The sequence below is a fragment of the Bubalus bubalis genome, chromosome 4, assembly GCF_019923935.1.
Source record: "Bubalus bubalis isolate 160015118507 breed Murrah chromosome 4, NDDB_SH_1, whole genome shotgun sequence".
In the NCBI taxonomy this organism is placed as follows: Eukaryota; Metazoa; Chordata; class Mammalia; order Artiodactyla; family Bovidae; genus Bubalus; species Bubalus bubalis.
Window position 1 is genome coordinate 83,355,182 of NC_059160.1, and position 1,025,551 is coordinate 84,380,732.

General features: G+C 38.4%; 4 protein-coding genes and 1 pseudogene across 18 annotated transcripts; 3 read left to right on the top strand and 2 right to left on the bottom strand.

Moving 5' to 3' along the window:
* Positions 1–170,408: 170,408 nt before the first annotated feature.
* Positions 170,409–192,505, bottom strand: PUS7L (pseudouridine synthase 7 like). 3 transcript variants are annotated; one of them, XM_044941656.2, is made up of 9 exons: positions 192,368–192,505; positions 187,687–188,612; positions 184,876–185,035; positions 183,113–183,305; positions 179,912–180,010; positions 178,975–179,056; positions 176,892–177,172; positions 172,505–172,558; positions 170,409–171,326 (listed from the first exon to the last, which is right to left on the bottom strand). In XM_044941656.2, exons 2-9 carry the CDS (start codon positions 188,597–188,599, stop codon positions 171,000–171,002), a joined length of 2,109 nt encoding a protein of 702 aa, XP_044797591.2. In that variant the 5' UTR covers positions 188,600–188,612; positions 192,368–192,505; the 3' UTR covers positions 170,409–170,999. The 3 variants fall into 3 exon arrangements, with proteins under 3 accessions (XP_044797591.2, XP_044797590.2, XP_006042685.4); XM_044941655.2 differs by lacking the exon at positions 192,368–192,505 and adding an exon at positions 192,133–192,267; XM_006042623.4 differs by lacking the exon at positions 192,368–192,505 and adding an exon at positions 190,091–192,098.
* On the top strand, positions 192,305–221,525 carry IRAK4 (interleukin 1 receptor associated kinase 4). 6 transcript variants are annotated; one of them, XM_006042620.4, is made up of 12 exons: positions 192,305–192,435; positions 198,079–198,248; positions 201,669–201,814; positions 202,593–202,775; positions 203,163–203,323; positions 204,409–204,473; positions 208,100–208,214; positions 208,661–208,770; positions 214,361–214,544; positions 215,651–215,713; positions 220,104–220,262; positions 220,378–221,525. In XM_006042620.4, the coding sequence occupies exons 2-12, from the start codon at positions 198,088–198,090 to the stop codon at positions 220,411–220,413; spliced, it is 1,383 nt and encodes a 460-aa protein (XP_006042682.1). In that variant the 5' UTR covers positions 192,305–192,435; positions 198,079–198,087; the 3' UTR covers positions 220,414–221,525. The 6 variants fall into 6 exon arrangements, with proteins under 6 accessions (XP_006042682.1, XP_045021387.1, XP_006042681.1 ...); XM_045165452.1 differs by having other exon boundaries at positions 201,672–201,814; XM_006042619.4 differs by having other exon boundaries at positions 192,414–192,551.
* A 14,655-nt stretch (positions 221,526–236,180) lies between these two features.
* TWF1 (twinfilin actin binding protein 1) lies at positions 236,181–249,165 on the bottom strand. The gene is made up of 9 exons (XM_006042624.4): positions 249,012–249,165; positions 247,133–247,210; positions 244,977–245,155; positions 243,380–243,475; positions 242,078–242,182; positions 240,298–240,423; positions 239,898–240,048; positions 239,606–239,727; positions 236,181–238,297 (listed from the first exon to the last, which is right to left on the bottom strand). Exons 1-9 carry the CDS (start codon positions 249,136–249,138, stop codon positions 238,127–238,129), a joined length of 1,155 nt encoding a protein of 384 aa, XP_006042686.2. The 5' UTR covers positions 249,139–249,165; the 3' UTR covers positions 236,181–238,126.
* Positions 249,166–252,633: 3,468 nt separating this feature from the next.
* On the top strand, positions 252,634–901,779 carry TMEM117 (transmembrane protein 117). Of its 8 annotated transcripts, none has more exons than XM_044941660.2 (9): positions 252,634–252,665; positions 276,064–276,224; positions 296,202–296,506; positions 398,780–398,912; positions 593,847–593,946; positions 677,643–677,740; positions 774,491–774,650; positions 883,729–883,858; positions 900,028–901,779. In XM_044941660.2, exons 3-9 carry the CDS (start codon positions 296,230–296,232, stop codon positions 900,672–900,674), a joined length of 1,545 nt encoding a protein of 514 aa, XP_044797595.1. In that variant the 5' UTR covers positions 252,634–252,665; positions 276,064–276,224; positions 296,202–296,229; the 3' UTR covers positions 900,675–901,779. The 8 variants fall into 8 exon arrangements, with proteins under 8 accessions (XP_044797595.1, XP_025139799.1, XP_044797593.1 ...); XM_025284014.3 differs by lacking the exon at positions 252,634–252,665 and adding an exon at positions 271,827–272,372; XM_044941658.2 differs by lacking the exon at positions 252,634–252,665 and adding an exon at positions 271,827–272,359.
* A 111,228-nt stretch (positions 901,780–1,013,007) lies between these two features.
* Positions 1,013,008–1,013,333, top strand: LOC102402101 (annotated as a pseudogene).
* The last annotated feature ends 12,218 nt before the right edge of the window (positions 1,013,334–1,025,551 follow it).

Genomic DNA, 1,025,551 nt, shown 5'->3' on the forward strand with positions numbered 1-1,025,551 from the left:
AGACCCTGATGCTGGGAAAGATTGAAGGTGGGAGGAGAAGGGAACGACAGAGGATAAGATGGTTGGATGGCATCACCAACTCAATGGACTTGAGTTTTAGTAAACTCCAGGAGTTGGTGACGTACAGGGAGGCCTGGCGTGCTGCAGTCCATGGGGGCACAAAGAGTCAGACACAACTAAGCAAGTGAGCTGAACTGAACTGATCAGCCAATCTTATCATCTTTCTTTTAATTATGATATTTGTGCCATTTATACTTAATATAATTAATGTTTACATTCAACTCTATTATCCTGCTATTTGTTTCCTATTTTCTTCTTTTTTTCTGGGAATAGTAGTCTCAGTTGAGGTTTTTTTTTTCTTTCTCTTTCAGTCCATGGGGTCGCGAAGAGTCGGACACGACTGAGCAACTTCACTTTCACTTTCATAATTTAAAGATTTTGACCTATTGTCTTCTTCATTGAGTGTTTTGCCAATAAAGATATGTCATCCTTATCCTCTGTATATGGGGTATCTTTGTAATGACTGTTTTTATGATCTTCTCTCTTGATCACTATTGTTGTGTGAATTGTTTATGGTGTACTCTGAGGCGATTTTTTTTATGTGTCTTGTTTTTGGAGTTCATTGAATTTGGGGGACTGCAAGTTTATTATCATTTTCATCAAATGTGCTAACTTGGGAGCCATTATTTTTTCAAATTTTTTTTTCCTTCTTCTCCTTTAAGGGCTCTAATTATACATATATGAAGTTTAATGAAATTGTCTTACAGCTCTTTATTTCTTCCTTTCTGTGTTTTATTTTGGTTTATTATTTTTGCTGTCTTCAAATTCACTTGTCTTTTCTTCTGCAATGTCTAATTTGACAGTAATCCTATTCAATGTATCTTTTGTCTCACAAGCTATAGTTTAGAACTTTAGCTTGGGTCTTTTTTGTAGTTTACATGCCTCTACTGAACTTTTTGAACATATGGAATGCAGTTGCAATCATTCTTTTGATGTCTGTTTTTAACATATGAACAAAATTCTTAGTCCAGTTTTGACTAATTGATTTTTTCCCTCAGTATTGGTCATACTTTCCTGCACCTTTGAGTACTTGATAATTCTTGATTGGATGTGAATATTACATCTGGGAATATTGTGAATATTACCTTTTGGGGTGCTACATGTGTTTGTATTCCTATAAATCTTCCTGAGCTTTGTTCTGGGATGCAGTTAGATCCCTTCTGATTCTACTTTTAAAATGCATTAAGCAACAGTGAAGCAGTGCTCAATATAGGGATAATTATTCCCCTTATGTATTATTATTAATAATAATTACTTAGAGGCAAGACCTGTCTATGTACATCAATGCTTATGAATGGAAGGTTTTCCAGTCTGGTTAGTGGGAACAGACACTACTTCTAATCCTATAAGAGCCAAGGGCACTATTACTTCTGATTCTTTTGGATGGTTCTTTCCTTATTTTTGTAGAATGTCTCACATGCATATGCACTGTTTTTAAAGAGTGGCATAGTTCATATTCTTCAATTATGGTGGAAAAGTCAACTTAAAAGATGAACATTGCTGCATAAATTTGGATAGTTCGCCTTCTTCTGGAAATTCTTTTAAAAAACAAAGGATAATGGTAACTCCAAGCTTATAGAACAGTTACCATAAACAAAGAAATAAAGGAAAGAAAGAAATAAAATATTTACAAAGGAGAAAGAAGGCTTGGCAGGCACAGATATCAAGTAATATGAGGGAAAAATACACTTTCTTAAGATGAGTATTTGCCCTGTTTTTTGAAAATTATAGACCTTGTGTGAAGCATCAAAAGTTGAGTATGTGAACAGGTTCATTAGCAGTTCTCCTAGACCATGTTTTGTCAAGAGAAGCAGAGGAAACAGGCTATGCAAACAATAAAAAAGAAGCCAGAGCTATAGGAAGCTTTGTGATGAGACAGAAAGAAAGTAGCTGGAAAGCTACTGCACCTCTCAACCCCAACAAGTAGCTGAGCTGGTCCAGAAAAATTGTGTTAATTCAAAGATGGCTTTTTTCCTTAAGGATTGCCCACAATAAATGCAAATAAACTCTAAGAAGCAAGCTGGGAAAGAGGATCAAAATTTACCTACCACTGGAAAAAAGAAGGTCAGAGAAATCTGGTTATGGAGCAGATAAAAATTATGACCAAATATTTTAGAATTAATTATAAAACAATGAAGAGATTTCTTTTGAAATTAGACCTCAAATCAGAAATACAGGAAATGAGGGACAGTATAGAAAGATAAAAGAAAAAAATAAAATATATTCTAGCAAAATTTAGAAAAGAAGTGGGGGGAGCATCACAACTAAAACAAAATTGAAAACAGTTTAAGAAAAAATTGAAAAATATTAAGAAATATAGAATTTGGAAAAATGAGGAAAGTGACCATGTTGAAATGGAAATTATGGCAGGAAAGAAAAGAAGGAAAGAAGAATGGACAGAGTAGGGAGGAAAAAATAAAAAGATATGTATTAGAAATCAACATGCATGTATTTTGAGTCATCCCTGAAGGAAAAAAAAAAATACAGAAGAACAGAAAAAAAATTGTTAAAGTCATGATTCAGGAGAGCTTTTGTTGAAATAGAACACCTGAATCAGTGTATCTAGAAAGACACACTGGCTACAAAGGAATTGACAAAAAAGGTCAACATCAAGACATTTCCTAATAAAGTTATTGGGCTTTGAAATAGCCCAATAGAAATGTTTTTACCCAATCAGATAAAATCAATATTATTTATGAGAATAAAATAAATAGGTTATATTCACATTCTCCACAGTAGCATTCAACATCTCAAGACAGTGGAATGGATACCCTTAGTATACATATTTGAGGAAAGAAAACATGAGACAAGGATTGTACCCACCCGAACTATCCTTTCAGAGAAGGCAATGGCACACCACTCCAGTATTCTTGCCTGGAAAAATCCCATGGACGGAGGAGCCTGGTAGGCTGCAGTCCATGGGGTCGCTAAGAGTCGGACCTGACTGAGCGACTTCACTATCCTTTAAGTACAGACAATAGACAAACAATTTTGAATATACAAGAACTCAGAGAATATTTTTCTGGTGGCCAAAATGCAAAGAGAGGATAGGTAAATGATGGCAAAATGAATGATAGTTTTGAATAATTTTAAGTTGAAGCTAAGATTGAAACAAATGTTGAGTAACAGAACAAAATGAAAATTGGATCGAGTAAGATGGTTTTGAACAGTGGTGTTGGAGAAGACTCTTGGGAGTCTCTTGGACTGTAAGGAGATCAAACCAGTCAATCCTAAAGGAAATCAACACTGGGTATTTATTGGAAGGACTGATGCTGAAGCTGAAGCTCCAATACTTGGGCCACCTGATGCAAAGAGCCAACTCATTGGAAAAGACCCTGATGCTGGCAAAGATTGAGGGCAGGAGGAGAAGGGGACGACAGAGGATAAGATGGTTGCATGGCATCACTGACTCAATAGACATGAGTTTGAGCAAGCTTCGGGAGATAGTGAAGGACAGGAAAGCCTGACGTGCTGCAGTCCATGGGGTCGCAAACAACTGGACATGACTAAGCAACTGAACAACAAAGATGAAAAATACAAATACATCACAGTTTTAAATATAAAACTGTATTGCATAGAAACAAACACCACATAGTAGAAATTGAATTAAAAGGTGATACAAGAAAGAACAGATTAATTGCAGGAGTTTTTAAAACACATCCATCAATTCATGACATAGCAGAGGGCAAGAACATAAGTGAGAATACAGAAGACCTAAATAACATAAGTAATAAAATAGTTGTATCTTGAAATATGACTTTTGTATAAGCATGTAACATGCATGCTGCTGCTACTAAGTTGCTTCAGTCGTGTCCGACTCTGTGCAACCCCACAGGGGGCAGCCTACCAGGCTCCCCCGTCCCTAGGATTCTCCAGGCAAGAACACTGGAATGGGTTGCCATTTCCTTCTCCAATGCATGAAAGTGAAAAGTGAAAGTGAAGTCGCTCAGTCAGGTCCAACTCTTAAGGACCCCATGGACTGCAGCCCACCAGGCTCCTCCGTCCATGGGATTTTCCAGGCAAGAGTACTGGAGTGGGGTGCCATTGCCTTCTCCATGTAACATGCATAAGTTCCAAAAAATAAAAATAGTTCTGACAGCAACAGCATTCTTTGATCACAGTCTAATAAAATAAAAAAATAACAAAAACAGAAAAATTAAAGATGCTTCTCGAGAGAGTTTTAAAATAATTCTTAGGTCAAATAGAAAACATATACTAAAGATTTCTAAAAGATTGCTTTAGAATATCAGCAATAATAAAAAGCTGAACATAGGGATAAAGTAAAACAAGACTCAGAAGCAATTTATTTTATAATTTTAAAATTTCAGATAACTTTAAAAAATAAAGGAAAAATTAATTTAGCAAGTAATTCAAATATTATTTAAAAACTCAAGGAAAACAGAATGAAGAAATTAATAAATATGCAAGCAGAATAAAATACTAGAAAACAAATTATAGGCTCTTAAATTATACTAAAGATAATGTGTCTAAATGACTGGTGGAAGAAAATTGCCACAAAAGGGAAACTCAAAAGTCTCCTTGAGAAGTTAGCCTTTAAATATATGTAGCTTAAATATGTGTACTTACATTATCCTAGTGGCAAACTTTTTTTGATTTGTTTTGTTTTTTGTCATGGGTGATAAGGGAGAGGTTCCAAGGGGAAAAAAGACAAACAAAAAACTAGACATCTTATTTCTGGTTCATAAATGAGAGGAATAAAAAAAAAAAAAAAAAAACTTTTACAACAGTTTCACTAAGTAATAAAACTAAGAAATGATAGCAAAAGACGTATATGGAAAGATACACACTAGTGTCAGTGATGGTATTCTTGGATGGTAGAGCGTAATTAATATGTATTCTTAATTTTAGCTACAATGGGCATGTATCCCTTGAATAGTAATAATTAAAAGAGGATTCTCTATCTCACAACAGACCCAAAAATCAATTCCAGATTTACTGCATATCTAAATATGAAAGATAAAGCAGTAGACTTTTAAAGAAAACATAATATATATGTGACCTTGGGATCAGCAAAACTTTCTTTAAAAGGATTCCACATATATGTGTTAATATAGAATATTTGTTTTTCTCTTTCTGACTTACTTCACTTTGTATGACGGCCTCTAGTTCCATCCACATCTCTACAAATGACCCAATTTTGTTCCCTTTTATGGCTGAATAGTATTCCATTTTATGCATATACCACATATTCTTCATTCCTCTGTTGATGAACATTTAGGTTGCTTCCATGTCCTGGTTACTATAAATAGTGCTGCAAAGAACCCTGGGGTGTATGTGTCTTTCTGAATCATGTCTTTCCCAGGGTATATGCCCAGTAATGGGATTGCTGGGTCCTATGAGAGTCCCTTGGACTGCAAGGAGATCCAACCAGTCCATTCTGAAGGAGACCAGCCCTGGGTGTTCTTTGGAAGGAATGATGCTAAAGCTGAAACTCCAGTACTTTGGCCACCTCATGCGAAGAGTTGACTCATTGGAAAAGACTCTGCTGGGAGGGATTGGAGGCAGGAGGAAAAGGGGACGACAGAGAATGAGATGACTGGATGGCATCACCCATTCGATGGACTTAAGTTTGAGTGAACTCTGGGAGTTGGTAATGGACAGGGAGGCCTAGCGTGCTGCGATTCATGGGGTCTCAAAGAGTCGGACACGACTGAGCGACTGAACTGAACTGAACTGATGGTAGTTCTATTTTTAGTTTTAAAGGAACCTCCATACTGTGCTCCATAGTGATTGTATCAATTTACATTCCTACTAACTGTGCAGTAGGTGTCCCTTTTCTCCGCATCCTCTCCAGCATTTATGGTTTGTAGATTTTTTTTGATGATGGCCATTCTGACTGGGGTAAGGTGATATCACACTATAATTTTTATTTGCATTTCTCTAATAATTAGTGATATTGAACATCTTTTCATGTGCCTCTTGGCCATCTGTATGTCTTCTCTGGAGAAATGTCTATTTAGATCTTCAACCCATTTTTTGATTGTGTGATTTGTTTTTCAGTATTGAACTGCATGAGCTGTTTGTATATTTTGGAGCTTAATCCCTTGTCAGTTGCTTCATTTGCAAGTGGGCTTCTCTGGTGGCTCAGAGGTTAAAGCATCCGCCTGCAATGCAGGAGACCTGGGTTCAATCCCTGGGTTGGGAAGATCCCCTGGAGAAGGAAATGGCAACCCACTCCAGTATTCTTGCCTGGAAAATCCCATGGACAGAGGAGCCTGGTGGATTATACTCCATGGGGTAACAAAGAGTCTGACACAACTGAAAGACTTCAATTTCTTTCTTTTCTTTCTTTCTCATTTGCGAATACTTTGTCCCTTTCTGAGGGTTGTCTTTTCATCTTGTTTATTGTTTCCTTTGCTGTGCAAGACCTTTTAAGTTTAATTAGGTCCCATTTGTTTATTTTTTGTTTTTATTTCCATTACTCTAGGAGGTGGGTCAAAAAAATTTTTGCTCTGATTTATGTCAAAGAGTATTCTTCCCATGTGGAATCTACAAAAATGGTACTGATGAACCTATTTGCAGGAATAGACACACAGACATGGAGAACAGACCTATGGACACGACAGAGGTGGTGGAGTGAATTGGAAGACTGGAGTTGACACATATACACAGCTATGTGTAAAATAGATAACTAGTGGGAAGCTATTGCATAGCACAGGGAACTCAGCTTAGTGCTCTGTGATGACCTAAAAGGGTGGGGTTGGGGTGGTGGGTGGGAAGTCCAAGAAGGAGGGCATAGTGGTAATGTTAGTTACTCAGTCATGTCTGACTCTTTGTGACCCCATGTACTGTAACCCACCTCTGCGGGCTACAGAATCTTCTGTCCATGGGATTTTCCAGGCAAGAATACCAGAGTGGATTGCCATTACCTTCTCCAGGGGATCTTCCCAACCCAGAGATTGAACCCAGGTCTCCTGCATTGCTAGCAGATTCTTTACTGTCTGAGCTACAGGGAAGATCCATACTTTGCAGAGTGACATCTAAATCATTTGGAAAGCTAATCTGATTTAAATGTCTCATTATCACCAGGCAATTGTTCTGACTTTTGAGAAAAACAACATGATGCTTCCAAGAGTCTCCTCTGTTCTTTTCTTTCTTCATCCTCCTAATATAGTCTGTAGATCTTGTCAAGAAAGATTTACAGTAAGCACAGTCTGTTGCGTAAAACAGTATTGATAATAATACTCGTATTTCAGAAAATATTGTTTATTTCACTTAGCTTGTTTAAAACTGAGACAGGTCTGAAAAGGTGGTTGAGGTATAAGACAAAGTTATCCTAGATGTCCATAAGTTTCCCAACTGTTTTTTGAGAATAGGGAAGGGAGTGAAACAAGAAAGGAAGGTGATCATGAGAGAATCACTAAGAGGAAAATGAAGAGTGGGATATATGTATATATATAGCTGATTCACTTTGATGTACAGCAGAAACTAACACAATATTGTAAAGCAACTATACCCTAACTTTTTTTTTTACAAAAGATACAAAAGTGTCAATCAAAAATGACTGTAGTAAAGTTAAGAACTTTCATTAATCAAAAGATACCATTAAAAAATAAAGAATGTGGAAGACATGCTTTGCAAATCGTGTATGTGACAAAGGACTTGTTCTAAACAGGTAAAAATTTTGCTTGGAATTACAATAAAATTAAGAACTTCTGTTGGAGACACTATTAAGAGAATGAAAAGTATGGGAGAAATTATTTATAGTACATTTTTTTGGCAAAAATTTGTAACCAGAATATATTAGGAAAAACTTGAAATAAAAAATAGACAACCAAATATAAAAATAATCAAAATATTTTAAATATATTTGGTTAAACAGTATATCAAAATAGCCAATAAATGTAGGAAAATGTGCTCAACGTCATTAGTCAACAAGAAAGTACAGATTAAAATTAAAAAAACACACAATTTTAAAATTACACATTTTATCACATACCCACAGAATGAACAGATTTATAAGATTAAAAGTACAAAATGGTGATAATGACTTGATATACTCAGACACTGCTGGGGGTGCAAAGCACTACGACCACTTTAGAAAGTGCTGAACATATGCGTAGTATATAACTCTTGAGTATATTCTCACAAGAAACGCATTGGTGAGTTCAAGAAGAGACATAAGAGACATGTACAAGAATGTTCACAACAGCACTATTTTTGCAATCAATAGCCAAAAATGAGAAAACACCACAAAATCAATCAACAGTAAAATAGATCAACAGATTGTGATATATGTACATAGTGGAATGCTAGACAGAATGAGGATGTGTAATCTACAACTACATGCACCAACACAAATGAATCTCACCGAAAAAATATTTAGAGAAAGACTTAGAGCCCCCTCCTCCCAAAAAATAGTGCATACAAAATGATTCTATCTATTTGCAATATACAAAAGCAGGCAAACTAGTCAATTTATTAGAAGTGGCTAATTTTCAGGATGGGGAGAATAAAGATTGAAGTAAAGATGGGTGAGCTTCTAAGATGCTGGTGCTTTTTTATTTCTTTATCTTGGTTCTAGTTGTACAGGTAGTTTGTGAAATTTCATATATCTGAAATCTTGTATATTTTCATATAATAATGATATGTATCATTTTTCTGTATATATGTGATGCAATACATTGTATAATAGACATTTTTAGAGTAACATGTTACTATAAAGAAACTTCACTATTTTTTTGCCATATGGAAAAAAATTTGAAAGAACTTCAGGTAATTAAATATTAAAATAATCTTTTAAGATAAATATTTAACTCCAGCCACAATTTAATCCAAAACTAGAGTCATGACTAGAAATCTCACAAGCCAAAATTGTCAGGAAAATTCTGATAAAAATAACTTCTGATGGTTGTATAAACATTACAGGATTATTTGATAGAAGTATTTTGGACACAATGGATTCACACTGAATACATCAACTGAGTTGCTATGGAGACAAATAATAATAGTCCATGAAAAATGAAATATAATTGGAAGCACCAACTGCTTTAAAAGGATGTAAGTTTTTCAAAACATTTACACAATTGTTTCTGTTTAAATGGCCTTTATAATTGGAATTCTGCAAAGTATTATGAATTTATGTGTCTTGCTCCTGAAAGTTGGTCTTTTGGTCAAAAATTATTGAAAGCAAGTTCTTGATTGTTTATAGTATAAAGATACATATAAACAAAATGCTTCCTTCTGGACTTAATTAAATAATATATTGTTCATTTCATTTTGCTAATAAGACAAAATTCTAGCAATCTATTAGGATAGAAAATGTCAGGAAAAATTATTTTCATCAAGCTTTATTTAAAATCCTACAGTAGAGAGCAAAGTTATACTACATTTAGAAAAAGTAAAAATAGCTTTCCTCTAAGAAGGTGTTAAATTGGAAATGAGCACTGTGGCACACAACCGGTAGTTTTTCACCAGAGAACAAAATGGCAGAAGATCAGAAAACACAGGAGCCATTCTTGAAGTTTACCCCAGTGACATGATTGAATGCCAAATAAGCTAAATGCGACCAGGATGGAGTGAAAATAAGGCAAGGAGCCTTCAGCAAACCAATGAAGGAACGGATGTTATCTTCCCAAGGGCAGAAGAAGAAAGAGTGCTCTTACCCAGCCCATCTTGAATTACAAAACTCTGGAAGCAAGGGAGGAGCTAATAATACAACTCTGTTCTAGCTGGGGAGGTGCCTGGAAACCCATCAGGCTAACAAGATGATGACCGAGTGTTTAAATATAAGATTCTACCAGTGTGTTTGCAAAAAGCCAAGTACATGCCTGCACTCAGGAGAAAATGACACTGAGCAAAAATCCATCCAGGCATTTCATTTTGACACACATTGTCACATTTTTCAAAAATTATAAGGATTTATTTTATAAAAATGTGGACTAATTAAAGAGATACTCGAGGGCAATGTCACACACAAAAAAAGAGCAAACATGTCAAATCTCTTTACTTAGCCTTTTGAGGTCTCAGTGTGTTTTCTTATCAATAAATTATGAAGACAGGACTGGATAATTTTGGTGACCATTTACAAGCCTAATATTTTATGTCTCTGTAAGTTTATGACTTGAAATAAAGTATAATAAACACACAAACACCAGGGAGTGGAAGAATTTGTGGGCTGAAATAGGTCAATATGGATATTAGATCTTCATTTTAAAAGAAGGGTAGCAAAAATGGGCAATGCATTTTGGGATATAATACAGGAACTTGAAGAAATTCTTTACTCCTTTATGAAACAAAATATGGTGGGAACCACAAGCTAAAACCAATATTTCTCCATCCAGTGCAGGTCTGTGCAGCTCAGATGAATTACATGTAGTCTACCAAGTTTCACAAACACAATGAAGTGAAAAGAATTCACAACTATTATTGAGATGTTTTATAGAAATAAGATTTATGCACACTGATTTTTTTTGTTCCATCCTTTTACACTGCACACAAATATAAAAAGAACTCCTTTAACTATAAGGGTAATAAAAACTGAAATAGACTCAACAGAAATGCAGGGTCTCCGTTATTTCATGTACTCACCTGTGTAAACTGAGACAGAAAATGTATTTCATGTAAAAGCATGATGTTTTTACAGAAAATTTAAGAAAGACATTATGAAGCAAGTATAATTCTGTATTATTTTCTGGTTGTTTGCTTTTTCCTAATTTTGTCTGCAAGTGCATGAAAAATGCTTGGGAAAGTGTAGGTTTCAGAACCCAATTATGAGCCATATAAGAAAATCATTTTACCTGTTTTATTGCTACATACATTTTATTAACCCATTGTCCAAGTTACATATTTTACCAGACTTACTCTCAGTTGAATAGTGAAGGTATTGGAAATTCAAATACATGTTAAGGCCTCCACTGGGGACCTTAAAATTTCTTTTGTAGTGGCTCACTCCAAGAAAAATTCTTTTAAAATTATTTCAATCTGTTTTAAGAAACATGAATAGTCCCTATCACATAGTACAGTAAAAGCAAATATGTTTTGTTTAATATTTTAGGTGAAAATATTTTTAGAACTGTAAGCATAATCTATCTATCTATCTACCTACCAATAATCTGCTTGACCAAAATTATCCAATATATATAATTTAAAGATAAAACTATCTTCTATCAAGCACAGCTAAATTAAATGAACTCTTAGGAATCACTTTGAACATATATCTTTCTAAGCAATTCTTTATATAGCTTTTTTTCACTTATGTGGCTTTGCTGCTGCTAAGTCGCTTCAGTCATGTCCGACTCTGTGCGACCCCATAGACGGCAGCCCACCAGGCTCCCCCGTCCCTGGGATTCTCCAGGCAAGAACACTGGAGTGGGTTGCCATTTCCTTCTCCAATGCATGAAAGTGAAAAGTGAAAGTGAAGTCGCTCAGTCGTGCCTGACTCTTAGCCACCCCATGGACTGCAGCCCACCAGGCTCCTCCGTCCATGGGATTTTCCAGGCAAGAGTACTGGAGTGGGATGCCATTGCCTTCTCTTATGTGGCTTTAGATAAATACAAATAGGTGCTATTGTAACTTTCCATTATCTTTGAGGTAATGCTGAGAACACACAAAGTTTGTAGTATCCAGAACAGAAATGCTGCTGAAACGCAAACCAGATATCATCTCTTACAATCGTTTTCTCCCTTCTTCCAGAAGTAAGCAAGAATTCTAACATGCCTGCTGAGCTTGAGCCATATGAAGTTGGAAATTTGGAAAATACGTAGATCCCTGTTTCCTTGAATGAATACAAAGTAAGGAATGGTAAGCTAAGTTACCTATTTTTGACAGTGGTTTTCCACAATCTGGATCAGAGCTTAAAGCACTGAAATATTTGTTAATTATTCTTGATAGTGCTTTGTCTCATTTAATGTAAGCCAGAATGAAGATAGGAGGAGCAGGGTGGTGAGCTCTGCCTATGTGTGAAATCACCATGGAAACCACATCTATGACTAATCAGTAAGAACAGGCAGGCATGATTTTGCACTTATTATTACAAAGCCCCACATGTGAACTTATTTAAATTCCCTCTCACTTTGTCTCTCTTTTGAGTTAAAACAATACTCAGGGTTTTATTTTTTCCAGAGTAGTGCCTGAGTGCCATGTAACCAGAGATCCCCAGCAACCTCTTCTCTCAAAATCTGGCCCAACAATTCTCAAAGCATATTGAAAACATCTATCACCTCTCTCTCTCTTTCCCTCTCCTAATCTCTTTCTTTCAATCACTCTGCTCTGACAGCATATCTTTGTTTTAATATAGTAACAAGCATAGAGATATGCCCACCTCTGCACATTTGCTTCATCACAGTTGGAATAAAGAGCTGTTGGGATGGTATGAAATGCTGTCTTAAAATGTCAGGACAGAATGTTGAAATATGATTCAAAATTAGATTGCTTAAGAACCCAAGTATTTCCAGGAGGACAGGTGTAGTCAAGTAAGAAGGTCAAATAAAATGAGGAGTGATAAATATCTATTGGATTTCACAGAAAGGAAATCATCGAGGACCTTCATGGAGCCACTGATGGAAAACTGGAGTAGGATTAATGTGGAGGAGGGGTGAGGAGGTGCAGAGAGTGAGTTCAGAATGAAGTTCAAATAACTTCTTTGCAAAGAGAGAATGGCATCTGAGAGACATATACTTGAAAAGGGCTTTGTTTTCTAAACATTTTAAAGGCAGAAGTGTCTTGAGTATGTTCAAACACTAACAGGGTGGAGCTAGTAGAGAGCAAATAGTTGAAGACTGAGAGAAGTCAGAGGCAGGAGGGGATAGTATCCTGGGAAGAAGCGGGTGGACTGGCCATGGACACAAAGAGATACCCAGGTGGTAAAGGGTAGGTTATAACCCAAATTAACATTTCAATGTGGTGGCAGGAAGTTAAGGGAATTCTACATTCAGACTTAGACTTTCACCCTAAGGTAAGTAACCAAGTCACCTTCTGAAAAGGAAGGTCAGGAAGCAGATGAGAAGTGTCAGATAAGTTGAGAAAGTCTGAAAGGTTTTGGTCCTGATGAGAGCACAGAAGGAGATTCTGGGAGAAATATTTAAGGATGGCCAAGAAGCACTGAGAAGCCACCTAAGGCTGGAGAGGAGTCTATGCTAGCACCAAACCCATGTTTAGGCCACTTTCTTCAGCAGGATCTAGTCACCTAGTAGAAAAAAATATTGGGTGGGTGCTAAGTCGCTTCAGTCATGTCCAACTCTGTTGGACCCTATAGACTATAGCCCACCAGACTGCTCTCCATGGTATTCTCCAGGCAAGAACACTGGAGTGGGGTTGCCATGCCCTACTCCAGGGAATCTTCCTAACCCAGGATCGAACCTGTGTCTATTATGTCTCCAGCAGTGGCAGGTGGGTTCTTAACCACTAGAACCAATTGAGGAAAAATAAAATGGCCTTCTAAAATATTCCTAAGATTATATCACCTATTGGAAATTATTTTTGCCAGCCTTAAAGACCTATTTAAATACATGCATACACAACCTTTTGGAAGGCACACCAAATTTCTCATATTTCTAGGAACTAATCACTGTAAGTCTATTTGAGGCCAGAGATAGGCCTTTCTGACACTGTGCCCCAGGATCTAACAGAGCCAAGCACATACCAGACAATAAATGTTGATAAATATTTATTTAAATCACTGCTATGGGTTTTGCTATGGGATGGGTTTCTTCAATATACTGTGAAAACAAAACATTGGTCACTTGTCTTCAAGACCAAAAGAAATCAGTATAGAGTATCAGTGTAAAAAGATCAGTATAAAATATCAGTGTAAAGTGCCTTCCCTGGTAGCTCAGACGGTAAAGAATCCACCTGCAATGTGGGAGACCTGGGTTTGATCCCTGGGTTGGGACAATCCCCTGAAGGAGGGCATGGCAACCCACTCCAGTATCCTTGCATGGAGAATCCCATGGACAGAGGAGCCTGGCAGGCTACAGTCCATGGGGTTGCAAAGAGTCAGATGCAGTTGAACGACTAAGCATGCACACACATCAGTGAAAGGAAAAGAAGGGTAGATTCTCTCTCTCTCTCTAAGTTGTTTCAGTCGTGTCCGACTCTGTGCGACCCCATAGACGGCAGCCCACCAAGCTCCGCCATCCCTGGGATTCTCCAGGCAAGAACACTGGAGTTGGTTGCCATTTCCTTCTCCAATGCATGAAAGTGAAAAGTGAAAGGGAAGTCGCTCAGTCGTGTCCGACTCTTAGTGACCCCATGGACTACAGCCTACCAGGGTCCTCTGTCCATGGGATTTTCCAGGCAAGAGAACTGGAGTGGGGTGCCATTGCCTTCTCTGGAAGGGTAGATTACTTACTGGCAAATTGCATGTGGAAAGACATACATGTACTTTTAGCTTATTACTAAAGAATATGATTTGAAAGAGATCCAGGAACCCTTGCTAAAAGGAGATCATCATATTTAACTATTGTGTCAGGAGAAAGTAGGAGGCAGTAGCCAAATGACAGAGGGCTGCCCTCAGGGAATGCAGTCAGTACAGATACAAATTTCACATCCTCAGGTGGTGATCCAAGGACTTAATCATGAAACCAGAAATAACAGTAGTTAGTCATTATTAAAATGACTTTCTGGGATATGTATTATGTGCCATGTTCTGGGCTCAGCACTTTAGATGAACTCTCTAATCTTTACAACAACCAGGGGAGACAGGCACTATTAGCATCCTCTTTTTGTACAAAAGGAACTATACTTAGAGAGATGAAATAACTTGCTAATGAGTACAGATCTGGTAAGTGTCAGAGTTCATATTGGTTTAGCTCTTTCTGTCACCAGAGTCTACTCTTCCCCATGCTGTCTTCTTATCTAGTGCAACCCTTCATTTGTCTAATGTGGAAACCAAGGCCTGGGGAATAAAGTGAGTTATCTATATTCACACACTTTGTTAATCATAGACCGATGAATAGAACTCAGGTCTCTTCATCCCTAGCCCAGCAATCTCTTATCCATTCTTAAAAGCCATAAACCCTGATACATTAATTCCATATTAATGTAATTTTATTAATTTAAAATACCATAATTTCAAATACTGCCTAATACCAATTCATTGACTCAATGAACAAAATTCACCCTTAGCTAAGTGACTGGATCCATTTTTGATCTCAACAATTTTGACCAAACTGAAATGGATCTATTGTAATTCATAACTTAGGAACATATTTTTAACTCAGATATTTGAGAGAAATTCTGTCATAATAATCTTTGCTATTATTCCATTATTGTAATGTGAGAGCAGTAAGAAACAAAGACCTCTATAAGAATAATTTGGGAGAATATCAAAAATAGAAAAAAGTAACAGTAGGTCCTATCACTTCATAGCAAATAGGAGGAAAAGTGGAAGCAGTGACAGATTTCATTTTCTTGGACTCCAATATCACTGGACTCTGCTATCACAGTGGCTGTAGCCATGATGCTTGCTCTTTGGAAGGAAAGTTATGGTAAACAGTGTATTAAAAAGCAGAGACATCACTTTGCTGACAAAGGTCTGTATAGTCAAAGCTATGGCTTTTCCTGTTGTCATGTACAAATACGAGAGTTGGATGATAAAGAAGGCTCAGTGCCAAAGAATTGATGCTATCAAACTGTAGTGCTGGAGAAGACTCTTGAGAGTCCCTTGGACAGCCAGGAGATCAAACCAGTCAATCCTAAAGGAATTCAACCCTGAATATTCATTGGAAGGACTGATGCTGAAGCTCAAATACTTTAGCCACTTGATGCAAAGAGCTGACTCATTGGTAAAGGCCCTTATGCTGGGAATGATTATAGGCAAAAGGAGAAGGGGGTGGCAGAGGATGAGATGGTTAGATAGCATCACCGACTTCAATGGACACAAATTTGAGCAAACTCTGGGAGATAGTGAAGGACAGGGAAGCCTGGCACACTGTAGTCCATGAGGTCACAAAGAGTGGGACACAACTTAGCAACTGAACAACTGTAGCAAATATGACTATGGTCAAGCAATAACTTAAGCCCTTTAAATTTATTATTCATTTATTTATCACAGTATTTTCTCACAGAAGATGGGAAAAAATAGCACTCCATATTTCAGTTCAAGGAAGTGAAGTACTGGGTGTTTCCATCATGTATCTAAGGAGCGGCAGACTCTGGATTTGGATCTCGCCTCTCTGGCTCCAGAGCCCACACTCCTACTGGAGAACCTTTCACTCATATTCATATTTAGGCATGTGCTGATTGTGCTTGTTCACTCAGTCATGTCCAACTCTTTGTGACCTCATGGACTGTAGCCTGCCAGGCTCCTCTGTCCATGGGATTCTCTAGGCAAGTTTACTGGAGTGCGTTGCCATTTCCTTCTCCAACATAATGTGCTTATTTTCACATAAACATAATTTAGGCATATATTTAGTTATATAAAAGAGTAGTAAATAGGACTTCTACTCCATTCTTGAGTCTTCAGCTGAGGTCCCAAATCTGAGGTCAATGGATAAAAAGTACTATGTCTCTGATCTAAAGGACTCAGCATAACAGGACTTACCATAATTTTTCTGGAAGTCATCACTTCTAAAAATCTATAGAAGATCAGGATAGAGTTTCATTAGAAATTCCCTAGGGGTTTTAGCAAGATGAATTCCTAGTGATGGGAGCAAAGAACAATCTTTGGATAGACTTATGGAGGTGGCATCAGTTCAGTTCAGTCTCTCAGTCATGTCCAACTCTTTGCAACCCCATGGACTGCAGCACACCAGGCTTCCCTGTCCATCACCAACTCCCAGAGCTTACCCAACCTCATATCCATCAAGTTGGAGATTCCCTCCAACCATGTCATCCTCTGTCATCCCCTTCTCTTCCCTCCTTCAATCTTTCCCAGCATCAGGGTCTTTTCCAATGAGTCAGTTCTTCATATCAGGTGGCCAAAGTATTAGAGTTTCAGCTTGAGCATCAGTCCTTCCAATGAATATTCAGGACTGATTTCCTTTAGGATTGACTGGTTGGATCTCCTTGCAGTCCAAGGGATTCTCAAGAGTCTTTTCCAACACCACAGTTCAAAAGCATCAGTTCTTTGATTCTCATATCCATACATGACTACTGGAAAAACCATAGATTTGAGTAGACGGACCTTTGTTGGCAAAGTAATGTCTCTGCTTTTTAATAAGCTGTCTAGGTTGGTCATAGCTTTTCTGCCTAGGAGCAAGTGTCTTTTAATTTTATGGCTGCAGTCACCATCTGCAGTGATTTTGGAGCTCCCCAAAATACAGTCTATCACTGTTTCCATTGCTTTCCCATCTATTTGCCATGAAGTGATTGGACCTGATGCCATGATCTTAGTTTTCTGAATGTTGAGTTTTAAACCAACTTTTTCACTCTCCTCTTTCACTTTCATCAAGAGGCTCTCTAGTTCTTCTTCGTTTTCTGCCATAAGGCTGGTGTCATCTGCATATCTGAGGTTATTGATATTTCTCCCGACAGCCTTGATTCCAGCTTGTGCTTCATCCAGCCCGGCATTTCACGTGATGTACTCTGCATGTAAGTTAAATAAGCAGGGTGACAATATACAGACTTGACCTCCTCCTCCTTTCCCAATTTGGAACCAGTCCATTGTTCCATGTCCAGTTCTAACTGTTGCTTCTTGACCTGCATACAGATTTCTCAGGAGGCAGGTCAGGTGGTCTGGTATTCCCATCTCTTGAAGAATTTTCCACAGCTTGTTGTGAGCCACACAGTCAAAGGCTTTGGCATAGTTAATAAAGCAGAAGTAGATGTTTTGTCTGGAACTCTCTTGCTTTTTTGATAATTCAACGGATGTTGGCAATCTGATCTCTGGTTCCTATGCCTTTTCTAAATCCAGCTTGAACATCTGGACATTCACGGTTCAGATACTGTTGAAGCCTGGCTTAAAGAATTTTGAGCATTACTTTGCTAGAGTGAGATGAGTGCAATTGTGTGGTAGTTTGAACATTCTTTGGAAGTGGCATACTCAAAAGGAAAGGTGAACAGACATCTCATTCTCCCATTGTATGCCTCTAAGTGGATAAACCCCTTGATTCATCCTGGAATAATACAAGAGTGAAGTAGAAGAGTCCTTGAGAGAACCTAGTGAATCCCTGGAGTTCAGAGGGCAGAGAGCCTAGGTATGAGATGCACCCCTGGAGCAGAGTGGCAGTGGTATCTGGCGCAGTGGCCTCTGGCAGCTAGGTGAGTAGAGAGAAGAGGGCGGGGTAGTAGGAAAGACCAACTTGTGTTTCCAGAGCTTGGTAGAACCCGGATGCAGAGCCCAGCTCTAGTGAACCAAACAAATGTCATTGAAGTAAGCCAGATCCTAGCCTAAGAGAGTTGTCTGGTTGTGGGGTGGGAATCCAGCAGAGAAAGACTATGCTTGCTCTACCTCCAGGACAGAGCTTGAAAAGCTGAACGTTGTCCTGAAAGATAAGCTGGAGAAAGTATCACCCATGACAGGGGATGTTACAATATGGAGGTCCTGAGACCACTGGGGTGGGTCTCAGAGGAGCCACAAAAGAGCCTCCAACAGAGGAAAAGAAGCATTCAGGCATCTCCTACAGGAAGCCCAGGTCTTTTTCCCACTTTTTGATTGGGTTGTTTGTTTTTCTGGCATTGGGTTGTATGAGATGCTTGTATATTTTGGAAGTTAATCCTTTGTCAGTTGTTTCATTTGCTATTATTTTCTCCCATTCTGAGAATTGTTTTTTCATCTTGCTTATAGTTTCCTTTGCTGTGCAAAAGCTTTTAAGTTTAATCAGGTCCCACTTGTTTACTTTTGTTTTTATTTCTTTTACTCTAGGAGGTGGGTCATAGACGATCTTGGTTTGATTTATGTCATTGAGTGTTCTGCCTACGTTTTCCTCTAAGAGTTTTATAGTTTCTGGTCTTACATTTAGGTCTTTAATCCATTTTGAGTTTATCTTTGTGTATGGTGTTAGGAAATGTTCTAATTTCATTTTCTTACACATAGCTGCCCAGTTTTCCCAGCACCATTTATTGAAGAGGCTGTCTTTGCCCCATTGTATAATCTTGCCTCCTTTGTCAAAAATAACGTACCCATAGGTGCATGGGTTTATTTCTGTTCTTTCTATCTTGTTTCATTGGTCTATAATTCTGTTTTTGTGCCAGTCCCATACTGTCTTGATGACTGTGGCTTTGTAGTATAATCTGAAGTCAAGAAGGCTGATTCCTCCAACTCCATTCTTCTTTCTCAAGACAGCTTTGGCTATTCAGGGTCTTTTGTGTTTCCATATGAATTGTTTAATTTTTTGTTCTAGTTCTGTAAAAACTGCCATTGGTAATTTGATAGGGGTCGCACTGAATCTGTAGATTGCATTTGGTAGTATAGTCATTTTCCCAATATTAATTCTTCCTGCCCAGGAACATGGAATATCTCTCCATCTGTTTATGTCACCTTTGATTTCTTTCATCAGTATCTTATAATCTTCCATGTACAGTTCTTTTGTCTCCTTAGGTAAGTTTATTCCTAGATATTTAATTCTTTTTGTTGCAATGGTGAATAGGACTGATTCCTTAATTTCTCTTTCTGATTTTTCATTGTTAGTATATAGAAATGCAAGTGATTTCTGTGTATTGATTTTGTATCCTGCAACTTTGCTAAATTCACTGATTGGCTCTAGTAATTTTCTGATACTATCTTTAGGATTTTCTGTGTACAGTATCATGTCATCTGCAAACAGTGAGAGCTTTACTTCTTCTTTTCCGATCGGGATTCCTTTTGTTTGTCTTCTCTGATTGTTGTAACTAGGACTTCCAGAAGTATGTTGAATAATAGTGGTGAAAGTGGACACTCTTGTCTTATTCCTGATCTGAGGGGGAATGCTTTCAGATTTTCACCATTGAGAATAATATTTGCTGTAGGCTTATCATATACGGCCCTTACTATATTGAGGTAGGTTCCTTCTATGCCTATTATTTGAAGAGTTTTAATTCTAAAGGAGATCAGCCCTGGGATTTCTTTGGAAGGAATGATGCTAAAGCTGAAACTCCAGTACTTTGGCCACCTCATGCGAAGAGTTGACTCATTGGAAAAGACTCTGATGCTGGGAGGAATTGAGGGCAGGAGGAGAAGGGGACGACAGAGGGTGAGATGGCTGGATGGCATCACTGACTTGATGAACATGAGTCTGAGTGAACTCCAGGAGTTGGTGATGGACAGGGAGGCCTGGCGTGCTGTGATTCATGGGGTTGCAAAGATTTGGACACGATTGAGCAACTGAACTGAACTGAATCATAAATTGGTGCTGGATTTTGTCAAAGGGTTTCTCTGCATATGTTAATTACCATATGGTTTTTATCTTTCAATTTGTTAATATAGTATATCACATTGATTGATTTGTGAATATTGAAGAATCCTTGCATTCCTGGAATAAACCCAACTTGATCATGGTGTATGAGCTTCTGGCTGTGTTGCTGAATTCTGTTTGCTAAAATTTTGTTGAGGATTTTTGCATCTATGTTCATTGGTGATATTGGCCTGTAGTTTTCTTTTTGTGTGTTGTCTTTGTCTGGTTTTGGTATCAGGGTGATGATAGCCTCCTAGAATGAGTTTGGATGTGTTCCTTCCTCTGCAATTTTTTTGAGAGAGTTTTAGAAGGATAGGCATTAGCTCTTCTCTAAATGTTTGATAGAATTCTGTGAAGCCATCTGGTCCTGGGCTTTTGTTTTTTGGGAGTTTTTTGATCACAGCTTCAATTTCAGTGCTTGTAATTGGGTTGTTCATAATTTCTGTTTCTTTCTGGTTCAGTCTTAGAAGATTGAACTTTTCTAAGAATCTGTCCATTTCTTCCAGGTTATCCATTTTATTGCCATATAGTTGTTCATAATAATCTCTTATAATCCTTTGTATTTCTGCATTGTCTATTGTAACCTCTCCTTTTTCATTTCTAATTTTGTTGATTTGATTCTTCTCTCTTTTTTTCTTGATGAGTCTGGCTAAAGATTTATCAATTTTGTTTATGTCCTCAAAGAACCAGCTTTTAGTTTTATTAATCTTTACTATTATTTCTTTCATTTCTTTTTAATTTATTTCTGTTCAGATCTTTATGATTTCTTTCCTTCTACTAATGTTGGGGTTTTTTTGTTCTTTTTGCAGTTGTTTTAAGTGTAAAGTTATTTTGACTGTTTGATTTTTTTCTTATTTCTTGAGATATGATTGTATTGCTATAAACTTCCCTCTTAGAACTGCTTTCTCTGCTCCCCATAGGTTTTGAGTTGTCGTATTTTCATTGTCATTTGTTTCTAGAAATTTTTTTATTTCCCTTTTGATTTCTTCAGTAACCTGTTACTTTAGAAACATGTTGTTTAATCTTCATGTGTTCATGTTTCTTACAGATTTTTTCTTGTAATTGATATCTAGTCCCACAGCATTGTGTTTGGCGAAGATGCTTGATATGATTTCAGTTTTCTTAAATTTACTGAGATTTGATTTGTGACTCAAGATGTGGTCTATCCTGGAGAATGTTCCATGTGCACTTGAGAAGAAGGTGTATTCTTCTGCATTTGGATGGAATGCCCTGAAAATATCAATAAGATCCACCTCATTCGAATATATCATTTAAGACTTGTGTTTCCACATTAATTTTCTGTTTTGATGATCTGTCCGCTGGTGTGAGTGGGGTGTTAAAGTCTCCTACTATTATTGTGTTACGGTCAATTTCTCCTTTTATGTCTGTTAATGTTTGCCTTATGTATTGAGGTGCTCCTGTGTTGAGCACATAGATATTTACAATTGTCATGTCTTCCTCTTGGATTAATCCCTTGATCATTATGTAGTATCCTTCCTTATCTCTTGTTATCTCCTTTATTTTAAGGTCTATTTTGTCTGATATGAAAACTTCTACTCCAGCTTTCTTTAGCTTCCAATTTGCACAGAATATATTTTTCCATCCTCTCACTTTCAGTCTATATGTGTCTTTAGGTCTGAAGTAGGTTTCTTGTAGACAGCATATATATTCAGGTCTTGTTTTTGTATCTATTCAGCCAGTCTGTGTCTTTTGGTTGGAGCATTTAATCCATTTACATTTAAAGTAAGGATAGGGAGGCCTGGCGTGCTGCGATTCATGGGGTCACAAAGAGTCAGACACGACTGAGCGACTGATCTGATCTGATTGATACATATGTTCCTATTGCCATTTTCTTAATTGTTTGGGGTTGATTTTGTAGATCTTTTTTCTTCTCTTGTATTTCTTGACCAAATAAGTCACTTTCACATTTATTGTAAAGCTGGTTTGGTGGTACTGAATTCTCTTAACTTTTGCTTGTTTGAAAGCTTTTTATTTCTCCATCAATTTTGAATGAGATCTTTGCAGGGTACTATAATCTTGATTGTAGATTTTTCCCTTTTAGTACTTTAAATATATCCTGCCATTCCCTTCTGGCCTGCAGAGTTTTTGTTGAAAGATCAGCTGTTAAGTATATGGGATTTCCCTTGTATGTTACTTGTTGCTTTTCCCTTGCTGCTTTTAGTATTCTTCCTTTGTGTTTAGTCTTTGTTAGCTTGATTAGTATGTTTCTTAGTGTTTCTCCTTGGGTTTATTCTGTATGGGACTCTTTGTGCCTCTTGGACTGATTGACTATTTCTTTTTCCATGTTGGGGAAATTTTCAACTATAATCTCTTCAAAAAATTTCTCATACCCTTTCTTTTTCTCTTCTTCTTCTGGGACCCCTATAATTCGAATGTTGGTGCATTTGGTATTGTCCCAGAGGTCTCTGAGACTATCCTCAGTTCTTTTCATTCTTTTTACTTTATTCTGCTCTTCAGAAGTTATTGGCACCATTTTTTCTTCCAGCTCACTGATTCGTTCTTCTGCTTCAGATATTCCACTATTGATTCCTTCTAGACTATTTTTAATTTCAGTAATTGTGTTGTTTGTATGTTTGTTTCTTAATTCTTCTAGGTCTTTGTTAATTGACCCTTGCATTTTCTCCATTTTGTTTTCAAGGCTTTTGATCATCTTTACTGTTATTATTATGAATTCTTTTTCAAGTAGTTTGCCTATTTCCTCTTCATTTATTTGGACTTCTCTGTTTCTAGTTTTTTCCTTCATTTGTGTAGTATTTGTCTGCCTTTTCATTATTTTTTTTTAACTTATTGTGTTTGAAGTCTCCTTTTCCCAGACTTCAAGGTTGAATTCTTTCTTCTTTTTGGTTTCTGCCTTCCTAAGGTTGGTCCAATGGTTTGTGTAAGCTTCAAATAGGGTGAGATTTGTGCTGAATTTTTGTTTGTTTGTTTTTCCTCTGATTGGCAAGGCTGAGTGAGGTGGTAATCCTGTTTTCTGATGATTGGGTTTGTATTTTTGTTTTGTTTGTTGTTTAGATGAGACGTACTGCACAGAATGCTACTGGTGGTTGGGTGATGCTGGGTTTTGTATTCAAGTGGTTTCCTTTGTGTGAGTTCTCACTATTTGATACTCCCTAGAAGGCAATGGCACCCCACTCCAGTACTCTTGCCTGGAAAATCCCATGGGCGGAGGAGCCTGGTGGGCTGCAGTCCATGGGGTCGCTAGGAGTCGGACACGACTGATTCAACTAAGCGACTTCACTTTCGCTTTTCACTTTCATGCATTGGAGGAGGAGGTGGCAACCCACTCCAGTGTTCTTGCCTGGAGAATCCCAGGGACGGGGGAGCCTGGTGGCCTGCTGTCTCTGGGGTTACACAGAGTTGGACACGACTGAAGCGACTTAGCAGCAGCAGTGGCGGCATTAGTTCTCTGCTTGTCTAGGATCTTGGAGTCAGTGCTCCCACTCCAAAGGCTCAGAGCTTTATTGCTCTCCAAAGACCAGCCTAGGTCCAATCTACCAAAAGGAATTTCACCCAAAATGAAAGGGCCTTTACTTGAGTTCCAGAAGCCGGTGTAGAAGAACACAACAGAGATCTTTGACTCAGTGGAAACTCGGTATTGCCTGCCACATGGACAGGCCTCCTTGGATTGCAACAGATGACTAGAGGGTCTCCCCTGTAGTTTCTTAACTGGTCACCTTATCTTCAGTCTAGCAGTTATTTATCCAACATTTACATCGTTTTCAATAATACTTTTCCAAAATAAATATTTCCTTGCTCTGACCCTTTTTTTAATGCTTGCTCCCTCCTAGTTAAGATTGAACTCTTCAGTATTCATGGAAGGGATTCAAAAATCTATTTTCTGTATTCATTTTCCAATATATAAGTATTTTAACTTGTATTTGGACCCACTATGAAGAGGAAAATTTAAATAAATCTCTAAGAATACATTTTGGCCCTACAAAGTTCTGTGAATGTGGACTTTTATTTCCCCAAACTTACTATGAATGTCACAACTCTGTCTCTCAAGCTGAAATACTTCCATAACCCCAATCAAAATCCAACCACCCTTCAAAGTTCAGCTCAAATATCACTTTTTCTTAAATGTTACCTGATTCCTCCAGTTGGAATCAGTTAGTCCCTGGTCTGTATTCGCTTGACCTTTTCTGTATTCTTTTCGTTTTGATCTTATTTCATTCTGTTTCATATTATAGTTAGCCATGTAGAAAGGGTGTAAGACAAAAGCCCCAAATGTATATTCACTCCCAATTTTCAATTTATCAAGAAATAAAAAGATGGATTTATCAGATTCCAGTTACATGAAGATTCAAAGAGTCTGCTTAAACGAGCAGTGACTGAGACCTTTGAACAAGTCCAGGGTCAAGCAAATCTAGTTACCTATGAGGAGTGTGGTCTTCAGATGAACCTGAGTGAACTGTGCGGAGGTGGTAAGACTCAGTCTTTAGGTACCAACAGATATGCACCAGGGACAAACCTGAAAGATCCATAATAAGTGGTACCAGTTCCCAACACCTCGATTTAGAAACCTCAGGAGAAGAATTTAAGAAATTGAACTTAAGAAAGGATTTTTATCTCTAAGGCATTGCAATGATGCTATTTGGGAGCCAGTTAAGAGTTTTTTCATATGGTTTCTACAGCAGGAACGATGGGGAAAGGGATAGTTAAGGAGTTTGGGATTGACATGTGCACACTTCTGTATTTAAAATGGATAACCAACATGTATCTACTGTAGAGGACATCGAACTCTTCTTAATGTTATGTGGTAGCCTGGATGGGAGGGAAGTTTGGGGGAGAATGAATACATGTATATGTATAGGTGAGGCCCTTTGCTGTCCATCCAAAACTATCACAGTTGTTACTTGGCTATACTCCAACATAAAATAAAAAGTTTTTAAAAATTATTTCATTGGAGGGAATAAAGTTATTTCTTATTTCAGCTGAAGGTGAGAGTGATCAGGGATAAAAAGAAAGTATTGAAAAGCATGAGGATATGGGCATGATATCCAAGGGAAGATGACAAACTCTGAATTGTGATTTGGTCTGTCCATATGGGTGCCATGAGAGGCCGAGCAGCAAGTGTGTGGGCTCAGTGTATGAACAGGCACAGAGGAAAGGAAGTCAACAGACCACGTGTGACTGTGATCCTATGACATACCAGTAGCAGTGGCCTCTGACAAATTACAGAATTACTCTGGAATTAGAGAAACAACCTCTTATGGTTATAGGGGGACACCCTAACATGACAAGAAACTTGAGTAAATCACTCCACAGGGAAAGGGATTTGCATTTGAGTTTCACCTACTGCTCACTCCTATATTCCAAGACAGAAGAAACTGAATGTCAAGGGTTACAGTTGGAGACACTTAATAAATGTCCATTAAATAAATAATAAGGATGTTTTCATGTTCTGTGGAAGATCCCATTATCAGTTCTTACAAAACAGTGTGTCTGGCAATTCCCCTTGTACCCTTAATTTTCTGTAGAGGGCTTCCCTGGTGACTCAGATGGTAAAGAATCCACCCACAATGCAGACCTGTGTTTCATCCATGAGTTAGGGAGATCCCCTGGAGGATGGGATGGCAACCCACTGCAGTATTCTTACCCGGAAAATTTCATGGAGAGAGGAGCCTGGCAGGTTTATAGTCCATGGGGTCACAAAGACTTGGACTTGACTGAATGACTAACACTTTTAAAGACTTCCCTGGTGGTCCAGTGGTTAAGACTCCACGCTTCCACTGCAGGCGAGACAGGTTATATCCCTGGTTGGGGAACAAAGATCCCATATGCCTCATGGTGCAACAACAAAAAAATTAAATTTGATATTTTGGGTTTCCCTGGTGGCTCAGACAGTGAAGAATCTGCCTGCAATGTAGGAGACCTGGGTTCAATCAGGAAGATCCCCTGGAGAAGGGAAGATCCCCTGGAGAAGGGAATGGCTATCCACTCCAGTATTTTTTCCTGGAGAGTCCCATGGACAGAGGAGCCTGGTGGGCTACAGTCCATGGGGTCTCAAAAAATCAGATATGACTGAGAAACTAACACTTTCACTCTCACTTTCAGCCACCTGTATCTTTACCTGCTGAACATGCCCCTTTCCCCTTCCTCATGTAAATGCAGCTCTTCTTTGATGGACCTGATCCTCCTTGGCTCTAACTTTTGATATTAGTGAGGCTGCCAGTCTTGGGCATATGAATCAGGCTTGCCATTCAAATGGTTCAATTGTTTTAGCAACAGGGACTGGTAAGAAGGATTGACACAAACCTCAAACTTTGGTTAATCAGCGTTTTCCCATAGAAATGTCATATGCAGACACAGGGACACTATATTTCCTCACAGTAACAAACCTACCATGTTAACAACATTGGAGCTGCTACTCCCAGCCATGTTCATGATCATGTGGAGAAAAAGCCGGCATGGAGGAGAAGAGAATGAAGGCCAGCAAAGATAAGCTTAGAGATGTGTGTGTGTGTGTGTGTGTGTGTGTGCGTGTGTGTTTGTGTATGTGTGTGTGTGTGTGTGTCTAAGACAGAGAGAGGCAGAGAGAAAATTTTTACTAGGAAAATAGTAATTCTATTTTTCAGTGTACATTGTCTTCATTAAACATTTTCCTGCTGTTTAAACAAAAATTATTTTTTTAAGTCAGAAGAAAACACAAACGTATATAATAAAACACATATCGGGAGGACACATGTGAATGTTTATCATCCTTTAGCTGATGTAGCTTCTCCAGACTTGCCTGTTTTAGACTGTTTATTTCCACTCTGTCACCATGTGTGACAGTAATGAAGATTCTGGCTTCATAGTCCATATGCTAGGAGCTGCATTGTTTTCAGTAACACTCTGGGACCCCACTGTAAATATTTAAAGCATGTCAAGCTTGTTATCTACAAAGGAGATTCTGGGTAAGAACTGAGCTCTAAAGCTCTCCTAGAACATTAGCGTGGGGTGAGAGAGTCATTATAAATCCATAAAGCTTTGTAAAATTCAGGCTGACTTCTTATTTTAGAAGTTGTCTTTGATTTTTCTCATATATCTTTCTTTGTATATCCTGTTTCTGACTCAATAGCCTTGCTTAATATTTCTAAAGAAGATCATCACACTGATTCTTAAAATCAAAGAACTTAAGGAAGAGGAATTTAAAAAAACCAACAACTAGGGGTGAAAACTAAGCAAAGAATAAAATGTTAAGGAAAAGTAAAATCAAAATTGTCATGAGCCACCAACAGACTTGAAAGTTGAATTATTCAAAGCGGCACATTTTCTGGATTCCAGCTCTATGCTGCAAGAATTGGAAACAGAAAACAGGGGCATTGTTATATACTTTTCACTGCCAGCCTTCTGCTGCCACCACAAAGCACCCCAGTTCCTGTCCTGACTGCCAATCGGCAGAACCTTGCATGGAAATTAACAAGCAGAGTCCCTGGTTTTGTTTTTAAGTGATACAGATTCACCTTTAGCTTTCTTCAGAAAGCCTACTCCATCCAAAATTTTACCCACCAAATTTGTCTAATAATCTATCAGGGAAGACTTGCTTTAATCATTTGCTTTAACATTGGGCACAAATGCAAATATAAAGACTGAATATAATAAGGCAGTTAATTTTCAAAAAGTGGATACAGTTCCTATCATTGTTCTCCAACTTGTGATCTTTAAATCGACATTGCCAGCATTTATCCTAAGATCAAATAAGTAATAGACCATCTCCAACTGTATTACAAATTTTTTGCCTCCCAACTCCATATATTTTTTTATAATTAAGACTTCAACAAAACACTGCAGTCCTTCTTTTTCTTCTTCCCTTCTTTTCAAATAAACTTTTAAAAAAAATTTTTTTTACCTTCACTTCCATAGGACTATTCACGGGATTTATTTCTTCATGAAAGCAGAGTAGTCTCTGTGTGGTTTGAAGAGCCTTGCCCACAATACTTTTTTTTAATTCTCTTCTCAGACTACTTTATGTTAAGTCCTGCATCTCTGGAAAGCCATGATAAGGCTGTTGAACAATGCCTGAAAGGAAAAAAGCAAGAGAGAAAGCTGGAGTATATTAGTCACTGTCTTGGAAGGGCACACTCAAAAAGGTAGTGTCATGGCAATGCCCAGCAAAGGAACACCTGAAAAGATGTAGCAAAGGAGAGGTGAATTTTGTTGCAGACTTAGGTGATGTTTTAAGTCAACTTTTTCATTCTCCTCTTTCACTTTCATCAAGAGGCTCTCTAGTTCTTCTTTGCTTTCTGCCATAAGGGTGGTGTCATCTGCATATCTGAGGTTATTGGTATTTCTCCTGGCAATCTTGATTCCAGCTTGTGCTTCATCCACCCTGGCATTTTGCAAGATGTACTCTGCATAGAAGTTAAATAAGCAGGGTGACAATATACAGTCTTGACATACTCCTTTCCCAATTTGGAACCAGTTTGTTGTTCCATGTCCAGTTCTAACTTTTGCTTCTTGACCTGCATACAGATTTCTCAAGAGGCCGGTCAGGTGGTCTGGTATTTCCATCTCTTGAAGAATTTTTCATCACTTGTGGTGATCCACACAAAGACTTTGGCATAGTCAATAAAGCAGAAGTAGATGTTTTTTGGAACTCTCTTGCTTTTTCAGTGATCCAGTGGATGTTGGCAATTTGATCTCAGGTTCCTCTGCCTTTTCTAATCCACCTTGAACATCGGGAAGTTCGTGGTTCATGTACTGTTGAAGCCTAGTTTGAAGAATTTTGAACACTATTTTGCTAGCATGTGAGGTGAGTGCAGTTGTGCAGTAGTTTGAGCATTCTTTGGTATTGCCTTTCTTTGGGATTGAAATGAACACTGACCTTTTCTAGTCCTGTGGCCACTGCTGAGTTTTCCAAATTTGATGCTTTTGAACTGTGGTTTTAGAGAAGACTCTTGAGAGATACTTGGACTGCAAGGAAATCTAACCAGTCCATCCTAAAGGAAATCAGTCCTGAATATTCATTGGAAGGACTGATGCTGAAGCTGAAACTCCAATACTTTGACCACCTGATGTGAAGAACTGGCTCATTGGAAAAGACCCTGATGCTGGGAAAGATTGAAGGCAGTAGGAGAAGGGGACGACAGAGGATGAGATCGTTGGATGGCATCTCTGACTCAATGGACATAAGTTTGAGTAAACTCTGGGAGTTGGTGATGCACAGGGAGGCGTGGTGTGCTGCAGCCCATTGGGTCACAAAGAGTCGGACACAACTGAGCGACTGAACTGAACTGAGCTGAAATAGGTGATATAGGGATTCCCTGGTAGTTCAACTGGTAAAGAAAGTGAAAGTCGCTCAGTGGTGTCTGACTCTGCAACCCCATGGACTATATACAGTCCATTGAATTCTCCAGGCCAGAATACTGGAGTGGGTAGCCTATCCCTTCTCCAGGTGATCTTCCCCACCCAGGAATGGAACAGGGGTATCCTGCATTGCAGGCAGATTCTTTACCAACTGAGCTATAAGGGAAGCCGAAAACTGGTAAAGAATCTGTCTGCAGTGCAGGAGACCCCAGTTTGATTCCTAGGCTGGGAAGATCCCCCGGAGAAGAGCTACCCTCTCCAGTATTCTAGCCTGGAGAATTCCACAGACTGTATAGTCCATGCGGTCGCAAAGAGTCAGACACGACTGAGCAACTTTCCCTTCACTAGGTGATTTAGCCTACAAGAAAGCACTACGACACAGCTTGGCAGAAAGAGCTTTTGTATAATGTCTCCTTTTCTGCCCTTCTTCCTGGTTGTCCATATAGTAGAGAACTAGCCCAATGGGGGACACCGCCAAGACCCACCCCCTCAAAAGACTAAATGTCCATGTTTCCAGTTTCCAACAGATCAGACATAAGCTAACTCAGTACTATGCTTGTCCTAAATAATGCATGTCTAATGAAATAAGTTTGGAAGGACTAAAAGTTCCCACTCTATCTCTCAGCTAAAATTGCATACAGATGCTGCTCCGTGCCTGTATTAACTTGTAACTGTGAACAAATTATAAGGTTTTAAGATCACAGAAAAGTTTTTGAAGTTGAAAATAACCACCATTACAGACAAAATAACCTGTCACTTCTTTTAGAGTTCAGGGAAATAAAATGTTGGTAAGAAAATAAAACATTCTGGCTCCATGCCAGAACATAACATTATACTCTCATGCACTTCTAAAGTGCTTATCTTAAGTGTCAGCAAGTGGTTGTTTGTTGAAAGCCATATTCCTTAAGCGTATTTAAGATCTTTTTGATTGACAATACTGAGTGTCTGTTATACATAAGATTATATGTTAACTTTGCTCTAAAGAAATAGCATTCAAACCTTTATTTCATCTGATTCAAACTTATATTTATTTCAAAACCATCCACAAATCAAGGAAAGACAAATATTTTATATATTTCATGAAAGAAGTGATAACTGTATTTTAACTCTGTAATGTCATTATAATTTCCTAGTTTTGATTATTTGAAACAAATAATACATACAGTTTAGAATCTGGCTAGGAAAACTTTATACTTCTGTCTGCAGATACTAAATCTAATAATAAGGTTTTTAAGACATGTGTAAGTTCATAAAAATGAGGCTTAATTATGATTTTATGCTGTGGTTTTGATGGTTTAATCATAATGGTTAATCATAATGGTCTAATCATAAAGAATAAATAACCAATATGAAATTTAAAGGGAAGTGGTTTTTACCAACACTCTGGTTAATCAGAAAATGTACAATGTTAGGTCTCAAAAAGGAGAAAACCTCGTTCTCTCGAGACTTCTCTTCTGCAGCTGTAATATACAGAGGTCTAAAAATGACTGAGATGAATTGCCCCAAGGTTCAACCCAAGCTTTTTGTTTGAAAGGCACACTGAGGGTAAATTTTTGAGCCTAATTATTATGCCACTTCAAATACACTCCTCCAGTGGAATCAGTGGAACAGAGCCATCCACACACAGGTTGAGCATCTCAAACATCTACCCTTCTGACCCTTTTTAGCTCCTCTTCCTGCAAGCCAAGTTATTCTGGCTTTTATTTTCTTTATTCATCTTTCCTACACTCTAAGAGAAAAAATGAATATGAAAGAAACAGAGCCACAGTACCAAGTTCTTGGGCATATATACATAAGCAGGTAGATAGACTCTCTCATACTTAGACTTTTAAACTCTGTGTGTAGCTTGTTTCAAATCAGGAAAATAATTTTTAATTTTCAGTAGCAATATAAGGCCTAGCATGACATGTCATACATGCCAGGGAATTCAGCATCTGAGAGCACCTTCTGAAGAGTAGAATTGATACATCAGACCATTTATCAAACATGTTATAATTTAATTCTGCCTTTATGTTCATAGGTCTAATGTTTTCGGCTAATTTGGTATTAACTGGTCTAAAGGTCAGGAATTCTAGATTCTACCCCGCCTTTAGAACTCTTTGTTACCTTGAGCAATTCATGTAAATGATGTGTTCTAAATCACTTGTTCCCTCATCTGTGAGGTAAGGAAGTTGGATCAAGTTAGTTTCTAACCTGTGGGTCAAAACTTGTTAAGGGCAATGAAGTTACTAAAAAGGTTCAGATAAATCAAATGTATAACTGAATAAACCCTACTATCACACTAACACAGGTATTACTAATGTTTCAAATGTATGCATATACTGTTGCTTTTAGTAAACTATAAATTCATTTAAAAGGCTAACTGAATTCAGAAAAGCATTTTGTTATTTTGCATTTTTATTAACCATCTAACAATAAAATTACAACTGAAATTATGTGAGAGGTCCTACTAAAGTATCTGGCATGATACTGGATGCTTGGGGCTGGTGCACTGGGACGACCCAGAGGGATGGAATGGGGAGGGAGGAGGGAGGAGGGTTCAGGATGGGGAACACATGTATACCTGTGGCGGATTCATTTTGATATTTGGCAAAACTAATACAATTATGTAAAGTTTAAAAATAAAATAAAATTAAAAATAAATAAATAAAAATAAAATAAAAAAAATAAAAAATAAAATTTTGCCAAATCTGAAATGTTAAAAATCCTTGAAAAAAATTCCGTGCACAATTCTTCGGCTGCTCTTTGAAAGGGCTATAGTAATGTAAAAATAGAGCTATTGGGCACCTCTTTATCCTGTTTTCTGCCTCACTATTAAGGTGACTTTTTCTGTGTGTATGGCTGTGGATTCTAAGCACGGTGCCTTCAGACTCCAGCTTAAACAAGGAATACCAAAGACCGGAAGCATGTCTATTTCTTTTTTTCCAGGAAGATAATCTAGCCTCTAACAACTGCAACATTCTTCTTTGAACACAAAGCTTAGGCTGTGAAATTCCATATTAGAAAATAGTTTTGAGACTTGACATGATAAAAATGAAATAATTCCTTCAGAATAGAAAAACAGTGTTGGAGAGATAATATACTTCCATGAAATTAGTACCACAGAATCAGGAAAAACTGTATACTGTATTCATTGTAATGCTTTGGGCATAATATACATATTATATAACATAAGTTCTTTTCCTTTTCTTTTGTTTTCTTTCATTAGTCTTAGAGTATATGTATCCAAAACTGAAAGTGAGCTAAAGTTCTTACTGGGGATACCAGTTGATCAATTATCAAGATAATCAGAGTAAATCTTTCCTTCTTTAGTTGATTCTTCCATAGTCTTTATCTCTGTTGCCTATATACCCTCACAATCCTTTCAGTGGAATTTTCTGTTGTTCACGTCTTGCAAATATCAGAGCACCCGATTCCTCTCAGCATCGCTCAGAATGCTGGTGCTTACCTACTATCTACACTCTGATTTTCCACAAGCAGAGTTCACTTTGTCCCAGTGAAACCACAAATTCCTACTCCTGATTGATTCCAGGTCACTTCCTACTCAAATCCATTCTACTCTGCCATCAAAATTGTTTTCCTGAAATAGATTTAGTTACATTAACAGCTGCACCCAAGTTTTAAAAACCCATTATCATAAAGAGACATTCTGCCCTTCTTAATCTAGCCTACAAAGTTTCACAACCCAGATGTGAACCTCCTTTTTAGCCACATCTCGAACCAGCTAAGTCTTACTATTACACTATGATCTTTTGTAACTCATTGTATTTGCTACTGCTACTTAGTGGGTCTAAATTATTCTCTTTCTAAAGTCTCCCCAATCCTGTGTCCCTACATGTCAAGCTTGTATTCTTCAATATCCAGACTAAATATCCACTATTTTGCAGCTTTGTCTTACTCCTTTCTCCTTGGGAGAATGAACTGAACCCTTTGTGCAATAGTAACTGAACATCTATGTGTGATATCATACTAGATACTTTGGGTACAAATGTTTATAATGAGACAAATTCTTGCCTTCAGTGAGCTTTCAGACTATCAAGGGATACAGTTCTGAAAGAAAGAAATGCCACTTATGCACCAGTTCTATAACAAAAATCTGTACTCAGAGTGGTTGACCACAAATAAGAAGGTGATCAATTCTAGGAGGGGGCAAAGGGGGCAAGGAGGAATAGGTCCAAAAAAACATCATAGAGAAGATAGTTCCTGAGCTGAATCTTGAAAACATCAATAGGCATACAACAGGGGATAAATAATAATCAAGAGGAAAGGGAGAGTCTATATATGCAGTCATTCAATTGTTCATTCAGCAATTTATTGAGTGACCATGATATGTCAAGCACTGCAGTAAGGGTTGAGAACATAAAAATAAATTAAAATACATTCTTATCTTATAAAAGGCAAACAAGTAAAATAAGCAACTATATGATAATGGATACAGTAGACAGCCTCTAAAATAGCCTCATGGAATAAGGAGTCTGACTTCAGTTGCATTTTGCTCTTTGATTCCTGACACCTCTCATGCCCTATTCTCCCCCTTTCCCTTCCACCCATATCAGAGCAAGACAGTGAGAAAGCCTTGGGGCTCCATCCACTGGTTCCGGTGGAAAAGTTTAAACTATCCAAACCCCTTTCCCCTGGGAACCCTGACCAAGGCCCCACCTCCTCACTATAATAAAAACTAAAGCCACTGTCTTCTCTCTTCTCTCAAGACAGTCCAGACTGGCTTTTATGCCTGCCCTACTTTCTTCAGAAAGACCCCATTATGTGAGTATAAACATTTTTGTACCATCTTGGTGCATATGTGGTGTCATCAGTCTGGACGTGCAAACCAATTATGGGTAGGATTTATTGCTGCCACGGGACAATCACAGAACATCTTCAATGATCCCAGCCTGGGTGTTCCAGGCCTTGTATAATCCCCTCTATTTGAATGTGGGCTGAGCCTAGTGACTTGTTTCTAACAGGTGTATCCCATCACTTTAAAGAAGTCGTATGTCTCTGTGCTAAGCCATGTCCGACTCTGACTCTTTGCGATCCCAAGGACAATATCCCACCAGACTCCTCTGTCCATGGGATTTTCCAGGCAAGAACACTGGAGTAGGTTGCTATTTCCTCCTCCAGGGGAATTGAACCCTCATCTCCTGCATTGGCAAATGGATTCTTTACCACTGAGCCACTTGAGAAGTCCCTTTAAAGAAGTTAAAGTAATCCTCTGTGATTAGAATGCAAAAGACTTGTTTTCCCCTGCTCATTCTCTCCTGCTGTCTTCCTCAGTCTGATGGAAACCAGTTACCATGCTGTGAGTTACCTATGAGGGCCACATAGCAGAGAACTGAAGGAGGCTGGTGTCAAAAGCCAATGAAGAACTGAGGCCCTCAGTCCCTCAGCCTATGTAGAACTGAACTGGCCAAGAGCAAGGTGGGTGAGCTTCAAAGTAGATCTTCCCCTAATTGAAACTTCATATGAGACCACTGCTCTGATCAACACCTTGATCACAACCTTGTAAGAGACCCTGGATAAACAACCCAGCCAAGCCATGACCAGATTCCTGACCCACAGAAATTATGGAACAGTAAGTCCTGGCATGCTGCAATTCATGGGATCACAAAGAGTCGGACATGACTGAGCGACAGAACTGAACTGAAGTCCCCTACATACTAGCCTTCAAGTTGTGAACTTTCAAAGATGCAAGCATGCTTTCCATCAAAGTCAGGTGTGAGTGAAATTGCAGTTTGCCCTCTGTCTTCAATCGCTGACAGTTCTACCATCTCCCACCTCCTCTCCCTTCTCCAGTCAGTAACTTTTCTTGCCTTTTCATTTGATGCCAGCTCCTGTGTGCCAGCTGTTGTACCATACTACTGTCCTTTTCAAGGTACTGTGCTGGGAGATTAAAAATATTTTATTTTTTGTGTATGTTTGTTTTTTATATATTGATGTTATTTGTGTGAAAAGTATTATAAACCTATTACAGTACAGTACTATACAATCGATTGTGTTTGTTGGGTACTTAGCTAACTTACGGAGAAGGCAATGGCACTCCACTCCAGTACTCTTGCCTGGGAAATCCCATGGATGGAGGAGCCTGGTAGGCTGCAGTCCATGGGGTCTCGAAGAGTTAGACACGACTGAGCGACTTCACTTTCACTTTTCACTTTCATGCATTGGAGAAGGAAATGGCAACCCACTCCAGTATTCTTGCCTGGAGAATCCCAGGGACAGGGGAGCCTGGTGGGCTGCCATCTATGGGGTCGCACAGAGTCAGACATAACTGAAGTGGCTTAGCAGTAGCAGTAGCTAACTTAGTTGAACTTACAAATAAACTGGACTTAAGGATGCATTCTTGGATCAGAACTCATTCATATGTAAGGGACTTACTGTATAATAAATATTCATTGTAAACCTCAATAGGTAACCAATACAAAAGACTAATACAGTGGTGAAAATACATAAAGAAAATATGCTACTTCTGGACATAACGGGTAAAGCATGCAGACATGAGAAGCTTGGCAAATGTATGAAATGCATTGCTTAAAGTAATTCAGCATCACTAGACTAGAGAGTCAGGGTAGGGGTTTGTCTCCAGCTGAGCCCAGATAGATCTACTAAACCCTGATAGGAGAGTGCATTGTGAGGTCATGGAAAGTGGAGAGAAAAGAGGCATTGAAGAATTCTAAACAGCAGGACAACACGATCATATTTATGTAACTTGAGCCTGTGCTGTTTTCTCCCTCAGATTCAGACATGTCTGGACAGGTTTTGGGGGACTAAGTGGTGCAGACCCTCAGCAGTCTGTCTGCACTAGTGATCAAGAAACATCCTGGAAAATAAGTCAATCTGTAAGAAGCAAGAGTTCCTAGGACTCTTAAAGTCAGTGACAGAAGACCAGTGCTTTAAGCTTAGCAACGCAATGTCTGCAGCTCTGATTATCCTTAACTCCTGTCCCTGTAGGTTGATGCCTGAGGTCCAAGAAGAAAGAACTGTAATGACAAGTGAGGAATCTACAAGACTATTTCAGAAACTTCCCTGGTGGTCCAGTGGTGAGGACTCCAGGCTTCTACTGCAGAGGGAATGGGTTCCAACCCGGCTTAGGGGGAAGATCCCACATGCTGTGTGGTGTTGGAGGTGGGGGGTGGGAGGAAACTACAATTAAAAATAAAATCAGTTCAGTTCAGTCGCTCAGTCATGTCCAACTCTTTGCCACCACATGAATCGCAGCACGCCAGGCCTCACTGCCCATCACCAACTCCTGGAACTCACCCAACCTCATGTCCATCGAGTCGGTGATGCCATCCAGCCATCTCATCCTTTGTCGTCCCCTTCTCCTCCTGCCCCCAATCCCTCCCAGCATCAGGGTCTTTTCCAATAAGTTGACTCTTGGCGTGAGGTGGCCAAAGTGTTGGAGTTTCAGCTTTAGCATCAGTCCTTCCAATGAACACCCAGGACTGATCTCCTTTAGGATGGACTGCTTGGATCCCCTTGCAGTCCAAGGGACTCTCAAGAGTCTTCTCCAACACCACAGTTCAAAAGCATCAATTCTTCGGTGCTCAGCTTTCTTCACAGTCCATCTCTCACATCCATACATGACCACTGGAAAAACCATAGCCTTGACTAGGCAGACCTTTGTTGGCAAGGTATTATCTCTGCTTTTCAGTATGCTATCTAGGTTAGTCATAACTTTCCTTCCAAGGAGTAAGTGCCTTTTAATTTCATGGCTGCAATCACTATCTGCAGTGATTTTGGAGCCCAAGAGAATAAAGTCGCCACTGTTTCCACTGTTTCCCCATCTATTTGCCATGAAGCGATGGGACCAGATGCCATGATCTTAGTTTTCTGAATGTTGAGCTTTAAGCCAACTTTCACTCTCCTCTTTCACTTTCATCAAGAGGCTTTTAAGTTTTTTCAAAAAAATAAACAAAAGGACTGTTTCACAAGATTCCCATGAGAATCTCAGATCCCAAGACAATATCATCAAATCAACAGCAGTGGAGTCAGTAGATTTGGCAGGATGAAAGGTACTGGCTGCTTTGCAAAGACATTGGAGCCTTAAATTTTGGACACCATCATTGGCATCAGTGCCCTGGCGAGGACTCCAGATCTTTCAGCAGAAAACATTATTCTCTTTTTTCTTTAGGAGGTAGAATAAGGGAGAAGGAACATAATGTATGACCAAAAGACTACATACTTAAGAGTATACACAGAATGCCACCAGCCCCCCAAGCTCCCACTTTTGGAGAAGAATTTGAGAGATCTAGAGATTTCTCAATGGGGAGGGGTCAGTGAAATATAAAGAGGAATACTATTTTTTATTAATAAACTTTATTCTTCATAACAGTTTAGATTTATAGAAAAATTGACCTGATAGTAGAGAGTTTTCACTGCTTTTCCCTATTGTTAACATCTTATATCAATACAGTACCTATATTACAATTAATTAACCAATATTGATATATGATTATTAACAAAAGCCAACAGTTTATTCAGATTTCCTTAGTAGTTACCATATGTCCTTTTTCTGCTCTGAGATCTTATCCAGGACACCATCTAGAATTACATTTATATGTCACATCTCCTTAGGCTCCTCTGAGCTGTGACATTTTGTCAGGCTTTCCTTTTTTCAATGACCTTAACAGTTTTGAGGAGGACTAGCCAGGTAGATGGTAGGACTCTCCTCTATTGGAATTTTCCTGATTTTTTTGCATGATTAGACTGAATTTTGGGGGAGGAGAAAAACTATTTTGATACTGATGTTGTGCATATATTTATCTCTATACTGCTTTGGCCTGGGAAATGTAAAATGTATTATATTTGTATTTCGAAAAATCACTACTATAGAAGAAACATGAAGTAGGGTCAAGAAACTAAACAGTATGACCAATTTGAAGACTATTGCAATGATTCAGATAAAATACAATAAGGATCTGGGCCAAGGAAACTTTGTATGAAAAGGGAAGAAGGGAAAGATATGAGATGGGTACAGAATGTTGAAATGGCAGAATTCTCTAGCCAACTGCATATGAATAGGAGGATTCTGCAAAAGTGACTGAGAAGAAATGGTTCAAAATGGGACAAAGAACCAGAAAGAGCAGAGTGCAAAAGTCAAAGAAAGAAAATTTCAGGAAAGATGTGGTAAGTCAAATTAAAGAGGACCGATTTGATCTTTGGACTTGAAAATTAATTTTTGAAGTCAAGGCAGCAGCTTGGTTGAAAGGGCTCAAAGTGAAATGAAACTGAAAGTGAAAGTCATTCAGTTGTGTCCAGCTCTTTGTGACCCCATGGAATATACAGTCCATGCAATTCTCCAGGCCAGAATACCCGAGTGGTTAGCCTGGCCCTTCTCCAGGGGATCTTCCCGACCCAGAAATCGAACTGGGGTCTCCTGAATTGCAGGAGGATTCTTTACCAACAGAGCTATCAGGGAAGCCCTGAACTGAATATAAGGAAATAAAAAAATAGTGTCAATATTCTAAGTATTCTGATCCTAAAGGAAAGAGGAATGACTAGAATAGAAGCTAGAGAGATACATAGAATGGAGGACATTTATTGATAAATGAGACAGGAGTATTTATTTGTAGACTGTATGGGGTAGAAGGAACAAATAAAAACGATTGAAAGTATAGCAAAATGAAAAAGTGCTTGTATAGCAGATGAAAAGATGGGGTCGTTCATGATAATAACAATTATACGTACTGAGTATTTACCTAACCATTCCAGGCACTAGGGTAGGGCTTCAAAGCATTGTTTGTATTAACCTTAACAATACTCCTAAGAGGTAAATGTGATTACCCTCATTTTCTGGATGAAAAAACTTAAGCAGATAGCAGTGTGAGTCAAGACTTGAACTCAGGCAGATTAACTCTACCTGCTGCTGTCCATGGGGTCGCACAGAGTTGGACAAGACTGAAGCCACTTAGCAGCAGCAGCAGCAGCAGCAGCCTAATCACTGTTATATACTGCATCCCCAAAGCCAAGGTGGTAATCTGAAACAGCATAAGAGGTATCTGTACCATGGAGGAAAGCAGCATATGTGGGTGGCATATGGTGGTTGCATAATAAATATTTGTAGAATGAATGGAAGAATAACAGAGTGCAAATATAAATACATAGCTATTGGGGCAGGAAGTTGATGGATTTTACAATGCTGATTACATCAGCATTGATGAATTTGTAACACTTCATACATAAACAGTATAGCACTGTTTCATTATATTACAAATCTGTATTTCACCTCTGTGTCCTCACTTACCTGAATCACACCTCCTCAGCAAGAGAGGGGGTGAGGCTGATCTATCCCTTGGATTCCCTAGGGCAGAACTGGAAAAGGCTTCAGATGTCAGAGGCAAGGAAAAAGCAGAGCACAATGAGAAACTGAAATCCAAATGAGTTGAAAATCAGCAGTCTCCAAACAGATGGGAGAAGCAGAAGCAAGTTTGGAATCTAAGAGTGTGTCGCTAGGGATTTGAAATCCTGGGAGTCAAGAGCCAGAGCAGAGGCCTGGAAAAATGATTTCAAAAGAAGTGGCTTTCTGAGTCTTACTTTCAGCTGTCAGTCACAGTAATGAATGCCCAAACTGGCTAGTTTAAAGGGCTATCTTTGTTTTGCATAATTATGTCCCCTGCATACAGTGCCTGGCATAATGAATGTGGTTTGAAGCTGATAGGATATGTGGAGGGACTGATCAAGAACTAGGAGAACTTAATTGATAATTATTGTTGATGCATGTCAGTATTTCTCAATCTCTTCCTATTTCTGGACATACAGAATGATTATCTCTTGAAAGTAATCAAAGTTATCTGACCTGCTTTGATCAGTAAAATAGGAGTGGTAGCACTTAAAAAAAAAAAACTGAATGGGATGGAACACTAATTATCTGTAAGTTTAAACTAAAAATTTTAGCGGAGTTCTTAGTGACTATTTAAATGAGCATATTTGAACTTGATAATTATGCTGTAATGTCACTTGGATTTTCAGTATGTCCCTGGCTTATCCTTAGACATGATTGACATATAATATATAGTACTATTTAAGATGATAAATGATTACCCTTCAAAGGGAACGATAATAGAACTGTGATTCATAAGTGTATTAATCATTCTCTCTAATTGCAGGTATTCACAGTATTTCCAAACATTTTTATTGAGAACATATGCAACCCAGATGCCTCTCTCTAGTCTTTGGGTTTCCTCAAGTGTATCAGTTAACATTTTATCAGGGAAGTGAAAATGCTATAACTGACATAGAATAAGGGATTTTTAAAAATATGGAAATACAAAAAACCTCGAATAGCCAAAGCGATCTTGAGAAAGAAGAATGGAACTGGAGGAATCAACCTACCTGACTTCAGGCTCTACTACAAAGCCACAGTTATCAAGACAGTATGGTACTGGCACAAAGACAGAAATACAGATCAATGAAACAAAATAGAAAGCCCAGAGATAAATCCATGCACATATGGACACCTAAAATTTGACAAAAGAGGCAAGAATATACAATGGATTAAAGACAATCTCTTTAACAAGTGGTGCTGGGAAAACTGGTCAACCACTTGTAAAAGAATGAAACTAGAACACTTTCTAACACCATACACAAAAATAAACTCAAAATGGATTAAAGATCTCAACCTAAGACCAGAAACTATAAAACTCCTAGAGGAGAACATAGGCAAAACACTCTCCGACATACATCACAGCAGGATCCTTTATGACCCACCTCCCACAATATTGGAAATAAAAGCAAAAATAAACAAATGGGACCTAATTAACCTTAAAAGCTTCTGCACATCAAAGGAAACTATTAGCAAGGTGAAAAGGCGGCCTTCAGAATGGGAGAAAATAATAGCAAATGAAGCAACTGACAAACAACTAATCTCAAAAATATACAAGCAACTCCTACAGCTCAACTCCAGAAAAATAAATGACCCAATCAAAAAATGGGCCAAAGAACTAAATAGACATTTCTCCAAAGAAGACATCCAGATGGCTAACAAACACATGAAAAGATGCTCAACATCACTCATTATCAGAGAAATGCAAATCAAAACCACTATGAGGTACCATTTCACGCCAGTCAGAATGGCTGTGATCCAAAAGTCTACAAGCAATAAATGCTGGAGAGGGTGTGGAGAAAAGGGAACCCTCTTAAACTGTTGGTGGGAATGCAAACTAGTACAGCCACTATGGAGAACAGTGTGGAGATTCCCACTGCTGGGCATACACACTGAGGAAACCAGAAGGGAAAGAGACACATGTACCCCAATGTTCATCGCAGCACTGTTTATAATAGCCAGACATGGAAGCAACCTAGATGCCTATCAGCAGATGAATGGATAAGAAAGCTGTGGTACATACACACAATAGAGTATTACTCAGCCATTAAAAAGAATACATTTGAATCAGTTCTAATGAGGTGGATGAAACTGGAGCCTATTATACAGAGTGAAGTAAGCCAGAAAGAAAAACACCAATACAGTATACTAATGCATATATATGGAATTTAGAAAGATGGTAACAATAACCCTGTATACAAGACAGCAAAAGAGACACTGATGTATAGATCAGTCTTCTGGACTCTGTGGGAGAGGGAGAGGGTGGGGAGATTTGGGAGAATGGCATTGAAACATGTATAATGTCATGTATGAAACGAGTCGCCAGTCCAGGTCTGATGCACGATACTGGATGCTTGGGGCTGGTGCACTGGGACGACCCAGAGGGATGGTATGGGGAGGGAGGAGGGAGGAGGGTTCAGGATGGGGAACACAGGTATACCTGTGGCGGATTCATTTTGATAATTGGGAAAACTAATACAATATTGTAAAGTTTAAAAATAAAATAAAATTTAAAATAAAATCATAAAAAAAAATAGGTATTGGTCTTTACGAAATTGTGGGAGCTGACGAAGAATTTAATGGAAGATACTTGCACATCTGATGATGGGTCTGAAGTCCCAGCAGGTCAACAGTGCCCAGAGTCTGGTGTGAAATGGGAATGTGTGAGGGCAAAATGGTACTTCAAAGGACAAACTGGAAGCCACAAGTAAAAAGTAGACCCCACATCTGTCTTCCAATGTCTCTAAACTTGAGATGTGGATGACCTGAAGAAAGGGCTCATCCCCTTCTCCGTGGCGCTGCACACCCACCTGGCCCAGGAAGCTAAGAAGCTAAAGGAAGACTTGGGGGGAGCTGCAGGGCTGCAGGCCAGTGGTGGCCCAACACCCACACACGAGGCCAGCAGATCAGCAACAATGCACAGCACTGGCGCTCTCCACTGATCTTCAGAGCATGGTCGCTGCTGCTTCGTGTGTGCCTTCCAATCTCTCCCTGGCCAATCCTAACCTCAAAACATGCTAAAAAGGAATTCTTGGGAAGGTTATTTTATAGAAGCTGAGTTGATACAACAGAATATCACCACATTAAGCAATGCTAGTGTGTTCTGCTGGAGAAGACAATGGCACCCCACTCCAGCACTCTTGCCTGGAAAATCCCATGGACAGAGGAGCCTGGTAGGCTGCAGACCATGGGGTCCCTGAGAGTCAGACACGACTGAGTGACTTCACTTTCACTTTTCACTTTCATGCATTGGAGAAGGAAATGGCAACCCACTCCAGTGGTCTTGCCTGGAGAATCCCAGGGACGGCAGAGCCTGGTGGGCTGCCATCTATGGGGCCGCACAGAGTCCGACACAACTGAAGCGACTTAGCAGCAGCAGCGGTGTGTTCTGCAAATCTGTGTTTCCCCTTATACAGGACTCCCCTGCTCCAGAGTTTTGCAGGTCACCTCCTTTTGCCTCCCAAGTATTCTGCCAGGTTGTTCTCTTAATATCCTGTTCCCACTCTCGGGTAGGCACGGCTGAGTCACTACTGAAATTATCGATACCCCAGAGTAATGGAAGTATGTGGGACCCAACACTAGAAGTGGCCGAGGCCACCATACTTGCTTTTATTTCCACTCAGCAATGGGAAACTAGATATCAACATCACCTCTGGTTCCTAGACCAACCACCCAGAGTATTAGACAAAGGAAGAAGAGTTCAAATTCCAAAATCCATATGGCTCACACGCAGCTTCTGTTTCTGCCTCAGCCTCCTCCTCCCTCAAAGCTCCCATGGGAACATGACAGTGAGAACACACACTTCTTTAGGGAGAAAAGCCCCTTCGGCACTCACCAAGTACACTTGGGCTCCATGGCCCGGAGAAGGAAACAACAGTGGGCACCCCAGAGTGGTTCTCAAAGACAGCTAAATCAGCCTTAAAGAACACTGTGTGGGATACCAAAGTGAAGTCAAGTTAGTGTCATGTTTTCCCTGCACAAGGAGGAAGAAATCAGGTCTGTGCTTTTCTGCTACAGTCTAGTCTTATGGACCTTGTAACAGCAATGTTTAGGCAAAAAGAAAATTCTCTCTCTCTCTGTCTGTCTGTCTCTCTTCCCCCAAGAATTATCAGTATTTTTAGGCATTAGGAAACTTAAAAGCAGATTTGGTGGGAGATTGTCTTCAGTGTGGAATGGTCCTGCTGAAAGTGTCAAGTGTTTAGTACTGAATAGAAGCCCTAACATCTCAGGGGAAGCATTATCTTTCAAGTTCATGGTTCGGTCACCATTTCTTCCAGGAACATTAGGGGATTTTTGTCTTACACTCGTGTAAGTTAAGCTTGGCTTCTGGTGGTTCCCATAACCTCCACCATCAAATCAAAATCTCTTCCATTGGTGAATTGACAGCTCCACCTCCAGATGGAGAAAATTGTGAACAACTTGTAAAGGATTCTTTGCTGGTTAAAAAAATTAAAAGTTCAGACATTCCATTGCCTTTTTAATGCACCTCCCAATGGAGGCTATCTCTGAGCCTTGATTCATGAAATACTTTTCTTGAAAGAGAATTATAAGAAATAAATGAGACATTGCCTCTTGGCAAAAGTTTCCATATAATAAGTACTCAAAGATATTAGTATTACATATTACTCATAATATTTAATTAATATATGTGTGTATATGAATACACATCCTTATATATCATTGCTTACAATATCAGGAAGAAATAATTAGTTTCCATATTGAGCACATATATGAAAAGGAAAGAACTTGATCTCTCCAGGGAGTGGGAAGGAGAATGGAAAAGACAAAGAAGTATTGAGTGAGGAAAATTTCAGTGAAATAAAACAGACATTCTATAAATTAACTGTAGCAAAATCTCATTTATATTCCAATTTTGGATCCACCAATAGACATCCTTGAGTAGTCTATATTATCTCAAATAAACTGAAATAAACATCCCTTGACCTTTATTCTTACTGTAAATATTACTAAAACTTTTGAGGACAATGAGATCTACCAATTTTTCAAGGTTTTTCATAAGAACAGATGGTTGTGTGCTAATTTTTCACCTTATTTTGAGCTGTTAAATCATAGCATGTGTTTATTATGCTTAAATGTGCAAAGTTGAAACAATGTTAATTTTTTCTTGGCATTTTATATGCTTTAAATGTTTTCATTGCTTTCCTAAATAAGACTATTTAAGTCATATGGAGGAATCTCTGTATTTACCAGGTTTTTCACATTTAGCAAATTAATACAGATAATAAATCATTTGTTTCATGTCGCTAATGAATTCCTTCATGTACCCATGACTCACTGATTAATTTTTGAGATCTTACTGAGTGCCAGGTACTGTTTTAGACCCTGAAGAAACAGAAACAATCTTAGTTTCTGATTCAAACAGATTTATTGAGTCTGTTACCAGCATAGACATTTTTTTCAATCACTATACAATGTAATCAGAGGTAAATGTAAAATACTGTGTGGTAAGGAAGGAAGTAACAAATGTTCTGTGGAGAACAGAGAGAAGGGAGAAAACAATGGTACGATAGAGGTATTAACTGGGTATTAAAAGAGGGGTTTACACAGAAATAGTAGAAGATGGTTTTAAGTAGAGAATAAAACATGATAAGTGTCAAGGAGAGTGGAAAAATCACATGACCTGCTGGGTTATGGCAAACAAGGCCCAGGGGTAAGAATGAGTTGCACAGGGAAAGCAACCCGGAGGTACCTTTGGAAAGGCATTCTGAGGAATTTTCACTTGATCCTGTCAGCACAAGGCCCTTTAAGGACTGACATAGTTCAAAGATTAAAAAAGTGAAAATCAAAGAAAATGATATAGAAATGATATTTTCCTTGGTATTTCTTACTGAATTTTAAGCTGGACATCACATTATACTAAGTTTCCAATCAATTTGAAGAAGGTCTGTTAATGAACCATATGATAAAGTTTCAAAGTCAAGAAAGTTTAACTGATGCGAGTCTGGGAGAAAGCTCAGAATAACATGCTACTTCCAGGTGAAAGTTCTCTGTTTCTGTAGTTACAGTGTGGAAAGTCTTAGTTGTTACACTGTGGAAAGATTTTGACCTGAAATATTCCCTTACCTCTTGGAATTTTCAGGAGACTTCCTTCCAGTTTATCTATCATCAGTGATCATAAGCTATCGTAAAAATATATTTGTAATGACTCATCTCTGTAAAAAATGCAAATTAATATTTTTAAAAGTATAAGAGAAATATATTTCTTTGGGGAATGGTATCTGCATAGGAAAGACAGAAGAATAGCAGACAGGATTTCAAGGAGACTAACATCAGAAGACACGAAAAGTTTTGTGTGTGGACATTTATATTGTGACACAAACTCTTTGAATGAATAACAGATAATTCCAAACAATGTTAAAATTAATACCAGAAGCTAACATTATCTAAAAAGAAGCAAGAAGCAGAATTTCTAAGAGCTAAAATAAGAATGATCCTTCATTAATTTTAATTTTATAGAAAAAGTCAAATCTATTTCAACTTATAACCATTTATGTCCATTGGCTCTTATTAATTGGCATAGATATGGTACACATAGTTGTTATTAGACAACAACTAATTGTTATTATTAGACAGTATACTCAAATTTGTATCTTCATTCACCAGTTCTTTGTATATGTATATTCATACACAGTAGTCTAGTTTACTATAATGTACTATAATTAGGATAGCTACTTGAACCAATTGGAGAAGTAATTTCTACCATTTCCATCTGAAAAATCACCACCATTCATGATCAAGTTCAACTGCATTTGAAAGTTCACTAGACCAGGAATTAAGAGACCATATTTTAGTACCTCCTGTACTACTGATAATCCCAAAGAGATTGCTACAATCTATTTCATCCCCTTTAAACTCCATTTTTCCAACTATTAAATAAAACAGTTAGAAGGAAGATGTAGGTATCTTCTAGACCCCAGATGCAGATCCTGATATATAGCATTCATTCATTCATTTATTCATTTATTTATCCATTCAACTGATATTTCCTGGGTATCTTGTCTGTGTCAATGCTGGAGATACAGCACCTGGGATACAGCAATGGGAAATACCATCAGAAGTCCCTACTCTCCTGGAATTTACATATTCATAATAGGAGATAAATAATAAATCAACAACTAAATGCAGTAATTTCTGATAGTTATAAATGCTGGTAATATGTTTAAGAATATCTGATGAGGAGTAAGGATTTGGTTTAGTACTGTGTACAAATTGATGTACAATGCATAATGTACCTTACCTCATACTGCTTCATATTTGATTAACAATGTTTCTTGCAATTACATATTTGTACCCCATGGTATAAATAACAAAAATAGCTTCAGTTAACTTCGGTTCAGTCGCTCAGTCGTGTCCGACCTTTGCAACCCCATGAATCACAGCACGCCAGGCCTCCCTGTCCATCACCAGCTCCGGGAGTTCACTCAAACTCATGTGCATCAAGTTGGTGATGCCATCCAGCCATCTCATCCTCTGTTGTCCCCTTCTCTTCCTGCCCCCAATCCCTCCCAGCATCAGAGTATTTTCCAATGAGTCAACTCTTCGCATGAGATGGCCAAAATATTGGAGTTTCAGCCTCAGCATCAGTCCTTCCAATGAACACCCAGGACTGGTCTCCTTTAGGATGGACTGGTTGGCTCTCCTTGCAGTCCAAGGGACTCGCAAGAGTCTTCTCCAGCACTACAGTTCAAAAGCATCAATTCTTCAGTGCTCAGCTTTCTTCACAGTCCAACACTCATATACATATATGACCACTGGAAAAACCATAGCCTTGACTAGACGGACCTTTGTTGGCAAAGTAATATCTCTGCTTTTTAACATGTTATCTAGGTTGGTCATAACTTTCCTTCCAAGGAGTAAGCATCTTTTAATTTCATGGCTGCAATCACCATCTGCAGTGATTTTGGAGCCCCCAAAGATAAAGTCAGCCATTGTTTCCACTGTTTCCCCATCTATTTTCCATGAAATGGTGGGACCAGATGCCATGAACTTCGTTTTCTGAATGTTGAGCTTTAAGCCAACTTTTTCACTCTCCTCTTTCACTTTCATCAAAAGGCTTTTAGTTCCTCTTCACTTTCTGTCATAAGGGTGGTGTCATCTGCATATCTGAGGTTACTGATATTTCTCCCGACAATCTTGATTTCACCTTGTGCTTCTTCCAGCCCAGCGTTTCTCATGATGTACTCTGCATAGAAGTTAAATAAGCAGGGTGACAATATACAGCCTTGATGCACTCCTTTTCCTATTTGGAACCAGTCTGTTGTTCCATGTCCAGTTCTAACTGTTGCTTCCTGACCTGCATATAGGTTTCTCAAGAGGCAGGTCAGATGGTCTGGTAGTCCCATCTCTTTCAGAATTTTCCACAGTTTATTGTGATCCACTGGAAAAGGCAATGGCACCCCACTCCAGTACTCTTGCCTGGAAAATCCCATGGATGGAGGAACCTGGTAGGCTGCAGTCCATGGGGTCGCTAAGAGTCGGACACGACTGAGCGACTTCACTTTCACTTTTCACTTTCATGCATTGGAGAAGGAAATGGCAACCCACTCCAATGTTCTGCCTGTAGAATCCCAGGGGTGGGAGAGCCTGGTGGGCTGATGTCTATGGGGTCACACAGAGTTGGACATGACTGAAGTGACTTAGCAGCAGCATTGTGATCCACACAGTCAAAGGCTTTGGCATAGCCAATAAAGCAGAAATAGATGTTTTTCTGGCCCATTTTTTGATTGGGTCATTTGTTTTTCTGGAATTGAGCTGTAGGAGTTGCTTGTATATTTTTGAGATTAGTTGTTTGTCAGTTGCTTCATTTGCTATTATTTTCTCCCATTCTGAAGGCTGTCTTTTCACCTTGCTTATAGTTTCCTTTGTTGTGCAGAAGCTTTTAAGTTTAATTAGGTCCCATTTGTTTATTTTTGCTTTTATTTCCAATATTCTAGGAGGTGGGTCATAGAGGATCCTGCTGTGATGTATGTCAGAGAGTGTTTTGCCTATGTTCTCCTCTAGGAGTTTTATAGTTTCTGGTCTTAGGTTGAGATCTTTAATCCATTTTGAGTTTATTTTTGTGTATGGTGTTAGAAAGTGTTCTAGTTTCATTCTTTTACAAGTGGTTGACCAGTTTTCCCAGCACCACTTGTTAAAGAGATTGTCTTTAATCCATTGTATATTCTTGCCTCCTTTGTCAAAGATAAGGTGCCCATACGTGCGTGGATTTATCTCTGGGCTTTCTATTTTGTTCCATTGATCTGTATTTCTGTCTTTGTGCCTGTACCATACTGTCTTGATGACTGTGGCTTTGTAGTAGAGCCTGAAGTCAGGTAGGTTGATTCCTCCAGTTCCATTCTTCTTTCTCAAGATAGCTTTGGCTATTCGAGGTTTTTTGTATTTCCATATAAATTGTGAAATTATTTGTTCTAGCTCTGTGAAGAATACTGTTGGTAGCTTGATAGGGATTGCATTGAATCTATAAATTGATTTGCTCAGCCATTAAAAAGAATACATTTGAATCAGTTCTAATGTGGTGGATGAAACTGGAGCCTATTATACAGAGTTAAGTAAGCCAGGAAGAAAAACACCAATACAGTATACTAACGCATATATATATGGAATTTAGAAAGATGGTAACAATAACCGTGTATACGAGACAGCAAAAGAGACACTGATGTATAGAACAGTCTTTTGGACTCTGTGGGAGAGGGAGAGGGTGGGATGATTTGGGAGAATGGCATTGAAATACGTATAATATCATATATGGAACGAGTCGCCAGTCCAGGTGCGATGCACGATACTGGATGCTTGGGGCTGGTGCACTGGGATGACCCAAAGGGAGGGTATGGGGAGGGAGGAGGCAGGAGGGTTCAGGATGGGGAACACATGTATACCTGTGGCGGATTCATTTCAATATTTGGCAAAACCAATACTATATTGTAAAGTTTAAAAATAAAATAAAATTAAAAAAAAAAGAAATAGATGTTTTTCTGGAACTCTCTTGCTTTTTCCATGATCCAGCGGATGTTGGGAATTTGATCTCTGATTCCTCTGCCTTTTCTAAAACCAGCTTGAACATCTGGAAGTTCACAGTTCATGTATTGCTGAAGCCTGCCTTGGAGAATTTTAAGCATTACTTTACTAGCATGTGAGATGAGTGTAATTGTGCGGTAGTTTGAGCATTCTTTGGTATTGCCTTTCTTTGGGATTTTCCAGTCCTGTGGCCACTGCTGAGTTTTCCAAATTTGCTGGCATATTATATATTGTTCTTTATAGATTAGCTGCTGAATTTAGTTTTATCCTCAGCCGTGTTAAACTCTTTGTGATCCCATGGATAGTAGCCCACCAGGCTCCTCTGTCCATGGAATTCTCTAGGCAAGAATAGTGGAATGGGTTGCTATTCCCTTTGATCACTTTTGACACAGGGAGCAAAACCAAGTTTCCTGCATCGCAGGCAGATTCTTTACCTGCTGAGCCACCAAAAGTCTCTTTTAAAATATGATTATTATCTGGAGCATTTAGACAGATATTAACATGAAAGTAAAAAGATATTAAAGTGAAAATGATATGAGAAGAAGGTCATTTAGTTGTTCATCCTTGGGGCACCACGATAGATCAGAAGGTGGTTAATATTTGCCATGTCCAAAAGGGAAGCACAAAGTTAGAATCAAGACAACTGTGACTATCAGGCTTATTGATATGATTTTGCATGGATTATGCACACTTATTTTCAATTTTTCTTTTATTAAATGACAAAAATATTTCCCTTTCTATTTTATATAGGAAACATAAGGACAAATTTATCATTTTCCTTCATTTGAAATGCTGCTTGCTACCATGTGCATATTGAGTTTACAAAAAATATGTTCATCACTAAAGGAATCAGTACGTGCAGTAACAGTCAAGTAGAGCCTTGTTAGGATGGGTTTTGAAAGCATTCGTAATGTCACTATAAAGTGATTGTTGTGTTTTTTTTTTTTTAATTCAAGTCTATGTTTTAGGTCATAAATAATCCTTAAAGTTGTTTTTTCCTTAGCTGATTCAGTGAACACATGCTGTATTTTCCAAACATGTCATCTATAAACTACTTCAAATACTACTCTGCAAAATGGAACAGAATTGAAAAATAACAGACTGGTAGGTCAAACTATGGATAATGAAAGATACTGATGTATTTGTTCACATAAGAAATTTGGAAAATAATGTTAAATATACCCCAGAATTCCATAGAAGAGTGGATGAGGATCTTCCCTTTACACAGACATCACATCCAATGTAGAAAAAATTAATAGGTCAAATTGTACCTCCTTTAAAACAAAGATGGATAGGACTCAGAATGCTAATTACATCAAGTTCTCAGCAGAACATGTGCTGCCTCAACATGCTCTGGGCGGTGCAGTAAGACAGGTGGAATAAGCTGGAATTGGCCAGAGGACTATAGCAATGTAACTGCAGGAAAAACAAAACAAAACAAAACAAAAAAAACCCACTCAGTTTCCAAACGTGACAGAATACTTTGAGAAAGTACCTCAAAGTCAGAGTTGAAGATACTACCCCTACTTATTTAGACCTACAATTTCTCTTTCACAGTATGAAATAACATAGACACATTTAAACTATTATAGATTAGATTGATTTACTTGTGCAAAGAGTTTCTATCTCAAGATATGTATTTTTCAATCTGTTTAAAACCATAAATAATGACCCACTGTAGTCCATAGGGTCTCAAAGATTCAGACACTACTGAGCAACTGAACTGAGCTGCACAGAGAAGAAGACTATCAGTCTTTGAAACAAATATTTGGTAATTATAAATGCTATGAAAATAAAAGAAAATGTACTGTAAGGTAAAAGCTTCCAGTCATACTAGGTATCCTAAGATATAACAGGAAAACTTATTTCAACTTAAAAATATATATGTGACACTTAGAAGTGTCACACTGGCTAAGTCATTAGAAACACATTGTTTCTAAGAGCATTGTTCTGGGTGCCATTGTCCACATAGCCCTATGACAGGTTTGGTGTAAGTGTGTTGTGACCGCCCAGCTTTAAAGCAAGACATTTGTGAGCAAGTGCTTCTTTTCTTTCAGTCCTTTGCTCTTTCTCGAGGTACACAAGCACAGGTGTCACAGCACAGACAAAGCTATAGACAGGAAAATGCCTGGCTAACGTCAAGTCGGTCATGCTATGACCAAAGATGGGGAAGAGCTGTCCAGGCACAGATGCCTTGTGACTTGACTATGATCCTTTTCAGACTGACGCTGAAGCTGAAACTCCAGTACTTTGGCCACCTCATGCAAAGAGCTGACTCATTAGAAAAGATTCCGATGCTGGGAAAGATTGAAGGCAGGAGGAGGAGGAGACAACAGAGGATGAGATGTTTGGATGGCATCACCAACTTAATGAACATAAGTTTAGCAAGCTCCACGAAGTTGGTGATGGACAGGGGGGTCTGGCATGCTGCAGTTCATGGGGTCACAAAGAGTCGGACATGACTGCGTGACCAACTGAACTGATGATCCTTTTCCCCCTCAGATCAAGAGTCAATTTGTATCTTGTTTTTTAGATTAAGTATGGAGTCTGAATTTATTCAGTGGACACACCACTTCTGCTTCCAATCTGAGAGAATGCGTTTTGCTCTAGTGGTCCTATGAGCCTTCACATTGATGTGAATGGCTATAATTCTGTGCATGGCAGTAATCCTCAGTATATGGCAAAAGAGGCTAAAGTGTATTCTTCCCCAAATGTGGATGTAAAATAAACAAATTGTCTTTCTAATCTTAAAATAATATCCTGTTTCACTGGCATGCAATAGCAGGAGATTAGCAGAGACAATAGCAGAGACCTGACTTCTAACTACATTAAATCTACAGAGCAAACAGAACACTTATAGAAAGCCCAGAGATAAATCCACGCACATATGGACACCTTATCTTTGACAAAGGAGGCACGAATATACAATGGATTAAAGACAATCTCTTTAACAAGTGGTGCTGGGAAATCTGGTCGACCACTTGTAAAAGAATGAAACTTTAACACCATACACAAAAATAAACTCAAAATGGATTAAAGATCTAAACGTAAGACAAGAAACTATAAAACTCCTAGAGGAGAACATAGGCAAAACACTCTCCGACATACATCACAGCAGGATCCTGTATGACCCACCTCCCAGAATATTGGAAATAAAAGCAAAAATAAAAAAAATGGGACCTAATTATTCTTAAAAGCTTCTGCACAACAAAGGAAACTATAAGCAAGGTGAAAAGGCAGCCTTCAGAATGGGAGAAAATAATAGCAAATGAAGCAACTGACAAACAACTAATCTCAAAAATATACAAGCAACTCCTACAGCTCAACTCCAGAAAAATAAATGACCCAATCAAAAAATGGGCCAAAGAACTAAATAGACATTTCTCCAAAGAAGACATACAGATGGCTAACAAACACATGAAAAGATGCTCAATATCACTCATTATCAGAGAAATGCAAATCAAAACCACTATGAGGTACCATTTCACACCAGTCAGAATGGCTGCGATCCAAAAGTCTACAAGCAATAAATGCTGGAGAGGGTGTGAAGAAAAGGGAACCCTCTTACACTGTTGGTGGGAATGCAAACTAGTACAGCCACTATGGAGAACAGTGTGGAGATTCCTTAAAAAACTGGAAATAGAACTGCCTTATGATCCAGCAATCCCACTGCTGGGCATACACACTGAGGAAACCAGAAGGGAAAGAGACACATGTACCCCAATGTTCATCGTAGCACTGTTTATAATTGCCAGAACATGGAAGCAACCTAGATGTCCATCAGCAGATGAATGGATAAGAAAGCAGTGGTACATATACACAATGGAGTATTACTCAGCCATGAAAAAGAATACATTTGAATCAGTTCTAATGAGGTGGATGAAACTGGAGCCTATTATACAGAGTGAAGTAAGCCAGAAAGAAAAGCACCAATACAGTATACTAACGCATATATATGGAATTTAGAAAGATGGTAACAATAACCCTGTGTACGAGACAGCAAAAGAAACACTGATGTATAGAACAGTCTTATGGACTCTGTTGGAGAGGGAGAGGGTGGGAAGATTTGGGAGAATGGCATTGAAACATGTATAATATCATGTATGAAATGAGTTGCCAGTCCAGGTTCGATGCACGACACTGGATGCTTGGGGCTGATGCACTGGGACGACCCAGAGGGATGGTATGGGGAGGGAGGAGGGAAGAGGGTTCAGGATGGGGAACACATGTATACCTGTGGCGGATTCATTTCAATATTTGGCAAAACTAATACAATTTTGTAAAGTTTAAAAATAAAATAAAATTTAAAAAAGATAATAAAAAAATAAAATATGAGAGAAATAAAATATGTCTTAACTCTCAGGGTATAGCCAAATAATACTTGATGGTTGACATAGTGCAACTTTGAAAAAGTGAAAGTGAAGTAGCTCAGTTGTGTCCAACTCTTTGCAACCCCATGGACGTAGCCTATCAGGCTCCTTCGTCCATGGGATTTTCCAGGCAAGAGTGCTGGAGTGGATTGCCATATCCTTCTCCAGGGGATCTTCCCGACCCAGGAATCGAACCCGGGGTCCTGCATTGCAGGCAGATGCTTTACCGTCTGAGCCACCAGGGAAGCCAAGCACCCCAGGCCCCCCTGTCCATCACCAACTTCCTGGAGCTTGCTAAACTTATGTCCATTGAGTGGGTGATGCCATCCAACCATCTCATCCTCTGTCGTCCCCTCCTCCTCCTGCCTTCAATCTTTCCCAGCATCAGAATCTTTCCTAATGAGTCAGTTCTTTGCATCAGGTGTCCAAAGTACTGACCTTAAAAAAAAAAAAAAAAAAAAAAAAAAGTGCAACTTTACTTACTCTTTTTTCTTTTAATTTACTTCCACTGTCTTTCCCCTCTTATCCATTATCTTTTTTAAAGTATTCTAAACAAACTGTTCACAGGGGTCTAACAGTGACTCCATTTATATGCTTCCTTAAAAAACAGCATAATTGCTTTTAACTCATAGCAACCCTTATTACTTTTAACTCTGTTGCTGCAGGTCAATGAATATCTTATAATTGCAACATGTCCTTGAAATATTTTTGTTAAGTGTTCAAAGACAGAGCACTAATAAAGAATGAAAGAAACAAGAATGAAGCCACGTGCTTGGGTGAAGAATGCCAGCTGTGTGGATGTGCAGAATCAGCTTGTCTGATTGCTGCTTTGACACCTGCTGTAGAGACATCAGGAGCCTAATGAGATAAGAGCCCACATACATATGTCACCAATTTAGGGTAGGAGGCATATGGGATCCACTCCATCTAGCCATTAGAGCTTTGACTTTGTTGTTTATGATGATGCTGCTGAATATACTTATAGGATTGGAGTCATTTGATACTTACTGAAATATATATTAGTTTTAAAAGAATCGAAGTATGGGGGACCAAACCGTGTATTGAGCTAATTATACAGTGTAGCTACTATTTTGTTATTCAGCAATTAAAAATTTGTCACCATAGGTCTTGCTGATAGCTGAACCCAGGGTAGGCAGAGCTCGAGTGGGGATGCTGGAAAAAATCTGAGGAGCCATAGGAACTGCAAACATGCTTTGTTCTCTAATGGCTGCTACTGCCACCGCAGCAAGAGATTTTCAGGTGGTGCTTATAAAGATACAAAACAAAGGGGGCATGTGGTCAAGCGAGTGCATCATGGCGTGGATGCGTGTTGCTCTAAGTGATCTCAGCTGTTACCTAACCATGCAAAGTCATTGTTTACAGGCTGTGGGGTGACCGTGAGAGGACATGGGGAGAGAACCTGACCACCACCATCTTAACTAATTGCTATCCCTCTACATCGTAGAAGTCAAATGTGCATTTTTTTTTTCTGAGGATCTCATTAATGTAGGTGTTCTCCCAATGTCAGCCTTCAGTCCTCATTTATTCTCAACTTCATGCTCTCCATAGGGAGTAGCTTCTGTTCTCATTGCTTCAGGTGTATCACTAAACTCACAATCCCCAAATCTTCTATTCAACCCAGTCCTCTCGCTTGGACTTCTGACCCATATATGAAACTACCTGCCAGATCTCCGGCATTTGTCCTACATTTTGTCTCCGAATCCGAATGAGTTCTTCACCCTGTGCTCCTTTATTCAGTGTATTTTGTCCATTGAATATCATCATCATTCATCCAGTTATCAAGGTCTACACTGGAGACTCTGACTTCATCCCTGCTCTTTCCCTGATACAATTACTCCCTAATATAATCAATCCTGGTAGTTTTTTTTGTTTGTTTCTTTAATATTGTATCTATATGAGATGATGGATGTCACTAAACCTATTGTGATAATTCTTTCAAAATGTATGTAACCCAAATCACTATATTGTATACCTTAAACAGTGCTGTATGTCAATTATATCTCAATAAAATATATATGTATATCAAAAATTTAAAAACACAAAACCAGCATAACCTACTTTTCCATTATTATACAGTGACTCCAGAAGCTATCACTCTGTTCATCATGGATGACAACATTTTATCTACACAACACTGAAGTTTCAAGGACACTAAATTAGGAAATGTATACCTATGGTTGATTTGTGTTGATGTTTGGCAGAAACCAACACACTTCTGTAAAGCAATTATCCTTCAATTAAAAATAAATAAATTAAAAAAAATTTTTTTAAGAAAAAAATTACAAATAAATAGGACTTCCCTGGCAGTCCAATGTTTAAAAATCTACCTGCCAGTGCAGGGGACATAGGTTCGATCCCTGGTCTGGGACAATTATGTGCAGCAGGGAAACTAAGCCTGTGCAATACAGTTACTGAGCTCTCATGTTCTAGAGCTTGTGAGGTACAGTTTCTGAAGCCTGAGTCCCCAGAGCCCGTGCTCTGCAACAAGATTAACCACTGCAGTGAGAAGTCCACGCACTGCAGCTGTATAAAGTAGCTCCCACTCCCCTCAACTAGAGAAAGCTCGTGCCCAGCAATGAAGACCCAACATAACCAAAAATAATAAATAAATAAATTTTTTAAAAACTACAAAGATATAGACAAATAAATAAATAAAAGGAATCCACATGTTCCATTCCACCTATGCCAAACAGTAGAGTAACAAGGAAATCCTAAACCCACTTGTGACCAGAAGACAATGATGCACCAAATAGGGAAATTTCTAGCTGTGGTTAAAGCTCATGAGTTCTCTATTCACTTTATTTGGTTATTATTATCTTAGAAAAACCCTAATTTCAATTTCTTTATTCTTATGGACTCAAGCTCATTTAATAATCTAATGAAAATTTGTTTTAATGCTGAGTTCCTTTGTTAGTCTGGACAAATTTTGTATGGCCCTATCAACTCATAGAACTTGTCATTTTGGCCATATCCAAGTTAGGAAAAACTCAAGCCTGTAGCAATTAATGGTATTCAGACTTTCTTTTTTCCCATCGGTTTTGTCTTTCTTATCTTTTTCCCTTTCTTCTTTCATTCCTTCCTATTTTCCTCCCAATTACTTCTAAACCATTAATACAGTATCTGTTTAGAACCATTGTGCAATCTACACACTTAGGAAGTATAATATCAGACGTCCCCTTGAACATTCTTCAAGACTGATGACCAATATCCTAAGAAAAGATGACTCTAATTTTCCTTGTATCTGATGAAATGTGTTGGGACTAATGAATGTCAAAGGGTAAGGGACAAGGGACAGAATATCCATTTGCCAGAATCATTGTAGGAGTTTTCAAAGGGCAAATCTTTGTGTTGGACCCAACATTCATTCATAAGAAACAGTAGACATCTTTTTTTGTTGCTGTTGATGATGATCTAATGGTGGAAATTCCCTGCATACTTGCCAGCAGTGAAGAAACGTTGCTTCAAGCAGGATTACTGATGCCTTTCCATTATAACACATAAGGCTGCCAATGTAAAAACTTAGCTCGAGTTTCCTCACCCCCCAAAAAGGAGAGATCATGTGTCTTGAGAGCAAGTAAGGAAAGACAGAAAGAACATTAACTACAAACTGGGGACTTAGAAAGCTAGTTCTGGGCTCTGCAACTAGCTTCATGTCCCGAACCCTCATTTCTTCATCTGTGAAGTGAGAATATTGGATTAGATGATCCTTAAAGCCCCTTCTGAGGACAGCACGATAAACCACTCCAGTATTCTTGCCTGGGGAATCCCATGAACAGAGAAGCCTAGTGGGCTACAATCCATGGGGTCGCAAATAGCTGGACACGACTGAAGTGACTTAACAAACCCCTTACACCTCTAACAGCCTTTGTTCCATAGGTCATCATGAAAATGATTTCAAAGCAAAATAACAGTGGGGTTTAAATAAACTAAATGAATAAAACAATGAGAAATATGAAGGACAGAGTGAAGAGTATGATGAAACAGTTCCAAACTCCTTGATTGAAAAATGCAATCTTTTAAAAAATGAATAAATGAGATCAATTTAACTGACAAATTCCTGCCATGCTTGTGATCTACGAATGCTCTAAGTAAGGATGTATTTTCCCACTGCAGATCAGAACCTCCTCTGGTAATGAGGCTGAATTTCAGCAGTGAACTTGAGATTCCACAGAACATAAAGGATGTGTTTTAGGGAGATAATGTGGACTCCTAGGAGGACTTGCTAGAGAAGCAAATGTTCTCTGTTCTGCCTCACAGACGCTGCTTGGCACCAAATCCACAGGCACTAAGCTTACTACTTGCTTTTCCTCATACTCTCTCCATGAATGAAGGGAGCCAAAGAAATAAAAAGTTCCAGTGAGAGAGTTCTGTTACTCATCTCAAACTAGATGCTTACCGTTTGATAGAAAAATTTAGTTTTTAATTTTGTAATCTCATTCCTTGAGTCTCAGAAAAAATGAAAATTGAATGGGATGGGTGTTTCTTCTCATTTTTTTCTTTCAGTGTAATCATTTTAGGAAAGTTATTTTGTAATGCCAATTTTAAAACTTTCCCAGTTAACTGTTCTTTCATTTCTGCAGTGCCTAAGCAACTCCCAAAGTTCAAAGATCACAGTTCTTTACAAGGCAGCTCAGTATAACGATTATGTTCACACAGAGCAATGAACTGCAGTATTTCACGCTTTTTCACAGTGCTAACTGTTGGCAGGGCAAAACTATTGGTAATCCTTTCCACAGCTGCAAAATCGCCTCTGTGTATCATATCACTAGATCTAATGGCAATCAAAATGCACACTACCTTAACAAATCAATGTTAAATTGTATTGAGACTCAAAAATTTAAGATGACCGAAATTTCACATCCTGACATCAAAAGATCTTTATTTATTTATAGTGGGTATTAAATTTGTTTGCAGCCTTGCATGAAATATGCATTAAATTTTACTAATTTCATCTGACAGTAGTTTATTTGGCTAGGATGCACAGTACGATGTATGTGCCAGGAAGATTCCTGTTTAATAAGCAGGAAAAAATGGAGCTCATAAATGTTTGTGGAGGACTGGAATGTTCTACACTAAGACTAAATTTCAGTGATGTATTATTTAAAAATTATAACAGCACTTTGGAATTTGAAGTGTCTGATGTACTGTGTAACATAAAACTGTGTACTAATACCCTCTGTTTTGAGACAAATCCATTCGCTTCAGCCTCTCCACTGCCACCCAGAGGAGTTAAAAATCAACAAACAACAGGGAACATTTCTTCTGAGTCAGCGTTAGGAGGAAAAACCGAGTTTCTTTAGAAGTTTGTTTTTGGAGAACATCAGCCAAAGGATAATAACAACAACAACAAAAATTTAGGGGAAGATTTCAAGTGACCGAGAGATCATCAACTGGAATTCAAACTTAACAAATGTGCAGGGGCATAGGGTTTCAAGTCACAGCCCAACACAGGTTTGCCTGGTGTAGGGCAGAAAACAGAGCATCTCTAAGCATGGCCCATTACTTAAACGCATAAAAGCACTGACTGGAACAGCTGAGTTTTTTCAAAGCTTTTACCCTTCAGTTAGTCTGGATAAAGTAACTTGTTTTAAAGTTAATTGTAGGTTACTTTTAAATACAGTGTGAGGGGTCTCCAATTTATGATTCTCCTTTTCATTTATTGCAAAGATAAAAGTGGAGTGTGTGTCTGTGTGTGTGTTTCAGTTGAAAGACTCTTATAAATTTATGTCCTGAGAGTACCCTGATAGTCTTCTTAGCAGAGATATATTTTTGTTTTATTGATATGTTTCTGGGTAATTTTCCATTCTTTTTTCATCTTAATATGGTTTATGCATTTTTGGTCTTTTTGACACTCTTCAATAGATCTTAAATAGGAAAGGTGGGATAACCTGCCCCAACTTTTTTAGTCTAATAAAAGATACTTTCATAAAAAGGCATTAAAATTCCATTACTGTCTCTGTTCCAGGTCAATGGAAAACAGAGATACAAATGTTATGGTTAATTCTTACCTTCCATGAAGCTTATGATTTAATGTACACAATAAATATTAAATATGTATACATTTATATACATACTATATGCATTTAGTATACTTCCCTAAAATTAATATTTTAGCATCAAATTCTAGTTTTTGTTGTTTTTTTTTAAGGGAGAAACAAGGTTTGCTTTTGCTTGGTATAGAGCTACAAAGAATGTCCACTGATATTGTTTCATTTTATAATTAAGGTATATAAGTGACGTAAATCTTCATATATTTAAAGTCTATAGTTTGATCAGTTTTGACATAGTATTGGTTCCATGGTAAAGAATCTGCCTGCTACTGCAGGAGCTGCAGGAGACATGTGTGTGATTCCTGGGTTGGGAAGATGCCCTGGAGAAGGAAATGGCAACCTGCTCCAATATTCTTGCCTGGCAAATCCCATGGAGAAAGGAGCCTGGTGGTTACAGTCCATAGGATCACAAACAGTCAGACACAACTGAGTGACTGAGCACACACGCACATACACCCGTGAACACCAAGATCAAAAAAAAAAAAACACATTTCCATCACCTCCAAAAGTTATCATGTCACCCTTGGTAATCCATCCCTCCCTTCATGCAGTTTCCAAGCAATCACTGATCTTTCTGTCCCTATAAATGGGTTTGCATTTTCTAGGGTATTATGCAAGAGGAATTATAGACCATGTGCTTTATCAGATTTCTTTCACTCAGCATAACCATTTTGTGATTCACTAAAGTATTTATGTGTAATTATGGTATCTTCCCACTTTATAATTTTACTTCTTTACTTTTGGTTGTGCTGGGTCTTTGCTGTGTGCAGGCTTTCTCTAGGTGCCATGAGGGGGGCTACTCTTCCTTGGGGTGCATGCACTTCTTGTTGCAGCGGCTTCTCTTGTTGCAGAGCATAGGCTCTAGATGCAAATAGTTGTGACACGTGGGCTCAGCAGTTGTGGTTCCCAGGCTCTAGAGCACAAGCATAGGCTCAGTAGTTGTGGCAGTGTGACAACTTAAGTTGCTTTGCGGCATGAGGGATCTTCTTGGACCAGGGATTGAACTCATGCCCCCTGCATTGTCAGGCAGATTCTTTACCACTGAGCCACCAGGGAAGCCTGAAAATATCTTCCTTTTTACTGATGAATAGTATTCATTGTCTGACTATACAAAAACTTCTGGATTTATTCTTTTGATGGGTGTTTGGGTTGTTTCCAGTTTGGGTGAGTTTTTCAAATCTTAGACATTATTTTGTGTGAGTTCTCATTGTGGTTTTAATTTGTTTTTATTTCCCTGATGATTAACAACTTTGAGCATATTATCTTCCATTATGTTTGTCTATTGTTTACTTGAAACAGTTCTTTATATATTCTGGATAGAGGGTAATGTTTTCATCTATATTTTCTTATAGAAATTTTATCATTTTAGATTAGATCATTTAGATTGTTTTTAAACTAATGTTTATGTATGGTGTATAGTAAGGGTTGATTATTTTTTCCCAAATTCTTGTTTTGTTCTGCTTATGAATGTGTCTATTTTATCATCAATAGCAAACTAACTTTACAGTAGGTCTTGAAATTTACTAGGGTAAATCCTCCAACTTTCTTCTTTTTTATGGCTTTGTTTATTCTAGCTCCTTTGCATTTCCATGAAAGTTCTATGAAAATGTTTTTCTACAAAAAAAAAACTGGAATTTTGATTGGGATTGCATTGATTTTATAAATCAGTTTGGGTATCTTAAGAATATTTGCCATCTGAAGATATTTTCTTGAAGATTTTTTAAAGTATTCATCAAAGATATTGGCCTGTCATTTGGGGTTTTTTGGTAGTGTCTTTGTCTGGGTTTGGTATCAGGATAATAGTGGCCTAATAGAATGAATTTGGGAGTGTTCCAATCTCTGCAATATTTTGGAATTGTTTGAGAAAGATAGGTATTGGTTCTTCTTTATATGTTTGGTAGAATTCCCCTGTGAAGATCCTCTTAACTTTCTCTGCCTCTCTGAATTTAGGTGAAATAGTTGCCCATTTCAGTTCTTGAAGGGATGTCTTCCTGTGGGAGTGTTCTTCTACAGACTGTGTGTGTTCAATGTCTTTGGTGGGAGGGCTGGGTTTGATGTGGACACCAGTTATGTCTTTTCTCAATTTGTACATGCAGCTACCACCTTGGTAGAGGGTGTGGCTGGGGTAGCAGGGCTAGTCCTGTGCTGGGTGTGAGGCCGGACTTCCTCTCTGCTTAGTGGCCATCACCACCCTGTCAAGGGTGGAGTCTGAGCCCAAGTTGTTGGAGCAGAAGCCCTGAGCATCAGGCTTGAGCTAGCTTTGTTTCCTTTAAGTTTGTGTTTTCCCTCTCCCCATACCAGGACATTTGCCCCAGAGGAGGGGCGTGCTGAAGAGAGTGCCCTCCACCCGCCACAGACAGAGGTCCAGTGTACTTCTTGTGTAGGCATCTGGAGCTCCATTCATATGCAGTCTTGGGTGTAAGCCTCTTTTGTCTCCCATAGTCACTGGTCACTGCCCCTGCCCCTGCCACCCCCACCCTTTTGTGAAAGTGCTTCGCAGGGCTGGCAGGGACCCGCGTGAAATCTCAGCATGTGTCAGGAGGTTAGCTGTGGTAGAATGACTGCCATCAGAGATTTTGGCAGCTTCTGTGGTGTTGCATAAGCACCAAAAATGGCTGCTGCTCTACCCCAACTCCACCCCAGGGCTAGGTCACCTCTGCATCCCACAGTCAAGTCTTTTCCCTGGTTCCAGCCCCAGATCTAGTGCCACGCTGTGGCTTAGAGAGAGTGAGATTTGCTCAGCTCGAGCTAAGGTGTGCAGAGTGGTAGTCACAGGAAACCCAGCAACTGCTGTGGAAGACCTCTCTCCTTAAGAGCAGAGCCCAGCTTTCTCCAGCCTTTCTACTGACCCAGTAGTCATTCAACCAGACAAGGGGACTTGTCCCTCTACACTGGACCCCAGGATTAGGATGCCCAGACTGTGGCTCAACTCAGCCACTTCCCATAATGGATGTCTGCTCACGCAGTCTCCATTTTCCTACCAGGGGCACAGGTCCCTATCTGATTACTTTTCTTCCCTTCAGGCACAATTTTGTGAGTATCTTTCTTTCCTTCTTTCTTTTTAGTTTTCACTTATTTATTTATGGCTGGCTGTGCTGGGTCTTTGTTGCTGATCATGGACTTTGTCTAATTCAGGCGAGTGGGGGATACTCTTCATTGTGGTTCAGTGGCTTCTCTTGTTGAGAGCACAGAGAAGGGCTTCAGTAGTTGTAGCTCATGGGCTCTAGAGTGTTAGCTCAATAGTTGTGTTGCACAGGTTTAGTAGCTCTGCAACATGTAGGATCCTCCTGGACCAGGGCTGGAACCCGTGTCCTCTACATTGCCCAGTGGATTCTTTACCCCTGAGCCACCAGGGAAGCCCAGGTATATCACTCTTACAGCCTTGGCTGTGTAAGAGTTCTTCTGCCAGTTTTGGGTTGGTTTGCAGTGAGGATTGTTCCACATGGAGATACATTTGTGATATGTTTGTGTGGGAAGGTGAACTCTACATCTTCTGCCATCTTGATGTCCACTTTTACATATTTTAATAACAGTATTTTCTTTATCAGATGTTTCTTTTGCAAATAGTTTCTCCCAGTCCCTGGCCTGTCTTCTAATTATCTTTATATCATTTTATGCAGAGCAGAAGATTTTATTTTCAGTGAGTCCAATTGATCAATTATTTCTTTCATGAATTATGTCTTTGATATTGTGTCATAAAAGATCATCTAGATATTCTCCTATGTTATCTTCTGGAAGTTTTATAGTTTCGCATAGGTCTATGATCCATTTTGAGCTAATTTTTATGAAGTGTGTAACGTTTGTATCTAGATTGACTTTTTGTATGTGGATGTTCAGAAGTTCCAGTACCATTTGTTAAAAGACTATTTTTGTTCCTTTTTTTTTTTTTTGCCTTTGCTCCTTTGTCAGATCTCAGTTGATTATATTTAAAGGAGTCTGTTTCTGTGTTCTCTGTTCTCTTCCATAGATCTATTTGCTTATCCCTTTGCCAACACAACACTGTCCTGATTACTGAAACTTTATTGTAAGTTTTGAAGTTTCATAGTGGCGGATCTCTAACTTTCATCTGCTTCAAAATTGAGTTGACTATCCTGGGATTTGCCTCTCCATGCAGACTTTTAGAATCAGTATGTAAATATCCACAAAATAACTCACTGGCATTTTGACTGAGATAACATTGAATTTATAGTTCAACTTAGTAAGAACTGACATCTTGACAATAGTATGTTTTACTATCTATGACCATAGAATATCTCTCCATTTATTTAAGTTTTTCTTTGATATATTTCATCAACTTTATAGTCTTCCTCATAGATCTTGTACATATTTTGTTAGGTTTATACCTAAATTATCATTTTGGGGAAAGCTAATGTAAACAGTTGGAGAAGGCAATGGCGCCCCACTCCAGTACTCTTGCCTGGAAAATCCCATGGATGGAGGAGCCCAGTAGGCTGCAGTCCATGGGGTCGCTGAGGGTTGAACATGACTGAGCGACTTCACTTTCACTTTTCACTTTCATGCATTGGAGAAGGAAATGGCAACCCACTCCAGTGTTCTTGCCTGGAGAATCCCAGGGATGGGGAAGCCTGGTGGGCTGCCGTCTATGGGGTCATACAGAGTCGGACACAACTGAAGTGACTCAGCAATAGCAATAGCAATGTAAACAGTAATATGTTTTTAATCTGAAATTCCACTTGTTCATCACTGATATATAGAAAACTGATTGACTGTTGTACATTAACCTTTTATCCACACCTTTGCTATAATCTCTTATTTGTTCCAGCATTTGTTTTGCTTTGTTGTTTTGAATCATTTCTTTCAGATTTTCTACATAAACAATCATGTCATCTACAAAGACAGTTTTATTTCTTCCTTCCCATTCTGTATAGCCTTTGTGTTTGTTTGTTTGTTTTTTCGTAACTTATTGCATTAGCTAGGACTTCCAGTGTGATATTGAACTGCAGTGATGATAGGGAACACCTTTGCTTTCCTCTTAATCTTAGCAGGAAAGACTCACATTTCTCCCTATTAAATGTGATGTTAGCTACAGGGGAATTTGTATGTATTCTTTTTAAGGTAGAAGTTTTCCTCTATTCCTATTTTGTTGAAAGTTTTTTAATCATAAATGGTTGTCAGATTTTACTAATGGCTTTTCTGCATCTATTCTATATAATCAGGTGATTTTTCTTTTTTAGTCAGTTATATGATAAATTTCTTTTCAAATGTCAAACTAAACTTGCATACCTGGGATAAATATCCCTTGTTTGTGATGTATAATCCTTTTAATATGTTAGATTAATCTGTTAATGTTCTTGAGGGCTTTGAACTACTATTGGGTTACTGTCAATTTCTTCCTTCATGTTTGTTAATATTTACTTTACGTATTTAGGTGTCTTTATGTTGGTTGCATATATGTTGTAGTCTTTGTTTTCAAGTCTGTTTTATCTGAAACATTACCTTTGCTTTGTTCTTATTTTCACCTGCATGGAATACCCTTTTCTATCCCTTCATTTTCAGTCTGTATCCATTCAGCTATCTTTTGATTGGACCACTTAGTCCATTAACATTTAATATAGCTATTGATACATGTTCACATATTTCCACTTTGTTAATTGTTTGTGGGTTGTTTTTATAGTTCTTTTTTTGTTCATTTCTTCTGTTGTTTTCTTCTTGTGATTTGATGACTCTCTTTATGTTTGTATTGCTTTCTATTCCTTGTGTGTATACCTGTTACAGACTTTTGGTTTGTGGTTACCATGAAGGGTATGAGTGTGTGTGTGCATATGTCTTAAGTTTGAAAGTATTCTAACAACCCTGAATTTTCCTCCCCTTCCATTTACTGTTTTTCACATCATATTTTGCATATTTTCATTTTGTACATCCCTTTACTACTTATTGTGGATAGATATGATTTTATTCTTTTTGTCTTTTAACCTTCCTAGTAACTTTACTACTGGTTCATCTATGACTTTTACAATCACCTTTACCAATGAGATTTTTCCTTTGTAATTTTAATATTCCTATGTCTGTGATCTTTTCTGTTTATACAAGTCCTTTCAACATTGTTATAAAGCAGGTTTTGTGTTATTGAAGTCAGTTTTTGCTTGTCTGTAAAATTTTGATCTCTTCTTCAAATCTGAATAGCATTCCCAGGTAGAGTATTCTTGGTTGTGATTTTTTCCCTTTCCTTAATTTAAATGTACCATGCCACTACATTCTGACCTGCCGAGTTTCTGCTGAAATGTCAGCTGATAGCATTATGTATATAATTTGTTGTTTTCCCTTTCTATATTTAATCTTGTCATTTTAGTTACAATATATCTTGATGTGATCTTTGGGTTGTTTCTGTTTGGGACTCTCTGTACTTCTTGAACCAGGATATCTATTTTCTTCTCCCAGTTAAGGAATTTTTCAGCTATTATGTTCTTAAAATATGTTCTCTGCTCCCTTTTATCTATCTTCCCCTTCTGGGACCCATATAATATAAATTTTAGTACTCTTGATGCTGTTCCTAAGGTCTCTTAAAGTATCTTCAATTTTTCAAATTCTTTTTTCTATTCAGATGCAGTGATTTCCACAACTCTGTCTTCCAGTTTGCTGATCTGTTCCTCTGTACCATCTGAATCTACTGCTGATTCCTTCTAGTGTATTTTTATTCCAATTATTATATCTTCAGCTCTATTTGGCTCCTTATATTTTCTCTTTGTTAAACTTCTCACTTTTTGTGAGTGGTGGTTCAAATCTTGGTTCAGTGCTAAAAAATACATTCTATGTTTGTTTGAGCCTGTCTACAGTTAAAAAAAAAAATGAACCCAAGATATCTACAAGTTTATACACAGAGTTAAAGTATCTCTTCTCCGGATCTCTCTGCTTTGAGACTATCTCCTCATTCTCTAGTCCCCAGGGCCTCTTTTGCTATTTTTCTGATTATAAGGATGGAATTTCTATTGAAGATTTAGCCCCTTATGTACCCACTCCATTATATGCTGCTCCGTGACTGGGATCTCCCCTTGCAGCAAAGCATAAGAGAGAGAAAAAAAAAGTGGGAAATATACCTTGTGCCTTTAGTTTTGAATCCATTCCTCAAAAAATAAACTTTCAGAGTCCTTGGATAGTTTTTTTTTTTTTTTTGTCTGATATTTTAGTTGTAATTAGTAGAAAATATGGCTATAGTTGGCTTACATAATCATGCTGGACACAGAAATCCCATCCTTATTGTTTAAGTCAATGTTTCTCAAATTGTGGATCATGACCACTTGTTGGTCATATACTAAGTTTAGTGGTTGTTGATTCACATTTTAAAAATTAAGTGTGTTAGCAACTTGTCTAGATTATATCAGATTGCATCACATGTAGTAAAACTAACTTATCTCATAAAATTTTTACTTGCTTTTTATTCAATAAGAATTTATTGGACACTGGCTAAGTGTCAAAAACTGTTTTTGATCACAGGGAGTATAGTAGTGAACATAATGCACAATATGCATTTTTTAAAAATTTTATTTATTAGGTTGGTCTGGGTCTTCATTGCTGTGCATTGGCTTTCTCCAGTTGTGGTGATAGGGGACTGCTCTCTAATTGTGATACATGGGTTTCTCTTTGTGGTGGCTTCTCTTGGTGTGGAGCATGGGCTCTAGAGCACATGGACTTTCGTAGCTGTGACTCCTGGGCTCAGTAGTTGGGGTGCACAGGCTTAGCTGCTCTGTGGCATGTGGAATCATCCTGAACCAGGGATCAAACCTGTGTCCCCCACATTTGCAGGTGGATTCTTAACCACTGAACCACCAGGGAAGTCCCAACGCATACTTATTTTTAAACTGATTTGAGGAAAAAGTATTTCTTAAAAGTTAGTTCACTCTATCGTAGTTAGAAAAATAAAAGAAAAAGTCCACCTTACCTGTCTAGTCTTGTGTGAAGGAATTCTTTGGGGAAAGTGGAAATTGTACCCTATCACAAGAAACAGAAATCTAGGAGGTGATCTGCAATAATGTGGACCAAATAAGGTCTAAGAGCAATTTTACAATAGCTACAGTATAGGGTTTTGTGGGTGTTTTTTTAACAGAGCTTACATAAACAAGCATCTTTTCCTCCAAAATGTTTATGCTGATTGTTTTACACTGTTTGTTTATGAAGATAAAGAGAGCTTACATGATATCATAGAATGGAAAGCTAGAACCATTGTTGTTAAAAATTCTACTGCCCCAGAATCAGGAATCCTCTATTGACTACATTTAAGTTGCAGGCCCCCAACATGGTGCCTGATCTCTCTCTTTCCACTCTCCCATATTATCTTCTCTGCTACTCACCATAATCACATTTCTGCTTATTTCTTATACAGGATGGTGTCAATTTTCCTTTCTTTAACTTCTTGTCTTCAACTTCTTGCCTCAGATCTGATAGTATGTCAACCTCAGGACCCATTCTACAGCCTCTTATCACTCTACCCTCCTTAAGCTAGAAAGGCTATTTTTCCTTTGCATTTGGAGTCTTGTTATAGTATTAGGAGTTTTATTTTGGATCTGTACTTGGGAATGGAGCAAAACAAGGCCCTATTGTCCTCACATCCAAATAGTCCCCTCAGTGGAAGTAAGAGAATGAGAGTATGCCTTTCCCATTTCAAAAGCCTCTGATAACTTATTGGATAGTCTATATGTAAGTGGATCAGAGAATCATATGCAGTCATACATGAGAGTATATATCAATACACAGAGTCATACATGCTTTATCTTATTCAAATTTTGTTTGTTACAGACATGTTTGTTTTTAGTAGACATGTTCTTCACCTATTTCTGCTATGGCATTAATATTGGGATGGGAGGCATAGCACCCATTCCATACGTACGCAGAGATCACTAAGGAACAGTTCCCTATATCCCACTTGCTTCACTCTATTTTTTTCTCAGAACAGCCCTAAGTCAGCCACTGCCAATCAAACCATATTGAAACAGGAGATAAATTATATAGTCCCTCTCTTCTTTTGTTGTTGTTCAGTTGTATCCAACTCTTTGCAACCTCATGGACCGCAGCATGCCAGGCTTCCCTGTCCTTTCCTATCTCCCAGAGTTTGCCTAAAGTCATAGTCATAACAACAACAAAAAAAATACTTTCCCAGAAAGTTGTGTGCTTGCCAGTTTTCACAAAAAAATTTGCATTCCTGTAAGGTAATTGCAGAAAGCATTGTCCATTCTAACTCATTCAAGTTTCTCTAGGCACCATTTTCAACCAAAAGAAAATTAACTGAGCATACATTGCTAAAGAAAATGTACACTTAGACAAACGCAGTGATTCTTTTTAAAGAACAAATATTTCTTTCTAGTCTACTTCTTAAAATAAAAAAGTGCAGATCTGGAAGCAATTTGGTAAATTTACTGCCTGTAAATTACAATTAGCTTTAGACAGAAATCATTTGTTTTCTTGAAAAGAGGTAGATAAACTCAAGGACAAGGAGATCAGATTCAAATCTTAATCCCAGAGTTAAGTGAGGCAGAAAGAGACCCAATGTGCAATGTCAACTATAAATATATGCTAGGCTCTCTGAATTACTATGTTACTGTCTACAGTGTAGCATTACTTTTTTGCTATAATGAAATCTTACATATTTATGGCTTTGACTACACAGAGACTTTGTGAATATGATTACTTTAGTTCAATATGCTTGCATATAAAATTGAGATGAATTAGAAGTTATATACCACAAGCACCAAGCCTAAAAATGCAATATCAAAGTTGGTTAATATGAGTATTGGTGAATTTCAAAGGAACATTGTTCAAGGAGTAAAATATATGAGTTGAAGCAGATATTTAAATTCTACTTTACAAAAACAATCTGTGGAATGCCTATTCTATCAGACTCTCCCCAGGAGTATCTTCTGTCTCTCACAGTTTTACCGGGTAAACAATGGACCATATGCTTTTACCTCTTCACACCACAGATAGCTAGATAGGTGTCAGCAAGTAACACTAAGGTAACCCAACACTAAGTCCACCAGAAGTCTATAACATGCTTTGGTATGAAAGACTACACAGGAAAAGTAGAGCTAAGTCAATCAGATTTACCATGTAAAGCTGAAAATAACAAATATGGAAGAGAATGCCAGTTGGTGGTGAGCTGTGAAGCTGGAAGGTTAAGTAGACTCAAGGTTAGAATGTGCATTTGGACAATGAAAATTAACCAAAGTTAAATTTTGTGAGGAGGAAAGAGAAGGAAAAGAAAAAGAAAAGCATAGAGAAAAGCAGATAATTGAGCAACACCTAGAACAGAAAAACTAGTTGTGTCCCTCTGCCCATCAAGGAGTCTGAGATATTAACTTTTCCTGGAGACATCCCTCAAGGACGAGGTTTTGAAAATTGTATCTGCATAAAAACATACCTAAGCTGGACAGTAGATAAGATTCAAAGAACTTGTCACCACTGGGGACTACAGTTGGCTGTATCAGCCTGGAAGTTAAGTGCTCTGAGAGGTGATCACAACCATTCATGGAACCATCATCCTGCCCAAGATTTCCATTGTTTCCTTTTCTACCATATTTTCATATATTCATTTCATAAATATAGCACTTTGCTTGGAGAAGGCCAAAAGTACCTCTTTCCTCCTATTCTGGAACCTACCCCCTCAAGTCCCCTTAGACATTGCCTTATCAGATATGTATCTCTTCACTCTTTTCACTCAGCCTAAACATCAATATATCACCAAATCTCTCTCATCTTAGTTTTGCATCAGCACTGCATCTTCATAAAGCTAAGACTTGTCTTTTCCCTTCCTTTCTCACTTTAGCATTTTGAAAGCCTAGAGATGTATCTATGCTTCACACTTTTCATTAACCCCTCAGCCTACTGTAAGCTAGCTTCTCAAATTGCCAAATATAATAATCTCTTTTAAAACCTGAGAGGAATATTCTTTACCCCAGCAACTTTACTCTCTACTCTTTCCCATTTTGCTTGTTGCTCAAGGAAGCTGACCTAGATGAACCTCCTCAGCTGCTCTTCTTTTTCCTTCTGGCAACCCACTGAGTTTTGTCAGTGAGAGTCACTGTAGGAGACCAGAATATGTGCGGGAGGTATACGTCAGGAGGGTCTCTTCTACAGCACAGTCTCTCAATCTCTCTCTCTCAGACACACACAGGCATACTTCTTAATTACCCCATTTGAAGGAGCCAGTTGTTTCCTGGTGAAACTCTGACTGGTTCAAGTCCTTAAAGTCTTTATCAAAATTGTCTTACCATGGAATTTGGTACTCTTAAACATCTCTTCCTTCTAGATAATCTCCAATTTTTGAATTCTTAATTTTTGACTGCTCATTCTCAACCCACTTTATCCATTCCTCTCTCTGTGCTACTCTTTATATTGGTGTTTCCCAGAGCCCAAGTTATATTTATTTCACATTTTCACTAGGATAACCCAATCCAGTCTCCTAGCTTTAATACTTATCAAAACAGTGTTTGGTTTCTAGTAGGCACCCAATACATATTTGCTATGTGAGTGAGTGAACATGTACACTGATGACTACCAGATCTTATCTCTACTCCTGATCTCTCCCTTATTCTTCTTAATATGTTTTATTAGTCTCTACTAAAATCCAATGAATGGAGGAGCCTGGTAGGCTGGGGTCCATGGGGTCTCAAAGAGTCAGACACGACTGAGCGACTTCACTTTCACTTTCCACTTTCATGCATTGGAGAAGGAAATGGCAACCCACTCCAGTGTTCTTGCCTGGAGAATCCCAGGAATGGGGGAGCCTGGTGGGCTGCCGTCTATGGGGTCACATAGAGTCAAACATGACTGAAGTGACTTAGCAGCAGCAGCAGTTTCTACTAAACATCTCCATTTGGATGCCTTCACAAACATCAAAAACTTAACATATTCAAAACAGAATTAATTATCTTTACCTTCAAATCTTAGTTCTTGTGTCCCCTACCTCATTTAATGCAAACCTATCCACCCAATTGCTCAATTTATAGATCTAGGTGTCATCTAAATAACCACCTAATTCCACACTTTGCTCCTTAAATCTAGTCAATTCCACCATATTAAGTCCTCTCTTCTTCATACTTTGTTCTCCATCTGCTACAATCTTCAAGGACTTCATGGTCTCTCATCTGACTAGTGCAATGTTTTCTTATCTGGGTCTCCTTTATTTCTGCTTTATTCCTTTCCAAGTTATCCTGGAAACAGCCTTCCAGGTGATACTTCTATGTTACTTCTCTACTTAAAATGATTCAGTGGTTCTCATTTACATGACCTTCTTGGTCATGGTAGGCTTCCTATCTAATTTTCAAGCTTTTTGTCTTTTATTTCAAACATGTACTTTACATTAAACAAGTTGACAATACTAAAAATAACTCTTATGGTTCTTTTGGTTAGAACTTTCTCCTCAATTTTATCTTCTAAGCATCTTCATATCATCTAAAACCTAAAGTGATCTCCTCACTGATGCCTTTCTTCATTCTTCATTCTTTTTACCTCTCTCTTCTTGTTGTCTTAGCTAATTCTTTGAAAATTATTATTATAGCTCTGAATAAATTGTATTGTCATTACCTATCTATCTGTCTCACCCAAGAGACTGTAAGACCCTTGAAGATATATCTTTACTTAGTTTGATGTATTGAATATAAGGCCTTCTTAAATAAAAAAAAATGCAAAGAGATAAAGGAAAACAATAGAATTGGAAAGACTAGAGATCTTTTCAGGAAAATTGGAGATATCAAAGGAACATTTCATGCAAGGATGACATGATAAAGGACAGAAAAGTCAAGGACCAGACAGAAGCAGGAGAGATTAAGAAGAGGTGACAATCGCTTATTGGCTTTTTGGCTAAGATCATGTGAAGAAGAGGTGGCAAGAATACACAGAAGAACTACACAAGTAAGGTCTTAATGACCAGGATAACCATGATGGTGTGGTCACTCACCTCAAGCCAGACATCCTGGAGTGTGAAGTCAAGGGAGCCTTAAGAAACATTACTATGAACAAAACTAGTAGAAGTGTTAGAATTCCATCTGAGCTATTTAAAATCCTAAACAATGATACACTCAATCAGTCAGCAAATTTGGAAAATTCAGCAGTGGCCACAGGACTGGAAAAGTCTTTTTTTTCTTTCTAATTGCAAAGAAGAGTAATGTCAAAGACTGTTTAAACTAGTACAGTTGCATGCTCATCTCACATGCTAGCAAGGTTATGCTCAAAATCCTTCAAGCTAGCCTTCAGCAGTACATGAACTGAGAACTTCAACATGTACAAGCTGGGTTTCAAAGAGGCAGAGGAACCAGAGATCAAACTGCCAACATCCGTTGGATCATGGAGAAAGTTAAAGGAGCTCCAGAAAAACATCTCTTTCTGCTTCATTGACTCTGCTAAAGCCTTTGACAGTGTGGATCACAGAAAACTGTGGGAAATATTTAAAGAGATAGGGGTACCAGTCCACCTTACCTGCCTCCTGAGAAACCTGTATACAGGTCAAGAAGCAACACTTAGAATCATACATGGAACAATTGACAGGTTCAAAATTGGTAAAGGAGTATGTCAAGGCTGTATATTGTCACCCTGATTATTTAACATATGCAGAGTATATCATGGGAAATGCTAGGCTGGATGAATCACAAGCCAGAATCAAGATTTCTGGGAGAAATATTAACAACCTCAGACATGTAGATGATACCACTCTAATGGCAGAAAGTAAAGGGGAACTAAAGAGCCTCTTGATGAGGGTAAAAAAGGAAAATGGAAAAAGCTAGCTTAAACTCAATATTCAAAACACCAGGATCATGATATCTTGTCCCATCATTCCATGGCAAATAGAAGGGGAAAAAGTGGAAGCAAAGACAGATTTTATTTTCCTGGGCTAAAAAATCACTGCAGATGGTGACTGAAGCTGTGAAATTAAAAGATGCTTTCTCCTTAGAAGGAAAGCAATGACAAAAATAGACAGCATATTAAAAAGCAAAGACATCACTTTGTTGACAAAGTTTCATATTGTCAAAGCTATGTTTTTCCAATACTCATGTACAGATGTGAGAGTTGAACCATAAAGAAGGCTGAGTGCTGAAGAATTAATGCTTTTTTTGTGGTGCTAAAGAAAACTCTTGAGAGTTCCTTGGACAGCAAGGAGATTAAACAAGTCAATCTTAAAGGAAATCAACCCTGAACATTCATTGGAAGGACTGATGCTGAAGCTGAAGCTACAATAATGTGGCCACCTGATTTTAAGAGCCAGCTCATTGGAAAACACCTTGTTGCTGGGAAAGATTGAAGATAAGGAGAAGAGGGTGGCAGATGATGAGATGGTGAGATAGCATCACCAACTCAATGGACATAGGTTAGAGCAAATTCCAGGAGATAGTGAAGGACAGAGGAGCCTGGTGTGCTACAGTCCATGAGGTTGTAGAGAGTGGGACATGGCTTATCAACTGAACAGCAGCAACTGAATTCATTAAGTAAGTGTTAAATTAATTCCTCTTTCAATTCCTGCTATTCTTATCCAAGATTTTCATGGAAATTGTGTTATGGGTTAAATTGTTTCCCCATCAAAATATTGATGTCCTATTCCCCAGAACTTTACAATGTGACCTTACTGGGAGACTGAGCCTTTACAAAGGTAATCAAGTTAAAACAAGATCATTAGTATGGGCCCTAGTCCATAAGACTCAGTTCAGTCACACAGTCGTGTCTGACTCTTGCGACCCCATGGACTGCAGCACACCAGGCCTCCCTGTCCATCACCAACACCCAGAGTCTACTCAAACTCATGCCCATTCAGTTGGTGATGCCACCCAGCCATCTCACCCTCTGTCATCCCCTTCCCCTCCCACCTTCAATATTTCCCAGCATCAGGGTCTTTTCCAGTGAGTCAGCTCTTTGCATCAGTTGGCCAAAGTATTGGAGTCTCAGCTTCAGCATCAGTCCTTCCAGTGAATATTCAGAACTGATTTCCTTTAGGATGGACTGGTTGGATCTCCTTGCAGTCCAAGGAACTCTCAAGAGTCTTCTCCAACACTACATGTCAAAGGCATCAGTTCTTCAGTTCTCAGCTTTCTTTATAGTCCAACTCTCACATCTATACATGACTACTGGAAAAACCATAGCTTTGATTAGATGGGACCTTGGTAGGCAAAGTAATGTCTCTGCCTTTTAATATACTGTCTAGGTTGGTCATAACTTTTCTTCCAAGGAGTGAGTGTCTTTTAATTTCATGGCTGCAGTCACCATCTGCAGTGATTTTGGAGCCCCCCAAAATAAAGTCTGCCACTGGTTCCACTCTTTCTCCATTTATTTGTCAAGAACTGATAGAACCGGATGCCATGATCTTAGTTTTCTGAATGTTGAGCTTTCAGCCAACTTTTCCACTCTCCCTTTCACTTTCATCAAGAGGCTCTTTAGTTCTTCATCAGTTTCTGACAAAAGCTTTAGCATAGTTAATAAAGCAAAAGTAGACGTCTTTCTGGAACTCTCTTGCTTTTTCGATGATCCAATGGATGTTGGCAATTTAATCTCTGGTTCCTCTGTCTTTTCTAAGTCCAACTTGAACTTCACAATTCACATACTATTGAAGACCAGCTTGGAGAATTTTGAGCTTTGCTAGTGTGTGAGATGAGTGCAATTGTGCAATAGTTTGAACGTTCTTTGGCATTGCCTTTCTTTGGGATTGGAATGAAAACTGACCTTTCCCAGTCCTGTGGCCACTGCTGAGTTTTCCAGATTTGCTGGCATATTGAGTGCAGCACTTTCGCAGCATCATCTTTCAGGATTTGAAATAGCTCAACTGAAATTCCATCACCTCCACTAGCTTTGTTTGTAGTGATGCTTCTTAAGGCCCACTTGACTTCACATTCCAGGGTGTCTGGCTCTAGGTGAGTGATCACACCATTGTGATTATCTGGGTCAGGAAGATCTTTTTTGTACAATTCTGTGTATTCTTGCTACCTCTTCTTAATATCTTCTGTTTCTTTCAGGCCCAGGAGAAGGCAATGGCACCCCACTCCAGTACTCTTGCCTGGAAAATCCCATGGATGGAGGAGCCTGGTAGGCTGCAGTCCATGGGGTCGCTAAGAGTCGGACACGACTGAGCGACTTCACTTTCATTTATACTATTTCTGTCTTTTATTGTGCTCATCTTTGTATGAAATGTTCCCTTGGTATTTCTAATTTTCTTGAAGAGATCTCTAGTCTTTCCCATTTTATTTCTTTTTTTTTTTTTTCTTTTAAAAAGGAGAGGCCCATTCCAGGACCTGCTCCCTTACCTTATCCACTAGGATTAAAAGAAGCCCCATTTTATTTCTTTCCTCTATTTCTTTGCAATGATCATTTAGGAAGGTTTTCTTATCTCTCCTTGCTATTCTTTGAAACTCTGCATTCAAATGGGTATAGCTTTTCTCCTTTGCCTTTAGCTTTTCTTCTTTTCTCAGCTATTTGTAAGACCTCATCAGGCAACCATTTTGCCTTTTTGCATTTCTTTTTCTTGGTGATGTTCTTGATCCCTGCCTCCTGTACAATGTCATGAACCTCCGTCCATAGTTTTTCAGGCTCTCTGTCTATCAGATCTAATGCCTTGAATCTATTCATCACTTCCACTGTATAATCATAAGGGATATGATATAGGTCATACCTGAATGGTTTAGTGGTTTTCCGTACTTTCTTCAATTTAGGTCTTAATTTGGCAATAAGGAGTTCATGATCTGAGCCACAGTCAGCTCCCGGTCTTGTTTTTGCTGACTGTATAGAGCTTCTCCATCTTTGGCTGCAAAGAATATAATCAATCTGATTTTGGTATTGACGATCTGATGATGTCCATGTGTAGAGTCTTCTCTTGTGTTGTTGGAAGAGGGTGTTTGCTGTGACCAGTGCGTTCTCTTGTCAAAACTCTGTAGCATTTGACCTGCTTCATTTTGTACCCCAAAGCCAAATTTGCCTGTTACTCCAGGTAGCTATGACTTCCTACTTTTGCATTCCAGTCCCCTATAATGAAGAGGACATCTTTTTTGGGTGTTAGTTGTAGCTAGAAGGTGTTGTAGGTCTTCACAGAACCATTCAACTTCAGCTTCTTTTGCATTAGTGGTTGGGGCATAGACTTGAATTACTGTGATATTGAATGGTTTGCCTTGGTAACAAACAGAGATCATTCCGTCATTTTTGAGATTTCATCCAAGTACTGCATTTTGGACTCTTTTGTTGACTATGATGGCTGCTCCATTTCTTCTAAGGGATTCTTCCCCACAGTAGTAAATACAATGGTCATCTGAGTTACATTTACCCATTCCAGGCCATTTTAGTTCACTAATTCCTAAAATATCAATGTTCACTCTTGCCATCTCCTGTTTGACCACTTCCAACTTGCCTTGATTCATGGACCTACCATTCCAGGTTCCTATGAAATATTGCTCTTTACAACATTGGACTTTACTTCCATCACCAGTCACATCCACAGCTGTGTGTTGTTTTTTATTTGGCTCCATCTCTTTATTCTTTCTGGAATTATTTCTCCACTCTTCTCCAGTAGAATATTGGGCACGAACTGACTTGGGGAGTTCATCTTTCAGTGTCCTATCTTTTTGCCTTTCATATGGTTCATGGGGTTCTCAAGGCAAGAATACCAATAAGACTAACATAAAAAGAGAAATTTTGGATACAGATACACAGATGGCCAAAAGATGAAGTGAAGAGAAGATGGCTAACTACAAGCCAAGAAGAGAGGCCTGGGCACATCCTTCCTTCACAGCCTTCAGAAGGAACCCACCCTGCCAACACCTAGATTTTCGACACAGTTGGGTCCAATCTCTGTTGTCTAAGCCACTAGTCTGTGGTTCTTTGTTATGACAGCCATAGCAAACTAATACACATTGCAATTCAGCAGTTATTTCTATGCAAGTTTGTCTATATGTTTTTAATTTGCCATTTCTATTCAATCTTTAATACCATTCCTGGATGCTGAGCAATTTTCACTGGGCTTGGAGTTGGCAGTGTTTTTTCATTATTAAATGTTAATGGTATTCAGTTAACGGAATATCTTTTTAACTTAGTGAGTTAAAATGCAACTACTAATTTACTCTTGTTATGTGGTGGTGGTTTAGTCACTAAGTCATGTCCAACTCTTATGACCTAATGGACTGTAGTTTGCCAGGCTCTTCTGTCCATGGAGGTATATCTCTTGTTATACTTCTCCTATAAAACTTCCAGTGGATCTTGAAAATATTTCATTTCTTTTAAATTCATAACTATGTTACCTGAAGTTTATTTTGCATTGCTCTGGCTCTACTAGTTTTTTTCACCATATAGTACTTTCCTCTTAGATGTTTCCCTCAAATTAACCAGTCGATGTATACCATATAACCTCCTCTCTCTGAAACCATATTATTGACTCATTTCTCAGACACTGAGTGAGAACTTAAAGGTTTCAACAAATTGTCCAAAGTACTGAAGGTGGTAGAAGAATAGGGCCATCACAAGCGGGGAGACGGGGTGGGAGAGGGATGCACTGGGAGTATGGGGTTAGCAGATACAAACTATTATATGCAGGATGTATAGACAATAAGGTCTTACTGTATAGGACGGAGAACTATGTTCAATATCCTGTGATAAACCATAATTGAAAAGAATGTATATATATATATATATATATATATATATATATATAATCATACTACTATAAGCTAAATTTTAAAAAATAAATAAAATTTAGATAGTAAAACAAAAAAAGAAGAATAGAGCCATCAAATGAAGCCTTGACTACAAAAAGCATGCAAACTAGTATAAAGGACAAAATAAATATAGTAGATTTTGAAATTATTACACATGTGCCCAAAGACATTTGCAATCTCCAAATACCAGCATATAATTTCATTAGTGACTCCTAGCTAAAAGTGATATAATAATACAAGCATTGTAGGGTTGTTTTGACAATTAAATGAAATAAGATATCACAGAGAGCGGTACTGTTGTCCTGAAGTCTGCAGATTCTGCGTGTCTGTCTAGACTTTCTTACCTGCTCTATGACTCATGCTCACACATCAGTCTTGAAGCACTCACAATTCAAAATGATGCCTCAGCAAATATATGCCGCAGACGTCTGTTTTCCTAAAAATGCTCAGAGGCCAAGAGTTTGCCCTATTCAAGTGGCCACCATTTAAGCAACAAGGAAGGATTCGGAGGAAGGAGAAATCACACCTGATTGCATTAGAAGATCCTGGGTTAAACAAAACAGCTATTCATACAGGAATTTCATAAGTTTTAATGCATGAATGTGAATGATTAATACTTCAGAAGGATTAAGTATTATAGAATTTTCCCAATGTATATTATCACTAAAGAGTTGGACATGACTTAGCAACTAAGCAACAAAAAACAAATATGATCACAAAGACATTTCTCATGGAAGAAAACATGGGAAACTATTGCTCATAGAACTCCAGCCTGGCGATTCTGGCTTATAAAATAAATCTGAAATTCTTGAGCATAAACATATTTTCAGCGTTCCTCAATTCTGTCTTTTTATTATTGTCTCAGTATCTTATTTTGATTATCCTCACTCTAGGTTTGTAACCCTCTCTGCATTTCCACAATTTATTTTTTTTCTACACTGTACAGCTCCTGGGATCTTTGTTCTCTGACCAGGGATCAAACCCGGGCCCATGGCAGTGAAAGCATTGAGTCCTAACTACTGGACCACCAAGGGATTCCCTCTCTGCTTTATGTTCTTATTCATGAAGTGCAGCCTGCCTTTCCTCCTCTCTGCACACCCTCAATCTTTGGACCACATGAGAAAATATTTTATCAGTCAAGATAGGTCAAGATATTGAAAAAAAAGTCATACTTCTTTTTTTCTCTGAAAACTTCCTACTTTCTGTACACTCAGGCAGAATTATTCTTGTTATGTTTTTGTTGTTCAGTTGCTAAGTCACTCTGCAACCCCACTGACTGCAGCATGCCAGGCTCCCCTGTCCTTCACTATCTCCTGGAGTTTTCTCAGTTCATGTCCACTGAGTCCAGTGATGCTATTTAACCATCTCATCCTCTGCCCCCCTTCTCCTTTTGCCTTCAATCTTTCCCAGCATCACGATCTTTTCCGAGTCGGCTCTTCACATCAGGTGGCCAAAGGATTGGGGCTTCAGCTTCAGCATGAGTCCTTCCAATGAATATTCAGGGTTGATTTCCTTTAGGATTGACTGGTTTGATCTTGCAGTCAATCTTGAGAGTTTTGGAGCAGTCTTGACTCTCAAGTCTTGCAGTCTTGAGAGTCAAGGAGCTCTCAAGAGTCTTCTCTTGAGAAGACTACTCAACATGTTATGTACTACTACATAACTACTGGAAAAACCATAGATTTGACTATTGAAATTTCCTACATTCCAGCATATTTCATGGGTATAAAATTATTTGTTTGTGACTATTTTCCTTATTAGGTTGCTACCTCCTTAGAGACAAGAACTGAATTGAATTCCTCTTTCCATAGCTAGGACTCAGCACAGTTGCTGGCCCATGTAGTATCTCTTCAATCCTTACAAATGAAACAATTAGATAATTAAGCTAAATAATACAAGTGCAGAGAATTCGTCAGTCAAGTTTTGACTATCAATAATTACCACCTAGAAAGTGGAAACTAAAAAAAAGGGAAAGTTAAGATCTGAATGGGAATTGTAGAGAAGTTTTAAAAGTCTGACTGAAATAGCCGGCCATAGGAAGTAGTCTATAAAAAGAAAGATGGAATTAAAGAGATGATGAAATGAGAGAATTAAGCGAAGTCAAAGGATTCAAGAATCAATGAATACCCAATGCAGGTTCAGTAGGTCCCAAAATTAGAAAGATAAAGCACTTCAAGTCAGAAACATTATTTTTAGATCTTAAGATTTAGAAATGAAGATAGAAATGCAACTGAATGCTTGCCTCTTTACAGAATGTGTAAAAGTTTGAAGAAGCTGCAAAAGTTAGGATTGATCAGTGAAAATTACAGGAGAGGCAATTTCCAACTTCACTGGAAGTTGCCAGTGAAGAATTATTCAAGCTCTGTGTAGCTAGATGGGAAAAATGGGATGGACATATAAAACACTGGAGATGGTGAGATTCCAATGTAATATATATAAAATGGAGATAAGTGCACTGTGATCTAACTACTTATGGAAGAAGAGAGGTTGTCCTAGAAGTTAATAGATGGTGTTACTGACAATTTGAAAGTGAAAGTGGCTCAGTCCAACTCTTTTTTTTTTTTTAGAGGCTAAATAGATATTTATTGAATGAATGAACAAAAGACTAAAACAACCATGAAGCAAAGAATTGAAGGCATGAAATCTCATGGACTGTATAATCCATGGAATTCTCCAAGCCAGAATACTGGAATGGATAACCTTTCCCTTCTCCAGGGGATCTTCCCACCCCAGGGATTGAAACGAGGTCTCCTGCATTGCATGTGAATTCTTTACCAGCTGAGCCACCAGAGAAGCCCAAGAATACTGGAGTGGGTAGTCTATCCCTTCTCCAGTGGGTCTTTCCAACTCAGGAATCAAACTAGGTCTCTTGCATCTCAGGCAGATTCTTTACCAGCTGAGCTACCAGGGAAGCCCATCTATATGCAGACAATAAGAAAAGAAAATGGTATAAACCTCAAAAAATGAAAAAAAAAAAAAAAAATGAGAAAGGTTGTTTATTGATAGTGGCAAAGAGAATGTTGTTTTCTTCTTCAGGCCCGATGAAATACATGGAAGAGGAAAAAAATTCAGCTCAAGGGTCAAGGGCAAAAGAAGCTTACTTATGAGGCTTCTCTGAGGAAGTGAGAATTGTCAGTGGAAAGAACACACGCCAATATACATAGCAAAATATTACCAGGTTTGTATGCATTGAAAATGGCATTTACTTAGGTAAAGCTGGAAATACTTAGTTATTCTATATTAGACTGAAGAACTTGGAGGTGAATTTTTTGCCTGTAAATGTATAGTGCAGAATATCAGAAAAAGTATTCAAATACTTAATAGTAAACTTTAATAATTTTTATCTACAAGTTATCTTTTGGTGTCTTGTTTTAAAGTCAAAGTACTTAGATTTCTAAAAATATCTAAGGTTATCAAAAATCTATTATAAAAGCATTATCATAAATTTAGAAGGGACACTGACAAACTAGGAAGGGTTCCTGGTAAATGTGACGAGGTTGAAAGAATCCAGGGATCAATGTTACATGAAAAATTATTTTGAAGTATGAATGCATAATCTAGAAAAGTCTGAAGCAGAGGCATAATATGTCCCTTCACATACTTAAAGAACCTTTCTTGGAGAGAGATTAGACATCTATAAACTCACAGAATATAGAAAAAATATTGATCTATGGTAATATCATTCCTATAGGCAGATTGGAACTTGAAAAAGAAAACAAATTAATTAAAATTGTTTAATTAAAAAAAAAAAAGAAAAACTAGAAAGTAGCCAACAACAAATTGTCTATCTTGTAGGGTAACTGGCTTACCAAAGGGAGAATGGTCCAACAAAAAAGCCAAAATATGAGGATTACATTATTATATGTTATTATATGGTTCTTGCATTGGAAGACAGTTAGATTAGATGATGGCTGGAGGTTCAGGACATTGTATAGGAGACACGAATCAAGACCATCTCCAAGATAAAGAAATGCAAAAAAGTAACATGGCTGTCTGAGAAGGCCAGACAAATAGCTGTGAAAAGAAGAGAAGTAAAAAGCAAAGGAGAAAAGGAAAGATATACCCATTTGAATGCAGAGTTCCAAAGAACAGCAAGGAGAGATAAGAAAGCCTTCCTCAGTGATCAATGCAAAGAAAGAGAGGAAAACAATAGAATGGGAAAGACTAGAGATCTCTTCAAGAATTTTAGAGATGCCAAGGGAACATTTCATGCAAAGATGGGCTCAATAGACAGAAATGGTATGGACCTAACAGAAGCAGAAGATATTAAGAAGAGGTGGCAAGAATACACAGAAGATCTGTACAAAAAAGATCTTCATGACCAAGATAATCACAATGGTGTGATCTCTCACACTCACCTAGAGCCAGACATCCTGGAATGTGAAGTCAAGTGGGCCTTAGGAAGCATCACTATGAACAAAGCTAGTGGAGGTGACGGAATTCCAGTTGAGCTATTTCAAATCCTGAAAGATGATGCTGTGAAAGTGCTGCACTCAATATGCCAGCAATTGGAAAACTCAGCAGTGGCCACAGGACTGGAAAAGGTCAGTTTTCATTCCAATCCCAAAGAAAGGCAATGCCAAACAATGCTCAAACTACTGCACAATTGCACTCATCTCACACACTAGTAAAGTAATGCTCAAAATTCTCCAAGCCAGGCTTCAGCAATGCATGAACTCTGAACTTCCAGATGTTCAAGCTGGTTTTAGAAAAGACAGAGGAACCAGAGATCAAATCGTCAACATCCACTGGATCATGGAAAAAGCAAGAGAGTTCCAGAAAAACATCTATTTCTGCTTTATTGTCTATGCCAAAGCCTTTGACTATGTGGATCACAATAAACTGTGGAAAATTATGAAGGAGATGGGTGTACCAGACTACCTGACATGCCTCTTGAGAAACCTGTATGCAGGTCAGGAAGCAACAGTTAGAAGTGGACATGGAACAACACACTGGTTCCAAATAGGAAAAGGAGTCTGTCAAGGCTATATATTGTCACCGTGCTTATTTAACTTATATGCAGAGTACATCATGAGAAATGCTGGGCTGGAGGAAGCACAAGCTGGAATCAAGATGGCCAGGAGAAATATCAATAACCTCAGATACGCAGATGACACCACCCTTATGGCAGAAAGTGAAGAAGAGCCTCTTGATGAAAGTGGAAGAGGAGAGTGGAAAAGTTGGCTTAAAGCTCAACATTCAGAAAACTAAGATCATGGCATCTGGTCCCATCACTTCATGGCAAATAGATGGGGAAACAGTGGAAACAGTGTCAGACTTTCTTTTTGGGGCTCCAAAATCACTGCAGATGGTGACTGCAGCCATGAAATTAAAAGATGCTTACTCCTTGGAAGGAAAGTTATGACCAATCTAGACAGCATATTAAAAAGCAGAGACATTACTTTGCCGACAAAGGTCCATCTAGTCAAGGCTAAGGTTTTTCCAGTAGTCATGTATGGATGTGAGAGTTGGACTATAAAGAAAGCTGAGAGCCGAAAAATTGATGCTTTTGAACTGTGGTGTTGGAGAAGACTCTTGAGAGTCCCTTGGACTCCAAGGAGATCCAACCAGTCCATCCTAACGGAGATCAGTGCTGGGTGTTCATTGGAAGGACTGATGTTGAAGCTGAAACTCCAATACTTGGCCACCTGATGGGAAGAGCTGACTCATTTGAAAAGACCCTGATTCTGGGAAAGATTGAGGACAGGAGGAGAAGGGGATGACAGAGGATGAGATGGTTGGATGGCATCACCGACTCAATGGACATGGGTTTGGGTGGTCTCCAGGAATTGGTGACGGACAGGGAGGTCTGGCGTGCTGAGCTTCATGGGGGTTGCAAAGAGTCGGACGCAACTGAGCAACTGAACTGAACCTACTCGAGTATTCTGGCCTGGAGAATTCCATGGACTGTATAGTCCATGGGGTTGCGAAGAGTCATACTGACTGAGCGAGTTTCATTCTCACTTTTTTATATTAGACTCTCTTCACGAGTGATTTATATGTGTACCATGATACACATACACATATATCCATGACATGTATTTTTATATTGGAGAAGGAAATGGCAACCCACTCCAGTGTTCTTGCCTTGAGAATCCCAGGGACAGGGGAGCCTGGTGGGCTGCCGTCTATGGGGTGGCACAGAGTTGGACACGACTGAAGCGACTTAGCAGCAGCAGCAGCAGTAGGCTAAATATGTAAATATACTATAAGAATATTCACTTAGGGATAAAATGCCCCTGGATAAAAATGTCAGACTGGCCTAAAGATTAAGTAGTTTTTAAAAATCATTGTTGTCAAAAATGTATGTCATTTTAATGTATAAAATAAATATCTATGACTGTGAAAGAAAGAGAATACAAGGGAGGAAAGGAGAGAAGAAAGATGAGAGACGGATTAAATGCTGACTACATTTGTATTTGTAGCATCCAACAGCATTACAACCTGAAAGAATGTTCATGACCTTCTATGCCGACCCCTTCATTTTACTTGAGAGGCAAAAAAAGCTCCAGTGAATTGCGATCTGGTTATATCTTTTGTTCCCTCTGAACTTATCAATTTGAGAAAATTTTAGGGACTAGGAGAGTAGAAATGGTAAAAGAAGAATGAGCAAATCAAATTGAGGACGCTTGCTACCTCTGAATGACTCTTGCAATCATGGTAAGTGCTCAGATATCTATATTAACATTGACGGTATTTAATACCCTTGTCTCATGGTCCCGTTTGGATGACAAGCGTATTTACATCAGAAAAGGCTTTTCTAGATCCTGCAGACCTATTCTTTCCAATGCTGCATCCATCCTAGCCGAGCCATTCCTGAGGGAGGGAGAAACAAAAAACTTGTAGGAAACCAAGAACACAGAGTCTACATTCTGGGACTTGTTCTTAAAACATGCTTCTATTTCTAAGCTTCTGTGAATTTTCTTTCAACTTTTTCTTCACTTACCTTTTTGCCCCCTTTTTCCTTTCAGATTTTCTGTCAAAACCCTGTTTTGATTTTAATGTACAATGCAAATGCTAATTCTTTGTGATATTTGTTCAAATGCTCCCAATATATTTTATTGTATTGTCTTCTATTGTATTAGTTATTTGCATGTCTGCCTCATTTATTAAGTCACAGAGCTGCCTCTGGAACTAATGGGTGATTTAAAGGTAAGTGGTATAAATGGACTTCAGACCCCTTTTATGTTGTAATTGGGAAGAACCAGTACAATTTCTTGGATATAACTGTTCAGCCTCTGAGGACCAAAGTTGAAAAACCACTACCAATATTTTTAATGACTGATTAAAAGTCATTATTTTATTATTTTTGTTATTATTTATTTAATATTATTTATTGAAGGATTATTTTATTCATTTCTATAATTTGGCAATCTTGGAATGAATAGTTTCCAATGAATTAATAAATAAGTAGTTATCCAATCAGATAAGACAAAAGAAATCTTCTGCATTTCAGCTTAAAACACAATGAATACACTCAGCATTACTGCTTGAACACCAGTCTTTCTCAAATGTTAAACTGGGAGAAAGATAGGCCCTTAAATGTTGGGAGTGTCAGGGAAGAGAAAGACTCAAGGCCCATGGAATTGATTTATGAAGAAGGGCGGTGAGAATTTATGGAGTGGAAACTAACAGATGGTTCACACTTTTTTTTTCCTTCCCACAATCAGCCCTCCCTGTGCTCCTGCTGGAATATTCATTCTGCATATTTGCACAAAGGCCAAAAGATTTTGGGAAGCTCTGCTGAAGTCACATACAATGATGACTCTTGGCTTCCCATCTATAGATTCATACTTGTGGGTATTGTGGGTGATGAGTTTTTCTTCTTCTTACAAAACTGTCTTACCAGACATAATTTAGCAGAGGCTTGGGGAGTCACAGGTGTGCTTTTTAAGCGTCTAGTCTAGACAGAAAGTATAAAAACATTAGTCAACCTCTTTGAATTCATTTAAGTGAATCATGAGTTAATGTCCTTGAAATCCATTTAATAAACATAACTCACTAATATTTTTCCTTCTTTTAAGAAACAGTCATGGTTGAAAAAATATTCTTTTAAAAACCAAGTGTGTTTTAAAAAAGCTTATTTATACTTCAACCTGCTTAAACATTTCAGTAAAGTAAAATGGAGCTTGTAAAATATGTACTTGGTTCCATAAGGTTCTTGACTTAATTTAATTTTGCTTAAAATGTAAAATAGATTTCTAAACATATAGTACTATTGAACCGGGATGTTGACTTTAAAAGGAACTTTCAGTTCAGTTCAGTTTAGTCACTCAGTCATGTCTGACTCTTTGAGACCCCATGAACCGCAACACACCAGGCCTTCCTGTCCATCACCAACTGCCAGAGTCTACACAAACCCATGTCCACTGAGTCGGTGATGCCATCCAACCATCTCATCCTCTGTCATCCTCTTCTCCTGCCCTCAATCTTTCCCAGCATCAGGGTCTTTTCAAATGAGTCAGCTCTTCCCATCAGGTGGCAAAAGTACTGGAGTTTCAGTTTCAACATCAGTCCTTCCAATGAACACCCAGCACTGATCTCCGTTAGGATGGACTGGTTGGATCTCCTTGGAGTCCAAGGGACTCTCAAGAGTCTTCTCCAACACCACAGTTCAAAAGCGTTAATTCTTCAGTGCTCAGCTTTCTTTATAGTCCAACTCTCACATCCATACATGACCACTGGAAAAACCATAGCCTTGACTAGATGGACCTTTGTTGGCAAAGTAATGTCTCCACTTTTTAATATGCTGTCTAGATTGGTCATAACTTTCCTTCCAAGGAGCAACCATCTTTCAATTTCATGGCTGCAGTCACCATCTGCAGTGATTTTGGAGCCCCAAAAAGAAAGTCTGACACTGTTTCCACTGTTTCCCCATCTATTTGCCATGAAGTGATGGGACCAGATGCCATGATCTTAGTTTTCTGAATGTTGAGCTTTAAGCCAACTTTTCCACTCTCCTCTTCCACTTTCATCAAGAGGCTCTTCTTCACTTTCTGCCATAAGGGTGGTGTCATCTGCGTATCTGAGGTTATTGATATTTCTCCTGGCCATCTTGATTCCAGCTTGTGCTTCCTCCAGCCCAGCATTTCTCATGATGTACTCTGCATATAAGTTAAATTAGCAGGGTGACAATATATAGCCTTGACAGACTCCTTTTCCTATTTGGAACCAGTGTGTTGTTCCATGTCCACTTCTAACTGTTGCTTCCTGACCTGCATACAGGTTTCTCAAGAGGCATGTCAGGTAGTCTGGTACACCCATCTCCTTCATAATTTTCCACAGTTTATTGTGATCCACATAGTCAAAGGCTTTGGCATAGACAATAAAGCAGAAATAGATGTTTTTCTGGAACTCTCTTGCTTTTTCCATGATCCAGTGGATGTTGACGATTTGATCTCTGGTTCCTCTGTCTTTTCTAAAACCAGCTTGAACATCTGGAAGCTCACGGTTCACGTATTGCTGAAGCCTGGCTTGGAGAATTTTGAGCATTACTTTACTAGCGTGTGAGATGAGTGCAATTGTGCAGTAGTTTGAGCATTGTTTGGCATTGCCTTTCTTTGGGATTGGAATGAAAACTGACCTTTTCCAGTCCTGTGGCCACTGCTGAGTTTTCCAATTGCTGGCATATTGAGTGCAGCACTTTCACAGCATCATCTTTCAGGATTTGAAATAGCTCAGCTGGAATTCCATCACCTCTACTAGCTTTGTTTGTAGTGAGCAAAAACAAGACCAGGAGCTGACTGTGGCTCAGATCATGAACTCCTTTTTGCCGAATTCAGAGTGAAATAGAAGAAAGTGGAGAAAACCGCTAGACCATTCAAGTGAAAGTGAAGTCTCTCAGTCGTGTCCCACTCCTTGCAACCCCGTGGAGTGTAGCCCACCAGGCTCCTCCGTTCATGGGATTCTCCAGGCAAGAATACTGGAGTGGGTTGCCATTTCCTTCTCCAGGGAGATCAATCAGGTATGACCTAAATCAAATCCCTTATGACTATTGTTGAGTGGGTAGCCTTTCCTTTCTCCATGGGATCTTCCCAAACCAGGGGTCAAACCCAGGTCTCCCACATTGCATGTTGATTCTTTACCAGTTGAGCCACCAGTGAAGTCCCTAATACAAAATGGCTAATGTCAAATGTGATCAACATCCCTATTCAACCCAGAAAGAATATGAGAGTTTGCTCTGAGAAAGGAGAGTGTAATAGTTAATCATTTCAGTAGCATTCCTAAGCCTCATCAGAACTCCCTTTGCCTCCAGGATTGTGATTCAGAGCAGTGGTTAGATCAAGTGTAGGGATTTTATTCTAATGGACACTGATCATTAGACTGACACTGACCATTAGACTAACACTGACCATTAGACTAACACTGACCATTAGACTAACACTTTAACATTAACATAACATTTCTTCAGTCCTCATGGAAAAATTAAATAAATTTTTAGCACCCTTGAAGAAGTGGCAATCCTGAATCCAAAGTCCAAAGGCCCCATGAAACTTTCAGAACTGGTTTCAGCGGGGTTGAGAACATGTAAGTATAGTAGGCTGCAGTCCATGGGGTCGCTAAGAGTCAGACACGACTGAGCGACTTCACTTTCAATTTTCCCTTTCATGCATTGGAGAAGGAAATGGCAACCCACTCCAGCGTTCTTGCCTGGAGAATCCCAGGGACGGGGGAGCCTGGTGGGCTGCCGTCTATGGGGTCGCACAGAGTGGGACACGACTGAAGCGATTTAGCAGCAGCAAGTATAGTATAAACCCAGGCCCAGGCACTCTACTTCCACTTAGGAGTCCAAATACTCACTTCTGGAAGGTTGGACTCCACACTCTCAAAAAAAATCTGATTTGTGCTGCTTCTTAAATGCTGAATGTTTGGAAGGAAGATAAGAATTGAACTATGCAAAAGTGAATATGCTGATCTAGCCTGTTAAGGAGAAACACTCTAGAAGGTTGGGAAAGCACAGGCAATAATCAGTTAAATGAGTCATACAAAATGAATCTCAAATAATTTTGTAGGTCATACAAGTAAGGACATTTCTCTCAAACATGTTAAATGTAACTAACTCATTAAAACTATTTGGATAATATGGTGAGAATATTTGGATAATACAATGAAGATTAATAGCAGTAGACTAGAGTGTAACAAAATGAACCCTTAACAAAATGTACAGGATAATCTGTTAGGAAATTTCATAAACTGCAAGAAAGATTTATTTAGTAATGTCTGTACCACTGTAGAAAAAAAATCATATGGAAATCCTCATTCAGCAAATCTCACTAGTCCCAATACTTGTAGATATATTAAATTTTCTGACTCTGAGAGTTTTAACAAACTTTGCCATCTTGTATGTAGGTTAATAATATATATTCCTGGAAGAGATATTTAATTTCCACTAGAGCAAAGCAAAAAATGATTTTCTAATCAAGCAAACCACACTATAAACATACCCTTGAAATTAAACTAAGCAAATTTTATAAATTTGTTTGATTAGACTAGCCTTTAATTATAACAGAACTATTACTTCTCTGATGATTAAATTATGAGTTGTCAGCATTTCCTTACATTTAGTAATTAATAACTTGATCAGGAAATTTTACTTTCAGCTAAGGCTTGATAAGGAAAGACCATAATTTAATTATAATAGCAGTAACAATAACCTCATCAAAGATACAACCAAAATTCCTAAAGTTGTCCAGGAATTCAGTTTTTATACCTTTTTCAATGTTATCCATTTCAGGTGCATATTGGTTAATTTTAGGTTGTTAGTACTTGATACGGAGAAAGCAATGGCACCCCACTCCAGTACTCTTGCCTGGAAAATCCCATGGACGGAGGAGCCTGGTAGGCTGCAGTCCATGGGGTTCCGAAGAGTCGGACACGACTGAGCGACTTCCCTTTCACTTTTCACTTTCATGCATTGGAGAAGGAAATGGCAACCCACTCCAGTGTTCTTGCCTGGAGAGTCCCAGGGATGGGAGAGCCTGGTGGGCTGCCATCTCTGGGGTCGCACAGAGTCGGACACGACTGAAGCGACTTAGCAGCAGCAGCAGTACTTGATACAGGCTTCTCCAGTGCCTCTGTGGCACTAAAGAACCCGAATTCAACACATTAAATGCAGGAGACTTCAGTCTGATCCCTAGGTCGAGAAGATCCCCTGGAGGGAAGGCATGGCAACCCATTCCAGTTATTTTTGCCTGGAGAATCCCATGGACAGAGGAGCCTGATGGGCTATAGTCCATAGGGTCTCCAAGAGTCAAACACAACTGAAACAACACAGTGTGAGCACACAGAACATAATGTAAGCTGTGCTCGTATGTCATTCATACTAAAAATCAAGTTTAAAATAACTTCAAAAATAAGATTTTTATGTTTCCATTAACATTTTGTACACAGAAATGGCTAATAGTGACAAAGTAAAACTAGTAAAACTATATTATACATACAGTGACTACAGAAAATAATAGATTATCAATTCGGTGTTTCAAAGTCACAGCCAACGTACTGTTTCCATCTGTTGCATTGTTTATTTGACAAACCTATTGGCTTTGAAGCTTTTGTTTAAAAAAAAGCATAATCATATGAAGAAGTCAACATGATATTTGGAACACATTACTGTAATTTTTAAGGCAAGACTAATTTTAAACTTTAAATTACAAAATTCTTTTGAACTATTTGAATTTATAGGAAATATAGTTTTTTAATTGCTTGTGAGTATGTGATAAATTACATATTCTCCCATGGAGCAATTAAAGTATTAACTATGTGTTTTAAACTAGTTTTCCTAAGGATCAGATTAAACATTGAATAATAGAAGAAGGACTTCCCTGGTAACTCAGATGGTAAAGCATCTACTACAATATGGGAGACCTGGGTTCAATCCCTGGGTTGGAAAGGTCTCCTGGAGAAGGAAATGGCAACCCACTTCACGATTCTTGCCTTGAAAATCCCGTGGACAGGGGAGCCTGGTAGGGTACAGTCCATGGGGTTGCAAAGAGTTGGACACAACTGAGCGACTTCACTTTCACTTTCAATAGAAGAATGATACTATGTCCAAAGGTAAGGAAAATTATTTTTCAACTTCTCTCCTTTAATACTGTAGTGAAAGTGAGTGTCTTAAATATTATTAAGTACTGTCTTACAGAAATATCAACTGTCTTATAGTCATATTTATTCTGTCCCACAGTAACTTTAAGAGGGTTTTCCAGGCTGCTCAGTGGTAAAAGAATCCACCGCCCAGTGCAGGAGCTGTAGGAGAGCCAGTTCGATCCCTGAGTTGGGCAGATCCTCTGGAGGAGGAAGTGGCAACCCACTCCAGCATTCTTGCCTGGAGAATCCTGTGAACAGAGGAGCCTGGAGGGTACAGTCCATAGCGTTACAAAGTGTCAGACACAACTGAGCGACTGAGCACGAACAGATGATAACTCTAAAATAGTGACTTAAATATCTAAATCTTAAAAGTTTGTGTTTAAATTTTAAATATGGTTGCCCTAAATTCTGAAACTATAGTTATTTCAGACAATTGAGTGAATTGCCCAAAATCAGTCATTGAATGGTCCCATGTATATGGAAATGAGATATAGAGTTCATGCTCTCTTCCCAAAGTTTGCAAATGTTTCTTGATTACGTAATTCAATTACTTAGCAATTTGGAGGATTAAGATGGTAAAGAGAAAGCCCCAGGAAGATACTTAAAAATATCCCATGCTAAAAAGATTATGTGCTTTAGGCTTGACAAATGTGAAGTGACATCTGCCGACCCTTTTGTAGAAAAAGATAAAGGAACTGGTTCATCAAGGAAAAAAAAGAATTCTTACCAGGAACCAGTGAGAGGAACGACACATTATCAAAAAGAAGCAGGGCTAAGCAAGTGAATCACACGTACTGCTTTAGGAGATGAAAGGCAATGGTTTTTAATGGTTTTTAATTCATTTTATTAACATGTAGACCACAGATAAAGAATCTTCTAGATCAAAGCCTAGAAACATAATGGAAACTAGTTGAATACAACTAGATCTAAAAACATCTGTCAAGGGCTTAATGTGCAAAAATGAAATACTTTGGTTCTACTAGATGTTCTTTTTTTTGGATTCATTTTGATATTTGGCAAAACTAATACAATTATGTAAAGTTTAAAAATAAAATAAAAAAAACTCTTTTAGCTCTATTGTCATATAATATTATATTATGAAACAAAAACCAAGAAGACATGTATCCTTTCACGCTAGTACTTTTTAATGTTGAAAAAAGAAAGTGTGCCTTGCCTAGCCATGAAAAACTGGGCTCTGGCAAATGGCTGTAGTATAAGAACTTTAAATTACACAAGATTTTTGAGTGCCGTTTCATTTTCAGGCAAGACTGCCTAAGTTTTAACATTTAAATGTGACAATTATCAGAGAAAATGTTCACTACTTTAATATTAATTGAATCATTGAGTCTATTAAAATTTGTCCACTAAATTAAAACTAACAGGCTCATATCTCTGTAATGCTTTTTTCTCTGTGTTAAAATTGTTTTACATATATAGCAAAGAATCCTATTTAGTGGTTGTTACCTGCCACAGAATGAATAGGTAACTTTCTTTAGTGAAGACTCACTTAAGTGTGGGAGCCATGAGCCCATAGATTATTCTATCCAAAGGCTAAGTTACTTGAAAGAGATAGATCTTCCTTATTCTGTGGAGAATCACTTACACCATCTCCCTCAGTTATGTAAACGTTTGCCTAGCAGTGCCATGGCCCTGTCAGAAATATATAATAAAAGCATGTTTGGTTCTCAGGAGTTTACTTAAAAGCATGAATGTGTGCTAAGTTGCTTCAGTTATGTCCAACTCTTTGTGACTCTGTTGACCATAGTCCGCCAGGCTACTCTGTCCACGGGATTCTCCAGGCAAGAATACTGGACTGGGTTGCCATGCCCTCCTCCAGGGAATCTTCCCCACCCAGGGATTGAACCTTTGTCTTTTAAATCTCCTGCATTGACAGGCAGGTTCTTTACCACTATTGCCACCTGGGGAAAAACTGCCCCACTCACGTGGGAACAAGTTAGTTATTTGGGGAGATCTGGCCTTCAAGGAGGCCCCAGGATACTTTTAGAACCAGAAGACTCCAGAGCTATGCTAAGAAGGAACTGGAGCCTTGGAGAGGGAAAGATTGATCCTTTGCACTTTCTTCTTAAAGGATGTGAAATACTGCAGCCTGGGGACAGGCTGGAGAATGTTCTTTATAGCTCAGAAGGAGCAGAGTATGTATGATAAGCTCGGAGCCCTAGGGATGCTAGATGTGTATATGACCTGAGTGATGAGCACTGGGCAGCCTACCTATACAAAGGGGCAGCTGCTTATTTTTGCCAGAGGAAGTGTTTTCACTAAGAATTGTCAGCCTTTCTGATTTTTTTCAGAAAACCCAAGAACATTCATGTGAAAACTCTGTTTTCAAATGAAGCCAATGAATTTATGATTTTATTGAAACATTGTGAAGGGCCATACAAAGGAAATCTACAAGTGGATTCAACTCTGAGTAGGGGCAGGGTAGAGGGGGTTGATCTCTAATGAAATCAAGTCAAAACAAGAAAGAATAGAGCCACTGAGAGTGTGGCCTGAAAACAGCCACCTTTATGTGGAAAGCTTTAACTTAAAAAATTGCCTCCCTTGAGATCATTTCCACTTCCAAGATCAGTCCACATGATCTTAGTCACTGCTGCTGCTGCTAAATTGCTTCATTCGTGTCCGACTCTGTGCAGCCCCATAGACGGCAGCCTGCTAGGCTCCTCTGTCCCTGGGATTTTCCAGGCAAGAGTACTGGAGTGGGCTGCCATTTCTTACTCCAGGGGGTCTTCCCAATCCAGGGATTGAACCTGTGTCTCTTGCATCTCTTCCATTAGCAGGCAGATTCTTTACCATTAGCGCCACCTGGGAAGCCCCAAGGTCAGTTCACATCCAATGACTAATCTACAAAGAATTAAAGATCTAGCCTCCTTGTGCCAACTCCAGATAATCTGAAGGACCACTTCAGTTCCAGAGCCACTCCTGAGACTATCACTGGGGCTATAACGTAGCTCCACTTGTTTCTCTGCACACTTCTGTCACCTCATTTTTTCCTAGAAGAATGCTCCCTAATACTTATCCCATATACTAATCTCTTTTGAGTTCCTGGGGAACCCATTCTGAGATATAGACAGAAATAAAAATGATAAATTTTTGTGGATGTCATAGGTTCTTTTTTTTACATTCCTGAGAAAATACTACTTAGGGAAAATTTTATAATACAAGTTAAGATGACAGTTTTAGAATTTGGTTTTAGAGTCTGAAGACTATTTGGTTTAGATTTAAATGATTCTAAAAGGAAGTTTGGAAGATGAAAACAATTAGATTATTGTTTTCAATCATTCTAGATATAGAATAATGTGTTCGATTCCTTGGACAGGAAGATCTCCTGGAGAAGGGAGAATACTGCAGTATTCTTGCCTGGGTAATCCCAGGGACAGAGGAGCCTGGTGGAATACACTCCATTGGGTCCCAAAGAATTGGACACAATTTGAGCGGCTAAGCATGCACAAAGACATTGGTATAACAGTATAAGGTTGACTTTTCAAAGGACACATTACAAATTTGAGGTTATGTCATAAAGCAATTTTGTCTAATGTACCAAGGAAAGGAAGAAATTTGCCTAGCCTTTTTATTTCCAATAATCTGTAATTTTACAAATAGACTTAATTGTATAAACTTATAATTGGACACAGTTCTTGGATTTATGTTTAATTGGAGTTTTATAGGAAAAACTGATAATTAAGCAACTTAAATATAATTTCCTGAAATACTTTAAGTTTGTTTTTGCATCCTGGCAGTTTGAATGACCTTTGGTCAGATGATATTTTCCTCAGGAACTTCCCAGAAATACTTTCTTTGAAAGAAATTGAATCTATCTACTAAATGTGTCATTTAAATTTATTTCTTGATTTGTGGAAACAGTTTTTGAAATTTTATGAAATGATACTCCCTTCCATAGCTCCTAGAAATGCATACTTTTTTCTAAAATGTTAAGCTCTGTCTGCAATATACATTTAAATGTGCAAAAAGAATCATGCCCCTAAAATCATGTCTGTATTATCAGTTTAATGTTGATTTTAATTGTAATGCCTAATTATGCATCCATTCTTCTAATTAAAATAATGATTAAAATATGTTCTGAAAAATATATTTTTATATATTGGTTTAGAGAGGTAAAGGTATGACTTTATTAAAATATGGTGATTGAACTCTTGTACCATTTATATGTTTGTAATATTTATGAATAATTAATTCAGATCAGATTGAATAATAAAATGAAATCCACAGTGGAGTTAAATTTTTATTACAACTTTGGATATACCATCCCTTAAAAGAGAGTGAGAATGCTAGTGTGTCATGAAGAACACATGGATTTCACTACAAAACAGCTTTCTGAATGTGGACTGCTGCTGCTGCTGCTAAGTCACTTCAGTCATGTCCGACTCTGTGCGACCCCATAGATGGCAGCCCACCAGGCTCCCCCGTCCCTGATTCTCCAGGCAAGAACACTGGAGTGAGTTGCCATTTCCTTCTCCAATGCATGAAAGAGAAAAGTGAAAGTGAAGTCGCTCAGTCATGTCTGACTCTTTGCGACCCCAAGGACTGCAGCCCACCAGGCTCCTCTGTCCATGGGATTTTCCAGGCAAGAGTACTGGAGTGGGTGGCCATTGCCTTCTCCACTGAATGTGGACAGTTTACTTCAATTCTAAACCTCAACTTCTTTATATAGAGATTGTAGCTCACAATGTGATGGTGAGATTAATTGGGATAATATTGATATAAGGAAAATGCTTAGCACATACAAAATACCTGGCCCATAGTCAGGATTTTTAAAAGTATAACAGTCATTAACATTTGCATCAGAACACCTGGATTCCTGTCTCTATCACTAGCTGCTGCTGCTGCTACTGCTGCTGCTAAGTCGCTTCAGTCGTGTCCAACTCTGTGCGACCCCATAGACGGCAGCCCACGAGGCTTCCCCGTCCCTGGGATTCTCCAGGCAATAACACTGGAGTGAGTTGCCATTTCCTTCTCCAATGCAGGAAAGTGAAAAGTCAAAGTGAAGTCGCTCAGTTGTTTCTGACTCTTAGCGACCCCATGGACTGCAGTCTACCAGGCTCCTCTGTCCATGGGATTTTCCAAGCAAGAGTACTGGAGTGGGTTGCCATTGCCTTCTCCATATCATTATCTATGAGTCCTAAATCCTCTAACTTGGATTTTTGTCATGAGGAATATGAGGAATTAATAGTACCTGGCTTTCTGTGCAAGGTTGTCTTGAGGATTAAATGAGATAGTAGATATGAAAGTGAAATGTTAATCACAATGATCCTAATTTTTCAGATGAGGAAACTAAAGGCTAATTATCAGAAGCAAACTGTCAAAGGCTGCATTGCTAGCAAGTAGTACAGCCCAGCGGAGAAGGCAATGGCACCCCACTCCAGTACTCTTGCCTGGAAAATCCCATGGACGGAGGAGCCTGGAAGGCTGCAGTCCATGGGGTCGCTGAAGGTCGGACACAACTGAATGACTTCACTTTCACTTTTCACTTTCATGCATTGGAGAAGGAAATGGCAACTCACTCCAGTGTTCTTGCCTGGAGAAACCCAGGAACGGGGGAGCCTGGTGGGCTGCCGTCTATGGGGTTGCACAGGGTCAGACACGACTGAAGTGACTTAGCAACAGCAGTAGAGCCCAGATTTGAAACCAAACCTTCAGTCCCTGAACACAGGCCTTGGTTCAGTTTATTTTATCACACAGCTGCTTCTCATAAAGTTTTTAAGCACTTTCTTTGCATAGGCCAAGATTATTCCCAGTGCCTGGGGTAGGATTAAGCCAAAAAAAGAAGTGAAAGAGCCTCAGCTGCTGGGGTGAAAGGGCACATGCGTAGAGAGCAGGGACAGCTAATATACTAACCATTCTGTTCCTAATAATAGTTCTTCCAGCATCCTAAATTCAATGCTCTGAAGTCAATCTTTGACTTTCCCTTCATCACCCACAGTTGTGTTTCCAATTCCAGCGATTTCTTCTTTTAAAATGATTCTATTATCCATCTTTTTCTCCCCATTTCCACTGCTACCATTTCTACATACTGCTTTATGCCTAGATACAGCAAACAGTCAGATAACTTCCTCTGCCAAGTTACCTTCAGCAATATTGCTAGACAACTCTTACAAAGACTTCACTTTTAAGAATTGTGAGAACTGGGATTATACAGGAGTGGGCTGGAGCTGGCATGCACCAGCTGGCAAGACCAGACTGTGCATATTTCAATTCTGAATTCAGTGTGAGTAGTTTGAAGCTGGCTGTGGTTGGGGGTATTTATGCCACAGAAGTCAGTGAATATTACCAATCAGGGCCCGTTTCCTCCCAGACAGCCAATTGTTAATCATTTAACAGCCCTGACTACATCTGACATATTCACTCCTTATAGACCCTCTGCATAGTACTAATAAATACACATACTAAAGAAATTAAGAGCTTCAGCAATACGTGAACCATGAATTTCCAGTTGTTCAAGCTGGTTTTAGAAAAGGCAGAGGAACCAGAGATCAAATTGCCAACCAGAGACCAAATTGCTGGATCATGGAAAACGCAAGAGAGTTCCAGAAAAACATCTATTTCTGCTTTATTGACTATGCCAAAGCCTTTGACTGTGTGGATCACAATAAACTGTGGAAAATTCTGAAAGAGATGGGAATACCAGACCGCCTGATCTGCCTCTTGAGAAATCTGTATGCAGGTCAGGAAGCAACAGTTAGAACTAGACATGGAACAACAGACTGGTTCCAAATAGGAAAAGGAGTCTGTCAAGGCTGTATATTGTCACCCTGCTTATTTACCTTATATGCAGAGTACATCATGAGAAACGCTGGACTGGAAGAAACACAAGCTGGAATCAAGATTGCCGGGAGAAATATCAATAACCTCAGATATGCAGATGACAACCCCCTTATGGCAGAAAGTGAAGAGGAACTCAAAAGCCTCTTGATGAAAGTGAAAGAGGAGAGTGAAAAAGTTGGCTTAAAACTCAACATTTAGAAAACGAAGATCATGGCATCTGGTCCCATCACTTCATGGGAAATAGATGGAGAAACAGTGGAAACAGTGTCAGACTTTATTTTTGGGGGCTCCAAAATCACTTCAGATGGTGACTACAGCCATGAAATTAAAAGACGCTTACTCCTTGGAAGGAAAGTTATGACCAACCTAGATAGCATATTGAAAAGCAGAGACATTACTTTGCCAACAAAGGTCTGTCTAGTCAAGGCTATGGTTTTTCCTGTGGTCATGTATGGATGTGAGAGTTGGACTGTGAAGAAAGCTGAATGCTGAAGAATTGATGCTTTTGAACTGTGGTATTGGAGAAGACTCTTGAGCGTCCCTATGACTGCAAGGAGATCCAACCAGTCCATTCTGAAGGACATCAGCCCTGGGATTTCTTTGGAAAGAATGATGCTAAAGCTGAAACTCCAGTACTTTGGCCACCTCATGCAAAGAGTTGACTCATTGGAAAAGACTCTGATGCTGGGAGGGATTGGGGGCAGGAGGAGAAGGGGATGACAGAGGATGAGATGGCTGGATGGCATCACTGACTCGATGGACGTGAGTCTGAGTGAACTCCGGGAGCTGGTGATGGACAGGGAAGCCTGGCGTGCTGCAATTCATGGGGTCGCAAAGAGTCGGACACGACTGAGCGACTGAACTGAACTGAATTTGGTGGCTCAGACAATAAAGAATCTGTCTGCAATGTGGGAGACCCAGGTTTGATCCCTGGTCAGGAAGATCCCTTGAAGAAGGAAAAGGCTACCCACTCCAATATTTTTGCCTGGAGAATCCCACGGACAGAGAAGCCTGGTGGGCTACAGTCCATGGAGTCACAAAGAGTCAGACATGACTGAGCAACTAACACACACAAAGAAATTAAGTAAAATCATTCAGCTCCTCAAAAATATATACATGTTCATTCATCACAGTCCATAGTCTAACTCTGCTGCCTAACTTTCTCAACCTGTTTAATTTGGTTCTTTCTTACATAGCTAACATTTTTTATTCTTCTGTAAGACCCATTCCACTTATACTGGTAAGCCCCTGGGCTGGCATTGGCGTGATCTATGATGAGCCCAACCCTTGGTGCCTGTACTCATGCTCTGACTCCCACAATGAGAGATTTCTCTCTCCCCTACTTATTCAACTTTCTATTAGTCTCAAACCTTTTGATCTCTATAGAGTTTGTCCAATTATTTGGCATATATTTCTTTTGTATTCTTTCATTCCTGTTAGTTTTATTTCTGAAGCTATAGCACAAATGGTTTGCAAGCAGCAGCTATGTGGTTGTTTGTATTTCCAGAATCAGGTAATTTGTAGTCAGACTCAAGAAGCTCAGCGAGCCCAGTGGTTTCCAAACACTTTTCTGTGATCTGATATTATTGTTCTGGTTCAAAACATTCTTCCAAGATTAATGCGGGGCTTCTCATTTTTGAAGCAGTTGGTGGCCCCATCGCACTCACAGTCCTCGCGTGAGGAGAACCAGTGAGCCCGCTTCCTGCAGCCCTCACTGGCCAGCCACCCCAGCTGTAACTAGAGGCATGGCTTGGACTGCCTCAGTGTTTCTAGAATATTCCTAATAAAATTGATTTTTTTTTCTATTTTTGGTCAGCATTCTCATGTGAAATAGTACTTTCTAAGTTTAACTGTGAAAAAAATGACATAATATAGGAAAAAGATTGGAAGAATAAGTTCTACTTCGTAATACATAATAAAAAATAGATTTCCAAACTGACAGCTGTTCAAAAAACAATTACACATAGGAATGCCTTAAATATGTTATTATATTATATATTTATCCATTTTAATAATATTTGCCCTTTGTGTGCCACATATACAATGTGAGTGACACCTCCTGGCTCAATTCAGGGCAATATGAGGTTTATAAGGAAGGACTAGTAATTCATCTGCAAATAAGAGTCTATTTAGACTGTAAATGGTTGAATGTTTACAGTGTGGTTTGCTAAAAACTCAAAGGATACAAAGATATTGGTTTGACCGAAAAGCTTTTTTGGGTTTTTCCATAACATCTTACAGAAAAACCCAAATGAACTTTTTGGCTAACCTAATAGATCAGATAATGTTCCTTTCCTCACATGTTTGACCATCTAATGAGGGAGACAGGCCAGGAGGCTACACACTAACTGTAAAGCGAAGAACTCACTGTAAGTTCAGATTCACCAAGCCATCATTTTTTTCACTTAAAATAATCAATAAATGCATCATCATTTACTGAGCTGCAGCACAATTAAGCGGTTAGGAACACAGATGGAAGAGCTGGAATTTCAGCTCCATTGCTAGAGGGTTTGTGAACTTTGCCAGTTTTCTCAGCCTTTCAAATACCTACATTTCCTCCTGTGGAAGCTGTGGGGAATAATGACAGTATGTGCCTCATAGGGGTGTTTGTTGTTGCTATTTAGTCGTAGGAGTGTTAGGAGGTTCTAAATAAGTTAACAGTTGGAAATGTTTAGCACAAGGCCTGGCACATGGTAAGTGCTAGATAAATGTTAAGTACCTATTGTGGTGCTTAGAGATGTTTTGTGTGTGTGTGTGTCCTGTTTGATTTATCATTCTTAACATATTTCATCTATTTAGAAGAGTTTAGTCAGTTTGTGTTGTTTGGGCTCATTTGGGGATAGGATAAAGGAACAGAGGAGGGAAAACCATCTATATTTGTGTCATTGCTTTTCTTCACCATCAGTAGAATGAAAATGACCTCAGGATACAGAGTTTCTGGTTCTGGAAAAAGTGTAACAGACACTGGAGGCCCTTCACTTCCTGGAAACAACCACTTGCAAACATTTTTTTAATTGAAATGAAAATGAAATCATTTCAGTCATGAAATTAAAAACTCTTAACCAACAGGTGAGGAAATCAAAGCCAAATTTAAAGTTGGGTGGGAAAAGGCTTGAATTACGATCCAAATTCCATTTGCTTCTACTGGATTAGATGATTTACAACAAAAACTGGAAATTTCAGTGGCTCATAAGCAACATAAAATCAAGGTTTCAGTGTATCTCATAATTATCTTCTGCAGTCCAAACACATTGACAGAATAGATAGGTACAGATACCTTTAGGAATTTTCCCAGAGCCTAATGGGAAGAAGTATTGGAACAATAACAAAAAAGACTTTGGTGTTTGCTTCATTGTCCTTATACTAAGAGAGAAAACAAGAACCAAGATATACAATAATTATGTATCCACCTCTGAAGTATTTAAAGGAGCAATTGACCCTTTATATGTTGAGTTAGCTATAATTATTTATTCAGGCAAAACATAATAGTTATTTTTACTTCTTTTTTGTTTACTTTTTTTATCCTATTGATTTGAGGCAGACTTTTCCTGTAAAAGAAAGGCTAATCTTGAGTCATTGGCAACAATCAAGCAGTTATGATCTCCTCTCACTTTCAAGATTAAATCCACATATTTAACTTCTGCCGCAACTCCCTACCTGTTGGAAATGATTCTTTTGAAATGTGATCCAAAAAACAACTTTCATTGATTTTATGTGAAGGTACTAGAAAATGCTGTAATAAACTATATAAAATAACTTCTCAGAAACTCTGAGCAAAATAGACAGCTTTATTTTTACAAAAGCCATTTTAAAATATAGGAAAAAGAAAAAGTGATTCCATGAAAGTACATGAGGTATAAAGTGAGTATATCTCTCATTCTTTTGCTTCTTACCTGCTGAGATTTTTTTTTTAAAATGAAACAATAGCAATTACATGATTAACCCTAAAGAAAGAAGACGGGGGTAATAAAACACATGAAAATAAATAAAAATATATTTAAGCTAATATACCAATAATTTACGATGTAAAAGAACTAAAAACTGCAATTATAACTCAAGGATCACTAGAATGAATTAAGTAACAACTAATGCTTCCAGAATCACTGTGGATGGTGACTGCAGCCATGAATTCAAAGATGCTTGCTCCTTGGAAGGAAAGCTATGACAAACCTGACAGTTTATTAGAAAGCAGAGACATCACTTTGCCGTGAACAACATATGTTTACAAGAGAAACATCAAAAAACACATAAACATCCAAAAAAAATTTTTTAAGTAGATAATGTTATACCATACAGACATAAACTGTAAGAAGCAATATATTTGCATTGCTATACTTATCTAGCTGAATCAGACAGAATAAACTTTTAGGCAGGACCATTACTAGAAATAGAGACATTTCCTTATGGTGGAAGTATAAGTCCACCAAAAAAAAAAAAAATGTAAAATTCAAATTTGTTATGTACATGGTAACATAGCCTCAAAGTATATAAAGCAAAATTTGACAAAAATTAAAAGGACAAACAGACAAATATGTAATCATAAGGGTAGATTTTAATACACTTAGCAACTGATGCAACAAGGACATACACAGTGAAGTCACAGACAATTTGAATAAGACATTTATCAAATTGACCTAATTAGCATAACACCTCACCTCAAACTTCAGAATATACATTATTTTTAAGCATATATAAAACATTTACCAGAACTGACAATATGCTAAGTAACAAAGCAAATCACAACAAATTTAAAATAATTGAGTTCTATAGGACTAAGCTAGAAATCAATACCCAAAATACCATTTTTAAAACCCCAGACACTTTGCACTTGGAAATACACTTCTAAATAACCCATGAGTTGAACATGAAATATACAAATTTAAAAAATATTTTGAGCTGAATCATAATGAACGTATGATATTTCAAATCTTGTGTTATGCAAGTAGTGCGTGAGTGCTCGGTCACTCGACTCTGGCACCCTATGGGCCGTAGCCTGCCAGGCTCCTCTGTCCATGGGATTCTCCAGGCAAGAATCCTGGAGTGGGTCGCCATGCCCTCCTCCAGGGCATCTTCTCAACTCAGGGATCAAACCCAGATCTCTTAGGTCTCACGCATTGACAGGCAGGTTCTTTACCACTACCACCACCTGGGAAGCCCTGTTCTGCAAGTAGAGCTGTGCTTCAAGGAAAGTTTGTCATTAAGTTATATTTGCATTTTGGAATACACTTCTAAATAGCCCATGAGTTGAACATGAAATATACAAATTTAAAAAATACTTTGATCTGAATCATAATGAACATATGATATTTCAAATATTGTGTTATGCAAGTAGTGCGTGAGTGCTCAGGAGCTTGACTCTGGCACCCTATGGGCTGCTTATATTAGAAAAAAGACTAAAATAGATTATTTAAGTATCTATCTTAGAAAGTTAGGAAAAAGAATAACAAATTGAACCCAAAGAAAGTAGAAGAAAAGAAATGATAAAAATAAGAGCAGAAATCAGTGAAATATAATAAACAAAGCCAAAAGTTTATTCTTTGAAAAGACTAATAAAATTTGTAAATTTCTGAGAAGATTGACCAAGGAAAAGGAGACAAGGTACAAATTGCCAATAAAAGGAATGATTTATATTTCCTACCAATATTTGTTCAGTTCAGTTCAGTTCAGTCCCTCAGTCGTGTCTGACTCTTTGCGACCCCATGAATCGCAACACGCCAGGCCTCCCTGTCCATCACCAACTTCCGGACTTCACTCAGACTCACGTCCATCGAGTCAGTGATGCCATCCAGCCATCTCATCCTCTATCGTCCCCTTCTCCTCCTGCCCCCAATCCCTCCCAGCATCAGAGTCTTTTCCAATGCGTCAACTCTTCGCATGAGGTGGCCAAAGTACTGGAGTTTCAGCTTTAGCATCATTCCTTCCCAAGAAATCCCAGGGCTGATCTCCTTCAGAATGGACTGGTTGGATCTCCTTGCAGTCCAAGGGACTCTCAAAAGTCTTCTCCAACACCACAGTTCAAAAGCATCAATTCTTCGGCGCTCATCCTTCTTCACAATCTAACTCTCACATCCATACATGATCACAGGAAAAAGCATAGCCTTGACTAGACAGACCTTTGTTGAGAAAGTAATGTCTCTGCTTTTGAATATGCTATCTAGGTTGGTCATAACTTTCCTTCCAAGGAGTAAGCGTCTTTTAATTTCATGGCTGCAGTCACCATCTGCAGTGATTTTGGAGCCCAAAAAAATAAAGTCTGACACTGTTCGCACTGCTTCCCCATCTATTTCCCATGAAGTGATGGGACTGGATGCCATGATCTAAACTATTTATGCCAATTAACTTAAAATTTTAAATGAAATAGACAAATTTCTAGAAAAACACAACTTATCAACACCGACAAAGAAGTAGAAACTTAGAGTCCTATATTTCTAAATATATGTATTTCTACATCATTACATGATTTGGATAATAATAAAAGTCTTCTCACAAAGAAAAAGGAGGGAGAAGTTAACTGGTAAACTGGTGAATTTTACTAAACATTTAAGAAATATTAAACTTATCCAAGGGCTTCCCTGGTGGTGGTAAAGAATCTGCCTGCAATGCAGGAGACCCAGTTTCAATCTCTGGGTCGGGAAGATCCCCTGGAGAAGGAAATGGCAACCCACTCCAGGATTCCTGCCTGGAGAATTCCATGGACAGAGGAGCCTGGTGGGCTATAGTACATGGCATCACAAGAGTCAGATACAACTTAGCGAATAAACCACCACCAAAAAAGACTTTATCTAAACACTTCTCCAAAATAGGAAATAGGAAACACTTTCCAATTAAGTGAAATTTGATAAGAAAAAAGAATGATGAAAAGATTTTTTAAAATAGCCTGGGAAAGTATGCATCTTCAATAAACTTTAGATATAAATATACTTTTATGATTTTTAGAAATTATTTTTCCTTGTCCTAATTTTGAATTTTAAACAATTCAAAAAGAAACTGCTTCTTGGTGTAACTCCATTTGTATTAATGGAATAAAGGAATTTGGGTCTTCTAAGTATTTATTTTTCATTTCAATACTTCAATAATATTTTTTTATTTATCTCCTTTCTTTTTACCTTCCCTCCTGAAGGTGGGTTTTTCTCTCCTGTGTACAAAACACTTAGTTACCTTCATCCTTAAAATTCCCCCTCAGCCCTATAAATTCCTGGTTCCCTACCCTGCCTTTAACCAACTAGACTTGGAAAATGAACCTAATCTTCCATCTCTAATTGTTCACATTCCATTTTGTCTTTCAGCCTCAGAAACCTGATTTCCAACTGCACCATTCCACTCAAATTGCTTTCAGAAAAGTCACCAATAAACTCCAAACTGGCAAATGAAATGTCATCTTTCTGTCTTTATTTTTTTCTGGATCTTCCTGCTTCATTAACTCTGCTTACTTCCACAGCTTCTCCAGACTTTTCTCCCTTGACAATAACCACTTCTGGCTTTCTAATCACTATGTTTCTTTGGCGCCTTCCTCCTCTGATAATATATTTCTAAATAGATGCTCTGTTCCACTTTTTAACATATGCAATATTCTTATTTATCAAAATAATTTGCATATCCACAATTGCTGTGCTAAAGCTTTAAAGAAACATTGTATTTTTTTAATTGGTTGAATATTGCCTACTATTTTTACTGCAAACATTCTTATTACCAAAAATTTAAATAGTCTATAAAGTTAATGTATGTTAGTATGTTATCACAAATTCTAATTCAGTGAATTTACCTGAAAATAAATTAATTAAAATTTCTGCCAACTCCACCTTCCATTAAGTTGAAACATTCTAAGTGATTTTGATGCATCTTAATGAGTTGTGTTTTGAAAGCAGAAATAGCTACAAATTTGACACCTATCTTGCTCATCTTTTAAAAAGATAGGATCACCTTTTTGCCTTCAAGATAAATCAGAATTTTCAGATTTTAGAAAATGAGTGACAAGGGTAGTAAGCTATCTGTTACTCTCTCGCAAACCCATGAAGAGAAACTTACTAATCACTACAGCTTCAACCTCATATACAACAAAGAGACGGAGATAGATTCTTTCTAGAAAAAATTCACAATTGACCCTTTCTACACCAATAAAAACATGATTGTAATCTTCGCCTAATAGCCCAAAGTCTTTCCTTTGTAGTCCCTTTGGTCTGAATTAAACAACATATGAATATACAAGTCAATAATTGGAGCTTGAGTACCATAAGAGTCCTGAAAGATGGTAGAAAATTAGGGCTTTTCTACAGGAAAGTATTTAAATTAGCCTGCCCCTTTGGGGCAAAAAGTTGAGGAGCAGTTTTTGAATTTGTCAAACAGTTGTCTTGGATTACAGTGAGCTATTCACCTCACTGTAAACTGTCAGTACGTTTTAAAGTTCAAATGTGTCCTCAGATTAAGAAGAAAATATAATATGCTAATTACAATGGCCGGAGGAGCCTGGTGGGCTGCATTCAGTCCATGGGGTCGCAAAGAGTAGGACACGACTGTGAGACTTCACTTTCACTTTTCCCTTTCATGGAGAAGGAAATGGCAACCCACTTCAGTGTTCTTGCCTGGAGAATCCCAGGGACGGGGGAGCCTGGTGGCCTGCCGTCTATGGGGTTGCACAGAGTTGGACACGACTGAGGCAACTTAGCGGCAGCGGCAGCGGTAGAAATTTACAAAATAGTAATACATATGTTGAATTCACCCAAATAAATCATTTCAATTACTATTTGTCTTTGTCTATGAATTATAATCCCACATGGGCATTCATTGACTCGTCCCATAATTTGCAACCTACTGGTTAAGATCTAGTCCACAAAATCAGAGAACACCAACCATTAAAATGTAGAATACTTGTTTTAAATTATCAAATCTTTCTAAAAATAGTTTAAAGATGTTGTCTAATGAAAAATTGTATTCTTTAATCTTTTGCTGAATTTATCTCTAATTCTTATATAATCCTATCATTGAGTGAATATAAATCATTAAGGAATGGAAATTTTCTAAGTAGGAAAGAACTCATGAATGAAAAGGAATTTGTGTGGAACAGTTACTCTACTTGCAAAGGTATAGTTAAGCTTTTAAATAAAACTTCATGTTTGAAAGGACCTGTTATTAAATTGAAATAGAATCTGTAATTCCTTCACTGCATTTCAATTTAGGTAAAATTTCCTCACCAAATATGAGGTCTTTTTATAAAGAATTCTCTCTCCCTATGTAAAATACGCAGCTGCCCCTTAAGCCCTTTAAGTCATTGTAAAAGATTGGATCTGAGTCCAAGTTCGATGCATGAAACAGGGTACTCAAAGCCGGTGCACTGGGACAACCCAGAGGGATGGGATGGGGAGGAAGGTGGGAGGGGGGTTCGGAATGGGGGAGACATGTGCACCTGTGGCTGATTCATGTCAATGTATGGCAAAAAACTACCACAATATTGTAAAGTAATTAGCCTTCAATTCAAATAAATTGATTTAAAGCAAAGAAAGGAAAAAACAAACAAAAAAGAATGGCAAATACATGCAGTGGCACATAACCAGATCCTAGGAAGGAACTCAGTAATTCCAATTCAGATAAGTCTTAGTAGAATAAAGCATGTTTTAAAAATGCTGTTGCCTTTTGAAAGGTCCCCATCTCATAAGATAAAGATAGAATAAAGGATGCCATAACAGTGCTTACAATGCCTGCCTAAGGTAGATCTGAGCCTTTACAAGAGGTTTGTGGACTATCTGCTTCCCATTAGTGATAGAGCAAAGCACAAGAGGCAGCTCCTACCTCCGCCTCCCTGCCCACTTCAGTTCACCCCTGTCAATCTTCACCACAACACATTGCTCTCTTAACTGACATGAACAGGAGGGCTCCACTGTGAAACCTTATCTTTTGACAATGGCTTTCTGGAAATCAAGCAGAACCAGGATAAGATGAATGAGGCAGGAAAGAAAATTGAATCAGAGTATCATTTTGCTAACCCTAGCCTTGCCTTCCTTCCATCCCAGGTTTCTTGTCTGGCCCTGAGCACAGAAGAGAAGGGGCTATATGTGTCTAGGGTTTCTTTTCATACCCTTTCAACTCCCACATTCTTCTGTCTCCCCATCTTACTAGTCAGCACACCACAACCCCCTTCAAGGCAAATCCCTGTTTCCTATTAAAAAAGACTTTCTCAGGTTTTGACCACCAACAAACTAAATTCTTCCAAAATGGCTAAATTGAAGTAATAACTGTAATAAATTAATCCATTCTAATGGAAATGGATAGAAAAGCCTGAAATCGCCTTCTATCCTCCTCAAATAAACACATTTTAGTAATAATTTGGAATAGTAAAAGATACTTTCTGGCCAAATAAAAAAGGAAAAGATCAGGGACTTACTCAGAACATGAATATCTTCTCTTCCTCTTTTCTCCTCTTATAACTTACATCTTTTCTGTTAAGGTAGGCATGCTGTTGTAGAGAAGCTAAATACTAGAATTTGAAACCCTCTCTGTAACTCACAAAATATATTTCCTAGAACAAGTCCTTATTCTTAAAACTTAAGCTCATCAACTATAAATGGAGTTTAAAAATTATCTAATCATAGAATTGTGTGGATCAGGTTGGTTTTATGTAAATCTAACAAATATTATAAAAATAAAAACTTTTCTTTTGTAATTTAAATAGTCTCATCAGAAACCCCACTGATGCCATTATCTGTGTCTGACTTATGTGACATGAGGATATTTTTTCTAGTTTTAACCAGTAAGCAATAAGATTCTTCACTGCCACATTTTAAAATTTATTACAGTTTTCACTCTTTACAACTGATAACATTTTCCTAATGACTACATGTGATACATGGTTTATAATAAATAACCAGGGAAGAATAACTAAAAGCAAAATCTTGGCATGTGGCCAAGCTGTCATCATTGAAACTGGGTTTAGCTTATGTGAAGAGAAATGGTTGAATTTCCAGACAGTCCAAGAGCAGAAATACATTGTCCATATGCCAGGCAGGCAGCAAAGAAATTAAAGCTTAGTAATAATATACCTACAACCTCTGGCGTAACTGTGGGAAGCATGGAAGAAATAGAGCAGATGCACTAATTCCAGGAAAGCTATTAGGAAAGAAGAGGCTAACACTAAATAAAATGTTGGAAAGTCATAATGTGGAAAGGTAAAATCATGAATAGTTAGTGATCAAATCTCTTAGTAGTCATAGTACTGGCCCATGGTTAACTTGACATGTAGCTATTATGAAAGGCATACAGGCATAAGTTGACCAATACAGCAACACTTACTAACAAAGTATAATTACCTATTTTATTTTAAAGTCTCTAGCAATCGTTTCTTCTCACTGATTATTAATCTAAATAATTTCTTAGGCAATAAAAAAAATACAATGACTGGTTAGCTCAGGGGCACACAATCCTAAAAACAAACAAACAAACAAAAAAAAAACTAAGAAACATATTTCTTGTAACCATTTTTTTATTGCTAAAAGAGATAAGGATAATTGTGTCCCCTTCAAACATCTTTCTTGTTTGGACCGTGTTCTTCACATTAATTTAAACATCTGTAATCATGTTAGATGCTGCCCTCTGGCTTAAAAAAAATCTATTATAGAAAAACATGATTCCATTCAAATGTTAAAGTAGATGAAAATTTACTTTTGAAATAGGATCTCCTTCACTACCCCTTATTTCCATGGTAAAATCGCTTATCTTGAAGGGTCATGAACTCTTTTTATAAGAAAAAAAGTTCATGAGGATTCATGTCATCATCTGTGACCCATTATCTTTCAAAAAACATACTGACAACTTTGCTTTGACTATGAGAGATCATTTCAACTATTGTAAAAGGATAAAAACTATAAGGCTAGATTAATGAAAAATGTGTGTGTAAAAAGTTTCTTATAGCCTTTTTATAAAAATCAGATTGTGTTTAGATAATATAAAACTTACTTTTATATCTTATATCCAACAACTCCAATGTTAAAAATTATTGTGGTTTTTATTTATCTTCTTATTTCTTCAGGTGGAACATGCTTTTACCTGAAGCCAAAGGATCTCTTCCATACTTATTTCTGCTCTTCAAGCTATGAATACTGTCATACTTATTGTGGGAAATGGTTGTGTTCTTCTACTGTGAAATTTTAGGTTAATTACTTGAGTGCATTAAAAAACTAATGATTTACCAAAAATAGTGATTTTCTCCCAATAGATAAGAAATATCTCTCTTCAAATCTTGAAAATATACAATAAATTTGCAGATGTCTCAAGGAGAGAGAAAAGCTGACCTGGTGGATTATAAAGCAGAACACCTATGAGATTTGGATATGATGACAGAGTTTAAAAAAATGAAATTAAGAACCAAGAAAATCAATAATGACACCACATCCAGTAAATATGCAATATTAGAACAGTGCAAATGTGGCCAAATAAAAAGCCAGTGGTCATAGTAAACACTCTCTTCCAACAACACAAGAGAAGACTCTACACATGGACATCACCAGATGGTGAATACCAAAATCAGACTGATTATATTCTTTGCAGTCAAAGAAGGAGAGGCTCTATACAGTCAGCAAAAACAAGACCGGGAGCTGACTGTGGCTCAGATCATGAACTCCTTATTGCCAAATTCAGATTTTAATTGAAGACCATTAAACCATTCGGGTATGAACTAAATCAAATCCCTTACGATTATACAGTGGAAGTGACAAACAGATTCAAGGGATTAGATCTGATAGACAGAGTGCCTGAAGAACTATGAGCAGAGGTTCATGACATTGCACAGGAGGCAGTGATCAAGACCATCCCCAAGAAAAACGAAAGCAAAATGGTTGTCTGATGAGGCCTTACAAATAGCTGAGAAAAGAAGAGAATCTAAAGGCAAAGGAGAAAAGGAAAGATATACCCATTTGAATGCAAAGTTCCAAAGAATAGCAAGGAGAAATAAGAAAGCCTTCCTCAGTGCTCAATGCAAAGAAATAGAGGAAAACAATAGAATGGGAAAGACTAGAGATCTCTTCCGGAGACGGCAATGGCAACCCACTTCAGTACTCTTGCCTAGAAAATCCCATGGATGGAGGGGCCTGGTAGGCTGCAGTCCATGGGGTCGCTAGGAGTCGGACACGACTGAGCGACTTCACTTTCACTTTTCCCTTTCATACATTGGAAAAGGAAATAGCAACCCACTCCAGTGTTCTTGCCTGGAGAATCCCAGGGACGGGGAGCCTGGTGGGCTGCCATCTATGGGGTTGCACAGAGTCGGATACGACTGAAGCGACTTAGCAGCAGCAGCAGCAGAGATCTCTTCAAGAAAATTAGAGGTGCCAAGGGAACATTTCATGCAAAGATGGGCTCTATAAAGGACAGAAATGGTATGGACCTAATAGAAGCAGAAGATATTAAGAAGTGGTGGCAAGAATACACAGAAGAACTATACAAAAAAGATCTTCATGACCCAGATAACCACGATGGTGTAATCACTCACCTAGAGCCAGACACCCTGGAATGCGAAGTCAAGTGGGTCTTAGGAAGCATCACCACAAAGCTAGTGGAGGTGATGGAATTCCAGTTGAGCTATTTCAATTCCTAAAAGATGATACTGTGAAAGTGCTGCACTCAATATGCCAGCAAATCTGGAAAACTCAGCAGTGGCCACAGGACTGGAAAAGATCAGTTTTCATTCCATTCCCAAAAAATGGCAATGCAAAAGAATGTTCAAACTACTGCACAACTGCATTCATCTCACATACTAGCAAAGTAATACTCAAAATTCTCCAAAGCAAGCTTCAACAGTATGTGAACAGTGAACTTTCAGATGTTCAAGCTAGATTTAGAAAAGGCAGAGGAACCAGAGATCACATTGCCAACATCTGTTGAATTATCGAAAAAGCAAGAGAGTTCCAGAAAAAACATCTACTTCTGCTTTATTGACTATGCCAAAGTCTTTGACTGGGTGAATCACAATAAACTGTGGAAATTTCTGAAAGATATAGGAATACCAGACCACCTGACCTGCCACCTGAGAAATCTGTATGCAGGTCAAGAAGCAACCGTTAGAACTGGACATGGAACAGACTGGTTCCAAATTATGAAAGGAGTATGTTATGGCTGTATATTGTCACCCTGCTTATTTAACTTATATGCAGAGTACATCATGCAAAATGCTAGGCTGGATGAAGTTCAAGCTGAAATCTAGATTGCTGGGAGAAGTACCAATAACCTCAGATATGCAGATGACACCACGCTTATGACAGAAAGTGAAGAAGAACTAAAGAGCCTCTTGATGAAAGTGAAAGAGGAGACTGAGAAAGTTGGCTTAAAACTCAACATTCAGAAAACTAAGATCATGGCATCTGGTCCCACATCTTCATGGCAAATAGATGGGTAAATAATGGAAACAGTGAGAGACTTAATTTGGGGCGGGGGTGGGCTCCAAAATCACTGCAGATGGTGACTGCAGCCATGAAATTAAAAGATGCTTGCTCCTTGGAAGAAAAACTATGACCAACCTAGGCAGCGTATTAAATAGCAGAGACATTACCAACAAAGTCTGTCTAGTCAAAGCTATGGTTTTTCCAGGAGTCATGTATGGATGTGAGAGTTTGACTATAAAGAAAGCTGAGTTGATGTTTTTGAAGAATTGATGCTTTTGAACTGTGGTGTTGGAGAATACTCTTGAGAGTCCCTTGGAAATGCAAGGAGATCCAACCAGTCCATCCTAAAAGAAATCAGCCTTGAATATTCATTGAAAGGACTGATGCTGAAGCTGAAACTCCAATACTTAGGGCACCTGATGTGAAGAACCAACTCATTGGAAAAGACCCTGATGCTGGGAAAGACTGAAGGCGGGAGGAGAAGGAGATGACAGAGAATGAGATGGTTGGATGGCATTACCGACGCCATGGACATGAGTTTGAGTAGGCTCCGGGGGTTGGTGCTGGATGGGAAGCCCTGGCGTGCTGCAGTCCATAGGGTTGCAAAGAGTCGGACAGGATTGAGCAATTGAACTGAACTGAAGTGAGAATGTAGTAAACTTTTTGTCTTTTTAGGAAGGTCAGATTTAAAATATATCTAAGTTCAAAAAAAAAAAATCACAAATTACAATTACACTCCACATTGTTAAAGAAGATTTAGCCTGGTATGTCCTTACCTTTGTGACACTGATATAAAAAACTGTCAAGACTATGTGGCAGAGGAGATCCAACACAGAAATTTCTAAATGCATTTTAATGGAAGCTGTTAATATCACAATTATGATGTTAGAGGTAACTTGTAATAAGTTAATAAGAGCACTTTTTGGCAGTCAATAGATATATGAGTTTTAAATCTTAAAAATAAAACTCAGATAGATATTACAGTCAAGAAGTATGAAACGCCCAAGATTTTACCCTACTTGAAGCTAATAAATCAGTCTGTCACAGTTTCCTGTATGCTTGTGGAAGACAGGAGTCTCGGGAGTAAAAGACGAAGTTTGCTGGTCACAGCAATAACAGTGGGCTATATATCAGCATTTTTCCTGTGTCCCTGAGCCCCATCCACACAGAGAGCCAGTGATATCTGCACATGTGGTAGGTTACATTACAGGACTGAAATTCTGAGCTTAGGGAATTCAAATCTTTCATAATGGGCAGTAAGCCTGTCTGACCTTCTACCAAAGAATAACATATTTTTATATTGACAACAAAGAAACCTGCCTTTGTTTTGAGGGAGATACTATTTCTATCTCCAAGGCTATTTGTCAGCAAATTTTTTTTGTAAAGAAAACAGGTAGTAAATATGTTAGGCTTTGCAGGCCATCTGGTCTTTGTTGCAATTACTCTACTGTTGTTATTGTAGTATGAAAGCAGAAATAGACAATGTGTAAGTAAATTGATGTGCTGAGTTATAATAAAACTTTATTTACAACAACAGATGGCGAGCCAAATTGATCCATGGGCCACCTCTGGTGTAAAAGCATCCTTCAAAATTAAACAAAGGCCAATTGTATTAAACAAAGGCCAATCAGTGTCTCTGCTCACAAGATATACAAAAATATGAAAGTCTCCCAACGTTATGAAGCAGTTCTCAGCTCTAGTTTAAGGCCAGATATTTTAACTATAGTAAGTCCCCTACATACAAACCTTCAAGTTGTGAACTTTAAAAGATGTGAACATGTATGCCACCCTTGCGTGCCATGCTGCTGTACTGTACTACTATACTTTTCAAGTAACTGTACCACAAGATTAAAAATGTTTTCTTTATTTTTTGTGATTTTATGTACATATTATGTGTGTGTAACGTTTTATAAGCCTATTATGGTACCATTAGCTGATTGTGTTAGTTGAGTACCTAGGCTAACTTGTTGGACTTATGAACAAATTGGATTCACAAATGCATTCTCAGAATAGAACTCATTCATAAGTAGGAGACTTACTACATTTATATATCTAGAGATACACACACATACAAAGATAATAATATATCAGAGAAAATATCACTGAAAATGACTGTATTAGCTGACCAAACAAATGTATTCAATAACAGTATACTGAGCATCTACTATGTGCCAGATTTTATTCTGTGTGCTGAGATGCAAATGTGAACAAATCAATAGAATTTCTATTATAATGGCAGGAAAGAGGTTTTGAACAAGTGAGCAATTTAAGTGTAAACAAATGCTCTGGAGAAGGCACTTAATGTGTAGAATGACTTAATATAAAATTTATCTCACTATATAGAATAAAGACAAAATAAACAGACTTACACATATAAATAAACTGCTACATGATGGAAGAAACAAATGGAGAAAATGTGGCAGAGTTAATATGCAGCATTTGAAAATTGGCAAACAAAATGGAAAATAAAACTAATTTTACCTCAGTAATATATATGTCTAGATTAATAATCTGAAAAAATGTAAGGTATCTGAGAACATGAAGTATATAGGTCAGGTTGGAGGGAAAGCCCTTCTTTTATACATTTTCAGTAGTAAATGTCCATACTGAAGGATGCCTGTATGAGGATATTGTATATAGCAGCAAAAATTAGAAATAAGCTAAACATCCATAAATAATAGGATAGATAAAATGTGGTACATATTAAAGATGAAATGCTGTAATTTAACAAAATAGTGTTTTTTTAAAATTATGTCAATGCAACTTCATCCCCCCAAATTTTGAGTAAAAATAAGCCAAGTTGCAAAAATGACCAGAAGAGCTTTTTAACATTTTGGGGCTTACACACAAAAGAGTCCTACATTTCCTATGGATGTATATGTATGGAAAGGTAAAAGGGTCTTAAAAGGATAACAAGCTAAACATGGTTGACTTCTAAGGGAATGTAGAAAGGGCTGAAATTGGGAGCAAACACCACATGGGATTTTAACTTTATCAGCAACATCCTAAATTTTAACTTAAATGGTCTATATATTCATATGGGTCATAGGCTGAACATGCCCCCCAAAGATATCAGATTTTAATCCCAGAACCTATAAATATTCTCTTATATGAAAAGATTTTGAAAGTGTGAATTAAAAAATTTTGGAATGAAGAGATTATTTTGGATTATCTGGAAGAGTTCTAAATGCAATCATAAGTGTGTTTATAGGAACTTTCCTGACAGTACAGTAGATAGGAATCCACCTGCCAATTCAGGGGACACAGGTTCAATCCCTGGTCTGGGAAGATTCCACAGCCACAGAACAACTAAGCCCGTGTGCCACAACTACCGAGCCCGCATGCTGCAACTACTGAAGCCTTCTGCCTAGAGCACATGCTCCTCAGCGGAAGAAGCCAGCGCAGTTAGACTCCCGCACACCACAACCAGAGCGGAGCCCTCAGTCTCCGCAAGCAGAGAAAGCCGGCAGGCAGCAATGACCCAGCACAACCATAAATAAAATTAATTAAGTTTTAAGTGGCTAGACCATTTTATTTAAAAAAAGAAAAGCATGTTCACGACAGAGAGGTAGAAGAGATTTGACACAGAGACGAAGGCAATAAGAGGATAGAACAGAGATTTGAAGATGCTGACTTTGAAGACTGGAGAGACATAGCCACAAGGCAAGCAATAGCAGCCGCCACCAGAAAATAGAAGAGACAAGGAATGGATTGTCTCCAAGAACATCCAAAGGGAGCACAGACCTGGAACTATCTTGTGTTTTTGGCCTGGTGGAACACATTTCAGACATAGGTTCTTGAGAACTAAGATAGAATAAATTTCTGTCGTTTTAAGTCACGCAGTTTCTGCTGATTTGTTACAGCAGCCATGGGAAACTAAAACTAAAGAATACACAAAGGGAAAAGACCAAAAATACATCCCTAAAAGCAAAATGTTAACAGCTATTAGTTCTGGATCATAGGTTAAGAGTAATTATTCATTTCTTCCTTCTCTGAATTTTTAAAACTAAAAAAGATAATGATAAAACTGTCAGAGGGTTAGAGCATTTAGAAAATTTTACTTTGGAGCCAAATTTCTCAATTAAGGTATTACCTGTAGAAAATCAGTTTAAAGATTACAAAAATGAATTAATGTCACTCAGTCTGTGGCATAGCCTCTAAATTAATTTAGTTCATTCACAATTTCAAAGCCTCTGGTATACCTTGAAGAAAATCTAGGTTCTCTGAAATTCTCTCCAGGTCTCTTGGTTGTTTCCAGATACCTTCAAGTTAGCATTCTGCAGCAACAAGCTCAGTCTAGCAGAAAGCCTGAGGCTTGAGCTCAGAGAGCTTGAGGCTTGAGCTAAGCTTGTAGCTCTGTATGCACTACCTACGCTGGTGGCTGCTGTCACTCCTTGGCTCACAGCAGCATCACTGCAATTTTCATAGATCTTCTTGAAATAATAGGTTATAAAAGGACTCCACAATGTCCCAAGACTTTACTTGAGAAAGTGCCTTTCATAAAAGGCAAGTTTTTTCTTGCCCACAGCCCCTTTCATGACAGCCATTTTCCTCCGTATAAGGGAAAACATAATTCTCATCCATCCTGAATCTATTTAGTATATTGTTTCAGGAAATACACTTAGCATGGATAATCATCTATGGATACACAAACTAATTAGTAGAGCTAGCAAAATTTCCATCTCATTAAGAGATACATTACCAATAAAAGTTTCTTTTGTATTTACCATTCATTATCAAAATGTATGTACTTTATCAGTTTTATATTCATAATAATCATAATGAAAACTTAAACTATTTTTACTTAAAAGTTATATGGTCACAGGACATAAAAATCTAAATTCATATATATATATATACATATTTTTATAGCAATTAAGTATGAGAGGGGAGTCTTAGTTTGGGTCTACAAACCAGGAGCTTGAAGAAAGAGCTATGACTTTTATTGTTTAGTCACTCAGTCATGTCCAACTCTTTATGACACCAAGGACTGTAGTCCACCATGTCCATGGACTTTTCCAGGCAAGATTACTAGAGTGGGTTGCCATTCCCTTCCCCAGGGGATCTCTCTGACTGAGGGATCAAACCTGAGTTTCCATGTCTTCTGCATTTCAGGTGGATTGTTTAATACTGAGCTACTAGGGAAGCTCATAAAACTTGGCATTTATTTATAAAAATTAGTTGCATTCACAAAGATTAATTCAAACTTTATAAGCTTGATGTAAAATATTACTAGTTTTTCTTATTTGAGAAAAACAGATAAAATAAAAAAGGTCTCATTTTCATAATACCCCCATACATAACAAATTATCAGACACATCTGTACATATGGGTACACTATATTCTTAGAATATTTTTACAAATAGCTTAAAATCTGATTTGGCAAATCATTCAACTGAAAAATATAGAAGAGCTATAACTCCACTAAGCGTGGCCAAGAGGAGCTACCCCACGTCCGAGGTCAGGGGCAGGGGCCGAGAGAACAGGCTGCGATGGCGCAGGAACCACCGAGAAGAGCTACCCAAGTCCAGGGTCAGGGGCAACGGCCGGGAGGAGCTACACCACGTCTGAGGTCAGGGGCAGCGGCCGAGAGGAGATACCCTGCGAAGGAGGTCAGGGGCGGAGGCAGGGAGGAGCTACCCCACGCCCCCACACCCGAGGCCAGGGGCGGCGGCCGGGAGGACCAACCCCACATCCAAGGAGCTGTGGCTGCCCGGGCGCAGGAGGGCCTAGAGGAGCTATCCCACGTTGAAGGTCAGGAAGGGCGGCGGTGAGGAGATACCCCTCGTCCAAGGTAAGGAGCAATGGCTGTGCTTTGCTGGAGCAGCCATGAAGAGATACCCCACACCCAAGGTAAGAGAAACCCAAGTAAGATGGTAGGTGTTGCAAGAGGGCATTAGAGGGCAGACACATTGAAACCATACTCACAGAAAACTAGTCAGTCTAATCACACTAGGACCACAGCCTTGTGTAACTCAATGAAACTAAGACATGCCTGTGGGGCAACCCAAGACAGGCGGGTCATGGTGGAGAGGTCTGACAGAAGGTAGTCTACTGGAGAAGGGAATGGCAAACCACTTCAGTATTCTTGCCTTGAGAACCCCATGAACAGTATGAAAAGGCAAAATGATAGGATACTGAAAGAGGAACTCCCCAGGTCAGTAGGGGCCCAATATGCTACTGAAGATCAGTGGAGAAATAACTCCAGAAAGAATGAAGGGATGGAGCCAAAGCAAAAACAATACCCAGCTGTGGATGTGATTGGTGATAGAAGCAAGGTCCGATGCTATAAAGAGCAATATTGCATAGGAACCCGGAATGTCAGGTCCATGAATCAAGGCAAATTGGAAGTGGTCAAACAAGAGATGGCAAGAGTGAATGTCGACATTCTAGGAATCAGCGAACTCAAATGGACTGGAATGGGTGAATTTAACTCAGATGACCATTATATCTACTACTGTGGGCAGGAATCCCTCAGAAGAAATGGAGTAGCCATCATGGTCAACAAAAGAGTCCGAAATGCGGTACTTGGATGCAATCTCAAAAACGACAGAATGATCTCTGTTTGTTTCCAAAGCAAACCATTCAATATCACAGTAATCCAAGTCTATGCCCCAACCAGTAACACTGAAGAAGCCGAAGTGGAACGGTTCTATGAAGACCTCCAAGACCTTTCAGAACTAACACCCAAAAAAGATGTCCTTTTCATTATAGGGGACTGGAATGCAAAAGTAGGAAGTCAAGAAACACCTGGAGTAGCAGGCAAATTTGGCCTTTGAATACGGAATGAAGAAGCAGGGCAAAGACTAATATAGTTTTGCCAAGAAAAGGCACTGGTCATAGCAAACACCCTCTTCCAACAACACAAGAGAAGACTCTACACATGGACATCACCAGATGGTCAACACCAAAATCAGATTGATTATATTCTTTGCAGCCAAAGATGGAGAAACTCTATACAGTCAACCAAAACAAGACCGGGAGCTGACTGTGGCTCAGATCATGAACTCCTTATTGCCAAATTAAGACCAAAATTGAAGAAAGTAGGGAAAACCACTAGACCATTCAGGTATGACCTAAATCAAATCCCTTATGATTATACAGTGGAATTGAGAAATAGATTTAAGGGACTAGATCTGATAGATAGAGTGCCTGATGAACTATGGAATGAGGTTCGTGACACTGTATAGGAGGCAGGGATCAAGACCATCCCCATGGAAAAGAATGTGAAAAAGCAAAATGGCTGTCTGGGGAGGCCTTACAAATAGCTGTGAAAAGAAGAGATGTGAAAAGCAAAGGAGAAAAGGAAAGATATAAGCATCTGAATGCAGAATTCCAAAGAATAGCAAGAAGAGATAAGAAAGCCTTCTTCAGCAATTAATGCAAAGAAATAGAGGAAAACAACAGAATGGGAAAGACTAGAGATCTCTTCAAGAAAATCAGAGATACCAAGGGGACATTTCATGCAAAGATGGGCTCGATAAAGGACAGAAATGGTATGGACCTAACAGAAGCAGAAGATATTAAGAAGAGGTGGCAAGAATACACAGAAGAACTGTACAAAAAAGATCTTCACGACCCAGATAATCACGATGGTGTGATCACTGACCTAGAACCAGACATCCTGAAATGTGAAATCAAGTGGGCCTTAGAAAGCATCACTACGAACAAAGCTAGTGGAGGTGATAGAATTCCAGCTGAGCTATTTCAAATCCTGAAAGATGATTCTGTGAAAGTGCTACACTCAATATGCCAGCAAATTTGGAAAACTCAGCAGTGGCCACAGGACTGGAAAAGGTCCGTTTTCATTCCAATCCCAAAGAAAGGCAATGCCAAACAATGCTCAAACTACCACACAATTCCACTCATCTCACATGCTAGTGAAGTAATGCTCAAAATTCTCCAAGCCAGGCTTCAGCAATACGTGAACTGTGAACTTCCTGATGTTCAAGCTGGTTTTAGAAAAGGCAGAGGAACCAGAGATCAAATTGCCAACATCCGCTGGATCATGGAAAAAGCAAGAGAGTTCCAGAAAAACATCTATTTCTGCTTTATTGACTATGCCAAAGCCTTTGACTGTGTGGATCACAATAAACTGCGGAAAATTCTGAAAGAGATGGGAATACCAGACCACCTGACCTGCGTCTTGAGAAACCTGTATGCATGTCAGGAAGCAACAGTTAGAACTGGACATGGAACAACAGACTGGTTCCAAATAGGAAAAGGAGTACGTCAAGGCTGTATATTGTCACCCTGCTTATTTAACTCATATGCAGAGTACATCATGAGAAATGCTGGGCTGGAAGAAACACAAGCTGGAATCAAGATTGCCGGGAGAAATATCAATAACCTCAGATATGCAGATGACACCACCCTTAAGGCAGAGAGTGAAGAGCCTCTTGATGAAAGTGAAAGAGGAGAGTGGAAAAGTTGGCTTAAAGCTCAACATTCAGAAAACGAAGATCATGGCATCCGTTCCCACCACTTCATGGGAAATAGATGGGGAAACAGTGGAAACAGTGTCAGACTTTGTTTTTTTTGGGCTCCAAAATTACTGCAGATGGTGATTAAAGCCATGAAATTAAAAGACACTTACTCCTTGGAAGGAAAATTATGACCAACCTAGACAGCATATTCAAAAGCAGAGACATTACTTTGCCGACAAAAGTCCGTCTAGTCAAGGCTATGGTTTTTCCTGTGGTCATCTATGGATGTGAGAGTTGGACTGTGAAGAAGGCTGAGTGCCGAAGAATTGATGCTTTTGAACTGTGGTGTTGGAGAAGACTCTTGAGAGTCCCTTGGACTGCAAGGAGATCCAACCAGTCCATTCTGAAGGATATCAGCCCTGGGATTTCTTGGAGGGAATGATGCTAAAGCTGAAACTCCAGTACTTTGGCTACCTCATGCGAAGAGTTGACTCATTGGAAAAAACTCTGATGCTGGGAGGGATTGGAGGCAGCAGGAGAAGAGGACGACAGAGGATGAGATGGCTGGATGGCATCACTGACTCGATGGACATGAGTCTGGGTGAACTCCGAGAGTTGGTGATGGACAGGGAGGCCTGGCGTGCTGCGATTCATGGGGTCACGAAGAGTCGGACACGACTGAGAGACTGAACTGAACTGATAACTCCATATGATTGTAATTATTCTTCATATATTCTAAATATTTACCCCTTCTCTTACATGCTGGTGATTTAGTCACTAAGTCATGTCTGACTCTTGTGACCCCATGGAATGTAACCTGTCAGGCTCCACTGTCCATGGGATTTCCCAGGCAAGAGCACTGGACTGGGTTGCCATTTCCTTCTCCAGGGGATCTTTCCAACCCAAGAATCGAACCTTGATCTCCTGCATTGTAGCCGGACTCCTGTGCCACAGGCAGACTTTACCAACTGATCTATTAAGGGAAGCCCTTGTCTTACATAGGACTTACAAGTATTTTCTATCATTCCATAGGTTGCCTTTCAATCTGTTGATTGTGTCATTTGATAAACACATTTTAAAATATTGATATATTCCCATTTGTCTATTTTTATTGAATAAAATCAGTCATCAGTGTTGAAAATGATTTTTTTTAATTTGGCACCAAAAGCAAAAACAACAAAAGTGAAAAGAAACAAGAGGGACCATTCAAACTAAAAAGCAAAAGATTTTCACAGCAAGGGAAACCATCAAACAATGTAAAATCAACCTAGAGAAATGTTTACAAATCTGTTTCCTGATATGGGTTTACTATCCAAAATATATCAGCACCTCATGCAACTCAATAGCCAAAACACAAACAATCAGATTAAAAACTGGACAGTGGAACTGAACAGACACTTTCCCAAAGAACACAAATGGCCAACAGGAATATGAAAATGTGCTTTAACAAGGACTGAAAACCCAAATCATTGGTAGGAAAAGTAAAGGAGAAAGAGGGAGAGAAAGAGAATGGCAAAGGTGCCAGAGGGCTTGATTTGTTGTGCCCAATACCAAGAAGACACAGGATCGGTTCAGTTCAGTTCAATCACTCAGTCACGTCTGACTCTCTGTCACCCCATAAACTGCAGCACATCACGCCTCCATTTCCATCACCAACTCCTGGAGCTCGGTCAGACTCATATCCATTGAGTCGGTGATGCCATCTAACCATCTCATCCTGTCGTCCCCTTCTCCTCCTGTTTTCAATCTTTTCAAGCATCAGGGTCTTTTCCAAAGAGTCAGTTTTTTGCATCAGGTGGCCAAAGTATTGGAGCTTCAGCTTCAGCATCACTCCTTCCAATGAATATTCAGGACTGTTTTTTTGAATTTCAGAACTGATTTGATCTCCTTGCAGTCCAAGGGACTCTCAAGAGTCTTCTCCAACACCACAGTTCTAAAGTATCAGTTCTTCGGCACTCAGCTTCTTTATGGTACAACTCTTACATCCATATTTGACTACTGGTAAAACCATAGCTTTGACTAGATGGATGTTTGTCGGCAAAGCAATGTCTCTACATTTTTAATATTGTGTCTAGGTTTGCCATAGCTTTTCTTCCAAGGAATAAGCACCTTTTAATTACTTGGCTGCAGTCACCATCTGCAGTGATTTTGGATCCCCCTAAAGTAGAGTCTCTCACTGTTTCCATTGTTTCCCCCTCTATTTGCCGTGAAGTGATGGGACTGGATGCCATGATCTTAGTTTTCTGAATGTTGAGTTTTAAGCCAACTTTTTCACTCTCTTCTTTCACTTTCCTGAAAAGGCTCTTTAGTTCTTCTTCACTTTCTGCCATAAGGGTGGTGTCATCTGCATAGCTGATATTATTGATATTTCTCCCGGCAATCTTGATTCCAGCTTGTGCTTCTTCCAGCCCAGCATTTCTCATGATGTACTCTGCATGTAAATTAAATAAGCAGGGTGACAATATACAGCCTTGACGTACTCCTTTCCCAATTTAGAACCAGTCCTTTGTTCCATGTCCAGTTCTAACTGTTGCTTCTTGATCTGCGCACAGGTTTCTCAGGAGGCAGATCAGGTGATCTGGTATTCCCATCTCTTGAAGAACTTTTCACAGTTTCTTGTGATCCACACAAAGGCTTTAGCATAGTCAATGAAGCAAAAGTAGATGTTTTTCTGGAGCTCTCTTGCTTTTTCTATGATCCAATGAATGTTGGCTATTTGGTCTCTCTCTGGTTCCTCTTCCTTCTCTAAATCTAGTTTGAACATCTCAAAGTTCTTGGCTCACATACTGCTGAAGCCTGTCTTGAAGAATTTTGAGCAGTACCTTGCTAGTGTGTGAGATGAGTGTAATGTGCGGTAGTTTGAACATTCTTTGGCATTGCCTTTCTTTGGGATTGGAATGAGAACTGGCTTCTCCAATCCTGTGGCTACTGCTGGTTTTCTAAATTTGCTGGCATATTAATCCAACAACCTTCACTATATGAAAGCAAAACTGTACATGTACTGGCGAAAGGGCTGAGTTCTCCCAGCATCAAGAGACCTGACCTTAGATTTTTTAGCTATTCACTTCAATTTTCTGTTGCTTAAGCACACAGATCTCTCTGTTTGTCTTTCTTATTTGATGTATTTGCTATTCTTAAAAAAAAATCTCAGCAAAGAAATGTAGATCTAGTTTTAATTTTGCTCTTGCAAAACAGTTCATCCTCCAGACTTTATACTTTGATGCTATAGTCAAACTTCTCTGTCTTTAGGAGAACAAACAAACCAAATTTATAGCCTTATAGATGTTTAAGGCTTTAGGAATACTGAGTGTTTCATTAATCCTAAACACTGCATTCAAGTATCCAAACATCTTGAATTATAAAAGGCATTTTTAACAGGAAGACAAATAATTACATTACCTTTAGTCTGGGCATTTGATCAAGAAATTTCCTGTCACATTTAGGCAGGAATTTCTATTTAGATGACTAGTCAGATAGATGCCCTATCATCTTTTAATCAAGCTAACAACTCTTCAATCAAGGTTACAATGAAATCAAAACACATATAGGAACGCACATTTTATAAATAGGAAAAATGCAGGTCATGACACAGTACAATTAACTGTTTGCTCTTAGGGGAAAGGCTCTCACTGTTTCTTTAATAAAATTTAAAAAGTAAATTAAAAACCACTATAATTCATTTCAGGTGTATCTTTCAGGCATACAGAAACATGGTACTAGTCTATAAAGTAATTCACAATCTATACATATTTGATAATAAAGCTTCCTAAGTACTCTTGTGTGTTTTTTTAAATGATATCCTCTCACCTTTCTTTAGCTGCATGGATTCTCTTTTTTTCCCAAAGTGCTCCATCTATGAAATTTTATACTCAAGGTCAAATTACATAAATCATGTATTTCTAGCAGTAACTAGTCAGAATATAGCTAATCTTTTAGCTCTCCTGCTGCTAGACCATGGCAATAACTGATTAAAAAAATAATATAAAATAAAGGCCTTTCCTTCTTGAAGACTGTCCTTTGCTTCACAGATGCTGAACTGGGAGTTTGAGGCAGAAGTGCTTGCAGGTAATAAGAAGAGTGAAATAATGCTAATTTTGGTGTTTCTCTAAATGTATCAACACTCTCGCATCAAGAGATAGCCCAGAGTGTGCTTCCCTACTTCTTAACCCTTAACTAATTCTTAGCGCCAAGGATCCTGTGGCCTGGTTTCTATTGAAAAGTTGTTTAAAAATCCAGAGAGATGAAGTGTTTTCTTTTCTGGATAAAATGTTTAAATTTTTATTTAAAAAAATATTATTATTCTCCAACTTAAATAAACATTCAGGTAATTCTTAACTTTGAAAAGAAATTTAATTATCAAAGACAAAAGCTCCTTCTTTTTGTTGAAAAGCTGAACAAGTTTTCTACTGTTTCTTTTTAAGTGGAGGCCTCTCATAATGTTCTACCCTCAATAAAAAAAACTCTGGGGAGGACCCATCAGCTCTGGGGACATCATTATTTTTCAGGATGATTGGTGATTAACAAATGCATTATATCATCAACTTGCATTTATTAAGTGCCCAAATGAACATAATGTTATGCTGCATGCTGTATGAGGCAAGTTAAATGCAGAGTCTCTACCCTCTAGAAAGAAATTATTTATATTTATCAGATAGCAGCATGATGTAATCCATGGAGCATTGAATGAGAGCAGATTTTTTTCATGAGAGTATCACTAACTGAAATATATCCTTTAGCTACTCTTTAGGCAAAAAAATGAAGAACTGGAAGAATTACTCCTGTTTTCTGTCTAGGTGTTCTAATAATGACTCTAAATCTCTGCCTCATGTCACAAAGGGATAACCTAGCTACCTTAAAATAAAGTTCAGGAAAATTTCTATTTTATCCAGTAAATTAAGGTGAAGAGATTATAGAAGAGATTCCCAAAAAGTAGCAAATTCTTCATTGTCTAAAAATAATTTTAGGGGGTACAAAAAAGAACATTTTAATAATAATAAATTTATAGTAATACATATTAGAAGTGATTTATGTATTTTCTCCCTAAATCTTTGATATAAAATTTCCTTTAGATAAATTTATTTAAGTTTAAAAAGTGATTATATTTTAAAAAATATATTAAATGCCATGCAGATATGACAAGAGTCATGAAGGCAGAAAGGAAGATGATGAAGTTTGGGATACATTGGGTTAAAGTATGAACTTAGCATGTAAGTAGCAACAGAACAATGCCAAAATAGTCTGGCTGGCCTTTCACATAAAATTGTCTTGTTCAAAGTTGTGATGTCATTTTTTTTTTCATAGAAGCATAACAGTTAAAATATCATGCAATACAAACCCATCAAAACTGTTCATCAAATAATTCACAACTAACACACTGAGAAAAGATACCATTCCAACTACAATATTACAAAAATTATAAAATACTTAGGATAAAAAATAACAAAGGAAAAGCAAGAGGTGTTCTGAAAACCAGAAAACACCACTGAGACATATTAAAGACCTAAAAAAATAGAAAGGTACCCATTGTTCATAGATTGGAAGACTTGATATTGTCAAGATGCAATATGCCCCAAATTGATCTACAGATTCAATGTAATTTTGGGAAATTCCCCAGTTGGCTCTATGGAATAAGTAGACAAGCTAATTCTACATAGAAATTAGAAATTAGAAAATGTACATGGAAATTCTAGAGACCCAGGATAGTCAAAACAATCTTGTAAAAGAAGAAACAAGTTGAAGAACTCACATTTCCTGACTTTGAACTTACTACAAATTTACAATGATCAAGACAAGGTGGTGCTGGCATAGCTAGATGTATACCATTGGGATAGAATTCAGAGTCCAGAAATAAACCTTTACATGGAAGGATTTCTGGCAAAGGTGCCATGAAAACTCAAAGGCGAAAGAGTAGTCTTTTCAAAAAATTTTGCTGGGACAAATGCATATGCATATTTAAAAGAATGAAGTTAGACCCACCTCATGGTGGTGGTGGTGGTTTAGTCGGTAAGTCGTGTCTGACTCTTGCGACCCCATGGACTATAGCCTGCCAGGCTGCTCTGTCCATGGGATTCTCCAGGCAAGAATACTGGAGTAGGTTGCCATTTCTGACCCACATCACATCATATTCAAAAATTAACTCAAAATTCACCAAAGAACAAAATGTAAGCACTAAAACTATAAAACTCTTAGAAAAAAACATAAGCACAAATCATTGTGACCTTGATTTAGGCATTGGCTTTTTAGATATGATGGGCTTCTCTGGTAGCTCAGCTGGTAAAGAACCCACCTGCAATGCAGGAGACCCCAGTTCAATTCTTGGGTTGGGAAAATCCGCTAGAGAAGTGATAGGCTATCCACTCCAGTATTCTTGGGCGTCCCTAGTGGCTCAGCTGGTAAAGAATCTGCCTGCAATGCGGGAGACCTCGTTTTGATCCCTGGGTTGGGAAAATCTCCTGGAGAAGAGAATGGCTACCCACTCCAGTATCCTGGCCTGGAGCATTCCATGGACTCTATAGTCCATGGGGTCACAAAGAGTCAGACAAAACTGCAACTTTTACTTTCACTTTTAAATATGACACCAAAAGCACAAGCAACAAAAGAAAAACAAAGATATATTAGACTTCACCAAAGTTAAAATCTTTTCTACTAAAAAAAAAAAAAAGAAAGAAAGTTAAAAGACGACCCATATAATGAAAGAAAATATTTGTAAATCTTATATCTGATAAGAGCTTTTTATCTAGAATATAAAGAATACTTACATTTCAAAAATAAAAAGACAAACCACCCAATTAAAAAAAATGGCTCAGTGATTTGAATAGACATTTCACTAAAGAAAATATGTAAATGGCCAACAAGTAGATGGAATACTGGTCAACTTCATTAATCATGAGAGAAATACATTGTGGAACCACAATGAAATGCCACATCATACTATAGAATAGCTATCAAATATAGAGATAATAAATATTGGGCAAAGATGCAGAGAAATCAAACCCTCAAACATTGCTAGTGGAAATATGAAATGATGCAGCTACTTTGGAAAAGTTTGACATTTCTTCAAAAACCTAAATATCGAGTTACCATATGCTCCAGCAACTCCAATCTTAAGTATACAACCAAGAGAAATGAAATATGTCCACATAAAAACTTACAGATGAATGTTATAGAACCTAATAACCAAATAGTATAACTAACCCAAGTGTTCATCAGCTGATGAAGGAATAAACAAAATGTGGTATATCTATACAATGAAATATTATTCAACCACAAAAAGAAGTGAATTATGAAACTGAAATACACTACAACATGTTTACATATGCTGAAACCTTGAAAACATTATGCTAAGTGAAAGAAGCCAAAAACAAAAATACACATATTGCTTGACTCAATATATCAAATGTTTGAAAAGGCAAATTCATAAAGACAAAAGGTAGACTAGTGATTGCCAGGGGTTGGAATAAGGGACTGATTGGGAGTGATGGCTAATGGGAATATGGTTTGTTTGGGCAAAGATGATGATGATAACATTCTGGAATTTGATAGTGGTAATGGTTCTATAACTTTATTAATATACCTAACAAAGTATATTTTGTATTTTATATTTTAAAAGGATGAATTTTATGGTATATGAATTATCAGTTCAGTTCAGTTCAGTTGCTCAGTCATGTCCAACTCTGTGACCCCATGGACTGCAGCATGCCTCTTTAAACAATATATGTTACTAAACTAGTAGCATTAGTTTCCATTTTAAAAAATATGCATTAGCTTTGTTCCTTGTTTCCCTATAATGTTGTTCAAAGAATAAAAATAAGCCAGATTCAAGTATCATGAATATATAACTAGGACTTATTAGTTTCTTACAGCTGCTATAACAAATTACCAGAAACTTTATGGCTTAAGATAGCCAAAATTTATTCTCTCATAGGTCTGAAGCCTAGGATTTCCAAATGAACATTTCAAGGAGACCATATTCCCTCAGGAGGCTCTAGGGGAGAATGCTTTCTCTTTTCCAGTATCTGGTGACTGACTATGCTCCTCGACTTGTGGCCACATAATTCTAATCTTTGCCTCCAGGGTCACACTATTTTCTCCTCTTCTATGTCTAAGTTTCTTCTGCCTCTCTCATAAGGTCACTTGTGATGACATTTAGAGCCTATCAAGATAAAGCAAGATAACCTCCCTATCTCCCTTTTTCCATAGAAGGCAACACTCACAGGTTCTAGGCATTAGCACATGATATGTTTGGGAGAAATTATTCCACTCATCCTACCCCCAGTACATTGCAGCATTGATAAGTTTTAGTGACTCAATGTACATGAATTTGACCAAACTCCAGATGGTCAAGCACAGGGAAGCCTGGTGTGCTTACATATGGTGTGTTACATAGAAAACCCTAAAGATGCCACTAGAAAATTACTAGAGCTAATCAATTAATTTAGTAAATTTGCAGGATATAAAATTAGTACATAGAATTCCTGGCATTCCTATATACTAACAATGAAAAATCAGAAAGAGAAATTAGGGAAACAATCCCATTCACCATTGCAACAAAAAGAATAAAACACCTAGGAATAAACCTACATAAGGAGACAAAAGACGTGTACACAGAAAACTATAAGACACTGATGACAGAGATTAAAAATGACACAAACAGATGGAGAGATATATCATGTTCTTGGATTGGAAGAATCAATATTGTGAAAATGACTATACTACCCAAAGAAACCTACAGATCCAATGCAATCCCTACCAAATCGTCAATGGCATTTTTTCATAGAACTAGAACAAAAAATTTCGCAATTTGTATAGAAATGCAAACGATCCCAAATAGCCAAAGCAATTTTGAGAAAAAAAATGGAGCTGGAGGAATCGACATTCCTGACTTCAGACTATACTACAAAGCTAGAGTTATCAAGACAGTATGGCACTGGTACAAAAACAGAAATACAGATCAATGGAACAAGATAAAAACCCCAGAGATAAACCCACACATCTATGGGCACCTTATCTTTGACAAAGGAGGCAAGAAAACACAATAAAGAAAAGACAGCCTCTTCAATAGGTGATGCTGAGGAAACTGGACAGCTGTCTATAAAAGATTGAAATTAGAACACTTCCTATCACCATACACAAAAATAACTCAAAGTGGATTAAAGACCTACATGTAAGGCCAGATACTATAAGAGAGAGGAAAACATAGGCAAAACACACTTAAAATAAAAAATCACAGCAATATCCTCTTTGACCCACCTCCTAGAGTAATGCAAATAAAAACAAAAATAAACAAGTAGGACATATTTAAACTCAAAAGCTTTTTCATAGCAAAGGGAACTATAAACAAGATGAAAAGATAACCCTCAGAATGGGAGAAAATAATTGCAGATGATACAACTAACAAATGATTAATTTTCATAATATGCAAGCAGTTCCTGCAGCTCAATACCAGAAAAACAAACAACTCAATCAAAAAGAGGGCAGAAGACCTAAACAGACAATTCTCCAAAGAAGACATAGAGATAGATAGAAAACAAACCCATGAAAAAGTGTTCAGCATCACTTGTTATTAGAGAAATGCAATTCAAAACTATCATTATCAAAAAAACTACCAATAATAAATGCTGGAGAGCATGTGGAGAAAAGGGCACTCTTTTGCACTGTTGGTGGAAATGTAAACTGATATAGTCACTATGGAGAACAGTATGGAGATTCCTTAAAAAATTAGAAATAAAACTATTATATGACACAGTAATCCCACTACTTGGCATTTACCCTGAGAAAACCATAGTTGAAATAAAGACACATATACCCCAATATTCATTGCAGAACTATTTACAATAGCTAGGACATGGAAGCAACCTAGATGTCCATCAACAGATGAATGGATAAAGCTGTAGTACATATATACAATGGAATATTACTCAGCCATAAAAAGGAATGCCTTTGGGTAAGTTCTAGTGAGATGGATGAACCTAGAGCCTGTTATGCAGGGTGAAATAAGTCAGAAAGAAAAAACGAATTTCATATATTGATGCATATATATGGAATCTAGAAAAATAGTACTGACGAACCTATTTGCAGGGCAGAAATAGAGACAGACACAGAGAACAGAGTTTGGACACAGAAGGGGAAGGAGAGGGTGGGACAAATTGAGAGAGTAGCACTGAAACATATACATTCAGTTCAGTCTAGTCGCTCAGTTGTGTCTGACTCTGCAACCCCATGGACTGCAGCATGCCAGGCTTCCCTGTCCATCACCAACTCCTGAGCTTGCTCAAACTCAAGTCCATCAAGTCGGTGATGCCATCCAACCACCTCATCCTTTGTCATCCCCTTCTCCTCCCGCCTTCAATCTTTCCCAGCATCAGGGTCTTTTCAAACGAGTCAGTTCTTCGCATCAGGTGGCCAGAGTATTGGAGTTTCAGCTTCAACATCAGTCCTTCCAGTGAATATTCAGGACTGATTTCTTTTAGGATGTGTTGGTTGTATCTCTTTGCAGTCCAAGAGTCTCTCAAGAGTCTTCTCCAACACCACAGTTCAAAAGCATCAATTCTTCAGCGCTCAGCTTTCTTTATAGTCCAACTCTCACAACCATACATGACTACTGGAAAAACCATAGCATTGACTAGATGGACATTTGTCAGTAAAGTAATGTCTCTGCTTTTTAATATGCTGTCTAGGTTAGTCATAGTTTTTCTTCCAAGGAGCAAGCGTCTTTTAATTTCATGGCTGCAGTCATCATCTACAGTAATTTTGGATCCCAAGAAAATAAAGTCTCTCACTGTTTCCATTGTTTCCCCATCTATTTGCCATGAAGTGATGGGACCAGATGCTATGATCTTAGTTTTCTGAATGTTGAGTTTTAAGCCAACTTTCTCACTCTCCTCTTTGCCTTTCATGAAAAGGCTCTTTAGTTCTTCTTCACTTTCTGCCATAAGGCTGGTGTCATCTGTGCGTCTGAGGTTATTGATATTTTACCTGGCAATCTTGATTCCAGCTTGCACTTCATCCAGCCTGGCATTTCACATGATGTACTCTGCATATAGGTTAAATAAGCAGGGTGACAATATACATTCAGTTCAGTTCAGTCGCTCAGTTGTGTCCAACTCTTTGTGACCCCATGCATTGCAGCACGCCAGGCCTCCCTGTCCATCACCATCTCCTGGAGTTCACTCAAACTTACGTCCATCGAGTCAGTGATGCCATCCAGCCATCTCATCCTCTGTCGTCCCCTTCTCCTCCTGCCACCAATCCCTCCCAGGAGCAGAGTCTTTTCCAATGAGTCAACTCTTCTCATGAGGTGGCCAAAGTACTGGAGTTTCAGCTTTAGCATCCGTCCTTCCAAAGAATGCCCAGGGCTGATCTCCTTAGCTAATGGGAAGTTGCTTTATAACACTGGGAGCTCAACCTAAATGCCCTTTAAAATCTTTTTTTATTTTTCAAATTCCAAAGTAAAATGCTCCAAAAACAATGCATGGAATGCACTTAATTACAGATGAATGTGGAGAGAGAGTCCCCCTATCTATGTATGTGCTATTTTTCTTTATTTTTACCCCTCCATCTTCCCACACAAATACAACCACGATAGTATGATTTTGTACGTTTTTTTCACATATGTCAAAGAAACAAAACTCTATGTGCATGCATGTGTGTTTTTGTATATGTATATACATATATATATTTATACACAAACATAGTGTATTTATAAAACAAATTCTACAGGAAATTCTAAAACAAGTATTTCAATACTGTAGGAATAAGCATATCACTTCCAAAAATAACTCCATTAAAGGAGAAAAGTATTTATTTTAAAGTCTATTTATCTAAAAATTAACCCCATTTCTTTATAATTAAACTGTATTTCAATAACCTATATATATAAAGTGCTAAGAAATTCTGTTTTTGAGTGAAAACCTTTGCCAGTTAATCTGACAAAATTATCATATACATCCACACACATCAACATACCCAACTTTCTATTTCTTAATCCAGCTGTGAGTGCTCACATGTTGTACATGGTTATAGTCATTACATTTCATGGCATTTGGATTTTTATATACTTGAAATATTCTGTTTAATCAGTACATACAGAATGAGGGGACACAATTTATCATGGTTCTTTACAATGGGAAAATTATCCATTAATCATTCTCCTTCCAAAAAATCAAAGTCAAAAACACCTTACAATCTCTTATATAGAGGAAACAGAAGGGCAGTTTCTAGTTTCCAGTACATAGACCAAAACAGGCTCTTCAGCAAGAGTCCTTAGCCTGGGCCAGACTGCCAAACTTCTATTCTGTGAAATAACAAATTCAACACTTAGCCCAAAAAGTTCATTAAGTCAAATAGAGGACTAGGTAAGGTATAACACAAATCAGTGGCAAAAACAGCACAAAGTATAATACATACTATAAACAGCCCTGGGGACAAGCAGAGGCAAACTTACCACGAAGCTAAAGATACTTCAGGGCCTTGCCCTTGCATTGGCCACCTCCAAGACCTCCAGAAGCTGCTGAATCAATGTGGTTATATGTTCACTTGTTCTCTTTATATTTTTTGCACTTTTTATTTATATTTTTTAAACTTCTAATTATTTCTTTAATTTCATTTTTGGCTGTTCTGGGTCTTTGTTGCTGCACATATGGGCTTTTCTGTAGTTGTGGTGTGCAGGCTTCTCATTGCAGTGGCTTCTCTTGTTGCAGAGCATGGGCTCTAGAGTGTGTGGGCATCAGTAGTTGTGGCACACGGGCCCTAGAGCATGTGGCATGGGCTTAGTTGTCCCATGGTATCGTGGAATCTTCCCAAGGCAGAAATCAAACCTATGTGCCCTGCATTGGCAGGCAGATTCTTAACTACTGGACCACCAAGAAAATCCTATTCACTTGTTTTAAACTTATAAAGGTATTTTGCCTTCTGATTCTTAAAGAACCCCCTTCTTCTCATATTAAATATCCATTTTAGGGAATCCCTTGGTGGTCCAGTGATTAAGACTCTCTATAACATGAAAACTCCAGTATTCTTGTCTGGAGAATTCAATGGCCAGAAGAGACTGGTGGGCTACAGTCCATGGGGTTGCAAATAGTCGGACATGACTGAGCAACTAACAGCCTTAACTTAGGGAATTCCTTGGCAGTCCAGTGATTAGGACTCGGTACTTTTTCACTGAAGAGGGCCTGGGTTTAATTCCTGTTGGGGAACTAAGATCCCACAAGTCTATGTAAATATTCTTATATATATTCTTTTTATTTATTTATTTATTTTGGAGACTTTTCTCCCCTAAGTGTAGAGGGACTGCACTCCCTTGGCTTTTTTTTTTTCTTTTTAATTTTATTTTATTTTTAGACTTTACATAACTGTATTAGTTTTGCCAAATATCAAAATGAATCCGCTTTGTTAGCACCTCATCACTCTAGGATACATCCATCCTGTCCCCTCCAACACTGGTACCCAAACAAAAGGAAAAGGGAAGGATAAATTACTTTTAACTCATTTAAACTTCTGCTTAACAAGACAAGGGTGCCCACTTTCACCATTACTATTCAACATAGTTTTGGAAGTTTTGGCCACAGCAATCAGAGCAGAAAAAGAAATAAAAGGAATCCAAATTGGAAAAGAAGAAGTAAAACTCTCACTATTTGCAGATGACATGATCCTCTACATCGAAAACCCTAAAGACTCCACCAGAAAATTACTAGAACTAATCAATGATTATAGTAAAGTTGCAGGATATAAAATCAACACCCAGAAATCCCTTGCATTCCTATACACTAATAATGAGAAAACAGAAAGAGAAATTAAGGAAACAATTCCATTCGCCATTGCAACGGAAAGAATAAAATACTTAGGAATATATCTACCTAAAGAAACTAAAGACCTATATATAGAAAACTATAAAACTCTGGTGAAAGAAATCAAAGAGGACACTAATAGATGGAGAAATATACCGTGTTCATGGATTGGAAGAATCAATATAGTGAAAATGAGTATACTACCCAAAGCAATTTATAGATTCAATGCAATCCCTATCAAGCTACCAACAAGAGCTAGAACAAATAATTTCACAATTTGTATGGAAAAACAAAAAACCTCGAATAGCCAAAATGATCTTGAGAAAGAAGAATGGAACTGGAGGAATCAACCTACCTGACTTCAGGCTCTACTACAAGCCACAGTTATCAAGACAGTATGGTACTGGCACAAAGACAGAAATACAGATCAATGGAACAAAATAGAAAGCCCAGAGATAAATCCACGCACATATGGACACCTTATCTTTGACAAAGGAGGCAAGAATATACAATGGATTAAAGACAATCTCTTTAACAAGTGGTGCTGGGAACTCTGGTCAACCACTTGTAAAAGAATGAAACTAGAACACTTTCTAACACCATACACAAAAATAAACTCAAAATGGATTAAAGATCTCAAGGTAAGACCAGAAACTATAAAACTCCTAGAGGAGAACATAGGCAAAACACTCTCTGACATACATCACAGCAGGATCCTCTATGACCCACCTCCCAGAATATTGGAAATAAAAGCAAAAATAAACAAATGGGACCTAATTAAACTTAAAAGCTTCTGTACATCAAAGGAAACTATTAGCAAGGTGAAAAGACAGCCTTCAGAATGGGAGAAAATAATAGCAAATGAAGCAACTGACAAACAACTAATCTCAAAAATATACAGGCAACTCCTACAGCTCAACTCCAGAAAAATAAATGACCCAATCAAAAAATGGGCCAAAGAACTAAATAGACATTTCTCCAAAGAAGACATACAGATGGCTAACAAACACGTGAAAAGATGCTCAACATCACTCATTATCAGAGAAATGCAAATCAAAACCACTATGAGGTACCATTTCACACCAGTCAGAATGGCTGCGATCCAAAAGTCTACAAGCAATAAATGCTGGAGAGGGTGTGGAGAAAAAGGAACCCTCTTACACTGTTGGTGGGAATGCAAACTAGTACAGCCACTATGGAGAACAGTGTGGAGATTCCTTAAAAAACTGGAAATAGAACTGCCTTATGATCCAGCAATCCCACTGCTGGGCATACACACTGAGGAAACCAGAAGGGAAAGAGACACGTGTACCCCAATGTTCATTGCAGCAGTGTTTATAATAGCCAGGACATGGAAGCAACCTAGATGCCCATCAGCAGATGAATAGATAAGAAAGCTGTGGTACATATACACAGTGGAGTACTACTCAGCCATGAAAAAGAACACATTTGAATCAGTTCTAATGAGGTGGATGAAAGTGGAGCCTATTATACAGAGTGAAGTAAGCCAGAAAGAAAAACACCAATACAGTATACTAACACATATATATGGAATTTAGAAAGATGGTAACAATAACCCTGTGTACGAGACAGCAAAAGAGACACTGATGTATAGAACAGTCTTATGGACTCTGTTGGAGAGGGAGAGGGTGGGAAGATTTGGGAGAATGGCATTGAAATATGTGTAATATCATGTATGAAACGAGTTGCCAGTCCAGGTTCAATGCACGATACTGGATGCTTGGGGCTGGTGCGCTGGGACGACCTAGAGGGATGGTGTGGGGAGGGAGGAGGGAGGAGGGTTCAGGATGGGGAGCACATGTATACCTGTGGCAGATTCATTTTGATGTTTGGCAAAACTAATACAGTGTTTGAGGTTTAAAAATAAAATAAAATTAAAAAAAAAGAGAGAGAGAGAAAAGGAATAGTTTGGAGAGAAGTGAGTTTTATTACACAAAATGTTACTGACCAACAAATAACACTTGTGTACTACAAAACACATATCAACTTTTTAAATTCCTAGCAATGGTAGAGGAAGAGACCAAGAAAGCCCTCTTTGTATTATCGTTCCCTTCTTGTTCTAAGACACGGATGCTTCCAGAGGCAAAGAAAGGAAAGGAATGTGCAGTAGATGCTTCAAATTGTCTGTAAAGTTTTATTTTGGTTACATTTTCATTGCAGGACAGATGAGAAAAATGTTAAGATTAATAAGGGAACATAACCATTTAATAAATGACGTCTGTTGGAAAATAGCCTTTGAAAATTCAGTCTTTTCAAGTGAAAAAACATTAAAAATCCTCTAAGCTTCCTTCCCCAAAATAAAATATAAATTAAGCAGAGCAATTCTGGGGGGAAAGGTGTAGCACATTTTTCATATTTTGCAAATGCAAGTGCAAAAGAAAAAGAAGATTGCAGAAAACAGAAGATACTAATAATGAAGTAAGAGATCATCAAAGTTGAAACACATGGACATCACCAGATGGTCAACACCGAAATCAGACTGATAATATTCTTTGCAGCCAAAGATGGAGAAGCTCTATACAGTCAGCAAAAACAAGACCGGGAGCTGACTGTGGCTCAAATCATGAACTCCTTATTGCCAAATTCAGACTGAAATTGAAGAAAGTAGGTAAAACCATGAGACCATTCAGCAATGACCTAAATCGAATCCCTTATGATTATACAGTGGAAGTGAGAAATAGATTTAAGAGACTAGATCTGATAGATAGAGTGCCTGATGAACTATGGACGGAGGTTCGTGACATTGTACAGGAGAAAGGGATCAAGAGCATCCCCATGGAAAAGAAATGCGAAAAAGCAAAATGGCTGTCTGGGGAGGCCTTACAAATAGCTGTGAGAAGAAGAGAAGTGAAAAGTAAAGGAGAAAAGGAAAGATATAAGCATCTGAATGCAGAGTTCCAAATAATAGCAAGGAGAGATAAGAAAGCCTTCCTCAGTGATCTATGCAAAGAAATAGAGGAAAACAATAGAATGGGAAAGATTAGAGATCTCTTCAAGAAAATTAAAGATACCAAGGGAATATTTCATGCAAAGATGGGCTCAATAAAGGACAGAAATGGCATAGACCCAACAGAAGCAGAAGATACTAGGAAGAGTTGGCAAGAATACACAGAAGAACTGTACAAAAAAGATCTTCATGACCCAGATACTCACGATGGTGTGATCACTGACCTAGAGCCAGACATCCTGAAATGTGAAGTCAAGTGGGCCTTAGAAAGCATCACTATGAACAAAGCTAGTGGAGGTGATGGCATTCCAGTTGAGCTATTTCAAATCCTGAAAGATGATGCTGTGAAAGTGCTACACTCAATATGCCAGCAAATTTGGAAAACTCAGCAGTGGCCACAGGACTGGAAAAGGTCCGTTTTCATTCCAATCCCAAAGAAAGGCAATGCCAAGGAATGCTCCAACTACCGCACAACTGCACTCATCTCACACGCTAGTAAAGTAATGCTCAAAATTCTCCAAGCCAGGCTTCAGCAATATGTGAACCATGAACTTCCTGATGTTCAAGCTGGTTTTAGAAAAGGCAGAGGAACCAGAGATCAAATTGCCAACATCCGCTGGATCATGGAAAAAGCAAGAGAGTTCCAGAAAAACATCTATTTCTGCTTTATTGACTATGCCAAAGCCTTTGACTGTGTGGATCACAATAAACTGTGGAAAATTCTGAAAGAGATGGGACTACCAGACCACCTGACCTGCCTCTTGAGAAACCTGTATGCATGTCAGGAAGCAACAGTTAGAACTGGACATGGAACAACAGACTGGTTCCAAATAAGAAAAGGAGTATGTCAAGGCTGTATATTGTCATCCCGCTTATTTAACTTATATGCAGAGTACATCATGAGAAACGCTGGGCTGGAAGAAGCACAAGCTGGAATCTAGATTGCTGGGAGAAATATCAATATGCAGGTGACACCACCCTTATGGCACAAAATGAAGAGGAACTAAAAAGCCTCTTGATGAAAGTGAAAGAAGAGTGTGAAAAAGTTGGTTTAAAGCTCAACATTCAGAAAATTGAGATCATGGCATCTGGTCCCATCACATCATGGCAAATAGATGGGGAAAGAGTGGAAACAGTGTCAGACTTTATTTTGGGGGGCTCCAAAATCACTGCAGATGGTGATTGCAGCCATGAAATTAAAAGACGCTTACTCCTTGGAAGAAAAGTTATGAGCAACCTAGATAGCATATTCAAAAGCGGAGACATTACTTTGCCAACAAAGGTCTGTCTAGTCAAGGCTATGGTTTTTCCAGTGGTCATGTATGGATGTGAGAGTTGGACTGTGAAGAAAGCTGAGAGCCGAAGAATTGATGCTTTAGAACTGTGGTACTGCAGAAGACTCTTGCAAGTCCCTTGGACTGCAAGGAGATCCAACCAGTCCATCCTAAAGGAGATCAGTCCTGGGTGTTCATTGGAAGGACTAATGCTAAAGCTGAAACTCCAATACTCTGGCCACCTCATGTGAAGAGTTGACTCATTGGAAAAGACTCTGATGCTGGGAGGGATTAGGGGCAGGAAGAGAAGGGGACGACAGAGGATGAGATGGCTGGATGGCATCACTGACTCGATGGACATGAGTTTGAGTGAACTCTGGGAGTTGGTGATGGACAGGGAGGCCTGGCGTGCTGCAATTCATGGGGTCGCAAAGTGTCAGACAGTACTGAGGAACTGAACTGAACTGAACTGAAAGTTGAAACTTTCTTAAATTAATATTCTCTTTACAAGTAGAACATAAGTTACTGGACATTTCTTCCTCATTTCATAATTTATTCATCACAATATGCAAATATCAAAGAAATGCAAAATCTAATATTGTTACAGTCAGTATTTGTTGTAAGTATTTGTCTGCAACATGTTTACATCATCCTAATTCTTTGAGTTTTTTCAATTGAGGTATACTTGTTTCACAATTTTTGGTTTCAGGTGTACAACACAGTGACTCAAAATTTTTATAGATTAAACTCAATTTAAAGTCTTTATAAAGTATTGGCTATATTCCCTCTGCTGTACAATATATACTTGTAGCTTATTTATTTTGTACATAGTAGTCTTCACTCTTAATTCCTTCCCCCTATCTTGCCCCTCCTTGCCTTCTTCTCACCACTGATAATCATTCATTTTTTCTTTACATCTCTGAGTCAGTTTCTTTTTTGTTATATTCACTAGATGGTTTTAGTTTTTAGATTCCACATATAAGTAATGATGTACAATAATTTTCTTTCTCTGTCTGATTTATTTCACTACGCATAACACCCTCCAGGGTCACCCATATGGATACAAAGGGCAAATTTTCATTTTTAAAGACTGAATAATGACTGAATTCCTCTGTAAATATATATACCATACTTCTGATTCTCTTTGATACTAGCCACTAGCCCCTAGCTTCTGTTAAATGGTGTTCATCCAAATTTCTAGTTCATCTGATCTGCTTCAAGCACCTGTTTTGTTCTCTTCATTTCCCCCCCCCCATACTCAAAGCAATAATGTAGAAATATAAAATTAGTAAAATGTTACTGTACTGTGAAGTTTTATTTTAACTTCAGATAACTTTGAGCAGTTCTTTATACTTGACCTTGTTTGGTATATTAACAATTAGAAGTTCTGGCTAATGTTACTCTTTTCACTTATTTTTTGTATGCTTAATTCCAAGTATATTTCAATAGCAAAATTGACATAATGCATAGTAGGTTGTGATATATAGTCATATTGTGATTTTTATATTAAAATTTTATGACTTCTTTGTAAAATCCCTAAATGACTATTCAAAGTAATTAAATATTTCAATCTTTATTGTTTCCAGAGAACCCTTAATCTAAAGTTAAGGGTTTATGGTGGCAGAGATTCCTCCTTGCCTATTTACTCTCCTCTCCTTGTTGTTCAGTTGATAAGTTGTGTCTGACTCTTTGCAAACCCATGGACTGCAGCATGCCAGGCTTCCCTGTCCTTCACTATCTCTAAGAGTTTATTCAAACTCATGTACATTGAGCCAATGATGCCATACAACTATCTCATCCTCTGTCACCGCCTTCTCCTCCTGTCCTCAATCTTTCACAGAATCAGTCTTTTCCAATGAGTTGGCTCTCTGCCGCAGGTGGCCAAAGTATTGGAGCTTCAGTTTCAACATCAGTCCTTCTAATGAATATTCAGTGTTGATTTCCTTTATTGGCTAGTTTGATCTCCTTTCTGTGCAAGGGACTCTCTCAAAAATCTTCTCCAGCACCACAATTCGAAAGCACAAATGCTTCAGCACTCAGCCTTCTTTATGGTCCAACTCTCACATCTGTTTATGACTATTGGAAAAACCATTACTTTGACTATATGAACCTTTGTCAGCAAAGTGATGTCTCTGCTTTTTAATACACAGTCTAGGCTTGTCATAGCTTTCCTTCCAAGGAGCAAGTGTCTTTTAATGTCATGGCTGCAGTCACTGACTGCAGTGATTTTGGAGCCCAAGAAAAGAAAATCTGTCACTACTTCCACTTTTCCTGCTTCTATTTGCCATGAAGTGATAGGACTAGATTCCATGATCTTAGTTTTTTGAATGTTGAGTTTTATGCCAGCTTTTTCACGGTCCTCTTTCACCTTCATCAAGATCCTCGTTAGCTCCTCTTCGCTACCATTAGAGTGGTATCAACTGCATATCTGAGGTTGTTGATATGGTTCATGTACTGTTGACGCCTACCTTGAAGAATTTTGAGCATTACCTTGCTTCTTGTGAAATGAGAGCAATTGTGTGGTAGTTTGAACATTCTTTGGCATTGCCTTTCTTTGGGATTGGAATGAAAACTGACCTTTTCCTGTGGCCACTGCTTAGTTTTCCAAATTTGCTTGGATATTGAATGCAGCACTTTAACATCATCATCTTTTAGGATTTGAAATAGCTCAGTTGGGATTCCATCATCTCCACTAGCTTTGTTCATAGTAATGCTTTCTAAGGCCTACTTGACTTCACACACCAGAATGTCTGGCTCTATGTGGGTGATCACACCATTGTGGTTATCTGGGTCATTAAGGTCTTTTTTTTTTTTTTTTTAATGATTCTCCTGTGTATTCTTGCCACTTCTTCTTAATCTCTTCTGCTTCTTTTAGGTTCTTGCTGTACCTGTCTTTTAATGTGCCCATCTTTGCATGAAATTTCCCTTTTCGTGAAAAATCTCCAATTTTCTTGAAGAGATCTCTGGTCTTCCCCATTCTATTGTTTTCCTCTATTTACTCACATTGCTCACTTGAATGCTTTCTTATCTCTCCTTGCTATTGTCTGGAAATCTTCATTCAGTTGAGTATATCTTTCCCTTTCTCCTTTGCCTTTTGCTTCTCTTCTTTCCTCACCTTTTTGTAACGCCTCCTCAGACAACCACTTTGCCTTCTTGCATTTCTTTTTCTTTGGGATGGTTTTGGTCATTGCCTCCTGTTCAGTGTTTTGAACCTCGGTCCACTCTACCTACCATATCTAATCCCTTGAATCTATTCATCACCTCCACTATATAATCATAAAGGATTTGATTTAGGTCATACCTGATTGGCTTAATGGTTCTCTCTACTTTCTTCAATTTAAACCTGAGTTTTGCAGTTCAGAGCTCATGATCCAAGCCACAGTCAGCTCCAGGTCTTGTCTTTGTGGAATATATAGAGCTTCTCCATCTTTGTCTGCAATGAATATAATCAATCTGATTTCAATATTGACCATCTGGTGATATCCATGTGGAGAGTCATCTCTTGTGTTTTTGGAAGAGGATGTTTGGTATGACCGATGTGTTCTCTTGGCAAAATTCTGTTACCTTTTTCCCTGCTTCATTTTGTACTCCAAGGCCAAATTTGCCTGTTACTCCAGGTATCCTTTGACTTTCTATTTTTGCATCCCAGTCCCCTATGATGAAAAGACATCTTTTTTTGGTGTTAGTTCTAAAATGTCTTACAGGTCTTCATAGAACTCTTTACAGCATCAGACTTTACTTTCACCACCAGACACAAGCACAACTGAGCATCATTTCTCCTTTGGCTCAGCCTCTTCATTCTTTCTGGAGCTATTTCTCCACTATTCCCCAGTAGCATATTGGACATACTGACCTGGGGGCTCATCTTTGGTGTCATATCTTTCTGCCTTTTCATACTGTTCATGGAGTCTTCTCCTTCTCCATAACTAAAGAGCTTTTGACATTTTGGTAGGACTTATGGATGTCCAGAAGATGAACCATATTTCCTGGTCTCCTTAGTTGCTCAATGGGCAAGTGACTGAATTCTATCTAATGACATGTAAGTTTGTTTAAAAATATTAGGCCCATACCTTTTGATCCTCTCAGTCCTTTTTTTCCCTTTCTGCCTTGAAAACCTTGGTATAGCAGCCAATTTGGATATAAGCAAACCTTGGAATGGAAATCTGTGTATTGCAAAGCAAGATAGAAGACATATGGTTCCCAAACACCTTGCAGGATAAATCTCTTCTACAGCATTGCATTGCCCATTTTAGAATTTTACTTGAGAAGTAAATTAATTACTCTCTTATTTAAACCATTGTTATTTGGGTTTTCTGTTACTGGCAACTGAACATTACCATATCTGACATTGGATATTGCACCAACTAATTTTCTTGGATATTAGTGTCAAGTACTGAGATCTCTCTCTACCATGTATGGGCTATTAAAATTATCAGTGCGAGGTGCTAAGTCATCTTGAAAGGGACAGCATTTTCTCCTCACACATAATGTGCAAGTTGTAGAATGACTAACTGGCGTGCTTAGCCACAGTTTAGATAGAAAAGAAAAAGGTGGAGTTCACAGAGACAGAAGTAGAAATGTGGTCATAAGAGTCATCAAGGCTGCAACTAAAGAAGATCTAAGCAGGCAAAGATCCAGGTCAACAAAATTAGCAAAGGTAGACTGGAGATGGCAAGTACTTGGACCCTGATTAGAAATCAGTAGATTAGGAATCTGGGAGAATTTGAAGACACACTAGAAGAATGAGACCTAAGATTAGAGATTCTGGGCCATAGAAGATCATAAACTCACGTCAAAGAGCTTAGCACAGAGGGCTTTATTGTTGTTGTTTAGTTGCTAAATCATGTCCAACTTTTTTGCAACCGTATGGTCTGTAGCCTACCAGGCTCCTCTGTCCATGGGATTTCCCAGGCAAGAATGCTGGAGGGGGTTGCCATTTCCTTCTCCCTAAAGGGCTTAGGTTCCCATTAGAAGGCTTTAAGCAAACAGTCATGGATAATGAACAGTAAATATGAGGTCTATTATTGAGCTGAGGAGTCTGTAATTTTAGAGCTCCCCATATGCTTAACACAGGGCTAGAATTTATCTCATTATAAGCAAGTGATCTGAAACTTCAGATACCCTTGGCTGGGAAGAAGGAGTAAAACAATTAAACAATAAAGAAATTCTTGATACAGGGATCCAAACTCCAGGTATGTTAGACTTTCTTAAGCTAATTTATGAGCATGATAGGATTTTATGAAATATAAGATCACAATAGTTGTCATGAAAATGTAATCTCTCAGTCATATCTGACTACTTGTGACACCAGGGATTGTAGCCTGCCAGGCTCCTTTGTCCATGGAACTCTCCAGGCAATACTGAAGTGGGTAGCCATTCTCTTCTCTAGGGGATCTTCCCAACTCATGTATCGAAGTCAGCTCTCCTACACTGCAGGCAGATTCTTTATCATCTGAGCCATCAGGGAATAGGATCCCTTAAAGTCAAGAGATAAGCCAATTTAGTGAAGACCATGGTATGACACTCTCACTCTGGTAGAATTAAGTATTACCGACTAGTTTTGCATTTTCTCAAGCATAATGCATAAACTATATATATTCTACATGGGAGCCTGAAATAAGACAATTTGGTTTCATATGTAAGAATATGGAGTTTGTTTGTCTGTTTGTTTTCCTTTTTGCCTCTAGGCCTGATAAACCCTGAAACTGGAATAATCTAAGAAAGAGGTTGAGGCAACTTGGATCATCACATCCACTGTGTTTTCACACTGCTATGAGAAAAAAAAGCAATCAACATACAGAGATAGGCAATATCTCGATTTTCCTATGTAACAGAGATAAAGAGAGAGACAGAGATAGAGAGAGACCAACAAAGAGACAGAGGCTCAAATCTTTAACAGATACTGAGCACCACATTTACACCAAAAGCAGCTTATTTATTTTGATGCAATCTATCCAAGTCTTCACAGAAATTTCTACCTTACCCAAATTTTACCTACTCCTGAAATTCTATCATATTTAAAACAGAATAAAATCCTAGTTTTTAAACTTTAGATTGATAAAAAATAAAGAGGCAGAGATAGGGTTGTTGTTTTTTTTTTCAGTCCATATAGTTACAGAGTGAACTGTAATTAACAATATGTGTGTGATTAACAGATAAATTTCAACTCATTCTGCTATAGTGAGAAGAGAAAAATAGTAAAGCTTGAACAAACAGTATATATAGAGATAATACTATAAGAAAATCAATAGAACAAGATTCCTAAAGAGAAAAAAGAGAGAGAAGAAATCTAAAGTAAAGGGGTAAAATTACAAGTGGGCTTTCAGACAAGCTGTAAGTACTCCAGGCAATGAAGGATGATTGAAGACTGGAATTAAAAACAGATTCAAACAACAAGAAACATATTTTGTACAGAGGGACATATGTAATGGCTCAAGGGGAAGAAAGGAAGTAAGCGATGGCGCAAGGAACATGAAAGAGTGATTCGCTCTGCCGTCACAGCAAGGTGATCAAGAGATGAGGTCAGAAAACACAAAATGACTTTTCAAGTCAAGCAGGAAATTTCAAATTAATTTCAGGGTCCGATTAAACATACTGAAATGGTAGCTGATACAAAATTAATCCTCTCCTGTCTTGAAAGTCTTGAAGTAGGAAGAGGGAAGTTTGTAGGGAAATGAATAGGGAGAAGTTCAAAGACATTCACAGTTGTTTACATGTAAGAAATGCCCAAGTAGGAAAAAATTTTCAGCAAGAGACAACTCATCAATCATCTAATTTAATACTTCAGTATGCCAAGTACTGTGGTCTAGATGAATGCCCTAAGGTTCAAGCCTTAGTTCCACCTCTTACATTATCATCTTATGCAACATCCTTGTTTCTTTGAACAAAGGATCTTTGTCTATAAAATGAGGATAATAATGTATATTTAAAAGAATATTATCAAGATCAAATCCAATAAATTGTGCTCAAATGCTATGTAAATAGTACATATTATTGAAAAATAGAAGTGGACATTTACTTTACAGTGGTTTTAAGCAGCAGAAGAAACAAGTTAGAGAAGCTGTCAGGGAAATAGAGTGCAGGGATTCACTCAAAACGCTGTAACTAAAAAGTCTGTGATCCTAAAATACTTAGCTCTACTGCCTCGGTCCCTGATCTCAGGGACTCTGCAGTTTAGTTGAAGGGGAAATATGTGGAATGTTAAATAATGAGACAACAGAAAAAAAAAAAAAGCTATCACAAAAAAAAAGAAACACAGAATTCATATTAGACGAGTGTTAGAGATACAGAGGTTTATGCTGGAACATTCTTAGAAGAACTTCCTGGAAGAGAAAAGACTTGAGGCATGCTTTTAGAATGATTGGAATTGACTAATCAAATGAGGAATAAGAAAAGAAGAAAATGGCAAAATAATAAGACTAGAAATATAAAGCATAGATATTCAGATTACTTAGTCCATCTATGTTAGAGGAAGAGATAAAAAATTTAAGTATAATAGAAATATTAAATGTTGCTTACATGTCATTGAATCAGAGGAAAATAGCTGCAAATAATTAATATATAGAAAAATGTTAGATATAGATATATATATTTCTATATATATTAGATATAGAGGGGCTTCCCTGGTGGCTCAGAGGTTAAAGCGTCTGCCTCCAATGCGGGAGACCAGGTTCGATCCCTGGGTCTGGAAGATCCCCTGGAGAAGGAAATGGTAACCCACTCCAGTATTCTTGCCTGGAGAATCCCATGGATGGAGAAGCCTGGTAGGCTACAGTCCACGGGGTTGCAAAGAATCGGACACGACTGAGCGACTTCACTTTCACTTAGATATAGAACATATAGAATACTATAAAATAATTTTCTATTTTGCTAATTGAGGGATGGTTAAAATAAATGTCTATGGGAGGAAAAGGGGATGACAGAAGATGAGATGGTTGGATGGCATCACTGACTCAATGGACATGAGTTTGAGTAAGCCCGGGAGATGGTGAAAGACAGGGAAGCCTGGCATGCTGCAGTCCATGGGGTCGCAGAGTGGGACATGACTGAGCGACTGAAAAACAACAATGGGATATACTAACCAGAAACCAAAAAACAATAAAAGAAAATGTAAGCCAAAATGAACACAACCATAATCTTTATAAAGACTGTATTTATTTAGACAAAATTTATTTATTTAGGCAAAATAATACTATAACACTAACAAAATAACCTTATTTTAAAATATTACTTCTGGATTTTAATGCTTATTTCAGATTTAAGGTTAAATAAAATTATATCTGGTTTCATAAATGCTTGTTATCATTGGCCTTAAGAAAAGAGAAGTTACCCTGTATACGAGACAGCAAAAGAGACACTGAAGTATAGAACAGTCTTTTGGACTCTGTGGGAGAGGGAGAGAGTGGGATGATTTGGGAGAATGGCATTGAAATACGTATAATATCATATATGGAATGAGTCGCCAGTCCAGGTTCGATGCACGATACTGGATGCTTGGGTCTGGTGCACTGGGATGACCCAGAGGGATGGTATGGGGAGGGAGGAGGGAGGAGGGTTCAGGATGGGAACACATGTATACCTGTGGCGGATTCATTTCGATATTTGGCAAAACCAATACAATATTGTAAAGTTTAAAAATAAAATAAAATTTAAAAAAATAAAATAAAATAAAAAGAAAGAAAAGAGAGGTTAGAAAGAGAAAAATTGAATCTTAGGACTTTTTTTTATATACTATTGAAAAAATTGATAAATCTTACCACAATATGGTCTTACAAACTATAAAAACTGCATTGTGTCATCTATTCATTTTTTTTATCCCACTTGTATATTTTTTCTTTTTTTTTTAAATTTTATTTTATTTTTAAACTTTACAATATTGTATTCGTTTTGCCAAATATCAAAATGAATCCACCACAGGTATACATGTGTTCCCCATCCTGAACCCTCCTCCCTCCTCCCTCCCCATACCATCCCTCTGGGTCGTCCCAGTGCACCAGCCCCAAGCATCCAGTATCGTGCATCGAACCTGGACTGGTGACTCGTTTCATATATGATATTATACATGTTTCAATGCCATTCTCCCAAATCATCCCACCCTCTCCCTCTCCCACAGAGTCCAAAAGACTGTTCTATACATCAGTGTCGCTTTTGCTGTCTCGTTTTTTGAAAGCACTAAGTCGAAACTCAAAAAGTAGAAACACAAATATAACATACATAAGAGAAAAGGAATATGTGCTTAAGTTACAAGGTGGTTCTAGGGAACATGGAACTTAGAACAGTTCCTGCTGTCTTCATCTGTCTTCATCCCTCTTCTTCGCCCTTTGGCTCCCGCTGAAACTGTCACAGGGAATGCTGTTGCGTTAAAAATGTGAGAAACACCGTTTAAGTGGTCCCTGGGCAACTATGGGGTAAGACCTTACCACATTGTTACCAAAACATTTTTTCCACTAAAGCATTTCTTATGAAAATGCAAACAGTCTCTGGCAGGAGTAATACATTCCACTGTTAAAATTGTGATGAGCATTTCATTATCAGCTTGCTATCTATTTTCCTAATAGGACTTGTAGTCCTAGAGGATTTATTTGCAGGAATGGGAAGTGAGGAAGACCTTGGCATGGCTTGTGTATTATTTAGGATTCTTTCATCACAAGCAACAGAAACCAAACCTGGCTAAATTAAGTCAAAAGAAAATAATGATATGAGTAGCATACATGCCCTTAGGGAAAGCTAAAGAACGAGGTTGGAAAAGTGGAACCAGACAATGCAACAAGGTCTTCCCAATCCCATGTGACCATAAATGCTCAAATATAAACAAGTTTCTTCTATCTTTCATTACGTTACTCAAGTACTCTGTCCCTGGACAACAACTGATTAGTCCTATTAAGGATCTTACCTTACTCTTGACACTACAGGGGAGGGTTAGAGGAAGTATTTGGCAGGAATAGCCAATGAACTTCTTTGTTTTCTTTAGGAACTAATCAAGCACTTGGATTTCCATCATGGCAACACTTCACACAAAAAAAGGTGGCTAATTTGAAAATAGCAAACCAGAGTGCCATTAGGAAACAGTAATGGAGTCTGGCAGCCAAAAAAAAAAAAAAAAAAAAAGAATCAAATATTGAGTGGCTACAACAGAAAATTTCTGTGGAGGTTTTTCAAGTGATCAGATCAGATCAGATCAGTCGCTCAGTCGTGTCCGACTCTTTGCGATCCCATGAATCACAGCATGCCAGGCCTCCCTGTCCATTATCAACTCCCGGAGTTCACTGAGACTCACGTCCATCGAGTCAGTGATGCCATCCAGCCATCTCATCCTCTGTCCTCCCCTTCTCCTCCTGCCCCCAATCCCTCCCAGCATCAGAGTCTTTTCCAATGAGTCAACTCTTCTCATGAGGTGGCCAAAGTACTGGAGTTTCAGCTTTAGCATCATTCCTTCCAAAGACATCCCAGGGTTGATCTCCTTCAGAATGGACTGGTTGGATCTCCTTGCAGTCCAAAGGGACCCTCAAGAGTCTTCTCCAGCACCACAGTTCAAAAGCATCAATTCTTCGGTGCTCAGCCTTCTTCACAGTCCAACTCTCACATCCATACACGAGCACAGGAAAAACCATAGCCTTGACTAGACGGACCTTTGTTGGCAAAGTAATGTCTCTGCTTTTTAATATGCTATCTAGGTTGGTCATATCTTTCCTTCCAAGGAGTAAATGTCTTTTAATTTCATGGCTGCAGTCACCATCTGCAGTGATTTTGAAGCCCAGAAAAATAAAGTCTGACACTGTTTCCACTGTTTCCCCATCTATTTCCCATGAAGTGATGGGACCGGATGCCATGTTCTTTGTTTTCTGAATGTTGAGCTTTAAGCCAACTTTTTCACTCGCCACTTTCACTTTCATCAAGAGGCTTTTGAGTTCCTCTTCACTTTCTGCCATAAGGGTGGTGTCATCTGCATATCGGAGGTTATTGATATTTCTCCCAGCAATCTTGATTCCAGCTTGTGTTTCTTCCAGTCCAGCGTTTCTCATGATGTACTCTGCATAGAAGTTAAATAAACAGGGTGACAATATACAACCTTGATGTACTCCTTTTCCTATTTGGAACCAGTCTGTTGTTTCATGTCCAGTTCTAACTGTTGCTTCCTGACCTGCATACAGATTTCTCAAGAGGCAGGTCAGGTGGTCTGGTATTCCCATCTCTTTCAGAATTTTCCACAGTTTATTGTGATCCACACACTCAAATGCTTTGGCATAGTCAATAAAGCAGAAATAGATATTTTTCTGGAACTCTTTTGCTTTTTCCATGATCCAGAGGATGTTGGCAATTTGATCTCTGATTCCTCTGCCTTTTCTAAAACCAGCTTGAACATCTGGAAGTTCACAGTTCACGTATTGCTGAAGCCTGGCTTGGAGAATTTTGAGCATTACTTTACTAGCATGTGAGATGAGTGCAATTGTGTGGTAGTTTGAGCATTCTTTGGTATTACCTTTCTTTGGGATTGGAATGAAAACTGACCTTGTCAAGTCTTGGGGCCACTGCTGAGTTCTCCAAATTTGCTGACATATTGAGTTCAGCACTTTCACAGCATCATCTTTTAGGATTTGAAATAGCTCAACTGGATTTCCATCACCTCCACTAGCTTTTTTCATAGTGATGCTTTCCCACTTGACTTCGCATTCCAGGGTGTCTGGCTCTAGGTGAGTGATCACACCATCATGATTATCTTGGCGGTGAAGATCTTTTTTGTACAGTTCTTCTGTGTGTTATTGCCACCTCTTCTTAATATCTTCTGCTTCTGTTAGGTCCATATCATTTCTGTCCTTTACTGTGCCCATCTTTGCATGAAATGTTCCCTTGGTATCTCTAATTTTCTTGTTGCTGCTGCTGCTAAGTCGCTTCAGTCATGTCCGACTCTGTGCAACCCCATAGACAGCAGCCCACCAGGCTCCCCATCCTTGAGATTCTCCAGGTAAGAACACTGGAGTGGGTTGCCATTTCCGTCTCCAATGCATGAAAGTGAAAATGAAGTCGCTCAGTCATGTCTGACTCTTCGCGACCCCATGGACTGCAGCCTACCAGGCTCCTCTGCCCATGGGATTTTCCAGGCAAGAGTACTGGAATGGGTTGCCATTGCCTTCTCCAAATTTTCTTGAAGAGATCTCTAGTCTTTCCCATTCTACTGTTTTCCTCCATTTCTTTGCATTGATCTCTGAGGAAGCCTTTCTTATCTCTCCTTGCTATTCTTTGGAATTCTGCAAATAGTTATATCTTTCCTTTTATCCTTTGCTTTTCACTTCTCTTCCTTTCACAGCTATTTGTAAGACCTCCTCAGACAGCCATTTTGCTTTTCTGCATTTCTTTTTCTTGGGGATGGTCTTGATCCCTGTCTCCTGTAAATGTCACAAACCTCCGTCCAGAGTTCATCAGGCACTCTGTCCACCAGATCTAGTCCCTTAAATCTATTTTTCACTTCCACTGTATAATCATAAGGGATTTGATTTAGGTCATAGCTGATTGGTCTAGTGGTTTTCCCCACTTTCTTCAATTTAACTCTGAATTTGGCAATAAGGAATTTATGATCTGAGCCACAGTCTGCTCCCTGTCTTGTTTTTGCTGACTGTATAGAGCTTCTCCATCTTTGGCTGCAAAGGATATAATCAATCTGATTTCAATGTTGACTGATGATGTTCATGTGTAGAGTTTAATAGAGATTCTATACTTTAAAAAAATACTACCTTTAAACACAAACTCTGGAACTAGCCTGATTTTATGACTCTGAAGGAGCTACTGTATCTCAAATTTTGTATGCCACAAATTGTTTTGATCCCACAGACAAGACAAAATTCTAGTGGCATATGTAACATTTACAAATTGCCATGTAGACTTGGGGTATATCCATGTGGTCACCTCTCTTATATTTTTCTAATTAATTCCTTACGCCCATATCTGCCTCTTCAGTAGGAAGTGCAGCATCTCTCTTTGGGAACCTCCTTTCCCCTGAATTCTCCAAAAAACCCTGGCTTTACCCAGTAGAAAAGTCTTCCACACTGAAGCAGACAGCCATTTTTGCTCTTGTTTTTTTATGCTACCTGGTGCTACTGTTGAAATCTAGTGCAATAGACAGACTTTGTTCGTATGATGTACACACTTGTTCAGGTAGCCTTAGGTCAGGAAAAAAGTATGAGCTCATTCACCCAGGGAAAACCCCACAAAGTTTGCCCACACTTGATTCCTGAGTCATACAGGGCTGTTTCCATTCTTTATCACATAAAGGACCAGAATCACTCTCCTTTTTCTTTTCCTTAAGATGTGGGATATTTTGCTTTTAAATTCTACAAACTCAAAAGCTCTTATTACATCCTATTCCTGCTGACAAGAAGTCTTCGTCTTCTCAAAAACTGTCCTAAGGAATGACATGCTCAGGTCTCCTGGGCATTTCCACCCCTTCCCCTAGCGCCGCCCCGCCCCCACCGCCCCCGCCACACATTTCTGAAAGAGACCACCTTTAATGTCTACAAGGCAATTCATCAACCTAAGGTAAACTACCCAGCTGATTATAATCACTTTCAGCTTCTCTATTGAATCTATGTTTTCTTTGAAATCAGGTTTAACCACAATTTCCTTACTTTATATTTGCTAAGAAATCTTCAATTGTGAATACCCATGCTGAGTTAGTTATATAAATTCCCATTAGCTGAGTTATCAATGCATGCAGAATAGATCCATGGTCTGTAGGGACTTATATGATCTGACTCATATCATCCGGAATCTTCACTCATACCATGTAACCCATAGCCCCAATAACATTAGCGTTTTTCCCCCTTGAATATGTTAAGCTCATTCATATCCTGCCCAATGCCTTCCACTCTGCCTTTCGTATGAAGGCTTTCTTTTTCATGACTCTTCAAATGTCCTATCTAACTCCTACCTTCTTAATTGCAGTGTCACTGCCTCAGAGAGTCCTCTCTTGAAGTCCCTCTGTTTACTAATTCCATCACTTGATCATTTCTTCTGTCATACTAAAGCTATTAAAATTTGCTTTTTTACTTCTTTATTGTTGCAACCTCCCACTAGAAGTGTCCTTCTCTGTCTTGTTTACTGCATTTCCATACCCTGGAAAAGTTCCTGAAATACAGTAAGCATTCAATAAATATGTTTTAAAATAACATGAACTAATTTATGTGAAACATAACTTTTTTACAACTGTTCCTTTATTTGTAAAATGGAGATGACATTTGTGGTTTGAGGATTGAATAAGAAAAGAGCTTATGAATGCTGATATAGTACTACTACAAATACATAATTATAGCTGTACATAAAATATTAGAAAGGGAATTGAGAATTTCTTAAGCAGTTACTTACCAGGTTGTGAGCTCCTCAAGGGCAGGAATTTCTATCTATTCCTGCTATCACTGTATATTTCATGCTTAGCATAGTGTTTGCCAACTAAATAAATATTTGTTGAATGAAGAGATGACTCAATTAAGTGAGAACAGCTTCCCTCTGTTTCCAGAAAGACTTGCATCTAGAAGGAATAAATTTATCTGTAATCCTTCAGAAGGAATTATGCCAATATTATTGTGCTCTGTTCTTCATTTACTCATCCATAAGAATCATTGAAGACCTACTATGTGCCATACAATGTGTGTAAGATATGAAGGGTACAGTGATACAAGTAAGACAACCAATCAACCAAAAAATAATGCTCCTGCCCTCATGGATGCCATTATATGATGAGACCAATGAATTTCATCTCATTCATTACCACACTTTATTTTGCATTCTTTGAACTTTATATACATGGAATCACAACACATGTTTTCTTTTGTTCCTGGCTTCCCTCATGCAATACAATACTTTTGATATTCATAAATGCCTTTGCATGTATGTTAAAGTTTTCCTTTTGTTGTCTGAATACACCACCATTTCTTTATCCATTTTCCTTGTATACATGTTTGGGTTGTTTCCAATTGCTGACTATTACAAACAAAGTCACTGTGAACATTTTTGTACAACATTTTGTAAAATTTTGTGGATGTATATTTTCATTAATCTTTAATAAATATTTAGGAATTGGTCTGCTGACTCATATGATAGGATATGTTTCAATGATGGTAACAATAACCCTGTGTATGAGACAGCAAAAGAGACACTGATGTATAGAACAGTCTTATGGACTCTGTGGGAGAGGGAGACGGTGGGAAGATTTGGGAGAATGGCATTGAAACATGTATAATATCATGTATGAAACGAGTCGCCAGTCCAGGTTCGATGCACGATACTGGATGCTTGGGGCTGGTGCACTGGGACAACCCAGAGGGATGGGATGGGAAGGGAGGAGGGAGGAGGGTTCAAGATGGGGAACACATGTATACCTGTGGCGGATTCATTTCGATATTTGGCAAAACTAATACAATATTGTAAAGTTTAAAAATAAAATTAAATTAAAAAAAAAAAAAGAAAAATTGCCATATAGGACTCCAAATTATTTGTACCATTTTTTACACAGTTAGCTGTGTTATGATTATTATTTCATTAAATGTACATACCAATGTGAGATGATCTGACATCTTAACAAAATTGAGTCTTCCACTTAATGAATATCATATCTATCTTCATTTTCTTAGCTTTTTTTTTCTCTCAGAAATATTCTCTTGTTAGTGATAATAGGACATGGAAGCCATTGTTAAACATATTCCTAAATAGTTCATGTGTTCACACTATTGTAAATAGTGTTGTTTCTAAAATACCACTGCTCAATTATTCATCACTATTAAATGGAAAAAATCTTGACTTTTGTACATTGAGTTTGTGGTTTGTGAACTGGCTAAAATCATTTATTAGTTCCAGCTATTTATTTTGTTCTTGTAGATTTCTTTGTATTTTCTTGTATAAAATCATATTTCCTTCCAAAGATAAAAATTTAATTTTTCCTTTCCAAACTTCATGCACTTCTTTTCCTTGCTTTATCCATTGGCTAGGATGTCTAGTATAACAAAAGTGATGAGGGCAGATATACTACCTTTTTTTTCTGATCTTAACAGAAACTACAATATTTGACCACTAAGTTTATTCTTAATTATGGATCATATTTTCTGGCTTCATTGACTGTTTTATTTTTTAAAGTTTCATCCCCAGTGTTAAATATAAAGTTCATCAGTATTTTTTAGATTATTTCTCAAACAGTACAAGTTCCTTCCTAATTTGGCTGTTGGAAAGAAAGGCTGTTTATTTTGAATCTTCCTGGGGCTTGAGTTGTTCTGAGGATAGCCCACAGTTTAATTAGAGTGGGTTTACCTACCCTCAAATATGGAAATAACTAATAATAGTTAGTTAATAACTAACTATTAAGAACTCATCTCACCCCAGTACTCAGTCCATCACACTTCCTGGCATACAGCACTCTTTTATAATTCCCTAGAAAAGCTTGAAAAACCTATATGCAGGTCAGGAAGCAACAGTTAGAACTGGACATGAAACAAAAGACTGGTTCCAAATAGGAAAAGGAGTACGTCAAGGCTGTATATTGTCACCCTGCTTATTTAACATACATGCAGAGTACATCATGAGAAATGCTGGACTGGATGAAGCACAAGCTGGAATCAAGATCATCAGGAGAAATATCAATAACTTCAGATATGGAGATGACAACACCCTTATGGCAGAAAGTGAAGAGGAACTAAAAAGCTTCCTAATGAAAGTGAAAGAGGAGAGTGAAAAAGTTGGCTTAAAGCTCAACATTCAGAAAACTAAGATCATGGCATCTGGTCCCATCACTTCATGGGAAATAGATGGGGAAAGAGTGGAAACAGTGTCAGACTTTATTTTGGGGGGCTCCAAAATCACTGCAGATGGTGACTGCAGCCATGAAATTAAAAGATGCTTACTCCTTGGAAGGAAAGTTATGACCAACCTAGATAGCATATTAAAAAGCAGAGACATTACTTTGCCAACAAAGTTCTGTCTAGTTAAGGCTATGGTTTTTCCAGTGGTCACGTATGGATGTGAGAGTTGGACTGTGAAGAAAGCTGAGAGCTGAAGAATTGATCTTTTAAACTGTGGTGTTGGAGAAGACTCTTGAGAGTCCCTTGGACTGCAAGGGGATCCAACCAGTCCATCCTAAAGGAGATCAGTCCTGGGTGTTCTTTGGAAGGATTGATGCTGAAGCTGAAACTCCAATACTTTGTCCACCTAATACGAAGAGTTGACTCATTGGAAAAGACTCTGATGCTGGGAGGGATTGGGGGCAGGAGGAGAAGGGGACGAGAGAGAATGAGATGGCTGGATGGCATCACGGACTCGATGGACATGAGTTTGGGTAAGCTCCGGGAGTTGGTGATGGACAGGGAGGCCTGGCGTGCTGTGATTCATGTGGTCGCAAAGAGTCGGACACGACTGAGTGACTGAACTGAACTGAGGAAAGCATAATTTTTATTTTGTCCCAGATTTTCTTGTCATCACAAACACAAAGGTTTTGGGCATCTTAACCACTAATATCTTGTCATTTCTGTGTGTATGTTAGTCTTCAAATATTTAGGAGAGTTCAATTTCATTCTCCTTACCTTTTTTGTCCCTTATATTCTTCTACTTGTCTGTTTTTAGTACTTGCTTCAATTTCATCTTCATTTCTTTGATGGTTTTGTTTTTGTCTTCTGCACCTTTTTTGAAATCTACTGTCTCAGGTTTCTTCTCATCCTCCATTTATCATGTCTTATATTTCCTATGTTCTTTTCTTTCCTCTTCCATTTCTTTTAATTTTTTGGCCACACCACATGGCATCCGGAATCTTAAGTTTCCCACCTAGGGATTGAACCAGCACCCCCTGCATTGTAAGCATGAAGTTTTAACCACTGACAGGGAAGTTCCTTACATCTCTTTTTTGTCTTCTTTCATAGAAGTGATTGCTTTACCAAAAAATAAAAGTATGTGTCACAATTTTTATCTTCTTTATGGTCACTCTTTTGCAGGCTGTTAGTGAATTTTGCTTCTCTTTTCCACACGTTTATTTTTTTCCCCCCACATATTCATCTTTGTATTGAGACCGTGACAGTTTTCTTTGTTACTCAGTATTGAATGACTTGAATTTTCCTGGGCCAGTTATTTGCAGGAGGTTCTTGGTTAGGAGGGTAAGGCCAGGATAATCTTCCATGATTTATGACTCAAAGATTCTCTCTTCTGCTTCTTACAAGTATTGATACAACATCGTTATTTGAGATGATTTTTTTAGCCTCAAACCAGGTTTGACAGTATTTTTGCCACCAGCCTACCCACTGAATTTTTCTCTTTAGGGTACACCCCTCATATTTAGAAAAAGCATTTCTTGCTGTTTTTGAGATCTGCTGTTACTGAACTCTCTTGTCACTTTTTCCCCCCACTCCCTACCGTGCAACTTTTTTCAGTAAAAACTGCTCTTGGCAGTATTTACATACACTTTAAATTTGCTTATCATATTGTTTGCTGATTTTAAAAAATGCTATTTTCCTTATTGCATATTGCTATGATTTCCATTCAGGAGAAGGGTGAAAAAGCCCGGTTACACAACCACATTCATATCACAAGTCACCTGAAGGTGTTTTGGCAGAGACCTAATGACTTATAAGACTTAATGTCTCTTGGATGACATTAAACCCAATTATAAAAACAGTACCTGAGGATTTAACTGTTCAGTTCTCTAATTTGTCTTATTAAACACATGTGAAATATTTCCTAATAGCTCCAACTAGGAGAATTCTATTCCACTGAAATTACTAGAGCAATTAGGCTGATTGTCAAATTACTTTACTTGATATGTCACCTAGAAAGTGACTGCATGATAAAAATAAACATTCTAACACTTCAGAAACAGGCAGAGAAAATTCTGAAATAGTTCCCGCTTTCTTTAGAGCACTAAAACATAGAGAATACTTAGTAGAGTTAGATGAGTGACAAAGGGGTTATAAGTACTAGGATATATTTCACTGTGAAATTAGAGCAGGCATTGAAGTTGAAGGCATTCTCCTACTGAGTTTTCTTCTGGGAATACTAAGAAACCATCAGTACAAAGGTCACAGAAGTATCTTATGAAGCCAACGACATGACTTTTTGTGGCTAAGAAACTGATCAAGGCAGTTGTCAAATGTAGACTCAGAGCATGGGGGCATGAACCAAAGAGAAAGAAAAGTAAAGGAGAAACACAAGGAAATAACTATGAGTAGTCATATTTATATACATATATTTTATAATATTTTTTGTTTTTAATACAGCCTTTAAAATGCAGAATGATCATATACTCTCTCTGGCTCTATATAATATAATGTTCCCAGTCTCTTCTTTCATAGGTAGAAAATATTTGTATCACACTAAAGGAGGCTAGAAAGAATTCAAGAGTATGAATTAAGGAAAAAATTATTCTCTTTATATAAATATAAGAAAAATGAAGGTTAAAAATATTTTCAAAATTTTAACAAAGAATTTGAGCTTATTTCTCTAATCATGTCTTAATCATGGGTTTTGTGTGTGAAATAGCAACATCCACACACTTTCTGGTTAAATTTATGATTAAGAGAATAATAAGTGACAGTGTATAGAAAATAATAAATACTATATATATATATATATATACACATACATACATACATTTTGTGGGAAAAATTTAAATATTTTTAAATCTTTTACAATCATTCAAAGTTTCAGTTCAGTTCAGTCGCTCAGTCATGTCCAACTCTTTGTGACCCCATGGACTGCAGCATGCCAGGCTTCCCGGTCTATTACCAACTCCCAGAGCTTGCTCAAACTCATGTCCATTGAGTTGGTGATGCCATCCAACCATCTCATCCTCTGTCATACCCTTCTTCTCCAGCCTTCAATCTTTCCCAGTATCAGGGTCTTTTCCAATGAGTCAGTTCTTCACATCAGGTGGCCAAAGTATTGGAGTTTCAGCTTTAGCATCAGTCCTTCCAATGAATATTCAGGACTCATTTCCTTTAGGATTGACTGGTTTGATATCCTTGCTGTCAAAGGCACTCAAGAATCTTCTCCAACACCGCAGTTCAAAAGAATCAATTCTTCGGTGCTCAGCTTTCTTTATGGTCCAACTCTCACATCTATACATGACCACTGGATAATCCATAGCTTTGACTAGACAGACCTTTACTGGCAAAGTAATGTCTCTGCTTTTTAATATGCCATCTAGGTTGGTCATAGCTTTTCTTCCAAGGAGCAAGTGTCTTTTAATTTCATGGCTGCAGTCACCATCTGCAGTGATTTTGGAGCCCAAGAAAATAAAGTCTCTCACTGTTTCCACTGTTTCCCCATCTATTTCCTATGAAGTGATGGGACCGGATGCCATGATGTTAGTTTTCTAAATGTTGAGTTTTAAGCCAACTTTTTCACTCTCCTCTTTCACTTTCATCAAGAGGCTCTTTAGTTCCTCTTCACTTTCTGCCATAAGGGTGGTGTCATCTGCATATCTGAGGTTATTGATATTTCTCCTGATGATCTTGATTCTGGCTTGTGCTTCCTCCAGCTCAGCATTTTACATGATGTACTCTAAGTTAAATAAGCAAGGTGACAATATACAGCCTTGATGTACTCCTTTCCCAATTTGGAACCAATCCATTTTTCCATCATATATTCAAAGTTTAAAATGCTTGAAATCATGTTTGAAGGAATTAACTCTTCCTATTTTTCTTGAAAAATTCAATGTTAAAATTTTTCATGACAATGGAAATGATTCTTGTATCTAATCAAATGTCTCTTATCAACTAATCAAACAGCTCTAATTTGAGGAGCACACATTGTTAGAGCAATCCTCTAGCACCTAGTTTGGATGTTATGACTGTTTTTATTCTTTTAGTGATCATTATAGACATTATAACACATCTTTCCAATTTAACAAAAATTAATCAGTATATTTATCCATTTTTACAGATAAACATATTGTTAATACATTTTAGTTCCCTGCCAGGTGCTATGTTTTATCATCTTTTTTAACCTCAAAGATATAGATATCAGCATTTTATCAAGTCAACTCTTTTTATATTTAACTACATATTTACCACATTTTTTGTTCATCACTTGCTCCTCTACCTTAGGCTTTTGATTTGGGATCCTCTATCATCTCTTGAGGATTATTTTTGTTTTAATTTCTTCTGGTGGTAAGCTTTTGGAGTTATTTCAATATATTTCATCGCTACTCGGAATTAGCTATCATACCCTGAGAATAATCTTTACCTGGATGTTTTTAAGATTTTTTTTTTATTACTGATATACTACATATTAACTATTATGTGTCTCAAAGTGGCTTTATTTTTATTTATACTATTTGGGATTTATTGGACTTCTTAAATCTGTATTTTACTGTCTCATTAGCTCCAGACAATTCTCAGCCACTATCTGTTGAAGTGTTGTCTTTATCTTATTATTTTTTTTTCAGATTCAATTCCTTCAGATTCCAATTAAATGCATTTTGAATTTTCTCACTGTAACCTTCATGTCTCGTCTCTGCACTTTTTTGTTCTTGTTTTAACCTCATTGTTTCATTCTGGATTTCTTTAGGCCTATATTTTAGTTTATTATTTTGCTATTTCACATCCTAAAGATGATGCTTGAGTGAAAGTTGCACTCAATATGCCAGCAAATTTGGAAAACTCAGCAGTGGCCACAGGACTGGAAAAGGTCAGTTTTCATTCCAATCCCAAAGAAAAGCAATGCCAAAAAATGTTCAAACTACCGCACATTACACTTATCTCACATGCTAGCAAAGTAATGCTCAAAGTTCTCCAAGCCAGCCTTCAACAATACATGATCTGGGAACTTCCAGATGTCCAAGCTGGATTTAGAACATGCAGAGGAACCAGAGATCAAATTGCCAACATCTGTTGGATCATAGAAAAAGAAAGAGAATTTCAGAAAAAAAAAAAAAAAATACTTCTGCTTCATTGACTATGCTAAAGCCTTTGACTGTGTGGATCATAACAAGCTGTGGAAAATTCTTAGAGATGTGAATACCAGACCACCTTACCTGCCTCCTGAGAAATCTGTATGCGGATCAAGAAGCAACAGTTTGAACCAGACACAAAACAACAGACTGGTTCCAAATTGGGAAAGGAACACGTCAAGGCTGTATATTATCATCCTGTTTATTTAACTTATGTGCAGAGTACATCTTGCAAAATGCCGGGCTGGATGAAGCACAAGCTGGAATCAAGATTGCCAGGAAAAATATCAATAACCTCAGATACACAGATGACACCACCCTTATGGCAGAAAGTGAAGAGGAACTAAAGAGCCTCTTGATGAAAGTGAAAGAGGAGAGTGAAAAAGTTGGCTTAAAACTCAACATTCAGAAAACTAAGATCATGGCATCTGGTCCCATCACTTCATGGGAAATAGATGGGGAAACAATGGAAACAGTGAGAGACTTTGTTTTCCTGGGCTCCAAAATCACTGCAGATGGTGACTGCAGCCATAAAATTAAAAGACGCTTGTTCCTTGGAAGAAAAACTATGACCAACCTAGACAGCATATTAAAAAGCAGAGACGTTACTTTGCCAGTAAAGGTCTGTCTAGTCAAAGCTATGGTTTTTCCAGTAGTCATGTATGGATGTAAGAGTTGGACTATAAAGAAAGCTAAGTGCTGAAGAATTAATGCTTTTAAACTGTGGTGTTGGAGAAGACTCTTGAGAGTCCCTTGGACTGCAAGGAGATCAAACCAGTCAATCCTAAAGGAAATCAGCCCTGAGGATTCATAGGAAGGACTGATGCTAAAGCTGAAACTCCAATACTTTGGCCACCTGACGTGAAGAACTGACTTTTGAAAAGACTCTGATGCTGGGAAACATTGAAGGTGGGAGAAGCGGATAACAGGATGAGATGGTTGGATGGCATCACCAACTTGATGGACATGAGTTTGAGTTTGAACAGGCTGCAGGAGTTGGTGTTGGAGAGGGAATCCTGGCATGCTACAGTCCATGGGGTCGCAAAGAGTAGGACATGACTGAGTGACTGAACTAACTGAATTGATTTTGCTTTCAATTTTGTGTACTGTTATTAAACTCATGAGTTATTAAACTCAGTTTGATTATTACATTTTTCACTTCTGGAAAGTATATTAGTTCTTTTTCAAATACACTAGATAGTATTTTAATTTCCTTGTTTCCTGCATATTTTCAATCTTGTTTCTTACTTCTTTAAAAGTAGTCAACATGAAGTCCATGTCCAGAATTTTGAAGGTCTATTTATACCATCTTTTGTTTCTGCTGACACTCATGCATGATATATTGCTTCTTCTTCTTCTTTTTCTTTTCTGTGCTGCTTAGTGTGTGAACATAAATGGGAAACCTAGGATAAGTTTCCTCAAGAGAACATTTGTGCTAGCTTCTATGACATGGAATCACTACCACTTAAGTTCAAACCAAGTTCATGGCTTAAGAGTCTCTGGATTCTATAAGAAAAAGTATCTGGGCTTCAGCTTTGGCTCTATGTTTTACCCTTCTCAAGTTTCTTAATTGCACTCTATCTCTGTGCCCTCATCTATAAAATAAAAATAACAGTACTTAACCCACAGATAAGTACTTACTGGTAAGATGTAAAATGTTAAACACATAGTGCTCAATGATTAAAATCCCATTATCATTATGTTCCCCCAACCTGCCTTAATGTCATAAAGTATTAGAAATATGCATGCAAATTCAGAAATGGGAAGAAATTAATCACTAGTTAATAAGCAAACTGCACTGAGAGACTTTGCATTAGGAACCAGCAGAGCAAAGTATTTATCACCACGGGCTTGAAAACAAGGCGAGCTATGGTAAATATTCTTTGAAAACTAGGGTAAGTTACTTAACCTCTTCAAGCCCTAGAATCTTCACTTGTAAAATGAGATTGGTTACATTCCCTGAGAGCTGGTTCTGAGTTGTAATTGAAATTCTGCAATGCATTTAATATTTAGATCAAAAGTAGTCATTTTATAGGTAGTGATGACAAAGATGAAGAGATTAAAATTATTTTCGCAATTCACATAGAAGTGGAAAGGCATTATAAGGAGTATCAATTGTAATACTCTAAATTTTCTGTGAGGATAAAAGACTATTTTAGAATTTTCCTGAGATACATATACTTACCAAATAAATTCACCTAGGTGTAAATTAATAAGCCTACTACATATGAGGTATGGATGGGTACCTGAGGTATAAAAATGAATGCCCTTGAATACTTAGTATAGGTGACCAGATATTCACTCAAATAAGTATAACGTGACGTAGGACTGTTGTAAGGACACAGATTTTATAGATGAGACATTTATTAAGCCTAAACAGAGAGGACTGGGGAGGTTGAGAGGCAAAACAGAAAACTTGCTATATTTGGAAAGGAACAAACAGAACTGAACAAAAGGTATGTTTCACAGAACAGGAGGCAGATGACACTTGAAAGATAATCTGAAGCCATACTGTGCAGGTCTACATGTGCTGTGTTTAGGAATTTGGATTTTCATTCCATTAATACTGGGAAGCCACAGAAATGTTATATGGTCTCAACACAATGACAGGATCAGATTTCTACTTTTCAGGCGGGGGAGGAGGGTAACTGACATTAGTATACAAAGATAGACCAGTTAGAGTGAAGAATGGGGGCAGTCAGTTAGAAAATTATAACAACAATCAAAACGAGAGACAATATGTACATTAAAAACACAAATCATCAAATGCTTCATATGAAATCAGTTTTCTCTTTCAATGCCTTGGAAGAATGCTCTCAGAATTCAGAATAACTGCTTCTCAGTTTGTCCACTGGTTTCTAAATGTAAAACGTGCATTGTTATTATTTACATATCATAAAATCTATTAATTTCTCTTAAGATATTTCATGGAAAAACTAGTTTCCTTTTGAAAATCATATGCAAGAAAACCCAGCACATTTTATCATAGCCTAAGGAAATTATAAAGGCTATGTTAATAGAAAGAGTCTTAACCTTCCCTTTTCAGAAACAAACACTAGTCCTTTATGACCAGGGGTGGGGGTGGAAACAATAATCAGCTAAGATTAAAACTCTATTGTAGTGAAAAATTCAGAATTCTGACTTAACGAGTCTAAGAAAATGCCAGTAAGGCTTACCAGAAAAGGGTGACTTGGAATCAAAGCAGAAAGAATCAAGTCCCTAACCCTCTCCACTCCCCACTCATCTTGTTGCTCAAACACCCTCAAATGAGGAGTGACCAGCTCTTTGATCTCTTCCCCCTAAAAACAACCAAATAGCTCTTGTTTTGACTCCATGATTAAATTTCCTCTTTGTAACAGAAAATATTAGTAATTGAGTTGAGTATGTAGTATCGAAACTGAAAAAGGAAAGTCAATCTAATGTTTCTTATATTTTTCCCTATTTTCCAATGTCTAAATATAATTTCATGGGTATCGTGACTTCTCTCCATAAGTAAAATTTTCCTTTAGTAAGACAGGGTCTGTGTACACAGGCAGAGTAAATTAGCTCCTGCCTCTCAGTCGCTGAGAAAATGAATTGGTTAAGAAGATTAGAGTCATTTTCTTTACTTAAAGGTATTCCTGATAGCCCACACTGAAATTACACAAGATTAACTCCATTAACACCATTTTCCATTCTTTAAACTTTCTAGAAAGAAGCTTTCTAGAAAACAGCATCTAGACTGAATAGTTCAAAGCATATTTTAAGAGATCTCACAATGCTTAGAAATGCTAATATAAGTATCATTTAAGGATTCAGAATGAGGTGCTGAGAGGTCAAGAAGCCTATTATTGGTCCTAGAGTGAGCCGGAAGTGAAATGCAGACACCACTTGTTTTTCTCTTCGCCATCTAGTAGTCTGCATACTCTTTTTGCAGATGGCATTTCAAATCAAATGATATTGTCAAGGATATCCCTCAAAGGCAGGGATATTACTTATTTGTCTTTACCCATTGCATCTTACAGAGTGCTGTGAATTTAGGGGCATGTTTTGTGGCCTATCAAAAATAGGTAAAGGGAGAAGGGCTTAGGAAAATAAATTAAAACAGTACCATAAGACATCAAGCTATCCTTAAGAATCTTTCTGAATCTGAAAGCAAAATCTATAGCACAGGTACTACATTTTAAACTATTTATATTGGGAATTCCCTGGCAGTCCAGTAGTTAGGATTTCACGATCTCACTGCCGAGGGCCTGGGCTTGATCCCTGACCCAGAACTAAGATCCCACAAGCCATGTGGCATGGTCAAATAAATAATTAAGTAGATAAATTAATTAATAAACTATTTACATTAACCACCATTAGTATAGTGAAGATATACAATGCATAAATTTTTGTCTCTCTAGTGATATGTTGGCATGAGCAACCAGACCATTCTGAAAAAATGCAATCATAATTCCTCAACTTCCTCACCTTACACTTGCTAAAATTTCAGTATTCTTTAAGTATTCTTCAGTTTCAGAAGTAAATAAAGAAAAAATATGACAAGTCCTATTTTCCTTCCTCTCCATATCTCCCTCCAACCTCTTCTCCTATCCCAACATTAACGCAAGAAAGTTTTCCATTGTTATATGCAGCTTCATTTCTTCTTTGACTCTTAAGGGTGGTTCTCAGGTGGAAAATATTGAAGAACACTGACCCAGATAGTTATTAAAGATCTAAATTTGAATGAACTGTTGAATTCCCAGATTTAGAAATATGTAGTTCTACTTATAATAAATAAATAAATCAATCTAAAAGTGTGTTGAATTGTAATCATTTTATGCTAAGACAGAGTCAGATCAGATCTCAAGGGAAATTCATTAGCCATTCAATTATAAAACTTTCCACAGAGAGCCCAGTAATGTAATATTATCTAAAATAACACTAGTTACATTTATTAAGAATTTGCTATGTGCTAGACACTAGCACTTTTGTAAGATTTTCTAAAATCCCTATCAGTACAATTTTAAGATATGACGTGATCATTAGTACTTGTGCTTATAATATATTGAATTTGTGTATTTTTCATTATTCTGTTTGGTGCTATACTGTCCTGGACTGGAAAATGATTACTAACATTACTTCACACCTGACATCATAACGGAGAAATTCAGTGGGTTACTAAAGGTACACATAACACAGCGACAGGCCGGCTCTGAGTTCAGGTACTCTCACTGTTTCCTAGACTTCAATCATGCATGTATTGCTGTTTTAATTACTGCTATATCTATCCTAGTAGGTGCTTATTACCTTTACATTGATTTTCTCTTTTTAAAATTAAACTTATTTTTCAAAGAAACATCAAAAAAGTGGAAAACCAATATTATTGGCCAAAAAAAAAATGTACCTAGAAAAATAAAGTCAATAAAACACAGCAGTATTATGCGATTTTCGTTAGATATTATTGCCTGGTGGACTCCTGAGCCTAGGGCCTCCACCAGCTCTGTTAATAAGGTAAACCCAGCAAGTGATATGTAAATGTGAAATAGTCCTCTTTCTCCTTGTCTTAAACAGAATGGTTGATGAAAAGGTTGGAAGAGTACTGGGAAAACAAAACCATTTTCTCACTGTACTTTTTCAATGAAACTTAATATTGTACCAGGTATCATCTAAAGAAACTTTCAATAGCCTATAACGGCGTTGCCTATCATTGAGATACAAGTCCCAAAATATTCTAGAAAACACCCCAAAATGATTTGGAAATTCCCTAAATGATCTCCTATTACTTTTATTTTGTTCTCAGAATCTCAAAAGTAATTTTCTTTCTCTCAAGACATGCCCCAATATGCCTATTAATCAATATCAAGAAATACTAAGTTGCTAGAAATAGAAATTATTATTAACCAAAAACTTGTTTTCAGAAGGCAAATTTAAGTGGATGAAAGCAGTACTGATCTAGAAGCATAATAAAGTTCAATCAAATACCATCTTGCTTGAACTTGAACAGGTCAATAAACCACTCAGATATTTTCTCATTTGCAAAAACAGGGAAAACACTACCCACCTAGAGGGTGGAAACATGGATTACAACAAGAGGAGTGGAAGTGCCTGTCAAAACACTCAGCAAATGGTACTTGGATCAAAGTTGCATATGACTTGTTTATTATAACTTACAAAAAATCCAAGTGCTTTTATCTTAATAAAAGACCTAAATTTGTTTTACCTTAGTACGCCTGAGTCACTATTGCTCAGTTTCAAATATTACATTGAAAATTAAAGCTAATCCAAAGATGCTTCTGAAAGCCTAAAATGCTCCAGAAAAACTGAAAAACCTTATGTGACTACTCATCGTTTGGTCCAAAGTCTATTCAAGTCCTTACTGGGGAAAAAAATAGAAATTAACATGGCAAATATTATTAGTATATTAAATAATTTTCCACATGAACAGTATCTGAATACATTTTATGGTAACTGGAAATAAGTTTAGGGATCCTTTCTTTACACAGGGCCAAAGTGCTAAATAAAGATAGCTAAAATTATAGTGCCACCTAGAGGCAAAGAAAATACTGTCAATGATGGCACACTTTTAATACTTTCATATTTTCTAATCGGTACCCCAGAGAAGGCAATGGCACCCCACTCCAGTACTCTTGCCTGGAAAATCCCATGGATGGAGGAGCCTGGTGGGCTACAGTCCATGGGGTCGCGAAGAGGCAGACACGACTGAGCGACTTCACTTTTACTTTTCACTTTCATGCACTGGAGAAGGAAATGGCAACCCACTCCAGTGTTCTTGCCTGGAGAACCCCAGGGACAGAAAGAAAACTGGGATTTCATTATTTAGTAATTCACTTTCAGATTATATTTATAAGATATAATTTATCATGTAAAAGTTAAAACATTATTTCTAATTTTTTGTACTACTTAATACAGCATCGTTTCATTTTCAATGACCATTAGGTAATAAAGGTAATTTTGAAAATCCACAGTACAACAATCTGCAATTTTTGTGTCCTGAATTTATTAATTATTAAAATATATAAAGACGAAACAGGAATCTTCTAGTATTAAAAAAATTCCAAACATTCTATGATCTTAACAGAATGGCCTTTTCATTTCTTTCTGTTCCCTTCCAAACTTGGATTTGTGGGTATTTATTTAACAGTAACTAAGTGCTAGGCACTTTTCTAAGCTGCTTAACATATATTAACTCAAAAAATCATCACAATAATCCTAAGAGGTATGTTTATTACCATCCCTGTTTTTATGGAAGTTGAAACTGAAACACAAAAACTTATAAGGCCACACTGCTGTAAACGGCAGAGCCAAGCTTCAAACTAGAGGAGTTTGTCTCCAGTATCCATGCTTTTAATCACTATTCTGAAGTGCCCCTCCTGTGTAAAAGCTGCATTTAGTATATACACTCCATTTGTGTTTTACATATACTTTTGAGGGGCAATATTTTCTCACATACATAAAACCTTCATTTTTAATACCTACATGTTTTGCCATCAAATTGTTCCATCTTATTTTACTTTAGGTTAGCTAATGCTGGACTTTCAAACTGATTCTTTCTAATATATAAAAATGTTACACTAAGCAAATCTCACATTGCATATAGTTTTTTCCTTCTTTTGAATTTTATTTCCTTATGTTAATATATCCAAAATGGTTTGACTCACTTAAATATATAAAAGTACCACATTACTAACATATAATACTCTCTACAGTAATTTAAATCATTATGTAACGCTACCAGCAATAAAAGAATGCTCAGATTTTTCCAATCAGTATATTCCATTTCCTCCCAAATTTAACTGATATAAAATGGTTAAAGAGATTTGTCACATGGAATAGTTAAACTAACAAATATTTAGAACTGAAAAAGACACAAGTACCCCAATGTTCACTGCAGCACTATTTACAATAACTAGGACATGTAATCAACCTAGATGTCCATTGGCAGATGAATGGATAAGGAAGTTGTGGTACATACACACATGGAGTATTACTCAGCTATAAAAAAGAATGCATTTGAGTCAGTTCTAATGAGGTGGATGAAACTGGAGCCTATTATACACAGTGGGGTAAGTCAGAAAGAGAAACACAAATACAGTATATTAACATATATATAGGGAATTTAGAAAGATGGTAACGATGACCCTATATGCAAGGCAGGGAAAGAGATACAGATGTAAAGAACAGACTTTTGGACTCTGTGGAAGGCGAGGGTGGGATGATTTGAGAGAATAGCATTGAAACGTGTGTATTACCGTATGTAAAACAGATGACCAGTGCCAGTTCATTGCATGAAGCAGGGCACCCAAAGCCAGTGCTCTGGGACAGCCCAGAGCGATGAAGTGAGGAGGGAGGGGGAGGGGTTCAGGGCTGGGGGACAAATGTACACCTATGGCTGATTCATGTCAGTGTATGGCAAAAACTATCACAATATTGTAAAGTAATTATCCTCCAATTAAAATAAATAAACAAATAAATTTAAGACATATTTAAATTTCGGAATGGGTAAAATGTTTTCTTCCCTAGCAACATTAAAAAGGTGGACATAATTCTATTATTTGTTGTTTATGAGGTTGGTGCCATCTTGATTCCTTAAATGAGCCTCAAAAAGAATCAATAATACCCAGTCACTAGTAAGTGTCAGAGCTGGAGTCTGAGCGCAGATCTGACTCTAAAAGTTTATGTTCTAGATGATAGAACAAAAATAACAAAAAAGGGGTCAGTACATGTCAAAATAAAGAAACTGTATAAAAATTTATTTCAATGTTCATCAAAGATCATTTATTTCATAAAGGGGTAATTTTTTACCCCTGGGATATCATATTAATAAATAGAGGGATAATATTTTCCTGAAGTACTGTTCTGATCAATAATTTCAAAAATAGCGAAGAATGGCACTAATTAACAAAATGCTTCTTTTATCTTTCTCTTCAACCATATGTTTTCATTACAACCTAGTTTCATCAACATTTTAAGCAAGTAGCCTGAGGATATAAACATTACTCCAAAAGTTTTTCTTTAATGTCACCTTCTTTAATGTTATCTTGCAGTATGCTCCTAATAGTCCAGAAAGATTTTTACTTTTACAGCACAGAATAAAGGTCATCGAGACATTAGATAATAGAAAAAACAAAGGCTTTGGAGTCTTAAGTTCAGATTTTGCCACTTACTGGCTGTAGGTCCTCTTCAATATAAGTATCAAATTCCTACTTCATTGGGATGGTGTATAATTAAAGGAGATAACAATTATAAAGCTCCTAGCACATGGTAGACACTCAAGAAATTTTAGTTCCCTTTTCACTTTCCTTTAAAAAGTGGCACATACATGATTATATCAAGGGTATCATTTTTAAAAGTCATGCTTCATTATTTCCCTCAGACAAACTGTAGCATAACACGAAGCGTCAAGATCAAAAGAGATCAAAAGAGATAAAGTTGCTTCATCAATGTGGGAACCTTCCTTCTTGACATCAATACTATGGTCTTCCATCAGCTGGTATGAGAGATTACAGGGATGTTTCAAAATCTTTCTATAGCATCCTGGAATATTCAGTTTCAGGGTAGGTATTTTAAATTTACATGTCTGTAGTCCATCTCTGCTGAGTACTTCCTGGTACCACTGCCCCACTTTATTTTTAGGGTACTGAATATTGTATCCAAGCACTGGAAGAACCACCTATGCAAGGGAAAGGGGAAAAAAAGGTACATGAAACAGCCTTCAGAAAAATATGTGATCATTTCTCTTTTTTTTTTAGGCCACCCTGCATAGCACATGGGATCTTATTTCCTTAACAAAGGATTGAACCTACACCCCCTGCAGTGGAAGTATGGAATCTTAACCATTGGGCTGCCAGGGAAGTCCATATGCAATCATATTTTAAATTTACTTTTATGACTGGGACTTGAATATGTAAAAACACACTCAGAATACAAACATTGCAATCACTCTAAAACATGCCACTGTATACTACACTATTTTGATTCTTTTTAATGCTGCCAGGCAAAAAGAAGAGATAACTGAAATCAAGAAGGACTCTTAGTTAACAAGGTAACCAACTCAAGTCAGATATTATTTGACAAATTGCTGTTAAGGTAGAAAAAATGGAACAAGAAGTTGGGGTACATCTAATTACCCAACAGACTTAATCTTTATGCAGTCATACAATGCTAAAAGCATATTCTTTCTGGAACAAAAAGAATAATCCCTACTGCTCAATCACAGAAAATTTGACAATTTTCCATTTTCCTTGCTTACTTATTAATAAAAACATGAAGCACTCAAGAAGCTGCAAAATTAATTTCTATTTTCTCAGCTGCTCATGAATAAACTACATTTTGTGGAGGTTTCCTCCTTTGCTGATGACTTCTAGATATTTTTCCTTTAACTGGAACCAAAATGTAGGCAGGACAAGGTACCAGGTAAAAAAGTCAAATACACACAACACAAAAATTTCAAATTCATTATGCTCATTGGAAGAAGCCAGACACAAAAAATCACATATACTATATGAATCCATTTCTATGGCCTTCTTTCAAAGGCAAAACTGTAGCACAGGAAATAGCTGAGTTGGGGCTGGGGCAGGGGTGAGAGGTGCCTGCAAAGGGGCACGGGAAGTTTGAGGGAGACGGGAAACTGTTCTTCATCTTGATTCTTGTGGTAGTCATAGGATTGTCTACATTTACCAAAACTCATAGAAATATAAACTAAGAAGTGAATTTTATTGTATATAAAGTATATCTGAATAAAAAGTGGTAGGAAAAAAAGGAGGGGGGGAGGAGAAATGGTTAGTACAGTCTTTTCAGCACAACGTCTACATTTAAATCTAAATGGTACTAATTTTTAAGCAAGTTTACCTGATGTATTGTATATATGTTAGCTGATTCCTCTTCTTTGGTTACCAGATGAACCTATTTTTTAAAAACATGATGAAAATACAGATGATTCTCAAATTTTCCAAATTCCCTCAACTTTTCCTAAATCTGTTATGTATAATACAACTTCTTAACTGAATATACTCATACTCAAATAAGATCTTTTCACAGCTTGTTTCTATAGGAGCAGAATACCTAAAAATTAGAATGATTCTTCTTACTTTAACCCGATAACTGCAGGGGAAGCAGAGAATGGGGCAGCATATTGCTCTGAAGCAACACCTTCACCTCCGTTACCAATCATCTTTTTCTAAATTGCAAAGTATTTTTTTTTATTACACTCAATCAAAAATCTGTTTCCATGAAATCCCTCTCCAACCTCTGTCCCCAACAGGTATCATAGTACTCTATGAAAAATAGTGCTTCTCAAAATGTGTTCCATAGACTAGTAATAATTGTCACACGTACGTGGGGAAAAATAAAGAAGTGAGTGATAAGTTTGAGAAATGTTGCTCTAGGACACAGAATAAATCATTCTGATTTCCCTGAGACATGAAAGCTCGAAAGTATAAAGGTAGCTACCATCACTCCATGAGGATTAACAGTCTCATTTTCCTAAAGCATTCACCATATAATGCCTAGATCTTCTCTAAACTTGCTTGCTTTCCCAATTCTCCCTACTCAGATAAATAATATCCCTCCTTTTTGGTTTTTCATTTTGGGTTTATTTGTTTGTTTACATATTAATACCCCATTTTAACTGCTGCATTCAGAAATGGACATAATTCTCTAGATGTAATCTGACCAAAATACATGGGGCTATGATCTCTCTTGCATCATCAATTCCAGCTCTTTGCCATTCACAAAATCATAAGTATTCATAAAATACTACAATGTAAGCAATTGGTAAAAATACTGAACAAACATTTTCAAGTACAGAACACTGTAGCTCTCTTTATAGAGCTCCCTCCAAGCTGATATCAACTGATGAACTAACCATTCTTTGTCGTATGGCAGCTCCACAAAGATGAATTCACGTGATTTTCTCATTGTCTAATTCATATTTCTCCATCTTACTCACAAAAAAATTATGAAAATCTGCCAAGTCACCTGAAATTAAGCTACATCTGTAGGCCTAGTACTCTTGCCTGGCAAATCCCATGGATGGAGGAGCCTGCTAGGCTGCAGTCCATGGGGTCACTAAGAGTCAGACACAACTGAGCGTTTTCACTTTCATGCATTGGAGAAGGAAATGGCAACTCACTCCAGTGCTCTTGCCTGGAGAATCCCAGGGATGGAGGAGCCTGGTGGGCTGCCGTCTATGGGGTTGCACAGAGTCGGACACGACTGAAGCGACTTAGCAGCAGCAGCAGCAGTAGGCCTAGTAATTCTATCGAAAAGGGACTCAGATTAGTTTCCTATAGTTTCCTACAATTTTTAATGTAGATGCACAACATGAAATATTCTACAAATATTAATTTTTTTTTCCTTTTCCAGATTTTCCATATTTTATGTCCTGAGCCTCCAATTCTTGCCTTTTCTTTTCTCAGTGCTAACTAATAAAGTATAAATAATCAATTTTAAAAATACAGATATTTTTCGCTGCTAATAAAAGGAAACTCTGCAAAAGGTCAAAGAGAAAATGTTTTCTTTTCTCCTATATCTCCTGAAAGAAAAGCAGACAAAATCCTGATCACAAAAATATCCTTGCAAATGTTACCTGGAACAAAGTCTTATGAAAGTGAAAGTGAAGTCGCTCAGTCATGTTTGACTCTTTGCGACCCCGTGGACTGTAGCCCACCATGCTCCTCCGTCCATGGGATTCTCCAGGCAAGAATACTGAAGTCTTATGAGACACATGCATTTCAGAGATTATTGCTATAACTTGTCAAAGTGAACTTCTGAAAATTTGAATTAGAAATGGCTGACTTACTAAATAATGCGTTGCCAAGAAATATTTAAAAGGATATGTTTTCTGAAAGGTATTAAAAAAACTGAATGTTTTTCATTATTTATCAAAATGGAATTAACTGACATAGCCCTTCTTCCATTTAAATGAGGTAAAATAAAACCTAAGATGCTGCTAGATTTCTTTTTACACAGTTTCAGAATCTGTGTCTCAGTTAAATGACCATTCTTAATGAAGCTCCTAGTGATCACTTTTTTTTTTCCCTTAATGGCTCTTATATTTTATCATTTGACTGTGCCAGGTCTTACTTGTGGCACGCCAAGATCTTCGATCTTGTTGCAGCTAGCAGGATCTTTATTGTGGCATGTGAACATTAGTTGAAGCATGAGAACTCTTGGTTGCGGTATGTGGAATCTCATTCCCTGACCAGGGATGGAACCCAGGCCCCCTGCCTTGGGAGCACAGAGTCTTAGACACTGGATCACCAGGGAAGTCCCTCACTTTCTTATCTAAATATTCACAAGTCATTCATTTAATAGAATAGTAAAGCAGACCTCTTTGTTGTGGCTCACTCATCACTCAGCCTTGACTCCTTTTCTGATACTGTATCTGCAATTTCCTGGGAGCTTCCCTCCCAGTTTTTGAATGTGGTTTGGGTGGGATGGTTCCAGGAAGAAGTCCGTGGAACACAGGCTTTGCCAATCACATACTGCAGTCCACAGTAACTGGTCTGGGGACATGGAACACAAACCAAGCCATTCTGAGACTCAATTCCATGGCTTTGACTGAAACTGTTAGGAAATAAAAGACTTCTTTTCTGGAGAAGAAACTAAGAATGGATCTAACAGAGAGGAAAGCAGAGCTGAAAGATGAAGAAAATGAGATGGATGATTTAGGACACTGTTTAAGCCCCTTCATAACAGCTGTACCTGAATCAATCATGGACTTTCAGTTATGAGGGCCAAGAAATTCTTGTCTGCTTTCCTTAAGTTAGTCTGAGGTGAGCTTCTATCACTTGAAACAAACAAACAAAATCCTAACTTATACATCTAAAACTGCCGTTAATCCTTTATGCTAAGTTCAGAGTCTATTTTTTCTCCATTTTTGAAAAATAGGACCATGCCCTATCTCTGCATGCTGGCACTTTTCTACACCCCATGATTTCTCTAGTACAGACCAAGCTGGGCTAGGAATCAGACAACTAGGTCTTCTGAATTCTGCTACCTACATCACTTAACCTGTCTCCTCTCCAGCCTGGGTCTCAATTTTCATTTCTATGAAATGGGAATTAGAAAAGAAGTCTCTAACATATTTTTCTCCCCTAAAGTTCAATGATTTTATGATGTTATATACAAAAGCACTACTCAAATCCCTTCATTAATTTTTAAAATATATTTTTGAGATTGAATTAAGATCATGATGAATAGTCTCTTTTTGCATTACAATGCTATGAAATGAATTTCTTTATGTGATTTATGGAATTCAATTTCATTATTTAAGTCAAATTCACAGAGATTAAAATACCATAAAAAATACTAGTTAGAAATACCAATATCCAAAATACCATGGAGGAAATGGAAGGATCAATTTTATAAGACAAATTATATTTCATTAATATAAATGTCTCTAAGATATTGAGAGAAAAAAACAAATTGTAAAACCACACATATAAAAGAAACGACATTTCATATCCTATATAGCATTATTATAGAAATTTTGTTCTTTTTCCTTTTCATAGTTTGAGTTTTGAGTCTCAAAGTTCTGTATTTATTTTCCTCATTGTTAACTAACAATAAAAATCCACTTTCTGTGGATATTTATGGGAAAGCATAGAAAATGGTCTAGAAGGAAATATGCCAAAAGAGATTGATTTTCTGATAGTGGCAGAGGAAATCACAATAGAGTTGTGGCAGGAATGACATCTCCATCTGCACTGTTCTGGATTTTTAAGGAGCCTGTTTCATGCATTGGGTGTGTGCTCAGGTGCTCAGTCTTATCTGACTTTTTGCAACCCCACAGACTGTAGCCCACAAGGCTCCTCTGTCCATGGGATTCTCCAGGCAAGAATACTGGAGTGGGTTGCCATTTCTTCTTCCAGGGGATCTTCCCGACCTGGGGGTGGAACCTGCGTCTACTGCATCTCCTGCATTGGCAGGCCGATGCTTTTACCAAGGAGCCACTTGGGAAGCCCAATTCATGAATTGCTTGTGTAATTTTCTAAAGAACGTGTTCTTTTCAGGAAGGCTTACTATCTTTGTAACTCTCACTTCACACCACTGACCATTTTTATACTTCTATTTAATGGCATGTTAAGTGTCAGCTGACAGCAGAGTAGAAGCAGATGAGCAAATAAAAGTTAAAAAAAAAAAAGCATGTTTAGTTTTAAATTTTTTCTAAAATAAGAGTTTCTGAAAATAAGTGCTCCTGATACATAACAACTCTTGATGAAATGATACTTACTTTACTACTTGGTAATTGCTCATTGTCAACATCTTCATCCAAACAGACCAAGTCACCCTCCACAACTCTTGAGCCATAAGTTGCAAGTCTGTAAGATACTGCCTCATTCCAGATTTTGCTGCTGTATGCATGAACGTAGAATATGCGCATAGAATGGGGGAAGGAGAACCACGCCTGGATGCAGCCCTCCTCTGTCACGCCAAAGCGATGCAGTGACTCTAACAGGGCTCTCTCCCGAACTTTGAATTCGGGCATCATGGAAATTGTGCCTTTAGCATCCTCTGAAACAAAGAGATCAGTCAGTTCCTTTTATTCAAAGGCCAGTTATTAAGAGCTTTACCAGGCTCTCTAAATGTACTGAGATATCCTGGGAACCTGCATATGAAGATAAGGCTCAGCACCAACTATAAACCAGAGCTACATTTGAAGAGGTTTTTTGTTTGTTAAAAATCATTAATCATATGGTTCATTCACCTTCCCTGCTTTAAAAAGAGCACATTAGTAACTCCAACGACAGGATGGAGATTAACTAATTTGCAGTTATTTAGAACACTTTTTTAAAAGCATTATATAAGTTCCTGAGCTGAGATTTTAAAGAGCTATTATGGACATTTTACAGAATTTTTTGAATAAGCAAGGCTTGACATCTGGATCCTTCAAGTATACTATTCAGTGATTCTACTATTTAGCACGCTTTTTAAAATTAGATTTCTGGACTCCATGGCAAAGCTGATTATTCAGGTAGGGCCTTGGAGTAAGCATTTTAACAAATGCACCAGGTTTCCTGTACACACTAAAGTTTAACAACCACTGCCATAAGGATGTTATTTTCTCAGGACCCTACAATAGATATAATTTTGAACTTTGTTTAGCATTACTTAGATTACTCATAACAATGTGAAATGCTCATATGGTTTATAGATTTGGGTGTGGTATAAAAATATTTTTCACCTATTAATCATTATATATGTAATATGTACATAATTAAAAATAATGGAGATATTAGACACTGATGTCTTTTATTTCTATGCAAGTGAAATTTAATATGCACATATATGTTGATCATATATTTAATGAATCTAAAATCTTATGGTTGCTGTTACTACTTAAATACACATAATATTTATTCAGTATTCAGAATAAGCCAGGCACTATTTTAAGAGCATTAAATCTATTATTTTATTTAAATATTAACAGTCTTTTAGGTATCATTAGCTTCAATTTCGGAGAAGGCAATGGCTCCCCACTCCAGTACTCTTGCCTAGAAAAGCCCATGGAAGGAGGAGCCTAGTGGGCTGCAGTCCATGGGGTCGCTGAGAGTCAGACACGACTGAGAGACTTCAATTTCACTTTTCACTTTCATGCATTGGAGGAGGAAATGGCAACCCACTCCAGTATTCTTGCTTAGAGAATCCCAGGGACGGCGGAGCCTGGTGGGTTGCTGTCTATGGGGTCGCACAGAGTCGGACACGACTGAAGCGACTTAGCAGCAGTAACAACAGCAGCTTCAATTTGCAGATGAAGAAACTAAAACAATGAGGCTAAATCACTTGCACGAGACTATATGCTGGGAAGTACTAAAGTTGTATTAAACCCATGTAGACTGACTCTAGAACCACACTCAACAAATTTTTTTTAGTGCTTCTCATTAAGTATTCTACATATACTTAGCTAAAGTTTTCAAAATTAGCAATCAGGGCTAAATGGAGACTAGATCAAAAACAATGCACAAAGTACCAGATACAACAAATGTACTTTTATTTAGTTTATTTTTCAGTCTCCTGATTGCAGTGAATTATACTTATATCAATGTCAGTTTAGAACTGGGAACTCTTATCTTTTTTGAGGATTTAGGCCAGGAAAAACTCATAAAGCATCTTTCCCCTCACCCAACCCCAAAGCAAGAGTTATACAAAAGTCCCATAAAAATGGAGTACCTAGGGCACATAATAAAAATGCTTAAATATATAATATATTACAGTCTATTTCTTATCACATTTATGTAGAAATGAATGCTATCCTGATGATATAACACTTGTATATCTACCTAACTATATACGAGGTAAAGAAACTTTTAAAGTACCAGTCTGAAGAAAATATTTCTTTGCTCTATTTACAGGATCATCCAAATCTTCTGGCGTAAAAAACAATTTTACAGCCTTCACCTTTAAAGACCAAATAAGCAAATACGTATTAGATGAAAATGACAAATTACTTACTTTAAAAAAAGGTACATCTTGAAAGAATAGGCCTTTAACATGATATTTGACATGGCAATCCTATCTTTAAGCATTCATAAGCTAAACAATTTAGAATTAACCTCCAGTGCAAAGCAATCTAATACACAGATTTAAAATCTTATGGACTGGAAAAGTGGTCATCCATAGATCTTCTTCTGTCATTTTTTGCCCCTATCATAGAAGTAAGAACACAGTATTAAGTGATGACATAAAACTCAGGCTTACCCAACACACACAACAAAAAAGGGGGAGAGAATAAGCATAGGCAAGTGGCAAGCCACTAATTTCATTTATGTTCTCAAGTTTCAGAACTCTGTCTTTGGTCTTAAAAATAATTTTTTTAAAAATAAATGTAAATAAAAGTTTTAAAAATTCCCAACTTTAATATTTTCTTTTAAAACATAAACAGATTAAAAGATGCTCCTTTAAAAAAAAACATATCTACTAGTTCCTATATTTTATCACTGTCTCCAGTACTACAACTTATTTCTAAGTATGCATCTTAGAGTTGGAAAGGATCTTAAAACAGGGCATTCAATCTAGCCTCCAACTCATTCTTCTTTTATACTATTCATTCATTCAAACAAATATTATTCAGCATCTGTTTTGCTATAAAGTGATATCATGAACATAGTGGCTGTTCAATAAACATGATGTACAGTACATATATATGGGGGGTATACATGCATTTATATGCTGGGTTAAGAAAGCAATGAGCTGGCTCATGTAATAAGTACATCTGACAAAACAGGTAAGTTCATATCTTTTCAGAATCCATACCGTTTCACTCTTCAGCAAAGCCAATCCAATTTGGTCTGTGTGAACTTTCCTTCCCATCCCAAATCTCTGTGGTCCATAGTAATTCACAAACCCTTTATTCTATAAACACACACACAAAATCAGTTAATTAAAAATATATTGCCATAGACTCATGTCTGTGTCCTCCCAAAAGTCACATGTTGAAACTCTAACCTCCAGTGTGATGGTATCTGGAGATAGGGACTTGAAGAGATAATTAGATCATGAGCATAGCGGCTTCATGAATAGGATAAGAACTCTTATAAGAAAAGGTGGTGGAGCTAGCCAACTCTCTTTCCACCACATGTGAATACAATAAGAAGACCAGGCAGGTATCCTGATCTCAGGCTTCTAGCCTCCAGAACTATAAGTAATTTTCTCTTATTTAAAAATAACCTTGCTTATGGTTCTTTGTTACAGTCTCAAACTAAGATAGTGAAGTGAAGTCGCTCAGTCATGTCTGACTCTTTGAGACCCCATGGACTGTAGCCTACTAGGCTCGTCTGTCCATGAGAGGGTCTCCCGCACTGTAGACAGACGATTTACCGTCTGAGCCACCAGGGAAGTCAAATAAATACAATTATTGTGTCAAAATATGTAACCAAGTCTTTCTCTTTGTCTTTATTGTAATAAAAGAATCCTGTAATTGGCAACACACACACTGATACCAAGAGGTCTGAGAAACACTATATGGTTAAAGAATACAAAGGAAAAGAATAAATGATTGAAAATCAGAAAATAAGTGAAAAAGCCTTAAAAATATGTGAGCTTTTCATTCCCATTACTGAGGAGTTTTCTAGCATGTGGGATTCTTGGTGCTAAAATCAGGAAAGCTCTGGAAAAACTGGGATGAACTGGTTACCTGTACTGCATCTGCTCTGATACCTGAAGCTCCTCCTGATTTCGAGGATTCGGCTGTCTGCAGATGCTTGAAATACGAAGCAGGTTTATTTTCAAACCCAGCAAGTCCTGGCTTTTTTGTATATAATGGTTGGTTTTTCGATTATCTCAGTTTCTGAAAGTCTGGGCCAAGACAATGGCACAGCATCACTTCAGTAGGAACAGAAAATTGGTATTTACTACTGCAGCCATTGAGGACACTGGTTGGTGGTTAAACATGCCCTCACGTAACAACAGGCCCATATAGTTTCCTGAAAGACAAAAGAGCTCTCTACACTCACTCTATGGGGGGAATACATTAATATATTCATTCATTCAATGATGATTATCGAGCACCAACTCCAGAACTGTTCAATAAAAGATGCAAATAAAAGATAATCTGTAATCAGCATGCTACAAAAGAAATTGCATCCTGACCTCATGCCACTAAGATCAACTGCAGATAGAATAAGTACCCCCTGTATTAAGTCTCACAGTTAAATACTTTTAACTATTTCAAATTTGGAAAAATAACATTAGACAATATTCTAAAAACACCAGAAGAGTTTTAAGTACCCCTGCCAAGTTATTCTGGAGAAGGCAATGGCACCCCACTCCACTACTCTTGCCTGGAAAATCCCATAGACGGAGGAGCCTGGTAGGTTGCAGTCCATGGGGTCGCAAAGAGTCAGACACGACTGAGCAACTTCACTTTCACTTTTCACTTTCATGCATTGGAAAAGGAACTGGCAACCCACTCCAGTGTTCTTGCCTGGAGAATCCCAGGGACAGCGGAGCCTGGTGGGCTGCCATCTATGGGGTCACACAGAGTCGGACACGACTGAAGCGACTTAGCAGCAGCAGCCAAGTTATTCAGGGTTGATTACAATAAAATGTTTATAGCAATCTGAGTTATAATCCTTTAAAACAAAACTCCAAAGATTTCTAATTTTCAGGACTTCTCAGCTCACTTCCCCTCATCATGAAAACTAAAGGAAAGTTGGCTAAATCTAAGATTATTTCTACGGAGATTTTAAAATGTATATGAACAGGTACCAAATGAAAGATAGGCAATAAATAACATCAGAGTTCAGAAAGCCCCACTCCTTTTTCTAAGAGATATCTTTCTAACAGTTTAACAGGGGGAAAAGAAAAAAAATAAAGAATCTTAGGTAGGTCTAGAGAAAAGGAAAAAATAACCATATGAGGATTTTAAATATCTTTAGTGAAGATATTTTCCTGACTGTTAAGTATAATAGTGATTAAAATCTGATTTCTGTTTGTTTTTCTGTTGGAGAGGCATAAAATTGTATGAAAAGGTCTTTGTGGTCAGAAACTTGCAGCAGTGTTTCTCAATGTTAGTTGTGGAGTAGAATCACTTAGGGAGATTTTTTTTAAATGCTAATGCCTAAGCTATATCCCCAAATGTTCTCATTCAATTGGTCTGGGAGAAAAAACAGATTATTGAAATTTTTTAAAAACACCCTAGGTTGAGAAGTTCTGGTCCAGATCAGGGGTTGGCAAGCTATTTAACTGGCCCACAAGTCAAATCTGGCCCTGTAACCACTGTTTTTGTATACAAAGTTTTATTGGAATACGGCCATGCTCATTCATTTATGTATGGTTCATGGCTGCTTCCACACAATAGCACTAGAGTAGCTGCAACAGAGACCACATGTCTACAAAACACGAACATTTCTTTTCTGGCCCTTCACAGAGAAAAGTTTGCTGACCCACAGTCTATATGATCAGAATGAAGGCTATGGCTATATGTGCACATTTAGATGCCCAGCAAATATCATTTTAAAACTTACAGTAAGTAATTTTTTTACTGTAAGAATAGTAAAATGTATATGATTTACCATTTGCATACATTGAAACAAAATTCAAAATTAGATTGAAAAGAAAAAACATTCTGAAAAGTAATATAAAAAATATTTACCAAAGATTTCTGAAAAGAAATGCTGAACAAAGTCTCCCCTCAAATTAATCTCTTTGCCTGTAATACTACTCTAAATGGCAGACACTAAAAAAAAAAAATCTGTCCTTTTAAACAGATAGGTTTTACCCTTCCAACTGGGAGAGTCTATACAATTTTTTTAATTACACTAACGTTGTGGTTTTTCCAATACAAAGATATATACTAAGAAGAAAAATAAAAACTAAGTAAAATGGACCCAATTATCATTTTTTAAATAATTATATATGCACATAAAAAGAAAATGTACAAAAGAAAATATTTCCCTTCATATCTCAATGTAAATAAAGATTTTCCCAAAATACTCTACAGTGCAGTTTTCTTACCTTAACATTTTCTATTGCCTCCAAAATTCTCTCTCTCAGGTTTGCAGAATCATTTATTTGATTTTTTAAATTTCTGATGACAATATCAAAGTGATTTCCTTTGAGCTGACCAAGTCTAAGGGAATCCTCTACAGACCGAATGTTAAACACATTCATTCTTTTCTTTTCAACTTCTTTTTCAATATTTTTCAACCTATAAATGATAAATCATTTATCATTTGGATTCAGTTAACTCTTACATTTAAAAAATAGTTTGTGTTTAAACTAATGTTAAAAATTATTAATATGTTTAAAATGTAAAAATGTCAAAAAATTAATTTAAAATAAAGTTTAAATGACAGATGGCAGACAACCACTTATACTGGAATACTGAAAAACTGGGGGGATTATTTCAAAAACACATCTTTATTTCAACAAATGTGCACTAAAAACCCTTTATCGTAGGATTATATTAACAGAGTTATTCTAAGAACTGGAACACACATTCCTAATGCTATCACTCTATGTAGCCTTCTGACTTCTCCGTAGTTCAAGTGATAGAACCCCTTAACTGTTCTTCGCTCTTCTGTCCTTAGACTTTGCTCCTTTCCTCCTCAGTTTTCCTCCAATGTTACCAAAAAACCACTTAGCGCCAGGGGACTTCCCTAAAATTCTGCTCTGAACACTTCTTTACTCAAGTTTTCAGTTCTTCACCAATATTAGATCCCAATTGTCTTATCCTAACTTCTAAGATCCTATAAGAACTGATGTAAATTTTTCTTTACATCTATATTTTCTGTAGTCTCTAAAGGAACCATCTGCTTTATCAGGCAGATTCTTTTGCTTACAGGCCCTCCAAAATACCTTCAGATTTTCTGCATCTGCTAAAATCTTACTATTGGTTAAAGGGTAATTAAAATTCCATACCCATAAGCCAAATCAAACTACTCTTTCCTCCTAGAAACTAATAAAATATTTTGTCTTGGGTGGTTAAAAAACAGTTTTTAACATCTAAATACCTTTCAACATCTAAAGTCATTCCTTCTTAGTAAAGTGCACTTTTTGACCACAAAGACAAAATCATAAACATTTTTCTGTCCCTCATATCAGAACTTAAAAATATTTACCAGAAAATATTTAAATATCTGATGACCAAAGATTAATATATTTTTAATTCAACTTTTTTGAACTTTACCTTAAGGAAAGCATCCACAAGGCACAGATTTAAGTGTAATAAAATTAATCATAGTAGTATTTACAGTGAAAAATTGGAACAAATTCCTATATCCCAAAACAGGGGAAAGTTAAACAAATCAGTCCATATAATAAACATGACTTTGAAATATTTTATAACATAAATTTTCATTAAAACTACTATTTTAATTTTATAAGTAAAATACTGATTACATATACAGTACAATTTTTACATATATAAAAAAGGCCTCTGTAGCATCTGCATATATCATAGTCTCTGAAAAATGTCTGAAACAGATCAAAATGTTTTTGTGGTTATTTCTGTGTAAGAGAAATTTTAGTGACATTTAATATGTTTTTATATTTTTCTAAACTTCTACAATAAACATGTATTACTTTTACAATAATAAAAGTCTATTTAGAAGATAATTATACTATTAATGCAGAATATGCTGCTCAATAAGCCTCTAATCAATTACTATTGATAGTGAGGTTAATATGTTCCCAGTATTATTCTCAGTTTTTAATCTAGTATTTCTTCATTTGATGCAATAAGAAAATAAAGTTCTATCCTTTAAACATCTTATTACCTCTCTGGTGTCACTTTTCTAACCACCATCGCTTGATAAGTGATGGCTTTCTTGTCTTTAAGTCCTGCATAACTAAAATCCGAAGGAATCACACCAAGTTTGACAGCTAAAAAACCAACTGCTTCAAACATTTCTAGATTTTCTTTTCGTAGGGTAAAAGCTGAAACAAACAAAAAATCCTCAATTACAAAAAAAGACAGCTAAATACATATTTACATTCTTAGCAAATACAGATCATTATAGTGAATCAAATCATTAATTTAGATGAGTATTTTTTAACCAAAATACAGTCAGTAAAATACAAACCTCACAGATTTCAGCTCTCATTTTAAAATGCTAGTTGGTTCACTAAAGGCTTACAGAAAAAAAAAAAATCCACATTCCCTGATTAGGCATTCACACTGGCCCTAATCCACCCCTCCAGTCTGCACTTGGGCTATCTTATATATCCTATAATTGTAACCCAGAGAACTTGTCACAATCCTTGGATGAACTAAAGCCTTTCACTGTTGTGGACTTGTGTGCATTGAGGTCCTTTGTCTAAAACACATGCTCCCTCCATTTATTATTTGCCACACTTCTTTTCATGCTTCAAGATCCAAGGGCCACAACAGTTTTCCCTCAAATTCCTTCCAGGTTCTCAAGGCTGAATGCTCCCAAAGTAGGGATCATGTTTGTTTCATTGACCATTATACCCTCAGACTAACACATAGTAAGTATTCAAATATTTGTTGAATAGATGAAAAAACGAACATTACAAGGAGTTGATTACTTAAACCTACATGTCTTCACAAGCTGTCATTATCTACATCATGACACTGAACACCATGCCATAATTTATCTCTTTAAGTTTGTATGCCCTGTAGACTGGGAGTTCCAGGCCAGGAAATCAGTAAATAAAACAGAGCTTGTTGCCTCATGGTAGATCCTTCAAATGTCTATTAGATGAGAAGGTGATAATGAGATCGCAAAAGTGGAAGGAGGGACAAGCCCAGTAACAATTATCACCAAGCACTAACCCCCACCCCTGCCAACTTGTTGGCCTATATAACCTACCAACATTGACAGTAAGAAAATATCTCAGTCCTCAGTTCACCATAAACATATGACACTTCCAAGTACTGCCCTCTTCCCTCAGATCATGGAAAGGATATTCAAAGTATTCTGCAGAATAATTTCTGTTTTGTTCAACTCCTGTAACAATCATCAGGAGCTACAAGAGTCTCTTTGACGAGCACTCTAAGAAAAATGAACATTTAACATAAGCCTGACTCAGGAAGCAGAAGGATGTGAAATTCATCTACCTCTGAATAAATGAAATAGCTAAACAAAAGCTTATAATATCTATTCTTTAGAAATCATGTTTAAAAGAAAAGAAAGATCTGTATATTCTTTATATCTCTGTATAAAGAATCTCTAAAAACATGGAAACGGCAAGTTTCAAAAATATGCAGGGTGTATATTATTTACGAAAAGTTTTAAAAATCTGCAATAATGATTTGATATTTGAACATATTGTAAAATGACCATCACAATAAGTCAACATTTATCACCACACATAATTACAATTTTTTTCTTGTGATGACAACTTTTAAGATCTATTTTCTTAGCAACTTTCAAATATACAATACGATATCATTGACTATAGTCACCATGCTATACAGGCTTCCTGATGGCTCAGTGGTAAAGAATCCACAGGTCTGATCCCTGGGTTGGGAAGATCCCCTGGGGAAGGAAATGGCAACCCACTCCGGTATTCCTGCCTGGGAAATCCCATGGACAGAGGAGTCTGGCGGGCTATAGCCCATGGGGTCCCAAAGAGTCGGACACGACTCAGCAGGCCACAGCCAGAGGGATCGCAAAGAGTTGGAAACAACTTAGTGACAAAACAACAACAATCATGCTGTCTGTACACAAAATTCCAGGACTTGTTTATAACTGGGAGTATGTACCTTTTGACCACCTTCATCAATAAACATAAATTCATATTTTTAAAAATTAATTTTAAATTGCCAATAAGTTAAACATAATTACAACATAAGCAAAACCTGTTTGAGATCCATAATAATTTACAAGAACTATCCTAGTCCTGGAGCCAAAACTTTGAGTATAAATTAGTAATAATGTGAAAAAAAAATAATAGTATTTTAAATATACCAAATCTATGGAACTAGAGAGACATCACTAAAATATCTTAAAAGTATAGGAACAGCCTGGCTAGGAACTGCAAACTGTGAAAAACAGACCAAGAAAGTGTATTACACAGAGTAAAAATCAGAAACTGATAACAGGGCTCAGAAATCTCTCTCAACAAGCCCTTTTGATGATTATATGAATGCAAAATTTCGAGAAACTCTTCTTTAAAAGATGGACAGTGTCAAACAAAGGAACTCCTGTAAGTCTGCAGGATTCTTTCCATGGGCTATAAAGTCCGGCTGTTCCAGATTACAAGGTATTCTCTTCACTTCCCCAAGTACATCAAACATATTTTACTTCTCTCCAAATACTTAAGATAACTTTCAAAATGTGAAATCAAGATTCACCCCCGTGAGATTTATTAAACAAAGTAATTCTTTAACTTTATACATTTGTAACTACATTAACTATAAACCTGTTAACCACACTTTCATCAATAAGGTTAATATTTTACAACTAGTATATTTTGAAAGGCTTATCTTCCACTTAAAAAAGGACCCATATATTGTTTTCAATATCCCTCTGGACATGTCTATTTAATTCATTTGAAATTACACAGATTTCACACAAGTTTATCTAAGTTTACCTAAGAAAATGGTAATGATGTATTGTTACCTGTGTATATGTCTTTTCTTCCCTGGCATTCAAGAAGAGACCTCTTCCAGTGCTTGTGTGCCTTGACCCGAAATCTTACAGTTATCACTACATTTGGATTATCAGCACTGTCATTCAGTTCAGGAAAGGATTTGGTTTCCACAAGATTTCCAAACTTCTTGTTGACAAAATGGTGGACAGCTTTTCTGTGTTCTTTGTTCGTATCAGGTTTAAAGGTAAATTTGGAATTTTCTTTCTTTGCATCCAAATATTTAAAAAAGTCAAATGCTTCCTCTTCAGATACCAAGTGACAAAGTTCTTTATACTCAAGATTTGGTCTTACAACAATTTCACTGTTTTTTCCTACAGTTATTAAAAAAGGAAATTTCTGCCTAACAGCACTATGCAAGGCAGCCCTCTGGTTCTTATCAAGGATTCTGCCTAATAAGAATTCAGGAGATGGTCCAAGTAGCTCAGTTTTAGAGTCCCACTTCTCTTTTATATCACAGGCAAACTGATTCAGTAATTCATTAGTTTTTTCATCTAACAAGGAGCCTAATACATCAACATTTTCTTCTTCACCTTTGTAAGTTCTATCTTTGATAGTATCTTCCTTTTCTGAACAAGGCACAAAATTGTGGTCATCACTGGAGCTCCCAGCCCAAGTACTGACTTCTTGATTGCTTGTCTCTTCAAAAGATAAAATCTGAAGATCTAGTTTTGCTTTTTTAGCCAAAGTATTTGGCTCAGGCAGTACTTTACTAACCTTGTTAACAAGTTTGTCACTCTCTTTATTAACTAACTCTCCCTGTTCGTCAATCTCAATAACAATGAAGTCACTTGGTGAGCTTTTTATGGTGCCACAAAAACCAACATGATCAGTTATGAAACACAAAGAACTAAATCTGATTCTGAAATCTGTATCCTCTTCCATTCTTGAACAATGCCTACAAAAGAAACAGAGGTGATCAATTACCAGGAAGAAAAAAAATCTGGATAACAAAAAAAGAAATAGGTTTGCAGAATTTATTTATTTCTGCTTCTCTCTCTCCCTTCCGAGTCCCCTTAAAAGACATTACTAATGTATTTCTATATATCATGAGTATTTTGACTCTCTTATACCAAGATGGCATGTCTGCTAATTTGCATCTTGACTCTTCACCTACTCCAGGCTTTCATCTATTAAAATTCCAGGATTAAAAGGGTTAGTTTCAAGTTCACTTTTAAAATATCATTGGTAGACCAACAAAGAAGAGACTAGAACATACATTTTTTTTTTTACAACAATTTGTCTGAACTCCACCCCTGAAACCTAAAATTTCCAGTTAATTTCAGAGAATCTGTGACTAGATACTAATATATGGAGGGACAGGGGCTGGGGAAAGGCTGAAGAGAAGACAGGAATAAACAGTCCACACTGACATATAATGAAGTACTAAAAACAATTTGCAGGATTTCCATGGTGGTCCAGTGGATAAGACTCCAAGCTTTCAATACAGGGGGTGCAGGCTTGATCCCTGGTCAGGGAACTAACGGAGAAGGCAATGGCACCCCACTCCAGTACTCTTGCCGGGAAAATCCCATGGATGGAAGAGCCTGATAGGCTGCAGTCCATGGGGTCGCTAAGAGTCAGACACGACTGAGTGACTTCACGTTCCCTTTTCACTTTCATGCATTGGAGAAAGAAATGGCACCCCACTCCAGTGTTCTTGCCTGGAGAATCCCAGGGACGGGGGAGCCTGGTGGACTGCCATCTACGGGATGGCACAGAGTCGGACACGACTGAAGCTACTTAGCAGCAGCAGCAGCAGCAGCAGGGAACTAAGATCTGCTGGGCATGATTCCGAGGCGCATGGCCAAAAAAAACAATTAAATAAAACCAACATGCAATGTGATTAGGGTTCAAGGAAAACTTATGTTAACCTTGGACCTTAAACCTTCATGAAAACTTGGATACAAACTTTTTCAGTTGACCCGTAAGAAAAGTACAACCATCTCTCTCTGGCATCAGAGAGAAGACACGTTTACAGAGCTTCTTGAAGCAACCGTCACTCTTCACGTAACCCATGGCTATCACACAGAGTTTCAGGAGAGATAAAATGCCCAAGGAACTGGTACTGCTCTGTTCTTTGCGTTCATCATGCTCTCCAGGTAATACATCATCCCATTTCTACAGTGTATTCTATTCATCTGAACCAATTTAGAAAACCACTTCCACTCCATCCTTTCTGTAGTGTGGAACTCAGAAATTTCCTAATATTCTACTTTCCTAGGAAATAAATAGGATATATTTATTTTTCCTCATTCCTTAATTTCCTGCACAGACTCCTCAGTTTCTTGCCTGAACTGAAACCTGGCTATTTCCCCTCGGGCTGCTTCTTCTGTAGTCCTCCTATGTGACAGCTATTTTTCCTTTCATACCCACCTGGGGACCTGCAGGTTGTAAATATTTTCCATGTTTGCCACTGCTCCTTCCAAACCACTTCTTCCTCCTCTACCTCCTCAAATCCCATTCCCTTTGAAGTACATGCCATCGGGCTGTACTATTTGCTGCCACCCTCTCTGGTCCCAGGACAATTCTTCTTCGCTCACTAATGACTTTAATACCTAGCTTAAAATATACTATCCAGCATGACCTCCATGACCATCCATATGGATGATCCATTTAACATCACAGTCCCTCAGTTCCTTAATCTCAACCTCAAACCTTCCACTTTGTCTCGGTCTTAGCTTTGATTTTCTCATCACCAAAAGTTGCATCACCTTTAAGCATCTGGCTCTCTGATTATCCCTACTGCCCGTTCATCACCTCTATTTTAATACGTCCATTCCAGAAATTCTTATACACTGTGAAGGCCTCTAATCTCTGCTTCTATTACTAGTCCACCATAGTCAATTTTCCACATAGTAGCCAGAATGATGATTTAAAAAGGAAAATTAAATCATATCACAACCCTATTTAAACCCTCTAATCACATTTATAATAAAATCCAAATTACATACCCTGGCTTCCAAAGACTTCTAAGATTCTGAACTCTGTTTTCTAAATTTAACCTGTACCCTTTCCCCATTATCCACTATACTCCAGCTACACTGGCCTTCTTCAGTTCCTTTATGCCAACTGTTCCTGTTGATTAAGTAAATTCCTCTTCAATAATATCCTTAAAGAGATCTTCCTTGACCAATAATCGGAAGAAACCAGCAAGTCACTATTTTTCATAAAATCTTATTTAATTTTCTGCATATCATTTCTATTTAATCATTTTACTTCACTATTTACTATACACCTACCCCAACTAGAATGTTTGCTCTATGAAAGCAAGAACGCTGTCTGCCTTATTCACTGATTATCTCACAATTAGAACAAACTCAAGCACATAGTAGGCGCACAATCAATAATGATTATTGAATAAATAAAATGACTAGTACAAAATAAGAGCAGTAAGAGTGAAGAGGAAGAAAGAGGGGGTCACTTTTGCCTAGAATAATCAGTAAAGCATAATGTAAGAAGTGGCCACATTTTCAAAACAGTTCAGGAGACAGAAATGAGGCAAAAGCATAAGCAAACTATGCAACGTGTTAAGAAAAAACTGAACAGCCCAGATACAGAGCAGTAGAAGTGTTTTCTAGCACAGTTCTGGAAAATATGGCCGTTAGTGCCGAACTAGGTAAAACAGTTAATGCCCTGGCAGGAGCTTAGAATCCACTGAGTGGTAAATTGATGGCCACTGGAGGTGTCTAAGCAGGAAAATAACACAATCCTAAAAGATGTTTTAGTAAGATGACTGACAGTAGTAGGCAGGATGAATCTGTTGAACAGTTGGACTGATAGTACTGAGCAGGATGAATCTGTGGAACAGATGGAGGAGATCGAAAGCAACAAGATGTGATCAAGAGCTCAGCTGTAGGAAGAAGATATGAAAACATTCTAAGCTAGTGTCATAGGAGAACAATTTGAGAATACAACGATGAGGGAATTACAACCAAGCATCTTAGTAAGAGTGGAACCGTGCTGAAGGGGAGCCAAGGAACCCACACAAACTTGAGCTCCCATGCAACAGATGTGTCGATAAGCCTGCCGGGCGGACATGGAGGGGGCAGTTTGGCTGACCCAAGGCTTGGGAATTTGGATTGTGGCTAAGGGCAGAGTCTAGGAGGATGTTTAAAAAGGACAGTAGCTCCTCCTGTTCCTTCCGCTGCCTATGCTCCACCTAATTCACTCCTACTTCTGCCACCAACCAGCAGGACTGAACCTGCAGCACAGACTTCAGGCGCTTTCAAAAGCACCCCCCACACAGCCATTGGCTCCACGGGCGTCTTCTCCACCCCCATCCCCGCCTAACTCAAGGCGCGATACTAGCTCACATCACACTCTTCTTGAGGACAGAGGGTCAGGGTCTCAATGCCAATACTGTCATCGCCCCCTGCACAAGCCCACGTGGCGCCAAGAAGCTCAGCCCGGTCTACCTCAAGTCCTGCTGAAGGGTTTCCTCCGCACCACGCCGTGCGCATGCCCGGAAGCCATAAAATAGCTAGTCTCCAACAGAAGAGTATTTAAAGGGACAGGCTCCTACTTAAAGAAGCGCCTTTCTGGGATTTTTCACGCAGTGGAGCGGCGAGGGGGAAGCACTAAGAGGAAGGGGGCGGAGCGGGGCGGGGGCGGGACCTGACGGATTGGGCACGCCCCGGCCCTTCGTAGTACCTGGGTCCTTAGGTCGCTGGCTCAGCCCCACAGCGCCCTGTGCGCCCCTGCGCCCTGCGCCCGGGCAGGTAAGGGGTTCCGGACTTGCGCGCCACCTCCTCCGCGTTGTGTCCGAGGTCTGCGCCCTGGCCTCCGGGTTGTGGAGAGACTGCTCGGAAGGAAAATCGACTTCTCTTCAGCCCAAGTGAGAAAAGTTAGAGAGGAAGTAGGTTGCGTGGGCAGCGCCTGCTCCAGGATAAAGACTTGGGTGGGTCCCTAGGGATTAGAAAATTGGTGAGACCCGTGGAGTTACCGTGGGGCGAAGAGAGGTGTCACTGGATGGTCGGACCTCGGCTCGAGCTTCTCAGTTCCCGGGCTGTGTGTTCCGAGAACCCTGTTTACGAAATGAAATCTCTTTTCCTCAGAACCAGGAAGTAGGACCAGCGCCCAGCAAAGATGCTGGCCGCGTGGAAAGCATTCTGAACCCCCACAAGATTCTAATTAGCTGGTTTCTCAGGCTTCCAGGAAATCAGAAAGTGGAGAGGCATTGTCAGTACGTTATCAGATGGGCAAAGGGTACCGACAGCCTGGAAACGAGAGGGAACAAAGGGATGAAAAGCAACCTCAGAAAGCCTTTTAGCCATTTAGGATGGGATGCTGGGGACGATTGAAGACAAAAGAAGGGGTGGCAGAGGAAGAGATGATTGGATAGCATCACCGATTCACTGGACATGAATTTGAGCAAATTCCTAGAGATAGTGGAGGATAGAGGAGCCTGGTGGGCTATTTGGGGTCGCAGAGTGGGACAGGACTTAGCATCTGAACAAGTGCCTCAAAAACGTCTCTGCCTAAAGAGCTGAGAGCAGAGAATATTCAGATTTGCCTTTTCCCTTTCTGGGGGTAATCCTTGAAGAGACCTGTCAGAAAGTTAAGATATCTTTTTTCTTTTGTTTGCATGCTAAACGTTCATTTGACGTTTGCTTAACCCTGTCCAAACAGAAATCCTGAACTTCCAGGCTAAACATGCTCCTTTCACAGTCTTCTCCATCTCATTGTAAAGGTCAGGAAGCTTGTTCAAGACAGAAACCTTGGTGCCAACTTCTCACCCTTCATAGTAGCATACAGGATTCTGTGTGATTTCTGAGGTTTCTACCTCAGAAAATATCCATCATCCTAGGAATTCTACCTTCTTTGCTACCACTCTGATGTAAGCCACAAGCACCTCCCACCTGGATTATTGATGTACTCACTTAATTGATCTCTTCTTGCTTCTCTGCCCTCATTTTAATATACTTTATTCAACAATAATTTAAACAGCGATTAAACAACAATAATTTCCCGCAGCAGTCCCCCATGTCCTTTTAAGTATAGAGCGTGTCTGTCCTCTTCTCAAAAATCTCCCCTGTCTTCTCATCTCCCTCAGAAGATGAAAATGAAGTAGGACCTTAGGGGACCTGGCCCCATTACCCCTCTCTTCTACTCTGCTCTCCTGCTCCCTCTTCTCCAGTCTTACGTCTCCTTGTGGTTCCTCAGTGAGCCCATTCCAGACCCTTACATTCTCTATTCCTTTTGCCCAGAAACTTTTACCACAGATATCCCAGTGGCTAGCATTCTCATTCCCTTAAACCTTTAATCCCATGGCACCTTACTGAGGCCTATTCTGAGTACTCTATTGAAAATTAAAACCCCTTCTCAGTTATTTTTTTTTTCCTTTTCATTTGGCATCATATAAAGACTTCCCAGTGGCACTAGTGGTAAAGGACCCACCTGTTAATGCAGGAGACATAAGAGACTCGGGTTCTGTCCCTGAGTTGGGAAGATCCCCTGGAGAAGGAAATGGCAATCCACTGCAGTATCCTTGCCTGGAATATCCCATGGACAGAGGAGCCTGGTGGGCTACAGTCCACGGGGTCACAAAAGAGTCAGACATGACTGTAGCGACTTAACACAGCACAATGTACTGTAGAGTAAATGCTTATTACCCATCTTCATCTGTTAGAATATAAGCACCCTTGCCTGGAAAATCCCATGGACAGAGGAGCATGGTAGGCTCCTACCATGTCCATGGGGTCACAAAGAGTCGGACATGACTAAGCGACTTCACTCACTCCATGAATTCAGTTAATTTTTTTTCTTATTTTCCTAATGCTTTATCTCCATGGACCTGGATCAATATCCAGTACAAAATAGAGACTCAGTAAATATTCATAAATGAATAATATTTTGGTTTTTAAAAAATATATCCAAAATGTTTCAAATTACTTACCATTAAGTTAAATTGATTTTTGAGGATGGTATTAATATATTGTGTTTAATTTATGGCATATTAGCAAACATCCCAGTTTGAGAAGGGCAGCCCTGTATAACCTATTAGGTCTAGAAGGTATCACAGGCTTTTGTTCATAATGATGGTGTTGGGTTGTCCAAAAACGGACAGCCACTTTTGATCTAGGTAAATGGTTATCTACAATACTTTACTGCAGAAAGCATGGGAGTGAATAATGTATTTTGGGAAGATTATAAGCATATTAAGGATACTATGCTTAGTAACATGACTGTCACCATGAAAAGCTTAGCAGTGTTCTCAGACCTCTTATTTCCACTTCCTCTCCTTTGGTTGCCTTTCACTGCTGTTTTGAAATTGAGCTTAAATAAAACTCTGCACATTTCTTTTTTAAAAATGTGACATAAGAATAACTTCTGCCTTGCAATAATCATCACTACATTTTCTTTGATCACTTATTATTGATAGAATTAGGCATCTTTTGATTTTTAATCTATACAGAAACTTTTAGATATGACCATCTCCGGTTTTCAGATGAAGAAACCAAAGTCCAGAGAAATTGAGTTATTGACGCTAGTCACAGTTGGCTTGTGGAAGAACCCAAAGTCTTCTTGGAAAATGTATTTTTACTATGCACTCATTGCTCAACCAAAACTGTTCTTAAGTCACCCAGAGGCCTTTTGGTTTCCAAATTGAGCACACTATCAGTATTTATGTGATCTCTCAGGGAGTTTTATACCAAATCTATACCCCATTCTAGAAATCTCTGCTATGCTACTCTCCTGGTTTTCTTAGCTTCCATGACTTATCAATACTCTTTTTAAAGTTTCTTTTTTTTTCCTCTTCATTCCTCCCATCTTTATATTCCTAAAAGGCAGGCCCATATTTCTTGTTGCTTCAGCCAACTATTCATATATGAATATGTGAGAATGCTCATATGTGAGGATTCTTTACCAAAACTTCTATCCTAATCTCCAGACTGTATATTTAGCTACTTAGTGCCAGCTTCCCCAGATGGTGCTAGAGGTAGATATTTCACATTTAACGTTGACCAGAACTGAACATGCGGCAACCCACTCCAGTATTCTTGCCAGAAAAATCCTGTGGACAGAGGAGCCTGGCGTGCTATAGTCTGTAGGATTGCAAACTTCTGAGCGAACACGCATGCAGAACTAGACACATTATTTCCTCTATCATCTACATAATTACCCAAGCCAAAAAAGTTAGGAATCAGCTTGTTTTCCTCAGTTTCCCATCTTTATAATGTTGTGATTTTCCTCCCAAATCTTTGAAGCTGTTTCTTCTCCATTCCCTAACTGAATGCTTTCTTAAGACTTTCCTTTATAGATTATTATAAAGTTTTCAAAGTGATCTCTTTCCTTAATATGCACCCCTTCAAGTTTTATCCAGAGGAATCCAGTTAACCAAATAAGATCACTTACCACCTTTACTTAAATCATGCAGTGGCTCCCCTGTACCTTTTCATATGAAGTTTAAATCTCCCATTGTAGTATATGAGGGGCATGATGACTTGGCCTGCCTACCTCTCCAACTTCATATTTTACTGCTTAATGACATGTATCCTAGGGTCCAGCCATACCAAACTCCTGGCCTTAGCCTAACTCGCCCTTTCCCATGCTAATCCTGCTGCCTGGAATTCCCTTTGGGGTTTATCCTCGTTCCTTCCAACTACCCACCCACCCAAATCTTTCTTCAGACTTCAGACTCTTTAGACTTTCTTGATGCTTCTCCTCTGAGCCCCATTAACACTGCTAACACTTCTTGTAACATTTATACTGAGTGTAAGTAGTTGTATCCCCCATTAGACTGAGAAGCTTGAAAACAAAGATTTTCTTTTCTCTGTAGCTCCCATCACTTAGTGCAAAGCCTGACATATATCTTTATTAAGTGTATGAATGAATGAAAGGAAATGACTGGTCTTTCTAGAAAAGAGAATGACATGAACAATGAATTGAATTAGAGAAACAAGGATATATGACATGAATTTGGAGTCAGACATGGGTTCAAGAACTAACTTTCACTTACTACTTTCATGAAATAGAAATGCCAGCCCTGCCTTAGTCACTGTGAAAATCAAGTGAAATATATAAGTCACCTAGGATGGGCAAGAAATTCATTCATTTGTAATACTGAATACCAATTTCTGGGGTATGCTAGTAATTAGTTATATATTAGTGGATAAAATGAACGTTACCTCTGAATTCATGGAGCTTATAGTCTAATGGCGGAGACCATTATAAGCAGCTAAACAAATAAATATATGATTACAAACACATTGTGCAGTGATGAAAGATAATTAGGTTGAGAGTAGTGGACCTACCTAGATGTGATCAAAGAAGGCCGCAGAGAAGAGACTGCCAATATAGAGCCTAAGACACAGGAGGATTTCTTTCTTCTTACCCTTTTGTAACATCTGAATTTCATACTACATGAATCTAGTCTTTACTCCCAAGTTAATTATATTGCCCTTTTAAAATAAAAGTATGTAAGGGAGCAGGAGAGTAATTGATAGGAGATATTTAAATCTACTTGTTTTGATTAATTAGAAGGAAAGGCCACTGGCCTGCTGAGAATGAGTGAGGTAGAAATCAGATAAATTATGGGGAGAGCTAAAGGTGTGAAATAGTCACTCAGGGGGATGAGCAAAGGCAAGTGAAAGGATAAACAGCAGTGTTGAAGGCCCAGTGAAAAGGGGTCCCCTAAATTTGTATTCACACCAGTCTGCTTAGTTACTCGGTTCTCCACAGCTATATTCAGCAGTGCTGGTATACAAGAAAAATTGTGAGTTTTGTCCCTAGCTACAGCTCTCCAGGATGGAGTAGCAGAAGAATAGGGGACTGAACAAATAAAGGTTCTGCCTAAAGAGTAGTTAGGTGGCAAACCACAGGGTTCACCTTAGTAGGGAATGAATTATCATCAGGCAAGTCTGATGGACTCAAAAATTGCGGCAGAGTCAAGGAAGAACATGTTACATAAAAAGGTAGTGAATAGACCATCTTTGAATGCAATACAAAATATTTCAGGACTTTTTTTTTTTTACTTCTACCAAAGAATGTTGCATAAATATTTACTAGTAAAGAAATACAGATTGAGAAAAATATTTTAAATTGAAAAATATTTTTCATAATACATTTAATTCCTGAATATGTTTACATGAATTTTTATGAAAAAGTACACTTTTTGCACCTTTTTGTAAATTTCATTTAGAAAATATTAATGTCAGAAAAAAAAAATCCTGTAATTTTAAATTAATATTTAGAGGTGGAGAAAGACTAAAATATCAATGTCTTGACCTTGGAGTTTTCCTTTATTACAGTGTAATAAGTTGCCAGCATTTCCTATGTTAGAGCAAAGTGTGATGTATAAGCTTATAGATGTCATCACTAAAGCTACTGTAAAATTTTAATGAGAATTTTCCATATTTTAGGAATAAAAGATGAACAAACCCATAACAGCATCAACATACGTGCGCTGCCTCAGTCTTGGACTAATTAGAAAGCTGTCCGATTTTATTGATCCTCAAGAAGGATGGAAGAAGTTAGCAGTCGCTATTAAAAAACCATCTGGTGATGATAGATACAATCAGTTTCACATAAGGTAACATAAAAATCTTTCTCTTTTTAAATTCTTACATCACAATTTAGAATGATTAATAGGTACAAATACTGTCTAATGCTGCAGTTCAGAAAATAAACCTCTCTCTAAGGGAGGTATAGTAATAAGTCCCCCCTCTTTTTTTTTTTTTTTTTTTTTTTGCAACTTTTGCTTCATTCTCCAATATATCAGCCAGGTCAATACTGTGATCTTGCAAATAAGTTTTTACAGTTAAATTCATGTATGACTCTCTAATTCACTTAAATGGTATATTTGGGGAATTCTTCAAATTAATGTTTTAAAGTTGCTTGTGCATGTATACATCTGTAAATCGACTTCTTAGTTCTTACCCTGGATTTTTCAACACGATCTTCAGAAAAATTCCATTCTATTTGTCTCTACTTAATTCAGTGTGAGATATAAGTACAAATTTTGTTTTTGTCAGTTATTTCAGCCCAAACTCATGTCAAAATATGTTTCTGGAAGCAAAGGGAAATAAATTTATTTGTGACTTTCAGCATTACCCTGAAAAAAAATCTGAAACCTTAGTTTTCATATTAGTCCTTCCAGGAAATGTTTTCTCATGTGAAGGATGAGCATCTTAAATTATTTGGAGGAAGCTTTTTATAGACAGTTTGTTGATATTAACTTAAAGACCTTGGGAGAAGGGACTTCCGTGGTGGTCCAGTGGTTAAGAATCTGCCTTCCAAAGCAGGGGACGTGGGTTTGATCCCTGGTCGGGGAACTAAGATGACACATACCAGGCATGGGTAGTTAAGCACGTGTGCAGCAACTGCTAAGCTCATGTGCTCTAGAGCCCGTTTACTGCAACTGGGGAAGCCTGAGCACCGCGATACAGCACAGCCAAAAAACAAAAAAAACGCTGAAAGCATAGTTGAGGGAATGAGGAGAAAAGACTCTTGTTTACAGAATAATGGCAGCAAATATTGAAAGAATGAGAGAACTAAAAAATTACCAATTTACAACTACCAGTGAGTAATTGATTATGGAGGGCTCATCAGTGAGTGCTGAAACCCCAAGGCAAAAGGGTGTTGATGAACAAGATACCCACACGATTTCAAAGTATATGCCACAGATGATTTATGAATTGCAAAGGGGAAAGGTGCTTTTGCAGAGAAAAAATCTGCAGTACACCTCCTTAACCAAGTAATCCAGCTGGTGTCATCAGTATTGGTACAGACTGCCATTATGTGCCCCCGATGTGATGCAGTGTAAAGGACACATTGTCATCTAAGTAATGTTCTTACCAACAGTTTTCCATCTGAATTTAATCATGAGAGATTCGTCGGACAAATCTAGACTGTGAGAGTTCTACTACACATCTGGTCTAAGTTCTGTAGAGTGAGCACACAGACACAGGGATGAAGAGGGAGAGGGCGAAAGCATAAACACAGTTAAACATTACCTGGTAATTCGGTGAATCTAGATGGTTGCTCATGGTATTTTCCTTTCAACTTTTCTGTAGGTTTGAAATTTTTTTAAATAAACAAATTTTCAGGAAAAAACAGGGAGAGCTAAGTTTTTTAGGTTTTTAATAAATGCTGGAGAGGGTGTGGAGAAAAGGGAACCCTCTTCCACTGTTGGTGGGAATGCAAACTAGTACAGCCACTATGGAGAACAGTGTGGAGATTCCTTAAAAAACTGGAAATAGACCTGCCTTATGATCCAGCAATCCCACTGCTGGGCATACACACTGAGGAAACCAGAAGGGAAAGAGACACGAGTACCCCAATGTTCATCGCAGCACTGTTTATAATAGCCAGGACATGGAAGCAACCTAGATGTCCATCAGCAGATGAATGGATAAGAAAGCAGTGGTACATATACACAATGGAGTATTACTCAGCCATTAAAAGAATACATTTGAATCAGTTCTAATGAGGTGGATGAAACTGGAGCCTATTATACAGAGTGAAGTAAGCCAGAAAGAAAAACACCAATACAGTATACTAACGCATATATATGGAATTTAGAAAGATGGTAACAATAACCCTGTGTACGAGACAGCAAAACAGACACTGATGTATAGAACAGTCTTATGGACTCTGTGGGAGAGGGAGAGGGTGGGAAGATTTGGGAGAATGGCATTGAAACATGTAAAATATCATGTATGAAATGAGTTGCCAGTCCAGGTTCGATGCACGATACTGGATGCTTGGGGCTGGTGCACTGGGACGACCCAGAGGGATGGTGTGGGGAGGGAGGAGGGAGGAGGGTTCAGGATGGGGAACACATGTATACCTGTGGCGGATTCATTTTGATATTTGGCAAAACTAATACAGTTATGTAAAGTCTAAAAATAAAATTAAATTAAAATAAATAAATAAATAAATAAATATTACTTTCAAAACTATTGATAGTTTTTTTCTTTTTTCTTTATGTTTTTTTAACTTTTACAATGTTGTGTTGGTTTCTGCCATACAACGCAAATCAGTTGTAATTATACATATATCCCCTCCCTTTTGAGCCTCCCTTCCTTTCCCCCATCCCTCCTCTCTAGGTCATCACAGAGTGCCAGACTGGGCTCCCTATGTTATACAGCAACTTCTCACCAACTATATATAAAGAAATTTTTCATGAAAACCTGATCTGTTTTTCCCTCAGTTGAAATGGAATATAGTTAAGATCCAAGGAATAATTCTCCAAGTGTATGTATTTTCTATTTCTTTAAGCAGCCTGCTTTATTAAACATCATATGGCTAACAGTGTTAATAAGTCATGTAGGGAACTAGTATAGCTTAGTATGTTGAGAGTACACCTGTGTGTTCAGTGAGAGATCAGTTTGAATCTCAGTTTGTATACAAGTTTATTGGCTGTGTGACTGTGGACTGCTTACCTCTCATGCTTTCTCTTTAGTCCATTAGCATGATATTCACAGTGTCTTTGAGAATTATATGAGTTCATGTTTTGCATCCTGTAGCCGACTGTAAATACTCAGTGTCTGTCAACTTATCATCACCTTCAGCATCTTTTCTTCCTTCTGCCTGTCTTTCCTGTTCTCTGTAATTCTTGCTGACTCTCTTTCTGCCCCTTTCTTTTTTAATCATAGGAAGTGCTGTGGACAAGAGGGGGATTGAGGGGAATAATACCTGCTGCTGCTGCTAAGTCGCTTCAGTCATGTCCAACTCTGTGAGACCCCATAGACGGCAGCCCACCAGGCTCCCCCGTCCCTGGGATTCTCCAGGCAAGAACACTGGAGTGGGTTGCCATTTCCTTCTCCAATGCATGAAAGTGAAAAGTGAAAGCGAAGTCGCTCAGTCGGGCCCGACTCTTCGCGACCCCATGGACTGCAGCCTACCAGGCTCCTCTATCCATGGGATTTTCCAGGGAAGAGTACTGGAAAATACTTAAGTGTTAACTCTGCTTACATACTAATCTTATTTCTCTGTTACTTGCTTTAAGGAGATTTGAAGCATTACTGCAAATTGGAAAAAGCCCCACGTGTGAGTTACTGTTTGACTGGGGCACCACAAATTGCACAGTTGGTGATCTTGTGGATATTTTGGTCCAAAATGAGTTTTTTGCCCCTGCAAGTCTTTTGCTCCCAGGTAAACTGAGTGTGTCTACGATATCAGTAACTAGGATGGAAAGACAAGTGACAGAAATAGGAATGTTTCTTCTCTTACTTTTTTATCAGAGTAGATGAACCTTACCTTTAAGATTCTTCATTCTTTCAACTCTCCCCAACTCTTTAACAAGCACCCCAGATGCTGCAAACTTGCTGCTGAGAAAATCCTGAAGCTGGTAAGACTTCAGGATTCAGTCTAAACATGCAGTTAAAGTCAGGTAGCTTTATGCCAATAGGAAGTTTAGAATGATGAGAAAAAGCTCTTGCTTTTTTTCATCCTCAACTTCCACCCTGATGGGACTCTGATTTCTTACATTGTGTTCCTGTGGGTTAGTGTCTGGTTGCCTTCCTTCCCCATCAACTACTTTTTCCCTTTGATGCTATTTACACCAGTAATTCTTACCCTTCAGAAGGCATAAGAATCACCTGGAGTTCTTGATAAGCATGTAACTTCCCAGGCTTTACTCCAGATCTCATTATCAGAATTCTTGAATAAAGTTCAAGGTCAGTGTGTTAAAACAGGTACCTCAGTGCTTCTGCTGCAAGTGACTTACAGGCCACTTTTTGGAAACACTGCCTTGCCCATCCTTATCCAAATTTACAAATTCTTACTAGGTAAATTCTCATGAGTGCTATGAAAATAGGGGGCTAATGGGCAGAAACCGGAATGATGTTAAGTAAATTGAGTTCCTAATTTAACTTTTTCACGAACACTTCTTCTTATGTAACAACAACTTGTGTCTTATTTCACTTGTTAGATGCTGTACCCAAAAATGTTAATACACTGCCTTCTAAAGTCACTGTAGCAGTTCAGCAGAAACCAAAGCCCCTCTGTGGCAAAGACAGGACATCTGTGATATCTGATGAGAATCTTGAACAAAACTATGTGCTACCTGACTCCTCAAGTCCAGAAAATACAAGTTTAGAATTTAGTGATACACGTAAGTAATATTTGACATGCTTTCTGCTAGTGAGTTTGTCATAAGACCATCACTGCTTTAAAATAAAGCTCTCCTTTTGTTTATTTACTCTGGCAATAGCTCTTCTGTGGTCTTGTTTTCCTCCTGATTTATTAGGCAGTGTCTTCATTGTTTTAGTGTTACAGGTGAGTAGATGTAATAGGACATAAGAACAACCACAGAAGCTGTGAAAAAAAAAAGAAATAAATATTTACGCAGTTTGAAAGGATCATTTTATAAAGAAAGTAAGTGACTAGAGTTTAAATATTTGCATAGGTATGAAATATCCAAATTGAGAAAATACTGGAATTATGAAAATAATTTCTTTTTTACTGAAGCACTCTTTTTCTTATTCTATTGACATTACAGGTTTTCACAGTTTTTCATTTTTTGAATTGAAGGATGTCACAAATAACTTTGATGAACGGCCCATTTCTGTTGGTGGTAACAAAATGGGAGAAGGAGGGTTTGGAGTTGTGTATAAAGGCTACGTGAACAACAGGACTGTAGCAGTGAAGAAGCTTGCAGCAGTAAGTTATATTTTCTGGAAGAGAAAAAATTACAGGAAGAGTTGTTTCCTAGTGTGCTGTATGTGAGTGAGTGAAAGTTGCTCAGTCGTGTCCAACTCCTTGCGACCCCATGGACTGTATAGTTCATGGAATTCTCCAGACCAGAATACTGGAGTGGGTAGCCTTTCCCTTCTCCAGGAGATCTTCCCAACCCAGGAATCAAACCAGGGTTTCCTGCACTGCAGGCGGATTCTTTACGAACTGAGCTATGAGGGAATAATAAATATTAAATTAATCTTTAGGAAACATTATTTCATTGTGTATTTTCTCTCAGTAAACATCATTCTAAATTGGCAGTTCTTAACATTTAAAACTTTGTTGAAAGCTACAGACACTATCTCTACAAGAATGTAGTTATATTCACATACATACAATTATACACATAATTTGGGGAGATTCATAAAATAGAGAAGCTGAATTCTACACAGTGCTCCATGTAGAATCAATATTAAAACATTAAGATTATAAGAAAACTTTATAAAAATATCTTCCTTATTTACTTTTCTCATTTAAAAATAAAGTTTAGAAAATATTGCAATAAAAATTTTAAAAATTCTCATCTGCACCCTTTGTTCGCATTTCTATTAGAATATCTTATATTTTAAATCTATTGTTTATCCTAAAATATTAATACAATGCATTTTTTATAATAAAGATTCTTTGTCATATATGTTGCAAATACTTTTGCACATCTTGTTTTTCTTTTTGCCTTCAAAATTGCTTATGTTTTCTAACACACTGAATTTTTTTTCAGAATGTTTATACAGTAAAATCTCTTATTATTTCATTTTGTTCCCAAAATGAATCACTGAAGTATATGTAGTTACATGAGTTATATGGTTTTCTTCCTTCTAGTTAACCAGCCATGAGACCTTGAGCAAATCACTAATATTTTTAGTTCTCAGTTGTTTATAAAATGGGGAGAATGATGACTTACATATTTTTAAAAAAGCAGGATCTGACAGATGATATCTTGTATCCCTTGTAGCTTTAGGAGCCTCTGGGTATTGTATGGTATTATATTGTATATTATTTTATATTTTTAGATGGTTGACATTAGTACTGAAGAACTGAAACAACAATTTGATCAAGAAATAAAAGTAATGGCAAAGTAAGTTAATTTGGCAGTATGGTACCATGGAAGAGAGCAGGACAAGAAAGGACCTATTTCTTACCCAGAGTGTGCCATGAACCGGTGATATTTTCAAATATAGGCTTAAATAGTTTAACGAACTTGACAGAACTTTGACTCTACAATTCTGTGGCTACATATACTCACTCATATGTGTGTAGATTAAACAGCAGTTGTTATTCTAAATCATGGCAATATTATATGGAATTTCAACTATCTAGATAGTTGATAATGGAACTATGATTCCATTATCATGTTTTCTGTTCCCAAAATTTATGAGAGGTAAATTATAGTATATATATGCATGTGTGTATAAATGCATATTTATATATTAATATATACATGGCAAATAGTCCATTTGATATGTTAACACCATAAACCAGGGAAGTGTTATATGCAAGAATGTTTAGAAGCCATTGACTCAGTATGTTTGAAAATTGTCAGAAAGAGAAGGAAAAACAAATTGGGAAATTTATTCTAATAATTATAGTGATTGATGCTTGAGTATATGTTGTTGTGCAGTCGCCAAATTGTGTCTGACTCTTTGTGACCTCATGAACTGCAGCACACCAGGCTTCCCTGTCCTTCACTATCTCCCTGAATTTGCTCAAACTCATGTGCTTTGCATTAGTGATGCCATCCAACCATCTCAACCTCTTGCCCTCTTCTCCTCTTGCCCCTAATCTTTCCTAGATCAGGGTCTTTTCCAGTGAGTCAGCTCTTCACATTAGGTGGCCAAATATTGGAGCTTCAGCTTCAGCATCAGTCCTTCCAATGAATATTCAGGGTTCATTTCCTTTAGGATGGACTGGCTTGATCTCCTTGCTTGATCTCCTTCAAGGGACTTTCAAGAGTCTTCTCCAGCACCACAGTTTGAAAGCATCAATTCTTCAGCACTCAGCCTTATTTATAGTTCAACTCTCACATCCATACATGATTACTGGAAAAACCATAACTTTGACTATACAGAGCTTTGTCAGCAAAGTGATGTCTCTGCTTTTTAATATGCTGTCTAGGTTTGTCATAGCTTTCCTTCCAAGAAGTGAGCATCTTTTAATTTCATGGCTTCAGTCACCGTCCACAGTGATTTTGGAGCCCAAGAAAATGAAGTTTGTCACTGTTTCCATTGTTTCCCCATCTATTTGCCATGAAGTGATGGGACCAGATGCCATAATCTTAGTTTTTTTAATGTTGAATTTTAAGCCAGCTTTTTTACTCTCCTCTTTTTCACCTTCTATACAATAGACCAAAAACTGTAATGCATTAACCATTGTTATAACCACAATTGTTGTAACAACCCCCATACACACACTTTTTTTTTTTCCCACTGAGATACAGAAACATTAAATAACTTCATCCAAGGTCACTTAAACATAAATATGTGGGTTTCAAATCCAGATCTGTCTAACTCCAGAACTTGCAATTTTGAAATAAATCCTTAATAGTATTTATCAATTTATTCTCATTAGACCCATTGCTATAAATCGCCAATTCTAGTTGCTTAACTTCAAGAAAGAAAGAGTAGATTGAAATTAATTTTTTCAGTAAAAATAATGTACATTGAAGAAAATAAAAAGATTGTCCAGGATTTGTTCTTTCTACCCCTACCTCCACTCTCCAGTCCTAAAAGTAACTTGTTCAAAATAGATAATCTGGAAAATACAGGAACATTTTCATCCCTTGAATATATCACTCAGAGATGACCATTGCTAGTATTTTGTACTTGCTTCATGATGAGTGTGTGGCATTTTTCCATGTTGAAACATTTAATATTAATTGCATAGCATTCCAGCATATATACAAATGTTTTATTTAACCATTACCCTTCCATATTTGTTTCTAATTTTCAGTATTACAAATTAAAACGTCTTAAAATCTCTTTGTACATAAATATTTAAGTGCAACTCTGCCTTTTTCATCAGGAGACAGTCCTGGAAGAATTACTGGTTCTGAATGCACGAACTTTTTAAAGACTTTCTGAGTATTTGTCTAAATGACTTTGTAGTTGTTATAATAATTTGGTGGCTCAGATGGTAAAGAATCTGCCTGCAATGCAGGAGACCCAGGTTCAGTCCCAGGGTCCAGAAGATCTCCTGGAGAAGGGCATGGCAATCCACTCCAGTATTCTTGCCTGGAGAATCCCCATGGATGGAGCAACCTGGTGGACTACAGTCCATAGGGCCACAAAGAGTCAGACACGACTGAGTGACTTTCACTTCACATACTTCTACCAGCAGTTTATTGCAATTTCACAACTGCTACCACACTACCATTAAATATTATTGCTGTTTTTTTAAAATAAGTGTCAATCTCTGGCCCTTACTAGCAGAATAATCTCAGCTAAATTTCTTGTCTGTTTTCTCATCTGTAAAATGGGATAATTATTTTAATAATGAAATGTTTCACTAAGTTATTTTAAGGGTTAAGTAAAACAAAGCAGGTAAATCAAGTACCCCATGCCTTTTTAGTATAAACTCAGAAAATGTTACCTACTCATTTTTAAAGTGTGCCAATTTGGTGGAAAATGGAATACTTGCTGTTTTAATTTGCACTTCATAGAATATATTCTGGGCTCTCGTATTTGTTGCTGTTTAGTCACTAAGTCCTGTCTGACTCTTTTGTGACCCCCATAAACTGTAGCCTACCAGGCTCCTTTGTCCAGGGGATTCTCCAGGCAAAAATTACTGGAGTGGGCTGACGTTTGCTTCTTCAGGGGATCTTCCCAGCCTAGGGATCGAACCTGCATCTCCTGCCTGGTAGGCTGATTCTTTACCACTGAGCCACCAGGGAAGCCAGAGGGCTCTCATATATATTTGCTCATTTAATTCTCACAGCATTTATGTTACATAATAGGCATTATTACCCACATTTATCAGGGAAAGTTGCTGAGGCTCAGTGAGTCTGTTAACTTGTAAAAGGTCACATTTCCAGGAGGTGGCAGAGCTGTACTTTAAACTTAGGACTTTGAGCTCAGATTTCTTTGTACTTACTGTACCATAGATGCCTGCAGTTTTGTTATACTTCAGCTTTATTTAGTCTTATTAGTCTCAAGTATGTAAAAAAACTCAGTTCAGTTCAGTTCAGTTCAGTCACTCAGTCGTGTTCAACTCTTTGTGACCCCATGAATTGCAGCACGCCAGGCCTCCCTGTCCATCACCAACTCCCAGAGTTCACTCAAACTCATGTCCATCAAGTCGGTGATGCCATCCAGCCATCGCATCCTCTGTCATCCCCTTCTCCTCCTGCCCCCAATCCCTCCCAGCCTCAGAGTCATTTCGAATGAGTCAGCTCTTCGCATGAGGTGGCCAAAGTACTGGAGTTTCAGCTTTAGCATCACTCCTTCCAAAGAAATCCCAGGACTGATCTCCTTCAGAATGGACTGGTTGGATCTCCTTGCAGTCCAAGGGACTCTCAAGAGTCTTCTCCAACACCACAGTTCAAAAGCATCAATTCTTCGGTGCTCATCCTTCTTCACAGTCCAACTCTATTGCATAAAGTTATTTCTTTCTCTTTTTTCTTTTAAAGCTCTAAATTGAATAACATAACCTTCAGGTAAATATGTGTATATATCATAATAATTTTGAATGGAAAATTATTTGCCACAGGTGTCAACATGAAAACTTAGTAGAATTACTTGGTTTCTCAAGTGATGGAGATGACCTCTGCTTAGTATATGTTTACATGCCCAATGGTTCATTGCTGGACAGACTGTCGTGCTTGGTAAGATGTTTTTTTATTAGGTTGTTTGGCTTCCTGTTTCTGTGTTGGATTCTAATATTTTCTCTGTGACAGAATATTTTAAATCTATTTAAATCTTTTAAAATCTATTAATATCTTTCCTAGTTTGTGAAAACTATACAGTTGTTATTTAAACAATTGGAATTCCCTTTCTATCAGATGATAATCTAAAATGTAAAATTATCAGTCAAGGCTAGACTTTGAAGATGCTCTCATATATTTTTATTGTTTGATAAGAAATGCTAACTTCCATTTGATCTTATTTAGCTATTATTGTTTAACAGCTTAAAAATTGGTAGTTCTAAATTCTTAGCAATGTAATAATATGGTCAGTAGCTGCTTAGAAGAAATGTTCTGTTATATATTTTCTATAGATTTTTTTAATTCTCCTCTTTTATTTTTAATTGGTTTGTTTCTTACTTCATAAGGATGGTACTCCCCCACTCTCTTGGTACATGAGATGCAAGATTGCCCAGGGTGCAGCTAATGGCCTCAGTTATTTACATGAAAACCATCATATTCATAGAGATATTAAAAGGTAAATGCCGCCTTTAAAAAGCTTTTGGAGAACTGTTAAAGAATAATTTTCTTTCACTGTTCCTTTTCAGTAGTGACATGAACTTCTTAACTTGAAACATGCCATGAAAGCTTGTCTCACTAAGGACGTCTATAATCTCCCTTATTTCAACCCAGTGACCTATTTCTAGTACTCATCCTAAGTAACCTGTGTTTTTTTTTTTGTTTGTTTTTCACAGTATGTTATTCTGTTCTTCTTGTCAGAATTATTTTCTTATTTTCTGGATCATCACTCTTTTTTGAATCACTTTCATTCTTCATGAGTACATTTCAGTTATCTTCCTTGTTATGTATTTATTTAGTTAACAAATATTAATTGAGCATCCACTGTACGACAGGTACTGTAGATGGTATAGTTAGCAACAGTAGCATTTGTAGCATGTCAGCAATCAGATAATCACAAAATAATAGTAGAACTTTAGTGTATAGTCTATACAATTAATATAAAAAAAGGTTCCCTGAGAAAATTATACTTAAGCAGAGATCCAAAGAATGAACAAGACATGAGTGAGCACAATTTGAGGACATCTATAGAATATGGAGAAGGCAATGGCACCCCACTCCAGTACTCTTGCCTGGAAAATCCCATGGATGGAGGAGCCTGGTAGTCTGCAGTCCATGGGATCACTAAGAGTCGGACACGACTGAGCGACTTCACTCTTACTTTTCCCTTTCATGCATTGGAGAAGGAAATGGCAACCCACTCCAGTGTTCTTGCCTGGAGAATCCCAGGGATGGGGGAGCCTCGTGAGCTCCTGACTATGGGGTCACACAGAGTTGGACAGGACTGAAGTGACTTAGCAGCAGCATAGAATATGGGAAAGAGTATTCTAGGAATAAGGAAGCACATTTGTGAGACCAGTGTTCAGATGAACATGATGGATTACAGGAGGTGAAATAAATGACTGAAGTGCAGAAATTGAAGGAGTGATTGATAGATAAGATAAAATTATAAGGTAGGCAGAGAGCTAAGCCCTGTGTAGGACCTAATAGACCAAGATAAGAGCTTTAATTTTATCATAAGTATAATCAAATGATATTGAATAATTATAAGGAGGAATGTGGCATCATAGTTAAGTTTTGAGAAGATCACTTTGATGAGTATAGAGACTCATTTGTAAGAAAGGGTAGCTTGGAGCCTGTCATAGAAGATTTGGTGGTAACAGTTTATATGAAGAAATGTGAACAGATTCTTGCTTTCTCTTGGCTGCAGGATGGGTGGGTGGCATTCAGGGAGAGGAACATGTCAGGAAGGACAGCAGGATTTATGGCTTCCAGAACCGCATTCTGGAATGATTGTGGCATGATTCATTTACAGAGAAAGCACTGAAAAAGGACAAGATTGGGAATGGAAAATGTGAGTTCTCTTTTGTACATGTTGTGTTATGCTAAGTCACTTCAGTCGTTTCCGACTCTGTGCGACCCCATAGACGGCAGCCCACCAGGCTCCCCCGTCCCTGGGATTCTCCAGGCAAGAACACTGGAGTGGGCTGCCATTTGCTTCTCCAATGCATGAAAGTGAAAAGTGAAAGTGAAGTCGCTCAGTCATGTCCGACTCTTAGCGACCCCATGGATTGCAGCCTAACAGGCTCCTCCGTCCATGGGATTTTCCAAGCAAGAGTACTGGAGTGGGGTGCCATTGCCTTCTCCGACATGTTGTGTTAGAGGTTCCTTTAAAATACAGAAGTGGGTAGAGATGTTAATCAGTGTGACATACATGTTGGAGCTGAAAGAAGTCTGAGCTGAAGATATCAATTTCTGTGTTACTTATGTGTAGGTTGAAGAGCTACCATATAGTTACCTTAACTTTAAGAAAGATAGATAGGAAAAGGTTACAAGATTTAGCCCTGAGGAACTTTAAGACTTAATGGCCAAGTAGAACAAAATGAGTCTAAAAAGGAATCCAAGAACGTATGCAAGGAAGCTGAAAACCAGGAGAGTGTGGTATCCCTGAGAACAAAGAAAGAGAGTTGCCTGAGAAGAATTAGTCCAAATTTCCAGTTGCTTTTTGGAAGTCAGAATGAAGACTGAAAAATGACACATTTTAAAACACATTTAAATGAGGCATTTGATTAGTGCCATGAAGGTCATTAATGACTTTTGGGAAATCTATTTCCATGTAGTAATTGGGTCGGAATTCAGATGGTAGTTTCATGAAAAGATGGGCTCGATAAAGGACAGAAATGGTATGGACCTAATAGAAGCAGAAGATATTAAGAAGAGGTGGCAAGAATACACAGAAGAAATGTACAAAAATGAGCTTCACAACCCAGATAATCATGATGGTATGATCACTCACCTAGAGCCAGACATCCTGGAATGTGAAGTCAAGTGGGCCTTAGAAAGCATCACTACGAACAAAGCCAGTGGAGGTGATGGAATTCCAGTTGAGCTATTTCAAATCCTGAAAGATGATGCTGTGAAAGTACTGCACTCAATATGCCAGAAAATTTGGAAAACTCAGCAGTGGCCACAGGACTGGAAAAGGTCAGTTTTCATTCCAATCCCAAAGAAAGGCAATGCCAAAGAATGCTCAAAGTACCACACAATTGCACTCATCTCACATGCTAGTAAAATAATGCTCAAAATTCTCCAAGCCAGGCTTCAGCAATATGTGAACCGTGAAATTTCAGATGTTCAAGCTGGTTTTAGAAAAGGCAGAGGAACCAGAGATCAAATTGCCAACATCCGCTGGATCATGGAAAAAGCAAGAGAGTTCCAGAAAAACATCTATTTCTGCTTTATTGACTATGCCAAAGCCTTTGACTGTGTGGATCACAATAAACTGTGGGAAATTCTTCAAGAGATGGGAATACCAGACCACCTGACCTGCCTCTTGAGAAACCTATATGCAGGTCAGGAAGCAACAGTTATGGGGCAACAGTTAGTACTGGACATGGAACAACAGACTGGTTCCAAATAGGAAAAGGAGTATGTCAAGGCTGTGTATTGTCATCCTGCTTATTTAACTTGTATGCAGAGTACATCATGAGAAACGCTGGGCTGGATGAAGCACAAGCTGGAATGAAGGTTGCTGGGAGAAATATCAATAACGTCAGCTATACAGATGACACCACCCTTATGGCAGAACCTGAAGAGGAACTAAAAAGCCTCTTGAAAATGAAAGAGGAGAGTGAAAAAGTTGGATTAAAGCTCAACATTCAGAAAAGCGAAGATCATGGCATCCAGTCCCATCACTTCATGGGAAATAGATGGGGAAACAGTGGAAACAGTGGAAACAGTGTCAGACTTTCTTTGGGGGCGCTCCAAAATCACTGCAGATGGTGACTGCAGCCATGAAATTAAAAGATGCTTGCTCCTTGGAAGGAAAGTTATGACCAACCTAGACAGCATATTGAAAAGCAGAGATATTACTTTGCCAACAAAGGTCCGTCTAGTCAAGGCTATGGTTTTTCCAGTGGTCATGTATGGATATGAGAGTTGGACTGTGAAGAAAGCTGAGTGCCGAAGAATTGATGCTTTTGAACTGTGGTGCTAGAGAAGACTCGAGAGTCCCTGGGACTGCAAGGAGGTCCAACCAGTCCATCCTAAAGGAGATCAGTCCTGAGTGTTCATTGGAAGGACTGATGCTACATTGAAACTCCAACACTTTGGCCACCTCATGCAAAGAGTTGACTTATTGGAAAAGACCCTGATGCTGGGAGGGATTGGGGGCAGGAGGAGAAGGGGACAGCAGAGGATGAGATGGCTGGATGGCATCACCGACTTGATGGACATTGAGTTTGAGTGAACTCCGGGAGTTGGTAATGGACAGGGAGGCCTGGCGTGCTGCAATTCATGGGGTCGCAAAGATCGGACATGACTGAGTGACTGAACTGAACTGAACTAAGGAGAGAGTGAAATATGAGTATAGACAAGTCTGATGAGACAGTTTTATTTAGCCCATGAAGGGGGATAGCTGGAAATCAATGTGTTATTCAGCAATTTTTTTTTTTTTTTAAGATGGCAGAGACCAAAGCATGCTTTTATGCCTGTGGGAAGAGGGGTGTGATAGAACAGAAGAGAGAAGTGAGATAGTTTATAGAACAAGGTTCCTGAGAATGTAGAAAGGAGTCCCCGTAGAGGGACTGGCCTTAGAAAAGAGAAGATACACCATCTCCCATCCCTTATTTGGTGTATTCTAACTGATGTGTATTCTAATTGATTGCTACCTCATTGTCTTTTCTGTTAATCCTGCATATTCTTACTGAGGGATATGTTGACTTCAACTGCTACCTCCGTATGGGTAACTCAAATCTATATCAGTAGCCTCCAGTCCTATATTTTCAGTATGTCCAGACCAAATCACCCTACCACAATGTTCCATAGCAGTTCCAAAGTCAACATGTTAGAAGTCAAATTCATTTCTCTTCCAACCCCAAATTCTTCTCTCTGTGTTTCTTTCCTGATCAAGTGAAGTCAGTATTCATCCTATCTTCTAAGCTAAAGACTTCCTCATTCCCCATACCATACACATTACAAGATTCTGTTGAGTGTACCTCAGAATTTGCACCTCCTTTTCTCCCCAGCCTTTATTTACACTTTCACTACCTCTTATTTGCTCTTTTACAAACTCTCCTGGCCATCCTTTAATTGGTGTGTGCCAGTTCTTGTCTACGCTCTAATACACTGCCAGGTCGTGGTTCTGAAAATCAAGTTTGATAACATCATTCCCCACTGTGAAACATTTAGCTGGCATTCTGTTGCTTCCAGGATAAAGTTCAAGTTCTCCTCACATTCCATTGACACCAGTTCTTCAAATTGAGCATGTTTTTTGTTTTCATCACTGTGTCCATTCTGTTCCATTTGCCTCAAATGCCTTTCTTTCCCTCAGTAACCTCAACTTCTAATAATCCTTCAAGACTACACACGCTTTTCACCTTCTCCTTGAAGTGTTCTGCAGTTCTTCTGCACACACAGTTGTTCTCTCAGCATTTTGTACCTAATATCACCATTAGGAATTTTAAAAAATTATTTCTATACCTTTGTCACAGACAAGATTCTAAGATTGTCCCCATGCCCAGCACTGAGCTTAAATACTGTAACACGTTGCAGGTCTTCAATAAAGTTTTGTTGAATGAAAGTCTGATTGTATGAGCAAGTGCATAAAATAAATGAATTAAGATCTTTTAGCCATATTCTTTCCTCTTCAAAAGATTTCAGAGAGAGTACCCCCTAAGAAATGATATAGTTGAGATACTCTGGTTGGAAGTTTGTTTTTAAATGAATTGAGAAATTTTAGGGGAGGAATTGAGAAGGGTGCTTTAGCATACTTTGAGGGAAGTTGCCCTATAATAAATTATTTGTGAAATAATAAAAATATCACTAATGTGAAGAGTTTTACTTCACTTTTTTTTTTCAAATTTTCCTTACAGAAACAAAAAGAAGACAGGTTTATTATTCTTTAGCTATAATCCTTAATCCAGATTTATTTACATAAATTCAGCCTTTTATGATGTGTATTATAAAATAGAATACTCTGTAAATACATACAGTGTTATACCTTCCTAAGGAACTATTTGATTTGTTGAAAAAGAAAAACTGTTTTTCAGTGCAAATATCTTATTAGATGAAGACTTTACAGCCAAAATATCTGACTTTGGGCTTGCACGGGCTTCTGAGAAATTTGCCCAGACAGTCATGACTAGCAGAATTGTGGGAACAACAGCTTATATGGCACCTGAAGCTTTGCGAGGAGAAATTACACCCAAATCTGACATCTACAGCTTTGGTGTGGTAAGTTTCATATATATGTATTTATGTATACATATAATAGGCTTCCCAGGTGGTGCTAGTGGTAAAGAACCTGCCTGTCAATGCAGGAGGTATGAGATATGGGTTTGATCCCTGGGTCAGGAAGATTCCCTGGAGGAGGGCATGGCAACCCACTCCAGTGTTCTTGCCTGGAGAAGCCCATGGACAGAGGAGCCTGGTGGGTCGCAAAGAGTTGGATGCAACTGAAGCAACTTAGCATGCATGCACACGTACTTGTAATATATTATATTTGACTATATATATAATTAGTAACGATAATCATTCTGGCTGTACTTGTGAAATTGAAATAGAATATTTTGAATACACCTATGTTGCTTAGCTCTCGTATATAAAGATATAAATTGCCCACTTTAACGTATAGTTAAATGAGAAAGTAATAAAAACTTCTCTGAATTTGTAAGGCTTTTAAATTGATTTCTGAAATTACTGTAAGAAATAATATTTTTGCCACATGAATTAGCATGAAACTTAGTATATAAATTGTGTCCTACAGTATGCATGTTAGTGTCGTATTTTAAAGAGGAAATGTTTTGAAGGAAATATTTTGTGGCATTTTCTGATCTATCAGTTTGATAATAACCTTTTATGATGGTGTAAGGAGTGGGGTGGGAGTGGTTGGAGAATTGGAAAATCCTTTCTCTTTTACACTCGTATGTGTTTCTTTTATGGATGTCTACTGTCATAACACTATGAAGTTAAGGCACAAGTTTGTAGGATATGAGGTTTAGAAAATAGTATTCTCCTAAAAGCCAGAGAAAATTATTGTTGTGAAATATCTTCTGCAAGACAGGAAAAAGAGTATGTCCAGAACACATATTTTGGGGGGCTGATTGTTTAGTAAGTTGCCAGTTATTAAAGAACTGTGTGTGGAGATGGATGAGTTCTGAGGTGTCAGGGAAGAAAGGGTGGTAAGAAATGACCACAGCTTGTGTTCTTTCCACTTTCATGCCTAAAAGGCATGCAGTGTGTGGAAATGGTTCATTCAATTTCATAATCAAGAGCCATGTTCCTTCCAGTTTCTATATGTTGTCTTGAGTCATATTTATGGGTTTTACTTTTCTTCTTAGGTTTTACTAGAAATAATAACTGGACTTCCAGCTGTGGATGAACACCGTGAACCTCAGTTATTGGTAATTGAAAGATTTCATTTTTCTAGTTCTTTTCTCTTACATTTATAATCTAAATTTATGTGGGTAAATTTGGCATCTGGAAATGTCATTTTCTACTGGCAATCTTTCTGTTGGCCATTACATAGTGGCATATGGAAAAAGCATCAATTATTTTTAATCTGAGCTCTGCCATGAAATATTTGTGAAGCTTGGAGAAGACACTGATATAGTCTATGTTCTAGTTTCTTTGTAGCTAAAATCACAATGGAGCTGTATGATTTCTGAGATCTCCTCTAGTGTATTTTTATTTTGTTACTTTCATGGTGATTACTAATACCATTTTCAGAGGAAAAATAACATTCTTCATTAGAAATTTCTGTCAGACTAGAATTGCTAATAAAATTCTTTCTCCATTTCTATTGTGGAATATTATTCAATAAAGTTATTATAGAAAATTTTACCTGTGTATTATATAGGGATTCATTTACAGTTATATAAATAGACTAACTGAATGCTAAAACTACAGGAAAGTTATGCCATGCCTTGTTTTCCTGTGTTCTAAATTTTAAGAACTTACAGGGTCTTATAAAGTTAAAAATTTACATAAATACTACCACATATGTTTTTCATAAAATTATTCAAATACCTCATCTCAGTTCAGTTGCTCAGTCATTTCCAAATCCTTGCAACCCCATGGACTGCAGCACTCCAGGCTTCCCTGTCAATCACCAACTCCCAGAGCCTACTCAAACTCACATCCATCACGTCGGTGATGCCATCCAACCATCTCATCCTCTGTCATCTGCTTCTCCTCCTGCCTTCAACCTTTCCCAGCATCAGGTTCTTTTCCAATGAGTCAGTTTTTCACATCAGGTGGCCAAAATATTGGAGGTGAAGCTTCAGCATCAGTTCTTCCAATGTGTATTCAGGACTGATCTCCTTTAGGATAGACTGGTTGGATCTCCTTGCAGTCCAAGGGACTCTCAAGAGTCTTCTCCAGCACCACAGTTCAAAAACATCAATTCTTCAGCACTAAGCTTTCTTTCTAGTCCAACTCTCACATCCATACATGACTACTGGACAAACCATAGCCTTGACTAGATGGACCTTTGTTGGCAAAGTAATGTCTCTGCTTTTTAATATGCTGTCTAGGTTGGCCATAACTTCTTCCAAGGAGCAAGCATCTTTTAATTTCATGGCTGCAGTCACCATCTGCAGTGATTTGGTGCCCAAGAAAATAAAGTCTCTCACTGTTTCCATTGTTTCCCCATTTATTTGCTATGAAGTGATGGGACCGGATGCCATGATCTTAGTTTTCTGAATGTTGAGCTTTCAGCCAACTTTTTCACTCTCCTCTTTTCCTTACATCAAGAGGCTGTTTAGTTCTTTGTCACTTTGTGCCAAAAGCTTTAGTGTAGTCAATAAAGCAATAGTAGATATCTTTCTGGAACTCTCTTGCTTTTTCAGTGATCCAGCGGATGTTGGCATTTTGATTTCTAGTTCCTCTGCCTTTTCTAAAACCAGCTTGAACCTCTGGAAGTTCACGGTTCACGTTCTGTTGAAGCCTGGCTTGGAGAATTTTGAGCATTACTTTACTAGCGTGTGAGATGAGTGCAATTGTGCGGTAGTTTGAGCATTCTTTTGCATTGCCTTTCTTTGGGATTGGAATGAAAACTGACCTTTTCCAGTCCTGTGGCCACTGCTGAGTTTTTCAGATTTTCTGGCATATTGAGTGCAGCACTTTCATAGCATCATCTTTTAGGGTTTGAAATAGCTCAACTGGAATTCCATCACCTCCACTAGCTTTGTTCATAATGATACTTCCTAAGGCCCACTTGACTTCACATTCCAGGATGTCTGGCTCTAGGTGAGTGATCACACCATCATGGTTATCTGGGTCATGAAGTTCTTTTTTGTATAGTTCTGTGTATTCTTGCCACCTCTTCTTAATATCTTCTCCTTCTGTTAGGTCCATACCATTCCTGTCCTTAATTGTGCCCATCTTTGTATGAAATGTTCCCTTGGTATCTCTGATTTTCTTGAAAAGATCTCTAGTCTTCCCCATTCAATTGTTTTCCTCTATTTCTTTGCATTGATCGCTGAGGAAGGCTTTCTTATCTCTCCTTGCTATTCTTTGGAACTCTGCATTGAAATGGGTATATCTTTCCTTTTCTCCTTTGCCTTTAGCTTCTCTTCTATTCTCAGCTATTTGTAAGACCTACACTGACTTTATTCTAATTTCTGTGTTCTAATGGGACAAACCACTCTGACAAATTCAGACATGTGTATACTAGATTATTTCCCTAGAACAAAGATAAGAAAGTCAAAAGGTATAATATATTTTCTCAAAGGCTTATGCCATATTTTTAAGAAAACCCTATATTATAATATTGCTACAGATGTCCCTTATATAAGTATATATTATAAAGCTTGCCATGGGTTCTTGGAAATGTATAATGAATATTGAAAAGTGAAAGTGAACATCACTCAGTCATGTCCAACTCTGCAACCCCATGAAGTATATGGTCCATGGAATTCTCCAGGCCAGAATAATGGAGTGGGCAGCCTTTTCTTTCTCCAGGGGATCGTCCCAACCCAGGGATCGAACTCAGGTCTCCCACAGTGCAAGCAGATTCTTTACCAGCTGAGCCAAAGGGAAGCCTAAGAATACAGGAATGGGTAGCCTGTCCCTTCTCCAGTGAATCTTCCCAACCCAGGAATCGAACTGTGGTCTCCTGCATTGCAGGCAGATTCTTTACCAACTGAATACTACGTGGTATCTAATATTTTACAGTAAAGTATATACATAAAGCCTCCAATTATTATGAAAAGTTAATATTTTCATAATATTTCATAATATTTTATACAGTATGAATGCATGCTCAGTCATATCTAACTCTGCAACGCCATGGACTGTAACCCACCAGGCTTCTCTGTAGCACATAGTGAAATTTTGTCTTTATCAATGAAATAAATCTTCTGTTCCATGGGTTATTGGAGGTTAGGAAAGAAGCCTGGGCTGGAGTTACAGTTTTTGAGCCATTCATGTACAGGCATACATAAAGCTTTGGATGTTGAATGTATTTTACAGAGAAAGTGTATAGATTAAAAATATAGGAGGGAAAAAGATTACCACCACAAAAATAGGACTTTCAATGACAGATTTACTCTCTCATAGTTCTGGAAACCAAAAGTTGAAATCAAAGTTTTGTCCAGGCACCATTCCCTCTGGATACTCTAGGGGAGAGTCTTTCCTTGCCTCTTCCAGCTTCCAGTGGCTGTTGACATTCCTTGACTTGTAGCCACATCCCTCTACTGTCTGCCCCTGTGATCACATTGTCTTCCCCTCTGTGTGTGTGTGTGTGTGTGTGTGTATATGTTTCTTTCTTATACAAATGTGTATCATTGGATTTAAGGCCTACCTGGGTAATCCAGGATGCTGCTGCTACTGCTAAGTTGCTTCAGTCGTGTCCGACTCTGTGCAACCCCATAGACGGCAGCCCACCAGGCTCCCCTGTCCCTGGGATTCTCCAGGCAAGAACACTGGAGTGGGTTGCCATGTCCTTCTCCAATGCATGAAAGTGAAAAGTGAAAGTGAAGTTGCTCAGTCATGTCTGACTCTTAGCGACCCCATGGACTGCGGCCTACCAGGCTCCTCCTTCCATGGGATTTTCCAAGCAAGAGTACTGGAGTGGGGTGCCATTGCCTTCTCCGATGATGATCTCATCTCAAATTGCTTAACATAATTACATCTGCAAAGACCTTTTTCTCCAAATACAGTTATAGTCACAGGTTCTGGGGATCAGGACTTGGACATTTCTTTTGGGGGACCACTGCTCAACCACTACAGCATTCTCGTTCTCCACCTCTCTCCGTATTCGTTACCTTTTCATCATGGCCTTGCCCCCTTTTTCCTCCTCCCTCTTTCTCTTGATTCAACAGTGTGAGTACCCATAGAGCAGTGTGCTTGTGCAGAGAGGAAGATCTGCATTCAGAGTTGGAATTGCATCATTGGGAGCACAGCAGAGGAGTAGACCTCACTGTGCTGGAAGCCTAGTAAGGGCTGCTAATGAGCATATGAGAGGAATACACGTAAACACAAAAATCCGAAGGCAAATGGCTAAACGTTTCTAGGAAGGAGATATGTATGTATGTATTAATATAAGTAAGTAAATAAATAGAGTTTGTCCTAGATGTCCTTAATTCTTAATAAGGTTACAACAGCAGATAGTAAATATGAGTAAATGTTATTATAATGTAGATTAAATAATTTAAATGTATTATTTTATAACATAGTAATATTAATTAGTTATACATATAATTTGTATTTATTTATAAATACACTTATGAATTTACCTGATTTGTTTCTCTTTTATTTGAAACTTTTAAAGTTTTAACTTTTGCCTTAAAGCTAGATATTAAAGAAGAAATTGAAGATGAAGAAAAGACAATTGAAGATTATGTTGATAAGAAGATGAATGACATTGATTCCACTTCCATTGAAACTATGTACTCTGTTGCCAGTCAGTGTCTGCATGAAAAGAAAAATAAGAGACCAGACATTAAGAAGGTATTCATTTTTACATGTATTTAAAATGTGAAAGAGGTGGGGTCTGTCATTTTTTCCCATGTGTACATTTCCAATCAATTATTTAATGCATTTGTTTTCTCTTTCTTTATAAAAGGTTCAACAGCTGCTAGAAGAAATGACAGTTTCTTAAAACTACTGGAATAGACTCTTGGATTTTTATATACAGCTATCTAAATCATTTTTTAAACTAAAGGTGTTTTTTTTTTTTGTAAGTATTCTTTATCTTTTATAAGGCAGCATGGTAAAATGCAGTGGTTATTAAAGCTTATGTAGAACTCACAATATAGAGGACAAACAATAGTCGAACCACTGTTGCAGCGCTTAACCCAACTTTCTTCAAGTCACTCTGAGTTCTTACAGTAATCCCTGAGATATCTCCTCGGAACCTCAGCAAACACAGTTTGAAAACTCAGAATTAGCTAAACAGAGGATGGGACTGTAGGGTGGAAAGACCCTGTGCTGAAGCCTGACTCTACTCCTAATTTTCTGTAAAGATTTGGGCAATGTCTTAGCTGCTTTGAGCCTTGTTTTTTCACCTGTAGTGTTGGATTAATACCTACTGTGCCTCTCTGACAGGTAGTCATGATGCAGAGTATGTACAAGCACTTTGTAACTTGTAAAGGGATATAAAATGTAATGTTTATATAAATAATTATAAAATCCTGTTATAGTTTTCATTTGTTTATAGGGTCATGTTCAGAGTGTGCCATTAGCAGCCATTCACCATAAGCCAGTTATGCCCTGATGGTACTCCCATGATGATGTGGCCATTATTAGATTATGTTATGTGGCAAATTTGAAGGTGTTTTGAGATGCAGTTAAGGTCCCTCATCTGCTGACTTTGAGTATCAATAAGAAGATGCTGTTTTAGGGGCCTGACCTAATAAGGTAAGCTCTTACAAGCAGTCTGAGCGATCCTCCTGTGGACCTTGAAGTAAGCTACCGTGTTGTAGGAAAGCCGCATTGGCTATAAAATACTGGTAGCCTCTAGGAGATGAGAGCTACCTTCCAGCTATCAGTCAGCAAGAAAAATCTGGAACCTTGGTTGTGTAAGACCAAGAAACTCAATTTTCCAAAAACCTGAATTAGCTTAGAAGAGTACTTCAAATTTCAGATAATACCATAACCCCTGCTGACGCCTAAATTTCAGCCTTGTGAGACCCTCAGTAGCAAACATGGATTTCTGTGCCTGGACTTGTGACATACAAAATTGTGAGATAATAAATGAGTTGCTATAAGCTACTAAGTCTGTGATATTTTTTTATGCAGCAATAGAAAATGAATATAGATATTCCCATGATTCTCCCATGGGGACATTCCACCATGTTCATAGGTTATATCCACAATACCAGGTTATCTGCAATTACTCATTCATTCAATAATCTTGATATCATTAATTCTTTCATTAACCCTCTCAAGAATGGGCAGAATGAGCTATAGTAGAAGATGATTGTCCTCTATATTACTTAGACTTTCCTAAATGCTTTCTTGGGAAACAAAGATAGTACACTTTTCAAATCACCTTTATAAACTAAGCATTTAAGCAAAAAGAAATGTTTGCTAGTTGAAAAGGGAAATAAGTAAAATCACTTGATAACAGTCTCACTAGGAACCCACATAATTTGAGGTACACTATGGCTTATAACTGAAAATTATGCTGTTTGAAAATATAATGAGAATTTGATTATTTCTTGAAATAAAAAGGTAAACGAGGAGCCAGGTTTCAAATCCACTCTCATATTTAAGCCTATGCTCTTAACCCCTCAGCTTTCTCTCTTTCTCCTCAGTCTTCCTCCACCTCTCAACTAACTTATCTCATGGTTATTGGGATCCCAAAGGAGATCCAACCAGTCCATTGTGAAGGAGATCAGCCCTGGGATTTCTTTGGAAAGAATGATGCTAAAGCTGAAACTCCAGTACTTTGGCCACCTCATGCGAAGAGTTGACTCATTGGAAAGACTCTGATGCTGGGAGGGATTGGGGGCAGGAGGAGAAGGGGATGACAGAGGATGAGAAGGCTGGATGGCATCACTGACTCAGTGGATGTGAGTCTGAGTGAACTCTGGGGGTTGGTGATGGACAGGGAGGCCTGGCGTGCTGCAATTCATGGGTCGCAAAGAGTCAGACACGACTGAGCGACTGAATGGTGCAGTCAGTTTCCTACTGACTATACAGAGGCTTTCTCACATTGATTTTTTCCATGATTACTTTTTTACACAATTGAGTCTATTCTTAACTGAGTTAGTTGGTCATCTTTTGTTGGTAACTTTAATTTTTATTCATGTCATCATACCAAGCTGGCTTGGTATCATTTTAGATAATATCTTCCCTAACATCAAGCTTCTATGCAACAGTCTCATTTGGCCTTTGTCTAACCGCTTCATGCACTCTTCAGTGGATTTTCATCTGTTTTTTTGACAGTTTATGGATAAGCAAAGATGTCAAAGAGACAGGATGTGTCTGAGTTTATTTATCCTGCCTTTGGCAAAGGAGTCTTTGCAAAATGAAAGTGGTTAGAAAGCAAAAACAGGATTAAAAAAAAAAAAGATACCCACAGTATAGATGTAGCAAGCTCTCGTGTTGCATGCAGTTGAGATTTCTTGCACCGTTGGGACGTTAATGACTGTGAGATGGGTTGTTTGAGAGGTGGGGGAGGGGTGAAAAGGAAAGACAGAAAATGATGCTCCACCCTTCACTTTCACCCTAAAGAAATTGTCCATTAAACCTGGGATCTGGGTTGTTCGCTAACCACCTCTCCAAAGCATGCATTTGCTCAGGAAATGGGCTTTCAGAGAGAAGAATGTGCGTTATTAGCTAAGACCCTATCTCTCCGCAGGGGAAGAGCCAAAAGGTAGAAGAAGTGATGTTCTTAGTTCCGTAAGATTGCACAGGGTACCTAATCTGCTCCATCACACTCAATCTCTATTAAGTTGGCTTCCTCCACTGTGTTCTCTGAGAGCTCTCACATGGCAGGTTACCTTCCCTTTACCCTCTTTATCAGTTAGAAATAATTTCATAAGCATCTACTCTGTGCTCAGCATTTCCTTTATATATAGGCCAGTTGCCTGATGTGGCTTGGCTGATGTTTCAGGAAGTTTTCTTTGTTGTTGAAACTGTGCTTAATGCTCTCCCTGGATTATCTGCTTCTGTATCCAGAACAGTCTTATAAGCCCTCAACTTATAAAAAAGAGTCTATTAACTGTGATTTACAAAAGAAAAAGCAGGCAGAGAGAGGAGAAATGACTTGTTAAAAAACACACAGCTAATCAAGGGGCAGAGTGGGGATGCTCACCCCACTTCCTCAAATTCTAAAGCCTATACATGTTATGACTATCAAAAAGCAGAAAAGTGAATAGGAACTCCTCCACCACTGTTCTTCTCATGAGCAAAGTGGATTCTGTTGAGGAAAGGTAAATAAGAAAATTGCTTGGTCAAATAAAAATGAATGTCATTGCTTGGTTAAATAAAAACAAATGTTATTACTAATCAGGTGAGCAGGATCTCCAATGCTGCTGGGGAAAAGTCAGGAAATCATTTATTTTCAGAAAAACACTAATTATACAGATATAAATTCTTCTGAGTAAAAATGCCAAGAACACTAGTGTCGTCTTCAGCTTAAATAGGCCTCCTCTAGTTTGGCTGGCATTGAAATATTAGAATTTGATCTTCATTCCTCCAGAAAAAAAAAAGCATATGTATAAAATAGCATGTATATAGTTGTTATGGACTGTGTCCAAACTATATTAAAAATTTTTAAATGAGTAATCCATTTCACTGATTTTGAAAATTTCACAATATAATTTGGTAGATATTTCCATTCAATTAAATGGAATTGATATCAGACTTACCAAATTAGATATGGCTTCTCTCTCAGGTTAAGACTGTGTCTTAACTATTTTGAAAGCAGCAGTATAGTAGATCCAAGATTCCAAAGCAAGATTCTGCGCTGTTTCATGCCCGATGGTTATGTGCTGCATGGTGGACCCCTGAGTTTGTGTGACTCTTAGCTCTGGGAATGAATGACAGAGAGGTCGCCCTCAACTCGCAGCTGAACAGGACTTGACTAAAGTTCTGAGAAGAACAATGTAATGTACAAGCTCTTTTCACTGTTTCCTCAAGGCAGAATTTAATGGCCTGTAGTGACATCTAGTCGAAGTATTTTCTTAACTGCCTTTGGAATATGCTTCCCTCTAATCTTTTATAGAAACAGAAAAAATCAGATTTTTGAAAAAACTGTTTGGTGGAGACTTTGATGTGAACTTTTCGTGTTGCCTCCAACAACTGATTGTGCAAACCAATAAGTAATGAGAGCAGGGTTGAGAACCAGTGGCCTGCCCCATTACCAGAAGGAACAATTGCTTTTTTCCCTGTATTTTTGACCCATTGAATTTTGCCAACTAGCCAACTAAATTTTTAATTCTAAATTTCTCTAGGTTCTAAGAGGAACAGGCAGATAATAGAAAAAATAGTCAATGTTTTTCTTTACTTTTCCTGACATATAATTAAGACAGATTTAAGACATTCTGAGGCATTTATTGGGCTTCCCTGGTGGCTCAGTTGGTAAAGATCTACCTGCAATGTGGGAGACCTGGGTTCAAACCCTGGGTTGGGAAGATCCCCTGGAGGAGGGCATGGCAACCCACGCCAGGCAGTATTCTTGCCTGGAGAATTCCTATGGACAGAGGAACCTGGCAGACTGTAGTCCATTGGGTCCCAAAGAGTCAGACACAACTGAGTGACTAAGCAAACACAAAGCATGTATTGCTCTGTTCAGCTTTGGTTCTGTAGCTATATAAAATGACTATAGGTCCCAGCTATCTATAATTCCTTTCTTCATTTTCAAAATAATCTGTTGGGGGCCAGAGTGAGGCACTCAGTCCGTGGCAAAGGTCATGAGGAAAGAGGCTCGACATATGCAAAGGCGGGATCGAGCCTCAGGAGTCCCCCTGGAAATCCTCGAGCATCTACCCCCATAACCAGAGCCTGCCTACTTTACTACTTTGTGCTCATCTACACCTCTGACTTTAGGGGGGGCTGTCCCCCACCACCTCTTTCGGAGAAGGAGTTAACTTAGAGCTCCAGTTAATAAAAACTCCTGGGCGTGACAAGAGTGTTTTAACCTACAAACTCCTCTGAAGGTTCTCTAGCCTGCCTGACAGGCTTGTCCGGCCACATGTGATTGCTCACGGCCTCCCAACCGTGAGAGGCACGAGATGCTTTAAACCTTCTAAAAACAGGTTTCTTAGAAAAGTTAGAAAACTATTGGTATAAGTATAATGGGCTGATTAGAAATTGTGTTGGTGAAGGGTTTTTCATTTGTTGAGCCAATGTTTGTTGCTAAGTCTCCATATCCCCTGCCCTTACACACATTAATGAATATATAGAAGAAATAAGTATTAACCTTTGATATAAATCACGTTAGACCTTAGGCTAAGTAAATTCTTTCCTTAACTAAAACCCACTATACCCTCGCCCTATAGGAATGTAACTTTATTTCGGTGGCGTCTGTTTTAAGAATAATCACCCCTGGAGAAATAAGTGTCCTGGTTGACTGACCGCTGTCACAAGGAGAGGGTCATAAATTGTCAGCAGGCCCCCTGGCCAGAAGATGATGTAACACCCCTAAGACCTCTGTATACATTTGTATGAAGCACCTGACTTTGATAAAAGTCAGGACTGCTGACCCCATGTGACTTTTGCATAACATCTCAGTGTATAAAAGTAGACCATGGAAAATAAAGAATTGGGATCAGTTTCTCGAAATACTGGTCTCCCCATGTCTCTCTCTCTCTCAGTCTGGCTGAGACTCCATCTGGATCACGGAACCCACCAAGCTTACTAATTTTGCCTGGGCTTCTAAGATCCGACCGGGGAGGCCTCAGTGTCTCCTCTCCTTCGGGAGAACGGAAGGACGCCTGCGGCCTACGTAAGTGGTGCAAGCTTCTTGTCTTGAAGTTTTATTGGTCTCCCGCGTAAACCAAGCTACTCAGCCTCTTTTCTCCACTGAATTTTCCTACTGAGCTATCCTCATTCTATTACTCTTTACATCTTTAATTAATATCTAATTGAAGCTATTGTATCCTGATCCTCGCCGACGCCGTCCCCGCTTCGAACTCCCTGGATCAGCCGAGGCTGGACCCCGGCAATAATCATCAGTTCAGTTCAGTCTCTCAGTCGTGTCTGACTCTTTGCAACCCCACGGACTGCAGCATGCCAGGCCTCCCTGTCCATCACCAACTCCTGGAGCTTATTCAAACTCATGTCCATTGAGTCTGTGATGCCATCCAACCATCCCATCCTCTGTCATCCCCTTCTCCTCCTGCCCTCAATCTTTCCCAGCATCACGGTCTTCTCCAGTGAGTCAGTTCTTCGCATCAGGTGGCCAAAGTATTGGAGTTTCAGCTTTAGCATCATCTCCTTCCAAAGAAATCCCAGGGCTGATCTCCTTCAGAATGGACTGGTTGGATCTCCTTGCAGTCCAAGGGACTCTCAAGAGTCTTCTCCAACACCACAGTTAAAAGCATCAATCTTCGGCACTCAGCTTTCTTTATAGTCCAACTCTCACATCCATACATGACTACTGGAAAAATCATAGCCTTGACTAGACGGACCTTTGTTGCCAAAATAATGTCTCTGCTTTTTAATATGCTGTCTAGGTTGGTCATAGCTTTTCTTCCAAGGAGCAAGCATCTTTTAATTTCATGGCTGCAGTCACCATCTGTAATGATTTTGAAGCCCAAGAAAATAAAGTCTTTAAATTTGTTTCCCCATCTATTTGCCAAGAAGTGATGGGTCTGATGGCATAATCTTAGTTTTCTGAATGTTGAGTTTTATGCCAACTTAAATAAACAACAAAGTAAGCATATATTATATTTTTTCCAATTTTATGACAGTATAGTTGAAAAAATTGTGTATACTTAAGGTGTCCAACTTTATGACAGTATAGTTGAAAAAATTGTGTATACTTAAGGTGTTCAACATGATGCTTTGATATACAGCCCTCAGTATCCCCAAGGCATTGGTTCCATGGCCCCGTGGATACCAAAAGCCATAGATTCCCAAGTGCTTTCTGTAAAATGATGTAGTATTTGCATATAACCTATGTACATCCTCCTGTATATTTTAAATCATCTTTAGATTACTTATTTAATACAATGTAAACATGATATAAATAGTTGTAAATACAATGTAAATAGGTAGGTAGTTGCCAATGTGGCAAATTCATTTTGCTTTTTTGACCCTTCTGGAATTTTTTTTTCCCAAATATTTTCAATTCATAGATGCAGAACCCATGGGTAGAGGGGCCCAATTGTTCATTGTGAAATGATAACCACAGTCAAGCTAATTAACACATCCAGCACCTTTCACTTTTCCCTTTCATGCATTGGAGAAGGAAATGGCAACCCACTCCAGTGTTTTTGCCTGGAGAATCCCAGGGACGGGGGAGCCTGGTGGGCCACCATCTATGGGGTCGCACAGAGTCGGACACGGCTGAAGCGACTTAGCAGCAGCAGCACCTCACGTGGTAACCTTTTTAGTTATTTTGGTGTGGTGAGAATACTTCAGATCTAATATTTTAGCAAATTTCAAGTATATAATGCAGTATTACTAACTTTAGTCACGATGCTGTACTTTAGAGCCTGCAGACTTATTTATTTTATAACCAAAACTTTAACCCTTTGACCAACCTCTCCCCATACTCCTAAAGTTTGTATTATCCCACTATAAGAATGGACACAGGTAAGATTGACTTTTTAATCACTCACATTCTTGTCTCCAAAATAGACAGTATGGAGGCAACCATAATGAATCTCCAAAATTAATGCTTAGATGAAATTAGGAAAAAATATGAAATATTCTCACCTAAAACAAAAATCATTAAGTTCAACAAGTATTGATTGTTTTCTGTGGCACAAGCACTTAAAAAAGCAATGTATATATCCAAAGTCCTTGTTCTCAAGAGAAACTCTCTGTTTGGATAATGATAACATACAAGTAAATAAATAAAACAGCATCAGGTAATGAGAACTGTTAAGAAAACATTAACACTATGTGTTGTCATGGATTCCCTTCACAAGGAACATTTAACAACACCCAAGCTCAAAAAAAAAAAAAGAAAGAAAGAAAGGAGGCTACCAGTGTAAATCTTAAAGTTACTAGAATGTACTGTAACTTTAAAAAAGAAAATAAAAAACCTAAACTGAATCAGTTTTTTGTGTGTGTTAGGCTGTGTTATCAGAGACCTCTGGGTCTCAGTGAGCCAAGAAGATTTTGTTATAAAGTTTCTACTACTAATATTATCCTGGGAAAAGGAATACTGTGTTTCAGATTATGTCAGATGTTTTCCTCTTCTGGCTATTTATGCATCAAGGTAATTTGGAGAAGATAGTAGTTAAGGTCATCTAATCTGTTTGCCTGGCAGTATGCGTGTGTACTCAGTTGTTATGTCCATGTCTTTGCAATCCCATGGTCTGTAGCCTACCAGGCTCCTCTGTCTATGGGATTTTCTTGGCAAGAAATACTGAAGTGGATTGTCATTTCCTCTCCAGGGGACCTTCTTGACCCAGGGATCAAACCCATGTCTCCTGTATCTCCTGCACTGGCAGGCGGATTCTTTACCATTGAGCCACCTGGGAATCCTTTGCTTTGCACTAATGCCATGTTTATCTGGCAGCCTTTTTTTTTAATTTTGATTTTTTGGTCTGGGTTCACCTTTTGGAAGATAATGTACAGTGACAAAGACTGTGGTAATCTATGTATCAGTTTTTACTGTGGAATTTTTTTAAATTTCATTTATTTATTTATTTTGGTTGCACTGGGTCTTTGTTGCTGTGAGTCGCCTCCTCTAGTTGCAGTGAGCGGGGGCCACTCTTTGTTTCGGTGCACTGGCTTCTCAATGCGGTGGCCGCTCATGTTGCAGAGCACAGGCTCTGAGCACACAGGCTTCAGTAGTTGTAGTATGTGGGTTCAATAGTTGTGGAACATAGGCTTAGTTGCTCTGCAGCATGTGGAATCTTCCTGGAACTGGGATCAAACCTATGTCCCCTGTGTTGACAAATGGATTTCCTATCTACTGTGCTACCAGGAATGTCCGAAATGTATTTTTATGATTAGGAAAATCACATTCTGGTTTATAATGAAATCTTTTGAAAATTTAGGTGGTATGAATTAAATCTTCAGAGACTGATCATCTCAGGCTGTTCCATAATACTGATATCTAAACTCTAGATTGTGACAGGCCCCTTCTTCTGCTACAGCCATTCTAACAGCCAGATAGTGTCTTTACCTCTTTTAAGAATTAGAAAGGAGCTAACAGTATGGTGGTAATCATTTTGCAATATGTAAGTGTATCAAATCACCATGTTATACACCTTAAACTTACACAATGTTATGTGTCAATTTTATCTCAGTAAACCTGGAAAATAAAAGAATTAAAAAGTTAAATTGAGACTACATCCTTAGCCCATCCTCTCCTTTATAAAATGTGTAAATAATGATAGAACTTTTATTGTCAAGAAATCATATCCCATTATATATTTTAGCAAAGACTAGCATCCTTTATAACCATAACAGAGTTTGACTATTATAAGTTAATGAATACTGACCTTAAAAATATTGATATGCTGACCAATATCTGTTCAAAAATAATATCACTTCCATTGTTGGCATTCATTGGTCAAATATTCTTAAATCAATTCATAAGTTAGTGAAGGGAACATACTATTACTTACTCTGTAACATATTAGGAAGCCCTGCCATACCAAGATTATTCTTTTGCCAAGAAAGATTAATAATAGCATCTGCCCTTGAATATTCAGACCTAGAAAATGGCAAAGGAGCTTTAAAAATTCTTCTCTCCATAAAAAAAATAAAGGCCGGCAAAAATTGTCAGAATTGACTTTTTCAGAACTGGAAATTAATCAAAGGCTTGCAGCAACCCCATGAGCATTTATTCAAGGAAAACAGCTGAATCTCAATAAAGACAACAAACTTTGTGGCATTTTAATTTACCCTACTCCCATCCCCTGCTTCCTAGCTCAGTAGTAACTTAAAAAAAAAAAAAATAGCCCACATATTTGGTACCAGAGGGAACAGAACAGAACTGGAGTTCTTCACAGCCTGATTCTGAAAGAACTACAATTGTTTAACCTGTCTGGCGGTTCCCTGGAAGACTCTGTTCAAAGGTTTACCTCTATTTGATGTGACTAAAGCTAATGTATCACTAAAAGCTTTTATGTGGAGTCATTGTCAAAACCATTTACTGGGAAATTTATATATCAATTTAGTATATTTTATTTATTTTGTTGGAATGTAATTGCTTTACAACATTGTATTAGTTTCTGCTCTACAAAATCATGAGTCAGGTATATCATATGCCCTGTCTGTTAAGCCTCTCTTCCGCTTTCCCATTCTGCCCCTCTTCGGTCATCACAGAGCATCAAACTGAGCTCCCTGTACTATACAGCAGATACAGAGGAGGAAGCGGGTGGGGGATGAATGAGGGAGCAGCATTGAGATACACACACACACACACACACACTGGTTTAGTTGCTAAATCGTGCCTAACTATTGCGACCCCGTGGACTGTAGCCTGCCAGGCTTCTCTGTCTAAATCAGGTAGCTGGCAAATGTTTTAATCACAGTTGCCTGAAATGATGAATAACCACTGGTGCAAACAATAGGCTAAAATGCTTGAAAAGAAAAACTGAGGGAGAAGACCTCCATTGTGGCTTTGAAAGGTCTTCAACACATTCTTGGGGATGCAGAAAGCCATGCACGTGTGTAAAGGCCGATGGCCTAAGCTCTAACCTCTGGCTGACCTTCAGGCTCTGGACAAGCAGGAAGTGAAAACTAAAGCAGAGTCTAAACTGCCTGGCTGAGTGTGGATGATGTGTCTCGAGGTGCACACGGAGCCTGTGGCAAAAACTGGGGGATTTATCGGTGTCAGACATCAAGCAATCTTTATCCATTCATCAGCCGATGACTAAGCTGAGTTGAGATTTCTGTGGCCACATACCATGAAGAATGCAAACTCTGCAAAATTAGCTCATATAAAGTCACTAAATAAACAACAACTCAAACAATTAGCAACAACAACAAACCTTGGGGAGGAGACAACTGATGTCCAGAGTTTCCACATTATATTATATTAAATTCCCAGCTTTCAATAAAAATATACTAGACATGCAAATAAACAGCAAAGTATGATTCATATCTGGGGAAAAAAGGTCACTTGAAACTGTACCTAAGGAAGCCTAGATGTTGTGCGTACTAGACAAAGACTTTAAATCAGTATTTTAAATATGTTCAAGAGCTGAAGGAAACTGTGTATAATGAATTAAAGGAGAATGTGAGAACAATGTCTTACCAAATACATGACATCAATGAAGAGATATAAATTATGAAAAGAAGGCAAACAGAAATCCCAAAGTTGAAAAGTATGATAACTGGAATGACAAATCCATGAGAGGGTCTAACTAGATTTGAGCAGTAAAAAAACAAAGAATCATCAATCTTGAAGAGAAATGAGTTGAGGAACAGAAAGAAAAAGAATGAAGAAAAATAAGCAGATCCTCAGAAATCTGTTGGGCAGCTTCAAGGTGACCAAAGTATGTATAGTGAGAGTTCCGGAAGGAGAGGTGTGATAGTGCTAGAAAGAATATTGGAAGAAAGAATGGTTAAAAACTCACTAAACTTGATGAAAAACGTTAGGCCACTCAGCCGAGAAAGTAAGAACTGCAAGTAGGATCAACTCCCACATGCATCATAATAAAGAATCTTGAGAGCAGCAAGAAGCAAGAGATTTAGCAGATATAAGGGATCCTCAAAAAGCTCATTATCTAATTCTTCAGCAGAAAACACAGACATTCAAGGACTGAAAGAAAGAGTGTCAACCAGTAATTCTAACAAAACAATTCTAAAATATTGAAGAAAATAAGACATTGATAGATAAACAAATGTTGAGAGAATTTATCAGAAGAAACTCTGCCGTTTGAGAAAAGAAGAAATCCTTCAAGCTGAAATGAGAGAATACTAGAGACTAACTATAATCCACAGCATGTAAATACAAATAAAAACACCAGTAAAAGTATTATACACGTAAATGTAAGAGGCATCACAAGTATTGTGTGTGTGACTAAACCAAATGATTATAAATGTCATAAAGCAATAATTATAAATCTGTGTTGGCAGACACACAGTGCATAAAGATGTAATTTATATGACAATAATAGTTCAAAGAAGGGGGCTGGTACAGATCCACACAGGAACAAAGTTTCTGTATATTATTGAAATCAGGTTTATATTACTTGAAACTAGATTTTTGTGTAAATTAAGATGTTAATTGTAATCCCCAGGATACCACTAAGAGAATAACTTTAAAAATATGCTAAAAGAAATGACAAGGAAATTAAAATATTATCCAGGATATACATAAATATGTGTATATATGTATTTATATAGTCCTTCAGTTCCTCCACTAATGCTTTTGTGTTAAATATGTATTTATATATAGGATAATATATATTAGATAGTAATGTTAATATTATATTGCTATATAATCTTAACAATAAATATATAATATATTATCCCTAATATTATATTATAATACATAATAAGTATATGCTTTCCAGGTGGCTCAGTGGTAAACAATCTGCCTGTTAGGGCAGGAGACTTGGGTTCAATCTCTGGTTGGGAAGATCCCCTGGAAAAGGAAATGGCAACCCACTCCAGTATCCTTGCCTGGAAAATCTCATAGACAGAGAAGCCTGGTGGGTTACAGTCCATGGGGTCACAAAAAGTCAGACACGACTGAGCGACTTCACTTTCACTTGAACAACTAAACAACAACAACAATCCTCATAACAATCCTATGAATTTGATAATATTATCCACATTTTATAAATGAGGGAATTGAAGAAAGGTAACTTGCCCAATATTATACAGCTAGTAAATTGCAGAGCTGGAATTTTAACTCAGACATCTGACATCGGTCTGTGCACTTTACTATGCTGTCTGTCATCATATTGATCATAATCATCTTCCCTGTCATTTGTTGAGAGCTAACTGTTGTGCCAACATCTGTTGGATCATCAAAAAAGCCAGAGAGTTCAAGAAAAACATCCATTTCTGCTTATTGACTATGCCAAATCGTTAGACCGTGTGGATCACAACAAACTGTGGAAAATTCTTAAATAGATGGGAATACCAGACCACCCGACCTGCCTCTTGAGAAATCTGTATTCAGTTCAGGAAGCAATGGTTAGAACTGGACATGGAACAACAGACTGGTTCCAAATAGGGAAAGGAGTATGTCAAGGCTGTATATTGTCACCCTGCTTATTTAACTTATATGCAGAGTACATCATGCTAAATGCTGGGCTGGATGAAGCACAAGCTGGAATCAAGATTGCCAGGAGAAATATCAATAACCTCAGATATGCAGATGATATTACCCTTATGGCAGAATGCGAAGAACAACTGAAGAGCCTCTTGATGACAGTGAAAGAGGAGAGTGAAAAAGCTGGCTTAAAACTCAACATTCAGAAAGCTAAGATCATGGCATCTGGTCCCATCACTTCATGGGAAACAGATGGGGGGACAGTGACAGACTTTATTTTGGGGGGCTTCAAAATCACTGCAGGATGGTGACTGCAGCCATGAAATTAAGACGCTTACTCCTTGGAAGGAAAGTTATGACCACCCTAGACAGCATCTCTCTATCTCATACAAATACACACACACACACAAAGACATGACCTGTGTGCTCTGATCCATGCAGCTTGATAATAGGAGACTAAGAAATTAATTTAACCCCACCTCCATTCATGAAGCCATGAATGTGGAGGGGGCACAAGGAGACCCCCTGCCCTAGCACCAGCATTGGTCGAGTGGGAGGGAAGAGAAGGGGAGGGGCCTCAGAGAACTTTCCAGCCTCTTCAAACTAAGTGACATCTCTGTCACCCCATCTCTGTTCCTTTCTTAAGAGACCCAACCCCTCAGCCTGTCCCTCTTTCCTTCCCCTCTCCCTCACCCAGACCTGGCGGATCCTTCAGACCTCTTCCTCTTTCACTTCCTTTGCTGGTGTGGGTGCTATTTGTATGTGGAGAGTAGATCTTTGAAGTTCCTATTCTTTTCCATCCCAAGTCTCTAGAAGTGAAAAGGTGGAAGAGATACCAGTTAACAGATTTTTAAAATATAAATAAAAGGTTGATAAGACACTACAGTCTGACTGACTTCTAGCAAACACAGATGTAATGGATCAGCACTAGCTGTTGAGTAGAAATTGGTCTTTGGTCTTCCCAGAACAGTCCACTCAGGAATGGGTCAATACTGGAGTTTCCCGGGGTAGAAACTATGGTCTTCTGAAGGCAAGAGGCTGGGTAAGTGGTAGTGACATTTGCCCTGCCCAGAAATACAGCAGTGGAGGCCAGTGCCGTGCTGAACCTATCACTGCTTCAATGTGCTTCTTTCCCCACTGTCCAAGGAAAGGTAAAAATCTCATTTTATTTATTCAACAAATGAAGTATCCACTATGTCCTAGACACTGTTCCCGGTGCTGAGGATGTATCAGCGTAAAAGCCATCAAACTTGTGTGGAGACAAGCAACATAGATACGTATTTCTTAAGTGCTTTGAGGAAAAATAAAGCAGGATTAAGGTGTGAGGACAGGAAGTACAATCAGACTTGGGAGGCCAGGGAAGACCTTTCTAGGAAGGTGACACTTGAGCAGAGGCTGTATTAAATGAGGATGTAAGGCATGTAGATACTGGGAGAGAGAGGGTGAGGAACAGCAGTTTTCCTGAGGCAGCAGCCACGTGCTTGGTCCTTCAGAGGTCCTGCCAGTAGCTGAGCCCATTGGACTGATCAAGGGATGTGGAGAGAGCCATGGGCCAATTATCACCGTTAATCACAACCACTATAGACCAATAGGTAGGAATAGTTTGTGGACTGAGTGGAGGGAAATATTCAATTTATATCATTTAAGGCAAACTGTATCCCAGTCATGGCTACCCATGAATCATTTGTGGAACTGATTCCTGGGCCCACCTACTCTTTATCAAAATCTCTGAAGATGAAGCCCTAGAATCAGTGTTTTTTAAAAAACAGAAATAAAAACCCCTCCAATCTTTCTAACGTATGATCATATATGCAAAGAAAACACGTGAAAGAATGTATATACCAAACTCCAGTATAAGAACCTCAGGCAGAAATGAGCAGAAATGCCTTAAAGAATCTAACTTTTAAAATAGTTCTCAAAATTAGCCCTTTTAATGAAATTCTGTCTTGGTAAAACTGCTACCAAAGACATCCAGTTTGTAATATAGCCCTAATAAAAAGGATCGATTTGATCCTTTATTGCAAATCAGAATGCACTCAGTATTTGTTGGATGAATGTCTCTTAACAGCTTACTGTCAAGTCTGTCGGTCACCCTACTCTTCTGGGTTGCTGCTATCACGGTAGAAACTAACTGATAGTGGCATTTCCATTATTGCTGCAGAAGTGGGAAATTCTCATCTATTAAGCACTCCATTGATACAACCTGCTTAGGTTTCAAACTAGCTAAAATCCTTTTTGATTTAGATAGGTTAATTAACAGATGAATGGATTTCTAACCCATCAACAGGTATCACATTATTTGAGTGAAAGTTGCTCAGTCATGTCCGAGTCTTTTCAACTCCATGGACTATACAGTCCATGGAATTCTCCAGGCCAGAATACTGAAGTGGGCAGCCATTCCCTTCTCCAGGGGCTCTTCCCAACCCAGGGATCGAACCTAGGTCTCCCACATTGCAGGTGTATTCTTTACCACCTGAGCTACCAGGGAAGCCAGTTGCATTATGTAGACTTATCCAAACATTAAAAAAGCAAGGTTATACTAAAAAATCAACTTAGGATGCAATTTAAAGAGAAAAATTTTATTGCAATATAAAACGCACTTATAAAATGTCCACAGAAGGCATGTAATTCTTCACTACTATATAAATTTACTGGGAATACTTTATTCACTTTCTATTGTTATGACATCACCTAAAACATAAACAATGAGTTATACTCTATAACAAATGCATCACTGACTTTCAACAATCATTGGTTTAATAATTAGTTTAAGATTATATAATCACATCTATATTCTGGAATGTTCACTTTCATGTAGTGTAATAGAGTTTAAGACTATAATTGCACATAGATGGTATAGAAAAACATTCACTACTAAATTATTTTATACCATTATGACAGGTTAACATTCTTCCCGACTGAAAAGAAGAGCGTCAGCAGCTTGGTCTCTAGTCAACAGTTCCAGGATTCTCAACGCAGTAGTGTGTATGTGTTTGTGTCTGTGCACCCACCGAAAAACTTAACTCTTTCATAAAAAAGTGCAACATTACCGTAAGTATTTTGCATGTTTAAATATGCAAATGTGATTATTTGTAAACAAACAAAACCCCACACAAATACTCTTAATTCTAGAAAAAAAAAAATTTGTCAACTCATAATTATTCTAACATGCTTTAGTTGAACACACATTGGATTTCTGAAAGGTGCATATATTACCTTAGATAATAAAGTGTAAAAATGACTTTCTTATTTCATACTATGAAATGTGCATGTCTGGTATTTCCGTTATGCAAGTTTAGATCAAGAAATTCTAAATCCTGGATCCCCACAATTCACTTAGAAAAGTCCTCAAAATTATGGCTCTTGCAGCAGGTTTATCAGATTACACATGATGAAGTGTTCTAGCTCCCTCTATTTCAAGTATTGAAGAAAATGAGGCTCAAAATCTCTGGAGGTTGTAACTAAAAATGTAAAGCTTTAGGAAACAGTTAAATGTGTTTTGAAATATGATATAAACTGAAACATATTCTTAATCTGTGTTAGGCTGATGAGTACCAGGACTTTAAAATAATTTTATTAAATCTGAACATTCATTCAAAAGTGATAAAGAACACAATTTGCCTATTAGTGTATGGTTTTAGACAAATCAATCGTGATGTTTAAAACGTTTTCAATATTGCTGACATCGGTTTTGTTTTCTTTTGAATATTAACTTGATATTCAATTAAACATAAATATTTTGCCTCACACTACATATAATGAAATGAATTACTTTTGAAATGGAAAAAATTTTATAGCACTAGAACGAGAATTTACTAAAGGTATTTAAACATGTCTTTCAACATCATCAGAAGTCCTATAGTATAGAAAATATCTAGTACCCTTAAGGCTTCAGAGTGAGCTGATCTTCTGCAACTTTAAAGCCATTTAAAAAACCAGAAAGTCAAATAGAAAAGACTGCTGCAATAAAGCACTGTCTAAACATTGCAGATATGATCCCACAGTCTGAGTGAGCACTGCTCTTCAGAGCAAGCAACTTTCCACTTTTTCCTAGGCACATGAAGTTTTCAGCTTAGAAAATAATCTAACCTGGTCCTTAACGTATTCATTAAGTGGAATGAATATTTTAAGGTCTTTCTCCCTTAAAAAAAAAAAAAAAAAAGATGTATCACCAAACAGTAATAAGACTTGTATCTTACTTTTAGACATTAGCCTTTTCTGGAATTGGCCCAACTGTATAAAATTTTAAGAGTTATATGAAAAGTGTGGAATAATCACTCTATGAAAACTGTGATGAAATTAAACATCATTATATTGAACTCTTTTCTAGATTTAACTCAGAAATCATAAGTCTTCTTTAACATTAATTTTATAAACATACAGAAGTGAAAAGTGCTAATTTTCAAAAAGTACAATTTTCCCCTCTACTATATATCAACATGGAATGATTTCAGTTCTCCTGTACTAAAAGCTGGACTTTTAAAAAACTAGTATTATAATAACTTTATTCAGTAGTAGCTTCAGTTTCAGCTGGACCCCTAATTATTCTTCGAATTCCTCTTTTTCCTGAAGGGCCTTTTGGTTTTGCAAAACTTTGTTTATGTGCATGCTGCTTGGGATGTACTTCTTCATAAAGGAAGTCTGCAGTCAACTCATCCCCATTGTCTATCTCGATCTGTAAGAGGTGAAATTAACAAAGTGTGATGCAGTATGAAAAAACACAACATTCAAAACCTAATACAAACAACGTTTGCAGGTGTGAATGATCACAGATAAATACATAATACCCATTCCAGCAAGAACGAACCTAGGACCATATGAAAATAGTTCACTTGAATCTTTTTTGGGGGGAGGAGGTGGGAGCTAAATGGAGTTGCTTGAATATATAATCCACTATATTTATTTTCTGTCTGGTTTTTTCTTCTCCAGTTTAAATAATGTTTAAAAATAGTATAGCAGGAATCATCACTATATTCTTAAGTTGTTCTGCTTTAGTACACTATATATTTTCCAGGAACATTACTAATGCAGGCTTCATCACTTTGGTCACTTGAAATCACTGTTACACAGGTTGGCAAACCATGGCCTGCAGGACAAATCTTGTTCAAGTTAAGAGTGTGTTCTACATTTCTAAAGGGTTGTAAAAAACAAAATAATAAAACAAGAAGATGTGAAAAAGACCATATGTGGTCTGGCAAAGCCTAAAATACTTACTATCTGGTCTTCTGGTAGAAAAAGTGAGCCAGGCCCTGCTATAGGTGATTCTTAAGAACTTTAAAAGCTCTTAAAATGCTCAGTATCTAAAACACTGGTAATTTGTAAGGACCTGTGTTTTAAGAGTTGAAGAGGTCAAGAATAAACCATATGTTTCCCCATGACTCACCTGCATTTAAGAAAACTTGGAACTTAGTTCCCCAAATTTATGTTATGCCCATACTCTTCTTTCCCAACAACTGGAAAGATTCTCAACATCCCATGACTCAGTTATAAATGAAGACTGTGGTTTCTTACTAATAAAGTCTTGAGAAAATAAGAAACATGCAGCTTTAGTAGCACTGTCCAACAGAACTTTCTGCAATGTGGACTTGAAATTCTTGAAATTCTGCACCAAATGCAGTGCCATTGGCCACGTTAGCTAAAATGAGCACCTGAAATGTAGCTAGTGTTTTTAAGGAACTGAAATTTAAATTTCATTTAATTTTTATTTATATTTAAATAGCCACATGTACCTTGTGGCTAAACATTAGATCTACAGGGATGCTGGGATCATAATAGATCATCCCCAAGCATTTAAGAGGATTTCCTATTCATGATGAGAACAAGGGAAAAAAAAAAAACCTTTTCGTTTACAAATTACTGTACATCATGAATCACATGAAAAACAATAAAAATGTAATAAAAATTGAAGAATTTTAAATAGGTATTAAATATATCAATAAGATAAATTAGGTAAAATAAATTAGATAAATAATTAGGTAACTACCTTTCTAATGATGTCCATTTGTAGTTGTCTTTCTACAATCTCTAGCAGAGGGCTCTTGCAGCTAGAATACAGCATTCGTTCTCTTATACTGCATGTGTATCCAGGCATTGAATAAATAAAAACTGTAAATTAAAATAATAATAAATCCAATTAGCAGCATATCAATTAAAGCAAATACTAAATCTTGTAAAACTACAATGAAGCCCTCTGGCCAAGAAATAAGAAAGAATATAGTGATGAAATGCCAATCAGCAAACAAAAAGCAACATGTTAAAAAAAAAGTACCATATACCTATAGACTCCAAATAGTCTCCTTCATGAGAATGTTTATACAGAAAGAAATGATAACGTGCTGCATCTTTGGGAATCCTCTTTGGCAAATCTTTTAGTTCTGTATTTATTGTGTTGGCCAAAATTATGATTTCATTTTTTATATCTATTTCCTGTCAATAGAAACAAAATACTTATTAAAATAGATACACAGAAATTTAAAATTTATAATTAAAAAAACAAGGAGATAAGGACAAAGTTACATAATTTCACTTTTTCCAGTGAATATATTTGCTTTTTTAAGTTTAAAAACAATGAATAAAAAATAAAGACTTAAAATCCATTAAAAACAAACCTTATATTAATACAAGCCAAAGGTACTGAAGAGAGAAGCCACTTTATAATAATCATATGTCTCTTACCAATTGTACATAGTTCAGCTGTCTGTTATTCAATTTTTCCAAAGCTTGAAAAGCTTCTTGAGAAATAGGAAATGCTACTCCTTGTAGTGTTTGATGCTTAGCGTCCACACTCACGTCAGTTTGTACCTAGTATGACAGATTCAATTTACTGATGAATTTTAGCATTAAGCAGTGTCAGATGGCAAAGAAAACCTAAACTCTACAGAGTGCCATTCCACCCTTTTAATATAATTAATTCTGCCTATTTTAATATAATTAAAAGTAACACTTAAAACACCATGAACTTTTTTTAAAAGGCAAATTGTTCACATTTGTTTCAGGTTCTGCTAGCACTTTGTCAACATGCAGAGTGTATGCCACATTTTGATGAAAATGCCAAAAGTGAACATCTGAGTGAGTGTGCAATGTTAGCAGGGCTTTGTTTATATGTTTGGTTTGGCACAATTGCCATGAGCTACATACAAGCTCTTTGAAGTATCTTCAGATTATACTTTTAATTATGATATTTTACTTGATAAAACTTATGAACACTGTGATATAAATACAATATGTATAGAACTTTGTTCCTTTAGACATAAAGTGCAACACAAACACCATGCAGAGTTGAAAGGAGTACAAACAATATACAAAGACACAACATAGCTCAACAAATTGTACTACTGCAGAAGTTCCAGACTTGAGAGCTTTCATTCCTAAGAACATGGGTGTGCACGTATTGGAAGAAGAGTACTTCAAGAAAGCTTTCAATGCACATATTTAAGACTTTTACACTCAATAAATGATATTTTAGTATAGGGTCTCATTTGCAGTACTGCAACAAAGTCAAAATTGAAAGTTTACTTAAAAAAAAATGAATGGAGATTCTACAGCATAAATGGCATTGGATAATGAAAACATTATAGAACATATGCAAAATGCATACCCCAATAAGATCCTCTGGGTTCTGATTGCAAGGAATAAAACAAACTATCAAACTTGTTAAAAAAAATCATGTAAAAATTCATACTCTGATAACTTGAGTTAAAATAATAATGATAGATCCTTGCTATCAGGTCAATATAAATAATATTCATTTTCCAGACTGATTCTTATTAGTCTGTTACTCAGAGAAGCAAACAGTAGTTTCTGCTACTTGTTCTTTTCTGTAAAATTCCAGTAGAAATACAGTAGCTATTCTAACTTAAAATTGCTGCAGTAAATACATTAGAAATGATAAACTATAATATGGATGAAATTTATTGACTCATATGCTAAACAAGTACTCATATAACCATCTCCTAGGTATATATATATATATGTGCACACACCCATCCAGGCAGTGCCCATAGACAACTTACAGAGCCTCTAGAAATCCTAAACACACTATAGCATATATGTTTTACTCTCTTTAGTCATTAGTATTCTCTGAAATAACAAAACAAACCTTCCTCAGGCAACCTTATTAGATATCATATACCTCACACTATGTAAGTAATATATACTTTTCCCATTTATTTAGAATTCAAAGTATAAAATTAAGAACAGCTGTACTTCTAACAGGATTACTAATCTAACCCATACATTATGAAGACAGGAGAAAGCTATTTATGAAACTGACATGAAGTTTAATATTTACTTCCAACTTTTTCCTAAAAACACATTACATGGTCTTGTCTCTAAATGGAACAGAATGTTAGCTATTCAACTTATTTATTCTCCAGTTACCTCTTCATCTATTAATTAAAAATTACAATACTTTTAAGCACTTAAACTCTTGCAAGATTTCAAAATGGTAACATACCTCATTAATTTTAATCTGTCTTAATTCTTCTTCAGCTGCAGTCAGTGGGGCAGGAGAAGACTGTGACAGCAAATATTTTTTATACCCATGTAATGACACATCTTCCTGTAAGCACAGAGATTGACTGTTACTAGTTGTGAGGCTATTTTAGGAAAAACAAAATTATTAATTTAACAAAAAAATATTTTAATTGAAAATAAATGGTAACAAGAATCTTACTTCTCTATTCTAAAAAATATTCTATTCTACAGTTTTCAAAAAGTTTTAAGGAGAGTAGCTATGCTTCATTTCCTAAAGCTTTATAATTACTACTCTTTTGAATGAGTGTGGTGGTGGTAATGCCAGACACATGATGAACCTGATCATGCTTCAAGTCTACAGAACAATTACTACTAACCTTCTGGGGAAGCCTTCCACATAATTTAATAATCAACATCCTCAGATTATGAATTCTGTACTATAATTATTTATAGAAAATAATTATAGTTCTTATTTTATATCATTATTTATAGAAAATAATTATAGTTCTTATTTAAAAGAAAAATTACTCCAAATAAATTTACTTCTCATCAACATTTTGTGGTTTGTAAGACTGAAACTAGAATTGAGAAACCAGACCACTTCACAACTAATGTGAATAAGCAACGCATTCGCAGCTAGTCGTGTGCTCTACCCATCAGAATGTAATACTCATTGAATCACAATAAAAGCTCTGAATAACAAAACAAAAAATCTGTTCAAAAAATACACTGTAATTTTCTGAATGTGGGGGTATATGTACAAATACATGTATTTACCATACAAATTTTATAATGAAGTAAATTCTTAATCATAACATACATATTAATCAACAATTACCCCAATCATCAATTTACCTCTAAATATTCTAGTTTAAATAATATATTTATTGTTTCCATATTATGAGTATTAATGTCCAAAATACCTAAAAACTACTGTGTCTTTTAAGTAGTTTTAAGTAGTTTAACTACTGTTTCTTTTAATAGGCTCATTTTTTCTGAGCCTATTAACTCGTCCTTAAAAAGAAAAGATTGAACTAAATGAGGGGTTGAACTAAATTATCTCGAAGAGAGATTCTAGCATTTGAAAACTGAGATGTCAACATATTTTAAAAGGGTGAGTATTGTATGTTTCAGTTAATATGGATATCATATGAAACGTTTTCTCTTATTTTTATGTTTACAGATTTACCAATCAGAATTCACATTAATTACCCCATTACCTAGAAGTTCTTTAAGCATTTTAACTGCAACACATAGACTCCATATAAAATATGTTTTGTACCTTTACTGTTCCAAACACTTCATCTTTAATGTGGCCACCTCCAAACTCCTTTTTGAGAGTTGCTCTTGTTGCTGCATACAACATTTTCTGACGAACCTAGCAATTGTGAAAGTTTACTTGTAAGTTTACAGGTGAAGACTATCATTACAAAAATAGCATTTAATGAATGTTTTAAAACCGTCAAGCACATTAAAAATAAACTGTGACAAAGTCCATCAAGTGTAACATGCTAAAATGTGTGTATACAGACAGGCATCTTAACACTGGCATCTAAAACATCAACAGCTACTAAGGTAGATCTTAACTTAGAAACCATTTCTCAAAAAGTAGAAAAAGCTAAATATTAAAAAATTCTTCATTTTTTCAAAGTATAAAATGAGTTCAAGAATTAAAAGAAGCTACTTAAAACATTACTTTAAAGTCATTGAGATAAAGTAAACTTGATAGTGATATTCTACTCAAAGCAAGTCTAGGTGAGATATTACTAATTAAAAATCAAATATTCATGGCATAACTATGGCATAAAACATTCTATGAGGGACAAAGATGAAAAGAATTACAAAATATACTATTATTAAGGAGTCTGATATTTATAGCATCTACAGGGAACTACTAAAGATAACTGCCAAAATAGAAATCATTTCATAATTCTGCACTGTCAAATTCAATATTTCTTTCAAACAAGATATATAGAGTTAAAGGAGGAAATGACTTTTGAGAATGGTATCTACAAAACTTTAAAATTATTATTTTTCTATAAGAAGAAAGAATTAAGTATTTAAAATATTGGACTGTATCCATATATTAATTTTTTTGTTCTAACACTTAAAGGCTTCCCTCATAGCTCAGTTGGTAAAGAATCTGCCTGCAATGCAGGAGACCCAGGTTCAATCCCTGGGTCGGGAAGATCCCCTGGAGAAGGAAATGGCAAACCACTCCAGTAGTCTTGCCTAGAGAATCCCATAGACAGAGGAGCCTGGCCGGCTACAGTCAATGGGTCCCAAGAGTCCAAGAGTCGGACATGACTTAGTGACTAAACCACCATCACTCAACTTTCCTAAAAGAAATACTTATCTGTATGTATGTTCATCACCTGAATAGCAGCTATTAAGAATATTTCATATAATGCTCAGTTAGTTCTGTAAAAATTATTTGTTACTATGCTCAGAGCAAAATAGTAACCTTTATTCTTCAGAAAGGTCCAGAAAGTCATTTATAATAGCCACAAATTTTTAAATTTAAAATCAATAATAATTCTTCTGATTTCAATCAAGGTCAAGATTTCTGAATCTCAGTAAATTATCCTTGGTTCTACATTACCAATCCAAGGATTTTTTTCCATCATCTTTCCCTTTTATGAGAAAGACTATTGCTTCCTAACTTTTTCTTGGCCTAGGAATATTTCAGAAAAAAATTTTCTAGCTTTTAATGTGAAAGTGAAAGTGAAGTCACTCAGTGGTCTCCGACTCTTTGAGACTCCTAGGACTATAGCCAACCAGGCTCCTCCGTCCATGGGATTTTCCAGGCAAGAATACTGGAGTGGGTTGCCATTTCCCTCTCCATTTAATGTTAAACATGTTACCAAAAAATTACTTACATGAGAATGATCAGGAGACCACGCAATGAATATCCATTCATATCCCTGGGCATTCTGAGAATCTAACCTGAATAATACATAGCATGGTTGTTTGTCCTCCAACAGGGGTAAAACAAAGGAATCATAATCCTGATCCCAGGAATCTGAAGGCTTCCTACACGACCCAATCACAAGTTTCTCTGTGAAGAACAATTTTTAAGACACATAAATGGTTTGAAATACCAAATGGTAGAATAATGAAGAATAGAAGAATAAATTAATATGTAATTATTAATTGCTCTATTCACATCAATATATGAAAAGGACCTTGGCTGTAACAATACAATATATAGGAGTATATAATAAAATATTAGTATATACAAAAATATAATATAAAGTTAGTATTAAAAAGTAAAAATTATGACCAGCACAGGTAAAATAATGTTATGAAAAACACAAGAAAGGTACATACAAAAATGATTATAAATAGCTGAGTTGGATGGTTGAAGAAAGGGTAGTTATAGTCTATTTTCCAAATGTTTGTTATAAAGTATCAACAAAATGTATTTAACTAAGCTTCCTACCACTCAAAGGTGTAATTTCTGAAATTAACATTGAACTGCACAGTTAAGAAATACTAAATAAAAACAGGTTTAGCTCCTACTTGGCCACAGTACTATAAATTTAAAAATCTGTCCACAAGCATAAATTGGTACAGTCACCTTGAGACATTATTGGGAGAATCAAGACTGTATTCTGCATAGAGAATCTCTTGCACATATATACAAAGGTATTCACTGCAGCACTATAAAATAACAGTGGAAACTGAAAATAGCCCACATGTTCATCAATAAGAGAAGGGACATAAAACATGTGGCAGTCATATGATAAAATTCTATTCATATTTAAAAAGAATTAATGAGCCTCTATAAAAACTAATTATAAAAATAATCTTTACAGAAAAAGGAATGATGCAGAAAAAGACATCAGTTCATATGAAATTAAAAACTCAAAAACAGCACTATATGTTATTTAGGGATTGCACATACAAAAAAAGTTCCTAATATAGTTTCCTCAGGAGAAGGTCGAAAAGTACAGTTGTTTAAACATTAAATTACAAAGGGTTTGAAGCAAATTGATAAAATGTTAGCAGTTATTAATTTAAGAAGGATGGAAGTATTTGTCATTTATTCTTCATAATTTCCTTATTTAAAATTTTTTCTCAAAACAAAAAACCAGAGAAGTGACAGACAAAATATTGTCATTTTTCTGTTGTAGAGATGTGAGTTATATCAACTTTTCCATTTTACTTACTTGACTAAGTCAATTAGAAAGTGATAACACTTAAAATTTTAGTTCAATAGTTCTAAAACAGGCTACTTTACAGTATATGTTTATTCTCATTGAGTGTGTTAACATATGCAGAACTGCATATTTTTCAAACTATTTTAACATATAAGAGAAACTGGAAACCAAATTAGATTTACTTCCAGTTTATGAAAGAACAAGGTATTTTTCCAAAGCAAAATATTTCAAGGTAATTAAGAAATTAGGCCAATGGGATGTTTTAACATATTCATTTGAGATTAAGTAATTATAATTTAATTACTCATACTCAAACCATGCAAATTAAAAGACTCTCCCACCCAATTAATTTCCCTGCTTTCAGCTTTATTTTGAAAGGATCAATTTACACTTTGTTATATTCTCAGAACTTTTTCCGATAACAAGAAAAGGGACTCATTTCTGCAGCAAATATTACAATCAAGTTGAGAAAACAGGCAGTTTAAAACCCTTTCTTTCTACTTCAAACTAACTTTATTGAAAAATAATTCACAAATAACTGTTTATTTTTCAGATAATCACCTGTTACTGATTTTCCAGAGATGCAAGCACTGACATTAGATACAGATGGCAATACAGAAACTGAGACACAAAAAAAGTGAGAGGAAGATGTCACACCAAAACCAACATCTTTTTGTTTCCCTGATAGTCAACTACAGAATTCAGAAGGTAAGCAGGGGCCTTTAGGAAATGCCCAAAATATAGAGGATCCAGGTTAACTGAAGGCAAGCTTTGAACCTGCTTCACATTTATTAATAGTCCAAATCACTGACAATGACTTAGCTTTAAAACATAACACCCAATAATTCAAGAACAAAAAATGTTTAACTAACCATTTTCAATAGATATCTTCAGAAGTCTGTATTTTCCATTTCTTGCTCTGGCAAAGATATCTTTAACGTCTTCACTTGCTGTGCAAAAAGATACCGAAAAGTAATATTTATGCATTAATACTTTCTAATGCTACAAAAATAATGCTAATTGAATAAGGAAAACATGAAATACAATACAAAGAAAAAATCTTGAGTATGCAATATTTTCTTATTAACAGTCGTTTAAATTATAAAACTTAAAAGGTATACCATACACTGAACACGGCTTTTGTTGTTGCTGTTGTTCAGTCGCTAAGTCATGCGTGTCCAACTCTTCTGCGATCCCCTATACCGTAGCCCGCCAGGCACCATACCAGAGTGGGTTGCCATTCCCTTCTCCAGGGGATCTTCCCCATCCAGGGATCAAACCTGCATCTCCTGCACTGGCAGGTCGGTTCTTTACCACTGAGCCATCAGGGAAGCCCCATATACAGCTAAGAAACATAAGTATGTTTTAAAAGTGTATTAATTCTAACCTGTTCTAGTTATGTTAGAATTGGGAATGAATATATTAAAGTTTCTCAAACCCAATACTGAACAAATTACAAATCTGAGAAATACCTTTACTGATTGTTTGAAAATGCTGAAAATTGCTTTCATTCTCTTCTGGTCCAATTTTAAGTTTATGATAAATAAAAACACCCTCTTCATCAATTCATTTTCTACATTTTCATGTTTAAAGATGACAATAAACGTCAAATGCCCTATCCTGATTGAAGTCAATAAAATTCTTTCAAGTTTATACTTCTGATCACACTTTTCTGACTCGTATTTCTCAAAAAGCTGGAGTAATCTCACTGAGCAAATGTATACTTAATAACCTATCCCTTGTGCTATTAAAACTTCAATTTCGTTCTGATTTTGTTCTGATTGTGTATACTGACAGCAAGAACCACTTTTAATAGTGCTTGCTATTAGACTGAAGCATCAAAGTCAATAATTAGACATCCATGCATCAAAACTAAAGCAAATAAGAGTGCTTTTAGATTCGAGACTATTTTGCTTTTCTTTGTGTGTGCAGGAGGAGGTATGGTTATGAACAAAACAATTAGATGTTCATCTGGGGAAAAGATTCGTTGTCTATTAACAGGAAGATCTTGTGTTTATACTCGAACTCGTTAAGTGATCGCGAGTAACCCCGGGACATATTATTTGATTCTGATGAGGTGAGAGCTTTCAGACTGCCCATTCGCAAACCAGGAAATAACACAGGTCAATTAAAATTGTACATTCAACTGCCTGCATGGGATAATTATACGATGCCACACAGATCAGACTTTTCAGTTCCCTGAGGAGTACCTAAGAACGACCAAGACGCCTCCTACTTAGGATACATACAACGGTGCTGATGTTCCCATTTTTGGAAGAAAGCGTGGTAGAGTTTGGGAAGCATTCTTAGTAGAAATGAAAAAGATTCCCGCATCTTTCTTTTTATATTTCAAATCATTTAACAACTCTTCTGGATCGTGAAAAAGAAAATTCGCCTCTCTCGACAATAAAGGGACCCCAGTCGCCTTCACGGCTCCAGGTGTTTCCAACCCGTAAAGTTGGGTTAAGGTCGGCTGCGGCTGCAGGCACGCCCCCTTCACCCCGGCAGCCGCCAGACCCACTTCCTTCGCTCCGGCGAATTTCGGGTCGGTCCGCAACGTGGCGGCGGCCGGGCCCGGGCAGGGACGGAGGCAGGCCGAGAGCGCCCGGGACAAGGGAGCGCAGAGAGACTCAGAGGCCCGGCTCGCCCCCGACACAGATTCCCAGTGCTTCGGGCCCGACTCCGGCCCCGCCCGGCCTGCCTGGGGCCTCCGGGGAGCCCCTTCCCCTAGGGCAGCGCCGGCGCCGTTACCTTGGATGCCGGTCTGGTGGGACATGGCGGCGGCCGCGGGCTCCCGGCTCCAGCGCTGAGTGCAGCGAGCGGCCCCGGCCGGCGGCTCCAGGAAGTGGCCGCTCCTCCGCCGGCCCCGGCGCGTCATCGGCCTGCGACCCACCGCCGCCCCGCCCCGCTAGGTCCCCGGCGTCCTCGCGCGCCCCCGGCGCTCCCGCCGCCTCCGGTCACCCGGACCGTCTCCCAGCTGCGGGACTGCAGGTCCACACCTTCGGCCCTCAACTCCAGCTGCTCCAGCTTTCTGCCGAGGGTGACTGTCCCCGGTGTTTGCCGCCGCTTCTCCGGCTCCACCACCGTGAAGCACCACAGGGCTGGCAAGATAGCTTTCCCTTCTGGGGTCTGCCCTGCCAACGCCTTTCACTGGTTCAGCAAAAGGATGCTCAAAAACGGAAACGAACGTTTTACTGAACACAAGTTTTCAGCTTTAAAAAGATGTGCAAGATATCCTTCTTGGTTTACTCTTCTGCTGTGTGTACAATTTAATGTAAAGGGTCCCGCACCTCCCGATTTTTAAAAAAGAATTAATAGGCAGTTTCCCATCAAAATTTGAAAGGCTTTTAAATTAATTTCAGACTTACCTTTTCTTTCTTTACTTGGGCCCATTTAGAGATAAGGTTTTCCTTTCTCTTCATTCCAAAAAGAAACAGCCACTGAAAGTAAAAAGATTAGCTGACTTGAGTACTCCTCTGTGGTCAGTTCCATCATTCAAGATTCATTTGTGAGGATAAAGTTGTAGCATATTATTAAAAACTATTTTCCATTCTGTGCTTTTATGAGCTTGTGTTTCCATTTCTAAGTATAATTTATTTTTTAAATTAGTGGCTGCACTGGGTCTTTGTTGCTGCCCATGGGCTTTCTCTAGCTGTGGGGCGCGGGGGTGGGGGTGGGGGCGGAGCCTGCGCGTAGCTTAGTTGGGGTGCACAGACTTATTCTGGTGGCTTCTTTGCTGCGAAGCACAGGCTTTAAGGCGCATGGGCTTCAGTAGTTGCAGCATGCATGCTCTAGGGTGCTCAGGCTCCAGTAGTTGTGGCTCGTGGGCTCTCGAGTGTGAGCTCAGTAGTTGTGGTGTGCAAGCCATAGTTGCCCACAGCATGTGGAACCTTCTTGGACAGGGATCGAACCCCTTTCACCAGCATTGGCAGGCAGATTCTTTTCCACCGTACCACCAGGGAAATCCCGCTAAGGATAATCTTGGTGGTTATTTTTGTACTACTTTTCTAGGACTCTTGGATTATAATTTTCTAGGTAGAAAGCTAGGTGTTTTGTGTTTAGGGCCTTGAACTGACAAGTATAAAAACGTACAATCTGATTATCAACAAATACTTTGTACAGACCAAAAATATAAGGACAAGTTAACAAAATCACTTTTGAAATGTGACATATTTTTAATTAGCAGGTAGGTAATTGCTTTTCTTAATGGGGTTCACAGCAAAAAAGATTGCTGTGTTCTGTTCCTTGTTTTTAGGCTCTAGTTCTCAAACACATCTTCATATTTTATAACCAAAATTTAATCTGAGCTTTATAACTTGTTTGAATTTAAGAAACGTAAGGAGGAGTTCCATTCTAACCAAATTCTTCCTGACACGACAGTTCACCCTGATTTACCAGTTTTCATAGCATTGTTGAGCACAGAGAATGCCTCTGCAATTTGTTGACTGACTCATGTTCTGGTGAGTAGGGAAAATTGCTTAAGGAGGTTGACATTACTCAAATGTACAGATGAGAAAAATTAATTTTCCCATATTGATCCTTAGAAAAGACCCCTGTATGTTCAACCCTGAAGAGGAGGAAAGTCCAGGTAGGTTGGATAAGACCACCACAGCATCTGCCAGATAATGCTTTTTTTTCTGCCAGTATAGTAGTTTGAGTTAAAACTGCAAGGGACTTTTCTGCATTATTTATGAAACAACAAAATTCCTCTAGCAAAACAGGAAATCTGAGGAGGGAAGATGTTTGTTAAGATGTGAACAGCATGGCCAAAATGTTTTTTTTTTTAAACTGTCCATCAGCATTTCTACATGTAGTCAGATAATTTCCTTAGCAAATGGATTCTTGATGCCTTCATCGGATGTTGTTTTATGAAAATGTTTTTGGTCAATATTGACAGTACACTTAAATTTCATAATTTATTATGTCTGCAGTTCATTTCAGGTTAGGTTATTGTACTAACTTTAGAGAAGCGGTTTATTGAGTATGTAGACTGCTAGTGGTTCTTGTATTTTACCTATTTAAGAGACTAGATTATGATAGAAATCTTGTTTGTTTGGTTTATCTCTCTTGCTTGCATCTTTAATGTGATACCAATTACATGACTTCTCACCTTATCTTTTTAAAAAATTGTGATAAAATACACATACAATTTCCCATCTTAATGATTTTTAAATGTTCAATTCAGTCATGTTAAATACAATCGCCTGTTATGCAACCAATCACCAAAATTCTTTGCCTGTTGCAAAATTAAAACTTTATATAAACATTAAATAACTTTCCATTCCAACTCAACCTCTAGGCCCTGGCTAACATCATTCTATGTCTGTCTCTATGAGTTTGACTATTCTTAGTACCTCATATAATTGGAATCACACAGTAGCTATCTTTTTGTGATTGGCATATTTCACTTACCAAACTGTCCTCAAGTTTCATCCATGTATAGCATGTAGAATTCCTTCCTTTTAAAGTCTAGATAATATTTTAGTGTGCATATTATACCATGTTTTGTTTATCCATTCATCCATCATGTCTTTCTTCTTGTTAGCAAAATCAACTGTATTATTCTCAGATATTTTTATCAGTTTCCTATAGCTACTAAAAGGAGGACGTCAAGACTGTATATTGTCACCCTGCTTATTTAACTTATATGCAGAGTACATCATGAGAAACGCTGGGCTGGAAGAAACACAAGCTGGAATCAAGATTGCCGGGAGCAATATCAATAACCTCAGATATGCAGATGACACCACCCTTATGGCAGAAAGTGAAGAGGAACTCAAAAGCCTCTTGATGAAAGTGAAAGTGGAGAGTGAAAAAGTTGGCTTAAAGCTCAACATTCAGAAAATGAAGATCATGGCATCTGGTCCCATCACTTCATGGAAAATAGATGGTAAAACAGTGGAAACAGTGTCAGACTTTATTTTTGGGGGCTCCAAAATTACTACAGATGGTGACTGCAGCCATGAAATTAAAAGACGCTTACTCCTTGGAAGGAAAGTTATGACCAACCTAGATAGCATATTCATAAGCAGAGACATTACTTTGCCAACAAAGGTTCGTCTAGTCAAGGCTATGGTTTTTCCTGTGGTCATGTATGGATGTGAGAGTTGGACTGTGAAGAAGGCTGAGCACCGAAGAATTGATGCTTTTGAACTGTGGTGTTGGAGAAGACTCTTGAGAGTCCCTTGGACTGCAAGGAGATCCAACCAGTCCATTCTGAAGGAGATGAGCCCTGGGATTTCTTTGGAAGGAATGATGCTAAAGCTGAAACTCCAGTACTTTGGCCACCTCATGCAAAGAGTTGACTCATTGGAAAAGACTCTGATGCTGGGAGGGATTGGGGGCAAGAGGAGAAGGGGACGACAGAGGATGAGATGGCTGGATGGCGTCACTGACTCGATGGACGTGAGTCTGGGTGAACTCTGGGAGTTGGTGATGGACAGGGAGGGCTGGTGTGCTGCAATTCATGGGGTCGCAAAGAGTCGGACACGACTGAGCGACTGAACTGAACTGAACAAATTAGCACAAAGTAGACTGCCTTACACAACAGAAATTTATTCTGTCACAGTTTTAAAGGCCAGAAGTCCAAAATCATAGCTGCCATCCCTCTTGAGACTCTAGGGGAGAATCTTTCCTTACTTTCTCCAGCTTCTGGTGGCTGGTGGCATTTCTTGATTTGTGGCCCCATCAGTCTAATCTCCGGAAGGCGATGGCACCCCACTCCAGTACTCTTGCCTGGAAAATCCTATGGATGAAGGAGCCTGGTGGGCTGCAGTCCATGGGGTCGCAAAGAGTTGGACACGACTGAGCGACTTCACTTTCACTTTTCACTTTCATGCATTGGAGAAGGAAATGGCAACCCACTCCATTGTTCTTGCCTGGATAATCCCAGGGATGGGGGAGCCTGGTGGGCTACCGTCTCTGGGGTCACACAGAGTCGGACACGACTGAAGCGACTTAGCAGCAGCACTCTAATCTCTGCCTCTGTGGTCACATTGCTTTCCTCCTCGTCTGGGGTATCAAATCTTCCTCTGCCTTACTTTCATAAGGACACCTGCCATTGAATTTAAGACCCACTCAGATAATCCACGGAGAAGGCAATGGCACCCCACTCCAGTACTCTTGCCTGGAAAATCCCATGGATGGAGGAGCATGGTGGGCTACAGTCCATGGGGTTGCGAAGAGTCGGACACAACTGAGCGACTTCACTTTCACTTTTCACTTTCATGCATTGGAGAAGGAAACAGCAACCCACTCCAGTGCTCTTGCCTGGAGAATCCCAGGGACAGAGGAGCCTGGTGGGCTGCCATCTCAGGTTGCACAGAGTTGGACACGACTGAAGCTACTTAGCAGCAGCAGCAACAGTAGCAGCAGATAATCCAGGATGATTTCATTTCAATAAACTTAATTGCATCTGCAAAGATCCCTTTTCCAAATAAAGTAACGTTCACAGGTTCCAAAATTAGGATGTAGACATATATTTTGGAGTGTCCACTATAAATGCTTGAGGCTTCTGATACTCTTGATGATTGCTTCTTCTTGATATACTCCTTTTTCTTTTTGACACTGCACGTAACTGATCTTATTAACTTGGCTGGACCACAGTATCCATAGTATTATTGTCATACTTCAGCCTGGATGTTACTGTAAGGATATTGTGGGGATGGGATTAACATTTAAGAAGGTAGACTTTGATAAAGCTGATAGTTTTCCATAATGTGGATGAGCCTCATGCAATAAGTTGAAGACATTATTAGAACAAATTCTAAACTCTAGAACAAGAAGAAATTCTGCAATCTAACTGCCTTTGGATTTATATGGAAACTTCCCCCTGAATCTCCAGTCTGTGGGATTACCTCATCAGAATTTTGATACTTGTCAAGTCTCCACCATTGCCTAAGCCATTGGCTTAAGATAAATATCTCCTTTCATGTATACATACATCCTGTTGATTCTGTTTCTCTGGAGAACCCTAATACCCTTTAACTCCTCTGTCGTCTTTACCTCATTTGTCAATATTTGTGAAAAATGAATTAATTATATCTTCATCAAGATAGCCCTACTCTAGACTTCAGTATTTCTCTGTGTGATATCATCACTTAAAAGCAGGTCCTTCTAACCTGCCACACAGCTGCCTCCAGACCTAGGAGACCTTGCTTATAATAACCACGTCACAGGTATCCCATACAAAATTAACATAGTTGTTATTTAGTTACTAAGTCATGTCCGACTCTTGTGACCTCATGGACTGGAGCCTCCTGGGCTCCTCTGTCCATGGAATTTCTCAGGCAAGCATACTGGAGTGGGTAGCCATTTCCTGCTCCAGGGGATCTTCCTGACCTAGGGACTGAACCCAGGTCTCTTGCATTGTAGGCAGATTCTTTACCAACTGAACCATCAGGGAATCCCTCACTTATATATCTTTCAACTTGTCACATCCAATTATTTTCCAATTCTTACAGACTCAGCTGGTTTTGCTTCTGAAAGCAGAACCCATTTTTAGGTTCCCTTTTTGTTTGTTTGTTTGGATTCCTTTGTTTTGTGTCTTGTTGCTCTACTCTTCTTACCTTGCTTTATTTTCTATATTGGCCCTACATGAACAAATCCATGTTCAGTTGTCAAGTTCATTTCCTGAAGTGCTTTTATAACTGGTCAGTCTCCCACATGCTGATTTTCATTGGCTCTCACTGCCTACAGAATATGGTCCAACCTCCTCATCTTGGCACCCAAGGCTCTCTGCAGTGTCTTTCCTAACAGTGGCGTATGGCCCACATTACATGTTGTCTTCTGCTCTTTTACTAATCTGGAAGACAACCCCTCACTCTCTAGCTATATGCCCAGTTTCCACTGTCTCTACCTTTGAATAGTTAACCCACCCTTTGGAGTCCTATCAACTTCCAAGAAGCCGTTTTTCAATCTCTAATATATAAGAAGTCTTATGTCTTCAAATACCTTTAGCATTTCATGTGTCTGTTCTAGCACCTCTCTTACTCTTTCCTGTAGTCAAAGATGCATGTGAACTGACCTGTCTTCCTATTAGACCATGTAGTCCAAGGACTTTATCTTGTTGCTTTTTGCATCTCACATGTATCTGTTACTCATTCATTCAATTGTCCTTTCATTCATTATATTGTTTCTGAAATTGGGGATATAATCATGATCACTGTGTTCTGTAAACATTTCTGGAATTTAAAAAATCTTGATGATTTTCATTTTACATGTGGAAATGAATGTTGCTAAGTCGCTGATCCTCAGTGGAACTGCAAAATATGCGTGCTGAGCAGTTTCTCAGGGATGTTCTTTTAAGTTATCAAACCTTATGATTCTTTGGTAATTAAAATGATTGTATATCTACTCAGTAAAACAACTGTTTGGAGACAGTTCCATTTAGTGTATGCAATTTAATGAAATTTCTTTTGAAAAATCTGTATTGTAAGATTCTTCTTTTAAAAAACCTTTATTTTTATGGTAATTATGTTTTCAGCAATGACTACTCAGACAGTTATAAAAATTGCATATTCTAATGCTACCTATTTCTTTAGAAACTAACTGATATAAAAGAGTGGCACCTTATTGTTGGCCCTGTCAAATTATGTATTCTTATTCTTATTATTTATATATATGAATCCTCTGCTCTAACCATGAATATTTTCCCACTTTTTCTCATCCATTACATCTCCAGTTGCTTAACATTTATCAGAACTGTCATGATACTAGTCCCTTAGATTTGTATAACGGTTTAAAGTTTTAAGGGGCTTCCCTGGTGGCTCAGACAGTAAAGAATATTCATGCAATGCAGGAGACCCAGGTTCGATCCCGGGGTTGAGATGGGATCCCTTCGCCCCTGGAAAAGGGAATGGCAACCCACTCCAGTGTTCCTGCCTTAAGAATTCCATGAACAGAGGAGCCTGGTGGGCTACAGTCCATGGGGTTGCAAAGAGTCAGACACGACTGAGTGACTAATGGTTTGACACTTAAAGTTTTGAAAGAAAACCATATAACCTTGTTTGAGCACTGAAATAATCCTGTCTGACAGGCTGAATGATGTATTCTCAGGTTTTATTTTTTAACTTTCAGAAATTTGAAAATTGAAGCATAGAGAGGAAGTCATCAGCTTTCAAGACTAGGGCAAATGTTTCTAAGAGACGGAAATGTATGCAAATAATAAGATTTATTATAAGGATACAGGGCCTGGCTTCATTTCTGCTTCTCTCTTTTTCACTCTCTTACCTAACGGGATCTCTCTATGCACTCAATGATAGAGTATGACCTCCTTGCCCTTCCCAATTGACAGTCACAGTTCTAGCCACATGCAGAGATTAAATAGTTGTTTCTAAGTTTCAGATTCCTAGGGGAGCATATGATTGAGCATGCTTGGCTTAGGTATCAAATCATCCTGGGCCAAGTTGGCTAGTTTAGCCAATACACACTGTTCTATGAATGAAATGCAATTGCTATAAGAGGGGAGATGTATCTTGGATTCGACAATCTTAGAATTTCTGCTTTTTAAAATTGGTGGAGCTGGTGCTTAGAACCTCAGTTAGAAGTCACAAACTCATATCATTCCAAGGACAGTTAAATAACATAAATGAATAAAACCGACAGATGGAGGCTGCAGGACCCAGATGGAGCGCAGGCTCCATCGAAAGGGAGCTGCGAATACTCAGTTTCAACTGACTGATGCTCCATGGGAGTCTGGGCCCAGATAACCAATCTTCTGATTTTCAAGGAAACTCAGAAATTGGGATTTTATATAAAGTTCCTGTTTAAATTTTTTTAAATCCCAAATGAGTGAGAAAACAAAAGCAAACCAAAATCCATGACTGCGGGTCATAGCTGACCTATCTGCCAGTAGTTTAGGACTTCTGACCTAGATCTGTCTGGTCAGTTGTCACATAATGACATATAAGCTCTCACATCCTCCATGAAGTTTTTATGCAATGAAAGAGAAAACAATATGTACATCATTAATGTGTGTAGTCCATGCGTTTGTATATGCTGGGTATACAAATAAAGCATAAAGCATCATTCATCTATCTTGTCTCTGAATAAGAAACTTCACGAAAGTAAATCTTCTTCACTTTGTGAGATAATTTATTATAAAGAGCTGCACTATTTGCTTTAGGCTTTCCTAAAAAAAAGATGATGCTGGGAAAGTGCTGCACTCAATATGCCAGCAAATTTGGAAAACACAGAAATGGCCACAGGACTGGAAAAGGTCAGTTTTCATTCCATTCCCAAAGAAAGGCAACGCTAAAGAATGCTCAAACTACTGCACAGTTGCACTCATCTCTATGCTAGCAAAGTAATGCTCAAAATTCTCCAAGCCAAGCTTCAACAGTGTATAAACTGTGAACTTCCAGATGTTTAAGCTAGTTTTAGAAAAGGCAGAGGAACCAGAGATCAAATTGCCATCTGTTGGATTATCAAAAAAGCAAGAGAGTTCCAGAAAAACATCTATTTCTGCTTTATTGACTATGCCAAAGCCTTTGACTGTGTGGATCACAATAAACTGTGGAAAATTCTGAAAGAGATGGGAATACCAGACCACCTGACCTGCCTCTTGAGAAACCTGTATGCAGGTCAGAAAGCAACAGTTAGAACTGGACGTGGAACAACAGACTGCTTCCAAATCAGGAAAGGAGTACGTCAAGGCTGTATATTGTCACCCTGCTTATTTAATTTACATGCAGAGTACATCATGAGAAACGCCATGCTGGATGAAGTGCAAGCTGGAATCAAAATTGCTGGGAGAAATATCAATAACCTCAGATATGCAGATGACACCACCCTTATGGCAGAAAGCAAAGAAGAACTAAAGAGCCTCTTGATGAAAGTGAAAGAGGAGAGTGAAAAAATTGGTTTAAAACTCAACATTCAGAAAATTGAGATCATGGCATCTGGTCCCATCACTTCATGGCAAATAGATGGGGAAACAATGGAAACAGTGGCTGACTTTATTTTGGGGGGCTCCAAAATCACTGCAGATGGTGACTGCAGCCATGAAATTAAAAGATGCTTACTCCTTGGAAGAAAAGTTATGACCAACCTAGACAGCATATTAAAAATCAGAGACATTACTTTGCCAACCAAGATCCATCTAGTCAAGGCTATGGTTTTTCTAGTAGTCATGTATGGATATGAGAGTTGGTCTACAAGGAAAGCTGAGCACTGAAGAATTGATGCTTCTGAACTGTGGTGTTGGAGAAGACTCTTGAGAGTCCCTTGGACTGCAAGGAGGTCCAACCAGTCCATCCTAAAGGAAGTCAGTCCTGAATGTTCATTGGAAGGACTGACATTGAAGCTGAAACTCCAATATTTTGGCCACCTGATGTGAAGAACTGACTCATTGGGAAAGACCCTGATTCTGGGAAAGATTGAAGGTGGGAGGAGAAGGGGACAACAGAGGATGAGATGGTTGAGGGCCTCACCGACTCAACAGACATAAGTTTGAGTAAACTCCAGGTGTTGGTGATGTACAGGGAAGCCTGCCGTTCTGCAGTCCATGGGGTTGCAAAGAGTTGGACACGACTGAGCAACTGAACTGAACTGAACTTCCTAAAGAACAAACCTTGTTTTAGGAGAAAATAGCCATACAGAATCTATATGTTCTTGAACAAAAATTTTAACTTGAACCTCATTTTTCTCTTATGCCAATATCAGTGTCTCATGATTATCATGGACATATGATTTTATAAAGCTTTTGACATATATTAGGTGCTCAACATATGTTAGGCTTCATATCTGCTAGTTGGAATTAAGTTCAACACAGTACTATAGTTTTAGAGCATATAGTATGAAACATCGGAGAAGGCAATGGCACCCCACTCCAGTACTCTTGCTTGGAAAACCCCATGGATGGAGGAGCCTGTTAGGCTGCAGTCCATAGGGTTGCTAAGAGTCGGACACGACTGAGCAACTTTACTTTCACTTTTCACTTTCATGCATTGGAGAAGGAAATGGCAGCCCACTCCAGTGTTCTTGCCTGGAGACTCCCAGGGACGGGGGAGCCTGGTGGGCTGCCATCTATGGGGTCGCACAGAGTTGGACACGACTGAAGTGACTTAGCATAGTATGAAACATGCAGTATGTTTCAAAATAATGTGATTAAAAACAGGGCAAGTAAAGTTATACTGAATTTTCAAACATCAAAAGTACTGACCAATGTTGGTTTCTTATGAGTGCTGCTCAGTCAGTTCAGTCATGTCTGACTCTTTGTAACCCTATGGACTGTAGTCTGTCAGGCTTCTCCCATGGCATTCTCCAGGCAAGAATACTGGAGTGGGTTGCCATGCCCTCATCCTGGGGATCTTCCCAGCACAAGGATTGAACTTGCGTCTCTGGTGTCTCCGCATTGCAGGTGGTTTCTTGACCCACTGATCTACCTTGTTTTCTTACATAGGTCCATAAAACCACAGTATCACCAACTGCTTTGTCTTATTAACATTTCCTTAGAGTTATACAGCATCAAATAAGAAAAAGAAAAACTTTGGTCATAAAAAAATAAGGCTTAAGCATTAAACAATTTTTATGCATGTAATTATAACCCCCAACAATCTGTAAAAAACACCTGGCAAGATTGCTATAACGTTGAACACAATAGAGTATATTACAGAAGGTTCTTCCATTTCAGTGGGGCTCTGTGTTTGAATGAATCACCAAGGAAACAGAATAGTTTGGGTTAAAGATCAGTTCAAGCAAATAATATCTCTTTGTCAGTCTCCCTGAGTGAAATCTAGGCTGAAGTAATCTTAAGCACTTTCTAATGAAAGAAACAGTGAACACTCAGGTTCAAAAGAGCTGTTTATAATGATAAGGATCCATATTGGAATCAAAGTGCAGGAAAGCACAAAGCACCCAGCTTTTTAATGCATTATTTATAGTGGGATTTTCACCCCAGTTTGAAGAAGTGCCTTAGCAACGGGATCTTGAACCTCATTCTCATTATCTCTAATGTCTTTATGTGGGTAGGATGGTTTAAATGGCTAATGGGAGTATTTGCAGACTCCTTTGAAAATAAAGTGCTCTCTCTTTCTTTCCCTGTTTCTCTGTCTTTCCTAGTGATTCTGCTGCTGCTGCTGCTAAGTCACTTCAGTCGTGTCCAACTCTGTGCGACCCCAGAGACGGTAGCCCACCAGGCTCCCCGGTCCCTGGGATTCTCCAGGCAAGAACACTGGAGTGGGTTGCCATTTCCTTCTCCAATGCATGAAAGTGAAAAGTGAAAGTGAAGTCGCTCAGTCATGTCCGACTCTTAGCAACCCCATGGACTGCAGCCTACCAGGCTCCTCCATCCATGGGATTTTCCAGGCAAGAGTGCTGGAGTGGGGTGCCATTGCCTTCTCCGCTAGTGATTCTAATTAACCCCTAAAAGCTTGTCTAACATTTTAATGGCACACATGAGAAAGCCTGTCTAATACTAATTCCAAGATGGGGGACAACCATCTATGTCCTTTTAAGTATTTTTGTAGTTGCAACAGAGGCAACTTCAACATTTCCATATTAGTGGAATTTAGGGCTGGAATCTGCAGTCTGGCTGGAAAGCAGTGCAAGGGATTGTGAAGTTGAACTTACTAGCGGTCAGTTTTGTGCTTGTGTGTGTGCTTCTGTGTGTGAAATAAATTTGAGAAAACTGTTCATATCAAATACTTGGGGGATGGGTGGAGCTGGAGCTGAGCAAGATTATGGGAGAATTAAGGCCTCTTCACCCACATCCTTAACTACCCTTTGGAGGTGTGTGAAAACCATAGTTTCCTGGTTGGAATCCAAAATGGATTAACCTTTTACTAAGTACAGTTCCATAGCAAAGACTTTATACTAAAGCTTCAGTGCATCTATTCTGTTTTTTAGTGGTAGACTAAGTCCATGTAGTGGCTTTATTTAGGGATGTTAGGGTGTCTGTGGGGTCGCACAGAGTTGGACATGACTGAAGCAACTTAGCAGCAGCAGCAGCAGGGTGTTAACTAACATTTTACATGTTAATGATGAGAACAGTCATACAATGAATTCCAGGAAAGGGATTGTTCAAAAGTCATTAAAATAATTATATTGGATCATATGTATTTTTAATGCATTAATAATATATTTTGGTGAGACTGATGGGTATTAGACAATATTCTTCCTTAACAAGAAAGTTCAGATTTTATTGACATGGCTAGGAACCCAGATAAAATTTGCATTTCCATCTCCCTTGCAGCTTGATGTGACTTTGTGATTAAATTCTGGCCAATGAGATAGAAAAGCTATTGGGTGAGTCTTGACAGGCTTCTTAAACCAAAGCTAAATAGCTGGTGAGAACCCTTTTTAATTTCCCACTTCCTCCTGTTTCCTACTAGAATGAGGATATGATAACCGAAGCTTTAGCTGCTGTATTGGACTTGAGGTAACCTTGATGGAAAAAAGCCGCAGATTTGGAGAGTTGAAAAGAAAGAGAGGAGCCTGGGTTCCTGTTGACTGTGGCTTTCTAGTATCAGACCTAGAATGCCTACCTTCAGACTTCCTTTACATATAAGAATAACATCTTCCTTCCTGTTTAAGCCACTGTTATTGCCAGTCTTCATTATTAGCAGCCAAATATATTTCATAAGTGAGACACTTCGTTTCACCAAAACTCTTTCGTTTAGTTCACTGAGACCCGGCATAGCAGGTTTGTAAAGTGAGAGGTGTTGTTATCCAAATTCCTTTGGTTCCTGAATTTTGGATAACAATTAGTGAGAATTTGGAAAGCAAGGGATACAGATAATTTTAAGGTGATATTATCGCTGATTGGTATTCTACATGCTCTGTAACCACAAGATGTGTCTGTGTGTTAATCATTCAGTCTTGTCCAACTCTTTGCGACCCCATGAACTGTAGCTCGCCAGGCTCCTCTGTCCATTGGATTTTGTAGGCAAGAAAACTAGAGTGGGTAGCCATTCCCTTCTCCAGCCAGGGGATCTTCCTGACCCAGGGATTGAATCTGGGTCTCCTGCATTGCAGGCAGAATTGAGTGGAATGGGACCAAGGACTCCTCAGAGACGTGAGGATTCATCCTTTTTCTTTCTCTTTACTCACTGCCATGCAGCACATTTTAATACAAGTCATGTGCACCTTGGATTTAATACAGTAAAAGGAAAGTGAAGGGTAGATTGGTACACCAGAGAAAGAAACGGCAAATTCTTACTTTTGTGCTTACTATTCAGTCATTAGGTTGGCCAAGGTTTCACTGGTTAATAGATCCTTCCATGTGCTTCTCATTCCTACCTGCCAGTCCGTCACTAGCCCTTTCACTTTTTTTTGTTTTTTTTGTTTTTTTTGGCTACAATGTGCAGCTTGTGGGATCTTAGTTCCCTGATCAGGGATTGTGCCCTTGGCAGTGAGAGCGGGGAGTACTAAGCTTTGGACCGCCAGGAGATTCCCTGATCAATCTTATTTAAATTGGTTTACTTTGATCCTAGGGCTAGGCTGGTCTGTCATTAAGAAGAAGCTGACTTTGCCACTTGGTTCCCAGGTCCGGTTTCATTCAGCTTCGCTATAGAACTGTTCTACTTGGAGTCACATGAGTCACTGGCTCAATGTCCATCCCTCTTGCCCTCACAATAATACTTTTACCAGCCTTCCTGATGATGCTGGGTTTCATTCAGGTTTTCTGAACTGTTTTTCCTTCTCACCTTTCATGTTATGAACTCTCCTTTTTTCCCCTGCCTTAGAAATAACATCCCAGCTTATTTCTTTATACTGTAGCCCTTTGCCATGGCAGCTCACATGAGCCCTCATCAGTCCATGTCTCCTGTCAGGGTTCATTAGGCTCCCTCTCACAGAAGCTCATTTCACAGCCCTTACTCACTAGCTGCTGTTTCTTCCTGAACCATTCTTTCACAGGATGATAGCACAGGTCCAGTTAAGTCACAGTTCACTTTCCCTGGCTCTAGATGCAGTAACCTCCAACCCACTGTAACTTTGATCCTGTTCATTTTTTAAAATTGTTTTTCCTCCCTCCTTCTAGCCTTTCATCCCATCTGCCTTCCTTCCCTTACTTCCTCCCACAGCCATTGTCAGTGCCCTGATGTTTTCATGTCACTGTCCTAGCTTGTTAACAGTGAAGAGAAATAGAGATTCCCCAGTGGATCCTCTGGCGCTAGAATAAGCATTGCACACTGTAAGCCCCGTAATTCCTCAGCCTCAAGACTGAAGGGCTAGACTCAGTGAAAGAGCCGAGTTTCATGAGTAGGAGGAGCTTACGTGTCAGAGGTGAGGTCCTGGAGTAACATCTACCACAGATAGCAGGCAGGATATGGTGGCAGTCTTTGCTACCAGGGAGGGATGAAGTTATGGGGGAACTGATGTCAAGTTGACTCTTCAGTTACCAGGAAAACCAGTAGAGGAGCAGGCCCCTCACCCCTGCCTTTGATAAGCTATCATGGTGGAGACGTTCTGATCTAAAGATTAGAAATATCTCTAGCTGGGGCCAAGAGCAAGTATGTCAGCATGTACTAATTAGGCTTTATGGTTAAAGAGGAAAGGTCATCCCTGTGAGTAGGGTGTAGGTGAGGTAAGGTCTGGTCAAGCAGGAGTGTACAAAGAACAAGAAAACAGCCGCCTTGGGTAACCTGATTGTATAGTGTTCAAGAGGATATAGATCTTTCTGTCCTACACTTCAAGTCCAGAAGAGAAATACTTTGAGATAATGGTGATGGGCATGAGAAAAATACAGCTCAAAGTGAGGTAAATTGCATTTTAAGAATTTAAAGTCTGAATGCGCGTATGGGAGGCTGTATTTCCCAAAGGGGAAAGCTCTGGTTTTAAGCTCACATCCAGGACTGCCTCACTGTGTGATGGCAGCGAGACCCTGAGGTTGTTCAAGACGTTGAGAAAGTGAGACGTTGAAGCAGATAAGAAAGGGTGATTGCCCTGTAGTGGTCTTTGAGCTACAACAGAGCCCTGAGTTGTTTTGGTACTTTCTTATTTTTGCTGGTTTTTTTTTTTTTTTTCTTTCTGTTCTCCTCACTGCCATCCTGTAACATTGCAGTAATTTTGTGATTCTTCCCTGGTTTCTCTGGAGGGTGTCTCATGCGAGCCTACTGGTGCTGGGCCCTCTCCTCTGGGGGGCCATTCCTTCCTCCTACCCAGTGAACTTGTCCAGGCTGTCACTTGTTCACAATACGTGCCAGGTAACCGGAAGCCAGCCCGGTAAACTAATTCACAGCAAGGTGCTCATTCACAGATTCATTAAACATTTACAGAGCAGCCCAGCTCCCGTGCTCAGTGTGAATGACTGACCAGGGCTGTTCAGCTGCATTATCAATGTATCCTGTGGCGGCCTTGGGCTTTGGATCAATCAGTCCTGGGTTTAATCACATTCTGTCACTTGCTGGATATCATCCTGAAAAAATTTACTTAGCCCTTCTGGAAGTCTCACTTTCCTCATCTGTATAATGAATACAAGACAATGATAACTCCTTGCAGGAGTTTTGGGGTTTTAAGGACAACTATGTACAGTGGCTAGCTCAGAGTAGATTTTAAAGAAATAGTGACTTTTATGATATTATTGGTTATCCTTTCCAGATATCGTTTATGGGGACCTTTAACACTTTAGCTTTGGATGTAAATCACCAGTGCCTTAGCAATAATGAGTCATATGACAGGTTGTGAGATACATTTAGGTAGTCAGAAGTCTTTCCCTGCCTCCCACCCACACCAGTTGTCTGAGTTCTGACGCTAGAATACACAAGTATCAGCTGTCTGAGGAACTGAAGTGGAGTGGATTGCTGAAGACAGGAGAGGTGTTATAAGGATTCACAGAGGTATGTTTTCTAATGAGGCAGCCTGGCTCTAAAATGTCAGGAAACAGCAACAGCAGATCATGAAGTGAAGAAAAATAGGTCACTTGTTTGGAGTCAAGGTGTCAGGTAGCATTCAAGGTGAAGAGCCCAAAGCCATAAACAGTAACAGGCTGTGAAAATTGCTACCACAGCCGTAAACCAAATGGCTGCCTTCCCACATACACCCGATGGATAGAACTGCTGGTCACGCAGTGTCTTTTTGCCACACTTGCACACATGCAAAACAACACCATCAGCCATCCACAGCATCATTTTGAACAGAGGACAATGCTAAATCAAGAGACCAGACAGCTGGTTATGTAAAGGGCAGGAGGGCAGTGGGAGAAAGTGGTAGTAAAGCTCTCCATTTATTTGGTTTGCCACCTTAAAGTGTATTGTACTTTTTAACTGTTTATGGCCTCAAGCTATAGTGTGTCAAATTTCAGAATGCCTAAATGAAACATCTGCTTGTTTGCATATTCTTCATACATTGAGTAAGCCTTCTACTCTTGTAGGATGCTTCTGTGTTGTGAAAGAAATTTCTAAATACTTATTCTGTATGCAGATTGTAAAGGATTTTAAACTCAAAGCCGGGGGCTACCACTTCAGATGGCTTTTGAGCAGTCATCTGGGATTGTCAGCTTTGGGGGAAGGGAGGAGGTAAACAAAATGCTGTTTGGACGGTGAGGGATAACAGTGGGCTGTGCGTTCTGCCCCATTACATGCACTGTCATCCCACAGTTCTCTCTTCTTCTACAGTATTCACCTCCTGCGCATCACCCGTGACAGCCTAGAACTCTGGGGAGATGACTGAGATAAAAGAGTAGCTGAGGGAACAGCGATTTTGGTGAACCCTGGATTTAGAAGCTAGTTGCAAAGAGAGAAAAGACTTAGCTATCAAATGGCCAGTGTCTTACAAATTCTCCAGATTTCTTAAGCTTCTGAAACTAGCTACATTATGATTATTACTTTTTAAAAGTGACTTACCTATCATGAACTAAAGAGTTAAAGAAACATATTAATATTGTTGAGCTTGTGCCTCAGCCGTGTCCGACTCTTTGAGACCCTTTGGACTGTAGTCCACCAGGCTCCTCTGTCCATGGATTTTTCAGGCAAGAGTATTTGGAATATGTTGCTCTTTCTTCCTCTAGGGTAATGTTGTTGAAATTACCGAAAATAAATTTTCTGAAACCCAAACTGTGATATGATGTTAGGATTATTTTCTCTGATGTCTGATATATATTAATATTAATTTTATTGCAAAAGGGTATAACTGAACTTTCACAAAACCTAAATTCATGAACAGTTTAAAATAAATTGAAGTTATCTAGAAGCTAGGAGCTGTGAAAGGATACAGAAATAGCCTAGTTTCCCTAACCCTTTCAGTTGTCAAGGAGCACACTGGATTTCGGAGCATTTGAGCAGATAAAGGGCCTTTGAACAGTCAATAAGTAAGTGAATATAAATATTGGTTCAAATATGCTCTTTAAAAATAAGACTAATTGTTTCAATTGAATACAAATTTATATAATTTTAAGTTGCTAGATAAAGCAATTTGTGTAGACAGTGTAACTGTTAACCTGCTCTCAGAAAGTAATTTTAATGAGTCTCTATCAAAGGCATTGGCTTTACCTGAAAGGATAACAAGCTGATAAGGGAAATATATTCCTGTTAGAGTTATGCTTAAAAAGTAATTATTGAATAAAAAGTCCTCTTGGAAGAAGAATCGAGGTTGTTTTATGATAGAGAAGAATATGTACATTTGTTTATTTCCTTTTGAAGTTCTGACTTGACAAGAGCAAAATTTGGGTTTATGGCCTTAAAGGACTGGAATGGGCTTAGGATTTTCATGAATTTAGACAGCAACTAAGGAAGGTTTCCACTCCTCCTGAAAGCAGTGGAAACTATTTAAATAATTTAGAGTCAGTAGACAAGGACTACACCATTCTTTTGAGCTTTTTTTTAAAGTTTTATTTTTCAGACTATAAATTATGTTAGTATATGAACACAATTGTCTTGGGGTATTTTGGACGGAACACTCATTAAATTGTTTGATTCTGCTTAGCACCAATGCAGAATTTATAAAAACACAGTTTTTCCTAAACTCAGGCTGAACACTGAATTATTTCTTTATTTCCCATTAGCATAAAATTTACTTATATCAGCTATATTAATGCAAACATAAGAGTTTTATTCTTCAGAGAGATTAGTTTTGTGATCTAAATTTAGATCTGCTTCTCAGTTTATCTCATGAGTGATGATGTTATTTAAAAAAACATAGAAGCAAAGAAACTTTATGGCCACTTTGGCTTGTCTTCTTAAAGATGTGTACTTAGAGAGAGAACAGGTATATGCTTGCATTTAATTAGCAGCTCAAAAATACAGGAGAAGAAGGTCTTGCTTTTCAAAGATGCCTCTCTAATGAATTTGTAGAATCTGAAGTCCACCTTAAGAGTGCACTTAGGACTTAGATTTTTTTCCCTACTTGCATTTTAAAACTTGCAGATAAGGTTATACAAATAGATTCTCACTTCTACCCATTTATGCATGCTTAGTTCTAGATATTTGAGTGAATCAAAATTCCTATGGGGAATAGAAAGTACATAAAAGTATGTGCTGACATTTTTCAACATTATATTTACTTAAATATAAAATGAACTTTAAAAAATGTTTTCTAATTTATAAGGAGTCTGTGCTCCCTCCTCTCCACCTTAGTCTTCTCTTTTTAATTGTTTATCAATTCTCTTAATCTTAACATTTTAATACCATCTTTGTGGGCTCAGTTCAGATTTTGATTTATTTTTTAATGGAGTGAGAAATAGAGATCAGAGGTATGTGTATGTCCATGATATTTTAAAGAACTACATATCTTCATAACATCTCTCCATTCTTGATATTTTTTCATCATTTTCCTTTTCCTGCTTTGTCATTTGTTCTTTCAACTTGAATTACCCGTCAGTATGGGGTTTCCTTAATTCTCCGTAATGAACCACATACATTGAGAACACGAGGTTAACATTAAGCCAAAGACTGAACTGTAGAGGGAGACGCAGCACTAGGTCACGGCTACTGATTAAGTCACTAAACAAGTTGGGGGAGGAGTCTTTGTTGAACTAGTTTGTTGACCTAATCGTTCACTTTCTATGAAGTGGTGTAGACATAGTCTATGCCATGCTTTTACTTGTTTTTTTTTTTTTCTTAACTTTAGTGAAGGACAAAAAGAATACGGGCCTCTACCTGTCTCTGAGTCTCTATCTACTGCATGCAGGTTTTTCTGATTTTCAATTCTAAAGCTTGATTGGTGGCAGACTCCACTGTAAGACGAACTTCCCTATCTTGTTTCTTGGAATAGTGTTGCATTTCCCCTAATGATATTTCAGAAGGCATATTTAATCCAACAGCATTGATTTTCTCTATTATCCTAGTTGTGACTAGGTGGTTAAATTGAAATATGCATCGTTACAGCACATAACTCTTTAGGCTGATGGGGACTTCTAGAAAGAGTGGTATTGTCATTCTAATCATCTTGTTATCCTTTTCTATATGGAAGCGATCTAAGCTTATATTTCCCAGATAAAGGCAGTTGCATAAGTATGGTAAGATAAAATTAGAAAAAGAAGAAAAAGCCTATGTTTATCCATTGCATATTTTTCAGATATTCCAGCTCTCTAGTTCTTACGAGCATGTAATTAAAGGAATCCATGTAGAATCAGTGCATTGCTTTAGAAAAATAAGGAACAAGCATTCTTTATTTTGCAGATATGCAATTTCATGCATCTTGCCCACGTTATTGTCCTCATAATAAAAAATCATTGGGAGGAAGAACACTGCTCTCCCATAAATATAAGACAAATTAACCTCAAAAATACAGAGTGACAAATAAATGATTTAAATCTTTACCAAACCTGTCTATCTATGAGATGTTTTGAAAAACAAAATAAATAAAATTTGCATTTATTACCACTTGGTATAAATTATTTATAACTATAGAATCTTACAGACTAAGTAAGCTCAATTGTCTGTGTGTCCAATACCCCTATTGTTCAAATGAAGAAATCTTGTGTATGTATGTTAGTAAAAATACACGTAAGTACATGAAATTCCAAACCTGGGTGCCCTGAGGCCCTAAGGCACAGAGATTTATAAATTTATCTATGGTGATACAGATTGTCAGTATCTGCATTGGCAGAGCTGACTAAACCCACCTTTATTGGCTCCCTTCCTTTCTTTTTTTTAAATTTTTTAAAATATAAATTTATTTATTTTAATTGGAGGCTAATTACTTTACAATATTGTATTGGTTTTGCCATACATCAACATGAATCCACCACAGGTATACATGTGTTCCCCATCCCGAACCCTCCTCTCTCCTCCTTCCCCATACCATCCCTCTGGGTCGTCCCAGTGCACCAGCCCCAGGCATTCTGTATCATGCATCAAACCTGGAGTGGTGATTCCTTTCATGTATGATATTACACATGTTTCAATGCCATTCTCCTAAAGGGATGTATCTTAAAAAAATTTTTTTTTTGGTTTATTTTATTTATTTGGCTGCACTGGGTCTTAGTTGCTACATGTGGGATATTTTATTGTGGTATGTGGGATCTAGTTCTCTGATCCGGGATTGAACCCGGACCCCCTGCATCACCAGGAAAGTCCCCTGACTCCCCTTTTAATTCTCCTTTGTCATACTTCAAATGTGATTATTTGCAAGACTACTGAATTATTAAATCACGGTGTTTCACTAGTGGGGAAGGACAGGAATTTGGACCTCCTCAAGGAAGATATATTTTTCTAGTAATTTATTTTGTGTATTTCTTAAATGTCAGCCATGAGGGTATAGAAGAAGACCATGGTGGGTGAACTAGCTGTGGGTGCCCCCATGTGGGTGTGGGCTTAGCATGATTCTGTTTGTCTCTTTCATGGGAACAACTACAAAGAAGTAAAAGATGATGAGCCTCATAAAGTTCCATAAACTTTAAGAGACCTGGGCATTTGTGGATATGGAACTGATACTCAATAATTCAAGACTTCTCTCTGAGCACACAAGATTCAGCCCATGTGCTTATGTGTATCTTGGTTGTTGTTTAGTCACTAAGTTATGTTCAACTCTTTTGAGACCCCATAGACTGTAACCTGCTAGCCTCCTCTATCCGTGGGATTTCACAGCCAAAAATACTGGAGTGGGTTGCCATTGCTTCCTCCAGAGGATCTTCTCAAGCCAGGAATTGAACCTGTGTCTCCTGCTTTGGTAGGCGGATTCTTTACCACTGAGCTACCAGGGAAGCCCCATGTGTATCTTTACTAAGGGACAAATGTGAGTTGACTTCTATGAGAGGCCAGCTGTGGAAAGGTAGCCACATAGCTATCTGGGTTGTGTGAACCCAGATAATCACCCACACCCACATTAAAACAAGATTTTTATTTTCTTGCTATTAAGTCCTACAGAGAAATTCATATGAAGTAACAAAAACTTTGGTTTTGTAGATTCGGGTAAATTCATGATTATTGCTTGTTCAGTAGTGATAATATTGTAACATAAGTCAGTTACATGATAAATGGACTTTAATAGTTTTAAAAATAGCTATAATTAATATTTATAAAATTCTTAAAGGTTTAAAGAGCACTGTAACATTTTTATTATATTTAACAAATATTTTATGAAAAAGTTATATGGTATGATATTTTGGAAATAGAATCTTTTTTATAAGTTCCCTGGATTTACCTCTCTCAAATGCAGTAAATCTATTTAGGGACAAGGCATTCATACACAAAGCAACCTGTGGGTTCATAGAAAAGAAAACAAATTAATATAAAATAATGTACAAGTAACATATTATTAAAATATTCTCTATTTGTAATGATAAAATTCTTTGCATAGTAATCTTGTAATATCACCTGTTACTACTTCTGTGAGTCCTATGTCTCTAGGCAAAGCTAGTGGTTCATAGACTACTTATTCCTCAGGTTCTATGTTGTAATAGAATGATAATAATACTGGTCTTTTTCTTTAAAAGATAAGCTTCTTATATAATACATCTTATGTAAGATAATGCTATCTTAGTTGTTTCTACAGTACACAGTAAATGCTTGCTAGAAGAGTTAATTAAAATATTGTTTGAAGTGGTGATCCATTGAAATTTGACAGTCATTTTATGTACAGAGAATTCTATTCAATAGTGGTAATTATAACAATATTAGGCCTATTATACAATTGAACCCATAAAATGTATTAGAGTGAAAGTCATGGACTTAAAGGCACTGATGAACTTTTCCACTAAAATTTTGGTGAGATATTCATATAGGAATTGTATTGTGAACATGTGAGGCCTTTCATGAGACCTGTTATCCCTGGAAATGAAACTTAAAAAGAAGATAATAGATGTACCAGAATATGCCAGATATTTTACTGTTTTGTTTAATTCACTGTGTTCTGTAACTTACATATTATTAGCTAAATATTTTAGACAAGATTATCTGTTTTAGATAAAGTATATGATTTGAACTCAGGCCTGTATATCTATTAATAACTCCAAAAACTCTACTAATCTTTTCTTCATAATACCTATTTACTCAAACTAGGAGATGAGATGGTCAAAAACACTGTTTTGAGTAAGGCAGAAAACCATCTCAAACAAAATTGTATGAATAAGTTTTATTTTTTAAAATAAATATTTAAAACAAAATTTATTTTTTGTGTACTGATGACAAATTCGTTAAAACACTTTCCACATCAGCTTACATGCTAATTTTCAAGTTTTTCCCTGTTATTGCAGATAGAAAACACTTTGTGCCAGCTTAGCAGTTTTAAGTGACAAATTACTTATATTAATATATATATCCTCACAGCACTAAAACACTAAAAATTATATGCAGATGTCCAGTATTGCTACTTTCAAAAATAATGACTAATCCGTTAGATGGTATTTGTGGATATACGGGAAACAAGAGATTTAAGGAAGTTCGTTATCACAGAGCGGGCCACGCTTCTCAAATTTCTCTTACTGAATCTAGGCTTCCAGGCACCTAAGGAAGCTTTCTGGATAACGAAACCAGCATGGCTCCATCCCAAAGAAGAGTGATTTACTGAGGTGAGGGTTCATTCCGGGGAACCCAGGTGTCTCTGATTCGTGGCAGCAAGGAGCCTGGCCTTGCCTGTAGAAGGCAGTGGTATCAGTGTCGGTGTCAGACTTCACCTTGGCCTGAGGTGAGTGCTGCTCCCAGGACAGCTGCCCCAGTTCTCTCCATGTGACCTGAGATGTTGGTGGCTCCAGCTCCAGGAAGTGGCCTGTGAATCTGAAGGTAAAACCAGAAGGTGAGGTAGGGCCTGTTTTATGTGATTTTCCTGTCTCTGTGCCATGCTCAGGGAGACTGGGGTCAGTGACAAGAGGTACTTAGGATTCGAGGGGACTGGTATGCAGAGGGTGGGGAAAACCGAGATGATAAAGCCCCTCGATAGAGTATATTATAGGACTCAAATGCCTTCAGAGGTCAGGGGTCTAGGCAGGTAACTCAAATGACTAGAGAAGGCCATTTTGGAGCCACTGTTTTGCCATTTAAGAACATAGGCACAGCAAGGCCAGTTCTTTAAGTTTTCTGAGAAGCTAGGCATTCATTTTTTTTAATGTGAAATCTATTTGTTTTTAACTATTTGCAACTAAGTTAGAATTTTTTGTTTTGTTTTGTTTACCTCGTTACGTGGCATGCGGGATCTTAGTTTCCTAACCAGGGATGAATCTGTGCCCTATGCTGTTGGAAGCACAGGGTCCTAGTTGCTGGACCCCAAGTTAGAGTTTTAGAGTATTGTGAGGTCAAAGAAAATAATTTAACAGGCCTAATTGTTCACCAGTTTGCAAGCTTTGATATAGGGCAACTATTTGGGACTCTGGAGGGAAAGGACCTGCCACATTCCCTCTGATAGATGGATTTCATTGGTCTGGGATGAGTCCCAAGCATCAGATTACCCTAAAGTGAAGTTGAGGTTGAGCCCTACTCACTTAATAGGTGGCATGGGGATGTGGGAGGGAGGTTCGGGATTGGGAGCACGTGTACACCCGTGGCGGATACATGATGTAAGGCAAAACTGATACAATATTGTAAAGTAATTAGCCTCTAATTAAAATAAGTAAATTTAAATTAAAAAAATAGGTGGCATGAAGTGATAGAATTCCAGGTGCTGCAAGGCTGTATCAACAAGGCTTCCCTGGCTGCCTTTTCTCCTGCATTCTCTTACGCGACTTCACCAACAGAGCCATAACTTCAATAATTCCCTCTACCTATGTTTCTCCAACTTAAATTGTACATAAGAATCACTCAGGAGCTTATTAAAATTACTAAACACACTGCAGGAGATTCTGATTCAGTAGGTGGGTTCTGGAATTTGCTCTTAACACCCACATTAGTTTACTGTAACACAGATGGTCTGGAGACCACACTTTAGAAACACTGACTCATAATGGATACTGTTGGCTGGCACATCTGTTATTTCAGTCTGGGTTTCTTGCCTAAGTTATAGGTCTGCATACACAACTGCCTGCTGGAAACCTCCATCGTCTTTACCTGGATATCTCAAGCTTATTGTCTGAATCCAAATGTATTATTTTTCTAAAGCTTGCATGCAGATTTATTTTTTTATTTCATTAAAATGCATCATCATCAACATAGTTGCCCAAGCTAGAAATCTGCATTTGTACCTTTGGTGGGTAGGGACTAGCATTCAGGATGCAAGGGTTTGTGTATGGTGGGCAACAGCATGCCCACCAATCAGCTGCTTTCCTATCCAGCTCTTTGCCATGTCTGCTCAACTACCCTCCTGTGGCTTTCTAAGTGTAACCTAGTTCTTCTGGGACAAGCCAATAATAATAACTTTATTTATTGAGGTTTACTCTGTGCCAAGCACTATTCTAAGTGTTTCATATGTATTAACTCAGTCTTTTCTTGAAGCCACTGAATTCTCTGTCTAGTTTTTGGCAGCTCCCTAACTCCATGAGACTAAATCTGCTCCCCATCTAACCAGTTGCCAACTGGGAACTCTGCTTCAAAATCGATATTGTCATCTTCTTCCCACAATCATACCACCCACCTAACTACAGATCCCAGGATCTAGGATCCCTGCTAGGGATCCCCCTAGGATCTAGGATTCCAGGGATATTGATGGCTGCCTGAATTGGAATCATTTTTAACTATGGTGTAGTAAATCAGGTTGCCACCTCCTCTAAAACAGTGCAGTGCTAGAGCCGGGAGGGCATTCAGAGATTGTCTAGTGCAATTTCCTTATATTACAGACTTGGAAACTGAGGCTTAGGACTATATAATGGCTTTCTAAGGGTAAGAAGGATGTAGGAGAGCTGGAGATCACACCCCAGGTTTCTGTTTCTGTGTCAAATGCTAGAAGGCAAGTTCCCATCATTCTAGGGGAGTTACATGATACAGGGGAGTTTTGCTGTGTATTTTCTGTTTCTGCCTACATGTAGAAAAGTGCCTGGAACAGTGCAGTGATTGCAAATATGTACACCACAGATGTATCGATCTGTGCTAGGTTGGCAACACAGAAAACCCCTTTGACATGAAGAACTGTTGCTATGTTGCAGGAATATTATGTTTAATGTAGTATGTGGATTACTTAGCACCTCTAGCAAAAATGCAATGAAGGAAATAGACAGAAGGTGGTGGCAGCAAGGACCTACCTTAATTATTCTGCACAAATATCCCTCAAGAGAAATCTGCCCTGGCCACCCTTTCCAAAATTTCCATATCTTTCTCTATGCTCTGATTCTGCCTGTTTTTCTTTTTTTTTCTTTTTTTTTCCATTGAAGTGTAGTGGACTTACAATATTGTATTAGTTTCTGATGTACAGCACTGTGATTCAGTATGTTTACGGATTATACTCCATTAAAAGTTATTACCAAGATAATGGCTCTAATTCCCTGTGCTATGCAGTATCTTCTTGTTGCTTATCTATTTTATATATAGTAGTTTGTATCTCTTAATCCCATGCCCCTAATTTGGCCCTCCCACCTCTACCTACTTTTCTTAATCGCATTTCTCACTGCCTGAAGTTTTACCATTATGCCTTTTGTGTTTATCACCTATACACTCACTGAAACAAGCTATATGAGAGCATAAGCTTTGTTTTTTTTTTCACCACCGCATCAAGAGAAGTATCTGACACAGTAGAATTTCCTGAAAATGATGGTTTTACATTTTGGAATGGAAACTTAAATAACATTCAGCACTTTGGCATTTAGAGGCATAATATACTTCTCCAAATAGAAGCAAAAAAGACCCAGGGGTGTACAATGCTGGAGTCATAATGTGAGAGATTGGATAACATTATTCAGAGGGATATTTACAAAAAACACTTTATCATTAAGTAAATGACTTCTCCCATGTATTTTTACTCTGTATTGGAGGAATAACCCAGTACTGCAAGGAAAACCATTTGGACAGGGGATACTTGCTTATTTGTGAATACAAACATAATAGATTGAATTCCTCCAAAATTCAGATTCACTTGGTAACTCAGAAGTGATTATATTTGAAACTAAGGTATTTATAGTTGTAATTAGTTAAGGATCTTGAAATGAAATCATGCTGGATTTGGGGCAGGTCCTAAATCCAATGACTGTATCTGATTTATTTATTTATATTTTAAAAAGCTTTTCATCTTATATTGGAGTATAGCTGATTAACAATGTTGTAATAGTTTCAGGTGAATAGCAAAGGGTCTCAGCTATATATATATATATATATATATATATATATATATATACATACACACATGTATGCATTCGCCCCCAAACCCTCCTCCCATCTGGGCTGCCACATAACATTGAGTAGAGTTTCATGTGCTATTCAGTAGGACCCTGTTGGTTATCCATTTCATGGAAAACATATATACACGTTGATGCCCTATCTCTCCCTGCAGCAACCATAAGTTCATTCTCCAACCCTGTGAGTCTGTATCTGTTTTGTAAATAAGTTCATTTTGTATCATTTCTTTTTAGATTTCACTTATAAAGATCCAATGACTGTATCTTTATAAGAGAAAAGAGAGGAAGATTTGGACACAAAGACACAGAAGAGAAGATGCCATGAAGATGGAGGCAGAGATCGGAGTAATAGAGCTGACAAGCTGAGGGACACCGGGAACCACTAGAAGTTTAAGGTAAGAAAGCATTCTCTCCTAGAGTCTGGAGAGAGAAGACCCTGAAGTCAAGATGACGCCTTGACTTCAGAGTTCTGGACCCTAGAACTATGAGAAAATAAGTATCTGTTGTTTTAAACCATCTTTTGTGGTAATTTGTCACAGCAGCCTAAGAAACAAATACAATGAAGACAGGAGATGATTTGCTTACTTGTAGATAGAAGGATGTGGATTGTACCATATAAATTAGTCTATAATATTTTGAAGTTAAGTATCATAATACCTGATTCACTAAGTGAAGATAATGCTTTCTGTGAGACTTATCCTTTTTAAAAAAGTTAATTACTTTTATTGAAATATAGTTGATTTACAATATTATATTAGTTTAATGTGCACAGCATAGTGATACAGTATTTTTGCAGATTATACTCCATTTAGGTTATTACAAGATAATGATTATAATTCCCTGTGCTATAAAATATGTCCTTGTTGCTTATGTTTTATGTATAGTAGTTTGTATGTTAACCCCATACTCCTAATTTGTCCTTTCTCCTCCCCTCTTCTCTTTGGTAACCACAAGTTTGTCTTCCATGTCTGTGAGTCTATTTCCATTTTGCATATACATTTATTTGTATTTTTTAATCCACATATGTTATATCATACAGTTTTTGTCTTTCCCTGTCCAACCTATTTCCCTGAGTATAGTATTATCTTAAAGTCTAACCTCATAAGGCTTCAGCATTCTCTTCTACAGTGTACAGGCCCATGTAAGGGATGTGCGTGCTCAGTTGCTCAGTGGTGTTCACCTCTTTGCAACTATATGGACTATAGCCCACCAGACTCCTCTGTCCGTGGGATTTTTCCAGGCAAGAATATTGGAATGGGTTGCCATTTCCTACTCCAGGGGATCTTCCTGATCCAGTGATGGAACCTGCATCTCCATCCACATTGCTGCAGATGGCATAATTTCATTCTTTTTATGGCTAAAATCCCATTGTGTATGCATACCATATATTCTTATCCATGTGAATTTTAGGATTGTTTATTATAGTCTATGAAAGATGTCATGGATATTTTGATAGGGATTGCATTAAATTTGTGGATTGCTTTGGGAAATATGGCCATTTTAGCAATATTAATTCTTCCAATCCAATAGCATAGGTTATCTTCCATTTTGTATATCATTGTCAATATCCTTCATCAGTGTTTTATCATTTTCAGAGTATAGATCTTTCACCTCCTTGGTTTATTCCTAGATATTTTATTCTTTTTGATGTGATTTTTAAAAAAAATTAAAAAAAAATTTCTCATTCTGATATTACATTATTGGTATACAGGAATTCAGGCTTCCCAGGTGGTGCTAGTGGTAAAGAACCCAGATGCCAATGCAGGGGACATAAGAGACTCGAGTTCAATCCCTGGGTTGGGAAGATTCCCCTGGAGAAGGAAATGGCAACCCATTCCACTATTTCTGCCTGGGAAATCCTATGGACAGAGGAACATGGTGGGCTACAGTCCAAATGGTCGCAAAGAGTCAGACATGACTGAAGTGACTGAGCACATACACACATACAGAAATTCAACAGATTACTAAATATTAATCTTGTATCCTGCAACCTTACTGAATTCATTTACTCTAATAGTTTCTGGGTGGAGATTTTAGGGTTCTCTATATGGAATATTATGTCATCCTTAAATAGTGACACTTTTACCTGTCATTATTTGCACAGACTTATCTTTTTAATGATATCCTAAAACTCGGAGGAGTGGGCCAGGCAGGCCTCTGGGCTGAGCAGCTATGATGGAAGAGAGGACCTAGGCACTGAAAAAAAGGCTTGCAAAGCCCCTCCTTATTTTTCCAAAAGTTCAGACAGTCGAGGGTCGGGGGGATGTCTCCCCTTAACCCTTAAAGGAGGCAGGGAGAACAGCCCTTCTAATCTACGGGCAGAGTTAAGCTACTGTTTTTCATTTCATGGCTACATTCTGTATTTACTTCAAATACAGAAGTAAATCATTTTCATTTCTTAATTTTAAAAATTCCTGCTGCTAATTATTTCTCTTATCTTTTGTTTTACTCTTCCCATATCCTATCTTCCTGCCCTGAGGCTCTTAGCGCTAAAATAACTGGAACTGAAAAGTCCTTTTTCAACAAACTGGCTTTGTTGAAAATAAAGGGAATAATTCCTGTGAATGGGCCATACTATTCCTGATTCTTCCAGCTTCTTCTCCATATCCCTTCTTCCCACTTTCTCTCCTCCTGCTTTCTCTCTTTTCTCTCTTTCTCCCCTGCTTCAGTGTGTACTGACTGAAAACCTTATGAGTAATGAGCATTGTTTCTGTGTATTCCCCTTTGCCTGGCATTTCTTCTTTCTCCCTTTTCTGCTTATCTAAATTCTCTTTATCCTTCAGTGTTTGCTTCAAGCATCTTCTTCCATCTGGTGTGATACAGCAATTAGTAAGGATGGCTTTTTTCTCTATTTCAAATTTGTATAGACCTTATGGTCAAGTTGAACGCATTTGGCCTTCATCACATGTCACCTTTCATTAGTATTTATGGTGATTTTAATCCATCTCTTGTCTGCTTATTTACATCATGAGTTTCCTGCGGAGACAGACGTGCTGTGTTTATCTTTGAAACCTCAGCACCTTGCAGTGCTTTAATGGACTAATTGCTTTGGATAGATTTATAGATTGGGTGGTGTATTTGGTACTTTACATGAAATCAAGAGGGTTTTTTTCCTCATTTTTTTTCTCTTTCTTTTGTGTTTTTTTAAATTATGATAACACATTTACAGGAGACTTGGAAAATACAGAACATAGTCACATATATTCCACTATATGGTACCATTATTTTTAAGTAGATAAATTAAGATTTTTAGTTGGAATTTCAATATCAAACTCTCAAAAATTAACAGAATGAATATTTGGAGAAGTAGAAGGATATAGTAGATCTGGAAAGCACTATGAACCAATTTGACATAGTTAAGATTTATACAATTTTCACACAAGAGTAGGATACAAATTCTGTTCAAGTTCCCACAGACTGTAAACCAGGAGACATTGGAACATCTCTAGATGTTCAAAAATTTCATGCTCTAAAGGTATTGAAATCAAACAGAAACTGTTCTCTTATCACTGTGGAATTATGTTAGAAATCAATATCAAAAGATAACTGAAAATAACCCACATATTTTCAAGTGCAATGTGACACTTACCAAGAGATATCTTTAACTTAACTATTGAAAGCCTCAGTAAAGTTAGAAGGCTGAAAAAACACAGAGGGTGATTGCAGGGAAGAAAGCATTTAAATGAGAAATTAGTATCAAAATGAGAAATTAATATCAAGGATACTTAAAAAAAACATGTATTTGGAAATTAAATATCCACTCTAAAATGATAGGTGTATCTAGAAGCTATAACAAGGAAAATTAGAAAATATTTTAACAGAATAAAAAAGAAAAGAGAATTTATCAGAATTTGTTGCATGTAGCTGAAGCTTCTAATCAAGAGTTTTGAAGTCCCTCAAATCTAGCCTCTCCCCTTTGGGCTGTCTATGAAACCTGTCTAAGTGGATCTACTGGAAACAGTCTGAATAAGAAAAAAAAAAAAAAAAAAAAAGCCATTTGTTTTAGGAGAAATGAAGCAGGAAGAAAGTGAAGGTCAGCTCAAAACTTCCCAAAGGCAAATTTGCCATTTAAAACCAGCAGTCACATTCCTGTGGATGAAGTCATCCCCAGCCTCAGTCAAGAGCTGCTTCCTAGAAGTGAAGGGCTGGTCAGTTCTTAGGGCCTCTGTATATGTAAGAGTGGGTGTGAGGCAGAGGGGAGAGATCAAGAAGAGGCAGTAAAAAGAACTAAAGTGGGTGGGCAGTGAAACAATTGACCCTCTCTGTCATCGTAGCAGAAATGGCCCTTTGAAGGCACTGCTGCATTTATGCAGATTCTTCAGGATGGGCATGAGACAGGGCAAATGCTGGCCACTAAGCAGCTGACAGCTCCACTCTTCCTATGACTGCTAGTCTACGCTTTGCTTGCATGACTCTTGTTTTAAAACCTGTACAGAAAAATCCCTCTGCCAAGCCCTTTATAGGCTCAAGTGGGGGCTAGGTGAATCAGTCATTTGGTAAAAGAAACTCCATGGAAATATAAGCAGGGCAGGGAGGAGATAAATAATTATGATAATAAGAAGATCATTTATGGAGAACTTCATATGAACCAGGCCAAATGTTAAAAGTGTAAGACACATTAGTTAATCCCTCTAACAGCCTATAAGGCAAGTACTACTAATGTATAGAGACGTTCAGTAATTGGCTTAATATCACATTGCCACTATCTGGGCAGAACCAGGATCCCACAGCAAAGGCTCTAATGGTCCAAGCAGTAGACATGTGACGATCATCTTTCCCCAAGCAAAATTCAGGACATGCGGACTAACTAAAATACATCAGAGTACGCTGCATACCATGGGGATAGACATTCACAGTTAGGATTGCTGAGAAGAATCCTGGCAATAGAGTCATTGGCCTTTAAATACCAGAAGAAAATTATGGATCAGCTTCAAACTTCTATTCTTGCCTCTTTGGCAACAAGGAAATTGTGCTGTTTATGTTTGGAGTGGGCAATTAATATCATTCTGACTGACCTATTGGAAGTTAAAAATAGTTTTGCTTGGAGTTCATCAAATCATTGATGAAAGGGTTTCCTGGTACACTTGGTATGGATTACAGAGGCTTCTTCCTATAGTTTCCTTTTGGTTTCAAAGGTCCATTTAGAGAGGATCATTTGGTGTGATAAAAAGTTTTCACCAAATTTCGAAATGTATATTGAGCTTGTCTTTTTCTTTTTTTTTTCAAATGGAGTATAGCTCTATTATTAGTCTAATGGGATGAGGTAAACAGTAAAACATAATCTCATGTGGTTACTTCTAATTTCTGCACTTGGTTGGATTTTACAAAGACATTATATGTAAACAAGACACATTTTAAGCCTGTCTATCGGCAGGGTTGACTCTGCTTGAGGAGGTGGAGTAGGCAGATGATTGGAGAGTTTTCATTTGAGAGTTTCCTATTTCCTCTATTTCTATCATTGCCCAGACATTGTCTGAAACTGGGGTCAGTTTGCTGCCTATAAAGAAAAGAAATGGAGTCGTTTGGTTAAAATATGGATGGGCTAATGGGAGATACATAGCCCTGCCATCTTGGCTTCTTTCTGGGGCTTGTGTCTATACCATTTTCAAACACTGCTGGCCAACACTAGAGAAATGATTAATTTCTATGAGTAAGCAATCATCATTTGTGTACTGGACCAATAGACTTTGACCTGAAAGAAGGTTTTCATGGCACAATAAAGTTTGATGGGAAGTAAGAATGGCCTTTATTGAGCACCCCTTATGTAACTGGTACTGTATAGGTGTCTTATACATATTAAGGCATTTAAAACTCCCAATAGGTCTGTGTGGTAGGTAGCAACTGGGATGGAAAGAGACTAGAGAATAAGGATGACAGTAACCTAATGATGAAGAAAAGAAGCCCTAGGGATTCTTATTGTAATTTTATAGTAGCAATTTGCTCAGGGTGTGGCTAGGGTTGTAGTGGAACCAGATTCAACACCAATAGTCCCTATTCCAGATCTCTAACTGTAAAAACCCATATCCCTTTTGAGGTACACAGGAGGAAGTATAAGATGAGAGTTTGAAATGTGGGCTGATGAAATCTGTTGACTGGTTTCTGATCCTTACTCCACCACTTGGACTAGTCATGAGATCCTGTATAAACTGCTCAGTCTCTGTGAGTCTCTTTCCTCAAAGGTAAACTTGGAAGTGAAACTAACAGCAGCTATCTATCTCCAGGCCTGTTGCAGAGATTTTAACATTTTAATACATGAAATGGGTGTGGTGCACAATAAGCCTTCAATAAATCAGGCTTTTATTGTTGCATGTTATTGTGAGAAAGATCAAATGTAAAGGCTATTGCCCTGTCTGGTTGTTAGGGCTGAACTGGAGATCCTGGGTGGGTAAGACCCTTGTAGGCAGATCTTTTACAATCTGAGCCACCAGGTAAGATCCTGGCTTACCAAAGCAAAGGACACAAGCCTCTTGATCAGTGGTAAAAAGGGAACATTGTTATTGAAGAAAATCCTGCTCATTTCAATATTTTGCCTTGAAGTGGTTCTGGAGAACTGTATTCTTTAAAACTTGAGACTTCTCAGTTAAGAACAACTAGTAAGTATTGGTTAAGCTTATTCTTAAAATTATTATTAAAGGAAGCCAGACCATATGTAAGAAGATAGGGATCTAAAGGTAGGGTAACAGCACCATGTAAAGAGGCCAGACATTTCAGTTCTGATTAACTGAAGTTCATTCTAGTAGACACCTGTATAATTTAACCAGTCATAGAGTGGAGCAAGTTCTCTCTTTCAAGTAATCTGAAGAGAAGTTGCTCAATGATTTTCACCCCATTCTCCTTTGAAATACAACGAGTTGTACACACTGTCTTTCAGGGATAGGAAAAGTGCCTTTTGTTTTCATTTGGCTTGTTTTTTTGGGGGTGGGGTAGTTAATAAGCCACAGGCCTCAGTATTATGCTGCACAGTTCTTGAAGTTTTAAGATTTTCCAGTTTTAATTGATTGAAGACTTCTTGCTCTAAATGAAGATGTAAGGAAAATATAACACATGGTGAAGATAAGGAGAAAAGGGAACTCTATTACACCGTGGGTGGGAATGTAAATCAGTGCAGCTACTATAGTAAACAGTTCCTCAAAAAAAAAACAAAAAACAAAAAAACAAACCTAAAAAGAAAATTAGCATATGATCCATTAATCCCACTCCTGGGTATGTATCTGAAGAAAGCAAAAACATGGATTCAAAGGTTACATATACCCCAGTGTTCATGTGCATGCTTAGTCGCTCAGTCATGTCAGACTCTTTACAAGCCCATGGAGTGCAGCCTGCCAGGCTCCTCTGTCCTTGGGGATTCTCCAGGCAAGAATCCTGGAGCGAGTTGCCATGCCCTGCTCCAGGGGATCTTCCCAACCCAGGGATCAAACCGAGGTCTCCCACACTGCAGGCAGATCCTTTACAATCTGAGCCACCAGGGAAACCCAGTGTTCATAGCAGCATTATTTACAATATAAAAGATATATATGGAAGCAACCTAAGTGTCCATCAACAGATAAAGAAGATGTGGTATATATTTACAACAGTAAACTACTCAGCTATTAAAAAAAAAAAAAAAAACATTTCTGCCACTTGCAACAGCATGGGTGGACCTAGAAGGGTATTATGCTTAGTGAAATAAGTCAAACAAAACCAAATATTGTATGTTGTCACCCCTACATGGAGTGGAATCTAAAAAAAATAAAGCAAACGGATGAATGTAACAATGACTCAAAGATATAGAGAAAAAGCTAGTGATTACCAGTAGGGAGAGGGGTGGAGGGAAGGGCAACATTGGGTAGGGAATTAAGAGGTATAAACTAGTATGTATAAAATAAATAAGCTAAAATATATATTGTACAGCACAGGGAAATATAGCCCTTAGTTTATAACAACTTTAAATAGAGTATAATCTATAAAAATATTGAATCACTATGCTGCACATCTGAAATTAATATAATATTGTAAATCAACTGTAGTTAAAATATAGGACTTTCCTGCTGGTACAGTGGCATATATATATGTATATATAGCATATGGTGTGTGTGTGCTCAGTTGTTCAGTCATGTCTGACACTTTGCAGCCCCATGTACTGTAACCAACCAAGCTCCTCTGTCCATGGAATTTCCCAGGTGAGAATATTGGAGTGGGTTGCCATTTCCTACTTCAGGGGATCTTTCTTCCCCAGGGATTGAACCCATATTTCTTGTGTCTCCTGCATTGGCAGGAGGATTCTTTACCTCTTTGCCACCTGGGAAGCACCAGATACAGCATATGGAGCTCATGTTAATTAGTTACATGGTTTAACAAGTTTTTAAAAAAATATATAAAAGGATGGTAGACTCGAATGGTTAAACTGTGGAATTAATCTGCTATTTATTGAGCCATTACCATAACTCAGTATGTTCAGTATTGAGGATGCAATGGTAAGATTTAGTCTCTGCCCTCAAAAGCATTTATAGCTTAATGGGGGAGGAAAAGACATAAAAAAGTACAGCACATGTAAAAATGTCACAGTAAAATGTACAAAGTGCAAGCATAGGAAACAGATATTCCTGGGGAAACTTGCGAAAGCTTCACTATGCTGAGAGTTCAATAAGATGATCACAAACTGACTACAGTGGGGATTTATGTGGTCATTCTTAGAAGCAGAACAAATGTCAAACAGTGAGAAGTATGGTAGTGGATGCCCAGTGAACCCTGTGTACGCTAGCTACACTGCAGGACTTGGGAATGGCTCTCTCTATCCTATTTCAAAATCTGCTGACATCTCAGCTCTCCCTCTTGCTGCCCAGTCAATTCCTGAATCATGCTGATAGTCCAGGAGAGAGGCTATTCTCCTCCCAAGTTTGCCACTGGAAGTAGCTATGCTGCTGCTGCTGCTAAGTTGCTTCAGTCGTGTCTGACCCTGTGCGACCGGATAGACGGCAGCCCACCAGGTTCTGTCGTCCCCGGGATTCTCCAGGCAAGAACACTGGAGTGGGTGGCCATTTCCTTCTCCAATGCATGAAAGTGAAAAGTGAAAGTGAAGTCGCTCAGTCGTGTCGGACCCTTAGCGACCCCATGGACTGCAGCCTACCAGGCTCCTCCTTCCATGGGATTTTCCAGGCAAGAGTACTGGAGTGGGTTGCCATTGCCTTCTCCGGGAAGTAGCTATAAATTGTCCCATTTTCCATTTGACTAGACAAACTAGTGATCACTTCCATTAGCATAGAATATCAGTATCCCTGACAGCAGCTTTTAATACATTATAAGCAACCTGTAAACTGAGGTAGCAATTGTTATTGGGTAGGCAGAGAAACAAAGGCCACACGTACATACAGTAGGAAAGAAGAAAGGAACCGGTCAAATGTGGTAAGAGGGTCTTCCTCCTGCATGCTGCAAGTGAATCATTTAAGCACCACAGAATGTTAGTTTTCTGAGCTTCAGGCTGCAAAAACGTTAAAAATTGTGCTTGTGTGTGCTTCTGTATACATGTGTGTGTAAATGTGCCTATGCATTTATATGTGTATATATGAATATATATGTATGCATGTGTACATTTATCTGTTCATTTCTATGTATGAATGTATGCGTGCTTATAAATATGTGTATGCATGTGTGAATATATTAGCGTTTGTGTGTGTGTGTGTGTATGTGTGTGTGTGTGTGTGTGTGTAAGAGAGAGAGAGAGCAATAGAGAGAAACCAGACAAGCTGGAAAGTAAGTTTAAGACTTTGTCACATCCTCGTGGTCTCTGTCTCTCCCCATCCCCACTCCTCCACACCAATAGACAAAAGCAGAAAGGATGCCCTGTGACCTGACTGCTTTAGAAAGTTTGCAGCTCTTAAGAGGACGTTCCACCTGGGAACCTCATTGGTTCTCCACAGGATGGTGGGTTTTATAAGAAATCTTTGATTCCCCCGGGAAGGGACTGCTGCTGACAGGTTAGGCTGGAGCGCGGCCGCCCCCGGCCGTCACCCGCACTGCTCTGGGTATCAAAGTCGGGCCCCGCTCGCCGCCGCGCTCTCTGCAGAGGAGGGCCGGGCCGGGCAGCTCGGCGCGGGCGCCAGGGGAGGGAACGGGAAGGGTAGGGCGGGGGCAGGGGCGGCGGGAGGCCATGCCTCCAGCTGCGGAGACTACCGCACAGCTGGAGCCGGCGCGGTCATCGGCGCGGCGCCGTCGCCCTCGCGCTCCGGCTCTCGCTGCCCGGCCCGCGGCCGGCGGACTTTGCGGAGGGCGCCTGGCGTAGGCGGCGGCGGGTGTGGGCCGAGCCAGTATTTATAGCTCGGTGACAGCAGCCGCGGCAGCGACGCCGCTGGCCCGTCTCGCCGCGTTTCCCAGAGAGGCCGCGAGCGCGGCAGAGGGCTTCGCTCCACCGGGTCTCCCGAGTGCGGACGCCCAGAGTCCGCGCGGCCCCCTCGGTGAGTACGCGGCCCGGGCGCCCGGCGCGCCTACCCCGCCTGTCAGTCCCGCCGCGGCGAAGCCCCCCCGGCCCGGCCGCCCGCAGCCGCGCCTCCTCCTCGTCCCTGGGCGCGACTGCGGCCCCGGCCGCGGCCCCCGGCCGGCTGCCCCGCGCCTCCTCTCCTTCCTTCCCTGGGCTGGCGCGCCGAGGGGTCGGTGAAGTGGCCGGGAGGGGAGCGCGCACCTGCCCTCCTGAGAAAGGGCGGAGGAGGCTCGGGGGAGGGCCGAGGAGGGGGTACCCTCAAACTCCCGGGCTCCGGGGGGTGAGAGACGTCACCAGGATGGACAGCGAACTTTCCTCGCTTCAGTGATTCCTGGGATGCAAACAGAGTGAAAGCTCCAGTATTGTGCGTTAATTAAATTAACAGGTTGTAGTTCAGGACTGTTCTCCTTAAAAACAAAACCCCCCAGACCGCACAAAACTTGAGCACCTTTGAGTGTTTACCACCTTCATCATGATTAATAAAGCTGTTTATCTATTCCTAGTTCTGAAAATGCTGGAGGCCCACAAGTGTGTTTGACTCATGTGGGTCCACTTTGGCTCCCTTATTCATTCTACTCGCTGTGGAACAATAAGCAAGTGTGTGTGTATGAGAGAGATGCTAGTAAACATCACATGCTTGTTTTAGTATTTATGTGTAGATAGAAGTCTCATGATCAACAAAGTGTTTTTTGAGTTAAAGTACATTGAATAAATGTGTTTTCCCTCTAGTTATAAATGATACATTGTTTGAAATCCAGAGAAGAACTTCTAGGAAGATTTCAGGATTTTGTTTTGTCTTCAGAATAAAGTTCTTCCAGTTTATTGAATATAAAGTGTAGTAGAGTCTCTGTAAGAGCTATTTTTGTTGTAAAACACTGAATTTTTTTTATCATGTTTATACTCTCTAACTCTATTCTTCCTTCCCCAATCTTCGTACTTTAAAGGTTATTATGGATTTTGAAATTTTGACTCAGATACTTATTCTCACCCCACTCCACCTTCATCTGAGCCTTATATTCAGAAACCAGTACTTGTTTATTGTATTTAATTTGCTTCTTCATATTGTCAGTCAGTTAAAAAGCAATTTCAGATATGAGTATATTTTATTTTATTCATTAACTCTTACTTTTTTTTGGCGTTGTGTCTGGAATATGATCATGACAATTCTTTATCAACATGTCACTGAAGAGAAAGTCTAAATATTTTAAAAGAATTAATTGTTGATAATTTTTCGACTTAGGACATGAAGAGGCCATTTTGATGGGAAAGTTGGCTAATGTCATGTTTAGAGGGAACCTCAGACCTGCTCTGCTTTCAGGTTTTCTATTTTAAAAACTTGCATTGGTTCAGTGCTTTGTTATCCCAAAGACTGGAGGGTAATAACAAGGAAAAAAAGTAATTTAAAGATTGGAACAATGTGAAGAGAAAGTCTAGAAAGTGATTTATGGATGTGATCCTCTAAATTAGCTAGGGTACCACAAGTACAGACCCGATATCTGTGCAAAGCCACTTATAGTGGTTTCATTGATTGACTTAAAAGGTTGCTTTTTATTTAAAAGGCTGTGTGGTCTCTTGTATTGGACTAAAAAATGAGAAGTTCCAACTTTACTTCTGTTATTATTGCTCTTTGTATTTTTAAAACCTGTATTAAACACTTGCATTATATAAAATACTATGTCATTTCCTCATGCTTGCCTTTTCATCCAACAATTTAAATAGTAAACTAAGACCTATTTTTACCTCAGGACTGGTCCAGGCAAATATATATATTTGGTTTTCTCACCTTTTGCCATTTCTCTTTTTACAGACTTGGATATCCCATTATCAAGAGTCTGCTCTATCTGGTATAGAATTGTCAGTGCTTTTTTTTTCCTCACACAAGTCTTGTCTGTTACCCAACTGTCATCCACACATTTACTTTTTCACTTATTCATCCATCAGCAAAGATTTTTTGAGTGCCCCGTAGATATAAGTCACCACCTAGTTCTTACCCTTGTTTCCTTCCCATTGGAACCTTTTAGGTTATTCTTTTCAGTGTAGGAAATACATAATAATTAAGAGTATTGACTTTGGAGTCATAAAGAGGTGGTTCTGCCTGCTTCCCCCAGTTGGTAGCTGTATGACCTTGGGCAGATAACCTTTTAAAAACTGTTTCTTCACTGGTAAATCCAAAGGTTAGGTCTAAGGGCTGATTGAGATAATGCATGAAAAGTACTTGCCAAGAGCCCCAAATATAAAAAGCACTCTAAAATGTTAGTTATTATGTTGCCTATATCTGTTCCAGAGGTATTCATCTCAGGAAATGCATTCCCATCTCAGGAAATGGCACATCCATTCTGGGGTTTGTCAGGCCATGTCCACATCCGGTCCATCAGTGCATCTTGTCATCTCTTCTTTTTTAAATGTATCCAGAATCTGGTACATTTCCAAGTATCAGGCAGAGTGGTCAGATTGCATCACTCTTCTGTCCCCCATTTGCACAGAGTGAAGCCCATGTGGTAGGATGGCCTCAAGGCCTGATCATGATACTGCCTCCCAGATCTCTAGTCCCTTCGTACTCCCCTGCACCCACGTGCTGTCCAGTCACACTAGCCTCCTGGCTTTTCCTTAAATGCACTAATCATGTGCAGCTCAGGCCTTTCCCTTTGTCTGGATCATTCTTCCCTCAGATGTCTGCTTGCTTTACTTCCTTCTTTCACGTCTGCAACTGTCACCTTATAGTGAGACCGTCTTAACTTCCCTGACACCCCATGTTAACTTTGCATTTTCTCCATCAACTTATAACTTTCTAAAATACTGTGTTTCATTTTTCTCTGTTTAATGTCTTTTTCTCTCAATCTAGATCCTAAGGTTCAAGGCAACAGGGGTGTTGTTTGTTAGTAACCTTCACGCGTAGGCCAGTGCTTGGCACAAATATGCAACAGTGAACATGTGAATAGTGAATAGTGAACAAGTGAATGATGAAATTATGGAATTAGTATGGAATTAGCAAATCTGGACTTCACCACTTTCTATATATGATTTTGGACAAGTAGCTTGAGCTTTCTGAGCCTCATTTTCAATATTTGTAAAATAGGATGATATTCATCCCTTTATGTTGGTATAGTAAAATCCCGAGACACTGAGAACAGCATATAAAAACCACTTAGTAAATGTAATATAGAGTTGATGTTATTTCCATGCTCATGTTTAATGGGAATGACCAGGAGTCACTTGCATTTTAATAGTGGTCCTCAGATAAGGCAATGTCTGAAACTGACCAGGCACTTACAAATGAAATATCCTTTAGTCTCCACTACTACCCTGTGAAGAAAGTATTTTCATTAGGATTCTCCTGGTGAAGAAGTGGAATCTCAGAGTGATTAAGGATTTGCTAGGGAGTAGCATGGAGAAGGCAATGGCACCCCACTCCAGTACTCTTGCCTGGAAAATCCCATGGACGGAGGAGCCTGGTAGGCTGCAGTCCATGGGGTTGCTAAGAGTCGGACACGACTGAACGACTTCACTTTCACTTTTCACTTTCATGCATTGGAGAAGGAAATGGCAACCCACTCCAGTGTTCTTGCCTGGAGAATCCCAGGGACGGGGGAGCCTGGTGGGCTGCCGTCTATGGGGTCGCACAGAGTCGGACATGACTGAAGCAACTTAGCAGCAGCAGCAGCAGTGAGTAGCAGGTCAGGTTGCCTGGAGAATCCCAGGGACGGGGGAGCCTGGTGGGCTGCCGTCTGTGGGGTTGCACGGAGTCGGACACGACTGAAGCGACTTAGCAGCAGCAGCAGCAGCAGGTCAGGTAGAAATGGACCATATTTCTCCCATCACCATTCGTTTTGCCTTCCTGATGCTTTTGATTATTTGTGTAAAGTCTTTCTAATGATGTGACTTCACCTGATAAAAACATTAAGAGGTAAAATGTGATATAAACATAGGCTGTTGTTGTTTATCTTTTAAGGAAATAGTATTAAATAATTTAAAGCTCTCTCTGCCCTTTTGATAGGCAATTTTTGAAGTGATTATTTCCCAGAGAGTAAATGAAACAATTATATCAATAAATAGTGTTCTGTCAACTGCAAAGAGCTTTACATACATTAATATAATACTATAGCTAGGTACGGAGAAGCCAATGGCACCCCACTCCAGTACTTTTGCCTGGAAAATCCCATGGACAGAGGAGCCTGGAAGGCTGCAGTCCATAGGGTCGCTGAGAGTCGGACACGACTGAGCGACTTCACTTTCACTTTTCACTTTCATGCATCGGAGAGGGAAATGGCAACCCACTCCGGTGTTCTTGCCTGGAGAATCCCAGGGACGGGGAAGCCTGGTGGGCTGCCGTCTATGGGGTCGCACAGAGTTGGACATGACTGAAGTGACTTAGCAGTAGCAGTATAGCTAGGTAACTGAAGTAAATAACCTTTAACTTTGTCTTGTACTAAAACAGCCAAGAATTATCCCACACACAGCTGTCTGAAGCACAAAGTGCATACCACAAAAAACAAAGTACAAGAAATCTTTTTAACAATTATTTTTCAAGAAATTAGATTCAAGGTGCTGAAATAAAGTTCACACTTTTGGCAGGGTACAGGCACAGTCATCTTTAATAAGCCCTTTGACAAGAGGTAAGAAGAGTTTCAGGTGAATTTTGAGACATAAATACCAAGGAGCTTCAAAACATTTGGAGAAATTCTTTTTTTTAATCCTAGCACAGTGCTGCACAGTGCAAATGATGTTCATATTACCTGGTTAGGTATCACTAGATGCTAAGACCTGCATTAGCAGAGCTGGACTTCGGGGGCACTTGGCTAGTAATAATGTCTTTTGTATAGCATAATTTTTTAGTTCATCAAGGACTTTGCCATATGAACTCATACTTTTTTTTTTTTAAATGGAAGTGATACGCTCCATCTTGCCCATACTTGTCATTATGCATAAAGCATCACCCGAGCCAGGGTTCCTGCTGAGGGAAACATGAAATTTGTACTCTTGAAGTCCTTGAGATTTTCACTTATTTGGAAAAACCCCAATAAGTAAGGAAGGCAGGGTGCTTTGGTCCAATCAAGTAAATGATTAAAACAATTATCAAGGCTTTGTTGTTCTCCTGGTCCGGTACTTGATTATCTTTCATGTAAACTGTTGGAGTTACCTCCCAGCTAGTGTTACCGTTTTCATCATGCCTCTTAGCAGTTTGTCTTTTTCCAAGTAGGCAGAGAAATCTTTCAAAACCCTGCTGCAAGCAATTGTACTGCTCTTCTGCTTTGAAAACTTTGATTCTATAGTCTCCAATCAGTAAAGTAAAGAACATCACTTTTGTGTAGTCTTCCTTAAAATAGCCCCAGGTTATCCTTAACCATCCGAGGGTGCCCCCAAGTGCTCTGTGTTCCAGCCACACAGAACTACTGATACGTCTCTATGTCTGTCCCAGACGTCCTTTCCTGTGCCTTTGCTGAGCTCCTCCTCCCAACTTGCATGTAATTACCTACTTTCCATTTTTCCATTCTTAGCTGTTAGTACCAGGTGAAATGGGGCTCCCCTGGTGGCTCAGATGGTAAAGAATCTGCCTGCAATGCAGGTGACCCAGGCTCAATCCCTGGGTTGAGAAGATCCCCTGGAGAGGGAAATGGCTACCCACTCCAGGATTCCTGCCTGGAGAATTCCATAGACAGAGGAGCCGAGAGGGTTACAGTTCATGGGATCCAAAGAGTCGTACACAACTGAGCAACTAACACTTTCGCTTTACTTCACCAGGTAAAATACTGGCTTGTAGTAAAATGCATGACATTTCTGATATCTACACTAAATACCAGTCCCTCTAGAGTATAAACTGTGACTGAAGGCCTGTGGATTATCAGGCAGGGTATAAAGTTTCAGCCTGTCACTGCTGTTAGTGAAAGCAGCGGCTTCCAAGATACTGATGGTGGCATCTATCTCATGATTTTATTATTATGAGAGGAAATTGAATAGTGTGAATTAGTCCAGTTCTCAGAGGTGCAGTGTTCTGTATAAGTAGAGTTGGAAAATCAGAATGAATGTCAGTGATGCATTGCAAAAGGACAATCAGATCAACTCAACTACTTATATGATGCTCAGAGAAGAAGGAAAAAAATTAGAGGAATCCTGGTCAGTCACATGATCCCAGTTCTTTCCAATCATGGTATCAAGTCAGTTTGAATAGTAATAGTAGATTCATTTATCTTAGAAGTACTATGAATCTTTTATGTCAATTGGCTTTATTATTAGGAACTTTCTAAACAACATGAAAAAAGGCAAGATTTTGGAATCTATGTCTTTGTGTGGTGAAGATGTAGTATAGAATGTTGAAGGCACGTGGCTTGAATTTGAATCCTGGCTCTGGTGTAGGTTTGTTCTGTTCTTTGATGCAAGCTACTAAACTCAGTTTAAACATTGCTTCCAATAGAGTATCTCTTCATTAGGTTCCTATGAAATTTGAATGAGATGTTTGTAAAGCCCTTTAGCATAGTGTCTGCGAAGTGGTAGGTCTTTAATAAATGTTAGCCTTAGTAATAATGAGAACAGTGCAGAACCTGGTGCTGAAATGGGATGGTAGCTGTAAGGATGGGGTTGAGGGTGTATCAGTGCTTGTTACTGGCCCATCATTCTTCAAGTCTTTGGATTCAGCTGCTCTTCTCTTTCCTTAGTGGAAGGAATGGCAGGTTGCTCTGCCTTCTTCTCATCTCATTTATACAAGGGGGCTTCTCTTTTGTAGTTCCACTCAGTTTATCCAGTTTATTGGTTGCCCACCATGAGGCCAGCACTGTGCTATGCCCTGAAAGTAAACAGCCCTTTCCGTGGGGACTTTGTGATCTAGGGAAGGAGACAAATACATAAACAGATAATTTCACTATGATCTGCTAAGTGCTAAGATAAAAGTACTTTTACTTAAGATAAAAGCTCAATATGGAAGCAGAATTGAATTTTAAAAAGTTAAAAAAATGTTTTTAGACTGTGTATACCCTGTTGCATAGTCAGTTTGAACAGCCTCAATCCTGGGTTAACAGTGCAGTCACCGAACTTATGTACTTTATGTACTTTATTTTCAGAATGCTTTGTGGGAAGTACAGAGGGGAAAGCAGTTTTGGCGGTCTGGACAACAGGCTGATATCACTAGGCAAACTTTTGTCAGCCTCCTCACGTAGGGAGTCAGGAAGCGGAGATGAGCGCTGTTGTTGTTCAGGTTATGTAAGTTTTGAAATTTGGGGCCCACTAGGAGACATTGATTCCACTTTGGAGTATGAGGCAAGAATATATAAACATGTTTACCATAAAAGAATAACACCAAATGATCCTATTCACTCGGCTAGTGTCTAAGTCATTGAATCTGTTAGAGGAAATGAAGACTAAGCTGAAACATGATTGGAAATATTTTTTGAAACATTTCCAGATTTGTTGGGGTGTATTAGAGAGATCAAGGGCCAGGAATGGCTTTTGATTCAAGTCCTGGCTCTTCCGCTGGTGGATCTGTTAATTAAATAGGCAGCACCTGCTCTGCTCCGTTGTTTTCTGTTATTACTATTATAATATGATTTATTAGTGGCCGCGCTGGATCTTTGTTGCTGTGCACAGCCTTTCTCTAGTTGCGGTAAGCGGGCTGCTCTTCATTGCAGCGTGCAGGCTTCTAGTTGCGGTGTCTTCTCTTGTTGCAGAGCGCAGGCTCTAGGCACACAGGCTTCAGTGGTTGTGGCTCCTGGGCTTAACTGTGGAATCTTCCCAAACGAGGATCTAACCCACGTCCCCTGCATTGGCTGGTGGCCTCCCAACCACTGGAGCACCAGGGAAGTCCCTTCTTTGTTTTCTTATCATTCATAAGGGAGTGGTAGTAGCATGCATAGCATGGCTGTGGGAGTTAGGACCTGTAGTAAGGCAGGATTGTTGTTCAGTACTACAGTTCTCTCTTGAAACAATATAAATATTGGAGAGGAACAGCTACCTCCAAATTTTTTTGAATGTTGTAACTCAGTTTGGACATGTGGAAATTACAGAGCCCACAAAGCAAGATTCTGAAGTTAAAAATAACAACAATAAAATAAATATATGCCTACTTTCCACAAAACACTCATTTAAAAATGAGTCAGAGTTATATGTATTTAGTTGTCTACATGCGGCTGCCTTGCTTGTGTGTGGGTGGTGAAGGGAGTTGATGGGGGAACCACACCAGAATTCCTCACTGGTAGAAGTTTCAGAGAAACTAACTTCTTAACTGACAGCCCTGTACAGTTCTGATGGGCATGTAGCAACTATTTCTGCTTCAGGACTCACTGGCTTTGAGGTGTTTCTGTGTATTCTCTTCTAAAAGTGGTCTTTGGACACTTCCAAAGATTTTGCATGAAATTGAGTTGACAGCTGGCCCCTTCTGGCATTCTTGCGTGTTGAATACTGTGAAAATGCATGATGTTTGTCTTTGCTCTTAACTACTTTTATCTACATTCTTTGGTGTGAGAACAATGTAGGTCTGTAACTGGGTGATGAATCTCATGTAAAAAAAAAAAAAAAATGCCATCCCTTAGTGATCTGAGCTCCAGCCCCTAAGAACAGATATTTCAGAGTATTAATGAAGAAGGAAATTGGTTAGAAGTTTTATGAATAGAAGGTACAATGACTGTCTGTGTTGCTAAATTTTACTGCCAGTCTTTTTGTGTGTTTCCATAACTTTTCTAAATAATTAAGCCAAGTCTTCATTAGCTTAGATTGTGGTCTTAATTGATATTCATCCACTCAGAACGTTGGACTGGAACTTGGGAGGCAGCCTTGGAGCCTATTCTCAGATCTTCCATTGACTTCAAGTTAATGCAGGCTTGTGACTTGATCTTTGTATCTTTAGCTACGTGTAAAATGAGAATTTTATTATTATCCTAAATTTAATCAGCTTTATTGCTGAATAAAAAAAGAGTTACAGCTTAGTCTGAGCACCAAATGGGCTCACCAAGACTGAACCCCAGAATTAGATAAATTAGTCACCCATACCCAGCCCTGGAGGACCTAGAAAGGCTTTTGTTCCTATGGGCAGACTGGGCCCCAAAGAGGAAAAACAGAGGAGCTGAGCAAGATTTAGGGGTGGGGCCTGGGTATCAGCATTTTAAGAAAGCTTCTGTACTTGAAGTACACATCTGTGTTAGGGCCTTGCTCTTTAGGCATGTTACATATTTTGCAGTGCCTCTGGGTCCTTGCATGCACCTAGGTTAAGCATATGTGCATTCTTTGCTGGGAAAAAAATTCTATAGATCCTCCAAACTCCAATTTGAGTATGTCTTCCTCTGCGAAATCTTTGCCTTCCTTCTCAGTTCACACAAGCAGAGTTCCCCAAGTTCTCCTGCTTGCAACTACTCTGCCATAGACTTAGCTATTTCATGAAACTTATTCTGTGCTGAAATTATTTGACAAATAAGACTGAACATTTTTATAAAAGTCTGTACACGTGCACACATTTTTCAATGTTAAAAAAAAAAAAGAAGATCTGCAAGTATAGGCACAAAATTATTAAGGGATCTTAACTCCAAGGAGAAGGATTTGGGTAGAAGAGGATATTTATTTTTTATTAGTTTGTGATCAGTTTACCTCTGTGTTTCTTCAGTTTTTAAATGATCTGTTTTATGATTAAAACATAAAAATGATAATCTAAAATAGGAAGAGTCATCATTCCAATTTCAGACCACAGTCTGCCCTCTCATATCCCTTTCTCTCTCCCTACTCTTTTACTTCCCTAAGTCCTCATATGATCAGAAGTATGATGAGGTAACAGGGAAGGGACAGTACTTACTGTTCTCAGTCTCAGACTTGTCTTGGTACCATAACTAGGAATTGATCTTTTCCAAATCCCTCTTTATTGAGTTGTTGTAAATCTGAACAGGTAACAGAAAGAGAGGGACTACTTGTTTTTTTGCTCTAATGCTGTGTATCTTTTCTCATGCAGGTAAACTGTGGAAGTGACGTTTTGAAGGATGGGTAAAGACTTTCGTTATTATTTCCAGCACCCCTGGTCTCGCATGATCGTGGCTTACTTGGTGATCTTCTTTAACTTCTTAATATTTGCGGAGGACCCAGTTTCTCACAGCCAAACAGAAGCCAATGTTATTGTTGTTGGAAACTGTTTTTCATTTGTAACAAATAAATATCCTCGAGGAGTTGGCTGGAGGCTTCTGAAGGTGCTTCTATGGCTACTTGCCATTCTCATAGGACTAATAGCTGGCAAATTTCTATTCCATCGGCGTTTGTTTGGTAAGTACCCATGAAATGTAATGTAGGTAATTATTAAATTCTATTCTCCAAGATAGAGCTTTGTTATTTCTAAATGCCGGTTTAGAATGCATTTCATTTGCCTTCCAGCGTTAATTTGCTGTGTGCTCTGGTAGCTCTGGTTCTTCAGATATTCCCTGTACTTGTCTATGGTGTACTTGTCTATGGCCTGAGGAATATTAGCATGAGATAAAATTAGTTCTAAACTTAATTTTTTTTAAAAAATTGTTAAATCTAAAATGAATGTGTGAAATCTTACTTCAGGAAGATGTGTAAATAGCTCTTTTCCCAGAAGTAGTACCTAAGTGTAATGTCATAAAGGGTTTGTGAATCATAAACAGAATGATTCCATATCATTAAAGTAGGCTAACCATTGCCCATGTATTTACACCTATTGTTCATTCAGGGAATTAAAATGGGAACTCTAACTTGTTACTTTCATTTCTTTCCTTTTTGTTTTTGTAATTTTGAACATTGGTTCTAGATGTTTATTTTGAGCCTCCTGGTCAACCAGAGACCACTATTATAGTAAGGAATCTCTTGGTAGTAAGCAACAGAATAAGAGACTAAATTAGTTTATGTTTAAAAATAACTTACTGTATGGATTTTGGGATATTTCACAGAGACCAGGGATAGAATTTGTTTTGATAATTGGGGTAAATGGAAACAAGGACTTGAATTCTATCTGGATGATGAGACAAAGGATGTTCTTTGTCTCAACTTCTCTATCATATCTGCTTTATTCTCCTTTCACCCTTAAGGTCAGTTTATATCCACTTAGAATGTCTTGACTCTTGTTCCCGAGTTTAAACTCTTAGGTTTAAACAAAGTTGACTCAGTTTGGGTGTGGTTCCTACCTCTGGTCCAAACTATTTTGGCCAGGAGGTGGGTACTATTTATTCAACAAATTCATTGGTTACTTATTATGCCAGGCACTATTCTAGACTCTGAATCGAAAACGCAAGGTATCCACCCTCATAAACACATTCTACAGGAGGGAGAAATGTTCTAATCAAATAAATGTATAAAATGCAAAGAGGTGGTAAGTGCTGTGGGGGAAAAGAAAGTTTTAAATGCTCCTGGGTCAATTAGAAAGACAATTTAGCAATGAAACTTTGAATTTAGCAATTATAAGATCATAGGTAACTTAGTGTGGTTATTTTCAGTCTAGAAGTTTGGTTAGAAACAGATGGCAATGGTTTAGGAAATAAACAAAAATATATGTACCTACATACACATAATGTTACATATATATTCTTCTCAATCTCTACTCCTCAAACTGTAGCCATCTGTTTCTATTACATAAACAAAGAAAATGTACATCTTTTATATTTATTATAAAATATGTGGTTTCAAGAAATTTGATGAGGAAATGGGAAGTAGCTAAAACTGGAAAAGGGGCCAAGGGGAGATTTTGTTTTTATTTCAGGTGATGGTGGTTTTATTTGAGAGGTGAGATTAATTGACGTTGTGGGGGAAGAAGTTAGATTGAAGCACAGGTAACGATATAGAAGAAAGACAGTATCTCTGAAGGTTTCTTTGGTTTGTGACTTAGGACCCAGGCACAAATAGTGGTCTTAGGACAGTAAGAGAGACTTGGTTCCTCAGAGATAATCATGAGTGAGATCAAGGTTTATACTCTAGTAGGTATAATTGAGGCAGAGGAGTGGAGAGGGGAGTGTCCTCCCACCTCGAGATTTCTGTTTCACTATGAGGAAGGAAGAGCTTAAGATAAAGATAGAGGGATTGATGAACAAGGGCTAAAGAAAGTGGTCAGCATTTTTTTTTTTTTTAAGAAATCTTATCTATTTATTTGGCTGCATCAGGTCTTAGTGCGTGGGCTTCTCTCTAGTTGTTGCTCATGGGCTTAGTTACCCAGAGGCATGTAGGATCTTGGTTGCCTTACCAGGGATCAAACCCATGCCCCATGCATGGGAAGGTAGATTCTTATCCCAGAAAGCGGTCAACGTTTGAAAGAGTTACAGTAGGGAATGTGGATGTGAACGGACTAGGACAAGGTTTACAGATGATTGCCAAGGGCTGTGGTGGTTAGTCACTATAAATTTCAATGACAGCAATCTGAATAGTGGAGCAGCTTTCTCTGTGAGAGTTCTGTCACCTGGCACAGAATTTGAGTGATTCATCTGGTTGGGGAATGCTCAGGCTTGCTGTATTAGAAACAAAGGATGGAAAACAAATGGAAAGTTCTAGGGAAAGAGTTGTTGATATGATTAGCAGAGGGTTCTGGCTGGACGTGGAAAGGAGGTGGGGAAGACAGTGGTTTGGGAGGAGTGGACAGGGGCCTGAAGATGTCGACGAAACCTAACCGATGAACAGGTACTCCTGTTCAGAGAAGGGGAAGGACTGATGGGTGTGGTTAGATGGCATGTTGTAGCAGAAGTACAGCCATTCTTTAGTGGTGATTCCCAACTAGGGTCTGTTCTGAAGATAGTGGGTGCTAAAGTTAAATGGAGAGATGGGTCATTGGCACGAAGGATAACTAGGAATTGGATATGAGGTGGGCCATCTGCTGAACATTGAACAGGTGTGGTGTTATGATACTAATCACAGGGATATAAGAGGTCAAGAGGAAGGGTAAGCAGGAGATGATCAGTTTTCAAAGGTGGGTGAAGGTGCTGGACAAGCAGAACAATAGATGTCAGTTATAAGCAATGGCTGAATATATCTGTAACCCATTCCATAAATTTGCTCAATATAGAAAACTAATGCAAATTCAGACTGGAACATCCAGTTTATCCAGAATATCCAATAACCAGATTATCTGCCTATATTATAAAAGACTGAATGAAAATCATAAGGTGAAAAACAAAAGAAAATTTAGGTGAAGGTAATGGTTATAATAATACAGGCAGATAATTTGGCTTTGTAATTATTACATTTTGTTAAGTTACTCTATTGTGGTCTTATCTCTTATACTAAAATTACATTTAGTCATGGCTTTTTAATTTGCTTACTGATATAATTCACCCCTGAAAAAAAAATCACTAGATTTCATGTAGTTTATTGACTACAAATTATTTTAAAATAATGCAAAAGGGTGTCCTCTTTTTTTTTTTTTTTTTTTTTGCTTACAATAGATAAGATTTTATAGAATAGTCAGCTTTATCACTTCTATTTGGTAAGTTACTTTTTTCTTTTCTCCCCTTATTAAAAGTCTATGAAATTATGTGGGGTATTAGAAAAGGTATTAATCTTCAGCAACTCTTGGTGATTACTAGATAAGATAACTGGACTCCTGATTTAATTTTTTAATGAACTCCAAACTAGTCTCCTCCTTTCTTTCTCCATGGCTGTTGTTTCTTCTTTCACTCACAAATTCTTATTGGTCATTTGCTCCTAATAGTTCTCTCCTCCTCCAACTCATTCTGTATTTTGCTACTAGAATATATATATACATATATATATATATATTTTAACATGGGTAAATGGCTCCTATCAGCTACAGAAAAAAATCAAAACTTCAAAGCACATTATTGTCTGCTCCTGCCTGACTTTTAACCTGGTCTCTTTCCACATGCTACGGAATTGTTTGCTAGTTCTCAAACCGGCTGTCTTCTCAATTCTCTGGCCCTTTGCATGCGTGCTCTCCTGCGCTCATCATACTTGTCCCCTTCTTGTTAATTTGGCCCATTTCTCTTTTTCCTTCATATCCAAGTTCGAGTATTATGTTCTCTGTGATACCTTCTCTGACTCCCTCCTATCAGATGAAGTTGTTTTCTCTCCAGCTCCCTGTGTCCACTTGCACCAAAGCACATACAGGAGGAAACTCTGGAACTGACAGCCATGCAGCCTTGTGGAAGAGAACCCACATTTTAATGCAGGCACACGCATTGGTTTGGAATGTGATGAATGTTTTCATCTTTGTTCCCCTTTGTACATAATTCATTTTTTAAAAAGGCCATATTTAAACCTTTAACAGTTTGTAGATGCAAGCTTGTGGTAGGTGGTGGTAATGGTGATGATGGTTTATGTATCTTAAGAGGTATGGGATTGTTCACTACAAGCACAGACACTTTTCTTATAGAAATTGGAATGGTTTACAAAATAATCAAAATTATTGCTTGACCAAGTAAACAGTTTCTTTTTTTTGTAATTCTTTAATGAAATAAAAATATTAAATAGAATGTCACTACCCCTTTCATTTCACTAATTTGTTGACTTTTCCCTCATTTATTTTATTATTAAAAGTCTTCTCTTAGTATATTTCAGAAGGTCAACACAATATTGGCATTTTAAAGTATGTGTGAGGAAGAGTGAATGATTGTATGAGCACACAATTTAATCCAGTTCATTGGTTATAAATCTTATTTTTATGAGACATGAAAACTATAAGCAATTTAGTTCATAACATGAAACCCTGTCATGATTTATAGTTTGTAGTGGGATTTGTCCTAAATAAAAATACCAACTCTTGCAAATTGGAAACTGCTTATTATCAGAGACAGAAATGATTACATGCATTTAAAACTATCCCCCTCTCACCTGCGCTGTATGACTGGAATAAAATGAGGGAGTTGGTTTTCCTACATATTAGCACTAAACTTGTAAGATTTCAGACTGGTCACAAATCCCAAATTTCCCAAATGTAGAATGTGATTTAAGAGCACATGTGAAATCAGAATTAATACATTTCAATTAAATTTCTTTAGTTTTAACACTGAGTCTTGTTGAGGTATTATATTAGGATTTACAAAAATTGGATTTCATTGGACTATCAGTTTGTACTTTTCCAGTGCCTCTGTTTTCCATTTTTTTGGATGATTCCATTGTTTAAAAAATTAAGCATGAATTTAAATAATGCCTTTTATAGAACTGTACATTTGAGATATCCATGAATAGAGAAACCTGAAATTATTATGCCAGTAAGGCTTATTATGCTGCAAACTCTGGGAGATGTGAAGGACAGGGAAGCCTGGTGTGCTGCAGTCCATGGAGTTGCAAAGAGCTGGACACGACTGAGCAAGTGAACAGCAACAACAAGACATATGAAAAGGGGAACTTGATTTTTTGAGCTTATCCAAGAAATCATTTTTATTCCAAAAAAGGAATTGAAATTATTTACAAAGCATTTATGTTTAGCACATATGTTTCTAGAGTAGAAAATGATTCCATAGAATCAAATATGTTTTGATTTCCTGAGTTTTGCTCGCTTGTAGGTTTTGTGCTTCCTTAGAGGCTGGACAAAAGGGAGTGTGGGATACATCACATAGCTTTGGATATCCGAAATGACAGAAACGATACAGATTGAATTTCATGGGGGAATCTTTCTGCGCAGTAAATTCTGGAATTTCTTGCCCTAAATTCTAGTAAGGAGATTTTTTTTTTTTTTTCATATAGAAAACACTGAATGGTGAGGTGGCAACTGCAGAAGTAGATTTCATATTCTTGTGTTTTAAAATGAACTTTCTTAAAAGTTTAGAGTATAACTTTTAAGCATAAAAGCAATTCTATGATGTTGTATTCCCTGAAAGGAATTCTATGAAAGGCAAAAGTGATCAGTCTAAGTAATGCCTTCTGATTGAATAGCTTTATCTAGGGTTGGATATTAAAACATCAAGATTGTGACAGACTTATTTCTCAAACAGACTGCTCCTGCTATTTGTATTCCTTTGTTTCTTTTTGTTTTCTAACATCTGCAGAGTGCCTATTAGTTGCAATTTTCTTTTTAATTTGGATGAAGGGCAGGCAATGTGGGTGAAGGGCAGGCCAACTAAGAATGAACTGACTAGTATAGTGTATAAAAATGATTCTGGGCCTGTTAATATTGTCTAGTTCCTTTTTTCAAACACACATATACATAATTTGTATAAATTATTTATTAATTTTTTATTTCCTAGCCATACCATAAGCCTCACAAGGTCAAGAATAATGCTTTGTTGCTTATCATTTAATCCTAAGTGCCTAAAACAATGCCTGGAACATAGTATTATTTGATAAATCTGAATGAATAAATACATTAATTTTTTTTGTCTTTTACATGTTATCTTTGCCAGTGTTGCCTTTTTATTGTAAGCTATAGAAGAGTATTCATTTGTTCATTTATAAGATATCAGACATGGCCCCTGCTCTCAGGGAATTTAAAGTCTGGTTAAAGATAAGATACATATGCATGAAAAATTAATTACTTTGATAATACAGGAAATGCATATCAAGTATCAAATGAATAGAACAGATAGTGAGAGCTGTGGGAATTCAAAAAGGGAGGTCACAGTGGACCAACAAGGGGAAAGAAAATTGCTGCCAGTGTGGGATTTAAGGGAGTCTGAAGCATGAGTGAGTTTAAAATTATCAAATAAGAAGCAAAGGATTCATTACAGATTTCAGGTCATGAGGTAGATGGTGTAGGCAAAAGAAATGAGAACAATTTAGCTCTTTTTTAGAGTGGAGGAAAACTGAGGAGGTCATACTCATTTTGACTGGGGTGAATGGTTTGTGTTAGGAAAGAACAGGAGATACAGTGGAAAGATAGGCTGAGTCTAAATTCTTTGTCTTATATGGTGGTCTCAGACTTTGGACTTTATCACTGCAATATTTGAATCAAGGAAAGTATCCAAACAGATGGGAGATGATTACAGGATTAATCTTGAAGCAGAATCTACTGGAAATTGGAGGGAGAGAGATTAGGGGAGTAGAAAGGAGTAGGATAAGAATTGATGCTTCTGAACTGTGGTGTTGGAGAAGACTCTTGAGAGTCCCTTGGACTTCAAGGAGATCCAACTGGTCCATCCTAAGTGAGATCAGTCCCGGGTGTTCATCGGAAGGACTGATGCTGAAGCTGAAACTCCAATACTTTGGCCACCTGATGCAAAAAGCTGACTCACTGGAAAAGACTCTGATGCTGGGAAAGATTGAAGGCCAGGAGGAGAAGGGGGTGACAGAGGATGAGATGGTTGGATGGCATCACCAACTCGATGGACATGAGTTTGAGTAAACTCTGGGAATTGGTGATAGACAGGGAGGCCTGGCATGCTGCAGTCCATGGGGTTGCAAAGAGTCAGACACAACTGAGTGACTGAACTGAACTGAAAGGAGTAGGAAAGTATTTTGGGAGCCTGATGCTTGAGACTTCTCACTCAGGCCAGTCTGGCATAGGGGTGAGATAGTGGGCAACAGAGTGGGAGGTACTGGAACCTTTTGCAGCTTCCACAGCTAATGAGATGTGAGGAGATGAGAGTAAGGGTAAGGTAATGGGGATCTAGGAAAGCTGGTATTGTTGACTAAGGGAATGATAATCTTATTAAAAAAAGAAAGTCATTAGGAGAATCCAGTTAGAGATAATGAGTTCAGTAAATGATAGGTTCAGGTAATGAGAACAAAGGCAAAAGCCAACTTACCTTGACCTGTACTCAGTAAGCACAGATTGCATTCACATATCTTAATCCAGGCCCACCACTGCTTACCCAAACCTGGAGACCAGATGTGTTTAAGATTTCAGTGTTTGTACTTATGGTAATAGACTTCTCTGGTGGCTCAAAGGGTAAAAGCATCTGCCTACAACTCAGGAGACCTGGGTTTGATCCCTGGGTTGGGAAGATCCCCTGGAGAAGGAAATGACAACCCACTCCAGTACTCTTGCCTTGAAATCCCATGGATGGAGGAGCCTGGTAGGCTACAGTCCATGGGGTCACAAAGAATCGGACACAGATGAGTGACTTCACTGCCCTACAGGACTGAAGAAATACTCCATCATCAAATACATCAATATATCTGTAGCTGAATGTATATGTAGTCACTTGAAGTGGTATAAAGGCTATAAACACCCTCAGATCAGCTCAGGTTAGGTTTTGCTGCTAAGTGAATTCAATCAAAAGGTTGAAGGCAAAAGGAAAAGGGGGCAGCAGTGGATGAGGTGGTTAATTAGCATCACCAACTCAATAGACATGAATTTGAGCAAACTCTGGGAGATAGTAGAGGACAGAGGAGCCTGGAGTGCCACAATCCATGAGGTGGCTGAGAGTCGGATGTAACTTAGCAACTGAACAACGACAAGAATTCAGATTTGGTCAGGTCTTGCCAGTGAATCAGTTGCAAAGATAGAGTCTTTTGGCTTTAATTACAGAAATTGGATAATGGATCTGTACTTGATTATAAGCAAAGTTTCATATAAATCTTTGGTTTCCTCAAGGTATCTATCTGCATAGAAATCATGATTCTTTTTTCAAAGGCTGTGATGAAAAAAGTAATGATTTGACTGATAAGAAACAAAAGAAAAATACAGGTTGAAGGTTTCTTTTTCTTGTGTTTATATTATGCAAAATATTAAGAGTTTGCTGTCTTCTGTGTACCTAGGTCTGCTTTAGTTTTAAATAGGAAGTTCTAAATACAGCATTCTCAAAACATCTAGAAATTTGAGGAGACAAATTCTAGGAATTTTTTTCCTTTCATTTTATTTAAACAAAAGCCTGTCACCTATAAAATACTAAGTAACTCAACAATGTTTTGTCACTTAATGGATTTAATAAAGGTAAAAGCTTGTTTATTTTCTGTTGTTTTGGCTTTAAGTCTAGTTTGAAATTTTTTTTCTTTGTATTTGAGTTATATGTATGATTTTATCATTTCAAAATAGAAAATATTCAGACATTTCAGAAAGTGTGGATAAGATAGTCCTCGGGATACAGGAATGTCAAAACATAAACAAATTTAATCAGATATCTTATAAGGAAAAATTATTAATTTAATGCAATGATGTGAGTATGATCTCTTTTGTGCTAATTTGAGATCTCAATAGCTGAATAGTATAAATGACCCCGAAAGTTGATAATAACTATCCAGGTAGTTTATAGTACATTAAAAATATGTGTATTTATTATTACCCAAAGTGATTGTCCGATTGACTTATTTTTAGTATTGCATTCTCAAGATGCTACGTACTTCATTTTGGAGGAGAACAAATGCCATATATGTAGACAAAATGCTACTTACATAGAATATCCATAGTTTTAAGCTTTGTCTTCTCAAGATACAAGATCATGTTTGATACTCATGATAGATACTATTTAAATGTTTATCACCATCTTTGTTCTCAACTGTGTATACACAGTACCAGAGTCTTCATTTTTCTAGACACTTGAATTGTCAGCACATAATTCCTTTTTGTAGAGTAAAATAATTTTAGAGTCAGAGTGACCACAGAGTTCATATTGAAGAAAATGTTATACCATTGCATGGAGTGGCATTTAATATGGGAGGAAAAAAGCAAAGGGTTTTGATATGTGAAGTTAGGAAATGTAAGCTAGGAAAATGATTGACATTTAGCATTAAAATAATCCCCAAGGAACACCCCTCTTCATAGGGGAATTTGATGTCTGAGAGTTATTAAACTTGGCAGCCCTTTCCAAAAAATTTCTCCTGTTACTTTAATGTTCTTTGTCTTTGAGCAGGAAAGGAAGGTGAGGCTGGAAACTGCAAGTCTGTGGCCATTTCTCCCCACACCTGCTTCTTAGGTGCCTTTGGTTAGTTTGCAGCGCAGCCAGCTGTGCATCCATTAGCACTAAAGGGCACCAGCCGCAGCTTCCAATGTGTTAGGATCCTCTGGCTGCTCTGCTTCCCATAGGACAGAGGACACAAACACTATAAAAGATACCTCAAGGACTTACTAAAACTAATTCAGATTAGGGCATGGTAATTAAGCAATTATTAACCAAGTACCTTTCTAGGTACTTTTTACTGCACTCGGTAGAGATGAGTCATTCAGGGGCCAAGGCACCCTTTCCTTTCCAGAGTCAATAGTGGCCTCCACTTTCTCTTCTGATTTCCTACTTATGGGAGGTAATGGTAGAAATTTCTTAAGAAAGCATCTATCAAATGGAATTGATTGCAGCAGAGAGACCCCCTCCGCCCCCCCACACACATGGTGCTAAGAGAAACTGCTTCCACCGATGAGCGAAATGTAACTAACCAGTTAAACAATACTTAGTAAAATTTGAAGTGAAGAGTGCTTGATCACTTTTCATTTAGAATCACACTGCCGAGGTTTTGCTTTTCAAATAGTAGAATAGTCCTGGGTGGGAGGGGAATGTGATTTGAAAGAGTACTGACAAATAAAAGTTTCCCCTCGTTTGTTTCTTTTCTCTTTTATTAATACCCATACCTTAGAATCATTTCTTGAAGGTTTTTTACTGGGTCGAAGTGTTATGCTACTTGGGAGGGTGATGAACTAACAGAGATGTTAACAGTTGACATCCTTGGGAGATCTAGGTTCCTAGGATAAGTGCTGGTAGATGGGAGAATGCTGGAGAGTGTTCTGATGTAGTAGCTGTGTTGCTTTGCAGAGTTCTAGGTAGAAGGGGAGAAGAAAAGAAGAACTGGAGGAACACAGGGAATCAGGCTGGAACATGAGGTGCACAGCCTTGCCAAAGACAAACTCTAGTTGCTTTCAGTGGTAGACTTGAAGCTGCACATTTGATTTTGAATATCAGTGGTGGTTGAAGTAGTCCTGTTGTTTTCGGTTTGTATTTTTATCATGGCTGTGACCCAGACTTATTGCTGATGGATAAACAGAAATGTTCAGGGTTGATTAACTTGGCTCCAAGGTCACAACAGTAGCCAGTTGTAAAATTGGAGCATAAACTGAAGTCTCCTGGTGCCCGGACAGGCGCCTATTCAGGTTCCCAGATGGTGAACTGACAGCCTGCAAGCCTCGCCTGCCTCAGGACTGGTTTTTGCAGAGCCACTCCCCATGGCTTCGCTCCACTTTGCCCGTGTGCAGGGATCTTTCCTGGCATCCGCTCCTGCCTGACCAGCCCTCTGTTTTGGACAAAGAATGTCATTTAGCTGACCCCGCAGAATGTCGTGCAGTTTCCCGAGAAGAGCCTGTGGTTGATGCTGACCCGGAAGATCTGAGTACGATGGTCTCTGCTCATGTAGCCATCAGTAATCTCACAGCCTTGCTGGACTTTACTTCCTCCCCAGATTCCAGAGGAATGTAATTACACGTCAGGATTTCCCTTGTTCGTGCCTGTGTGATTCTTTTGTGTTCTTGAGAATATGCCCATCGAAATGGATAGGCCCGCTAAGAGTAAGTACGTGAGCAGACATGTAAACTTGGGAGAGTGAGTCAGAACTTCCCTTCCACCAGCCCCAGAGTGTTTGTATTGTAAGTTGATTGTTTGTAAATTTTAAACTTCATATTCTCCTGCTGCTGCCACATTCCTACACACACCTGACCCAGGTGACCGGGGGCACCAGGGTGAGGAGGCCGGCCTCTGCCACAAGTCCCTCTTTTTGAACTCCCTAAACTGTGACCTAGTGACATTCAGTGAACACATGATCTAAAATGTTGCTAAATTGTGTCTGACTCTTTGCGACCCCAGGACTGTAGCCCACCAGGCTCCTCTGTCCATGGGATTCTCCAGGCAAGAATACTGGAGTGGGGTGCCATTTCCTCCTCTAGGGGATCTTCCAGACCCAGGGATCTAATCTGTATCTCCCTTATTGGCAGGCAGATTCTTTACCACTGAGCCAGCTTGGGAAGCCCTAGTGACGTTCAAACACACCAATAAAATCCATCACACGTTTTGTGTACCTGACCCTGACCCCCCGTAAAGGTACTTGCCCATGGGTCCTTACTCTGCGCTCCCTGCCTGGCTGGTTGAGCCTGCTCCCTTGGCCTTCCATGCCCCTGTCCCTGTGTGGCCCCCTTGTGGCGTGCAGTGACTGTCCGTCTAGAACATGTATGATGTTTTCCTGTGTCTCTCCTTGAGTTTCCTATTGTGACTGCACCTGGCTGACCATCTCATGAGAGAATATAAAATGGTATTTCTTGCAGCTTCTTGACCTATCCACTCTTTCTTCCTGTATGAACTGTACCATTTTTCAGCATCATCAGTAATAAACACCGAGTACCTATCATTTGCAAAGGACAGTGCTAGATGCCATGCTGCTGCTGCTGCTGCTAAGTCGCTTCAGTCGTGTCTGACTCTGTGCGACCCCATAGACAGCAGCCCATCAGGCTCCCCCATCCCTGGGATTCTCCAGGCAAGAACACTGGAGTGGATTGCCATTTGCTTCTCCAAGATGCCATGAGACATTGTCTTTTAGGAGGTTGCAATGAGCTAAGAGATTAGACACATATATGAAAATACAGCTGTACTATAACGGCAGTGCCGGCATGTGATAATTGCCATGTAAGCAAGATGGGCAGTCTATTTTGAGGGTCTATTCTAAACAGAACAGTCTATTCTAAACATAAATGGTTAAATAAATCTTTGTAATAGAATTCGGAATTCACAGGAACCATAGCATCTCAGAGTGAATGGACTTAGTAAGAGCATCCTTTTTATATTTTCAGCCAGCATTTGAGCATCTCTAATAGTGGCAAACTCACCATTTCTCAGAAAGTGTGTATCTGACCACATTTGTACAACAGTTCTTGAGTTTTCCCTTGCACTTCCGGTAGAATTCTACTGGATGGAGGAGGGCATTCCAAGCCGGAGCAAGCACTACTGGATAGAGGAGGGCATTCCAAGCTGGGCAAGCACAAAGTTGTGGTGAGGAAAAGGACAAATGGTTTTGAGATAGAATGAGAATCTGCAGCAGCAGATGTGAGTTGACTGGAGGCAGGAAAGGGAAGTTGCAAGGCAAATTGTGGAGAGTATTGAATTTAAAGTTTAGGAACTTAAAATTTATTTTGGAACCATAGCAAGTCATGGGGCATGTTCAGTTCAGTTCAGTTCAGTCACTCAGTCGTGTCCAGCTCTTTGTGACCCCATGAATCGCAGCACGCCAGGCCTCCCTGAGCATGTCCAGCCTGTTTTAATTTTAAATTACAAAAGTAGTATAATATTGTAGTGAGGAAAAACCCCAGCCCCCAAAATATGTGAAATCAAAGAAGAAAATCAAACATTTTGATGACAAGATGACAAGATCAAGATACTGTCGTAGGAAGATGAACACAGGATCAGCTGGTCCTGAGGCAGGAGGTGTGCTGCAAGGGCTCGGGTACACCTGAGCTCAGATAAGCAAGGCTTGGTTTAGAAGTGGCAATGAAGATGGAGTATCAGGAAAGGAAGGAAGAGAGGGTGTGAAGGAAGTCCTAGCACGCTCATTCTTCTTTTCCTTTTAAAAATAAAATCTTCATTTTAAGTACTTCTGTTTCCTGAGTCCATGCCCCATCATTTATTGAACATAAAACATATGGATCCATTTCTAAGATTAAAACTTAAATTATCATTAGATCATCCTACCTTCTTTTCTCAGTTTACTGAAAGAAATGAATGCATTTTTCTGGTTATTTGTAACACTAGAAGACCTTTAGGAAAAAGCAGATTTATGCTCATATATATATATAAAACTGTGAAGATACAGCATTGAATTTCTGTTTTGAAGCTTAGTGTTTGCCTGCTGTTGTCTATTTTTTTAAATCATGCTCTTTGATTTGTCTCAATTCACTTGAAAAGTATGGCAGCCTTAATTATTTAGGGCTTGATTTTGTTCATTCAGTAAATGCTTACCGAGCATTGTCTTGGCTCTGGGGATCCAGCATTGAGCAATACAAAGTCCTTGCCCTGATTGAGTTTACATTCTAGGGGGAAAAATGTACAATAAGCAAGTTATTACATATTATGTCAGAGGGCAGTAAATTCTGTGGCAACAAATAAAGCAGGAGAACTTTAGGGAGGGGCCTAGGAAGTTGCTGAAATTCCCTCTCTGTAAAGGTGGCATTTGGGCAAAGGCCTGAAACAGATGAATGAGAAACCCAAGTGGCTTTCTGGGGAGGACACTAAAAAAGAAGAGAGCAGAGCAAGCCCCAAGGCAGTAGGTTATTTTGAGTGTTTGATGAGCAGCAAAGAGGCTGAGCAGTGTGAGCAGAAAATAGGAGTGGGGTTGACATATACTGACAAGATTACAGTCATTTCATTGTAAACAGTCCTTTTCCCTTAAGTAAATGGGAAATGATAATAAGCAAATACATCAGTGTTGCTTGAAGAGTTTAGTTCCTAATATAGATATACTGTATTTAAAATTGGTATTTTAATGAAACTCTTGAGCCCTGCTGCTTGTTAAATACTGCACAATCAGTGACTTTTGTTCTGTCAATTTCTTTACTCTTCTGAACTCCCCATTATGCTTCTTTATGGGGGTGCCCACCCCCCTCCAGTGGGATATAGAAAGGAAGAAAGCTGCTTTTTTAAAAGGATGGATGAGTTTTTAATTTTAAAGGCACTCTACTCTGCCTGGCATGCTGCAGTCCATAGGGTTGCAAAGAGTCGGACACGTCTTAGCCACTCAACAACACCAACTCCGTGCCTGTTTGTATCCCTCTGCCAGCAGTGTTAACTCTGTAGTAGTGTTTTTAGCAGTACGGGGGAGAAGATGTTACTGAAGGCATCAGTTGTGGGGCAGTCCCAACTGTCTGTCCTAACTCTCATATTTCCCCCATAGAGTAAGAAAAAACATCTTTTTTTCTCTAGGGATGAATAGATGTTCTGTCCATATTAGGGGGTCGAGTGTTGTAGAGATGGAGGTTCACAGCCCTTCCCATGTTTTTTCTGCTTTATAACCCCAGCCATAAGTCTGTTGGTTTAGTCACATGAAAAATGACCCTACTCATTTATTCCTAGGTTGTTTTCCTGCTTCTGTTGAGAACCTAAACAGATCACTGAATTTTGTAAACATAAGCGTTTGTTTAAACCAAGACAGAGAATTTATTTAACAGCCAAATTCTAGATGGTAGATCAAATTGAAAATGAAAGAAGACTATTTTTACTCTTTCTCAGAAAACTACCAGCAGTGGGTGGAGGAAGATTTTCAGACGGAATACTTTGAGCAAATCTAGATTTTCTAGCCTTAGATAACCAAGAAAGATTAATAAAAGAGATGTTACACATTCTTTCAAAAGATGTTTCTAGCGTGCCTGTTATATGGGAGACCCAATTCTAGGCACTGGGGATACAATGGTGAATAATAATAGGAACAAGAAAACAAGATTCTTTTTCTCATATGTCATATACTCTGGTGGGGTAGAAACAATTGTGGTCATTCATGCAGTTCATCAGATGCTTCTGTCTCACCCTTCTCCGTTGGGATTGTACTTTGCGGTCTTGTGATTAACACTGACTAGTTAGTTGTAAGCAGGCATGATGTGTAGCACTTCTGATTTAGAGCATTTGATTGCACATGCAGGACCCTCCAGCTTTGTTTCCTCATTTCCTGAGCAAGCAGCAGTCTTCCAGGCAGTTGCTGCTCAGAGTCCCAGAGTCTCGAAGGCAGTGTGGAATAGAGCTCTTAGCTTTCCCATAGTGGACATGTAGTATGGGAAAGGAATAAACCTTTGTTGTTTAAGCCATTGAAATTTTGAAGTTGTTTGTTGTCATTGCATAACCTGACTGATATAGTAATTTAAAAATAAACCCAATTTTACAGAGAGAGAATTTCAAATAATGCTAATTCTATAAAGAAAACAAGACAGAGAGCTGATGGAAAATGCTTGGGCTGTGTGTGGAGCCTGCTTTAAATAGTGTGGTCAGATTAGCTCCCCTTGACTAGGTTAGATTGGAACTAAGACCTGAATGGTGAGAGGGAGCTAGCCAAGGGAAATCTGGAAGCAGTGCACTTTAAATTAAAGGAACAGCAAATAAAAAATCAAAAATTGAAAAAAAAATCTCTTTTGGTATGCTTGAGAAACATCAAGGATGTTCATGGAGGCTGAAGAGGGAGGAGGAAGAAGTAGGTAAGAGCTAATGTTGTAGGACTTGGCAGGTCATGGTAAAGAAATTTTATTTCATTTTAAGACTAAGCCGGCATAGGGATTTGAGCAGAGAAATTACATTACCTGATTTAGGTTTTTGTAGTGACTATTTGGGTTGCTCTGAAAAGGATGGCTTTATGGGGGAAAGAATGAAAGCAATGAGACTAACTTCTAACTGGTAGTTAGGCGATTGCTTGCTGTGTTGGTCCTCATGACAGAATATGTTGGTTTGATTCAGGGCAGTGGTATGGAGATAGAGAGAAGTGGATGGGATTAGGATGCATTTTGGAGGTTGACTCTATAGGATTTGATGATAGATTGAATGTGGGTGATACTCATAAAATTTAAAGAGGGATCGTGTGTGTGTGTGTGTGTGTGTGTACATTTTTGAGCAACTGGGTAGATTGTGTTGCTACTTAATAAGGTAGGGAGATTGGGGGAATAAAAGATTTGGATATGAAAAATCATGTCTCTGTTTTGGACATACTGAGTTTGAAATGCCTATCTATAATCATATTTATTCAATATACGTTGGATGTGTTTGAGATTCCAGTTCTAGTAATATGCAGTAGCTTATATCAGACTAACTTTCCTGCAGATAGAAATTCTAAGTTTTATGCTTCCTCCTCCCCCAATACTACTATTTTAAGGCACTGGAGAATTACCAAAAGAAGGCAGAAACAGGAGAGGATTTAATCTTGATAAAAGGGAGCCATACTGGTGAGATCCATGTATATATAGCTTTAATGCTGAAGGTGTTTCTCAGTCTGTTAAGTGGGGGAAGAGCTATAATTCCAGTAGAAAGACACAATTCTTTGGATTTTAGGATTCAGAATATGCCATTCAGGGCCGATAGAGCAGTTGCAATGTAATGAGGGAAATCCTGGAAAAGTCATATCCACAGAGCAGCATGCCCTGTATTTTATGTGTAAACTATGCTTGAATGTACTCTGAGCTGTACATTCTTGGAGGAATCTACAAAAATCCCAATAAAAGCACTATAGCTGGTGGGTTGAAGAGCTGGATGGAGATTTTACTGGCTGTCCACCACTGGATAAAAAGTTTGGAATTTGAGTTCTGGTAAGTTAGAAGAATCGGTAAACACCTTGGGCTTTCCACTGAAACTTCAGAAGGGCTGCCCCTTAGAAGGCTGTGTCCTAGGGCTACGTGATTTGCCCCAGACCTGAGGAGGAAACCAACATAGACCCATCCTATTCAAGTATAAAATCAAACCTACACAAGTTCAAGATAATTAATCAATAATTTAAGTGAATGGTTGAACAAGAAATCAACACTCTTTAGAGGAAGATAGCAGAATGCAGAGTTTCTACAATGTATCATGTATAATGTCTAGTATAAAATAAAAATTTATTTTATTTACAAAAACAAAAACAAAACTCCAGCACAGTTTTACCCATAGTCCAAAGAAAAAGTAGTTAGTAGAAACAGATACCTAGATTACCTAGAACTCAGTTAGCAGACAAGGAGTTTAAAGCAGTGTTTATGCATTGTTTGTTGGCAGGTAGGATAATACAAAGAAGACCACTAACAAGTTCATAATCAAACTGCTAAAATCAAAGATAAAATGTTAATCTTGAAAGTAGCTGAGGAATAAAGTCATATTTTATATAGAGGAATAATGGTATGAATGATAGCTAACTTCTTGTTGCAAACAAGACCAGAAAATATCTTTACTGAAATAAAAATTTCAATCCAGAATTCTATATCCAGCCAACATACATTTCCAAAATGAAGGTAAATTAAGACATTTATCTCTAGCAGACCTTCACTATAAGAAGTGCTTAAGAAGCTTCTTTAACTTGGAAAGCAGTGAAAGCAGACAGACACTAAAGTCTATAGGAGACTGAAGAGCACTAGAAATCATAAATATGGGGATAGATTAGAAGACTATTTTTTTTACTTTTCTTAATTTCTTTAAAACTGGGTGTATAAAGGAAAAATTATAATATTATGAAACTTTATAAAATATATGACAATAATAACACAAAAAGTGAAATCGCTCAGTTGTGTCTGACTCTTTGTGACCCCATAGACTGTAGCCTACCAGGCCCCTCTGTCCATGGGATTTTCCAGGCAATAGTACTGGAGTGGATGGCCATTTCCTTCTCCAGGGGATCTTCCCAACCCAGGGCTCGAACCCAGGTCTCCCGCATTCTAGACAGACGCTTTACCATCTGAGCCACCAGGGAAGTCCTAATAACACAAAAGATGGAGGTAAATGAAACTATACTGTAGTGAGATTCTCATATTTTACATGAGTTGACACAGTGTTAATCTTAGACTATGGTAAGTAAGTTAAGAAGTCGCGTTGCAATCTTTAGAACAATCACTGAAAAATAATACAAAGAGGATAGGTGAGAAATCTAAATAGGAAGTAAATTAAAATTAAAAATTTTTGATTATGCTAGAAGAAGACAGGAAAGAAGTTGCAAAGTATACAGGTGGGGTAAGGATAAATCAAATAGCAGAGTGGTAGACCTAAACCAATGATATCTATAATTAGATTCTATGCAAAAAGGCTAAACATTCCAGTTAAAAGGCAGAGATTGTCATTACTGAATTTAAAAAGCTTTTTCCAAGCATGTGCTCACTCTTTGTAAGAGAGGTACTTTAAGTATGAAGGCATAGAGCAATTGAGGTTGACAGGATGGAAAATGAATACATCATCCAGACAGTGTATGAAAACTGGTGTGAATGTCTTACTATCAGACAGAAGAAACAAGGCATACATTTCAAAATGATGAACAGGTCAATTCATCCAGAAGATGCAGCACATATATATGCACCCAAGTATAGAGATTCAAAACACCAGAAACAAAAACTAACAGAATTAAAGGGAGGAAAACAAAACTATAAATAGAGTTGTATAGATTTATTGTTCTTTTCATAATTTAAGAATTAAATTAGAATATTTAATAAAAATATAAGCTATTTTAAAACAAATATCAAGCATCAAACAAAGACCATCAGAATATACATTCTCTTCAAGTGGAATGGAATAGTCACCAAGGTTTATTCTTCTCTAAGGAAAAGGGAGAATGAAGGAGTTTTTATTTATTTATTTACTATTTGGAATGTAAAACAGTTCAAATTATTTTCAGAAGATACTAGTACAGAGTATGTTTTCTGACCACAGTGGAATTATAATTAGAAATAAACAAAAACACAAAGCACACAGTGCACACACAGGAAATCAGAAGAGATTTGGACATTTAAAAGCATTCTTCAATGCGTATGATCAAAGAAGAATTTAGAAGGGAAATTAGCAAATGTTTCTAACTGAATGATGATGAAATATAACATCAAAGTTTATGGGATATAACAAAAGTAATGGTTAGAGGTAAATTTATATTTTAAATGCTTATATTAGGGAAAAAAAAAACAAAGATTTTTAATCATTGCATTAAGTTCCCATCTTCAGAGGTTAGGAAAAGAAAAACAAACAAAAAATAACTAGAAAGGAGAAAATAGTGAAGATAAGAGCAAAAAAGAAAGAGACAAAGGACAAGCGATGGACAAATTTAACAAAGCCAAAGGTTGATATCTTGACAAAATAAGACTTGAAGTTATACTAAGATTGATCAAGAAGCAAAGATAGAAAACAGTTTACCAATATCAAGAATTAAAGAGGGAATGTCACTACAATTTCTAAACATGTTAAAATACAGGGAATACCAATTTATTTATGCCAATAAACTTCCACCAAACCCCACAAAAGAAACGGATAAATTTAATAGACTTAGTTTAACAAAACTGAAATAAGAATAAATAATCTGAATAACTTTTATATCAATAGAATAAATTGAATTCATTATCAAAAGTCTGTCCACAAAGAAATTTCCTGGGTTAAATGTTCCCATTTCTTGTGGCTTTGAGGACTTGGTGTTATTCTCTACGCAAAAGAGAGATTCAAGGATTTATTCATTCATTTATTCAATACTTGTATAGTAGTTATGTGCCTGGCGTTGTTCCAAGAGCTTTACAAACCAAAACAAAATGTCAGATGTTTATTGTGGTAAGGACATGGAGAGATGAAGGAGAATTTCAGGAATGATTACCTTCTACAAATATGCTGTATACCTTAACAGAACCTGGCTGTTTTCTTCCCACAAGTGACAGAAACTTGTGGGCAAACTGAATCATGCTTTCAAATGTGTACTCTGATACTGTGATCCATCAGTCAGTGTCTTATTCTCATTTTCTTTCTGCTTGCAGAGTAAAACACAACAGGTTAAAGTCTGAAATATGAAGCCCAGTTGTCTTGCATTCTGTTCCCTGTTCTTGCCTCATCATTTTCTGCTGTTCGAAGTCATGCTGTTTGTTCCCTTACATCTCTACATGTCAAACCTTACCTGTTCATCACAGTTTATTTCAAATGTTGCCTCCTTCCTGATTTGTCTTTGTATAAACCCTTTGCATATTGCACATTGTAGGGATTTAATAAGCATTTCTTGAAGCACATGAATAGAGGAGTGAGTGAAGGCAGGTGTCTATTATATTAGATGATTCAAAGAAGCAGCCTTCTCATTGCAGCTTCATCCTCATTGGTATTGTGCTTTTAAGACTAAAAATTAACTCTGAATAAAATGTCTAGTTTGGCTGCACAACAGTGACTAAGATTTAATACAGCTGTTTAAGCTGTTACAGAGCAATTTTGCAACACTTGAGAGCAGGTTGACTTGATATTGATTTGATTTGGTAATTGATGTATGTCAACAAGAAGTTAATGTTTCATGAAACATTAATTAGAGGTATTTTTCTAAGCATTTATGAGGGATATTTTTTCCCTGGGTTCAGAGTACAGTACTAGGTCTTATTGGATCTTCACCAATTCATTCAGGTGTTGTTCTGATAGAAAAAAAAGCACCTTATCGGCTTTCTAGGTCCTGTCTTAATTCCTTAATTCCTTAGTCAACATATTTGTTTATTATTAAATATGTAATTGGGATTAAATCATAAGTGGTAATTTCTTAAAGACTTGATGTAAATGAGTGTAACAGTCTTTGCTATTTCATGGGGTGAGTTGTGACTAAGGCTTTTCAAAGTTCCCTGTCTTCAGAACTACCTGCTACGTATACAAACCACAGGCTCATCATTTTCCATTTTGGGCTTATATCCTATAGTAATCAAGGATTGGCTTGAAAACAGTATTGGCACAGACCATTTTTATGAGCACAGATACTATTCTAAAAATAAATGAAAAAGTTGTCGTAGAAAACCTGTGACTAAGGCATTGTACCTATTTGGCCAATGGAGAACACAGTGACACAGCAGGTATTAAGAAGTAAGAAAATTCTTTTACACATCTAATTTGCTAATTTTTAGTTGAAAATTCCAAATACTTCTCATTATCTACCGGGTATGTGTGTTTTAATGTTACCAGAGAACTAGCTTACTCAAGAATCAAAGATTATAAATCATTATATGACCTACTTGAAGGGGTTGAGCATGATTTGTTGACAATCCCCCAGTTGCAAAGGTACTTTTGAATCTTTCCATCTTTAAATTATGACATTTAAGATAATAATGAGTTTCCCTACTCTACCATCAAGTATTACAGTGTCTTGCTCCATGATGCAAAGAAATAATGTTGAAGTAAAATTTAGCCATCTTTGAATTCTTAATATCCTTGCAAGCATTCTGCAGTTTGTGTAATATCCATAGATTATAGCCTGCTTTTCTTCTTGTGATTCTTTTTTGGCAAAGAGAAAGAAGGAAAGAAATGATGATACAAATGAGGTATTTTACTGCATTGGAAAATATATTGAAATAGAAGATCATAAAGTCAGAGTCTAAAATGTAGGGGCAGTAGCTGAAGAGGATGGAGGAAGACCAGTAGAGAATTCTTCAAAGATGCCATGGGAAACAAAAATTTAAGAAGTGGGTGCTCAGTAGAGATGAATGTTTGAAGACAGACAGAAAGATGTCGCAAATAAAGAGTCATTAAATGTGCTGATAGTTTAAAATAGAGACAGTGTTTGTTATCAAAACTGCTTCTATTTTATTCTTTTTATGGAATGATAATGCTTTATAGATTTAAATTCTTAGAGTGTTATCATTCAGTTTAAAAATAAAAGAAAATCTTACATTTCTTTTTAAAGAAGCTTCTTAGTACAGTATAAGCTGGCACATTTAGCAAGTGCTGTGCAGCATAGGAATTATTTAGAAAGTTAATTATAAGGATCTACTTTAATCAAAACCTTTTCATATATGAGAGTATATCTACATATATCTGAAATCTGTTAACTCTAATGTGTAATATAAAGGAATCAAGCTCATCCAACACATTCAGATGTTCACAGTTTTGATGAAGCTCTAATTTATCAGTTATTTTTCATATCAAATTTAATAAAAAGTTTGAATCTGCTATTGTTTTTGCTTGTCATGGATATTAACTAAAACCAGACTTAAACTAAAGCAGGAAAACATTTTGGTTAGTTTTATGTCATTAAAAAGAAGCTGCTTATTTTCATTTTAATCTTTTAAAGTTTTTTTTTCTTTCTTTACTTTTCTACTCTTCACTGTATTCTTTTTTGGTTAGCTTTTATTTCTTACCTTTTCTTGTCACTTCCTGTTTCATTCTGAAATTTTGTCTCTTGCCTTTTACCAAGATCAGTCCTTGAATTTTTGCTATATTTTTGTTTCTTGCATTTTTTAAATTCTAATTTAAAGTTATCTGCAAGTAATTTCATATACTTGCATTCTCCTTTATTTCCCTTTATTCTTTCAATAATTTTTCCTTATTTATCATTACAGCCAGGGAATGAGTGACTGAGTGAAGTCACTCAGTCATGTCCGACTCTTTGCGACCCCGTGGACTGTAGCCCACGAGGCTCCTCTGTCCATGGGATTCTCCAGGCAGGAGTACTGGAGTGGGTTGCCATTTCCTTCTCCAGGGGATCTTCCCGACCCAGGGATCGAACCCAGGTCTTCTGCATTGCAGGCAGACGCTTTAACCTCTGAGCCACCAGGGAAGCCCAAAATTGTTTTTGTAGTAGCTTACTTTTACTCTGAACTGAAAATTCCATATGTATCTTTACACACTGTCCTTTCATCTGTTTTGACTTCTTTTCATTTCTTTATTTTACTCTTGTTTTCCTATCCTAGTTTCTCCCACTTTGGTAATTGTTGGTGTTTTTTCCTTTGGACTAATGGACTAAACTTTCTTAGTTCATAGTTCTGTAGGAGGGAGTGAAAATACTAAAGATTAGAGAGACTTAATGAAGACTAAAAAGAACCTTCTGCTTTTCTGTCACAATAAATAGGAAAGAATTATGGACTTTGTCTCTTCAGGGGTGAGAGGCCAGAAAGACTTATCAGCAGTATTAAATCCTGGAAGATAGCCTCATCTTGTCTGTTTTTCCAGTCTCTATTCCCTCTTCTTGTTTTTAATCTAAGCAAGTTTTTGGATTGTCGATCCTGCATTCTTCATGTTCTTTTTAATTTAACTTGTTTCAAATATCATGTATGAAACAAGTTTCCAGTCCAGGTTTGATGCACGATACTAGATGCTTGGGGCTGGTGCACTGGGACGACCCAGAGGGATGGTATGGGGAGGGAGGAGGGAGGAGGGTTCAGGATGGGGAACACATGTATACCTGTGGCGGATTCATTTTGATATTTAGCAAAACTAATACAATTATGTAAAGTTTAAAAATAAAATAAAATTAAAAAAATAAAATAAAATAAAGAGAAAAAAAAATAATTTAACTTGTTCTTCAGTTTAAGTCCTTTGTTAGTACTTGGCACACAAATAACCCACTATACGTATCAGTTGAGTTAATCTGAGCTACTGTCTAATGTACTGGCTTTGTCACCATCTAAATACACACTCAAACCTCCAATTTCTGGAAGGGTAATGGTGATACCAAATTGGATCTTGTGGGATGGAGTGATGCCAGGATGGCCTAAACTCTCTGGGGATCCAGGAGGGAATTATGTTTTCTCACTAGTAAATAACATCTGATATGCGATAAGTTTTCTTTCCTAGTTTCTTAAGTAATAAAAGATCCTCAAGGGAACTGGACTGATTAATACCAACTGTATTAATTCTCCTCTGTGAAAAACAAGTTAACCCTCAATGATTTATTAGATACAAGTTGCATCAAGGTATTATATAAATGATGTCTTTTTTTAAAAAAGAAATACAAATAGTTTATTTGTATCATTTGTTAAACCCCAGGACAAGGGGTTGAAAGGAATGAGGGGGAAGAATATGTGTATGTGTATATGTGGAGTGTTTGTGGTATGGTGTACCTGAATGGTCTAGTGGTTTTCCCTACTTTCTTCAATTTAAGTCTGAATTTGGCAATAAGGAGATCATGGTCTGAGCCACAGTCAGCTCCTGGTCTTGTTTTTGCTGACTGTATAGAGCTTCTCCATCTTTGTCTGCAAAGAATATAATCAATTTGATTTTGGTGTTGACCATCTGGTGATGTCCATGTGTAGAGTCTTCTGTTGTGTTGTTGGAAGAGGGTGTTTGCTATGACCAGTGCATTTTCTTGGCGGAACTCTATTAGTCTTTGCCCTGCTTCATTCTGTATTCCAAGGCCAAATTTGCCTGTTACTCCAGGTGTTTCTTGACTTCCTACTTTTGCATTCCAGTCCCCTATAATGAAAAGGACATCTTTTTTGGGTGTTAGTTCTAAAAGGTCTTGTAGGTCTTCATAGAACCGTTCAACTTCAGCTTCTTCAGCATTACTGGTTGGGGCATAGACTTGGATTACTGTGATATTGAATGGTTTGCCTTGGAAATGAACAGAGATTATTCTGTCGTTTTTGAGATTGCATCCAAGTACTGCATTTCGGACTCTTTTGTTGACCATGATGGCCACTCCTTTTCTTCTGAGGGATTCCTGCCCACAGTAGTAGATATAATGGTCATCTGAGTTAAATTCACCCATTCCAGTCCATTTGAGTTTGCTGATTCCTAGAATGTCGACATTCACTCTTGCCATCTCTTGTTTGACCACTTCCAATTTGCCTTGATTCATGGACCTGACATTCCGGGTTCCTATGCAATATTGCTCTTTACAGCATCGGACCTTGCTTCTATCACCAGTCACATCCGTAGCTGGGTATTGTTTTTGCTTTGGCTCCATCCCTTCATTCTTTCTGAAGTTATTTCTCCACTGATCTCCAGTAGCATATTGGGCCCCTACTGACCTGGGGAGTTTCTCTTTCAGTATCCTATCATTTTGCCTTTTCATACTGTTCATGGGGTTCTCAAGGCAAGAATACTGAAGTGGTTTGCCATTCCCTTCTCCAGTGGACCACATTCTGTCAGATCTCTCCACCATGACTTGCCTGTCTTGGGTTGCCCCACGGGCATGGCTTAGTTTCACTGAGTTAGACAAGGCTGTGGTCCTAGTATGATTAGATTGACTAGTTTTCTATGAGTATGGTTTCAGTGTGTTTGCCCTCTGATGCCCTCTTGCATCACCTACTGTCTTATTTGGGTGTCTCTTACCTTGGGCGTGGGATATCTCTTCATGGCTGCTCCAGCAAAGCGCAGCCATTGCTCCTTACCTTGGACGAGGGGTATTTCCTCACTTCCGCCCTTCCTGACCTAAATCAAATCCCTTACGATTATACAGTGGAAGTGAGAAATAGATTTAAGGGCCTAGATCTGATAGATAGAGTGCCTGATGAACTATGGAATGAGGTTCATGACATTGTACAGGAGACGGGGATCAAGACCATCCCCATGGAAAAGAAATGCAAAAAAGCAAAATGGCTGTCTGGGGAGGCCTTACAAATAGCTGTGAAAAGAAGAGAAGCGAAAAGCAAGGGAGAAAAGGAAAGATATAAACATCTGAATGCAGAGTTCCAAAGAATAGCAAGAAGAGATAAGAAAGCCTTCTTCAGCGATCAATGCAAAGAAATAGAGGAAAACAACAGAATGGGAAAGACTAGAGATCTCTTGAAGAAAATCAGAGATACCAAGCGGACATTTCATGCAAAGATGGGCTCGATAAAGGACAGAAATGGTATGGACCTAACAGAAGCAGAAGATATTAAAAAGAGATGGCAAGAATACACAGAAGAACTGTACAAAAAAGATCTTCACGACCCAGATAATCATGATGGTGTGATCACTGACCTAGAGCCAGACATCCTGGAATGTGAAGTCAAGTGGGCCTTAGAAAGCATCACTACGAACAAAGCTAGTGGAGGTGATGGAATTCCAGTTGAGCTATTCCAAATCCTGAAAGATGATGCTGTGAAAGTGCTGCACTCAATATGCCAGCAAATTTGGAAAACTCAGCAGTGGCCACAGGACTGGAAAAGGTCCGTTTTCATTCCAATCCCAAAGAAAGGCAATGCCAAAGAATGCTCAAACTACCGCACAATTGCACTCATCTCACATGCTAGTAAAGTAATGCTCAAAATTCTCCAAGCCAGGCTTCAGCAATATGTGAACCGTGAACTTCCTGATGTTCAGGCTGGTTTTAGAAAAGGCAGAGGAACCAGAGATCAAATTGCCAACATCTGCTGGATCATGGAAAAAGCAAGAGAGTTCCAGAAAAACATCTATTTCTGCTTTATTGACTATGCCAAAGCCTTTGACTGTGTGGATCACAATAAACTGTGGGAAATTCTGAAAGAGATGGGAATACCAGACCATCTGACCTGCCTCTTGAGAAATCTGTATGCAGGTCAGGAAGCAACAGTTAGAACTGGGCATGGAACAACAGACTGGTTCCAAATAGGAAAAGGAGTAATCAAGGCTGTATATTGTCACCCTGCTTATTTAACTTATATGCAGAGTACATCATGAGAAAGGCTGGGCTGGAATAAACACAAGCTGGAATCAAAATTGCTGGGAGAAATATCAATAACCTCAGATATGCAGATGACACCACCCTTATGGCAGAAAGTGAAGAGGAACTGAAAAGCCTCTTGATGAAAGTGAAAGTGGAGAGTGAAAAAGTTGGCTTAAAGCTCAACATTCAGAAAACAAAGATCATGGTATCCGGTCCCATCACTTCATGAGAAATAGATGGGGAAACAGTGAAAACAGTGTCAGACTTTATTTTTCTGGGCTCCAAAATCACTGAGATGGTGACTGCAGCCATGAAATTAAAAGACGCTTACTCCTTGGAAGGAAAGTTATGACCAACCTAGATAGCATATTCAAAAGCAGAGACATTACTTTGCCAACAAAGGTTCGTCTGGTCAAGGCTATGGTTTTTCCTGTGGTCATGTATGGATGTGAGAGTTGGACTGTGAAGAAGGCTGAGCGCTGAAGAATTGATGCTTTTGAACTGTGGTGTTGGAGAAGACTCTTGAGAGTCCCTTGGACTGCAAGGAGATCCAAACAGTCCATTCTGAAGGACATCAGCCCTGGGATTTCTTTGGAAGGAATGATGCTAAAGCTGAAACTCCAGTACTTTGGCCACCTCATGCGAAGAGTCATTGGAAAAGACTCTGATGCTGGGAGGGATTGGGAGCAAGAGGAGAAGGGGACGACAGAGGATGAGATGGCTGGATGGCATCACTGACTCGATGGACGTGAGTCTGGGTGAACTCTGGGAGTTGGTGATGGACAGGGAGGCCTGGCGTGCTGCGATTCATGGGGTCGCAAAGAGTTGGACACAACTGAGTGACTGATCTGATCTGATCTGATCTGTGGTATGGTGTACAAGATGTATATAAACAGAGTCAGAGTCTAGTAGGGTAAGAGGATAAGCCGAAAGGGCTAAGCTGAGGTGTCTAGGAGATCTAGTAACTGCATGTCCCCTAGTAGACATAGTCCTGGCTGCTCAGACCTGTGGGCCAGATGTAATTGAGTTTTAACTGGAAATCCACATCTTTTCTTCTGAGATATGTTACTGCTTTATGCTTCAGTAGCTCAGGCAATTCAATTTGGATTCTGTGTTTCTCATTTCCATTCTAAAAGTCATGCTGGATTGTGTCTAATAGAGTTTCTTTCATAAATTCATTTCTCAATCTCTTTATTTCATTTGCTCTTTCCCTTGACTGTGATTTTGGCTGGACTGATCATCTAGCTGCTTAAAATTCAAAGAATCTGTTTTGGGACAGGGCCTAGAACAAAAACATGTTGGGCTGCTTTATTTATTGTTGAAAGGAAGAGTGACAAATTATCATACCATTATTGAGTTTGGATAACAATGGGCAAGGGAAAAAATGTGAGGCTGTTTTGCCTTGTCTTTATGTCTCGCTCTTTTTTCTTTCCCTCATTATTAATTTTTCAGAATGATGTGCATCCACAGACCCAGTCCACTGCATAGCTGGAACCTCTGCCTTTAGACTCATTTGGTAAACTTACTCATGTGGAATAATTTGAACAGCTTAAACTTTTAGTCTGTTCAAATTCAAATACCTTGTTGGGGTAGTTTTGATTGACTTGGTCCCTTTGGGTAAACTCATTACTTCAGATTTCCTCTCCGTCTCCAAAATGTCATCTTGAATTATGATAGAAGAGTGTGCCTTTCATGATCCGCATGGTGTCCAGTGGCTCATCCTGTCTCTGTGGGCTTGTCCCTTTCATTCTGGTTCTTGTCAGTCTTGCGCTTATGGTAAAGATTAGCAGCTGATAAAACGCATTATTTGGTTTCTCTTAGATTATTCAGGTGTGGCTGATTGGGCTGTCTCGGTCTTTGACTGGTTCATCTGTCGGCTCCTACCCAAAGTGTTCCACCTCTTCCTCACCATGGCTGGCCTCAGGCAGATTTGGGCTGTCCACTCAGTTTCCTTCAGTGGTATTCTGTCATCTCTAGGGTCATTCAGGAACTTAGGCTGATCTTCAACTATGGGTCTCAAGGGCACTCCTTTCATTTATATCCAGCTGTCAGACAGAGGACAAGAGGATGGGAAAGGCATGCTATATTGTGTATATTCGCTCTGTCGTATCCGACTCTTTGTGACCCTATGGACTGTAGCCCACCATGCTCCTCTGTCTATGGGGATTCTCCATGCAAGAATACTGGAGTGGGTTGCCATGCCCTCCTCCAGGGGATCTTCCCAACCCATGGATCAAACCCTTGTCTCCTGCATTTCAGGCAGATTCTTTACCAGTTGAGCTACCAAGTAAGCCCCTGGAAAAGGCACACTTATTTGCAACTACCTCTGCCTGGAAGTAGCACAGATTATTTCTGGTTATATTCTATTGGTGAGAATATTGGAATCTTAAGATCTGTCCTATTTGTCCTATAAACTTTATTTTCAACTTGAAGTATGTTTATTAGAAAGCAGCTGTACTCTTTGACCTATTAATTGGGAGAATCTATTCCCTGATGTCTCAGATGGTAAAGAATCTGCCTGCAATGTAGGTGACCTGGGGTCAGTCCCTGGGTCAGGAAGATCCCCTGGAGAAAGGAGTGGCTACCGGCTCCAGTATTCTTGCCTGGAAAATCCCATGGACAGAGGAACCTGACAGGCTGTAGTCCATGGGATCACAAAGAGTTGGACATGACTGAATGACTAACACTTTCACTTTCACACTTTATACTTTAGAAATAAAACTGGTTTTATGTAAACATATGTTTGAACATTTATGGGACTTGTAGCAGCAAATAGCTGAAATCAATGAGAATGACAACAAATAAGAAAAAGTTGAATAAAATGTGTGTTGTGGTCCTTTAATGGACTGGAACCTGGTGGTCTGTAGTCGATGATAAGAAAGTGAAAGAGAGAAAGAAGCTAGTATTCCCTGGTTTATGCAGAGAACCAATAAAACCCTATAACAGGGCTTGCACCACTCACGAAGGCTCAGGGCATCCTCAGGGCATCAAGGAAGTCTTGAAAGCCTGGGCAGGAGAGTGAGCTTGGTGGGTTTCCATGCTCCAGAGGATTAGCCAGAGGGAAAGAGAGAGAGAGAGAGAGAGAGAGAGACATGGGCACCCAAGCCTCTGGTGGAGGAAGGGTGCTTTAATGATCTTTCTGTGAGTATATATAGGCTATTATACAAGGAATTTCTTTTGACAGTGATAAAGATCAGAAAACCAAATTTACAGCAACCATTATCAAGGAAACAAGGAATTAGCAATGGTCATAAGGTCAGAAGACAATCCATATCTCAAGAAAGAGGGTCATGACTAAGCAGTTTTGTCCTAAGGAGAATGTTTACTGAAGGAAATCTACGCATGTGTTTTATCTCATGACCTCGGTCCTGGGAGCAGCATGCCGCTCCACTTATTCCGTTAACCAGGAACTGATAAGGAACAGAGGATTTATGAGAGACAGAAAACAGCACACAGGAATCTTCCTGTTAAACGTTCCCTGACTAATGTGGATTAATAGTATTATGTGGTCATTAAAATTATATTTCTTGACCCACAGTGATGTCCAGAATTATGTACGTGTAATTTTGTGTTTATAAAACCAAAAAGCACACACACATATATATACATATAATCACTTTGTGCTGTGCTTAGTCACTTAATTGTGTCTAACTCTTTACGACCCCATGGACTATAGCCTGCCTGGCTCCTCTGTCCATGGGGATTCTCCAGGAAAGAATACTGGAGTGGGTTGCCATGCCCTCCTCCAGGAATCACACTTTATATGTATATATATTTAAAATTTGTTTGAACATAGACTTGTGAAAAGATATACTCAGCTTTTAAAACATTATCTTTTTGTCACATGTTACAATAAGGAAATTTTACTTTTGTAATGAAAAGTTAAAAATCAGGAAAAACATCACAGCTCTGAGAAACCACTGTAACTTTTATCCAAACTGCTTTCTAGACTAGAGAGCTTCCTGCAGTCCCCAGAGGAATTTCAGAGCTTTGAAGAGTGTGCTGTGAAGTCAGGATGACTTTTGTAGTTAATTTAATTGTTATATTATTTTACACAGGAAACAGCTAAACTATTGGGATTTATCCAGTTATTGATGTTCTCAGAGGCAATCATCCTCAGAAAGACTGCTGAAAAAACCTGCTTGCATCCTGGCCTGGTTCATGTCAAGCAACCAGTTTTTCAGAAGTGGAAATAGTGGATGAAAGAGCAAAAGTGTATCAATTTAGGAAGTTTTTAGAGCTAATCTATAATTTTCGGTAGATAAGAGGAAGGAACAAATTTTGTAGCAGCTAAAAATATGAGAATCAAATAGGGTAGAAACAATAAGATGTAGCTAAATTTGTGCTTCTGGTAACTCACTAGGTTTATGAGATTTTGATTGAAATTTTATTTTTACATAGGAAAACAATAAACAGTTAAAGGGAGAATTTTTTGTATGTTTTAGAAATTTTAAAGCATGGTATTGTAGAAAAATCATTTTAAAATGAGACATTTTAGTAATTTAAAGAACAAAGGTAAATACCTACTTTATTTAAAAAATAAAATTGATTATTGCTCATGGATAAGAGTTTGATAATTGAAAGCCTCTGAAGATACAGCACAGTGACTTAAATATAATAGATGATCAGTTTAGAAATGTGTACCAGTGATACTCTGAAAGTATCTATTGAAATGGGTCCCTGGAAAGCTGTGCTTATTCTTGATTAGCCAAAACAAAATATATTTGAGCTGAATTATAAATGATGATCATAAATGCTAGTCATACATACTGACTAATGAATAAGTTTGTTAAACATTATTAGATTAGGGATCCAAACACTACCACTACTTTATTTTAATATGGTTGTGTTTCAGCTGCACATATAAATAGACTTATCCAAGGTATAAGTTGAAATTATTCCTCTTCTGTAAGAGTTTCAGAATTTAAACTCTAATTGAACCCTGGTCTCCCACATTGCAGGAGTATTCTTTACATTCTGAGCCCCCAGGGAAACTCAAGAATACTGGAGTGGGTAGCCTATCCCTTTTCCAGCAGATCTTCCCAACCCAGGAATCGAACCCAGGTCTCCTGAATTGCAGGCAGATTCTTTACCAGTTGAGCTACCAGGGAAGCCCCTATATGAGTTGTAACATAGGTTAAATGAATAAGGCAGATTTTTATCTTATATTTTTAAAAACTTTATAGTCAATAAACTTTAAAGCATTTTTATTCAATAATTTTAAGGCATCTATAAAACTTTATGAAAAAAAAATTAAAGTACTCAATGAAATTGATGAAATGGAAATGAAAATCTTCCATGGTGGTTATCAGTGACACCATATATATCAGTATATAATTCTGTCTATAATCCCATTGCCAGCTCCCCCCATTGGTTAAGTCAGTGAGGGTAACACATCTCTCTGAAGCAAACTTTTACAAGCTGTGCCAGTACAGGACCCCAAGCGGTAAATAAGTTAGTTTTGCTATTCGGTGAGGCAAGTGTATCAGTAGTTAACATGCAGAGAGGGACAGTTCTTACCTATTCCTCATTACAGGTCTGATGTGGGCTGTGACTTTTCCATAGAGAGGCTGGATTCTGAATCATCATCTTTCACCCACTTGCTGTATTTTAAGGAGATCCCCAACTCCTCTCTGCAGATTTCATCAATGTATATTTTATCAGTATGCATAGGTTAAAACATTCACTTTTTCAAGTATATTTAACTCAGCTAACTGTTAATTTGTTCCTACTGCATTTGGGGTAATCTATCCCCGAGCCTTTCTGTGTTATCTTGAATAATTGAGAGCCTGCTGGTCCACAGAGCCACATTGCTATAGAAGCTGCTGCTGAGCCTCCATGGCTTGATTGAGAGTGATTCTGGCTGGCTGGAAAAAAATGTACATGAAGGTTGTAATAGACCTTGAGAAAGGAAATCTGTTTTACCAGGACAGAAGAAGAATTCATATATAAGGGAAATAAATGAAAGCTTCCTTCAGGTCACTGGAGTGCCTCCCTCTAGTGTCTGTAACGTTTTTCAAGTAGCATTTTATTTTTTACATTCCTCATTTCATCAGCTTTCAGTAGGAGACTTTCTGAGTCTTAAGTTTTCTCATTTATAAACTGAAGTAATAACTGTCTTCAGTTCTACAGTTTTTTGAAGATTAAGTAGTTGGATGTAAAAACTCCTATAAATTTGCATACCACTCTAAGGCATTATTTTCTTTCTCAGTTTTTTTTCTTTTTATTACTTTGATAACTTCCTGAACTATATATTGATACTACTACTTGAATATAACATATAACTAAGCATGTTACATGGTTAGAGGATTATTAAAAATTTAATCTCTCACTAACTTGAATTTTTATCTTTTATTTTTTCTGTGCATAAAGAAAATCAGCATGCAGTCACTCATTTCCAATTTCAAAATTTTCTCGTAAAATTAAGTAGCTGAGGCTTTGCAGAAGCTTGGGGAGCATGAGGAACTGCAGATGAGTGCCCACTCGTTGTGAATGTTCAGATCCTAAGGAAAGAGTTGTATTGCCCAATTTCAGCTGGTTGTGTCTTGGAACTGGGCTCAGAGGGTCCCTGAAGACTTGCCTGCAGGTCCAGAGGCAGTGCTTTCCTTCAGGCGCTTTTCCATTGAGCCAGAATGTGTGACCTCTTGCTGCTGCAGGTTCACAAAGAGATTGTATTTCACTGTTCTCATAAACCCATCTTGTAAAAGAAACAAGGTTGTCTTTTAAACTTGTGCTCCTGTTGACAAGAAAAATAAAACCCAGCCTACTTTCAGGCAGGACTTTAGGTCCTGAAAAGGATTCTTAACAAAAATGAACAGTTTCAACTTCTCTTATGTCCTAATGAGAAGTCAATCCTTTTCATTTTTGTTGAGAATACTTTTGTATCAACTTCCCATTCTTCATGTAGAAGTGCAGCCTATTATGAAAAAAAAAAAAAAGAATCAGGATTGATACATAGGCAATTTATGCTTTTTTCTGTCTGGAACTAGAAAGTTCCAACTATCAGGGCTGGTTAAATAGAGAGTTCTACAACCCATAATGAAAAGATGCTTGTTAAATTTACTTTATAATCCTTGATCTTTGTTTTTATTATTATTATAGGCATGATGTGTAATACCCATCTTATGTATGTGTGAATTTTCAACTATTTGCTCTGTCATATCTTCTTATATATTTTATACCTGGATACGTCAGTAACATAGATATTATTAAATAAGGCTAGGATCTATTTTGGGCTTCCCAGGTGGCTTTAGTGGTAAAGAACCTGTCTGCCAATGCAGGAGACATGAGAGATATGGGTTCGATCCGTGGGTCAGAAGGATCCCCTGGAGGAGGGCATGGCAAGCCACTCCAATCAATATTCTTGCCTGGAGAGTCTCACGGACAGAGGAGCCTGGCAGGCCACAGTCCATCGGGCCGCACAGTGTCAGACACGACTTAAGCAACTTAGTGTGCACAAGTTAGTCTTCAGTTCAAAGCTTATGGAGATGAGGGAACTTAGATCAATTATTTTTATATCATTTATAAGAAGAAAGCATTTGTGAATTTCTTTGTGTCAGTAGTGAGGGTAAGAAATAATCTGTTTGCATTTTTGTTTATATATATTATTTGACCCTAAAAAATAGGCTGAATGTTTAACCTTTTAATTGTAAATTGTTTGATTAGATTCTCTCTCTCTCTTTTTTAGAGCAGAGAAAGGTTTATTGCAGGGCCACACGAGGAGAATTGGTGGCTTATGGCTCATGTCAAAAAGCTGAACTCTCTGATGATTTTCAGGGAATAATTCTTTTGGACAAGATTTGGGATGAGGGCTGCAGGGTATGTGACTTTTTTTCTGATTGGTTGGTGGTGAGGTAATAGGGCAGTGTTATGGGAATCTTGTGCTCAGTCTGTAGTTACAATCCTTCACCTGGGTGGGGGCCTTAGCTGCGTGTGACAGTTGAACATGTGAAGTGAGGCTGGTACAAGCTGAGATGTGTTGGATGTTGTAAAGTACACACCAAAATGGGCACAGAAAAGATATAACATATTTTACTAATAATTTTTACATTGATTGCATGTTGGAATGATATTTCAGATAAATTGATTAAGTAAGATATAATATTACAATCAATTTCACTCAATTTTTTGGTTGATTACTAAAACATTTACAATTGCATATAACATTCTTGAAATGGTGACATTACAGAGATGGATAAAAGGTTAGTGGTTGCCAGGGGGTGTGTATTCCCTTGAAAGTAAAAGTTATTTAAAACTTCTCAGGGGACTTAAAGTTGTCCTATACAGCAAATTAAATTTTTAGTTCAGTAAATGTTTGAGAAAATCTTTTGTTTGCATCATCATATTTTGATACAGGGGATATTCAATCCTTGCTTTGAGAAATTCACTAAAATGCCACATAGGAAGCCTCTCATTATATGGAATTATATGTTAAGCCGTTTGGTGGGGAAAATGACCCACTATGTATGAGAGGCTCAAAGAGACAGGATATAAAAAAAATAAAATAAAATGACATGTGAGACTCTCATACTTCTGTTGCACAGTACTGCTCTAAGTAGTTTTGGGATAGTTGTATTATGCTTAGCTCCTCTTCACTGAGTTCCCTCATTTTACCCCTGAATTTTAGAGCAATTTAGGGAGATGTGCAATTTCCAAAGACAATAATTTTCATTGTTTCACATCAAGAATTGCATTATTTCAAGGGCTTGCTAATTTCTTAGAGGTTTCATTTGTAGAAAGTCGACTTTAAATTCGCTTTGGGTCAGAGAGCATGAGCGTTCTGTAGTTCAGCTATGTACAGAAAGGAGGCTCTTTTTAGGGACAGGGCACCGTCTTGTGGAATGTACTGAGTATAGCAGCTTATTTCAGCCATCAATTGTAGATTTTAAGATCCTGGAATAGTCAAGTAATTTATTTCAGACATTTGGAGAAAGAAACTAAGACCAACAATAAAGATGTCCATTTCTCTGTAGCATCTTCGTTCATAACTAGGGCTTATTTCAGTTCTGGGACTGATTTTTCTTAGTTATATGATACTGACGTTGAGACAGGATAATAGCAGTCTGATTTGGTGTGCTTTTAAAAATATAAAGCTCTCATTCAAGTTCTTGAGCTATTTTTTCCTTTCTCAAATTTCCAATTGAGATAATTTGTATTTTATTATAAAAAGATTTCTATATTTTTGCCCTTTTTATTTGCAAAGCAAGAGTGTTTAAATTATTTGATCCAAACAAGTAAGCACTGTTGGATAACGGAGGGAGAAAAGATTCAAACAATTTATATTAAATTCTCTGAAACTGATTTTAGTTATTTGTAGACGTGAATTTTAAAAAGGGAAGCTAATGAAAGAGTCTGATTCGTATATTTATTGCTTTTTATTGTTTCTTCTTGATGTATCATGTGTACATATGAAGATTAATTATTTAGTTTATATCTCTTCATCATCCCATTTCATATTTAAGGCCTGTCAAAAATAACTGCTAGATCACTGGGATATTAATACTGAGAACAGAATAGATTTCTCAACCAAGTCTAGCAGAACAATTAGATGAGGCAACATCCAGCCATTCAGCTAACCAAAATTCTCCGAAGCATTTACTGCCTTTTTAAGCTGATGTAAGAGAAACTACATATAAAGAGTGGCTAGGAGGGAATGGGTCAGTTTGATTTTCCTTTCATTTGGAGACCCTAGTAGCCCATTTCTAAAATTTGTTTGTTTTATACATATTATATTTTTTGGAATCCAACAATTATATGAAAAACCATTCCGATTATAAAAATATAACACAGATACCAGGACAATTCAAAACCGAGGAACTAGCCAACCAAATATGTCATAAGAAGGAAGCATAAGGTTGGCCTTGCCACATTAGAGAATGGAGACAGAAGTTACCCATATTGACAACAAAGAGCTGAAAGAATTGTTCCATTCTTATGAAAATATTATTGCCATTTATTGCTTTATAAATTAAAAAGCCTTCATGAATTTCAATGTGGGAACAGACTTTAAAATCACTATTTAATATTGCATACTATTTATTTACTAGATGGATCAGTTCTCAATGGAATAAGAATTTCGTTTAAACTCACTTTCCCCAAAAAATCAACTTTTAAATTTACAATATTAGTTTTAATGATGACCATTATTCAGTTCTGTCTAGCGTTTCCAGAAATCTATGCTTGTTTTGTAGCCTCTAGTAAAGGTTTCTGTTGATGAGAGACCTTGACCCATGTCGTTCAGGAGAACAAAATATATATATATATATATATATTTTTTTTTTTATATAAAGTATCCATTTCAGTGGAGTCTTCCAAGCAACTTTTTCCACCATCTCGCATGTTCTTGCTCCTTTCCTACTGTTTTTGTTTTTCTATCCCATCCCCTTTGTGAAAGCGAGGCAGTGAGCCAACAGAAACCTCATGGATTAGTAGCAGTCTCAGTCACTTGAGCGCAGGGTGGCTGGCTGGCCTCTTTTGGTGTGAACAATTCAGCTCTGTGTGTATTGGTCCTAGTTAGGGCGGGCTCTATAAGGACACTCTTTGAGATCAAGGTGCCCCATGCCCAGATAGGCTTGTTGTCAACACATGAGTGCTTCAAAGAGAACAGGATGCAGCTCCTCCTTACTGTTTTGCTCTTGATAGAGATGGAAGAGACTCACCTATTTTCAGTGAGGCGTTGAATGATTGCCCCTGCTGTCATTCTCCAGCATGACAGGAAGTCAGGACTGCTGCTTGAAACAAAGCTAGAATCCAGTTCTCAGGAGGAGATTTCCTAGGAGAAAATGTTATTTGGTATCTTGTAAATAGCCGTTCTCTGGGGAGAGTAATGATTAGTTCAGGCTAAGAATAAAGAATGTACTTTTATGCCTGCTATTTTCTGCAATGTACACAAAACTGATTAAAACAGATTGTTGCAGGTTGCTGTTTCATGATGCATGAAAGCATCATGAAAATTTGAACAGTTGGAAGGCAACCTTTGGTGACAAATATAGGGGCATTTACAAGAAACTAAACTAAATCTGCTCTTTAAAAAGGTGTAACTGGAGTCTGTTTAGTGTTCGGTCTACCTTGTGACCAGGATTTTGAGCCAGTGTAGACATGGGAGCTCAGAACAGGGGCCCCCACAGTTCTGATCCCAACAGATCTAATGTGCTGCCTCTCACTGCCAGACCTGGAGGACCAGAAGGAATAGCAGAAATTACAGTTATTTGGGATCAGAGTGAGGGCTGCTGTAGCCTCACTACACCACAATGTCCAGATAAAGTTCAGTCTACTCAAGATAACAGGGGTGAGAAGACAGATTCCATGGACTAAGCATGGAAGCAAAGGGAATGTGGGATTGAAGAGTAGATTGAAGAGCAAATTAGGAATTAAGGATTCCTTCTTTCTGCTCTGCAGGTTGTGGTCTCTAAGATGACTCTGTGTGTCTTTGTATTGCTGGTATGCCATATGTATGTATATATTATTCATATATAATAATGTATATTATTATACATTAATATAAATATCTGTATGCAGGAAAATTAAGTTAAATATTGATTCTACCTCTTAACAGATGGATAATCTTGAACAATTTACTTACATTATCTAAGCATCATCAGTTTCATATTGCTGAAGGACATACCTACCTCATAGTATCTTTTTTTTTGAAGATAAAATATAGTATATAAAAACAATCCAAACTGTACCTGCCATATTGTAAATGCTCAGTAAGTGCTAAGCGGCTATTATTTATCAGATTCTATATAGTATGAATACTACTTTCTTATATCTTAATGATCAGCTGTATTATCCGTGAATTATACACATGATTCATAGTTGCATGCTCTTAATTATTAGGAGTTTGCATCATCGGTGTAAATGCATGGCTGTTATGGGAAAGCAACTTTAAACTCCTGCCCTGTTGGTAATGAGCAGAGAGAAGGGAAGAGGTATTTGTCCAGCTCTTACTATGCACTTTGGTGTATATCCCCTTAGTTTACCTGTGGAACAATTTGATGAGATAGGTGCTATTATCTTTTTGTTTATAGTGAAGAAACTGGGAATCAAAGCATTTAGGTTGTCTAAGCTCACATGGATTAATGGTGGAACTGAAATAGTGGTTTTGAAAGTCAGGTGTATGCTTTTGCACTTTAATCATATTTAATTTTTTTAAATAAAAGAAATTTAGGAGGTGGATATACTTTAATAACCACTTTGATAAAATTGTTTAAAAAAAGTAATACAAAGATTCTATTTACATTTCATTCTTAGAACGACAGGTAAATCATTCACCTTCCAGGCAATCATTGGATGAGAGTGGGGAAGGGAGCATTTCCCTGGGTGAGGTAGCTCTTCATTAAAGGACCATTCTTCGAGAGGGTTGAGAATTGGAGCTGGTAGTTGACAGCACTCCCAGCAGCTTGGAAAACAGATCCTTCAGTTTTGAAGGGGGATCTGGTAGGTTTTCCTAGCATCCATGACACTTCCGGTGACATGTAACTTAGAAAAAGAAGAGTTCAGTTCAGTTGCTCAGTCGTGTCCGACTCTTTGAGACTCCATGAATTGCAGCACGCCAGGCCTCCCTGTCCATCACCAACTCCTGGAGTTCACCCAAACTCATGTGCATTGAGTCAGTGATGCCATACAGATGCTCTGTCGTCCCCTTCTCCTCCTGACTTCAATCCCTCCCAGCATCAGGGTCTTTTCCAATGAGTCAACTCTTCGCATGAGGTGGCCAAAGTATTGAAGTTTCAGGCTCACCATCAGTCCTTCCAATGAACACCCAGGACTGGTCTCCCTTAGAATGGACTGGTTGGATCCCCTTGCAGTCCAAGGGACTTGCAAGAGTCTTCTCCAGTGCCACAGTTCAAAAGCATCAATTCTTCGGTGCTCAGCTTTCTTCACAGTCCAACTCTCACATCCATACATGACCATTGGAAAAACCAAAGTCTTGACTAGATGGACCTTTGTTGGCAAAGTAATACCTCTGCTTTTGAATATGCTATCTAGGTTGGTCATAACTTTCCTTCCAAGAAGTAAGTGTCTTGTAATTTCATGGCTGCAGTCACCATCTGCAGTGATTTTGGAGCCCAAAACAATAAAGTCTGACACTGTTTCCGCTGTTTCCCCATCTATTTCTCATGAAGTGATGGGACCAGATGCCATGATCTTCGTTTTCTGAATGTTGAGCTTTAAGCCAACTTTTTCACTCTCCTCTTTCACTTTCATCAAGAGAGTTTTTAGTTCCTCTTCACTTTCTGCCATAAGGGTGGTGTTATCTGCATATCTGAGGTCATTGATATGTCTCCTGGCAATCTTGATTCCAGCTTGTGCTTCTTCCAGCCCAGCATTTCTCATGATGTACTAGAAAAGCAACATTTAATACAGGTTTCTCTGGTAGCTCAGTGGTAAAGAATGCCCCTGCTAATGCAGAAGACACAAGAAATGTGGTTTTGACCCCTGAGTCAGAAAGATCCCCTAGACTAGGAAATGACAACCCACTCTGGTATTCTTGCTTGGGAAATCCCATGGACAGGGGGGCCTGGTGGCTACAGTCCATGGTGTCAGAAAGAGTCAGACACAACTGAGACGACTGAGCACGCACACGTGGAATTATTTCCTATGTTCTGTTTTCCTACCAGTTATAAACTGTTTGCAGCTTAATTTTCTTTGTTTCTCTTTCAAATGGTAACAGTTCCCTTTGCAACTTGTATACTAGGTTGACTGTTTCCGCACTTTAATTTTGCTTTGAAGACCACTGTTGAAAATTTGTTAATAAATCTCACATCAAGTAGTGTAAAACAGTGTAAAATTATTTTCCTCTCCAGGTTACATGAAGGTCATTTGTATGTCCAGCCATTCTGGATGTGTTAAAGATAAAACTAGTGTCTTTTTTCATCAGGTTTTAGGCCTAGGGATAAGAACTTTAAGGATTATTTTATTATGAATATTATTAAATAAGGCCGTGATTCAGTTCAGCCCAATTAGATATTATGTTACATATATTCTGAGAGTATTTTAGATTCATGTTTCTCTTTTTATCTGAAGAGGAAATCTGGGTAGAAAGAAAGTACTTTTAGTTACTCTCTTATTGATTTCTTAATGACTTTCCCCGGGAGTTGATCATGGACCTTACCTCTTCTTTTCCTGGGCCATCCTCCTCTAAACCTAGCAGCCTCTTACTATACTGAGAGGTGTGAGATAATTATATTTGATGTCTCTGCATCCTCCCATATTTCAAGCTTTGTGTGTTTCTCATATGACCTCTCATCTTTCTTGAGTAGAAGAGTGCATACCACATGTTAGGTTCCCTTCTAGGTACTCAAATATGCCAAAGAACAAACACTCTGAAGTCCCTGCCCTCACTGAGCTCACAGAATAACTTACATTTGTAATAAATAAGTCCTTATTTCCATTCTTAATTCCATCTCTTAAATGTTTTCTTTGGAAAATACCTATTGCATCTTCGAGCTTTCTACATGTATACTGATATTCACTTTAATATACATACGTATATATGTATGTATGCATATACATATATTTATATTACAGTCAGGCTACCCTAAAACCACAATACTTTCTTAATTTTTCCCTCTGTTGTCTGAATAGTTTGCATCTAGTATCCCATCTTCCTTAGTTTTCCGTTCCCAGTATTCTTGTAATCTAATGTCTTATGTTAAAAGTTTGCAATTTTTTTTCTAGGAAACTATACTCCCATATTAATCTCTTTTCGCTTCCACTGCTGCCACCTTGCCTTTTTCTTGGACCATTTAAGCAGATTCTTTCCTGACTGGCCTCTTTGCTCATAGTTACTTCAGTCCTCAAGTCCAGTTTATAAGCTGCTGGCAGAATATTCTTCGTTGGGAAGTTCCCCAACACCAGCTCCAGTTTTGATGATTCACCAGGACTCAGAGGCCACAGTATGTACTACTCAATGGCTATGATTATGTCGAAAGGATACAAAGCAAAATCCAGGAGGGGTAAAGCTATGTGAGGCACAAACCTGGGAAACCAGGCACAAGCTTCCAGAGCTCTTTCCCAGTGAAGGCATGCAGAACACACATAATTCTTCCAGAAAGGAGTTGTAACAACTATGTGAAGTGTTGCCAATCAGGCAAGCACATTAGAGACTCAGTGCCCTGAGTTTTAATTGACGGCTGGTCATATAGGCACCGTCTGCCTCTGGCGCATATCCAAATTCCAGACTCCCAGAAGGAAAGCATGCTTTTAGCATAGTCATATTATTTATGCAAACAGTTTATGATGAGACAGCCTTATTAGTTATAGTTGACGGGAACTCTTCCAACATCCAAATTCCCACGTGTCAGCCAAGGGCCAACTTTGTCAGCTGGCCTTTCTAAAGATTGCTGTTCAGGACTGCTATGTTAACTCTTTTCTGCACACTCCTCCTAAAGAGTAACTCTGACATCAGTCATTCACTAAAAGCTTAGTAAATATCTGAAATGCATTCCGTACGGTGTTAGGTATTGGAGATGCAGTGAAGAGCAAAATAGATAAAATCCCTATTTTGGGTAACACAATGTCAGGTGGTAATCAAGGTTATGAAATAAAATAAAGCAGCTTAATTAGATAAAGACCAATGAGATAGAGTGGGTGGTGTTTTAGATGGAGTCACAAGGGAAGGCCTGTCTGAAGAAGTGAAATTTTAGTAGGGACGCAAAAGAACATCTAAGCATAGAGAATAGCCAGTGAAATGCCTAGAATGAAACCACCACGTTTAATGTACCTGGAGTGGAATGTGAAGGTGAGAGAATAGGAGATAAGTATGAAGAATATAGAAACTGGATTATATGGGCTCTTTTCAGAGACCATGGTTAAGAAGCTTGAATTTTATTCTAACTGTGATGGAAATTTCTTAAAGCTTTTGGAACAGTGAATAACATAATCTAACTTATATTTTTAAATGATCGTGTTAGTTGCTGTCAAAAACTAGGGCGAGAGTGGAAGGACACTCAGTTGTAGAAGTCTTAAGATGTCTTGGAGGCTTGGACTAGAGAGGGAGCTGTGGAGTGATGAGACGATATTAGGACAGTTTATTTCTTAAGAACTGCCATCACCCAGTGGCTACAATATGCAGTTCTGATATCTTACTTTGGCCTTCAACACATTTTTGATCTTGAACCAGTCTCATTCCCACTAAAAATTTCTCAAAATTTCCTCTTATATATTCCATATTTATTTCAGCATAAGTCTCTGGCCATTAATTAAATATGATACATTTTCCCTCACTTTCATGATTGATTTTATACTCAAGTCTTATGAAAAATTACAGTCCCCTTTAACGGTTCTTTTGCATCCAAATGTTACTTATTCTTCAAAACTCCTTTTCTATGAATGCTTCCCTATTTTCCACTTTGGAATTGATTTCTCAATTTTTTTTTCCCACTACTTTATTGCTACCTAAAAATCTAACCTAAACTTGGTGACTTAAAATACCAGTTTTACGTTGCTCATGATTTGTGGGCCAGAAATGCAAAAAGGGCTCTGCTACATCATTCACCTGGTGTGCCATCAGCTAGAGTCCCTGGGACTTGAGGATCCATTTTCAAGATGGTTAGTTGACTCCCTCAGTTCTTCTTGGCTCTTTTTTGCCTCCACATCCTTCATCCTTCAGCAGGGGCATCCATTTTTAGGTCTGATTCTTATAACCGTGTCTGAGGTGTATGGAGAGAATTTGCCATCCTCATATTACAGATGAGGACCAGTCTAGAGAACTTCTGGCAGATATAGGCCTGTAATTTATCCTGTTTATTTCCAGGGCAATGATATACCATATTGAGGTTTAATGCCTAGGCCCTCCATAGTATAGTCATAAATCTGCCCTTCCATTTATACCTCTCATTACACTTTTAAGTGGAAGGCTTCCATGGTGGTTCAGATGGTAAAGAATCTGCCCACCATGCGGGAGACCCCAGTTCAGTCCCTGGGTTGGGAAGATCCCCTGGAGAAGAGAATGGCAACCCACTCCAGTATTCTTGCCTGGAGAATCCCATGGACAGAGGAGCCTGGTGAGCTACAGTCCATGGGGTGGCAAAGAATTGGACACAGCCGAGTGACTATGCTTTCACTTTTCACATGTTAAGTACTGGGTATTCTTGTCTTATCAACAGACCCGAAAACCTCTCATAATTTTGCTGATATGTCCCTCTAGTTTCTTTTTGTTTATACTTATATTAAAATACTAATATAGATTGAGATGCTGCTTTGTGAGATACAAGGCACTAGAGATATAAAGGTGAGCAGGAAATGTTCCTCACCCTCGAGGGATTCTCATACTAGCATTTAGAGGTGGTGTCTCCTAGGTGGGGCCTCATCCCTCTTTCACTTCCTTTTCCCATCTCTTGTTAAAATCCTACTCATTTTTCAGATGTCAGAAAAAAATGTCACCTCCTCTATGAAGTCATTTTTGTTTCTCTGGTCATCTTGTCATTTTTATATTATAGGTTTTGTATTGTTCACAGTTTGTAATTGTATGGTTGTCTACAACTTCTTCAGCAAGAAGCAAAATTTGGGTTCAGTTTATGATATATGCACCCCTACCTGTTGGAACACTGATGACTTTATAACAGCTGCTTCCAGTTTGCCAGAAACAAACATATCTTTTTTGGTCCCTGCCTTCTACACAGGAGAATTCTGCCTCAGTCATGGCCTCTGCTGAAGGCCCTGGTGACTGTGATTGTCTCCAGGGCCTGTGATCATTGTCACCTGTGACTTCCCCTTGCTGCAGTTGTTTGGACTAGAAAAAGTGCACAGGACCCAAGGCTGATGAATTCATTAGCTGAACTGCATGCAGCTTATCAGCCTTTCAGATTTTCTAATGAGTTTGCACTTAGACTGGAAAGTTTCAGTTTGTGGTAGATGTTTGCCCTATAATTTAATATGTTTTTGAGTCAAATGACCATATTGGTCTGTGCCCAAAGAGAGAGACAACGATTAGAGACTCTGAGAGTGTGGCTTTGGTTGTAGTTGTTCCACAGTTCAACTTCCTCTAAGTCTGAACTTCACTTTAGTTTCTTTCTTTATGAGATTGCCTCTCAGATGATCACTGAGATCTTGATCTCATGGTCTTGATCGCATACATTCACTTGAATATGTTTTGCAACCCAAAATGCTTTGACCAAACTGTTGCCAGATTCAATCTTTTTTCAATCCACATTTTTCTGTCTCTCACTACATTTTAAAACTGAGGGACCACATTCTTAAAAATGTATGTTTTCCTTGGCTTTTAAAACAGTGATTATTTTGATTCCCCCCTCTCCTGACATCTCCTTCTGTGCTTGCCTTTCTTTTTGTCCTATGAAATACAGGCATTCCCAGTGGTTTTTCTTTTGGGTTTTGTTTTCTTTGCTCATACTTTTCTCTTGTTCTTGTCTGTTCCCATGGTACCAGCTGTCATCTCTATGAAGGTGACTATTAAATATACTTCATACACACATGCACACAGCCTTCATAGTCTTGACTTCTAAATTCCACTGTTTGCTTATTGGCGTATGAAACGTTACTAGTCAAAACAGAATTCTTAATCCTTAATCCTTCCCTCCAGATGAGTTCATACAGCTACTGGATAATTTTAAAATTAATCCTATGAATTTTCTTTTAATAGTGTTATGTTTCCTTAGTAACATAGCGAGAATTTAATTTATACACTTCTAGGTTTTCAGTGTTAATCTAGACTTTCAGAATACATTATGATTAAGGATGATTGGTAAAAGACCCTACTTGAGTCATAATTAATAAGAGTAGACCCTACTTGAAGTTCACATTTCTAGACCTGGCCTTTATCTGTCTACTGAGTGGGAGGCTATTTTCATCTCACCTGTAACCCATTTGAGATGTCTAGGATGTAGGCAAAGAGTGACTGCAGAGTCACAGCAGTGAGTTGATCTTGCTGACCTAATACGGTGTCCCCTCAGCGGTTCTGTATGGGTGAGATCACCTTGTGATGTTGGTATTGAATAACTTACTTCACAGTGTCCAGCACAGTAGTTATTTGTGCTCTACTGGACTGCTTCTCTTATACAACGCTTCTCTTGAAATTCAACTCCTGAACTGATTTGTTAACCTTTGCAGTAGAACCAGAGAGTCTGAGACCTACAGAAGGTAGAATTGACTTTAAGATGAAAGCGGCTTTACAGGTAGTTGGAAAAGCAACCTATCTGACTAATTCAGGAACTTCCAGATTCTTAGTCCCACCAAAGAAGACAGCAGTCATCTTCCGCTTGGCATGGAGCAGCTGTCAGTGAATGAGTATCTATCAAATATATGTGATAACCAAGCATTATATCTGTTATCAAAAAGACCTTGATAATGAAGCCTCTGCCCCCATACATGAAGCTTTCAGACTAATGAGAATTCAATACAAGGCCTAATTCAGTCACATTTGAGAGTTGATGATTGTGCTGTTTTTTGAAACTCATATTGCTTGAAGTCTGGTACCGAGTATATTTAATTAAGAAACTGAAAATATTATTTTTAGCTCCAGTTGAAACCATCCTAATAGTAATGAACTTTGTAAGGCATGAAGAGAAAGTGGGATTGTGTAGGGCACAGTTTCTTGAATGTCTTTACTGATGGATCCTCTGTCTAGACCACAGGGCAATTTCATGATTTGTGAAAGATTTTAAACTGTCTCCTGGACAATCAAGAGACAAACTTATTTTCAGTGTATGTTAGAGAATTTTAACAGATATAATAGATATAACAGATATAATGGTTTGTAATATAATAGATATAAACAGATAACAGGTATAATGCTTGGTTGTCAATTGTGTAACACATTGGTAGTCTATATTTGCATTTTGAAGTAGCAGTACTAAACAGCCTTATTCCCTGATCATTCTGAATAAACAGAAATTTACCACATAGTGAAATTTGCATATTGGACTCATGTGGAAAACTGTGTTTTGCAATGAATAGAAGCTAATTCAATGAATAGAAGACTTTCGAAATTCATTTTAGGTATATTTTTACCACATTTTAATTCTTTCTGAAGTGAGAATGTACAAAAATCACTAATTTTCAGCAGCTGTAAAAATAACTATCATTACTGAGCACTTGCCCAGTGCATATCACGGTTCAAGGTACTTTATACTTGTTCTATCTCGAATTAGTAGCCTCATTAGCTAAGTAGTGTATGAGGAAGAAAATGAGCTTTGGGGGCCATCAGAGCTGGATTACCACTGTATAGATTTGTAACCTTATACAGCTATTTTTCTTGTCTCTGGAGAGGTTTGTCATACCATTCATGTGTACTTGTTTTATCCTCATACGTATGTTAATATAAAGCTGGTCAAATCAATAGCACTCAGTGTTTATATTAATCCCTTGGGTGAGAATTGAATGTGAGTTTTTATTTTGAAATTTGGAGCCCACCTACACTTTTCTCAATCTGTTCTCAAGTTGTCTGATTCTCCTAATAGCAGTAAAAATCTAAAAAATCTACTGGTGGGATTAGACAGCTGGAGCTTGCTACATTGTATTACATTTGAATAAGGTATTTAGATACAGTGTTTTTGGTGTATTTGTTTGCTTGCCTGCTTTTTTCTTAAGATCCTTAGGATCTTAGCAAGACTTAAGAGTTCTGAGAATAGGAGTAGGCACCACACAGAGGCAGATTAAGAAGTTGCAGCACAGAGTGTGACTCTTTTTGGGAAACCATCCCTGTTAACCAATGAAAAACCAATGAAAAAGAGAAATCAATTAGATTCTTTATTATACTTGAAGATCCTCTCATGCTTTAAAAATATTTTATATTCTTTATATTTTTCTAGGTTTAGAGCAATACTTACTTGGTTTAGAGCTTTTGATATCTATAGAACCAAATGTGCATGCAAGAGAGAGAGAGGAAAGAAAATTAAATTCATCTACCATTCCACCCTGTTGCTGGGAAAGATTGGAGACAAAAGGAGACAAGGGCGGCAGAGGATGAGATGGTTAGATATCACCAACTCAATGGACACGAATTTGAGCAAATTCCAGGACATAGTGACGGACAGGGAAGCCTGGCATGCTGCAGTCCATGGGGTCACAAAGAGTTGGACACACAACTTACCTACTGAACAACCATTCCACCAGTCTTGACTAACCAGAATACGATTTTGATTCTGATTTTTTCCATTTTATTAAGTTTTATAAGATAATTTAAAAAGACTATAAGATTTCTTATCATATAGCTATCTTGTAATTTATTGAGCCAAATTTCATTGGTTACTTAGGTAATTTTTTTCTGTTGATATAAATGAAGCATTTCTGTGTATAAATCTTTGCCTGAATGTCTGACATTTTAAGGGAAGACTCTTTGGGAATTATTTGAGTCAAAATAATAGAATTAAAAAAAAAAAGAAAACAAATCATACAATAGCTTTTTGAAAAGAATGGAACAGGTTGCATTTCCACCAGTAGCATAGAAGAGTTTTTTTTTTTTTTTTTTTTTCCCCAGATGCCTTCCTAACAGTATGTTGGTGAATTTACAGTTGGTTTTGTGTATCTTGAGAAGAGTCAGGCATGGCAGTGCTCACTCCATTGGACCAGAAGTTTAGAGGATCTGAAAGTTGGAACTAGACGTGCCCTTGAGTGGAAGAGGTTGAGGTTGGGATGGGATATAGGACCAGGACATAACTACAGACATTGGGAGGAAGTCCATTCAGGAAGGTGCTCTGTTGTATACACAGCGCAGACATAATGGTTTTATCAGGACAGAGAACCAGGCACAGAGGGATGTGAGCAAGAGTCCCAGTTACCACATCTAAAGGATCAATTGGGACTAGGTTTCAGGAACAAGCCAGAAGTCTAATTGTTAAAACTTTGCCAAAGGATCAGTTATCAGAGTTGGACTAAGAGTAAGCTTGACTTGATATCTGGTGCCCTACATTGAGCCAGAGTTTCTGTCTCATAAGGATGCTATTGGTCCAAAGCCTAAGGTAAGACTGAACATCCAGGAGAGATTAAATGGCTCCCACTCTGCAGAAAGGAGCTATGGATTTGGAGTATATTGGAAGCAGGCAGACCACAGTAATATCACCAAAGGTGACTATCAGTGTTTTAGAAGAAGTTAGAGAGATATATGGTGATGTAGAGGAGCCAGACCTAGATATAGTGCTATTTAACACTTCTGTTAAATTGATAAATTAGAGAGCAAGCCATTCACTATTCAAATGACATTAAATAAAATTAGTAGCTTGTAATTTGGGAAATTAGATTTCAATATTATCTTGAAAAACTGGATAAATGATTAAAACCCGACAGTAGCTTGGTAAGGACAAATGTCCAACAATACCTTTAAATAGAAAAACAAGTGCTACCAATAAATTATTTCTACTCAATTACAGACTAAAGGATTGAAGACCTTTATTTTCTAGTTGACCTTTTCTGGAAAACTCATGAACTATTAATGGAATTTTAAAATTGAGACATTAGTAATTTTAGTCTTACCAGTTTTAATATCTCCTGAAATGTACTGGATTTTTTAGCGTCTGGTTACATTTAGAACAAGAATAAAATATGTATCAGACCTCTCTTTGTGCCAATTGGCAGGTACTTTTTAGAATAAGTATTGTATTTTTTTTTTGGCTCCAAGTCAAAAGAAAATGGATATCATGAAATTATGAAAAGGAAAATATGGTTTCTCTAGTGCTGGTTGGGAAAAGGTCACTAAACACTACTGATTACTGCTTCTGCTGTGGTTTTAATAAAAACTTCTAAGAAATTGAGTGTTGAGGACTTGAGGTCAATTGAGTACAAAAGAGAGTTATTGAATACAGAGCAGAGAAAAATAAAAATTAGCTAAGGAGACAGTGGAATGAGTCATCCCACTTTTTATAAATGGAAATATCAGTGCAGCAGAAAATTTTATTAGAATGATTTTCATGTGTTGCACTAATAGTGTGCTCTCAGTTTCATTAAAAATTTTTATAATACTTGAAAGATATAACCCACTGATGTGGATTTTTAGATAAAGATGAAAAGGTTAGTGGTAAGGGAATGAGGGAACACTTATAGCCTGAGATATGGGCCTTTCAAGAGCCCTAACATTACAGAAAATGTAAAAATGTCTGATATAACTGTGCTTTTAAAACAAGTTTCTACCAGGGGGTGGAGGTGATTTTTTTTGGAGGTGATTCAAGCTAAGCAACCCTCTTTCTGGCAGCTCAGCTCAGTCTGGGCCACTTATATGCCTAGCCATGGCTATCTGGTTGTCTGACCTCTTGAAACAAGAATCCTATCCTTTTTAATCTTCCTGCCACCAAGAGTGGTTGAGTGTTAACTTCTGCCTCAATGTACTCAACTTCTCTTCCACAAAAGCTCAATTCTTTAATCACTATCATATTTAATGATATAAACTATTTAATGCACTATCATATGCATTTACAGAGTATTATGTTTTATCTAAGTGAATGCATGATCATCTTGCCAGGTAGTATAATTTAAGAAAAGAAGCAATTCAGGTTTTCTGAAATCAGTTTACCTGAGCGATTTAGCATCCTCACAGATTAAAAAGGATGATTTGAAATTGTTTTTTAAAAATCATAGAATAAACCGGATTCTTAAAATTGTTCACTAAAAGAAATTTTATTTCCTTAAAAACAACTTTTTAATTTAAAATCCTTTGTGATATTAGTGTTTTAAATGATATCTTCATCTTTTAAATGGGAATTTCCCAGTATACCTTGAATTGCTGGCAACTATTTATAATGTGGGCAACTGGTTTTTAAAAGATTGGGAAAATGTCCCTTTCATTTGTGAGTAAAACAAGCATTGAAATTAGTGGGAAAAGTCATTGTTAAATAGAGAAGGCATTATTCTGTTTCCAAATCTAGATGGCAGAGCAGAATGTGTTCGAATCAGAGAGATTTGTTGATGATGACTTGATTTTAGATTTGCCACTGAATTTCCATGGCCTGAAGAAAAATCTTTACTCACCAGGGAAATATTTTTCAGTTCCACCTGCATATATTAACCTACAGTTAACTTCAGGCCTAAAGATTGCATGAGTACATTAGATTACCTATAGCATGTATTAAAATAGATTTTGATACTACTAGTCCTAGAGTCCTCACCATGCCCTTTCATAGGAGAGGTCCTGGCCAACTCTTTTGTACCACTTTATCATCCCAGGTGAGTGTCTTAGCTCCCATCTCTCTGATCCTTTACCCATCTGAAGATGGAAAAGCAATCATACAGCTAATACTCACTGTATCCAAGAAAACCAACTTCTTGTCATTATACCAAGCAGGTTAGTCCCTTTATTGTTCTAGTTTCTTCATTCCAAAAATAGCATTTGCTTCAGTATTTACACATCAAAATCTGTTTTTTAAGCCTCTCTCTCTGTGTGTGTATGTCCAATCTCAAGATTTCTAGCTCCCTAAAATTTTAGTGAAAGCTTTGAAATGGTGGCTTCAGTTGATGGGCATCAGATGAGTTTCTTAGTACTCATATTAGGATACTTGTCCTTTTTCTCATCCCCAGTATGTACCCAGTTGAGTTTTTGAGGCATGTGATGGGAAGGTGGGAGGCAGTCCTGATGGGGAGTGGGGAGCAGGATCATCTCCCTTCTCTTCCTCACAGACTCCATGGGTCTAGATTTTTCTCCCATTACAGAACTCTCATTACATCAACTGTTAAATCAATTCACCTATACTTTTAAAACCACTTGTAATTTTTTATTCAAGTGTGTGTGTAAGAATAATATCAGAAAAATGCCATGTCTCGACCTTTTCTATATAGTGTAAGTGTGTTAGAAATAACCTGAAGTGTAAGCTGTGGTACATATACACAATGGAGTATTACTCAGCCATTAAAAAGAATACATTTGAATCAGTTCTAATGAGGTGGATGAATCTGGAGCCGATTATACAGAGTGAAGTAAGCCAGAAAGAAAAACACCAATACAGTATACTAACACATATATATGGAATTTAGAAAGATGGTAATGATAACCCTGTATGCGAGACAGCAAAAGAGACACAGATGTACAGAACAGTCTTTGGGACTCTGTGGGAGAGGGAGAGGGTGGGATGATTTGGGAGAATGGCATTGAAACATGTATAATATCATATAGAAACGAATTGCCAGTCCAGGTTCGATGCATGATACAGGATGCTTGGGGCTGGTGCACTGGGATGACCCAGAGGGATGGTACGGGGAGGGAGGAAGATGGGGGGTTCAGGATGGGGAGTACGTGTACACCCGTAGCGGATTCATGTTGATGTATGGCAAAACCAATACAATATTGTAAAGTAATTAACTTCCAATTAAAATAAGTAAATTTATATTAAAAAATAAAAAAAAAAGAAATAACCTGAAGTGTTCAAATTAGAGAAGAATGAAGACTAATTCATCCATTTAATTTAGGAAAGTTACTTAGGCTTGGAGCAAGAACTTTCATTTTCCATGAACATTTCCATGAACTCCTGGGTCTAGCTCTAACATCTTATTCTTTATAGAGAAGGGCGTGAACTCTGCCTCCAGCCTATTCTCATTGACAACATTGTTTTTTGTTCTCTGCATGTTTTCTTATGATCCTCTGCTCCCAAATCCCTAAAATTTTTCTGTTGCTTTTGTTGAGATCAGATGAGTGAATATAGTTAAAATATATTTTCTTAGCATTATCATGCTCATAATATCATTTATTTCTTTATTTCCATGTTGTGGTTACAATGATTCTGTTCATTTTTACCAAATATTTTTACTAGTATGTTAAGCATTACATTGTATTTTGAAACTACCTTTTCTACCTAAACATTATTTTCTTTATAACATATTTTCTTTTTATTTCTATTTTACTTTTTCTATTTTATTTCTATTAATACTTATTCATAGTTGATCAACGCATGCTGTTGTTGTTGTTCTGCTGCTAAATCATGTCCTACTCTTTGTGCCCCTGTGAACTGCAGCACGCCAGGCTTCCCTGTCCTTCAGTATCTCCTGGATTGCTCAAACTCATGTCCATTGAGTCAGTGATGCTATCCAACCATCTCATCCTCTGTCATCCCCGTCTCCTCCTGCCTTCAGTTTTTCCCAGCATTAGGGTCTTTTCCAGTGAGTTGGCTCTTCACGTCAGGTGGTCAAATATTGGAGCTTTATTTTCAGCGTCAGTCCTTCCAATGAATATTCAGGGTTGATTTCCTTTAGGATTGACTGAGTCCAAGGGACTCTCAAGAGTCTTCTCCAGCATCACAGTTCAAAAGCATCAGTTCTTTGGTGCTCAGCCTACTTTATGGTCCAACTCTCACATCCATACATGACTCCTGGAAAAACCATAGCTTTGACTATACAGACCTTTGTTGGCAAAGTGATGTCTCTGTAGATCAGTTCACATTCAGATCAGATCAGTCGCTCAGTCGTGTCCGACTCTGCGATCCCATGAATCGCAGCACGCCAGGCCTCCCTGTCCATCACAAACTCCCAGAGTTCACTCAGACTCATGTCTCTCGAGTCAGTGATGCCATCCAGCCATCTCATCCTCTGTCGTCCCCTTCTCCTCTTGCCCCCAATCCCTCCCAGCATCAGAGTCTTTTCCAATGAGTCAACTCTTCGCATGAGGTGGCCAAAGTACTGGAGTTTCACCTTTAGCATCATTCCTTCCCAAGAAATCCCAGGGCTGATCTCCTTCAGAATGGACTGGTTGGATCTCCTTGCAGTCCAAGGGACTCTCAAAAGTCTTCTCCAACACCACAGTTTAAAAGCATCAATTCTTCAGCACTCAGCCTTCTTCACAGTCCAACTCTCACATCCATACGTGACCACAGGAAAAACCATAGCCTTGACTAGACGAACCTTTGTTGGCAAAGTAATGTCTCTGTTTTTGAATATGCTATCTAGGTTGGTCATAACTTTCCTTCCAAGGAGTAAGCGTCTTTTAATTTCATGGCTGCAGTCACCATCTGCAGTGATTTTGGAGCCCAGAAAAATACAGTCTGACACTGTTTCCACTGTTTCCCCATCTATTTCCCATGAAGTGATGGGACTGGATGCCATGTTCTTCATTTTCTGAATGTTGAGCTTTAAGCCAACTTTTTCACTCTCCACTTTCACTTCATCAAGAGGCTTTTTAGTTCCTCTTCACTTTCTGCCATAAGGGTGGTGTCATCAGGTCATGTTAGATGAATTATTAAATAAACACATGTATACCTGTGGCGGATTCATTTCGATATATGGCAAAACCAATACAATATTGTAAAGTTAAAAAATAAAATAAAATTAAAAAAAAACTAAAAAAAAAATAAAGATAGTAGAATGGAAGCTCCATGAAGGCTAGGATTTCTGTCTGTATTTTTTGTCTGTATTTTCAGCATTGACAAGAATGCTCAGCACATGGTAGACACTCAATAAATATTTGTTCAATGAATGAAAAAATATGATTTCCCCCCCTCAGTTAATATTATCCTTAAGGTGCTAATGTTTTGGGGGCTTCCATGGTGGCTCAACAGTAAATAATCCCAATGCAGGAAATGCAAGAGATGCAGATTTGATTCCTGGGTCTGGAGAAGGAAATGGCAACCCACTTCAATATCCTTGCCTGGAAAATTTCATGGACAGTGGAGCCTGGCAGTTTACAGTCCATGGGGTTGCAAAGAGTTGGTGAAACTGAGCACATGCGCTGATGTTTTAATGGTGCTTTTCCATGTGATTTTCAGTTAACATGTAGCCTTTCATCTCCTGTTCTCCAAGGAAATTAGTCTCATTTCTTTATATTTTCATTTCAACCAGAAATAAACTTCAACAGTTTAAGTGTTTACCGATCATAGTTTTTCACTATGATTTTGAATAACTTATCCTTCCCTACTCCAAGGAAAACTTGGCATCATTGAAATTATTCACTAAAGATGTCCTAGGCTTTGAAACATTCCAAAAGAAAAGTTCAAAAAATGTTTTGAGCAACTGGAAATGTTTTGAGAGATGGAATTCTTTATATAAGCTCTAAGTTTGTCATTCTTAACCTCGCTGGGGCCACCGATCCTTTTGAAAATTTGATATCTATCAAACATCTGACCCTGCCAAATGGACATACCAACATTTAACACACATGCAACGTGTTTGCCTTAATAAGCCTCTGAAAGTTTATTCGGGCTTCCCTTGTGGCTCAGATGGTGAAGAATCCACCTGCAGTGCAGGTGACTTGGGTTCAGAAGCTTATTCATGAACTGTCTATGGGTTCTTGGACTCTGGTTAGATAACCTGACTTCAAAGGCATAACTATAATACCAGACTTCAAATTTTTGAGCTCAGTGTCTGATTCTGATTCATCTTCCATCACAGAAAAGTGCTTTATGCTTAACAAATATTAAGTGAAATAATGTCTAGAGATAAAAAAGTCATAGTTTTATGATAATATTTTAAACTTTTTACTATCAACATGTTTACAAAGGTTAATAAAATTTGTCTTGGATATTTGTCCTGTCATGTTGTAATATAAAGGACATATATGATGTCCAAGGGGAAGGGAGCTAACAGAAGGACTTTTCTTTATGGAAAGCTGGGACTATCTAAATGGCATTTGCATGGGAATTGGACATAGGGGAGCAGAAGCAGTTAGAGGTATATTTGACCACGTGCAACTGTTACTCTAAATCTAAGACCCAGTTGTTCTCTTAAGTTTATGAATCTTTCCCATTTTTGCCACTGTGTGACAAGTTGCCATTATTGCTCGACTATATTATCTCTAAGAAATCAATATAAATTGGATTTGTGCAAGGCACAGAGTCATGCAATATACTTTGATATGAGAATAAAGGAAACTCTTGACTTACGTTTTTCATTAAGCACTTTGTTCACTTCCATCATGGCAAAAAGAAAAATAATTATTTTTATTGGTTTATAGAAATACAATTGAGAACAGCAGTATTGCAAGTAAGAATATTAAATATATCTTGTCAAATAAGATAAAAGGTATCATGAGATCTTCTATTTATACTGATGCATTTCAATAGACTTAATTCTCCCATGTTTTGGGGATGTTAGGTATAAGTACCTAGATGTGAAAGGTAGAAATGCTCTATCATTTCACTGTTTCTCTGGTGCATCCTGGGGTAGACAGAGGAACACAGGAGAAGTTTTGGGCTACGTTTAATTAAGTGCAAACCCAGATCCTGCAACCTGATGTATAATTGATGTGTGGGAGAGTTGGAGCCAGGAGGGAGGGTAAGGAAAGGATAGGTTTGGAGGGCTTGATGCTAACAACACGTACCTACAGAGAAAAAATGGAGTTAGTAAACTTGTTCTGACTCTGATTTGGTTTTGCTCCTCTTCTTCTCCGTAAGTCTTTTATTCCCCTTCTCCTACCTGCAGGTCTCTTAAGAATCTCAATGAAAATGAACACACTCCGCATTCTTCCTTGAGATGGTGATCACTTCTTATTCTTCCTTGCTGCATGTATGATATGGTGATTGCATGAACTAACTCATTCATTTCTCAAATCATCCTGGAGTTCCTACTGTGTGTCAAGCACTGTGCTAGGTATTCAGTGGGGAACAGAAGAGACACAGTTCCTGCCATTGGAGTTCTAGGCCTCTGGTTAAATGCATGGTAGAGAGAAACATGGGGAACAATGTGTTACTCTTACAGTCTCAAACTGATCAATCTCCATGTGGAAGGGTGCCAGGATTGATGAAACTGGGCAGCGGTAGTGGCTCATCTTTATTCTTCTTGCGCTCATTCGTGAAATCAACTCAATTTTAAATTGATTGGCTCTGTCTAGAAAAAAATTTGAGTATATGGGAATGTTGGGATCGAAAGGAGAGGAAGCTGAAAGCTTCAGATAGTGGGGATTTGATCTTATTTGACTTGTTTATAATGTAACAGTTATGGATCACTTGATAATACTCAGTGATGTAAATTCGCTTCCCCCCCTGAAAATATAAATTAAAACCAATTATACATCTGTATATCAGAAAGTATACAGCATCTCCTTGGGGATTTCCTTCTCCTCCTGATTTGCTTAAGAGCCCCAGCAGCTTATACTATAAAAGGATGGTCTGATTGACTTTCATCCCCAAAGCAAAGCACTGATACTTGAACAGGGTTACACCATTTCTTTTTCTGCTTCCATACCCTGTCAGTATTGAATGACAGTCCCTCTCAGGCCCACAGGTAGCCCTGTTCTGCACTGCCCTCAAGGTGCAGGTCCTCCCCATTGTCCTAAGAATGAGGTTTGGCCCAGCCCTCAGTGACATTTACTGAAGGAAGTCCACACTTAGCTTTCCCCTTCAGTTAATACTCCTGTGACCAGCCATCGCCCTCTGGGGTCCAAGCACTGTGACAGGTGGCTGGAAATGGAGGACAGACCAAAATCACTCCTCTTCTATAGACCCTGGACATCTTATTTTGAGTCTGGTTTATCAGCCCACAGCTCTCTTTGCCTCACCGTAATTTTGTTTCTAGAGCTTTATTGCCCTTTTTTGTCCCCTGACCAATTAATCTCCCTAACTTCAAATTCCATTCATTTTTTATACTAAGTGATGCACATCCCAATCAGTGATAACTTTGCATAGCCAAACAAACACTCTTGCTTGATCACAAAAGGGTTTATTGCACCCTTGTCCTAGGATACTGGCTGTCTACTAGCCCTAGAATTGCCTAATTAGAGGATAGCTCAGGGGGGCATAAAGAATTGTTTGCTTTCATTATTAAAAGAAAGAAAAAAAGAAGTAAGAAGGGGAAAGAGGGAAGGAGGGAGGAAGAGAGAGAGGAAGGTAGAAAAGGAGGGGAGGAAGGGACAGGAAGGGAAGAGGGAAGGACAGAAAAATCCAGTAGTTTATTGAGTAGATATCATCTTCATATAGAGGGGGAAATGAGGGTAAGGAAAAATTTTTTTAAATGGGAGGATATGACCACAATTCACTGTTGCTACTACAGACATTGCTACTTCCTGCCTCCAGCACTAACAATTCAGTTTGATCCAGAGAAAGAACTGCCATGCCCATTATGGTGAATAGTATCAGGGAAAGGGGGAGGCTAAATTCATAGCTACTCCTAACTCATTCTTCTCTCTCCGGCTATATTTTGGGGCAGTCTGACTATACTGATCTCTTTGGCCATCAGAAGAGGGAAAGCTTGGAGGGAGAAAGGTTCAAGGGGAAATGGAGACGTGAGGGGGGATTCCCTGTCCCAGCTGTTCGCTCTTCACTGCCAAATGTTTTGGAGAAGGAAATGGCACCCCACTCCAGTGTTCTTGCCTGGAGAATCCCATGGACGTCGAGAAGCCTGGTAGGCTGCAGTCCATGGGGTCTCACAGAGTCAGACACGACTGAAGCGACTTGACAGCAGCAGTAGCAGCCAAATGTTTTCAGTGACTTAACGAAAACTATGTTAAATGTTTTATTTTGTTTAAAAAATTGCTTAAATTATTAAGCTGAAGTAAGACTATTGTATAGAATTTAGAAACTGTAGCAAGATTCAGGGAGAAGACAATGGCAACCCACTCCAGTACTCTTGCCAGGAGAATCCCAGGGTTGGCGGCGGAGCCTGGTGGGCTGCCGTCTATGGGATCACACAGAGCTGGACACGACTGAAGCAACTTAGCAGCAGCAGCAGCAGCAGCAGCAAGATTCAGAGAAGAAAATTTCTCTTGTAATCTTTCATCTAGAGACCACCTCTGTTAATATTTTGACATGTGTTCTGTGAATAAGACGTGCACTTAGACTGTATATTAAATATTTATCATAGTCCTACCCCTTCCAGGCCATTAAACATCATTTTTACACTCATCTTAATGGCTGTATGATTTTGCCACTTTATTGCACCCTGATATTTGGTTCAACATTTAGGATGTTCATGAGATGCCACCTTTTTAAACTAGTTACATCGCCCCAATATGAACATCTTAGTCCCTACATTTTTCTACATTGTTAGAAAGGCGAACCCAGTGAAGTGTTTTGCATCACTGCCTCTGGAATATGTAACTCCTAGGTCCTGGTGGGGCTCTCCCTACAGTTCTTGGGACTGAGAAGTCAAAGATTATCTGTAGCAATTTTCTTACTCCCTCACAGGACTCATATGTTTCCTAGGGCTGAAGGGGCTAAACCATAAACCAGGTAGATATACTGGGCAAAGCCTCTCCTTCCTTCAGACTTCTTGTTGTCCTAAAATAGATACAGGCTTCTTCTGGCTGATACGATTTCAGTGTTACGCCCAATGCTTCTTGGCTGGAGATTCCCATGGACAGTGGAGCCTGGTGGGCTACATTCCATGGGTAGCAAAGAGTCGGACATGACTGAAGCGACATAGTATGCGTGCATCCAATGCTTACACTTCCCTCTGCAGTTCCTCCTAGTGGCTCATCCTTCTTTGCTTCTATAATTAGATCCAAGTTAGGGTTGGAGCTTTCCAGAGCATGTTCATATTATCTGAAACCACTTTTAAGACCTTTCTATGCCTAGTTGTAAATGTGGTGAGTTGCATGCAGAGATCAAATGTGATTCACTGATGTAGAGATAAAATAATAACTCACCTTGAGCACATGCCATGTATCAGGTACTAACAATCCTGCTGCTGCTGCTGCGTCACTTCAGTCGTGTCCGAGTCTGTGTGACCCCATAGACGGCAGCCCACCAGGCTCCCCCGTCCCTGGGATTCTCCAGGCAAGAATACTGGAGTGGGTTGCCATTTCCTTCTCCAATGCATGAAAGTGAAAAGTGAAAGTAAAGTTGCTCAGTCATGTCTGACTCATAGCGACCCCATGGACTGCAGCCTACCAGGCTCCTCCGTCCCTGGGATTCTCCAGGCAAGAGTACTGGAGTGGGGTGCCGTTGCCTTCTCCTAATATACAGTTAATATTATTACCCTCATTTGGCATATGAAGACCCAGAGGTGGGGTGGGGTTACATAGCTGGCTGTAGGTCATCACAGTGGGCAGTAAGTAAACCAGAATTCAAGCCTTTATGGTCTGTTTCTTGAGGCCTCACCCTTACTCATCAGTTTAGTTCAGTTGCTTAGTCGTGTCCGACTCTTAACAGACTGCAGTCTGCCAGTCCTCCTGTCCATCACCAACTCCCAGAGTTTACTCAAACTCATGTCCACTGAGTCAGTGATGCCATCCAACCATCTCATCCTCTGTCGTCCCCTTCTCCTCTCGCCTTCAATCTTTCCCAGCATCAGGGTCTTTTCAAATGAGTCAGTTCTTCCCATCAGGTGGCCAAAGTATTGGAGTTTCAGCTTCAACATCAGTCCTTCCAATACACACCCAGGACTGATTTCCTTTAGGATGGACCAGTTGGATCTCCTTGTAGTCCAGGGGACTCTCAAGAGCCTTCTCCAACACCACAGTTCAAAAGCATCAATTCTTCAGCACTCAACTTTCTTTACAGTCCACCTCTCACATCCATACATGACTACTGGAAAAACCATAGCCTTGACTAGATGGACCTTTGTTGGCAAATTAATACCTCTGCTTTTTAATATGCTGTCTAGGTTGGTCATAGCTTTTCTTCCAAGGAGCAAGTGTCTCTTAATTTCATGGCTGCAGTCACCATCTGCAGTGATTTTGGAGCCCCCCAAAATAAAGTCTGTCACTGTTTCCACTGTTTCCCCATCTATTTGCCATGAAGTGATGGGACCAGATGCCATGATCTTCGTTTTCTGAATGTTGAGCTTTAAGACAACTTTTTCACTCTCCTCTTTCACTTTCATCAAGAGGCTTTTTAGTTCTTCTTCGCTTTCTGCCTTAAGGGTAATGTCATCTGCAGATCTGAGGTTATTGATATTTCTTACTCATCATGATGATATACTCATCATGTATATCATAAATATATGTGTATAATTTTTAGTTTACTTTTTAAAAATTTCATGGGCTGAAATAAAACCAGGACATTTTGTAATTCTTACCTGATTTTTTAAGCCAATTATTTTACTTGCTTCTAATTTTAGGTTTCTTTTAAGACTTTTATCAGGCAAAAAAGCAAAAAGTTTCATGAGGACTTATAAACTCATAGAATGTTTTAGCTTGAGTGAGGAGTCTCAGCAATGCCCTTGTCCTGTTGTCTGGTTGTATAGACAGGTTGTGATTTTAGACCTTGGCTGGTTGAGGTTGATTTAGATTTCTGCTCTGGTCTCTATTCCAGTCTCTTGGTCTGTGGCACTGAGTCATCCTCACTGGTTTGTTAGATATCTTACTCTTCTCTAGTGAGGAGGAGAATCCTTCAGTTGCAATTTCTGCTCCACCAGAATACTCTTATCAAGGACACAGCCTGTGATAGAACATAACTGCCAGACACACTTACATTGTTTGACAAAATTATGGCCTCCATGGTGCTGTAGGAATCCTGGCAGATCATAGACCTTACCAGAGACGTCATTCTGCCCTTGCCCAGGCATTTCTTTTTAATTTTGATAATAAGTGACTGTGCCCTTTTTGTTTATGCAGGCTCCATCTGGTGTAGTCTGATGAAGGTTGATGGTTATTTTTATGTCATCAGCAATCATATTTTTTGTTTTATTTTTAGAATATTTTTAGAATGTCTCTTGCATGCATTTTGGAAAAAAAAAAATCTCTTTTTTAACTTGTTGCCAAATTCCTACTAAGGTTAACAGCAAAGTTTTTCAGTGCCAACCTCACTTAAGAATTAATCATTGCCTAAACAAAAGGTTATTTCACCATGCTAATCCTTCTGTTTGGCTTTGTATAATTGAGTAGTTAATTAGAAGCTGTTTGTGATTCTGTATTTCAAGATAAATGCTTTCTGGACTCTAGACCTGTTCTTTGATTTTTTTTCCTTCCCTCTCCCTTTCTCTGTCTCTCTCCCTCTCCTTCCTTCCCCCCCCCCAACCCCCACCCCTTCTTTCTTCTTTTTTTAAACTAATTTTGATACTTGCTTGGTGCAGTTCTTCATGTGGGTCTGTTTGCTCTTGATTCTGTGTCAGCCTCCTATATGCATTTTTTTTTTTTTTCCTTTTGGCTAATCCACATGGCTTGAAGAATCTTAGTTCCCAGACCAGGAGTTGAAACCGCACCCTCAGCAGTGAAAGCACAGAATCCTAACCACTGGATGGCCACGAACTCCCTCTGTGCCTGCCTCCTTGACACTGGGGATTATCCTGTGTTCTACTGAGTTATAAACTGTCTGCCTTAGCCAGCACTCAAAGCCACTGTATCATTCTCACCCTGCTTCTGGAAATGCTTTCTTCAGTCTCAAATGACTATCTTCACACAAAATCCTCTTTCTTATCTTCATTCTTTTTAATTTCTATAAAATTTGATACTGTTAACCATACTCTCCTTGATATTTCCTTATTTGATTTCCATAGTGAATGTTATCTACTGTATTGCTGTGCTTTTTCTTCTTTTTTGCCTCCATTTTTGTTTCTTATCTTCCAGTTTCCTATAAGTACTAAAGGAACTAGATGACATAGCTGCTTCTGTGATTCAAAAACTCAAGCTTCTATGATTCAGACACTGGAGATCATGCTGTGTCCCTAGCCCTCCTTTCCATTCTTTTCTTCTTCCCTCAACGGATGTTTTCTCTTTCTTGACTTTATTTACTCTGTAGAATAAACTGATTGGCTCTGGCTTGATGAAGTTAAAGGTTATATCTTTAGGGCCAATGTCACTCATGTTATTTCTATCTCTTTTAGGACCTCTCCATCTGAGATTTTTACTAGAACTCCAGATTTGTCTCTGACAGCTGTCCATTTCTGCATCTTTCCCTCTTCTGCTACTGCCATTACCATTTCCCAGGTTCCCGAGTTTGAAATGCTGAAGCCACTCTCTGACCTCTGTCTCCTTTATACTCAATAGTCTATCAGTTGCCAAATTTTATAGATTTTATCCCTTAAATGTCCTGTACCCTGTCCTACCCCCTCCTTTTTTCTTTCTTTTTGCCATCATACCAATTCAAACTTGTACTCTTTCAATAGGCATTTTAAAATCTATTCTTTACAATGTGGATAACTTTGTATGAATATATCTTCTGAAGCATAACTCAGAGAATGCCTCTTCTCTTTTTGGAAACCCAGTTATTCACTGTGTTTAAAATGAAACTTAGATAAAATAATACTTTAAAATGAAACTTAGATAAAATAATACTTAGATATTTGAAGTCTCCCACAGCCTGACTCCAGTTACCTTTTTGCTTTCCCTCCTGTAGCCTGCTTCCTTTATCTTATACTGCATTTAAACTATTGTTTTTGTTAGTCATTGATCTGTACTTGTGCTTCAGCAATACGTGAACTGTGAACTTCCAGATGTTCAAGCTGGTTTTAGAAAAGGCAGAGGAACCAGAGACCAAATTGCCAACATCCGCTGGATCATCAAAAAAGAAAGAGAGTTCCAGAAAAACATCTATTTCTGCTTTATTGACTATGCCAGAGCCTTTGACTGTGTGGATCACAATAAACTGTGGGAAATTCTGAAAGAGATGGGAATACCAGACCATCTGACCTGCCTCTTGAGAAATTTGTATGCAGGTCACGAAGCAACAGTTAGAACTGGGCATGGAACAACAGACTGGTTCCAAATAGGAAAAGGAGTACATCAAGGCTGTATATTGTCACCCTGCTTATTTAACTTATATGCAGAGTACATCATGAGAAAGGCTGGGCTGGAAGAAGCACAAGCTGGAATCAAGATTTCTGGGAGAAATATCAATAACCTCAGATATGCAGATGACACCACCCTTATGGCAGAAAGTGAAGAGGAACTGAAAAGCCTCTTGATGAAGGTGAAAGAGGAGAGTGAAAAAGCTGGCTTAAAGCTCAACATTCAGAAAATGAAGATCATGGCATCTGGTCCCATCACTTCATGGGAAATAGATGGGGAAACAGTGGAAACAGTGTCAGACTTTATTTTTTTTGGGCTCCAAAATCACTGCAGATGGTGACTGCAGCCATGAAATTAAAAGACGCTTACTCCTTGGAAGGAAAGTTATGACCAACCTAGATAGCATATTCAAAAACAGAGACATTACTTTGCCAACAAAGGTCCATCTAGTCAAGGCTATTGTTTTTCCAATGGTCATGTATGGATGTGAGAGTTAGACTGTGAAGAAGGCTGAGCACCGAAGAATTGATGCTTTTGAACTGTGGTGTTGGAGAAGACTCTTGAGAGTCCCTTGGACTGCAAGGAGATCCAACCAGTCCATTCTGAAGGAGATCAGCCCTGGGATTTCTTGGGAAGGAGTGATGCTAAAGCTGAAACTCCAGTACTTTGGCCACCTCATGCGAAGAGTTGACGCATTGGAAAAGACTCTGATGCTGGGAGGGATTGGGGGCAGGAGGAGAAGGGGACGATAGAGGATGAGATGGCTGGATGGCATCACTGACTCGATGGACGTGAGTCTGAGTGAACTCCGGGAGTTGGTGATGGACAGGGAGGCCTGGCGTGCTGCGATTCATGGGGTCGCAAAGAGTCGGACATGACTGAGCGACTGAACTGAAGTGAACTGAACTGATCTGTACTTGCTTTACATATCTTTTACTCATGGTGTCATTCATAACTGGATTTTTTGACTCTAGTTATAATAAACCTGCCCACTTTTCCATCTTTTATTATACTTAGTTGGTTCTCTTGAAATAATGTCTCTATCCTTATTTGAGCCCTATAGCATTTTATGTTTTTTTGTGTGTGTGTGTGCTTTTCTTACTTAGCTCTGCATTATTTCCATTTGTTGAGCTGTCAGTCTCTCTCTACTCAACTACCTATCAGTAGCCTAGAAACTCCAAAAATGTAGCACATTGTTTTCTTTCTGATCATTTCCACACAGCACATGCATGTACTTCAGCAGAGAAGGTAGTTAATAAATACTTGGTGGATGCATAGATGAGTGAATTGTATTTTGCTCATTTTCCAGAGCTTGGTTTTCTTTATATACAGAGAAAGAGGTTTGTAATCTGATAGAGCTAGCTTTAGAGTCAAGATATCTGATTTCTACTTGCATGATGTTGGACAATTTATGTAATTTCTCTGAGCCTTTGCTTTCTCATCTGTTATTGGGGAAGAATCGTATGTGGTGCTTACTATGACATTTGAATGAGATATTGTGTGAAAGACCTTGGCAAAGAGAAGAATCAGTACAAGTTTTGCTTTCCCTGCTGTCTTCCATTCTTTCTTCTTCTTTCTCTATTATCATAAATTAAATAACAATGCAATTGTTATTTACTTTTTGTTACTGTGTGTCTTATCTCCCCAACTAAATGTTAGGTACCTTGAGGGAAGGAACAGTTTTTATATTCATACAGCAGTTAAGATCGGGTTCTACATAGAGAGTTGTTCAATAAATATTCATTGGATAAATGAGGTTTACCTCTTTACTCAGTTGACATTCTTTCCATTCAATGACTATTTTATATTGGCTGCTTCTCCAACTTTTCTTCTGTTTGGCCTCTTTCCTCTTGTTATTCACACATCTCCCAAATTGCACACTCATGCTTTTAAGGTAAGTTTTCTTCCTGAACTCTACTGTTGTTTTATTGTTAAGTTGCTAAGTTGTACCCGACTCTTTGTGACCCCATGTACTGCAGCTTGCCAGGCCTCCTGTCCCTCACCATTACCCAGAATTCGCCCAAGTTCATGTCCATTGAATCAGTGATGTTATCCAACTGTCTCATCTTCTGCTGTCCTCTTCTCCTTTTGCCTTCAGTCTTTCCCAGCATCAGGGTCTTTTCCAGTGAGTTGGCTGTTTGCATCAGGTGGCCGAAGTATTGGAGTTTCAGCTTCAGTATCATTCCTTCCAATGAGTATTCAGAGTTGATTTCCCTTAGGATTGACTGGTTTGATCTCCTTGCTGTCCAAGGGACTCTCAAGAGTCTGTACTGTACCTAGTCCTAAATCTTTCTTTTTCCAGATTGCCTACACTAGAACACCTCTTGTGAGCAGGACCAGAGAAAAACACAATGAGTCTTTTTGTTGGATTTAACACTGAATCAAAAATATCTCACAAACTTTGGTTTCTCTCAACATTTACTAGTTATTCCTTTCTTTGGTGTTAGAAAGCAGTATGCTTGCAATGGATTCTGTTAGTAGGAAGGACTACATAGTTAGAGAATGGAGCAGTAACTTCACTGTCTATAGAGGTTCATTATGAACCTAATTCTTTTGAATTTTTTGTTTGAACTTAAGGACTTTCTTGATGATTTCCTGATGGTAATGGAAAATAGAGAATGCTATAGAAATTAACATGAAGGCAAACCTAGCCTTATTTGTGCCTCTGGCTTAATTATATTTAGTCATTTAAATGTCTGTGGGATTTTTTTAAGTAAAGGCATTACAGTAAAGTGATGAATTTGGTGAATTTATGTTAGCATGACATCATCTTAATATTAGGTTTCAGTTGGTCTAGAAATCAGCTTTGCTTTGAAGTTTTCTTGGTTAAACCATGTTGATTTATTAATGTAAACTTTGCTTAAATTCTCTGAATCTCATTATTGTAACTCAAACAACTGAGGTAGTTTACATTAGTATAAAAGTTGAAATTCATGAAAATGCTGCTTGGTGTCTACATGGTTTTATTTTGTCATTTTGTGGGGTGTTTAGTTATTCTAATCACTGATGTTTTTAAATTCTTTAGAAGATCCAGGAAGAAACACCCCTCATCTCTGCCCAAGTTCCAAACAAATTAAGAAGTAAGACATAAATATTATAGTGATCAAGATAATATCTCTATTCTGGAATACTGTGAGCTGGAGAGTATGTGTAGCTTGTATCTGCAGGCAAGGGGACTTCTCAACACTCAACTCTCGAGTTAGGTAGGCTTCCCAGTCCCAGGCAGTACTGCACTGATATACCTCCCCTGGAGGAGCAGAGCAGAATTTGTTGTGCTCTCCAGGAGAAACCAGGTCTCTAGAGAAAAGGCACTAAACAGTATATGCCAATTTTCTTCTTCCAAAATGATCCGTCAGATATGTCACTTCTGCCCTGTAAGTGGAGAGAGGTTAGAAGTGGTATAGCCAGTGGAGCATTCTCTACTTGGAAGGAAACAACCTGGGGTAGGGAATAGACATTCTTGTGATAAGTTGGTGGTTAGGAAAAATGGTCTGGACAATGAAAACATATTTATCTTGGTATATTTAATAAAAGGAATAGCCGAGAGTTCACGTATTACTTTGCATTTAACAACTACCTAAAAAAAATTTTTTTTCATGTATTTGGTGTGCAAATTAGGGTGACATCTGGTCAAACATTTGCAATTACACAAATGATTCCCAATATGCTCCTGTAATAGGTATCACTGTTTTATCTAAGTCTTAATGATAAACCACAGTAACATCTAGCCTGTTACAATATCAGTATTCATCATCACCAATGCATCATAAGTTATTACTTCCCCTAGACACTGAAGAATAACTATTTTCAAGTTTGTACAAGAGACTAACTCAAAAGAGATATTTGGAAAGATTTTCCTACCAGGATCTCTGAAACTGTTGGTTTTCATACTTGATTAAAAACAAAATTTCCTGTCATAATTTCAAGTTGATATGCCACAAAAATAGTTTCATTTTGTATAGTCATGGAACTGCTTTGAGGACAAACAGTTCTTTGAATTGAAAGTATCAAGAAATATACCAATATTCTAACCACAGATTTTCATGCCTTCACATACAGAAAAATAAATGTCAGTAATATTCTACAGTGATTAAGTCATAGAAACAGTTGTGATGTTCAGGATAGGAAATAAATTTACATATACAAATTTGCATATACATTAATATTTAATATATAAGTATTAAATATTAAATTATCTCCATCAAACCTTATAATAAAGCTACATAAGTAACTAATAAAATACCTATAACACAGCCTTGAAGTCCATAACACTACGTATGTGTCCACATATTATATAAGAACTAAATAAAAAGTGGATTCTATGGAAGCAGGACTTCAAACAAGAATGGAACAGTGGATTCTAATGGGCTGTATACGTTTAGCTCTTTTCTGTAAAATGCATTTTGTTGGCAATCCGGAGTATGATGTGGTTCCTTATTTGTTTTCCTTGTTTATTCTTTTTATATCAGAGATAAATTGTAAACATTACTAAATTAAAACTTGAAAGCAATATTGCTTGCATGCTCAAAGATGAAAAAGTACCCCAACAGCTAAATTATAATGTATTATTATTCATTCAGTTTGCATGGACACTGAATGAATAGGTCCTTTAAAATAACTAATCCTCTAAAATAATAATAATAATAATAATGAATAGATCCTTTAAAATATAGACACACATAGATCCTTTAAAATAACTCCTATCTTTTTTATTTTATTGGTAATATATGAATCAAAACTCTGGCTAAAACGTTATAAAATATGGTAAGAAAATGACGCATCATGTGAATTATAGTAGCGATCAAAAGAAAATATCATTAGTGACATTTTCTACACAAAGGTTGCCCTTTAAAATTACTCAATTATTTCAAGACTTTCATGCTGTGAAGATTCTTTGCACAAAGTTTCTTTTGCTCTGTCACCATAATGTCAAACACTTTATTAAGGTAAAGTAAGCATTATTTTCTATTTTGTGATATTAGATCTTTCATCATAAATCATATATCTTATTAGGTTTTGTTATTTCCATGCTTCTGATTCTCAAGTGGCTCCTATTAGCTGTCAGGATAATTACAGAGCTTAGAGTTTTTTTGCTAGGTAACAAACTATCCAAAAATTCAGAGACTTTAATCAATAATAAATATTTTTCATGTCACATTTTCTCTGGGTTAGGAATTTGGGAGGAGTTTGGCTGGTTACACCTTGGGATCTCTCATGAGGTTGTGTGACTATTTCAGCCAGGGCTACAGGCATGTGAAGGCTTGTCTTGAAAGTTCTCTTCCAAGATGACTCTCTGAAGTGGATGGCGAGTTGGTGCAAGCTATTGGCTGGAGCCCTCAGTTTCTTACCACTTGATTGTCCCCAAGACATGACAGCTGATTCCCCTAGAGTGAGCAATTCAAGAGAGAGACCAAGGTGGAAACTTCAGTGTCTTTCACACCTGGTCTTGGAAGTCACTTATTGTCACTTCAACAATTTATCACCTGTCATGCAAGCCAGTCACAGTTCAGTGTGAGAAGATTCTACACAAGGGATAACTAGCAAGAGGTGAGACTTGGTAGGAGCCATCTTGGAGTTTGGCTGTCAATTTACAAATGTTTATTTTAGTTAAAGGTATTAAATTGGATTAGAGGGTCATATTTATACTCTGGGAAATAGTGAAGGACAGGGAAGCTTGGCGTGCTGCAGTCCATGGGGTCGCAAAGAGTTGGACACAGCTGAGCAACTGAACAGCAACAGAGGGTCATATTTATATGCGTAAAGCAATTTCACTGACTCTTTGAAACCTCTAATTCTAAGCTTCTTTTTTTTTAACTTTGTATTTTGTATTTATAAAATACGATTATTTTATATTAACAATCCTGATTAACAATGCTGTGGTAGTTTCAGGTGAACAGTGAAGGGACTCAGCCATGCATATACATGTATCCACTCCAGCCTTCTTCTAAATCTCAAACATTTATTTCTTGCAGTCCCCAGGGGCATATCATATAGGCTGATGAATCTGTATTCTGTTTTAGTGCCTTCTGTTGATGTCCACTGCCTGGAGGTGGGGCGGGGTTGGGGCTGGTAGAGGCTGGTGCTTCCATTGCTATGGCTTCATGTTTTAACCTACTCAGTTTGAGATCCATGCCTATCCTCTGGTTTCCTGCTGCTGCTGCGTTGCTTCAGTCCAACTCTGAGTCCGACACTTCAGTTGTGTCTGACTCTGTGCGACCTCATAGATGGCAGCCCACCAGGCTCCCCCATCCCTGGGATTCTCTAGGAAAGAATTCTGGAGTGGGTTGCCGTTTCCTTCTCCAATGCATGAAAGTGAAAAGTCAAAGTGAAGTCACTCAGTCGTGTCCGACTCTTAGCGACCCCATGGACTGCAGCCCACCAGGCTCCTCTGTCCATGGGATTTTCCAGGCAAGAGTACTGGAGTGGGGTGCCATTGCCTTCTCCGTCTGGTTTCCTAGTGCTCCCAAAATTATAATCTCTCAAACTGCTAAAATAAAGATGAACTCCATGAAATCCTTCCTCTTTTAGATTTGTACCAATTTCCACCCAAGAATGGAAAAAATGTTTCTGTTTGGATCTCTAAATTGCATATTATTTTATTCCTAAGTACCTGAAGAGCATGATGCTTCCATGTCTCACAGGGCTCATACTTGGATTCATGGGCTGAGCTTCATGGTAATATATGCTTTAGAAACAGTGTTGTCTTGCCTATTTCTTTTTATACTCAGCTAGAATATTTCAAGAAGATAAAAGTATTTAAGTTATTAGAATTTTTTCCTTCAAATTCATCAGACCTCTCTGAATCCCAGCTTTAGGCTCAAACTAGTCACCTGCCACAATCTGCACAACATGGTATGTGTTAAACAAATGTATCCCCAGTACTTTTAGGAGCTGCATAAATAATATTTGTGGAAAAAAATACTGAAATTGGACTATTGTTAACCTGTGTGCTATGCTGTGCTAAGTTGCTTCAGTCATGTCCAACTTTTTGCAACCCTACAGACTTTAGCCTGTCAGTGTCTTCTGTCCGTGGGGATTCTCCAGGCAGAAATACTGCAGTGGGTTGCTGTGCCCTCCTCCAGGGGATCTTCCTGACCCAGGGATCAAACTCTCATGTCTTATATCTCCTGCCTTAGCATATGGGTTCTCCACCACTAGCATCACCTGGGAAGCCCTTGTTGATCTTTGTGCTCATTAAATATACGTTGAGAAAAATGAGATTTGGTTTTGTATGTCTTGGAATTATTCATTGCAAACACCTGTCAAGGTATCTTTGATACTATAAGGAAATGTTTCAATTTAAAATGGGCAGCATGAAACTCTTACCTAAACTCAGGAAAAAGCACTCTAGCATATCCCTCCCAAATATGGATAACTGATTTTTCCTACATTTTATGTAAAGTGCTGTGTAACTATGGATTCAGCCCTCTTTTACCCTCTTCCAACTGGATGTTTGTACCAAGCTTGTAGCCTAGAGGATTTCAGGAACTGCAGTGCTTAAGTTCTGAGAAATTTTTTTTCATAAGCTATGGAATATGTCTGAGAAAAAATAACAACATCTGAACTTCCAGTTTAAATTAACATTAGCCGACCACAATGCAGTAAGATTAGATCTCAATTACAGGAGAAAAACTATTAAAAATTCCAACATATGGAGGCTGAACAACACGCTGCTGAATAACCAACAAATCACAGAAGAAATCAAAAAAGAAATCAAAATTTGCATAGAAACGAATGAAAATGAAAACACAACAACCCAAAACCTGTGGGACACGGTAAAAGCAGTCCTAAGGGGAAAGTTCATAGCAATACAGGCATACCTCAAGAAACAAGAAAAAAGTCAAATAAATAGCCAAACTCTACACCTAAAGCAACTAGAAAAGGAAGAAATGAAGAACCCCAGGGTTAGTAGAAGGAAAGAAATCTTAAAACTTAGAGCAGAAATAAATGCAAAAGAAACAAAAGAGACCATAGCAAAAATCAACAAAGCCCAAAGCTGGTTCTTTGAAAGGATAAATAAAATTGACAAACCATTAGCCAGACTCATCAAGAAACAAAGGGAGAAAAATCAAATCAATAAAATTAGAAAGGAAAATGGAGAGATCACAACAGACAACACAGAAATACAAAGGATCATAAGAGACTACTGTCAACAATTATATGCTAATAAAATGGACAACGTGGAAGAAATGGACAAATTCTTAGAAAAGTACAACTTTCCAAAACTCGACCAGGAAGAAATAGAAAATCTTAACAGACCCATCACAAGCATGGAAATTGAAACTGTAATCAAAAATCTTTCAGCAAACAAAAGCCCAGGTCCAGACGGCTTCACAGCTGAATTCTACCAAAAATTTAGAGAAGAGCTAACACCTATCCTGCTCAAACTCTTCCAGAAAATTGCAGAGGAAGGTAAACTTCCAAACTCGTTCTATGAGGCCACCATCACCCTAATACCAAAACCTGACAAAGATGCCACAAAAAAAGAAAACTACAGGCCAATATCACTGATGAACATAGATGCAAAAATCCTTAACAAAATTCTAGCAATCAGAATCCAACAACACATTAAAAAGATCATACACCATGACCAAGTGGGCTTTATCCCAGGGATGCAAGGATTCTTCAATATCTGCAAATCAATCAATGTAATACACCACATTAACAAATTGAAAAATAAAAACCATATGATTATCTCAATAGATGCAGAGAAAGCCTTTGACAAAATTCAACATCCATTTATGATAAAAACTCTCCAGAAAGCAGGAATAGAAGGAACATACCTCAACATAATCAAAGCTATATATGACAAACCCACAGCAAACATTATCCTCAATGGTGAAAAATTGAAAGCATTTCCTCTAAAGTCAGGAACAAGACAAGGGTGCCCACTTTCACCATTACTATTCAACATAGTTTTGGAAATCTTGGCCACAGCAATCAGAGCAGAAAAAGAAATAAAAGGAATCCAAATTGGAAAAGAAGAAGTAAAGCTCTCACTGTTTGCAGATGACATGATCCTCTACATAGAAAACCCTAAAGATTCCACCAGAAAATTACTAGAACTAATCAATGACTATAGTAAAGTTGCAGGATATAAAACCAACACACAGAAATCCCTTGCATTCCTATACACTAATAATGAGAAAACAGAAAGAGAAATTAAGGAAACAATTCCATTCACCATTGCAACAGAAAGAATAAAATACTTAGGAATATATCTACCTAAAGAAACTAAAGACCTATATATAGAAAACTATAAAACACTGGTGAAAGAAATCAAAGAGGACACAAATAGATGGAGAAATATACCATGTTCATGGGTTGGAAGAATCAATATAGTGAAAATGAGTATACTACCCAAAGCAATCTATAGATTCAATGCAATCCCTATCAAGCTACCTATAGTATTCTTCACAGAGCTAGAACAAATAATTTCACAATTTGTATGGAAATACAAAAAACCTCGAATAGCCAAAGCGATCTTGAGAAAGAAGAATGGAACTGGAGGAATCAACCTACCTGACTTCAGGCTCTACTACAAAGCCACAGTTATCAAGACAGTATGGTACTGGCACAAAGACAAATATAGATCAATGGAACAAAATAGAAAGCCCAGAGATTAATCCAGGCACATATGGACACCTTATCTTTGACAAAGGAGGCAAGAATATACGATGGATTAAAGACAATCTCTTTAACAAGTGGTGCTGGGAAATCTGGTCAACCACTTGTAAAAGAATGAAACTAGAACACTTACTAACACCATACACAAAAATGAACTAAAAATGGATTAAAGATCTAAACGTAAGACCAGAAACTATAAAACTCCTAGAGGAGAACATAGGCAAAACACTCTTTGACATACATCACAGCAGGATCTTCTATGACCCACCTCCCAGAATATTGGAAATAAAAGCAAAAATAAACAAATGGGACCTAATTAACCTTAAAAGCTTCTGCACATCAAAGGAAACTATTAGCAAGGTGAAAAGACAGCCTTCAGAATGGGAGAAGATAATAGCAAATGAAGCAACTGACAAACAACTAATCTTGAGAATATACAAGCAACTCCTACAGCTCAACTCCAGAAAAATAAATGACCCAATCAAAAAATGGGCCAAAGAACTAAATAGACATTTCTCCAAAGAAGACATACAGATGGCTCACAAACACATGAAAAGATGCTCAACGTCACTCATTATCAGAGAAATGCAAATCAAAACCACTATGAGATACCATTTCACACCAGTCAGAATGGCTGCGATCCAAAAGTCTACAAGTAATAAATGCTGGAGAGGGTGTGGAGAAAAGGGAACCCTCTTACACTGTTGGTGGGAATGCAAACTAGTACAGCCACTATGGAGAACAGTGTGGAGATTCCTTAAAAAACTGGAAATAGACATGCCTTATGATCCAGCAATCCCACTGCTGGGCATACACACTGAGGAAACCAGAAGGGAAAGAGACACGTGTACCCCAATGTTCATCGCAGCACTGTTTATAATAGCCAGGACATGGAAGCAACCTAGATGTCCGTCAGCAGATGAATGGATAAGAAAGCAGTGGTACATATACACAATGGAGTATTACTCAGCCATTAAAAAGAATACATTTGAATCAATTCTAATGAGGTGGATGAAACTGGAGCCTATTATACAGAGTGAAGTAAGCCAGAAAGAAAAACACCAATACAGTATACTAATGCATGGATATGGAATTTAGAAAGATGGTAACAATAACCCTGTGTACGAGACAGCAAAAGAGACACTGATGTATAGAACAGTCTTTTGGACTCTGTGGGAGAGGGAGAGGGTGGGATGATTTGGGAGAATGGCATTGAAACATGTAAAATATTATGTATGAAATGAGTTGCCAGTCCAGGTTCGATGCACGATACTGGATGCTTGGGGCTAGTGCACTGGGACGACCCAGAGGGATGGTATGGGGAGGGAGGAGGGAGGAGGGTTCAGGATGGGAAAATCATGTATACCTGTGGCGGATTCATTTTGATATTTGGCAAAACTAGTACAATTTTGTAAAGTCTAAAAATAAAATAAAATTAAAAAAAAAAAAGAAAAAAAAATATTGGTGTATAAATGGGCCTGTGCAGTTAAAACACCAAAAAAAAAAAAAAATTAGCCATCTTAGTCAATATTTACTCTTTTAAATAGATATTTTAATGAACTATAAAGTCCTAGAGGAAAGAGTTTTTGAAAGATTGAAATTAATTGTTACTTGAATGTTTAAAAGAGAGCCTTATCAAACTGTCTGGATATGACATTCTCTTTAGAGAAAGATATTTGAACTACTGAAGAATTTTTTTCATGGTTTAGAATAATTCAAGTTTTATGCTTCCTTAATCAGTTTTGGCACATTAAATATTTTTCAAAAAGTTTGTTCATTTTGTATCCCATTTTTTTGGTGTTTGTGACTATGTACCTTTTTCATTTCTAGTACTTTTTTCAGCCATCTCCCTTTTTTTATTCATTAATCTGGTAAGAGAGTTGTCTGTTTTATAAAATGTCAACATTTTTGGCTTTGTATATTCTTTGTATTTTATTTTTACCTTCAATTTAATTATTATTTATTCTTGTCTTTAATATCACCTTCCAGGTATATTCTCTTTTCTTTAAGTTGAATATTTAGTTTATAGATGTTCAGGCCTCAGTTTAGTTCAGTTGAGTTGCTTAGTTGTGTCCGACTCTTTGCGACCCCGTGAATCGCAGCACGTCAGGCCTCCCTGTCCATCACCAACTCCTGGAGTTTACCCAAACTCAAGTCCATTGAGTTGGTGATGCCATCCAACCATCTCATCTTCTGTCGTCCCCTTCTCCTCTTGCCTTCAATCTTTCCCAGCATTAGGGTCTTTTCAATGAGTCAGTTCTTCACATCAGGTGGCCAAAGTATTGGAGCTTGAGCTTCAATATCAGTCCTTCCAATGAACACTCAGGACTGATGTCATTTACGATGGACCTCTTTGCAGTCCAAGGGACTCTCAAGGGTCTTCTCAACACCACAGTACAAAAGCATCAATTTTTTGGCTCAGCTTTCTTTATAGCCCAACTCTCACATCCATACATGATAACTGGAAAAACCATAGCCTTAATTAGATGGACCTTTGTTGGCAAGTAATGTCTCTGCTTTTTAATATGCTGTCTAGGTGGGTTCAGGCCTTCTTTTGTAATATAAGCAATTGGTGACTAAATTTCCCATTTTGTAATGCTTTTTTTGGTATTCTACATATTTGATATGGAATTGTTTGGAAAGGAGTCCTAGTGTAATTTAAATATTTGAAAACTGCCTTTTGAGGCAATTGTTTATCTGTTTTTTTCTGGGAAAATGTTTTAAACCAGGGCTGCTGAGTTGTTTTCTCTTGTGGAGATTTTTTTTCTTTAATCTCCTAAGTTGTGTAAAAGTTGTACTGCATTTTAGTTTATTGGATAAGCTTAAAACACAGTATTGTAGAAAGCTTATTCAAAGCTATCCTATGTCTTCAAATATTATAGAAAATGGAAAATGTACAAGTAAATTCTGTTGAAAAAAATTGTTCAATTCTAAATATTTCTCCACTTTGGTTAGAATTTTTGCTTTATGAGTGAATTATTTTGAAATACGTTTTAAAATTTTCTGGACTGTGAGTTTTAAAATCATTAACTTTATTGATTGCTAATTAATTATATTATGTTTGGAACTGTGGTCTGTGTGATATCTAATCTTTGAATTTTGCTAAGATTTCTTTTGTAACATAATACATGATCAATTTGTAAAGTTTTCAATGTATGTTAGAAGAGTATGCATTCTCTAATTGCTATATGCAGAGTTCAGTATGTCTATTAAGTCAAGTTTTAATTTTATTATTCAGATATTCTGTTTGTTTGTTAAAGTTTGTTGTCTACATGACCTATCAATAAATAACAGAGGGATGTTCAAATCTCACACTGTGTAGTAGGTTTCTTAATTTCTCTGTCTAGTTCTATCAGATTTTGTTTTATATAGTTTGAATTTATCTTACATGATGTACTGTGCCGGCCTGAAGATTATTGTATTTACCTGGAGAATTTGATGTTTGTCACTATGTAATTACCCTCTTTAGTCCTAATATTATTTTTTCACTTAAAATCTATTCATCTAGAATTCATACCCATTCTAGCTTTCTTTTGGTTAGTTTTGTCTGATACACAATTTTACACCTATTGCTTTCAACCTTCCTATATTCTCCTGTCTCTCTTGCAAGCATTCATCTTTGATTTTGTTTTTCTGTCAGTTTTCTATCTTCTAACAATTATTATACTATATATGGTCAATATATTACTTTTATATTGTGATCTGATTCTCCCACTTTTTTGTGTTTTTCCTATTATGTAACTTTTCCTTCTTTTTGTCCTTTATTTGGGAAGGAAGGATAAACAAATTTTGTCCATTTCTCTGTTTCTTTCACTTTTCTACCCCTCCTCTACTCCTCCTTTGGTTTATAAATTATACTTTCAATACCTACTCTTTTAGTGTCTACCCTTGAAATATCACTATTTCAAGTAAAATTTTAAAACCTAGCAACTCTACAGCTAATCAATGTTTTAAGCACGTCCCAAATGATAAAAATTATTAGAATGTTTTAACTAAAGTCAACAGTTTCTTATATGGGATTGTTGTTGAGTATTCTGATTCTTTTTTTTTTTAATTCCACATTAATATTTTTATTATTTTATACAAACATTGTTTAGATTTGATATGTGTTGGTCAGTTTCTTTTCTCACCATTTTTTCTTGTCTCAGATATTTCTTTCTCTGGAAATGAAGTCATTCCCAGAGTCCGGTTCATTTTCCTTGAAGTACAACCTTGAGAAATTTTTTGAAGGTCTGTAGAAGATAAACACTCTCAAGTTTTATTTTTCCTTTACTTTTTAAATCCTTATGACAGTTGTCTTTTAATTACAATTTTAGTGCATTTGCCCTTGTGTAATTATCAATATATGCATGTTTAAATCTATCATTTTGCTACAAACTAGCTTTTTGTCTAGTATTTTTCTGTTTTTTTTCTTCCTCTTTGCTTTCCTTTAAATAAATAAAACAATTTTTGTATTTTATTTCTTCTCATTCTATTTCTTTGTTTATTATACATATTTTATTCTTTTAGTGATCACCCTACAGTGTAAGTACATAATTGTCTTGTCAGAGTCTACCTTTGATTAATATTGTCAACCCTTTACAAGACCTTTATAGCTTTTAACTCCATTTATCCCCTCTGCCTTTAGACATTTTTTTTGTCATAAGTTCCACATATGTGTTAAACCTAAATGATAGTGTAATTGTTGTTTTATTTAATTAATTGATTTATTTTGGCTGCACCGCATGGCATGTGGGATCTTAGTTCCCCGACTTGGAATCGAACTTGTGCCCCCTGCAGTGGAAGCATGGATTCTAAACCAATGAACCTTCAAGGAAGTCCCTTGTTGTTTTATTTTGAAACAATATTATCAAGGTATAAGTAGCATAGGATAGAGTACATCTGTGTAAGTGCACAGGTTGGGAAGTTTTGACATCTGGATACATCTGTGAAACTGTCACTGCCTTCACGATAAATGCTTCCTCATGAGCTTTTGTAATTACTTTTTCTGATCCCTTCAAACCTCAAGCAACTACTCTTCTGCCTAGTTCGCATTTTCTAGAAATTTATATAAATGGGATTATACAATGTGTACATATGTGCCTGCTGTTTAATTGATATATTGGTTTTTAATTTTAGTCATTAATTTTAGTTTTTGACTTTTTAATTGATTTCAAAAATAGATGCCAGTTTGATAAAATTCATAATCTTTTAATCTGTTTTCTTGAGCATATTAATTATAGTTATTTTGATATCTGTGTGCATCATTAGCCACTTTATATTCTCTGTCTTTTCCTATTGGGTTTTAAGTAATTTTCCTCATCTTATTTTCCTGTGTACCTATTTTCTTTAAAAATTGAAAGTCAAAGGTAATATGTGAAGAATTATATAGGTTCATGAAGATACAATCCTCCTAGGGAAGATTTAATTTTCTTCTTGAATGCAGACAGAAAATGAGTTTTAGACTTTGGACTGGTCTGTTTCTGGTTTGTCGTCTTGTGGTATAGCCCTTTATGTACCACATCTGATGTCCTGGACTGCACTCAGAGTTCCTGATGTATTCTGATTTGGTGTATCCTGAATTCCAGCTTTTGTTTCATCAGCATTATGAGACTACTAGAACCTATATTTAGGGATTTTCTTGTATCACTTATTTTTCACTTGGTCTTACCTCTGTTGACTTAAAAAAACACACAACGTGTAAGTTGAGAGCTACGTTTTATTTGTGGCAAAATGAGGACTGCAGTCCGGAAGGCAGCACCTCAGACAGTGCTGAGAAACTGTCCCAGTGAGGTGTGGGGGGAGGACAGTGGATGTGACTTTGGTGAAGAGGAACACATGCAATCGAGCGTTTATTTCTCCTGAAGTTGTCTACTAGTCTTGTGAAACTTTTTCTGGTCATGAGGAACAGTTGTCACCATGAAGGATTTTAGCACTTTTGCAGATGAGGAGATACAAGTATTGGGCTCATAAAATCAACTCCTGAAAATATCTAACTATCTGAAGGCCTGTCTTGCCAGTTTTTCTCTGAGCACAGAATGCCTCATCTCTGTTCTCAACTCTAAACTCCTTTCAAAGGGTGTTGAAAATCCGAAGCTTCAGCACACATGATTTAATCCTTGTAGAGGGAGATGGCAAGTGCCCATGGCAAGTACCCGTTTGTAGTTGATACCTCTTGTCTACATAGTTTAGGTGTCAGCAAATACTCTACAGGAAATTGTGCTAGAATTAAGGGCTTACTTTCTGAGTTTTCCTTTTTCTGGTAGTTGGTCCCTTGTGTTCTAGTAGTTGGTAGCCAGAATTTCAATTTCTGTCTCACCCTGTGATTGCCTCAGATTATAAGCCACAGTATTCCATATGGTCCCTGAAAATCAGAAAATCTCTCAAGAGGAAAAGACAGCAATAAGAGAGGAGCACAGAGAAATAACTTCAGAGATTTGCAGATCTCTCTTAAGTCTTCAATTGAGTCATAATGAGCACATACCTGTGAGGAAACCACTCAGGGTAGGGAAGGAAGCACTCAAAAGGATCAGGGGTAAAATCCTTGGCTGTCATACAGGGCCAAGAATAGTTTGTGTCCCCACAAGTCAGAGAGGCAGTCTTGGAATTTATGGTGCATCAGGTAGAGTGGAGGGGTGATAGTGGACAAAGTTAGCCCTAGAATAAAGGCTTCTTTGATTCTACCTAACAAAGCTGAAAAACTAGGCTCAATAGGATCAAATGATTTCCATGTAACTTAAATACATCTCAGAACAAAACCCAAAAGTGCTTAATAAAAATACAAACATATCTAGCACTTAATAAGATGAAAATTCATAATATCTGGATTTCAGTAAAAAAAAAAATTCTCAGGCATGCAAAGATGCAAGAATATATGACCTATGATGAGAAGAAAAATTAATTAAAGAACAAAGCCAGAATTGGCACTGTTGACATAATTAGTCAACAAGGTATTAAAAATTATTACTGTAATTCATATGTTTAAGAATGTAGAGGAATGCTGGCATGTGCTGAGACAGCCAATTTTAAATACTGTATGTTTGGTAATTGAAAATCTGAAGTCCTTGTGTGGTCTAAATATTCTATTTGCTGTTTCTCTCAACTCATGCATGGTAACATTTCCTTTTGTATTTGGTGAATATTAACTCTGAACTCATATTTTAATAATATAATCTATGGGAATTCTGAGGATTTAAATTAGGTTTCTTTTCCTCTAGAATACATTTGGGTTTGCCAAGTTTGGAGTCCAGGAGACACTATTCTTTTAGGACAACTGTAGACTCTTTGGAGGATCCTGATTTACTGTAGAGATGCAAGTTCATTTCCTAATATGTAGTATCTCCAGGCTTAACTTCATTTTCTTAGCTCTCTTATGGGCCATGGCCCTAAAGGAACACCAGATTTTAAATGTGCTCACTAGTAGCTTACTATACTTCTTCCTTCCTGGTCCCTTTGCAATACATGAAAATGTACATTTGTTGTGTTTTCACAATTATATTTATATTACATTATATTTATATTACATAACATAACCAGACACATAGTAGGTGCTCAACAAAGGTGTAAAACAAATATTTTTATTGTGAAAAAATATTACCAACAAAATGAAGAATTTTCCATATGAACTACTAACATGAACATCAAAATCTGTTTTTGTCTTTGAGTATGCCTTGTAATTTTTTTTCTTAATAGCTGGACATGATGTACCAGGTATACATAGGCCTTTGGTAGTATGGCAGTAAGATGTGGAGGAAAGGAGGCATTTTATAGTTCTGTAATCAGGTCTCAGTTTTCAGTGAGCCTACGCCTCTGGACTGAACCTCCATGTACTTCTTAGTTATCCCACAGTTCCCTAAGGTGGGAGAGGATAGCTTGAGCGGCCTGGAGTTGGGCATTTGTTTTCCTCCAGAACACTTAGATTCTGATTGAAACTTAGCACGTTAGGTGTGGTGGAGCAGCTTCTCCTGAGGGCAGTCCTTATTAAGAAGGATAAGAGTGTTCTGCAGCATTTAAAAAATGAGCCTCCCTCCCACCTCTACCATGGCTAGGTGGCTGGAGTTTTTAACTTTCAGTCTTGCACACACTGAGTATTCTTGCCTGGAAAATTCCATGGACAGAGGAGCCTGGTGGGCTATGGTACATAGTGTCACAAAGAATCAGACACAACTGAAGCGACTTAGCATAGCACAGCAGAGCACTTGTACACACTGAGCCTGCAGCATTCATTACAGTTCAGGTTTTCCTATGCCAGCACTGCCTGGTATCCAAGGCAGTTTTTTGTGGGTGTTTTTTTTAATAAGTTTTTGCTGTAAACAGCTGTGACTCTTTGTACTCACCTGCCTGCCTCTATAATGGTTTGACCTCACCTGTGTTACAGGTCTTAGAAAAGTTATTGAGTTTTCAGTCTGTTCAGCTTTTTCTTGTTAAGTGGCTACTTCCAAGCTTCTTATATCTGGAATTGCTAACCTGTTAATAAATTTTTAACACTGTTATTTAATTAATCTCTAAGTGTAATGGGTAGAAAAATAATAAGTTTGCAAATACAAGGAGCCTGTCTCAATGAGTTAGAGGACTTGTGAATGAAAGAGGAAAGCTGTGAATGAAAACCAGTTTCAGAATAGAAGGCAGAAGTCATGTATCAGTTCAGTCACTCAGTCATATCTGACTCTTTGAGACCCCAAGGACTGCAGCACGCCAAGCTTCCCTGTCCATCACCAACTCCCGGAGCATACTCAAACTCATGTCCATTGAGTTGGTGATGCCATCCAACCATCTCATCCTCTGTTGTCCCTTCTCCTGCCTTTAATCTTTCCCAGCATTAGGGTCTTTTCCAATGAGTCAGTTCTTTGCATCAGGTGGCCAAAGTATTGGAGGTGAAGCTTCAGCATCTATCCTTCCAATGAATATTCAGGACTGATTTCCTTTAGGGTGGACTGGTTGGATCTCCTTGCAGTCTAAGGGACTCTCAAGAGTCTTCTCCAACACCACAGTTCAAAAGCATAAATTCTTTGGTGCTCAGCTTTCTTTATAGTCCAATTCTCACATCCATACATGACTACTGGAAAAACCATAGGTTTGACTAGATGGACCTTTGCTGGCAAAGTAATGCCTCTGCTTTTTAATATGTTGTCTAGGTTGGTCATAACTTTTCTTCTGAGAAGCAAGCATCTTTTAATGTAATGGCTGCAGTCACCATCTGCAGTGATTTTGGAGCCCCCCCAAAATAAAGTCTATCACTGTTTCCATTATTTCCCATCTATTTGCCATGAAGTGATGGGACCAGATGCCATGATTTTAGTTTTCTGAATGTTGAGCTTTAAGCCAACTTTTCCACTCTCCTCTTTCACTTTCATCAAGAGGCTTTTTAGTTCTTCTTCACTTTCTGCCATAAGGATGGTGTCATCTGCGTATCTGAGGTTATTGATATTTCTCCGGCAACCTTGATTCCAGCCTGTGCTTCATCCAGCCCAGCCTATCTCATGATGTACTCTGCATAGAAGTTAAATAAGCAGGGTGACAATATGCAGCCTTGACATATTCCTTTCCTGATTTGGAACCAGTCTGTTTTTCCATGTCCAGTTCTAACTGTTGCTTCTTGACCTGCATACAGGTTTCTCAAGAGGCAGGTCAGGTGGTCTGGTATTCCCATCTCTTTAAAATTTTCCAGTTTGTTGTGATGAAGTCATGTATACATTGATACAAATAATAGGAAACCTGGGAGACATGGCAGAATTTTGGCTCCTGGCTTTATTTTGGCTTCCCAGCCTTCCCAATATGTATGGTTGTGGGAGGGCCAGTCCCTCCTGTCCCATCACCACCTATGATCAGGGAGCCAATGTCTGAGCCTCATATTGATCAGGATTGCTTGAAAAAATGGATCAGCCTCCAAGGGATTAGTCTTGACAGTTTAATTTTTCTTTTTCAGTTGGATCAATAGAATGCCCAACACTAAATTAAAACCTAGTTTAAAAGTATAAATGTTATTTTTTTAAAAGCTGGTGTCCATATAATAATGATGATGCAAAAAATTTAATAATAGTGATGATATTGTCATTCCAAAAGGAAATCAGCCCTGAGTATTCATTGGAGGGACTGAAGCGAAAGCTGAAGCTCCAATGCTTTGGCCACGCATTGGAAAAGGCTCTGATGTTGGGAAAGATTGAAGGAAAGAGGAGAAGGAGTAAGCAGAGGAAGAGATGGTTAGGTAGCATCACCGATTTAATGCACATGAGTTTGAGCAAACTCTGGGAGATGGTGGAGGACGTGGTCTGATTCTCGTTTCTTTCTAGAACCTTTTGAAATGTACATTATAATGCATATTATAATATACATGTTATACTTATAATGCATATTATGATTTTTAGTTTCACACACAATTATGTTTCAACTCACCATATTTGATTTTCTGTCAAACTCAATGAATCACAAATATTTTCTGTGTAAACACCTACTTCTAATAAGGAATGATAGCCATCTGTTCAATGTTTTTAAATTCTCTTAGTACACTGAAGTAAGGAGATTTGATCTGAATATTAATGAAATGGTGTCCTTAGGGTAGAAAAGTTTCATCATTTTATACTTATTATATAAAATTGTGTTTGTCTAACTAGAATAGCCTTCATCCCTAATGATATTCTGGTGTGTTTTGTTATATAATTTTCTTTGTTGGGGTCCTATTCATGGACTAATCCTCTAATTGTTGTTATTTTTATTCTGTTAGCATTTTAAAATCAGTAAATCTTAAAATATCATTTTCTTATAAACTATACATTTATACAAACCAGTCATGAATTCTTCATATACTTATTTTAGTCTTATTGGAAGTGAAGTTCAATTAATTTTAAGTGCTCTAATCCAATTTCATTTTACCCTTTATCCTCTTCTAGACCTAAGAAATAGAACATATTAATTGTCAAGTATGCTAATATTTAAAATGTTAAATATTAATGTTAAAGAATCTTATCAGTGTGTTACTTTGGGTTCATTTTATATATTAGAGAGGCATGCAATGATAGATAAAATATAATAAGTAATACTTTTTCTCTTAACAAGTAAGAGTGATTCCTTTTTTTAACCTAAAGACTTTTGAGTTAGCAGAGTTTGAACTAATCTCTCATTAACAAAACAGTCCTCGAGATAAAAGTCATGTAACCCACCCCTTTACCCCGTGCTTGACTAGCACCCATATCACCTTGTCTTCACTGGAGGAAAATTATTACCTCCTGTGAGAATCAATCCTGTAAGCTCTTCTGGCTATTACTCCAATATATGAAATGTTTGACAGTGAAGGAGATTTCCTAGAGATCATGTCTGACCTTAATTTTAAGGCCCACAGGAAATTTGGTGTTAGTCAAGTGATGGAGGAAGAAGAGTACCCAAGCAGAGTGTTCAGCATGAATGTAGGGAACTGATGTCTGTTTAGTATTGATGGAACTAGAGAGAAAGCTGGTGAGAGAGGAGAGATGAGCCTGGGTCAAGTCAAGCAGTGCCTTCTATACCAGGGTAAGGAATTGGAATTTTATTCTTTAGGTGAGGAGTGATCACTGAAAGATTTAAAGTGAAGGGGTAGTATGACCATAGTTATATTTTAGTTAGCTCTATTGTGGGTGGATTGAGATAGGAAAAGAGGCTGGAGTAAGGAAGATCAGTCAGATTTTTGGCACAGTCCCACTGCAACAAATTATGGCAGAAGAGCATGCTTTGAAGCTTATAAAATAATAAGACTGTTGATTGAAATGGAAGGTGTGCAGGAATCAAAAATCGAGAATGAATCTAACCTTGTCATTTTGAAAATGATAAGATGATGAAGTCAGAAGTAGGGGTGCATTTAGGGATGGGAAAGATCAGACTGGAGTCATAGGTAAACTGTGTGTTTGGACAAGAGGTGGAAATTTTGAATTCTTTTATTTTTTAATTAACTTACTTATTTTGTGTCTGTGCTGGGTCTTTCTTGCTGTGCTCAGACTCTCTCTAGTTGCAGCAGGCGGGGGCTACTCTTCCTTGTGGTGCACAAGCTTTCCAGTCTCAGTGGCTTCTCTTATTGCAGAGCACAGGCTCGAGATGAGTGAGCTTCAGTGGTGGTGGTGAAGGGGCTCGATATTTGGGCATGGGGGCTCAGGAGTGTGGTGCACGGGTTCAGTTGCCCCGTGGCATGTGAAATCTTTCCAGACTGGGGATTGAAACCATATCCCCTGCACTGGCAGGCAGATTCCTAGCCACTGGCCCACCACGGCATCCTGGATTCTTTCTTGTATACTGAGTTTGAATTGACAGTAGGACATCCAGGAATACAGCCGGTAGGTTGTTCTTCCAGTCTGAAGCTCAGGAGGAAAAGTCTATGCTGGAGATACTGGATATTAAACCCACAGAGTGGATGAGACTCTATAGGGATATGACGAAGGGAGAGACTGAAGACAGACCACGGGGAACATTGTTGTTTATGTGACAAGTGGGAGAGATGCCCCACAAATTGATGAGAATAAACAAGAAAGTAGAAAGAGCGCAAGGAATATTTGGTGTTTGGGAAATCAAAGAGGTAGAGTGTCAACAAGGACAGAGTGGATAACTGCTATGTAAGATGCAGCCTGTAAGTTAAAGGCCAGTATATTTCTACTATATTTGGCAATGGTGGGGACCACTAACATTCGCCAGAACAATTTCAATAGTGCTTGCATTGTATGTCCTCCTCATGAAGGGGACTGATGAAGATTACTCTCTTGAAGTCTGGATGAGAAGGGAAATTGAATGGATGGTAGTTCAAGGACATGAGGTCAAGAAAGCACTGTTTTTAGGATGGACTTAAGAAGCTTAAGAGGCAGAGGGAAGAGAACCCAGAGAGAGAGATTGGACACAAGAAGGAGAGAAAAGATGGTTGCTGAAGCAAGGCACCAAAACAGGGGAGCCTATGGTTTTATTTATTTATTTATTTTTTTAATTTTATTTTATTTTTAAACTTTACATAACTGTATTAGATTTGCCAAATATCAAAATGAATCCGCCACAGGTTTACATGTGTTCCCCATCCTGAACCCTCCTCCCTCCTCCCTCCCCATTCCATCCCTCTGGGTCGTCCCAGTGCACCAGCCCCAAGCATCCAGTATCGTGCATCGAACCTGGACTGGCAACTCATTTCATACATAATATTTTACATGTTTCAATGCCATTCTCCCAAATCTTCCCACCCTCTCCCTCTCCCACAGAGTCCATAAGACTGTTCTATACATCAGTGTCTCTTTTGCTGTCTCGTACACAGGGTTATTGTTACCATCTTTCTAAATTCCATATATATGCGTTAGTATACTGTATTGGTGTTTTTCTTTCTGGCTTACTTCACTCTGTATAATAGGCTCCAGTTTCATCCACCTCATTAGAACTGATTCAAATGTATTCTTTTTAATGGCTGAATAATACTCCATTGTGTATATGTACCACAGCTTTCTTATCCATTCATCTGCTGATGGACATCTAGGTTGCTTCCATGTCCTGGCTATTATAAACAGTGCTGCGATGAACATTGGGGTACTCGTGTCTCTTTCCCTTCTGGTTTTCTCAGTGTGTATGCCCAGCAGTGGGATTGCTGGATCATAAGGCATGTCTATTTCCAGTTTTTTAAGGAATCTCCACACTGTTCTCCATAGTGGCTGTACTAGTTTGCATTCCCACCAACAGTGTAAGAGGGTTCCCTTTTCTCCACACCCTCTCCAGCATTTATTACTTGTAGACTTTTGGATTGCAGCCATTCTGACTGGTGTGAAATGGTACCTCATAGTGGTTTTGATTTGCATTTCTCTGATAATGAGTGATGTTGAGCATCTTTTCATGTGTTTGTGAGCCATCTGTATGTCTTCTTTGGAGAAATGTCTATTTAGTTCTTTGGCCCATTTTTTGATTGGGTCATTTATTTTTCTGGAGTTGAGCTGTAGGAGTTGCTTGTATATTCTCGAGATTAGTTGTTTGTCAGTTGCTTCATTTGCTATTATCTTCTCCCATTCTGAAGGCTGTCTTTTCACCTTGCTAATAGTTTCCTTTGATGTGCAGAAGCTTTTAAGGTTAATTAGGTCCCATTTGTTTATTTTTGCTTTTATTTCCAATATTCTGGGAGGTGGGTCATAGAGGATCCTGCTGTGATGTATGTCAGAGAGTGTTTTGCCTATGTTCTCCTCTAGGAGTTTTATAGTTTCTGGTCTTACGTTTAGATCTTTAATCCATTTTGAGTTTATTTTTGTGTATGGTGTTAGAAAGTGTTCTAGTTTCATTCTTTTACAAGTGGTTGACCCGAGTTCCCAGCACCACTTGTTAAAGAGATTGTCTTTAATCCATTGTATATTCTTGCCTCCTTTGTCGAAGATAAGGTGTCCATATGTGCGTGGATTTATCTCTGGGCTTTCTATTTTGTTCCATTGATCTATATTTCTGTCTTTGTGCCAGTACCATACTGTCTTGATAACTGTGGCTTTGTAGTAGAGCCTGAAGTCAGGTAGGTTGATTCCTCCAGTTCCATTCTTCTTTCTCAAGATCGCTTTGGCTATTCGAGGTTTTTTGTTTTTCCATACAAATTGTGAAATTATTTGTTCTAGCTCTGTGAAGAATGCTGTTGGTAGCTTGATAGGGATTGCATTGAATCTATAGATTGCTTTGGGTAGTATACTCATTTTCACTACATTGATTCTTCCAATCCATGAACATGGTATATTTCTCCATCTGTTAGTGTCCTCTTTGATTTCTTTCACCAGTGTTTTATAGTTTTCTATATATAGGTCTTTAGATTCTTTAGGTAGATATATTCCTAAGTATTTTATTCTTTCCGTTGCAATGGTGAATGGAATTGTTTCCTTAATTTCTCTTTCTGTTTTCTCATTATTAGTGTATAGGAATGCAAGGGATTTCTGTGTGTTGATTTTATATCCTGCAACTTTACTATAGTCATTGATTAGTTCTAGTAATTTTCTGGTGGAGTCTTTAGGGTTTTCTATGTAGAGGATCATGTCATCTGCAAACAGTGAGAGCTTTACTTCTTCTTTTCCAATTTGGATTCCTTTTATTTCTTTTTCTGCTCTGATTGCTGTGGCCAAAACTTCCAAAACTATGTTGAATAGTAATGGTGAAAGTGGGCACCCTTGTCTTGTTCCTGACTTTAGAGGAAATGCTTTCAATTTTTCACCATTGAGGATAATGTTTGCTGTGGGTTTGTCATATATAGCTTTGATTATGTTGAGGTATGTTCCTTCTATTCCTGCTTTCTGGAGAGTTTTTATCATAAATGGATGTTGAATTTTGTCAAAGGCTTTCTCTGCATCTATTGAGATAATCATATGGTTTTTATTTTTCAATTTGTTAATGTGGTGTATTACATTGATTGATTTGCAGATATTGAAGAATCCTTGTATCCCTGGGATAAGCCCACTTGGTCATGGTGTATGATCTTTTTAATGTGTTGTTGGATTCTGATTGCTAGAATTTTGTTAAGGATTTTTGCATCTATGTTCATCAGTGATATTGGCCTGTAGTTTTCTTTTTTTGTGGGATCTTTGTCAGGTTTTGGTATTAGGGTGATGGTGGCCTCATAGAATGAGTTTGGAAGTTTACCATCCTCTGCAATTTTCTGGAAGAGTTTGAGCAGGATAGGTGTTAGCTCTTCTCTAAATTTTTGGTAGAATTCAGCTGTGAAGCCGTCTGGACCTGGGCTTTTGTTTGCTGGAAGATTTTTTATTACAGTTTCAATTTCCGTGCTTGTGATGGGTCTGTTAAGATTTTCTATTTCTTCCTGATCGAGTTTTGGAAAGTTGTACTTTTCTAAGAATTTGTCCATTTCTTCCTCGTTGTCCATTTTATTGGCATATAATTGTTGATAGTAGTCTCTTATGATCCTTTGTATTTCTGTGTTGTCTGTTGTGATCTCTCCATTTTCATTTCTAATTTTATTGATTTGATTTTTCTCCCTTTGTTTCTTGATGAGTCTGGCTAATGGTTTGTCAATTTTATTTATCTTTTCAAAGAACCATCTTTTGGTTTTGTTGATTTTTGCTATGGTCTCTTTTGTTTCTTTCGCATTTATTTCTGCTCTAATTTTTAAGATTTCTTTCCTTCTACTAACCCTGGGGTTCTTCATTTCTTCCTTTTCTAGTTGCTTTAGGTGTAGAGTTAGGTTATTTATTTGACTTTTTTCTTGTTTCTTGAGGTGTGCCTGTATTGCTATGAACTTTCCCCTTAGGACTGCTTTTACCGTGTCCCACAGGTTTTGGGTTGTTGTGTTTTCATTTTCATTCGTTTCTATGCAAATTTTGATTTCTTTTTTGATTTCTTCTGTGATTTGTTGGTTATTCAGCAGCGTGTTGTTCAGCCTCCATATGTTGGATTTTTTAATAGTTTTTCTCCTGTAATTGAGATCTAATCTTACTGCATTGTGGTCAGAAAAGATGCTTGGAATGATTTCTATTTTTTTGAATTTACCAAGGCTAGCTTTATGGCCCAGGATGTGATCTATCCTGGAGAAGGTTCCATGTGCGCTTGAGAAGAAGGTGAAATTCATTGTTTTGGGATGAAATGTCCTATAGATATCAATTAGGTCTAACTGGTCTATTGTATCGTTTAAAGTTTGTGTTTCCTTGTTAATTTTCTGTTTAGTTGATCTATCCATAGGTGTGAGTGGGGTATTAAAGTCTCCCACTATTATTGTGTTATTGTTAATTTCTTCTTTCATACTTGTTAGCATTTGTCTTACATACTGCGGTGCTCCCGTGTTGGGTGCATATATATTTATAATTGTTATATCTTCTTCTTGGATTGATCCTTTGATCATTATGTAGTGACCATCTTTGTCTCTTTTCACAGTCTTTGTTTTAAAGTCTATTTTATCTGATATGAGTATTGCTACTCCTGCTTTCTTTTGGTCCCTATTCGCATGGAAAATCTTTTTCCAGCCCTTCACTTTCAGTCTGTATGTGTCCCCTGTTTTGAGGTGGGTCTCTTGTAGACAACATATGCAGGGGTCTTGTTTTTGTATCCATTCAGCCAGTCTTTGTCTTTTGGTTGGGGCATTCAACCCATTTACGTTTAAGGTAATTACTGATAAGTATGACCCCGTTGCCATTTACTTTATTGTTTTGGGTTCGAATTTATACACAATTTTTGTGTTTCCTGTCTAGAGAATATCCTTTAGTATTTGTTGGAGAGCTGGTTTGGTGGTGCAGAATTCTCTCAGGTTTTGCTTGTCTGAAAAGCTTTTGATTTCTCCTTCATACTTGAATGAGATCCTTGCTGGGTACAATAATCTGGGCTGTAGGTTATTTTCTTTCATCATTTTAAGTATGTCTTGCCATTCCCTCCTGGCTTGAAGAGTTTCTATTGAAAGATCAGCTGTTATCCTTATGGGAATTCCCTTGTGTGTTATTTGTTGTTTTTCCCTTGCTGCTTTTAATATTTGTTCTTTGTGTTTGATCTTTGTTAATTTGATTACTATGTATCTTGGGGTGTTTCGCCTTGGGTTTATCCTGTTTGGGACTCTCTGGGTTTCTTGGACTTGGGTGATTATTTCCTTCCCCATTTTAGGGAAGTTTTCAACTATTATCTCCTCAAGTATTTTCTCATGGTCTTTCTTTTTGTCTTCTTCTTCTGGGATCCCTATGATTCGAATGTTGTAGCGTTTAATATTGTCCTGGAGGTCTCTGAGATTGTCCTCATTTCTTTTAATTCGTTTTTCTTTTATCCTCTCTGATTCATTTATTTCTACCATTCTATCTTCTAATTCACTAATCCTATCTTCTGCCTCTGTTATTCTACTATTTGTTGCCTCCAGAGTGTTTTTAATTTCACTTATTGCATTATTCATTATATATTGACTCTTTTTTATTTCTTCTAAGTCCTTGTTAAACCTTTCTTGCATCTTCTCAATCCTTGCCTCCAGGCTATTTATCTGTGATTCCATTTTAATTTCAAGATTTTGGATCAATTTCACTATCATTATTCGGAATTCTTTATCAGGTAGATTCCCTATCTCTTCCTCTTTTGTTTGGTTTGGTGGGCATTTGTCCTGTTCCTTTATCTGCTGGCTATTCCTCTGTCTCTTCATCTTGTTTAAATTGCTGAGTTTGGGGTGTCCTTTCTGTATTCTGGCAGTTTGTGGAGTTCTCTTTATTGTGGCATTTCCTCGCTGTGTGTGGGTTTGTACAGGTGGCTTGTCAAGGTTTCCTGGTTAGGGAAGCTTGTGTCGATGTTCTAGTGGATGGAGCTGTATTTCTTCTCTCTGGAGTGTAATGAAATGTCCAGTAATGAGTTATGAGATGTCTATGGTTTTGGGGTGACTTTGGGCAGCCTGTATCTTGAAGCTCAGGGCTGTGTTCCTTTGTTGCTGGAGAATTTGCTTGTTATGTCTTTCCCTGGAACTTGTTGGCCCTTGTGTGGTGCTTGGTTTCAGTGTCGGTATGGAGGCGTTTGATGAGCTCCTGTCAATTAATGTTCCTTGGAGTCAGGAGTTCCCTGGAGTCAGGGATTGGACTTAAGCCTCCTACTTCCAGTTATCGGTCTTAATTTTACAGTAGTTTCAAAACTTCTCCTTCTATACAGCACCACTGATAAAACATCTACGTTAAAGATGAAAAGTTTCTCTACTGTGAGGGTCACTCAGAGAGGTTCACAGCGTTACATGGAGAAGAGAAGAGGGAGGAGGGAGTTAGAGGTGACCCAAATGAGATGAGGTGGAATCAATAGTGGAGAGAGTGGGCTAGCCAGTAGTCACTTCCTTATGTGCACTCCACAACTGGACCGCTCAGAGATGTTCACGGAGTTATACAGGGAAGAGAAGAAGGAGGCAGGAGACAGAGGTGGCCAGAAGGATAAAAGGGGGAAATGAAAAGGCGGGAGACATATCCAGCCAGTAATCAGTTCCTTAAGTGTTCTCCACCGTCTGGAACACACAGAAATTCACAGAGTTGGGTAGAGTAGAGAGGGGTTAGGGAGGAGATACAGGTGACCTGGTGGAGAAAATGGAGAGTCCAAAGGGAGAGAGAGCAGTCAAGCCAGTAATCTCGTACACTAGTGAAAAATGGGTCCTGAAGATTGGGTTCTTAAAGGTACAAAGTTGGTAACAAATACATAAAAACAAAAATTAGAAATCTAGAGTAGAGTTTGGAATTTCAAAAATGCGATGTTAATGAAAAGGAGAAGGAAAAGAAAGAGAGAAAAAACGAACAAAGAAAAACAAACAAGGTCGTGAAAGTAATAAAGAAACTACAGGTACAAAATTGATAACTAATACCAAACAGCAAAAATTAAAAATCTAGAGTAGAGTTTGGAATTTCAAAAATACAACGTTAAAAAAAAAAAAAAAGAAGAAGAAGAATAAAAATAAAGAGAGAAAACAAACAAACCAACAAAAACACTGTCGCAAAAATTATAAAGAAAATACAGGTACAAAATTGATATCAAATACCAAAAAGCATAAATTAAAAATCTTGAGTAGAGTTTGGAATTGCAGATATACGATGTTATATAAAAGAAGAAGAGAGAGAAACAGAGGAAAAAAAAAGTCACAGCAATTATGAAAAAAACTATAGGTACAAAATTGATAACATATATCAAAAGGCTAAAATTAAAAATCTAGAGTAGAGTTTGGAATTTCAAAAATGCAATGTTAAAGAAAAGAAGAAAAAGAAAAAAGAAAAAAAACAAAAAACAAACAAAAAAAAAACCACGGTCAAAAAATTATAAAATATATATATGAAGTTTGCTGAAGAAGAAAAAAAAAAATAGGGTCTTTTTTTTTTTTTTTTTTTTGCAAAGTAATAGTTATAAAAGTGAAAATTAAAGGACAATAGAGGACTTAAAAAATTTTTTTTTATTAAAAAAAAAAGAAAGAAAGAAAGATTGATCGTAAAAATAGTAAAAATATATCTAGGTCTTTCTCTGGTTTTGTTGTGAGTATTGTGGGTTCAGTTCATTTTTGGCAGTTCCTTAGTCCGACTTATATTTCTCAAGATCTATAGGCCCCTTCCTATGTAATCCGTAGTAACCACAGGGTTTTAATCTATGGCCTGTAGCTTCCAAGGCGTTTCCCTCTGTTATAGCTTCTTCTGTTTGCTGGTCTCTTCAGTGTCTGGTTCCCGCCCTGACACAAAGGGGACGGTGGAGGACCCTATTTTTTTTTTTTTTTTTTTTTAATTTAGGCTCACTTGTTCAGCCGCGCTGTGGGGAGGGAGGGAGGGATGCTGCAAACAGATAACACTGGCGTGCGCTCGCAGTGCCTCGGCCACACTGGGTCTGCCCCCGCTCACGGCGCGTGTAACCTCCCTGCCCACACTGCTTGGGCTCTAGGTTGTTCCGCCGGGAACAATCAGAGGCCGGCCCTGGACTGAGCTCCCAGGTCCAAGCCGCTCAGGTTCAGGCACTCGGGTAGTCCTCAGAGGCGCAGACTCGGTTGGGCCTGCGTTTTGTGTTCTTCCCAGGTCGAGCAGCTCAGGTGATGAGGTGTTTGGTGGGCGCCAATGCTGCGACTTATCGCCTCCCCGCCACTCGGTTATCTGGGTGTAAAACCGGCGCACCTTCTCAGGCAGATGTTGACCGTCCAGACCCCCAAGAAGTTTTAGTTAGCAAAGAAGCCTGCTTACAGTTTTATAGATAGTGTCTCTCTGGGGCTGCGATTGCCCCCTTCCGGCTCTGGCTGCCTGTCACCGGAGGGGGAAGGTCTGCAGCCGGCTATCTCTGTTCAGTCCTTTGTTCTGTGCGCGGGCCTGGCGGTGTCTTAGGTTAGGGCTGGCTTTTCGCGTGGTAGATATCCCACAGTCTGGTTTGCTAGCCCAAATTATTTCGCTCAGATAGCGCTCAGGACATTCGGCCCAATTCTTACTCTAAGGGACACAGCCCGCGCCTTACTTCCCTGCCCAGCCCCCGCTTGCTAATGCCGTGTGCAGGCGTCTGCGCTGCTTCTCCGCTGGGGGAGTTACCGTAGGGCTCACAATCCGCGATTTTTAATTGTTTATTTTTTTTTTTCCCCTCCCTTTTATGTTGCCCTCTGTGCTTCCAAAGCTCGGCACAGATTCGGCAGTGAGAGGGTTTCCTGGTGTTTGGAAACTTCTCTCTTTTTAAGACTCCCTTCCCGGGACGGAACTCCGTCCCTCCCTCTTTGTCTCTTTTTTTGTCTTTTATATTTTTTCCTACCTCCTTTCGAAGAGTTGGGCTGCTTTTCTGGGTGCCTGATGTCCTCTGCCGGCATTCAGAAGTTGTTTTGTGGAATTTACTCGACGTTTAAATGCTCTTTTGATGAATTTGTGGGGGAGAAAGTGTTCTCCCCGTCCTACTCCTCCGCCATCTTGGCTCCTCCTCCGAGCCTATGGTTTTAAAAGCACATGCGATGTTTTTGCAGGAAGAGCACAGAAAAATACAAAAGAAGATAGTAGGAATAGCAGAGAAAGTGGATAAGTGGATGGATGTACATGAGTGGGAAGAAAGTTGAAGGAAGTCATATTTAGTGGTAGTGATATTTTCTTGAGGTTGAGACTAAGGCCACATTCTGAGAGTGAAAGAGGCTTAGTAGGAGCTTTGAAGTGTAATTTAAAATGGATGTATTAATGTGCAGTGCTGTGGTAACAGCAGAGGTTGGAGATCTTGATTATGTAGTAGTGCATCAGCCCATTTGTGTAGCTTTTCCCACAGAAGTTTACTGAAATTGGAGAAAGCAAATTGTAGCTCTGAGTCAGAGTTGGGGTTTTGTTGGGCAAATATAAAATAAATCTAGGGTGCACACTAAGCAAGGGTGCTAGGAAAAAGAAAGTATGATAAGGAAACAGGAGTTTAATGCTGAATAGGAGGAAATGGTCTCAGGACATGGTTAACTGATGAGGAGAAACTGGGGAGGAGGTGAAGCTTAAAGAACTATAGGGCTCCACAGGGCTCAAAAGGTGGGTGTAGTAGACACCAGACTTACAAAGACAGAGGGTTTTTAGTTGTATGGTGGAATGTTGTTTGCTCATTTGTTTGTGTGTCCCTTCCTTTTTTAATCTATTGGACAAATATTTATTATTTAAAACACGCTGTGTGTCAGTGCCATGGAGACACCAGTGCTGAGGAGGACAAGCATGGTCCTCACGGTGTTGCAGCTTATACACAGGTGTGGTGCGTGCACCGCAGACAGGAAGCTGCACAGTCCTGGGCATTAGGTTTTCTGAGGTTGTGTTATCTGAGATGACTACATCATCACTAACAAGATGTGTTTCCCTGCATATTTTACTTGTAGAATTTTTTGGAGGACTTGAGAGCAGGTCTTAATTTTCCTTCCAGAATCTGCCCATCAGTATTTCATCCAACAAAAATATTTTACCGTGTGTTCTGCTGAATACTGGGGACATAAAGAAAGAAAAAGAAATAAAGATTCCACAACTTGGACCATTATAAACCCCATTCTTTCTTACCTTCTCAGAGCCTTTGATTCACTGGTCATCTTGTATCTGGTAAGACAACACTAGCTGCAGTAATAAAATCCTACAAAATATACAATGACTATATCTCAGTTGAATTTCTCACTCATATAAAGCCCACAACATGGCAGATACTTCTGTCTGAAGCAGTGATTCAAGGACCCATGGACTTTTCATGCAGGGCTCCCTTTTTCAACCTGTTTGCAATACTTGCCTTGCATTTGTGGATCAGTGTAACGCTAGGGAACTAATTTTATCTGGCTCTGGGAGTGAAGCATGTGACATAGGCTTAGCTAATCATTGCTTTTCATAATTCTGGCTATGGTGATTGGTTCAGGATCCAAACAAGCCCAGGTAGAGTTAATCATATGACTTTCTTAAGAAATGCTCCCACAAATCATTTCTCCATAGACAAAAATGAGGACACATTCCTCAGGATTGCTACAGTCTTTTTAAGATTACAAAAATTATGTGCAAAGGTGTTGGAGGAGCTGGTTAAGATGGGACCCCACCCTGAAGAAAGAGCTGGGAAACAGAGATAAATCAAGCCTTGGTCCATATTGTTTGAGTGCTGGATTAAGCCTTTCTTGAAGTCATATTATTGTTTAGTTAGTTAAACTAAATCTACATTATTTTCTAAACATTTATAGTAAGGAGAAAATTATTTTTTGTTCAGGGAACAAATATCTTTTTTTCAGAAAATATAAGAAGCCATAAAGATCAACTTATTATCATTTAAGCTGATACTAGTTTTCTGTTTTATTTATTTAAAGTTTACAATGATATCTATTTAACATATGTTTTGTAACACCATTTTTGGAGTACATAAGAAGCCCAGGTATTCTGAGTGATAAAAAGCAAGGGTTTGGAACCATTGTTTTTGTTACTGGCAACATAAAATATTCTTACTGTTATGTAGAATGCCTGCTGTGCTGACTTTGACTGAGTTTTGTCTGCACCAAATTAAATATATTCCTTTAAATAACTGCAAATTATATTTATGTATATGTGTATACATTAAGTAGTTGCACATAGACATATGTATGTAATTGACACATTGTATATAGGAGATTTTGGAGCAGAAGACTTAATGAATAGTAGTGTTAGCTTCAGTTTGGCATCTTCTTGTGGAAAGTGCCTCCTTTCATATTTCCTGGTCAGAGTAGTATGTGTAATGCCACATTTTCTCCTCTAAATTAAATATCTTGCTCAGACTTCCTACTTACTGAGGTGAACAGAGAGTACAAAATTGGTAATTTTCAGAGCATCTTTTTTATCTCTAAAATTCAAAGCAGTCCCAAGGCTTATTGGGTGCTGGAAATAAATCCTTGAGTATGCATTAACCTGAGCTTCCCCTCTACTATTGCTGCTTGGGTGATGGTCTTTGGCACAATGATGCCATCTAAAAGAGAATAGGTTTTGCAACCTCAGGAACTTCCTGGTGAAATCTGAAACTGGCCCTGTACAAGGAGGGAGGGAACAAACCAAAGCATGAAGCAGACTGCTTCAGACTGATAGGCTTAGCAAGCAAAGGAACTTATGTGTGAGGCTTGTCTCTAGTGGTCGCAAGACAGTAGATCTCTGCATCTACACACCAGAATCAGAGGTCTTCAATGGGTTCAGTCACATAGTCCATCCTGATGGTCTCAAAAACACATTTCTCTCTTAAGACTGCGTTCTTGGAAATGGTTCCCGTTAGGGGAACAGTGTGGGCTTCCCCAGTGGCTCAACAGTAAAGAGTCTGCTTGCAGTGCAGGAGCCGAAGGAGATGCAGGTTCAGTCCCTGGGTTGCGAAGACCCTTTGGAGGAGGAAATGGCAACACACTCTGTATTCCTGCCTGGAGAATCCCAAGGACAGAGGAGCCTGACAGGTTACAGTCAGTGGGGTCGCAAAGAGTTGGACACGACTGAAGCGACTTAGCATACAAGCACAGGGAACCAGTGGGCAGTGTTTATCCCAAGTCCAGGAATGGGGGTGAGGAACCTCTCATTGCCCCAGTTCTGTTCCTGGGTCAGCCAGCTGTCATGCCCTCTTGATGACCTCCACCAACAGACTGCTGGAATCCTACCCAGGTTGCTGTGTTCCTGATGAAAGCGGGTGACTGCTCTTCTGGTTGTTCTTCCCCTGAGGCTCAGTATCTTTACTTGAATTCCAAGGCCATGACCCTTGATACTTTGGCCTTCACCAGCATCCATGGACTCAAACCCAAATGAGGTTTTGCCACCTTGGAGACCAGAATCTTTGTATCCTCTCTGAATCTAGAAGCCCTCCCCTCAACCTTGCTTCAACAACTTCCCAGGAGTACCCCCATCTCTTAACTGGAAGCACACATGCTTCTAGTCCTTCTCCTCTGAGGTTGTTTAGTTTATTCCTTTGTTCAAGGTCTCCGGCTGAAAACTGCTTCTAAAGAAAAGGGACCCAGAACTTAGCATCAAAGTCTGGCTGTGAGGTAAAGAGCAAATGTTCCTTTTTATTCTTTTGCTGATGAGAACACAGCAGCAAAAGAAGCCAAGAAACAAAGTAGTTTCTCCCTAATTCTCTTACACCTATCTACTTCCATCTTCCACAATTAGTGTGAGCCATCATATATTTTAAAATTAGCTTTTAGGTCATTATCCTTGTTAGAATTTTATGAATCTTAGTGGTTCTAAACCTACTGTATCTCCAGGAAAGATTCTGAGATTCTAGGCTGTTTCAGTACTTTACACCAACATTTGTAACAATCACTGTGCCCTCCAACCCTCTCTTCTAATGCATGGGCTTGTGTACCACTTTAATGCTGCCAATAGTTTTAAGATTTGTTTTCCAATTACCTTGACCATATCAAAGGTGATGGCCCATACAGTCCAAGACACATTTTATTAGTAACATAAATATACACTAAGATTTACAAATATACATATGATTAAAATAAAAGTCATTTATCACTTTGTCAGTGATATATCCCTCTTAGTGATGTCTTTTATTTCAGTTGACTGTTTTCACTCAGGTATCTCCCTGAATCTCCTCTAAAGAAGAGTGTTAAAAAATTCTGAATTCTTTTACCTATAAGAAAGGTGGCATATAACTTATTATCCAAACCAATGCACTTCAAAAAGGAAGGGGACTCTCTTAATAATTATGCCAGGACAACAATCACAGGCCACTGCTGTCCCAGGGAAAACAAATGTGTGAGTGGTCACACCACAGGGTGGAGATAGTTCACTTTCATGTGACATCCTTAGGTAACTGTGAGGTTCCTGGTTTCATTAAATTGATGGGGAGCCAGCTGATGAGTCTGTGTATATATATTTCTAGCATTAGGATGGTCACTCAACGAGTTAACCTTGAAGTAGCTTATGGGAATTTTTTTTTTTTTTTAGTATGATTTGACTCAACATTTGGGTCACTCTGGTTCTGGCCTTAATATATTGAAGCTCTTTTATTGTGTGTTTCAAGTGAATTGCAAGTCATGTTAACCTGCCATTTCATTATAATGGCTCTAATGACTGAAATTAGTGCCAGGCAATGAGTTCGGCAATGACAGCATAAATGATCCTGGCACATCTCTCATTTTACTAACTCTATTATTTCAGTCGTCATGTACAGTTAACCCACTGTATTTTATTTGTAAAGCACTCTTGAGTCACCAGCATTGTTATTTGACTTTTAAAGTATATCCATTAGTGAAATTTTTGGCATATGCATATGTTAAGAAAGAAATTCACATTTTAATTTCAAAGAACTCTAATTTCTGGTCTTAGCAGTTCTTCATCATATCAACTGCTGAATTAAATAAATAGATCAAGGCCGAAGGACTTGCAGCAAAGGGAACACTGAGTCCATCAGTCTAAAATAAGATTTTCATTAACTACTCAAATGACGGTTAACTTTGAACATCTTCCTGCCTTGCTCACAGCTATACCTCTAGCACCTTGATCCACAGCTGGCATGTAAAAAAACACACATTCAATATTTGTTTAAAGAATGAATGATATTCTTTGCAGTTTGCTTTAAGATGTTTATGGCGTGGATTTTTCACTCTCAAGCATTCTCTGTTTAATTATCTATTTATAATATTCCCAACAAGGTGTTGTGTGGAGACTTGCAATTCCCTCGATTTCTATAATTATTGATTCAATTATCACAAGTTGTATAAGGCTGTAATTTGCAGCATCAGTATCCTTTGCTTCAGTAGAACATTTTCCACATTCTTCTCTCAATTATAATTCACTTTCCCTCTGACTTTCAGATTTGTCCTTTGCTTTTCTTGTACAGGCCAAGAAACCAGATGAGGTAACCAAAGCTCCCATATTTGCTCCATTTAAAGTTTTAGCTGGGGTACTGTTTCTGTTCGGAAAAGGCAATGGCACCCCACTCCTGCACTCTTGCCTGGAGTGGTTTCCAAATGAAATCTAAAGTGCTATTTTAATAACAGAAAGGGATGAGGGAAAATTAGTTAAATCCTAAAAGATGGTTTCTTCCTATGCTCAGAAGCTTATGTGAGAGCTACTGTCTGTCCCTAGAGAGATATTTTCCAGATGGAAATATACATATTTTCTCCATAGCTTTGACATATCATCAAAAAGAAATGTTTTCTCTCATGAGAAATTTTATTGTAAGATTTCAGACCTACCCTATTTTAATTGTAGTTCCTATATGTGCATCATCTTCTTTCTCATTATTTGGATAAACTTCCTCTTAGGAGAAACCAGGATGGCCTGTGTTTATTTTTTCTTAATCTTGTTGTTTTTTTAATCTTCCTCACCTTTCAGGATATGAGTGCTCTCAGTTCTCTTTATCATAAATCAAAATATTTATCTGGCCTATTTATGATACCAGTAGTTTTTACTTTAGTATTCATCTTAATACATTTTCCTCCTTGAAGTATTTGCATTTTAACATTTTTTTCTTTTTTTTATTAAAGTGTGGTTGATGTAGAGTATTATATGTTATAGGTATAAAATGTAGTGTTTCACAATGTTTAAAGGTTATACTCCACTTACGGATGTTATAAAATGTTGGGTACATTCCCTGTGTTGTACAGTATATCCTGTAGCTTATTTTATACATAATAGTTTGTACCTCTTAATCCCTCCCCTTTCCTTCTCCTCACTGGTGACTACTAGTTTGTTCTATCTGTGGGTCTGCTTTTTTCATTGTTATTATGTTTACTAGGTTGTTTTATTTTTTAGACTCTACATATAACTGATTTCATACAGTATTTATCTTTTGGTCTAACTTTTATTTAGTGTAATACCCTCCAAGTTCATCCATGTTTTTGCAAATGGCAAAATTTCATTCTTCATTATGGCCTTATTCCTTTGTGTGTGTGTGTGTGTGTGTGTATTCATATGTTGATGGACACTTAGGATTTTTCCATATCTTAACAATTGCAAATAATGTTACTATGAACATTGGGATTCATGTATTATGTTTTTGAATTAGTGTTTTTTGGCTCATTTGGTTGTATACCCAGGAGTGGAATTGCTGAGTCAAATGGTAGTTCTATTTTTAGTTTTTTGAGAAACCTCCATCCTGTTTTCCATAGTGGCTGTACTAGTTTACATTCCCACCAGTAGTGTAAAGGGGTTCCCTTTTCTCCACATCCCTGCCAGCATTTGTAATTTGTCTTCTTTTTAATAATAGCCATTGTGATAGATGGGAGATGATATCTCATTTTAGTTTTGACTTGCATTTCCCTGATGATAAGTGATACTGAGCAGTTTTTCATGTGTCTGTTGGCTATCTGCCTGTCTTCTTTGGAAAAATATCTATTCAGGTGTTCTGCCTGTTTTTAAATCAGGTTATTTATTTATTAATTTTTGATGTCCACTTGTTTGAGCTGTTTATGTATTTTGGATATTAACTCACTGTCAGTCATATCATTTGCAAATGTTTTCTCCCAAGTTGTCATTTTGTTTTGGTGGTGGTTACCTTTGGCTCGGTCAGTTAAGATTCCACCTGTAATACAGGAGATCTGGATTCGATCCCTGGGTCTGGAAGATCCCCTGAAGACGGAAACAGCAACCCACTCCAGGATTCTTGCCTGGGAAATCCCAGGGACATAGGAGCCTAACAGGCTGTGGGGTCACAAGAGTCGGACACGACATAGTGACTGCACCACCACCACCTTTTATCTGTGCAAAAGCTTTTAACTTTAATTAGGTCCCATTTTTTATTTTTGTTTTTATTTCCTTCACTTTAAGAGACACATCCAAAATTGCTACAATTTTAGTCAAACAGTATTCTGCCTGTGCTTTCCTTTAGGAGTTTTATGGTTTCCAGCTCCACATATTGATCTTTAATCCATTTTGAGGTTACTTCTGTGTACGGTGTTAGGGAGTGTTCTGATTTCATTCTTTTATGTGTAGGTATCCAGTTTTCCAGACACCACTTATTGAAGAGACTGTCTTTTCTCCATTGTGTGGTCTTGCCTCCTTTGCCATAGATTAATAGACCATTCTCTCCATTTTTAGTAATTATCTTTGTAAGTGAATATTAGGCATGGTTAGAAATCATGTTTTGCTGGGAACCACACTGACTCCATAACACGTGTACATGCTACCAGACCCCACACACCACACACGCTTGTGCACCAGCCTGTGTGTGGAATGGATATTTTAGGTACGAGTAAGGCTATTAAGGAGAAGGCAATGGCACCCCACTCCAGTACTCTTGCCTGGAAAATCCCATGGATGGAGGAGCCTGGTAGGCTGTTGTCTTGGGGTCGCACAGAGTCGTACACGACTGAAGCAACTTAGCAGCAGCAGCAGCAAAGCTAATAAGCCTTCTGACTCTTATGATAGAGACTTCATTTTTACCGTTCACATTTTCATGTACTTTATCATAAGTGAAGTTTGCCTATCATCTGACCAGTACTGGGAATGGGCCTGTGGGAACAAAAGGGAATTAAGAATTTATGTAACATCTTTACCATTTGCCTTACTTAAGTAGTTTCAGTAAATGAACCAAAAACATATTTCTGAAATAAAAAATATAAGGTAAGTGTTCTAATTAATCTTATTTTCATGCCAGCATAATGAGTGCTCTCTGCACACTAGATTTTCATGCTAGTATTTGCTCTAGGATGATGAGGTGGAGATTGTCTTGGACTTCATCATTTATTTACAAAAGAGCAATAAGGATCTTAGGTAGTAGTTTCTCCTGTAAGACAAGTGCTAGGGGCAAAGACTTCAGAATATTAGTGAGATAAAAGAAATTAACTAAAATAAAACAATGCTGCATGTATTTTGAGTTGCAATGTACACTGATATCCAATAATAATTATATTGCAGGTCAGTTGCTCCGGTTAAAAATGTTTCGTGAGGATCATGGATCATGGATGACAATGTTCTTCAGCACAATTCTCTTTCTCTTCATCTTTTCTCACATATACAACACGATTCTTCTAATGGATGGGACAATGGGGTAGGTTATCTTTCCCCTTTCTCCTGTGGTGAGTGTTATATTTGAAACTCGTAGGAATTCAATAATTTTTTAGTTTGTGGTAGCCTGAATCTTCATTACAAATATTCTATCTTAAAAGATATTTATGAATTTTTCTTACTTAAGACATTTAGAGTCTTTTCTCCAAGAAGCTTATAGCATTTTATAATACTTATATTGTGTCCCTTATTCTTTAGGTCTTCTCTTGGGGTAGTTTGAGAGCAGGCAGTCATCTTACTATAGTGACAGAGTATGAGAATCAGGAAATCTTGACTTGTTTATAGTTACACAATCAGTAGAACTGTGCTGAAATGAAGGTCTCCACGTTTACAATTTCAGTGCTCTACAATACATGGCTAAAAAAAAGTTTTTTATACTGGTGGCATTTTTTTTTTTTTTAACTCTGTGGCAGTTCCAACAGAGAGACCTTTGTTATAAATGGGCCATTTTAAAAGTGGGCCACTCTGTATTAAGTCCAGGGTTGTAATCTATACTTATCAAATCACTAATCAAATCACCATGGCATGAAGATGTGTTAACAGGTAGATTGTAGATTTTTTTACACTTCTCCAATTATTGGTTTGCTCTTTTTAAGTTTTAAGGGCACAATACAAGGAGAATGGCTTAATTTACAGCGTTAAGAATTAGATTAGTGACAATAAGAAACCACCTTAGATATTTGTTGTACACTGAAACAGTTCCTAAGGAAAGTTTTGATCTATTCTCCCCGATAGATTGGAAAGCCAGCTAATACCCTTTTCTTCTAAATTTAGTAAAAGCACTTCTGTCGACCAGTTCTATAGTGCAATTGTTTTGATGTTATGTATAGATTTTAGCCACCACTCTTCAATGCTGAGACAGATAGCTCAATTAAAACTTTATTAGTTTTTCCCCACACCATTAAAGGAGATGAATAGTCAAGGAAAAGCAGGTATTTCACAAGATTTATACTTTAGTCCATACTCACAAGTGGTAAATTCAAGAATGTGATTGTTTAATAGATCAAACACTCAGGCTTTAGGAAGCTATTAAAACCCATCATATGTTAGTTATTTCTTGGGCTTCAAATGATGCCATTCCTACTGGGTCTATTTTTAAATAGCAGAATTGCAGATTCTAACCCAAGGCTAGTCAGAATAAGCCTCAGCCTTAGAACAGTACCTGTGTAATGAAACGGGTAATGGTGTTCTTGGAATTACCTAACACAGCTGAAAGTCTCTGAATGGATATATGTATATGTATGGCTGAGTCCCTTCACTGTTCTCCTGAAACTGTCACAATATTGTTAGTTAATTGGCTAACCCCAATACAAAATAAGTTAAAAAAAAAAAGTCTGAGGAGAATTGTGCATTCTCATCCCTGGGGCCAGAAGTGGAGGGGATCCAGGTAAAACTTACTCTTTCTAAGCTGTTGCTGGAAATAAAATATTAAATACCATTTGTATGTAAAATATATCCTTTGATTAGAAGTTGACTTTTCATTTGATTCTACTCTTTTTTTTAAAATGGAACTAAATGAGGTCTGTGATAATCAGAAGTGCTTATTCTGAAGAAAGAAGCAGATTTAAAAGTAGTAAATGCAGCTATGCAGATTCTCTGGCACATTGTAAAGCACTCCATAGCTAATAATAAAGCTAATTTTAGTGAGAGCTAGCAAGAACTGACCATTCAGTAACAGACCTGAATTGTTTCAGACCTCACAAGGCCCCTCTGAAATAGGTATTTTTTATTATCTCCATTTTACAGATCAAGAAACTGAGGACCAGAGAGTTTTCATCACTCAAGCAATAATAGAGAAGGTGTTGAGCCATTAACTAGTGAATTCTAGTAATACAGCCTGCCCTAAGGTTAGCACACATTTGAGGGATGGTTGATCCTATTGTTCCAACACCAAATGGAACCTTTCTTTGTATTTTTATTATTCAAACTGAATTTGAAAATTGAAAGAAGTAGTAGGTATGTGCAGGAAGAGAATAGAATTTTTTATATGTAGCTATCTAAGTAAAATGGAAGGTGATTGTCTTTTATTCTCAGACTAAATATAGTATTTCATATTCTTCTGTAATTCTTGAACTCTTCACCAATAGGCTGCATCTTTGTTGAAAAGGATCTTTTCTTGAGAGGACATTTTTAATGGTACCACTGAAAAAGAAGTCCAACCAAAGGAAAAATGGTTTATTTCTGCAGATTAAAAAATTAAATCTCCATTTATAAAAGATGCATTATTAATTATTTTGACACATGTCATTTGAACTAGTGAGTGCTTTAATGTAGGACTGCAAACCTTGAGGAAAATCAGTTCTCAGAGCGGGTGGATACCACTGTGCCTTTGAGGTAGATGCTGCATGTTATCTGAGGCATTGCTTCTCCTGTTTAAGGCAGGGAATGATGGAGCCAGAGGGTACAGGAAGGATAGCAGGCTCACAGATATTATGATTGACAGATTTTCTATCAGAGGATTGCTGGTGGTAGAGAGGAATTCAGGATTCTTTACCCTGTATCTGATTTACATTGAGGATTCCTATGTGTACTGGTCTTTTTTTTTTTTTTTTTAAACTTTACATAATTGTATTAGTTTTGCCAAATAGCAAAATGAATCCGCCACAGGTATACATGTGTACTGGTCTTTAGATCTTTCTAGGAATATTGGTTTAGAACCATTCCAAAGAGGACTTCAAGGATTTTCTATGAAGGCTAAACTTTTGTTGATGTAGTTTAGAACTCCTTTCTAGAACAGAAGCTGTTAGGCCTACAAAGAGTGAATTTAGGATTTAAGACAGGAAAAAAAGATGTTTCCCTAGAATGATTTGCTTTTTTCCTCCTCCCCCCACCCCAATTTTAGAATTGATTGTAAATTTAGGCTCAACCAGAGTCCCTTGATGCCCTGTTACCAAGAACAAAATCCCTAGATTTAACTGATCAGAACTTCAATAGTTTTAGCCACAGCTTACTTGATAAGAGTCAAGTTGCCTGCTTCTAGAGTTCTGATTGCAATGAATTCCCTGAGGTATATATATATACTCACTCATGGCTTCAGCTGCCTGTGGGGAGCTAAGCTGAGAGGCGATGAGATGAAGGGGGTAAGAGGAGAGTTAGAGATGGGCTAAAGGGACCCAGGTTCAGACAACCCCTATTCCTCTTATCTTTGATTATTCTGCTTCCACCGCTCTGTACCTCCTGCCGCCAAAGTGCTGCTGTCGTAACCTCTTTATTCTTTAAGTCACCAAGACGAAACTAAGTTCATCTTCCATTAATGTGTGAGACTGTAGGTGAGGGTTCTGCTGCAGAGAAGGCTCTCAGCCTGGGCAGAGTTTTACATCTAGACATTCTATAAACAATTTCCTTTTTACAAGGTGGCCGACTAGCTAACCTGAAACCTCTCCTCCTAAAAGACATTTAGAGAGGCTTAAAAATACAGCCTTAGACTTTCCCCCCTCTCATTTCATATTATTTGTTTATTTTTATTTTTTATATGTGATTAACACTGACTGATTGAAATATAATTGGTGGATAATATTATATCAGTTTCAGATGTACTGCCTAAATGATTTGGCATTTGCATACATTATGAAATGATCACCATGATAAGTCTAGTAACATCTGTCCCCATATAGAGTTATTACAGTATTATTGACCATATTCCTTATGCTTTATATTACATATTTGTGGCATATTTATTTTATAACTGGAAGTTTGTACCTCTTAATCTCCTTCATCTATTTCAATCCCATCATCTCCCTCCCCTCTGACAAACACCTATTGTTTTCTCTGTAACTGTCTTCACTTTATTTTCCTGTGTCTCTGTTTTGTTTTTTAGATTGCACATAAAAGTGAGATCATTCAGTGTTTTACTTTCTGTGACTCATTTCCCATAGTGCAATACCCTCTAGATCCATCCATTTTGTTGCGGTGGCAAAGTTCCATTTATTTTATTAAGATTACTATTCCATTGTATATATAATACCACATCTTCTTTATCAATTCATATGTGGATGGTTATTTAGGTTCTTTCCATATTTTGGCTATTATGAATAATGTTAGGCAATGAATATAGGGGTGCATGCTGCTGCTGCTGCTAAGTCACTTCAGTCGTGTCTGACTCGGTGTGACCCCATAGATGGCAGCCCACCAGGCTCCCCCGTCCCTGGGATTCTCCAGGCAAGAACACTGGAGTGGGTTGCCATTTCCTTCTCCAATGCACGAAAGTGAAAAGTGAAAGGGAAGTCGCTCAGTCGTGTCCGACTCGTAGCGACCCCATGACTGCAGCCTACCAGGCTCCTCCGTCCATGGAATTTTCCAGGCAAGAGTACTGGAGTGGGGTGCCATTGCCTTCTCTGATAGGGGTGCATATGTCTTTTCAAATTAGTGTTTTTATTTTTGGGGTATAGATACCCAGAAGTAAAAACACTAGATCATATGGTAGTTCTAGTTTTATTTATTTTGAGGAGCCTCCATACTGTTTTCCATTGTGGCACCAATTTACGTTCCCACCAACAGTGCACAAGCGTTCTCATCACTTCCTCATCAACACTTTATTGTCTTTTTGATGATAGCCATTCTGACAGGTGTGAGATGGTATCTCATTGTGGTTTTTATTTGTGTTTCTCTGATGATTAATGATGTTGAGCATCTTTTCACATGCCTATTGGTCATCTGTGTGTCTTTAGAGACCAAATGTGTATTCTGGTCCTTTGGCCATTGTTAAATCTTTTTTTTTTTTTAATGTTGAGTTAAATGAGTTCTTTGTATATTTTGAATATTGACCCTTTATCAAATATATCATTTGCACATATCTTCTCCTGTTAAGTAGGTGGCCTTTTCATTTTGTTGATAGTTTCCTTCCCTGTACAAAAGTTTCATAGTTTGATGTAGTCCCATTTGTTTATTTTCACTTTTGTTTCCCTTGCCTGAGGAGACAAATCCAAAAAAATATTGCTAAGACTTATATAAACGAACATACTGCCTATGTTTTTTTCTGGGAGTTTTATGGTCTCAGGTCTTACACTTAAGTCCTTAATCCATTTTGAGTTTTTGTGTATGGTTTGGGAAAGTAGTCCTCTTTTATTTTTTTGCTTGTAGCTGTCCAGTTTTCCCCTCGCCCGGATAGACTCTTTATAAATGCATAGTTGAGCTTACCCAAAGATAAAGAAAAACCCTGAGGCCAATAATGAAGAAGGATCTGAACACCAAGACAGTGAGTCTATGAAGTGACACTGAGGCAGTGACTTAAGGACTTGAGTTTTAACTTTCATGTTGGGATTAGAAACAAGGGACTTGGGTCGTATAAGTGAGAAACTGAAATGGAATCCTCCACGTTAGATGGTCCTGCAAGCTGCCTCTGAGAAAAAGGATGGGCTGGGAACACATAACCACTGGCACAGGGAACATCTAGGAAGTTTGATTTAGAGCAGGCCTTGGGTGGAACACAGAAAATCTTCCAAGAACTCATAGCCACAGGTGTGATTTATGGTTTTCACCTACATTTTCTTTTGGATTTAGAACACCCGCCAAATCTCCCTGGCTGCTCTTTTCTCCCAGTTTGAAGTTTCTGCTTCTCTCTGGAGCACCTCCCCACCCCCAAAAAACTTCCAGAATGCTTCTGTTTGCTTATACAGAGCAATTTAATTCCCTCTCTTCTCAAATTGTGTCCACTTTGATTTACTGGGGCTTTTCGTTTCATAACCAAAATCATACTGCTACATGTTCCAATCAAGAGAACCAATACTCTAAGATGAATGCTGTCGGTCTCAGAAATGAAGGGGCTGCGGCCATGGCATTGTGCCGTGTTTTAAAAATAGCAATTATCCTTTCTCCTTTCGTTCAGCTGTGTGTTTAATTAACTATCTCTTGGGAGAGAAACACAAAGATGCTCAAAGAAAAAGGGGCAGAGCAATCAACCAAGTTAAAATTAAGGTTATGTAGTAATCACATTCCACGGTGTGCTGCCTTCTTTACGTACGAGACTAAAGCCTCAAGGCAGTGAGACACAGATATGAAAGAAACAGGAAACCATTTTCTCCTGGAGTTATAGGACTTGATTAAAAATGATTCCAAATGAATCTCTCTCCAATATTTTAAATTGCTTATGTTCATTAGGTGTGTCAAAGCCAATCTATTAGAAATTCTCTGTGGGCAGAAATGGAGGGCTGTGTTCCCGGTCCAGACTGAGGGCCTCACTAGTAGAAACTGAGTCATGTAGGGCTGGAAAGGGTTTTCGGTGTTTGGACACTTCAAACCCCTTTTAATGTTGTCTTTCTGAAGAGCTTACTCATGGAATTTTTTTAGAATGGAAACTATTAAGCCCTAATTTAGGGAATGATTACCTGGTCTTTTCAGACCCCTCAAAGGCTAACACATGTGTTGCTATTCAGTCGCTCAGTCCAACTCTTTGTGACCCCATGAACTACAGCATGCCGGGCTTCTCTGTCCTTCACTATCTCCCAGAGTTTGCTCAGACTCATGTCCAATGAGTTGGTGATGCCATCCAACCATCTCATCCTCTGTCAACCCTTTCTCCTCTTGCCTATATGACTATATGAACTCTTGACTACATGAACCTTTGTCTATAAAGCGATGTCTCTGCTTTTTAATACACTATTTAGGTTTGTCATAGCTTTTCTTCCACATGTATAAGGTGGAAGAAATGAACTGGTGGGAAAGCAAAGCATTTGCACCAAGATTGAGGCTTATCTGGACTCCAAAAATCACTGCAGATGATGACTACAGCCATGAAATTAAAAGACACTTGCTCCTTGGAAGAAAAGCTATGACCAGCCTAGACAGCATATTAAAAAGCAGAGGCATTACTTTGCCAGCAAAGGTCTGTCTAGTCAAAGCTATGGTTTTTCCAGTAGTCATATATGGATGTGAGAGTTGGTCTATAAAGAAAGCTGAGCACTGAAGAATTGATGCTTTTGAACTGTGTTGTTGAAGACTCTTGAGAGTTCCTTGGACTGCAAGGAGATCCAGCCAGTCTATCCTAGAGGAAATGAGTCCTGAATATTCATTGGAAGGACTGATGCTGAAGCTGAAACTCCAATACTTTGGCCACCTGATGCGAAGAACTGACTCATTTGAAAAGACCCTGATGCTGGGAAAGATTGAAGGCGGAAGAAGGGGAGGACAGAGGATGAGATGTGGATGGCATCACTGACTCTATGGACATGAGTTTTGAGTAAGCTCCAGGAATTGGTGATGGAGCGGGAGGCCTGGTATGCTGCAGTCCATGGGGTTGCCAAGAGTCGGACATGCCTGAGTGACTGAACTGAGCTGAGACAGTGCACTAAGTCGTGTCCGACTCTTGTGACCCTATGGACTGTAGCCTGCCAGGCTCCTCTGTCTATGGTATTCTCCAGGCGAGAATACTGGAGTGGGTTTCCATTTCTTTAAGGCTTATATATAAAAAGATTCCAAAAAGGACCACTTGATGGCAGCAAAGGGCATGTTTTCATCGCTCACTGCCTGTTTTCAATGTATCTCAAGCAGGTTTACTCCTTTGAAAAGAAGTCTCCTCCCCCTTCTGAATTTTTGAAACTTGGTGTTGAAATATTTGCCCTCTCAGTGGTTAATGGCCATTTTAAGAAATCCACATAGTGAGCTCTCTTATAAGTACCTATTTTGTGATGTGTTTGGCCCCTTTTATGTTCTAAAGCAGGTTTAAATATAATGCATATTAAACATTTCTATGAACACATACACTTCTGTGTTTATGGACTTATTCTAGTGTTACAAGGATAAATATTTTGTTTAGCACTAAAGAAATCAGACACTTGACTCACTGATAAAAAATTCCTCCATGAACTAGAATAAGTGTCCAAAGAGTACATAGTATTTAGGGCAGGATATGAAGAAGCTGATGTTTTCTAGTGTTAATCACGAAGAAATGTTTTATTTTTCCTGATAGAGAACCTTTTCCAGGGGAGTTTTACAAATATTAATTAATATGCTAATATGTGTTAAGTATTACAATGACAGAATTTGAGAAATAAGACAGTAATTCAGGCAATTTAGAAAATGGAGGTAAGAATTAGGTGGTGGGTGTGATGACAGTGGAAGAGACTTTGTCTCTCTCTTCTGTTTTCTTTCTTTACATTTTAGTAAGAACTTATCTGGAGTACTCACTGAATGAGCATGGTGAGCACTATCCGTGAGGGGGATGTGGTAAGAGCAATTGGTTGAGGGGAGGTGACAGGAGAGAATATTTAAAATGGACACTATTTTAAAATCCAAGATGAATGGCTTGTATGTATAGAGGGGGCAGCAGAAGCAAGCAAGGATGAATCAGAGAAACAAGTGAGAGACTAGCCTAGACTTGTCTGTAGGTTGCATGAAATCATTCAAGATCTAATAATGCTTTGGATAGTCCACGTGTGCAGCTGCCCAAGGCTTTTGCCTGTCACCCTCTTATCCTTTTTTTTTTTTTTTTTTTTTTTAAGAATGATCATACTCTGGTCCATCAGGGTGTGCATACATTGCATCAGAAAAGACTCAGCTTCTGTTGCCAGGGATGTAGGTTGCAGCCCAATATAAAAAATCAGGGTGAAATTTTTTATTCCAGGCAGTACTTTTTTCTTTACTAAATTCACTATTTTTAAAACCTTCACTAAAGCTTTTAGTTTCCTTAGTCAGACTTCTTTCTAGTCACCAGTAGTCTAGAAGTAGGAGCCCTGCTACATGTTTTTATTGTTAAGAACTGTGGTTTTCGTTTGCTCTTCAAATACAAAGTTGGGAGACCTACTGGTAGCTGCATGCTGTGGAAGGAGTATTTTTGTGAGTTTGTTTATCTGTTTTGAAAGGTGATTAATTTATTTTGATCAAATAACAAGAAAAAATTTAAATAGTCTTTAATAATGTTAAACAATACAGTTTTCCTATAACCTAAACTGACAAAATTATTAAGTGCAAAGCTATCCATTTAAACTGTAGTAAATGAAAAAAGGGCTCTGAGACTCCTTTCAGTGGTATGTAATAAAACATTGAATTTAGGGATGGGTAAAGGACGGGGGCCTGGTGTAAGGTTGAGGAGCTGGGCTGGGGAGAAGGCCTAGCTGTACGAGGCTTTTAAGGAAGTCTGGAAGTGCTTGAATCAATAGCTGAAAAGCCTGATTGGCTACTAATATAAGGCTGAATGCAAATTCTGCTGGAGTGGTGCTTTAGATAATTTGTTGGCTTCACTCTTAATTAGGCTAAACATTGACTTGCTTGTACATTTAATTCACAATAATAGCACAATTAATTACTAAGGCTGGGAGGGAGGCGCAGAGCTGGTTGCCTGGAATGGACTGGTGAGAAGGAAAGCTGCAAATGAAGACTGAGTCTGGTCAAGAGGGCTGACCTAGGGAGGGAGGCTGGTGGGAGAGACAGAAAAGGGGAAAGGAAGGGACATTGAGAGAGAGACAGACTTATTTAGCCAGAGGCAGTAGAGCAACAAGACTCAAGTGGCTGCTTTTAATACTATTGGTTGCACATTACTTAGTTTTGATAGTATTAATATAAAGGTAAAAGAGTGCAGTGTGTCTCAGTTGTCACAGGTTTACCTCTAGTGTTGGTTAAATTGATAAAATTTTAAAACAATAATGAAAACCATACTCAATTTTGCATCCTTATTCAGTTCAGTTCAGTCACTCAGTTGTGTCCAACTCTTTGAGACCCCATGGACGGCAACACGCCAGGCTTCCCTGTCCATCACCAACTCCCAGAGCTTACTCAAACTCATGTCCATCGAGTTGGTGATGCCATCTAGCCATCTCATCCTCTGTCATCCCATTCTCCTCCCACTATCAATCTTTCCCCAGCATCAGGGACTTTTCTAATGAGTCAGTTCTTCACATCGGGTGGCCAAAGTATTGGAGGTGAAGCTTCAGCATCAGTCCTTCCAATGAATATTCAGGACTGAATTCCTTTAGGATTGACTGGTTTGATCTCCTTATTATTCTGTTGCATCCTTATTACTCTATGGGAATGCGTTATCATCTGTCTACAATTGACATTGATTTGACACACTTACCAGGTGTTCTGTACCATTGTTCATAGTTGCTTATTTCAACTCTCTTGTTAGTTTATCAGCTTGTTATTCTTGTTGGTTTTGTTGTTCAGTCGTTCAGTCATGTCTGACTCTTCATGACCCCATGGACTACAGCATGCCAGGCCTCCTTGTCCCTCACCATCTCCTGGATTTTGCCCCAGCTCATGTCCATTGCATCAGCAATGCCATTCAGCCATCTCATCCTCAGCTTGTTACTGAGGAAGAATTCTGACCCAGGAATCGGATATCTGGATTGTACCCCATCTTAGCTACTTACTGGCAAAAATAACTCAAAAAAGTTAGTTTCCTTTTTTTCTTTTTAGAAATAGGTTGTTGTGAGAGGGTTCTTATTATATTACTGTTATCACCTTCCTCATTATTATTATTAATCTGGGGGAAATGCATGCTTCTATATTGGAGTAACAAGCTAAATTAAACATTCAGTTCAGTTCAGTCGCTCAGTCGTGTCCGACTCTTTGCGACCCCAGGAATCGCAGCACGCCAGGCCTCCCTGTCCGTCACCAGCTCCCAGAGTTCACCCAGACTCAGGTTCATCGAGTCAGTGATGCCATCCAGCCATCTCATCCTCTGTTGTCCCCTTCTCCTCTTGCCCCCAATCCCTCCCAGCATCAGAGTCTTTTCCAATGAGTCAACTCTTCGCATGAGGTGGCCAAAGTACTGGAGTTTCAGCTTTAGCATCATTCCTTCCCAAGAAATCCCAGGGCTGATCTCCTTCAGAATGGACTGGTTGGATCTCCTTGCAGTCCAAGGGACTCTTCAAGAGTCTTCTCCAACACCACAGTTCAAAAGCATCAATTCTTCGGCGCTCAGCCTTCTTCACAGTCCAACTCTCACATCCATACATGACCACAGGAAAAACCATAGCCTTGACTAGACGAACCTGTGTTGGCAAAGTAATGTCTCTGCTTTTGAATATGCTACCTAGGTTGGATATAAAATTAAACATAAGATTGCCCAAAATCTTGGTTGCTTTTAGTTTTGCTTGGTATAGAAGGCAATGCAGTGTAGTAGAAAGAGTACGGACTTTTGTCCTGACACCCTTTAACTGTGTCACCTTAGGTAAACTTTACTTCCTGAGCCTGAGTTCCTCTAACATAAAATGGGGATTTGTGTTGCTGTGACAATCAGAGATAACGAAACAATTGATGTAGTTCTGCTGTATAATGATCTCCTGGTAAATGCAAGTTGCTGTTACAATAATTGAAAAACATAACACTTTATCAAATCTTTAGCTCTCATTAAATATCAGTTGTTATAATAATGGCAAGTACTTTGGTTAATATAATGAAGTGATATACTTTATGGCAATGATCTTATTACATTATCATCAATTATAATAATTACAATCAATTTCATAAAAAATACCCAAATCAATGCTTGTCACCTGTAGGCTTTCTTTTTTTTCTTTTCTTTTTTTAACTTTACAATATTGTTTTGGTTTTGCCATATATCAAAATGAATCCGCCACAGGTATACACGTGTTCCCCATCCTGAACCCCCCTCTCTTCTCCCTCCCCATATCATTCCTCTGGGTCGTCCCAGTGTACCAGCCCCAAGCATCTAGTATTGTGCATCGAACCTAATTTTCTATGTCATAAAACATCATACATAATCATAAACTTACTTGATTTAGAAGTGAAATCAATGCATGTAATACATAGCACCTGGCTCAAATGCTACTGGAACACATCTTTATGAATGCAACAAGCTATTCTTTTCTTTGTTTTTCATCAGTGATGCTCAAAGACCTGTCCTGATTTAAGCAACATATTAAATGAATGTTCTTACCTAATTAAAAAAATACTGTATTGCATCATTTATAATAAAAGATCAATAAAATAAAAAAATTTGAAGAAAGTAAAGAGGTATTAGATTTTAACTTATATTTTGTAGACTAATATTTTAATTATCTCTCCTTAAAAATACATATTTTAAAAGATTTGGAGGATGGTTCTCAAGTATGTTGAGAAGTGTAAAATATTCAACATCATGTGCAGTTAATAGGAAAAAATATATATCACATATAAAATGATTATTTTTTTAGCAAAAAATAAATAGATTTGTTTGCTTCATTTCTTCATAAACTATTTTTAATGTGTATGTTATTGCAATATATTTGAAAACATACATTATATATAATAGATATATACTTATATACATATATGTGTATATATAAATGTTAATTATTAGATAATCAAATCTATTTATTAGTTAAGTCATTTACTTTTATTAGAGAATTTGATATGCAAACTTTTAAAGTTAAGTACCTAAAATAATTCACTGAAGATAAAGTTATGAGTACCCAGGGAAGAGAAATTGTAGCAGTATGTATATAATGAACCTTACAACTACCCAGGGAGAAGAAATTGCAGCAGTATGTATAAAATGAACCTTACAAAGTCATCTTAATTGAATATGTGGATGTACATAAAACCGAGGAATAATTAAGATTTTGTAGGTGTTAAGTGAGCAACAGATGTGGTATTTATGTGGGGATTATGTCAAGTTAATGCACATCAAGGTTCAGAAGAAAGGAGAAAGCTAAGTCAGCATCTTAAACAATTTAAGTGTCTGGAGAAGATGGTGTTGATTATCATTTCATCACACTATCCACAGGTGAGTCAGTTTAGGGTAAATTTATGAAAATTCAGTAACCTAAACTAGTAAAGAAGCTAAATTTGTGCACCCATTTGGTGAATTGCTTCCAGGGAATTTGCTTATTAGACCTTCAAGCTGTGGGTCAGTTCTTAATTAAAATTCACAATAGCCATTTCTCTTTATGTTTCTTAGGAACAGGGTCTCAGACAAAACCAGACTATTGACATTGTTAATTTTCCTGAAGTTGGCCTCACTGATTTAAAAATACACTTTTTGAGTACTTCCATAGGGTAACAAAGAGTTGGACATGACTAAGTGACTATCACTCACTCACTCACTCTGAGTACCAATCACCAGTTATAGAGATTGATCTCCTTGGGGTCGAAGAAGTTTCTAGAGCTGGTTCAGGAAGCAGGTTACAGACAAATTTAATCATGGCCAGACAATGGGTGATGATGGGTTACAAAGATAAGGTAAGAATCTTGGACTAGGAGATCCAAGTCAAGGTCAGCAACAAGAGATTACCTGTCATAGTTGTAGACTAAATGTATAGATTACTTAAGAATCAGCAACAAGTTTTTGAAAAAATCTGCAACAAGATAGAGCTGACATCAGGAGTTTTGGAGAATCTAATGATCACTGTGGACCCTCTTTTGCAGAGTCTCAAATTTTGTGTACAATATGAGGAAGTTTATGGACTTCATTTTGAAAGCCATTGAAGTATGTGTCTCAAAATTAGGAGACTAAATAGGAAACTCTAAGGAAAAGATCTTAAAGCTAAGATGTATCAGTCAGGATAGATTAGTGTCTGTATTAGTAACAAATGAATTCTACTTAGTAAAACTACTGCTGTTGCTAAGTCGCTTCAGTTGTGTCCGACTCTGTGCGACCCCACAGACAGCAGCCCACCAAGCTCCCCCGTCCCTGGGATTCTCCAGGCAAGAACACTGGAGTGGGTTGCCATTTCCTTCTCCAATGCGTGAAAGTGAAAAGTGAAAGTGAAGTCACTCAGTCATGTCTTACTCTTAGCGACCCCATGGACTGCAGCCCACCAGGCTCCTCCGTCCATGGGATTTTCCAGGCAAGAGTACTGGAGTGGGGTGCCATTGCCTTCTCCAACTTAGTAAAATTATATCATACTTATCCTTCCTATATGAAGTGCCTTTAATAGACTTCTCCACCTTCTAACATGGTGTCTTTCTTCCTGTGAAGGGAATAGATATAAAATGATTAAAAAGTCATTATCTTGTAATTTGACATAAAAGGCATAGATGAATTTCTCATCAAACTCTAATACTCATTTGTATATGGTGATAATCTTAGATGGTCAATCAGATAGTTAATGATTGATTGGAAGAGAAATCTATTTGATAGCAGGAAGGAATGGTACCAAGGTTCGTTAGATTGATGGTAGCATGGCCTTGGTTCAGTTCTTTTTACAGCTATTTTACATATCAATTTGGTGAATACATCCATTCTGAATGATACTTCTCTTGCTATGTCTGTCCTAAACACTTTGAATATCATCCCTATTTAATAGAAATAAATGAGGTAAGTTAGTAAATTCAGGAGAAGAGACACAGGTCAGTGAGATCTTAGGAAGATATTGATAAAACTTATAATAAATCAGAGGTATCATGGAATTTTTTTACATTCTAAGTGTACAAAATTGAGATGAGTCAAGAACACAGCTGGAATTCGATCAGTTAGTATAGAGGAGCCAACTGAGGCTGAACTTAAGCACCCCTGGTTTCTCTGGCAGCAGGGCCCCTTTCCCAAGCAAGTAATATTTTAGTGTGAGTGAAGTAATAACTGGAAGTAGAAAAATATGTGTTCACGTCAACGCCTACTTATGGGAAGGTTAGGGGAGGAGTTTGCTAAAGGCAAAGGATGAGGTCATGAGAGCGGAAGAATTTAAATTAAAAAAGAAAAAAAGAATTAAATTAAGCTTGAGCTTGAAAGCTTCTGGGCATAGCACTGCACATAGCCGTGCTTCTTCCCTGGCTTTGGTTGAAGCCAGGGTAGATAGTAAATCACATGGTTGCGTATGTAATATATTATCTCTTCCATCATAGCCCAGAGAAAGTACTGGGCTGAGAAATGGTGACCTGTGTAAATTGGCTTGGATTAGAGCCATCAGCTGTATGGATTTCTCTGCCTGCTTTTATATGTACTTACCCAGGAAGTTCTCATGTGCCCAGAAGGATCAAGAGGCAGTCAAAACAGATTTGCCCATATATTTCTGTGAATTTAGTTTACTTTGTTTTTAATGTTTCCATAAAGTGCTATTTTTCTTGCCAAATGTATCTATCTTTTCAAATTCTGCTCAATGGTCTGAACCTTTTCTACTTTTGTTAAATATTGGTTGAATGTGTAGCACTGCTTGGAGAACTGAGAGCCTGGGAAGAGTCCACAATGGGAACCTCACTCTTTCAATTCTATTTTTCCTTCTCTGTTCTAGAGGAAAGTCTTGGCCTCGATGTGTGCACTGAGTATCCCTGGTTGGAACTAATTTTCAGTCAAGTTCTTAGGCTTCCTTTGTGGCTCAACTGGTAAAGCATCCATTACAATGTGGGAGACCTGGGTTTGATCCCTGGGTTGGTAGGATCCCCTGGAGAAGGGAAATGTTGTCCACTTCAGCATTCTGGCCTGGAGAATTCCATGGACTCTGTAGTCCATGGGGTTGCAAAGAGTCGGACACTACTAGTGACTTTCACTCTCTATTATAATCAGGACCATGAAATTATTTTAAGATTAAAGATCTCATTGCTCTTTTTCAGGAATAAGTGGCTATCAGGTTAAAATGTAGTAAGAATGAGTTCGTAGGCAAAAAATGAAATGATAGGGATCCATATTCACAGTGAAGCCTCAAAAGGGCCTTAGTGATTGGCCAAAAAAAGGCCAAGGTTAAGGGTTGACAGACAAATTTGATTCCATTTTCTGCACCCATGGCTGTAGTTTAAGGAAGTTAAAATCAGTTCCATTTTGCTTCAGGCAGTATTATGAAGCCCCATTTTTTTTTCTTTTTTGTTTTAAAGGTTTTTTGATGTGGACCATTTTTAAAGTTTTTATTAAATTTGTTTCAATATTGCTTCTGTTTTATGTCTAGTTCTTTTGGCCACAAAGCATGTGGGATCTTAGCTCCCCAATCAGTTATTAAACCTGCACCCCCTGCATTGGAAGGCGAAGTTTTAAGCACTCGGTGGACTGCCAGGGAACTCCCAAAGCCCCATTTTCTCCTCCCAGATCCCAGTAATACTAAATAAGTGTCCATGTCGTATAAGAATATGATTGTAACTGTGTGTGCAATCAGCAGTGTCTGACGTGGTCCCAGTGACCCTTCTCTTGGTATTCAAGTCCTTGTGTTCTTCTCTCCTTAATTGTAGGTTGAATCTAGTGGCTTACTTCTAATGAATTAAGCATGTATAAATGATGACTTGTTAATTCCAAGATTAGACTTCGGTCTTCCCTGTTCTCCCCTTCCTGCCCCTCCCCACCTCCTCTTTTCCATCTAGTCCTTATTCTGGGGAACAAACTGCCCCACTGAGAGTTGTCTTGTGGAGAAGCCCATCTGGCAAGGAGCTCTGCCAACAGCAGGCAGCAAGGACCTGAGGCCTGCCCATAACTGTGAGTGAGCTTGCAAACAGATCCTCCCCATACAAGCCTGGAGAAGATTATAGGCTCAGCCAATATGCTGATTTGAGCCTGTGAGAGACCCTCAGCCAGAAGACCTAGGTAAACTGTGCTCAGATCCCTGATCCCCAGAAACTGTGAGATAATAAATATTTGCTATTTTTAAATGACCACATTTTGGAATAATTTGCTTTCCTCAGTAGATAATACACTGTTTAAAACAGAGGGTTATATGTGATGAAAACATTCAGAAAGAATGCTATATACACCCATGAATGCATGCTCAGTCGTTCAGTCATGTCCAACTCTTTGTGATCCCATGGGGTGTAGCCCACCAGGTTCCTCTGTCTGTGGAATTTACCAGTCAAGAGTACTGGAGTGTGTGCTATTTCCTTCTCCACGGGATCTTCCCAGCCCAGGAATCAAACCTGCATCTCTTGCACCTCCTGTATTGGCAGGTGGATTTTTTACCACACACACACATCCAGAAGGGCCACAAAATCCCTGTGAATGTATGGGAGGTATGAGTTTATTTCTTTGCTTTCCTCCATTTTACCTTTCTCTGCACAAATTTTATTTTCAGCTATGTTTTTCTGACTGTCTTCTTCCACGTTGATGGTAGGGAGACTTTAGAGCAGTCCCAAAGAGATTAGCAAATAATTAATGGATAATATCAGGCACAGTACGAACAGTATGGAAAGGCAAAAGGATAGGACACCGAAAGATGAACTCCCCAGGTCAGTAGGTGCCCAATATGCTACTGGAGATCAGTGGAGAAATAACTCCAGAAAGAATGAAGAGACAGAACCAAAGCAAAAACAACACCCAGTTGTGGCTGTGACTGGTGATGGAAGTAAAGTCTGATGCTGTAAAGAACAATATTGCATAGGAACCTGGAATGTTAGGTACATGAATCAAGGCAAATTGGAAGTGGTCAAACAGGAGATAGCAAGAGTGAACATCAACATTTTAGCAATCAATGAACTAAAATGGACTGAACTGGGTGAATTTAACTCAGATGACCGTTATATCTACTACTGTAGGCAAGAATCCCTTAGAAGAAATGGAATAGCCATCATAGTCAACAAAAAAGTTCGAAATGCAGTACTTGGATGCAATCTCAAAAATGACAGAATGACCTCTGTTCATTTCCAAGGCCAACTATTCAGTATTACAGTAATTCAAGTCTATTGCCTGACCAGTAATGCTGAAGAAGCTGAACAGTTCTATGAAGACCTATAAGACCTTCTAAAACCAACACCCAAAAAAGATGTCCTTTTCATTATAGGAGACTGGAATGCAAAAGTAGGAAGTCAAGAGATACCTGGAGTAACAGGTAAGTTTGGCAAGTTTGGCCAAAGTAGGTCAAAGGCTAACAGAGTTTTGCCAAGAGAATGCACTGGTCGTAGCAAACACCCTCTTCCAAAAATACAAGAGAAGACTCTATACATGGACATCACCAGATGGTCAACACCGAAATCAGATTAATTATATTCTTTGCAGCCAAAGATGGAGAAGCTCTATACAGTCATCAAAAATAAGACTAGGAGCTGACTTTGGCTCAGATCATGAACTCCTTATTGCCAAATTCAGACTTAAATTGAAGAAAGCAGGGAAAACCACTAGACCATTCAGGTATGACCTAAATCAAATATACAGTGGAAGTGAGAAATAGATTTAAGGGATTAGTTCTCATAGACAGAGTGCCTGAAGAACTATGGACTGAGGTTTGTGACAGTGTACAGAAGGCAGTGAACAAGACCATCCCCAAGAAAAAGAAATGCAAAAATGCAAAATGGTTGTCTGAGGAGGCCTCACAAATAGCCAAGAAAAGAAGAGAAGCTAAAGGCAAAGGAGAAAAGGAAAGATATACCCATTTGAATGCAGAGTTCCAAAGAATAACAAGAAGAGATAAGAAAGCCTTCCTCAGTGATCAAAGCAAAGAAATAGAGGAAAAAAATAGAATGGGAAAGACTAGAGATCTCTTCAAGAAAATTAGAGATACCAAGGGAAGATTTCATGCAAAGATGGGCTCGATAAAGGACAGAAATGGTATGGACCTATCAGAAGCAGAAGATATTAAGAAGATGTGGCAAGAATACCCAGAAGAACTGTACAAAAAAGAGCTTCACGACCCAGATAATCACAGTGATGTGATCACTCACCTAGAGCCAGACATCCTGAATGCGAAGTCAAGTGGGCCCTAGGAAGCATCACTGCGAGCAAAGCTAGTGGAGGTGATAGAATTTCAGGTCAGCTATTTCAAATCCTAAAAGATGATGCTGTATAAGTACTGCACTCAGTATGCCAGAAAATCTGGAAAACTCAGCAGTGGTCACAGGACTGGAAAAGGTCAGTTTTCATTCCAATCCCAAAGAAAGGCAGTGCCAGAGGATGCTCAAACTACTGCACAATTGCACTCATCTCACATGCTAGCAAAGTAATGCTCAAAGTTCTCCAAGCCAGGCTTCAGCAGTATGTGAATTGTGAATTTCCAGATGTTCAAGCTGGTTTTAGAAAAGGCAGGGGAACAAGAGATCAAATTGCCAACATCTGTTGGATATAAAAAAAGTAAGAGAGTTCCAGAAAAACATCTACTTCTGCTTTATTGACTATGCCAAAGCCTTTGACTCTGTGGATCACAAAAAAACTGGAAAATTCTTCAAGAGATCGGAATACCAGACCACCTGACCTGCCTCCTGAGAAATCTGTATACAGGTCAAGAAGCAACAGTTAGAACTGTACATGGAACAACAGACTGGTTCCAAATAGGAAAAGGAGTCCGTCAAGGCTGTATATTGTCACCCTGCTTATTTAATTTATATGCAGAGTACATTGGGCAAAATGCCAGGCTGGATGAAGCACAAGATGGAAACAAGATTGCTGAGAGAAATACCAATAACCTCAGATATGCAGATGACACCACCTTTATAGCAGAAAGCAAAGAAGAACTGAAGAGCTTCTTGATAAAGGTAAAAGAGGAGAGTGAAGAAGTTGGCTTAAAACTCAACATTCAGAAAACTAAAATCATGGCATCTGGTCCCATCACTTCATGGCAAATAAATGGGGAAACAATTAAAACAGTGAGAGACTTTATTTTAGGGGGCTGCAAAATCACTGCAGATGGTGACTGCAGCCATGAAATTAAAAGACACTTGCTCCTTGGAAGAAAAGCTGTGACCAACCTAGAAAGTATATTAAAAAGCAGAGACGTTACCTTGCCAACAAATGTTTGTCTAGTCAAGGCTATGGTTTTTCCAGTAGTCATGTATGGACATGAGATTTGAACCAGAAAAAATGCTGAGCACCGAAGAATTGATGCTTTTGAACTGAGGTGTTGGAGAAGACTTTGAGAGTCTCTTGGACTGCAAGGAGATCCAACCAGTCCATCCTAAAGGAAGTCAGTTCTGAATATTCATTGGAAGGACTGATGCTGAAGCTTCACCTCCGATACTTTGGCCACCTGATGTGAAGAACTGACTCATTGGAAAAGACCCTGATGCTGGGAAAGTTCGAAGGCAGGAAGAGAAGGGGATGACAGAGGGTGAGATGGTTGGATGTCATCACCGACTTGATGGAGATAACTTTGAGTAAGCTCCGGGAGTTGGTGGTGGGCAGGGAGGCTTTGCAAGCGGCAGTCCATGGGTTCGCAAAGAGCCGGATACAACTGAGCAACTGAACTGAACTGATCAGGCACAGACTGCATAGTGTATCATATGGTGGATTTTAGAGGCACTATTCATCTTCTTATGGAAGTCAGAGATAATTTTTCTATGAATTGTCTTAAAGAAGACCCTCAGTGACCTTCCTAGTAATTTTCTTACAGTAACTAGAATAATGAATTTTAGTGAGCTGATTCTTTCCCAGTATCTCAGTATGGTCTTTATTTCCGGTCTTAAGGACTAACCTCATTGTAGCTGTGGCACCCAAGTGGAAGTCATTAGTTTCCAAGGAGAGTGTATTGCCGATTGGGCCTTTTCAACAATATTAAGCATCATGGCAAAAGTTTTTGCCAATTTTTTTTCTGCAGATGGATGGTTTCTTTTAGATATAAAGTTATACTTGTGACCAAGGAAAAAGCAATTGTCAGGTACTATCTTAAAGTTTTCCAATTATGTCATTCCATGATTTGTTGTTAGACAACCTATTTTTTAAGTGTTTGTTACTAAAAAGGCGTATATTTGACTTGAAAACCTGGTGAAGGAAGGTTAATTCAAGCCAACTTCTCATCCCGTTCTGACGATAGGGGTAGTTAAAACTCTGCAGGTCTTTTCTATTTCTTTCTTTAAAGCAGTGCAAATTCTTTGAGTCATCAGATTACAGGTGCTATATACCACTTTAATTTAAGAGTAATTGTGTAATGCTCTTTAAGTTAGGCATGAGAAAGTACCTATATTTAAAACTATTTCCAGACTTGGCAGTTTTTACTGCAGCCTGCTCTTGAGCAAATAATTCTTAGCTAAAATCACCTAACACTTCCTCGTGAGCTTTGTGTGACACACTGATGTATATGTAATCCTTTTAGCAGGAAATGAGTTTGAATTTTACTTCAGGAAGTAAGAATTATATTATAAGCAGAAATATAAAAAGATATGATAAAATACTTTTAGCTAGTAATGTCATAGCATCCCTAGTCAGAGAAAGCACAACAAAGCCATGGGAATACCCTTTTACTTTGCAGAATGAAGCAGAAAATTCACATAATGGTTTCAAGTAAAGATGGGAGCAGATACTCTTTGTGATACATGTCTGTTAGTGGGCTGCAATTTATTATCATGCCTTTAAAAATTAATTTAAAGTTATAGCCTGCCCTCATATAAAACCCCCACGAGGCTTCTGGCACTCACTTTGTAATTCTTCCAACCTGTCATCTAGCAACTTGCTGATTATTCTCTCTTATTCATGTAAAAGGCTTTAGCACCCATCTCATTGGCTTGCTCTCTGTTGTAAATCTTGCCATTGTTCCGGGTGTGTCTAAAATCCACACTGTCACCTATCACCTCCTGTCAAACCATCTAATGGATACTTCTTAGTCTTTATTTTATTTGACCTCTCCTTCCAGCACTTGGCACTTGGGATCATTTCTGCTTTTTTGAGATGCTCTATATTCTTGGTTTCTATGTCCGTATACTCCCCTCTCCTTTTTATTCTCTCCTTTCAAGTACTACTTTTTAGTTCTCTTTCGGCTCTCATCAGCCTTTTTGTATGAGACCCATCCTCTTGGCTTGATTGACAGTTCTTTCGTCAGTAGTTCTAAAATATTTATCCCTTGTTTTTCTTCTGGGATGCATATTATTTTAACTGCCATAAGTATCCATTCAAGCATCTCAACAATACTTACCCTTGATAAATCTCAAATTGAATTCAACTCAAATCCCGCACTGCAGCCCTGCTTCGTTCCATACAGTGAACGGCACTAGTATCTAACCAGTTGCCAAGTCCAGGCACTTAGGTACTGTTCATTCTTTCTTTTCTTTGCTTATTTTACACATGCAATAAGTCACAAAGGTTCTTTGATTATACCTGCTAAATACCTCTCAAATGGATCTACTTAGGTCTGTCTTTACTGCTCCGCCCCTATGGTTTTTTCCTTGGATTCTGCAACAGCTACCCCTTCCAATATTCTCCACACTATGGTGATTCCTCTTAAAACGCAGATATTCCTGCTTACAGTTCTTCAGTTTTCATTGTCTTCATAATAAAGTCCAACTTCTTCCATGGCTTAAAAGGCTCAAAATAATATGGCCTTAGATTACCTTGTCATTATTGCTCTTTTGTTACTTTTGCCCAAAGACTAAGTTCTATCCAAAGTGAACTTTTAGTTCTGTAAATAGCACATTATCTTTCTCACTTCTGGCTAACTCTGTCTATTCAGGTCTCTGCTTAGATGTCATCCTCTTAGAAAATCTTCCTAACACTTAAAGGTCAGGTAAAATGTTCCTTATATTTGCATAACTCTGCACGTCATCCACATCATAAAATATTTAGCACACTGTGTTTTAATTAGCTTTTTACTTGTATATATTTCCCATCAAATTATGAGTTTTATGAGGGTAGTAGTTTTTAAAAAAATTTTTTTAGGTGAAAATGCACTTTATTGACATTTGTGTACATTATGAAATGATCATCATGATAAGTCTAGTAATCATCTGTCCCCATACAATGTTATTACAGTATTATTGATCATATTGCTTATGCTATAAATTGCATCTTCATGACTTTTAAAATTTTATAACCAGGTATTTGTACCTCTTAATCTCCTATACCTATTTGCATCCCCCCTTCTCCTCTGGGAGCCAACTGATTCTGTTTTAATTTTTTGTTTGTTTGGTTTGGTTTTTAGATTCCACATGTAAGTGAGGTCATATGACATTTGTCTTTCTCTGTTTAACTTACTTCACTTACCATAGTACCCTCTAGATCCATTCATGCTATGACAAATGGAAATATTTTATCTTTTTATGGGTGAGTATGATTTCATTGTGTATATAGATATCACATCTTCTTTATTCTTTTATGTATGAACACTTAGGTTGCTTCCCAGAAGTGAAATTGCTGGATCATATGGAAGTTCTGTTTTTCAGTTTTTGAGGAACCTTCATACTGTTTTCCATAGCATCTGTAATTTACATTCCCACCATACGTTTTCACCAAGACTTTTTATTTGTTACCTTTTGGGTAATAGCCATTCTGACAGATGTGAGGTGGTAACTCATTATGATTTTGATATGAATTTCCCAAATGATTGTTGATTACTAAGTGAGCATCTTTTCATGTGACTATTGGCCATCTGTTTGTCTTCTTTGGGAAAAAAGTGTATTCAGGTTCTATGCCCAATTTTTAATTAGTTTTTTTTTTTTAAATGTTGAGTTGTATGAGTTCTTTGAGTGTTTTGGACTTGATTCTTTATTGACCATATCATTTGGAAATACCATCTCCCATTCAGTACGTTGTCTTTTGGTCTTGCTGATAGTTTCCCTCAGTGTGCAAAAGATTTTTAGTTCAATGTAATCCCATTTGTTTATTTTTGCTTTTGCTTCCCTTGCCTGAGGAGACAGATAACCAAAAATATTACTTAGATTGATGTCAAAGAGTTTACTGCCTAGCTTTTTTCTGGGAGTTTTATGGTTTGAGGTCTTACATTAAAGTGTTTAATCTATTTTGTGTTTATTTTTGTATATGGTATGAGAAAGTAGCCCGGTTTGATTTTTTTGCACAAAGCTATTCACTTCTACCAGCATGTATATTTAAGAGGCTATCTTTTTCCCATTGTACATTCCTGTCTCCTTTGTTGTAAATTAATTGACTGTGTAGTTTTGCTTTATTTCTGGGTTCTCTATTCTGTCCTATTGATCTTTTTGTACCAGTACCAGAGAGTACAGGTGATATCAGGGAGCCTGGTACCTCTGATTTTTCTTTCTTTAGTTTGCTTTGGCAATTCAGGGTCTTTTGTGGCTCTATTTCCATACAAATTTTAGAATACTTTGTTCTAGTTCTGTGAAAAATGCCTCTGGTATTTTGATAGCGCATTGAATCTGTAACTTGCCTTGGGTAGTATTATCATTTTATCAATGTTAATTCTTCCAACCCATGGATACAGTATGTCTTATCATTTGTATGTATTGTGTTCAATTTTTTTCATCTGTCTTATAATTTTCAGAGTACAGGTCTTTAACCTACTTTTTGTTATAGTTGTTCCTAGGTATTTTCCTTTTTGATACAGTTGTAAATGGGTTTGTTTTCTTACTTTTCTCTTTCTGATAGTTTGTTATTAGTGTATAGAAATGCAACTTATTTTCATATATTAATTTTGCATTCTGCAAATTTACTGAATTAATTGATTAGTTCTAATAGTTTTTTGGTGATGTCTTTAGGATTTTCTATGTATAGTATCATGTCATCTATGAACAGTGACAATTTTACTTCTTCCTTTTCAATTTGGATTTCTTTTATTTCTTCTTCTTGTCTGATTGGTGTAGCTAGGACTTTCTATACTGTGTTGCATAAAAGTGGCAAGAGTGGGCACCTTTGTCTTGTTCCTGATGTTAGAGTAGATGCTTCTAGATGGCTTTGTCATATACAGCCTTTATTACATCATATGGCTTTGTCATATACAGCCTTTATTACATCATGTTCCCTCTATATCTACTTTATTGAGTGTTTTTACCATAAATGGATGTTGACAAGCTCTCTTTCTGCATCCATTGAGATGATTGTATGATATTTATTCTTTATTTGTAAATTTGATGTATTGTATTGGTTGATTTGTGGATATTGAACCATCACTGCATCCCTGGGAAAAGTCCAACTTGATTATGCTATATGATCCATTTAATGTATTGTTGGATTTGATTTGCTAATATTTTGTTGGGGATTTTTGCATCTGTGTTCATGAATGGTACTGGCCTGTAAGAGTATGTGTATGTGTATGTGTGTATCTTTGTTTTGTTTTTAGTATTGGGCTGATGCTTTGAAAGTGACTTCAGTAGCATTCTTTCCTCTTTAATTTTTCTGAATTGTTTGGGAAAGATATTAACTCTTCTTTAAATGTTTTGTAGAATTCTTCTCTGTAAAAGAAGTCCTGAACTGTTTGGAAGTTTTTTTATTACTGATTCAATTTCATTACTGGTAAATGGTCTCTTCATATTCTGTTTTTTTTTTTTTTTTTTCCTGATTCAGTCTTGGAAGAGTGTCCATTTCTAGAAGCTACTCATTTTTTCTAGATTGTCTATTTTATTGGCATTTATAGCTGTTTGTAGTAATTTCATATGATCCTCTGTATTTTGGGGTTGGTTTTCATATCTCCTATGTCATTTCTGATTTTATTTCTTTGGACTCTCTCTTTTTCTGTTGGTAAGTTTGGCTAAAGGTTTATCAGTTTTGTCTCTTCAAAGAACACAACTCTTAGTTTCATTGAATATTCTATTTTTAAAAAATTCTCTATTTTATTTCCTCTTTGATCTTTATTATTTCTTTCCTTCTACTAGCTTTGGGTTTTGTTTGTTCTTCTTTTTCTAGGTATTTTAGATGTAAGTTTAGTTTGTTTATTCAAGATTTTTCTTGTTTCCGAGGTAGGCTTATAATGCTAAAACTGTCCTTCTTGGAACTTCCTTTACTGTGTCCCATAGATTTTAGAATGTTGTGTTTTCATTTTCATTTGTTTCCAGCTATTTCTTGATTTACTTTCAATTTCTTAAGTGTTATTGGTTGTTTGTTAGCATGTTGTTTAAATTTACACTAGTTTTTTCATGCAGTTGATTTCTAGTTTTATACCATAGTGGTTAGAAAAGCTACTTGATAAGATTTTAATCTTTTTAACTTTATCAAGGCTTTTTAAAAAATTAACATGCTGTATATCGTGGGGAATATTCTATGTATGCTTGAAAAGGATGTGTGATCTGTTGTTGTAGAATGGAATGTTCTGTATATACCTATTAATTCAGTCCAGTCTAATGTATCATTAAAGCCAGGGTTCTGCCTATTTTCTTTGCTGTGATATTGACAGCACCTAGTGAGATGTCTACCTGGCACATAATAAGTACTCAATGAGCATTTGTTGATTGAATGGATTATTGAATTTTCTTTCTAAAAGATTTATTATTAAACAGTCTATAAAGGTGACAGAATCACAGATAGCTTCCCAGGTGGCACAGTGATAAAGAATCTGCCTGCACTGCAGGAGATATGCATTTGATCCCTGGGTCAGGAAGATCCCTGGAGTAGGAAACGGAACCCACTCCAGTAGGAACACACTCCAGTATTCTTGCCTGGAGAATTCCACGGACAGAGGAGCCCAGCAGGCTACAGTCCATAGGGTCACAAAGAGATGACTGAATCATGCACAAAGGCTGACATTTTAAATGATACTACATTGAATGGAAAACATAATTCTCAATTGCCTAAATTGCTACCAGAGAATGAATGTCCAACATACAGGAAATCTTATGAAAAGTCAGGGGCATAATACTATGGCATTAATTTACCCATCAAAAAGTAATATGCTGATCACATGTTAATGAAATAATGTGTTTTGAATGATTTTTTGTAGGAGTGATGTGTCTACAGAACTACTGTGTTTACTGCTGGCATTTTACTTATTTAGTTCTTTAGCTTTATTAAACCTTTCAAAACTTTTCAACTCACTTATCATATTTTGTCAGCTTTCCTCCATGACTAGGAGTTGTAGATAGGATGAAAATATGAAGCTGCTTTTCTGCCAAAAGTTTTTATTCCAGATTAAGTGATGGATGCATACTTTTTCTTTTTACAGCATTTTTTTTTTAATTTCACATCAGTATACCTTGATATCTGTCTGAAGGTGCCAGATGCAAACTTGGCTATGTGAAACCAATTTTTAATTTTGATTCCTGTGTGATTTTAGCTTGCTTGATCATGGATGATGTTAATGTGTGCAGGGCAAAATTTGAAACCTTGTATGGGTCAGATAACTACAGTTAGTACTCCTCACTGCAGCAGTTCAAAAGAAGGTTTGTTTGTGGCCATTTTGATCACCATGAGCACAAATAGGGCATGTGCTCTGATATATTTTCTGTGGTGATTCTAGATTTCTGACCATTTCCTTGGGCTTTCTTGTATTTTTTTTTTCCTTCATGGAGAAATATAATTTTTGTTATAGATAAACATGTTTGGAAAGTGTTACATTTTCCTTCATATATTTCTTGCTTTTTTTAGAAAGTGAAAGCATGCATAGAGGAACCAAGAAGATAAGACTTTGGAGCTGGAATAATGGACAGTGGTTGCAGGTTTAGGGGATGTGGAGACAAAGTGACTATAACTGGGCAAATGTAAGTTTTTCAATAAGATGGTGGAGCTTTGAGTCTTGGCTCTGTTTATTAATTGTCAGAGCTTATGAAAATTGTTTAAGTCTTTAACCCTCAGTGTACATATCTGTAGACTACCTCTTAGACTTGTTTTCAGAAGGATAAGAGATGATGATGATGAATTTGAAAGTGTTTATGCAATGCAAAGTGAGGTAACCCTTTAAGTGATGATATTTTGTTGTTGGCAGTTTGTTTTTCACTACGTTTTGTTGTTGTTGTTCAGTCACGAAGTCATGTCCGATTCTTTGTGACCCCATGGACTGCAGCATGCCACCCTTCCCCATCCTTCACTATCTCCTGGGGTTTGCTCAGGTTCGTGTCCATTGAGTTGATGATGCCATCCAACCATCTCATCCTCTGTTGCTCCCTTCTCCTCTTGCTCTCAATCTTTCCCAGCATTAGGATCTTTTCTAGAAAGTCAGCTCTTTGCATCAGGTGGCCAAAGTATTGGAGCTTCAACTTCAGCATCAGTCCTGCCAGTGAATATTCAGGGTTTATTTCCTTTGGGATCAACTCTTTGATCTCCTTTTAGTCCATGGGACTCTCAAGAGTCTTCTCCAGCACCACATTTTGAAATCATTTTTTCCACATTATAAAATAGTTAATACTTCGGAGTGTATCAAAAGTAAAACTTGAAACAAGACCAGCAGCCCTTTGCAATGGCATGTACTTTGGGACTTCCATATGCTTACTGCTGCAGAGCTTTTCATTCAAGCCTACTCAGGCAGCCTAGGGTCCTTGGTTTGGGGTTAGTTTCTGAGATGGCATTATTCTTATTGAGATACTTCTTTGGATGCCTAGCATTTAAAGAATACTGCAGGTGAACTTGTTAAACTATTCCTAAATCAAGATTATGTTCCATTTTTATATGCCATAATTTAATGAATTCTTATTTTAAAATAGTGATATTTGCTTGAGTATTGAGGTACCTGCAAAGCCAAAAAAAGATAGTTTTGCATAATTTTGTCAGTTTAGGTATATTAAACAAGAATTCTTATGGCTTGTAGAAGAATTCTTTGTGACCTAGTCTTTTCCACAGAACCATTCTAGTTGTCAGCCAAGAGAAATAAGGGTTTAATTAAACAGAATAAAGTAACTTTTTCTATACCCTTCAGTCATTTGAGTTGAAGCCACAATTGGAAGAATTTCCTGCCTTTGTTATACTCTGGAAAGATCTGTCTGTGTCATCCTGTCTGACATCACCTGACACAGAACTGTGGCATTTAACCGTCTTTTGTCATTAATCTCAGTGTCTAGAGAAGCCCTGATTGAACATTTCTGGTTGAGTCCCAGTATTAAAGACTTTACGTAAACTTCAGAATTTTTGATATATGGCAAAACCAATACAATATTGTAAAGTAAAAAATAAAATAAAAACTGAAAAAAATTGGTTTTATTCAGAAACCTTTTTATTCTATAGGATAATATTGATGTTATTGTTTGTTTAAAATGAAAGAATATGAAGCTGGAATTATTCTTTGGAAAGTAAACTTTGTGATGGACTTACTGTATTTCTGAGTTCTTGATTCTTTAACATATTTTTAAAAGAGTGCTTAGTGCTTAAATACACATTAGACTGACTGATACCTGATAGTAGAAGAATGCTTCTTTCTGTTTTCTTGAAAGAACTAAATTTTTGTTCCTAATTCTCTTTGTCTTCTTCATTGAGTAACTAAGATAAGCACATTTTTGATCTCTCCCTCTGTCTTACCTTACCTTGTTCCAGATGAACATTTTTGTTGTCTTTTATCCCAGTTATCATGTATTTAATACAGCCTCCTCAACTTTGTTACAACATAGAAATAGATATTTCTTTTACTAGAAAACCATAAAGTAAACAATTATGTATTTTTATATTCTTCCTCCCTAGCTTTATTTAGATATAACTGACAGAAGTTGTGTTATATTTAATGTGTACAATGTAATGATTTGATATACATAAACATTGTGGCTGCTGCTACTGCTACGTCACTTCAGTCGTGTCCGACTCTGTGCAATCCCATAGACGGCAGCCCACCAGGCTCCCCCGTCCCTGGGATTCTCCAGGCAAGAACACTGGAGTGGGTTGCCATTTCCTTCTCCAATGCATGAAAGTGAAAAGTGAAAGCGAAGTTGCTCAGTTGTGTCCAACTCGTAGCGACCCCATGGACCGCAGCCTACCAGGCTCCTTCGTCCATGGGATTTTCCAGGCAAGAGTACTGGAGTGGAGTAAACACTGTGGAGTGATTACTAAAATCAAGTCAATTAGCGTATCCATCATCTTACATAGTTACCTTTTTTTGTGATGAGAACCTTTAAGATCTACTCGTTTAGCAAATTTCACATATATTATATAGTCTTATTAATTTTGGAGAAGGAAATGGCAGCCCACTCCAGTACCCTTGCCTGGAGAGTCCCATGGACAGAGGAGCCCTGTAGACCACAGTCCATTAGTCACCATGATATATACTAGATCTCTAGACTTTCTTCATCTTGCGTAACTGAAACTTTGTACTCTTTGACCAATGTCTCCCATTTCTCATCCTCCACCCCCTGCCTCCAAACCCCTGGTAATCACCATCCTGCTCTCTGCTTGTATGAGTTCAACTTTTTAGATCCAAATATTGGTGAGATTGGGCTTCCCTGGTGGCTCTGATGGTAAAGAATCTGCCTGCAATGCAGGAGACCTGGGTTCGATCCCTGGGTTGGGATGATCCCCTGGAGAAGGGAATGGCAACCCACTCCAGTATTCTTGCCTGGAGAATCCCATGGACAGAGCAGCCTGGTGGGCTATGGTCCGTGGGGTCGCAAAGAGTCAGACAAAACTAAGCAACTAACACAATAGGAGAGGTTATGCAGTACTTGTTTTTCTGTTAGTGGCTTATTTCACTTAGCCTGTTGTCCTCAAAGTTCACCTCTATTGTTGCATATGACAGAATTTCTATCTTTTTCAAGGCTGAATAATATTCCACTATATGTATGTATGTATGTATATACATATATGCTGCTGCTAAGTTGCTTCAGTCATGTCCGACTCTGTGCGACCCCATAGATGGCAGCCCACCAGGCTCCCCCGTCCCTGGGATTCTCCAGGCAAGAACACTGGAGTGGGTTGCCATTTCCTTCTCCAATGCCTGAAAGTGAAAAGTGAAAGTGAAGTCGCTCAGTCGTGTCCGACTCTTAGCGACCCCATGGACTGCAGCCTTCCAGGCTCCTCCGCCCATGGGATTTACCAGGCAAGAGTACTGGAGTGGGGTGCCATTGCCTTCTCCGATTTATATGTTCTTCACTCATTCATCATTCTATGGACACAATTTGGTTGTTTCCGTATCTTGGTTACTGTGAATAACACTGATATGAACATGGGTATTTCTTTAAGATAATGATTTTCTTTCCTCTAGGTGCATACTCAGACATGGAATTACTGGATCATTAATGGTAGTTCTATTTTTAATTTTTTGAGGAACCTCCATACTGTTTTCTGTAATGGCTACACCAGTTGACATTCCTAACAACAGTTTAGGAGGGCTCCTTTTCTTCCATATCCTCAACAACACTTGTTATCTTTTGTCTTTTTGATGACAGCCATTCTAAGAGGTGTGAAGTGATGTCTCATTGTGATTTTGATTTGCACTTCCCTGATGATTAGTGATGTTGAATGTTCAAAAATACATATTTGTTGAAGATTTGTATGTCTTCTTTTGAGATTTTTATCCTGAGTAATATTGATATGTCTGTTAATATTATGTCATGCTAATGAATAATGAATTTAATGCATAATAAATTTATCTTCTTAACCTTTAGATCTCTAGACCTTATTCATCATGCATAACTGCAATTTTGTATCCTTTGGCCAATATCTCTCATTTCTCATCCTATAATAATAATAGACTCCCATAATAAATTTAGGCCTTAGTCTAAGGCCCAGGAAGGTTAGAGAAGTCACGAAAATTTATGGTAACCCAAAAAATAAAAATGCCATTCATATTTGCCCTCAAATACTTAATAGCAGAGGGATTTGTTGCTGCCTCATGAATGTCCCGCTCTGAACTACTGCTTGTCTACCTTGTAACTCATCTTGATCTTGTGACCTAGTTCTTCAGTTCAATTGCTCAGTTGTGTCTGACTCTGCAATCCCATGGACTGCAGCACGCCAGGCCTCCCTGTCCATCACCAACTCCCGGAGTCCACTCAAACTCATGTCCACTGAGTCAGTGATGCCATCCAACCATCTCATCCTCTGTCGTCCCCTTCTCCCACCTTCAATCTTTCCCAGCATCAGTGTCTTTCAGATGAGTCGGTTCTTCACATCAGGTGGCCAAAGTATTGGAGTTTCAGCTTCAAAATCAGTCCTTCAAATGAATATTCAGGAATGATTTCCTTTAGGATGGACTGGTTTGATCTCCTTGCAGTCCAATGGTCTCTCAAGAGTCTTCTCCAACACCACAGTTCAAAAGCATCAATTCTTTGGTGCTCAGCTTTTTTTCTGGTCCAAATCTCATGTCCATACATGACAACTGGAAAAACCATAGCCTTGACTAGATGGACCTTTGTTGGCAAAGTAATGGTTGCTTTTTAATATGCTGTCTAGGTTGGTCATAGCTTTTCTTCTAAGGAGCAGGCATGTTTTAATTTCATGGCTGCAGTCACCATCTGCAGTGATTTTGGAGCCCCCCAAAATAAAGTCTGCCACTATTTTCACTGTTTCCCCATCTGTTTGCCATGAAGTGATGGGACCAGATGTCATGATCTTAGTTTTCTGAATGTTGAGCTTTAAGCCAACTTCTTCACTCTCCTCTTTTACTTTCATCAAGAGGCTCTTTAGTTCTTCTTCACTTTCTGCCATAAGGGTGGTGTCATCTGCATATCTGAGGTTATTGATATTTCTCCCGGCAATCTTGCTTCCAGCTTGTGCTTCATCCAGCCCAGCGTTTCTCTTATACTCTGCATATAAGTTAAATAAGCAGGGTGACAAATACAGCCTTGACATACTCCTTTTCCTATTTGAAACCAGTCTGTTGTTCCATGTCCGGTTCTAACTGTTGCTTCCTGACCTGCATACAGATTTCTCAAGAGGCAGGTCAGGTGGTCTGATATTCCCATCTCTTTCAGAATTTTCCACAGTTTATTGTGATCCACACAGTCAAAGGCTTTGGCATAGTCAATGAAACAGAAGTAGATATTTTTCTGGAACTCTCTTGGTTTTTCAATGATCCAGGAAATCTTGGCAATTTGATCTTTGATTCCTCTGCCTAGACCTTAGCCTGGTTTTTATCCTTAAGTTGTCACTATAAAATCTCTAAGTAGATTATGTCTTTTTTCCCATTGTTTCTCTTACCAGTCTCAAAATCCTATTTTTATTTTCTATGACATCTGCCGGGAGCTGGTGAGGCATTCCACTCGTGACAAAGGTCATGAGGAAGGAGGCTCGGCATACGCAAAGGCGGGATCGAGCCTCAGGAGTCCCCCTGGATATTCTCGAGCATCTACCCCCCAAAAACCAGAGTCTGCCTACTTTATTGCTTTGTGCTCTCACCTCTGACTTTACTGGGGGCTATCCCCCACCACCATCTCGCTCTCTCTGTCAAAGAGTTAACTTACAGCTCCAATTAATAATGTTCCTGGGCAATTACGAGTGTTTAAATCCAAACCCCTCAGATAGCTCTCTAACTCGCCTGACATGTTTACCCGGACTCCTACAGCTATGCATATGATTGTTTACAGTCTCCCAGACTGGAGAGGCACGGGAAGCTTAAGATATTCAAATAGCTTAGAGCCTCTCAGAGAGTTAGAAACTGTCAGAATAAACTAGTAAAGGATTTCATTGATGAGCCAATGCTTGCTGCCAAGTTTCCACATCCCCTGAATTGTATCCTTGAATGTGTATTAATTAATATAGTTGGTATGTAGAAAAAATAAGTAGTGGCTTTAGTGTTAGCAACTTTAGACCCTTAAGGTAATAAATTCTTTCCTTTGTTGTAAACCCATTACGCCTCTGCCCTATAGGAATGCAGTTTTATCTAACACCTTCGGAAGATGGCGCCAAACCTCAGAATAATTACTCTTAGAGAAAATAAGTCTTACGGTTGAAAAACCTTTGTCAAGAGTCATAAAATGTTAATAGGCCTTCTGGCCAGAAGATGATGTAAATCACCTAAACCATTTGTATACGATAAATTTGCAGGAAAGAAACCCTAGGTTTTGATAAGGATCAAAGACTGCTGACTTTGCATCCCCTATTATCCTCTATGTGTAACTTACGGTATAAAAGCCCCTGTTGAAAATAAAGCTATGGGCGTTGGTAACCAAAGCTTGGTCTCCCCATGTCATTTTTCTCCTTAACTTCCAGCTGAGTCTCCATCTGTAGCGCGGAGGTCCTCTGCGACCATTTATTTGCCTGGGCTTCTAAGACCCACTAGAGAAGGTGTCTAAGGTGGGGCACCTTCCTCTATTCGAGAGGGCGCCTGCGGCCTCCGTGGTCAGAGCTAACCTGGTGTCACAGGTTATATTGATTTTCCACGTAAACCAAGCTACTCAGCCTCTTTTCTCCACTGAATTTTCCTACTGAGCTATCCTCATTCTATTATTCTTTATATCTTTGATGAATAAATAAATAAATAGGTCGCCGACGCCGTCTCCCCTTCGAATACCCTGGATCAGCCGGGGCTGGACCTCGGCAGACATCAAATGATAGGATCAGGAAGACTGGTTGTATTTTCTAAGAAGAAAAAAAATTAGTTGTATGTGTCCTTGACTAGGCATATTTGTAGTAGCTTTGAGGTCAAGCTCTGCTTCAAATCCTGCCTCTGATGCTTTTCTAACTCTCTTGTCTTTGGCTATAATAATTATAGATAATGCTTATTAAGACTTTACTATTTTCCAAGTGCTGTGTAACATGATTTGTATGTATCATTTTATTTAACGCTCATGAAAATCTTAGGAGGAGAGTTGGCTAACAAAGGTTAAGTAGCTAATATTGTGTTGGACACAGAATTCAAACACAGGTTTTCTGACTCCAGAGAACCTGCAGTTTTAGCCACATTGAGTTTTCCCAGCTATAAAATAAAAATAATAATGCCTGCTTTATAGGATTCATTTGGTGATTATTAATATACTGTATGAATACATTTATTTTTTAAAGATTTAAACAGAAAACATTATAGCAGGCTATCATGGTACACTGCATTCTCAACTAAACAAAGATGATTTTTGCCAGAAACCCAGTGCCTTTATGATAACTATTCATTATCTTATACTGAAAAAAATACATAGAGTGTTTTGGTTTTAGGATTACGGGGAGAAGCACATATTAAAAATTCCAATAGCCAGATGACACTTAGCAATTCTAACGGTGTGCTACGGGGCTCTGGGTCTTCCCCTGGCCTATCAGCCTATCAGTAGTGTGGATGATGGTAAAGAGGCTGAGGAACTGAACCAAAGTAATTAAGAATCCTTGGGCTTCCCATGTGGTGCAAGTGGTAAAGAATCTGTCTGCCAATGCAGGAGACACAGATTCGCTGGGTTGGGACAATTCCCTGGAGAAAGAAATGGCAACCCACTCCAGTATTTTTTGCGTGGAAAGTTCCATGGACAGAGGAGCCTGGCAGACTACCATCCCTGGGGTTGCAGACTCAGACACCACTGAGCATGCACATACCATGTATGCATAGACTCGAGTAATGGGCTGAAAGTAACGAGGAAAATTAGAGGCAACTTTAGATCCTACACTTGGATTCTACCGGAAAAATACAGGCTGTACTTTTTTTAATTTTATATTTATTTATTTTTTAAAATTGAAGGATAATTGCTTCACAGATTTGTGTTGGTTTCTGCGAAACATCAACATGTATCAGCTATAGGTATACATATATCCCCTCCCTTTTGAACCTCCCTCCCACCTCCTCCCCATCCTACCCCTCTAGGTTGTTCCAGAGCCCTGGTTTGAGTTCCCTGAGTCAAACAGCAGATTCCCATTGGCTATGTATTTTGCATATGGTAGTGTAAGTTTCCATGTTACTCTCTCTGTACATCCCACCCTCTCCTTCCTCCCCCCATCCACTGTGTCCATAAGTCTGTTCTCTATATCTGTGTCTCCAGTGATGCCTGCAAATAATTTCATCAGTACCAGGCTGTACTTTTAATGGAAGCTTGTTTAGTAAAGCTCTTAAGGTTTTAGCTGACTGGAGGCTGAATGGGAATCACTAGTGTGAAATGACTATTAAGATAGCTCATGCTAATATGTAGAGTTGTTTTCCAAAATAAGGAAAAGAATCATACTCAAGCAGTAGCAGACCACGTCTCATACATTTTGATCAGGTCTCATTTCATATACTAAAAAGTTAATCAGCCATCTGCTTGTACTTGGAGACCAGACCAAACTAATAAAGAATGTTCTGACTATTTGATTTGAGCAACTGTTAAATCTGGATTTTAGTCCTGGGAATGTTATCTCTGTCTTCAGATACTTGAAGAGCTGTCATGTAGAATTGGGAGTAGTCTTAATCTTTGAAGTGCCAGAGGGACAGAAAAGAGAAAAGATGAATGAATCACAGTTACAGAGAATCAGTTTGGGTTTAATATAAGAAAGAGCTTTTAAACTATTAAAGCCATTTGAAACTAAAGGGACTGTTTTAGTTGGTAGAACAATGAGTTAGTTCCCTGTCAGGGTTCAAATAGCTATTAGCAAACCACTTGTCAGGGAGAATACTGAAAAGATTTTTGCTTTGGGTGACTGGTTAAACCTGATGACCTCTAAGGTCTTTTCTAAGTCCAGAATCCTTTATTGTTATGAAAAAAAGGAGACATTAATGTTTGCAGCAGAGCAAAATATTGCCTCATAAAATGACATCTATATGAGAAGGAATATGAGTTCTACTATGGAAATTACCTTTTCAGGAGATATAGCTTTTAATTTTTAAAATTTGTACAGTTTTAAAATTTATTTTATATGTAGTTTTACTTGTACTAGTTCAGTTCAGTTCAGTTCAGTCGCTCAGTCGTGTCTGACTCTTTGTGACCCCGTGGACTGCAGCACACCAGGCCTCCCTGTTCATCACCAGTTCCCAGAGTTTACTCAAACTCATGTCTATTGAGTCTGTGATGCCATCCAACCATCTCATCCTCTGTCTTCCCCTTTTCCTCCCACCTTCAATCTTTCCCAGCATCACAGTCTTTTCAAATGAGTCAGCTCTTCGCATCAGGTGGCCAAAGTATTGGAGTTTCAGCTTCAACATCAGTCCTCCCAATGAATATTCAGGAATGATTTCCTTTAGGATGGACTGGTTGGATCTCCTTGCAGTCCAAGGGGCTCTCAAGAGCCTTCTCCAACACCACAGTTAAAAAGCATCAATTCTTCGGTGCTCAGCTTTCTTTATATAAGCAGTACTTTTAAAAATCTACAAGTAGGAATGTGAATTATTATTTTAGGACAAAACTACAAATGTTTTTTGTAGGAAAATTGGGTCAGCTTAAATAGTTTTCCTGAAGAATACAATATCGAATTCAAATTGTCTGAAGGAGCTGGGGTGAGTGTGCAACTGAACAAAGGGGAGTAGGTGCACAACTGTTTACTTACATCGGTTCTAATGCCTCCATCTCCACAAAAGGGAGAGGCCTGCTAGACAGACTCAGAAGCCTGTGAACAGTTCATGAACCCATGAGCAGTATGAAAAGGCAGACTCAGTGGACCCATTCACTTGACAGGTGCCCTCTTTACTAGGTATAGAAAAAGACAGGTCTTACCAAGAAAACCACACTCTCTTGTTTTCTGGCCATTTCCCTTCTAATTAAATACATTAAAAGATGATACCTTGGATCAAGTTATAGTTAAATCCAATAGGCTTGTAGTTAGTTATTTTAAGGTACTTTTATTTTTGCCTGAACCCTATATGTGTGCTTTATTGCCTAGATTTCTCATGAAGTACATTATTATGACCCATTCTTTAAATTTTTATTTTTTAATTAATTAAAAATTACAGTATAATTGATATACAATGTTGTATTCGTTGCTGGTATATAACAATGTGATTCAGTTATATGTGTGTGTGTATATATATATATATGTGTGTGTGTGTGTGTGTGTGTGTATATATATATATATATATATATATATATATACTTTTTTAGATTCTTTTCCATTATAGCTTATTGTAAATATTGTGTATGGTTCCCTGTGCTATACAGTAGGACCTTGTTTACCTATTTTATATATGGTAGTTTGTATCTGTTAATCTCAAACTTCTAATTTATCCCTCCCCTCACCCCTTTCCCCTTTGATAACTCTAAATTTGTTTTCTATGTCTTTGCATCTATTTCTGTTTTATAAATAAGTTCATTTGTATAATTTTTTTTAGATTCCACATATAAGTGTGACCCATATTTTAAAATTGCCTATTTTGATCAGGTTTCTATAAAGTATTCAAGAAGCCCAGTGTGAAGTTTCTTTGTAAATTAATGGTGGATGAAATGGCAACCCACTCCAGTGTTCTTGCCTGGAGAATCCCAGGGACGGGGGAGCCTGTCGGGCTGCCATCTATGGGGCCACACAGAGTCGGACACAACTGAAGTGACTTAGCATATTACAGACTTTGAAACTGAGCTTATAGTTGCTAGGAGGCAGAAGGATGGGAGGAAAGGAGAGTTAGGGAGTTTGGGATAGGCATGTGCACACTGTGTTTAAAATCAATAGCCAAAAATAAGGACCTAGTGCACAGCACATGGAACTCTGCTCAGTGTTGTGTGGCAGCTGGGATGGGAAGGTGGTTGGGGAAAGAATGGATACATGTATACATATGACTGAATCCCTTCGCTGTTCACCCAAAACTATCACAGCATTGTTAATTGTCTATACCCCAATACAAAATAAAAGGTTAAAAAAATTAATAGTGAACTTATTATGATTTAATTTGTATGTTAGTAAATTTTTTCCCTACATATACCTGACAAGTTTTGAAATGCCTTTGTAATGTTTTTCACTGCTCATAGTAGGGAAAGGTCTCTATTTTCTTTTAAAAATTACTTGGTCTGCCACGTTTCTTCAGGAAAAATCACACCACAAATTCCACAGTTGCAGTCTCTCCTGGAAGTAATCTGGGACTAAAACAGTCTTTCTTTTACTTCTCTTGTGATATCACTAGTCAGAAAATAGAGCGTATTTACATATTATTAATATATATTTTGTTTAGGAGCTCAGCCGTCAAAGACTTAAGCTACATGAATTCTTGGAAAAAAATAACATGCTTTGACCTCATTTCCCCTGGTTAAGGATTTCTTAATGTGTATCTTTTCAAGCAAGTTCTTATTTTTAAAATCCTACTATAAAAATGAGAACTATGCAGTTGAAAAAGCTGCACAGTAAACCACCCCAAAATTGAGTGGCTTAAAGCCAACTTATTTAATAGTTGCTTAAATGAAATAGCCATTTTATTTATTTGTGTATCTATGGGTCAGCAATTCAGGGTGGATATTCTTTTGCCCATCTCATTCAGCTGTAGTCTGACATGCTTTAGGATGACCTTACTCATATATTTTTGTTCATTTCTGCTGTCAGCTGGACCACAAGTCTGCAGCCGGCTTGTACAGGCTTGTTCACATGGTGGCAGTAGCAGGAAAAGAAGTCTAATGGAAAAGCAATTTTTAAGCCTCCGTTTAAAGAAGGTCAAAAGAAGGCATTTGTTGGAAGGAAGTGGATGATGCAGGGTCATGGATGCAAGGAGATGTGATTAATTAAGTTGTTTATTTGTGTGTACATTTATTTTAATTTTTGAGGCATTTTAATTTTTTATTTTTGTCAATGTAATATGAGCATAGACTCTAAAGAAAGTAAAAGTGTGATGTGGACAGGAGGGAATAAAATATTAATACATTGAGAGTTCATGGTCCTAAGAACTTCACATACTTTATCTCATTTAATTTTGTGAGTTGGAGTAGAAAACTTAAATTAAGAAAGACAAGATTAAAAGCCTTGTGTAAGGTCACAGTTAACAAGTCTATGGTCTCAAAAAGCATTTTTTAAAAAAAGAATAGAAAATATTAGTTATGATACATATTAAGGATAGGCACTCTTTTATAAACTGTAGTTATTCTTATGTATTGGTTCACAATGCATAATAAAATTCTTGTAATGGATAGGTTTCCAAATGCTTTCAAGCCACTCTATTAACCCATATGGCCTCCCTTGAGTGTATGAAACCAGAATGCTCATAACCAGGGGGATTTAAAAATATACTACTATTTCCCATTCCTGCTTTATCTGAAAGGTGTACCTTGACTACTATATTACATTGACATAGTGTTTTAATCAGGTGATGAGCACCTGACCTTTTCCACTGCAGTTAATCTCTTTTTATCAGCATCTACTAACATTTCTTTGAGACTTAAACAAAATCATGACCTTAGGAAAGATTTGATATTCCATAGTGGAAGAGATTAGAATATAAATTTTCCTTATTGATAAAGCCTTTTAGAAACCAATAAAGAGCAAAGGAGGCATTGAAATAGTTTGGATGCAATGCTGTGGTTTGAACTGAAACATTTGTTACTCAGATTGGGTGTCTGAAAGAGGTGTGGGGAGAGCTTCCTATCACAGTCTATTACTATTTCTTTGTTAATCTCATTTTTCTTCAATCGTACAAAATGAAATGTTCATTTTAAAGTCAGCACACATACCAAAATGCCTTCTTTTATTTGCAAAATGGAACCTTTCCATAAAACATGGGAAAAGAAAGAGATTTTAAGGAAATATCAACAGAATAAGAGCATTTCTATTCGAAGTTTCTTGAACGGAAATAAGTTTCTGCTCGATGAGTTTATTTGAAGCTTCTCCCTTTGAGATTATTTTTTCATACTTACCCAATATGAGTAAAAATTGCAAATTAATAAACTGGAAATCATTTGATAGAAAACAATAGAAAATGTTCATAAATCCCTACAAATCTCTGCATGCAAAGAATTCAAACAGTAACTTGAAATTCTCAAGAGTGCTTTAGAGATTGATTAGAGATTTTTTAGAGCCATCATCTTCTGTGCTCTCCAAGTAAAGTGTGGGCTAGAAAGTTATTTTAAAGTCATTTTATTGCAAGGAAAACAGCAGGATTCTTCCAGAGCCCAAATGCTAGTAAAATTGCAATGAGATATTGAGAATTACAAGGTCAAATCTTTATATTTATGTGAAAGCAATATTCAGACAAAAAAGGTGATACTTTTCTAAAATGTGGCATATTCCAAAGAGCCATGCTACGTGTGTGCTAAGTTGCTTCAGTTGTGTCTGACTCTTTGTGACCCTATGGACCATAGCCGTCGATGCGCCTCTGTCCATTGGGTTCTCTGGGCAATAATACTCGAGTGGGTTGCCATGCCCTGTTCCAAGGGATCTTCCTGACCCTGGGATCGAACCCATGTCTCTTATGTCTCCTGCATTGGCAGGCGGGTTCTTTACCATTGGCACCACCTGGCAAGCTGCACATTTTGATAATTACCCCCAATTTAGGAAATACTAATGAAGAACATAATTTTAAAGGCATGAAACTTTTTTCATTTTAAAAGTGCCATGAAATGTAATTGTGGTATGATTACTACTTATTGAGTTTATTTTCAGATACTGCTTTGTATTTGGAGTATTGTTTTGGAAGGAAAGAGTCATCAGCAACAACAATCAGCTTGTAATTAGTGCCAGGTACGTCAATTAAAAAAAAAATGCTTTTAGCAAACAAATGATAGAAACTGAAAATGAAGGTGATTAAAACAAGGTAATTTCCCAAACAAAGCAAGATTAACTGAGTATAGAACCCCAGCAGGATTCCTGTTTTGGCTCCTTGGGCCACACTTTGGACTGCTGATAAAATAGGCTCATCCATGCTGGACCCTGGAGAAGGAAATGGCAACCCACTCCAGTATTCTTGCCTGGAGAATTCCATAGACAGAGGAGCTGGCGGGTTGCAGTGCATGGGGTTGCAAGAGTCGGACATGACTGAAGCGGCTAAACAAACAACAATCTATGCTGGAAGAGGGCTCTGCAGGTGGCTCAGTGGTAAAGAATCTGCCTGCCACTGCACAAGACACAGGAGTCATGGATTCCTGTTAAGTGATGAAGATCCCCTGGAGGAGGAAATGGCAACCTGCTCCAATATTCTTGCCTGGAAAATCCCATGGACAGAGGAGCCTGGTAGGCTACAGCCCATAACATAGGGTTGTGAAAGAGTCAGACACAACTGAGCGACTTGAGCACATGCCAGGAGAACAAACCATTAGAAGAGATCCAGTGTGGCCACTCCAAATTGAAGCTTCTATAATTTGTTAGTTTGGGCTTCCCTGGTGGCTCAGCTGGTAAAGAATCCACCTGCAGTGAGGGAGACCTGGGTTCAATCCCTGGGTTGGAAAGACCCCTGGAGAAGGGAATGGCTACCCACTCCAGTTATTCTGGCCTGGAGAATTCCATGGACTCTATAGTCCATAGTGTTGCAAAGCGTTGGAAATGACTAAGTGACTTTCACTTTCATAATTTGTTAGTTTAATAATATTTTGTTATACAATGTTATAAACTCATTACACTTGAATTGCAACTCACTCTCCCACTTGTCTTCAATTGTCATTTTGGGATAACAGATTTCATCAGAAAAGACTAAGAGCCTTTGAATGAATACTTATATATTTAGATTCTTTTTCTACTTTGTGAAATTGTGCTTTTGTTATAAGTACCTTTACTGTTTGCAAAGTTATACCAAACAGTAAACAACCCAATACAAAAACCCCCTTGACTGTCCATCATTTAAACATAAATGATTCAGTTTTCTATTAATCCATTTAACATTTTTTTATCTGATATATAGTGGATGTACAATAGTATGCTAGTTTCAGATTTACAACACAGTGATTTGACATTTGAATATACTATGATATGATCCCCACAATAAGTGTGGTCACCACCTACACATCTGTTCTTAAAGTGTTGTTAACTATATACTTATGCCCTGTATTACATCCCTGTGGCTTATTTATTTTATAACTGGAAGTTTGTACCTCTTAATCCCCTTCACCTATTTCACCCAATCCCCAAACTCCCTCTGCTCTGATGACTACCAGTTAGTTCACCCTATCTATGAGTTTGCTTTGTTTTTACAATTGTTTTACTTTTTAGCTTGCCCATAAAAGTGAAATCGTACGGTAATTTGTGCTTCTTTGTGTGACTTATTTCACTTAGCATAATACCCTATATCCATCCATATAACCATAAATGCAAATGGTAAGATTTCTTTTTAATGCCTAAATAATACTCCATTGTGTGTATGTATATACATATATGTACACATCACATTTTCTTTATCCGTTCTTCTATGAACATTTAGGTTGTTTCTATATCTTGGCTGTTGTTAATAATGCTGCAGGAAACAGTGATGAATTTATCTTTTCAAATTACTGTCTTTGTTTTCTTTGTGTAAATACCCAGACATGGAATTGCTGGATCCTATGGCAACTCTATGTTTAATTTTTGGGGGAAACTCTACGATTTTTCACTGTGGTTATACCAATTTACATTCCTAATAACAGTGCACGAGGTTTCCCTTTTCTCCACATCCTTGCCAACTATTGTTATTTGTTGTCTTTTTGATGATAGCCATTCTGATAGGTGTGAGGTGATATATCATTATTATTTTTATTTGCATTTCCCTGATAATTAGTGACATTAAGCATTTTTTTCACATGTCTGGTGACCATCTATATTTTTTTTTATGGAAGAAATGTCTATTCAGGTCCTCTGCCCATTTTTAAGTCAGATTACCTCTTTGATACAGGGTTTTGTGTGTTCTTTGTATTAATATATTTTAGATATTAACCTCTCAGCATATGCATCTTGCAGATATCTTCTCCCATTAAGTAGGTGGCCTTTTCATTTTTTAATGGTTTCCTTCCACATGCAAAAGGTTTTTAACTTGATATAGTCCTATTTATTTTTGCATTTGTTTCCCTTGGCTGAGGAGACAGATCACCCAAAACTATTACTGAGATTGATATCAAAGAACTTACTGCCTATGGTTTCTTCTAGGAGTTATATGGCTTTAGGTCTTACCTTTAAGTCTTTGCTATGCTATGCTAAGTCGCTTCAGTCTTGTCCAACTCTGTGCGACCCCATAGACGGCAGCCCACCAGGCTCCCCCGTCCCTGGGATTCTCCAGGCAAGAACACTGGAGTGGGTTGCCATTTCCTTCTCCAATGCATGAAAGTGAAAAGTGAAAGAAGTTGCTCAGTCGTGTCCGACTCTTAGCAACCCCATGGACTGCAGCCTACCAGGCTCCTCCATCCATGGGATTTTCCAGGCAAGAGTACTGGAGTGGGGTGCCATTGCCTTCTCTGTCTTTAGTCCATTTTAAACATTTATTTACTTGTTATTACTTTTATTTTAAGCTGTGTGGGGTCTTTGTTGCTGGGCATGGGCTTTCTCTAGTTGCAGTGAGCAGCCCTGCCACTGTTTGTTGCAGGGTGTGGGCTTCTCATTGCGGTAACTTCTTTTGCTGTGGAGCACAGCCTCTAGCCTTGTGGGCTACAGTAGTTGCAGCAGCTGGGCTCAGTACTTGCAACATGGGGACTCAGTAGTTGTAGAGTGCAGGCTGTAGTGCGTGGGCTCCATAGGTGTGCCGCAAGGCCTTAGTTACTCTGTGGCGTGTGAAGTCCTTCTGGACCAGAGATCGAACCTGTGTCCCATCAATTGGCTAACAGATTCTTTATCCACTGTGCCATCAGGGAAGTCTGTTGCATGTACCTTTACAGTTTTCCCAGCACCATTTACTGAAGAGGCTGTCTTTCTCCCCACTGTATATTCTCACCTTCTTTGCTGTAGGTTTAGTGACCATATGAATGTGGATTTACTTGTGGGTTCTTTATTCTGTTGCATTGATCTTTGTGACTGCTTTTGTGCCAGTACCATATTGTTTTCACTACTAAAGCTTTGCACTATAGTTTGAAATCAGAGTGTGATCCTTCCAGCTTTGTTCTTCTTTTTCAAGGTTGCCTTTTCTATTCAGGGTTTTTTGTTGTTCTATACACATTTTTGAATTATTCATTCTAGTTCTGTGCCAGTTGCCATTGGTATTTCGATAGGACTACAGTGAATCTTCCTTGTGTAGCTGGCCATTTTAACAGTGTTAATTCTTCAAAACCATGAGCATGAAATATATTTCCATTTATTTGTGTTATCTTCATTTCCTGTCATCATTATCTGGTAATTTTCAGAGTACAGGTCTTTCACTTTGTGGATTACTTGTATTCCTAGATATTTTATTCTTTTGATGCAATTGTAAATTGTTTTGTTAATTTCTCTTTCTGATAGATTGTTACTAGTAGGTGGAAATGCAATGGATTTCTGCACATTTTTATCCTGCAACTTTCTGGAATTCATTAATGAATCTAGTAGTCTTTTGGAGGCATCTTTAGGATTTTCTATGTATAGTATCATGTCATCTACAAGTAGTGACTGTTTTACTGCTTCCTTTCTGATTTTGACACTTTTTCTTGTCTGATTGTTGTGGATAGGGCTTTCAATACTATGTTGAATAAAAGTGGCAAGAGAGGGCATCCTTGTCTTGTTTCTTATGTTAGAGGAAACACTTTCAGCTTTTCACTGTTGAGTGTTATTTTAGCCTTAAGTTTGTGTAAATAACCTTTATTATGTTGAGCTATGCTCCCTCTGTATCCATTTGTAGAGAGTTTTTAGTATCAGTTCAGTTCAGTTCAGTTCAGTCGCTCAGTCGTGTCTGACTCTTTGCGACCCCATGAATTGCAGCATGCCAGGCCTCCCTGTCCATCACTGACTCCCGGAGTTCACTCAAACTCATGTCCATCGAGTCAGTGATGCCATCCAGCCATCTCATCCTCTGTCATCCCCTTTTCCTCCTGCCCCCAGCATCAGAGTCTTTTCCATTGAGTCAACTCTTTGCATGAGGTGGCCAAAGTACTGGAGGTTCAGCTTTAGCATCATTCCTTCCAAAGAACACCCAGGACTGATCTCCTTTAGAATGGACTGGTTGGATCTCCTTTCAGTCCAAGGGACTTTCAAGAGTCTTCTCCAACACCACAGTTCAAAAGCATCAATTCTTTGGTGCTCAGCTTTCTTCAGAGTCCAACTCTCACATCCATACATGACCACTGGAAAAACCATAGCCTTGACTAGATGGACCTTTGTTGGCAAAGTAATGTCTGTGCTTTTGAATATGCTATCTAGGTTGGTCATATAAATAGATGTTTAATTTTTTTCAAAAGGTATTTCTGCATCTGCTGAGAGGAAAGATGCTTTTTATTCTTCATTTTGTTAGTATGGCATATCACATTGATTGATTGGCAGATATTGAACCATCCTTGCATCTGGGATAAATCCCACTTGATCATGAGAAGTGATCCCACTTGATCATAAATCCCACATGAGCCTTTTAATGTATTGTTGAATTTGCCTTGATAATATTAATGTTTTGTTGAAGATTTTTGCATCTCTGTTATTCAGTGATATTGGCCTGTAATTTTCTTTCCTTCTTTTTTAGGTGATGTCTTTGGTTTTGTTATCAGACTGACACTGAACTTTTAGGATGAGTTTGAAAGCATTTCTTCCTCATGAGTTTTTTCTAATTTGAGAAGGATGATTTTTAACTCTTATTTAAATGTTTCGTAGATGGCATCTGTGAATCTGTGTGGTTCTGGGTTTCTTCAGAGTTTTAGAACACTGATTCAACTTATTAGTAATTAGTCTGTTCACATTTTCTATTTCTTCCTGATTCAGTCTTAGAAGATTGTATGCTTTTCAGAATTTATCCATTTCTTCCAGTTTTTCCATTTTGTTGGCATATAATTGTTCATAGTAATCTCTTATGATCCTTTGTATTTCTGTGGTGTCAGTTGTAACTTATCTTTCATTTCTGATTTTATTTTGGGGGCCTTTTTTTAATGAGTCTGGCTAAAAGTTTGTCAGTTTTGTTTATATTCAAAGAACCAGCTCTTAGTTTCATTGATCATTTCTACTGTTTTTAGTCTTCATGTATTTCTGTTCTAATCATTACTTTTTTCTTCTTTCTACTAACTTTGAGTTTTGTTTGTTCTTTTTCTAGTTCTGTTTGATGTAAGCTTAGATTGTTTATTTGAGATTTTTCTTGTTTCCTGAGGTAGGTTTTTATGTCTGTAAACATTCCTTTTAGAACTGCCTTTGCTGTATCCCATAGATTTTGGAATTGTTGTGTTTTTATTTTCATTTGCCCCCTGGTATTTTTTTAACTTTCTCTTTTATTTCTTCAGTGATCCATAGTTTGTTTGCTATTATATTGTTTATATTCCACATTTCTGTATTTTTTTGCCATTTTTTCTTGTAGTCGATTTCAAGTTTCATAGCATAGTGGTTGGAAAGCTGCTTGATATAATTTCAGTCTTAAGTTCTTAAATCTTAAGGCAGGAGGAGAAAGGAGCAACAGAGGGGTGAGATGGTTGGATGGCATCACTGAATCAATGGGCATGAGTTTGAGCAAACTCAGAAAGATAGTGAAGGACAGGGAAGCCTGACATGCTGCAGTTCATGGGGGTCACAATTAGTCAGACAATGACTTAGTGACTGAACAACAACAAATAATATTCATCCTGGGGAATGTTTCATGTGCCCTTGAAAAGAATGTTTATTCTGCTTTTGGTTGTAATATTCTGTATGTATCTAATAAGTTGACTTATGTGTCATTTAAGCTTAATGTTTTATTTTTGATTTTCTGTCTGAATGATCTGTCCATTGATTTAGGTAGGTATTAAAGTCCCCTGCTACTATTGTGTTATTATCAGGTTTTCCATTTATGTCAGTAAATATTTGCATTACACGGTTAGGTGCTCGTTTTTCTTTCTCTTCTCCTAGGATCCCTATCGGAGAAGGCAATTGTACCCCACTCCAGTACTCTTGCCTGGAAAATCCCATGGATGGAGGAGCCTGGTAGGCTGCAATCCATGGGGTCGCTAAGAGTCGGACACAACTGAGTGACTTCACTTTCACTTTTCACTTTCATGCACTGGAGAAGGAAATGGCAACCCACTCCAGTATTCTTGCCTGGAGAATCCCAGGGACGGCGGAGCCTGGTGGGCTGCCGTCTATGGGGTCGCACAGAGTTGGACACGACTGAAGTGACTTAGCAGCAACAGCAGCAGGATCCCTATAATGTGAGTATTAGCATATCTGATATTGTCCCAGAGATCTCTTATACTGTCCTCATTTCTTTTCATTATTTTTTTCTTTTTTCTGTTAAGCAATAGTGACTTCCACTATTCTGTCTTCCAGCTCACTGATCTGCTCTTCTGCCTCATTTAGCCTACTATTGATTCCATCTAGTATATTTTTCATTTCCGTTATCATATTCTTCAATTCTGTTTGGTTGTCTTTTATATTTTCTAATTCTTTGTTAAAAACGTCTAATTTCTCACCCTGTGTATTTGTTCTCCTCCTGAGGCTTTGACCATCTTCATGATCATTAATCTGAACTGTTTCTTGGGTAGATTGCCTATCTGTATGTCATTTAGTTATTCTTCTGGGGTTTTATCTTACTCTTTCCTCTGAAGCATATTCCTCTGTTGCCTCATTTTCTGTGAATTGCTGTTTGTATTTTTACATATATGGTAGATGAGTTACATTTCTTGACCTTTGAGAAGTGGCCCTCACTAGGTGATATCCTTTACATCCTAGCAATGCTGCCCCTTCTCGTCACCCAAGGACAAGCTGGTTGCAAGGAACCATCTGGCCTTTGTTTGTGGATATGGTCTGTAGGCTATAGGACTCTAGTTTTCTTGCTTCTGGGGTCTGCCCTCTGGTTGGTGAGGCTGGGTCTTGGCCCTTTGGTGGGTAGCATTCTGTCTAGAAGTAGCTGTGGACTCAGAAAGTCTTTAGGCAGTCTGTCTGCTGATGAGTAGGGCTGTGTCCCCACCCAGTTTGTTGTTTAGCCTGAGGCATCCAAGCAAAGGAGGTTATAGGCTATTGAATGTAGCCAGGTCTTAGTGCCAAGATGTCAGCCTCTAGGAAAGCTCATGCAGATGACTACTCCCTGATACGTTCACCACCAGCATCTCTATCCCCAGAGTGAATCATAGCTGCCTCCACAGCCCCTCACTCTGCCTTCCCAAGAGACCCTCTAAGACTAGCAGGTAGGTCTGGCCCAAGTGAAGTCGCTCAGTCGTGTCCAACTCTTTGCAACCGCATGGACTGTAGCCCATCAGGCTCCTCCATCCATGGAATTTTCTAGGCAAGAGTACTGGAGTGGGTTGCCATTTCCTTCTCCAGGGGATCTTCCCGACCCAGGGATCGAACCCTCATCTCCCGCGTTGGGGGCAGACGCTTTACCGTCTGAGTCACCAGGGAAGCCCAAGCTCCTATCAAATTACTGCTTTTTTGCCGGGGGCGGTCCTGATGCATGTGAAATTTCTCTAACCCTATTAAAGAGAAGTCTCTATTCCCCGCCCCCCACCCCCACCCCGTTGTGTGGAACTCCTGCAATCAAGGCCCATTGGCCTTCAAAGCCAAATGCTCTGGGGGAATCCTCTTCTTGGTACTGGGGCTGGGGAACCTAATATGGGGTTCAGAGTTCTCACTCCTGTGTGAGAACCTCTGTAATATAATTATTCTCCAGTTTGTGGGTCTCCTACCCAGGGTGTGTGGGATTTAATTGTATCTCATATCCACTTTCTTAACCATCTTGTAGTTTCTTCTTTATATTTTTAGTTGTAGAAGATATTTTTTGGTAAGTTTCAGTCTTTTACATTAATAATTCTGCAGTTAGTTGCTTGTGAGAGGAGGTGGCCTCTAGGGTCCTTCTCCTCTGCCATCTTGGCTGCTTCTGTTTAATGGTAATTGTTAATGTTAAAATATTAGGTGTTAAACGCAACATTAGCTCACTGTAGAAATTTTTTAAAACACAAAAAGTATAAGGAAGAAACAAAAATCACCTGCAATTAATGTACTTAGAAGTAACTGAAATAAACTTTTTGTTATAAATACTTTTTTTTTTTTTTAATTTTACCTTCTTGAATGAAGATGTAGCTAGATATGGAATTAGAAATGACTGTTATTTTCCTTTGGCACTTTGAAGATATTATTCTGTTGTCCTATTATATCTATTGTTACTAATATCTGTGTAATTTTTATTCTTTTTTAGATAATATTTGTTCTGTGTCCTTCATGGCTTTTATAATCTGTTTGTGTTTGAAGTTTTCTGCATTTCACTATAATATATCTAAATGTGGATTTATTTTCATTTATCTTGTTTAGAATTTTTTGCAATTTCCAAATTTTGGAATTAACATATTTGTGATTTTTAGAAAATTCTCAACTATTATCCCAGTATATATTGTCTCGCTCTCATTTCTGTAATATCCTTCCTTGACTTTCAATAAAACATATATTACACCATTTTATCCTATTTTCTTTCCCTCTTAATTATTTCATTTTAAAAATAAGAAAATCTTATTTTTCTATCTTTGTGACTTTCTGTGGTGTACTGTATATTGTCCACAGATGCTTTCTAGGTTACTAATTACCTCTCAAAACTTTGAACCAAACTTCTACTCTTTAACCTATCAATTTTAAATTTCAGATTGTGTTTTTCACTTCTGTAAGTTTTATTTTATTTTAAAATCAGCCTTTTTCTGGGACTTACCTGGTGGTCCAGTGGTTAAGACTCTGCTTCCACTGCAGGGAGTGACGGTTCTCTCCCTTTAGTTCCCCGGTTGGGGAACTAAGATCCCACACACGTGCAGCATGGCCAAAAAATAAAATAAAATAATATTAGTCTTTTTCCTCCTTACATAGTGTTATGGGCTTCATTGTCTGCTCCACTCCCCCCACCCCTGAAAGATTTTTATCATTAATTTTGTTAGATGCTTTTCCTCATCTGTTGAGACAGTCATGTGATTTTTATTTTTTACATTCCTTGATGGCAGTTTTTCTTTCAGCACTTTGAATATATCATCCCACTACTGACATGCAATGTTTCTGCTGAGAAATGCACCTACAGTGTTACGGTGGTTGCCTTGTATGTGACAAAGTCACTTTCCTGTTGCTGCTTTCAAAATTGTCTCTTTGTGTTTTTTTTTTTTTTTTTTTAATTTATTTAATCTTTGTGTTTTAACTTTTGACAAGTTGATTATAATATCTTAGTGTGAATTTCTTTTTTATTTCTAAAGTTGGCATATGTTCAGCCATTATTACTTTGAGTATGTTTTCCTTTCTCTCTTCACATTCTGGGACTCTAAAAATCTAATATAACAGTTCACTTTTTGGTGTCCCATAGATCCCTTAAGCTTTCTTCACTCTTTTTCTTTTTTTTTTATCCTTGACTTAATTATTTTCAGTGATACATCTTTGAGTTTATGAATTCTTTCTTCTGTTTAGTCTGCTGTTGGACCTTCTGGTGAATTTTTTATTTCAATTAGTGCATCCTTCCAGCTCTATGATTTCTGTTTGGTTATTTTAAAATATATTTTTCATCTCTTTGTTAAAATTCTCCCTTTGTTCATGCTTTATTCTCTTGACCTCTCTATGACAATCGTTTTGAATTATCTGTAAGATAAATCATACAAGTGTTTTTATGGTCAGATTCTAAAGCTGTATCTTATTCATTTGATTGTAATAGCTTTGTCTGATTCCTCATTATTATTATTATTTTCTGATCCTGTGTGTTGGTTTTCTATGCAGTGGACAAACCAGACACCTATCTCAGTCTTCACAGAGCAGGCTTGTACAGAAAAAGACCCCATCAAGCACCCTTTCCAGGGATTCTGGAGGCCTCTATGAACTGTTTCCTTCATGAGGTTGAAGTAGGCAGCTTTTGTTTTAACCCACTTGTCCTGTGGTGAACTAGGGAATGTAGGGGTGGAGCTATAGAACCTACCAGTGCAAACTGCTGTCTCTATTCTCCCCCAAACTGTGCTAGACTGTGCTTGACCTGTCAGAGCTTCAAAACTGGTAAGACAGATGCTAATTATTTAGGCATCCCTTGAAAAGTGAGGGCCCTGCATGTGGATCAACTTTCTCTCCCAGGGGTGGAATCTAAGAGTTAGGATTTTTCATCTGCTCATGATACGCTGAACAAAGAGGAGGATATGTGGTATCTATCAATCCAAGGTGTCACCTTCATTCTCCCCTGGGCTGCTGGAATGTCAGAGCTCATTGGAGCTCCAAGATTGGCAAGACAGATGATAGTTCTTTGGGTGCTCCCAAAGAAGTTGCATCACTGGACACAGGGATCAACACTTTCCCTCCCCAGTTCAGTTCAGTTCAGTCGCTCAGTCGTGTCCAACTCTTTGTGACCCCATGAATCGCAGCACGCCAGGCCTCCCTGTCCATCACCAACTCCTGGAGTTCACTTAGACTCACGTCCATCAAGTCAGTGATGCCATCCAGCCATCTCATACTCCGTCGTCCCCTCTGCTCCTGCCCCCAATCCCTCCCAGCATCAGAGTCTTTTGCAATGAGTCAACTCTTCGCATGAGGTGGCCAAAGTAGTGGAGTTTCAGCTTTAGCATCATTCCTTCCAAAGAAATCCCAGGGCTGATCTCCTTCAGAATGGACTGGTTGGATCTCCTTCAGAATGGCTGATTGGATCTCCTTGCAGTCCAAGGGACTCTGAAGAGTCTTCTCCAACACCACAGTTCAAAAGCATCAATTCTTCGGCGCTCAGCTTTCTTCACAGTCCAACTCTCACATCCATACATGACCACAGGAAAAACCATAGCCTTAACTAGACAGACCTTTGTTGGCAAAGTAATGTCTCTGCTTTTGAATATGCTATCTAGGTTGGTCATAACTTTTCTTCCAAGGAGTAAGTGTCTTTTAATTTCATGGCTGCAGTCACCATCTGCAGTGATTTTGGAGCCCCCAAAAATAAAGTCTGACACTGTTTCCCCTGTTTCCCTATCTATTTCCCATGAAGTGATGGGACCAGATGCCATGATCTTCGTTTTCTGAATGTTGAGTTCCCTCCCCAGGGGGAAACAAAGATAGAATTTTTTTTTATCCACTCATTTGTGCTCAGCAGGGATAAGATCTATGGTGTTGACCAGCCCAAAACACCATCTCCGTTTTCCCCTGGTGGCTAGTTTGTGCTGAACACATCAAAGTCTGGCAGTCAAGATAGAAATCATTTTTCTGGAAAGGCCCTGCTGGCCAAATGAAAAAAATCCCTTTTCCTTCTTGAGTGAAGCTGGGGGTTAGAGGTCTCTTCCTGAACATATGGCACTGTACCAGGGACAGAACTCTGACAAGAGATTATCCAGAATCTCCCAGCTGGCTTCATTAAGTCTGGGTTTGCATTCTCTGATGTATAGGGGCCTTTCAGATAGTTTCTGAATTTCTCACAAAAGTAATTTTTCTGAAAATTGTTGCTGAATTAGTGTTTGGTGGTGGTTGGGGGTAGGATGAACCAGCTTACAGTTTTTAATTAGTTTCTTGGGAGTCTTGTGTGCTCAGGTCAGCTTAAAGAATAATAATCCAATGGACAAAAATTGAATCTCATTTTAATTTGTTTTACTTTAGGTACTAATGAGTTAGAACTTTTAATACACTTAGTGACAAGTGGCACTAGTGGTAAAGAACCTGATTCAATCCCTGGGTGGGGAAGATCCTCTGGAGAAGGAAATGGCAACCCACTCCAGTATTCTTGCCTGGAGAATTCCATGGACAGAGGAGTCTGGCCGGCTACACTCCATCGGGTTGCAGATCTCAGACACGACTGAAGTGACTTAGCGTACATAACATTGGCTGCATGCATTTCTTCTTTTATAAAGTTAGGGTGAGTGTACATATTATTTTCTGAAAGCAAAATGAGTTCATTTATCAGCCTACATTCTCTGATGATTCAGTGTTAGCCATTTCTGAGTACTGTCATATCTGCAAGTTATGTCTTTCTTGGCTTCCTCCAGAAAGTTGAAAATTAAAGTTCATGTCTATATTTGGCAGGAAAACACATGAGTGCTTGATGAGTGCTTGAAAATGAGGTGGAATCTTGTTTTCAACTGTATTTAATACCTGCAGTTAATCATAAAAAACCACCAATTTCAATCTCTCAGGATACTGTACCATATTCTAATTTTGTAACAACTAAAATAATATACTCCTTTTCCATTAAAACTTCTTTAGAATCTTAGTCTTAGGAAAGGTATTAGTGCTTTGGAAAACATGAACTCTTGAAATGTAATAGAAAAAGTTTCAGTTAAATATTGTCTTATAAATGAATAAAATAAGATACTCTGTGGTGTACCCACAGAGTAGGGCACATAAGACTCACTTGTTGATTAAAAAATATAGAAGATGCCTGACAGCATTTGCAAAAGTGAGATATAGGTTTATATGCTTGTGTTGTTTAACCCTTGGTTTAGAATTACTTTTCACAAGATAAAAGAGTGTGAGTTACAAGATTTAGCATATATAAATTCCATATATGTCATATATTTTTCAAGTTTTAATGACTGAAACTTGTCAGTGTCATAATTTATAATTATACTACACTAATATATTTGTGTTTAATTTGTTGTTTTTAAGAAAGCTATTGCTAAACTGCTGTAGATTTGACTGAAAACCTTAAGATATGAGGAAGTATGATATATTATAATGCCTTTAGAAATTCTATAAAGCACTACACTAAATATTAACAATAGCTACCAGTGGAATTACATGGGACATAGGTTGGGAGGTCAATTAGAAGTTGCTCAGAATCATAACTGGCATTTTCCCAAACTGTTGTATGTATTTTAGTGTTTGTTAAGTGTGATACATAAATGAAAAAGCATTCCTTTTTTTCCTTATAAGCAACTTTTTTTTCATTGAATTTCTAAGTTGGGCATGGGAAATAGATATCGCCTCAAAACCAATGTCACTTGATAGGTAGTAACTATGTGAGGGTGATGTTTTCAAGAGGATTCAAATACCCTCTCTAAGCAAAGATGCTCAGTGGAAAGTATCATTTTCCAGCAGTGTGGGTGTTTACTGACCCTTTTGCAAGTGCTAATAAGATAGCAAATGTTACATCCAATTTTTCATTATTTGGTCCTTATAAAATATTTTGAAAATAGAATTACAGATGGCACAGTTTATTCATGCCAACTTTATTTTCATATTTCTGGGGTGCGTTTTCAGAATTTGTTATTCTTGGGCATATGATTATTTTATTCATTGCTTTCCAGTCACTGCCCTGATTCAGACCTTACTGCAATTGGAATTGGGCGGTGGCAGTTCTGCAGTTATGCTTTCCTAATAACTCATTTGTACTTGAAATTTAGTTTTGGGTTCACAAGTGTAAGGTCTAGAATCTCTCTACTGCTGTATTTTATTTAACTGTAATTTTATTCATTATTCTAGAGTTTATTCTACCCATGGCTGGTTTGTCTATCCTTTTTCAAAACCTGGTTGATAATATGTGAATGTAGCTTAACATTTGGGTATTGGAAATTTCAGCTCTCACTTAGAAGATTCCAGTCAGATTGATGACCTCCTTTAATTTGAATATATGTATTTTTTGGACAATTATTCTCTCTGTTAGGGGATTCTGCACTTAGCTGCTTAAGTCTTCTAAAATGTCAAACTCTTTTTAGCAAATGCCAGCTCCATAGAATGTGTTCCTCTATTTCTCTAGTAGTAGTAATAATAATAACAATTATTATAATATTTTGATTTCCACCTCAGATTTTATTCTTAAAAGTCAACATGGAATGATTTACCTACATTTATGAGCTTAGATATTAAAATCTCTTTTATCTTCACCGTCAGTAGCATTTCCTGACTCCCAAAGAAAGAGATTTTTATTTCTGTATTATATCTGAATACCTTAAAGACAATATGTTTGAATGAGATAATGACTATATTATATACTTGGTCTCAGATAGCATTTTAGGCTGTATCTCCAAAATGAGAAACATGCCCTCTGGTAAGATTTAACCTAGTATATAAATCAAGGCCAATATTTCCTAATGTAGAAGCTGATCTGCCTAAGGAAATGTTAATTGTAAGAAAAATGATTAAAAACAAAAACACAAAACAGCCTCTTAAAGGCAGTTCTTGGAATGAAGGGTGTTAGAGCAATGGATCATCACCCCCTCAGTCTACAACTCTAGCTTTCCTGGCAGCTGTTAACCCTTTGCCCACTTTAAACCCACATGACATAGGTAGACAAATGTAGGTATTGAGGGTCAAGCAAATATGAGGTCTTTTCCTGTGCAGTTTCAGAAATTAGATTTGTAAACCGTTTTATCATCCAAAAATGACTTCAAGGTAACTCCTTATTTCCTTTTAAAATACTATCATGAGCTATTTCACTATCTTCTGGAGTTTTAGAAGATGAAATTTAGACGAGTGCTTTTAATTTAAACGGTGAGAACATTTAGGAAATGATCTTGTATTTAAATGTTTTTATACCTCACACTGTAAAAGTTTTGTATAATGCTGTATATTATTTCATTTGTATGCATCTTTAATTCATTTAAATTAGTTAGAATTTAATCTGCTGGATCTTTGATTCAAAAATCTCAAAGTATCTTGCCTGTCTGTATGAGCTTATTAGTTTTTCAGTATATCCTGGTGAGGTAGTGGTTAAGCATTAGTCCTTATTTTACAAATGAAGTACAAATGAAGCTGAGAGAGGCTTAAGGGACTTGCTTAAAATCCCAGAGCAAGTTAATAGCAGAAAAGCAGTAAAGGCATAGTTCCCTGACTTGAGAAATTTCCAATCTTTCCTCAAAATATATTCCTAATGCCACTCTAAAATGCTACATTGTCTATGAAAATTAGCATATTATTACATGCCCAGTGCTTTAGGAAATTAAAATGTACCTAAGAGGAATTTAATACTGATAAAATATCTCTTAGTCTCTATTACACTTTGAGAGGATTTCCAAATAAATATGTGTGATGTAAGTATCCTTATGTATACTGGTATAGTAAGATATTTTCTTTCATCCACTCATATAAGAAGCACTGACAAAAAACATCAGAAATAGTAAACAGAGGAGAAAATGGTGACTATAAGTGTGTTTGAGATTAGTGGTAATTTTTCTTACTAATGGAGAGTCTTAGAAGCTCAGGTATTTTTCTGTTAACTAGCAGGTGTTTGTCCTTCAAACTCACTGAATCATACAGTCATTGAAATGTTAGTGCTATTGGGGGCTTTAGAATTTTCTGGAAGCTTACATAGAAAGCAGGATTTTGTTCTAAAACATGCTTGACAAGTCATCACACAGTCTCTGCTTGAGCACTTTGGGAGATGAAAACTTATCTCTTTTCAAAAAAACATTGTTCCACTAGTGAATAATTGTAATACCCAATGCACAAATATTTATTGGGCACCATATATATATATATATATATATATATATATGTATATATTAAACTGTATCAGAGAAGGCAATGGCACCCCACTCCAGTACTCTTGCCTGGAAAATCCCATGGACATAGGAGCCTGGTGGGCTGCAGTCCATGGGGTTGCTAAGAGTCAGACATGACTGAGCGACTTCACTTTCACTTTTCACTTTCATGCATTGGAGAAGGAAATGGCAACCCACTCCAGGGTTCTTGCCTGGAGAATCCCACGGATTATGGAGCCTGATGGGCTGCCGTCTGTGGGGTTGCACAGAGTCGGACACGACTGAAATGACTTAGTAGTAGTAACCTGTATACAAATTTATTTTATATGTTATATAATGAAAGAAATAGAAGATAATGTCTGATTTTGAGGACCTTGGCCAGGTTAATTTCTGAACCTCATTTTCCTTATCTGAACCTCAAATTCCTCATCTGAACCTCAAATTCCTCATGATGAGGAATTGTTCTGAAGACAAAATGAGTCAAACCTAAAACATATAGGAGAGCGCCTGCTACATATAGTAAGTGCTCAATAAATCTCAATTCTTATTGTTCTCTGAAGAGAAACCAGAGTATCTAGATAGCGTATTAGAAAGCAGAGACATCATTTTGCCAACAAAAATCCTTATTGTCAAAGATATGGTTTCTCCAGTAGTTATGCATGGATGTGAGTATTGGACCACGTGCTAATGTATGGCAGAAACCATCACAATATTGTAAAGTAATTATCCACCAATTAAAATAAGTTAATATTTTAAAAAGTAAGGCTGAGTACTGAAGAATTAATGCTTTCGAACTGTGGTACTAGGGAAGGCTCTTGAAAGTCACTTGGATAGCAAGGAAATCAGATGGTGATTGCAGCCATGAAATTAAAAGATGCTTACTCCTTGGAAGGAAAGTTATGACCAACCTAGACAGCATATTAAAAAGCAGAGACATTACTTTGCCAACAAAGTTCCGTCTGGTCAAGGCTGTGGTTTTTCCAGTAGTCATGTATGGATGTGAGAGTTGGACTATAAAGAAAGCTGAGCACCGAATTGATGCTTTTGAACTGTGGGTGTTGGAGAAGACTCTTGAGAGTCCCTTAGACTGCAAGGAGATCCAACCAGTCCATTCTAAAGGAGATCAGTCCTGGGTGTTCATTGGAAGGAGTGATGCTGAAGCTGAAACTCCAATACTTTGGCCACCTGATGCGAAGAGCTGACTCATTTGAAAAGACCCTGATGCTGGGAAAGACTGGGGGAAGGAGGAGAAGGGGACAACAGAGAATGAGATGGTTGGGTGGCATCACCAACTCAATGGATATGGGTTTGGGTAGACTCTGGCAGTTGGTGATGGACAGGGAGGCCTGGCGTGCTATGGTTTATGGGGTCACAAAGAGTAGGACACGACTGAGCAACTGAACTGAACTGAAGGGAAATCAGTCCTGAGTATTCATTGGAAAGACTGATGCTGAAGCTGAAACTCCAATACTTTGGCCACTTGATGTGAAGAGCTGACTCATTGGAACACACCCTTATGCTGGGAAAGACTGAGGGCAGAATGAGAAGGGGAAGACGGAGGATGAGAAGGTTGGAGAGCTTTACCGACTCAATGGATATGAGTCTGAGCATCCTCTGGTAAACAGTGAAGGACAGGGAAGCCTGACATGCTACAGTCCATGGAGTCACAAAGAGTTGGACATGACTTATGGACTAGATGACAATTGTTTTCTATGTATAAGATGATAGAAAGAGAGAGAGAGAGTTATTTATTTGTTCTCCACCCCATTGCCTTACGTCAGCCCCTCATCACTTCTCACTGGAACTACTGAAGTAGCCTCCACACTGATCTGTTTCTAGCCTCTACCTTTGCAGTCCATTTTCCCACATAGAAACAAAAGAGAAATTAAAATGCAAACTGAGCATGTTAATCACCATCTTAATAGCCACTTCTCTGCATATACTTCAGTATGAACTGGTTTATATGACTGACAGTGTCCTTGATCCAGCCCCTAACTGCTTCTTATCTATACTACATCTGTCCTCTAACATAGTCCACATTCTGAAATGTAGATGATATATTGGCTCTCCATGCTTTCTCAGGTCTGCAGTTCTCCAGTCTCCAGGTCTGGCCTGGGCCTCCATTCCACCCCTTGTCTGAGCTGCAGTATCCTTCCCATCACCTGACCCTGTTTACTTCCTTCCCTAAGGTGTTGTTCCTACTCTCCTGTCAAGGTTCAATTTATTCACCTCCACCAATAAGTAATTTGATCTGTGAAGTGCTCTTAAAGACTTTTATTCCTACATTCCTACCTACTTACCACATAGGGCTACAGTAACCTTTTTGTCACTTCCCACCTCTAAACTCAAGAGCCTGTAGATGAGGGACCAGGTTTTATTTGCTTGTCTTTCCCTAGGGTCCTTTTCTTGGCACATGGTAGATACTCAGTAAGTATATGTTGAATGAATAAAATAGACGACAGAGTGAAACTGTTGCTTCAAAAAGAGTATGATAAAAGTTACAGAAAGGGAAGACTATGGGCCCTGACTTGTAGGCAGAGAAAGGAGCACAGAGCTGAAAGTACTTGAGCTAGAAGATTTTTCTTTCTGGAGTGAAAGGTATTCAAATAAAATCCAGGGCATCAGTTAGTCAAACTGTAGTCCTTGTGCCAGAATGTAATCCCTACTCAGCTACTTCCTACCTACTTTCTGTAAGACATTATACATCTATACAGTGGATATTATAATGATATCTATTACTATCAATATTATATACCTCGGCTCAATTAAATATGTTTTAACTCTTTTGAGAGCTAGATTAAGGAGATGTAAGTTGTCTTCCTTAGCCTGGTGATTGGAAACACATGTAAGTTTTGTATATCATTGAGTTTTGTTATTTTTGAGGACCAGGGATTGGAAAGCAAGCAAACAGGCCTACACATAAGCAACAACTAGTAAAGTCCAGGATTTTGGAGATCAGGAATAGCTACATGGTCCTGCCATCTCATATTTTTGTTTCTTTTTTATCTAGTAGTACATTCAAATGCTCCTTTTCCTGTTCAGTGAATTGAAAAGCTTCTATCTCCCTTTGTCAGCATGAATATATGTGTTCAAAGGAAATCACATTTTGTATTTACTTATCTGACACATGACTGTTAGGCAGTGGCCTTTGATAGGACTGGGAGAGAAGAGAAGGAAGGGGGTTGGGATGGGGCTTGAAGGAGGAAATGGAGTTTTGATTCGTGCCTGGTGTGTCCCAGTCCATCATATGTATGTCGCAGGTTTTAGCTCATTTAGTCCATATAGCAGTCCTGTTGTGTACTAGGAGCAGCATCTTTGTTATAGGTGAGATAATTGAGGCTTCAGAAATTAAGGAATTTGCCGAAGGTCACACGGCTTGCAAAATTGGCCTTTAACCTGACTCTGATGCCTCTAGGGCTTTTGTTTAACCCCCATGAGATAACCATTTTTGAAAACTGGTGTCTTCCAAAGGTTTTTTTTAGATGCCCTAGTGGTTTTGCAGAAACTGACAGTACCATTACCAGATAAACTGAAACTATTTTCCCACACTCTTTGGAGAGCTGGAGTAGCCTTCAGAGAGGAAAGCAGCCCCAGTAGTTAGTTGTCTTCTCATTAGCTAGTCTAGCTGGTACTCTGGACTATAGAATACTGAATGATCATAAGTCCCAGGCTGTTAACTCAAAACTCACCAAAGCAATAATGGTAACAATACACAGCCAGATTATGAAATTAGCAACCTATGGGATTTTAATGGGTCATCTCTGAAAACTTCATCTTGTACGTCTCTCTTTAAATAAGTACATGTTCTCCAGATAATTTCACAAATCCTGTAGAAGGCACAAGAGAGTTTATAAAACTTCTGTCTTGGGCTCTAGGGTTGTTACTAGGGTGGTAAACTAACTGGGTATGAACTGTCTTAGATACAGCAGAATTTAATCTGAACCATGTATGGAATAGATGATATTAAAACAGCAATAATAATAACAGAAATCTTTTATTGTTTGCCCTCTGATTGTGTAAGTAATAATAAGTCCTGTTTAAGAAAAAAATATAGTACAGTAAAACATTTTTATGAAAATGAAAATTATTTATGATTCTGTTATCTATGAAAAACACTGTTAATATCTTAGTGCATTTTCTTACAGTGATTTTAGTATATATTATTTTCTAAAATTTAGATTGTACTCTATATTCAATTTTATAACCATTTTTACTTAAATTTAATGTATCCATTTTCACGGAAATGTATCATTAAAATTTTAAAAACATTATTTTATAAGTATTATTTTTATATTTAAGGGGTTTGAAAATATAAATCTAGGGGGTTTCCCTGGTGATCCAGTGAATAAGAAGACTGTGTGCTCTCAATGCAGGGGGCCCAAGTTTGATCCTTATTCTGGGAATTCGATCCTACATGCCACAAGTTAAAAAAAAAATTTCCACATGGTGCAACAAAGTTTGAAGATCCTGCATGTGGCCACTAAGACCTGGTTCAGGCAAATATATATATATATAAATTTAGTGGATATCTGAGATTTTCTTCCTAGCATCATCTTGTCTCCTATTCCCAGTCCCCCACTGCTCTAGGAGAAACCACATTCTTATTTAACCATATCTCATTGGCTTATTTGGTCCGATTGGAGGTGTGCACTGGCTAAACTCAGCTAACTGGAGTGCTTGCCCAGGAAATTTTTAAACTTGGAATTGCTCTGGTAGCTGAAGCCCTGGCAGCTTTCACTGGCTTTGTTGGTTGGGTCCTGCGTGCATTGGGTGTGCACAGTCACTTAGTTGTGTCTGACTCATCCTGACCCCATGAACTATAGCCCACCAGGTTCCTCTGTCCGTGGGATTCTCCAGGCAATAATACTGGAGTGGGCTGCCATTTCCTGCTCCAGGGGATCTTCCTGACTCATGCATCAAACCCTGCATTGGCAGGAAGATTCTTTACCACTGTACCATTGTTGGTCTTTGTAAGAAAAAATTAAATTGACAATGCAGAGAGCAGATACAAGAGTCAGAAAAAAGGACCCCACCAGTATCTCTAGTTTCACTTGTTCTTGAAACTCATCTTTATTTCTGGCTTCCCATGACTCATATGCTCTAACTTTCTACTGATACCCTGAGCTCATTTAATCTGGGTTTCTGTTGCTTTCTACAAAATATTTTGACTAGCTCATTAACCTTGGAGGTTATAGATGAGAAAACTGAGGCTGAGAGAGTTTAGGTAAGCTGGAAAATGGTAGAATCGTGATAGCACTCAGATATATTTGACTCCAAGGTCTGCACACTCAACAATTAACATTCATTTTCCTGGAGCATAGATTTTCTGGAACTTCTATTTCCATGTGTTTCTCTCCAACAAAAATAGCGGGAAGAACAGGAGAAATGATACATAGGCACCTGTTAATTTTAGTTTTAATTTTTTCTTTTTTTCTTTTCTGGTATAGGAGCAGAGAACTGAATATGAAACAGTGAAGAAAAAGTGCCTTTGTGTTTCTGTGTTTCCCACCTACTGTTAATGTGGGCTTCCCAGGTGGCTTTAGTGGTGAAGAACCTGTTTGACAATGCAGGAGATGTAAGAGACATGGGTTCTATCCCTGGGTTGGAAAGATGCCCTGGAGGAGGGCATGGGCAACCCTCTCTAATATTCTTGCCTGGAGAATCCCATGGACAGAGGAGCCTGGTGGACCATGGTCCATAGGGTCACAAAGAGTCAGACATGACTGAGTGGTTTAGCATAGCACTGCACAGCACTGTCAATGAATGCCCTGCCAGTAATGACCAGACTACTTCTCACACAGCTGGGACTAGTTATCAACGGCTTTATTAAAGGTACTTGGCTTCTTGTTTCTTCCTTTGCTCTCCCCATTTCCCCATAACTCTGAAGTTTTAGAAATAAGATCATCTACATGGAACCTGTGATAGTTCATCATCATCATCATTACATCATCACTGATGTTAATATTTGCTGAGTGATTGTCATAGGCTTGGAGTAATTTAGGCACTTGATGTTATTTTCTCATTTAATTTTTATTAATGAGACTTTTTAGGTACTTCTACCATTACTCTTCTAATTGATGCCATTGCTATTGTTGTCTCCATTTTACATATGAGGAATCTCTTAAAAGATACCTTTTTGAAGGTCACATACATAATTGATGGAGCCCAGATCTGAATTCGACTCTGTCTTCTCTGGAAGTCCATGCTTATACCCATTCTAATACTACTGCTCAAAACATATTCAGTGGTAGGCATGGTTCCCTCAACCTGCACTGGGAAAGAGAGGGTGATAAGGAGACTGTATTCTTTTTAGTAAGGGCTTCCCTGGTGGCTCACTGGTAAATAGTCCCCCTGCAATACAGGAAATATGAGTCTGATCCTTAGGTTGAGAAGATCTCCTGGAGAAGGCAATGGCTGCCCACTCCAGTATTCTTGCCTGGGAAACCCCATGGACAGAGGAGCCTGGCAGGCTACAGTCCATGGGGTTGCAAAGAGTTGGGCATGACTTATCGACTAAACAACAACATTCTTTTTAGTAGTGGGGCTCACTGCTGGGCCAAAGGGGTCAGTGTTTAAAAGGGTTGTGGAATCCAGTAGTCAAGATAAGATCAAAGATAAAAATCCATCTCAACTGGTACAATATTCAGATCACTTTGCAAGGAGCATAGTGATTCTGCTCTAAATATAGGATGTAAATTACTGCTTGAGAATTACAGAGACAAGGTTATCCAGACATTGGAAGAGAGAAAGGGAAGGACTGGAAAGGTTGTCAGAGCTCCAGCCAAGAGTATAGCTGTCACTGCAAATCTCTGGGCTTCCCAGTTGGTGCAGTGGTAAAGAATCCACCTGCCAGTGCAGGAGACTCAGGAGATGCTTGTTTGATCCATGGGTCAGGAATATCCTCTGGGGTAGGAAATAGCAAACCATTCCAGTATTCTTGCATGGGAAATCCCATGGACAGAGAAGTCTGGCGGGCTACAGTCCATGGGGTTGCAAAGAGTCAGATACGACTGACTGACTGACCACACATGCACACAGATCCCTAGATTCAGTCAAAGAATTGAAATGCATTAGAAAACAAAGTGTGGTTGTAGAAACTGACTGATCCCAAGCAGGGTTGAATGGGAAAGTTGGAGAAGTGTGTCTGTGGGAGCTGTGGTGTCACTGCAGATATGTTAGCATGTAGGTATGCTCTATTAGCCAGGGTTCTTCAAAGAAGCAGAACCAATAGGAAATACATATACATACATATGAGAAAATATAAAAACTATGTATAGTATATGTGATAAAAAATATATGTAAAAATTCATTCTAAGGAGTTGGCTCATGTGATTATGAGGCTAGGAGGTTTTATGATCTACTGTTTATAAGCTGGAAAGCCTTCTGTATAAATTCCAGTCCTGGTCCAAAGGCCTGAGAACCAGGAGGGCTGATGGTGCACGTCTCAGTCCAAGAGTAGCAGCCTGATGCCCCGGCTGAGGCAGTCAGGCTGAGAGAACAGATTCTCCCTTCCTCTGCTGTTTTTGTTCTATTCAGACCTTCAACAGATTGGATGGTGTCCATCCACATAGGGGAGGGCCATCTGCTTTACTGAGGCCACCAGTTTTAATGCTAGTCTCATCAGGACACAACCTTACAGACATATTCAGAAATAAGGTTTAATCTGAGCACCCCATGATATAGTCAAGTTGATACATAAAATTATGCCAAACAACAGCCACTGGAAAGACTAATTTTAGAGTATATCAGCCAATGGGCAAGACCAATGATTTGGAGATTAGCCAACACTTGCTTGAGGCTTGCTGACTGACCGTTAGCAAATTATTTCACCTCTCTAAGCTTGAATTCCCTTATCTGCAAAGTGAGGATAAAAGTATCTATCATATACAGTAGTTAGGATGCCTGATCAACTTATAATTTACATGTAATAGAATGCTATTTTCAAATATTAAAATAAAAATTCTTTGGTTTAAAGAAGTGAGAGTAGGAGGAGAAATATATTAGTTAGGGTTCTCCATAGAAACAGAACCAGTGTGGGATGGAGTGAATGCACACACATACACACCCACATACCACACATGCATACCACAAACATATGCACACACACACCACACACACACATACACATACCACACATGCATATATACCACACACACATACCACAAACATACCACACACACACACATACACATACCACACACGCATATACACCACACACACATACCACAAACATACCACACACACATACCACACACGCATATACACCACACACACATACCACAAACATACCACACACACACATACACATACCACACACGCATATACACCACACACACACACCACAAACACATATAGACTCTGCAAACATACACACACACTACATGCATATACACCGTACACACACCAAAAACATACCACACACACATGTCACACACATGCACACACACACCACAGACACACCCCCGCGCACTACACACCACACCACACATACTCAACCAAGGATTTTCTCATGGGATTGTGAGTTTGAAATCTGTAGAGTAGGCTGGCAGGCTGGAAAGTCTTGGACAAGAGCTGATGCTGCTGTCAGGAAGTAGAATTTATTCTTCTTCAGCAAAACCTCTATTTTGCATTTAAGGCCTTAAGGAAGAATGCATTAGATGACGCCCCATACAATATTGAGACTAAGACAACCGATTTTAGATGCTATGTCTACATCTACAAAATACCTTCATAGCAACACCTTGAATAATGTGTGAATAACTGGGTTATTCAAATTGACTCATAGAACTAACCATCACTGGAAGTAAGACAGTAAGACACCTGTGGATGGTGGCCACTGAGAATACCCAGGAGTCTTTGAAGGGGAGTAGACAGGAAGACATGTTTCCTCAGACACACTCGAGGGCCTTGAAGAAGGGGAGCCCTATGTATTAATCATTGTAGGAGGTGGGAATCCATGCTCATTAGCCTCTTCATTCCTAGAACACAGTGGTCACAGAACAGAAATCGTTGCAGGTAGATGGGTCAAGGCAAGTGAATGGGCAGGCGACCTTATAGAATTCTAGTGGGAACTCTGATGCAGAGAATAACAAATTCCTTTTTGCCCGTGCCTTTGGCAGTGATATGGACATGTTCCCTCCACAGGTCAGGTGAGATGGGGAGGATGAGAAGATAAGAAAGATGAGCAGAAGGCCTTAGACCTGGGCTATTGAGGAACTGCATTTATCAGGACTAATATGAAGTTTGTGCTTCCAGGCAGAATATGAGTTAGAGGTGGGAATTTCTATCACAGCAAAAACAAAGTGATATTTTTGCACACATGGGACTACAGACTAAAACATTGTAAGCACAATACTTGGCATAGTGTCTGTCATATAATGAGCACTCTATCAAGCAACACTAACCGTAGGAGTAATAGTATAGCAGGGAGCAGTGGTAATAGAGAAGTGGGCTGTTGGAGATGGTGATGGTACTGGTAACGTTGGTACATGGATCACCAGTCTCAGGGTGGGGTCAGAGACTAGATGGACCAGAGGCGGGTGGTGGTGTTGAAAAAGAACAGTGACATTACAGCTTATCTTGGTCTCGGATATGTCAAAGTTTTATGTCGAATTTTTCAGAAAACTCTTCTACCCTTAACCTCCACCTGCCGCTGCTAAGTCGCTTCAGTCGTGTCTGACTCTGTGCGACCCCATAGACGGCAGCCTACCAGGCTCCCCCATCCCTGGGATTCTCCAGGCAAGAACACTGGAGTGGGTTGCCATTTCCTTCTCCAAAGCATGAAAGTGAAAAGTGAAAGTGAAGTCGCTCAGTCGTGTCCGACTTTTCACGACCGCATGGACTGCAGCCCACCAGGCTCCTCCGTCCATGGGATTTTCCAGGCAAGAGTACTGGAGTGGGGTGCCATCGCCTTCTCCGAACCTCCACCTGCAGCCTCATACAATGTTCTACTGAACCTCTGATACTGATGGAAGTGTGTGCTTTCTTTCAGGTGTGTAGATGTCAGCTAGAAGTTTGAGAGCTACACAGATTTCCCTTATTTATTTACCTTATTTAAGGTTGAGGCAACTGACCCTAAGGGCTCAGGGTAAACTAACTGCTGGGACTGAACCCAGGCCCTCTGCTACCACTAGTATTTCTACCATACCCCCTCACTTCTCCTCAGGAGAAACACACAGCCACTTATATCATGTAAAGAGCACATCTGTATATGCATTGTAGGAAATCAAAATAATGAAAAAATATGTAGAAATATACTGTTGGAAGAATATGAGGTTCAGTTTCTAAAGCTCAGCTCTGTGAAACTTAAGTATAACATATGAACTTTTCATAATGATGTCTACATTTGGTGAACAGTATCCTTCAGGAAATCTTGAATATTTAGAAAGGGAAACTTCATAGGAAATTCTGTTTTTAGGAAAGGTAGGTAATGTGGTGGTGACCATAAGCTGCATTCCAGGGAATTAGATTAATGACTAGCAAAGTAGTCACGGTGAAACAGACTCTAACATTACTGTTTTGGTTTCACAGAAGATGATATTTTGATGTCCTGGGGAAATATATATTGGGTTTAGTGATCCTTGTTTCTCAGACTTTTAGGAAATTGGTAGAAGTGACTTTCAGCAAAAATCTCCAGGTTTTCTTGAAACAAGAGGCTGAGAAAAAATAGACAGGAGCACTGTTCTCCAGTAATTGAGACCAATCCCCTGTGTAGATTCACTTTGCATAGCACACAGCAAAGAGCTGGATAAGACAAAGCGTAATGATGAATCAGACACCAAGTGGACACAGAAACCATCTATTAGTGCTTGAGTCTCTTCTCTGACATCCCTACAAAGCCTTCTTCATGTCTTTGCTCGAATATCACCTAACCACTGAGGCCTGTTTTGGCCTTATTTAAATTCTATTCTGACTCAACTCCTGTGCTCCCGAACCCAAATATCCTGCTTGGTTTTTTTCTTTAGCATGCTTTATCATCTAACTTACTGAGAATTCCTTCATTTAATGCATGTTATGGGTTAGATTGTATCTTCTTCATAAAAGATATGGTGGAGTCCTAATCCCCAGAAGGATTAAGACCTCAGAAGGTAACCACTTGGAGAGAGGGTCTTTATAGAGGTAACTGAGTTAAATGAGATCAGTGGGCAGGCAAAATTCAGTGCAACTGGTACCCGTGTCACAAAAAGGGAAAAAAGAGACACAGAGATAGACACACATGGTAGGAAGATGATTGAGAGACACAGGGAAGAGACAGCTGACTACAAACCAAGGAGAGAGGCCAGGAACTGATTCCTGCCTCACGGTTCTCAGAAGGAACCGACCCTGCTGACAGCTAGGTTTAAGACCTCTATAACTGTGGACAATCCACTTCTGTTCTATAACCCATCCAGTTTGTGCTGCTTTGTGATGGCAGCCCTAGGAAACTAATATGTTTACTGTTTAAGGTGTGTTTTGTTCCACTGGAATTATAAACTCTAGGAAAGCAGAGATTTTTCACTCTTTTGTTCACTGATAGATCCCAAGCATCTATAGAGAACAGTTCTTGGAACACTGTAGATGCTCAATCACTATTTAAAAATATGAATGAATGGGTAATTAGGCTTAAGCACAAGTAGTCTTAAGGAGCTTGCTCCCTGTATCATCAGGTGGATATTACTGTCTTCTTTACAAAGATGAGGAAACTGATGCCTAAGATCAGGCTGCTCAGAATCATCACAAAACTTAATACAGGTTTTCTGAATTCCGCTTCCAATTAAGGTCAGTATTTGATCTACTATCACAGTGGATCTCAGCGGTAGTTTGCATCAGAATCACCTGCAAGGTGTGTGAAGACCTAGATATTCAGATTCAGACTGTGGGGGGTGGGGCCTGAGAATTTCTAACGAGTTCCCAGATGACGTTGGTGCTGCTGGTTCTGGAGGAGCACTCTGGAAACCAAAGTACTATGTAATAGCCAACTTCCTAACCTTTTGACTTGGTAAGTATAAGTAACTCAATGCATAATCAAAAGCTATGATACATTACCCATCACCATGGGTTGTGTCTTTTGAAACTTGATTAATCACCTAGATGTTGCAAGGAAAATAAACCCTTGTATTTCCATTCTTGGTTATTACTGTTTTTTCTTTCTTTAATGTTGTGCTTTCATGTTGGCTCTCTTCTTTTTTCCCTCATTTTCTTTGTTCTCTTTACTGTGATCTTTCTTTAGAAACCCTATTTGTTGTATCCTGTGAAATACAGTGATAAGTATGTGAAAATAATATAATTTAATTAAGCTTAAGATAAATTATCTTGCATTTAGCCTGAGGACAGCACAAAGCCTGCCATAATTTCTACTGTTAACTTCACTTCGGAGGTTTTATTTGTTGAGGGGTATCTGAAAAACCATGGAGACTCAGTTCAGAAAAAAGCAAATTGGGCGACTGCAGTAATAATGTTTAAATCAGAGATATGAGATTTTAGACACAGGTGATGAAGTTATCATGGAAAACATTTTTCCCCTTTGGCTGTTATTACTCTGTAACTAGCTTTAACATTTGTATGGGAATAGTGCATCATCTGGAAGAAAGGAAACTGGACTTCAAAAAAAACAAAAAAAAATAGAAAATTCAAATCAGAAAAAAAAAATCTGTCTTAAATTGCTTTTTGTGTCCATACTGATATTCTTAATTAAATAGAACAAAACCAAGGGAGACCTAGATTAATTCCTCAAATAACATTTTTGTGTCATGATCAAGTGAACAGTAATCAAATTTTGACTGTATAATAAACTCAAATGATATTTACTAGTATTTCTCAGATATGAGATTCTTAGATTGTATGGTTCTGAGACTTCTAAATACGTATAGCCGTTTCAAATATGGGAAAGGATTTGCTCAGAGAACTTTTTCATTTTTTTTGGTGTGTGTTGAAATGGCAATTAAAACCACTAGAGGGCACTGTGGATAAACACTTGTACCAAAGACATCTATTCAGGAGATTCAACTTGTCTGAATTTAGTTGTACAGGAAGTCTTCAATTACCCACATGTACTGTTCCAAGATTCTGTTTTTAAATTACTACTTTGGAACTCAGAATGCATTTTTCTCATAGAATCAATAAAAAGAGTAGTGATATGTTCCTAAGTTAACCCCTAATAGTCCATTGAATACACATTGTAACTGAGATTGCTGTATAAAAGTAAAAATAACAAAACAACAGAAAAGCCCCAGTAAAATTATACAACTCATTTATATGTAAGGGGGTTAATAAAAACTGAATGTAGAGGTTTTTGAGGGGTGAGGGGTCAATTTAATTACAGAAGCCCACTGGCTTAGAAATATTACAAAGCTGCAGTCTCTGCTCCTTCAGAAATGATAGAACAGAAACCGTCAGCAATGAGCTGCTAATCCGCGGGTGCCCCCACTAGCTAGACTGCTGGCACTAGCCCCCTCCTCCCTTCCGTTGTGGCCGAGGGTGGGGTTGACTGTGTTCTGCTTCACTGGGAGCCAGGTTAGCTGCTTTGCTTTCTGACGACCACTACTTATGGGCCCTCTGCTTCCCCACCTGGTATTCTTCAGGAGCATTTCTTCCTTTTTTTCCTTTATGTTAAGAGGCAGCCATCTGTCCAGCCAGCTGTATGCATGCAGCTATTTCCTCCTGGCCTCGAGCTTGCAAGGGTGATTTCTTTTAGCAACTGTCCTGGATCTAGTCTCAGGAGTTCATTCAGCTCACTCCCCAGGAGGGCACGGACCACCCCCTTGTCCGTGCAATCACCCCTCTGTCCCCCTGCACTGGGAATGGTTCCCGCTGCCACTTCCGTCCTCCTAACTTAATGACTATTTCTGGAATATCCAGTTTTCTTTTCTCTAGGGCTTTCATTCCATTAGTCTACATTTCAATCCGTGAATATTCTAACCTAGATGGGAAACAGCACCATTCATCCCTCTCCTTAGAGTTGAAAATCAGTCTTCTTTACTCTCTTCAGAGCTCATGGGGATGAGGATGGAGGAAAAGGGTGAGCACAATGTCTGAAGATGTGCGGGTGAAAGGCTCTTCCTCTCTGGATGGTAAACACCGTAACCGCCCTCAAAATGTAGGTTGTATCAGTATCACCTGGGAGTGCTCATCAAAAATGCAAGTTCCCAGAGGGGTAGAGCGAGAGCCAGGAAGCATCCTCAGTGATTCTGTGTGATTCTGAGGAGGGTGGTATTCAGGCCACACACTGATAAATTATGCAGTAGGCCCTCCATCCGCAAGCCTCTTTCGGGCGAATGTGTTGTGATTTTAGAGTGCAATCTTTTGTTTATGGGTTTTTGTTTTAAAGCAGCACATGTGTCACTATCACCAAGGAGACAGGAAAGGTATTTAGTTGGTTTGTTTGGTGAGGTTATGAAAAAATAATGTTTAGTGAAGATGGGCATCGATCTGATCTGCCCATTTAGGGATATGTGTGTAGCGTTTCCACTACACTTTCTACAAAAGGGGAAAGCATTATTCATGAAACCTCCATGTATGTTCTTTTTAGATGATAAATAATTGAAAGTAAAGATTGGCATCAGTATGCCATCTCAGGCTTTTCTTTTCCTTCTTTTTTTTAAGGGTAATGAGGAGACAGATGGTGTTTTTTTTCTATAGAAGCCAAAAAAAAAAAAAAAAGAAAAGAAAACACCGCTCCCAAATCTCACAGTTGTGGAAGCAAGTCTTCCACAGTTTCCAAAAGCAGATTTTAGATCCTGCAGGCCCCACCTTAGGGGCCCAAGGACAGTGAATTTCATGAATGGTAGATTTACATATTCTGAATATATGTTACTGGGTTGGCTAAATAGAGGGGGTTTTGGTTGAAACCAGGTCTTTCTAAGTACACAGAAAATAAATATCTAAGAAGTGAGAACCAGCTGTGTCCAGGTGAATAGTAGTGGCTACATTTCAAATATGCTGGCGTTTAAATGAGTAATAGAAATTACACTACCCCCCTATACACACATCAAAATACTGTTTCATTTTAGTGCTTATAGCCTTTCATAACATCAAAAGTAACATTATTATTTAAATGGAAGGAAGAAATCCATTTTAGAAAGATAAAACAAGTTTTCCAATATGTGTTTTGACTAGACAGATGATGGCAAAAAAAATTCCAGCTCTGCTGCATCATTTTAAAATATATCATTAAAATGGCAGCACTTTGATTTTTTCAGTGTTCTTTTTAACATTTGACAAGTCTAAGCGCTTCTGTCTACATAAGTCACATACTAATTAGCAATTAACCACTGTTATTTAATTAGACTATCTAGTTGGTGGATCACGCATTAATCACTCCCAATTTGTTGTGTGCTGGCTGTTTGTGGTGATGAGACCGTTCTGCTGGGCTTCGTTTCATGCTGTGAAATGCAGCTGTGCCCAGACACAACCTCTTTCTGCCTTTGTCTTGAATTTACAGAAGCAACATCAAAATGTGTGGAATTGTGCTAACCCTAGCTAGTCAAGTAGGCTTCCAGAAATGGTTACAAAAGACAAAAAGGAGTATTTGCTGATTGAATAAAGGGAGAACCCTTTCACTGAAGAGATTCATTATGTTTTCTTCGTTCCTAAGCTTTGGATTTTCTCTCAGATCATTTGAAAATGACATGTATGCTTTAAGGAAAGGTCAAAATTGTATCTTACACCTACTGAATTTGCAGAACTATAACTGTACAATAAAAACTCAAATTTTCAACACTTTTCTAAAGCTTTTGGTGAATAGGGTATATTGGATGAAATGCATTTGAAATAATTTTAATTAGAAATGACCCGAGTAATTTAGAGACACTTATTTTAAGAAAAATGTTATGATTAGACTAACTCTTTGTGTGTTTTTTTCTATTGGTTGTTATATAAATGGGGACTTCTGCTATTATGAATTCTTCCAACAGCATATAATAGGTCTTGAAAAATAGCTCCTAGGGCCTTATCAATTATTTTATCCAGAAAATACTCTTGATAATTAACTCTCCCCTCTTGTAGCTGCACTTAACCGGGAGTAGACTTCATCTAAGTTAGTGGTTCCCAGCTCTGGGCAAAAGTCAAGGAAGCAGATGATTTAAGTATCCTAATTACCTGTGGAGTTTTTTGCTTGTTTAATCGTGTTTCTGTATGAAAGACTGTTGTTTCTTGTGGGGCATTATCATGAAAGGCAGCCATTTTTTCCCCCAGATCGTGGGACAAGCTCGTCTGGTGTGATGAGACTCATTGTTCCCACAGAATGTGAAACATGCCAAAACCTAAGGCAATGATCATTTCAGGCAAATCTGACAGCAGTCTGACTTCCTTGAGTGACCGCATACTGGCAGTTCTCTGCTGGAAGATCCATTATATTTCCCAAGCATGCTCACCTACAGCAGCCCTGAGAGAGAGGCAGCATAGAAACCAAAGCTTTGAGAAGGTATTGACTCAGTCATATTTGCACAGTTAAAAAGCCCTGGAATCAGGACCGGGACCCAGTTTTTTCCTACTGGTCTGGAAGTCTCTTCACTGTACATTTCTCTTCCTTCTCCTCATCTTCCTTTTCTTCCTCTTTTATCTTCTTCTGGATAAAGGCATTTAAATAAAGAAATTCAAGTTTAGTATGGCCATTATTTTAAGTTTTATGTAATGATTTAGTTCATAAACATAATTTTGTGTTAACTTTTATTTCTTTAAAATGACAGGTTCATCAATCAGCTTAAATATGTATAGATTATCGACTGGTCAAATGTTACCTTTTATGCTGCGTGCATTCCTAATTATTGAAAAATGGAATTATATCTCTGGAAGTATTTTAATAAAGGTTCTATAATCATGAATAATGAATCCCCCTAGCTGCTTTGACTTCTCTCTTTCCATGTATAACCCCCAACTTCAGGAAAAAAAAGCTTCTTTGAAACAGAATGAAGCCTCTCTTCTGTAAACAGAATGATTGCTATCACATTGTGATAGAAGCTGCTGGTGATAATACTCGGCAAATAGAAATCCCTCCTCTACCACTCTGTAGCACAGGAAATATTTTAGCTGCTCATAGAATTTCCTTATAAATTTGCAGTTATTAACTATACTAATTAAAAATAAATTTAGAATTAAGAACAAACTGGGATTAAAGATTCCAGATCTTTTGGACAAATCCACTGATGATATATTTGGTAAGAGAAACAGCTTAACTCTTTCTAAAAAAGATTGAATGCAACTTTTAAAGGTTCCTTTCCATTTACAGTTATTGCAAAACATTGATTATAGTCTCCACGTTGTAGGTATAGTACATCCTTGAGCCTATGTTACATCCAGTAGTTTGTATCTATCACTCTCCTACCCCCATATGGCCCTTCTCCCCCATTGGTAACCACTAATTTATTCTCTGTGGGTCCGCAGCTTAAGTCTTTCAGCAAACATGGTAAGTTTCTGTGTTAGCAGTATTCACGATCAATGAATCAGTTTCTTCATGTCTTTAATTTACATGGAGCCCAATCTGGCAAGAATCAGTGTTCTCAGAAGAACACATGGTGTTATGCTTCATACTACTTTTGGTATATTCCCCCTCTGGTCAAAGACCAGCTGTGAGATTTATAAAGTGGTAGCATGGCATAGTAGAACTCAGTAACTCGTTTTGAATTCAAGATTCCTGACTTCTAGTCTATCATTGGTTACCATCTAGTGTTATGATTTTTGGACATCATTAACTCCCATCTGTAAATGGAAGGAAATAGCCTAACATTATCATTTATGCCTTTTAATCCTAAAGTTTTATGTGAATATTTAAGCAAATATGCTTCAAACTCTGGGCAAACTCCCAGGCTATGAAAGCTGATTGAAATCTGGGACTAGGGATTTTCCATTTAAACTCTAATGATTTTAAAAACATTCTTGAGTTTTCAATAGTCAGGGTATTTTATGGATATTTTTACGGAGTTGGCAGTTTGCTAAAATTAGCTAGCAGCTAGAACTCAGCCTACAATCTCTGCTCTGTTTAGGAGAATGCTGAAAACAGAACAGAGGCTATGATACACAGAAATGACAAAATCCAAAATTGTTCTTCAGTTTACTCCTCAGTTTGTTAAACTAAAAATGTATGCCATGATTTCTAGTGATAGTGAGGTTGGTGATAGAAATTACAAAGCTTGAAAAACCTAGACGTTTCTTTTTTTCTACTCAGAGTCTGAAATCAGAGCAAAACTTATCAGCTCGTTTGTTAAAAATATAAACAGGAGGAGAACTCATGTATTTAATTATTATTCTTTTCCACTGCACAAAGTAACTGACATTTAGTCTTTCAAGTGGAGATTTGTATATTATTATGTAAATGACCCAAAGATGGCATCTCTGTACATATTGGCGTAACAAGACCTCTATGTTCACATCATAGCAGGCTGAGATAGTTAGCTGGCATCAAACTCAAATTCGTATACGTTTGGTTGCTTTACTCTGTGTCCTGTGTGTTCCTCCTTGGGTTTGTCCTGCCTAGCTAGGACTCTGCACTTCCTGGACTTGGGTGACTGTTTACTTTCCCACATTAAGGCAGTTTTCAGCTATTATCTCGTCAAATATTTTCTTAGGTACTTTCTTTCTTTGTCCTTCTGGGACTCCTATAATGCAAAGGTTGGTGCATTTAATATCCCAGAGGTCTCTTAGACTGTCTTCATTTCTTTTTATTCTTTTTTCTTTATTCTGTTCTGGGTCAGTGGTTTTCACCATTCTGCCTTCCGGCTCACTTATTTATTCTTCTGCCTCAGTTTTTCTGCTATTGATTCCTTCTAGTGTATTTTTCATTTCAATTATTGTATTGTTAATCTCTGTTTTTTCTTTAGTTTTTCTAGGTCTTTGTTAAATAGTTTTTGCATCTTCTTAATCCTTGTCTCCACTTGTTTCCTGATATCTTGGATCATCTTTAGTATTATTATTTTGAATTCTTTTTCTGGTGGTTTGGCTATCTCTAATTCACTTAGTTGTTCTGGGGTTTCATCTTGGTCCTTCCTATGAGATATATTCTTTGCGGTTTCGTTTTGCCTAACTTTATGTGATTGTGGTTTCAGTTTCAAAGGCTGCAGGGTTATAGTTCTTGCTTCTGCTGTCTACCCTCTGGTGGATGAGGCTGTCTAAGAGGCTTGTGCAGGATTCCTGATGGGAGGGACTCCACTGTTGGGTGTAGCTTCGTCTTATCTCTCTGATGGACAGGACCATCCGCAGGAAGACTTTAAGCAGCCCTCTGCTGGTGGATGGGGCTGGTCCTTCCGTGTTAGTTGTTTGACCTGATTCCTCCCAGCACTGGAGCTACAGGCTGTGAGGTGGGGCTAATGGCAGCCTTTAGGAGGGTTCATGCCAGTGAATATGCCCCAGAATTGCTGCTGCCACCATCTTTGTCCCTGCAATGAACCACTGTCAGCCTTTGCTTCCACATGACACCCTCAATACTAGAAGATAGGCCTGGCCAAGTCTCTTATGAGGTCACTGCTTTTACCCCCCTGGATTTAAGTGGAATCTCTGTTTCTCCCAGTCCCATGGATTGCCTAAGATAAAAGCTCCCGAGCTTTCAAAGCCAGATTCTTTTTATTGCTCTCATGCCAATACAGAAGTGACAAAAAAAGGGCATAAAATAAGTTGTTAAACTCTAAACTGAACTGAAGTCACTTAAGTTGTGTCCAACTCTTTGCGACTGCATGGACTGTAGCCTACCAGGCTCCTGTGTGCATGGGATTTCCCAGATAAGTACTGGAGTGGGTTGCCATTTCCTTCTCCAGGGGATTTTCCCAACCCAGGTATCGAACTCAGGTCTCCTGCATTGCAGGCAGACGCTTTACTGTCCGAGCCACCAGGGAAGCGAAGGCTTAACCACTGGACCACGAAGGAAGTCCCACTAAACTCTAAAACACTGTGAAATTAAGAAGATAGACTCTGTATTCAGAGCTTGGCCATACAGCTTAGGTGACCTAGGGGAACTTCCCTGAACCTCATTTTCTTTATTGCCAAATGAAGGTAACAATACTACTTCCTTCATAGGGTTTCTCTGAGGATCAAAAGAATTCTCCTTCAAATATTTCTAGAACAGAGACATAAATGTGTATTATGTATATGTTTCACTGGTAAAATGAAGTGAAATACAAGTATCATACAAGTTATCTACAAGTGGCATGAGCAATGTGAGCATATTATAGAAGCAAAATGTTTCAGAGTAAATGTCTCAGAGTAAATGATACTCAGTTCTAAAAAGCCATTAGGACTTTGGGAATAATTTTGCATTTATGTGAAAGACAACTCTGAAAGTGAATAGTGTGAAATATTAAAAAATATAATATTCAAAAATAAAAATCCCTCTAATGATCAAAATAATTCTCATATGTCCATTTTTTATGGTTCATGTACATGTAGTCTTCACATATATTATACTCATACCACAAAAATATTACCTGAGTACAGAGATGAATTTATAAAAACCAAGGAGGCTTCTTGTTTTAATTTAATTTCCAGACAATGAATTGCATCAATGAGTTCTAGTATCTAGTAAAAACTACAAAAGAAGAAACACATTAATTATAAGACCACAGTTCACTGGCTCAAACATGATCCTGATTTTCATGCTTTAATTCACGTTGGTTTGACAAACTCGATCCTCTTAACAGAAAAAACAGACTGTGCTTGAACACCAACAGTAAGGTGACTTAGTGTTTCAAAAGCTGCCCTCATGAGGACAGGAAGCCCTTTCCAGAAGATTAGCATGGTAAAGTGGGATCAGAATACACAATGAACTATTGACATTTACTCTTTGTGAACCAACGCACAGTACTGCTAAGTGCAGTTATCAGGAGATGTGTGCAGTTGGTCTAGTGCATGGCATTAAGGGGGTTACAACAAAGACAGAGCAACTAAAATAAAGAAGTCAATTTGCACATCTACTTAGACTATATGCTGAGCAACAGAAGTGCCAGTGATGGAAAATGAAGTCAAATAAAATAGGGTGACCTGGAAAATGTATACAATAAAAATATTATTTCTGGATAGGCAGATGTGAAAGAGAGCACTCCTCAACCTTACAGTGTTGATTTCTGTGATGAATGATTTAGAGAGCATGGATTGACCATATGCACTGATAAAAACAAATTATTAATAAAAAGTAAGGAGATTATTTAATGTCTATTATATGATGCACATGGTTACACTATAAGTCTTTTGGGGAAGAAAGCAGGATACAGCTGAACAAATGCAAAGAAGGAAAGCAGGGAGAGAAGGATAGAAGGAGAGGGAGGAAGAAAGCGAAGAGGGGAAAACAAATAACAAATGAAAAGAAGTCAAGGTATTATGGTGATTGAGAGGCAAATTTACCCAAACATTTCTTCCTAGACTTTTATTAACATGTGGAAAATTAACCATTAGTCAATGTAGGTGTAAAATATATACATACACACATATGTATATCTTTGGAGATATATATATATATATATGTATGTGTGTGTAATAAATGTATGTGTATGTATGTGTGTGTAATAAATGTATGTGTGTATATATATATATGTTTGTGTGTGTGTATATATATATATATATATATATGGCTTTCCTAGTGCCTCAGTTGGTAAAGAACCTGCCTGCAATGCAGGAGACATGGGTTTGATCCCTGGGTCAGAAAGATCCCCTGGAGAAGAAAATGACACCCCACTCCAGTATTCTTGCCTGGGAATTTCCATGAATAGAGGAGCCTGGTGGGTACAGTTCACGGAGTTGCAGACATGACTTAGCGACTAAACCACCTCTCTCTCTCTATATATATATATAGAGAGAGAGAGAAACAGATTAAATTTCTATTATAGCTAAAAGATGAATAGGTTGCTCCACCACTTATATGATAGAACTCTTATATAGTAATGAAAAGAGTGAATGACCTTAGATAAATAAGTTGATTTTGCTAGGCTCTACTTTTCTCTTGTATAGAATGGGGATTGTAACTCTTAAATGGTTGTAAGGAGTAGATGAAAAAATGCCTGTAAATTTTGACATTCATTAAAGATTTAATTTTTACATCAACATTAGCACACAATGAGGGAGAAGGCAGGTTGAGCAGATACAATTTAGGAGCATTTGATCATCATAAGCAAGGAATATACAACTGTGTAGATTCATGCAATGCTGGTTTTCATTTAGGAAGGAACTAGAAAAGTTGAGATTTGTTTATCTTTTCATAAATATTCATCCTAGTTAGGCTTCTCCTTCTGAGAAGAAGGTAGCCTAACATAAAAATAGGCAGAGTTGAGACTTCAACACATGTGTAAATTTAGGAAAACAAACTGTGGGTAAATGAAAGATACGGAGAAATGAGTAAATGTTAAAATTGAATTCACTTATTTAAGGGTAGAAAACAAGGATGAAGAGAGAAATTCCTCTTTTTTTTCATTTCTCTATTAATGTGTTGAAAGGACTTTTCATGAGTTTAGGAACATTTAGTAATGAAATACTGGGACAATTTGTGAATTCAGATGTTGTTTTTTAGGGAAAAAAATGATGCTGGCAGCCTCAATGGTGCTGGAACATCTCATTTTTTATTCTACAAAATTTGTATTAAAGAATCTTCTTTCTTTGAGAAAGGAACATTTCTAGAAGATTTCTGAAGTTTAAATATGGTAACAGATGGTGTTTCAAATCTTCTGTCAATTATGTATGTGATATGATTCCAAATTTAGATTCATTACACAGCTGCAATTCTGACTGAAATATAAAATCCAGGAACAGTCAGAGGGATATCCATGCCTCCATGGACCACTTATATATATATATTTGGAGGAAATTTCAGATTGCTCAGGTCACCTGTCCTTCTCTTTCAAGGATGACTCCCCAAGTGGTTACTCTTTAGTTGTCAACACAAATCAGTGTGAGACCAAAAACCTTGTCCACCCTTTGCATGATAAAGCATATTGACTAGTGTGAGGCTGTAGGTGATCCTGTTAGTCCATGACTTATCACTCCTTGGCTTGTGATTTTCCTGACTCTTTCACTTGAATGAGAAGCACTGGCTTTTTCCTTACTCTGGCTGTTTTCTAGATGTCTATGATGGTATTCCTTTGTTTGAAGCATGCCCATATGTCCAAAATAATACCATAGGCTATTCTGATTTTATACTTCTGCTTCTTTGGTTCCCTGCTGCCATATTTTTCTTTCTGTCTTTCCTTATAAATTTAGACTGTAATCAAAAACCTGAGACCACTTCATGACCTTAGCACATGCTGTCCCATATGCCTTTGGTGCTTTTTCTGAGGTTTCCATGTGTGTCTACATATATGTCCCATTCTCAGAAAGACATTCCCTGTCCTTTATATCATTAGTTCCCACTGTGGTTCTCACTGGTTCCCACTTCCTCCTTGCTTCCGTTATCTTTTATTTAAGTGTTTTTTTGTAGCACTTATCACAGTTTATAATTGTTGTTGCTGTTGTTTAGTCACTCTTTGTGACCCAGTGGACTGTAGTATCCCAGGCTCCTCTGTCCTCCACTATCTCCCAGAGTTTGCTCAAATTTATGCCCATTCAGTCAGTGATGCTGTCCAACCAACTCATCCTCTGCTGCCCTCTTCTCCTTTTGCCTTCAATCTTTCCCAGCATCAGGGTCTTTACAGTGAGTCAGCCCTTTGTATCAGGTGGCTAAAGTATTGGAGCTTCAGCCTTAGCACCAGTCCTTCCAATGAATATTCAAGGTTGATTTCCTTTAGGATTGACTGGTTGGATCTCCTTGCAGTCCAAGGAACTCTCCAGAGTCTTCTCCAATTCCACAGTTCAAAAGCATCAATTCTTTGTCTCTCAGCCTTCTTTATGGTCCAACTCTCACATCCATACATGATTACTGGAAAAAGCATAGTTTTGACATAATTTATAATCATTTATTATATATGTCACTTAAAAAATATTTCTTTCTCCTCTGCAGTATTAAGGTGGGCACCATGTCTACCTGGAACATTTTTATATTCTCAGATCCTTGATTAAGATATCCAGTTATTTTCTTTTCCATTTATTTGACATGTTTTAAAACTTATAAAGAAATGATAAAATAGTAGAACTCCCAGATATCTAGATTCACTATTAATATGTTTGCTGTATTTGCCCTATCATTTTATCTTCATATATACCTATTGTTATTATATATAGACCTCCAAATACTTTGACTTACTTTCTAAAAATGTTTCCTTTAAACACTTTTTTGTTGTTTATAAACATAAGACAATTGTAAAAATTGGGGCACTTGGCACTGATGTGACATTAATGGTTAATCCATAGTTCACATCCAAATTTTGACATCAGTTCCATAACATCTATCCTGGCAATTGTTTTATGAGTCCAGGATGCAGGTCTTGATCACGCATTGCATTTAGATCCCACATCTCATTATTCTCCTTTCATATCAGGTCCTTAGCTTTTTAAAACCTTGGCATTTCAAGAAAGGATAGTTTATTAGTGTTGTCGAGTATCTGTAAATTTGGTTTATCTGATGGTTCCTCGTGACTGGATTTAGTTTTGTCAGGAATGTTATCTGAGAGGTGTTTCTGGCTCACTGCATCATATGGTGAGGCACATGATGTCAAGCTCTATGTTGTACTCAAATTTCTTTTTTTTGAAAACAGTTAAGTTTTAGTCTCTTAGCAAATTTCAACTGTACTACCAATGTTATCAACTATAATCAACAAAATGATATATTAGATCCTCAGATCTTATTCATCTTATAGTTGAACATTTTCACCCTTTTACCAACCTATTCCCCTCACTCTCTGGCCCTTGGCAACCACTTTTGTACTTTTTGTTTGTATTTGTTTGACTTTTCTTTCTTTTTAAATATAATAAATATTACCACGCAGTAATTCTTATCACTCTGGCTTGTCACATGCATGTATGCGTGCTAAGTCACTTTAGTCATGTCTGACTCTTCACAGCCCTATGGCCTGTAGCCCTCCGGGCTCCTCTGTCCATGGTATTCTCCAGGCAAGAATACTAGAGTGAGTTGCCATGCTCTTCTCCCGACCCAGGGATTGAACCTGTGTCTCCTGTTACTCCTTCATTGTGGGCGGATTCTTTACCTCTGAGCCACCAGGGAAGCACCTTGGCTTATTATACTTCCATCAAATTTCTTAACAGTGAGTGAATGAATAGTAGAGAGTTACATTCTAGAACTCCAGACATACTGTCCGTCAGTATGCCTTACAAGTGGTACTCATGAAACTGTTCAAAACTAGAGATGACTGATGTGTGAGTCCAGGCCTCTGGGCCCTCTGTCAGGTCTAGACTTAGATGTTACACACTATTAGCTTTTCTTTTTGTATCTGAAGTGTACACTTGTTATTTACTGTAAGTAAGCTGTATGATGAGGTATGCTGCTGTGAAGTCACTCAGTCGTGTCCAACTCTTTGTGACTCCCACGGACTGTAGCCCGCCAGACTCCTCCTTCCATGGAATTCTCCAGGCAAGAATACTGGAGTGGGTTGCTATTTCCTTCTCCAATGATGAGATATAGGTTATTGTTATTTAAAAATACATATTTCTTTTTTTTATTTTAGTCTTTGACCTTTTATTTTTCATTACAGCTATTTTCTTTTTTTAAATTTTTAAATTATTATTATTTTTACTTTACAATATTGTATTGGTTTTGCCATACATCAACATGCATCCACCATGGGCAACAAATCATAAATAATACATATTTCCATGCATGTGCCTATGTCTAAAACATAGGCATGAGGTAAATTAATCAATGAACCAGTGAATAAGTGTTCAGGATTAGATTTATGCCATGATATTGTGCCAGTTCTGAAAATCGATACTCTGATCCTCATAACATGTCTTTGGTAGAACCATAGCATGTCATACCATTAGGGCATTTCCTGATTTTCCTTACACATTTTTCAGTAACAGGTGAAATAGCTGAGTTCTTAAAACTATGGAGTGGTTTGCCCAAGGTCATACACTGTGATTGGGATTTGAACATTTCTTTAACAATGACTTCCATATTTGGGGGTAATTCTCTTAATCTCTTCAACAGAAAGGATTTTCTAAGTGTAGAAGCATATTTTGACATCAGTTTCTAGGTTTCTTCTTTCTCCTTCAAGGATGACTGAATAGAATCTAATAAAAATGCTTTTAATGTAACTCTCCTTGATTGGAGATGGGTAATGGACTAGATGGGGTTCTGCCAAATAGATGTACTCAACTTGCCTTCAACTTAAGGATGCTGGTGATTTTCTCAGGATGGAATCAAAGACCATTAATAGAACTTGATGTTTTCTTCAGTTCAGTGGAGAAAGAGATGCACTGATTTTGCTTTTTATTCTCATGTACCTTGTCAACAGCAAAAATCATTTGTGTCATTATTGTATTATTCATTCTTTCTCTGGTGCTGTTAATCTTAGAGCACTGTGTGCATTTTAAAATCCCTCATCCAAAGAAAGATGAGAAAAATAAGGAGATGAAAAATTCATTCTTTCTTAGGAAAGGGGTTATACAGCTATTTCCTGCTTTTCTGGTTTGCTTTACACCACTTCACTTTAATGAAAGACAGACATCAATACTTGTTTTCACTAACCGAAAGGAATCTTGCTTTTGTAAGGAAGGTGACAGTGAAAATAGGGTTTAGGGTTTGTTCTGTTGCACTGAGTCATTATGGAGACTGCACACTCTGCATCATCATGAGAGCCGCTGCCAAACTCCTTTCCTGGGAACCGTGGGCAGCATCTCAGCACCAAGCTGCCATAGCTTTGAAATGTGTTTCTGGACGTTAGTGCCTTTTTTTTTTTTTTTTTTTTAATTATTTTGTCCATCCATTAGCAAAATATGTCCTAAGGTAACTGCACCTTCACTTTGCATTTTTTCAGCATTTGAAAGGTTTCATAGGAGTTCTACTTTTAAACAGTGGGAGAAACCTGTACTTTCACTTATTATATTATGACAGATTTTATATCAGAGAAACCCTCCTGTTACAAACGTCTAGAAATGCTGGGTAAGATACAGCCAACAACATTACTAATATAATTAGCTGTGGCCATAAGAAAGTAAAGGAAATTCACAGGGACCAAACATTGAGAGTGATGAAAATAGGGACTCTGTCCTTGCTTTTAGAGGTCTCATGGGTTGCTGCTGCTGCTGCTAAGTCGTTTCAGTCGTGTCCGACTCTGTGCGACCCCATAGATGGCAGCCCACCAGGCTTCCCCGTCCCTGGGATTCTCCAGGCAAGAACACTGGAGTGGGTTGCCATTTCCTTCTCCCAATGCATGAAAGTGAAAAGTGAAAGTGAAGTTGCTCGGTCGTGGCCGACTCTTAGCAACCCCATGGACTGCAGCCTACCAGGCTCCTCCGTCCATGGGATTTTCTAGGCAAAAGTACTGGAGTGGGGTGCCATTGCCTTCTCCGGTCTCATGGGTAAATCAATAAAATTTGGCTTTGCATGTTATAGTATTGGAATTAGATTTGAATATTGATAGATATTAATAATAAAATAATGATTTAATCAACATAATAATAGTTGTTAAATTAGTCCAAATTAAAATTTATGTGTGACTTTTAGTGCAATTAAGTTTATGGTGACTGCTGCTAAAGTCATGCAGATGCAGAATTTTCAGTTTTTGGTAGCTATGGTAGATTGCAGTCTCGTACTAAAGAACATTGCCAAGAAAGAGGGCTCGCATCACATTTTAGTGATTGAAAACCTACCAGAGCTGGTGACTTCACAAATCACACTCAAGTAAAATTAAAATTAAAAATTAAAAATGAATGATTATTTTACATTTTTTAAATTTTATTTTATTTTTAAACTTTACATAATTGTATTAGTTTTGCCAAATATCAAAATGAATCTGCCACAGGATTATTTTACATTTTGAAAAACCTAAAAAATCAAGAGAATTCCAGAAAAAAAAATCTACTTCTGCTTCATAATCATTTGCATTTCTTCATATATTATCACATATAAATCCTTTTTGATGAATATATTATTTATTTTTGCATTTCTGGAACTTAATATGGATAACGTATGTTTTAAGATTTGCTTTATTTCACTTAACTATTTGTCTGAGATGTGTCTATATTGTTGTTCATGACTAAGTTCTATTCATTTTCACTGCTGTATTACATTGAGAAAAATACCACATATAATTTGTCCTTTCTGTTCTTACTGGAAATTTTGGTTGCTTGTAGTCCTTTTGCCATTTCGAACATTGTTGATAAGAACATTCTTGTACATGTCTGTTTGTGTACATATATACAGCTAGAAAATACTGTTGCTGTTGTTCAATTGCAAAGTCATGTCCGACTCTATGCGACTCCCATCAACTGTAGCACACCAGGCTTCTCTGTCCTCCTCTATCTCCCGGAGTTTGCCCAAATTCATGTCCATTGAGTTGGTGATGCTATCTAACCATCTCATCCTCTGCCACCCTCTTCCCCTTTTGCTTTCAAACTTTCCCAGCATCAGGGACTTTTCCAAAGAGCCAGCTCTTCACATCAGGTGGCCAAATTATTGGAGGTGCAACATCAGTCCCTCCAGTGAATATTCAGGGTTGATTTCCTTTAGGATTGATTGGTCTCACCTCCTTGCAGTCCAAGGGGCTCTCAACAGTCTTCTCTAACACCATAATTCAAAAATATAAATTCTTCTGTGCTCAGTCTTTTTTATGGACCAACTCTCAGCATCCATAATTGACTACTGGAAAAACCATAGCTTTGACTCTACAGACCTTTGTCAGCAAAGTGATATATCTGCCTTTTAATATGCTGTTTAGGTTTATCATAACTTTTCTTCCAAGGAGCAAACATCTTTTAATTTCATAGCTGCAGTCACCATCTGCAAGAAAATAAAACCTGTCACTATTTGCACTATTTCCCCTTCTATTTGCCATAAAGTAATGGGAATGGATGCCGTGATCTTAGTTTTTTGAGTGTTGAATTTCAAACCAGCTTTTTCACTCTCCTCTCATCACAAGGCTCTTAAGTAGGTAATTGTAGGTTGTAGGTTCTATGCATCTCCACTTTGTCAGATATCACCAAATTATTCTCTGACTTGCCTGTTCCAATTTACACATCTATCAGCTGTGGATCAACTTTTATTTATTTACCTTCTCATCAAACTTTTAAACTTTTTCCCATCTAGTAGATGTAATATATTATCTCCTTGGGGTTTTAATTTTCATTCTTTTGACTATATATGGAGTTGAGTGTCTTTTTATGCTTAGTGATGTTTCATATTCTTCTATGGAAAATGTATTTGTTGCCCCATCTCCACATTTTTGCCATTGAATTCTTTATCTTATTAAATTTTTTATGAGTTCTTCAAGTGCTTTGGAGGTTAATCCTTTTTTCTAGGTTTATGTGTCATTAATAATTTCTTTAAATTTATAGTCTTTTAGATCTTTTATTATGAGACATTTCAAACATAACAAAATTAGAGAAGAGTGCCCTGAGCATGGGAGCCGTTGCTTTGCTACAATAGTATCAGTTTTCTCTTGGTTTATGGTTACTCTTGCTTCAACTATATCTCTCCCTATAATCCACTCTTCCACCCTCAAGCAAATCCCAGTTGTCATATAATTTTTATAGGGCCTTTTTAAGAAAACTTTTTATTTTGTGTTTTAGTATAGCTGATTAAAATGTTGTGATAATTTCAACTGAACAGGGAAGGGACTCAGACAAATGTATACATTCTTCCCCAAACTCCCCTCCCATCCAGACTGCCACATAACATTGAGCAGATTTCTGTGTGCTATACAGTAAGTCCTTGCTCAGTTCAGTTCAGTCACTCAGTCCTGTCCATCTCTTTGCGACCCCATGGACTGCAGCATGCCAGGCCTCCCAGTCCTTCACCAACTCCTGAAGTTTACTCAGACTCATTCCCATTGAGTCGGTGATGCCATCCAACCATCTCATCTCCTGTCATCCCCTTCTCCTCCCACCTTCAATCTTTCCAGCATCAGGGTCTTTTCAAATAAGTCGGTTCTTTGCATCAGGTGACCAAAATATTGGACTTTCAGCTTTAACATCAGTCCTTCCAATGAACATTCAGGACTGATTTCCTTTAGGATGGAGTGGTTGGATGTCCTTGCAGTCCAAGGGACTCTCAAGAGTATTCTCCAAACCATAGTTCAAAAGCATCAATTCTTTGGCACTCAGCTTTCTTTATAGTCCAACTCTCACATCCATACATGACTACTGGAAAAACCATAGCCTTGACTAGATGGACATTTGTTGGTAAAGTAATGTCTCTGCTTTTTAAAATGCTGTCTAGGTTGGTCATAACTTTTCTTCCAAGGAGTAAGCATCTTTTAATTTCATGGCTGCAGTCACCATCTGCAGTGTTTTTGGAGCCCAAAAATATAAAGTCTGACACTATTTCCACTGTTTCCCCATCTATTTCCCATGAAGTGATGGGACCGGATGCCATGATCTTAGTTTTCTGAATGTTGAGCTTTAAGCCAGCTTTTTCACTCTCCTCTTTCACTTTCATCAAGAGGCTCTTTAGTTCCTCTTCCCTTTCTGCCATAAGTGTGGTGTCACCTGCATATCTGAGGTTATTGATATTTCTCCCAGCAGTCTTGATTCCAGCCTGTGGTTCATCCAGCCTGGCATTTTGCATGATGTACTCTGCATATAAGTTAAATAAGCAGGGCGACAATATACAGCCTTGATGTACTCCTTTTCCTGTTTGGAACCAGTCTGCTGTTCCATGTCCAGTTCTAACTGTTGTTTCCTGACCTGCATAGGGATTTCTCAGGAGGCAGGTCAGGTGGTCTGGTATCCCCATCTCTTTAAGAATTTTCCACAGTTTGTTATGATCCACACAGTCAAAGGCTTTGGCATAGTCAGTAAAGCAGAAATAGATGTTTTCCTGGAACTCTTGGTTTTTCAGTGATCCAATGGATGTTGGCAATTTGATCTCTGGTTCCTCTGCCTTTTCTAAAACCAGCTTGATTATCTGGAAGTTCATGGTTTAACATCCTGTTGAAGCCTGGTTTGGAGAATTTTGAACATTACTTTACTAGCATGTGAGATGAGTGCAATTGTGTCATATCCATTGTTGGCTCTCCATTTTAAGCATAGTGTGTACACGCCCATCCCAAACTCCCTAACTATCCCTTCCTTCCATCCTTCACCCAGGCAACCAGAAGCACCTTCTTAAAGTCAGTGAGTCTGTTTCTGTGTTGTAAATTCATTTGTATCATTTCTTTTTAGATTCTGTTGTAGTTTGTTTTTCACTTTTTGGGTTGTTCTGTTGATAAATAAAAGTTTTTAATTTAATGTAGTTGAGTTTATTAGCTATCTTTCTCCACAGATTAATGTTTATAGTTCTTGTTTAAGAAATCCTTTGTAGCTGAGATCATGAAGACATTCTCCTATCTTCTAAATATTTTAAAGCTTTCTTTTTTCACATTTAAGTTCTTACTCAATTTGAATTAAATGTTTATGTATGGTATGAGATATAGGCCCGGTTTTCTTTGTTCATTCATTTTGTTTTTAAAGAATGCCTGTTTGTCTAGGCACTAGTAAGACTAGTCCCCCATACCCTTCCCATCCAGTCTTTCATGCTATCTCTGGTATATATCAGTCCTCCAAATCTGTGAAGATTTATTTCCAGATTCTTTATTCTAACATGGTCATGTTATTTTAATTACTATAACTTTATAATAAATTAGCATTAGTAAACAAAAGCTCTCAACCTTTCTCTCCTTCAAAATCTTGACTACTCTTGGAGCTTTGCTCTGTCTTGTAAATTTTAGAATTAGATTCTTAAGTTCTACCAAAAACTTTTGACATATTTATTTGGCATCACAATCCATGTATAGAAAGATTGGTGGTGAAATTATATATTTCAAATTTGGAGGTTGAAAATGCAAATGTGTTATATTTTTCCATTTGTTTAGTTTTTTTCCTCTCTTTATTCTTTTCTTTAGTTTTCTCCTTCACAATAAGGTTTGGCCTACTTAAAATTGTAATCCTCTTTTACGTGCATAGTGTTTAACCCCATATAACAAATTGTTAGAAGTGAGAGCAGACTTTTATCTGTTTGGTTATTTCCTAAAGATACACAGTAGGTACTCAGTAAATTAATTTTTATAATATCCACCATAAATATCATTTATATCTTTTGATAGATTCATTCTTTGGGTCAGTGATATCCTGGTAAATGTTTCACAGTAGGTTTTCTGAGCTTAGGGGGGAAGAAGAACGGTTTTTAGAGTTTGCTGACTTTCGTGGTATAAATTATCCTATCATGGCCAATTTCAGGCTATTGGGTTGGGTACAAAGTTCCTTCAGTTTTTAAATAAAAATAAAAGACACATTTTTCACTTTTACCCAGAACTTTATTGAACAATGTATTCACCATTTTCTCCCCTAACTTCTGCCATTTTCCAGACAATTTCATAATTGTTTGTCCTCAAAACTTTTTCACTCTCTGAGCAAAGAATGTGCCTGGGAGCTTTTTACAGTCTTCCAGGGAATTGAATATTTTTCCGTTAAGAAACTTTTGTAAAGACTGAAATAAATGGAAATCCAAAGGTAAAATGTCTGGTGAACATGGTGAATGAATGAGTTTCCCAGCGTAGTTACAACAGTTTTTGCCTGGTCATATAAGAAACATGTGGTCTTGTGTTATCCTGATGGAAGAGTATGTGTTTTTTGTTGACTAATTCTGGACACTTTTTATCAAGTGCTATTTTCAGTTGTTCTAATTGGGAGCAGTACTTGTTGGAATTAATCGTTTGTTTTTCCAGAAGGAGCTCGTAACAGAGGACTCCTTTCCAATCCTGTTGGGCTTCCCAGGTGGTGCAATGATAAAGAATCTGCCTGCAATGCGGGAGACCAGGGTTCACCCTCTTGGTAGAGAAGATCCTCTGGAGAAGGGAATGGTTACCCGTTCCAGTATTCTTGGCTAGAGAATTCCATGGACAGAGAAGCCTGGCGAGGCTACAGTCCATGGGGATGCGACTGAGTGACTGACACTACTACTCTTCCAATCCTACCATATACACTACATCACCTTCTTTGGATGAAGACCAGATTTTGCTGTGGTTGAAGTGAAGTGTTAGTCGGTCAGTCATGTCTGACTCTTTGCCACTCCATGTACTGTAGCCTGCCACGAGCTCCTCTCTCATGGAATTTTCAAAGCAAGAATAGTGGAGTGGGTAGCCATTCCCTTCTCCAGGGGATCTTCACAACTCTGGGTTTCCTAAATTGCAGGCAGATTCTTTACCATTTGAGCCATGCATGGTTGGTGGTGGTTTATTTCACTTCTCTTCTCCCCACAATCTCTTCCATTACACATTATTGTGTAATATCCACTTGACATCACCCAGCACAGTTTGTTTTTAAAACAAAATGTTTTTGTTATGTTTAAGTAGAGAATTGCATGCAGAAATATGGTCAAGAAGGTTTTTTAGCTTAACTTACATAGAACTCAAACATCAAAGCAATGAACATAACCAAGCTGGTACAAATGAGTTTTGAAACTTGATTTGGGTATTTTGAGTATGTCAGCTATCTCCTGCATGGTATAATGTTGATTGTTCTGAATTAATGTCTCAGTTTGTTAGCTATCAACTTCAACTGGTCTGCCTGACTGTGGAGCATCATCCAGTTAGAAATCTCCAGGACAAAACTTTGCAAACTACTTCTGACATGTTTAATCAGTCATAGCACCTTCTCTATACACTGAACAAATGTGTTTTTGCATTTCAGTTGCATTTCAACCTTTCTTGAAATAATAAAGCATAATATGCCAAAATGTTGCTTCTTTCCTTCCATCTTCAATGTTAAAATGGCCACACAAAGATTCACCAACTTTGAGAATTTCTTTAATGCATACTGATATGACAGCTGTCATAATACAATCTAACAAAATTATTTCAAATGAAGTTAAAGGCAACTAAGCTCTACTAGAGCCAAGTTATGGAAAAATCTGAATGAACTTTTTGTCTGGCCCAATATTAATGTGAATATAGAATTAGAAAGAGATATGAAGTAGCACACTATTGTATAGTATTCCACCAAACAGAAATAGTAGATGTAAATAACCTCAAGGTCACAAATAATGGCAAAATGTAATAATGCAGCTAGGTATTTAATTGTATGTTTATATATTTTAATTTTTAATAATGGCTTTATTTAACAGTTGACTTGCACAATTCTTGAAAATTTACCAATGAATTTTTGCAAGCTGTACATAGTGACTGCAGAGTACCACTGTCTAGATTCTTTATGTTTTGTGTGACTGTTCTAGGTGTCTTTTCTCACTTTGTAAAATTAAGTTTTCTAGTACTTTTTTGTTGGTGTATGGGAATGCAATTAAGTTTTATGTAATGTCCTTATATTTAGCAAACTGGTTATAATCTGTTCTTAACTGGAATAATTTATTTGTACATTCTTCTAGGCTTCTTTGTAGACAGTCTTATCATCTATAAATAATGACAGCTTTATTTCTTCATTAACAGTCCTTATACAGTTTATACCTTATTGCTTTATTATTGCATTGATGTGAACCTCCAGTACATTTTAGTGGTAATGAAAGTCTCTTCCTTCTGATTTTCAATGAGTGCTATAAGATTTTCTTTCTTTTTGATATCTTCTTAAGCAAAAAGCTTTGTATTATTCATAGTTAGATGAGAATTTGTTTCCTTTTTTCATTAGTCATATTAAATTTTATATGATTATTGTGTATCTATTGAGATGATCATTATATCAGTACTATGTAACAAAAAATGTTTAACTTGCTAGTAGTATTTTTTCACATACCTAGTTACATAGTATCACAATACAGAGAACAATGATTGACAGAAGTAAAAGGAGACATGGAAAAATAAGTACACAGGAAAAGTAAATGTATGTGAACAGAATTACATACTTGATCTACTGGAAGAAAATAGAGCACTCCATTGAATAATATAAAAATACAGAATATTCTCAAGTCACATGGAATATTTACAAAATTGGCCATTTAATAGGTCAGCTATAAAGCAAGTCTCAGAAAACTTCACAGAATCTGTATCATGCAAGCAATTTTCTTTGACCACACTCAGCTTCTTAACTACCTTTAAGTAACGTCTTCTTATTTATATTCAATTTCACTCATTCTCCTTTCAGCTACATGTAACTTGACTTTTAGTTTATTCATTTTTTTTTTGTATTTATCATTGTAGTTTTTAAGTCCTAAAGTTCTCTTAGATTTTTCAGGAAATCTGCCAAAGTTTATATACTTGTTTTTAATGATCTCTTAAAATCTTGGCAAAAGAATTCTTCAAATATCATTAAACATAGTTATTTTATATTAGATTACATGGTGAATATAATTTCAACATTTTTTGTATGATTTTATTGTTGTTTTCTTCTATTTCTATATTCTGGTTGCTTATTTCCTCATGTTAGTATAATATAGACTCTTGAACTTAGAGTCGATAGAATTTTTTGTTTTGCATTTAAAGTGCTTTACTGCAGAGAGAAGGTGAGTTTGCTTCACACATAACTATAGCCTCTAGCAACCTTGTATTATTTGCTATAATATCTTGGCTTGCGATTTTTTGACCACATAAATATTGTGAATTCAGTCTCCAAATCCCTTACCTCTGTCTGTATTCAAGACAATTTTTTTTTCTCTTATTTCCCTCTGTAGGGTGTATTTTATTTTCTAATTTATTATTTTGTAGAGAGTACTGTTGTTCAGTTGCTCAGTCATGTCTGACTGTTTGTGACCGCATGGACTGCGGCATGCCAGGCTTCCCTGTCCTTCACCATCTCCCAGAGTTTGCTCAAATTCGTGTCCATTGAGTTGGTAATGGCATCCAACCATCTCATTCTCTGTCATCCCCTTCTCCTCCTGCCTTCAATCTTTCCTAGCATTAGGGTCTTTTCCAACAAGTCAGATCTTCGCATCAAGTGGTTAAATATCGGAGCTTCTGCTTCAGCATCAGTCCTTCCAATGATTATTCAGGATTGATTTCCTTTAGGATTGACTGGTTTCAACTCCTTGCTATTGAAGGGACTCGGAAGAGCCTTCAATCTTTCCCAGCATCAGGATCTTTTCCGATGAGTAGGCTCTTCACATCAGGTGGCCAAAATATTGGAGTGTCAGCTTCAGCATCAGTCCTTCCAGTGAATTTTCAGGGTCGACTTCTTTTAGGATTGACTGATTTGATCTCCTTGCTGTCCCAAGGACTCTCAAGAGAGAATACTTTTTCAAAATTTTTGCTTTTTTCAGGAGTCTGTGATTTTACTGGCTAATTTTCATACTCCATAGGCTTTGTCTACAGTTCCTTACATGATTGCTAAGTTGCTTCAGTCATGTCCGACTCTGTGCGACCCCATAGACGGCAGCCCAACAGGCTCCCCCGTCCCTGGGATTCTCCAGGCAAGAACACTGGAGTGGGTTGCCATTTCCTTCTCCAATGCATGAAAGTGAAAAGTGAAAGTGAAGTCGCTCAGTCGTGTCCGACTCTTAGCGACCCCATGGACTGCAGCCCACCAGGCTCCTCCATCCATGGGATTTTCCAGGCAAGAGTGCTGGAGTGGGGTGCCATTGCCTTCTCCTTACATGATTATGCACTGTAAAACCCAAAGTGCTAGGCTTTCAGGGAAAAATTCTAAATTGATCAAAGTGTACCATTACTGGGTATAGTTGGGTGATATTTTGTTTAGAGTATATGCATTTTTGTCCGTAGGTGAAACTGACTTCTGATTTTCCTTTTGCATCAATTTCTTATCAGAATTTAATATCAGCATTATGCTGACCTAAAATAAGTTGAGAAAAGTTCCCTTTTTACCTATTCTCTAGAAGAGTTTGTATAAAGATTTTTTTTTTCCTCTTAATGTTAGTGGTATTCCTCTTTCTCTTTTGTATTCTGCTTTCTCTTTTGTATACATTAAAGGCTATACATATTCCTGTACACTTATACAACAGCTGTAGAAGAATCTGACAAATTTTGGTGTATATTGTCACTTGCAAATCTTTTTTTTTTTTTTTTTTCCTTCTGTTACAGATTAAAACTGTTTTCATAGCATAAAATACAGGGCAAAAATAGAGGTCACAGTTAAATGAACAATACGTGTTTCAAAGTATCTTCTACTTCTGGCAAGGTAGTGTGCTCATTGGTTAAGAAAATTTTTAACATAGTAAAGTAATACCAGTTGGCCAAAGTGAATTTGTCCACACTAGCTGTTAATGGCCGTGAGCACATTAACATTCAAAGCATAGGAAATATAAATACACACCATTTGGGGTGTTTTTTTTCTGGAAAAAGTAACACTTCCAAAATAAATAGTATTATAACAAATCAGAATTTCATAGGAGTGATGTTTAATGATGTAATGATGTTTGCCTTTATATTCTTTATAGCTCTTGGCACAGTACTGATATTTGTATGGACAGTATTAGAAAATGTATATTAAACAGTGGATAATTCCATCCTAATTTTAATGGTAGTTGGAGAATCCCTGTGTTAGGCCCTATCCATGTCTTTATTTCTTTGCTTGTGAGAAGTTATGTGTGAGTACCAATAGACAAGTGTATATGTATTCATGCATAAAATAATGGCCTTAAAAATTACTTTACAAAATTATTCATCTAAAATTTCACATTGCTTATAAAAATAATGTTTACCCACAACACACATTCAGGTATAATTTGAAGAATTAAATAATAAATAAATGATTACAGTTTTGCAAAGTAGTATTGTGGGATTCAGATTAGAAAGAGTACAAATACTTGACATTTATATATTTTTAAGGATTAATCAAAACATTGTGTTCAAAAATTATATATTATAAGACACAATTAAAACTGTGGGAACCATAAAACTGAAACAAAATTTATTTTAAATATAGTTATACCATTTAAGAATTGTAAGAGTGTAATCATTTGTACCCTCATATCAAATGAAAGGCAAAAAAATTAACTTTTGCTTTTTGTCAACTTGTAAATAAAAAACATCCCAGAGCAAATGATGATCAATGCTCAGTGAATAATAAAGCTTTATTTGGCAAGTTTTACAAAAATGTTAACTGGAGTCAATATTTGATCAGCCAGGGGATAGAGGGGCAGGTAGGTCAAAGCAATCATTAATTCACAGTTCTACTGCAGAATGAAGGGAGGTAAGGTGTGGAGTTGGGGTGAAGAGTTGTGGAGGTGGGGGTGGGGCACTGAAAAGCTAGGAACCCAGCAGGGGACAGAGCTGCTGGGTAGCTGGGGAAAACAGAGCACAGCGTTTGTTTGCTGGATGGGGCTTTCCCAAGGGCAGCTAAAGCAGTGAGAGCTTAAAGCAGGCCAGTCTACCTTGCTGACTTTAGGTACTGAAAAGCTGTTGCATAGATAAACCTCTTTCCTGACTGTCTCTACCAGCTCTTTGTCCCCATCTCTCTGGATTTGTTTCTGCCTCCCCTTTAAAAATCTTTTAAAAATCTAATATTGATGGCACAAACCTATTTTGAGGCATCGTGCTTGCTAGGTACATTATCTCAAGGAACTTTGAGTCTGGTAAGAGAACCCTTCAGAGATCTGCTGCTTAATAATATAGTTCTAAAGAGTAATTTCTTAAACCATTTTTATCTGTCACCTTTTGTTTCACAAAGGATGGCTTATATTCCTTTGAGTTAAGAATTTACATCAGTAAAGAGGGAAGATTTAATCTTACTGACAGCCCTGAGGACATTCAAGGGCAATATCACCCATGTTCTGGGAAGTTTAGGAGTGAGAGTGATGGCATGTATTAAAGATATTCAGATTGCTACTTCTTCTAAATGAAAATTTATTATTTCATTATTCCTGAGCTTTTATTTATTACAATCCTTGGGATTTGAGATAATTGAAGATAACAATAATAATCCCTTTATGTGTTACATTCTGTGGAGTCCAAGGATTCCCAAGTGTGTCGCAGACTGCATATAAAGTTCAGGGTGGGGAGATCCGAAATGGTGAAAGAAATGCACGTACACACACACACACACACACACATATACACGGATGCCCTTGATGTCCTGAGGGGAACTTGCAGTTTTAAAATATGATAAACCCTGTGGAATGTCAGAGGTATTGCAAACCATCCCCCCAGCTAACAGTAGCTATAGCAATTTGATGCTGCTGCTGCTGCTGCTGCTGCTGCTAAGTCGCTTCAGTTGTGTCCAACTCTGTGCGACCCCATAGACGGCAGCCCACCAGGCTCCCCCGTCCCTGGGATTCTCCAGGCAAGAACACTGGAGTGGGTTGCCATTTCCTTCTCCAATGCATGAAAGTGAAAAGTGAAAGTGAAGTCACTCAGTCGTGTCTGACCCTCAGCGACCCCATGGACTGCAGCCTTCCAGGCTTCTCCATCCATGGAATTTTCCAGGCAAGACTAGAGGGAGGATAATAACAATGATGATGACAATAACAGATAATATCCACATTTGTTCTAATGAACAACAGTAGTAAAAGCTATGCTATATATATACACACACACATATATATATATGCAAGGAATGTCAAACCTCTTTTCATTTCTCAGGAATAAATGAATAATAAAGTAAACTGGAAGCCTGGAGGTATAATAATTAAAAATTATTGTAGAACTGGACCCTGGGAGAACTAATGTTGTAAGAGGAAATTTGAGCGTTATGTGTTCTTTCGCTGCATATTTCCCTTCCTGTCAAGTGGAAAATCAGGTAGCCACTTAGGAACATCTATGGTATTTAGATTTTCTGTAATCAAGTTACTTGACAATAGAAATCATATTGTCTTGATAAAGAAGCTAAAATCCATAAAATGGTAACTAATGACTGGGTGAATGGGAGCCCTGGTGAGTTGGGGGATAACGTGGGGGCATTAGTCCCTGAATGGCCATGTCCCACATGCTCACCACTTATTATTCAAGTTAATAGAGAAGCAACTAACCTGAATATGTAGTAGCAACTTTAAAAGAAATCATATGGACTTAATCATCACTATCTGCTTCATCAATATGTTTTTAAAAATTGACGTTCAGTTGGCACGCTAATGCGATAGATTAATGAATGGCACCGTCACGGCTGTCAAAATGATCTGGATTCAGATACCAGCTCTACCCCTAAGTACATATGGAATACTGGTAAGTTATTTCATTTTCCCAAGTTTCAGTTTCCTTATCAAATACAAAGATGAAAATAATAGTGCCCATAGTTCATAGAGTTATCGTGTAGATAAAATGTGTGTGGCACATAATAAAACAGTGCATATTAGCAATGCTGGTAAAGTTATAGGAAGACATTTATATCATTGAGTGATTCATTTCCTTCAATATGTTTGAGGCATTTTGGGGGCAACGTTCTATGGGATTTGTTCACCCTTTCCAATCCTTTGTGATGAAACTGAGCCCATATCCCATGACTTTTCTGGCATCTTTTAAAAAATAAATTCGTTTGGCTACTTCTAGTCCTCCTTGAAGCAGGCTCATTGGGTCAGGGGCGATAATCAGACCTCCCAATGTGCTTAGTGAAAGCCTCTTTCCTTTTGACTCGGGTTGCTTCAGGCTGACTGTGGGAAACAGGCAGTGGTTGGCCCCTTTATTTCATCACCTAGCACCCTGATTTCTTTTCCCAATTTTCTCAGCCGCATCTGGCTCCTCCAGCAAAAGAAGGGCAGAGAGGTAGGAAAGTCATACTTGACTCTCTCTGTTGGCACTCTCTGGGCGGCCGTGGGTGCTCTGTGATTCCTTGAAGACCCTGATGCAGCATTACTGGGAATTTCTCCCTTATAATTCCCTTGATGTGGCTTTCTCTATCAATTCTGGTTCCACCCTCATTTCCCAGACACTTCGGGTCGCTCCATTCTGTCTCCAGGGACCTTCTTGGCTAGAATCTAAGATAACTCTTGTCGGCCCTCTGAAGCATGTCCTTTATCTGACCCAGGGCAAAGAGTTACAAACCCTTTAGCTTAGCTCATTCTGCAGCTGCGGTCTGTTCTCAGTGCAAGGAGAACTCTCAGCGAGGCTGTTGGGTCAGGTAGCCAGTGTCTCTTCCTTGTTAGATTTCTCAGGTGTAGACCATGTATATCGTCTTAGTTCTGGAAGACAGGTAAGAATCTCTCTGATTCTGTTTACCTAGGGCTTAACATTCAAGAACATCACTCCCTGATCCCAAGGAATACAAAGAGCTCTTGTAATTTGCAGCCTCTCATCTCGGTCTCTCCTGTCTTAGACGTGGGTATCCAGTTCTGGATTGTTGAAGAGGTTTTTGATCACCTCCTTTGTAAGGTTTCTTTAGTGGTCTCTAACACTAACTGCTGCTAAGTCACTTCAGTCGTGTCCGACTCTGTGCGACCCCAGAGACGGCAGCCCACCAGGCTCCCCCGTCCCTGGGATTCTCCAGGCAAGAACACTGGAGTGGGTTGCCATTTCCTTCTCCAATGCATGAAAGTGAAAAGTGAAAGTGAAGTCGCTCAGTCATGTCTGACTCTTAGTGACCCCATGGACTGCAGCCTACCAGGCTCCTCCATCCATGGGATTTTCCAGGCAAGAGTACTGGAGTGGGTTGCCATTGCCTTCTCCAAACACTAAATGAGCGTCCTACAATTTAATTCAATTCAATTACTAACTATCCTAGTTAGCACAGGCCCTACAACTTAAGGGTCTGAGTTCCACATGACTCTTTTCATTTAAAATGCTAACTGCAAGTCCTCCATTCCAATGCTGTCTGCACTTCTGTCCAATTTGGTTACAAATTCAGGAATTTCAACACTCCCCCTTCAGGTTTGAAAATCCCTTAGAATGACCCAGAACTCAGGAAGGTGCTATGCTTACAGAGACTATTTTATTTTTAAAGGATACAAATGAGCAGTCAGATAACTTGATACTTAGAGTAGCAAGTTCTAGAAGCTCCTGAGCACAGAGCTTCCAGGCCCTCTCCAGTCACATACCTACAGAACACATCAATATGTTCACCAAGATCTCCAATCCTCAGTGTTGAGAGCTGTAATCTAGGTTTTATTTCATTGATGTGATTAATTCATTGGCAATGTTATTGAACTAAATTTATAGTCCCCTTCCCTTCCCTGGAGGTTGTGGGGTATAGTTGAAAGTTCTAACCCTCTAATCCTGTGGTTGGTTTCTCTGGCCACCAGCCTTTCCATCCAGAAGCTACCTGGCCATACCCCCTCTCCCCCACCACCATGGGTCACTTTGCTAGCATAAACTTCATATGGTCCAGAGTGGCTTGTATGAGAAACAAGAGACTTAGGAAACCCAAAGATTTTTGAAGCTTTGAGTCTGGAGCTGGGACAAAGATCTTTTTTTTTTTTTTTTTAATTACACCATCACCTTGAAATTTGGGAGTGATGGGTGCCTATTGTTTAAAGCCCCAACCAAAAGTGAGACAGGAAGAATCCCATTTTATGTTCTGTTAACAGTGAAAGTGCAACAGAACTATGCTGATGTAAATGTTAGTTCATATAGAAGTGTGACCTTTACATTTGGATGAGACCACTTTAAATGTTTTTGGCATTTTGTAATCATGAGTGAAAGAAATGATTCAGATCAAAGCACTTGCTGAAAAATGACATCTTTGATAACTAGTGACATGTTTTTAACATTTGCTGTAAACACCATGAAGGTTCTGCCTTTGGTGAACCAATTTGAATAGTGATTCCCTGGGTACCAAAGCATATATTGAGAAGAATATTTTATTATTTTGAAAGATTTGTATTTAGAAAGAATCTATGTGCCTGTAAATCTTAATCAAAGATTAGAAAGGAATAATTTATCTAGTAATTTGTAAATTTTCCAACATATCTGAGGCAACTAAACTGCTTTGACTCTGAAGAACACCTTGGGGTCATATTGAGACTTCTCAAAAGGCTGCCCTTTTCCATAATCTGAAAATTGATTTTCTTGCAAATCTCCTTGAATATATGAACAATCAGTTTTGAAATTCAACTGAACTGCATCAAAGGGTTGGTTATAATAATTGTGAAAGCTGCATGGAGAGGTTATCTTAAAAACCATATGTCATCTTTCAAAAAAGATGTCATAATATAATTTAGAAACTGGAATTCTTTGCAAGAAATGTTTAAAGATCAGAAGTATGGGTTGTCACTTGGAGCACAAAGTTCTGTTAGCTTATAGGCTTATGAATTAGGCTGTGTGATGAATGATATTTTAGATAACAGAAAGATTGTTGAGGTAGACCTGTCCTATTCTGTATGCCCGCAAATACTGCCATAGTCTGTAGACCGGCCACACAGTAAGCTAACCTGTGTGAACTCTACCTAGATATTTAGCAGAGAGCCACATGTAAAACTGATGGTGATTGTTAATCAAATCCATTTCATCTGCCTTCACTAATCAATGTTGTTTTAATTGTTGCTACAAAAGACTTGCATGTCCTCAAAATGGCACGTCACCTACATAATAAGGTGTTTACCTGAGTTGTTTTCAATCAACTTGGAGTCAGCTGTGTCTAGTTTGAACTGAGCTGGTAAAGACTGAATAGGATCTTTGACCCTCCAGATGGGCATGGGTGCGTGACTGCTCAGTGACCTTTTGAAGTCAGGGGGCCGAAAACTCTACCCTCAGATCTTGCTAGTAAGCACCTCCTTTTTTGAACATTTAGAGACCTGTCACTTAGCCACACCCACACAGAATGACAATTATTACACCCGTTTCCAGTCACTTTTCCCCATACTTCCCACATTCCCCACATTTTAGACCTATTTCTTTATTCTTTATCCCATAAATATCCTGAGCCCCTTGCTTTCAGGGAAGCAGATCTGAGGCTTGTTCTCCTATCTCCTGGCTTGACAATGGTATGGTTTAAATTCATATAGTTAACATAGAAAACAACTTAGATGAAGGCAAGTATAAATCTATGATACAGACTAATTTAAAAAGTTAACAGGAAGCTTATTTTGTTAAGTAAAGACAAGATTAAAATTAGACACATGATTAAAAAATAAAACCTTTTAAAATCTCTACTGATTATTTACATCTATGACATCTTTTATTCATGAAAATAAATGCACACTTTGGGAAAGAATAAACATTTAGCTGTTGAGAACAATTTTTCTACAGATAACAGAAATTCACTGTAGAAAAATTTAAAATATGGATAGTCAAAAATCAGTCTTAGGAAAAAAGTTTAGTGAAAAGAGCATGGACACTGGAGCAGAACCCTTGAGTTCAAATCGTGCCATGTCCACTTACTAACTGTGTGATGCCAGGGGGATTTGCTAACCTCTCTGTGTTTGATGTTCCTCATTTGTAACGTGGTAACAATAATAACAACGTTCTTATAGGGTAGATATGAATATTAAATTAGTTAATATCTGTAAAGTGTTTAGAACAATGTCTGAAATAAATTGTGTGTGTGTGGGCTATGTTGCTTCAGTCGTGTCCAACTCTTTGTGACCCTATGGACTGTAGTCTGCCAGGTTACTCCATTCATGGGATTCTCTAGGCAAGAATACTGGAGTGGGTTGCAACCCCCTCCTCCAGGGGATCTTTCTGACTCAGGGATCAAAACCATGTCTCTATGTCTCCTGTGTTGGCAGACAGATTCTTTACTACTAGAACCACCTGGATATTGAGTGCTTATATAAATGCATTTTAAATAAGTTATATATTAATACACATGCTCTTTGAGCAAAAATTTTGTCTTACTGTATATCTTGATCCTGTTTTTTTCATGTATGTTACCATTTTCACATTTTAAATATTTTATGCAATTCAATTATTAAACAATTTATCACACATTTAATCCAAAAAGTGTGTAACCTATTATACTTTTAGCTTTGTTGACTGAAAGAAAGCACACAGTATAAAAGCTGTGAGTCAAGTCTGTTCAGTGTCTTAGTGAGGCCTGTAGCCCAGCAGACAGCCTCTCAGAGAGCACTGAGAAACTGTTCAGAAGAAGGGGTGAGGTCAGTCTGCACGGGAGTTTGGTGAAGGGGGTATTTGCAACCATGCACACATGCCAGGAGAAGATTGCTGCTAGGCATGAGTAATAGAGACCTTAGTTAATGATTTTAGTGCTTCTCTAAGTATGGAAAGGTGCAAGAATCAGGTTCCTAAAAATTTTCTCCTGAAAACTATCTGAAGACCTGTTCTGCCAGTTTTCCCAGAGCACAGAATGCCTTGTTCCTGATCACTACCCTGAAACTGCTTTCAGTGTGTTGAAGGTCAGCAACTGCAGTAGCTAATGACTTACTTTGTTTAGAACCGCATGACAAGTGACATTCTTTTGTTGGCAGCTTGTTTCCAGCTTTTTATTTTTTAAAACAAAATCATAATCCAAATTAGTAGCAGTCATGATTTACAGGTGGCATGGTTGGTAAAGAATCTGTTTGTCAATTCAGGAGGTCCCAGAGATGCGGGTTCCATCCCTGGGTTGGTAAGATCTTTTGGGAGAGGAAATGGTAACCCACTGCAGTATTCTTACCTGGAAATTTTATGGACAGAGGAGCCTGGCTGGCTATAGTCCATGGGGTTGCAAATAAATGGACACGACTGAGCACGCATGCACTGATTTTAGGATAAGTTGTAAGAAGTGAAATTATAGATGCATACATGAAAACACATGTGAGCATTTTTAAATACATTAAAAAATTGTTTTTTAAATGTCCCACTAATTTTCTTTCCAGAATCAGGGAATGAGGTTATTGCTACCTCCTTTTAAACTTCAGTTCTCAAACTACCTGTTTATACCATGTTGGGAAAGATGTTTCCAACACAAACTTTATCATTTGTCAAACTAACATTTTAGCTTAAATTTTGATCTCTTTTCCTTCTAGAGATTAAATTTTAAAAGTTTTGATTACACTTACTTGAACAGAGAATTGGAAAAACCAGAATTGGAAAATTTTTGGAATTTTAAGCAGTTGTGGGTGTTAGAATACAGCTTTTAAAAAGTGTATGTGTGGCAACTTTAGCAGATAGCAGGGACTTGAGTTTGATTGTCTCTTTTGTATTTTAACATAAATTTATACTTAAAAGACATCTATAGAAAAGTGTATGACACAGGAGAAAAAATGAGCAAATAGGTTGTCCATTCAGCCTGATAACAACAACTAACACTTGCGCCAGGCACTAAGTGATGTGTATATGTGAATAAGTATAACTATGAATATACATAGCACATGCATTTTACATAATCTCAAATCTTCATAATAACTTTCTGGGACAAGCTGTATTATTATCCCAGTTTTGAAGACCAAGAAACTGAGCTACAGAGAGGTTTTGTAACTTGCTCACGTTTCCATAACTTACAAGTGATGGGGTCTCACAATTTAAACCAGGGAGTCTGGTTCAGACTCTGTGCTCAACACATAATACCTTTCCAAATCCCTTAAACCAGGAACCAAAGACAAGAAGGAAGCCACAAATGTGAAGTTTGGGGAAAATTGCCTTCAGAAAGTGGAGCTATAAATGGAGCCTGTGTTGTGATTTCAAGGCTTGAGAAATAGCAGCCTTGTTTGGGTCATCTAAGGCTTAATGAGTCAAGTATGAAATAAGGCTTGGACTTCCCTTGTGGCTAAGCTGGTAAAGAATCTGCCTGCAATGTGGCAGACTTGGGTTCAGTCCCTGGGTTGGGAAGATCCCCTGGAGAAGGGAAAGGCTACCCACTCCAGTATTCTGACCTGGAGAATTCCATGGACTGTATAGTCCTTGGGTTCACAAAGAGTCAGACACAACCGAGCAACTTCACTTTCATGGAGTGGAGCTTGGGTTCCTGTTAAGGTTGGCATGAGCTCTTACACAGAGCAGACACGAGCAGGTGCCATGTGTAGGGTGGAGGAATGGATGCCACAACTTGATCAAAGCAAGTCTCATGACTATGAGTTATCTCAGACTCTCCAAGGGAAAGCCAGAGAGAGCCCGTGCCTAGGAATATAGAAGGAAATTGCTTTAAATAATGATTCTTCCATTTATACAGCTTAAAAACTCATATATTACTTTGAAGTGTTAAATCAAATGTGGATGCTGTATTATGTGACCCCCTGACTCCATTAGAAATGTAAGCTATGTGTCTAAATTACCAAGTTGGTAAGGGTGTTTTCTGAATGAATCACTTATTCAACAAAAAGTATATTGGTCACCTACTATGTGCCAGTTACAGTCCTGCTGCTGTTCTGGAGATTCATGCTTAAATAAGACAAATATAAACCTTGCTCTTAAGGAAATTCTAGTGGGAGGCAAATAATATGCAAATACACAAGATAATGACAGACCAGACAGGGAATAAGTCATTTCAGGAGTTAACAAGGGGCTATCATCGAAGAAATGCTATGTGAACTCCCCGGACACAAATTGCTTGCGTGTACAACACTCATATCTTGAAAGAGAGTAAAAGATGTTCTCCTCTAAATCAGCATATGGTGTCAGATAATGTCTCAGAGGTTTGAGAGAAAATTTGCCATAAAAAGTCAGTGCTAGGACTTCCCTGGTGGTCCAATGGTTAAGACTTCACCTTCCAGCGCAAGGGTGCGGGTTCAGCCCTAGGTTGGAGAGACAAGATCCCACATGCCTCATGACCAAGAAACCAAAATATAAAATAGAAACAGTGTTGTAACAAATTCAATAAGGACTTTAAAAATGATCCACATATGTGCCACAACTTCCTTATCCATTCATCTGTCAATGGACATCTAGGTTGCTTGACGTCCTTGCTATTGTAAATAGTGCTGCAATGAACACTGGGGTGTGTGCGTCTCTTCCAGTTATGGTTTTCTCAGGGAATATACCAAGTAGTGGGATTGTGGGTCATATGGTAGTTCTATTCCTAGCTTTTTAAGGAATCTCCATACAGTTGTCCATAGTGGCTGGATCAATTTACATTTCCACCAGCAGTGCAAGAGGGTTCCTTTTCTCCGCACCCTTTCTAGCATTTATTGTTTATAGATTTTTTTGATGATGGTCATTCTGATCCATGTAAGATGATACCTCAGTGTAGTTTTGAGTTGCATGTCTTGGAGAAGGGCACGACAGAGGATGAGATGGCTGGATGGCATCACCGACTCGATGGACGTGAGTTTGAGTGAACTTCGGGAGTTGGTGATGGACAGGGAGACCTGGCATGCTGCAATTCATGGGGTCTCAAAGAGTCGGACATGACTGAGCCACTGAACTGAACTAAATAATGAATGATGTTGAGCATCTTTTCATGTGTTTATTAGCCATCTGGATGATGTATGGCAGAAACCAACACAATATGTAAAGCGATTATCCTCCATTCAAAATAAATTTTTAAAAAATGATCCACATAAAAAATCTTTTTAGAAAAGTCTATTAAAAAAGTCAATACTATAATTATGTGTTTTGGGTAAAAAGATAAAATATACAGGGCCAGCTAATAGATTAGAAAACTGAATATTTGTCAAAAAAAATGACAATTGCAATTTAAATTATTGAGGGCAACCTGACGAACACTCTTCATAGTGTTTAGAGATCTAGACTCTGGGCCAAACTCTGCCATTGATGAGCTGTGTGACTGCAGGGGAATCCATAGACTCCTCTATATTTCTTGGTTTGTTTATCTAGAAATAAAATTATAAAATATATATCAAGATAAAACTGAATAACAAAGCTTGCATGAAGCTGATTTGTTTTACATTAAATGGTGTCAGTGTTTTAAGCAGTAGTGACTGAATCTGATCTATCTAATGCTTTTATAGGCTTCAATTCATAATGTCAGGATTTCACCAGTTTTTCCAATTTTGTTTAACCAAGGTTGTTCTATATAAAAATAAATCATTGCTGAAACATTTATTTTATTCCAGTTGTGTTGATAATAAGCTATTTGAGAACAGCTGTGTTTCATTGTTTATTTTAATTTGGAGAAAACCAACAATATAAAGATGTAGGAAATAGAGGTGCTCTTTTCTAGAACAGCCATCATACTTGTTGTTGACATCATTTACTGGACAATTTTAACTTGCTCAAAATAATATATTCACTAAGAATCTCAGCAGCCTGTAGTCAAAAATGAAAACTCACTTATACCACAAGAGATAGTCAAATCAGTATGACAAAATCTGAAACCTATATTTTTCTCACTGAACATGAGCTTCTATAATCACAACAGAAAGCTATTTCACCAGGTGTTACCCAGGAAGGCACTGGTAGGTAATCTTACCTGAATCAGTTTTTCTATTCTGTGAATACTAATGTAATCACTTTCTTGGGTTTTTGTATTTTTCTCCACTATCCATTTAAAGATGAACCAATAACGGGTTCTTATTTTCAGGATACTTCTTCCTTTACATTGTTTCAAGCAGTTGGCAAATTCATATACTGAAGGAGTAAAAGTTGTCATGGTGATTAAAAAAAAAAATCCACATAGCTACATTCATTCTAAAAAGTGTTCCTTGTTTGGCAGGGGATTGGTTCCTGTGATGTGCATCCAGTTATTTCAGTAAACTGCAGTTGTGGATGTGAAGCTGTGTAGATTCATATGCATTCAGCTTTTAGATCTTTCCTTCAGCTTTTCTTGGTTCACTGTATTGTCAATGTATTTTATATGTTCTCCTTTGTCAGTTTTGCAGATCAGAGAAATCATTGTATGAACTAAAGAAGGAAATAATGTATTTCAGTTTATTCAGAGCATCTACAGTTTAGAAAGAAATTAAAATAACAGATACATTTATAAGGAAATGGCTTATTGATACCCACCTTCCTATCACTTTATCAAAATCTCTTTAAGATAAAGATAAAACATAGAAATAGCTGTGGAAGAGTTATATATCATATTTTTTTCCAGAGTCCCCATTATTCTGAGGAGAGAAGCTCATCGTTTGCGACAATTCTGCCAATCTTTGTGCTAGCAAATGTATTTCAGTAGTTCAGAAACATGTGATAACCTTGCTCTTTCCATTTGGGGAGGTCCTTACTTAAAAAAAAAAAAGAGTTTAAATGAGTCATGGCAGCATTTTGTAAGTCATTTACAAAAGTTTGCACCATTTTGTCTCTTGTCACATTGAAGAAATAAGGCATATTTTTCGTGTTGTCAGCAAATCACTCTGTGACAGGCAAGTACCTCCATAGTGTGTACAGCAACCTTCTCTAATGGATTGCATGCCCCACATAAGAACTTGCAGTGTGCTCATTAAAATTACAGCAACAGAAAAAGCAGAATAAATTGCCACCAAGCATTTGACTATGACATTTATGTGTATTTCTTCTTGACATGCCTATGGGCATGTCACTGTAAATTGTCCATGAGGATCGTAGTGACAGCTTTATGGACTGAAGTTACAGACCCATCCTCGCACCCGGCTAAATGGTGACAGCCTAAATAAGAAGAACATAGTGAGAATAGCTTATACGTTGCTATATAATTCTGTTATGACACATTTTAGCAAGGACTATCCCTAGTAACTTGGGGATTTGAAACATGAGAAAGTAAGTATCATCAAATGATTTCCAATTATGACAAATATGAAGGCTCCTAGCCCTGGAACAATTACACATAGAACAATGGTATCTACTTTTTAGGATTATTGAGATGATTAGTGAAAACTCCTAGCCCAGTGACTAAGATATAAGAGAGACTTCATAAATATTTCATTTTTTCTTGTTTTCTAGCATTGTCTCTCTTTTCCTTTACCAAACTATGTAAAGAAACTCAGATGAGGTGCAAAAGGGTGGTATCAACAAAATCCAGTGCAGTCATTCAGGGGGAAAGTTGGAGGAACTGAAGAAGAATCAAGGGAGAGGTAGTCTAGTATTTGAAGGGGCTTGGTATGTAAGTTAAAGTTGGGGGAAATGCAGAGATTATTCTGACAAGAGGCCCCGCAAGAGCAAAAGCTGCGCAGCAGGGGCTCACTTGATGTTTCTGACAGTCAGTGGAGGAACAACTGAGATTGGAGGCTAAAGGTAGAGGGCTTCAGCCTGATATACCCAGAAAACTGTGGACTTCATGTTCTAGCCATTGGGGAAATAGTTAAATAATATTACTTGCTAGCACAGTGGTGACATTTATAGAGAAAAGTTTGTCTGAAGAGGAGCGGTTTTCAAAGGTAAGAAGATAATTCAGTTTTAGACATGGGAGATTTTAAGAGAAGAAGCAGGCACAGTAGAAAGTGTAGGGCTGTATATATCAAAGCCATTTAGTTGGTGAGTTTTTAGAGACATACACAGCAATAGAGAGAGAGACACGTACAAAAGGAAACACAGAGAGATGTACAGAAAGGGAGGGAGGGATGGTCAGAGGGAGAGAGAGACAGCGGCTAACAGGCAGAAGAAGAGGAGGAGGAGGACAGGACAAAGAGGAGAAAGTACAAGGTCTTAGCTAACTTTGGCATATGCTCACATTAGCAGACGGGAGGAGGCAACACCAATAAAAAAGAGTAAAAGAATGGTCATTGAGGGAAAAGGAGAAAGAAAAACAGAAGATTGTCTACTGTGATGGGGGCATGACTTTCTTTTTACTAGGTTCAGTCACTGTATGGGTGACTTTAACTCACTTTATTTTTTATAACAACCCAATGAAACACTATCACCAAATTCCAGAACAGAAAGAGAGGCTTTTATAATAAGGAGGTTATTAAATAAGGCCCTCCATGCACTTTTTAAGTGGCAAAGTTGGATTTGCACCAGGGATTATTTGACTACGAGCTCTGCTTTTATGATCACATCCCCAAGGCAAGAGTTCAAAGAGGAAGGTTTTTAGCGGTTCTGAGAAGATACACAAAAAAAGAAAATTAGACAAACCCATTGGCTTTGGTTGTTAAGAGATCTTTGATGAAGGTCAAGAAAATAGTTTCAATTGAGAGCTGAAAAGATTCTTTGCATGGGAAACGACGAGGAGTTCATGGTTAAAAATCAGAGGCTGAGGCCCTCTATTCTCTGGGGAAACTGGGCAGTGCAGGAGAGAAATATGATAGTAGGTCTTTGGTGTCTGGAGTCAGAGGGAGGTTTTGGGTAGTGACATGAGATCATGTTATCATCTTAGCAGCTCATATAAGACCATTTTTGTAAGATAGGATGAACTTCTCCGAGAAGATGTTTGAGAGAAAGCTGCTGGAGCTTGGCTGGACTATGTTTTATATTGAATAAAAATTACTCTGCAAGATAAATTAGGGGGAAAGAGGAAAGGCTTAGTCTCAGCTCTTTCTAGTTGGTGGATTTCCTGGCAAGGTATAGTGGCCAGGGTCAAGAAAAGAGACAGAAAAAAGCGTGTTTAATGAGATTTTGTGTGTGTTTGTGTGTGTGTGTGTGTGTGTGTGTGTGTGTGTGTGAAAAATCTATGCTTCGTATGACATGACACCTCCTGTTATCCTTACACATGTCAGTAAAACTGCAAAATTCAAAATATACTTGGTACTATTAGTTGGTTTTGTTTTCTTCTAAGATTTATATCACTGTGAAGTATTGAAGTAGTCATTTCATAAGGAGGAGGGCCCATATTTCATGAGCATTTAATTTGTTATGGTTGTTTCATATTGCTTTAAGATTAGAATAGTCGAACTAATAAACTTCTGGGGTAGAGGAAGGAAGTGGTAGAGAGAAGAGATCGAAGATGCAATGTGAGATTAGATGGACTCAAACAATAGGTGTGAAGAAGCACAGTTGAATGTTGGAGTTTGGAGGAAGGCAAAAGTTTTGGCCCATATGAGTAAACAAGTGAATAAAATGATTGCCAAGGAACAGAGAAAGATAGTTTCCAATGCTATTGTATTAGTTTTATAAATTTTTCTAGCAATGTTGCCATTTGAAGTAGAAATGGATAAAGTCCAGGGGTATATTTAGATAAGGACTGTATGTTTCCTTCAAATGTATCAGCAAGGTATATGACAGTTTTATTTAAAAAGAAATTTCCACTAACTAAATATAAGTGTCTTAGGACACCTAATAATTTAAGTATCTATGTAGGTGTTCATATCATTTATGAAATATCTCCATTTTTTGCTTCTGAGACTCTACCTTTGGTGGAATAATCCAAATGTCATCCACCCTCCATATTGACTACTTCACAATTTTGCTCTTATGGGCTGTATCACATATGTTTCGTGTCATTTTCTCTACCCACTGCCGCTGAGAAGGTGGACTTTCATGTTTAAAGTTCCACCGAGGGATGGACCTGGGAGCCATGGTTTTAACCAGATTGAGTCTCTGGACTTCAGCTGATTGGAATATGGGAGTCCCCTGACAATGAGACATCTAAGCTGTACTTACTTAGTGACTTGTGAACCATGGCCTAACAAGAAAAGATGAGCTGGGCCGATATGTTTCTCTCTCTAGAGAGTATTTGATAAATGCTGTGACAAAAAGCTTCAACAGTTTACTGAAATGGAAAGAATGTCCTGAAGTTTACTTGTGGCCATAAGGGTGGAATAATCATGATTTTAGGTCCAGTTTCTAAAAGGGCTTTAAGATGTGATCCTAAAATATAATTTTTTTTTAATTTTATTTTATTTTTAAAATTTACATAACTGTATTAGTTTTGCCAAATATCAAAATGAATCCGCCACAGGTATACATGTGTTCCCCATCCTGAACCCTCCTCCCTCCTCCCTCCCCATTCCATCCCTCTGGGTCGTCCCAGTGCTCCAGCCCCAAGCATCCAGTATCGTGCATCGAACCTGGACTGGCAACTCAATTCATACATGATATTTTACATGTTTCAATGCCATTCTCCCAAATCTTCCCACCCTCTCCCTCTTAATCCTTTGTTTTTAAAAAGCATTAACTCTCCAACTAATGGATCAAAGGGTGCAGTGCATCTTGCTCTCCAGCTCTGATGTCTTTTCCCTTGAACAGTTGTAACATTTAGCTGAAACTGAAACAGTAAGGTCCCACCTCCAACAGAAGTGACTGTTCTCAGAACTAGCAAAGAGACTCAGACTGCAAATACTGTCTCCAAGAATCTTTGATCATTTTATTCACTAAAATATGAGGACTGTACATTAGTATTTCTTCAGTATAGATGTATTTCTATTTTGAAGCAAGAAGAGAGTTTTAAGAGTATGAAAGAATGCTGAAGATCCATTAAATCCCTCACTGGCAGTTTGTAGTCTCTGCATAACCTTGAATATTTTATGAGCAAGGCCAGTTTGCTTTCAAAATGCAGTCTTACTGCTCAAAGTAATCTCCCATAGACTAGCCTGTTTAAAAAACTAGTTTCTATGCGGTTAAAGAGGACAAAAAATTGTCACTTCTGGTTTTATTTCTTCACTCTGTATATTGTTCTTATTCATTTCATTTTTGGGAAATATAATAAGGCCAATTAAAATTCTGTGCAATTTTCTGATGTTATAAAGGATGCATGACTCTAAGGGAAGAAAGTGGCTAAAGGTGGTTGCTAGGAGCAACCGAAGAAGAGGCTGTAAATTAATAGGCTTGTTCCTTTCAAATATGGTATTAATCAGAAGGAAGGAGGGAAATTTAAAATAATTTCTTAAAGGAAAAACTGTGTGGTAGGGAGATTAGTAATATATTTGTATGCCAAGATGAATTTATGGGCCTCTTGGGGGTCTCTTCGAAGCAAATGTTGAGCGACAGTTCTGAAGGGAGACCTATGACTTACTTACTGGATCAAAAAAGAAAACCACAGAGCATGAGAGGATCCTCTAAAAAGAGATGATGATAAACTTCTGGAATGAAGCCAAAATTAAATAGGTTGGGTGAAGGTTTTTCCTTCAAGCCATGGAGACAATGTCAATCAGTTGGCATTATTTCTGTTTTGCTTTGGAAAAGGTTTAAAGAGTTTTTGCTTAAATTTGATGCTGATTTTAAGTTAATTTAAACATTAGCTATTTGCATAACATGTATGTTTTTCAGTGGAGAAGTATTTGGAAGCTCATGCTAATTTGTTATTTCAGTAAGGTTTATGACTTGTGATTTAAGTCAAAAACAAATTCATGATTCTGCTACCAACTCATGCTAAAGTTACTTAATTGCAAGAGTATTTTGTCAAATGGCTCTTTGAAGAAGGTATGTGCAAGTTCTGCAAGTCTACTGGTGAAGATTTCTATGAAATGTGTTGCAATTCATATGTATAATAACTCAGGTGATGAATCCATTTTTAAAACAGTGTTTTCTCTCCTGCTGCTGCTGCTAAGTCGCTTTAGTCATGTCCCACTCTGTGCGACCCCATAGACAGCAGCCTACTAGACTCCCCTGTCCCTGGGATTCTCTAGGCAAGAACACTGGAGTGGGTTGCCATTTCCTTCTCCAATGCATGAAAGTGAAAAGTGAAAGTGAAGTCATTCAGTTGTGTCCGACTCTTCGTGACCCCATGGACTGCAGCCTACCAGGCTCCTCCATCCATGGGATTTTCCAGGCAAGAGTACTGGAGTGGGGTGGCATCGCCTTCTCCGTTTCTGTCCTGAATGATATGATTTCCAATGTGATATAACAAACTACTTGTTCTCTCTTCAGTTTTAAGCAGTAGTAGGCTTATGCTTAATTGAGTGCACAACTACAAAATCCCTGTTATCTTAGTTTTAGTAATATAATCGGATAAAGATTAAAATTAAAAATAATAGTAAACTATAAACTCCATGGGTCTTCCCTGGTAACTCAGCTGGTAAAGAATCCACCTGCAATGCAGGAGACCCCAGTTCGATTCCTGGGTCTGGAAGATCCCCTGGATAAGTGATAGGCCAGCCACTCCAGTATTCTTGGGCTTCCCTAGTGGCTCAGACAGTAAATAATTCGCCTGAAATGTGGGAGACCTGGGTTCAATCCTTGGGTTGGGAAGATCCCCTGGGGGAGGGCATGGCAACCCACTCCGGTATTCTTGCCTGGAGAGTCTCTGTGGATAGAGGAGCCTGGCAGGCTGCAGTCCATGGGATTGCAAATAGTCGGACATCTCTGAGTGACTAAGCATAGCACATAAACTCCTTGAAGCATAGGCTTTGGTTATTTTCACCATTATCCTCAGTGCCTAGAATAGTTTCTGGATATTCTTTGAGTCCAGTGCATATTTATTTACTTTTTAAAATATAATTGACCTACAACAGTTATGTTAGTTCCTGATGTACAACATCATGACTCCATATTTCTATACATTACAAAATGATCAACATGATAAGTGTAGTTACCATCTGTCACCATACAAAGTTATTACAATATTACTATGTTCCTCATGTTGTACATTTCATCCCTGTAATTCATTTGTTTCATAGCTAGAATTTTGTACCTCTTAATCTCTCTCACTTATTTCACTCAAGTCCCAATCCTCCTCTATTCTGGCAACCACCTGTTTGTTCTCTGTATCTAAAAGTCTGTTTCCTTTCTGTTGGTTCACTTGTTTTGTATTTTAGAATCCACATATAAGTGAAATCATAAGCTACTTGTCTTTTTCTTATGTTTTCTTATTATTTCACTTAACATAATACCCTCTAGGTCCACTCATGTTGTCCCAAATGGCAATATTGCATTCTTTTAGTGGTGGAAAAGTATATCCACTATGTCTTCTTTGACCATTCATCTACAGCTGGATATTTAGATTGCTTCCATATCTTGACTCGAAGAAGGCAATGGCACCCCACTCCAGTACTCTTGCCTGGAAAATCTCATGGACGGAGGAGCCTGGTAGGCCATATCTTAACTATTGTAAATAACGTTGCAGTGAATATAGAGGTGTATGCTGCTGCTACTAAGTTGCTGCAGTTGTGTCTGACTCTGTGCGACCCCATAGACGGCAGCCCACCAGGCTCCGCCGTCCCTGGGATTCTCCAGGCAAGAACACTGGAGTGGGTTGCCATTTCCTTTTCCAACGCATGAAAGTGAAAAGTGAAAGTGAAGTCGCTCAGTCGTGTCCGACTCTTAGCGACCCCATGGACGGCAGCCTGCCATGCTCCTCCGTCCATGGGATTTTCCAGGCAAGAGTACTGGAGTGGGGTGCCATTGCCTTCTCCGTAGAGGTGTATAAATCTTTTCAAATCAGTGTTTGTGTCTTCAAAAAATGTCCAGAAGTGGAACTAATTTTAGTGAAACTCTGTACCGTTTTTCATTGTGGCTGTACAGTTTACAATCCCAGATGCAGTGCAAGTGTTCACTTTCTCCATACCCTTACCAACACTTATTATTTGTTGTCTTTTGATAATAGCTATTCTTATGGGTGTGAAGTGGTATCTCATTGAGATTTTGATTATGTTCACCTGATGATTAGTGATTTGAGTATGTTTTCATGTATCTGCAGGCAATCTGTGTGTCTTTGAAAAAATGTCCATTCAGGTCCTCTTTTAATCTGGTAGTTTTTTTTTTTCAAGTTGCGTTTTATGAGTTCTCTGTATATTTTAAATATTAACCCCTTATCACACAAATTGTTTGCAAATATCTTCTTTTGTTTAGCAGGCTGCCTTTTCATTTTGTTGGTGGTTTCATTCATTGTGTACAAGCTTTTTAAGGTAGTCCCATTTGTTTATTTTCAGTTTTGTTTCTCTTGCCTGAGCAGACAGATCCACAAAAATATTGCTAAGATTAGTATCCAAGTGTACTGCCTATGTTTTCTTATAGGAGTTATATGATCCCAGGATTTACATTTTGGTCTTTAATCCATTTTGTGTTTATTTTTATATATGCTGTGAGAAAGTGGCCCAGTTCTGTTCTTTTGCATGTTAAGCTGCCCAGTTTTCCAACACCATTTATTGAAGAGATTGTCTTATTATCATTGTATATTCTTGGCTCTTGGTCAGTTGACCGTATAACTGTAGGTTTACTTCTGAAATTTCTATTCTGTTTCATGGGTCCACCTGGCTGTTTTTGTGCCTGTACTATACTTTTTTTGATTATTTTTAACTTTGTAGTATACTTTGAAGTTAGGGATCAGGATACCTCCCACTTTGTTGTTCTTCCTAAATGTTTTCATTATTTGGGGTCTTTTGTGGTGCTGTACCCATTTTAGAATCATTTGTTGAGTTTGGTTTCTTAATATTTTGTTGAGGATTTTTGCATCTATGTTCATCAGTGTTATTGATCTATGTTTTTTCTTTTTATTGGTATATTTGCCTGATGTTGGTGTCAGGATGAAGCTGGCCACATAAAGTGAATATGGAAGCATCCCTTCCTCTTCAGTAGTTTTGGAATAGTTTGAAAAGTATGGGTGTTAACTCTTCCTTAAATGTTTAGTAAAATTCACCTGTGAAGTTGTCTCATTCTGGACCTTTTTTTGGCAAGATTTTGATTATTGATTCACTTTCATTACTGGTAATTTGTTTGTGGTTTCTCTCCTATTTCTTCATGCTTCAGCCTTAGAAATTGTAAATTTCTAGGACTTCATCAGTTTCTCTCGGGTTGTCCATTTTATTGACATATAATTTTTCATAGTAGTCTCTGGTGGTCCTTTGTGTTTCTGTGGTGTCAGTTGTAACTTCTCTTTCATTTCTAATTTTGTTTACTTCCGGCTAAAGGTTTATCAAATTTATCTTTTCAAAGAAGCAGATCTTTGTTTTGTTGATCATTCCTTTTTAAAGTGTCTCTTTCATCATTCCCATTCTGATCTGTATTACTTAGTTCCTTCTCCTAACTTTCAGTCAGTTTTGTGATGTTTGGCATCTTAGGTTACGTCTTTTTGTCTTGTGTGTCCCTTAACTACTTATTGTGGATATAGATGATTTTACTGCATTTGTCTTTTAACATTCTTTCTAGCTTTGTATGTGGTTGATCTACTACCTTCCTGTATGTTTGTCTTTGCCAGTGAGATGTTTCCTTTCACAGTTTTCATATTTCTAGTGGTTTTCTTTTCTGATTAGAGAATTTACTTGTAAAGCTGATTTAGTAGTGCTAAACTTGTTTAACTTCTCCTTCTCTGTAAAACTCTGTATCTCTCCTTCAGTTCTGAATGATAGCCTTACCTGGTATAGTGTTCTTGATTGTAGATTTTTTTTCCCAAACTGTATCATGCCACTTCCTTCTAGCCTGCAGAATTTCTGCTGAAAAGTCAACTGGTGGTCTTATGGGAATTCCTTTGTGGATAACTAACTACTTTTCTCTTAGTTCTTTCAAGTTTCTCTCTTTATCTTTAATATTTTCCATTTTAATCACAATGAGTCTTGGTGTGAATCTCTGTGTTTCCTGCATCTGGATATCTGTCTCTTTCTCAAGTTAGAGAAGTTTTTAGAGAACGTCAAAAATTCTCTTCTCTTTTCTCTCTTTTCCTTCTCCTTTTGGGATCCCTATAATGCAAATGTCTTTATGCTTAATGTTGTGCTGAAAATCCCATAAAATTTCCTCATTTTAAAGAACTTTGTTTTGTTGTTCAACTTGGGTGGTTTCCACTACTCTATTTTCCAAATTGCTTATTTGTTTCTCCATATTATCTAATCTTCTATTGATTCCTTCTAGTTTTTTTTTTTTTTTTTTTTTTTTTTTTTTTTTTTGCTATTGTATTCTTCAGCTCTGTTTGATTCTTCTTTACATTTTTTGTCTGTTGAACTTCTGACCATATTCATCCATTTTATTCCAAGTTTGTCAAGCATTTTGTTATCATTACTTTGAAGTCTTTAACAGATAGCTTATTTTCATTTAAGTTTGTTCTGTTGGGATTTTAGCTTGTTTCTTTGTTTGGAATATATTCTTCTGTCACCTCATTTTGTCAAAATTCTGTTTTTAATTCTCTATATTATGTAGATTGGTTACATTTTCTGATCTTATAGAAGTTGCCTCACGTAGCAGACGGCCTCTGGGGCTCAGGAGCACATTCACTCTGGTCCCCAGAGCTCTAGGGGTGCCCCCTGTGTGGATTGTGTGGCTTTCTGTCCTGGTGGGGCTGACTACTCTGGGCACACTGGTTAGTGAGACTGGGCTCCTGCCTGGCTGGCTGTCAGGCCCTATCTCATGTGGTAGTTCCTGTCCCTCTTGTGGGCAAGGCTTGGTCCCAGTACATCTGGCTGCAAAACCTGGAAGGCTCAGGGCTGGAAGTCAGCCAGATGCTAAGCAGATCTGAGTCCTAGTTTGATGGTGACATGGTCCAGGATGTCCTGGGACTGGTGCTGTCCCAGTGGTGGGTGGACCAGGTCCTACAGCAACTACCAGCAGTTCCCAGGAGGCTCAGAGATGTTGCCAGCTCGCTGATGAGCAGAGCTGAGTCCCAGAAAGACTGGCTGCTCAGCCCTGGGGAGTCCCAAGACTGATGCCAGCTGGCTAGTGGGTGGGTAAGCCCCTGCACTGATAGACTAGAGGGAAGACTCCTAAATGTCACTTCCAGCAGCAGTGTTTTTATGGTAGAAGGAGTTCCCCCAAATGGCTGTTGCCAGGTCTGTGTCCCCATGGGGAGTCCCAGTTTCCTCCTACATCTCCAGGAGGCTCTCTCAGATCAGCAGGTGGGTCTAACCCAAGTTCCTTATGAATTACTGCATATGCACTGGGTCTCAGAATGTGTGAGATTTCCTATTCAGTCTTTAATGACAGAGCCTCTGTTTCCTATAGGCCCCTGGCTCTCCTGTACAAAAGTTCCTACTGGCTTTCAAAACCAGATGTCTTTCCTATTTAACATCACCAGGCTGGTGAGCCCAGTATAAGCTCCTGGCACCTTGAGGAGAACCTCAGCAATTGTGCTTATCCTCCTGTTCATGTGTTGCCTGTTATACTGGGTCTTGATTATATTGGGGTGCAGGTCTTGATTATACCAGATCTTTGTCCCTCCTACCATATTATTGTGCTTCTTTTTTGAATCTTTGGTTGTAGAAAATCTTTTCTAATATTCAAGTCATTCTCATCAATAGTTGTTCTGTAAATATTGTTAATTTTGGCGTGCTTATGAGAGGAGGTTAACTTAGGGTCTTATTACTATACTATCTTGGCCACCCAGTAATTATTTCTTGAAAAAGATGAATAGATAGTTCATAGAGAAATGTATATATTAGATTATATTTTTATTTAGATTAAAGATAAAACTCCAGAAAATTAAAAATCTTATTTTGTAAAAAACTATGTAAACTATTCAGGGTAGGGGACTTCATAAAAACTTTTGAACTGAAATTTTCCTTAAAACCAAGAAAGAGTTTATGTGGTAAGCAGCAGAAATGAAATAAAGAAGAAATCCCACTCTTGCATAGATAAACAATTATAGCTGAAATTCAGTAAAGTTGTTACTGAGTCCAAGTTCATAGTGCTCACCTTCTGATAGGCCAGTAAAGTGAGAAACACATTGTTAGGGCAAAGAATAGTGACTTTATATGGAAAGCCAGCACACTGGGAAGGTGGCAGACTAATGTCCCAAAGAACCATCTTACCTGGTTAGAATTCAGGCTTCTTTTATACTAAAGGGGAGGCAGGTAGTTGGTTCTTGCAGCCTTCTTAGTGTCAGAATCCTTTGCTCTTGCATCTGCCCAGGCTCATAAGGTCATGATGTTCCTGTAAACCTCTGAGATGACAAATACTATTCTCTGTTCTGCAACTCTTTGTTGTTCAGTTGCTCAGTCTTGTCTGGCTCTTTGTGACCCCATGGCCTGCAGCACACCAGGCTTCCATGTCCTTCACCATCTCCGGGAGCTTACTCAAACTCATGTCCATTGAATCAGTGATGCCATCCAACCATCACATCCTGTTGTCCCCTTCTCCTCTTGCCTTCAATCTTTCCCAGCATCAGGGTCTTTTCTAATGAGTCAGCACTTTGCATCAGGTGACCAAAGTACTGAAGCTTCTGCTTCAGCACCAGCCTTCCAATGAATATTCAGGATTGATTTCCTTTAGGATTGACTGGTTTGATTTCCTTACAGTTCGAGGGACTCTCAAGAGTCTTCTCCAACACCACAGTTTAAAAGTATAAATTCTTGGGTGTTCAGCCTTCTTTATGGTCTATCTCTCATGTCCATACATGACTACTGCAGCTGTTTATATAAATGGGAAAGTGTTACTCTTTTAAAGGTCAGAGCCTTGAGAATGGACTATCCTTTATACTTTCAGACTATAAGCAATATTCTTAACTTGTAGCAATAGCAATAGTATGCAAAGGTTAAAATCAAAGAAATGGACCCAATACAGAGTCATATATATTCATCCCTATTACAAGGTGGGGAAGCAATTGACATTGTTACCCTTGTTATATGGGCCCTCTCTCCATGTTAATGAGGCTATAAAGAAAACATCACATGCAAATGAAGTAAACAGTAAATAAGTTTTGAGATCCAATTAGTATCTTTGAGAATGATGGGGGCAGAGTCTGGTAAGGGTTTGAGGGGTAAGTAAATGAGATTATGGGAATGGGCCTTAACTTTAGAAGCAAAAGATGCTGTTCTAAGCATTCTCTGGAATTGTTGATCTTCCTACTCACTTGGTGAATCAGCATAAACAAGCTAACTATTTTGAGTTACTTGTGTCACCCATTCTGATTTGAAGCCATTGCCTAATTGAAGGCAACCCCAAGCCTTGAAGAATATGGACTGTAAATATTTCATGCAAACAGTTTTGTAAATTGATGTGAGTATCTAAAATGTAAATTGGCATGACAGCCAGTTGTGACAGTTGTTTTTCTTGATTCTTAACAAGGAGTTTGAGCCCACCCAGAGGATTTAAAATAAGTAAAATGGGGAACCACCATTTAAATCTCTACTCCTTATGACTTTTAATAATGCTTATTTATGTAATGGTTTACTATGTATGTGGCTTGTTTTCTAAAGTACCTCAATTTTTTTTTGGATGTTGTTATGGCATAAATAATAATTTTTTTTAAATGTTGTTAATCTTTTTACAGTTCAGAAAAGAATAAACCCTCAAGTATTAAATCAACTTTTTGAGTGAAACCTATAGATTTTGTGAAATATATGAATCTGTATTAATTTTAAACATTACATGGTTAAGTAAAACAAGGCTAGGCAGTGGAATTTTTTGCAATTTGGGTAGCAGAAAGGCCTCACTGAAAGGCAAAAACATTTTATCAGAGACCTGGCAGAAGAAAGGGAATGAGCCTTGCAGATATTGATGGGAGGAACATTCAGGCTGAGAAAAGATTAAAAAAACAAAAAGTCCTGAGGTAATAAAAATGTACCTGCTGTGTTGAGTCAATACCAAGGAGTAGAACAACTCAGGGGAAGATGGCCAGCAATGAGGTCCATGAGTTCAAAGGGCAGGGTGTGTAGGGCTTTTTTGGGCCTTGGGTGACATCCCTTTGGGCCTTTGGTGACAAATTATGGCTTCCCCGATAGCTCAGTCGGTAAAGAATCCGCCTGCATTCAGGAGACTGCGGTTCGATTTCTGGATTGGGAAGATCCACTGGAGAAGAGATAGGCTACCCACTCCAGTATTCCTGGGCTTCCCTCATGGCTCAGCTGGTAAAGAACCCACCTGCAATACAGGAGACCTGGGTTTGATCCCTGGGTTGGGAAGATCCCCTGGAGAAGGGAAAGGCTACTCACTCCCTTATTCTGGCCTGGAGAATTCCATGGATGGTATGGTCCGTGGGGATCACAAAGAGTCTGACACGACTGAACGACTTTCACTTTCACTATGGACAAGAATCGAGTAGGAGGTGGTAACCCATTCCAGTATTCTTGTCTAGAAAATTCCGTGGACAGAGGAGCCTGGCAGGCTACAGTCCATGGGGTCCAAAGAGTCAGACTTGACTGAGCGACTGAGCACACACACATGGACAACAAAACACATCACTGACTCTCATTCATTATTCCTGGCACCACCTAACTTTAGAATTGTTATGAGAAGCCTGGCTGATGCATTTCTCTGTGCATCCAGCCTTTTCCAGTGAGAGACTACTGAAGGGCACCTGCTCTCTCTGAAGGGTTGTGGACTGTAATCACTCTGTAGCTTTTTCCCCCTTGGTTACACAAGATCTGAGCTCCTTGGGGCAATGCAGAAAGTTAAGGAGTATGGAAAAACATTATTCCATAGAGAGAAGAGGCAGAGTCAGTCTCCTGGTCTGTGACACAGTAGAAGAGTTGCTGAAAATTCATGGATAGAATGTTTTTTTGTAAGAAACGTTTAACATGCACCAGAAGAACTTTTTGTAAAGGCAATATCTTTTTATTAATTTTGTGAGTTACATGATTATTTTATAAAGATAACAATTGCCCTTTGTCTTCTGACTAAATCTGTGGTTTTCTGTTGCTATGTGCTCGATGCTGGGTTTCCGAGTGGCTCTGAGAAGCAGAGCAGCTGCTCTCTGTGTCAGAAAAACATTTTTCCTCCTGTCTCAGAGTGGACGTAGTTGGCAGGGGCTCATGTAGCTCTTCAGCCTTAGATCCATCTTCTGTCCAGGTGTGCATTCACCCCTCCCTTTCACAAGACTGATGCTTTATCTGAGAGACCTTGGGACTGAAATAATTAATGACCCAAGGCTCCAACTTGGCTAAGAAAGAACAGCAAGGCCCTCATATTAGATATAAGGAATAAAAATATAAAAAACTGTAAGGAATGGAATTTTTAACTTATTTATGATATTGAGAAAACAAACTGCATTTAATTCTTTCAACAATGTATGAGATGTTACTATGTTTTACTACTATTTGTGTTTTACAGGTAAAGAAACTAAACCATACAGATGATTAAATTGCTTAAAGTTACAACCAATAAACAACCAAAAACTGAGTTTTGGATGCAATCATATTTTACTCATTTAAATACTAACAGTTTTCTGTGTTGTAAACACTCTGGCAAAAACAAACAAGCAAAATGACTCTAGAGAAAAGTTACAGAAGGTGGTAAAATTCAAGGAAGTCTCAGGGACTGAATTCAGAAATAGGTAATCCTATAATTATCCTATAAATGAGATTTGTCATGGTCTGGTTTAAGGTCAGTGTGGTTGGGTCTCAAATATCTACGTGCTTAAAAATCATTTAGGGAGTTTCTTTTAAGATGCAGATTTCTGGACTCTAACCCAGAGGCTCTGGTTAAGTGGGGGTGAGGCAGAGTCTGGAAATCCCCACTTGGTAAGTATCCAGATAATGTTGATGCAGATTCTCTGCAAAAACATTCTGAGAAATATTGCTCAAAGTGGAAATTCACTAGTCAGAACAGTACCAAGAAATCAGGAGGCTTCCAGTTTCACGTCCAGGAACTGAGAGAAAACAGACCAATGCACTGCTCACAGATGAAGATAAACAGGTTTTCCCCAGTAGAGGCTTTTCCCGTGTTCCAATCTGACTTTGAGAATAAGAGACGCTATAGAAGAAGTAAAGTGACTCCCCTTTTAGGTAAGATTACAGGAATTTGAAACAAATGCAGAAGAGGAAAATGTAAAACGTATTTATTATTTCCCTCCTTATTTTCATTCTGTACTTTTTTATTTCACTCACACAGCCAGACACACTAGAAAAGATTCTCAGAGGAAGCTAAAAATACTGCTCTTGTCACTAACAGACTTCACATCCCCATTGCTTCCTTTTTTTCTGAATCCTTAGTAGAGAAGGGTATCTTTTGTCTCTTGCCTTTTTCTGACAAAAATTAGGTTCCTGGGTTCTCAGTGACTTTTGTGATAGATTCTTGTCTCTCTGACTAAATTCACTAGATCTGCATTGAGGCCAATAGTTCAGGTCCCCGGGATGTCACTCGGGCCTGACATTGGGCTCAGGTTGAGCAAGGGCTTTGTTTTAAATAGGGAGCTCAGCCTGGCAACACAAAGAATAAAACAGAACATAAGTCCCAAGGCTGTAATCTTGAACATAAGTTTGTTCTGTCATTCAACAAATGTTTATTGAGTGTGTGTTGTTTGTCGGATATGTGCTGGGTGTTAAGCTGAGAAATGATGTACGGTTAAAAGAACTGATTTAGAAAACCTCATTGTCTTTGGTTTCCTGTTGAAAACCTTTAAAATTTGTTTATCTATTCTGTATTGTAAGCTTATTTAAACATATGATTAAATAAATTACTTTTGAGCATTTATGATGCCTGTTACCTGGAGAATTCTATTTTCTGTGACTGGAGAACTCTGTGTATTTTGGGGTCACATAAAGAAGAACAGTACTAAGACCATAGACTTAAAGAGTCAAACCAACTCTGGGTCATATTTGCTTTTGATTCCTGTTAGCAGGGTGAACCCAGCTGAGTTATTTCTTTCCTCTGAGCCTCGTTTTTGAAAAATAGTTTGTAAAACTTTAGAGGCTTTCTGAAGAGTGAATAAAGAATATAAAGGATGTGACACATATTTAGTAGTTAATAAATTTCAGTTGCTATTACTATGGTGGCTTCCCTTGTGGTCAGGTGGTAAAGATCTGCCCACAGTGCAGGAGACCCGGGTTCTGTCCCTGGGTTAAGAAGATCCCTTGGAGAAGGGAATGGCTACCCACTCCAGTATTCTTGCCTGGAGAATCCCATGGACGGAGGAGCCTGGTGGGCTACAGTCCATGGGGTCACAAAGAGTCGGACATGACTGAGCGACTAACACTATTATTTTTGTGCTTTTCCTAAAACCCACGAGAAGCCTACAGTATAGAAAGGGACACAGATATGTCTTTAAAGGTGAAAAGCAAGGCACTGCAATGGGCACCAGGTGGGTCAGGGCAGCACCATGTGCTGTGGAGATGGTAGCGAGGAGAGGTGTTGGAAGCAGCCTCCTAGAGCCAGTCCCCACCGTGTGGTATAGACACAGCATGATGCCACCCTCTGACTCTATATTCAAATCGATCTTTAGTGTACAGTTCTTTATTTTGAGCTACACAAATCGAGAAATATTTAAAAAGCAAGTAATAGAAGAAAAAGAACAATTATTTTTGTAAGGGAAAATTAAAGGATGTGCGATTATTTAAATCGAGGAACATGGTTCTCAATAAAGTTTCTGGTACGTGAACCATTTTGGAAATGCAAGAAAAAATACAAGACAAAAAGAAATCTAATGATAGAGCTCTTGTTTTTCATTTGTATTGCCTTCTCATGCCTCACGAAGGGATTACAGGAAGCAGGTGCCAGTTAAGCATGTGTTGATGAATGACTGTTATTTCCCTCTTTTCTGACTGATTTTTGCATCCAAAGCCATTAAACAAGAACAATTTTTGTTAAAAACAGCTTATCTGGAATAGAGAGGACTGGTAACTTTTGAAGTTATACCAGTTGCTTTATAGCCAGGATGATCAAAACATCTGTGATTCAGAAGGGGATACTTTTGAGAATAAAAAGGGATTCTTTATTAATAACTAAGCTGAGATGCGTGTCAACTGGGCTTGTCCCAGGTAAATTGAATATGTAGGCAGCATAATGATAGTTTTTATTTATTAAATACCCATCATTAGTTGTTTCCTAATTAATATCAGAAATAAATTCATAGAGCCTATAAAACTAAGCTAACAAAAACTCAGTCATGCAAACGCTATGAGAAAAGTTAAATGTTTAACATAAAGCAAAGAAATAAAGATGAATAGTTATTGAATGATCATTTATTAGGCATCATCTCACTCAACCATAGATATAATGCCCAGAGAGATATGTAAATTCTTCAAGGTTTCATTGCTAGTAAGTAATAGATACAGTGGAAACAGTGTCAGACTTTATTTTTAGGGGCTCCAAAATCACTGCAGATGGTGATTGCAGCCATGAAATTAAAAGACGCTTACTCCTTGGAAGGAAAGTTATGACCAACCTAGATAGCATATTCAAAAGCAGAGACATTACTTTGCCAAGAAAGGTCCATCTAGTCAAGGCTATGGTTTTTCCAGTAGTCATGTATGGATGTGAGAGTTGGACTGTGAAGAAAGCTGAGCACCAAAGAACTGATGCTTTTGAACTGTGGTGTTGGAGAAGACTCTTGCGAGTCCCTTGAACTGCAAGGAGGTCCAACCAGTCCATTCTAAAGGAGATCAGCCCTGGCTGTTCTTTGGAAGGACTGATGCTAAAGCTGAAACTCCAATACTTTGGCCACCTCATGTGAAGAGTTGACTCATTGGAAAAGACTCTGATGCTGGGAGGGATTGGGGGCAGGAGGAAAAGGGGGCAACAGAGGATGAGATGGCTGGATGGCATCACTGACCCGATGGACATGAGTTTGAGTGAACTCTGAGAATTGGTGATGCACAGGGGAGGCCTGGCGTGCTGCAGTTCATGGGGTCGCAAGGAGTCCAACACGACTGAGCGACTGAACTGAACCGAACTGAATAGATATAAATGAGGCTTTAATTTCAGATCTGTCTGACTTGGGATTTTATCAAAAACTACATCAACAGTTTTTGTCTTAAAGCAGAAAAGTGTTTAATAGCTGCATTTAAGTAAAAATTGTGATTCTTAAAATAATTCACAGTGTCTCAGAAACAGCAATATAATTTCAGAGAAAGAGGTAAATTGAATCTTTCTATGAAGGTTAGTCTCTCTTCCTGGAATCCTTCAGAACATGGGAGCATCCCTAATTTTGAGTTATTTAAAACAAAATATAGAAAGGGATGCAAGCTATTTTCCATGTACATGAATGCATTATTTTTTCCTAGTCCATTTCTTCTATACTCCAAATGTCCATGCAATTTTCCCAGAAACGGAGTATTTTTAATTTACCCTTTCCTTGTGCTTTTTCCTTGGTGCTAAGTGCTGATTTCTTATACTGGCTCACTGGTAAGCTTGTCTCTATGTAATAAACTAGAACAAAGTTACTTTGTGATTCCCATCTTGAACCTGAGTTGTGCTCTCACGTCTGAAGGATAATGGTGATATTGCAAAAGGAACAGAGATCCTGGTGACCTTGAATCTGGGCACATAATGCTGGCTATAGTCAGACCTCTGTTTTCAAATCTCTGTGTTTAGGCATGCAGTAGCTGTGTGGGTTTGTGTAAATTACTTCACTTCTCTGTGCAGAGCTGGCTTCAAGGATGTGTAGTCTCCAGTTACCCAGGGCCTGGTACTCAGGAGGACTCCTTTGTTCTTGTTCAGCTGTTACATCATGTCCTACTCTTTGTGACTCCATGGACTGCAGCACGCCAAGCTCCTCTGTTCTCAAATTCATGTCCTTTGAGTTGGTGTTGCTATCTAACCATCCCATTCTCTGCCACCCTCTCTCCTTTTACCCTCAGTCTTTCCCAACATCAGGTTTTGTTTTGTTTTATTTTACAATGAATCAGCTCTTCTCATCAAATGGCCAAAGTATTGGAGCTTCAGCTTCAGCATCAGTTCTTCCAATGAATATTCAGGGTTGACTTCCTTTAGAATTGACCAGTTTGATCTCCTTGCAGTCCAAGGGACTCTCAAGAGTCTTCTCCAGTACCACAATTTAAAAGCATCAGTTCTTTGGTGCTCAGCCTTCTTTAAAGAGGACTCTGCCCTTGGTTTAATTCTCTGCTGTCTCTATCTTGAAATTTGTAGTATTTTTCAAACACAGAGCTTTTGCATTTTCATTTGGCACAAGGTCTCACAAATTATATAGCAGATCTTGTTTCTAATCCTTATTTTGTTATTTTTAAATTTATTAAAAAATTTAATAATTTATAAAACAGGGATAGTTTTCTTCATCTTAGGGTGCATGGACTCCTCCTAGGAAAGGGCATGCCAGTGGGAAGGTAGAGTCAGGCAGTGAGCTTAATCCAAACTGTTTAATTTATTAAGGAGGAAAGTTGACCTTGGCCATCACATGATGTTCACTCCTCTTAGTGTCTTTTGGTTTAGCAAGCTGTGGGCATGTGCCATGGGTGGGGGCAAATAAAAGTGCTCTTTTAAATGAGAGTATCTAGGAGATATTAGAAGCATAAGGCAAAGATGCGTGGAACCATGGTCGGGTAGTATGGCATGATAATTAGGGAGAGTGTTTCTCTTTATGTCAGCAAAATTGGGCTGTGGTCCCACCGTGTTGGTGCTGGCATCATGGCATCAGGGTCACAGCTTAGGGGACTGGCATTGGCCAAGTGCCAGGGGCAGTGTTGACAGTGGTGATAAAGTTCCCTTTGAGGTTTTAAAGGGCTTCAGAGAGCAAGCAGCAGATACGCTCACGGCCACTACCACCATGAAAATGAACTGACATTATCCTGGGAGGAAGTGGAGGAGAATGGCAGATGTCAGGTGCTTCCTTAGGCACTGGATGAAAAACGCAGGTGAGAAACATTCTGCACACTCTAAGAAATAATTGGAATGGATATTGTAAGGGGCTAAAGGTACTTTAAAAGCTAATGAGGCAATGGCATCAGAGAAAGGTGGGTTGTTGAGAAAATTAAGACCCTATTCTGAGTTACTGTGGTCTGTGACATATAGGTTACTTTGACAAATGAGCCTCCTTTATTCTGTTAATTAATGTTGGGAATAATTGTATTTCGATTATATATTCGAATTATAGGGGTCCCAGAAGAAGAAGAAAGAGGGAAAGGGCCCGAGAAAATATTTGAAGAGATCATAGTCGAAAACTTCCCCGACTTGGGGAAAAAAATACTCAGGAAGTGCAGAGAGTCATATACAGGATATACCCAAGGAGGAATAAATACACCAAGACACATATTAATCAAACTAACAAAAATTATTTAATAATTACAAGGAAAGAACTGACTGTGGATTCACTAGCCCAACGGAAGAGACAAAAACAACAGAAACAAAATCCACCACCCATTTCTAGGAAGGAAGGTAAAGACAGGATGTAAACTATTGGTTTGATACTTGGTACAGTGTATTTTAAAAAATCTAACACTGAGAAGCAGATTTCTCAGCCCGCAGTGCCTGCCATGGAGAAGAAATATGCCATTTAGCAAGTACCTTGCCCAGGTGTTTTTGCTCCTACCAGCTGGCAACTACAGAATATAACACCATCTTATACTCACCAGGAGACATTACAACAAGTTCCTGGGGAGTTAACAAATAGAAAATATCCAGGCATGCTCAGCAGGAATGAAGCTTTAATATTCTTAACCTGCTGAAGGCAGTGGAAAGTGTTCATTAGAACAGTTGCTTAAATAAGTCACATTTATATCGCCCTCTAACCTATTTCTTTACTCAACTACTCTGAAGCTGGCATTTCCACAGGTATAACAACTTGCTGCAAACAGGTCAAGAACTCTGCTTTGACTTTTGCCAAATTTGGAGAGTTTTGTTTTCATTTAATGTTTGAACCATTTTGGTTGATAGCCTATATGAGAGTATTTGCCTGAAGACTTTTTGGGGGGCTTACTTTGGAATGGTCTGAGCTAAATTTATCACTTAGAAACGTTAAACAATAGCTTGAACTATACACTTTCTAGCCCCCAAAGTGACCAGATAAGTGTCATGCTTTAGTCCTGAGCTTTGTTAATTCACTGCGTCTTTATGTTGATTTGAAGAGAATGACTCCTGGAAGATTTTGTTCTCATTTTGAAATATCATCTGCTGAATTGCCAAACTCTGCTATAAACATTTTTTTTAAAATGAAGATTACCTTCTAAGAACAATTTAGAAACATTAAGATAATTTCACTTGTAGTTGTGACCTTGAAAAAGTTGCAAAATGTTACTGCTTCATGATTTTGGCAGAGTACTTCCCACCACACTAATGATTCCAGCAGCACCATTTTATTATTCAATTTGCTAACAATTCCAGGTCCTGCTACATATCTTAAATTTTCTTATTCATAGAAAGTATTTTCTTCTCATAGACATAGCTTTAGAAATTTTCTGATACTGAAATATATTGTTATAATACACAAACTCAAAAGAAATTTGAGGGACAAAGCTAGTAATTCAAAAGAAATGTAAAATCAAGAGACAAAATTAAGAAAGGAAAAGTGTAGGAATTAAATCACTGTAACTTCTGTGTTGACAAAAACTCAGAAAAAAAGAAATGTTGTAATTACTTGAAATGTTTAATTTTAATAAATGGAACACCATTTGTTTAAAAGACATTTTCATACTATTAGCCCCCTTTTTTTCCTTCAAGGAATGTTTTGCCGGAGCAGAGAGATGCGCCAACTATCCATAAATATTTAAGATCCCACAGAATTATTTGATTTCTTTTTTTTTTATTGGTTTTGCCATATATCAAAATGAATCCGCCACAGGTATACATGTGTTATTTGATTTCTTGTAGCAGTTAATAAGGGAGAAGGCAATGGCACCCCACTCCAGTACTCTTGCCTGGAAAATCCCATGGATGGAGGAGCCTGGTAGGCTGCACTCCATGGGGTCGCAAAGAGTCGGACACGACTGAGCGACTTCACTTTCACTTTTCACTTTTATGCTTTGGAGAAGGAAATGGCAACCCACTCCAGTGTTCTTGCCTGGAGAATCCCAGGGATGGGGGAGCCTGGTGGGCTGCCATCTATGGGGTCGCACAGAGTCGGACACGACTGAAGTGACTTAGCAGCAGCAGCAGCAGCAGCAGCAGTTAATAAAACTGTATCAAATAATTTAAAGTAGATGAGCCGGCTGAGAATAGATGTCATGCAGCACATATGAAAGGACTATTTAACATTCTAGGAAAGTGACTCCTCAGCTGGATATTCCATTTTGACACTGTTTATCACACATAGCTGGTTCATCCATGGTGGGTCATACGTGGCAGAGGATGTACTCAGTGGGCAACTCAAGAATGTATGCATGATTGGATGAACCACAGGGAAGGCACTTTGACTCAATTTACAATATATTTGCTTCAACATGTTTCACTTCTACTGTATAAAGATATATCAGGATATTTTGGATAAGTCAGATCTGGTGAACTCAACATCAGATTTTATAAGACCAAAGGGAGACATTACAATATTCATCATCCTCAGAGAGGTACTTTTAAAAATGAATTCAAATTAAATGCAGTAAAGGAATTTTTCCTGGAAGAATATTGAGGTTTGGTAATTCTATCCAAAGTACCATTTTAGAACTTTTAAAGCCATATGAGAAGGACAAATTTTTTTCAGTGTCATGCAAAAAGCTGGTAACTTTTGGAAAAAGACTTTTCTAAAAGAATAACTTTATATCTAAGCCAGGTTCGGTAAACTATGGCTCATGGATCAAATCCCGCCTAGTTTGGTATGACCCATGAGCTAAGAATGGCTTTTACATTTATTTTAAAGTTAACATTTATTGAATAGGTATTCCATACCAGGTGCTACATGTCTTAACTCTTTTAATCTTCCCTATCCTTTAATAAGTTTAGCATTATCATAGTCCACACTTGTCAATGTGGAAACTGAAACAGAGCAAGCCAGAGTCACCCAGCTAATAAGGGTCAGAGCCAGGAGACAGCAGTTTGACTCCAGAATCTGTGCTTTCAACCTTCATGCTACAGCACCTCTGAAACCCAAACTCCCTGATCTGCTGTCGGTGCCCTTCACCACTTGCCTTGTCCTTATTCTTCCATAGTTCGCTCCAGACATCTTTGGCTCTAGACAAACTCTTTTCCATTCCTAATGTATCTTCTAACCCATGCAGGCTGTGGACTGTCACTGAAATTTGCCTTCTTCACTGAAATACTCTTAACCCATCTCTGTCTTTGCAAGTCCTGCCTGCCCTTTGAGAACTGTCACTAGTAATAAGCAACTGGAAGATGCTCTTTTTAATTAACCCCAAAACTTTTAGCAACCAACTAAACAGAGGAGATATTTACAGAATTATAGGAGAAAATTTGAATAATTTGAATGGTATTCACATATTTAAATGATTGAACAAAGAGAAAAATAATATTTCATGACATGTAGAGATTATGAGAATGAAATTTCAGTGCCCATAAATAGTGTTGCTGCACTATAGCTATGCTCATTCATTTATGTATTGTCCATTATATATTTTTTATTGTGTATGGTTGCTTTTATGCTGAAATAGTGGAGTAGGGCTTCCCAGGTGGCCTAGTGGTAAAGAACCCCCCTGACAATGGAGAAAGGAGATGGAAGAGACGTGAGTTCGATCCCTGGGTTGGGAAGATCCTCTGGAGGAGGGCATGGCAACTCACTCCAGTGTTCTTGCCTGGAGAATTCCATAGACAGAGGAGCCTGGTGGGCTACCGTCCATAGGGTTGCAAAGAGTCAGACACGACTAAAGTGACTTAGCACCCACTCACGCACAGTTGATGCCACAGGGACAATCTGTACAAAGCCTAAAATCTTTACTCTTTGGCTTTTTACAGAAAAATTTGCCAACTTCTGTTCTAAATTAGTTTCTGATTTTGATCTACAATGGTATACTGAAAAAGTACATAGTTTTTTAATAAATTTGACTTTATGGCATAATGATTTTGTCATAATTATTTTATGAGCTAACATTGTGAATGGGTAATCATAACATGTTTGATTGCTCTAGCATTTGCATGACATGTAGTAGGTTCCCAGTAAATACATAGTTTTGAAGACATGTTTAGTCATGTTTGTCATCTCCCTGAAGCAATTAATTGCCATAAATTTGAAAACAATACATTTGTGAAATCACAAACCATATTTGTGTTTGATTTAACTCAGCTAAATGTAATCCTAATTAGATGCATGGTGTTCTAACATTTCTTGTTTCCAATTCATTTTTTATGGTTCCTCTGTGCCATGCAGTATTAAAAATATATGCAAATCTCTGTGACTGTTCTCACTGAGACCCAGAATTTTCTGTGATCTGTAATCATCTATTTATACATAAAGAAATTGATTTGGAAAGAATCAATAATTAGTTGGCCTTGGAATATAAATCTTAGCTTTCTGCTATAGAATGACTTTCTTCTGGTTGACACTTTTCTAAGTTCTGAATCTGAGGCTTCCACGATTATTGATTATAATTATTTTTAAAGTTAATGACTCTCTTGTGACTTCTTTCAAGGCTGGGGTAAGTCCAAAATGCAAAACTTCTGATGGAGTTAGTAAACAAATAAATCTCTAATCCTATCAAGCAGGTGCTTTACTGGAAGTTGTGCTTATTAGAAACAGTGTCTCACAATTCCATTAATAAAATCACATCAGCATAACATAATAAGTCACATGTACAACAGTGAGGTTTTGGAACCAGAGACAACATTACCGTGAGAGGGAGTGAGTTGTATAAATCTTAATCTGAGAAACTATTAAAACCTTTTAGAACAAACAGGGATATGAGAAAAAGTTTCCTAAGTAAAGACTAACTTCTCTTTATGAAATAGTAAGCTATATATTTGAAATATAAGATTGTTTGGACAAAAAATGACTATTTGATTATATGTAAAATAAGTAGAATAATTCTTTAAGAATGACATTGAACCATATTAATCTTTATTTCCACTGATATAAAATAAAAGCTGTATTCATGCTATTTATTGTGTCTCTGATAGCAATTTGAGTAAGAGTTAGAAAAGAACTCAGCAGTTAACATTTTTAAGAGTCTCTTAGTCTAAATTCAGTTTTTTCACTAGGAAAATCTGAAATATAATTGATACTTCTGATCACTTTACATGATCTCTAAGTGTGTATGAAGGAAATATTTTTTATAGGTTCTATAGCTACTGTTTTCCATAGGATTTCTATTTTAAAGTTAATCTGTCTGTCACTGACTCAATAGACATGAGTTTGAGCAAGCTCTGGGAGATGGTGAAGGACAGGGAAGCCTGGAGTGCTTCCTGGCATGCAGTACATGGGGTCACAAAGAGTCGGACAACAATGAAATGATAATTATGTAACATGGTGTTACATGTAAATCTTTAAAGAGTTTTAAATATACCAATTTACAAATACAAAATAATGCATGTAACATGCGGGTATGTTATATGGCACAAGGACATAATGAACACCACTGCCCACATCAAGAATCAGAACACTAGTGTCCTGGATCCCTTTAGACATTATTTTGAATTTTGTGTTTGTTATTCCCATGCTTTTATTTTAAAATAGTTTTATGGGGAATTCCCTGGCTATCCAGTGGTTAGGACTCAGCACTTTTACTTCTGAGGGCTTGGGTTCTATCTCTGGCTGGGGAACTAAGATCCCACAAGCCATGGCTCAACCAACAAAAAAACCAGTTTCATGTATGATAACTCTCCCCCCCCACCCCCACCCAACTATTGTCAATATTGCTTATCTTTGAACTTTTTTATTAATTTTTTTCTATCCCTGATACTGTATCTGGCACTTTCATTCATTTTCTCTGCAGTAAAATATTCCACTGTGTGAATATACCACAAGCTATTTATTCATTATCCTATCTTTGGACATTTGGGCAAGTTTGTTTACTGCCTTATTTTTCACTGTGCTGCTATTAATATTAGTGTAAGTGTCTTCTGACATTTGCAAAATGTCTTTGTGGCATATAATGAAGAGTAGTTTAAGCATGGAAGATCATGGTTTATCCAAATAATGACTTTACTATATAGTGCCAAATTGTTTTTATCATATGGCACATTGTTTTAAAAATGCATATGCACATTTATTACCAGCAACATTTGATTTAATCTACATCCTCCCTTGCACTTGGCATTGTCAGAATTCTTAATTTGTGCCAATCTATTGTGTGTAAAATGATATCACTATAGTCTTGATTTTCATTTCCCTAATTACTAATAAGAATGAATACCTTTATATTTTTATTACTTTTACATATTTCTTCTTTTGTGAAGTATCTTGTGTCTTGTCATGTCTTTTGTCCATTTTTTCCCCTCTCTATTGGGTCATTTGTCTTTTTCTTATTGATTTTTATTAAAATCCAATTTAAAATTATGATCTCCACCAAAATAATGCTCATTTCTGATTAAATATTCTGTTGAAAGGTAGATACCAGACTAAACCATATATATATTCCATTATATATTAGCTGGAAATATGTTTATGTTTTTAAACCCAGAGCTAAGACTGATCTTTCATCCTAAAGCCTTTTAATTCTAATGTCTATTATTGGGACAAGTTGAGTAATAAACTTGGCTTGACACTTTTATTTTATGCTAATTAATTAGCATTTATATTATACTTGGTACTTTGAAAAGTCTTCCAATATTCATTGAATTAAAAAGTTCATCATGATAATTATTTAGGTCATTGCTATCATATCTGTAGGTCATTTTTATTTTTAAAGCCCTTCCTAGTAGTATGTCATTATGCCATTGTCAATGATAACATTGTATCAATATAAAAGCTACTTAAACATCATTATGTTAATTATTATATCTATTTAAAATGCAACTTTAAAGCCAAATTGTGCTTTAAAGTGATATTTCAAATATAAGAGGAGAATCTATTCCTTGAAGTATGAGCTTTCCCTGATAGGGGTTTTTCATTCTTTTCTTCATCCTTATGAGAAAAGGTCACTATCTGAAGATAATTATTCACTTCATCTTTCCTACTTAATGTGATGACTTGAATTCCCAAATGCCTTTTCTTTTCCGAGCTCCTCACTGTACCGCAGGCCCCCATGCTAAATCTAATTTGCTCATTGACTTTGTGTGTTTAAAGTAGCATAACAGTGACTGTGTTGAATTACATGCTAAATATATTGTCCATGCTGTTGCTTTCTATATAAAAGAGAACTCTACTTTGCTGGTATCATCAGACATTTAAACCAATGTTTCCAGGTGGAATGAGAGTCCATCTTAAATCCAGTTTCTGAGAAGTAAGGATAAGCTGGAATCAAGATTGCCAGGAGAAATAACAACAACCTCAGATATGCAAATGATATTACTCTAATGGCAGAAGGTGAAGAGAAATTCAGGAGTGTCTTGATGGGAGAGAAAGAGGAAAGTGAAAAAGCTGGCTTAAAACTCAGCATTTAAAAACTAAGACCATGGCATCTCGTACCATCACTTCATGGCAAATAGAAGGGGAAAAAGTGGAAGAAGTGACAGGTTTTGTTTTCTTGGACTCCAAAATCACTGAGGACTATTACTGCAGCCATGAAATTGAAAGATGCATACTCCTTGGAAGGAAAGCTATGACAAACCTAAACAGCATATTAAGAAACAGAGACGTCACTTTGCTGACAAAAGTCCCTATAGTCAAAACTATGGTTTTTCCAGTAGTCATATATAGAAGTGAGAGTTGAACCATAAAGAAGGCTGAGCGCCAAAGATTTGGTGCCTTTGAATTGTGGTGCTGGAGAAGACTCTTGAGAGTCCCTTGGACAGCAAGGAGATCAAACCAGTCAATCCTACAGGAAATCAACCCTGAATACTCACTGGAAGAACTGATGCTGAAGCTGAAGGTCCAATACTATGGCCACATGATGTGAAGAACCAACTCATTGAAAAAGACCCTGATGCTGAGAAGGACTGAAGGCAAAAGGAGAAGAGGGCAGCAGAGGATGAGGTGGTTAGATAGCATCACCAACTCAATGGACATCAGTTTGAGCAAACTCCAGGAGATAGTGGAGGATAGGGAAGCCTGGCATGCTGCAGTCCATGGCGTTGGAAAGAGTCGGACATGACTTAGAAACTGAACAACAAAGGAAACCTTATATGGGATAACTTCTCTGAGACTTTTGCTTCTCTGTTACCGTCTAATATTAGCAGAACTTCTGAAAATTGCATTCAGTAGTTGCTGTCTGTGGGATGAATACATGCAATGTTTAAGGTATCAGGAAAGATATATGGAATACAAATAATGATAAGGGGCCCCCTGGAAACTACTTTAGAAACTGCTTGTATAAAATGTGAAGTGGTAATAAATATTTATAAATTATTAAACTTCATAAATTATTATGAAGTTTGCTATGCAGTTTAACAAATAATTTCCATTTGACTTCCCCCCCCAATAATATTGTGAGATGTCATTGTGCAGGTAGGAAAAAAAGATTACATTCAGGAAAATTAAGTGATTGGCTCAAAAGAGCTCAATGAGTAAAATTAAATTCAGTTCTTCCAATTGCAGAGCCTGTGCATTTTTCGTTATAACATATTTCCTTTCATACTTGTGTAACTTGAAAATTCTCCATGAAACTAGGTTAGTTGAGTTCAATCAGGTTCCAGCACACTCTCTAGAGCATCATTCGATTGGAAGCAGACCTGAAATCTCCATGTAACTTTAGAGATATACTGTGATGTCTGATTTAGCTATTGCTGGGTGACACTTGAGAGGTGGATTTTGTTCATGGGTAACGCACAGATTTGGAGGTCTTTCTTATTTGGATCCTGGGATTGCATCCATCATGAGTTTTTACCTCTGAATGTACATGTACATGTACGTTTCAGAGAGGCCTGATAGCCATAAATAGTAATTGGCCACCACTCAAGAGTCAGTGGATACTTCAACAGACTTGTTAAAACTTTCCCTAGGCTGACCTGTAGCCCCGGCACTAGACTCAAATGGCTGATGGCCAGGAGCACAAGTATCAAATACCATTTCCCTGGGAGCTGGCCCTGGTGTATTTGCCTCTTTGGAGGACTGCACTTTCTGTACTGTCTTTGTATGGTGTTGTCTTTGGGCATATCAAAATGACACCACCATACACCCTGTAAATCAAAAAGGATGGGGCCAAAGATCATTCTTTATCTCTGTTGCTGCTCAGGGCTTTGATTCTTCAAGTAATAAACATGAAGAGAATATGGATCACAGGTGTAAGGAACCCAAGTATGTTCTGGGTAAGAAACTATAAATAACAATGTTAAATTTTCTTTGAAATGAATGAAAAGGAAGGATAGATTTATAGAAATGGTGTAAAAAGCTGATGGTTTTCCTTTCTCCGCAGTAAACTTATCTAGTTATATGAAATAAAATGACTGCTTTACTGAGATAAAAAAAAATGGTAATACATTCTTGACTATGTCTTTCATTTGATTTACTTATCTGCTAAAACAAAGCAAAACACCTGACAATAACTATCATAGTAAAGCTCCTTTCTACTGACTATGAAGAGAAAGTCCTCATTTCTTCACTTGGCATTTAGGCGCTTTGTTATTCTTGTACCCAACTCAAAACTGCGATTTCCACATGGTCACCACTTCTTCAGACAATCGCCCTGCTGCCAGGTGGGTCTCTCTATCACTTCAACCCATAGATGCCCACCTCTGTACTTCTGTTTGTTTGGTTCCCTCAGCTCAGAGTATTCCTCCCTCATTCCTTCCTTCACTGGCTTCTGCCCATACTTTGAACCCTTCTTTACCTGGCCAGTGCAAAGCAATCTAGAAGAGTAGGGGTTGACAGACTTGTTCAGTAAAGGCAGTAAATGTGGTAGGTTTGGTGGGCCATAACGCCTCTGTTGCAACTACTCAATTCTGCTATTGTAGCACAAAAGCAGTTATAGATAGTATTTTTTAAAGTGAGCATGGCTATGTTCCAATAAAATCACATACAAATAATTTATAAGAATAATTTATATAAAGGAGCCATAGTTTGCAAACTCTTGTCCAAAACATATATTGTGACTAGCAGTCATTTGTCATGTACTTTCTTTCTTTCTTTCTTTCTTACTGTTTCATGTGTTTATCCGATACTTATCCAGCTAGACCATAAGCTCTATAAAGACAGTCTTATCATTCTTTGTATTCCATACATCTTTCCTGGTGCCTTAAATATGGCATATATTCAGATATTTGTGATTTATTTAAACATCCTTTTAAATAGAGTAAAATGCCTGATTCCATCTTTACTTCCATCCTGTTGCCTTTTTTTGTGTGTGTACTCTTAGCTCGGAAGTAAATAATTCACCTGCAAAGCAGGAGACCCAGGTTCAGTCCCTGGGTCAGGAAGATCCCCTGGTAGAGGAAATAACAACCCACTCCAGTATTCTTGCCTGGAAAATCCCATGGACTTAGGAGCCTGGTGGGCTACAGTCTATGGGGTCACAAGAGTCAGACACGACTTAAGAGACTAAACTACCACCATCACCACCACTGATTTTTGATACTGCAATTATGTGTTGATTCTTTGCTGTGTGCAGGCACCAACCCATGCTGAGATATAGTGTATTGCCTCTCTATGGTACACCATGTATTAAAGATCAGGATAAATGCTTTGACATGTATTCTAAGAAAAGATTTTATGACTTATTTGCTGACAGAATGGTTATGATGAGACCTTTTGCCTAGCCTGCCAACGGTCCTCATTTCTTAGGAGGACAGAGTATCACAGGTTGGCCTCCTCATAGAAAGCCTGCTGAGTTTCACCATTTAATAAAATAGAGTACACAGTGCAATTTGTACAATGTCAAACTTCAAAGAACAATTTATAACAATAATGTTTCTATTTACAGCATGCCACTAAGGAAGGGACAATAAAATGTCACGATTGACAATGTCCACTGATTGATGTTAAGGTCAGAAAGGAAAAGATTTCTGTTCTCAGCATTGCAGAGTCAGGTGGCACAAAAGAGGGCAGCATACAATCAACTTTGTATTCTTTTCAAAATTCAAGGCTTTGGGAAGGACAGCAGTCATATTATATTTACCCAAGAGAAGCTTGAGTAGAAAAACCGGAAACAATTGAACATTGCATAGTACCCTGTTTTCCCCTCTCTGCTAGCCTGTAAAAAGTTCTGATAAATGTAGTCCAGTCATCAGTTTTTATTCATGCTATGCTGTAACCATCTATTTGGATATGTTAGCTGAGCCTTGCAAATGCTACGCCCACATTTTCTGGCAACAAAGATGGGGTCTGAGAAGATTAATTATAAGCCATAAGATGTGTAGAACTGATGAGGGGGCAAATATAACCGCCCCAAGTGACAGGAAATACTGAGCTTAGTTGACTCATCTTGGAATATGAATTAGCATGATTCGCTAGTAGCAGATAATGGTTGGGCTGATCACAGTGAAGTATCTGATACACGTCAGCTACCTCTCTTTATAATAAAACGGCCCAAAGCTGAGTATAGTAATAAGTCATTCTCATATCACAGTGTGTGGGATTAAGTGCTCAACTTTGTGTAGGCTGTTATTGCATTCTGGATTCTTCACATACTGATAAAATCATAGAATTTCTGAAAGTATATTTCTCAATCACATCTTCTATCAAAATGTTGCTGTTTCAACCTACTGTAGAGCTCAGGGAACTCTAATCAGTGCTGTGTGGTGACCTAAATGGGAAGGAAATCCAAAAAAGAGGGGATATATGTATACATAAAGCTGATTCACTTTGCTGTATAGTAGAAACTAACACGACATTGTAGAGCAACTATAATCCAATGAAAATTAATTTTATTTATTTTATTTTATTTTTTTACAACTTCTATTTATCTTTATTTCATTTGTATGTCTATTTCACATTATATTTACTAATCAAAGTATTATATAATTTCAAACAGATAACCAAAATATATTGAGCATGCTTAAAATATTTTTACCAATGGAAGATATGATCAGAATCCTTTTAGTCCTGTTTCACACATTATTGTATCATAATCAGTCTCTCATATGTGTAAATGGAGTTTATTTAACTTTTATTTTATTATTTTTTGTTTTTTTTCTTTAAAGTTTTTTTTTTATTGTGTTAAAAGTCACATAATATAAAACATACTATTTTAACCATATTTAACTGTGCAGTTCAAGTTCAGTGGCACTAAGTACAGTAACATTGTTGTGCAACTCTCACCATCGTCCATCTCCCGAATTTTTTACCTTCCTAAACTGAAACTGTCCCCATTAAACACCAGCTCGCCATTTCTCCTCCCCATCCTATTCCCTCATCTCTGACATCTACCAGTGTACTTTCTGACTCTACAAATTTGTCTGTTCTAGGTACCTCATATAAGCAGAATCAAACAATATTTGAAAAAATCTGTACCTACTGTATATTGGATTGCACTTTTTCTCTTTTTTATTTTTTAAATTTATTTACTTTAATTGGAGGTTAATTACTTTACAATATTGTATTGGTTTTGCCATACATCAACTTGAATCCGCCACAGGTATACACGTGTTCCCCATCCCAAACCCCCACCCACCTCCCTCCCTGTACCATCCCTCTGGGTCATCCCAGTGCACCAGCCCCAAGCATCCTGTATCATGCATCGAACCTGGACTGGTGATTCGTTTCATATATGATATTATACATGTTTCAATGCCATTCTCCCAAATCAACCCACCCTCTCCCTCTGTACGCAAGACAGCAAAAGAGACACAGATGTATAGAACAGTCTTTTGGACTCTGTGGGAGAGGGAGAAAATTAATTTTAAAAAAGATGTTACTGTCTCAGAGTGAACCAGTGAGCAACTGAGCTCAGCACTGTGGCCCAAGTACCAGGCAGGGCATGAAACCTAGAACTGGAGGTTTTCCTGAGTGACTTGTGATGAAATCAACTCATCTAGGAGGTGGAGGAGGATGTACTTTAATTCTGGATTATGTAGATGATATTACTTTATCAGCACCTAGGGAACACCCAAAGGCATTGAAATCGCATCACCTTCCACCCCACACTTAAGAGTGTGGTATTGCCAAAGGAATAGCCATTGTGGAAGCCAGCTCATAGGAACAAAAAATACTGAAATCATTAAAAAGTAGGCAGACAAAATAGAGAACCAGAGAACTCAAGCTGTGTGGAAGAACTTCAGCACTATCCCCATAGAGACTGAGAGACTGAGTATTGGTTACTTTTTTTTTTTCTATGAATAGTTGCTGAGCTTGAACGCTGTGCCAGGGGACAGACATGGACAGAATAAGACAGATATTACCTCTGTGTGCTTCCCAGGTGGCTCAGTGGTAAAGAATTCACCTGCCCAATGTGGGAGGCTCAGGTTTGATCTCCGGGTTGGGGAGATCCCCTGGACAAAAAAAATGGCAACCCACTCCAGTATTCTTGCCTGGAAATTTCCATGGACAGAGGAGGCTGGAGGGCTACTGCCCAAGGGGTCACAAAAGAGTTGGACATGACTGAGCAACTAAAACAACAAAATCCTGTGCACATGGAGCATTTATTACAACAAAGTAACTTTGTAATTATGATATTTTCAGGTGCTGCAAAAAAGAGTAAGGGTGTTTGAAGGTCTGGGATGATAAATTGACCTGACCTAGTGTGAAGAAGGGTTGGGGGCAGGCAAGTTCCACTGAAGCAATGACATTTACAAGTTGTAATCTGAAAGATGATTAGAAGTTAGATTGTAATGGGGTAAGAAGAGAGGACAAGTGTTCCAGAGAGAGGGAGAGCCTATGAAAGTTCAAGGTGAGCATGATAACATTCTGGATCTACAAAAATGCTGGTATGGCTTCGAGCTGGATTAGGCTAAATTGCTTTTTCTGAAGGAAGAATAACAACAGATTTTCTCATATTATTCAAATTAAATTAATTATTCCCAGTGCCCTAAAGTATCAAGCCAGGAAATTCTTTTATCATTTTAGTATTCTAATTGTTACCACTTTGATCAATCCCATTTTTATTGTAAATCCTGTAATTATATAGCTTTTATTAAGTTTATCAAGTGTTTTTACATATAACATTCAATTCTCACAATTAATATGAGTCATAGAGACCAAGATACTTTTCTCTTTTTTAAATTAATTAATTTATTTTAATTGGATGCTAATTACTTTACAATATTGTAGTGGTTTTTCCAAACATTGACATGAATCAGCCACGGGCACACATGTGTTCCCCATCCAGAACCCTGTCCCACCTCCCTCCCCATCCCATCCCCCAGGCTCATCCCAGTGCACCAGCCCTGAGCACTGTCTCATGCATCGAACCTGGACTGGTGATCCACTTCACATATGATAATATATAAGTTTCAATGCTATTCTCTCAAATCATCCCACCCTCACCTTCTCCCACAGAGTCCAAAAGACTGTTCTTTACATGTGTGTATCTTTTGGTGTCTCACATATAGGGTCATGGTTACCATCTTTCTAAATTCCATATATATGCTTTAGTATACTGTGTTTTTCTTTCTGACTTACTTCACTCTGTATAATAGGCTCCAGTTTCATCCACCTCATTAGGACTGATTCAAATGCATTGTTTTTAATGGCTGAGTAATATTCCATTGTGTATATGTACCACAGCTTTCTTATCCATTCATCTGCTGATGGACATCTAGGTTGCTTCCATGTCCTGGCTATTGAAAACAGTGCTGCGATGAACATTGGGGTACACGTGTCTCTTTCAATTCTGAGACCAGGATACTTTTCAAGGGAAATAGAGGGTGTCAGCATAGACCTCACAGTTTCATTTTAGGCCAATTCTGATATTTGCAGTGAAAGTCAGACAGATATTTATAAAAATCATTTCTGATTTTTCAGCTCAACTATAGGAAGTTCCTTTTTTTCAGGGGAGTTATAAATCAACCCCATCATCATTTTTTTCATGAATATGATCTTTTAAACATGTCGTTTTTTTGATGATTAGTGATATTGAACATTTGTTTTTATTTACTATTTACTATTTTTATGTCTTTTTCAGAGAAACATCTGTTCATGTCTTTTGCCCATTTTTTCCCTCCAGCTTTATTGAGATATAGTTGATATTTACTATTAGATAAGTTTAAGGTATACAACATACTGATGTGATGCACTTTATATGTTAATAAATGATTAGCATCATAGCGTTTGCCCTTTAAGTTTTATTCTGTTTTACTGTAAGAGTTGCTTATGTGTTTTGGATATTAACTTCTCATCAGATATATGGTTTCTGAATTTTTAAAAAATGTATTCGTTTTTAATTGAAGGATAATTGCTTTACAGTATTGTGTTGGTTTCTGCCACACATCAGCATGAGTCAGCCATAGGTATACATACGTGCCCTTCCTCTTGAACTTCCTTCCCACCTCCTACCCAACACCACCTCTCTTGCTTGTCACAGAGCCCTGGTTTAAGCTTTCTGAGTCATACAGCAAATTCCCACTGCCTTGGTTTGTGAATTTTTCCCCCATTCCTTAGGTGCCTTTTCACTCTGCTGATTGTTTCCTTTATCGTGCAGAAGCTTTTTAGTTTGATGTAGTCTCACTTGTCTATTTTTGCTTTTGTTGCCTGTGCTTTTGTGTCATATCCAAGATACTATTGCCAAGATCTATGTCATGAAGATTTTTGCCTGTTTTCTTCTAGGATTTTTACAGTTTCAGGTGTTAAGTTTCAGTTTTAATCTCTTTTGAGTTGATTTTTGTATATGATGTGTATTTTTCTTTCTTTCTTTTCTTTTTTTTTTTTTGCGTGTAGAAATCCAGTTTTACCTGCACCACCTGTTGAAGAGACTATCCTTTCCCCATTGTGACCTTGTTGAAGATCAGTTGACCATATATGTGTAGATTTATTTCTGGGCTCTCTATTCTCTATATGTTTCATTTATTTTCATTTCTCTAGATGTTTCATTTGATCTCTATATCTGTTTTTATGACAATTCTATTCTGTAAGACCATAGTGAGATGTCACCTCATAGTGAGATGTCGCCTCGTCACAATGAGGACAACTATTATCAAAAAGTAAAAAACGAGTGTTGGTGAGGATGTGCGAGCTTGTGGAATGTGAAATGCTGGAGTCACTATGAAAACAGTATGGAGGCTTCTCAAAAAAATTAAAAATACAACTTATCATATGTTTCAACATTTCTGCTTCTGGATATATAGCCAAAAGAATCGAAATCAGGATCTGGAAGAGATTTGTTTTCTCATATTCATTGTAGCATTTTTCACAGTAGCTAAAATGTGAACATAATATTAATGTCCATTGGTAGATGCATGGGTAAAGAAAATGTGAAATACACAGCCATACATGCACTGCCACCCCCCCACCACCACCACATGCACACACACTGTGCTTTTCTGGTGGCTCAGTGGTAAAAGGATCTGCCTGCCAAGCAGGAGATGCAGATTCAGTCCCTGGGTTGGGAAAATCCCCTGGAGAAGGAAATGGCAACCCACTCCAGTATTCTTGCCTGGGAAATCACATGGAGGGAGGAAGCTGGCAGACTTCAGTCCATGGGGTCTCAGAGAGTTTGACATTGACAGTACACACACACACACACACACACACACACACACACACTGGAATACTATTTAGCCTTAAAAAATGAAATCCTATCATATGCAGCAGTATGGATGAATCTTGAAGGAATTATGCCATGTGAAATAAGCTAGTCACAGAAGGAAAAAGTACTATATGACTCCAACTATGTGAGATACATAAAGTAGTCAAAGCAGAAAGTAAAGTGGTGATTACTAGAGACTAGGGGTAGGTAGAGGGGGAATAGTAATTGGTGTTCAATGAGTGTAAAGTTTCAGTTATGCAAGATGAAAATATTGTAGAGATCTGTACAACATTGTGCTTATAGTTAAGAATACTGTATTATACAGTGAACAATTTGTTAAGAGGGTAGATCTCCTCTTAACAAATTGTTCACATGTATACCTGTGGCGGATTCATTTTGATATTTGGCAAAACTAATACAATTATGTAAAGTTTAAAAATAAAATAAAATTAAAAAAAAAGAGGGTAGACCTCATGCTATATGTTTTTTTTTTTACTCAAATGTTTGAAAAAGGAAATATAATCAACTCATTACTTTATATTGGATGTTGTCTGTGTGTGTGTGTGAGTCACTCAGTAGTGTCCAACTCTTTGCAACCCCATGGACTATATAGCCCACCAGGCTCCTCTGTCCATGGAATTCTCTAGGCAAGAATACTGGACTGGGTAGCCATTCCCTTCTCCAGGGAATCTTCCTGGCCCAGGGTTGAACCCAGGTTTCCTGCATTACAGGTGGATTGTTTACCATCTGCACCACCAGGGAAGCCAATATTGGATGCCACTAAGAGACAAAACCGTCTAAGGGACAGAGATGTGGAATACATGTGAGAAAATGCATTCTTGTTGAAAGAGGGCTTACAGACTGGATGACCACTTAAGATTCCTTTAGCTATGGGTTTCTGTGATATCTGTTTGAAGATGTGTGAAGTGGTTTGCATATCATTAAGAATGCTGTCTTTAGTATAGGGATAATTTAGTAATGCTAATTTACTAATTAATATACTAATGGTGGTATTTCAAGTGCTGTGGATTAAAAAAAAATAAGGAGAATGAAAAGCAAAGTGCAAAAGGATCTGCTTTAGCTCTATGGCATTTATGATATATTATGGTCCTTGTTTGATACATGACTGTAATAAAGCATTGCCATTCAATTAGAGTAAGTTAAGTTTAAAATTAATATTGTGCCTGTGTTTGATTCCATTTAAAGGGCTGGAGAAAGGAAAGAGGGTTTTGAACCATTCACTGTGCATTAGCTTCAATGACAGACTATAAATCATAGTAAGTCATGGGCCTCTGCCCAGTTGTGATCGCTGTGTGGTCCATGTCAATGTCAAACTTTAAAAATGTGCACCTCAGTTAGAACGGCATGCATTTAGTAATTGGACAGAAGTAAGTGGAATGAATAGGAGGTTAAAATCTGGCCCTTTGGAAATGTTTTGACACTTTACCCAGGAGCCTGCATTTATTAATAGTAATGGTTTCTAAATTTTTATTTTGGCCAGCTTGCTGATTATATAGAAAGCCCTAGAAGAGTGATGAAGGAAATACATTAGTAAAAAGTATTAAAAATTATCTTTGACATCTCTAGCAGAAGGAGCAAGATCAGATGGTTGATGAAAGAGCATAATTGAATCAATAGGAACATCCATTTTAGATTTTTTTTCTTTCTTGTTCGATATTTAATTCTTCCCATTCGTGTTATGAAGATACATCAAGAATTCCATTATTACTAAGAAAATTCATCCTGTGGGCATCCATTTTAAGCTTTGAATTTTCTCAAAATTCACTAATTAGCAATTAATGAACAGAAGAAATTAGAGAAATAAAGTACACACATGTGTAAGTTTATGTATATAGTATATACTCAATTGAAGAGAAAAGCTTTGAGAAGGAATTAAAATTTCAAAATTCCTACTGTGTCAGAGATTCTTTTAGACAGTAACTCATTTGTAAACAACAAGTATTATTTGCTTGAGAATATATGACATTGTTTAATATTTATATACCATCACATTTTTATATTAGTTGTATGATATCACCAAGATTAGTTAATTAACTAGTTATGTTATTGCCATGATGATCAGCTTTTTTTTGGTGGAGGATGATAAGAAAAAAATACATTATTCAGGTGTTGACGTCAGGCATTGGATTCACTCCATCACTATAGCTTGTTGTTTCTGCATCTGCAATGTGGTAAGCGGTGTAAAGGAACATCATTTGCCTATTAGATACATACCTATCCCACTAAAACAAATATTACACAATCACATACCAGCCTTTTAGTGAGAATCCGATCCTGAAGCATCAATATATTTATTTGCTTTATTCAGTTTAATATTTTTCTGGCATTTTGTATATGGAATCTTCAAGTCAGACAATTCCTTGGCAACACCATTGAGAAAAAAATAAACAAACTCATCCAATGATGAGGACTGGGAAGTCATCTTGCATAAAATTTGCATCGAAGATGCTTTTGAATGAGGGGATGAGTGATTTATAGATAGAAATTTGATGGGACAACATGGAAATAAGTAGAAACATGAGATGAGAGATAGAAATTATTTATTAGAAATAGAGTGGAATCGAGGTTGAATAGTGAGTATATGTCAGTACAGGAGTAGAAATGAGAATTTAAAATGGGCTCTTAGATTCAAAGGAAAGTTGAATAAAAGCAGCACTGGGGATGACGAGGAAAGAGAGAAGAAAAGACTCAATCCCACAGTTCCTGCTTAATTCCAGTGTAAGTGTTAATTCCCCTGACTCAAAGATGGCTTCTAGATCTTCACTAGTAGCCATACTGGAATTATGTAAACAAGAAATAATCTGGAATAGGTCAAAGTGAGTGTTTATGATGCTTGGGGACAGTTCAGATATGCATCCATAATGAATTTTGAAATAAAGAATATAAGCTATCCCTCCTGAGATTTCATATTTAATAGATAAGAGAAGATATGGATAAAATCATCTTTAGAATAAAATTTTCCTGGGTCAGCAAGTTCTACAATAACCTGATTGAATATTAATGTATTTGAAAATATAATGTTAATTGGCTAGCCTTGCAAACATAGAAAAAGGTGAGTTGAGTTCATTCAGCCCACAAATCTAGATTGAATGCCTACCAGACACCAGACACAGGACATAGTGATGGACAAGAAGACAATGACCCTACCCCCACATAAGACTTATAGTAGTTGAAGTCACTGTTGGAATGATGTGCCTGACCTTGTCCAGGAGAGAGGGTGTCAGTGATAACCCTTTTTCATTGCCCAGAGCATGTCTCCTTTGAAGACAGAAGCAGCAGGTACTTTTGTTTTTTATTACTAAAGAACTGAATTATCTAACTGATGTTGCTTGAGTTCATGTTAACTATACAGGTTTCTGGTCATAATTTTGTTTCCCAGATGTGTCTGCTGATTGGGAAAGAATACACTAGTTGAACAAATATGAGGACTTTGGTCCTTGTGATATTTATATTTCCCTTTTGAGATATGGACATTAGCATTCTCTGTATTATTAATATATTATAATATATAATAACCCCTTTGGGATGGTGCCTTTCTTAGACTGCTGCCAAAATCAGGTTGTTGAGTTTGGAGGCTGGGGGCCAGACCGTATACTATCATCAGTCTCTCGGTCTCTTGAGAAATAGCCAGATTGGCTACTTGGTGACATCCAGTATTTCTGGTTAGCTATTCTAGTTTCGCTCTTAACATTTCTGGAAGGGATGGGTCTTGCTCAGTTTCCTCAAATAATATAGAGCATGGGTTTGAGAAATATTACTTTTAAATTAGCCATGGAATAGATAAGCTCTTCTTTTCTTGCTTCCTCTTAGTGATTCCCTGTGTCATTCCTTGATCTCATCTTATCCCAGGCCTTTCCTGCCTCAGGTGTGGCTGGCAAAGGGCCAGCCCATCATCTTATGTGTGTTTCTACTGTTCAGGGATCAGAGTGGTCTCATGATGTGTTAATTTGCTTTATTTTGTTTCTGGTCCATCTGCCTAGAAATCTTTTGTTATTTGGTTATAGGCAAAGCCAACTTCAGGCTATATATTTTAAAAAGACAGAAAAGGAAACCTGAAATTACCTGCCCTTTTTAAAGGAGATTGTAAGTGCAGCAGCAACTAATTATCCTTTAACAAAATGTCTTGTCTTGGTATCAGCATTTTTCTTTCCTTCTTATTTTTTAGGACTTTCCAGCACAAAATACTTAAATAGATTTGTGCCTGATGACTATATCTGTTTTTACCATTGTCCTGTGCAGATCTCAGTGATATTTTGCTTTTATTAACCTAAATGTTATTATAGTTCACAGTGAACTTGGTTTAAGAGATTACTATTAGCACTGTACTTTTTCATCCAAATTTGAAATGGGAACATGAATACTTTTCTTTTATGGTATACGTACTGGGGTATTTGTTTAATTATTTGTCATTACTTAGGTTTGTGAAAAACAATGACATAATAGGATGTTTAAAAATTTAAAAAGCATTTGATTTTGATTTTTTTTTTCCAAACTAGTAGTAAACTCTCTTTCCATAAAACATGGTGAACCTGATAAACATAGAGAGACTCTAGCTGAAGCCTGGAAGGACAGATGAGTTTGGTGGAATCCTGGCTTAGAACTCCATACAACACAGTTTTGAAATCTAGAGGTCAGAATTTCAGGGTCAGATGCTATTGGTGGAGACAAAGAAACTGAATATCAGTTTGCCATATGTATATGGAACAGAACTTTGAAAAAGCCCACCAAGAAAAACTGGTATCGGTAGAAAAGCTAAAATGAACCTAGAAACTGTTGCAAATTGGGAGCAAAGGAAGTATGTGACCATGAGATAAGGGCCGTGAGATGAGATGACACTGCATGAAGGGGAATGCAAGTTGCAGATTGTAGGAGAACATTGGAATGTAGACTATAGAAGCTTTCAGGAAGTGTTTAATACTATATTAAAATTTGAAAGATTCTTTTTGAGCACAGCAGTCAGGCATAAGATCAGATCAGTCGCTCAGGCATGTCCGACTCTTTGCGACCCCATGAATCGAAGCACGCCAGGCCTCCCTGTCCATCACCAACTCCCGGAGTTCACTGAGACTCACGTCCATCGAGTCAGTGATGCCATCCAGCCATCTCATCCTCGGTCGTCCCCTTCTCCTCTTGCCCCCAATCCCTCCCAGCATTAGAGTCTTTTCCAATGAGTCAACTAAGGACTCCAAAAATAGCGACAGAGTTTAGCTTAATACGTTTATCCTCTATAATGAGCCAGACACAGTGCTAGGTACTTTCATATTATATGGTGTACTGAAAATAATGTTGAAGCTAAAAACTTAAAACGTGGGTTATTTCATACCTCATAAACATGCCAGATGGGAATCACTAGCATTCTATTCGGAGAAGGCAATGGCACCCTGCCGGGAGCCGGCGAGAGACATTCCACTCGTGACAAAGGTCATGAGGAAGGGGGCTCGGCATACGCAAAGGCGGGATCGAGCCTCGGGAGTGCCCCCGGATATTCTCGAGCATCTACCCCCCAAAAAACCAGAGTCTGCCTACTTTATTGCTTTGTGCTCTCACCTCTGACTTTACTGGGGGCTGTCCCCCACCACCATCTCACTCTCTCTGTCAAAGAGTTAACTTATAGCTCCAATTAATAAAGTTCCTGGGCAATTAGGAGTGTTTAAATCCAAACCCCTCAGATGGCTCTCTAACTCGCCTGACAAGTTTAACCGGACACCTACAGCTATGCATACGGTTGTTTACAGTCTCCCAGCCTCCAGAGGCACGGGAAGCTTAAGATATTCAAATAGCTTAGAGCCTCTCAGAGAGTTAGAAACTGTCAGAATAAAACTAGTAAAAGATTTCATTGATGAGCCAATGTTTGTTGCCAAGTTTTCACATCCCTTGAATTGTATCCTTGAATGTGCATTAATTAATATAGTTGGTATGTAGAAAAAATAAGTAGTGGCCTTGGTGTTAGTAACTTTAGACCCTTAAGGTAGTAAATTCTTTCCTTTGTAAACCCATTACACATCCACCCTATAGGAACGTAATCTTATCTTCGGAAGATGGCGCCAAACTTTAAAATAATTACTCTTAGAGAAAATAAGTCTTTGTTGATAAGTGCTTGTCAAGAGTCATAAAATGTTAATAGGCCTCTGGCCAGAAGATGATGTAAATCACCTAAACCATTTGTATACGATAAATCTGCAGGAAAGAAACCCTGGTTTTTGATAAGCATCAAAGACTGCTGATTTTGCATCCCCTATTGTCCTCTATGTGTAACTTAGGGTATAAAAGCCCCTGTTGAAAATAAAGCTATGGGCCTTGCTCACCAACGCTTGGTCTCCCCATGTCATTCTTCCCTTTAACTTCCAGCTGAGTGTCCATCTGGAGCGTGGATGTCCTCTGCGACCATTTATTTGCCTGGGCTTCTAAGACCCACTCGAGAAGGTGTCTAAGGTGGGGCACCTTCCGCTATTCGAGAGGGCGCCTGCGGCCTCCGTGGTCAGAGCTAACCTGGTGTCACGGGTTATATTGATTTTCCGCGTAAACCAAGCCACTCAGCTTCTTTTCTCCACTGAATTTTCCTACTGAGCTATCCTCATTCTATTCCTCTTTATTATATCTAATTAACATTTGAATAGGTCGCCTAGCCGTCTCTCCTTCGAATACCCTGGATCAGCCGGGGCTGGACCCCGACAGCACCCCACTCCAGTACTCTTGCCTGGAAAATACCATGGATGGAGGAGCCTGGTAGGCTGTAGTCTATGGGGTCGCTAAGAGTCGGACACGACTGAGCGACTTCCCTTTCATGTTTCACTTTCATTCATTGGAGAAGGAAATGGCAACCCACTCCAGTGTTCTTGCCTGGAGAATCCCAAGAACGGGGGAGCCTGATGGGCTTCCGTCTCTGGGGTCACACAGAGTCAGACACGACTGAAGCGACTTAGCAGCAGCAGCAGCAGCAGCATCCTATTACCTGCTAATATATGGAGTAATGATATATAGTGACCAGTAGTGTTGAACTGCAAGGAGATCCAACCAGTCCATCCTAAAGGAGACCAGTCCTGGGTGTTCATTGGAAGGACTGATGCTGAGGCTGAAACTCCAATACTTTGGCCACCTCATGCAAAGAGTTGACTCATTGGAAAAGACCCTGATGCTGGGAGGGATGGGGGCAGGAGGAGAAGGGGACAACAGAGGATGAGATGGCTGGATGGCATCACCGACTCGATGCACATAAGTTTGGGTGAACTCCAGGAGTTGGTGATGAACAGGGAGGCCTGGCATGCTGCGATTCATGGGTCGAAAAGAGTCAGACACGACTGAGCGACTGAACTGAACTGAACTGAGTGTTAGAACTGAGATTTATTCTTTGTATTTGTAGCACTGGTCATTTTTTTCTGCATGGGCAGTGCTAGTTAGAGTTTGGAATATATAAAAATATCTATACATGCCAAGACAAATAAATTCCATTTAAATATCCTAATCATCTCAGATTTATTGCACATATTAATGCTTAGATACAGCATATCGTAGCAGTGTTTAGTGCCAATTCATTCTATTTTTAGCTAAGGCTCACTCATTGCCAAGTTCTGATGTGTTTTCATCCATAAAAATGTAATGATGATGCTTTGCTCATATTTTGCTTCTTCTCTTCGACCTGTAACTTTTCCCAGAGCAAAACTCCTCTGAGCCTTCAGTTTCCCTCCGATTTCCTCACTATCACCATAAGACTCCCAGACTGGACAGTTTTTATCTCTATGTCCTCCTGACTCAGCCCACTGCAGTTTGTTTGCCCCTCCCACTGCACAGAACAAGCAGCCCCTTGGGTCACCACAGCAACCCACCAAGCGCAGGTCCTGGAGCTTCTTGGCAGCCTCTGTGCCACTCTTCCCATTCTCTTCCAGCTTCTTTGACTGCTTGCTCTCAGTCTCTTTCATGGGTTCTCCTCCCTCTATCCGTTCATGGCCCTTGAATGTGGATTCACATCTTCCATTTCTATAGCATTTGCCTTGATTTGGGACTCATCACCTCTCACCTAGTGTGTTTCAAGAAACACTGAAAGTCCTCATCATTGGGCACAAACCTTGCCCACCGACTCCAGATCAGACTATATGGTGGCCAGAATAGTCACCCCTAAGACAAGCCTAATTCTCCACTCTATCAAAACATACATTGCCCAATGAATAACACAAAAGTCCTCACCAGGGCACACATAAGCCCTCTTGGGAGGACTTAAGCACCCTGTCTATCAGATGGAATCCCCTGAATCTATTTGTCACTTCCACTGTATAGTTGTAAGGGATTTGATTTAGGTCATATCTGAATGGTCTAGTGGTTTTCCCCACTTTCTTCAATTTAAGTCTGAATTTTACAATAAGGAGTTCACGATCTGAGCCACAATCAGCTCCCAGTCTTGTTTTTGCTGACTGTATAGAGCTTCTCTGTCCTCGGCTGCAATAGGTCTATCTAGTTAAAGCTATGGTTTTTCCAGTAGTCATGTATGGATGTAAGAATTGGACTATAAAGAAAGCTGAGTGCTAAAGAATTGATGCTTTTGAACTGTGGTGTTGGAGAAAATCCTTGAGAGTCCCTTGGATTGCAAGGAGATCAAACCTGTCGATCCTGATGCTGGGAAAGATTGATGGCAGGAGGAGAAGGGGACGACAGAGGATGAGATGGTTGGATGGCATCACCCACTCAATGGACATGAGTTTGAGCAGGCTCTGGGAGTTGGTCATAGACAGGGAAGCCTGGCATGCTACAGTCCATGGGACCATGGGATTGCAAAGAGTCAGACAGGACTGAGCGACTTTATTGAACTGAAGGCACACAAGCCTCCTGAGTCAGGCTTCCCATCCCTGCCTCATGTCCCTTCTCTCTCCTCTCTGACAGAGGCTGACACCTCTGAACTCCTGATCCTGCCCATGTATCTGTCTACTTACCAGTCTGAGTCTCCAGTAGCTTTAATCTTTTTATGCCCTATTCCCCATTGATAACAGTAAGAGTAACTGCAATGTCTGTATTAAGAGGAGATTGTGATGGCCCAGGGAAAAGTGGCCTGTGTAACTGGTGAATTTCCTCCAAGCACAGTACAGTGATCTGTACATGTTCACTGTGGCTCCTGTTTTTAGATCACTCTGAAGTGGGCTTGAAGGGATTGGCAGAGGATGCTCAGGAAACCAATAAAGATAATTAAAAGCTTAGAAAATTAGAACCATGGAAAATAGGTAGAAGAATAATTATTCAGCCAAGAGAAGAAAAAGCCTAAGGGGAGATATAAGAGTGAAAAATTATTTCCTAGAGGATAAACTCAGACCATCCTCCATTAGTATTGAGAAGAAAACACAGCAAAACATGTAGGATTTATATTTGCCAAAGGAAATTTATATTTCCCAGATAAGGGATTGGCTATGTAGAATTGTTTATTCATGAAACTCCCCAAATTTATCTATAGATCTAAAAAAGATATATTTACTTCCATCTAACCAGTTTAGGTATAAAGTGGCCTGCATACAAAGAAGTAACTTAGGGATCTTGTGCAGTCCCTTTTCTCTCAGTAAGTCTGTATCTTTTTGCCCCTATTCATCTCTCTGAATGTCTCTCTCTGGCTTTCTGTGTCTCTACCTCTCTATTTCTATTTCTTGTCTGTTTTTCTATCTCTTTGTTCTCTCCTCGGTTTCTCTCTACCTGCCAATATCTCTGTCCCATCCTCCAGCCCCAATATGCAGTATAAGCAAATGTTTTTCAGAAATGGTCCAAACACTACCATTCTACTCTTCTTATCTCAAATTCATTGTGTTTTTTGGTTGGCATTACAATATTTGGGGTTAGAGGAAAATTTCTATTTCTGTAATGAATTGAGGGGTAAATAATCTGCCTGCCAAGCAGGTGATGAGGGTCTGATTCCTGGGTCAGGAAGATCCCCTGAAGAAGGAAATAGCAAGTGACTCCAGTATTCTTGCCTGGAGAATCCCATGGACAGAGGAGCCTGGCAGGCTACAGTCCACAGGGTGGCTAAAGAGTCATACACGACTCAGCAACTAAACAATAGCAGCAATGAGTTGAGGACAGAGAAGTTTTATGACCACTTTCTTTGAAACTTTCTGTTGCCACTTTTTTTGATAAAAGTTTCATGATTACTTTCTCTGAGATCTTCTTTTTCCTTCCATATAGTTACTTCTTTTAGTAAACTTTATATGTTTTCCTTTTGAGAAGATTTTTTTCTACAAGTTTTGAACAGAGCATTTGACCAGAGAAGTTCCTGTATTGCCTTATATTGGAAGTCCAAGGGAAGGGGTATTAATCATAGAACTGATCTGAGAAACACAGATCCCTGCTCACTTTTGACCCGTTTCTAACCTCTGGGATTTCATAGATTGTAGCTGTTACAGAATTTTTCTACTTATGTGTGGATGTCCCTTCTTTCTTTTACTGATGCTTGTGGCGTTCTTCTTTGTCTTTCAATAATGTCACCTCATATTTATTCCCTATGAATTTTTTTCTATTCTTCTCTTTCCTTTTTTAGTTTTCAGCCTTTGGGACAGATTTCCCCTTACCTTTTTATGAGATTGACTCTTCATGGATGCAACCTCCACTAGAATCCTATCACTTGGCAGACCAATGGATCTCAGCACCTACTACTAAAATCCACACGGCAATGAGGTGACAGATACTAAAGCTCGTGTTATTCGTGAGAGTCACATGGCTGCATTTTTCTTTTGTCCTGAGCCGAGACAGTATTTCATCCTTAACTTTTTAAAAAAATCTGGTATTTACCAGATTTTAGACGTTAAAAGGTAATTTAATTTTGTCCCCCCCCCCTTTTTTTTCCCAAACTAATTCATGTCATAGTTGAAGAGAACAATCTAGTGTCCAACATCACAGGTACATTGTGACCCAGCAAACCCCAGAACTTGAGCTTTGTAGTATAAACTATAGGAAGAAGAGTGAAATTGACACTGCTCTTGAAGTGTAGGAGAGAAGAAATTAAGACAAGAGAAAGGATGGGTGGTCACTGTATGCCAGAGGTGGAGTTGCCAGTGTATGAATAACCACTCTGGACTACTGTTTCAACAGGTGCTAGCAAATGTTAGCTGCCCTGGAACGGTTATTGGGAACTGAGTGTGACTAATGTTGCTATAAGGTAGAATTATTGGTGATATTACCTGTAACTGCAAATCAAGTCATTTAAATTATAGCTTTGGGTTCCCGCCCTCCATTTCTCTCTTCCTTTACTTTTAAAATTATTTTGAGCACACACAATCAGTTTAATCAAAATTATATTATTTAAAGGTTTTCAATTAAGTAGTGTTTAGGTTGAATTTTTCATGTGTGTGTCACAAACATTTATTGAGCCAGTATCATTTGCTAGATGTTACTAAAGCATCTTATTTATTTATTCATTTAAACCCCACAAAGGCCCTATGATTTGTATTATCTTCATTTTAAATGTATGAAAGCAGACACAATTTTCTAAGAGGGTGAATTACTTGCTTTAGGTCAGACATGGCTATTATTGACAGAGACTAAGATTTTTGGAAACTGGACTCCAGTTTTCTTTCTGTTATACCTTCAGTTCAGTTCAGTCACTCAGTCATGTTCGACTCTTCGTGACCTCATGGACTGCAGCACACCAGGCCTCCCTGTACATCACCAACTCCTAGAATTTACTCACACTCATGTCCATTGAAGTCAGTGATGCCATCCAGCCATCTCATCCTCTGTCGGCCCCTTTTCCTCCTGCCCCCAATCCCTCCCAGCATTAGGATCTTTTCCAGTGAGTCAGTTCTTCGCATCAGGTGGCCAGAGTTTTGGAGTTTCAGCTTCAGCATCAGTCCTTCCAATGAATATTCAGGACTGATTTCCTTTAGAATGGACTGGTTGGATCTCTTTGCAGTCCAAGGGACTCTCAAGAGTCTTCTCCAACACCACAGTTCAAAAGCATCAATTCTTTGGCACTCAACTTTCTTTATAGTCCAGCTCTCACATCCATGCATAACTACTGGAAAAACCATAGCTTTGACTAGATGGACCTTGGTTGGCAAAGTCATGTCTCTGCTTTTTAATATGTTGTCTAGGTTTGTCATAACTTTTCTTCCAAGCAACAACTCTTTTAATTTCATGGCTGCAGTCACCATCTGCAGTATTTTGGAGCCCCCCAAAATAAAGTCTGTCACTGTTTCCCCATCTATTTGCCATGAAGTGATAGGACTGGATGCCATGGTCTTAGTTTTCTGGATGTTGAGTTTTAAGCCAACTTTTTCACTCTCCTCTTTCACTTTCATCAAGAGGCTCTTTAGTTCTTCTTTGCTTTCTGCCATAAGTGGGTTAGCTGTTCCAATGTGTCTGTTGCATTGAAGGACAATTATATATTGTTATAATATTGAGTAACAATTATAGAATATATCTCTGGAAAATACAAGGGAAATAAGGAAAATTTCTTCTATTTATATAATCCAAATTAATACTTGACATCAAATTAATAATTGACAGAGTGATATTGAGTATTTTGTTTGAGGAATAAAAGATGAGTTCCAATTATAGTTAGAATATTTCCTTTATCAGATTTCGAGACTGTTTAGTCCCATTCATAGAAAAGTAGACTTTCTTTTGTAAAACAGAGCTTATGCAGTATTTTACTTATTATGCTATATTTCTTTTCTCTTTTTTAAGCTACTTTACTACTAGCATTGCACTGATAAGTTATCTTCCTTAGATGGCAGTCAGAATGAATGATTACTTGTCTACCTCTCAATAAAGTATAATAAATTTATGATGGTATAATAAAACACTAACAACAGCAGACAAGCCACATTTAATGAATATATTTTAGGAGTCAGATAAGAAACAAACTTTTCCCTTTTCCTCAGGGATAGTAAGATGTAGGGTGAGAATTTTAATCTAGATTTGCATGCCTCCAGAGCTCAGAGTATTAACAGCTACCAAAAATATAAGGGAAAAAGTAATTTTAGGAAATACGAATTTTTTTTTTAATTTAGTTCAAAAAATACTAGAAATTCAAGAACTCTTTGGACATCTGCTCAATCCACATATTTTCTTTGAAAAAACATTAATATTAAAATTAAAATGAACTTTTATAGAACAGTCTTATTTTCTTTGTGAACAGATGGCCAGAATTATATCTATGAAACATTTTTTTTCCATATTCTGGAGACACAATATGCAGTGGTTGTAGCATAGAGCTTATAAGAGTTCTCATTTCCTACACTGAACCAATTTAATAACATGACAAAAAAATCATTAGTGTCTGACCTGACTTCTAGGGGCCAAATAGGCCTTTCGGTATTTGTTTATGTGAGTCTATAACTTTATTTATTTTTCATTCTGACACTTCATGGTAAAATAAGTAAGATCTTCTCAACAGTTTAAAATGGACAAAAATCTTTATTCACAGATGTGTGTGTTGAACTGTGATCAGTGCATTCACCAGATAGAATTTAAAACAAATAGTTGATCCTTTCTTTCTCTTTATTTGTTTCACTAATCACTTTTGCCAAAGGGGACATATTATTTAGTTGTTTCTATTTTAAATAAAAATGGCAACTTCCTCTTCCGTATTTCCTTCTTCTTTCTCTGCATAATGGCAGTCAGGAATGAAGCAGTTGCTAGTGCTTGCAGATGAGCCTCTATGCAAATTGCACTACTTTGTGGCAAGATAAAACTCATAGAGGGCTCATCTCTGCATGCAGGACTGTTTCTTTTTTTAGCAATGTGTTGGATGAACGCAATAACTCAGAGGTACTGAGTCCAGTACAACTCTTGAATAGTTGAGCATATGCCTAAATCAGGTCTTGACTCTGCTTGACCAAAGAAACCATTCTCACATCCACTTCTGGTTCACTCAGTAGCCTCTGAAAGTAATTTATTCTGAGCTTTGTTTCCCCTCTAGTCAGTAAGGCTAATCATACTTATGACATACCTCCATCACAGCAGTCTTCTGAGATTAATAAAAGAGTGTCCACTGAGCATCATGGATGCTGAAAAGTCACTGCCTGAGTAGTCCTAGTAGATGGTGTAAAGGGTAGAGGTGGGAACACATTCAGTTCTTCTAGGTGTTTTGTAATAAAGCAAACACTATTATTTGCTATTAAATGCTGCTTCTCCCAGATTCCTACATGGAGACTTGTAGCTACGCTAGTTTTGGTTTTTATAAAAAAAGAATCTGAAACAATCCATGCATAAAACATCTCTCTAGCCTTCAACTCACTGTAGGATTTTCTTTTTAAAACTTTATTCTGAATGAATTTTCAGAAAAATGAAATGAATCACATATTTTCTTACCTTTCAGAGCTGGGTGCATGAACTGTTTTGGGAGTCATGAGTAATGTAGCATGAGCATCACCCACTCCTGTTTTTGCACACATAGCAGACATTGCTAATCCCTTAAAATCCACCACTACCTGAGTAAAGCAGAACCTTAGACTTCTGCTTAACTCAGTGCTATGATCAGTCTGTCAGACTTGGGGATGAATCAGAACCTTTGTCATTCCTCATCATATTATTGGAATTTTTTAAACTAAAGTCGTGCAACTTTTTTTGGTGTCAGATGAACTAATTCTCAGTTGTATGTGTCCCCCTTCCAGTTTTATTCTATGACATTGGGTTGCTTCTATAATTCTTAAGTCTGGGTGTACTTCTAATACAATATTCTTTATATTCTTCACACTCTTTCTGATTGATTGCCTCATTCATTTACTCATTGATAAGTAACATTTGTTGACCCACTACCACATCTGAGTTAGTCCCTCTGCAGTAAAGCAACTTAGAGAAAAAACGTCATGTACAGAAATAGCCATGATACAGGATAACGTGAATTCTGATTCACTTCCCTCCATTAGAAACACAATTGTGTGTCTCTTCCTAAGCCTATGAGGCCTAATTATCAGTGTGTCATTCTGTCCCTTTATAGCCAGGCTTTTGGAATTAAAGTGAATGCTTATACTCATGGTCTCCTTTTAATTTCTTCCTAAATGTGATCAGACTCACTATGTTCTAATATTTGCCTCTACTCAACCAATGGCATATTTCTGTTGAGGTCAACAATGATCTGAATGTTAAATGTAACAGTTACATTTCAACTCTTAATTTTTCACCTCACTTAAGAATTTCATACTGTCAGTTATTTTCTCTTTTTTAAATTTCTTATTTTGTTCCATTTTCTTGAATTTCTTGTTATATTTCATTGTACTTAGTCGGTCACTCAGTCATGTCTGACTCTTTGTGACCCCATTGACTATAGCCTGCCAGGCTCCTCTGTCCATGGGGATTCTCCAGGCAAGAATCCTGTAGTGGGTTGCCATGCCCTCCTCCAAGGGATCTTCTCAACCCAGGGATTGAACCCAAGTCTCCCACATTGCAGGCGGATTCTCTACCATCTGAGCCACTAGGGAAGCCCAGAAATAGTGGAGTGGGTAGCCTCTCCCTCCTCCAGGGGAACTTCCTGACCCAGGAATTTAACTGGGGTCTTCTGCATTGCAGGCAGATTCTTTACCAGTTGAGCTACCCAGGAAACCCTATATTTCATCAGTATACTCCAAAGTTTTTCTGTCTCTGGAAAGATTCTATCTCTGGGTCAGTCATCTCTTTAGGCAGCCTGGATTATTTTTCCCTTTCCAATTGTTTTGAGGTTGATATTCTTGGGATTCTCACCTCAGTTCCTCTTTCTTTTCTTTATGGAATTTTACCCACTTTTATAACTGTAAAGAACAAACTCTACCTCTAACCTAAGTGCTCTTACATACTTCTCTGCATTCCAGTACAGACTCGTATATTCAGCTACCTATTTTGCATGTCTCCAGTGTTCCACAGGAAGATAAATCTCAGCTTTTCCAATACTGAGTGTATCTCCTTTTTCACATGTGCTTTTCTTCCCGTATTTTCTTATTTGATGAATGGCACCACTGCCTACTCAGTTGCTGAAGCAGAAACACAAAAGTTTCTCTTAAGTCCATCCTTTCTCTTAGCATCCTCATCCTGCAAATGAGGAAATTGTCGGTTCTGTTCCTTGTTAGCTTTGACTGTGTCTCTACCTCCTCCTCTCTGCTGCTGGTTCCTTAGTCAGGCCTGTCTTTCAACTAACTTGTTTTGGCAGTCTCCTGACTAGTCAAATTTCACCTCATTGTGGCCTTATCAATCAACTCTCCATGCTGCTGCCAGCTTAGTATCAATAGAATACAAACTGACATCTGATATACAAGCTTCGGATCAGTGAAAGCCCCCTTTACATTCAGGATTAAATGTAAACAACTCTTTCTTCAGGACCTAGTTGCTACCTGCATTTCCATCTTCATCTGTCATCACTCTGATCCTCTCTATGAAGTAGTCCTTGGTTTGGGCTTCAGTTTCCTATCACTTTGAGTTCCTTGAATGCATCATGATCTTTCTTGCCTAGTTATTCTCTCACCTGAAACTCCCCCTGTTCCTCTTGGCTTCCTTAAATTGACTCATACATTAAATTTCAATTCTGATGCCATTTCTACATTAAAGCCTTCCTTGAGTTATAGCTTATTTTTTTTTTAATTATAGCACTTTCTGCTTACCATTGCAATTGTCCTCTCTAATCTTTAGCTGTCTATCTCAGTGCCTTTTACTATTCATAACACATGAGTTGAATCAATTGCACCATAATTTATTCTGTCCCCAATATCTATCCACTCTGTCCCAGGGCTTCTGGACATACCCTTGACAGAGTTCCTCTGCCTGGGTTTGCTGGTGCATTGGCTAGTGGTAAACAATATGCAATATCTGATCCTGAAGTCACTAGGAGTTTGAGACAAAACCAGGCTGTTTTGCTTTTGATTAGTGAGGGAGAGAAAGATAAAAGAACTATGAAATAACTTCCCACTTAATTTAGAGCATCATTTTAATGTCATCTATATTGGGCATACAAATCTTTTATCTTTGTGGTCAGTCATTACTATTCACTTTACCATGAAAAATGTCAGAATGATACTATTTGACTTGTTCAAGTACTTCCTGCTTCTTCAAGTCAAGAGATCTTATCAGTAAAATTTCTTACTATATCATTGCATTATACATTTATTGGGGTGTATTGATTATCAGTTGTCTTCTTTGTAATCATTGTGTAATTTATTTTTATAAATTATTATCTATCTAGTTATCTATCATCTCTCTAATCTTCTGCCACATTTTGTCTTTACCCACATCTTAATATTTTTATTTAGAAAATATGTAGAAAATATATTGGAAGGAAATTGTAATAGTTGTTGTGAATAATGAAATGTCAGATCATATCTTCCCTCCAATCTTTAATGCTTTTTATGTTTTAATGGTGAACCTTTTTTTACCTTTATGATTAAAAAAACAGGAAGAAAATCAACAAAATAAAGGGAATATATATATATATATATATATATATATATATATATGAAAAGTAATAACATTTTATATTCAGGCCAGTCCCTTTCTCAGAGAATAATGACCCACATTCCTTTTTAAGACTTACTTAACCAACAAAAGTTTATTAAGTGCCTTAACCAAGGGGAAAAGTGCTGTGATTTAGAAGACAGAAAACCCAACTCTGCTTTAGAAGGTAGAAGAGGACAAGGAAGACAAACTGATACTGGAGCTTCATTTCAAGAGACAGGCAAGAGTTGACTGCTGAAAAGATAAAGGAAGCTATTTCAGGCATAGGGAACAGCCTTGTGCAAAATCTCACAGAACTAGAAAAGCAAGGGGGAGTCAGGTTGGCTGGAGATTACTATGCATATGAGCCGGAGAAGACTAGAAAGATTGTTTGCCACATAATTTTGTTCATCCATAAATTTTGGTAGGTATTGATGAAAGGAAAATATTTTTTTCTTTTTTTGGAACTTAATTTTTTTATTTGAAGGATAATTTCTTTACAGAATTTTGTGGTTTTCTGTCATACATAAAATCAGCTATAGGTACACCCATGTCCCCTCCCTCCTGAACCTCCCTCCCATCTCCCTTCCCATCCCACCCTTCTAGATTGTCACAGAGCCCCTGTTTGAGCTCCATGAATCATACAGCAAATTCCTGTTGGCTATCTATTTTAAATATGGTATTGTAAATTTTCATGTTACTCTCTCCATACATCTCACCATCTCCCTCCTCCCCTCCCCCCATGTCCATAAGTCTCTTCTCTATGTCTATTTCTCCATTGCTGCTCTGAAATAAAGTCATCAGTACCATCTTTATAGATTCCGTATATATGCATCAGGGTATGATATTTATATTTCTCTTTCTGACTTACTTCACTCTGTATAACCGGCTCTAGGTTCGTCCACCTCATTAGAACCAACTCAAATGTGTTCCTTTTTATGGATGAGTAGTATTTCATTTGGAGAAGGCAATGATACCCCACTCTAGTACTCTTGCCTGAAAAATCCCATGGACGGAGGAGCCTTAGTATGCTGCAGTCCATGGGGCCGTGAAGAGTCGGACACGACTGAGCGACTTCACTTTCACTTTTCACTTTCATGCATTGGAGAAGGAAATGGCAACCCACTCCAGTGTTCTTTCCTGGAGAATTCCAGGGACGGCGAAGCCTGGTGGGCTGCCATCTATGGGGTCGCACAGAGTTGGACACGACTGAAGTGACTTAGCAGCAGCAGCAGTATTTCATTGTATATATGTATCACAGCTTCTTTATCCATTCATCTGTTCATGGATATAGTTGCTTTCATGTTTTCAGTTCAGTTCAGTCACTCAGTCGTGTCCAACTCTTTGCGACCCCATGAATTGCAGCACGCCAGGCCTCCCTGTCCAACTCCTGGAGTTCACTCAAACTCACGTCCATCAAGTCAATGATGCCATCCAGCCATCTCATCCTCTGTCGTCCTCTTCTCCTCCTGCCCCCAATCCCTCCCAGCATCAGAGTCTTTTCCAATGAGTCAACTCTTCACATGAGGTGGCCAAAGTACTGGAGTTTCAGCTTTAGCATTGTTCCTTCCGAAGAACACCCAGGACTAATCTCCTTTAGAATGGACTAGTTGGATCTCCTTGCAGTCCAAGGGACTCTCAAGAGTCTTCTCCAACACCACAGTTCAAAAGCATCAATTCTTCGGCGCTCAGCTTTCTTCACAGTCCGACTCTCACATCCATACATGACTACTGGAAAAACCATAGCCTTGACCAGACGGACCTTTGTTGGCAAAGTAATGTCTCTGCTTTTTAATATGCTTTCTAGGTTGTTCATAACTTTCCTTCCAAGGAGTAAGCGTCTTTTAATTTCATGGCTGCAATCACCATCTGCAGTGATTTTGGAGCCCCAAAAAATAAAATCTGACACTGTTTCCAATGTTTCCCCATCTATTTCCCATGAAGTGATGGGACCAGATGCCATGATCTTCGTTTTCTGAATGTTGAGCTTTAAGCCAAATTTTTCACTCTCCTCTTTCACTTTCATCAAGAGGTTTTTTAGTTCCTCTTTACTTTCTGCCATAGGGTGGTGTCATCTGCATATCTGAGGTTATTGATAATTCTCCCAGCAATCTTGATTCTAGCTTGTGCTTCTTCCAGTCCAGCGTTTCTCATGATGTACTCTGCATATAAGTTAAATAAGCAGGGTGACAATATACAGCCTTGACGTACTCGTTTTCCTATTTGGAACCAGTCTGTTGTTCCATGTCCAGTTATAACTCTTGCTTCCTGACCTGCATATAGGTTTCTCAAGAGGCAGGTCAGGTGGTCTGGTATTCCCATCTCTTGAAGAATTTTCCACAGTTTATTGTGATCCACACAGTCAAAGGCTTTGGCATAGTCAATAAAGCAGAAATAGATGTTTTTCTGGAACTCTCTTGCTTTTTCCATGATCCAGCGGTTGTTGGCAATTTGATCTCTGGTTCCTCTGCCTTTTCTAAAACCAGCTTGAACATCTGGAAGTTCTATGTTTTAGCTATTGTAAATAGTGCTGTAATGAATTTTGGGGTACATGCATCTTTTTCAATTTTGGTTGCCTCAGGGTATATGGTAGTTTTATTCCTGGTTTTTTAAGGAATCTCCATACTGTCTTCCATAGTGGGTGTATATAGTTTACATTCCCACTAGCAGTCACTTTTCTCCACACTCTCTCCAGCATTTACTATTTGTAGACTTTTTGATGATGGCCAGCCATTCTGACTGGTGTGAGGTGGTAGTCATTGCAGTTTTGATTTGCATTTGTCTAATAATGAGCAGTGTTGAGCATCTTTCCATGTGTTTGTTAGCCATCTGTATGTCTTCTTTGGAGAAATGTCTGTTTAGGTCTTTTTCCCACTTTTTGACTGGGTTGTTTGTTTTTCTGGCATTGAGTTCTATCGCTGCTTGTATATTTTGGAAATTAATTCTTTGTCAGTTGTTTCCTTTGCTATTATCTTATCCAGTTATGAGGGTTGTATTTTCACCTTGTTTGTAGTTTCCTTTGCTGTGAAAAAGCTTTTAAATTTAATCAGGTCCCACTTGTTTATTTTTATTTCCATTAGTCTAGGAGGTGGGTCATAGGAGATCTTGCTTTGATTTATGTCATCGAGTGTTCTGCCTATGTTTTCCTCTGTTTCTGCTCTTACATTTAGGTCTTTAATCCATTTTTGAGTTTATCTTTGTGTATGGCATTAAGAAGTGTTCTGATTTCATTCGTATGCAGTTATGTAACTGTCCATTTTTTCCAGCACCACTTATTGAAGAGGCTGTCTTTGCACCATTGTATATTCTTGCCCGCTTTGTCAAAAAACCCACAGGTGCATGGGTTTATCTCTGGACTTTCTATCTTGTTCCATTGATCTATATATCTGTCTTTGTGCCAGTACCATATTGTCTTTATGACTGTAGCTTTGTAATATAGTCTGAAGTCAGGAAGGTTGATTCCTCCAGCTCCATTCTTCTCTCTCAAGACTGCTGTGGCTATTTGGGGTCTTCTGTATTTCCATATGAATTGTGAATTTTTTTGTACTAGTTCTATGAAAAATGCCTTTGGTAATTTGATAGGGATTGCACTGAATCTGTAGACTGCATTTGGTAGTATAGTCATTTTCACAATTTTGATTCTTCCTACTCAGGAACATGGAATATCTCTCCATCTGCTTATGTCATCTTTGATTTCTTTCATCAGTGTCATAATTTTATGTATACAGTTCTTTAGTCTCCTTAGGTAGGCTTATTCCTAGATATATTATTCTTTTCATTACAAAGATGAATGGGATTGATTCCTTAATTTCTCTTTCTTCTTTTTCATTATTAGTATATAAGTATGCATGTGATTTCTGTGTGTTGACCTTATATCCTGTGACTTTGCTGAATTCACTGATTAGCTTTTAGTAATTTTCTGATTGTATCTTTAGGGCTTTCTATGTATACTATCATGAGATGGTTGGATGGTATCACCGACTCAATGGACATGAGTTTGAGCAAGATCTGAGTGTTGGTGATGAACAGGGAAGCCTGGTGTGCTGCAGTCTAGGGGATCGCAAAGAGTCAGACACAATTGAGTGACTGAACTGAACTGATCATGTCATCTGCAAACAGAGTTTTATTTCTTCTTTTCCAATCTGGATTCCTTTTATTTATTTATTTTTCTCTCTATAATTGCTATAGTTAGGACCTTTAAAAATGTGTTGAATAATAGTAATGAAGAGTGGACATCCTTGTCTTGATCCTGATATTAGATTGAATGATTTTAGTTTTTAACCATTGAGAATAATGTTTGCTATGGCCTTATCATACATGGCCTTTACTATGTTGAGGTAGGTTCCTTCTATGCCCATTTTTTGAAGCATTTTTATCATAAATAGTGCTGAATTTTGTCAAAGGCTTTTTTTTAAATGCTTCTATTGAGTTGATCATATGGTTTTTATGTTTCAAGTTGTTAATATGGTGTATCACATTGATTGATTTGTGGATATTGAAGAATCCTTGTATCCCTGAAATAAACCCTACTTGATTGTGGTGTATGAGCTTTTTAATGTGTTGTTGAATTCTGTTTGCTAGAAATTTGTTGAGGATTTTTGTATTTATGTTCATCAGTGGTATTGGCCAGTAACTTTCTTTTTTGTGTGTTGTCTTTGTCTGGTTTTGGTGTCAGGATGATTATGGTCTTGTAGAAGAAGCTTGTAAGTGTTTCTTCTGCAATTTTCTGGAAGAGTTTCAGAAAAACAGACATTAGCTCTTCTCTAAATGTTTGATAGAATTCTCCTCTGAAGCTCTCTGGGGTTTTGTTATTCGGGAGGCTTTTGATCACAGTTTCGATTTCAGTGTTTGTAATTGGGTTGTTCATAATTTCTATTTCTTCCAGGTTTAGTCTTGGGAGGTTGAACTTTATAAGAATCTGTCCATTTTCTCTTGGTTGTTCATTTTATTAGCATTTAGTTGCTCATAATATTATCTTATGATCCTTTGTATTTCTGTGTTGTCTGTTACAACTCCTTTTTTTATTTCTAATTTTGTTGATTTGATTTTTCTCCCTTTTTTTCTTGATGAGTCTAGCTAAAGGAGAAAGGAGGGATTAGCAAAAAGGAGGGGGTGGAAAAGAGGGTGACAAAAAAAGAGAGAAAGAGGGTAAAGAAAAAATAGAAAAGCAATGATAAATAGACATATGTGAAAAAGATTTATATATATTCAGGAACAGCTATAGCTAGTAAAGAACTATAAGAAGAGCAGTTGAATATATCAAAACACAATCAGAAAAATCAGCAAAAAAAGGGTGAAAAGAAAAAAGAAATCTTAAAATGAATTTTTTTTTTAAACAAGAAAAAACAAAGAGGAAAACTATAGCATCACAAAAGGCTAATGTGAACGTAGAAATATATAGGGGGAATAAGCAGTGTGATTTATAAGAAAAAAAAAAAAGATTCTCAAGGTCCTAGTTCTTCTTGGTTGTGGAGTCTGCCCCTGTGGATGGGGTTGGGTTAGTATCCAGTGATGTTTTCCTGGTTGGGGGAGCTTCTGCCTGTGTTCTGGGTGATGGAGCTGGATCTCGTCTCTCTGAAGGGCAGTGCAGTGTCCAATGGCAGGTTTTGGGGTGTCCGTGAGTTCAGTGTGCCTCTAGGCAGTCCATCTGGCTTTGGCAGTGTTAGACACATCTATTTCTGCAGCTGCTTCAAAGTGGCCCTCTCAGTATATCTTCACTGCTGCCAGCCTCCTACTTATCCCTGGAATCATTGCCAGTGCTTCTGTTCACTGATCTTGCCTTTTCTGCTGGAAGAAGCTTGCTAGGTAGGGACTTGTGTGGATCTTTTCTTGTCTCCCAGACCATGCCGTCTGCATCGTGGAGACTTGTGTGGGCTTCCCTCAGCCCCCTGAGCTCGCCCTCTGTGTCATGGTCTTCTGTGCACTTGCCTCGGCCCCCTGAACCCTCCCTCTGTGTTGTGAGGCTAATGTGCACTTGTCTCGGGCTCACTGGACTGCCCTCTGCTCCTCACAATTTGTGTGCACTGCAGAGTGTTTGTATGCCACCCCTCTCTTGGCATGCCGGCCTTCCCTCTGTGCTGCAAGGGTTGCGTGTGCTAGAGAAGTTTATATGCCTCCCCACTCTTGGCACCACAGGCTGCAGGGCTTCTATGGGCTTCTCATTCCCTGAGCCTACCGTCTGGTTGGTTCCACAGTCTGTAAGCTGTTCATGGGCTGAAAAGTGCAGCTTTTCTCTGTTTTCTGCCCTCTAAGTCCCTCCTTTGCCTGGTTTTCCAAGACTCCACAGTTCCCCCTTGGGCCCACCTGCAAGGGAGCTTCCCAGTGCACAGAAACTCCTCCTGTTTCAGGACTCCCTTCTTCCCTCGTGGCACAAGGTCCCATCCAGGATTTCTCCATCTTTTCCCTTTGTATGTCTCCATCCTCTTCCCTACCTCATTTTGGGGAGCTTAACCCGTCCCCCACCCCGGGAGGCCTGGGGTCTTCTGCTGTCACGTAGGAGTTGCTCTGTAGTAGTTGTTCCATATCTTGATGAGTGTTTGATGTATTTGTGGGGAGGCTGGTGATCTCCCTGTCTTACTCTTCAGCCATCTTCTTCTGTCTTCTACTTTTTCTTTCTTAGTTAGCTCTAAGTAAGTATATCATATGCAATATATCATTTTATGCAATATATCATTTTGTTAAAATTAATATGCATTGAATTTTTTTCTTCAGCCTTTATTTTCCAGGTATTAGTACTATTTTTTTAAATTAATTTTTATTGGAGTAAGTATTTTTGTCTGAAAAATCTCATGGACAGAGCAGCCTGGCCGTCTGCAGTCCATGAGGTTGCAAAGATTCACACATGACTTAGCAACTGAGCATGCATCCGTAGTTGCTTTAAGTATAAAATGGATAACTAATCAGAACCTTCCCACTTCTTTAAACTTATCAGTTTATTTGTATAACCCCCTTTGGACGAATCTCGTTATATTTTTGTTTCATCACAAGTAGTTTCATTTCTGTCTGTGGTTTTAAAGCACAATTCTTGCATTTTATTTTTCCCATTTTCAGGCATCATTGGGGGATATAAAGCAGCCATTAGCAGAATGACTGTCACATTTCTAAAGAACCTAAAATAATACTAAACTGTTCATCTTGACTCATAATTCATGTTTGTCTCATAGTTAATCTTATTGGAAAACTAACTCCAAAGTGAATAAGAGCAGTTAGGGTGTGGCTATATAAATTTTTTTTTTACTCTACTTTGAATGTAGTGGTGCCAGGCACATCGCCATGATCATAGCTCATTTCAACCAGAAGGTTTCTAATTTAAATAAATTCTGGTTTGTTAATCATCAAAGGTAAAATCATGTCATCATATGCTGTGCGCTTTTAAATCAGTGATTCTGAAGCAGATTGTTCTTTGATATTTCCATCATTTTTTCATGAGCTGGCATCAGGAACTTTGACAGGTAAAAGAATTCAAGCACTCTGAGCAGAGTTCAGATGTCTCCTGATGGTGGGATGGTCATGGTTATTCTGAATGAGATTGACTATTATTCTGAGTGAGACTGGTGAGCACTCAATCTAATGGATAAATGAGGGCCTTGTTTGAAGTCAGGAGGCTGTAAATATTTCCTTTTCATAAGCTCCAGCTCTGATCATTTTTCATCTGTCCAAGTGTACTTAAATGTGTCATTTGATGCTTATAACTCTTAGGGAGCTTACGATTTTTAGAATATATTCTGCTTTACAGGGGTCCTTTGTAGTGACCCCCAAGAACCTTTGTAGATCAATGTGGTCTTGATGCTTGCCCAAAATTGCCTTCCAGACCCCCAGGAGTAGTGTGAAGAGGCCTTAGCTACAGCGGTGGTTTCCAAGTCTAGCTGAGTGTTAGCATTTCCAGGACATTTTAAAAAATGCTGATGTCTGCAGCCCACACCAGCTTAAGTCAGACTCTGTTGGAAAGGGGTACAGTCAATGGTGTTTCTTAAAAGCTCCTGGGCTGAGTCTAGATGTCACAGAGACTGAGGATGAGCTGAGCATGGTCAAAACTAAAGGATGGAATGGGCATGCTCACCTGTTAGCCTTGGTGAAGGACCTGGGAACCAATGTCAGTCTGGGCAGAGAGGAAGAGTCAGGCATAAAGTCAATATATTGATGACTAGAGTGCTTGAAGAGGGAAAAGTCAAAGCAGATGGTAGGAGATGAGGGCCATGCATTACCTGGTGCCCTTGATGGTGTGTTTGCAGATCAGGTAAAACTGTATTGCAAAGAGACAAGTTCAGAGGAAAAGGGACAATTAGTTAAAAAGACAACCAATACTTGACATTAGTAGAAATAATAGTTTTCCGCTTTGCTGTCTTCTGTTCTCAATTTTGAGGGCAGCTGATTTGCATGTGTATTGTTAGACTAACTAAAGCCACTGACATCTTTGTCAATGCAATGTTAAGTAAAAGGTGCCATGTGCTTGGTTTTCCTTACATGTGTGCACTTAATGCTTCATCTATTAAAATCAGGTAAGGTTCACCAGGCTCCAACACTGATATCTATTTGGAGACCTCCCTGGGGCCTATTCTTCTGCTCATTTGAAGCACTCCAAGCATGCCCTCACTCTAGCTCCAGGAGCTAGATGAAAAGCTAACCATATGTGTAACCAGAGGGTCTACTTTTCACCTCAGGCATTGCTCTCAGCTTCCCTTCTGCTTGCCTATGGACATGGTCTGGTTTTGTACTTTGGTGACCATGTTTCTATTAAATCTCCTCCCTGGAGCTGCTGATTTGATCTTTTTCAATTGGCTGAGAAACTTTAAATAGACCTTAGTTATCTGTTAATCCTTGATTTAGAATCCCAGTTCAGACTCTGACTGCTCAGCTCGCTTCCTGGTTTCTGGTTGTCGGGACACATACATGGCAACCGCTATTAAGAGGCTGAGAGGTATGTTCCATGCCCTCTTCTGCCCTGTAACCAACCAGTTCGCAAGGACTCTATAAAGATGTCTAGAAGCATATTTTTGAGCATGAATGATACTCAAATGGAACTCATTATAGATTAAGGTACAGGTCTGAGTTCTTAGAAATGGAATTAAAATGTCAGAACTACTGTACTGTTTCAGTATTTATTCAATATTTTTGAATGATAAAATATTAAAGTTTAGCTAAATCAGTATGGACTTCTCAGAGTATTGATGAGAAGTATCATCTATATTTCATGAGATTCTATTTATGTTTTTGTGTGTATGTGTGCTAGGGAGAATAGAGGCAATGCTACAAGGATTCTGAGTTACATTCTAAATTTACAATCATAGAGATTTTAAAATGTTGTATCAGATGTTGATGGGAGTTATATTTTTGAACATAAAAACAAGTGCATCTTTAATTGTAAATTGGGAGTAACTTTGTGCTGGTTTATTTTATGTGTAAACTCAGGTAAACCTTAATACCCAGCTTTTGAATCCACACAAAACATGTGGAAGTTCATGGTTCATGTATTCCTGAAGCCTGGCTTGGAGAATTTTGAGCATTACTTTACTATCGTGTGAGATGAGTGCAATTGTGCGGTAGTTTGAGCATTCTTTGGCATTGCCTTTCTTTGGGATTGGAATGAAAACTGACCTTTTCCAGTCCTGTGGCCACTGCTGAGTTTTCCAAATTTGCTGGCATATTGAGTGCAGCACTTTCACAGCATCATCTTTCAGGATTTGAAATAGCTCAACTGGCATTCCATCACCTCCACTAGCTTTGTTTGTAGTGATACTTCCTAAGGCTACTTGACTTCACATTCCAGGATGTCTGGCTCTAGGTGAGTGACCACACCATCGTGATTATCTGGGTCATGAGGATCTTTTTAGTACAGTTCTTCTGTGTATTCTTGCCACCTCTTAATATCTTCTGCTTCTGTTAGGTCCATACAATTTCTGTGCTTTATTGAGCCCATCTTGATTGAAATGTTCCCTTGGTATCTCTAATTTTCTTGAAGACATCTCTAGTCTTTCCCATTCTGTTGTTTTCCTCTATTTCTTTGCACTGATCGCTGAGGAAGGCTTTCTTATCTCTCCTTGCTATTCTTTGGAACTCTGCATTATCTTTCCTTTTCTCCCTTGCTTTTCATTTCTCTTCTTTTCACAGCTATTTGTAGGGCCTCCTCAGATGGCCATTTTGCTTTTTTGCATTTCTTTTTCTTGGGGATGGTCTTGATCACTGCCTCCTGTACAATGTCACGAACCTCTGTCCATAGTTCATCAGGTACTCTGTCTATCAGATCTAGTTCCTTAAATTTATTTCTCACGTCCACTGTATAATCAAAAGGGATTTGATTTAGGTCATACCTGAATGATTTAGTGCTTTTTCCCCACTTTCTTTAAGTCTGAATTTGGCAATAAGGAGTTCATGATCAGAGCTGCAGTCAGCTCCTGGTCTTGTTTTTGCTGACTGTATAGAGCTTCTTCATCTTTGGTTGCAAAGAATATAATCAGTCTGATTTTGGTGTTGACCATCTGGTGATGTCCATGTCTACAGTCTTCTCTTGTGTTGTTGGAAGAGGGTGTTTGCTATGACCAGTGCATTCTCTTGGCAAAACTCTATTAACCTTTTCCCTGCTTCATTCTGTACTCCAAGGCCAAATTTGCCTGTTACTCCAGGTATTTCTTGACTTCCTACTTTTGTATTCCAGTCCCCTATAATGAAAAGGACAACTTTTTTGGGTGTTAGTTCTAAAAGGTCTTGTAGGTCTTCATAGAACCATTCAACTTCAGCTTCTTCAGTGTTACTGGTCAGGGCATAGGCTAGGATTATCGTGATATTGAATGGTTTGCCTTGGAAATGAACAGAGATCATTCTGTCATTTCAGAGATTGCATCCAAGTACTGCATTTCAGACTCTTTTGTTGACCATGATGGCTACTCCATTTCTTTTAAGGGATTCCTGCCCACAGTAGTAGATATAATGGTCATCTGAGTTAAATTCACCCATTCCAGTCCATTTTAGTTTGCTGATTCCTAGAAGGTTGATGTTCACTCTTGCCATCTCCTGTTTGACCACTTCCAATTTGCCTTGATTCAAGGACCTAATATTCCAGGTTCCTATGCAGTATTGCTCTTTACCGCATCAAACCTTGCTGCTGTCACCAGTGATATCCACAATGGGGTGTTGTTTTTGCTTTGGCTCCATCCCTTCATTCTTTCTGGAGTTATTTCTCCACTGATCTCCATTAGCATATAGGGCACCTACCAACCTGGGGAGTTCATCTTTCAGTGTCCTATCTTTTTGCCTTTTCATACTGTTCATGGGGTTCTCAAGGCAAGAATACTGAAGTGGTTTGCCATTCCCTTCTCCAGTAGACCACATTCTGTCAGACCTCTCCACCATGACCATCGTGGGTAGCCCCACATGGCATGGCTTTGTTTTATTGAATTAGACAAGGCTGTGGTCCATGTGATCCGATTGGCTCTTTGCCTGTGATTGTGGTTTCAGTCTGTCTGCCCTCTGATGCCTTCTCTTAGAGCCTACCGTCTTGCTGGGGTTTCTTTTACCTTGGACGTGGGGTATCTCTTCACGGCTGCTCCAGCAAAGCACAGCCGCAGCTTTTTACCTTGGATGTGGGATATCTCCTCACAGCTGCCTTTCCTGACCTTGGATGTGTGGTATATCCTCTCGGCTATTGCTTCTGACCTTGGGTGTCAAGTTCACAATTTTTAATTAAAATGGAAAACAGCAGCAGCTTCTAATTTGCATCCGTTGGATCATCAAAAAAGCAAAAGAGTTCCAGAAAACCATCTATTTCTGCTTTATTGACTATACCAAAGCCTTTGACTGTGTGGATCACAATAAGCTGTGGAAAATTCTGAAAGAGTTGGGAATACAAGAACATCTGACCTGCCTCTTGAGAAACCTGTCTGCAGGTCAGGAAGCAGCAGTTAGAACTGGACATGGAACAACAGACTGGTTCCAAATAGGAAAAGGAGCACATCAAGGCTGTATATTGTCACCCTGCTTATTTAACTTATATGCAGAGTACATCATGAGAAACGCTGGGCTGGATGAAGCATAAGCTGGAATTAAGATTGCTGGGACACCACCCTTATAATAGAAAGTAAAGAAGAACTAAATAGCCTCTTGATGAAAGTGAAAGAGGAGAGTGAAAAAGTTGGCTTAAAACACAACATTCAGAAAACTAAGATCATGGCATCCTGTCCCGTCACTTCATGGCAAATAGATTGGGAAACAGTGGAACAGTGTCAGACTTTATTTTTCTGGGCTCCAAAATCACTACAGATGGTGACTGCAGCCATGAAATTAAAAGACGCTTACTTCTTGAAAGGAAATTTATGACCAACCTAGATAGCATATTCAAAAGCAAAGACATTACTTTGCCAAGAAAGGTCCATCTAGTCAAGGCTATGGTTTTTCCAGTAGTCATGTATGGATGTGAGTTGGACTATAAAGAAGGCTGAGTGCCGAAGAATTGATGCTTTTGAACTGTGGTGCTGGAGAAGACTCTTGAGAGTCCCTTGGACTGCAAGGAGATCCAACCAGTCCATCCTAAAGGAGATCAGTCCTGGGTGTTCATTGGAAGGACCGATGTTGAAGCTGAAACTCCAGTACTTTGGCCACCTGATGCACAGAGCTGACTCATTTGAAAAGACCCTGATGCTGAGAAAGATTGAGGGCAGGAGGAGAAGGGGACGACAGAGAATGAGATGGTTGGATGGCATCACCGACTCAATGGACATGAGTTTGGGTAAACTCTGGGAGTCGGTGATGGACTAGGAGGCCTGGTTTGCTGCGTTTCATGGGTTTCAAAGAGTCAGAGACGAATAAGTGACTGAACTGACTGAAGAGCAAAAACGGGTTTCCCAAAGAAACAAGAAATTCTTCCTGATGATTGCAGCATCAGTTCCTTCCCAAGAAGTTCCAAACTACTGGCCTGCCCTGCAGACCTCAGGCTTGCCAGTCCCCACAATTGTATAAGCTAATTCCTTGAAAGAAATCTTTTTGTTTATGTATATTTGTATGTGCATGTGTATGTATACATGTCTGTCTTTCTAAGTCTATCTGTCTGCTGTCTGTCTATCTGTTTTATCTATGTATCATCTCCTACTGATCTCTTTCTCTGGATAACTCTTACTGATAACAGTTTCCTAAATGGAAAGCATTTTAAAGACATGAAGTAGATAACATCCAGGTCAACGCTAGGATACGGGAGCTGGAATTTTTTGTTCTGATGCTCCCATTTGAGTAAAGTATTTTAAGAAGCAGGTTGTGATGGCTGTGCAAAGCCTTCCGTGATACAGCCCTGGCTCCCTGGCCCCTCTTCCTGTCTCACTGTGCATCTGGCAGCAGCTCTGAGTGGCCCTTGCTGCTCCCTTTAACATGCTTGCTGCTTTCATTTCTCTCTGACTTTGTACATCTGCTTCCTTATACTTCAAATACATCTTCCCTCCTCTGTCCCTCTTCTGTGAAGCCTGCTCTTCTCTGGCCCCTCTCTTTCACACCAGAAGAATTGGGAGTCTTTCATCTCTGCCTCTCCCCTGGTGTACAGCATTGTCCACATAGGACTCTGTTGACTTATTTGCATGTCTTTTTTCATTTGCTAAATGGTAATGACCACATCTTGTTCATCTTTGTATTCCCAGCACCTCACACACTTCCAGGCATACGGGAGGTGTTCAGTCAGTATTGCCAGAAGAATGAATAAGTAACTGACCCTCTCTTTCAAGTTAATTGCAGCCTGGGAGGCATTTTTAGTGGCTATTTTTTTAGGGTTGGATATGCTTTTTTTATCTGAAGTGACTGAAGAGAAGTCTCTAGGCATATAGACCTTTAATTCCTACCCAAAGCCCATGCTTTTAGTATTTGTGGAGGATGATATATACACCCAGCAGATTTAAGCTGATTGGGCAGAAATCTATGGCATTGTATATTGGTGGCATGAATGCTTCATAAACTCAGAGTACAACTTTGGTCCTGATTTATTTTAACTTTTCAAATTAATGACTTGAGACTCTTTCTGCATTCATTAGCAAGGAGTCCAGTCTCCCTTTTTAAATTTAACCTACCAAATTCAGTTCAGTCACTCAGTCATGTCTGACTCTTTTTTGCCCCATGGACTGCAGTACACCAGGCCTCTCTGTCCATCACCAACTCTTGGAGCTTGCTCAAAGTCATGTCCATTGAGTCAGTGATGCCATGCACCCACCTCATCCTCTGTTGTCCCCTTCTCCTCCTGCCTTCAGTATTTCCCAGCACAGGGTCTCTTCCAGTGAGTCAGTTCTTTGCATCAGTTAGCCAAATTATTGTAGCTTCTGCACCAGTCCTTCCAATGAATATTCAGGATTGATTTACCTTAGGAATGACTGGTCTAATCTTGCAGTCCAATGGACTCTCAAGAGTCTTCTCCAATACCACAGTTCAAAAGGAGCAATTCTTTGGTGCTCAACTTTCTTTCCGTACCCAGTTGACCTTAAATTTTGTGCCTTACCTGATTCACTGGGGACTCCCTGGGGTCTTTTTCAAATGTGAGCCATCAAGGAAGCTATTGATTATTCTTCTACTGTTCTTGGGTCTAGCTGCCATGTAGTATGACATTTGAAGCTTGCACCCACATCATTACACAGACTCCTGTCCACTATGCCTTGGACCCCTCCCTGGCCCAGACCTGACCTGGGCCATGAGAATATCCCCCTTCAGAATGTTTAGAAGTTTAGAAGAGCTCCCATCAGTCACATTTTGCTGACAGGTTTGGTTTGGGGAGGCCTTGGGATTCTGTCCTACCCATGGGCTACAGTCACATCCTTCACAAGCCTGTGTACCTCCCCTCTTGAAGAGTAGATGGACCCATTTCCTCCCCCGTGACCAGCTCTGCATGTTAGGGATCTTGGAGAATTTTTGCAAGAGTCTCAGAGGTTTAATACACTCTTTCCTATTCCCCTTCCCCAGTAAGTTTCTTATCCTAATGTATGGAATGTCTGGAAAATTACCAGCATGATTCTTCCTGGAATCGAGGGAACACATGCTTTGAGGTGACTTTCTGCTTCATCCCTTGAAATTAGTGAAGCAGATCTCCATGTTTATGAGTCTTTCAAATGGCACTTGATTTAATCTCTACATTATCAGGCATTATGGATGGCAAAATGGTAGTCCTTGCATTTGATAAGGCTATATCACCACTTTTCCATTAAGAGATACCAAGAAACATGGTTAGTTAAAAAGCAGAAAGCTGTTTAAAATGCAATGCCTTGTGGAAGAAACTCAAAACAGCCTGAATTCCAAATGTGAATTGTCCACAGGCCTTGAAACAGGGACTGAATTACCTTGTGGGTACTCAGTGCCCTTTCCCACATCATTAATTTTCAGCTTCATCTTTTATGATTCCTTTATGTTGTGCTTGCTCTAGCCAAGATAGCTCACTACTTGCACTGCTCCAATATATGCAGATTTGCTCATATTTCAGAAATTTTCTCTTGTTCTTCCTCTTCCCTTTGTGGGACCTTCCAATTCAACCTAAAAATAATTCTTCTCCCAAAAGCTGGGTTTATCTTTTGCTAGCCCAGTGTTTCATCTATGACAGCAATAGCTACCATTTCTTAATCTTTTCTATAATAACAAGTACTTTCTTCTTGGTAATTTTTTTAAAATATGGAAATAACATACATACATAAAAGCATATAGAACACACACATATGTAACTTAATTATTGCCTGCATGCATGCTAAATTGCTTTAGTCATGTCTGACTGTGCGACCCTATGGACTGTAGGTCGCCAGGCTCCTCTGTCCATGGGATTCTCCAGGCAAGAATCCTGGAGTGGGTTGCCATGCCCTCCTCCAGGGGTTCTTCCCCACCCATGTATCGAGTCTAAGTCTCCTGTATCTCCTGCATTGCAGGCAGATTCTTTACCACTGAGTCACCTAGAACCCCAACTTTTATGACTCTTGAGAGTCCCATGGACTGCAAGAAGATCTAACCAGTCCATTCTAAAGGAGATCAGTCCTGGGTGTTCATTGGACAGGCTGATGTTGAAGCTGAAACTCCAATACTTTGGCCACCTGATGCGAAGAGCTGACTCATTTGAAAAGACCCTGATGCTGGGAAAGATTGAGGGCAGGAGGAGAAGAAGATGACAAAAGATGATATGGCTGGATGGGATCACTAACTCGATGGACATGGGTTTGGGTGGACTTTGGGAAATGGTGATGGACAGGGAGGCCTGGCGTGCTGTGGTTCATGGGGTCGCAAAGAGTCGAACACGACTGAGTGACTGAACTGAAGTGACTGAAATATTTTTAAGTGACACCCATGTTACCCATGTTATTACCATTTGTATTAAACAACAACAAAAAAAGTTGCCAGCACCCTGGAAACCCTCTGACTGTCTTTCCTAATAATAAACCTCTGTTTCTCCAAAGTAACCCATATCTTACTTGTATGCTCTTTGCTTTCTTGCTTTTCTTTGTAGTTTTACCACTTAGAATACTTCCCTAATCACTGTAGTTTCATTTTTCCTGTGTTTTGAGCTTTATATACTTATAATCATACAGCATGTTCTCTTTTATTTTTGTCTGGCTACTTTTATGTAAGTTTCTGAGCTCCATCCAGGCTTTGTATAGTAGTAATTTGTTCATTTTCATTGTTGAATAGTCTCCATTGTATGACTGTGCTGTAATATATTTATCCATTCTTCTGCTGATAGACATTCATGCTGTTTCCAGTTTCAGGCTATTATAAATAATGATACTATAAACATTACTGCTTATTTCTCTAGGTGCCCATGTACACATCTGGGCCTGGAATTTTCCTGTGGAAAACTTTCTAAATATAAATTCAATTTTGTGAATAGATCTGTTTTTTAAAATTCTTTTTTTGTTCCTATGTAAATTTTGGGTATTTGTTTAAGTGTTTTTCTACTGTGTTGATTTCATCTAAATTTCATAAAATGCCTTCTTACTATTTGTTTAATATCTGCAGGATCTTTAGCAATGCCCCTTTTTCATTTGTGACATATTTACTTTTCAGAAATCTTTTTCTGTACCTTCTCTCTTTATATTTGACCCATCTTGCTAAAGAGTTATCAACTTTATGTCTTTTCACAGGACCAACTTCACTCACCTTATCTATTGTGTATTTCCATTTTTTCTTCCACTTAAATATTATTTTTAGAATTTTTAAATTATTTTCATCTTTTGGGGGTTTATTTTACTACTTCTTTAATTTCTTGAGCAATATTTTTAATTCTTTAATTTTTAGCATTTTTCTTTTTTAATATATTTATTTAAAATTGAAAGTTTAAGCATGGCTTTAGGCATATCTCATGATATTTTATATTACTTTCCAGTCCAAGATATTTTCTCTGTCCCACTGAGATTTTGATTTTGACTTATATATTACTTGGATGTGTATTTCTTAGTTTCCAAAGATCCGGGGATTGTCAAGTTAGCTTTTTATTGTTGATTTATGGTCTAGTTATATTATGGTCAAAGAATATCCTCTATGTGATTCAGTCATTAAGAATTTTGAGATTTGCTTTGTAGTCTTATTTATTTTCTTTCATTTTCTTTTTGAAAATGTTTGCCTTGTTTATTTCCAATATGCCTAATATTCTTTGTTGCATTAAAAGAATGTGTATTTTGGACTTATGTGTATATATATGTGTGTGTGTGTGTGTATGTGTGTGTGTGTGTGAATGTGTATGTTTTTTTCTTGCTGTCTTATTAACTTACTTTAATTCCTAAATTTTGATGGCACATTGTATCTTCCTGATGGGTTTAATTTTTGTCATTAGTAAGGCTCCCTCTTAATTTACAATAATATTTTTGCCTTAATTGATGTTACTATAGCTATACCAGATTTCTTTTTGTTATTGTTTGCATATTACTTTTTAAACATTTTTTACTATTTTTCTTTGAACACTTATGTAGTCTTAGTTTTAGTTACAATTTTTGTTTGGTTGGTTGAGTTCTTTCTGGCATCTGAGACCTTAGTTCCCTATGTGTGTGTGTGTGCATACAAATCGCTTCCTTTGTGTCTGACTTTTTGCAACCCCACTGACTGCAACCCACCAGGCTCTTCTGTCCATGAGATTCTCCAGGCAAGGACACTGGAGTGGATTGCCATGCCCTCTTTCAGGGGATCTTCCAGACCCAGGGGTTGAACCCATGTTTCCTGTGGCTCCTGCATTGCAGACAGATTCTTTACTGCTGAGTCACAGAGGAAGCCCCTAGTTCCCTGACCAGGAATCACATCTGTGCCCCCTGCATTCAAAGTGTGGAGTCTTAACCACTGGACCACTAGAAAGTCCTGTTGTATTTTTCATATGCTGTGCTTAGTTGCTGAGTCATGTCCAACTCTTTGCAACTCCATGGTCTGTAGTTCACCAGGCTTCTCTGTCCCTGGGACTCTCCAGAGAAGAATGCTGGATTAGGTTGCCATTCGTAGATAGCATATAACTGAATTTTTACTTTGCATATCAGGAAAGTATTTTTATTCTATCTGTACACTTTTTCTCTGCTTTTTGTATTGTCTATTTCCTCTAAGTAACTCATTTTTATTTAGTTTTGAGCTTTTTTGTTGTTAAAAATTTACCTCAAATACATGGTAATGAGTGAAGTGTGTTCATTCTCAGTAGTGGGCAATAAATGATGATTGGAAAGTCTCTGTGCATAAACAGGCTTGTGACCAGAAAGACTCAAGTAGAAGGGGATTGTGGTCTATGGGAATTGGCTTATCTCACTGGGTGATCCTCAACTGTTAATGACTTTTGGGGGAAGGTCAGAACTGGTCAATTTTTTTGAAATGGAACTTTGTCTTTAACCCATATAAATAGTATTTTAGGTAATGGGACTCACTGTTTAATATAAAAATATATAAATTTTTGGCTTCTGTTTTCATTAAGGTGTCTAACTCTGCTTGAATTTCTCCAGATATTGCTAGCAAATGTCCTTCTTAGCTAGGTGAGACACAAGTCACTTTCTGTGTTTATTGGCTGGAAGAAAGTATATAAACTACTTATCATGCAGGATTTCCAATCCTATTTTAAGTTCCATCCTTTCTCTCTTTCACATCCAGAAATACTGAACCTCCTCCAGTCCCTGAGTATTGTCGAGGTTCAGAAACAGAATTAGGTCCTTCCTTAATATCCCCAAAGAATTTCATACTACAGGGCAAGTTGAAACCATCATCATCTCTCAATCTGCTTTGTAAAAACTTTATTAATATTTCTTATTTTCTGTTATCTCTTCTCCAACTTTGCAAGTTTATTCTCTTCCTATACTGTCATATTGTTTGAGTTTGGTGAGGAGAAGCTCATCTTCTCACTCCACCAAGTTCACATGCAATCCTGCCTCTGAAGTACTGCTATGCATGGCACCAAAGAGCCTCCTGGAAAATAACACTGAATAGGCAGTTAAAACAAAGATATCTTGCTTAAAGACAATGGGCAAGTGTTAAAATGAAAGGAATTATATGAATAAATCATAACATATTTTATTCCTGTCCCTTTGGATTTACACGTGAATCCTAAGGTGAGAGAAGATAACTGCAAATCAATGATATAGTAATTTCTCTGATGATTAGTGATGGTGAGCATTTTTTCATGTACTTATTAAGCAGTTGTATGTCTTGTTTGGAAGAATGTCTATTTTAGTCTTCTATTTTTAATTGGTTGTTTGCTTTTTTGATACTGAGTTGGGTGAGCTATTTATATATTTTGGATATTAGCCTCTTAGTAGATGTATCATTTGCAAATATTTTATCCAATTTAATAGGTTATCTTTTCACTTTATCAGTGGTTTACTTTGCTGTGCAAAAACTTTAATTAGGTCTCATTTGTTTATTTTGCTTTTGTTTCTTTTGCTTTAGGAAATGAACTTAAAAAAATATTGCTGCAATATATGTCAAAAAGTGTGCTCCCTGCATTCTCTACTAGGAATTTAATGGCTTCTGCTCTGATATTTAGGTCTTTAATCCATTTTGAGTCCATTTTTGTGTATGGTGTGAGAAAAATCTTCTAATTTCATTATTCTACTTATTAAAGAGACTGGCTTTTCTTCATTGTATAGTCCTGCTTTCTTTGTCATAGATTAACTGGTCATAAGCATGCATGGGTACTATGAGTGCTAAGTTGCTCAGTTGTGTCCGACTCTTTGCAACCCCATGGACTGTGGCCTGCCAGGCTTCTCTGTCTATGGGATTCTCCAGGCATAAATACTGGAATGGGTTGCCATTTCTTTCTCCAGGGGATCTTCCTGACCCAGGGATCAAACCAGCATCTCCTGTATCACCTGCATTGGCAGGCAAGTTCTTTACCACTAGTGTTATCTAGGAAGCCCCTTAAGCATGTGTTGGGTTTATTTTTAGGCGCCTTTTATGTTGTTGTTGATCTGTCAATCTGTGTGTCAGTTTTTGTGCCAGTGCTCTGTTGTTTTGATTACTGTCATTCTTGTTGTTGTTGTTTAGTCGCTAAGTTGTGTCCAACTCTTTTATGACTCCCTAGCCTGTAGCCTCTACCAGGCTTCTCTGTCAAGGGGATTTCCCAGGCAAGGCTACTGGAGTGGGCTGCCATTTCCCTTTCCAGGGATCTTCCTGATTCAGGGATAGAACCTGTGTCTCCTGTATTGGCAGGAGGATTCTTTACCACTGAGCCACCAGGGATAGCTTTGCAGTATTGTCTGAAGTTAGGAAACATGATATCTCCAACTTTGTTCTTTCTTTCCCAATATAGTTTTGGCAATTTGGGGTCTTTGTGGTTCCACATAAATTTTAGGATCACTTGTTTTTGTTTTGTGAAAAATGTCATGGGTATTTTTATAGGGATTGCATTAAATCTGTAGATTGCTCTGGATAGTACGGGCATCTTAACAATATTAATTCTTCCAACCCAAGAGCATGAGATAGCTTTCTGTTTCTTTTTATCATATTTTTATTCCCTTCATCAAAACTTTTATGATTTTCAGAGTATAGGTCTTTCACCTCATTTATTCCTGGGTGTATTATTCACTTTGATGTAATATTAAATGGGATTGTTTTCTTACTTTCTATTTCTGATCATTCCTTATTAGTGTATAGAAAAGAAACAGATTTCTGTATATTAATCTTGTATCCCACAGCTTTTCTGAATTCCTTTATTAGATCTAATAGTCTTTTTAGTGGAGTTTTTCAGGTCTTCTTGGAAAGGAAATGGCAACCCACTCCAATATTCTTGCCTGGAAAATCCCATGGATGGAGGAGCCTGGTGGCTACAGTCCATGGGGTCACAAAGAGTCGGACACGACTGAGTGACTTCACTTTGACTTTTCACTTTCAGGTCTTCTATGTATATAGCATCATGTCATCTTCAAATAGTGATAGTTTTACTTCTTCCCTTCCAATCTGGATACCCTTTATTTCTTTTTCTTGTCTTATTGCTGTGGACAAAAATTCAATACTATGTTAAATAGAAGTGGTGAGAGTAGACATCTTTGTCTTTTTCCTGATTTTAGAGGGTAGGTTTTCAGGTTTTTACCATTGAGTATGATGTTAGCTGTGGATTTGTCTTAAATGGATTTTGTTATGTTGAGATATGTTCCCTCTACCTCAACTCTGATGAGGATTTTTATCACGAATGCTGAATTTTGCCAAATGGTCTTTCTACATCTAGGTATATAGTCATTTAATTTTTATCCTTCCTTTGGTTAATGTGATGCATGCGTGCTCCGTTGCTTCAGTCATGTCCGACTCTTTGCGACCCTATGGACTGTAGTGCACTAGGCTCCTCTGTCCACAGGACTCTTTAGGCAAGAATACTGGAGTGGGTTGCCATGCCCTCCTCCAGGAGATCTTCCCAATCCAGAGACTGAACCCATGTCTCCTGTGTCTCCTGCATTGCAGGCAGATTCTTTACCACCAAGCCACCAGGAAAGTCCTGTTAATGTGGTATATCACAGTATTTGATTTATGTTTATTGGACCACTCCTGCATCTCTGGAATAAGTTGTGCTTGATCATGGTATATGAACCTTCTTACATATTATTTAATTTGATTGCCAATATTTTGTTAAGGATTTTTATCTATATTCATCAGAGTTATTGGCTGGTAATTTTCTTATCTTTCTTTTTTTAATTTTTATTTTTGGTAGTGCCTCCATCTGACTTTGATATTAGGCCTCCTAGAATGAATTTGGGAATGTTCCATGCTTTTCTATTTTGGGGAATAGTTTGGGAAGAATTGGTACTAGCCCTTTATATGTTTGGCAGAATTCTCCAGAAACTAAAATTTTGGTGGGGAGCATGCGGTAGTGTATACAGAAATTGAAATATAATGTTGTACTCATGAAACTTATATAACGTTATAAGCCAATGTTAATTAAAATAATAAATACTAAGCATTTTCCCATATTCTCTGTGGGTGTTTGAAGCTTTAGGGTATCAGCAGCACTGTTGATATTAGGACGTGCTGGGATAGAACTAAGATAATAATGTGGGTACATTGATGACTGATCTCAGAATTGGGGAAGGTGGCATAGGGCACAATGACAGAATTACAGTATACCTTTGGGTCTTGACACATACACTAACAACATAAATAGTTGCAATAACAACTTTAGTGGACATCAATACAAGAGAGGATATCTTTGGTACCATTTTTGACATCTGTATCAACTGGAAAAAAGTTGCTAAAAGTACTAGTTCTAAAAGCATAAATGAAACTCTATGAAATCTCTTTGAATTATTTGGGAGAAAATTGGATGGACTTGAAATGTTCACAAGTGGGTGAAAGTGTTGCCTTATTTCCTTTTCTTGTTACCATACGCTGGGGTGGTATAGCCTGTGAAGCAAACACTGTAAAAATCAGAGAATGAAATTCTTTATTATTAAATCAAAAGAAGTTATATAATTAGTGAAATTGCAGAGCAAATTTATAGAGCAATAAGATTGATATCACTTCTAATTTGAAGCACATTTGGTAATAATTGGGCATTCATAATTAGCTGAAGAGAGGCCCCATGAGTGAGCCTGACTCTTAGACGGAGGGCCCAGGCCCAGAGATGTTTGAGGGCAGCAGTGTGTGCTAGCTGACACATCAGTAGGGTTTAACATCTGGAAAATATTTAAGAGTCCTATATTTGCTACCCTCAATCACCCATACTATTGGCAAACTCAATTCTAGACTCCTCTCACAAGCTTCTGTGACTCTTTGTTAGCTCTGTATTCTTTACTCTGATGTCTACTTAAGCCTATCTTTTTGTTACCTTCTCCTGACACTTTGTAGGAGACTTGTGAAAATCTTTGATCTGTCAGAGATGCAGCCTCTACTCTAAGCTACACTTTATCTGTCTTTGTTTAGTCTTTTGTCAACATGTTTTATTTAAAAATCAAGCTCCCTTTACATTAGCAGTCTAAGAGATGTAACCTCTTATCTACTTTTTAATCTGGTAAATGCACAGATACTCCCTGTCACTCAGTTGACATTCTCTCATTGAGTATCCTGCATCTCAATGGAAACACATTCAACATATTGGTTTTAACTAAAATATGTATATACATTATTTTTAACTGTGGAGAAGAATCTTATTTTAAACTTTAGCACATTTAGAAAATGCATATATGTAAATAGTACATTTACATTTAAACAAAGCTCCCCTCATTGTCTGAAGCAGCATCATAAAGAGTGGGCACAATATATTTATCCTTGTTCTTTTTAGGAGGAGTCTGAAAACTAACCTAAGTCTATCAGCCAAACTGACGATCCTTTTTCCTGCAGCACATTTAGTGGCATTCCTTTCTAAAAGGAAAAAAAAAAAGTATTGTTAAAACTGAACAAAGTATTCAAAACTGCATTTTTAAGCTCTAAATTTTTTACTTGGAGAATAGTTAAGGGCTTCCAGGTGGTGCAGCAGTGAAAAATTCACCTGTCAGCGCAGGAGAGGCAGGAATCGTGAGTTTGATCCCTGGGTCAAGAAGATCCCCTGGAGTAGGAAATGGCAACCCACTCCAGTATTCTAGCTTGGGAAACCCCATGAACAGTATGGAAAAAATATGACAGCAGTTTATGAGCCAACCAGGTCAGAAGGTGTCTAATATGCTACTGGGGAATAGTGGAGGGCAATTACTAACAGTTCCCAAAAGAATGAAGCTGCTGGGTCAAGTAGAAATGATGCACAAGTGTCTGGTGGTGAAAGTAAAGTCCGATGATATAAAGAACAATATTGCATAGGAACCTGGAATCTTAGGTACATGAATCAAGGTAAATTGGACATGGTCAAGCAGGAGATGGAAAGACTGAACATCAGCATTTTAGGAATCAGTGAAATAAAATGGATAGGAATGGGTGAATTTAATTCAGATGACCATTATATCTACTACCGTGGACAAGAATCCCTTAAAAGAGATGGAGTGGCCCTCTTCTACAAAGCAGAAAGAGTAGAAAGCGGAGTGCCGAAGAATTAATGCTTTTGAACTGTGGATTTGGAGAAGACTCTTGGGAGTTCCTTGGACTGCAAGGAGATCAAACCAGTCAATCATAAAGGAAATCAGTCCTGAGTATTCATTAGAAGGACTGATGCTGAAGCTGAAACTTCAATACTTTGGCCACCTGATGCAAAGAACTGACTTATTGGAAAAGACCCTGATGCTGGGAAAGATTGAAGGCAGGAGGAGAAGAGAATGACAGAGAATGAGATGGATGGCATCACTGACTTGATGGACATGAGTTTGAGCAAGTTCCAGGAGTTGGTGATAGACAGGGAAGCCTGGCGGACTGCAGTCCATGGGGTCTCAAAGAGTCAGACATGACTGAGTGACTGAACTGAACTGAACTGGGCCCTCATAGTTAACAGAAGAGTCCAAAATGCAGTATTTGGGTACAGTTTCAAAAACAACAGAATGATCTTGGTTCATTTCCAAGGCAAACCATTCAACATCCTAGTAATACAAGTCTATGCCCCAACTATTGAAGCCAAAGTATCTGAAGTTGACTGGTTCTATGAAGACCTACAAGACCTTCTAGAACTAACACCAGAAAAAAAGATGTCATTTTCATCATAGTGGATTGGAATGCAAAAGTAGGAAATCAAGATATGCAGAATAACAGTGGAGGTGACGAATGGATTCAAGTTTGGCCTTGAATTACAAAATGAAGCAGGGTAAAGGGTAAAAGCAGAGTTTTGTCAAGAGAATAGGCTGGTCATAGAAACCATCCTCTTCCAATAACACAAAAGATGACTGTACACATGGACATTACCAGATAGTCAATACCAAAATCAGATTGATTATATTCTTTGCAGCTGAAGATGGAGAAGCTCTATATAGTCAGCAAAAACAAGACTGGAAGCTGACTGTGGCTCATATCATGAGCTCTTTATTGCAAAACCCAGGCTTCAATTGAAAGTAGGGAAAACCACTAGGCCATTCAGGTATGACCTAAATCAAATCCCTTATGATTATACAGTTGAGGTTGTTAGTTGCTCAGTTGTGTCCTACTCTTTGCGACCCCATGGACTGTAGCCCACCAGGCTCCTCTGTATGTGGAATTCTCCAGGGAAGAATACTGGAGTGGGTTGCCATTTCCTTCTTCAGGGGATCTTCCTGACTCAGAGATTGAGTCCAGGTCTCCTGCATTGCAGGCAGATTATACAGTGGAGGTGATTAATAGATTCAAGTGATTAGATCTTGTAGACAGAATTCCTAAAGAACTATGATTGGAGGTTCATAACATTGTACAGGAGGTGCTGACCAAAACCATCCCCAAGAATAAGAAATCCAAGGAGGCAAATTAGTTGCCTGAGGAGGCTTTACAAATAGCTGAGGAAAGAAGAGAATCAAAAGGTAAGGGAGAAAAAGAAAGATATCCTAACTGAATGCAGAGTTCCATAGAATAGCAGAGAGAGATAAGATGGCCTTCTTAAATGAACAATGCAAAGAAATAGAGAAAATCGTCAGTGCTATGGTTTTTCTAATAGTCACATATGGCTGTGAGAGTTGGAGGCTAGGTGCCAAAGAATTGATGCTTTTGAATTGTGGTGCCAGAAAAGACTCTCGAGAGTCTCTTAGACTTCAAGGAGATCAAATCAGTCAATCCTAAAGAAAATCAATCCTGAATATTCATTGGCAGAACTGATGCTAAAGGTGAATCTCACTAGAAGAGACCCTGATGCTGGGAAAGATTGAAGGCAAAAGTAGAAGGGAGCAGCAGAGAATGAATTGATTGGATAGCATCACCAACTTAATCGACATGAATTTGAGCAAACTCTGGGAGGACAGAGGAGCCTGGCATGCTGCAGTCCATGCCAGGAGCATGAACAAGGAGCAACTGAACAACAAGAACAACTCTCAGAGGATAGAATGTTGTCATCAGTAATTACTGGGCTTTTCTTCATTCAACCTCCTAGAAAGAGATTTCCTCTTTCTCTCTTTGAGTGCTGACTCTAAATTACCAGGAAAGGGAAAAAAATAGGATATCAGCAAATTTGGTTATGCCAGTATGTGGGTGCCTGCTAGGTCGCTTCAGTCATGTCTGACTCTTGTGTGACCCTGTGCACTGCAGCCTGTCAGGCTTCTCTTCCATGGAATTCACCAGGCAAGGATACTGGAGTGAATTGCCATGCTTTACTCTTATTACAGGATACCTATGTTCCAAGCCTGCCCTGTGGACTGGGCAAATGTGATAATGGGTTGAAGAAATTATTAGACAAGAGGTGCTGGATGATAATTCAGGAAGTGATACCTAACTTTGGGATGCTATTTCTTTCCTCTTGGAAACTTCTGAGTTTACAAATATTGGGTCCATGATCTAGCAAATAGGAAGACTATAGGGATTTACTTAGTGAGTAATGAACTATGTTAGTTTACTTAGTGAATATGAACTATGCTTATGTAATAGAAATTCATGTGCTACAGGAAGGGCTTTCCTGGTGTCTCAGATGTCAAAGAATCTGAATGCAATGAAGGAGACCTGGGTTCAATCCCTGGGTCAGCAAGATCCCCTGAGAAGGGAATGGCTACCCATTGCAGTATTCTTACCTGGAGAATTCCATGGACTGAGAAGCCAGGTGGGCTACAGACCATGGGGTCACAAAGAGTTGGACATGACTGAATGACTAAGCGCACACACAGCACATCATAACTGTTTCATAATAGATATGCAAATAAAGGGTAGATCTCTGACCTACTAGCTCCCATTTCCAAAATAATTTAGTGTTCCAGAAAAGCGAAAAAATGGGGAGGTCACACAAGATGGCAGAGAAGTAGGAAGTAGAATTTGCCTCTGTTCACAGAAACAATGAAAATATATCTACAAGTGGCATGAATCACACAGAACAGCTAGTAAGCACCAACAGAAAACTTTGGATGCCCAAGAAGACAAGAAAATCCTCACATAACTGGGTAGGAGAAAAAAAAAAAAAAGAAAAAGGAATCAGAGTGGGGCCTATGCCCTAGGGGGAAGCTTTATATTCCTTGTTTCATGTAATCCTCAAGAAATCCTTGTGAGGGAAAGATATTCTTAATCCCATGCTACAGATAAGGGAATGGATTATTATCAAGCTAATCATTTATCCCAGGTCATAGAGTGGGAAGGTGGTTTGTCAACCCAATACTTTCTGGTTCTAGGACTCCTGCTCTTCTGGTACACCATTTTAATTTCCCAGAATTTACCATAGTGGCAGTAAAGAATCTATAATAAGTTGAGGATAATCACAGGGAAACAGGAGGCTATTGTGTAATTCAGATTAGAGATGGTTATGAACAGAGATAAGATATTGGTAGAAATAATGACAGAAAAACAATGTAGTTTGAGGACCTATCAGAAATAACCTTATGAAAGGTTACATTTGATTAACCAAATGTTGAGGGTAAAAGAGAGGGAGGAATTGATGTTATACTAAGGTTTCTGTATCTACTACAAATGAATTTCACTGAGTAGGCTTAAGCAAGACAAGGAATGAACGGAAGAGTTGAGGTAATGCGCGTGTGTTGGCACTCAGGGTGGGTTTGTCCAATAAATATGCCATCTGCAGTCTTATATGTCTTCTGTAGAGAAATGAGAGAGAATTAATAGCTAAAGTTGGGGAATTTGAGTTGGAACTTTACTTGTAAACATTTTTAGGTTCAGATGCAGTTTTAGTCACTCTAGGCTCTTCTCTGGTGGCTCAGTTGGTAAAGAATCCACCTGCAATACAGGAGACCTGGGTTCGATCCCTGGGTTGGGAAGATCTGAAGGAGGGCATGGCAACCCACTTCAGGATTCTTGCCTGGAGAATCCCATGGAAAGAGGAGCCTGGTGGGCTGCAGTCCATGGGGTCGCCAAGAATGGGACACGACTGAGCGCCCAAGCACACACACAGTCTCCTAACAATCGTCTGCAACACTTGTCACCTTCCAGTGGATTCCGCTCTGCAGCTTCATACCCTAAGTCTTCCCTGGGAAGTCCTTACACATGTATTCATCTCCTTCTAAGTTTTTCAATAGTCAAGAAGTAGAAATTTTTAGAAGAAATACTAAAATGTGGTTATTTGGATAATAGGTGAACAAGTGACTGAATTGAAGGCTTTTAATCATTTCATTACAAAAAAATTAAGAAAGGCTAATATCATAATATGTTTAATTTCTGGCATTTTATGTAGATAGATTTTCACCTCAAGCCTTAAGACCACTTAGAGTTTTTGCTTCAGGTTCATTTTGTTTAATACAGGTCTGTACTCATGTTAAGTCAACTCCTTATCCATGATTTACTTGCTTGTGACGCCCCCAATCTTGTTTATGTTGCCCAAACATGGCTGAGAGAGACAGCTGTGACATTCTGAAGCCAGCTGGCCACAGATGGATCTCCAGTGAAGCATGAATCCATTTTGGGTTGGTGATCTACGTTTACTGCCTCTTGTTAAACTTACAGAGATTCAGCTCCTAAATCACCTGGCATTGACTGAATCCACTTACATATAAGTAATAGACTGAAGTAAGCTTCAGCCTTTGTTGCTTGTGCTCAAGACTCTCACCTGTAGGGACAATTCTTTATATTATTCTTTTATTGTCCATGTTTTATAGTCCGTGTTAGAGTCTGTTTAGTTTATGGCCATATAGCACATATGTTTCGTTAGGTGCAATAAGCTTAGTAGCTCCATGTTTTGAGGTTACGATGATTATGAGCCTTTCCAAGATTTTGTTGACATTTCCACATTTATGTTATGGATTTGACAGTTAAACTTGAAATCTCAAGGAGGAGGGGATGAAGTTGTAGCCTGAAAAGAAATTATTTTAGAATTTTTAGAGAAAATATCAGTGATAAATGTTTATCTGCAAGGCTGATGGGAGTGCAGGCTTTTTTAGATTCTACGCACAGATAACCAGTTAAAGCACAAAGCAAAACAAAGATGTATGAATAGTTGAAATAATTAGCTAAAACTGAACAAAACCGAAACTGTAACAGTGGCTCCTAGCAAATAAAATTTAATTTTGAATCAGTATCCAAAAACTCTTGAGTGTATAAGCTCCATAACTTCACTTTTTCAGAGTCCAGTGTGATATTCAAACTGGCCAGAATTGCTAATATAGATATATGCACACTGTGTCCTTTACAACCTGAGTAGGATGTACTGTTAAATGTTAATGGCTATGCAAATCAGTGAACTCGTGGTTGAAAGTTTTTATGGCAGGTCTGCCTATTTGTAATTCTTCTTTACATTTGTCCAGAGCAGCAAAATTTAGAATAACTGCTAAATTTTTTAATACAATATGTTCTTTTTTTAAAAAAAAAAACTTCTCTCGTGGCTCAGTGGTAAAGAAGCTGCCTGCGATGCAGGGGACACAGGAGATGCAGGTTCCGTCCCTGGCCAGGAGGATCCCCTGGAGAAGGAAGTGGCAATTCACTCCAGTATTCTTGCCTAGGAAATCCCATGGACAGAGGAACCTGGAGATTTTTAAGATTTTGTATCAGGCATTAGCTGATTTATAGTACTGTTAGTTTCAGGAGTACAACAAAGTGATTCAGTTATACATACATCATTTCCTTTTCAAATTATTTTTCGATTTAGGTTATTACAGATTTTGAGCAGAATTTCCTGTGCTGTACAGTAGGTCATTGTTGCTTATCTGGTTTAGAAAAGCAGAGACATTACTTTGCCAACAAAGGTCCATCTAGTCAAGGCTATGGTTTTTCCTGTGATCATGTATGGATGTGAGAGTTGGACTGTGAACAAGGCTGAGTGCCACAGAATTGATGCTTTTGACCTGTGGTGTTGGAGAAGACTCTTGAGAGTCCCTTGGACTGCAAGGAGATCCAACCAGTCCATTCTGAAGGAGATCAGCCCTGGGATTTCTTTGGAAGGAATGATGTTAAAGCTGAAACTCCAGTACTTTGGCCACCTCATGCGAAGTGTTGACTCATTGGAAAAGACTCTGATTCTGGGAGGGATTGGGGGCAGGAGGAGAAGGGGACGACAGAGGATGAGATGGCTGGATGGCATCACTGACTCGATGGATGTGAGTCTGAGTGAACTCCGGAAGTTGGTGATGGACAGGGAGGCCTGGTGTGCTGCAATTCATGGGGTCGCAAACAGTCGGACACAATTGAGCTACTGAACTGAACTGAGTGTGTGTATGTAATTCTAAATTCCTGATTTATCCCTCCCTCTCTGCCTTTTATCCTTGGTAACCATAAATTTGTTTTTACATGTGTGACTCTACTTCTGTTTTATAAATAAGTTCATTTGTATCAGTTTTTCTTTTAGATTCTGTATATAAGCCATATCCTATGATATTTTTCTTTGTCTGACTTTACTTAATGCAACAACCTCGGGGTCCATCCATGTTGCTGCAAGTGACATTGTTTCATTCTTTTTAATGACTGAGTAGTATTCTACTGTATAACATGTACCACATCGCTTTTATCCATTCATTTGTCAATGGACATTTAGGTTGCTTCCATATCTTGGCTGTTCTCAACAGCACTGCAATGAATATTAGGGTGCATATATCCTTTCAAACCGTGTTTTTCTCCAGATATATGCCTAGGAGTGGGATTGCTGCATTATATGTAACTATATTTTTAGCCTTTTAAGGAAACTCCATATCGTTCTTCATAGTGGCTGTACCAATTTACACTCCCACCGAAGTGTAGGAGGATTTTTTTTTCCTATAGTCTCTTTATCATTTGTTGTTTGTAGACTTTGTGATGATGGCCGGTGTGAGATGATATCTCTAGGTAGTTTTGAGTTTTATTTCTCTAATATTATGATTAGCGATGATGAGCATCTTTTCTTGTTCCTGTTTGTCATCTGTATGTCTTCTTTGGAGAAATGTCTAGAATAACTAATAAATTTTAAATATCACTCTTCACTTTTAAATATATTAATTAATTTATTTTTAATTAAATTCTCTATGCTATGTCCTCTGCTTTATCATGGCATCCAGTACTCACCATGTGCCCACAGCCGCAGAGGAGGGACATTCTCTTGTTTTGTGCTGATGTATCTTTCTACATGAATATAGGATAGTTATTCTACCATCAAGGAGATATAAGTGTAGTTGGAGAAGTGAAGTAAACACAGAAAACAATTTGAAAACATGTAAAAATTCATGTCAATCTTATCTTATTGCTGTTTCTAGGGTGTAGTATGTATTGGTTTACCTGTGTAATATATCAATAAATATGAATAACTTGGGTCACTTTGTTAATTCATAAATTAAGCAGATGTTTACTGCTTACTTACCACTTGTAGGCAGTGCTCTAGGCTCTGAGGTATCAACAGTGGAAAGAATAGATAAAAATGACTTGCAGTCCTCCTGGAACTTATGGAATAGTTTTAGCTATTGTTTACTCTCTTGGTTCTCAGGATCTTGATAGGGTCTTGTTTCTTGACATCCTAGTAACTTTTGATTGAATGATGGATTTTATAAATAAAAATAGATGATATTTTATTCTTCCTGAAAAGGTTCACTTTTTCCTCTGTTAAGTGCAAAGAATAGAAGCTGATCACCTTAATTCAGTCATGAAATGGACTGGATAAGGGTTGATTTACAGTTTCTCCAAGGACAGTTTCATCACAGGTTTTCTTTAGTCTTCCATACTCTTGTATATCCTGGGCCATTCTCTCAGAATTTTCTGAACTATAATAGTTTCCTCAGCATGAAGTAGCCAGACCTCTGCTATACTTTACAGAGACATTCTCCCACCCAAGTCCTAACCAGGCCTAACCCTGCTTAGCTTCTGAGATCAGACAAGATGGAGTGCGTTCAGGATGGCATGGCTGTAGACTATAAAGACTTTCTGCTTAGTCTCTCAGCTTTCCTTGTGCAAAAGTTCATAATTTGGCAAAAGTCTTGAAAGGAAAACTGGCTGTGTATCTTACTTTCTTCTGAGCATCTCCTTTCTCACAAGAATCTTGGCTCCTTAAATTTCAAACATTGCCTCTTTAACCTACTGAGACTGTTCTCTGCCCAGGCACAATCCAGGTTCTCGTCTTCTTGCCTTACGCATGGAATCAGCTAATATCCCCAGAGAAAATACAGTTAACTTTCCCGTAATGCTCGCCAATCTGGTATCTTCATTGCTTCATCAGCTCTTAGATGAGTTTAAGCAGATTTGGGGAGTTATTTTTATATTTTGTTTAGTTTTTTTTAGGGTTTTTTGGCTGGATCATTGGTCTGTTGCATGCTTACTATCTCATCGTTGTTTTCAGATACTGAAATAGAAGAATCATGCCTTCTCTTACATACATCTATACAACCACAAAGAATGTAGCCAGGAATTTCTATCCTGGAATTAATTGGCAGAGTGAATAGGTAGAGATGTAACATTGAACAAAATCTTCAATGTAGGTGTCATTGAAAAAGCTGGACAATTAACAGAGCTACTATTCTATAGTACCCTGAGTCCAATGACCCAGAGCTGCTTAGATGGGTGAACTCAGTATAAGTGGGAATCCAAGACCTGATGGTAGCTGTAGGGAGTTGTAGCTTCTGGATGCTTCTCTTGGCTTCTTATTATGAATTATCCCCACAGGAAGTAATTCTTGATTGTCACTGTCTTATTAAAATACTGGGGAACAGAGATATTCTTTGTGCTTTTTTATATCTCTACTAACAGTTGTAGGAAGAAGGTATAGCACAGTAGTTAAGTGCATGGATTTGGGAGTCAATCAAATTTATATTCAAATCTTGTCCATTTATTGGATGCTTAAACTTGAGAAAGTTGCAAAAACTCTCTAAAGCCTTAATTCCATATCTGTGAAATGGGAATAACAATACATTTCATTGTTCTGATATGAAAGTTGATGGGGACTGTGTTTTTAAAGTGCTAATAACAATCTCTAGCACATTGCTAGCATGCAGTTTTTGGTAGCTAGTTTTTTTGGTGTGTGTGGCTATTATGGAAACGCATGGAATAAGGCTCAGAATTTTGAGATGAGACCTTAAGATATTTACATAGCCCCTCCAAAGTAAGTAGAAGCACACGGAAAAAGTTGTTAAGAATTCATAAGTTTGATTTTGTTGTTAAAAACCATTTAAATATCTGTGTAAATATCTGTATATTTAAATATCAGATAAAAAACTATCTGAAATAACTCTAGAAAAAACAACTGAATTGGAAGCAATTTAACTCTCAATGACTTCAAAAATGTGCTTCTTCATAGTTTCAATAGATAACTAACAAACATTTATCTACTGCATATTGTTTTAAAGTTAATCTAATGGGTACTCTAAGTTGTATAGGTATTATCATGTTTAAGAAAAGGAAAAAAATTTAAAGTAAAAGAAAACTGAGTAAAAAAAAATACGTGGAATTAAAAAAATATGTACAGAGAAATTTGGTTCCTAGGTACCATTCATTAGTTAGGTGGTATTGATTGGGCAGGGCAAGTGATCTTTTTGAATCCCAGTTTTCTTAGTGAAATTACAAATGGGAAAAATGATAGTTAGGATTTTCTTGACTATCAAATGAGAAAATGAAAATGCTTAATAAGCAATAAGCATGATCTTATTACCTGTTTTTAATAGTCGGGTGTACCTTTGAACCTTTCTTTGAGCTCTGAGGAATATAAACTTGTGTTTAATAGCAAGCAAACAATAACTAGCTATGCCAAGTGATGAAGTGGAATCTGGCCATTGCTATTAAATAATAATTTAAGTCACATGTATTTGAGTAAAATTTTACATCACTTCCCTATGTGGAAATTTTTTCCAAATCTTGACTTTCTTCTGAACATTATTCAGATATGACATTATACTTAAAACTTACTCCCAGCATCTTTTCAATAGTTCTGACTTTGAGAAGACAGAACTGAAGGAAAGTGAGCTCTTCTCTTCCTTTCTAGTTACTCTAATTCAGGAATTGTTTCTGCTCTCCTCATACTTGAGTGAGCATGGAATGATGCCTTTGCTGAGTATTTCTGTTTGATTTTCCAAAAGCTGTTGTCAGTCCTACAGTGCAAAAATGAAAGGCACATGGTAATTGGTGTAGCCACAGTCAGTTTTCAAATCTAATTGGAACTGACCCAGACACCCTCAGAGCTCCTCCTAGCCTTTCAAATTTATAAGCGCATCTGGTGAGACAAAAGCAAGAAAGTTTGTTAAAAGGGGGAAAATTCCCTTTTGAGTGTTGCTGAACCAGAAAGCTTTGACTGTATGGTTCTCTGAGTCTGGACAATGTCTTGTGTGTTTGTTTCCACAGAGCATATATCATTACAGACTATATGGGCATCCGAAATGAAAGTTTCATGAAATTAGCTGCAGTAGGGACCTGGATGGGGGACTTTGTCACAGCTTGGATGGTAAGAAATTTTAACTTCACCCATTTCAAATGTCAGATGGAAGACATGTTCATAATGTTATACACACTATTTTTCTTTTTAAACCAATAGCCTCATGAATTATTTTATTTCATGTTATATTTCAAATAACATTCCAAAGTGAAAAAAGAAGGATCTTGTTTTCATGGTTAGCATTATTGCAGTTGTGCAAAGCCCTCAAACATGAGAAAGTCTCATTTATTTCACCAAATTTAAACAGTCATTTCAGTAACAGGCTTGTTAGATAATCCAAGTCCAGTTATCCCTAATTTTCCAAGCAGTAAGTCACTGGAAATGCTGAGCTCTAATTGTTGGTCTTCCTGTCAGCCCAGCCCCTTTTTGACATAGCAGTGCTGTTTATTTTGTTACATCATTCCTCTGTCCTCCCAAGGGTTAAAGATACAGTTTTATTTTCTCAACTCATATGAATTGGATTTTATTCAGTACACACTATTTATCATGGTTTAGGACAGAAGTTACCTCTCTTGCAAGGGGAACAAATTCATGAGAAATACAAATCTAGAGATTATATGCAATATCTGTTTACCTCAGGATAAAACATCAATACAATTATAATACCAATGATGACTGTCTACTGAGATATATTTATATATAAAGTACATTTATGTGTGTATATATGCATATGTATATACATGTATGTGTGTGTGTGTATATATATATATATGCATGTATGTGGGACATACACATTCATCGAATTAATGGAAAACTCTTCTGGGAAAATTTAAATAATTTTATAAGGATTGTTTGCTTGTTTTTGACATGTTTACTTTTAAGGTAAGAAATACTGTTTGGGCTGTCTGATAAGGCCTATGAAGTATCCTTAAGGACTTTAAAAATGGTTTTCTGCATTTCTTTTCCTTATTGAACCTACTAACTTAATGGTAACTGAGGAGTTCTGAGAGGTATCTGTTTTAGTCTCTTTTGTGCCTTATCAGTCTTTGTGTGTGCAGCAATTAGACAAACCATGTTTCATGCTGGGCTCTTCTGCTGGGAGAGTAATTTCTGTATTTAACCACTGAGTTAATTAAAGACACTATGTAGCTTAAAGGCTCTGGGTCCTATAAGCTTATAAGAGAGTCTCAGGATGCAAAGAGCGTTGTTGTTATTGTTTAGTCGCCAAGTCTTGTCTGACACTTTGCGACTCCATGGACTGTAGCCCACCAGGCTCCTCTGTCCATGGAATTCTCCAGGCCAGAATACTGGAATGGGTTGCCATTTCCTTCTCCAGAGATCTTCCTGATCCAAGGGTCGAACCTGCGTCTCGTGCTTGACAGGCAGACTCTTTACCACTGAGCCACCTGGGTTTATACAAATGGAACACTTTAGCATTCACTGACACCTTTCATAAGTGTAGTTAATCCTAATTAGCTTTATTCAAATTCATTCACTTAAACATGAAAGGACCTACCAAAAGAAAGATCGTGCCCAAATTAAACACAACTTGGCAGGGACATGCCCTGTAGACATGTTCCTGATACTGCAGGGCGATTGTCACAAGTGTTACTGCCATTTCTGTTCCTAGCTTTGTTTCTTACCTGAAACAGGTGTTTTCAGGGCACAGGAAGCAATTTCTTAACAGCTACTCCTGTCATCATTTTGCAAGTGACCATAAAGTACCAAGTGACCATAAAAGAGTTTGCCTAGCCTGTTTTTGAAACTCCTCCCTCCTCTATTTAATTTTAGAATGTTATCAGAACCCATTACCAGATGCTTTCCATTTTATTAACTTTAAAATTGAAATTTGAAAATGTTGTTTGTTTGTAATCCCTAGAAAAAAGAATGAGAATAAGCTAGACATTAAGACCAGGCAGCCTCATCTGTTTCCACTGGGACAAACTGTTTAAAAGGAAAGATCAACTTTAAACTTGTAATTTCCTTAAAATCTGAGGTGATGCCTTTTGGAAAGTTTTGCATTTATTGCGAATTATGATTGTGACTCATTTTATGATGGCTACTTAATAAAATGCAAAAGAGAACTGGATCAGTTCAGAAATTTGGATTCTCTAATCTTGCCACCTATGGTTTGACCTTCCACAAATAATATACAATCCTTTGCGCCTTAGTTTGCAGATGTCTTAAAAGGATTAATCGTTCCTATTGGTGCTCCTGGTTTTTTTGTGAAGATTAAATGTGTGGTCCTGGGACCAGACTTAAAATGCTGATGTGTAAGGGAGATATAAGTGCTTTATTGTTATTGCTCGTGTTTTTGAACCCCCATCCTCTTGACTGGTCCCAGTCCCTTGAAGTAATGCAAAGGAAGGTCATCGATCCAAACTTTAGGCTTTGGAGACTTTCTGTCCCTCCTCTGAAGCTCCAGGAGCATAAGAATCCCACCTTATCTCAGACCTGGGGTCCAGGCACTTGAAGTTTTCTACCTGTTGCTCATGGTACATTTCCTTTTCACCTCTGCCTGACGCTGACCCTTACCAAAGTCAGGGGAGAAGCAACAGACCAACGAAACATAAGGTCTGCTTTGAAGTTTGCAGGCTCAAAGTCAGCCATTTGATACAGAAACCACTTTCTTTTCCATGATGACACCGTTATTTATTTGTGACCCAATTCCACCCAACTTCTCCTCAGACTTTCCTACAAAATAGTGTTTCCTAGGCCATATAGGGGTTTCCCAGGTGGTACAGTGGTAAAGAATCTATGAGCAATGCAGGAGATGTAGGTTTGATTTCTGGGTCAGGAAGATCCCCTGGAGAAGGAAATGGCTACCTGCTCCAGTATTTTTGCCTGGAAAATTTCACGGACAGAGGAATCTGGCAGTCTGCAGTCCGTGGGGCCACAGAGAGTCGGACACAACTGAGCGACTGAGCACACACACACATACACAGGCTGTATATATAGTTCTGCCCGTATTTACTGGTTATGTTATTTTTATAATTAAGCTATTTTTCTTTTGAACCATAAATTCGGGTGCAATGTCTGGGCAGCACTGAGAGGCAAATGCAGGGTATGACTTTGACCAAAGACCTTTAACCCTTCCTGATTGGATTTCTACCACGCGGTCTTCTGCCCTACTCTTATGGTTTAAGGGAATACCAATAATTCCACAGTTCAATCTGTAGTCTTTCTCTCCATCATCCAGATGATCTTCAGAGTTTCTCTTAAATTTAGTACTTTAATTTCTTCTATTTTTACTAGCTAACCTTATAACTTTTTACCTTTTCCTAATCTGTAGATTAAGAATAGATTGAGAGTCAAGAAAACTGTGTTACAGGTTTAAGCCAGCAAACCTTCTGAGGTCTCTCATCTCTTCCTTTCTGTAAACCGAGGAAGAATAAAAATCCCTTTCTGCTTATGTTATCTGAAAAACTGACCTTTTCCCATTAGTCACAGGGACAGAGATGGGAAAAAAAAAAGTTTTCTCCTGATCTGAAAGTTCAGTCACACAGAGAGGATTCCCAGAGCACATCATTTCTATTCCCATTTCTATTCACTGACTAGGCAGTACGTTTCCATATAAATATTTATATGTCTACATATGTGTGCATTGATAACATTTAAAAAAATAATAGTTTTCCTCTTGAGAGGAGCCTAGGGAAGCTTTGACCTTCCTTTGTCCAAAGAATTCTCATCATGAAGTGAATATCAATGATGAAGGTGACTTGTGGAAAAGCAAGTGATTATTTACATTTCGGATAAAAGTATGCCTTTCAATATTATATTTTAAAAATAGAGAATTTTTCTCTGGTGGAAATAATTCAGAAGTTTCCCTTGGTTTTAAAAGGCACATCAGAACTTATGTAATCCACAGGTGAGGCCAATATGAACCAATCTGGCAAAAATCTTTGGCCCTCACACTACCGAGCGTCAGGCTCTGTTTGGTTCAATTCCCTGGCAGTCCTGGCTATTCCAGACTCTGTTGTATGTCTTGGGCAGAGGGCGATGTGTCAGCGTTAAAGTTGCTATTTTTTTAAAATAGATTTTTTAAAAATTAGGATAAAAGAAATATATAAAATGACCAGCTATTTAATTCAGCATTGAGCTGGCCCTTTATGTTAATAGTTGCAGAGAAAGGAAAGCAAAAATACCCGTGTCTTCTGTGACACCATGGCCAAGTATCCCCATATTTGCCCACACTCTGGGCCATTAAGCAGGGAGTTGAGGAGGGTTGGACAGTCCCACAGCACATGGAACTTGTGCTGTGGGACTTGACCACAGCTTGACCACCTCCTCCTTTGAAAGACAGAGGTCACAGCTCTGCTGAGGTATAAAGTGACAGGGGATTTTTGAAGACATGGTGATGACACCTGCTTCTGTCCCTCACCAGAAGAAAAATTACTTCCTGTCTATCTATACCTAAATCATCATCCTTTTCCTCAGCCCCTGATTCCTCCTGCTCTGGTGACTTTCTTTTACAGAAGTAGGTGGTACATGGCTCATGACAGTGACAGGGACATCACATTCTAGGTTTGAAGTTCATGGCTGTGGGGAGGTGCTTGCGTGTGTGCCAAATCACTTCAGTCATGCCTGACTCTTTGTGACCATGTGGAATATAGCCCTCCAGGCTCCTCTGTCTATGGGATTTCCCAGGCAAGAATACTGGAGTGGATTGCTATTTCTTTCTCCAGGGGATCTTCCTGACCCAGGGATCGAACCCAAGTCTCTTTCGTATCCTACGTTGGCAGATAGGATTTTACCACTAGTAGAGAGGTGAAGAAGGATAAAAATAAAGTGAAGACAGTTCTGATGGTAAACACTAATGTCATGATAAAGCGCCCTACATCATAAAACCACATACTGTGTATACAGGGATTAAAAAAGTGCTCAAGAAATATTTATTGTGAGAATAAATAGATGTATTGTAAGAACACATAGCAGTAACTTCTTTATCTTCTTTTCTTATTCAGTTTTGTCACTGTGTGTTATAAAATGGGCATTCTAAAGTATTGTCAAGGTTGGAAGGATGGGAGCTGTACTGTTTGGGGCACTTTCATATACCAGCTCCCTTCCCGCCTTCTGACAATAAGGCTGTGTACTTCCTCCTGCTGAGCCTGTTTCCATAATCAGGAGGACATGAGCTAGGAAAGACCCTTGAATGGATGTAATCAATTGTTTTTAAAATTTTTATTAGAGCATAGTTGATTTACAAGATTGTGGTAGCTTTAGGTATACAGCAAAGTGCATGTTATACATACATCACTCATTTTTAAAATTCTATTTCCATATAGGCCATTATCTATTTTATATATAGTAGTCTGTATATGTCAACCCCAATCTTCCAATTTCCACCCCCCACCCCTTACCCCTTTGGTTTGTTTTCTACATCTGTAGCTCTATTTCTGTTTTATAGATAAGTTCATTTGTATCTTTTTTTAGATTCCACATATAAGCGATGTCATCATATTTGTCTTTCTGTGACTCAATTCACTCAGTATGCATATATATATTCTTTTTAAGATTATTTTGCATTATAAGTTATTACAAGATATTGATTGTAGTTCATTGTGCTATATAGTAGGTCCTTGTTAGCTATCTATAGAGTATGTGCTTAGTCGATCAGTTGTGTCTGACTCTTTTGCAGCCCTATGAGGATCCTCTATCTGTGAAATTTTCCAGGCAAGAATCCTGGAGTGGGTTGCCATTTCCTCCTCCAGCAAATCTTACCAACCCAGGGATTGAACCAGCATCACTTAGGTTTCCTGCATTAGCAAATGGGTTCTTTTCCACTAGCGCCAGCTGGGAAGCCCTCAGTAGGGGTACGGTAATCCCAAACTCTTCGTTTATCCCTCACCCTTTGCCCCTTTGGTAACTGTAAGTTTGTTTTCCATGTCTTTGAGTCTCTCTGTTTTGTAAATAAGTTCAAGTGTATCATTTTCCTGAATGGTGATGTAACTTTTTATACAATACACAATCTTTGGCAATATAAAGATTGAGCTTCTCAGATCCCACCAGAAGGTTTCTTGAGTGGTCATTATTGCTTTCAGGGGCACAGTTCTGCTCCTGGGGGCAATGGAAGAAAACTAGGTTGAGATAAATCCCTTCAACCACTTAAGCAGAGAGTTTTTACTGTACTATATAAGACAGAAAATTGGTTAAACTTCAGTGGACAGAGGCAGAAGTAATTAAAGAATGATATATACTTGAAAATAATTTATACTTTTGGGTTAGTATTTATTTACAAATCTAGAACAGACTAGAGATGAGAAATACCTTTGCGGCATTCAAGAGTAAACTATTCTTTCTAGCTTTTTATTTTTTTTAATATAAATTTATTTATTTTAATTGGAGGCTAATTACTTTACAATATTGTATTGGTTTTGCCATACATTGACATGAATCCACCACAGGTGTACACGTGTTCCCCATCCTGAACCCCCCTCCCACCTTCCTCCCCATACCATCCCTTCTTTCTAGCTTAAACATAGAAAATATGAAATAAATTTTGTAATTATGAATACATACCTGAAACTTGGTGAGTTTTTCTATTGTCCCATGTTTATTGCATGCTTACTAAGGAAAGGGTGTGATTATTTATACTATTTTCATTTCACCAAATTAGTCATAGTTTATTTAGTTCAAATTTTTCTGTTATATGCACATCATTATTTTGAGGACTGTTCTGCAAATACTAAGTTTGTCAGTGAACACTAACCTAGAATATAACCAACATCACATCTAGCTTGTTATTCTTTTTGAAATTGAGTTTATTAATTCGTATTATGATCAATGCCAGTTTTCTAATTATTTCTTTACACTGATATTTCAAAATGACAGAATAAAGAGTATAATTGAATTGATTTAATATCTAAAATTAAGTAGCATTAACAGCTTTGCTGAACATCATAATAAAATAATTTAAACTGTGAAACATTGAATAGAAGGACCATAGTCAACAAACTCATTGAACAAGTATATATGAAAACTGAAGGGAAATATCAGAAACCTGCATGCAGATTTAGAAGCAGGAGAACTGGACATGGAAAAACGGACTGGTTCAAGATTGGGAAAGGAGTACGTAAAGGCTGTATATTGTCACCTTGGTTATTTAACTTATATGCAAAATGCTGGGTTGGATGAATCACAAGCTGGAATCAAGATTGTGGAGAGAAATATCAACAACCTCAGATATGCAAATGATACCACTCTAATGATAGAAAGTGAAGAGGAACCAAAGAGCCTCTTGATGAGGGTTAAAGAGTAAAAAAGCTGGCTTAAAACTCAGCATCCAAGAACTAAGATCATGGCAGCCAGTCCCATCACTTCATGGCAAATAGATGGGGAAAAATGTAAACAGTGGCAGATTTTATTTTCTTGGACACCAAAATCACTGTGGATGGTAACTGCAGCCATGAAATTAAAAGACACTTGCTCCTTGGGAGAAAAGCTATGACAAACCTAGACAGTGATTTAAAAAGTAGAGACATCACATTTTTGACAAAGATCGTATAAAGAAAGCTATGGTTTTTCCAGTAGACATGTACAAATTTGAGAATTGAACCATAAAGAAGGCTGAGTACCAAAGAATTGATGCTTTGAATTGTAGTGCTGGAGAAGACTCTTGAGAGTCCCTTGGACAGCAAGGAGATCAAACCAGTTAAACCTAAAGGAAATCAGCCCTGAATATTCATTGGAAGGACTGATGCTGAAGCTGAAACTCCAGTACTTTGGCCACCTCATGGGAAGAACTGACTCACTGGAAAAGACCCTGATGCTGTGGAAGATTGAGGGCAGGAGAAGAAGGGTGTGACAGAGGATGAAATGGTTGAATGGCATAACTGACTCAATGGAGACTTATAGCAGAGACAATGGATATGAATTTGAGCAAACTCCTGGAGATAGTGAAGGGCGGTGAAGCCTGGTGTGCTGCAGTCCATGGGGTTGCAGAAAGTCAGACGTGGCTTAGCGACTGAACAACTGTTGGAGCTGGACCTAAGAGCCCAGCATTACTCTGAGATTTTTCTCTTTTGCTCTCTCTGCCTGTTCATTGAGGCTATTTCATGACTGTAGTCTACTCCATGCTTGGTAAACTTACATTGCTTTTCATTATTTTATACAGTGAAATTGGAAACTGGATCAATCCTTTAAATAAGTAATATGCTGTCTTTCTATGAAGATTGTCTCCTAAGTGAGAGACCACAGTAAAGGGTATGCCAGTGGATTTGGAAGCACATTGAGGAAATGCTCTTCAGGGAAATCTGTAAGGACATGAGAGAAGCAAGGGACAGATGGGGAAGGAGGTGAGCAAAGATGTGGTCATAGTCTCAGGTAGTCTATCCTTGACTTGAACCACTGGGCAGGTTTTGTGTTCCTGGGGATTGGAGTATACCAGTAGGTGAAGGGGATGTGGGTGACACACACCATTGACTATAACACAAAAAACCCAAGAACATTATACTGAATGGCACCCATCACTGTCAAAAAAACATTGTCAGTTCATTTGATTATTTGATTGAAATGAGAAAACTAAGGGAGGAAATATTTTTTACATTTCCATTTTATTCTTTGAAAAATTTAGAGGAAACCAAATATGGTCATTTTGACTTTGCATGTATAAATATTTTAATGTATCTATAAATATTTTAGCATTGTGTTTCATGTTCCTTCAAAATAATAAGTTCTTACTAAAAAATTAATAAGACTGGAAAGTCTAACCTCCTATTTTCTGATAGCATCACAAATGGTGATCAAGAGTCTTTTGTTTTTCAGGGTTCTTGGATTTTTAAAGTACTAACAGAATATGATGTTAAAAAAAAAGGATTTCTGAGTAAAATAGATTGTAGTATAGAATATAGATATTTAAGAATAGAGGCACTAAGTCCGTCTCTGCTGTAACTCTCCTAAGCTCAATATCTATCAGAAATTCCATAGTATGTTATACTATGTATGTACTTTATATTTATTTATTAAAAATTTATGGAATATATTATTCTAAGCATATGAAAGGTACCAGGAAAGTGCATTGGATTGAGCTACATTAAGATGTGAAAGATACTATGGACATCTCTTATAGAGAGACACTCCCACTAGAGGCAGGAGATGCTCACATTCATCTTTTCCATCCCTAATTCGTTTCAGCATCTTTTCATCATACTATATTTCTGTTATTTGGCTTGTACTTCCTCAAGGCAGGTGTCCTTTTTCTCTTCACATTTGTTGTGATTTTTCTAACTCAATATTCCACACTTTTTAGAGCACCATTTATCAATCATTTGCCTGAGGTTTAAATAAGAGCTAGGAGACATTGATTTTTTTTTTTCCTCTGAAAGTCCATTATATAGTGAAATGAATGCTGGTTATTAATATTAGCTCAGAACCCTCAAAAAAGAAGCTATGTGCTTCTTTATGTAGTAGTTTTGAAAGTAGTTGGATTATTTCTCTTTTACATTTTTTTTTTTTTTAGTTTAGTGCCTTTTCTGTGGGTCAAGCACTATTTTGTGTATGTGTATGTAAAATTTCAGTTAGTTTCAATGCTTTCAACTACTATACTATCCTGTCAAGTGAAATACTTTTCTTGAGCGTATTTAATCATAAACATTAACAAGACATGGACTATAGCTTTTGTGGGTTTAATACTTTTTTCTGCCAGTGTGTCCATAAAATTTGTTTAATTTTGTCGTTAGTTGGGAGAGGGGAGCGCGTATCTTTTTAGGTACTAAGTGATAGTACCTCACATCTCAGCCAGGCTAATCCTTTTAAACTTTAGAAAACTCAGACATTTTTCCTGTTCCCTTTTAACAAATATAGGTGTTTGAAAGCTTCTTATTTCTGAGACCAGAAGAAAGTAGAATAATAGTTGTATGTGATATTTTTAAGATAGATAATTCAGTTCCTGATTTTTTAAGTCCCAAGTGTTTTGTTTACATGAAATTGTTATCCTTTAAGCAGTTGTTTGCCTCAAGGATTTTTTTGAGCAGTAAAGATTTTTTATATTCACAGTGTATGTTGCATTTGTAGTTAAATGTTCTATAAACATCAAAATGAAATTTATAGCAATGAAGTACTAGTACTTATGTTTCATTGCTGTTCTTTGTAAAAGCTCATACATCATATTTCAAGAGACTGAAGTAGTTGAGTGAGCAGAGGGAATATTTTGATAACGAATGTTTAAGTAAAACCAGTTTGCCATATATTCTTCTCTGTTCTTATATATCTGAAATCTGACTGGGAAATAAAGAACTTCCTTTTGCTCTTTATCCCAGACCTAAGTTGACTCCAGTATCCTTCACTAGACTACCAGGTGCTCAATGAAATACCTTATGTAGCTTCCTGAACATGCTACTGCACAAGGAAAGGACTCAACTGAGCATACAATACTAATGGGACTTATCAGTTAAGTATAACATAAAATAAATGGCCTTTGACATTTATGAAGATATTAAATAGAACAGAAGATTAAGTTCACATCAGTTGTTGCTTTAATGCTAGATACCAGGAATCACAGAGAGAAAGTCAGAACACCACCCATACCAACTTAAAAATTCCAAATTATTCTTGACTACTTTGCTGAGAATATATTTGAGAAGTATTACCTAGATGAGTCAAGTGGTTGAGATGAAATAGGAAACCTGGAGAGTAGCCTTTCATTTTTATTGAAAAGAATAGCACCTCTCATAAAGGTTTTAAAATACATCATGAAAAAGATACTGTGAACCTGTAGCTATTGAAGAAAAATGAAAGCTAATAATTTTCAAGATCTGAGTACTTTTTCCCTTGACTTATCATATAATTATCCTAATTTCTATTTGACATTTTCAATTTCAACTAGAGGTGACAAAATCAATGGAAGAGTATTGACAAATCCAAGTGCAGATTCAAAAAACCATAATGCATCTTATTTTGCTTCAGTAAAGATTAGCAGAATGAATCAACTTTCTGTCTAACCATATCCTAGATATCTAAACTCATTTGTTCATTAAATGTGTATTTATATAGTGACTTAGTACTTTACTATGACTGCATGTTCAGTCGCTTCAGTCGTGTTTGACTGTTTGCGACCCCATGGACTATAGGCCCCCAGGCTCCTCTGTTTATGGAATTCTGCAAGCAAGAATACTGGAGAGAGTTGCCATGCCCTCCTCCAGGGGATCTTCCTGACCCAGGGATTGAACCCACATCCCCTGTTTCTTCTGCATTGCGGGTGGATTATTTACCCCCTGAGCCACCTGGGGAGCCCATACTTTACAACCTTATTATATGATGCTTTTGAGTATTAAAAGGGAACTAAGGATAATTAAAATTATAAAATTGTTGAAAAATTTTTTTAAATAAAAATTAAAAAAAAAGAGAAATATTTCTTTTACCAACAAATTGGATTTACTCTTTTGGTAGAGATATAAAATGTATTTTCAAAGACCATTTAAAAATAATTTTGGGGGGAACACATGTATACCTGTGGTGGATTCATTTTGATATTTGGCAAAACTAATACAATTATGTAAAGTTTAAAAATAAAATAAAATTTAAAAAAAAATAAAAATAAAAATAATTTTTTCTAAAATACAAAAATAACATATATTCATGTATAATAAAGCAAATATATATTTTACAAATCTTATTTTGATTATATGAACACTTAAAATACAAAAAGAATTATTGTTCTTGGTACCTATTCACATATTTTGCTTTCTTAATCTTGAAAGTCTCTATACTCTGTCCTATGGGCAGAGTCTGGCGGGCCACAGTCCATAGGATCGCAAAGACATGGATGCAACTAAAGTAATTAGCACACATGTGCATAGATCACAATATTTTTGAGAAAATATGTTCTCTAGTGTCAAAAGCCCTGTGAAGCTAAGAATGTATTCTACTAAACAGAGGATTGTACGATTTTATTTTTAGCACAATTTTAGCCCAAACATTTCCACAGATACCATATTTTTGCTACATTCCCACTATCTTTTTATTTTTACAAATATTTTTACATGATAAAACTCATGAACTAAGTTGTCTGTAAGTGTAATTTAAAAATATTTTACCAAATTTTGATGCTGCAAAGTAACCTAAAACACTTCATACCTTGTTCATTAATCTCACTTATTAGGTACATATTAATAGTAAGCAACTACAGGGGCTTCCCTGGTGGCTCAGTGGTAAGGAATCCACCTGCCAACACAGGAGATGTGGATTCAATCCCTGATCTAGAAAGATCCCTTGGAGAAGAAAACGACAATCCACTTCAGTATTCTTGCTGGAAAATCGCCATGGACAGAGGAACCTGCAGGTTACAGTCCATGGGGTTGCAAAGGGTCAGAAATGACTTAGCAATTGAACAACAAAATCACCTACAGAGTAATAACAAATTAGTGATGAAGTAAACATTAGCATATATTAAATATTGTAAAATGGAGTTCTAATATCATTGCATTTAGTGTTGCTGCTGCTGCTGAGTCACTTCAGTCGTGTCTGACTCTGTGTGACCCCATAGACGGCAGCCCACCAGGCTCCCCCGTCCCTGGGATTCTCCAGGCAAGAACACCAGAGTGGGTTGCCATTTCCTTCTCCAATGCATGAAAGTGAAAAGTGAAAGTGAAGTTGCTCAGTCGTGCCCGACTCTTAGCGACCCCATGGACCTGCAGCCTTCCAGGCTCCGCCATCCATGGGGTTTTCCAGGCAAGAGTACTGGAGTGGGGTGCCATTGCATTTAGTACTAACCTCCTCTTATTAAAGGAATCTCCTCAGTGCCTTGCCCCAGCTAGCCCTTCAGAAGACTTGCTGAGTTGGTGGGTATTCATGCTTTGTAGAAATTGTTGTCCTGCACCATCCTTTAGTCTATACTACCTTCTTTCAGTATCCTAAGTCATCAGTTTGTGATGAAGTTTCAATGAGTGACAGTGGCTTTTTGTTTTAAACTTGCATAAATAATAAATACTGGAGTTTCAACTTCAAATGCTCCGAGGGCCAGGCCATTCTAGTGCAGTGTGAAATATCGGCTATGAGATAAAAGGGTATGCAGTAGCAGGGTGGAGGAGAAGCGGTGTTGAACCAAGAGCATATTTCCACAAAGAGACAAAAAAATTCAGTTTAGTGCAAAAATACCAGGAATGAGAAGGAGGCTGTAACTTCAGCACAAATGCTACCCACTTGCCCCCTGCTTCGTGCTTTCTTGAAGCTGCAGGCTGACACGTGACATGAGCACAGAGAGACGGGTAAGAGAAGTGGACTTTGGGCAGGTGCCATTTTGAACGTCTCAATCATACCTCCTAAACTGATCTACTCTCTAAGGGTTGGTCTCCCTGTTTGGTGATGGACCACTGACATGTAGGGGACTCAGGAAGTACCTACGCTCTAACCACAGCTGATGAGAACAACCCCAGTCCTTGTACCGCTTAGCGCTCATCTCACCCAAACAGTGAAGGCTCAAGTAGGCAAACACATTTTCCCAGTAACACTTTCTTAAGTGTTAATGAAACACTTATTGAGGTCAGGCTCACCATTACCAGCATGGGTGCCAAGAGACCTAGCACGCATGCTGGATTTGTTGGCTGACTGACTAGCTTTGATTCATGGTAGGGAAATGGTATGCAGGTGGGTGCCTAATGACAATGCATTGTGCAAATCTTGAGTGAATGCAAATCTCACTAAGGTGTCAATATCCATAGTGCTCTGAGGCAGTTTCTAAATATGTACAGTGAACCAAGCTTATTGTTTAACTGGTAGCCCCAATCAGGTTTTTTGTTTTTTTTTAATCTGCATTTCACAAGGCAGTGGTTCCCAAATTTGTCTTTCTTTGGAATCTCCTGGAGTGCTTCAAAGACCACTGATGCCTGAGCCAACAGGGAGGGGACTTAAATTGTCTGGATTGTAATCTGGGTGTGGGATTCCTCGAGCTCTGATGTGCAGGCAAGTTTGGGACCATTTCTCTTAGGTGATTCCAGTAAGTTTGATGTGGGAGTATTTTGACATATTCTTTGGGGTCATAACCATCTGATATTAAGGCTGAAGGGAATCAAAGGAAGGAATCTCGTGTTGCTGCTGGGAGATTGTCCAAGACAGGGATGAAGCGGGGAATGAAGAGGCAGAATGGGTGAGAAGAGGGCTGGTCTTCTCATTGAGTTGCAGCACCCCAGAGGCACATTGCCACAAGGCGATGTAAGTGCTCCATACATTTCCCCTCGCCTCCAGTGGTGTATGTCTAGAACTTGATTTGGGCTTCTTACAGAGCAACTTTGACTTCCTTCTGATATGCACAGCAGACTGTCCTGAATATACACCAGCTTTGCTAAAAAGCTAACCAGTAGCCTCTGCCTTGGCTTTGGCACAAATTAATCAAGAAGTCTGCCTCTCCAGAGAGGACAGGCATCCCCTACCTCCTCCCAGTTCATAAGATGGAGAAGGATAGTCATGTCATCATTTTGCCTATTCTTATAGAGTATCTTCTACATAAAGCTCCTTTTAGCCCACCCTCCCACCAGCAAATGGCCCACTCCCCCAATTCTCTACATGCTTTAATTTGATTCTTTACTTCCATTAAATGTTACTGAGTATTGTTGCACTAAGTACTGTTGCCATTTGCTCAGAGGGTGGGTTACTTTTAATAATTACTGCTTAGAGAATATGACTGTGAACTGCTGTGAGACAAAAATGAAGCATGTGGAATTATGACTGTTCATATTGTTAGTGTTACTTAATTTAAAAATTATAGTGGTTCATAAATGAGAACATCTTAAAATATAGTCCACAATTTGCATTTTCTGAATGAAGACTTTTTTTTTTTTACTAATTTTAACATCTTTTTATTTTTACTATACTGTACTGTCATTCCCACAACTAAGCTAAACTGAACTAACATCAAGATTGTATATTCACCATTTTACAAGTTTTTTTAAAAATGAGGTCAACCTTAAGTAGCTCACTCTAAATTATAAATATGCATGATGCTAATGTTATATCATTTGCTAGAATCTCCTTTGCTTATAGGAATTAAGATATAAACTGCATGAAATATGTTTAATGATGAAAACTCCCACTGAAAGGCTTATATTCTTTAACAAATACTTTGTCAGTTAAACTCTCCGAATGATGATAGGACTATCTTGGGTAAATAAGAATTCATATTTACTGAAATAAGTGGTTAAAAAGTAGTTTTGAAGAATGCTGAATCTTAAAGTATAATCTTGATGCAAAGTAGATAATTTAAAACTTTAACTGCCATCAAACTTTATCTTATAATTTTTTTCTCCTGATGGGCTCTTAGTTCCAATAGTATTGGAATTCCTCTATCAAGATTAGAGGCAAAAATACACTCATTTTAAAAGATTTCTTGCCATATATTTTTAGTCCTGTTTATTTTAGTAGGGTCCAGGTTGCAGATTTTATGAAAATACTAATTTTATAGTCTCTAAAATGGATTATATGTAAAAAAAAATGAAGGGAGGAAGTTTGGGCTAAATATGCCATTCAAGAAGCAAACTTGAGAAGCAGATGCATAAAGATGACATTTTCCTAGTCAATGACAATTATCAAGAGCCTCTCATCTGATTTTCCTGCCACATTATGTTTCCACAACAGTTCATTGACTTGTCTATAAAAGTAAAGCTTGGAGTCAATTAAGGTGTGACAACAAAGGAATTCAATAGAAAACCCAGGGGAATCAAAAGATAAGGTAAGTGTAGATTTTAATTCGGAAGATTTGAGAAAACAGCTGCATAAGAACAACAGCTTTTGATGCGAAGTGGATCTTGACAGAAGCTCAGATCCCTGATATTTCAGTCCTGTTCATTTGTCAACATAAAGGCGAGAGAGAGTCTTATGGGATTAAGCAAACTCCATTGCTAAAAATATAGTTTGACATTTCTTGAATGCACTTGACAAGACTCCACATAAAATTATATCAGCATTCTTTCCAGCTAAGAGAAGATTTTTAAGGGAGGCCAACTTCTTTTATTCAAATTCAAATTTCATCTTTGGTTGCCATGACATCTTAAGAAATTTAATCCTATATTGTTCAGTATTAAATGTTGCATATAGGGTGTTTGAGTATGGATGGAAAATAAACTTTAAAAATGTTATCATAAAAATTAAATTTCATTTGGACACTTTTAAAAGAATGAGCAAAGCCTGTAAAAGTCAATTACAGAGATTCTACACAATAGGAAAAGTGATTATTGACCGTATTGTCAATAGCTGTGTGTGGCTGCCCTGCTCTCTGGTTTCCTTGCTGCTGTACAGCTGGCTGACAGATTGTGGCTAATGTGCAAGCAGAGAAGGTGAGGAGGAGCTAGGGTTGCAGGATACAGGATGGATGCCAGCAGCCTGAGCGACTGGGCCGATGCCTATGTGATGGCCTGTGCTGGTGAGGGGAGACGATCTGTGGCGGAATTCTATCGTGATTGGGGTGATTGGAAGTCAGGGTGAATGAAAAATATTTCATGGAAAGCAGGTACCTGTAGAGCCTCAAAATGCTAAGAGCTCCTCTTCATATATAATTACCATCTTATGTTACCGCCTTTAAATCTCTGCCTTCTTCAATTGTCCATCTCTTCAGAAAATATTATTTGCCAGCTTGTTAGACTTGAGGTCTTGTTCCCTTTTCCTGCAGGAACAACATACTGCAGTGTCCAATCACATTATTTACTTTTTTCAAACCTTTCTCTCTCTCTTTTTATTATTTTAAGAAACAAAAGCAAAGTCAGATGGTTTAGTTTTCTAAAATGAATGCAAAGGTGTGAATGATTAATCAGGCTGAAACAGTTGCAGAGCTGTGCTTTTGAAAGCTTACCAAATGTTAGCCCCACTTTCAATGTTAGTATTTTTTTTTCCTAAACAGTGGGTCCATAATTTTTAATGAAGGCTTTACCCATTCATCCTTGAAATTCATAAGTATAATGTGCAGCCAGATAATCACAAGATTTGGTAACAAACTGTGAGTCATGTAATTTCTGCATGCCTATGAATTAGCACTTGATACCCTCAAATTTCAGTGTATTACCTGTTTTCCCTAAACATATCATTAAAAATAAAAATGCTGACAAAATTATTATTAATTACTTGTAAATCTGTTGCAGTCATCAAAAGAATGAACTTAATTGGGATGGTTCTTGAGATACTAAAAGTGACTTGAAAAAAGAATCCAAGCTACCAGATTGCATGGTGAGAAACAAAGTGCTGATGTGGAAATGACAGAGAAGGTACAGAAACAAATGTAGGCAATTTAGAATAATGTGCATCTCCACCCAGGTTCCTAGTTTCAAATCAGAGAGTGGATGAAAGCACAAAAACCCTGGCCAATGGAAGACTGCGAGAGAAGTGGCAGATTGTAAATTAGCAGGACCCTGCCACTAACCTGCAAAACAACATGACATTTCCTGAAGGTGTTCCAAGGATAAAAATAAAGACTGAGCATGTGTAAATATCCAAGCTACTCCCTGGAATAAGGCTCATGCATTTGCAAACAGCATTAACTCTTTTAAATTACCAAATCAGTTATTAGTGAACATCTAAGTTATTTTGGTCACGTACTTCTCCATATATGTATATAGTGAAAAGTAAAATATTAGTTGTTCAGTCATTTCTGACTCTTTGCAATCCCATGGACTGTAGCCCACCAGGCTCCTCTGTCCATGGGATTTTCCTGGCAAGAATACTGGAGTGGGGAGCCATTCCATTTTTCAGGGTTCTCCTGCATTGCAGGCAGTTTCTTTACTGCCTGAGCCTCCAGGGAAGCCTCCAAATGAGTGATACATATATTGGACTTCATCCCCAATTCCTGGGTAAATTTGAATTAAACCCAAGCTGGAGCACTGGAAACAGTTATTTGCAAATATTACAGTTACCATTTAGAAATATGTATACAACCTGAGTTTTCTTTTGAGAAAAACTACCGACCTATATTTAAGAAAAAAACTGCCTTGTCAAAAACAGTCCTTGTTTGACTAATCATTTTGTTTCTTTAAGTAATGAATGTATGCAACGTTGGACCCTTGATGAGTCAACATTTCTCTGTGGATACATATCTATGTTTACATGCTGTTAGAACAGAAGTCACTGTATATAGGAATGTTGCTTTGAAGCAATATTTGTAAAACATGCAAACTTCTGTATCTGTATTTGGAAAAAAAAAAACAGATTTTTTGTTGCTAATATATACATACTATATATATATATATAGGCTTCCCAGGTAGCTCAATGGTAAAGAATCCACCTGGCAATGCAGAAGATGCAGGAGATGCAGATTCAGTTCCTGGGTCGGGAAGATCCCATGGAGGAAGTCATGGCAACCCACTCCAGTATTCTTTCCTGGAGAATCCCATGGACAGAGGAGCCTGGTGGGCTGTAATCTGTGGGGCCACAAAAAGAATTGGACACAACTTAGTGACTAAATAACAACAATGTGTGTGAGTGCGTGGATACATAATTCATTTTGGAGGAAAGATAGTATATAAAAATCCAAGTTTTCTCCCTTACTTTAAAATTTTTTCATTTTGGAAAATAAATTATAAAAGGAAATGATTGGTTAAAGTGCAAAATAATCCATCAATGAGTATTATTTTAATGAAAACTGTTACTTATATTTTAAAATTTTGAGTTGTACATAGTTTTCTATGAATACAACCACTGAATAATATTGGATTTTATTGTACTGTTTATGAAGCTCTTCTGTCAGCACTCTGATTCTAATTGGTGATTCCAAAGAAATTATTGTAGTTGCCATAGTAACAACAATCACATGTAAAACTTATTGCGCTCATGTGCCAGAGCCCCTTTTAAATGTTTTCAGTGAAAGTCTCTCAGTCATGTCCGACTCTTTGCAACCCCTTGGACTATACTGTTCGTGGATGTCTCCAGGCCAGAATACTGGAGTGGGTAACCTTTCCCTTCTCCAGGGGATCTTCCCAACCCAAGGATCTAACCCAAGTCTCCCGTGTTGCAGGCAGATTCTTTACCAGCTGAGCCATCAAGGAAGCCCAAGAATATTGGAGTGGGTAGCTTATCCCTCCTCCAGTGGACCTTCCTGACTAAGCAATGGAGCTGGGGTCTCCTGCATTGCAGGTGGATTCTTTACCAGCTGAGCTACCAGGGAAGCCCAAAGAATCTTGTTTGAGAGTGAGCATTACATATCCCCTTTCATCAAACTGACCATCTCCCCATTGTTGGTAAATTAAGGTGACTTAAAGTGAAAGTTGCTCAATCGTGTCAGACTCTTTGCAACTCCATGGACTATACAGTCCATGAAATTTTCCAGGTCAGAATATTGGAGTAGGCAGCTGTTTCCTTCTCCAGGGCATCTTCCCAACCCAGGGATCAACTAGGTCTCCCACACTGCAGGGGGATTCTTTACCAGCTGAGCCAACAGGGAGGCCCATGAATACTGGAGTGGGTAGTATCCCTTCTCCAGCAGATCTTCCTGACCCAGGAATCAAACTGGGATCTCCTGCATTACAGGTGGATTCTTTACCAGCTGAGCTACCAGGGAAGCCCCAAATATTTTAAATCTATTGATGTATTTAAACCCAGTGCTAAAATATATATATGTATTATTACTCCCATTTTACAGTTGAAGAAATGGAGGCATTGTATGCCAAAGGTTACACAGTTATTAAGTGATTACAACCAAGAAGTTTCATGAGCCTTGGGCAATGGGATAATTATGGATATTGAATAACATCTCATTTACTTTACACCAAAAATAGAGTTTCCTCCCATTTTATATTTAATGCAAATAAAAGTTAATTCCTGGAGGTTTGTGATTGTAATGGTGCTTTGATGAAAATGTTTCTGAATGTCTCTGTCTTAATAAACAAAAAATGATAGAGATAAGTTAATCGTTTTTATTCATAGTGAAAATATTGTTGAGTTTGCCAAGGGCTGGGTTCAGATCTCAGTCCTATTACTTAGGTGTTACATGATCTGAGCCTCAGTTTCTGTATTAGTAAAATGAACTGATACCTACATCCTTGTAAAACAATTAGTGTGGAACTTGGGCCGTCATAAATGCTAGCTGTTATTATTTTTATTGCCTTAAACATTTCATTTCCTTAAAAGGAAAGTGAGTGTAATGTCTACTTTGTAGGGGATTTGTGAATTAAATCAATATAATTGTATATGCTATCATTTCTAAATGCATATGTGTGTGATATACTCTAGTATAGTGCTTCACAGTTAAAATTCAATAAGCATATAGATTAAATGGGTTAATGCAGACAAAGCACTTAGAAAAATGCCTACCACATATGGCACATAGGAAGTACTTACTGCCTATTAGTTATTGTTATTGCTATGGTATCATTTAGTTTCCATCCTTCAGTTTGTGCTCCTGTTATATTATTCCCTATTCCCTGTTGATCTATGGTTAGGATAGATTAATTCATTCATTAAATTTTGTTATTTGTTTTCATTTTCTAAGTCATGTCCTACTCTTTGTGACCCCATGGACTACATCATGCCAGGCTTTCCTATCTTTTTTTTTTTTTAAGTATTTTCATCAATTCATAGCTTTTTTTTAAAATTTATTTATTTTAATTAGAGGCTAATTACTTTACAATATTGTATTGGTTTTGCCATACATCAACATGAATCCGCCACGGGTGTACACGTGTTCCCAATCCTGAACCCCTCTCCCACCTCCCTCCACATACCATCCCTCTGGGTCATTCCAGTGCACCAGCCTCAAACATACTGTATCTTGCATTGAACCTGGACTGGTGATTTGTTTCTTATATGATATTATACATGTTTCAATGCCATTCTCCCAAATCATCCCCCCCGCCCCCGCCAAATCGAGTCCAAAAGTCTGTTCTATACATCTGTGTCTCTTTTGCTGTCTCGCTTACAGGGTTATCGTTACCATCTTTCTAAATTCCATATATATGTGTTAGTATACTGTATTGGTGTTTTTCTTTCTGGCTTACTTCACTCTGTATAATAGGCTCCAGTTTCATCCACCTCATTAGAACTGATTCAAATGTATTCTTTTTAATGGCTGAGTAATACTCCATTGTGTATATGTACCACTGCTTTCTTATCCATTCATCTGCTGATGGACATCTAGGTTGCTTCCATGTCCTGGCTATTATAAACAGTGCTGCGATGAACATTGGGGTACACGTGTCTCTTTCAATTCTGGTTTCCTCAGTGTGTATGCCCAGCAGTGGGATTGCTGGGTCATATGGCAGTTCTATTTCCAGTTTTTTAAGGAATCTCCACACTGTTCTCCATAGTGGCTGTACTAGTTTGCATTCCCACCAACAGTGTAAGAGGGTTCCCTTTTCTCCACACCCTCTCCAGCATTTATTGCTTGTAGACTTTTGGATCGCAGCCATTCTGACTGGAGTGAAATGGTACCTCATAGTGGTTTTGATTTGCATTTCTCTGATAATGCGTGATGTTGAGCATCTTTTCATGTGTTTGTTAGCCATCTGTATGTCTTCTTTGGAGAAATGTCTGTTTACTTCTTTGGCCCATTTTTTGATTGGTTCGTTTATTTTTCTGGAGTTGAGCTGCAGGAGTTGCTTGTATATTTTTGAGATTAGTTTGTCAATTTGGTATTATTTTCTCCCATTCTGAAGGCTGTCTTTTCACCTTGCTTATAGTTTCTTTTGTTGTGCAGAAGCTTTTAATTTTAATTAGATCCCATTTGTTTATTTTTGCTTTTATTTCCAATATTCTGGGAGGTGGGTCATAGAGGATCCTGCTGTGGTTTATGTCAGAGAGTGTTTTGCCTATGTTCGCCTCTAAGAGTTTTATAGCTTCTGGTCTTACATTTAGATCTTTAATCCATTTTGAGTTTATTTTTGTGTATGGTGTTAGAAAGTGTTCTAGTTTCATTCTTTTACAAGTGGCTGACCAGTTTTCCCAGCACCACTTGTTAAAGAGATTGTCTTTTCTCCATTGTATATTCTTGCCTCCTTTGTCAAAGATAAGGTGTCCATAGGTGTGTGGGTTTATCTCTGGGCTTTCTATTTTGTTCCATTGATCTATATTTCTGTCTTTGTGCCAGTACCATACTGTCTTGATGACTGTGGCTTTGTAGTAGAGCCTGAAGTCAGGTAGGTTGATTCCTCCAGTTCCATTCTTCTTTCTCAAGATTGGTTTGGCTATTCGAGGTTTTTTGTATTTCCATACAAATTGTGAAATTATTTGTTCTAGCTCTGTGAAAAATACCGTTGGTAGCTTGATAGGGATTGCATTAAATGTATAGATTGCTTTGGGTAGTATACTCATTTTCATATATTGATTCTTCTGATCCATGAACATGGTATATTTCTCCATCTATTAGTGTCTTCTTTGATTTCTTTCACCAGTGTTTTATAGTTTTCTATATATAGGTCTTTAGTTTCTTTAGGTAGATATATTCCTAAGTATTTTATTCTTTCCGTTGCAATGGTGAATGGAATTGTTTCCTTAATTTCTCTTTCTATTTTCTCATTATTAGTGTATAGGAATGCAAGGGATTTCTGTGTGTTGATTTTATATCCTGCAACTTTACTATATTCATTGATTAGCTCTAGTAATTTTCTGGTGGAGCCTTTAGGGTTTTCTATGTAGAGGATCATGTCATCTGCAAATAGTGAGAGTTTTACTTCTTCTTTTCCAATTTGGATTCCTTTTATTTCTTTTTCTGCTCTGACTGCTGTGGCCAAAACTTCCAAAACTATGTTGAATAGCAATGGTGAAAGTGGGCACCCTTGTCTTGTTCCTGACTTTAGAGGAAATGCTTTCAATTTTTCACCATTGAGGATAATGTTTGCTGTGGGTTTGTCATATATAGCTTTTATTATGTTGAGGTATGTTCCTTCTTTTTTTTTTAATTTTATTTTATTTTTACACTTTACAAAATTGTATTAGTTTTGCCAAATATCAAAATGAATCCGCCACAGGTATACATGTGTTCCCCATCCTGTTCCCTCCTCCCTCCTCCCTCCCCATACCATCCCTCTGGGTCGTCCCTTCTATTCCTGCTTTCTGAAGGGTTTTTATCATAAATGGATGTTGAATTTTGTCAAAGGCTTTCTCTGCATCTATTGAGATAATCATATGGCTTTTATTTTTCAATTTGTTAATGTGCTGTATTACATTGATTGATTTACAGATATTGAAGAATCCTTGCATCCCTGGAATAAAGCCCACTTGGTCATGGTGTATGATCTTTTTAATGTGTTGTTGGATTCTGATTGCTAGAATTTTGTTAAGGATTTTTGCGTTTATGTTCATCAGTGATATTTGCCTGTAGTTTTATTTTTTTGTGGCATCTTTGTCAGGTTTTGGTATTAGGGTGATGGTGGCCTCATAGAATGAGTTTGGAAGTTTACCTTCCTCTGCAATTTTCTGGAAGAGTTTGAGTAGGATAGGTGTTAGCTCTTCTCTAAATTTTTGGTAGAATTCATCTGTGAAACCGTCTGGACCTGGGCTTTTGTTTGCTGGAAGATTTCTGATTGGTTTCAATTTCCGTGCTTGTGATGGGTCTGTTAAGATTTTCTATTTCTTCCTCGTTCGGTTTTGGAAAGTGGTACTTTTATAAGAATTTGTCCATTTCTTCCACGTTGTCCATTTTATTGGCATATAATTGCTGATAGTAGTCTCTTATGATCCTTTGTATTTGTGTGTTGTCTGTTGTGATCAGGCTTTCCTATCCTTCTCTATCTATCTCCTGGAGTTTGCTCAAATTCATTTCCATTGAATTGGTGATACTATCTAACCCTCTCATCCTCTGCTGTCCCCTTCTCCTTTGCATTCAATCTTTCCCAGCATTAGGGTCTTTTCCAATGAGTTAGCTCTTCACATCAGGTGGCCAAAGTATTGGAGCTTCAGCACCAGTCCTTCCAATGAATATTCAGGGTTGATTTCTTTTAGGATTGACTGGCTTGATCTCTTTGCAGTCCAAGAAACTCTTGAGTCTTCTCCAGCACCACAATTCAAAGGCATCAGTTCTTCTGGCCTCAGATTTCTCTGTGGTCTAACTCTCAGATCTGTACATGACTACTAGAAAAACGTAGCTTTGACTATAGAGATCTTTGTTGGCAAAGTGATGTCTCTGCTTTTTAACATGCTCTCTAAGTTTGTCATAGCTTTCCTTCCAAGGAGCAAGCATCTTTTAATTTCATGGCTGCAGTCACTATCCACAGTGATTTTGGAGCTCAAGAAAATAAAATCGATCACTTCTTTCACTTCTTCCCCTTCTATTAGCCATGAAGTAATGGGACAATATGCAGTGATCTTAGTTTTTTGAATGTTGAGTTTTAAGCCAGCTTTTTTAACTCTCTTCTTTCACTCTCATCAAGAGACTCTTTAGTTCCTCTTCAGTTTCTGTCCTTAGAATGGTGTCATCTGCATATCTGAGCTGTTGATATTTCTCCTGGAAATCTTGATTTCGGCTTGTGATTCATCCAGCCTGGCATTTTGCATGATGTACTCTACATAGAAGTTAAAAAAGCAGGTGACAATATACAGCCTTGTCATACCCTTTCCCTATTTTGAACCAGTCAGTTGTTCCGTATCCAGTTCTAATCTGTTGTTTCTTGACTGGCACATAGGTTTCTTAGGAGGTAGTTAGGGTGGTCTGATAGTCCCATCTCTTTAGGAATTTTTCACAGTTTGTTGTGATTCATACTTGTTCCAGGTAATGTGTTAGATCCTTATCACCAAGATCCATAATCAAGAAGCTGAGAATTAAGTGGTGAGGAAGGTATTGAGATCAGCTTTTGGTTGAGGTGTCTATGGGACATCCAGGTACAGGAGTGAGTCAGCAGTTGAATACTAATACAATTATGTAAAGTTTAAAAATAAAATAAAATTAAAAAAGATATACACTATAAAAAAAAAAAGAAATTAAATTGGGCTCTAAACAGCTCTTTGGGAGTCATCAGAATTTGCCTATTATTTGAAACCATGAAAGAGAATTTAAAGAATAAGAAAAGGAGTATGCTGTATTTGAGCTCCAGAAAATAGACTTTTGTCTTCCAGTTGTTATTTGTAGCATTAAAATGGAGTGAATGAATGCACAGATGATGTTATGAGAGTTCTCAGATTGAATAAATACTGATCACTCAGAGACCTGAGGACCTGTTCCATTTAAAACATCTCTGATGTTGTCTTGCCTCTGTTTCATAAATGTAGACTAATGTGCACCTAGTTGTGCAATCATCTCCATGGGTATTATAGACTGCTTTTCTCAAAATTCAGTATTGAATCATAGATTAAAAACAAACAGCCTTTTCCAAGTTATTTTTGTACCCAAGGAAATCTTCACTGATGCTATCTGTATATTTTGACTGGTCAGCAGCACTGGATAAATACATGTAGTTAATTTCTGTTTTGCCATTTCAAGGATTAAAGACACTTCCTGACCAGTCTTGGCCCTCTTTTCTGGCTCACTTACATTCTTACAGAAGGCATTTGCCAGTTGAAGAAATAAGCTAGAAAACTTTAGAGATGGCTTGCTACAAAGTTTACATGTTCCTCTTGGGAAGAAAAGAGAGCAATTTAGCAAATTCCTAAGGTTTGCATTTAAACAGAAATCTAGATACCAGCACATTTAAGAAATAAGATTAAAATTCTTCAGCAGTATGGGCATCATTTTTGAATTGCTCACCAAGGCTTTTCAAACATCCTTAATACCTATGTCTACAAGATGATTCCATGACATAACATCTAGGGATATGGAGAGCTTAAAAAATGCTCTAAAACCTTTTTTTTTTTTTAGAAAGAGCTCTACATTTATCTAGTAATAGAATAGAATTTCTGTCTTTATTGGAGTCTGCATTTCTGAAATGATCTTTCATGGAAATTTCAAGAAGGTAATAGAATCAGTCTGTAAATAAGCTCTTATCTTTGCATGCTTTGCTTTAGAAGCAATAGGTAAATGTGTTACACCTTTGAAAGTACAGTGATAAAGATTTTTGATAGTCATCAGTTTTGTAAGCATTTATAGCATTGAGCATGAAAAGAGAAAAGCTGTCTTTATTTTAAACTAGAATGATGATTAGAAAAACTATTTCATGACTCCGCCCAGAAGGAAATGATGAGCATCATTAAGCTATATTAATTTTAAACTTTGTTGGATTGCCATTGATTAACTAGTATTCAGAAATGCGAGCTGTAAAATGTAACATTCTAGGTAGCATTGTGATTACTTTTGTTTTAAGACAAGCATATCTAATCTTCTAATGGTATTTAGCATCATTGAAGCCACTCATCATAATTCACCAAGTCACCTGGATTTGTTTCTGAAGCATTTTCTTATTTCACTTAGCGCTGAGCCCTAGATTGGAACAGCCTCTTGTTTTTCTCCCTTCCCAAATGAGAAGAATCCAAGTTAATTTAATTGGCTCCCAAGACTCCTGGGGGCATAGGCAGGAGCTAGGGTGGGTTTGGGCATAATGTCTCCTCCATCATCCATGGAATCCACAATGGAATGAGGGAGACTAGAGAGATCTCAGCACCAGGGGTCAAAATGTAAACCAAAGCCACAGAATTATGCCATTCTGAGCAAATGGGCAAAAGCCCTGGTCAAAGACAGTAGGATAGAAATGTAGAATAATAGTTTTGACATGGAAAGAATATCCTAAGAAAATGCCTTAATAAAGAGATTTCTGAATTAAGAGACTGGCAGTTTTAGCTGTGGTTGAGTGGGCAGTTAGAGCAGCAGAAATGAATACAGTGACACTGTCTATATTCTGAGAATTGCTTAAGCTAAGCAATTCTGGTGTTACGTTAAACCACCTTCTTAGTAGCACTAAGAACTTCAGTTGAGCTTTTTTTTTTTTTAATGAATCTATAAAAATGAATATTTAGGGGAGGTATATCAGTAAATTTTGTGGAAAAAGTGAAGCTTCACATTGTCTTTGGACCAGAGTCAACTTGAATCTCCTTACTAAGAATAGTCTCCCCGGGGAAAACCAGCCTAAACATTGAAAATGCTTGCATTTGGGCAAGTTGTCTGTATGGGGTGAATTACACAAGACCCGTTGGTTTCTAGATGGACAAATCAAATTATCTTAAGTAAACATGTTATACTACTTAAGTGGTCAAGCTGCTATAAGCCTTGCAGTTAAAAAACTATTAGCCCCCTCGTCAGACTATGTTCACACAGATTTAAGCATTCTGCAAAATCTTCATTGAATGGTTAAGAGCAGTTTCTACACAGAATTTTCCAAGTTGTCTGTCTTTGAAATTAGCCTTCTTACCCAAATTTACAAGGCTTCTTATCAACCATAGAAATAGCTTAAAATATACCCACAGTCTGTCAAAACTTAAAGCTATAATTTTTTATTCCATAGTAGTATTGCATCTAGCCCACTGTAGTTGACTGATAAATGCTTGTTGAAGGAACACTGTTCTTATAAAAACTGCCACGTCTCTTGTAAGATTTTTACACCTTTCTTCTACTTGAATTTCCCAGCAATTTGGAATCTGTACAATAGGATAGTTCCTAGATGATTTTTTGAGTGGATTTTTATCTCAATTCATGCGCAGTAAAATGTACTTTGCTGTACTAGACATGAATTTGTTGTACACCATAGGAAATATCTCCATGTATGATTCTGCTGTCAAATCCTCCAGCATAACAATACTGAATGCACTGTAGTCCTGCTGGATTATAAAACTTATTAACTTTTCCTCCCCCTAGAGACTAATACACTTTTTTGATGTCTGGGTATACTCTTCTTGCCCCTATTGTATTTGACATTACAGCGTAGAAAATTATAGACTCTGCAATCAGATAGTTGAGGTTCTTGCTTCAACTCTGCCACTTCCATTTTGTGGTACACTAAGTTACATAGTCTTGTTGAATCCTAGTTTCTTTCCCAGTGGGGTAAAGAAAGTGATGTATATAGATACACATATCTGATGTTGCATTACATAATACAGTTCATAGTATGCATAATACAGGTGTGTAGTTCAGAGCCCTACATGGTTGGAGCTAAAAGATAAATTATTTAATCTCCTCTTGAAAATTCCAAACTGTCCTTTTATTTCCAAAGTTCCTATACTGTTAGGCCAGATTAAAAAAATCTTGGATCTGCAGCATCAATGGACCACCCTGTTTGCTGTGACAATTAACCACCGAAAACATTTTATTTGTACAAGAAATATGTGGGTGTTACTGAAACAGTGGGAAATAAAAAAGAGGAAAAAATTCACTCTTATTCCTACTACCTGAGAAAACCATGGTTAATAATTTATTTTAAAATTTTATGCCTTTTTACATTATTATAATTACATTTCAGTGTTCATCACTTAGCACACTGACAATGAGCATTTACTCAGTGTTATCAAATCCTTTCAATGACTGCAGTGTAACTCTGTGTGGTTGTAACCTGGTTTGATTAAGGAATCTTTCACTGTTTAGATTCTTTCTAGCGTAGTGCTATTCTAAATAATGACGCATATTTTGCGTGAAGCTTTTTCAGTTTTTTCATGTTATTGTCTTAATTGAGATTCCCCAAATTAGAACTTTTAAATCCCCTACATATGTACTTAATGTTTTTATTGTGGCAATATATACATAACATAAAATTTACCATTTGAACCATTTTTTTTTTTGTTAGTGGCATACCATCAGATTGCCAAAGAAGGGGCAAAGAGTCATAAAATCTAGTGTTGGCAAAGATATGTAGAAATGATAATTTTCATACATTAACAGGGGAAATGTTCATTTTTATAAACTTTTAAGAAAGCAACTGAGCCACATATCAAAATATTAAGTGCACTATTTTTTGATTCAGCAATTTCAATCCTAGAAATCTAGCCAAAAAAGATACTTGCACATTGCAAAAAAGTATATATGCTAAGAATTTCATTGCTATGTCGAATATAAGGGCCAAAAATTGAAAATAACTCAAGTGTATATCAGTAGAAAAAGAATTAAATTATGATGTGTTCAGATTTTATAATATAATGTAACCATTAAAAAGAATAAATTAGGGATACATATGCCTTCATGGAAATTCCTCCATCATGGAGAATGTTGAAGCATATGTGCTAAAATATTAAAAGTTAACATTTTTTAGTTATACACTTCAGTGACATTAATTCATGTTTTTGTGGGGCCATCACTACCCATTAATCTCCACGACTTTTTCATCTTTCCAAACCAAAACTCTGTATCCATTAAATAATAACTTATTTTCTTTCCCTCACCCAGCCCCTGGCAAAAACCATTCTACTGCTGTCTCTATGAATTTGACTACTCTAGGTTCCTCTTATAAGTAGGATCATATAAAATTTTTCTTTTGTGACTAGTTTATTTTACCTAGCACAATGTCCTCAAGATTCATACATGTTGTAAACATCCACTGGAGTTTCTTTCCTTTTTAAGGCTGAATAATATGTCACTAAATATATATATCTTTTGTATGTCTGTCCACTCATTGATATATGGGTTATTTCCACCTTTTGGCTAATCTGTGGCTGTGAATGTTGGTGTACAATACCTCTTCAAATCCCTTCTTTCAGATATTTCTCCAGAAGTGGAATGTCTGTATCATATCATAATTCTGTGTTTCATTTTTGAAGAACCACCTTGCTGTTTTCTAAAGCAGGAATATTATTTTGCATTCCCACCAGCAATGCAGAAGGGTTCCATTATCACCAAAAGCTGTTGTTTTCTGGGTTTTTTGTTTGTTTGTTTTCTTTTTTAGTAATAGTTATCCTGTTGAATGTGAAGTATTTCATTGTGGTTTTAATTTACATTTCCCTAATGATTAGTGATGTTGAGAATCTTTTCCTGTGCTTATTGGCTATCTGATATCTTCTTTGGAGAAATGTCTACTTATATAGACATTTAACCATGTTTAATCAGATCATCTTCTGTTATTAGGGCTTCCCTGGTGGCTCAGACGGCAAAGAATCTGCCTTCCAATGCAGGAGTCATAGGATCGATCCCTGGGTCAGGAATATCTTCTGAAGAAGAATACTCCAGAATACTTGCTTGAACCCCATGGACAAAGGAGCCTGATGGGCTATATAGTCCATGGGGTCACAAAGAGTCAGACAGGACTGAGTGACTTTCACATTCACTTTCCTGTCATTAAGTTGTAGAAGTTCTTGATATATTTTGGATATGAAACCATTGTAGATATATGTTGTGCAAATATTTTCTCCCATTCCATGAGTTTCCTTTTCACTGTTGATATTGTCCTTTTATACGCAAAATTTTTAATTATGATGAAGTACAATTTATCAGTTTTTTGTTTTGTTGTCTGTGCTTCAAGTGTCATAACCAAGAAATCATTGTCAAATCTAATGTCATGAAGCTTTTCTCCTATTTTTTCCTCTAAAATTTTAATGTTTTAGCTCTTATATGTTTAAGTTTTTTATTTATTTTGGGTTAATTTTTGTATGAGATACAAGGAAAGGGTCTGACTTCACCCTTCTACACGTGATATCCAGTTGTTGTTGTTTTTTTCTTTTTTTTTTTAATTTTATTTTATTTTTAAACTTTACATAATTGTATTAGTTTTGCCAAATATCAAAAATGAATCCGCCACACTGTTTGTTGAAAAGACTGACCTTTCACTGTTGATGGTCTTGGCACCTTTTTCAAAAATCACTTGACCATAATGTGAGGCTTTATTTCTGAACTCTCTAGTCTGTTCCATTGGTCTATGTCTGTCTGTGTGCCATTATTATATTATTTTAATTGCTACAGTTTTGCAGTAGTTTTTGAAATCAGAAAATATAAGACTTCAACTCCATTTTTCTTTTTAAAATGAATGTTTAATTGAATTTTTATATAGAAATATACACATTCATTTTAGGCCAACAAGGTCTAAAAGAACCAAGTAAGATTCTACCTTCTGGAGCGAAAACCAGTAAAATTTATATCCTGATGGATCAATGCACTCTTTTCCCTGTGAGTTAATTTTTTTTGTTTGTTTTAAACTATATATTTTTTTGGAAATAATTTTAGGCTGACAAAAGAGTTTAAAAAATAATACAGAGTATCTTTCTATTCTCCAGTCTACTTCCCCTAATATTAATGTTTTATATAACCATAATTCACTTATATGAAAGAGAAAATTAACGTTAGTATAACATTATTACTAAACGCAGATCTTATTTGAATTTAATCAGTTTTTCTGACAGTGCCTCTTTCTGTTCCAAGATTTGATCCAGAGTCTCACATTTTCTCTTTGTAATTGACAAAAAACAAAAAATTTTTGAGGATATAACTTTGTTGTTGTTGTTATTCAGTCACTAAGTCATGTCTGACTCTTTGCAACACACCTGACTTCCCTGTCCTTCACTATCTCTCAGAATTTGCTCAAACTCATGTTTGTTGAGTCAGTGATGCCATCCAACCATCCCATCCTCTGTCACCCTCTTCAACTCCTGCCCTCAATCTTTTCCAGCATTGGGGTCTTTTTCCAATGAGTCTGCTCTTTGCATCAGGTGGCCAAAGTATTGGAGCTTCAGCTTCAGCATCAGTCCTTCCAATGAATGTTCAGTGTTGATTTCCTTTAGAACTGACTGATTTGATTTCCTTGCCATCCAAGGGACTCTTGAGAATCTTCTCCAGCACCACAATTCTAAAGCAACAATTCTTAAGTGCTCAGCCTTCTTTATGGTTGAACTTGCACATCTGTACATGACTACTGGGTAAACCATAGCTTTGACTATATGGACCTTTGTCAGCAAAGTGATATTTTCGCTTTTTAACCCACTGTTGAGGTTTGTCCTAGCTTTCCTTCCAAGGAGCAAGCTTCTTTTAATTTCGTGGCTCCAAATATATCTTTCAGTTCAGTTCAGTTCAGTTGCTCAGTCATGTCCCATTCTTTGCGACCCCGTGAATTGCAGCACACCAGGCCTCCTTGCCCATCACCAACTCCCGGAGTTCTCTCAAACTCACATCTATCGAGTCAGTGATGCCATCGAGCCATCTCATCCTCTGTTGTCCCCTTCTCCTCCTGCCCCCAGTCCCTCCCATCATCAGAGTCTGTTCCGATGAGTCAGCTCTTCGCATGAGGTGGCCAAAGTACTGGAGTTTCAGCTTCAGCATCATTCCTTCCAAAGAACACCCAGGACTGATCTCCTTTAGAATGGACTGGTTGGATCTCCTTGCAGTCCAAGGGACTCTTAAGAGTCTTCTCCAACACCACAGTTCAAAAGCATCAATTCAAAAGCACAAAGAAGTGCTCAGCTTTCTTCACAGTCCAACTCTTACATCCATACATGACCACTGGAAAAAGCATAAACTTGACTAGACAGACCTTTGTTGGCAAAGTACTGTCTCTGCTTTTTAATATGCCATCTAGGTTGGTCATAACTTTCCTTCAGACAACACAAATATTTCTATTTCTCTTCAAACTTTTGCCCAGTCTTTTTAGCATCCATTAGTGGATTTTGCCTGAAGCAATTATTACTGTGGTATTTACCTAATGGTAATTTTATATTTCCCTCATTTCCTTTTACATTCATTGATTGGACTTCTTTTGAAAGGAAGAACTATCCCTTCTTCCCCCATTTATTTATTTAGATCACATTTTTTAAGCCTCTTAATACAGTTAGCCAACTTGATTCCTAAGAGATTTTACTTAAGTTATGCTTATTAGCAATGGTATTTAATATGTAATAAAAATGTTTTGCTCCTTCAGTGGGCTAACACATCTCCTTCTTGAGAGGCTCTCTCTGAATACCACATCTATGCAGGACTCCCCCAACTCTAATAGTCTCTGTTTTAAAGATAGATAGAGATATTGGTCAGAGATAGTAAAATATTTGCTCAGACTGGAAGTTTGAGGAAGAATCAGGCAGAGAGAAAGTGGAGGGAAGAGTATTCCAAGCAGAGGAAACAATGTGTGCAAAGGCCTGAGGCAGCCCAGTCACTGGTGGCTTCAGTGGACTCAAGGAAGACCAGTGTGGTTGGAGCACAGTGGGCCAGGCAGAGGTGCTTAGGAGAGGAAGTTGGGTGGTAAGCAGTGGCCACATCAGGCAGTCTTGAAGACTGTTTGAAAGGATGGCTTTTGCACAAGGCACAGTGGAAAACCATTGGGGGACAGTTTTCAGAGGTTGTTTCAGCATTGTCAGTTCTGTTACTAATTGTACTTATTTCCTAGAGCTGCAATAAAAAAGAATTACAAAATAGAGGGTTTAAAAATAATTATTCTCCCACAATGTTGGAGGCTAGAAAACTGAAATCAAGGTGTTAACAGCACCATGTTCCCTTTGAAGAACCTAGGGTAGGATCTTGCCTTTTCCTAGCTTCTGGGGGCTCTAGGCAGTCTTTGGCTTGTGGCGTAATACTTTCTCATTTCTGCCTCCACCCTCACATGACTGACTTTTCCCCTTGTATCTTTATATCTGTATATAGTAGCCCTTCTCCATCACCCTGTGTCTCTTTCTGCTTCCTATAAGGATGCCAGTCATAATGGGTTAAGGGCTAACCAACCCTATTCCAGTGGAACATCTTAACTAACTACATCTGTGAAGACCCTATTTTCAAGTAAGGTGACATTCTAAATAAGGTACTAGGGGGAACTATTTCAACATATCTTTTAGTTCAGTTCAGTTCAGTTGGTGAGTCATGTCCGACTCTTTGTGACCCCATGAACTGCATCACACCAGGCCTCCCTGTCCATCACCAACTCCCGGAGTTCACCCAAACTCATGTCCATTGAGTCAGTGATGCCATCCAGCCATCCCATCCTCTGTCAGCCCCTTCTCCTCCTGCCCCCAATCCCTCCCAGCATCAGAGTCTTTTCCAATGAGTCAACTCTTCACATGAGGTGGCCAAAGTATTGGAGTTTCAGCTTCAGCATCAGTCCTTCCAATGAACACCCAGGACTGATCTCCTTTAGGATGGACTGGTTGGATTTCCTTGCAGTCCAAGGGACTCTCAAGAGTCTTCTCCAACACCACAGTTCAAAAGCATCAATTCTTCGGTGCTCAGCTTTCTTCACAGTCCAACTTTCTTTTAGGGTGACATAATTCAACACATAATACTGCCAGTATTTCTTTTTCATTTTTGCATACCCACCTATATGGCAAATTTTTGTAATTTTCAAAATATCTTTTGATCTTATATTATTAGTGTAATAACTTCATGTATTTTGCTCAGGATACAAATTCAAAGTATTTTTGCAATGAAATTTTATAGTTGGGAGCCATTTACCCTGATGTTTAGTTTGATGGCCTTCTTTTGAGTAACAATGTGCATTTTTCCATACATTTGTGAAATATATGTAACTTCATGAATTGTCTGTTTTGACACTTATTCTTTGATCACTTAGAACACAAGAATTTTTCCTGTTATTATCTATAAGTACTTAATATGGAAATTATATCAATGTTTTATCTGTTGTATTTTCTTCACAAAACATGCCAATTTGGTTTTGGTACTTTAAATAATTTTTTCATATAATGTTTTGATTTTGTTATATGTTTCATGTTTTTCTTTGAAATTTCTTTTCAAAATGCATAGACAAAAGCATATAAAATCCTCCTTTATCAAGAGGTCAGATTGAATAAGCTCCCCGTATTTTCTTCTAGTTTTGTATGGGTGAATTTTCTTTACATTTAAAGATCTTTAATGTTTATTTTTCCTAATTACTAAAATTATGCATTCCATATCTATTTATAAATGTAAAATAAGTGGTTACTGTTTAAGAAAATTTAGAAAAGTTTGAAGGGAAAACATTTTCCCATACCTTTATGACTTGCTGCTAACTGCTTTTACCATTCAATTTGTTTATTTTCAGGTTTTTTTCCATGACTATATTTTTAACCATATTGAATAAATCTGTGTGTACAATTTTCAGAGTCTCAGTTTTATTAAAAATATGATCACAGCATGCTATTGAACATGCTTTGTAAATATTTTTCAGTCAGTCAATTCATTGGCTCAGTCATTGTGACCACATGGACTTCAGCACCCCAGGCTTCCCTGTCTATCACCAACTCCCGGAGCTAGCTCAAACTCATATTCATCAAGTCGGTGATGCCATCCAACCATCTCATCCTCTGTCATCCCCTCTCCTCTGCCTTCAATCTTTCCCAGCATCAGGGACTTTCCCAATGAGTCAGTTCTTCCCATCAGGTGACCAAAGTATTGGAGTTTCAACTTCAGCATCAGCCCTATCAATGAATATTTAGGACTGATTTCCTTTAGGATTCACTGATTTGATCTCCTTGCAGTTCAAGGGACTCTCAAGAGTCTTCTCCAACACCACAGTTCAAAAGCATCAATTCTTCAGTGCCCAGCTTTCTTTATAGTCCAAGTCTCACATCCATATGTGACTACTGGAAAAACCATAGATTTGACTAGATGGACCTTTGTCAGCAAAGTAACGTCTCTGCTTTTTAATATGCTGTCTAGGTTTGTCATAGCTTTTCTTCCAAGGAGCAAGCATCTTTTAATTTCATGACTGCAGTCATCAGCATCTGCACTGATTTTGGAGCCCCACCTCCCAAAAAAAGTGTCTCACTGTTCCATTTTTTCCCATCTATTTGCCATGAAGGGATGGGGTCGGATGCCATGATCTTCATTTTTTGAATATTAAGTTTTAAGCTAAATTTATCACTCTTCTCTTTCACTTTCATCAAGAGGCTCTTTAGTTCTTCTTCACTTTCTGCCATAATGGTGGTGTCATCTGCATTTCTAAGGTTATTAATATTTCTCCCAGCAATCTTGATTCCAGCTTGTGCTTCTTCCAGCCCAGCATTTCGCATGATGTACTCTGCATATAAGTGAAATAAGCAGAGTGACAATATACAGCCTTTCCAAATTTGGAACCAGTCCATTGTTCCATGTCTGGTTCTAATTGTTGCTTCTTGACCTGCATACAAGTTTTTCAAGAGGCAGGCAAGGTGGTCTGGTATTCATATCTCTTGAAGAATGTTCCAGAATTTGTTGTGATGCACACAGTTAAAGGCTTTGGCATAATCAATAAAGCAGAAGTAGATGTTTTTCTGGAACTCTCTTGCTCTTTCGATGATCCAGCAGATGTTGGCAATTTGATCTCCGGTTCCTCTGCCGTTTCTAAATCCAGTTTGAACATCTGAAAGTTCATGGTTGATGTATTGTTAAAGCCTGACTTGGAGAATTTTGAGCATTACTTTGCTAGTATGTGAGATGAGTGCAGTTGTGTGGTAGTTTGAGCATTCTTTGGCATTGGACTTTCTTTGGGATTGGAATGAAAATGGACCTTTCTAGTCCTGTGGCCACTGCTGAGTTTTCCAAATTTGCTGGCATATTGAGTGCAGCACTTTCACAGCATCATCTTTTAGGGTTTGAAGCAGTTCAACTGGAATTCCATCACCTCTACTAGCTTTTTCACAGTGATGCTTCCTAAGGCCCACTTGACTTCACATTCCAGGATGTCTGGCTCTAGGTGAGTGATTACACCATCGTGGTTATCTGGGTCACAATCTTTTTTGTGTGGTTCTTCTGTGTATTCTTGCCACCTCTTCTTAATATCTTTTGCTTCTGTTAGGTCCATACCATTTCTGTCCTTTATTGTGCCCATCTTTGCATGAAATAGTCCCTCAGTATCTCTAATTTTCTTGAAGCTATCTCTAGTCTTTCCCATTCTAGTGCTTTCCTCTATTTCTTTGCACTGATCACTGAGGAAGGCTTTCCTATCTCTCCTTGCTATTCTTTGGAACTCTGCATTCAGATGGATATATCTTTCCTTTTCTCCTTTGCCTTTTACTTCTCTTCTTTCCTCAGCTATTTGTAAGGCCTCCTCTGACAACCATTTTGCCTTTTTGCATTTCTTTTTCTTGGGCATGGTCTTGATCACTGCCTCCTGTACAGTGTCACAAACCTCCATTCATAGTTCTTCAGGCACTCTATCAGGTATAATCCCTTGAATCTATTTGTCACTTCCACTATATAATAGTAAGGGATTTGATTTAGATCATACCTGAATGGTCTAGTGGTTTTCCCTACTTTCTTCAATTTAAGTATGAATTTGGCAATAAGGAGTTAATGATCTGAGCCACATTCAACTCCTGGTCTTGTTTTTGCTTAGTGTATAGAGCTGCTCCATCTTTGGCTGCAAAGAATATAATCAAATTGAAATTGCTATTGACCATCTGGTAATGTCCATGTGTAGAGTCTTCTTCTTGTGTTGTTGGAAGAGAGTGTTTGCTATGACCAGTTCGTTCTCTCGGCAAAACTCTATTAGCCTTTGACCTACTTCATTTTGCACTCCAAGACCAAATTTTCCTGTTACTCCAGGTATCTCTTGACTTCCTACTTTTGAATTCCAGTCCTCTATGTTGAAAAGGGCACCTTTTTTGGGTGTTAGTTCTAGAAGGTCTTGTAGGTCTTCATATAACTATTCATCTTCAGCTTCTTCAGCATTGCTGATTGGGGCATAGACTTGGATTACTGTGATATTGAATGGTTTGCCTTGGAAATGAACAGTGATCATTCCGTTGTTTTTGAGATTGCACTCAAGTACTGCATTTTGGACTCTTTTGTTGACTATGAGGGCTGCTCTATTTCTTCTAAGTGATTCTTTCTCACAGGAGTAGATATAATGGTCATTTGAAATAAATTCTCCCATTCCTTAAAAACTGCCAAATATACTGCTGTACAGATACTTTACTAAAGGAGTCAGAGAACTCTGGCCTTTGGGCCAAATCCAGCCTACTGTTCATTTTTGTAAATAAAGTTTTAATGGAATGCAGCAACACTCATTTGTTTCCATATTGTGTGTGACTTCTTGTGGTACATTTGCAGAGTTGAGAAGTTATGACAGCAGTTGTAAACACCAAAAACCTTAAGTGATTACTATCCCTTTCACAGAAAATGTTTCTAAGCTCTGCTCTAATATACTTGATTATTCTTTGAGTTTTGTAACCTAAATTGTTTACTTCTTTTGACTTAATATATAACATGGCAGTGAAATTTTGCCTATTATATTTTTATTTATATTTAGTTTTTTTTAGGTCAGAATATAAATAACTTTAATATAATCATTTCAACAAAGATATATTGAATGTATATTTTATAACTAATGGTATATTAGTTTCTGGGGATACACTTACAAACAAGATACACATGATCTGTTCTTTAATAGGGTTTACAATTTAACAGAAACATATATATCAAAATGTGTTGAGCATTTAGACAAACATTTTGATAAGCATTATACAGAACTTATTTAGTGAGATTATCACACATCAGAAAATCCTGGCTTAAACTGAGGCGATCAGGACACTTTTTTTTTTTTTTTTAAATGGTGGCATGTGAAGAATGAAAATCAGTCGGGTGGAAGAGTGGCATCGGCAGCAAGAATATGGAACCTTAGGGAGAAGCAACAAAATGAAAAAATCCAAAGAGAGATTCAGAGAAGTATAAGGACCTTGAAGTCTCAGGATTCTGCCTGAAGTGCAGGAGTAAAGAGGAGAAAGAGCTGCAGAGATTAAAGTACCAGCTCTCAAAGGCTTTTTTGTTTTTTAAGGCTATGGTAATTGTCTTGAGTTGTAAGGGAATAAGAAACTATTTAAGCAAATTTGCTCACAACTTTAGCAGGAAAATGGAGACTGTTTTGGAGAAAATGAGGCGTCAATGCAGAAATATCAGGAGTTCAGGCCAGAGAAGATGGTGATTATGGTAGAGACAGAAGGATGGGAGCATTATTTGAGAGATAGGTTGGAGGCTGTGTTGAGAAAATACTGTGATAACTAGTGGTGGGCACTGAAAAGGGGAGGAGCCAAGGGTGACCCTTGTTTCTGGCTTATAAAACTGGGAAGATCTTCATGTCATTCAGTGAGACTGAGAGCACTGGAGAAGAAGGAATTTATTGGGAATAAGGATGGGGATTATGATGCTGAGTTTGAGAGGGCTGAAAGACCCCTGAAGGCTCATTACTTGGCAAGAGTACATTGTTGGAGATGCATATTCTGACATCTGTTTCTGACAGATAATTATAGATGTCATGGGGGTTGGTGGGCATACTGAGTGCAAAGTGAGGTGAACATGATAGCTTAGGATAAAGGCCCAAGGAGCATCAGGGTTTGGGGCTAGTTAAAGAAGGTATAGTTATGAAAGATAGATTAATAAAAGCTCCAACACAAATGAGACTAAATCAGGAGCATAGTGTCATAAATCAAAGGACAGAGAACTTTAAAAGGAAGAAGTGACCAGCAGTAAGAACTGTTGCTGAGAATCATGTAAGCAAAATACTGGAAAGTGGATTACTGGTTCGATTGAAAAGGATGGTCTTTAGTGGTACGTGTGAAGTTAGTTCAGTTGAGTTACGAGATAGAAATGACTTGGAGATAATTGGGTTAAGTGGGAGGTGAAGATAAGGAATGGTATGTGTGTGCTTAGTTGCTCAGTTGTGTCCAACTCTTTGCAACCCCATGGACTGTAGCCCGGCAGGCTTCTCTGTCCATGGGGATTCTCCAGGCAAGAACACTGGAGTGGGTTGTGATGCCGTCCTCCAGGGGATATTCCCTGGGATCGAACCCAGCTCTCCCACATTGCAAGTGGATTCCTTACTGCCTGAGCCACCTGGGAAGTCCAAGGAACAGTAAGTGGAAATGATTTATTAAGAAGTTTGTGAAAAAAGAGAGATAACATGGGAGCTCAAGAATGAGGTGGAACTAAGGAAAGTTTTTTGTCTGTTTGATTTTTTTAATTTAATTTAATTTTATTTTTTAATTTAATTTTATTTTTAAACCTGAAACACTGTATTAGTTTTGCCAAACATCAAAACGAATCCGCCACAGGTATACATACGCTCCCCATCCTGAACCCCCCTCCCTTCTCCCTCCCCACACCATCCCTCTGGGTCATCCCAGTGCACCAGCCCCAAGCATCCAGTATCGTGCATTGAACCTGGACTGGCAACTCGTTTCATACATGATATTACACATGTTTCAATGCCATTCTCCCAAATCTTCCCACCCTCTCCCTCTCCCACAGAGTCCATAAGACTGTCTATACATCAGTGTCTCTTTTGCTGTCTTATACACAGAGTTATTGTTACCATCTTTCTAAATTCCATATATATGCGTTAGTATACTGTATTGGTGTTTTTCTTTCTGGCTTACTTCACTCTGTATAATAGGCTCCAGTTTCATCCACCTCATTAGAACTGATTCAAATGTGTTCTTTTTAATGGCTGAGTAGTACTCCATTGTGTATATGTACCACTGCTTTCTTATCCATTCATCTGCTGATGGACATCTAGGTTGCTTCCATGTCCTGGCTATTATAAACAGTGCTGCGATGAACATTGGGGTACACGTGTCTCTTTCCCTTCTGGTTTCCTCAGTATGTATGCCCAGCAGTGGGATTGCTGGATCATAAGGCAGTTCTATTTCCAGTTTTTTAAGGAATCTCCACACTGTTCTCCATAGTGGCTGTACTAGTTTGCATTCCCACCAACAGTGTAAGAGGGTTCCTTTTTCTCCACACCCTCTCCAGCATTTATTGCTTGTAGACTTTTGGATCACAGCCATTCTGACTGGTGTGAAATGGTACCTCATAGTGGTTTTGATTTGCATTTCTCTGATAATGAGTGATGTTGAGCATCTTTTCATGTGTTTGTTAGCCATCTGTATGTCTTCTTTGGAGAAATGTCTATTTAGTTCGTTGGCCCATTTTTTGATTGGGTCGTTTATTTTTCTGGAGTTGAGCTGTAGGAGTTGCTTGTATATTTTTGAGATTAGTTGTTTGTCAGTTGCTTCATTTGCTATTATCTTCTCCCATTCTGAAGGCTGCCTTTTCACCTTGCTAATAGTTTCCTTTGATGTGCAGAAGCTTTTAAGTTTAATTAGGTCCCATTTGTTTATTTTTGCTTTTATTTCCAATATTCTGGGAGGTGGGTCATAGAGGATCCTGCTGTGATTTATGTCGGAGAGTGTTTTGCCTATGTTCTCCTCTAGGTGTTTTATAGTTTCTGGTCTTACGTTTAGATCTTTAATCCATTTTGAGTTTATTTTTGTGTATGGCGTTGGAAAGTGTTCTAGTTTCATTGTTTTACAAGTGGTTGACCAGATTTCCCAGCACCACTTGTTAAAGAGATTGTCTTTAATCCATTGTATATTCTTGCCTCCTTTGTCAAAGATAAGGTGTCCATCTGTGCGTGGATTTATCTCTGGGCTTTCTATTTTGTTCCATTGATCTATATTTCTGTCTTTGTGCCAGTACCATACTGTCTTGATGACTGTGGCTTTGTAGTAGAGCCTGAAGTCAGGTAGGTTGATTCCTCCAGTTCCATTCTTCTTTCTCAAGATTGGTTTGGCTATTCGAGGTTTTTTGTATTTCCATACAAATTGAGAAATTATTTGTTCTAGCTCTGTGAAGAATACTGTAGGTAGCTTGATAGGGATTGCATTGAATCTATAAATTGCTTTGGGTAGTATACTCATTTTCACTATATTGATTCTTCCAACCCATGAACATGGTATATTTCTCCATCTGTTAGTGTCCTCTTTGATTTCTTTCACCAGTGTTTTATAGTTTTCTATATATAGGTCTTTAGTTTCTTTAGGTAGATATATTCCTAAGTATTTTATTCTTTCCGTTGCAATGGTGAATGGAATTGTTTCCGTAATTTCTCTTTCTGTTTTCTCATTATTAGTGTATAGGAATGCAAGGGATTTCTGTGTGTTGATTTTATATCCTGCAACTTTACTATAGTCATTGATTAGTTCTAGTTATTTTCTGGTGGAGTCTTTAGGGTTTTCTATGTAGAGGATCATGTCATCTGCAAATAGTGAGAGCTTTACTTCTTCTTTTCCAATTTGGATTCCGTTTATTTCTTTTTCTGCTCTGATTGCTGTGGCCAAATCTTCCAAAACTATGTTGAATAGAAATGGTGAAAGTGGGCACCCTTGTCTTGTTCCTGACTTTAGAGGAAATGCTTTCAATTTTTCACCATTGAGGATAATGTTTGCTGTGGGTTTGTCATATATAGCTTTTATTATGTTGAGGTATGTTCCTTCTATTCCTGCTTTCTGGAGAGTTTTTTATCATAAATGGATGTTGAATTTTGTCAAAGGCTTTCTCTGCATCTATTGAGATAATCATATGGTTTTTATTTTTCAATTTGTTAATGTGATGTATTACATTGATTGATTTGTGGATATTGAAGAATCCTTGCATCCCTGGGATAAAGCCCACTTGGTCATGGTGTATGATCTTTTTAATGTGTTGTTGGATTCTGATTGCTAGAATTTTGTTAAGGATTTTTGCATCTATGTTCATCAGTGATATTGGCCTGTAGTTTTCTTTTTTTGTGGCATCTTTGTCAGGTTTTGGTATTAGGGTGATGGTGGCCTCATAGAATGAGTTTGGAAGTTTACCTTCCTCTGCAATTTTCTGGAAGAGTTTGAGCAGGATAGGTGTTAGCTCTTCTCTAAATTTTTGGTAGAATTCAGCTGTGAAGCCGTCTGGACCTGGGCTTTTGTTTGCTGGAAGATTTTTGATTACAGTTTCAATTTCCGTGCTTGTGATGGGTCTGTTAAGATTTTCTATTTCTTCCTGGTCGAGTTTTAGAAAGTTGTACTTTTCTAAGAATTTGTCCATTTCTTCCACGTTGTCCATTTTATTGGCATATAATTGTTGATAGTAGTCTCTTATGATCCTTTGTATTTCTGTATTGTCTGTTGTGATCTCTCCATTTTCGTTTCTAATTTTATTGATTCGATTTTTCTCCCTTTGTTTCTTGATGAGTCTGGCTAATGGTTTGTCAATTTTATTTATCCTTTCAAAGAACCAGCTTTTGGCTTTGTTGATTTTTGCTATGGTCTCTTTTGTTTCTTTTGCATTTATTTCTGCTCTAAGTTTTAAGATTTCTTTCCTTCTACTAACCCTGGGGTTCTTCATTTCTTCCTTTTCTAGTTGCTTTAGGTGTAGAGTTAGGTTATTTATTTGACTTTTTTCTTGTTTCTTGAGGTATGCCTGTATTGCTATGAACTTTCCCCTTAGGAAGAAAGAAGAAATGTAATCTTATATGTGTTTCAAAATTTCTACTTGAGCATTTTACTAATGTGTGCTTCCACCACTGGCATCTGAAAATGCTTGCTTCACTTGGGGCTAACTAGAGTCGGTAGAATTTAAGCTCTGCTAGAGCATGGACTTTTAAAAAAGTCTTTTTTCTTTGCTATACATGTAACACCTAGAATGTAATGTTTGGTGTATGGTAGGTGTTCAATAAATTCATCTGTGGAATGACTGAATGAGTGAATCATACATTGTTGTTAAACTGAGATGTGTAATTGGTATCTCATTAGTGCTTAAGTATGGAAGTGTTAACTTCCATAGTATAGTGTTAGCTAGTAATCACATGCATGGAGATCCCTATTAAGCTGTGTACTCCTCACTGGATCTACGGTTTGTTAATCTATGGATTCCCATCATCTTGTATATAGTTTATCATCTGCTGTTGTTGTTCAGTCGCTAAGTCATATCTGACTCTTTGCTACCCAATGGACTGTAGCATGCCAGGCTTCTCCATCCTCCACTATCTCCCAGAATTTGCTTTAATTCATGTCCTTTGAGTAAGTGATACTATCTAACCATTTAAAAGTTTATCACCCAATAGGCCTCAAGCATGTTAGTTCAAGTTCAGAATGACTAAATTTCTGCCTTATATTTGATGGATGGGAGGCGTGCAGAAGAGAGTTCAATAAACAACCCCAAGGGACACTTAACAGAGAGCTTGTTTTCAGCATTTTAACCTTGGTTTACTAAACTAAAAGGAAGTGTTTTTTCCTTTAAAAAGTAATTCTGTTGGAAAACTAAAATTGATTGGTCTTCACTTGACTTTGCCAACAAAGGTCCATCTAGTCAAAGCTATGGTTTTTCCAGTGGTCAGGTATGGATGTGAGAGTTGGACTATAAAGAAAGCTAAGAGCTGAAGAATTGATGCTTTTGAGCTGTGGTGTTGGAAAAGACTCTTGAGAGTCCCTTGGACTACAAGATCAAACCAGTCCATCCTAAAGGAAATCAGTCCTGACTGTTCATTGAAAGCACCAATGCTGAAGCTGAAACCAATACTTTGGCTACCTAATGCAAAGAACTGACTGATTGGAAAATACCTTGATGCTGAAAAAGATTGAAGACAGGAGAAGGGCACGACAGAGGATGAGATGGTTGGATGATATCACCAACTCAATGGACATGAGTTTGACATTGCTCCAGGAGTTGGTGATAGGGAAGCCTGGTGTGCTACAGTCCATGGGGTCACAAAGAGCTGGACATAACTGAGTGGCTGAACTGAGCTGACACTTGACTCCATAGTCATTTCACTTTCTGCCTTCCTCCAGTACTGAAATTCTAGCTCGTGATGGAAAGAATGTTATATAATGGTCTCAACATAATTAAAATGCTGCCCTCAAAGAATTTTATAAAACAATATAGGAAGAGAGTGTCCAAGTTAAGAAGAGAAAAAAATGGCTACTGTGAACTCTGGTACGGTGTAATGGAGGACCAGCTCAGAAAGCAAAGGGATTAAGTTAAGTGTGACTTGTAAAATACCTAAGACCCATCACATAACTCATGTTGACAAACTTGTTATCCCAGCTGCATTTCTCAGACTTAAAAGATTGAGTTATAAACCATTAAAGAGATGCAAGTAGCATTTCCAGTAAGAAAAGCCCATTCCTCACTGGTTTATTGTAGAAGCATTGTTTATAATGCAGTGCAGACCATTTTAGGAAGGAAACAATGCTTTAGAACACAAAGATACTCAATTCTTTGGGGGCAGAATGGTCAGTTATCTAAATCTGCAAACTTTGCTGGATGAACAAAAATATACTGGGCAAATATTGAACATCTGTCTTCCTTTTCTTCTTTACACCAAAGATTTACTCTTATAGATCATTTAAGGCTTAATACCACATGAATAATTGCTTGGCAGTCCCATCACCTAAATCTTAAAGCAATCTACCCTTTCCACATGTATAATCACAAACCTTGAGTGTAACAGAAATGTTTATATATTTATAACTTATTTGTGTTCTACATTTGCCTGTGGCTGTGATTCTGCAGGTAATGTGAAATGGACTGTTGCAAATTTAATTAATGGTTTAAAGCTGGGTATACTCAGTCAGAAACTCCTCACACTTCTTTTTCTTAGGCCTTTGCATCCCCTGATTCACCGTGCCTTGGGAAAGTTATTAATAATTCAGTATTTACACCTTATAAAGTGGAGACTGATTGAGCTATGAGTTGATTAAAATTTACACTTGTCCATTTAGTTGTGGTTTCTCCATTTTGAAAGAGAATGTCATGATAATGTTATTGATTTTGATTATCACTGGATTGGTGTGTACAACTTTGTCAATGAATTGTCTAGGATAGGCTTGTATGCCTCCAGTGATGGAGTACTCATTACCTCATGGGGGAAACCTTTCTATGTCTTGATAAGTCTGACTGTTTGAAAACTTTTCCTTTCAGTGGCCTGAAATAACTTCTCTTAAGCTTATATTTTTGGATTATTGCTCCAACTGTTGTAGACATACCAAAACTTCCTATTATATATTTAAAGGTACATAACATAATTCACCTAAATACTTTATTCTCAGGGCAAACAACTACAGCTCAAGTCATTTCTCAGTTGACTTGACCTCAAGATGGCTTGATACCCCAGTTAGTATTTTGTCAATATTTGTCTTGAAATGTGGATTTTGCACTATAAATCATTACTCCAGCTATGGCCCAGCCAACCTAGAAAATAACTATACTATCAGCTTTCATGTTTTAGGTACACTAGTGATTTAGGCGAAGATTACATTTGTTTTTAATAATCACACCAATTTATTCATTCATATTGTACTGAAAACTATACTTTGTTACATAGGCTCCTGTTAAGCCATGCCTCTCCCATTCTAATTTTTTTATTACCTATGATGATAGAAATTATATTTAACCTTATTTTAACTTGTAAAACCCAGGACATGTCTGCATTTTTTAAAAATACATGCTTTGATCATTTTTTCTTTTTTCTTTTTTAATTTTATTTTATTTTTAAATTTTACATAATTGTATTAGTTTTGCCAAGTATCAAAATGAATCCGCCACAGTAGTCTACTTATTCTGCCAGTGCCCTGTCACCTGCTGGTTTGAATCATAGAACTGTATGTCATCCACTTCCTTGACTGATATATTACACTTCAGCATTCCCTCTAGGTGGGTGTCATTTCATTAATCAAACTCTTTGGATAAAGTCATCCAACCAATTTCAAGCCTGTAAATACACACTGCTATAAGCAGGTGTAGAAAAGTGAGAAATCCTAAATAAGATTCTCAAACCTCCCATACAAAAGATGTAGTATTTTAATTATCCTTGATAAATTATGCAGTTCTTCTATCTTATGTGTTTTTTTTTTTTTACCCTTAAAAGAAGATGACATAGCTACGTCTCAAAATCTGAGAAACACTTTAAATGGAACAGAGTATGTAAATTGCTTGGCAAAATGCCTGGCACATAGTAAGTAGTCAGTTAAGACTGGATAGCTTCATCGTTGTGTTATTTAGGGGAACATGTGCAGCAATAGCAAGTAACTCCAAGAATTTAGTACCATATGACAGTCAGTGTAGGTCATGTTGGTTGGCAGGTCACTTTCTTCCATGTTGTGATTCAGGGACTTGGACTCTTCCCATTTGGGAAAAGATGCCATTCCTTAAAAATCTCATTGTCTTCTTTATCTAGGTAGAATATAAAAAGGAGGTGGAGAAAGCATACCCACTCATAACTACTATCACCTAGAAGTGAAATAAATCACTTCAACTCACGGTCCACTGAGAACTAATCAGATACCTCACCCAGCTGCAGGAAGGGCTCAGGAAACGTGGCCTCTAGGTGAGTGCCACTTCCTGGTACTAACTTAGCCCTGGGTAATATGCACGAGCACACATTTTTGGTTCCCATCACTGCCTCAATTGCCACCTTATTATCATCAATATTCCCTCATCAAACCACATGCATCTCGTATCCCTCTGTCTTATCTGGTAAGATCTGTCAGCAACAATGACAGAAAGAACTACCTGACATTTCACCATGTCCTCTCTATGTATTAAAAGGTTTTGAGGAGTGATAACATTATTACAAACCCAGAAAAGATCCTGATAGATAATTCAGGCACACACATCCTGACATGCCTAGACATGCAGCTGTTTGAAGGTGTCTCATAGCCTGGTTCCACTGATTGGCAAAGGCTTGATGAGTTGGCCAGAAGCACCTCAATCTTACACATAGAAAGAATTTCTTTTGATGTCTAATTAAACAAAAAAAATTCTCTTCCTCCAAATTTTTAAGTTAAAATAACTTTCTAGATCTATTAGTTGCCTACCCTATCTTATTATATACACTTACTTTTTTCATATTTAGGGTATTAAAAGACTCCTGTGGACCTCATTATAACTATTTGTAATCAATTATTGTGTTGTATGTTTTTTCATATGTAGGATTGTGTGATTTAGTATACTCAGAAATATACAAATGAAAAAACAAAGCATTGCCAATAATCCCCAGGTAGAGACAGTAACAGTTTAAATTCTGGTGTACTTATAATATTTTTCTCATTCATATGAGAGGATTATTATTAATGACTATGTTACATGATTCGGTAAATATAAATATGCAGTTGTTCATCCAAGCATTCCCTATTATTAGCTGCATGTCCACATGGCTGTTGTTGCATGTGCCATAGTATTGCAGTCTATTTCCTGAAACAGGTAGAGGGTCTCTGCTCTGTGATATCATGGCTTTGGGGTCATTATTTATTGCCCACTTCTGTGTAACATGGTGCACAAGAGAAAAGAATCTGATTGATGTTTGAGATTAATCAGTTTATAGGATCTCTTGTTCATTCTCAGACCTACCCTAATACATACAGATAAGCTCCTATGTTCTTACAGTGTTATTATTAGTGTCTTTTCTCACTTGCCACCTATCAACCATTCTAACAGACAGCAGAAATTTAAAAACAGGTCACCAGAAGGTTCTGCAGGAATACAAGCCAGATAATGATATGTATCCAATAAGAACTTCAAAGGGCATTTATGCAGGAAGAATAAGAATGATCAGCAGAGGATTTGCCTAGAATCTCTGCCAAGACCTCCACTTTGTGAAAAGGGCCTTTGGGAGTTGTGATAATGAGGTGTGGTTAGGATTTTGATGTCTGCTCTTAGAATTATCATGGGAAATCCTAGGCCTTACAACACCAATACTGACAGCTGAGTCAAGCAACCATTGTTGACTTGCCTTCCCACTGAACCTTATGCCTCAATGAGAGTAATCAGAACATTTTCTCCTTCAGAGATGTAGGGTTGGCAAACAAAGAAAAGTTAAATGAGAGCAGTATTCTTCACTTTACAACTTGTTTCTTTAATTGATAGCCAACTTAGCAAATTCTCTCTGAGCTGTTAAATGCACGTGAAAAGATACAGAGAGAGAAACATGCATGTGTACATTGCTTACCTTCAAACCTCCCCATATGTTGTGTCACACTTAACAAATTTTTCTATGTAACAGGATAGGTGAAATGAGAATGATTCACTATCATAATAGCCTATTTTTATAAGAAACATATGTTTATCTTTTTAAATTTTATTTTATTTTTAAACTTTACATAATTGTATTAGTTTTGCCAAATATCAAAATGAATCCGCCACAGGTATACATGTTTAAAAATCTAGTAATTTTCAAAACTCTGTTCAGTTTAACATAATTTTGAGTAGCCACCTTGTATATCTAGGAAGACTAATTTTACTGTCCCTAATAGAAGGAATACCTTAGCATCCTTCATTTTGTAAAAACTCTGTGGTAGAAAACCAAAAGGAATAAAGTTATGAATTTGTAAAAGATATGAATAAATAATAATTACACTAGAAAAGCAAAAGTAATTTCATTTCCAATCTCCCAAATCATTTCTACTCTGTCAGTGCTTCAGAAACACGTTAAATTTCAGTTCATGTGAGTAAGAATCAGTAGTGGTTCTCTGGTGGAATTAAGGAATTACCATTTCTTTAGGCATGCCTGACATTTGCTTCAGGAGTGATTTGAAGTGAGAGAACCTGGGAGTATATAGAAAGTAATCTTATATTAAACCAGCAGTAATTTTATATTTAAGCATCCTCATTTAATTCTGAAGGCAGTCAAGTTTTCTAGTACCTATTAGTTTCTTGCACAGATTGACTCTCACTGGGGAGGCTTCTTAAAACTCTTTAATGTATATGTGCTTTTTAATTGTATCCAGACTTTTATATTTGCATATTTATATTCCCCATATCAAGCTAATCTAGATGGACAGAAGTAAATAGGAAAAAATATAAAGGTCATTATGATCTTTTTATTTTCTCTGGTTCCTTTAATCTATATGTTTGTTAAAGCAGAATTCTCATTTTTTTCTATTTTTCAAAAATACATTATTTTGTGTTATATGCTAAAAGAGTAATTTTGACTACATATAGTTTCTCATATTATGCCCTTTAGAACTAATGTTGTTAGCCTAATATTTATATTTTCGTTTAATCATTTATCAAACATTTGAACATCCATGAAAGGCAAGGGCCATATATTTATAATGTTTGGTCCTCAGTAATTTTTTTAACTTTATATTTTATATTAGTGTATAGCCACTGGAGAAGGGAATGATAAACCACTTCAGTACTCCTGCCTTGAGAACCCCATGAAAAGTTTGAAAAGGCAAAAAGATATGACACTGAAAGATGACCTCCCCAGGTCAGCAGTTACCCAATATGCTACTGGAGAAGAGTGGACAAATGACTCTAGAAAGAAGGAAGAGATGGATCCAAAGTGAAAAAAATACCCAGTTGTAGATGTGATTGGTAATAGAAGTAAAGTATGATGCTGTAAAGAACAATAATGCATAGGAACCTGGACTTTTCAGTCCATGAATCAAGGTAACTTGGAAGAGGTCAAACAGGAGATGGCAAGAGTGAACATTGACATTTTAGGAATCAATGAACTAAAATGGACTGGAATGGGCAATTTTAATTCAGATGATTTTTATATCTGCTACTGTGGGGAAGAATCCCTTAGAAGAAATGGAGTAGCCCTCATAGTCAACGAAAGAGTCCAAATGCAGTATTTGGGTGCAGTCTCAAAAATGACAGAATGATCTCTCTTCATTTCCAAGGCAAACCATTCAATATTACAGTAATCGAAGTCTATGCCCCAACCAGTTATGCGAAAGAAGCTGAAGCTGAACGGTTCTGTGATGACCTACAGGACCTTCTAGAACTAATACCGAAAAAAAAAAAAAAAAAAAAAGATGTTCTTTTCATCATAGGAGACTTGAATGCAAAAGTAGGAAGTCAAGAGATAACCTGGAGTAACAGGTAAATCTGGCCTTGGAGTACAAAATGAAGCAGGGCAAAGGCTAGTAGAGATTTGCCAAGAGAATGAACTGGTCATAGAAAACATGCTCTTCCAACAACACAAGTGATGACCTTACACATGGACTTCACCAGATAGTTAACATGGATTTGAGATTGATTATATTCTTTGCAGCCAAAGATGGAGAAGCTCTATACAGTCAGCAAAAACAAGACCGGGAGCTGAATGTGGATCAGATCATGAACTCCTTATAGCCAAATTCATACTTAAATTGAAGAAAGAAGGAAAAACCACTAGACCATTCAGGTATGACCTAAATCAAATACCTTATGATTATACAGTGGAAGTGACAAATAGGTTCAAGGGATTAGATCTGATAGAGTGCCTGAAGAACTATGAATGGAGAGGAGGTGGTGATCAAAGCCATATCCAAGAAAACGAAATGCAAAAAAGCAAAATAGTTGTCTGAGAAGACTTTACAAATAGCTGTGAAAAAAGTGAAAAGCAAAGGAAAAAGGAAAGATATACCCTGAAATGCAGAGTTCCAAAGAATAGCAAGGAGAAATAGGAAAGACTTCTTCAGTGATCAGTGCAAAGAAATAGAGGAAAACAATACAAGGGGAAAGACTAGAGATAGCTTCAAGAAAATCAGAGATACCAAGGGAACATTTCATGCAAAGATGGGCTCAATAAAGGACAGACATGGTATGGACCTATCAGAAGCAGAAGATATTAAGAAGGGGTAGCAAGAATACACAGAAGAACTATACAAAAAGATTTTCATGACCCAGAAAACCATAATGGTGTGATCCACTCACCTACAGCCAGATATCCTGGAATGTGAAGTCAAATGAACTTTAGGAAGCATCACTCCAAACAAAGCTAGTAGAGGTGCTGGAATTCCAGCTGAGCTATTTCAAACCCTAAAAGACTATGCTGTGAAAGTGCTGCACTCAATATGTCAGCAAATTTGGAAAACTCAGCAGTGGCCACAGGACTGGAAAAGGTCAGTTTTCATTCCAATCCCAAAGAAAGGCAATGCCAAAGAATGTTCAAACTATCACACAAATGCATTCATCTCACACGCTAGCAAAATAATGCTCAATATTCTCCAAACTAGACTTAACAATACATGACCTAAGGACTTCCAGATGTTCAAGCTGGATTTAGAAAAGGCAGAGGAATCAGAGTTGAAGTATGCAACATCCATTGGATCATCGAAAAAGCAAAAGAGTTCTAGAAAAACATCTACTTCTGCTTTTTTGACTACACCAAAACCTTTGACTGTGTGGATCACAACAAACTGTGGAAAAGTCTTAAAGAGATGGAAATAGCAGACCACCTTACCTGACTCCTGAGAAGTCTGTATGCAGGTCAAGAAGCAACAGTTAGAATCAGACATGGAACAATGGACTGTTTCCAAATTGGGAAATGAGTATGACGAGGCTGTATATTGTCACCTTGCTTATTTAACTTATATACAGACTTATATACATCATGTGAAATGCCAGGCTGAATGAAGCACAAGCTGGAATCAAAAGTGCCGGGAGAAATATCAATAACCTCAGATATACGGATGACACCACCCTTATGGAAGAAAGTGAAGAAGAACTAAAAAGCCTCTTGAAAGTGAAAGAGGAGAATGAGAAAGCTGGCTTAAAACTCAACATTCCAAAAATGAAGATCATGGCATCTGGTCTCATCACTTCATGGCAAATAGATGGGAAACAATGGAAACAGTGAGAGACTATTTTTTTGGTCTCCAAAATCACTGCAGATGATGACTACAGCCATGAAATTAAAAGACGCTTGCTCCTTGGAAGAAAAGCTATAACCAATCTAGGCAGCATATTAAAAAGCAGAGACATTACTTTGCTGACAAAAGTCCGTCTAGTCAAAGCTATGGTTTCTCCAGTAGTCATTACGGATGTGAGATTTGGAGTATAAAGAAACATGCGCACTGAAGAATTGATGCTTTTGAACTGTGGTATTGGAGAAGACTTAGAGTCCAATGGCACCCCACTCCAGTACTCTTGCCTGGAAAATCCCATGGATAGAGGAGCCTGGTAGGCTGCAGTCCATGGGGTCGCTAGGAGTTGGACACAACTGAGCGACTTCACTTTCACTTTTCACTTTCATGCATTGAAGAAGGAAATGGCAACCCACTCCAGTGTTCTTGCCTGGAGAATCCCAGGGATGGGGGAGCCTGGTGGGCTTCTGTCTATGGGGTCGCACAGAGTCAGACACGACTGAAGTGACTTAGCAGCAGCAGCAGCAGACTGCAAGAAGATCAAACCAGTCCATCCTAAAGGAAATCAGTTCTGAATATTCATTGGAAGTACTGATGCTGTAGCTGAAGTTCAATACTTTGACCACCTGATGTGAAGAGCTGACTCATTGGAATAGACTGTGATGCTGGGAAAGATTGAACACATGAGGAAAAGGGGACAACAGAGGTCGAGATAGTTGGATGGCATCACCGACTCAATGGCCTTGAGTTTGAACCAGCCCCAGGAGTTTGTGATTGACAGGGAAGCCTGGTGAATTGCTGTCATTGGGGTCTCAAAGAGTTGGACACGACTGAGCAATTGAACTGAACTGAACTGAATAGCCAGTTAACAGTACTGTGATAGTTTCAGGTGGACAGCAAAGGGGCTCAGGCATACATATTCATTTATCCATATTCCTCCAAATCCCACTCACATCCATGCTGCCACATAACATTGAGCAGAGTTCCCTGTGTTATATGGTAGGTCTTTGTTCGTTATCCACTTTAAATATAGTAGTGTGTACCTGTCTATCCTGAACTCCCTAACTATCCCTTCCTCCCACCCTTCTCCTCTGGTAACCATAAGATCATTCTTGGCCAAAAAACACATGAAATTATGTTGAACATCACTACTTATTAGAGAAATGCAAGTCAGAACTACAATGAATTATCACCTTACACCAATCAGAATGGCTATCATCAAAAAAAAAAAAAAAAAAATCCACAAACAATGAATGCTGGAGAGGGTGTGGTGAAAAAAGAACCCTCCTACACTGTGGTGGAAATGTAAATTGGTACAGCCACTGTGGAAAACAGTATGGAGCTAAAAATAGAGCTATATTATGACACCGCAACCTTACTCCCGGGCATATATCTGGATAAAAACATGGTCTGGAAGGATACATGCACCCTAATGTTCATTGCAGCTCTGTTTACGGTAGCCAAGATATGGACACAATCTAGATGTCCATCAATAGAGAAATGAATACAGAAGATGTGGTGCAGATATACAATGGAATATTACTCAGCCATTGAAAAGAAAGAAATAATACCATTTGCAGTAACATGTGTGGACCTAACCAGAGATCAAATTGCCAACATCCGCTGGATTATGGAAAAAGCAAGAGAGTTCCAGAAAAACATCTATTTCTGCTTTATTGACTATGCCAAAGCCTTTGACTGTGTGGATCACAATAAACTGTGGAAAATTCTGAAATAGATGGGAATACCAGACCACCTGATCTGCCTCTTGAGAAATCTGTATGCAGGTCAGGAAGCAACAGTTAGAACTGGACATGGAACAACAGACTGGTTCCAAATAGGAAAAGGAGTTCGTCAAGGCTGTATATTGTCACCCTGTTTATTTAACTTATATGCAGAGTACATCATGAGAAACACTGGACTGGAAGAAACACAAGCTGGAATCAAGATTGCCAGGAGAAATATCAATAACCTCAGATATGCAGATGACACCACCCTTATGGCAGAAAGTGAAGAGGAACTCAAAAGCCTCTTGATGAAAGTGAAAGTGGAGAGTGAAAAAGTTGGCTTAGTGCTCAACATTCAGAAAACGAAGATCATGGCATCTGGTCCCACCACTTCATGGGAAATAGATGGGGAAGCAGTGGAAACAGTGTCAGACTTTATTTTTCTAGGTTCCAAAATCACTACAGATGGTGACTGCAGCCATGAAATTAAAAGACGCTTACTCCTTGGAAGGAAAGTTATGACCAACCTAGATAGCATGTTCAAAAGCAGAGACGTTACTTTGCCAACAAAGGTCCGTCTAGTCAAGGCTATGGTTTTTCCTGTGGTCATGTATGGATGTGAGAGTTGGACTGTGAAGAAGGCTGAGCACCGAAGAATTGATGCTTTTGAACTGTGGTGTTGGAGAAGACTCTTGAGAGTCCCTTGGACTGCAAGGAGATCCAACCAGTCCATTCTGAAGGAGATCAGCCCTGGGATTTCTTTGGAAGGAATGATGCTAAAGCTGAACCTCCAGTACTTTGGCCACCTCATGCAAAGAGTTAACTCATTGGAAAAGACTCTGATGCTGGGAGGGATTGGGGGCAGGAGGAGAAGGGGATGACAGAGGATGAGATGGCTGGATGGCATCACTGACTCGATGGATGTGAGTCTGAGTGAACTTCAGGGGTTGGTGATAGACAGGGAGGCCTTGTGTGCTGTGATTCATGGGGTCGCAAAGAATCAGACACGACTGAGCAACTGATCTGATCTGATCTGTGTGGACCTAGAAATTGTCATACTGTGTGAAATAAGTCAGGCAGAGGAAGAGAAATATCATATGATTACACTTATATGTGGGATCTGAAAAGAAATGCTACAAATCAACTTATTTACAAAGCAGAAACAGACGCAGAAATGTTTTTCAAAATAATGTTGTGTGCCAAGGAAAGTGTGAGGGGGTTCAGCTTGAATACATTGGGATCTGTAACCTAGAGGCACTCCTAGTCTAATGGGAGAAATGGACATATTGTATTTGTGGCTGGATCTTGGGTCATAAATATAATTAAACCAAACAAAAAAGTAGGCAGCTTCTCAGGCAAAACACTATGTCCCAGTGTTTGAAAATCAGTTATCTGCTGCCCTTAAGAAACCACACTGAACCATTAGTATATGATTTTTGAGAAGGCTGCTTCATGTAAGGGTGTAAATATGAATGTATTGAACAGAGAGATGCTTTGTGAGATCCTCACTGACTCATTATGGAGCTCTAACCAGTGATTTACTTAGCATTGATCTGTCTGTCCATGAGGTCTAAGGAAGAATCAATATGCTAACTTTCTATTTCAAGAGGCAGCTGATAACATTAAATCCTTTTTTTAGGTGGATCTGAGAATTGCTTAAGAAATGAAGTAAAAAAAAAAATCTAACTTAGTGTTTGGGGAAAGAACTTGTACATAGTACCTCTTTGAGGACAAATTTGAAAGGTGTATTGTATAGGAAAATAGTAATGAAAGGCTTACGCTCAGGCCTTGATCACATTAAATTACTGGGCCAATGTGAGCTACTTCCATCTCTGTATCTGATTTTATTTCTCCCTGATTTGGGCTCCTCTTTTAGGCCTGTGGTTCTGTTTTCTCTTTCAGTAACTTCAGGTATCTTCCATTTGAGCGTCTAATAAACGACTCTGACTTGGCTTTTCTGCTGACCGTTTGCTGCTAATCCTGACTCATTTTTCCTTCTTGTTTTTCTGATACTGGTTTTCCATCTTACTGCATCTTAATGCTTAATTCATTCAAGGGCCCCTTAACTCAGGAAGGAGAAACTGAGAGTTATGGGTGTTATCATGGTTTCTAGAGCAACTCAGCCCTCCTTGTGCATTTCTAACTAAGGAGACCAGCGGACCTTCCTGACAAGCCTCCTTGCTCCTGCTGCTTTGTGTTTGACATCTTGCACCTTCTGTCCATTTTGCTCAAATGCCAGCATCTCAATGAAGCCTGTCCTTCCCCCCCAAGTACAATTGCAATCACCCCCATCTTGGGCTGCTACTTGCCCCTGGCCCACCCATCTGTCTTACCATGCTTATGTTTTTCTTTTTTCCGTGTCACTTATCACTTTATAATATGTAACTTCTTTATTGTTTAAATGCTTCTCTCACTAGGAAAATCCCAAGGACAGAGGAACCTCAGGGCTACAGTCCATGGGGTCACAAAAGAGTCAAACAGGACTTAGTAACTAAACACCAACAGAATGCTAATACCGCAATTTTTGTTTGTTTCATTGATGTAGCCCAAGAATCTAGAATAGTGCATTAGCACATTGATAATTCTTAATTCATGTTTATTGAATAAATGAGTGAATGTTTCCCATGTCCAATTCATTGCCATAATTAGGAATGGACTTATTTTACATTCTCAGTACTGATTCCAAATAGCTACTTGCTGGGAATTTTCCTTTCAGTCAAGTGCTGCTACAGAAAATGGTTTTCCTCTGTATTGTATGAAAAGATTTGCTATCACTGTGAAAAACATGTAATGGTTTGTGAGAATGGTTTTGATAAGCTAGAGATGCTAAAAGAATGTTAGATTTTCTTTTATAGAACAGTATACTCTTGGACATAAAGGTATTTACCTTAGGCTCATATTATCATTAGCATGAATTTTATTAAGTTGTTTGTAACATACAAAGGGATATGACAACATTCTATACCTGAAATAAAAATTAAAATATTATCTTATTACTCCTCAGAACAACAAAAGAAATCTCAGCAACCTGCAATGCTTAAACATCTCTTTTGTAAAAGGGAAAGGGGAAAAGGTTCAGAAGCCTTAAATAGGCAAAGAAAAGCAGTAATATGCTGCTATTCTTCAACACAAGGAAAGAACTTAGAAGTACTATCAAAATTAACTTCTCTGTATCATTATAAGATGATACAGAAGTAATGGGGAGGGAGGTGGGAGGGGGGGTTCAGGATTAGGAACATGTGTATACCTGTGGCAGATTCATGTTGATCTATGGCAAAACCAATACAATATTGTAAAATATTTAGCCTCTAATTAAAATAAATAAATTTAAATTAAAAAAAAAGAAAAATTAGTTTTATGAATAAAAACCCAGAATTTAAATAATTTCTTCTGAAAGAAAAAAATGACATACTAGATAAGATGACTGAAAATGTGTGAAATTCTGGGGTTACCTGTTCTAAAATGAAAAGCAACCTAGCATGACTTTTTGACAGAGCTTCATAGAATTATGCCAAGAGCTGATTAAATTGGTCAATTAAAGGAACAGAGATGACAAACAGGACCAGCTGTAGATCAAGCATTAGTCCACATCAACTGTGTACACAGTGTGAACTACAGAAGTGTCCAGCTAGGGAAAGTAATGATAGATAAGATGGCCACTCAAAATACAGAATTAATGAAATGGACAACCCACTTTCATGATATTCTAATACTTTTAAAATCTAACATCCAAAATACTTAAGTTTTGATTTTCAATTTTGGATTTGAGGAGTGGTTAACTTAATGTGAAACATTCATTTTTGTTGATTTTCTTAAGCTAAAACAAGTGTGCTCAGTCGTGACCTCATGGACTGTAACCTGTCAGGCTCCTCTGTCCGTGGAATTTTCCAGGCAAGAATACTGGAGTGGGTTGCCATTCCATACTCTAGGAGATCTTTCCGATCCAGGGATCGAACATGTTTCTCTTATATCTCCTGCATTGGCAGGCAGATTCTTTATAACTAATGCCACCTGGGAAGCCCTAATTGGGTCAGATAGAAAGACATCACCTTGGTGGCAAAGGTCCATATAGTCAAAGCAATGGTTTTTGCAATAGTCATGTATGAATGTGAGAGCTGGACCATAAAGAAGCTGAGTGCTGAAGAATTGTTGCTTTCGAATTGTGGTCCTGGAGAAAACTCTTGAGAGTCAAGAGCTCAAGCCAGTCACTCCTAGTGAAATCAGACCTGAATATTGATTAGAAGGGAAGATGCTGATGCTCCAATACTTTGGCCACCTGATGCGAAGAGCTGACTCATTGGAAAAGACCTGATACTAGGACACATCAAGGGCAGGAGGAGAAGGGGGTGACAGAGGATGAGATGGTTGGATGGCATCACCAACTCACTGGATGTGAGTCTGAGCAAACTCCAGGAGACAGTGAAGGACAGGGAAGCCTGGGTGCAGGGAAGTGCTGCAGTCCATGAGGTTGCAAAGAGTCGGACATAATTTAGTGACTGAACAACAAAAGAGCAAAAGAGCAAAAATATTGTCTTCAAAAATATTTGAAATCACGGCTCTCATGACAAGGGTGTGTAGAAAATCATTTGTAGACTTTGGAAAAGATAGTCCTGTTTTCTACTTCAAACAAATAGAATCTGAATGCCCTGGGGTGAGACTCAGCAACCCCATGACAGGAACATTGCTTAGGTGATTCTGATGCCTGTTGTTGGCTTTTGAAAGAAGGAGAACCCATTTATCTATGTAAATCTGGAGAAATGAAAGGAATAAATTGAGTAAGAAAAGGATGAGAAATACTTGTTTCAGTTGCACACTCCTGAGATTTATAACTCTTTATCTACAATTCCAAAATCTCAAAAGCTTTGAAAGCTAAAAAAGAAAAAAAGATTTTATAACTCACTTCATGGCAAAACCTACATTGCCTTCATTTTTTGGCAAAATCACATCTGAACCGACATGAGGCTCTTTGTGCCCTTTATTTACACCAACAATTGTGAAGACTCATGTGTTTTGTTACAGAAACACAATACGTTTTATTGTGGAAATGATACCTGATAGACTGTATGTCTACGACATTTCCCTTCTAGAATCTGAAGAATTCTAAATTCTACAATATATCTGGCCCCAATAAATTTTAGGTAAGAGATGATAGACTTGTAAGGGCCTCAGCTGACATTTTGTTCTGTCCTGCAGTGAATCAGTTTGAGTATATTCTACTTCCTGGTTCTAATCTCCTTGAGGGCAGGGACTCTGATATGCTTATTTTGTTCAATAATGATCTACGTATTGGTTCACTTAATAGTATCTTTTCCTCCAAGCCTGTATTAGTCAAGACTCACCAGAGAAGCAAAACTAATAGGAGATGTATATATACATATAGGAGATATATGTCTGTATACATATATATATATATATATATATATATATATAATATATATATAGTAGATATATATACAGGTGATATATATATATACACATAAGTGATATATCTCTGCACATAGGATATATATACACACACACACACACACACACACACACACACACAGGAGATATATATCAGTTCAGTTCAGTCACTCAGTTGTGTCTGACTCTTTGCAACCGCAGGAATCGCAGCACTCCAGGCCTCCCTTGTCCATTACCAACTCCTGGAGTTTACCCAAACTCATGTCCATCGAGTCGGTAATGCCATCCAGCCATCTCATCCTCTGTCGGCCCCCTTTCCTCCTGCCCCCAATCCCTCCCGGCATTAGGGTCTTTTCCAATGAGTCAACTCTGCTCATGAGGTGGCCAAAGTAGTGGAGTTTCAGCTTCAGCATCAGTCCTTCCAATGAACACCCAGGACTGATTTTTAGGATGGACTGGTTCGATCTCCTCGCAGTCCAAGGGACTCTCAAGAGTCTTCTCCAACACCACAGTTCAAATATACATATAAGATCATGGCATCCGGTCCCATCACTTCATGGGAAACAGATGGGGAAACAATGAGTGAGAGACTTTTTTGGGGGGCTCCAAAATCACTGCAGATGATGATTGCAGCCATGAAATTAAAATACGCTTGCTCCTTGGAAGAAAGCTATGACCAACCTAGACAGCATATTAAAAAGCAGAGACGTTACTTTGCCAACAAAGGTCTGTTTAGTCAAAGCTATGGTTTTTCTAGTTGTCATGTGTGCATGTCATATTTGGACTATAATGAAAGCTGAGTGCTGAAGAATTGATGCTTTTGAACTGTGTTGAAGAAGACTCTTGGGATTTCCTTGGACTGCAAGGAGATCCAACTGGTCAGTACTAAAGGAAATCAGTCCTGAATATTCATGGGAAAGACTGATGCTGAAGCTGAAGTTCCAATACTTTGGTCACCTGATGCAAAGAACTGACTCATTAGAAAAGACCCTGATGCTGGGAAAGATTGAGGGCAGGAGGAGAAGGAGATGACAGAGGATGAGACGGTTGGATGGCATCACCAACTCAATGGACGTGAGTTTGAACAAGCTCCAGGGGTTGAGGATGGACAGGGAAGCCTGGTGTGCTGCAGTCCATGGGGTTGCAGAGTCAGATATGACTGAGCGTTTGAACTGAACTGAACTGATAAGATATATATATATGTATATAAATATATATATATATGATATATACATAGGATATAGGTGATATGTATATATATGCATATATATATACACATACATATAGGATATACGCATAGGATATAGGAGATATATATATATAGATATATATATATGAATATTTATTCTAGGAATTGGTTCCTGAGATTTGGAGGCCAAAAAATCCCATGATCTGCCATCTGGAAGCTGAAGAGCCAGGAAAGCCAGTGGTATAATTCAATCAGAGTCTGAATGCCAGGGAGTCAGAGTCTGAAAGCCAGGGGTTCACTGATGTAAGTTGAAAGGCCTGAGAACAGGGGGCCATGGTATAAGTCCCAGTCCAAATCCTGAAGGTCCAAGAGCCAGGAGCACCAATGGCCAAAAACAGAGGAAGATAAATGTCCTAACAGGAGTAAAAAAAAAAAAAGAAAATCACCTTTCTTCCACCTGATGGTCTATTCAAGGTTTCCATGGATTGGATGATGCCCATCAATAGAAGGGTTATCTTCTTTACTCAGTCTACCAATTCAAATACTAATCTCTTTTGCAAGCACACTCACAGACACACTCATAAATAATGTTTCATCAGGTATCTGTATTCCTTAGCCCAGTCAAGTTAGCACATAAAATTAGTCACCGCAAGGCTCACAACAATCTTCTGAGGGACACAGGGCTTATTATTCTCATTATTAGGATGAACAACTTGAAACAAACCAGCGAATTATCATAGCACTTAGTGGAAGCCACGGAGTTAATGATCAGTGAGTATTTAGTAAACTGAACATTGCTTTAAATTGAGTTGAAAAAGCAGCTGAATTGTTTTTCCATATGTAAAGAAGTACATCAGTGTGTGGTTGTCAAAACTTTAAAAAGGAAAGATTTAATAAATACTTGTAAAATATATAAACATTTTCCAAATCTTGTGATGAAAAGTAAATGAGTCAGTGGATACACATTTTATTTTATTTATGATCAGAGTCAGCTTTCACATAAAGAGGATGTATAAGGGTAAGATCGACACTAAATTGTGGCTCTAAAATGTTTCTTCCTAATTTTCAGATTTAATACATTAATCACCCCTCTTTTATACAATTTCCTCAATACATATTTTCAATTTTTGTGGACTAGACCAGTGTCCAGAGAAAGGGTTAGTCACTCATTCGTGTCCAACTCTATGTGACCATGGACTGTAGCCCGCCAGACTCCTCTGTCCATGGAATTCTCAAGGCAAGGAGTGGGTTGCCATTCCCTTCTCCAGGGACCTTCCTGACCCAGGGATCGAACCAGGGTCTCCTGCATAGTAGGCAGATTCTTTACCATCTGAGCCACCAGGGAATGGGTTAAAAGGAAACAGGATTATCATGTGTCGACATCATTGTCTCTCCAGTAGCAGAGTCTTCAATAGCAGAATCAGGGGCCACATATAGCATCCAAGATCCTTCGCACTGAAGCTTGGGCCTGGGTTTCCTGCTCCAACTCTTTGTCTCTCAAGGATATGGTGGATGTTCAGCATTTTCAGTCTTTTCTAAAGGGTATTGTCATTTTCCAAATGTAAGTGTCAGGGAAGAGAGAGGATTAAGAATAAAATGGCTTACTTTGACTGTAATACTAAACTGTTCTGTGCATGTCATGAATCTTCTGTGTCTGCTTCCCCATTTGTTAAATGAAGAGTGTCAAACTATTGAATGGCCATGGACACATGGGAACTGATGTTAATAAGAGTGCTCTGCAAATTATTGTATATTTAATGTAGGTGAAGTATTGGTTGAATGCATTGAATAAATAAAATATGCTTCTACTAACAAGTCTAAAAATAGATGGTAAATTGTTGAAGTAAAACATCATTAATATTAATGAAGTAGACACAGGGCACACTGGCTAACAGCTTGGACTTTAGAATCAGACATACTGACATTTAGTCTGCATCTCAGCTCTGCCACAGTGTCACACTGGATCAGTTATCAAGCACCTTCCGCTCCCCATACTGGGAATATAGTAATGCCAAGATCATGGAGAAAATGCATGTTAATTGACTATCAGAAACCATATATTAAACTCCCAAAGATATAAAGTGAAAACTTGATTAGCTTTTTCTCTGCTTCATATCAATTAAGATAGAAATAAGGTATGTGTTGGAAGGGGAGGTATTTCTCCAGTGTATCCAGCTTTATACTTATAGACTTGAAAACAAAACAGAGACCCTATGAGTTTATTTGCCTGTGCACCTTTGAAAATTATTAAATGTCTTTATTCATTCTAGAATTAATTATTTTGAGATCTTAGTCATGCCTTTCTAGGATTAAAGATGAAAACTTGGAATCTTTTAAAATGTCATGTTCTATGTGAGGGTGATAGAAAGGGTGTGGAAAAATTAAATCATTACTAGGAATATGGTGAGGCAGTTGAATAAAGCAGGGAAAAGGCTAATAGAGTTTTGCCAACAGAATGCCCTGGTCATAGCAAACACCCTCTTCCAACACCATAAGATAAGACTAGTCAAGAAGCTCTATACAGTCAGCAAAAACAAGACCGGGAGCTGAATGTGAGTCAGACCATGAACTCCTTACTGCAAAATTTATACTTAAATTGAAGAAAGTAGGGAAAGCCACTAGACCATTCAGATATGACCTAAATCAAATCTCTTATGATTATACAGTGGAAGTGACAAATAGATTTAAGGTATTAGATCTGATGGAAAGAGTGCCTGATGAACTACGGACAGAAATTTGTGACACTGTACAGGAGACAGGAATCCAGACCATCCCCAAGAAAAAGAAATGCAAAAAAGTAAAATGGCTGTCTGAGGAGGCCTTATGAACAGCTGAGAAAAGAAGAGAAGTGAAAGGCAAAGGAGGAAAGGAAAGATATACCCATCTGAATACAGAGTTCCAAAAAACAGCAAGGAGAGATAAGAAAGCCTTCCTCAGTCATCAGTGCAAAGAAATAGAGGAAAACAATAGAATGGGAAAGACTAGATTTCTCTTCAAGAAAATTAGAGATACCAAGGGAATATTTCATGCAAAGATGGGCTTAATAAAGAAAAGAAATGGTATGGACCTATCAGAAGCAGAAGATATTAAGAAGAGGTGGCAAGAATACACAGAAGAACTGTACAAAAAAGATCTTCATGACCCAGATAATCATGATGGTGTGATCATTCACCTAGAGCCAGACATCCTGGAATGCAAAGCCAAGAGGGCCTTAGGAAGCATCACTATGAACAAAGCTAGTGGATTTGATGGAATTCCAGCTGAGCTGTTTTAAATCCTAAAAGATGATGTTGTGAAAGTGCTGCACTCAATATGCCAGCAAATTTGGAAAACTCAGCAGTGGCCACAGGACTGGAAAAGGTCAGTTTTCATTCCAATCCCTAAAAAAGGCAATGTGGAAGAATGCTCAAACTACTGCACAATTGCACTCATCTCACACGCTAATAAAGTAATGCTCAAAATTCTCTAAGCCAGGCTTCAACAAAACGTGAACCATGAACTTCCAGATGTTCAAGCTGGTTTTAGAAAAGGCAGAGGAACCAGAGATCAAATTGCCAACATCTGTTGGATCATCGAAAAAGCAAGAGAGTTCCAGAAAAACATCTACTTCTGCTTTATTGACTACACAAAAGCCTTTGACTGTGTGGATCATAATAAATTGTGGAAAATTCTGAAAGAGATGGGAATACCAGACCACCTGACTTGCCTCTTGAGAAACCTATATGCAGGTCAGGAAGCAACAGTTAGAACTGGACATGTAACAACCGACTGGTTCCAAATAGGAAAAGGAGTACGTCAAGGCTGTATATTGTCACCCTGCTTATTTAACTTATATGCAGAGTACATCATGAGAAATGATGGGCTGGGTGAAGCACAAGCTGGAATCAAGATTTCTGGGAGAAATATCAATAACCTCAGATATGCAGATGATACCACCTTATGGCAGAAAGCAAAGAAGAACTAAAGAGCCTCTTGATGAAAGTAAAAAAGGAGATTAAAAACATTGGCTTAAAGCTCAACATTCAGAAAAACTAAGATCATGGCATCCAGTCCCATCACTTCATGGCAAATAGATGGGGAAACAATGGAAACAGTGAGAGACTTTATTTGGGGGGCTCCAAAATCACTGTAGGTGGTGACTGCAGACATGAAATTAAAAGATGCTTGCTCCTTGGAAGAAAAGTTATGAGCAACCTAGACAGCTTATTAAATTTGCATCTCCAACATCTCTTGCATTACAGGTAGATTTTTACCTAGCAATAAATACAACTAGCAGAAACAGACCCACACAAAGTTTAGTTTTTAGAATTTTCCATGTAGAACATAAAAATATATTTTCAAATAATACATTCAATAAATAAAGAAGAAATTGAAAATATAACTAAGGAATGAAAGACTGGGTAATTTGAAAATTACCCAAACAGAACTTTTAGGAATAAAAATATATAATGACTGAAATGAAAATTTTAGTTATTGAATTAAAGAGCATATTAAACAAAAATAGATAATTATAATTATTAAAGTATAAAATACATCCAAAATATATTTTCCATAATGATGTACAGAGAAATAGAAAACATTTAAAAGGAGGTAAAAGACATGAAGTAACAAGATTTTATGTGCCTCTAATCAAAATTCCAGAAGGTGACATAGGATGGATGAAGTAATATTTGAAGGAAAAAAGGTTTCAATTTTCCCTAATTGTTGAAATTATGAATTTTCAGCTTCCAAAACACAACAAATTCAAAATTTCCATCCCTAGACAAGTGAGAGTGAAAATATATATTATCAAAGGAAAAAATATCCTTCGATGTAACAAGAGAACAAAACAAGTTATCTGAAATGACGGATTGATGATTTCTAACCAGCAACAAAGGCGTCCAGGAGAATATCTTCCATGAGCTAAAAGAAAATTAGAATAGCATACATTATAAAAATTGTTTTGTAATGAAAGAACCAAGTAGAAACTTTCCAAAAAAGTAAAGCAAACTTTATCTTTGCAAACTCCTACTAAAGAAACTTCTCAAGGCAACATTATAATTAAGATGCAAGAAAAATGATTTTTGAAAAAGCAAACAGATGAGAGAAGGTATATATGGACCAAAAAATGTTTAATATGCTTTTAAATATAAGCAAAAATGACTGTGAAAAAGTACCGTAATGACTTATTTGTTAAAAAATAGGCAGGTGATAATAAAAGCCAAATGAAACTAAGATTCTGAACAAATTAGCATCTAAGTGGGAAGGGGTGATCAGAGTTCAGTCCCTATACATTCATTGAATTGTTTGGGAATAGAATGGTGATATTGATTAACTAGATATTACTTGTTTTCTAACTTTATTTTTTGATTTATTTTTAATTGGAGGATAATTGCTTTACAATGTTTTGTTGCTTTCTGCTGTACAACCGTGTGAATGAGCTATAAGTATACATATATGCCCTCCCTCTTGAGCCTCCCTTCCCCCACCCCATCCCACCTTTAAGTCAATCACAGAGCACAGAGCATGGAGCTGAATTTCCTACACAGCTGCTTCCCTCTACCTACTTATTTTACACATGATAGTGTATATATGTCAATGCAACTCTCAATCCATCCCACCCTTTCCTTCTTCCACTATGTCCACACGTACATTTTCTACATTGGTGTCTCTATCCCTGCCCTGCAAGTAGGTTTATCAGTGCCATTCTTCTAGATTCCATATACATGCTTTAATATACAGTATTTGGTTTTCTTTTTCACTTACTTCACTGTGTATATCAGGCTCTAGGTTCATCCACTTCAATACAACGGACTCAAATTCATTCCTTTTTGTGACTGGGTATTTTTGCATACAGGGTAAACTTTCTAGGGCAAATTCTTAGTAAACAGAAATAAATACTATAGCATAAAAATCAATGGAGAAGAAAGAAATGAAATACAAATAAAAACTCAATCAATCTGAAAGATGCTTTCAAATTATGGTGCTAGAAAAGACTCCTGAGAATCTCTTGGGCTGCAAGGAGATCAAACAAGTCAAGCCTAAAGGAAATCAATCCTGAGTATTCATTGGAAGGACTGATTCTGAAACTAAAGTTCCAATACTTTGGCCACTTGATGTGAAGAGTTGACTCATTGGAAAAGACCCTGATGGTGGGAAAGATTGAAGGCAGAAGGAGAAGGGGGTGGCAGAGGATGACATGTTTACATAATATCACCAACTGAATGGACATGAATTTCTGCAAACTCCAGGAGATGGTAGAGGACAGAGGAGCCTGGTGTGCTACAGCCCACAGGGTCAGAAAGAGTTGGACATGACTTAATGACTGAACAACAATAACAATCTGAAAAAAGGCAAAAATGAAAGAAAAAAAGAAAAGTTGAAGCAATAGAGGATAAAAAATGAAGCAGTAGAAATAAATTATATTAGTAAGGACAGTTATTTTTTAAAGGGCAAGATTGACAGATTAGGTTAAAGCAATTTTAAGCTACGTGCTGTGTATTAGTTTTCTGTTTCTGCACAAGTTATCACAAACTTCACAGCTTAACCCAAAATCATATTGCAGATTTCTGAAGGTAGACATCTACATGAGCTATACTGGATTCTCTGTCTCAGATCTCACAAGTCTGAAATCAAAGTATTGACCATCCTAAGCTCTTACCTGGAGAAGGTGGGGAAGAATCCACTTCCCAGCTCATTGAATTTGTTGGCAGAATTCTTTGGATCCAACAGGCAAGGATCAATGGGGATCATTCTTAGAGTTCTACCTTGCTATTGTTCAGTCGCTCAGTCATGTCCAACTTTTGTGACCCCATGGACAGCAGCACACCAGGCTTCCCTATCCTTCATCATCTCTCAGAGCTTGCTCAACTCATGTCCATCGAGTCGGTGATGCCATCCAACCATCTCATCCTCTGTCATTCTCTTGTCTTCCTGCCTTCAATCTTTCCCAACAACATGGTCTTTACAATGAGTCAGTTCTTCGCATCAGGTGGCCAAAGTATTGAAGCTTCAGCTTCAGCATCTGTCCTTCCCATGAATATTCAGGACTGTTTTCCTTTAGGATCGACTAGTTTGATCTCCTGAAGCCCAAGGGACTCTCAGTTCAAAAGCTCAATTCAGTTCAAAAGCAACAATTCTTTGGTGTCAGCCTTCTTTATGGTCCAACTCTTATATCCATACATGACTATTGGAAAATCCGTAGCTTTGACTACATGGACCTTTGTTGGCAAAGTAATATCTTTGCTTTTTAATATGCTATCTAGGTTGGTCAAATCTTTTCTTCCAGGGAGCAAGTGTCTTTTAATTTCATGGCTGCAGTGATTTTGGAGCCCAAGAAAATAAAGTCTGTCACTGTTTCCCCATCTGTTTACCATGAAGTGATGAGACCAGATGCCATGATCTTCGTTTTTGGAATATTGTGTTTTAAGCCAGCTTTTTGACTCTCCTCTTTCACTTTCATCAAGAGGCTCTTTAGTTCTTCTTCACTTTCTGCCATAAGGATGGTGTCATCTGCATATCTGAGGTTATTGATATTTCTCCCAGAAATCTTGATTCCAGCTTGTGCTTCATCCAGCCTAGCATTTCACATGATGTATTCTGCATATAAATTAAATTAGGAGGATGGCAATATACAGCCTTCACATACCCTTTTCCAAATTTGGAACCAGTCTGTTGTTCCATGTCTGGTTCTAACTGTTCCTTCCTGACCTTGCATACAGGTTTCCCAGCACGCAGGTGAGGTGGCCTGGTATTTCTATCTCTTTAAGAATTCTGTCTTCCATATGCTGTTTTCAAAACTCATGCCTCAAATATGAAGAAAGAGAAATTCTGAAAATAAAGGAATGGAAAATATGTACTAAGGAAACATTATCCAAAATAAAATTGATATAATTGCATCATATCAAGCTAAATGGATGTTTGGAAGGGAAAATAAGGCATTTTTAGAGTTGAGAAGAGTTACCACATTGTGATGAATAAAATGAATTCACCAGGAACGTGTAACAATTTTAAACTAATATGGACCCTATAAGATACCTTCAAAATTTATAAAGGAGAAATTGACAGAATTTAGTAACTGATACACCTACCATCATAATATCAATACATATATTTAAAAAGAGATACTGAAAATGAGTAAGTATTCAGTATTAAGAACTTATGGTGATTAAAAACAGGGGAATCAGTTTTAAAAGATAAGGAAGAAATATATGAGCAGAGATTCATATAATAAAGACTAAGGTACTATAAGAGAAATTAAAGTAACCAAGAAAATTTTGTAAACCTAATAAAATTAAAAAATTTTTTATGAGATGAATCAAAATTATAAGAAAAAAGGCACAAATGAGCCATGTGAAAAATGAAAAATAAATTAGCAATAGAGATACAGTGAATATTAAAGTATAACTATATGCTCTATTCTAGATAAATATCAGCAAAATTAATTTTAAAAGCCAGATACAAGAAAAGCACACTATATTATTGTTTATAAATGTACAATATAGATAACTAAACAATATTTTATTATATTTATGTTTACAACCAGATGATGTAAAACCACAAAGAAAAACAGGAAAATGGGAATTATAAAATACAAAGTTTAGAACTGTGGTTACCCTAGGGTAATTTGACTAGGGATGAGTACACAGAGGACTTAAAAGTCTTTGTTTTTATTCTGTTTTTTTTTTTTTTTTAATTTTATTTTATTTTTAAACTTTACATAACTGTATTAGTTTTGCCAAATATCACAATGAATCCGCCACAGGTATACATGTGTTCCCCATCCTGAACCCTCCTCCCTCCTCCCTCCCCATTCCATCCCTCTGGGTCGTCCCAGTGCACCAGCCCCAAGCATCCAAAGTAAGTAGTGGGAACATGCTGTACTATTTATTTGTATTTTTAGTGCCTTAATATACATAATATGCTCTTTGATATAAATATAATTTTTAATAATTTTAATTAAAACATCTTAAATATGTAGCTGCATGTGATATATTAACAACAGAAAACAGCTTGGTTAAAGGATACTTCCTGAGTTTAATTTTAAAATATGCCCTAAAACCAATATTTTACTTTTATTAGAAATGAAAATACTTAGTTTCACTTTTAGACAATGAATGCTGAAATAATAATCCTATTGCAAAGATACATATTTAGGTCACTGCTTTTGAACTCTGAGCTTGCTGTTATGTCACCCAAACATTTAGTCTATCTGTCTTCAGGCAACAGTGGAGCATGGAAATAATGCTTGCTTAAACTCATAAAGTGTGTTACTTGGTGGCTGCCTTACTTGATAATCTCTCAAATTTATGGAAAATATGGACAACCAATGAAGGTGGCTATGTCAGATGGTTGATATAAGTTCATTTTCTTGGACTTACTATTTACTAACAATAGGAATGTTAGGTCAACTGAGGTCTGGAGATTTGCCACCTAGCAGAGTTGACTGAAATATTTTGATAAATTCTGTGCAAGCAATATGGCAGGCTATATAATGGTGCTGGGTTTGGGAGTCTGAGCCAGATCCATTGGTTCTCTCATTAGAACCAGCTTGTCATAGACATACTCAGAAACTAGAATGCTGAGGTCCTTAAAATGACTTTTATTTCCCTTTGGGGAGATATTTGCTCTTTCTATGATATAAGGACTGTTGATGAATAATGATTCCTATAATCACATTTCTGAAAGCATCTTTTCTTTGTCTTTCTATTGGCCATCCATTCATATGTACAATTACAAAGCTATCGTAACATGGCCTATTTTGTATAATTAATTTCTCTAGTAACAATAATATCTATTAAAAAAATAAGGAAAGTCTGGAAACTGCAAGCTACTTATTCTTTCAAGTCACAAAACAAAAATAAATTCTTAACCATGTAATTTTGAGCTACTATCATTTAATAATTTAGCCACTCATAAGGAATAGCATGTCAGAAGATAGTGTAAATATTTTTCTGTTGGCTTCTTGCTTAGAAAAACCAGTAGTAATTTTCATTCTTCCCATTTTTTCTAAATTATAATTCAGTGTGGTAGACAGCAAATTGTACTGGGGCACATCATATTTATTTTGCATCTGTTAACACACTGTTGGGAACTCTGCAGACCTTGCCTGGGAAGGTACTTTTAGATTGTGTCTATTTCTGTATTCAGGTTATTCAGGTATCTTTTTCTAAATGCTTCTATATTCTGAGACATGCCTAATTTCCTTACTTAATAATAAAACAGCCCATGACTCATTGTAAATCAGGAGGGATCCAGCAATAAGGTGCAATACATCACAAGAGCAGTGCAGCTATCATTGGAGATAATAAGCAGGTGCATTAATATTCATGCTATATGAAATCCTGGTTGTGCTTCTAAAAAGCTGTAGAATACATTCCAGGTTTAATGTTCACCAATAGATGTTTGCCAGTGATTTTCAGATATTTCTTGTAGCAATTCATTCAAGGCATCACTAGGTAATTTAGAAAACTTTCATCCTTGGTTTCCATTTACTTAATTGTATACTCAGCTCATGTACCTCAGTGAGCATGCATAATCCTTCCTGGTTGGAGTTTGGCTCTTTCTTTTTCTCAGCTGGAAGTGCTGTTGTATAAGGCAGATTGTATGTGTGCACCTGTGGTATGGTGTGTGCGGCAGGGGTCAGATGGCAATGAAAGGGAGAAAACTACATGCATTATCCTATGCTGCTGCTAAGTCGCTTCAGTCGTGTCCGACTCTGTGTGACCCCATAGACAGAAGCCCACTAGGCTCCCCCGTCCCTGGGATTCTCCAGGCAAGAACACTGGAGTGGGTTGCCATTTCCTTTTCCAATGCATGAAAGTGAAAAGTAAAAGTGAAGTCGCTCAGTCCTGCCTGACTCTTAGCGACCCCATGGACTGCAGCCTACCAGGCTCCTCCATCCATGGGGTTTTCCAGGCAAGAGTACTGGAGTGGGGTGCCATTGCCTTCTCTGTGCATTATCCTATACGGTACAGTATTTCCCTAGTGTCAAAGAAACATTTGGACTTTGTTTCCATATGGAGTGACCTATGAGGGAGGATAAGAAAATAATACTTTGCTATAAGTGATACAGAGATACCAATAAAACAGGAATACCACATAAAAATACACAGGCTGGGCACTGTCAACGTCCAGAGGCCACCACACACCACCCCCCGGAGTTACACAGTGTAGCAACACCACAAATAAGGCACATGAAAGTGTACTCCTGTTCACTCTTTAAGGTAGGTGATTAATACATGTCCTTATTTAATTTATCTATAAATAAATTTATAATAAGCCAAACATATTATGCACATGGGTAATGTTTGGTAGCGTGCATCTTAGACTGAATATCCTTCTTGTTTGAAATTGTTTTTGATTTTTTTTTTATTTTTCCAGGCATTGATAAAGACCTTTTCCACCTCTTTTGGAATCTTGACTATATATCTTCTGTGTCTTCCTAGCTTCCCAAGCAGTGAAGGGACAGGGTTGGGAAGAAAAGGAATATTCTACCATCCAGAGAAGAGTGGATGGTGAGGCTTAAAGTAGTCAGTAGTCAAACATTAAGCAAAAAAAAAAAAAGTCCGACTCCTTACTCCAATTCTGATGATGGTGGGAGAAATTTGGGGATATATGGCTGCAGTATGAACAAGGACTTCCCATCAATCTTCTTAGAAACATAGAAGTAAAATGAACATTTTCAAGAAATACTGGAGCCTTGCTCACCATCTTTTCCTCCTGTCCAATTTAAGTGCTCACATTTTCTGGTTTGTGACCAATGACTTTTTACTCACTGTCATGCTCATGTTATTCATAATGATAAGCAGTCTTTATTCTTGGCCTGGGTATGTGAAGATTCACTCATTTTGATGTTGGCTCTAGCTATTGGTAAATCAGTGTGTCTTGAACCATAATTCTCTGGGCAACTAAAGCCCTCAAAAATAGTTCCTTCAATATTACAAATTGAAGGAACTTTGTAACTTCTCATCCTGTCCCTGAATGAACCACTGTAGGGAATTTCAAAGCACATGCCAAAATGTGAATCTGCTTGGTATTAAATATTTGGCATTAATTGATTATTCTTACTTAGTAAGTTCCAAATACTGGCTCATAATTCCACATAATTAAAGAATTTTGTACAATTAATATGTACAAATTAATATGTGTGATATACCTCAATCTAAATAAAAGTAGCATCAGTAAAGTCAGGGAAAGAATACTGCGGCTTTAGTGGATAATTATTACATTACTGATCATCTCAATTTACTTTCTTACTTGGACAAGGAAGTTAAAAAATGAACAAGCAAAAGACAAATCTTGGTCATAATAACACTTATACAAGGACATTTATTCAAGTGTTTAAGAAATAATTGTAGAAATCCATGAAGATCATCATATGCCATGCCATATGCTGACAGCATATGTGCTGCTCAGTCACTTCAGTCGTGTCCAACTCTTTGTGACCCCATGGACTGTAGCCCGCCAGGCTCCTCTGTCTATGGGATTCTCTAGGCAAGAATACTGGAGTGGGTTGCCCTGCTCTCGTCTAGGGGATCGTCCCAACCCAGGGATCAAACCTGCATCTCCTGCATCTCCCGCATCGCAGGAGGATTCTTTACCCAGTGAGCCACTTTGGAAGTCCCTGCTGATAGCACATTTTGCTCTAATTTTCATGACATGGGAAAACTACTGGAAAATGATTAGCATTATTATCTTTAAGAGATGAAAATTATTAATGCCCTTACAGAATGCTTATCATTCTATCAATTAAACACTTTTTCAAATTTCACTTATCTGATAAATATAGGTAGCCACATAACCTAATTAAAATTTTTTTACATATATATAGTATACTGAATATAAAGCAAAGCTTTTCTTCAAAATAATCTCTCAGAAATTCTTAACCTGCTTTATGTTCAAATAACTATAAAATCGCATATTATGTTTAATTATTTTATTTTGAATAAAGTTGTATTTGGGGAAGGCATTAATCTAAAACAATGTTAAATAAAAGTGAACTTTGAATGTTATTTAGGTCATCTGATAGATACTATTAAAAAAGGAGACAAGTATATCACAGATGTGTAATTATTTTTGATGGTCTCAAAATTGCCAAAAATACATATCATTGTAAAGAAGCTTCTTAATAATCACTTTAAATAGTAATATAGAATTTTTATTTTAAGATAGGAGATATAGGCAATGAACTCAAAGTGTAGGGTATAAGTATCAAAGATTCTAACTTTATCTTAAAGAGGAGTAAATCAAATACTTGATCTGTGATGGACGGTTGCCAAATGTAGTGACAGTCAGCTATGTTTCAAGACAGTGCTAAGTGGAGATATGATGGCTATTGATCTCAAGCTCAGATGGCAAAGGACAATTCTCCAAGGTAGGTGGTACTCCCTGAAAGGCCTGGAGTAATGGTGATAGCTTACTTTGAATGGTGTTGCTGGATTTGTGGTCTCCGAAGAAGATTTAACAGTGGGACCAAAGACAGGTCTCAGTCACTCAGAGCTTTGTGCAGCAAAATTTTATTTCAAGTGACAGGACAGAGAAAGCTTCTGACATAGACACCAGAAGGGCGTAGAAAGAGTACCCACCCTCATTAGTTTAAGCAGGGCCTTATATACTTCTCAACTGGCTGCTGAGAACAGATAAAAAGAATACCTCAAGGTTTGTAAAAATTCCATCAGATCCTTTCCCAGGGCACACATCCGAGATAATTCTGGCACAAGATTAGCCAGGGAGAATGGGTTCTGGGTGAAAGTCTCTGGGTGAGATATACTGTTGCTGTGTAATCAGAGGGACAAGTCTTGAGAAACACATCCCCAGGCAAGATTTGTTACAGTTAAAATCATTAGCATAGAGCCTAAGAAAAGCATTTCTATGAGTAAAACATTGTGTTGTGTAGTCATTAGTTCTGGACCTGAAGCAAGGCTAGTTCCTGGGCAAGATACATTGTGCACAAGGCTTAAGGAAAGCGTAAGTGAGAATGTTCACTTCCTCCTTAAAGGCCTTGGACTGCCTGCCTAAGCTTTAACTCTCTCCTTGGGGATAGGTGTTTTGATTGGGAGAGGGCTCTGCCATCATCAACATGAGCCTCTTGCAGAATGCTAATCTAGGAGCAGCTCACATCATTCAGATGGCAATCCCTTCTAAAGGAGCCAGTATGAGAATTTTGTTATTACAGTATACTAACGCATATATATGGAATTTATAAAATGGTAACAATAACCCTGTATACGAAACAGCAAAAGAGACACTGATGTATAGAACAGTCTTTTGGACTCTATGGGAGAGGGAGAGGGTGGGATGATTTGGGAGAATGGCATTGAAACATGTATAATATCATATATGAAACGAGTCACCAGTCCAGGTTCGATGCAGGATACTGGATGCTTGGGGCTGGTGCATTGGGATGACCCAGAGGGATGGTATGGTGAGGGAGGAGGGAGGAGGGTTCAGGATGGGGAACACATGTATACCTGTGGTGGATTCATTATGATATATGGCAAAACCAATACAATATTGTAAAGTTAAAAAATAAAATTAAAAAAAAAGAAGACAAAAAAAATAAAAATAAAAAGGAAGAAAATAACAAGAAAGTCCAATAATAGTTGAATCCTCCACCAGAAAAATGATACCACAAACCAGAGGAAAATTTTGATAAAAACATCTCAGTGAACTAATAAAATTAGAAGAATCATTTTCTTTATAAAATAAGATTTCAAAGCAAGACTTTAGAGGAAAACAAGAATTTAGAGAGGACGGTGTAAGACAATAGAAGAAATGAGAGATAAAAGGCTCAAGGAAAGATGCAGAAGAGAAAAAGCAGAGGAATAAAAGTCAAATTGGAATCTCCAGAAACATTCATCAACATACCCAAAATCGAAGTACAGGATATGACTGAGGGGGTAAAATTAAAAAGAGGTGTAGACATCGAAGACAGAAAAAGTAAAAGTGTGCCCCCAAACCTTAATAGAGTAAAGAAAGACTTGAATCTTTAGACTTAAAAGGCAAGTTGTGTCTAGAAAAGAGACAAACAACAAAAAATTTAGCAAAATTATTACACTTAAAAAGAAAATACTGTACGCTTCCAAGCAATAAAAAAATCCAATTCACTTGTTAAAAAAAATGGAAAAAAAAATTCAGGCTCCAGTTTTCTGATATTTCTGCTTGGCATCACTCAATAGTGTTATGGTTGCAAAGAGTCACACATGACTGAGTGACTGAACTGAGGGCTGGCTGATTCACGTTGTTATATGGCAGAAATCAACACAATATCATAAACAGTTTTCCTCCAGTGAAAAATAAATACAAATTAGGACTTCCATTGTGGCAGTAGATAAGAATCCACCTGTCAGTGCAGGGGCCATGAGTTTGATTGCAGTTCTGGGAAGATTCTGTATGCCGTAGAGCAAGTAAACCCATTCACCACAGCTACTCAGCCCATGTTCTAGAGCCCACGAGCCGCAACTACTGGGCCCATGTGCCACAGCTACTGAAGGCTGTGGGCCCTAGACTCTGTGCTCTGCAGCAAGAGAAGCCACTGCAATGAGAAGCCCAAGCACCTCAACGAAAAGTAGGCCCTCTCACTACAAGTAGAGAAAACCTGCGCAGAGCAATGAAGACCCAGCGCAGCCTAATAAAATAAAATTTAACACATATGAATATTAAAAATAAGGAAACAATGCCCTCAATTCTAAGGAAAACAATTGTGATTCAGTAACTTCATAATCCGCCTAATTACTGTGTGTGTTAGTAGCTCAGTCATGTGCGACTCTGTGACCCCATGGACTGTAGCCTCCTAGACTTTAAGATCATGGCATGTGGTTCCAACACTTCATGGCAAATAGATGGGGAAACAATGGAAACAGTGATAAACTTTATTTCCTTGGGCTCCAGAATCACTGTGGATTGTAACTGCAGCCATGAAATTAAAAGATGCTCCTTGGAAGAAAAGATTTGACCAACCTAGACAATGTATTAAAAAACAGAGGCATTACTTTGCCGACAAATGTCCATTGTCAAAGCTATGGGTTTTCCAGTTGCCATGTATGGATGTGAGAGTTGGACCATAAAGAAAGGTGAATGCCAAAGAGTTGATGCTTTTGAACTGTGGTGTTGGAGAAGACTCCTGAGAGTCCCTTGGACTGCAAGGAGATCCAACCAGTCCATCCTAAAGGAGATAAGTTCTGAATATTCATTGGAAGGGCTGATACTGAAGCTGAAACTCCAATACTTTGGCCACCTGATACGAAGAACTCAGTCATTGGAAAAGACCCTGTTGCTGGAAAAGATTGAAGGCAGGAGAATAAGGGGATGACAGAGAATGAGATGGTTGGATGGCACCACTGACTTGATGTACATGAGTTTGAACAAACTCTGGCAGTTGGTGATGGACAGGAAGGCCTGGCATGCTGCAGTCCATGGGGTCGCAGAGTCGGACATGACTGAGCAACTGAACTGAATTGGAGTGTAAAGAAAGAATTTGCTTGTAGGCTTCATTGTTATCATGAACCTCCCCAAAGAATGTATTGTAGAAAAAAGTTAAGGCATTGGACGTAGTGGAAAAATTCTAGCTATAGTGCTAGAAAAGATCACTGAGGCAATTTGTTTACAGGACTAAGGTCCAAAAACTACATGGCTTCTGATTAGAGACCAGAGTGTAGATGTATTCCCAAACCATAACAACCAGAAGTGATATATGATGTAAGAAAGTATAATATTCTGATGTTCTCATCTCTTTTAGATGAGGGAGAAAGATATCATTTAAAGATGATAAAGAAAATAGGGATTTAAGATATTTTGCAAATCATAAAGTTAATAGGAAAAATAAGATAAAAAGTACAATAAGGTGATGTAGAGGGAGAAGGCAGAGGGAGAATAATCAGCAATAAAATTTTATCATTGCTGTACTAGGGAGTAAATAACATTGAAAGAAATAATAAAATACATCTATTAAATGAAGTTTACTTATAAAGATAATAATCAGAAAAAATAGAAACCTTTTTTTTATTTATTTTTTTTTCTTAATTTTTTTTAAATTTTATTTTATTTTTAAACTTTACATAACTGTATTAGTTTTGCCAAATATCAAAATGAATCCACCACAGGTAACCTTTTATATTTCAGCAGTGTGTGTGTGTTTTTGCTCAGTAACTCAGTCGTGTCCAATGCTTTGCGACCCCAGTGGCTGTAGCCCACCAAACTCCTCTGTCCTTGGAATTTTCCAGACAGGAATACTGGCATGAGTAACCATTTCCTACTCAAGGGGATTTTCTCAACCTAGGGATCGAACCTGAATCTCTTGCATCTCTTGCATTGGCAGGTAATTCTTTACCACTGTGCCACCTGGGAGGCCCATATGTCAGTAGAACGGTCAGATATATAAGAGAAAAATAAAGGAAGAAATTATTTAAATAGCTTTGCATGTTCTGTTGTATAATATTCAAGGTATATGGTTAAATGGAGAAAAGTTTCAAATGAGAATGCAAAATTTTATGTGTAAATTTGTTCATTAATACCGTTAACATATATGCTTAATAGAATAGCACTATATCCCTTAAATAATACTTCACTGCATAATATCTGTATCAAGAGAGGCACTATGTAACTACAGTTATTGTTATTATGTTTTGATATTGTATCCTTAATAATCAGTATTTTCAGTAATATCACATGCTAAACATAAAACTGTATGTAGTACCTACATTTGGAGAAGGAAATGGCAACCCACTCCAGTATTCTTGCCTGGAAAATCCCATGGACAGAGGAGTCTGGTGGGCTACAGTCCATAGTATTGCAAGAGTCGGACATGACTTGATGACTAAACCACCACCACCACCTACATTTGAGTACCTGCATGTATAACTGGGCTAAGAAAATGAGACTGGAAAAGGTGGGGAATGTTAAAATGCAAATGAATGTTCAGTTACATTACATAAATCTTCTAGGAAACTGTCTTAGATTGTTGCAGCCTTTGGTTGCTGACCTCCATTGCCTTACTTTTTAACAGCAATTTAAAACTATAACATATTTTTAACATTATAGGACATTTTCATCATTTTCTAACACTTCAATATATGATAGTCTTGTCTTTATGGAAGTGATGATTTGACTGTCAATCCCTTTGACTCCAAATCCAGTTATTCAACATAGTCACAGGAAGCAGAATGATTGGGTAGAAGTTCCAGATATCAACCACAAAACATCAATTATTACTATTATAACACCTGTTAATATGTAGTATGTGCCCTTAGATGAAGAACAGTGGCTCAGATGGTAAAGAATCTAATCTGCCTACAATGCAGGAGATCTGAGTTCGACCCCTGGGTTGGAAAGATCCCCTGGAGAAAGAAATGGCAACCCACTTCGGTCTTCTTGTCTGGAAAATTCTATGGACAGAGGAGCCTGGCAGGTTACAGTCCATGGACTGAGCAACTAACACAGAGAGATGATGAATAAGAAACTGAGACACAGAGGGGTTGATTATTTTGCCCAAATCTAAAGCTAGTTAGAGATGAAACATGGATGAGAAGTAGGGCAGGCTAACTGCTGAACAAAATATTAATAGTACGTTAGTGTAACCCTGCTCACTAATTTTTCTTTCTCTATGGACAAAAGATGGGATATAACAGCATAAAATTGAACAGTTGTTAAGAAAAGTACATCTAATAGTTTGTAATCCATTAAGTTCACTAGAAAATGTAAGGTGTTACTGACATCCTTGTTATTTTCCCGCTGCCCTGTTACTCTCCACATCACATACACTCAACTCACACAGGAGCAAAGTTTTCACTTAGATTCCTGTAGAGATTACTTTCTTTCATATTCAGTGGATCAGATGGGAAAGAACCTGTCTGCAATGCAGGAGACCCTGGTTCAATCTCTGGGTTGGGAAGATCCCCTGGAGAAGGGACTGGCTACCCACACCAGTATTTTTGCCTGGAGAAGTCCATGGACAGAGGAACCTGGTGGGCTATAGTCTATGGGGTCGTGAAGAGTTGAACACGATTGAGTGACTAACACTTAACTTGATATTTTTAAAATATCTTTTAAAACTTGATATTCATCTACCTCTCTATAAAAGTAGAAATACAATACAGAAATCCATGAAACCAGAAGTTTTTTCTTTGAAAAGATCAATAAATATAATGAACTTTTAGCCACACAGACTAAAATAAGAGAGAAGATTCCAATTACTAAAATCTAAATGAGAGTGGGGACATTACTGTTGATTCTACAGAAATAAAAGGGATTATAAGAGATTATTATGAACAACAATACACCAAAAATTGGGATAATCTAGATGAAATGGAGAAATTCCTAGAAACGCAAAATCTACCAAAGCTACGTTATAAAGGAATAGATCTATAACTAGTAAGAAAACTGAATCAGTAATCAAAAATATCCTAACAAATAAAAGCCCACTGGACCTAATGGTTTCACTGGTGAAATCTACCAAACATTTAAAGAACTAAAAAAAACACCTAGATATTCATCTTTCTGGTCCATTTGCACAATGAAAGTGAAAGTGTTAGTCGCTCAGGCATGTCTGACTCTTTGCAACCCGGCACTATAGCCTGCCAAGCTCCTCTGTCCATGGAATTCTAAAGGCAAGCATTCTAAAGGGGTGCATTGTCATTTATCAAACCTTAAAATAAGCTTGGATTCTACTGAGTAAAACTACCTTCAAGGCATAATGCAATAAGGAACATAATGAAGTTCTAAATTTTGTGCAAAGACCTAGTAAAGAGGAAAGGGTAAGGGAACCACTGTGAAACTCAAAGAGTTAAACAAATATCTCTCAGCTTAGAAAGTCCACAATTTCAAATTCTAATAATCTTCTTTAGAGAGAAGCATCCGCAAGTTTTGCATTGTGTTTATGTTACACAGCAACCTTTTTTTGCATTGTCCTCAGCACCCCCTTTCCTGCATCTTTTCCCACAAAGACTGTCCTTGACCAACACAAGAAATGCATTTGATTTCTCTAATGCAGAAGGTAATTGGATTTTTCTTTATTGAATGCATCCCTTTAATGACTGTCTCTGCTTCTGCCAATTTAGCTGCAAGTGACCTGACATTGATCTGATGATATGACTTAAAATAAAGAGTTGGAGCTGGGGGTGAAAAAGACCAGCTGTCTGGCATCAGAAAAATGTTCTTTGCCTCATCTTGCCATTTTCCTGAAAAAAGCCTTTATCCTTGAATGTCATTTTTACAAAACATGCTGCTGTAATAATTGGTATATAGCAGCAGATTCCCTCCTTCTAGAAAATATAATAAGTATTTCCCAGAAAGTGCCCTGGAGAAAACATTGAAAATTGAATAAAATCCACCCAGTAATCATTCTGTACCTTGAAAATATTTATTACCATGCAGCCACTTTCTGAAACAGGATAAATATTGCTGAACAGAATTAATTAAATCTGTTACAAAACTGGTGAAACATGAAATATTTATTTAAGTATTTATTTACTTAACCTTGAGGTTTTGTAAAAAATAAAATTTGACAAGAGAATTGTTATTCAAGACGGTTATGAAGGAATAGTGGATGAAGTCATTATATTCAAAAGAATAGCAATTCTTTCCTCAAGGGGAGTTATGATATAAAACTTTTTATGCCCAAGAATATATGGAATTTAAATGTCTCTGCTTTTGTCTTTACTTGTTTTCTCATAAGCATGTAACTCACTTGATTCATGGTTCACTTTTATTCTATCATCTTCCCTTTGTTCATTCTGTTAAATATCATGAATCTTTTTTGATTGAAGATACAATCTATAGGCAGTAGTCGGAGTGAGAAAATAAAATCTTGTAATTGTAAAGTGTCATGAAGAAAATAAATAATAAAGTCATTAATAAATAAGTTTCCTTTAAAAATAGATGAAACAAGTGTTTTTCCATTTTAATTCATATTACTTGCATTCACAATTACCAAAGTCATTAAAAATTTAAAGAAATAAACTGAAAGTTTATATTAAGGCTACTTATGCTTGAATCTTCAGATTCAGTAGTACAACCACATCACATACAAAGTTGGTGTAAGCCCTGAGTTAGACAAATGTATAATAAATTCACAGTGTTACTCAGTGACGGTCCATGAACTTGCTTTGGTTCTCATCAACCAAGAGAAGCTTGGGAGTTCTATCCAAGAAGTGATGTTGAAAAGAGAGTATAAAGAAGAAATGAGTGAATATTTCCTGGAGACTGGGCTCCTCACCCTCTGTTCTGACTTCATCTTAATCACTAGCACGCCAGTGAGTGTTTTTAGAGACCATTTCTTGGATATTGTATAGCACATCAAGATGGGCTTGCCTGAGAATTGGTGTGCCTTCCACAGAAATTCCAGTAGTATTGAAGGGGTCACTGATCCAGAAGACATCCCCCCTCTATCAAGTCAAAATCTTTCATCATAAATGATTAAATCTCACCCATTCCATTCCAGTCAGATCATTGTTGGAAGTCACACTTAAATGTAATGTTAACACTTTAAACGGAGAAGACAATGGCACCCCGCTCCAGTACTCTTGCCTGGAAAATCCCATGGAAGGAGGAGCCTGGTGGGCTGCAGTCCATGGGGTCGCTAGGAGTCGGACACGACTGAGCAACTTCACTTTCACTTTTCACTTTCATGCATTGGAGAAGGAAATGGCAACCCACTCCAGTGTTCTTGCCTGGAGAATCCCAGGGACGGGGGAGCCTGGTGGCTGCAGTCTATGGGGTCACACAGAGTCGGACACGACTGAAGTGACTTAGCAGCAGCAGTAGCAGTAACACTTTAAAAGAGCATAAAAAAGTATATTTTAATGGATGATGAAAATGTTTCCTTACTCAATTCAGTATATCTCATCGTATATATTTTCTTAATTTTGAATTTGTTTTGTTTTAATTTGAACTCTATCAATTAAATATATAATTAATGAAAAACTATTCTCTTAAAAGGAAGGTATATTTTGTGAAAAAAGGAACATGTGTGTGTACATACACAATACATTTTCTTTTATTAGAAAAAAGTAGATTCCCCATCAATCAGCTTTTTAAAAATACTTTTGTAATCGGTTATTTACTTATGATTATTTTTAATATTTGAAACTATTAATATGAGATGTGGCCAGTGAGCAGTTTACTTTGTTAATGCATTTTTGTGCTTTTTAAAATTGAAGCATAATTGATTTACAGTATTATATTAGTTTCAGGTGTACAACATAATTCAGTATTTTATAGATTATACTCTATTTAAAGTTATAAAATATTGACTATATTCCCCATGTTGTACAATATATCATTTTAGCTTATTTATTTTATATATAAGAATTTGTACCTCTTATCTTCTTACCCCTATCTAGCTGTTAATGCATTTGTAAAAACAAGCATGCATTTATATCAATTCATTTCCTTGTATCTTCTTTGAGCAAATATTTTGAAGTCTTTTATGTAAAAGATTCTTAGACATTAAAAGGGCAACAAAAACAAATCTTCACTTTCAAGAATTTTAAAATGTAGAGAAGAGAGGGAAATAGTACATAAATGAGTAAAATAGAAGGTGGAAAGGGATCTGTGACATAAGAAGGATGACTCAAGAACCGCAGTTGGAAGGAACAGGGAAAAGCATCACAGTGGTGATGTGACTTTACCCAAGATGTCAGGATCTGTGCATGTGAGAAAAAGAGGTATAGCGTTTTTGAGAAAATGCTGGATAATTAGAATAAATGTGCCATAAAAAGGGTTCAAGTCATGGGACTTCCTTCGTGGTCCATTTTTTAAAAATCCACCTCCCGAAGCAGGAGACATGGGTTTGGTCCCTGATCTGGGAACTAAGATGCTACATGCCTTGGGGCAACTAGCCCATGTGCCACAACTAGAGAAGAGCCGGCATGCCACAGCGAAAGAGCACACGGGCTGCTACTAGGACCTGATGCAGCAAAATAAATAAAGAAATACATTTTTAAAAGGGTTCGTACCATTGAAAGGGAAAAGGGAGAAAAAAGAAGTCACTATTTTGACTAGTAGTATAGGTAAAAATCTCAACACATCAGGAAATATTTGAATTTTGGAGTTTCTGATTTAGAAACATTTTAAAAGAATATGGCATTTAATTTAAATATTATGTTTTTGTTTTTATGGAGAAGTTAACAGTATCTTAAGATGCTTCCTTGTATAAGATCATCTTGATGGATGTTTTTTAAAAAATAGCACTATTTGATATGTTGAACGACCTTGAATATGCTCATTCATTATGTAAAGTCAAATGAATTGTGAAAACTTTTAACTGAAGGAAATATATCCTTGTAATTTTTATCTCTGCATGTGTTCTAATTTTAAAATACATATTTTATTCTTAGAAAAATGTGGATTATATATATATATATAACTATGTGTGTGTATATATATATATATATATTTAAAGCTGAATGGAAGATTTATTTATGAAAGTGCCTAATAAGTTTCTTTCATTGTTGCAGGTCACTGATATGATGCTTCAGGACAAACCCTATCCTGATTGGGGAAAATCTGCAAGAGCTTTCTGGAAGAAAGGAAATGTTAGGATCATTTTATTCTGGTAAGAGACTGTTTCATTTATTGACTGTGTCTTGCCTCATTCACAAAGGACTTGAGTTGGATTTAGTTTTCTTTAAATATATAGAATTCTATCTAGAGAGGCATTTCTAGTGGACACTATGCTCCATCATTGAAATGATGAAACCCATTATCCTAACTAATCACTTTTTGCCTACACATTGTTGCATATACCCATTTACAAGAGATACATTTACTAATACAGTAAAGCAAATAAGATTTTATCAGAGGTAAGTAGGTTTTTGACTCAGTAAAAATAAGCTAGACTTTTCAATGAAATCTGATATAAAATTCAGTAAATACTGAATTTCCAACATATTTGACAGGATGTAATTTTGCTTTGAAGAAATCGTACATGGAGGGAAATTCGCTACAGATCACATCTGGCTCATTGGCACTTCTTTATGTAATTTCCTTTAGTTGTCCAGCCCAATTATTGCAATGAGAAAACAATCCATGTCTTACAGAACTTTGTTTTTTGGTGGAGTCAGTGTTATTTATATATATTTGAACAAGCTTAGACAGAAATGGTAGGAATACAGAAGCAGCAATAAGGGCACTTCACCAGGCTGTGTGACACCGCGCAAGCACGGGGATTCAACCTGATGCGTGAAAAGTTATCTACTCTGACACTCAGAAGCCTTGTAACTGATGATAATTTGAACTTCATAAATTGCGTAAAGTGCATACTGCTTACCTGCATTTCAAAAAGAAAAAATAAAATCTCTTTATTCTTGGATTTAATTCAGAGATTTTATTTTTTCATGTATAGACTCCAAAAATCATGGTCACTAAGTACTTGGAGGAAAGTGTACACTCTAAGCTATCTTTATGCTTTAGCAATATTACTAAATATTGCTTTTGATATACGGTATTTTGAATTCAATTATTAGCAAGTAAACAAAAATAGATTTTTTACTACTATATTTTGTAGATGTTTATTCACAACTTGTCTCTATGAGTCAAGTGTGGCCTATTTTTATGATGCATTTAAATTTATATCTTTTCCTATTTGTAAGCTCCCCATGTAGCTTGACCAGATAATATATAATATAATAATTATAGCATGTATTTACTGAAGGTATGTTTTGCTCCAGTCTCTGTGCTGAGTATTTACTCATTTCATCCTGATAACCCTATAAGTAAGTGTTATTACTATAAGTATAGGTCTCTGACTTTAAGGCTCTAACTCTTAATCTTTACACTAGACTGTCTCTAGAAAAATCAAGGATACATTGGTGTGCAAATTCCAAATGATTATCCTTAATCATTATTTAGGTAATGGTGCTAAATAAGAGTGTGAAATTCTGGAAGATCATTCTACCCTATAGAATTCTGTGCAGGGGTTTTAAGAATCATGATTTAAAAGGAGATAAACTCTAATTTTGAAAGTGTTTATGGGCTATGTCTCTTTTAAAATATCCATTTGCTGTGGAGGATTTCCCTGGCAGTCCAGTGGTCAAGACTCAGTGCTCCCTTGGTAGGGCACATGGGTTCAATCCCTGGTCAAGGAAGTAAGATCCCACATGCCCCTTGGAGTGGCCAAAAATAAATGACTAAGATAGTCATTTATTTTTTTCAATCCATTTACTATGTTTACAGATATTTTGTATTATTAAATGTATCTGCAGAGGCAGCTCGTTGATTATTGCAGGCTGCAGTTGCAAAGAGTCGGACACAACTAAGCAACTAACACACACTTTGTTTATTAGATAATATATTTGAGAGATGATTTTTCATTGTTATATTTCAGAGCATGGAGAGCATAAAACAACTGGAGGAAAATTTAAATACCAATTTGAACATATTTTTTCCTATTTTATCCATTACATATAGTCAGATTATCTTGACAACAGTATTCATGGTTTTAAAAAAAGGAAAATCTGATGTAAAAAGGTGAATAAGGAAATTATGTGGGAAGCAAAGAAATCTCCTTTTTTGTTTCTACTTTTCAGATAAAAGGGATTTAGCAAGTATAAAGAACATTTTTTTTTTAGCTCTAGGAGATAAAAATATAGAAATCATTGGCAAGGTTTTAAATGAAATAAAAGATAGTATTTACATACTCTGTGTCACCCATTCAAAAAGAGGTTTTGTGTTTTTTTTTTTTTTGGTTTTTCCCTAGTGAAGGAGAGATGAATTTATGTAAACAAAAGAAATCTGTAGTAAAGAAATTTTGCAAAGGAAAGGCTTTATAAATTGCAGTGTGATTGTGTGCCAGAGTTTAAACATTACAACATGCAATTATGTTGTTGTAAACTTACCTTTTACCTATATGTAGCTGCTTTAACTCACATTTCTGATTCTATCAGAAAGTATTTCATTTGCAACTATGTGGCTAAGTTCTTCCTTGATTCTTAGTAATAGATGTTTCTACACTGGAGGAAATGGTTCTTTCTTTCAGTAAATGTGCAAAGGTATATTTATATCATGGGCCTTTAAGCCTTGGAGGAGACTCAACTATGGTAGGTTTGAAAATACTAAATGCAAAAGGACAGACTATAGAACTACCCTTCCAAAGCCCCATTCCCAGGCCTTTTGTTAACTACAAAGAATACAAGTTTAAAATCTAAATCCTAAATTAATGCTGTAATGTGTGTGTGATCAGTTGTGTCTGATCTTTGCAACCTCATGGACTGTAGCCTTACAGGCTTCTCTGTCCATGGAATTCTCCAGGCAAGAATACTGCGGTGGATAGCCATTCCTTGATCCAGGGGATCTTCCTGATCCAGAAATCGAACCCAAGTCTCCTGCGTTGCAGGATAATTCTTTATGTCTCAGCCACCAGGGAAGCCCCAAGTTAATGCCACATACAGTTCTATTTTCCAGAGGGACGCCCAAAGCCTATTTTCACTCACCTGTATCTGAAGTAAATGTGTACATAAACATGGACATAAAATAACAAGTAGGATAATACTTATGTTAGCGTCCATCTCCCTGCTCTATTTACTCTCTGGAGACATAATTTATATGCTTTTGAGGGAAAACATGTTGCAAAGATATTTCCCAAAGTCTTATATTAAAAAATAAGGGAAGACACTCTTCTGTAATTAGTAGGAGAATCAGTGGAAGAAGAAACTGGGAGAGCTGGTGGGTCATTCGGGCTTCACAGATACTTCAGTTCCTTGCCCTGGAGACACATTAAGAGGATTGCACTTTTCTGCACCCTCTGATCACATGACTTGTTTTGACCAATTAAAATGTGCGTGGAAGAGACATGGGTTACCTCTAAGTAGAAGCCTTTAATTGCCAATGAGAAGCATTGAAAATGGCTCCTTTCTTGGTAGCCACTGTTGGAGTTTGAGTCTAGCTGGAGCCCTTGTCATTCAGGCTCCATGAATGACCAGAATAGAGCCAGCATCCTTAAAAACACATGTAGTGTAAGTGAGGAATAAGTCTTTGCAAATGTTAAGCCACTGAGGTTTGGGGATGTTTGATAGGGCAACAAAAACCAGCCTGTCCTTATGTACCCTAAAAAGTGGAGTGCTGTCACGGCAGAAGGTGAAAATTTTTCTCTTTTAAGGGCTGGACAGAAAATGGCAAGGAAACCAATGATGGAGGCTAGAAAGATGGCAGTGCAGATGGTATAGTGCCAAAGCATTTGGTAAAAATTGTGGCCTGTGATTAATTAGATGCTTAGACTTGGAAAGCATAGTGTATGGCTATGTGTGTCTGGATATAACCGACCTCTTCCATTCTACTCTGTTGCATAGAAGAGATTGCATTTCATTTTTTCTGTATTTGATGATTCAGTTCAGTTTAGTCACTCAGTCATGTCCAGCTCTTTCAACTCCATGGACTGCAGCATGCCAGGCTTCTCTATCACCAGCTCCTGAAGTTTGCTCAAACTCATGTCCATCCAGTTGGTGATGCCATGCAACCATCTCATCCTCTGTCATCCCCTTCTGCTGCCTTCAATCTTTCCCAGCATTAGAATCTTTTCCAATGAGTCAGTTCTTTGCATCAGGTGGCCAAAGTTTTGGAATTTCAGCTTCAGCATCAGTCTTTCCAATGAATATTCAGGACTGATTTCCTTAAGGAATAATTGGTTCGATCTCCTTGCAGTCCAAGGGACTCTCAAGAGTCTTCCCCAACACCACAGTTCAAAAGCATCAATTCTTGGGTGCTCATCTTTCTTTGTAGTCCTACTCTCACATCCATACATGACTACTGGAAAAAACATAGCTTTGACTAAACGGACCTTTGTTGATAAAGTAAGGTCTCTGCTTTTTAATATGATATCTAGGTTGGTCAAAGCTTTTCTTCCAAGGAGCAAGCGTCTTTTAATTTCATGGCTGCAGTCACCATCTTCAGTGATTTTGGAGCCCAAAAAAATAAAGTCTCTCCCTGTTTCCATTGTTTCCCATCTATTTGCCATGAATTGATGCTGGATGCCATGATCTTAACTTTTTGAAGGTTGAGTTTTAAACTAACTTTTTCACTTTATATATTTTTTTAAAAGTACTTTGTCTAGTGCCCTTATGGTTTGGGCTGGCAACTTTTGATCATGATTATCTTTATTCTTGACTGAGAAACAAATGAGCTGATGCTGGTTTTTCTACTTTGAGTATTATGGTTATTACTCAAGTCTAACAAGGTTATTTGACCAGACAAGAGCTAATCAAGAAATGATTATTGTCTTAATATATATGTGTGGGAGAGTAACATGATAACAATAATAATAAATGAAATAAAGTAATAAAAAGGACTGGAGAATTAGGAAAATATCAGTCAGAAGGGTTTTAGTAATAGCTTTACTAATATCCAGATGTATGTCCTATATTTCTACTTTGAGTTTCTACTTTCTTTTCTGTAAAAGGGATGTTTGTTACTTCATGCAGTCCTTTTCAGCTCTGCAATGCTATTTTTTATTGTAAGATTAAGGTGTTAGAGAGTAATTCTGTCTGCTTTACTCCAGAGAGCAGAATATGGACTGCTTTGGTCTGAATGTTTGTGTCCCTCCAAAATTCCTGTGTTGAACTCTTGATGCCCTCTGTGATGGCTGGACCTTTGGGAGGTGCTTAGGTGGTGATGGTGGTGCCTGTAGAAATGGGACTGGTGCATTTATAAAAAAAGGCCACAGCCCATGCTACCACGTGAGGACACATTGAGAAGGCACCAGTTATAAATTAGGAAGGAGGGTCTCACCAAACTCGACCATGCTGATACCTTCATCTTGGACTTCAGGCCTCCAGAATTGTGAGAAACAGATGTCTGGTGTATATGTGTCACCCAGCGTGACCCAAAGTGACCCAGTGTCACTTTGCCCTTACAGCCCAAGTGGACTAAGATATGAGTCAATGAGTGTAAGTCCCATGAAACAGATTTAGGTCCAAGTATGAAAGAATGCCCTAATAACATGAGCCTCTGAGTGCTGCATGAGCCTGTCTGATGTCCTGCTAAATTCCCCATCAGTGGAAGTATTCCTGCTAAGACTACTACATAATCCTTCAGGGATACTATACAGGATTTTCACATTGAATGAGAAAAAAGATAAATCACTTAAAATTTTCATCAAACTTCAAGATTCTCTGACTCTGCATTTTTAACTAGAAAAGTACTGCATATTGATTTTTAATAGAGAGGATACTAATTATAATTTAATATGTTCTGTATAATTCCATCATCATTATAGCAAAATTTTTGCAGCAGACAATAATTCATGAAAGGTTCCAGGGGCAACTAGAGTATGCACAGTTTTTTTGCCTCACTTCCCAAGTAATAAATGAGCCCATATCTTCTCTCTGGATGGATTTTGTCTTTTTGCCTTCAGCCTTCCTTCCACATCAACATACCTCTTTATGCAGTTGTCTATCTTTAATTAAAAGCTGCCTCTGTGAGGAAAAGCAGAACATTTTTAGCCCAGGTCATGTAACTGTACCTATTGAATCAGTCACCTTCACCTTATACACTACACTAAGTTAACAGGCTCCATTTAAATCTGGCTACTTCACAGTGCATGGATCCAAGGATATGCTTCACCTGGTTTTCTTGTTAAATGTTGAGTTTCCTACTGCTGGATAAATAGATGATTGATGTTGCATTACTGTTTTGTCAGACTGATGTGTTATATCACTTGGTGATTTTCATGTAAAAAGTAGATTTTATATTTATGCCTTAGGGATTTAACTCTCAATCATATATTTATGCCTGGGCATTAATACCCATGCCCTTCAAGACATAATTTTGCTGAATTAAGAAAAAGTCTTATTGTCATTAACTTATTTAAGTAAATGCTTAAGCACTGGGTACAATATGGTTAGAAGTGGTTAGAAGCACAACTGGAGCAGGTTGCCTGACTTTCAGTCCTGGCTTTATTACTTACCATGTGTGTCAGTTGTTACTACTTTGTTTTACCTGGTATTATGGTATGTTCACTTCATGGGAAATAGATGGGGAAACAGTGGTAACAGTGTCAGACTTTATTTTTGGGGCTCCAAAATCACTGCAGATGATGACTGCAGCCATGAAATTAAAAGACGCTTACTCCTTGGAAGGAAAGTTATGACCATCCTAGATAGCATATTCAAAAGTAGAGACATTACTTTGCCAACAAAGGTTTGTCTAGTCAAGGCTATGGTTTTTCCTGTGGTCATGTATGGATGTGAGAGTTGGACTGTGAAGAAGGCTGAGCCCAGAATTAATGCTTTTGAACTGTGGTGTTGGAGAAGACTCTTGAGAGTCCCTTGGACTGCAGGGAGATCCAACCAGTCCATTCTGAAGATCAGCCCTGGGATTTCTTTGGAAGTAATGATGCTGAAGCTGAAACTCCAGTACTTTGGCCACCTCATGCGAGGAGTTGACTCACTGGAAAAGACTGTGATGCTGGGAGGGATTGGGGGCAGGAGGAGAAGGGGACCACAGAGGATGAGATGGCTGGATGGCATCACTGACTCGATGGACATGAGTCTGGGTGAACTCTGGGAGTTGGTGATGGACAGGGAGGCCTGGCGTGCTGCAATTCATGGGGTCGTGAAGAGTCGGACACAACTGAGCGACTGAACTGAACTGAATGGTATGTTATGGAAACAATGGCAGCTTTTATTTTCTTGGGCTCCAAAATCACTGAGGATGCTGACTGCAGCCATGAAATTAAAAGACGCTTGCTCCTTGGAAGGAAAGCTATGACACGCCTATGTATGCACAGTTGCTCAGTCATGTCTGACTCTTTGCGACCCCATGGACTGTAGTCCACAGGCTCCTCTGTCCATGGAATTTTCCAGGCAAGAATACTGGAGTGGGTTGCCATTTATTTCTCCAAAGAAAAACCTAGACAGCGTATTAAAAAGCAGAGACATCATGTTGCTGACAAAGGTTCCTATAGTCAAAGCTATGGTTTTTCCAGTAGTCATATATGGATGTTGGACCATAAAGAAAGCTGAGTGTCAAAGAACTGATGCTTTCAAATTGTGAGCTGGAGAAGACTCTTGAGAGTCCTTTGGAAAGGAATGAGATGAAACCAGTCTATCCTGAAAAAAATCAACCCTGAATATTCACTGGAAGGACTGATGCTGAAACTGAAGCTACAATACTTTAGCCACCTGATGCAAACTAGTGACTCATTGGAAAAGACCTTGATGCTGGGAAGGATTGAGGGCCGGAGGAGAAGGGGGCAACAGAGGATGAGATGGTTGGATGGCATCACTGACTCCACGGACATGAGTTTGAGCAAACTCAGAGAGATAGTGAAGGACAGGGAAGCCTGGTGTGCTGCAGTCCATGGGCTTGAAAAGAGTTGGACACAAATGAGCAACTGAACAACAGCAGATGTTACAACTGGTATTATGAGCACCAGGTGCTCTCTATGATGCTGAGAATATAACTTTGAAAGAGAAAATAAGGACTCTGACAGCTTAATGTTCTCATAATACCTGTGAGAAATATGGTAGTAGGAGGAAATACCTACCAAGTCTAAGTGCTGTGATATTGTTTGAGGTGAGCTATAGGGATGGTTTACCTAGGGGTGAGATATCATCCAGGATAAGGAGTAGCCAGAAACATGATGACTGGTTAGGTATGTGGATTCAGGTGAGGCAGAGGAAGTTCAGGGTATTGTTGAGTGGTTAGGCCTGAGCCACTAAAAAGATGATTATGGTACTCACTGAGATAGGAGATCCTGGTGGAGGACTAAGTCTTAAGTAGAGGTGTACTGAATCCAGACTTGAGCATGTTCTTGTACTAATTGAGATACCTACTATGCAGTTCTCTATATGGACGTGAAGCTAAGGAGTGATGTCTGAGACAAAAATACAACTAACGTTTGTATTTTGATTTACATTTTTATACTTTTGTAGATGTCATTATCTACATATATACAGTGTTTGAGTGAGTGTAGAATAAAAAGAGGGCTTCCCAGGTGACACTAGAGGTAAAGAACTGCCTGCCAATGCAGGACTCATAAGAGAATGGGTTCGATTCCTGAGTCAGGAAAATCCCCTGGAGGAGGGCATGGCAACCCACTCCAGTATTCTTACCTGAAGAATCCCATGGTTAGAGGAGCCTGGCAGGCTATGGTCCATAGGGTTGCAAAGAGTATGGCACAACTGAAGCAACTTAGTACACACACACACACACACACACACACACACACACACAGAGTGAAAAGATCTGCTAGAATAAACCTGCAGAGCTCTTTTATTTAGGAGCAGGCAGAAGAGGCATCTTCAGAGAAGACAGAGAAAGAGGGGACAAAAAGAATGAAAATTCCAAAAAAGGTGTGTCATGGATTTCAAGAAAAGAGAGAATGTCAAGAGACAATTATGTCAACAGTGAAATGCTGGTGATATATCAAATAAGATCAAAATGCAAAGTGTCAATGGGACTTCACTCTAAAATTACCATCAGTGATGAGCTTGACAAGAATGGTTTTCTGGAATGTTGCTGATAGATTCCAGATTTGTACCTCTCTTGTATCAAGGGTAAACCCATGTTTAGAAGAGGAGGAAAGAAGAACAGTGAGGGAATTCAGAAGGTAAGAGAGAAAAGTAGAGGAACATTTATATTTAAAAATTAATATTTCCCAGGAAAACTTAAATATAGTTTACTGATTTGGTTATTAATGTATTTGTTGCATCCAGAGCATATTCATTTTTCCCCCAAGAGATAGAGCTCATTTCAAATTATTTGCTGCCCAAATATAATGAAAAGCTCTTAAATTCTGTGGTGACAATTTACTGTTTGTTATTTTCATGTTTTAGTAGGAAGATAGAGAATAAATAGTTAATAGAGTTTTAAATTATAAGTCTTTAAAAGTTTAAAGAAATGTATTAAAGTCAAATGGTGACTCAGTTCTCTCCATATTTCTGCTCAGATCACATTACTTGAGAGCATGACAGCATCTTACCATGTCCCTAGGACTGTGTTCCTGGTACACAGTAAGCATTAAATATACCCTTGTCATGTTGACTACTTTGGTGAGGACTGTCAAATCTAAGATACTCTATGACATTACTGAAAATTTCTTCAGAAAGAAGACTTCACTGAAAATGATGAGGATAATTAAGAGCATTTTGACTTTTTGATTAACTGATATGTTTATAAGAAGACTGATAGTGCTTAGGAGTTATTTTCTGAAAAATGTTTAGAAATGTTTAAGTTTAAAAAAAATCATCTTGGTTATAAATTATGTGCTTTACGTACACTAAAAAGTCAATTAAAATAGCATGGGATATGTTTCTACAGAGACTTAACATTAGCCACACACTGACCCTGAAAATTTTAAATTTAGGATCTTTCCCTCATCTCTTAAAGGTGAGTTAAGTTTAAGGAAAAGGAATTCAATAAATTGGTGTTATCTTACTTACTAGTACTTCCCTCTTGTGGGGCTTCCCAGGTGGCACTAGTGGTAAAGAACCTCCCCGCCAATGCAGGACAAGTAAGAGATGTGGGTTCTGTCACTGAGCTGGGAAGATCCCCTGGAGGAGGGCATGGAAACCCACTCCAGTATTCTTGCTGGAGAATCCCATGGATGGAGGAGTGTGGCAGGCTACAGTCCATAGGGTCGCAGAGTCAGACACAACTGAAGCAACTTAGCACACATGAACCTCCCTATTATAGGCTTTTATTTTAATTGCTAAGCCTGGAATAGCAACCCTGAGCCCAGGAACAATCCTTGGATTTATAAATCTTTGAAAGAAAATGCCCTTTAATAATGGGTTGGAAATACTGCATAGTTTTTCTGTGTAACAGTTATCGGTAGAACAGAATTATTCCTCTTGTTTTAAATTTACTGGTCATATGGAGTACTCCCCTGGGCTGGGAGGCCTATACTTTTCTAAAGTATAGGTCATGTTTTCTAAGGTCCCTGAGTTCACATATAATAGTATAAATGCACAAAATTAAAATATAAACAATAAATTCTAGAAGAAAAAAAGCAGCATTTAACCAAATTTAGTGACTCAGTTCATCTCAGCAGTGTAGGAACCCTTGCCTGTCTTTTCCTTCTTTCTCATTAATGCACCCTATCCCACTTTCTCTAATAGAATAAAAATGCAAGTCTTTCATATTAACAAAATTCCAAGTATTTCTATGACTCTACCTATTAGAAAGCCCAAATATTATCTTCACTCTTGCTATTTCCCTAGTAACTATTAGTGGAATATTTTGAGGTATTTATCTTCATCCTGTATATATATTTATATGCAAAGTACCACAGTACAAATGTCTTGAACTGTCTCTTCTAGCATAAAAAGTCCTCCTTAAACCACTATGAGGTACCATTTCACACCAGTCAGAATGGCTGCGATCCAAAAGTCTACAAGTAATAAATGCTGGAGAGGGTGTGGAGAAAAGGGAACCCTCTTACACTGTTGGTGGGAATGCAAACTAGTACAGCCACTATGGAGAACAGTGTGGAGATTCCTTAAAAAACTGGAAATAGACCTGCCTTATGATCCAGCAATCCCACTGCTGGGCATACACACTGAGGAAACCAGAAGGGAAAGAGACACGAGTACCCCAATGTTCATCGCAGCACTGTTTATAATAGCCAGGACATGGAAGCAACCTAGATGTCCATCATCAGATGAATGGATAAGAAAGCTGTGGTACACATACACAATGGAGTATTACTCAGCCATTAAAAAGAATACATTTGAATCAGTTCTAATGAGGTGGATGAAACTGGAGCCTATTATACAGAGTGAAGTAAGCCAGAAAGAAAAACACCAATACAGTATACTAACGCATATATATGGAATTTAGAAAGATGGTAACAATAACCCTGTGTACAAGACAGCAAAACAGACACTGATGTATAGAACAGTCTTATGGACTCTGTGGGAGAGGGAGAGGGTGGGAAGATTTGGGAGAATGGCATTGAAACATGTAAAATATCATGTATGAATTGAGTTGCCAGTCCAGGTTCAATGCACGATACTGGATGCTTGGGGCTGGTGCACTGGGACGACCCAGAGGGATGGAATGGGGAGGGAGGAGGGAGGAGGGTTCAGGATGGGGAACACATGTATACCTGTGGCGGATTCATTTTGATATTTGGCAAAACTAATACAGTTATGTAAAGTTTAAAAATAAAATAAAATTTAAATTAAAAAAAAAAAAAAAAGTCCTCCTTAAAAAAAAAGTGTTTTGTCTTTGTGGGCTTTGGTCAAAACCTGCCTATTAGAATTAAAGTTTCCTATTCAGGAGATAATTAGTATTTCAGAAGAGCTGTCAATCTTTATTTAAATCACTCCCATCCTAACTGTCCATCAGCTTTTTGCAGTCTGAATAAGACAACAACAAAGTCTCAGTGTCACCTAGTACAGCTGGTTGTTTAGTGCCCATGATTTATTTTGGTTTACATTCAATGCTGAGATGGGTGAGCCACCAACTCAGTTTCTGTGGTATATCATTCACTGTTGGAAGCTCACAATTGATTGGTTTTCAAACCAGGATTGCTGGTAAATAATACTTCAATGTTCTCTGCAAGGCAGATCTTTTACTGTTATCAACTGGGAATGAATCATTGTTTATTTCATGAGCCACTGATCAAAACTAAGGCAGTTAAAGAATACAGGGCAAGGTTCATCCAAGACAAGCTGAGGCCTGGGACAGTCACCACCCATGTACAGTTTCTTTCTTTCTGAATTCCCCCCAGCAGTTCTGGTTCCTTAATGCCCCCTCTTGTTTTCAGAATATCCTATTCCTACATTTTTCCCTGCTGGGCAGATCTCCCTGTACCTTCTCGCTTTAGAAGAAAGGATGGATTCATTAACCATGTTAAAGACTGAACTGCTTTGATGCTTGATGTTGCACCTGGGAAGCTTTCTGATGAAGTAGAGATAGAATGTATAGGCAAGTGTCAGATCAGATGAGACTAAGTTTGTTCTCACATGTGTATTTTTAGCCTAAAGTGAAATTGAAAGTTGCTCAGTCATGTCTGACTCTTTGCAATCCCATGGATTTCTCCAGGCCATGGAATTCTCCAGGCCAGAATACAGGAAAGAATACAGCCTTTCCTTTCTCCAGGTAATCTTCCCAACCCAGGGATCAAATCCAGGTCTTCTGCATTGCAGGCAGATTCTTTAACAGCTGAACCATACGGGAAGCCCAAAAATACTGGAGTGGTGGAGTGGGTAGCGTATCCCTTCTCCAGCAGATATTCCCGACCCAGGAATAGAACCAGGGTCTCCTGCATTGCAGGCAGATTCATTACCAACTGAACTATCAGGGAAGCCCTTTATTTAGCCTAAAGGTTAAATAAAATCTGATTATAATGGCTGGGCATATGAGTGACTCACATTTCAGAAACCAAACAAGAACCAGTGTCTCCATGTGTAAGCTGGACAAAGCTTTGCTCCGGAGTGATCAACAAAACATGCAAGCTTGTCTCACTCATTTATTCATCAAATGGTAAAGAATCTGCCTGCAATGCAGGAGACCAAACCTGGGTTGGAAAGATACCCTGGAGAAGGGAATAGCAACCTACTCCAGTATTCTTGCCTGGAGAACTCCATGGACAGAGGAGCCTGGTGGACTACAGTCCATGAAGTCACAAAGAGTCAGACACAACTGAATGAATAACACACTATTGCCCGTATTAGGCTTTCTAATGTGAATGCAACAGTGAACAGGAAACATACATAGCTCTTGCCTCACATGATTTGCTGTCTTTCTTACCAACTAGATTATTGATTGAGTAGAAATAAATAAGCAAATAAAATTATAAATAATGATAAGTTCTAAGAAGAAAACAAATACCAGGTATTGTGACCTTTTCCAATTCTCTCCCTCTTCAGCTCACATTTCTTGAAAGGATTGCCCACATTCACTCTCCACCTTGGGCTTCCCTGGTGGTTCAGTGGTAAAGAATCTGCCTGCAATGCAGGAGATTTGGTTCCCATCCCTGGATCAGGAAGGACCCCTGGAGGAGGAAATGGCAGCCCCCTCCAGTATTCTTGCCTGGGAAACCCCATGGATAGAGGAGTCTGGTGGGTATAGTCCTTAGGGTCAAAAAGAGTCAGACATGACTGAAGTAACTTAGCGTGCATACACTCTCTACCTTACCATTTGCCAATTACACTGTCATCTCTACTCTTCTTCTACTCCATGGTGGCTTCTCGTCATCAGTTCTCCTGAATTTCAGCTTTTGTCAGATTTATATTGTACAAACCAACACTGTTTTTGAGGTTAACCAAGCACTTCTGACTTTGGTGGGCCATCTTTTATTTTAAGGTGGTCAATTATGGAAGGACATAGTTGAGAAGTATTATCTTGACTATTTAAATGTTCTTTGGTTCAAATAAGAAAGGGGAACTTTTGCATATGGGTATTAGACATTATGTTATTTTCCTAAATATAAAATGTCATTTTAAAAAACTTTATACCAGTATTGTTGTTGTTGTTCAGCTACTAAGTTGTGCCCATCTCTTTGTGATTCCATGTACTGCAACATTCCAGGCTTCCCTGTCCTTCATTATCTTTCAGAGTGTGCTCAAACTCATGTCCATTGAGTCAGGGATGTCATCTAACCATTCCATCTTCTGTTGCCCCCTTCTCCTCCCACCCTCAGTCTTTCCCAGAATCAGGATCTTTTCCAATGAATCAGTTCTTCACATCAGGTGGCCAAAGAGGTCTTCAGCATCCAGTGAATATTAGGGGTTGATTCCCTTTAGGATTAACTAGTTTGATCTCCTTGCTGTCTAGGGGACTCTCAGAGTCTTATCCAACACCACAATCTGAAAGCATCAAAGCATCTTTGGGGCTCAGCCTTCTTTATAGTCCAGCTCTTATATCCATACATGATTACTGGAAAAACCATATATTTGACTATCCTTTTCATTGTTATTTAGAATAAGAATGAAACTCCAGAAAAGCACTTTCTCTTCATTTTTTAAATTAGTACATGTGTGTTGCATGGTCTCTCACTTTGTACAAGGCCTTGTATTTTAGTATTTACAAACTTCTGAGTTTTATTTTTTATTTTATTTTATTTTTTTGGTTTCATTTTTCTAATAGGCAAACAGCATTTTTCCTCTTGGTTTTATTTACTTATTATTTATTTTCAATTTTTTAATATACATTTATTTATTTTAATTGGAGGCTAATTACTTTACAATATTGTATTGGTTTTGCCATACATTGACATGAATCTGCCATGGGGGTACATGTGTTCCCCATCCTGAACCCCTCTCCCACCTCCTTCCCCATCCCTTCCCTCTGGGTCATCCCAGTGCGCCAGCCCTGAGCACCCCGTATCATGCATCCAACGTGGACTGGCAATTCATTTCACATATGATAATATACATGTTTCAATGCCATTCTCCCAAATCATCCCACCCTCGCCCTCTCCCATAGAGTCCAAAAGACTGTTCTATAATTCTGTGTCTATTTTGTCTTGCATACAGGGTTATCATTACCATCTTTCTAAATGCCATATACATGCGTTAGTATACTGTATTGGTGTTTTTCTTTCTGGCTTACTTCACTCTGTATAATAGGCTCCAGTTTCATCCACCTCATTAGAACTGGTTCAAATGTATTCTTTTTAATGGCTGAGTAATACTCCATTGTGTATATGTACCACTGCTTTCTTATCCATTCATCTGCTGATGGACATCTAGGTTGCATCCATGTCCTGGCTATTATAAACAGTGCTGCGATGAACATTGGGGTACACGTGTCTCTTTCAATTCTGGTTTCCTTGGTGTGTATGCCCAGCAGTGGGATTGCTGGGTCATATGGCAGTTCTATTTCCAGATTTTTAAAGAATCTCCACACTGTTCTCCATAGTGGCTGTACTAGTTTGCATTCCCACCAACAGTGTAAGAGGGCTCTCTTTTCTCCACACCCTCTCCAGCATTTATTACTTGTAGACTTTTGGATCGCAGCCATTCTGATTGGCGTGAAATGGTACCTTATTGTGGTTTTGATTTGCATTTCTCTGATAATGAGTGATGTTGAGCATCTTTTCATGTGTTTGTTAGCCATCTGTATGTCTTCTTTGGAGAAATGTCTGTTTACTTCTTTGGCCCATTTTTTGATTGGTTCGTTTATTTTTCTGGAATTGAGCTGTAGGAGTTGCTTGTATATTTTTGAGATTAATTCTTTGTCAGTTGCTTCATTTGCTATTATTTTCTCCCATTCTGAAGGCTGTCTTTTCACCTTGCTTATAGTTTCCTTTGTTGTGCAGAAGCTTTTAATTTTAATTAGGTCTCATTTGTTTATTTTTGCTTTTCTTTCCAATATTCTGGGAGGTGGGTCATAGAGGATCCTGCTGTGATGTATGTCAGAGAGTGTTTTGCCTATGTTCTCCTCTTGGAATTTTATAGTTTCTGGTCTTACATTTAGATCTTTAAACCATTTTGAGTTTATTTTTGTGTATGGTGTTAGAAAGTGTTCTAGTTTCATTCTTTTACAAGTGGTTGACCAGTTTTCCCAGCACCACTTGTTAAAGAGATTGTCTTTAATCTATTGTATATTATTGTCCCCTTTGTCAATGATAAGGTGTCCATATGTGTGTGGATTTATCTCTGGGCTTTCTATTTTGTTCCATTGATCAATATTTCTGTCTTTGTGCCAGTACCATACTGTCTTGATAACTGTGGCTTTGTAGTAGAGCCTGAAGTAAGGCAGGTTGATTCCTCCAGTTCCCTTCTTCTTTCTCAAGATTGCTTTGGCTATTCGACGTTTTTTGTATTTCCATACAAATTGTGAAATTATTTGTTCTAGCTCTGTGCAGAATACCGTTGGTAGCTTGATAGGGATTATATTGAATCTATAGATTGCTTTGGGTAGCATACTCATTTTCAGTATATTGATTCTTCCGATCCATGAACACAGTATATTTCTCCATATATTTGTGTCCTCTTTGATTTCTTTCACCAGTGTTTTATAGTTTTCTGTATATAGGTCTTTTGTTTCTTTAGGTAGATATATTCCTAAGTATTTTATTCTTTTCATTGCAATGGTGAATGGAATTGTTTCCTTAATTTCTCTTTCTATTTTCTCATTAGTGTATAGGAATGCAAGGGATTTCTGTGTGTTGATTTTATATCCTGCAATTTTACTATATTCATCGATTAGCTCTAGTAATTTTCTGGTAGAGTCTTTAGGGTTTTCTGTGTAGGGGATCATGTCATCTGCAAACAGTGAGAGTTTTACTTCTTCTTTTCCAATTTGGATTCCTTTTATTTCTTTTTCTGCTCTGATTGCTGTGGCCAAGACTTCCAAAACTATGTTGAATAGTAGTGGTGAGAGTGGGCACCCTTGTCTTGTTCCTGATTTTAGGGGAAATGCTTTCAGTTTTTCACCATTGAGGATAATGTTTGCTATGGGTTTGTCATATATAGCTTTTATTATGAGGTATGTTCCTTCTATTCCTGCTTTCTGGAGGGTTTTTATCATAAATGGATGTTGAATTTTGTCAAAGGCTTTCTCTGCATCTATTGAGATAATCATATGGTTTTTATTTTTTCATTTGTTAATGTGGTGTATTACATTGATTGATTTGTGGATATTGAAGAATCTTTGCATTCCTGGGATAAAGCCTACTTGGTCATGATGTATGATCTTTTTAATATGTTGTTGGATTCTGTTTGGTAGAATTTTGTTAAGGATTTTTGCATCTATGTTCATCAGTGATATTGGCCTATAGTTTTCTTTTTTTGTGGCATCTTTGTCAAGTTTTGGTATTAGGGTGATGGTGGCCTCATAGAATGAGTTTGGAAGTTTCCCGTTCTCTGAAATTTTCTGGAAGAGTTTGACCAGAATAGGTGTTAGCTCTTCTCTAAATTTTTGATAGAATTCAGCTGTGAAGCCATCTCATCCTGGGCTTTTGTTTGTTGGAAAATTTCTGATTAAAGTTTCAGTTTCCTTGCTTGTGATGGGTCTGTTAAGATTTTCTATTTCTTCCTGGTCGAGTTTGGGAAAGTTGTACTTTTCTAAGAATTTGTCCATTTCTTCCACGTTGTCCATTTTATTGGCATATAGTTGCTGATAGTAGTCTCTTATGATCCTTTGTATTTCTGTGCTGTCTGTTGTGATCTCTCCATTTTCATTTCTAATTTTATTGATTTGATTTTCTCCCTTTGTTTCTTGATGAGTCTGGCTAATGGTTTCTCAGTTTTATTTATCTTCTCAAGAACCAGCTTTTGGGTTTGTTGATTTTTGCTATGGTCTCTTTTGTTTCTTTTGCATTTATTTCTGCCCTAATTTTTAAGATTTCTTTCCTTCTATTAACCCTGGGGTTCTTCATTTCCTCCTTTTCTAGTTGCTTTAGGTGTAGAGCTAGGTTATTTATTTGACTTTTTCTTGTTTCTTGAGGTATGCCTATATTGCTATGAACCTTCCCCTTAGCACTTTTTTTTACAGTATCCCACAGGTTTGGGGTTGTTGTGTTTTCATTTTCATTCATTTCTGTGCATATTTTGATTTCTTCTGTGATTTGTTGGTTATTCAGCAGTGTGTTGTTCAGCCTCCTTATGTTGGAATTTTTAATAATTTTTCTCCTGTAATTGAGATCTAATCTTACTGCATTGTGGTCAGAAAAAATGCTTGGAATGATTTCAATTTTTTGAATTTACCAAGGCTAGATTTATGGCCCAGGATGTGGTCTATCCTGGAGAAGTTTCCGTGTGTGCTTGAGAAAAAGGTGAAATTCATTGTTTTGGGGTGAAATGTCCTATAGATATCAATTAGGTCTAACTGGTCTATTGTGTGATTTAAAGTTTGTGTTTCCTTGTTAATTTTCTGTTTAGTTAATCTATCCATAGGTGTGAGTGGGGTATTAAAGCCTCCCACTATTATTGTGTTATTGTTAAGTTCCCCTTTCATACTTGTTAGCATTTGTCTTACACATTGAGGTGCTCCTATGTTGGGTGCATATATATTTATAATTGTTATATCTTCTTCTTGGATTGATCCTTTGATCATTATGTAGTGTCCTCCTTTGTCTCTTTTCACAGCCTTTGTTTAAAAGTCTATTTTATCTGATATGAGTATTGCTACTCTTGCTTTCATTTTGTCTCTATTTGCATGGAGTATCTTTTTTCAGCCTTTCACTTTCAGTCTGTATGTGTCCCTTGTTTCGAGGTGGATCTCTTGTAGACAACATATGTAGGGGTCTTGTTTTTGTATCCATTCAGCCAGTCTTTGTCTTTTGATTGTGACATTCAACCCATTTACGTTTAAGGTAATTATTGATAAGTATAATCCCGTTGCCATTTACTTTATTGTTTTGGGTTCGAGTTTATACACCCTTTCTGTATTTCCTGTGTAGAGAAGATCCTTTAGCATTTGTTGGAGAGCTGGTTTTGTGGAGCTGAATTCTCTCAGCTTTTGCTTGTCTGTAAAGCTTTTGATTTCTCCTTTGTATTTGAATGAGATCCTTGCTGGGTACAGTAATCTGGGCTGTAGGTTATTTTCTTTCATCACTTTAAGTATGTCCTGCCATTCCCTCCTGGCCTGAAGAGTTTCTATGGAAAGATCAGCTGTTACCCTTATGGGAATCCCCTTGTGTGTTATTTGTTGTTTTTCCCTTGCTGCTTTTAATATTTGTTCTTTGTGTTTGATCTTTGTTAATTTGATTAGTATGTGTCTTGGGGTGTTTCGCCTTGGGTTTATCTTGTTTGGGACTCTCTGAGTTTCTTGGACTTGGGTGATTATTTCCTTCCCCATTTTAGGGAAGTTTTCAACTATTATCTCCTCAAGTATTTTCTTAGTCTTTCTTTTTGTCTTCTTCTTCTGGGACTCCTATGATTCGAATGTTGGGACGTTTAACGTTGTCCCAGGGGTCTCTGAGGTTGTCCTCATTTCTTTTAATTCATTTTTCCCTTTTCCTCTCTGTTTCATTTATTTCTACCATTCTATCTTCTACCTCACTTATCCTATCTTCTACCTCCATTATTCTACTGTTGGTTCCCTCCAGAGTGTTTTTTATCTCATTTATTGCATTATTCATTATATATTGACTCTTTTTTTATTTCTTCTAGGTCCTTGTTAAACCTTTCTTACATTTTCTCAATCCTTGTCTCCAGGCTATTTATCTGTAACTCCATTTTGTCCTCAAGATTTTGGATCATTTTCACTATCATTATTCAGAATTCTTTATCAGGTAGATTCCCTATCTCTTCCTCTTTTGATTGGTTTGGTGGTCATTTATCCTGTTCCTTTATCTTCTGGGTATTTCTCTGCCTTTTATCTTGTTAATATTGCTGTGTTGGGATGGCCTTTCTGTATTCTGGAACTTCCTGGTGTTCTCTTTATTGTGGAGTTTCCTCATTGTGGGTGGGGTTGGATGGGTGGCTTGTCAAGGTTTCCTGGTTAGGGAAGCTTGTGTCGGTGTTCTGGTGGGTGGAGCTGGATTTCTTCTTTCTGGAGTGCAATGAAGTGTCCAGTAGAGTTTTGAAATGTCAGTGGATTTGGTGTGACCTTGGACAGCCTGTATATTGAAGCTCAGGGCTATGTTCCTGTGTTGCTGGAGAATTTGCGTGGTATGTCTTGCTCTGGAAGTTGTTGAACCTTGGGTGGTGCTTGGTTTCAGTGTGGGTATGGAGGCATTTGATGAGCTCCTATCGATTAATGTTCCCTGGAGTCAGGAGTTCTCTCCTGTTCTCAGGATTTGGACTTAAGCCTCCTGCTTCTGGTTTTCAGTCTTATTCTCACAGTAGCCTCAAGACTTCTCCATCTCCTTTCGAAGACAATGGGCTGCCTTTTTGGGTGCCTGATGTCCTCTGCCAGCATTCAGAAGTTGTTTTGTGGAATTTACTCAGCCTTCAAATGTTCTTTCAATGAATTTGTGGGGAAGAAAGTGTTGTCCCTGTCCTATTCCTCTGCCATCTTAGGACCACCTCCACTTCTGAGTTTTATAAATGGAATGAGGGGCTTTCATTTTCAGAGAATGTGTGGTTAGGGAGGAAAGATTTGGGATGCCTGAAAATTTGGAACAAAATATACTTCAAGAGATAAAATAAGAATGTTAAGAGACTTTAGAGGTAGGAGACAGATGTTACATAGGCATGTACTATAAACGGAATGCCTGTGTCTCTCCACAATATGAAATGAAACATAATCCCCAGTGTGATGGCATTTGGAGGTGAGACCTTTGAGAGGGGATTAGGTCATGAGAGTGGAGGCCTCATGAATGGGGTTAGTGCTCTTAATAAAGAGGCTCCAGATTGCTCCCTCACCTCTTCCACTGAGTAAGGACACTGCAAGAAGCTGACTGGCATTGAGCCAGGAAGCAGGCTCTTCCCAGACTCTGAATCTGTGGGCGTCTTGATCTTGGATTCTCCAGGCTTCAGAACTGTTAGAAATACATTTCTGTTGTTTATAAGCCAGTCTATGGTATTTTGTGATAGCAAACCCACTAAGACAGTATGTCCAACATAAATAATACTTTAAATATTTTGCTGATTTGTATTACAAATCTTATGTTTTTATTTTGAAATATTTATAGCTTATAAAATTGTTAGAATAGTAAAAAGAATTCCTGCATACCTTTCATCCATGTTCCTCAGCTGACAAATTTTAAAATCATTTGCTTTATCATTCTTTCTCACTTGCTATATAATTAGGTAAGGGTAATGTACTGAGATCAGTCCTGGGTGTTTACTGGAAGGACTGATGCTGAAGTTGAAACTCCAATACTTTGGCCACCTCATACTAAGAGTTGACTCATTGGAAAAGACCCTGATGCTGGGAGGGATTGAGGGCAGGAGGAAAAGGGGGTGACAGAGGATGAGATGGCTGGATGGCATCACCGACTTGATGGACATGAGTTTGGGTAAACTCCAGGAGTTGGTGATGAACAGGGAGGCCTGGTGTGCTGAGATTCATGGGGTCACAAAGAGTCAGACACGACTGAGCGACTGAACTGAACTGAACTGAATGTATTGATATTAATTTCCTGATATGGACAATTAGACAGTAGTCATGTTAGAGAATGTCCTTCTTTCAGGAAAGGACAAGTACTCTATTGTATTTCATAGAACTATTTTCTTTTAACAAAGAGTAATATTTTATTTCCTAAAACAAGGATATTTTCTCACACAGTTCAGGTGTCAAAATCAGAAAATTAACATTGATACATTTTATTTATAGACCTTATTCCAAATTCATCAATAGTCTCAATAATGTCCTTTATATGAAGAGAGAGAGTGGAAGATAAAAAAAAAATTAAAAGATTATTTTGTTTTAATCTGGTTTAGTACTCATTACAGAAATATGCAATATATTTGTCAAACCTCTTTAGAATTCTTTAGATGCATGTTCTTTTATGAGTGCTGAAATAAAACATTTTCATTAATCTTTGAAGATTTATTAGAACTTTTTCAAGATTTGATGAGCTTTAGATAGCACATCACATTATGAATATTTTATTATAATATGTACATTTAGAAATTGAATGTATTCTTAGTGTAACACATTTTCAGTTAGGCTCAGTGAACTTTTGAGAAGTAAATGCTGCTATCTGCCAATCTTATTTAAACCTGTCCATATATTTGTTTTATGTAGTTCAGAATCAGCAGTACTTTAAGCAAGCATTCAATAAGCTGCTAAAATAGATTCCATGTTGGGCTCAAATTGTAGAAGAGAGAGAAAACGTGTATTGGATTTCAGCTTCGAAGATCCATGCAGTTGATTTGAACAAATCAAAATGCAAATACCGTTATTGCAGGTCACTGAGATGGTTCATGAACAGAAATTATCTCATGCTGACCATGAGTTCCATTTGGAAATAGAACATTACAAAAGAGGATTAAGGTTGTCATGGAAATAGTCCCAGAGGAAATTGAATCTAATTAGGCCCTTGAAGAAAGCAGAAGTCAAGAAGCACAGAGAACTAGAACCTTCAGATCATGGAAGATTCAGCAAAAAGCAAAAAAGAGTACTTGTGAGAAAACTGGAATATTTAGCATTCTTATGTCCACATGGATATCTGGTGAAAAGAAACATTTTTTATATATGAATAATCTTGTCATCTTTGGAAGGAATGATGCTAAAGCTGAAACTCCAGTACTTTGGCCACCTCATGCAAAGAGTTGACTCATTGGAAAAGACTCTGATGCTGGGAGGACTGGGGGCAAGAGGAGAAGGGGACGACAGAGGATGAGATGGCTGGATGGCATCACTGACTCGATGGACATAAGTCTGAGTGAACTCCAGGAGTTGGTAATGGACAGGGAGGCCTGGAGTGCTGCGATTCATGGGGTCACAAAGAGTCGGACACGACTGAGCGACGGATTTGATCTGATCTGATCTGAATCTTGTCATAGGGGTGGGGTTTCCGAGCGGGAACTGTCCATAGTTCTTAGAGGCACTGGGGTGAGCTAAACATAAGACTGAGCCCATGAGGTGCACACACACATGGATTTACCTGAAAGGGCAAGATTGCCTCTCAGGAACTGCCAGAGGCCTATTGACCATACTAGGCTCCAAACTCAGAGCCAGACAAGCAACAGTGTTGGCCTGATGCTGAGTGCCTGGGGGTTGAGGTGAAGATAATTAGAGGCCTCTAATCTCTAATGAGAGACAGAGATTTATAATTTAGGCTTTTATTCCCAATTATGTTAAGAAAGTTGGCATTTTTTGTGGTTTTCTTACCATGTTCCTCCAACTATGAGTTCAAGGAAGGGATCATGTTTTGTTTTGCTCAGTATTCCCAGGGCCTACTGACTATGTAATAAACATTTGTTCAGTATTTGATGCCAGAATAAATGAGTACAATCTTCTTTGATAAACAAAACTGCTGCTGCTGCTGCTGCTAAGTCACTTCAGTCGTGTCCGACTCTGTGAGACCCCATAGATGGCAGCCCACCAGGCTCCCCCATCCCTGTGATTCTCCAGGCAAGAATACTGGAGTGGGTTGCCATTTCCTTCTCCAATGCATGAAAGCAAAAAGTGAAAGTGAAGTCGCTCAGTCGTGTCCGACTCTTAGCGACCCCATGGACTGCAGCCTACCAGGCTCCTCCATCCATGGGATTTTCCAAGCAAGAGTACGGGAGTAGGGTGCCATTGCCTTCTCTGGATAAACAAAACTAGGGCCTTCTTATATTTTTTTAGTAAAGAATTGCCCTGGAATGAGGGCATCCTGGTGTGTGTGGGAGGCTCATCTGTACGGGTAGCCCTAATATCATCCCTTGGGGTATTGCCCTTCCCTTGGGGTTCTCTCATTTATATTCCTGACACCATCACCACAACTTTGGCCAAGCATGATAAGAAACACATTTTTCATTTCTCTTTGTCATGGTTAATGAGCCCAAAATGTTCCAGAAGACTAGTACAAAACATTAAAACAAAAAGTATTTTAAGAATGTGAAGATGTCATAAACACAGTCTGATATCCTACATACAGGTCTGTGATCCTCTACCATCTCCTCTGTTCAGTTCAGTTCAGTCACTCAGTCACGTCTGACTCTTTGAGATCCCATGGACTGCAGCATGCCAGTCCTCCCTATCTATCACCAACTCCTGGAGTTTACTCAAACTCATGTCCACTGAGTCGGTGATGCCATCCAACCGTCTCATCCTCTGTTGTCCCCTTTTCCTCCCTCCTTCAGTCTTTCCCAGAATCAGGACCTTTTCCAATGAGTCAGTTCTTAGCATGAGGTGGCCAAAGTATTGGAGTTTCAGCATCAGTCCTTCCAGTGAATATTCAGGACTGATTTCCTTTAGGATGGACTGGTTGGATCTCCTTGCTGTCCAAGGGACTCTCAAGAGTCTTCTCCAACACCACAGTTCAAAAGCATCAATTCTTCAGTGCTCAGCTTTCTTTATAGTCCAACTCTAACTTCCATACATGACTACAGGAAAAACCATAGCTTTGACTAGATGGACCTTTGTTAACAAAATAATGCCTTTACTTTTTAATATGCTTTCAAGGTTGATCTGGAGAAGGCAATGGCAACCCACTCTGGTACTCTTGCCTGGAAAATCCTATGGATGGAGGAGCCTGGTAGGCTGCAGTCCATGGGGTCACTAAGAGTTGGACACGACTGAGCAACTTCACTTTCATTTTTCACTTTCATGCATTGGAGAAGGAAATGGCCACCCACTCCAGTGTTCTTGCCTGGAGAATCCCAGGGACAGGGGAGCCTGGTGGGCTGCCATCTATGAGGTCGCACAGAGTGGGACACGACTGAAGTGACTTAGCAGCAGCAGCAGCAGCTAGGTTGGTCATAACTTTTCTTCCAAGGAGCAAGTGTCTTTACTTTCATGGCTGCAGTCACCATGTGCAGTGATTTTCAGTGCAGTTCAGTTGAGTCGCTCAGTCGTGTGCGACTGTTTGCGACCCCATGAATCGCAGCACAGCAGGCCTCGCTGTCCATCACCAATTCCCAGAGTTCACTCAGACTCACGTCCATCTAGTCAGTGATGCCATCCAGCCATCTCATCCTCTGTCATCCCCTTCTCCTCCAACCCCAATCCCTCCCAGCATCAGAGTCTTTTCCAATGAGTCAACTCTTCACATGAGGTGGCTAAAGTACTGGAGTTTCAGCTTTAGCATCATTCCTTCCGAAGAAATCCCAGGGCTGATCTCCTTCAGAATGGACTGGTTAGATCTCCTTGCAGTCCAAGGGACTCTCAAGAGTCTTCTCCAACACCACAGTTCAAAAGCATCAATTCTTCGGTGCTCAGCCTTCTTCACAGTCCAGCTCTCACATCCTACATGACCACTGGAAAAACCATAGCCTTGACTAGATGAACCTTTGTTGGCAAAGTAATGTCTCTGCTTTTCAATATGCTATCTAGGTTGGTCATAACTATCCTTCCGAGGAGTAAGTGTCTTTTAATTTCATGGCTGCAGTCACCATCTGCAGTGATTTTGGAGCCCAAAAAAATAAAGTCTGACACTGTTTCCACTGTTTCCCCATCTATTTCCCATGAAGTGGTGAGACCAGATGCCATGATCTTAGTTTTCTGAAGGTTGAGCTTTAAGCCAACTTTTTCACTCTCCACTTTCACTTTAATCAAGAGGCTTTTGAGTTCCTCTTCACTTTCTGCCATAGGGGTGGTGTCATCTGCATATCTGAGATTATTGATATTTCTCCCGGCAATCTTGATTCCAGCTTGTGCTTCTTTCAGCCCAGCGTTTCTCATGATGTACTCTGCATAGAAGTTAAATAAGCAGCCTTGACGAACTCCTTTTCCTATTTGGAACCAGTCTGTTGTTCCATGTCCAGTTCTAACTGTTGCTTCCTGACCTGCATACAGATTTCTCAAGAGGGAGGTCAGGTGCTCTGGCATTCCCATGTCTCTCAGAATTTTCCACAGTTTATTGTGATCCACACAGTCAAAGGCTTTGGCATAGTCAATAAAGCAGAAATAGATGTTTTTCTGTAACTCTCTTGCTTTTTCCAAGATCCAGTGGATGTTGGCAATTTGATCTCTGGTTCCTCTGCCTTTTCTAAAACCAGCTTGAACATCAGGAAGTTCATGGTTTACATATTGCTGAAACCTGGCTTGGAGAATTCTGAGCATTACTTTGCTAGCGTGTGAGATGAGTGCACTTGTGTGGTAGTTTGAGCATTCTTTGGCATTGCCTTTCTTTGGGATTGGAATGAAAACTGACCTTTTCCAGTCCTGTGGCCACTGCTGACCTTTCCAAATTTGCTGGCATATTGAGTGTAGCACTTTCATAGCATCATCTTTCAGGATTTGAAATAGCTGAACTGAAATTCCATCACCTCCACTAGCTTTATTTATAGTGATGTTTGCTAAAGCCCACTTGACTTCACATTCCAGGATGTCTGGCTCTAGATGAGTGATCACACCATCATGATTATCTGGGTCATGAAATCTTTTTTGTACAGTTCTTCTGTGTATTCTTGCCACTCCTTAATATCTTCTGCTTCTGTTAGGTCCATACCATATCTGCCCTTTATTGAGCCCATCTTTGAATGAAATGTTCCCTTGGTATCTCTAATTTTCTTTAAGAGATCTCTAGTCTTTCCCATTCTGTTGTTTTCCTCTATTTCTTTGCATTGATTGCTGAGGAAGGCTTTCATATCTCTTCTTGCTATTCTTTGAAACTCTGCATTCAGATGCTTATATCTTTCCTTTTCTCCTTTGCTTTTTGCTTCTCTTCTTTTCACAGCTATTTGTAAGGCCTCCCCAGACAGCCATTTTGCTTTTTTGCATTTCTTTTCCATGGGGATGGTCTTGATCCCTGTCTCCTGTACAGTGTCACGAACCTCAGTCTATAGTTCATTAGGCACTCAATCTATCAGATCTAGGCCCTTAAATCTATTTCTCACTTCTACTATATAATCATAAGGGATTTGATTTAGGTCATACCTGAATGGTCTAGTGGTTTTCCCTACTTTCTTCAATTTAAGTCTGAATTTGGTAATAAGGAATTCATGATCTGAGCTGCAGTCATCTCCTGGTCTTGTTTTTGCTGACTGTATAGAGCTTCTCCATCTTTGGCTGCAAAGAATATAATCAATCTGATTTCGGGTTGACCATCTGGTGATGTCCATGTGTAGAGTCTTCTCTTGTGTTGTTGGAAGAGGGTATTTGCTATGACCAGTGCATTTTCTTGGCAAAACTCTATTAGCCTTTGCCCTGCTTCATTCCATATTACAAGGCCAAATTTGCCTGTTACTCCAGGTGTTTCTTGACTTCCTACTTTTGCATTCCAGTCGCCTATAATGGAAAGGACATCTTTTTTGGGTGTTAGTTCTAAAAGGTCTTGTAGGTCTTCATAGAACCGTTCAACTTCAACTTCTTCAGCATTACTGGTTGGGGCATAGACTTGGATTACTGTGATATTGAATGGTTTGCCTTGGAAATGAACAGAGATCATTCTGTCGTTTTTGAGATTGCATCCAAGTACTGCATTTCAGACTCTTTTGTTGACCATGATGGCTACTCCATTTCTTCTGAGGGATTCCTGCCCCCAGTAGTAGATATAATGGTCATCTGAGTTAAATTCACCCTTTCCAGTCCATTTTAGTTCGCTGATTCCTAGAATGTTGACATTCACTCTTGCCATCTCTTGTTTGACCACTTCCAATTTGCCTTGATTCATGGACCTGAAATTCCAGGTTCCTATGCAATATTATTCTTTACAGCATTGGACCTTATTTCTATCACCAGTCACATCCACAGCTGGGTATTGTTTTTGCTTTGGCTCCATCCCTTCATTCTTTCTGGAGTTATTTCTCCACTGATCTCCAGTAGCATATTGGGCACCTACTGACCTGGGGAGTTCCTCTTTCAATATCCTATAATTTTGCCTTTTCATACTGTTCATGGGGTTCTCAAGGTAAGAATACTGAAGTGGTTTGCCATTCCCTTCTCCAGTGGACCACATTCTGTCAGATCTCTCCACCATGACCCGCCCATCTTGGGTTGCCCCACGGACATGGCTTAGTTTCATTGAGTTAGACAAGGCTGTGGTCCTAGTGTGACTAGATTGACTAGTTTTCTGTGAGTATTGTTTCATTGTGTCTGCCCTCTGATGCCCTCTTGCAACACCTACCATCTTACCTTGGACGTGGGGTATCTCTTCACGGCTGCTCAAGCAACCACAGCCGCTGCTCCTTACCTTGGACGAGGGGTATTTTCTCACCGTCACCCCTCCTGACCTTGAATGTGGAATAGCTCCTTTAGGCCCTCCTGCGCCCGTGCAGCCACCGCTTCTTAGGTGTGGGGTAGCTGCTCTCGGCCACCGCCCCTGACTTCGGATGTGGGGTAGCTCCTCTCGTCCGTGGCCCCTGACCTTGGACGTGGGGTAGCACCTCTCGGCCGTTCCTGCGCCGTCGCAGCCTGGCACTCTCGGCCGCTGCCTCTGACCTCAGACGTGGGGTAGCTCCTCTCGCCCGCGTTAGTGCGCAGATTGCAGCCGCCCACCTAAATAAAGTCTCTCACTGTTTCCATTGTTTCCTATCTATTTGCCATGAATTGATGGGACCAGATGCCATGATCTTAGTTTTCTGAATGTTGAGCTTTAAGCCAACTTTTTCACTCTCCTCTTGCACTTTCATCAGGAGGCTCTTTAGTTCTTCTTTGCTTTCTGCCATAAGTGTGGTGTCATTTGCATATCTGAGGTTATTGATATTTCTCCCAGTAATCTTGATTCCTGCTTGTGCTTCATCCAGTCCAGCATTTCTGATGATGTACTTAGCATATAAGTTAAATAAGCAGGTTGACAATATACAGCCTTGATGTACTCCTTTCCCTATTTGGAACCATTCTGTTGTTCCATGTCCAGTTCTAACTGTTGCTTCTTGATCTGCATACAGATTTCTCAAGAACCAGGTCAGGTGGTCTGTCATTCCCATCTCTTGAATTTTCCACAGTTTGTTGTGATCCACACAAAGTCTTTGGTATAGTCAATAAAGCAGAAATAGATGTTTATCTGGAACTCTCTTGCTTTCTCAATGATCCAACAGATGTTGGCAATTTGATCTCTGGTTCCTCTGCTTTTTCTAAATCCAGCTTCAACATCTGAAAGTTCATGGTTCACGTACTGTTGAAGCCTAGCTTGGAGAATTTTGAGCATTACTTTGCTAGTGTGTGCAATTGTCAGACATTTGTACAATTCAAGGACCTTTTACCTTTTCATTTGCTATTCTTCCTGATTCTTTGTGGTTCAGGCCACCATATTTCTCACTGGAGTCTTCTGAATGAGTCTGGCACAGGGTAATAATTACTTTTCCAATTATGAATCTGAGTTACTGCCAGACTGTGGTGATTAATCCAGGACTGGTCTTGACCTCTAAGTAGCTATTACCCTACCCAGAGTATTGTATATGAGCCATGACAGTGGTGATTTTGTCACTAAGCCATGTCCAGCTCTTGTGACTCCATGGACTGTAGCCTGCCAGGTTCTGTTATCCTTGGGATTTCCCAGGCAGGAATACTGGAGTGGGGTTGCCATTTCCTCCTCCAGGAGATCTTCCTGACCCAAGGATTGAACCTGGGTCCCCTGTATTGCAGGCAGATTCTTTACCACTGAGCCACCAGGGAAGCCCATATATGAACCATACAGGAGTCCAAACCTCCATAGGAAAATTAGCTCCAGCCATAGGATTGCACAGAGTCAGACACAACTGAGCAACTTTCACTTTTTCAAGTCCTTTTTATATGACTTTCAACCATATTAACTTTTCTGTTATTGCCTCACTATTGAAATATCCTTAGAAATCTATTCCAAAATTAGTATCATTTATTGAGTGTTTCCTATGTGGCCAGCATTGAGTGTTCACTGTCATTGTTTCATTTAATCCACACCACCACTCTGAAAGGTAATAATCATCATTATCTGCACTTTAAAGAAAATCTCTGTCTTACAGAGGTTGTAGCTAGGGTTCAAGAGCAGCCTGGCTGATTTCAGAACTTGCACTAAAGCACACTGAGCAGCCTCATTTAATCGAAGATTTTAAGACATTTATCACAGTTAATAATTATTAGTCACATTTTCACAAATAAGTTGTTGTAACCTTTTCTTTCTTCTTGCAAATGAATTTGGGTTGATAAAAAGAGACAAGTCCAAGAATCCTTTGAGTTTATCTACTTTTGTTCTAATACTCTCATATTATTGACAAAGAAATCAAAACAAAAATCAGTTCAGTGACCTGTCAAGGTAACAAAATTATTATCTCTATGCCAGTGAACACTCAGGACTATTGGTTCCTTGTTTAATATACTTTTGTTTCCTATATCACATTGCTTCTCTATATTATTTTTTAATCAATATAATTTAGACTAAAAAAACTTGCTGAAGATTGGATATGTTAAGGTAACAGGTCATATAAGCCAGTAGTAATAATCAGAACATTCTGTGTAGTTTAAATTAGTGTAATTGTATATCATTTTTTCTCAATTATAGGAATTAGGCAAGGAGAAGATGTACAATATGTAGTTTAATATGCCAATAAAGCATGATGTATTAACAGAATCTTCACTGAAGTGTTTATATGAAAAAGCAATTGCTGTTTTTCTTATTTTATCTTCAGGAATTTCAAGGACTTCATTTATTTAAAACATATTTGCAAGGTTGAAGATAAAGATTACAGTTGATGTCCTAAAAGCTGGTACTAACAACTACAATAAAAACACAGCATTTTACTAGGGGATGCTAGAAGTGTGAAGATATTAAATATTACAGCTATTCAAAGGACCTTCTCCATGGAAAATAGTGAATTTAATATTCCTGCAGAAAATATGCGAGAGAGAGAAAATAATTCAGTACTGATTGCAGGAATAAACTAGATGACATCCAAAGTTCTTGAGATTCTAAAACTCTATCATTCTATGTAGATGATTTTCTTATCTAAACTTATCTATGTGTTTGGACAGACATGAAGAGTTCAGAATATTGATTAAAGCAACTCCAAGTAATATTGTAAGGAAATGTTCATTTTAGCATGCTTATTTTATGGAAAACTATCCAGCTATTAAAAGCTGTGCTTTGGCAGGATATTTAATGACATGAAAGGTGGAGATGAATTAAAAAGATGCTGATCTAAGTAAATGTGGGAAACTGTTTTGGTTGGGAACTGAAAAACCAAGAAAAAAGGAGTTAGAGATAATTATTTTTTTGGTAAAATTATTTCTCATGGGGATATGGGTTAGTAATTCTGAGCCTGCCTCACATGCATACTGGGGTTGATCAATGAATAAATGAATGGTGCATGGTTTTCAGTGGATTTCTAACTGTGGAATTGGAAAGTTAGAAATAAACAAGGTGGGTGGATGAGGTTACAATGAGCAATGTGGTACTAGATTAGAGTCAGAAATATCAGTATAAATTCATGTTTAGTTTAATATAAAGACAGATGTATACTTCCAGAAATAATTTTAGGTACATTTGTATATATGGGTTGGAATATATACATATATTTCCTGTTCTGTACACTGAGAGGGCTTAAGCAGAATGACACTCTGGTAGCAAAAAGCACACCTAGTGACCAAATCTTGGTTTCTAATGTTGTTCTTCAATGAAAGAAATCAGGGTACTTGGGAGAAATGGTCAATCCTAGATCTGGGTCAGATAATATGTAAAGTGATCCTAGAGTATCTTGAAGTATACTAGAAGTTAAAGTGAAAGTGAAGTTGCTCAGTAGTGTCCAACTCTTTGCGACCCTGTGGATTGTAGCCTACCAGGCTCCTCCATCCATGGAATTTTCCAGGCAAGAATACTGGAGTGGGTTGCCATTTTCTTTTCCAGGGGATCTTCCCAACCCAGGGATCAAACCTGAGTCTCCCACATTGCTGGCAGACCCTTTTACTATCTGAGCCACCCTGGGAAGCCCTGGGAACCAAAAGTTAAGGAAGTGTTCAAAAACAAAATAAGAGGCATGTCAAAGGGACTCATGAGTCAATTTGAAAGAGCTTCTAATGATCAAAGTTAGAATAATTTGATCAGCAAAATAAATGAAATAGTACTGGATTATGACTCAAAGTATCAAATAAGTATTCATGAGTTCATATCAATATTGAATAGACATAAATGATTGAATGGGCTTCCCCAATGTGGGTGAAGAATCTGCCTGCAATCCAGGAGAAACTGGAATCATGAGTTCGATCCCTGAGTTGGGAAGATCCCCTGGAGGAGAGCATGGCAACCCACTCCAGTATTCCTGCCTGAAAAATCCCATGGAGAGAGGAGCCTGGCAGGCTACAGTTCATAGGGTCACAAAGAGTCAGACACAACTGAGCAACTAGGCAAGCAAGCATGTGATTGAATAAATAAATGAAGAAGATAGTCTCCCATGTAGAAGAATTCTAAATAATTTATGGAGAAACTCCTTCTTTCAAGATAGTGAAGCTCAACTGCTCACTCATTGAATGCAGGCCGAAGTTTTTGTCTTGGTTCCAAAGGGTATAGTAAGGAAAGGGTGAAAAAGGTCACCTGCCCATGGAAAACTCTGGCAAACATAACCCCAGCTCTGTGTTCAAGCTTAACGTCATCAGTGATGAGCCATGTTGGCAGCATATAGGTTGACCCCATACATCTCTAAAATGCTGTCCTGTTAAAAACATTTTATATTTAGTTGGGCTCAGTTTTTAAATACTGTATCATTATAAGATCAGAAAGAAGAAAGGGCAGTTTATCCCATTTTCTAACATTTTGAGGGGCCTTCTGCCAAATTGTTAAATAAACTCAGTTGTTTATGGGAGAAGATGCCTATTCTGGATGACCTCCTTGCTGTAGCAGCCACAGGCTTCATATAGCCAGTGTTCTAGCCTTACAGTAAGATTCTAATTATGGGCTCTCTGTTTTATTTACTGATCTCATTCCCATCTCAATGTAGAGATATCTCAAACATATATGTGTTATAGGTAGGTAAAGAAGTTAGAATATATTGTGATCTCTATCATGCCTTCCTTATAAGCATGCTTCCAGTTACTAAGATTTGTAGGTTTGGGAGATGATCAAAAAAATTTAAATTACTATTTAATGATACTTCTGAGGCTTTGGATCTAAATGGTCACTTTTAGAGGACTCATTCTTACTTAAAGTCTGTCTGTTTGGGGTTAATGTTCAATTTTTTCAGATCTCCTTTCCCCTCTAGACTTTCTTGCCTTACTTGATGATAGAGGAGAGGGAAGGCTCTGTATCTTTGCAGATCTCCACAGTAGAGTTGCTGATTTAGCTTTATCTGTGGACAGAGATGACTGACATATGATTAGTTCTGTCTGACCTTTAAAGTCTTTTTCTACTTAGGGATTCCATGTGCTTTTTCCCACTCAAGTCTCAGCAACCCCTTTGTCTTGATTGCAGGCCTGTGCTGTCCTCTCCAGGAGGTATTTGGAGCAGGTTTAATCTCTTGTACATAGTGCTACTCCTCTGCAGTGTCCTAAAGCTGTAATAGCATTCTTTTGTAAGAAAGACCTGCCGCTTTCCTTGGACTACAGCCAGGGAAACCCTGATGTGCTGGAGTACTTTCTTTTTTATGTGGTCATTTCTACACATCACTACTTCCTCCTTAAAGTGGACCCTGGTTGTATAGGGGGTTAGGATACTTGCTGTCTGGTCTCTTCATCTGTCTTCTATCTTTCTTTTACTTCTAATACTCATGGCTGGAAAAGCCAATTTCTCCTATTTCCATTCATATTGTATCCATCCTGCATTTTCTCTACTCCTCTGTTCAAGACAGCCAGGGCTCTTTATAGAGGAGCCCTGAGATGATAGAAACTAGGAATTGCCAAGGATGCCAAGGATTAAAATATATTGGCTTAGTCAGTCAGACAGTGTTAGTCACTCAGTCACGTCTGACTCTTTGCAGCCCCATGGACTGTAGCCCTCTAGGCTCCTCTGTCCATGGAATTCTCCAGGCAAGAATACTGGAGCGGGTTGCCATTCCCTTTCCCAGGGGATCTTCCCTGACCCAGGGATAGAACCCCGATCTCCCACATTGCAGGCAGATTCTTTACTGTCCAAGACTCCTGGGAAGCCTCCATAGTTTCAGAATATAATCCTCACTTTATCTCTGCCCTGACCTTGCATGCATGCAGTACTATAATGCTCTATGCTACACTTCCTAGGAATTTAAATCTTTTCAGAATACTTCTGTAAATCATGTGTTGTGGTTGTGGATACAAGAAGGTGCTGAAACTATGAACTTTGGAGAAAAGTCATGAACTAAGAATTTGAAAATTCTCCTTGAACCTTCATTTAGTCCCCAGTCCCTGGGCCACTCCCTAGGAATTTTTTTATACTAAGCTCTTATTATTCCAGCATTATAATGCCAGCATTCCTGTAGATGACTTGGGCCCTTCAGCTGTGTTAAAGAACCCTCAGTCTCCACCCCAGACCTTCTCTCCTCATGGAGGGGTCTAACTTGACCATCATTTGGAACTTGGTGCTTCAGTTTTTACACATTTTTAAAAAAACACATATTTCAGTGTGTCTTTCTTACCACCAAAATGAATATTTACCTATGTTTTTTACATGGTTCCAAACAAAGGCTATTAAAATATTCTATTTTTCTCCAACTTGGCACTTACTTTGCTGCTAAGAATATGCCACTCTTAAAATGTTTTTAATTAGAAGATAATCACTTTACAATATTGTGATGCTTTTTGCCATACATCACCATGAATCAACATTAGGTATCCAAGGTGTTCCCTTCTTCATAAACCACGAGTTTCCTACAAGTTTTAGGGCTGTGCCTCCTACCATTCACACGAGTTTCGCCTTAATTAACTAGCTCAGAAAGAAATACCAAGAAGCTTCTGAAAAGTACGATTGCCTCCCTCACCCTGCCAGTTGGCTGGGCCTTTTCAGAAGATGAGGACTTCCTGGGATGTGACCCATCACCCTGGCTGTCAGCACACCTCCCCTGCATCTTACTAACTTTGCACTGTATACAAAGCTTAGTGTTCCTTTATCTTTTTTTGATAAATATTCCTCTCCCCATGACCTACCCCTTTTGCTTCCCTTCTTGTGCAAGGAAAACACCTGCAGCTTCATTCTGAAATCTATTACCTGCCTTTGCCTTAACTCCCTTATACATTACACACACAAGTACAACACCCCTGCATGTGCACACACATGCACACACACTAGGTACACACACATTCCGTGCACACACAGATGCACATAAACCCACACATATGTATACTCACATGCAGACACATATGAACATGAATTGATCATAATCCTTGGTCTATGAAAGTTTTATTATTGATTCATGCAATATCATCTTTATTCTACTCAACTAGATAAAGTTAGTCTTAGACTTTATGGATTTCAATCATTGTCAGTCTGCTTGTGCTGTGCTGTGCTTAGTCGCTCAGTTGTGTCCAACTTTTTGTCACACCATGGACTGCAGCCTGCCAGTCTCCTCTGTCCATGGGGATTCTCCAGGCAAGAATACTGGAGAGGGTTGCCACCCCCTCCTCCCAGGGGATCTTCCCAACCCAGGAATCGAACCCAGGTCTCCCACATTGCAGACAGTCAATCTACCTAAGAACCCACAAAGTACAATACTTTAAATTGGACTCTTTTTCCATCTACCTCAAATCTACATACTCTTTGATCACCTTTCTCTACCCTGCTTCATCTGTGCCATGTCCAGAACAAGGGACAGCCAAGAATCAGTAATTATTTTTAGAAATATTTGTTTTTTAACAAAGTCTTAAGCTAAAAGGAAATTTCCTTTGGCAAAATTTCAAGTATTAGAAGGCATGTGAAGTAGGATTTGGAAGTCACTGGGAGCTTCATTTTTGCCTCTGAAACCCTACTGTGTAAGTGTGATCCCCCAGTCCCTTTGTGAAGCTGGCCTTTCTTCTGAATATTCTTTTAATAACCAAACCATGCCAGAGGCTATGTGATTCCCTATGATAAACCAATGAGTGCAGCTGTCATTGTAGGAAAAGTGGAGAATATAAAAAACATCACCATAGCTTTGTTCTCCACAAGCTCACTGTGTTTCAGTCTTCCTCAGGTCTCCCAGGTCATGTGTCCCCAACATCGTCTTCTAGAAGCTTAGGGCAGAGCAGCCACCCATACCACCAGGCTTCCACTCTTCCCTCCATCCATAAGGGAAGGGAATGCTGAGCTCAGTGCCCCAGGATATGCATGTTTTATTCACATCTGCAGCTCTGATAAAGTAGAATTACTACATGCTGCACTCTCTCAGGGCAGCATTTTCATGTGTCTTGGTGTGGAGTGCTAAATGTGCGGTAGGGAAGGGAACAAAAATTATATGTTCAAAGAAAAATACTTTACTCAAATGAGAAAGAGCACACCACTTGTAGGTTTCCCCTCACTTCTAAAATGCTGGCTGCGATTCTCTTTTAATGTATTGTGAAGCAACTTAGTACTTAATGAAATGAAATTTGAGTATCAGAGAAAGGAAATGACAGGCCAGAAAACTGCCATGAAACCACATTCAAATGTACTTGGCATACATTTGAATTACCCCAGTTGCATTGCAAAAATAGTGCAGCAAGAGAGTTACTGGAATTAAAAGAACAGAACGTTGCCAAGGTTGAAACTATCAACAGCAATTTAGTGTGTGTGTGTGTTTTTTTATCCTCGTGAATAAATGAGTTTATATTTTCTTTTATATAAGGTATGTGAGTGTGTATGTCAGTGTGTGTGTGTGTATAAATCCTATAATCTTCAACTGGATTCTAATTTCACACAAATGTTACATGAAGACAGTTTATTATTTGTTACCATTAAAGCAATTTTAGTATATAAATATCTTCACCAGTGATTTTACAATGGTGTAATTTTTTATGCAGAATATTGTGGTGCCAACTGAAGGTCTCTGAGGTTAATGAATTGCTCACTTAGCATCATTGCTTATAGTAAATCTGTCCTTGCTGTAGAAGACTCCAGTTAAGCGATCCCTGATTATTTACCTGCACTGCAGCAATAGTCTTTAACAAAACTGTGTCCAGAGTGGATTGAATTTACTGGACTGGATTGGGAGAAGGAGAAAGGATACTAATATCTCTGAGACTGTACTGCAGTTGTGGTTTTAAATATATTATCACACTTCAGTTTTGTGAAACCCAATGAGCTAGATGTTATATCCTTGTTATACACAGGAAGAAAGTCAGGCTTCTAAATAATGTCATAAAACAGTTTTAAAAACACATACTCATGTTTGTTTCACCTTATCATGGTGCTTTGAGAGTTCCCTGGATAACAAGGAGGTCAAACTAGTCAATGCTAAAGGAAATCAACCCTGAATATTCATTGGAAGGGCTGATGTGGAAGCTAAAGCTGAATACTTTGGCACTTAATAAAAATAACTGATGCATTGGAAAAGATCCTGATGCTGGGAAAGATTGAGGGCAGGAGGAGAAGGAGATGACAGAAGATGGGATGGCTGGATGGCATCATTGACTCAGTGGATGTGAGTCTGAGCAAACTCTGGGAGATAATGAAGGACAGGGAAGCCTGGTGTCCTGCAGTCCATGGGGGTTGCAAAGAGTTGGACACAACTAAGTGACTGAACAACAACAATCAAGGTACATATAGATTCTATGTCTATACAGTGCTCTACATGTTTAATGAAAGAAATAGAAGAATATCATGTAGCCCCCTTCAAGAAATCCTTTTGTCCTTTGGAGGGGCCTCCACATTTTCCCAGAGTCACGTGGAATCACTGCCAGTTTTGGCTCAGAACTTGCCCTTATACACTTACTGTAGTTTGTTAAGATACCATGGCCATCTCCTCTATGTCAGTGGGCATTGGGCTAAGATATGGGCTCTGTTTCTGGATAAGAACAGGATGGAGGGCAGAGATAAAGGTCACTGGAAATGCCTTTAAAATAGCATAAATAGAATGAATTATTTCTTTTTAAAAAGTTATAATTGCAACCAACAGACCCCCTGGGTTTAGTATCATCTGTTCAGTTCAGAGCTCAGTCATGTCTGATTAATACTTTAGTATCATACTAATAGTATGAGACTAATACTTTAGTATCATAGATTATCTTCTACCCTGAAGTGCAGAGAGTTTGCCTCACTTAAACTCCAGTGAAATTAGTATATATACTGAACTCAAAACATAGATATATAATATGGAAAATACATGTGTAACATGTATATCTATACAAATGTCATGTATATACAAATATCATATACATGTTTATGGCCTGAATATATCTCCCCAAATTCATATTAGAAGTACTAACCCCCAATACCTCAAAATTTGATGGTAAGTAATTAATAGTATTTAGGTTTAAATAGCTATCAAGTTTAAATTAAGTCATTAGGATGGACCATATCCCAATATGACTTATATCCCTATTAGAAGAGGAAATTAAGTCACAGATGCACATAGGGTGGATCATTGAAGATACAGGGAGAAGATAAAGGAGAGAGGCCTCAGAAGAAGCCATCCAACAACTTGATTTTGGGCTTCAGAGCTCCAGACTTGAGAGAAAATAAATTTCTGGTTTTCACGCCAGCTTGTCTGTAGTCCTTTGGTATGGCAGCCCTAGCAGATGCATAATATAAATATAATTAAAAAATTAGCCCAACTGATCCCAATACCCAAACAATGAATTTTATTAAAAAATAATAATAAAGAGTTAAGTAATACAAAAATAATCTAATGCCATAGATTTTTGCAAATGCAGTTTCTAAGGTCTGGATGCCATCGGCTCATCCCATGTCATGTCTAATCTCCCACATGTTCAGTATTTGCATTACAGAGTCACAGCCGTGGTTGATTTGCAGAAACATGACCCTGGGGCACTTTATTATTTGCAGCCATGGAAGAAAAGATTCAATCATGTTTAGTCTATTATACTTACAAAAGAAAGAAGTGGATTATTAGATTTTTGAAATGTTCACAAGTTGGAACAAAATGGCTTTGCAAGTTAGCTAGAAATTCAGTTTACCCAGACAGCTTTTTCTGCCTAATCATGTGTTTAGTTCAGTTCAGTTCAGTCGCTCAGTCGTGTCAGGCTTCTTGCGACCCCATGGACTGCACCATGCCAGGCCTCCCTGTCTATCACCAACTCCCAGAGTTTACCCAAACTCATGTCCACTGGGAGAAGGCAATAGCAACCCACTCCAGTACTCTTGCCTGGAAAATCCCATGGACGGAGGAGCCTGGTAGGCTGCAGTTCATGGGGTTGCAAAGAGTCGGACATGACTGAGCGACTTCACTTTCACTTTTCACTTTCATGCATTGGAGAAGGAAATGGCAACCCCCTCCAGTGTTCTTTTCTGGAGAATCCCAGGGATGGGGGAGCCTGGTGGGCTGCCATCTATGGGGTTGCACAGAGTCGGACACTACTGAAGTGACTTAGCAGCAGCAGCAGCAGCAGCTTGTCCATTGAGTTGGTGATACCATCCAACCATCTCATCCTCTGTTGTCCCCTTCTCCTCCTGCCCTCAATCTTTCCCAGCATCAGGGTCTTTTCAAATGAGTCAGCTCTTCACATCAGATGGCCAAAGTGTTGGAGTTTCAGCTTCAACATCAGTCCTTCCAGTGAACACCCAGGACTGATCTCCTTTAGGATGGACTGGTTGGATCTCCTTGCAGTCCAAGGAACTCTCAAAAGTTTTCTCCAACACCACAGTTCAAAAAGCATCAATTCTTTGGTGCTCAGCTTTCTTTATAGTCCAACTCTGACGTCCATACATGACCACTGGAAAAATCATGTGTTAAAGGTGGTGGGCAAATCCGAGGATGATGTGAAGTCACTGGGTGTCTGAGAAGCCCTGGGAGAGAGGTGCCTGGGAAAGGGGGTTCTTTTGGCCTGTCGGCAGTGGGGGGGCGGGGGTAAGGCCCCTTAGCACTCCAAATAGAAACCCCAAAGGGCCACAAGTGGCTGAGAGAGGGTGAGTTTTACACGATTTTGTGCCCGGCCCCTAGGAAAAGGAGAAGTACAAGGGTCCAAAGAAATCCCTGAGTGTACAGCAGAGGTCAGAGGAGGTGGGCCCTGTGGACCCTGTGGAGCCCTGGGAAGAAAAACAGGAAGTTATCAAGCTGACTGCTCCTGTGGAAATTGGAATGAGGATGAACGCCAGGCAGCTGGAAAAGTACCAGGCCACCCTGGAAGGGCTGCTGCGCGAGGTGCTGCCATCCTCCCTGAACGCCAGTGACAGGCCACTCAGGGGAGAAGGTGGACAGAACTTGGATACCCCCACCCAGAGAGGCCCCAGAAATGTGCATGGCTCATCCACTGGATTTGGAAGGAAAACACCCTCTCCCAAACAAATCCCCCACCAGCAAATAAATCATGAAATATGTTTTTTAAAAAAATGTGTTAAGGAAGAGCAAACTTTCCTGAAAACAAACCTTATACTCACTTCTATATTTGAACAGTAATGCTAACTTACATACTTTGTGTCTCTAGTGTACTTTACCACCTGTAAATGACCTTTCAAGGATTGTTTTCTCTTCGGCAAACCCTTTCAGGGCTGTTTGATCTCATGTCACCCAGCGTTCCCTCTGTTACAGCTTTAATTGCCCCATCATGTGGTCTGTTTACTTACATGTTGATCTCCAAAGCGGCGACTGGGCCTGTTCACATTTCTGTTCCCAGGACCCAGCAAGGTTCTGACATACGGCAGCAGGTGTCCAGTAAATATTTGTGAAGCTTTGTGAAACTTCTTATGCCTTTTCAGAAACACCAATTTTACAGTTGAAGAACCTGACATTCAGAAAGTTTTGTTGACTAGTCGGGTTAAGGAGAGAGAAAAACCAGATATTGGGATGGGCAAGGTAGTGATATGGGAGTCCTAGTGGGCAGTCAGAGCCTGGATCAGTTTAGGTGTTACTATTTTGTTCTGAGGAAGATGGAAAGTCACTAGACACTTTTAAACAGATGCGCAATATGATTTCATTTATATTTGTAAAGGTTGCCCTAGCTGCTAAAAGAAAGAAAGAGACCAATTAAAAGGGCATTACAGGCATCCTTGAGAGAGACAGTGGTGGTTTCTCAGGAAGCAGCTGAGATGAAAAGATATAGCTTGATTCGAGATATATTTTGGAAGGAAAAATGTAAGGATTTGCAGACATATCAGACATGGGGGGTTATTTATTAATTTGGTAAATATTTATTGCCTGTTGTGTGTAACTGTTTTAGAAACTGAACAGATACGAGAAAAATCAGATAAGGTACCTGGTAAACCTGCAGTTTACATTCTGGTGAAGTTATACAGGTAAAACCGAACAAGCAAGCAAATAACTAAAAACCCCATAATGGTTTTTGCCATAAAGAAGATAAAACAGGGTGATGACCCAAAGAGGCCACTTTACACTGTATCATTAGGGAAATTCCCATGGATCCTTAATTACAGAACTTAATGACAAGAAGGAACCAGCCATATGAAGATCAGGAGAAAGTATTCCACACAGAGGAAATGGGTCATGCAAAAGCCCTGCGATAGGAGCAAGCATGCCCTGTTCTAAAAATAGAAAAAACCCAGTGAGGCTTACAGGGAGTGAAAAAGTTACGGAGAGTCCTTCAAAATTAGGTAGCTCCAAGAGACAATAGTGGAAAAGATGTGGTTTGGAGTCTGAGGGTCACTCTAAAGAATAGAGCAGAAAGCCACTGTGAAATTTCAGTCAACATTTAAAAATAGTCATTCTAGTTACTCTGTAGACAATGAACTATAGGAAGGTAAATATGAAAAACAGTGACCTGGGAAAGACATGATATTGACTTGCACCAAAAAAGGTGGTGGTAGAGATAGAGAGGTGTTCATAGATTCAGAATATGTCTTGGAGGAAAAATAGACATGAGGAGGCACAGAGAGAGATCATCCAAAGATGACTTGTAACTTGTGTCCTTCAGCACCTGGGCAGATAATGATGCCGTTTATAGATGGGAAATTGACAGAGAAGCAATTTGGAGAGGAGAATCAAGATTTCTCTTTGTATAGGTGTCTGTTAAAGACCTAAATTATTATGTCAAATAAGCTGAGGATCAGAGAAAGAAAAAGAAATGTTACTTCCCGAGTCTTTGGAAGTGGGCAATACAATATTAAACCTCAAGTTGAGATGCCCATTGAACATCATGTTGGAGATGTTAATGAGACGTCCTAGCTTATATAGACCATTCTACCTTAAACAAATCAATACCAAATAAAAGAAATAACCCAAACTCTGTATTTATAAGTGAGTGGAGCCACACCACCCTGACTTCTCATAGGTTGAGACAAGGTCATCGTTCCTAGTACATAATTGTGAGAAAGGGACGTGTACTTACTGAGCTCAGATGAATATACCATGCTAGAGGAAGGGCATATCACACAGTTCATGCACATTGCACAGGGATTCTAGAGTGGCTCACTTCCGGATTACTCCATCCGCCATTTTTCACTTTTTAGACACCATCTTTTGACTCATTCTAGTCCCTGGGAGCCTTTCCCACACTTCTGCCTCCGGCCTTGTAAAGCTGGTAGAGACCATAGACATGCTTCTATTTCCAGCAACTGCACTGTTTATAAGATTTCCTTTGGGAACTACAATTAGTGTTTCAACACCTAACAAATGTTCACTATATTGAAAAAAGTTTATTGTAATTATATGTGTGAGCATTGGGGGAAATGTTGCTCTTTATTTCAATGCTTTTAATATGGAGCCACATTCAACACACAATAATTTCATAAATTAGTGGAAATGTTTACTTCTAAAGATTAACATAAACCAGACTGATTTTACATTTTAAAAATCCTCCTTTGTTCAATTTTGTGAGCTCTTAACTCTGCAGTTACATGTGTGTGCCAGTGATATGCTTTTCCATACATCATCTAAAAGCACCCTATAATTGTCATTCCAGATTTAGATTCGGTGTCAAGCCACTCTTCTGACCTGAGCCAGGTGTTTTTATGCTACCTAATTGAATCAACACATCAACTCTGTGGAGTAGTAATATTATCCCAGTTTCATAAACGAGGGCATTCCTGGTGGCTCATGTGGTAAAGAATCTGCCTGCAATGAGGGATACCTGGGTTCAATCCTGGGTCAGGAAGATCCCCTGGAGTAGGAAATGGCAACCCACTCCGGTGTTCTTGCCTGGGGAATCCCATGGACAGAGGAGCCTGGCAGGCTACAGTCCATGGGATCACAAAGAGTCAAACTTGACTGAAAAATAACACTTTCAACACTTGTACATGAGTAAACAAGAGTGGTCTGGTCCATGAATTGTTTGATATCATGTAGTGAGTAAGTAGAGGAGCTGACACTCATTTCCCTGCTTTTGAATAATGATCAGGTTAAATTAGTTTCAAATTAATTATGCCATCTTGTCCTATTATAATTAGTCTTTCAGTTTGCTGTTTGTCCAGCTTACTGAATCACATGGTATGGTTTTCTAGAAATATTTACTTTCACTCACTATTAATTCTCTATTCCCAAAATGCAAAGTATAAAGCAAATGATGGCTCCAGTTTCTCTCTCCACCTGGGTTTTACCTGAGATTCAGATTATGAACGTTTCATAAGAGCAGAGCCTCTATTGTTTCACTTTTATACTCTCAGTGCCTGGAACAGCAGACATCCAATAAATATGTACCAAATGGGTGATTAATGAATATCTCATTTTGGGAGTCTCCCAAAGGGAACTTTCTGTTCTATTCTGCTCTTTTCTCCTCCCTTCCAGCCCACCTTCTGTCTCTCTGTCTCTCTAATTCTCTCTCTTTCTGTATCAGAATGGCACTATCATCAATTTGCTTTTATTTTATATTCATCATCACTATATCCAATAATTCATCAAGCCCAAAAATTCTTCCTTTTTGTTGCTGTGGAATCTGCCCAGTATTTGCTGTCCTTTCTGCCATTTCCCTAGTTCAGATTGTCACCCCTTTTCTCCTGAAATACCATAATAGCTACCTAATTTGCCTTCCTGACAATATCCTTGCTCACTCTTAATCCATTCCTCACTCAGAAGCCAGAATAAAATGTCTATTTTGTTTAAAGCCTTTCAATGGCTTCCACTTAAGGTGGCACTTATGATAACTTCCAAAAATTTTAATAGAATTTCAAACTGAATCCAATAATATACTGAAATGATCATCCACCATGATCAAGAAGGATTTATCCCAAGGATGTAAGAGTTCTTCAGTATCCACAAATCAATGGGATACACCATAGTAACAAACTGAAGAATAAAAACCATATGATCATCTCAATAGATGCAGAAAAAGCTTTTGACAAAATTCAACACCCATTTATAGTAAAAAGCTCTCCATAAAGTGGGAATAAAGGGAACTTACACGCTAGTAAAGTAATGCTCAAAATTCTCCAAGCCAGGCTTCAGTAATATGTGAACCGTGAACTTTCTGATGTTCAAGCTGGTTTTAGAAAAGGCAAAGGAACCAGAGATCAAATTGCCAACATCCGCTGGATCATGGAAAAAGCAAGAGTTCCAGAAAAGCATCTATTTCTGCTTTATTGGCTATGCCAAAGCCTTTGACTGTGTGGATCACAATAAACTGTGGAAAATTCTGAAAGAGATGGGAATACCAGATCACCTGATCTGCGTCTTGAGAAATTTGTATGCAGGTCAGGAAGCAACAGTTAGAACTGGACATGGAACAACAGACTGGTTCCAAATAGGAAAAGGAGTACATCTAGGCTGTATATTGTCACCCTGTTTATTTAACTTATATGCAGAGTACATCATGAGAAACGCTGGACTGGAAGAAACTCAAGCTGGAATCAAGATTGCCGGGAGAAATATCAATAACCTCAGATATGCAGATGACACCACCCTTATGGCAGAAAGTGAAGAGGAACTCAAAAGCCTCTTGATGAAAGTGAAAGAGGAGAGTGAAAAAGTTGGCTTAAAGCTCAACATTCAGAAAACAAAGATCATGGCATCTGGTCCCATCACTTCATGGAAATAGATGGGGAAACAGTGGAAACAGTGTCTGACTTTATTTTTGGGCTCCAAAATCACTACAGATGGTGACTTAAGCCATGAAATTAAAAGACGCTTACTCCTTGGAAGGAAAGTTATGACCAACCTAGATAGCATATTCATAAGCAGAGACATCACTTTGCCAACAAAGGTCTGTCTAGTCAAGGCTATGGTTTTTCCTGTGGTCATGTATGGATGTGAGAGTTGGACTGTGAAGAAGACTGAGCACTGAAGAATTGATGCTTTTGAACTGTGGTGTTGGAGAAGACTCTTGAGAATCCCTTGGACTGCAAGATCCAACCAGTCCATTCTAAAAGAGATCAGTCCTGGGTGTTCATTGGAAGGACTGATGCTGAAGCTGAAACTCCAATACTTTGGCCACCTCATGCGAAGAATTGACTCATTGGAAAAGACCCTGACGCTGGGAGGGATTGGGGGCAGGAGGAGAAGGGGACCACAGAGGATGAGATGGCTGGAGGGCATCACTAACTCGATGGACATGAGTTTGGGTAAACTCCGGAAGTTGGTGATGGACAGAGAGGCCTAGCATGCTGCGATTCATGGGGTCGCAAAGAGTCAGACACGACTGAACAACTGAACTGAACTGAACTGATAGATCAATCTGTGAAGAATTTACATTGTAACCATTTTGAATTCCATTTCTTGAAGATGAATACATTTTCCTTTACTTGGGTCTTTTAAAAATGTTTCTCAGTAAATTACACAATTTTGATATGCTACGAGGCACTTCCTATTTTTGGATACTACTGTAAATTATGGTCTTTTTGATAGTTTCATTTGATATTTTTTTGCTGGTACATGGAATAAAACTGGATTTTATATATTGATTTTGTGTCCACTTTGTATCCATCGAGCTTAATAAATTCTCTTAGTAAATTTTAATGATTTATATGCAATTTATCTGGAATTTCATGAATAACGATAGTTTTTATTTTTGCTTTTCTCAGTCCTTACACCTTTTATATCTTTTTTGTGCCTTACTTTGATGACTAAAGTCACCAATACAACACTTGAGTAGAAGTGAGCAGAGTTGAGTTGTTCTTAACGTCAATAACATTTTTATTAAGTATGGTAATTGCAGTAGGCTTATTTGTACTTTGATTTGATTAGATTAATAAATTTTCTTTCCATTCTTAGTTTATTTAGAACTATATTATATATGGATGTTGAATTTCATAAAATGATTTTCTGCACTCCTGAAGATAATCATTTGATTGTATAATTTTTAGTTAACATGATCCATTACATTGATTGATTTTCTTATATCATTTTCCTTAAAAGATTTTTTGGAACCTGAAGTATACAGAATTAGATTAATCATAATTCTTGAGTCAGGACACTAACATCTCTGGCTCTTTCATGATCATCTTAGGTATTCACATAATTATTGTAATTGACTGTTTTTAATAATATATTAAGTTTGTGTAGCACTGCAATGAAAAGCAACACTATATCACTCACGATAATTGACATTTACTTACAAGACCTGCTTCCATATCCTCCCTTGCCCACCCAAGCAAAAAATAACTGTGAAATCTTTTATTGTCCTTTTTAAACCATTTTATATCTTTTTTATTTGTATTAAAAAGATATCATGGTGGCACTTACTTTTTCACATAATATTTTACTGCTTAAGTTTACCCATACATTGCATGTATATATAATTATCTTTTTGGACTACTGAATGAAATATATTGTGTGAATATAGCATAATTTGTTTATTGTCACTTGGAAGAACATTTGAGGGTGTTTCCAAGTTATTTTACATTACTCACAGTGCTTTTATGAACATTCTTTTACATTGATTAATTTTCTAATATTAAACCAATCTGCATAATCTTGTATATATACAGCTTATAACAATACATACATACATACATATATATGTATATATTACAATATATCCTTGTAGCTTTTTTATATCTAATAGTTTTTAGTTCTTAATCCTTTACCCCTGTGTTATCCTTCACTCTTCTCTCTCCCCGTTGATAACCACTGATTTGTTCTTTGTATCTGAGTCTGCTTCTTTTAAAAAAATATTCATTAGTTTGTTGTATTTATTTAGATTCCACATATAAGTGATACCATACCGTATTTGTTGTTCTCTGTCTGACTTATTTCACTTAGATAATGCCCTCCAAATTCATCCATGTTGCTGCAAAATTTCATTCTTTCTAATGGCTGAATAGTATTTGCTTGTACAGCTTTACCACGTGTTCTTTATCCATTCTTCTGTTGATGGATACTTAGGTTGCTTCTATATCTTGGCAACTGTAAGCAGTGTTGCTATGAGCAATGATTGAGGCGCATGGATATTTTCAAATTATTGTTTTTGTTATTTTGGGCATATACCCAGGAGTGGGATTGCTGGATCATATGGTAGTTCTATTTTTAGGTTTTGGAACTTTCATACTGTTATCCATAGTAGTTTCATTAATTTATATCCCCATCGACAATGTACAAAAGTTCCCTTTTCTCCATATCCTTGCCAACATTTATTATTTCTGTTTTTTTGATGATGGCCACTCTGATAGGCATTAGATGATACATCACTGAATTCAATTGTTAATACTTCTTTAGGATTTCTGCATCTAGGTTTACACATCTTATAGACCTCTATTTTTATTTTCTTACACTGCCCTTGTGTATATATTCTGGTTATGTTAACATTGTAGAATAAGTTGGGGATTACATGCTCTCTTTCTATTCTCAGAAAGCATTTATATAAAACTAGAATTTTGTTCTTTTTAAATGATTTCATTTTAGTTAAATAATAATTTTAGTAAAATTAATTATTTCACCTCTTGAATATTTGGCAAAACTCACTGAAGGCATTTGAGTCCAGAGACTTTCCTGTGAGAATATTTTCTTTGTGTTAGTCACTCAATCATGTCTGACTCTTTGCAACCCCATGGACTGTATAGCCTGCCATGTTCCTCTGCCCATGGAATTCTCCAGGCAAAAATACTGGAGTGGGTTGCCATTTCCTTCTCCAGTATTTTCTTTGTAGATATTCTTTTTATTTTATTGTCACAGGCTGATTTATAGTCACATTTTAAGTTTTGTCTTAAGTTTGTTATGATAAATTATGCCAATCTCAGCATTTATCCAGTTTGGTCTATGCTTTCAAATTTTGTCATAAACTTGTTATTAATATTCTGCAAGATGTGTAGCCATGGTTCTTTTCCATTCCTGATATTACTTATGTGATTCTATGTTTTCCTTTATCATTCTTTACAGTTTCTGAATAGTAGTATCTTTTCAAAGAACTAGCCTTGTCTTTGTTGATCCTGTTTTTACTACAGTATAGTTGATATACAGTATTATGTTACAGGAGTACAACATAGTGATTTGACAATCAAATACATTATGAGAGTGTCACCATGATAAGTCTAGTAACTATCTGTCACCATACCAAATTATCATAATACATTGAATATATTTCTTATTCTGTATATTATATCCTCCTGACTTATTATAACTGGAAGTTAGTATCTCTTAACCCTCTTCACCTTTTTCACATTCCTCTCTTGTAACCGTCAGTTCATCTGTTTCCATTTTGTTTTGGTTTTGGTTTGGTTTGTTTTTAGATTCCACATAGGAGTGAGGTCAGACAATATTTGTCTTTCTCTGTGTGACTAATTTCACTAAACACAGTACCCTGTAGCCCCATCCATGTTGACACAAATAACAAAATTTTTTGTGATTGGGTAATATTCCTATATATAAATACATATATATATATATATATATATATATATGTACCACATCTTCTTTAATCATTCATCTATGGAAGGGCATTTAGGCTGCTTCTATATCTTGGCTACTGTAAATAATGATGCAGTGAACATAGATGAGCCATATGTCTTTTCAAATTAGTGTTTTGGTGTTTTCTAAATACCCAGAATTACTGGATTGTATGGTATTTTTATTTTTCATTTTTGAGGCATCTCTATACTGTTTTCCACAATGGTTGCACCAATTTACATTCCCACCAACAGTGTACAAGGTTTCTGTTTTCCCCATATCCTCACCAGTATTTGTTATTTGCTGTCTTTTTGATGATAGTCATTCTGGTCTATCATCTCATATCTCATTCTAGATATGAGATGATATCTCATTGTGGTCTGAATTTGCATTTTCCTGATGAATGATGATGTTGAACATTTATGTCTTCTTTGAAAAAATGTCAATTCATGACCCATGCCCGTTTGTAAACCAGTTGGTTTTTTTAATTGAGTTGTATAACTTCCTTATATAATTTGAACACTAACTCTTTATCGGATAGATCATTTGCAAATATCTTCTCCCATTCAGTAGGTTACCTTTTTGTTCTGATAGTCTCCTTCACTGTGCAAAGGCTTTTTAGTCTGGTGTAGGTTCATCAGTGTACTTTTGCTTTGCTTCCCTTGCCTGAGGAGACAGATCCAAAAGCATATTGCTAAGACCAATGTCAAATAGGATATCATCTATGTTTTCTTCCAGGAGTTTTATGGCTTCAGGTCTTCCATTCAATCTTTAATCCATTCTAAGTTTATGCTTGTGAGTGGTGTGAGAAAGTAGGCTAGTTTCATTCCTTTGGATGTGGTAGTTTAGTTTTCCCAATGCCACTTTTGGAAGCGACTGTCCTTTCTGAGTATGTTCTTTCCTCTATTTGGTTGTAAATTAATTGTCCATATATGGGTCAGTTTATTCCTGGGTTCTCAGTTCTGTTCCATTGATCTATCTGGCAGTTTTTCTCACACCATACTATTTTGATGACTATAGCTTGAGGTGGCTATAGTAGGCTTCCTCGGTGGCTCTGTAGTAAAGAATCTGCCTGCCATGCAGAAGACAAAGGAGACACAGGTGTGATCACTGGGTGGGGAATATCCCCTGGAGAAGGAAATGGCAATCCACTCTGGTATTCTTGCCTGGAGAATCCCATAGAGGAGCTCTGTGGGCTGCAGTCCTTGGGGTTGCAAAGAGTTGGACACGACTGAGTGACCGAGCACTCATAGCTTGAGGTAAAGTAATTTGAAGGCAGGAAGAATGATATTTCCAGCTTCGTTCTTTTCTCTCAGTGTTTCTTTGCTATTCCAGGTCTATTGTAGTTCTGTACAAATTTTAAGATTTTTTGTTTTATTTCTGTAAAAAGTTTCATTGGGATTTTGATAGGGATTGCATTGAATCTGCAGATTGCTGTTGGTAGTATGGACATTTTAACAATGCTAATTCTTCTAATACATGAGCTCTTTCCATTTGTACCTTCTTCAGTTGCTTTCAACAATGTCTTACAGTTTTCCCAGTGTAGGTCTTTCACTTCTTTGATTAAATTTATTTTTACGTATTTTATTCTTTTGATGCAATTAAAAATAAGATTGTCTTCTTAATTTTTCTTTCTGATCATTACTTGTGTTTAAAATACTACATACATTTGTATATTAATTTTTTATCCTGAAACTTTACTGAATTTATTTATGAATACTAATAGTTTTTTGGGAGAGTCTACAGGGTTTTCCATATGTAGGCATCATGTAACCTACCAACAGTGACTTTTACTTCTTTTCCAATTCAAATGGCTTTTATTTCTTTTAGTTGCTTGATTGCTATGCTTAGGACTTTCGATACTATGTTAAATAAAAATGGCAAGAATGTGCATCCTTGTTTGATCTTAATCTTAGCTGAAATTCTTTTAGTATAAACCTTTTAATGTATTGCTGAATTCAGTTTGCTAATATTTTGTGGAGGATTTTTACATCTATGTTCATCAGGGACATTGCCCTATAACTTTATTAATTTTGCAGTGTCTTTTTCTGGTTTTGGTATCAGGGTAGTGATGACCTCAGAGAATAAATTTCCTCTACTTTATTTTTTTGGAATAGTTTGAGAAGGATAAATATTAATATTATTTTGAATATCTGATTGAATTCACCTGTGAAAACCTTTGTTCCTGGGCTTTTGTTTGTTGGGAGTTTCTTGATAACTGATTTAATTTCATTACTAATGAAATTGTTGGTCTGTTAAAATTTCTATTTCCTCCAGATTCACTCTTGGAAAATTGTGTGTCTCTAGGAATTCATTAATTTCTTCTATGTTGTCCAATTTGTTAGCTGCTAGTTTTTCATAGTAATTGCTTATGATACTTTGTATATGTGTGGTGTCAGTTGTAATTTCTCATCTTTCCCTCTGTTTTTATTTATCTGGGCCCTCTATTTTTTTCTTTTTTCCTTGAAGAGTCTGTCTAAAAGTTATCAATTTTGTTTATCTTTTGGATGAACTAATTCTTAATCCCATCCATCTCCTCTATTATCTTTTTGTCTCTATTTTATGTATTTCTGCTCTGATATTTATAATTTTTTATTCTACTGTCTTTGAATTTTATTTGTGCTTATTTTTCTAGTTCCTATGGTTGAATTATTTATTTGAGATTTTTTTCATTTCCTGAGGTGGACTTAGAGTTGTTTTTGCTGCATTCCATAGTTTTGGAACATTATGTTTCTATTTTTATCTGTCTATAGGTGACTTTTGACTTCTTCTTTGATTTTCAGAGATTCATTGGTTATTTATTCATTGGTTATTTATTTTCATGTTTTTCAGACTTCATGCATTTGTGTTTTTTGCAGTTTTTTCTTATAGTTGATTTCTAGTTTCATAGCCTTGTGGTTGGAAAAAATGCTTGATGTAATTTCAGTGTTCTTGAATTAATTGCAGCTTATTTTCTGCCCTAATATATCATCTATCCTTTAGAAAGCTCCATATGCACTTGAAAAGAATGTGCATATTACTAGTTTAGGTGGAATGTCCTATATATATCTATTAAGTTCACTTGACCTAATATGTCATTTAATGCCACATTTCCTTTTTGATTTTCTGTTTGGTTGGTCTATTTATTGTTAGTTCAGTTCAGTTCAGTCACTCAGCTGTGTCCAACTCTTTGCGACCCCATGGACTGCAGCATGCCAGGCCTCCCTGTCCATCACCAACTCCCGGAGTTGGCTCAAACTCATGTCCATTGAGCCGGTGATGCCATCCAACCATCTCATCCTCTCTTGTCACCTTCTCCAGCTGTCTTCAATCTTTCCCAGCATCAGGGTCTTTTCCAATGAGTCAGTTCTGTGCATCAGGTGGCCCAAGTATTGAAGTTTCAGCTTCAGCATCGGTCCTTCAAATTTCCTTTAAGATTGACTGGTTGGATCTCTTGCAGTCCAAGGGAATCTCAAGAGTCTTCTCCAACACCACAGTTCAAAAGCATCAATTCTTTGGCACTCAGCTTTCTTTATGGTCCAACTCTCACATCCATACATGACTACTGGAAAAACCATAGCTTTGACTAGATGGACCTTTGTTGGCAAAGTAATGTTGGTTTTTAATATGCTAAGTTGGTCATAACTTTTCTTCCAAGGAGCAAGCATCTTTTAATTTCATGGCTGCTGTCACAATCTGTAGTGATTTTGAAGCCCAAGAAAATAGTCTCTCGCTGTTTCCATTTTTTCCCTATCTATTTGCCATGAAGTGATGGGACCAGATGCCATGATCTTAGTTTTCTGAGTGTTGAGTTTTAAGCCAGCTTTTACACTCTCCTCTTTCAGTTTCATCAAGAGGCTCTTCAGTTCCTCTTTTCTTTCTGCCATAAGGGAGGTGTCATCTATATATCTGAAGTTATTGGTGTTTTTCCCAGCAGTCTTGATTCTGGCTTGTATATTAGTTAGGATCATGTAAAGTCAGATTTACAGAAACCTAAGATCAACAGTGGCTTAAAAGACTCCAGAAGTGAGCAATCCAGGATCAGTACAATGATGCATGATTTGCAGATTTCCAACCTTTTCACATTTTGCTGCACTGCTCTTTAGTACTGTAACTCATAAGCCAAGGTAGATACTGGAAATCCAGTTTGAATCTTCACAGTTCAGTCTGTGGGTAGGGGAAGGGACTAAATAAGCGCATGCATCTCTCTCTTCTTTTAATGGCATCTCCCCAAAATTGCACATATGACTAATATTTACATCCAAACCGCCTAACTCTAATTACATGCCCACTCTTGGTTTGGCTGCCAAGCACATATGGAATAATCACATGTTTATCCCTTTGGAAAAGGAGGGAACAGACTGCGACAACGTGTGATCTTTTCATCCTCTCCAGTCTCATCTCCCAGTCACTCAGTTCTCCTGGAATCTATTGCTAACTACCTTTTGTATCATTTTAGAAATGATGTGAGTACATTTATATTTTATATATATATACATGTATATATTTAATTGCATTGTTTATTGTACACTAGTGTTATGAGAGTGTATTATAGACATTTGTTCATCACATGCTTTTTGTTTAATAATATATTTTTTATATATTTCCACATAGCGTAGATGAACCATAATTTACTTAACCACTCCCCCATTCATATACATTTATATGTTTTCAAATGTTTTCAGTGAAAATTTTTTAACATATTATTTCATATTTGTATGAAACAGTATATGTCATTAGAAATGTAATTATGGGGTTAAATGGCATATACACTTTTAATTTTAATAGGTATAATGAATTTATTTTCTTGGAAGTTGTACCAAACTGCACTATCACTGATAATGCATGAGGTTATTTGATAATTTGTATTTTGTTAGACATTTTTACCAACACAGCGTATTATCAGAATTTTTAATCCATGCCTTTGTTAGATTAACAAAGGTGATTCCTTTTATTTTATTTTTTTTAATTTTTTAATTTTTTTTTAACTTTACAATATTGTATTGGTTTTGCCATATATTTGTGGTGATTCCTTTTAGTTTTGACTTTTATTCCTCTTAATTTGATGGCATTGATAATTTCCTTTTTATTTGGTAACGGTGGGCTTTTTTGGGTTTTGTGGCAGGTATTTTGCCTTGCAGAAATATTTTATTTTTATGTAGTTTAACTTAGAGATCTACCATTATTTTTTAGACTGAAAATCTTGTAGTCCTACCACTATCCGTTGACCAAGCCTTCTTTTCCCTCACAGATTTGAAATACTTCAGTACTTATAGTCTAATCTCTGAACTCTTAAATTTTCTTTAGTGATGCACATTTTTCATCCTTCTATCAGTACTAAATTGCTCAAGTTGTCCATTTTATTTACATATAGTTGCTTATAGTAGTCTATTATGGTCCTATGTATTTCTGTGGTGTCCATTATAACTTCTCTTTTTTCATTTCTCACTTTATTGATTTGGGCCCTCTCTTGTTTTTCGTTGATGAGTGTAGCTAAAGGTTTATCAATTTTCCTTCTCTTTTCAAAGAACTGGATTTTAGTTTCATTGATGTTTTCCATTGTTTTAGTCTATATTTCATTTATTTATACTCTGAAAAAAATAAACTGTATTAACTAGTGTAACTTTGTACTTTATATAGGAGTGGTCCACATTTGTTTTTCATTTTTCGAATTTTCTTGATTGTTCTAACTATTTTAGATAAAATTAAAACAGGTATTTTATTTTAGAGTGAGCTTATGATACTTAAAAATCCTATTGACATCTTTGTTAAGAAATTGTTCTCTTTTTACCAGTGACTCTCTCCCTTCCTTGCTTTTTTTGTTTTGCATATAGTACAGAAATTCCTTTTTTGATATCTTTAACATTCCCCTGAAGTCATCTAGTCACGTTTTCTCAATCAATAGTAGATAATTGTAGAAATTAAAAGTCCTTAATATTCTTGTATCGATCTTTGATTTTTAATTCATCTCGTGTCTTTTTGTTCATTGTCTTTTCAATACTGGCATTATCAGAGTTAGGTCATATTAGAAGAAATGTCTGCATAGAATTTGCAAAAATAGCCTCTAGGTTACTTTCTTGTATAATTTAAAGCCGGGATCAATTAATTAGAAGGCCATGCCTGAGAAACCCTAGAGAGGATTCAATTTGTCATTACTATCTAAGAGTTTACATTCTCAGGTTAAAAATCAAATTAAATACTAAATATGAATGAATTCAAACCATTTATTCTTTAATTTTAATTATTTAAGGGAAAAATTGGGGGGAAAACTAAGAAAATACTACTGAGAACTCTGGACATGATTATTAGGCGAAAATGGTAGGAGGAACAGTAAAATGGGACTTTCTATAATCTCAATTTAGCTTACATTCTTAGATGGAAATGACCATGTAAAAGAAATGTCTTACATGTACACTACATAACATTTCTGTAACTCCATATGTGCTGGGTCAAAACAATCATTAATGCATCATTTTATAGAAAATGCTTTCATTCATCCTTTATTAGTCTAGAGGTTTAAGAATTTTAATTTGACCACAGTCTGTAGGATAGCAAAGAGGTGAATAAATATGAAAATTATGAGTTCAGTTTCTCAAGTTGAACCGGGTAAAGTTAAAATTCATTAGTTCTATTTTATCTTAACAACATATATATGAAGGTATAAATTTTACTTTGCTCGGGGGGTAATGTACCCCCCATTGGAAATACTTCACCATTTTTAAGTATTTTATCAAAGAATGTTAAGAAACATTTAGCTTTCTTCCTTGAGTAGAACTAAATAATATTGATAAGATATTCTGTGTTTCAGCTTTCTGTTTCTGAATACAAGAAATTTATGTTTTCCTTCTATAAATATATTTACCACATGAAGGAGAGCTAGAAACTTGCAGAATAAGATATTAATGTAGCCACAGTGTTTATTCCCCCTTTAAAGAAGACAGTGTGCTTTTGCATTGAAAAATCTATTTCAGCTTCTTTTTTTCCAGCCTCTGTAACTTTGTTTGCTGCACATCGTGTTTAAAAAGTCAATTCAAGCAAGATGTTTAGTGTCACTATTTCGACATGCCATTTTCTCCTGCTACAAGGAATTTAAATGACAGTCATATATTTTGAACAATTTCTGAAAACACACTTTTTCTTTTAATCTATATACAAACTCAATTAGCGTGCAGGTCAGTAAGTGGGAAGGCATTTATAGACTCAATCATTTTGGGTTAAGGAGTAGACACTCTGAAAGCTTACTAATTAATGGAATGGAAATAATGCTTGGAACCTCTCCAAACAGTAACAGTCTCAATGGAGCAATTAAATATGTATGAAGAATGTTTGCTGAGAAGTTCAAAGACATCAACTGAAGGTTTATATTTTTGGTTTAATTTATTCCGCAGCTTCCAGTGAGCTGATGCTTGATGGTCTAAAGACGTTTCTGGGCCCTGTATACACTGTATCCTGCACGGAGCTTTGACTGACAATCAGTCAGAAACAATGTTTATTTTAATCATTTAAAGAAGTGCAAGAGAGGAGGGAAAATAGGAGTTTGGGATTAGCATTCAGGCACCTAGAACTGCCTCATGAATAAATTGGGCACTATTAAGAGTATGCCAGACAATCTTCAGCCCATTTAATTGAAAGTATTGGCATTAGCAAAACTCCCATTTCTGCTCACAGCAGTGGCATTTAGGCCTTCAAATTATAGCTCACTTATGTTATTGCTGTAATCGGTATCTTCAGATCATTACTCTTCCCTCTCACAAAGAGAAGTCTGTGTGCTAGTGACTAGCTGCACTTAACGTCCTTAGTGAGTAATGCAGCTATTGTAATATTACTGATTAAATCAACTATAAAAAAGGTTTTTGCAAAAAAAAAAAAAAAAGGCAACAGAATGAGAAGGCAATATTTTATTCTGTGCTCTAGTCTTTTTTTAATTGCAAAGAACATAAATATATTTAATAGAGAAAGGTTGCTTTGTTTGTTTTTCTGGGGATTTCTATTCAAATGTATGTGGGGCTATACTCATAATCTCTCATTGGGCATTGTTGCTCATTATTCTAGGCTGCAGGAATTGAAATTAGCAAGCAAATACAATCCATATAATGGGCAAAATATCCAGAGAAGGTCAAGGTTTCCAGGGGGTTCTCAGTGGCATGATTGCTCTGCTGGATGCCCCTACCGTTTCCCCTTTACATATAATCTCATCCTGGGAAAATGGCTTTACAGGGACCAAACCCACTCTCCAGAATGAGTGAAAACTCCGAGGAGGAGCCACAAAGCCCAGGCATTCGTCTTTGAAATAGATTTACAACATTATTAAAGGAAAAAGCTGAAGCATCACCATAATTTAACTGGATATAAAATGAAAACAGACCTTCCAAAATGAAAACCTGAAATCCCAGGGAGGCATTTAAAAGCTGGTTACTGACAGTTCTGTCATGGCCAATTTATAAGCTGTGAAAATGCCCTGCTTTCAAAACTTCTTTTAGGACCCTGGCATTTGGGGCCTATCAGCCATCAGTTGGATGGTTTTCTTATACTGAGGAAATCCTAAAGGTGCTTATAAGAGAATAGATTCAGCTCCCCTGAGACCTGGCACTTAATGGTCTGTGATGGCAACATGAGACCAAGCATAGTCTGACCATTGCCGCAGATCACCGAGGAAATAGTTCATAGCTCTGTCATGTATATGTAAAACTGTAATTAACTTATCAAATAATTATAAAAATTGAATAATCTTATTAGTTGACACTGAATCTACCAACACTCCTAACTAATCTTTTAGTTAGTGACTCTGTACTCTAGATGGTTAAAGAAAATGGTGTTAAAGATATTCACCTGTAGGTAAGTCAAGCATGCATTTCTGAGGTCACAGACAAGTAAATAACAAAGTAAAGCATCTAGCACTAGCTTCTTAAAATGCTGACTGGACCAGATCACTCTCAGAAACCTTTATTCTCAAAATAGTAATATGCCACCCAGAGATCATCCCCACCCCAGCCTCACCACTCCCTCCCTTCAGCTTCATTACCAACAGCAACAAAAGAGTGCAGATTCTTAGCATAGTGTTCAAGGCTTTACGGGCATCAGGTCCACCTCCATTTACTGTTTGCATCTTTGAACATCTGTAAACCAGCTTACCTGCCACCTGTTCACAAGAACACAAGCTCTCCATGCTTGTGGGACAAGAACACAAGCTCTCCATGCTCTCCTGGGAAGTGGGGGATGTGGACCATGTTCCACTCTCCCTAGAGGGCCTTCCTCCCTTCCAGTTATTCACCTTCACACATATCCAAAAATTCATCTTAAGTGCCATTTTTTATGGAGTCCTGCTCCATCTCTATTATTTAGGACTTCTTTTCATTTTCACATCTCTTGATTCATCTTTACATTATAGTACTGCTTCCTAGTCTTTGAGTTGGGTGTTGATGAGGCTTGATTTACACTGAGATGAAATACCTTTCTCAGTTGAAAGACTTAGAACACTTTGTTTAACCTTCTGAGCCTCACTTTTTCTACAGTGTTGTAGAAAGCATCTAAGGGTGTTTGACACTGGGTAGGCATTAAAGACATTTAAGGAAATGTCAGACTCACCTATCCCTGTCCAAGAAAAAATATTTATTGTTTTCCAGCAAAATGAGAGCAATAAAGATTATTGACTAAGATTTTATGGTTGTTGCTGTTGATAGTTGTTATTTGGCATAAAGAAGACAACAATTAAGAAAGAGGAGAAAGAAGGGAGAAGAAGGTGAAGGAGAAAGATAAGAATGCAGTCCTCTATTGAGCCTCTAATGAAAAATTTTAAAAAAAAATCAGTGCTTGTAACATAAATGTCAAGAACCAATGCATTTTTAAAGTGTTTTTTATTGTGGCAAAATATAATATAAAATATAATGTAAAACACACTGTTTTAACCATATTTAACTGTACAGTTCAGTGGCACTAAATACATTCACATTGTTGTACAACTCTCACCATCATCTATCTCCCAAAGTTTTTACTTTCCTAAAGTGAAGTTCTCCTGCCATTAAACACTAACTCCCCATTCCTCCTCGTACCCACCCCCTGGCTTCTGGCATCTACCAATATACCTTCTGACTCTTTGAATTTGACCATTCTAGCTGCCTGGTATAAGGGGAATCAAATAGTATTTGTCTGCACCTAATGCATTTTTGAAATATGGTTTTAAATGGTATGTCTAATATTACATTTATATCTTTAAAAAATTACCTATCAAAATACAGGAAAGAAATAAATGACTGAGAATTTTTAAAACTTATTTTTTGTTGAGAAAACTATGGCATATCATATTGTGTAAGTCTGAAGTATGCAATGTGTTGATGTGATACATTTGTTTATTGCAATATGGTTACTTTTTCACATTGGTAATGATACATTAATGAATAGGGTGAGTATCTGTGCATTAGAGAGGACATATTTGACCTGATATATTATCTTTTTTCAATTATACAGTTAAAACATTCTCATATTAGCCCCAGAATCAAAAAACAGCTGCAAATATTAGCATACACATTACTGAAATTTTCACCATATTTGGAAAGGATATTCAGGGTGATCAACTTAAAATGTGGGCTCCTATGGTTTATGCACAATTCATTCTGCCCTAAGGAGGCAACTTAAGGCAAGAAGCAGCCATCCACTCAACATACTGAAGCTAGAAAACTGGAGCATAAACATGTTAAGGGATGGAAAAAGTTTGGAAATAGGGAATGAACCAGTTGCTGTTAAACACTGTGCTAAGACGCCTGCAATTATTTTTCCTATAAATAATTAGGCAGTGGGTGGTGAATGTAGGAAGGCAATAGACTTACATGAGCCTCCCCATATTCTAAGCCACAAGAGCAGAATTGCTGAATTTCAAGTGTTCGTTGTAAAGAGCTCCTTTTCCTAAAGACAAATCTACATAATGGGCTCAAGGAAATTAGAAACTGTGATTGTTTGAGTGACTCCATTAATTCAACAGGAAGTTCGTATTCTCTAGGCACTTTATATGTTGACTCCATGTCATTCTCATGGCGTCTGTGTGAGGCTGACATTGTTACCCACATACAGGCTGTGTGAGCAGACAGGTTAGGTAATTTGTTTAAGGCCACACACTAGTAAGTGTAAGAGCCACAATATCCACTGTGATTTCAGAATGCATAAAAGCCGTTATGCTATACTGACACCTTCTACGTGAACCTTTACAAATACACAGACACAATCAAAGAGAAACATTACATAAACATGAATAAAGGTCTTGTCGGTAGAGAATCTTGGAAAATGATCTTCGGAAAAAAATTGTTTGATCCTCCTTTCTTTCCCTTTACCCTATTTGACCAAAAAGAAAAAAGAGAGAGAGGCAACAATTCAAGTAAGGTAATAGTAACCATTATGAAACAAAAAATTAAAAGACATAGATTAGAATGGCTTATGAATAGTTAAGTAAACTCAACAAATTTCTAATCAACAAAAGAAAAAAATGACAAGTCAAAAGACTGATATATTGACTAAATAATATATATCTGTGTATATTTGCTTATATATACATTTTCAATAGAAAAGTTTTAAAACATTTTAAATGATTGATACACTGGGAACATATTTTAAAAGGAGATGATTAATATTCTTACTAAAGAATCAATCAATTTGAAAAACACTATGAAAATAAAGTTTATAGAAAATACATAAAAATAACAATATGTAATATTAACAACTTGATTATTGAACACAGACATTCTAATGAAAACTGCAGGATACCATCTTCACCCATCAAATTGGCCTAGATGTTTTTTAAGTTTCTACTGTATAAGATAAAAATAGTCACTCATACACTGCTTGTGGGGAGTATAGTTTGAACCAATTTTCTAAGAAACAACTTTTAAAATACAGAAAGTACCCTTAAATAATCATAACTTTTGACTCAGTAATTATTCTGCTTGTAAAAGTATAAGTTAATAAAATACTAGATATTGACTAGGGTCCATAATACTGACATATTAGAAACAAATAGCAAGTCTAAATAAGCTAAATAACTTTTGTCATGGAATATTATTTAACATTAGCTGTTTAGCTAAAATAATATTTTTGAAGAACATTAACATTTTCTGATAAAAATACCCACAATGTAACAAGTTTAGTGTAAAATCAGGATGCAAACTTGGAAATGGCATAATAATAGTTTTGTAGCACACACATGTGGGCACATGCATTGCACGTACACAGGTATGCACATATAGCTACAGAAAAAATACTGAAATGAAATAAAATCAAAGAATTACAAAGCACTAGCAGGAAATCATCTATCAAATTATTATTGGAGTAATTTTATCTTCTGTTATGTGCTTTTCTATAACTATGAGCATTAAAACATCATTTTAAAATGGAAAATAAGTTTTGAAAAACAATCCTTTCATATTTCAAAATGAGGATACATCACTGGATACTGATGACCACTACAGGATTGTTATTAAATGAAGTGTGCTATTGATCAACTAACTTAGGGAGCCAATCCAGATAAGCCTTAGATCCCCAAGGGCATTTGATATTACATTATTCATATCAGTCATTTATAGCTCCAATTACATTGCTGGAAACACTACTTAGGGGCATCATTTGTGGTCAGCAGTTTTAAAAATACTTTGGTTTCTAATTTATACATTACTTTGCTGGCAAAGGTCCATATAGTCAATGCTATGGTTTTCCAGTAGTCATGTGTGGATGTGTGAGTTGGACCATAAGGAAGGCTGAGCACCAAAAAATTGACACTTTTGAACTGTGGTGCTGGAGAAGACTCTTGAGAGTCCCTTGGACAGCAAGGAGATCAAACCAGTCAATCATAAAGGAAATTAACCCTGAATATTCATTGAAAGGACTGATGCTAAAGCTTAAGCTCCAATACTTTGGCCACCTGATGTAAAGAGCTGACTCACTGGAAAAGACCCTGACACTGGGGAAAATTGAGGGCAAGGGGAGAAGGGGGCTACAGAGGATGAGATGGTGGGATGGCATCACCAACTCAATGGACACAAGTTTGAGCAAACTCAGGACAGGAAAGCTTGGCATGTTGCAGTCCATGGGGTCACAAAGAATCAAGACATGACTAAGCAACTGAACAACAACAATATACCCACATACTACGTATACACCTATATGCACATATAAGGATAAGATGCTATATATATATATATATATATATATATATATATACTGAAGTTTATATAAAAATTTAATATATATTTGTATGTTCATTTATATAATAAGCAATATATATGTTTTAAAGAAATAGCATACCTTTTCTGTTTTTTTATTGCATTTCTGCACTTTTAAAAATTGCAGCTATAAACAGCTATATTTAAAGTTCTTTCGGTCAGTTATATAGAATCTCATTATTATACTTAAGTTAGTATTGAATGTGGACCCAAAATGTCATGTTTTAACCTTTTGAATATGAAAAAGGGAAGAAATATGCAATTACATATTTCAATAAAGCTAAATTTCATTTTCAGCCTCATCTCATTATTTATGGTTTGATCGGAATCACAAGATGAAATTACTCTTATAAATAATACATGAGTATTTCATGTGGATTTTGATGTAGATTTATTCAATGTAGAATTTTAGTGCCTTATATTATCATGCATTCTTGCATTTTATACCAAAAGTTATGGCCAGTAGTAATATAATGCATTAGAATTTAGTATGATGTCACAAACACCAAGAAGAATTTACAGATACAATTAAAAAGTATAAAATACTATAGGCTTTTATTTTACTTGATTTCTGTTTCTGAAAATAGCATTATTTGGATTAATAAAATATCAATGCCTTAAAAGCATTTTCATTATCTTTAAAAATGCACAGTTTTTTTTTCTACAGGTTATTGTGTTTTACCAGTCCCAGCATGTGATGATAATTTGTTTGGTATTAAGTCTTCTTCAAAAGGGTTTATAACTTGGACACTATTTGGATAAACAGCCCAGTTTCATGCATAGGTTTTTCCTATTTCCAGGTCTGTGGCTGGCTCCTGTTGCCCCTGACAAATGGCCCCTATCCATCCTGGTTAACCCTTCCTCACATAAAAGTAAAGGTTTCCCAGATGGTGCTAGTGGTAAAGAACACGCCTGCCATTGCAGGAGGCATGAGAGACTCAGGTTAGATTCCTGGGTCGGGAAGATCCCCTGGAGGAGGGCACACTCCAGTCCCTCAAAGAGCACATGTACTAAGTCACTGGAAGAGAGGGGAAGGGAATGTTGGGCACCCATGAGACACTTCTCTTTCTCAAACGCCACTCCAATCCGGACACCGCTCGACTCTCAGTACGTTGGTTCTACTCAGTGAAACAGAACACATCATTCAGGAGAGACTTTTTGTTTGCATGTTCTTCTCAGAACAAAGAGTTATAATATGCAATAAGGAGGAAATCCATGAGAAAATGTGGTGTTTCTATTTTCAATAAAGTATATATTGTGCACATAGGTTTTTCAGTTGAGACAAAATTCTTTCTGCTATAACATTTCTTAACTTTCTTAACTCATTACTGTTCAGTCATAACTTTGTTAGTTTTCATACTTTTCTTCAGTATAATTTGTATCCCATATCTTTAAAATAAGCAGATTAATAAAACCTAGAGGTTATTAATGCTTCTTGTTGTTCAGTTACCCAGTCATGTCTGACTCTTCACGACCTCATGGACTGCAACACACCAGGCCTTCCTGTTCCTCACCATCTTCTTGAGTTTGCCCAAGTTCATGTCCATTGCATGCTTATTACCTTTACATAAAGAGAAGACATATGGAGAGGCATTGGTCAAAGGGTACCATGTTTCAGTTATGCAAAATAAAAATGTTCTGGAACTCTACAGCATGGTGACTATAGTTAATTTATTATTTTGAAATTTACTGAAACTAGGTCTTAAATTTCTTCATCATACACAAAGAAGACAACTATATGAGGTCAAGGATTTATTAAATAGCTCGATTGTGGTAATCATTTCACAATACATATGTTTATCAAAACATTACACTGCATACCATAAATATATACAGTTTTCGTCAAGGCGTTGTTTAGTCGCTAAGTTGTGTCTGACTTCTTTTTGACCCCATGGAGTATAACTCCCCAGGTTCCTCTGTCTGTGGGGTTTCCCAGGCAAGAACACTGGAGTGGGCTGCCACTTCTTTCTCCAGAGGATTTTCCAGACCCAGGGATAGAACATCTGTCTTCTGCTTTGGCAAGTGGATTCTTTACCTCTGAGTCACCAGGGGAGCCCTTTTGTCAATTATACCTCAGTATAATAAAAAAATAAATTGTACTATGTATTAAAAATGGTTCAAATGTTACTTTTTTCATGATGGAAACTTAACTACCTTTTTACTAAGAATGTCTTGGTTTAACTTAGCTTTGATTTCAACTAAGCAGGTACTAAAGCATAAGGTAGACATTTGTGAACAAAATGAATCTGTGGCATCATGTTTGATGTTAGACAGTAGTTCAGACCCTTCTGAAGCTTAAAAGAAGCTCTGTATTCATTCCATTAAGTTTTTAAAAATACGTGTTTATATTTTTGCTCTGACATTAGCTCTTGTTACATTAGGTGATTACGGTCTATAATAATATGGACAGACATGGCCTCATTGAATAATGGTTGTTCTATTTCTTTCAATAGCTTAAAAGACTTGTGGCTCATATGGCTGATTATGAAGTTTCATTCACTTAGGAAAAAAAAATGTTCTTTCCTGATGACATATGGTGTATATTCTGGGAAATATTTTTAACATTAAGGCATCACCAGGGGAAAAAATTAGAGTGTTTTGACATTTCTTTTATTTAAACTCTTAGAGGAGAAAAATCAACCTTGTTAGATGAAAGAATCAATATTTATTCAAACCCTTTTGAAGAAACATTAAAGATGGGTTCAAAACATTTGTAATTACATTTTACCTTGGAAAGCTTTTCACAATTCAATAGTCAGTGTTTCTTTTAAGGCATCTCAGTGGAGAAGATAGATTTCCTCAAGAATCACATATAAAAGAATTAACACACACAGTAGTGGCTGTGCTCACAGGCTACTGGAATGCTGAGATGAGTATTGATCAGTTAAGTCTCTCATCCGAGTGTTTCATTAGTCTGCATTTTCCAGCATGGGGCCATCAGGAAGAAGTGGCTACTGAGTTTGTGAAATATGAGTCTGGACAGAGATGTGCATTAAGTGTAAAGCATACCATGGGTATACAGGCTTTAGTAAGAAAAACAATGTAAAATATCAACCCCCTAAGTTTGTCTTGATTATAGGCTGTAATGAAAATGTTTAGATACATTGGACTAAATGTATTATTAAAATAAATGTCACCAGACTTCTCTGGTGGCACAGTGTATAAGAATCTGCCTGCCAATGCAGGGGATACAGGTTTGATCCCTGGTCCTAGAAAATTCCAAATGCTGCGAAGCAACTAAGCCTGTGCTTAGTTGATCCTGCCTTCTGGACCCATGAGCCACAGCTCCTGAGGCCACAAGCAGTAACTACTGAAGTGTGTGCCCTAGAGCCTGTGCTCCACAACAGGGAGGCGTGCACACCACAGGGAAGAGGAGCGCTGCAACTAGAGAAAGCCTGTGCAAGCAACAAAGACCCAGTGCAGCCAGTGATAAACAAACAAATAAAATTAAAAACCAAAAAAGCTTTCAACAGTCACCGTTTTACTTTTTAAATTTATTTTTTAATTGGAAGATAACTGCTTTACAATATTGTGTTGGTTTCTGCCATATATGAACTTGAATCAGCCATAGGTATACATATGTCCCTGCTTCATGAACCTCCCTTTCTCCTTCCACCCATTCCCTGCCACCCCAGGTTGTCACAGAACACTGGGTTTGAGCTCCCTGCATCATATAGCAAATTTCACTGACTGCCGAATTTTGCATATGATAATGTGTCTGTTTCAGGGCTACTCTCAATTTGTCCCACTCTCTCCTTCCCTCACTGTGTCCACAAGTCTGTTCACTGTGTCTATGTCTCTATTGATGCCCTGCAAATAGGTTCATCAGTACTATCTTTCTAGATCCATGTATATACATTAATATACAATGTTTTTGTCTTTCTGACTTACTGCACTCTGTATAATAGGCTCTAGCTTCATCCATCTCTTTAGAACTAACTCAAATGTGTTCCTTTTTATGGCTAAGGAACATTCCATTGTATATATGTACTACATCTTCTTTATCCATTCATCTGTTAATTGTCATCTAGGTTGCTTCCATGTCCTATCTATTGTATTATAAATAGTGCTGTGATGTACATTGGGGTATATGTATCTTTTCAAATTATGGTTTCTTCAAGGCACTTTTCACTTTTTTTAATGTGGCGACTAGAAAATTAAATTTTATGTATGTGGCTCACATTTGTGACTTGTATTATATTTCTGTCTTTGTGTACAAAACATCTGAGTGAAAATATGCTTCACTATTCATGCCCAAGTTATTTTCTTACTAAATTACATATGAGGAGGAACTGCTTTCCTAATAGCCTGAGCTGAGTCCTTCTATGAGGTATCAAGCCTTATACTTACTGTTCTAGTTATGCAATATGGCAGCCTGCAATATGAATCCCTACAGTGTCCTGAGTGAGTTACATAAATTAACACATTTACTTTTCTCAACACACAATGATATAGTTATTAACTAATCCTAGGTTTAAATGAGGAAATTGAATCTGCGATGGCTTAAAAACTTGTGTGATATTATAGAGTGACTAAGTGTCTGAATCAGGATTCAAAACTAAATTAGAGTCCTTATAGCCCATTTTTTTTTTTTTTTTTTTTTTTGTGAACTGGTTTTCTTTCTTCTATCTCAAGTCTTTCCAGGAAATCTACTAAGAATTGACTTGTATCAAGGTGTGATGCCAAAGAAGTGTATTAATCTTTAGGGGTGGTGATCATGATTAAGATGATTATGGGCAACAGTTATACCAGATTTCTCCAACCTTAGCTGCTCTACAATTAGTATGTAGTTAAATATGTAACTGCAGGAACAATAAATCATGATATTCACTGAGATGGGCACTTTGATATCTCTGTGCACATGTGTCATTACAATGTTTAAAGAATAACAGTGCTCATATTAAAAAATAACATTAGCATCTTGGAACTAAAATTATTTCTTAGAGTTAGAGAAAAATTCATTGGAAACTAAATATACACTATAAAAGTTCATTAAATTGTTTATACCCTTACCCATATCTATGTCACTAATATTTGATGAATAATGAAAAATTTCTTTATGAAAAAAATGTTAAAACTAACATGAAAATTAGGAAAAAGAGGCAACAGAGAATGAGATGGTTGGATAGCATCACTGACTCAATGAACATGAGCCTGACCAAACTTCTGGCGATAGTGAAGGATAGGGAGGCCTGGTGTGCTGCAGTCCATGGGGTCGCAAAGAGTCAGACACAAAGTTAGCAACTAAACAACAACAACATGAAAATGATTACAGAGGTATGTGACATTTGAGAACATTTAGAATATTGTGTTGACTCGTGTGTCAAGTAGGTTATTTTGATTTGCTTTACTGGTCTGAATTGGCTGTGGGACATCTTCCCATATCAGCCTACAAGGCCAAGGTAGGGACTGGGGGTGGGCTTCCCAGGTGGCACTTGTGGTAAAGAACCTGCCTGCCAATGCAGGCAGATGAAAGAGATGCAGATTCGATCCCTGAGTCAGGAAGATCCCCTGGAGGAGGGCATGGCAACGCACTCCAGTTTTCTTGCCTGGAGAATCCCATGGAGAGAGGAGTCTGGTGGGCTACAGTCCACAGGGTCGCAAAGAGTCGGATATAACTGAAGCGGCTTAGCACACACACAGGGACTAGTGGTACCTGATGTGTTTTTCCAAGGCACATACTGCTGTCCGGAAGACTGGACTTGGCCACCAAATAATCCCACAGTTATCTATGGCTAGAGAAAAGTAAGAAAGCACATTCTTAAGCAATTTGTAGTCACCACTGTGTTTACAATGAGAATTCTTATGAAATTGTGTCTTATAAATTCACTTGTGATTTTCTGACTTCTCTTCTGGCTAGGCGAGGTCTCAACTTTTCCTCAGATCCTGCCTTGATCATCAGGTGCACAGATGTAAAAACTCCTTTAATATTAGATGAGAAGCCATGTGACATCAAAAGAAATTATACCTAAAACATGCTATAATTGTTACTTATCAAAAAGAGGTCCTTAGTAAGAAAAAATTTCTATTTTGTAGGAGCTAATACTCTCTATTTTCAAACCATTGGTCATATCATCTATTATTATCTCCTACAATAAATACAAAAAAACTGTACATTATTTCTTATGTGGTGTTTGGGGAAAATACTATTCAGAGTGAATTCATTTTAAAGCTGGCTATATCCATGACCATTATTTGCCATGACAACATGTACTTCAGTTCAGTTCAGTTCAGTCATTCAGTAGTGTCCGACTCTTTGCAACCCTATGGACTGCAGCACACCAAGGTTCCGTGTCCATCACCAATTCCTAGAGCTTACTCAAACTTATGTCCATTGAGTCGGTGATGCCATCCAACCATCTCATCCTCTGCTGTCGCCTTCTCCTTCCACCTTCAATCTTTCCCAGCATCAGGGTCTTTTCAGATGAATCAGTTCTGCACATCAGTTGGCCAAAGTATTGGAGTTTCAGCCTCAGCATCAGTTCTTCCATGAATATTCAGGACTAATTTCCTTTAGGATAGACTTGTTGAATCTCTTTGCAGTCCAAGGGACTCTCAAGAGTCTTCTCCAACACCACAGTTCAAAAGCATCAATTCTTCAGCGCTTGGCTTTCTTTATAGTTCAACTCTCACATCCATACATGACTACTGGAAAAACCATAGCTTTGACTAGACAGACCATTGTCAGCAAAATAATGTCTCTGTTTTTAATATGCTGTCTGGGTTGGTCATAACTTTTCTTCCAAGGAGCAAGTGTGTTTTAATTTCATGGCTGCAGTTACCATCTGTAGTGATTTTGGAGCCTCCCAAAATACAGTCTCTCACTGTTTCCATTGTTTCCCCATATATTTGCCATGAAGTGATGGGAAAGAAAGTTATTACCAACCTAGATAGCATATTCAAAAGCAGAGACATTACTTGGCCAACAAAGGTCCATCTAGTCAAGGCTATGGTTTTTCCAGTGGTCATGTATGGATATGAAAGTTGGACTGTGAAGAAAGCTGAACACCAAAGAATTGATGCTTTTGAACTGTAGTGTTGGAGAAGACTCTTGAGAGTCCCTTGGACTGCAAGGAGATCCATCCAGTCTGGAGATCAGTCCTGGGTGTTCTCTGGAAGGACTGATGCTAAAGCTGAACTTTGGCCACCTCATGTGAAGAGTTGACTCATTGGAAAAGACTCTGATGCTGGGACAGATTGGGGACAGGAGGAAAAGGGGACAACAGAGGATGAGATGGTTGGATGGCATCACCGACTCAATGGACATGAGTTTGGGTGAACTCTGGGAGTTGGTGATGGACAGGGAGGCCTGGCGTGCTGTGATTCATGGGGTCCCAAAGAGTCAGACACGCCTGAGTGACTGAACTGAACTGAACTGAACTGATGGGACCAGATTCCATGATCTTAGTTTTCTGAATGTTGAGCTTTAAGCCAGCTTTTTCACTCTCCTCTTTCACTTTCATCAAGAGGCTCTTTAGTTCTTCACTTTCTGTCATAAGGTTGGTGTCATCTGCATATCTGAGGTTATTGATATTTCTCCCGGCAATCTTGATTCCAGCTTGTGCTTCCTCCAGCCCAGCATTTCTCATGATGTACTCTGCATACAAGTTAAATAAGCAGGGTGACAATATACAGCCTTGATGTACTCCTTTTCCTATTTGGAACCAGTCTGTTGTTCCATGTCTAGTTCTAACTGTTGCTTCCTGACCTGCATACAGATTTCTCATGAGGCAGGTCAGGTGGTCTGGTATTCCCATCTCTTTCAGAATTTTCCACAGTCTGTTGTGATCCATGCAGTCAGAGGCTTTGGCATAGTCAATAAAGCAGAAATAGATGTTTTTCTGGAACTCTCTTGCTTTTTTAATGATCCAACAGATGGTGGCAATTTGATCTCTGGTTCCTCTGCCTTTTCTAAAACCAGCTTGAACATCTGGAAGTTCATGGTTCATGTACTGTTGAAGCCTGGCTTGGAGAATTTTGAGCATTACTTTGCTAGTGTGTGAGATGAGTGCAATTGTGCGGTAGTTTGAACATTCTTTGGCATTGCTTTTCTTTGGGATTGGAATGAAAACTGACTTTTTTAGTCCTGTGGCCACAGCTGAGTTTTCCAAATTTGCTGGCATATTGAGTGTAGCACTTTCACAGCATCATCTTTCAGGATTTGAAATAGCTCCACTGGAATTCCATCACCTCCACTAGCTTTGTTCATAGTGATGCTTCCCAAGGCCCACTTGACCTCACATTCCAGGATGTCTGGCTCTAGATGAGTGATCGCACCATCATGGTTATCTGTATCATGAAGATCTTTTTTGATGGTTCTTCTGTGCATTCTTGCCATCTCTTCTTAATATCTTCTGCTTCTGTTAGTTACTTCAGGCTACACAAATTTAGAAGGGAAAAAAAAAAAGGACAAATATCATGTCATGGATAGAGTTTAGTTTAGTTTTTTAAAAACTATCTTCCATACTTCCTGACTTCCCACTAGTTTTACAGTGAGAAACCATATGCTAATTATAGCTCCATCTGCTGGAAGAGAAGCAGATGGGCATAAATCTTGAGGTTAAGCATCTTGATCAGACTCCACCAGTAAAAAGAAGAAAAGATTTTAACAAGTTGCTTTAAATATACTTTGGTTTGTTTTTATGAGTTGCATATTAGAATTTATATAGCTTATACTTCAATATACTAGTACCTCTGTTAATCAGGTAAATTGAGTTCTTCACAGCTTGTTGTGGAATTTTCCTTTATTTTTGAGTAGTAGTTATATACAGATACAAAATTACACTGTTTACTGTCCTTAAGATCTAAATTTTAAAAATATAAAAGTACAAAAACTTATAAGTAGAACACATTGATATTATGTAGTAAAGTTGATCCATAGCCTTTACTATATATTTCCCTTTACTAGTGAGATTTTTTTTCCTCCCTATAGATATTGATTTCTTACTAAAGACCCTTTAACATTTCTTTTAAGGTGGGTTTAATAGAGGTGAACTCTTTTTACATTTCCTTTGTCAAAAAAGTTCTTTATCTCTCCTTCAGTTCTAAGTGATAAACTTGCTGAGTAGAGTATCCTAGGTTGTGAGAGAATCATTTCCTAGGCAGGTTGATAAGGAGTCTAGGGGTCCCCAAGGATAGAGGGGTCTGGAATTCTTAAGGAGGAAGAAAGGACAAACTTTTTTTCCTTCTCTACATTCCTTAGGATTATATAGCAGTAATGTATCCTGCCTGAGGACAGTCTCTGGATTAAACCTTCTGGCTAATTCTGTTATCTTAAAATGTAAATTATGGAAGTAGGTCTGGTGAGGTCTTTACAACCTCCAGACATTCTTTGGATTCATTGGAGAGTATATAACTTCATTGCTAACACTAGCAAGCGGGTACCCTTTCTGGCCCCTTCTGATGCCTATGTCAGAAGCTTTCTCTATCTCCTTTATACTTTAATAAAACTTTATTACACAAAAGCTCTGAGCAATCAAGTCTCGTCTCTGTCCCTGGATTGAATTCTTCTCCTCTGGGGGCCAAGAATCCCAGTGTCTTCGCATGATTCAACAACAACCTTTCAGTTGCAGGCCTTCCCTTTCAGCAGTTTAATATAACATACACCTCCTAGGGGTGCAGGTCCCAACCGGATTGTTCCTCATGCCTTTCTGCCGGATTCTGTGTGTTTTTTGTTTTTTTTTAACAAGAGTATTTTTTGTGTTTTTGGTGTATGTTTTTTTTGGGTTTTTTTTTGTTTTTTTGTTTTTTTTTTTTTTTTTAACAAGAGTTTTTCCACCAGTCTCAAGTCAGTTTTCAGTGAGAATTGCTTCACATGTAGATGTATTTTTGTTGTGTTCTTGGGGACAGATGGACTCCATGTCCTTTTAATCCACCATCTTGTTCTCCACCAACCATCCCCCGGGGAAATCAGGGTAGATATTATCTTTTTCTCACAGATGAAGACACTGGGGCTTGAAGAGGGTAAATAGCTTGCTTATTATCACATAATTAGTAAGTAGTAGAGTTGTAATTAAATATAGGTCTGCTTAACTCAGAAACTAATTTTCCATACCAACACCATTGATCAAAATATCAAAATATAATATGGAAAGTGCATAAAATCTGAAGTTTTTGGTTCCTATAGAATCAAAATTCTGGAGTTTTGGTAGAAACTTTCTTAGAACTTTCTTAGTTAGAAAGTCTTGAGATATCATTGAAGATTTGGCCTGTTTGGTACCACATTTACAAGGTGTATATCTGAAAAACTTAATGCTGAAATGTTTGTATTATTGTTATGCAAAAAAGTCATATAAAAAAGTAAAGCTTAAAGAAGCAGTTGAATTTAATCATAGGACATAGACAGAAGATACTGTGATGTTCAATAACTCCTGCTGTTGATATTAAGCCATTTAACTGGTAAAGAAAACCACTGTAATTTTCCCAGTTGAGTAGTAAATTGAAAAGTAGGAGTGTTTGAAAAACCTTTACATGTGCCAGCATTTTGAATGGAATTTGGAACAAAGCCTTATAGTAAAGCTCAATTAAAAGCAAGCCCCTCTGAATGAAGTTCTGGAATAGTGTTTTGTTTTGTTTTTTTACTTTGCACCCCATGAAATTCACCTTATTGTAATTCTTTATTGATTTGAATATAAATTACAAGATAATGACTTTTATTCAAAGTTGGAAAATTACCTTGTTTAATGAACTGGAATATAAACAGCCAATGTTTTGCTATTAAAAGAAAATCCATAAGGGCTTTATGTAAAAGAGAAACCTTTAAGGATTAATATAAGTGTGAGCCAACTTCTTCAGGCCTTTTCCCAAACATTTTTTATACTAAAGACTAGTTCTGTCTTAAAAGTAAAAAAAGTATTATACTGACTACAGTCAATATTCTAATATTTGAATGTATCACAATTTTTTCAGTTTATCACACATGCACATATTATGTAATGTGTATGTATGTGTGTTCCAATTTCTATAAATTTGAAAATAAACATTATTTATTTTTTGTAACAGGTAACTGTAATAGTAAAGAAGTAAAAGCTCAGTTTTCCTTTGGAAGTAGATGGCAGGAATTGAACCCAGGTCTCGCTAAAAGTCAGACATGACTGAGCAACTTCACTTTCACTTTTCACTTTCATGCATCAGAGAAGGAAATGGCAACCCGCTCCAGTGTTCTTGCCTGGAGAATCCCAGGGATGGTGGAGCCTGATGGGCTGCTGTCTATGGGGTCACACAGAGTCGGACACGACTGAAGCAACTTAGCAGTAGCGGCAGCAGCTCCCATATTACAGGCAAGATACTTTACCAGCTGAGCCACAAGGGAAGCCCAAGAACACTGGTGTGGGTAGCCTATCCCTTCTCCAGTGGATCTGCTTGACCCAGAAATCGAACCAGGGTCTCCTGCATTACAGGTAGATTCTTTACCAACTGAGCTATCAGGGAAGCCCAAAGAGAAAGTGTTAGTCACTCAGTTATGTCTGACTCCTTGCGACCACATGGACCATAACCCACCAGGCTCCTCTATCCTTGGAATTCTCCAGGCAGGAATACTGGAGTGGGTTCCCACTCCCTTCTCCAGGGGAACTTCCCAACCCAGGGATTGAACCTGGGTCACCCACATTGGAGGTAGATGCTTTGGGGGAAGCCCTTTGTTCACTCAATGAGACTAAAAGAAGAGAGAATTCTGTTCATTCCTGTAGCTTCCACAAATGCGTATGCTTGAGGAAGATGAAGGAGATGGCTTGTCTGAGGTACAAAGGTAATGGTTATGAATATTTTATATCTCCCAGAGTAAAGCTTCATGTGGTTTGTGTTCCATTTTGTACAATTTTATAGCAATTAATATGACATACCACTATTTCCATGAAATGAGATTCATTTTTAATATTGCTCTCTTACTAAATGAAGCAGTTAACTTCAAGAATGGAAGCCAGGAAAAATCTCTTGACCAGAATTTGTGTTAATCCCTGCTCTATTTTTTAGGTAGTATTTTTTTATTGAAATTGTGCTTTGTAGAAAGCTATGGTTTTTGCTCTTTCACCGAGAGGTAGTGGCATTTATAAGTTAACACTTTAATTTAAATAGGCTGGTGTTTGAAATAGATAAAATACTTTCAATTTGGGAAGTTAATGATATGGTAAAATAAATTCAGAATTGTTTTTATGTATAACGTAAAGTTTTTTTAGAAATGTAATATTTCTCTGTATGTTTGTTTAATATGATTTCTTATGCCATTTAGAAAAGCATGAGATCAGTTCTGCGTTTATCATTTTAAGCATTTCTTGAATGACATGGCACCTTTAAGGCAAGATATTGCCATCTAGATAAGATGGCTAACCCTGGAGATAATTGGCCATTTCACTGAGCTGCCATCACTGGTGAGATAGCTTTTTTGGACTTAATTGCCATTATGCCTCTAGTAAGGAAAAAATGGAAAAACATGTTACTGTACATGAAAAGCATAAATGGAAAATGCACCCTTCACTGGCTAAAACAAAATAATCAGGTCATATTCTTTTTTTTTTTTTTTTTTTTTTTTCTTTTTTTTTTAAATTTTATTTTATTTTTAAACTTAACATAACTGTATTAGATTTGCCAAATATCAAAATGAATCCGCCACAGGTATACATGTGTTCCCCATCCTGAACCCTCCTCCCTCCTCCCTCCCCATTCCATCCCTCTGGGTCGTCCCAGTGCACCAGCCCCAAGCATCCAGTATCGTGCATCGAACCTGGACTGGCAACTCATTTCATACATGATATTTTACATGTTTCAATGCCATTCTCCCAAATCTTCCCACCCTCTCCCTCTCCCACAGAGTCCATAAGACTGTTCTATACATCAGTGTCTCTTTTGCTGTCTCGTACACAGGGTTATTGTTACCATCTTTCTAAATTCCATATATATGCGTTAGTATACTGTATTGGTGTTTTTCTTTCTGGCTTACTTCACTCTGGATAATAGGCTCCAGTTTCATCCACCTCATTAGAACTGATTCAAATGTATTCTTTTTAATGGCTGAATAATACTCCATTGTGTATATGTACCACAGCTTTCTTATCCATTCATCTGCTGATGGACATCTAGGTTGCTTCCATGTCCTGGCTATTATAAACAGTGCTGCAATGAACATTGGGGTACACGTGTCTCTTTCCCTTCTAGTTTCCTCAGTGTGTATGCCCAGTAGTGGGATTGCTGGCTCATAAGGCAGTTCTATTTCCAGTTTTTTAAGGAATCTCCACACTGTTCTCCATAGTGGCTGTACTAGTTTGCATTCCCACCAACAGTCTACACTGTAATTTCATCTCTGTTCAACACTTACTGGGATAGCTATATCTCTAATAAACTACATGAATTGAAAACTCTAAAGATCAAATCCTATCCATTTACATAGTAGAAATACAAATGGAAACATACAGATAGAAAGTACACGTATTTGAGTAAATATGCAAATCTTTGGCTCAATATCTACCATTTTGTTTTTAATTAACTTTTACCTCTACACCACTATTAAAAATTTCCAATTCTAGATGATTTCATAAAGGAAAGTTTCATAGGAAAACCTTTAAGAAAAAATTTAAAATCCCTATAAACCATTTAAAATGATTAATAAAGGGGAAAGTCCAAATTGATCTTTTGAAGTGAGCATAATATTGGTATCATAATCCAATGAAGAAAGTACAATAAGAGAAAACCATATAAAAACTCACTCATCAGGTCATATTCTTATAGTTCATAATTTATTTCATTGAAGGTGCATTTTATATTCTGGAGGATCACATTAACATTTTCAAAGTAATTGAATTGTTTACTGTTTTACAGCATTTCAATTTTATAATTAGAATCCCTGTTTTAGGTTCTAAAATGTTATTTACTCAATTTCATGGCTTTCTAAAGAATTTTCAGTATACCTACAAACAAGCGAACACTGGCTATGTATATGAGGTACAGTTAATATGATAGAACTATTAGTTTAATGGGTGATTGAAAGTGAAAATATTACTTGCTCAGTCATGTCCAACTCTTTGCAACTGCATGGATCATAGCCTTCCAGGCTCCTCTGCCCATGAAATTCTCCAGACAGGAATACTGGAGTAGGTTGCCATTCCCTTCTCCAAGGGATCTTCCCCGACCCAGGGATTGAACCTCAGTCATCCACATTGAGAACAGATTCTTTACCATCTGAGCAACCAGAGAATTATGAGGTAGCATATTTTTCTTTCTGAATACATTATTTTTCATCTGTTTCTCAGTCACTGTTTCTGTCTCTTTTGTCTACCTAAAAGATCTACCCCTAGCTGGAAATTCAGAATCCATTTTCAATGTGTTCTCTCACCACCTTGATTTTGTAACTATTAAGCTTCACCCTTTGGCATTTGTTTTCTTCACAAATCACAAATGTGAACATTGAACCATTTGCTTCAGAATGACCCACTGCTGCTGCTGCTGCTGCTAAGTCGCTTCAGTCATGTCCGACTCTGCGACGGCAGCCCACCAGGCTCCCCCGTCCCTGGGATTCTTCAGGCAAGACCACTGGAGTGGGTGAATGACCCCCTAGCAGTGCTATTCCCCTGAATATCTGTTACCTTAACTCTGAGGCTCGGGGAACATGGGGCAGTGTTTCTGAGAGGAAGGGGTGTGTGTGTGTGTGTTGGTGGGGCTGGAGTGAGAAGCCTACTCAGAGATCCCTCAGATGAGAATAACATTGACAAGAAGATATAAGGGAAGGCATAGAGGAGAAGAGAACTCTCACCTCATTTTTGCAGAGGAAGTGAATGACAGCATGGGCAACCTTGATTATTGAGTGTATATGTGTATGGGCATTACTCAGAGAACAACAGAAATTGGACAAAACAGGTGATTTTCTAGGTAACATAAAACCAACAAAAGGAGAACATATAAAGATGTGCTTTGACTACGTATTGTCCATTATATTTACATATTTGGAATACTGAATTTCACCATGCATATGGATATTCACTGAAAGAACCTAAATGAATATTAGTAATAATAGTAACTAGCATATATTAAAACTAGCAATATTTTTAGCATTGTATAAACATTACCTTGTTAAATCCTCACAACAACCTTACGAGTTATGTACAGATAATGTAAATTGTTCCCAAAGTGACAGAGCTGGAGTTAGGAGCCAGGCAGTATAATTGCAGAAAATGTGAGATAGGGATAGTGAATGACAAACACACAGATGAAAAACAAGCAAAAGAAAAAATAACAGCTTTGCAAAGATGTCTTCTTGAGAAGTAAAATAGGATGACATGAAAAAGAACACTTCGGTGACTGTTTTTGATTGGGAGTTCAGGGAACACTTATCTGAGGTTTAAGCTGAATACTGTATGATGAGAAACCAGAAAAGCAAAAATGAGAACAGAGATTCAAAGGCCACAAAGCAGGAAGGAACTTCGTGTATCTAGGAACACGGAATAGGCCTGAGTGAAAATGGTATCAGATGATATTGGAGATAGGAAAAGGTGAGATCATGTAAATAGAAGGTACGGTTTTGGATTTCATTCCAAGTATAATGAGACACCATTGGAGAAGTGAGTAATACAACTTGGATTATGTTAAACAGGCCATTTTGGTGCTCTGTGCAACATATTATAGAGTCAAAAACTACAAGCAGTAACTAAGCGTGTCCGCGTAGTCCAAATAAGAGAGGACAGTTCTTTAAAGTGTAAGTAATGGACATGGAGACAAGTGAGCAAATTCAGGACATGTTTTTGCCTTTTTTCAACCTTTATTATTATTTTATTGCTGAAGTGAAATTGACATAAAAATTTAATAATTTTAACGTATACAACCAGTAACATTTGGTATATTCAAAATGTACAGTTATCACCTCTATTCAGTTCCAAAACATTTGCATCACCCCAAAAGAAAATCCTGTACTCATTAGGCAGTTGCTCCTCATTTTTTCCTCCCTTAGATAACCAATCTGTGTTCTGTCTATTTATTTACCTATTCTTGATATGTCATACAAATGGAACCATGTATGTAGCCTGTTATGAATGATTTATTTCACTTAGCATAATATTTAGGTTTGTTTATGATGTATCTGGAGAAGGCAATGGCACCCCACTCCAGTACTCTTGCCTGGAGAATCCCATGGACAGAGGAGCCTGGTAGGCTGCAGTCCATGGGGTTGCAAAGAGTCGGACACGACTGAGCGACTTCACTTTCACTTTTCACTTTCATGCATTGGAGAAGGAAATGGCAACCCACTCCAGTGTTCTTGCCTGGAGAATCCCAGGGACAGGGGAGCCTGTTGGGCTGCCGTCTATGGGGTCGCACAGAGTCGGACATGACTGAAGTGAATTAGCAGCAGCAGCAGCAGCATGATGTATCATTTATTAATAATTTGTTACATTTTATTGTCAAAGAACATTCCATGTATGGATAAAACACATTTTATGGGGACTTCTCTGGCAGTTTGGTGGTTAAGACCTTGCCTCCCAATGCATGGAGCACAGGTTTGATCCCTGGTCAGAGAGCTAAGAACCCAAGATCCCACATGCCTCACAGCCATAAAACCAAAACGTAAGACAGAAGCAATATTGTAACAAATGCAATAAAGACATTAAACACAGACACACACACATACACATTAATCATCAGTTGACTGCCTTTCTCAACAATTTCCTTCATTCTGTGCTTTGGTTTTAGTGTTCTTCATTTTCTAATTTCTTAACGTGCAAAGTTAACTTACTTGTTGGAGATCTTTTTAAACATAGGCATTTACAGCTCTTTTTCTGTAAACAGCACATCTGATAAGATTTTATGTTGTGTCTTTGGTTCATTCATTTTAAAATATTTTGCGGTTTCCCCTGCAATTTTTTCTTGATCCATTAGCTATTTAGGAGTGTGTTGTTTAATTTCTGCATATTTTAAATTTTGATGTTTACGTGACTTGTATATATTCTTTTGCATCTTGCTTTTTTTACTCAACGTTACATCTCTGAGTTCCCTCTGTGTTGTTGTCGTGCTCCATGCTCAGTCACTCAGTCATGTCCTACTCTTTGTGACCCCATGGACTGTAGCCCTTCAGGATCCTCTGTCCATGGAATTTTCCAGGCAAGAATATTGAAGTGGGTTGCCATTTCCTACTCCAAGGAATCTTCCTGATCCAGGGATAAAACCTGCATCTCTTGCATCTCCTGCATTGACAGGTGGATTCTTTACCACTGAGCCACCTGGGAAGCCTGTGTTGTTGGTGTGCATTATTTATTTTCATCACTGTAAATATTTATTTGCATTAATACAAGGTAGTTTACATATCCATAGAATTAGTGCTGCCTCTAATTATCTTTTTGTTAGTCATTATGATCAATTATGCTAGAAATATTCTAGTGTCATCGCAAGAACTGTGGCTTGTATACTATGGGCATTTTCAATTTTATTAAATAGCAGTAAATGGTTTTCGAAAGTGGTATAATAGTTTAAACAACATAATTCAGTTCACACTGCTCCATATCCTCGTTGATAACTTGGTATTGTCAGACTTACATTTTTGTCAAACTAGCAGGTGTGTGGACGTATTTCTTTGTGGTTTAAATTTTAATTTCCTTGAACTTTAATTAATAAGAGTACAATTTCATATTAAGATTGACCCTTTTGTTTCTATCTTTTTCAGACATTAAATGAATTGGGAAACGTTCTCCTATGTTATATAATAATATTAACTTTATGGAAGTCTGGTGCCTAAGACATGATTTCTTCTGCTCTATTGTCTGGCATTTAGACTAGAATGGTTTTGCGGTTTGTTATGTGATGTTTTATTGCCCTATAGCTGATACATGCATTATGATAAAAACAAAAATTGAAGTGGCACCAAAAGACATAAAATAAAAAGCAAACCATTACCACCTCTAGTTTCACTCCTCACAGTGGCCATTTAAAAATCTTCCTGTATTTAGTTCTGTTTTTTCTAATCCTAAACAATTGTATTGAAAGTGAAACGGTTAATCTCTCAGTCCTGTCAGACTCTTTGCAACCCCTCGACCTGTAGCCCTCCAGGCTTCTCTATCCATGGGATTCTCCAGTCAAGAACACTGGAGTGGGTTGCCATTTCCTCCTCCAGGGAATCTTCCGGACCCAGGGATCAAACCCTGGTCTCCTGCACTGCAGGCAGATTCTTTACCATCTGACCCACTTTTTAATTGTATGAACTTTAAACAATAATAATAACAAACTATCAAAACATAGCAAATTTACTCTCCTATACTTCCCTAGTGGCTCAGATGCTAAAAGCATCTGCCTACAATGCGGGAAACCCAGGTTCCATCCCTGGGTCAGGAAGATCCCCTGGAGAAGGAAATGGCAACCCACTCCAGTACTCTTGCCTGGAAAATCCCATGGATGGAGGAGCCTGGTAGGCTACAGTCCGTGGGGTCGCAAAGAGTCAGACATGACCAAAAGACTTCACTTTCACTTTTTCAATGCCTTCTAATTCCCCTCCAGCCCACTCTGCAGTGCTTCGTATTTATTTTCTTAGTATTGGTTCTTCTATTTCTTTCCTTTAAATAATGGCTCCATGTTTCTCTGTACCTTTTTGCCCTTCCACACTCTTCAAACTTCTATCAGCTACATTATTTTTTTTTTATACAGTTGAGGTTAATTACACACTTGTCATTGGAACTGTAATTGCCTTCCATGTTTCATCTATTGATTCAGATCAACATTTGTAAACCCACTAATGATTTTTAAATTATATGTTATATTTTAAATTTGATCCATTGAAGAATCAAATAAAATGACTGATTATGCAATTAAGGCAATGACATTAAATCTGACATTCAGTGAAGACCATGTAACCAGTACCAATGTCAGACAGATTCTTCTTTTATACTCGAATAGCTGCCCAAAACCATGGATAGGAGGAGAAGAGAATAAAGAGAATTCTATCAGGCTTATTCCAACTGCACCTCTCCTGGTTTTCATACCTGCTGTCTCCTTGCTTTGAGCTCCCCAGAATCTTACTGAAACGAAGGCCTACCAAGCCTCTGTCTGTGCCTCTGCTCCTGCTGCCTTCATTCTGAATCACACATATCCAAATCCAATTATCTTCTTCTTCTGAAAATTTATCAAAATCTTTCTCCTGCAAGTTCTCCTTGCTCTTACGCATTTTCTTCCTTTTATGCTGCTGCTGCTGCTGCTAAGTCACTTCAGTCGTGTCCAACTCTGTGGGACCCCATAGAAGGCAGCCCACCAGGCTCCCCCGTCCCTGGGATTCTCCAGGCAAGAACACTGGAGTGGGTAGATCATCACTAAAATATCAATGGGATTTGAAGTAGTTAACAAAAGAATGCAATTTATCATCTTGATGTAAAAGATGTTTATCTTTGGATATCCAAAAGTGAGTGAGTGAAGTCGTTCAGTTGTGTCTGACTCTTTGCGACCCCATGGACTGTAGCCTACAAGGCTCCTCTGTCCATGGAATTTTCCAGGCAAGATTACGGGAGTGGGTTGTCATTTCCTTCTCCAGGGGATCTTCCCGACCCAGGGATTGAACCCAGGGAGATTGGGTCTCCTGCATTGCAAGCTGACACTTTACTGTCTAAGCTACCAGGGAAGCCAATAGATTTCTAAATTTTCAGCTAGTTGGGGTTTAATATTTGCTAAAAGTCCCTAACTGCACCACTACAAAAAAGGCTATTGGTAGAAAAGGTAAAAATTAAATGTATGACTTTTGATCCTAAAATAGCTTTCCAAACCTATCTTTTCAAATAGCCTTAATCTATGCATGTTTTTGGGAGGAGGCAATGGCACCCCACTCCAGTACTGTTGCCTGGAAAATCCCATGGATGGAGGAGCCTGGTGGGCTGCAGTCCATGGGGTCCCTAAGAGTCGGACACGACTGAGCGACTTCACTTTCACTTTCCACTTTCATGCATTGGAGAAGGAAATGGCAACCCACTCCAGTGTTCTTGCCTGGAGAATCCCATGGACGGAGAAGCCTGGTAGGCTGCCATCCATGGAGTTGCACAGAGTCGGACACGACTGAAGTGACTTAGCAGCAGCAGCAGCATGCTTGTTTTTACATTTTAAAGGCAATAATCCAGTCATTCTTTAGTCTTATTTCTCTAAATTATCCAACAGATATTCAAGGATAAAGCTAATATGTATATACACACATATTTTTTCAAGTTCTTTGCCATTATGGTTTATTTATTAGATGAGCCAGCAAACTTAGTTGCTTCAGTCATGTCCAAATATTGGCAACTCCACGGACTGCAGCCCATCAGGCTCCTCTGTCCGTGGGATTTTCCAGGCAAGAAAACTGGAGTGCATTGCTATTTCCTCCTCCAGGGGACCTTCTTGATCCAGGGATCAAAACCTAGTCCCCGTCATTGCAGGCAGATTCTTTACCACTGAGCCGCCAGGGAAGCCCTATGTATAAGATATAGAATGTCATTCCTTGTACTATATAGCAGGACCTTGTTTACCTAATTTAACATACATCTATATCTATTTCTCTGTATCTATCTCTATCTATAGATTAGCTTGTATCTGCTAATCTCAAACTCCTAATTTATCCCTCCCCACTCCCTTTCCCCTTTGGAAACCATAAATTTGTTTTCTATGTCTGTGAGTCTGTTTCTGTTTTGTAAATAAATTCATTTGTATCAAACTTTAGATTCCATGTATAAATGATATCATATGGTAGTTCTCTTTTTCTAACTTACTTCACTTAGTATGATAATCTCTAGGTCCATCCATGTTACTGCAGTGGCATTATTTCCTTCTTTTCTATGGCTGAGTTTTTGGTCTCTATGTATTGTGCTTTGCAGAGACATTACTTTGCCAACAAAGGTCCATCTGGTCAAGGCTATGGTTTTTCCAGTAGTCATGTATGGATGTGAGAGTTGGACTATAAAAGTTGGACTATAAAGAAAGCTGAGCACCAAAGAATTGATGCCTTTGAACTGTGGTGTTGGAGAAGACTCTTGAGAGTCCCTTGGACTTAAAGGAGACCCAACCAGTCCATCCTAAAGATCAGTCTTGGGTGTTCATCCGAAGAACTGTTGTTGAAGCTGAAACTCCAGTACTTTGACCACCGGATGCAAAGAGCTGACTCATTTGAAAAGACCCTGATTCTGGGAAAGATTGAGAGCAGGAGGAGAAGGGGATGACAGAGCATGAGATGGTTAGATGGCATCACTGACTCAAGGGACATGAGTTTGGGTAAGCTCCGGGAGTTGATGATAGACAGGGAGGTCTGGCGTGCTGCAGTTCACGGGGTTGCAAAGAGTCGGACACGACTGAGCGACTGAACTGAACTGAACTGATTGTACTGTTCTGTATTTGAGCTTCAGCTCTATGGCAGCATTCCCCAATCCCACCTTCTCTGTACATCTCACCTCTTCTCAAGGTGGCCCCTCTGGGGTCTGGAAGCAGGAAGAATGTAGGAAGAAAGAGTCCCCACTAGCTAGTACCAACATTTTAGCCTCCTATATCCCACAATGAACAGTTTGAACTATTATCACAAACATAAGAAAAATAGAGGTTTGACATTTCTTTTGAAGGTTCCCATACATTGTGCTATAATAGTGCTTATTGGACTCACGCAGTCCCAACATCTTGTTATCAAACACGCAGTTAAATTCATGTGACATCATCAGTGTTGAATGATCTATGCATGAGAAAAGAATATAACATCTAACAGTGGAAATGAAGGAAAAGGGATGACCTTCTAAAATCTCTAAACTGGAAAGGAAGGCAGAGTGGCACTAGAGCCTTTTGTTCTTAGATGAGGAATGGATGGTATTAGAGAGCTAAGTACCTAAACTGTAGCTTTAAGGAATGAGGACAGTAGACTTGGTGAAATGTACATGTTTGAACTGGATGAATTCAGTTCATCCAAATTTTATTTATTAAAAAAAAAACAAAACAAAACAAAAAAAAACACAGAAAAAACCCTCCCTTTGAAAACTACCTACCAGAGACTCATGCACCTCAGATCCTTTAAATTTCTTGAAATTATCATAATATGATAATAAGTTTTGAAAATCACCAATTTCATTAGGTTAATGGAGGATACTTTCCATTGGGCCAAATCAGATATTTCTGTGCCTGTATGAGCACATCAGAGTGGATGGCCCTTTTATCTCATAATGCCACCAAACAAAGCACAGAAAATTATTACCAATGAGAAATATGGGTTTGTGTATTAAACACATCATCTCTAATTTAAAAAAAAAAAAAACATTTAAGTTCTATAATTCAAAAGAAAATTTGTTTAACTATTTGAGAATGAGATAATATATAGTAGCTTTATGCTTGAATACCTGTTGAATAATTTGGAGAAATAAGACTAAAGAATGATTGGATTATTGCCTTTAAAATGTAAAAACAATATTTAAAATGTTCATTTATCATATATTATATCCCTCACAATGTCATAAATAGGTAAGCCAGAATAGCAAAGTGGCTGAGAGCTTGGCATTGAAGTCAGAGATGTACCTGTATGCATACTCTGTTGCTTCAGTCGTGTCCAACTCTTTGGAAACCCTGTAGCTCTCCAGGCTCCTCTGTCCACGGGATTCTCCAGGCAAGAATGCTAGAGTCTGTGGCCATGCCCTCCCCCAGGGGATCTTCCCAACCCAGGAATCAAACCTGCATCTCTTACATCTCCTGCATTGGCAGGCGGGTTCTTTACCACTAGCACCACTTGGGAAGCCCCTAAGCCAGAGATACCCCGATTTAAATCTAAGCTCCCTATTTGATTTAAATCTAAGCTTTGTGATCTTGGGCAGGTTATTTAATTTCTGAAGGTCTAGTGTTTCTTATGCAAAATGAGGTGATTAATAGTACTTACCTCATAGGATTGATTATATGAAAATTGAGTGCAATAATATACTATCTACTACATTATAACTGCTATCATTATTATTTACTTCTTCTTCATCATCATCATAAACATTGTCACCATTTCAGAGATAAAAAATTAAGCCTTACTCTTCTGAGTACACATAAATAAGTACTCTAAGCTATGACCATTTTTTGTCTTTCCTTTGACACGATTTCTTTTTAATATATATGAAGAGCTTTTCTCATAGAGTAGATCCTGACTAATAACCTTTTAGAGCAAAGATAGTTAAATTTAACTAAGAGAAATTGCTTTTAGGTATTAGATGGCATTTTAACATGCTTGAATGTACTTTGAAAGCATCTTTCTCTCTTGTTACATTTTAAGAAAAGACATTGAAAGTACCTTCCCTCTACAATTATTTGTGCATTTGAAGACAAGTAGCTGGGCCAAGTTTTCTTCTAAGGCTAATTTTGTTTTTTTAAATTTAAGTGAGCATTTTCCTGTGAACAGATGTTCCATGGAAGCCTGAGTTTATTTTCCAGATTGGATAGGTAATGATTTTGACTAATCTTAATTATGTCAGATATCAAGAGCTAAGCATTTCTATTCTATATCTAGCCTGAAAATATTTCCAGTAAGCAATTGTTTTAGGATTCCAAGAATCCTAAATTTCTAGAGCTGTATTAGTTTCTATTGCTTCATAACACATCACTACAAACTTAGTGTCTAAAAAAACAACATGTATCCTGTAGGTCAGGTCTGGTATTATGTGGCTGGATTCTCTGCTCAGGCTTTAGACAGGTTGTCAGCTGGCTTCTCATCTGGAGACATGGTCCTCTCCAAGCTCATTTCTGTTGTGTGCAGCTTTCACTTGCTTGTGATTATAGGACTAGCATCCCCATTTTTGTGCTGCCTGCCAGAACTGCTTCCTGCTCCTAGACGAGAATGACCCCCTCCATGTCAACAACAGAGAAGCCTCCCTCTCACACTGCAGAGCTCTCCATTTCCCTTTACTGCTACCACTCTCTGCTCTGAAAGAGCTCATGTGGTTGGGTTAGGCCCACCCAGATAATCTCCCATTTGGTTAACCAAAGGCCAAGTAATCAGTAATCTTCATTAAACATGCAAAAATCCTTTCTGATATATAAAGTAATATAATCAGAAGAATGATATCTCACAATATTTGTAGGTTCTGCCCAGACTCAAAGGGAGGAGATTGTACAAGGACAAGGATCACTGAAGGTCCTCTTAGATTTTGCCTGCTCCCAGAGCCCAGCGAAATACCAGAGGGTATATAGGTTTCTTTGGTTCTCTAAAGAAAGACAGCTCATAATCTGTTCTCACACCAACTTTCTTTCCAGCTTCCCTATTTCAATAACTATCATCCAGGTTTAGCATGAGTTCTATTAATTTTCCTTTCAAATATATATGCATATATATTTTATCCTCTGTATCATTATAACCATACCATTCATGCTTTACTGCAATTGTCTATGTTCTATTCTTTCTCAGTCTGTGCTTCAACTTCCCTCCAGGACTGAAGCTATTCAGCAAAATGATGATTTTGCTTGAGATATTTGAGTAAATATCAGTAAAATTGTCAATTACTGGTTAATTGCAATGGTCTTAAATTGATTTTCCAGATAATTTCCTCAATTGTCTCTTCCTCTTTGCTAGTAGAGATCCTGGGAGCAGAACACAAATTAGGCCCATGTCTGAGTTTACATCCAATTTTGCAATTTTCAAAGGAGTCTATATGTTAAAGAAAAAAGTGTCCTCAACAGTGGTCCATCTTCAGTCTTTATCCTGTAAAACCTCTACCTAGTATTTGGCTGTTTTGACCACATATTCATTCTTGAAGTTATCTTTCTGGCTTCTATAATGTTGTTTCTTTGGCTGCCCTGTGTTTTCATCATGGCCCTCTAGTTCGTCATTGCAACTCTCCGGCTTTTCTTATTGGGCTTAGCTGCCCTCTGTCTTGTGGAATCTGAACCTATGTTCTCTGCACTGAAAGGTGGATTTTTAACCACTGGACCTCCAAGGAAATCCCCTAAAGTATTGTTTTATTTTGGATTTCTTCGTATGTCATGTCATATGTCTGTGGCCTTCTCATCCGCCAACCATCTCTGGGTATACCATAAAAAGAGATGATCCTTAAGATTCTGTCATTGACTTTCTGGGGTTTTTTTTTTCCCTTTTTTTATCTGAAAAATCTTATTAAGCTTCATGTCTTTAACAATTATGGGTTCTTACGTTGGCTCAACAATAAAGAATCCACCTGCAATGCAGGAGATGTGTCAGGAGCCATGGCTCCAATCCCTGGGTGGGGAAAATCCCCTGGAAAAAGAAATGGAAACCCACTCTAGTTTTTTTGCCTGGAAGCTCTCATTGGACAGAGGAGTCTGACAGGCTGCAGTACATGGAGTCACAAAAGAGTTGGACATGACTCAGCAACTAAACACACATTTTAATAATTACTCTTATTTGAATGAACCAAAATCCAGGGCCTGATCTTTCCTTGGCCCAAATTCCTATCACCAGCTGACTATTGATCATTTCTATATGGATGTCCTACCAGCCCCTTAAACTCAACAAGGTGTTCAAAACAGGATTCAAAATATTTCATTCCTGCTTTCTTTCATATTTCTCACTTCAGTGAATGACTTCACAATCTTTTTAGTCACACAGTCTAGAAACTTTGGAAATATCTGTCACTCTTCCTAAATGTTTCACTACTACCCACTACTACCATTTCCATATTTTCTTTCAAATTTGCCTTTTATCTGCAACATCCATTCCACTATTGCAATCTACTCATTTTTAAGTCCAATTTCATTAAATGTCCTAGCTACTTTTCATACCTGAATAAAAATAAATCAGATATTCCTGAAAACTTCCATAGCAGCATGGTTTTTGCTTAACTTTGGATTTGTTTGTATATGTTGCCTTCCTTTAGCTGGTGATATGTTCCTTAAAGGCAGAGATCATTACTATGTCCCTTCAGTTTATGTCTGTGCCTTACATACTCAAATATTTCTTGAATTTTCTGTGTCCATGCATGTGTTACAATATGACTTTCTTATTCAAAAAGCAATACTATTTGTCAATCTTGTACATTACCTGAAATAGCATTATTTTCTCAAGGAGCTATCTAAATTCTTGATAAAATTACACTTTTACACAGCTTCAAAATTCTCCACTGATTTGACCAGATAAGATGGATGACCTACTTTTCAAATGCCAGCAATCTACTATTAATTAAATCAAATTTATAAGTTGGTTCTCTGACTAATGCTGACAAGCTCTTTCCCTCTTTTTTAGTGAAGTGTTTTTTTTTTTTTTTTCTTTCTAGTTTGTCCTGAATTATTTATAAACAAATCAAAGATTCTTCACAGGTTCCCAAGAGAAAATAAATATATATCTGCAGTAATAAAGCTTTAGATGTTTTAAAAAATCTTTTCCGTTAGAATTCAAGAATGGAGCATGTCTCTTATGAATCCTAATATTAATTTTTTGATCTTCCATTGTGACATGACATAATTTCCTTTACATATTTTTGTAAGACTGTTGGGAATTTTTCTATTCCTGTGGTCTATTTTGTCATTTTATTTCATAAAAGTATTTTATGTTTGTAATATCTGCTTTCCTAGCTATTATATTATGTCCCCAATGTCTTTGAAAAGATTCTTTCTTCAGGAGTACTTAAGTTCTGAAAGCATTCTTCCCAGTGGACAGTCTCCTGATGATACATTTTCAAGAGATATTTGAAAAGATACTGAAAATATACTTTTGGCCTTGGCTTGACGTATGTAAACATCTTGGCTTCAACGAAGTCACATAATTTTACCTGAACCTCCATTGTTAACCCAGTATATAAATTCATCCCATTTTTTAAAACAAATAAAGTGTAGTTGGGTTCTGCTTACCCCATAAGATCCTAGTTTCTCTTCTTTTTTAAAAAGTAAATTTAACAGGAAAACATGAAACATGGTATGTTTAACTCAAAATTTCTGCTTGGCATTTTTAAAAGTCAAAAATATGTTTGGAATATCATAGCTCTCATTTTATTTTCATTAAATAAACAAACAGGGGTATAGTTCTTGCTGGCATTGTTTGTAGTTAATAGGCATTATGTATAGCTTTATCTTTATTACCACTTTCATTACTGATTTGTGGTAACATTTTATACCTGAGGTAACAATTAATAGAGCATGTTTCACATGCTTTCTTCTATTGAATCAGTGAATTATTTAGTATGTATATGGTAATTCACTAGGAAGAAAAATTGGGTTGGTGAGTTTACTAAGAGACAGAATTAGCATGCCTGTTAGGTCCATGAAACCTAATTTTGCATTTCACAGGCCTCTTCCTTTGCTCTGTAAATACTGGAGGAAGTACCATCAGTCACAGAAGTATCTGAGCTTGGGGGCAGGTGAGGAATAAGCACTTTTCCTCCACTCAGTTCAGTTCAGTTCAGTCGCTCAGTCATGTCCAACTCTTTGCAACCCCATGAGCCACAGCATGTCAGGCCTCCCTGTCCATCAACAACTCCTGGAGTTTACCCAAACTCATGTCCATTGACTCAGTGATGCCATCTAACCATCTCATCATCTGTCGTCCCCTTCTCCTCTGGCCTTCAATCTTTCCCAACATCAGGGTCTTTTCAAATGAGTTAGCTCTTCTCATCAGCTGGCCAAAATATTGGAGTTTCAGCTTCAACATCAGTCCTTCTAATGAACACCCAGGACTGATTTCCTTTAGGATGGACTGATTGGATCTCCTTGCAGTCCAAGGGACTCTCAAGAGTCTTCTCCAACACCACAATTCAAAAGCATCATTCTTCGGCTCTCAGCTTTCTTTATAGTCCAACTCTTACATCCATACATGACTACTGGAAAAACCGCAGCCTTGACTAGACAGACCTTTGTTGACAAAGTAATGTCTCTGCTTTTTAATATGCTGTCTAGGTTGGTCATAACTTTCCTTCCAAGGAGTAAGCATCTTTTAATTTCATGGCTGCAATCACCATCTGGAGAAGGAAATGGCAACCCACTCCAGTATTCTTGCCTGGAAAATCCCATGGATGGAGGAGCCTGATAGGCTACAGTCGATGGAGTCACAAAGAGTCGGACACGACTGAGAGACTTCACTTCACTTCAGTCACCATCTGCAGTGATTTTGGAGCCCCAAAATATAAAGTCGGACACTGTTTTCACTGTTTCCCCATCTATTTGCCATGAAGTGATGGAACCGGATGCCATTATCCTAGTTTTCTGAATGTTGAGCTTAACTAGATTAAATAAATTGATTTATTCTTACTGTTTTTAAAATATCAGTAATGTGCCAGTCATTGATAATTAATAATAGATGACACAGCCCAAATCCAAAGAACTTTGCAGCGTACTAAGTAATTTTTTTCTAAAACATGTGTTTTGTTCCACATCTAGAATTATGAAACACAAAGAAACTAATTTGATTTCTTCTGATCAAAACTAACTGTGCTCTGTATCAATAAGCTACTTTTAAGTACCTCTGAGTAAACTAACATCACTCAGACACAGCTAGAGAAATTCAGGCCACTAAAAGGAATGTGGCCATTTCATTTGCCACCTCTTCTGTCAAAATTGCCAATGGCCAGGACTCCACATTAAGTTGCAATGGTTGGACACCGCAGAACTCCAAGGGGCATTGTTTATGTAGATTAGCATGCCAGGACCCTGTCCACATAAATTACAATCTGCATGGCCAGATGACCCAACCCAGAGGTGCCTTTTTCAGCCCCCTCTTTCATGCCCTTTCAGAAACAAGAGTTGCTAAGTAGCTTCTGCATTTCAACTTGTTCACTGCTTTTTGAGCTCCTGCTGTATTCAGGGCACTTTTCTTCATGGAATAATAGAGAGATATAAAGATAAATGACACATAAACATATAGTTTAATGGACAACATTAAAGTCTAATAATTTCCTTTACCATCTCCAAATCCCAATAGAGCCACAAACAAGATAAGTTTAATAACTGCATCTTGTTTCTCAGGATCCTATCTTAACACATGTGTTCAGGTTGGCCAAGAACTGACTGTAGCATTAAAGAAAGCCATGTGAGAAGCTGTGTCCTTTCCCGAGGTCACTAAGCAAGCATCATCTCTGTGTTCCCTTGATGCTTCTTGCTCCTAAGAGTGGGAAACAGGAAGGACACTAAAACCATTTCCTTACGGACTTCTAAGGAGCAATCTTGACTTCATTAGCTAGGTGATGGTGCTGAGTAAACCCATGAATTTCAGGGTGAGCTGGCTGGAGGACCCAAGTGGTGATTGTTTTACTCACAGAGTTGCAGTGGTAACATTGATCATTAAAACAAGCAAAATGGAAAGTGTCAGGATTCTCTCATGGCCATCTCTCAAGTCACAGCTTCTGTGTGCTGATAGTTGGTATTCCAAATGGAACTGGATGTTTGAACTGGCTCTCAGTTTTACGATGGAAAGTGAAGAAGAGTATTCTTCTATTTATGCCTGCTTGTTTTATTTTCCCCTCTAAACAACATGGTGAGAAATAATGATATTAAATCATTTTAAATTCTATTGGCATGTCACATTTCATTTTATGTGTTTAGTACTTTAACATATGAAAATACAACTAAATTGTAAGATTAAATTTGCCATCTTGATCCATGCATTCATTCTTTTTTATAGTGATAACATTAGAATTTTCATTTTTAATAAGATTCACAGATTTTTATTTTCTTATGATAAATTATAAAATACTATCTAACTTGTTTTGATTGAGCTCCAACATTTTAACACAAGTACTATAGAAAGAAATTAAAGTGATTTTTAGTTCTTTTAGCCGTTACAGTAATTGTGCAACATAATCAGAAAAAAGGATGATATTCATGACTGGAATAAAAGATTATAAACATTTTAGAACATGAGTAATGGCTAATCTAGTAAAACATATGAAAACATTTATTATGTTGAATCACATGAAATTGCTGTTTTTAGTAGGATAAAACATGATCAAATTTTGATGATTTTGTTTTACTCAACATATAATATATGAGTTAGGAGATTCTCTACATCCCTGCTGCCTGGTTTAGTCAAAATGAAATTGTGTGATGATTAACACTGAGTTAGCCCTCTGTGGATAATCCAAGCTCAATGCCAATTCTTCTCTCTCTTGATTTAATCTCTGATTTCAGGCTATTTAACTGTGCAATAAGTCTGTCTTACAGTAGTTATGAATGGAAGAGGGAAAGCAACGTTAACTAATTTAGTTACTTAAAATAGAAGTTCAGTATTTTTTCAAAAATCAAGAAATTAGAGTGAAAGAATGGTTAAGACTATGAATTAAACCACTATTGGGGAATTATCTTGATTCATTTACATGCACTACTCTGTTTCCAATCAACATACATCATAGATATTTGAGTCAATTATAAAGTATGTTTCCAGATGAGATCCAGATGATATTAAATTTTTTAGCATATCTGCAGATTTTTAGCTAAAGAGAGAAAGTAGTTTACTACAGGGCAAGTCCTGGCCCAGAGTCAGTTCTCATGGTAGTTCTGTCCCTGGCAGTCCCTGTGACATGAGCAAGTTCCCTAACCTCTCTGGAAGCATTTAATTTTCTCATTTAACTGACAACTCCTAGTGCACATATAAATTCACAATTCCATAGCAACCCTGTGGTTCCCGGGAGCCCACCCCAAAGATTGGGAAGCAGTGAATTAGAAAAGCTCTTTTAACCCTTCTTGGTCTCACATTCTAATTCCTATTAATTTAAGAGGAGTTAGCAGCAATTGAGGGAAAGCAAACACACTGGAAATGTGAAAACATGGAAGTGAGACTAACCACTTGAGCTGATAATTATGTGTGAGTTCTTTCTGTTTGACTGGTGGCCAGAAACCAGAGACAGTGGAATTGATGAGCCAGGATGTCCTGCTGCTGCTGGCTGCAGCTTGAAAGGAAATAATCCAGATAATTGTTTAATTGGATGCTATTTAAAAAGAGAAGTTGGAACTCCCAAGAATCATGATCCAGAGTAAACATCTTTTCAACCATATTGGTTAAATAAAAACCAAAGGATGCTGCATTGATGGCTAGCATCCATGAGGTTCCACTTTCACTTCCATTTTCACTATCCCTATTAACCATTTCCTGTCAGTTCTTGTTGGAGGCTGTGCCACTTTTACTTTTCAATGTTAAGCATTCCTGGATGATAACTTTCCAACATTATACTTACATTAATAATAAAAATGGAAAATGAGTGAGATCTTAGCTACGGATCTAATAACGAGAGGGTAAAATCAAGTGCTTCAAAGGAGAGGCAGTATGTACAACAGTTATGACACAGATTCTCATGAGTCAGCCTGGGTTTGAGTCATCTTATATCTTTTATTTTATATAATTGATAAAATCCATAGCACAGGTTCAGTTAACTGAACTTTCTCTCAGTTTCTGCACTTGCAATTTGGAGTCAGTCGATATTGGATTGTAGTAAGAATTATGCACACACACACACACACACACACAAGAATTATACTAGTTAATTTGTGTAAGGCTCCTATACCAGTCCCTGACACATTGTAGGTGGCATGAGTATAATTTTTTTTTGTTTTTTTTAGTTGTGTCTGACTCTTTTGCAACCCCTTGGACTGTAATGTGCCAGGCTCCTCTGTCTGTCGAATTTCCCAGGCAAGAATACTGGAGTGGGTTACCATTACCTTCTCCTGAGGATCTTCCCAACCCAGGGATCGAACCCACGTCTCCTGCACTGCAGGCAGATTCTTCACCACTGAGCCACGTGGGAAGCCCAAGACTATAATAGTAATTTGTTATTCTTACTGTTTCCTTCATAGAAGTTTCACATAAAAGTGACTATTTTTGTATAACCTAATACAGTCATGGCTCTTTGAAACTGGTGCTTTAACTGAATTATCATAGCAAGGTACAATCCATCAGTTTTATAAGAGGTGGCTCAGAAAAACAAACCACAAGCAATACTTTTGCTTCCACAAACTGTCTATATCTTATCTGTGTCTAGATAAGGCATTGAATGTAATTTTGGAGGTGGAATAACCAATTAATGGATTTTGATCCCCTTTTCCTTTTCTTTATTCCATCCTCTTGACTTTATTTTTAGAGCTCCTTCTCTGAGCTGTATGCATTCATATTTAATGATTGCCATTTTTATTCTTTTTGTATTATTAAATATTAAATATCAGGCAGAATACTTCCTTTAATTTCTCTTTGGAGTAATAAAATATTATCAGTAACTTTCTCTTGAGATCTGTAGCAATATTCTTTGTCAAAATAGAAGTAATTAATAAAGCCAGGAAAGCACCTAGGAAAAGCTCTTAGGAAGAGTACTATTATTTATTGGGTAAATAAAATATATCAAATAAACTAAACATCTAAGACATGAATTAGTATACATTTGGTCTCAAGAAACTCTGAGACATTCTGGTCTCAGGAAGTTCTGTAAAGCTCTGAAGCTCTACAACAGATATTATGATAAGTTCTAATTACCAAAGAGTTTTAGTGATTACTTTTAATGACTTAATTAACAGTGAGATTATTAGCATGAGTAAAAATGACTCCCTTGAACAGACTGTGGTTGATAAGGAAAAGGGGTATAGGGGAGGGATGAATTGGGAGTTCAGAATTAGCAGATGCAACAGTTTTGTATACAGTGGATAAACAACAAGGACCTACTGTATAGCACAGGGAACTATATTCAGTACCCTATGATAAACCATAATGGAAAATACGAAAAAGAATATATATATTTGTATGTGTGTGTGGGTGTGTGTGTGTGTGTGTGTGTGTGACTGCACACTTGGCTGTACAACTGAAATTGACACAACATTGTAAATCAACAATTCTTCAATAAAATAAATTTTAAAAACAAAATAACTCTTTTGTGAATTTTGTAATAGGTGAGGCTTGTGATTATTCATCAAACACTTATTTCAAAATCTCATATTTTGTCACCTAAAAATATGCCTCTGCATTAATATTTAATTTTACAGTATCAGTTTACATACTTAGACCAATGAAGTAACATTAAATATGAATTCCTATGTAATCAACTGTCTTCACAAAAATAAGATTTCAGGTGTCTCTTGGAGAAAGTGCAGTAATGACATTAAAAATACTAACCTATCAACCAGGATCAGAACAACAGGATGGATGCTAGCCTTGGAGCTGTAACCCTGTTTCACCAAGACTTCACCCTCTCGTACTGGATAACAGGAACGTGGGGGAGCCTTGTGAAATAGGCAGAAAAGGACGAGCTTGAAAGAATTGGGATCCCAACCATTTACCAACCTGTACCAGACAGGGAAGCCTGGCGTGCTGCAGTCTATGGGATCGCAAAGAGCTGGACAAGACTGAGTGACTGAACAACTGTTATACAGTGTATACTAAGAAGTATATATATTCATAGCATCCTTGTGAAACACACATACGAAAAGCCAAGACTGGTGAGGAAATACCTTTATTACCAAAAAAGAGCTTCAAAAAATAGTCAATATCTATCTATTCTTCATGAAAGTTGTTAAATTTTTGTTGACAAAAGAAATTGTAATTTGATTCAAATTTGCTTAAAGTTTCTCAAACTCAAAAAGACAAAAACAAATTGACTTAAAATTTGTTTAAAATTCCATTGTTCTTATGTTTGACTATATAATATTTGCAATTTCTTTCTGTTGTAGTTTAATAATTATTTAGGATTTCTCTCATGCTCCTTTAATCCATTTGGATTTCAGGAAATGCTCAAAGATGTTCTAAACAGTAGCATAGATAATTTTTAATTTATATACTTTGGAGATAATGAGTCAAGTTCTTTAGAATCTGCAATTTTAATAAATTTTAAGAAATTTTTTTCTAAAATTAAAAAAATGTATCTTTTCTATTCATAGGGTAAAAATCTAAAGAAGAGTTCATTATATTCATTTTATCAAAATATAACCTGTTCCAAATAGAAAGTTGTAAAAAGGAAACTCCAAGTTTTAGTTTAGAAATTTGTATTTTGTTTAGTTGTTAAGAGAATTCTAGGATGATTAATATTATTCCATTTTTCTTTTCTCTATTTTATTTATTCCTTTACATTAAAATCATTTTCAGAATATTTTTCTTTTTCATTCTTCTTCTTATAATTCAAAACAATATCTTTGTACAAAGATCACTCTGAAAGCAGAGGCTCTACTACATTATGGACAATTTTCTGGCCAGTTGCATTTTCACTGCCCACATTTCAGATTCACTTTGAATATCAATATTAAAGACCAATTTAAGTATTTTCTTTAAGACTTTATTTGATAATTGTTACAGTTTCAACAAATGTTCTTTGAACTCCATCTTTATATAATTGTGTAAGATTTTATGGAGGCTACAAAAATATATAAAAGAAAAATCTCAGGCCCATAATATCTTATGGGCTTCCCTAGTAGCTCATATGGTAAAGAACCCACCTGCAATGTGGGAGGCCTGGGTTCGATCCCTGGATTGGGAAGATCCCCTGGAGAAGGGAATGGCAACCCACTCCAGTATTCTTGCTTGGAGAATTCCATGGACAGAAGAGCCTGGTGGGCTACAGTCCACGCATTCACAAAGTCGGACATAACCAAGTAACTAACACACACAGTATCTTATAACTAGGGATGGGGGAATCAGACACTGTGTGACCTGGATAGGTCACTAGGCCCCAAGTGATCTATGATATGAGTCCCATGAGAAGAGGCTATGCATTCGGCATGAAGTGGTTCCTCTACAGAGCTTGTCAGGCTATGGGGATGATGAAGGAGACCCATCTATCTATATTCTCTCTTTTTAGAATGATCATGGAATTCAAGGACTTTCTTACCCATCTGCTTTATGTATGTCTGCCACCTTCAGTAAAACAATATATATATAAATGAGAGTTACAACCAATGCTCTCTTTGGAATATATAGTGCACTAAGTAAGGTTATTTATAATATTTTGTTGTAATTATTTGTTCTATAATCAGTGCCTTATTTTTCTTTAGGAAAATTCTTGAAAGAGATACTATCATACCTTTTTCTAATTACTTTTGAAAGAAAGCTCAAGTTGCTTCTTTTTTCATCTTCCTTTTGGGGACTATGCCTTAGGATAAGTACTTGGCAAAGGGTCGATGTTTAATACAGCAGATCATGTGCATGCCCCACTGTTTATATTATTACTCTAGTGTTCTTTACTGTCATGTTCCTTGCAGGACGGTTCTTTTTACTCTGACGTCTGTGGTTGTACTTGTCATTACAACTGACTGGATCAGCTGGGACAAGCTGAATCGGGGATTTTTGCCCAGTGATGAAGTTTCCAGAGCCTTTCTGGCTTCTTTCATCTTGGTCTTTGACCTCCTTATTGTAATGCAGGTAAGTGTGTTTGTATTTTCTTCCTCTCCTGAAGCCACCCCAAGCTTTGTTCTCTGTATTGTAAACATTATTCAGTGAAAGGCTCCATAAAGCTAGAGAAATGCAGTTTACAGTTGCTATTAATGGAGCCTTCTCTAATCATATTTTCAGCCCTTTTACTAGGCGTATAAGCCAAATGGGCTTTTATGAGAGGGGCACCAAAAAGTCATTGTATGACCATTGCAAGGTGGCCCTGGAAACCATACAGAATGGTTTTGTTTTTTGCCAAAGCTTCAGGGGAAAAAAAAAAAAAATCACTGTCATTTAGTAAATGGAAAGCTGCAGAGATGAGGATGATATAAAACCAATGAAGCCAGGATAAGCAATTGCCAAAGCAACTCAGGGTTTTAGAGCAGTTGAAATGGAATAATATAAAAATGCTTTTTCTGGTTATGGAAATTATCACTTTCTTTCAGTATCCACAAGAGATCATTCCATTTTTATGTAAACAGTATTTCTGCCCTGCTTAGCAACAGATTGTTTGACAGTGGCTTTGTGCTAACCGGTGCTACTCATGTAATCTTCTGGTGTGAATGCTTTGGGGTCTTAGGGATGTTCCTTTGAGTCAAGCAGAAAGAGACATTAACTATTACTTGGCACTTTGTCTTGTTCATTAAATGTCCGTCCATTTGCTAGACATTTTCTTACTGCTTTCATAAGGCAGTTTTGTGTTTTCCTCTCCAGAGGCATTGTAAGTCACCAGAACAAAGGCTCCATTGCTGAAGGGAAAATAAACTTCATTATGTTCAGAATTTATGTGAGATTTCACAGGATACTAGACTGGTTTTCTCATTTCTAGAGGCAAAGAGATGCCTTTATAAAAGATATTCTTTAGTGTTTTCAAAGAGAATAACAATCTGTTTTGCTTTGTGGTTATTGGTGTTGTTTTTGAGGGGGGTTATGTTTTTGTTTCTTTGTTTTGGTATATAACATAGCCCAGGCATGAGACTCAAGATGGTTCTTAGGATATATTATTATTTTGTGCTGTGCTTAGTCACTCAATTGTGTCCAACTCTTTGCAACCCCATGGTCTGTACCCCACCAGCCTCCTACGTCCGTGGTGATACTCCGGGCAAGAATACTGGAGTGGGTTGCCATGCCCTCCTCCAGGGATCATCCCAACCCAAGGATCGAACCTAGGTCTCCTTCATTGCAGGAGGATTATTTACTGTCTGGGCCACCAGGAAATAGTATTATTTTAATGGATGACAGTTTAAAATACATTATTGTTTTTAAGAATTAAATAAAATTGAATTATTGTCTCATCTAAAAATTGACATACATTTTTTTTTATTTCCTGTGTGATAGTTTAGCATAGTGAAGAAAGCCCTAGGGAAGCCCTGGCAAGGTTCCCTGTCTCTCACTTGCTGTAGGACCTCCTCTGGATATTTGTAAAATTGAGTTTATAGCACTTACACAATAATGTGTCATGCATTAGTTGTTTAAAGACTATTTTTATTTTCTTTCATCTAACACTCCTCTTAATGAATATACTATCATTTGTAAAATATCTACTTTGCCCAAGTGGCCCTACTGGAGCTCTTGAACCCATCTTAGTGTCAGAAGTATCCATGGCCAAGTAGACCATTATCTTTTCATTTGTATATGTGAGAACATAAATGTCTTGATTTCCTACTACCATCCTCCACCTTTTACCCTCTTTATATAGTTTTAATTATTCTTCCAATAGTTTCACTAAAATCAGGGATTGAAGTGGGAAAATGTAATGTTACAATTTGCAGATGTTATGGGTCACTCAAAGAGTATTTAAAAAGAGAGAGATGGAAGGAAGGATAATCAGGATTTATGCAAGCAGAGTCAGCAGGATTTGGAAGGGAAAGGCATTCTAGATGCAGGAAATGGCATGAAAGTGTGGAGTCAGTAAATACTGAAGTGTTCAGAGAGTGCCCAGAACGCCTTGACTGAAGATAGAGGGTTTCTGCTGAGGAATATATCAGTTTGGACTGTTTTGGCTATAAGCAACAATAACCCTGCCAAGCCAACGTAGTCAAAGGGGAAAGGGGAAAATGTATGGCTACATGATGAGGCTGTCCTGCAGAATTAAAGAGGGGGTATGCAGTAGCGTTTTAGTGGCACATGAAAGCAGAGACTAAAGTGTAACAGGAAGCCCAGACCAAGCTCTTATTCTCCAGCTCTCATCTTTTTTTCTTCACTTCTACTTTCTTATTCTCTTTTGCTGTAAAGCAGCTTTTTCAGCTTTCCAGTTCACATGGAAGAAGATGGCCACAGTCAGCATCTGAGAGAGAGACTGCTCTCTGGCTGTTGGGTCTACCTCTGGATTCCAGGGAAGGAGTGGCAGGGACTAGATTGTCCTGCATCCATCTGTGTCCTGTTGGGAGTGAAGCAGTCCTAAAGATAAATGGGGGAGGAGTTGGGCCTCAAAAACCAGATTAATCGGTGTCTAATACAAGGAGGAGTCGAAGATGAGCCCCCCCCCCACCACACACACACACCCAGAGGAGGTCTGATTAACTTCTTTGCTCTCTCCCTCAACCCTGAGTAAGCCAGCCAGGCATACTGATTCATCATTTGCTATGTCTCTTGTGGGGCTTCCCAGGTGGCTCAGTGGGTAAAGAATCTGCCTGCAGTGCAAGAGACACAGGAACTGAGGGTTCAGTCCCTGGGGTCAGTAGGATTCCCTGGAGAAGGGCATGACAACCCACTCCAGTATCCTTGCCTGGAGAATCCCATGGACAGAGGAGCCTGGCAGGCTGCAGTCCTTGGGGTCGCAAAGAGCTGAACATGACTGAAGTGGCTGAGCACGCATGCCTCTTGTAACCTTATCTTTTCTTCTCATTCCTCTGCCACCATTCCAGTCCTGACTCTCCTCTGTACTATTGTAAACTAATCTCCAGTTGAACCTTCTGCCTCCAGATGTCCCTTTGGCCCATATGCCCTATACAACTCACCCTCCTAAGCTTCCAGTCTGAAACATCATGCTGTATATGTCACTTTTCACCCAAAAATATTGTCAGTGACTCCCATTGTCAAAGAATGAAGTCCAGACTCCAGGAGCTCTCTGTTAGTGCCCTATGTGGTCTGACCTTATCTATGTATTCTCTCACATCTTCTATGATCTGGCTCTGCCCCAGCCCTGAGGACTGTTACTTGACCCCAGCAGCTTTATTCCAGGATGTCTGTGATCCTCTGTTTCTTTCCCAGATCACGTCTCTCTGTCCTGTTCTGCTTGTTTTGACTTGACCATTGAATACCATTCCAATGCCCCCTCATTAAAGCCATGGGATGACTTCCTCCTTGCAACTCCTGAAGCACATTTTACCCAACCTGCAAATCAGCATTTCACCTTTGCCTGCTCGGTAGAGCATAAGCCATTGCTTATAACTATCTATCCCTGGAGCCTCTCTAGCACAGAGACTTACATGTGCAGCAATAGACTCAGAGTAATAACTGCTTGATGAGGATAAAGTAGTGGCAGTTTGGCACCGAGTTTCATGCAAACTTGGTCCCCCTCTGGGAGCATCATGTTGAAGTTCAAGGAACTAGTACATGTGAGAGAATGGATTTAAGGAATCAGAGCCTCAGAAGGCATATATATTCAATCTTTTAAAAATATCTAACACAAACGTCGTAACAAGTCCATAACCAACTAAGCTCTGATCAAATCCACTTCATATCCACATATTTCTAACAAAAGAGAAATAGAAAAGTAGAGAAATTGGTGGAAATGGAGAAGTAGTTTTACTAAAAGGTTTTGCCTCATTAGAATTGTTTAAGTGATTTAAAAGTAATCGATTCTAGGCTTTTATATTGGTAGGAAAATTCAACTTATATGATTGAAAGATATTTCAATACTTGGTTTAAAAAAAACCATTAGAATCTTATAGTATGGCTATAAAGATTTTACATTAACAGGACTAGTAGGCCCATTCTGAATATTTTCAGAGAAAGTACAATTATTTATTTTTATGACTTTTAAATAGAATTTTTCTACATTTTTGTAAATACTATTTGTTGTATCACATTTTTCTGAGTTTTGGTAAATTCACTAGAACTAAGGCATAAACAGATGCCAATAAACTATAACATGACTCATATGAATCACACATTACTGTAGAACACAAGAAGTAAATTGTAAAGAACCCTCCCTCTGAGGAAATCTTGTCTCAAATTTGTTTATGTCATTTAACTTTTATATACTCCTTGAATTCCTTCCTTAAGTATTTAATCTGCAGTTATATTCCACCTGGGATTCCCTGACAGCTCAGGTGGTATAAAAATCCACCTGCAGTTCAGGAGACCTGGGTTCAATCCCTGGGTTGGGAAGATCCCTTGGAGGAGGGCATGGCAACCCACTCCAGTCTTCTTGCCTAGAAAATCCCCATGGACAGAGGAGCCTGACAGGCTACAGTCCATGGGGTCACAAGGAATCGGACAGAACTGAGTGACTAAGCACATATATTCCACCTACTCATCTTTTCTGCTATATTGAAGAAAAGATATACCTAAGACATATAAGAATTAAAAATATACATTGTCCGGTAAGCAAGGGCTTCCCAGGTGGTACTAGTAGTAACGAACCCATTTGCCAATGCAAGAAACATAAGAGATGTTGGTTTGATCCCTGTGTGGAGAAGATCCCCTGGAGGACGGCGTGGCAACCCACTCCAGTGTTCTTGCCTGGAGATCCCATGGACAGAGGAGCATGCTGGGCTATGGTCCATAGAGTTTCAAAGAGTCAGACACAACTGAAATAACTTAGCACACACACACAGTAAGCAAAGAACAAAGTATGTCTTAGGGGTTCACCAAAAAAGAAAAATTAACAAAAGAGAGATAGCAGTGTAGACAGAACAGTACAGAGGAGCTTCAGAAAAGAGATTAAATTAAGACAGGCATCTTGAATTTTAGAAGGCAGAACAGGGAACAAGAAAAATTTTCCAACTAGGAGTAGTATCATAGTCATCAGTGTGAGAACTCAGTTTTGTTCCATTAAGATAAGAAAACATTCAAAAATTCATTTCTAGTGTTCATCTTACCAGGTGCTGGAGACAGAGGATAGGGGAAAGGAGATCAAAGATCAGTAACACAGTGCACAGGAGTCTGTAGCTGCAGAGAGGAATTCACAATTTAATGGAATAGATATGAGTAGAAAAATAGAGATATTTGAAAAAGACTGTATTTAGATGAATTATTCAGATTGAAAGTAAAAATTCCTGCCTTGACACTTTTAAATTCAACTAACCCACCCTCCCAAGATCTAGTTGCTGATATGAAGGCTTTAGGAGAAGGAAATTCCTCTTGATAAGCTATAGAACATTCTGAGGTTTTTACTAGACAAGAAGAGAGACAGAGTGAAAGAAGGAAGAGAAGGCAGAGGAGAGGTGAAAGGCTAGAAAGATAGATATAGGCAGGAGTGAGTGGAGGAGCCAGTAAAATTTTCCAGTGTGTGTGAGTGGTGGAGGTGGGCAGGATTAGGCAGTGGTGATGACCACAGAGGCCAATGATGCTGTCAATTCAGTTCAGTTGCTCAGTTCTGTCCAACTCTTGGCAACCCCATGGACTGCAGCACGCCAGGCTTCCCTGTCCATCACCAACTCCCAGAGCTTGCTCAAACTCATGTGCATCAAGTCAGTGATGCCATCCAACCATTTCATCCTCTGTTGACCCCTTCTCATCCTGCCTTCAATCTTTCCCAGCATCAGGGTCTTTTCAAATGAGTCAGTTCTTTGTGTCAGGTGGCCAAAGTACTGGAATTTCAGCTGCAGCATCAGTCCTTCCAGTGAATATTCAGGACTGATTTCCTTTAGGATTGACTGGGTGGCTCTCCTTGCAGTCCAAAGGTGTCTCAAGAGTCTTCTCCAACACCACAGCTCAAAAGCATCAGTTCTTCAGCACTCAGCCTATTTTATAGTCCACCGCTCACATCCATACATGACTACTGGAATAAACCATAGCTTTGACTAGATGGACCTTTGATGGCAGAGTAATGTCTCTGCTTTTTAACATGCTGTCCTGGTGGGTCGTAGCTTTTCTTCCAGAGAGCAAGTGTCTTTTAATTTCATGGCTGCAATCACCATCTACAGTGATTTTGAAGCCCCCAAATATAAAGTTTTCCACTGTTTCCACTGTTTCCCCATCTATTTCCCATGAAGTGATGGGACTGGATGCCATGATCTTAGTTTTTTAAATGTTGAGCTTTAAGTCAACTTTTTCACTCTCCTCTTTCACTTTCATCAAGAAGCTCTTTAGTTCTTCTTTACTTTCTGCCATAAGGGTGGTGTCATCTGCATATCTGAGATTATTGATATTTCTCCCAGAAATCTTGATTCCAGCTTGTGCTTCCTCCAGCCCAGCATTTCTCCTGATGTACTCTGCATATAAGTTAAATAAGCAGGGTGACAATAAACAGCCTTGATATACTCCTTTTCCTATTTGGAACCAGTCTGTTGTTCCATGTCCAGTTCTAACTGTTGCTTCCTGACCTGCATATAGGTTCCTCAAGAGGCAGGTCAGGTGGTGTGGTATTCCCATCTCTTTCAGAATTTTCCACAGTTTGTGGTGATCTACACAGTCAAAATCTTAGGCATAGTCGATAAAGCAGAAATAGATGTTTTTCTGGAAGCTTGAACATCTGGAAATTCACAGTTCACATACTGTTGAAGCCTGGCTTGGAGAATTTTGAGTCATTGCTTTGCTAGTGTGTGAGGTGATATATCTATTGTTAAATTTTCATTTATTGTTCACTTATCATAAATGCTTTGCATAACTGAACTCTGATGGATTGGTGTGGGAAGATTAAAAAACTGTTGAGCTTCACACCTGGATTGGTATAGCCTAGCATCAAGATACTCTTGCCTGGAAAATCCCACAGACAGAGGAGCCTGGTTGGCTGCAGTCCATGGGGTCGCTGGGAGTTGGACACGACTGAGCGACTTCACTTTCACTTTTCACTTTCATGCATTGGAGAAGGAAATGGCAACCCACTCCAGTGTTCTTGCCTGGAGAATCCCAGGGACGGGGGAGCCTGGTGGGCTGCAGTCTATGGGGTCGCACAGAGTCGGACATGACTGAAGTGACTTAGCAGCAGCAGCAGCAGCATCAAGATAACATCTGTTGAACAAAGTTCCCAGGAGGTGGATAAAGTCATGAGTTAAATTGCTAGAATTTACAGATAAATACAGGGAGGTTTTGAACACATATGTAGTTTCCTTGAACTTTTCTTCTCTTTAACAGCTTGTTCTCTAGAAATCTTCTCTCAATACCTTGTGTGATTCTTAGATTTATATATATATATATATATATATATATCTATATATATATATATCTAATCTATATCTATATATATATATATAGATATAGATTAGATAATACAGATTAAATATTCATTGTATATGTAATAGCTTTATGTATTTTAGGGTGATGGGAGAAATCTTTTAAAAGAGAGATTTTTAAAGGGAAAAAGAGAGATTTAAGGATTATATTTTGGTGAATATGTGTGGAAACACTGTTGATGCATCTTTTCAATGCTTCTCTTTCTTGTAATTTATCTATGCGCCTGCCTATTACTTTCATACCTACATACCTACTTTCCTCCTGTAACATGTGAGCTCAAGGAGAGGAAATGTATTTTTTCCTTTTCATAGCTAATTCATGTTCAGTACGTTGCAGCTTTACAAGAAATATTTTGCTGAATGCAAGAATAAATAAAGGGATGAACATGACATTATTTCAGGAAAGCCAAAGAATATGAGATTTTTCAAGAAGTGAAATGTTTACGAACATCAGGAGAATCAACCATCAATACTATCAAATTAGGTCATTTCCACTGAAGTATGATCCTACAGTAATCAAATAGCCAAATAAACATCTGAATAAAATGCTCAATTAAATATTAAAAAGGACTCTTTGGTCTAGTTGGAAAGCACTTAGAGAGAAGTAATATTTCCTGAAAAGTAATTATTAATGCACTGAAAAAATAATTATGAAGATTACATTCAACAATCATTTCACTGAATTACATTTACAAATCTAAATTGTATTTCTTTTCTGTTCCATGCATCATTGACTATTTAAAAAAATAGACATTGTATCTCTTGATAAACTTTATTTGAAAACTCCATTCACCTGACTTTAGTAGGGCACTTGTTTTGAGAGTAGAATCAGTTCCTTTGGAACATGGGGCAGAACAACAAGCATGAAGCTATTTTAATTAAATAGCCATAGAGTTTTGACAAGTTGGCATATATTTTTAGGATGAGTTATTTCAACTGTTTTGTTTACAGCTTACTTAGAAAGGGTTGTTTAAATGTCTGTCCTCCAGTTTTAGCATCTTCTTCAGCTTTGGGAATACTTGATATAACTTTCTTCAAAGTATTTAAAACTCCTCTTCACATTTGTTTTATATCTTTATTTTCCTTATGCAATTTCTACACTCCTGTTTGAAAACACAGTAAAGGTAATTTCTGTCATAGGTCAACATGATGATATGAAATAAGGGTTTATCCTTTAAATAATACCTAGATTAGCCATAAATGCTGGTTCTCTTCATGGTATGTGTCTAGGAGATCGAATTGCAGCTTTATTGTCTCCATTTTGTGCTTCTGACATCATTGTTGGTCCAGATGGATAATAGAGACATTCAAGTTGTAGCCCCATTTAAATGCTTCAGACCCCGAGGTATTTTGTTTAAAAAGAAAAGTTAGAGAATAATCACAGAGGGGAACCTCAGTATATTAATTAGTAGTCCCAGAAACTGGTCTCCAAATAGCAGACTTACCATAAGTCATGTCCATGCAGCATGATGGAGGCCAACCAAGCAGGCAGGAGGTGACAGAGAACAAATTTTGGCAGAAGGTGATAGGTAAACTGGAAGCATTGGGGTTATGAGGCAAAATAAAATTTAGAATTCAATTGCAGGTATATGACAAACACACTCACTCGAAAACGAAACTAACAGTCTGGCTAGCATATGAAATAGATCACAGTTTTAAAACAAGTGGGAAGGTCTATGAGGGATTATTGTGAGCAGGAAAGAGCACACAAGTCTTTATGTATAATGTGGGGGAGAATGTAGCTTGAAGGAATTATAAGATTTGTTTAAGCAAGTGGAAAATAGAGACATTCAAGTGGTAGCCCCCTTTAAATGCTTCAGACCCTGAGGTATTTTGTTTTTTAAAAAAAGAGCTAGACTATGATTTTTAAAAACTAGGAAGATATAAATTCAACACTATTGCACATGAGCAGTAATTTTTTCAAAGCCACACTGAGGCAGCAAAACAGAACTCCCTTAAAGTAGTATTTTTCCAATGGATGCATTGTTTCCACGTGCTGTGGAGTGATCAGTGCTTGATCATCACCCCTAAAGAGTGTTCCAGCCCTGGCCCTTACCCTATCTTTGTGCGTATGTGTCATGGTTCTCCCTGGGCCTCATGTATTGTGTTGCCATTTTGTCATTGCATCAATTATACATGATAAAACAAAGTATAATGTTGAAGAGTAACACAGTCAGTCATTTCATCAGGCCCTCAGCTTCACGGGGACAAGTTTCAAACTGGAAATATTATACTACAGGTCAGAGTTTTATAGGTTTGTTGTAAAACAATAAACCGATAAGATGTCCTCATGAAGAGGACATGACCCCACCAGTTGACCCACAAGTGGGATCAAGCAATTGAAAGCCTCCTCTCTGCTCCTCTGTGTTTGTATATCTCCATTCCCATAGTGCAAGCCATTTTTAAAGGAGCAGTCTTGAGAGAGCAAAGTGTAGTTGAGACCATGTGATCAGTAGTTTCTGAGTCAAATGTCCATTAACTCTGGAGTTGGACATGCAAAATGAGCCTTGAGGAATACTGGGTAGAAACTAATGTAAAAGGCTAGCATTCACTGAGCACTTACTATATTCTGGCCTAAGACCTGGATGCTTAGGCACACAATATCTTATTTAATCTTCTCAACCCCTCCTAAAGGATTGATAGTGTTATTGTCTATAATTTAACAAATGAGCAAAGTGGGAACTGCCCAAAGTACACAGAGTCTGACTTCAGCAGAATTGGGATTAAAAAAAAAAAAACACAGCTCTTATAATTCCAAAGCCCATAGTTTTTTCAGATCTTGTAGTATTGTGCCTATCAAATGAATTAATATACACAAATATACTCCAGTAATGTCCAAAGCAAAGCACTTGACATAGAACAGAAAGCTTTGTGAATGAAGGGAACACTCCTGTGACAGACTAGAGGCAGAACTCTAAAGTGTGATCTTGGTTAAGTCGCTTTATTTTTTTCTCATCTACAGCGTGACAATGTTTTCCTGACCCATGTTATTTTTATGATAGTCTTAAAAAGGCACTTGAAGTGTGATATTTTTACATATTTAAATTATATAATCTGGTTAGAGGAAAATAATTTGGTTAAGAAGTGTTTCAGACTTATGCTGTGAATTACAATTAGTCATTTAGGCTTCTTTTGATCTTAGCTACGTGGCTCAAGGGTAAAGAATGTGCCTGCAATGCAGGAGAGTCAGGAGACGTAGGTTTGATCTCTGGATCAGGAAGATCCCCTGGAGGAGGAAATGACAACCCACACTAGTATTCTTTTTTTAAAAAAAATATATTTATTTGTTGATTGATTGACTTTTTAATTGCTTTACACATTGTGCTGGTTTCTGCCAAATACTAACATGAATCGGCCATAGGTATACATATGTTCTCTCCCTCTTGAACCTCCCTCCTGTCTCCCTCCTTATTCCACCCCTCTCAGTTGTTAGCAAATTCCCATTGGTTATCTATTTTACTCTTCGCATGAGGTGGCCAAAGTACTGGAGTTTCAGCTTTACAATCATTCCTTCCAAAGAAATCCCAGGGCTGATCTCCTTCAGAATGGACTGGTTGGATCTCCTGGCAGTCCAGGGGACTCTCAATCAAGAGTCTTCTCCAACACCACAGTTCAAAAGCATCAATTCTTCGGCGCTCAGCCTTCTTCACAGTCCAACTCTCACAAACATACATGACCACAGGAAAAACCATAGCCTTGACTAGACAAACATAACTTTGTTGGCAAAGTAATGTCTCTGCTTTTGAAAATGCTACCTAGGTTGGTCAGAACTTTCCTTCCAAGGAGTAAGCATCTTTTAATTTCATGGCTGCAGTCACCATCTGCAGTGATTTTGGAGCCCAGAAAAATAAAGTCTGACACTGTTTCCACTGTTTCCCCATCTATTTCCCATGAAGTGATGGGACCGGATGCCATGATCTTCGTTTTCTGAATGTTGAGCTTTAAGCCAACTTTTTCACTCTCCACTTTCACTTTCATCAAGAGGCTTTTTAGTTCCTCTTCACTTTCTGCCATAAGGGTGGTATCATCTGCATATCTGAGGTTATTGATATTTCTCCCAGCAATCTTGATTCCAGCTTGTGTTTCTTCCAGTCCAGTGTTTCTCATGATGTACTCTACATATAAGTTAAATAAGCAGGGTGACAATATACAACCTTGATATACTCCTTTTCTTATTTGGAACCAGTCTGTTGTTCCATGTCCAGTTCTAACTGTTGCTTCCTGACCTGCATACAGATTTCTCAAGAAGCAGATCAGGTGGTCTGGTATTCCCATCTCTTTCAGAATTTTCCACAGTTTATTGTGATCCACACAGTCAAAGGCTTTGACATAGTCAATAAAGCAGAAATAGATGTTTTTTCTGGAACTCTCTTGCTTTTTCCATGGTCCAGCGGATGTTCGCAATTTGATCTCTGGTTCCTCTGCCTTATCTAAAACCAGCTTGAACATCTGGAAGTTCACGGTTCCCATATTGCTGAAGCCTGGCTTGGAGAATTTTGAGCATTACTTTACTAGCGTGTGAGATGAGTGCAATTGTGTGGTAGTTTGAGCATTCTTTGGCATTGCCTTTCTTTGGGATTGGAATGAAAATGGACCTTTTTTAGTCCTGTGGCCACAGCTGAGTTTTCCAAATTTGCTGGCATATTGAGTGTAGCACTTTCACAGCATCATCTTTCAGGATTTGAAATAGCTCCACTGGAATGCCATCACCTCCACTAGCTTTGTTCGTAGTGATGCTTTCTAAGGCCCACTTGACTTCACATTACAGGATGTCTGGCTCTAGGTCAGTGATCACACCATCATGATTATCTGGATCATGAGGATCTTTTCTGTACAGTTCTTCTGTGTATTCTTGCCATCTCTTCTTAATATCTTCTGCTTCTGTTAGGTCCATACCATTTCTGTCCTTTATCGACTCACTGGAAAAGACTCTGATGCTGGAAGGGATTGGGGGCAGGAGGAGAAGGGGACGACAGAGGATGAGATGGCTGGATGGCATCACTGACTCGATGGACGTGAGTCTGGGTGAACTCCAGGAGTTGGTGATGGACAGGGAGGCCTGGCGTGCTGCGATTCATGGGGTCGCAAAGAGTCAGACACGACTGAGCGACTGAAGTGAACATATGTTTCCATGTTACTCTCTACATATATCCCACCCACTCCTTCCTCCCCCTGCAGCTGTAGTTTCTGAGTCAAATGTCCATTCACTTTGGAGTTTAACATGCAAGATGAGCCTTAAGGAATATTGAGTAGATAGTGGCTCAAAGTCCAGTCTAGTCTAGTAATCCTAGAGATTGGGTCCATTACCATAGTAAGAACCTTTCTTAGTGGAAATGACTAACAAGCTATGAAGAATGGTAGAATTTGCAGTGTAAACAAAACTGGGCTAAAAAGAAAACAAGGATGAAGATAGAAAAGGAAGCAGAGAAGCAGAAAGTGTTAATAAATCTGTTCTCTATGTCTGTGTCTCCATTCAATTCAGTTCAGTTCATTCACTCAGTCATGTCCAACTCTTTGCGACCCCATGAACCACAGCACACCAGGCCCCCCTGTCCATCACCAACTCCCGGAGTCCACCCAAACCCATGTTCATTAAGTCAGTGATACCATCCAAGCATCTCATCCTCTGTCATCCCCTTATCCTCCTGCCCTAAATCTTTCCCAGCATCAGGGTCTTTTCAAATGAGTCAGCTCTTTGCATCAGGTGGCCAAAGTATTGGAGTTTCAGCTTCAAAATAAGTCCTACCAATGAACACCCAGGACTGATCTTCTTTAGGATGGACTGGTTGAATCTCCTTGCAGTCCAAGGGACTCTCAAGAGTCTTCTCCAATACGACAGTTCAAAAGCATTAATTCTTCACTGCTCAGCTTTCTTTATAGTCCAACTCTCACATCCATACATGACCACTGGAAAAACCATAGCCTTGACTAGATGGATCTTTGTTGATAAAGTAATGTCTCTGCTTTATAATATGCTAAGTTGGTCATAAATTTCCTTCCAAGAAGTAAGCGTCTTTAATTTCATAGCTGCAATCACCATCTGCAGTGATTTTGAAATCTAAGAAAATAAAGTCTGTCACTGTTTCTGTTGTTTCCCCATCTCTTTGCCATGAAGTGATGGGAACGGATGCCATGATCTTAGCTTTCCGAATGTTGAGCTTTAAACAAAATTTTTCATTCTCCTCTTTCACTTTCATCAAGAAGCTCTTTAGTTCCTCTTCACTTTCTGCCATAAGGGTGGTGTCATCTGCATATCTGAGGTTATTGATATTTCTCCCGGCAATCTTGATTCCAGCTTGTGCTTTATCCAGCCCAGTGTTTCTCATGATGTACTCTGCATGTAAGTTAAATAAGCAGGGTGACAATATACAGCCTTGACATACTCCTTTCCTATTTGGAACCAGTCTGTTGTTCCATGTCCAGTTCTAACTGTTGCTTCCTGACCTGCATATAGGTTTCTCAAGAGGCAGATCAGGTGGTCTTATATTCCCATCTCTTTCAGAATTTTCCAGTTTGCTGTGATCCACACAGTCAAAGGCTTTGGCATAGTCAATAAAGCAGAAATAGATGTTTTCTGGAACTCTTGCTTTTTTGATGATCCAACAGATATTAGCAATTTGATCTCTGGTTCCTCTGCCTTTTTTAAAACCAGCTTGAACATCTGGAAGTTCATGGTTCATGTACTGTTGAAGCCTGGCTTGGAGAATTTTGAGCATTACTTTACTAGCGTGTGAGATGAGTACAATTGTGTGGTAGTTTGAGCATTCTTTGGCATTGCCTTTCTTTGGGATTGGAATGAAAACGGACCTTTTCCAGTCCTGTGGCCACTGCTGAGTTTTCCAAATTTGCTGGCATAAGGAGTGCAGCACTTTCACAGCATCATCTTTCAGGATTTGAAATAGCTCAACTGGAATTGCATCACCTCCACTAGCTTTGTTCTTAGTGATGTTTCCAAGGCCCACTTGACTTCACATTCCAGGATGTCTGGCTCTAGATGAGTGATCACACCATCATGATTATCTGGGTCATAAAGATCTTTTTTGTACAGTTCTTCTGTGTATTCTTTTTTTTTTTAATTTTATTTTATTTTATTTTTTAACTTTACAATATTGTATTGGTTTTGCCATATATCAAAATGAATCCGCCACAGGTATACATGTGTTCCCACTCCTGAACCCTCCTCCCACCTCCATCCCCATACCATCCCTCTGGGTCGTCCCAGTGCACCAGCCCCAAGCATCCAGTATCGTGCATCGAACCTGGATTGGCGACTCATTTCATATACGATATTATACATATTTCAATGCCATTCTCCCAAATCATCCCACCCTCTCTCTCTCCCACAGAGTCCAAAAGACTGTTCTTTTCATCTGTGTCTCTTTTGCTGTCTCGTACACAGGGTTATTGTTACCATCTTTCTAAATTCCATATATATGCGTTAGTATACTGTATTGGTGTTTTTCTTTCTGGCTTACTTCACTCTGTATAATAGGCTCCAGTTTCATCCACCTCATTAGAACTGATTCAAATGCATTCTTTTTAATGGCTGATTAATACTCCATTGTGTATATGTACCACAGCTTTCTTATCCATTCATCTGATGATGGACATCTAGGTTGCTTCCATGTCCTGGCTATTATAAACAGTGCTGCGATGAACATTGGGGTACACATGTCTCTTTCAATTCTGGTTTCCTCGGTGTGTATGCCCAGCAGTGGGATTACTGGATCATAAGACAGTTCTATTCCCAGTTTTTTAAGGAATCTCCACACTGTTCTCCATAGTGGCTGTACTAGTTTGCATTCCCACCAACAGTGTAAGAGGGTTCCCTTTTCTCCACACCCTCTCCAGCATTTATTGTTTGTAGACTTTTGGATTGCAGCCATTCTGACTGGCATGAAATGGTACCTCATAGTGGTTTTGATTTGCATGTGTATTCTTGCCACCTCTTCTTAATATCTTCTCCTCCTGTTAGGTCCATACCATTTCTGTCCTTTATTGAGCCCATCTTTGCATGAAATGTTCCCTTGGTATTTCTAATTATCTTGAATAGATCTCTAGTCTTTCCCATTCTATTGTTGTCCTCTATTTCTTTGCATTGATAGCTGATAAAGGCTTTCTTATCTCTCCTTGCTGTTCTTTGGAACTCTGCATTCAAATGGATATATCTTTCCTTTTCTCCTTTGCTTTTCGCTTCTTTTCTTTTCATAGCTGTTTGTAAGGCCTCCTCAGACAGCCATTTTGCTTTTTTGCATTTCTTTTTCTTGGGGACAGTCTTGATTCCTATCTCCTGTACAATGTCATGAACCTCCATGCGTAGTTCATCAGGCACTCTGTCTTTCACATCTAGTCCCTTAAAGTCTTCAGCTGTGCTTTGTTGGAGCAGCCGTGCAGAGATACCCCATGTCCAAGGTAAGAGAAACCCAAGTAAGATGGTAGGCACTGAGAGAGGGCTCAGAGGGCAGACAGACGGAAACCCCAATCACAGACAATTAGCCAATCTGATCACATGGACCACAGCCTTGTCTAACTCAATGAAACTAAGCCATGCCGTGTGGGGCCACCCAAGACGGACCGGTCATGGTGGAGAGGTCTGACAGAATGTGATCCACTGGAGAAGGGAATGCCAAACCACTTCAGTATTCTTGCCTTGAGAACCCCATGAACAGCATGAAAAGGCAAAAAGATAGGACACTGAAAGATGAACTGCCCAAGTCAGTAGGTGCCCAATATGCTCCTGATGTCTCCATTTCTGCCCTGCAAATAATTTCTTCAGTGCCATCTAGATTCCAAATATATGTGTTAGTATACAATATTTTTCTTTTTCTGACTTATTCCACTCTGTATAATAGGCTCTAGGTTTATCCACAGCATTAGAACTGACTCAAATATGTTCCTTTTTATACTGAGTAATATTTCATCATATATATGTTGAAAGCTTTTTTAAGATTCATCTGTCAATGGACATCTAGGTTGTTTCCATGTTCCAGCTATTGTAAATATTACTGTAATGAACTAGAATGTGTCTTTTTCAATTTTGTTTCCCTCAGGGTATATGCCTAATAGTAGGTTTGCAGGGTCATATGTTGGTTTTATTTCTAGTTTTTTAAGGAATCCCCATATTGTCTTCCATAATGGCTGTATCAATTTACATTCCCACCAACAGTGCAAGAGCGTTCCCTTTTCTCCACACTGTCTCCAGCATTTATTGTTTGTGGACTTTTTGATGAGGGCCATTCTGACCGATGTCAGGTGATATTTCAATGTAGTTTTGATTTGCATTTCTCTAATAATCAGCAATGTTGAGAATCTTTTCTTGTGTTTGTTAGTCATCTGTATGTCGTCTTTGGAGAAATGTCTCTTTAGGTCTTTTTCCCACATTTTGATTGGGTTGTTTGTTTTTCTGTTATTGACTTGTATGAGCTGCTTGTATGTTTTGGAAATTAATCCTTTGTCGGTTGTTTCATTTGCTATTATTTTCTCCCAATTTGAGGGTTGTCTTTTCACCTCATTTATAATTTCCTTTGCAGTGCAAAAGCTTTTAAGTTTAATTAGGTCCCACTTGCTTATTTTTGTTTTTATTTCCATTAATCTAGGAGGTGGATCAAAGAAGATCTTGCTGGGATTTATATCATAAGAGTGTTCTGCCTGTGTTCTCCTCTTAAGAGTTTTATAGTTTCTAGTCTTACATTTAGGTCTTTAATACATTTTGAATTTATCTTTGCCACGCTAGTATTCTTTCCAGGAAAATCCCACGGACAGAAGAGCCTGACAAGCTATAGTCCATAGGGTTGCAACGAGTTGGACATGACTGAACTACTGAGTATACATACATAGAAAACTATAGTAATGTGATGATACATAAAGAGGCTGAAGTCTCAGTGCCTTGCATCCATAATCTGCTCATAGAGATGTACACTAAGGGGATGACTTAAACCCTTAACTGTTTGGAAGAATCACCAAAACTTACAAAAGTGTGAATTCTCTGACTATAGGGAGATTGCCAGAAATTTCTCATTTAGAAATATACAATGGAACCGAGGGATTACTAGGCATTACAGATGATTCTTGTGACTCCAGTCACCTGGGAGCCACTTAAAAATGCAGATTTTCTGGTCTTCTTATAGCTAGAGGATTTGGCCTGTGAATATGAGTTTTTATTTGCTCAAATGGATTTCTCTGAAACTGATTACTCTAAGGTAATGTCCTAGTTATAAGTGAATGTCTGTAGTTACTACAATTCAGATGGCTATACATAAAATTACATAAAAGAACCCTAAGAAAATTCACATTGCCAGATGGTACTCAGAATTTATCACATTTGATGAAGTTTGGGGAATTATTCTGAATTTTGCATTTCCCCTATAAAAATACATCATTCTTGTGGGTGCATATTGTGAAAAGTTGAACAGTTAACATCAAATATGTATGTATTGCATTTTTCTCTAATTTTTGATGAAAATATATTTTTTAAATATCCCTTTGCTAAAAAATGTATTTCTGAGATGTTTACCATTTATTTGTTTAATATTTGTTTGATAGCTGAGTACATTTAATTGGCAAGTTGAGAAGAATAGAATAGCATGAAACCAAAGAAGTATAAACATCTCAATTTTATAACAAATTTCTACACAAAAGTATGCCTGGGGAAAGTAATGAAAATTGGTTGTTTATAATTATTTTCATTCCTTCTAAAGTGACTAGATGCCAAGATATCTTTTGTTTTAATGAATAGGATGATAGTATGGATGCAAAATTAGGAAACTTGGGGACATAGAGGAACTTCCTGCATGTGCAGTAGGATGGTAGGAGCCACAGGGTTAGAAGGAGTTGTTGTGGGAAAAGAAAGAAGACGTAGAGACCGCAGCTGCTACAGCTAACAGAACTTAGGAGAGAGAGAGGACTTTCTGGAAAGTTTGGTTCTGTCATATTCAGTGTTATATCCAGCTTTTCAATGAAATTTCAAAATATATATAATATTCTCTAATCCTTTTGGCACTGTTTTCCCCCAGTCCCATCCTCCTAGTTTCAGTTCAAGATGGGCTTCTGCACAAGATTCAGGGGAAGGACAAGGTCATGGAGGCCAAGGTATATTCTGATTATACATATATGAAAATTAGTGGGTCCTTACATGTAATGAGTAAGTGCAGAAATAAGATCTGATGGGGACATTCACTTTATCTTATGACTGCCTCTTAATTATTGAATGTTGAAATTCTTTCCTGTTTGATTTCCATGGGACTACCTATTAGCACACAGACAAATTATGTTTGTTTCCTTTCACGGCCTTGATATATCAGTGTACCCTGAGGTTCTTCCCTAGCCTCTTTATCTTTTTTTCCCAGCTATTTTTCCAAGACAGTTTCCTCCCCATCATGGCATCAAGTCCTCCATTTAAGCTGGTCTTTCTCTAACCTTTCTCAAATCCAGATGCCTCTGCTGAATGTCAGACTTGGATATCTAACTGCCCATTACCTATATACTCCTACATGTTCCAAGAACTTCTCTGGGTTTTCATATTTAAAACGAACCAATCATGAATCCCTCAGACTACTATCAACTTAGTCACTCAAGTGAAAAAAAAAAAAAACTGGGAAATATAAAAGATGTTTCTCTCTCACCTACCTTCCAGCCAACAGTCAAGCTTAGGCCTTCTTTTTGCTAAACATCTCTTGAATTTGTTTCTCCTGTACACCCTTATATAAACCTCTGCTTCAGTGTGTGTGCTCAGTCACTTCAGTCGTGTCCAACTCTGCGGCCCTATGGACTGTACCCTGCCAGCCTCCTCAGTCCACGGAGATTCTCCAGGCAAAAATACTAGAGTGGGTTGCCGTGCCTTCCTCCAGGGGATCTTCCCAACCCAGGGATCAAACATGCATCCCTTATGTCTTCTGCACTGGTAGGCAGGTTCTTTACCACTAGTACCACCTGGGAAGCTCCTGCTTCAGTTTGGGTTACCATCAACTTTCATTTATATGAATACAATATCGTTTCTCTATTTTTAGGCTTATCCCATTTCTCCAAAATAATATTTTTCACATAAAAATTTGTTCCTCAAAATTCTTCAAATAGAAATTCATTTGCACACTCTGCTAAGTCACTTCAGTAGTGTCCGATTCTGTGTGACCCCATAGATGGCAGCCCACCAGGCTCCCCTGTCCCTGGGATTCTCCAGGCAAGAACACTGGAATGGGTTGCAATTTCCTTCTCCAATGCATGAAAGTGAAAAGTGAAAGTGATGTCGCTCAGTTGTGTCTGACTCTTAGCGACCCCATGGACTGCAGCCCACCAGGCTCCTCCATTCATGGATTTTCCAGGCAAGAGTACTGGAGGGGGTGCCATTGCCTTGCATACTCTACTGTGCTTTTTATCATCTAATCCATGCCTTGCTGCTGGCTTCTTCCTGGCCTTCACCTTCCCTTCCCTCCCATCCCCCACCTTTTACAGCTTATATTCCTTTAATTCTTAAATACCTATTGGTTACCAAAACCATGATGTCTTTGTTCATGGTGCAGGCCTTTGCACATGCAATGCAAAGGCCTCTCCTCAGTGTGCACGTCTGGTTGCCCTTAGCCATCTTTCAATCCTCAGCTTAAGTACAGTCTTCTCTGTGAAACCTCATCTGCCTCTCTCAGATAAACCTAAGTGCTTCTTTTCTTATATGTCCAAGGCAATTTTTATAAATTTCAGTAGAGGTACTCCCCTATTGCATTGTGTTTATTCATTTGTGTGTATATAACTATCTCATTATTTCAAAAGTTGTGAGAATTACATGACATAGTTAAGTCAAATATAGAGAATATTCAAGAGGTGTTGGTTAAACTCAGACCAGCACCTAGATCAGTACCTGACAAGTCACTGGGACTCATTAATCATGTTTTAAATGAAAAGTTTTACAGTATTTACAAATGGAAGTGATTTTATTATCTTTTTAGGCTTTGGGGCCAGTGTACTTTTATGAGCTGAAGGCAATGGCGACCCACTCCAGTACTCTTGCCTGGAAAACCCCATGGACGGAGGAGCCTGGTGGGCTGCAGTCTGTGGGGTCGCTGAGTCAGACACGACTGAGCGACTTCACTTTCACTTTTCACTTTCATGCATTGGAGAAGGAAATGGCAACCCACTCCAGTGTTCTTGCCTGGAGAATCCCAGGGACGGGGGAGCCTGGTGGGCTGCCGTCTATGGGGTCAAGCAGAGTCGGACACGACTGAAGCAACTTAGCAACTTAGCATAAGTTTTCTACATGAGAATTGTATTTCTATTGATCAAAAAGCAAAATTTGTTTTTAAAGGGTTTCTTTAAGGTCCTGTTGACATTAGACAACTTATACATTAAATGTGGTGTGGGTTCTAGAAATATTTATCATCTGATATTTTGCAGGGCACAATCCAAATCCAGAACAGAGTCTTTGTTCTAACTTTACTGTGTTTTTCCCTGAGCCCATTTTTTGCATGGATAAACTCTTCTAGCTGAAACTGGTGTCCTCCATGACCACCATTAATATACCACTTATAGACAGCTGGAAAAGAGGCTGAAAGAGTGAAAAAATGTGGTGCTATGATTGTTCCTCCCTGTAGTATGAAATAGGTTAGAAAAATTCTGATTTAAAAGTCATCAGAGAGAGATTCTGAGCATGACAAACCTTTTTTATTTTTTATAATTCCTGGAAGAAGGAAAAGAGGTAAGAATATTATGACTGAGCCTTGACTGAGCAGAGGGGCTTCCTTGAGAATGGAGTGATAGATGAACAACAACTTGCTTTCACATTAGGTAAAAATGTCTGTTATTGAGGGTGAGAAGACTATACAAAATGAATTAATACTTAAAATTTTAAAAGCTCATAATCCTAAATATAGTCATAGAGAATCCATGATAATTTATTAATTTATAAAAATAACAATAATCTATTTTCAACTTCTTACTACATAATGTTAATAATGACATAAGTCTGCTTGGTATTTAATATAGAATCACACAAAGGTTCAAACTTAGTAACAAACATACCTTTAAATATATGTTTACTATATTTTATAATAAAATTATGCTATAGTTATTTATAGTAAAATTATAATTGAAAAGTTATGGTTTATTTTAATGAAGAGAGGGAAAAAATTGTAGATTTTAACAATGTAAAGTGGGAGAACTTGAAAAAGGAATTCTAATAAAATGAGATGTTCTAACTGGAAATATATACAGTTGTGTGAGATAGAGTATAATGAAATATAAAAAGATAATAATTTCACTAGAATAAAATTACTTGAAGTTTATGAGACAAGCCTTGTCATGGAGAAGACACTAAACTTATCATCTTCAGCATGGTCCAGGTGTTAATTCTGTCTGCATTTGTATGATTAGCAGCTCAGAAACATTTTCTGTTTGACTGCTAGAGTTCTCTTGTAATACAATGTGTATTTTCTGAGATGGTCCCCCAAAAGATAAATACCTAAATGTATAATGAAACTTCTCTAAAATTCTTGACTCCCAGAGATCTAGAGTGTTGAAGCACTCTCACCTTTTCTGTTCAAATTCATTCGGACACTTTATCTCAACACTAAAATGGCTTTCTGATGCCCTCATCCCTCAGTAAGAATAAGTCTGATGTGTTTTTGAATGTTTTAGAAAATTATTCCCTTATCTGAATGATTGTAACTTGCTTTTGAGTCAGAAAGAGTAGATCATCAGCCCCTGAACTAAGTGGAGGAGGGCCAGTGTAAATATTTTCAACAGTTCTTTTGAGATCTGTTTTAAAGCTGTGCTTTAAAGGGAACTTGCAAATCTAATTAATATACAACTATAGTCCCATGATGCACAGTAACCTACAGGGACATTTTAAAGTCAATCTGCCAGAAAGATTATAATCATTTATACACCCCCAACAGCGACTCCATGAAATTAAAAGACACTTACTCCTTGGAAGGAAAGTTATGACCAACCTAGATAGCATATTCAAAAGCAGAGACATTACTTTGCCAACAAAGGTTCGTCTAGTCAAGGCTATGGTTTTTCCTGTGGTCATGTATGGATGTGAGAGTTGGACTGTGAAGAAAGCTGAACGCCAAAGAATTGATGGTTTTGAACTGTGGTGTTGGAGAAGACTCTTGAGAGTCCCTTGGACTGCAAGGAGATCCAACCAGTCCATTCTGAAGGAGATCAGCCCTGGGATTTCTTTGGAAGGAATGATGCTAAAGTTGAAACTCCAGTACTTTGGCCACCTCATGCGAAGAGCTGACTCATTGGAAAAGACTCTGATGCTGGGAGGGATTGGGGGCAGGAGGAAAAGGGAATGACAGAGGATGAGATGGCTGGATGGCATCACTGACTCAATGGACGTGAGTCTGAGTGAACTCCGGGAGTTGGTGATGGACAGGGAGGCCTGGTGTGCTGCGATTCATGGGGTCGCAAAGAGTCGGACACAACTGAGCAACTGAACTGAACAGTGACTGAAGATACCCTGTGTGGTAGGCAGAATAATGCACCCCAGCATGCACGCACGCACACACACACACACACACACACACATACACAAAGATATCCACATCTTAATCCCTGGAACCTCCAAATATGTTAAGGTATACAGCAAAGAGAAATTAAGTTTGCACTAGAATTAAGGTTTCTAATCAGCTGACCTTAAAATAGGGAGATTTTCCTAGAACACCCAGGAGGGCCCAATGTCATTACAAATATCTTTAAAAGAGGAAGAGGGAGGCAGAACCAGAAGGATAGCAGCTTGAAAAAGAGTTGGCCCAGTATTGCTGGCTTTGCACATAAAGGATGGGAGCCAATAAGCCAAGGAATGCAGGCAGATTCTAGGATCAGAAAACAAGGAAGTGGATTTTTCCTAGAGCTTCCAGAACAAAGACAGGCCTGCCAACATCTTCATTTTAGCTCCATGAGAACCATTTTGAACTTTTGACTTCCAGAACTATAAGATAGTAAATTTGTATTGTTTTAAGGCATGAGTTTGTAGTAGTTTTTTAATAAGTAGTGCTAGAAAACTAACATCTTTTTCCAATCTTTGCTAATATGGGATATTATTGCTCTTTTAAATCTTTTTGCTAGTCCATAGGTCAAAAATACCTTATTGTGTTTCAGTTTTTTAAATTGTTAGTTAGATTGAGTTTATTTCCTTCTGCTAGATATTTGATCGATACTAAAATTGTTTTATGAACATCAAGCACATGAGCTGATAATATTCATTACTGAGGTTCTAGTTGTTTTTTTTTTTTTTCTTACAGATCTGTTTGATCATTGTTTCATTTTTGCTGTTAGTGCCTAACACATTAAGAAAAGCATTTGCTAAGTTTTTAATCAGGAATTTGTGTGTGTGTGTGCTAAATTGCTTCAGTCATGTCTGACTCTTTGCGACCCTATGGACTGTCACCCGCCAGACTCCTCTGTCCATGGGATTCTCCAGGCAAGAATGCTAGAGTGGGTTCCCATGCTCTCCTCTAGGGGATCTTCCCAACCCAGGGATCGAACCCAAGCCTCTTCTGTCTCCTGCATTTGTAGGCAGGTTCTTTACCACTGTGCCACCTGGGAAGCCCAGGAATTTATGGTGAATGTTTTATAAAATAAAGCAGCTTTTCAACGTCATAGAGGTGCTGTTTCTTAGTACGTTTTTTAGTTTGCACTCTTAATGTAGTAAACCATGAGAATAGATTTCTTACTTTGACCCATCCTTGCACCACTGGAGTTACTGCTCTTTGTGATAGTGCATTATTTATAATATACTGCTGCAGTCAATTTTGCAAGTATATTTGTAAGTGAGATGTGTGTATCCTTTCCTTCCTGCTAATTTTTATCTTGGCCATGTTAGCCCTATAAATAAATTAAAAGTCTCTGACTTTCGTTGTGCTCTGGAATCATAAAGGAGCTATTTGTATTACTCTCTATTGTTCCATGCCTTGTTACTCCTGTTTCTGTACACAATTCTTGCATAAGGTCAATAATCTCTGTGTTTAGAGAGTAAAATAAAATGCTCATATTATCAAACTACTATTTTGAGGTAGAACCTCTCTACCCCCATCTTTTAAAATTAGAGAGAGTTTTGTTTTTGTTTTTGTTTTCCCACATCTTTAAGCCATTCCTGTCATTATGGGAGGAAGAGGAGGTGAGACACGAGAAGCACTTCTCCCTGGATAAGTGTTGTTGGCAGCATAGCTTCTGGTTGCCTGTAATTTCATTAGCTTTATCTTCCTATAATGTTTTATTGTTATTACTATGACTATCATTATCATGCGTGCATAGTTGCTCAGTCTTGTCCAACTCTTTGCAACCCTATGGACTGTAGCTTGCCAGGCTCCTCGGTTCATGGGGATTCTCCAGGCAAGAATACTGGAATTGGTTGCCATGCCCTCCTCTAGAGGATTTTCCCAACCCAGGGATCGAACCCATGTCTCCTGCCTTGCAAATGGATTCTTTACTGTCTGAGCCACCAAGGAAGCCCAAGAATAGTAGAGTGGGTAGCTGAGCTACCAGAGAAGCCCATCATTATCATAATTATGCTTTATATGAAAGCCTATGTGTAGTATACCAAATTATAAATATATTGTTAATTCATCTTTTATTATGTTGACTTAGACTATACTAATAGAAGTATACAGGATAAAACGTGTTATTTTTTAATGGTCAGTATATTTCAGCAGAATTGTGTTAAGTTTGGGATACTATATTGAAAATGTATTGACTTGAGAACAAAGTGGCAGGGGAGTAGGTGGATATGGAGTACATCTCTCGCCACGGAAACATCAGGAATACACCTTCCGACACAGAGGTACATGCAGAACACCAGCTGAGAGCAGACAAGAACACCTGACCAGTGGAAAAGTGTGTATAGACCCACGCAAAACTCGGTAGGACAAAGGAACTGGGGGGAAAAACAGGAGTGTTAGCAGGACTGTACCTGACCTTGGCGGGGGGGGGGTGGGGGGGGGCAGGGAACTGAAGCAGGGGTCCGATCCCCACATTGGGGCAATTGTCTGAGTCAGACTGATAATAAAACAGCTGATCTGTGGCCGCCTAAATGGAACAAGAATCAGACAGTCCTTGCCACAGCCATACATACCCGGGACAGGGACGCAGGTCCCCTGGAAGGTGCAGTGGCTGGGAGCTGGAGTTTGGGGATTGTGGAGAAATCCCAGTGAGGTGAGGACAGCTATTTCCTGTGAAGAGATGAATCGAGGGGATGTGGGGGAGGAGACTGTGGTGGGAAATACCTGTGGAAGAAAGTCAGGCAGCCATAGAAGCGAGGGGATACTGCTGAGTCCCATGTAGGGGGTGAAGCTATCACCATAGACTCTCTCCCCCCACAAGCCAGCACTGGTAAATGAACAATAGAGAGGCTGGCCCATCAAACACCTGATCACTGAACTGCAGAGTAGATCCCACCCAGGGTGCCCCTTTAAGTGCCTGATGTGCCGATCTACAGGATAGGACCCCAGCCGGGTTGGGGGGGTCCCTCTATGTGCCTGGTGTGCCAAACAACAGAGAAGGACCCCAGGCAAGGAGGCCCTCTAAGTGCCTGCATAGGTAGAGCTAAGGAGAAACACTGGCCAAAAGGGCCTTCTGATCACCAGCTACAAGAGGCTCGAAAAAAGACTGTGATAGGGCCATAACTCCTGTGGTGGAGGCAGTCCCTGTCCCTGCACATTTGGCGCCACCAGGGTCCCCACAATCCAAGCAGCTGCACCACCTTCACACTCAACTCTCTCTGGGGCAGAGCTACCACAGGCAAAAAAGTCTTACATCTATGCGTGCAGGGTCACTTCAGTTGTGTTCAACTCATTGCGACACTGAAGACTGTGGCCTGCCAGGCTTCTCTGTCAGGGAGGGCGATTCTCCAGGCGAGAATACTGGAGCGTATTGGCCAATACTGGTCACTAGAAGGGAATCCTTCTAGAGCACTTTATTTCCTGCTGCCCTAGCCAACAACTCCCCAGAGTACCTGATGCTGCCAGAACCCCTGCAACCCAAGCAGCTGCACAACCTCCACACCTGGGCCTCACAGGGACAAACCCAAGTCCTCCAGGGCAGCCTCAGGAGCAAACCCCAGTGGAGGACCCACATGCAGAGATGGAAATAAAACCACAATTGAAACCCAGGGCCAGTGTGACTAAGGAAGAAAGCCCAAAACCTTCCCACCAGCTGTACGAGCTGTAAGTTAAATTCACATGATCAACTAGGCAGACTCGGTGTCTGTGGAATATCTAAAAGGTCATTGACAGCTCCTACAAAAGATGCACTAGTTCTGATAGCTGTGGACAATGGAGGCAAGAACACACAGGAGTAGGACCAGATTAGAATCTGAGCTGCCCCCACAGCAGGTCCATAAATCAGCACAGTGTTGGAGGGCATCCTAGGGAGGTGAGGTGGACTGTGACTCCCAGAAAGGGGAAGGACTCTGACAGCAGTGACTCAAGAAATACATTTATTATTCTTATGTTTTGACTTGTTCTGTAGATTCTTTTTTTCCCCTCAAATCACACTCCCGCCCCCGCCACCCCCACCCTGCTGTTGGAGTTGTAGATTTTATTGGCACTATGAAATCTAATTAAGCTTTTGAATTTTTTTTTCTTTTTTTTTCTCAGTCACATTTTTTTATTGTTATTAACCTCTGCCTCTCTACATTAGACTTTTGCAGTTCTGGGGGGTTTTCCTTTTTTTCCCTGATTTTCTTTCTTCTTCTGTTTTTTGTTTTCTTTTTTGTAATTTTAATTTTTTAAACCTATTATATTTTCCCTACATTTATTCTTTTGTTTGCCTTTCCTACTGTTCTTTCCCACTTGAGGTTAATCTTTAATGTATATAAATCTCCATCTACCTGTATTTAACTTTGCATATCTATTATTTTTTTCTTTCTTTCCTGTCCTCTCAACATATTTGTTAATTTTGTTTTCATTGCTTTATTCGCCACTTGGCACCTTGCTTTAGTTTTGTTTTCCAGTTTGTGCTTTAGTTACTTTTGTTCTTAACTGGTAAATATATTTTTTATTACCTTTGTTTGCTGGATCAATCTCCTGTATTTATTTTTGTTGGACTGTTTTGACTTTGCTCATGGGTGTATATGTGTATGTGTATATCCCATTATTTTAATTATCATTTGACTGATTTTGTGACTGCCATTTGTCTGGGGTTCATCTTTTGTTTCTCATTTTTGGATATTTGTTTTAATCTCACTTAATGCCATAACAAACCACTTGTAGAGTCTTCTTTACTGACCAGAGATCAAGCCCTGAGCCTTTGGAGTGGGAGCACTGATTCCAAGACCCTAGACTACCAGAGAACTAACTGTAGGGAGTATCAGGTAGTGAGAACTCACACAAAGGAGCCACCTGAATATAAGACCCAGCATCACCCAACCACCAGTAGTACCCTGTGCAGGACACTCATCTAAATAACAAACAAAACAAAAATACAAACCCAATCATCAGCAGACAGGATTACCACTTCACTCAAACTTGCCCATCAGAGGAAAAACAAACAAACAAAAACTCACCATAAATCTCACCTTATAGGAAGCTTGCACAAACCACTGGACCAACCTTAGGAGGGCAGAAACCAAAAGGAAGAAAGAATTAAAACTTGAAGCCTGGGAAAAGGAGACCTCAAACACAATAAGTTTACAAAAATAATGAAAAAGCAGAGAAATACTACAGAAATGAAGGAACAAATAGAAACACAGAAGTCCAAATAAATGAAGAGAAAGTAAACAAACTAAGTGAAAAAGAATTCAGAATAATGATAGTAAAGATGATCAAAAACCTTGAAAACAAAATGGAGAAAATGCAAGAATTAACAAAAACCTAGAAGAATTCAAGAATAAACATGCAAAGATAAACAACACAGTTATTGAAATTAAAAATACTCTAAAAGGAATCAATAGCAGAATATCTAAGGCAGAAGACTGAATTAGTGAACTGGAAGATAAAATGGTGGAAATAACTTCTGAAGAGCAGAATACATTAAAAAGAATGAAAAGAACTGAGGATAGTCTCAAGAGACCTCTGGAACAATATCAAACACATCAACATTCAAATTACAGGGGTGCCAGAAAAAGAAGAGAAAAAGAAAGGGTATGAGAAAAATTTTGAAGAGATTATAGTTGAAATTTTCCCCAACATGGAAGAGGAAATAGTCAATCAAGTCCAAGAGGCACAAAGAGTCCCATACAGGATAAACCCAAGGAGAAACACGCCAAGACACATATTAATCAAACTAACAAAGACTAAACACAAAGAAAGGATATTAAAAGCAGGAAGGGAGAAGCAACAAGTAACATACAAGGGAAACCCCATACACTTAACAGCTGATCTTTCAGCAGAAACTCTGCAGGCCAGAAGGGAATGGCAGGATATATTTAAAGTACTGAAATGGAAAAATCTACAACCAAGATTACTGTACCTGGCAGGGAGCTCATTCAAAATTGATGGAGAAATAAAAAGCTTTTCAGACAAGCAGAAGTTTAGAGAATTCAGTACCACCAAACCAGCCTTACAACAAATGTTAAAGGGACTTATATAGTCAAGAAATACAAGAGAAGAAAAAAGATCTACAAAATCACCCCCAAACAATTAAGTTTTCTCAATTTTTGCCATTTTTGGCAACAGGAACATATATATCAATGATTACTTTAAATGTAAATGGATTAAATGCTCCAACCAAAAGACACAGACTGGCTGAATGGATACAAAAACAAGTTCCATATATATGCTGTCTACAAGAAACCCACTTCAGACCTAAAGACACATATAGTCTGAAATGAGAAGATGGAAAAATATATCCCATGCAAATGGGAAGCAAAAGAAAGCTGGACTAGCAATCCTCATATCAGACAAAATAGACCTTAAAATAAAGAAGATTATAAGAGATAAGAAAGGACACTACGTAACGATCAAGGAATCAATCCAAGAGGAAGACATAACAATTATAAATATCTATGCACCCAACGTAGTAGCACCTCAATACATAAGACTAACATTAATAGACATAAAAGGAGAAATTTACAGTAACACAATAATAGGAGGAGACTAACACGCCACTCACACCAATGGACAGATCATCAAAACAGAAAATTCATAAGGAAACACAGTTTTAAATGATACATTAGATGAGATGGATCTCATTGATACCTTCAAGACATTCCATCCAAATGCAGAAGAATATACCTTCTCAAATGCACATGGAACATTCTCCAGGACAGACCACATCTTGTGTCACAAATCAAACCTCAGTAAATTTAAGAAAATTGAAATTGTATCAAGCATCTTTTCTGACCACAACACTATCAGACTAGATATCAACTACAAGAAAAAAGCTGTAAGAAACACAAACATGGAGATTAAACAACACGTTTCTAAATAACCAACAGGTTACTGAAGAAATCAAAAGGGAAATAAAAAATTTTTCTAGAAACAAATGACAATTAAAACATGACAAGTCAAAACCTATGGGATACAGCAAAAGCAGTTCTAAGAGGGAAGTTTATAGCAATACAAGCCTACCTCAAGAAACAAGAAAATCATCAAGTAGACAACCTAACTTTATACCTAAAACAATTGGAAAAAGAAGAAGTAAAAAAAAAAAAAAAGTTAGTACAAGGAAAGAAATCATAAAGATTTGAGCAGAAATAAATGAAAAAGAAATGAAAGAAACAATAGTAAAGATTAATAAAACTAAAAGCTGGTTCTTTAAGAAGATAAAATTGACAAACCTTTAGACAGACTCATCAAGAAAAAAAGAGAGAAGAATCATCAGCAAAATTAGAAATGAAAAAGGAAAGGTTACAACAGACAATGCAGAAATAGAAAGGATTATGAGACTATCATGAACAACTATATGGCAATAAAATGGAAAACCTGGAAGGAATGGACAGATTCTTAGAAGAGTTCAATCTTCAAAGACTGAACCAGGAAGAAATAGAGATTATGAACAACCTAATTACAAGCACTGAAATTGAAGCTGTGATCAAAAATCTCGCAAAAAACAAAAACCCAGGACCAGATGGCTTCACAGGAGAATTCTATCAAACATTTAGAGAACAGCTAATGCCTATCTTTCTAAAACTCTCAAAAAGTTGTGGAGGAAGGAACACTTCCAAATTCATTCTACAAGGCCACCATCACCCTGATACCAAAACCAGTCAAAGACAACACAAAAAAGAAAACTACAGACAAATATCACTGATGAACATAGATGCAAAAATCCTCAACAAAATTTTAGCAAACAGAATTCAGCAGCACATCAAAAAGCTCATACACCATGATCAAGTTGGGTTTGTTCCAGGAATGCAGAGATTCTTCAATATATGCAAACCAAACAATGCAATACATCATATTAACAAACTGAAAGATAAAAACTATATGATAATTTCAATAGATGCATAAAAAGTCTTTAACAAAATTCAGCACCCATTTATGATTAAAACTCTTCAAATAATGGGCATAGAAGGAACCTACATCAATATAGTAAAGATCATATATGCTAAGCCTATAGCATACATTATTCTCAATGGTGAAAAACTGAAAACATTCCCCCTGAGATCAGGAACGAGACAAGGGTGTCCACTATCACCACTATTATTCAAAATAGTTCTGGAAGTCCCAGTTACAGCAGTCAGAGAAGACAAAGAAATAAAAGGAATCCCAATTGGAAAAGAAGAAGTAAAGCTTTCACTGTTTGCAGATGACATGATATTGTACATAGAAAACCCTAAAGATAGTATCAGAAAGTTAGCAGAGCTAATCAGTGAATAGCAAAGTTGCAGGACACAAAATCAATGCACAGAAATCACTTGCATTTCTATATACTAACAATGAAAAATCAGGAAGAGAAATTAAGGAATCAATCTCATTCACCATTGCAACAAAAATAATTAAATGTCTAGAAATAAATTTACCTAAGGTGACAAAAGAACTGTACACAGAAAATTATAAGACACTGATGAAAGAAATCAAAGATGACATAAACAGATGGAGAGATATTCCATGTTCCTGGGTAGGAAGAATCAATATTATGAAAATGACTATACTGCCAAATGCAATCTACAGATTCAGTGCAATCCCTATCAAATTACCAATGACATTTTTCACAAAACTATAACAAAAAATTTCACAATTCATATGGAAACACAAAAGACCCCGAATAGCCAAATCAGTCTTGAGAAAGAAGAATGGACTGGAGGAATTAGCCTTCCTGACTTCAGTTATACTACCGAGCTACAGTCATCAAGACAGTATGGTACTGGCACAAAAACAGAAATATAGACCAATGGAACAGGATAGAAAACCCAGAAATAAACCTATGCTCCTATGGGTACCTTATTTTTGACAAAGGAGGCAAGAATATACAATGGGGCAAAGACAGCCTCTTCATTAAATAGTGTTGGGAAAACTGGGCAGCTATGTGTAAAAGAATGAAATTAGAACACTTCCTAACACCATACACAAAGATAAACTTGAAATAGATTTAAGACCTAAATGTAAGACCAGAAACTATAAAACTCTTAGAGGATAACATAGGCACAACACTCGATGACATAAATCAAAGCAAGATCCTCTATGATCCACCTCCTAGACTAACGGAAATAAAAATAAAAGTAAACAAGTGGAACCTGATTAAACTTAAAGGCTTTTGCACAGCAAAGGAAATTATAAGCAAGGTGAAAAGACAACCCTCAGAATGGGAGAAAATAATAGCAAATGAAAAAATTGACAAAGGATTAATTTCCAAAATATACAAGCAGCTCATACAACTCAATGCCAGAAAGCCAAACAATCCAATCAAAAAGTGGGAAAAGACCTAAACAGACATTTCTCCAAAGAAGATATACAGATAACTAACACATGAAAACATGCTCAACATCACTCATTATTAGAGAAATGCGAATCAAAACCACAATGAGATATTACCTCACACCTGTCAGAATGGCCATCATCAAAATGTTTACAAACAGTAAATGCTGGAAAGAGTGTGGAGAAAAGGGAAAGCTCTTGCACTGTTTGTGGGAATGTAAATTGATACAGCCACTATGAGGGCGGTATGCTGCTAAGTCGCTTCAGTCGTGTCCGACTCTGTGCAACCCCACAGACGGCATGGAGATTCCTTTAAAAACTAGGACTAAAACCAACATATGACCCAGCAATCCCATCCTAGGCATATACCCTGAGGAATCAAAAACTGAAAAAGACACATGTAGCCCATTGTTCATTGCAGCACTATTTACAATAGCTAGAACATGGAAGAAACCTAGATATCCATCAACAGATGAATGGATAAAGAAGTTGTGGTACATATTCACAATGGAATATTCAGTTCAGTTCAGTTCAGTTCAGTCACTCAGTCGTGTCCGACTCTTTGCAACCCCATGAATCGCAGCACGCCAGGCCTCCCTGTCCATCACCAACTCCTGGAGTTCACTCAGACTCACGTCCATCAAGTCAGTGATGCCATCTCATCTTCTGTCATCCCCTTCTCCTCCTGCCCCCAATCCCTCCCAGCATCAGAGTCTTTTCCAATGAGTCAACTCTTCGCATGAGGTGGCCAAAGGACTGGAGTTTCAGCTTTAGCATCATTCCTTCCAAAGAAATCCCAGGGCTGATCTCCTTCAGAATGGACTGGTTGGCTCTCCTTGCAGTCCAAGGGACTCTCAAGAGTCTTCTCCAACACCACAGTTCAAAAGCATCAATTCTTCAGTGCTCAGCTTTCTTCACAGTCCAACTCTCACATCCATACATGACCACTGGAAAAACCATAGCCTTGACTAGACAGACCTTTGTTGGCAAAGTAATGTCTCTGCTTTTCAATATGCTGTCTAGGTTGGTCATAACTTTTCTTCCAAGGAGTAAGCGTCTTTTAATTTCATGGCTGCAGTCACCATCTGCAGTGTTTTTGGAGCCCAGAAAAATAAAGTCTGACACTGTTTCTATTGTTTCCCCATCTATTTCCCATGAAGTGATGGGACCAGATGCCATGATCTTCGTTTTCTCAGCCGTAAAAAGGAACACATTTGAGTCAGTTCTGATGAGGTGGATGGACCTAGAACCTATAATACAGAGTGAAGTGAGTCAGAAAGAGAAACATAAACGTTGTATTCTAACACACATATACGGAATCTAAAAAAATGGTACTGAAGAATTTATTTATAGGGGAGCAATGGAGAAACAGACATGGAGAATAGACTTATGGACATGGGGAGAGGAGAGAAGAGGGTGAAATCTATGGAAAGAGTAACATGGAAACTTACATTACCAGATGTAAAATAGATAGCCAACAGGGATTTGCTGTATGGCTCAGGAAACTCAAACAGGGGCTCTGTATCAACCTAGAGGGGTTGGGATGGGGAGGGAGATGGGAGGGAAGTTCAAAGGGAGGGGATATATGTGTACCTATGGCTGATTCATGTTAAGGTTTGACAGAAAACAGCAAAATTCTGTAAAGCAATTATCCTTCAATAAAAAAAAATAGATTTTAAAAAATGTATTGACTTTATTCCATTGAAATACAATTGATTTACAGTATTGGGTTAGTGGCAAGAGGGCTTTCAGCTTTTCATTTTTCAGTATTATGCTGACTGTGGGTTTGTCATTAAGGGCTTTTGTGTTGAGATATGTTCCCACTATACCCACTGGGGAGAGTTTTTATTGTGAATCACTGTTGAATTTTTTTTCAAGTGCTTGCTTTTTCTGCATCTATTCAGATGATGTGGTGTTTGTCTTTTCTTTTGTTAATGTGCTGTATCAAGTTGGTTGATCTGGATATGTTGAATCATTCTTGCAACTCTGGAATGAATCCCACTTGATCATGGTGTATAATCCTTTTAATGTATTGTTGAATTCAGTTTGCTAATATTTTGTTGAAGATTTTGGCATCTATATTCACCAAATATATTGGCCTGCAATTTTCTTTTTTGCAGTGGGTTTGTTTGGTTTTGATATCAATGAGATGGTGGATTCATAGAATTATTTGGGGAGTGTTCTCTCTTCAGTCTTTTCGGGTAGGTTGAGAAAGATAGATATATGTTCTTCTTTGTATATTTGGTAGAATTTCCCAGTGAAGCCATCTAGTTCTGGAGGAGTTTTTCTTTACTTTAGATTCTACTTCACTTCTAGCTATTAATATCTTCAATTATCTGTTTCTTCTTGACTCAGTCTTGGCAGAGAGTTTGTTTCTAGAAACTTGACCTTTTCTTTTACATTGTCCAATTTGTTGGCATATAGCTGTTCATAGTATTCTCTTACAATTTTTTTATATTTCTGTGGTTATTGTTGCTCAGTCACTAAGTCATGTCTGACTCTTTGCAGACCCATTGACTGCAGTATACCAAGCTCATCTATCCCTCACTGTCACCTGGAGTTTGCTCAGATTCATGTCCATAAATCAGTGATGCTATCTAACCATCTCGTCCTTTGACATCCCCTTCTCCTTTTGCTTTCGATATTTACTAGCATCAGGGTCTTTGCATCAGGTGGCCAAAGTCTTGAAGCTTCAGCTTCAGCATCAGTCCTTCCAATGAATACTCAGGGTTAATTGCCTTTAGGATTGACTGGTTTGATCTTCTTGCTGTCCAAGGGCCTCTCAAGAGTATTCTCCAGCACCACAATTCAAAAGCAGTTCAAAAGCAAATTCACAGTTCTTCAGTACTCAGCCTTCTTTATGTCCAACTCTCACATCACTACATGGCTACTGGAAAAACCATAGCTTTGACTATATAGACCTTTGTTGGCCAAGTGATATCTCTGCTTTTTAATATGCTGTTGAGGTTTGTAATAGCTTTCCTTCCAAGAAGCAAGCACCTCTTAATTTCATGGCCACAGTCACAATCTTCAGTGATCCTGGAGCCCGAGAAAAGAAAATCTATCACTGTTTCCAATTTTCCCCCTTCTATTTGCCATGAAGCAATGAGAATGGATGTCATGATCTTAGGGTTTTTAATGTTGAGTTTTAAGCCAGCTTTTTCATGCTCTTCTTTCACTCTCGTCAAGAGGTTCTTTTGTTCCTCTTCACTTTATGTCATTAGAGTGGTATTATCTGCATATCTAAGGTTATTGACGTTTCTCCTGACAGTCTTGATTCCAGCTTGTGATTCATCCAGCCCAACATTTTACATGATACACTCTGCATATAAGTTAAGTAAACAGAATGACAATATACAGCTTATTGTATTCCTTTCCCAATTTTAAATCAGTCCATTGTTCCATGTCTGGTTTTAACTGTTGCATCTTGGCCTGCATACAGGTTCTTAGGAGACAGGTAAAATATTCTGGTACTCCCATCTCTTTAAGGATTTTCCTTAGTTTATTGTGGTCCATAAAGTCAAAGGCTTTAGCATAGTCAATAAAGCAGAAGTAGATGTTTTTTCTGGAATTCCCTTGCTTTTCTATGATCCAAAGAATGTTGGCAATTTGATCTCTGGTTCCTCTTCCTTTTCTAAACCCAACTTGTATATCTGGATGTTCTTGGTTCATGTACTGCTGAAGCCTAGCTTGAAGGATTTTGAGCATAACCTGCTGGCATGTAAAATGAGTGTAAGTGCATGGTAGTTTGAACATTCTTTAGCATTGCCCTTCTCTGGGATTGGGATGAAAACTGACCTTTTCCAGTCCTGTGGCCACTGCAGAGTTTTCCAAATTTGCTTACATATTGCATGCAGCCCTTTAACAGCATCATCTTTTAGGATTTTAAATAGCTCAGCTGGAGTTCCATCACCTCCATTAGCTTTGTTTGTCTTAATGCTTCCTACAAAGAAGTCAAGACCCACTTGACTTCACACTCCAGGATGTCTGGTTCTAGGTGCGTGACCACACCATTATGGTTATCCTAGTCATTAAGACCTTTCTTATATAAATTTGTGTATTCTTACCACTTCTTAATTTCTTCTACTTCTGTTAGATCTTTAATGTTTCTGTCCTTTATCATACCCATCCTTGCATGAAATGTTCCCTTGATATCTTAAGTTTTCTTAAAGAGATCTCTAGTCTTTCCCATTCTATTATTTCCCTCTATTTCTTTGCATTGTTCATTTAAGAAGGCCTTCTAATCTCTCCTTGCTATTCTCTGGAACTCTGCATTCAGTTGAGTATATCTTTCCCTTTCTCCCTTGCCTTTCACTTCTCTTCTTTCCTCAGCTATTTGTAAAGCCTTCTCAGACAGTCGTTTTACCTTCTTTAATTTCCTTTTCTTGGAGATGCTTTTGGTGACTGCCTCCTGCACAGTGTTATCAACCTCCATCCATAGTTTTCAGGCACTCTGTCTATGAAATCAAATCCCTTTGATCTAGTCATCACCTCCACTCTATACTCATAAGGGATTTGTTATAAGTCATACCTGAATGACCTGATGATTTTCCTACTTTCTTCAACTTAAGCCTGAATTTTGCAATAGGAGCTCATGATTTGAGCCACAGTCAATTCCAGGTCTTGTTTGTGTTGACTGTATAGATCTTCTCCATCTTCGGCTCCTAAGAATGTAATCAACTTGATTTCAGTATTAACCATCTGGTGATGTCCATGTGTACAGTCATCTCTTGTGTTATTGGAAGAGCTTGTTTGCTATGACCAATGTGTTCTCTTAACAAAACTCAGCGTTTTCCCTGCTTCATTTTGTACTCCAAGGCCCAACTTGCCTGTTATTCCAGATACCTCTTGACTTCCTACTTTTGCATTGCAATCCCTTATGATGTAAAGGATATCTTTTTGGTGTTAGTTCTGGAAAGCCTTGTAGGTCTTCACAGAATTAGTCAACTTCAGCTTCTTTGACATCAGTGATTGGACCCTAGACTTGAATTACTGTGATTTGGAATGATTTGCCTTGGAAATGAACTGAAATAATTCTGTTGTTTTTGAGATTGCACCCCATTACTGCATTTTGGATTCCTTTGTTGACAATGAGAGCTACTCCATTTCTTCTAAGGCATTCTTGCCCATGGTAGTAGATATAATTGTCATCTGAATGAAATTCGCCCATTCCTGTCCAATTTAGTTCACTGACTCCTAAAATGTCAGTGTTCACTCTTGGCATCTCCTGCTTGACCATGTCCAATTTACCTTGATTCATGGACCTAACATTCCAGGTTCCTATGCAATATTATTCTTACAGCAGCAGACTTTACTTTCACCACCAGGCATATCCACAACTGTGCGTCATTTCTTCTTTGGCCCAGCTGCTTCATTTTTTCTGAAATTATTAGTAATTGCCCTCTGCTCTTCCTCAGTAGCATATTGGACACCTTCCAACCTGGGGGGCTCATTTTCTGGTGTCTTTTGTTTTTTTCACGTTTTCATACTGTTCGTGGGGTTCTCATGGCAAGAATACTGGAGCAGTTTGTAATTCCTTCTTCCAGTTGACCACGTTTTGTCAGAACTCTTCACTATGTCTTGTCCATCTTGGGTGGCTCTGCATGACATGGTTCATAGCTTCATTGAGTTACAGAAGTCCCTGTGCCATAACAAGGCTGTGAGACAGGAAGAGGATTTCTGTAATATTTATTATTTCCCCTCTTTCATTTTTTACTTTGTTTATTTGGGGTCCTCTCTGTATTATTCTTGGTTAGCCTGACTAGACATTGGTCAACTTTACTTTTCTTTTCAAAAAATCAGCTCATGGTTTTGTTGATCTTTTCTATTGTTTTGTGTTCTCTATTTATCACTTTTCTGATCTTTATTAAATCCATTCTTTGCTGATTTGGGGCTCTGTTTGTTCCTCTTTTTCTAATTATTCTTGGTGACAGGTTAGGTTGTTTTTTTAAATTTTTCTTCTTTTTTAAGGAAATCCTTATGTTGCTACAAACTTCCCTCTTCAAACTGCTTTTGCTGGATGCCACAGATTTCATATCGTTGTGTTTTCATGGTCATTTGTCTTAAGGTATTTTCTCATTTCCTCTTTGGTTTCATCATTGAAGCATTGATTTTTAGTAGAATGTTGTGTTATCTCCATGTAATCATTTTTTTCTTGTTTTTCTTTATGCAGTTGATGTCATTTCACATCATTGTGATCAGCAAAGATACTTGAAATAATTTCTATCCACTTATATTTGATTTCCATTTGCATGAAATACCTTTTCCCATACCCTCACTTTCAGTCTATATGTGTCTTTCTCTCCAAAGTGAGTCTCCAATAGGCAGCATATTACAGGTTTTTTTTTTTTTTTAATGCAATCTGCCACTCTGTATCTTTTGATTGGATCATTTTGTTCATTGGCATTTAAAGTAAATTTTAATAAACATGTATTTCTTGTGATGTTAAACATTGTTTTCCAGGTGATTTTGTGGCTGTTCTTGCTTTTTTTTCTTTTTTCTTTTTGTGATTTGATGGTTTGTATTGTGCTAAAGTTCCTTTTAGGGTTTTGTGAATCCATTGTATCTTTATGATTTGTGGTTACCCTGATTTTCAAATTTAACCCATAACTATATCTACATGCTTTAAGGCTGATAGTCATATAAGTTGAAACACATTCTAAAAGATCTATACGTCTGGCTTGCAAAGTTTCTGTAGTGAAATAAGCACATAGCCTCATGGGAGTTCCCTTGTAGCTGGCTTTTTGTTTTCTCTTCCTACTTTTAGAATCTTTTCTCTCTTTTGTTTGTTTTTATTTTTTAATTTTCTATTTTATTTTGGAGTATGGTTAATTTACAATGTTGTGTTAGTTCCAGGTGTACAGCAAAGTGATTCAGTTACACATATACATATATCTGTTCTTTTTCAGATTTGTTTTCCATATAGGTTATTACAAAGCATTCAGTAGCACTCCCTGTGCTATGTAGTAGGTATAGTAGGTCCTTGTTGTAGAATCCCCTTTTATTTTACTTTTGCCATTTTAATTATGATATGTTTTGGTGTGGGTCTATTTGAGTTCATCTTATTGGGGACACTGTGTGCTTTCTGTAGGGCTTTCCAGGTGGCTCAGTGGGTAAAGAATCCACCTGCAATGCAGGAGACACTGTTCTATCTCTGGGTCAGGAAGATCCCCTGGAGAAGGGCCTGGGAACTCACTCCAGTATCCGTGCCTGGAGAATCCCATGGACAGAGGAGCCTGGCGACCTACAGTCCATAGGGTCTCAAAGAATCAAACACAAATGAAATGACTGAGCATGTCCACACATGCTTCCAGTACCTGGATATCAATTCCTTCTTTGGGTTTGGTAAGTTTTCAACCATAATTTCCTCAGATATATTTTTGATCCCCTTTTCTCTTTCTTCACCTCCTGGAGCCCCTATCACACATAGGTTGGCACACTTTATATTGTCCTATAGATCTCATATGTTACTTTTTTTTTTAATTTGTCTTTTTGTCTGCTGCTGATTGGGTAGTTTCCATTATTCCATGTTCCCAATGACTTATTCATTCTTTTGCATTATTTAGTCTGCTATTCAATGCTTTAAGCTCACTTTTTATCTTGGCAATTGAGTTGTCTAATTTTATGGTTTCTCTTTATAGTCTCTAGTTCCTTGTTACAGTGATCAGCATTTATGTCAAGAATCTTCCTTAAAAAAAAAATCTTCTTTAATTCCCTTAGCATTTTTATTACCTCCTTTTTATTAACTGCATTTTTTTTTAATTTTATTTTATTTTTAAATTTTACAATATTGTATTGGTTTTGCCAAATATTGAAATGTATCTGCCACAGGTATACATGTGTTCCCCATCCTGAACCCTCCTCCCTCCTCCCTCCCTATACCATCCCTCTGGGTCATCCCAGTGCACCAGCCCCAAGCATCCAGTATAGTGCATCGAACCTGGACTGGCGACTCGTTTCATACATGATATTATACATGTTTCAATGCCATTCTCCCAAATCTTCCCACCCTCTCCCTCTCCCACAGAGTCCATAAGACTGTTCTGTATGTCAGTGTCTCTTTTGCTGTCTCATATATTACCTCCTTTTTAAATTTGGCATCTGGTAGACTGATGAGACCTATTTTACTCTTTGTTCTCTCAGGGAATTTCTCTTATTCTTTTGATTAGGAGTAGTTTCTCTGCTTTTTTCATTTTACTCAAGTTTCTATGTCTCTATGAGTTTAGGAGAAACAATTATCTAATATGGTCTTGAAGGGCTGTTTTTATGTGGGAGCATCCCTCTGTAGGGGCTTCCCAGGTGGTGCTAGTGGTAAAGAACCTCACTGCCAGTGCAGGAGATATAAGAGGTGCAGGTTCAATCCCTGAGTCAGGAAGATCCCCTGGAGGAGGGTACAGAAACCCACTCCAGTGTTCTTGCCTGGAGAATCCCATGGACAGAGGAGCCTGATGAGCTAGGATCTCAAAGAGTTGGACACAATTGAAGCCACTTAGCATACACACACACACCCCAGCATAGACTGTGTGAGTCCAATATTCTTGATGTGAAGGTTGTTTTTGAGGTGGATGCCTGTTGTGTCTTTCCTCAGAGTATGCTGGCTGTTATCCCCTTGATAGGGGCTGTGATTGATTGGTGTTATGGTGACTAGAACCCGAACTGGATATTGGGCAAGATCTCTTCATTCTGTGGCTGTCACAGATCTGTTGGGGTTAGGGTTGGCCCCCCAGTTGGAATAGAAGCCCCCAGATCTGGCTCCAAGCTGCAGTGAGGGATCAGTGGAACTGGAGTACCCCTGTAGGGAAAGGAATGGCTGAGTACACCTCTATAGGGTCTGTCTCTAGGATGTGAAATTCTGTGATGCTGCCCGCCACTTGGTGTGTACACCAACGATGTCTGCCATTGCTGGACCTGCCCTTGGACCCGTTCCCCCTAGCAGAGATGATGATCGGCTCAGATGTCAGCCCCCTTCCATCCTATGTGAGCTCACAAAACTTGCTGCTGCTGGAGCCAGGCCTGGTGAGCACACTGACAAAGGGATTCTTATGGCAGACCCATGCCTCTCCTGTGCCCAGTGATATTGGAGCTCCTATAGTGGCACTACATCCCACTCTGCACACGTTAACAATGACGGCCCAGGCCCACACTCTAGGCCCTTCTGGCTGTCTCTGTGCAGCTAGACTGAGTCTCCTCCCAGGGAATATCCACTGAAGCCTGAGTTTCAGCGCCTAACACCTGTGCATATCAGCAGTCCCGCCCATCTTTGGTTTCCAACTTGGAAGTACAGTGCCTGGCAGCCATCAGTGCCCATCCCTCTGGGCAAGCCAGCACTTGCACACTCTGTGTGAGCAGATTCAGTGCCCGCCAGGTCGCTATCTGTCCTTGGAGGCCTCTCACCTGACAGTGGGGGTTCCCTGAGCAAGGGAACCTTTCTTCTTTCACAGATCTCTTCCACAGGCACAGGTCTTATCACAATGCCTTTCTCTTGGTGGTGGGAGGAGTCCTACCCAGTTACAGTGACTCTTTTTGGCTGTGTAAGAGATATTTTGCCAGGCTTCAGTTGGTTTTCTGTGAGAATGTTCCCTATGTAGACATATTTTTTATGTATTTGTGACAGAAGGTGAGCTCCATGTCCTTCTACTCCACCTTCTTAATCTCCACTCCTCAAGTATAGACTCCTAAATTACAAAAAGGTTACAAGTTTTTGGAAAAAAAAAAATACTGGAAAGCACATAACAGAATAAAGAATAAAATCATTTATAATATAATCTTCCAGATAAATTCATCATTATTTGTAGACTTTAACTTATATATATATAGTTTTTTTTTCCCCCCAAACAGAATCATCCTCTGCATTATTATTGTTTGGTAAAATGCTTTTTTACTTCACAATATTATTAAAATTTTCCATATCATTACATGTTCTTTCAAAAAATTATTTTAATTAATGTATTATAATTTTATCAGTGATGGTATTAACAGATTCCCTATTGTTAAACATTTGTTTCCATTTTATTACTATTTGTGATGCTTCAGTGAACATGACACAGTGATTATTTCCTTGAGATAAGTTCTCAGAAGTTGAATTGCTAGGTAAAAAGTGTTGCATGTTATGACTTCTAATATGCTCAGCTAAATTGCCCTCTATAAGTTATTTTCTTTATAATCCCATAATAAGCACCAGAAGGTGACCACTCACCTCAACAGCAAAGAATATTGGATTTGTATTAATAGTTTCCAATTTGATTGGCAAAAAAGAGTATTTTATTTTTATATCCATTGCTTTAATTACATATGTCCATGATCATTAATTCAACTCTTAAAACTTGGATTTCTTTTTGACTTTCAGCAAGATAATACAGAACTGTAGATTCTCCAACCACCTTAAGGGGCCTTAGGTAGCATAGTCAACTATAAACAAAAACATCCTTCTGCATCTCTCTGCAGTGAAACATGAATATCCACAATGAGTACAACATACAGAGACCATCAATACCCTCTCTTCATGACAGGTTTTACCACCAAATGAGCTCAAGTCAGATTAAATTTTACTGCTGTATCAATGCTGGAAAAATCTTTATTTTCAGAGCTTTTCTACTTCCTTATTGAATATAAGGGATGGTAGACATGTAGTAAGGATGGTCATTTTTTCCTTCTCAATTGGCTATTTATATTTATTCTTTTTATAAGTTGGTTGTTCACTGTTTTTTAAGATGCTTACTATTTTCTTCATTGGCTGCAATTGCTGTCTGCACATTGAAGATATGACCTCTTTTCTTGTTATATGTATCATAAATATTTGTCCTGAGTTTTATTATTACGATTATCTGCCGGTGTTGTCATACTTGAGTCTGCTCAAGAATCACCTAGTGTATCTGCGTGTGGTGAGGAGTGGCTGTGTGTGTGTGCATGCATACGTGTGTGTGCACATGCGTGTTTGATGAAAGTTCCTGAGCACTGCTCATAGAAAATACAATATAAAAGGTAAGGATAAGATTCTGGAGTCTGAATCTTAGAAGGCCCAAATATGATTCTGATGCAGGTAATCAGAGACTCACATTTTTGTTTGTGGCTGAGTTTGTTCAGTTTGCAGCTATTTTCACTTTAGGTCTGGTGAAATCTATCAATCTTTTCCTTTGTGGGTTCTGCCTGATGCTAAACTGTGGGCACTGTGTTTCAAGAGACATTGACAAACCAGAGAGCTTGCCCAAAGGTCAACAACCAGGATGTTGCGAGAACCAGAATGACAAAGGAATGATGGAGGGAATGGGATGTTTGGCTTAAAGCATAGACTTTAGGAAGGAACATGCTGGTTATCTTCCACTGTCAAGTGGAACAAAGCATGTAACCATTCTCTATTGTACCAGAAGGCTGTACTAAGAAGAGTGTGTTGAAGTTCAGAGCATCAGATCCATCTCCCACCTTGAATTTCCTTTTACACAGCATCTCTCATCATGTCACTTCTCTGGAATCTCTTATGGAGCTGGTTGTCTTTAGGAGAACCCTGCATCCTATGAGAGCCCTCCCAACCCCAGCCTCATCCGGCAGCCTCACACTTACTCCTGCGAGCCCCTTCCACAGTCATCAATGTGCTGCCCAAATGAGGGCTTGAATTTTCTCAAAAATCTAGACAGGTTCATGAGTCTTTCCTCCTTCTCAAACCTGAGATTCACAAGTTATCCGATCTATTAACAGATAGATCTTCCCTTCCCTCTGCCCTGAGCCAAATGGCCCAGAATCCTTGGGAGTCCATTTCTCACATGACCTTTTTTCTGAAGTTTCACCACTGTGACCTTACTCAGAAAAAAGTCATTGAAACACTCAAAGATGTGTTTATCTGCTCTTGCATATATTAATATGTGGTTGATATTTATTAGGTATAGGCTAGGTACTGGGGCCACAAAGATGAGTAAAATACATATCATTTGTTCTAAGATTCTCAGCATCTCTGAAAATAAGAATTAATGAAAATTAAATGAAAAAGTTTAGTGAATATTTAAAAATTGGAGAAAGGATCACAACTACATAATTCACATTTTCACAGTTACCAAAATTCAAGTGAATTTATAATGCATTCAGATATAAAACTATGTTAAAGAGGATAAGTATAAAGAAAAATAATTAAATTTTTCTGACTTATATAGAAGAGTAGCAGCATTGTGTTCTGAATCAAACGCATAATTTTTGCTGAGATGATTAAGTGGAAGATGTTTATGCTTCCACTGGAAATTTGATTGGTGTTATACAGCATGTTAACTGAAAGACATGCTCATTTTTACTTGCTTAGGAATCCTTATAATGTTCAATAAAGCTGCTGCATGTTTTTGCATAACAAAAGAGAATGTGCATAGTTAATCAGTGAATGTCTTGGGATAATGAGCATGTTACGTATTTTAGCATCTGTTATATTTATACTTCATTGTGGCCATTAATGGAGAATTTTCCTTTCCACTGTAATAGAAGAAAATTTTTTCTTATTGTTGCACAGCAGTTTGAAGTAGGAGTTGTAGTTTTTCTAGAAGCAAGTCACTCAAGCGTATTATTGTATTTGGAGTCAATCCTTTCAGATATCAGTGTGCTGTGCAGCTGAAGTTCCGAGTCAGTAAGAAACCCACAATTGGGGGTCAGAAGCTCTCAATATTTTAATCCCATATCTCCACACTTTCAGAGTTGGCTAGAGAGCTGTCATGAAATGCCCATTAAGAAAAATGTGTTCCTCAATATTATACACATGAGTTAATTAGCCAGAGCCAAGCCTGAACTTTTGTGAAAAGTTCTGTAAACTTCTGTGGAAAAAAAAAAAAATGTGTTTTTCTCTGTAAAGCAGTGAGCCAGCTAAATAATTTCTAAATAGTAGACTCGTCATCCTAATGCAGTTTGACATTATCTCTAGTTGATCAAAAACCCGAGCTTTTTCTCAAGGTGATTAAGAACCCTTTTATGCTTTGACGATAGAATATCTTGAAAGTTGATACTAGTTGTACTAGCTAAGGCTGATTTCCTTTGCAAGTTCCAAAGCAGTGCAGGGTGCAGTAGAAGACGGAAGCCATCATACTTATCTTAGAATCACCACCATTTGGCCAATGTGACGCAGTAAGAGTTCCCATAAATATATATTGAGTTGAATTAACTTCATTTGCCATGGATTATGGAAACTACCAAGAATTTCAGCAAAACTAACACTGTCAGTTCTACATGTAGTTTGAAGCTTTAAGGAACAGTGCATTTTACTCAGCCAGTAAATAAATGTAGCTATGAGAAAACTATTAGCTCTTATAGGTCATTCATTCAGCTACTTTTGGAAAACTGTTATCTCAGACTGGACATTCTAATTCTAGCCGGGCAAATTCTAGCCAGGCAAAACAAATGTCATAATCAGTGTTATAATCCATAACTAAAAGCTATCTTTGCTTGAGATATGGATCATTTTTCCCTAATGTGCATCTTGAATTTTTGCTACCATTTCAGCTCATTTGTTTTCAGTGAATTCTAGAATCTTCCTTTCACAGAAAGATCTTCTCATTAGCAGGGAGTTCAGAGACCATTAAATAGCCCAGTGTTAGGAGGTAAAGGGAAAGTCAGAAATAGTTTTTAAAAGAGAGATTATAAACAAAGTCTGTGGCAAAACTAATACAATTATGTAAAGTTTAAAAATAAAATAAAAAAAAAAAACAAAGTAAAAAAAAAATAAAAAAATAAACAAAGTCTGTTGCATCCATGATGCCTTGCCTCAATGACTCTTGAAATCAGAGTGAATCGCTTAAGGAATTTAGGGAAATGATACGATGTCAGAAGTAAGAAAATATGTCTTAATATATATAGACACAATTGCATTTCCAAAACTCTAGCTTTGCAGATATGTCACAGAGGCAACTGAGGGGGAGACCAAGACCTTAAAACTGGTGGTAAATGGAAGTGGGACTATCCACCTCAATCAGAACACCTTCCATTTTCTTGCAGATTCCTATACAGTATCTCTCAGAGTTTCACTGTTCAAAATATTTGAACACCACACCTCTAGAACAGTAGACAAACATAATTTTAAATTATTTATGAAGAAGTGTAAGGGTTTTGAAAAATCAAGCTGCAAACATACAGAATAGAGATTTAGTAACAATAGGCATGAAAACATCTTATTGCTGAATATGAACCATCACCATGCTATGGCTGCCAATAAACAAACAAACCAAAAAACTTAATAGGAACTAGGGCTATACTAAAAGAAATATCAATTCAAATTTGACATGATAAATTCAGTTCTAGTCTGAACTGCTCAGCTGACTTATCCAGAATTGTGTTCAGAAAAATTCCTGTAAAACTGGAACATTTTCAGAAAACTTGTCCAGGATAGTGAAGATTAATACAAAACCTGGAAGAGAAAGTTTTCAACCAAATTAATTTTCTTAAAATACTGAGACACTGATATAAGACAGAGATTTTGTCTTAAAGACAAAGTCCTTAGCCTTATTAAGAGATGGAATTGAAGTTTTTAAAATTCAGACTATGAGAAAAAGAGAAGAGAAGTCCATGATGGGTATGAGTCATAGCTTGGTTATTCTGGTAATTTTTTTTATTGTGGCAAAATAATGATAAAATAAAATTGACCAATTTAACCATTTAAGTGTATAGTTTTGTGGCTTTAACTATATTCACATTATTGTACAATTGACAAAGACTCTCTGCCTGACCGAGCTCCCCATGACTCAGCAGTAAAGAATCTGCCTGTAATTCAGGAGTCACAGGAGATGCAGTTTCCATCCCTGGGTTGGGAAGATCCCTGCAGGAGGGAATGGCAACCCACTCCAGTATTCTTGTCTGGAGAAGTCCATGGATAGAGGAGCCTGGTGGGCTACAGTCCATAGGGTCGCAAAGAGCCGGGCACAACTGAAGTGACTTAGCGTACACATAGCACCCACTCTCCTTGACCAGAGCCTAGTAAGGCTTCTCTAAGAGCTCTCCTCTGCTAGACTTCCTGCCTTGGCCTTATGCTCAAGCCTGCCTAGCCCTTTGTAGCAAAAATCCTACTACGTCAGCTTAGAGTGACTGCTTGACCTTTATCTAATCACCCCTGGCTGCCTTCTTCAAGGATCCTGTTAAGTTGGTTTAGTAAGAATTCCATATCCTTGATGTGTCCTATTAGTAATTTTCCATCCACTGACACCACCTCCCACCCTCTTCCCCAACCACTCTGCTCCTTAGATATGAATTCCCATTTGTCTCTACTGTATTTAGAGTTGAGCCCAATATCTCTCCCCTATTACGCTGGTCTTGGCACCTACTGCAATAATTCTGAATAAAGCCGCCCTTTTAATAGCATCAGAATATTTTTTTTGCTAACACAATCATCACCATTATCCATCTCCATAATTTTTTCATGTGAAAAACTGAAACTCTATATTCATTAAACAATAACTCTTCATTCTCTCCTCACCTCAGTTCCTGGCATCCACTATGCTACATTTTGTCTGTATGAACTTGACTACACTACATATTTCATAAAAGTAAAATCGTATGATATTTTGCATTTTGTGACTGGTTATTTTCACTTAATACAATATCTTCAAGGTTCATCCATGTTATACCACATGTCAGAATTCCCTTCTTTTTTAAGACTGAATAATATTCCATTGAGAAGAATCAACTCATTGGAAAATACCCTGATGCTGGGAAAGATTGAGGTCAGGAGGAGAAGCAGGTGACAGAAGTTGAGATAATTGGATGTTATCACTGACTCAGTGGACATGAGGTTAAGCAAACTCTAGGAGATAGTGAAGGTCAGGGAAGCCTGGTGGGCTGCAGTCCATGGCGTCACAAAAAGTTGGACAGAGTTAGTGATTGAACTACAACAGTATTCCATTGTTTGGATATGCCACTTTTGTTCATCCATTCATCCATCATAGAAACTTGAATTGCTTCTACCTTTTGGTTATTGTGAATAGTGCTGTTGTGAACATGGGTGGACAAATATCTACATGAGTCCTTTCAGTTATCTTGTATATATAAAACACAAGTGGATTTGCCATATCATATAGTAATTCTAATTTAATATTTTGAGGAACTACCATATCAATTTCCACAGTGACTGTACCATTTCCAGTTCTGATCAATAATGCCCAAGGGTTCCAGTTTCCCAAATCATCTCCAACACTTGCTGTTTTGGGGGGATTTTGATAATACTCCTTGTAATAGATGTAAAGTAGTTTTCATTTACATTCCCTAATGATGAGCCATCTTTTTTGGGTGTTAGTTCTAAAAGGTCTTGGAGGTCTTCATAGAACCGTTCAACTTCAGCTTCTTCAGCGTTACTGGTTGGGGCATAGACTTGGATTACTGTGATACTGAATGGTTTGCCTTGGAAATGGACAGAGATCATTCTGTCGTTTTTGAGATTGCATCCAAGTACTGCATTACGGACACTTTTGTTGACCAATATGGCTACTCCATTCCTTCTGAGGGATTCCTGCCCGCAGTAGTAGATATAATGGTCATCTGAGTTAAATTCACCCATTCCAGTCCATTTTAGTTCGCTGATTCCTAGAATGTCTAGATTCACTCCTGCCATCTCTTGTTTGACCACTTCTAATTTGCCTTGATTCATGGACCTGACATTCCAGGTTCCTATGCAATATTGCTCTTTACAGCATCGGACCTTGCTTCTATCACCAGTCACATCCACAGCTGGGTATTGTTTTTGCTTTGGCTCCATCCCTTCATTCTTTCTGGAGTTATTTCTCCACTGATCTCCAGTATCATGAGAAATGCTGGACTGGAAGAAACACAAGCTGGAATCAAGATTGCCGGGAGAAATATCAATAACCTCAGATATGCAGATGATACCACCCTTATGGCAGAAAGTGAAGAGGAACTAAAAAGCCTCTTGATGAAAGTGAAAGAGGAGAGTGAAAAAGTTGGCTTAAAGCTCAACATTCAGAAAACAAAGAACATGGCATCTGGTCCCATCACTTCATGGGAAATAGATGGGGAAACAGTGGAAACAATGTCAGACTTTATTTTTGGGGGCTCCAAAATCACTGCAGATGGTGACTGCAGCCATGAAATTAAGATGCTTACTCCTTGGAAGGAAAGTTATGACCAACCTCGATAGCATATTCAAAAGCAGAGACATTACTTTTCCAACAAAGGTTCGTCTAGTCAAGGCTGTGGTTTTTCCAGTGGTCATGTATGGATGTGAGAGTTGGACTGTGAAGAAGGCTGAGTGCCAAAGAATTGATGCTTTTGAACTGTGGTGTTGGAGAAGACTCTTGAGAGTCCCTTGGACTGCAAGGAGAGCCAACCAGTCCATTCTGAAGGAGATCAGCCCTGGGATTTCTTTGGAGGGAATGATGCTGAAGCTGAAACGCCAGTCCTTTGGCTACCTCATGCGAAGAGTTGACTCATTGGAAAAACCCTGATGCTGGGAGGTATTGGGGGCAGGAGGAGAAGTGGACGACAGAGGATTAGATGGCTGGATGGCATCACTGACTCGATGGATGCGAGTCTGAGTGAATTCCAGGAGTTGGTGATGGACAGGGAGGCCTGGCATACTGCGATTCATGGGGTCTCGAAGAGTCGGACATGACTGAGCGACTGAACTGAACTGAACTGAACTGAACTGCATGATGAGCCATTCTTGTTTTTCTTTAAAGTTATAAACATTTTTGTATCAGCTTTATTTCTGAGTTATTTAGAGTTTTGCCTCCTAATAACCCTAGGATTCCTGTAACCTCCTAGGGAGGTTAGTTCTTACTTACAGTAAGTTCCTATACTGTAAGACACCTCTGTCCAATAGAAATACAATTTGAATGATCTATATAATTTTAAGTTTTGTAGTAGCCATATTTTTAAAAAGAAATATATAAATTAATTTTAATAATATATTTGAATACAATATATCTAGAAAACTATCATTTTAACTTGTAATCCATATAAAACTTAAGGTGTTTTATATTCCTTTTTCATGCTAAGTCATTAGTGTGTAGTTTCTACTGATTTGTTGTTGCTGTTCAGTTTCTCAGTCATGTTCAACTCTTTGCTACCCCATGGGCTGCAGCACGCCAAGCTTCCTTGTCCTTCACCATCTCCTGGAGCTTGCTCAAACTCATGTCCACTGAGTCAGTGATGCCATCCAACCATCTCTTCTTCTTTCATCCCCTTCTCCTCCTGCCTTCAATCTTTCCTAGCATCAGTGTCTTTTCTACTGAGTCAGCCCTCTGCATCAAGCAGTCAAAGTATTGGATTTTCAGCTTCAGCATCAGTCATTCCAATGAATATTCAGGACTGATTTCCTTTAGGATTGACTGGTTTGATCTCCTTGCAGTCCAAGGGACTCTCAAGAGTGTTCTGCAACACCATAGTTCAAAAGCATCAATTCTTTGGTGCTCAGCCTTCTTTCTTAATTCTACTAACAGCGTATCTCAATTCTTACTGTCCCAATTTCAAATACTCAATAGCCCCATGAGTATTTGGGGCTATTAGCCCCCAATAGCTAGGGGCTACATATTGTATAGGTCTAAGCTCTTGATTATAATTAAATACTCACTAAAGTTATGAAAAATTTGAAGACAAGAACAACCAGTTATCGATACATGGAAACAGTGAGAGACATTATTTTTGGGGGCTCCCAAACTCACTGTAGATGGTGACTGCGGTCATGAATTTAAAAGATGCTTGCCCCTTGGAAGAAAAGCTATGACCAACTTAGACAGCATATTAAAAAGCAGAGACATTACTTTGCCAACCAAGGTCCATCTAGTCAAAGCTATGGTTATTCCAGTAGTCATATATGGATGTGAGAGTTGGACCATAAAGAAAGCTGAGCGCCAAAGAATTGGTGCTTTTGAACTGTGGTGTTGGAGAAGACTCTTGAGAGTCCCTTGGACTGCAAGGAGATCCAACCAGCCCATCCTAAAGGAAATCAGTCCTGAATATTCATTGGAAGAACTGTTGCTGAAGCTGAAAATCCAATACTTTGGCCACTTGATGTGAAGAAACCGACTCATTGGAAAAAACCCTGATGCTGGGAAAGATTGAGGGCAGGGAAAGAAGGGGATGACAGAAGATGAGATGGTTCAATGGCATCACAGACTCCATGGACATGAGTTTGAGTAAACTCCAGGAGTTGGTAATGGACAGGAAAGCCTTGCATGCTGCAGTCCATGGGCGTCACAAAGAGTCAGACACGACTGAGCGACTGAACTGAACTGAATATACAGAAGTCCTGTATACATGGGCAGCTCTTGGGTAGATGAGGACATATTGCCACCTTGCCACCATCCACATGTTGACTGCACATATCCCTGCCTGCTGCCATACTCGCAGGTCAAAGGAAACCTCTTTCTGGACAATAGCAGCCAGAGGGTCTCCATTTTGTTATGTTACTCTAAGGTGACAGTACTATTTTATGCTATTTTACATTTCTTTAAAACTCATAGTATCTCAACAGCTAAATTGTAAAATGTGGTTCAGCTAGTATGAACCACAAATTCTTTGATTGCCCAGGAACCAGTATATAAACAAAGTTTGGAATCATAGCATTTGTGAATTGGTCAGTTTCTACATAGAGGTGACTTCTTCAATATTTGATTTGTAGATCAAATAAAGGCTAAAGCCTAATTTTTCCCCTATTGGCATGATTTTTAAGATTTCTTTTTTCTTTGGACAAATTTTAAAGTCTTTGTTGAATTTGCTACATTATTGCTTCTGGGTTTTTTTTTTTTTGGTTTTTTTTGGCCATGAGGCATGTGGAATCTTAGCTCCACAACCAGGATTTAAACTAGGACCCCCTGTATTAGAAGGCAAAGTCTTAACCACTGGACTACCAGGAAGTCCTGGCATGCTTATTTTAAGTTTGTCCTTTCCTTTTTCTTTTTTTCCTGTAGCCAACGAGTCACAGAAGTGGTGCCATTCAAATTTCTTGATTGTCTAAGTGTCTTTTTAATCTCTGCAGAAGCAAAGGCACTATAGTATAAATACAGCACCATGGGTGCCAAATCAGAAACTGACACATGACATCTTAGATCCTCCAAGATCCTTGTCAACTTTAATAATAGCAATATTTCATGAGCCAAGAGTCCCCTTTGGGGCCAGCCTAACACTAATAGCTGTTAAGTTCTAGCCCATTTCAGTGTTCCTCAGGGTTTCATATTTGTTTTTTCTATGTTCAGCCTGCATGCCAAACAGTTAAAGAGCTTTTAAACAATTAAGGAGGAACCTCTTGTCAATTTAAGCTTAACTGTTGACAGTTTGGATCACAGGGTAATTGTTCATGAATTAATGATGCAGTGAGGTTCACTGAAATTGAACAGACAGTATTGACTACCTTTCTACCCTTCCCATAGAAGTCAACATTTTTTACTACTCACAGTGTCAGATACCCTTTCTTGTACACTGGATTTCTCCCTCCCATCCAGAGGGAAGCTGTCTGGGGACTAGATGCCTGCCTGCTGCCATGCTTCTGTCCCTCAGGGCATCCAGCTCCACCACAATGCTCAGTCCCACTTACCCATGGACTGACAAGGAAATTTTTCATTCTTATCACCTTGGGCACATGGGTTTTACCTATGCTTCCAAAAATAGATTTAGCTCATTAAAGTAATATTAACTCAATAATTATATGAATGCCTGCTGTTGCTGCTGCTGCTAAGTCACTTCAGTTGTGTCCGACTCTGTGCGACCCCATTGACGGCAGCCCACCAGGCCCCCCTGTCCCTGGGATTCTCCAGGCAAGGATACTGCAGTGGGTTGCCATTTCCTTCTCCAATGCATTAAAGTGAAAAGTGAAAGTGAAGACGCTCAGTCGTGCCCGACTCTTAGCGACCCCATGGACTGGAGCCTATCAGGCTCCTCCGTCCATGGGATTTTCCAGGCCTACCAAGTATCAACTCTGAGCTGGAGGCATCTCAGTTACTAACTTATCACATAAATCAGGCACTGATTATTCTTCTGTTACATGTATGTAAACTGAGGCCCAGTGAAGGCACACCCTGCATGGGTCACTTCCCAGCCCTGGGGCAATGGATACATATGGAACATCTCTGGGCTCTGGCTTCCCTTAGTTAAAAGATGGGATCAGCAACCTGCTATCAAGTGTTGCTGTAAGAAATAAATTACGTAATGTTTTATTTTAATCCCTTTTCTTCTTTTCTTCACTTTGCAGAAATGGAATAAGTTTTTGCAGAGCATTTCACTTCTTAATAGAAGGTGAAAAAAATATCTCCTCGTTTAGACTAATGAGCTAGTCTTTCACTGTGTTATACCAGATTGTTCTGTATCAAAGAACTGGGCCAAATGAAACTAAAACTAAATGTGCTTATTTAATGCTGTCTTTAAATAATTTTTTAATAATATGACCACTAATGAAATTGTTCTGTAGAACCCTACTGTAGTTTAAGTTAAAATTTATGACCTCAGCATCATTAATATATAGGATCTCAGGCACTAACATAATCCTATGAAATTTCTTTTAGGCAGAATCAATTTATAGCCAAAGGCTTATAAAAATGATATTAAACTACATATACATAAATGTATGTACTTGGACTTTCCTCGTAGCTCAGTTGGTAAAGAATCTACGTGCAATGCAGAAGACCTGGGTTTGATCCCTGTGTCAGGAAGATCCCCTGGAGGAGGAAATGGCAACCTACTCCAGTAGTCTTATCTGGAGAATCCCATGGACAGAGGAGCCTGGCAAGCTACAATTCATGGGATTGCAAGAGTCGAACATGACTTAGTGACTACACCACCACCATACATAAATGTAGAATTATATCACTATGGAAATATTGATATTCCATTTATATTGAATACTATTTATTTCTAGTCAGGCATTTGAGTGTGTGTATACATAGTTTTAACTAATACCAGAGGATTTTAAATATCTGTAACTTCAAATTATCTTAAAAATAATTTTGTGTAAAGCTATACCTTTTCAGTTGCAACTGATACTAGCAAATTTAAAATAGGTCTTTGTGTATTGACAGTTTTATTATCATGTTATATATATTTTTATTATAATTGATAAGTGTGATAGATTACTAGAGAGTGTTGCTTAATATTTTCAAACCAACAAACAACAATTGTGTTGTCAAAAACAGCTCTGAGACTGTGTTGTTCTTACTGGAAGTGTCTTTGATCAACCACTCCCAAGTTTCTTGCTTCAGACCGCAGGTCACTTGTTTGATAAGTACCTATTAAATGCCAACAATATGCCAGACCTGGGGCATTAAATGTGGTGGATAAAAATGGCATTGCCCTTTTGGAGCCTGGAATCTAGTGGCAGAACTAGGTATTAATCAATGAAGTATAAACTATGGTGATTTTTCTTATGGAAAAGTATAAGAAGATATGAGAATGTTGAAAGGCAGGACCTGGTATGGTCTGCAGAGCTTGATTACAGGTTACCTCTCTGACCAATAAACTAGGTGAAGAAGGTGCTATAGGGAAAGACATCGGACTTTGCATGGATATAAGCTTGATTTTCAAATATGCCTTCCTTGTCCTGAGATAGGTTGCTTAAATTATCTGAAATCTCAATTTTCTCCTTTATAAAAGGACTTTGTTGTATTTACCCCAACACAGCTCTTTAAGACTGGAAGCTAGATTTGTTAGTGCCTGGCATACAACGAGCACTTAGTAAATAATAGTGTCCTTTCTCTCCATTGCTCCTTTGATGACAAACTTTTTCTTAATGCCTAAAAAAAATTGCATTCTTCTTCTTAAATATTCTTACAAATTCTATCCAAGTCAAAGACAGGTAATTACAATATAGAATTTTACCTGTGGTGGAAATACTGGTGTTCAATTTACCACATTTTATTTCAAGTCAAGTGTTTGACCAGGAGTGTAATTAAGGGCATGGATTCATTGACTTTAGGAAAATAGCATTATACATATCATTAGCTTGCCTGAGTAAAGCCATGTGTCTTAATGGAAAACCCATCAAACTAAGAGCTAGGAGAATGTGATGGCAAGTGAGATGCTTGAAAAGTCAGGGTGCAGCTCTGGGCCTCAGGCCAATTCCAAATCCCTTCTAGCTCAATCATCATAGGAAGCTGAAAAATTAAATTAGGGCCCGTTTCACATGGTTGACTCTCATTCTTTCTGGGATTCTTAACTTAAGGGTCACCTCCTCTGAGAAACCTGCTCTAACTGCCCAAGGTTTGGTCTATTGTCAGTCCCCTAGGCCCCCTAAAAAGAACAGGCCACTGTTTACTGAATGTGTGTGCACAGGACTGAACCTTCCCCACACTATGTTCTCTGTGAGCAGGCGAATAGTGCCCCCCGCACATCTGAGCTTGACACAGTGCCTGACATTTAATAGGCACCACACTGCCAAGAGAGTATTTGGTGTATCACCTAAGACAGAAAAAAGATCACCAGTTATGTGCTTAACACCATGAAAATGTTCCGAAAAACCATGTAGGCTGAACTTCCACCTTAAGGAAGTTATAGTCAAGTGAAGAGAGCAAGACTAAAACACAACCAAAAATCAGATACTATAAGAAGGGCATCATAAAATGAGGTATGAAGACTGGAAGAGAGTTGACTGAGTAGAAAAAGGAATAGACAGAACACATGGGAAGATAATGAGTGTGTCCAGCAGGATGCATGGTAGTTAGTGGTGGGAGCTGAAGCCTGAAGTCAGGTTATGAAGGGTCTTGAAAATCAAGAGGAACCATTTACAATTTTTAGAAGTTTCATACATATGATTTCATATAATCCTATAATAATCCTTTTTAAAAATCCTCTACTAATATTCCTGCCCCCCTTCCTCTCCCCTCAGGGAACCACTAGTTTGTTCTCTGCATCTGTGAAGTCTGCTTCTTTTTTGTTTTATTCACTATTTTTTAGGTTCCATATATCATAAAGTGATATCAAGTGATGTTATAAAGTGTCTGATTTATTTTACTTATCATGAAAGTGAAAGAAAAAGTGTTAGTCACTCAGTCACGTCTGACTCTGCGACCCCATGGCCTGTAACACACCAGGCTCCTCTGTGCCCTCCAAGTCCATATATGTTGCTGCAAATGGAAAAATATCATTCTTTTTTATGGACAAGTAGCATTCCATTGTGTGTACATGTGTGTGTGTGTATGGATGTATACCACATCTTTGTCCATTTATCTGTTGATGGATGCTTAAAGTGCTTAAATACTTTGCAATTGTAAATAACACTCCCATGAATATTGAGGTACATGTAACTTTTTCTGGAGTTCTTTGGATATAAACCCAGGAGTGGAATTGCTAGGTCACATGGAAATTCTATTTTTACATTTTGGAGAAACATCCATAAAGTTTTCCACAGTGTCTGAACCAATTTACATTTTCACCAGCATAGTAGGAGGGTTCCCTTTTCTCCACATCCTTGCCAACGTTCATTACTTGTAGTCTTTTTGATAATAGCCATTCTGACAGGTGTGAGATAACATCTCATTGTGGTTTTGATTAGCATTTCCCTGCTGATTAGTGATGTTGAACATCTTTTAAAGTGCCTAGAATTTAAAGAATCTTTCATTCAAGAAAAAGAAAGCTCACAAAAACCGTAATAATGCAAGTTAGGAGAAGGTTTAGAAGGAAGGTGATCACAATAAATAATGAGTCAGTTGAGTGGCCTTATCTTGTATCTAGGAAAAACTTTTGACAGAAAATTAAATAGGTGAGCATTATCTCACTCAGCCATGTCTGACTCTTTGTGGCTCCATGGACTGTAGCCCCACCAAGCTCCTTTGTCCATGGAATTCTCCAAGAAAAAGTCCTGGTGGGTAGCCATTCCCTCCTTCAGTGGATCTTCCTTACCCAAGGATTGAACCCAAGTCTCCTGCACTGTAAGCAGATTCTTTACTGTCAGAGCCATGAGGGAAGCCCCTTTGAGTACAGCATGGGAACAAAAGAAAGTTGTTATTGTTCAATTGCTCAGTCGTATCCAACTCTTTGAGACCCCATGGGCTTCAGGCTAGCCTGTCCTTCACCATCTCCTGGAGTTTGCTCAAACTCTTATACATTGACTTAGTGATGCCATCCACCCATCTCATCCTCTGTGATGCCCTTCTCCTGCCTTCAGTCTTTCCCAGCATCGGGGTCTTTTCCAATGAGTCGGCTCTTCGCATCAGGTGGCCAAAGTATTGGAGCTTCAGCTTCAGCATCAATCCTTCCAATGAATATTCAGGACTGATTTCCTTTAGGATTGACTGATTTGATCTTGTATCCCAAGGGACTCTCAGGAGTCTTCTCCAACACCACAGTTCAAAAGCATCAACTTTTCAGTGCCCAGCCTTCTTTATGGTCCAACTCTCACATCCATACATGACTACTGGAAAAACCATAGCTTTGACTATATGGACCTTTGTCGGCAAAATAATGTGTCTGCTTTTTAATATGCTGTCTAGGTTTGCCATAGCTTTTCTTCCAAGGAGCAAACGTCTTTTAATTTCATGGCTGCAATCACCATCTGCAGTGATTTTGGAGCCTAAAAGACTAAAGTCTGTCACTGTTTCCTTTGTTTCCCCACCTATTTGCCATGAAGTGTTGGGACCAGATGCCATGATTGGTTTTTTGAATGTTGAGTTTTAAGCCAGCTTTTTCACTCTCCTTTCACCTTCATCAAAATACTCCTTAGTACCTCTTCACTTTCTGCCATAAGGGCAGTGTCATCTGCGTATCTGAGGTTATTGATATTTCTCCCAGCAATCTTGATTCCAGCTTGTGCTTCATCCAGCCTGGCATTTCACAGAATGTACTCTGCATATAAGTTAAATATGCTGCTGCTAAGTCACTTCAGTTGTGCCCAACTCTGTGCAACCCCATAGATGGCAGCCCACCAGGCTCCCCCATCACTGGGATTATCCAAGCAAGAACACTGGAGTGGGTTGCCATTTCCTTCTCCAATGCATGAAAGTGAAAAGTGAAAGTGAAGTCGCTCAGTCGTGTCCAACTCTTAGTGACCCCATGGACTGTAGCCTACCAGGCCCCTCCATCCATGGGATTTTCCAAGCAAGAGCACTGGAGTGGGTTGCCATTTCCTTCTCCAATTCATGAAAGTGAAAAGTGAAAGTGAAGTCGCTCAGTTGTGTCCCACTCTTAGCAACCCCATGGACTGCAGCCTACCAGGCTCCTCCGTTAAATATGCAAGGTGACAATACACAGGCTTGACATACTCCTTTCCCAATTTTGAACCAGTCCGTTGTTCCATGTCTGATTCTAGCTGTTACTTCTTGACCTCCTTACAGGTTTCTCAGGAGGCAGGTAAGGTGTTCTGGGATTCCCATCTCTTTAAGAATTTCCTACCATTTGTTGTGATCCACACAGTTAAAGGCTTTAGGGTAGTCAAGGAAGCAGAAGTAGATGTTTTTCTGTGATCTGGAGGATGTTAACAATTTGATCTCTGGTTCCTCTGCCTTTTCTAAATCCAGCTTGTACATCTGAGAGATCTTGGTTCACATACTAGCTTGGAGGATTTTGAGCATTACCTTGCCAGCATATGAAATGAGGGCAATTTTGTGGTAGTTTGAACATTCTTTGACATTGCCCTTCTTCGGGATTGGAATGAAAACTGACCTTTTCCAGTCCTGTGGCCACTGCTGAGTTTTCCAAATTTGCTGTCATATTGAGTGCAGAACTTTTACAGCATCATCTTTTAGGGTTTGAAATAGCTCAACTGGAATTCTATCACCTCCACTAGCTTTGTTTGTAGTGATTCTTCCTAAGGCCCACTTGACTTCACACTCCAGGATGTCTGGCTCGAGGTGAGTGATCACACCATCGTGGTTATCTGGGTCATTAAGATTTTTTTGTATAGTTCTTCCGTGTATTCTTGCCACCTCTTCTTAATATCTTCTGCGTCTGTTAGGTCTATATTGTTTCTTCCCTTTATTATGTTTTTTGCATGAAATATTCCCTTGGTATTCCAATTTTCTTGAAGAGATTTCTAGTCTAGTTTAATCCCTAAAAGAAAGTAAGGATTAGAAATACAAAGAGTTAAGGGATAGAGGGGGAAAAAAAACCACTCATTTGATTCAGAATTTATACCAGCTTTGGCTCAGACTTTTTTTAAATTTTTTACATCAGTTGTGTTTAAATATTTTAATAAAGAAAAAACCTAGAGGCACATATACTTGACGGATTTAGTAATGTGGGCCTCTGGTGGCATTGAACATGAAACTTACATGCTCATAATAAAGTTTCTAGAAGTTTAAGGTAGATTCTTAGGATAGTACGTACATGCTAATTCAGTAGTGTCCAACTCTTTGCAATGCTATGGACTGTAGCCTGCCATACTCCTCTGTCCATGAGGATTCTCCAGGCAAGAATTCTAGAGTGGGTTGCCTTGCTCTCCTCCAGGGGATCTTCCAAACCCAGAATTGAACCCGTGTCTCTGAAGTCTCCTGCCTTGGCGGGTGAGTTCTTCACCACTACTGCCTCCTGGGAAGCCCTCTTAGGATAGAATAAAGTCTAAAAGAAGTAAGACAATGAACAAAGTCATTTTAGAATAATATTTTTTATTTAAATCATGTTCTTATTATCTAACTCATGCCCATTTCTTTTACCTCATTGATCATGTTAGCAGTTCAAGCAGGTGGAGTACCATTTACAGAAAAACAGATACTCAGAGAGATTAGTTGTCATGTTCAGGATCATCTAGTTAATGCAGAGTCAGGATTAAAAGGAAGAATTTCTGAATTTCAAATCTGTATCATTAAAGTTAAAACTAAAATTTATTAAATAGTAGCAGTGTTATGCGTGCATGCTCAGTCACTAAGTCATGTCCCACTCTTTTGTGACCTCACGAGGAGCCCGCCAGGTTCCTCTACCCATGGAATTTTCCAGACATGAATACTGGAGTGAGCTGCCATTTCCCCTTCCAGAGGATCTTCCCAACCCAGGGACTGAACCTGCATCTCTTACATCTCCTGCATTGGCAGGCAGATTCTTTACCACTGCACCACCTGGGGATATGTTTTCTATAAATAGAGTGAATTTAAGACATGGCAATCAACCTGTTTAACTTAATTTCTTGAGTTCTGTTGATTAATAATTTTTGGCCAGAGAACAACGCAGGTGACAATTTCTTGTCAAATACTTTAGGGTAGTCCATGTAGTATTTGTGCTGAAGAGGACAGATCCTGGGCTCAGATTTGCTGGGATAAACCCTGATTCCCATTTACTAATTTGTTATCTTATGCAAGTTTCTTAATCTCTGTAAGTCCTATTGTCTTTGTCTGTAAAAAGTGGATAGTAATAATAATAAACTTTATGATTCTTTTAAAATAGAGGAATAAATAAATGAATTGATGGTAAGGAATAAAAAGTTCTCATGCAAGCTAAACCACTGCTGTACATATATTTTATACCTAGGTACAGACATACCTGTATTTCCTATTTGCCATGAACTACTAATTTGTATTTTAGGACATGTCTAATCCATTTCATTTTCTAACCATCACTATAGAAATTACACAGTTAGTTTTTCAGGAAAATAGAATGCAAGCTTTTATGACATTTTACTGATTTTTAGTGATTTGTGTTGATTAATGAAGCTTTATTGGAAACCAGAAGCAAATAATTCCTAGATTCCTGGTTTTGGGTTTTAAAGCACTCCATTAGGCATTGGAAAAGTGCTTGAAAGCTACATTTTAAAGGCTTTTCTTTTTAAACTAAGCCTTTATTTTCCCAATAAGGTCTATATATAAAACATGATATCACTCATAAGTAAGTACATATTGGTAAGTACCTGAGTAAGAGCACTTTATGACTATACTTTATAAATGTTTCAGTTCAGTTCAGTCACTCAGTCGTGTCCGACTCTTTGCAACCCCATGAATCACAGCATGCCAGGCCTCCCTGTCCATCACCAACTCCTGGAGTTCACTCAGACTCACGTCCATTGAGTCAGTGATGCCATCCAGCCATCTCATCCTCTGTCGTCCCCTTCTCCTCCTGCCCCCAGTCCCTCCTAGCATCAGAGTCTTTTCCAATGAGTCAACTCTTCGCATGAGGTGGCCAAAGTACTTGGAGTTTCAGCTTTAGCATCATTCCTTCCAAAGAAATCCCAGGGCTGATCTCCTTCAGAATGGACTGGTTGGATCTCCTTGCAGTCCAAGGGACTCTCAAGAGTCTTCTCCCAACACCACAGTTCAAAAGCATCAATTCTTCGGTGCTCAGCTTTCTTCACAGTCCAACTCTCACATCCATACATGACCACTGGAAAAACCATAGCCTTGACTAGACGAACCTTTGTTGGCAAAGTAATGTCTCTGCTTTTGAATATGCTATCGAGGTTGGTCATAACTTTCCTTCCAAGGAGTAAGCGTCTTTTAATTTCATGGCTGCAGTCACCATCTGTAGTGATTTTGGAGCCCCAAAAAATGAAGTCTGACACTGTTTCCACTGTTTCCCCATCTATTTCCCATGAAGTGTTGGGACCAGATGCCATGATCTTCGTTTTCTGAATGTTGAGTTTTAAGCCAACTTTTTCACTCTCCTCTTTCACCTTCATCAAGAAGCTTTTTAGTTCCTCTTCACTTTCTGCCATAAGGGTGGTATCATCTGAATATCTGAGGTTATTGATATTTCTCCCGGCAATCTTGATTCCAGCTTGTGCTTCTTCCAGCCCAGCGCTTCTCATGATTTACTCTGCATATCCCCTCTCACACTGCACTCCACAGCTGTTACAAAATTATTTATTCAAAACAATGTGAGTAAACTTCAGCAAAACCCACTGTTGGCTAGAGCAGTTTTTGCATTCCCAGAAATTGAAGCCGCTGACAGGAGTAGTGCTATGAATTTAAGCATGTAAGAAGCAAGATTGAGCTTTTAAATTATTATTTGAAACTCAACCCCTTCAGTAACTTCTACTCCTTTCTGCTGTGTATAATATTCCTTTGTGGTTGTGGGAACTTGTAGAAAACACCTCGTGGCATCCAGTAGAATAAGAATGTACCAGAGCTGCTGGGAGGGGCTGAAGAGGCACAAGGAGGTGGAGGGGGTGATCCCAGTTCTTGACAATCACAGCCTCCATCCTTGAGAGACACCCTCTGCTGTAGACAGGAAACCTGACTCTGTATTTCGGAAGGACCAAATCACACATTTGTCTGCAAAGGAAAATAGTGTATCTTCTGATGGAGATGAGGACAACCAGCCTTGCAAGAGATCCTTAGGAGTCAGAGTCACAGCATGTATGCCATTCTAACACCCACATTTCACATCTAACTGCATCTCAAAAGCCAGTGGATACACTTAATACTTTATTCCTATATTCTTTTCATCATAAAAATGACTATTAAGTTGTTAGTACATCTTATAATTGAGTTTATGTGTTTATGTGTAAATATATTTATTGTATTTATTAGATATATGCTTTATATAGACACATAGGCATTCAAAATATTTTGGCATTGAGAAGTGCAAAATAGTTTGGACAAAATTGTATAAATTAAGTGTTGATAAATATATGTGCAGTCTAACAATATTTCATTCCTTTGCAACTGACAGAACAGAGAAGGCAGCAATGAATGATTAAGAACCACTGATCTATGATGGGGAAATGCTGGCAATATTTAAAATAGATAAATTTTTTATTTTAAGGGATACTATAGGTGTTATGTTAGAACTGAGATTTGTATAAATTTGTTTTTAAAATATTTTCATGAGGTATTTTTAAAAATTTATTGAAACAATTATTTTATAAAATGGGTCTTGACCTCCTAAGAAATTGTGAATTATTTGAGAAATTTAACACAACATCTTGATCTAAATTAAGGCAAAGAAATGTAGGATAAGTGTGAGCATACCTTAGTGGGTTCAGAACTGATTGAAGATTGGACTTAATATGTTAATTAAAAAAAATCGATGTCAGTCTTTAATGTGATTTCTAAAGGTTTGCAGCAGACTTTTATTTTTAATCCTCTCCTATTTAACTTCTTTCTAAGTAAATTGCATTCTGGTCAAATTTGCAGATGAAACTAACTTGAAAGGTATAGATAATATATTGGATTATAAAACTCAAGCCCAAATCTAACAAGATGAAACTAAACAGAAGTAAAAGGTGGCTTCTACTCTTTAAAAACACACATGTGTGTGCACACAGAGACACACATGAAAAAGATGGTGGAAAACAGGTTTTAAAGGAACATGTATCAATATAGAACATTTTTTTAAAACAGTGGATGGATAGTGGATATTTATTTACTATAAATTGGCTTTTTCAAAGCAGGAAGCTAAAGGAACTAAGGAGGAAAAAATAGACCATAAAATTATAAATAAGAAGAGTAAATAACCATGATTATAGAGGAAATTAAAGGAATAATTTCAAAAGTATTTCAAAAGCATTATGCAAATATATTTGTATATGTGCACATAGGCACACACATTTTCAAAAGCCAACACCATACTTAATGGCTAAATATTAGAATTCTAAATGCATTTCCTTTCAATTTAGGAACAAGATAAGGGTGTTCTATCATTAGAGTTGGTTGGCAGATAACAGAAGCCATTCTAACTAATATTAGTATTTAGATATGGTCACATGGCAGAAGTGATTATGAAATGGTTTGAAGACTGTGGAGCAAGATCTAGGCTTAGCTTCCAAGTCCGTCACCCAGAATTCCAGTCTAAAACTGGCCTGCCAGGAGAGCTGCTGCTACCATTGGGATTACGAAGTAGGGGAAATCCAGCAATCTCAACAGCTGGCTCCACGACCACACCATCTCAGGTATGACCTATGGCAGCAAAACAAATGTTCTGCCCTCTACCTCTCAATACCTACAAAAGAAGGCATTAGACACAGGGTCTCTGTATGATTGAGAAAACCGCAGAACGTCTATGATGGTGCTCCTGGTTTACAGTATTGACAGACCAGAAGCACAGCACAATTTGCCTCGCTTCCACTCTCCAAATCTCATGAGGAGACATTTTCTTCTTTTCAGTGTGAGCTAGATTATAGGTTGGATCTAAGGAACTAAGCTAGAGGCTTAGTTTCCTAGCCTCTAGCAAGCAATAAGTCATTTTAAAAAGGGAATGAAATGGCCATGATTGGAACGATCTAAAACATCTGCTGTACTATAATTCCACTGCTCAGGAAATGGTAGCCAAAGAAATTAACCAAGAGAAAGAAATCAGAAGTATAAAGAAAGAAGCAGAATTATCATGTTTTTGGTTAATAGGGTCATATGCTCATAAAACCAAGAGAATCAGCACAAACAAAACTAGAAACAGTGCTAGAAATATATTTGGTTTTAAAATTAATATATAGAAATCAAATAGCTTTTCTATAATCAGTAACCACTTAGACAATATAATGTTATCCCATTTATAAGTGCAACCACCACCAAAAAGGATATACCAACTCCCATAAAGTTAATAAAAATGTTTCTGTGAAGAAGGTCTTGAAAATTCCTGCTAGAAATATATATAATATATATAAGAAATATTAAAATTCTGGTGATATTGAACCTTGCTATTCAAAGCAGGCTTCCTAGGTAGCTCAATGGTAAAGAATCCTCCTGACAATGCAGGAGAGGCAAGAGACACTTATTTTATCCCTGGGTCTGGAAGATCCCCTGGAGAAGGAAATGGCAACCCACTCCAGTATTCTTGCCTGGAGAATCCCATGGACAGAGGAGCCTGGTGGGCTACAGTCCATGGGGTCACAAAGAGTCAGACACGACTGCACAACTGAGCACACGTTCAAAGCAGGACATGTTTTTACATTGCTTTTTCTTATATATATTTATAAATTATATATAATATAAATATAATTATTAATATATTCACATATAATTAATAATAAATGTAATAGATAATTATATAATATTCCTATATTAATAATTATATAATAATATATGATAATATTTTGTATATTATAAACATTATTTTATAACAATAAAATATAATGTTTATATGTTGTAAATATATTTTTAATAATAATATACAAATAAATATATATTTTAATATTAATAAAGCAAATATTATGTTTAGATATTATAGGTTTTTATATATTTATATATTATATAATAATTATATATGATATATAATAAACATAAATATATAACATAATTTATAAATATATATAAGAAAAAATATGTTCTGTTTTAAATAGCAAGATTCAATATCACCAGTATTTTAATGTTTTTTAATCATATGTAAGATATATAAATATATAATACATGTATTACAGTATATATTTTTTTCCCCAAATCAACTAGAGTTTTTTGGACCTGACAATTCCACATTTAAAATGAAAAAAAAAATGTGCAAAATTAGCTGTGAATATCTGAGCCAGATATTAAAATACATCATGAAACCATAACTGAAATAGTTTCTGTGTTAAGAAGTAATAGAAATTCACTGGATTAAGATAGAGATTTAGAACACATCTAAAAGATATATAGAAATAATCTAATGTAAAATGAAGTTGATATTTCACATCAGTGGGGAAAAAAATAAATTATTCAATAACTGCTGAGGTAACAGGCTAGGTGTTTGCAAAAAAAAAAAAAATACAATTGGATCTCAACCTAAATATTTAACACCAGAATCACTTCTAGGTGAAATCAATATATTAAGGAGAAAAATGAGTAAAAGACATAGTTGATAAATGTAAATGGGTAGTAAACATTAAGGAGAAGGCACTGGCAACCCACTCCAGTACTCCTGCCTGGAAACTCCCATGGACGGAGGAGCCTGCTAGGCTGCAGTCCGTGGGGTCGCTAGGAGTCGGACACGACTGAGCGACTTCCCTTTCATTTTCCACTTTCATGCATTGGAAAAGGAAATAGCAACCCACTCCAGTGTTCTTGCCTGGAGAATCCCAGGGACAGGGGAGCCTGATGGGCTGCCATCTATGGGGTCACACAGAGTCGGACACGACTGAAGCAACTTAGCAGCAGTAAACATTAAAGGAGATTCAACTTCACTCATAACTTAGAAAAAAACAATCAAAGTAAAGATCATTCATTTTTTGCCCATCAGATATAAAGTCCATAGGACCTCATTTATGAGCACTGTAATCTGGCTGTAATTGCTACTTTTCTGGAAAGGTTAGCCAGTATCACCACAACTCTATTTTAGCACATTTGCCTACTCACTTTTTATTTTTATTTTTTTTTTTTTTACCATCTGCCCCCCACCCCTTGCCTCCGTCCTGCTCTGCTCTTTCAAGTCTCCTGCTTTTAGACAGGCAGACCATCCCATTTCAGTGGCCCTCTGTGGTGAGAGGGAGTAACGGCCCTTCCTCATTTAGGTGATAGGCAGGTCTCAGCAGTCACATTCTTTTTTTTTTTTGAAAGAATCATATGGTTTTATTTATTTATTTTTTTTATTTTTATTTATTTATTTATTTATTTTCTTTAATGATCTTTATTTTTTTAATCCATTATTTTTTTTAATTTTATTTTATTTTTAGACTTTACATAACTGTATTAGTTTTGCCAAATATCAAAATGAATCCGCCACAGGTATACATGTGTTCCCCATCCCAAACCCCCCTCCCTCCTCCCTCCCCATTCCATCCCTCTGGGTCATCCCAGTGCACCACTTTTTAGCCAATTTCCAGCTATGAAGGCCTTTCCTGTTAAAATATATGAGGCTTGAGGAAGAAACAGCTCAACCCTCTCATCTCTAGCCATTTAATTACTTAGCTGTGCATGTAAACAATTTGTTTTCTTAAGAGATACCATGTAGTTGCCTTGGCTGGGGTGGTGGAGGGGTGCGGGGGAGATGTGGGCTAGAGGCTTTGAAGGAGGGGAGGGATTATTTTTAAATTAGAGGCATCCAGTACTCTTGCCTGGAAAATCCCATGGACGGAAGAGCCTGGTAGGCTGCAGTCCATGGGGTCGCTGAGGGTAGGACACGACTGAGCGACTTCACTTTCACTTTTCACTTTCATGCATTGGAGAAGGAAATGGCAACCCACTCCAGTGTTCTTGCCTGGAGAATCCCAGGGATGGGGGAGCCCAGGTGGGCTGCAGTCTATGGGGTCACAGAGAGTCGGACACGACTGAAATGACTTAGCAGCATATGCCTATAGGCTTCCCTGGTGGCTCATAGGTAGAGAATCCACCTACCAATGCAGGAGATGCAGGTTCAATCCCACATCTGGGAAGACCCCCTGGAGAAGGAAATGGCAACCCACTCCAGTGTTCTTGCTGGGATAATCCCATGGACAGAGGAGCCTGGTGGGCTACAGTCCATGGGGTTGCAAAAGTCAGACACAACTTAGCAACTAAACAGCCACCACCACATATGTCTATAGGCATGTTTGAATTTTTGACCATATGCACATTTTCATATTTTAAAAGCAGCATAGCATCTAGAACAGGGTTGGTGTTTGTCACACTCTTTCCTGAGGGGATGAACTGGGTTGGCATTTGGTTCAGATATAGGCACTACCTTCTAAGATTGGTCTGTGAGCTAGCCAGAACATGTTAGAAAAAGTAACCACGTCACAAAGGAATTTGCAGTCTTGCCAGAACAGGCATCCGGATATGTTATATAGTTAGTTGAATGAGGAACTGGGGTAGAAATTACAGCAGTGCTCATGAAAGAGAGTGTGAAAAGGAATGAGAGTGTGTTGGCTGTGGGCTCAAGGGATAGGATGGCGTCAGGGAGGATATTAAAGGAAACAGCTTTGGATTGATGGAAGAAAAAAATGCTAAGCAGCAAGGCTCTCTGAGGAGGCTGCTGTGATCAGTAGTGTATTCTCTCATTCAGAAAGCTGTTCAGGACTAAGCCTCCTGTCAGGTAAGGGGAGCAAAGGGATAGAGATCAAGCTTGGGATTCTACAGGCTCACAGACATAGAGAACAGACTTGTGTTTGTCAAGGGGGTTGGAGGTGCAGAATGGGGGGATTGGGAGTTTGGGATAAGCAGATACACACTGTTATACACAGAATGAATGAACAGCAAGGTCCTATTCCAAAGCCCGGGGAACCAATTCAACGTCCTGTAATAAACCTTCATGAAAAAGAATATGAAAAAGAATGTGTGTGTGTATATATATATCTGAATCACTATGCTGTACAGCACAAATTAACACTACATTGTAAATCAACTATACTTCAGTAAAATAAATTTAAAAAAAACTCAGGATTCTTAGAGGTTATCCTAATCCTTCTGGTATTCACTGTTGGTGAGAGCCCTTAGATATTCTAAAAGATAAAAAAGAAATAGTTCTATATAAGAAAACAAACTTAAAAATAGGTTGCAAAGCTAGCAGTCAGCCAACTAGTCTCCCAAGAACTCTTCTGGGGAACCAGCTCTTTAAAGCAGAACAACAGCAGATTGCTAGTCATGTCTAAAAGCCACAGGACCACTTTTATCACCTTTTTCATTTGGCTTTGCTATTTTTCTAAAGGTTAGCCAGTTTTACCACATCTTAGCATCTTGGAAAATCCAGGGAACACTCCCTTCTTTTCAGCCTGCTTCCAGCTGATGGATTCAAGACAGCTGCTTGTAGGCAGCAAGAGGAATTATGACCTTGGAGCAAAGATAGTAAAACAACTTTGGTCTCACCTTCCCTTCCTCAGACCACCAAGTCCTGAAAGTGAATGTTTAATACCCTTGGGAAGATTTCTGGCCTCTGTTCCAAACAATTACTGAACTAATCTAAATTATACAAACACAGACCATTTATCAAGGTCAGCCTGCAATGATTTGCATATCTAGGCAAAATGTTCCTAGTACAAAGGGTGAGCAGAGGATAAATAAAGCAGAAATAAGGTGCTGATTCAGTTCAGTCGCTCAGTCATGTCCAGCTCTTTGCAACCCCATGGACTGCAGCATGCTAGGCTTCCCTGTCCATCACCAACTCTGGAGCCTGCTCAAACTCATGTCCATCAAGTCGGTGATGCCATCTAACCATCTCATCTTCTATCGTCCCCTTCTCCTTCTGCTGATTAGTCATAGAAAAAAAAAAAAAAAAAAGGTGCTGCCTAGTCAAAAAAAAAAAAAAAAAAATCATTAAATACTTAACAATGGAAGAGTTAGCTGGTTACCTGAATGATATTTTGTTTTATTAGTGTGAAACAAAAACGTGCTTTTCTTCTTTTATAATAACCTAAGAAACAAAACCCTTTGCAATTTAGATGGAGACACTAAGACTTTGAAGGATGTTAATGTTGTTGACAAATAAGGGAGAAGTGAAGAAAAAGAGACAGCCAGCTTGAAGGAAGTGGTAAAGGAGACAATATTTGCAACCCAGAAATCAGCTCCAACTCTCCTTTTCAGGCCTTATTTCCTACAATGATAGGCAAATTCTCTAAAACTAAGTGGTTGTCTATCAATAGCCCATAACTAAAACTGTGATTCTCCTCCAGTTTTACACATTCATCTAAAAAAACTGTTGGTGGTGGTGAATTTGAGGTTCTTTCTTCATCGCAGAATAATTGGGAGATGAAGCAGAGGTAAAGTGAAAATTTATTTAACCAAGGATACACTTAGAGGGAAAGCAGGCAGGTGAGTGAGGAGCTGCCACATTGAGTTTCTTTGGCAAGCTAGTTATGAGGGGCATACAATGAAGGGGTGGAATACTCACTGGTGAAAGCGGAGTTTGGGGGTCGACTTCCCTGATTTTCATCCCAGCTCCATTTTCCTGATGGGAGGAGGGATTTCTGCCCCCATTAGGTTAAATCAGAAATGTCCTGGGCTTCGCTGGTGGCCCAGATGGTAAAGAATCAGTCTGTAATGTGGAAGACCTAGGTTCAGTCCCTGGGTTGGGTAGATCCCTAGAGAAGGGAATGGCCACCCACTCCAGTATTCTAGCCGGGACAATTCCATGGGTAGAGGAGCCTGTGCTTCCCTGGTGGCTCAGAAGGTAAAGCGTCTGCCCGCAATGCGGAGACCTGGGTTCGATTCCTGGGTCGGGAAGATCACCTGGAGAAGGAAATGGCAATCCACTCCAGCACTCTTGCCTGGAAAATCCCACGGACGGAGGAGCCTGACAGGCTACAGTCCATGGGGTCGCAAAGAGTCGGACACGACTATAGACCATGGGATCCCAGACCATGGGATCACAGAGTGGGATCGCGAAGACTTGGACACAACTGAGCGACTAACACACACAGAAGTGTCATGTTGTTGGTGCATTATGAGAAAGGTAAGGAGAAGGCAGTGGCACCCCACTCCAGTACTCTTGCCTGGAAAATCCCATGGACAGAGCAGCCTGTTAGGCTGCAGTCCATGGGGTCGCTAGGAGTCAGACACAACTGAGCGACTTCACTTTCATTTTCCACTTTCATGCACTGGAGAGGGAAATGGCAACCCACTCCAGTGTTCTTGCCTGGAGAATCCCAGGGACAAGGGAGCCTGGTGGGCTGCCGTCTATGGGGTCACACAGAGTCAGACACAACTGAAGTGACTTAGCAGCAGCAGCAAGGTGAGCAAAGTGAGCAAAAGGTTACTTTTGGACTTGAGAGACTCCCACCTTTCCCCACATTTCTTTGCTACTCAAACCCTTATCATCCAATTTGCTGTCATTTCCTGCTTTCCTTTGTCTGCCTATGGGCCCCCACTGTGTGATTTCCTAACACCTGGCTCCTGCCCCCATTTCTCTGCTGATATGTAGCTATCTGCCTGCTGTAACTAATTTACATCAAAAGTTGATATCAAGTAAGCTCATCCCCCAAAGACAAGTATTGTATGATATGTTTCACTTATGTGAGATACCTAGAGTAGTCACATTCGTAAAGGCAGAAAGTAGAATGGTGGTTGCCAAGGGCTGAGGGGGCGGGGCGTAGAATAGAGAGTTATTATTTCATTAAATACAAGAGTTTCAGTTTGGGCAGATAAAGTTCTGGAGATAGATGCTAATAAGGCTATACACCAGTGTAAATGTATTTAAAACTACTGAACTTAAAAATGTATTAGATGGTCAATTTTATGTTATCTTACCACAATTTAAAAGAAACAAAAAAAGTTAAAATCAGTAAATGATAATCAGTAAGATACTCTTATAGTGACTGGCTTTAAATTTCCACAGTTTCACATGTGCTGTGTCACCATCTCTCTGAAATAATATTTTTGGTGGGAAGAGTTTGACACTAAGCTGATCATCCTTGAGTGTGTTTGGTAGACCATGAGTCAGAACCATGTCCATGGCCTTGACGGGGAGTTTGATGGAGTCACACAGGCAGGGCAACCTGGACTGGGAGGTTGCCTGGCTTGGTCAGTGCTGAGCTCAAGGGTAATGAGGGGAAAAGTGAAGGCTGAAGACAGACCAGACAGACTGGTACCAAAGTCGTTAAGGATTAAGGTGAACAGAGAGCTAATTGTGATTCATTTACATAGTCAACATATCATGATTATTACTTTATTTTCTGATTGCTAATGTTATTTTTCAATAAGGATGTAATTAATTCTACATTTTAAAATTGAAAGTATACTGAATAGTGAGCCTGGTACTGTTGTCTCTTTTTTTATGGTCTGCAAATAAAATGACAATTAGGGACAATATAGCTTCTTATCCTCTACTAGATAATTTATCTCACTTGTAGAAGCACAGACTATTTTAAAGGTAAAAGGGACCTCACAGATCATGTACTAACTAAGGTTTCATCTTTTAACAAATGAAGAAACTGAGATCTGTGAAACTGTGTCCTTTATAGCATTGAATTACTTTCTTCTAAAATTCTATCCATTCCATAAAAATAAAATCATTTTGTTTGTTTAATTCGATTACCTTTAAATAAGTTAACTTACATCATTTCAATCTAGGTCTTAGCTGAAAAGCCAGACTTCCATTGTTTGTTCCCACTGCTCTCCTTTTATTATGCTCTAGAAAAGATTATTTTGGACAAATGTTTGGCAGTGTATTTAATTTGTAAATGACATATTGCTTTGGTAATGGTGTATGCCACTTGCAGTGTTCCATGAGGGTGGATCTAAATCAACTTTCAGTTCCTACATAACGATGCCTGTACCATGTCCTTCACTCTTTAAATGGATTAATAGGGTTTGGGTCATCCTACTTCAAAATGCAGAGTGTGGTTGTCCATAATCTCTTGTTCAAAATACACATGCAGTGTGCAGCACACAAGATGCATGACAGAGCCTCTTCTTCTTCTCCTCTCTCTTCCTCTTTTTCCTTTTCACAGCAGTGGAAGGACTCACAAGTCTGTTGGTTCCGTTTTCCAGGCCGTGTCACTTCTGCATATGTTGCCGAGTTGCTCTTCATTGTGTCAAATGTAGCTTGACCAATTTCCTCCAGAACACAATTTGAGTCAGCAGAGTGATTTCAGAGTTGAGTGCCTACTCTAGCGGACAGTCTATGTGAATTTTAACTGAGTTTTCCAACACAAGAGGAAAGATGCAATAGGCCAGATGTAAGTAAAATCTTCAGCTCACTGAAGTGGTTGTCCCTTTGCAAATAGTTGTATTAAGTAAGCATATCATTGAAAATAATGTTCCTCCAAGGGATGCCATGTGAGAAGAGATCATTTTAGAAGCCAGTGAATTAATTTTAATTGCTTTTTCTCTGATAAGGACATTGATTTGCCATTTCTTTAGACAACTGAATATAATTTGTTAATTTTCTCCATCAAGATTTTTATTCAGTCTGTCTTTACATATACACAGACACACACACACTGAAACACACACACACACAGTATGTGTATGTGTAATCTTGCAATTAAATCACTTTTACCTATCCTTTAATATTTTATTCCATGGTGAATAGTTTTCTAAATTAAAAGTTTGAAATTTTCCCCATAGATAACAGATTCTGGAAGGATTTCAAAGCCATGCATGTTAAACCTCAGATGTAGAAATAAATTTGAACTCCAAAAAACTCACAAATGTGATAGAATCATAAAAATCTCTGATGTGAACCCAAGAATACTCTTGGGCTCAAAGGCACTTAAGTTTTAAGTATTCACAGAGGAAAAAGGTATTAGTTTCTCTGAATGATTCCTATCTTGCAGCATAACCTCACAGTTCTGGTAGCATGCTTAAGTATGTATTTAGTTGCAAAGGGAACTCTCAACATAAACTCCAAACCCTCCATGTATGAGCACAGGAAAATTCTGAAGAGACAGTCATCAAGGTAATTAATTTTCTTATATCTGGCTCTGTTCCCAAAATAATTTAGGGTCGTAGCATTTTTCAAGTAAAATGTCACTTCCCTTTTAGGGAACTTTGTGTTTTGCTTAATAATAGAGATGATTTTTCTTTTCTTTTTTTTTTGCTTGTGACATCAAATTTTATTGATTTACCAGATGGAAATTTAATCAACATTTTTCTTAAAACAAGAGCTTCAGATTATATATATATTCACCTTTGTAAATTCTAATTCCTTTTCTTTTTTTTTTTTTAAATTTTATTTTATTTTAAACTTTACATAACTGTATTAGTTTTGCCAAATATCAAAATGAATCCACCACAGGTATACATGTGTTCCCCATCCTGAACCCTCCTCCCTCCTCCCTCCCCATTCCATCCCTCTGGGTCATCCCAGTGCACCAGCCCCAAGCATCCAGTATCGTGCATCGAACCTGGACTGGCAACTCGTTTCATACATGATATTTTACATGTTTCAATGCCATTCTCCCAAATCTTCCCACCCTCTCCCTCTCTCACAGAGTCCATAAGACTGTTCTATACATCAGTGTCTCTTTTGCTGTCTCGTACACAGGGTTATTGTTACCATCTTTCTAAATTCCATATATATGCGTTAGTATACTGTATCAGTGTTTTTCTTTCTGGCTTACTTCACTCTGTATAATAGGCTCCAGTTTCATCCACCTCATTAGAACTGATTCAAATGTATTCTTTTTAATGGCTGAATAATACTCCATTGTGTATATGTACCACAGCTTTCTTATCCATTCATCTGATGATGGACATCTAGGTTGCTTCCATGTCCTGGCTATTATAAACAGTGCTGAGATGAACATTGGGGTACACGTGTCTCTTTCCCTTCTGGTTTCCTCAGTGTGTATGCCCAGCAGTGGGATTGCTGGATCATAAGGCAGGTCTATTTCCAGTTTTTTAAGGAATCTCCACACTGTTCTCCATAGTGGCTATACTAGATTGCATTCCCACCAACAGTGTAAGAGGGTTCCCTTTTCTCCACACCCTCTCCAGCATTTATTGCTTGTAGACTTTTGGATTGCAGCCATTCTGACTGGTGTGAAATGGTACCTCATAGTGGTTTTGATTTGCATTTCTCTGATAATGAGTGATGTTGAGCATCTTTTCATGTGTTTGTTAGCCATCTGTATGTCTTTTTTGGAGAAATGTCTATTTAGTTCTTTGGCCCATTTTTTGATTGGGTCATTTATTTTTCTGGAGTTGAGCTGTAGGAGTTGCTTGTATATTCTCGAGATTAGTTGTTTGTCAGTTGCTTCATTTGCTATTATCTTCTCCCATTCTGAAGGCTGTCTTTTCACCTTGCTAATAGTTTCCTTTGATGTGCAGAAGCTTTTAAGGTTAATTAGGTCCCATTTGTTTATTTTTGCTTTTATTTCCAATATTCTGGGAGGTGGGTCATAGAGGATCCTGCTGTGATGTATGTCAGAGAGTGTTTTGCCTATGTTCTCCTCTAGGAGTTTTATAGTTTCTGGTCTTACGTTTAGATCTTTAATCCATTTTGAGTTTATTTTTGTGTATGGTGTTAGAAAGTGTTCTAGTTTCATTCTTTTACAAGTGGTTGACCAGATTTCCCAGCACCACTTGTTAAAGAGATTGTCTTTAATCCATTGTATATTCTTGCCTCCTTTGTCAAAGATAAGGTGTCCATATGTGCGTGGATTTATCTCTGGGCTTTCTATTTTGTGCCATTGATCTATATTTCTGTCTTTGTGCCAGTACCATACTGTCTTGATAACTGTGGCTTTGTAGTAGAGCCTGAAGTCAGGTAGGTTGATTCCTCCAGTTCCATTCTTCTTTCTCAAGATTGCTTTGGCTATTCGAGGTTTTTTGTATTTCCATACAAATTGTGAAATTATTTGTTCTAGCTCTGTGAAGAATGCTGTTGGTAGCTTGATAGGGATTGCATTGAATCTATAGATTGCTTTGGGTAGTATACTCATTTTCACTATATTGATTCTTCCAATCCATGAACATGGTATATTTCTCCATCTGTTAGTGTCCTCTTTGATTTCTTTCACCAGAGTTTTATAGTTTTCTATATATAGGTCTTTAGTTTCTTTAGGTAGATATATTCCTAAGTATTTTATTCTTTCCGTTGCAATGGTGAATGGAATTGTTTCCTTAATTTCTCTTTCTGTTTTCTCATTGTTAGTGTATAGGAATGCAAGAGATTTCTGTGTGTTGATTTTATATCCTGCAACTTTACTATAGTCATTGATTAGTTCCAGTAATTTTCTGGTGGAGTCTTTAGGGTTTTCTATGTAGAGGATCATGTCATCTGCAAACAGTGAGAGCTTTACTTCTTCTTTTCCAATTTGGATTCCTTTTATTTCTTTTTCTGTTCTGATTGCTGTGGCCAAAACTTCCAAAACTATGTTGAATAGTAATGGTGAAAGTGGGCAGCCTTGTCTTGTTCCTGACTTTAGAGGAAATGCTTTCAATTTTTCACCATTGAGGATAATGTATGCTGTGGGTTTGTCATATATAGCTTTTATTATGTTGAGGTATGTTCCCTCTATTCCTGCTTTCTGGAGAGTTTTTATCATAAATGGATGTTGAATTTTGTCAAAGGCTTTCTCTGCATCTATTGAGATAGTTTTTCTTCTTCTTTTTTTTTTAACGTTGTATTTTTGAAATTCCAAACTCTACTCTAGATTTTTAATTTTTGCTTTTTGGTATTAGTTATCAATTTTGTACCTGTAGTTTCTTTATAATTTTCACGACTTTGTTTGTTTTTCTTTGTTTGTTTTTTCTCTCTTTCTTTTCCTTCTTCTTTTCATTAACATCGCATTTTTGAAATTCCAAACTCTACTCTAGGTTTTTAATTTTTGCTTTTATGTATTTGTTACCAATTTTGTACCTTTAAGAACCCAATCTTCAGGACCCATTTTTCACTAGGGTACGAGATTACTGGCTTGACTGCTCTCTCTCCCTTTGGACTCTCCATTTTCTCCACCAGGTCACCTGTATCTCCTCCCTAACCCCTCTCTACTCTACCCAACTCTGTGAATTTCTGTGTGTTCCAGACGGTGGAGAACACTTAGGGAACTGATTACTGGCTGGATCTGTCTCCCTCCTTTTCATTCCCCCCTTTTATCCTTCTGGCCACCTCTGTCTCCTGCCTCCTTCTTCTCTTCTCTGTATAACTCCGTGAACATCTCTGAGCGGTCCAGTTGTGGAGTGCACATAAGGAAGTGACTACTGGCTAGCCCACTCTCTCCACTATTGATTCCACCTCATCTCATTTGGATCACCTCTAACTCCCTCCTCCCTCTTCTCTTCTCCATGTAACGCTGTGAACCTCTCTGAGTGACCCTCACAGTAGAGAAACTTTTCATCTTTAACGTAGATGTTTTATCAATGGTGCTGTATAGAAGGAGAAGTTTTGAAACTACTGTAAAAATAAGACCGATAACTGGAAGTAGGAGGCTTAAGTCCAAACCCTGACTCCAGGGAACTCCTGACTCCAAGGAACATTAATTGACAGGAGCTCATCAAATGCCTCCATACCGACACTGAAACCAAGCACCACACAAGGGCCAACAAGTTCCAGGGAAAGACATACCAAGCAAATTCTCCAGCAACAAAGGAACACAGCCCTGAGATTCAAGATACAGGCTGCCCAAAGTCACCCCAAAACCATAGACATCTCATAACTCATTACTGGACATTTCATTACACTCCAGAGAGAAGAAATACAGCTCCATCCACCAGAACATTGACACAAGCCTCCCTAACCAGGAAACCTTGACAAGCCACCTGTACAAACCCACACACAGCGAGGAAACGCCACAATAAAGAGAACTCCACAAACTGCCAGAATACAGAAAGGACACCCCAAACTCAGCAATTTAAACAAGATGAAGAGACAGAGGAATAGCCAGCAGATAAAGGAACAGGATAAATGCCCACCACACCAAACAAAAGAGGAAGAGATAGGGAATCTACCTGATAAAGAATTCCGAATAATGATAGTGAAATTGATCCAAAATCTTGAAATTAAAATGGAATCACAGATAAATAGCCTGGAGGCAAGGATTGAGAAGATGCAAGAAAGGTTTAACAAGGACTTAGAAGAAATAAAAAAGAGTCAATATATAATGAATAATGCAATAAGTGAAATTAAAAACACTCTGGAGGCAACAAATAGTAGAATAACAGAGGCAGAAGATAGGATTAGTGAATTAGAAGATAGAATGGTAGAAATAAATGAATCAGAGAGGATAAAAGAAAAACGAATTAAAAGAAATGAGGACAATCTCAGAGACCTCCAGGACAATATTAAACGCTACAACATTCGAATCATAGGGGTCCCAGAAGAAGAAGACAAAAAGAAAGACCATGAGAAAATACTTGAGGAGATAATAGTTGAAAACTTCCCTAAAATGGGGAAGGAAATACTCACCCAAGTCCAAGAAACCCAGAGAGTCCCAAACAGGATAAACCCAAGGCGAAACACCCCAAGACACATATTAATCAAATTAACAAAGATCAAACACAAAGAACAAATATTAAAAGCAGCAAGGGAAAAACAACAAATAACACACAAGGGAATGCCCATAAGGATAACAGCTGATCTTTCAATAGCAACTCTCCAAGCCAGGAGGGAATGGCAAGACATACTTAAAATGATGAAAGAAAATAACCTACAGCCCAGATTATTGTACCCAGCAAGGATCTCATTCAAGTATGAAGGAGAAATCAAAAGCTTTTCAGACAAGCAAAAGCTGAGAGAATTCTGCACCACCAAACCAGCTCTCCAACAAATACTAAAGGATATTCTCTAGACAGGAAACACAAAAATGGTGTATAAATTTGAACCCAAAACAATAAAGTAAATGGCAATGGGGTCATACTTATCAGTAATTACCTTAAACGTAAATGGGTTGAATGCCCCAACCAAAAGACAAAGACTGGCTGAATGGATACAAAAACAAGACCCCTACATATGTTGTCTACAAGAGACCCACCTCAAAACAGGGGACACATACAGACTGAAAGTGAAGGCCTGGAAAAAGGTTTTCCATGCAAATAGGGACCAAAAGAAAGCAGGAGTAGCAATACTCATATCAGATAAAATAGACTTTAAAACAAAGACTGTGAAAAGAGACAAAGATGGTCACTACATAATGATCAAAGGATCAATCCAAGAAGAAGATATAACAATTATAAATATATATGCACCCAACACGGGAGCACCGCAGTATGTAAGACAAATGCTAACAAGTATGAAAGAAGAAATTAACAATAACACAATAATAGTGGGAGACTTTAATACCCCACTCACACCTATGGATAGATCAACTAAACAGAAAATTAACAAGGAAACACAAACTTTAAACGATACAATAGACCAGTTAGACCTAATTGATATCTATAGGACATTTCATCCCAAAACAATGAATTTCACCTTTTTCTCAAGCACACATGGAACCTTCTCCAGGATAGATCACATCCTGGGCCATAAAGCTAGCCTTGGTAAATTCAAAAAAATAGAAATCATTCCAAGCATCTTTTCTGACCACAATGCAGTAAGATTAGATCTCAATTACAGGAGAAAAACTATTAAAAAATCCAACATATGGAGGCTGAACAACACGCTGCTGAATAACCAACAAATCACAGAAGAAATCAAAAAAGAAATCAAAATTTGCATAGAAATGAATGAAAATGAAAACACAACAACCCAAAACCTGTGGGACACGGTAAAAGCAGTCCTAAGGGGAAAGTTCATAGCAATACAGGCACACCTCAAGAAACAAGAAAAAAGTCAAATAAATAACGTAACTCTACACCTAAAGCAACTAGAAAAGGAAGAAATGAAGAACCCCAGGGTTAGTAGAAGGAAAGAAATCTTAAAAATTAGAGCAGAAATAAATGCAAAAGAAACAAAAGAGACCATAGCAAAAATCAACAAAACCAAAAGCTGGTTCTTTGAAAGGATAAATAAAATTGACAAACCATTAGCCAGACTCATCAAGAAACAAAGGGAGAAAAATCAAATCAATAAAATTAGAAATGAAAATGGAGAGATCACAACAGACAACACAGAAATACAAAGGATCATAAGAGAGTACTATCAACAATTATATGCCAATAAAATGGACAACAAGGAAGAAATGGACAAATTCTTAGAAAAGTACAACTTTCCAAAACTCGACCAGGAAGAAATAGAAAATCTTAGCAGACCCATCACAAGCATGGAAATTGAAACTGTAATCAAAAATCTTCCAGCAAACAAAAGCCCAGGTCCAGACGGCTTCACAGCTGAATTCTACCAAAAATTTAGAGAAGAGCTAACACCTATCCTGCTCAAACTCTTCCAGAAAATTGCAGAGGAAGGTAAACTTCTAAACTCATTCTATGAGGCCACCATCACCCTAATACCAAAACCTGACAAAGATCCCACCAAAAAAGAAAACTACAGGCCAATATCACTGATGAACATAGATGCAAAAATCCTTAACAAAATTCTAGCAATCAGAATCCAACAACACATTAAAAAGATCATACACCATGACCAAGTGGGCTTTATCCCAGGGATGCAAGGATTCTTCAATATCCGCAAATCAATCAATGTAATACACCACATTCACAAATTGAGATGATTTTTCTTATAAGAGTTACCAATCTTTGGATCAAAGTGACAGGACAACATTTTTTAAAACTCAAAGAAATAGTAAAAAAAAATAATAATAATAAGTACAAAAATAGTAGCTGTACCTATCATTAGAATTTTTCCATAAAATGTTTCTATAGTCAGCTCTAAGAGCAACGATTTCAAATCAGCTGCATATTAGAATTTCCTGAGCTTTTAAAACAATACCTATATTTGAATCTTACTGTAGAGTAATTGGGGTCCTAGTGGTAGCACCCTGGTGGTGCTAGTGGTAAGGAACCCATCTGCCAATGCAGGGGATATGAGACACGGGTTCGATCCCTGAGTCGGGAAGATCCCCCAAAGGAGGAAATGGCAACCCACTCCAGTATTCTTGCCAGGAACCTAGGAGCCTGGCAGGCTACAGTCCATGGGGTCACATAGAATTGTACACAACTGAAGCAACTTAGCACACAAGCACATACAGCAATTGAAGTGACTCTGTAAGAGTAGTATCCAGTGAGTCAAGCCTGAGCATCATGGCCTCAGAGGGATATGTTTATGATTTAGTAAGAGGGTTAATCACAAACAGGGACCAACAGAGTAATAGAAAGTACTTGACTCAGCTTCTAGTTAGAATCTTATATGGGCGTTGTGTTTGAAAAACAAAAATAGAGGGACCTTTGGGAGTTGTGTTTGGGAGGCTGTAAAAAGTGTTTTTATGGAGATTTTCTTAAAAGAACAACAATATTTAACACTAAGGACATCTCAGAAATTACCAAAGCATAGTTTAAGATAGAACACATAGGATAAAAAGTTCATAGTGCCTAGTAGGTGATGGTATTAATTATTAATTACCACATATATAAATATATGCATTGTATCTAACTTTGTATTTATTGAATTTATATCTCAATTATTTTCTTAAATTTTCTTTGGGCTGTTATTGCTAGACCTAGTTATATGAAAAAGAACAAAGGGGAAAACATTTTATTTCAACTGTAGTTTTTGTTTTTAGATTAAGAAAAGGAGACTTTTGTATCTTTGGGGCAATTTGTGCTGATGACAGCAAGAACCAAACTAAAAAAAAAAAAAAAAACAACCCAAGACACAGAAGGAAGCTTGAAGTGAAGCATTAGGATTATTACAATAGACTAGACCTCTTTTCCCATCAGAGTTCATATTTCTCTACAAGGCTCACTTTCCTCATCTTTAAAGGGTGCTGCTTTTGCTAAAGATCTGATTCCTTTACATCCTAGCCTGTATCTCTAGGTTTAAAGTCTTGTGCCAGTGAGATAATAAAAATTTGGGGTTGAAAGCCTTTCTTAATCACAGTGAGTACTGAAACTATATTATTATTATTAGTCAAGTATACATTGATAACAGAGATTCACTGGTATAAGACTTCAAACAAACTGCATTTTTGTCCCTCTTAAAATACCATAGACTGATACCAATGATACATCTCCTTACCACTTTCAAAGGCTTAGATCATTAAGTGTGATGGAATATCTTCAAACTTTTGCAAATCTGTGTTTAATTTTTTTTCCATGTAAGTTAGTAGATGATAGATCAATTTAACTCATTCTTCAGGCCCTCTGTTACACAAATTTTCTATTGTTTGTTTAAACAAACAATAAGTAAATTTATTTATTACAAAACATGCTTTAAAAAGTCACCCATTCAGTAAAAAATGAATAATGTAGTTATTTTAACAACTATGAAAACTGGAATCAGGTTGTCTGGGTGTTTTAGCAGAATTCGTAATGGAGAAAATTAAGCTTGTTTAGAATATGTTGGTTTAAGCAGTACAAGTTGTTTCTTTCGAAGTGCTTGTAGTATCCCTCCATTATTAACCACAGCTTGGCAATTGACTTCCTGTCAGATCAGAGTGCTGGGTGCTGTTCTATGTCTCGTTATGTGAGAATACATTCTAGAATCTACTTTTTAGGTTCCCAGAGAAGTGCTGAGCACTCTTTTGGAAGTAGCATCCTTTTCCCCCTGAGGACTTAATCTGTCATTTTTTTTCCTGACTTAGTAAAATGCAGCTGCCTTATGGAACAGATTCAGTCACTCACTCACTCATTCTTTTAATTGATTTTTTATCCTCTTACTCTGTTCTCAAAACTATATCAGGCATTAAGAACATATAAGATGAATAAGACATAGTTCTTGCCTTCAAGTTATTACAATGTAGCAGAGGAGAAAGACCAAATCAGCCAACTTGACATAGGCAGGGTGCTCCTAATAGGCAGGGTGTAATGGTCTTGGCTTCAAATGTCAATTTAAGGAAATGAAAGACAGGAAAGGTAAAGTAGCCGATCAATGGGTTATGTTTCCAACTGACCCAGTTTTTATCCAAAGTATATGCCCATATCATTGATACTTTCTTAAAAACTCTCACTATCATTTTATATTTCTTCTAAAAATAGTTCATTTCTGGGAATAGCCTATCTTCTTTAGGAAAGTCTTGCCTGCCATACTTTTTTAAATCATTCAAGGCATACAAATAAATTCAGATTCTAATACAGAAATCTGATATGAGTCACACAGGGAAAAAATAATTATCTTTTGCTTGTGGATTTTTAATAAAAATTAAAATCAAGCTATTGTTTTTGTCAAAATTCAAGTGAGTTTATAGCAATTAGAACATAGTTTGGAGTATTTTCTGACAGTTCATCCCAAGTGATTTCTAAAATCAGAACTGCTTTTAGAATGACATTCCTATTCTCTACACAGCACTGAAATTGGTAGATATATCACCAATGGCATAAAAAAAAAAAACCACACACACACACAAAAACACTGAAATTGCATTTCCCAAGCAATTGCCCTCAGTAAAGCCTTTTCTGCATTGGGGTCATTTAGGAGACTAGTGAACAGATTTATCTTCTTTTCATTTTTATTTACTTTACTTGCCTTTTCCCCTTTTGTTTCTTAAGACAGATATATATGCTTGATAACTAAAAGCTGAAAAAAGAACATTTTACTGAAAGGAAAGTTAAGTGCTTTCAGTCTGGGAAATAATTTTTAGTAGTATTAAGCTATAAAGAGAATTAGTCATAGGAAGAAATTTTATGTCATCTCAGTTCTTTTGAAAATTCTATGCAGAACCATAATCACTGGGAAAAGCATGAAATTAGAATTAATCTGACCAGCATACTTATATAACTTTTTATTAGTATTGAAAATAATAAAATCAGCAGACCCAAAGTAAATGGATATACAGTGCTGTTTTTTATTATTATTTCCAAAGGCTGAGGAAACTAAAATTTCATGCATGGTATTGTAAAACTTAAATGATGCACAATAGTTTGAAACATGAGTTTTTCTTATATAACTTGGCCTTTTCAGGTCTATATATTTGTTTAGAATCTGTATCTTTTGGTTATATTGCTTTACAATGATCAAGTTTGTGTTTGTATTTAGTAATGAGATAGTGTTTTGAATTTGTCAAAATGAATGTCTAAAACAAAAAGAGATTTAGTTCTGTTTTATTTGAAACTTCCTTTCCACTGGCTATTTGGAAATTACATAAACTCTACCTAGTTATTTTGTTTGAGACATGTGGCATTACCCATGATTACCCAATCTGTATTTCCCTTGAAGCAGAGATGATCAGATATGTATGGACAGCCCTTAGGGACTGGCTTGTGAGGAGTTCATTTGTATGATGGATTGGGCAGAACTGGGGGGAAATAATCCATCCTATGGAAGGAATAGAGGAACTTGATAGAGTAAGCTATATATAGCACCACAAGAATGGAGTGCATAGGAACAGAAAGAATGCCTGAAGCAGGAGGCTGGATCAGCCTTAGAAGAAGCAAAGTTGAAAGCATTTTAAACAGTCATTAGCAGGAGGCAAAACCAGCAGTTCTAGAAATTCTAGACTAATGAGAATCCTCAGTGTCTTTCCAGTATTTTCCTAGCAGATTCATGAACATTATCTTCTATGGTCGATGTCTGTTGTAAGTCAGGGGAAAAAAAGAAAGAAATGGAAAAGGCAGATGCCACTTGGTAAGAGAGAACCAAGTTCATGTGCAATTGTGAGACTCATTGGTCAACTTCCCAGTAATAGTGTATGTGAGGTAGAGGGTGGGGGGTAATGAGGCAATTTTTTAAGAATAAGAAGTCTTGAAATGCCTCAACATCCTTTTCTTCTGGAGATGCCTTGGGGAAGACAGATGAGTAAGAAAAGAATGATAGTGACAAGTGGCGGATTCATTTTGATATTTGGCAAAACTGATACAATTTTGTAAAGTTTAAAAATAAAATAAAATTTAAAAAATAAATAAATAAATAAAAGGTAAAGATACAAACAAAAAAAAAAGATACAGGAAAAGAACCAGACTCAACACACTCAACAACAAAATTAAACCCAAATGTAAGTTATAAAGGAGAAAAGTGTAGTTAAATTAAGCTCCTTTCATTCATTTCTCATTTACAGTATTTATAGTATTGTCTTTTGAATGAGCTCATGGAGTCAGCAGAATTAACAGGATAAGGGGTATCATCTCAGTGCCTCACTAGGTATTCAACTGAGTTCCTCTAAACAATTTTCTTTTATTTTATTTGGAATATTTTTTTCTAGTTTCTTTTCAGCTTTGACCTCTTCCCCAAGCTGTAGACCAACAGACCACTTGACTTCTGGACACTGCCACTGAGTATCCCATAGGAGTCTCATACTTGACATCAGAACTTGTTTTATAACCTTACTATTGTTCCCCAAATTGCTCTGCCTCCTATGTTTTGTGGTTGTTGTTAATAATGTCACCATCTATTCAGATTCTATTTTTGTTTCTTACATACCTTTGGTTCTTATATCCAATATATTGACATCAATACCAACATTAATTTTTCAAATCTCACTCCCAAATTCCTATTATTGGCCTCATCATGCCTTGCATAGTCTTTTACAGTAACTTTTTAATATAAGACTCTCCCCACTCTAATCATTAATCTTCCTACATTATTGCTACAGTCATCTTCATAAGGACCAATTTGATCTCATCATTCACCAGCTCCAGAATCTCTGTTGGCCCCGTTGCATGTTGCATAAAGTCCAATCTTGGAAGTGTTGGAAATAAAGCCCTCAGCTGGTCCCTCAGCCCCATCCCTGCCACTCAGCTTCAACCACACTGAACTTCTCACCCTTCCCTGCACAAGCCTGGACTATTCACACCTATTTTTTATGCTCTTTGACAATTGCTTCAGTTGACAGAATATTAATCATCTTAGGCATCTTTTCAACAGAAGACAAAGATCACCTTCTCTGGGAAGCCTTTGTAAATGCTCTCAGGCAGGATACTCCATCCTTTGGCATTTTACTTCCTACCTGCAACATAGCACTTACCATATTTGATGATTTTTCTATCCTGGTGTCTCTGTCCCATTAGACTAGGAGAGAGAAGTATCAAACCTGTGTGTTCCCAGAGCCTCACAGGGAGCCTACACAATACCTGCAAAGTACGTGTTGGCTAAACAAATGAACAAAGAAGCAAAGCATAGTGAAAGGACTTAAGTCAGAGGAAGGATACTTAGAGCGGTTTCAGAAAGCAGAACAATGGTGGGCAGGGTCTAGTTAAATGCAGAGTAGAACATGCTAAGTGTCAGAGCTTTTTTTAGAAAGTAAAAGTGTCCCTTTTCTACAAATGCTCAGAAAGTGATTGACCACTTATGAGCAGCTGGCTAAGGGATTTGTACATGAGATAAGGGGTGGCTATACTAAATGACCTCTAATTCAATTCAGAAGTTGTGTTATTCTTCCTTAGTAACAATGTCGCAGATCATCTGATGATTTCTAGTAATGAGTAATAGCTGAATTTTAACCCTGGTTCTGGAAGCTTATTTCTCATAAATAATTGAAGATGTACTCAGTTGGAAACTCAGCAGAGCCAGGGAGAACAGTATATTAAGCAAACACAAATGACACACTGTAATTTTTAGAAGATTGTACATAAAAACCAAAGTATCACGTTTTTAACATTGCAGGAGTGGGGTTTACCTTTAGTGCTCTCAGAGCAGGGAGCAACTTCCTCCCTCTCCTGCCTTGTAGGGATTGGCATTAAGGGACATTGTCTGGCCTGCATTTGGATTGAGTCCAGCTCTGTGTGCTTGTGGTAAATTGTAGCTCTAATATCTCTGTGGGTTTTATAAAACATAAATAATTATAATGCATTGTTTTTATATACCATCTTTCTCTATGGAGTCTAAAGTGCTGCACGGATGTGTTATCTCATTAAATCTCACAGCACACTGGGGACATTGGGAGAATGCAGGTGATATTATATCCCCTTTGAACCCAGAGCTGAAAAGGAATTGCTTCAACCAAAAGTAAATAAAAGCATGACTGAATAAAAGCAAGATTTATAAGACAATATAAGGTTAGAGTTTAAAGAAAGAAATTGACTATTAGAATTAAAGAGATTTTTTTTAAAAAAAAAAAGGAATTGCTCTGAAAAATGTATGTCCAGAGTGTGCTTATAAATATTTTAGCTATAAAATTAAAATAAAATGTGATAACTTTAGAAATTTGAAAAACAAGGGCTTTTTAAACTATCTGTAATTTTACCACAATAACAGAACAAGCTTGGTATATTATCTCCATATTGCTAGTTTTTAATTTGGATTTTTATTTACTGTATATAGGCAAGATTATGCTTATAGTGTATATTCAATTTTATAAATTATGTATTTTTAACTTAACAATATGTCATGAAGTTTGCATAATTATAATTCTGAGAAGCTTATTCAATTTTCCATGGAATGATATGCCATAATTAGTTTTACTCTTCTATCTAAGTTTGTTTCTATTTTTTTCATTAGATTGAGTAATAATAAATTGAAACTATGCACAAGGTTTTTTATTTTAAGTTATTTCCTTAGTAGAAAGATTTCCACATGCAGAATTATCAGATTAATATGGATGTATAAGTATATTATAACAAGTCTATATAAAAATACTCCAAAGTTAGCATGTAAGTCAGAAAAAGAAATAGTAAGAAAATAAATCTGTCTAAAGACTTACTATGTTTATAGGTTGGCAAAGCAGCCACTTTAAAAGCAAAAAATCAATTTTTAGGTCAACGCTCAAACAAGTGGTTTGATTTTATTTTCCATCATGTCTTTATTTAATTTAATTACTTTGATAGTGTGAAACCAGATAGAAAAGAGAAAGTTGACTCATAGAAAACACAAATTTGTACCAGATGGAGGAAAATAGATTTACTTGGATAGAACAGATAATTTCTCTGCCCTTTTAATTTACATGGCCAAATGTTCTCTGAAAATAATTAGGTGTGTATGTGAATAGCAATACCTAACGTCCCATTTCAGGGAGGTAAATAAGATTGTGGTTTTCTTATTAATTACAGAGGCATTGGGGGAAATGATCTGTACATAACTGCTTTCAGTGGTGAGTTTTTATATGGTTATCTGATTTATGCCATAGTCATTTACCAAAGTCATTACTTCTACTCAAGGATAAAAAATATTGGCTTTGGTTAAGGTAAACATTAAAAAGTGTTGAAATGTGATGTAAATACTGGCCAAGGAAACTGCCAGGCTGATGTTACTCTAAATGACCATCAATCTAAATGATAACTTGAGTATGAAGTCAATACTAGCTTAAATATGGGTAAGGCATATAGTGTTAAGCATGGACTTGGGAATCCTGAGGTTTTAATCACTTTTCTCAATATTCTTATGGATCTTAACTCATATGCCCATGTTTAACTGTTCTATAGTTGAAAGCAGTATTGCAAATTGACTTAGGTTTATGTAGGACACCAAAAATATTTCTACTAGCTCACAGAAAATTTGCAAGTCATTCATATTTTTATAGCTTTAGCAATAGTGTTCAAATAATATGCATTGAACATTGTGGCAGCTCTATAGGTTGCATTTTTTATTTTACTACATATTCTAGTAAGAGGATCTATCTTGAGGAAAAAAAGAACTTAAGTCAAAATTTTGTAAGAAAAGAGGATCTGGTGAAATGACCAAGATGGCAGAGTAGGAAGACCCTGAGCTCACTTCCTGCCCTGGACACACCAAAATTACAACTGTTCAAAGAGCAACTATCTATGAGAGTGACCTGGAGAGAAGGAGAAAAGAACTTCTACAGCTAAAGACAGAAAGAAGGAGCCAAAGTGAGATAGGAGGCGTGAAGACACAATATAGTCAAGACCCATCCCCCCCACCCCCAGTTAGATAACACATAAATGAACATTATTACAATTGCAGAGGTTCTTCCTAAGAACTGAGGGGTCCAAGATCCACATCAGGTTCCCAATCCCATGGGTCCTACATGGGGAAGGCTGAACCCCTAGAACATTTGACTCTAAAGACTAGTGGGGCTTACTTTCAGGAGAGCCAGGGGGCTATGAAAAATACAGACTGTATTCTTAAAGGGCTAACACAAAATCTCAATGCTCTATGACCCTAGGTAGATGCAGTGATTTGAAAGCAAGCTGGGTAATATATACTCATTGATCTTGGAAAGCCTTTTGGATAGGGAGGAAGCAATTCAAACACCCTGGGACATAGAAACTCACAGGAGCCATTTTTGGGAGCTCATCCTACTACAAGGACACTAGTGCCATTAAGCAGCATTTTGGAATCTGCCTTGTAGCTTACTCACTCCAGGAGCTGGCTCTGCCTACCAGTACCAGTCCTGGGACACTTCAGGTCTAACAGCTAACTGGGCAGGGACATAGCCCCACCCATCAGCAAGCCAGCTGTCTTAAGACACCTCAAGCCCCCAGTTGTTATAGGACCAGGTCTTACCCACCAGAGAGCCCAGACCCAGCCCTATCCACCTGCCAGCCAACAGTCACTCCAGGAGCCCCAGGATTCTGCAATCAGAGACCCTGGAACACAGCTCTACCCACCAGTCAGCTGGCACTAGCCATAGAACTCCCTGGGCCCTAAAACTACTTACCAGCAGGCTTAAGCCACCTCTGAAACCTCTGGGCCCTATAGCCAGAGACCCTAAGACCCAGATCTGCCCACCAGTGGGCCAGTATTAGCCCCAGGAGTAAGCCTTAGCCACCAGCCCCAGGACTAATGAAGCCCTACAGCCAGCCATGTCAACACATAGCCCATCCTCCAGCAGGCTGGTGCTACCAGGGATGCTGCTGCTACCAGGGCCTCAGCCCCACCCTCTAGCAGGTTAATGTTCCAATTCTGGAACATCCTGGATCTCTTAGAAAGTCATGTCAAGATCTGGCTTCACCAGCAGATCATCACCAGCTCTGTCATATTGGACCCCTCCCCTTTCCCCACCCATCCCCCTTCCAATAGCAGGCAGACACCAACCATTCAACCCTTCCCCAGCCATGGTCTCAGGACCTCACAACTAGCAGCCATTCTAGGACCCACCTCCACCTATGAGTGGGTCAGCACTTGCCTTAGGACCCCCCAGCACTCCATAACCAGTTGCCTCTGGGCCAGCCCCAGGACCAGGATGCCCTTGACAGTGCAGCCAGCTGCACCAGAACCTACTCCTGCCCACCAGCAGCTGGCACCCTCCACACAAGGCAAGGTCAGATAGTTAACAGACCAGTGGCCAGCTTTCCTACCACACTGCCCACAATAGTCAACCCACCACAACAGAAGGACCCATATAACCCACATAGGAGGACGCCTAAAACATATAGCTCTGATAACAGAGAGGAGTGCCCTGCTGGGCCCCATAGGACATTTCCTACATAAGGTCATTTCTTCAGATCAGGATTTGAAACTAACCTAGCAAATACAAAGAAATAAAAGCAGTGAATTAAGTAAAATGAGGTGACAGAGAAAAGTATGTTCCAAATGAAGGAGTAAGATAAAACCCCAGAAGAAGAATTAAGCAAAATGGAGATAAGCAAAATACTTGAAAGATAGTTTAAGGTTATGATCATAAAGGTGCTCAAAGAATTCAAAGAAGATTGGATGAACAGAGTAAGAAGTTAGAAGTTTTTAACAGAATTAGAAAGATGTGAAAAAGAATCAAACAGAGCTGAAAAATAATATAACTAAAAAAAAAAAAGAAAAAATAGAAGAAATCAATAGTAGATTAAATGGTACAGAGGAACAGATCAGTGAACAGAAAGAGTAGTGGAAATTACTCAAGCAGAATAACCAAAAAAAAAAAAAAAAAGAAAGAGTAGACATCAACTACAAGAAGAGAATTGCAAAAATACACACATGGAGGCTAAACAATGTGCTCTAAACAACCAATGGGTCACTGCAGAAATCAACGAGGAAATTTTTAAATACCTGGAAACAAATGACATGAAAACAAAATGATCCAAAATTTCCGGGCTACATCAAAATCAGTTCTAAGAAGGAAGATTATATTGATACAAACCTGCCTCAGGAAACAAGAAAAATCTCAAGCAACTTAACCTAACACCTAATGAACTAGAAAAAAAGAACAAATACAACCCAAAGTTAGTAGATGGAGTGGAAATCACAACGATCAAAGGAGAAATGAATGAAATGGCTACTAAAAAGCAATACATATGATTAATGAAACTAAAGGATGGTTATTTGAAAAGATATACAAAAATGTCTTTAGCCAGACTCATCAAGAAAAAAAGAGAAAGTGCCTGAAATCAGTAATGTCAGGAATGAAAGGGAAGTTACAACTGAAACCACAGAAATACAAAGGATAGCAAGAGATTATTGTAAACAATTATACATCAATAAAATGAACAACCTAGAAGAATTGAACAAATACCTAGAAATGTACCCTCTCCCAAGACTAGAAAAAGGAAGAAATCGAAAGTATGAACAGACTAATTGCCAATAACGAAGTTGAATCATTCATTAAAAAAAAAACCCTCCCAAAAAGCACAAGTCCAGGATCAGACATTTACAGGTTAATTCCAGCAAACATTTACAGAAGAATCAACATCTGTCCTTCTCAAACTATTCCAGAAAATTGTAGAGAAAGGAGTACGTCCAAACTCATTCTACAAAACCAGCATCACCCTAATAGTAAAACCAGACAAAGATATCACAAAAAAAGCTATGGACCAGTAACACTGATGAACATAGAGGCAAAAATTCTCAACAAAATATTAGCAAACCAAATCTAACAATTAAGAGGTTCATACACCATGATCAAGTGGGATCACAGAGATGGAAGGATTTTCCAATATCAACAAATCAATCAATGTGATACACTACATTAACAAATTAAAGAGTAAAAATCATATGATCATTTCAATAGATTCAGAAAAACATCTGAAAATTTTCAATATTTATTTATGATAAAACCTCTCACAAAGTGAGTATAAAGGGAACATACTTTAACATAATAAAATCCATATATGACTAGCTTACAGCTAACATCATAATCAATGGTAAAAAGCTAAAAGCAGTTTTTCAAGAGAAAGAACAGGCTAAAAATGCCCATTATTGCCAGTTTTTATCTAACATAGTATTGGAAGTCCTAGCCACAAAAATGAGACAATAAAAATATAAGTAATCAAAATTGGAAAAGAAATAAAAGTGTCACTGTTTGCAGATAACATACTATATAAATAGAAAATCCTAAAGACACCAGTAAAAAACTACTAGAACTCACTGATGAATTTAATAAAATTGCAGGACATCAAATTAATATACAGAAATATGTGGTGCTCTATACACTAAATTATCAGAAAGAAAAAACATCTAGAAAGTCCCATTCACAATTGCATCAAAAAATAATAAAATACATGGGAATAAAACTAATGAAGGAAGTAAAAGACCTGTACTTGGAAAACTGTAAGATAACTGATGAAAGGTATTGAAGGTAACACAAACAGATGGAAAGATACACTGTACTTCTAGATTGGGAGAACTGATATTTTTAAAATTATCATAATACCCAAGACAATCTTCTGATCCAATGCAATCCCTATCAAAATACCAAAGAATTTTTCACAGAACCAGAACAAATAATTTTAAGACCTTGAATAGACAAAACAGTCTTAAGAAAGAAGAACAGGCTGAAAGAAGAGCAATTTCAAACTACAGTGCAAGTTGATTTCAAACTATAGGACAAAACTATCGTAATGAAAACAGTATGGTACTGGCAGGAAAACAGACATACAGATCAGTGAAGTAGAATAGACAGCCCAGAAATTAATTCACACTTCAGTCAGTTCAGTTCAGTCTCTCAGGTGTGTCCGACTCTGCGACCCCATGAATCACAGCACGCCAGGCCTCCCTGTCCATCACCAACTCCCAGAGTTTATACAGACTCATGTCCATCGAGTCAGTGATGCCATCCAGCCATCTCATCCTCTGTCGTCCCCTTCTCCTCCTGCCCCCAATCCCTCCCAGCATCAGGGTCTTTTCCAATGAGTCAACTCTTCGCATGAGGTGGCCAAAGTACTGGAGTTTCAGCTTCAGCATCAGTCCTTGCAATGAACACCCAGGACTGATCGCCTTTAGGAACGACTGGTTGGATCTCCTTGCAGTCCAAGGGACTCAAAAGAGTCTTCTCCAACACCACAGTTCAAAAGCATCAGTTCTTCAGCGCTCAGCCTTCTTCACAGTCCAACTCTCACATCCATACATGACCACAGGAAAAACCATAGCAAACCGGACCTTTGTTGGCAAAGTAATGTCTCTGCTTTTGAATATGCTATCTAGGTTTGTCATAACTTTCCTTCCAAGGAGTAAGCGTCTTTTAATTTCATGGCTGCAGTCACCATCTGGAGTGATTTTGGAGCCCAAAAAATAAAGTCTGACACTGTTTCCCCATCTATTTCCCATGAAGTGATGGGACCAGATGCCATGATCCTAGTTTTCTGAATGTTGACTTATATAGGCAATTAGTCTATGGCAAAGTAAACAAGAATATACAAAGGCAAAAAGACTCTTCAGCAAATAGTCTTGGGAAAACTGGACAGTTACATGCAAGACTTACACTGGACTACTTTCTCATACCATAGTCAAAGTAAATTCAAAACCAATTAAAGACTTAAATGTAAGACATGAAACTATAAATCTTCTAGAAGACATACAAAGTATGCTCTTTGACTTCAGTCTAAGCAACATTTTTTTGTATATTTCTCCTCAAGCAAGGGAAACAGCAAAAGAATAAACAAATGAGACTGTAACAAACTAAAAATCTTCTTCACAGAGAAGGAAATTATCAACAAAATGAAAGGGCCACCTACAGAATGAGAAAAGATATCTGCAAACAATATATTAAACAAGGGGTTCTATTTCCATCATTATTTGATTCATCTCCAGCTTGTTCACAAACGCCAATAAATTATAGTGTCCATAGGTTTTTTTTCACTATTGTATCCCAAGGACCAAGCAGAATACCCTCATAAAGTAGACAATTGAGCACTTGCTTTGCACAATATTCTCTTCTCTTTGTGTGGTTGGATCAATCCCATCCTGAGTTCTCAGATCAGGTATCACGTCTTCCAGGATGCCTCCTGAGTGGCCTCTTTGTTATTCTCTTTCTCAGTCTTCACTTTATTTCCTTCACAGTACTTATTAATTTTACCTCTTTTCATCTAGTTGACTCTAGTTCTTTCATCTTTTGCTCTCTCTGTATGTGCTATTGTGCTCAGTCATGTCTGACTCTTTGCAACCCCATGGGCCCACCAGGCTCCTCTGTCCATGGGATTTTCAAGGCAAGAATACTGGAGTGGTTTGCCATTTCCTACTCCAGGGTATCTTCCCGACCAAGGGATAGAGTCCACATCTTGCCAGTGTGCCACCTGGGAAGCCCTCTTGACTTAAGTTATTATACTTGAGAGTGGGGTCTCTGTTGGTCTGTTTTGTTCCCTGTTGCATCCATAGCATACATCACCTTACCTGGTACCTTTCACTTGAGAGATTTAATCTACCTAGAGACCTTATCTAGCCCTACTTAAAGTAACTTCTCCTAGCCAATCATCCTAGCTTATTTTCTCTTTGGCACTAATCATTTTCTGAAATTATTCTGTTTGTGTATTTGTGCTACATTCAAACGGTAAACCTCATGAAGGTAGAGCCTAGAACTAGATCAACTTGGAGATACTACTATATGGCCAATGTGGAAAAGAGGGGCTGACATGACAAATTGCCATGTGTACAAACATGTAGCTAATAAAAGATGATGTCATGAAAGGAAAAGACAAGTTACATTAAAAAAAAAAAGTAGTAATTAAACCAAGACAGTAGTAGGTCATTTAGAAGCAAAGATATGCTAAATTCCTATTCATCCTTCTAAATGGGGTTTAAAAAACAGCAGATATAAGACTGAGATGACCAGGGCTTGGTTGCTACTTTTCCACTTATATATTATAGTAAGTAAGTCACATACCTTTTCTGAACCTTAGTTTCCATAACTGCAAAATGGGCAAAGGAAAACTCACCTTGTATCATTATTTTAAAGATAAAATAAGGAAACATATGTAAATAACTATGCTGGTGCAAAGCCTGTTTCATTAGCTCATTGAATAGTGGCTGTTTATCATAACAGTTCATGTTTCAGTGCCTGGCTGGAGGGATGGCAAGCAGAATGTTTAATAATATTAGTAAAAGGAAATCCATTTCCTTACATTTAAGTAACTTTAGAGGGCATATCTTTATTTTGGATCATAGAATGCGTAACCTATAGATCATGCTATATAATTGTCAGTGAGGGCGTACTAAATCATAATCGTTGACTTGAAAAGAAAAATAGTTAATTATAATCATATATATTCTTTCTCGTCATATGTAATTGAGCCTCAGGAAGTACAATTGAAATCTTTCACTGATTCTGAGTTAATTAGTATTTCCTGTAGTTGCTTACATTATAACACCCAAACATTCTTTGTCTGTATTTTTTCCAGAAAAGAAATATGAAGTCTGCATTTCTGGCTAAGGCAATCGTGTATCTATATTTAAAGGCAAATGATACCTGATTCTTTGAAGTTTTTAGTATGGGTATTTAGTTGTTAAAGAGTGGATTTATTATTTAAAAGAGAAATACAATTATTAAAAACTCAGTATCTCTGAATTGAGAGTGGGGGTGGGGAATCTGTCAGCGAGCTATAACTTTGTAAAACAATTTGGAACCTTATAAAACTAATTTCAGACGATAGTCTATTGCCTGAACAGTTTCATAATGATGTGGATTAGCCAACTTCTCCTCTAGTGAGAAGTAATAAATCAAGTGCATCTGGATTTATATAGGAAAAATAACATATTAATTGATTTATGTATATGTGTTCCAGGTATCCATAAAACAAAGCTTTTGGTAACTGCAAATGTAATAATTTCAAATTTACCTATGATTCACCAAGTACAATTGAATGCTTGAAGGCAAAATTTTATGTTTTATGTTTAGTTTTTATGATTGCTTTCATGTAGCTTTTCTGTGCATTAAAAGTCAATTTTCAGAACCATAAGCTTACCAATTTATACAAATAAAAATTTTATGAGATATTATGCTGAGGTAGTATAAAATTATTTTCTGATAATTTTTACCACCTTCCCAAAGTTCACTGTTACTTTGTTTCCACAGGATATTGTTTGCAATATTTCTAAACATGACACATTTCATTAGAAATCTAATATACTGCACAGAGATATTATATGGGGCTTCAATCCCATAATATTAGTGATGTACTTTTCAATGTTGCTTACACTGATAATTCTGTTTAAAATAAAATATCAAGACAGGCTTTAAATGGATTATTAACAACATTATATTTATAAAAATTGTGTCATCTTCTACCTATCATAATTATGAACAAGAAAAATTAATCCTTGGAGAGGTTCCCAGAAACACAGTAACTTCAATGACATGTAGAATAAGGAAGACTTGAGATAAAATAGATTTTTTAAAGAGCTATGCAGAATATGTATATTTTTGTATTGTTGTTCAGTTTCTAAATCATGTCTGATTCTTTGCAACCCCATGCACTGTAGCACACCAGACTTCCCTGTCCTTCACTGTCTCCTGGAGTTAGCATAAACTCTGGTCCATTGAGTCAATGATGCCCTCCAACCATCTCCTCTTCTGTTGCCCCCTCTTCTCCTGCCCTCAATCTTTCCCAGCATCAGGGTCTTTTCCAATGGGTTGGCTCTTTGCACCAGGTAATCAAAGTATTGGAATTTCAGCTTTAGCATCAGTCCTTCCAATGAATATAAAGTGTTGATTTCCTTTAGGATTGACTGGTTTGATCCCCTTGCTGTCTAAGGGACTCTCACGAGTCTTCTCCAACACCATAATCTGAAAGGATCAGTTCTTAGGCACTCAGCCTTCTTTACGCACATTACATAAAATTATATATAACCATATTTATATATAAACACAAGGAATAAAGCTATGAAGATAATATATATTAAATGTGTTATATTGTTCTTATAGTTCTCTTTCTCGTGTTTTTGTGCTACCTTGAATCACTTACATAATATAAAATTTTATCACTTAATGATATGTTAAGCCACAATGCATTAGAAACACAAATCTCACTGTTATTCAACTTCCAAAGAAACATAAAAGTTGTGTCTTTTTAGGAAGTTGCAAAGTTTAATAGCCAACACTGAAGTGAAAGTGTTTATTACTCATCATCATCCAACTTTTGTGACCCCGTGGACTGTAGCCTGCCAAGTTCCTCTGTCCATGGAATTCTCCAGGCAAGAATACTGGAGTGGGTAACCTATCCCTTCTCCAGAGGATCTTCCCAACCCCAGGAATGAACCTGGGTCTCCCACATTGTAGGCAGATTCTGTACCATCTGAGCCACCAGGGAAAAGTCAACACTAGTGGGCACCAAATCACCCCCAAATTAATCCTGTTTTCTAGTGCAATGATACAGGAGTCTGCCATCAGAGTATGATGAAAATATTCTCAGGTAAGAAAACTGAAGTGCAAAGAAGTTGGGGAGAGAGTATTCATTACTACAAGCATTCTAAGTTTAGAGCCAAATCTATGAATTGGCAGTAAAAATTCTAAGATGGCCATAAACCATCTAGGGGCTTCCCAGGTGGCTCAGGAGGTAAAGAACCTCTAGAGTTAAACGTGTACCTCAGCCTGCGTATTTTGCAGCTTTGTCTATGACTTGCGGGGTAAACACAGACCCACTGCCATTCTTTGACTTTGCAATGGAAATGAGACAGGATTGCCTCCTCCTGTGCTGCAGGTACCAAGATAATTCTAAGAAAATATTATTTAAAGATAAGCTACAACATACCACTAACAGGAAAGTTTTATTTATTTATTTATTTTAGTTTTTTGAATGTTGAGTTTTATTTTTATTTTTTTAATATAAATTTATTTACTTTAATTGGAGGTTAATTACTTTACAATATTGTATTGGTTTTGCACAAGTGGTGCTGGGAAAACTGGTCAACCACTTGTAAAAGAATGAAACTAGAACACTTTCTAACACCATACACAAAAATAAACTCAAAATGGATTAAAGATCTAAACGTAAGACCAGAAACTATAGAACTCCTAGAGGAAAACATAGGCAAAACACTCTCTGACATAAATCACAGCAGGATCCTCTATGACCCACCTCCCAGAATATTGGAAATAAAAGCAAAAATAAACAAATGGGACCTAATTAAACTTAAAAGCTTCTGCACAACAAAGGAAACTATAAGCAAGGTGAAAAGACAGCCTTCAGAATGGGAGAAAATAATAGCAAATGAAGCAACTGACAAAAAACTAATCTCAAAAATATACAAGCAGGAAAGTTTTAATTACAGATGTAAGTTAGCATCCAAGGGAAATACACATTGACATGACAATTGGCTTTTAGGTGGGAAGATAGTTGCAATGTTAGTGCATAATGAAAAAAGTAACGAACAAGCTTGATATGGTGTAAAAAAAATATCTCTGGAGTCAGACTGGGAACCAACCCTTTTGATACTCACTGTGCAGCACTGGGCAAGCTACTTGACTGTTCTCTGAGCCTCAGTTTATTCCCTTATAAAATGAGAAAAATTTTCCTTGCCACATGTATTTGCATGTGGTTTATTGTGGATCAAGTGCTTGATACAGAGCAAGTTTATGATAAATGTTGGTTTGTTTTGTCTGAATATAGTATGAAAATACAATCTTCTTAACAGAATTTTTCTTTCTCTTAAATAGAATTCTTAAAAGGGGAGATGCAGTGAAACACAGTGTACTGATTTAATTTCATCTAATCTTTTCTCTACCAGTTTTCTCTTGGGTTATAATATGGGAGGAATCTTCTGACATTACTGACCCTCATTGTCTATATCTGCAGAAGGAAGAGCCTAGTTTCTTTATTTATTAATGCCATTTGATATTCTTTGAGAATAAATGCATTGCATATAGTTGGTATTCAATGTGTTGAATTAATTATTGTATTTGTATGCTGCATTTCAATTGATATTTGTATCAATTTGAATTGTATTGAATTGTATGCTGCAATTCAATTAATAGATACAATTCTATGTGGAAGTAGCATGAGTAGGTAGGAACTTCTTATATAGACTTCACATTCAGTCTAAAACTGCTGAGTGGATTCTATAAACCAAGCCGACTATAGTCACCTCGGGCTTTTCTGAATGGAACGTGTCAATATAAAGACAGGCAGCTGCTAACATGCATGCAAGGCTTCTTTACCCCAGCGTGGAAACTTGTTTTTCAAAAGGACCCTGAGGGTGGTAGAATCACTCTCCTAGGTTTCCAACAAGTAAAACAGTGTATTTTCGGTTTTTCTTGGCCAATGACCTCTGAACTAAGAGGTTCAGAAAAGTTTTAGATTCACTGAGGTATAATTCTCCAACAACAAAATGTATTTTGTTCTTTCCATCCCTCCAACCTGCCTCTATATATCTTGTTTTTCTAGTCTTTACTCTCTTACTTGAGGGTTGATAACTTTTCTCTAGAGCTCAGAGGATGAACACTCTTGACCTAAAACTCATTGAAGAAAGGCCTGGGATTTCTGGTAGTTCAAATCCATTGCTCTAAAGGTTTTATTTTCTGTTCATGTTATCACCAGACAGTGATAGCTGGGGGTCAGAGGCAGACACTCTGTGATTGTCTTCTCTGAGAAAGATGAAAACAGAAGAAAATCACGTTAGTAGAGCAGCAAGGGTCCAGCCTACTGTTTCTAAAACTCCCTTGCATTCTAGATACAGTGAACTTAGCCTAGCCTTGTTTTGTTTTGTTTCAGAAGAACAGCCCTCTTGACTTCACAAAGAGTGATGGTCAGAATATTTAACTACTGATACAGTGAAGATATTGATCAACCAGAGTAGACAGCAGCTGTGAACAACCAGTGCGTCCATGCTGGTGCACACGTTAGCCATCGCAGAAGCTGTTGAAAGTATAAAAAGGAAATTTCAGGTCTCACTCAGAGTGCCCTACTCAGTCAACATTGACTTTATTTTATACTAACACTAATTTATTTGGAATTAAAAGACTTGTAGTCTCTCTCCAGCCTCTCTCCTGCCTCTTTACTCTGTTCCTACTAAGAGCAAAGCTCCTCATAAGGAGTCTATAGTTATTGTCTCTACTTCTCACTTGCCATTTTCTCTTGAACCAGGCAGTCAGGCTTTTGTCTCCAATTTTAGCTTCCTCTGGAGCTTGGGGATCTTATCCAGAGCAACAGTCCTAACATTGCTGAATCCTGTGGTTAACTTTTCAGTCTTCTCACTCAGACTTTCAGCTGCATTCAGTGAAGTTGACCATTTCTTTCTTCTTGAAACACTTTTTTCACCTGGCTTCTAAGATGAACTTTCTTTTGTTCTTCTCATAACATATGTCATTCTTGCTCTGTTTTCCTTACTGGCTTCTCCTCTTCCAAATTCTAAATGTCAGTGTGCCTCACTGTTCAGTCCCTGGTTATCTTCTCTTGGCTTTCTATACTCCCTTTCCAGATGATTTTATCCAGCTCTGTGGTTTTATATCACTGTGACTCCCACACCTACATCTCCAATCTTTTTTATTTTTTTTGGCCATGCCACATGACATGTGGGATCTTAGTTCACTAACCAGGGATAGGACTCGGACCTCCGCAGTGGAAACTTGGAGTCTTAACCCCTGGACTGCCAGGGAAGTTCCTACATCTCCAGTCTTGGTTCCTCCCCTAAGTTTGCCAACTGCCTACAAAATACCTCTACTCAATGTTTAATACCATATTCTAAATAGATCTCTACATTTCTTATCTACCTCCCTATCTTCCACAAGTTGATTGGTTCCCCAAATTGTACCTTCTCAGGAAATGATACTGTCATTTACCAGTTGCTGGAGCAAATGGTAAATTCAGAAGCTCAGTTGGTGCTACTTCAAAATACATCTTGATCTGAACACCTGATCAGCATTGTTGAACCATCATCATCTCACACCTAAATTACGACAGTCATCTTGTGTGCTGTGCTTAGTTGCTCAGTTGTGTCCGACTTTGCGACCCCATGAATTGAAGTCTTCCAAGCTCCTCTGTCCGTGGGATTCTCCAAGCAAGAATACTGGAGTCGGTAGCCTTTCCCTTCTCCAGGGGATCTTCCCAACCCAGGGATCGAACCCAGGTCTCCTGCATTGCAACTGGCCTTTATTCCTCCTGCAGCCAACCTACCACTTTCCACATCATTCATCTTCCTATATGCCCCTTATATTCTTGCTGTTTCTTGAGCATTTCTGGTTCATTTCCTCCTCAGGGCCATTGTATTAGCTCCTCCTTCTAGCTAATGTCCTCCTCCAGAGGTGTGCAGAGCTTGTTCTTTCATATGAGTCAGCACTCCATAGAAAGGTCACCCTCAAAGAAACTTTCTTTTGACTAACGAAACTAGTACCCACCCCTAACTCACTGTGCTCCATCCCCTTACCCTGCTTTATTTTCTTTAGATCATTTATCTCTATTTGACATCATACTGTATTTCTATTTGCTGATTGACTGGTCTCTCTTCTATTATAATATATGCTCCATGAGACATCATTGACAAAAAATTATGAAAAAGGAACCTATTGCAAGAAACACTAGAGCCCTTTACCTCAACTACACATCTGATATTTAGATCAACCTTACAGCCTCTCTATGGTTTGTGAATATTTTTATATTGAATTATATTTATCCACTGATCTCCACTATTATTATTTTTTCACAGAGAAAAATGACTTCAATATTAAATTAAAATTTTACCAAGGACAATATCTACTGTTTTGACAGTATGCAATTAATTTTCCTATATAGCTTATAGAAGAGATTAGTCATTCAGACAATTGTATGTGACCATTCCTGGCAGCATGCATAGAACCAGAACAGATAACTGGAGCAGTGACATTTTATACCAAATGTGCAAATACAATAAAGCACAAAATAAGCAAGGGCTGTTACTATTGAACTGCAGCCAGTGTCTGAAAAATAACATGAAAATGTGATGTTCAAAAACTTTCTTCCACCAGACTTCACATTTTCCTCTTTAGAAAAAGAGTTTTTAGGTGCTCTCAATTTTAAAAATATCAACCTATTATATAGCTAATATTCATTCATCTTAAGTGCAAAGTAAGTCAAGAGTCAAGTTGTTGTTTGATGATGGATGGAAGATTTTATCCAAAAGGATCTATCATTGAGTTATGACACCATGTTTCTTTAGTCTTTGTATTAGCTTTAGTTTCCAGCAACTTGTCCTAGTCAATGGTTTACCTGCACCCTACCCCCTCACTCCCCCACACACATAGGAGTCTGTAAAATGTCAAGCACTCTTTCGGTGCATATTGGTGAACTCTACTGCCCTGGTGAGGGATATTGATTTCCCATTATCCCTAGAGGCCACACGATGCATTTCTGTTAGCTGTAAACACTTACAAGAATGACTTTCATTTTGTCCTTTACTGCATCTGTCTGCCAGGGCAGGACATCTGTAAATGAGGCCTCATGCTTTTCATCAGACATTCTTCCACCTTGGTGCTTAAAGGAACGATGCCTTCAAGCATAGTGTCCATAGTGCTTTCTCTATGGGCACTAAACTGTTACTTAAATCTCACTGATGTACATTGGCTTCAAAATTAGCCAGGGAAATTCCTATTGGCCTCTGCAAGTGAAAAGGATTACTGATGAAGAAAATACATTAAACCACACTACAAAATATGCCTTTAGGATGAATTAGATTGTTTGAACAACAATTCTGAGAGTTCATCCATATCTTAGAATGCGTAAAAATCTTGAGTTAACTTCTTTCAACATTTTAAGTAAGGATTTACAGTTTGACTTGGATTTGTCTTAGTGATGAATGAGATCTGCTATCTCTTCTACTGATTGAAAAAAGCCTACTTCAATCAGAAAGACAAGATTTTTCTCCAAAGCTTTTAAATCTTTTAAATACCATAAGTGACTACCAAGAGAGAGAGCTCCAAAAGAGTATGGAATTCATTTGCCCAGAGGGGGAGAAAACAATAATGAATATTAGGAGAAAATGAGAGTATAACTTATAAGAATAATTGTCAAAAAATAAGCATTAACCTGTTGATCTTTCTCTTTTGTACATCCTTCATGCTTATTGCTGGGCATCTCTGATAGTCATTGTTGCCTTGATCACCTTCCTAGTGTCACCCATTGTGGGAAATGATCCTCCATTTTTTCATCACATGTTGGTTTACATTCTCTTTTCTTGTTCTCTGACTTGATTGAACGTGTCTCATGAGCTTCTTTACACTTATATGGGGATTAAAATGGTGTCTTGGATCATCACAATGAGCATTTTTACTAATTGCCCAAATATTAACTGCCTCATCTAACAGTATTTAAATTTGACCACTTTCTTCCTCCCATTATATACTGTCTCCTTTCCTCTGTGATCTTTGGCAAATGACTTAATCTTTGGGTTAAAGGAATGATCTTTCAAGCTGTCTAGATGTAATAAAACTTATCTTAAAAAACCCACTGCTATCATGCCAGAGCCTGATGGTAAAGTTTCCTAAAAGTAATTACTGTCTGTGTAATTGCAATACACCTTGTTTATAGGGAAAAAAACATTTTTTTCATTATAATGAATCTCAGTTAGATGTGTAATATTATTTACAAAACCGCATATTTATTGCTCTGTTTAACTAAATTCCATTTACATGAAACTCAAAAGTAATTGTATATCTTTAACTTTCAAAGAGCAACAGTCATCAATTCATCAAGTATATGACTTCTTAGTATATACTACAGGTATGGAGAAATGTAACAGTGAACAAAACAGGAGAAAATTCCTTATGTTCCTTGGGGCTTACATTCCAATGGGAGAGGAAGGTAATAAACAAACAAATAAGCAACATCTACTGTACATCAAGATTTCCAAGGGTTTATTCAGCTAAGTGAGACCATGGCAGTTTTGTCAATTAGGAGAATCGTACTGTTGCTGAAAGAAATCAGGCACTTGAGATTCTTAATAAGAAGCAAAAATATCTTCCAAAGCATGAGTACAATTCTTCAGACCACCACTGTTCACTGTCATCTAAAATCTTGTTGCTAGGACACAGTAAGCATAGAAAAACCAAGGGCACTTTACAAGCTGGGGGCATTTTGGGTAGAATAATGCTCTGATATTCATGGACCTATATTCAGTTCTGAAATAGGAAGAATGGAGATTAACAAAGGGAAAGAATCAAATCTGAAAAGTTGAATTTTGAAATCATTTAAATCCTTATAATCTAAATGCCTATAAAGAGGAGATATGCAAATTATTACACTGAAAAAAGGTATTTTTAATCAGTATTTAGGAATCTATTGTCAATTCTATTCTAAATTGTTATCTATACTTCTGGCAAACTATTATCTAAATTGTGTCTTAAATTTATCAAAAACCAAGTGGCCAGTCTTTAGCTCCTAAAATATGATTTTTGTTCTGAAACCATGGTTTCATTTTTGCAGGGTAAAGTATTCACTGTTATTACATTTTTATCCCCTAATACTTCTCTAAATAGAAAAGGGGGCCCCTTCATTTGATTTGGGAAATTGAATGCTAGTTGGGGAATTCAAAACCGTGTTGGTTTCAAGCTTGAGTTCCTCTGCACGGTACCAAGTGCTTTCCCTGGACCCCAGGGCATGTACCTCAATGAGAAAATGTGAGGAAATGATGAATCCAGGATATCTTGAGACTATATATTGAACACCGTCCTGAAAGTCTGTCCGGATGTGATCCATGAATAATAGAGCCACACTTGGATAGAATCACATTTGGACACATCAGTCCCAAATTGCTCATCATTTGGACATCAGTGTTCAAATGTGATTTTTATAGCTATAAGCAAAAGTAAACCCTTGTATGTAAGAAATCTGAGTAGATATATACCATGACATTTCTCATTTATTTTTATATGGGAAATATACCCAACTGAATAAAAATTAGCTGTTTCTCATAAATGAAGCAAGATACAAAGTTGGAAGTCTGTTCATTACCATAAACTGATCATAACTAGAGTAGGGTGAGTGACACAATGTGCTTAAATCATTCTCACATCACTGAGCCACAAATGGGACAGACGGCTGAAGGCAATGTTGGATTTGAGAGGAGACTGTAGTAAGGGAGCTTTGAATTACTGAATACTGATAGCATTCCTTAAAGAATAGAGTAAATGAACATATTATAATATAAAATTACAGGACCAACCTGTCTCTACCCCCAATCTAGGTAGCTGAATACATCTTGCTTCGTTATTTTCTTAATTCAACGTTTTCATCTGATGTTCAAAATATAATTTTTAAAATGTATGCAGAAGGAAAGAGCACCATGGCTCTCATAACATGTACATACAATCTGTGTGTGAAACTGCTATACATCCATAGTTTTGATGCCAAGAGAATCTCAGTACCTGCTAGTAATCTCCTGTTGGTCAAATCTCCCTACTCAACAGTCTGATTGGAAGTCAGCGACCTCTGGGACAGTTGATTAATGGAGAAAAAGTTACAGTTGATCTTCTTGGTCAAATTAGGGTTGGACAAAATACGAGAAACTTCTGGGGTTGGGGTGGGGAAATCATTTAAAGCCACTCATGGAACTGACTTTTGGTGAGAGATGAACATGCAATGACTGTTATCAGTGGTTCTCAATAAGAACAGGTATAGTGTACATGCCCGCTCAGTTGCTCAGTTGCTCAGTTGTGTCTGATTCTTTGCGACCCCATGGCCTGTAGCCCACCAGGCTCCTCTGTCCATGGGATGATTCAGGCAAGAATACTGGAGTGGGTTGCCATTTTCTCCTCCAGGGGATCTTCTCAACCCAGGGATAGAACCCATGTCTCCTGTGTCTCCTGCATTAGCAGGTGGATTCTTTACCACTCTACCACCCAGGAAGCCCCCAGAACAGGTATAGCAGGTATAAATAATTCTAGTAATGAGTCAAAAACAGTTAAGGGTCATCAGTTTTCATAGTCAGAGGCAGCATGGCCCAACAGAAAATATGTATTCTTTTGCCTGTGCTCTGCCATATGACAGCTACCTCATTTTGTCACAATTTAACCTCTCTGAGGCAAATTTTTCTTTTCTGTAAAGTGAGTTAATAATAGCAAGATTTGGGGGTTATTTTGTATGTAAATATAAGCATGTAGCTTAGGATGATGCTAGGGCATTGCCAGTGCTTGAAAATGTATGATCCAAGTGTCCTTGGGTTTCTTTGGCCTTTAGTTTCACATGTTGCTAGGTTACCAGCTCCTGCTCCATGGTAGCAATGCCTCCCCCATCACAGTGAAAGTCCACCACAGTTATTCCTAGAGGTCACTACAGTGTGAGATACACATTGGACAAGAAATTAGTTTGCTCCTGTTCTTCTATCCTCCACTGAGGTCACTCACATGTCCCTTTGAGAGAAATGACCTTCCCTATGGTCCTGCTCCTGGTGCCCTCTGGGAGGACTCTGCTCTGACCAAAGTCCCATCAGAGACTTCAGGAGGCCAGCAGTATGCAGTGAATGAGGGCAGGAGAAGATGACCTTCGTCCTTTTCCACTTGGACCCTGAAGCAGCTTTGTGTGTGATTCTCCTGAAAACAGACCTGTCTGCTTCCTCTGCTTCACTCTCAGGAACACTCTGACCTTGGAATGATGCTGGGAAATCAGCCATGCTTGTTGACTATTTCTCTGTCTCTTCCCTCTGTCTCCAGCAATGTGCTAGTTGCTGTCCAGGCATTATCTCACCTTCCCAAGAAGCCTGTGGGATTTGGAGATGAAGGTGGGGATTGAGAATATCATTCTTATTCCTCTTTTATCTCCTATATATATATATAAAAAAATACTTGAGGTGTCACTACCCTCTGATGCCTCCATTAAGATGAGCCCAAAATGTATTGGAAGTGGTAGCAATGTTTATTATTACCATTCCATTCTAAGTCAAGGTCAAAATTTACACTGATTCAACAATGCATCTGCAGAAATATGCAGAGTAGGAATTGAATTAGGGGCTTCCCTGGTGAATCAGATGTTTAAGAATCTGCCTGCAATGCAGGAGACCCAGGTTTGATCCCTAAATTTGGAAGATGTTCTGGAGAAGGGAATGGCAACCAACTCTAGAATTCTTGCCTGGAGAATCCCATGGAGAGAGGAGCCTGGCGGGCTACAGTCCATGGGGTTGCAAATGAGTCAGGACACGACTGAAGAACTAAACTACAAAAATAAGAGTGGCAGGGAGAGGGTGGAGGCAGGGAGTTAAAAGACTAAATAAAACAGTTTTTAAAACCCAAATCTGGTAATTTTATTTATTTATTGTTTGGCTGTGCTGGGCCTTCCTTGCTGCACGGGCTTTTCTCTAATTGTAGCAACCAGAGGCTACTCTGTAGTTGTGGTGTGTGGGCTTCTCATTGCAGTGACTTCTCTTGTTGTGGAGCAGGACTGTGGGTGTGCAGGCTTCAGAAGTTGTGGCTCCTGGGCTCTAAAGCATAGGCTCAATAGCTGTGGTGCACAGGCTTAGTTGCTCTGAGGCATGTGGGATCTTCCCAGACCAGGGATCGAACCCATGTCTCCTGTATTGGCAAGCAGATTCTTTACCACTGAGCTACCAGGGAAGCCCCTGGACATTATAAAGGGGGAATCTGAGAGACTTTATGTATCATCTCTTTTATTAGTTCTTTGTTTTTAATATCTTAGATGGTGTAAGATACTACTCTCACATTTTCCCCCAAACTGTCTGCCTTCATCTCTTAAAAAATAAAAAAGAATGCCATCATCTAGGTAAAGAGGAAGACTTTCTCCTGTCTTATAGCCTACATTTCCTGAATTCCTCTATCTCCAAGTACAGTTGGGATATAATTAAGGAACTATTTGTGGGGGGGTGGGGGTGGGATAAGGATTTGATACCAGTATACAAGAAATCACTAGAGATTACTTTCAAACTAAAATCAATTTCATACCCAGTAGAAAGCTTTCATTTCATGAAAAGAAGAGCTAAACAATAACAGTCCAAGAATATCTTTTCAAAGGAAAGTACACTAAGTACACTTGCCCAATTACTACCAAGAAGTATTCACTCCCTTTTTTTTTTAATTGAAGTGTAATTGATTTACAATGTTGTGCCAGTTTAAGGTATACAGCAAAGTGATTCAGTGATTCTTTTCAGATTTTTTCCATTAACAAGGAATTAAATATAGTTCCCTGTGCTATACATACAGTCGGTCCTTATTGTATGGCTATTTTATATAGATAGTAGTGTGTATCTGTTAATCCTAAATTCTTCCTTAAACCAAGAAGTAAGAAAGGGAATTGCTCTATTGATAATGCTTTATGTTTCTTATCCTGGATTAGTGAAAGATTCTCTGGTTATCATTGCCAAGCATAATTTTTTATGGCAGATGTCAGTTATATTTTAGCAAAGGACTAAATTCAATTTTAATTCTTTGCAAGTGTCTTCTGAGTAACATAGAGCAAGATGGTATCAATGAAAAAAAAAAGTGCACTTTAATAAAATGCAATAGTTCACAAGTATTATTCCAATCCATTTTCTACTAATATTTTAGATCAAAATATTCCAAATTCATCCAGCATCAGTGCTTTGGGTTTTCTGAATTTCCAAAATTACATGTCTATTTGCTGCTGATTTCTGAAAAACCAGGAAAGGCAAGACCAACAAGATACTGGCATATGTACCAGTAGTAAGGGATGATATTACATCATTTTATTTTTATATTTATGTATTTCTTTCTTATAACTGGCTTAAAGTTATCCATAGATCAAAAATTAATAAACATTGAAAACTTTCCTGATTACCACCACTCACATATTCTTCTTTCCTTTAAGGTTTCTTCTCCCTTAATCAGAATTTTCTGCAAAGAGGGAAGTGGAATGGCTATGGAAACTTCTGAAATGTTCATGCACACTATTATCAGCACACCTCTGTTAGCTTCATATAGAGAAATCTCAGAAAAATTTAACTTTTTATGTCAAAATAGTGGATTAAAAATTTTAAGTAATATTTTATTATTTTTTCATCTCCAAGTTCTTTAGAAAATATTCACTAAATATAGAACTGTTTGTTAATTTAGGGATAATTTTATTACTGGAAATAAAAACATGGATTCAGCTTAAAGGTTTCTTCATTATTTAGTGTATTTCTTCTTCACATGCTAGTTATGAACTTTAATTTGGTGCTTCTATCCAAAAACCAAGAGCAGATGAGTCACCTAAAAATATCCTCATTTGCATCTTTTTTCCTTCCTTGTGAGAAGGAGGGTCATCCCACATGATTTTGCCTTGACAACAAGGAAATAGCTAATGACAGTTTGGGGATTAATTCACTGTGCATCTCTCAGGCTAGCATGTCAGGCCCTCCATCATTTGGTTCAAATTGATGCTAGATTGCAAGAGAACAGGACAGAAGATTTTGGCATTTTTCCATTCCATATAGTTGCTAGCACAGATGATTAATAAAACTCCCTTGATGTGAATTGAGGAACTTGGTTAAATGAATTAGATCCTCTTTGTCTTCTTACAGAAAATATGCTGGTATAAATTTCTTATTTTTAAAAAATAGTGGGACAAAAAATAACTAAATTACCCCATATTTATAAAATATGGATCACTTCATTCCTATAAAAATTTAAGATCAGATCTCCATAATGAAAGAAAGAAACATATATTAATGCACATCAATTCTGCATTGGTTTCTTATTATCACATTAAAGAGAAAATCTGAGGATATAAGTTATGACTTAATTTTGATTTTGATTGCATACTGCTACCTAATGTACATAAAACAACCATCACAGAACAAAACAGATACACCCAACAGCTGGCTGCATTTAAATGATTTTAAAATAAGTGCTTATAAAAAGTCAATTTTTGGTGTTTTGCTGCTTAGGAACGAAACAAATCACAGATATGTTGTCATGTTGGTTTTCTCTGACAGGACTGGGAATTTCCACATTTCATGGGAGACGTTGATGTAAATCTTCCTGGTTTGCATACTCCTCATATGCAGTTCAAGATTCCTTTCTTCCAGAAGATCTTCAAGGAGGAATATCATATTCACATAACAGGTAAAATTTCGACCATGATTTGATTGTCTCCTGGTTAGAGTCATGCTGGCTGCTTTAAAAATGAAAATGGTAACAGTTTAGAAGCATCTGGCAATATAGTTTAGTTTTACTCACTTAGCAGTGCAAGGTGGTTCCAGATCAGTGGGGGACTCTAGACCATCATTCTGGACTTCAGTTCCTGGTGCTTTAACAATTTCAGCTTCAGCATCCAGAGGGCAAATGGGAATAAAGAGAATGAGGAAAATGACTGAGAGAATTTGTCTGTTTCTTAGCCACCTGGCCTGGAAATAGAACATGTCACCTCCACTCACATTCCATGAGGAATACCTAGTGAGATAGCCCCACACAGAGTCAAGGAGAACAGAGAGACATGCTCTGCCATTGAGCAGCCGTGTGGTACCAGGTCTTGTATTCTAGACTAGGAATATCACTAGCTGTCTCTGCCACACTCCATAGGCCACTCTGCCTGGGTTTTGTTCATTAGGTGGGTTTCTTTTCACAACATACAGCTCAGTGTATTTTTTTAACATGAATACTCTTTGTGCTTTCTTCTTCATTTGCTGCTGAGATCAAAACAATGGTATCCTACAGCTCCAGTCAGACTACGTGCCTTTAGGGAGTTCAGGCCACTTCTCATCTGATTGAGTGAAACTTAAACTGCTGTGGCAAGGTTCCATGTTTGCCTCAAGTCATTCTCTTGTGGATGCTTAGATTATCCCATTTTCAAATGTGTCCTGCTCTTGAAATGGCTTGAATATGGTTTATTATAATATTCTTTCATGACATCTCAGTCATTCTCATCTAAACAAGTCTTCTTGGAATTATGTTTTATAATTCTTTTTTTTTTTTTTAGCAAGAATCAGTAAGCTACATAATCAAATAAAGAATGGCATTAGTTTTCAAGCTGTTCAAACGTGGGTAGTGAACGTGTGTGTTTTAAGGACAATGGCCTAGGATCCTACACCTGCTATAATAAAAATGCCAAAGAAATCTGTGCTTACACGACCGTCTGTGCTGCTGAATAAAAATAGCCTGAGCGCAGAGAACGTGAACATCTGAGTGCTGCAAAAAAACCTTTGCTTCCCAACTTGAAGGCTGTTTTTTGCTTTGAGCATGAGGCGACCTTCCTAAATTGGAGAATGAGCTCATGAATAGGGAAGATATAGCAGGTTTCTTTTCCTATTCAAAATGAATGAGGCCCATCTATTAAATTTGCTGGGTAAATCAATCAATTTGAGTTCAGGTCACATAGTGTGGTTTCAGAGTCCCCACTTAATCTCTGCAGCACACTGCCCTCTCAGACTTCTAAAACAGCTATCACACACGTGGTATCATCATATCCCTTTGGGTGGGCTTTTGCCAGAACCATCTGTTCTTACTATCAGCTCTTATCTCAGACCATCATGGCACTAATATTGTCTCTGACTATCAGAAGGCTTTTCAAAAATATCCTATTTGAGTGCAGAACATCAAGTTTAAAAAAAGGAGAGGAGAGGTGGGGAGGGAGGCTCAGAGAGTCCATTGGCTGGAAAGGAAAATAAAACTGTTAAAAATATTTAATTCAGGGCTCTTATATGTAGCTTTGTCATATATGCTGTCATTTATAGACAGGGGTAGGGGCAGGTTTTGTGGTGCCCAAAGCTTACATAATTCAGAATGTTCTACTTAAGAACGCATGTGTGTGTGCCAGGTCACTTCAGTTGGGTCTGACTCTTTGTGACCCTATGGACTGTAGCTCACCAGGCTCCTCTGTCCATGGAATTCTCCAGGCTGGAATAGTGGAGTGAGTTGCCTTATCCTCCTCCAGGGGATCTTCTCAACCCAGGGAAACTGAAGAAAATCAGAACGTTCCCCTTTTTGTTTTGTCTCTGTTGTTCTCTTTGTTCTGTGAATTGACTGAAGAGGTTGCTGAAGCCATTCTGCAGTACCACCCATCTGCCCTGAAAGAACTTTGACTTTACTTGATATTGTAAAATAGTTGTTTCTGGGCAAACCCAGGTAAAATCTCTAAAACATAGTGTACTGTGTTGTATTTTAATATGCTCAATAGTTAGTAGCCCACAAACTTCCAAGAGAATCACAAATACTAGCTTGATAGTTTCCCTCCAAGTTCTGCTTCTTTTTGTAGGTAGACCTTAATGCTTTCCTGGTCAGTAAATATAGAATCACCCCTGGGATCATTAAGCATGAAACACGCTCTGTCAATAGTTCTGAAACTTTAGTTTGTATGGGAATCACCTGGAGAGCTTGTGTAAATGATCCATCAGCCACACACCCAGAGTCAGATGCCTCAGGTATGAGGTGGAGCCCGGAATCCACCATTCTCTGGAGTACCACCAGTGATGCCTATGCAGGTAGCCAGAGTATCATACTTTGAAAAATACAGCTACTGAGAAACATTTCCTGTAATCAGAGTTCCTCTCATCTCAGCATTTATGTACTTTCTATAAGCCTTATCAAACAAAACTCAAGGGGCAGAATACACATTCAATAGAAATGGGGTAGGGACATCCTTGGTGGTCCAGTGGTTAAGAATCTGCCTTGCAATGCAGAGGATCTGGGTTTGATCCCTGGTGGGAGAAGTAGGATCCCACATGGAGTGCAACTCAGCCCATGTGCCACAACTACTGAGCCTATGAGCTCCATATCCCATGTACCACAACTAGAGACTCTGTGCGGGGCCAACGAAAGATCCTGCCAGACACAACAAAGATCCTGCATGCCCCAACTAAGCCCTGATGCAGCCAAATAAATAAATAAATTTTTAAAATGGGGTAGTCAGTAAGAAAAGCATATCTGAGAGGAGTTAGAAAATTCAGAGCTGGGGCCAAATCAGAGGAGGTCCCAAAGCAGAGCATGACTGGAGAAAGGTCCAGAAGAAGCTGGAGACAGGGCTAGAAAAGGATCCTACAGACTGCCAGACAGCTCTGTCTAATGCTTTCTCTGTGTTTGTTCTGCACCAGAAGAGCCTAGACAGGGATGGCTGGGATTCTTCCAGGATCAAGGATGGCTTGATGGTCTCCATTATCATTTCTCTGTGATCTGGAGAAGATGTTCAGTGCATGCTGAGGCAATGGAATGTAAAGATTTGCTGTGTAGATTCCAGCCCTGCTACTAACTGGTGGCAGGGCCCTTGTCAAGCTCTTTAACCTCTTAGAGGTTCAGTATTTTCATCTGTTAAATGGGGACAGTGATGGTACTTATCCCATAGGATTGCAGTGAGGATGAAATTAATTAATATGTACAAGGCACTTAAAGCATTGCCTGCCGTGAAGCAAGCACTCAGTAAGTTCTCACTGTTTTTACCTAAAGCTTTTCCTTTTATCCATTCAGAATCTGCTTTCCCTATAATCCAAAAAATACTAAGTAGCCTGAGAGAGAGCTCTCTGATTATTTATCAACTATTCTGAGTTCTTTCCTGTTATGTAAATAGCAGTTATGTTCTGAGTCCTTGAGAAAGACAAAGCTAGGAATGAAAAAAAAAAAAAAAAAAAATCTCTCCCAATGAAATGCTCTATATGTAGAGGGTTATCTGACACTGATGAGTTCCCATTGACATTTTAAAAGCCTTTAGGATTTGAGTATTTTTTAATCCTGATTCCTAGCTAGTTTTATTTATGCATGTCAGAAATAACTTGAATTGTTGCATCTGTTTAGCTCATCTGGATCCCCTCCGACAGATGGTTTGCTGCAGTATGTATGAGCTTTCATTTTATAAGCTGAGCTACAGCTTATAAAAATAAATCATCTCTTTTCCAAGAATGTGTTAAAATATTTTTTTCTGGGAATTTTGACTTCAGTAATAAAGGGGATAAATGGTTAGTGATTTGGTCACACTGGTGCTTTTAGCTCAAGTCCACTGTTCATTCTCCTAAAAGTAAATGCTAAATACAACCGTATAATTATCTCTTTCGCCCTCTTCCCTTTTACCTGTAAGATGAGTGCAAAGATGGATTCAAAATATGATGTACTAAGTCTCTGGAGGCCAGAGAGGAATGGCCTCTCAATTCAGACTCTGAAGCTCCCCAAGTCCTATTAATGCGGATCCCGTTGGAAGCTCTGCCATCTGTCATCCCAGTCAGACAAAAGAAGTGTCCCATTGGTGGCCATCATCTGAGTAAATTAGGAAAGGGTTGGGGGAAAGGCCAGAAGGAAGGCCTGTGCATCTGTGAGGAGAGAATTCACACTACTGGCATGACGATGCCCATGGGAACCTTTCGGCAAAAATGGAAAATGTAGCAGTGAACAAGCCTCCCTAGGTCGGTGTTCTATTTCAGTTTCCTGAGCAGAGCGAGGGCACAGGTGCTTCACAATGCGAAACTGTGGAAAAGAATGCATGAAAATAATGTCCTTCGTTTTATTTCCATAGGTGCATGATTTCTGGCAAATGAGTTCCCAAGGATTGTTTTTTAAGGAGCTCTCCTGTGTCAATCAGATCATGGAAAGTGCTGGCGAGGGCAGGCCAGTGGTGCGTCCAGCAGAATATTCTGTCTGGCAAAATTAGCAAGGGACTTGTTATAGGGAAATGCAATGCATCTTCTTCACCATGACAGTCCCCAATGATTATGAATTTATCCAAAGCATACAAGTATCTCTTGCTATTCTCTTAGTTATGAATTTTTCTGAACCTTTCCTGCAGCAATTTCCATTTCCAACACATTTGTGAAGCTCTAGCATTAACTGTTTACTTCTATCTAAAGCAGCAATTCCTTTTATTTGTCCCAAACTCATCTTCTTCAAGGCCATGGTTGCTCTGCCCATAGCCTGTTAGCCCTTGCTGCCCCTAAGCTGGTCTGTTCTGTCCAGAATGAGGTGTCCTGGGTTTATTTATGCATAGATGAGGGTTTTTATAGTAAAACTCAAATGCTTTTCAGATATTTCTCTTTATAGCCAGAAGAAAGACTTGAAATATATAACTAATCATATTCTTTGAGACATAAATAGTTTGTTTTTCCCAATTTTCCAGACTTTATCTGATTTTAGCAGTATCTTAGAATTCACCAGATCATTGTGACAATGGCATTTGATGTGAAAGACTAGAACTTCATTGCTTGAAATTTTTCTGGACATAGTATTTCAGACTTGACTTATTGATTAATGGACACTTTCTGATTTAACATGTGTCTAAAACTAAACGAGGATCTAGGGAATACAGAAATGAGCATAGCACAGTTCCCAGTCTCAAGAAAGAGTGTAATGGTAATTGAATTCAGTACAACTTCACATCCTTTTCTTTTGCTTTTCATCATCACAAGTTTCTACCTCTATTCATCATATTGGATTATGTCCTAAAGGAGTAGTCTCCTACTTAAGAAAGAAACAGTGACAAGAGAGGCATTTTGAGAAGCTATATTCATTTGCTTTGAAGTCTTGAGATACTTTACTAACTCAGCTCTTATTAGTTCATAAACTTTTTAGTAAGTGTCTTCAATTGGCTCAACCGTCTCCTCATGACCCAAGCATTTAATGTGGTTTCTGGATATTCTTAAATTGCCTGGTTGCAAGGGGGGTGTGGGGGTGGGGTGGGGCCAGTGCTTAAAGAGCTGCTAACTCAGATGCCCTGTTTACACTGATCAGGTCTGGAATGAGAGGATATTGAACGGGGCCAGGAAACTATTACAGCACACTGTTATTTATTTAACTATACAAACTTCATCTTCTTCAAGGTCAGGGTTTCCTGTGATCACATATGGATGCTGGTGACTTTGTGCAGCATGACCACTGGGCGTAGAGTCCGCCCAAATGGTGACCCCACTTGCTATAGAGGTGCTAACAGCACAGCTCAACCTCAGCACTAACTGGCAACCCTACTGAGTAAAAGATTTTTTTCTTAATATTATAATTGCATATTTGAATCATGAAAGGTTCATTATAGGTGGAAATATCAGCACATATAGTATTTTTCCTTAGTTGAAAGAAATAACACTTTTCCCCAAACTCTTGTCATTTCCTATGCTAAAATGCGGCTGATATTTAATGAAGAATTCTTTTAAAATTAACTAGCCTGGGATTCTCTAAGCTCCCACAAAGTAAGATGATAAAATTACCATCATAATATCATTTTTGCCAATCAGTAAGATTCATTACAAGCACACAACACAGGAAAGAAGCAATCCCACAACACCATGCAGGGATTTCTCATTAAAGGAGACAGTGAGGTATTTCGAGAAGGAGATAAATAGAAATAATGTATAGATTCTTACCCTTCCTCCTTGCTGATTTACATTATGCTGTGTAGTTGAAACAACAGGGGGATTGCAAAAACTCTCATACAATTAATGCCAAAATACCAAACCTCTTGTTATGCTTGGTTGACTGTACATTCACAACAACACACATGAAAAAATGGCAATAGAAGCACTGTTAGTCTTCTTCTTTTTCTGTGTCTTACACCTTTTCATGTGAGTCATTTCAGAGACGCAAATTTATTTTTTATGGTAAACAGCATTTCTGAGAATATACAATCATTTTTTTTAAAGGAAAGCTTTCTCCATCTGAAAAATGTGTATTGCATCTTTTTTGCTCTAATGGTGAGATTTCCTGCTCCATCATAAAACATTAAGGTTTAGGCGGTGTTTATTTCATAGACTCATCAAGGAGACTTTTAGGACTAGGAAGAAATCTTAAGGGTTATATAACTCAACTCCTTCACTTCATAGACAAGTACACTAAGTTCAGTTGTCCCACTTAATTTTGCTTTCTAGTTTGCTGCATCTCATAAAAGTAATTTTTTAAAGAGGAGAGAGTATTATGAAGGTAACAAAACAGTGTGTCGGAAAATGGAAAAAAGGACGGTAGAGAAAGATGGACATCCTTCCTCTGTATGGATGGATAAATGGAGCAGGAGTTATGTCAGGTGGGCAGGATGCAAAAAGTAAGAAGAGCCGTTTCTTCTCTATTTTCAGCAGTTGCATTTTCAACTGAGCAACTACAGCAGTGGGGGAAGGGCGAGGCTACCTTCACAGAAGCAGAAAAGGAAATAAATCAATAGGAATCCTGCTTCATCTAATGCTCTCCCTTCCACACTTCCCCACCCCCATGTGGTCTCTTGGCTGTGGAAATGGAGTGGGGTATGGGGAGAATCTATCCCCTGTTATTTAGCTTCACATTTTGTGTGCGTTTCTCTGGACTAATACTACTGCAAGCTGTAGGCAAATTATCAATTGCTAGGGATTTTTAACATGTTAAATATGCTGATTCACAATGCATTTTCACATTTAGATTCACACTGGGGCCTCTTGGTAATTAGTTCAGTGAAAGTAAAAGTGTTAGTTGCTCAATCCTGTTTGACTGAAGCCCGCCAGGCTCCTCTGTCCATTGAATTCTCCAGGCAAGAATACTGTAGTGGGTTTCCATTTTCTCCTCCAGGGGATCTTCCCACCCATGGATTGAACCCAAGCCTTCCACATTGCAGGTAGATTCTTTACCACCTGAGACAGCAGGGAAGCCCAATTGGTCCAGTGATATCTACCTATTAATGTCACTGCTCAGTAATTCATTCTGTTTTATCCAAACTGAAACATTGAGAATATATCTTTGTTAGAAACCATTAACATGCTCTTCTCTCTACTTAGATGGTATATTAACTAGATTGAAGAAGCAGAAAGAAGAAATTGTAGAAATAATACTACCCTACATTTTGGGCAAACAGTGTATTTCAGAGAACTCTCAAACACCCCTTCTCATTGTGCTTGCATGCATGCTAAGTCGCTTCAGTCGTGTTCGACCCTGTGCGACCCAATGGACTGTAGCCTACCAGGCTCCTCTGTCCATGGGCTTCTCCAAGCAAAAATACTGGAGTGGGTTTCCATGCCCTCCTCCAGGGGATCTTCCTGACCCAGGGTTTGAACTGGCATCTCTTACATCTCTTGAATTGGCAGGCAGGTTCGTTACCATTAGCATCACCTCGCAGGTCCACAGCTTTTCATTATATCCTGTGAAATGAAAGTATCTCCTGCCATATTAATAAACAAGAAATGTCACAATCATCACTGATATCTGGCCTCCAGATGTGAATGAGGACTCCCAAAACTGAGATCCAGCAGATGCTGCCATCCCCACAGAGATCGCTTAAGGGCTGGGGGAATGCAAGAAGCAAGGCGAACTAGGAAACAAGATTGGCCCCAGACAGCTGAAGTGCATGTGAAAGGAATGAACGCAGTGAGCCCAGAGGCTTGCATCCTCCTGTACATACAATGCTAAATTCCTTAACTTGACACCTGTTCTTTGACGTTCAAACTGCCTGCTCCCTTTATTGCAAACTTCCTGACTTCCCCTCCTGCCTCCTTAGAGCAGTTTTCTCAGAACTACTTCCCAGATTTGGAGTCTTAAACCTTCCCTCCAAATAAAACAGCTCTGTACTTTCAGGCTGTGACTATAATTTTTAGTTGACAATCATGATAATCCTTTGAGGTAGTTTGATGAGTGTCTGAGTAACCTGTATGCAGGTCAAGAAGTAAAAGTTAAAACCGGACATGGAACAAGAGACGGGTTCAAAATTGGGAAAGGAGTATGTCAAGGCTGTATACTGCACCCTGCTTATTTAACTTCTATGCAGAGTACATCATGTGAAATGCTGGGCTAGATGAAGCACAGGTTGTAATCAAGACTGCCAGGAGAAATATCAATAACCTCAGATATGCAGATGACACCACCCTAATGGCAGAAAGTGAAGAGGAACTAAAGAGCCTCTTTTTTTTTTTTTTTAACTGATTTACAGTTTATTTTTTTTTTTAATTTCATTTTATTTTAAAACCTGAAACACTGTATTAGTTTTGCCAAACGTCAAAATGAATCCGCCACAGGTATACATGTGCTCCCCATCCTGAACCCTCCTCCCTCCTCCCTCCCCACACCATCCCTCTGGGTCATCCCAGTGCACCAGCCCCAAGCATCCAGTATCCATGTTCTCCATGTGGCTGTACTAGTTTGCATTCCCACCAACAGTGTAAGAGGGTTCCTTTTTCTCCGTACCCTCTCCAGCATTTATTGCTTTGTAGACTTTTGGATCGCAGCCATTCTGACTGGTGTGAAATGGTACCTCATAGTGGTTTTGATTTGCATTTCTCTGATAATGAGTGACGTTGAGCATCTTTTCATGTGTTTGTTAGCCATCTGTAGTCTTCTTTGGAGAAATGTCTATTTAGTTCTTTGGCCCATTTTTTGATTGGGTCATTTATTTTTCTGGAGTTGAGCTGTAGGAGTTGCTTGTATATTGTTCAGATTAGTTGTTTGTCAGTTGCTTCATTTGCTATTATTTTCTCCCATTCTGAAGGCTGCCTTTTCACCTTGCTAATAGTTTCCTTTGATGTGCCGAAGCTTTTAAGTTTAATTAGGTCCCATTTGTTTATTTTTGCTTTTATTTCCAATATTCTGGGAGGTGTGTCATAGAGGATCCTGCTGTGGTGTATGTCGGAGAGTGTTTTGCCTATGTTCTCCTCTAGGAGTTTTATAGTTTCTGGTCTTACGTTGAGATCTTTAATCCATTTTTTTTTTTTAATTTTATTTTATTTTTAAACTTAACATAACTGTATTAGATTTGCCAAATATCAAAATGAATCCGCCACAGGTATACATGTGTTCCCCATCCTGAACCCTCCTCCCTCCTCCCTCCCCATTCCATCCCTCTGGATCGTCCCAGTGCACCAGCCCCAAGCATCCAGTATCGTGCATCGAACCTGGACTGGCAACTCATTTCATACATGATATTTTACATGTTTCAATGCCATTCTCCCAAATCTTCCCACCCTCTCCCTCTCCCACAGAGTCCATAAGACTGTTCTATACATCAGTGTCTCTTTTGCTGTCTCGTACACAGGGTTATTGTTACCATCTTCCTAAATTCCATATATATGCGTTAGTATACTGTATTGGTGTTTTTCTTTCTGGCTTACTTCACTCTGTATAATAGGCTCCAGTTTCATCCACCTCATTAGAACTGATTCAAATGTATTCTTTTTAATGGCTGAATAATACTCCATTGTGTATATGTACCACAGCTTTCTTATCCATTCATCTGCTGATGGACATCTAGGTTGCTTCCATGTCCTGGCTATTATAAACAGTGCTGCGATGAACATTGGGGTACTCGTGTCTCTTTCCCTTCTGGTTTTAATCCATTTTTTTTATTTTATTTTTAAACTTTACATAATTGTATTAGTTTTGCCAAATATCAAAATGAATCTGCCACAGGTATACATGTGTTCCCCACCCTGAACCCTCCTCCCTCCTCCCTCCCCATACCATCCCTCTGGGTCGTCCCAGTGCACTAGCCCCAAGCATCCAGTATCGTGCATCGAACCTGGACTGGCAACTCATTTTATACATGATATTTTACATGTTTCAATGCCATTCTCCCAAACCTTCCCACCCTCTCCCTCTCCCGCAGAGTCCATTTTGAGTTTATTTTTGTGTATGGTGTTAGAAAGTGTTCTAGTTTCATTCTTTTACAAGTGGTTGACCAGATTTCCCAGCACCACTTGTTAAAGAGATTGTCTTTAATCCATTGTATATTCTTGCCTCCTTTGTCAAAGATAAGGTGTCCATATGTGTGTGGATTTATCTCTGGGCTTTCTATTTTGTTCCATTGATCTATATTTCTGTCTTTGTGCCAGTACCATACTGTCTTGATAACTGTGGCTTTGTAGTAGAGCCTGAAGTCAGGTAGGTTGATTCCTCCAGTTCCATTCTTCTTTCTCAAGATCGCTTTGGCTATTAGAGGTTTTTTGTATTTCCATACAAATTGTGAAATTGGTTGTTCTAGCTCTGTGAAGAATACTGTTGGTAGCTTGATAGGGATTGCATTGAATCTATAAATTGCTTTGGGTAGTATACTCATTTTCACTATATTGATTCTTCCAATCCATGAACATGGTATATTTCTCCATCTATTAGTGTCCTCTTTGATTTAGGAGCCTCTTGATGAAGGTGAAAGAAGAGAGTGAGAAAGCTGGCTAAAAACTCAGCATTCAAAAAACTAAGATCATGGTATCCAGTCCATCACTTCATGGCAAATAGATGGTGAAACAATGGAAACAGTGAGAGATTTTTTTTTTTTTTTTTGAGCTCCAAAATCACTGACAATGGTGACTGCAGCTATGAAATTAAAAAACACTTGCTCCTTGGAAGAAAAGCTATGACCAACCTAGACAGCATTTTAAAAAGCAGAGACATCACTTTACCAACAAAGGTCCAGATAGTTGAAACTATGGTTTTTCCAGTAGTCATGTATGGATGTGAGAGTTGGACCATAAAGAAGGCTGAGCACCGAAGAATTGATGCTTTTGAACTATGGTACTGGAGAAGACTCTTGAGAGTTCCTTGGACAGTAAGGAGATCCAACCAATCAGTCCTAAAGGAAATCAACCCTGAATAGTCATTGGAAAGACTGATGTTGAAGCTGAAGCTCCAATATTTTGGCCACCTGATGTGAAGAGTTGATTCATTGGAAAATACCCTGATACTGGGAAAGATTGAGGGCAGGAGGAGAAGAGGATGACAGGGGAGGGGGATGGTTGGATGACATCACTGACTCAATGGACATGAATTTGAGCAAACTTAGGGAGATAGTAAAGGCCAGGGAAGCCTGGCATGCCACAGTACATGGGGTCACAAAGAGCTGGACATGACTGAGTAACTGAACAACAACAATGGTGTTACTCTCCATTTCACAGCACAAAAAATTGAATTTACATGGTTAACAAATAGAAGGGTTTGGGGGAAGAAGACAGAATCATAGAACTGGAAGGCATCTATTTCTGTTAACTCAATTTGAAACTAAAATCGTTGAGATCTGGAGAGGTTAAACAGATTACCCACATTGTACTGAGTATTTGATCTCCATCTGCTGGTGTCCAGGCTGCAGTTTTTGTCACTATGATTCCCCTCTCACAAATCAGTAAAGATGTGTTAGAGCAGAATAATGGTATCCATGTCAGGCAACACATTTTTAACTGGTGTCTCCTTCCTCTTGTCTTAATATATGGACACCAGGTCACTTGAGAAGTGACATAACATGATTTTTTAATGTGAATGTTTAGTGGTCAGGCTGACCCAGCACCATTCAACTTGGGTAGAGAAAATAATTTGAAAGTATGAAAAAAAGCTCTTTCTATCTGCAGGGTTCCTTCAGTTTGATCACTGTAAATTCATTACCACTTTTTCCCCCGATTTTATTTATTTTTTCCTTTTACTGTTATTCACTGAGCATCTTCTAGCCACCAGAAAAGCACCCTTCTCTATGCTCCATGAGCATTCCTCTTTTTCCTTTCTGATTCTGTGGTGCTGCTTATGTTCAATTTCTGACATCATTACCCTAGAAACAGAAACCCCATATGGGAGACTGCTCTATTCATGAGTTGATAAATGTGATCTTAACAGGGTTTTTCCAAGGGGACTTTGTGAGCTCAGATGGTAAAGAATCTACCTGCAGTGTAGGAGACCCGGGTTTCCTCCCTTGGTCAGGAAGATCCCCCAAGAAGGGAATACCTCCTCCAGTATTCTTGCCAGGAGAATTCCATGGACAGAGGAGCCTGTTGAGCTACAATCCAAAGGGTTGGAAAGATTCAGACATGACTGAGAAATTAGCACTTTCACTTTTTTCACTTTGTGAGTCAAAAAGTTGATGGTCAGTCCTACAGGTTCAAGGACCTCTTCCCCTCCCCGTAGCTTCATAACCGATGTCATTTACAAAGAGAATAAGTCTACAACAGAGAAGGACCCAAAACCCCTCTCCTAACTGCTTCAATCACGAAAGCTACAAACTCAGTGCCTCTATGATACTGAATGAGAATCCCTGAACTTTTCATATCACCTGTCTCTCATTTTGCTGTGCCTTCTTTTCCTACGATAGTCTCCATTCTTTCCCTTCTCTCTGCCCCCTCTCTTCCACATTAGCTGATCTTTTTCTGTACATTATTCTATCTGCAGCATAATAAAAACATATACTAAAAGAAACATAACATTTTCCAAACTGTTCCCTATCCTCCTTTTCTTTCTTGACCACATGAATTGCTACTTCCTTCAAAATCCTTTCTGCAGAAGTTAGCACTCAGTTTTTAGTCCATTTTCTCAACGTCTTCAGCTTTATGGTTTGTATCACTCCTTTGTCACCTCTTAGATGTGGCCTCTTATTATTATTATTTATCTATTGATGTCTCTGTTCTGTTTTCTCCCGTAAGATGGTAAGTTCCTTCCTTGACGGCAGTGATATATGCCCTCGGGATCTACTAAGGTATCCTCCACAGAGTCTATTATGAATACAATAAATATCTGGCAATGATGCCTGCCTTTGTGTTTGGTGGAATTTCTCTGGCTTGAGCTTTCTTGATTTATTTTATGTTGATTCTGTTTTCATTTTGAAGATACATGAGGGCAGGAGCGACTTGAACTTAACAGTACGAGGTGTTACAAGCATCTTTTCATATCTGGAGATGTTTCCAGCATCTCCACTTTAATTTATAGTTTGGGTGTGCCAAACTAATCATTCAGGCAAGAATTTTCGTTACAAATATTATAAACCCTGTAAAGTTGAATGATTTTAGGACAGGCAGTTATAATTTCCCTTCCTGTGGGTTAAATAAATTTTCTTCATAGAGAAGTTGTACCTTTCCATGCAAATGAAGACATTATCATGACTTAGGCAAGGCTTTGATGATAATAGTGACAATTACTGAGTTCTATTTATATAGCAAACATTGTGCTTAGTATATAATAATCTCATGAAATGTTAACCACTTTAATAAGTACTGTTATTTTATGCTTGTAAAGAAATTGGAGTTTGGAGAATTTAAGCAACTAACTCAAGTTAATGTAGCTAATAGGTTTTGGAATCCAGACGAGGATTTGGGAAAGCCCTCGTATTTGCACATTATAGGAGCTTGAAAATGTGTAATGATGATAAAATATTTTCCTAACCTCCTTTCCTTACCCAAGGTCATATTTAAGCTATGTGTTCTATTGAAGTATGTATTACAAAATACATGTTTACCAGTTTTAGTTTAAGACGTTATCCCAAGATCCTAAGCTAACACTTCATACTGTAAAATTTGGAACAAATTACAATAAAAATTGTAATGGAATATAGTATCCCTTCAAAGTTTTTCCACATTATTTCCATTTAAAGATGCAAAGATTTCACTAGATAATATGTCTCTAAATAATATCTTATTTATATAGGACTTTTAAATCCTACAAAGAAGTCATAGTGGTTATAGTCTCTCCAAATCATATCTTCTAAAGCTTTGGTTATATTTATATGTCTGATGAATGGATTCTGTTCAATGAGAATTTGATGTTTTTAAGTCCTGAAATGAATGCTCAAGGATTATTGATCTGAACCACATCGACTAATAGTTTAATCAACAGGTCACCAACAAACAGCAATGTGAATTCAATTGATGCACTGTTGTGCTTACATTGCAAAATGATTTATTTCTTTCCCAGACATAATTATAAAACCATAAGAGATATTCAATCATATGTTGGACTTTTCTAAGAATTTATTAGAACTTGTTTTTAAACCTTAATTGAAATGTTCTGGAGAATAACCTACATGCAACCCAATTAGAGCATAGTGGTGGTGCCTTAAAAGCCAGGAGACTTTGTCTAGTTAGTGTAAATACCATAAATTACTGGCTCTGGAATCAAGAGTTACATTTTCCCATGCTTAACATCTATTTAGTAAATTCCTTTGCCAATTGACTTAATGGTAGTATCAGATCAGATCAGATCAGTCGCTCAGTCGTGTCCAACTCTTTGCGACCCCATGAATCACAGCATGCCAGGCCTCCCTGTCCATCACCAACTCCCGGAGTTCACTCAGACTCACATCCATTGAGTCAGTGATGCCATCCAGCCATCTCATCCTCTGTTGTCCCCTTCTCCTCCTGCCCCCAATCCCTCCCAGCATCAGAGTCTTTTCCAACGAGTCAACTCTTCACAGGAGGTGGCCAAAGTACTGGAGTTTCAGCTTCAGCATCATTCCTTCCAAAGAAATCCCAGGGCTGATCTCCTTCAGAATGGACTGGTTGGATCTCCTTGCAGTCCAAGGGACTCTCAAGAGTCTTCTCCAACACCACAGTTCAAAAGCATCAATTCTTCGGCGCTCAGCCTTCTTCACAGTCCAACTCTCACATCCATACATGACCACAGGAAAAACCATAGCCTTGACTAGATGAACCTTAGTTGGCAAAGTAATGTCTCTGCTTTTGAATATGCTATCTAGGTTGGTCATAACTTTCCTTCCAAGGAGTAAGCATCTTTTAATTTCATGGCTGCAGTCACCATCTGTAGTGATTTTGGAGCCCAAAAAATAAAGTCTGACACTGTTTCCACTGTTTCCCCATCTATTTCCCATGAAGTGGTGGGACCGGATGCCATGATCTTCGTTTTCTGAATGTTGAGCTTTAAGCCAACTTTTTCACTCTCCACTTTCACTTTCATCAAGAGGCTTTTGAATTCCTCTTCATTTTCTGCCATAAGGGTGGTGTCATCTGCATATCTGAGGTTATTGATATTTCTCCCGGCAATCTTGATTCCAGTTTGTGTTTCTTGCAGTCCAGCGTTTCTCATGATGTACTCTGCATATAAGTTAAATAAACAGGGTGACAATATACAGCCTTGGAGAACTCCTTTTCCTATTTGGAACCAGTCTGTTGTTCCATGTCCAGTTCTAACTGTTGCTTCCTGACCTGCATATAGGTTTCTCAAGAGACAGGACAGGTGGTCTGGTATTCCTATCTCTTTCAGGATTTTCCATAGATTATTGTGATCCACACAGTCAAAGGCTTTGGCATAGTCAATAAAGCAGAAATAGATGTTTTTCTGGAACTCTCTTGCTTTTTCCATGATCCAGCGGATGTTGGCAATTTGATCTCTGGTTCCTCTGCCTTTTCTAAAACCAGCTTGAACATCAGGAAGTTCACAGTTCACATACTGCTGAAGCCTGGCTTGGAGAATTTTGAGCATTACTTTACTAGCGTGTGAGATGAGTGCAATTGTGTGGTAGTTTGAGCATTCTTTGGCATTATAGTACTCTCAAAAAATTGTTAACAGGTCTAAAACATTAACAGTTTATGCTATAATACCATTATCTCCATTTTATAGGAGAAAACCCCTATTGCAGTTTTATGAGTCTTTGACTAATACAAAGTATTTCTTTTTTAATGCAGGTAAATGGTTTAACTATGGAATTATCTTTCTCGTCTTGATTTTGGATCTTAATATGTGGAAGAATCAGATATTTTATAAGCCTCATGAATATGGACAATATATTGGCCCAGGACAGAAGATATATACAGTCAAAGACTCAGAGAGTCTAAAGGATTTGAACAGAACCAAGCTATCCTGGGAATGGCGGTCCAACCACACCAACCCTCGGACTAATAAAACCTATGTTGAGGGAGACATGTTCCTTCACAGCAGGTTCATAGGGGCAAGCCTTGATGTCAAGTGTCTGGCTTTTGTTCCAAGTTTAATAGCTTTTGTGTGGTTTGGATTCTTCATTTGGTTCTTTGGACGGTTTTTGAAAAATGAGCAAGGCATGGAGAATCAAGACAACACTTACACTCGCATGAGAAGAAAATCCCCCTCGGAACACAGCAAAGACATGGGAATCACAAGAGAAAACACCCAGGCCTCGGTGGAAGACCCACTGAATGACCCCGCCTTGGTGTGCATCAGGTCTGACTTCAATGAGATCGTCTACAAGTCTTCCCACCTAACATCGGAGAACTTGAGCTCGCACTTGAATGAATCAGCCAGCACCACTGAGGGTGACGGGGATCCAACGACTTCTAAAAGTACACCGACGAACTAGATCCACTTTTGGGGAAAGCACAAAGAGCAACCTTGAGTGTAACTTTCAGAAGTTAGTCTTTCCTTTCGTAAATGTGAGGTTTACATAGCGTTAGGTAAAGAAATACAAATGATGCCACAACGGTGCTCAACATGCTTTTTCTAGGACTCATTGTTTTCTATTTGTATTATTATGATACCTGTGCCTACAGTATATCTAACAGTCCTCTAGAGATTGCTTTTCACAGTTGCACAAGCTATTTACTGACTTTACAGCCTACTAGATTAGCTGGTTACCCGCGTATCCAATGTTCAACCATAGTGGTGCCTTGAGACATTAAACTTTTTAACTGTACCAGAAATGAAGCGTGGAACAGTTCTCTAACCTACTTCACATGGGTTTTTTGTTTTTTTTTTTTTGTATACAATTATTTTGATCTCCACTTGATGTCTGAGCAGAAAACAGATATAGCCAAGATGTGGTTCAGAAAGTATGTCTCACTTTCTTATTCAGCAGTGGAGTTGGTGACTTTGACAGCTGGACTGCAGAGAAGCACAGTGATTACCTTTGAATTTTTATTGGCTTCCTGCCAAATGCAAATACAGATGCAGAATTCAGTAATAGGAGAACACTAATCCAGCATGGGTCACTACTTGTGAAATGTGACTTTCTCCAACCAGTAATTGCAATTAGATGATAATACGTAATTATGTTTTCCTAATTACAGATAAATTGCTACCTGATTAAAAATCCTGCCCTTCACCTTTGGGACCAAAGGTTGAGAGGCACAGTTAGGTAAACTCTGAAGTGTATTGGCATTTACACAAAGCCCTAGAAAACCAAGGAACTGAAGTTTTAATCATGTGAGGGTTGTGCAGGCTACCATCTACAATATTTGTACATCTTTCTGTAAATATGGCTCTGGACAGTGAAAATTGAAAAACATATGCCAACCCTGAGCAAGGGAACACCTCTAAAAATCATGCCATGGAACTTTGTGAGGTAGCAAAGAAGATGCGCATGAAAAAGTCTGTTTATTGGCTTGTTTTGTGTGTGTGTGTTTGTGTTGTTTTCCTTTTTTTTAAGAACTAAACATCGCACATTAATAAATCAGAATTATACATCAGTAATTATGTGATCTAGTTTTTTGTTTATAATAGAAGGATCAATTGTATCTTAATTTAACAGCAGCCCCCCCCCTTTTTTTTTTAAACTCAAAGCCAGGCAAGCTAAGAAATGGGACAATCCCAACTTGGTTTTAATTTTGTTCCATAAATTGTGGTTACATGTTTCTTGAGGGGATTGAGGAAGATTCACTTTTAAGGCAGAATTATTTTCTTGTCACCTACCAACATAGCTCTATTTTGTCTTTATGATTTTTTAAAACCTCTCTTGTTTTGATCTATCTGCTTTTAAGCTTGCTGCATGTTGAAATTAGCATGCATAATAGAACTATGCATTTATCTGTCACTTGAGAGTCAGCTTTAATAAACATCTTTCTACCATTGTTTGCTCAGCAATTGGAACCATGCCCCTGCTGTTTCTTTTACCTTTAATAGCATGCATGGGGTACTTAGGAACATAAATATCTCTGACACTAAAATTGCAGAGATCAAGCTCACTATGGTAACCCATTGCCCCTTCTGTGCAAAGGAACTTACCACATTATCCCTGATATGTAGGAACACTGGCCATTACCAAATCTCCATAGCATGGAGCATTCAACTTTTGGCTCTGGGACAAGTAGATAATGCCACTTAAGACTATATTTTTATTTTTTTCTGAAAGTCATTGTCTTGTAGAATGAAGAAGGAATTGATTTAGAAAGTGGGTGTTATTATCCGTATGTAGTCCTTATTAAAATATTGAGGATCTTTACATGGCTCTTAAGGAAGAAGTACTTTATTAAGGAATCTTGTCAGCAGAGATAAGATGAAAAATAAACCAATCCATCAGCCTTAGAGCACTATGCTTAGGTGATTTAGGGGGTTTCCTGGAGAAACTGGATATCAGCTGATATGAAAATATGTCTTTAAAGTTTCCATGAATTTTAGTATCAAATGGAATAATTTCCAAGGATGACATTTTGATAGTCAAACAAGATTCAAGCCTTCAAAGGCTTCCAGTATTCAGTTGTATCGACCACTCTTGACCTTTTCACCTGCACATGGGTCTCCCTCCTTCTGCTACCTCTTTTATTGTATTGTACATTCCATTTGCACCTATTCCAACTAAAGATTAGGAAATGAAATAAAATCAAAGTCAAAATCACACCCATCCATGCTTAGTCTCAGATCTGGACTTATATATGTCACTGGGTTATGACTCCAATGAGCTTTATGAATACCAAAACTTTTGGACTATCAAGGACACTTAAAAAATATGTAGTAAATTCAGGAAATGGAGAGCTAAAAGAAGAGGATTAAAAATTACTAACCAAAATTCTAAAGAAAGCATAACAAATGTGATGACTTAATTGCTGTGATGCTTAAGGACTATAAACAATTATATTTCTACTGTTCAGTAATTATAGTATTTTCTTCTGTGCAGTGTAGAAATTGTACTAATTTGACATGATTTTAGTATCCTATATCATAGAGTACTTCATTAGCAGTTTAAATGGAAAATTAAATAAACACTTGAATTTATGCCTTATAATCTATTCCTAGACATAAATCTTATCATCACATACCCATTTAAATCATATAACCACAGTCATTTATCTCATCTCCCTGTGGTGGCTCCTTATTGTGTTCACGTATCTTCTTGCACATCTAAGATCATCAGTGAATCCTATTAAAAATGTTAAGAATTATTTCTTCTTCATTTATTCTGAGTCCTCAGACACAAAATCCCCTGTCACGTTTATAGCATCAGATTTCACATGTAGTGTCCAGCAGCACTATCTGCTGACAAGACAACAGAAAGTTGTTCAACACAGACACTCATATCTGAAAGTAAGAGTCGATAGCACTGTCATATCTCATGACTGGGCTCTACGAGCAATTCTGTTACACCCTTTGGCTGTCTTATGAGGCCCATGCATTCACGCTAAGTCACTTCAGTCATGTCTGACTCTTTGCAACCCTATTGACTATAGCCCATCAAGCTCCTCTGTCCATGTGGATTCTCCAGGCAAGAACACTGGAATGGGTTTCCTTGCCCTCCTCCAGGGGATCTTGCCAGTCCAAGGACTGAACCCACATCTCCTGTGTATCCTGCTTTGCAAGCGAGTTCTTTACTGTTGAGCGACTGGGGAAGATAGTTTATGATGCCAACTGTATTACCTGGCACTCAGCCAAAATCTCAGCACCCTACCATTTCTTACCACTTACTTGTCCTCACTGCAAACTGACACTTCACTCTTGGGTTATTGTTGTTGTTCAGTCACCAAGTTGTTTCCAACTCTTTGCGACCCCATGGACTGTAGCCTGCCAGTCTCCTCTGCCCATGGGATTTCCCAGTCAAGAATACTGGTGTGGGTAGCTATTTCCTTCTCCAGGGGATGCATCCCGACCCAGAGATCAAACCCACATCTCCTGCACTGGCAGGCAGATTATTTACCTCTGAGCCCCCAGGGAAGCCCTCATTCTCGGGTGCTGCTGCTGCTAAGTCACTTCAGTCATCTCCAACTCTGTGCAACCCCATAGACAGCAGCCTACCAGGCTCCTCCGTCCCTGGGATTCTCCAGGCAAGAACACTGGAGTGGGTTGCCATTTCCTTCTCTAATGCATGAAAGTGAAAAGTGAAAGTGAAGTTGCTCAGTCATGTCCAACTCTTTTGCAACCCCATGGACTGCAGCCAACCAGGCCCCTCTGTCCATGGGATTTTCCAGGCAAGAGTACTTGAGTGGGGTGCCATTGCCTTCTCCCATTCTCAGGTATGCAACCCCAATCTGGGTATTGTGCTTTTATTGACTTTTCTCTCTCAGGTCTCCACCTGTGACTTTCTATGCTATCTGGCCTGATTTCCCCCAGCTTTGTTCTGCAGAACCAAACTCCATCCATGCTCTTCCATCTGCCTAACCTTCTCTTTCTGTTATAAATATCCATGTCATTTTCCAATTATCTTCAACAAGAGTGATTTGTAAGCCACAAATGCTACATCTCAACTTCTTTAATTGTTCAATTATAGTACAGCCTGGTCCAGCCTGAACGGTAGAAGCCAAAGAGTCGGCCACGACTGAGCGACTTCACTTTCACTTTATCTGGCCTGATTTCCCCCAGCTTTGTTCTGCAGAACCAAACTCTATAATCTATTAACTACTCTGCCCTTAGGAAGGAGAGAGCAATTGAATTAATTTTGCAACAGATAAACTGGCACTTTTCTTCTTTATCCCTATTTTTATTTTTAAACATGTTTGTGTACATGCGGTTGTGATTAACGAGAACAAACATAGATAAGAGACCCAAGGTCAGGTGTATTTGGCTTGCTACCGTTCAGGCTGGACCAGGCTGTAGTATAATCAAACAATTAGAGAAGTTGAGATGTAGCATTTGTGGCTTACAAGTCACTCTTGTTGAAGATAATTGGAAAATAACATGGATATTTATAACAGAAAGAGAAGGTTAGGCAGATGGTAGAGCGTGGCTGGAAATGCAGCAAGGAAGTCTTGGAAACGAAAAATGGCAGTTTTAGTGCAAATGGGCCTTGAAACTTCAGGGAATGGAGGGTGGCTGTTGTCAAAGGAACTTCAGCATGAAGTTATCATGAGGGCAGTACTCCTGCCTGTTAGGCAAGAGACTCAAAAAGATGTTGAATACAACTGAGGGGGTGATGCAAAAGGTTGGATGGTTTCCTAAGCATCCTTACACTCAAATGATGCCGCATCTGCCCCAGGGAGTGTGGTGAGACTCAAAAGTGGGGATATGAGACCTTGGAAACAAACTACAGACATAGGTGTTGGTGGAGGGGGCAACACGAGAATAGAAGGACGAAATCAACGTGTATCAGTTGAAAGGCTGCAGCTCCCGTGATGAGAGATCAGACATGAGGGCAATGTCTGTAGTGTATTATTAGCATATAAAAGCTGACATCTTGTGAACAAAATATCTTGCAGATCCTTTGGGATAGACATTCTGAAAATTTTTAGTGAGAAACACTAAAAATTTAGTGAGAAACACTAAAAAAAGTTAGATAGGATTATTACTATTTTAACACATGTAAAATACCACTGATTCTGAGTGTGAAGTATCAGTTACTTCAGAGACTATGAAACATATCTAATATATTTCATAGGCTTATTTCTAAGCTCTGTCTTCTAACATAATTTTTCATAAGGTTTCAAGTTTTTTAACACCACGTAATTTTACTACTAGGTTTTTTAAGGGCTTAACCTGCATGATTGAGAAGGACCACTATAATTTACAGTTGAGAACTACAGTAATAAAACAAATTTATAGATGTTCCTCATCTTAAATATTTTGTTCTATCTAGATCTTTGTTCATTCTTCATATCAATATTATACCATTTTGATTATTTTCTATGTGCAAACAAATTATCCCATTTAATCCTCCCATTAACCATTAAGAGTAAGTATGAACTCCATAGACTGTAGCCCTCCAGGCTCCTCTGTCCATGGGATTCTCCAGGCAAGAATACTGTGGTGGGTTGCCACTTCCTCCTCTAGGGGATCTTCCCGACCCAGGGATTGAAGCTGCATCTCCTACTTTGGCAGGTGGATTCTTTACCACTGAACCACCTGGGAAGCCCTAATTTAATCTCATAGATGATGAAATAGGTTCACAGAGGTTTATTAACTGGGCCAAGATAATAAAGCTAGCAAATACAGAGTTAAGATTAGAACCCAAATTTGCCTGAATCCAAAGCCCCATTATTTTCCATTACAATCCTTCATAAAGATCCATCTAAACTAGAGTATCTTTCAAACAGGATCTTTGGTGAGGATGACCTGAGAAGCAGTGGTAACACCATAAGATGCGTGCTTTCTAGCAATTCTTATCTCTCAAGAATCTAGATTAAATAATTTCAAACAGCTGTCTGGAAGCAATTTGCAAGTTAAATCATATGATTGAAACAGGTAAGTTTGAATTAAATGGCATTCATTGCCAGGTGTTCTGATTTAAGCTACATTTATAGAACCACAACACAGATTTGTCCTAATACAATCTCCAACATTGGAACTGGTTTCTTGCATGGTTTCCTTTCCTGGTGGGAAAGGAAAGAATGGACCTCTGCATGTTTTAAATGAACCCTCGGGCAGATGCCAGAGTAATAATATGTAGTTATGAATATTTAAACTATAAAAATTGCTTAGCGATTGGCCAGTTTTAGAAAGCATAATTTGAACATGGACTCTGGAAACAACCATAGTTTGAAGTAATCATCCATAATTTATCATTTAAAGTCTTTACCAAGGTGAGCAGGCTGTATTGCAAGCACTGATCTTGAAAATATGACCCTTGAACACTCTGAACTTTAGTTTCTCATCCATAAAATGGGAATAGCTCACAGAGTTTTTGAAAAGAATAAGCTTAGACTGCATGTGAACACATCCTGTGAACAGCAACAATCCATGCAGGTGGGAGGTAATGTCCCAGGCCTGAGGTTCAGGTCCCTCCAGTGCTCATCTTTCAAGGGAGCTCGGGAGCTTGCGTTCACCAGCAGCTCCAGACAGCATTGAATGTGGTTAGCCTGTTTGTTCCCAGTTTTCTGTCTCTCTGTAGTGGTTTTGAACTCTGCAAACTGCAATGTAATCCCTTTTCACTTTTAACGGAAGTTCAGATTCCTTAGTTTGGAGCAAGTGGCTAAATTGTCTGAAATCAATGACCATAATCCCTTGGAGCTGCTGAGCCAAACTTATTCCTCAAGGTTTCCTCTGCTCTAGAGTTCTTCAATTATTTCCTTCCTTTTATGATCGCTTTACTAGCTTCTCCTATCAGGATTTTCTCATCGTGCCAGTAATCCACCACCTTTCATAAATCTTGAAGTGAAAGGACTTGTGTCCTCACATTTAGACAAGAGCCAACACGCACACACCTGAGCCCCTGCCCTTCAGCATCCTCCAGCTGTATTAGGATGCAGTCGAGGTAGCCATTTCTGAATCAGGGTGTTGCTCCAGGCTTGCCTTTCAGAAAAAGCCCAACTGCATAGCCCATGGCATTAAGGCACCGCTTCGGCCAAGCCGTGGTGCTTCAAAGAATGATATTTAAAAACAGGATTGTGGTTTTCCATTCAGCTTAGAGACATTTGCCTGAATACATTATTTTATCTGGATAGTTCAGTTGACTTCAATCTAACCAACATGAGAAAAGATTTGTACTTAAAGATCACTCTTGAATGAAACAAAATGTGTAAGATGGGAGAAAAAGCAATGGCCAAATCAAGAAAGACAACTCTAACAATTACTATTCCGATTTGACAGTGATGAAATTACTATAAAACTATCTTTGAACAAATTATAATGTTCCTGAATTTTATGAGCAATATTTAGAGTTTCAAATATGCCAGAAAGCCGGAAGATTCTGCCATTTACATATCCAAATGATCTCCAGTGGGAATAGATTGCATTTACTTTGTGTCTCACAGGTCTTGTCTCCTACTGTCTGTCATTATCACTGACTGCCACACAGAGATCTCATCATCTCTCCCCAGGATAGCTGCAGTGTTCTTCCCAATGCTCGCCTTTATCCAGTGTAATCCATTTTCCACACATTAATGAAACAATCTTTCTAAATCTGGTCATATTACTTTACCTTTTCAGTGACCACTTATTGCTCAGTAGTAGTTTTTAATGTTATTGTGCACAACTGCAAATTCCCCATGCCTACACATAACAGGATTTCATTTCTTGCTCGTGTTGCAGCTGAATCAGGTGTCCACTGGGTGGCCTTCCATCCAGCCATATGGGGATCCAGATGTATTCCAACAATGGTTCCTTGACTCTAGAGTTTTCTGTGTATTTAAAATAGTGGCTGGTGAGAAAAGAGATAAGGTGAGGAAACTCTCACAGTAAGTTTTAGGAACAGACCTAGAAGTGCCCTACATCACTTTCAGCACGTGTGTGTGCTCAGTCACTCTGTTGTGTCCAACTCTTTGTGACCCTGTAGACCACCAGGCTCCTCCATCCATGGGATTTCCCAGCCAACCGTACGTACTGCAGGGGGTTGCCAATTCCTCCTCCAGGGGATCTTGCTGACTTAGGGATCAAACCCACATCTTCTGCCTGCATCTCCTGCATCGGCTGGCGAATTCTTTACCACTTGAGCCACCTGAGAAGCCCATGCCCTTGGCCAAAATTCTGTTTCAGGGTCTGCCTAACTACAAGGGATTCTAGGAAACACCTTTAGCTCCCTGTTTACAAAGGACAGGGACGATTTTTGTAATTTCTAGTTGGAGAAGCATTTACAAAATGTAAACCCAGTCATGTCTCACATCTAGGAGTTTAAACTCAGTGGCTTTCAGATAGAACTTCCATGAGCTGAGTTTTAAAAGTTCCATAGGTGACTGTCTCACAAACATCAATTCAGGGATCATTACTAAAGTGCAGAATTCTCTCTGGCACTAAAGACTGTCTCTGACTTCCATGCCCACAGGGTTCTGATCATCCATCCATGTTTAACTACTTACTACTCCCCTGGTGAGCCACCATGTCACTTAACCCTGCTATTGCCAGTGTGTCCTGTTTGAAATACCCTTTTCCACCATGACCCCTAGGATTAACTCAAGTATCATCTCTTTAAGGCTTTCTTCACCTTCCAAACTGAAAATGACTCTCCATACATGACCCACTTTCAACTATCAAAGCATCTTTAACATTCTCTTTCTTTATAGGTTTGCATATCTGAATCTCCTATTCAATTATAAAGTCCTTGATCTTGCATATAGCAATGACTTGAGGTAAAATTTGACTGAATAGCTATATAGTGAAGCAGTGTACTTGTACTTGGAACTGTCTCATTTGAGTAGCATAATGTTCTTAAATTCTCTGAGCCCCTTGATGATAAATGTTGTAAGGGAATGGACTCAAGCAAAAAATTTCTTTAAGTTAGGTGGGAAATAGGATAAATTTTTGCATTTGATCTGGGGAGTGAGGGGTATACTAGCGAGGGCTCTCTAGAGAAACAGAACCAACAGAACATATAGACATAGAAGATGTACAGATATGTGCATATAGATATGAAGATTTATTATGAGGAATTACCTCAAAAGATAGGGGAGGCAAAGAAGGCCCATGGCTGCTCTCTGCAAGCTGGAGACCCAGGAAAGTGGTGATGTAATCCAGAGCTCTAAGGCCTGAGAACCAGAGGAACTGATGCCACAAATCTCAGTACAAGGGCAGGAGAAGATGAGATGAGACATTCAATCTCAATCAGCAAAGCAGGAAAGGGGAAGAGGACTGCTCCTTCCTCTGACTTTCCATTCTCTTCAAGCCCTAAATAGATTGCATGGTAGCAAACCCTAGGCAACCAGGCAACCCTAGGGAAACCAGGCCCTGTGTTTCCCTGTTGGCTTAGTGTTAAAGAATCCACCTGTGAATTCAGGAGACACAGGTTCAACCCCTGGGGTGGAAAGATCCCTGAGAGATGGAAATGGCAACCCAATCCAGGGTCTTGTCTGGGAAATCCCAGAGGAGCCTGGTGGGCTACAGAGGAGCCTGGTGAGCTACTGTCCATGGGGTCATAAAAAAGATTAAACTTCGTGACTGAACAATAGCAACAATGCATGGCCCCTCAAATTGACACATAAAATTAACCAAAATCTCATTGAAATGGAGTGTCACAATTGAGCCAGAAAATGTGTACAAATTCTTCCTTAGGTAAAGGAGGCTCAAGATAGGTGCTAAGAACCAAACCAGGACAAAGCATGAGATGCAATTAAAACAAAGAGCAGCCAATCAGAGTGGCAACTGGAAGTCCATGTTCCAGTCCATGAGACAGAGGTTCTATAGCCTGACCTGAATAGTCAGTTGCTTCTGCTACAGATTATCATGGGTGAGTTTACTGTGATTGATTGCATAGGCAGTGACATGATGACTGGCCATGTATTCTGAGATGCTGGTTTTAGAAGAAAGGAAGTACACTACCTCATTCTATGTAGCATTGTGAGCAGTTCACAGCTCTCTGAAGACCCAAAGCACTCAGGGTATCCATGGGAAGGATACCACAGAGTGAAGAGAGATGATGAAACAGATTTGCAAGACTTTACATGTTGTTCTCTGGAAGCCAAAATTAGAAAACAAACATGAAACTAGGAGCTCTAGGACTCAAATGAACAGTGATTATAGCGGTACTCTTTAACTTGTGTCTCAGAATTCCTTAGAAGACATTTACATATTGAAAACATCAATTATTCTGCCCATTTGAAATATGTAGTTCTCATAATCAATTGCTTTGAGTCAATGTTTAGAATTATTCATGAAAGAGTTATATTTTAATAGCATTTGATGAGAACCAGCAGCAGCATCCATTAATTTGATTACTTTTGTAGGGGTTGGAAGAAAAAACTGGCACACAGCCCTAATTGAATCAATTGTGTGGGGTCTAAGTGTAAATATCTAAGACAGTCTCACAAGCCTGAGATCCAGAGGAATGACAGCTATGTGGGGAGAAAATCATCAGGGAGGAGATGTCTCATGTCTTCTCATTCTGCTGCCTTGGCATTTTATCCTGTCACTTGTTAGTGAAAACAGTGACAGATTTTATTTTCTTGGGCTTCAAAATCGCTGTGGGTGGTGACTGCAGCCATGAAATTAAAAGATACTTACACCTGGGAAGAAAAGCTATGGCAAACCTCATTTCAGTTCAGTTCAGTCACTCAGTCGTGTCCAGCTCTTTGCAACCCCATGAATCACAGCACGCAAGGCCTCCCCGTCCATCACCAACTCGCGGAGTTCACCCAGACTCAAGTCCATCGAATCGGTGATGCCATCCAACCATCTCACCCTCTGTCGTCCCCTTCTCCTCCTGCCCCCAATCCCTCCCAGCATCAGGGTCTTTTCCAATGAGTCAACTCTTCACATATAGTGGACAAAGTATTGGAGTCTCACCTTTAGCATCAGTCCTTCCAATGAACACCCAGGACTGATGGGTGTTTAGTGAACATCCACTCCTTTAGGATGGACTGGTTGGATCTCTTTGCAGTCCAGGGGACTCTCAAGAGTCTTCTCCAACACCACAGTTCAAAAGCATCAATTCTTCGGCGCTCAGCCTTCTTCACAGTCCAACTCTCACATCCATAAATGATCACTGGAAAAGCCATAGCCTTGCTTAGATGAATCTTTGTTGACAAAGTAATGTCTCTGCTTTTGAATATGCTATCTAGGTTGGTCATAACTTTCCTTCCAAGGAGTAAGTGTCTTTTAATTTCATGGCTGCAGTCACCATCTGCAGTGATTTTGGAGCCCAAAAAATAAAGTCTGATACTGTTTCCACTGTTTCCCCATCTATTTCCCATGAAGTGATGGGACCAGATGCCATGATATTCAGTTTCTGAATGTTGAGCTTTAAGCCAACTTTTTCACTCTCCTCTTTCACTTTCATCAAGAGGCTTTTGAGTTCCTCTTCACTTTCTGCCATAAGGGTGGTGTCATCTGCATATCTGAGGTTATTGATATTTCTCCCGGCAATCTTGATTCCAGCTTGTGCTTCTTCCAGCCCAGCGTTTCTCATGATGTACTCTGCATATAAGTTAAATAAGCAGGGTGACAATACACAGCCTTGATGTACTCCTTTTCCTTTTTGGAACCAGTCTGTTGTTCTATGTCCAGTTCTAACTGTTGCTTCCTGACCTGCATATAGGTTTCTCAAGAGGCAGATCAGGTGGTCTGGTATTCCCATCTCTTCCAGAATTTTCCACAGTTTATTGTGATCCACACAGTCAAAGGCTTTGGCATAGTCAAAAAAGCAGAAATAGATGTTTTTCTGGAACTCTCTTGCTTTTTTGATGATCCAGCAGATATTGGCAATTTGATCTCTGGTTCCTCTGCCTTTTCTAAAACCAGCTTGAACATCTGGAAGTTCATGGTTCATGTATTGCTAAAGCCTGGCTTGGAGAATTTTGAGCATTACTTTACTAGCGTGTGAGATGAGTGCAATTGTGCGGTAGTTTGAGCATTCTTTGGCATTGCCTTTGGGATTGAAATGAAAACTGACCTTTTCCAGTCCTGTGGCCACTGCTGAGTTTTCCAAATTTGCTGGCATATTGAGGGCAGCACTTTCACAGCATCATCTTTCAGGATTTGAAATAGCTCAACTGGAATTCCATCACCTCCACTAGCTTTGTTCGTAGTGATGCTTTCTAAGGCCCACTTGACTTCACATTCCAGGATATCTGGCTCTATATGAGTGATAACACCATCATGATTATCTTGGTCATGAAGATCTTTTTTTTACAGTTCTTCTTGTATTCTTTCCACTTCTTCTTAATATCTTCTGCTTCTAGTAGGTCCATACCATTTCTGTCCTTTATCGAGCCCATCTTCACATGAAATGTTCCCTTGGTATCTCTAATTTTCTTAAAGAGATCTCTAGTCTTTCCCATTCTTTTGTTTTCCTCTATTTCTTTGCATTGATCGCTGAGGAAGGCTTTCTTATCTCTTCTTGCTATTCTTTGGAACTCTGCATTCAAATGGGTATATCTTTCCTTTTCTCCTTTGCTTTTTGCTTCTCTTCTTTTCACAGCTATTTGTAAGGCCTCCCCAGACCGCCATTTTGCTTTTTTGCATTTCTTTTCCATGGGGATGATCTTGATCCCTGTCTCCTGTACAATGTCACAAACCTCCATCCATAGTTCATCAGGCACTCTATCAGATCTAGTCCCTTAAATCTATTTCTCACTTCTACTGTATAATCATAAGGGATTTGATTTAGGTCATACCTGAATGGTCTAGTGGTTTTCCCTACTTTCTTCAATTTCAGTCTGAATTTGGCAATAAGGAGTTCATGATCTGAGCCACAGTCAGCTCCCAGTCTTGATTTTGCTGACTGTATAGAGCTTCTCCATCTTTGGCTGCAAAGAATATAATCAATCTGATTTTGGTGTTGACCATCTGGTGATGTCCATGTGTAGAGTCTTCTCTTGTGTTGTTGGAAGAGGGTGTTTGCTATGACCAGTGTGTTCTCTTGACAAAACTCTATTAGCCTTTGCCCTGCTTCATTCCGTATTCCAAGGCCAAATTTGCCTGTTACTCCAGGTGTTTCTTGACTTCCTACTTTTGCATTTCAGTCCCTTATAATGGAAAGGACATCTTTTTTGGGTGTTAGTTCTAAAAGGTCTTGTAGGTCTTCATAGAACTGCTCAACTTCAGCTTCTTCAGGATTACTGGTTGTGGCATAGGCTTGGATTACCGTGATATTGATTGGTTTGCATTGGAAACAAACAGAGATCATTCTGTCATTTTTGAGATTGCATTCAAATACTGCATTTCAGACTCTTTTGTTGACCATGATGGCTACTCCATTTCTTCTAAGGGATTCCTGCCCGCAGTAGTAGATACAATGGTCATCTGAGTTAAATTCACCCATTCCAGTCCATTTTAGTTCGCTGATTCCTAGAATGTCTACATTCACTCCTACCATCTCTTGTTTGACCACTTCCAATTTGCCTTGATTCATGGACCTGACATTCCAGGTTCCTATGCAATATTGCTCTTTACAGCATTGAACTTTGCTTCTGTCACCAGTCACATCCACAACTGGGTATTGTTTTTGCTTTGGCTCCATCCCTTCATTCTTTCTGGAGTTATTTCTCCACTGATCTCTCCTGTAGCATATTGGGCACCTACCGACCTGGGGAGTTCCCCTTTCCGTATCCTATCATTTTGCCTTTTCATACTGTTCATGGGGTTCTCAAGGCAAGAATACTGAAGTGGTTTGCCATTCCCTTCTCCAGTGGAGAACATTCTGTCAGCCCTCTCCACCATAACCCGCCCATCTTGGGTGGCCCCACGGGCATGGCTTAGTTTCATTGAGTTAGACAAGGCTGTGGTCCGTGTGATCAGATTGGCTAGTTTTCTGTGATTATGGTTTCAGTGTGTCTGCCCTCTGATGCCCTCTCGCACCCCCTACAGTCTCATTTGGGTTTCTCTTACCTTGGACGTGGGGTATCTCTTCACGGCTGCTCCAGCAAAGTGCAGCCGCTGCTCCTTACCTTGGAGGAGGGGTATCTCCTCGCGGCCACCCCTCCTGACCTTGAATGTGAAGTAGCTCCTCTCGGCCCTCCTGTGCCTGCACAGCTGCTGCTCCTTGGATGTGGGGTTGCTCCTCTCGGCCGCCGCCCCTGAACTCGGACATGGGCTAGCTCCTCTCATCCACTGCCACCCAGTGACCAAGACGAGCTACCCCATGCCCGAGGATGGCAAACCTAGTCAGAGTATTAAAAAGCAGATATGTCATGGAGAAAGGTCCACATAGTCAAAGCTATGGTTTTTCCAGTAGTCGTGTATGATTTTGAGAGTTGGACCATAAAGAAAGCAGAGCGCTAAAGAAGTGATGCTCTCAAACTGTGGTGCTGAAGAAGACTCTTGAAAGTCCCTTGGAAATCAAGGAGATCAAACTAGTCAATCCTAAAGGAAATCAACCCTGAATATTCATTGGAAGGACTGATGTTGAAGCTGAAGCTCCAATACTTTGACCACCTGATATGAAAAGCCAACTCATTGAAAAAGATCCTGTTGCTGGGAAAGATTAAGGGCAGGAGGAGAAAGGGGCAACAGAGAATGAGATGATTGGATGGCATCACTGACTCAATGGATATGAGTTTGGGTAAACTCTAGGAGTTGGTGTTGGACAGAGAAGCCTGGTGTGCTGCAGTCCATGGGTCACAAAGAGTCGGACATGACTTAGCAACTTAACAACAACCTCATAATTCCAGGCAGTGAATGTGTGCTGTATCATGCTCCACCCCATCATCACCCCACTCCCTGTTGTCTTTTCTAAAGACAGAGCAGAGGAGTCTTTTTCTGAAACCCAAGGGCTCAAGCATGTGTCAGAGCCCAAACCTGAAAAGCAAGGTAATGAATCAACACTGAGGAAAATGAGAGTCAGAGCTGAGGGTTTCATTTCCCTGTGCAGTTCATCCATTTGAAAGGGCCAAGGAATGATCATTCAAGAAGGCAGGAAATGCTTTGTATCCAAGGGATCTGATGGGAGGAGTGGCAGCGGAATCTGCTAAAGTTGTCACAGTGTTGTCATGGTTCCAGAGCAATCTATCCAGCTTGAAGCAGGAAGCTTTCCTGGGGGAGGCCCAAGCAGGGCTACAGGGATGATTCAGGGCTTGGAGATTGACCAGTTTGTGTTTCCTGGGACATGTGGCCTCCATGCAGTGGTGTGGGATTTAAGGAAGGTTACCAGTAGAGCTGGAAGCAGGTGTGTCCTGTCCCTGCCAACTGGACACAACAAATAAGAAGGGGAAAATATCTTAATGCCCACACCACCCCAAACAGGAGCTGGCTTATGAGAACACATCACACTGCTGAGGATGGCTCTCCTGGGACACTAATAAATTTGGATAGGAGTCACTCAGTGATTGAACAAGGCTGAATCAACAGATGTGTTGGGTTGTTTAGCTGCTAAATTTTGTCAGACTCTTTGTGACCCCCATGGACTACAGCACGCCAGACTTCCCTGTCCACTATCTCCCGTAGTTTGCTCAAACTCATGTCCATTGAGTCGGTGATACCATCCAACCATCTCACCCTCTGTCATCCCCTTCTCCTCCTGCCTTCAATCATTCCCAGCATCACGGTCTTTTCAAATGATTCAGTTCTTCACATCAGGTGGCCAAAGTATTGCAGTTTCAGCTTCAGCATCAGTCCTTCCAATGAGTATTCAGGACTGATTTCCTTTAGGATGGACTGGTTGGATCTCCTTGCAGTCCAAGGAACTCTCAAGAGTCTTTTCCAACACCACAGTTCAAAAGCATCAATTCTTCAGCACTCAGCTTTCTTTATAGTCCAACTCTCACATCCATACATTACTACTGGAAAAACTATAGCCCTGACTAGACGGACCTTTGTTGGTAAAGTACTGTCTCTGCTTTTTAATATGCTATCTAGGTTGGTCATAACTTTTCTTCCAATGAGCAAGTGTCTTTTAATTTCATGGCTAAAGTCACCATCCGCAGTGATTTTGGAGCCCAAAAAATAGTCTTCTCCAGCAGCACAGTTGAAAGCATTGTCTGGGTTTACATACATAGATAACATGCAAGTCAAAAGGTAATTGTGTATCTTAGTTCTAGCTCTGGTCCACTCCTTAAAAACAAAAAACAACAACAAAGAAACCTTGTTTCTGCAAATAGTTGTCCCCAAACACCAATACCAATAACATCCTCTTAATGACTTGTGGTGACCTTGGAGATGAGCTGCCCAGATCAGCAGACACCTCCAACTGTCAGCTCCTCAGGCCAGTCTCTGCTGCAGAGACACTTTGCCCAGGGACTCAGCCTTCCTATAGCAAATCAAGTGCATTATTTTCTAAGTTAACCAAAAAGGAGTATCACAGACTGGATGGGAGGGAAGTTTGGGGGAGAATGGATACATGTATAAGTATGGCTGAATCCCTCTGCTGTCCATTGGAAGCTATCACAACATTGTTAATCAGCTATACTCCAATACAAAATTAAAAAAAATTAAAAAGGAGTATCAGATTGCATTCACATGAATCAAACAGAAGTGTTTATTTATAGTGTTATCAAAGGAGAACTCTCCTACTCTTAATCAAAACATGGTCCAAAGAAATCTGGATCATTTAGACATTCTACAGAACTTCACAATGACTCATTTTACCAACACCATTCTATTTTCAGGGCCAAATGAGCAAAAGATGGTTAACACACAGAAGGTCTTGGTAAGAGGTATGTGTCCTATAGGATATGGACCCTCAGAAAATGCAAGTACCTGATACATTTGTAAAATTTTCAGGGTCCAGTGGTTGAGAACATACTGACACATCCCCTTCAAAATTCGTGGATCTACCACCAAAAAGAAAAGAAGAATCACAATGCCTAATGTGATCTCACATATAGTAACATAGCCCCAGTCCATATAGCAGGCAACATGAAAGGCTTCCAGGTTTAAGTGGATTTAAGCTTTGATTAAGAAAGGACTGCAGCAGTTTTTAGGTGAGGAACAAAAAACTTGGCCACCACTTGGACCATAAGATCAACAGGCTCTACAGTGCCAGAGGCATCAGTGATGTGAAAAGAGGCTGAGTGGTGTTTGTGCCGTGTCCCGCTGAGAAAATCACAGCAGTTTTCCTGGATTTCTGGAGCAAGACCATGCCATCTGCAGCAGAGTGTAAAACATGTGTAAAACAACTCTTGACATGGGACTAGGCCCTGGTAGAGATGGACCACCACTTAACCATATAGCTCAATTGTTTATAAGCCAACTATAGGTTGGGTACACCCAGGAAGTGTTCACTGTAAGATAAGAGTGATACATCTGGCTTCAGGCACAGGCAGGACCAGAGAGCACGTATAAGGGCAAAAGAGGGCAAGCCAGACCCCATCCCACCACCATGGCATCTGCTGTGAACTGAAGGTTTGCATCTTCCCCCAAATTCATATATGGAAGCTTAATCCCCAGTGTGATGGCAGTAGGAGGTGAGGACTTGGGAGGCAACCAGGTTTGGATGAGGCTTTGGGAGTAGGGACCCCATGATGGGATATGTGCCCTTACAAGGAGATGAAGATCCCAGAATGGAATCTGTCACGTGAGGATGTTGCAAGATGGCAGCTGTCTCTGAACCTAGAGGCTGGCCCTCACCAGACACCAAGCTTGTTGGTACCTGGATCTTGAATTTCTCAACCTCCAGAAATGTAAGAAATAAATGTCTGTTTTTTAAGGAATTCCATCTATGAAATTTTGTTATAAGTAGCCTGAACTAAGACAGTATCCACCTCTATTATGATAGTATCCTTTTCTCATGTTTTTCAGATATATGACAGATCCCAAAGACCAACTAAAAGGAAAAAAAAAAAACAAAAAACCACAACTCAGGCTTGGTTTATGGATGGCTTGGCTTGGAATAGGGTGGTCAGCTGAACACCAAATCTAATATGGTTCATTAAGGGATGGCCTTGAAAAACACTGGAAAGAGAAATTCTTCCCAATGGGCAGTGCTGTGGTTGGTTTACCTGGTCATATATTTTGTGTAGAAAGAAAAAATAACCCATGTTTGGAATGTATATGGACTTATAGGTTGTAGCAAGTGGCCTGGCAAGCCAGTCAAGGGTTGTTCAGGCATATGCATAGGCATAGGAGTGATAAAGTGTTAAGGTCTTTGTACCAAATGCTAATGCTCGCAGAAAGCATTCACCCTGAAAGAGAAATTAAACAACCAAATATAAAAAATAACTCAGCAGTTGATGTCAGCCTCTATCATTGGACATCCCAGGTTAAGAAATATATACATATACACACACATACGTGTGAGTATGTGTGTGTGTGAGTGTGTGTGTGTGTGTGCATATATATGACATATTCTGATTTCTAACCTTGTGTTTGTGTATTTGGGAAATTGCTGAGGCTGAGTCATCATGGCAAAAAATTGACAAGGAATAAACTAGAACAAGTAAGCTGGACTGGCAGCTTCCACAGGAAGAAACCTGAACTGCCCACTGAAAACATATCATGTTATGAAAGATGTTTTGTCCGTCATAATCCAGAGAGATTTTTCAGCAAAATTAGTTAGTTTGTGCTCATTAAGACAGCAAAAACAATCTGTCAGCCTGACCCTTCTCCACCATCTTTCTGTGAGCCTTGGGGCTGTCCATAAGCTGTGGGGAGACCTGCCTGCCTGACAGCTGATTAGAATACTTCAGCAAGATGCTGCTATGAATAGGAATTTTTAAATAAGGCAGTGAGCTCCTTCCTCATTCTGCCTGGGTGCTCAAAGACTTTCTAAAGATATTGGGATGCTTTCTCAGAGAGTCTATTAATTAGGGAATATTGGGTCAGATGTCTTCTTCCATCCAAAGAACATGTTTATTCCAGCATCATGAGGTCAAAAAGCAAAATATAGAAGATTAGCAAAGAAACAGACACATACATAGATGCAGCCTTATTTTTACTGAACTATTAATAATATCCCCTTTATTGAACAGATGCAGAAATATTTGATAATCCATGAAAAGTGAAAGTTGCTCACTCATGTCCAACTCTCTGGGACCCAATGGACTGTAGCCTGCCAGGCTCCTCTGTCCATGGAATTCTCCAGGCCAGAATACTGGAGTGGGTTGCTATTCCCTTCTCCAGGGGATCTTCCTGACCCAGGTATTGTGAACACAGGTCTCCTGCATTGCAGGCATCTGAGCCACCAAGGAAGCCAGGTGGGAATTCATTTATTCTAGAACCACAAAAGCTGATGTGTTAGGGTATGGATATTCATGAATACGAGATGATTAGGCAAGCTGTCTTCATCATTACCTCCTCAGTGTGGGCATCAAAAGAAAAGACAAGCAATGCTTCCTTAGGAGCCAATTATCTCCATAGATAGATGAGGAAGATCCCACCAGGGGCATGCTTTCTAAGGCTTTCTTCTCCACGTAGTAGTGCGTTATAAAGCTTTTATTTTTTATTTTGTTTGGCAAAACAAACTTATACACCAAAATAGCAGTCACTAAAACCAAGCAGTTCAGCCTAAGTATTCTGTCCTCCCCTAAATCTATAAATACAAAACTTGCCAATCATGTGTGCACACACACATGTACATACACACACAAAGTGAAATAATTTAGCACAAAGTGATGATTTGGATTTTCAGATTATACAATATTTCATTGGCCAGAGAGTAATAAATTGAATGTAATCGTATTTTTTTATGAGCTACTCTATGAAACCTGTCTGGTTGATTAGATTATTGACCCATCATAGCAAAAAAACATATTTTACAAAGCTATCTATCTTAAAGAACATCTTCAATAAATACATATTGATTGGATAAATAAGTAAAGGAATTAATGAATGAATAAGTGAATGGAAGGATTAATGAATGCAACATAAGTGGTATGAGAGCTTTACATAATATATGATCAGATCATATGATTTTCATTTTCCTAACTAAAAACTTGCTTGCCCAAATTATCCAGAATCCAGTAACACCTCTCTAAAGTGTTCTCACTTCAATTGTTAACCCAGGTCACTCAGTCCTGTCTGCATTTGAGAGAAATGCCAAGTCCATTTTCATTATTGATTCCTCATTGCCATATGGAGTTGCTGTTGGAAATTGGTCCCTTTTAGTCACAGGGGTTGATTCACACTGCTAAGATGACACCCTTAGGAATTTATAGCCTTTAAAAAGAATAGGCTCAAGAGGAATCCCCTGCTCCTGTCTTTGAGTTCCCAAAGTAGAGCTCTTTAGCTTATTTATCCTCAGTGTAGGATCATTTTTTATACAAAGCACAATGGAGTGGACAGGATGCTGGGTTCTGAGACTCCATCGGCCTTGGTGTCATGATGGACTGAAAGCAGTTCTGCCTCCAAAGCATTTTTAAACTTGGTATTGAACCTAGACTCTCCCTTTCCGTGCGACGCACACCCCTTTAGGGCCCATGATGTTCCTTTTTGCCAGATAACTAACTAATAGCATGGAATAATATTGAATCTCCAAGAGGTGATGTAGATCTTTCTCCCTCCCAGGAGGTTTCTGGGCCCCATAATTTTACTCTCCTTTACATATCAAGGGAAAATGAGAGGGAATTCCCTTGTCCACGACCAAATGGTCTGCTCCTTCTTCCTCAAGGGAAATCAGCCTTTACATAACTAAGAAGAACTGCTCATCAGACTCTTACCTAAACACAAGAGAGTCACCATAGCAAAGGACCACAGCTGCTGCAAAAATTTCGAGTTCAGTCTCACCCAACACTGCACAGCAGTGCACACGGTGACATGTGTTGAATCCTTTACTGCAAACCAGGCTCTTTTTAAAGCACGTCACACTCATTAGCTCATTTGATCCCCAGGTAATCTCTGTGATAGACATAATCATTGTCTCCTTTTTACAGATTAAGAAACTGAGGCTGAGGGAAGTTCTGAAATGTGGTGGGCAATGTTGCAGAACTAGTAAGGCGTATAGCCAGATTCAAGTTTATAGGCATATAAATTATCTATAGATACACAGTTATCATAGGCGAGCAAAGCTTGCTACCACAACATCTCTTTGGCTTGTGGATTATTTTGAGATGAAAACACTCTAAGTTCAAAAGACCTGGAGAAGAAACTTTGACTTTATCCAGTTAACTGACTAAAAGAATTCAGGTAGAGGGTCTGTCACCAGAATAAAGCTGTCACAAGTAGTTGTTGTTCAGTTGCTAAGTCATGTCCGACTGTTTGCAACCCCATGAACCGCAAAACACCATGCTTCCCTCTCCTTCGATATTTCCCAGAGTATGCTCAAATTTACGTCCATCGAGTTGGTGATGCCATCCAACCATCTCACCCTCTATTGTCCTCTTATTTTCCTGCCTTCAGTCTTTCCCAGCATCAGGGTCTTTTGAAGTGTGTCAGTTCTTCACATCAGGTGGCCACAGTATTGGAGCTTCAGCTTCAGCATCAGTCCTTCCAATGAATATTCAGAGTTGATTTCCTTTAGGATCGACTGGTTTGATCTCCTTGCTGTCCATGGGACTCTCGAGAGTCTTCTCCAGTATCACAATTTGAAAGCATCTATTCTTAGGCACTCAGCCTTCTTTATGGTCCAACTCTCTCATCCATACGTGACTACTGGAAAAATCATAGCTTTGACTATAGAGACCTTTTTCAGCAAAGTGATGTCTCTGTTTTTTGATACGCAGTCTACGTTTGTCATAGCTTTTCTTCCAAGGAGCAAGCATCTTTTAATTTCATGGCTGCGGAATACCACCAGAAATGTTTGCAAAGAATATAGGCTGGCTGTGGTGGAGGAAGCTCCAGGCAAGGCCTAGAGACCAGAGTCCACTCTATGTCCTGTTCCCTCTGCCTGCCATAGCAAACATTTGCTTTTCCATCTCCCTGTGAATTGTCTTCTTCCACATGGAGGTCTCAAACCACTACCCCTAATGTCCTCTTTTGTCTTTCACTGAAGATGGTATTTAAGGTGAGGGCTTTGGCCATCTTGGGCAAGTTTCTTAGTTTTCCTGGGTCTCTACCATGTATACGTGTCATTAAACTTTTGCTTGATTTTCTCCTATTAACCTGGCTCATGTCAATTTAATTCTATGATCAGCCAAAGAACCTAGAAAAATAGGTAACCTCTTCCTCCCCTACAATATGTGTAGCCTGCTCTGTGCTGTGCACTGACTTCATACCAGTAGTGTGATGGGAAGACAGCAGGAGGCCTGGGAGGCAGAAATCAGAAATCCTAGCAGAGTTCGACTCATTCTTTTTGCCTTTGCTATTGTGTTCGTTTACCATGGCCCTACAAACAGAATTTATTTTTTGTGCTTTCCCTGCAACATATAGAATTTAAAGTGGGGGAAGTCTCAGTACCATTGAATCAAATTTGATTACAGACATATTGTATGCTTCATTTTCTGCAACACTCAGAATTAACACACTTAAAATTCCTACATATGGAAATGTGTCATTTCTTTGGCCAGTTTTGCTCTGATATGACTTTTCTTTTTCACTGCTTTGGAAAACCAGTTTACTCAAATGCAGATCCCAGCGTGGAGGGAAAAAAAATGGAAAACAGCTAGTGGAAAACCGCTTTTAGCTTTTGCTATATGCTTCTATTGGCAGAGGATTTTACATGATACCAAGGAAAAGCAAAGAATAAGTAAATTTGAAAAGAGATTGTTTCCAATGATCAAAATCCTCCTATAATGCATAGCTATATATTTTTGTAAAATGTCAGGATTTACATAAGCAAATTATTTTTCCTTCCTCAAAACCATCCCTCTTCTTGTATTACAGATCTTGCTGTTATGTGAAAATCAGTTTAAAATTCTTCAACACACGGTGATACAAAATGTGCATATTTGTTTAATATATATTCTAGGCAGTAAGTGGTCCTGATAGGAAATTTCATTTCTAGGGGAGTCAGCTAGCAAGCTAACATTAGATCAGAAAGGTTGTACTTCAAAGTGCTTTCAACTATGTTGATCTCAGAACTGATCTTACTACACAGTATGATGAATGCCAGAAATCATCTCTCATTGGCGAAATTAGTAATAAGATATTTCAATAATATTTAAGTGATGAAGATATTTTAATGATACGTCTCATTTTTGGATGAATGCAGAATAAAAACCTCACAGATCTGGTGAAAGGCACTCAGATAAGGCACTCAAGACTTAATCCCTTCAGGACCATTGAGATCCAGCCACCAAACTAGAGAACCCTTGTTTCCTGATGGGTACTAGAAAAGTGACCACATTCTGCCTCTAAAATATTGTTCAGTCTGCCTCAGGTGAATCTTCCATGCAAGTTGTTTAAAGTCACTTAAGAGAACACAGAGATGGGATGTTGATAAGATTACAAGACAGATTGCATGCACTCTTCCATGCCTATTTAGAAAATATCTAATAAATGCTGACGTGGGAGGCAGAATTTTGTCTAAGATCTGCTTTCATTATGATATGCTACCCTTAATGCATAATACATAATCTTCATTATCTCAAATTGTTAGAGACTACATTTATCTATAGAAGCATCTATAGGGGCGCATCATTCAATTAGCTTAAGTCTGTTTGCATTTGATTATTGTTAACCACTCAATTACTTACAGAAGCCAGAAACCTCAGCATCAACTTTGATATTATTCAATTTTTTAAAAACTACATTGAAACTGGCAGCAAATCTAAACCTTTCTAATATATAGTTCAGATACCTTCTTCTCTACCTCCATTACTACCCACCCAGACTAACTTTTTATTATCTGTCACATGGGTTGCGACAACCTCCCACCTGTCTTTCATCGTGATCTTGGCTTTCACATTTCTGCCATAATATTTCACAGTGTCACCCCCTGTTTAGAAACCTTCAATAACCACTCCCCATCCTTCTTTTCCTTTTATCAGAATAAAACAGAATTCCTTACATTAGAATTCAAGGGCTGTCACCAGTTGACTGTCTGGTTTCATCTCATTCTCCAGTTCTCCCACAGCTGCACACACCTGTCGGTCATTGCCAAGATCCTTGCTACTGCTCCTGGGGTTCCCTCTGCATAGAACACACACTTTTCCTTCTTTAACTTTCAAAGCTTAAATGGAAATGTCCCCCCCCTCCATTAATCTTTCCTGATCCCCTTCCTCAGAAATAGTCTTTCCTGCTTCTGTTACCACATGTATCTAAGTTAAATAAGCACCATAATTCATCATTTTATTCTGCCTCCTCTACTAAATTTGAGGGTTTGAAGGCATGAATCACATCTTCATTTGATGTTCTTTATAGCACAGTGGTAGTATATATCCACCTGATACCTTTGAATTGCCTGCTATGCATTCAGGGCCTCTCTGATAGCTCAGTTGGTAAAGAATCCACCTGCAGTGCAGGAGACCCCGGTTTGATTCCAGGGTCGGGAAAAGCCCCTGGAGAAGGGGATCCACTGGAGAAAGGATAGGCTACCCATTCCAGTATTCTTGGGCTTCCCTTGTGGCTCAACTGGTAAAGAATCTGCCTGCAAAGTGGGAGACCTGGATTCAATCCCTGGGTTGGGAAGATCCATTCAAACTCAGTTAAACTTAGTGGTTTCTTAAATGTTTAATGTAAGAGCAGTGGTATTAAGAATTTTTTAATTAATAAACTTATTTTAATTGGATGATAATTACTTTACAATACCGTGATGGTTTTTGCCATACAACAACATGAACTGGCCACAGGTACACATGTGTTCCCCCCACCCTGAACCACCCTCCCTCTTCCCCTCCCTATCCCGTCTCTCCAGGTTGCCTCAGAACACAGACTCTGGGCGCCCTGCCTCATGCATCAACCTTGCACTGGTGTACACATTTCAGTGCTATTCTCTCAAATAAGCCCACCCTTGCCTTCTCCCACTGAGTTCAAAGTCTGTTCTTTGTGTCTCCTTTGCTGCCCTACATGTAGGATCATGAGTGCCATTTTTCTAAATTCCATATATTTGTGTTAATATACAGTATTTGTCTTTCTGGCTTACTTCACTCTGTATAATAGGCTTCAGGTTTATCCACCTCATTAGAACTGACTCAAATGTGCTAAGTGAATGTAGGAACCATGGTGGTGGTGGTAGGTCAGGAATAAGGAGTTGATTTTCCAGATTCTACGCCTCAAACCCCAAGGTCCTGACTCAGGATCTAGAGCAAGCACTTTAAAACACATAGCCCAGATTAATTCTGAAGCAGATGGTTTCAGGATCACATCTTGGTTTATGAGTGGGTGGCAGGGCATGAACAAGGAAATATTAAAGTGAGTCCAAGAGAAGAACTCACTGGCGCTGAGAAAGGAAACCTGGAGAGCTAGTGGGCAGAATGCAATTCTCTTTGGGTTCTGTGTCTCCACAGTTCAGCAATCAACCCAAAAGGATGTTGTAGGGTTTCACTAAAGAGCAAAGTGATCTATGACCATATTCTTTCTTTTGAATTATTCTTAAAGGCCACCTGCAGGAATACATCTGTGTTGATTATTTCCCTATTTTGAACAGAACATGCCAGAAAGTAACAGACTTTGGTATTTAAGTTGGCAAGTTGGTGGGTGGTTGGTAGAAGGAAAGTCTAATAAAATCCCATCACTGCAGGTTGAAATGGTTTTTAGCCAATCAGTGGTTGTTCTTCTGCAATCATTAATTCAAGTGCTTAAGCCCAATTGTAGTATAATAAGCAAGTGAAGCAAATAAGCAGTTGATCACTTAAATGAATTTCTTGCCCCAGCTACAACATGTAAAGAACTTGGAAGCTCCCATCTTTACACCATGAAAAAGCTAAACTAACTGAAAATCAACAACTTTTCTGAGATATGTCAGAGAAATAGAGGCCACAGGGGCAAATTGTCTCCCTGAGAGCGGGAAAGACAGGTGAATACAGAGGATCATAGCCAAACACAGAGAACCACAGGTGACATCCACTTGTCTGGATTAGGAGCTACTGGAGGCAAAAACTGGTAGAAGCACATAAATGATAACTTTGGTGCATTGGTAGAGTTTGAGTGTAAACTAGCTTTACAGTGAGAACTCTTGAGGGTCCAGTCTTTAGGGCCCTCCACTCTTCCCAGGGTTCACCTTGTAGAGTCCCAAGTTCTCATGCTGAGCAGCTAAGAAAAAATTCCACTATTTCTTTCAGGGAGAGTGAGAAAGAAATCATTTTGAGAAAAATCCATTCTTTATAATAAAAATCTAATCTCTAACAAAAACAACTTTCAGTTCAGTTCAGTCGCTCAGTCATGTCCGACTCTTTGCGACTCCATGAACTGCAGCACACCAGGCCTCCCTGTCCATCACCAACTCCCAGAGTTCACTCAGACTCGGGTCCATCGAGTCAGTGATGCCATCCAGTCATCTCATCCTCTGTTGTCCACTTCTCCTCCTGCCCCCAATCCCTCCCAGCATCAGTCTTTTCCAATGAGTCAACTCTTCGCATGAGGTGGCCAAAGTACTGGAGTTTCAGCTTCAGTATCATTCCTTCCAAAGAAATCCCAGGGTTGATCTCCTTCAGAATGGACTGGTTGGATCTCCTTGCAGTCCAAGGGACTCTCAAGAGTCTTCTCCAACACCACAGTTCAAAAGCATCAATTCTTCGGCGCTCAGCCTTCTTCACAGTCCAACTCTCACATCCATACATGACCACAGGAAAAACCATAGCCTTGACTAGATGAACCTTTGTTGGCAAAGTAATGTCTCTGCTTTTGAATATGCTATCTAGGTTGGTCATAACTTTCCTTCCAAGGAGTAAGCATCTTTTAATTTCATGGCTGCAATCACCATCTGCAGTGATTTTGGAGCCCAAAAAAATAAAGTCTGACACTGTTTCCACTGTTTCCCCATCTATTTCCCATGAAGTGATGGGACCAGATGCCATGATCTTCGTTTTCTGAATGTTGAGCTTTAGGCCAACTTTTTCACTCTCCTCTTTCACTTTCATCAAGAGGCTTTTAATTTCCTCTTCACTTTCTGCCATAAGGGTGGTGTCATCTGCATATCTGAGGTTATTGATATTTCTCCCGGCAATCTTGATTCCAGCTTGTGTTTCTTCCAGTCCAGCGTTTCTCATGATGTACTCTGCATATAAGTTAAATAAGCAGGGTGACAATATACAGCCTTGATGTACTCCTTTTCCTATTTGGAACCAGTCTGTTGTTCCATGTCCAGTTCTAACTGTTGCTTCCTGACATGCATACAGGTTTCTCAAGAGGCAGGTCAGGTGGTCTGGTATTCCCATCTCTTCCAGAATTTTCCACAGTTTATTGTGATCCACACAGTCAAAGGCTTTGGCATAGTCAATAAAGCAGAAATAGATGTTTTTCTGGAACTCTCTTGCTTTTTCCATGATCCAGCGGATGTTGGCAATTTGATCTCTGGTTCCTCTGCCTTTTCTAAAACCAGCTTGAACATCTGGAAGTTCACGGTTCACGTATTGCTGAAGCCTGGCTTGGAGAATTTTGAGCATTACTTTACTAGCATGTGAGATGAGTGCAATTGTGCGGTAGTTTGAGCATTCTTTGGCATTGCCTTTCTTTGGGATTGGAATGAAAACTGACCTTTTCCAGTCCTGTGGCCACTGCTGAGTTTTCCAAATTTCCTGGCATATTGAGGGCAGCACTTTCACAGCATCATATTTCAGGATTTGAAACAGCTCAACTGGAATTCCATCACCTCCACTAGCTTTGCCAGATCCTTATCCACCTGAGGGAAGAGTAATTATCCAACTTCACGTCCTTCTAGCCCTTCTGTCTCACCTACAGAGAGAAAAAAGTAACTTTAGAACATCTGTAAAAGTCATAGGTCAGGGACACAGACCCACTAAAAAGATTGAGATTCAACCACAAAATTGTAGAATGTTTCTGGTCCCCCAAACCTCACAATTGTATCCGTAGGGCTTCAATATCATTATAATGGATTACAGCTAAAAGATCTGCAAGATACAAATTCTATTTAAGAAGCAGTTCTTTGGGAAACCCAAGACAAGAGAAGAAATATAAACAAGGACATTAAAGGAAACTGAAAACTGAAGCCTCTGCCACCCACAGCTACAATAAGCACTAAACATGACCCAAGTCCCAGGTAGATTAGCATAAAACTTCACACTAGCTGCTGTATACTTCAATTCCCTTTATCCTATGCATATTCAGCTTTCAACAAAATATTACAAGTCATGTTAAGAGGCAAGAATAAAACACAGTCTAAGTACAAAAAAAAAAAAAAAAAAAAAACACAAGTATAATAACCATACTCAGAGATGGCATAGATTTTAGAATTACCGGTTAAGGAATATAAATACTGTGATTAATATATCAAGGACTCTAATGAGAACGTGCACAACATATAACAAATGGGTACTATAAACAGGGATAACACTCTACAAGGATAAATAGGAAATGCTAAAAATTAAAAACTGTAAATAAAATGAAGAATGCCTTGATGGGCTCATCAGTAAACTAAACACAGCCAAGGAAAGAATAAGTAAACTTGAAGATAGGTCATTAGAAACTTTCTAAGTAAAATGCAAAAAAAAATAATAAAAATTTAAAAAGCTGAACATCCAGAACTGTGGGACAAGTGCAAAAGATTTATGTAGTTTTACACTTATGTAATTGGAATATAAGAAAGAGAAAATAAAGCAGAAAAAAAATGTTAAAACTTATAACAGTTGTGAATTTTCCAAAATCAATGAATGTGGGAAAATTAATAAGATGGCGCCCGTAGGGCTCCCTCACCCCAGGGCCTCTCGCTCTTGCCCTATGTTTTGTAGCTGATTATGTAACAGCTGGGAGAAGGCAATGGCACCCCACTCCAGTATTATTGCCCAGAAAATCCCATGGACGGAGGAGCCTGGTAGGCTGCAGTCCATGCGGTCGCTAGGAGTCAGACACGACTGAGCGACTTCACTTTCACTTTCCACTTTCATGCATTGAAGAAGGAAATGGCAACCCACTGCAGTGTTCTTGCCTGGAGAATCCCATGGACCGAGAAGCCTGGTAGGCTGCAGTCCATGGGGTTGCACAGAGTCGGACACGACTGAAGCGACTTAGCAACAGCAGCAGCAGCATGTAACAGCTGAGCTCACATATAGCACTGCGCATGCGCATCACGAGGTACTCGCCTGGCAAGCGCTGCTTTGTGCAGTAGGCCTGTGTGAGCTTCACTGTGAAAGCCCTGGCTGTTTCTGCACTGGGGCTACTTTGGAGCCATATTATGTTTTATGTTATATGAGGTTATGTTCTGGCTGTGTTGTGGCTGCTGCTACAGCTCTTGTGTCCTCCAGGAGAGAGACTGTGTTATGGCTGCCATGCCAGCCAGCAGAGAATAAACATGTCTGCCGCTCCTGTTGTTCCTTGAGTCTCCTTGCAGCCTCTTCGCTAGTTCCTTGCCTATCCTGGGTTCAGCGAGCAGTGCACACAGTGTGAACAGCAAGACAACTGGTGTCACAAACAGGATCAGCAGTGCAAGGGCCATAGTCAGCAGGATGAGAAGCAATACAATGATAGATGCCAAACCACAGGGAAAGGACACTGAGAGAACACCAAGCACGATTAACAACAAGTAATCAATACATAGACGTATCATCCTCACACTGCAAAAAAATCAAAGAAAAAGAGAAAACTGTAAAAGAAGACAGAAAAAATATGCCTAACGCCAAAAGGAATGAGGATAAAAATTACATTGGACTCCTTGTCAGAAAACCATGCAGGCAATAAGAGAGTGAAATATTTAAAGACTTGAAAAAAAAATCAGCTTAGAATTATGTACTGAGTAAAATTATCATTCAAAAAAGGAAATATAGAGTCTTTTTTAAACAAAAACTGAAGGAATTCATTTCTGGTAGACCTGTTTTATAAATGTTAGAAGTTCTTCAGAGAGCAGAAAAATTATATAGGTGAGAATTTTAATCTATATAAAGAAACGGATAGAGTTGGAGAAAGAATAAAAAAGATAAAATATTTTACTCTTCTTCTTAAACAATGACACATAACTCTTTGTCAACAATACAATCATACTAAACAATATTTGGGGTGATTATGGCTTATGAATGAGTGAAATGGATGGTTTTAAAGGAAGGGAGGGTGGTGATAATACTTGGCGATAAGGTGACTGCACAACATATAAAGCAGTACAGTGATATATGAAAGTAGACTTAGATTAGTTGGCAGATACATTGCAGACATGACAGCAACCACTAAAAAGAACCTTAAAAGAAGTATAATTCATATGCTAAGAGAGGAGAGAAAATAGAACCATATTAAATGTTCATTTCAAACTGGCCCAATAAAGCAGAAAAAGAGGGTAAGTTCTTTTTTAAAAGAAAAAAAGGAAATAATAGAATGAGTGCAACAGAGAACCGTAACAAATATGGCAGATAATACATCAACTGTAACACTTTATTAATTGGCTCAGACTGCCGTAACAACATACCCTAGACTTGGAGGCTTAAACTATAGAAGTTAATTTTCTCCCAGTTCTGGAAGTTAGACATTCAAGATGGAGGTTCTGCCTGATTCAGCTTCTCTTGAAGATTCTTTTCAATATTTGCAAACACTTTCCTACTACATGTCCATTTGGTGTTCCCTCCTTGCACACTGAGATGAGAGACACAGAGAGAGAGAGAATGAGGAAAGGAGGGAGAGGGAGAGATGGCAGGCTCTCTGGTGTCTCTTCTTGTCATCACAGTAATCCTGTTAGATCAGGGTCCCACCCTTATTACTTCATTTAACCTTAATTACTCCCTGTAAAAAGAAGGAAATGGCAACCCACTCCAGTGTTTTTACATGGAGAATTCCATGGACAGAGGAGCCTGTCAGGCTACAGTCCATGGGATCACAAAGAGTCCGCATCATCAAATATGGTCATCCTGAGGTTTATGTCCCAAAAGTTTGTCTTATTTCTTTAAAAAAAATTCTTTAAATAGAAAAATATAAGTATACAATACATGTTGCAGTATAGTTGTCTTATTTATCAGATTGTAATGGAATTTCTGAAAGATATGAATTCATAGTGTATTACAGACAGGTGAGTCACATGTAGAGTTGTATAAAGGATGCCTTAGCCAAGTCTTCCCACTTTCACTCTATGACTGCATATAATAATTACAGTGGTATTTCAGGAAGGGGAACCCCTTCCAGGGCCTGAGAATGGACTCATCTAACACTGGGAAATGAATTCTCCAAGGAGACACATACGCTGACAAAGCAAGAGACTTTGTTGGGAAGGGGCACCAGTGGAGAAAGGAGGGTAAAAGAACCCAGGAGACCTGCTTGGCCACGTGGCTCACAGTCTCTGGTTTTATGGTTATGGGGTTAGTTTCTGGGTTGTCTCTGCCAATTATTCTGACTCAGGGTCCTTCCTAGTGGCCCATGCATCACTCAGCCAAGATGGATTCCAGCAAGAAGGATGCTGGGAGGTTGGTAGGACATGTGAACTGGAGTCTCCTCTCTCCTTTTGGCCTTTCCCAAACTCTTGCTGTCAGTTGGTGGTAGCTTGTTAGTTCTGTCATTTTACAACCAGGACTCCCTGTTGTAAAATGACTCATGCAAGTGGTTACTATGGTGCCTGGCCAGGGTGGCGGTTTCAGTTAGTGGTTCCCATTTAACAATAGCAGCTGACACTGAACGCTTACTATGTTCTGTCATGGGACTATTAACATTTCAGTAGCTATGGAGTAGACAGTTTGATAATCTTTAGTTTGTTGTTGTTTAGTCACTAAGTCATGTCTGATTGTTTGAGACCTCAGGGACTGTAGCCTGCCAGGCTCCTCTGTCCATGGAAATTTCCAGGCAAGAATACTAGAATGGTTGCCATTTCCTTCTCCAGGGGATCGTCCTGACCCAAGGATTGAACCCAAGTCTCTTGCATTGCAGGCGGATTCTTTACCACTACACCACCAAGGAAGCCCTAATCTTCCTTTTACAGGTGAGGAAATTAAGGCAGGGAAGGATGACATGATGGCCCCAAGTGTCACAGCTGGCAAGGGTGAACCTGGCACCTGAATCCTGCTGGTCTGTTTATACACCCCACATTCCACAGCCTCTGCCTTTATGCAGGTCCATGAAGTCATCTTGGAAAAAAAAAGAAAAATTCTAAAATTAAGTTTTCTTGCGAATGTGATATGCCAAACCCCACCCTCGCAGGCACTAGCACAGCCGCTAGACGGGTCCCAGCCTCTGCGACCACCTCAAGGAGAAGAAAGGCTACACGGAGCTGGCAGCCAGATCTGTCTCCAGAGGAAAAGCCATTGGGATGTGCCTTCAGGGACCACACAAAGAATTCATAGCTGTGACCCAGGGCTGCCCTGTGACCTGAGACCCAGAACTATTTCTCTCTACCTGGTGGCCCCAGGAGAGCTGCAAATTCAGTTCAAGACCTCGTGTGACAGAGAGAAGAGGACATACAGCCATCCAGAGAGACACAATCGGTAAGGACTGTCTGGGGAGAGTTATTGTTCCTCAGGAGTGACCTCCTGATGAGCCAAACTAATTGGCTTCCCTCATGGAGAGAATTGGACATCACTATTTCCAGAGAGTTCCAAGTTGGATTACTCTTGCAGTCTGCCCTCTCCTTCAACCTGCCACTTAGAAATGCTTCTTCCCAGTGATCACATTGTTTAATTAAGAAGCTTCATTAAGCTCTGAGACAAGGCTGGGCCTTCCAGGAGGAGAGCATTTAGTTTTTATTTAGAGTAATTTGATTTTCTGTTTTAGAAATAAAAGAAAGAAAATACCTATGTTTACTTGTTTAACTCACCTAGTAAAACCACCTCCCTTTTCTCCATTGCTGACAGAACTTTAATTTTTTACTTTAGTGCAAAGGGCACAGGCACCGTATTGCTTTTTTTTTTTACTTATGTGATATTGGGGAATTTACTTATTTGTGATTTGGTTCCTTTATCTACAATAAGTAGAATAAGATTGCTGGGAGAACTATCAATAACCTCAGTTAAGCAGATGATACCACTCTTGTGGCAGAAAGCAAAGAGGAACTAAAGAGACTCTTGATGAAGGTGAAAGATGAAAGTGAAAAAGCTGGCTTAAAACTCAGTATTCAAATAACTAAGATCATGGTATCTGGTCCCATCATTTCATAGCAAATAGTTGGGGAAACAATGTGAAAAGTGAGAGACTTTATTTGCTTAGGCTCCAAAATTGCTGCAGATGGTGACTGCAACCATGAAATTAAAAGACACTTGCTCCTTGGAAGAAAAGCTATGACAAATCCAGATAGCATATTAAAAAGCAGAGATGTTAATTTGCTGACAAAGGTCTGTATAGTCAAAGCATGGTTTTTCATGTGTGGATGTGAGAGTTGGACCATAAAGAAAGCTGAGCACCAATGAATTGGTGCTTTTGAACTGTGCTGTTGGAGAAGACTCTTGAGAGTTCCCTTGGACAGCAAGGAGATCAAACCAGTCAATCCTAAAGGAAATCAATCCTGAATATTCATTGAAAAGGCTGATCCTGAAGCTCCAATACTTTGGCCACCTGATGTGAAGAGCCGACTCATTGGAAAAGACCCTGATTCTGGGAAAGATTGAGGGCAGGAGGAGTAGAGGATGACAGAGGATGATATGGTTGGATGGCATCACCCATTTAATGGACATGAGTTTGAGCAAGCTCTGGGAGATGGTGAAGGATAGGGAAGCCTGGCATGCTGCAGTCCATGGGTCACAAAGAGTCAAACAAAACTGAGTGACAGAACAACCACCACCACCTCACAGGGTTATTTGAAATTTATAAGTTAATACAAGCAATTAGTGCAGCCATTCTGATTATTATCCATGAGGAATGGAAATCAGGAAATCCACACAGGGTTGATTATGCAAACAAATTTGTAGCTTATCTGTATACTGCTCCAGTTCAGTAAAGTTCAGTCACTCAGTCATATCCAACTCTTTGTGACCCCATGGACTGCAGCACACCAGGCCTCCCTGTTCATCACCAACTCCCAGAGTTTACTCAAACTCATGTCCATTGAGTCGGTGATGCCATCCAACCATCTCATCCTCTGTTGTCCCCTTCTCCTCCTGCCTTCAATCTTTCCCAGCATCAGGGTCTTTTCAAATGAGTCAGCTCTTCACATCAGGTGGCCAAAGTATTGGAGTTTCAGCTTCAGCATCAGTCCTTCCATGAATATTCAGGACTGATTTCCTTTAGGATTGACTGGCTGGATCTCCTTGCAGTCCAAGGGACTCTCAAGAGTCTTCTCCAACACCACAGTTCAAAAGCATCAATTCTTCGGCTCTCAGCTTTCTTTATATTCCAACTCTCACATCCATACATGATTACTGGAAAAACCATAGTTTTGAATAGAGCGACCTTTGTTGGAAAAGTAGTGTCTCTGCTTTTTAATAGGCTGTCTAGGTTGGTCATAACTTTTCTTCCAAGGAGCAAGCATCTTTTAGTTTCACTCAGACAAGTTCATTTCATCCCTCCTTTTCATCTCTGTGCTTGTATTGATGACGGCTAATTCTACATTTCTAAGACCTCGCTCCTGAACTTTAGATTTAGATAGATAAAATGTACCTGCCAAATGTATATACTTGAACATCAGAGGCATTGAATTAATATATTTAGTGTGTCTAAGACTTTCCCACCATCATCACCAACTCAATAGACATTAGTTTGAGCCAACTCATGGGAGATACTGAAGGACAAGGAAGCCTGGTGTGCTGCAGTTCATGGAGTTGCAAAGAATCAGACAGGACTTAGCAACTGAGCAAAAACAAAGACTTTCCCACAGGCCTTCCTATTTTATTGATAATTTACTTTAACCACTTACATTAAAATTTTACTACATAAACAGTGTGAAGTAGTTTTAAGTTTTAAACAGTTATACAAGTTAATTTCGTTCTATGTCCTAAGGGGATTTATTGGACTTCCCTGGTGGCAGATGGTAAAGCGTCTGTCTACAATGTAGGAGACCCGGGTTCGATCCCTGGGTCAGGAAGATCCCCTGGAGAAGGAAATGGCAATCCACTCCAGTACTATTGCCTGGAAAATCCCATGGACAGAGGAGCCTGGTAGGCTACAGTCCATGGGGTCTCAAAGAGTTGGACACGACTGAGTGACTTTATTTTATTGATAATTTATTTTAACCACTTACTTTAAAATTTTACTGCATAAGCAGTGTGAAGTAGTTTTAAGTTTTAAACAGTTATACAAGTTAATTTCATTCTATGTCCTAAGGGGATTTATTAGTATTAAAATATCTCATCAGAAATCAAGCTTCAATCATTGTTAGTATACATTTGAATTACCATTATCAAAATCTAAGACCTTCAATTAAGTAATTAGTCTAAGGGATATTAGAACTTTTAAAAAATAACTATTAAAGATATGAATGTGTTCAACAAAAATGACTGGCTAGGAATGTTCTACAGTCTTCACTTGTAATAACAGGGAATAAGAACCCAGCAAGAGCAATGGACAGGGAGGCCTGGTGTGCTGCAGTCCATGGGATCACAAAGAGTCAGACAAAACTGAGCAACTGAACTGAACTGAAGAGCCTCTGGCTAACGTGCCAACAGGGGGCATCTCCCCCTCCACACAGAACTCTGTGACCTAACCAGGCTAGAAAGTTGTCTGCCCCCTTTCTCAGAAAGTTCTAGAATCATGTATCCTAAGCCTTTTCTGCAACGTGCTAGTCAGGTGGCCAATGCAGAGTGTGGCACTGTTCTTGTGTTGCTGTTCAGCTGCCAATCATGTCCAGCTCTTCACGACCCTGTGGACTGCAGCACGCCAGGCTTCTCTGACCCTCAGCATCTCCCAGAGTTTGCCCAAGTTCATGTCCATTGAATCGGTGATACCACCCAACCATCTTACCGTCACCGTCTTCTCCTTCTGCCTTCAATCTTTTCCAAAGGGTCTTTTTCAGTGAGTCAGCTGTTCATGTCAGCAGTCCTTGTGCCTTTTGGCACAAGTAGAATTTGGCCTGACTGGCTTTCACAGTGGCACGCCATCCAGTAGCAAATTTATGGGTAAGAAAAAGCGTAGACCACCCCCACCCCCATCTACCTCTGCTCCGCCAGAGGATACCATATTTACCAAATAAGCTGTTGTCTTCTGCCCTGCCAAACTGGCTTTAAAACAGTTTGCATCCATTTCCTATTTGATGACTGGCCCTACAGTTCCCAGATGCTCAAGTAATGAAAGAAGTTAACCTAGATGATTTGCTTTCTCTGACTTTAGTTATTCAATCATTCCACATACCTAGTCTCTACATCCAATATGTCACTTCAACTATATCCTTACCAAGTGTGCCATAATTCAGAAGCTCCCTCTTTTTCCTGGAACTCTAGAAACACTTAACTTTCCCTCCCCCTCATCTTGCCATACCTTCTAACACATTCCACATGGCAGCCACTCCAATGTACTCACAAGTCTAACCTTATTCCTTATTCCACTGTCTTACACCACCAGCTTTCCTGGTTTTCCAGCTTGCAGACAGCATATTATAGAACTTCTTGGCCTCTATTATCACCTGAGCCAATCCTGGTAACAAATACATATTGCAATGTATTGCAACAACTTTGTTACATGGTCTTCTGTCTCCCAGACTGAGGGTTGGGTTTGGTTTGGGGAGTTTTTTGTAGGTAAGGACAGCATCATCCTTGTCTATCAAGCCCTAAACACAGTCTCCACCATGCTCTACTTGCTCTTTGAAGAGTTATTTTCATCTACCAACCCCCTCTGCCTCCCCACTAAATCACATCTTTCCTTTTCAAAGAGCATTCAGAGAAGAAAAAAGTGAAGATATTTATCAGCCTGAACATTTTCTGACCTCAAACTGACACCACTTTAACCAAAAACAACTAGACATTTGTCACTTTTTCTAGCTGCCTTGATGATGCTGGGGTGAAAGAGGCACAGCTCCTTAGACCTTGTCCTGGACAGCTGGCAGGAGGAAATTGCTTACCAGGGCACAACACTTCAAGCTTATGCTAAAATCTTCGGCTAATGTCGTTCAGGAAGAAAAGGTTTCTGATGAATTTCTGCTGCCCAATTCATGCATAGAGAAATAAAGAACAGTAGCCAGTGTAATTAGCAAGCAGCTCGTCCAGCAACAGAATTTACACCTGGACATAAACATGTTCACTCTGGTTGGGTTGAGCATTTGCTAAGGTAAATGCTTTTTGCAAAATTGTAAAGCTAATGATCTTGCACTGACAGCATAACCTTGAGCTTACTGCCAAATAAAATGCCAAGTGTAAACACTTAATGGAAGAAAACAAGCAGTGATAATGGTCCTTCTTGTGACCCCCAGATTAGTGACACTTTGAGTGTTTTTGAGGTCAGTGGAAACACTTTCCTACTTGCTGGTAATTTTTTTATGCAGTTTTATGTATTTTATGACCTGACTTGATATGGATGAGAAGCACTTCATCAGTCAGTGCAAGATGCAAGAATTGCTTCTCTTCCTCTAATTTCTTATCCCCAGAAGTGGAAATGATCAGCCCTGAACTGCAGTAGGGGCCAGTTATTATTTTGAAATATCAGTGAAGTCTATAGGTAAAATTATTAACACTTATTCTGTTGGATTAGGGACATTTGTGGAATTTATCATGTGTCAGGGTAGGGAAAAGGAACCATGTGAAGGAAGTTGAACACACAAGAAACTTCCTCTCATTCAAAATTCCAGTAGGCAATCCTCACTGTTAACTAAATGAATGGCATAGTGAAAGAAACACAGGATATAGAATGAAAGGACTTGGGGATGAATTCTATTGTCCAATCTCGTATAAGTTCAATCATTCTCAACTCCCAGTTGCCTTATCTCAAGAAAACATGGATAGTAATTTAGGGATTATAGGATTGTTATTAGAACAAAATGAAATAATAATATATATGAAAGTGATTTGTATAGTACCTGGAATAAAGAGTTCAATAAATGTTACTGGGAAAATGTGAATAATAAGCATTCATCCATGTTTTAAATTAAATGATATCCATATTATAATACCTTTCTTTCTTTCTTTTTGCCTCCCCAACATCTCATTAGGTGATTATCACATACATTTATATGTGATAAAGTGCCCACTTGATTATTATAGGAGCCAAAATAGGAGATACACTCTCTACGTACTTCCAGAAAACCAGTAACAGGCACATCACCCTATTATATATTTTGCTTATTTATCAAATTTATCATTATTTTCTGTACTTTCTTCAATACCTTAAGCTTCATAAGAAAGAGCACTTTTATATATTTTAAAGTTTGCGAGGAGATCCTCAGCACCTAGAATGCAGCTTAACACACACAAAAAACTCAATAGATTTGATATTTCTGCCCATAAAATTGCCTGTGTGCATGCCAAGTTGCTTAATTAATGTCCAACTCATTGTAACCCATGGACTGTAGCCCACCAGGTGCCTCTGTCCATGGGATTCTCCAGTCAAGAATACTGGAATGGGTTGCCATTTCCTATGCCAGGAGATCTTCCCAACCCAGGGATCAAACACACATCTCTTATGTCTCCTGCATTGGAAGGCAGGTTCTTCGCCACTAGTGCGAGCTGGGAATCCCCATAATATTGATTTATGAACAAATAATGCAGAAATTAAGGGACAGTTAAAATTCACTCCAGTTGGTGGACCATAGATGTCAAGGTGTTCAGAGGAGATACTCACCAGAGATGATGTCCACAAAAACCACTGCACAAGCAGAGGAAGCATCATGCTAGAATCTTCCATTTCCAGAGCCATCTAGGTTCCTGCCTGTCTACAAAGCCTGCTTTAGTATATTCCCTTAAATCTTGTGAGCTACTCAATATCCTTTCTGTTATTTATTTTACTATTATTTTATCAATTATTATTATCTTTTTTGGCCACACTGCACAGCATGCAGCATGGGGAAATTTTATTTCCCTGACCAGTGATTGATCCCACACCCACCACCAGGGAAGTATCAATATCCTTTCTACAAATCCAATTTTTCATAAAGCAGATCTGTTTCCTATTGCTTCCAGCTATGTGACTGATACTGAATTGATGCTTCTTTGGTGCCTATAGAAGAGTGATTGCTAAGATCACAGTTAGTAGGAACATTACGACAGAAGCAATCCCATTTTGATAGTGTCACATATGACTTGAGCTGACCACCCATATGTTTAATCATTAGCTAAACAACTGGGGTGACAATTAGCTACATTAGAGCCATACTCTGCTAGCTTTGATAATTTTAAATTCAACAGTCATATAATCATCAATGAATACCTGCAAAAATTGCCTAGAATTAGAAATAATTCTTGACTATAAAATGGTGACATTAAGGTAAGCAAAGATTTTTTAGACCATAAATAGTACTTATAAAAAAGATATTTAAATTTTTGCTCTTTAAAATATGATTTTAAGAAAATAAAAAGGCAAGCAACAATGGGAAAAATATTTGCAATTTCTAATAAATTATTTGTATTCAGAATATATAAGTACATATGAAAATAAATTGATGTTAGTATAAATAATACATAAAACACTCTTACAACTCAACAATAAGAAAAGTCAGTTTTTAAAATAAGTAAAAAGCCTAAATAGATATTTTATAAAAGAAGATATAAGAATGCCAATAAGCACATGAAAAGATGCTCAACATCTTTAGTCATCAGGGAAATGCAAAATAAACTCTCACACATTCTTGGTGGGAGTATAAATTATATAATCACTTTCAAAAACATGTAATTAATTTTTATATAGATAAGCAATGCTTATAAAATCCACCTCTTTGACCCTGAGGTATTTACACAAAATAAATAAAATCTTATGTCCACAAAAGGCACCCACACAAATGCTCACTGGGCCTGTATTCAAAATAGCCCAAACTGGAAATGACTAAATGGTCTATCAATGGGTGAATGGATAAAGAAATTATGGTATATCTATATAATTGAACACTACTCAGCAATAAAAAAGAAGAAACTACTGATACACATAACATGGTAAATTTCAAATAGTATACTGGGTAAAAGCAATAAAATTCGAATGAGTTTGTACTATATGATTTATTCTAGCCCTATAATTGGCAAAGTAACCTCTAATGATACAAATTTGATTAGTCTTTACCTGATACAGTAATCAGTGGGGCAAGGGAGACTGACTGCAAAAGGGATGACAGATGTCCCCGTGGTAATGGAAATAATCTATATCTTGATTGAGTTAAGTGGTTGGATGGGGTACACATTTGTCAACTCCTCAAACTACACAGTTACAATGTGTGTATTTTATTACATGTAAATTTTTATCTTGATAAAATTGATAAAAAAATATAATTGATAATTTGAATACACAAAGCGTGAGGCAGGATGTGGTAGGTACTACCATAACAATACAAAGTTAAATATGAAAGGAGAAAAGAAAAGTTATTTTCACCTGGAGAAGTTAGGCACGGCCAAATGGAAGACACAGCATTTGAGTGAAGGTTTTGGGTCTGGATGGCATTTCAATAGAAGACAGTGGGGGAAGACACATGGATAGAGTATGCACTGCTGCTGCTGCTGCTGCTAAGTCGCTTCAGTCGTGTCCGACTCTGTGCGACCCCATAGATGGCAGCCCACCAGGCTCCCCCATCCCTGGGATTCTCCAGGCAAGAACACTGGAGTGGGTTGCCATTTCCTTCTCCAATGCATGAAAGTGAAAAGTGAAAGTGAAGTTGCTCAGTCGTGTCCTACTCTTAGCTACCCCATGGACGGCAGCCTACCAGGCTCCTTCACCCATGGGATTTTCTAGGCAAAAGTACTGGAGTAGGGTGCCATTGCCTTCTCCGAGGGTATGCACAGGAGATGGCAAAGAATCAGGTACAGCTGAGGTGCCCATTGCATTTATTCATTAACTCAGCAAATATTTTATTGATGGCTTGCTAGAACCGGAGACTCCCATGGTAGATGATATAAAGCTCCTACTTTCATAGATCTTACATTTTAACATGGAGACATATATAAAAATAAATAAATTCATAATACACCAACTGTGCAAAATATAGCTGGGAAAAGGAGAAAGAGAATGTAGGGGTCGGGATTTGGTTGCTCTGTTAGATGAGGTAGTCAGCAAGGATCTCTCTGAAAGGGTGACTTTTGAGGGGAATCATGAGTAAAGAACACTGCAAATATCTGGGCTTCCCAGGTGGCACTAGTGGTAAAGAACCTGTCTGCCAATGCAGGCAATATAAGAGGTGTGGGTTTGATTCCTGGATCGAGAAGATCCCCTGGAGAAGGAAATGGCAACCCACTCCAGTATTCTTGCCTGGAAAGTTCCATGAACAGAGGAGCCTGTCAGGCTACAGTCCACGGAGTTGAAAAGAGTCAGACATAACTGAAGCAGCTTAGCACAGCAGGTATGTGGAGGAAGTACATTTCAGACAGAAGGAACAGTTAATGCAAAGACCTTGAAGATGAAGCCTGACAGATGCATTCAGAAAACAGCAATGAGCAAAGAAGGATGTAGCAATTCCAGGGCAGGATCAATGGGGAGCATGGCAAGAAGTAACGGGGAGTGTGGGAGAGGGACAGAACTCAGAGGGCCTTTCTTCTCATTAGTGTGCAATATGAACAACCTGAAGTGAAATGAAGTCACTCAGTTGTGTCCGACTCTTTGCAACCCCATGGACAGTAGCCTACCAGGCTCCACCGTCCATGGGCTGCCATTCCCTGAAGATCTCATTAAATCTTTAGATTTGGATTCAGTTGGTGTGGGGATACAGTCTGAGATTTTGCACTTCCCACAAGCTCATAGATGATGCAATGATTGTTGGTCCACAGATCACTTTTAAATAGAAAATATTAGGACTTTGGAGAATATTTTAGGGAGTAGCATTATCTGCCATTTGCATCTAAGGGGTCAAAAGCAGAGGGAAAAAAAGAGACTACTGAAATACATTTGGGGCATAATGGTGATTTGGACTAAAAAAGCTATGAAAGAGTGACAAGAAATGGTTGAATTTTTGATGTAGTTTTCAAATAAAGCTGAAAAGACTTTTACTGACAAATTAAAATTTTTATGTGATGTAAGAGAGAGGTCAAAGATGACTCCAAGGATTTGGTCCTAGCAAATGAAGTATTATATGAATCTGTAGTTCAGGGGAAAGACAGGCATAAATTTAGAAGCAGTGAGGACAGAGATGATACTTCTTGCCATGAGATGAGATGAGATCACCAAGTGAAGGTAGAGAGATATTCTAACATTGAGCCTGGGCATCCTCTGAAATTTAGAAGTCAGGAGATTAGGTAGAACCAGTAAAGATTAAGTGTAAATGGCCAGTGAGGTATGAGAATCAAGAGGATGATGTCTCAGAAGCCAAATCATGACAATTTTTCAAGAAAAGAGTGATCTCGACTTTCTTGGTGGTCTAGTGGTTAAGAACCTGCCTTGCAATACAGGGGACAGCAGTTTGATCCCTAGGGCAGGCAGATCCCACATGCTGCCAAGCAACTGAGCCTGTGCTCTAAAGTCCTTGAGCTGCAACTACCGAGCTCACACACTGCAACTACTGAAGCCCGCACACCTTGAGCCTGTGTTCCACAATAAGAGAAGCCACCACAATGAGTAGCCCATACACTGCAATGAAGAATAGCACCTGCTCACAGCAACTAGAGAAAGCCTGCACAGCAACAAAGACCCACCACAGTCAAAAATATAAAAATCAATCAATCAGTCAATCAACCTTTTTTTTTTAAAGAGTGATTCATGTGTTGAATCTGCCAATTAGTTGAATAAGATGGAGACTGAGAATGGTCATTGGGTTTAACAAGGTAGGGGCCACAGGTGACCTTGATAAGAGCTATTTTATTGGAATGGTGAATTATAAAATCTGACTACAGGGGGTTTTAGAAAGAATGAGAAAGGAGGAAGTGAAAACATTGAGTTTCAATGGGTCTATGGTGATCCCTTGGTAAAAGGGAGAACAGCAAAATGAGACATAGCTGGAAGAGAAAAAGCACCATGAGAAGAACTGTTATGAAGGAAATTATTACTTTATGCTATATGTTGCTAGGCATGACTCAGTAGAGAAAGAAAGATAAGGGATAATAAGGGATAATTGCTAGATATTCTCAGAGATGAGAGACTGAAGTAGTTAGAGCACAGGTGGAAAGAGTAACTCAGAGCCATGGAAACAGGTGGGAGGGCAGAGCATAAGTGTTTAGATCTAGTGAGTAGGGAGCTACAGTGTGAGCTTGTAGGTCTCCAGGGAGTGGAAGGTCTTACTGGTTCAGGTTTTTTTTTCCTCAATGAAAGAGAAAACATCATTAGATAAGAGGGGATGAAAGGTGCTAGAATTCTGAAGGGAGAGGATAAGCTGTGACATACTTGTCTGAGAGGATGAGAGAAATGCTAGGGAAACACTATCAGATTGGCAGACAACACAATGGTTAGTTTTGAACTGAAGAAGAAAAAATCAACATAGTTTTCCTGTTTTCCAACCACAACATAAACTGTGAGTATCGACTTTGAATAGGCAGAGAGCTGGCATTAACAGACTTCTGTCAAACAAATATGTTGCAGGAAGAAAAGTGCACAGAAGATAAGAGTACACAAAAAGAAAAAATAGATGGAATATGGGATGTAGCCATATAAGGAAAGAGAGTACATAAAAAGATGAGAAATACTGTGAAGGTGACCATTTGATTATATGCCTCTGTAATAAAGTCACAGACTTTTGAAATGTAGATAACAGAGAGAGTAAACCAGTTAATAGATTATAATCACTTCCCTGGTGGCTCAGACGGTAAAGAATCTGCCTGCAATGTGGGAGACCTGGGTTTGATCCATGGGTTGGGAAAATCTCCTGGAGGAGGGCATGGCAGCCCACTCCAGTATTCTTGCTTGGAGAATACCCATGGACAGAGCAGCCTTCCAGGCTACAGTCCATGGGGTTGCAAAGAGTCAGACATAACTGAGCAACTAAGCACAGCACAGGTTATAATCAGAGAGGAGTGCTGAAATCCGTATTACCAAGGTCGTGCAGGCTTCCCAGTGGCACTAGTGCTAAAGAACCCGCTTGCCAATACAGTAGATGTAAGAGACTCAGGTTCCACTCCTGGGTGGAGAAGATCCCCTGGAGGCCATAGCAGTCCACTCCAGAATTCTTGCCTGGAGAATTCCATGGACAGAGGATCCTGGTGGGCTACCGTCCATAAGATCACAAAGAGTCGGACATGACTGAAGTGACGTAGTGGGCCCACACATGTGCACGGAAGGTTGTGTAGTTATCAGCAGTAACATGTCCTAGGATTTTCCATGAGAGGGATGTAGTACAAGCACAGATAAAGATGAGAATATTGCAGAAGACATTAAGGAGCCTAGGGCCCACGGCATTGGAAAGGTCATCTATAGGACACTTAAATCACCAAGATTTAGGACTAGATAGGAGAAACTCTCCCCAGTTTGGTTGAGAATGTAAACAGTTGGTCATATATTTATGGCAAAGGTACCCTTTGCGATAACAGGGGGCCAAATACTAAAATAGTCATGAAATGATGATGGGGTATAGAGGACTCCAAAAAACAAAAAAAAAAAACTTTGCAGGATATTACCTGGGATTTCTACAGAGGTACGGAAGAAGGGGAAATGGTCTAGAAATAACAGTAAAGAGTAAAAAGGACACAGTATTTCTGTTGTCTAAAAGGGCTTCAAGGGAAATGATGATTTAAGAGGAAACCTAAATTCAGTCAGAGCATGAAGGCCAAGAGAACATTCAAAGAAAAGGATGATGTGGAAGAGATTGGTAATTGCTAAGGATTGACCAGAAGTATGAAGCAGATTAATGCAAGATGGAACTGAAAATGTAGAGAGTTCTCCAATCATGGAGAACTGAAAATAAGAGAGAGTTTCAAAAAACCATCAGGGAATACTAAGAAAAATTCAGATACAATTACAGAAAACTATCCTGGTGAAATAATCCTCCTGCAATGCAGGAGACCCTGGTTCGACTCCTTAGGCTTACCTGGTGCCTCACTCTGTAAAGACTCCACCTGCAGTGTGGGAGACCTGGGTTCAAACCCTGAATTGGGAAAATCCCCTAGAGGAGGGCATGGCAACCCACTCCAGTATTTTTGCCTGGAGACTCCCCATGGACAGAGGAACCTGGTGGGCTACAGTCTATGGAGTTGCAAAGAGTTGGATGGGACTAAGCAACTAAGCCCAGCACAGCATCCTGGTAAAATAAAAATTTTCAAAGTTAATCCCTTAAAAGAGTAAAGTAAATGATCAATTGTTCTGGGAGATTTTGGGGAATCATTGCTGCTGCTGCTAAGTCACTTCGGTCGTGTCCAACTCTGTGCGACCCCATAGACAGAAGCCCACCAGGCTCCCTCATCCCTGGGATTCTCCAGGCAAGAACACTGGAGTGGGTTGCCATTTCCTTTTCCAATGCATGAAAGTGAAAAGTGAAAGTGAAGTCGCTTAGTCGTGTCGGACTCTTCGAGACCTCATGGACTGCAGCCATGGACTGCATAGTACTGGAGTGGGGTGCCATTGCCTTCTCCATTGGGGAATCATTAAAGAGGTACAATTAAAAATTTACCAGAGACAAGAGGTTATTCAAACTGGAGTTCTTTCTTAAAGAAAGCAATATTTTTCCTAAGCTATTATAAGATTTAGGGGGAAAAATAGAAAGCTCTCTAATTTCCTTTACTAAAACTGATTTTTTTTAAGTCCAAAAAGTTTAAACAAATATTAAGACTACATTATAAAATATTATGATTATATTTTAAAATCATATTTTCTTTGCATTTCCAATAAGGGTTTTAAAAATATATGTTTGTAAAACTATTACAAAACTCAGGTTTCACTGCTCACTGTTCAAAAACAACTACTCTAGAGACAAGTGTAGGAAAGGAAAAGGTTGCTTTTCTTTTTTTGAACTTGTGTTCTGGAACCAACTCTGAAGACTCCACTCAGCCATGAAAGATTTTAAAGGGAAAAAAGGAAAATGATCTCAGTTAATTCTTGAGGTAGGAGGTCAGATTCTTTACCATCTCCCAGTGCGTGCAGGCTTGTTAACTCCATGTGATCTTTTTTTAGATGCTATCTGTTCACACTATCTGCTCACAAGATTACTGAAGGGGAAGTTGGAGAAGTGATCTGCTGCTGCTAAGTCGCTTCAGTCATGTCCGACTCTGTGTGACCCCATAGACGGCAGACCACCAGCTCCCCCGTCCTCGAGATTCTCCAGGCAAGAACACTGGAGTGGGTTGCCATTTCCTCCTCCAATGCATGAAAGTGAAAAGTGAAAGTGAAGTTGCTCAGTCGTGTCCAACTCTTAGCAACCCCATGGACTGCAGCCTACCAGGCTCCTCAGTCCATGGGATTTTCCAGGCAAGAGTACTGGAGTGGGCTGCCATTGCCTTCTCATCCATTAATTACTTATGTTTTATTTCTGCTTCTTTAATGTGAGAAAAGAATCAACAGGTTAAGTGAGTCTTCATGTGATCAAAAGATTTGAAAGGTGTGCTTTGTTCAGAGGTTAGTTAAGCACAGGGTCACCTGGTATAAAGGTTAGTTAAAATATAGCATTGCCAAAGTGACAAGACAAAGGGACTTCTGCAAAGAGCTGCTTAGGTTGTCATACATGATGCATTGTTGTCTTCATAAGTAGTACTTTAATATTTTACAATATCTTTGCTCTTTAGAGCTTTTAGCCTTAAAATCTCTCTTAGCTGATACTGATATTTCCACTGTAACTTTATTAGAATCCTTTCATTTTCAATATGATATTACTTTGTTTTAAGGGTATTTCCTATAAGTAACAATGCCTAAGTGTATTTTTTTCACCGAAGAGACCATTCCTGTCTTTATTTTTTATTTTACTAACTAATGAATTAATTTGGCTGTGTCAGGTCTAGTTGCATCATGCAGATATTTTGTTGTGGTGCACAAATTCTCCAATGATAGTACGCAGGCCCAGTGGTCGTGGTGCACAGGCTTTGTGCTCAGCGGCATGTGGGATCTTAGTTCTCCAACCAGGGATTGGACTCATGTCCCCTGCACATTCTTAGCCACTGGTCCACCAGGGAAGTCCCCATTCCTGATTCTACCAGAATTTATCAGGATGGTCCCATATAGTGCTATCAGTAACAGTGTGGTCTTCTTTTAAGTGCAGCTGACTTGAGTGGACATTACCATGTTTTGGTTTCCTATTGCTGCTATAACAAATTGCCACAAACTTGGTGACTTAAAACAGCACATAATTATTATCTGACAGTTCTGTTGGTTAGAAGTCTAACATGGATTTCAAAGGGTTAAAATCAAGGTATCAGCCAGACTGTGTTCCTTTCTTAAGACTGGTGGCTCAGACAGTAAAGCATCTGCCTATAATGCAGGAGACCCAAGTTCAATCCCTGGGTCAGGAAGATCTCCTGGAGAAGGAAATGGCAACCCACTCCAGTATTCTTGCCTGGAAAATCCCATGGACGGTGGAGCCTGGTAGATTACAGTCCAAGGGGTCACGACTGGGTGACTTCACTTCACTAGGGAAGGATACTTACTTTTTCCAATTTCTAGAAGACTCCCAAATTGCTTGGCTTATGGACCTTTACTCCTTGAAAGTCAGTGATGTGGCATATTTTTGACCATTCGTCTGTAGTAAAACTTTCCACTGTCCATATCTTGGAAAGTTTCTATGGAAGTGACTCATATGCTTAGATTGACAATCTAGAATAATTTTCCTATCTCAAGGTTCATCACTTAATCACATTTGCAAAGTCCCCATAGCCATGTAACATAGCACATTCATGGGGATCAGAACATGGACATCTTTGGGAGGCTATTATTCTCCTCATTACACATCGTTGAGGTGCTCTGGGCCACCCAACCTTTTAGGGATTGTCCCGATCGCAGGATGTTCCTTCTTTTTAATTATCATTATCTAGTATTCCTTGTGTGTCTCCAATCACTCTATTGTTAACTATTTAGATTTAACTATGCAAGTGCAGAACTAGTTGCTCAAAACTAACGCCTTTCCTCTTACACATCTCCCATCATGAAGTTCCTGTTTGGATCCATTTATGTCTATTCTTGAGTGATTTTTCTCTGACAGGGTAGTAGCATGCCATATTCTTAGAATTTGTGTATCCTCAAATTTTTCATCCTAACTAGTGGAGAATTGGAGAAGGAAATGGCAACCCACTCCAGTATTCTTGCCTGGAGAATCCCAGGGACAGAGGAGCCTGGTGGGCTGCCGTCTATGGGGTCGCACAGAGTCGGACATGACTGAAGCGACTTAGCAGCAGCAGCAACAGTGGAGAATATCATGCTCAGAGATTCCTAGGTTGGAGTCATCTCTTCTCATTAGTCCTAAGGTTTTTTTCCAGTGTTTCTAGCTTTTATTGCTGCTACTGAAAAGCCTGATACAAAATTGTTCTTCCTTTTGAAGAGTTTTCATTGTTATTGGAAACTTGTATATGTTTTCCTCTTCATTTTAGAGTTCAAAAATTTTACCAGGATATCCCTAGGTACATGTGATTATTATTTTTTTTTAATCTTTCCTTCCTGGATCTCAGTAAGCCCTTCTAATCTATTGATTCAAGTAATTCTTTAGCTTGGGTGAAATTTCTTCTCACTCCTCTTCCTTCTCTTCTTCTTTAAATTATAGGCTTTCTTCCATATACTCATTTATCTTTTCTGGAATTCCCATTAAGTCTATGCTCTGTTTATTAAATCTGTCTTCCAAGTCTTTTACATATTCCCAGATGATTTGCATACCTTTGTGTTTTTCCCCTGTATTTTGAGAAACTAAAATTCTCTCAAGAATTTTGGTTCTCAATAATTTCAATTCTTTTTAAATATTCACTTATTAAACATTTAAGTTGAAAATCAGTCCTTTGAGAGGCTATAATTGAATGTCTTTAAGGACACTTAATTTTCCTTAGAGAAGTTAATATATTTTGTTGCCACACATAGATATATTTACAATAGGGTCTTTAAAAAACTTCTAGCTACTTCTTGAGCAGCAGTACTCCCTTGTGTGCTAGTGAGAGGATAGCAGTTTCTGTTGCTGTGGGCTAATCTGGAAGGTTGTCAGTACCCTATTTGGGTCCAAGAAGAACCCTGTGTTCTGTTCTCCCTCAAGCTATAAAGCCTCCTAGTTTCCAATTTCAGGAGCAGAGAGGGTTCAGCCCACTGTGGAACTCCCCTGGCTTAGAAGGTGAGGCTCATAGCACATCCTTAGAAGAACAATCAAGAAAAGTGGTATTACTGTTGTTTTGTTAATTTTTTTGAAAATCTGTGAATCTCCATGGACCAAGATCATCCCAGGATCAAGAACCTCTTTTCTTTCTCTAAAATGTAAATAATATTTCTGAAAGAAAATTATACATGTAAAATGCAAAAAATAAAGTTAAATGCCCTGTGAAAAATATATGCAGTTGATGGATGAATATGTTCCCATATCCTCTTCCTCCCAGGTCAAGTTTAAAAAAGATTTATCTTCTAGTTTAAGCCAGGCAAATATATGCACTTTCATATATATGAGTTTATTTTATTTCCACAAAAAGACTCATGAACAAGCCGTATTCTTTAGAGATAAAAATGTTAATCAGAGTTTCTATAAAGGTTTAACAAAATTCAGATTCAGATCTTTGATTCCAAGTCCAGTGTGTTTTCCACTATTCCACAGAATTGCCCTTACAATACCCATACCCTCTAGCTTCAAAGAACATCGATTTAAGGGCTGTCCATTCTGAAAGCATTTATTAATATACATCTTTTGCAAGTCATATCATCTCTTACTTAATGATATGCAATAAATTTGTGCTTGACTTTAGTTTATGAAAAAAATTTCTGTTGACTAGTTTAAATATTTTCTTCTGCCAGAATATCAGTGCTACTTAATTCTCCCATCTTCTTTTTTTTTTTTTCTCTAATGCCAGAAAATTTAATTCAGTAAAATTAAGGTCTAATTATGGCAATCAACTCATCTTGAGTAGCTAATAACACTGGATCCCTTCATTTCCTAAATGTAAGAAATCTTCTCTTTCTCACATTTTTTTCTTGAAAGCATATTCAAATAATTTTGAATAAATAAGTTTTTAAAATCTACAATAAATAAAAATGAGTTGTAACTTTCTGCCATTTTGACAGATATTTTAAGTGGCTCTGGGTCCAAAACTTACACAAGGTTACAGGTTAGCTATATAACTTGGGGGGCAATTTGGGTCATAGATTAGGAGTAAGACAAACAGATAACTAAGCTGATCTCCTTAAGAAATTAAGGAAAATTTGCTAGGGTTGGAGAAAAGTGATTCGGGGAGGAGAGACAAGGGAGAGGAGGTTGAATCAGAGGGCGAAAAATATAATAAACACTGGAAGTGTGGAGCTCAGATAAAAGAGATGAACAGTGAAGATCCCTCAGGAGATCTCATGCACACGTTTAGTCCAATAACCCTTGATCTGACATGGGTATACACTCATCAGCCAGCATCCTTTAACTCTCCTTCTGCTCCTGTCCCTAGACTTATTAATATATCCCTTGGCTCTTCATTACTGAAGTCACATCAGCAGTGTTCTAGCAGTCACTAGCCACAGCATCCCTCTGGAATATGGAAACTCCTGTCTCCTTGCCATTGTGATCTGTTACTTCTATCTTCTTGTTGCAAATACAGGCTGTTCTAACTTCCTATCTGTTTTGTGCTGGTCTCAGCCTATCAATAACCAATGATGTGACTGGACCATCCTTTAGGTTCTTATTTTGATGGCAACAAAATTTACCCAGTGTACAGGGAGCTCTAGAGCTGGGAGAGCCCTTTAGAGTTGCCCAAGGTTGGAACAAGGACTTGAACACTGCAGAAAGGGGTCTTATCATTGGGGGATCAGCTCAGTTCATTCACTCAGTCATGTCCAACTCTTTGTGACCCCATGGACTGCAGCATGCCAGGCTTCCCTGTTCATCACCAACTCCCAGAGCTTACTCAAACTCATGCCCATCAAGTCGGTGATGCCATCCAACCATCTCACCCTCTGCCATCTCCTTCTCCTCCCACCTTCAATCTTTCCCAGCATCAGGGTCTTTTCAAATGAATCAGTTCTTTGCATCAGTTGGCCAAAGTATTGGAGTTTCAGCTTCAGCATCAGTCCTTCCATGAATATTCAGGACTGATTTCCTTTAGGATAGACTGGTTGGATCTCCTTGCAGTACAAGGGACTCTCAAGAGTCTTCTCCAACACCACAGTTCAAAAGCATCAATTCTTCGGCGCTCAGATTTCTTTATAGTCCAACTCTCACATCCATACATGACTACTGGAAAAACCACAGCTTTGACTAGATGGACCTTTGTTGGTAAAGTAATGTCTCTGCTTTGTAATATGCTGTCCAGGTTGGTCATAGCTTTTGTCCCAAGGAGCAAGCATCTTTTAATTTCATGGCTGCAGTCACCATCTGCAGTGATTTTGGAGCCCCCAAAAATAAAGTCAGCCACTGTTTCCACTGTTTCCCCATCTATTTGCCATGAAGTGATAGCACCAGATGCCATGATCTTAGTTTTTTGAATGTTTAGTTTCAAGCCAACTTTTTCACTCTCCTCTTTCACTTTCATTAAGAGGCTCTTTAGTTCTTCGTTTTCTGTCATAAGGGTGGTGTCATCTGCACATCTGAGGTCCTGATATTTCTCCTGACAATCTTGATTCCAGTTTGTGCTTCATCCAGCCTGGCATTTCTGTATATAAGTTAAATAAGTGGGTTGGCAATACACAGCCTTGATGTACTCCTTTCCCAATTTGGAACCAGTCTGTTGTTCCATGTCCTGTTCTAACTGTTGCCTCTTGACCTACATAAAGATTTCTCAGGTGGCAGTTCAGGTGGTCTGGTATTCCCATCTCTTGAAGAATTTTCCACAGTTTGTTGTGATCCACACAGTCAAAGGCTTTGGTACAGTCAATAAAGCAGAAGTAGATGTTTTTTCTGGAACTCTCTTGCTTTTTCAATGATCCAATGGATGTTGGCAATTTGATCTCTGGTTTCTCTGCCTTTTCTAAATCCAGCTTGAACATCTGGAAGTTCACGGTTCACATACAGTTGAAGCCTGGCTTGGAGAATTTTGAGCATTACTTTGCTAGTGTGTGAGATGAGTGCAGTTGTGTGATTATTTGAGCATTCCTTGGCATTGCTTTTCTTTGGGATTGGAATGAAAGCTGATATTTTCCAGTCCTGTGGCCCTTCTGACTTTTCCAAATTCACAATGCCAAAGAATGTTCAAACTACCACACAATTGCACTCATCTTTGGGAGATGGAGGAGGAGAAAGTGATGGAAGAATGAGTTACCAATAAATTCAATACAGAACATCCACAGTCTTTTTGCTCTTTTATCTGTGACTTGCCTTTTTCAGTGGCAATTTTCATGTCATTTCCCCCAAATTTTAATGGCAAAAAATAAAATATGCCATCCTAGGTAAATGCTAAACTGATTTCCTTCCACAGTGCCACAAATAGGAAAGTGCTCAAAAGGGACAACAGAGTCAGAAAAGATCATTAGTCAATGATGATGTCTTCCATATTGTAAGGGCATCATTCATTCTAATAGTCACAATCAAAGGGTACACATCCCCATTGACCCATAGCAGAGGCTTTGAATTTATCACCTCCTCTTTCTCGAATTAGACCTTTGGAGACCTAAACAAATAATATAACAAAATGGGACTTAGTATAGAAAGTCACTCTCAAAGAGCAGTATTGCATACTCTGTTAAGATTTGCTCTTTACTCCTAGCTTAGAAATCTACATTCCATCTTCAAAGTCTGCATAGACACAGACTACACCACAGAAATGAGCATTACTGAAACAATATTTTCTTCCATAGCAAATCGAGCATAGGTTCACAGTAAAAGGCAGTCTTACTCAAATGATTTCTGGTAATGGCACTTTAAATTGCATAAATGCTTTTAAATCTGGGACAAGCTATGTGACTTTGGGCAAATCACTTTCCCCCGTGTCAGTTTATCTATCTTAAAAGACACTGGGGGTAAGGGAGAAGCAGAAAGTTAATACCTGTTCTGTGCAACAACCAGGTTTGTTCTAACGATTAACTGTGTGAAAGCAAACAAACAAACATAAAACCAAAATCTTATGTACATGATTTGCTCAATGGTACTATAGTGTGATAGAGGGATTCTTAAACTGAGTGTGCATTGGAATTACTTGTAGTACTTACTTCAAATGAGGTCTTGCAAGAGATTCTGATTCAGTAATTCTGGGATGGAGCCCAGAAATCACCATTTGTAAAAACTACTCAGACAATTCAGATATAAGTGGTTCAGACCCACATGTGCAGAAATATTCAGAGCAACATAATTGTGGCACCCATGTTGCCTTCCCCACTCTGTTGATTATTGGCACATGGCCATGGAAAATGGTGCTCAATGGTCCCCAGCCTCAGTTTCATCACATGAACATCTAGAATTAAATGGATCTTACTTGAAAGAACAGCACAGAAATGAAATGGATATTCTTTTTGAGATGCAAACCATTCTGTAAATGATTGTTAGTGGGAATTTATGTCATTACATCTGCAAAAAGGGAGTTTAGCAGGAATAGGTGGATATATGGTTAAAGTGATACAGCTCTGGAAAGGTTGGTGAGAAAAAGGCAGAAAAAGAACATAGGTGACATTCTTCTTGGAAAGGTAAGAGTAAGTAGTGACACAATGAACTAAAGTCTGGTTCTCTTCAAATCTGTTTACTTCCAACAGTATTCATTTTAATAACATTCCAGGACTATTCCTATTTCTGTATAGGAGTCATGACTTAACAGTGATGCATCTTTCATGAAAAGCAGCATAAAAAGTGCAGTTTTTGCTCCATTGTAAGTTTCCACTAGTATATTCTGCCTTAAGTTTAAGAGTAACAATAGCCATATACTCGCCAGGATAAATCAGTTATGATCAAGTGCCAAAAATGTCTTCCAGTTCTGATTAAATCAACCCTCCATTATTCCTATCTGTGAAGTGAAGTGAAGTTAAAGTCGCTCAGTCATGTCTGACTCTTTGTGACCCCATGGACTATGTAGTCCATGGAATTCTCCAGGCCAGAATACTGGAGTGGGTAGCCTTTCCCTTCTCCAGGGGATCTTCCCAACCCAGGGATCAAATCCAGGTCTGCATTGCAGGTAGATTCTTTACCAGATGAGCCACAAGAGAAGTCCATCCCTATATCTAACAGTCACCAAGATTAAGTTAGTTAAAATTCATAATACATTTGGCAGATATTTAAAATCAAAAACACAATCACTCTAACCTTGTACCTGTTGCCATGTGGAGACTGTTCAGATTTCTCTGTTAAATCACTACCACCCAGCTTTGCAGGTGATGAAAGCTTTCTTCCAATTACTTAGCTAGCCTTAACATTTATTGAGCACATTCAAGGATCGAAAGCTCTATGGAATTGAACTTGGCAGGAAAGGGTGGTTATAGATATATTCATAGCACCCTCAGCAAGGCCTTATAGAACCACAAGATCTAACCTTGAGAAGTTCTACAAAACTGTCAATTATGGCTTCTAAACTCTGTATCTAAATAAGAAAAGCTGAAACTCCAGTACTTTGGCCACCTCATGCGAAGAGTTGACTCATTGGAAAAGACTCTGATGCTGGGAGGGATTGGGGGCAGGAGGAGAAGGGGACGACAGAGGATGAGATGGCTGGATGGCATCACTGACTCGATGGACGTGAGTCTGAGTGAACTCTGGGAGATGGTGATGGACAGGGAGGCCTGGCGTGCTGCGATTCATGGGGTCGCAAAGAGTCGGACACGATTGAGTGACTGAACTGACTGAACTGAAATAAGAAAAACATGTATTTCACTGTCAGGAGGATACAAAACTTGACTGAGTCTCTTCTTGGACTTGTTCATCTCACTGAGGTTATAAACAGGCTGTTGATTTTTCTCCCTCCACACAGCCTGTTGAGGAAAACTAGCAGAGGTACCTCGGTAAGAATCAGGCTAAGGTTACTGTCTATAAAAATGAGATGCTGGAAAAGTTTTGACAACATATAGCACTAATTAGTGAGCACCACTCAGAACACAAAGCAGGTTTCCATTATATGAAACATTTAAAAGTTTGTGTCCCAAATCTCATCTCAGGTTACTCTGTCATTAAGTACAGTGCTGGACTAGCACACCAACTATTTATTAATAGTACTTCCTTCTCTGCAAATAATGACACCTTGGAAACATTCTTTCAGAAAATCACTGAATAAAGTTGGATCATTTTTTAGGGGCACTGATCTATAACTCATTAGAAGAAAACAATATCATGATGCAGAGAAAAAATGAATTGTATATAAAGCCACTGTTGGTTCTAAAATTGTCATATTAAAAATTCAGTCATTTTCTTTCTCTATACCAAAATCAGGAAACCAAGTCTTGTGTTTGAAAGTGAATGTTAGTCACTCAATCGTGTCCTACTCTTTGTGACCCCATGGACTGTAGCCAATCAGGCTGCTCTGTCCATGGGACTCCATAGCCAAGAATACTGGACTGGATTGCCATTTCCTTTCCCAGGGGATCTTCCCAAACCAAGGATCAAACCTGCATCTTCTGTGTCTTCTGAATTGGCAGGCAGAGTCTTTACTGTCTGAGCCACTAGAGAAGCCCTTGTGCTTATTGAGTATAATTAACACTGTGAAAGGACCCAATGCTTGGTAACTGGCACATGGTAGGAAATCAATCAATAGTTCTGCACTCTAGAAATAAATTATTTTTTGCCTTTGATTTGTCAAATTGCCATATTTATAGTAATAGATCTGTTGACAGCTTGCACAAACAGGTAAATGTTATTAATTGGAATTAATTTAACAGGTCATAGTCAGTTGAATGGATCAAACAACTTCTAAAGGATGATGACGACCAGTGTTCAAACTCCAGGAGAGAAATCACAAAGTAGACTCAGTTTCTCTCATGACCAAGTCATTGGATTGCCCTGAGAAAGTCCTTATTGTGTTATAAATTGGAAATTATGCTTTATGTGAGCCTACACAGTATATAAAAGTGTTTTTACAGATAATTTTTACAAACATTTACAATTTTTTCCCCAAGAACCATTAGTCTGCAAATAAGTGTATTTAACCCATTAATTGCCCAAACTTCTTTAGCCTTCTTAACCATAAATGAGACATTAGAGTGAGGTGAGCTCTGGTTTCAGATTGCTGTGCTTAATAACGTGGACTTTCCAGGTGGCGTGAGTGGTAAAAAATCCATCTGCCGATGCAGGAGACATGAGAGATGTGGGTTTGATCCCTCAGTCAGGAAGACCTCCTGGAGAAGGGAATGGCAACTCATTACAGCATTCTTGCCTAGAGAATCCCATGGACAGAGGAGCCTGGCAGGCTACGGTCCATAGGGTCACAGAGTCAGACATGACTGAAGCTGCTTAGCACAATCACATTCATGCTCAAAGTCTCTAAAAAGGAGAACAAAGCATTTATAAATGTTATTATGGTTATTCATGGTGATGGTGGTTTAGTTGCTAAGTCGTGTCTGAGTCTTGCGATCCCATGCACTGTAGCCCACAGGCTCCTTTGCTCATGGACTTCTCCAGGCAAGAATACTGGAGTGGGTAGCCCTTCTCTTCTCCAGGGGAACTTCCAGACCCAAGGATCAAACTTGAGTCTCCTGTGTTGTAGATGGTCTTCTGCATTGCAAGTGGGTGCTTTACCACTAAGATAGTTATTCATGATTTATTTTAATACAGAAATAACTTGTTTCTCACATGAGCATATTTATAGTTGAAATAAATTGAGGGAAGGCAAGTCAAAATGTATATATGAATACATGATCCATAACTTGATTTTGATCAGTTTCATCTTTTGGTTTTCATTTTACAAGACTCAAAGTCTGAGGGACTTATTTAAAAAAAAAAAAAACCACGTATTTTTGAAGATATCTTTATTATATTTCAGAATGATCAACCCATAGCTATATAGGGATTTTTGTGGGATCATTTGGGTTAACTTTTTGCCAATTTTCTGAGCTTATAAAGAGTAGCTTTTGCTATTCTGGGTCATAAGTTCCCAATTCCCTTTAGAGTTAATGGTGCATCCAAGTGCTCAGTAGTCACCTTAATTCCTCCTCTTCCTCATATTCCACCTCTAATCCATTAACCCTGATGCTTTTGTATTTCTGCTTCATCTGTTAATACTTCCTTCTCTCTCCAGAGCTACCATCTTACTCCAAGCTGATAATATCTCTTTATGTCCAGTCATATTCACCTTCTATATTCTTTAGATATTCAGGGTTTTTGTATTTTCTGTTCCTGTATCTGGAATAATTTCTATTTGAACATCTCACAGGCTTGTCACTTTCTCAGCTATGCTACGGGCTGAATTGCACCTCTTTAAAATTCATATATTGAAATCCTAGTTCCGAGTGTGATGGATTTGGACACAAGGCCTTTGAAAGGCAATTAGATTCAAATAAGATCATGAGAGTGGTGCCCTCATGATTGGTTTAGTGCCCTTATTAAAAAAAGCCACCAGAGAATTTGCTCTCTCTCTTTTCCCACCACCTGTTGCTATTGTTTGTTGTTTCTGTTATTAAGTCATGTCTGACTTTTTTGCGACCTCATGGACTGTAGCCTGCCAGGCCAGGCTCCTCTATCTATAGGATTTTCCAGGCAAGAATACTGGAGAGTGTTGCGATTTCCTACTCCAAGGATCTTCCTGACCCACAAATTGAACCTGTGCGTCCTGCATTGGCAGGCAGATTCTTTACCACTGAGCTGCCTGGGAAGCCCCTCCCTACCATGTGAGGCTATAGCCAAAAAGCAGCCATCTGCAGCCAGAAACAGAGCTCTCATGGGAAACTGACGATGCTTGCACTCTGATCTCACATCTCCTGCCTCCAGAATCATGAAGAAATAAATTCCTGTTAAGTCATCCAGTCCATGGTATTTTGTTATGACAGCTCAAGATGACTAAAACAATTTCCTATATAGCATATATCACAATCCAGATTTATCATGTTTATTTGTTCAGCAGATCAACCCTGAATATTCATTGGAGGGACTGATGCTAAAGCTGAAGCCCCAATAATTTGGCCACCTGATGCGAAGAGCCGACTCATTGGAAAAGACCCTGATGCTGGGAAAGATTGAGGGCTAGAGGAGAAGTGGACGACAGAGAATGAGATGGTTGGATGGCATCACTGACTCAGTGGACATGAATTTGAGCAAACTCTGGGAGATAGTGAAGGTCAGAGAAGCCTAGAGTGTTACAGTCCCTATGGTAACAAAGAGTTGGACACAACTTAGCAACTGAAAAACGTAAAGGCCAGAGCTTTGTCATCTTATTCACTGCTCTACCCAGCAGCTAGAACATTGATGGACACCCACATAGTAGATACTAGAGAACAATCTTTGAATAAATGAGCAAAGATGTGCAGATGAGACACTTTTCCAGATGTGACATCTTTCCTTCAAGGAACATTACTTGTGGGGTGAAATACCAAAGTTTCAGTGAAAATTTAGTTTATAACCAACTGAGTTACAGATAGTACCCCATTCCATTTCTATGCAAAGAGAAACACACCTCAGACAACTAGTTGCATACTAAAACTGTCCTAAAGTGTAGAATCTACACATGAGTCTCAATACTCTGTGGCTAGGATATTATTCTTAGAGCAGGGAGGCCCAATTTGGCAGTATAAGTCTTTTCATTTCCCTCTGGAATCCAGACTTGACTAAATACTTCTGGAAGACTAATGAAAATAGGTATAACATTAGTTTACTTGCTTTGGGAACTGAGAGTAAAGTCCTTGGGGAAAAATGTTAACCCAAAGGAATAGAAGACTGAGGTTCATAGTTTAGACAAAGAAAAAGCTAGTGACAAAAGGAAAGAGCCACTTGGGGTTGGATATAAAGTGTCTAACCCCCTCCTAAGGACAAAGGAAAGGAGAGCATGTCAAAAATCCAAAGGCACCTTGAAGAGCTATTTCATTAATATACAGTGGAACATCTGTATCTGACTGACAGCTGTTTCTCAGTGAAATACAGTAGAGACAGTGGGAGCAGAAGGCAGCCCTTCTCTGTAGCCTGTGATGAGTGTGGTTTGTAGGACCATGAAGGGTGGATTTCCCATTTGTAATTCGTGCTGGAGCACAGTGCAAACCCAGCAGTTCCACTGACCAGAAGAACAAACATCCAAAGTGGAGATACCACAGAGGAGGACATCCTGTCTTGGTGACTTTACTCATCTTTGGCCTCAATGGCAGCAGTCATTTTGTCAGTGCAGAGCAGGACATGGCAGCTGAGAAACAGTCCCCAAAGACTCTTGGCTCATTGCAGGTTTAATTAAGGGGACCTGTTAAGAATGGAGAATTGATTCTATTGTTGGAATTCTAATTTTTAGCTCCAGGCTATTGTAGTAGATATTGCATTTCTGGCACATAACATCAATCTTTACTGGGACTTTGGTCCTAAATCTTGGCAATACATGGCTGCTTAATAAATCAGCTCTGATATTCTATCTTACATGTTGACTACCCTAAAAATATTCATATAGTGCTTTAGAGTGTACAAAGTCAGTCCACCCAGCAACTCAGTAATAGGGGTAAACTTTGGGGTTTAGGGAAAGAATTCAGTAAGCTCAAAGGGAAGGGCCATTAACTTCATTTTAATTCCTAGTTCTTCTTAATCAGACTGAGAAATTTAGTGCTTAGAGACAAAATTTCTCATGGTGCTCAGAAAATGCCAATGATCTCTCACTTGTCTCCCCCAATGTCCTAGAGTACCATTCAAGACCTCAAGAGAAGACAGAGAATTCAGTGAGATACACTAGCATCAATGGGATGCTCTCCTCTCCCTGCCCACCCCCCACCCCCTTTTCATTCAGGCCTGGCCCTGGAGCAACCGTCAACAGATCATTCTGAAGAACAAGCAGAAGAAAGCTGCAATTAGGCACAGAGGCCTTCTGTCAAAAAGAAACTATATTCAGGCTCAGGCTGTCTTATCCTGACTTTGTAAAAGTGATATAAATATAAAATGTTAAACCAACCTGACCGTTGATGTTCACATGTTACAGACAGTATTATACAAAATATTGTTTTCATTCTCACACTAAAAAAATATTTAAATGCACATGTTTTCACTAATTGAAAGGAGGGACTGAAAAATTATTATATATGTAATTTTGCCCAAAGAAGAGAAGTGTAGTATCTAAGTCCATGATTTTCTCCAATTTTATTAGGATCTTTCATTGTACAGATGAGAAAATTAAAGATAAAAGAGATTTTATACTCAATAAGTGACAAAACCAAGCCTCTATATCCAGAATTATCTTCCTCATTTTAGGATAGTTTTTCCCTCAGACTCTTTTCCCCAAAGGAATATGACATTAGGCACTGAGTTGCTCTCTTCTCAAATTGTCATTAATTTTTTTTTTCACCTAAGCATCAGAGCACCAACTAGCTTTTCAGTTCTACTAGTCCATCAATGTGTTCTTATTTCTATAGCAAGGGTTTCATCTTTAGTCCAATCTATGTCTAGTGCTGACATTCTGATAAGTCTAGAATACTTGGGCATGGCACTAATGGAAGTCTCTTCACAGGGTCTGAGAAGCCTCCTGGAAACATATTCATAAAAAGAGAAAAAGGAAGCAGGCATGACACACCTCAATAAAGTCTTTGTCTTTGAAAGAGAACGAACATTTTGGGTACATAGTGGCTGTCACTCAAATACATCTCCAGCCCAGATGCATGTCTAGAGAGAGAGGAAATGATAACTACAAACTGAAAGAGCAGTTTTACATACAAATTCTGGAAGTGTTGTGTACAGGCAGCGCTGCTTGGGGACCCCTCTGACAAATTCTAACACAAGGGAAGAGGCGTTCCAGCCCCTGAACTTTTATCTACTGTGGACCAAAGTGCACTGGCAATGATGCCTGGGGGAGCAATGGAAGAGTTTACTAGAAGATTATTGTGCCCAGAGGGATCTTTGGAACCTAATGGAGAAATAACAGAGTCCCAAGGGGGCTTAATTGTCTGTGAGAACTCATGCAGCAGTCCTTTGGGTTTCTTAGAACTATTTGAGGGTGAATATTGCAGGAGTTGAATCTACAAGTGGGTAAAAGACCCAGTGAAACTCATTTATAATAATTATATTTTTAAATTATTATAAACAAGAAAGTATGTGTGTGCTCAGTTGCCCTAGTCATGTCTGACTTTTTTTGACCCCAAGGACTGTACTCCACCAGGCTCCTCTGCCCATGAGATTCTCCAGGCAAGAATAATGGAGTGGGTTGCCATGTCCTGCTCTAGGGTATCTTCCCAACCCAGAGATGAAACTCATCTCCTGCATTGACATGAGGGTTCTTTACCATTAGCGCCACCTGAGGAAACCTTTCCCTACTTTAACTTCCATCTTCTGAGTATTTAGATGAAGGTGGAATGGGGAAAGGATAGAGATCAGGGTAGAGATCAGAAATGAGGCACTCTGTACTCTGGAAAAACTGGCATAACAGGCCTTCAGATAGATATTTTCAGAGGAAATCTTTTTATGAACCTGGTTTCTTACATCTTCCCATACTGAGAAAAACACTAAAACCATTAACTAAGATTCCTGTTCCTCATAACTAGCAGCAACCTTCTCCTGAGATGTGAGCTTGGTTGCATGTACCCTTTTTGCCAAAATCACATATATACTCACCGTCCCCCTTACCTCTTCTGAAGTTTTTCAGAGCTTTGTAAAATGTTGTCTCCCAGGCTATAGTAGCCAGTAATCAATGAATAAACTTGACTCAGTTTTTATGTTGTGGGTTGTTTTGTGCAACAGCCTTTAAGGAGATAACACACCCCCAAGCCATTGTGAGTTTAAAACATCAGAACCTTCCCAGATAAAATCTGAAACTGGTCCTCATATATGGCATGCAAAGAGAGTCCCAAGAAAGAGACAGACCATTCCAGATTGGGAGCTGGCAGGTTTGATAAGCAAGGTAGCTTACATATGAGACTGGCTCTGGGCAGCCAAGAGATGAATAGATTTCCACCCAGGTAACTGCCAGAATTTTAAAGGTTTATATAGAGGCCTTGATGGGATTCAGTCACACACACCATCAAGATAGTTTCAACAAGGTGTTACTCTCTAAAGTGTGCATCCTTGAAAATAGCTTCCACTGTGGGAACTGTGGGCAGAACATATCCTCTAACACACCTAGAGCCAGACATCCTGGAATGTGAAGTCAAGTGGGCCTTAGAAACTAGCATCACAACGAACAAAGCTAGTGGAGGTGATGGAATTCCAGTGGAGCTATTTCAAATCCTGAAAGATGATGCTGTGAAAGTGCTGCACTCAATATGCCAGCAAATTTGGAAAACTCAGCAGTGGCCACAGGACTGGAAAAGGTCAGTTTTCATTCTAATCCCAAAGAAAGGCAATGCCAAAGAATGCTCAAACTATTGCACAAGTGTACTCATCTCACATGCTAGTAAAGTAATGCTCAAAACTCTCCAGCCAGGCTTCAGCAATACGTGAACCATGAACTTCCAGATGTTCAAGCTGGTTTTAGAAAAGGCAGAGGAACCAGAGATCAAATTGCCAACATCCGCTGGATCATCAAAAAAGCAAGAGAGTTCTAGAAAAACTATTTCTGCTTTATTGACTATGCCAAAGCCTTTGACTGTGTGGATCACAATAAACTGTGGAAAATTCTGAAAGAGATGGGAATACCAGATCACCTGACCTGCCTCTTGAGAAACCTGTATGCAGGTCAGGAAGCAACAGTTAGAACTGGACATAAAACAACAGACTGATTCCGAATAGGAAAAGGAGTACGTCAAGGCTGTATATTGTCACCCTGCTTATTTAACCTCTATGTAGAGTGCATCATGAGAAACGCTGGGCTGGAAGAAGCACAAGCCGGAATCAAGATTGCTGGGAGAAATATCAATGACCTCAGATATGCAGATGACAGCACCCTTATGGCAGAAAGTGAAGAGGAACTAAAAAGCCTCTTGATGAAAGTGAAAGAGGAGAGTAAAAATGTTGGCTTAAAGCTCAACATTCAGAAAACTAAGATCATGGCATCTGGTCCCACCACTTCATGGGAAATAGATGGGAACAGTGGAAACAGTGTCAGACTTTATTTTGGGGGGCTCCAAAATCACTGCAGATGGTGATTGCAGCCATGAAATTAAAAGATGCTTACTCCTTGGAAGGAAAGTTATGACCAACCTAGACAGCGTATTAAAAAGCAGAGACATTACTTTGCCAACAAAGGTCTCTCTAGTCAAGGCTATGGTTTTTCCAGTGGTCATGTATGGATGTGAGAGTTGGACTGTGAAGAAAGCTGAGCGCCGAAGAATTGATGCTTTTGAACTGTGGTGTTGGAGAAGACTCTTGAGAGTCCCTTGGACTGCAAGGAGATCCACCCAGTCCATTCTAAATGAGATCAGTCTGACGTGTTCATTGGAAGGACTGATGCTAAAGCTGAAACTCCAATACTTTGGCTGCCTCATGCGAAGAGTTGACTCATTGGGAAAGACTCTGATGCTGGGAGGGATTGGGGGCAGGAGGAGAAGGAGATGACAGAGGATGAGATGGCTGGATGCCATCACCGACTCAATGGAAATGAGTTTGAGTGAACTCTGGGAGATGGTGATGGACAGGGAGGCCTGGTGTGCTGCAATTCATGGGGTCGCAAAGAGTCGGACACGACTGAGTGACTGAACTGAACTGAACCGAACTGAACACCAGGCGATGAGATGAGGAGCCCCTGATTGCCTAGCTAGGTCCAGCCTTTCGGTCAACTGGTGATCATGTCCTCTTGACGACCTCCTTCTGCAGCCACAGTCTTCTAAGGTTTTTAATAAGAACATACTTTGGCCCTCTGATACAAAGAGCTGACTCATTAGAAAAAACCCTGATGCTGGGAAAGACTGAAGGCAGGAGGAAAGGGGGACAACAGAGAACGAGATGGCTGGATGACATCACTGAGTCAATGGACATGAGTTTTAGCAATCTCCAGGAGATGGTGAAGGACAGGAAAGCCTGGCAAGCTGAAGTCCATGGGGTCGCAAAGAGTCAGACATGACTGAGCAACTGAACAACAATTGTAATATATGCAGTTGCCTATATCCACTGCATGTCGATGCAGTTTCAGGGTTCTGTGACACCTGCCAGTTTCCGAGCCCATTTCTTCTACTAGGGTTTTAGCCAATTGTAGAAATGAGAATTGAATGTAAGTATAATAATAAAGCAATAGGAAGGAACCAAATTCAAAGCATTCCATCTGATTCTATTCTCAGTTCAGTTCAGTCGCTCAGTCATGTCCGACTGTCTCAGCCACTGGAGAAGCCCTCCTCTAATCTATTACCAAGTAAATCAGCCAACATATTCCCCCTACCTAATGGGAAATGATGGAATCTTAGAGTATTCTTGGCATATGTATGTGTGTTATGTTAATGTGTAGTGAAGTGAAAGTTGTTCAGTTGTGTCCAACTCTTTGCGACCTCATGGACTATAGAGTCCATGGAATTCTCCAGGTCAGAATACTGGAGTGGGTAAGCCTTTCCCTTTTCCAGGGGATCTTCCCAACCCAGGGATTGAACCCAGGTCTCCTGTGTTGCAGGCAGATTCCTTGCCAGCTGAGCTACAGGGAAGCCCAAAATTCAACATGCAGAAAACGAAGATCATGGCATCCACTCCCATCACTTTATGGCAAATAGATGAGGAAACAATGAGAGACTTTATTTTGGGGGGCTCCAAAATCACTACAGATTTTGACTGCAGCCATGAAATTAAAAGATGCTTGCCCCTTGGAAGAAAAACTATGACTAACATAAACAGAATATTAAAAAGCAGAGACATTACTTTGCCAACAAAGGTCTGTCTAATCAAAGCTATGGCTTTTCCAGTAGTTATGTATGGATGTAAGAGTTGGACTATAAACAATGCTGAGCACCGAAGAATTGATGCTTTTGAACTGTGGTATTGGAGAAGACTCTTGAGAGTCCTTTGGACTACAAGGAAATCAAACCAGTCAATCATGAAGGAAATCAGTCCTGGGTGTTCATTGGAAGGGATGCTGAAGCTAAAGCTCCAATACTTTGGCCACCTGTTGCAAAGGACTGACTCATTGAAAAAGACCCTGATGGTGGGAAAGATTGGAGGCAGAACGAGAAGGGGACAACAGAGGATGAGATGGTTGGATGGCATCACCAACTTGATGGACATGAGTTTGAGCAAGCTCTGGAAGTTGGTGAAGGACAGGGAAGCCTGGCGTGCTGCAGTCCATGGGATCGCAAAGAGTTGAACATGACTGAGCAACTGAACTGAACTGATGTTAAGTGTATATATATACATATATGTGTATATATATATTTGTGTATATATATACATATATATTTATGTATATATGCAAAGTTATATATTTTTCATTAATATATACATGCATATGTATTTTAATGTATTTTAAAAGTCATATCTCCATTTTCTTTATCAGCTCTTTCAACAGTGACCATTTTTGACTCTTCAGAACTCTTTCCATGGAATGTTATTATCAAGTTTGGGGGGTTTTGTTTTAGGATTTAACCTGGTCTTAGGTTAATGGAGGACATGCTGTCCCACTGATTAGTTTTTAAATTCACAAATTTATCAAGTTAGGAAATTTTAACATTATCAGAAAGAGAAGAAGAATACAGATCATGTGCTTGTTTAAAAAATAGCTTAGATTTTTTAAATAGCTTAGATTTAGATTTTTAAAATAGCTTTAAATTTTAGAAATTGCTTTTTAAAATGAAAAAATGCTTAGGTCTGGGCATTTATACAAGTACAAATGTGAAATTATAATGGGCAAGGTGAAGTGGTTCAACATGGATGCATTAACAAAATCACAAGTCAAAGTTACCTTTAGATTGCGTAATCCTTTTGTCTACTTTCATGGAAGAAGCATTAGATAAGGACCCACATCTTATCTTACAGGCGACATAAAAAACTTTGACCTCTGGGTTGAAAATCTACATTAGAACAAAAATGTTCTAACTTTGCAGGGAAAATTAGAGAGTTAGAAGACCATTTAAAATATTCTGAGTTTTTCTGATCGGGTTTCAGAAGATTCTCTGTTTGAGATTGTAATTGGTGGAGTCTTTAAGTTCATCTAACATGGAGAGATGCTGATATTCTCTTAGCCACTGAAAATAGAGAAGAGAACAATGAGCTGAGAGGGAAAGAATATTTGCAGGCTAAACTCCCCCATCTACTCAGGTAGCATAATAATGAAACATCTAACAGACATTTTACTCTGTAATTTTATGGCATGTAAAGTTGGTGAATATTGGTGAGCATGTTGTAATAGTAGAAATTCAATTACTTAGTAACAGTTGACCTTGAGTTGGATACTTTGCTTTTCTGAGACTTAGTTTCTCATCAGTAAAGTGGAAAAAAAAATGTTATCTCTAAGTATCATTAAATTGTGAGGACTAAAGGAGAAAATGTTCATGCAAGTTCTCCTTTACACTCATGAAAGTTCAAGAGTATAAAATATCTTTGATGAAAGGTACATTCAACAAACAATCCATGTATCCCCACACACAGACAAACAGAAAGGCTCAGAACCTTCCAACAAAGTAGCAGTGAGGAAGGAAAAGATGGAAGGATGGAAGTAGCAAGAAAGAGAAGAAGACAGGAAAGAAGAAAGGGCTCAGAAACAGTGACAGATACATCAGTAGTATATTGGATAGGGTATTTTACACATTAGAAGAAAAAGAATCCTGGAGAAACACCCCATTGTGGATGGCAGAGGGCAGGCAAGACATGGCAGCCATCTGCTATCAGGGAAAGAAGGAGGTTATCAGTTATAAGGGAAACTGATGTCTGGTTGTCTTAGTGTTTACCAGCAAAACCAGTAGAGGAGCATGTACCTTAATACCTCTTTGTAAAACTATCACAGTGAAGATATTCTGATCTGAAAATTAGAACAGTCACTAAATGTGCAGAGGGCAAGAAGGCACGGAGGAAGTTCAGTCATGTGAGTAGGGTGTAAGTGAGGCAGGGGCTGGTTGAGAAGGGGATGTACAGAGAGCAAGAGAACAGCCATCTTGGGTGGCCTGATCATAGCAGAAGGAAGGAGGGAAGGAAAGACCAAAAAGAAAAAAAAAAGGGAGGGAAGGGAAGGAACAAATTAGCCAATCTCGTTGATGACACATTCATGCATGCTCATGCATGCTCAGTCACTGTCCTGTCTAACTCTTGTGACCCTATGGAATGTAGCCCACCAGGCTCCTCTGTCCATGGGCTTCTCCAGGCAAGAATACTGGAGTGGGTTGCCATTTCCTTCTCCACAGGATTTTCCTGACCCAGGAATCGAACCTGGGTCTCCTGCATTGCCAGCAAATTATTTACCAACTGAGCTACGAGGGAAGCCCAAAATAAGAACATTCTATTAATTCCCTTGCCATGAGTTTAGAATTTTTTTTAAAACAAGCAAAGATCTAGTTTGTTCTCTGTGGATGTATCTTTCTAAGAAAATTAATAATAAATATAAATGAAGTTGCAGGTGAAAAGGAGTTTATGCCTCTTCAGAATAAACTTTTCAGGATGTCCTCAGGCTCTTCAGCAGTGTAAATAATTGACATCTAATTATAAATCATTTTGATCTGTTCGAAAGCAGGTCCCAAAGGACTGCTGCTAAGGAATGTTTTTTTCTGACTGCTTCCAATTATTGTATTAATTAAAATTTAATTGGACAACCAAGCTCACTTCAATTACTTAATTAATTAATCAGCTACCTAATATAATAGCAAACCAACAACAAAACAGTACAATTTTGCAATTAAAACAGACAATATCAGATTAGCTTCCTCGGGACTACAGTGGTGTTAAGGCAGTTGAATTTACTTTCATATTTTAGCCCTTTAATTCTCAAATCTTTCACATTTGTAATCTTCCCACTTCTTATTTTCTGCTGTTGCTGCTGCTTAGTCTCGTCCAACTCTTTGCAATCCCATGGACTATAGCCTGCCAGGCCTCTTTGTACATGGGATTTTTCAGGCAAGAATCCTGGAGTGAGCCACCATTTCCTTCTCCAGGGGATCTTCCTGACCCAGGAATAGAACTTACGTCTTCTGCACTGCAGGCAGATACTTTATCTGCTGAGCCAACAGGGAAGATTGCCTCTGTCGAATCACAACATTTATATTTGTCTAAGGCAATGGCACCACACGCCAATACTCTTGCCTGGAAAATCTCATGGATGGAGGAGCCTGGTAGGCTGCAGTCCATGGGGTCGCTAAGAGTCGGACACGACTGAGCGACTTCACTCTCACTTTTCACTTCCATGCATTGGAGAAGGAAATGGCAACCCACTCCAGTGGTCTTGCCTGGAGAATCCCAGGGACGGGGGAGCCCGGTGGGCTGCTGTCTATGGGGTCGCACAGAGTCGGACACAACTGAAGCAACTTAGCAGCAGCAGCAGCAGTTTCCACATCCAAGCTCAAGACATGTTTGTTCAATCAGCTTATTCATAAACGTTTAAACTTCACCAAGATATGTCATTTTGGTTGAATTATTTACAGTAGAGAGAAAGGCAAGAGACATTGTGACTTCCAGGCCTTATCCCTGGTTTTAAGGCACAAGAAGAACTAATATGAGGAGCCTGGTTAATTTCTGCAGAACTTGGCTAGTCTGTTTAACTTTCTAATTCTTTTTCAAACTTAGTAAATGTGCTTGGCCCAACAGTTGCTTTCTTTCCAGGAATCCCTCGAAAAAATCTAAGGTGTAAGCAAAATTAGTGAGTTTGAACAATTTCCGTTCTGTCTGGCTTTTCATGAAAGTTTCTAATCTATTAAAATGTCAGGAACAGTGCTGTGTCTCATCCAGATCTCATTACAGATGCGTCCATCTGAGCATAAGTCTCACTGTGATGTTTTGCTTTGGTCCCAGTGAGAGTGTTACCAAGTCCAAGCTAAGTCTGCTTACCAAATGACAGACCAATAGTTGGGGGACAAGGTGTTGAGCAAGGAATAGTGACTTTATTCTGAAAGCCAAGCATCCGAGAAGATGGTGGACTAGAGTCCTAGAATACCATCTTATCAGGGTCTATTACTGCTACTGCTACTACTAAAGTCACTTCAGTCGTGTCCGACTCTGTGCGACCCCATAGACTGCAGCCCACCAGGCTCCGCCGTCCCTGGGATTCTCCAGGCAAGAACACTGGAGTGGGTTGCCATTTCCTTCTCCAATGCATGGAAGTGAAAAGTGAGAGTGAAGTCGCTCAGTCGTGTCTGACTCTTAGAGACCCCATGGACTGCAGCTTACCAGGCTCCTCCGTCCATGGGATTTTCCAGGCAAGAGAACTGGAGTGGGGTGCCATTGCCTTATCAGGGTCTGGATGCCAGTTTTTATAGAACAGAGAAGTGGAGGAGGAGAAGAAATAAAGTAAAAAGGCAATAAGTCTTGCAAAATATCTCCTGGTTTGACTAGCCTGGGGGAGTGGGTGTGTTAATTTCTTCTTTCCTGCAGCCATTCACAAGTGGGCAGGGGCAGGGTATTTCCCTGTGAGCTGAACAAAGGCACTTTAGTTTAGCATTCAGACAGCGGGGCAGGGTTCCCCAAGGCAGCCTTTATGTATACTTACAGCTATAGAGAATATCTTTTTAGTGATTATAGTAACAAAAACAACAAAAAGCAAAGGTTAAAGAAACAGATAAAACATAGAGTCAGATTTTGTTCTTCCCTGTTACAAGAGGAGAAATGAAGTAGGAGAAAGGGATTCTCATCCAGGGAACAGTCCTTCAACACAACGGGAAAACAGTGGAGTGGAAGCTAGGGCATGGGATGACCTTGCAGACCAACTTCCTTGCCCATCCCAACCCAAACAGCACAGCAGCAAACTCTCCTCCCATTGTGCTAACTCTTTCTCATTTCCTTCCCCTGTGTGGTGTCCCAAGGAGGAAAGAACAGAAAAAAAAAAAAAAAAATTAAAAACCAAGGAGGGCCTTGGAATGCAGGAAGAGAGAAAAAAATAGATCCTTATCGTCCTTCCCTCTCCTGTTATAACTATTAGTAGATTTCAGGTCCTCCTGAGTAGTATAACCTGTCTCCCCTCCTACCCCATAGGAAGAAGGTACTGGCCTTACTCTTGGATGGGGTGTTGGCCCCATCCAATCAGCAAATGATTCACAAAGACCCCTATCCCACTCCTTGTACCCTGGGTATAAAAATGAACTAAGGACCCCTGTTCAATGTTGGTTCTCCCTTGAGCTTGGCCCGCTGCAGCGTCTCGCACTCTAATAAACTTCATTCTCGTTTCATTTTGCCTCATGTCTGGAAATTCTTTTCCAACCTGCACATGGACCAGGACACCCCCGTCACTGCTCTCAGCATTTGCTGAGATGGTCATCTCTTGTTGCCATGAAGTGTTAATTTTGGGACCCACTCCAAATGTGTTTCGGCAGTAGAACAAATAAAACATTCTTGAATGAGTGTCAGAAAGTTTTGGAATATTCTTAAAGTAATTGTACATTAAGCAGTTGCTGAGAGGACAGGAACCATGGCTTTCTTTTTCAATTTTCCTTCCCATTTCCAGCATCCTTTATCATACCTGACACAGTTTGGAGTTATAATAAATGCTGGATGAATTAATGGATAAATAATCTTATAGTCACCATAGAAAGAAGCTTTGTCCACAAAGTCTGGCCATCACTCTTCCATTCCTTTTTTCCTGTTCACATATCCTACTGTTTCAATAAGAGGAGTCAATGTGGAAACTATGTAAATTACCACAGTGTTAATTCTTACTCACATTTTATCATAACCAAGATGAAAATAGATTCATAGGGAATTAAGACTGACTTGCATAGAAATTTAAATCTATTCTGAAGCTAAATCTATTCAATTTAATTCTGAAGTTCAGGAGGCACTTGGCTGAACTCTGAAATCTGATATTTTTATTAACATTTCCTGGTAGCTTTCAAAATGTTACCCAGTAGTCAGGCAAGAATCCAAGATTCCTACTATGGCTAATTGAAAATGTGCCAAAGCCAGTGGTCACTCTTTTAAAGTTGCAAAATGCATTATCAGTTCAACATTGTGGTTTTCAAAATTTAGCAACCAGTAATGATAGACTTGAGAAGGCAACTGGATCAGCTCTGAGGACTGTCACTGAGAACAGCTAGGAAAGATGGACACAAGTTTAAAGAAAAAAAAAAAAAGAGCTGCTTAAATGTTCAGAGAGATAACAGAGTGAGGACTATCAGGCCAACACTGGCAAGAGAAAGAGACCCCTAATGGCTGGTCTGCCCTGGGAACATTTGCTGATCCTGGTGAGACTGCTGAAGACTAAACAAAATTTTCACTGCCTTAAATGTCCACAGAGCTATGACAAAACTAGACAGCATATTAAATAGCAGAGACATCACTTTGCCAGCAAAGGTTTGTATAGTCAAATCTATGGTTTTTCCAGTAGTCATGTGTGAATATGAGAGTTGGACCATAAAGAAGGCTGAGTACCGAGAAACACATGCTTTTGAACTGTGGTATTGGAGACTCTTGAGAGTCCCTTGGATGGCAAAGAGATCAAACCAGTCAATCCTAAAGGAAATCAACCCTGAATATTCATTGAAAAGACTGATGCTAAAGCTGAAGCTACAATACTTTGGCCACCTGATGCAAAGAGCTGACTCATCGGAAAAGACCCTAATGTCGGGAAGGAGGGGAATCGGGTGACAGAATGAGATGGTTAGATGACATCACCAACTCAATGGACATGAGTTTGAGCAAGCTCTGGGAGATAATGAAGGACAGGGAAGCTTGGTCCTGCAGTCCATGGTGTTGGAAATGACTTAGTGACTGAACAAAACCAGTCAGAAGAAAGCCACACACCCTACAGCCCTTATCCCAAATTTTGCCTATAAAAACTCCTCCTCCCAAACCACCAGGGAGGTTTTGAACACAGGGTGAACTACTTGTTCTCCTTGCTTGGGGCTTCAGGAAACTGTTCTCTCCTCTAAAGTCCAGTGTTTCAGTTTATTTGGATTCACTGCAAGTCAGGAACATGCTCTTTTGTTTGGTAACAAAAACATCTATATCACTCAGAAAATCTAATTCTGAAATTGCAGTAAAATGATCCCTGAATATTAATGCATCCAGGTACCTGTAGAGCAAATAAAAAATTTCCTGAAGGAATACATTGTTTCATACCTCAAATTTTTTTTTACAAGTAGTTTTTCAAATCAAAGTCACACACAGAGTCAAAAATATAACAAAACCGTGAGGAGATATGACAACATGACTGAGGCCAGCAGAACAGAATAGACAGGGGAACATCCTGAGACTCCAGAGAACGTGTAGGAATTATCAGATACCTTGGATTTCAAAATCACTAAAGGTAATTTATTAATAAAATTAATCTAATTTCAACAAAGAGTTGGGCAATAATCTTCTAGATAATTTTAGTAACATAAATACCAATAGTGCATAGTTCCCACTTTCAGAGAATTTACAGCTTAGTCATAGCAAATATGTACAGGCAGACTTGGAGACACTGCAGGTTACAGTACAGATCACTGCAACAAAGCAAATATCTAAATAAAGCCAGCCACATGAAATTTTGGTCTTCCGTGCATACAAAAGATCCACTGAAGAAGGGTATAGCAACCCACTCCAGTATTCTTGCCTGGAGAATCCTGTGGACAGAGGAGCCTGCAGGGTTACAGTATATAGGGTCAGAAAGAGTCAGACATGACTGAAGCGACTAGCATGCATGTATGCATGCATGTAGCCTATTAAGTGTGCAATATAATTATGCCTTTAAAATTCCATACTTTAATTTTAAAAATATTTTATTGTTAAAAATGGCTAATTAGCATCTGAAGATGCAAGATTTTCACAGATATACAATTTGTAAAAAGTTCAATATCTGTGAAGCAGGCAATAGACAAAGCACAATAAAACAAGGTATTTTTTCTTTTTATTTATTATTTTTATGGAACGAATGCTAGGCCCTAAAAATAAAATAGCACAAAAGAAAAGAGGCAGGCAGTTTCCATCCTCATTAACCATCCATACACTTGTGGGAGAGTGCATTTATCAAAGAATGTCAATAATAAGTGCAAAACCAGCCCATGCCTCTCTGAGAGAGAGACAGATACTGCTATGTGGGTAAATGTTAGAAGCAGAATTGACTGAGGTGAGGGAAGAGGAGGCTTACCTGACAAAGTAATGACTGGGCTGTGGAAGAACAGTAGAATTTTACTGGTGTTATCTTCTCCAATGACAGCTTGAGTACACATCTCCTTGACTGAAAACCTTTAGCAACTCTGCATCCACTGTAAGATAAGCTCTGTGTAGTAGGCTTATCCATTGGATTGAATAAGATGATACATCCAATTTGCAGTTCAGATGGAAAGACACATCTACCCAGTCTGAGTTAAAATTTGAGTTAAGGGGTCCTGTAATAGGAAAGGGACAGAGGAGCATGGTCTGTCTTTTATTTTTCTTGGACCCCTCTTCTCATTCTCTTGCTTCTAGCTCTAGACTATGGGCTGGTGAAAAGAGACTGAGAAAAATAAGAGGTCAGTTATTTAATCACGTAAGGAAGCATGACTTTCTCTCATCACCAGTGGTGCCCTCCAGTAGCAGCATCCAGATGCTGGCTTTCTTGTGGAGCATTTTTGTGGGCTCCTCAGAGAGATCTCCACAGTGTACAATCCTCACAGTGGGTGAAGCATTCTCTCGGGAACCTATTTTGGACTCTTCCATGCCCCTCACCCACCTACTTGACAGCACTTGCCCAGCAACTCAACACATGGTGTCTTATCTCTGAGGCACCCTCACCCTTCCCTGGGTGAACATCTGTAAGGCACTTTTGACCACCCTGAAGCTGGGTGAGAAACCAGCCCTGATGTTCTCCTTGCTCCCAGCCTTGCTGCCTTAACGTGGAGCTCTGCCCATCTTCTCATCTCCAGGGTTCTCTACTCAGGAAATATCAATATATGCAGCCTGTAGGTCCACGTATGTTTCCCAAGAATTCTTTCCCCTCCACTGGGAAGAGCCTAAGAATTTCTGTAGTTGAACAAGCATCAGCATAGGGGTAAAATACTGGCTTCTTGTGGTTTTTGTTTTTTGTTTTGTTTTGTTTTACTGTCTTTTATTTTATTTTTAGTTAGAAGATTAACTACTTTACAATATTATGATGGTTTCTGGCATACGCCAACACAAATCAGCCATAGATACACATATGTCCCCACCCAGTTGAACCTCCCTCCCACCTTTCTCCCATTCTCACCCCTCTAGGTTATCACAGAGCACTGGTTTTGTGTCCCCTGTGTCACACAACAAATTCCAACTGGCTATCTACTTTCCATAGGGCAATATATATGTTTCAGTGCTATTCTTTCAAATCATCCATACTTCTTTCTCCCTGACTGTGTCCAAAAGTCTGTTCTCTACGTCTGCATCTCCTTGGCTTCTTCTTTTTGCTGGCATTCTCAGCCTCTCTGAATGTCTCTTGCTCATTTATGCTGTCTCTCTCCACCTGTCTTGCTTTTTTCCTGTATGGGAAGATGAAGAGAAAAAAGAAATGCAGCACACTATTCCTCTAAGCACATGATTTCCTGCCTTTATCAACCCTTTCTTCAATAAACTAAAGTCTTATACAATCTGGAAGGAGTAGGGTGGGAAGAAAGAGTCTTTTGGACTCATCTTAAAAAGATCTCACAAGATGTCTGTTGCTCCTCTTAACAACTACCCTCAATTTTGAGACTTTTGACAAAATTGTAGAGAACTAGAATGATAGTCAACATTCTGGTTTCCTAATCATGACTCAGAAGAACTCAATCTGATTCTCTGATGACTCCTCCCACCTTTCCCCATACTTCTACACTACCAACATCCTTGACTTCTTGCAACATCCCAAGCATGGCTTGTTCTTTCATGCCTGCCCCAAACTACTGCCACCTCTGCTTGAAATCTCTGTTGTTTCCCATCTGGTCAGCCAAATTTCTATTGATCTTTCCAGAGAAAAGTAGGGGTCTCTTCTGTGGAAACAGTCTCTTTTGTTATCCCATTGCTTCTCTATATGCATCTATCATGGCAATATTAAATTAAAGAGTAAATATTGAAATCAACCAAATTTTACCAAGGGATTAAAATCTCTGTCCTTCTAGAGTTTAGACTCTCATTCCCATTAGTCTAGGAGCTCCAAGAGGGCAGAAGGCATATCTTAGTTAATGCATGTTCACAGAGATAAGCTAAAAACCCTTAAGGATTGAATGGCAAGTGAATAAGTTAGTGAAACAGGTGTTGTCAAAGGAAGAATACAGATATAAAGAAAACATAATGGGAACACAGAAGGGAGAGGGACTCTCACTAAAAGAATCAGGGAAGCATTTTGGAGAAAGTGGTATTTGTTCTAGGCTTTGAAGGAAGGTACTATGGGTTGAACTGTATCCCCTAAAAATACATATGCTAAAGTCCTAACTCCCAATACTTCAGAATGTATCCTTATTTGGATATAAGTCATTGCAGATGTAATTAGTTAAGACGAGGTCATACTGGAGTAGGATGGCTGTGTTCTGTGCTGTGCTGTGCTTAGTTGCTCAGTTCTGTCCAACTCTTTGTGACCTCATGAACTGTAGTCCACCAGGATCCTCTGCCCATGGGGATTCTCCAGGTAAGAATACTGGAGTGGGTTGCCATGCCCTTCTACAGGGGATCTTCCCAACCCAGGAATCAAACCCAGGTCTCCAGCATTGCAGGAGAATTCTTTACCATCTAAGCCACCAGGGAAGAATGGATGGGTCCCACCTAATGCATATGACTGTGTGTGTGCTCAGTCACTCAGTCTTGTCTGACTCTTTGCAACCCAGTGGACTGTAGCCCACCAGACTTCTCTGTCTATGGGATCTCCAGGCAAGAAAATGGAGCACATTGCCATTACTTCCTCTGGGGGATCTTTCTGACTCAGGTATCAAACCCCAGTCTCCTGTGTCTCCTGCATTGGCAGGTGGATTCTTTTACCATTGAGCCACAAAGGAAGCCCCGATAAACATGACTTGATGGCCTCACAAAAAGAGGAAATTTGGACACTGACATACATCAGGGAGAACACCAGAGAAGATAAAGACAGAGATCAGAGCAGTATAGCAGAGGCCAAGCTGACAATAAACCACCAGAAACTAAGAAAGAGGAGCCTCAAACAGATCCTTCCTTGTAGCCTTCAGAAGAAGCCGATCCTGTGGACACATGATTTTAGACATGCAGCCTCCATAACTGTGAGAAAGCAAATTTCTGTTGTTTGAGCCACTGAGTTTGTGATACTTGGTTATAGCAGTCCTAGCAAACTAATGCAGAAAGTGAAGATTTAATCAGGTAAATAAAGAAATGCATACTACCCCTGGAACAAAACCTAGAGTGAGAAGAAATACACCCAGGATGCTGGGTGTATCCTCGGGAGTGGAGCTGATAGTGCATGAGCCAGGAGGCAAATATGCCTCAAAAGTTAAGATTACATCAGGAGATGGGAGCCCAGTTGCTGGAGGCCTGGAATGTTATGCTGAAAATTTGTGGGGCTTGAAGGCTTGAGTGGGAGGTGTTGGTGGGATTTTTGTTCTGTTCTTGTTTTTGTTTTGTTGGGTTTTTTGTTTTATTTTGTTTGTTTTAAGTAATAGGGACATTTCACACATTGTTAAGTTAAAGAGAATTTTATCAATCATAATTCAATCACTCATTAATCAATAAGCACTTGTTGAATGACTGTCACATTGTTCTAGGCACTGAGAACACAACCGAAGGAGACAGATAAAAAACATACAAAACAAAGAGTTTTCTGAGGAACCTCCATACTGTTTTCCACAATGGCTGTGCCAATTATCTTTGAGAGAAAAACGAGTACCATATGATATCACTTACACGTGGAATAAAAAATATGACGCAAATGAACCTCTCTATGAAACAGAACAGAATCACAGATGTAGAGAACTGACTAGTGGTTGCCAGGGGATGGGGGTTGAGGGAGGGGTGGAGGTTGGTGTTAGCAAAGGTAAGCTTTTGTATATAGAATGGATAAACAGCAAGATCCTCTTGTATAGCACAAAGAAGCATATTCAATATCCTATGATAAACCATAATGGGAAAGAATATATAAAAAAAAGTCTATATGTGTACAACTGAATCATTTTGCTATACAGAAGTAATTAACACAACATTGTAAATCAACTGTACTTCAATAAAAAAAAAATATCAGTTTGAGATAACGGTTGTGTGTAATAAGTTAGGGAAGACAGGTAAATATATGTCAAATAATATTATCAATTGAAGAAAATAAACCAGCTTGGAGAGATAGAGTTTGATAGTGAGGAAGGGGTTGGGGGAAGGGGATGGTTGAGGCCCGTGCACAGGGAAGATGTCTCTGATAAGTGGCGCTTGAGATCTGCAGGAAGTGGCAGCAAGCTGGGCAGCATTTGGAAGGTTAGCAGCCCTGCCCTTGGGGCAGGGGTGAGTGGTTGGCCTGTGCCTTATGGTGTCTGGGAAAACAAGAAAGCCACCGTAGCTGCCACACAGTGAGCAGAGAAGAGAGTTTTAAGAGATGCAAGTCAGAAATTTCGGGAAGAAGTGAGCAATAACAGGGTATAATGATAAGAAATAACTAGAGCTTGCTAACAATTGGTTTTTGCTCTTGGAATTGCACATGAAAAGTGTGGCCATTCCCTAAAGAAATTCTTAATCTTTGTTGCTATTTATGCCTCACTTGTGATAGTTATTTCAGTAACTTTAAAGATATACTATTAAAAAAAAAAAGAAAACATGCTCAAAATCATTAGAAAAATGCAAATTTTAGGCCCAGTGAGATGTCATAACACACCTTAAATACATAAAAATTTTATTAAAAAAAACAAAACAAAACAAAACGGTGAGAACTAAGGCAGGAAGCACAAGTCAGTGCCAACTTGTACAGGATCTTAATTGTCACATGGAGAAATTTGAACTTTATCCTTTAAGAAAATGTTTGAGATTTTTTAGAAGGGTAATGACTTGATTTTAAAAAACAAAATTGTATGCACAGAATGGTTAATTTAATAAAAATGATATAATACAAAAATTTAATTAAAACCATGATTTTTTTTTTTACTAGAATCATTCCTTCTTTTACTAGAGTGGAAGTTTTAAAGCCATTAAAAATATTGAAGGTAGGATAAATAAGCAAATCTAATTGCCCAATTGACATGTTTAAAAGCTGGACTTTTTTTTTTTTTTTAAGCTGCACCAAATTTATCTTGCAAAAACTCCAGGAGTTTGTTCTATAGTTTGAATAATTCTATAGGACTTTCCCCTCAGTAACATTTTTACTTTGTATGCAACAAAGATTGGTAACAATTAGCTCCAGTATTAACACATAATAAAAGACAATAATTTTAGAAATTAAAAAATATGGTTATTCCAAACTTACGACTGAATTCAGTCAACACCCAACGTTCACTTCCTGCCCTGAAATGGCTGCCACCCTACATGCTACTGCATGCGAAGACACTGAGGGTCTGATGACACGTTCTGATCTTCCAAGTGAACAAAATCATTTTCAACATAGCTGGATGTATGGTTAGCACATCAAAATGTAACTGCTGGATTTTCACTCCAAAAGAATGCTGAATTATTTTAAAAAGCACTCAACTTGATTCATTTTTCCCTGCAACACATCTTTTCCCATAGCTTTTAATGCATAGGAGCCTGGAAACTTTGCCAAATGTTATGTATAGGAAACGTTCTCAACATCTTAAGAGTCAAGTCAGCAATAGAGGTGATTGGATATTTACATAATTAGAAAACACGGTCAGAATTTAAATAAATCATTATAGGCACTGTCTCCACTGAAAGCCCTAAAGCTCCCACTCAGCTTCTAATTAATGCAAAGGGAAGAATGACATCAAATTACACACCAAACTCCAACTGTGATCAGTACTCAGAAATGTGAAAGAAAGTGAAGTTGCTCAGCCGAGTCCGACTCTTTGTAACCCCATGGATTGTAGCCTGCCAGGCTCCTCTGTCCATGGAAAATCAGTACTCAGACCTCAGTCAATAACCTGGCCAATTTCAAATTAGAGAGAAACTATACTTTGCAGGTATCCATACTTATTATTTGATTAACATTTACAAATAAGAATGAGTTCATACAGTTCTCTGGTGCTGCATGAAATATCTTATTTTTCTCTCTTTGGAGGCAGAAAAATTTGTAAGAGGCACTTTAATATTTTTTCTTTCATGATTGTCCCCAAATCTTGGCTAAAGCAGGGAAAATTAAACTTGGTCTTATGCTGTAGTTGAAAGGACAATAATCATTTCCAACTTCCCGGAGGTCTGAAATCTAGCCACAGTGGGAAGACTGACAAACTTTATCTAAATTGCCATTTTTCAAAAGCTTGCTACAAATGTTGTTGGGGGAAGCTGCCCCCCTCCCAATTCTCACCCATATATAAATAGAACATACTCTCATTAGGATTTCATTTTAGATTCATTGGAAAAGACTTGAGTTTCACTTTTGAAGTTTCTATCTAACCAAGTATAAAGAATATCCACGGGGAATTAGAAAATATTTTTGTAAAAAAAAAAATGAAACTAAATACTGCTTCAGTCTAGATTTCATTAACATCAGCTTTTTCTTTTCATGTATTCTCTAGAATAGGGAAATCAAATGATTTAAAACTCTTTATGACCATCATTCTCTCTTCTATGTATTAGAAGGCAGAATTCATCTGTTTAAATTAGAAAGATGGCACCACTGGAGAGGATCTTAGAGTTAATCTAGTTTAACCCCTTCACTTTAAGAACCATTGCCCAAGGAGCTAAATAACTTGCCTTAGGTGACATAGTAAAAAGAATTGCCCTGATAGTGATACAATTCTGAGATCCTGATTTGAAGTTTTCTGTTTAAAGTGAAATATTTAAGCTCTTAGGGACTGAACTGGGGCTTCCCTGGTGGCTCAAGTGGTAAAGAATCTGCCCTGGGTCAGGAAAGAATTTCCGCTGGAGAAGAAAATGGCAACCCACTCCAATATTCTTGTCTGGAGAATTCCATGGACAGAGGAGCCTGGTGGGCTACAGTCCATGGGAATCACAAACAGCCAGACATGACTAAGCAACTAACACTTTCACTTTAACAACTGAACTAAATTTCAAAACTCCCACAGCCTCATGGTCTCAATGAAGTAGGATAATAATGCCTTCAGGAGATGAAGTCTGAAATCTTTTAGCATGTAAGTATTTCATAAAAGTTTAGCTATTATTGTCAAGAAATAGTTTTTGGATGCTCACACATATTAGCACTTATATGTCTCTATACTTATGATACAAAGATTCTTTAAAATCCAGTGCTAGGACAAGAATAATTCCTTAGCTATAAAGCCACATGGAAATCTAAGAACACAGAAAATATAATGTAACAACAACACAGCCTCATCATCCTCACTGACATTAAGACCAGAGCATCTGCCATCTCAGACATCATTTGCTGGCCTATTTTAAGGATACCTGAGATTCTGGCTCAGACTGTGTTGCCAGGAGCTTCCCTGGGGACTAAGGCAACCCAAAGTAGCCAACCATGTGTACACTCCCTAAGGACTCTGGGTGGAATTCCTTTCAAGGCTTTGGTCTGAGCCTGAGCTGAAGGCAAGACACAACCTGATTCATGCAGACACACAGTACTACACACTGGGCTTCCCAGTGGCTCAAGCAGTAAGAATCTACCTGTCAATGCAGGAGACTCAGGACATGCGGATTTAATCTCTGGGTCAGGAAGATCCCTTGAAGGAAGAAATGACAATTCACTGCAGTATTCTTGCCTGGAAAACCTCATGAACAGAAGAGCGTGGTGGGCTATAGGGTCTCAAAGAGTTGGACACAACTCAGCAAGCATGCACCATGACAGCACTCTATTCTTCTCTGTGAGTGCTTAGTTGCTCAGTCGTGTGCAACTCTTTGAAACCCTATGGACTGTAACCCTCCAGGCTCCTCTGTCCATGGGGATTCTCCAGGCAAGAATACTGGAGTGGAATGCCATGCCCTTCTCCAGGGGATCTTCCTAACCCAAGGATCAAACCTGCCTCTCTTATGTCTCCTGCATTGGTAGGTGGGTTCTTTAACACTAGTGCCACCTGGGAAGCCTTCTATTCTTCTATTCTTGCCTAATTATATCAGGTGTGGGATCCATAGCCAAAGAAGGAGGAGGAAAGAAGGGAGACTATTTCTAGATCTGGACACCCTTCCTTTCCACTCCTTGGATTCTGTGTCTTCATAGCACACATCATGACAGCTGTTAAGCAATCACTGATTTAAAGTCCAGGACTTGGGTATGAAAATGCAGACTAGCTACTGGTTTAATTAACAGTCACATGCATTTCACTTCATTAAGTCCATTAAATGTGTTTCCTGCTTACTTTTCCTACTGGTCATCTGGGATGTGAAGAGTTGACTCATTTGAAAAGACCCTGATGCTGTGAAGGATTGAAGGCGGGAGGAGAAGAAGACAACAGAGGATGAGATGGTTGGATGGCATCACTGACTCAATGGGCATGAGTTTGAGTAAACTCTGGGAGTTGATGATGGACAGGGAGGCCTGGCATGCTGCAGTCCATGGGGTCCCAAAGAGTCAGACACAACTGAGTAACTGAACGGAACTGAACTGATTTAAAGTCTATGGCTGTGCAAGGCTGTGAGTTCCATAAGAACAAGACCCATGTCTGTTTGGTTTATTGCTTTTCCTCAGTGTCAAGCATAGTCCTTGACAATATAGCAGTTCTCCAGGAATTGCTGTTGAGTGACCAGATGCATGCATGAATACTCTCTGCTGATAACACATGGAGTGGCCTCAGGTCCTCTCCTTGCAAACATGTAATGAAGGGGTAAAGTGGGTTGGAGGAGGAAAGTGAATGAATATTTATTGAGTATCCCTTTTGATCTATGCATTTTCATATATTAGTTCAGGAAAACCTTACCTTGTAAAGGGTGGACAAGAAAATACAGACCAGCTACTTGTTTGACTAACAGTCACATGCATTTCACTTCATTAAGTGCATCAAATGTGTTTCCTGCTTACTTTTCCTACTGTTCATCTGGGAACACTCAAATTTGGAGTTATTTTAGTGAAGCACTAATTAACCAATTAGCAACTGTCAACTTTCTTTCTCTCTCTTTCTCTCTCTTTTTTAAAGCTCTCCAAGATTCATGGATTCTTTTCTATGTCAAGTTTCTGTCCAGGAATTGGTTTATGTATGTGGACATCTTAGCTCTCTAAATCCAAGTGGAAAATTCTATTTCCTCCTGTTCCTTGAAATAGCAATCCCAATTGTGTCCCAAAGTCCTTTGTTCTCTTGTAGATGATAGTATGGGGCTTCCCAGATGGCATTAGTGGTAAAGCATCCCCTGGCCAGTGCAGGAGATGCAGGAGATGCTGGTTCAATCCCTGGGTCAAGAAGATCCCCTGGAAGAGGGCATGACAATCCACTCCAGTAATCCCATGGAAAGAGGAGCCTGGTGGGCTACAGTTCATAGGGTCTCAAAGAATAGGACACGATTGAAGTGACTTAGCACATACCCAGCACAGATGATAGTATTTGCTCCCCTCAAAACCCTCCTCACCCCACCAGGAGAAAAAAAAAAGAAAGGTATAGATAAACTGTATAAAAAAATAGATACAGAGAGAGGCAGAACAATTTCTAGTTTCTGTTCTGTTCTATCCTATGATACATTTATATTGATGATAATAATAAAACTGAGCCCAAAGATGGTTGAGCTGCAGTTAAAATGGCAGCAGTGGGGCTTCGCTGGTGGTCCAGTGGTTAAGACTCTGAGCTACCACTGCAGGGGGACAGGTTCCCTCACTGATCAGGGAAGTAAGTTACCACATGCCACTTGGCACAGCCAAAATAAAATGTCAGCAGTCATTTCTTGGGAGCTCAGAGCAGAGCACACATTGAGGAAGCATCTCATTACCCAGCTTACTCTAGACAGACTAGGGTTCTGGGGACTCTGCCACGTTTTAGGTCTGCAACACTGAAGAAGTTACTTAACCTCATTACACTTGATGCCTCATTTGTAAAATAAGGATAATAATAGTGGCAATTAAATTAGATAATGCATACAAATTGCTTTTCACAGTGCCTGGTATGAAGCTAAGTGCCAAATAAAAAGTAGCTCTTATAAGTATGTATTCAAAAAACATTTATTGGGCATTGTTGTATAGGAGGCATAAAATTCAAAGTTGTGGGTGTAAACACTTATTTTTCACTAGACTTTAAGGCCATTTGGGCATAGAATTATTTTGAGAAGGAAGTACTCTAATTATTGCACTGATGTCTCATATGTGTATGTCCCATAGGAAGGGCCTCTATCCCCACTTGGCCAGGGTTCATAGACACATAGACACATCAGACTGTTATCATTTATCCAGTTAATCTAGGAGTGTAGAAACCTTATGGATTCATCAAGATAGTGTGAAATTAAGCTGGAATAATTATCTAAGTTCAGTTCAGTTCAGTCGCTCAGTCGTGTCCAACTCTTTGCGATCCCATGAATCGCAGCACGCCAGGCCTCCCTGTCCATCACCAACTCCCGGAGTTCACTCAGACTCAAGTCCATTGAGTCAGTGATGCCATCCAGCCACCTCATCCTCTGTCGTCCCCTTCTCCTCCTGCCCCCAATTCCTCCCAGATTCAGAGTCTTTTCCAATGAGTCAACTCTTCGCATGAGGTGGCCAAAGTACTGGAGTTTCAGCTTTAGCATCATTCCTTCCAAAGAAATCCCAGGGCTGATCTCCTTCAGAATGGACTGGTTGGATCTCCTTGCAGTCCAAGGGACTCTCAAGAGTCTTTTCCAACACCACAGTTCAGAAGCATCAATTCTTTGGCCCTCAGCCTTCTTCACAGTCCAACTCTCACATTCATACATGACCACTGGATAAACCATAGCCTTGACTAGACGAACCTTTGTTGGCAAAGTCATGTCTCTGCTTTTGAATATGCTATCTAGGTTGGTCATAACTTTCCTTCCAAGGAGTAAGCATCTTTTTATTTCATGGCTGCAGTCACCATTTTTTTGAGCCCAGAAAAATAAAGTCTGACACTGTTTCCACTGTTTCCCCATCTATTTGCCATGAAGTGGTGGGACAGGATGCCATGATCTTAGTTTTCTGAATGTTGAGCTTTAAGCCAACTTTTTCACTCTCCACTTTCACTTTCATCAAGAGGCTTTTTAGTTCCTCTTCACTTTCTGCCATAAGGGTGCTGTCATCTGCATATCTGAGGTTATTGGTATTTCTCCCAGCAATCTTGATTCCAGCTTGTGCTTTTTACAGCCCAGCGTTTCTCATGATGTACTCTGCATAGAGGTTAAATAAGCAGGGTGACAATATACAGCCTTGACGTACTCCTTTTCCTATTTGGAACCAGTCTGTTGTTCCATGTCCAGTTCTAACTGTTGCTTCCTGACCTGCAATACAGATTTCTCAAGAGGCAGGTCAGGTGGTCTGGTATTCCCATCTCTTTCAGAATTTTCCACAGTTTATTGTGATCCACACAGTCAAAGGCTTTGGCATAGTTCATAAAGCAGAACTGGGAAATTGTTGACTATCCAAAGTGGCTTTTTTGGTTACCAACCATTTGGATATCCTTCTGACTATGGTGATGGCCCCTTTGTGCGTTAAGTGCAGGATCTCCCAACTGGGGAAGAGTAAGGAGTCAGAAACTACCTCTTCTTACACTCCAGCAACAAACATGTGACTTGGACAGTCAAATGCTCTCACCTTGGACTTTGAATCTTGAGAGAACTGGGCAAAAAGACAGGGATAATTGATACCGTATTTCCAGAAGGAAGGCTGTAAGTCTAAAGGGTCCAGTAGTGGTGGTGGGTGCACAAAATCTTTAACTGGACTGACCTATGGGACCACCAGTTTGTGTTTCTTGATGCCAAGTCTTCTTGATTCTCATGTATTGTTCAAGCCTGATTCTCCATTTTTTCCAAGGATTCTGTGAGCTCCCCAAATCCTTCCTGGAACTTTTCTTTGTTTAATTTAGCTAAAGTTGATTTCCGTGGCTTGCAACCAAAAGTCTAATGGAAATACTCTTGTTTGACGAATAGTTCATGGTGTGCTGCTCTGATCTGAAGTTAGGGAAAATCACCTTTTCTCCTGTCCTGGGAGTATCTACATATGCCTGGAGGGAGACTCTTGACGGGTTGCAGAAGATGCTTCTGATGAATGCAGGAAAAAAAAAAGACTAGGGATATAAGATATTTTTTAAGAAAACCAATAGTGATTTCTTTCAGGGCTTGAGTCCAAAGCAGTAATTTTATTTTCATGTCAGTGCTGATGACTTTGGGGCATAAATATGAATCTGCTTAAAAATACATACTCACACACCAGGAAAAGCCTCCAGGAAAAATTCTAGTTACTTGTTAATGCATTTAAATTTTAAAGTACAAATGAGTAGTTAAAGATGAAAATATAATTACATCAACTGATAGCCGGTAACAGCTGTTAGTAGACCTGCAGATACCACATTTAATTTTTACAGCCTTCATCTTTGCTGTGTCTATTCTACCCTATATAATGGAGACATACCAGAATGAGTTTCATTTCCTCAAGGCACAGATTAGACCCTTTTAAGAGTGATAGGATGGCCAATTGTCAGCCTGCTATTTGGCCGTCCATCTTCAGGAATTTTCTTTAAGTACCTCTGAGAGAGAACATACATTAAGCCCTATGAGCTACCCCATCTAGCCTTAACAAGGTAGTATGTTGTGTTGGGGAGCAGAGCTATGAGCAGAACCTCACTTCAGTCAGCCCCATTGCCTCTCAAGGCCTCAGTTACTGCCCCAACTTCTGCCAGATGAAGAGGTTTTTCATTTATCTGGAAAGTCTCCCAAAGCTTTAGTTTTGCTAGAGATCATGTGCTACTTTAGCAGCTGAAATTAAAAATAGGGCTCAGAATTGGAGCAGGGAAACAGAGAAAGGAAGAAAAAGAGGGACACTGACAAGGAGGAAAATAGCTTTAGCATTGCATATGGCCCGGCAGACAGACACAGGAAGTGCTAACGGAGAGAACGAAGTCCAAAGCAACTGAGAAAGTCTTCCATTCCAGTACTCACTTACTTCCCATCCTCACTCTGAGAACTCTCTGAGCTGCATTGATGGGATCATGGATGGGGCTGTAACTACACGACTTCAGTCCTCCCCTCCTCTAAGGTGGCTCCGCAGAAACCAAGAGCTTGTCTGAGCCCAATTGAGCACCTGAGATGCAGTGGAAGGAAGGACAGGCAAACCAAGGTGGTCAGCACCCAGGCCCTTCCACTGAAAATCTAAAAGAATTTGAGCAAATCATTTAAACTCTCTGAAGTCTTCGTTTGCTCATCTGTAGTAAGAGGACAATTACACTGCCCTGTAAAGTTGCAAAGATTAACCATATATTTTTTAAGTTGCCCAGTGTTGTAACGTGAGCAATCAGTAATCAGTAACCAAAATTATTGTGATGATTGCTCTAACTATAATAGTTATCACTGTCATATCTGTCCTGCACACCCATGGCAGTCATTGGAATGGGAAGTCTCTGGAATTGATTTGTGGATGTGAACCTAGGTGACACAGAGAGATTACACGGAAAGGACTCGCAACTAATCCAATCTGAGTATTAATTGGAATAGAGACAGTTTCAGAGAGGAATGAATAGGCTCCAAATTGTCTCCAAGGAGTGCATCCTGAAAAAGTAGTCTGAAACCAATAGCTCAGCTCCAAAGACAGATTTGTGCCACTCTGTGGTGAAGCATGGCTAATCTCTCCTAATACAGTCATCATGGAAATGAATGTTCTGTGAAGATGTTCTGTGGGAAGATCAAATGAAGTAGTATATGAGCGGCACTTGAGATTCTAGAAACAGGGTTACCTGAATACAGCCTCCTTCCTCTTCTGAACGACTCTGAGCTGTTTAGTTCCGAATTCAAGCAGCTGCCATAAGTTACTGGCAAGTAGGAATAAAGGGAGTCTTGAGTTCTGTTGTGGTCCTGGGAGAAAAAACCCAAGGGGCTTCCTCTCCTGTGGTCTAGGTAAGCAATTGCTTAATGGCATGGAGCCAAAGAGTTAGTACTTCAGCCGACGAATACAGATTAAGATCTGTGTATGGATCGCTAGGGTAAGGTCAGTGCGGATCCTACCTTACTGAAAAAGAACAATAGAACTTCCAAATAAACAGGGAGCAAAAGATGGAATGAATAGCAAACTAAATAAAACATCAATAGTTTTTAAAAAGGAAAAAGCAAATTGTGAAAAAAAAGAAGCAATAAATTAAAAGGAAGAAATAAAATTGGGTATATGAATTATTACACTACATGCCAGTGAAAGGTTTGAAGACAGAAATTGTTAGACTTTATATATTTTATATATTATATTACTTACTGTTTATAAGTAACATGTCTTTGTGTGGTGTGTGTGGGCTTCCCTGGTGGCTCAGACATTAAAGAATCTGCCTGCAACGCAGGAGATTTGGGTTCGATTCCTGAGTCCAGAAGATCCCCAGGAGAAGAGAATGGCAACCCACTCCAATTATTCTTGCCTGGAGAATCCCATGGTCAGATGAGCCTGGCAGGCTATAGTCCATGGGGTCACAAAGAGTTGGACATAACTCAACAATTAACACTTTGACTTTTTATTGTTTATAAGTAACATGTGTGTGTGTGTGTGTGTGTGTGTGTCCGTGTGCTTAGTTGCTTCAGTTGGGTCTGACTCTAAGACCCCGTGGACTGTAGCCTGCCATGGGGTTTTGTCTGTCCTATATTTCCTCTGTCCATGGGATTTTCCAGGCAAGCATACTGGAGTGGGTTGCCATGCCCTCCTACAAGGGATCTTCCTGACCCAAGGATTGAACCCTTGTCTCTTAAGTCTCCTGCAAGGGCAGGCAGGTTCTTCACCACTAGTACCACTTGGGAAGCCCTATAAGTAACCTACATAAAATAAAATAATAATGCAATTATTTTATTAAAAGGGGACACAGATGGATAAAGAAATACCAGTCAATTGCAAACAAAAACAAAGCAGGAGCAGCAATATTAATGTCACTCAAAATGGAATTTAGGGTTAAAGGTGCTATGCAGATTAAAGAAAATAATTATTTTACAGAATTTCAATAGGAAAGAACTAAGGGAATGGACAAGATGCAATATTTAAATAGATGATAGACAAGGATTTTCAATAAAATTGATGAAAGATATTGAGCCACTCATTCAAGAATCCCCATCAGAATAAATAGGAAATTACATAAAAGTATATCACAATAAAACAGTTTAAAAACAAAGACAAGAGAACAGCATTTAGATAGCCAGGGCCATATTTTGACTGCTTTAATATGGCAGAGAAATGATAGAAGCCAGAAGACTATGAAGTGATATTTTTTCACATAAAAAGAGTAACACACACACACACAAATGTGAAGGGAGCGAAACAGATTAAAAGTTCTAAACTTACAGCTAGCTAGGGAAATGTGGAAAAGTAATCATTTTTATTATATTGTAATAAGTCAAGTTTTCTCACTAGTTATAAAAGGAAAAAGCAAGTGTATGCTGTTTCCTAGCTATATGCTTTAGACGTAAGATTGAAGACAAAAGGTAGGAAAACAATCTATAATACAGACACTTAAACCATGATGGGGTCACCATCAGATGGTGTTAAGACTGAAAAAAAAAAAAAAAGGAGCATTATTAGAGATGAAGAGAAACAGTCCATAAAAAGAAAATAATAATTCACAAGAATATATGAATCTAATAACATCGTGAGAACAGCCACTGACCCTCCTGATGGAGAATTTGGCTTCACCCCACTAACTAAGAACAGCTGATGGAACCAGGGTTAAGTATGGGGTATGGAATCTTACTGCTAGAAGTATTCCCCTCTCTGCCCCAAATATGAGTTACTTTGACATCTGGGGGTTGACTAAAGATTATTATTGTGTTTATAGTGACTATTTCTCAATAGAGAAAAAAATGGGATGGAGGCAAAGAAACCCTGGGTGCTGACTTACACCATGTAGAGAAATTTTCGATTGGTGAAGGATATAGCCCACTGTTAAGGGGATGACACAAAAATATCTTCTTTGCCTTCAAGCAGCTTACAGTCTGGGGAAGACCAGCTTGCAATACCAGACATAGCATGATAAAAAAATGGTAGATGTAGAAGTATAAAGACATAGGATGCTAAGTGTCACAAAGAGAGTTACAAATAAAGGCAAAGCTAAAGTATGAAAAATTGAATTAAAAGTCACTAATTCAAATGCAGGGTGATAGAAAGCCAGGCTTTTATTTCACATCCAGTGTCAGGATTGCACAAGTTTAAAGTGCAATAATACCATATCTCCATGGGGGCTATTAGTCAGCACATCACACATACTTGAGTCTTGCATTTAAAAATGATTTGAAATCTATTTCTTAAATTATGATTTAACAAAAAGAAATATGTGGAAGATTAAACTGTAAAAACTTGACGTTCCTATGAGACCCTTACTTCATGCAGTTTTCTGTGGAAACCATCTTGCTTGGAGGAAGAGGCGATGCATACCCTTTCCCATGAGCTTTCAGTAAGACTGCATATCTTTGGAAGGGATGCAAACACAGGGCTCCCACTAACTTCAAAGGACTGACATGTGGAGTCAACTCAATAGGATGAAAAGAAAACAGTTGAGACGACCTGCAGCTTCCCAAATAGCATCCTGCAAGCCCCTCCATGTGAAAATTGTAGGGCAGAAATCTAAACAAAGTATAGGAGCATTCGGAAAACAACTGGTAGAATAATAATTCTAGTTAATTACCACAGTGCCTGATGTAAAAGAGGACCAGCTCATCCCAGCATTCTCCTTTCCCATCTACTGAATGTAAACACAGCTCATGGCTCTCAGTTGAAGATTGTAGCCTTACATTCCCTGCAGAGGTGGTAGGTCAATTGAAATTCTTGCATAGCAAAAATTATGCTCAGAATAAGACCAGGAACTTCCAGATGTTGAAGTTGGATTTAGAAAAGGCAGAGGAACCAGAGTGCAATTGTGAGGTGCTTTGAACATTCTTTGCACTCATCTCAAACACTAGCAAAGTAACACTCAAAATTCTCCAAGCCAGGCTTCAACAATATATGAACTGTGAACTTCAAGCTGGATTTAAAAAAGGCAGAGGAACAAGAGATCAAACTGCCAACATCCACTAGATCGACAAAAAAGCAAGAGACTTCCAGAAAAACATCTCCTTTTGCTTTATTGACTATGCCAAAGCCTTTGACTGTGTTGATCACAACTGTGGAAAAGTCTTCAAGAGATGGGAATAACAGACCACCTTACTTGCCTCCTAAGAAATCTGTATGCAGGTCAAGAAGCAACAGTTAGAACTGGAGATGGAACAATGGACTGATTCCAAATTGGGAAAGGAGTATGTCAAGGCTGTATATTGTCACCCTGCTAATTTAACTTATATTCAGATTACATCATGCAAAATGCCGGGCTAGATGAAGCACAAGTTGGAATCAAGATTGCTGGGAGAAATATCAATAACCTCAGGTATTCAGATGACACCACCCTTATGACAGAAAGTGAAGAAGAACTAAAAAGCCTCTTGAGGAAAGTGAAAGAGGAGAGTGAAAAAGTTGGCTTAAAACTCAACACTCAAAAAACTAAGATCATGGCATCCAGCCTCATCATTTCATGGCAAATAGATGGGGAAACAATGGAAACAGTGAGAGACTTTATTTATTATTATTTGTGTGTGTGTGTGTGTCCAAAATCACTGCAGATGGTGATTGCAGCCATGAAATTAAAAGACGCTTGCTCCTGGAACAAAAGGTATGAGCAACCTAGACAGCATATTAAAAAGCAGAGACATTATTTTACCAACAAAGGTCCGTCTAGTCAAAGCTACAGTTTTTCCAGTAGTCATGTATGGATGTGAGAGCTGGACTATAAAGAAAGCTGAGCACCAAAGAATTGATGCTTTTGAACTGTGGTCGCTGGAGAAGACTCTTGAGAGGCCTTTGGACTACAAAGAGATCCAACCAGTCAATCCTAAAGGAAATCAGTCCTGAATATTCATTGGAAGTACTCATGCTGAAGCTGAAACTCCAATACTTTGGCCACCTGATGCAAAGAGCTGACTCATTAGGAAAGACCCTGATGCTGGAGAAGATTGAAGGCAGGAGGAGAAGGGGACGACAGAGGATGAGATGGTGGATGGCATCACTGACTTGATGGGCATTAGTTTGAGCAAGCTCTGGGAGTTGGTGATGCACAGGGAAGCTCCATGTTCTGCAGCCCATGGGGTCACAAAGAGTCAGATACTACTGAGCAACTGAACTGAACTGAGAATACTGGAGTGGGTTGCCATGCCCTCCCCCAGGGGATCTTCCCGATCCAGGGATCAAACTGGAGTTTCCTGTGTTGGAGGCAGATTCTTTACCATCTGAGCCACCAGAGAAGCCCATTACCCTGGTTACCCTAGGGTAGACAAAAAAAAAAATAGACAAAAATTGGATAAGAGCTGAGGTTGGGAGGCCAAAAATATAGGTTATTGCAATACTTGAGGCAAGAGGCCATGGTAGCTTAAACAAGGGTTATAATGTATTGTGGTCACTCCATTGGCTGTACCTCTGTCCAAAACTGATTTCAGATGTCAGCCATGATTATCAGCCCACCCCCTCACCCCACCAACACACATTAAGAGGGGGCATGGAAAAGTTTATTGCTTATATAACAAGGTTTGTGGAGAGAACTGAGTAGGCGTCACGAGATGGTCCAAAAATGGCTTAGATCAGGAAAAGGACACTGCTTTAGGCTAGACAGAGGGGGGCTGAAACGTGGGCTCCCACATATGGTTTGCCTCTCCCCTGGTGCCAGAGGGAGAACACCTGGGGAAGAAGGGCAAGAGGGAAGGGTAAGTAGTCAGACATCCAAAAATGGAGTCCAGATCTTTGCTATTGATACCCAATGGAAGAGGTAGTAAGAGGAGATCAGATTCTGGAACTCTTTTAAGATTGGGGTATAATATTTATACTTGGAATGGAATCTGGGATGCATGGAAAAGAGAGAAGTTAGGGAGTATTTGTCTCTCACTACATCTTAGCAAATAACAAAATTTTTTTTTTTTAATTGGCAAGAAAGTTAATTTGTTCATGGGGCTTCCCCCCTCCCCTACTTCTATATTGAAGGTTTTATTTAAATAAAAACACGATGTCCTTTACTTTCATTTAATCCTCTCCAACCCCCCCCCCAACCATTTTCTCTGTAAAGTAAGATAGTGCTCTGCAAGCAGGAATGTTTAAAACATACTTACGTACTGGATTAGAAGAATAGATTTTGTGAAATGACTATATTACTTTAAATAATTCAGTGCAAGTCCTATCAAATTACCAAGGGCATTTTTCACAGAATTAGAACAAAAAGTTTTGTTATTTGTTTGGAAACACAAAAGGCCCTGAAGAGCTAAAGATATCTTGGGAAAGAAAAATGGAGCTGGAAGAATCATGCTCCCTGGCCTCACACTATACTACAAAGTTACAATTATTAACACAGTATGGTGCTGGTGCAAAAACCAGAAATAAACAGGGTAGAAAGCCCAAAGATAAACCCACACAACTGTGGTCACTTAATCTATGACAAAGGAGGCAAGAATATACAATGGAGAAAAGACAACCTCTTCAATACATGGTGCTGGGAAAACCAGAGAGCTACATGTAAAAGAATGAAATCAGAATACTCCCTAATACTATACACAAAAATAAACTCAAAATGGATTGAAGACCTAAATGTAAGGCTAGATACTATAAAACTTAGAGGAAAACATAGGCAGAACACTCTCTGACATAAATCACAGCAAGATCTATTTTGACCCACCTCCTGAAGTAATGAAATTGAAAACAAAATAAGCAAATGGGACCTAGAGAAACAGGAGCTATTGCACAGCAAAGGTAATTATAAACTAGATGAAAAGACAACCCTCACAGTGAGAGAAAATATTTGCTAATGAAGCAACTGACAAGGGATTAATCTCCAAAATATACAAATGGCTCATGCAGCTCAATAGCAAAATGAGCAACCCAATCAAAAAATGGGTGGAAGACCTAAATAGACATTTCTCCAAAGAAGACATACAGATGGCCAATAAACACATGAAAAGGTACTCAATATCCTTAATTATTAGAGAAGTGCCAATCAAAACTGCAACCACCTCACACCAGTCAGAATGGGCATCATCAAAAAATCTACAAACAATAAATCTTGGACAGGGTATAAAGAAGACAGAACCCTCTTACCCTATCAGTGGGAATGTAAATTGATATAGCCATTATGGAGAACAGTATGGAGGTTCCTCAAAACACTAAAAATAGAACTACCATATGATCCAGCAATCCCACTATTGGGCATATACCTTGAGAATACCATAATTCAAAAAGGCATATGTACAATGGCAACCCACTCCAGTACTCTTGCCTGGAAAATCCCATGGACGGAGGAGCCTGGTAGGCTGCAGTCCATGGGGTCACTAAGAGTCGGACACGACTGAGCGACTTCACTTTCACTTTTCACTTTCATGTATTAGAGAAGGAAATGGCAACCCACTCCAGTGTTCTTGCCTGGAGAATCCCAGGGACTGGGGAGCCTGGTGGGCTGCCATCTATGGGGTCGCACAGAGTCGGACATGACTGAAGCGACTTAGCAGCATCAGCAGCAGTGTTCATCACAGCACTATTTACAAGAGCCAAACCTGGAAACAACTTAAATGCCCATCAAGGGAAGAATAGATAAAGATGTGGTACACTTGAGTTCAGTTCAGTCTCTCAGGCATGTCCCACTCTTTGTAACCCCATGAACTGCAGCACACCAGGCTTCCCTGTCCATCACCAACTCCCGAGCCTACTCAAACTCATGTCCATCATGTTGGTGATGCCATCCAACCATCTCATCCTCTGTCGTCCCCTTCTCCTCCTGCCTTCAACCTTTCCCAGCATCAAGGTCTTTTCCAATGAGTTGGTTCTTTGCATCAGTTAGCCAGTGTAACTGGAGTTTCAGCTTCAGCATGAGTACTTCCAATATTCAGGACTGATTTCTTTAGAATTGACTGGTTGGATCTCCTTGCAGTGCAAGGGACTCTCAAGAGTCTTCTCCAACACCGCAGTTCAAAAACATCAATTCTTCGGTGCTCAGCTTTCTTTATAGTCCAGCTCTCACATCCATACATGACTACTGAAAAAACTAGTTTTGACTAGATGGACCTTTGCTGGTAAAATAATGTCTCTGCTTTTTAATATGCTGTCTAGGTTGTTCATAGCTTTTCTTCCAAGGAGCAAGCGTCTTTTAACTTCATGGCTGCAGTCACCATCTGCATTGATTTTGGAGTCCCCAGAAATAAAATCTGTCACTGTTTCCATTGTTTCCTCATTTATTTGCCATGAAGTGATGGGACTGGATGCCATGATCTTAGTTTTCTGAATGTTGAGTTTTAAGCCAACTTTTTCACACTCTTCTTTCACTTTCATGAAGAGGCTCTTTAGTTTTTCTTCACTTTCTGCCATAAGGCTGGTGTCATCTGTGTATCTGAGGTTATTGATGTTTCTCCCAGCAATCTTGATTCCAACTTGTGCTTCATCCAGTCCAGGATTTCGCATGATGTACTCTGCATATAAGTTAAATAAGCAGGGTGACAATACACAGCCTTGATGTACTCCTTTCCTGATGTGGAACCAGTCTGTTGTTCCATGTCCAGTTCTAAATGCTGCTTCTTGACCTGCATACAGGTTTCTCAGGAGGCAGGTCAGGAGCTTTGTCATTCCCCTCTCTTTAAGAATTTTCCACTGTCGTTGTGATCCACACAGTCAAAGGCTTTGGTGTAGTCAATAAAGCAAAAGGAAATGTTTTTCTCAATGATCCAATGGATGTTGGCAATTTGATCCCTGGTTTGTCTGCCTTTTCTAAATTCAGCTTGAACATCTGGAAGTTCACAGCTCATATACTGTTGAAGCCTGGCTTGGAGAATTTTGAGCATTACTTTACTAGCGTGTGAGATGAGTGCAATTGTGTGGTAGTTTGAGCATTCTTTGGCATTGCCTTTCTTTGGGATTGGAATGAAAACTGACCTTTTCCAGTCCTGTGGCCACTGCTGAGTTTTCCAAATTTGCTGGCATATTGAGGGCAGCACTTTCACAGCATCATCTTGTAGGATTTGAAATAGCTCAACTGGAATTCCATCACCTCCACTAGTTTTGTTTGTAGTGGTGCTTCCTAAGGCCCACTTGACTTCAGATTCTGGGATGTCTGGCTCTAGGTGAGTAATCACACCATAGTGGTTATCTGGGTCAGGAAGATCTTTTTTGTGTAATTCTTCTGTGTATTCTTGCCATCTCTTCTTAATATCTTCTGCTTCTGTTATGTCCATACCATTCCTGTCCTTTATTGAGTCCATCTTTGCAGAAATGTTCCCTTGGTATCTCTAATGTTCTTGAAGAGATCTCTAGTCTTTTCAATTCTATTGTTTTCCTCTATTTCTTTACATTGATCCCTGAGGAAGGCTTTCTTATCTCTCTTATCTTGCTATTCTTTGGAAATCTGCATTCAAATGAGTATATTTTTCCTTTTCTCCTTTGCCTTTAGTTTCTCTTCTTTTCTCAGCTATTTGTAAGGCCCCCTCAGACAACCATTTTGCCTTTTTGTATTTCTTTTTCTTGGGGATGGTCTTGATCACTGCCTCCTATACAATGTCACGAACCTCTCTCCATAGTTCTTCAGGCACTCTATCAGATATAATCCCTTGAATCTATTTCTCACGCCCACTGTATAATCATAAAGGATTTGATTTGGGTCATACCTGAATGGTCTAGTGTTTTTCCCTACTTTCTTCAATTTAAGCCTGAATTTTGCAATAAGGACTTCATGACCTGAGTCACAGTCAGCTCCCAGTCTTGTTTTTGCTGATATAAACCATAAAAAGGAATAAAATAGTAGAATTTGCAGAAATGTGGATGGATCTAGAGACTGTCATATAGAGTGAAGTAAGTCAGAAAATGAATATCATAATATATTGCTTATATGTAGAATCTAGAAAATCAATACAGATGAACTTATTTGCAAAGCAGAAATAAAGACACAGATGCAGAGAATGGATGAGTGGATACCAGGGTGGGAGGGGGTGGGATAAACTGGGAGATTGGGATTGACATTTACACACTGCTTGGTATAACATAGGTAAAAAACTGAGAACCTACTGTGTAGCATAGAGAACCCTACTCAGTGCTCTTTGGTGACCTAAATGGGGAGGAAATCCAAAAAAGATGGGCATGTATAGCTGATTCATTTTGCTGTACAGCAGAAACTAACATAAAAATTAATTTTAAATGCTTATGGATTGAAAAAACTGTAATGTATTATTAGGGTATTATGTTGACTTAAGATTAGATGCTACCTTGTTTATCACTCAAGTCAAACACTGATGTTAAACAAAATTTTCTTAGTATATCCTAAAGCAGAACATTGAGATTTTGTATCATTTTTATCACAGATCTATTTACACTTCTGGGATATAAAGAATTTTTTACTTACAACTTTTGTTTCAAAAGATACCTGTGTTTATTTCATAACTAATTAAAGAGACAGCTGTGTTATAATAAAAGTGTCTTAACATTCTGGGTTATATCCCCATTGTCATAAACTAAGGAAGTATGTCCTCCTATGTACGTCAGTTCTCTTTTCTGAATCTCATAAGGAAAATGAGGAAACAGGATTCAAAAATTCCCAGGATTGTTCACTGATGCCATGTAAGTGTTGACAGCAAGTTTAAAAGTTTCAAAAACATTTAAACAGTTGTATGCATTCTCACAATGACTTGTAACAGAACTCCTCACCTTTGCCTTGCCAAATACAAGTGAAATGGCTTCATGGTTAGAGAAACTGAGAGGAAATTTTTAGCTCCCAAGTGAGGAAAGTTTGTAAGAATTATTTTTAAATAAACTTTTTAATGAAATGAAAATATATGTAATATATGAAAAAACATATTTAATGAAAATATGTCTATTGTTGAAAATAAAAATGTTGCAGGAAGGACCCCTTCCAAGGCCGGAAACTGGGCTCTTGTCTAACACTCGGAAATGAATTGTCCGAGGAGACACATGTGCTGACAAAGCAAGAGATTTTATTGGGAGAGGGCACCCAGGTGGAGAGCAGTAGGGTAAGGGAACCCAGGAGAACAGCTCTGTCACGTGGCTCGCAATGTCGGGTTTTATGGTGATGGGATTAGTTTCCGGGTGATCTTCAACCAATCATTCTAATTCAGAGCCTTTCCTGGTGGTGCACACATCGCTCAGCCAAGATGGATGCTAGTGAGAGGGATTCTGGGAAGTGGACGGACACGCAGTGTCCCCTTTCGACCTTTCCCGAACTCTTCCGGTTGGTGTTGGCTTATTAGTGCCATATTCCTTATCAGGATCTCCTGTCATAAAACAACTCATGCAAATGGTTACTATGGTGCCTGGCCAGGGTGGGCGGTTTCAATCAGTGGGCTTCCCCTAACAAAAACACTAAAAAGTACAGAGAATATTTAATAAAGACTTGCAAATTGACTGCATTCTTCATTCCTGATCTCTAGAGACTTAGAAAGAATAAGGTCAGTAGAATCTATTTGTTATTAAAATTTAACTTTCAAATACTTTGCATACCTATAGTCCAGTGTTTTATTGATAGGTTACTCATTTGAAATCAAAGAGATTATAAAAAACTTAAATGCAAATTATCTAAAGTCACTGTGACCTTGGATTATTAATATTAAGTTTAAAAATATTGATATAACACAGTCAAAATTATGACTATACATTAATTCTCCCTTGTCCAAAGAAAAGAAATTTTTGTATGTAATTTAAAATAAAACAATAGAAAGATGACCAAAGTCATATAAACCTTTAAATCAACTCTTTTTTTTGACAACCAAAGAACCACTTCCAAAATTGATGTAATCTGATTGAGAAAACAGCTCTATCTCAGATATTACAGTCCAGTCCTGCTGCAATTTAAATGTCACCAGTGGCTATTTGCTGTATCCAATGCTCTGTTCTATGAGAAGAATCTCAACCTTCATTTTTTTAAAAACTTTTTTATTTTGTATTGGAATATAACTGATTAACAATGTTGTTATAGTTTCAGCTGGACAGCAAAAGAACTCAGCCATTCATGTACAAGTATCAATTCTTCCCCAAACTCCCTCCCATCCAAGCTTCTACATAACACTGAGCAGAATTCCTGTACTATACAGTAGGTCATTTTTGGTTATTCTATTTAAATATAGCAGTGTATACCTGTCCATCCCAAACTCCCTGGCTATCCCTTCCCCAAATCCTTCCTTCTGGCAACCATAAGTTCATTCTCTGATTCTTTACTTCTGATCTTAAACCTTAATTTTTGCAAAACCTGTCATATTTGGTAATTATTTTGATAATTCAGTTCCCAATTCAAGTCATATCATGCCTTGCCTTTTAGTTGATTTTTTTAAATTTAATTTTATTTTTTAACTTTACAATATTGTATTGGTTTTGCCATATATCGAAATGAATCTGCCACAGGTATATACGTGTTCCCCATCCTGAACCCTCTTCCCTCCTCCCTCCCCATACCATCCCTCTGGGTCGTCCCAGTGCACCAGCCCCAAGCATCTAGTATCGCGCATCGAACCTGGACTGGCGACTCATTCCATATATGATATTATACATATTTCAATGCCATTCTCCCAAATTATCCCACCCTCTCCCTCTCCCACAGAGTCCAAAATACTGTTCTATACATCAGTGTCTCTTTTGCTGTCTCGTATACAGGGTTATTGTTACCATCTTTCTAAATTCCATATATATGCATTAGTATACTGTATTGGTGTTTTTCTTTCTGGCTTACTTCACTCTGTATAATAGGCTCCAGTTTCATCCACCTCATTAGAACTGATTCAAATGTATTCTTTTTAATGGCTGAGTAATACTCCATTGTGTATATGTACCACTGCTTTCTTATCCATTCATCTGCTGATGGACATCTAGGTTGCTTCCATGTCCTGGCTATTATAAACAGTGCTGCGATGAACATTGGGGTACACGTGTCCCTTTCCCTTCTGGTTTCCTCAGTGTGTATGCCCAGCAGTGGGATTGCTGGATCATAAGGCAGTTCTATTTCCAGTTTTTTAAAGAATCTCCACACTGTTCTCCATAGTGGCTGTACTAGTTTGCATTCCCACTAACAGTGTAAGAGGGTTCCCTTTTCTCCACACCCTCTTCAGCGTTTATTGCTTGTAGACGTTTGGATTGTAGCCATTCTGACTGGCGTGAAATGGTACCTCATAGTGGTTTTGATTTGCATTTCTCTGATAATGAGTGACGTTGAGCATCTTTTCATGTGTTTGTTAGCCATCTGTATGTCTTCTTTGGAGAAATGTCTATTTAGTTCTTTGGCCCATTTTTGATTGGGTCATTTATTTTTCTGAAATTGAGCTGTAGGAGTTGCTTATATATTTTTGAGATTAGTTGTTTGTCAGTTGCTTCATTTGCTATTATTTTCTCCCATTCTGAAGTCTGTCTTTTCACCTTGTTTATAGTTTCCTTTGTTGTGCAGAAGCTTTTAAGTTTAATTAGGTCCCATTTGTTTATTTTTGCTTTTATTTCCAATATTCTGGGAGGTGGGTCATAGAGGATCCTGCTGTGATGTATGTCAGAGAGTGTTTTGCCTATGTTCTCCTCTAGGAGTTTTATAGTTTCTGGTCTTACATTTAGATCTTTAATCCATTTTGAGTTTATTTTTGTGTATGGTGTTAGAAAGTGCTCTAGTATCATTCTTTTACAAGTGGTTGACCAGTTTTCCCAGCACCACTTGTTAAAGAGATTGTCTTTAATCCATTGTATATTCTTGCCTCCTTTGTCAAAGATAAGGTGTCCATATGTGCGTGAATTTATCTTTGGGCTTTCTATTTTGTTCTAGTGATCGATATTTCTGTCTTTGTGCCAGTACCATACTGTCTTGATGACTGTGGCTTTGTAGTAGAGCCTGAAGTCAGGCAGGTTGATTCCTCCAGTTCCATTCTTCTTTCTCAAGATAGCTTTGGCTATTCGAGGTTTTTTGTATTTCCATACAAATTGTGAAATTATTAGTTGATTTTGTGGCTCTATCCATGGTACCACAGACAGCTTTTTGATGGGAAAGGCAGTGGCCACTCATGATCGTATGCTTAGAACCTTGCATAAAGCTTGATACCTGTAAGGATTCTAACAAATGTTTGCTATTCAAACACTGATTGGTAAGTTCAAACAGTGGTTGGAAACTGAATCACAAAAATTAAGTCTAGTCTTTTGTTCTGATGTGTGCTAAGCAGTTTAGAAAGACTGTCGCGCATTGCGCATACTCACTCAATCCTGTCTGACTCTTTACCACCCTTTGGACTGTAGCCTGCTGGGTTCCTCAATTCATGGGATTTTCCAGGCAAGAATACTGTAGTGGGTTGCTATGCCCTTCTCCACGGGATCTTCCCAACCAGCGATCGAACCCACATCTCTTGTGTCTCCTGCATAACGCATGAATTCTTTATCCACCAAGCCATCAGGGAAGCCAAACCTTAGAAAGACTAATTGAGTTGTGTAAGGGCAACTTTAATATTCACCAGAATAGAAGATTTGTTGCCAAAGGAAGAAGATGGGGAAATTTATCAGCATATCTGAGGACAGATGCATTCTGTTTCATGGAAATAAGAATGAAGCAAAGAGAGCTGGAATCCAAGTTAGGTGAAAATATATCAGGCCTTATGAAGGCTAGAAGGGAGTTTTTTCTTAGGGAAATGTATAGTTTATATGTGGTTTATATTTTCTTCCTGTTTAATTTTATCTATCTTACAATCATAGGTCATTTTTTAAATGCCAATACAGCTCAGCTGTGCTGAAGGTTTTGTTTTGTTTTCGCATTGGACCATGGCTTTAAAAAGTAAATACGGCAATGATAATGGAAGTGAGGGAATCCCAACAGAAAGATTCAAATCATTTGGCAAGACAAAATATTGCTTGGGTATTCTTGTCTCAGAGGTCCCCTCTATTCAAACCTGGGAATTCATGTTTGATGATAAAGGTCAGCAAATGGGACTGACATAAATGAATAAAACAAAATTTTGTGCAGCAGAGTTTATATCAACTTGTATAACCTGCTTCTTATCTTAGCTCTTATATTTCAATGTCCACCACCAATCCTCAGCCATATGAAAGTTTCTTGGGATAATCTTGATCTTAGCCAAAAGGGATTTATGCACTAGCCTAGTGTTCTGGGGCTTAATTTTAAGTTACCTTATAGTAACTTGACACTAAATGTGCATGCTGATTTTGATAATTTAGATTTTGTTCCTGTTACTAAGACCAGCTTTCACTTCAATACCTACTTCACTTACTTAGTTGTAAGGGGCTTAGAAAATTAAAACCATGCAAAGCTAGGCTTGGTTCCAATAGAAGGTACCAGAGTCATTTCTAGGACATAACTTGAGGGACTGTCTGTGACCAATACTAACTCAGGGCGGCTTTGAAACACTACATAGGATCGCAGAGTGGCCAACCCAGTGGGCAAGGCAAAGAGGTGGAAATCATAGTACTCAGAGATTTAGGTTGGTAAATAAAATTCCAGGCTACTTATATCCAATGCTTGTTTCTACACCCTGAATGTTCCTTTTTTTTTTTAAGCCCTAATATACCATCCAAGCCTTGAAGAAAGACAAGGCTCTGGAATTTTTACCTTGATAAGAAGTAGTAACACCTTTTAGTGCTATACTAATTCATTGGGCTTCCCTGGTAAAGAATCCAAATCAGGAGATTCTGGTTTGATTCCTGGGTCAAGAAGATTCCCTGGAGGTGGGATAGGCTACCCATTCCAGTATTCTTGTGCTTCTCTGGTAGCTAGAGACTCCCCATGGACAGAGTCCATGGAGTGGACCAGTGCCTGGTGGGCTATGGTCCCTGGGGTGGCAAAGAGTTGGACATGAGTGACTACATGAGGCATAACATACTAATTCATTGTTCAAGAAATCTTCACTGATGGTTCATCAGTTCATAAAATGTTTTATGTAATTATAATTGACTGTCAGGCACGGTTCTAGGTGTGATGATTATAACATTAAAAAAAAAAAAAAACAGTCAAAATTATCTGCCCTTAAGAAGTTTATACTTGGATGGCCTTCCCATATCTATCAAGTTTTCAGTTCTTCTAGTAAGGGTCTGTGGTTTCTGCCTAATGGTCTTCTCTCCACCTGGAAGCAATGGTAAAAAGGTTTACTAGATGCTCTGAGGTGTGTGCTGGGAAGGGAGGTGGTGTAGGGAATCAGCAGGCTAGCATACTTGCTGCCCAAATGTCAATCCAGGATCTCAAGGTCATCTTGGTGCCATTAACGAATCTTCTCAGAAACACATCCCTATACAGTGAGAAAAGAATGTTTCTAAGAGATAGAAACAATTGTACTGCTGGAAAATCCCATAGATGGAGGAGCCTGGAAAGCTGTGGTCCATGGGGTCGCTGAGGGTCGGACATGACTGAGCAACTTCACTTTCACTTTTCACTTTCCTGCATTGGAGAAGGAAATGGCAACCCACTCCAGTGTTCTTGCCTGGAGAATCCCAGGGACAAGGGAGCCTGGTGGGCTGCCGTCTATGGGGTCGCACAGAGCTGGAGATGACTGACGCGACTTAGCAGCAGCAGCAGAACCCACTGTTGTATGGTGTTAACATTGATGTCGTATTCTTTATTAGTCACAGTTGAGTTTAAGAAACAAAAACAGCTTAGGGTATTTTAAGCAGAAACTGACATGAGGCAGAGAATTAGAGGCCTACAAAATAGTTAGATGTTATACAAACAGATACTTTCCTGTTTGGGCCTCCAGTAACATTCTAGAACTGTAAGTCAACACTGGAACTGTGCCAGAGAAAAGGGACCCCCACTATTACCTCAGAAGCTGCCGCTGTTTAACACACAGAAAGCTGGGTAACAGAAAATGAAATATCACCTGAGAAAACTCATGACTATAACCATGCTTGAGAGCAGAAGTAGCCGAAAAAGGGTAGAAAGATGTCTTCCACTTTGCTTTCACCTTCCAAATTTTCAGCAAGTTCATTTTAAATAGTCAAATAGTTTGCGCCAGAACTCTAGCTGTAAGAGTTGAAGAAGGCAAAATGCAGGCTGAGTGAACCCAGTTCGTATTATGCAACATCCACTTTAACCTCCAAGGTGAATTTGTGAAAGTACAGACTCTTAGACTTTCACTTGACCTAATGAATCCGTTTCTGGGTACCAAAACAGACATACTAAAAAACACTTGCCCAGTGGATTCTCATACTTAGGAACATTTGGGGGAAAATTAATTCAAATTATCAGGATGAGACCTAGGATACATAGTCATATTAAACACATCTAGAAAATAGTTTTAAAATATGTGATTTTAAAAGAAACATTGAGCTTTGCTTATATGATTTAATTTTATGGACCTGACTCTATTCTGAATCAGAAAGTGAAATACTTATCGCCTCAGGTAATTCTTCACTTCACAATGCCAAATGGAAAAAAAAAATTCTTTCCTCAGTGATTTGCTTTCCCTGGTTCTCCATGCAATTGGACAAAATATTGACAATTTGGTGGCTGCATTTTATTACAGAAGTTTGCCCAGTTCTCTCTCTGGGGGTATTTCAAAGTAATGTCCTATTCAGACCTCACAATGTATTCTTGTCTAGTTTGCAAGCAAGGAAAAGTTTAGCATCACTCCAAGGGATGAGAAAGTCCTCATTTAGAAGAGCAAAAAAGCATGTTCTTTCTTCATCTAAGTGAAGATTTCCATTGAACAAATGATTACATTTGGCTTCTAATGATCAACTGATTTAAATGCATTAGATTACTCAGTTCAAAAATAAGTGGGAATTTATAATTCACAGAGAAATATCAAATCAACCTTGCATATAACCTTCCTCACAGTGCCTTGAACAATGTTGGCTGACTTAATGAAAGACGAATTCCCTGTGCTGATTTAATACTTTGCTAAGATAATGCATCTGTAGCTTTTTCCCAAAGTGACTTAGTATTTCCTGGAAATTGTCATGGTTTCTGAGGTTTCCTTAAATGTGAATTTCAATCATAATTAAAAGGTTGTTTTAGTCATGGTAAGTAGCACTGGTTGTTGCAACAAACAACCCACAAACCTTGGTGGCTTACCACAATGAAAGTTAATTTCTTATGCAGCAGTCCAACTGAGGGTTGAGTGATCAGCTCACCATCTAGCGATTAGCATTCTAGTCTCCTGATATCTGATAGCTCAACCTCTTCTATATCAAAGTAAAAAACATTTTCTTTGAAGGGCCAGACAGTAAATATTTTAAGCCTTGCCAGTCAAGAGGAAAAATCAAAGATATTATATAGGTATTTACTGAACAAGAGAGAAAATAAATTTCAGCAAATACTGTTCTGATAAAATTCAAAAATATAATAACTAAGTATATTTCTTTGTAATACAAGCCTCCCAGTGAGAAAAATTGGATTATTTTGTTGAGGGATATAATTTTGCTTAATTGAGGCTTAACATTACTTTCCCTATAATCAAAATGATTGCAGAGTAGAGTAATGCTACTCTGTATTAAGATATTTTTTCATATTTCATCTTTTCACATGATAAGTTCTGCCAATACCGATATCAGCCCATGAGTGTATGATTTTAATTGGCCATATTCATATCTTAAAAGCTAGATTTAGGATTCTATTAGATTCTTCTCTTGCCTTTTAACTTGTCATTACATTGCAAACTGATCGATCACTTCTGATGAAGATTAGAAGGAAGCTCCTTAACTGATCAACTGTAGGGATTTTGAAATAAGGAAATTTTGGTACTTGCGTTGCTATGTCTAAAATATTGCTGTTACAGGAGTCTGAGCTGGAAAAGTATATCACTGCAAATTAATGTGGGAATGGAGATTTGGTTTTTTGTTTTAAATTTACAGCACGGAAAGTGTATAAAGCAGCTTGACATTACTTGTGGCTCAAACATTAGGGTGTTATGGAAATGACTTCACAGTGTCCGTGTTTCATACCTAAGTGGTATTTTGCCTTCAAATTCTAGGTTGAATTCAGTAAACATCATCAATTCTGTGGAAAAAGTGGATTCCCAAAGTAATTTAGTTTTTGACAATAGTGGCTGAGCACCACTTTTCTTATTCAGGAAAATTTCAATTTTGAATGTTTAATTTGACAGTAAAATATTAAAGCTACTAAACCATCCATCCACTACTAAACTACCATGTAGTAGGGAAATGCAAGAAATCCAGTTTCTATTCCTGACAGAAATGTATGGAAGTGATAATGGATAAATCCATGAAAGCAAATGGGATATGTTGTTGATACTTCTGTTCCAACAACACATAATAGATTCAAATACTTTCTGTAAAGACTTTGCTCATAAATAAGACAATTAACAGCCATAGGCTCTAAATATTTTTTCACTATTTTTGTTCATTTGTCCACAGAACCTTTTTCTGATCCACACAGATTTTTACCATCATCAGTTGTAATACATCTTAGAAGATTCCACTTCATGTTGTTTCGAATTAATATTTTCTCAACTTCTCTGGAAAGATACTCACCTGTATTTCTATTCAGATGATTCAGTAGCTTAAAACTCGACATCCAATGAGCAGCTGGTAGCACAGGTATTATTTACTTATCAAAGATCAAGAACAAACCACTGAAAATCATCTACATTATTATTAATGTTTTTGTCAACTCTTGATGTTGTTTCTGTAGGGTTAAGGGAGTTAGAGAAGGCAAGGTTTGAAAAAACGAGACCGGCACTTTACAGGAACAGATCACCTTTAATGAGGCCAGAAGGGGCATCAGTCAGATTAGTGAGCTGCTGCACTAACCCAAGAAAAGAGTAAGTATATATAGGCATGGAAATCTACTGTCTTAAGGGGGTTTGTTCTTCTCCAAGGTTGTTTGGGTTAGTTATCTCTTAAAAAGCCGGGGCAAGGAATTCTGGAGATAGGCCCGAGGCTGGGACCTGCTGGGAGTTGGATGTAATCAACCTTAATGTCCTTTTTTTTTTCCCTTCGGGTGAGAGTTATTTGTTTTGTATACAATGGTAGGGAGGACCCAGAGGGGAGTTTTAACTCCAGGCTATTTAGAGCTCTGTAACTTTCCTTCAGTTTCCATCATCCTTAACTTTTTGAGCAACTGTTCTCATCAAAAGGGTAATAGCTTTGAATTATTTTTTTCTGGATGCATTTTTTTTTCAGCCACAATCAAACACAATCTAATTAACTCAACATAAGTAAACAGCTTTCTTGCTTGGCTAACAAATGAGCCATTGGAAGAATTTATTTAGGTTGCAACCTAATTACTTTTTCTTTACTTTTGTGAAGGAACGCTACTGTGTTAAGGTATTTTGTTTTTAAACTTTCTAATTTTTCTGGACAATATTTTCCTGTCAGTTGGGAGTATTTCAGTGTGTACTCTGGTAATATCAAGACATACAGTATCAGCTTCCTATTGCTGCTGTAACACCACAAACTTAGCGACTTAACACACTTTATTATTGTACAGTTCTGGAGATAAATAGTTCAAAGTGAGTCGAACTGGCTAAAATCAAAGCCTATGTTCCTTCTAGAGGTTCTATGGGACAATCCAGTTCTCTGCCTTTCACAGCCTCGGTATGCATGCATGCTAAATTGCTTCAGTCATGTCCAAATCTTTGCAACCCCATAGACTGTAGCTCACTAGGCTCCTCTGTTCGTGGGATTCTCCAGGCAAGAATACTGGAGTGGGTTGCCATTCTCTTCTCCAGGGGATCTTCCTGATCCAGGGACTGAACCTGCATTGCAGGACTGCAGAAGACCCTTGACCTGCAATCCAGGGTCTCCTGCATTGCAGGCAGACCTTCCCAGCCTCTAGAGGAGTCCTTGGCTTGTGGCCTCAGCCAGTAATTACATTACTCCAACATTTACTTCCATCATTCCATTTCCTCCTCCGATTGACTATCTTGCCTCCCCTTTAATGAGGGCCATTGTGATTACCTTAGAACCACTAGGATAATAATGGTCTCAGGGTCTGTTTGGAATAATGAGATTCTGAACCAGACAGCCAGAACTACTGCAGGTCTTCCATTAAGGGATTTTAAACTATGCATTTTTAACACTTAAGGGAAATAATTTAAGATACTTTTTGTGTTCTTAGTATGAGAGGCTATTTTACATCGTAAAATCGGCATAAATTGTTTTGTAAAAAGGAAAGTGTTTCTAATCGTGTTTCAATGTTTGTATTGATGCAAAGTAAGTTATTACTTTGTACTAGGTGATTTGGCTACTGAGAGAATATTGTATTGCAAAGGAAGCAATCTTATTTCTTAAGACAATAAACATATTTTAACAAGTTCTCTGCTTCTGTTCACTGATTTATAATTGACTTCATGTTTCAGGCTGGGAATTGAGCAGCTGTTTGAAGTAGGACAGGTAAACCTCAGCATATAATACACTCAGCTCAACTGCAGTGTTTAAATTACACATTTAAAATCCCTTTTTACAGACACCAAAGCAAAAAATACATCTTTCTGGGTTGCAAACATGCATATAGTAATAGGGTGATATTGTAGAGTTAATGTTAATTAAAACCCAAATGTAGGATGTGCGGAAAATAAGATTTGATTAATTTGTAGACTCATTTCTATCTTTGCCTTTAGCTTTATTAAAAAAAGTATTTTTTATTGAAGGATAATTTTTTTACAGAATTTTATTGTTTTCTGTCAAACCTCAACATGAATCAGTCATAGGTATACATATATCCACTCCCTTTTGAACCTCCCTCCCATCTGCCTTCCCATCCCACCCCTCTAGGTTGATACAGAGCCGTTTGAGTTTCCTGAGCCATACAGCAAATTCCCATTGGCTATCTATTTTACATATGGTAATGTAAGTTTCCATGTTACTCTTTCCATATATCTCGCCCTCTCCTCCCTTCTCCCCATGTCCATAAATCTATTCTCCATGTCTGTTTCTTCATTGCTGCCCTGTAAATAAATTCTTCAGTGCCATTTTTCTAGATTCCATATATATATGTTAGAATACATATTTATCTTTCTCTTTCTGACTTACTTCTCTCTGTATAATAGATTCTAGGTTCATCTACCTCATTAGAACTGACTCAAATGCATTCCTTTTTATGGCTGAGTAATATTCTGTTGTGTATATGTATCACAACTTCTTTATCCATTCATCTGTCAATGGACATCTAGATTGGTTCCATGTTCTAGCTATCATAAATAGTGTTGCAATGAACAATGGGATACATGTGTCTTTTTCAATTTTGGTGTCCTCAGGGTATATGCCTAGGATAGAATTCCTGGGTCATATGGTGGTTTTATTCCTAGTGTTTTAAGGAATCTCCATACCATCTTCCATAGTGGCTGTATCAATTTACATTCCCACAAATAGTACAAGAGTGTTCCATTTTCTCCACACTCTTCCCAGCATTTAAATTGTTTGTAGACTTTTTTATGATGGCCATTCTGACCAGTGTGAGGTGATAATCTCATTGTGGTTTTGATTTGCATTGCTCTAATAATGAGCGATGTTGAGCATCTTTTCATGTGTTTGTTAGCCATCTGCATGTCTTCTTTGGAGAAATGTCTGTTTAGGTCTTTTTCCCACTTTCTGGTTGAGTTTGTTTTTCTGGCATTGAGTTGTATGAGCTGCTTGTGTATTTTGGAAATTAATCCTTTGTCAGTTGTTTCATTTGCTATTATTTTCTCCCATTCTGAGGATCGTCTTTTCACCTTGTTTATAGTTTCCTTTGCTGTGCAAAAGCGTTTAAGTTTAATCAGGTCCCACTTGTTTACTTTTGTTTTTACTTCCATTACTCTAGGAGGTGGGTCACAGAGGATCTTGCTTTGATTTATGTCATCAAGTATTCTACCTATGTTTTCCTCTAAGTGTTTCATAGTTTCTGGTCTTCCATTTAGGTCTTTAATCCATTTTGTGTTTATCTTTGTGTATGGTGTTAGGAAGTGTTCTAATTTCATTCTTTTACCCATAGCTGTCCAGTTTTCCCAGCACCGTTTATTGAAAAGGCTGTGTTTGCCCCATTGTGTATTCTTGCCTCTTTTGTCAAAAATAAGGTACCCATAGGTGCATGGGTTTATTTCTGGGTTTTCTGTCTTGTTCCATTGGTCTTGTGTGCCAGTACATTACTGTCTTGGTTACTGTAGCTTTGTAGTATAATCTGAAATCAGAAAGGTTGATTTCTCTTTCTCCATTTTTCTTTCTCAAGACTGCTTGGTTATTCTGGGTCTTTTGTGTGTCCATATGAATTGCAAAATTTTTTTGTTCTAGTTCTGTGAAAAATGCCATTGGTAATTTGACAGGGATTGCGTTGAATCTGTAGATTGCATTTGGTAGTATAGTCATTTTCACAATATTGATTCTTCCTACTCAGGAACATAGAATATCTTTCCATCTGTTTATGTCAACTTTGATTTCTTTCAGTGTCTTATAATTTTCTGTGTACAGTTCTTTTTTCTCCTTAGGTAAGTTTGTTCCTAGATATTTAATTCTTTTTGTTGCAATGGTGAATGGGATTGATTCCTTAATTTCTCTTTCTGATTTTTCATTGTTAGAAAAATAGAAATGCAACAATTTCATTGTTATATAGAAATGCAAGTGATTTCTGCTTTTAAAAATGAGAATCCTAGAGCAGTTTGGTGCATTCTGTTAAAGCCTTAACAGTGATCTATTTTGCTTACACTGTTGCATCCCAAGGGATTCCCCCAGGGACCCTGACTTGCTGATGTGTGTATATATTTGCAAAAACAAAAGAAAAAAGTTACCCATTGTGATATAAGGTATCAGTCATGCAACTCAAGATTGGCTTATAGACATGCAGTTCCCTTATTTACAAAGAGTCTTGTTTTTCTGACAGGATTTATTCACACTGCTGTGCCCTTGATTTGACGTACAAAATGCTGTTAATCTAAACATTTATAAATAAAGCCTTGAATAGAGATTAAATTTTAAATTATCTATTGCAAGACACTTAAATTAAAAGTGCAAGACACTTTGCATCTGCAAAGTCCTTTTTTTTTCCTGAATATTTTTACTTTATGTATGCAAAGTTCCTTTTGACATGTAAATAACAAATTCACACGTTCCAGGGATTAGGGTATGGATATCTATGGTTTGACTTCCCTGGCAGCTCAGTTGGTAAAGAAATTGCCTGCAAAGCAGGATACCCTGGTTCGATCCCTGGGGCAGGAAGATCCACTGTAGAAGGAACAAGCTACCCACTCCAGCATTCTTGGGCTTCCCTTATGGCTCAGCTGATAAAGAATCTGCCTGCAATGTGGGAGACCTGGGTTGGATCCCTGGATTGGGAAGATCCCCTGGAGAAGGGAAAGGCTACCCACTCCAGTATTCTGGCCTGGAGAATTCCATGGGCTTTATAGTTCATGGGATCGCAAAGAGTTGGACACAACTGAATGACTTTCACTTCACATCTGGGGTCTGAGGGTAGGATTACTTTGTAACCAACTAAAAGGCTATTGGGAAAATACACAATGCTTTGGCACCTAATTTGATAGCAAAATAATCCACACTCCACTATGCCTTAAACACACACCATATGAAGTCCATCGGTTTTGACCTGATGAATATGCACCGTTAGTAAAAAAAAAAAGTTACAGTACAGTGATATAGATTGCTGTCAAAATGGTGTTATAACTGCATCACTGCGATGTAGAATGCACTAAGACAGCCAACAGGTTTGAACTGACGGTACCACACATGGTCTCTGTAACAGATTCAACTCTGCTATAATATAAAAGCGGGCATTAAACAAGACAGAAATGAATGTGAATGTGTTCCACTGAAACTTTGCTTATGACCATTGCCATGTGTGTGCTCAGTGTTGTCTGACTGTTTGTGACCCCATGGACTCTATCCCGCCAGACTTCTCTGTGAGTGGATTTTTCCAGGCAAGAATATTGGAGTAGGTTGCCATTTTCTTCTCCAGGGGATGTTCCCAACCCAGGAACTGAACTCATGTCTCTTGTGCCCCCTGCATTGGGAGGTGGATTTTTTTACCACTGCACCACCTGCACAATGGAATTTAAATTTCATATAATTTTGAACAATTGTGGAATATTATTACTCTTATTTTAAAAAATAATTTTAAAATGTAAAGCCATTTCAGCTCATTTGCTGTTGTTCACTAAGTTGCATCTGACTTTTTGCGACCACATGGACTGCAGCACACCAGGCTTTCCTGTCCTTCACTATTTTACTGATTTTGCTCAAACTCATGTCCATTGAGTCAGTGGTGCTATCCAACCATGTCATCCTTTGTCGCCTCCTTCTCCTCCTGCCCTCAATCTTTCCTAGCATCAGGGTCTTTTCCAATGAGCTGGCTCTTCTCATCAGATGACCAAAATATTGGAGTTTCTGTCTCAGCATCAGTCCTTCCAATAAATATTCAGTGTTGATTTCCTTTAGGATTGACTGGATTTTATATCCTTGCTGTCCAAAGTATTTTCAAGATCTTCTCCTGTAAAAGTTTGAAAGCATCATTTTTTCAGCACTCATCCTCCTTTATTGACCAACTCTCAACATCCACACATGACTACTTTGACTATACAGACTTTTGTCAGCAAAGTGATGTCTTTGCTTTTAATATGCTGCCTAGGTTTGTCATAGCTTTTCTTCCAAGGTGCAAGCATCTTTTAATTTTGTGGCTGTAGTCACCATCCACAGTGATTATGGAGCCCAAGAAAATTAAATCTGTCACTGTTTCCACTTTTTCCCCATCTATTGCCATGAAGTGATGGGACTGGATGCCATGATCTTTGTTTTCTGAATGTTGAGTTTTAACCCAGCTTTTCACTCTCCTCTTTCACCTTTATCAAGAGGCTCTTTCATTACTCTTCACTTTCTTTCATTAAAGTTGTATCAGGTACATATCTGAGGTTGTTGATATTTCTCACAGCAATCCTGATTCCAGCTTGTGCTTCATGCATCCTGGCATTTCACATGATGTACTCTGCATATAAGTTAAATAAGCAGGGTGACAACATACAGCCTTGATGTACTCCTTTCCCAATTTTGAGCCAGTCTGTTGTTCCATGTCTGATTCTACGTGTTGCTTCTTGACCTGCATACAGATTTCTCAGGAAGCAGGTGAGGTGGTCTGGTAGTCCCAACTCTTTAAGAATTTTCCACAGTTTTTTTGTGATCCACACTGTCAAAGGCTTTAGTGTAGTCAATGAAACAGTTTTTTTTTTTTTCTTTTTTTAATTTCCTTCATGGTTGAACAAAAAAGGCAGTGAGGACCACAGAGGGCATGGTTCCAATATGGCAGCAGTGATGGATGTGGACACCCCAAGTGGCACCATGGAAAACATGGGCAAGAAGAGCTTTGAAGTGAAACAAGTGGAATGCAGTAGATTTTGGGGCCTGGAATATTGTGGTTGATGACCATGCCATCTGCAGGAACCACATCATGATCGTTCCATAAAATGTTGAGCTAAGCAGGTATCTGCAGCTTCTGAAAAGTGCACTGTTGCATCGGGAATCTGGGACCATGATTTCTTTTCCACTGCTTCTCCTGCTGTCTCAAAACATGGTAGGTGTGTCCACTGGATGACAGAGAGTGGGAATTCCAAAAGTATGGGCACTAGAAAAGAATTCTTGCAAGTCCAATTGTTTCATTATTCATTTAATGATTCACTCTGTGCATGCTAAGTCACTTCAGTCATGTCTAACTCTTTGAGATGCTATTGACCATAGCACATGAGGCTTTTCTGTCCTTTGGATTCGCCAGGCAAGAATACTGGAGTGGGTGGCCATGGCCTCCTCCAGGGGAACTTCCCAACCTAGGGATGGAACCTGAGTCTCCTAAGTCTCCTGCATTGGTAGTCAGGTTCTTTACTACTAGCACTACCTGGACTGTTCCTTAATTATAAAACAGATATTGATGCACGATACTGGATGCTTGGGGCTGGTGCACTGGGATGACCCAGAGGGATGGTATGGGGAGGGAGGAGGGAGGAGGGTTCAGGATGGGGAACACGTGTATACCTGTGGCGGATTCATTTCGATATTTGGCAAAACCAATACAATATTGTAAAGTTTAAAAATAAAATAAAATTAAAAAAAAAACAAACCAGAATTCTGTTTTTGTGCTTTGTCTTTTCAGTCTGCTCTTCCTGCAGCCATATTATATGATGTGTCAAATGAAATCCAGTTCATGTCTCTTATATTTGCTATATCTTGTATTCCTAGGTTGGAAAGCCAGCTTTTGAAAGAGATGTTTTTTCATTAGAGCCAGAGCAGAATTGTCCTGTGAGCACATTGCTTGTCTCAAGGAAGCCTGGTTACTGATGGCAGTCTTGGCAAGTCCCCTCTCTGCTCCAAGGTTTTCTCCTATATAAAGCAGCTTCTAAGAGCTAAATGACATCAGGTGGATGCAGAAAGAGGCTTTATAAACTATAAAGCCACTGTAAAATGTAAACATTTGTATGACCTGTTGCTTTCTCTTCTTAGTTTGCAAAAGTAAATTTGGAAAAATAATTAATATGTAATCTTGGCTAGCTAAGAGCAATTTATGAACTTAAGTTGAAAATTGATATCATTTAAATTGAGTTAATGGGAGAATACAAGTTTCCTTCCCCACTGCCACTTTTTGCAATTTCTTTAAAATGTCTTGCCCATAGCAGGAATCACCCTTTCTAAAACTGATTGAATATAGTCATTAACTGAGAAAGTACAGTTTATTACACTGGCTCTCGAAATATTGGGGCTTCCTGCTTAGCTCAGTTGGTAAAGAATCTTCCTGCAGTGCTGGAGACCTGGGCTCGATTCCCGGGTCAGGAAGATCCTCTGGAGAAGGAAATGGCAGCCCACTCCAGTATTCTTGCCTGGAGAATCCCATGGACAGAGGAGCCTGGCTGGCTAATCAATAGGGTCAAAAGAGTCAGACACAACTTATCACTATCTTTCTTTCTTTCTCAAAGTATGGTCTGAGGACTCTTGGGGTACCTGAAACACTTTCAGAAGGTTCATGAAATTTCTTTTCCAACTGCCCGGCTGTATGGGGTCCACTTTTCCTTATATTTCAACCAAAATATGTTCAAATGAAGCTGACAAGAGACCCCATCTGTCTTCTATTAAATCAGATATAAAAGGCAAAAATGCCACTCTTCTAATGATTTATTTTTTGTTTTTAAAAAGTTAATTTTAATAAAAATATGTTGAAAAAAATAGACAGCAATATTTGGCCTGTGGGCTGTTGTTTTCTACCTTTATTCTAGGCCTTTGGAGGCCTCTGCAGGATGCTATGTGGACTATGCCTAGAATTAGACTACCTCACTTCTGCCCACATTCCATTAGCTAGAACTCAACTATCTGATCATACCTAACTGCAAGGGACACTGGGAAATGTAGTTTTTCTATGTGTCCAAGAAAAGGGAATGTGCATATTGCTGAACATTAGTATTTTCACCTTTGCCTGCTTTTTCTGGTAACCAAATTTTCATCCTCTCCCAGTTTCCCACATATAGATAATGTATGTGGGATCTAGATAATGTATGTCCTCTACAACTTGTCAGGTGCAAATTGTCATAGACTTGTGACTATGTACTTGGTGTCCATCCCTGCTGCTGCTGCTGCTGCTCCTAAGTCACTTCAGTCGTGTCTGACTCTGTGTGACCCCATAGACGGCAGCCCACCAGGCTCCCCTGTCCCTGGAATTCTCCAGGCAAGAACACTGGAGTGGGTTCCCATTTCCTTCTCCAATGCATGAAAGAGAAAAGTGAAAGTGAAGTCGCTCAGTTGTGTCCGAGTCTTCACGACCCCATGGACTGCAGCCTACCAGGCTCCTCAGTCCATGGGATTTTCCAGGCAAGAGTACTGGAGTGGGGTGCCATTGCCTTCTCCGAGTGTCCATCCCTAGTGTTCATCAAAAAGAACAGTTCCATTTGGAAAGGTAAAACAAGGAGACACAGCCATTACTCATCAGGGGTGGTCCAGCTGGACAAGTGTTGTGAAAGTTCCTAACTCAGATTGCAGGGGAAGATCTTTGATTCTTCCCCGAGTCAGCTGTCTGGAAGGAATTCTTTTGTGCATTGTGCTCTGTGCCCCCCCGTCTCTATCCTGTGGAATTTTCTTCCTTATTTCTTCTTCTCATTGGCACAACTGAAGTGGGCTGTGCCTTCCTTGGGGCTGCAGAGTTTTGTCAGCCCACTGTCTGTTGTTGATCAGTCGCCTAGTCATATCTGACTCTTTGTGGTCCTATGGACTACAGCGTAGCAGGCCTCCCTGTCCCCCACCATCACCCAAAGTTTGCCCAAGTTCATGTCCATTGCATTGGTGATGCCATCCAGACTTCTCATCCTCTGATGCCCTCTTCTCCTCCTGCCCTCAATCTTTCCCAGCATCAGGGACTTTTCCAATTAGTCGACTGTTTGCATTAGATGACCAAAATACTGGAGCTTCAGCACAAGCATCAGTCTTCCAATGAATATTCAGAATTGATTTCCCTTAAGATTGATTGGTTTGATCTCCTTGCTGTCCAAGGGACTCTCAGGAGTTTCTCCAGCACCACAGTTTGAAGACATAATTCTTTGGTGCTCCACCTTCTTTATGGTTCAGCTCTCACAAATGTATGTGACCACTGTGAAGAACATAGCCTTGACTATACGGACCTTTGTTGGCAAAGCCTCTGCTTTTCAACACACTGTCTAGGTTTTTCATCAGTTTCCTGCCAAGAAACAATCATCTTCTAATTTCATGGCTTCAGTCACCATCCACAGGGATTTTAGAGCCTAAGAAGAGGAAGTCTGTCACTAGTTCCACCTTTTCCCTTTCTATTTGCCATAAAGTAAGGGGCTGGTGGACAAGAAAATGGCAGCCCACTCCAGTGTTCTTGCCTGGGGAATCCCAGGGACGGGGGAGCCTGGTGGGCTGCCGTCTATGGGGTCGCACGGAGTTGGACACGACTGAAGTGACTTAGCACCAGCAGCAACAGCAGTAAAGGGGCTGGATGTCACGATCTTAGTGTTTTTTTTGTTTTGTTTTGTTTTGTTTTTTTAATATTTAGCTTTGAACCGGCTTTTTTACTCTTCTCCTATACCCTCATCAAGAGGTTCTTTAATTCCTCTTTGCTTTCTGCCATTAGAGTGGTATCATCTGCCTATCTGAGGTTATTGATGTTTCTCCCAGCTATCTTGATTCCAGCTTGTAGCTCAAACAGCCCAGCATTTTTCATGATGTACTCATCATATAGGTTAAACAGGGTGACAGCAGACAGCCCTGTCATATTCCTTTCTCAATCTTGAGCCAATCAGTTGTTCCACACAGGGTTCTAACTGTTGCTTCTTAACCCGCATATAGGTTTCTCAGGAGACAGGTAAGATGTTCTGGTATTCCCATCTCTTTAAGAGCTTTCCAAAGTTTCTTATGATCCACACAGTCAAAGGCTTTAGCATAGTTCATGAAACAGAGCTAGATGTTTTTCTGGAATTCCCTAGATATCTCTATGATCCACTGAACATTGGCAATTTGATCTCTAGTTCTTCTTCCTTTTCTAAACCCAGCTTGGACATCTGGGAATTCTTGGTTCACATAATGTTTAAGCCTAGCATGCAAGATCTTAAGCAAGACCTTACTAGCATGGGAGATGAGTACAATCGTCCAATGGTTGGCACGTTCTTTAGCACTACCCTTCTTGGAAACTGGGATGAGGATTGACCTTTTCCAGTCCTGTGGCTACTGCTGGCTCTTCCAGATTTGCTGACATATTGAATGGCATATGCATCATCCTTTAGGGTTTGAAATAGTTCTGCTGGAATTCCATCATATCAACTAGCTTTATTAACAGCAGTGCTTCCTAAGGCCCACTTGATTTCACTCTCCAGAATGTCTGGCTCTGAGTGACTGACCATACCATTATAGTAATCTGATTCATTAAGATCTTTTTGTACAGTTCTTCCATGCATTCTTTCCATCTCTTCTTGATCTCTTCAGTGCCTACTAGATCTCTACTGCCTCCGTCTTTTATTGTGCCCATCTTATGTTCCCTTGATAGTTCCAATTTTCCTGAAGAGACCTCTATCTAGTCTTTCCTGTTCTGTTGTTTTCTTCTAGTTTTATATACTGTTCATTGAATAAGGCCTTCTTGTCTCTCCGTGTTGTTGTTTGAAACTCTGTGTTTAGTTGGATATATCTTTCCCTTTCTTCCTTGCTTTTCCGTTCTCTTCTCTCTTCAGCTATTTGTAAAACCTCCCCAGATAACCTCTTTGCCTTCTTGCTTTCTTTTCCCTTTGGGATGGTTTTGTTTGCTGTCTCCTGCACAGGCAATCTAATCACACTAGGACCACACCCTTGTCTAACTCAATGAAACTAAGCCATGCCGGTGGGGCAACTCAAGATGGGCGGGTCATGGTGGAGAGATCTGACAGAATGTGGTCCACTGGAGAAGGGAATGGCAAACCACTTCAGTATTCTTGCCTTGAGAACCCCATGAACAGTATGAAAAGGCAAAATGATAGGATACTGAAAAAGGAACTCCTCAGGTCAGTAGGTGCCCAATATGCTACTGGTGATCAGTGGAGAAATATCTCCAGAAAGAATGAAGGGACGGAGCCAAAGCAAAAACAATACCCAGCTGTGGATGTGACTGGTGATAGAAGCAAGGTCTGATACTGTAAAGAACAATACTGCATAGGAACTTGGAATGTCAGGTCCATGAATCAAGGCAAATTGGAAGTGGTCAAACAAGAGATGGCAAGAGTGAATGTCGACATTCTAGGAATCAGCAAACTCAAATGGACTGGAATGGGTGAATTTAACTCAGATGACCATTATATCTACTACTGCGGGCAGGAATCCCTCAGAAGAAATGGAGTAGCTATCATGGTCAACAAAAGAGTCCGAAATGCAGTACTTGGATGCAATCTCAAAAATGACAGAACGGTCTCTGTTTGTTTCCAATGCAAACCATTCAATATCACGGTAATCCAAGTCTATGCCCCAACCAGTAACGCTGATGAAGCTGAAGTTGAACGGTTCTATGAAGACCTAAAAGACCTTTTAGAACTAACACCCAAAAAAGATGTCCTTTTCATTATAGGGGACTGGAATGCAAAAGTAGGAAGTCAAGAAACACCTGGAGTAACAGGCAAATTTGGCCTTGGAATATGGAATGAAGCAGGGCAAAGACTAATAGAGTTTTGCCAAGAAAATGCACTGGTCATAACAAACACCCTCTTCCAACAACACAAGAGAAGACTCTATACATGGACATCACCAGACGGTCAACACTGAAATCAGGTTGATTATATTCTTTGCAGCCAAAGATAGAGAAACTCTATACAGTCAGCAAAAACAAGACCAGGAGCTGACTGTGGCTCAGACCATGAACTCCTTATTGCCAAATTCAGACTGAAATTGAAGAAAGTAGGAAAAACCACTAGACCATTCAGGTATGACCTAAATCAAATCCCTTATGATTATACAGTGGAAGTGAGAAATAGATTTAAGGGCCTAGATCTGATAGATAGAGTACCTGATGAACTATGGAATGAGGTTCGTGACATTGTACAGGAGACAAGGATCAAGACCATCCCCAAGGAAAAGAAATGCAGAAAAGCAAAATGGCTGTCTGGGGAGGCCTTACAAATAGCTGTGAATAGAAGAGAAGAGAAAAGCAGAGGAGAAAAGGAAAAATATAAGCATCTGAATGCAGAGTTCCAAAGAATAGCAAGAAGAGATAAGAAAGCCTTCCTCAGCGATCAATGCAAAGAAATAGATGAAAACAACAGAATGTGAAAGACTAGAGATCTCTTCAAGAAAATTACAGATACCAAGGGAACATTTCATGCAAAGATGGGCTCAATAAAGTACAGAAATGGTATGGACCTAACAGAAGCAGAAGATATTAAGAAGAAGTGTCAAGAATACACAGAAGAACTGTACAAAAAAGATCTTCACGACCCAGATAATCACAATGGTGTGATCACTGACCTAGAGCCAGACATCCTGGAATGTGAAGTTAAGTGGGCCTTAGAAAGCATCACTACGAACGCAGCTAGTGGAGGTGATGGAATTCCAGCTGAACTATTTCAAATCCTGAAAGATGATGCTGTGAAAGTGCTGCACTCCTTATGCCAGCAAATTTGGAAAACTCAGCAGTGGCCACAGGACTGGAAAAGGTCAGTTTTCATTCCAATCCCAAAGAAAGGCAATGCCAAAGAATGCTCAAACTACTGCACAATTGCAGTCATCTCACACGCTAGTAAAGTAATGCTCAAAATTCTCCAAGCCAGGCTTCAGCAATACGTGAACCGTGAACTTCCAGATGTTCAAGCTGGTTTTAGAAAAGGCAGAGGAACCAGAGATCAACTTGCCAACATCCGCTGGATCATGGAAAAAGCAAGAGAGTTCCAGAAAAACATCTATTTCTGCTTTATTGACTATGCCAAAGCCTTTGACTGTGTGGATCACAATAAACTGTGGAAAATTCTGAAAGAGATGGGAATACCAGACCACCTGATCTGCCTCTTGAGAAATCTGTATGCAGGTCAGGAAGCAACAGTTAGAACTGGACATGGAACAACAGACTGGTTCGAAATAGGAAAAGGAGTACATCAAGTTTGTATATTGTCACCCTGCTTATTTAACTTATATGTAGAGTACATCATGAGAAATGCTGGACTGGAAGAAACACAAGCTGGAATCAAGATTGCCGGGAGAAATATTAATAACCTCAGATATGCAGATGACACCACCCTTATGGAAGAAAGTGAAGAGGAACTAAAAAGCCTCTTAATGAAAGTGAAAGTGGAGAATAAAAAAGTTGGCTTAAAGTTCAACATTCAGAAAACGAGGATCATGGCATCTGGTCCCATCACTTTATGGGAAATAGATGGGGAAACAGTGGAAACAGTGTCAGACTTTATTTTTTGGGGCTCCAAAATCACTGCAGATGGTGATTGCAGCCATGAAATTAAAAGAAGCTTACTCCTTGGAAGGAAAGTTATGACCAACCTAGATAGCATATTCAAAAACAGAGACATTACTTTGCCAACAAAGGTTCGTCTAGTCAAGGCTATGGTTTTTCCTGTAGTCATGTATGGATGTGAGAGTTGGACTGTGAAGAAGGCTGAACGCCAAAGAATTGATGCTTTTGAACTGTGGTGTTGGAGAAGACTCTTGAGAGTCCCTTGGACTGCAAGGAGATCCAACCAGTCCATCCTGAAGATCAGCCCTGGTATTACTTTGGAGTGAATGATGCTGAAGCTGAAACTCCAGTACTTTGGCCACCTCATGTGAAGAGCTGATTCATTGGAAAAGACTCTAATGCTGGGAGGGATTGGGGGCAGGAGGAGAAGTGGACAACAGAGGATGAGATGGCTGGAATGGCATCACTGACTCGATGGACATGAGTCTCAGTGAACTCTGGTAGTTTGTGATGGACAGCCCTGGCATGCTTCGATTCATGGGGTCACGAAGAGTCAGACACAACTGAGCGAATGAACTGAACTGAACTGCACAGGTATTATGGACCTCCCTCCATAGTTCTTCAGGCACACTGTTAACTAGATCTAATCCCTTGAATCTATTCACTAACTCCACTGCATATTCATAGGGGATTTGATTTAAGTTGTACATTGCTGGTAAAGAATCTGCTTGCAATGTGGGAGACCTCAGTTCAATCTCTGGATTGAGAAAATCCCTTGGAGAAGGGAAAGGCTACTCACTCCCATATTCTGGCCTGGAGAATTCCATGAACTGTACAGTCCATGCAGAGAAGGCAATGGCACCCCACTCCAGTATTCTTGCCTGGAAAATCCCCTTGACGGAGGAGCCTGGTAGGCTGCAGTCCATGAGGTCCAGAAGAGTCGGACACGACTGAGCGACTTCACTTTCACTTTTCACTTTCATGCATTGGAGAAGGAAATGGGAACCCACTCCAGTGTTACTGCCTGGAGAATCCCAGGGACAGGGGAGCCTGGTGGGCTGCCGTCTCTGGGGTCACACAGAGTTGGACACGACTGAGGCGCCTTAGCAGTAGCAGCAGCAGTACAGTCCATGGGGTCGCAAATAGTTGGACACAACTGAGTGACTTTCACTTTGCTGGCCTAGTGGTTTTCCCTGCTTTCTTTGGTTTAAGCCTGAATTTTTATATGAGAAACTGACTGGATGGACATGAGTCTGAGTGAACTCCGGGAGTTGGTGATGGACAGGGAGGCCTGGCGTGCTGCGATTCATGGGGTCGCAAAGAGTCGGACACGACTGAGCGACTGATCTGATCTGATCTGATGATCTGAGCCACAGTCACCTCCAGGTCTTGTTTTTGCTGACTGTACACAGCTTCTCCATCTCCAGCTACAAAGAATGTAATCAATTTGATTTCAGTATTGACCATTTGGTGATGTCCAAGTGTAAAGCCGTTTCTTGTGTTGTGGAAAAAGTATATTTGCTATGACCAGTGCAATCTCTTGACAGAATTCAGTTAGAGTCTATCCTGTGGGAGATTCTTCCTTATCTCTTCTCTTCATTGGCACATCTGAAATGGGCTGTTCCTTCCTTGGGGCTGCAGAGTTTTGTCAGCCCACTGTCTATCAAATGATTGTTTTATGTTGTTTAATTACAAGCTCCCTTCGACCACCCATGTGGTTTTATGTGCCGTGTGATTTCCTCATGACCAAAGTTTCAGGTCTATTTGCTGGCAATCAGTACCATGTGCCTGCTACCATACCCAAAGATGCTTTCCAGATATTGGTCTCTAATCAGCTTGATTTTATTGCTTGATCCCTCAAATTATTTTTTTCTTAATTTAATGGTGGGCTAAAAATCATTATTAATATGTGTGGTCTCTGGTGCAAAGTGACTTAAGTCACTTTGATCAGCAGAAGTTTGGTTACTCAAAGCCTTTCTCAATCACATCACTTAGTCTTTGGGCTCTAGAAACAAAGATATTCCCAACCCTTTGATGGCCCACATTTTTAGACTTTTTCTATTACCTCTCATTTCCACTTATAATGTGGCCAGTTTTTTTTTTTTTTTTTTTTCCTGAGCTCATTTCTTTCTTGTAATAACCTGCCAAATGTGGACAACATTAGTTTGTATCTACTAACATTGTTTTCTAACCTCTTTCCCTAGAGTTACAATTCAGTAAGCACAAGGTCTGCCTACCAAATTATTTTTGGTAACAGATTTTTGCAAATGTCTTTCCCATACCATAGTACTTTCCTGATTTTCAAACTGCTGTCCACTTTCCTTCTATTTCCAGTGGAAAATTTAAGTATTAGGCTAAGTGCAGTAGCTAACAGCATTAAAATCTCAATAGCTTAACAATTCAGTATTTTTCTCATTCATATCAAAAGACAATTTGGTGTTCGATTTGAGCAGTTTTCTACACAGTCATTCAGACTCTAGTCCTTGGAAGCAGATTTGACAGCTATGAAAAGTTTTAAACCTAAAGATTCTGAGAAGCTCCTACAAGGAATGAAATAGGAATTTAGGTCCAAGAGAGGCACTTGTACATCTCAGGAAAAAGTAAACCAAAACTTAGACATAGATAAAGAGCAAGACTCACTAGATGCCACGTCCCAGAGAATTGGGCTAAAGGTCTTCAAATATCTCAATTCTCCTAGGATTGATCAAGAAACTATATCAGCAGGGAGGCATACACAGGCCTCAGCTGTAGGATCTAGAAGGCAACAGAGAAAGGAAACCAAAGAGATGTTACATCTCACTCCAAAGAATATCCTAGTGAGAGTGTAACAGGCAGGAAGGCCAGAGGTCCCCAAGTGGCAGGAAGAAATAAACTTCAAGTGGCAGATTTTTTTTTTTTTCTTCTCTACACAAAATTAAAAGAGGTTTCTTTTAATTCTGTGTTGAGGACATCTGGTTCTGCCTTGAACTAACCAGCTAACCAGTTTCATTATGTTAATGAAACTATGTATTTGCTTTGGAATTTGCCTTTCTTCAAAATGGTTCTGCCTAAGACTAACTTCTTTTCTTTTCTCAAACCTTGGGCTGATAATAGCTCAACAAACCAGTATCCCTGTCAATTTTTTTTATGGCCGGGGGACAACACACCTTGTGCCTTCCTATCTCAAAAGTGTATATTGTGGGAGAGGGGCCTGGTGAAGCTCCCTCAGCCTTGGGGTGTCTCTCTTATCTGATTAATAGCTTTCTAACAGACATAAAACACATTGCTAAAAACTAGCAAGGGGACACTCTTTCTGTCTCCTTCTGATGTGTATGTCAGAAGCTTTTCCTATCTCTATTATACTTTAATAAAACTTCGCTACACAAAAAAGCTCCAAGGAGTCAAGCTTCATCTCTGACCCTGGATCGAAATCATCTCCTCCAGAGGTCACAAATCCTGGTGTAACACACAGCTCGCAGCAACAACCTTTCACTAGCATGACAAGTATGTTGACCAGGACCTGGGCAGAGCTCGTGCTTTCAAAGTGGGAGTTCTCACCCTTTTCTTGTACTGTTCATCATTTGCATTGTAACCATGGAAGCTTGTTTAAACTTAGGAGCAATTTTCAATTTCTTTTATTCTTTTGGGACTTATTGGTAGGAAATGACAACTCACTCCAGTATTTCTTGCCTGGAAAATTCTACAGACAGAGCAGCCTGATGCACAGCCCATGGGGTCACAAAAAGTCAGACATGCCTGAGCACACACACACATATCAGTTATTTTAATCAGATTAATTGTGTATTCAGTCCTATGATGAACCTTCTTTGGTTTTATTTCTTTTCTGAGTTAAAAAGTCACTAATCTCAGGGACTATATTATATAAATAGAACCTTTATATTTATTTATATTATTTTATAATTCTATTATTATATTATTATTTATATTTTATTTATATTTATTTTATTTATAAAATATTCTTTTATATTATATAAATATAAAAGAATGTAATCTTGACAACCTTATACATTAGATATTGTTGATATGACAATATTGTTAGAATACATTCCCATTTTTTTAGAAAATGAGCTTCACCAAGATTCAGTTAGTAAATGACAGGGCAGGGATGTGAACTCAGGTCCAACTCATTCTTGATTTTTAACAACTTTCAGAATATTTAAGGGAATTTGGAGTAACTCATCTTGGGTGCTCCTTTAATAACACTAAGATGCAGGTATCTTTGAGGACATAGACTAAACAAGAGGTACCTGTAAAGCTGGCACTTCCTTGAGTTGGGGTAATGGCTTAGGACCCTGTATTGATCCAGCTAGTTGGTGAGTGGGGCAGTTCAGAGAGGAGTGGGTAGGACTGGCCTGCAGTTGGCAACATTTTCTTAGGGTTTGTGTGAAGAATTTATATCCTTCATTTGCTCCAAATGAAGGGAAATTGTGATGCTATTTCTAGGGATCTCAAGAAATCTGAACCTATCCCTCTTACAATTTTGGTAGTTAAAAATCAGGTTGTTCTGCAATGTTTTCCAAACTTTTCTGAAATGATGACCTGAAGCCTTTCTCTGCAGGGCTTTGGCTGAATTAAAAGCCCTCACGGGACAGCCTTGTGGTACAGCTGCCTCATCTCCAGAGGATCCAGGATGAGACAGGGCTTCTCAGAGCCCTACTGAGCTAGATTTTGCAGCTGCCTGCAGGCTCTGGAGGAAGAATTTTGTATTTGAATAATAATGTATGTCATAGGCTCAGGAAGAGAACTGTAGAAAGTATGACATGTATTTGCTAACGGGGAAAGATTGACTCTCATTTGAGGGATCTGAATAAATGAATATCTCTTGGGAAGAAAATTCAACAGAATAATTGGCAGCAAACTAGTGGCTTTAGGCTGCAGTTAGAGGCTTTTTGTAAAGGATTTAGAAGTGAGATTCTTCTACCAGTCTCTTTGGCACTT

Bases quoted from the DNA above. Each gene is read 5' to 3' on its own strand.
- PUS7L (XM_006042623.4), bottom strand. From the start codon at position 190,122: ATGGAAAATATTTACAACCTGCAGGTCCCCAG. The intron at 185,036-187,686 runs GTAACAATACAT...TGTTTGTTTCAG, and splicing joins AAGAAAAGACATATACACAG to CTTTTACCCTACGAAAAGAA. The intron at 183,306-184,875 runs GTAATAAGATGT...TATCATTTATAG, and splicing joins AGAAAAGTGACACCAGAGAG to GTTGAAAAATATTGAAAAAG.
- TWF1 (XM_006042624.4), bottom strand. From the start codon at position 249,138: ATGACGCGCCGGGGCCGGCGGAGGAGCGGCCACTTCCTGGAGCCGCCG. The intron at 243,476-244,976 runs GTAAGTAATTTT...CACAATTGCTAG, and splicing joins GGTCTCCTGATCATTCTCAT to GTTCGTCAGAAAATGTTGTA. The intron at 239,728-239,897 runs GTATATGGTACT...TTTAATTTACAG, and splicing joins AGACTATTTGGAGTCTATAG to TTTTTATTTATTCAATGCCT.
- IRAK4 (XM_006042620.4), top strand. From the start codon at position 198,088: ATGAACAAACCCATAACAGCATCAACATACGTGCGCTGCCTCAGTCTT. The intron at 201,815-202,592 runs GTAAACTGAGTG...TTCACTTGTTAG, and splicing joins TGCAAGTCTTTTGCTCCCAG to ATGCTGTACCCAAAAATGTT. The intron at 208,215-208,660 runs GTAAGATGTTTT...TTACTTCATAAG, and splicing joins TGGACAGACTGTCGTGCTTG to GATGGTACTCCCCCACTCTC.
- TMEM117 (XM_044941660.2), top strand. From the start codon at position 296,230: ATGGGTAAAGACTTTCGTTATTATTTCCAGCACCCCTGGTCTCGCATG. The intron at 296,507-398,779 runs GTAAGTACCCAT...ATTATATTGCAG, and splicing joins ATTCCATCGGCGTTTGTTTG to GTCAGTTGCTCCGGTTAAAA. The intron at 774,651-883,728 runs GTAAGTGTGTTT...TTTCTCTGACAG, and splicing joins ACCTCCTTATTGTAATGCAG to GACTGGGAATTTCCACATTT.